The sequence below is a fragment of the Anas platyrhynchos genome, chromosome 1, assembly GCF_047663525.1.
Source record: "Anas platyrhynchos isolate ZD024472 breed Pekin duck chromosome 1, IASCAAS_PekinDuck_T2T, whole genome shotgun sequence".
In the NCBI taxonomy this organism is placed as follows: Eukaryota; Metazoa; Chordata; class Aves; order Anseriformes; family Anatidae; genus Anas; species Anas platyrhynchos.
In genome coordinates, this window is record NC_092587.1 from 113,409,164 (window position 1) to 114,562,596 (window position 1,153,433).

Genomic DNA, 1,153,433 nt, shown 5'->3' on the forward strand with positions numbered 1-1,153,433 from the left:
AAAAGATTTACCCAAGAGTTTTCTTAATGTTTTTTTTCCCCTGAATTACGTTTAACTTAATTCTTTCAACATTTTGCCTATCACTCAAGTCCATATACATTAAGTATTGCAGAGTTGGCTAGATTTTTGAGGGCAACTTTTCCTTCTAAGGATTAGCTGTGCATTGGTGCGCTGAAATTTTATATACAGAGTAACACTCTGAATATGAATTATTTCTTGAGAAACACTGTGCCTATTCTTGGGAATGGAGAAGTAAAAACTTTACTAGGAATTTCAGCCAAGGAACTGAGATTAACACCCTTTATTCTCCTCCCAAATGGTGAGTTATTTTCAGAATCCTAGACCAGCCTTGAGCTTAATGTCTCCGTCGCACGGTATTAAAAGTGCCCTACAAGTGAATAAGCTCACTCACAGAGTGACAATGAAAGACATGGATCATGGATCTGAATTCTTCAGGGCACTGGAGAGAGTTCACATTTTCTCGGCAACATTTAGTGCACCTTGCAGTCCAAGAAAAACAGTGGTTAGAGAAACTGAAGGCTATTCTTGATGTTTCTCTTCCATTTAGACTGAGCATTAAATGGTTATTCCCAAAGGTCTAACACTTGGGGGGGGGTTCACTTTTCTCTATGGAAACTATTTGAAGGCACATTTTTTAGGTGACTCTCAAGATGCAGATTGCTTATATGAAAAATAACCTGTCTACACCAATTTATTTTCTCTTATTTATGCTTTTATCGCAGCTTTTGTTCTCCCATCATATGCCCAAATATTGAGTCTCCTAAAATAACCTCTGAACAATTAGCCTATTCACAATTAAAAGGCAGCAGGGGATGACCTTGACCTTCTTCTTGTCGCATAAGCATGGTGTCCTGTTTGGAACCTGATTTTGACAGAATTGGGAACAAATGTATGCTGCTTCTGTGACTCCGCAGAACCGTAAGATTAGGTCAGGCCTTAGAGCAATTGAGAGTATAGACCAGAGCTTTAACAATGCCCAGTAAATGACTATGTAACTGAGAAGAGTTGCAATTAAAAAAATAAAAATAAAAAATAAAAAGCTAAATCCCTTACCTAGGTTTTGCAGAGCCTTTTAAGTCCCTGAGTGGCAAGATATAGCTGTAAAATATAAAACAATCTGTTGCTGCCCAAAGCTCATATTGAATTTTGGGATGGTGGTTTTACACGATTAAAAACAATTTGTCAGTCTCAGTGATGCTCTGCATTCATAAAACTACACATTCCTGGCTTCTTTCAGTTTCTTATCATACATTGGTTTTTGTTTTCTGAATTTAATCTGGACAATTGCATCATCTAGTCATGCTTCCAAGGAAAGTACCCGAAAGCACAGCAAAGATTGACCCTGTGACCCACTATGGATGAGTGACTCTGAGACCATGGCACTGTGTGGGTTCCTGGAGCCGGGGCTGAAGCCCTGCTGGCCACAGGCCATATTGGGCTGCACAGAAACTGCTGGTCCCCCCTCCTAACATCACCCCATTGCCCAACCTGTACTGCCTGGGGGTGTGGAGGCAGGAACTTGGTGTAAGGTGGTGGCCCCAGCCAGCCCCTGTCAGCAGCCACAGGGACATGGCCCAGGGCTTAGCCACACCTGGCTGGTGCACACTGGCATCACATCTACACCAGATTCAGGGCAGACAGCTCGCTCTCCCTCTGGAGCCATCACCCATCATTTCTCCATCAGGAGCTGTCACCAGCCCCTTGGCTATGAGGGCTGGGAGGTCTGTGCCGTGGTTGTACTGGACAGTAAGCGTCAGACTTTTTACAAGCTGCACTGCAGGGCAGCAGAGAGAGAAGCATGACTGACATATATCTTCAGTCAGGGTGCTGAAAACCACCCTAACAGTACATTGAGCACTATTTGGTTAAGCCTTGGTACTTTCTGTGCCAAATAGACATGCTTGCTGCTACGCCTCTCAGCTGCTGTTTCTCCTCAGGTTATAGCAGAAGTGCTGGTGAAAGAGGAGCTGACACGGATGCCCAAAGGTTTCAACCAGTAATGTTCTTCGCTGTTTGCTCTTCCCCCTGTACAGAAAGGAAAATTCACAGCATGAAAATGAGGTGTCTGTCCACCCTGCTTCACACGCGCTTTCAAAAATATCGCTGCTATTAAAAACAGTGTGTGCTAGGCACTAAAAAAATTACAATCGGCAGGGTGGCGTAGATTCTTTCCATTCAATTTTATTAAAGCCCACGGACCCAGCCCTGATCCCACGGAACAGGAGGCACAAAAACCATGGACAAAGCGCCAGACAGGCTGTGTGAACACAGCTGCCCCAGGGAGCCTGGGTGGCAGGAGGAGAGGGGCAGCAGTGAGGGGGAGAAAAGAGGAAAAGGGCGGCTGTCAGGATTGGGAAGAACATAGGGTAGCAACAACGGGGAGGGGGAAATTGTGGCCAGGAGGTCGGGAATGTGTGGGAAAAGGAGGAGGAGAAGGGGTAGACTGAAAGCAATGCTGGAAGAGGGGTGAGGCTGCCGGGCAGGCAGGAGCTGTGTGACAGGCATGGCGTGGAGGGGAGCAGGCCTCAGGCAAAGGTCTGAGGTAAAGAGGGAGGAAACCAGGCACTACCAACAGCAGGCTTAAGGCCCGTCACCCCTCCCTGTCACCCAGCAACTTTGGAGAAAATATTTCTGAGATAGTTTGCACATAGCCTCCCTCAGGTCACTGCTAAAATATTCAGTCCCTACAAAGGGACTGGATCAGGGCTCAGGCAGGTGGATCCACAGCAATGAGAGCCCTGTGGAAGCAGCCTCTGGGTGCCCTCTTCATCCATCCGTCAAACACATGCCTTCCTTTCCTTGGTCACTTCTCACAAGTAACTTAAAGTGATCCCACAGCTCCCTGGAGCCACATCCATGATCCCAGATCCCTCCTCCTGAGGCACAGGACTGCCAGCACCCACCCCGCTGTACTTCAAAGCAAGTGGAAGAGCAGCCAGCCATGGTCTACTGCTCACTTTGACTCATGTGAGAAGGTGCTGCCACCAGAAGACCCAGACACACAACCAGGAACAAAACAAAGGCTTGGAAGAGTAGGTTCAGAACCATTTTCTCCTGAGTATCACCACTGAAAGAGGGAGAAGGAAAGTAGTGCACAGAGTCCCTCTGAGTGAGTTCAGCTTCCTTCCCACCAGGACAGGCTACCAAACATGTTATCTCCACTGAAACGTCCATAGTCATCTTCCTGCTGGTTTCTGAGAACTCTGCAAACGTTGCCACCCAAAGAGGCACAATGAATACATTTCCAGCATCAGATTTACCTTGACCCAGAGGTGCCAGTCCCTTCAGACACTTCCAGCAGATATCTGACACACCAGAGTGAGCCCTTCCTGGCCTCTGTGATTTCCCAAAACTTATTTCTCTCTTGGAAATGATAGAAGGAACAATTCCATAATTGTGCCACTGACTCATCCATTTCTTACAGTTTTGGTTCACTAACAAGAAGTGTAACTGCTACATCCTTATATCCAAAATGGTCACAGGACCCCTGAATCACTTTCCTTCCCTTGTCCTTACTTGTTTGTTGTCGGCCAGGCTCTCATGGGAAGGAGGCAAACAGTCTCATACCTTACTCCAGTGTGCAGGCTAAGGAAGGGCCACATAAACACCGAGCTGTGAGTTACCTGCTGTACCTCAGAGCAGAGCCTTGCTTACGAGACAGCTCCTTCAGCTCCATGGAGTCACCCCTTATCTCCACCACAGCAAGGTCCCAGTTCAGCAGAGCATTCAGACCATGCTTATACTGAATGGCAGGCAGGAGGTGAAGGGAGGTGGAGGGACCTTATGGGAGAAAGGAATCGCTGGCTTTCCAGGAAAGGGCTTAAAAACAGAAGGACATAGTAAGGGCAAAAATAGAATAAACCATCTTATGCAAGGAGGTGAAGGGAAAGGAGGTGTGTATAGCATGAATGCCCAGTGAGTAAAGGCTGAAGCTCAGCTGTCATTCCTGCCCATCCCATTAGACCTCTATGTGACTTGAAATGTCCTGGCCACAAAGCCCAGCTGCTACAGCTGCCTCTCCCTGCCTCTCTTCCACTCTGTCTGTACCCTGTCAATTTTATGCACTTCTGCTCTCTCTGTATATCCCAAATATAAATTTCCTGAATCCCCCGAGAGATACATTCTGCCACAGCTTTCAGTGGTCTCTGTGAGCAGCGCCTGGCTGCCAGGCTGCAGTCACTGCAGAGCTTCCACTACACCTGAGAGACCAAAGACCTGAGGTCTCTGAATATGGCACACACCAGAGGTGCCAACACTGCTGCCAAACCTGGAGAGGCAGCTTCCAAACAGCACCCACGAGGGGAAAAACTGATGCTAAAAATCCCCCTTTGCCATGTCAACTCAGAGTTCATTCTCCATGCTCATCACAAAAATCACTCTCCAGTTGCACGGCAGCTTTGTCTGTGTGCAACGAGGACAGAGGTTATGTCCTTGGACATCAAGACACATCCTTTCACAGAGATGGGCCCCAAGGAGGCTTGCTTGTTCAGGTTCAGTCTCCACTTCTGCTCAGTCTGTGCCATAAACACTTGCAAGACACTAACCTAGCTATAAGCCTTTCCCAAGTTTTACTCTTACCCCGTTTGTATGCATATTTTGCTCAGCATCTAATTTTGTGGGACATTCAGGCTAGATATCAAATATGTAATGGGCCCATTTGAAAAAGAAAAATTACAGATAGAGTCAAAGTGCCTGTGAGTGACTAGCCCTACATTATTTGGTACAACGCAAAATCTTTACTGGTTTTGCTGTAGGAAATTCAAGCAGGAAAGCAAAAATAATAATTTCTAATATTGGCTTTCAGTTTCACTAGGATGTGATTTGCTGTAAAATTGACACTTTGCAGCAAGCAAAAAATTAACAAAATAAATCTATAATCAGCCTAATATGCTTTATCATAATATGCATGCACAAGCACACTTAAGCATATGCTTATCCACAGGCTGGAGGCTGGCTGTTTGAACTCGTTACATATATTATTTTTAGCAAGAGTTAAAATGCTGTCATTGAGGGACAGGTTGTTTATTTTTTTTCCTCCAAATGAAACCTCTGGCAAAAGCATATAAATAAAGCAGGTCCTATTTAATTTTTTTCTACTTTAAATTATAACTTCCATGGGAATGCACCAAATTCATTTTGGGAAGGATTAGAAATAGCATACTTATGCTAACAGCAGCATTGTTCAAAAGCATAATCTGTAAAACCAAAAATCCAATGTGAAAGAAGTTGTTGGTTAAAATATCATTACATACTGTAGGGAAAAAAACAAATTCTTTGACTTACAGATGTGCATTGAAAACCACAATCCCATTTTTCTACCAGCTCAGGCCATTTCCACAAAGAACATGTATCAGCAAAGACCCAAAGCCAAACTTAGGGTAGGGAGCAAGGATGGGGGCTTTGCTCAGCTGTGGGGTCTCCCCAGCACAGAGCTCCATTTAGAGAGACACAAGGGTTTAAAGCAAAGCAGCAAGTATCAGAGCACTGAAACTCCTATGATGTGGCAACACTGCCATCCTGCTTCCTACTGATTCCTGCTCTTTTCTCACAGCATACCAAAAGATGTCTCAGGCAGCTTCTCCAACTACAAAAGTGCTAAGGGACTTTGTGACTCCTTCACCCTGCTAAAATCTCCTTGTGCAAGCAGCAAAGAAACATCTCACTATGGAAAAATAAATAAATAAAGATAAAAGCCCAAAACTTTAATTTCACAGTTTTCTTGGTGCAGATACACTCAACTATAAAAACTATTTCAAAATCTGTTGTTCAATTTCTGGGTTCAGCTTCAAGCTCTATAAATCAGCTTAACACTTTATAACTGAATTAACAACAAATAATGAAATGATAATTAGCTCATCTTGTAACTTAAAATGGTTTATTCCTGTTCTTTTCCTTAGATTAAACATAATGGAAAAGGCTAAAATCACAGGGGAAATAAATCATTGGATCAAATTAGACTAACCCTTCTCATTCTGCATTCAGTGTTTTAATGATGGCAGAGAAGGAAACATGCAACACTCTATATCTGTCCAGGCTCTCCCCTGCAACGCAAAAATATTAATCCCAATGAACTGTTATTCCAATCTGCTCCTATTAAGAAGGATGTTTTCTACAGGCCAATGAAACAAGCATCCTGTTGATGAAAATGAGAAAAAGAATGGATGAAATCTCCTGTTGTGTGTTCCCAAGCTCCAGGGAGCTGCCATCCAACTTCAGCACAGGTCCTGCAACCAGGAACATCCACTAACACTGCTCCAGGAGAGCTGTGAAGCCCAAAGTGATCAATGGGACAACCTAGTTAATGCAAGTGTATGATGCAGAAGGAAAGGAAAATAAGGATGGACACTGCACCTGTTACCTGCACATACATGTAATATTTCATAGAAGCCTCTGCATTTTTTCTTCCAGAAACAAAAATAAGCTGGACTGTGAAAAAAAATAATAATAAAAAAAAATAAAAGGTGAGATGTAAGAAAGGAGCAGCTTGCAAGGCAATTGTGAAAAACAAGTAACAGCCGTAATGAGGGAGGAACAGAAAAACTTCTCAAAGAGAGATTACAAAGGATTGGAAAGACTAAAAAGGTTCAGAAAAAAAGCTTGAAAAGGCTTACTGAACACAGGAGCTGAACAAGATGAAATAGCAAAGTGAGAAAAAGGAGATTTACAAAGGGAAAACAAACAAACAAACAAAAAAACACTGTTTTTCCAGGTTCCTGTAGATTGGGCGCATGGGAACTGCTGGTGAACGAGCTTAGTCTCTGGTACTTGTTTGTACCTGACTCTCCCAGACCCAAAGCTTGTTTTTCAGTCCCCTCAGTTGTCACATAAATGTCCACATTGAAATGGTCTTTACCTGATGAAAATTGTCTATGTGCTAGATGCTTCAGGAAGGAAGTCTCTATTTCCAAAGACAAACAACAAGGTAAAAAAAGCAGACATAGGCACTAGTCTTGCCTACTTGGTTGCCTCAAGTTTCCTACAGTTTTGAACACAAATTGTGGCTTAGAACCCAATATATGGTGGATTTGTTCAGACCCAAATTATCCAGTAGAGCCCTCTCTCCCTTATCTCCTTGTCCTCCCTCCTCATGGACCCGACTGGATGCTTTTCTGCAATTTGCACATTCACTAATTACCACAGCCAACTTCCCTGGTGGCACAGCACCACAGGCCCCTGACACTGGGCAGGCCACGCTTGCACCCACCCCAGGGCCTCACGGTGGTGGCACCTGTGGCACTGTCCTCCTCCATCCCTCCCCAAGGGCACAGGGCACTTCAGGAAAACAGGAAAAGGAGTTTTGGGGTGCAGACACGCTGCTTTCCCCATAGTCCTTGCCAAGTGCTCGATGGCATTTTGTGTCACCCAGCACCAGTGCAGCCAAAGGCCCGCTGGACATGGCCGATGCCATTTTCACTGGAGTGTTGCTACTCGCTCCTTCAGCATGTGTCTGCACGCTGGCTTCACGCTGCCCTGTGCCTTCCTTCCAGGCTTTCTGTCCCAGTCGGGCTTTCCTGCCATGTGGCACTGCTTTGATGCCTCCGAACCCGGCTTTGCTCTGCAGGCAGGGGTCACGGAGAGTGCTTTTTCAAAGCATCCTTCGCGTCAGCCCCCTGACAATGACAAATCTTGGTTTATTGCCTCTCCTAAGGCCTCACAGTGCTTCCTAACAGACATCCTAGCAGTATTCTCACATCCATCACTCTTGAAGCCAGATGTAAAGCAACCACGGAAAGCTGTACACAGCCATCAAACCATATGAACAGTTTTATAACTACTGGCAACCCACCACACATTAAATATTGGATTAACATTCAGCAGCTCTGCTGGTGCTTCCTGCGCTTTGGCAGCATGCTCTCCCTGGTTTGTCACACACTCACAGAATGGCCTAAAACTCATTTTAGGAAAAAATCCCCAAATGGAGGTCTTCCTTCTGCTGTGCCTGACCTTCACCCTGCAGCCAGAAGGGAGGGGGATAATGCCACAAGGTCCTAGGGCTGCTGATGCTTTTTACACCCAGGTGCTGGCTGCACCATGCATGGCAGAAGATGCTAAAAGACCCCCGATAGGGGTGGCCACTGCCCTCAAAACACCATTTTAAGAAAGGCAACCTGGTGAGTTTGCTTACACTGCAAGGCTTGGCCCCAGAGGACCGCAGCGTGCTTCCAACACATCCAACTAATTGCAGTTTACATTAGTTTCTCTCTGTATTAGCAGTGCTCTGCTTTCCAAGAAAACCAATTTCATCCATGGTGCTGGCTGGACACCGCTTGCTGCATGAAACCGGAGTGGCTCTTTTCCCCAAAAAGGGTAACAGCCAGCGGAAAATGTGCGGCACGTCACCCCGAGCACCACTACATGCCGAAAATAGTCGGGGCTTCCTCCGCCCCGCGCAGCCTGGAAATAAAACATATGGAGTTAGCACGGCCGCTGATTGGATTTTGATTGTCCTGAAACGCTGCCAAGTTTAAAGTGGAGAGTGCGGCCTGAAAGGAAATACAGTAGACACTAGACAATTTATTTGTTTCTGAGCAGGGACCTGGCTGACAGGCTGCGTCGAAGGTGGCTAACAAGAGCAACATGTTCCCATATGGAAACCATATGGGGAAATCAGCCAGGATCTGAAAACATGGCACAACGTGTGTACCGTGGCAAGGGAAAAAAGCGGCGCGCCGTAAAATCGGTGCCAATCACAACAGCAAATTGCTGATGGATAGTGCTGATAAATAACTGAAATAGTTAACATGCCGGCAGGCTTCAGACAGAGCACTCTCAGGGCTGTAAAGGGAAAACGCAAACACGAGATGGACTCGGAAAGGCAGCGGAGTGATGGCTGGCAGCACCAGTGGGATGCGTTCACCGCGTTCTCCCAGCTCAGCATCGCTGCTAACCCTGCAAAAATGCAAACCTCCACAACTCTGGAACACGAAAACAGCCGAAAGCACAAATATTTAGATGCAGTCAGCCCCGGGGTGCCATGGGGTGCTGGAGAGACGGGGTCAGGAGGAAAAGGGATGGGGACCGGCAGGGGCCGGCCGAGCCGTGCGCTGGGCGACGTCGCCCTCCCGCGGCTGGGAAGCGCTTGGGAGCCTTCACCAAAAGGCGCCTGCGCGAGGGAGAAGCGATCTGGACTTAAAAATAAATAAATGACATTTTAAAACCCACTAAAAACAACAACAACAAAAAGAAAACACTAAAAATGAATACTTAATCTCAAAATAAATTAAACTATTCGGTCATTAAAAATCCCTTTTTGAATATTTTTTTTTCTTTTCACCTTGTCGAGACAGCTGAGTTTTTTCGTGTTTTTTATAGACCCCAAAACACTCACTAGTCCGAGGTTAGTTTGGTTCAGTCACTAAAGCAGAAAAGAAGAAATACTTGCACAGTTTTAACTCCGCGTAGAGCAGGGGAAGGAAATAGCAGCAGAATCCTGGTCAATCCAGTAAGCCACCAAGGTCACATTTTGTGCTGCTAACGAGTTGCTGAAACGCTTCCAGGACAGTAGTATTTCGTACAAAAACAGTAACCAGAGCATTAAAGCACATTACTATATATATAGGTTACACTACCCTCATCTTTCAAGAACAAGACACGCTGTTTTCCCATCTCATGAGCTACTAACCAATTTTTTATTTCTAAAATTTATGATTTTAAAGATATATGGAACAGATTTTTAAAAAAACTTTCTGTGGAAAAGGTATTAGCTTTTCCACATTAACTTGACGATTTACAGCTTTCCTTTTCAGGGGTGACAGTTTAGGAACTGTTTCACTGGTTCTGTATATTGCTACATATTCACTCCGTGTCTTCAGTATTATTAAGACCAAAGCAGTGATTTTGTGTTTATTAAACTCATATATGACTTAAACAAGGAAGCTGGTCCAAAGCCCACAGAGATCAACAGCATTTATGGTAATTCTGAGAAAACCCTTGCAGAAAAGTAATATATTTTGTTACAGTTTTGCCTAGCACCAAACAACCCTTTCACTCTTTTTCAAAGATCCTTGTAGAAAGATTCCTGGAATACCATTTCTGGTGATTTGTCTTGATTATGCTGGGTCCTACAGGCATGTCTGCAACATTTATTTCTATAGAAAGTTGTGCAAACTGCTTTAACCAGAACCCAAGCCCAGGCTGCCACAGCACACAGCTTGTGTTACATCCCAGGCCTCCCAGATACCTTTATAAATGGGTGGCTCACGCTGCAAGGAGGGAGGACTGGTGGTGGCATCAGCCCCCAACTGGAATATGTAGTGGCTGGTCTCTAATTCTAGCTTTTTTTTAAAAAAAAAAAAAAAAAGATAATAAGAGTGAGTGAGAGAGAGAGAGAGAAAAATACTTCAGAAAGTGAGGGAATAGGGGTGGGTCTTTAAAACCAACCTTGAAGCTGTCAGTACCTTACCATACCAGGAAGTCTGAATTACCCCGGTCTTCTCTTGGCCTGGGAGAGACATTCCCAATTTTTTTGGCACCAAAAATCCTTCATCGTATCATCAGTCTCTGTGCACTGGAGCATTCTCAGAAGCATCAGCATATCTGTTGGTGAGCAGAGCTGCAGGATCCTACTCTTCTTGCATTTCCCAGTGCTCATTCTAGGGGCAGACACTACTGGAAATATGAAGTCCTTAACACCAGAGATGTACTCTTGATGAACTTTAGGCCCAGAGATTTGGATCCAAGATTGGATATACAGATGCCTTGCATGGCCTGTTCAGAGGGTGGAGCATGAGCACCAAAACCAACAACAGGAAACATCAAAAGGTACCACACACATGCACACCCTACTTCAAGCCTGTTGCTTTCTGAGCACCTTGGGTTTGCTGCACCTGGCCTGCACAGGTGGTTGACACAAGCTCAGTGAATGTATCCAGAATTTCTGGATATCCCAAACTAATGCACAAACTCTTCCAATTCTGACTGAACAGATTTTAGAGTGGGTAGGAGAGATTTTTTTCTTTAAAATTGTGTATGTGTGTGTTGCTTAGCTGGGATCCAGTAGACGAAGGGAGTAGGTTTTGCACAGCAGTGACTTGAAGTGCATCAGTGGCATACACACTCACATGCCACTAGTGCTCCCATTTGTCAGACCCCAAGAGTAATCTTTAATGCTAAACTATGTAGCCAATACATCAAAGTAGACAATTTTGTTTGTGATGATCTACCTGGTTAAATAAACCAGCCTTCAAAAGAGTAACACATATTTAATTCAAAAGATCCAAAGCTGTAAGTGTCAAAAGGCCTCTGAATATAATCTCAACATTTGTAAATTAATAACTACATGGCAAAAACGCATGTGTACATGCAAATCCATATATACACATGTATGTTCACATTCACATTCACTGCAAATTAGAACAACAACAAATATTGAGGCGAGTTTTAGCTTATTTCAGGATAAAGCAGAAGTTATCACACATTTCACCATCCCCTTGAGCAGAGCACAGCTATAAGATGAATGTTTATTTCAATCGTGCAAAAGTTTGTTTTGTTTTAATGATAGGACAGGAGAAGTCTGCCCCATCCCTGTCTCCAGCTGCAAGCAATTTTTGCCTGTGTAACACCCATGCTCCATGAACAGAAAGGTCACACGGAGGTGGAAATCAAATCTTCTGCAGGAGAAGCCAACTAGACGTATCTTCATGAGATCCAGCAGTGGTGGCACTCATGCTGTCTGTCCTCCAGTCAGATTTCCAGTGGCCACCCGTGATCGCCCCCATTAGTACATTTCACTGACTGGTGTTCTCATTTTCTCTCTAAACTCTTAAAATGTAGCAGAACCATGAGTTTTAATGAAACAACAGCCTTTGGAGTATTCCACTCTTCTTTTTAAGCAAAACACATCAACTCTGGCCAAAGACATTGGCACCTGACTTGCTCACCCTGGATAAGTTCATGGAGGTTCAGAACAGCTGAGACAATCCAAATACTAAAAGTTATGGCCGAATCATCTTTGGACAAATACAGGTAAAACTGAATTCCCTGTGATCAATTGTCTGTTGAAAGTCCTTTTTCCTACTCCTAATCTTAAGATGAGAGCCACAATACTGTTTCTGTGACTGTACCACACGTTCCTACTGCAGGAAACAGTGGCAACAGGCTCCAAGAGGCAGGGATGGCACTGTGCGGGTGAGGAGCCCTGGCACAGGCTGCCCAGAGAGCTGTGGGGGCTCCTCCTTGGGGATCTCCAGAAGCCACCTGGACATGGCCCTGGGCAGCCTGCGCTGGGTGGCCCCACTGGAGCAGGTGACCTCCAGGGGTCCCTTCTCACCTCGACACTTCTGTGATTCTGTGCCCTACCATCTGCTGGCCATCTAACATTTCATCTTTGCATTTAATAGCCTTTGATCAACTTTTGTCTTTCAAGAGTTTGCCAAATCGTTCAGCAAACAGCTTGAATCTTCTGGCCTCTGCACCTTGCCCTACGGCAGGCTGGATGGTGTCTGAAATGCAAGGAGGGGACAGGAGGATGCCAGAGAAGAGTGGACAGGTGGGAGGTGGCAAGCTGGAGAGAAGCAACAGAAGAGTGGATTGAATGCATAAAGCAGGATTTATCCCAAGCTGAAGAAGCCAGAAGTGACATTTCCTATGAGAGTGGCTGAAGGAGTGATTAGGGTCTTGCCCTTTGTTTATTGCTGGCTTAGAGACATTTACTGATTTTCCTGAAGCCCTAGCTCTTAGGCACGAACGACTTCATCAGAACCTCAATTTTCATCACAGAGAAAGAAAGAAAAAAGTCTAGCCCTCGTAGTTACAGGATAAACTCAAAACCTCCGGAGACAAATCAAAAAAGCAAAATGTTTTCATATTTTAGAAGTGACGTGGTGTCTGAAGCAGATGCACAGCTCACACGCTTGGAGCTAGCTGCATCAAAGGAGACTCTGTGTATGCATTTGCTCGTAAACAACATCTTTATCCTTGAAAGCAGCACTTAGCTTTGCTCCTAAAGAGACTTGTTAGACAGCCGCATAGTACTGTAATGTTTGCCTCTTGCCAGCAACTTTTTCATTTCTGGCTCTCAAGCTCCAACCAAAAGAGTAATTTTTCAATCATCAGAGAATGGGCTTGATACTTAAGATTTAATGCCCCATAATTACGTCTTTAAGGTCAGAAAGTTTAAGTGCAATAATAATAATAATAATAATAAAACCAGGGCCAGAAAATAGCAGCTGAGAATGCTGCTGGAACAATAAATATATACACCAAAAAAAAAAAAAAAAAAAAACACTTTATCTTTTATACACTCAAATAATTTTGTCCAACTGCAGTAACGACCAAAACTTTTTCCACCTCACTTTGAGCACACCTTTAAAACAAACCACAACAATGGACAAAGCTTCCTGCACCCACTTCCTGCTAGGAACCAGTCTAATTCTTTGAAATAAATATGTTTTGGGTTATTTTTGTAAGGGCAATGTTTAATATCAGTCCCCCAGTGTGTAAATGTGTAGAATACACCAAAGATTTAACATCTGCTGCAAATAATTATACAGAGGATCTCAAGTCCTCTATTTTAAGATTATTAGGATATTGTACAGGTGGCCAAATTATTAAAGTATGGTCTAAATTCACCACACATGAATTTTCATAACATGCATCGGATCCTGAAGCCTGGAAGCCACATGTCGGCACTAGGAAAGGCGAGGCTGGCTTACTGCTGCTCCGACATGAAAGGCCACTTTTGGGACGTCGCAGCATCCCGGCCGGGGCCACGGGCTGCTCTGCAGGAGCCCTGGGCTGCAGCCCCGGGCAGAGGTGACACAAGAAGTTGTGACACAAGATGTTAGGACTTTCCTCTCCGACGACCGATCATTCCAGTGAGCATTGCTTTCTCTGCCCCATGCCGATTAAGTCAAGACCTTTACCAACTGACCTGAATTTTAGGGTCCAACGTGAGGTGCGTGCAGCAAGGGTAATGCAGGATGAAAACACCACAGCCAAAAAAAACCGCTTTTGATCCTGTTCACAAAGCACTATAAAGGACTGAAAGCTAAATAAACGTGATGTTATAGCACCCTACTTACTCTTATGGAGCAAGGCTTGGTATTTATTTCCATTATGAGTGAGCTGCTTCCCAGTGGATGAAGAGCTGCCGAGACACAGTGCAGAGCTCTGGGGACGGCTCTGGAGCGTTTGGGTCCCATCTGTAAGGAAGTACGTGATTCACACTGGCACACACGTGAAACCCACTTCTGCAGCCTGTGGTTTCACTGGGCTGCTCTGAATACCACAGAAAGCATTTTTTAGCACAGGAAATTTTGCACCTTCTTTGGGGAAAGCACTGGCTGTTCTGCTGCCAGGAGCAGACGCCCTCTGCCCCACAGTGCAGCAGCATGTGCCATTACCTGCAGCACCGACTGAGCTGCCTGGGTCTGAGACCTCAGCCAGAACACCTCCTGTTTTATTTCCTAGGAGCAGGCAGGTGTCTTTGTGCCTCCAGGTGATCCCTTCGAAGGCAGGATGTGTGACCAGGAGAAGGAGCTGGGATGCTGCTTGGTGAGCCCTGTGCTCTGAGTGCCCCTACCATGAGCCCTTCCATTCAAATAAAAGTTTTTTTTTTTTTTTTTTTTCCAGCAGGTGTTATAGTCTGAATGCATTCAGGGTAACTACATCAAGGACCAGACTCTTACAGCCTGATGGAGAATAATGTCAGGCATGGCTGAGCCTGAATCAGAACTGAGCTGAAAAACTTCTTGGAAATAAACCCGTACAAAATCTGATTTCTGGCGCTGACCTCTCCCAGCTTTTTTTTTTTTTTCCTTTTAAATGCAAATATTGAACTAATGGAAAAGGTTAGTGAAAAACTAAAATTTACGTGAGCTCTAGAAAGCAGTGTTGTCACAAATGAATGCCACAGAACCAACCATCCTGCCATTTTGATTTCTGACCTTGTAGTCACCTCCACATCAGCATGCTCCAGAAAAGCACACAATAGGGCTATTGTCCAGGAGGACACAAAACAGAGCATTTACAGTTATAACCAACAAAGTCTTCAATGACAATTATCCCGGACAAACCTGCAACCCAAAGTTTCTTTACGTGCCAGGCAGGGTGTCAGCTGGGAGCCTTGGGGATTCATGCTTAATTTTCTTCACTCCTAAGACCTCAGCAACAAGGGTTGTAGGAGCAGAAGTCCACATTCACAAAGATGGAAAATGTGCTTACCATAACGTGAATATAAGCCTACATGTTAAAAAACCCAGAGATTAAATTATTTTGTTAAAGTCTACGAAAATTCAATAGTCCTGAGAAACTGATCCCCACATGCACCCTCATGCACCTCACAGTGAAGTGGATGAAGTGCAAGCCATAGGGGAAGTTGCTGAATCGCCTTTTTTTGTATCCACTATTGCAGAGCATCTCCTCACACGTGGCACTGCAAGACCACCTCAAACGCGCTTGTTTCCTGCCACTCTACAAAAATTACCAAACTGATGGAGCCCCACGGGGGGCTCTCAATTCCTGTTTCAGGTGAAAATTTGGTACCTTTGGTACCAGCACTTCCCAAGCAGCGCATAGAAGACCTGCTCGCTGCTGACAGCAACTGGAGGGTTCATTGCGGGTTCACCCCAGGGTTTAAGGGTAGAAATAGCCTGGCACGGTACTTTGCACTTGCTCTCTGTGCTTATTCTGTACTAAAAATATCTTTTTCAATCCAATTTGGAAGGGAATTAAGCTGAGCAGCACAGAGGCCTCCTCTCTGACCTGTCAGGGTTCCTCAGAGCCAGCAGGGAGCAGCCAACGCTCCTTGCCTCCTGCTCCTTCCTATTTCACAGCAACCACCTCAAATCCCAATTTTATAGGATGATCATGATTTTTCAGCTGTGCCATCTCTTTTTCCATACCAGATGTCTCTTCTCTCACACAACTGCAGCCCTTCTACCCACAGACATTTTTTTAACAGAGGCCGTGTACTCCCCACTCATCTGTTTGGCTGCGATGCTGCTGCCCACAGTGGTGGTGACTCTTTTGCCTTCATTCTGCTGTTAATTCTCTACAGAGCAGTAGATGGCTTTAAAGAGCTGGTGGGAAAAGAAAAAAAAAAATATATATATATATATATATATATATATATATATTTGGTAGATCATGAAAAAAGGATCCAAGTCTGAATCAGACCTAAAAAAAAAAAAAAAAAAAAAAACAGAACATGTCAGGTTGTACAAAATGCTTCAAAATGCTTTTATTTTAATCTTTTTCATTATCTGCAACGTTTCAACCATTTTCAAGTTTCACTACAATAATTCTGTTCCTCCTTTCAGCATCCTGATCCAGCTTTATTCCCACAGCTCATCTTGCAAGCACTCAGGACGCTGGCAAACCAGGTCCCAGGTACCTCCACTTGACCCCCCTCAGCATGCCAGGTGCCCTTCACGAGGCTCGCCCAGCATTACACAGAAAACTTGCCTGAAGCAGAAGAAACAAATTCCTCCTTCAGCCTTGCCCATCTGTGACACTGGACCTTTTGAGCACTCACTTGCTTCAGTGTCAACAGCACTGCCTCAGTGCCACCAAAGGCTTGGGCTCCAGCAGGAAGGTTTGGGCTTGTTTCTGCTGATGAGCCACACGAAGGAGAACTTGTACACTATGTCAAGTCAAAAATGAATAATGAGATAGCGAAAAGGTCAAGGAGAGCACAGTTTGTTCCAGCTGCATTTCAAAAAACTACAGCAATTTTATTACTGGAGAGCTGCTGCACTGTACAGGAATACAAAAAAGATGGGGGAAATGAAAACAGAAATAGTTGTATTACTGCTTTGGGCTTTCAAATGTGGAGGTTTCATAACAAATTGGAATAAAATACAGATCTGTCTTGAATACTGCATTTTAAGTATCTGTACAGTCCTGTACTCTCCATCTGTGCTCAGAACTGCACAGACAGCAGGAGCGAGGAGCCTCACCAAATATCCCTGCAATTCCAAGACTCATGCATTAGGTCAGGCACACCACCTTTGAGTCAGACAGAGCCTTTGAGGAAAGAGAGAACATTTCTGTCTACCAAGTGTATTCACAGCATGATAAAGCAGACCGGACTTGAAAAAAGACTGTGACCTTTGTTTGGAAGACAACATTCGTCAGCAGAGGAGAGCTTGATGTTTACCTGAAAATTGATGTTTACCTGAAAAAATATTGTCAGCAAGTGGCTTAGATGACATGAAAAGTGGAAAAAAAAAAAAAAAAGCCTCTTCAGTCTAACAGTTTGCCCTGTCTGATTTGACCACTTGCATTTAGCTCAATGCCCTAAGGAAACAAGTCCTGGGCAGCCACATTTCAGACTCGCAAACAAAAATCCAGAAGTCACTTCTTCCCCCAAAGCTTCCAAAGTTATCAGCCACAGTTGATAAAAGAGTTCAATGTTCATACATTCTTGCATGTATTACAAAAGCCAGTACCTGTTATACACAACAAAAACTTATTGCAGGCTCTAATTTTACCAGAAAGCATATTCAAATATGAGAAAAACTTTAGTCACTACTCAGATCTTAGGAGATACTTGAATCACTAGCTCTGATGCTTCTAGGTGACTTAAGGGGGAAAAGCTGAGCTACTTCATACATATGGAAAAAATAGATTCAAGTCAAAGTATCTTCTTGCACTGTCTTTTACTACTTATTGTGTACCAGAAAAGGTTTCAAATTCACACAATGCAATCCAGCCCGCACAGATAAGGGACCACTATTACTGTCCTTGTTGTTGATGTGGACACTAGGATCTATTGCAGCCCTAGGGGTGCTCAAGGCCAGGCTGGATGGGGCTTTGGGCAGCCTGGGCTGGTGGGAGGTGTCCCTGCCTATGGCAGGGGCTGGAACCAGGTGGTCTTTAATAGTCAAATCCAATTCCAATTGTTCTGTGATTCTAAGAGAGAGAGTGTGACTTACCATGTGTTGTGAACGTGCCCAGACCAACCGATTCACACCAGGGAGAACTTGACCTCACCTTCAAGGTCATCCACAGAAATGTACCCGGGTGCAGAGCAAAACCACTAGCCAGAAGGTGTCTAACAGTAACAGAAAAAGCATCACACCCCAGGTAAATGTTCCCACCTACAGAGAGTGATCACAGCCTTTGGCAGAATGCTCCAAAAGCATAATTATTCTAGCTTCAAAGCATACACCAGTTTTCAGCCTTTTAATTGCCAAACTGCTGGAGTTTTGCTTGCTACTTTTATTCAAGGTTTTCAAGAGTGTTCTCACATTTCAGCGTAAGCCCCAGTAGTAAAAGCTGCATTATACTTCCATAGACAACATTTTAAACACTGTAAATTGCATGGGTAATAAAAGCAGTACTAGAAATACATTTACAGTTCTCTAAGAGCCTGCATATTTTTATTAAAGATTTTTCTTGTACGGTACTTTTATTTTTACTCAAACACGTTCAGTATGCAAGACAACAGTGTGGCTAACATGCGACTCTTTCAGAGCAACAGAATTCCCAACTTAGATTATGCGTACAGATTTTAATTAAAATGCTGTGCAGAAATGGAAAGAACAGCAGGAACCATGTCCTGCACTTCATGCTTCAAGAGTTTATTTGAAAATACAGTACCATTTAAAGTAACAGTTTATTTGTTAACTAGTTATATTAATGGAAGCTGAAATCATGTTTTAATAATCTTTATATGGCTAACAATAACCTACTACAGCGGAAACTGATAGAATATGCAGTTAAAAGTTTCAAAAAACAGAATTCACAGTGGGTCTGTTGAAGCCAGGAGTTACTTTCATCAGTGGATATTGACTACGCCAACCATTTTCAAACCAGGAAGGATGACAGCTCCACGAAGGGAACACGCACCGTTCAGAAACTTCCACTGGACATCCAGTGTAAGTTAAATGAAGTAGAGAACTCTGAAGCCACTACCCATATTGCCCAAAAGGACAGGTTATGTGCAATTTGGAGATCGCTGTTCAGTGACTACACCAGAGACACACCTGGTAGCAACAGAAATATTTTCTTAAGCATCTTATACTTCAATAAAACATTGAATTAAATAGCATTTTCATCAGTCAGAAATACACGCCAATCCTAATAAACAACTTAAATATGCTGTATAAATTGTCATAAGCTTTCAGGACTTTTGAAACAGTTTAGAATTTGAACTACTTTTCTCTGAAAATCACACCTTCAGCGTGAGAGACTTCCTACTACTGACAGCAACTAAAATTATTGAAGTCAAAAGATGAAATTTAAAATTTTAAAGTTCGCCCTGATGAATCCAGATGAAGCAGCTTGCAAGCCCACCACCCTGTTTCACTGGGAGAGGTTCCTGTCTCTGTCAGAGGTCTGGCAGAAGGGAGTGCCTGTGCCTGCACCCCTACAGCTCCAGCTCAACATCTGAAGTTGAAATTGCCAACAAACGTGAGCCCACAGCGAGGTACTGTAAACAGGAATTGAGGCACCTGAACATGGACACATACCTCTTCCCGCCAGACTTACAGCCAGAGTCATCCTAAACCACTGTGACTTTGTGATTTACTCACTGAATCCAAGACACAGCCCTTCCACACAGGTCAAAAGCTCTGTGTGCCTGCCTCACCTGGAAAGCAAGCTTGTTGTCCGCTAGGAAATCTTTAAAAGGTATTTACCTTACTTACTGCATTTTGTATCACTAGGTATGAAGTCTGTATATTCACATGTACATATAAATAATTCATATATATATACACACACAAAATATGTGTAAAAAGATGCAGAGAATATTTGCCTCACCACAGACGATTTTTTAAAGAGGTTCATATATTAAAAAGAAACTTTTGTCTCAAACTGAAGTAAAAAAAAAAAGGTGCCCTCATTAGATACAGACAGAATACCTGAATTTCTTCATTTATGTATATAAGAGATACATTTAGATTAGACAATTCCTTCAGGAGGAGAAAAAGATTGCTTACATATGTAAGATATCTTTCCTACATAAAATTGCTCCTGAAGAAAGTCTCTCATCCCCTGCAGAAGAAATATGTGTTTGTAGTGATGAATTAGAAAGTAACGAAAATGAATTCAGAAGTAAAAATTGAGCAGAATTTATTCCACTTTTAAGGAAAAACTACAATTCCAAAGTGTCCTCTACAGAACAAACTGGAGTTTAAAAAAGTGCAGTCTGTTGGAAGTGTCCTCTTTAGATATAGATATTATTATGAGTTTCATTGGTTGTCAGTAACTTCTTCAAACTCTTTGTGCTTTCAGATACATCCTAGGAAAAGGAAGAGATAATCAGCATTAGTTACACTTCTATTAACGACAAAAGCAAACCAAACAGAAAAAACTCACTGTCAGCCATTCCTATTTTCAATACCAAGAATACCAGTTCGGTCAATATGTTAACTGCAAGCAAAGCTCATGTCTTCTGAATGAAGGTATCCAGAAAACTACTAAAGGCTCCAAAGGAATTTGCAATTTAACAATGCAACGGGATTCCTCAATTTGTGTTCCCCCTCCCTTGTATAGCGGAGGGCCGGTCTGCATTTCTGCTGTTGTTTTCCTCCAAACCTTAAACATTTACGTGCCAGTCTGTTAGACTCACATAGCAGACCTGTAACTCCCAATTCCCACACTTAAAGCTGAAGTACTTCAGTACCTAGAAACCTCTTCTGTCACTGAAATAGAAGTCCAAGTGGCAAAACTGAGGAATGGATTTTGAATCAACTATACTTCAATTAAAAACATTTCATAAAATAGGAAGACATTTGCTTTAATAGGCAGAATGCCACGATTTCAGAGCTGTTTGGTTAGAACAAAACTGCAAAATCATCTTCATAGACTCAGTCTAGTAAATCTAGTAAAAATCCGCAGGTCAAAAATTTCCTAGGAAGCTTTCATGTATCTCACAAGGCAGTGAGATACAGAGCGAGAACAGAACTGCCTTCCATATGCATGTAGAATGTCAAAAAAAAAGATACATATACTGAGACATTTTAGACACTTACAAAGGGAGCTGTAGCTTGAATAAACACAAGAAATTTACTCCAATATCACAATACCAATGCCACTGCAAGAGCCTGAAAAGTTGCAACAAGTACTATACCAGAAATCACTGTCTACATTAAGAAATTGTCAGTACAGCCTGCACCTTTCTGCACAATACACACACTCACTCTACTGGTGGGGTCACATCACCAGCCAACTAAAATTATTGAAAGAATGACCAAGACCAAACCAAATCTCCCATTAATTTTCCAGTATGAGATTTTACCTTGACTAAATTCTTCAGGGTTTCTGAAGAAAGCAGAGGCTTGAATGCTTCAATCGTAACCGTGTCCAATTTGATGACATCCGTGTAACACTGATACAATACTGCAGGAATCTGCCATACTTGACAGTAACTCAGAACTAAATACAAGTGAAAAGAAAAAGCATATTACATTTAGCAGAGAAGCAGCCTTACTTCTTATGTATAAAATCACACTTGATCTTGCCAGAACTTTAAAAGCATGAAAATTTATCAATTAACAGCTCAGGATCCTGACTACTAGAGCAGCCATCCCTCATTCCCAAGGTACACAAGAAAATAAACTACCAAAAAGCAATAAAATGCAGATCATCTTTCTTCCTGGTAAATACCTTCACTGGAAATTACACATTATTAGGAGTAAACAAAAGTAACATGAGCTTTTGCTAAAACAAAACAAAATCAAAGGGCAAATGAGATGAGTTTTCTTTTTCTAGAAAAATCATCTGCTTTTAGCTCTTGCAAGATAATTTTTTCCTGGTGACACTTCCATTAATTTGGTATTCTATAACAAGTACAATAATAGAACTAAATTTAACTTTTCCACGAGGTCAACCAGTAGCATTGAGGAACCTATTTTAACTTTAAAAAGGAGAAAGAAGTTTATAAGCCTCAAATTGGACATTCTCAGAGGGAAATAACTTACTGAAACACGTTTAGTTCACAAGAAATTAAGATATTCCAAAAAACAATATACAGTACACTTCCCATAGTTATACTAAATAATTTGCTAGTACTGACATCCTGCACGGAAGTGGTAAAAAATTGTTTTTCAGATTTGTCTGTGTTTTTATGAGGCAATGTAAGATGTTGAATAGTTAAGAATTAACTTTCAAAAAGCTAACTTGGTAGACACTTCATGTAGTTAACTAAAAATTGTAATTGCAATGGGATGGTCTTCAAAAAAAATTCTATATTGTCACCAGCAGCACAGTAAAAAAGTGAGACTGCAAAATACCAGCAGCAGGAAGATCTCTCACTATGTTTGGTTGTTCCAGCAGTGGGCAGCAGACCTGCTCTTTGAATTCTTTCGTCTTTAAGGCTTTCAAAAATGGAGATGGAAGTGTTAACGTGGATTCCTGAGTTTTATAATCAGCTACAGGACACGTTGAAAGAATGGTTACTTGCAAGCCTTCCTTTTGTATATGGCCAAAAACCTGAAATAAAAGTGTTAATACATCAGCCAAATTTATCTGCTCACAATAACAGTGTAAGAACACAAAGATGAATTTCATTTTCAGTTCAGGTAGCAAACAGCTACCTTCTGCTCTGGATACCCTCCTCTCCAGATCTGTGCTCAGCAATGAAACCAAGCGGAGCTGGCAGGAGAGCTGCTGCTGCTCAGAGACAGGCTGGGCATTGGTTGGCTGGTGATGAGCAGCTCTGTTGTGTACCACGTGCTTTGTATAGTGTTTTTGTTATTTTTTTTCTCTCCTGTTTCTCCCCCCCCACCACCCTTTTCTTATTAAATTGACCTTATCTCAAGCCACGAGATCTTGCACTTCTCTTTTCAACTTTCTCCTCTATCCTGCTGCAGAAGAATAAGGGGTGTGAGGAAACGGCTGTGGGGTGTTTTGCTCTCTGCCAGATTAAACCACAATGGTTGATTTTGTTGGAAACACTAGCTAGTGCATACTTCTGCAAAACTTCTGTGCTTTCTTACTTTGTCTGTGATCGCTTACTGAGAAAGCACAGAAGTGATCTGATTCATGGAGACTGTGAGGATGCACAGTTAATGACAATTTACACAGCACACAGAGCAGGTCCGTAACTCACAATGAAAGCAAAAGCACAACATTTAAAACTAACAATGACCATAAGTTCTAAAAATACACAGTAACATTGGCTCAGTAAAAACTGTGTAATTCTTCTGTTCAAAACCACCTACGTTTGTAATAATACATATGCCAACAGCTGAAAAAACAGCAATGGAGAAGACAATGATGTCACAATAATATTTCTTTTCTTATACCAATTTAAATGAAGGGGAACGTAGTAAAACCAAAATGTTTAAGGTCCTAAGGTTTCTAAACTTTGAAGTCAACCACTAACCCCCAAAACTGAATTAAACTATTCGGCAAGCCACTGAACGACAAAAAGCTTGTTTTCTACCAACCTGGGCCTGAAATCTCTAAATCACTCAATGAATCCACCCCAGCTTTTCATCCTCTTTGCCCTGCCATAATCTCTCTGGCTGTCTCACAGCAATAGCCTCCTACAACTCTCCCCTGCTCCCAAGCAATCCTTCTCTGGTGCCAGCTGCCTCAGCTGGCAGGCCGGACAAAGCAGGCATCTCAGCTTGGGCTGAGGCCTTGGCAGACACGCGTCTCTGATCTCAGACCACAGACTTGCACAACTTCAGCATGATGTAACGGATTTCGAATCAAACTGCTTGCTCATCAGCTCAGTACAGATTCAAAGGAAGGCAGGTTAGCAAACAAACAGCAATACAAAATAAATCCTTCTTCCCTGAGGCTAAGATGTGACCCAAATTCATACAGAAATCAGCAGCCAGAAAATTCCCCATGGTTTCATGTTATTAAAATCAATATGGTGCTATCTGGGGCGATATGAACAACCAGCAGCATTCGTGTACATGGGGCAGCCCACGTAGCAAACAATGTGTGAAAAGAATGGGATAAACACTGCTTTGGAGGCAGCTTCCTTTAGAGTTCCACCTCGTGAATGAAACAGATCACACCCATTAGTAAGGATGCTTTCTACCATGAGTTTCACAGCATGTTTATCTGGCAGCTGTACATATTAAGTTGTTATTTTTAAGGACGAACTCTCCCACAGCTGAAATCCAGTTGAAACAAGCCGTGGAATGAGATCAGAAAACAGAAAAGGAAGAAAACAAACTCTCCAAAAGATGTAACTGCACAGTGAATTACAGCAGATGTAACTGGCAGCACTAAAAATAAAAATTAAGAAAAAAATCAAAGGATTTGCAAATAGATTTGTTTATTTGTAGAGTACTTGAGAAAGAAAGACACAGCAGAAAGTTATTAACAATGCTGTTGTGTTTAGAAGAGTAGAGAGAGAGAAGAGGCAGATGCACCAACTTAAAGACCCCATTTCACTGCTCAGTAAAAGTTGTTTCACCAGTTATACCTTTTCAAGCCACTGGAACTGTTGATCCTCTGCAACGTAGCAACTACACTGACACAACAAAACCTGAAGGGAAAAAAAGAGGTTGTGGGATCAAGTGGTTTAAAGAGCAAAACATGATCACGTGTAGAAGGTGGTATGACTACAGCCAACAAACAACTTGTTAAATATTTTTTTGGCTTCTTCACCTCTATTTCAACATGAGCTTTTAATTCATAACTGCTGTTAAAACACTCAGACATGCAATGCATCCTCTTTGTACTGAACTTCCCAGGACAGAACTTCAGGTGGTTTTAGTGAGTGTAACAACCCTTCAAACCTTCTGAGTTTAAACCAGAATATAGCTGCCGTAATGCTTTGTGCTCGGTTTGCTCTGGGCAGGGTGGAGGTTGCAAGGAGGCTGCTCTCTTTTTCAGAAAGGTAAAATGCAGAATTCATGCGTAAGTCACTTACTGTTGGATCTGATATTAATCTATAGAACAGGCAGAAAGAATCTGTAGGGAGGACATTTGTTGTATTGGATGTTCGACACCATTCATTCCACAGTTTCACAGCTCCAACTACTTCCCAACATACAGAATCCAGAATAAAAGACGACAGAAAAGCTGCAAAATAAATTCCGTTAATTTATAAAGAATAAAATCTCTGTTCTACAAATAAGCAGCTGAACTGGAGTATTTCTTTACAACCTTCTCAAATTAAAACGTAATAATAGTGTATTTATTGACCATATCTAGCAAAGATCAAGAATGAGAGTAATCTCATTGTATCAAGACTTTAAAGATAGGAGCAGTTCTAGATATAGGTAGAAATCCCTAGCATCAAAACCGTGTACTACTAGGAGCTGCATTGTTACAATCAGCTTTGATTGTTAGCATACAGTAAGAACAAACGCTACTAAATATTAAAGTATTTAATGCTACTACATGTTAAGTATTAAATGTTACTACTACATATTGTTAAATGCTACTCTAATATTTCTTGACATACCACATTCAGCAGATTTCTCAGACAAAACAAACACTGAGCCAGCAAGGCAGAACTATTAGGCTGTCTCTAGGAAGCAGACACATCAGTACTCAAGGCTTAATGACAAAAAGGATACTAAATCAAAGATCATAAACCAAATTAGTTCCTGTTAAACATATGACAGGTCTAAAATATGTCTTTTGCTACTTTTAAAGGAAAATAAATAAATAAATAAAACAACAAAACAAGCTAGTAAGGTTTACTATGGATAAGGATGTCTGTGATAAATATACAGTAACCTTAGAACATCTTTATATCCACAAAGGCAAAGAGCTACTCAGAAGCTCAAGACCATTGTGGAGGGAGAGGAGGAAGGGAGAGGTTGTCCTAAGACTCTGGGCCTAATGAATGAATAGGCACCTCAAACAGGGCAACACAGACAATCACAGAATGAAAAGGCGAGAGAAAGATTGATCAAGAAAAAAAACATGCAAAAGAATCATTGTTCATTAGTAATGAAAGAAAGTGAGGAAGAATTAGAGTCAGAAGTATTCACATTTAAGTTAGACTTTGCTGAGGATTTTAAAATAAACTGAAACTGATTTTACACGAGGACATGGAAAATTTCCAAAAATCGAGACAATAAAACCTCAGAGACCTTCTCACACTCACGTAGTAGGAAGAGTTAATGCACGTTCAAGAGCTTTTAAAGAAAGTGGCGAGTGAAAGAACATCTGCAATTCTAAGAACGCCAACCAGAACATTTGGTTTAGTCAGTTCTAAGTGCTCTGAGGACAGCAGGAGCGAAGGCAAGTTCACGATGTAACTCCAGGCCCTCCGAAGTGCATTTTGAAGCATGGGCAGAAGTGCGATAGCTTACTGACATGCAGTTTTACGACGTTGATAGTCACCTACTTGTAAACACCAGCCTGCACGGAGCTGCCTGCCATTACACATGGAAACACTTCCAAACTCACAAACAACCCCGGAGAGCCGGACACCCACGAGGACTGTAGCCCTGTGCGGCTCACACCGCGGCCGCCCCCCCCGCGGACCGCCTACCTGCGGCGTTGTGTCCCACGGCGACGACAAACCTGGAGCAGCGCAGGGGCTCGGCGGCGGCTCCCGGCGCGGCTTCTCCCGCGGGCAGCGCCCAGCGCACGGCCACCTCCCTGCGACACAGCCGGAGGGGCCCTGCAGCAGCCCGGACACCGCCGCCAGCTCCCCCCTACCCCCCACCAAACCTCCCCTCCCCGCTACCTCTTCTCCTCCACCCTCCTGCGGATCTCCCGGTCCTCGGGCGTCTCCTCCAGAGCCTGCCCCGCCGCCTCCTCCTCCTCCTCGTCGTCCACGCCGGCCCGGGACGGCGCCGCCACCACCTCCCCGAAGAACGTCGCCATGGCCGCCCGCCCCCCTCAGCGCCCCGCGCACGCGCGCCGCGCCCGCAGGGCTCCCCTCAGCGCCACCCAGCGGGCGGCCGTTGCGGCCGTTAGGGCCGTTACCCCCCCCCCCTCAGCCGCCCCTCAGCCCGTTACCGAGGGGTCGCAAATAACAGAGGGAGGTTGGGGTGCAGACGTAGGGCTTTACTTCGGTCCGCGGCTACATGTACAGCGCAAATCTTCGGGAATAAAAGGGATTTCGCCTAACGCTTCCGGGCCTGCGCTTTTAGTACTGCCCGCTGTTGGTGCTGTTAGCCTAGTCAGGTCCTGCTTTAAAAAGCAAAATAAAGAAGAACCCAAACCACCCAAAACAAAGAAAACCAGCATCACACATTAAGCAGCTTTAAATAAAGATACTACTTTTTTTTTTTTTTTTCAGGTCTACTTAAATCACTTTACTTCCCTGAGTACAGCGAGACCAAATAAATAGTGTTGAATGATTGCGGTCACCAGGAAGAGGGCAAGGGGGCTCTCTGCAACACTCAGGAGACCCAGTTCTCCTCAGAGTAACCGTGCCCCGTTTACAAATAAATAAATAAATACACCCAAACTCATGGCGGGTGAACAAGCAACAAAAATCCCTTTACCGTTTAATCGTCTCCCCTCCTCCTGGCTCCACAATCTGGGTATAAAAACAAAAAATACAAAACAGTATTTGCTTTGCTTACAAAAGAAAGTGTTACGACCCCTAAGCTAGTAATTTCCTCTCAGATAGACAAATACAGAGGCCAGAATTTGCTCTCAGCGGTCTGGGATCATCACGAACACACAGTGCATGAGTGCAGTATGACAGAGAATACAGCATCTGAATGGCAAGAAAGAAAAACTTTTTTAAATCTAAGGCTGAATTATAAATACAAACCTAGCAGCCCAATTTTAGCTGTTTGAACTCAATAAAAATTGTGATGATCACTTATAAAAGCTCTTATACCAGTTTTCATCCCTATATTGGAAGTTATATTTCATAGAACATTACTCATAAGCAGCTGCTAAACAAAGTACTCAATTTATGGATAACACAAAAATACCAGTTGACTTGTTCTTTTTTAACAAAGATGCTGCTAAGAGATAAAACACACAAAGCCACTTTGAAGAGTCAGGTTTCATCACCAAACAGAACTGTGTTCATATTTTATAAACCAACTTAAAGATTTCAAATAAACATGTATCTTGAATGTACAAAATTCTGCTATTATATTAAAGACTATGCACTAAATAAAGAACATTCCTGGGGCAAGAATGACATAAACTAGGTTAATCTTGGACTTCATACAGAGGTTTTAAGGAAAAAAATAGTACTTCTCTATACTGAGATGACATTCTAGATCCAAAATGCTGTGATGGTCAATGCACCTTTTGGCACAATGTCAGCAACACTGCTGGAGACGTGGTTCTCACTAACTGCTGGTAGGCAGCATTTGGTCCTCCTTTTTCCATTACTTCACTGCCATTTGCATAAGCACTCATTAACAAGTCTGATTATGAAGCGGCACTAACTTTTTCCCCCCAAAGCCCTTCGAGATACTATTACCTGTCCAATCTGCTATAACTCACAAGCTTGCTATTTCAGTTAAAATGAGCTGAGTTAGGACAGATCTAATACTCCACCATATCCCCTATTGAACAAGGAGATCAGGAATTGCATGCATCAGCCATGTGAGAAACTGAACCAGCAGAGGAGAGGCAGGAATCCTATAGCAGAGTGGGACAGGAGCTGAGATTGCCAAGCACCTCATGTTGGATTGAAGGCAGTGACCTGGCAGCTTCAGCCAGCACAGCTCCAGGGAAAAGCAAGGGAAGAATTTAGAGGTGCTACACATTCTCATTTGATACACAGGCCAACCAAGAATTTATACATTTTTTCCCTGGAGAAGTTTTCTCTGATCTCCTAAGCAACAATTATTTCTTGACAACAGCAGCCACCTCAAGCATTTCAAAAATTGGTAGATATACTGCAACAGTCCAAACTGATATGTTTAATCAACGCAAAAATCTAACATTAAAGCACTTAGAAGTTTAAATATGGAAGAACAACGGAAATATAGCAAAAAGGTCTGGAATGTAAGAATCCTGCACCTCAAACTTTTCACGCATAAAAAAAACAGAACAAGTGTTTTGTTGTTTTTTTCTATTTTATAAAGAAAACACACAAAAACCCTTAGGCCCAAGAGTTCACCTGCATTTCATATTCTTAAGTTTAGTTTACAGGATAGAAGTCACATTAATGATAGTACTACCTGTCAGCATAAACCCTCTCTTCACCAGCACCAATATGCCTTTTTAATTGGCAAATACACTTTTTCACTGGTAACTGGTTCTAGTTGTATGTTTTCAATTACGAGTGTACAGAACATTTAGCATCTGTACTAATACAAGCTGTAATGTTGTTACCTTAGTGACTGCTCATTACGCTTTTGATGCAACACTAGCATCCACCGGATTTTTATAGTGTACATTATTATTTATAAGCCTGTTAATATTGTATATGATTTCATACAGCATTAGAGATGTTTGAAATCAGTTCTTGAATGTTGTATGACCTAGGTAGTATTCCATTGCAGCACCCATAACAATAATACTCAACATACTGCTATTAACCTGTTGCGCAGTGTTTTAACTTTTTTTTTTAAACTCTTGTTATATGTAATAAAATACCAGTAAAGACAAAAAAAATTGCCCCTATAATGAGGCACATTTTGGCATCTGTGCTAAATGCTGCTACATGGGCAGGCAAGTGCAAGTCAAAATATGAAAAGGAGAAAGTCATGATCTAATCACATTCATAACTTTTTCATAGAAAAATATAAATATATTCCCTGAAATGTAGGACAAGGAAGAGCCAGCATCCGTCGTGAGTTCTAGTGCTATTACCATAAAAAAAAAAAAAGTGGGCTGGCTTTTCCTCTTAAGGTTACGTTTCACGAACTACGTCACCTAAACCTCTGTCATCGTCGTCGTCATCGTCACAATCGTCGTATCTCACAGTCCGTCTACCCCTATTTCGAGTTCTTATCTTAGAACGCCGATTAGCTCTTCTATATTTGGTGTAATCCAAATCTTCAGAGTCATTTTCTTGATTAGGTTTCCGACGTTTCCTTCGCTGGGGTCTTCTGGAAGGCTTAGACAAATCAGAATTTTCTTTTCTAATGGTGTCTGTTTTTCTTTTTCTCTTTTTTGTTTCTGTGGCATCACTGTATATACTGTTATCAGTTCCAGAGTCTGAATCAGAAGAACAATTGAAACTGGCTTTTGAGCTTCCTGCAGTCTCAGGTGTTTCCACATTCTCCGATACCGAGCTTTTTTCATCTTTCTTCCCCCCCGTTTCAGATTCTGGTGTTTCTTTTAAGTCATTTGATAATTTTGATCTTTTGAAGCGACCTCTAGATTTTGTTTTTGGTACTCGTCTCTTATTTTTAGTTTCACGTTTACCTAACTCAGAATCCACCTCCTCCTCAGAGTCGCTTATATGATGGTTGTGAGCTGAAGTTGATTGATCAGAAGTTCTCCAGTTTCTCCCGTTTTCTACCTTGTAGTTTGTGGAATCCTCCCCTGAAGAGTGGCACTCCTTTTTAAGAGCTGTAGCATGGACAGTCCTGTGCGTCTGCCTGTCATTACCATCATTCTGCTTCTGAGTCACTTCTACCTCCACCTCAGATTCTGTTTTTTCGTTTTCAGACTCGCTAATATATTTTCTCTTAGGAGCAGATGATTCAGGGCAAGAAAGTTTTTTTCTGCCAGAACACTGTTCCTTCTCATTTTCAGACATCAAGCTAACATCTACCTCTGAGCTGCTGAGCGGTTTCTTCCTGGATGCCGCAGATACTCCGCCATGAAGGTGCTTCCTGTTCTTTTTCACCGTGTAAACACTTTCTGAGCTTGATAACTCTTCCTTTGTATCACTCATTATCTTTATCTTATTAGCTGCCAAAGTGGCACACCTTCGTGGATTTTTTTTCTCCGTCACATTAGACAGCTTTGTATGTTTCTTGTAGTTAATGATGCACGTCCGGCTCCTCAGCACTTTTCCACTTTGTCCAGTCTTCTCAGACGTTGATTCTACAAAAAGATTTAAAAATGCCTTTTAATAACTTCCATTCCTGCAACTGCTAGTTCATAAAGCACAAACACTCCCATGTTTAATGAAATACACAAAAGCATTTTTTGATTTCAACTGCTACGTGCAATTTATCTTAAGCCTTTATTAAAAATACAGCCACCAAGAACCAAGCATATTTTTAACTCTCAGGATTAGTGTTTTGCTTTGAGATGATGAAAGGGTTGTAAATTAACATTCTTTAGCATCTCTCTAGAAATTAGCTTACAAGTTACCTAGCTTAGCAAACACCTGCTGTCACACTACTAATACTTCCATCATTAAAGCTGTAATTTTCATACCAAAATTACTTTTCAAAATGAATTATTACACTTTGTAGACTCTCTGTTCAAAAAAAGATTTCATGCAGATACTAGTCCTGGATGGATTTCACAGTTTTAAGTGCTTTCACATACAGAGAAAGCACTTAAACCATTCAGTTCCTTAGGGACTTAAACTCAAGAGTGCTTCTAACAGAGAAACTTCCAATCAGTATTTTTATTTTTAATACAGCACTTGCTTCTTAAGCTTCTTAAACAAATATTCAATCAGTAAATGCCATGAATGATGCTACCAGAGTAAATGCTTTAGACATTTTGTATTCTCATGAAAACAGAATTGCTGATAAAACGCAACCAAAAATTAACACAAGAAGTTCTTAAAATAGATTTGATTTTTTTTTTTTTTAAATCACTCTTTTGGTAGAAGTGTCTTTGCAAAGTTCACTTTCCTCAAAATTGATGTCTGTCTCATATTTCTTTGGAGCCATTACTGATTTACTGATTTTTTCACCAAGATAGGTAAACACGGGCACCATGAAATCATCTACATTATATTAGCCTGTCACTTCAGAACGAGCAGCTGATTTTGTTCTAGCTCAGTCTCATTGCCTTTCATGATTCTCTACCTGTACTCTGCAAACAGGGAAAAATCACAGCCGCTCCTGCGTACTCCTTTGCAGAAACGTTGGCAAATGAATTACTTTTTCAAGGAAACGTTTAGGGAAGAGGAGGGAATGCTATAATTACACAGCAGATGAAAAAAGCTCATCTTGCTAATGCTGCTCAACTGTTGGAACTAATGATCCAATGTCTTTTGAGAATGACAGCTCCTCAGGCACTGGAACAGTGGCCTGAGACAAACCTAAGCAAGGTTCAGTTCCTTGCTCCTTCTGGCCAGCTTACTGCGCTCAACACTGGCAAGGCATTTGGTCTTTTTGTTCCCCAACACATCACCTGTCAAGCTAGGATAAGGCAACATTTTCCCTAAATTCTGTCAAGAATACATGTAATGAAGATGTTTTCTAAGAGACTGGGAAATGATTTAAGTTAAAAAAAGTAATTGGACAAATACAATATGTCCAACTTGAATGCCAGTATTAAATATCTGTTCAGATGCCAAATCTGGTCTTTAGTTGAAGGTAGATCAGTTTATTTACTACTCACATATCAAAATTCCTTCTTTTGATATTCCCAAAAGTTAATTTGTTTACTGCCTGTTTTAACAGCTTCCAGAAATTACACGTATATTTTACTAGTATTTGTACTGTGTGGTTTTATGGCCAAAATGTAACACACTGCTGAATACTGCATAAAAGCTGAACTAATTCACATAAAAGAAAGTGAAGAGCTGAAACTTAAATTATACACTATCTTCCAATACTATCACGTAGACAAATGGCTGCTGCTCATAGCAGTTATTATATGAAGTAAGGCTGAACAGGCAGATGTAAGATATTTAATGTGATAAATTAAGCCTGAAACAGGAAAACATTGTGAATAATAATAATGGTATATCATAACATACTAGTGGTACACACATTACTGGTTCAGAGAAACATTTTGATCAGTTACTAAATGTGGAAATGTATACCCCAACTTTAAGATTTAGATTCCCCTATAAGTGCTTTGACACACTCCCATTCTATAAGGGCAATATGGAAAGGTGCAAAGGATAGCATTCAGTATTAAGGCCAGGCAAAACTTAATCCCCTTTGGCCACCTGAAGAAAGTATTGTTTAAAATCTTAGATATCATCTGGAAATATCCCAATAGAATCAGCTTTAAAAGAAAAAAACTGCACATGCGAAGATTTTAGCCATTTTTCCACAGAGAGGTGTTTATAGGTTCATGCTTTTAAAACAAAAAGCTTTACCGTAACAGATTATGCATATTTTCAAAGTTTCAGCAGCTAATTCATAAAACCAAACGCAAGACTAAAAGATAGAGCAACATTGCAATCTACCCAAGAGAGGAATCCAGTCTTTCTGCAACACACTACGAGAATATTAAACCTATACTTTGTACACAAATTGGCAGCAAATTAGTAGAAAGCTTTTCCCCCTCCAGTCTTTTTCTTTTAAATTAAAACTTGTTATTAGAATTAAAATCCACTCTGTAGTAATTTCAACATCCCCCCACACCACAGTAGTAAAAGAAAAGCTTGCATCAGCTTAATGAAACTTTACAAAAAATATCCGGAATTAAATGCTGCAAAGGTACAAGCAGATTACGCAGGCAGGAAGAGGGAGGATCAAATAAAAAAAAATTCCATTTATCATATGAACTGAGAGTACTTTTACAAGAAAGCCACCAAGATACTAAAGCCTTGTCCATCAAGTTTGCAGCTGTGATAAGGAACACTGGTGTTCTTGCCACCAGACCAAACCTGGTAGTGTGGGCTGCAGCACTGGACAGAAATATCCAGCCATCCCTTGAGTCATACACAGTCATATATTCAAATAAATGTATTATATACATACGTAAGTATTTAAATAAAAGCATGCATGTACTCCAGCAGTACCTAATGAGTAACTTTCACAGGTACAAACAGGTTTAGCTTGTTATTTTCAAGCAGCTCTCAGCCTCTCCAGAGAGAGGCATGCACACACTAGTTTGGCAAACCACAGTAAACCAGGCTGTGCTAGCAGCACGTCTGCTGTACCTATTATCTGTTGAGGATTAAAGTGGGCATCTGCTAATATAAAAATAGTTTGTTTGACTACCTGTGGAAGTACCCCAAAATAAAGATGAAATAAACAGAAATGGAGAATAAATGTGGTTTAGTGTAGACATCCAAGTCTATGTACCAGTTCATATAAAGGACAACAGTTCAGCAACACCATGCAGCGAACACTTCTGGGCATTTCCTTTACTTTGGGAAATTGCTTGTCAGGAACTCTGTACAGACAATGACATATTCCCCTTTCACATGAGAGGTCTCCGCTTCAGCCCTATATTTTTAACCATCCTGGTGCCCCACATATTGGAAAAAATGGTGTTTTTTTTTTTCTTTTTCTCCTTAAGCTAGCAGTATGCTGAGCCCTCTTCTCAGATAACCATTGTTACTCTACGATGAGACCCAACCCATACAAGTATTCAATCACTGTATTTTATCCTTATTGACTTTTAAAGAGCCTATTTGTCATCTTGTAGAAACTTAACAATGCTTGCTCTTGCCCCATATTTAACTTACATTTAAGAATTTCCTAACTTTTAGATTAAATGAAGAGGCCCCATCTAGAGTTTTAAAAGGGCTTCCCCTTAAAAATGTTGGTAAAAATGGCAAAAGAATAATCCACTGCAAGTGCAGTTCACCATTTGGGAGGTTTCACATGGCAGAGAAGTTAAACATTTCTGTACAAAATAAGACTGTTCTATAAAAAAAATGCAAAAATAAAGTAAAAAGTATGTAATTTATTCACTAATTCTTATAAAAGCCATTAGTAATTTTATGATAATGTAACAGATGCAGCTCATTAACTATTAATACATCCTTGACAGTGGCACCATTTACAGACTAAAAATAATGCTGAATGTGTTATGATTGCTAGTTTTACCTAATAGATGAACATTGACTACTAATGAAGCTAAAGGATAAAGTAGAAAGAAATGCATTCATCATCCAAAGGAACAGGATATTCACTCTGACCTGAAAACTGATGGAAGAGGAAATCAAGGAAGTTTAAGAAAAAAATGTGAGTAAGAGGAGTTCTGCTCCAAGTTATAGCTGGAAGACAACATAACATCACACCCCCAGAGGTAAATGGTACAACACAAGAGAAGCTAGAATTTAACCAGAGTGTTAAAAAGCTGGCAGGGAAAAAAAAAAACAACACATTCTCAACAAGCTTTAACCACTCCGATATACACAATTAAGATACCCACATTACATTCAAAGGGCAACTTTTGAATGAGACCAAACCCTGCAGTCCACACACTGGCTACTCAGTGTGGCAGTTTCTACATATTTCATGGAGAAACATTTACATTAAAAAAAACGTGTAATGAAAGATTTGTAAGTTGACCAGTGTTGATTTCCCCTTAGAAATGCTGTGTTGGACAAATTTGGTACAGAAAATGTTACTGACTACCCACTTTTAAAAAAATACAAATCTCCACTACATCAAGTATTTGTATAGAAATATCTTCTCTTTGCCGTATTAAAAATCTCTTCATCCTCAAAGGATGCACATCTAGAAAAACTAGTTAGAACAGTGTCATCTGCTTCAGTTAGTTACAACATTGCATAGACACCCATAAACCCATGAAACTCGAGAAACCAAGGAACAGAAGAATCATCGCTGTGTTTGGTAACAGAACCCCATCCGCATGCTCTCCAAAAAGAACACCCAAACCTCAGATACTCCTAATCTTAAATGGGGGAGAAGCCAGACAAGCATCAGAACGTTACCATCACAGCATTAAAATGCATCTCTACCTTGACAAGGACACTACCCATCACTGACAAAATCCAAAAGGCAAATTACATTAGAGATTCCAACGTATGCCATGGAAGTAAAAAAATAATTAAAACGTCTATCAGTTTCATTTTGAAAGATTACAAAGGTACTTCAAATGAAAATAACATGTCTGCTTTAGCACAGAAGTCTTCAGAAAAAAAGGCAATAATCTAAAGCAAGAATTATTATCTTGAGTTTATGGATGAAGTAACAGAACTGTAACTCAGATTTTCATTACTGAAATTCTCCAATCAAGGAGCAGGCTGACGAAAGAGAATGAACTTTTCCTTTTGAGATTTTCTGGTGCCTTGACCTACATGCAATAGCAATATCCTGAAGGTTGCTGTGAATATGAATTCTTAGTTTTGTGTCAACAGCCAGAAAGGTAGTGCTTCTTTAACTGTCAACACACTCAGAGTAATGCTACTTCAACACAAGTATTTTAGCATCAGTTAATATATACTGCTATGTAGGTAAGAAAGTGCAGATTAAATACGAAAACAACAATCATGATTTAATGACAACTTTTTCACAGAAAAATGTATTCCCTGACTTGCTTCAGAACTGCCAGAACCCATCATGAATTCTAAATACCAACAAACTGTCACCATAGAACTGTAATACTTTTCTCTCAGTGCTGTTTGGCAACTCCCCAGTTCCCCTGTCAGCAACACCATACCTTACAATTCACCCTCCCTGATATTTTAGTTCAGATTTTAGGACAGCGAGAAACACTATTACACCATAGAGCTCAAATCCCCTCAGTCATTACCCATTTTAATCCTATGTTAATCGTGTGTTGTTTCCTTCTAGTCACCACTAGAATCAGATGCATTAGCTTTAGTAATTTTACCTTGTCTGAAGATTTTTGTTTTTCCTTTCCTTCTCCTCTTTCTTGTTTTTGTAGAAGTGTCACAATAATTACTGTTATTGGAATTTGTTTCGGATTCTGTATCAGAAGAGTCATTGTAACTGGTACCAGGTCCAGATATTGAATTCCCTGCAATTCTAGATGGCACCAAGGTCTCCGAAATAAGACTTCTCCCATTCTCTCTGCCTTCTGCTTCAGATTCTGCTGAGTCCTCTAAATCACTCAAGACTTTTGCTTTCTTTAAGGGAGCAACAATCTGCAGACTAGTCATTTTTTTGTCATTCCACCTATTTGATTCAGAATAGACTTCATCCTCAGAGTTGCTCAGTGCAAGCTTATGTGGAGACGTTGACTCATCAGCTTTTTGACTGCTCCCATCCTCTGAATTATGGCTTTTGGCATCATCTTCTGAAGAGTCTTGTATGGAACTTCTCACTTTGGGAGATGCAGAATGGAGTGTCCCACCTAACTGTCTGTGGCCGTTGCTTTCCCAGGTTTTCCGTTTCACCTGCATGTCTATCTCAGAATCTGAACTTCCATTTTCAGATTCACTAACAAATTTTCTTCGTGGAGCAGATGAACCAGGGAGAGAAAGATTCTTCCTCTTGGTAAGCTGCTCTTCCGTTTCTTTTTCACTTTCAGACTTCACACCTACATCATCCTCAGACCCCTCCAGTAACATTCGCCTGGCTGCAGCTGAGGCATTTCGGTGAGGCAGTTTCCTGTTTTTGCACCCAATACCAATACTTTCTGAGCTTGAAACCTCTTCTTCCACATCACTCATTAGCCTTAACTTATTAGCAGCCACGGTAGCACTTCTGCGTGGAATTTTTCTGTGTCTACCAGTACTATTACTCGGAGACTCAGGTGTCACCACTGACTTATTGTCAGAATCACTTCCATATAACCTTTTCCTGACAGTTTTTCTTGTATTCCCATTCTCCTGCAGAAGCGTTCCTGTAAAGTACAGGAGGGATTAAAATCTTAAGAGTAGAAGCTTCTTAAGCCTTGTCAAATCTGGAATAGATTCAACCTACAGACATGATAAATGCAATACACCCCTAGTAGTAGTTACATGGTTTTGTTCTCTAGCAAGAAAAAAATGTTAAATTTTGGATTAATTCTAGCTCTCTGAAAACTAGAACTGCCTTAAGAACTACTGCTTTTACTTTAAGATATAAAATGTTGCAAGACACACCCTCTCAGCAGGGCTTCAGTCCTCCTACCCTAAGTACTGAAAAAGATCTGAAAAGTTCAGAAAGTAGTATTTTGAGCAACAGACCTATTACTCAATAACACATACACAACACTTAAATACTGATTACATTTAGTTTTATACATACACACCTGGATTATTGTCCATTCAGAAGAAAGCTGCTTGAATCTTACCTGTTTGTTTTCTTTGAGCAGCTCGATTCCTAGTTATCCTACAGTTGATGCTCTTTCTCCTACATACACCGTTGTGTAGTGGAGGTGACACAAGAGCAACAGAGCTTTCTTTGCTTTCTTCCGAGCTGCTTGAGGAGGATGAAGATGAAGAAGATGTAGATGAAGAAGCTAAAGAACCTTCTATTTCACTTTCTGTTTAAAAAAAGAAAAGTCAATCAGAATTCTAACCATGCAGTTAGCTTGCATGCCCTTAAGGGCTACGTTTTGCTCATTCAGGAAATCTTCAAGATTTCCTCATAATATTGTTTTACAGTACACTTGTTACCATGCTGTAATGTCTTGTACATCTGAAATTATTAGTTCTACGAAATATACCACTCCACCTTTATGAGATTTCTGGCGATAAGTTTCTTTAAGCTGCACTTAAGTTTCAAGTAAAATAGCAGAGCTGCTCCCAAGTAGCAGATTAAAGAGAAGAGCATGTTAAAAAATCCTGAATCATCTGATAGATCCCTTCTTTTACCAGGACTTACATCCTTGTTCTTTGAAAGGAGCTGAACTTTTGCCAAGGTAAAGTGTGTGTGGGGGGGGAAAATGACAGGAAACATTTTATGACTCCAGGATTTTTTTTATTTATTTATTTATTTTTTTTGCCATTTGCTAATTTTGGATTTTAATTTTTATGTAACATGCATGGGTTTATAACCAGTGTATCAAATACACCACATTTTCCTCTCAGATAAGAGGCATCCATTCACCACAACAATTTTCCTAGAAAATCCCCTTGAAGAAATTCTATTATTGTGAGAGTTTGGTAAGAGTTAAGAACATGAAGTAATCATGCTGTTCGTATGTCAACTTATTCTTATCATCAGTCTTACTCAATTCAGCTTTGCTGTGAATTCCCACAGAAGGCTGTAGAAAAGTACATTTGACTGCAAAATGGATATATAACCAAGACAGCTCTGCTTCCACGTAAATTATGCTAGTAATAAATTTCCGCTTAGGAGAGGGCTTTGTCATTAATAAAATTAAACTACACAGAACTTTTTATAATACCCACAGATATAAAGAAACACCAGTAGGTAATTCACAGATAAAGACAGATGAAAATCCTCATCTGAAACAGATTTTTCAAACATTTCTTACCTGATGACGGTGCAGAACAGTTTGTTAGTGTTGTAGATCTAGCTTTGCCATTCCTTTCAAAAGATTCCAGGCATACAGAATCAGAGGATTCACCAGAGGAACTATGGTTGTAATTGCTAGCATTTGTTTTATGGCTTGCAACACAGGCTGCTCTGCTTGAGGTAGGTTGACTAAAAGCATCTTCCTGCTCAGATTCAATTTTTGCCTGAGACTTTAATGGTTTCTGCTTCACATTTCTGCTGAAAGGGGAAAGTAAAAGCAACATGGGTTGTAAACTATGAAAAAATATCAGCAATTAAGTATTTTTAAAATGATGTTCTCTGAAAGCTTAATTAACCATATACCATATGATTTTACAATTTGGAATGGTAGTTAAGTTTGTGAGCTAACACGGTATGGGACAATTTTGACAAGGATAAGCATTAACTACTTTCATTAAAATAAGTCTACAGTCCTAGTAAAGTTACACAAGAAGAGACTATCTCTAATCAAAACCAAAAAAAGCTAACACTGAATACCTTTTAGGTCTATGTCCTCTTATTGTTTACCAAGATATTGCAACAACAGCCTCAACTTCTGTTGAATTCAGTCTTTTGTTAATTGCACATAAGCCTCAGAGCACAAATTAACATTATTCCATGATAAACTGAGTTCTAAAGACATGAAGACAGCACATTTTTCAACAAAATCTACAGTCTAAAATAAAACGCACATTTGGAGAGGAACTCACTGATTTGATTCTTCCTTTAAATGCATGCTACATGCAATCCTGACATCATATTTGACTAAAGTATTAGTGATCTACATGGGATTATTCCTATCCCTTCACTATCAGACAAAAAAAAAGGCTGGTCAGCAGCAGAAAAGTATACGCTCAGTTCCAACAGTTCAGCATGTTTAGTTTTTGTATTTTATCTCACTTCACCCCATATGCAAATTAACAATGAGAATTAATCATGTCACCCAACAGTGGTGTCAAGAGTGTGTTTTCCTTCAAAGGAGGAGATGCATACTAAATTACCAACAGAATGCCACAGTAAATTAACATCTCTATAAATCCACAGGACTACCTTTCTTCTGTTCATAGTAAAGTAACTGCAATACATGCAGTAAGTTTTGCTAATTATTACAGTCAGATTAAACACTGATTTTCCTCACTGAAGTATTTAAAACAAAGCAAACAAAACAAAACCACCCCTATTCTATTTTTCAGTCCTTCCACTGTTTCCTGGGCAGTTTTACCTTACAACAGAACTTCTTAAGCACGTCTATCCTACTGAAAAAGGATTCTAAAAGTTCTCACCAAAATTAGCTAGCCACTTAATAAAACAATTGTTCTCTTTTTCTTATATGTCAGTGAATATGAATATTAGTCAGCTATGATAAGCCTCCACATCTTCATAATTTCATTACCTGAGCATTTTGGTAGGTTGCTGTGTCGAGCTTTGATTCTGAAGTCTTCTAGTATACCTCTGGTTTCTTCGTAGTTTTTCATTCTGTTTTTGACCATTTTTGAAATCTGAAACAATTCTTCTTATTTTCTCTTCAAATAATGCTGACAATCTCAAGGTCATACTGTAAATCTAGGCAAGGAAGTGGTTTATATTAACAACCAAAACTTTCATGCAAGACTAGCATTTCAAAAAATGTAAAAATGGACAGAAAAAGAGAAGTCTGGCACATGATAGACTGTAGCACTAGATAAACAAGACATGCCATGCACAAACTAATGTTTAATATAATTTATTGCACTTCTCACCTGTATCTACTCAGCCAGAAACTTTATTCTAAATACTGATAAGAAAGTTAATTCCAAAATAATGCCTAATTGCATTACAAAAAGCCTAAGAAAACAATATGAACAGCTACCTTGGACTTTTTGTTTGGAGTATAAGACTTGGCATTACTAAATATTAGTCTTATATCTTTGCACAGTTCCATTGGAGTGTCATAATTTCCAGCTTCCAGTGTTTCTTTCACTGTACCAAAGTCCATTGGAGTGTCTATAATATGTCTGTAATCCTAGACAGAACATGAAGAACAGTAATTCAACAAGTTAGAGGAAAAACAACACTTTTGAATTTTACTTCTAGAATTTAAGAGCTCAGGTTATCTTAACCATCAGCTCAAGACACAACAGACATCTAGCAGAGCAGACAGCTAAGCTGTTGCAGAAACTACTTGACTTAGAGTCTACATTAGCGCCTATGTAACTTCACTCATTTTCAGCATCACCTTCGGAATTTATCAGAGATCATGGTTTAATATAACCTCATGTGCTTGTACATACAATTTTGCAGTTTCCTTTCTCCTGATTTACCTCAGTAACTATTGACTAACAACAGCATGCAAGTTGACTTTTTTTTTTATTACTCAGAAAGGGGAAGTAAGACTGCAGTGAATCTTCATTTAATCATTTAATTGATGCATTTTACAATGAGAACTGATCCGGCTATAGAAGAGAGAAATGAAATTCTGGAATTACGTAAATTGCTGAAGAAAGTACACCATGAGGCTGCAGAAGGCCTTCAGCAGCCGAATATTATGTTGATACAAAAGAACCATCAGAGCATAAACATGTTCTGAGATGCATTTTACACAGAACTTAAGAGAAAATGCAAACCAGACTGGACAGGATCCATACTTCAGAGGTACATATGAACCGATGGCTATATTTTATCCAAATGTGAAGATTCAAAATGGGGACAGACTCCTAAAAACATACTGTGAGCTGAACAGCAGAAAAAATAATAATGGCAGCAGTGAAAATAGGAAAAGTAGTAAATCATGGGACTACAAATAACAAGCTCCTGTTTCACTGCAGTCCATTCATTTATTTTATCATCAGAGTTAACTATTAAAGGCAAAACAAAACTCATTTAACGTATCAGGATATTTGTAGACATTATACTGCTGCTCTGCAATTGTTTTGCACTGTCTCAGTACTTTGATGGATCTTACCCTGATGCAGTCAAGCACCAATGGTTGGGAACTAAAACCCTAAACAAAACAAATAGCTCCAAGAGAAATGTGGAGATCTTAATATGATACCAAACAAACACTAAAACAAACAAATTAATCTTGCAAGATACAAATACTATAACAACAACTTACAGGATATTGATCCAAATCAACTGGCTGCCTAAAAGGTTCAGAATCTTCGCACTGGAAAATTAAGTTCACGAGTTCCATACACTGCTTTTTCCAACAGTTTTCATCATAGCCATTTTTAATGCCTTTTCCTTTTCTTCCCTGTCCCTTGAAAAACAAAGTCAGAAGACACAGAATTTATTACTGAAAAGTCAAAGGACACAAAAGACATTACTGAAACACAGCCTGAAAAACTAAACCTACTAGTCTAACTGGAAATATTTCTGTATTAGAAAATTGTGCTTCCAAACATACTGTTTTTTAATAAACCTTTGCAACTCTACTACTAGAAGATTTTTTACTGATATTTATAAATAAAACTCTGCCAATTCATATAACTTTCTTCAATTTTTTTTAAATACTAAATAAAGCACACAAAAAGATACCTCCTGACTTCTTCCAAATTATTCTTAAGAGATCTGAATAATTTCCATCGCTCAAAATATTTTTTCTTAGCATCTCTGCTGAATAATGCTTTTACTTCAGTATCATATATATAATTGAAACCTGTTAGACTAAATAGTTCTAGTATCAAATTTTTTTTACATACAGAAGCATTAAAATAACAAACTATTTAGGCAAAGTGTATCATCAAACAAAAATCTGCTTTATCTACGATTCTTAGAAAACAAAGCATCACTCCCACAGAACTTCAACAGTCTGCTAACCAATCCTGTCAAACCTGAATTGGGAATGATATATGGTAAAGATTAGCCAACTCACTCTTCTTCTCCTATATGATGTTCTCGGACGACATTTCTCATCATCCTGCATAAAATAAAATTATTTATGAAACAATGGGCAATGTTTGCTCAAAGTACCATTGAATTTTACACCACAGTTAAAACAGACTTTTATTGTAATTTCTCTCAATGAGACAGAACATGAGCATATCAAGAACTACAGCACATTGTTTGAAAGACTAGGAAAATAAGATCCTAAAGATGTCCCTCCACTGAAGATTCCTCATTCCAACTCTTGACCTTAATACAAAAGAAAAATCACCATAACAAGTTGCAAGTTCTCTTTTCAATAAGAAATGAGAAGACACCCACCAGCTTTGAATCCCAATGACTAAAGACCATCAGTAATTCAATTAACAAATAACAGAAGTCACAGAACTGAATTTTGCTTGTCCTGAGTTTAGGACAAAGAAATCTTTGTGATCAAGTTATTTTTGGTAAAAGAAGAACATTACAATATGAAAGTACTAAGATAATGCTGAAGTAGGGCGACTGCTTAATGTAATTTCTTCCCTAAATATTATCCTGAAAGAGAATGCTGCCTCTTTGTGATTTTCAGTAGTCTTGCTGCTGAATTAGAAATCAAAATGTATAAAAGACATTCAGATTTGGTAGTTTGGGGTACATTGTTAATAAATGTATGGTATTGAAGACAACAGGCACTGTCGTTATGCAGTGAATGCTACCTCTGATTTAAGATAAACATACTTCATTATATTCTCAATGAGGCATGTAAAACTGATGTGTGATCATAGCTGGGTATACAAAGAAACTGCAGCGTTTGCCACTGCAAAGCACCACTGCAATAGTCATAACAACTTGCCAACTTTTAGCCTCTTTTATCATTTACCACTCCATGCCAATTTTACCCTTAGCAATAACTAAGGGTGCATATAATTAAAAACACAACGAAAAGATAGCTATTCATACACTCTTGAAATATTACATTATTGCATATTAAAATGCTTCAGAAACGTATCACTCACAAAACATGGAAGTACTGTTCTATCTGATGGCAAATATTCACAGTAGAAAATGCATGTTTGTTGTATTTCTGAACAAGTATTAATAGAATCATAGAATCATAGAATATCCTGAGTTGGAAGGGACCCTTAAGGATCATCAAGTCCAACTCTTGACACCGCACAGGTCTACCCAAGTTCAGACCATGTGACTAAGTGCACAGTCCAATCTCTTCTTAAATTCAGTCAGGCTCGGTGCAGTGACCACTTCCCTGGGGAGCCTGTTCCAGTGATAACAACTCAAATGTTTTCATTAAAACATCTCCCCGCATCACTCCTCACATTCCTAGTATAGTAAATGTTTGTATTAGCTGCATAAGTGTATAAATACATGCAAGGATCTTTATAGTAAAATTGTTTTTTTTTTTTTTTTTATAAATACTTGAAGAGAGTGTTATTTTCTTACCACTGCTAATGCATTATTGCAATTATTGACAAGAAAAGCTTACCAGATCATCGTCATCAAGACAATCTTGTTCATCATCTGTTGTGCTACATAGTTCAAAAATGTTTGTGCAGTCTTGATCACTGTAATGCAATTAGATCTGTTACTGGAATAGCAAAAACATACCTATCACTTCCCAGATTAAACCCAGACATGACCAAACTTAAACTTATAAACTTAAAGACAGTAACAAAGAATCAACTGAAATACAAACCCACAAGGTGATTATAGTATTTCCAAAGTAGCCTTAAATCTGGAAAACTGCTATACTATGAATTTCAGAAGGAGTAAGGAAGGAGGGTGAAAATAGCATTAGAGATCTGAAAGCAGTATTCAAAACTTATCTATGGTAGTTAGACTGCCTACACTAGTTTGTTTTTTTTAAATAAACCTCTCAACTGAAGCAAAGTCAGGCACACTGCAAAACTTCTACAAAAGCTGACGTTACAGACTGCCCTCCTTTCAAGTCAGTGACATCTTCGTACTATAAATACCAGTGAACGCTACTATGAGAAAACGTCAAGATGCCTTTTGCAGAACATTTTGCTATTTTCCTAGTTAAAGTAATACTCAGGAAGAATTCTGCAACTGATTTCCTACTCTTCTTCCATGCACTGCAGGACAAAGAAAGCAGGATTCTCAAAGGGATCTTAAGATGTTTATGCTCCCCCACAGTTTAAGATTGCAAGCATTCAAGCACTATTTAGATTAAAAAGCCACTCACTTGATAAATTTTAAGAGTTGCGTAGTGATCTTTTTTGCAGCTCTAGCAATAGCACTCCCAGGTTCATTGAAGGTCCTGGCATTGCTTTCAATGTATCTTACTTCCCAAACCAATGCAGAGATTCTCCTTAGAATTTAAAAAAAAAACAAAAAAACAACACACATTGCACCTTTAAACTAAGCTGAAAAATTGTAAAGTTATCCTCCTAGTAATTATGTCTATATTAAACTAGGATATATACATATATATACACACATACACACATGTATTTTTTATATATATATATATTATATATAATATATAGTATTATATATATATAATATGTATATATATGTGTCCTTTTTTTTAATTGAAGTTTTATTACACTAGCCTCACATGGAAAACTGAAGCACGTTCACAAACACACACAATTCAAGGTAGCAATATCAACAACGGACACCTTTGTTAACTGATTTTCCAACTAAATACTGATAATTCATCTTCAGAAAGGTTGCAGAATTCTAGCAGTCTTTGATTTCATTCCTAAAACTCTGTTAATAAAACCAGCCTAGTAAAGCACTGGCTTTTGATACCACTGAATTATGAAATATCACTGAAATAATTTAACTAGTGAGGATTTCCTTGGGTCTTTAAAAATCTATGCATTTTTATAAAGCTTATATTTGACCGTATTCAAAATGGAAAGAAAAATAGAAGTAGTATTTAACGACTACTTTAATTTACAACACTTATTCTGGAAAGATCTAAAGCAGCTGCCTGTGGAAAAGTCCTCTCAAATGGAACACCAGTTGCGTAGTATATTAATAATGCTCAAGAATAAATAAACACAAGACACAAGCAATTAAAAAAGCAATGAGAAAAGGCCTGACCTAAATAAATTTTTTAAATACACCTATGATGATCTTTTCTGCCTTCCCTCAAATACTTTCTCTTGAGACCAACCAACCAGTCATAAAATAATAGCTGTCCTCTGTAAGACAAACTTGTAGAAACTGCTACAAGCTAACACTATGGAAGTGAGCTAGCACAATTGCATAGCTTCTTTTCTATCATTTCACTTTCCAATTCCTTGTAATTTTGAAGCCATAATACCCCAGGTTTACAACTCTTTATCTACAAAATTTCAAACTATTTCCCAAGTCATTATGTCAGGCTCACTGAGGAAAACCATGATAAATATCTCTCCATTTTATTTACAGATACTCTGAATCCAAGTCCAGATGATGAACACCCTTTAATTTCTATTACAAAAATTGATGGGTGCACATCCAACAAATCAGAATTTTATCAACTCCACACTGAAGCTTTTACCCTCTGTCTCTGTGCTGTTTTTATCATTTAAAGCACTGGTGGTAACATTTAACATTTCACCTCTGTGTTTAGACTCATTTCTGCAAGTACTATCTAAGAAAGAGCTGAACCCTCTTCAAGTTCAAACTAAGTACAGCACCTCAAAACCTGAATGAAATTAAAAAAGTAATAAAACCATCACTGAAGTAAAGTATTTACTCATTTCAAATAACAAATTTCTCAAAGAAAATGTCAATGTTCATTGCAACTCCGAAAACAGCATCAATATAGGCTGAAATCAATTTCCTTGAGAACTAAGAAACTTAATAAAAATGTATATTAATGTTGCTACACAGTACCAGTAATGCTGAATTGAGGTACTGGACTGTTGGTTTTTCAAAATGTTTATTAAAAGAAAAAGAATAAAAAAAAGTTTAGATCTTCTCACAAGGTACAAAGCTAAGACCACATTCTCCCTTGTTTCTGTTGCTAGTACTTACCTGTAAAATCGGTTAGCCAGTCTTGTTCGAATAGTGTTCAGGTCTGTTGGGTAGGCAATCACCGTACAGTACTTGGGATATGTACACAGGTCAACTGGACCAGCAAAAGCCGCAGAAATGTCTGTTAAGAAACAGCAAGATTAACTGAACTATTTTGAGGTTTGTATGCATAGGAAAATTGAGTCAGACTTTTGATTGCTATGGTTTTATCAGGAATAATTATACAATGATGGTACAAAACCAAATCTGAGTACAGAGACAATGTGAGAATTGCACACAAGTGTGTGAACATTTACAGTACTTTATTATAGGACATTTTTAAAGGACGCCATGTATATTCCAGAGACCTGTTTATAAATTTAATGCGAGGAGAGAACTCCCTAAAGCTTAGAGGACGTGCTTACCAAGAGTCAGAAGCTGATCAATACCGCTGATAATCCGTTCACAAGCTTCATCACGAGACCGCATCCCCCACTCCCCTTCTTGGGGTTTGTATAGCAGCTTCTCCATTTCTTCAAAAGTCACAGAAACACTAGCGCCTAATTCTTCAGGCTGGTCAACTGAAGAGCGATAGCAAATAGGAAAAAGCGTAAGCAGCAGGAACACAAAACAAGACAAAATGTTGAATATTCATGATCGTATGAGTATTTAATGAGCATAATCAATAAAAAAAATCTTCCCTTAAGTAAAGTTTGACACTAATAGCATGGGGAAAAGGAAATACACAAAGAACATACAACAACGATATAGGTATAATAAGGAGAATAGGTATAATAGGTATAGAGGTGTAATGGGAGAATAAGGGTATTCTCCTTTTGTGCAGTTCTGAATTTCCTGAAGACTTTTTATTCTCTTGATTTAATTACTATTCTGAAAAGACGACTTCACCTCAGAGTTAATCACATGCTTTTGTTTTAAAATGCATGCGCCCCAGACTTCACAGTATCATAATTTAGTTTAATGAGTCCATTTGTGCCCTCAACCATAAAATATGTGCAAGATAGGCAATACACTGTGTGATGGCCTTCCCAGTATTACCGCGACCTTTAGAGCATTTTTAAAAATGTGTGCTTTGAATATGGCAGATCAATTGAATTTCAAAGCAAAAATTACTAGTAGACGCGTAACGCTGTGATGGATGGTTCCACAAAAAGTCACGCTTCCAAAGATTAGTGCAACTCAGCTAATGCAGAATGACTGAGTAGGTAAGATTTCACCTCTGGGTATCTTTCCCCTCAACTCCGCAGACTGTTTTTTAGTATATATTCAGTCTCAGTTTCTGCACTTTATTTTTTAAAAGCCAAATTCCTCATTTCATTGAGCACTCAAAAAGGAACAAGATCATGAAGGGTCCTGATTAGACACAGTAAGTAAGTTCTTCAGTACATCTTTGTACTGATTAGGACAACTGGAATAGCAGATTAAATTCAGCAGGCTAAAGCATATAGGCTTTCAGCTAGAAGCTAACAGTAGGAGCTTCTATTAGCATCTGAGAGTCTGTCCATTAAAAAGAAAACAAGAAAGATGATTGCTAGCATGAAGACTATAATCCACAAATAGGTTATATACAAATTCTGAAACATATTTCAGCTTTAATTGGTATAGAGACCAAAAAAAACAAAAAACTAAACTAAACACAAAAGATCTAAACAAGTTTACCAGAGATCTTCTAAATTTATGAAAAGGACTGTTTTTTCCTTTGGCTGAACATGTACTAATCACCCAAAGTCTTTTCTAGTTCTTTGTTCATTACTGCATTGACAGAGCCCTAACAACATTTGTTATCCATTCAATAAAAGAGATGAAGCAGCTCTTCAAAAAACAAATGAATAAATAACAAAAAGCTGAAGAGAAAGGTGACTCACTTATATTCCTTCTAACTCATCTTTGAGCTGAAACACTTCTGCAATCAGATCTCTTGAAGACAACACTAATAGAAAGCAGCAAGTAATTCTTCTACACTTAAACTTGTATCAAGAAGAACTCTACATCGTACGTGGTACTCCTCTGCATAAGCGCTCAAGAGGGACATTCTCCTGCAGGAGTAACATCCAAAGGAGAATGACAGACTAAAACAAATCTCTGTCCTCAAGAAGCACAGGAAGATCACTGCTTTGTGTTTCTTACAGCACCCTGGTACACACGACAGAAGACTTGTCATAACTTGTAACACTTGGGTGACCGTTTGGTCCACTCTTCAGGAGTAAATGGGTCACAGAGATCTGAACCCTCCGAAGTCAGGTTACAGTGTTCACAGTACAAATAGGTAATACAGACTACAGACAGTCCATACCAGTAACAGTTTAGTAAGCAGGCTGCTGAAAACTGAGTTTTCATATGCACATTTGTCCTGGTCTTGACAACATTGTGCCTGACAAGACAAGACTTGGACATCTCATACTGTATAATCATGAGACAGAATTTATGCCTGCAGGATAAAAAAGGTTATAAATTAAAGTTGTGACCTGCTAGTCAAGTCAATCCAACTTCAGTGTTGCTCTTGTCCCACACGTTTATCTTAGTAAACTGAATAAAGAAAAATTTGAGAGAAGAGTGGAAAACATAAGATGCAATTTCAACTCAATTTGTAAGTCATTTAATTGAAGAAGGAACAAAAAGCAAATGAGAAGGGGCATAACCTGTTTTATATTATATTACTAATACAACAATGCTTTCTAGGAAAGCATAAAACCTTTCCATAAGAGCCTTATTTCCCTACTAAATAAAAGAAAGAAGTTGCAATTTGCCTCTGATATAGCCAGTAAAATACAATGTTGTTACATAATACTACCCAGATTTAGGTAAGTGTCTGTAGGATGTCTCTATCATTACACTGTCACTATAGCAATTTCAGAAGTTCTGGTTCCTTTATGATATCAAACTTAAGCGGTTAGGAACACTACATTTTATATTTCAAACACAAGAAGGGAGAACTTCATCATTAATACTCTCATAACAAGCAACTTAAACCACCATATAGAATATTCAGAAGAAATTGATGCTGTTTGTTCCGTCAGCAAAACATAAATATTCTGACCAGTTCATATGTAAGGCTTGTTATAGAGCCTCTAACAATCATACATGGTAAGCATTAACCAGATTATGATGAGTAAGAATAAAATGGAGCTTCAGGTTTGAAGGAGGCAAATGTTGGCGATGATAAAATGGAGTGTTTCAACTAAATCTGTGGGGAAAAGAGAACACAACCCTGCTGACTCCTTGCTTTACATAAACTGAAATGTGTAACAATTCTAATTCCATATTTTTAATCCAGACTATTTCGCAGCATTTCTCATCACAAGATGCAACTGAAGCAGCCAGCTCATACTTTAAACATTGGACAGTCAGGTGGCTACTGAGAACATAAAAATGTGTGCAACATAATGGTATTTTGTTTATATATGTGTATATATATAGATGTATATATATAAATATCATAAGCTTTAATATCATAATATCATATTTATATATCATAAGACTTTCTGGCATTTGGGAAACAAGCTAACTCCTGGCAAAGGTGATTAGGAAAATTAATAAATATCCTTTTGACAGCTCATTCAATGATTACTCTCTCAGTATTTTACAAACTTTCCTCCCTTCTCCCAGCTCTTATCATTATCAACAAGCATTGGAAAACTGAACTGAGTAAGATTCACTGCAGTGAAGATCTTAAACCAGGAATCCAATAATTTCTTTTAGAATTAATTTGGATTTGACCAATAAACCTTGCAAACCGCTGCTTTTAAAAGTGCCAGTTAAAATTTGCTGACTGGAAATTATTTCATATATATTCTTTCCTCCTCCTCCCTCCTATACTGTACCATATTACAGGTAACTAGCTTTTTGAAACTTGGAACATTTTTAAAACTTGGCTTTTAGAAATATCAGGCTTTATTGTATTTCAACTATTTCCTTCAAAACTACTTAGGAAGATGGAAAGTTTCAGGAGAAAAAATAGAGATATATTCAAGATATTTAACCAAACCTGAAGTGAGACTATCTTAATGAGCATTCTTGACTAAACACACATAAAAACCCTGCTTATGTTCTTGAAATTTCAAAGATAACTATTGAAACACGAGTTCCACCTGCTTTGTAGACGTGCGTAGTGGATACTGTACTCAGATGATTCAGTGGCAAGAGTTGCAAGAAAGGTAAGAATCATCTAAGGTCCTCTACCCACATATAACAAAGGGTCTGGAAAGAGAGAAGCACAAAATTAAGTGAATTTCTACTTACCATTATCAGATATTGGCTCCATGTCCCATGGACTAAGCTTTTCAACTTCACCGTTGTCCCATCTGATTCACCAAGTTAAAAAAAAAAAAGAAACAAGTTAACATTACCTTGAATTAGAAGTATTTCCTCTGAGCATATTTAAAGAAATTCTCCATCACTGCTATTTTTAGGCATTAATAAAATAAACTGCATTAGTGCATATTAAAAAAGCATCAGTTAGTAACCAATTGTTACCAAAAAAAGGAAATATTCTTCATAACGAGTTTCCAACTAAAATTGTACTCCTGATTTTGGCTTTGCACAGCTTATGCAATTTAAAAAAAATCAGTATTACAAGTCCTGTATCAAGAAGCTGGGTAAGAAAAAATAAACCATACATTTGGAAAAAATGAGAACATCAAGGGGAAGACACCAGGAAAACAAAAGGGGAGCAGACTTTTTTTCCCCCCAACTACAACAGTAGTTGTGCAAGTCTGTGGAATGTTTCAGAGAAAGAAGAATAAGAATTGAGGTATTGGGTGTATTAATATTTCATTATCTAAGACATATTACATTAAGACAAAAAAGAATAAAGTGTAGAAACTAAAGTTAAGAAACTGGAAGCAAAAGCAGAGTTAATATTAACAGAGCAACTGCATATTCACTCTGACATTTAACTATTATAGCATGAACATAATAGTGGTCTCCCCAAATCACAGAACATTTGGGCAGACTTTTACATGCTTTTATCAACATCAAAGTTACCAATGAATTTCAGTATTTCAAACATAAGAAATGGCCTAGTGGATCAGCTCAGTGCCCTGTAGGTCCAGCTACACCAGCAATCTGTCTTCAAATGTATTAGCTGGAGACCATGTGATCCAGGTACAAGTGCATCGTACTCATACTTTTAATATTCACTATCACTTCGTTCCTCTAGGCATGTTATTGAATACATCCCACGTTACTTCCTTTAGTATCTATTTTTTGGCTAATACCTTTACCAGCCTGCTAACGCTGCCTGTTTCTGTCAATAAGTACCACAACACTTTCTTCCTCAGGTGTAGCTACTACCAAGAAAAATGTCACAAGCATAAACAAGACTACTATTCCCTCAGATGTCCTATCCAACACACCTGTGCTCAAAATTAAAAAACAAAAGTTCCACATAAAAGTCATTCAGTTGTATGAGATCTTTGTTTGTCCTTTCTTTTAGCATTCTGTTTGTCTACCTGAAATGACTTTCACCTTCTAGAGACTTGGGTATCTCACTACTCATGCTCTACAACAGGCTTATGAGGACTCTAGGTAAAGTTGGTCCCAGCTCTGATTTGTGGGGGAGCCCAGTGCCATTGCTCTAGCCTTAAACATGATTGTTATGAACTGTTCTTTTGCTCCCTATCATTTAACCAGTTTTCAGCACAGAAAAGCATTTACTCTAATGCCATAACACCTTAGCTTCTTTAACATCTCTTGGAGAGAAATCCTGCCAAGGGCTTCTCTTAAAACTAACTGAAACCATCAAAAAAAAAAAAAACAAAAAAAACTAACACACAAATACTATGGAATAAAGTTGATATGTAAGCATATGCTTTCTAAAAAGTCACAGAATTACAAAAGGGCCAGAGAGGCAGAACCTCCTTATAGAGATGCAACGCCAGCCAGCTCTCTCCTACATCTGGAATAAACCATGTGCTCAATAGTGTTATTCTTTATGATATACTTTATGTATATTATATGCATATACCAGAAACTGCAGTCAAATACATCAGTCTATGCTTCACTGATTGTCCTCCAGAGCCTTTTCTGCTGGCAGGAGCTATAACCTGCTTGTGCACTAATGCATGGTCCAACTGTAGCATAGGTTGCCGGGAGTTTAGAGTTCTCGTTCAGAGAACTGAGTTCTTCACATGTCATCTACCTTTTATGACTTAATACACCTAATTTAGATATTTGGTTTAATACTTCCTGTGTGTTTATTTCAAACTGAAACTGAAGTTTTAGTTGATGCTCTTCATAGTATTTATTAACTAAAACCCCTGCTCATGTAAGAAAACCTCTCCGTTATTTTGGACTGTCCACCGATTCAGGAAAATTTTGCTCTATCTACATTCAGCCTGTTTGATTATTTATGAACTAACAGACTTCTGAAAGCTTGTCTACTGAATTCTACTCTCAATTAATTCACAATACCTCAGAAGTTATTGTCACAAATAAATTTATACACTACTTCATAATATTTTATGAAAGACCCATTCAGTTCTGCTTAAGCACCATTCATCCAGACAACACAATTTATATACACAGAGCTGCTTCTATATAAATGCCTATTTTTATGTGGCCAATAAAGCAAAATGTTCAATTTATACACCTTCTATCTATTTATTACCTACACTACAGTGGTGATGATAATTTGAGATGATGCCTATGTGTGATGACCTGGTTACTGAGAAGACTGACTTTAAATCTATTCAGAAGAATAAATCAGGAGTAAGCAATTTGAAGTTACGTGTCAAGTACTCCCTTTCATCTCATTCCAGTGAGGTTTCCAACATTCCTGGTCATTGACTGTTCTGAGGCCATCTTTTGAAGGTTGTTTTTGGTATAAATCAAAAGCACTTCTATTGTAATAAAGCTCTGATTCAGAAGCAGTGAACAAGTGAGATGCCCAAAATCTGCTGGATTATCAAAATTATGCCAGATTAGGAAGCACCTTAACCCAAATCCTGCATGACAAAGACAGACAACTGATTGCAGTTTTTCCAATACAGAGATGCCTCCTCTCTCCCCCCACAATTTAAATAGACGAAAAATGAAGTGAATTAAAAAATTTCTTTGCATCCAATTTTAAAAGCCTGTGAATGCAAATTAGGAAGCCACTGTTACTGAACCAGATGCAGATACTTTGAAAGACAAGACATAGGATTCTCTAATAAAGTATCATATTTACAAGAAGAGCCAAGAATCCAGCCAAGTTACAAAACCTATCTACACCTGCAAAACACTTCAGACATTTTCATACAATGTTTACCTATACAAATGTTAGAAACCTATTCTAGACAAGTTGAGAGTCACATTCTTGACAGAAGCACCACAAATTTTGGAAGAGCTCTCTTTTGAGAATGATCTTTACAGAACACTGAATTTCTTAACTATTAAATTTTTAAGCCAACTTCAAAGCAGTTCTGGACTCTCCTCTGTTAACAGCTAGTGCATTGAAAATACTGAAATATTCTTCAGCATTCAAAGAAGAAAAGGGTCTGGGAAGTTGGCTATAGGCTCTTTTTCATAATTAAAAATGTGATACTGAACTGGCCAAAAAAAAGAAACCAAAAACTCATCTGAAGTTACTTATAAGGAATAACTGTAATAATATAACAAAACACATGAAAGGTTTACTGTACGTTCCCCACTGCAACATATCAAAGGGTTTGAGATATCTTGTAACAGATAAAAAAAAAATCCTGAGTTCACATACCAGAATGAAAAATGGTGCCACCTTTTATTTCAGAGTACTATTTTTTGTTTTTATTTTTTAATTATTATTTCAGATGACTTTTCCATACTGGGGCCTAGTAGGGAGTCATTTTTCAGCACACGCCTACGTCCAAATACCTTGCTACCAGTTTGAATCTGATGTTCTGGCCTTTCCTGTTCAAGCAGGTTTTTATCCCTACTCTAATACCCCCATATTTGCTCAGCTTTGCCATATTTTGAACAACGCATTTGACACTATATGCCTTCACCTATGCAGTATTATCTCTTGACAAGCAGACTGGTCAAATGGATTTCTCTGTCAGACAGTAGCAGGGGGCTAATTTACCTGCAAGTTCTCCTGCTAAATATAACCCAAAGAGGAAAATGCAGGAGAAATCACAAACAGAATCTGCATAATAGCAAATACGATGGAATACCAGTAAGCAGTGAAAGAACAAGTTCTGTCTTCATATTCACGTAGCAAGCATGAGGATAGAGCAACACTTTGAAACATCCTTTACATGAGGCTCAAATGATGGTTTGAAATAAAGTTACAGTTATACCTGTTTCTGTAGGCTCACAGCGCTAACAGATCACATAATACACAAAAGACAGAAGTGGGAAAACTTGAAGTGTGAGAATCATGATATAAGTAACAGGAAAGATTCAACATGCCCTATCCAAAACCAATTGTCAATGAAGAATAATAATTTATATACATTGGAAATTGCATGGTTTGCTTCATGGAAGAGATTTAGCAGTAGTTATTACAGATCATTTGCAGTTGTGAGAGGTCAATAACATGTTCTATCCAGTTGTTCTTCATTTAAAAAAAAGTTGCTTCAAATTCATATAGATTCACATTATGCTAGATTAGCAACCTTAAACCATTAAGAAGTGATAATATGGCCAGTAAAATCATTAAACAACTTTCACATTCTTATACCAATAGTCTAGCTACGTAAAAGGCAATCCACACTACTAATATCAGAAGTCCAAAACCCTTTTATACTTACTTTACACTGTAACACTGAAAATGACTATCTGGATATTGAGGCTGATACGGTTCTTGACCCAGCACTGTTCCAAACCACCATGCATCATCAATAATGGATCGGAACCTGTCAGCTAGAACAACACCAACAAAGAAGTCTGATCCTGTGTTCTATTAACAAGAGTTACTTACATACGCTTCTTCTCTTTGTAATTAGAAAGCTTTTAACAATGTATTTCAGTTTAAAGTCCTAAAAATACTGATACTCAGTAAAGAGGAGACAACCTATTATGCCAAAAAATGTTATGTTAAAACTGCTTGCTACTTAACTACAAAACAACAAAAAAAAGACAACACTAGAACCTCATTTTATGTTTTGAAGACTTTATCTTAGATCTGTGGTAACATCTCCTAAACACTTAGTACCAGCACCAGTAGTTTCATACTTCAAACAGGCAGAGGAAACTTACAGAGAACCCTTTGAAATTACAAGAAAATAACTAGCATATCCAGTAATTAGACAAGGATATATATATATTTTTTCCTCAGAGTTCTTTTGTCAGACTTTCAGAGAACACACTTACAGGCTTGCCAGTTCCTTTGCCGTGCTTCATCATAGAACTGACGTAATATAAGGAAGTCGATAACATCTGGCATATCATGGTATCTAGGTTAAAAAGAAATTACTTTCAGATGTGTACCTTGGGGTTTTAGGAAGAAGCTTGAAGAAATATATTTTTGAATACTTTTCAGGAAAATAAAGATGCACATACTTGATGGAGAACGATTTGTCTGTATGCTTTCCAGTGGCATGATCTATAAAGGCAAGCTTGAGGCAACACAATGTGGGAGGACCAACCTCGTATCTAATTCCAACAATTTTTACCAACTCCTGATCCTACAGGTAAGAATGAACAGTTTCAGAATGGATTACCCCCTGGACTATGCACAGAACTAATATTTAATAATAGGTTAACCAAACACATGAAATGTACACACATCCAAAATGACAAAAATATTGGCACAATTTTTGAGATTCAATGGAACACACCCATCGGACTCAGCAATATTAGGACAACTATTTATATTCAGGCTTCCCACATGTAACTCTGGAGCTATTCCGGTAATTGAAGACAATTCTCACTCTTGCATTCATAGAAAAATGTTATAAGGGAAATGGCATAGCCTCAGAAATTAATAGGTTAAAACAAGTGTAACACAGCACTTTTCATTCACAGACTACTAGTACTGAAGTCACATCATCTTCAATGCAGACCTACCCTAAGGACTACTTTTCTCCAAGGCTCCTTGTGGGGATTCAGTTCGTAAATCTTATTTCTTCTAACTGCTTCAATGTAAGCTTCATGTCCTTGTCGAAAATATATTACCTTAAAAAAAAAACCACAACACCATAAAAACACAATAGTAAATGTTTCTCTACATTTAGTAACGATAGTAATATGTAAGTAGTGTAGGAGATTTTAATAAATATTCTTACCTCGTCGCCCATCTGAGGGACAAATGGAGATCTCCGAAGAGCTGTGTCTGTTATCCAAACTGGAGGATGCCAGTCATATGACAGTTCCGAGTTTACTGGTTCTGATGGAGCATTAGCCTACATATTTAAGAGACAGTAAAATTAGACATGAGACATTGCTGACAGGACATCAAAAACAACAATTTGACAGATAAAAGCTTGAGTTATGAAAGACAGACGTACATATCTGAAACTTGTTATCAAAATTCATTCAAGGCTTTCCTCAAATTGTAACTGTATTTGTAGTACTCATACCAAGTAGAAGACTTGAGTGAGCAAGATAACTATTTTGTAACTCTCAAGAGAATCAAAGCCTTATAATTTAGATGGCATTCTTGGTGCCCAATAAAAATCTTATCAAGCAGCAAGAAACTATCTGAAGATGGAAAATTATGAGAGATATCACAAAGTCATTTAAAAGGCCTTGTACACTTATATACTTGACAATATACATCTTCAATTCATTCAGTTCCAGAGGCAGATAAGTTACTTCTGCCCACCCGGAGCATCTTAAAATAGAGATACAACTGGATTCTTTTGAAGCAGCATTAGCCTAGTATCAGAAGCAGCAGCGTAATTAAATAAACCAAGTACTTATTCAGTAAATATTCATATTAAAACAGTTGCAAATAATTTAGAGAAATATTTTGAAGAAAGTGAAAGGATTGAGAGAAAATAGCCAAAAATAATTGTTTCAAATTGAAAGAAAACAAAAAAAAGAACTATTTAACTTAAAACCTTGAGGAACTTGGAAAAAAAGTAATTTTGTAGTTCACAAAAAATAAAAAATTCAACCCAATCAGTTAAGTATCCTGGATTTTGAACGTTATCAAATTAATCAAGAGCACACTATTTAGTGATAACAACATTCTTGTCTAATGGCAAAAGCCATTACTTCAAGAGTTTCCAGTGATAAAGTCTAAAACCTAACAGAAATCTATTAAAAAGATAGACAACATCAGTTGTATACCCCCTCCTGCTTTTTTGGTCTGGGCTTTTTTCTCCTTTTTCTTCTTCTTCTCTTTGGAGGAGATGACTTCTCTGCTGACACTTCATCTTCTGAAGTACTGCAGTATCTGATAGCTTTCCGTCGAGAAGTCCGTACAGGAGGTTGCAGGTTAATCCCTGCATCAGCAATCCAGTCAGAGTACCTGCTTGAAGAATCACTGACCACAGTGGACAGGATCAGGAAAGAATACAAACACAGAACTGAGTTGTCAACACTTGAGAACACTAAATTCTCTCAGACAAATATCTGCCAATACAGATTATTGTGGAACGTAGTAAGAGAAGAATTATCAAATTCCTTTGAAGTTTTAAAAATTGTTTGATGTTTTACTTAATTTTCTGTGAAAACATAAATTTAAAGCATGTTTTCCACAGTAAAGTCATCCAGTAAATTCTAAAATCAGAAATTTATTCAAGAAAGTTGTGCATTAACTATTTCGGGGACTAGTTAAAAGCCATCCCTACAGAAACATTAAAGCCAAGAGTTACTCCAATTTTTCAAAGACAGTTACATAAATCTCACAGGTTCACATTTGTGTTTACCAGTATTTTTTAATTCTACTATTAGACAGTTCTAGAAAGAATATTTAGAGACCCATATTAAACTCATTAAAAATGTATCTGTTACTTCAGTTCCAAGTAAAATTATAACCTGAAACAAAAATAAAAATCTTGATTTTGGTGAATATTTTCAACCAACCATTTTCTTGAGCGCAAGCAACTGACTGTTACTAGGTTCTTCAAAAACAAAAAATAAAACCGAAATCCCATAGCATTAGAAACATGCTAGTTCATCACCATTTTGCCTTACCATCTAGCAAGAAAATCCAGCAAGTAAAAGGATTAGAAATTATATAAATTGACAGAAGCGTTTGGGAAAAACAGAAGACTAAATAATGACAACAGTGACACTGCAGTATTGTAATCTTAAAGTATTACATATGAATCACACTAGAACTTCCATAAAACTTTAACTTGACAAAATTTATGTGGAATTTGTGACAGCAAAAGCTAGAATTTGTTTGCTTTTACCTGGAGCTATTAGTGTTGCTTTTCTTGTCACTTCTCCACTCTTCCTCTTCATCAGATGAGCCAGAGCCCTCACTTTCTTCAGCTTCCTGAATTTAAAAATACACATCTGAATCAAACCAAAACTTTCTCACAGCATGTTTTAATGGTTTTCAACATAAAACACGTTCTCCACTCATGTATGCCTATTAGCCAAGAGTGGATCTACCTGCTGTAGCCTGTCTTCACAAAGCTATGCTTTCATCCCCCTACCATATGACAGTCTTAGTGTTTACTAATCTAAGTTCACATTGTTTATTAGAATGAACTAGCTGGTGGTTTTGACTGTTTCGAATTGCAAACTGATGCCACCACCAGGTCATATAAAGCATACAATAAAATCTAACTCCCTGGAATGCAAAGGAAGAATTTAACAATTGCATCAGGAACAAATCAAAGAAAGCTGTTACATCTCCCATCCAAACACAGCATGGGTATATTCTGCTGCAGGAGAAACATTTGTATATTTTTCTTTAATTCAGGAGTTTTTTTTCTCATTTTAGTATTTTAGTATTTTTAGTATTAACGGATCAGTAATTTTCATGCATACATTTAAGTGCAAAACTAAGTAGTCCAGATATAGCAAAATATATTACAACATGATCAATATCTTGACTATTGTTTAACATCTACATCAACTTCATGTTTAAAGTTTTCCATAACTGAAGTAATATAATGCATTGCTCATGTCTCAAGCCATGTACTGTCAAGAAAAAAAAAAAAACAAGATCTGACTTGCAACGTCAAGTTCAATACAGTTTGAACTAGTCCAACATGATAGTTTGTTCATCAGTATGTCAGAGTAACCGAGTCAACAGTTTCTCCCATAAAACCAATGCTGTTCATACAGCATATAGGATCTTTTATCCTACAAATAGTAGGATTAAAAAAAGCAACCCTTTCTCCTACATCTACCAAAGCTCATTTTCATGTCATTCATTTTCTTGTTTTGATTTTTTAAAGATATTATTTTCATAATACAAGAGATCTCAAAAAAGGATTTCTATAGCTTTTCTGCTATAAGAAGTTTGTATAATAATCATGTTACAAATTGTAAAATTAAAAACACAGAAGACTGGATGTCAGATGTTCTAAGGTCGCTTCATATTTACTTAAGTATATGTAGTATTCAAATAACAGTGCACATTGCTCGCTCACTTGTTCACAGCTTGAGTGCTTAGAATTTGTCAGATGCCAGAAGTCTTCTGTCAACTCCCTTCTACCCACTTCCCACATTAAATAAATTTAATGAAAAGTTCAAGTTCGCCTTAATGTTATTTTTTTTTTTTTTTTAAAGACACTGGGGTTCTTCATTAAGAGGCCAAGAGTCCTTTTCCAAAGAAAAACATCTTTTTTACAGCATTATCTTATCTCCTGAATGTTCCCGCTTTATTCACCATTCTCCACCACAACAGAGACTAGCCAAAAAAAAAATCTGTCCTTGTCAACTCCTTCCCTCTTTCCCAGTTTGAGACTATTTCCTTCTGTACAAGACAAAACAACTGCAATGCAAGCAGTCATAGCACTCATTCACAACATCTGATATCAGAACAGTCAAAACCTCCTGTTATTTACAGCAAAACTGTGCTTCATCCCTTAAACTCTGAGCCAGTACTCAGCCAATATTAACAGACTGCAGAAGAATTCCTAGACCATAAAAATTCTTTAAATTTAAAACTTTGCAGTTTTCACAAAGAAAAAGCAAAAAAAAAATAAATCTAAAATCCAAATCTCAGCTTAAGCCAACCTCAGCACTGTACACTGTGTTTTTGCATTGGTCTGTAGATTTGACTTAAAAGGTTCTCAGCAGAAATAGCTTAGCCATTTCTCAAGCGACATGAAACATTATCACTATTAAGGCAACTGTAATATTTCTCAAACCTAGTTATTTGTTTACATTAGCAAGAATGTTGCTTACAGAAATTCTTTCCCTAATGTAAGAGGTTTGGTTTACTTCTTTGTTTTAAAAGAGAAAATATATTTTTATGAAACCTCACTTATTAAGAAACTTGAGTTCACAAAACAGAAGTCAAAACAGAACTTACCTGCTCCATCAAACCAAGGCAGTCCTCTCTCTCCTCATCAGAAGAATCAAGTTGTTCAATGTTATTCCGTGTTCGGTAATTTGGATATTTCCGTCTATGCAGTCTACGCTTAGACTGTATTAATGAAGACTCGGAGTCGCTCTAATTTACGTAGGAAGTACAAAGAGTTACACAAAAATGTACACTTTGCAAACATCTTATGGGGGTCAAAGGGTGTATTAAAGCACTGATTAACATAAAAAGTAAAATGGTCTCATTGCACCACAGCCTCATCACATCACAATTCCTTTTCACAAGAAATAATTGCTCTTTCTACACTACCGCAAGCAACAATTCATATCACCTGACAAATAGCAAGAATCAAGACCAGAAATCCTCAATTCCTCCCATCTAAGGGAATCATGCAGTACAGCTCTTGCATCGAGTTGTTCTGTACTGCAAGACACAGTGAATCAGGCCACAACCTTACAAAGCCAGGGCAGTAACCAATTGGTCCTTCTTATTGATCTCTTCCAAAAAATAGGAAATGAAGAAATTGTTCAAAGTAGGGCAACTCTGATAAAAATTAACCATACACAAAACATTGTAGTCTAAAGTAAAACTGCACAGAGCATCACATTATAGTCTATAATTCTCCAAACACAGGATCTTGAACACTCCCACTTGCATGTCAATGCTTTAGCATGGACCTGCACAATTGGAAGCAAACCTTGACCTGCAATGAGCAGAAGATGATTCAGCAGGAACCTTTGAAGACTATACCTTCAGGAAGTGTCTGCTTTCATTTTTATTTTTTTTTTTAAGAGCATGATTTCTCCTAAACCCATGCAGAACACCTGTTTTCCTAAAAGATGTTGCATACCTTTTCGAATGACTTCCTTTTCTTCTCTGCTGCATAGAGATCTCTCTCTTCTTCCCCTTTTGCAATTCGATATTCTTCCTGCTTCCTACAAGGAAGTCAAGAAAATCTAATTCTTTATCTCCTTTAACAACATTGAACTTAAACAGTTCATTCTCTTAAAAAAGAGCTATGTAAAAAGCCCTAATACCTAATTCCATTACATTAATTCCAGACATTAATTATTGTTCATGTGCCTAAAACATAACACAAGTCCTCTCACTTCCAGATAGGGTAAAGAAGTTGGATATTAAAAAAGCCTTCCTCAAAAATATCAGAATATAATTAACTTCTGCAACCCCATTTTGAATCTATATTCTTCCTTTTGTAATCTTTCTACCTCCAAGTATTCAACACTGCGAAGGCTTTTTAAAAACTTCAGTGTAGTTGGAACACATCGTGGCTGTATCACTAAAAAGAATTGTTTACATATCAATATTATTTCTCCTTTTTCACAGATGTGGACAGAGTACTTTTGAAGTCAACCTCATTTCTCCATTCAAGAACCTGTGCTGTTCTGAATTTCACAGTACACCTCTTGGCTTTAGCATATCAAGCGTGCAATGCTGCTTCTGGTCATAACGCATTGTGCTTTTCTGAGACTTAGCAAGGGCAATCTCTCCAAACTCTTCCACATATGTGAATTTAACCTACACCCCTTTCTTCTGAAAAAAAGCAAGAATCTTGGATATCTGTCCTTTGAAATGACTCAATATTGAAATGTTGGAGAATCACTCTTTATTAAACTAACTTTCCACTCTTTTTGAATAGACTTCACAGTTAAGAGTTTTAATCACAGCTGTCCATTAAATTATTCTAATTCATACCATATACCTCCTTCAGTTTAGTTAGTAACACTAGATTTAAAAATAATAGCATGATACATTCTCTCTAGTCATGTCAGCAGTTTAGTCAGCTGTCTACAGACCTGAGTAAGCTTGGTGGTATTTCTGGTACAACAACTCTTCGTCTCCAAGCCTGAAGGTCTCGCTCAGTAGCCATCTGACTTCGTGGAGCATTTTGATGCATCTGACGCACACCTTCAACTTGCCCACTACGGCGCAGACCAATATTGGGAGGAGACTGGATGTCCAGACTTGGTCTTCTAAAAACTAAAATGCACAAGCAAAAACATTTCTTCTAGACTACACAGAATGGGAAACTTAGTTTTTATCACTAGTAAGAATAAACAACACTTTACATATTTATTTATTTATTTATTATCTCCACGATACTAGAGCCTAGGAATCACATTTAGGAAGTTATCTGTCTTCTAGAACATGTAGTGAGAGTACACATATGCTTTTTAAATGGTTGTTTCCACTACTACTTTAAAACAAGTGAAAGTAAGCATAATGTGACAGGTGTTCTTCTGAACTATTTCAGGCAGTGGTGAGGTTAGTGATGTTCAAAGAAGCAATCTCCCTGTAGTTGACCATATGTAATTAAAAGTACATGGACACACATCGTTAAGTTTCCAGTTTAAATTTGCAAAGATGGAAGAAGAGACCCTAGTTTGAATAATAGTAAAATACTGGTTCTCTTTTAAAGTTTTCGGAATAAATGTAGTTCCTGTAAGTGACATCTGCATACTCTATACATATTGCTAAAAGCACAGCATTCTACAATAAAAATAATGTTTTTTTAAAAGGAATAGTAAAAGGCTTTGTTTTGCAATTTAATCACAGGAATAAGAGTGTTTTAGAGAAAAAAAACATCTTAACCAGTTACTACTGGCAAGGGAATGTTGGTCACCAAAACAATATCAAAGTTAAAGTCCTTTGGAAATAGGATGGAATAATTCAGTTGGAAGGGACCTACAAAGATCATCAAGTGCAACTGTTAAAGTATATGAATAAGGGGAATGTCCAAACATCTCTCAAACACTGAGAAGCATGGAGCAACCACCACCACTCTAGGCAGCCTGTTTGACCACACTCACAGTACAGAAATGTTTCCTAATGTCCATCCTGAGCCTCCCCTGCTGCAGCTTTGTGCTGTCGCTAAGTGTCCTACCATTGGTTCCCAGGGAGCCGAAGTAGGCACCTCCCTCTCTGCTTCCCCTCCTCAGGGAGCTGCTGAGAGCAACAAGATCACCTCTCAGCCTCCTTTCCCCCAGACTGGACAACCTGTGTCCTCAGCCTCTCCTTACAGGACATGCCTTCAATCCCTTCTAACAACTTTTCTGCACTCCTCGGGACACATTCAAGTATCTTAACATCCTTTTTATATTGTGGAGCCCTGACCTACACACAATATCCAAGGTGAAGTAACACCAACGTTAAATACAGTGGGAGGATTATCTCATGATTTACCTGTCCAGAAGACTCCAGTGGATTTATTTCAAATCCATTTCACAGAGTAATAAAAATGGAGATAAAACAAGCAGGTAAAAACGTATCAGCAAATACTAACCTCTTCTAGGCGTTCCTTCATTCTGTGGGCCACCTGAAGCAGATTCAGGATCTGCTCCATTTCTTTGATCTTGTTGTAGCTGTAATTGCCTAATCATGCCATCAAGAATGCTGGGCTCCATGCCTTGTTCATCCTGATCAACCGTCTGTTGGCCTATAACTTGTTCAACCACTTCTCCATCACCTTTCAAAGTGTAACAGAATGACAAAACGCATGGGTTACCTGACTGATGATGGCAAATGATTTAATCTTTGTTCACATCACACTGAGACACGTTCTGCAACTAAACACAAGAAAAGCTCTGGAAATGATTCAACTTACTTATTCTCAAATGAGACATTTATGGAGCCTAAAACTCAAACACTTTATGCATGCCAGCTCAAGGAGGGAAAAAAAAAAAAAAAAAGGCATTCACTTGAGTTCCTTTTTTTTGTTGTTGTTGTTTAAAATAGTATTCACTTTGGGACCCTTCAGCATCCTTAGTGAATAAAACTACAAGTGATAGTTGTAAACATGCTAGAAAAACAGTGTTTTTATATCACATATCTACTCTCTTCCCACTCAGAATTACTGCAGCACAGCTAAGTTTTGGATGTACATCTTTAGCAAGAACGTTCTTACTTGTTGCTACATATCCAAGTTGAGGAATCAAATGTTCATCTGCACAATTCTCTCTTCCCGGCACCAATCTTTGATATCGTGTCGGATGAGGGTTTCCATCCACATCTACTAAGAAGGGAGGGGGCATGAGATGAGGAGCCTGTTGAGTCTGCTCATCTAGGACATAATTGTTAGAGTCTCGAATAAGTGGCCGATAGTCAGTGTGGAAGAACATCTGATCAGGAATCTAGAAAGAAATGAAGGTTTTATGTTGTCAGTTGGAAAGAAAAAAAGAAGTGTGCTAGAGAACATAAAAGAACAAATGACACTAATTAAAATATCTAAAGCCACCTTAAAAGGTAAAAGGGTAAGTTCTAAATTAGAAGAGTTACGCATCACTACTATAACCTGTGTGTTGCAGTGCTCTCATTTTTGATAATACAGACGCTTTTAGAAAACAATAAAAAGAGGTAACTTTACATGGCACTTAAAACCTCTACACTTTAAACTCAGAATATTTTACATCCCATTCTAATTTTTTCCACGCAATTAAGAAAGCTTCCTTGATTTCCGTGCAAGGAAATCTCAAGTTCAACATAAGTTCTCAAAGTAAAGTTCTTTCTTAATCATGCAACGTCCACCAGAAAAGTTTTCTGCAACTGAACTGTCTGTTAAGTCCATGCAGCTGAAGGAAAACAGTTACACAAGTATTAGATCACAGTCAGAATCTTTGCTCCCAGAGATGATGAGCAAGATGAAGAGAGTAAGTTTCAATTTCAGCTAAGAATGTAAAACAAGAAAAAAAATCTTTAAAATGACAAACACAGAATTACCATTGCAACTTTAAAAAAACTGAGGGGGAAGTGAAGAAAAGCATAGGCCAGAACTGCACTTTTGAGAGCTATTTCAAGAGAACAGAAACACATGTTGATACATTCAAAAAAGCAAAGCATTCGATCCTATACACATTTTCCTAGTATTTCAAAGTCAGCAATGTTGGCTACTTATTTACTTTTGCTTAGACTGCTACAGTGAATTTGGGTTTGAGTAATACAAGGTCTAAGGAACTGCAAGTTCTAATAATGAAAATAAAACAGCACATTGTTCTTAACATAGAAACATTCTGCTTTTGTTAATTTGGTAGCAGTGCAGTAAACTTTGTGATACATTCCAGTCTTCAAACATAAACCCATTTTGAGAAATCAGAAATAACAGTAATATGTCCTCAAACAATTAACATGCAAATCAGGAGGCTGGAAGATGAATAGATTTACTTCAGGAAAAGTTTACTAGCTACTCCCCAGAGGCATGTTATGACACTGGTTGTTTCTGCCGTGCCAGGACCATACAAATAAGAAAACTCACAGACATCAAGAAACACGTTATATTTAGATCCACTACACATAAAACTCTTCTTATATGTGATGTTTCAGGGGAATTAACATAGCTAATCTAATTTCAGTTAGAAGCTTAAATAAACAGTTCTAATAAAAAGCTGAACTTACCTTTTCATAAGGCCTGCTACAGCCAAAACCAAATATCAACAGATGCCCATGAGAATCTGTACATGCAAAATGTTGCCCATCTGGTGAAAATTTACAGTCAAAAACAGCACCGTGTCCTTGGCCTTCAATCTAGATTGAAGGAAAGAAACTCAAGACGATTTTATCAAATTTTTTGAGCAAACAGAAATGCAGCATCAAAAATTAGTTATTCTATCAAAAGCAGCCAAGCACTTCTCAGATACCTCCATTAAAGCACAGATAATGCCCTATCACTTCAGTTTATTTTGTCTCCCTGACATATTAAAGTTCTGAATCATACCATTTTAAAAGATGGGCACTAAAGGGTATGGAAAACCTAATGCTTAAAAAAAATATATCTTTTTGAGGCTTTTTAGCTGTTAGTATACTAATGAAGAATAAATTGTAGCTAATACAAACTGATTGTTAAACCACTTTGAAGAGAAGTACAGGGAGTCTTAAAGCTTAAGAAAAAATCCCTTCCTATTGACAGTAACCAGAAAAAAAAAAGGGATTACAGAAATTAATATGAACACTGGATCAGACTGAAGCCTCAGAGATGACAACCTACTTAAAAGTGTTAATCAAAAAGCTGTTAAATATAGTGAATATCACAGGAGCTCTCCAAAAGCACTAAGGTTTACATTATCATTTTTAGAACAGTTGAGAATGCCAACACTTGTCTCCTGAAATGGTGATCTGAAAGGGGACCCTTTCAGTGGCACCCAACTCGTTTCCATTAACAACAGTTACTATGAATGAGGTGCAAAAAGGTCTCTAGGTCACTAGTAACAAGGAATGGAAGAGTCCCAGTGTTAACCATTAGCAGTATTCACAGATTGGGAAGTGCTGAAGAACAGGTAAAATCAGAATAGCTGAGACCTCAACTATGACGAAAGCAGTATCTTACTTTGTTCCCCCATGCCTCACATTCTTCCCACCTGACTACACATTCTCACAATTCATCTTCCTTGACTCAGAAGCTTATCAGAGCACCCTGACCTGACTCAACTCAGAAGCCCTAGAGTAATGAGGTAGTACAAGAAAGAGGGAAATAATTTTCTAGATTAGTGAACTGACTCAGCTTACTAAATGGTCCAGTGGTAGGCACCTTATTCAAAGTAGAAACTGGAAGTTGGGAGCAGACAACGAAGGCTACATCAGCCTCCTTTTCTGCCACATTATTCTATTAAAAACGGATTTTGTTTACACTGCACCTATAGTTACAGTAGCCATGGAATTCAAAGGTAAAAGTTCTATAAACAAACTGAACTGAATTTTTGCTGGTGTTGCTTTCCGATGAATTGTTTTCTAAAAAGGTCCAGCAGGTATGTCTGTTGATGACAGTTAATTCGCTACCTAGGAACTGAACACAATGCTGTGTGCTGAGAAAAAAAAAAGAGTTAAAAGAAGTCTTACCATGTTAAAATAATGCTTTGTTTTTGTGCCTTTTGTAATGTCCCATATGAAGATGTTGCCGTCATGACCTGCAGACAGCATTATCCTGGAATCAAAAGGATGGGTCTCCAAGACAAATACTTCATCCGCATGACCCTAAAATTCAAAATTAAAGTCACATGCAAATCAAAAGGACTAATCCAAATCAACAGGATATTTACAGTAGAGCCTAAAAACACTGTACCATCCTCGCCTCACACTCAGCCTTTTTGAAAGTGAGATCCCTACAAGCTGCCTCCAAAAAAAATATATGGACTTTTAGAAACTTCACAGCAATTCCACGGTATCTGGATCTCTACCTGGAGGATTAGAGAAGCACATAGAAAGCAGGGTAAAACTCCAGGCAGCCAGAAACTTATTATCATTTGAAATTTAATCATTTCCTAGATTCAAACAAGAACTCTGTAAATATGGAGCTTCTGCCAGATCAATGTGAATTACTAAAAATACGCAAGGCTTTTTATTTGTTTGCTTTTTTTTTTTTATTCATTTTACTGGAGAGGCACATTCAACACAGCACCTAGGGAAGTCTTGTTCAAAAGCAGGAGAGAGCTGTTAGTTTTGGTTAAAAAACAGCTCCAAGGAACGCTACACTTGCCTTACCAGTCATATAGAGCTTTCAAGACAAATCAGACCTAATAACAAACTCAGCATGCACATGCCATTCTAAGTATGGAAAGACCATGTACTTCAAAAAAGCAAGTAAAATTACATACCACCAAATCATGAAGCAATTGCCCTGTAGAAGAATTCCAAACTTTGAGCAGATGATTATTTACAGCCGTAACAACATAGTTATCATTTTGGTTCCAAGCTATCATGGTTACTTTTGGCTTCATAAATTTGTCCTCTTCTGAACATGCATCACTATTTTAAAGAGTTATACAGGTATGAGATTTTTTTTTATTAGCCCAAGCTATCTCAAGCTAGAGAAAAATAACCTATTTTTCAGTGTTAACAATCAGACAAGCTATTACTTCCTTATTTCTCTCACCAAACTACACGTATAGGATACCACACAGTTCCTCTCAGCATCTTAATTATCTGAAGGAATGGGCTGTCCTTGAAACATACTTCCGCACAGTATATTTATATTTTGCATTAACTAAATAACCTACCTCACAAAGACTCTCAATCATACACATATATAATTGTACCTACCTACTATGCCAGAAAGATGCCAGTCAAGTCTCAAGTATTAATAACTCTGTTTCTACCAAAAACACTTTGTCTTCATGACAAAAGAAAAACTTACATTTACCTTCCAATCACCTAGTAAAACCTAGGTGTCCACCCCCCCCATCTAATCACCTCCAAATTAGCCTCTATGAAAGGGGATTGAGCTTTCTGTGCCCCTGTAAATCATCCACCCTTCCGGTTTATTCAGTGCTGTGTAATGTCCTGATAAGACCACACCACCCGATCATAACATTAAGTTCTAATTTTTAAGCGTGCTTCATAGTTCTTCAAACTTTCTGACCTCACACAACAGATTAAAACAAGGCAACGCTTCACTTACCCTGGTAATCGATCGGACATATCCAACAAAATACTCCTCCATTCTGCTTGTTCAAAACGCCAGATCCGAGCTGTTCCATCTCTACTGCCACTTATAAACCTTGAAGAAGTATTAAAAGATAGTTAAAAGATTTTGTTTTAAAGTATTTTCAGAGGTACACAATGCTACAACTTAAAATATCACAGTGAAATACTGGCAAAAGTGGTATCTTCGATTGCGTGAGAGCTCTTTACTGTTACCTGTTATTAGCTTTCCTTCCAGAAGCCCAGGAAAACCCCCCAGGACTCAGCACTGGGATGGATTCTATGCAAAATCTTTGTCAAAGATCTGGACGAGGGGATCAAGTGCTCCCTCATTAAGTCTGCAGACAACACCGAGTTAGACAAGAGTGTTGATCTGCTTAAGGGTAGCAAGGTTCTGCAGAGGGAGCTGGACAGGCTGGATGACAGGCTGAGGCCAACTGTATGAGGTTCAACAAGGCTCAGTGCAAGGTCCTGCACCTGGGGCACAACAACCCCATGCAATGCTACAGGCTGGGGGAAGAGTGGCTGGAAAGCTGTACAGAGGAAAGGGACTTGAGGGTTTTGGTCAACAGTCGCCTGAACACGAGCTGACAGTGTGCCCAGGTGGCCAAAGAAGGCCAACAGTATCTTGGCTTGTATCAGGAATAGCACGGCCAGCAGGACCAGGGAGGTGATTGTCCCCTGGTACTTGGCTATGGTGAGGCCGCACCTCAAGTACTGTGTTCGGTACTCGACATCAAGGCCCTGGAGCATGTCCAAAGAAGGGCAACAAAGCTGGTAAAGCAGACAGCAAGTATTATGAAGAGCAGCTGAGGGAGCTGGGGCTATTTAGCCTGGAGAAAAGGAGGCTCAGGAGAGACCTTACTGTGATCTACAACTGCCTCAAAGGAGGTTGTAGCAGGGTAGGGGTCAGTCTCTTCTCCCATGCAAGAAGGGATAGGAAAAGGGGAAATGGCCCCAAGTTGTACCAGGGGAGGTTTTGATTTGCACAACCTAGAGTTGTGAAGCATTGGAACAGGCTGCCCAGAGAGTAGGGGAGTCACCTTCCCTGGAGGTCTTCAAAAAAGACTTGTAGATGTGGTGCTTTGGGACATAGTTTAGTGCTAGGCCTGACAGAGCTACATTAACAATTGGACCTGATGATCTTAAAGGGCTTTTCCAACCTGATGATTCTGTGATTCTATAAAGAGTTTTTCTGAAGTTGAACATCTTGTCAAAACACTCTGAACAGAGAAGCAACTTCCAAAGCTAAACTCAATTCCCAACTTTATCCTCAACTCTTTCTCAGTTACAATTCTCTAAGCACGTATTTTAAGTAACCTGTTCTGAAACTGCAAGGTATCAGATACTGATGTAGAGGCAAGGACAGATCAGAATAACAAAAGCTGAGATGTTCACCCACAGCTGTGCACAAAAGAGAAGACCATCTCCATAGTCCATGAATCGCAACCCTGAGAAAGACCTCCCACAGAAAGTTTGTGTACTGAGTGTATCATGACTACATGTATGCTCTAATTAGCTACAATTCACTTTAGTAGTATTTTTCAATACTAAACATCTTCCACAGAAAGCTTCACCAAGCAAAAGTGCAAGACAGGCGGTGCCCTCAAAGGTAATCCATGCAAGTGAGATGGATCAGTGCAACACAACAGTACCAAAGGTGACTCATTACAGAAAACCACACTCAAAAGACCAACAGTTACAACTTCTAAGCTGAATACTATTAGCTTTCTTAGTCATAGTTGCTTGGCTTTCCAAAAGAGAAAGGACACAAAAATACAGCTGCAACTGACATTTGCAGATGGAAGTCTGCCCTGAAGGCTAAAATCCCTATTTTCATGTGTTATAGGCCAATTAGAGATCAATTTAGACAATGCTCTGAATTTAAAGTATGAAGATTTACAAATGGAATTTATGCCACTTTTTTTTTTTTTACCCCCCAGATCAGCTGTAAAATTGTTGAATTCATTTAGCTAAAGAATAATAGTAAGATAGAAAAATGAGGATTAAAACTTATTTTAGACCATCTGCATTGCATTTTCACTGCTTCAATATTTGGATCCAACACTTGTTGAAACCAAAAGGGAAGGAGAAGAAAAAGGAGGTTTATGAAGCCACAAATGCATCAGGTATGTTAAGAAGTGGCAATATTCCTCCAGATAAGTACAAATTCAACTAGTCTGAAGAGAATGTTTCAAAAAGATTAACAGAAAGTTGAGGTGCACAGCTGCAGCTTAACTACACTCCCCTTGGATTAGTCCAAACCTGACCTTTAAATTCAAATAAAATAAAAACACTTAATTCCAAAGCAATGTATTATCTGTTTACATTTGAGCATCTTTTAACATACCTATCACCACTGTTAGAAAACTGAATGCTGTCAACTTTGTCCTGTAAGAAAAACAGTTTGTTAGAAATTATAAACATGAAATACGGTTTTGACAAAAAAAATCTGAAAGAAGTTGTACAGTATGTATTTTTCATTATAACAGCTTTACTGAAGCTTGAGCCAAGCCAGACTTACAAGAACTCACTAATCATTAATGCTATATTTAAAATGCAAACTTTACAAAAATGTTTCTTTTAAATGTGACATATAGACAGATTAAATAACTATCCATTAGTAGCTTGGCAGATAGTTAACTTGCATTGGAACATATACTTCCAGTCCTAAACCAATTATAATCTAGAGAAACCCATTGTTCCCTCTCCTACTTACATATTCCTTAAAGAAATGTAAGATTGTATAATAAAAACAACAGGAAAAGCAGATACCACACTCAAATTGGTTTATCTTACAGAGCTGGAAGTCTCTACAGATAGAATATGCATTGATCAAGTCATACCACTTTAAACTCAGAGTTGGTATTAGAAAAAAAACTATCAAAGCAAACAAACTAAGAAAGGGGAGTATTTGAAAAGCTGCCTCTGAAAGAGATTTAAGAGTTCAACTAAATCTAAATTCCCTGTATTAAAACTAAAACTGTGTGGAAAAAAGTTAACTGTCTTAACTGATGTTCTGTCACAAAGAACATCTAAACAGTACAGAATTCTGCAGAGATTTTAAATCATGTGTTAAAAATATACCTGGCAGAAAAGCTGCCTTCTCATCTGAAATACACAATCATTTTACCAAGCTATACTGGCCTACAAGCAGAGCAATACAAATAGGTGTAAGTGACATTATCCAGCACCCTAAGAACCCTACTAATGATCAATTTTACATTCTTATGTTTACATTCAAAAATGACAATGGAGAGCAAGATTAAGACACATTAACAGTGACAGCTGTAAGAAACAAAGTTAAATACTCAAGTTAAGTGAAAAAATCTAAGCATGAAATTATATAAATGTAAGGACCCAAGTGCTATTCATGGGAAAATTCACTGCACTGATTGCATAAAAGACACATTAAAAAATATTTTTTTAAAAATTCTTTGAGCATCAAGTACTGGAAAGAAAAAATAAAACGTTACTCAAGCTTCATGTGAATGCAAGCCAAGTTTCCCTTAGATTTTTTAGAAGGCAGGATCTGCTAGACTAGGCTACAGAAAAAAAAAAAAGTAATGGTTCTGGAAAACTCTGGAACCTCAATCCCCAGTTAAAGATTTAACAGAAAATGTGTCAGAACATAAATACCTGCATAATGAAATTCATATTCTCAGTATACATACTTCCTGTGTACATAATATAATAAGTGGATAGGCACACTCGCATCATAGAGAGTAACAACTGAGCAAACCACACAGTTTAAAATCAGAGATTCCTGCCACCTTTAAAATGGTCAAGTCACATTGAGGTAACCGGCTGAAATCTATGTAGGTTCTAAAAATACATCCGATAAAAACATTATTACACATTCACTAACAAAATTAACTTGCTACTTTAATACTGCTTTAAGTGACTAACCAGTAGATTTAAAATTCTTACGTACAGCATGACTCTCCAATTCAGCTATTTTCTCAGGTGTTTCGGAGCCAAAAAAATACATCCTTATAACATGGTCAGTACTGCCAGTTGCTAAAAACATACCACCTGTGGAAAAAAAAAACGTCAAGCTACCGTGTAAGAAAATTAAAATAGATCACATTTCTCAGATTCTTAGTTCAAGTAACTAAAAACTTCCACTGACATACAGATGTGGAATGAAACCTCCCTCTCAGCCCAGAAAGCCTTCTCAGACATGGTAAAAACAGTCATGCTCAATGTTACAAAAATTTGAAAATATTTAACTAGAGGAATGCTGAAACATCTACCACCACTGCTTGTGCACACCGATGTTAGATTATAGGGAATATAGCCAATCGTCAGAATTATCTATATGATAATTCTGTAGCACGTGTGTCATTTGTGGCCTAAGAATCACTTCACAATCATGTGGAAGTATAGGTACGCCAGGAGAAGCAGACCAGTGCGGTACAACAATATTATCATCTGCTTCTTGGCTCCTGCAAGGGTAGTCCAAAACATTTTTGTTGTGAGGAGCTAACAAGCTACACTATGAGTTGCATTTCATTTCTGTTCCCAAGTTCCTTCTGACATTCATGCTGTCTGGTACAAGCAAGCATCCCAACAAAAGTCACCCACGTGATTAGAATGAAAGGAGGCTAGAAGCAGGACTGAAGCACTTTTACAGATATATTTACGGATTCTTAAGTAAGAAGGGATCTTTATGACAATCCTTGCATACAACTGGCACAGAATCAGGAGTCAAATATAAAAATCCAGTAAACACACGCAAAGAGCAAACAAGCATCAGGTTGACTTTTACTTCAGCAAACCACCAACGGCAATTCGAAAATAGCATCACTTAGTTCCACGGTCTTTCACCGTCAGCTAAGGCAAGACATTTAATTATGTCCCAGGCGAACAATCCACCTATATACAATTACATAGTACATGGTGGCTGTGCTTGTATATTTTAAAGCTGTCACAAGAAGAGTATCGTAGTACGTGCTCATGGAGGAAGAGAAGTCACAGTGCTAAATTCAATCTGCACATGACTTACCTACGCTGAATGAAGAACAAAGCATCTGAACTCCTGGCCTAGGCTTCTCTGTGAATTTCACTGGCCGATTGCTACAAAAAGAAGAAGTTGCTTGAAACAGGAATCGTCACTCAACTTAGCTTTGCACATAATTTCAGAACATCTTTGAACATCTACATAACAGGTACTCCTTAAACAACAACACCTGGGCATCTTGTGCAGGAGGATGAGCAGAAAGGTTTACTTTTCAAAATTTCTGTACGCACACAAATGGTATTTGAAGCCCACACATCCAGCAGCTTATGACTCTTCCTGCAAAATGTTATTATCCAGCAAAGATAAGATGATATGCCAAAGAGTGTGTATTCTCTCTCATCCTGTGAGAAGTATGATTTATCCCCTCCAAAACATATCCACGAGGTACTGAACTCGTGCTTTTGCATTACAAATCACCAGTGGGACTTCAAATAAGGCCCTCTAGGTTTTGTTACTGCAGAACACCAGGCAAATTCATAACACTTTACAGAAGTAAATACAAGTTTTGCAATAGTGCACAATGTGATTTAAAAGACTGGTTTCCTGTTCTGCCAGTCATGTGCGTACTCCTCCAGTTGACATGGCCATAATCTCACAAAGTAGCTACTAAGAATGACATTAAGCAGAAAATCCAGCAAACTCGTCTCATTTTCCCAGACAGAGTAACAAATTTGTAAAGTGTTACTAGCAATAGTGCTTTAATTACATCACAGATTATTTCCACAATATTTTTTTAAATCACACAGACAAATTTTTGAACTAGTTAAGCCAAAGTACATTTGCCAAAGCACTCAACTTATTTTAATCAGAGTATGGCATAAGAGGAGTTCACCAACAACCCAGTTACATACTTGAATTTCATGGAATCTGTATCCCATTGCCAAAAGCAAACAGTTCCGTCTGCACCCGTAGAGACCATGTAACGCATGGAGCCTTTTACCATTGGACTAAACTAAAGGGGGGAAAAAAGTAGAAGTCAGAAACACACAAAACCAGACATTTTAGAACTTTTCAGGAACTTTTAAAAATGCTAATATGAAATATTGCATTAACTAAAACTGTTGAATTAAAGTTTTAACTAAAGCAGTTGTTGATAACTGACAATTTTTTAATGTTTCAGATGTAACACCTCCTATACTCTAGAATAAGTTTGTGTTCAATTATTGCATTATATAACAATTCCTTCACTGCTTTGGTTTGGAAGTTTTAACTAACCACAAGCACTCACTAAAAATTTTTGTCAAAGAAGTAAGAAGCAGACAGAGCACCGGAAAAAAAAAGTGAAAGCAGATTTCCATAGATATGTTTGCTTTTTAAATACTGTAATTAAACAGAGCCTAAGTTATGAGATAGACTCTGAGTACGTGTAACCAAGCACATACAACTTCTTAGGAAGTCTTCATACATGCTTAAAACACTTTTATTGCTGTGCACAAAGCCACCCTTTCAGAAAGCTTTACATGACAAGTTGATTAAATTGTTCATCAATTACTACTACCACTATATTTTTTTTAATTGAACTGCAAAAGCTGGCAGGTAGCCCCTCTTCAGCCCTCCTGTAAGCCTGTTCATCTGCTTGGCAAACACAGCAAATATGGATAATGAGATGCTGGTTTATCTGATAAATAAGGAATTACAAAGCCCAAAACAAGACAGAGTCTAAAGGGCCACCAATAGCACAAGGTATCAAAATGCTTTCAAATTTAAATACATAACATAAAATCATAGAATCACTGAGGTTGGAAAAGGCCTTCAAGATCATCAAGCCCAACCATTAGTCTGACCTAAGTCCCATCAAGAAACAACGTCCTTCATCATCACATCCACCCGTCTTTGATAACCTCAGGGATGGATGGGGACTTCACCACTCCCCTGGGCAGCCTGTTCCAACTTCACAACCCTTTCAGTGAAGAAAGGTCTCCTAGTTTCCAATCTAAATCTCTCCTGGAGCAACTTGAGGCCATTTCCTCTTGTTCTATCCCTTGTTGCTTGGGAGAAGAGACTGACCCCCACCCTGCTACAGCCTCCTTTCAGACAGCTGCAGAAAGCAATGAGGACTCTCCTCAGCTTCCTCTCCTCCAGACTAAATAACCTCAGACTAAACAACCTCAGCTACTCCTCAGAACTTACTGTTTCCTAACACATTACACTAAACATCATTGCACTTTTGAAATTACACAGCTTTGACAGTAACACAAGTATCTGATCACCAAAGCTGTAAGAATGACCTACTGGACCAGAACAGCCATCCACATAAACCAGCACACCACATCTCCAGGAACTGACACCAGGGGGGCACAATGTCACCCAGAACGTCACCCAGTGTCACTCCAGTTCCAACAAGTCAAACAGCACAGGTAGAGGGCTTGGTGTTTGCCTGGGAACAGCTCTCAAAGTATTCTAACAAACTGGCTTTACGTGTCTTTCAACATCAAGGTAGTTCATCTACAAAATTATAAAAGCTAACGTCGGGGGGATTCTGCACTACCATCTTTCATTTAGTGTCTATAAGCGAAGATGGATTCTTGTCTTCACATTAACTATTCAGGAACTTCAAGGAAGCAAGGAACCTATTTTTAAATAAGTAGGTTTCTCTTGTGGTTTCAATTTTTGGCATCAATATTTAAATGTTCAGATCTTAATATACACAGTAACACCAAAATAATTTTAGTCATGTAAAAACCACAGAGACATACACAGTGAAATTTATTTGCCATTCACATGCCAGCTGTCATGGTAAACAGAACATCAGTTCCTTGCATTTGGATATGAGCAAGTAAGAACACTTGGTGAACTACTTCTTAACCCAGTAACAGCAACCACAAAGTACTTTTCTCCACAACCTGGACACGAGGCACTGATTTTCCTCTCAAAGAGCTAATGACCCAAAGACAAATGGCTGTATTCATGTAAGCATGTTTCCCAATTTCAACAAGCAACCAAGAAAAGTGGTTATTTCCCTACCAATATGATAGCTAGCTAATCTTAGGGCATCCCACCAACCTAAATCCTACTACCACACCTGACTCTAAAGTCAGATGCAAAAATCCCAGCCCCCTCCCCCAAATGACTTTGTGTTTTCTACAATTTAAATACCTTCAAACCTTCCATACCATGCTGTCAAGTGAAACTTAGCTTTGAGTCTCATGACCTGTCTGCTTCTTACAATCCATCCACATCTTAAGAGTTTCTACATGCTGAAGCACAAATAACTAGGTTGCATGTATAGTCCTCAAGGCCAAGAGGACTTTTTAAGATTTAAGCCATGCACAAAGGTTTTCTTAAAAGGTACTAAATTCTGCTTATGGACTCCTCTTTCCACTTCTGTAAATTTACCACTCACTTATTTGTATGCAAGTACTGATTTTTACTTAGAGAATCTGCAGTACTTACTAACAGAAATAAAATTAGCGCTAGGTCAAGTTGTGTTCACTGTTTTATTTTACAAGCCTGCAGCTTTACTTTCAAATACTTTTAACATCTGATTTGTTCCACATTAAGAAAGCAAACATTGTTTGTTCAATACAACTTCTAATGCTGCACAAAGTATGTACCGATCAGCAAATGGAAGGATTAATGCAAAACATACCTGTAATGAGGTAATGGACCCTGTGTGCCCGTGGAGGACAGCAACTGGCGCACAAGTCCTCAGACACCACACTCTGATCATTTTATCACAGCTTCCAGCTGCAATCATAGTGTTCTCATAATTGACAGCCATGTCAGAAATCTCTGCCGAATGTCCACGTAACGTGGCAAATAACCTGCCATTATGAGTTGACCAGATCTTTACCAGACAGTCATCTGAACCCTAGAAAGAAATATTTATCATGCTTAGCAAGGAGTTAAAAGGCATTCAGGGTGTTTAGGTGTTCTTTAAAGAACCTGTGCTTTTTCAGAGCTTAGTAAGATTACAAATCTGTTTAAAACTCTGTATACTACTTAAAACTGACAAAAATAACATCATATGACCCATACTAAGAAACAAAATTTTAATTATGGTTCAAGATTGCAGACCTGTGCCATATAAAGCAACAAGTCTGGACTAAATTTGAGGAGATTCCTTACAGAAATGGCAAGGACCAATAAATGGACTGTAAAACAATTTCTCTTCTACCACTTTATGAAAAACATGAAAGATGCTGAACACACAACTACATCACTGAAGAAAGCTCCTGCATCTGTATCTAGTCAGGTACTGACAAGAAGTACAACTATTTCTTAGATGCTTCTGACCTTTTACTTTACCAAATCATCACACTTCAGCACTGAGACGGAACTCATCAGCTCTACTTTAACAGTACTGATATCCACCTCAAGAAGTTTTAGCACAGCCTGCATTTCAAAGTTCTTTCCCTAGCATCCAACTATGATTATTTTCAGATTCAGATTTATTTCAACTCACAGTAAATATTCTATGTCCAGTCCTATCGAACGCAACACAATACACAGCAGAAAGATGGCCAAGAATCCGTCTGTGCATCTTTACGTGCTGATACATACTTCCTGGAAACGAAGTACTGAACTTTGCATATCCAGTTAAATGCTTTGCTCGATATACTTCCACTAGAACACAAAGAAATCAAAGAATTAGCATATTGACATGTAAAACAGGTCTACTCTAAAACACCATTATTTACCTTCAGTAATACATTACTTAAGGATTTACTATGAGTGACTTTAATACTTCAAAAAGTCACGTTTGTTGTTTATTTGAATTTCCAATTGTTTTGTGTATATAAGCATGAGAGTACTTTAAACTTGGTTGAATCCAAACTTCTGCCTCTAAATATGAAGTGCTAAATGTTATCTTTATTTTCCATTGGCTTTCTATACGTTAAATCACACAACAGCCCTTCCATCCAAAGGTGAAGGGTTCATAAATACTTGTTGGTTTAACTACTTAATACACAGGCTTTATTAAGAGACAGACCTCACCTAGAGGCTACTATCTCACTAGTGCTGTGGGCAGGCCTTTGCACCTAACTCCACCGAAGGCATACAAAGGTCTCCAGATAAGCCTCCAGATCCAGCTGAGGTGCAATTTTCAGTGTCATAGCAAGACCCGTATCAAGATACACCTCATAAGCTCATATCAACAGAGATGGGTGTTGAACAAGGCTTACCAAGATTTGGTGGTGCGCCATAGTTTACAGGAATTTCAGGAGGTCTTCCTCTATGAAGAGCAGCAAATGCAGAGCCCTTCCAAACAGTGTTCCTGCAATCTTTAAAATCAAGTGGAAGTTTGTCACAAGCTCATGATAAAAATGCTGTTCAGAAGGTCTTATACACAGTATTAAAATAACTTCAAAAAAAAAATTAGAAGACTGAAAGCCCCCAAACTTTTAATGAACAGTAAGGCACCAGGGAAAGGGAGAGAAAAATTTTTATAATGATGGAAGGGAAGGGGGGAATAAGCTTTGATACTGCTTCTGAATGGTGACACCTCTGCAATTCACATAACGCAAAACTTTGTCTGAAATTTAATACTCATTTTCAGAGCAAAAGTATTTAAGAAAAAAAAATTGTGCAAAATATACAGCACGTTTATTAACGTGAAATTATCAGACTAGACAATCTCAAGAGCTCCCTTCCAACTTTGCAATTCTGTGATTCTTAACTTTACCACAAAACCATTTTGACTCACTCATGTTGAAATAACTGCAATCCCAACTCTAGGGATGAAACAGTCACTGCATCAGTGTACGTTCTTTAAAGCAGTTAGAACAGATAACTGAAGAACAACTGCATCCAGTGAACTAGTCCCACAACACAGTATCTAGCTATCCAACAAAACTTTCTACAAACACATGAACATGCCCCTCTCTCCCAAAATGATCAAAGAGGCAAATTTTAAGCCAAAATCTACTCTGTACATATAAAATAAACCACATGCTTTTGTATTGCCAACCGTTCACCTTAAATTATGGACACGGACTTACTTTCTGCATACGTACAGAATTTGCATGTACTAATTTTGATGCCATTTGCATTAACCAAGAAAACTTTCAGAAAACTGGTTTTACTGCCTCAGATTTGCACTGAACACAGTACAACAGCAACCACAATCAAAAACCACAGGGGCCAGTGTGCTGGGAGACGGGAGAGAAGTAGCACCTGTCCCCTGATGGTTCACTGTATTTACACTAACACTAAAAACTGGCAACATTCAGCACTCAGAGTAACAGTAACTCGTGATACAAGTTAAAACTTCCTTTTCACAACAATAAGCATGTAGTTACCCTATTAAGACATAAATCACCACCGTTCTGGTTCCTTAAACACAGTGCAAAAGTAGCATGGGCCGCTTTGGTGAAAAAGCTCACTGCCTTTATATAACCCCAAAATCTTTACCAGATACTTATGAAAATGCATCATACCCATTTCAAACAACAAATAATCCATACCTTTTGCTGTACGTAACAAGGACTGCCTCCCTGCACCAAGCAAGGAATTGACTCTCGAAATGCTGGGTGGTATCTCTTTATCCAGTATTGGGCCAATACGCTTGCAAATTTGTAATAAATGGTCTGGAGCCACATGTTTGTTGGATAGCACCTGACAGATATTAAAGTTTTAAACATATATATGGGTACAGATTAACAGAACAGATTAATCTAAAAGCATTAAAATTCATATAAATATTCAAACAATGTTTAATATACCCAAATTCAAATTACAAAACAACAGTTCTGTAAAGTTCTCATCTACTGAGCTAAGCAAGTGCTCTTCAGGAATGGGAGAGCTGTAGTGAAAACACCTTCAGTAAAATTACCTACTGCACATCAGTATTTTACTACAGAAAGTCTGCAATATTCTTGTATATGGCATTCATTCACATGGCACCCTACAACAGGTGTCTTCTAACTCACCCAATTACTTCTTTATTAATAAAAGTCAGGCACTTGTAACTCAAGATCATGGAAAATTTTGTTGTAATCAAGCAAGAGAATTTATGCAACTAGTACGTCAGTGCATAGTACTTGTTCAGTAAAGTGCAGTCTAGTAGGTCTGAGTACAACATAGTTTCCTTGAAGAACCAGTACTACACAATACGAGACTGCCGTGCTTCCTTAAACCAAGTGGATCAAAACAATCATCTGTCAAGTTGAGGAGAACCCACGTTATTTACATCTAGCAGTCTAAAAATAAAAATACTTCCCCGCATACACCCAGATGCCTCCATCAAGAACAGATTTGTGGTTTGGGGTTCCCCCACCTGCCCCGGAGGTCAGTCAGAAGAACTCCTAAACTAGCGATGAAGTTAATCACAGTAATGCAGAACTTAAATGCGCAGAGTTTATACAGACTTGAGTACACCAAACCAAGAGGAACATAACTTTAAGCTAGTGGCAAGCCTGAATCAGCAGGTACAAACATACCCATGTACTGTACTCTGTGATCGGGCCGCATAAGAACCAGCCAGAGCCAGAAGCCATGCTGCTGCTCCAGCAGCAAGGCAATTCCCTGACATTCAAGAGAGACGAAGGACCACAACATCGTCTGCATGTGGCCTCTTGCCTGTGTTGCTGAAAACACAGGCAGAACTAGCTCATGATGCTACTCCCTCAGCCTCGTGACTGAACATAAATGAGAAAAGTCTTGATAAGGCTGATCCCACAATCAGAAGGGCATGAAGAAAATACCATGTGCTGCCAAGTAAGATTTGCTCAACAAAAAGTTGCCCAAACGTAAACAGAGTATTGAGAACAATATGATCGAAGCCACAACCCAACATGCTTTAAGAATTAAAAAAACATGTAATGTACAAAGTCTGGGGGGCTTTAGGGTATATTCCTCGGGAAGCAGCTGGTTAACACCAGTAAAACAGTTAGCATTACTACACAACCAAACATACTGCAGTAAATCAGCTCGACAAATGGTTATGGTTGATTATGAGAACAAATATAGTTGTTAAGGCTATAAAAATGCACTTTTTCGTCATTTCTTTCTAACTTTTGCCTCTTCAACTGGCACAGAGTAGTACCAGCCAAGATATTCAAGACAGGACGCTCAGCATAACCTATGTCAAGTATTATAAACCGTTCTGCTTGCACGCCATCATCAGGAATCACTTACAGAAGCATGCTTACCAAACCTAGCACCTTTTTAAAAGTAGCTTTATTCAGATTCCGGAAAGATGGTTATTTTAAACTCTTGCTCCTTTTCCATGACGAACAAAAAGAAAAGAAATAATCATACCACTTGATTGTTATTTATCTGCAGTCAACGCAAATTCAGAGTGAGACAGGCAGGACAAGAGGTTCCCAAAGCACCTCAAAAGCAGAATCTAATAGTTTCATAAGATGAATTTTGAGTATTCTAAAATACAATTATCCTGCATAGATACTTCTTGTGAATTGTACAGGGAAAAGAAGTAGAAGTGGCACATATTAAAGAATTCATCTGAGAACTCTATATGCGTGAACACAGGAAACTCCTGAAGTCCCAGAAGAACTGGGGTCAAAAAACAAACAACCAAGCAGAAAAACAGACAAAGCCCTTTTAAACTCAATGCTACTTTCATGTCTGCTAAATTCAAGTCAGAGCTTGAAAGTATTCCTGTTTAGCAAGAGTTGGCCTTTTAGTGACTTAAAGCATTAATTTAAGTCCTTGTTTGCTCAACTGACCACACTGACAACTAAAAGAAATGGAATCCAGTTTATCATTTTACGCAGCAGTTAAATAATTAAGAAAACGTTATACACAAAATATCATTCTCTCTCTACACAAGCACTACCCAGAAGCGTTTGAGTGTTACACTGAAGGGACAGGGGATCTAACTGTAACAATACACAAGCTGACAGGTAAGGGAGAAGTCCATTAACCTGGAATGCCTAACCGGGGTGGGTGGTGAATAAACATTTGTCTAAAGAAAACACAAGAACAATAAACCAGCACAACTACAGTGGCCAGGCACCACCAGGCCATCACCTCACAAGGTTCAAACCGCTAAATACATTTTGCAACTGAAGAAGCAGATAAACAAACCGCCAAGAAAAAAGCAGCTTTCCATTCTGAAACGGGATGGAAGAAAACATTTGTTGCAAACAATATCGGCAGCAGAAGGCATTTAAGTACATGCCACTGAGAGGTCACTTGTATCTCTGCAATGTTTAGAAACAAAGCTATGACCAGAAATAAAGTGAGTGGCCAGAGAAAGAGAGCACGCTCGTAGGGAACCACAACTGCCAAGCCTTGATTTCTGAACAGCGGTTTCATTTCCTAATCTGTTGAAGGGGACCGATGAAGGAAGACAGGCAGAAAATAAATACCGTCAAATCAAAACGTGCTTGACAAACTTGCTCGCGAAACTCTGAAATGAAACCGTGCTGCAGATTGGCTCCTGCCCGTCTGTAGGCAGCGGCATGTACCACTGCACAACGCCAAGCTCCACCTCTGCTATGTAAACAATATCCTCAATTTAAACCACCACTTGTGTTTTTGTTAGTCTAATGTATAGACATCAAACGCCTTTTCCACCAGGGACTCCAGCGCCTTAACAGAACAGGCATGTGAAAGCTTTGGGCCTACTTTTAAAGGTTTAAACGTCTTGACACCAGCGTTACCGTGCTATTTAAAAGGATTTTTTTAGAGGAAAAAAAAGTCTTACCAATTCTTCATAACTTCTGTAATGCTCGTTTCCTTCCCAATCCAACCGTTTAGGAAGTAACTAAGCAGAGGAAGAAGAAAGTAAGTTAGAGGGGACTGGGGGGGACGAGATCACATCCACAACAACAACGTGTGTGGAAGGGGTGGGGGGGGGGGGGGGGGGGGTAAAAAGTTGGGAGGAAGAAACCCGAGCGACTTAAGAAGCTTTTCTACGACAGCGAGAGAGCGGCGGGGATTCCACACAGACCTGGTGCTGCTCCAGCTCCTGCACCAGCACCTGCGGAGACACGGGAAACAAGGAGAGGAGAAAAAAAAAAAAAAAAAAAAGGCATCAGCGGGGACGAGAGGCCGGGGGGAGGGGGCCGGGGCTCGTCAGGCGGCCGCCGAGGGGCGGGGGGACGGGGGTACCGGCCGCTCACACCTCCCCTGCAATCCTCTCCGCAGCAGCCACCGAACGGCCGAGGGCTCCGAGCGAGCGTGTGCGCCCAGGTGAGCGAGCGGCGGCGCCCCGGTACTCACCTCCAGCGCTCTCCGGCAGGGCCCGGTGGTCAGGAACCGAGCTATGAGGAAGTAGAGCTCTGCGGGAGAGACGGGGACAGACACAGAGACACGGGGAGGGGAGGGAGGGGGGGGTGAGGCTGAGCGGCGGCGGCGGCAGCGGGAAGATGGCGGCAGGGAGCGGCGCCGGCTCCCGCCGCGCCCCGCCGGCGTTACCTGATTCAATGAGCGGCACGGGCGCGCCGCCGGAGCTGGAGGAAGGCGAGGGCTCGGCCATGGCTCGCTTCCCTTCCTCCCTCCCTCCCTCCTGCGGGCGGGCGGCTGGGCTCAGGCGGCGGCGGCAGGCGCGGGCCGGGCCCGGCTCGGCAGAGCCCTGTCAGCGCCCCCTCCCCCTCCTCCCCTCCTCCCTCCTCTGCTCTCCCCCGCCCCCCGCGCTCGCTCTTCCCCCACCCCCCCCCCGCGCCTAGCGCAGCCTCAGCGCCGCCATCGCCGCCTCCGCCTGCGCCACCCGCTGCCGCCGCCCCGCCGCCTCCTGCGCCGCGCCGGGCGGAGGGGAAAAGTAGTCCCGGCTGCCGGCTAGGGCGGTCGGCCGGGAAGGAAGGCGGCCGGCGGGAACCGAGCGCCTCGCCGCGGTGAGGCGGGCGGCGGGGGAGCCGGAGGAGGGAGCGGGACGGAGCGGCGGCGGGAGGGAACCGGAGGGCAGGGCGCGGAAGGATCACGGCCGCGGGGTGGTGGTTATGCGGCTCGGCGGGCGGGGCCGTTCTGTCAGGAGCGGGCGGGGCCACGGCGCGCGCCGGGGCGGTTGCGGCCGTTAGGGCGGTTGGGGCGCTGCGCTCGCGCGGCCGGCGCCCTGTCAGCACCGCGGCCCCTCAGGGCCGCCCGCACGGCCGCGGGTGCCGCAGCGCTCGGCAGGGCGCTGCCGCGGGGAGTTACACAGCCCCCAGCCCAGTTCTCCACACGCAGGGCTGAGAGCCCCTGCCAGTACGCACAACTCCTCGCACTCCCGGCAGCTGAAGCGCTGGGCTGTGCTGTAACGTGCTGACACCTCAAACCGTGTGGCTAAAAGCCGGAGTAGCCCCCGCTTCTATCACCTTGCTTTTCATGGGGCGTGACTGCTTAGCTTGAAATTTCTTCCACCTTAAGTGTTCTGCTTGTGGTGACTAACACTGCTTTTTTGGGAGCTATCATTTTTCTCCCCCTCTTCTCCGAAGCCTGCCCCACCAGCACCTCTCTTTATGGGTAAAGCTGAGACTCCTTTCAGCCCTGAACTACGAACTGACATAGGGTTTCCACGTTCCTGACACAAGTACCCCGTTCCTTTCCTTCTTTCAGTGAGACATTGCCATCCTGTGAAAGGTGGGCTGCCCCCGATTTACCTGATTGCTGAATCCTTTCACTTCCACAATAAAATGAGATTTAACTTTGTCCCCAAGGGTAAATATTAGGGAACAACCATGACAAATATGTTTGAGAGATGTTGGAAGTCAGCAGGGTCTCAGCATTAGAGACTCAAAACACATGAGAAGTAGGCATTCAGTAAGAAGGTAAAAGAGGTTATTTCAGGATACTCACCTGCAAGTTTATTAGTCATTTAACTGATGTTTTTGACCTGGTAAAAACACAAAGAAAGCAAACAGGCCACATAAGCAGCCATTGCACCCTACTACTAAATTTAACAAATAAGCATACGGGAGGTGTTGTAAGGAGTAGCATAAACTTAGTTCAAGCCTTTTAAAATACCACAGAATCTGAAGGCAAAGCCAGGTGCGCTCTGCTAGGAGCACGCCTGTGACAGGATTGGACCAGCAGCACTTTGTGGTCCAGTGTAGGAAGACATCCTCTGTATAAGCTGAGGGAAAACTCATCTTTTCTTAAATAGGTAAGAAGTAAAAAAGGTAAAACATTTTATTGTATGAAAGCAGGTGAGAAATTACTCAGATGAAAGCATTCTTTGAGAAAATAAGTTAGAGGTGAAACTTTTGTGTCTTTTTAGAAGTAACTCTTAGAAGATGAAGACAGCACCAAAAATGAAGAAAACACATACTTGCAGGTGTTAAAAGCATAAACATCATCAAGAGGAAAAAAGAAGAAACAAAAACAAAAAAAGTGTTACTTTTTGATCTTGACTCCTCCCAAGACAAGGTTGACAGCTGACTGGCATCACGCTGATAGGGTAAAGCCCTGCTACTACACACAGCTGCAATACAGCAAAATGAAGTGTGGCTGTGGGGGGGAAACAATTGCACTCTGGGGGAGCAGAAGTGATACTGTCAGAGGTTCTCCCAGTCATAGGTTTCATTTTTTAAGCTAAAGTAACATACACTTAATATGCCCCCTTCTGATGAAAGGCTGTTAATTTATTTTGAATACAGTGAGGGAGAATCAGGGCAGTTCTGTGCTATATGAATGAGCTCTCAGCATGGTTATGTTTTTACTTTTGTTTGAAACCACACTCTGTCAACTTGCAACCCTACATAGCAGGCACAGTTGCTCACACCATGGTTAGCTAACCTAGCAGATCACCAGCATGAAGTCTTCTCGCTCTTCGCTTGCTGCTCCTGCCTGTACTGTTCCCCTGCTTTTCTTCTACGGGTTCCACCGCATGACCCCAGCTAGCTACTTGGGGAAGTTCACAGCCTAGCTTCATTCCCCTGACGAACAGGGAGATCAACAAAACATCAGATGTTTTAAAGTCAAAAATCAACTTTTCCCCAGAAGTTGATCAGGGAAATTCCAATGCAGTTCCATTACATTCCAAAAGAAGTTCCAATACAACAGTTAACACAAGAGGATTGCTTTGCACTCCTTCCTCAGAGAACACACGAGCGAGCACACGGGCCATCTCTCAGATGGCAGACAAGAAGATCGGATGCTGTTTTTTCAAAAGCCAAAGCAGCACCACTACACTATCAGCTTTCAATCTCTAAGTCCACTCAAGATTGCAACTATGGTTTTCTACTTGCTGCTCACTGCCTGCGTTACCACCAATCTCATGGAAAAGCATGGGTTTTACCAACATTAAGAATACAGTTAGGAATCAAAACCAGTAGGTATTTATTTATTCATTGTTTTCCAACAGAAACACAACATGTTCAATGACTACACCACTTATACTGTGAGTTGTCATAGTCAATGCAGGAGCTACCGAAACATCCTTTCTTAATCAAGATGTATTTGGCTTTTGTTTGGTGATCACAGACACTACAAACAATTTTACAATTGTTTTTATTCACATAGGGTTTTTTAATCTAAAAACTATAGTTTTTTTTTCTAAACCTGTTTCAAATACTTTTCATCTGATCACTGTAGACAAGCTGTCCTTGAAAATAGGATGTGAAGTGCCAGCTGACATTAAGTCTACCAATCAGAAACTTTTACCTATTCAGCATTTAAAGTAAAAATCTCCAATCTTTCACACCACAATTACAAAGTTGTTGAGAAAAATCAAGCTGCACCTACCAAAAATAACTTTGTCACAGATATACATCACTCAGCAAGAAATCCAACACTAGGGAGCAGTTTATTAGGTAAGCAATTCTACTGATGGTACAACCATAGATAAATAACTACAATGTTAAGACATCCTCAACATATCGTTACGAACTCTGAAGTCTAAACCTGTGTTATGCTTCATTTAGTAGGATAGAAAAATTGTCCCTCACAATCTATGGAACGTGAAGCCCCATCAAGACTTCAAAAACCCCCTCCTTTATGGAACATTCCAGTAATTTCTGGTTTCATAGAAAACAGACAACCAGTACATGATTTTACCACTTAAAAAAAAGCATTTACACGTATCTAAATATGTAAAAAAATGGGTTGGGTTGGGATTCTCTCCTTTTTAAAAATGTGTTTTCTACAACTACTAAAAAACTTGCATTTACAAAATAGTTGATAAAAATATTCCTCTGAATTGTACAAGAAGAAAAGTATAAGGACCACCAATCGAAGACTTGGTACCAGATGTTAGTCAGACTTAGCTTCTTTCTCTACTGCTGCATCAGATGCTTGGGTCTGAAAAGAAGGGAGAAAACAAAACACTTTAACGTGAAAAATTTCTAAGCAATGAAGTCTTCTAGTTCATAGCATTTTTTATGTGCAATTGAGTTAACTTGACATACAGAACAACCATGACTTGTTTCTACACACCACGCTTTGTAGTCTTAATTAATCGGTGCCATGATCTGCTCATGTCTCTTGGACAATAACCTACTAAAGCCAAGCTTTCTTGAAAGACCTTTTATCTCAGATGCATCAGTGTGGATTTCAGAATGTTGTTATTGTTACTACTCAATATGTGCTGAAAAGGATTTATTTTTTTTTTTAAAAAAAAAAAGCCTATTTCAGTAATTACTGCCTTTATGAAAGGATTGTTTTTTTTTTTAAACTTTAAAATCCTTGTGTAAAGCTGTGCTTAGAAAAAACATTATAGATGCATTTTATGCACCCAAGTGCAGCACTGAACATTTTCAAATCTTAGTACATTTTGAGGCGAGCAAGATTCAGTATCGGATGGACCTAAACATCACTTTGTAAAAGTACACTGAACATAGCAGAGCTACATCATTTTTAAGTCAAGCTTCTATATACTGTACTTCAGAACAAGTTCGTACAAACTTAATTGATGACAATTGTAACCCCATTTGTATAGGAAAACTCACTGCTTTGCAACATAGTTTAAAAAAAGGAACATAATATTATTGTCAACATAAAAACTATGCTTAATTTAACTATTCCAAGGCTTTGCAGCACCAACAGGAGAAGATACTATTTAATCACAGTACTACCAAAACAGGAACCCTAACACCAGCTGTCTTCACTGCCACCTGGGGGAAGGCTTTGGAAGGTACAGTAACCATTTTTCCCCACAGGCACCACACTCTTTTTATACTGTAGGAATTCACTGTCCATCCAGGACACTGAATTAACACCAGCATCACTGCCTGTATTGGTTGATAACAATAGTACTTAATGTTAAACTGGATAGGCTGCTTTGTCTGGACTTGGGTATTTTATTAGTTCATTAGTCTTACGTTGGTCACCCCAGTCAAAATCACAGAAGATGTGCCCCCAAAATCATCATCCATTCCTTTGGTTTAAGTCGTCTTTACACCAGATGAGAAACATCACCAGATTTCAATTTGTTATTACTGACATGCCACGTGCACAAATTGAAGGCCTGAATTACACAACTGTGACAGACAAGAGCCACGTACAAACTCCAGCCTACCAATGAATTGCTACTTATAGCATCTTTTCACAAACATCACACTCTAAGTGTGCAAATAAAAAACATTACTCCAAGCAAATTATCCTGCATGCTCGAATATCAACCTTCCTTACACACAAAACCCCAAAACTATCTACCTAAAAAACAGTTTTCCCCTACTTGAAAATACATTTGCACACTGAAAAAAAAAGGAAACTTAATACACAAACTAGACAAGAAGAACAAATCACATTTAAATTTAAAACAAATCCTCTGAAGATCTGACCAAACTCAACTGACTAACTGAAGTGAGCAAGGCAGTCAACACCACAGAAACCTCAGAGTAATTCTAAGCCTACAGGAAAACTTGCTTTATCCAATTGTTAAGCAGCTGCCGCAGGAGGTGCTGCTGCTCCCTACAAATCTCATCCTAAATTTAAAAATAAGAGATGCCCATCTTCTAGAAAAACAGTAGTTTGAAGGATGTTTTAAGTTAAAATGATCACTAATTCCAAAAAAAAGAACCACAGCCATTTTAGCAAGGTATTACAATCAAGACTAATTTGGCACGTTCCTCAACAACTGTTGGAAGTTCTTGCACCTTTTTCTACCATCCCTGCACCAGCCTTTCCCTTCTCCCATCTGGCAAAATTTCTTGGTGAAGGACATTACTTTAGTAAAATTCTCACCTTTTTTCAGCATTTCAGGGACTGTTACCATATCACTGCAACTCTTTTTCGGGCAACTAGAATTTACCTGGCTTATCTACTAGTGTTTTGATAACCTTTTTTCTTTGCACAGAAGTAGACTCTAGTAAAAGAACTGCATGTGTTTCTGATAGATGTTTAGGTAACCAGTACAGTAAGTTACTCAGCTGTTTTAGAATAAAGAATACAGACAATTTACCTCCTCACTTTTCGTTTCCCCATTTTCTGCAGGCAAGTTGTCCTTTGTCTGTTCTTGGTTTGTCTCTTCCGTCTGTTTTCCTTTAGGCCCCTTTTTCCCCTTTGACTGAGCTTTCTTGTCCTCAGACTTATCCTACAATTAAATCAATTTGCAGTAAGTAAGTTCATATAACCTACAAGGTAAACTTTGAAAACAATTAAACAAGAACAAGATGGACTTGCCAAACAGCAAGAGCTGTAACCAACAACCAGTGAGCTAATACACAGTTGAATTGCAAAAAAAAGCCTCTTCCAAACTACATACAGACAATCCCTATTCCGTGCAGTCAGTACATGAGAGAATCAAATCAGGACAAGATAAACCTCTCCTTTTCTCTTCCATCCCTCAACCCTGAACAGCACACATTATGACAACGTTAGGCTCACAGAATCTAAAACCACCGCACCGTACAGTAACTAAAAGCACTGCTTAGAGCGGTACAAGCCCATCTGGAAAAACCTATCAGAAAGAAAAATGGTAGTACTTAATTCTAGCGGCATGACAGAACAATTTGTCTTATGTGCTTTAAGTTCTTGCCACAGAGCTAAAAAACCAAACCAGCAGTGAAGTCCTTCCACTTTGTATATCACATCCTCTCTACCTGGCGTCACTGCTGTTAAACAGACTGAGAAAAGTATTTGCTCAAGCTATTTTTGTATAAACCTGTAACATATCCTACCAGATACTCCTTACAGCAGCCAAATGCTACAAAGTTTGCCTGTCCCCCAGATGATCCTCAAAATATTTATGTCAATTAACACTGACATAGGAGCACTGTTTTCGACACCACCTGTCAAACACTAGCATCACAATTTAATGATACTAACAAAAGTTTTTCGTAAATGACAAACTAGCACTTTTTCTGGGCAGGTTCTATTTGAGTAAGTGACGAGAATGTAATGCACTTATACTTCTAAGCTGAAGACTACTATGCTGATCTCCCTTAAGGTGCATCTCTAATCCCATTAAAAATACAGTGTGCACTCCACGGAAGGATATTCTTCAACTTATGCCCTATTTTATTGTCTCCGACCTAAAATCCACTCTGATAAAAAAAGAGTTCTCATTTTTTTTCATTCTACGCACTGCAGAAACATGCAGCTCTGATTACAGACCAGTGGGTCAGATGTATTCCATACTTTGTGAGGAACACTTCGCACAAAAACAAAAAAGCATCAGGCTACTGGGCTACTTTACACAACTTTTTACTAGCTGTTTAAATACATTTCCTATTCTATATGTATGTGTATGCAAAACATTGTCTTCATAATACAATTTTGCCAAGTGATTGTAACCATTGAGCAAAAGTTTTAGGTGTTTTACACTGCTGGACACAAACATGCAGTAAGGTACACACATATACAGAGGGCGCAACGTAAAAGAACAAAAAAACACTGCAGCATGTTCTATCCACTAACTACACAGTCAATGTCCACAGAACTTCAAAAATGCCCTTGTATTGCTTTCAGAAAATTATTTATTAATTTTAAAATCCTCCAGAACACAGAGATGAATTAAAATACACTGAAGAAAAAACCCAGTAGAAGTAGTAAATGCTCGGACTCAGTATTACAAAACCAGGTACCAATCTCACACCACACAGACTCTGTGTTTCAATTTTCAAAATAGCAGTCTCCAACTAGTGGCATCAGCAATTAGATGCACCACTGAGAAAAACACTTGAAAGAAGGAACTGAAAAATGGAAAGCTTTCAAAAACCTTTTGGCTGTAAACTCAGAGAATAGGAGCACACCAATATTCAATCCATTGGAAGGAAGGTATAGTACTGACCAGTTGAGCAGAACCATAAAAGCGAAGACATCAGAAGGCCCACAAAGCAGAATTCTGTACTAGCATCTCTGAAACACTGTAAGCCATATATTTGACAAAAAAAAATCAAGCCAACCCCCCTTATAATCATAAACGAGCACACAAAAATGCATACACCAACATGCCAATAGATACAGAGCCTCTTCATTTATTTAAGAATAACATTTTACACCTCAACTATTGACCAGTTCAGGCTATACTGAAAAATTTGGAAGATTATGCTAAGCCACAAAAAGATACACAGAGACACAAAGCTTGACTACTTGAATGGAAGCGTGGATCTTTTTCTACAGCTTGGCTAAGTACTTCAAATGTTTTTCTGCTGCAAAACGCTGCTTTAATTTGAAAGCATATTCTATCCCCTTCTGTTTGACAGCAGCAAAATCCAATTCTGTGCACAGCTGTCACAATCAGCACCAAAATACCACCTAACAACCAACAAAGCAGTGCCTGTGTTTCTCTGCAATACTTTGAGTGTTTTACAAGGGCCTAACCAAGCAGGATGGCATGAAAGTCTCTGGTGCACCTGTAGGTCCCACTACAAGTACGCCAAACCTATCCTTTAGCAAAAGGGGCAATCCAAAAGGGAAAGGGATAAGATGAATACAAACGTTCAGACACCAGGCATCCATGGTGTGAGGCGGGAAGGTCCCCAGCCGCCTGCAGAGCCAACCGTACCTCCACCTCCCCTCCCTCCCCTCTTCCCCGCTCTCTCACCTTTGCCGCCAGCTTTTTGGGTTTCGGCTCTGCTTTGGCAGGAGCGGGTTTCTGAGGAGACAACAACGCGTCAGGGCCCGGCCGCCAGCCCTCCCTTAGCCCCTGCAGGGGCCGCCTCCCACCTCGCACCCCCCCTACTCCCCCTACTCACAGCAGACAGCCGCGCCGACCGCCTCTTGGGCTGCGGGGAAGAGAAGCACAAAGACCCGCGGCGTCAGAGCCAGCAGCGCGACCACCCCCCACCCCCCCATTCACCCCCAACCCCCCCCATGTACAACTCACCTCCTCCGCGGCCTCCCCTCCGGCCGCGCTCACCTGCCAACACAAACACCGCGCCTCAGGCGCCTGGGGGCGGGGCGCGGCCTCACCTCACGTGACACCGCCCCCCCCTCACCCCCCTTAACCCCCCCCGCTTTGGGAGCAGAACCTTCCAGACGCCGCCGTTGGGCGCTGCTGAGGGGATTTGGGGAGGGAGGGGGGGGGGGTTGGGGTCGCTCCGCTCCTCCCTCAGCCGCCTCTCCGCGCCCCGCAGCCCCCCCCCGGCCCTTTTCTCCCCCCCTATGGCTTCACCTTTCTCTTCGGCATGGCTCCAGCCGCAGCCCCGCGGTGCCCGCTCCCTCCCTCCCTCGGTTCTCTCGCCCCCCCTTGCCCCGCTGCGCGCCGGGTGCCTCACGGCGAGCCGCTGCGGCCGCCCGCCCGCCAGCCGCGCCGCGCAGGGAAGCCGCCCCCCCCCATCCCAGCAGCGCCAGCGGCGCCGCAACAGGATCCAGCCGGATTGGAGGCGGCGGCAGGAGGCGGGTGGGGGGTAAGAAGGAGGAGGGGGGCGCCCCGCTCCGCTCCGCTCCTCTCCGCTCCCCGCCCGGCCCTGCCCCTGCCCTGCCCTTCCCGCCGGGCTGACCCGGCCCTCCCGCGGGGCGCCCCTCAGCGCCTCCCGCCGGCTGCGCGAGCGGGTTGAGGGGAGGGCGGGGCGGCCCCGCTGATTGGCCGGCCGCCGTCACGTGGGCTCGGCCGCCTCCCGCCGCTCGGCCCCTCGCGCAGGCGCTGTGGGGGGTTTTTGGTGGTGGAGGGAGGAGGGGGGGGTGTGGCTCGCGGCATGGCGGAGAGCGGCGCGTGGCTGCTGGTGCTGAGCGCCGTGCTGGGCTGCAGCGCGCTCAAGGTGCTGCTGCCCTCCTGCTCCGCCGCCGTGAGTGACGTCACCGCCCCGCCCCGCCGGCCGTTAGCCGCCATTTCGTTGCTGAGGGAGGGCCGGGGAGGGCGGGGGGTGCTTGTGAGGTGGGGGTGCCCCGTGAAATGCTCGGGGGGATTAACGAGTTTCCCTTCTGCTCCTATCAATAAATCGGTGTTATATGGGGTGCTGCATGCTGTTGGATAAGGGATAGGAGTCCTTTAAAGCGTAAATTAATGGTCCTTTGGGAGTCAGCTCGGTGTTGCCACCTATGAGTAGTAAAACCCTCAGCGCTCTGCTGTGGTTGGTGACAAAGTAATGGTCTGGTTGACTGAGCTACTGGTAACGCGACTTTGGGGAAAAACGGGCAACTGTGTTGAGAAAGCTAGGGATAATTCCCAAACAACTGGAGGGGAAGAGATGTTACATCCCTTGTGCTTTTCATCCCGAGGTAAAAGAGTTCGTGAACCAACCTCATGAAATGAAAATGGAGAAACATTTTTATTAAAAAAAAAAAAAAGAAGATGATTGCTAACATGATGCATTATTGCATTGTCACATTTCTGCCCCTGGAAATTCTTTTTTTTTTTTTTCTAAAAAAGTATAAGAAGTTTGTGTTTAAATGCTTGGGTAAGATGTAGAAAGAAATAGCAAATGGAAATCTGCATTTCTACTCTTGAGGCAGCAGTAAGATGCTGCACCAGAAGGATCACAACTCAAATTCAGTTCTTGTGCTTCTGAGAGCCCAGGCTGTAATCTGTAATTGAGAGGAGTGGTTCCCAGTTTCTGAGCCTTATGTAATTGGTGAGGTCTGAAACCAGGCTCCTGTGAATAAAATTTGACATGTTAATTAGTTCAGACCCGTGCTGCAGTTCCTGAATCTGGAAATGGGAATGATGAGTGTAAGGAGCATTGGTGGAGCTGGGGAGAGTAGTGATGAAAAGGACTGCTTCCCTGGTCCTCCTGCAAGTCTGTGATCCAAGAAGTGCAAGATGAGAATTGCAAGGAGGGAAGACAGCACTTTGGCTGAGGATGCAGGGACAGGGTCCTGGGTGGTTCAAAAGGTCTCAGAAGGCAGCATCACTGAGAGTGGGGAGATGAAGGCAGAAGTAGAAAAGGCAGTTAACCACCGTTAGAAAAGTTGAAAATCACTGCTTTATGGGAACAACTTTCTTTGACCCTTTTTGGTTTGTTTCTTAACTGAGAGTAAGATTTTTTGTCTCTTAGAACATGTTACACTTGTAAAGCTTTTCATGTGTATTGGTGAAAGGGTCTTGTTTTATGGGGGCTTTTGAGTACATAAATATGAGATAATGATTTATACATACTGATAGCAGAATTCTGGAATAAATAAATAAATAAGTGGTATTATTTCTTTATTTTTTAGATATCCAGGTTGTTACAAAAGGATGCAGAGCAGGAATCCCAAATGAGAGCTGAAATCCAGAACATGAAGCAAGAACTCTCAACCATTAGTATGATGGACGAGTTTGCTAGATATGCCCGTCTGGAAAGAAAGATCAACAAGATGACTGACAAGCTTAAAACTCATGGTAGAGTGCAGTGTTTACTCCCTTTTCTACTTCCTGAAAAAAAAAATAATTTTACAAGCATGTTTTCATTTTTAAGTATATTTCTCTTTCAACTCTCCACCTCTCCTTATCCATCTCCATTGTTTCCCCCCCCCCTTTTTTTTTTTTACCCTTTAATAGAGCATGGCTCTGTATTTATTGGTGAGGGAGTAATTTAAATACAAAATTTTTCTTACAAGGATTTTTTTCATCCTTCTCAGTAATGCCTATTTCTGGATCATGTTTTGAATAATTTGGCAAAGTCCTTTGCCATTAACAAAAGTAGTGTAGTAAGGCTGCATATCTTCATTGCAAAAGGATAAACTGCTTGGTTGGGGCTGTTTGGTTGCTGTGCTGCAAAATGCTGGAGAGGAAGTGTTGATCTGTAAGGTAACCGGACAAGATCTTTGCTGTCATTTTGCAATCCCGTTTGACCAAACACAGTGGCTTTTATGATAAAGCTGTACTGGTGTGGCTCCACTGGGATGATCCATTATCTCATGGCAGAAAGTACATGTAAACCTTTGGCACCAGGGCTTTTGTTCTCGTCTTTGTCCGAACTCACTAACTGAACTTAATAAGATAGGAGAATACTTGCTTTGTCTGCCTCTTCTGTGCAGAATGCCGGGATGTTTATATGCTTCTTGCTCGGAGAAAGGACAGTCTTTACAACTGGCGGTTTTGGATTGTTGTCAGTAGCATTATCCTTTACCAGTAATTTCAGTTAAACTAGATTTGAGGAGTATACTTAGCAGCCAACAACATTGTTCTAGAAAACTTCAGGGCACCGTTATGTTTGAAGATGTGCCGTCTTCACTGGGCTTCTCTACGCAGGTCTGGGGTTCTGCCAGAGAAGATGAGTAGGCATGAGAATTTTGGATATTGAATCTGGCAAAGATCGATTCAGTGCAGGAATAGTCTTGTTGTGAATAGGCTTTAGCTGTGTTCCTGAATGAAATAAGGCAACAAGTGCATCTGCTAAAGCCATCATTCTCCCATTTTGTGAAAGGGGAAAACTTCTGTTATGCTCCATCTAAAGAAGGTTCTTAAATTAGACAACACAGTGACTGCTCTCATTTGGGAGCAGCATTCTTCATTACAGATGTCATTTCTCTGTCCAGGATTTCAGTGTTTTGCGACTCTTCATGGTATCATTAATAAGAAACTCGTATGTGATATGGACCTAGCACTTCTTTACTTTCAGTATACCTATGAGTCCTTTCAAAAGAGATTTGTAAACAGTTATGTTTAAACTGATGTTTAACAGTAACGTGATGTGATGTTTAAACAGGTATGTGATGTTTAACAGTAATGTCCTTATTTGAATACTGTAATATTAACAATTTACTAGTTTTATGTAAGTATAATTTACTATTATACATAATGCAGAGTAATATTTTTTCTTTCAACAGTGAAAGCACGAACTGCCCAATTAGCCAAAATAAAGTGGGTTATAAATATTGTATTCTACATCGTACAAGTAAGTAAATATTTTATTACCAGTACAAGCTACGAACTAAATCCTTGGCAGTGTTACAAATCTCTTCTGCATTTACTGGCTGTATAGTTCTGTGTCAGTTGTAGAGGTGTTTGGCATCCCAATGACACAATGCATACCAAACCGAAACAATTTCTTAGATGTAGAAAGGGGAGATGCTGCTGATAGGGTCTGGTAGTTGTGGATGAAAGGAGTTTGGGATATTCTTGAAGCTCTGTTTTTCTAGTTTTGAGATGACAAGATAGGAGTTTGTCATAGCTCTTCTATCACTGTTGTTTTGTTTTGTTTGTTTTATTTCTATGCAGTGTTAAAGAGACAGGAAAGTTCTGATACGTGTATATGTATATTTTGCTTCTGTTTTTGAAAATGTAAAATGTGCTTCAGCTGTGGACGCAAATCTCCTTTTACAGCTGCCACACGTTTACGCACAGCGCCTCAGCAGATTATCTCTGTAGTTCAGACTTGATGCCAAGGAATTGTCAAATAAGGAGAAGAGTGCTTAACCTGAAAATGTATTTTGGGTAATGTGAAAGCCAGTTGGATTCCTAGCAGACAAGGATTAGGGCTAAAAACAATCATCAGAATGTAACAATTTGTATTACTATTTTTATCCAGGCTAGATTTGCCCCAAGGTCTCACAAGAAAGCAGTAGCTTTTAGTGTCTTACTGCTACCTGTGTGTCAAGTTAAGGTCATACCAGTTTAAAAATATTTTGAATTTGTTTGAGAATAATGTATAATATCAGAGAAGCTATATTCTTTCATTAGAATTTGAGATTTACTGATGCAAAATAGCAGTAGAAATCTACTTTGATGTGTATTGTTACTGAAGCTAACAAAAATTTCCACTCTAGGCTGCCCTGATGATCTCTCTCATTTGGAAATACTACTCTGAACCAGTTACAGTGCTTCCAAGCAAATGGCTCGCTCCAGTGGAGCGCTTGGTAGCCTTTCCTACTGGGGTGGCAGGTAAGGACATTTTACAGGGTGTTTTACTGTAGAAAACATACTTCCCAAGCCCATATGGATGCCAAGAGTGTAATGGAGCAAGCATGGACTCAAAACACTGCTTCTGCACATTTTGTAATAGCAATGTGGGGAGTTTGAGACATTCTTTGCCATGTGTTCAGATCTCATTTAACTCTCAATGAAATGGGATATTGGTCTTTTTTAGATCTTCTCAAACAGAGCAGCTTTATCTTAATATGGAATACGCTCTTGAGAAGATTTCAGAAATATGTTTATATTAAGGAATCCACTGAATTAGTGGAACTGGGTTTAAAAATGGGCAAATACTTCATAGGTCTGGATCACTTACGTGTGTTTCTTATAAACTCCAGAGGTTTCATAGCAGTGAGACCCTAGAATGATTGAGGTTTGCTCTCCTCCGGTTGGCACTTTGTGTCCTCTGTTCCAACCCTTTTTCTCATAGCATTTTTCATAGAATCATCACAGAATCATAGAATATCCTGAGTTGGAAGGGACCCCATTTTTATTGCATTTTTACTTACTTAAATCCTTCTCTTTTGGTCAGTTTGACAAATTAATGATCAGAAGAATATTATGAATTGTAGATGCTGGTTTCTGAGTGAAACGTGTGCTGGCTGTATGCCAAAGGGATAAATAGAGAGGCAGAGTGACAGGACAGTGTAGTACGGCAATCTGCCATGAAGCTAAAATGCTGCTCATGAATCTTCGAATTAGGCTTTTAAGATCCAGCTGCCTTAGAATGAATTCCATATTATGTTGTTGTTGTACCATCTTTAATAGCTGTCTAAGGAATCGTTTGTATCCAGCATGCTGGATACTGCACAAGATGAGTCTGCTTCTGTGCAGGGTAGAGGAGCAGTTTCTGAACTCTCTAAAGTTTCTGAATTTAGGTTCCAAAGTGTTCTGTTATTTGCCATGCCTTTGATTTCAGTGACTTACGCATTTTTTCTTAGGTACACAGTGAAGGTTTTTAAAAGTTGTGGGTTGTATATACCACACTTTGGCTCACAGTCGTGTTATTTGGTGCTCTTCTCCCTAGCCAGTCTTCAGGCTTCCTCAGGGGTTAACTGCTGTCCCACATATCTAGACAGAAAGATGCTCTGTTCCCATTGACCTCAAAATTCTACATTTCATGTTTGACACTACAGGGTTGTTTTCAGAAGCTGGCGTGCTTTAGGGTTACTGATGCAGTAACTTCAGTCGTGTTTTGTATCTCTTTCAGGTGGTGTTGGAATTACCTGTTGGCTTGTGGTTTGTAATAAAGTTGTCGCTATCATGCTTCACCCTTTCAGCTGAAGAAATCCCAGTAATCCATGGAGTCCTAAACTACATTTTCATTATTGCTGCTTAAAAAAAAAAGCATTTGTCTTTTGTGACAGACCAGCTCTGAGATATCTTTTTGTTGCTTCAGTCAGGTATCAGTCAGCATTCCTTTTGATATATTGATTTATTTGATTTTTTAGTTTGTTTTTCAGTTTTGCAGTCAGCAATGTTCAAAGAAAGGCATTGCTATTTATAAAACCTCGCTTTGACAAGTATGAACGATTATGGTTCTGACATGAATCAGACTTGTCATGGCATATTCACCCAAGTCTAGAAGTGTTTGATTTTTATAACTGTTAAGGTGGAAATGCACTGGCAGTAGAAATTATTTTTGGAGCTTTGTTCATTCTTTGCTGTATAATATGGCAGTTTCACCCAAAGCTGGGTTTGCACTTGGTGATGTGGTTCTAGGTAGAAGTTGTAGGTGATCTGGTTGGTTTAGAGCAAAACAGAATTTATTTCCTCCTTGGTTTTTGTTTTTCTTAGTCTAGAATTGGGGTATTCTCAGACTGTCTTAGAAAATACTACTGATATACATGCAGAATCAACCTTTTATCTCTTAAGTGACTTTCTCAGTTGCCAAATACAGAACAGCTGGCAATTTTTTCCTCACAGAATTTTAAAATTCATTGAACACTTGAACTTTTTCCTACTTTTATTGATAACTGATCTTTCTTCCTTGACATTTCTTCTGCTTCCCAAACAGCAAGTATCACTGATAGTGCTTCCTTCCATGTTTTGGGAAGAAAGGTCTAGCCAACCTTCTCAAGCTCCACATTAAGAAAGTAAATGACAGTGCTGTTCCTGCGTTCCTGGGACCTACATTCCCAGGGTTTCAGCACGTATTAATGACAGTCTGGGACAGTCCAAAACAGCTATGTAAATGTAAAAAGGCAAATGAGTGATTTAACTACCTGAAGTAGTAACAGAATGCTAGCGAGCAGAAGGAGGAGGTAAAACAATTTTCTGTTTCATAGTAAATGCTTCTTGCTGTATAAATAGGTAAACAGCCACGACATTTTGAATATAAGGAGAACAAAATTCTTCCGGGTACCATGTCTGTAGAACAGGGATGAAGCTGTGCTACCTCCCGTGCTGCGGTGCTACCCACAACCCTGCCTTTGGGGTTCCACAAGACAAAGCAGTGGTTTTATAAAGCTCTTCTGCACCTCCCTTTTCTGATGTGAGCCTGAACAAAACTTGATGGGAAACCTTCCCTCTTCTGCTGGGCTTTGGGATTCTGGTTCAGCTTCCCACTCTGTACAGTGTTGTGTTATTCCAGGTCCTTTGCCTTCCTGCAGGAAGGCATTAGGGCCCCTCCATAATTAGCATTGTATTTAGAAATTAATTCAAAAGGTCATAATACAGTTTCTGTGTCTGTGTATATGTACGTGAAATGTTTTGATTTTTTAAATGTTAATTATTGATTTTTTTAATATTAAGGTTTACATTTAGCCAACAGAAAACTGAATGCGTTAAATATCAACAAGAAAAAAATGTCAGGATTCAGTCTGTTATGTGTAATGGTGGTTTTATTCATGAAATAAAGCTGTTTGGTCCATCTCAGGTTTTCTAATCAATGCTTTTTTAATGTTACAGTTTTCCTAAACAAAACACAGCACAAATAGAACCCACCTATGTTTTTGCCTAAGGAGGTACTGTTGGAATCCAAATCCACAGATTTTTTATAAAGTATTCAAAACAGATCTTTCTAACTGTGACACTGATGTATTTCTGACTCTAAAGATGTGAGTAATGGTATTTCCACTTAGCTTGTTAGAGAGTTTAACACAGTGAAGTCAAGAAAAGCACTATCTTTTAAAATCTTCTGAATGGTGTTTGCTCTTTATCCACACTTAGCATGAGGTAATCAAACACGCAGTGTGGTGGCAGCTCTAGTCAAACATTTGAGTAAGGGCAGAGAGGTTTTTTTGACTTAGACAATACAAACAGGATTGTTGCTGTGTTTGTTTACTCTTGACTTTGGTGGCAGCAAGAAATACATTATAGAAGTATTAATAGTGCATAATGCAGTCAAAAGAGTGTTTTTCCTTTAAATCACTTTTTAAATCTGTACACTGCACAGCTTAAGTACTACTTCAAAAACTTCAAAATTGAAGAAAAGTATGCTTCGAGTAGGTTCAGATCAAAATATCTTAATAGCCTTTAAAAGCTTTTGTGGTGTGTTTTTTTTCCCTTTATGTAAAATTCAGTAAAAAAAAATACACATTTTTTTCCTAGCTTACATTTTAGCAAACATCTCATGAATTACTATGAGGAAGAAGACATAATCCTCCTACCCTCACTTACATAACCTCAAACATGAGATTTTTAAAGGCTTTTAGAGAATTGGATATGCCTGACTTCTCCAAAACAATACTTTGCTCTTGTACATTCATCTTTGGATGTCAGCTGTGGAAGTTTGCAGGCAAACTGCTTTGATAAGTTTGAACAGTGGAAAAGAATGAAGCTTTAGAGCTTTATAATGCTAGTGAAAACAACGTAATAGCAAATTATTATGTGTGAATTCTGGAAGCTAGTTCAGGAGTGAAGGAAATAAAAAAATAATTTCTTTTAGTGCGCTGTTGGTATTAATCCGGTAACAAACCTTCTGAAAGACTACAACTAGCTAACAAATAGTCAACTTCAAAACTCAAACTGCAGAGAAAACACACACAAAAAAGGAAATTTCCCAAAAAGGACCTACTTGGACACCTCTTAATAACAGGTAAATATGTCATATTTGGTAAGGCACTCATGGTTGCTAAGGTGCATACATGTGCACAAAAACTAAAATAATGTTCTGCTGTGACAACTGATTTGCCCGTCTTTTTTGAAGAATCATTGAAAGAAATTCTAAAAAGTTGAAAGATTTAATATGTTTTATGACATTAGAAACATTGTTTCATTAGGTTTAAAAGATTTAATGTGCTGTGTGTTTTAAGAGGAATGATATTTTGATGTATTTACTGAATATCAAAATAATTTGTGTATTCTTATGAGGTGTTGGACACTACATTGTAAAGTAGTGTTGGTGGTTTAAAATTTGGCTTGTGTAGTCATGCATCCCTTCACTGCTTTCTCTCTCCTCTCATGCTTGAACTTGAATGGTTGTCTTTTCAAACACAGCTTGGCCCAAAGAGCTCTTTCATAAGACTCTTTTTCCTCTCCGCGAATGTCTTGTGAGCACAGCCTTCTGCTTCAGCTAAACTGTCCCTCTGCCTGGTTTTCGTGGCTTTACCAAAAGATGGTTCATACAGCCCAAATGGATTTTTCACTTTGGAGTCAAGTCCTTCGCTGCAGTCCTGACGTGCATGTCTGTGGTTGCAGTGACTGCACTTCCTGGGTTTTGTACCTGATGTAGGAATCCCATGGTGCAAATTTTCAGTGGCTTCTGAGAACATGTACTGTTTCTTCAGCCTAGTGGGTGATTTGTTTCTTGGACCTGGAGATACAAATTTACTCCCTGCCTTCCCACTGTTATTTAGTTGTTCATCTAACTTTTTTTCTTTTTCATATTCTTCCACTGCATCTTGCTCTTGACTGTTCTCTTTTACACCGTCAGTTAGAGGAGCGTCTTCAGTTTTTATCGTCTTTTTCAGTTCCTCTTTAAGAAAGTCTCTCTTTCTTTCTTCTTGTTTCATAAATTCCAGACGAGTGTGTTCCTCTGTCAGTGGTTTGTCTTCCTCTAAATATTCTGAAATGGAATATTGTGGTTTTTAGGAATGTTCTTAAATTGGCTAGGATCACAAACTGTCATGAAGCATTAATGAGAGCACATTTTACTTCGTTATTTCATTTCTTAAGTTGTTATTGATGGCTCTTCAGCCTTGAGGGTTGTGACGGTGCTATTTCCTAATACATATAACAGGATGGAGCAAGATTTAAGCAAGATCATTTTCACTGACCTTTTCCATGACACCTAAATGAATTAGCATGCAAATATAATCCGTATTGAATATGTTACGGTTTCTTAAAGGCTAAATATAGTAGCAGTATAGTTATGTACAAAGTGTCAGGGAAACCACATGAGATCTAAACTCTACTTATCATTTTATTACTATAAAATGGAACTTAAATATAGGTATGGGTTTATTTCCCTTAGTGGACAGCATGCTTCTTGCAGAGAGCAAAATATCTTGTAGTATTCTAAAATATACCGGAATTGAATCCACTTTTTAATGGCAAAGGTATGTGTCCACTGAATGCCTACAAAATGCATTTCTCTGCTACAGGGGACAATTTGTAATAGCTCTGTGCTTTGGAGAGACTCAAAGAGTACCTCCAGAATGAGGCAGAGTCCAAGCTTAAAGGACAAGTAGGTAGTTGCAATAATGAAAATAACTAAATAAGATTTCAGTAAGTCAGTCAAATACTGGCAGTGGGAGAAAGCCAGAGGAGAGACCGGCAAATGAGAGGTAAGAGAGTTTTGCAGTCAGAATCAAAAGACCTGAGTTTTCTGTCAGTTTTAACTGACACTACACAGGGTGACTTCAGCTATCTGCTTGGGTTCATGTGTGGGCTCTGGAAAGGCTTCAAGCTGAGAGGATAGAACAAAACGTACAGGAGTTAAAGCTTTCCAGGTTACTAGCTCTGTTACTAATCTAGTAAGTGACCTCACCAACCTGTTAGACCTCTGCAAATGTGTCGCCATTAGGTCACATCATGTCTACTGTTTGTGAAGTATTTAGCATGATGGCACTCAGATCTCAGTTGTATATAAAACCCTCACTATAAAAATATGTATCTGTATATATTTTTAGAAAGAAAAAAAAAAGAGTGAGCCAATGCATCTGTTTCTTTATCTGTTTCTTCTGTTCTGTAGAGTCCCTTTGAAATAAAGTTCTTTATACATGTAGATAGTTCCTCACATATAGTCTTTATATGAGATCAGAGTCGATGGCAACGATTTACATAAAATCTATTTACAGTGATCATTGCAATGCGGAGATACTCCCAGCCCTTGAAAAACTGCTCTTTTCCTTTCTTAGCAATTGATCGTGAGACAGAATTGATCTGTTGACATTCACTATGATGAAGATTCACAACCAACAATTTGAGATCAGTATTTGATTAGTGAGAAGTTAACAGGGAACCATTAACTGAAGTATATTTTTACAGATGAAGCGCTGAATTTTTACCAACATCATCAGGAACTGCTTTTAGAAGTACATCAGTATAACGATGCCTTATACTGTGGAGCTGATCTGCTGTCAGTGTAGCACCACCAGCAGCTGGGTTTCAGCGACTTTTAAAATTTACTGCTTTGTAGAGCTAGTTACTGACACTCAGGTGCCAACTAACAGCTGGCAGACCCATGTAACTTAACCAACATCACCACGTCATTCAACTTCTGAAAAGATCAAAGGCGTTTCCGAGGAAAATGTTAAAATGTACCTCTATGCCTTCTACTGAAAGGTTCTGGTTTTGGTATTCTCTTGGCTGATTGCTCCTCGGTTTTCTGTTGGGCATCTGTGTATGCTTCATTTGCTTTAGCTTTTTGGTTCTTATCTCCTGAAGGCTTTTTCACCTACAATTGACAATTAAAGGTAAAATACTGGGGAAATAACTTGTTTAGTGACTTTCTAAAGAATACGATCGGTGCAATACTTGTAAAAAGACTGATGTTTTCTGTTAAGTTCTTTGTATCACAACTTTTGTCCTAAGTATTTTCTGTAATTATCATACAAAATGCACATCACAAAAAGTTCAGATGACTGATAGGTCTGATACCAAAACTGAGGAAGAACATACAGTTTATTCGAGAGTTTAAGCAAGGGATTGGATCCAGATCTTTCATACCTCCGATAACAGAATTGGACTTTTTTCTGTTTCCTGAGTCTGGTGCTGTGGCAGCAGCAGTGATCTAAAACTCCGTTTATCTACTTGCACTGACGTGTTTCTGCTGGGACCTATTGAAAAAAGACAATCATTAGAAACACAGCAGTTTCTGGAATTACATCATTGGTATAAATAAAAGATATGATTGATGACTAATATTGGTATGTGATCTAGGATTTAAGCATCGTTTTGCTGCATGTCTTAAATTCCCTTCAATAAGGGAATTCTTTCTTACGAATCTGGCTGAAATTGGAACCCACACATAGTAAGAGTTAGGTTTTATTAGTTAATACCTGATGTTAATGAGAAGTTTAAGTGTGCATCAATAAATTAAAATCCCACAATGCATCCTACATTTTGAATATGTATTCTTATACGTATTGCTGTGCAAGAGTACAAACAATAAAAAGTGAATAACATAGCTAGTGCACAAATGTGCTGTGACTTTCCTTTTCAAGGATGTAATAAAGTTTCATTATCTATGTTTTCTTGGATTTTTTATTAGAGACTTTGAATTCAGCTACCCAGAAGTTCGAGTATTTTCATCAGTACATTGTAAATATACTTACACTTAGATTTACAAATATGTCATGATCAGATAGGACACGTGAAGTCAAGATGAATGTGTCTATAGCCTAAAGACCATATTGGCTTAGTTTGTGTGGTAATATCCTAATGTAAATTTAACAGGTCTGGGAATGGCTCCTACGTTCATATCTTACAGAGTATAACAAGCATGCTTGCTTTCATGCCTTCTGACTCAGTTACTCACCTTGCTCAAAGTTAAGCATTTCTATAAGGCTCTGTAGAACCAAACTTTGAGGGCAATACTTCGCACTACCTGAAATATCACTGCTATTTGAAAAGGGATTCCAAGGGAGTGACTGAATGCTCCATTCAAATGAGTACCTGAACGGAGTTAGGACAGGATGATAAGGGCAAGGCCAGCATATTGTTCTTTGATTCTATTTTTAGCATAATTTGACCTGAGTACAATAGCTAAGAAAGTTGCTAGCACAGGAACAAGACCGTGACCTTACCTACGTCAACATTCAATCTTACTCCCAGTTTTGATCTTTGAAATCAGAAGAGTATCCACAAAAACGATGATCTTAACATGTTTGTAGTTTGGTGGTAATAAGGATGTTGATAACTAATTTGAGAATTACTTCTGAAGAAATGACACTGATGTGGAGGGAAACTTTTCTTTTTTGAACCAGTAAGTTTCTTCATAAGCCTTTTGAACAGAAAACAACTGAACATTCCTCAGATCCAGAACTAGGGGGAGCTGTACCTCTAGATGAGCTGGTGTGACCTTCCAGCAACGGATCAACGTTTGCTCTCATGGACAGCAAACAACATTAACTAATTTGCTCAAAAGATCAATTTTATTTATGTATATCGAGCTTTCTGATAGTTCTTCAACTGGAGTGTTAAAAAATGAAGCCCCACAGTTGTTTTTTTCTTCCCTGCTAAGTAAAATTTTTTACAAATCTAGAAAGGAAAATAACTACTTTAAGAGGTAGCTCTTTCCACATCTGCAAGAGGAAAATTCAGGCCAACAGTGAAAAGGAAAAACAATTCTCAGTAATTCCAGTTCTGGGTTTCTAAATCATCTGTTTCCATTAACTGGCAGAAAACGAAGCACTTATTGGGCAAAAATACCGAAACACCAGACAACTTTGCTGAGAACCTATTCACATTGCAAAATATCGGGTCTCTGTTCAGCTAAGCTAACTTAAGTAGTAATCAATGATTTAATAGTGTAATTTAAATAACAATATTGTAAACGTCCACATATGAGTAAATTAAAAAAAAAAAAAAAAACACACAGAGGGTGATGTGATGCAACTAAGGCTGGAATTCAGTGCTTCACAAAATAAACTTGTCTGACTTGGAATGAGAAGCAGGAATTTCTTTCTAAATCTTAAAACTTGAATTACCAACTTTATCCCTGTAGTTCACTTATCACTAATGCAGGGTAATAGATTTGCAAAAGCAATATATTAGGAAAGAAATAAGCAGTTGACTACAGTAAGACCTCATACTGATAGCATATTTCTAAGAATTCTGGGGGCATGTGCAATATTTCCAGAAGTTGTTTGCTACCAACTAAATTTTAAGTGCTCTTAAGTACCCATGTGAAGAAAGTTCCAATTTCTCCTTCAATAAAGAAGCAGGAATATCTAGTATTTTAAAGAGGTGCTTAACCCAGGCAGCTCAATGTTCAAATCATTATCCAAAAGTAAAGGGTATTAAGGTGGCTGTGCAGAAAGCTCTCCTACAGAATAGTGACATGATGTTTACAATTCTGAGTGGGAATTTAGATGTGGGGAAAGTACTAGAAATGTGTTATTTCCTGTATAAAAAACATTTATTAGTAAAGGTTGGATACTACAACTAAAGTGTATGTCAATTACTAGAAATTTGTAAGTGTTTCCAGAAAACTATCTGCATCAACGTTTTTGTCCCTGCAGAATACAGTGCACATATGGGCAACAAAGCAGGTTTTGGCTTGTATGATTTGTGATTGTTTTCAGCTGCTGTGCCCTCAGGTCAAGGGGTCAGATTCACTTGTCAGAACATAGGTGCTATTTGAGATGCCCCAGAGTATCCAAGGTATCCACATAAGGCTGGCCAACATTACCCAGGAGCAATGGGACTCCTGTGTCCTTCTGGAACAGCTACAGGGCCAGGCGCTGTGCTAGGACATCTCAAATGCCACTGGATACCCATAATTAGGCAACTGAATCCCACAGAAGGTACATGTACCTACTCTGGGAATGGGTTGATAGACAAGATTGTGTATGGTAAATAATTCTCTCAAATACCCGTCTCAGTATCCATATGAAGGAAATACTGTTTAATAAAGACTTTTCTTCCTGTTGATAGAATTAACTTTCTATTATTTTATTCTATCTTTCTACACTATTTTAAACAACATAAATTTTGTCAATTGAATTAATTGAGAGATTATCCAATTACTGGGTTATTATAATCTCAGGTTGCCCATTTGAATTTACTTACACTAAATAACCAAAAGACTACTAAGGATAAACACTATTGTCTCAGATATGCTGACAGTATAACCATCAGATTACCCTTTAAACTTTCTAAACCTTGTATCTGAAAACAACTCCTATCCTTGCATCCCAACAAAACACAAGTTGCAGAAGCCTCAGTAATGGGCATTGAAGTCTTTCTGCTATTTATAAGCTGCAGGGTTTAAGAAATTTAAAAACGAATGAACAGCTTTTAAAGACCCAACTAAATTCATTATTTTTGGTAATCTAGGGGCACTTTGAAAATCTGTACTAACACTAGCAACTTGCTACAGGGGGATTGGTCATGAGGTGCTTTGATTTAGTGAAACATGTTGTAGGAATTTTAACTCTAGATGACCACTTCTGGCCAAATCAAAATGAACAGCCTGAATAAAAATTAGGCTACAAAAGCTATGTGGAGTGATAGCTTCATGCTCTTAAAAACAAACTGGCAAACATCTCTTGATGCAAATAGACACTTAAAATAGCAACACTATTTCAGCGTCACTGTTAGAATACTAAACCTGTGTGTATCCTAAAGGTTATTCATGATGAAAATTGGGTTAAGTATTAAAAACAGGTCATGTATTTGTATTTATAGAATAAAGGAGAAAAAAAAACAAGCACTTCTGTCTAAAGTGTATGTACGAGAATATTTTTAGCCTATATAAAAGTACCATATTGGCTTTTATTTTGCCATACACATCCCAGTTATAAAATAATATTAAGTTTCACATAACTAAGGAAAATGATTATACTCTTACTTTTTTCATGAGGTACTGAATCACCTCTGTCCTTTGGGATTTTAGGCATCCGATTTGCATAAATATTTTTTACATAAAGTTGCCGATCCTTTTCCTAAGAAGAAATGAATACAATTAAGTTTCTAGTATGCATTAAAAAATACTTTTTACCAAACCAATTTTCCTATGGTGGGAGAAAACTGACATCAATTTTGCTTTGTGCCAGATCATTTGGTGACTGTCATTTAATTAAACATAGTCTAATCATTTTCTTTCATAAGCCAAATCAAAATTATCCATTTTTAAGGCTAAGAGCACATCTGTATACCTTTATAACACAATATTCAGAAGATGGAGCCTTCTGTAACATGCCATAAACTTCAGAGGCACACTTTTAAAAAATATTTTGCAAGAGTCCTGCTTCCTGCTCCCATATTGAAATCTATCTTAAAAAAAAAAAAAAAAAAAAAAAAGAAAAAAAAATAGAGAGAGAGAGAGATTTCAGTAACATTCTCACTAAACAATTCTTAGTGTGCAAAAGGACCTGCATTTAATTTGGACATACAGGCTGATCTGAAAGTGTGTTTGGACACCTTGAATGGTCTGAATAAGCCAGGTGTCCAAAACTACAAATGTGTGAGTATAAACTCCATTCTGGCACAAAAATAAAGTTAATAAGCATGACTGGTCTTTGTGGTAAAACAATAGAAGGCTTGGGGAATCTAAACATAACATTAAGAGAACTGAACATGCACAGAAAACTGTGGAAAACACGTGACGTAGAAATATTTAGAGACGTCTTAAGGTGTGAACTATAAAATAATTTGCACTCTGGAACAGTTTTCCATTAGTGTTCCCAGAACTGTGGTTATTCCCATCTTCCACAGTTCCATACATAGAACAGACTCTGTGGCAGGGAATTAGCAAATGCTGTTCAGGAGACGTTGGCACAATGGGTACAGCACTGTACTTTCTTCCTCTCCCAGCAGCTCACTGGTTGCTCAGGTGCAACCCAGGATATTTGTTCTAGTGTGCGTTTAGTATATAAATGTTACAGTAAGTGCTGAACTTGACATATTTCTCCACAAAATATTTGTGTAAAGAACAATCTGGAATTTGAAACAAACATTTGAAATATTTACTTAAGTCTTTTTGTTAAACTTTAGTTTTCCAGGTGTTTGGCTTATTTTGATTTGAAAGTGTTTCTGTAAAGGAGCTCATAAAAAGTTATTAGATAGATATATTGGCCTACATCTATCCAAATGGTAACAGGTTGGTGGGGCTTGTGTGTTCAAATTGCGACACATTAACCTGTTCCAATTAGCTACTGAACTACTATTAACTTTTGACAACAATTTCCGTATATTTTGAGGTTTGTTTGGGTTTTTTTTTGGTAGCCTATAGGAAATACACTCAAACAGGAAACAAAAACTCTGTTAGTAAATAATAAATGAGGCAAAAAGAATAGATAAAATTAAAGACTTGAATCTTCCTGCAGCAACAGAAACCTCTTTAGAATCTGGAATACCTTAATTTTTTGGTGAAGAGTGCTAATTTCCATTTGCAAGTTCTTTGTAATTATCCCAGCTTCAACGGCTTTTTTACTCTCCTCTGCCAGCTGACGACTAAAGGTGCTATTGTTCAACTTCAGCTGCTTTTCTAGGCTCTTAAAAAAATTACATATTTTACAATATGGATATATTCAGCATGACCATTAAAAAAAAAAAAAAAATCAATTCTTACCAGATCTAGAAAATAAGCACACTAATATAATGAAAAGTAAGCTTCTAATTATTGTAAACAGTGAATGACATTAAGGAACATCTCAAAATTTACTTTAAAAATGAGCAAAAACTGGTTTAAAACCTCATTGTATTAAAATATATATATATATATTTGGCATTCAAACATAAAAGTTAAGCCTGTACACAAATTAATGAAAACAATAACTTCTGAGACATTTTAAGACGTTTCTGTTCACACTGAGATGTATTAACTATGGCATCATAAGGAGGTGTAAATGAAGAGTAGGTACTTTACTGAGTACTTTATCACCAGAACCCAGTGCCATGCACTGAAGTGATAGTTACTAAAATTGTAGGGTGGGAACCCAATCCTGCTAGCTTTTTATAGCTTCTCACTGGGACTTCTATAAATAGAAAGTTTTCAAAACAGTGTCTGAATTCAGCTGTTTATATTTTCTTTCATGTAATAGAAGCATTTCAGACCTAACTGTTCAAATGGTTGATTACCTGGCTCTTTATTTAATTCTGTGAATAATGTACCCCATAGAAAATAGAAATTAGCCCCTGGAGGACAATGGAAATTTCATTCTTCTAGTTTTGTAGTAAAGAGCGTCTTCTTGTGAAAGGTTTGTTAAGACTAAAGATGCAGGAAATAAAAAAGATAAAGTGAATGATCTCCTCTTAAACTCTGACTTGGCTTCTACTGCAGTTGCATGAACCAGACGTAGAACCAACCCTAAAATCTACAACTCCGGACTGTTGCCTCATGCAGCAGCTGCCATCCAGCCAACGGCAGAGAGCAACATTACTTAGTGAAGAGGGGATGTAGTTAAGCCCATGAACACCACATGAAAGGCAAAGTGCATGATCCAGGTAAGGCAGCTTCAGCTGTACAGGTAGCTCAACAGCGGGCAGGTGGGCTCTGCCTGTCACTAACCCCAGGTTTCACCCAGGTGAATTAGGGCTTGGTGAGGTCCACACCATTGCAACTAGGCTGCCCAAGAAAGCCTTGGTAACTCCACGCTGCTGGCAGGAAGCACAGCAGTAAAGCTGGGATTAAAAAAAAATAATTTGAGGTTCTCCACCTTTGGCAAATAGGCATTGCCTGCTCTGCTGAAGATCACCTGCTCCATTGAAGATTGCTCTCCAGCAACATGCTATGCTTCCCACCTAACAGGGGCAAGACAGAGAACTTAAGTCTTAAACATTGTTATTGCCAGATTTAATTAATTCACTCATTACTGACAGATTTTAGAATATTGGAAGGGGACCCCCTACTTCCATTTTTAGTACCTTATACTCTGGATTAAAAAGAATGCTCAGTGTTACAGGACCCTATCAAAATCATCAATGTGACAAGAAGCAGCTAAAAATTTTCCACTGCTCATGCACAGAAACCTCTTCTTTTATACTTCTACCAATACAAACATAGGCACATATTACCTGTATTCTCTTAGTATTCACTTCCATTTTTTCTGTAAGGACTGATAATTTGTGATAAAGTTCCTCTCTTTCTGCAAGAGCCTCATCTTCCGAAAGCATATGCAAGGCCTGCAAAGCATCTTTAGTTTTTAGCAGCTCTGCTTCAACTTTTCTGAGCTTCCTGGACGTGCTTCTTTCTTCCTTCTGAGACATCCTCAGATGTTGCCTTAAAGCTCTCACCTCACTACAATGCCTTGCTATAAGATCGGGCAAAACCCTTTCTGAATTTTCATATCCACTTATGGCCTTCAAGTGACGCCACTGGAGCTGCTTCAACACCTGGTTTTCTAAGTTTGACGTTCTTAATTTCTGTTGTAAATCAAATATTTCATTCTTCAGCTCTTTAATTTTATGAACTCTTGCTGATAATATTCGCTGAGCCACTGTATTTTTTTTCTGGGAAATCACATTATTCTGCAGGCTTAAAAATGAAGGATTCTGATGTGGTTTCTTCTTAGCTGGCAGTTTATTTCCTCCTGCATTCAGACCAAAGGAAACTGACATTGATATATAGCAATCATCTGAGACAGCAAAATCACTGTACTTCTTTACTGCTCACATAAGCTCCTATACTACTCATCCAGGCTACTTACATGGTGGTAACATGGTGGTACATTTGACAAAATACCCAAAATCTATACTAAAACACCAATGTTCAAATATCTCATAGACAACTCCATTACAGATTTTATACCTGTGTGTGTATGTATTTATGTGGCTGTACTGAGCTAGAGCTACCTAGGCTCCCTCCTTTCACTCTCAGGAGCCATTTTCATTTGAGAAATGCCATTAATAGCACGGCGTCATGCTCACTTTCCTTTAATAAGGGTAACTAAGTAGGTGTCGTCTTCTGGGGCAAACACCAATAAAACTCTGTGAATAATTTAGTGAAGTATGCTTATAAAGTACACAGTACTCCAGTATCAACAGAAACAGTTGTTCCCTCTCTGTAAAAATTCACCTAACTCATGTATTCATGACCTGGGGATTGATGAACCAAATGCATCCCATCTAGAAAGATTCCTATAAGCATCAAGAGCAGGACCTACACCTTGAAAAGGGCATGACAGAAGAAAAATAACAGTAATCTACACGTCTGCAAGCACTCAGAAACACGACGTGGTTAAATTTCTCTGCAGCTATGACTTCTAACCAGAACTTTTTTTTCCTACAACTTTTAAGTCAGCTTCAAATTGAACTAGGTTTTTAACCCTTACATGCTTGTAAGCATAGAACAATTAAGCAGTTGTGTACGCTGCTTCTATACAGTAATTAAAAAAAATCTTTGTTGCCTTGCTTTCTAAGTGTATCACTGTCATTTGCCTCTCTGTCTGGACAACGTTCTAAGTGAATTATTTTCATTTTCCTTTCCTGAAATCTAATTAGAATTTGAAAATAGTCAAGGCTGTAAATCTCTGTGTTCTCTTCTTTTTCAGGCACATACTCAGTTTCACTATAGTTCTCAAGGCATTCCAAGCTGTATTTTACTGAAGTTTATAATAGTAATTTATAGATCAAATAACATTGTGAGTATAAACCACACAAGGTCCTAACCCCCAAAAAATGAACAACTGAAAAGGACAGATTTTTTTTCAGAACTTCTGTTGAATTTGAGGGGTTTCTGCACACAAACTGTTTAGGGGAGCAGGCCCTCACTAGAACACCCTGTGGCAGAAGGGAAGCAACATCAAAGGCACAGCGGGAAAAAGCAAAGTAGGACACTGCCTCTGGCAGCAGAAAGCCACAGCCTCACTCCTTCTGTGACCGCAGCTAGAACAGTGGAAAGCTCTGGAAGGAGTATTACCTAGGAAGACAGAGGTGAGTGGGACCGTGGCTTCTTTTGGGGGAAAGGTTCTTCCTGCAGCAGCACTTAATCCTGTCTTTCCACTTCCCTGCTGGGGACAGTTAGAACAGCCTATCCGCTCTCTGCAGCTTCTGTCCAGCTCTGGCACTCCCCTTCCTAGGATGTCTTGGACCTGACACTGATACCTGATTTTTAAGGCAGGAAGCTAAAAAGTATTGAAAGTGGTCAGATATATAATTTGGATACAATAAGTAGGCAGGTGATGATGGGGTTGGAATGGCAGGAGAGACTGTAATAGGGGCAGAGCAGTTTATGTTTTCACTTGGGCTTTAAATGAATTAAGAAGGATTACCATGGAGATTCAAGTAAGCAGAGAAGAAATTATAGCAGTGACCTGAGGTCAGTGATGTTTAAGACCTTCTGCAGTGAGCAAAATTAACAGGTGCTGTGAAAAAAAAAACCTCATTAGATGTAAAAAACAAAGCAAATATGCAACTATCATGCCTGCATATTCTCTGCAATATGATTCCACTGCAGAAAGACTACAATAAGACCACAAATGTGGTGATGCAAATATTTGTAAAATGAGAACAACCATTACAGTACTATTTTATTTTTTTTCAGAATATAATGAGAGGATGTAAATCAAACTGGAAAATACCTTCCTGAAAAAAAAAAAAAAAAAAAAAAAAGATGAAAACGGTGTGAAATCTATACAGGTCATACAGGGCAAAAAATGTGGGTTATAAGCATCTTCCTGAGAAATTGACCATACCAAGTAACCATGAACAAACAAAAATAATCACTTAAAATATCCAACACAGCTAGTAGCCAATAATATTTCTGCTAAAAAAGATTTTAAAAACTGGTTATTTTTTTGGTCCTCTAGTTTCATGCCTGTCTGACTTGACACCAGCATGAAACTTACATAATAGAAAGTTATCAGCGAATAGAAATCAGCGTTTCTTCTCTCCTTTTTGGTAGATCTAGATGAAGTTTCAAAGCTTAGGAGGAAAAAGGCCAATGTTTGACATTTTTTGACCTTGTATGCTGGGATTTAGGAAGGTATAGGTCTAGAAATGAAAATATGCAGGATAGATTCTTCACTGTTAACATTTACATAGAGGTGATATATTTGTGCTCTATGGTCTTTCAGTTAAAGCATAAATTTAATTTTTACATAACACACTACGATTAAGCTGGCCAAAACATGGTGTTTTGTGTCAAAAACAACACATTTGTGCAGAAATGTCATTTTTGAGCAACCTTCCTTACGAAAGGCTTTTTCAGATTCATCATCTCATAAATGGTCAAAACCAGAGAAATTGGAATATTTGCAGGAGCTGTTTTAACAATGAGGAATATAGACTATAGAGGCGTTCTTGCATCTCAGGTGATTATCCTGCCGCTTGGATCACTGAGCTTTGTGGAATAACTTGATAAGGAATCCCTACCTCTCTTTCTCCCTTTTCCCAGTGTTCAAAACATGATTTATTATTTTTATTCACTGTCAAAATATTTCCCTTGCCTTTCTAATTACTGAAAAAATGCCAAAAAGGGGGAACAGCCATATTTCTCAAGACAGTTTCATTTGTCTACCAACAGAAAACAAATTACCATTTGGGGAGAAGTTAAGCTGTCCTTTTTTCTTCTTTTTCTTTTTTTCATCTTTTGGTGTTTTCTTTTCTTCAGTTCCTGCTAGTTCTAAAGAATCACTGCTTCCAGCTGTTTCAGAGGACGTCATTGACAAAGCCCTCAGAACAGTTAGCGTGAGGATTTTTGCTTCCGTATTCTCCGCTGCGTCGCATACAATCATTACCTCTGCTACAGCTCCTGCTTCTGATACTTCTGTGCTTTGGGGAATTGTGTGTCCCTGACTTCTCTGCCACACACGGACTTCCTATGACTTAGTATCTTCTTGCACTAAAACGGGGAGGAAACAATCATCCAAGTTCATCATTGTGTTGAGGTAGAAGTCTTAAAAAATAGCCTCTATAATCTATTAGGAATCATAATGTTTATGAGTTGTTTACACTTAAATAATACTTAACAGTATGCAACTAAATTAAGCAGTGCTAAGAAATACTAATCCATTAAAATATTTCTGTAGTCTGTAGGAAGCAGCAGGTTTATTTACAGAAAGAATTGCAACATGAGATTCAATAGTTTTTATCTCAGAATTTACTGTAATACTGCCATATGTTTTCTGAAGGTTTAAGAGAAGGTTTTCTAAAGGTTTATTACTGTTCAAATGTAATCAGATACCACAGTTTGTTTCCAGTAATGTACGCATTTTCTCCATGATTAACATCATTTAAAAGAAGTGCAATTGCATTTATGTTCAATGTCAAAAAAGTGCTTTACAATATTAAAAAATAATTGTTTCTTAAGTCTCTAGATGCCGGATATTGATAGTATTTTTATATTATTTTTAGCTTTCCATTCATATTATAAAAATATCATTTCATCATATTTTTCAATACTTAGATCACAAATCAGATCACAAAGTTAAGTTATGCTTTAAAATAGGAAAAAATCTTAACTGGCCTAGTAACCCTGTAAGCAGAGGATGTAGCAGCACATAAAACTTTACAACAGAGTATTTTATGACTGAAATAAAAGTCTTTTTGAACTCTTGTGTGTTGTTTATTTTATCTATTTTCAAACAAAATCAATCAAACAAATTTAAAAAAATTCCTTAAAAAAACAACTTCCCAATGTAATCAAAGTATCTCTGCACAATTTCAGAAGAACCAGTACGGAAAACTCTCCTGTTGCTTACCAAAGGCAATTTTTTCACATTCTAACTACACTTAGTACATTTGTTTGCTTTTGAAAATGCTGTAAGAAATTTGACAACATATCTAGGTGCTCACACAACTCTGAAAATACCACTTGTAATGCACTGTTGTTGTCAAAGATGTGGAGATCTTATTTTGTTTATGTTCTAAGTAGCATTGTTGCTTCCTTTGGGGCTGTCCTTTTCAATAGTCAATTTTCAAATAAAGTGATTATTCCTAATTAATTTTTTTAAAGATAACATAATTAGCATAAAATGTAAAATGCTAACATTTTCTTTTTCTTTGTAAATACGTTATACCTCAATATTTTTTGCTTACTGAGTCTACTGGAGCACAGATCAGTTTGGCAACATTATTTAAACACTGTAATTCTGTTAAAAAAAATATTTCCTGGGCTACACTTCAGTCCCTTTCTTAATATGACCCCAAGACTACCCAGACCATAGTTTTACAAATGCAGAATTCTACCCACTGGTATAGCAAGCTGTATATTTTGGGGGGATTTAGGAGGGAATATTGATTCCATAAAAGAGATTTGAGGAGAGCTTAAAATGATATTCTAGTTCAGGTAAAATTTAACAAGTAGCTTTATCTTAAAAAAAAAGAAAAAAGGGGGGGAGGGGGGTAATATTTATAGTACATTCTAACTACTTGGTTGACGTTTTTGCTTCATGGTGGCATTTTATTTTTAATTAAATTAAATTAGAGGGAAATCAGCAAACTCCCCTTCCCCCCCTCAAAAAAAAAAAAAAAAAAAAAAAAAAGGTAATTTAGGATTGAACAAAGTATTTTAGGTTAAATCAATACCTTTTCCTTACTCTTCATTCCCTTATACAAACTATTCCTCATTATGGGAGATTAGGCAGTGCCCACGGTCCTGCTAAATTTGAGCCACTGCCATAAGCCCTGGCTGATGGGAACCCGTATTTTGAGGATTAGACGAAGGACAGCTTGTTACACAGATTTGTAGCTCTGTTTCAGATTGATTTGGCACTGTTAACACTTTCTGGCCAAATTGTGTTTAAACCAAATAAGCTTAAATTAAACTTGAAATTACTGCTTTGATTTTGTTTGATGAGACGCGTGGGTTGAGGCTCGCGATCCGGCTTCAAAAAGCAGACACTGGGAAGTAAATAAAACACAAAAGAAGAAGCCAAGAGGCGACCTCTGCCCTGCTGGCCGCCATCCCCTATCCCAGCCCCCTGTCCCGCAGCCCCTCCCGCCGCCATTACCGGCCTCTCCAGCCCATGGGGGCGCCGCCGTTGCCATGGCGACCGGCGGCGGCCGCAGGGCACCCTGGGACTCGTAGTCTCAGGCGGCTCCGCCATCTTCTCTCGCCCCCGCCCCGCGCCCTGTCCCCAGATCCCCGTTCCCCGGCCCCCGCACTATGTGAACCCCACTGTTGGGGTTACTGCCCCCACTTTTTGGGGCAGCTGCCCCACACTGGCCTCTGGGGAGCCCCAGTGTGCGTCCCAAAACAGCACAAGGCCCTATGTGAAGGGGGGAGACTAACGGGGGTTTGCAGGCAATGGGGTTGTGCTGAAACAGGGAGATCCGAGGGGGGAAATCGCCTAAAAATGAAAGGAGCCGTGCTGCGAATTGTGCTCTAAAATCCTTACCTGTAAAGGTTTCTGGGGACAGAGGCCTTGGGCTGTATCCTGTTTTCTCCCCATCTCCTTCAGGAGGGGTTTTGGGTGCAAAGGACGGGAGAGTGGCATTTGCCAGTTCTGTTGCAGCTCTGACCGTGTGGTGGTGCAAATATTTAGCACTTTAAGTATTAATTATTAATATCACTATATTTGCAACAGTTTATCAGTACGCTTCAAAGCGAATGACCTCACCACCCTTTCTTTCTAACTCTTCAGGGCATTACTATCCAAATTAACTCATTTGGAAACAGTATGTTCCCAATCGCTTGTCATTTTCATTCAGTTTACTAGAGTGTACTTACATACATATTTTCCTGAGAAACAGTCACTCCTGGCAAAAATTTATGTTTTCAGACTAAGTTGTTTATCTACTTTTGCAGGTAAATTTTCTGTGAAAATACCCAATTCTAATTGGCTTTTCCTTTTGCTGGACCTCCTGTTGCCTCTTAAAAGAAGAAAAAATGACAGATGGTGAGCTACAGTAAACACAGCAAACTATCCATAGCATTATTTTTAGTTTTCACTAAGGTTTCTCAGGATTCCTGTTCCATATAAGAAATACCACATTTGCTGCATTTTCAGCTTCATATAATGTTTCAAACGCAAAAAAAAAAAAAAAAAAAAAAAAAAAAAAGCAAAAAAAAAACACAACACCACCTTAGTTTCAAGGATAGCACTGCTAACTATTGTGTTTTCAGCCCTAATCACTAATCAATCCTAAAAGGGAATTTCCATTTAAAGTATTTTTAGGATTGAACACTGCAACGTTCAATCAATAATTAGTTGTGCATGAACACGTTCTAAAACCTAGAATTTTCATCTCTGACACCAGGTCAGCTTGCTGACCTATTCATGGTGCTCGTTTACAGCAAAACTGAACTTGGCCCTTAATACTTGAAAATTATCTGTTAACGTTTAACATTCTCAAAATAACTTTCATGCTCAGAGACCTGCAAATACGCGCAGGCAGACACTGAATTGTGACCATCTCTGGGATAGAAGGCAACAACCAGATGGAAAAAAAGAGCATCCTGCATACCACAGTAGAACAGAATATTTTTTACCAGGAGTTCTGGACCTCTTCTTGTGCCTTGGAAGTTTTCACTGATGATGCAAAAAGAAGGAAAAAAAAATCCAATAATAGAGACTGGATACATACAATCGACAAAATCACCCTCCTCAGTATCAGGAAATACAGTGACATACTCATTTCAGATAAGCGCCTGAGCCCTGCGGTTTGGATCATGATCTGAGTTCTTTACAGCTGAGCGCGTTTGTTACAGGGGCTTATTTCAATATGATCTCTACTAGAATTACCTCTGATCCTATGCTCCCCCTACTCTTTCTCCTCCCCTTCCCTTTCTAAGGTGAAATTTGTATCTACCCCTCTGAAATCTCTTTGTTGTTGTCAGGGAGAGGGCACAAGCTCTTTTGTGCAGGAGGTGGCTGTAACACCGATGCAACTTTAAACGTTACCCTACAGCTCCGTGATCCTGTTCCCTGTCCCTTGTCCCTTCCCCCTCTCCCGAACATTTCTGCAGCTTGCCTCATTGGTGCAGGACTCTCCTTTGCCTTTTAGGGACTGCCATCCTGTCAATCTAATGCAATAAGGCCAGGGGCAGGTGCAAACCTCTTGCTATGGCTCCTCTTACTAACCAATCCTTTACTGGCCCCTCATCCCAAAATACCTAGGAGCCAACTGAGTGGGAAAACCCGGGACCCCCAGGGAGAGGGAGAGGCCAAAGCTGGTGGATTGCTGTGGGGTGCACCCATTTAGGATCCAGGTTAGCCCAGGAGCTGCCGAAGGCTGGGATTCCTCTCTGGAATTTGTTGACTTGTGGATAGCAGGCGTGCTCTGCTGATTCCTTTTCAACACTGTCAAAATGGTGATCAAAGTCTTTGTAGCCACATCTTCGGGGTCTACAGCGGTAGGTGTCTCATTTAGCATATGTCTCTTTCTGCATCAGGTTGGTAAATTAGCCTAGAAGATCCTGGGACAGCCTGAGTTTGCATGTAAGAGAAAAACAACAATTTTCTTATGGTCTGTATTTAACACCTTATCCTTGAAAGCAACTAAGAATATAGAGAATTCATGTTAATGCAGGCTTGCTTGCATGCTGTATTTTACAGTAGGTATAACATTTCTGTACAGATTATCTGCCAGTAAATAGATTTCGTTTATAAAGTTTATATATATATATATAATCCCTGAAGAAGGAAAAAGTGGATATTGTATTTGCACAAATACCGAGGTAGATTGTTTACGGTAGAAATTAATGTATTTATTTTTAGAAGAGACTTTAGGACATTGCAACTGCTGAAGGGGAACAGTGTCTAGTAAAGAACCTGCAGTCAAAGTAAGCCGAATGAAATTATGCGGAAAAAAATGTCGTCCCCATCCTCCTCCCTTTCCCTAGCTTTTTTTTTATATATATATAATGTCTCTTGAAATGGTGTACTGATGATTTTTAGTATCAAGATCTAGTGCTGTAGCTGTCAGTACAGTGTATCAGCTGAAGGAAAGGGCATGTGAATAGTAGGGAGATTGGAAGTCTGTGGGAGGTGGAAACCGGGAAAGGACTGTTTCCTTTTATATCCAGTTCCCATATGAGCTCAGATTGCAGCTTTCCTTTGGCGGTCATTCATTCCCAGTGACATGGCTAAACAAATTGGCTGGTGCTTGCACATTGCTTAACTACATCTCTGTTTCTCTGACACCAGCTCCATGTCTTTAAGAAGCTTCCAGAGTTGAACAGTTCCGAAAACACCCCCTCTTCAGAGGGCTACCATCTCTAGAAAATTAAATGGGAAACATTCACTAAAATTCAAACTGGAACACAGCTTAGGAAAGTTTGCAGTCCCTTCATCAGCTTTTTTTTTTTTCTTGTTTCTTTTTTTTTTCTTTTTTACTTTTTTTTTCTTTTCTTTTTATCTTTTCCTTTGCCAGCCTATCTGTAAGCCTGACACTCTGAATATACTATTGACATTTTCCCATTCCTTTCTTTTTTAATAAGAAAACTTATATGCAAGGCAGAAAAAGAAGAGGAGGAGGTTGGACACTGCAGGTTTGGTAGTTTGTAATCTAACAGTTGCTGCTCAAACAACGTGGTAAATTGCCACACATCATGCATTGGCAGTCTTTTCTCTCCTGTTTGGTCTCCTGTTTTGGTTTCCTTTGGTTGACCGAACAAGAGCCTTACCTGCCTCCTTTGGCAGTCATCTGTTTCTGGGGAAAAGCTGTGACCGTGACTGGAATTCCCCACCACAGACATCCTGGATGTGCGTGTTGTGGCCATCACCTTGGTTCTCCTTCAAGACTGATGCTGTGTGACGAAGGCATGGATTGTTGCCGTTGCAGCTACAGGAGTGGGGCTGTAGTTCAGCAAGTCAATTTTCTGAGTGCTTTGATTAAACACTGGTATTTAGGAGATCGCTTATGCAATTAAAACTAAGCATATTTAGCACTAGCCAAACCCAAATCTTTCCTGTGCCATACATGTTTCTTGTATCTCCCTCCCAGCGAGCAGCTATAGCTAGCTCCTTTCCTTTTGGTCTGCAATGAAGGGGTGTGTATGCTGTGCTGGGCAACATGCCAGCTTCATCTGGTCATTTTGAGCTGTTAAGCATTGATACTGTAGTTTATTAGTGCAGAGAAAGATAACTAATGCCAGTGAACTGCAACAGGTCTTAAGCTTATAAATGCCAATCTCTACTATATGTTAGCAGCCTGCAAAAGCTCTCAGGGAGATCCTAGACATACTGGAAGGAAGAGTATGGCATCTTTACATGGCAACGTGCCTATTTCTTTTTCCTTGTGCATTGGGTGTATGTATAGCAGTAACGATCTCAGAAGGTAGCATGTATTCAGTTTACTGATCTGTAATTGCAATTCCAAGTAAACATGATGTTCTGCTGAAGAAGTTTTCCACATTTACTGATGAGATAGATGGAAGGTATCCTTTCAATGAAACATTAATGAGTTTTGATATATATAAAATAAAACTCACCCCTGCAAGGATCCAACACAAACCCTAGCATGTCACTAAAATCCTATTAAAAACAAATTTTCTATTGGCCTTCTATAGCTTCTCCCTGAGAAGTGTGAATTTCATCCCTGTGGAGCTTAAATTGGGAGACTAAATTGTCCTAGGATCACTGATGCTCTCTTCAGTGTGGCTGATCTCCATCAAATACATGCTGTTTATTTTGAGTTTCAAAATATGATGGGCCTATATCAGCAGAATATTGTTGGTAAAGAATGACAATATTTTCTATTTGATGTACTCTAGAATTGCACTACTAATTGCATATGGTTCTCATGTTAATAAGTACTTTTGCAAAGTGAATGTAATGAACCCAGTAACATTCTTGTGCTCTGGATCAGTTGCTTCAGTGATGTAATTTGGTGTTGCTCTAGAGCAAACCTGAGGTCTGTATTTCCCCCCTCAATGATTCAGAAATGTATTTTAAATAACTTTCACTTTATTACCTTTGTGTGCCAAGCACAGCTGATAACTGAGCTATGCATTAAGACAAGCAGAAGTGGAGACACTCGTAGCCTAAAAGGGTACTAAATGGTTGTCTTGAAATGTCTTTAGTAAAAACTAAAATAATTTTGGTACTAGCCACAGAGGTGTTTAGAAATGGGTAATGTCCTGTAAGTTTCTAGTCTGCCATAAGCCACGAGAGAATGGGGTCTTACACAGAGGAAGTCTTCCAAAGTCTTGCTCACTGCTGCTCATGGTTAGGACACCTCTAAAATCCCCTTTTTTTCTCAATGTTTCTGCAGTCATTTTGTGAACTTGCCTGCACTCAAATCTGCAGGTCTCAGTTTTCGTGTAACCCAATCACATCAGAAAGACCGAGCAAAATACAGACTAACGAGACTAACATCTCGCTAAATAAAGAGCTGTGGCAGAAGTTAGAATCTAATAAATAATAATGATCAAGAACAGGTTGTCTGTGTCTCAGAAGCAAGAGCTGGAGCAGCTCTGCCTGCCGGCATTAACGTTCCTGCTGTGGTAAGCTGTCGACTAGATAACATTTGCTTCTGCCATAGGCAGCTGGTCACAGGGAATGATCTGGATTGCAACAATACAGAAGATAATAGTCACTTATGCATCAGGCGAAATTAATGTTAGCTGTAGCTCTTACACTCTAGCTGGATAATATTTATTTAAATCAGTTCTTTCTTAACGTAAAGGACTATCAGGCATGGCGGAACTTAAGCTTTGTTGAAAGCCAAAATGGCATTGATGAAATAACATTGTGCTCACCACTACTTTCCAGGGAATCTATGGCCAAGTGATCTGAATTCTTCCCATGCCATCAGGCACAAGTGAGGGCACAAACAAGCTCCTGCAATCTCATCCATTCTGGGAAAACCTTTGCATGTCCTCTGCGTTGTTTCATCCTGGAAGATTTCCCTCTCTGAGTGCTGCTTGCTGGAGATCCTTTCAGCTGCCAAGCTACCTAGTGCCAGCCATGGCAGAGGCTTGCTTTATGGTTTCATACTTAATGTATGTCCCAGAAACTAAATCTTGTTCTCTGCTTAAGCCCTAGTAATTGTTAAGATATGGCTCGTTTTCTGCATAGTTTATTATTATCATCATCATGAGAAACATCTTGCCTTATCTTTATTTAGCATAATTACATATAACTTTATTTTTCCTTGGCATTCATTTTTCTGGCTCTGTCTGAGCCTCTTGGGTATTATGAACTCCAAACTGAAGAAAAATTGTTTACCCAGTTTTAATGCTACAAGTAATATCTGCAGCCATAAGCAAGGGAGCTCAGACTCAGTAGTTGCGTTTACCTTATCTCCTCAGTGACATTATCTGTCCAGGCACTAGCTATTCCAGGAGCCATATCTCCTTCGGTGCCTGTGTCCAAAGAGACAAGCTGATACTGAAATTGCAGCTGACAGCACTTGAAAGGGCTGGCTTTTAGAGCTGGTAGCACTCTTAGCACTGGTTCATGCAGATTTTATTAACTATTTATGCAAACGTCATCCTGCCACCTCCTCCAATGAAGTGGGCACATGCATTCCTCAGCCAATGCTTTCTGCCGTCTGAATGTGTTTGGCAAATAACTGCGCAGCTAAATGGCCATTAGGAAAATGACCTCTGTTTAAAAAGTGAAAATAAGAATATATAAGAACACCTTTGAGATCTGTCAGCTGCGTGGCTTGTGAACACGTTAGAGTAGTATTTCCATTTAAAGTGATTTGCTTTTTTTTTTTTTGCTCACCATAAACCTCTGCTGCTGTCTTAAAAACAGCATGTACAGCATTCTATGTGTTTTTTTTTTTTTTTTTTTTTTTTTCAAGCAAATATAGCTGCATGGATAGATATTTGATCATTTAAACAGGAACAAGAAATTGTATCCTTAATAATAATAATGAAAACGTACCCCTCCAATATAATAGGCTATCATTCTACTTCTTCATCGTTTCAGGTTTATCAGATTACAGAAATGCATAATCCATGGGTTGCTTCTCATCTCATTGCATATCTCAGACTGATTTACATTGGTCCGGTGTCACTTTAAATTCAGGTGTTCATATTTCTGACTTGTGGAAGACCTGCCTTCAAATCGTAGGATGGGTTACGTATAAAAACTACCTGGATACATCATGCAGGCTACCATCTCTATATGACACTAACAGGCTCCATGGAGTCGCATAACTGGGAGGTGAAGAAAATCATCTCTGGGTTGTGCTAGGTAGTAACGTGGCTGTTTGTGACCAAAGAGCAACATGAGAAAGATTGTACAGATCAGTTAAACAGCACTTGCTTCAAATACAAATACAGCATTGCTGTCTGTAATGTGGGACATATTCAAGCATAGGAATTAAGCTGTACAGGATTGCTGTTGACTTTAATTATGCCTAGCATTTAAGAAAGGGGATGGAAAAACAAACGTGGCTCAGTGAAATCTAAATGGCACATGGAAAGAGTAAGAAAAAAGTGTGTATCGTATGTTGGGGAGAGTATGTACATATGTAGGCAGGATTACTTTAGCTGTTTGTATGTGGCACTCAGATCTGGTTCAGAGTAGGAGGCTTCCTGATGAGTTTCTTTTCTAAGATGGAGGTACTGCTGCTTCCAGGGAGGAAAGAAAGAAGCTGGGGGAAAGAGAAGTAGTGGCAGTGGTCTGGGTGCTGAGAAGCAAAGTCAAATCTTGGCTTCAAAAGTTTGGGGGCTACTGGAGCAGTGGATCCAATCTGACATATCAGCTCTGCTCGTAATAGTAATCACTTTTAGAAAACATACTACAATTTTATAAACCAATTCTCTTTTTTTTTTTTTTTTCCTAACCAGATCAAAAAGAAACAGCAAGAAGTAGTGGGATTTTTAGAGGCCAACAAGATTGACTTTCAGCAAATGGACATAGCAGGTGACGAGGACAACAGGAAATGGATGAGAGAGAATGTCCCGGGTGAAAAAAAGCCTCAAAATGGAATTCCTCTCCCTCCACAGATCTTCAATGAGGAGCGGTACTGTGGGGTAAGAAGCTGTTTGGAAATTTATTGCCTTCAGAGGCACTAAATGTCTTTTCACAGAAACTGACTCTTTTCCAGTAGTTGGAAGTGTCCAATTTGAGATTCAGTTGGAAAGAACAATTATTAGAAAGTGTTTTTAGGCACAGAAAGGAAAATAAAGATAAAATTATTCATTTTTAAGATAAAAATACAGTTAGAGGGAAAACTGACTAGAGAAACTCTGCTTAATAGGCTGTATGTATTATCTCCCACAGACCCAGAGCCTGTGCAGGACCCAGAGCTCACTGCAAGGCACGGAGTTTGCTGCCTGTGAGGAGCTCTGTGTTTTTCCTCTCACATTCTCCTACCTCCTGCTGCGTAGCTCACTCACAAGTTGGCCTGCTGTTGGCTTGCAGCCTACACTCTCACTTCAGCTCCCGAAGACCAAAGGCAGTACTGGCTAGGTGATACTATGGCTTCTTCACACAATATCGCAGGTTAACCAAATCTAGACTGTAAAAACAGCTCAACCTCACTTGGAGTAGTAAGTGCTCAGTTACGTGGTTTAACAATACTGAGTTATTCAAGACTAGCTGTATGGCACTTCCCTTCTCAAACTTTCAGTTAGTTTTGCATGCTGTGTGTTGGTCTTTTGTCTGTTTCACACAGAGCCATCTGGGTGCTGGGATGTCAAGCAGATGTCTGAGACACCAGGGGCCATGAACAGGCATCTTTCTTTTCCACTATGTTATAAATAAATAGGAAATGTATTTGACTGGAATAACTCTAATATGTGATTTGAGTTACTGAAATTATATTGCTTATTCAATAAATCCAACTCTTCACAACAGAAATTTTAACACACTTTCATATATGCTTGTAACCGGTTATTTCTCTTGAGAAAGGTCAGATTAGTGGCATGTAATACTGCAACAACATTAACATTAGGACTTGGAATCAAAGGAGATATCAGAGACAGTTTTTTGCTCATGGTCTGGATGGAAATACCAACCAGAAAGTACTCTGATATGATCTCTGAAACGAACTTGCAAAGTACTCTGAAACGCAGTTCACATAGTGAGTCCAGTTTTAGGTTACTCAACAAATCCAGTGTGAACTACTGTGAAGGTTGTTTTGGAAGAGAAGGGATTTACATGCCACTGCTTTTTCAGAATTAACTTAAGTGCTTTGAGAGACAGAGTTGCTAGTATGAGTAAAGAGTACAATAATTTCCTCATTTCTCATAGGAATCTTAAAAGAGAACTTGGTAGGCTAGAGTTCATGTAATTTCAACATCTAATCTGTACCAATAAAATGTATCACTTGATATATCTTACTCTGGTTTTCGTGGCTGCCAATGTTGCCATAAATATTTCTGAGATTCCCTAGAGAGGTAACCTAGTGAATTAAAGAGTTATTGCCTTGCAGAGCATTGCAGCCAGTCAGCCTTGTCAGTAAATGATAAATATACAATTTTTACTCCATGTGTGAAGCTATTTCAGGAAGCCAAATACTCTGCATCTTAAAATAAAGCTATATTAAAGAAGAGTCCTCTGCAAAAACACCCCACATTGGAAAGGGGTCTAGAAAGCAGTTGTAGGTACTGTTTTAAAACTAAATAAAATGTATTAGTTTGAAAGTCTCCAGAGTTCTCATATGGACAGCTCTCAAGGCTCATAGCTAGTGATCCCAGTGGGTGCATAACGGAGACTCATTTTTTTGCATAGTATCTCAGCACATTTTCCAAATAAATAATGTAAGGATATCAATGCATGATCCTTACCCTTCTCCACGGGAGGAGGTGCCTTCAGGGAGCTGCACAGTGTGTGTGAAGTGAGATTAGGTGGGCTGCTTGAGAACAAGGCAGGTGGCTGGCAGACTGCTGCTAAATTCCTCAGACATGCATGATGTCTTCTACAGGATATCTACAGCACAAAGCTGGAGATTTGCTTTCTACTTCCCTGCAGAGCCTTTGCAGGCCCAACAGACCAGTCATTCCGAAATCCAGGACTGTTTCACCCTGTTTGAGGTTTCCATACAGTATATACCTTAACTCTTCCCGCCTCCTTTGTCTTTGGCCACTTTAGAGAAAATAGCGTTGAGGATCGTGAAGATCTGTCGAGGTCATGGACTCCACTTCCATGTCCTGAATTCTTGAAAGTCCCTTTAAAATATGTTGTGCTAGTTAGAACAGTCTTCAGAGGTCTCAGCTTCATGGGCATCAGGAAACCTTAGAATTTCAATCCTGGATATATGCAGTCAGTTTATACACATTTTCTTGTATGACAAAGTTGCCCTTTAGCAAAAGCAGTTCACATCCAGTGTATTTATAACTGGAGATTATATCTTCTTTCAATCTTATTTTTGCAGTTGTAAACAAGTCAAGCTCTTTATGCCATTTTTATACCTCTTTTTTTTTTTTTTTAAAAGACATTTGCTTTTTCTCCTTCCTACTATTTTTTTCATTCCTAAATAGTTTTTTTTTTTTTTTTTTTAAGTTAAAACTTGTTACATCATTTCATTTCTGCTCATTCTTCGTTCTGAGGTCTATCCTTTCCCTCACTTCCCTTCCCATTGATCGTCCTAAAAGTTTTGTTCCCATTCACATACATATAAGCCTATAACATATACGTATAAGCAATATCCTGGTCTGGGAGCAATGGGGAGATGAAAATTCAGGATAAAAGGTTTGTTTCCTCACCCAAAGAAAGAGAGATTTGGAGTGAGACATGGCAACCCCCAAATACTTTAAAGGCTGAGCCTGTAGCAGAGAGGAATTCGTTATTGGTCTGAATTAAGTAGTGAGTATGCTTTGAGGAGGTTGGACTAGATGGTTTCCTGAGGTTTCTCCCATCTGAATTACCATGTGGTTCTAGGATTTTGTAAAATATGTTCTGTTCCATACCCACTAGAGACAGAAAAGATGGGCAAAAAATAAAGCAAATGAAGTTTAAATCAGACACCAAAAAAAGAAAAAGAAAAAAAAAAAGTGATGTTATCTAGTAACCACTTGAAGAAGCAGATCAGAAACAGATTCATTTTCTATGCCTGGCTATAGCACTAGTCTCAAGTATCCATTCTAATCCATCAGTGTTGGCAATTAAGTTCTTATCCGATCTTTTTCTTAAGCTGCTTCTTTGCTCATGTCTAGACAGACGTCTGCATCTGTGTCACTTTCTAAATATACTGAGCACTCTGTTGCTCTTGTCTTAATTTTGCTAAAAAAAAAAAAAAAAAAAAAACAAAAAAAAAAGGAAAGAAATGTAAAGTAATCTGGTTTTCTCTGTAAACTGAAATCGATGATTTTCTCCATAAACTTAACTCTATAGAATAGCTTACATTGTGTATCTTAAAACAAACAAACAACAACACACAACTGATTTTTTAGGTAAGAGTTTTATTCCATGCCTTGCGTAACTACTAAAGTCAAATATAGGGCTGATCTGGGGCTGTACCACTCACTCTGCTTTCCACTGATGTCCAGCTGGAGTTTACTGTTTTCTGCCTGGCATTTCTGCAGTGACCATATAAAGGGTGGCATGTAGACTGTACGTGTGCTAATTTAATAAAGAAATGCCCACAGAAGACTTTTTGTTGTTGTTATTTTTTTTTTGGGGGGGGGCAAAATATATGTTTTGCTGTATTTTTCAAAGACTAATTCCAAAGACAAATGACACCCTCACCCTCTGCATAGACCATTTATGTCTTCTTATACAGATATAATACTATTGCTTACCTGAAATAAATTGTTGCTGCTTTTTTTCTTACTGCCTTCCTTGGGAGCAGTTATCTGCAGTGGTTCAGTGAGTGGTGATTTGAACAAGTCACCATGCGGGAAGCAAGAGTGCAAATGTACAACACAAAAACTATTCCGCGGTCACTGTAATCCTGCTTTTACTTGATTTACCTTACAATTTACTGTGAGAAACCACATTTACTCTGTCATATTGTACACTACCTCTTGCCAAAGAGTACTTGATGTTCTGAAAGATCGTATCCTTCATTGATTAGGGGTTCGTGTGGTCATTCGCACATCTTGCTTGTGACCTCAGGTCTGGTTATGTACAAGGCTATGTGCCTCCAGAGATTTTTTGTGCATTTGCAGTCTGCTGCTTTTCTTCTGGGGGAGAGCTAACAGCATAAAATATCAAGTCCACTTCATGGCCATTCCTTGTTGCAGTCTTCTCCTTGTTTCCCAGCTATTGATGTTCTGTGCCATGGTTTGCTTGGGCTTTTTAATGAGTATGTGGTATGCAGAAGGACACAAAGGTTTCGTGTGTTTGTATGGCCTGTCAAAGGGCTGTGTCAAATTCCAGCCCTTCGAATTGCAGAAAATCTTCATGCTCCTGTTTGCTGTAGCACTCCAAAATGCATGGATCTTCAGACATGTAAGGCAGACTTGGGTTAAATAAGAAGGGGAACCCCATGGCAACATGAAAGCAGCAAAGAGATGGTTTGAGGAATGAACGGCCCAAAGTAGCAGCAGGTATTCTGCCTGGTCAGGGCAAAAAGTGTTCTGGGGCTTCTCCCAGATCAGGCAGTTCCCACTGCCTGTAGCCAGGTCTGTGTGAAAACCAAGCTGTCCCTCCGATAAATCAGTAAAATGGGCTGTCATTTAACCTGGCTGTTAAGCTATGTTGCCTCTTCCAAACTGGCCTGAAATGTCATTGATTCCAGGCTTGTTGATGTTAGAGTGGCTTCTAAATCATTTGCTGCAGCCTTTCCCTAGGTTAGCCTTTGCCAGTCATTTATGGAAATACCAAAACAGCCCAATAAAACAACTCGGGTCCTAACTCAGCTTTACAAACAAGTCTCAGTGATGAGTCATCACCTTCTTATTTACAGGGTTCTATTTTTGGAGATATTTGGGATGAGAGGAAGGATGATAAAGTGGTCATGGCAGTCGTCTAGGACTCAGCAGATGCATTCAGTCCCCTGTCCTATACAGAGCTGCCTTTTGATTGTGGGCCAGCCACTTATGACTGGAGTTTTTGAGTTAACTTATAAAGAAAGAAAATTATTATTAAGAATATTATTGCAAAGTTATTATTATTGAAAGTTATTAATAAGAATATTATTGCACATATGTTGACTTTTACCTGCCCGAGACGTGAGTTGTGAACTTCCCAGCAACACACTAGTGATAGCAGAGTTTCCTTACTTGATAGGAAGCTTGTACAGGAAAGACACAGTGAGTTCTAGATGGTAGGATAGGAGCCATCCATTCCTCCTTTTCAGTTATTTTTCATTTTTCAGCACTGAAGAGAAAATGGACATTTTTGACACTGACTTAACGCTTCAGCTCACATATGGACAAGACATTTTGTCTGGTACATATATGTCAGAGGGAACAACAAAGCCCTGTGCTAAGTTTGTCTGGAAAGATACTGCATTTTCCGATTAGTGTACCTTTCTTTAAAATTTCCTTGTTGCCATTTCACTTGTGCTATTACATTGACTGTTCCCTTTTCTTTGTCATAAAGCTGTCTAGGGTTTTGAGGGCCTATTTTGTGTTCTTGCAGCAAGGTTTATTTTAACATTTAGATGGGAATAGCTTTGCTTTGGTGTGTATAGCTGTGAGGCACATTAAAATGAGACGCTTGGTTTTATCTGATTCTGACATAGATGTGATATAATTAAAGTGTAAGTCTCTGGAGAGGTTTGCCCATTTGTTCGTTTTGCCAGCCAGGATGAAGCTCCCTTTATCTGAATATTCTTCCTGGGGCTTAGATAATGCAGGCACTGCTACAAATGCATAGTCATTCTCATCAATATAAGAAAGATGTGCCTGTACTAGTTTCTTCCTCCTGTGCTCTTTGTTTTATTGTTGTTACCAATTCTCTGTTGTTTGTTTGTTCCATTTTTAGGACTTTGAATCCTTTTTCTCTGCTAAAGAAGAAAATATTATTTATTCATTCCTGGGTCTTGCTCCTCCTCCAGGCACAAAGGTAGGCACTGCTGTCCTTCCACGGGAGACATATATTTTACTTTAATAAAAGATGAAGAGAAGCAGTGACTCAGCATGTCAAATAAGGGACGGTGACAAGCATTACACTAGGTGCTGGTGCAGCAAAGTGTTCTTAGGGGAAAAAAATATTGCTGGTTCAGTACTAAAAAATACTTTTCTCTTCCCTTCTTTCACTAAAAGCTTGTTACCATGCCTCCAGCTGATGATTTTCTCTCCTCTCCTCTCCTCTCCTCTCCTCTCCTCTCCTCTCCTCTCCTCTCCTCTCCTCTCCTCTCCTCTCCTCTCCTCTCCTCTCCTCTCCTCTCCTCTCCTCTCCTCTCCTCTCCTCTCCTCTCCTCTCCTCTCCTCTCCTCTCCTCTCCTCTCCTCTCCTCTCCTCTCCTCTCCTCTCCTCTCCTCTCCTCTCCTCTCCTCTCCTCTCCTCTCCCACAAAACAATATTTTATTATGTTCAGCTTTTAAATGATGGAGAATTTCCAAACAAAGTTTATGGATTATGATACTTACGTGAAGCATTCCCTTCTCCCTGACTGCATTGAACGGGGCAAAACAAGTCCGTACCTGCCACCACTAGAGGGGCCAGGGTGCTGGACCCATTCCATCCTGAATGGGTGCACTTTTCCTAGGTAGAAGCTTTGTAACTGGGGGTGTTATAGCTCTCTTATCTTGAGATCATGTTAGATCATAATCAAGTGTTGCCATCTTTAATACGGGTGATTCAACAAACAGAATGAATCAAGAGAGTGATGAGTCAGTGACAGCAGAGAACCTGCGGTGTTGTGGTGACCTGGCCGAAGAACTGCCCTGGAGCATGGGTTCTGCTTTCTGGTCTAACTCTGCTGCCAGCCTCTGAGTAAACTCTGAGTAAAATGCCATTGTAAATGCCTCTGTTCTTCCTCTTCCATAAAAGCAGAGAAAAAAAACAAGGCTTTTCTTAGTGCTTTGAGAACTACAGATGAAGAGATACACAGGGGAGAAACACAGTTGCTATAAATGTTGCCTTTGACACTGAGTCCCAGTATGATAAGGAACTAGTGATTTAAACCTTCTGCTTTAGCTGTCCCATCACCCACTAAGGGAAATAAAAATCACTTGCCTACCTCACAAAGGTCTTTTGAGATTTCATTTAATTAACATCCACAAGGCCATGCAAGGCTTAAAGGACTCCAGGTATTACATATAATAATCATTATAGAAGATATGTGAAGAATCAATGAGATAAAGAGAATTGCATTTTTCCATCTTCCCACTTCATACATTATCTGCTCCTCCATGCAGGGTTCTGTTAGATAGTGGGTCTTGAAGCAAAGTAGCAATTTTTAAGAATTCATTCATTCCAAGATGTCAGCTGAGGCTGTTACAATTTCTACTTCGTGACAACTTTGTAAATGTTGAAAATAATATGTTCAGTACATTCTTTCTGGGCAGATAACTGTTAGTGCTATTGGTAGAAAACAAGCATGGTTTGTGCTCATTAATGGCTGCATTGTTTTGGTGATTGTTTCAATCCAGAAACGGGAAATAAGTGAGAGTGCTTTTAAAAAATCTTTGTAAAGAGTGAAAGTATACTTCCATCCTTTTGGAATCTTACTGAATTTGAGAGAGACATATGCAATCTTTTAGCATTTATTTCAGAAGTGTTTCTTAGCATCTTCACTGCATGACAGTCTGGCTGTGCTTTGTCATACCGATAACCTTGCTGCACTGCTTCTGCTTTCCTTTCATTAGGCTGTCAATTCAACCTTAGCATGAAGTACAATGGGTGGCTCGTGACATTGATTTTCAGCAGCATGAATCTAGGATAATAAGTCAGGTGTGGAGGAGATGCTAATGATGACACATACGAGAGAGTTTCAGGGTTTCCTACTAATCCCTTCATAATCTTCCTTCCTTCCTTCCTTCCTTCCTTCCTTCCTTCCTTCCTTCCTTCCTTCCTTCCTTCCTTCCTTCCTTCCTTCCTTCCTTCCTTCCTTCCTTCCTTCCTTTCTCCCTCCCTCCCTCCCTCCCTCCCTCCCTCCCTCCCTCCCTTCCTCCCTTCCGTTCTTTCTTTTTCTTTCATTATTTCGTTCTCTCTCTCTTTCTCTTTCCTTCTCTCCTTCTTTCCTTTCTTCTTTCCTTTCTTTCCTTTCTTTCCTTTCTCCAGAATATGGTGATAATTTGCAATTATAAAGCATGGAAACACCATAAAACAGCCAGTGAGCATTTGCTTTATAGGTGTTATTATATCATGGAGTCATTATAAAGATTAATATGAAGCTGATATGCCTTTTATATTGACTACTCTTGCCTCAGAAGAATCTCTTTCCTTTTCCATTTTTTGACTCATGTTGCTCCAGCAGTAAAAAACCTCTTTAATGACCGTGTTGTTTCACAGCACAGCCCACTAAGAACTCGACCAAAGGCTGTTCTGAGCTTATTTTCTAGAGCAAGCAGAGAAACTTTTTTGCTACTCCCTCGACAAACTCTAGCTTCCCAACAAAATAGCTGGAGTTAAATTCATTGCCCTGTCAGCCTGCTGAGTGCAAAATATGTTTCGATTTTGCAAGTTCTCTTTCTTGTAGCCTCTGTCTCTCTGAATTGGGTGGCTACAACTTGTCACCCAATAATCATCCAGTGTGTACATTGAACTGTTACTGCTAGGTGTTGCAGCTCTGATGGTGCCAGTCTAATGTGCAAGCTTACAGGGCGAGTCTGATTTGTCTGAAACACATCAAGACTGTCACCAAGGTGCAGCCTGACAGTAAGACACGTGTAAAGATTCTTTGAATACACAGATACATAAAGGAGATCCTTCTCAGATCTGCAGCACACACATTGGTCTTTACACACTTACTTAAGTATTCTTTTACTTAAAAAAAAAAAAAAAAAAAAAAAAAAGCTTGATCTTTGTGTTCCCAGTTCCAATACAAGGAAGTGTTTTGATGCATGAACGGCACACGAAAAATTCTGCAGACCCTGGTGGAAAGGCTGATGCTCTAATTGCTAACTATTTGCTTAGGCCACTGTGGGAGTTGGGCAAAGATCTTCAAACTTCTTTTCCTATAAACCAAATATATTACTGTCATTTTCATGAAGAGTGCCATGAGACAGTAAAACACGGTGACCCTACCAGGAATCAGTGCATGTTTTTGGTACTTCCAAAAGAGTCAATTAGCTCACACAGTTCTCTCTCCCCTGTTGCCTCGCCATCACACTGGTTACCATATTTTCTAAAGCATCATTTAACAGTAATGATAACATAGTTTTATATCACAGAATACCCCAAGTTGGAAGGGACCCACAAGGATCATCTATTTCAATTCCTGGCTTCACACAGGACCACCCAAAACTCAGACCCTATGTCTGAGGGCATTTTCCAAACACTTCTTGAACTCCATCAGGCTCAGTGCTGTAATCACTGCTTTGGGGAGCCTGTTCCAGTGCCCAACCACCCTATGGCTAAAAGAAGAAGCTGGCAGGGTGTTTGCGTTAGTAAGTTCTTTAGTCTACTGATATGAAATTACTTCCCACTTGAAGGAATACATGGACTTAAATACCTCTATTCTGTTTTTTAAACATCTTTCATGGTGGTCTGGCATTTATGCTGTCCCCAAAGATCGCTCTAGTTAGTGATAAATTTCTGAAGGATCCCGTTTAATCTTGGACTAGGGGCGTGACCAGACAATTATGTGCCAACATGTAAACATGTATATATTTGAGCTATGATCAACGTACTTTGTATGCCTAGTGTCATGCATGTCATTCTCAGCTGCCCCCAAAGTTTTTGTTTTGAAACCCTCATCATGTTTATGAGCCTGAGACTGTTTTCAAAATTATTGAAAATGCTCTGAAATATCACTAATATACAAAGAGCCCATTAAAAGCAGTGGCTACATTGCTTTTTTTTTTTTTTTTTTTTAAATGACACAGGTGAATTGTTCTGTTAATGAGATGCATATTACTTAATCTAAGATGACAAACAGTATGCTGTATTATTACACCTTTGAGTATCTCAGCAAGGTTTGAATGCAGGCAATTAATTGCTTTTTATTTTCAGGGGCCAACAGTTTTTTGGTTTTTTATTTTTTTTTTGTGACAATTGTATTAGCCAAAACACAATATTGCTTCCATTTCCCTGAACTCCAGAGAGCAGGCAGCTTGTACAGAGATCATTGAGGTTTACAGCTGTTCTGTGAGCTCAGAGAAGCTCAGGCTGAAGGTCTTGTTTCAAATCTTGTATAGACTTAAATCCTTAATCTTAGTATTCTTAATCTTAATACCTAAAATCTTAATATCCCCAAATATTAGATACCTGAGATTTAGTCTTTTAGTTCAAGAAGACTTCTACTAGAACTGATTTGAATTACAAATTCACAGCACATGTATTTAATTTAAAGGAAAAGTAACCAGTCAGCCAATCTTAATGAAAAGGAGTTCATTTTACATTAATAAAAAATAAATTTTGTATTGCTCTGAAGAGCTAGTATGATGGCGGTATTCCAAATGCCACAGGTGTCCATATAGTCACTGAGAACAATGTGTGTGCATGCGTGTGTGTGTCCTGGCTGGCAAAAAAAAAACTGCTTCTGGAGTTCAGATCTCTCAGCCATCACTTTTATTTGCCTTATGTTCTGAGTAAGTATATGATTCATCTGAGGTAGTTTTACACAATAGGTACATTTGAATTAGAATGCCATCTTCACTCTTTATGTGCTTTGTGTATCTGCCAAAAAATGTTGAGTGCAGGGATTTTGCAATGAAATGTTAGGATACATGCTGAAAATAGATTTCTAACCAATTCGGTTTTCATGAACACTCACCTTTTCATTTTAGGAACTGCTACAAAGAAAGTATCTGTAAGGACGTTATAATTTCCTCACAGAAACAATGTATAAACACAGCATTGGACAAGAGAATTTCAATATCTTACGTGTTGCTACATACTTAAATTTTCAAATATTTTGTTATCTTTTGGGGGAAAGCAAAAGATAAATTAAGCCAAACAATTGGCTCTGTAGATCTGTTTTTCATAACAATGCCACCAGCAGCAGAGTGCAGTGAGCCCACAGTTTTATGTGCATTTCAGATGAGACAGCATTGGCAGAAAAAGTAGTCTTTGGTCCTTCCTCTGTCCTCCATCTCCTTTTCTTTACTCCCAGATACTCATCAGGCATCCTCCACATGCTGGAAAAAAACATTCATGTAGCTGTGTAATGGAGAGATCAAAATGTGTGAGGTGCTGGAGAAGCTTGTCTTTCTAAAGCTTTAATCTTGATCAGTCTCCCAGTGCAGTTCACCACGCAGCCCCGCAGAGGTTTTTGCTGACGGTGGGGAAGGGGCAGGGCAGTGCTGGGAAAGCCTGGCAGCTTCTGTGGTGCTGGCTGCTGGTAGTTTTCTTGCTGCTGTTCCCTGGGGAAAGGCATGGCAGCCTCTGTGCCCACTCTCTTTATGTTACAAGCTTCTTACAGATGAAACACATTTTCCCTGATTCAGGAAAAAAAAATGACAAAAAGGGTATCAGGTATTACAGACAGTGAAGTTTCAGGAAGAAAACACGTCTGCAGGAGTATTTTGTCTATTTTCACTCTATTGTGATACCTGCTTCCAAACATTCCTGACCTCCTTTCTATCATTTTAATCCCAGTTCAGCAGAGCATCTCAGCAGGAAGACATGTCTTGTATTGCACTCCAGATTTTGGGATAAAGATCTCAGTCAGCATTCACTCGAGTCTGCACTGGGGCTAAAAGCCAGGTAGCGCCACTAGTGTCATGCATCCACAGGCTAAGTACAGTGGCTGAGGAAATCCCACATGATCATACACAATAATGACACCAGAGGAGGACCTGTGAAGCTTAAAGATAGGGTATCATGAGCAGGGGATTTGGTGTAACACTAGGGACAGAGATGAAATTATAGAAAAAAAAGAAAACCCCAAAGCAATTGGGTGGATGAGTTGTAAGGGTTTGGTCACAGGGATGGGAAAGGAGCTCCTCTGCTGTTCAGGGATGTGCTGCTCTGTCCATAGTGTGTCAGACGTCAGATGGCATAGGACAGGATCTCTGACCCCAAATCTCTATTGTTGGAGGCAACTACACCAGGTAACACTTCTCAGAAGTGGTCAAATTCCATTTTAATGAATGAGGTCCATTGCCTCCACTTCTCTACTAGAAAGCTCTTCCAGTTTCACACTGCCAGTGGTTAGAATTTTTATTTACAGCTGGTTTTACTCATTTTGCATCTACCTCAGTGCTCTTCTTTATCCTATCCCTCTCTGATATTACTCTGATCTATTTTTAGAGAGCCATCATGTCGTCTCACTGCATTGCATTCAATAGATTAAAGTAGTAAAAACTTTTTTTTTGTCACCCTTTCATAAGATAGGCTGTCCACTCCTTCAGATATTTCTGTGACCCCCCTCTGCACCTGTTCCAGCCTAAATCTTTCTTGAGCCTGGATGGCTGGAATGGTACAGGGTGATCCAGAGGAAGTTTCACTTTTGCTTCATACAATGACATTAGTATTTGCTTTCAGCTCCAGCAGATATAATTCACCTCGTGCATCTGAGGATCGTGTTTAGTACTGCTTTCACTGTTGCATCATGTTTGCAGCTCGGTTATTGTGCTCTGTCATTACTTAAATACATCCATCTGTTTCTTATTTGATGATCATCAGCAAACAAGGTCCCAAAATACATTATAAACACCTGTTTCTAATATCTGTCCCAGAACTACCTCTCCCAAATAATGTGACTTTGCACTTAATGCTATTGCAGTTTATCCTATTCCTATTATTCCACTCAAGGCCATACAGGGTCTCCTTTTATCTGACACAGTGTGTGATCCAGTGTGACCTTTCACGGCTACCTCGCCTGGGCAGGACTTGAAATGAAGAGTCTTCTGGGATGCTACTGGAAGAAATAGATATGATAGATCGGTGTGTGAATTGAGGGATAGTTACCTGTTGGTTAAAAAAAAAAAAAAAAAAAAGAAAGAAAAAAAAAAAGACTATTAAGAGACTGTGCATGAAGTCCTTTATTACAACTGCTTTTCTGTAGCCTCCTGGTGAAGTTTAATTAGAGTGCATGCTGGTGAAAAAGCCTTTTTTCTCTGAAGCCATCAGGGTGAGCATCCATTTCTACTAAACTTTCAAAAGTAAAGTTAGAGAATCTGCTGTGCTCTGAAAAGGAAGAGGTGCTTCAGTTCTTGTTTTCTGTATACAAACCCCATGCCTTTACCAACAAAACAACATGCGAACACACGCTCCTTTCAAAGGAAAATGTCCAAAAGGGTCGATTTTGATTTGACTGCTGAAGTAAAATTAGAAAAACACTTCCCCAAACCATAATGTCATGAGTTGTATGGAAAGAAATTGCTGGATTTGTGTCCTGAGGCTAATAATGACTTATTTGCTGCCAGGAAACTGAAAAGTCTGATACCACTAATGAAGCTGAGGCACACACAGAAGACAGTGCAAATGAAGGGACTCATGAAGAGTCTCAGTCTGCTCAGTCACCATCAGAAGATCAACAGGTAATTTTTTCCTTTTTTGCTTTGTGATTTGAGGATTTTACCTGTGCTGAGCTCAAGAAATGGAACCCTGCAGGCCCTCCTAATGTATCTTAGGGTGGGAAGACTGATTGCAGAGTGCTCCTGTTTGTCTTTTGGATGCATTTTCTTTGACATCATGGTGATATTAAACAGATAAAACTCCAGGGAACCCTGCTCTGAATTATGGATAACAATTGTCTTTCTTTAGCAGTTTCCCTTTGCTACTTGCTATCATATGCCCTTTGCCACTTGCTTTCATATGCTTTTTTTTTTTTTTAACGTTCACTTGGATCTCAACTCTCATTATGGAGAATAATTTAGAACTAGACATCTGAGTCCTATCCATGTGGAAAAATTGGCTCATGTCAATGACCAGCATCTGCAGTGCTCGTAAATCTATTTGTTAATGTTTGCTGTCAGGTTCCAGCATTGACTGCTGCCATGGCAAGCCATATCTGACAGTGTCTTCTCTAGCCCATGCAGGAGCCCCTGCAGAAATGGAGACCACTGTTATCCTTCCTGCGTGCCTTATGCTGTGATATCAAAGCCACACAGGCAGATCTCAAGCTGCAGTGCAAGAGATTCTTGGACAAAACCATCTCAGTTATTTCAACTTTCTAAAATAATAGCTGCAAAACATAACATTTACATTCCCCTGCAGTTAGCTGACATCAGTAAAGTAGTTATGGTTGAAAGCATAGATGGATCGTGTGAAAAGGGGCAATTCTCTTGTGTAGTTTTCTTCCTCAGTGGGATATTTGTGTCACTGGCCAGGGTCTAGACCAAGTAGAGACGAAGCAGAAATGGGCCCTGTGTCTGGAGATAGGAATCCTGATACTTTATTTCTCCTGCCACTGTGCCAATTTGGCATTTAAGGATGGCTTTGTTTTGATCTTGCAGTTTCAGGTGACTCTCTTCCCAAAGAGGCAAGCCTACTGCTGAATCAAGCACTTACACACCTCAAAAATACACTTTTTGTGTGTGAGTGTGTGTGTGTAATATCAGTAACAAATGCATAATCTCTCACTAATTTATTTTTTTTTAAATAAAAATAAATGTTGCAATGTTAAAAATAGATGCTGCAATGTTTTTCCAGAGGAAGTACCTCACTCTTTACAACTTTCCCCATTCCCAATTTTAACAATGACTGAACCATTAGGCTGGAAATGCATCCTTTTGCACAGCCTCATGTAAGTCTCAGGCACTGGAAGTCCCATTTTACATTTCAAAGTTGATCCTACATGATGATGAAAAGAGACACAGTCCTCAGTGGGAACTGAAATTTCTCCTTAAATTGTATCTAAGCACTTTTTGTGTCTCTATAAATTCAGCCAGCACACGAATGCCATCAAATACCTTTTTCTTTTAAGAGAAATGCCAACTTTTAAGAGAAAACCAGCATAAAACAGTAGTGTATCCCCTGGCTGGATTAGATTACCTGCCGTTCTGGCTAGCAATCTACTCTAATGTTTTTCAAATGAGAATAAACTGCTGGAACACGTCTGCAAATATGCCAAGCAGCTGTGTATCGAGGCTTGGTGATGACAGTGCAACACCGCTTCTATACAACAAGCACCTTGCTCCATTTCTCACGAAACAGATAGGAGCTGTAAGTGGCAAACATTGTCCTTTAGTTTTACAGGGAGGGGAGTGGCAGAGGAGTGAACACTGGGCAAGAGGGTGCCTTTGAACTGGTAGTTCTGTCGTTATGAGGGCATAAAACATGATCAGTCTTCCAAGTCCTCCTCTTTCACCTGCACAATCTTGGCAATGCTGAAATGTTCTTCATGGTTTTACATAAGGGGGAAGAAAAGCCTTCCTGAAATTGCCTGGCTCTGGCACTCACCTCCATTGTGCCAGCAGTGTACTAGCTCCTAGGGGAACAAAAAAGCACTTTTTCTGTTCCTGTCCCACTCATTGTTAGAGAGTATACTCACAATTGCGGGCCGCAAGGTATTAGTAGCTCATGCCAAGGATGAACAAAAAGCCATCTTTCATCCTGTTCTACCGCCCACTTCCATGTCACGTAGGACAAATCACTTCAGTGACGTGGCATCTGTCTGCCTTGCCACAGTTCATTGTAATTAGCACTTCTGCATGGATGGCATGAATCATTCTTTAGAAATTCTGGTATTTTCATTCACTACGGTGAGCATGCAGAGGACTAGTTTAAATGAGAAGAATAACTTTGAGGTAACTACGGTGGGATGAATTCTGTCTTTTGTCTGAATCTCATTTTTTCCCCTACAAAAGAGAGCTAGAATTACATTTCCTTATGTGGCCAGGGTTTTATGAAGGCAAATACATATAAAGATCATGAGACTGCCGTTGGAGTATCTCCATTGGATGTTGGGCCCTAAAGGACACATGAAGTATCAGCACAGTATTTTTAGTATTTCCCTCTCCTCCTCTCATTGTGCAGCCCAGCACGTCTTGTTTGACAACTTGACCACACTGAATAGATGTTTTCTGTTTGCTCTACCCACACAGGTTTTATTTTATTTTTTTTATTCTGGCTTATTAAAAGTTGATCTCTGTGTACCATGTTCTGAAAGGGTGACCTTTTTATCAGTGGCCCGTGGTGTTTTGCAGCCACGCGCTTTCATCTTCTGAACTATAGTCAGGTCCCATTTGGAATGTCAACTTCTTTTCACAAACTCTCAGATCAAATTGTAAAAATATAAAAAAAATCACAATTTTATGTTCAGCTTCTGAATTAATATATAGATGTGAAATTATTCGTGGCATTTTGGCCTTATTTAGCACTCCATTTAAAGCAAGGTGAAAAGCGACTCTCCTGTGTAGGGCATAACCCAGCCTGCTTTTCTCCAGTGACTCTGCAAGAGAATTGCAAGTGCTATGGAAACATTCTAGAAGACTCTTGGCAATGTAAAGGTATCTCAGTCTTTGCCAATGAACATATGACAGATGGCAAAATTAACTGTGGCTCTCTCAATTGTGGAGCCTCACGGAGGTCCCAGGTTTCAGAAAGCTTCTCCAAAACCTCAGTGGTGGGGCCAGTGTGGGTCCACGTGGAGGCTGCACCCCTCCCATACTGCTTCTGCTGCCCTTGATGGAAGAAGCAGGAGTCCAGAAGCCCCATCTCTGTCTCAGGTAGGACTTTGGGGAAGCCAGCAAGAGACCCCAGCCCTCTGAAAAACAAATTTCTTCCATCAGAAGCTGCTTCCTGGAAGCAGAAGGGATAAGTGCACAGTGCAATAGGTTGTTCTTCATGCACCTCACGTTAGACCTGCCAGCAGCTTTTCAGATTCAGGAACTCCAGCTCCTTATTCACATGTGTGTTCAGGAAAGCCCAGAGCAGATGTTGAGATAGAAATCTCTTACACAGGGACTGTAGTAAGGGACAGGAACAGCTCTCAGCCTGTGTTACCAAGGGACGGGTGCACTTGGATTTCTTTTGATTATAATTTCTTTCTCACTTTAAACCTGTTGCATTCTTTCCTTCCCTAATCACTTCATCAAGCTTATCCTTCTTAATAAATAGGACATCCCCCTAATCTTTTTTTTTTTTCCTTTTTTTTTTTTTTTTTTCCATTCCTAATCCCCACAGAGATGGAGAAGGTTGAGGAACTATTTTGCTTGAATATAGTGCCCCTTTCCCTTAATTTGTCCTTTCGTTTTTGAGTTTTTGGAGGAAAAGGCTGTGACCTTCTATGCACTTATTTTTCTTTATTTTTACTATATGATTTTAACTTTAGCTTTTAGCTTGGGGGGTAGAATCTTTTTTTAAGTGGTGTCCCAGTTAAATCAGTTTGTGGTACAGATTAGGCTCACTTCAGGGCAGAATTATTTTAGAAACATGTTCAAAAATCATATTAAAATGCAAGTCTTTATCCTGTCTCCATAATTCCCCAGGCCATATATAAACCCTGGCACTGCAGCTCACTTCCTTATCTTCGCTCATTCTGTGTAAAGTTGTAACAACCACTCACACCTCCTGCATGGTGCTGCTGCGTTTGCCCTTTCTCTTTGAATTTTTGTGAAAGATTAGCTCTTCTCTCCAACAATCAGCTTGGTATCTAACATCAAATATTATTCACTGTACATTTATATTTTCTCTCTTTTATCCCTCTTCATCACTTTGACTTGATCTACAGTCCAAAGCCAGTCTGCAGTATTTCTTATTCCTCAGTACCGTTGAGCCAAGGCATCTGTTCCAGCCTACAACAGTTAACAGCATTGCAAGCCAGATCCTGAGAGACAATATATAACATGGATAGATCTCTGTATAATTTTGATTTAACTTGGATTTTGAAGAGCAGCTAATTACCACCACCACCACCACCACTCCCAATGAAAAAACAAAACTCAAGCTCTAATGCTTTGCTTGCAAATGAAGCAGATTTAACTGGAAGTAATTGAGAAAAAGGGAGCTGTCTCATGATGTTGTGACCCCTTTTCAAAGTAAACGCTTAGCATAACTGTGCCTTGTGAGCTAATCTGGAGGACTTTGTCCCAGAATAAATCCACTGAATTCCATGTAATTTCCTACATTTAATGTTTACTTTCCCTGTGCTTTGCTTGTATGACCTCTGAGGTTTTGTTTTTGATCTATCTTTTAAACTTTTTTTTTTTTATATCTTTCACTTAGGAAAACAAGGAAGAAGATGCAGCAACAGGGGTATAGTATGCTGTTTGGACATTTTGCTTTCAGTGTTTGTTTGTGTGCACTTCATTCCTTTCCAGTCTCATCAGCGCTCAAAAGTTAGCAAATTCTTATTCATGAAACTCAATATACCAGTTATATATTCTGCTAGAGAAAATTATTGGTCATAACATAGTCATACTTGGGACCAAAAATAGGTCAATAATCGTTAAAAGCCGTATATTGAAGAGAAATTGTCTTTCATGGATTATTTAATAAAATTCACCAGGGGCTCCCAAGACAGCTAGATCTTTGGAAATCTCTTACTGCCACCATGCTAATTAGGCAATTCTACCTACAGAGGGTATATTTCCCTTGCCAGAGTTCATAAGGCCCAAGTGCAAATCCTTATATGCTTTTCTGCTTTGCCCAGCATCATAAGTTTATGCCTTGAATATTTCTTCAGTCTTCTCAATAAAGCTAATTATTACTTTAGGCCATTTTCCACTACAAGCTTGTAATGAGTGAAGGGGCACGTTTAATCTTCCCACTTCCAAATGGCAATACATGCATATATACATGGGTATACATACAGATGCCTCCTGTCAGAGTTGTGAGTTGTGGGTCTGGAAGCTGCAATGGAGCTCCTGAGCCCACGGGCAGAACGTGGAGGTTTCTGGTGGTGAGGCAGATGAGGGCTCTGAAGGCTTGGTAGCGCACCCTGACACCACTACCTCGTGCTTCAAGCAAGAAAAATGCCTGTATTCTTTTGTAAAGGGTAATTGAATTCTGAACTAAAGTTATTCACATTTTTAAATGTTGCTTGTCTTTGGGCTTCCCAAGCTCCATTTCAAAAACAGTAAAAAAAAAAAAAAAAAGACAATTTTTCTGAGGAAAGACTCAGAAAGATAAAATATTTCACTGGGAGAACTTTGGCTGACCTGTGTGGAAATATATATTACATTTCTGGTTTGGTAAGGAAGATCCCCTAATGCAATAGTTTTTTTCTAAAAACAACTACTCAAAACAGGATTCTGATTACAACAGTTCCAAGCACATGTTTAAACAGGTTTTTACTTAAGTGACTCAGATACGATTCTCATACAGAAAACCCAAGTTCTGTGCTTATACACTACCGAAAGTCCTGACTGAAAACTATTTATGAAATCTTCAATTGGTTGATCGCTATGGGAGGACTTTCCTTAATTTTTGTAATCAAGATAGTAGATGTAAGTATGACATTTTTGAGATAAAACTGTTTATATTGCAGAGTAAGTGCCTTTAAGCAAGAGTTTTCTGGAAGAGAAGGAACAGAGAAGACTACAGTGCCATTTTTGTTATTTTTTTTTCAGAGTAGAACTATACTTTAAAGCTTAATTTGCTAGCTATTAAAAACAGTAAACACAGACATAACATCTGTGTTATACAAATGCTACCTTACAGATGACTGTTCATTTAGTTTACTGAAGGAAAGGGCTATTTCCTCTAACTTGTGCCTTTTCTTCTTTATAAAACAAAGAGAAAAAAAGAACTTTAAAACCAGAAATAAAGTCTTGTTATCTGTCTCCAAACAATTTTTGGATTATTTGGGAGTTTAGTTCCTGTGCCATGAATCTTTACTTGTTTACTCCAAGAAAGCATCTAATTCAAAATATATTAAACTCTTTACCATATTTACATATATTTTATTTTGTCATTTTAATCCTGACCATCTATTTACAGCCTAACTATGAGCTGTGTTCTAACCTATCTCAGAAAAGGATTCTTGTATTCCCTTGCTTGCCTATTAACTGCACAAGGCTGTGGCACGTTAAGAATAAAGACTCCATACATCACTCTACTGTCCTATTTTTTAAGCTTTATTAAGATTGATTTTGCTAGAAACATAGCAGTTGCAAAGACAGAGCTCTGCATTTCAAGACTGTTTATTTTCCTTTAATTCCTAATTGCTCAACTACAACTCTTTTCTGTTAAAAAAAAAAAAAAAGGAAGAAGAAAAGCAAGAAGAAGAAAAGCAAGAAGAAGAAAAGCAAGAAGGAGAAGAAAAGCAAGAAGCAGGAGAAGAAAAGGAAGAGGTGGAGGAGCAAGAAGAGTCTTAGTACACTTCCTTATGACACATTCTTTCTTGAACAGGTTTTCAGGTAACTATTGAGATTTCCAGCATGGTTTCTAAATCTTCTAAAAGAAACATTAACTTGAAAATTTTGTGTATGTTGTTGCATGAAATGCCTGCAATACAGGAATGGAAAGAAACTACCAAAACCATACACATGCCCTACCTGCCCAACTGGCAGGCCAAACGTACACTTTTCTGCTTATTCATTGCATCTTCTCTTTTGCCTCAGGTAAGAATTCATCTCTCTCCTCTTTCTAATTTCACTGACACTTTCAAGAGCTTCATGTTTCAAAAGAAGCGCTCCTTCAGATGTAGTTGAACTTGGTCAACATGTTCAAAAATCATGAATGGGGAAGGGTGAAGAACCTGACCAGAAGTATGACACTATTATCTGTTAACTATGATTGCTTAGAAACTGGGCCAAAAGTGACTTTAAAAACTCAAAACAGGAAGCATCTGAGAGGCACAACTTGTACCCATAGAGATGTACAAGCATCCAGCATAGCTCGTTTTGTCAGAACATATTTTAATCTTCAGGTTTCCTTCTTCCTTCTACTGTTTCATCTCCTGTGCACAGAAATAAAGATCAAACAATCTCTTATTTTGGAAAAAAAAATAAATAAAATCATCTACAAGAAAGTTGGAATTTTCAGCAGATTTTCCTCTGGGTGGTGTGACACCCTCCTGACTGCAGCCACAAGGTATTATAAGCTTTTTCTAGAATTGGTGTGTTTCCCAGCTAATGCTATTCCTGAGTTAACTGCCATAGGTTTCAGCAAATGTGTTCACACTGATGTGAGACCCAGTGCCTCAACAGGACAGAAAAGCTGTCAGTTCTTCCACACTGCCTCTCCCAGATCTGGGCCTGTTTCATGGAAATTAATTCAGCCTAATGCTGTCCAGTGTTCAGATATGTAAAGTCACAGAAAGAGTGCTAAATTCTGCTCTACTTTTCCTTATTTTTGTTCAGGAAGCACAAACTGGAGCAGCCCTGCCAAAGAAAAAGTCACCCTCTCAAGCAAACTATCACTACCTTTCACACCTGTATACATGTGAACATATAAATATGTAGCAGCAAAGATGCCACCCTATCCTACCTGCGGCCTTTGTATATATATTTGGTATTACAATTGCTTGTTAAAATGGGTCTTCTTATATCTGACTGATGATATTCCAGTTGATTGTTATATGTTGGAATAGTATTGTCCTTGTCATATTTTAGATTGTAAGCTCCTCAGGGCAGGAACCATGTCTTTCTTCATGTTTATGTACTGCCAAACACACTGCTGCCACTCAGCAGATAACTGCACTCACACAAGTGATGTTGTATTCAGAGAAAATGAAATTCAGCACTGAAAACTACAAAAAGGCTTCCTGCATGCAACCTAAGTGAGTCACTTCTTCCCCAGCTGACTTTTGAAAATGATTAAGATTTCCATTGTACAGCAGTTTAAATAAACATTTTCTGTCACATCTCTTCTCTGTCTGTAAAAAGTATTCATTTAATCCTAGCAAGCTCCACTAGTATCTGTAAAATTACATTTTCTCCATCATTAAGGTTTTAGTTTTTCACCTTGCCTCATGTTCCTGCTAATGGTTCTGGTGCTATGTATACATTTACCTGAGTCCCATAGGATGTACAAGATACATGAGCATACTCCTCTCTCACCAGAGAGGCAGAAACAGATCAGGCATGATCAGAAGCTCATACAAAATAAGAGAAGAAAATAAGGCACTTTCTCCTTCTCTTACCTGGTTGAACCAGGGTTAACATATTTATGATTCTGTGATTCTGTGATTTAGGACACGGAGAGCACAGGGGTTGATCCTATCTTTGTTTACGGAGGCATCAGCAGCCCACCTGCAGGAGACCCTAGCCACAAGGATACATGATCTTCTTTACAGGAAAGAGATGTCCCAACCTTGTCAATTTTCAGGGATAGATCTGTATTCACTGGGTCCGGGAGGCAGAGAAAATTAATCCATATTCACGCTCTAACTGTTATTTAGAAGTTCACTGAGCAGGATGGAGCTTGGATTTCATCCCCTTGTCCAATTCATTGCTAGGAGATTTATAATAACTGCTTACAGGGGAAGTGAGAGGATAAAAAGTAGTTATTAAAGTAGCCCATAGCTACATACCCAAAGGAACCATAACTTTATGTTTAACTCTGATCAAGAAGAGGCTGGCTTTTTAAGTGGAGATCTCCAGTGCTGTGTGTGATCACTATAAAAATAACAGAACAAATTAGGTAGAAGAAAAAGCTGGGGAGGTTTCTTGAACCTCTTGAGCGGGTCCATTTGTTTGTTCAGGATACATCTGAAGTCTGCAGAGCATTGGGAGGTGAAAGATGGGTAAGCAGTTCTCTGCCCACGCTGTTCTTACGCTTGTAGGTGATGCAGAGCTCAGAGCTGCCAGCTGCAGCGAGGGAAGGACCTTGGAGTCCTCGCTGACAGCTCACCGAAATCATCAGCTCAACCTGCAGCAGCGGCCAAGACCCAGCAAAACGCTGGACACCATCAGGAGACAGCGTGACTCTGTTGTCATTTACAGCCTTGCCGAGCTGACATCTTGAGCATTTTGTGCTGTCTGGGCTCTGCGTTTCGGGGGAGATGTGGTAATATAAGTGGCACAAAGAAACCAACAAAACAGCTCGAGAGAATGGAGCAGCTGTTCCATGAGGAGACTAAAAAGACTCTTACATTTTGAGAGGAAGCCAAGGCATTTTGAACATCATAAAGGCACTGAATAAGATGAATGCAGAACTGCTAGTCAAGAAATACCGCAACACTGTAAAGAAAATCAGTATACACAGCCAGGATGCACAATGAAATTAGCAGAACAGTGTGCGAGGCACAAAAGAGAGGGCTTTTTTAGACTGTGGGTAGTGGACTTCTGCAATTTGCTGTCAGGAAGTTATGGAGACACCTGGAAATATGGAGTCACCCTGGAAATGAGATAAACCCAACATGATGAGCTTGTGCTGTGTGACAACCTGCACATCTGCAGTAGCCTTGTTGCATCCCGGGCTGCGGAGCTTTGTGTGCCCGATGTCCTGTAAGCTCTGCCTTCCCCCTGCTGAGGTGCAGAGCCAAGAGCCCCAGCATAGCCAGTACACAGGGCAGGCCCGATGGCTTCAGTCACGAAAAAAACGACCACACCTCACATATCCAGGTATTACTTTTTAAGGCAGAAATATGGCAACCATCTTCTTGAGAGCGCATAATCTGCCAAGGCCCTCGGGGAATGTGAGGAATGCTAAGCCTCACCTACAGACACAGTGCACTGACCCAGTCCTAGGATACTCTCAGTGCCTAGTGAGAAAGCCAGCGGTGCATGGCCGTACCTACCAAACAGACCCTCGCTGCTTTCCTTGGGATAACACTTCCTAGCATTTGCTGATTGTCTTTTCTGCCAGACGAAAGGAGGTTGTGAGTATGCAAAGGCTAACCTCACTGAAAGCCAGCTGCTGCTCTGCAGGAGTGCCCTGTGATTTTAGCCCTAATGCTAATTCTGCTTGCGTAAGCTTAACACTTTCTGCAGTGGTTTGGTGCAACTAGGAAAAGCATTAAGTCTTTTCTGACTCCACTTTTCTAACAGCAAAAATACATGAGCTAGTGAATTAGATTTAATAGAAAACATACTGTCTGTATTATTATACCATTTATTATTTACTGGGAGAAAACAACCCCACCTGGCTAGCAGGGGCTGCCTGACACTGCATCTCACTGTGGATGCAAAATCATTGCTGGTGCACCGCAGTTAAACACAAAACAGCATGCTGCTTTTGGTGACACTTCGGTATGTAGAGTATTTTCCTTGAATGATGCTAGAAACTTCAACTGTACTGAATCAAGCTAACATTAGAAAGGTTTCAAGCCTATAGACCCATGCATGCCATGGGGTAGTGGCTGTTTGCACTTTAAATTGATTGATTGCCAAATTTAACAGACTGATGAAATATGAAAGAAATGACAAGTATCATCACAAAGTACCCGGGCAGACAGGGATACTCAGTGGCTTGCTTTCCAGGAAAATGAGTATTAGGGGCTTCAGTCTGTTGCTAGTAATGTAGGGGGTTGAATTACAGGTCCAGACAGCAACCTGTGCCATGTTGTCTCTTGTATAAGAGCACTTCTGAGACACCAAATCATGTAAAAGGTTTTCTTCTGAGAAAACTCTAAGGGAAATTTATTGCAGAGAAACAAAACTACTCAGTAGTTTTGGCAACACTGTGCTAGTCTTTGGTGTGTGTTTCTGGCCACCTTTCTATCCCCCTTACCTGTTCACCTGCCTCCCATCTAATAAGACTTGCTAATAGTCTTCTGTGTGCTGCGAGAATATCAGTGTTAAAGGAGATAAGCTATTTATTGACATCCTTTGACAACTTCGGAAAGATGGAGATACACTTGACAAACAATCTGGGAAGCTGAAAATTCAACCGAGTAATTTGTTCAGAAGACAGATTGAAAGTTTATGGTTTGATGTCAAATATCTTGAAGAACGAGGGACATTCCTGCAGTCACACAGTCATTGCCATGCACACAGCAAACAGGGAAACATCAACACTCAGCTGAGACTCTCATCCTTAATGAGTTACTGTCTCCTTTTTGCTCATGGGAAAATAAGTTGCAGAGGTTGGATGATGTGCTTCATGCCACAGGTCAAGAGTCCAAATTAGATGTGGACTACCTAGTATGTATCCCCCTGCTTCACAACATACAGCACCTATGGTTTGAAGGAGGAGGGAGCCATGCAATCCTTACCTTAGAGGGACTATGGATGAACCTGAGAACACCAGGACCTGCATTATGGTAACCACAGCTTCACTGAGGAAAAGTATCCTTCACTTTCAGGACACTTTGCAAGCAATAGAGTTGTCATGACACCAAGCAAGTCTAAGAGAAGTTGAGTTTTGATACCAGCCTGTCCAAAAACATTTTGGACCACAGACTTTCCAATTAACTTCCTTATAGTTTACCTTCTCTCTGAAAGTAATATATATATATTACTTTCATACTTATATATATATATATATATATATATATATATATATATATATGGTTACAGAAAATTTATGGGCATAAAATCAAAGTATCATTATATTGATCAGAAGATGGAAGTATAACTGCATCTTCTTTCTTTGATGAGCTTATATGTGTCTGAGTTGTCCACTTGACATTAGAAAATACTCACTTCTACTTTTTTTCAGTATAGTGATACCTGACAACTATCAAAACCACCTTCTCCTCCACATTGCATCCTCAATGCTTGTCATCACCCAACTCTACACAGCCTGCAGAATAAATGACCAACTAAACGGTCATCAGGTACAGCTGCACTGGTGGCAGAGGGAGGCTCTTGGTGCTGCACCTACTTTCAATACAGCACCCTTGATGATTGTTGTTTTCCTGTCAATTCCAATTTCCAGACTTCTGGGGAAGGTTTTTATTTCTTTTTGTATTCACAGCCTGATGGTGTTTCAGCAGAAACCCTCCAGCATCCGTGTGGGCTCAGTAGGCCAGGGCAGAGGCAGAGGTGAGCACAGAGCAGAGCAGCTCAGGGGCTGTGTGTGCACCTGCTGCTGCTGACCTCAGCCTTTGGAGCCACACTGCCCTGATAAAGTTAGCATCCCAGGCAGCACAAGGCACACCAGCGGCTTTTCTTCTTGCTGCCCAGCCTGTACATCCTTCCCTCACCATAGAGATTTTTTTGTTTTTATTTTTTAGCAAGTGAGTCACTCACACAATAAATTCCAAACAAAGGGGACGCATCCTCTTCCAGCATCGTCTTTAGCATCCCTCTGGCCAGGGAGACCCCACAGCAGCAGCCCTGGCTGAGAAGCAGCCTCTGGTTATCCTATGTGAGTGGTTGCTGGCAGTCGAGGATGGAGCATGGATTATCAGAGGATTTTTGGCTTCCCGTATGCTCTAGTACTTTTCCATAAGGGTTGCAAGATCGCTGGGTTTTAATGATGCAGCATGCTGCGTTAATGCTGGCTGCAGGCAACTTAAACAGGTCTGGTACCAGCGTCTATGTGCTCCTAATCAGATTTTGATGAAAGCTAGAGGCAGTGACAGAAAATGATATCCAACCTCTGGCCAGCCTGGGGCTGGTTTCAGCGAAGCAGCCAGTACATCCCATCACAGATGCCTGCAGCAGCTGGAAGAAACAGCTCCAGCAGGACCATGGAGGAGAGGATCTTCAGGGATGGGTTTTGGGAACCATGCTTAGCTGATGGCCTGGCACAGGATGGCATGCTGATGAAGCTCAGAACTGGCGAGAAGCTGGGAGGTGTTTTGTGGAGGAGAATGGGGCAATGGGCCAGGAAGGAAGGCCCCGAAGGACACAAGCAAGGTAAAATTTGACAGTACGGAGAACCAGCATCACATGCTTTGGGGATAAATAAGATTTTTTGCTACAAGCTGGGTGCTCATCCTCCTGGGACTGGTCTGGGAGGAGAGGGGCCACACATGCCTGTGGCACGGGTTTGTCTGGGAGCCAGGAGGAGCTGTAATGTGATGCAGTGGTGGCAAGGAGAAATGTGATGAGTGGATGTGTTCAGGAGCTATTTTCAGAAGCGCAGGGTATTACATACCAAGTAATGTTGCATAAGGTTGCGGTGGCACCTTGTTTGGGTACGGGGTGGTGTTTGATCCTCTGGTCCAAAAGGATGGATTCACACTGGGGGATCAGGAAAAAGCTGTTCCAGGTACCAGGGCTTGTGTGGCCCAATTTACCATAGGAGGTGACAGAGCCGTGGTTGGCTCAGTCCAGCGAAATGGTGGGTGTTGAGAGTTTCTGTGTGATTGGGGCTAGAGAAAGGATGAAGCTGGAGAAGAAACTTGATGCAGAGAAAGAGGGAATATGAATGTTCAGCAATGCACCTGGTGCATCATGCATTACACGTCCTGAGGACCTGCATGAGAGATAAAGCAAGGATAGGGTACGGTGACCATATGACTGCACATACCCAACACACGGGACAGTTCTGCCTGACATGCTGAAAAACAGGATCTCATCATGAACATTTCCATAACCTGGAAATATCTCCCACCTGAAGAGAGGAAGCAGCTGGAGAGACACAAGCATGGAAATGAGAAGCCTCCTTTACACTGTTACATGGCTTCTCCATGCAGTGAAAGAGCCAATACTTGGCAGGACTTTGTGAGGTGGCCGAGAACTGCCCTTGAACAGCTGTCTGCTGTTAGCAGCTGGGGTTTTGTGGGTGGAAACCTGCCTGTGGTGCTACCATGGTGTCAAAGGTGGCTCCAGAGGGTGAGCTCAGGCAGTGCTATATATCTGGTTATGCATTAGCGGTATGTTTTTTCCCCTGTGGAGATCTCAGCCTGACTGTTCCTATTCCTAATGTCAGCACCACCATCTACCCCCAAGTGACTCATGCAGAAACCACAGGTATCTTGGTGCACAATGCCTTGAAGGCGCGCGTTGAAGCCTTGTCACTGCTGCTCAAACAGCTCGAGGGCTTGGCAGACACTTGATCCCTGTCAGCCTCAGCAGGTGGGCTTCAGAAATGCCCAGGGAGATAATCCCTGGCGAGGTGATGAGCCTCTTTGGGTTACAGAGGGGCTTGTCCCGTGGTCGCCGCGGGGTCTGCTGGCGCTGTAGGACCTGGCAGCTGGCTTTATCACTGTGCCCGAGGTGAAGGTCAGCTGCTTTCAGAGGACGGCGCCTCGGCCTGCCCTTTTTGCTCCCAAAAGGAGCACAAAGGGCAGGCTCCTTGTGTTGGGGCAGTGGGTTGCATGGGGGACCAGGCAGCGGCTCCTGGCATGGGATGGGGGCTGCAGTGGGGCAGCCACTGCCCACCAAGAGATGGCTCTTGGCAGAAGTGGTGCCGTGGCAGAAGTGGCATGGAGCAGGAACGGAGCATTTGATCATGCACCATCACTGACAGACCAGTCACTTACCTCTGAAGCTGTTGGTCTGGCCCCTCTTGCTGTATCCTGAACCTACAAGTCGTTGGGGCTGGCTTGAGCCGTTGCCTTCCTTGCCTTGATTTTGTGGCTGATGGTAACGAAAATGTACTGCCCAAAGTGGGAATTGTTTTTGGTGCTGAGGGAAATAAGGAAGGAGAGGGATGCTTGCTGTTTTCTACAGGGTGGCACTGGAGGGTGCAATGGCTGTCTTGCAAAGTGGGGAGGGAAGCGATAGATGATGATAAGAAAAGTCGCTTCATATTAATGTGCTGTGCTCTAAGTGCATTGCAGAGGGTGTGCGTTAACCTTCAAGATATAGCAGAGAAGTGCAGTGTGTGCCTATTTAAAGTGTCTGAGCTAGCTATGTTCAGCCATTAAAAATCTTCTTAGACATCTGAGGCAGCGCATCAGTTTTTTATTTTTACTTTTTGCCCCAAGTGTCTTTTCCTTTAGTAACCAGTAGCATGGCTTCATGACTACCTCCAGGAGCACAAGTGCAACACCACGCACTGATGGGTTTGGAGGAGGCTGAGGGCAGTACAGGCATTGGCACATTTCTGAGCCCAAGAACCAAGGGGAGAAACACAAGCTGGACATGCAGAATTACCCTGAAACATTTAAATAGCCTTAGCAGAAGGTGCCTGCATTTTTGGGAGATGTGAGTGTCTGGATGTCCTTGGCAAGCGGAGCCAGGAGCCAAAGCCTGGCTGTGCTGCCTTTGCCAGGCTGTGTGTATGGGACTGCTGCACAAATGCCATGGTGTTAATTGATGGAGTAAGTAAGATGTTAGGGGATATGTTTTGCAGTTGTTAACATGGGGACTGCTTCCAGATAAAAAGCTTTTTTCTTTCTTAATTACAACTCCATTTTCTGAATCCCGTTCAAAGGGAAAGAAAGAGCAGGGAGTGGATTAAATGGGCAAGAGAAAACAAGGCCAGGTACATTTACTGCTCCTCTGCATTTCATGGCATGGTGCTAAAGATTAACAAGCTCCGAACTGGCAAGTGAGGAATCGGAAATAACACAACAGTACTCAACTGGATACCGCGTGCACTCCTGTGACACCCCTGTTTAACAGCTAGCTGTAGGAGGGTCAAGGGGAACCAGGGCTGAAGCCAAACTAGCAGTCACGAGCAACCTGGAGGCAGACAGACCTGCGCTATCCAGCTGCCCTTATGCTGAGAAGAGCTTAGGGTGCTGAGTCATGGAGCTTTTTGGTGTCATGTTTGAGCTGTCTGCTTGGACAGGGTGAAGAAGAGAGCAGGGTCTGCTCCTGGTCCCACTGACAACTTGCTTTACGGAGAAGCTCCTAAATGAGCCCATGGTGCCCCTTGTAAAGGCAAGTGCTGTAAGCACCAGCCCAGTATATACAACAATGACGGAAGTCTCTGGCCCAAGGAGACGTGCCCTAGGAGGAGGGAGTGTTTCTCTGCCATGTGAAGGATGGACTGAGTACACCACTGCCCTCCGCTTGTGTCTGTCAAGCAAAAAAAGAAGAAAAGTTGGAAGCTGTTGATGTAGGACATGTAAGGCATGAGTTTGATACCTGGAAATCAGAGGGAAGATGGACACCTATCAATCTAGCAATAGCTGCCCTCATTCATCTGGGAAAAAAAATAATAAAAAAAAAAAAATGGAGAAAAGGAGACAAACCTGTACAGTTTCTTAAGTATAATTTCTAAATCTCTGTGAATGTTACCTTTCTGAGGCAACAGAAAGGGTCAGAGTGCAGCAGAGCACTCTGTAAACAGGTGGATGAGAGAGAGCAGTGCTGATTAACAGGGTTTCCCTGAAAAAAAAAAGTAGGTGAAAGTTTGCATTTGATTTGAGGCTTATGTGGCAAGGCTCTATACAGCCATTACATGTTTTAAAGAAATGTTTGCCGAATGGCCTTTTATTCTTCAAGGAATAACATGTTTCACTTCTTGAAATCCTATTTTAAACCAAGCAGGAACATTTCAAAGAGGAATGATGTCAGAAATGATTTAATTTGTGTTGTGCTTTTAGGAGAACATTTTTTCTGAATTTCAAATCTCGTTGAAATTAATACTGGGTCAGATTTCCCTTGAGTCCTGTTTTATACCAGTTTTGTGTCTGACAGCAAGTTAGCTTGGTGCATTCAGCTGGATTTGCAGCATTTTGCTGCAGGGAAATAGTGTAGGAGCCACTTCTGCTGGTGTTGCAGTATCCCAGTGCTTTTTTTAAAGAAACCCGAGGCTCAGACCAAAACCATCTGCTGGGGTGCACTTGATCCATTAGGGCAAACACATAACAAAGCACCTGATTTCTCAATCAACTTTAAACTCATCAAACAACATCGTACACTGGGGCTGGCTATGCACAGCACTTTCCAGGGCAGGCAATTGCCCAGGAGGTAGGCTCACCCTGCCTCCGGGCTGTCCCTGTGGATTGCTGTTTTTTCAAATATGAATGCTTTGGTATACTTGGTTTTGATCCAAATAAACAGAAACTTTCCTGTTGACGGCCTTTGTTTTGAGCCAGATCAAAACTATGCTTTTTGGATACCTTCCCCTTGGCATTTGCTCTCTTGCCAGCCCAGCAGAGAAACAGGTTGATAATAAATAAATAAGTAAGAAACTGCATTAAACTCAGTAACTCAGAGGGATCCATTTGTCAGAGGTACAACTGGGGGGCCAGCTTTCTGGCACTGCAGCCAAGCTCCATTCAAGGCTTCATCCCAAGCCATGTACCTGATAATGGTGCTCGGATCAATCAGCGCTGAGAAAATGCTTGCAGGCAGACGGGTCAGAGGGGAAGGAGCAGGGGCCATGCCAAACCTCCTTCTCAATCATTTTTTCCTCAGGATCACACCTCTGCCCAGTAGCATGGGGACGCCTGGACACCTACCTGGGCAACCTGCTCTAGGGAACCTGCTTTGGCAGGGGGGTTGGACCTGATGATCTCTTGAGGTCCTGTCCAACCCCTACAATTCTGTGATTCTGTGATTCCCCAAGGACCTGGCGTCCTGGTCTCTCTGTTTCTTATCACCTCCTGGATGCCCACAAAGCTGTAGCAGAAGGAGAATGCCTTCCTAATCAGGATGGGACCAGAAAACAGGTGGTAGATGCACAGAAGGCCAGGTGGCGGAGCCACAGCCTCTGGTGCAGAACAAAAGCAAATCCATCCAGCAGGACACTGCAGAAATTAATAGAAATGGGATATAAAACCAAGTGATGTCCTCTGCATTCACCAGGCAACGTGTCAACAAGCAGATCCTGGACTGAAAATACTTTGTATTTTCGGGTTTGCGTGCAGGCAGCCCCAGACCCCGAGCTGCTGGCTCCCTCGGGCAGAGAATCGGGGCAGGGCGTGCGGGAGGTAGGGAGGAGCAGGCCAGCAGAAGAGGGATGTTCCCGTGCCCGCGGGCAGCTGTGGGCAGCGATGCGTGGCACAGGCAGGCGTTGGGTATTTAAGGTCTTGTCTGGACAATTTGTGGTGAGACTTCAAGTATTTTGGTATGGTTAAATGAGCACAACTCCCGCCTTCATCTAGCAGGGATGCCATTATGTAGATGAAGGCAGATGTATAGTAAGGTAACTGACGTGCCTAGCTCACCAGCACAGCTTGCTCAGTCTGCCAGAGGAGCGGTTCTGCATCGCTGGACTTACAATACTATAAATATGAGGGTAGAAGCCATTTGGCTACTATACAAATGCATTTTATTGGTACCACCGCTCCTCGCGTGAGGTTAAACTGCACTGCTATTAATGTCATTATGACAAACTTTGCCCAAAAACTTCCAACAGAAGTCCTCCTCCTGACTGAAAAAGTAATTTGCACGTAGATTCAATGTAGAAAGATGCTGAAAACTTCTACTTGAGAATTGGATTCCATGTTGCATAAAGTGAATAGCCTTGAAACTCCCAGTGCATCCAGTACCTGTTGCTGGTACACAGCCCACAAGCCACTCACCCTCTTCAGCTACAAGCACTGCTCTGCCTTCACCCATCTTATCAGCACCTGCGTTCAGAATAGCCCAAGGACATAGCTCCTATTCACTTTTTCACAACATTAAAAAAAAAAAAAAGCAACTACAGAACAGCACCACAGCAAATCAAAGCTAATCCCCCACCAAACAACGGCACCTTTTGATGGGTGACTGCAGTTTGACCTTCCCTCTGCCTGCCTTGTGCTGCAGTGAGCTGTGGAAATATTACCTGTCACTTTTTAAGGGCTCTTCCAACCCACATCACTTGCCCGAGGAGATGACACCACAGAGCCACCAGCACAATCAGTGCTTCGAGCTCCAGTGTCCTGCTGGAAGGAGAAAGGAGCTATGGGGAGTGTTCGGGGAGATGGGCTTGGGACAAATCTGGTTTGGAAGGCAGACACTTTTCATTTCCAAGCCCCACGTCTTTGTGAGCTTCTCAGCCAGCTTCTCAGCATCCATGTTTTCCTTTTTTTTTTTTTTTTTTTTTTTTAAATTTGATCTAGCCTCTTTTGATGACTAAGGGAAAAGGAAGATTATAGTTTAAGTATATAATTTTCATTTGATGTGACAGGTTAAGGCTATGTGCTTTTCGAGAAGGCTGAGGACTATTTTAGTTCAACTACAATGCTGATCTGGGCCCTGACTCACTCCTTGAGAACCGATTTCATGTAGACATATGTTGACTTATATGGAAATACAGACATATGTTTACATTACTCTGCTTAAATGCTTTCCTGTCGTAGGGGTGGCCCTACACACCAAGTGCAGTGTTGAATCAGAGGTAGTTTTTGCCTGCTTTTCCCAGCACCACATCTATATTTCTCTGAGTTCCCCTTTATTCCTCACCTCCCCAAAAGACACCAGCCTCTCAGCCTGCCGTGAACAGGAGCACTTCAGCTTGTGACCCTGCTCGGGGCTGTGTGCGTCCCATTGGAGCAGTGCTGTCTGCAGCAGGTTTGGAAGTGGTTCCCAACCTATCCTCTTGTATTTCCCCTGCAAAGGAGAAGAAGGAAACGGTGTTTAGTGCATCTCCTATGTGACATCTATCTGTCTATACCCTTGGAGCACAGGGGGAGGAGGAAGGGAGCTGCCAGCAGCCTGTGGTGATTGATTCATCCCTTGTTTTTATGCCGTGATAGAGCGGCTGTTTCAAAACCTGACAGTGACAAATCAAAGGGAATACTTCTTGTTGGAAGTCCAAACTCCCTGAGTTGTTAGTGGGAAGGTGGCTATTAAATGGGCCTCTTTACCCATCACATCTATCTGGAAGCATTCAATCCTGCTCGAGCTTGCAGCCCTGAAGAAAGGAATGTATTTGCCTGTAGCTGTTTGCTTCAGTAGCTGCTGTTGTTAAACTTTCCCTCACTAATTGCAGCCACAGGGGTCAATGTGCATCAGTGAAGGTGAAAATCCTGCACCACTCTATTTTGTGATGAGTTCCCGGAGGCGGCCTTGTGGCAGATATGGGGTGCTCTTAGCTCCCTGTTGTCCTCTTCACCAGGTTGTAGAGGTTTTTAAAGGGAAACCCCATGGCTCAGAGGGTGCCGGGGTGCAAGATTTCCCCTGGGCTGCGAACAACAACGCAGCTTTGCTCTTAACCCAGAGCGCGGTGCCCAACTTTTCCAGCACTGCAAGGGGTTATCTCTGCTCCGGCAGGATTTGCGGCTCCATTAGCAGCGCCGGCATCACCGTGGGGGTCTTTGCCTCCCTCCCTCCCCAAATAAATGCAGAATAAACCTATTTGTGGACAGTTGCTAACTTTCCTTTCCCTGCCGATCCCACTGCAGTGGCAGCGCGCGGCTGTTACCTACGGGTGGGAGGGAGAGAGGAAGGGAGGGAGGGAGAGGGAGGAGGAGAAGGAGGAGGATAGAGGGAGGGAAGGAGAGACAGGCAGAGAGCTCGGGTTTCCACTGCAGCACCAGTGCCTTCCCCGTCTCATCCCACAGCCCGCGAGGGGCTGGAGGTGGCCACGCAGCAGCCGCCGTGGGATTGCCGGGCGGCGTGGGGAGGAGAGTGGAGCGCAGGCAGAGCCTTGCGACTGCTGTGGGAGCCCACTGGCCGCAGCATGGCCCTGAGAGCCGGGGGATGCGCGTGAGGGAAAGAGCTGCAGATCTCCAAGCACAGGTAGGATTGCAATCACGCGTGGGGCCTCCGCTCGCCTGCCAGCCTTCCCCCGTGAGAGCGGGGTGAGACGAGGCAGCAGGTGCCATCACACTTGCTGGGGAGCCAGTGGCGAGGCTTGCTCTGAAGAGCGCTGTCGAAGTCTAGAGCCCAAGCTGAGCCCTGTGCAACCCCAAAGTGCTGGGGAGCTCGTCCCAAGGCTCAGGGCTGCAGCTTTCCTCTTAGGGTAGAAGGGGCAGGAGGTGTATCGTGCTCCTTGGCAGGAGAGATACGCTGATCTGACATGAGGCAGGTAGCAATCCCTGCTCCTGTTTGCCGGAGCGTTTAGGGTAGGTTTTAATACCGGGGAATGTTTTGGCTGCCCTTGAACCTTTCCCCCAGCTACAGAGCAGGTTCTGTTTGGGCAGATGGGGTGCGATGTTTTCCTTGCTGTCCCGTGTGTTTGCTGAGACCTTGGAGAAAATGCTTTAAAAGATCTGGGAAGTACAGGTAAATAATTATATTGGGCTGCCTCTGTTCTGGGTAGGACTATATGGTGGTGGAAAGCATATGGTGGTGGGAGCTATAGGACAGGAAATATATAATGCCTGGGAACATCCTCCTAAAGTACTGGCTTGCCTCCTGAGTAGACACGTAAATGCAAAGACTTAGGTAAACTGTTGTATTGATAGGGGAAAAATTAATCTTCAAACACTGATAAAGAAATGGTGCCAAAAAGCAGGATGGAAGGAAAGGGCAGAGAAGGGTAGAAGGGCTCACCTACTCTGTGCAAGTGCTGCCCCGGGTTAAAATAGAAAATAAAAACACATCTAAAGGATAACATCCTGCAAAGTCCTCATTCTACAGTGGCACTGGCTGGGCTGAGAAGCAACCTGTTTGCAAAAGATTTGAGTTACAATGTCTTCATTGGTGTTTTTTCTTGGTTCAGACATTTTCTGTACAGTGTGCATAGCTATTTCTTCTCTGCTTTGTTCTTCCTTCTTCCTTCACATGTCTTGAGATTGCTTCTGAGGGAGAAGAGCAAGACCCTCATCCTGTCTCAAATATCATTTTCAGGTTTTTTTGTCAGTTTCATTGAGATGAAAAATCCAACTTGTAGCACTACTTGTAAATGAGGGTGCAATACTTAATCAGTTTTGGGGGACACAAACTCATATGTATAATTTGTGAAGCACAGTGCTCCCACAGATCAGTGAACCAGGCTTTTGGAATCACAGCACTGAAATCAAGAGCTGAAGGAAGAATTGTTGTAATTGATTTATTTCATTAGGAAAGCAAGATGGTGGCAGTGAGTTGAACCTTACTCCTGTTCAGCACAATGAAACAATGTTGGCTCGTGGTAGGGAAGGCTGCTTTGGTGCATCCAGCTGTGGACAGCCACTAACCTTTGGCACAATCAGGAGTTTGGTATGTAGCAAGTAAAACCAGTAATTGTATTACACCTGTTGATTCACAAGGTAATAATAAAAAGGGAAGAGAGCGCATTGGCATTGAAGAGAAATCCAGAAAGAGACATTTGGCACAGAGGGTGTGAAGGGAGGATGGAGACAGAAAGTTTTCAGACCAAACTTTTGGAGGAAAGAACTACTGAGAAGGGTAAAGGTCCATCTGTGAGGGCGAGGAGGCTGCGCCCAGAGGCACCGCCATCTTCTCCACCCGCGAGGCAGGACGCCTCTCTGATGGTTGCCTGCCAGATCTCCATTGATTGCCCGTATTCAGTAAAACCATCCCAATATGCTCCTAAAAATGAGAAAAAGTGACAGCTCTGGGTGCTGGACTGCAGTGGCTGTCCCTGCTCTGACAGCCTGAGCTTTGCGCAGGGAGCTCCTGTCACAGCCTCTGCTGCCCTGCTGTCCCCCTGCCTCCTGAGAAAGGACTCTGGCCCCATTAACTAACCAAATGGGTATTTTGGTGGGCTTTTTTTCAGAGCCAGGATGTCATTAAGAGGATTTTGTAGGAAGCTTGGAAAAGCAAAATGATATTTTAAAACAGAAGTTAGTTTTCCTACTTGGCTAAGTTCCCTGGAAGTGTATTTCTTTTTGACTCTTCAGATGCAGAATTTCTTTCCTGTGGTGTTAGGGGAGCAGCTCCACCTCCTGCCAAACTTTTTGCTGGTTTTGAGAGGAGTGCTGTGTTTTGGTCTCAGGATGCCTTTTGACTTTTCCAAATGAGCATTATGAGTACATGGGCATGGCTGCATCAAGAGCTCATGGTGAATTTTTTAATAAGGAGAAAGATGCAGCCTCTGGTGCAGAAGGTCCAAAGCTCTGTGAAAACATGCTCGCAGTCTTTGCTCTCCTGTAGGCATTGGCCACCTGGGTGCTGAGGTGTGCACCTCTGGCCTGGATCATTTTAGGAATGGAAATCTGCACAGGTGGTGCTGCTGTGTCTGAACTGGGAAGACTGTGTCTGGTGGATGGGAGTCATGAACTTTTGTTCTCTCCTCATGCCTCTCTTGCATGTGGATATTATGTGGCAAAATGTTTGTGTGCCTAGATGATGCACCTGAGAGAGTCGCCATGCTAAGGCTGTGCTCGCTCCTTTGCCTACTGGCACTGTAGTTCACCTCTAGTATATTACCTTGGGTACTATGGGAAACATCATTCAGAGAAGGAATTGGCATAAACTGCTCTCTGAAGAGGTAAGAAGAGAGAAGGAGCTGCAGCAGGTCAGGCAGCTATTCTAAAACTGTCTGTGCTATAGCACAGCCTTAGGAGATCTAGGGCAAGCAGGTGAAACCTTCAGAGGCTTTTCCTCCGTTACCGAATTTTAAAAAGTTTTATAAGTCTCTTTTTTTTTTTTTTTTTCTTTCTTCCGTTATTTTTTGGTCATGTTCCTTCTTTTATTATTAGAAAAAAAGTTTTTCTACATATTACAACTGTAACAGTGTTTAGGCTGTGTTGATCATGATGCTTAAAAATTACGTTGTATGCATATATCTGAATGCAGATCCTATATGCATAGAATTTCCTTGGGATGAGTATTATTTTAGAATTTAACACATCTCTCGAATCTGTTTTTGTACCCTAGAACTACTTAAGTTTTCATAGCTGGACTTCTTTCTATTCTTCATTTTTTAAAGAAAAAAATGTTTTTTTTTTTATTCCTTGTAAGATCCGAAGTGGTAAATACAACTAGCATAATCTTCTACGAAGGCAATTCAATTTGCTGGTACAGTTACAGGGTCAATAGGCTAAATGTGCATTAGCAGCATGATGATGGGGAACAAGCCAGGCAGCACAGTAGGATTTGCAGATCGGTGACAATAACGCTCCTTCTCCATCCGTCATGTAGCTGCTCACTTGCAGCATAGGTGGACTCTTTGGATCAGCAAGGTTAGGGATGTCTGTAACTCTCTGTAGGACTGGTGCCACAAGCACCCTGGCTTGACGTGTGATCCTGCAGCACAGAAAGGGTTTTTGGCTGCCTGGCTCTCTCCTTCCACTTTCCTCTCAGGCTGTTTAACCTGCAGTGCCACCTGCCCCACATGGAAGAGCCAATGTCTTCTTTAAATGTTTTTCCATTTAAAAATAATAGGAAAAGCATATCTTGTGACGGACCAGAGTCCACAAGTTTTGTTCACGTGGCTTCTATCTTATCTTGCTGGCAATCCCATTATGGGCGTTACTGGTGGAATAAAATATTCCACCAAAAATATTATTTATTGGTGGAATAAAATAATATACTATTATTTGTGTAAAGAAAGCAAAAACCAAACCAAACCAACCAACCAAACAAACAAAAATAAACAAAAAAAGCAGGATTTGGTTGTAAATAAAATGTCTAGCAATTCTATGCTTCAGTGACAGAAACTGGCTTGTATGAAGCACAAGAACAACGTCTTGCATAGATTTGCTGATGGACTGACGAGGGCAGAAAATTCAGATATTGAAGGTTGATGACAAGTAGTATAGAGAAAAAGGCTTCCTGTGGTCTGACAGAAAGACCAAAAGATGTTTTTCCCCTTTCCTTTGCCCTTTTTGGTTTTTCCATCCTCCTTGCTGGCCAGTATGACTTTCAGTATAAGTGAGGATGTTAATGTATGCTGCCGTGTGTAGTTCCTTCTGATGTGAAGAGATGTTTTAAAGCATCACAGAGGAGACATTTAGCCAGAGTGCCTCAGCTGCTATCTGCATTCAGTTGGAGGTGGCACCATGACCTGGATTGGCCACCATGGGTGGTGGCCCCATGGGGTACCCATGGGTACCAAGGACTTTCTTGAGTAGGGGGCAGCTGGTGCTTCAAGGGGGTAAGGCAGAGTCGCGTGTCCCCGGGCATTGCTTGATTTTGGATATGGGTCAGATGGGTTGGCCGGCCCTAGCTTCTGAGCTTGGCCTAATGAGGGAACCCAGATGCCCATCAAAGGAATTTTTCCTCCCCTTGAAATGTTGGTCCAGTCACTGCTGAGCCCACTGCCTTACCAGGGACCTCGACTTTGGGAGCTTAGAGCTGGCCCCCGCTCTTCTGAAAGGCTTGTGTTTAGGAAAAAAATAAATGTTTCCTGCTGTACTTGACATTTTCTAATTATCTATGCGCATTTAATCCCTCTCTGTGTCCTGCTGAGCTTCTGAGAAAGCAATTTAAGGGCTTTGTTCCAGCAAAAATCAAAAGTTAGCAGGTATTAGTAGTGCTTACACCAGGACACATGTTACTTTTGTTTATTAGGAAAGGCAAATTGGCATTCCTCTGCTGGCTTTAGCTGTGCCCGAGGTTCTTACTCCCGTTTGGATGTTTCAATGACAGACAGGCTTTTTTTTCAAGGGTCTGCCTTGCAGCAGCCGCGTGCTTCTCTCTTGTGCAAGGTAGTGACTCCTGCTGATGGTCAAAAGGGCTTGAGTTGTCTTGTGCTTTGGGTCCTTCATGGCCACGGCCTGCAACCTCAATGCAAAGCCAACAGCGATCACCCACTGCACTCAGTAGTGTGAGAGCAGCAGCTTTGCCCCAGAAAAATTTAGCAACCTTTAGTTCTTTAAATTGGTATTTTGAATCTTTTTCTCATGGGGACTCTAGACCTACTTACCTTCTCTGCTGCTGGCCGGATTGCTTTCCCTGACCCATATGGCACATAGCCCTGATCTCCTGGTGCTGTTTAGATAATTATACTCGTTAACAGACCTAAAGGGGGTGACGGATTAATTTTGATGGAATAACTAGGCTCAGTCAAATGAGTTAACGTGGCCCATTCATGGCACAACATGAAGGAATTTAGGAATAGGAGAACTAGTCAGCAAGGTCCCCTGGGAAGCTGCTCTTGAAGGCCTTGATGTCCACCAGTGCTGGTCATTCTTTAAGCGATGCCTCCTAGAAGCACAAGATCAGGCAATTCCTAAATACCGCAAGTCAGGCAGGCGCGGCAGGAGGCCGGCGTGGCTGACCAGGAACATTCTGATGGAGATTAGGCGGAAACAGAGAGTGTTTCGCTACTGGAAGGAGGGCCGGGTGACATGGAAAGAATACAGGGATGCTGTTCGTGTTTGTAGGAAGAAAATTCGTGTGGCTAAAGCACACCTAGAGTTGAAGCTGGCTGTGTCTGTGAGAGAAAATAAAAAGGGTTTTTTTAGATATGTGAATGGAAAAAGGAGAACTAAAGAATACATAGGGCCGCTCCTTGATAGGGAAGGTCTCCTCACAGACGATGACGTAGGCAAAGCAGAGACGCTTAACGCCTTCTTCGCCTCTGTCTTCAATGCCGATGATGGGCTTCAGGACCCAGGGTGCCCTGAGCTGGAGGACCGGGACGGTGGGGATGACAAACTCCCAACCGACCCTGAACGTGTGCGGGATCTGCTACTCCACCTGGATCCCTACAAGTCCATGGGTCCGGATGGGATTCATCCCCGGGTGCTGAAAGAGCTGGCGGACGTCATCGCGGAACCTCTCTCAATTATTTTTCAACGATCCTGGGAATCTGGAAAGGTCCCGGTAGACTGGAAGCTGGCAAATGTTGTGCCGATTTTCAAGAAGGGTCAGAAAGAAGACCCTAGCAATTACAGGCCTGTCAGTCTCACGTCAGTGCCTGGTAAAATCATGGAGAAGATGGTTCTCGAACTTATTGAGACGCACCTGGGGGACAAAGCAGTCATTGGTCCCAGCCAGCATGGGTTTGTGAAGGGTAGGTCCTGCCTAACTAACCTGATTTCCTTTTATGATAAGATCACCCGTACGGTGGACCAAGGGAAACCAGCTGATGTGATTTTTTTGGACTTCAGCAAGGCTTTTGACATGGTTTCCCATAGGATCCTACTGGACAAAATGTCCACCATACAGCTAAATAAAAACATCATACGATGGGTGAGCAATTGGCTAACGGGCAGGGCCCAAAGGGTTATGGTGAATGGGGCTGCGTCAGGCTGGCGGGCGGTCACCAGTGGGATCCCTCAAGGCTCCATTTTAGGGCCGGTACTTTTCAATATTTTTATAAACGATCTGGATGTAGGAATAGAAGGTATTTTGAGCAAGTTTGCTGATGACACCAAACTTGGAGGAGTTGTGGACTCGAATGAGGGTGGAAAGGCCTTGCAGAGGGATCTGGATAGGTTGGAGAGCTGGGCGATCACCAACCGCATGAAGTTCAATAAGAGCAAGTGCCGGGTCCTGCACCTGGGACGGGGAAACCCTGGCTGCACGTACAGACTGGGTGATGAGACGCTGGAGAGCAGCCTAGAAGAGAGGGATCTGGGGGTCGTAGTAGACAGCAAGTTGAATATGAGCCAGCAGTGTGCCCTGGCAGCCAGGAGGGCCAACCGTGTCCTGGGGTGCATCAAGCACGGCATCGCTAGTAGGTCGAGGGAGGTGATTGTCCCGCTCTACTCTGCGCTGGTGCGGCCTCACCTCGAGTACTGTGTGCAGTTCTGGGCACCACAGTATAAAAGGACATGAAACTGTTGGAGAGTGTCCAGAGGAGGGCTACGAAGATGGTGAAAGGCCTGGAGGGGAAGACGTACGAGGAACGGCTGAGGGCACTGGGCCTGTTCAGCCTGGAGAAGAGGAGGCTGAGGGGAGACCTCATCGCAGTCTACAACTTCCTCGTAAGGGGGTGTCGAGAGGCAGGAGACCTTTTCTCCATTAACACCAGCGACAGGACCCACGGGAACGGAGTTAAGCTGAGGCAGGGGAAGTTTAGGCTGGACATCAGGAAGGGGTTCTTCACAGAGAGAGTGGTTGCACACTGGAACAGGCTCCCCAGGGAAGTGGTCACTGCACCGAGCCTGACTGAATTTAAGAAGAGATTGGACTGTGCGCTTAGTCACATGGTCTGAACTTTTGGGTAGACCTGTGCGGTGTCAAGAGTTGGACTTGATGATCCTTAAGGGTCCCTTCCAATTCAGGATATTCTATCATTCTATGATAATTTATTAAGGGTCAGTGTTGTAGCAGACACCCTAGCAAATTTGCTCAGCATGGCAAACTTCCATCACTCTTGGGAAACCTCCTGGGACAGCAAAGATGCATCTTCCCCTTTCTCCTTCTCTGCTGAGAGAAATGAAATTCAGGGAGATTTTATCTTGGTGAGTGCCAGTGAGCTCCAAGTTGCTGTTTTGCTGCTTTCCAGATCACTCTGAGGCTCAGGCTGGAAGTGGCTCCTGGTTCTCCAGCAAAGAGCTGCCACTTCAGGCCCCTGGGGACCTTCCCGAGCCCAGCTGCAAATCCCCCCAATACCTAATGAGTTCATCTGCATGCAAGGCAGATCTCAGCCCCCTGGGATCGCAGACCCGTGCTACCTTCTCCTTTCCTTCCTTTGCTTGTTTTAGGTGTGTGCCAGGACAGTGACCAGTTGCAGGGCGCCGTAGCTCTGGTCCCAGGCTTTAGCAAAAACCTAGCTGGATCCACCCAGAGATGTAACACACCCTGCCAGGCTGGGTGAACAAACCCCTCTCTAGGACACAAAGCAGGTAATTTTTTAGCAACAAGCTACATAAAAATATTTTGCAGTTGCAACAATAGGAGATGGAAAAAGCCTTGAGATAATTACAAACTGCAATTTCTGACTCAGATCAGAGAGAAACCTCAAATAGACCTTAATGCAAAAGGATTTTCTATAAAGCCTAAAAGATTTGTTTTGATGCTAGGGTGCTCTTCAAAATAACCTATGGAAAAGAGACTGATTGCTAATAAGTCTCCATTGTTTTCTAGACCATCTTCTGTAGACTTATTGTTCACTTCAAACTAACGTTTCCAGGAGTCTTCCGTAACGATAGCTGCTCACAGGCTGGAAATCTTGAATCACAAGCTGTATTATTTGTCAGATGCAGACAAAGGAGAAAAAATACAGCGGAAGTCAAATTTAATTTAGCAACCACGTGTCTTGTCACACCTAACCCATGCTGTAGAACAATGAGCTTTAGGCTGGATGACTGCTAAATGCACTCGTGGCCATATTGTGCTGTTTAAAAATGACAGAAGCCATTGTCATGTCACCCATCCTTCATATAATAGCATTTTTCCCAGGAAATGAGGGAGACACAGCATCTGCTTCACCCATTAAGCTAACCCTGCTGTTTACAGGTAGGATGAGGGTGAGCTGGGGACTCAGGAGCCAGTGCCATTGGGATTTAATTCCCTGATAACTCATTTTACATGGTCCATTGAATCTTCCTACCTCTGCAAGAGGGAAGGAGAGAAGTACCCTGTGTGGGGCTTGTGGGGGTCTGCAGGGCTGGTGGCAGTGGCACATTACTGCAGCCAGGGTGAGCGCCCAGACCAGGGTTCAGCATGGGATGCAGACCAGTGGAGAAGCAGCGAAAGGCGAGACCCCAGACTGCGAATGCCTGATGTGCTGCTCATACGTCTGAGGGATGATGCAGAAATTTCCGTTGAAAAAAAATAATAGTTTACAGTTCCTAGTTCATAAGCCTGTATTTGTTTTGACGGTTAACCCTATGAAAAAAGCCATAATTTTCCAGCTGTCAGAAGAGACTTTGCTCCAGGAAGTCAATATTTCTTATCAGAGGCCATTGCCTGACTGGCAGTAGGCAGGGACCTGCTGATACTGCATGTTTACATTACGTCTGACTTTCGAAGTTTACAACTACCTTTTAAAATCAACATAAATATGCAAGCATTTGCATAGCCCACACATCTATGGACAGCATGCTTCTTCATCTGCAGACTGAAAAGGAGGATGGATACTTGCTAGGATACCTGCCAGGATGCGTGCTGGGGACTGCTCTGCCAGTCACCCACCCCAGGAGCTTTTTTTTTTTTTTTTTTGCAGATGTGTTACCAGTGACCAAACCCAGAAGAGACGTGAGAGGTAGCTGCAGTCAAGCCATCATCAGTCTGATTCTGCTGAGATTAGGCAAAGTGAGCGTGGTGTGTTATGGTTGCTTGCTCTTGAGTATTTCTGAAGATGTTTTAATGGGCTTCCACTAAAGGAAGGGCTTATCTGAAGGGCTTCTGTTTGTGTATGTCCTGGAAGTCCTGCTACAGAGCAATGGCAAACCCTTGAACAGCGTCATGAGAAGCGCTGACAGGAGCAGACCCCTTCTGCAGTTCTGTTGGCGTTCTCAGAACATCATTATATATACATATAATATATATATACATATATACACACATGCATATGTATATATACATATATACAAACATATATATGCATTTCCTTCTATCTACAATCTCACACAATTTTACATGTGCATTTAGTTAAAACAACATTTGATTTAATCTCAAGTAAGCTACATATACATAAAAAAAAAAAGCAACAACAGATTTGAGGAATATTCAATTTAAAGACAACATTTTCAATACAAGTGGCAGAAGAGACGTGAAATTTGTTTGCATTTTCAAAAATGATTAGTGAATCATTACAGAAATAGATTTCACTATGGGAGGAGTATCAGGATCCAGGACTCCAGTTCCGCTCATTTCATGCTTTTGTGGATACCTTTCAAAATTAATGGGACTATTCTTACAGGTAAGGTGAGCTGGACTTGGTCTCAGGCACACCTATCTGGACTTTAAAATATATTTACGCCTGTAATGCAAAACCTGTTCATTGCATGGAAAGGGGATAAGCTGTGTCTGGATTTGAGCAATTTGAGGGCACTAGAGTGGCTTGGGGGAGTCCAGGCAGAACTGTCCTCCTCAGAAGGCAGAGATCAAGTTTCCCTGAAATCTGCATCTCTGAGGCTTGTCAGCTCATTTTTGTGTGTGTTTTTGGATGTAATGCCAGATCAAATTCATTGTTAGGGAGTTGCGGGGGGGGGGGGGAGGAGGAAGGGAAGAGGAAGGGAAAGCTTTTCCCCCCAGTGAGAATTCGTGGTGTTCTGAAACAGGAGCTGGTGGGGTCAGGGACTGTGGAGCTCAGGCATCAGACTCCTCAGCAGGTTAATTTATGGAGGTATGTAATCCTTTTTGGCACTGTGGCCTTTTTTGCTTTACTTCCATTGTTTTTGTTTCTCTTAGGATTTGTACTAGGTTTGTAACCAGTTACGCAGCACATTGATGTGTTACAAGGATGACCAAATTAGTGTTGTTGTTGATGGGACCTCTTTCACCTAAAAGCATAGGGGCGTACACACTACCCCCTTTTCCCCTCAGCATGCCCTACTGAGTCACCTGAATTCTGCAAAAGGGGAAAAATCCCAGCAATCTGACCCACTGCTTTTTGTTTTGTTCTGTTTTGTTTGTTGGTTTACCAAACAGCTGGCCCAATGTCAAATAAACAGCTCATGGCCTTTCCAGCTGCAAGAACGGGAGCAGTCTCTGGGTTGGTGCAAGAGCCCCACAGGATGCGAAGAAGATGAAGATAGGAGGAGCCTGGTTAGGTCTGCTAATGGGACAGGGCTTGCTGGCTTCAACACCCAGACATTTTTCCAACGAATGGATAAATATGGTATTTAAAAAACAAACAAACAACTGTTACTGTTATTCTCTCTCATCTGGCATGAGCACATATCTACCTCTTCTCCACTGTCTAGCTTGTGAGACAGGTCTGAAGCGTTGGTCAGGGTGGCCTGGTGTCGGTGAGCCCTCTTGTGTGGGTTTGTGAGGGTATACGGGCTTGGGGGGAGGTTCAGAGAAGCACGAGTGTGAATTTGATTGCCAGCAGAATGCCTTGTAGGAATGATCCTCAGAGAAAAAGTATGTGAGTGAGTGCTCTGAAGAAGGTAGCTTTTAATTAGAGATGACCTGGCTTTAAATCCCTATGCAGGGGGTTTTGTATACAACTCTGAAAGGAACTGGATATTTTTTAATATGCCATTCCTTCTTCTTTCTTTCAGATGGATTTCAGAAAACTCAAGATTCTTTTTTTCCTTGGAGGGGTTAGCTGTGTCAGCTTCTGTTTTACGTACATGAATTTGAACAAACACTGTATATTCTGTGAAAAAAAGCAGAATCACTTACTACCTAAAAAGACTTCTGGGAGATTCCAAGGAAACTTCTTGCAGCTCCCAGATATAGATTGCCATAAGAACCCACCTTTTCTCGTCCTCCTTGTGACATCTTCATACCAGAACATCAATGCCAGGATGGCCATCCGGCAAACCTGGGGGAAGGAGAGAATGGTGGCCAGCAAACGCCTTGTGACATATTTCCTCCTGGGAACCACTGTGAATCTCACACAGCAGGCTGACATCATTGCTGAAAGCCAAAAATACAAAGACATTATTCAAAAGGACTTTATAGACACATACTACAACCTGACTTTGAAGACCATGATGGGAGTTGAGTGGATTCACAAGTTTTGTAACCAGTCCAGCTTTGTGATGAAAACCGACACAGATGTGTTTGTCAATGTTTTTTACCTCACTGAGCTGCTTCTAAGGAAAAATAGGACCACAGGGTTCTTCACAGGCTTTTTAAAACTGCACGATAACCCCATAAGGAATAAAGAGAGTAAGTGGTACGTGAGCATAGAAGAATATCCAGGAAACACCTACCCACCGTTTTGTTCAGGAACTGGCTATGTTTTATCCACTGATGTTGCCAGTCAGATCTATAATGTTTCAGAGAGCACTTTGTTCATCAAACTGGAGGATGTATTCATAGGACTGTGCCTTGCCAAATTAAACATTCATCTGGAAGAGCTTCATTCAGAGCAGACATTTTTTCCAGACAAGATTACATTCTCTGTTTCTCGCTTTAAGAAAATTGTGATGTGCCATAAAGTAAAACCATCTGAACAGCTGAGCTATTGGAATCAATTAGTGACAGAAGAACAAGAACACGGAGGAGTGCTCTAGCACATTCCCTGATTGAATTAACAAGCTGAAATGCTCCGAACTTACAGGGCTGCTCTTGACTCCAGCAAAACTCCCAGTTAATTCTAGACCCATCATGTTAAAGACAGTTTTCAAGATTATTTTAAACTCCATTTCTGCCTCAGAACACTGTAACCTCTTTCTCCTCTATTCACTCCCATATCTTTCCATCCCTTCTCTATGTAAGCAATTATTTTTTTATTTTTATTTTTCTAAGAGATGCAGGCACACAAAACTATCCTCTCCACGGATCAACTCTCCAAATCTTGCTGCTACAGGACTGGGAACAAATCTATGGTGAAAAACAAAACAAAACAAAACAAAAACCTCAAAAAAAAAAATAATAATCAAGGTTCCTTCATTCAGAGAAAAAAAATTGCACCACCTTCTCTGTCTCCCTTGATAGATTACTGCATTTGCACTCATCTGTGCAGGCATTTAAGAAAATGTGATTGCTGCTGTCAGGGCATTCCCCTCCTGGCATAAAGAACCACAGCTATGCAGTTGTGCCTTTGCAGTGTGAGCTCTGCAAAGGCAAAACTGCATAGTGGCATGGATACTTCTCCAGTCTACACATATATATTTATTTTTTTTCAGAGATGGAAGAATTTTCCCATGCAGCACTCCTGGAATAACTCTAGGTATTGCAGACCACCTTGTGAACATGTAAGACTACACATGAAATGGGTGACATGAAATGTGCATTTGTTTCCCTGTATATGCCACCCATTTGAAATGATCATATGGTAGAGATGGATCTATATCACAGAATCACAGACTGGTTGAGGTTGAAAAGGTCCTTTGAAGGTCATCTGCTCAAACAGGGCCACCTAGTGCCAGTTGCCTAGGACCACTTGGGTTTTGAGTAAATCCAAGGAGGAGCCCCCACAGCTCTTTGGGCAGCCTGTGCCAGGGCTCCTCACCTGCACAGCACAGAATTGCTGCCTGCTGCTCAGAGGGAGCCTCCTGGGCTCCCCTTTGTGCCCGCTACCTCTTGTCCTGGTGCTGGGTACCACTGAAAAGGGCCTGGCTCTGTCCTCTTTGCACCCTCCCTTCAGGTATTTATGGACATTGATGAGATCCCCCTGAGCCTTCCCTTCTCCAGGCTGAACAGCCCCAGCTCTCTCAGCCTCTCCTCAGAGGAAAGGTGCTCCTGCCCCTTCACCATCTTGGTGACCCTTCACTGGACTCTCCCAGGTGTCCAGGAGGAGTGTTTGTGCAGACTGTCCAGGTCTCTCTACTGCAATAGACCCAGGAGACGCCGTTTACATTTATGCCTCACTTTGATTGATTGAAAGCTGGTTCATCAAGGCTAAACCAGATTCCTTAAAGTGAACTAAATAATACATCTGAGTTAGATGTTTTCCCTGTGAGGAACTGGGTGTGTATGGTGGAAAAGACAGCAGGATTTTTCTTTTATAAACAAGACCTAGTAGGAAAATATGGCCAAGTAAACATTCAGGCTAGGAAGCTCATTTCTTATTTTATTACCAGCTAAAGACTCAGGAAATCACTAGGATGTCTGTAAGTTTCATAGATAAGGAATTGAGTCCTTACAGCAGATGCAGCGGAAAACACATTTGGGCAGGGAGGCAGGAGTTCATAAATTCATGAGTTATTCAGTACTCCTATTTCATTTGATCCACACAAAGAAAAGGTCAGTTTTACCAGCAAAGAAAGATCGAATGCCTGGGGAGTGCATGAAATATATTTTCCAGAGAGCAGCAAGAGTGGGGCTGCTCCCTAGGAGAAGCGAGCTGGGATCTGAGCAGATCCCTGCCATGGCTGGCAGGGTCCAGTCCTACACAGCCATGTGAGGAAGCAGAACCGCCAGGCCCAACCAAGAGTCCAGATCATAATGGTTGTGAGTTTGGTTGTGAGATCAATGGTGGGCCATAGCAATGACAGGTGGGGTCAGAATTAGGACTGGTGAGGGGAAGCAGGGTCAGACATGGCCCTGGGATGGCAAAGAAGAACCCTCCCTACAGAGCGGTGAGGCTGTGCTCCACAAAACACCCCATGGTCCCAATCCCCACTTTACCCTGGCCCAGCCGGGCAGTGCTGGGCTCTCCTTCCAGCCCAAGCCTTGTGGTTTCCTCACAGTGAAAGCCAGGAGAGATGGGAAGTGCACTTCTGGCTTTGGTGGCTGCTCCTGGCCACATTTGGCCTTCTTGGGAGCAACGTGGTGGGCAGGTGAACACCACCCACACTTCCAGTCAGGGCAAGGATTGTGCAAATAAAGGTAGGTGTCTAACTTGGTATTTAGGATGAGTGAAGAAGCAAGAACTGAGAGCCTTGCTGAGTCTTTTTTGAGGGGCTCACAAGGGAAGATCCAGAGATGAAGAGAGCAAGGAGTGGCGTAGGTATTCTGGTCTTTCAAGGTTTTCTGTGACACTCTTTCAAATACATAAATTCTAATATAGAATACTTTTATTACTTTAGTTTTATTTATTTGTGTTTTTTTCCGTTCTTTTTATTCATGTTAGTGACCATTGTCCAAGTGTCCTTTTTCACTTGCTTGTGTTTGAAGAGGAGGATAAATATTTTCAGCAGAAATATGTCCCATCCTGAAAAGTATTTAATAAGAGAATTATATTTATATAGAGAATATAAGGTAGAGAATAGAATATACATTATATTATTCATTTTCTTCTGATGTAAAGTTACCTGAGTCCACAGATTATGATGAAAAAATACAGGAGGGTTTTTTTTTTTTTTTTTTGTGTAGAAGAATAATCTCTATTTTAAGTTTCCCATTCAGAAAATAGCCACGCATATGGTGTTTACAGGGACATGGCTAACCAGGTGGTTGGGTGGGTGGCAAAGGAGGTGTTTGAATTCCCCTAGCACATACTCTGAGCCGGCGAGTGGGGAGCCCAGCTCCAGGCTGAATGGCATCTCCATGCCTCCCATACCAAATTTGCAGGTGTATTTGGCTTTGGACTCAAAGCTCTGCTGTAGCACATCTACTTGTGCTGCTGCCTTCAGTATGTGCAAAGGGTCAGACTGGGCAAGCCTAGCAACAGCATTTAAATTGCTATTCTTTCCATGTAAACAGCAGAAAAGTCTTTTTGCCATTTATTGTCATTGTACCCAAGGTGCAAGCTGGCAATTGTACTGCTTGAAATACTGCATTCAGCTCAGGGGTCCCCAGCACAAGGACATGGGCCTGTTGGAGTGGGTCCAGTGGAGGGCCACGAGGATGATCAGAGGCCTGGAGCACCTCTCCTGTGAAGACAGGCTGAGGGAGTTGGGGTTGTTCAGCCTGGAGAAGAGGAGGCCTTACAGCAGCCTTCCAGTACCTAAAGGGGGTCTGCAGGACAGCTTGGGAGGGACTCTGTCAGGGAGTGCAGTGACAGGATGAGACAATGGCTTTAAACTAAAAGCGGGGAGATTTAGATTAGATATAAGGGGGAAATTCTTCGCTATGAGGGTCCTGAGGCACTGGCACAGGCTGCCCAGAGAAGCTGTGGATGCCCCATCCCTGGAGGTGTTCAAGGCCAGGGTAGACGGGGCTTTGGGCAACCTGGTCTGGTGGGAGGTGTCCCTGCCCATGGCAGGGGAGTGGAACTGGGTGATCTTTAAGGTCCTTTCCAACGCAAACCTGTGATTCTGTGACTCTATTATTTTAACTTATGGAAAAATACTGATCATAAAGGAAAGTTTTCTGGCCTCTCCTAGCTCCCACTCCTGTGGGGCAGGAGGGGCTGTAAGCTGGGACAGCACAGTGAAGCCTGGTGCTCACACTGGCTTCTTCTGGTACTCAGAGAAATAATCCTTCAGTCCCTTGTGGGTCTCTCCTTCCCTTACACACCACGACATGTGCTTCACTTCCACCTCTGTGCCTGGCACCAGCCTTACCCCAGAAGGCAGGGCCAGTCCGATCAATGTGTGTGGGCAGAACAGCCCTTTGTTTACATACAGATGAGTTTACTTTTTCACCTCCACTAGGTGTTGAGATCCAAGAGGTATAGTGGCACCTGGCTCCTGGGACAGTGCTGCTGCTGGTCTTGTCTCACTGAGTTGGTGGCCACGGGTAAAGTCTCCTTTCTGGAGACATATTGTGTTGTTTACTGAAGGATGACTGTTCTTGAACAGCATTAAAATATGGCTTACCCTAGCTGTTTGTGGCCTTGTACCATCACGGAAATGTTACCCTTGACAGATAGGTTCAGCTAGCCTTATAGACTACGGGTTTAATTTTAGTTAAGAGTGTTCCTGCTTAGTTGAATATAGCTACTATCAGGGAAGATGATTCTGGTCTATGTTAATCACGTTTGTAGATGCTAACCCTATATTTTTGAGCTAAATTCATAGCTACTGTACTAATAAGGTACTGTACTGTAGCTAATAAGGTCCTCAGGCCTGTTTTAAGAAACTATCACATTCTGGATGCTGCTTCCTAGGAGCATACTTGAAATTTCTAGCAACCTGTGCAAGATGCCTACTTATTGCTGTATTTGAAATATTTTGTCCCCACTGAATATATGCAGTTAAGCATTTAATGTCCTGCCTCACTGAAACATTTGGCCTACCAATACTAAATCTCCAATAAGAAGCAAATGAGTACAGGCTGAAATGTTACAAATTCAGGTAGTTTGTTCCTCTCCTTTTTAGAAATTAGCTTCCCAAGTGAATGCTTTAGGTTGCTGCACATTATTTTCCTCAGCCTATGATTTTCTGTATGCTCACATAAATTAGAAAGTGATTTTGTAAAGCTCAGTAGTGATTCCATAAATCTCATAAAGTTCAATAGGCTACTTTAAATCAGAACATAGTAAATGAATAATTATTCAAAATATAAGATACTGCTGTAAAAGGTGATTTAAGAGAATTAGCTGATTGCATGTAAGGCAAATTTATTTACTGAAACAAAGCCACAAAGATAGTCAGTTTTTATGTATCAGCTAAATAAAATGAGTTTTTGCTGCTACAGCCACGTATCATAACTTTTAACACAATCAAAACTGTTCAGTGGCCTTTTGCCAAAATATATGTATTTTCCTATGATAGATGACCAGAAAAAGGATGGAAATGTAACTAGGATGGTAAACAAAATACTGCAGTGTACACACACTTATCTTTCTATTTTTTTATAGGCTAATAGAAGAACGTAGACAAATTCTTGGAAGCTTATGTGCATTATCCTAACATTTTTATGCTGCTTGGGTCAGTAGATCATTAAATCATATTTTTTTTTATGAATAGCTTTGGAAAGTTTATCTGAAAAGTTACTTCTCATTTAGTAATAAGACATGTAGAAATCAACAGAGTTTATAGCGTCTTACAGCTGGTTAAGTGCACTTCAGCATAATGTATTTCTCCCAGTGCAAGATTGGCTTTTGAATACAGAAAAATGAATATACTTTTCACAATCATAACCCATCAACTAACCTGTTCTTAATTTAGGTTAGGATTTTCAAAAATGTCCATGAAGGATTTGGTCACATACCTTGCCTGATTCAGCATTACTGAAGAGGTATCACCCTTCCAAGATATTTTGAGAATACAGGATAGATTTTTGCAATCAAACATTTGCCTTATATAAAAGCTGAGTGGAACACAAGGGCTAACCATCTATAATGGATCTGGCAGAGATGTTGCTCTTCTCGGATTTGTGCAAGATACTGTGTAATGTTTATATAAAACACAATGTTTGCATTATTTGCATAGAACCTGAGAATGTTGAGCTAAATATTCAATGTATAATATTTTAGTAAAATATTTTGTTACCACAGCTTTGTGTGGTCACTTCTTTTTCAGTCATGAACATATTAACATTTTGGGATGAAGTCAAGTCAGGAGGTTTGCTCTTTTTCCAGTTACAATTGATTTTCTCCTCTTCTCTAAAACACTTATTTTTCACATCCTAAAATAAGAGTTGTTGGTTTCTCTTCCTAAGGCAAGTACGTAATTCCCATGAAAAACAAAGTGACCAAGAATGGGAATGCTTTCTCAAGTATTGCACATGCAGTCCTGCCACATGACACTCTTGTCATTAACAATCTGCACATGGTACACCTTTAAGGCAGCTTAAAACAGAATCTTATAAGCAGGCTGTGATTTGAAACACAGAGTGTTTTTGTTGTTGTTGTTGTCTGTTGTTTTTGCTTGTTTGTTTTTGTTTGTTTTCCAAAATGACAAGAATGTCAAGTACGAGATTATTAAACCCACAACAAGGGTAGAAAAAATAATAATAATAAAAATACAGTTTTAACCACAGTTTATGCCATTTTGAAGATCCAGGTCCAGAAACAACACAGACCTGAAACAGCGTTGCCTGCGTCACATTAGCCAGCAGTGTTTTACTGTGCTTGACTGGCATGCTCCTTCAGATCAGGAAGAACAGCTCTGCCCCCCTATCACTTACAAGAGAAATGTCAAATAACTTAAGCTAGTCGGACTGTCTGCCAAACACAAGCAGTTATGAACTAGGAATTGCAACTAGAAAAGTTCTTCCTCACTACCTGCATCTTTTGATTTATCGTCTTGTCCTTGCTTAACTTTCTGGCATATTTTGCTTGTTTGTTTGTAGGTGGCCGTAACTTCTTTAGTTCATTCCAACAATGTATTTCCCAAAGTATTTACAGATAGCATCACACTACATAGAGGGAAAGCATCTCAGTCACAAGACAGAGATATGCAGGACATATGAGATCCAACCTGAAAAAACAGATCTGTATTTTGAACATGCTCTGGCTGAGAAAATACAGTGTTTTTTTTTTTTTTTTTTTTTTTTTTTTTTTTTTTTTTTCTCCAAAGTCTAATAATACAGTGGTTTAAGGCTATCCTTTTAAAAAATTTACTCAAGTACATTTTCACTGAAAAATGTAATTGAACAATTTCTCTTCAGAAATGCCCTTGCTGTTGCCTTATGTTTCACAAAATCGAAAGCTCATTATTTCTGTGGAAAAAAAAATAAATAAAAAAATCCAAGTCCCCTCTTTGGATTTCTCCAGCAGAATCACTTACATGATATCCCTTGTGTCTGGCTGTTGACCTAACCTGGCCTTGCTTCCTTTATGGCTTTGGGTGCAGGGACAGAGGCACATGCAGTCAGTTTCCTATTCTTCCATTGCCAAAAGCACTTAGAAATCACAGCCACCCTTACACTTAAAAAACGTCAGCGTACAGCTGTAGGCACAGAATGTCATAAATTAGTTATGTGGTGTGATTTACACCTCCAGCTTGTAGATCTTCCAGGCAGCTATATTCCCTTCATGTTTAATTTAATTGTTATTGCTGGAACAGTGCTTGTAAGTAAATGTTTGACTCCAGTACATAAAGAGACCTCCAGCTTTTACACGTGCTTCTGCTAGCAAAGGTGCAACGAGGGAATTAAAGAGGGAGCGAAGCCAGGAGGCAGGAGTGGGAGTGAGCTGTGGTGTGCATGAGCCATGCAGCTTGCTCCTGCTGGGGCAAGGAGGCAGCCAAGAAGCAGCACTTGGAGGAGCAGACCTCTGTGCCCAGGGTAAGGATGTACAAAGGTACCAAGGCTGGGCTCACCTGGGCCCCCAGCCCATTTTGGGGGTCCTGACCACTCATGCTGATGCCAGGTCCTGCATGCTTGGCAAGTTTACCTTGAGGGGCAGAAGGGTTGCTGCTGGAGACCAATGTATCTGAGCAGTACTGCATTCTCCAGCTTTGCTGTAAAAAATAGCGCATGGGATAGGTGAGAAGAGGGACTGGAAACCTTAGCCTAAAAACATAAATCTTTACCATATTCTCGAGATCTTTCCATGCTTATCAGTTCTCTAAGCTTCTGGGGAATCTTATTTTACATATGAGTGTTGCAAAGGTAATGGCTAAATATCAAAATAAATTTTACTGCTCCCATATAAGAGAAAGCCAAAATATAGCAGTGAACACAAACATAAAGAGAAGCTGAATATCTGAAACAACCTCTGCCAGGGACTAAAGTTTTCTTACTGTGAAAGGCAGCTTTCAACCACAGACTCTGTATCACAAGTACAATACATAGGAGACATATTTCAAATTAAAAAACAAAACCACCACCAACAACAACCACAATGAAACACAAGACCAAAGCTGCCTTCTATACACTGTGATCTTAACTGAATGCCCAAAAGGAGCGATAAGATGTCAGTCATAAGGATGTATTTCATGAAAATGCAAAAAGGACAGAGCTCCTCCTGTACAGTGCCTACTTTCATGGTGATAATCTGCTCTCTCATCTTTGCAGTGTCAGCTTGGATCATGCCTGTAGGTCACTTAGGGAATATTCATTAATATTCTATTTTCAGAAGAGTGAGCTTTAATGTTTCTCATAACCGTCAACCTTGCAAAAATATCAGCAAAGAAAGAAAAAGGGTATAATTTCATACCCCATGGTAGTTTTCCTGGTATTATCAGGAATGTCCAGGGGAATTTGTAGCCCTGGACATAGTGCTTATGAATGCATATCACTGATGAGGCATGTGCACTGTTCATGTGATGCCTGGAGTTGCACTGACTTATCAATAGGTATTGAGAGTACTAGGTTTAAGGGAGCTCTGGGTAAAGATGCACTTTACCCAAACTCCTTGAATGCTCTTGTTGTGCATGTAAAGCTCAGGAGGGAGTCTAAAATCATGACCCTAAGCAATAACGAAGAATGTAATAGTGATTATAATGAGTGTACAGAACAATGTTTACATTTTCTTGGCATGCTACCGTGCATTGAAAAGTTCCTTAGAATAAACTGAATGATAACCAAAGCAATTAAGCTAACAGTTTGGACCAGAGACAAAACATTTCTGAAGCTGAAGAAAATGTTGCTAGGGTAACTCATATATTAGAGTGCACTAAAAATTTCCTTCTCAGATTTACACTCCTCCTAACAGCACCAAAGCTGCATCTTCTTTCATTCTGTGATAAACTTTCTTTCTTACTTACTTATTGTTGCCTGGACTCCATGCTGAATATTTTCAATATGTTTCCTAAATTAAGTCATTTTCATTTTAACAGCTACAACTCATCACCAATGTCAGTACTGGAGAGGAGGAATATACCTGCCAGAGGGGAAGCGAGGATTGATTTTCAGAAGGAATCCTGTCCAGGAAAATACTGGAGATGTGCAGGCTTATTAAGGTCAAATGAAAACTGCAATAATATTAATTCAAATAAAGCATTTAATCGTGTGGCCTCCTGTGCATGAAAATCTAGGAGATGATTATTTTTAAAGCTCTCCTCCTTAAGGATCCAAAGCACATAACTCTTCATTGAGTTATGGCTTTATAATAAACTCTGAAGAAAAAAATCTAACTGAAAAAAAATCAGATGAGCTATATTAGTGTGATGAGGACTTACTGAGGCCTGAATTATAGCAGCATCATTTCATGAATCTTTAGGTCAAGACAAAGATGACCTGCCTTCCTAGGCAGATAAGACAAGGAGAAGGAGGTAGGACAAGGTGTAACAACCCACTTCCTCAGATCGATGGGAAACATCTTCTGTTGGTGGGATTGGTCTCACCTAACCTTTGCATTCTAAAAGAGCATAGCCAGTCTAATCCAGTCTTTCAAATTATTCTGTAGTCAAAATAATCAGGAAAATCTCACCAAAGTGTGATTTATTTCAGGTTGGAAATTTCTTCTCAGAAAGAGCAGTCAGGCATTGGGACAGATTGCCAAGGAGATGGTGGAGTCACTGACCCTGGGGGTATTCAAAGAAAGGTTGGATGTGGTGCTTCAGGACGTGGGTGACATTGGTGGTAGAGGGATGGTTGGACCAGATGATCTTGGAGGTCTTTTCCAACCTTAATGACCTATGATTCTATGCTTCTGTATCTTACCTGCCTTAGAACCCTGTTTCAGGATAGGAGAAGTATCAGCTGGTAGTGCTTTCCTATCTTTAGTGATTACAGAAAAACATCCATGATAAATAGTTTAGGATGGACACCTGTGTCTTAGCTGGCTGGCAGCAGTTAAGGGGTGTCCTGCATGCTGTGTACTGTTACTGGTATTCATAAGGATTGTAGCTCCTCTGGAAGTGCCCACACAGCCATATTTTGTATCACGTCAGCTATTCAAAGGTGATGTCACAGGAAACAGCCCTATCTTTCAGATAGTTGAGTTATCTGTCCAGTAATTCTCTTTTGTTCACTCACAAAATCATCTTTTACAAATTGACATTTCATTTAAAATACGAGCTTTTCCTCCAGTGCATCTGGGTTCTGATTAAGGAGAATAGAGAAACAAGGCTTAAAGCTGTTGTTAGTCTTCAATATATTAACAGATGAATTAAAAATATATATTTAAAACTAAAGCTTGTTAAAGCAGGAGAGTGGGATCTGTATGTCTCACTTAGACTGCTATAGCTAACTAACACAAATAAAAACTGTTGTGAATGAGAAACGCTTTACAGAGGGCAGAATATTTTAGCAAACAGTAGAAAAAAATATGAGTAGGAGCATAGAGGAAGAAACAAAAATGTGGCAGAATTGGAAAAGCCATGTCTTAGCATCACTTTGACCCGATCAGCTACTAGAGAGAAGGATCATGTAGGTATCAAGGTAAGAGACAGATAATTCAGTCCCTAAGTCAGCTTGTCTCCTATGCCAGCCTTTTCTAAAGGTTTCATTTCTCCTATTCTTCACTAGAGAAAAGAACACGTATTTCTTAATATACAGCTATTTCTCAAAATCTTTATAATGTTCGTACCGCTTTTCAAGCCAATTTCCACAGGAAAATTAAGAATTTTATTCCTGCTTCTAGCACTGATGTCAAATCAACTTTAGTGTTGTAAGTGCCTCTTCCTTATTTCAGTGCTCCCATTCTCTGATCATACTTGCTTTGACTCAGCCAAATAAGCTAATGCACAACGTGGAAGTGCAGGGACTGGTGATTTCCCCCACTGTGTTCCTGCTTATTAGAATTAACTTACAAATGAAAGCAGCCTAACTGCTTTTCAATTCCCGTCACGACAATTTGTCCAATTCTCCTGTGAGGAAAAAAAAAAATTGCACTTATGGCCACAGTAACAATGACAGAAGCCTTCACTAGGCAACTCTTAAAAAGTCCATTTCACTCAGAGTGTGGCTTGGCACAGCAGGCTGTATAGACATATGTTCCAGGCTAACACACCCCAGAACAAAAAATTTCTGAGGGTTGCTCCAGCAGCTTACACATTTGAGTAACTGTAGCAGAAATGATATGGTGTACAAAAAAGACTTTGGAAGGGTTGGAAAAAATGGGCAAAAATCTTCCTACTCACAGGCAGAAGAAAGAGAATTGGAAAGAAGAGTCTAGAAGAAACTGGAGTGGGAGGTAGGAATCTACACGGTACACAGGCTGATGATTCACAAAATGATTTTCCATTTGCATCAGGCTGGCAAACTTAGGACTTGATCTTTCAAACACTCATGAGTATGGGTAATCTTGTATGTGTACCTTGTTCTTGGTGGCTGGGGATTTGTACCCTTTACCATACTGTGTAATGTCTTATCCCACGCACCTACTAACCGATGCCAATGGCTGCATTCATCATGATAGGATGGTTCATTAGAAAAGTCAAAGTAAGGAAGGAACTAACAAGGGCAGTGAAAAATAATAATAAAATACTAATACATGTGTTGGTTGCCTAAGCAGCCCCAGGGAAAACAAAGGACATTTGAACCCAGTCACTGTGCACCAGATGCACCCAGGAGGATTTCAGCTGATAAGGCCAAGCCAGGCAGTGTGTGGGTGGAGGTGACAGGTGCTTTTCTGATGACTCCCACTCAGGTCAGATCCAGAACCAGACGTGGTGGATGCTCTAGGCCACAATGCGCCCCATTCCTGCTGTGGGCTTCAACTAATCCTATCTACATTGAGGGGGTGGGAATGATATGCCAGTAACTGAGGCCAGCAGGCTGTGTGAAGGGACAGGAAAAACAGTGAGGTACTGAACAGATGAAGCCTTATCTTCAGCGTAGATGGAGGTGCCCCAGCAGAACTGTGAACTTGGAATGTTGAGCTAAAAACCACTTGCCCTGAGCATGCTGGTGATCTGTTGTGCCATAGTCATCAGGTAATTTTTTCATGAGGTAGGAAATGTGAGTCTTGAGACCACCCAGCCTTCCAGGAGAGTGCCTCACTGAGGTACAACTGGGCCTTTGGAAGCAAAAACTTCCTCCCAGACCAGTGCTGTCCCCAGCTTGTGACAGCTGAGCTTGTTTGGAGAAACCTGGCAATGCTCAGGGTCCTGTGGGCAGTTCCTCCCACTCCCCATACTCCACCTCTTCCAGAATGGCTGCCAATGTATCTTCACCTCCCCTGTGTTGGCCCTAGTGGCATGAGTACTAAAGCTCATATAATAAGTCCAGACTGACTCAGAGTCTGCCTACAGATACAGATTTATATGTGTTGCATCCACCAGTCTGCCTATTTTGAGAAGAATGATGGACCCTGATAAAGATGCATGCCCAAGCTCCATGGACATGTCTCCAACATGGTCTGGCCAACTTTAGGTGCTCAGGCACGTCAGCTGGTAGGTACTAACATATAAAGCATTCATAGAATGGGGACCACTGTTCAACTCCTCCTGTCAAAGATGAGCCAGAGCATTGCAAATACCAGTTTGCTCATTTGTGGCTGTTTTCCAAGGTCCAATCAGTCAGAAACCCTCCCTTTAGAAAAAGGAGATGGGGGAATGCTATGTTTGAAAATTCCCTCCAATACTTAGGCATGAAGTAGTGTTTCTCCAAGATCCACAGCCATGCTGCCCTCCCAGAGAAACATAAACATCAAAGAGTCTTTAGGCCTACAATACAGTACATCCCCACAATACAGTAGGGATGCTGAAGACCCTATGCTGGATGTAGCTAATGTAATGACAACTAAGCATCGATACCCCTTTGTAGATCTCAATCCCATTTGAACTTTTGAAAACACTTAATTGACAATTTTCTACCTCTTTCAGTGTGAGGTAATACCCTAGTTTCATGAAAAAACGTGATGGCTGGTATATGCATCATTATGCACATAGGTGCTTAAGGATATGGTTAATCTACAGACTATGACGGATTGCAGTGTGGTAAAGAGACAGACAATCAGCCTGTGATTAACTAGTGTTATAGCACAGATGCAACAACATGATGTCCAGAGGAACCTCGATAAACTTGAGGACTGGGCCAGGAGATACATCATGACATCCAAAGTGAAGAAGCACAAAACTCTGCCCATCAGGTGCAACAACCTTGAGGTACAGGCTGCAGGAGTAGCACATAAGTGGTAGTGGGTGGAAATCTTGATGGAGAACTGAGTGAAATGAACACAGGGGTGAATCCAAGCCACCAACACCAGCTATTTGTAAATATGACAAATCATGTACCAGGTCACATTCAGAGATGAGCTGCCAGCAAGTTCATAGAAACTATTATGCTCCTTACTAGACACATCTGGAAATCAGTGTATGGCTTTGAGTCCCTCAGTTCAAGCAGGGCATGGAAAACCTAGAGAGGGTCCAGAAGCAGGAGATCAAGTGGCCAGGAACTGAGAACACAGCAGTGGTGAGGAAATGCTGAGGGGACAGGGCTTTAGTCTGGCAGAGGGGAGGTTAAAGGGTGATCTAATAGCAGCTTAAATCTACCTGAAGATCAAATACAAAGATGACAGCCAATCTCTTCGTGGTAGTGCCAAATGATAGTTTTGTACAAGTTCTAAAAGCAGCTATTATACTTTCTGAAGCTTTTTGACAAAGAGTTATCTTTATTAATCCAAACTGAAAATCCTGTCAATCCATTTTAACCTTCTGCACTTTTCCCACTTGGGTAACCAGAGATGGAAACTGTTTATTAGACGTTTTCTTTTTTCCTATTATAGTTCTATTTGGATGGAAATCAAAGTATTCATAGAAAGTATATCAAGAAAACTGTTATGAAATTAAGGCTTTTGGTTGAACAAGAGTGCACTATTTTAGACTTGATAAAAGAGGCATGTTTGGAAAAGCAAAGAAGCAAAATGAAAAAAAAAAAAACAAACATATAGTTGCTCAGAAAGTCTCAGTAGGTTTGTTCTTTGTTTGTTAACAAGTCAAGGTGATAGTTTTTCTAATAAGGTGATTTTTCTGAAATTTAATTTTGGAAATTGATCAAAATTCCCCAAACAGAATATTTTGTTTCCCTTTGCTGAAGTGAACCTTTTCTTTTAGAGTCAGCATGGCATTAATTTCAACTTGCTAGAACTGTTACTGTGCTTAGTAGGAAATAGAGCTCAGGAAAATCATGTCCCTACTTTATGATTTAAGCTTCCCGGCAGATGGAAGTATCAGTATCACCTGATGTGTCACATTCATTCAACTTACTGGCCAACGATGGTGTAACATGAAGGATGCAGTTCAGATCTCAGAGAAAGAAGAAGGCTGCAGCAGTTGCAAGAGCATCTCTCACAAGGCAGCACTGCAGCTTTGATGAACAGAAATGACTATGGATGTAGCAGAAAAAGGTTTGGTTTAACCCTGCGAAGTAAATCAAAATATTTTAGAATCAAATAAAAATACATGAATGAATATTTTCTTGACATAGTGTAAAAAAATCCGCAAAATAAAAACTGGAAGGCAGGGAAGATAAAAAAGGAAAACCCAAATCACTTGGGGACTGTTTATTTTCCCCACTAGAAGATGAAAAAACAGTCCATTTTTCTCATCACCTGTTTATAAACTTGCACTTCACAGGAAGGGCCCATTTCTCCAGGTCCCTGACGACACTCCCACAGCAGCTCCCTGGGGTCCCCCCACCACCCAGGACCCCATCTCAGCCCTTGGGGCCATCATTCCCTTCCCCAGCAATGCCGCAGGCTGGGGACCAGTCCCCTTGGTCCCATGTAATGGGTCTTGTCTCCAGCTCTGTCCCCAGACCCATCACCCAGATAGGACCCCATGCCTCTGCTCCCTGCCATGTTGCAAGCACTGCTATGACGGCCGCACTAGCTCCAGCCTGGGCACGCAGCACCAGTGCACACCCTCGTGGCTACAGAATATGATAAGTAAATGTCACTGTGTCTGTCACTGGGCCCTGCTGTCCAGGCAGCCCAGCAGCCCTCTCCTGAGACGCCAGGTGTCGTCGCCAATCCAGCTTTTCAGGTCGGGACGATCTGCAACTTTCTGCTGCCAGCCTGCCATCAGCATGACGCCCTTCCTCCTGCAGGACCGGTTAAATATTAACACCGCGATATGCATATTGGGGCGGGTGGGAGGAGGCTGGGGGGAAGACACAACCTTTTCCTTATCTACCGAAGGGACAATGTCACACCGAAGCCCAAGCCCAGGAAGAGGTCGGCACTCCCGGCCAGAGGTGGCAGCGGCTAGGCCAGGGCCTGGGGAAGGATTACTCCAGGAAAAAAGGTGAGAGCTTGCACAGGGCTGGGAACGTGGCTTTAAATGCTGGCGGTCTGTAAGGGAAAGCGCGGAAAAACTCTTGGCGTTCTGGGGAGGCGATCCACAGGCACTGCGCTGCCTTGGCAGAGGGAGTGGCTGGGAAACACAGCTTAACCCTGTCCCCAGCTCCTGCCTTAGTGGGGCTGGTGGTGGGATGTCGGCAGCCAAGTCTTCAGGCTGATACTCTCCCCTTCCTCTGGTCTGGGTGTGGGATAGGCTCAGGTCAGGGCAAGGCCAGTGACATCAATCGCCAGTGCACCTGTGGACCAGGAAAAGATCACTGCCCGAGATAAAAAGTGGCTGGGGCTAGCCCCAGTGCATTTAATATACCATCAGGCAAAATAGTCTGTTTCAAAGAGATAATTTTTCTTTGAAAGTCCATTTTCAAATGTACAAGGTAAAACTGAAAGCTAGGGTTCCCTTCTTTTCCCTTGTCATTTTACGTTACCCCAAGTTATTTACTGATCTTGGACTGAATTGTATACAAGGTCCTAGCACATTTATTTTCCTCCATAACAATTTGCTCTGCTGAGTTTGTATTGGTGCAAGTAAGTTTATAATTGGGATTACGAACCATGGCTGCCAGCTTTAGGGATGTGCTGGCTCCCAGGGTGCTCTCTGGACCTGCAGAGAGTCACCTGGGTTGGTAACTTCCTAGAAAAGGACACGACACTGTCATTTGGACTTGTTTCCTGGTGTTTTGCTCAGGCTGCTTCAGTTAATACCACAGGTAATACTAACACTGAAATGCCACCAGCTAGCGTGTGTATGTGTGGGAGGCTAAGGCAGTGAGAGAGAAAGGAGAAACCCCCGCCAGTCGCACACTGTGACCCTCCCCTCAGCTGCCTGTGCCAGGCTCCTCCACACACAACCCTGCAGGTGAGCGTGTAGCCAAGGAAACACACAGGCTTTCAAAATACCTCCGGAAAACCCAAGGCAACCTGCAAACTAACCCCCTTCCCAACCTACAGATGAAGAAATCAGCGCACAGGCTCAGTTTAAAACGTTGATTAATTCACAGCGCTGCCCTTTTAAATTTGTGGGGCAAACTGAAAGCTTGCAAAATAGGGAAAAACAAAGCAAATTGCCAGCAGGTCACGTCACAACTGCCACAATCAGCTGTGCCAGACCCCCGTGTCCAAAGCACAGATTAGTGAACGGAGCTCTTGTGGTTTGTCCCTTGGCACAGTCTTGGTTTAAGGAAGAAGGCGATAAAATGTACACTTTTGACAGCAAACTCAGTATATCTGTGGTGATACTAATATTTATGCACCGCCACAAAGAACACTTCTGAAATCAAAACCACTTTCCTGACAAGAAGTTTGAGCTGACCACAAAACCTCAGCCTCCGGCCTGCAACCTTTTCACGATGGAAAGCTTGAATTTCCCAGCTGAGAAGTTTGTAAAACAAGTAGCGCAGTCAAAGTGCCTCCCACATATTTTGAGGGGGAGGAGAGTAGTATCACAGAAGTGAATCAGAAAAGCTGGAAAAACAGATAATGCAGAATTAAGGTGATGGCTCCCAACCAAGCTCTGTATCCTATCTCTCTCTGTCCACTGTGGAAAGCTGATGGTCCTTTATTTTGGGGAGTAAGAGCATAGTTTTTGAATCCTAGTTTTGGAATAAAACATATAGGAAAAGCAATACAATATTTCTGGGGATGTAGGGATGCATCGGGATGTATTCCTACTTCCTACCCCAAAGGCTGCCTGGCACAGAAGGCATTCCTTCATGCCTGTTTCCCAGGTGGGACAACAGCCCCTCCATACACAGGTCTGCTCCTCTGCGGCCCCAGGGGATGCTGTGGCCCCATGCAGTTGCTCTGCGTGACAGTAAGTGATGGAGTACAGGGTTCATTAGCCTGCCAGGACACTGCCAGCAGCAAAGGCAGGGCACCCACCACACACAGACACACACACAGACACACACACACAGACACACGAAATTGCAGGCAACTAAGAGAATTATTTTCCCCAGCTGCTCCTGATTAACTTTAATGATGCAGACGGGGCTTTCCTGACACAGTCAATCCTGAAGCAGTAGCGTTGTAATAGCCAGGATGGACTGCGGGCCTGAGGGATGTGAGGTCTGGAGGGGGGGGGTTTCTATGCTGAAGTAAGGTCTGTGTGCTGAAAGCTCATCTACTTCTTTTCAAACAGTTGTTCTGAGAAAAGATACTGTTTTCCTCCCAAACCCTGCCTCATTTAATCTTCTCCCCTTTTTTGTTACACAGGTCACATAAAGTCACATTTTGTCAGAGGACACAAAGCAGCAACTGATTTCCAAATTTCTTGATGAGTTCTGTCCTTCAGCTTCTTCTCAAGCATGGAATGACCACCGGTGGCTTTCTGCCTTAGGGACCAGGAGAGAATGCTCCAATGGAGGGGTTCCAGAAATTCATTTTACTTCTTTTCATCTTATCTGCCTCGCTAACAGGTAGGACACGTTCATAACCCATGAAATGAGCCATCGTGGACTACAAGTGTGAACTAATTTTAAAGCTATGTAAATGGCAGTTACTGGCAATATCAGATTAAACAGTAAGTCCCAGAGGGGGATTATTCAAAGTGTTTTAAATGGATAAGTTTGCATTTAAAGTCTGGATGTTTTAATGGCTTACAGTGGGCTTCAGTGTGCAGGACTGAGCAGTGGATGGGGTGGAGGGAAAGTGGCGAAGCTGCCCTCTCGCTTCCAATGAGCAGGGATGTCCCCACTCATTTCTCCCTCTCCTTAGCTCATCCTTCTCATGTCCATTCAGGACTGCTCTCGATGGGGCGTCTGCAGAGAACTCAAAAAAATAAATAAATCAGCAGCTGATTTTGCTTCCAGAAATATGTGTAAATTATCATTTTCCTATTTGGCCTCCAATTTACATTTCATTTGCCTGAGTCTCATATTGAATTCAGATAAAAGGTATCGTGGTGGCAGAGCTTTAAAGAAAATGTGAATATAAAGTGAGTAGTTGGGTAATGGAGACATGGCTGATTTGTTTCTTGTAGTCTGGCTGGGGTTTTAAGAGGCTCTGAAAGGATGAGAGGGATGGTATAACTGGTGAAAGGAAACACAATGCAGCAATATACGGTGAGTTCTTTGAGCAGAGTGGTGTTCCCAGAGGAGTTGCACTGGGATGTGTGATATTCAACAAACTCTTAAACAACCCCATGAAAAGGAGTATGAACTGTGAGGTGGCAGACTTTGCAGGTGGTGCGGAATTACTTGGGACAGCCAAGTGCAAAAAGAGACTATGGGGATTTGTCAGAAAATGTCACAATGCCGAGTGAGTATGTAATAAAGGAGCAGAAAATATTCAGTACAAAGCATCACTTAACTGATGATGTATAGTGAGGGAATAGTATAGATATCTTTGGAAAGAGAGAGCAAATTGCTGAAAGAGAGAAAATTTCACCACTTAGTGTTTTCAACAGAAATACAACAACATTGGAAAAATCCACAGAAAGCTTTTATCTCAAATACTGGATGTTGTGTTAGCCCTTCCATTTCCAAGTGGACATACTAGGTCTGAGAAAGAAATAAAGTGTGACAGAGGTTATTAAAGGCATGAGAAGAGGATTCATTAGATTGGATTATTTTTCTGCTCCTGAAAAAAGAAATAGTAAAGATATTTTAAATATATGAATGAATAGTGGAGTGGCTGGTCAAAATTTCTCATAAAAAAAGAACTAATGGAAGGTAGTAAAATGACTAGAAAGTAGATTTAAGGCAAACCGAAGTATGTACTTTTCCTCACAGGATGTCATCAAGTAGTGAAGTTCATGGTCACTGGATATGGGTGATACCAAATTACAAATAGGCTGAAAAAAGTGAAACAATTATCATGGAGGGTGGATCCATATGTGCTGATGCAGTTGTTGGCTCAGGCAGTCCCTAAATCTTGTAATTTTGAACATTGAGTAATTATTGCAAGGAAGCCTCAATTTTCTTCTGTTTTGCCACAGTGGGGTAGTGGGCAGTGCCCACACTGCGCTGTGCAGCCATGGGATCACACCCCAAAGCAGGGAGAAAAAGTGTATCATGGGGAGGGGAAATGCAGTTCTTGGAAGAAGTGTTGCTGCTCTTGTGATTTGAGGAGGTGCAAGGCCATGCGGTGCGGCTAGGCTGCAGAGATAGCTGCATGGCACAGCTGGTTTGAACATCTTCTGGCTGGCACCACATGCTTTTCAGCATCAGTAGCATTGCAGATCGCAGGGTTGGCATGCAGTGCAGGGTCCCAGCTTGCTGTCAGGACACTGGAGGTGCTCCCAGCACAAGGACCCTCACAACTGGAGACCATAGACAATGCAAGAGGAGGAGGAGGAATCCAGCAGCAGGGCTGGGAGAGGTTGCATTAGGCATCTGTCAAGTAGTGACTGAGAGAAGAGATTGGGAAGACACTCTTGGGGGCTGTGGAAAGGTTTGTGTGGGTGACAAAATGTGCCACTGAGTACCAATAGACCAGTGTTACTTGACAGAAACATCCTATATAAGCATTTTAAAACCTTGTTAACATCAAAAACAAAACAAAACAAAACAAAACAAAAACAAAAACAAAATGAATACATGCAACAGGAAGGGATAAGCAGTTTATCAGGCACTGATGTACATTCAACATGCTGTTGGGAAGGACTGAGCAACAAACACTTGGCACTTAAACTTTCACCATTGGTGACCCCTTTCTAGGTGTAAGTGATGTGCCTCAAAGAAGGTGTCCCAACAGAGCTCTGTGCTTCAAAATTCAAGGGGTAATGCAGTATCATGAGGACCGTCTGTAACTTCGCTACTGCAAAGACATCAGTGTGGTTATTTGTCTGGGTGGGATATTTTACTGGTTGCGTGTGGGAAAGCAGATGTTAAACCAGCTGTTAAGAGCTGAACACATAATTCCTGTGAAGTGCGATGGCAATCTAGCCTGAGGCCTTAATTTGCCTGAAAGCAACCATCTGCGAGATATTTTTTAAGCGGTATGCAAATGAAACCAGTGCTGAAATTTTCTCCCTAGTGCAGGAAGCTAAGCCCAGCAAAAGGACTTAGAGCACTGGTTTAAAGCACTGGTAACTGTGTTTAGATCACATTTCTGTCATGAATGTCCTCTTTGACCTTACAGAAGTTACTTTATCGGTGTTTGTATATGGGTTGGACAGTGGGACCCGCTATTGGTTTGGGACTTTGCATGCTATTGCAAGATAAAAATTTAAAGCAAAAAGATAAAGAGGCAAGGTTATAATCACAAAATAATTTTTTGGCAACAGATGGAGAGGGCTCATAAAGCTCCATTTTGGTTGTACTGGGGCTTTCCTGAGATCCAAATGAAGGCAAAGTTGAGCTACTTTCCATTCCTTGATCCTCTTGCGACCCATAGGATCCCTATCCAAGGCTTATGGATCTGTTCTCTAGCTCAGGGAAGTCATTGGAAAGCCATCTGTTGTTCCAGCAGGTCTGGTTGGTGGAAAAAAATGTAGATCCCACCATACCTATGGACTGATAAAAAATGATTATATTAGATAAATAAAGGAGTAACTCATACCTACCTGCTATACTGTCCTGATGGTCTGAACAAGACAAAAGCAGTATGAGCCACACATTTTTAGAGCAGATGATCCCTGACTGTTAATGTTTAGGGACAAATTTCAAGACTATAGTGGAACTCACAGACGTGATCTCATAGCAAATGATTAATTAACAGCTAACAGAGTACTGAAAGTCATTTATTCAGAGCCATGGCAAACCATTATACTCCTTGAGAAAGAAAAGTGTTTACACAGGCTAAGAAATAAAATACAAATGCACAGATACCAGCTTGCATTAAGGGGGGCAGTGTGAATAAGTACTGCAGCTCCTGCTTCATGAGCAACTAAATTCATTTTGGTGTCAATTCTAAGGATGTTTGTGGACAGCTGAGTCTATCATCATGGTAGCTGTTTATGTCCACTTCAACCAAATGGGAAGAATTCAAACAAAGTGTGAGAGTCAAAAAGCTCAGTACATCAACTTGTTGTAGGCACCATGGATGTACAGGGAGCAGTATTGTAAAGGCTGGTGACAATATGAGTCCAAAAAATATATATAATTAAAAGATGAATTTGAGCTTAGGACAGTGTCTCAAACCCAGTAATATCAGTTATGAACAGAAATAGTGGCAATTGGGTGCTGAATATCAAAGAAAGGGGTTGTATTATGTGATGTATGTGCTCACCGGAGAGTACTTTCTCAGTGCACTTTCATTAGAGAACTGGTAGCTCTGTAAATGATGCCATGGGCAATCACTAACATTCAGAGTCACAAACAGAAGAGAGACAAAATGGCTTTTTTTTTTTTTTGTTGGGTTAACTGTTTATAAAGCAATGTATGAAAGTATGCATATAGATTTGATTGCTAAGTTAGTCTTCAAGCTATTTCATGATTTATAGCATTTCAGTTCACCTTTACAAGACTGAAGAGAGCTTTGAGTAAATGTTACTGGGAAAAAAAGAACCATCTAAGTCAAACATTTAACGTATCTTATCTGGCTTTATTAACTATCAGTAGAAGTGAAGTTTGCTTTTTATGTAATGTTTTATTGCTCACATACAGATATACTGTGGAGAATGAGGTGCTTGACAGAGGTAACATAATCCAGGAATGTGCAAAATTTTTGTGAAGGTTTTTGTAAATAGGAGAGAACTCGGAGTCAACCGAGCAATGAGCCAGGGAGAGCTAGGTTTGTGTAAACCTGGAAAACAAAGAATGAAAAGACTCTTGTCTGTAAACACATGTGGTGGGTGGGAGGAAAGAGAGGAGCTATTTATATTAAAGAACGATTCTTGGCACAAAGCTGGGTAGATATAAACTCCCTAGGATTAAGTGAGAGCTGGGAATTAGAGAATGATGTTGACATTGGAGCAATGAGATTATGGGCCATATGCCTTGGGTGCATGCTCCAAGGTTCTGTTTGTAACATTGTACCTGAGACTGGGCTCTGGTAGCATTTATGCAAGCGTTAAATATCTCTTTTGTGTGAAACAATACAGCATATTCTCTCCTTCTTGTGTCAGCTAATGACCGAATAGAAAATGACTTTTTCAGTAATTTGTGAATTAATCCATTAATAATTAAACTACCTAAAATGCACTAAACCCGGGTTGAATGAAATCTTTAAAACCACTTCATTGCCCTGACTTAGCAAGGGAGTAACAGCCCTTTCACTCTCTCTTTCTCCTGGAAAATAGCTGAACACTTAGGCTCAGGCTCAATTTGCAGACACTGGGTTTTAATTACACTGCTATGGACTGTAGCGTCTAATTGCTGTAATGGTGCAGAGCTACAGCTTGAATCATTAGAAGTAATGCTGGCAGTCCTGGTGCTTCTGTGGGATGAACGTTTGCCAGTAAGTGATGTAAAACTTACTGGTGAGTTAGGTCTCACTGGTAAATCTGCAGGGAGCTCGTGAAATCTCTATCTTGGAGACATTCAGGATTTGGACTCCTTGAAAGCCATTGATATTACCTCTGCTTTTGCTCTGCTGCACCTGGACATAGCGTGTTCTGGAGAATCTAGCCAAAACCCAAAGGGAGTCACAAAGTACAAAGACCCAGAGAAGCAGGCTCCTAATTTCACCCAATGCTGATCTTCCAAGTCACAGTCCCTAAAACACCAAAGAGTAATCTGGGTCACTCTTAATCTTTGAAGGTTTGTGCCTTAGGGTATATGACGTCATCTTCTTGACAAATATTTAAAGATTTGCCCACTTCCCATGGGTATTTCAGGGACTGAAGTCACAGCTGCCATTTTGGAAAGAGGCTTCATCCTTTACTTTCTGCTTAGTAGAAGCAAGTGCTTCTGCCTTCTCATGCACACGGGATCCACCACTTGCCTGGGCAACAGCTGGGCCTTCTTTACTCTGAGGGCAATGAGAGGCCCTGGGTCTGCTGACAAGGAGAAGAAGACAAAATGCCTTGATTAGAAACAAGCTTTCATTTCTGAAAGATAGTATCTACAATTCATGGTACCTTTTAAGGAGGAAAAACTCATAAATTCAAGCAGATCTGGTTAGAAGAAAGCCTGGGATGGTGGGAAATGATGTATGGGGTGCATGCAAGAGAAATATGGAAGGAGGCAGGCAAATAGGGGAAAGAGTATGGAAAGATGCAAAAAATCGGTGGCAATAAGAGGTATGGAAAAGGGACTGGCTACACACTCCTTTATTCATTTAGCTTCTAAAGAACTCATATATTTTCTTATCTAAAAGTGGAATTTTTTTCCTTCAGCAAAATGGTAATTCTGCTCTTTAGTGAACTGCTGAAGAAAGAAAATTGGGTGATTTCAGAATAGGAAAAGAGACAAAAAGTCAAACACATCTTTAAAGAAAAGCTTTTAATCTAAGACACAGCTGAAAGATACCTCCATTTCTGTTAAAAAGGTTACAGGTTAAATTTTTGAAAAATCCTTGTAAACCTATACTTCTAGGGTTTATAATGACTGTTTTAGGGATCCATTAAAGCAACATAGCATTTTACCACTGCTTATGGCTGTGTGGTTAACATTCCTAAGTCACAATTTCAATTCACCATTAATGACTTCAACTATTGACTGCTGGTCATTATAGAAAATGAAATGAGAATCTTTTTCTGAAAGCATCATGTACTGTTGGCTGTTGGAGGGGAAGTGCCAGCTCAGTTGAGTCAACAGCCTTTTCCAATATCTAACAAAGTGCTCAATACCCCAGTACCTCCAATTAAAAATGCTATTTCAACCAGGGCTCTTGGCTTTTTAGCTTTAAATTGCTGGAAGTAAAAATTAAGTCAGATGTCTTTGCTGGTATTTATGTATTTACAGATTGTGTGATTTTTTATTTTTTTTTCTTCGTTTTAGGTCTTGGCTTTTGTAATTCTATTGTAAATGGCCCTACTAATGCAACAGTCCTTGTTGGTTCAGAAGCCCGGTTTAATTGCACTGTTATGAAAGGATGGGTCATTCTCATTTGGTTGTTCAAGGCAAATCCTGTCCTCACTGTCATTAATCCTCAAGGAGCTATTGAAACATCAGACCGCTTCACATCTCAAAATTATACCAATAATGATGAATTTACCTCAGAGCTGATCATCCACAACACGCAGCTAGATGACTCTGGAAAAATTGAATGCAGCACCCAGCAAACTGGTGAAAGCAGCTTTGCCTTTCTTTCTGTTCAAGGTATGTATAGCTACCAATAGAAAGCTATTTTATTGTACAACACTTAAAGATATCCTCTGACGGATTGCCCAGATTATCTCTGTGAAGGAGTACGTGCTCTCATTCACCATCATTTGTCTTCCTTCTTCTTTATCTTAATTTTACTGTCAAAGCAGGTTTCAGAGTCACATTCAAAGTGCCATTAATAAAGGTTTGAACTGTCCTGCCTTTTTTACTGTTATATCTCTTATTCTTTATTGGATTTCTTTAAAGTGCCTGGAGGCTTTAGCAGGCCCACCAGCAGTCACTGAAAAGCAATCTTTTGGCTAGAAACAGTATGGATTACTTCCCTCCACACAGGCATGTCTTTGTGCATGAACCTTCACTGTCTTTTGGACAGATCTCCCTCCTGCTTTCTAACTTGGGGGTCAGTCTGTACCCCACTTATTTGAGTTTGATTTAATGGTGTGTAGAAATAAATCCTTTGAGACACAAAGCAATGCTCTTCGTATGACTGCTGCTGCGAGCTACCATTTCCAAGGAACAAAAGCTCCTGCATATCAAGTCCCTGTGTATGAGACCTCTTCCTCCTCTCTGAAGCTTTAGTAATGACAGAGTGCAGCCAGTAAAGCGGAATCTAACCATCAGACACTATCCATTTGTCAGAGGTGCTTAGTGCAGTGAGAGCATCTCATTGTCTGTCTGTAAACTTTTGCCAAGAAAACCCAAGAGCATACTTAAAACTTACAGAGAAACATTGTTATTTCATTATGCTGTCCTTCAGCTATAAATATATAAGGATGCCTAAAAAGTGTAATTTTTTGCTTTTTATTGAAAAGATACTGAAAGCTGAAACTTGTGCTGTAGACACACTGGACAACGTATCTATGAAGTTGCAATATCTGCATGTTTATGTCATGCATATGGTATATCTGTGTTAACAATGACTGTTTTTAAATTCATATCTCAAGATATAGCTAATTTTGGGCAGCAAGGTAAGATTTAAGACTATCAGCAGGAAAACAATGCAGATAACTATTCTGAAGGAAAAAAACATCTTTTCCCTCCCACAGTTAATGGATCTTTATTCATCAAAAATAGCACCTTAACAGTTAAAGAGAATGAAACACTTGAAATTGTTTGTGAAGCCTTAGGATGGGCTCCAGCTCCAGACATTACTTGGATGACAAATGACTCTCTGATTGATAAGTCGAGGTATGTTACCCAGCAAAGTCAAGGATCTAATGACCTCCACAATGCCTTGAGCGTCCTGACTTTGACTCCAACAGACACTGAGATTTTGACTTGTTTAGCTGATATAGAAGCACTCCCTAGCCCTCAGAATGCAACTATAACTGTTTTCTTTGTCAACTCTACTTCAGGTAAGTGAATGTTTATTGTACTTTGCCTATGCTATTTTCTCAGAACTGTCCTTTATACTTTGTATTGTTTTGAAAAGTATTTTATTTGCAAATTAAACACTGTGAGATATGCAAAGGTGATAGAAGTAGGACTTGATAGTCACAAACTGATACGTAGGTACAGTTAATTTCACCTCTGTGAAAGGACTGGTACAAGTCTAATAAGCCACAAAGTCCACTTAGACCAAAGAGCCATTGTGCCTGCATTCCTTTATCTGTCATGTTCTTTTTTGCATCCTAGAGGAAAATAAAAATTGTCCTACAGCAATATACATGGAATTCTTTGGGCAATGCATTGGTTGCTTATTATTGCCTTTTATTTAAGGAAATTCAGTGTCTAAGCCAAGCGTGAATGTTGAGCAGACAGCAAGAACTGCTAGCAAGACTATGATAACCCTAAGCATTGTTACTAATGTTGTCAACACATATATATAAACTTTCATAATACCACAAATCTTTGGCCTTACTGACAACCTATGAAAATATAGGAAGACGATGTCAGATCATGCTTAGGAGCATTTATCTGTTAGGACTGGCCAAGTGTCTCAACTGTAAGGGAGAAGACTCTCAAGACAAACTGAACTTGAAGCACTAATCACATGGCAAGGAGCTGAGGTTTCTGGGCATAAGTGCACTGCCACTGATGGTGTGACATAGTCCACCCTGTGGTGACAGCCTTTAAATTAGCCTTAGCCTGTGGTATGGGAAATGCATGGGATGTATGGGCTGTTTTTTTTTTTTTTTTTTTTGCAACAAGTCTATACAACCCCAGCTGCCTGCTGTGAGGAGTAGGGCCTAGAATCTACATTTCTTTTTATGATGTGGTAAGCATCATGAACTTGTATAATCAAATTGACAGCTTCTCTTGATGAACTGATTCATTTACTGCAATGGGTGAATGTGCCACATACGAAAACATTCTCATAGTGGATTGATGAGGGGTATGTTTTAGAAGTTTTTACATACAAACAAGTGAGGAGGCTGAGTAACTGTGCCTTTTATTTTATGGATGAATCAGTATTAGAAAGTCTTTTCAGAAGTACTTGCTTTGTAATGCAGTTGAAAAAGGTCATTTCACCATTCTTAATATGACTATTTTGTAGTCAGATTGCTCCTAATTACTGACTAAGCAAAATAGAACTATCCTTAGGAAATTAATAAATTCCTCTGCCTACTTGTTTGTGAAGTACTGAGGTATCCACCCTCAGTTTCCATAGCTACTCATTGTAAATCAGAAGAGGAGAAAAACAGATGTCATGAAGCACAATTAGTATATAATTAGTGATTGTATAGGACATAATTCATTGCTCTTTGGAAAAATCATTTTGCAGCATCAGACACTCAAAATTTGTCAGCAGTTGAGAATATGAAGTCTTCAGATTATTAGAATGAAATAAAGACATGACACTTATGGCAGAAGAAAATTTCTAATGTATGTCACATGTAAAATCTCAGGGCTTCTCTGACTTCTCATATGCAGACTCAACCTCAGCTAGATGGTGTCAGGAATGAAGATTAGCTTTAAAAATTTAAGAAATCCTTTCCCAAAACTGTTGTATTATTAGTTTCATTTGCTCCTCCTCCAGAGGTACCTCACTCACAGCACAGTTTTGCTGGGCCCCAGATTTGGGAACTTCTATGGAGTTATTGCAGCAGATTTATTCACAGAGCTATTATTGGAAAATGAGGTCCTCAGTAGAGTCCTTTAGCTGGTCCCAAGCTCTTTGTGGCTTCGGTGGTGACTGCATGTGTTCTTTGTACTGCAGAAGGTGAATGTAGGGAATCCACAAAGAGCCAGATCTTCCTCTGTTTTTTATCTTAGGAAAACTCCAAAGTGTCCAAGAAGTGATATCCATCTTTTTTTCAGTCTCTTCTTTCTCCTTGGTCACAAGCATGTGCCTGGGAAAATTCCCTTTTCTGCAGATACTTTGCCCAAGTAAATTCTTAGGCAGCTTTAGGAGGAACCAGGTGTCAGAACAGCAGCTGAGAATGGGCCCTATGGAATGAGGAGGTGGCTTTGTACACACCAAACACTTAATGTGGTGTGGATTTGCTCCTACTTTCACGTTGAGCTGGCAGCTCCTGTATTCATGCCTGCTGGTCCCAGCCCCAGTTTCTTTCTGGATCCTCCAAAACTGGGGAGAAGCTGCTATGCTGAAGAGCCAGGAGTGTTTGTGTTGTATCCTGTCCTTACTTCAGCTTTGTAGAGCCTCTTTGGACATGTAGCCTGAACCCGACAGGGTGGAAAATACCTCGGTCTGGCAGCGAGCTTGGGCGTATGCACCTGTGTAGGTGTGTTTTGCTCCTCCCTTCATTGCAGAGGTTAAATTTAGCTCTATACTTAAACAACTACGTGTTTCATATCTTAGCCATCTTGAAACCCTGTGGCATGTTTTATGGAATGAATTAGGATAATATATATATATTTGTTGTAGTACTTCTGGATGAAAAAATAATGAACAAGTTTCTCATCAATTGTAATCACAACTGATTACAGCCTACGGATTTAACTACTAGTCTGCAGGTTAGTGAGTGCTTGTTTTCTCTAATTGTCAGAAGAAATTCAAAACATGCTGATTGTGCATTAGGATTAAAGAAGACTGGAACAAATTGCTTAATCATAATGACCCGAGCTTTGGATAATTCAGACTCCTAACAAAGGTTCAAGCTTTGTAGGAGGCTCTGCTCCTGTATCTTTGCAGTCTGAAGCCTCCAAACCTCAAGCAAACCAGGCAAATCCATAGATTTGCTTCTTTATTCCTTACTATAAGTAAAGCATTGGGTACCCTGGGTCCTACATCAGGGGAATAGCTCTGACACTGTGCAGCTACCAGACATCTACATGGCTGTGGTACTTTTCCCAGAGGCTGCCAGCTAAATGTAACCATGCAGTTGTTAACCGGGACTTCTAATGAGGACGTGACAATCATGAGCCCAGTGTGACAGAATGGCTATTGTTGAGTTTGGATGCGTTTCACACCTGTAATTTGGATTGAAACGTTTCTCTAAACAACTGTCAAAATGATTTGGGGGCTGCTTTTCAAAGGGTAGACAAATTAGATGTAGTTCTAAAATATCTGGTCAAAACCAAAGGGCAGGATGATGCGGCAGTGAGAACTGACACCTTCCTTATGCACCCAGCTGCGTAAGAAACGGGGTATTTTTAAAGTTCTGTGATGCAGGAGCTCTCTTAGGAAACCTGTTCATAGCAACCAGTTTCACCAAGATGTTGAATTATCTTGAAATCACCTCATCTAGCACTGTAGATTACAGCAAAGACAAAAGAATAATTTAATGTTGTTAAACTGCCAGTAGTGAAGATGGGCTAGTAGCTGCAGTATCCTGAACTGTGCTACAGTTCTTGGACTTCACTGATCTTTAAGTGAAGACCAAATAGATGACCTACAAAGTATGTCCCAAAATCAAACACCTGCTGAAATTAGTGGGAGAAATTCCATTGTGGGATTCATCAGAAAGTCAAATCTACAGGCTAGAAATCTCCACCTGTACTAGGCACCTAAGACTGTGACTATGGTCAGTGGGGAAAAATGGACGCTTCTTCAGAGCTGATCATCTTAACCAGAGGGACACATACACATTTGGCCAGGTGAATGGTAACCCAAAATACCTATTTTCTCTCCACTGACAAAAGTAGCTAGGCAAGATGTTTAAAATCTGCAGTATAGATATCTAAATTGAATCTTAACTCCTATCCCCAGCCCAAAAGGCCTCCAAAGGATGATGGGACACTCAGCATATCTGCAAAATAAAATTTTGGTTGGAGTATTTTTGGAATACTTGATTGGAATATTTTTTTCTGAAAGAAATGGCTGTCAGAAAAGTTACCATTGCAATGAAGAATTTTATTTTGGAAACGTTTTGAGAGCTTGGCCACCACTCATAAATAGAGAGACCATCATCTGGAAAAAACAGCCTCCTTGCTAAATAGTCAAGAAGTAGTTAATAGGTTTTCACAGAAAAGTAAAATACTTTGAAAACAATGTTTTGAGACTCTGATAAAACAATATTTATCCATTCTGATGAAACAATATTTATCCATTTAATTTAACAGAAAATGGTTACAGTGAAGACAGCATAAGCACATGGGTTATTGCACTTGCAGTCGTGTTTTCAATTGTTGGTTTTATTCTCCTGGTCATTATTATTGTGGTTGTCGTACGCTGCTGCTGCCTAAAGAAAGGTAAGTGGACCTTCACAATTGGCCTATACATTAAAAAGTACCTTAAATTAGATATAAATCTACTACTTATGACAGTCCTTGTGTAGTGCAAAAACCTGTAAGCAGAAATGCAAGCAGACTGATCATGCCCTTAACCATGACCAGCTTAAGATGCTCCCTACTCTCACCTTGCTTTCTCCTATAACTCAGTCCCAAAGTAGTCCGTGGCACAGAGTTTTGCCACTCGTGTTAACAACAAGGGCATTTCAGGAGCGCGTTAACTTCCAGTGACGTTTTGTTCCTGTCTTGAAGTTCTTTGTTGAAACCTATCTTAAGGGCTGTGATCCTGATTTCCAGTTTCTTTGTAAGCTGTCCTGTGGGGCTATTGCACAGTCCTGGAAATGAGGGGAGATGCTCCCGTGGTAGCTGGAGCACAGTGCACGCTCTGAGACGAGCTCTCTAGTAGGTCGTGTTTTATTTTCCAGCATTTTAAATAAATTTTTCTTTTTCCCCCCAGGATCCACGTACGAAAGTGAAGCAAGGTAAGCTGAATAAGGTGTGAACAGCAGGCTGCCTGCCTCTGGGTCCCGGGCGTTTGCCAGCACGTCCACAGGAGGTCACTGTGAGCCCAGCAGCGGGGCCCGGGGCTCCGCGGCAGATTGGCAGGCAAATAAAATAATAAAATAAAACAAAACATAACAAAACAAAATAAATAAAATAAAGTAAAATAAAACTAAACAAAATAAAATTAAACAAAACATAAAATATAATAAGCTGCCCCGCTGGTGAGTGTCGACACTTAATCAAGTGATTACCAGGCGTGCTTGAATACCAAGCTGTTGGTACGTCATTGCATGGAGTTGAAAAATGTTAAAAATCCTGAGTTGATGGGTGTGAGTATTAAGGTCCTATCCATTATCAGTAGTGCGGCTCTAACAGCAATGTCAGTGAGGTTACCAGAGTTACTTTTCTAAGCTGCTAGGGAGCGGTGTAAATTCATGCACAGCTTGTGCTTGCAGGGCATTTACCTCCCTGTCTCTTAATGAGTTTACAAAACGTTACGACACCTTGCCTCTCATTTTGGTAATACCTAGCTTCATTAACGGCCTCTTGTGGGGAAATTTTGTAAAGGTCTGTTGGCAGATTTCCACTTATACACTATTTTTGGACATGAAATAAAATAAAAAAAAACAATACTGTTTTCTCCGGAGGAAACAATGCTAATCCTACCATGCCATGCCGGTAAGCTTCCATGTGACTTCTTAGTTTATGATGCTTAATCGATCATTTTACCAAGTGCAGCTACATAAATAGGGCAAGACTACATCAGCAGGGAACGGGAGGTCAAAAGCAAGTGCAACTTGCATATCGGTTTTGGTATGAATACAACACTACAAAACCTTTTTGCTTCGATTCTGACCTGGCTGTGCCACAAGCCCTTTGCAAGGGTCAACCCTGCTATGACAAAATCAATTGTACATTCAGGGAGGCATTTACCCAGCCACAGGGACTGCTATGGCCAGGTCCATGCCCTTTCTAGGGCCTTGCCTTGCTGATGCTGCCCCTGGAGGGTCTGCACAGTACCTTCTTACAGGCAACACAAACAGACCCAGAGGAGGGCTTAGCATTGCTTTTTCCCTATGTCTTTGAATCTGGTCTAGAGCAAATATTCATGAAAAAATCTTAGTACAGTAAAGCTCCTATTTTCCCATTAACTTGAATCATGAGTTGTCATTCCAGCTTTGTAGAAGTTGCTTACAGCCTGAGAGTTAAGCAAAAGGTAAAGAACGTGCTTAAGCACTGGGCTGAGTCCAGGCTTTACGGATTAGCTGGGACAAGTCAGTGTTGACAGTTGCACAAAGGCTTAGTGTTTTTTTTTTTTTTTTTTTTTTTTTTCTTGGGGGAACCTACCTGCAGTAAAAAGAATAATGACTGTCCAGATTGTGCAAGCTATGTTGAGGTAGTAGTGAAGAAACAGTGAGACTAAAGATATATTGTTTTGATTCCTACAACATTTATTTTTAACTCGGCTGGTTATTTTTCTGTACCTCCCACACTTTTTTGTAACTGATTTTGGCTTGGCTACAATGCTGGATTTGTTGAGACCTAAGGATCAGATAAAATAGACTGAAGACCATCTTGTGGAGGTAGTTCTCCTAAACAATTGCTATCTCCTATCAACCATGACGGGTTTCTTTGTGATATTTAACATGTTTATCTCCTAAAAAAAGCAACCATGTAGTCACAGCTGGATAGTCAGACTTCCGTGTGCATCAGAAATACTCATCTGAAGCTCTACAGACCTGTAAAGTGATTCTTACTGAACATAAATAAGTTGATGCAACAGTTTCCACAAGTACTGCTAACCGAGAATATTTCCATCTTTCCCTACAAGTCCCTGGATCATCATAATCCTGCCATCAATTTATGCTGGCCATGCTATAAAGCTGGGCAAAAATGGACCTGGGATTGTCCCAGAGAGGAATCTGTGGTTAGAACAAATGAATAGTAGCATTTTTCCTAGCATAAGTTTTGAGTAAAAATGCCCTCTTTTACTCAGTGTGTAGCTCTGCAGGTCACCTTTGCAAGTTCAGAGATGCGTAACTTTAACCAAAGAAGTTCTATCAACTTCTTTGTGACTGTGTTCATGTGCAGAGTAAATTAACTCTGGGGTGTACAGGTAAATCACCTGAGAGCCAAACTGTGTTGATGTGAGCTGGCATGCTTTCTTATTGCAGTTGGGTGGGTTCAGTCAAAAATGATGAGTTGCTGTAGATGACTTGACTGGTATTCCCTTATTGGGCCACTGACAATCCTGTAATTCAGAATTAGAGATAAAAAATAATTTCCTACAAAGCTTGTGATCTGGAACAGAGTCTTCACTCTGAGAAGATTGCTTACTCTATTTTCCTTCTTGCTTGTAAAAGAGCTGATGGAAACTTTCTATCCAGAACTTCATAGGCAGTATTTATATAGGACGAGATTTGCAGTAGCTGAATATTTGGAAGGCCCAGATGTATTTTGTAACTATTTTTTTCAAAAGTGGGACATATTTTCTCTGATGCCTACTACCCAAGAGTTCTCATATCATAATGAAGTTCTAATGACAGTATTTTTTTTTTCCCTAGGAAAATTTCAGCTACAAAGAAAACAGATGGCCATGCAAAAAATGGGCAAAGGAGTGGTAGTGAAAATGAGGGATACATTCCAGAGGAACCACAGCACACAGGACGAATCCCTAGTGAGTGAATTGCATATCGTCAAGCTGTTTTTCAACACAGGCACACAAGTGTTTGGATAACGCATCATGTAATTAAAGAACAAGATTCCACAACACCTTATGAAGGACTTGTTCTCATAAAATTTTGGATCATCTGGAGTACAGTCCTTCAAAAGCGTTGAGAAAACATCCAAGTTGTTTGGAGCTGAATTTACTTGTAATTATGCATTTTTTGTTTTGTTTTGTTTTGTTTTGTTTTGTTTTGTTTTGTTTTGTTTTTAACGACTTTGTTCTTCCAAATACCTTTGAGGGCCAGTACTGGACTATCATATGATTGTTGATTTAGGCAACATTTTGCACATTGGACTGAAAAACAAAAAACAAAGCAAAGCAACAAAACATAAACCAACCAAACAAAAAATGAATTAAAAAAAAAATAAATAAAATGAAAAAGACATCCACAGGAAACACAGGAGACATGACAATTGACATTTTGAGGAAGCTCTTTTCCTTCAGTTAGCTCCTGGGACTTGTGCTACATCCCTGACTACAGCTGAATCTCTGAAGGTTTTAATGCTCATTCATTATTAGCTTTTTATTTTTTTATTTTTTTGTTGTTGTTGTTTTGTTAGTAGCTTTTTCCTGCAACTGAAAAATAATAATATTTTTGTTAATTAATTATATAAGTTATTGCAAGGTTCATCTGTGCAACGTTATTGTCCAAAGTGTTCCCTTTGGTAATGATATTTCAGGATATCATATCACTATCCTCACCTTACTTTCAGAGAGTGTTTCCATTTTCTTGGGGAATGATATAGCCATGGGTAAAAGAATGCATCCATTTGTTGTGCTGAGTAGCATAACGCATTGTCTCCAGCAGTTATACCATAACAAGACACATAACAGAGCAAGAACGTCTTTATACATGTCTTTTCTTCCGCTCCTTTCCCCCAAGGAATTCCATGAAAAAGAGAAGCAATGATGCTCAGTTTCCAGTCTCACCTGTTGACTTGAAAGACTTTGAGTATATCAAAATTTCTGAGACTCTTCAATAAGTTCAAATGTTATTGAGTTACTGAAGTGGGTGGAGATTCGCATCCACAGTGAGCATAAGCAGATATTATTAATTTCCGTAAGAAACCAGGCTTACAATTACATTTTACAGCAATGGTTCTTATGAATTTTATTTATCTGTGGTCTCTATAGAATAGTTACTGCACAGTGACTGCAGAGCCATGACAGGGTAGAAAATACAGACAGGTAGGGGGGCAGGGGTTAGAAGAAAGCTTGTTTTTAAATGGCTTATGTTTTCCACGTGAAAACAGTTGAGCAACCATTCTTTACAGTCCTTTTCCTCACATTGCTGAATTCATTAATAAAAATATGCTAGTGAATTATGATTTTCCTGATAAATGACTAAGGCATTATAAATTCTAGTCCTTAAGCACAAAGCCTCTTCAAAAGCAAATGTAAGTCTCCACCAAAGCTTTACCCAGCACTTGCGTTTAGAACTGCATTATTATCAAAACGTTTAATCAAACACTTAATGGCATAAAATTATTGTGCGGAGTCTATAATCCAGGCATATACCCTTGTCTCTCTAACAAATAAATTGTGAAGAAATAAATACAGTGGAAAGATTTCAAGAGCATGTGGTATTGTAAAATGTAGCAGGTTCAAAAAATAAAAGGAAAACTAAGATAAACCCAGACAAATTTATTCTGCTGGCTTCTAGATAGGCTTCTTTCATATTCATTAACTAGTGTTTGGCTGACAATATTAAAGCATATTTAGCTGTATTCCTGAATGGCTTGTGGTTATACTATACGTGGTTATACTATCGTGGATACTGAATAACAGTAATTTTGTATATTCTTATTACAGGAATTGTCCCTCCTCCTCCAATGTCTACAAAGTTCACTGTCCGTGATGCAGATTTACAAACCAGGTCTGCACAAAAGGTAATTGTAATTATTTATTTTTATTATTATTTTTTTTTCCACACAGTGCATATTGTACTTTAACCAAACATAGATTTTGGGTGGATGTAGATTTTAAAACTCAATTACAGCTGTAATTGGATAAGTGGAATGATCCCTTAAGCATTCCTGAATTTTCTGTTTATAATGATGCATGCCTTGTGTTTTAGTCTTGCATTTAGATTGATTTATTAGGGGGTGGGAAGTGGGGGAGAAACAGACACCCCGGATATTTGGAAGAAATGTCTAATAATGCTTTAGCCACCATCTGTTCTCCCCAGATTCCTGTTACATCTTTCTCCCCACCTCCTAGCCTAAAGTTATAGAGTCACAGACTGTTCCTCCTCAGTCTGTGTCTGCTTTTTCATTTCCATTGCTGCTCATATTTTTCTTCCTCCAAATGTCAGCAGGGGCTTTCTCCCAGCACAGTCGGTAGCCCTGACTAGGACGGTGTTACCATAGGAAAAAGCCTTCTCATCATTCCCAGGATTAAAAAGTCACCTTCTCTCTGACCAGCCCACTTGATACCACTAATTACATCTTCCACCCTCACCAGACAGAATAACTCTGGCTCAGCTTTTGAGAATTTGCCTCTGCATACATTAAGCCATTAATATGGAGGTTTGCTTTGCTCCAGGTGTGTAATAATGCTGGACAGCTGTTACACATGTACTGCCGCAAAAGTAGATGTCTGCAATGTTTGTTTTTTTTTTTTTCTCATCAGTCTCCAGACTAGACAAGCTGTGGATTTGAGATGGAAGCACCATTGAATGTGGCGCTTGATGTTCCTTTACAAACAAAATCCAGTGCAGATGCAGTCAGTAAAAGAGCTTTTTCTCTGGATAATTTAAAGATTGCATTTTCCAATTGCACTTCCATACTGCAGAAGTTTCTTCAGTCAGGAGCTTAGCACCAATCTAAGAGACCTTTGGCATCTCAGCAGTAAATGATGGAAGGGGAAGCAAGGAACCAACATCCAGTCTACTCTCATTTTTTGTCCCCTTTCCACAAGACAAAAAGCATAAAGAAGCAGGGCTCAGTATTTATTCCTCTACTTCTTTCATCCTCATCTGCCTCTATTCTGAAGCATGGTGGTAGGCTCTCAGCTTCTTGCACAACAGCAACATGGATCTTAATTTATGCCATACATTTATAAAATACATTTAACATCTTCATGATTTTTTTTTTTTGCCAATATTCTCCTGGGAAAGTAGCAGTACCAAGTTCACCATTCAACACAGCGATAACTCATTTATTTCTGAAGATATGTTTCAACATGTGCAATGCAGAAATCTGTCTTGAGATGACATTGCATATAAATCATAGCAGAGTATGTCTTGTTCTTGCAGCACACAATAAAATTTAGGAAGTACTCAATCGATGATTAAAGCAATGATCACAATAATAACAGTAAATATAATAGGAATGATAATGATGTATCTGTAGCTGGTAGTTATTATGTTTGACATTAATTACTTGTTAAACAAAATATTATAAATGCGAAGCTGAAAAGCATGCTCAACACAGCTGAGGGTTGAAACATGAAACTGAAACACAAAGGTGCAGCCCTCTATGTCAGATGCTGGGTAGGATGGCCTAGGAGGTCTTTGCAGCTGAATATCTAGGGAAACTTTGATACCCATCAGAGGGACACAGCATAGAGTTGAACCATTTCTGTTAAACCACTTGTCCCTGGGCAATATTTGGTACTAGTCTGCTAAGGTGGCTTCTAGTTGCTTTGGTAACTGCATGCAGATTTTGAAAGATATTGAGAGATAATTTGCAGGTGAAAAATATTTATATATATTTTTTAATATGTTGAAGGAATATTTAGCAATCTAAAATTGGCTCGTAAACAAAAACTACTTCTCAGTGTGAAAGGGCTTCTCAGCATTTTGCGATGGCACCATCTTGTACATACAGGAGCTGATAAAGGAAATGCAAATATTGTCTGATGAATGTTTTACCTAAAATTGTGGATTTACAGTTTATGATTTAGGTTTATGGGATTATATAGAAACATAGTGAAACATTTCCCAGGCAACATACAGTGTTTTTGTCTTTTACATTCATAACCTTCCCTGATAAATGCAAAAGCTCTCTTTTCTGACAAAGAGGTGAGTTACTGGATGCATTTTAATAAAGTTCAATCACCACTGTAGCCAATATATTGCATAATAAACATTGTGGTGCTCCTTCATTATAACACATTTTTGGGTCAATCAGCAGAAATTAGGTGGCAAGCCATTTAACTGTTTGCTGATAAGTTGTGTTTCTCAGTTCCCTTTCCCCATATGGATCCTGGAAATTTTCCCAAAGGATTTGGGGATTTTTTTTTTTGATTTTTTTAATGAGAAATGGAGGGAGAACCAGTGAGAACCAGGACAAAGAGGGGTTGCTCAAACAATTTTCTGCAGTCAAGGAGTCTGTATAGTGGTGGACTCCAGCAAGTTACCATTCTCTCTCCTGGGTAATCAGGAAAAATGAGCTAACACCTTTGTGGTGCTTCCATGGGGGTCAGTAAGAAGCGAAGAGCCCAGGTTCTCCCTCAGGAGCAGTGTGGGGAGGGAACAAGGAACCCAGCTACTGATGGGAAGAGTCACGGAGACTGAAGACCTAAATTTTTGTCTCTCCCTCTCTGCAAGGTGAACTTAAGATTTCTGTAGCTGGCTTCCTTGGAACTATGTGGTATTGGGATTCACCACAACTACAAGGCCAGAAAAGAGGGCCAAATGGGCAAAATTTGAATGGAATTCAGAATTAAAATTAGAAGAAACTCATGGATATGGGGACATGATGGAAAGCAGGGCAATCGTGGTGAATGAAGATTTTTCAACTGTATTTTGACTGGGCAAGGGAAAACATACCTGCTACACAGTACGTTTCCCCCACTGCCAGGAGAAAACTAGATCACAGAATCATAGAATCACAGAATTTCTAGGTTGGAAGAGACCTCAAGATCATCGAGTCCAACCTCTGACCTAACGCTAACAGTCCCCACTAAACCATATCCCTAAGCTCTACATCTAAACGTCTTTTAAAGACTTCCAGGGATGGTGACTCCACCACCTCCCTGGGCAGCCTGTTCCAGTGCCTAACAACCCTTTCGGTAAAGAAGTTCTTCCTAACTTCTAACCTAAAACTCCCCTGGTGCAACTTTAGCCCATTCCCCCTCATCCTGTCACCAGGCACGTGGGAGAACAGGCCAACCCCCACCTCGCTACAGCTAGATGGGAAGTTTCAGCTTGTATAAGCTCCACCAGAACAGACTGGAGGCATTAGAAATCTCCCTGGGTCTCTGAGGGTATCAGCTCTAAATTTGATACCTTTTGTTCCATATGTAAAAGGATCCAATTTTAAATGATTTGAGAGATTAATGGGGACTCTGTATCAAAGATTTCAATTCCTCAGAAGTCTTTGCCCATTGACCCAACATGGTCAACAAAGCCTGAAACACCTGCTGGGTCTCACAGTAAAAAGTGACAACAGAAATTCACGTAGGTGGTCAGCTATGGGCCAATCAAACTCACTGAGTCAGAAACTAAAGCAAAATATTCACAGAAGATAAATGTTGTCCGGTAACTGCACTGATAAATTCACAACATGAACAAAAGATCTGGCAAGTCATCTCAGGGAAAAGTAATGCCTAAGTGAAGGAGGAGGGAAAAAAAAAAAAAGAAAAAAAGAAAAAAGAAAAAAAAGACGTGCTAGACATTAAAAAAAATGAGGAATATCGAACTAAATTATTGAGCTGAGGAAAAAATTACCCACCACTAGAAGAGGAGGCCAGGAGCATCAGTCAGGGGTGCTGGAAGGTCCTCTTTTTGATTACATTAGCCAAGAAAAGGTCAAATGGAGAGTAGAGTTACTGGCTGCTGCTTAATTGCATATTTTGTTACCGTCAGCAATGGCAGGAGAGTGATCCTTGCTCCCAGTCCCAGGGCTAAGCTGCAGGCCAAGTGCCTGGGGGGCTGTTTCATACACCCTAACCCACTACACAGAGCTTCTTCCAAAACCCAAGTGCAGTGTGGGGGATCCTTATCCTGGCTCTGGCAGATTTTGGGGTAGCCCCATGAGCAGCTTAGCCTGAGCAAGGGCCATAGGGCCACCTCAGAGGAATGGACATTTTGCAAGTCCCACTGCTACCAAAGGAGCTCTAGAGACTCAGGATCTTGCAGGACTGCACAGTCTCCTACACAAGAACCATAATTAGTCCATTTAATATGCCATAAATGTCTGTGATAAAACAGACTATTTTGTTAAAGGGAGTGCTCGTTTACAGTGGGACAGGCTCATCCGTGCTGTAATTCAGCTGACTTCAGCAGAGCTAGCCAAGGCTTGGATTGACCACCACAACCACACTCTTCAGTCCAGACCGAGTCACTATTAATGGGGACGGATCTATTTTTCTCCTTAACTACTCCAAATGACACTCTATAAACTGCAAATATTATGTAGCTGTGGTTGTGGTTGTGGTTTTATACCGAGGAGGTAATGAGTGATGGATTGTAGCTACATTTATTGCGTTGTATATAACTGCTCTGACTCCGTGGATTGTTTGAGAAGAAAAATTAAGCCATCAAAATCAAATTAAAAGACCAATAAAACAGAAATATAAACCGATGACAGCAAATAATTTTACCCTTACTGGTGAAACGTACTATAGAGTATGTCATGTTATGACATTCATTGGTCAGCATACCTTGATTAAGAGAGTAATAAATATTGATGATACAGATGTGGAAAGGCAGGTGCAGCTTGAAGACTGAAGCATAATTTTTTCCAAGTGTCTGTGGCAGAAGGGGAGCGGTGAAGCTCCATGGGTGGGAATAAACGACAAAGAAGTACGAAGGAATTGCCAGTTTGTGTGTCTGTTGATGGACAGGGAAATGTGCTGAGTGTACTAAGAGCTGACAGGATGGAACTGGTTTGCTATTTGAAGCAAGGGTGTATCTAAAATATTTTGAGGGTATCCAGAGTTTTTGGGTGGGTGTTTTCCTGTAAATGAAGTGAATTTAGAAAGAGAATTAAAAACTGAGGGAAGGGGGAAAAATAACCTTCAGAAAGCTGTGCCTCCATGATTTTTTGTTCTAGCAGTTAGCAGAATGTGTGATGCACGCAGACACATTTGGAAGTACTCCTACCACATTAATTTCAGCAATTTGTTCTAATGCAGTTAGACTTGGATTTTTTTTTTTGGCTGGCTAATAGCAGGCAAAGCCTTCAGCTTGTCACACATTTCCACAGCGTCAGTGTCTGAGGAGCTGCCATCTGTCAAATCAATTTAGAGATCAGAGCCCTGTTTCATAATGCCAGATGTGTGTTCATCATTCATATCACTGATGTCATATGGGTTGCACAAATGACTACAACATGCTTGCAGTCGCAGAAGTCCTTTCTTCATTGACTGAAGGATTCAACCCTGCAATCAGCTGATACACACACTCATTTTGTCCTCTGATTCACCCATGCATTGCTGGAATTGCTGAAAGAGATGGAAGGATCTGGGCATCTGTTTCCCCAACCAAACCACCAAACCATACAACGCTTTTCCCGGTGTAATAGTCCCTTTATACTAATCCTTATAAAAAGGCATCTGGGGCAGAATGGCAGTCAACAGGCAGGTCTTGAAATACAAAGGTTTAAATATGAAATGGCTCTTGTCATCCTACTCCTTTGTATTTTGCATTTATAATGCATTCTATTTGAGATCTTCCACAGCATCAGAAAGTGAAGTTTAGGTCAGTGAACCAGCAGCCCCAATTTCAGCAAAGTTATACATAGTTAACTGCAACCTCTGTGAGGCTATTCTACTTCAGAGAAAGCTCCACAGAAAATGGGACAGTAGCCAGCATGAATTGATAGGAATTCATGAAATTCTTCATTAATTGATATCACAGCACAGTGAGAATAAAATATAAGTAACACGGAGCATTTGCTCAAAAGCAGGTAACAATGCAAGATGAAGCAGGACAGAGAGGAACCAGGTCCGTTGTGGGCACAGTCCCCACCCCAGCAGCAAACTTGCTGCTTGGCTCCTTCTTTGGTGGTGAGAAGAAATGGCACAACAACGAATGGACTGGAAGGCTCAGTCTTGCAGATGATATTTTTAAGGCAAAAGAGGAATGCAGGGGTTACATTTTCCCAAGTGCTATCAGATAGGAATGAATAGTGCTGTTTAGCCCCAGCTGGTGCAAGTCCTCAGGCTGCCTCCTATTCATAAGCACACACAAAACAGGATCTTCTGTAGTATGGTCTCCTAGTGGCCATAAATTCTGCCCCTTTCATCAGCATTACCTGATGACCTTCCTGGTTAGTGTCTTTGTTCCTTCTGTAAATCCAGGTGCAAGAATATTTTTGTACAACAAATTCCTCAAAGTATTCCCACCCCCATATTTAGTGAAGCATGGGATTCAAATAATTACCTATGCCAGGAATTTTCAGAGACAGTGTTCAGTGAGGAGCTCTTGGACTCCCTCTGCAATTTTCCAGTTACTTGGCATGCGAACTAGTTCAGTATACTTTATACTCAAAGGACAATGTAGAGTATCTGGGAATGCTTGCTTTCCACAAATACAGCACTTGCCTTCAGCTTTTTCCAGCTGTTCTTTTTCTGTTGTTCCACTCTACTTGTAAACGTGTTAATTTTTTGAAGGAGCGGTGGCAGAGAGCATCTCAAAACCTCTGCCCTAGTGAGAATGCCAGCCTTAGCAGACCTGTAACTGAAGGACCAGGAAATGCCAAGTAACTGTTCTGCAACAAACGGAGAAAATCGCATCATATATTAATCTCCAGGGTAACACAGGCCAGAGGAAACTTCTCACGTGCTCTGGAAATGAATGAGTGATGTCTCTGTTGAGCACCACTAAGGTCTTTGGGCTATGGCTGAACTATAAGAAATTAAGAGCAGCAGAGAGATCTTGGAAAAGGTCTTTTGAGCAGAGACAGGCAATCCTGTTACTTCCCAGAGCACCGCTCCTCTCTGCTGAAATAAACAGTAAAGGAGGGTAAATTTGGAAAACAGCAGCATGTTCTTGCAACAAAAAAAAGAAGGGGGAGGGGAGCGAACAGAGTTGTGTTTAGAACAGAAGGCATCTGTCTTATGAAATGTTTCTAGGATAGTTATATTTATCCCATGGTTTTCCTTGAGGTGCTGGGACTCATTAAATACCAGCGAAATGTTGTCCACATTTGTTATCTAACATTTTCCTCTACGGCTTATTCAATAACGTAGAGGTACCAAATGCATTATTCATGATGTTTCATACTGGAAGAATACCAAGGCGATACAGGCTGTACATGATTAATAATTGAGAAACAAACTATAGGAAGTTTGGTCAATAGTTGGGAACCAGCTCAGGCTTGATAAAAATTTCGGCTGTGAAGAAAAGAGAAATTTCCATTAATGCGCAAGGGACTGCGACCAGGTGGGAAAATGCAAGGAACAGTAGCCAGCAGCAGGAGCATGAAAGTAATTGGGACTGGAAACCCACAGCACTGATTTCAAACAAAGGCAGCGTTTTCAGAACTGCCGAGCTGATCTCACTGGGGTCAGCTTGAAAACACTGCTGTCGGTGGAAGCAGAATGATGCTAACCATGGGAACTTTAAAAAAAAGCCAGCCTTAGATAAACATGGAGATGTTGTGAATGTTCTTTCGGGTGTATGAAATATTGGCATGCTTATTGTTGCAATTTCCAGTGTATTAGGAAAGCAATGTCAGATGTTAACTTTTTATTACAGCTTATGGGTTAGTTTCTTTAAGAAAACTGGAGGGGAAATGCCCAACAAAATCTTTTGCTTGGAACAATAAGGACTGCAGAGCACACAAGTTCTTAGATAGCATAAGACCAATTAATGAATTCCCAAAATTGCCATCGGTGTATGCACGTGAGACTTATATAAGCTCTTTTTTTCTTTTTTCTTTTTTTTTTTTGTTTTATTCTGCCGTTCCTCCTTTTCTTTGTATTTAGATTTTGAGTGGGTTGCTGATGATAGATTTAATTTTTTCATAATGCTTTGGGGTGAGGGGTGGCAGGTAACCTCTTGAGGACCCTTGTGGGACTGCTTTTCTAGGATTTCTTTTAGTTCTGTAACTGCTTTCATTCTGTCCTAGGGGCAGCCTCAAAAGCGTACTGATCATCTGGTCAGCCCAAAGAAAATTAGAAATGTGACACATGTTTAGAATGGACTTTTGGAAATTCGTCTGTCAGCTGCATTTTATACTTGGACGGCTTCCTGTGACCAAGAAAGGTCACCACCAGTTCTCTCAATTTATAGATTATTTTTGTGTTTATTTATCATGCAATGAAATAAAATTGTAACCTCTACAATGTAGTATATGATAGCTCAGCAAAATAATGGACACAAATGGCAGCCTTAAATTCAGAGACAATGAGATTGATGGGACTCTACAACAACAAGAATCTGGTTTGGATCTCGAAGGAATCACCAAAACTCCTATCAGACAGAAATATCAGGTTATCCACAGCAAGTTCAAGGACTAGAACTGCTAGTGATTGATTAGCTCAGAAGAATACTGGTTAATAAACTATCTATTGCTTTTTTAAAATTTGCATACAGCTGATCATCTCAAGCTCATAGATCAACCACATTTTTCAGTTTCTGTTCTGTAATAAAACCAAGAGAAGTTCCCATCAGGGCTATTTCAACATTTCTAACAAAACTATCTGTGGATCAGAAGTGATTCTTTTTAAAAAAAATCAATACATTGTTTTGTTAGAAGTATTTGTCTTAAAGTTGTTCCAGTGTTAAATAAAAAGCAATTACCCATGTGCCAAAAATCCTGTTTTGACTGAAAGGCAAAAATCTTGAGCTGAAAAATATGGATTTGAAAATCCTGACTTTTAAGAGTTGCTGCTTGAATGCTTTATGTCTCTCTTCTACTTGTGGGCTGAGTTTGGCAGCCACATGATGTGGGTCACAACAAAGGGTGGCTGTTCCCAATCTGAAAACTATGGTTTCATTAAAAAAAAAATGCTTAAACATGTTAGTTTTTTTTTAATGCAAAGACAAACTTCTTTCAGAAAAACAGGTTCTTTTCCAGTGTGCTCATCCTTCTACCCACTCAAGGCATTCTGAATTATTCAGCGTTTTGCATGCTAATCTTTTGTATGAACCAATGCAGGTGCTCTTTGAATGCTGAAAGAAGTTGCTGCATCTCAGTGATAATCTGTGCAATGAAAATAAGATATTTGAAACCTAATCTCAGGAAAAAAAATGTTATTTTGCATGTTTAGCATTTAGGATCTCATTAAATTGTGACGGATTTTGCACTGCTAGTCACATTTTCATTCAGTCTGTCAGAACAAGCACTGGGACTAATTCATCATCTGCCATGTGCAATCGTATCCAAAGCTCTTTCAGATTCTGTCCATCTCCACTGTTTCTGTCTTGTTTGGTTAAGGAGGAGCTTTGAAATGTATTCCCTTTGAATGTAACTGTACCAAAAACATGTTATGTAAATGTAAATAATAGTGTTATACAGAGAAAATATAAGTAATTTACACTATGGAATATCTGTTTTTTCTTTGACATAGCCATGCATTGAGAGAAAGATCTGTCATATTTGGGTATGAGTATTGGTATTGCTGACATCTCCCAGTTGCTCATGCAGCTCAGTGTAGCCTAAAAACCAACAAAAATCCACTTTATTACAGAAATACCCATTGCACAAGATAGACGGGCCAAGGGTAACACCAGCCTGTGACCTGGGGGTAAAAGCCACAGACCTTTGGTTTTCTGTGCACATGCATGGTTAGCGAGCCTCCTCTCATCAGAAGAGTAACTGTGCAGTACAGAAATGAAAACTGGATGGAAGCAGTTGTTTTCCTGCTGAAAGTGTTTGTTCATTAGAATGCATTTTAAAAAGGAATCAAAACAGACTGTGTTGCTTATCTCTGAGTCCTCGATTTCAAGCTTAGCTTTGATATTTTTTGGTACCACATTAACGTAGCCAACCTTGAACTGAAGACAATTTTTTTTCTCCATTTAATCTGTATCCTTCCACAATAATAAAAAATGGTTGTGTTGAGGACAGCAGCAAGAGGACACATGCTGTGAGCCAAAAGAGGGACTCCTGTGTCAACACCATGGTGCCATCCATGCTGACGAGTCCTCATGGAGACTTCCATGCCATGCTACCTGGTACTTGAGGCTCCTTGGAGGACACCAGGAGTGCTTCCCAAATCATTTTTTAGGCTGTGGTTGGGCCAATGCACCTCCCAGCACTGCTGTTGAATGAATGAACCGATGTCAGATCTCTCATCTGGGAATTGTGTGGGAGCCCCTTTCCCCCTGACAGCTCTGAGCTGTTGCAATCAGATGTCTGGGGCCCTCCATCTGTGCACCTTGCTTCAGAGTGCCACGTCTGCCCCAGGGACCATTCGCCAGCAGATGATTTCCAGTGGATAACACACAGCATCTACAGGAACTACACCTCACTGACTGCACACCTCGATGACTATGGCAAGTGGGTGTTTTTTTTTTTGTTTTTTTTTTCATCTATAGGTACAACAACCATGGAAACATGCCTGATAAACAGTCTGGAGCAGTTTTCCTTCCTGTGAGCTACAAGGAAGCATCCCACACAGCTATGGTATACTCTTAACAGAATTAGCATGAGGTTAAAAATTCTTATAGTGTCCTTGAAATTTATAGTTGGAAGGTTCCAGCGTTTGTATGCTTCCAGATTTGTTTTCCTCAGGCATTCTATACAGCCTGTATATCATCTCCAGTACTAGCTGTTAGTTATGTTTGCAAATAGAGCTCTACAAACAACAATACATAAAATACAGAGACAATTTTTAGCACTCAGGGAATATAAAATATGCAGGCACTTTCAGAAGACAGAGTAGGCTAAAAATATTGAATTTCGGGCACTTTATGGAGACACCAATCTTTTGAACACATGCATCTTGATTTATAATTATGACTTGGGGGACATTTTAGTAATCTAGAAGTACCTAGTTTTTTACTGCTCACAGGCTGTGTGCACAGTTTGATCGTATACAACCCTTCCACGTTCCCTTACAAAATGTTCTGATTTGAATTCCACTTGTGTGTATGATGAAAAAAATGCATCACAGATATCCAGCATTTCATTCTGCGGCAAGGTTTCCTAAAGTTGTCCCTCCAGTTTTATAATTCACAGAGAATTCAGGCTACCTGAAGAGAAAGCCACTTAAAAATAACACTGGCTCCACGTGAAGGTTTCTTTTTACAATGAAAAAGCACCTCATGTGGGGTGAACACAATCAACAGATGCACTCCTAGGAAAGGGTACGCACAATATTGACCAAACATTTGGTTTCTTACTGGTTTGACTGAATAGAGCTGCTATTTTTGATATTTCTTCGGCAGTATATATAATACATGCTGTTGCAAACCTACAATAGACCACTCTCAGTCAAGTACCTGGGCATCCCAGGTGGGTACTCCTTGCTTGCCAGTCAGCCAGCCTGGCTATCTCTTTCCTCACAAGGATGGACATCATCTGGAAGAGCACAGCTTCTTACAAGCACCCATGAAACCAGAGTATGGTCCCCTCAAAGTGTTGCATAAAATTCATCTTCCTCTGCCCATCCAAAGTGGGGCCCACCTCGTAACTCTCCCTCCCGAATTTCTCTAAATCCCCCACCTGCGATCCCAGAAATACAAGAAAATTAATCCAGTGGCCTCATGGTACCTGTATAGTAAAACTAAGCAATCTGTATGCTCCAGAATGGTCTCTCATGGCCAACCTGTAACTGAAAGATTACTCTAGCTGCCAATAGGGGAACACTTCCCACAAAACATCTTTGGCATTTTAGTGCTCTTTTTCAGATCATTCTCCAAAAGTCTGTGCTACAGAAGAGGCTGAGCAGAGAAATTCGTAGAGCCCCTTGACACGGAGGCGCACGCTCTCGGTAGATGTGACTGTCATGATTATACTCTCCTCCTACTCACCACGATCCGCTCTTGTTCCCCAGGCTGTGAACTAGCTGTCTCTTCCCCCCCTAGGTGATAAGTAGCTTTCTTTAACTTTCTAAACTTTCACTGTCTCTCACTTTCCTCCCTCTCTACCATCCTTTTTTTCCTCCACAGTTACCGAATATCTTTTCTTTAAACAAAGGGCTAATTGATACGTATCTAATTAACATCTGAGCATTTGTTCTCAGCTTGTATTTAGCTTCGCAAATTGCTGCTTCTATTTCAGACCTAAGGAAGGGCTTGCATGTCAGAAAGCTTGTCTAGTATTGCCGGTGATGCCAGCTGATCGAATAAAACACCCATCCCCTACCTGCATGCTCTGTCCTGCCTATGCACGGATGCTGATGCCCGCATATTTCAATCATCGCACCCACTAGGATGTCAGGAGGACACTACGTAAACTTAAACTGACCTTCCTAAATTGCTGTTGGGAAAAACTGGAGAGGTAACTGAGGGCATTTCCACTGTGATGGTAAAAGGCAGCCAGTCACTGATTTCTTAAATTCACCAAGGTGATGGAAAAGGCAGAGAGCATAAAAAAGCTTGAGCTGGCTTCCCAAATACTCAGCCCCTCCAAGCCCAAGATATTTAGCTTAACCAATGTAACCTATTAGATTAAACAGATGTAACCAATTAGAGAAAGAAGATGGTAAGATTAACTCAACATGGAGGTGAAAGCTTGTCAATAAAGAGGAAATAAAACAGCATGTTATTGGTCGAGTGAGGACAAGGAGGTGCGGGTTGCTAACAGCTCTTTTACACGATCCTAGAAATCACTGATGGTTTATACTAGGTTAGCACAGCTATTCATTTAAACAAGCGTGGATATTTGCTGGCTCAGAAGCTATACAATAGATATTCACTCTGAACTCTCTCGGTTCAGAGTGAATTTCAGCATTCTCCCTCATATCAGAACTCATGTCACACAGATGCTATTTATGCTGCTTATTTGCTACTGTGGTATGATCACTCCCTCAAATGAGGGCACTAAGTGCTTTTTCTCAAATAACGTTCCAGCAAAACACTCTGTTTGTTTTTGTTTTGGGGAAAGAATGCCAAAATCCAGGGAAAACAATATCAAGATGTTTTTACTCGAGAAGCCAACCAGAGCCATCTTTGTTCTGCCTCCATCTCATTAGCTTCTCGGCACAGACAGCCCCGGGGCTGCTCTGACCTTGGATCGGCTCAGCCGTGCTATCGATCCCCTTCATCCCAGTGACTTCACAACTGGATACAGTTGCCGTGGTCTCAGCTCCACTGGCTTGGTCCATGTGCTTACACTCCCCGGGTCCTTCTGCTGCACACACCAATGTCACTACCACTCATTTTAGACCTAACGTGTAAGGGCAAAGGGAGATCTGGGAGTCAGACCCCCCTGCTCCACGGCTGGCATGCTCTCAGGGATGGTGTCAGGCTGCATTTTGCTTTCCCAGGTCAGCAGCGATTCCCAAAGGGCGTTGAGCTGCCAGGTGCTGGGGCTGCTTCCTATCACTCTTCAGAGACACGGGGCATCATTTAGATGTTTCCTGACAGTCCTTCCAAACAACAGGCAATGGATCTCCCTTGATGAGGCAACACATCTACTTGGTTTTACCACAAAGCCATACGATTTGTTAAAAAGTACTCCATGTGGTAACCAAGTAGCCCCATGGGTTTGTCTCAGCACTTCTCTTGCATGTTGCAGCATTGATGCAGAAGCCAGTAACCACCGTGAAGACAGCCAGTTGACAGCCAAAGAGTGGCAGGGCAGCGGCTCCTGCTTGAAAATTAGCCTGGTGGATTCTCCAAGCTGGGCAGCCACCCACTTTGTCACGCAGCATGGGAGCACAAACAGCTTGCCACGTGCTCATGGAGGGAAGGACGAGACAAGCCATTTGTCTTTATTAATCTGTGCTCTCTGAGCAACCTGTGTGTATCGGTGCAGCCCCTCACTCCTGTCATGCCATAGTGCTGCCCCTAAACAGATGCCTGAAGAAAATTGCATGTGTCCAGAAACCTCACTTGCAGATTTCTTCTCTCCCTCTCTGCCCTCAGTTTGCTGTCACCTCTCCTGGTACCACGGCTTTAATCAGGAGACCCTGGTCTGCTCAGCCACCTATGAAGCGCTGCAGGTGCCACATGGCACCGTGGAAATACCAAGGAAGGACATCTGTATTTCTCTACACTCAGTGGCCAGGCTGCTGGCAAGTTTTGCCCTGCATTGCAGATGCTCCTCAATTATTGCAATGAACCCCATCACCAATAATTAATGAAGACTTTCTAACGTGTGTTGGGAAGATCATCCAACAAACTCCGGGAGGTTTCCTTTCATCTCTTGCTATGCTCAGCAGCTTCACAGCTAATAAGTTACAAAGCCTTAGCTTCCTTAATTTCAACAGCTAATTCCTTTTAACAGAGCAGAGGTAGACACAATTAAAGCCAGACGATTATGAAGCCAGTGATGATGCCCTGAAATGGAAGCTGTAAGAAGAGCCACGAGCTACGGTTACCGACAGCACACAACTAAAGTCACTCTGCTCCTACTTGTTAATTTTGCTTCTGGCCAAGATTTGCTTAGCAGACACCTATGTCCTTTGTGCCCTTTGTAGCTGCTTAATGACCAAGGCTGACAGCGGGCAAGGGAGCGACAGCGCACGCCGCCTCGTGTTTTCTGTATGTTTAGTCTTCCAGGGGAGCACTGCTCCCAGACGTGCTCATGGGTCATTGACCAGCTTAACTCGAAACACCAACTAAATAGCCTATAATTGCAACTATTTGCATGCAAGTGCTAGACTGTAGCTATGCTATTTTTTCCCTACTGTAGATGCACAGTGCAGAGCATTCAGCTCGCACTGCCTGAGCTGATGTTATGCTGGAGACCGCATAGGTAAGAGTTCACTGAACTCGGTTTGCTCCTTTTGCCGTGTTTTCTGCTTCACAAAATGTTGTCAAATGAATAAAATTGCTAGCACAGGGTTGCCGGCTTTTTTCTTGTGAAGGAGGAAGAGGACTTTATGAAGGCGTAGTGATCTTACAAAAAGGTCAATTGGCATAATCAACAATTTAAGGTTACATCTATTATCATGCTTTCAATTTCATTACCCCAATTAATGATTCCTCCCCCTGGGTTAGAATTGGCATTTCAGTGCACACAGCACAGCAATTCTCATCAGTCAGGTACATTTTTGAATGTACTTTATGGCCAAGATAATTTATAATATGAAAACTCAAAAGGACATAATGGTTACTTTGTTCTCTAGGCATCAGTCATGCACTTCTGTGAATTAGAAATGCATAAACTGGAACAAGGGGAATAAACATCTAATACGGAAATGGGCTCGACTTGGGATGTTTACATACTTGCCCATCTTTTTGCATTATATTAATTGAAACAAACAAGAAATGCGTTCTGCCCAAGCTTTTAGTAACAGTCCAAAATAGTTCCTCCTCTTTTGCAGCACGGAGGGAGGAAAGTGAGCAAGGAAGGGGAGGGAGAAGCACATTTCAGCAGCAGAAAGCAGAAAGAAGCCGACTGTCATGTCTTTGCTGTTGCAAATCAAACCTTGCTCATTTGAAACCATTTTGTTCAGACAGTACACCGAAGATCCTCTGGAGCGACTGAGGCAAGATGCTGGCGTATTCTGCTAACAACTCTCCCTAGAGTCAGTCATGCAGGACTTGCTGGCTAGTTTAATACTGATCATAATTGCCTTTTCCCATTGAACCCCATATATTGCTGATATGCTGTCCATAGGGCAGCGATAGTATTTTCTCGCTGCTTTTTAATACCGAATTTAAATGTGGTCTAAGCAGATAAGTAGCAAACTGTTTATGGATGCAGAACAGAGAGCTCAATTAACCATCCTGCTTAATGAGGTATTAGTGAGTACCAGCCGAGAGCTCGAGGGTATGTATGAAGTGTTCTTTCACCTGCCTCTCACTCCTGATCAGTGCCTCGCCACGCTGAGCTCTCAAAAGTGAACAACAACAACAAGCCCCATTGGGAAGTGAGGCTCCAGGATTCATTAAGGACACTGAGTCAAACCACAGGCTAGGCAGGAGCAGCAGGGTTTTCTCACCGCACCCAGGACCAATATTTGGCAGCCCTTGCCCTCAGGACCTGGGTTGGGAGGTTTCCTGCCTCCCATACAGCTCGGGCATGCCTCAAAGCCCTGGAAGTGCCGTGGCCTCCAGGGATACACTGAGGGGCACTTCTGTGAAACCCTTTGAAACAAGAAGCAAGGTAGGTTTCTGCTCACCAAAATGGCAACGCCCTCTGTAAAAGCAGTTAGCAAGTTTTTTGGCCTTCCCTGGATAAGAGATATGTTATTTAATACCTTTCCTCAATATCAGGTGAGCTCTACAGTTACATAAAGTCATTAAAGTTTCAGCTTCTGAAGCTTTAAATACAAAGAGATGATAAACTAAATATTTAAGAGAACCTGGGTTTAGATTCCACTGACCTTCAGAAACTCCTAGTAATTTCTATAAACAGATCTGCTAATTATTCATAAAAACAAAATGCCTGTAAAAATGTAAATACAGGACTATTACTGAATTTTACAGCTGGGAAAAGAGTCAGTTTGCATATTAGTACCCTGCCACTCTGCCAAGTCCACTGAAGAACATAACCTGCTTCTAATTGTCTTAAAACAATTGTATTTTTTTCCTGGTAATTTAAGATGTAAGGGACACTGGGCTTTTGTTTTTGTCAAATCATAGTGTCCCGGGGTTAATGCCAGACCCTTCCATACTTCATCGCACCGCAGCCGCCCAGGGACGAACTACAGGAGAATGCATTAAATCTAAGGGTGCTTTTTTCCTAGTGCTAAGTAACACGAGGCAGCTATTTTTAATTTCTGTGCAGCAGCAAGTGTTGAACAAGCTACATGTGACCTAGCTTGCATTTTTATGAGGGAGGATAAGAAACAAAGTTTGTAGAAACTGCACAGTGCCGGTTACCCAGACCGTGAGGCTGGAATTGGCAGATCCCATGACTTGGTCTTCTTCTCACCCTCTCCCATTGCCATCTGTAGAAGTTTTTCATCTTTTAGGGGAAGGGTTTCTGTGCCAGTCCCTAAGGGAACAGCCACAATAGCTGAAAAAAAAAAAGAAAAAAGATAAAAGATAAAAGAAAAAAAAAAAAAGCTTGAGGTTTTTTTTTTTTTTTTTTTTTTTTTTTTTTTTTTTTTTTTTTTCCCTTAGCTAACTAGAAAGTTAAAGGAGGGGGAGAGAGAGCAAAAGAGAGATGCTCTGCTGGGATGCAAATCTAGGCGGTCACTGGTGTCCTGAAATTCCTGGAGGGAAACTTGTCCTCTCACGGTCTTCAGAGAGATCCCCAAGGGCTCAGCCCTCCAAGCTTGCCATTGTTCTTCCTTCTGTGCTTTGGAAATGCCGCCGAGGAAAACTCTGTGCTGAATAAAATGGCACTGTGGTGAGTCAGGACAGAGAACCACGTCTCTTTGTGTTCACGGATCTATTTTAGAGTTATGTTGACCTTTACAAGAACCTCTACTTAACAACACCTCAATTAGAGATACTGGGTCAGAGAGAGAGCGCTTTCTAGCAGGTGTGGAAGGTAGACAAGGCCCTCCAAAAAGTCATCAGCCATTCAACTGAAATGTCACCACTAGCCCATAGTAAATGGAAGAACGAGGCATTATTATTGATAACAGGAACATTGTAGAAGAAAGATGAAGGAAACAGATCTAAGCATTTCTTCTCTTTTAAAAGTGAGATGCTTTTGGTGAGAAGTAATTCATTCCCATTAGTTTGCTGTTAGTTGCTTTTATTTCCATCTCTATTTTAACATTTCTAAGGAAAACTAAACCAAACCCAAATAATTTCATTAAAAAAAGACTCAGTCAAATGAGCCACATCTGCTCATCTGGTTACTCATACTGGTAGCTCATCAGAGCTACTCATCTGGTTAGGTCTTCAGATGCTGAACACGCATAGCTGTTTTCTTCTCTCAGATTTTATGTCTTCTTTCCCTTCCCCCCCTCATACTCCTCTCAGCAAACTAACCATTGCTATAAGGAGAGATTTAACTCAGTGACACAGAACAGGCTATGTTAAAGTGCTTGTTTTCATATCTCTGACTATGCCTGTTGCTAAATGGATATTTCTAGAAGCCAGTGCAATTTATCTTGGTTTGTTGTCTCACTTCATGGCTCAGAAATCAAAAAAGTGCTGATCCTACTTTTTCTTTGACCAGCTCCCTTTCTGAATGGTAACTAAATATTCTTACTTTGATAAGTGGAACGGATCTTATTTCGTGAATAAGCTGAAGGTAGGAAATAGGACTAAGAGAGACCTTTGGATAATCGAGTCCATATTTGTTGTGGATCCCTGGAGGTGTTCAAGGCCAGGCTGGATGGGGCTTTGAGCAACCTGGTCTGGTGGGAGGTGTCCCTGCCCATGGCAGGGGCTGGAACCAGGTGGTCTTTAAGGTCCCTTCCAACCCAAACCAGTCTGTGAAATTATCTATATCCAGCTTCCTACCTCCAGCCAAACTCTTATACAATGGTAATTTTAATTAGCTCCATTTCTAAACCAGGTACATAAGGGTAAAAAGGCACCAGAAGCTGAGGCTGAGAACTCCGAAACTTCAGATATCTATAAATATATCAGAAAAGATGCTATGCAACAGAGACAAATCTTTCTTCTTTTTATTGATCTTCTTTTGCATGAGCCCAAACATGACAAACTTTTCCCTCTCCATCTAACTATTTGCTCTTGATTCATGCCCTAAGCTGGAGCATCCTGCCCAGCAGAGGCAGGCTCCTGCCCCCTGAGAACATGAAAAACTCCAATTTGTGTTTGTGTGAGGTAAGAGCAGAGCTGGAATACATTTGCACTGGGATCTTCATTTTGGCAACCACCAATTATGGATTGCTTGACCTGGTGACTTTAAATTCCTTTTACTGGAATATGTTATATATAATTACTATCAATACAGCACTAAAATGTTTCTAGGGCAAGTGGAAAGAAAGAGTTTGGATGTCTTGACTTTTTTTTTTTTTTTTTTTTTTTTTTTTTCCTGTAAAATGTCTGACAATACTTGGGAGTGCTGTGACACAAAGATCAGAGGTTGTTTTGAAGCCTCTGCTCTGTCTAAAGATGAAAAGCAAACAGGACAGAAACCCTTCTGCAGTTCAGCACCATGCCACGATAGAGAACAAGAACAAGGAATCCAGTGGATCCGGCAATCACTGTAGCAGTGCTGTGTGGTGCACAGCGGAGGGGGTCTTAGAGCACTAGCACTGCCTTTCATTTTTGGTGAAACCAGCTTTCTGGTGGGAGAGAAGACTATAATCTCTGAGCTTCGAGCAGAGGTGAACACTGGCACTGGTTACCTTTGCAATGTACTTCAGCCCTTCTGAAGCTGGGAGCTTTCTAGATCCATCCTCTGCGCAGAACAGGGATTTAGCGCAGATAAGGGATCCCTGAACTCTGGCTCCCATGCAACAGCCCAGGACCAATGATACCCTCCTAGATGTCTTATCTCACCTCACCTTGACATTTGCTGTCTAAATTCATATATGAACAGATATATGGAACGCCTAATGCTCTCAGCTTGTATTGGAACAAAATCCTTCATTTTTGTAAGACACTACTGAGAATTTTAGGGGGACCCATTCGAATTTTTACTTTGCTTGTTTAATCTAAAGGGCACAGAAAACACCAGGAGTTTGCCCTTAACCTTAATTTCTCCAAAGTCACTAAAGTAAGGGAAGGAGGTATGCTTTAAACTTCCTTCTCTCTCCACACTGCAAACTGTAATTGTTGTGGATCTTTTTAATCACATTAATTCCTTTGTCTGTATAGAGATTGAAAATTGTTAACTGATAATTAATATGTCTTTTTACCATTTAATTAAAAAGTTAACTGCCATGGGTAAGTGCCAAGTAACACCTGAATGCTATACATTTTCATATCCTTTCTCCTCAGCAAATCAAAAGCCAGTAGAAGAGTCAAAACCCACAGCACACTTCAGGCTTTGAAAGGTTTCAGGAATTTGACTTAAACTGAGAGAGTGGCTTTCTTTACACCAAAGTTCAGGACACTTCTAGGAATTGCATCCCTCAAAATTCTTTATCCAGACTGGAGAATTGACACTTATATTTGGGTATTGCTTTTTTTTTTTTTTTTTTTTTTTTTTAAGGATAGAAGATGACTCATACTGTACAGTAAGTCATGTCATGCAAATCTCTGGAGAAAAGACTCAATTTTTCAAGATTATATTTGAAATTATACTTGAGACACCGACAGCGGTAAGATTTTGTTTGAACCATTGACTCATTGCTCTCGCATGGGAACAAAGGTTAGATTGTAACAAAGGCCCTAAGGCCCAGATCTTCAAAGGTATTTTGTTCCTCAACTACCCACAGCCATTGCCTCCTTAATTAAAAGTTAAGAAGGCATACTAATGGGAGCTAAGCCTGTGGAAAGTGCTTTTATTCTACATTTGCAATTTTTTAGTTGGGCAAATTAGCTGATTATGTATGAACGACCAGTCACACGGTCTAGGACTATGCTTGTTAAATCTATTGCTATCAAGGAGCATACCAAAGCCAATAATTACAGCATGTTCTCTGTAATAAGGTCACGTTCCAGATTCCCTTCTGTTTTCCACTATTCAAATGCACTTCTTTCTGAAACAAAACCTTGCCACTTCAAATCAGAATCCTTGATTTCAGCTGCAACGCAGATTTCCTTTTCTGAAAGTTCATGTAAAGTTGTTCTACCCACCTCTTGAAAAATTCATAAAACAAAAAAGAGAAAGAGGCATGGGTTTCACTTCAGTGTACCAATTTCGAGCACTTAGAAACTTCAGTTTCTGCAGTCACAATCAAAATTCAAATCTATTTTAGCACCAGCGGAATATGGAACACCTTTCAAGGCACAGTCATATTTTCATATTGATTTTTTTGGGGGGTGGGAGATGATTTGATTTGAATCAAATTTTGACTGAAAAATAGAACAGCCTGAGAAGTTATCTTCCCCTGTGTTTTCTATTGCTGTTTCTTCTGGAGTGATCCTGCAGCTATCCATACTTTAAATAAAGCCACCCCACTTCCCGGGCACTTCCAGTGGTGGGGTTTGAAGTGAAGCAAGACTGTGCAGCTACATGGCATTGCCACAGACAAAGACTGAGCCTACAATCACTTGTTTTGTTACATATGTGGAGCATATGGTTCTCCAAGCAGGCCTCATTCACACTTGAAGAGAAGAGCCATCTTCAGTCTTCTTGCACAGGTGAAACTCCTGGGAAGTCTGTGAGCATTTCTGCTTCAGAAGCCAGCTTGGATGCTCTTCTCTGTGTTAATTCTTTCAGGTAAGTGGGAGTAAGAGGCAGTAAAATTGTAGTCATATGCCAGCAGACAAGATTGAATGCATAGCAGGTGCAGACATGATGAACAAGAAGGTGGTATTTTAATAGTCAATTTTCAGAATATAACGGCTCTGGAAGATAGAATAGCTTAGAACATTTTCTCTATTTAGAAGTGTCACTACTTGGCAGTGCACTTTAGTAAAAGCTGAGCTTTGGGGCACCTTTAAGGTAAAGTATTGCCGGAGGCTAGAAGGGCTGTCAGTGAAGCCTGAAAACTTAAAAAACTCAAAACTAAAACCTGGTGCCATCAGATAGTATAAATGACAGAACACAAATGAAAAAGAATATTAGGGGTATCTTTATTCTAAGAAATTTCAACTTGCTGCTGCATTTAAGGGTTGGACTAGATGATCGTAGAGGTTTTTTCCAGCCTACGTGATTCCATAATTCTATGCTTTCCAGAGCAAGAGGTATGTCAAACTAAGCTGGCTCATAAATGAACAAGTACAAACTCAGGTTGCACCTGGGATTAGGGTGGATCTGTGCGCCTGTGTGAGCGTATGTCCAAGAGCTGTGAAGTTCAGCGGTGCCACACTAAGAACTAAGACAGGCACATTGTGTTTCAACCCCCTGTTTATATCTAGATTGCTTTGGTTGGCAGTGGAAGTTTTCTCCAGGGTATGAAAAGCAAATTCAGGAGGCAGGGACAAGACTTGTTCAGAGGGAGAGAGAGAACAGGAGCACAGCTGGTGCACCATATACTGGGACTGCACGCCACAGTACATGCAAGCTGTCCCCAAAACAGGGAGCTATCACGTGGAGGACATTGCCATCCCCCTCAGTATCACTGCTGTGGAAGAAGAGTGCTGTATTTGCAAAGAGCAAGCTTGGCACCTGGCTATGACCTGCAATTTAACACAGTGCCCTGAGAAGCGAGGGACTGCCACCCTCCTCCACGTCTCCTGCTAGATAATCTAGTCAACTCATTCCTCAAAACGCCAGCTCACATCGACTCATGCCCTGAACTGGGACCTCTGGGCTTTCCTGGGTAAAGCTCCGTGTGCTCTGCAGGATGCCCCTCTTGGAGCCTGGAAACTCCTTGACACAGGTCAGAAAAGAAAAACACTGTATGTTCCCATGCTGAATCTGGTGGAAAGTGCCTTCCCTGTTAGCATGCTTCTCTGTGCACAGTGGAGTACAGCCTGAATTATAACTCTGGGCTTTTCTGCTTGAATCTGACACATCTGTTTCGATGATGGAGAGACCAGCTCTCGGATAGAAATTAAATTTTTATGTCACATTTCACCAGCACACATTACACATGCAGTTACAAAATGAGCACAGACTACTTGCAACCCAGCTGGCTAACTGGCAACCACTGTGGCTGGTGGCTGTACCCAGGGAGGACATGTGGTGGCCTTTGTGTATATGACCCACCTCATCATCCTGCTACCCTTTGGTGTGATTTTGTGGGATCGGATGAGCAAATACGTGGAGGGGAAAGAAATGAATTTTGTTTGGGCACAATACAAAAGGAGGCTGCGCCATGCTCCTGTCTTTTTTTTTCTTTTTTCTTTTTTTTTTTTCTCTTCACTACAGTAAGCAGCAAGAAGATTTCAGACCCAGCTTTATTTTTCTGCAACTAAAAGGGCTCCTAGCAGTGTCAGTGGAAGCTGAAAAGATTTTCTCTCAGCTGTCTATATCGCCTACCATGTGTTTGTGAGCTCTTTGGTCAGAAGTAACCCTTTAGGAATTTTTTGTTCTCATTGTGCCTTGTACCCATAAGCTCACAGACCAACGGCACTCTAGTCAGAATACAAATACTAATGCAATGTGCCAATGATTACTTTTCACTGGAAAACATTGTCACATAATACAAATCTGCTTCAGGGGGTGAACTTCATCATTTTCACTTTGTGTCCTCACAGTGTACTAACACTTCTGAAGCTGCAGAACAAACTGCTACTCATGCAATGAACTCTTATCATGCTTATTGCCTACTTGGTCCACTTGCTCCAAGACGCAGGGCAATTAATATCAATTTTGTTAAATGCCAGATGCCAGTGGAGGTCCTGGTGAAATTAATATAATAAAAGAAGATTGACGATGATAATTTAAATAGGGTTTTCCCCCTCATTTGCTACAGCCAGTAACCTGAGAAAGCCTCAAAAAAAGATTAAAAAAAAAAAAAAGAAAAAAAAAAAAAGAAAAAAAAAAAAGAAAATGGATCCTGCAGCATTGTGATCCCCAGTTGTCAATGGAAGGATTTATCCATTCATTTGGTGAGGTGATTCTTCTCGAAATACCTCATGCTGTGAACCTTTTCTTTTAAAGAACATGAATAGCCGCAAACACATCACGGGCTCAAGTTAAAGAAGATCGAATACCTGTCGAGAAACTACACAAACTGCAAATGCGCCACTGTGTTTAACAGGGCAAAAGAAAGCTCTCGACCTGGTGCTGGATCGATGCTGCAGAGATTGACGTAGTTCTGCTTCCCTGCAAGACTGGGATCCCAGGTAACCTCACTGAGAATTAAGACGGTGACAGCCCTGATGGCTGCCTGAGATTAGGAATCGACTCTGCGACTGAGAAGAGCTACAATGGCTTTTACCTTGCTGGGAAATAGTAAGTTTCTCCAGAGCATGGATAAATCACAATTTAGCATTTAATTCCTGCCCAGAAGTCTGGGCAGCCAGTTTGTATGAAAAGACATTTATCAGTCTAAGTGAATGGATGTACAAAGGCTCGCGTGTCCCCCATCCTGTGCACAAAGGACAACCTGCAGCCTCTGAGCTTCTGCAGGTAGCGTGGTGAAAGGTAAAGGTGGCCTCCAGGAAGGTCTCACCACATTTCTGCTGCTGCCTTCGTCAAGGCCAACGCTGGATATGGGTTGTGATGAAGAGGCTACTGCAATGTAAAAAACCCTGGGTGTGCTAAGGTTGGCAATCCAGGGCTCTCCAAAATGCCGCTTTAACTTTTTTTTTTTTTTTCTTTTTTTCTTTTTATCGATTTGAGAGAAATTTGAGGGAGTTGAGTGCATTCCCAGAGCAAATTGAATCTATATTTCTTCACAGATACATGAGTCAGAGCATCTGAAATGTGTATTGCCAAATATAGTAATTGTGCTCCATCAAAAGATGGATGCAGGAGTGGAACTGCATAATTTCCAAAGCTTTGTTTTACTTATTTTTTTTTTCTGAGAAAATTATCGAAAGCACTCTTTTCCATCTTCTTTAGCAAGCAGCCCGATGAAGTAACAGTGAAGGTTTTGAGAGCGACGGCAGCGGGGCTCGCACCGTGGCTGACCCAGCTCTGCCGTAAGAGAGGACAAAGTCGGGTGAGAAGCGCAGCGCCCTGAAACTTTCCTCGCTTCACCTCAGAGAGGAGTTAACATTATTATCAGGGCACTCCGCCACACGGGCTGGGGAGCTCACCCCTCGCCTCCCTCTGCGCCTGGCAGGCACCAAGCCAGCAGCCCCAGCTTCGAGACCCGTCTTGAGGACGGCGAGCAAACTGTCCCAGTCCCATGTCCCAGTCCCATGTCCCACGTCCCATGTCCCATGTCCCGTGTCCCATGTCCCGTGTCCCGTGTCCCATGTCCCATGTCCCATGTCCCAGCCCCAGCCCCTCCACCCGCCGCCATTTTGTCCCGCCCTCCCCGCCTCCACCAGGGGGCGCCGCGGCCCCTCGAAATGGCGGCGGGGGGGGGTGGAGATGCGGAGGGGAGGGGGCGCAGGGGGGCTCGGCGCGGGGCGCGGCGCTCATTGGCTGTGGCCGGGCGGGCCGGGCGCGCGGCGCCGCTTCTTAAAGGGCGGCGCGGGCCGGCGGGCGCTTGGCGTGGCGCGGTGCGGGGCGGGTGCTGCCGGCGGGGCGCGGGCGAGATGAGCGAGGTGGGTGAGCGAGCGGCCGGAGGGGTCGGGTGCGGGGTGTGCGCGGCTGTGGGGGATGAAGCCCTACGTGAGTGAGCCTCCACAGGTGTCTGTGCGCCTTCAAGGCACGAAGCGGTGCAGTGCTTCATGCTTTGAAGGAGCATGTGCACTGCTGCGCGATAACTTAGCAAAAAAAAACCCAAAAAACCGTACTTTAAAAGGTGCGTTTATGGCTTTGCGTAGGGGCAGCGTGGGGAGTAAGTTGTGTGGGGTGATGGAGGAAAAATGCCCGGCTTGTAGCTGGTGCAAACTTTGTAAGTGTTGTCCTGGGGAGGGTTATAATTAAGGGGAAAAAATGCAAACAGTGCCAGGAGTGAAAGAACTGGTGGTGTGTTTGTAAATAAATAAGCTGAAAAATGTCATGCTTTTTTCCTTTCAGTAGAAGCATTCTTGGGGCAAACTAGTGTTTTTTCTTAAAAGTGTATTCAGGCAGGATGGCTACTTGACAGTCAGTGGATCAGATGCCTGGCAGAGGCAGCTAGCGGAATCCCAAATTCTCTAGTGCACCTTTCTGGGGGGGATCAGGAGAGATACCTACAATTACACCTTATCCAGCACCTATTTCTGGGGGCTAGCTCCTGCCCTAGGAGACCTGCTGCTTTAACAAATGGATATTCCTTTCCTAGCAACCTGCAGAAAGCAAAAAGCAATGCCAAGTAAGTTCAGGCTGTACTTACCGTGCAGATGTTACACTCGGTGTATTTTTAGGTAAGTGACTCGAAGAGTAAACCTGAGGCAGATGGAGAGCAGTGTGGCAGCGTGGTCTCCGGCTAAGAGATTTGTGAGGAGCAGCTTACCTTTTGGTCTGCAGGTCAGGCTAAATGGGGAACGTGGAGGAAATCCTCACTGTGCTTTTCTGCTGCTTGCAGAGATCAGAGAGTCCAGGTGTAATGCAGCACGCTTTCCGTGACCTCTCCTTGCTCCTGGCTGCATTTGAGTCAGCTGGATAGGGTTCATGCAGGAGGCTTTTAAAGTAACTATACTCTTGCCACTTCTGTTGGCTACTCCTTTAAGACAGCTTTTTGGGGAAAAAAAATATCTGAAGAGGAATGGTAGCGTGATGCTGCTGTGCTTGCTGCAACTGTGCAAGGCACAGTTAGGTTATGGTCCTGTGCCTGGCTGTATTTGCTCAGTGATTACCCTTTGATAATTCGAGTTATGTCGCTTCCTTTTGCAAGGTAAGTCCCAATAAACATCAAGATCACTGCTAATTCCAGCACAGGGGCTGTCTATTCATAATGCGCTTCCCAGTGCCTAACAGAATAGTATTCCCAGCACACCTCCAGAGCCAGAAATGATGTCTCTGGTGCAGCACTAAGCCCCATACAGATGACACTTAAGAGTGCAGTCAGTGTCTTCAGTCCTACCGTCACTGTCATTCAACAGATAACATTGGAGTGTTTATCGCCCACAGCTCCAGTGAAGAAAAGCTTCCTTGCTGTTGCTTGCCTGCCAGCTGTTAACTCAAAAGACCATTCTGTTTCCAAAGGGCAGGGGAAAGCAACTGGACTGGTCCAAACCACCTCAGTATGAAAGATTGCTTAAATACTGAGGCAAAAAAAGATCAGCAGAAGCTCCTTAGACATCTGTTTGCTGTATTTTGATGGGGGTTTTGGTGGATTTTGCTTGTAATGCTGTAACTGAAAAATATTTTGATTTTTCTCTGTCCTAATCTGTCAGAAAATCTGAGGACAGTGATTAAAAAGGGTTCCTCTGGAGCCATGGAAAGATTATCTGAAAGTGGTGCTGAGATGGTGAGAAGGTTTTTGCTTGTGCTAATAACTGTTAGGATTTGAGTGGAACTTAAAATGCAGTTGTAGAAGCCTCTGAAGGGAGCTTTCAGATCCCTTGGAAGTTACTTGCTGAGACTTTGCATGGTTTCTTATTTTACTGCCTCCAGCTAAATTAACTTATTTCCTGTTTATGGACGGTGATTACCAGTCTCCTGATGAAGAAAGATTAAAAAGCAGCTGTTAATCTGACTATAGTACTTTATTTTTTAGCAGCTAACTCCTTTCAGAACTGATGGAGAATTTTCTTCTACAGGAAAATAAAAACAACAACCACACTTGAACTTCATCTGCAGTTTGTCTGAATGTTTAAAATGCTCTGACTGCCGGGCAAAGCTCTGGCACTGTAAATAGTTCCAGGGAAGCTGAGGTATAAGGGCTTACCTAGTAATACTGTGCAAGTGTCCAAACATATTTAGTGCTAGATGCATCTTGGTGTGAACTGGAGATGGTTCACTTAGCTACATGGAAGCTTCTCAAACTTCAACACCTAAAAATGTATTTCAGTGCTTAATGAAGTAACTTGGAAAATCTGTCCTCAGATAACTGAGGAGCCTTTTCTCTAGGTCTGTAGGTGTTTTCCTTCATCTTTAATGAGCCTAGAGAGAACGGCAATGCTGTAAAATGTCAGCTACTGTCAGTGAGCATCTAGGAGACAGGTGCAGCACTTCCATTAAAGATCTCCGGTTGCTTAGGATGAACTGGTGCAAATGATCTTGGGTACTGGGTTGATAGAAGAATGTCGAATCACTATTCACAACCACCAGTGAGCGTCTAGACTCAACAGTGGCATTAGCTTGATTCACCTCAATGAATCCTGTCATCTTATCTGTGATTTTAATTATCTGATGATCTGGATATGATGCCTGGTCATGGTGACAGTGCCGCTCAAAAGAAGCATTTTTACAACTTCACACAAACATTTTTACAACGTTCATTGCCACACCTGCCTCCTTCACTGAATGACTCTGACTTCTGGAGTCGGATCTGGACTTGGGAAAGAGCACATGCAAGTGATATGGTGTTAACAGCCCTGGATGCTGTGCCTGTGGTTTAGGGATGAAGCGCATGTAATAAGACTGCCTTGTTGGATGAATTTATTTCCTGTTGATATTAAAGTGTTTCCTAAGAATTAAAGAGTTGCAGTGGTATTCTTGGGGCAGGGGCAGAGTTCAGCATTGATGTATCATCTGTGTGCCTAGCTTCAGGAGACCCATCCAGGAAAAATACCTAATCAGTGCATGCCCCAGGCACCCATGGCTTAGGGGAAGAACATGCCTTGGAAAAGCCTTACACAACCTGACAGAAGTGCTCTGCTGATTGCCAGGGTGCTGACATGCCCACCTGAGGCAGGGTTTGAGACAGCAACTCTGAATATCTGGGGAGCAGTCTCTCTACCAGAGAGCAGCAAGAATATTCCAGCTTGTCTTCTGGAGCAGACACCAAGCAATGGGGCATGTACAATTCACTGGGCACATGTAATGCGTAAGTCTCACTCTCTCTCAGCTGGGGACTTGATCCATGTGTAAATGCTTTTTTGTCACACTTTGAATACAGACAAGCCCAGCTTGTACATCTCCCTTGACGTGCAGCAAGCTCCTTCATGTTGTTTTACATTCCCTCTGGGCTCTTGAATTTTGCACCAAGTGCTGCGTTGTGTCCACCTCCTAAAGGATCACAAAGGGTGCGTGGTTGTGTGACCTGTGATGGGGACGTGCAGGGTATTTCTGGCTCATCAGTTGTCAGTTCAGATCTCATGGGATGTGCCTAATGGCTCACATCTGCAGCTCCAAGCACTTAATTTGTGTATTTTGGTGGTTGGATCACCTTCAGGTAGGTACCCAGGCAGTCAAATCAGCAAAGACGGAGGCATCACTGGAAACGCGATGTGCCATTACACAGGGGTCAAAGACTTCTTTGAAATCTGAGCTTCACCCACCTTTGGGGTGGGAAGAGGCACTTGCCACCAAGGCAGTTTCTGTGGCTGTCTTCAAAACTGGTGGTGTGGGCATGCCCCCAGTTTGGCGGAGCAGCATAAGGTGTCTGCTTCCTTCCAGGTTGAGGGAGAACCTGGAGTATGTTTCCATCCCTCCAGACAAGCACTCTCGCCAAGAGGCTGTTACAGAAGGAGAGGAATGTGGCCAAGAATGAAACGTGATCTTGAGGTCTCTTCCAACCTAGAGATTCTGTGATTCTGTGTGATTCTGTGAAACACTAGGCAGACGTGGAGGTTTCTGCCTGAAACTGTAGCTGGATCAGGTAGTTAAGTGGGAAAACTTCGTTGATTGCTCTCCTGGATGTGGCTTAATATATTCCATTGAAATGGTGGAAGACTTGTGGGGTCTTGGGTTTTGGGACCAGATGCATTTAAATACTGAAGTGAAGATTGTAGCACCAGTAATCCTGATAGCAGTAAATCCCCAAACTTGTTTGTAGGGGGACAGTATGCCATGTTAGTTAAAGCAGCTATTGTTCTCTTCTGAGGTGCTTGCAGTCCTGTGGGGTATCTGAGCAAGCCAGACTTCTGTGGTGTGTGTGGGAAGATGACACCCTTCTGTATGTATTTTTTTCAGATACTGAGGAGACCCCCAGCTGTTAAACTGCCAGCTTCATTGAGGGTATAACCACAACAGCTACACAGCTGCATAGCTCTGAAGCACAGCAAGAGCGCGGCAGGGTTGAGGAGGAAACTCTGCAGCTGTTGTAGGATGGGGGTGGGATAGGGAAGGCGCATGAACATCAGTTTTTAATTTTAGCTCAGATCTATTTATTAGCTGGGTGGTGAATTGCAGCTCAAGAGAGGAGGAAGAAGGGAGAACAATAAGTTTTTATCTGTCACTTTGCCCACTCCTTCCATCAGAGTGGATTCAGTGGGATAAGGCATTTTCTAAAATAGCACTTAGAAATGAGGTTGGAAGTTAATCTCCTTAATTTGGTGAAGCTGGCAGATGCACTCCTTAGAAAGAATCATGTTAGTATTCTTGCAATGTGTGTAATGCCAACAGATTAAAACAATGCTCTAATAAAGGACAGTTAGCTTTGGAAGCATGCTTCAGATCATATTTCCTTGTAAGAGTAACTTAAAAACTGCTGCATTTGTAGAATTGGAGAGCTCCATCCAGCACTTCAGCATGAAGATTAATAGAATATTGTTCCAGGCTGCAAAAGCATATTACTTTCTAGTCAGATGTCCCTAAATCTAATATATTGGCCAGCTTACAAGAATCATCTTCCAACAGTTTCTGCACTGGATCATGCTCATGATGACCCCGTGTCATATGGTAGTAGGCCACCACTGTCCCTGCGGAAGCTAACTGCTATCAAAGCTTGCTGGATATTTCATTACTGACTTTAATAAAATACTTCATTTCCAGGCCAATGTTTGCTATTGTCTGTCTTGCTTTTTTTTTTTCTTTTTTTGTTTTCTTAGAGATGACTTGGAAGATGTCTCATTGTTTACAGGTTTTCTCTTCTCTATAACTACACTACCAAAGAACTTGTAATAGAGTGGCTAGACCTAGACACAGGGTATGCAAATCACGAGACACCCACTTCTTGGCTGAAGAGGACTGGGAGAAGGCTGTGTGCATCACAGGAAAGCTATGCCTTCCTTCATCCTGTCAGTTGCAACAGAGCCTTAAAATTGCAGAGCCATGTAGCACTTAAAAGGATCCTACGCCTTGCAGAGAATAATGAGGATGAGTAACAGCCTACTTTTTCTAAGAAAAGGTGTTCCATGTTTTTCTCAGTTGTTTGGACACTGGTTTAACAAAAATAGACATGCTAAATAAACAGAAACCAGGTAAAAATAACTAACATCTTTCTTCCCTTCTACTTTTAATAGTGACAATTATTCATTATTTCTCTTATGGAAACTGATGCAAGAGAGATCATACAGCCTACTTGTCTTGTGTTAGGAAAATGAATGGCAACCTTCATGGAGTAAGGTCAGAGCAAGTAACTACAAAAGAACTGCAATTACAAAACTTGTTTTTAATGACAGGAGTTGGGGGGTGTCACAGTTTATCCCCACTCCATGTCCCTAGCCTGATCCCGGGGGGAGGTCTCCATGTGGGGAATCTGTGCAAGTATCACCTAGGCCACGTTCAGCTGGTGCTTTCTCATCTGCTCCATTCATAACCATGGCATACAGCCTCATTTATGCACCAACATGGAACTCGGAGGAAAAAGCACAACTTTAGTCAGAAGTGAAAATTGTCTGCCTACATGCCTTGAATGCTAGTTACAGCTGAATTGTCTTTCCTCTTGAAAAGTATTGTTTTACAGACACTGAGCATTCCCACGTTACCACCTTAGTATGCAGTGCATGAAACGTGACCCGGAGCAGAGGTGTAGCTGGTACTGTGAGTACAGTGACAGCAGGCAGAATGGTGCTGGGGATCTATTGTTAAAGCTGAAAGTAAAAAATAAAGGGGAGGGGGGCAAAAATGCTGTTAAAGGTGTTTCCTTCTGACTTCAGAGATTCCCAGATTAGAGACAGCAAACGGGTGAGGAGGGTTGTGCTGGGTCATCGGATAGGGAGAGAGCGCTAGCTATGGCAAAGTGTGTGCAAGCAATTGTGTATTTAGTGTCACAAACAGGGTCTTGGTGCCCAAGTGCCTGGTGGAGAGGAGGTGCAAGCTGCTTTGTTACCGCCCTTATTTGCTGCTCTTATGCTGGCTGGTTTTATTCTAGCTGCAGCATGGAGCCAGCTGCCTGATAGTGCCAGCAGGACCAGGAAAATGCAGTAGCAGAACCAGATATAGGGAAACAAATGTTCAGGCTATAATGGCCTAAACTCAAAGGCTGTATGCTGTTGGGTGTGTGAGCAGGGGTATGTTATGTGTAGGATCACCACACAACACAGCTGTCCTAAAAATGGAGAAGAGTGAAGACCTGCAGGGATCCTGGCTAGCTGTATGCTGATGTAGATGCATTCGTAGGGATTTTAGGTGCCTTCTGTCATCACCAGAAAAGGTGCAGTTCAGAAACACCCAAGTAAATGCTGACCAGACCTATCCATAGAAACAGGACAGCTCTCAGGGCAGTGTTGTGCTTGAGTTTGTTAATCTTGCCAACAGTTAGTAGGCTCTGTCCAAGTGAATTTGTGAGACAGCTGAAAAGTTCCAGCATCTCACACGAGAAGCAGCATTTGATAGAAAGTGCCTTAGTTTTATAGGGGGTGGAAGAGTAATTTCAGGGAAATTAGGGACCTGCACAGCTTCAAAACCCCTGGAGAGAGCACTGGAAAGCAGACAGTACCTGCTGCTGGTACTGCCTGGGGATGCTTTTCATCTGCATCTACCCCAAGACATCCAAAATAAGTTTTCCAAGATAGCAGATATCATGGCCATTAATCTGCCTTGACGGTGCTTTGTTCTCTACAAATCTAACACTAGAGGGATTACCAAGCACTGAGACTGGAGTTGGTGGCATTCTGACTACAGAAGATAAATTTCAAGGAAAAGATTATCAAGATCATGATAAGTAACTCCTAAGTTGGTGCAGGTGTACGATGGGTATAAAGTAGATGAGAAAAAGCTGAATAGATCTGAAGGCATCTTTGATTCCTTGAGGATTTTAGTGAGATTGGACCTTTTCCTAATAACATGCAGGATATGAAGGAAGACCGGTGATTTCTGAGGATCTTTTTATAGATAGAGTAATATTTTCCCACAAAAAGTTTATCCTTAGTGGATTAGCGTTTCCAAGCCAGATGTATTCAGCTGATTCAAGTCTGACCAGACCTACTACCCACATACTGCTTTACATGACCAGCTCTACAAAGAAGCAGTGTGTGTTTCAGCAAAGCCCTCAGTAAGCTCTAGGGTGAAGCTGTGTTGAAGAGAGGAAGGAGTGTCCTCTTCTGCTAGAAGGTGGGGGCACCGGGCTTTGGATGTGCAAGGTAGGCTTATATTTAGAAGGGACTCACCACTAAATCAGACAAGGTGAGAGTAGACGTCAGGAGGTAGCTGCAGTGCTATCTTGTGAGGGAGAGAGGTTGGCTTGAGATAAGCCAAAATGTTTAACACCTAGCTAAATGTGAAAACGTGACAGGGATCAAGTCCAAGTTTCGGGTGGAGCAGTAGGGGACAGGTACAGAGACAGAAAAACAATTCTTATAAAGATCACAAGCATGCCTTTCATCTGATTTCCCATGCTTTTTATTCTCTACTTCTAATGGTATAAGTAATGAGACTACTGCTGTCTCTACCTTCCCACTGCAGCAAATATGCTTCTCTTTTAAATCCCAATGATTAAACTATTTTTAGTTTAAATTACTGAATATTCTGCATATTGAATTTTAAAGCAGAATTTCAACACTAGTTGAAATACTCTGTACCATGTCTTTTATTAGAGCTTGAGATACTGTGTGATGTTCAGGAAAGAAATCTGAGCAACACTGAAAGCCAATTCCTTGAATTCCTAACATGTATTAGTGCAATGTGAGGTGAAGGGAGATAGAAGATGGAAACTGCTACAAATTAGGCTAGGCAGACAGCTTTCTGGAAATGGTGGAAAAATAAAACATGAAGCTTCATAGCTACTCCATACGTATCACTACTCCACTCAGATCTGACAGATAACTCAGCAATAGAAAAGAGAGCAAGCACATTGTTGGCTTGGCACACTTTTGAAATGCATGTGCCAGCACACGTGTGCTGCAGTTTAAGCAGGTCAGCCAAATGCCTAAGGCAGGCCAACTTCATGCCGATTTTAATTGTCCAGTCAGACGTGGCTAGCTATCACTTCAGCTCATTTCCCAAGCGATGGGACAGCACTGGCATCCAAGCCAAGCCAAAGGAAGCTCTCACGTAAGATTGCAGGAGTTGGTGCAGTGATTTCTTAGTTCTGCCTTGTATTGCTTGCTTTGGCTTAAAGCTTGGTGCACTTGGTGCACATCCTGGAGCTGGGCTTATGACACAGATCTACAGATGCAAAAACATAGTTAGCTAAGTATCTAGCAGTAATAGTGTGAAATGCAAAAAAATAAATTTTGCAAATCTCAATTCTAACTATCTTTTGTGGTCATGTCATGTAAGACTTAAATTAATAGACGTTTTTGTCAGACTGCAGTGTGTCAGACAGCGCAAAGCTGGATCTAAATGAGTGTTGTAATCTGCTTTCTGCACGAAACTTCTCTAAGGAATGTATTTTCTATCTAGTCACAGGATGTGTCTGTTAGGATATTAACAATGAGTGCATGGCTTTATTTCCTGGAGGAGCACATTAAAGTCCTCTTTTTAATGTCTTTGCATGATCGGTTGTCATGTCTTTGTGTTAGTAAGGTGAAAACGTCTAGTTGGGTAACATTGTTCTTCCACTTCATATGCAAGGCACAAAGTGCAGAATGGACCTTGGTACATAATGGGGGACTGATGATGGAGTGACAGATAACTATTTGGGGTGGAGAAAATGCAAATTTTCATTGAACTTGCATTGGAAGTAACAGTACTGCAGAGGGGGTGTGTTTGAAACAATGTGGTGGGGAAGCTTTTGGTGAATCTGTCTGGCCAGATTTGAAAAAGTGGATGTGAGCCAGCAATATGCACTTGCAGTCCAGAAAGCCAACTGTATCCTGGGCTGCATCAAAAGCAGCGTGGCCAGCAGGGCAAGGGAAGGGATTCTGCCCCTCTGCTCTGCCCTCATGAGACCCCACTCGGAGCAGGTGAGTACAGTTGGGGCCCCGGCACAAGAAGGTCATGGACCTCTTGGAACAAGTCCAGAGGAGGGCCATGAGGATGATCAGAGGGCTGGGGCACCTCTCCTGTGAAGACAGGCTGAGGGAGTTGGGGTTGTTCATCCTGGAGAAGAGAAGGCTCCGGGGAGACCTTACAGCAGCCTTCCAGTACCTAAAGGGGGCCTGTAGGAAAGCTGAGGAGGGACTCTTTATCAGGGAGTGCAATGACAGAACAAGGAGTAATGTCATTAAACTAGAAGAGGGTAGGCTTGCGTTAGATATTAGGAAGCAATTCTTCGCTCAGAGGCTGGTGAGGCACTGGCACAGGCTGCCCAGAGGAGCTGTGGATGCCCTGTCCCTGGAGGTGTTGAAGGCCAGGCTGGATGGGGCTTTGGGAAACCTGATCCAGTGGAAGGTGTTCCTGCCCATGGCAGGGGGACTGGAACTGGGTGATCCTTAAGGTCCCTTCCTACCCAAATCATCCTGTGGTTCGGTGATTTCCCCTGGACTCATTCCAAGGTTAGGGCACTACAGGAGCTGGAGAACATTTAGTCCTGGAGCAGATGAGCTTGGGAACTACCTACAGCTACACTGAAAATTGCTTTCTTAATTTCTCTGCTGCTATTAATAATGAAGCTGATAGTAGCATCAATTTCACTGAGCAGATGCAGGGTCATGGGAACTTCTGATATGTGGAAATCCTGATTTTCCAGCCAGCTCTTGGACAGAGCTAGTGATCTAGGTTTTTTTTTTCTTTTTTTTTTTTTTCTGCTTTCTGTGGATGAACACGTATGATTGCTGTCCCTGACGCTTGGCAATCAAAGTGACCTTGTGCATCACCCTGTTCGTTCTCCTTCTTAGTGCGGTGGGTTTATTTCTAATCACTTGGCTGCTGTTTAGGCTCATGGTGCCAAGGCAGCTTTGTTCTGAGCTGTATCGCGCTTGAACAAAGCAGCTCCCCCAAAGTCTCAGAGGGCCTGTTTCCATACGGGTATGAACAATGCGGGACAAATCCTCCATTGAGCACGGCCCAATTTAAAGGCTGCTTCAGCTGCCAATTCAGGGTTCCCTGTGCAGGGATCCCCTGGTGGCACAGGGCCAAAGATAACAGGTCTGCGTCATCCCTCTGTGCGGCCGGCCCCTGGGCAGGGTGTGCTGCCAAGGCTGCTGCGTGCTCTCCATCCGTGTCTGGTGATTTCCCCGCTGCTGGAACAGCAAATGGCTCTGGGGATGCTTGTGGTAGCTGTCTGTGACCACGCAGGCCGCCCGGGGGGGTAAAGCGATGCATAAACGTCCATGCTGCTTCCTCTTGCTGTCGTCTTGAAAAATCAGAAGGATTTGCCTTACGGTAGGGGCAGAAAGTTGCTTTGTGTGGCAACTGGAAGCTGCCGTAATGAATACCTTGTCAAAACCCAGCTGGCCAGCTCTAGCAGGCTGTAATAACATCTGTAATAAGGCTGTAGTAACATCTGTTTACCTCTGAAATATATAGGGAAATGGAAAGAGAGAACAAATTTGGTTTGAACTGTACAGCTGGAAATAAAAAAGCCAACAGCAAAAAGACCAGAACTTCTGCAGGCTGGGGAGATGCACACACAGTCTGTTTTAATAATGTTAAAGTCGATATGATCAGATATGAAGCAATTTGTCAGCGCAGACTTTTGCCATTAATAACCAAGCTGTCCCTTGAAGACAGACTCTAACTCAATTACAGCTGGGCTTGTATCTCAGTGAATTAAATTACCCTGAATTTCAGAAAGGTTTGGAAGAATGAAATATAAAGTAAATACTTGTAAGAAAAAAAAAAGAAAAAAAACAAACACACCATCCATAATCAGTTATATCATGCCTGAGCAAGGAGCCTGCCCCCTTAATTGGTTTCGGGCACTCTTCCTATCCAGGGATGCTAATATTAAAGGGTACCCAGGATCCCTTCTGAATCCAAACACTTGATCCCCAAGGTTCTGAATTGCTCCTAATCAAGTGCCACAGTCAGCTGCCATTATCTGTCTGCTCTGCCTGCACAGACAGCCGAGGCTTGCAGCAGAGGCAAGCTATTTGAACACGACTAGACTGCTTCTGTCTGGGAGCTGTTTTGGTACTGACTGGCTGCATGGATGCAGCCCTTCAGGTACTTCTGTTGCTCTATGTTTTGTTCCCTTGCCAGGTAGAGATTTCTAGGAGGTAATGCAACATCACAGGGAGATGCAGATCCACGTTGAGCTGACCAGTGATTAAATTTTGGGGGATCTATGCAGCAAACAAAATATTTCACATCAGGAACACTAAAATAATTTAATATTTAAAAATGTTAATGACTCCAAACCATTTTTTGATTAGAACACCATGGCTTCCAAATCCTTCTTACCAATAATTTTTGATTCATCTACAGTCCAGCTCTTTAGGAGAAACCCAGCTCAGAATAAAAGTAACTGCCCAAATCCTTATGGGATGTAAAGAGATGTTTTCCCAGCAGTGCTGAAACAGGTCACCCAGAGAGGGTTTGGATTCTCTGCCCTTGGAGGCTTGCAGGACTTGTCTTGGCATAGAATTTGCTAGTGTTCTCCTTGGGTTGTACGTAGGGGCCAGGGACTAACAGAGGTACCTTCCAGCTCTGCTCACAAGACTGAAATTCTGCTGCCTTCCCGCTGTACTCCCTCATTTTTGAGCTAGGGGTATTACATCTTTGTCCCTCTGTAGCCAGCAGCCTAAGATTATAGTGGTTCCCACTGTGCTTTAGAGAAATTGAGAAAAAGTTTCTTGAATGTTTCAAAGCAAGGTATGGTTTAGTACTCAGAAGGAAGCACTGAACTGCTCAGATTTTTGATTCCCAGAGCTAAATTGCAGTGCTCTCTCCCCACGTTGCAGGCTGTTGCCTGTTCTGTTGGACTGAAACAGCTGTGGGTGGGAGATGTCAATTACATTACTGAAGTGATCGAAAGAGACAATTAAGCTCTATATTTATTTATTTATTTATTTCAGCTGCATCATTTCAATGTTTGTTTTCAGCACAGCTCTGCAGAAATCTTAACCTTTCACTGCAATAATCGTACTGCTGCTGTTTTCTGTATGACCTTGCAAACACTTGTGTCCAGACAAATGAGGTCTTGGGGATGGAGAAGTGTGGCTGGATTGGGTCAAACGGAGAAGTGGAAATTCTCAAGACTGGTTTCCTGCCCAAAACAGCCCTTTCTAGAACACGGTACCAAATCTGATGCTACCAGTAGATAAGAAATAATAGGAGAAAAAAAAAAAAAAAAAAAGAAGGGACCACCTTAAAAACCTCAGTCATTTTTCATTTATATCACTCAGCTTAATCAATCTACTTTTAGGTAATTGAAATATTCCTCTTGGGTCACCTTGATGTTTCCTCTTTATCAATTTGCAGGGTAATTAGGATATGGGCTGTACCAGCCTTGTCCAAATGAGAGCTGAGGTAATTTTTTGGCAATTGGTGTTTGAAGGCTTATTCCACAGTTAATTTTACTCTGTTTACCCTTTGCTTGACAAAACCTGATGTGAAGTTTAGGGATCTCACAGTACTGCAGTGAGATTCTAACTCGTACTAAAGCAAGTAATGCTGCTGAAGTAAAGACAAGTACATGTCCACATGTGGGTTACCCCTGTAAATAAGCCTTGCAGGATCAAGCCCTGTGTTTCCTGCAGAAAAAAATGAGGGATTACTTCTCATGGCTGGCACGGTAATTAACAGGATTTGGAAAATACATTCTTGCAGCTGCTTTCAAAATTAACTTCAAAGATCCCATTAATCCCTGCCTCTGAAAAAAAAAAAAAAAAAAAAGCGATTACAATGTCTTTGGAGAAATACCTGCTGAATAATGTTTTAATTCAAGATATGCTAATAACCTAAATATTAAGCAAGCTACCATTTTTGCTAATTATGTTGATTACGTTTGGTGTTGGTGAAAATACTCTGTTTAGAACATTATATTGAATTTGAATACAAAATCAGCAGGTTCTCCCTGTGTTGATTTATAAATTGCAGTGCAGTGTTGGTGAAAGTGGGGCACGGGGAAAGTTCTCCTCTGCGCTATTAGGATCTATAAATACAGCACTGTAAGTGGGTTCCTGCATCCCAGGCAGTGATGCTCTGCCTGCCTTCTTTAGCTGCATCCCTCTTTGCCCTGGAAGTGTGCTCCTGCTCTGCTGTCCACATGCCTTAGACGTGCCTTTTCTGAGGGCTTTTCTAAGCCAAAAAGCATCTCTCTGGCCCAATCTTTCAGTTCCCATTGCTTTTCTGTGCCTGGCTGTCCGTCCAGTGGTTCAAGAGGAGGGCCAGGACCTCCACCAGCATGCCTCCCTGTGCTGTCCTACGGGAGCTCTGGATTGGCACATTGGCAGTGCTTAAGCCTGTGTGTCCCCCTTCCCAGGAAAATGCAGCACCCAGTTCATCTCTAGTTATCCACAGCTGTGTTGTTAATTTCTGAGGACTATTTTCTTGTTTGCTAGGATGTCTGTGTGCATGTGTGTGCATGTTCATGTGCTGTTAGTGACTACAAAAGTTATAGAAAACCATTACTGCTCAAATGCTAATTTTTAGCTCCTGCAGCGTGAATCACATCGGTTCATCCCAGACCACTTGTGGGGTTTTAATTTATAAAAAAAGCTATAGGGGATCCTTAATAAAATTAAGGACAATCAAGAGCTAGTCAAGTACGACACTGCTTGACCCATGAAGATAATAACAGAAATAGTCAGGGTGCCAGGGATCATTTAATTTTGACAGCCGGTATTGAAAGATGGATTCTGGCACTCCTGCTCCGACAATATTATGCTGCCCAGGCAACACAGGAGCCAGAAAGCAGCCCATAGAGAATTCCCATTGTGTAAAGGGACACATGGAGAAAGTGCTGTGTGGGTTTCTACTCTTATACAAAGAACTGAGATCCTAGGGTGTAAGCACCCAGGAAAACGTGGTAGTCTCCAGAAAGTCACTTCTACCAGAAACTGTTGGTCATAAAAAAGGAGTGGACTGCTTTGTACTGAAGCCTGTCTTGATAAATCTTTTTCTAGTCTGTCCAGGTGCACAAAAGGTATGATCTGTGATTTCTTGCAAAGATGTGTAAGAAGTCATCAGACTCACCCCTCATTCAGACAAAATATTGGCTGGATGTTCTGTACTTGGTGCCGTTACCTTAAATGTGGGCTTTGAAGGATGCTTTCATCTCATAAATATTCAGTACAAGGTCTATAGTGGGGAAAAAAAGTGGGAGAAACTTGTTAGGGACGAGTGAGGAAAGTTTACTTAACTTCTACTGCAGTTTTCATAATGATATTCAAGCTTCTCTGGGACTCTTCAATTCTGCTTGTAAGTGTTTTTTGGTGATTAGCTGTTACAGACGTGAATGAACTTGTACTGCCACAGCAGTTTGTTTGAGATTTACCACCTGGATATACTACAGACTAGTTTTGGAGACTTAAAATTGTAGATAATGAGTGTGACAGTAGAGTCTGTGCATGGCTCTCCAGTAATGCACCTTGTATTGCTCACCCAGTTGTTCATTTTTATGCTCTTTGATATATAACTCCTTCCCTCCTCCCCCCCCAAAAAATAAAATAAAATAAAAATAAAAATAAAGAAGTGTCACTGCAGTTTGGGCCCCATTACTAAGAGGGCAGATATCCCTTGGGAACTTTGGTAAACAGAAACCTGTCACAGAAGCATCTTTTTTTTCCTATTCTCAACTTTTAAACTTAAACAGTAATATCTTTTGTCCTTATTAGCAATAATTTTCCGAGGTATGGTTAAGAGTGGCAAAGAATGATGTTTCTCACACCTAAATGTGCAAACGCTGAGTGCTATAGTTTCAAGCCAATATATGACCCTAAAAAGGCTGTCAAACACAACAAACCAGAAATCTCCAGTAAATAACAATGTAACCTAATTAGTTATATAAATTCCAAATACTGCAGAGTGTATCTCTACCTGTTCCAGGTCGTAACTGCTTGATTCTTGCCCATACTTAAATTCCGGGTCTTCATCTAGTTTCTGACATAGAGTAGTTCTTTGCAAGAGCTTGAAAGAGCTTTGTTTTCCTTCATTCCCAGAAGAAGTCCACACCAAATGCAATAATTCAAGGTACTGTACAGGAAATATTTAGTTCTGAAAAACAGCAGGTTATCAATTGCTGTTACCTCATTCTGCTGAAGACTAGGAAAATTACAAGCTGTACTTAGACGGAAAACATGGAAAGTACTTAAGCAGATACTTAACATGACATTTTTATTTGCAGAAAAGTCACAAACTTTGTAAATTTTCTAAAGTGTGTTTTTCAGTACTCTTTTTCATTCTGATGCTAAAGCAGCTGAACTCATTGATTAAAGCAGAAGGCTATGAAAAAAGACGCTGATGAAATAGTTAGGGTACAATTTATACATTTTCCAGAGGATTCTGTAGGGAGAACAGATGGTGGTGATGGTAGTGCGGATTAAATTCTTCCTTGCTGACTGACCCCTGACAGACGCTTTTGTGCTGTATTGTACTAACATGTATTTCCTTCTGTCACACACCTAATGACTTCTGTGTTAGAGATGGACCTGGTAGCAAAATGAGGCTTAAAAGCTTAGGATATACACAGATTTCACTGCTGTCCCTTTAGTCAATGAGAACAGAACATCCTAATAACATAGTTCATATGTCGGTGAAATTAATTATTTTTATCCTGAGTCGAGGCCACGCTGGCCATTTCAGATATTAACTTTACAAAACCTTTCCCCTGTTTTTAGTCTTTTAATTTTACTTTTGCATGCTCTTTTTACTTCGATGTAGAAATAAAATACATCTAAAAATCTGCAGCCACTGCTTTGCTGGGATACAGCATGCTATATCTTATCATCCCTGCACTGGGATGAAAAAGTAGAATAATGTTATTACTGTAAAGCCCCATTTGTCAGGGCTTCTGGCAGTTTCACCTCCCTGATCTTGGGCTTTCTGCAGCTCATCAAAAAACAAACAGTCCTTCTCCCCCAGGAAACTTAGTAATCAACACCTGGATTCAATCCTTAATGCTGAGGTGCTGAAGCCTAACTGAAAAGGTCAGGAAATTTCAAGACGAGAAGGGAGTGTTATAAGATAAAAATCAAAAATTAGGCTGGGGAGTGCAGGATGGGTTAGAAGAATGAATTGAAAACTCTACTGCAGTAATTTAACTTTCTTATTGAGAAGTCCTTCTGGCTGAAAACTCGATGTTGACCTTAGTTTGTACACCTAGGGGACTAATTTGTGTAGTTGTTATACAACATTATCTAGCTGTTGTGCATAGCAATGAGAATTTATCAGGAAAGTAAAGCTGTTCTTCTCTTGCTGTGGCTTTTGGCATATGGCAGGAGCCCTTCTTCCTTCCTCTTCTGACAAATTGGGAGTGACTTTGATTCTGGAGACATTTTTAACGATGTGCCTTTGATGTTCTGCAAAACCGCTGAGTTAAAAATTAATATAGCCCCAAGCAGTCATAAACTATGTTTCCTCCTACGCAACACAGCAACAAAATTGTTTATCCCGTTTTAGTGGATAATCATTATGTTTTTGCCCTCATGTTCGTTTTGGCTCTGATGTTTCTTTTTTCATACCTAATGGACAGTTTCTTCAGTGTTTCTGTCCTAGTGCTTGCCTTAGAGGATCTAGAAAATTTTAGAAGCTTTGAATGCGGGAAGCTGGATACAAGTTATACAAAACAGAAGAATCAGACTGCTTTTAGCTTTTAAAAATATGATCTACAACTTGGAGGTTGCCTGTTTAAAAACAAAACCAGAAAAAAACAGAACAAAACAAAACAAATAAATATTGCTTTTCTTGTATTTCAGTGTTTTTAATTTGGTCTCTTGGGTCTGAGGACAATATAAGTTATACCAGCTTTTGAAGGGTTTTCATCCATTGGTTCTTGAAAATACCCCCAGCAACTCCTCCTCGTGTTCAGTCCTCCTGTGCTTTGGATGACTTTAAAAATCTAAGCCTTGTTTTTCAGCCTGTGGTAGCATCAGGAAAGGTGATGAAAGGAGCAAGAGGCTCCAGGTGCTAGTAGTATCAGCATCTTGAAATTGTTTTTTAAAGAACAGGTCCACTGAACGTAGAGAAACAAAAGGCAAAAGGCTTTACAGGTGAATGACCATGCTGTATATGGCTTTTTCATAACAGTTGCAACGCCTTGTTAACAAGAAACTGATTCTTGCTTTCAGATGTGTTGCACTCACTTGGAAAACAGCACAGAGCTTATAGATAGAAATAAATATGTATGTGGCAGAGAAGGAAAAGCTTTCAGAAGCTTGTTCAACATACTTTCAGGCGTCGTTCTCCATATGTCCGATGGCCTCCAAACAAAGGGCTGTAGTGTGTTTAGACTGATTTCAAACTTACAAAACAATATTGACCTTATGAATAGAAAACTTTTTTTATCGACTGAAGCTGAGATTTCATTTGCTTTCTTTATGAGAACTTTCCCCTCTCCCAGAGGGGAAATCCTGAGACACAAAATGCGTGCATCCATATTCCAGCACTCCATAACAGCAGACCAACCCTGACAGGTATAGCCTAGGGAGGAAAGAGAAGCCTTCATAACAGCTAAGCAGCACAGCCAGAAACACTCAGGAGGACAGACAACCTGAAAAAAGCATTTCAAAATAAATTAAAAAAAAAAGGCAATGTAGTTACCATTTTTTAGATAGTAAAAATCTGTTATATTATTTTTTAGGAAGTCACAGTAAATTCGCGTGATGAAATCTGGGTTGAGATATGGATTGGAACTGAAATATTGGAATATTAATCAAACTTCAAATAAAAGCATAAATGTTAATGTCTTTAGCAAAATTGTTTTCTGGGTGGATTTATTGACTTCTGGCTGTTCTTAATTTATACTTTTATACAAATAAAATATTTATCACTTTAGGATCCCATTCTTTGGCATTATTGGCTAAGATTTCTCTGCTGTCGTAGGCTCTAGGGCTCCAGAAAGAAACAAAAATATATTTCCATTGCATGGGGAGACAGTAGCTGTGATGACGGACTCAGAGTTGTTTTCTGGAGGGATTCTGTCTCATTGCACAGTGTGAGATAAGAGGCAAAGACAGTGGAGCAGAGACATGCACTGGAGTCTGCTACAGGGAGGAAGATGAGAAACCCCACCATAGGCATGTAGATGCATGAGAGACCATCTGTAGCTCTTTTCAACCCCTTCGGGAGGATAACAAGAACTTCTTTCTCCTTCTGGCTTTCTTAATAAGAGCTAAGAGTGGGAAGATTTTGCACTTATGCCATGATTATCACAGAATACCCTGAAAATTCAACCTCCATGGGAGATGAAGGACAGAAAGCAGATCAGTAGAGGAGGTTTTAACCAGCTATTCTAGAGTAAATACCAAAGGATAAGTATGCCTGTATGATTTTTCATAGCAGAATGAATATGACCATCCATATTTTGACACAAACCATTTGGTTTGCAGTGCAGCTGCAGTTGTTAACTTCCCTGATACATGAAAATGTGCTGCCTCTGAATGCAGCTGGATTTATTCTCTGTGAATATTCCTTTTTTTTTTTTTTTTTTTTTCTCCACATGGACAGCCCTAGAGGATGGATTCTTTAATCCGTTTCTGTAATATACCCAAGTATGAATAATTTTGCATAAGATATGCAAATTTTACCGTACTAGTTTGCTAAAGTACCTTAATTCCACCTGCAAGAGGCAGTCTCTGGGGGATGCAGCATAATTTTCATTGGGTAGACATTCCTAAGCTAGTAAATTACAGAAGTGTAACCACACTGATGCAGCTTTGCCTCTGTGAGTGTCTGTTTGGGCTGTGCTGGTATTTGCCACTTGTCACTTAGTAACAAGACTTACATCAAGGTTTGCTTCATGGAAAGTGGTGAGGCTGTTCCTTTAACCTAGTGAATTCAAGTGGGAAGTTCGATCTCTGCTTCTGGACAAAAAGGGAAATGCAAGTCTTCTGACTAAGGTCTGATCAAAAGAAACATGGTAATGGAGGCATGGCAGAGACCTGTGGGAATGTCCTACCGCAGTCCATACCCTTGCATTTGACTACACGTAGCCCATCATTAACAGGTGCTAATTGTGTACAGTTCCATGCATGGTTATACAGCTGTGCTTGGTGGTACCAAGCATTCTGTTCTGGCTGGTAGTTTTTCAAAGCAGCATTATATGGGGTTGAGTGACTATCCGAGGTATTGAAGAAAAATCAGGCTGTAACTGCTAGTAACTCCAAGGGGAAAATGCACATCCAGATTTCTTCTAACCACTTTTTTTTTTCTTTTTTTTTTCTCCTCTACCAGAGACAAGGAACTGGAGCTACAAATGGAAAAGACAAGACATCTGGTGAGAACGGTAAGGGTAGACTATATTTCTTGATGAAGAATATAAAGCCAAAATGAGTCAAAATTTGGTTTTACTGTAATGACAGATGTCAGACAGCATCAGCCTTGTTTTTTTCTGATATCTCTTGCATGTGTTTGAAAAACTAGAAGGACTTAGTGGGATTGTGTCCTTTGTATATTCAAGTCAAGTATTTAAGAAGAGACTTGATTATGGGCTCGTGCTATGGTAAACCAAAGGACTCTGTATAAGACAGTGCAGATACAAATGAGGCTAGAACAAAACACTGCTTGGTATGTGAAAAAAGAACACAAGAGATTAGGTTCAATACTATGAGCTGTTGCTATCTGAATGGGGAAGGTGAGCAGAAATAAATGAATTATGAGGACTTACATAGTTTTTGTGGTCTCATTCTCCCACCTAATTTTAGCCGATAATTGAGCTACCAAGGTTAGAAGCCACTTGCACAGGCTCATTTGAGAGTTGATAGAGAGAGGCAATGGATGGAGCTGCTCACAGGGAGGGACCATATGGCAAATAGGCTGCTAACTTCAGCATTCCACATAGTTGGGTGAATCCAGATGTGTGCTCTGCTGTTATAAGAGGTGATTTGTTGCTTTTTTTGGCCTCTAACAAAGGGGCAGGTAGGGATCAATTTCTGCCCCATAAATGACACAATCAATTCTAATTGGATTTTTTTTTTCTAAGAAAGAAGAAAATCAAACAATTTTCAGTGGAGACAATTGTTATTTAGTTGAGAACTAATCTTATTTCCTATAGGAGGCAGAAACACTTTACATACAAATGATCACTTGATTAAAATCCAATTACCATCAGAAACATTTTTCGAAGGAAAACATTTTGATCAGCTTTAATTATAGACTCAGCCGAATATGATGCAACATTAGTTTGTAGACATTCATGAACAGGATGAGGATTGAGCTATATAAATATTCTGTTTGCTTCTGTTTGATCATCCAGTCCTAATCAAGAGAAAATATGTTCTGGTAGTCTGTCTTCTCTAGTGAAAAGCAGGAGAAATGTAAGCCTCTTTTCTGAAGAGCTGAGGGTTTTCTGGGATGAGATTTGTGAGCAGTTGTTTTGGATATGCACTTTGGCCTTTGTGTTGGTCTGAACAGAATATTTGGGCCCTCTGAGGCAACACATCCTGAAACATCATCAGTCTTCTTTATGCTTAGTTTTCCTACTACAGAGAGGTGACTTTCCCATAAGGGTTGTTTGCATAACGCTACAGTAAATGAAATCAGTCAACGATGTTCCCAATGTGATAAAATACAAATTAAAGACTGGAAAAAAGAAATAAATATTTTGGCTTGTTATAGTGTCTTGAATTAGTGGGAACAAATGTACCCTGACAGCAAAGCCATTTGCATTCTGAAGTTAACAGGAAAGGAAAGCAGCAAAATTATGCCAGCCGTTTGGGCAGCATGGAAAGCATGTTTTTCTCTTACTGTTAGAGCACATTATGAACTGAGCTCATTTACGTTGAATTTCTTTACAAATAAAATCGTCCTGTTGTCAAATTTAGCTAAGATTTACTGATCCTGCAGCCTTTTAGAGGCAAGTTTTTTTTTTTTTTTTTTCTTAAGGAGAATTTTGACTGAGAAAGGACTGTATTACTAATTCACAAATATATGATTCTAATATATGATTCTAGTTAGTTGTAGCATAGTTTCATGTATAGTAGACAAGCAGATGCACACTGTTTTATGTATAATATAGACAAGCAGATGCACACTGAATTTTGGACAAATAGATGTCTATTGTTTTTTATAATGAAGTTAAAACCAAAAAAGCCCTGTCACCTACTTAAAATAGAGGAGTAACAGGGGAGGTGGAACAGTCTTCTGTTCTCCAAAATCCACATGCTTGCATGAAGTAGAATCAGAACTTTCAACCTGAGGTTGGATTATATATCAAAGAAGCAGAAAACGTATAGCTCTTTGCACTTATTAGCTGTGTGTAGTTAGAACTCAAGCAAAAGTGATTTATTCCTCTGGAAATTGGGATGTGCTTTAAACCTACTTGCACAATATAAATCCTCCATAACATGTTTTTTGGCCAGAACTCTGCAATTTGTGTATGTCTTAAATTTCTATTGTGGCCATTATTATCAGGCACTTCTGATGTTCATTTCTCTGTCAAAATGAAACTTTCCCTCTTGTTGAAAAGGGGGTGGGGAAGAAGAAACCAAATCCCCTTTGATTTTAGTCTAAAATAAGGAGTCATGCTATGAAACCGTTCGCAAAGTTGAAGTGATCTGGTCACTCACTGTCCTTGGTTTTGATTACTAGATCAGGAAAAGCTACTGAAAGCTAGCTCTAACAACAAATAATGATGCTCAGTTGTTTTCAGGGTTATTGATTCACACAGTGGAGACACTGTTTATGGAAAATTAATTTTGGCTCCATCTCTAGGCTGAGTCAAAACTGGAGAAAATAAAAACAATGACCATTACAATCAGTACTCTCCTTCTTTGAAGACATATATGGCACTGCTGTCACTGTGAAGCATTTAGGGAAATCAAGTCTATGAAGACTTCTTTTATATCAGCGGTCAGTTTGGTAGACGTTTATGAATGCATGCTCTTGTTTGACCTTTGTTAGGGAGCAACACTATATCCTTAGTCATATTTATTTCTTATGACCACAGCAATGGCCTCTCTTAATCTTGCTTCCAGCAAGATTTTGTGTTTGTCACGCACAAAATGCTTCTACTGAATTGGCACTGCCTTGTTTTGTTATCCTTGCTTGTTGACGTAGGGGGATGTGCGGTGGGAAAGACTGAGCTTCAGAAAAGCCAGTATTGTGTGGAGCAGATGTAAGAGTTTGTGATAACAGGAGAAGAAAATCGGTACCTGAACTGTACTGGTTATGTTGATGAATACAATGTGCCTATACTGTATGGGACCTTCACTCATCAGCAGTATTTTCCTTCAGCTGCCTTCTTGAATCCTCTTCCAGACTGCAAAGTGGTAGCATCCCTCTTCTCTTTCAGAGCACTGGGCATTAGCAGACCTCCACTGTATTTTGTATAGTATACACTAGTGTATCTTCCCGTTTTTATGCAGCAACAAGCCAGTAGTTCTTGAAGATACATCTGGATTATAACTACTGAATAATCACTTGGGATGAAGCAAGTTTCACTGACACTGAAGGCTAACAGCAAAACTCTCATTGACTTTTGTCTGTCCTGACCTTTTAAACAAGTTGTAGTTTGTCCTCTTACAGGTTTATGATCAAGACAAGATGATGATTCATGTCTTCCTAAGGAGGAACAACTATTGCATTACAGTGTGCTATCATGGTACATCAGTGTCTTGGAAACGGCTAGTGAAGTCAGTGGAAAAGCTTCTGACAACTTCAATGGGCACTGTACAATGCTGAGTAGCTTTTCCATCCAATAAAGTACTATATTGCTCTGAGGAAAGTGTATATAATCTCATTCTGTTGTCAGAGTGGAAAGAACAAAAATATTATTAGGAGTAAATTATATAAACTAGCTTTCCTGGGCAAGAGCTAGTTGAAGGACTATTCTTACAAAGAACACCACCCTAGTATATCATAATTAGCAGTAATGCATATGGAATGCATATTAGCAGTATGCATATGGAAGCACCTATATAGAAACTTGTACATAGGAGCTATATAAGTATAGCTACCATAAACCTCACAGGGTCTTGATGGACCTTAGTCTATCTGAAAGCTAAGTCATGTTGTGTCATTATGAACTTGGAAATGCTATTACACAATGCTGTTCTCTATGGTCAAAAATCCAAAGGGAACCCAGCAGTACTATCCCCACATGCCCCTTCTGTTATGAATCTGGCTTACTCCAACAGAATCTGCATGGGATAAGATGCTGGAATTTCTTTTTTTGCTTACCTGGCTTGACTAATCTGGCCCATCATGTTTGCAAATGCATCCTAAATGAAAACAAGATGTTTCTACCTTCCTGTTCTTACTGCCTTGGCGATATCACAAAGTTTCTTTGTAAGTTAACATCTGTCACTTCTCATTTTGTTTTGCATTCTCCTTCATTTATCCTATATAACTTGCAAGCTGGTATCATGCAATCTACTTTTAACAGTCTAGCACATCTAGCAGGGTAATGGCTGGATCAGAACCAATTATTTTTGTCTTCAGATTTAGAATCACCCCTTTTCCTATTAGTAGACTTCTTCTGAAAGTACATAAGATGTGACTATTAGCTATGAATCATTTTCTCAGAATATTAGATCTATCATCCAGCAATATGAATATTTGCAATAAAAAATATGTTTTTGACATGATGAATTCTAAAACTTCCTGTGTCTAAATGAAATGAAAATGAAATGTTTTGCATTAAGTTGCATGTCATGATGGATTAGGCCTATGCAGTAAAGACAAGATGGTCAGTTGTGCCCATAAATCTGAAGCCATTCTTTTCAGTTTCTACTCTGTTCTCAAGCATTTGTCCTGTGAGTACATGATCTTGGCTTCGGGTGATCAGAAAACTATAAATGAATAAATGCTCTGGATTTCTTCCTCTCCCTAGGGTACACCATGGTTTGGGTCTGTGTAAGAATTTACTTTATGAACTCCATTGTTTCCTTATCTTTCTCCTTTACATCTAAAATGGAGGCCTCCGAACTCACTTAAATCTTAATGCTTCTAGAAAACATGTACGGTAACTGTAAAGAATTGTGTGTGTTGGGATAGAGATATCTCATTAGTAAGCTCTTGTGCTTTTGCATCTTGCAGGGTAGTCAACTGTGCATTCACCAACTTTATCTGTTCAAGGAATTTGGGAAATTCTGTACTTTGTGCACAGTGCATGTAGAGGAGTAAAGAAACCTGATAGGTCCAGCAAAGTAAATAATTATCTTCATAGTTATTTATGTGGAGTTCTTAGATCAACAGAGCTTTAATTCCTGGCCAGAGCCCAGCATCATTATTGTAGTATGCTTTAATATAAATATTTGTTTAAGAACTCAAAATCAATTTTCCACTAATATTCTCGGATGACCATTTAAAAATATACTGGTTTTGGGAACAGCCCTATGAATGAACTTGTGGAAAAAAGGAAGGGAACACATGAGGCTAATTTGTATAAATATTAAAATGTGCTCATGGAACATGGTTTGCTATATCCACCCAGGTCTAGAGGTCACATTCCTTAGTCACAGGGAAGGACAGTGACTGAGCAGTAACATTGCAATGCCTCATGCATTTTCTTTTTCCCACAGAATATGACTTGTGTGGCAAAAGACAAAATAGGTCTTGCAAGGAACTGCTCAATTTAAAACAAACAAAAACAAACAGGTCACCTCCAGCAACAACAAAACCTTTCCAGACTGCTTTTCTCTCTCTCTCTGATATCTCGACTGCCATAGCATTAACCAGAAGTTAAGAAGGGTACTATTATATGGAACTAATACTGAGTTTTCCTGGATATTATATTGAGTGTTGTGAGGAAATGTCCTTGTCCTCTTAACTCTCTTCACTATGGTACTCTGCTAAAATACTTCTGCCCCTTGAAAGGAATGCTTCACAGAATATGATTTCCCTGCCAGCAATTCTGTCCCGTTCCCCCTTTTCTTTCCATCTATGCCCTGAGTCAAATTTTGTCATAAAACCCACCTGGTTCCGGTGGGGATTTAGGAAGTGTGAGAGGAGAAGTATTTGCCATATCTCAGCCCCCATCTCTTAAAATAGGAAGTCTGTGTCTCAGCAACATTCCTTGATGTATATGCAGCCATCAAATAATGTAACACCTTCACAGAGCCTAAATACAAGTGTATGAACCCTTTGCATAGTTACGTAACTTGCATTTCATCATGTACAGATCACTCAGGCTCAGATGAAGGTGTAAAAATCCTGTGTGAACTCAATGCCATGATCCATAGCTGAGGGCGTTTCAGATGAGTTAACTGGCAGAAGAAAGTTAAGTAGTTCTGGATGAATCCCATCTCAAAGGCATAGCTACACAGGCAGCCTTGCCCACTGAATTTCAGGCAATTTCCTGGGGACAGCCACACATAAGGTGTAGCCAGAACCAAACCAATTATGTCTCAGGTCCTCTCCTGGCCTGTGTCTCCTCCTTTGTCCAGCCTGGTCCGCGTATCCAGGAGTCCACTCATCTCCTCAGGCAGCTGATGTGTCTCAGCTAAAGACAGATTTAGCCTTTAATAACAAGGCTCTCAGATTGTTCACAGATCTTCCCTAGAGAAGGCACTGAAAGGAAAAGAGGGGAATTATACATGAACTTCATTTCCTCTCCTAGGTGAATTTCCATTTCTTGAGGCCAGGGATTAGTATAAGTTCTCTCCAGAGTAATGCTGCGTGCTTATTTATCTGGAGCAGTGTTAACAAGAACAGTTCACAAAAAAAATTCACATCAACAACTTCTGATGTTTTTCTAGCAACAAAAACTTCAAAACAACAATGTTTTATGTGTTTTTGATAAACTAAACACCTTCCATACTGAAACTTCACCTACCCCCACATGTCTGCACACACACATTTGGCCATCTGGTTTCCTGGGGAGAATTGTCTGGTGGAGTTCAAAGTAATGAATATACCTGACTGAAACTTAAATAATGCTTGTGAGAGACAAGATACTATTCTTGTTCTTCTGTTATCCGACATGTCTGGTGTCACACCATGTATTACTGCTGCACTTTAACTGGTAAGCAGGAACTTTCATTTTTAAATGTTTCTCAAAGCATCTTGTTAAAAGTTTCAGCAATTAACGGAGCCAGCTGTGCTCATGCAGTCAGGCAAAGTCTTTGAACTTCCCTGGTAGTTTTCATTTTGTGTATCATTTATAACCACTCATGACTACCAAATAAGTCCATCTCCTGACACAAAGAATATGGCATTATGCACAAGCACGTCTGCGTGTATGTTGATACATAAGGGTAGTTATGCAGCTTCTTTCTGCCATGACGTCTGGTTTTTTTTAGAGATTTTTTTTCCCTTATATTTTTGTATTTTTTTTTTCTCCTAAAAGAATTGCACTGACGAGGAAAAGAATGGTTTCCTATCCAATGAAAGAGTACCAGGAAAGCAAATTAAATGCAGAAGTTCCCTAGGGAAGGGAAAAAAAAAAAAGCAAAACAGCACAACCATATAAGAACTATTTCAGTTTTCTAAGTTCTTTTAAAAGACTGAAAAATATAAAATGGTTTCAAAATAGATTTCTCCCTTTTTTTCCCTTAGAGGCCCCTTCAGTCCCCAGCTAGCTGGCACCTTTGAGATGGAAAAACCCTCACGCTTAACACTCCTGCCACAAGTGAATCTGTGTAGGTACTTATATGGTCCTCACCACCATAGTAACAGAGTGCCTTCCAAGTATTTAAAAATAGAGATAACAATAACAATTTCTGTCTCAGTCCATCTCTTTCTTTCCAGCTTGTTACAAGAATAACTTGATTAATTTATGGGATCTTTGTTGTGCACACAGTGCCTACATACAAACCGGGAGACTTGCGTGTGTGCCTGATTACATGTGATGTTCTCAAACTGAGTACACTCAAAAATACAGCTGCATTTCTGAATTGTGAAATATACACATGTACATAAGCATATACTAATGGTCAATAATACAGTCTGGTCCTTTGCACGGTGTTTGCAGTAGGTAGAAATCAGTAGAGATGCAGCCATCCTGCAGCACCGAGGTTGGAAGTAGCCCAAGGAAATAATCATGAATTATGCTCACTGGTGACTTAGTTTCAATAGTTACTAGTGGATATTGTTTCTTTTGTGTTAGTTGTTGTGCACATACTCCAAGAAAGCGTATATAATGTCAAATAAGCCTAGCTGGGTGAGGACATGGAGGAACAGTGAAATTGTCTGAAAGAAGGGAGCCCTTACAGCACTGTGTAAGTCCCAGACCCAAGCCTCTTCAAGATACTACAGGGGTCTTGGTACGTTCCTGTGTCCTCTGGTTTTGAAATGTTTGCACTAACTGTGCCCTTGTCTTCTCATACATTCAGAATTTGGACTTTCTGACTTCTAGTTTCCTTCCTTAGCTGATGCCCACCACTTTCCTCTTTGGTAAAATTTTGTCTTGGTTCCTTTGTCATTGCCACAATGACAATGTGAGTTGGATCCAGCATTCAGGCACACAGGGGGTGTCTAATTCTTGCATTTCAGTGGGCATTTGAGCACCTGAAAGGTGGTAGGAGCTCTAATCCTTTCTGAGAAGCCGGTGTGTAAAGATCAGGATAGGGCACTAAGGGGAAAAAAAAATCCCACAAAACAAAGGTCGTAAATTAAGAAAAAATACTACAAAAGCTTTGGTGATGCTGGTGGTTTTTGCCTTTTAGATTGCTCATAAATATGCTGGAGTTCCCGTCAAGTGTTAATGAGGAAAGGCAGAACTGAAATTATGCCTTTGACAAGTGCCATATTTCTTTTGGAAATCAGTCTGTAATTATCAGTGCTCTGTCTGACTATGCACCAGGGAGAATGAGACCTCTTTCCATGACTGGCACGTAGCTGACATGCACTGGCTTGCTTCCACAAATGAGTACTCATCTGAAACCGTGCTGTCATCAATACTCTTGGAAGTGGAACATTTAGTTCTGATTTTGCTGCTGATAGGGACCCAAATGAAGGGCAGAGGTCAAGCTTGTTCCTAGATAACCCTAGGAAAACCAATAACGTTATCTCTGAAATGAATCTATCCATACATCACCAAGGATGGTTTGGTGTAGTATCAGCATTAGAATCAATGGCATATGAAAACTATCATATTTACACTGCAAGCCCATGGAGCTAGACTGATGGCAAGTTACAGATCTCTCTCTCCATGTTCCCAAACTGTAACAAGAGGTGATTAAAAGGCCACAAGAGGTGGATGTAGCTCAGCAGCATGACTTTTTAATTAAATGGAAGCAAAAAAAAAGAAAGAGGAGCACAATCAATGCACAACAGAGGTTACCAGAATTTACTGTTATGGAAACATCACTTTTCTTTTTGACTACAAATTATCTGCCTTACTTCATATGATAGATTTTTGTTTTGTTCTGTTGTTTTTCTTTTCCAGAAGACTTGGTTTTGCAAATGAAATGAAAATGCTTTTCCACTTATGAGTTCCTTGCATATGACTAGTTCAATAAAGTATTAATCATTTTCTTCTGAAGGTTTTTAAGATTTTAATTTATAGCACACGGCTTTCTTAATACATTTAACTTGATGCTCCAAAATTAGCTTGCAATTTGGTATTATCAGGCTCCTTTATGCAAGCAGGCAGTAGAATGTAGAGCAGCAGGAGTGTTACAGGCATGATTAAAGTTTGGTCCTTAGCTGAACGAGTTACCAGAACAAAGTAGTTAAGGCTACAAAAGTGACTTTGACACTACAGTGTGAACCAGTGCAACACTACACCTCCAGTCCTGGCACTCAGAGTGGATTCCAGGACCTTGTATAAAATACCTAGATTCCCCACACAATGCAAGAGATTTTTTTTCAGGCCATTATTTCTAGGGTTCCTATGCTGAATCGGAGCCATTAGAGTCAATTAACAGTAAACTCTTTTCCTCTCTAGAAGTTAGGGGTTGAATTCCTCTTGCCTGGCTATAAACATGTACATGTGTGAGAGACCTAAAGCTCCATTTATTGTCATCAGAGAGAAACAGATTCTTCTGTGACTGGTGAATGGCGCTGCGTCAGGCTGGCGGGCGGTCACTAGTGGGGTCCCTCAAGGCTCCATTTTAGGGCCGGTACTTTTCAATATTTTTATAAACGATCTGGATGTAGGAATAGAAGGTATTTTGAGCAAGTTTGCTGATGACACCAAACTTGGAGGAGTTGTGGACTCTGTTGAGGGTGGAAAGGCCTTGCAGAGGGATCTGGATAGGTTGGAGAGCTGGGCGATCACCAACCGCATGAAGTTCAATAAGAGCAAGTGCCGGGTCCTGCACCTGGGACGGGGAAACCCTGGCTGCACGTACAGACTGGGCGATGAGACGCTGGAGAGCAGCCTAGAAGAGAGGGATCTGGGGGTCGTGGTAGACAGCAAGTTGAATATGAGCCGGCAGTGTGCCCTGGCAGCCAGGAGGGCCAACCGTGTCCTGGGGTGCATCAAGCACGGCATCGCTAGTAGGTCGAGGGAGGTGATTGTCCCGCTCTACTCTGCGCTGGTGCGGCCTCACCTCGAGTACTGTGTGCAGTTCTGGGCACCGCAGTATAAAAAGGACATGAAACTGTTGGAGAGTGTCCAGAGGAGGGCTACGAAGATGGTGAAAGGCCTGGAGGGGAAGACGTACGAGGAACGGCTGAGGGCACTGGGCCTGTTCAGCCTGGAGAAGAGGAGGCTGAGGGGAGACCTCATCGCAGTCTACAACTTCCTCGTAAAGGGGTGTCGAGAGGCAGGAGACCTTTTCTCCATTAACACTAGCGACAGGACCCGCGGGAACGGGGTTAAGCTGAGACAGGGGAAGTTTAGGCTTGACATCAGGAGGGGGTTCTTCACAGAGAGAGTGGTTGCACACTGGAACAGGCTCCCCAGGGGAGTGGTCACTGCACCGAGCCTGACTGAATTTAAGAAGAGATTGGACTGTGCGCTTAGTCACATGGTCTGAACTTTTGGGTAGACCTGTGCGGTGTCAAGACTTGGACTTGATGATCCTTAAGGGTCCCTTCCAACTCAGGATATTCTATGATTCTATGATTCTATGATTCTATGACACTCTTAGAATGAGCTTCTCTAGAGAGCTGGGTGTTCAGAGATCCTAATCTGATTTAGGTATAAAATGTCTTCTGACTTGCTCAACCGTGTCAGGGATGAGGAATCTGTGAATAATACTACAGAGCCCACGTGTCTCTGGAATTAAGTGGATGCTAACCAGGGTTTTTCAGAATGACAGTTTTGGACCTGGGCATTTAATTTCTCTTCAATCCCATCTCAAACAATTCATCCTTATTTAGATCTGGATGATGTTAGCTTCTTCATGCAAGCTCTTCCAGCAATATTCAGTTTGGAAATCTGGATGTGAAAACATACAAATATTTCCTGGCTCGAGGTCTTTGTTAGCTAAGATACTGGATCTGAAAGCATTTGCTTTGGTCAAGCACACTTGGTTCATTTTTTTCCCCAGTCTGCACAGTGTTAGGAATAGGAAGGACTGAGAAAAATACATATTTCCAAGGAGGAATTTTCAAGAAAAGAAAAAACTTAAATAGCAGCAGATACGGAAAAGGCATTTCAAGAGTTGCAGTGGAAAATAGGGCAGGGTGCTCTGGCAGCTCCTGGGAGATGGTGCGGGTAGACCAGAGACTGGAACTCAGCTCTCAGCACTTCCAGGGTCTCGCAGTAACATTATTTAACAGCAGCTGATGAATGAGCACTCTAACTGCATTTTGAGTATATCATCTTTCATTCTAATTTATGCCAAAGAAACCCCAAGACTGCTGGTTGACTCTAGGTAGAGAAAGCATTAATTATTTGTTAGGTATTAGTGAAACACTGGCACTCCACAGCGACCAATTTACCAGCTCCTCTAAAAGCTGCCAATAAAGAATGGACATGTACAAATGTATTCATTAGTGGGAACTAATTAAAATCCGGGCTAATAGCCAGAAAAACAATACATTATTGTAGGATTTTGGAATTCATTACGTGTCTGTACTAATCTAACAGTAACTATCCTGGCTCCACAGTTTCTAATCTTAGTTACAGATCTCATGCTGATAGCCAGACCAACAGCTAAGAGTTAGCCTTTTGCATTGCTAATGACCTTTTTACTCCAAGTCATTTCTACTTACATAGATATTTCAGAAGCTTTCCTTCTTGAGAATATATTGCAACAATTGTCTCTTTCAGACACAAAGTGTAGGACAGAGTCCCTTGTCTGAGCATCTTTAGTTGGATTGCACAATGATGGTGCATTAACTTCTGATATACTACGACTTTTATCTCTGTAGGTTACAGTTTAGGTTAGCCTTGATCAGCTCTTTACTTGTGTATTTTTTAAGGGCTTGTCCTGTTCATTCTGTCTGCTTGATATACGTGCTGATTTCTCCAGCTACATAAATGATTTTTACTAATAATTTTCTATTTCAGAGTTGATAATATAATTTAATTCTCATTACTATTGGCAGAACCTTCCATTATTTTTTTTCTGACTTCATCAATTTAGAGATTTTAAATATATACTTCAGGCCAAAAGGTGCTTAGATATGAAGAGGACACTAGTCCACCCCTCCATCCTTTCCTCTACGCACAGCAGCATAAGCCTTTTTTTAGTGGCAGTCCATAAGCTGCTATTTGCATTGTGTCACTCCCATGGGGAAGGAGGCAGAGTGGAGATGAAGGGGCACTCTTGCATCTACTGCAATTACACCAGGGCTTCACCCCATTTCAGGGTGAGGGTGTAGGGCCAGGCAGTACTGACCCTGAATATTGCACCCAATACTGCCCTGTCTGTACAGTATCATCATTGAGGGCATGTGACATCTCTCAGATTAAAACAAAAACATCTAAACTCAGACCAAATGACAGATGTTCTGAAACTGATACTTACCATTAAGTTTAGGTAAAGGGATGTTTGCCTTTAGGCTTTGGGGCTGAGGTCCCTGTAGCCACTGCAGAGAGAGTCTGTCTGTTTTTAAGACAGGAAGCAAAAATTAATCATGGAGAAATTTTTCGGTTGGATTCTCTGGTTTATGGCAGATGTGGTACAACTAAACAGAAGGGTAGGAGGGGAGAGATTAATATAGCTTGAAGATACGCTTACTCTTCTTGCCTTGGATTTCACCGACTGAACGCTCAGGATGATGTAGAGTATCGGGTGTGGTACCTCTGAGAAAAGATGCTGATGTTGAAGTGCACGTGTAATAGCAGAGCTTCACTTATGTCTGGGCTCCATCTTGGGGTATGATGGGGATGCACGTACTCCCCATACTGGTTTACACAGCACAGATGAGAACCAGATATCCACTTTCCCCCTCACCTCAGATAACCAGGGAAAGAAATCTAGACAGAGCCTGAAGCAGCTGGATTCAAGGCTGTTTGGCATCCTGGAGCAGCTACCTCCTGGTCTAGCAGCCAGCAGACTAATTATTAGCAGACAGTGCAGAGCACAGGTGTAGTATGATCTCATCTAATGATTTTGTTCATAAAGCAGACAGCAGGATTTTTCACTAGCAAAAATTTCTTGGTGACCTTTACAATGGATCTATTCATAACTAAACCCTGAATATCTCTTGTGAGGTCTGCCTCTGGGTGGCAAAGACATGTTGTGCTACTTAGCAGAAGTTGAAAAAAAAACCACCACATTCCTGGCTTCTCTTATACAAGAGGGTAGGAAGGCAGATGGAAAATGTGTGGTTTGGGACCTCTTTATCAGTGGGTGACAGATGCTGTTGGTGGAGGGCACAGACACAGGCTTTGCCAATCAGTCATGAGTCATTCTATCAATAAGCACCACTTTATCTCATCTCAGACAAACTTAAGCCCTTGGCTTAAGTTCCTTTCTCTATTGAATTCAGGAGAAGGAAATAGCTCTGCTAGACTCCAGTGCAAAGAGCTCTGGAGATTAAGGATCCATAAACAGTACTGCCAGCACACTGGCAGACAAGCCCAGTGGGACCAGGTGCGTAACTTGGAGCTCCTCTGCCCACATGCAGGAGGTCTGATGCACCTAGTCTGCAATGACTATTGGACCTCTTTCAAGCCCTATGCTAGAGAAAAGCATCATAGCTGTCTTTGAAGTATTTATGGTTGTCAAATGAGGGACCACATAAATAAAAAGTAAGAGACTGAGTCATAAGATGGAGTCCTCTGGGGTCTTTCAGCTAAAAGCCATCCCATTACAGAAGAGCCTCAAAAAGAAACTATTTTTTAGCTATTCTCTCCATACCTGACATGCCACAGGCAGGCCTTGTGAGCAATGCAATCTAGAGGCCGTTCTCAGGTGCAACAACATTACTATAGAATTCTGGTGTTTATTCATCCCTTTTAGATTATTGCTGCTAACAATAGCATTTTCTTTATTACATGGTGGACTGGCTGAAGTCCAAAGTAAATTCAAGTTAGAAAACATATTTTTTTTCTGTTTGTCTTTTTCTTCTCACGGCAGAAAGTGCCGCACACAAAAATCAGTGGTCAGTTACATTAAGGGATACTAGAGTTTCTTTGTAGTTTCTCCTCTATACATGTTTGTGTGAACTTCTAATTCTCAATGCATTTGGTTCTGAATTTCAGGTTTTAATGAACCTAAATGCAAGCACAACCAAAGCTGTCATTATTTTTGGAGTGGGCATGATGCATTATCACTAAGAAGTGATTATTTTCCTCTCCAAAGTATAAATAGATCCAAATTTACTTGAAACTTGGTATGGAAAGATGGTGTAACTACCATAAATATGACTTCACACAACTCTTAGGAGATCACAGTAATTCCTAAGCCTGTAAGTAGTTTTCTCCAGGATTAAATAGTACCATGCAGCATATTTAAGAGCATATCTCTTGACTGAACTTTCAGAATAGAAACTAGCATCTAATTAACCTGAGCTGAGATAGAGAGCAGCTGGGTCCATTCTGCTGTGTGGTTGTGAGGTTTCTGGCCTAGAAGCAGGAGGCTGGGTACTGCTTCCACTGTTGTTCATCACAACTTAACATTTCAGTGTAATTGCTGAGTTAGAGAGTGATCTGGCTAGAGCTGTTAGCCTCCTCTTCAAGTGTCTGGGATACCTTTTGTTGTTGTAAATGATGCTGCCTGGATATGACAAAACAGTTGTTATGCTTGACCAAGCATGCCAAAAAGAAAAAAACAAAACAAAGAAAAACAATGTAGAATTTCAGTTCAGTCAGTCCAAGAAAAGAAAAGGTGTTTTGTTTCCCCATTGGCAGAGGCATGCTTCAGAGGAAAGTGATCAATTTGGAAAAACAAAAATGTTCTACTAGTCAGAAGAGGTTGCATAGACTGAGGTAGGCAACAGAAAGCAGGATCAGATAGATCCTCGGTTGGTGCAAATTGCCACAGATGTGCTGGCTTCAGTGATTCCTGCTGGTTTACACAAGGTCCTGGAAGCTTTCACTACCCTGAAGCTTTTTACCAGTCATTGTCTTGTGTAAGTAGATACCTTTCTGCCAGTATGTCCCCTTATTCTCACAGGGAACATGAGAGTGCCCATGAGAGTGGGGTGAAGCCTCTGATGCAGTGGGATGTCCTGGTATGATTCCAAGCTACTGGTCCCACTGCTAGGCAGGCCATGCTGCTGTGGTGGGTCGAGTTAGTTATTCCTTATTTTATTCCCATCTCCATAAAAGCTGAAGTTTCCCTTTCATCTTTTCTGCAAGCTGTTTCTTTCCTGGCATACTTTCTTACTGTCTCCCTGTGAGAGGGAGACTGTGTTTTCTGTCTCATTCCTCATTCTTTTCTTCTCGCCAGGGAATTTCTTGTCTGCAGCACAGCTAGGTCAAGTGTTACTTCTTCCTCTAGCTGCCTAATTTACCCTCTCCTTATTTTACCAGGCAAACTTCCTATGTGGGTCTGTGGTGAGGAACATACATTCATCAGAAGAGGGTAATTGACTAATGCTCTAATTTGGAGTCATGGTTGCACCTCATCCTGTTATTTCTCTTCACTCTCACAAAACATTTACTGTTTCCCAAACTGGATTTAAGCAGGGCCCAGGTGGGTAGACAGGAAAGAATTATCTGGAAGAAGAGTATCACGTTTAAGGAAGAGGCAAAGCAGTCTTTAAAACTGGAAGATTATAAACAAGAACACTTCCAATTGTCCTCTCTTTTCATCCTTGTCAGCTTGGGAAGGAAGGAAAGGAGGAGTAAATACTTGGTTTCCTGAAGAAAAGAGAAAAAAATATTTGCCTTCTTTACACTCAGGTCTGAAATTCAAGCAGTATAGAAAACGAGGTGGGTTTTAGGTAGAGCAATGAGGACTAGTTCTGGGGTGCGCTATATACTGCATATACTGCATTCTGCATATGCCAACACTTGAGGTGTCAGTCAGTGACTTATGTCCTAGCTTAAATTCAATATTGCACTAGCCCAGCTTGTGTTCTCTGATGCAGAGGAAATGCAAAAAATTTCTAGTTGTTCTAGATATTGACATTGTAAGCTTATGGGCCTTGTAATCCTCAGAAACAGGGGAAGTAAAAATACATTTATACAGATTAAATAAACATGGGCTCAGGTGATGATCTGTGGTTGGTCAACTGTGTGTGTCAGCTGAGATTCTGGTTTTGATTGGTTTTATTGACAATCTGCCATGTTTGTAAATCCAAGCAGAACTCAAAAAGTATTTGTCAAAGCTTAAATTCATACAAGGGAAAGTGTTTTGTATACAAGTTTCAAATAAGCAGCAGAGTTAAGTGCTAGAGAAATCCTCAAACACAAAATGTATAAGGGAGAGCTTTGATTAACTTCTGCCTTCTGTGTAATCATTCTAAGTTGCAAACTATTTTCTATTTTTTTCTGAGCTTAAAACTTCATGGAATCATTGTCAATTCTCAAAAAAAAAAAAAAAATCACATTCCATTTTTGGCCCATTTAAAGATTTTCCAGCTCTCTGTAACTTTTATCTTTACTTTGTTTAATTTGCAACATTTTACTCTCTTTATATACACTTATTTTGTTTGTTATTTTCTGGACTGGTGGCAAGGTCTATTCACAGAACTGCTGAACTCTGCTGGATAAAAGCTCACTTTTCAGTTGTATATAGCCTTGCCAAAATTTTGCTAAAATTTGTCATGTTGATTGCTTGCCTCAAGCAGAATTATTTTGGAAGGGTTCAGCAAAGTCATTCCAGTTGTTTCCAGAAATGAGGCTTGAACAAAATGCTAGAATGTCTACCAATTAAAAACAATTTCTGGTGGCCTTTTTTTTCGGATTGTTCTGAGCCCTTGTCATTTTCAACAGAAACTTAAGATTTACCATCTGGGATGTGACTTTTCTATCTTCAAATGTTGCCAAGTTACAAATACTTGGAAAGATGAGCCTTGCGTTTGCATGCGTTTGGTGAAGCAGTTAATTTTTTTTTAATGAAAACTCAACATTACTGAGCCATATACTACACACCAAGACAACTAAACCATTGCTGTCTTTGGAGGGCTTGAGGAAATTACAGTTTAATTGCTGCTGATTGCTTCTGTAAGCTAGACTTTGCCCAGGAACTGGAACTGAGAGCATGGTGCTCCCAAGACACCACAGTTGCTTAGGAGGAAAGGTACCTTCTTCCTTGAATCCAGAGAGGATAAAAGATAGAGAAGGAAGGTCAAAGGATGTATTGATGAAGGAGTTCAGTAAGTCTTGTCAGGAAATTACAACCCCAGAATATTAGGGAGGGATTGGTACTTGTGAATGGAAACTTGGACTGGGAGGGAGGAATATGGAATGGGATGAGAGAACTGGAGGAGACCAACAGCCAGCTGGTGTGGGAATGGGCCAGGATGGAGTTCTGAGGATAGGGCATGCCCTAGTACAGTTGTGGGGACAAAGACTAACCAGATAAAGCATTATTGAGATCTACTGGGAACCATAATGAGCATCTAGGCTGGGGAAGATATGGGGCTAGGCCTGAGTTATGCAAGAGGTAGAACAAAAAGGGCCACCACATCTGAAGTCATCATTAAGTGAGGAAGTCTCTGTCTCTGATGCCCATATCCTTCATCGTCTCATTGTTCCTTTCCTGTTTGCTACACGAAAACTGGTGGCAAAACACACAACTCATCCCATTTGCTGCTGACTCAAGTAGAGGACAGCAACCTACTGCTGCTGTCAGCTACTTCATTAAAACGAGAGGTCCGTGGGGTGGATCTAACAGTTCCAAGCAGTCATGCTGACGAGCCGTGTGGGTGTCCATATGTTGCAGCAGAATATATATATTTTTTCTTTAAATCTGGGAAACACATGCTCCTAAGACTACAGAGGTTGCAAAGTCAAGAATTTCAAACAGAATTTTCCGGAATTAAAGTAATCTATGCAAAATGAACTGAATTAATTGCACTGTAGTTTGTCATTTACTAACTTTTTTGTGTTCAACTTTATAACCTTAATATTCTTTCATGATAACTTTATGTGTGCAATAAACACACAACTTAAGCAGGAGGGAAACCTTAATTCCCTGGCCTCAGTTAGATTTTCACGTCATTTAGACTATCTGGCACTGGGCTTAATAACTGTCTAATTGCAATTGCTGCACTTTGTTAAATCAATGCCTACTCTTCCTGATAAAATTGTTTTTAAATAGCAGTTGTTAAAAGGCATCAGGTGAAAACTTAGTGAGGTGAAAAGAGAGGTAGACAGAATGGGAAGCCTTCTTGTTGTCCAATCTCACCTCAGTAAACTTTTTTTTTGTTTTCTTTTTAATTTAAAACATTTTATATTAAAAAGCAAACTCCACCATCACCTACTGAGTTGCAGGGAGACTTTATGAATCCACAAGGTTGTAAAACATTTAGTATAAATTTATAGCAAATAATTTATTTTTGAACCTTGCAGAGGTTTGCTGTGCTAGCGCTTCCCAGTTCATTGCCTGGATTTTTTTTTTGTTGATATTGTTTGTTTTTTTGTTTTAATTATGCTTGAGATACCTGATCATGCCTCCCTCCAATATGTGAATATTTTTATTAAAAAACAAGTAAAAATCAAAGTGTGTGTGTGTCCCCTGAATGAATGAGAATGTGCAGTGACCACCTGCTGAAATCTGTGCACAGCTTAATGCCCTTTCCCCATGTTGCTGTGGCTGTAGATCCTTTCAGCACAAGGCAGAGATCTATATGTAGGGGGGACAAAAGCAGTCCCAGACAGATCACAGTTGTTGTCTCAGTCTCCTACATGTATGTAAAGACGAATGGGGCTACACAAAGGGTACTCTAGTAGGGTGGTCGTGCTTTAACCCTTTTAGCTGGGACTGCCAGGCAAAAGGGGGTGCTGCTGGATGAGAATGGGAAGGAGAAAAGGGAGGACAGCCCCTCCTGGAGAAGGAGGCAGGGAATACTCTGGGTGACAGAAGTCTTTAGCTACAGCTCTGAGGGCTGGGAAATAGCTTTGATTGCGGGCCAGTGTAGTACTTCATAGCCACTGCTTTATTGGCAGCTCAGGAATGCACTGTGCTTTAGGCACGTACAACCTTTCCTTGTGTCCTCAGTGTACTGCGTTGGTTTGTTAAGTGGACCATCTGTCAGGAAAATGAGAACATTTTACCCTCCCTGCTCCACAATCTCCTGATATATATAAAATGCTACAAATACGGGCTTACCTTCTCCTTTCACAGGGACTTTATTGGAAAACCGTGCTTGCTTCTACCAATATAAAAAAAAAGAAATGTCAGTATGATTACAATAAGCCCACTGCAACCTGGCCTTAATGATCTACGTATTAGTTAGATGCTTGTCAGAACACATAGCTGTGTTCTAATGGGAGAACAACCCCTCTACCCTGTGTCTGAAATAGCATCAAGCTCAAAAAAGGATGTTGCTGATTCAGTGCCTGGGACCTCGAAGGTTTGGAATTTTACTTTTTTTTTATGGTATGGTCAAAGGAAAAAAAAAAAAGTAGAAGCAGGGTTTGAAGTACTGTCTTGTGCTTTTGGTGCCCGACCTTGCTCATTAATCTCTGCTACTTTGAAAAAGCTTGGAAAATTGCATTACCCTATACCATCAGTCCTCACTCAATAAATACAGACACTAAAGTCAGGAATGAGAAATCCCACAGAGCTTTGGTATTGACTTGTTAGAATTCCAGGCTTCAGCCTCGCCGTACAGTAACTGTCTATAAGTAATGAGTGAGCTGCTGAGAAGGACAGTTTGCCCTTCTTGATTTGTTCCCCACTCTTTCAGAGAATCTATTCATTGCCGTTTTTTACTCCCGTATGCCTAACAGTATTGTCCTATGTGCCAGTAAGGTCTTTTCTATTAGTCTATGAAAAGAAATCTGTGGAAGAGCACAGCTATGTTCTGTCTCAGAGATAATAGTCATGTTATTAACTTTAGCATCGGTTTCTACAGTAGGAAACAAACAAAAATAAAATTAAAAAAAAAAAGAATAAAAAATGATGTATGATATTTGTCTATTTCTTCCATTAAGGAGTGATGAAGGATTAATTTCTGTTATTTGACATTTATAGAGCATAAATATATCCTTTCCCTGTAAAATCCAAATTCTCAGTTGAGTGCTCATCATCGAGGATTTCAGTGCAGAAGCCATGCCTCCTTCTTACCCACAAATGCTGCATGGGACCCAGGAAGGAAAGGAGAGAGGATTTGTTTTGGGGAAATGCACAGGGAGGTGGTCCCTACAGTTTTGTGTGTTCTCCATGCAGATGACTTCATGTCAGTAAGGGCCTGCCTTGGCTCAGATCAGCTATGAGAAGTGCTGCTAGCAATACCTTTAAGAAGGTCTTCCCCAGCACATCTGACTCACCCATTTTATTTCTTCTCCTTTATGTGGTCTCATCCCTGCAGTCAAGCAGTGGCTGCCTTTGACACGTGCTTGGTATAACAAAGTTCCTTGTGAGCATCTCCACTTTTCGGGAGAATGGCAGCAGCCATCACTTGGCTCATTAGCTAAATAGCAGAGCAGAGATTTGGTGTTTGCAGAAACTTGCAAATTCAATTATAGTTCTCACAGCAACTGTCATTTGTCTGCTTGTTCTTATGAAGTATTCAATATTGCTTGTCATGGTGTTAACTGTAATCCCTTATTAGGGAAATATAAGGAGTCTTAATGATGTACACTTAAAAAAAGGGATTTTGTGCATGAAATAGTCTCTCCCTAGCACACAGAAACACATGCATCCAAAAAAATAACAATCCACTCTTCTTGAAATTAATGGAAATGATGGCAAGAGATGCTGATACATTTTTTTTTCTTTGTTCAACTATTTAGCTGTAAGAAGAGGAATGTATGCAGACTGTTCAGTCAGCTCCTGAGGGATCATGAGAGGATAAATCAGTTGCATGACTGGCAGCTTCACTGGCAGTCTCAGCAGAGGGGACAAATGCTCATTTTGACCCTCTGTTGAAGGTGAGCTGTTCTCTGCTCACTGTCAGTAGGATGGAAGCACACAGATAGTGTAGTATGAGAAGGCTTGCAGTACTTCTCTTTATTCTGTCTTCCTTCCTGAAGCAAATAAGTTTTCTTAGCTGCTACAGTTTCAGCAAAGTACTGTTCGTTAAGGTCTAAATAATTTATTTGATGAGAAGGAATTTTGTTTGAAAAAGCAAGTAAGTTTGTCCATATGAAGCTTGACAGTTGATGTACATCTCAAAGTCAGGGAATGTGATCCATTTGATTAAGTATCAATATCTACATTGGAGCTCATCACCATGAGCTAGCTCCCTTTGCAGCCGATAGAGAACTAGGTAACATAGGAAGAGGATTTGAGGGTGAGATCGATGCTATCCTAAAATGGATGCCTAAAGTAGGTCAGATGAATTGCACCCTCTGAGTGTCTGTTTTCTCCAGTGGGCAGTAGGTTTCTTTCTAAAGCAAGCTGCTGATGAGCTCTGATGTAAACAACTACATGTTAGGTTAGGCGCATTCTGCTCAGGAGTCAGAGAGAGCTTTTAATCTAGAATCCATTTTGTGAATGTTTGGCCTAATGAGTTTCTGCATGATGTGTAACAAGGCTTTCCAAATGGCTGCTGGGTGAGACAGCCTGCAGTACACTGACAATACCCTCCAGCATATAATTCCTTCTCATCCTCTTTCAGAGCCATATTGCCACAAGATCTCCATTTTTCTCCCCCTTATGTCTATTTCAGTGCTATCATATATTCTCCTGAGGTGCCCCTCTCTTCTTTAGAAAGTCAAACAAACCAGCTTGCAGGGGAAATAAACATATAATGCAGCTTTCTGTGTTCAGTGGAGACATAGTAAACTCAAATTAATGATTCTGTTCAGATAACAGCCCAAGCAAAAGAAAACAGTGGAAATTTCCTAGAACTCTCCTGCAATAGAATTGCTTTGCTTTATGGTGGAAAACTACATCTGGGTAGCAGCTTTCGAGAGCCAGAGAAATTTAAATTCTGTACCTTTAGTGAGAGAATTTCACTACATGGCACATTCAGCAAAAGACTACTACTGGCCAAACTGCATCAGTCCAGCACCACACTGGTTGTGCTTGTGGATGCTGGAAGAGAAGTTACAAAGCCACCTGATGCAGGAGTATGTAAGGTCTACTGGTGGGTGATGGTGGAAGTCGGCACAAGCCCGAGTCTCTTGATAAATTCATGTCTGTCAGAGTATGCTGTTCTTTACTCAGACTGTGACCTTGGAGTTGCTCCAGGAGTTTATATCCATCACATCTCTGGGGCTCTACTAGCATGTGTTTGGTTTTATGGAGGGATAACAAACTCTTTTGCTAAATACACTCCTGAAAGAATCTCTTAGAGCAAGACTGTTCTACTCTGTGAGCTGGATCAGGTACTCCACAACAATTTAGTTGTCTCCAAAGGACACCAAATACCTCCCAGGCCACTTTTAACTTTACGATATCCACTTGTACCTGCAACACTGTGAGAATGGCCCAAGCACCCCCAAGCTGCCATGTAATGCAAGATGTTAAAAACCACTGTACATACTTGTATTAAAGCAGTGGCTTTTTCATGGTGAGGCTGTGTCAAAGTAATTATCCTATTACCAACCCAGAATAGTGCCTGTATTTGTGCAAATAAAAGTCACAATGTTTGGACGTAATTTATTTCTTTTGCATTTAATCTCTGCAATAAAGTAAATGCTTCTTACGGCTAATCTTATTTACAAGGCATTTCTAGATACCATGTGATAAGGCACAGAAGATACAAAGGTACTGAAATGACTCCTTCACTTAAGTGTATAATGTTAAACGGCAAAGCTCAGAGTTTTACACTTTACACTGCCCACTGCTGCGTAAGCAGTTAAATACATTGTAATTAAAATACGACAATGAATTTTACAAGAGGAGAATCTCTTCTCACTGTGTCTTTCTAAGCTCCCAAGTAACAATTTTTGTAAATGTTACTGTGAAAACTTAAAATGGAGCTCTCATTAGTTGCTAGCAGAGCTCTGCTGGTATACAATGATGCCCGGAAACTGCCCTCATTTTACACTTGGAAGATGAGCAGGGCAAAATCACCCTCTTCCTTTTCCTTCATTTTGTGTGTGAAGAAAAACACCTTCTGACTCCATAGCGTGGTTCATTTGATTGACTCCCCTCCTTCTTCTGATTGACAGGTTTTCTTCTGTAACCTATGCCATCTTCCCCAGCTTGTCTTACTTTGGCAGTGCATGAATTTGAGCCCCCCTTTTTGCTACTTCTGTGTGGCATATTGTGAACACTGCCATTTCTGTGAGCTTATTCCCTAGCTAAACTGCAAAGAGAGAAGGATTAAAAAAAAAACAAAACAAAACAAAAAAAACACATTCCTGGAAAGTGCTGCTGTTATGCAACAAAGGAGGCAGTGTCACGTTTGAGGATGAACACCTCTGTTTTGCATTTTCCTTGCAAGGGCTCTCAGGCATTGTTGGTCTTCATGCAATTAATAGCATGTGCCAACTCATTTTGAATCAGTTCCCAAGTGGTCTAGAGCTACAAAGCCTTTTGAAGTGCTGGAGGCAACATCTCTATTAGAAAATAAAATGGGCTAGAGCCTTTTCTCTGATGCCAAGTGGTGCAGCACGGCTCGGATCAACAGGGCTAGACCTGTGGCCCTGGGTAGTGTGCTGGGGTAGCCACAGCCTGGGTGGCAGCCTTTAGGAGGTTCTCCAGCCTTTGTTTTAAACATCTGCAGTTGAGGATGTTTTGGGGAAGGTCATAGTGCTGAGGGGTGGCGGAGGGGGGAATAATTTATCATTCTGCAATTGTAAGTGCCTACCACATTAAGGCTCCCATGTAGGACTTGGAGCGCCTGAATGCTACCATAATAGGGAAGTTGCTGATCATATATTAATCAAGCGGTTGACTAGCGAGGCGAGAGGGCGGTTTGCTTCACACGCTGCTGAAATGCAGCTCTTTCCACAGCAAAGCTGCTTAAAGGCACAGTGTTGACTGAGGATGGGAGAACTGGAAATAGCACAAGACATTAAAACCACATCATAACGATTCATTTTTAAAACTTGACTGTGATGGGACACTGGGGATCACATTCAAGCAGACTTTGGGCTGAATTTGTGAGGAGAATCATGGCACTCTTTCCTTAAGGATGGGACTCAGGGCATCCCTGCTGGTGGAGCATCATTCTGCAGTGACACAGGGTCATGGCTGTGCCATCACTTGGTCCCCAGCACCACTTCATTTTAGTTTCCAGAGATTCCGGTTGGATTTGGCAGTCAGTCTAGCACTCCTCAGATGCAGCTTTAGCTACTAGAGAGAGCTAGTGAGATTATGCAGCTAAAATGGACATTTTAATTTGCACTGTTCCTAGCCAAACTTCCACAAAGTTTCATTTCCCCATGGGAATGTGAGTTATGGCTTATATTTTCATAGCCAGAATACCTTTTAGATCCCCATTAACATTTACATACTGATCTATGCATCAGTTATGCATTTTTAAGCCATTTTAAAAGTCTGTAAATGCTACATAAATTATTTTGGAGGTGAGGAATGATTGTTTAAGTAATATTAGCATTTAAAGAAAAACAGTATTTGCTTCCATATTAACTGTTGAGCAAAATCAATTTATCTGTAGTTTGCTACGAATTACTTGAAAATACAATTTTTGTAGATTGAATTTTATTACTGTTCCTTTCTGTTTCATTATATTTTACCCCAATATGCGTAATTTTGCTCTACTTCATTTATCTTATGTCAGAAATAATATTTCTTCTCTGCCACATTATTAGAGCTAGGAAAGAAGGATTAATCAGACACTTCAGAAGCCTCATGCTGAAATAACATTTTAAATTTATAGAAGAACAACCACTATTTTATACAGCAAAAGTAATTTTTCAAACTTGAGATAACAACAACGTATTACAAAAGTAAAGGTCAATTCGAAGAAGAAAGGATTATGATTTTCTAATGAAGTCATCTTGATACCAAATTGTAATTTACGGTGTAATAGAAGGATGTTAATTCTTTTCTAGCTTGCTTTGAGTGACTTTAAGGGGCTGGTCAGTGTGGTTCAGACAAAAATAGCTGTTACATTTAATTTGATTACTAATGATAACCTTTATTTTTCTTCATAGTGTGCTTTTGAAATTGAAGGAGCTTGCTGAGCTCCAAGGTTTGCTCTTTGTTGCAGAGATGATTGCTGTGTGGACACTGCACTTCTCCAGCACCTACCATCTTCAAATAACTGTCTGTGAAAAATGAACACCTTTGTATAAACCCATAACCTCCCTCACTGTTGAGTGCCTGTTTACTGATACAGAACAGAAAGCCTTTGACTTTGGAAGGTGGCCCTTGAATGTCTGAGTTCATGACGAAGTGAAGAAACAGGAATGAATGTAGTGATGCCTTCCTTGTCACAAAATGCATACCTCACCCTGAGGCATTTTTAATGAGTAAGAAGGAAAATTAAGATGTTATTCCGAAGCTAATTTCTGTTCTTAAGAAATGCTGTAGCTGAACATTTGAGTTGGATTATCTATATGAGTCAGTTAGTGATACATGGTTGTGCAGACATGGATAGGAAGGGGAAGAAGGCAGAGTTGCATAGCTGCAGGGTCACTGCTCAGAGGACTGAAGGGATTGTGCTTCTTATGGCTGAGGAGGTGATGGGGCCACAGAGCTCACATGTAAGTGACTGTACAGAGACCTGGTACTGTGTTGGCATTACTGCTAGCATTTTTGTAAAGCAATTAATCACAAGAACCAGTGGCTTTAAACTACTCCATCAATCTAGAAAAGTTAGACCTAAATTTCAAATCTTTGTGTCATGACATTGGCAGCATGCATGTGAAATATGTTATCACGAAGTGATTTGTACCTAGATATTACCTCAGAAGGCAGGCAGAGCTGACTGAAAGACCAATAACATCCTGATCTTGGTTCAGTAAGTAGTTGTAGGTGACAGGAATTGAATCATACCAGCAATATCATGGAGGTCAACACGCGTAGGTACCGTGATAATGAACTTCCATCAGCCCACCATGCTGTAACAGACTCTTTGTATAAGCAAATCCCCTTTGAATCATCCCATCACCAGAGAGTTGCTGAGGCAAAGCCCTTGCAGCAGCCTGCCTCAACAGTTGCTGTTTAGACTAGGCTAGCCAGGTTGTAGGACCAGTACAATGCTGAAGATGCTTATGAAGATCTGGGAGATGTTTGTTCCTGATATCACAGAGAGCAACAAGCTGTAGCGGCTGAGCTGATGATCTCAGAGAGGCCTCGATTTGACATTTTATTCAACAAAAGAAGAGGTTAAGATATAAATCAGTAAAAGGAGGCAATGGCAGATTAAGGCTTTCTTCTGCGTGCCAGTACTACCTTCCTTTTTTCTTCTGGGCTTGGGCAACATCTACTCCCCCAGCGTTCCCATCTGTTCAGATGCTCTGTGAAGTGAGAGCCTGCCTGGGAGCAGCCGGGTGACCAAAGCAAAGGCTCAGAGCCAACTGCTGTGTAATTTGGCCCTGGGAACTGACTGGAGAGGTTTTGTTGTTGAGAAGTAGGCTGTCTCCTTTCATCAGCCATTAGGTCAGTTTTGGTGTTATTTTTCCTCATCTTTCAGAGAAGGAAAAGACTAGGTTGACTCCCCTAGCTCTCTCTCCTTTTTGTCCCTCTAAGAGAAGACAAGACCCCATCTTTCTCTTCCGCACCTCTCAATTGAATATAGAGGGGAGAGAATGACCACTCAGCTCTTGGCTTTCAAACTGGCAGTTACATGGACTAAAATGTGGCTATCCATACACCTAAGCACTCGTGTTTTCTGTAGCTGGCTGGTTGCTTTATGCAGTCCTGTTGGAAAAAAAAAAAAAAAAAAAAAAAGACTCTTCCCATCACATAAAAATAATGCTCCACATGAATGTCAATATCCACGAGATTCCTGCCCATTTTGGTCCTCTTTAATTAGGGACTGTTCTGCCTCATTGGGCAGCCTGGTGTAATAGCTCGGGATCAGGGTGGCATAAAGACTGTCACAGCTTGAATAATCTTTTGAACAGTGGGAGGTAATGATCCTGCCTCAGGCAAAATACTGCTTCCAGCATGTTACGGGGCACTGTGATTCTGTCCCACATTTCACTTAGTCTTTTTCCAAATGCTGCAGTTTACCCCCTGAAAAATGAGGTGTTTTTATGAGTATATTCCGTCTCCAGCATAGTCCCGTAATTCCTATTGGATGTGGGCCGGGTGAGCAGGGGCGGAGGATAGCACTTAAGATGTGAAATGCCACTTAGAGACTCCAGCCCATGCAATTTTTCATGCTGAATATTTTTCCAGGCAGTGACAAACAATCTTTATTTCATCTGGAGGATGGAGGAATTCTGAGTATAAAAAGTGAGTCCTCTTTTCCCCAAAATCCAGCCAACCAGCTTTCATCCATCAATGAACACTTCTAGGAAACATTAATCTCTTACCCCTTTATTCAAAGGTTGCAAAAGACTTCTTCAGGCTTTTGGCCCATAAGGAATAAGCAGTGTTTTCTTTTTCCAGTGTTGTCATAGTTCATTTTTCTTTATAGTAAAAAAGTAAGTGAAAGAAATAGCTGAAGGCATACTTGTGAATAATTACACTTGCACCACATTTCTCCAGAGTTTGCTGGGTAGATTTGAACATGTAAGATTTGATCGTTTTCCTTGTTATAGGCAGTTTCATTATGCATCCAATGTTTGCAATGGATTATGAGGCACTGTGGCAGATTACAGAGAGCTTTCTAATGTTTCATCTAGAAATGGAGCTAAAATAGATCTTTTTCATTTGCAACGCTGTGAAGTGAGCTTTCAGGATATTAGATTTGGAAAACAGCAAATTAGATGCAGTTTCAGGCTCTCCTGCTGGGACGACTATTGCATATACAGAAGTAAAATTTGGACCGCGCAAGTTGTCTCAGTCTTTAGTCCTACAAAGTAGTATGCTGGGGCATGAATGCTCATTACAGTGGTGGGGCTCATCAAGAAGTTCATGTTGCACTCCTTGGAGTTCATTCCACCAGAGCTCAGATTTGCCTGACATGGCAAATACAATAAGCACATGATTTTGAAAAACTCAGCAGATGATAGACCTTTCTTATGGCCACGCTGTGACAAGGGCTGGGATTGTTCTTTCCGCCTCCACTGTTGGTGGTGATCAGAACCCATATGGGACACTTTGTATAAAGGACTCCCTGTTTCTCACAGACTAGTCTCTACCAGTTTATTATGGCCCGTTCATAAGAAAAGTGGAAGTCACTATCTAGAAAAGGGAATTTGTACCAAGTCTGAAGAAATCTTCCATGGAAAGCCTTGAAATAGCTAAGTGTGGTGAGAAAGGTTAGGATTTTTTTTTTTTTAATTATGCTAATGAAACCAAATCCCCTTAGTAAGTGGAAGGTGCAGGCCAGTGGTTATCAACCCTTTTTAATTTCTGAACCCCTCAAAATCATAACTACCTTGTGAATTGAAGACTACTGAATACAGTCTTGTTCATCCTACTTTCCTCATGTGGGCCTGTGAAAGAAGACCAGAGATCCTTTGATATCCAAGTTGAATTTGCATCTAAGTGTAAAATTATCATTTTCCTAATTTTATGTTTTCTACCTAAATGGAAATATCTACTCCTGAATTAGTCTAGAAAGGGTGGTTACCAACAAAAGTGTGAATGTGTAACAGGGATGGGAGGGAATTCAAATCTACCTTTATGACTTTGTAAAGGTAGCTTAGATAAAGGTGGCTTGTTATCAAACAGAATTGTTGGCCCAAACTGGTACAAAAACAAAGAAAAAAGTCCAACTGTAAACTCTGTGCAAGAGCTTGCCTATGCTCTGGCCTGTGGAGGGTGAAAATTGTCCAGGTTTGCAGATCACTTCCAAGATAATGATCCCTTATGAAAGAAAAGCTAGGAGTGAGAGATGGTGTATGAAAGAGGGACATTTGTATGGGCTTGCACTCAATTTTCTGCATAAATTCCATGATTTGAACGTACAAATTCAGCAGCCTGAATGTTTAAAATGTATGAGTGCTACTGATGGGTAAAGCTATTGTGGCATAAGTGCATATATAGTAAAAAGGGTAAAAAAAGGCTTTGTCACTCTTAACTGGTGACGTGAGGTCATCTCTAATCTGTTCAAGTCCCATGTACAGGCAGGGTTTTTGTTGTAATTAAGTGGGTCAATTCTTAGCTTCTGCTTTTATCTCTGACCATCCAGTAAAGCAGAAGCAGTGGAGTTAGTGGGGTGTGATATATTTTGAATCATTAGGCTACTTTTAGTAAAGCAACTCAAGCTAAAAGCTAATTTTTTTTTCCCATAGCATAGACAAAGTCAAAGAAGGTACACCGCTTCATTCTCCCTCCAGACTGACAATCCATCTGTTAAAGTGTCTGTGTTTTGACAGTCATCAATAGAAACTGTTTTGGGGAGAACTGCAAGACAATCCACTCCCACCATTTATGGAATACCCCATCTAGCTATTTTAATTTTAACACGGGACTTAAAACTCTTTAAACAAATCTGTGTATTTCTCTATAAATTCACTTACATTCTCTATATATTCAAATGTGGATATACACATATATGCCTATAGAAAGATAAGGATGGACATAGGGAGGAAGAAAACAGGTATGTCATATCCATTATGTCTAGATGATATACATGTTGTATTATAATGTACATTATGCATGTGTGATCATTTTATATATATATATTTATATTTTTCCATACCATCTATAAGCAAGCAATGAAAATCGTAATTAGCCATGTAAATGTCTCAGCCAATGTTAATTTTTTAAATCTATAACTCTAAATCATGGTTGAAAACAAAGGGTCCTAATGTTCCTATTTATTAATTGGAAGAACAGAGATACAGAAAGAATTTGTAAGGATTTTGGGCTTAGATTTCAACAAGAATGGGCCCAAAAATAAAAGGAAGTAAAATAGATCTTCATGTATGGTGAATTACTGTAGCACAGTTAATTTTAATGCAGTAATGATGATTCTGATCAGGCAAATGATATCTGATTAAAAAATAAATTATAAAGAAATTAAAAGATTAATTTCTACAGCAAAATAATAGTAAATGCCCTTCTTTTGAGTCTATAAGATCATAAGGTAAGATTGCTGAGTCACTACTGCAACATACTGCCAAGACTAGGCTGTTGTAGGACATGAGTTGTACAAGCCAGATTTCATCAAGTGATACAAAACCAATTGTGTCTACTCATCCATCCAGACAGCTTTCCCTATTGACGTTTCTAAATGACAGGAATTTATATACCGACAAACTTAAATTGATGCATAAACTCCACTTTTGTTTTCCACTGTTGAGACTGAGTACTGTGTCTAGTGAGCTAGAGATTAACCTAAAGGTAAAAATGTTACAACAGAAATAAAAATCATGAAGCAAATTGATAAGAGTCTCATCAATTTCAAAGCTGATTAAATGATTATTTCATTGCTAGTATATTTTTTTGATAAAATATATCAAGAATATTTATCTGTACATGATACTCTTCAGAATAACATTAAGTAAATAGGCCCCTATTAATGACAGAGAGATTTTGACATATGGAAAAATAAAACAGTTTTTATTATCTTATTGCTGATATCACAATGTGGCTACTGTTAGAGCTGATCATGCTATTGATATTTTTTACTCAAAAATTTCAGATGAAAAGTCTATATATGCATGTTCTGACTGCAGATTCTTAGTTTGTCACAGGAGGAATTCTAAGTACCTTTTTTTTGGATTTGTTTCCATATAAAATGTTGTGAGTACTTGTCTTAGTTCCCTTCAACCCACAAACACCAAATCAAAACCAGCCCCGCAAAATACCAACAAAATGTTGCTATGTCATTATGAAAATACTGATTCCTTTTAATATTGAAATTTAAAAAATAATCTTGGTTTCTGTAGTTGCATACACAGCAATGTGGAGGAGATGGTATCTGGTAATGGGAAAATTTTCACAAAGCATGTTGTTGTGGTATCGATATCAGTTTAGGCACTAGTACAGACATTTCTGTTTCTTTAAGAAGCCACTTTAAGTTTCAGCTTATATCATGCCTTTAATATGAGAGTTCATTTTCCTCCTTGGCTGTGTCAACAGCTTGCAAGCACAAGGAATTCATTTCTGAATAAGGTGATAATTTTATTTCTGTACTTAACGTGGTTGTGTTGCGTGAACACTTACACAAACTGTAGAGATTCCTGGATTGAATTGCTATAGAAGATTGTTGCAATATTAGTACGATTCATTTTCTTCCATAAAGTCTTAGTTTTGATAACTACACTTTCCTTTATACCTTTATACCTTGTAATCAAAGTTATGATAAGCTCTCAAGCTATTCTTCCTCTCCAGACTTTTTCTTGTTCTATTTTCACATTTCTTAGATGTTCTTTTAGATAAAACAAAATACTGAGCAGACATATCTTTTACATTAACATAGCTGCGTTTATTTGGTTATGGTAGTTAAATTAAAATCAGTACAGAATATTCCAAAACCTTTCCTTTAAAATATTTGCCAAGTTCAAAGTAGATTCTGATCATGGGAAATAGACCAAAAAAAAAAAAAAGAGTTCCAAATAATAACAAGAAGGAAGAGCAAGGAATGCTATACTGCAAGACGCATGCTAAAATCATGCAGTGTTACTAGTGGAAAATTTTACCTGTTTTCTAGTGAGGAGAAAAAGAGAAGGGAATAAGTTTCTTTTCATTTTAATTACACATTTGAAAGTGTTTTTCGTGATGTACATTAACAGTGCTTGGGGGTAGGCATCCCTGAGGTATTAATGTCAAGAGTAAAAAAGTAAAATGGTTTAAAATAGGTTAATTCCCACACCTGCTTTAAGTGAAGCTGTCTGCAGACTCTTAGCATGACGTTCACTGCAGGTCTGGCATACAACAACTATATAAATGAATTCAACAAACAACTTCATTGAGAAGAGAGAAATGCAGTCGTATGATGAGATTGGTGGAGTGAATATGTGTTCTTTCCTTGCTAGTCCAGGTAGATTTGGGTTATCTCTGCAATGAGGGCAGGAGTTTTCCCACAGCTGCACTTTTAACACATAGGTGGATGAAACAAAATTCAGCCAAGTCAGCTGGGCTGTCCATTTGGAGATTGAATGCAATTGAACAAAAAGCTGAGGACTGGGAATAAAAGAAGGCAAGGAGCCAAAGATCAAGGCTGAAAGGCAATAACCGAGCCTGGAGAGAAGTGAAGGGGAGCAGCACAGTGGCAGAAAGAGAGATTGAACATAAATGATTTAGAGGGGAAGAGCGTTACGTGCTGAAAGGGATGAGGCAGGAAACAAGTGAAAAGGATGGAAATTAGCCTTAGGAAGTAATCTCTCTTCCTCTAATACCGGAGATGGAATAGGGTCTTTATCTGTAATATAAAATATTTTAATTTGCTTTTGTTCTGAAGTAAAGATGGGAAAGTAACTTCTGCCTGCTAGAGGCACAGAAGGGTCCCTCAGCCCCCCACTGTTAATTAGCCAGGCAGAGAAGGACTTCCTCAGATGTCAGGGTGATGCTCGGTAACTGCTGAGCAGAGCACTGTTTGCGTGTCACTCCTCAGTGCATAACTATAAACAGACAGTCTGAGATGCTGCTGTTTGGGGGAGAGAGGAGGATTTGATCAGCTATGTTTGCCAAAACTGGTCCCAGGGCATTCTGAATATACTCCCCATCATCATGTCTATGTTTGTGAAGGAGACAGGGACAGGGTTTTTCACATGGGCATTCACAGTGATTATCTCTGTTTGAAAAATATACTGATGTTTTGTTTTGCTTTCCTTGGGCAGATGGACAGAAGAAGGTTCAAGAGGAATTTGACATAGACATGGACGCACCAGAGACAGAGCGGGCGGCCGTGGCGATACAGTCCCAGTTCAGGAAATTCCAGAAGAAAAAAGCGGGGTCCCAGTCCTAGTAGCTACCTCACAGCTTGAATCAAAGTAATCCTGAAATGATTTATCAAGAAAATCAGAAATAACACAAAGATGCATGTACAGAAATGATCAATATTTAAAACCCCATTGGCAGATAACAAACCATGAGCTTGTGTGTGACTTCATCCCAGGTGTTTCACGCCCATTATACTCTGTAACTCACCATTTTACTTGATGTTGTAATAAAAAGTTAGGGTGAAGTAATTAAAGTGTCTGCCTTCATCTGTCTTTTCACATTAATCCAGCAAGCACGGCGTTACAGATGAACCCAGCCCAGATGCCTATTTTCCTCTTCACTTAAAGCTTGGAGACATAACAGCACCGTATGTTACAAGGCTTTTGCTGAGGGTATGAGAGCACGTGCCTCAGCCGTGCTTACCTCATTTGGAGAATTCCTGCTGCCAGCCAAATGTGACACTAAAATTACTTCTCTGTAATGAGCTTAAAGTAAAAAGTTGCAGACAGAAGCTGGCACAAAGAGAAGAGGTGTAGGAAGCCATAAGCTTTTATTTTTGTCTTGTAATTATGTCAATAAAGTAGCTTAAGTGAGGAAATTGTCATTTTCCTCCCTCTTTGGATGATGATGTTCAAATTGCCCAGCTTGGATGTGCGTTGACTTACGGAGAAAAAAAAAAAAAAGCAAAATACAAAAAGCAAAATCAAATTCCAGAAGGCTTTTTTTTTTTCTATTTGTAAAATAACAAACTGATCCTCTAAACTGTTTTTGATGCAGCTGTTCACTCTCTACATAATCAGTAACTATTTCTATGCCATCTCTGTCTTTTCATATTATTTTCAGTATTTGATGAATAAATCATAAGACTCCCTGTCTCTACCTATGCTATTTGTAATTTAAAGTGATTTTGTGTGAGCCCCTTATTCTATCACTGTGTTAGCCCAGTTTCTGATTAATAGAAAACAGCCACAACAATTTCAATTTTCTCCCTGCTGCAAAAGAGCAACAGACCAATTCCAGACTGAACCTATGTAAGTTTCTTGCCTGGCTTCAGACGTGATCAGGAATTAGCTGCCTATATAGTGCACAGGGAAGGTTCAGAAATGATTTTAAAAGTAGCTTGTACTCAGCAAATGGAGCTATTTAGATGGAGCAACTTGGGCATGCACTGCACAGATACGTGTCAAAAATCCCATCCTCGGCTTCATCAGCAGGTTTAGGGGTTCCAATAGGCATCTTCATCCCTGGGGAAATGAGAGACAGGCATGTTTTCTGCAGGATTGGTGTTTATAGCAGTTCTTCAAGAAAGCAGCATGAGCCTCACCTCTAAGCTGGTGGAAGCAGGCATGCTGGCTGAGCAGTGGCAGCCTGCCTACCCTTAACTGAGCAGCCTGAAGTTGAGATTGCTTCAGGTGTGAGAGGTTTAGGTATAATTCCCAGCTGTCTGGAGGCATTCATTTCCTCCTCTCCCACCTCCTGCAGGCATATTCTGATCACCAGGACAGATCATCAGGCCTCTTGTATAAATTGGAAGCTACCAGTAAGGGGTGAGCATAGAGGGAGAAAAAAATAATATGCTGGTGGTGATCACTTCCCATGAGAACCCCCCCCACCCCCACCCCCCATAGCAGTGATACTGACAAGGTGTAGAGCTGTGAGTGAAAGCCGGACTGCAGAGGGAAAGCCCTCAGATTTACACAGGTTAAGGCATTTAGGGTACCGAGCAACAATTTAGTGAGAAGCCAAAATGTGGTGGTCGGTGTTAGGAGCTCTGGTACCCTCTTGGTTAAGAGGCACCCTCAAATACTGGGTATAGGAAACCTGACGGATTTTGTGGGCAATGCAGAAGCAATGTGTAGAGAGAGCATGTGAGGTGTTTAATAAACACAGCAAAATGGAGCAGGGATGGACAGGGCTTAAAATCCTCGTTTAGGAATAAGACACAAAGTGCTGCCCAGACCCTGCCTTAGGCACCTTTGTCTGTCAGACCCTGGCCATATGCCTGACTCACTGCACAACACGTGCGAAGTCAGCATTCTCCAAGCTGCAACTGAGTGCTGCCACTCCAGGAGCACATTTTAGCATCACTGTTGCTCTGCATTTATGAATTTCACAAATGAATCTCTAACAACACTGCTGCTGTTCTCAAAGTGTAGTTTCTGGAGGCTACAGATTCCCCAATTATCTTTCACAGCGACTGCTCACCATCTAATAATCACCTTAGCGTAATAATTTAAAAATTGTAATGGGTTTGGATTGTGTTGGTGCCATTTTGTTTAAATGAACATATGTCTGTAATAAAGGACTACATTTGCGTTCTGCATTATGTCATGTGAAATAGCATGAGCTCTGTAATGGCTACTTAATTGAATAAAAAGTATGGGTAAGCACTAGGCTTTTATATTTGATCTGACATTCCTTGGACTTAAATTTCCTACACAACAGGAATAATCATATGGCTGGGACACAACGAAAACGATTACATTATTGAAGCACAGCAACAAGGGCTGTTAGTAAATGAATTATAGCTCTTTCAGCAGCAGGGCTATTCTATAATGTGAAGTTCAGAGCACATCTTACAAATACAGTCTTAATGTACAGTGAAACATAATGAGAAAATAGTGAACTGGCATGATATTAATTGTGGCTGCCCTTGCCAGACAATTTCCTTTTTATAAAATGTTTGCATCGCAGATTCAGCTCATCTTACCAAAAGAGGAGAGCTTTCTTGCTCCCAAGTCTTGCTTTTCATCCTTTATGCATATTCAAGGTGGCGGTTTTTAATTTCCTTTCTTGTCACTAAATCATGCTTTTCAAAGACCTCTCTGCATGTTACTGAGGTGAGGAAAGGAGTTTGATTCAACCATGAGCTCCACTAAGATGGGAAAAAGAGGACATTTACACATTCCAGGCATTAACTTGGGTCTTTAACTACCAAACACTCACTGAGCTCTCTATTTAACTGGCACTACATAGCTGGCAGTAACCATGTCATGAAAAGCAAGATTTAAATAAGGTGGATATCTGTGCTGAAATCCCATGAGTTCCTCTGGGTAATATGAAGGATTATTCAGAGCAGTATATGTTACAGAAAACAGGGTTATCACTCCCACCACGTACACCTACATCCTCCCCAGACACATCTGCTTCTGCTCCAAATTACCTATCAGATTGTCCCAAAAGAGAATAACCTATGGTTGAATGATCAGAACAATTGCCTGAACATTAGAAATTCTTTGTTCACATTGTTGCCTGGACCATGAAAATAGCCTATAGAGCTAAACCGCAAAGGAGACTATTAGAAGGAAAGAATTGCTATCAGAAAGAACAGGAATGCCCAAGAAAAAAAAAAAAAGAAAAAATGACTTCTAACAAATTAAATAGAGAAAGGCAAGCCTGCAGCTTGCTGAATGTAGAGTTATAAATGAAACTTTCTACAAGCCCTCCTCAAACTGGTAGCCTACTGAAGGACTGTGGGGATGCAGGCAAGCTGAGGTCATGCAGAAAGTAGAAATTAATCTTGCGTTAACGCTCACAGCAGAGGTTCCCACAACAGGGGTCTTTTTTATAATGCATCAACCTGAGGAATTCATTGTCAAACTGAAAAGTCAGTAGGAGAGAGTTTGGAGTAAACTGACAAATTGAATAATAACCGATTGCTGGGATGGGGTGAGATTCACCCACATCTTCTACAGGAACTCAGATACACAGCAGCTGTCTTGTTTAACCCTTCCTTCGCACTGACCTCAATTCTAGGGGAATAAGCAGTGGCAAATTAATAGCAGATTTTAGGAACAGTTCTAGGAGTATTTGTGGATTTATAAAAACTGTCTTTATTAGGTGGTTCTGCAGAAGCTATGGTATGCCTTAGGCATACAACCATAATAGAGCAACACTGGCCTGAGAGCAGTTGTAATTCACAAATCTTTTGGTGGTTGCTGATGGCAACCCAGGTGCATCTGGATTTTCAAAAAGTTTAGAAAAGGTCTCTTAAATTAAGGAGCCTTGGAATAAATGATAAGGTCCCCTTGCAGCGAAATAACTGGTTAAGGAACAGGAGGCCAAAGGGTGGGATGGTATGTCCAGCTCTCTCAGGAGTGGGTTTTTGCCACTGGAACTCCAACAACACGGGTTGTGCAACATTCTTACAAATCCCCTAAAAAAAAATGATGAAAAGCCTGTCCCTGCCCATCCTAGGGCTCTCCCACCTGCCCAGAACCCAGGACCACACAAGGCCCAGGGCTGTCTGCTCCTGCCCAAGTGAGGCTGGAGCAGGGTTGGGCTCCAGCTCCCCACAGCCCTGCCCTGCCTGGCCGTGGGCCTTTGGCCTACCAGAAGGTCACAGGACCTATATAAATATGTGTCCTTCACCTCCCCTTCCTGATGCACCCTTAGTCACCCAAGCTGCATGCCATGCAGATCAAAGCAAGCCTTGGCCAGCTTCTGTGTCTGCATGGTGGGGCAGAGACACTCTGGGGACAGGGCAACACAGCTGAGTCATGGGTGCTGTGTCTTGTGCCTCAGTGACTGCAAAGATCACCCCCACCGGGTCTGGGGAGTGTGTGATGAGTTCCCTGATGGGCAGTGTTTCCACCAGGCCTGCTTATTGAAGTGGATGTCAGCAGCAGCTGAGTAATCTGCTTCAGCCAAGGAGCAATACTTCAGCTCGTACAACAGCCTGCTTGAAATTGTTCCAAAGACCAATGGTCACATGCAGCCGTGCAAATATGTCAGAGAAACCATTTACAGGAGTATGAAATGGAGAGGGAAGGGAGGCAGGGAATTGTTGGAGAAAAAGAGGAGTGCATTTGGGAAAGGATTGAAAAGAGAGCTCTGCTGAAACTCCCTGAATCATCTGAAGGTGATTTTTATTCAGCTCAGGTAATTTTTTTTTGTTTGTTTGATTGTTTCATTTGAGGCTGCAAGCTGCTCTCTGCCAGCTTCTCCCCAGTGTGCCACATGCTCTGTCGCAGCCACGCCACTGGGCTCAGCACTGACCGCAGACCTGAAGTGGCTGAGCAACAAAGTCTGGGAACCTTCAAAATCAGGAATTTGGGGGGGTTCACTGAATAGATGTTCTTTCCATGTCCATGTTACACATCCCCTGCTCCCAAAACAAAGCACCAGAACAGTGCACAGTCTCTCACAATGAGCCTTTACATTTGGCTTGTTTCAGGACTACAAGGAAACAAGGGCTCTTTGAAGCAAAGCTGGCTGCTGCCAGAAAGTATGTACATGTATGTACCCCAGTGAAACCTACCTGTCGTATAGTGTTTCCCAAACACTAGTCCCATTGGATCCAGAGGAAAAATGCAGCAGAGTGGAGGCATTCCCAAGCAAGAATGGAAACCATCCCTACAGCCATGGTCCCTGCTCATCCACCTCAGAAGACCAGCTGGAGTGTGTCACAGTTCCTCAGTCACAAAAAAAAACAAAGTTTGAGGACTATGTGTGGAGGAGGGAGGAAGTGTTACTCATGCAGGCTGTATAATGACCCACTTCTGGGACATGGCTGTGGTGCACATCTCACCCTAGGTGGTGGTGTTCTCATTTAGACAGAACCGGAGGCCTCTGCATCTGAGAGGTATCTTAGGTGCCTTCTGCTACCCTCAGTTATTACCTGCCAGCTCCCATTTCAGACCTGGCAGCTGACTGTGGAAACTTCCAAAACAAAGTCACAGCGGTTCAGCTGAATCACCACTGAAGGCCACTTGGGCTAGGTTGCTTAATATGTCAGTAAAACCCACAAGCTAGCAGATGCCTTGCAGCATGGAGAAGTTTGCTAAGGTGTCTCCTGAAAGTCAATGGTTTGTTGTGAGGCTAAAAGAGATGCTCAGGCTCTAGTGTCATCTCAGTGCCATAACAGTATGGCAAAGCAGTCATGGCTTTATATCCATTATTGACCATTTACTACTGACCAGTTTCAACCTGATCTAAAATCTTTTTAAACATGAAAATCATTATTTGCTTGCAATACTAAGAGAGATGACAAACTGCAGGCTTAACCTGAATAATTTTATTTTATTTTTTTCAATATCATCTTTAAGGTACACACTATACACATAAGCAAAGCTTGATGGGGAAAAAAAGGAGTTCGTTCTTGCTATGGTTACATTAATATTTAGATATCTATCCCCTGTAAATACTCAAATGCAAATATCCTTCCCCATCTGAAATCAACATAATTGACTTGTGCTGGGTTTATATGATCAAGGCAATCTTCACAGTGAAAATATCTAGGAAATTATCCTAAAAAGAGTACCCATGCCACTTCTAGTCCATTATAGTCTAGTCATGAATGGGTTATTTAGCCCAACTTCTAAATTGTGACAGCGCTTTTTTTTTTTTTTTAATTATCCCTGAACTCTCCGTGACAGATGGTCTCCTGCCTTTTAGTATCTCTAGTGATGGTGAGTCTAAAACCTTCTTTGGCAGCCTGTTCTATGGCTGAACTTTTCTAAAAGCTATAAAGTTTGTTTGTATTTAACCTAACCCTTCCCTCCTGCCATTTCATTTGTTCCAGACCACCTATACTGTATTTTCATAACCTTATCTTGTAGGTTTTCTTTCCAAACCTTTTCATCATTTTTGTTATTCTCCTCTGAACTGCCAATTTATCCTTGTGTCTAAAATGAAATGTAGCCACCCAAATTAAGCGTAACTAGTGTCAAGTACAGCAGAATATTCATCTTGACTATTTTACAAGTGACAATCCCCTTACCACAAATTTACATCTTTTGGCATTTTCCATGACAGCATTATTTTGTTGGCTTATAGTCTAAGCTATAGGAATCTGGAGCCTCTCTGAGCTCTCTGTCTAGTCAGGATTTTTCCTTTCTTTATAAAAAATATATATTTTAAAAGAGACTGTACTGACTGTAAAACACTTTTCTTAACTTTACAGTCCCACTGCACCTCTGCAATACTGGGATGATACAGAAATCCATGTAAATGTCATTATCTTCAATTCTTTGGCCCACAAATTGGGCAGAAATTGTAACAGGTTCAGATTTTTTTATGCTTTCCCCTCCCCCATTACTAAATCATTACAATCAGGTGCAGGCTTCAGTGATCTCCAAATCAACCTTTATTTTTTGGAAGCTCAGGAAAGGTTTTAATGAATTCCTATTTTATTCTCACAAGCTAGTTTGCCTTTACTTGTGATGTCTAATTATTTGATAAGAAAAGTCTGAATAAGCATATCTAAATATAGCCCTTGAAATAAGCCTGAGAACTCTTGCCCCTTCTCAGTGCATTGTGATTTAATGCTCTTTCACAAAGGCCAAACTGATACTATTACTCACATTCAGTAGTAGTTTCCACCATAAATATTCCCAGTGAAGCCTTCAGGACTAATGTGACACAGAGAGAGGGTGCTTGAGGGAATGACACATTGGCCTCATCAAGAGCACAAAGTATAGTGACTTTCTGAACTTACTTTGCAGCTTTTGGCAAAATGATGTCAATGTTTATTGTTGTAATGTTGTTTTTTTATTATTATTATTTTCTTTTTTTTATTTTATTTTTTTCTTTTCAACCATTGCCATTTTTACTTGGGAGCCAAGTCCACATTTAAAGTAATGAAAAATGTAAAAAAAAAAAACAACACAACAAGCCTTCACAGTATAATGGCAATAATGTAACATCACGATAATAATTATAATAGTTACAACACAGGACAGACCAGCAGAACACTGTGGCATTTCTCCAAAATGCATTAAAATAGCTCAAACCATGCACACAAGCCACGATGAAATATTTCATAGAATCATAGAATCATAGAATATCCTGAGTTGGAAGGGACCCTTAAGGATCATCAAGTCCAACTCTTGACACCGCACAGGTCTACCCAAAAGTTCAGACCATGTGACTAAGTGCACAGTCCAATCTCTTCTTAAATTCAGTCAGGCTCGGTGCAGTGACCACTTCCCTGGGGAGCCTGTTCCAGTGTGCAACCACTCTCTCTGTGAAGAACCCCTTCCTGATGTCCAGCCTAAACTTCCCCTGCCTCAGCTTAACTCCGTTCCCGTGGATCCTGTCGCTGGTGTTAATGGAGAAAAGGTCTCCTGCCTCTTGACACCCCCTTACGAGGAAGTTGTAGACTGATTTGTGTGGCATGGCTGAACCTTTAATCCTCCTCCTGGTGTGGCCAAACTCAGTTGTCTTGATGGCATAAAACTGTTTGCTTTTGGCACCAAGGGCCTTGGTGGTCCTCAAGAGCACTTGCTGCCAACAAGCCGGACATGGGAAATGTGCTTGGTCCTCACTTAAATACCATATGGAGTACATGTGTCACCTTTGTAGGAATATGGCATTGGGTTTTGTTTTATCTTGGATAATCAGATAATTCATCCCAAAAATGTCATCACAAAAATTTTCATTCCAAAAATTCATCACAAAACTCATCCCAGTCCTGCACAGCCTTGAGGCAGTGCTAACTTGGAGGGTAATTTGGTAGCTGATGGGAGCACACATCTCTCTCCCTGGCTAGAATTAGGCTAACCCAAACAGGCAAACCTCATTGGCAAAACACCAGGCAGCTCAAAAATAAGTACCACCACTAGACCTTTTGGTTGGGCAGCCACAAGGCTGTGGAGTCAACACATTTCCTTTAAGTACAGAGCAGACCCAACAGCAATCATTGCTTCTTGGGCTACGGCAGCTGGGGAAGAGGAAGAAGTGGACACTGGTGGGAGACACTAGCAAAGCATGGTGAGCAAAGGGATTTGCTATAGCGGAAAGTGAGCTCCTGTGGGAAAGGTGGAAGGGGCATATATAATGACAGTGCATTAAGGAGGAGGTGGAAGGTGTGGGTAGAGAATTACAGCAGAAAAGGTGGGTGGAGGGGGAACAATGACAGGGAAAGGAGATGGTTGCCTGACAAAGAGCTGGAGTATTTCATTCCTCACTCACTCTTTTTCTCGTATGATGAATTACTTAGATATTTCCCATTCAGTTATGTAAAACTAAACAATGCAATGTTGTCTTTAGGGGATACCTGGGCAACGTCGCAAGTGCTGAGGCATTGCAATGTGTTCAAGTTATGCAAGACAATTGGCAGGCTTTAGGGATCACAGCTGTGCTGTGTGAATTTTGTCTTAGAGTTAAAAATAAAAATCTCAGTGTTTGATCAGACATCTTGCAGTTTGCCCTCTAAACTTTCCTCTGACATATGGTACCTACAGTCTCTGGAGAATCTGTGAAACATCTCTTGGATCTGGGATTTAAAAAGTGAATTGGATGGCATTGTATTTAGAGAAATTAAAACCATTGTATAAGAGGGAAAAGCATTTTTTTTTCCCACTAGAATTCTGCTGTCAGTATTCCCCTGACCACAGAGGCTTTTTCTTTATAATGGATAAGTTAAGGCAATCAATTGTTTTTATCTAGTAAATGAAAAGGGATAAAATACAATTTGGAAGTAGGTAAACAGAGAAGTCATTTTCCACTCTGCATTAGCTCACATCTCAATGGACATTAGACCTGTGTTTATTGAAAGATAGGTTATTGCCTGGGACACTGGGATTTTAATAGAATGGAACACAAAGTATTGACATCTACTGCATAGCAAAAAGATGGATGATTAACTCCTCTGTTTCTGCTTTTCCACTGTCACTGTCTGGATGCTTACAAGGAAAAAACATACATTAAGTATTGTATTCTATATACTTCTATACAAAAGAAGTAAATTGTCTTTTCATAGTTAAAGAGATGAAGAGGTACCTACATTTGCTCCATTCTTACAATTGTACATGAGTTAGTGCCCCTTTTCTGAATTGAAAGTCCCTTATCCTAATTTTGTGCTGTGCATTGCAGTTGAAATCCTGCAAGCTTTGTATTCAATAAGACTAATTTAAATGAGTAACTTTCAATACTATTTATAGTTTATAGCTGCCAAAGCTTCAAGGTTAGGACTGGCAACAAAGAAAAAAGAAAGAGAATAAAAGAGTAAGGGAAATCCTGAAAGCATTCAGTGAGAAGGCAAATTCTCTTTTTGCCTGCACAGAAGCAGATTTTGATGAAACAAACACAAAGTGCTGAACATCCCTTTTTTCATCTGCACAGCATTCCTTCAGTGCCAACGCACAGTCAGAGCTCTAGCTCAAACATGCAGCATAAATGTGCAGCTGGTACACAGGAAAACAGGAGAACAGCCCTGTGTGCACCAGCGTGACTTACACTTAGACTATGTCTGCCCTTGACATCGTGCATTGTGTGCCACCACGCTGCACAAGCAGCACAGTGGTGTGGAACAGGGGACTGGGCTGAGGACTGCGGCATGAGGGAGGATGTTCAGGCACATAAAGGTGAGGTATAATTTTGGGTCTGGATCTGCTTCCACACAGCTGGTACTGAGAGTTATCATCTCAAAATTCATCACTGCATGTACTGAATGACCCCTAAAACTCAGAGTACCCACAGCTCCTTCTTGCACTCGTGCCCGCAGGCATGGGTGAACAGCTCATGTGCAAATGTGTCCTACCAAACAGGGTTCCTCAGCCTCCATAGGGTGGCAGCTTTGGTGAGGTGTATCATGCTCCTGAATGATAACAAAACAAGTCACAAAGTGTGCGTGTGTAGGGAACAGATTGCTTCATTCAAATGCATATTCATGAGAAAACCTTGAAGACATAACCCAATGCCCTTTGCAATTCCTGTCACTGCTGAACAGCAGCCTGCTTGCCAGTTCTGGAGAGTCCTTCTGACTCTCTGCCTTGAAAATAGCTGACAATGCGCAGGTGACAGATTTAATGCCTGCAAAATGCCACTGAAAAATGTTTTTTACCTCAGGAATACAAAACCACATGGCCAACAGAGAGGCATTTACACAGAAATTTGATTTCTCAGCTATTGCAAAACTTCCAGGGAGTGCCTGAACTATTGTGGCATGAACAGTCATGCATTTGTGTAGCTTTTTCTCTGTACTAGCAACCAGATTTCACTCCCTCTAGATTTTCTTGCTGTTTCTTGCTAAAACATTCTCAGATGAATAGCTTTTCTGTTGATAAACTACTGATAACACTTGATTAGGTTTCTGGAGTCAACATTATTATTTTTAGAAAATAGGCCGAGGACTCTGATGCAAATCAATGTTAGAAGTTTACTTTTGTTTGCATGCTTTAGGCTATGCTATTCCTTCTTATGAATTCATTTTCATGGGCTGCCAGCAGTGGTATTCATTAGGTGAGATGATTAGTCTAGGTCAGTTAGCTCCCTTCACTTGCCTCTTCTCAGACAGAAACTAACCTGTTGCTTTCTACCTGCTGTTTTCTTTTAGTAGTTAAGAATACTTGCATCAGTGACCCTATCAAGCTAAATATTATTCTGAAGGTTATTTTTCAGTTTGATAATATCTGAAAAAGCAGGGTTTTTTGTCTGTTTTTGTCTTACAGCATCAGTCAGATTAAAACAAAAGCAAGACTTGTCAAACGTGTGTAAAGCTAGATAGCAATTCAGGCTGTTTGTGTGTGTGTATGTCTCATTATATTTACTGTAGTCTCGGGATTAAATTCACAAAAGCAAGTACCACTTGAAGGCATTGGCACTTACACACTTTAATCTCCTGTGTGCTTTTGAAAACCTTTCACAGATTGGGTAAATGTGCTATATTCAACTGCAACAATTTCATGTTGGAGGAGGATTCTGCCAACCAGGGTGAACAGCACCCCTCTTCATAGTGCCTTTCAGTGTTATTAGCAAGCTCTCACCTAGAACAAAATCAATCTGACTTAATTTGCGCCAGCTTCCAGTTGTTAGCCATCCATTTATAAACAAAGCTGCAGTGCCATCTGATTGTTTTCTTGATACGTCTGTTGCATTGAAAATGAAAACAGACAATTTTTCTCTTGTTATGTATCTGTTTCTGCTAGCAGTTGTGTAAGATTTACCTGCAAGGAGACGTCTGAGAAAAAACCTGGTATTGTAGAACACGTATTTTCCTCACTCCTGTTAGTATTAATCCCATGTCTGCTCCTTGCCATGAAAGCTCCCAGCTCCTCACAGCCGGGCAGGGCTTGATCAAAGTATTTGTAGCACAGGTCAGTGGATCCTATCCAGGACAAAATGCCCAACTCCAGAAATCTTACAGTCACAGACAGGCTGATTCTGCAGTTTGTGCAGATTCAAAGAAAGCTTGAAAATGTGAACTGAGCACAACCAGAGCAGTACTGCCTGTAGTTCCTGACAGGTGCAAATAGCACTGCTGAGGTACAGCTACCAAGCACATCTTTCTGGGATTGCAAAGTGCAAGATGAATGAGAGGCATGTGCATTCATCAGGGGAAGAGTGCAACAGCTTGGTAATCCTCATTCCTGTAAATGTGCTCCTCTGACCTCCTTGCTGCTGTCTCCGCTGTATTAAAAAAGGCTCTGACAGTACTAATGAGTAAAGAGCTCTAAGCCTGCCTTGGTAAGCCATGCATTGGCCATCACCTTCCATGTAGATACCCCCAATTCATTCTGTCCATTATTTATTTATTTATTTGTTTTAAATTTTCATTGCCTACCTGGAAATTAGCCTGCTTCAGATTCATCTTTTTTCATGTCATTTCACATAATATGGTAGTAATGGAATGGGACTTCCAAAAATTATATATATATGTTAGCAAGCTCTCTCTCTCTCTATATGAACATATATATTACCACATATATATGAACATATATATATGTTCATATATACAGAGAGAGAGAGCTTGCTAACATATATACATGTAATTTGATTGACCGTGTCCACACCAGGCTGAGCTGAGCTTGAGAAAGAAACGTGTCCTTCTGGACTTCTGCAGTTGAATGGGACCCATCTGTTCAGTCCAGCTTCAAGGTGGTAGACTGGGGGGATACAACCTTTTCCTGTCACTGAAATTTCTGGTCCTGGGGGGCAAACCAACCTGACCCATTGCCTATTAAGGTCCTGACACACATTTCTGTGGCTGCAGTAACCCATCTTCTGACACAGCCTTGAAAGTGTCCAGCCTCTTTTTCCAGCGAGAAGCTCACCTTGGTTTGGTCCTTTAGAAAGAGCTCCTGCCTGAGGTAGCAAAGAGTTTATCCCATTGCTAGATAGAACTGATCCAATTCCTTACTCATTTATATAGCACCTACATTTACTCGAGCAGTGCTTATGTTAGACATGCTTATGTGATACCAAATGTAAATAGTTAATAAACTAGAAAGTCACAGTTAATGGAGACTTGGAAATCCATCTAATAAATCCCTCAGCAACAGAGGCCAGGTGCTGAGATGGACTGCTTCCAAACCAGTTTTCACGTAAATTGGAAAAAAATGAGAAATAAGAGAATGGTACTAAAGGCATCACTTTTAGTGAGGAGAAGAGGCTGTTATATAACCCAGGAATTTTATGACCTCATTTCATAGCATTTTAGGGACTTTTGTTCTAAAGTCAAATATCAGTTGGAAATCTTCAGTGGGAAATGGATAATTCTCACAGATTCTTATTTCCTCTAGCTGGAAAAGAAGAAAAGAAAAGGAGCTCATTGCCATAGCCCAACACTGTGCTTCTGTGACCAAATACTTGCGAAATATCTGTTCCACACCTATATACAATCAACCAAATTAATTGATCTAAGAGAGATTTCTTTTTAAATACTCTGTTCAGCAAAATAACCGTATTATTTTCCCACTCAGTGCAACACTAGCTGCTTTACATCATTCAGCTGAAGTTTCAGAAAAGTGTACTGCTTCTTGCCTTGGTAACAGCTGTATTGCTAAAATAAGATGCTAATCTTGGTCTCTGGGGTTAAAAATTCTCTTTTCTTTTTTTCTTTTACCCTGCAGTTTATGGTGTCACATAAAGGCACTATTTGTCCTGGAAAAAATGTGTATTACTTAGAGGAATCACCTTTTCAAATTTTGTCAGCGAGGTGATGGATGATTGTCTTTGTACTTCAGTAATGGAACAATTGAACCAGCTGGGATTTCTTCTGAGTACTGGGCTCTAGCCATTGTCTTTTGTCTTGAAACTGTTACATTTAGTGAAGTGACAGTGAGGAGAAAAATAGGGATAAAACCTTTCTTTAGCTGTGGCATTTAACTTCAGGCCTTCCAGGGCTGTCTAGTTAAGGTCATTAACTAAATTGTCAGCTAGAGAACAGGTTATGTTTAGCTCTCTTTCATGGACGAGCAGCCAATTTGAAAACATGCTGGATATGAGATATTTAGGTATGAGGTGTTTCTGGCTATCATATGCAGCTGCTGTATTTAGCTGTATGTATTGCCCATAGAGGTGCAAACACGTAGGTTTTAAAAACTCTGAAACACAAATGCATTTAGATTTGATGTTTTGATGGCTACAAAACCTGCATTTCACGTAATAGCTCTAATAATTCCTCCTGCGCAGGTGTTCAGTTCTTTCAAAAGTGCACGCGTGACCTTTAAAAGAAATTACTCTTTTAAGAACCCTCCTGAGTGGGTTATTTCTGCTTTACAAATGAATCCGAGCTCAAGGTCCAGGGGAAGCTAATGGGAAGCATATTCACCAGGCAGTCATTTTCTCTAATTGAATTCCTGGAGAGGAATAGTGAGAGGAACCGGTGGCTGATCTGTTTGCCTTGGTATCTGGCTAAAGATAAATGAGTGACAGAGGTCTTTGGTAAGACAACTCCTGCCTTTCTTGGGTGAAAGTAAGGGACAACATGAAAAAAAAAAGGGATTGCTTAGAGAAGTATGTTTCCCTTAGCATCCCGGGATATTTTTCTCCTGATTTTTTCTATGACAGTGATATGTAAAATTCAGCTATTATAAACTTCAATTTCTTGTTAAAAATATTATGCAAGTTCCATAAAATCAAAATAATGTTGTATTTCATAATCATTTGAAACTTCTTTGCATGTGTGAGTGAGACATAAGCCTTACAGGATTTAATATTTAGCATATTTCTGCAATCTGGCAAGGTCGCCTTTCTGCTAATATATTTGAGTTAGGAATTTACACGATAAATGCCATGACTATTAAGCATGAGGGAAAGCTAGAATTTTGAAAAATAAAAGTGTTTGAAAATAGAACAGGACTGTCTCTAATACTGGGCTCCTGATGACCTCCCCACACACATGCACATTTTACTTAACATTTTGGTTCACATCCTACATTGTACAAACACAAGTCAATTAGAAGTTTCCCTCTGCTGCACGTCTAGTTTCCAAAGTCACATTTTCTCTTCCTTCAGAAAATGTGGTTCATTCAGTGAATAATTTTTTTCCTCTCAGAAATCAGAATGTGAATTCAACTACTTAAGAACAAATGTGCAGCTGTGAATTCAATAATTTTGCGTTTTATTTAAGAGGAGCTACTTTTATGAGCAAGTAATCTGTCATCTGTTCTTTGTTGTAATTTACCCTTAAGTTAATACATTTTGTCAAACCTTAGCACATGCAGGATGAGATTGCTCTAATTTTGTCATAGTTTCTTAGAGATTTTGTATTAAAAAGCAGTGTTCATCTGTCTCCATCTCACCATCTTCAGGAGGCTTGAGAATTACAATTTAACAAATATAAATTACTATAGGAAAATAAATTGTAATGTCTCCAGGTTCCTTTATGCCTTCCTCTGCAGAGCTGAGTATTCTCAAAAATTCCCCATGGTCAAGGCTGACATGAAGTCTGCTGCCAGATACGGAAATGTGACCTAACCCTCCTGTCTGAAAGGCTTTAAAGATAAAGTGATGTCTAAGTGGGAACAGAGTTTGCTATTGCTGTAGTGTATGTGCTAAGCAAGTTTTCATTAATTGCCCTATTAGTTTGAAGGTAGATTGGTTTCTTCCAAAGCTAACTTCAGTGTTACCAGCTGCACATCATAATACACTGTCAAACAGTTTTAAGGGCAGTTTTATGGTAGCATACTGTTTATATTTACAAACATTGCTAATGATTCACCTCAGTCTTGGAAATAATTATGCAGACCTGTTCCCTTTCAGCTAATTGCATACCAAGAGATAAAGTTCAGAAACATTTTGATATTGCTTTAGCTTGAGTGGCCACAGAAAAACAAATACCACTCTATTCAATAAATCTTGGCTTACTTCTTCAGCTGAAAAAGGCACTGATACATTGCTGATAATGCGTGAAATGTGCTTGTTATCAAGACCTGTCTACAGGGTGAAAAATCCTGGAAAACAACCTTCTGTCCTTGTCATATTATTGATAAGAATGAGCAAAGACTATTCCATGCTATGTTTTTATGCTCTAAGCAGTCATATTATCTTCTGTATTTCCACATTTCCAAGCAAGAAAAAGAGTTTTTAAACTGTTGTTCTCACATGGTATACTTCTCACAGGCTACACATATAAACTCCTAGTACAGATAAAGTCCTCTGCAGGCTGCCTTGTGTTCTGCCACTGTAGTTGGGTACCATGTCAAGGAACTGGAAATGGCCTCTACTGAAGCTGTCCTCAGCCACGTAGCCATCTCTCCTCAGCCATGCAACATCATTTGTGTACTCAGTGCAAAAAGCCTTTTCTTCTTTTTGAAGGTGCAGTTTGCCTCACTGATGGATTATTACTACTGCGTTATTTTACACACACAGTACACAAAAGGTTGTAATTTGAACAGCTGACATAAATCAAGCCCAGCCTCAAACCTAGCCTCAATGGTCATGCTGACTACTCTGCTTCATTTGCGTGTTGGGCTAACAAATGTCTCCAGAAGCTTTGCCATATATAGCCAGTATTTATTGCCTGCAAAAAAAAAAAATAATAATGGGATAAACTGATCATCATACTCTAACCTATGGTAAAATAGCAGAGCAAACCTAGCCCAGCCTGTCAGGGTAAAGCTAGCATGTGTTTAGGTAATCTGCAACATTCTGGAACAGAATAATTATTATTTATTTATTTTATTTATTTATATATTTAGAGTTGTTATATATTTAGAGTTGTGGTTCTTGTTGTGACTGAAGACAAATTACATAAATGACAAAAACTGAAGACCCTTTGGTGGTAAGGGTGCACACACGGAAGCTTTTCTATGATACTACGTTAGGATTTGTTCTCAAAGACATGGTCTGGGGGACAAGAAGCTGTGTGTGGCACCCAGTTCAAATGATCAGGAGGTGGTGTTGGCTCTCACCTTGCTCTCTGGTTTGTCCCAGACCCTCTCTGGCAGGGTTTTCTACCTGCATAGTCCAAGGGTATCCCCATTAAGGGGTGGTTTGGATGGCACTTGTCACCTCCTTCCTGCCGTGCTTGGTCCCAAAGGACCCTGCTTCCCTCTTAATATTGCCATCTAGTTGTGATCATCCATTCCAGCTATGGCCTCAGCAGCACAGCCTGGCAAAGCCCCCACCAGCTTGGGCTCTGCTCTTCAAGGTGGTGGAGCATGGACAGCAGCCTGTAGAGCTAATGGCTCCATCTTTGCCAAGAAGACCCAGCGTTTGGCATACAGTGCAGTCACTGAATACAGTGCTCCTGGGTAAAACCTGAAAGAATTCAGGTTTTAAAAGTGTCTTTTTTTTTTTTTTTTTTTTTTTTTTTTGTCTTTTAGGAGTTTCTTTTGACTAGCAATTTCTCACCTTGGATTTTTATTTATTTTTTTTGTTGGTCAAACGTGCAGCCCACAGGCAATAGGGTGCCATAAAACTCACATCCACTGTCACATTCTCCCTTCTGCTAAAGGATTTCTTGTCAGAGGCCAACTTAGTCCCTATTCACTGGAAATCAAATTTAGGGAAGGAAGTCTGCCTCAGCCTGGGCAGAAAGCCACTCCCTTCCTTCCTTAACTGTAGTGAGTGGCTCCAATAAACAATTGCTGAGGGACCATACAGTTCACCTCTTTAAACAACCCCATTTTGAGACTTTATCCCAATACAATAGTTCAGTCCCAATACTTGAAAGAATTCATGTTCCTGAAAAGAAAAATAAAAAATAACTCAATACAGTTTGGACCTCCACAAAGGTGAGTATTTTTTCTTTTGCTCCCTCTCGTGCTCCCTCAGCAGACCCCATTTCAGCTCAGCTTCTGGCACCATTTTGTTTTACCATTGTGTTCCTCCATCAGTTCTGTGCCTGCTGCCTGGCTCACTGTACCTTTCTGTTTGGCTACTTGATAAAGCCGTGGTGTTAATTGCTGGGCAAAATCACACTTCTTGCCATGATGGATCATTTCTAGAAGAGCCACTTTCAATCAGTTCCAAATAGTCTTCAGCAGGCAGGGCTGCTGAGTGCTCAGCTCTTCTGACAGTATGACCATTTACCTCCCTGCCTGTCTGTGGCTCTAGGAAAATAGCTGGAGGCAGCAGTTAAAATCATGCTGTATTTTTTATTTGCAGCTTCAGGTACTTAAAAGCATTTTTGCATCCAGCAGTGGTGAAAAGAGTAGAATGACATGAGAAAATGTAGGTACCTCTTTCGAGTTTCCCCAGAAATCTGAACAGACATCCTCTCATTCTCTTTACAGCCTGTGTTTCACGTCATCTGTCTGTTGAAGGGTGACTGGAGGGAAAAACCTTTAATCACAGCCCGTGCTGGCTAGTTTTCAATCAGCAATCCTCTGTCACTCCAATCAGTAACTAGGAAGGAGTGCTGCTATGGCCACCGCTATTGAACTGCTTGCTCCATTAGCTCAGTGGGAAGCACAGTTTCTTTGGCGTCCATCCTTCATTTCACCTTTCCTTGCTTTCCTTCTCACCTTTAACCCTCTCTTGGAGAGCAAGATACTTTATGGTCATTGTCAAGACACTCTGAAACCCATCAAAAAAGCCGAGTGCTGGTGCCTGATGAGACGCAGCAATCAGCCTTCAGTGATCAGACCCTTCTGTCCGCATAAGCAGGAAACTTTTCACGATTCAAGTCTGTTTATTGCCTGAGCTAGCTAAAGGCCATGAAATGCTAATGTTAATGCTACAGGCACATTACTGCCTCTTTAATTTATTTCAGCTAACTTCTGTTGATGGCATTTGGGTAAGCTAAACTGCCAGTTGAACTGGATTTGTTGTGCAGTTCGACGTAAAAACCATACTGGAAATAGAGCTGCATTCAGAGGCATCTAATTAGGAAAACATCATGATAGTCAATGCAAATGTTTTCCAAGGCACTGCATCTGTGCACCATGCATCAATTGCACATTGAGATTGCAATATCCATTTTCCAAGTCATAAAAGCCATATAATGAGACAAAAGCTGCTCTTTCAGCCTGCCTGTGTGAAAGAAAGAATAAACCTCAGGTGCTGGTGCTTAAGCTCCTGTGAGTAAATTTCCTCAGTGAAATAAAATACAAAATAAGAAGGAAAATTTGTGAGGCAGGATATAATAGATATCTGTGCAATGCTTATTTGTTGAGTCATGGTTCAGACAAGCTCACCCCTATAGCATTAGGTGGCATACACACTCTGTTTGATATGCAACTTATCAGCCCAAACAGCTCATTTTTGCAGCCCCCAACATAGAACTACTCTAAGCATTATGACCTGTGTCTCTATGTCTTTTCTTGAAATGTGTGTTTACATATTAAAGTACAAATATACATGTGTATATATACATATATACGAATATATACATAAACACACCTATGTGTGTACACATACCCCCCAAAAGTTCTTCTTCCTGAAATGTATACAGAAATCAAAGGCTTGGGTCTCAGTTTCTACAGAGAGCAAAAACAAGGCTGAAAATTAATCAGATTCTCCCTTCCTTCCTTCCTTCCTTCCTTCCTTCCTTCCTTCCTTCCTTCCTTCCTTCCTTCCTTCCTTCCTTCCTTCCTTCCTTCCTTCCTTCCTTCCTTCCTTCCTTCCTTCCTTCCTTCCTTCCTTCCTTCCTTCCTTCCTTCCTTCCTTCCATGTGATATGTGATCAGCTTTCCTGTGGTCTGACCTTCTACACTTGGTGCAAATTATGTGTGAATTAGGAATTTTTTTAGGCGTGAGCATGTTAGCAGTATGAGGGAGAGTCTCTCCTATATAAAAAGTTACTTAGTGCACAATATACTTCTTCATTGTCTTTCTGCAGTGCATTACTGAAGGGAATAAACTTTCTACAAAAGATGAAAATAGCTGTTAGGAACATCATTAACTATTGGAAAACAAACAACAACAACAACAAAAACCAACCTCAAAAACACTTAGACGAGTTTTTCTGACATATGCTAAAACTGATAGGTACTGACATACAACAAAAATGAACTAGTCTGTCTTGCAGTGTATTAAAGTACTGGGTTTTGGATAAAATAGCCAAAAAAATCAGTAACTGCTAAAATAGAAGTGTTAATATTCTTACAGATAGAACATTGTCTCTTGAAGAGGTTTTCTGGAGTTTTTCATAAAAGCATTAAAGATGTTTTGAAAGAATCAGAAGTGCTGTGTTTTTCCTGCACTTCCAAAGTGGTATAAAAAACCTTAAGATCTGTGCAAACTCAATCTCTTTAAAAAAAAAAAAAAAAAAAAAAGGCTTGTTTCCAGTGACTAAACCTGACTAAAAATAACTAGTCCATCAAGCTGAAAAGAACAAGCAATTTTATGCAAGTTCATTTGGGGATTTGATTCTTCTTTTGAAAATGATAAAGAACAGCAATCCTGAAAATCCAGGCAGAAAATTAGTTTGATCTCATGGTTCTGTTTCATTGCTTTCTTTCAAGGCATAAGGGACTGCCCCTTTTCTTAAAGTATGTGTATCATTTCTGGCCTCTCACATCTGTAAAAAAAAACACAACCAAAACCTACTTTTCAGGAAGAACTTACTCAACAAGTCGGTGTTGTTCTATTGTAGAACAAAGGGGTCTTTAATGGTTCTCAGTCTTATGTGAATATTCATGATAATGTGCATTTTTCCATTTAGGAAATAATTGTGTGGTAATCAACCACTTTGATTAGCTGCAAAATGCAGTTCTTTTAGAAAAATAATTTACACTGATTCTGGACCAAGTTGAGGAAATTGTTATGTCCGTTAGGGCAATTAAAAACACCATATGTTTTCATCTATCTGTCTTGGCATTACTATGTAAAGCATACAATTTATAGCTGCAGTGCTTTCCAAGGATCATCCTGTTTATAAATATTAAAAAATCTGACTGGTCATCCTTCTCTAGAAATGAACATAAAAGCAAAGTAGTCACTGCAGATCCCAATACTTAATGTTATACAAAATACTATTAAAGTATGAGGAAAAATGAGGAAGAAAAAGAAAAATGAAGAATTTAAGCAGGTACTTGGTCTTCTCACACAGCTGGTCTGAGCTGTCATGCTTCATGAAAAACCTTTTTCATGATTAGACGTATTGAAGACACAACCCATATTAAACAAGGATTCAGCAAGTCACAGACGGTTGGTTACAGATGTGTGCCCACCAAACACCCTCCTTTACTTTCTCCTGAGATACTTCTAAAACAAACTAACCAGTAATGCAATGTTTCTGAGTTCTGGAGCTACAGAGGTCAACCCAATGTCACCACTGAATGGGACAGTTTGACACAGACAGTTTTTGGACTGTCCCACTGGAAATACAAAAAATGTTTATGGTAAGAATTTTAGAGGTATCTATTATTTGCTATCATGTAAGTTAAAGAACACAAGAAGAGAGGGAAACAAACAAGGAAACCTAAAATGTTTCTATATTGTTATCCATTTATTAAAGCACTTAGGAGTGTGTAACTAACTGTGGTAGTAACCCACACATTGATATCTGAGACACATTCCAAAAAGTACTGGCCACACTGAATTAACGAGTGCTTTGCCATGGAGACAGCGCTTTGCAGGCTGGTCTTTATGAGCATCTGCATTTTGCCTGATGATCTGGGACTCGTGGTTACAAAAAAACAGAGGTTAAAAGCCCTGCTGACAAAACTAATAGGGCTATGAGAAATTGAACTGAGCAGCATTGCACAGAGGAACAATTGGAGAAAATTAAAATCCTGCTAGAAGAACTGGGAGAATGGACGCAAGGTTTGCAGGAAGGGTGTGTTGTCATTTGCTGTCTTTCTTTGATACCTTCTCATCTACTGCCTTTTTAGCTTGCTTATTCTAAAAAGCAACAATAAAACCCCTGCATCACTGAATCTATTTATTCTGAAACCTCTGAAGAGTGGCCAGTCTATGTGTGTGATGTTTTCCAGCTGCTGTCTCCGAGCCCCAGGGCAGTCCACAACAGCTTCTTCCAAGGCAGATGGTGCAGCATTGACCCATTGAGGCATTATCCCAGTGCAGGAGAGGGGCAAAGGAGAAGGTGAACCACCTGTCCTGGCTCCCGAGTCCAGAGATGATCTACAATGGCTGCCTATATGCACAAACCTATATTGTCATGTGTGTCTATTTTAACATATGTAGAGAACACATACATGATTCCAGATGCAAGCCCCTATGCACCACAGACATTGGTGTATCACAGAGCTGTCAGAGCACTTTTTTTCTTTATTAAACTGCTTAAAATTAAACTAAACCAGTTTATTTGTTTTTCACCAGGAGCTCTCATTTAACTATTTTCCTTCTCCAAGGGTCATTTTTCTTTGTATTAAGTTTCCTCTAACAAATATTTGTGCTTACAAACTCCCATTTTTTTGTCCTCTAAATGTCTAGTAGGACATTTAGGGAAGTCAATAAGATTTGGGAAAGCACTTTGACCTGTCTACTTTAGCCAGATCGCAGTGATGTTAAATGAGCTCCTTTTAATAATTCATTCCTGCAGAATCTGGTTTAGATAACTCTTTTAGCTAGTTCTTACAGAAGAAAAAAGGCTTTTGGCTTCTGGGCTTCATCTTGCAGAGCTGATAAATTGCTTCCAGGCTGCTGTCCAGATGCTCCTCCAAACTGGACTGCCAGGAAAAATGCCCCACATCTTCTTTCTGACATCCAAAGTACAATATCTCTGTGCCTTGTGTCAGCAGCCCTGATACAGGCAGTGATAAATCAAAAAGATAATTGCCCATGTATCTTCGCATTGTAAAGACAAGGAAGGCTTTTCATCTGCTGATTGATAGGTTTAACGAAGCCTTCTCTGCTCAGTCACCACAGGTACCAGCACATCTCGGGGCACAGTGTGGTGACTGAACTAAGGAGCTGTGTTATGCTTTGTGGTGTTTGGGATCACACCAGAACAAACAGATTTTGCAAGGAGTGAATAGAAAATATATAGTTTTGCTGATTTCAGCAAGTAAAACATGAAAAATCAACCCAAACACAAGCCAGAAAATAACAGTGCTTTTCCACAGACACACAATGAGCGCTGTTCAATGGGCACAACGCCAAGAAGAGGGTGAGCGGTTTAATTGGCAATATAAATCAATATAATGTCATCTGTTGGAAAAGGAGTGGTCTTTATTTTATCCAGCTGGGGATATGGAGTTCATGTTGTGTGGCAGCTTTCTCGGGTACCAGGGAAGGGAGGCAGGGATGTCTCTCTGCAGGACCTGTTTGGTGAAAGGGCTGGCTAGCAGAAGTCATTGCTTCTCTGCAGGTTAAATCCAGGATGGGAAATGTGTAATGGCAATTAAAAAAAAAATCATAAAGCATGGAGTCTTTATGGAGTCAATTCGGATTAGTCTCATGGGATATTCTCTTATGATATACGTTCAAATGGTTTTAAAAGCTTTATGTAACATCCTTATTTTTATAGTCATACTGCTCTTCTGTTTGTCAGATAGGAGCTGTTTTCTTGCTGTCTGAAAGATGCTGTTTGGGTTGACTGGGGTCAAATTCAGCATTTGGAAGCACTTACGACCAGCCACATGCCAGAACACTAGCCAGAGCTCAGAGGTAGCCAAGAAGAGAAAACACAGGACTTCTATAAACACTTATTTGGATTACACTTTGGCTTCAATTTGTAAGCTGCACCAGCAGAAAAAGAGAAATGGAAATGTCAGAAAAGGTTGTGACCTTTAATATGTATGTGCTTTTATAAAAAGAAAAAAAAAAAAGCAGAAAAAAAAAAAACATGGGAAAAAAAAAAAAGCACTGAAAAAAACCTTACTATGTACCACCCTGCAGCAGTGTCCTTAGCCTTCAGTGAAATTATTTCACTATCACAGCCTGACTGCCCTGCAGTGGTACCCGACCTTGGGAGCCAGGACATGCACAGCAGCCATCAGTCAGTGCTCCCAGTGCTTGTCCCCAGAAGCACCAAGGGGTGCCACCAGCAGCAGGTTTGCACCACTGCCCTCACCACCATCTCTGGAGCATGGTACACAGGATCCATAAGGACAGTTTTGTCTTTGCAAATGGAAAGTGTTTTGTGTGTAAAAGAAGTATCTGTGTTTGTCCTTTTGAATCTTCTTTTAAGGGGATTGCTAAACTGCTTAAAAGGATTAATGCTCTGCCCAAAGTGATCAGATGTGGCCAATACTCTTAGTTTATGGTAATCCTGGTTTTATGGTAATACAGGTTTGCCTGTATGTGTGGAAATGCTCTTCTGTGAACAGTGTTGGAATAAAGGTGTCTCGGAGTAAAAACTCACTGACCTTTTGGACATATTCTGCAAACATGAGACATTAACCACGTATGAGATACAAAGCCTGTAGAAACCACGTGGTAAATACTGTAGTAGAAAAAGTAAAATAAATAAGAGCATTTTCTAGAAGTATAGGAAAGACTTGAATTGCTTACAAGTCAGTCGATCTTTTCTCTATAGAAACATAATTTATTTATTTATTTATTTTAAATATATATGTGCATGTATATATATTTTGATTCAGTAGATATTTTCAAACACTTTGGAGTGTTCTGGGTTGTAACTGACATCCTTCATTGTAAACCTGCAAAGGATTTCATTTTTTTGAAAGTAAAATTGACACTTCTTCAGGCAGAGCGTACTCAGTTTTGGGCCCAAGTGTACCCTGCTGCTTGTAAACATTGGATATAAAAGTTATCTGAAAGTCATTAGAATACCATAGATGCTCTTTTCAGACAAGGTCATTGGTTAGCAAAACATCAGTATGTTTCTGCACATCAGTAAGAACTACGTTGCAAAGCCAACCATATGAAGCTGGGAAATGCCAGAATTAGATAACCCCACGGTACTGATGGCACTTACTCTTATGTGATTAAATGCATTATGACACAGGTTTCAACTTCATGAGACTATATTCCCCCCTTCCCCAGCCCACTCCTGGGAAAATTACTGGGAAATTGCTCCTTATTTTCATTTATAATACTGATATTTTATGTAGAATTCACCACTCAGCAGCTGAGCTGAACTATTCATTGGTTCCCTGGAGGTTTCATGATTTTTGTTTCCTTTCACAGCTGCTGTCACCAGTGTCCAAGCACTCCCAAACATTTTGGAGTTTCTCTGTATGGTGAGATGAAGTAGCAATCACCTACATCCTTTATCACAGGAAGTTACTATGTAGGGAGATGGAGGACAAACTTTCAACTGTTTTTTGAGCCCACATATGACCAGGTTTGGAGAACGTAAAGCTGGAGGGTTCCCACTGCCGCCCTGCAAGGTGTGCCACTGAAGAACCAGAGAGAATGGATTTCTTTTCCAGATGTGGAAGTATTTGTTTTTTTCCCAGTGTTCAGGAAAGAAAACCACCAGTGTTTTGTTATTAATGATAAAGACAAATGCTGGTCCTCGCGGCCGCAGTGCTCTGTGTGCAGTTCTGCTCACCAGGAAATCACAGAATAGTTTTGACCTTGGGGATTATCCCTCCCTTACTCAGAGCAGGGCCAATAAAGGTAATCTGGGGTTTGTCCACATGAATTTGGAGTACCTCCAAGGATGGAAACCCCACAACCTTCCTGGGCAATCTGCCACCAAGCTTGGTGGAGCAGAACCAAGCCCTGCATGAAAACCTTGAGTGACCTTGAAAAAAGCATCTGATCCCTGCAGCCTTCCCTTCCTCATAGGTATGGCAGGGGGCAGATAAAGCATTCAGGCTTCAGGGGCATTTAGTTACACTCCTGACATGTGCTGTAGACATGCCAATGAAATGCTATACCAGCAGCATTCCCTCTGTAAGATATACAGCTCCTGATGTCTTATTACTAGAAATGTTGCTGTGTCCTATTCTGAGTGGAGAGTCCCAACTTCTAGGTGGGAATAAGATTAAATGAAAAGCTCAGAGACATCTGACCTTAATGTTTTGCCATCTTTGAGGCTATGCCATGTCCCCATCAGAGCCACAATAGTATTTGACACTGCCACCATTACTAAATGATGAAGTTTTCAATTTTGATTAAAGCTGCAAAAGGAAGAACTGTGCTGTCAAGCATCATCTTGACACAGACATCAGCTGCACATAACATGTCTACATGGCAATTCCTGATGAATTTAAAATTGTGGCAATTTTTTTGCCAAGGTGTTAGCGCTCAGCCTCTGTCATTTTTTATCTGTACAAGCTTCTCTGCCTGCTTCTCTTATCCTAATCCCCCAAGTCCCAAGGACTTCACTGACTGTAAAAATAGGGAAGATTTTGGCCTGTCAGACCTGAATGTGTATTTTACTGTGCCTATGCAGACATTGGAGATGAATTTCTATTACTGAACCTTGCAAGAAACAAACCAATACATTTCTAGGTAAATGGCCAAAGCTTGCTCTTTTCTAACGTGGCCTAGACTAATGTTCTTTGCTTCCTTAGTGAGCTCTAAAGACTGCTTCAGAGCTCATGAGCTGGAAGTTGTTTCATTTACGTGCAAGGGGATGTTAAAAAAGTGCTTTTTGTTAGTGTTTGGAAGTTGCCCCAGGGGTACACCTTGCTTTCCATGGACCCTGAGCTCCTTAATAAGTTCAAACCCATCACACCAGCTGGTTGCTCTGCTCTTCATCTTCCTGGCCAGCTGAGCAATTGCTTACCTACAGGACAAAACTTCCAGCCTCTTTCAGGCCCAGTGCACACAGCTACAGAAGTGTTATATAGGGACCCAAACTGAAGAGCGGGAAAGGTGTTTTAAACCTGGGTTCTGTAGCAGCTAATTTCATCAAGGCTGCTGAGCCCCAGCCCTTGTCTGTTCCCTTCTTCAGAAAGTGCAGCATGGATAGAGTGGATAATCATTGGATGTGGCCAAAAATGTTCTTTAGATAACAGCAGAATGTTTGAAACACTGTTTTTTCCCTCTTGGGGCAGAGAAGGGAAATGTGCAGCTTGCCGGAACAGAAATTCTGAAACTTGCCTTCTGTTATTTTATAAGAAAAAAATCACAAATGTTTCCTTTCTATTTCCAGCGTGTTGTGGCTGTAGAGGGTGGTGTGGGCTGCTTCTTGTCATCTGAGGGAAACTGCCAAGATCACCCAAAGTGGTGGAATCTGCCCTGGTGTTGGGAACAGCCCCTTGAAACTCCTACCTAAAAGTTGAATCCCTACAAACCCCACTAGACACCAAATCCGTGACAAAAATTGTTAACAAAAAGGGAACGCCCTAGAATGCCAGCCCCAATTAAGCCAGTGGTTTGTTGGCCTCAGAGCCTCAGACTCAGGTCATTCTTGTATCTGGAGCCAAATGATCCAACTGGCAGGAGACCAGGCTGCTTTTATGATGGATGTTACTGAAAATGAGGGACTGTCATGGAAACTTGGGATCCATTAAGTGGTCTTTTCCAGTGAGAGTCCAAATCATCAAAGTATGCAACAAGACTATTGAAAGTAATCCTAATTAGTAGCAGTGGTTCACGGCCTGTAAAGGGGGATCATGGCTTGCTGCACTTTCAAGGTTGATGCTCTTTCTAGCACCCAGACCTTATTACTCCTTATCCACTCCTTATTCATCTCTTCTAGTCCCAGTCAGGCTAAGTCACACCCTGTCCCCTCGTGTCACCCTGTGTGACAGCTGGCTCTGTGATGCTAGATCAACCAGAAATGACTGCAAGACATCCCGTTCCCGCTGTCCCCACTACCCCTGTTTCAGCCATTCCTGTTCTGCATTGCTGTGCTGTGGCCTGGGCAGAGCCAGGAGCGGCCTAAACCCAGAGCTGCCCCGCATGCCACCAGCCACCCACACGAGCAATGCCCACTCCTACTAGCTTTGCTACAGCTACTAAATCCCTATTTTTCCTCTAGTAAGCACTGCTCTGGAATGAGCTTTGCCCCCTCCTTCTCGTTGTGTCTGGGCTCTCTTTGCAGTGATGGGGAGGTTGCAGGGTTATTTTTAACAGTGCCTCGTCAGCTCCCTGCTGCCTGGTGCTGTGGTTCATGGCTGCTCCACCTGAGGTGATGCTGCTTATGAATACCTGAAAGGGTTCACCTTCAAGGATGACGATTTAATTGCAAGTGCAAAGAGCTATGGACAAACACGTCAGAGACTAATGGATGAGCTTTTCTGCTCAGTGGAGAGTAGCCTGCCAATGCAGCCACTCATTTCTTCAGGTGTAAGATGAAACACAACTGAAGCTGTTGCCATTTAAAATGAAAAAAAAAAAATAAAAAAATCTTATTAGAGTCCAGGAAAGGATACCAGAGTAAAATAAATGGCTTTTGGTGCTTCATCTGTTTATATGTAGGTTCAGGTGTGATTATGTACTCTGCCACCAATTTTAATTAAGCTTTCCCTTTGCTCCTGACCTTGAGGGCTTAAATGTAATTTGTTCTATAGGTAAGACAGTGGTATGAGCTCAGTGTTTTAAAGTTCAAATTGATTTAGGTTACATTTAATTTAAATTTCCTCACAGAAGCATATAATTTTACTGTTACTAATGCTGGAGCAATTACACAGAGGTGAAGAAGCTAGCACAGAGCAGAGCCTTGCAGCCCTTGAATGCTTTCCTTCACAAGAAGAAGTGTCCCTGCCTGACACTTGTGCGATAGCATTACTGGCCTCCAACACAGTCTCAGAGAGTTGCCAGTTTGCTGTGGGTCTCTGGCTGTCCAGACAAACAGGAGGTGACAGTCGGACATCAGTCACCAGCATGGTGGTGTCCAAAGGCATGGGTGGGCTCCACCACCCAGGGGTGGGAGCTGTGCCATGAGAGGGGCTTGGAGATGCTGGAGTTGCTGCCAGACAGTGGAGATGAAAGGAAGGAGAAGACTTTCAGTAGGATGCAGAGGCAGATGCATCACGCTTCTGCAACCTTGGAAGCCTCTGAAAATCAAGGGCAAGGCAGGAGGGAGGGGGTGGCTGCAGGAGGTAGGAGGAAAGAGGATTTCCAAGCCCTGAATCCATCAGCCTAGCAAGGCTCTAGTTGTAGGATGATCTGTCACAACACACTTTTCAATATGTGCTTTGTATTTCCAAGCCCCCAGATGCAATGCTGCCTTACTCCCCAAAAGTAGTAGCTTGGGCAGCATTCCCAAATGATGTTACTGTATGTTACAATTTTGATGACAGTTTTCCTTAATGCCTGCATTTCTCTGGGTTTTTCACCTTGTTTTCCTGTTGTATTGTGGATTTATCTATTCTTTCACTATTATGTCCCTTCATGAAACACCTATCTTATCTGTTTTCACTTAAGTAAAAGTTGTGCAAAGGTTTGAACTATGTTTCTTTTCTTTATATCTTCTGACTAAGACTCAGATAATGAGAACTTAGCAATTTCAAACTAAAGCCTGTGACTTCAACAATTTATATCAAAGTAAAATTCCACATGGAGTATGTTTCCATAATCCAAAAATCAGTTCTGGCATTAGTCTTACATAGGTAAGGGTAGTGATCATTTTCTTTCAAGCTCAGTCCCAGAGATTTCAAAATCTTATACATGTAGGTACTTCCTGTTTATATATATATATATAGGCTACAAATGTTTCTTTCTAATCCAGCAATGCCAGAACAAACACCTGGTGCATCCTTCCTCCTGAAAAACATGAAAAACGAATCCCACAGAGACAAGCATGCATTTTAAGCTCAGCTGTGCCCACTGGACAGAAAGTTCCCAAGTCTTGTAACTGTGACTGACCTTCTCCAGACCTGAAGGCTATCTGGAAAGTTTACAGACCCCCATTGATTGATGTAGGGGCTGAAGCACCCCTCACCTTTGGGAGGCTCAGGCAAGCCCAGAAAAATGTCATGGTGGAAAACACTCTCTTTTCCCTTCTGTGGCCTCATGGCTGGCCACGAGAGCCCATTAAGCAGCTACTATGACCTAGAGTAACCTGACTAACACTAAAACAAAGAAGGGCTGTTTGAACTGTATGCTTATTTTACTTTTTGCTTTTTCTTTCTTCTGAAACAGTGCTCCCCTCCATTGCTTCCCTCACTAATATTCTTGGCTCCATTTATTTTAAAGCTTGAGTATTTGGGTTAGCATTTTAGGCAGCCGAGCATCCAGGTGAGCATCTATGAGCAGCTTTGCTCCAGCCAGCTGAGCACCACTGATTCTCACCAGAAGCAGCAACTCTGCTGGTGCCAGCAGGGAGCCGTGCCTGCTGTTTGCCCTGCAGCCCTCCACCACCCCTGGGAAGAAGCACGGTGTCTTCACACACTGCTATGGCTCTCGCCTGAAGGAAGCCATGTACCCTGGCTTTTCATCCCAGCCAGGAAAATAATGTGCAGGAGTTTGCCTTTCCAGCTGCCCCCTTTATCCCACCTGCATGCTGTTCATGCCTTCAGAAATAAAATAAAGCAAGGAAAAACAAACAGACACAAAACAACCAAAAATCCACTTCATACATATCTGTCTGCCCAGGAAAAAGTCTTTTTTGTGAGTCCAAGTTTAAAGATATTTACCCCAAATTATTTAAACCAAGGAACCCAGAACAAGCTTATTTCCATTCACCCAGCTCTGAACCAGGGCTGGACATTATCCCACAGCTGCCTGGGAAAGGGTGAAACCTGCTTGCACAAAGCTCCTCTGTACTCTCCAGTTGTCCCAGGTGGTACCCACAGTTGGATTTGTTTTTCTATGGTATTTGATACCACTGGGTACCAGTGATACCTCACTTTGCTCATAACTCCTAGCTACTCTTAGCTACAGTAACCCAGCTATGGATCTCACCTGGTTAAAAAATAAGCAACCAAAGGACACTTTTGTACTTCTAAATGTACAAAACTGTCTTTGGTTGGGAACAGAAATGCAAGCTCCTACCTAAAAACAAGGAGAGGGAAAAACTGTATTGGGTTTAATGTAATTGTGTTAATAAGACAATTTAAGTGAAACAGTAATGGAATAAAGAAGGATAAAAGGGTTCTTAGAAAAGGCAGGAGTGAGGGAGTTGCTAACTCATTTGAGACAAAGAGGGAGAGTTAATTACTATCTGTGAATCATTAAAGGGTTAGCTGAGGTTGGGGCATGGGGAAAAGTGTAATGTGAAAAAGAATCAGTCTCTCTAAGGAGGTGTGATTTTTAGTAATCAGAAGACATGGAAGAATTTTAGCTCTTAAATTCATCTTTTAAAGTAGTTTGCAAGTCTCCTGTCTCCCTGAGGAGACTAGGAGGGGGGTCACAGTTTCATGCAAGATGTGCTTGTCTTGATAACGAGATGTTCTGGTACTTTAAGGCTTGTCTTTTTAGATCTTATGCTGATGCCATCATGCTATCCTCCCCCTCTCTCTCCCCCCCCCCCCTTTTTTTATTTTTTTACACTTCCATGAATATTTTCCAAGAGGGCATTTGGTATGATGGGAATATTTAGTATAATGAAATCCACATGCTGTCATGCAGATGTATGGGATCCATGGATTTTGATTGTTCTGTTACAGGCAAGTGTTTAAGAGTGCTGGCAGAGACGCATCAGAACATTTTCTCTTACCTTGTTCCTATCAACCAATGTATTCTGCAGAGTGGGCTGCTCCCAGCTGTATTAATCTGAGCAAAGAGATTACTCCTACCTCCAAACCTTGACTAGATGAGAGCAGGGCAGGCATTTATTTACAGCTTCTGTTATATGTTTAACTAGCTCTGCAGTTCTAGTGCTGTTTTGAAAATTAAAAGCCAATAAAGCCCTGAAGCCAAGAAGACTGTGTGCTTGTTCAACCCATTTTAACCAGCTAGGGGTCTGCCATCAAATTCGTTGAAAATGGGGGCCCAAAGGAGCTTTCACTCCCTAGGAGGATGAATAATACCAAGCATCTTGTACACAAATGAGGAGGAAGCCTTGTTAAGTTGGCACGCTCCAGGTTGACAACCAAATGTAATGTGGGGGATATTGGAACATTTCCACGATCAGCAGTCACCAGGAGTTTAAAAGGTGTGTGTTTCCTCCACACAACTCACGCTCCTTCTCATCTGTCACTGAAGGCATTTTTGGCAGCGAGTGCTGCTGCAGCCCTGCGCCACTCAGCTGGCATCCTGGCATCCCTGGGCTTGAGGGCAGCAAAGAGCCACCAGAACAAAAGGATCCAGCCTCGTATTTGCCCAAGAGCTTCTCACCTTCCTTCAGAGGACATGAGAAGGAAGCTGGAATGGAAGATGAAAGTGGCCTGAGCACAAAGTCCTGAACATTACTGATAAAATACATTTTTATGTGTAAGTGCAGTAGTGATGCCCCAGCTAGCTCAAACTGAGCATACTGGAAAGACTTTTGTGGGAGTCAGAAATAATTGGATTGCCTGAAAGTCAGACCTACAATAAAAATTTAGCTTTCCATGTAGTTTATCAATGGGAAACAGTAAAATAAATTTCTCTCTGTATGCTTATATTAGGTTCTTATCAACAAAACATTTGTCTATGAAATAAAATTAACAATCAAAGCTAGTAAGTAACCTTTTCTGAACACATTTTTTTCATTCTGTGTGGAAATAGTTCATGGGAAAACCTTAATAATTTATTATTCTTATTATACATAGGCAAAAGGTGTTTTTGTTTTGTTTTGTTTGTTTTAAAATTTGCTTTATCACCATATCAGTCAAATAACTGGACTAGATGGGAAATACTTCCTTATTTGAGTGAGATCTCAGCATTTCTTGGTAGATCCATAAGACATACATACCTTAAGGACATCTGCATTTGGCTTCTTCTGTAGGACTTGCCAGAAATTTAGCACTTACGCTTAACAGAACTAAGGACGCAAATGCAACTTGATTCATTTCAAGACACTTAAGTACTTTGCTAAGTTAGTGCCATTATAACAACATAATTGCATTAATAATAGTAATGAAACAATTATACATAAATGCATTTTTCTATTTTAAAACAACCTGAACTGAGCATAGTGCAGAAATGTTTGAATTAGCAGTGCCCACACTGTCAGCAACCAGGGAAACTGCATGATTTTCCCAGTGTGCTGAAGCTAACTGGGTTTTATTGCTTTCAGACCCCATTTAATATCTCCAGCTAGCACTGAACAGTGTGTTCATATGGGCACTAATTTGGGATGCTCCACACCATATTCTCTTGATCAGGGCACAAAAAGGTAGCCAGAACACACACAAGGAGGCACTTAGCAAGACAGATCAAACATTGTTGTGTTAAAATGAGTATTCAATCATTTATACTTCTTATAAAACAAGCAGAATTACTTCTCATATAATCAAAAGATGCAATAAAGTAATATGAGCTGGCAGCTCCCCTGTAAAAAGATTTTTTTCCCTCCAAAGAAAGCCATGTTGATCTTCAAACTAGAATAACTTTTTCCTCCCTTTTCTCCTATTATGGGAAAAACTGCATTTTTTTCCCCAGTCCTTACATAAGCAACTCATTTGTGTGAGCACAGCTCCCAAATGGAGCCTCCCAGAGATCCATCCCCAGGGAGTAAGTAAAGTAACGTCAACACATTTCTTCTGATCCAAAATATACTGAAGCAAAATGAAAGCCTCCTGGTTTCAGATGAAGGGAGTGCAGGGTCTAGGTGAGTTTGATGGGGAACAGGCTGCATTTGTGCCGTTCTGGCTCTGGGCCCCGGGTAGCAAAAATGCTGTGGGAGAGTGAACCCCATTTTTATTTTTTATTTTTTTGGAAGGCATGACACCACTTGCCTTTTCTGACCAAGGTACAAGACTACAGTGTTCAGAGGACAGTACTAAAATGGTTATTATGTTTAGGGAAAGCTAAGTACAGCAGAAGTCAATGGAAGCAGACATCACAAATAAAGGCAGAAGACCCTTTTATTTCGCATAGACAAAATGCAAAGAGTGTCTCATTAAATTAATATTAAAAAACAAAACCAAAAACAAATCAGTCCCCTCACTCCACTGACATCACTCATCCTAATTAACAACAAAAAAAGAACAATCAAGGACCCATTTTCTAATAAAAAAAAAAAGTGCAAAACATGACAAAAGACTTTTTGTTTTCCCATGTTCCTGTTGAATTCACAAATAGGGTGATTTTTAAGTGATTTTTTTTTCCCCTTTTTAATCTTGTCTGATGGAACTTCCAGTTAAAATGTTTTAGTTAAGTCTCCATGCACTTCGTAGAAAATCAGTAAAAACACAAACGCTTGTGAAGATCAGAAAACTGGACTCTTTTACCCAAAAATTCAGATGTCCAGTCAGATGAAGCTCACACTCAGACAGAAAAAAAGCAAGAGAGTCTTTGCACTGTCTGTCGCTCATATTATTTTTTTTTTTGTCAAATATTTTGGCAATCTTCTTCTTTAATTATAAATATTGGAATTCAATAAAAAAAAGGTAGCTTTCATTGGATTTTTTTTTTTCAGTGTAAATATTTACAGCCACTGTCCAGCCATGCTCTTTTTGTTATACCAGGGTGTAAGATTTTGCGTAGGGGTTGTTGCCTTTCAAGTGGCCCCGGGAGTCCAGCAGGGATTCTTGGGAGCTGCTCATTTTTGCTGCCTGTCCTAGCTCAGCTCCTTCTCGCTGAGGTAACGTTGCCACAGCACCAGGTTGCCATGACTGGACGTCTCTCGTGGAGGATGCCTCCATGGGGATTGGCTCCAGGACGGTGGGGCGCTTCAAGGTTCGGCTTTTCTGTGGCTCCAAGCAGGCTTGCCCCAAACCCAGGTCTCTGCTCGTGCCCTGCACGCCACGGTTCAACAAAAAGTCCATCCGGAGGTACGGTGGCAAATGCACGAGATCACCTGGAGAAGCAAAAGAGAAAAACACCACCTTACGTATAGTTCATGCACTGGCTGGGGGATTCAGAACAGCCATTTGCCCATTTGGCAAATGCCACCAGGCATTTGGCTACTCCAGTGAAGGATCTGTAATCAACCGAGCTGCAGCATTTACAACTCACGTATCATCTCTCATCTGTTTACTACGCAGTGACCTTGCAGAGTCAAGGGTAATGGGCCAAGGAACCCCTGTGGGCAGATCCCTAGGAGTTTGTTGTTCATATTTGCTATCATAATAGGATGATAATAGTAAGAAGCGCAATGTCTCTTACATTCACTCATAGCATGAAGGAGGTAAACTGAAAAGAACAGCAAGTTTTTTCTCAAATTCCTTAAACACAAGGTCTTGGTCTTCATTTCTCAAAACTTGGAAAATGTGGAGGCTTAGTAGATTTCTATGTTTTATTTTCTGTTGTGAATGGAAACCTCCACAATTAGAATTAATGACTCCAATCCAAAGTAAAATGACTGACTCATTTAAAAGGGGTGCAAGGATGTTAAGGCTATAGATTTAGAGATATTTCCAAATAAAACAGAAAAGCATTCTTGTCCTAACATAGCAACATTCTCCTGCCATCCATCATCATTGTGTTTAAGCCACTAATGATTTTCTACCACTAACAGTCCTATGGCCAGCAATATATATATATATATTTTTTTTTCCCAATAAAATGCACTGAAGCTGACACGCTGGCTCTTGTTTCACCCTTTTTCCTTTCTGTTCTGTATTGTCAGTACATATTCTGGTGTGAGCATGAGAAACAGGTAATACATGCAAGAAGTAGCCTTCTCAGGACCCCTTATTTATTATTTCCCCTGATTTGTGAGCATTTCTATTTGGATTTGATGATGGCTCATACCAAATGATTTGCCTTTGCTAAACTGTTGAGTTTCAATAGATGCCTTGGACCTGCTGTAAGGAATAAGTCAGTGGTTAGCATTACCATCCCTGTATCTGCACATCTATTAGAACTGCTACAGAAATCAGTTTGACTTATTTATTCTAGCTCTGCCTGTTAGGTATTCATAAAATTGCTTCAAGGAAATGAGGGGCAATCAAGCACATAATGAAATGCATTTCTAAAAATATTTAATGGTGTAACCTCACATATTTACAAAAAAAGAAAAAAAAAGCACTGTTACAGGCACAGTCAGGAACAGCATTTTCACTTCTTTACAGGCTTCTGCTGCAGGTATATAGATTCCTTCTTATGGCTGATATAAAAACCATAGCCTTAACCACAGATGGGATGTGTCCTGAATGTTTAAAGTAGAGGACTCTTGTACCTATCACTTCTGTGTCTACATAAGCTATTTACAGCTTGAGAAACTAAGGCTGACCTGTGCCAGTGGCATAAACAGTAGACCAGGAAAGCACTTCTTCGTAATAAAACAGCCTATAAAAATTTCATTTTTCCTAACCAAGCTAAAAGCTCTCCAGTGCTCTAAAATAAAGCAGGTCCTTTACTGCAATTCTTACCTGAAAGACTAATAGCATCTGCTCTACCCATGATTTCAGGTCATAGACCAGGAATTGCTGAGGAGATACATTTGGGCAGAATCACTGTTTATTCCTATAGAAATCCCCCAGGCACCGTCTGACACCATATGCTTTATTCTAGTTGCACCTCCAACACGGATGCACAGCGCTGGGTATTTAACCCCCACAGTGCACATCTCAAGGTTAGGCTGACAACAGCAACATTTACGTAAGATTGAGAGAGAGGGGGAGGCTTGTGCTCATAATCACACTGATTACTGCTTGAAAAATGGATTGTGGTAATGTTAATTGGTTTTACTCATTTACCTTATTTTCCTATAGTACCTTCCATGCCAGACACATTAGGTGCACGAGGGCCAGTTCAGCTGAGACAGCAAGGTGCCTGCTGCTGGGGTGAAGTACATCAGGACACGGACACACAAATTGGCAAGCACAGGGAGGTGCCCACTTGCTCTGCTTAACTACAGGCATCAAATTGAGCAGCTGTGGAGCTTGCTGCAATGACCACTCCCTGCAGGCTGCAGGGAGAAGACCCTCAGGCTGTATCTTCTGTAGCATCCTAAATAAGAAGCCTCACTGCAGCCACAGTGGTGGGCAGAGCCAAGTACCTCCAGAGTGTAGGAGAGGGTGGTCGTGTCCCCATCTCTGTTTGACAATGAAGGCAATGAGGGTCTTTATTTGGCTGCCTCAGGCATGGTTTATCTCAAAGAGACATTGCTCCTGAGATGGCAGTGGTTTTGTTAGGCAGGAAAATCTTACAACTAACTATAATACCAAAGTATGATCTTCTCTCTTATTAGAGGAAACAAGGAGAGATTGCTAGAGCCGGAAAGTGGGGTTTCTCTTGTGATCCTGTAGATAACTCCCCATCGAAACACAGCAGTTCCTTTTGCCTAGCAGGTGAGGACCAACTTTCTGTGCTGCACCTCCATCCCTGCTTCTCACAGTGACGGGCACTTTCCTGAAGATCTCTGCTGTCCTGAGGCAGGCTACACTTCTCTCACCCAGCATGTCCAATGGCACAATGCACATGGCTCCACTAAGACCAGCCAGGCCACCTCATGCACATTACCCCTTACTTTTATGCCTTGCAGTCAACTTTTTATGAAGGAGCCAGTGCAAAGCAGCATCCGGAGCATGGCTTATTGGCATCCTCTAGCTGTCCTCTCAGTCAGCCGTTCCCATATCTTAACACATCCTCGTCTCTTGAGAGCAATGGGTACGCACGGACTATAAAAAGGATGTGTTGAACCTTACAGAGATGAAGGTTGGTTTTCAAGCTGCTGTCTAGACATTTCTCACATGTAGTTAAGAGCTTCGGGCTATGTAAAAAAAAAAAAAATTTCCCCCTCCATAAATTTACACAGGAAGGCGTAGTCAATAATCTGTGTAAAAAAATATGCAGCCACTTTACTGCGATTTTCTAAATGACTGGGGGCAAAGTTTCAACAGGATTATAGTAATGAGAAACTAGAGGATGCAACTCCTTCTCCAGAGCTAGATACACAGTGCACAATCTCTGGCATCACTTGAACAGTGCACTAATAATTTGATTAGGATGTACACATTTATGGGCATTTATGTGAAAAGTGCCAGTCCTACTTATAATCATCAAGAAGTACCTTTCCCTGCAACTACTTCCAAAATAAAACAAATGTTTAAAATTCCTGGGAAAAAAAAAAAAAAGAGAGAAGGTAACTTTTTCTTTGCTAGGACTGAAACGATATCATAGTATGAAAGAAATTCTTTGATTTATAAGGACTAATGTTTCTGACTTAAAAACATAGCCCTTGAAATATAACCACAAAGCTTCACTTCTGGCATTCTTTCATCAATTCTGAAGGTGTTTTAAAGAAGATTAAAAGCCTCTTACCATATCTATGGAGTTACTTGGAAAGATTTTGGTTCTCATTCTTCTGGACACAACTGTATAGACATTTTTTTGATTTCTTACTATTCAGCTGAACAATAATTTTTTTTTTTTAGGCAAAGCATTATGAAGTTTCAGGATGGCTCACTGCCTTTGATGCTCTAATTACCTCTTCTCAGTGGTGTGTGTGCCTTATTAGTAATGAAAGCAAACCTTTCAAGTGCATGAGCACTACAAATGAGCATGTTTAATAATTCATGCATTTTGGCTTAATTAGTACAAAAATCACTCAAAAACATAGTTTTATGATTTTTTTTTTTAAAAGGAAAATTTTCTGTATTTAGAAAAATGGGGTTTATATACAAATAATAATAAGCATCCAGTCAAATCTGAATGTGGTAATTTAAGCCAGAACAATCTCGGACTTTTTCTTTTCTTTTCTTTTCTTTTTTTTCTTTTCTTTTCTTTTCTTTTCTTTTCTTTTCTTTTCTTTTCTTTTCTTTTCTTTTCTTTTCTTTTCTTTTCTTTTCTTTTCTTTTCTTTTCTTTTCTTTTCTTTTCTTTTCTTTTCTTTTCTTTTCTTTTCTATTTTTTTTTAAGTGGCCAACTCTCTAATGAATTACTTAGTATAGTACCTTTAAAAAATGATACCTTCAATAAATATTTGCAAACAAATGCTAAAAATCACTTATCATACCTACCAGAAACAATGTAATTTACAAAAAAAGGGACTATTTTCTGAGTTAGTGCATCACTGAAAAAAATTATATACTTTTATTTCAGTGCAGCCGAGGTGATACAAAAAGTTTTGAAAAACAGTGTCTATTTTTCTTCTGGATGTTAGCACCAGGTACGGGAGTGTTTGGGATGAATTTCACAGGCTACATGGAGGAAAACATACCACTGCCTATCTTTTCTGGGATTTTATTCAAGGAAGCTATCTTGTTTGCAGAACTAAACCAAACCCGAATGCACTCTTTTCTTCCTGAAGATTCACTCTTTCAAATGCTAGAAAGCTTGCATGCATTTTTGCTTTCATCTGCTCCAGAAAATCTAACAATCTGTGCTATATTCAATACAGAGATCATCATCATCACAGACTGTAAAAAGGATACTCTTACCAAGTAGTTATGTGATAGCTATATGCACTTGCTCATGAATCATAACTTCTTCTAAAGCAAAAGCAATTTTCCTTCACAAAGCTCCAGAAAAGATCCCCTCAGTGCTGACAACTGCCTGATGAGTTTCAAGGTCTGATTGCCATGTGAAAGAAATTCCACATTGCTTGCAGTATTATTTCAGAAAAGTTTATAATGTAGGATTGGTGACTCTGACAGGGTATTTTCGCTAACAAAGGTAAGAAAAAGATGGGGTGAATAGGGCACTCACATGACTTACTTGAATAAGGGAGTGTGTACAAAAAGCCCTTGAAGATGTCCCTGGCATGATCTTGCAGGATCAGTGATCATGCCAGAACTGAATCTATACAGCTCCATCAGCATGGGTAAAGTGCCTTGCTAATGCAGTTATTTTGATTTCAGAGGCTTTCTGCCATTTGGAGTGCTATGGGGGTGGCACTTTGCAAAGTGCCACTGTGCTCAGCATCGCCTGCCTTGCCCTGTGTTTGAAGGGGAAGCGCTGGTGGGATATTGTGTTCTCATGCGAAAGGAAGCGAAGGAGACAGAGCTGCTGACAGCTAGCTTTAAGTTCAGTTTCATGCTGATTAAAAAGTTTAGCGGGGCTTTCCAGCTCTCTAGCACAGTAAATAGATCAGTGAAGCCTTTGCTAATACTCACAGTCTGGTTGCTGATACTCACAGGCTGTTTTTCAGAAGTTTGCCATAGGAAAAGTGAATATTGGAAATGAAGAAAGGATGGAAAGTTTGCAAGGCCAAGGTGAGAGGCTTGAATGAATTAAAAAAAAAAAAAAAAAGAGCACGAGCAGAGCTCGGAGTCTTTGCCACTTCAAAACCTGGCACATCGTTAAAAGCTAGCAGGCAGAGCTTTCTTAGAGAGCTGTAGCTTGAGCTGGGCTGATATCAGCAACAACACTTCTCACAACTGCTTCTGTCAGCATGTGGAGGAGGCTCATGCACCCTCTCCCTCCATCTCCAGTCAGTGTGTCCACTCCCAGCACCTGCTGAGCTTTGTGGTGCCCGCCTTGGCTCAGCATCCACTTGAAGGATGAGGTGGATGCTTGCTGGAAGCTTGGAGGATAATTTTCTTTATTATTCCCCCAAGGTCTGTTCAGTGTGGAGCCACTTTCCCAATACTCTTTATTTAATAATTATTACTTTCTCAGAAACATTGCAGCAAAATGAACCAACTGAACAATCAAAAAGTTCAGAAGGATGCTTTAAACAACCCAGCTCCACTCCCTGAAGTCAGTGTTGATCTGTACTGGAAAAGGAGGTGACATTTCTTTAGCAGATGAAATAAAATCATGTCTTTACATGATTTTTACATGATTTTACCCTGTTCAGGTCTGTGATCACATTTAGGAAACAGCCACCATGCTTTAGGAAAACATGCTGAGCTGAGCTTCCCATTTCTAGACTGAGAAACTGGAATCCCTTAACACACTTTTGAGGCTGTCCTTTATATCTGGCAAGTTTCTTTTTTTCTTTCTCCATGAATACTGCACGCTCATTTGAAGACCTGTAGCACTTAATTAAATGCTGCATGTTGCAATCTGCTAAAACTGGCATTGCCATAAAACATTAACAATATCAGTTAAGTTTCACACACAAAAATAAAATCAACAGTTGCTGTTGACTAGTCATTGGAGTTATCTCACATGAAACAATAGAATATCAGGAAAACTGTAATTTAGGAGCCAAATTTTCTGCTGTTATAATTCAGAGTAGCTGTATTGATTTCAGCAAGACTATAAATTGATTTATATTTACTGGAGATTAGGTTTAAGTGACTGAAAATGATAATTCAACCTAATGTGGATTTTTTTTAAATATGATGATTCATTTTGTTATTTAGATTTAAGCCTTCTAATTCCAAGAAAAAGTCCTAAATCAACATGTCTTAAAGCAAAAGCATAGCTACTACAGTTTAACTGAGCTCATACATCTGTAATATATCAGCATAACATACTGTTCATCTGTCTAACTGGATGCCAGGAGACCTGATTATGAGATTGTTGCCTGGTCTTGAAATGCCTATTGAAATGGGAACTGAAGCACTGCATTTTGCTTTGGGCAAGAACTTTGCAGAACTTTGGTCTCACATATGGGGCTACACTTTTAAAAACATGTCAGGATGCTCAGTTCCTTGCAGAAGTAACTTTACTGTTTAAGGCAAACTGCTTTATTTTTAAGGGACTCTCCACTGCTGAGCTGGGGATGTAAGGAAGTAAGAAGTGATTTAGGGGCCAGAAGACCTATGGAGATGCCTTGTGGATGTTCAGTCTCACAGGGAAAGCGTACCTGCAGAACTGGAGCCTTTCTGTTTTGATTTAATGCAATGTCTAAGTTTAGAAAAAAAAAAAAAAAAAAGAAAGTTGTGAAATGGACCTCACTATGTAAATCAATATATTCTCTGAAACAGAAAGTTAGAAAAAATTGGCAATAAATAATGAAATGGTGATAGAAAAGCAAAGCACAGGAGCTCTCCGTTCCCATCTTTGTCTTGTCACGCAAGCTGCTTCATGCATTTTTTAAGGATGCTCTGAGACAGCCCTCTCCTGTCTGCTGGCTGAGCTAGGGGAGTGGTGCTGCAGCCCTCGCCCAGGTGCCTGTAGTTAGCAACACTGGAGTTTCAAGATGGGTTTGCTGATCCTTGTGCAGTTAACACACTGTTTAATTATGCATCACTTCACCTAGGGTTAAATTGATTGTGGCTCCATGGAAAGGGGTTTCCATCACAGGTTTATTCCTGGGATATCTTGGGAATCCAGGCTAGAGAGGTGAGGAATTCGAACCCTACTTATGGTTCATTGAAGTCAATGGGAGCCACTCTGTTGACCTCAACAGGCTTTGCGCCATGCCCATGAATTCATGGCTAAACCTGACCTCACCTGCGATGAGAGGCATAAGGCTCCACTAATGGTTGTGGAGAGGTCAGGCTGCAACAAGGAAACCAATATCAGCCCTGCCCTGCTGCTCTGATGAAGATGTCTTCACAGATGGATTGCTGTAGCTTGGCCTCCTCAGGTCCATCAGTTTGAATCATCTGAGTGCTGCTGACAAAGTGCAGCATTGCATATTTTTTAATTAATCCACTGGGGCAAGAGCTCCACCTTTCACATTTAAATTACAGATTCTGGCATGAAGAGGTAAACAATACTGAAATATGCCCATGTGTACATACGGCTATGCTTTAAAAATAAGCATAAAAGAAGCTTTTACATGGATAGCAAAGGCTATCACCAAAGTCAAGTCAAATTAGGAATGTTTTTTTTTTTTTTTCTCTAGTTACATCAGTTCTCAAATTACTTTCAATAATCTATCAGATCTCCTCTAAATCTAAAATTACAGTAATGTCTTGTGGCACAGGAGAAACTAGGAGAGCCCACTGGGTGAAGTCATTTAAAGCAAAAGCACCCGTAAATAACCACAAGGACCTTAAAGCAAGGCTGGAACAGCTCGTTTGTATGGGAGAAATTGCTTCTGGTTACCTTGAGCTGACTGAGAGGCCTCTCAGAAATCATACACAGTGCCTCAACAATATAAAGATGAAATGCTTTGACATTTTCAAAATTAAAATGGTATGAGCAGGACAAATCTATTTTCTTTTTTAAAGCAAGATTATTTTTTTTTTCATAGGCATGGTTAATCTTCAAATCAAAATAATAAATAAATTAGATGTCAGCAAGAAAATATAATTGTGGTACCAGACACTCCCAGTACAGTTCCTGAGGAACAGGTACCAATAGCTTACCTCCTTCAAATAAATAAATAAATAAAGCATCCTCCTAACACCAGTATCACTGATTCATAGATGACATTTGTAAAAATAATTCAAATTACTTTTGTTGTCAGTGAATTGAGTTTAGCTTTCACACTTTTTGTGTGCTACCTAAAATGGAATTTTCATATCAGCCATACAGAGACTTTTTAACTGAACAGCTGCCCTATTTAAACTCATGATTCACACTGATAGTTTCCCTTTTTGATCTCATAGCGTTTTAGCTTCTGATCTGATCCTGTTTAGGTTCCTTTTTATTGTGCTGCCAAGGTTAAAAAACTTGCAATGTGAACCTTCCTCTACAAGTCCACCAGAAGCAAGGCAATGATCGCAAGTATGTGTTCATGTCAAATTAAATGCAGAATTAAATGGGTTTCATCTCTGCAGAACATTCAGCTTTACACAGCAGCAGAAGAAAAAGCTCCTGATAGCTTCTGCAGAAATAAAAGCTAAGAGAGGATAAAGGCAATTTACTCTCATCACCAGAGTGCCATTTCTATGATAAAAAACAAATAGCACAGTCTCTTTTTTTTTTGTGACATATTCCTAGTTTTCTAACAGCACAAGAGGAAATGAAAAAAAAGTGTTCCAGGTACAAGAGAATCTAATGTGATAACATTATATGATAACATTAGAAATGCTCACCTAGGGGTGTAATTTCAGCTTATATCACATATGTGTAAGTAATTATACATACAAGTTAACATACACATTAAAAATATTTGCTACAGTTAAAAACATAGGCATGGAATTTTATTTTCCCCCCTTAACAACAGTTCTGCCTATCTTACTGTTTTGCCACCTGCCTGTTTTGATTTGTCTCCTTATGTAGTTTTCTCAGAGCTGGACATTGGTCTCCAGTTGTGGAGCCATGCTGACGATTTTTTCGTTCTATGTATACACTATATATGGTATGTGCATATACATTTCTCTCTCTCTCTATATATATATATTCCATTGCATTTGAAACCAGACAGCACGAGCATAGAACTAAAAAAGAAAACAACCCATATGTTATCATTTCCTACTTTGCTGCAGGATTCCTGAACAAAAAATGTCAAATGTAGATCCCCCTATATCTTCAAGAAATTCAGTTTTGGATCTATGAACTGCTGAACTGTACAACTTCACTTTCAGTCAATGCAGAATAATATACATGGGAAAAGGAGGCAAAAGGTAAGCTGGAGGCCTTAAGTCAAGAGTCCCAGCTATTAGTGAATCTCCAGTGGCAGAATTTGTATCGGATTCAGTTACTGCTGCAGCTTATAGAGTGCTGTCAGCAACTTCTCCATAGAAAGCATGTCTCTAAATAGACTCCATCACTATGTTGCACTTCATGGAGTGGAAGAGGGAAATAACTCCTTCACCCTTCAATTCATAGATCAGTGGAAAAGAGTTCACATCTTTTTATCTCAGGTTACAGGGCTGACATTGGAAATATACAGTGCTTTCTATTAACGTGTACTTCATATTTTCCTTATTGTGCTAAGCAGCTTATTTTTAGCTGTAGTGACTGAATACTGGAAAAGAAGATTTGTGTCTTGAACATAAATTTTACCTTCCTCTTGGTTGTTTATAACTACATTTATGCACTGCAGGTGAGGTCCAGCCTCTTTTTTAGGGCCACTTGTAAACAATTATTTAGTAAAGTATTTTCATTCTGTAGCTTAAGAATTGTGTGTAAGCTAAGGTTTAGCCATTCAAGTTGGCAGAATGAGTTGAAGCAGTTAGAAATTTGTAAATTGGGTCAACAGTGCTAATTGAGGTATCTCAAACACTGAAAGAATTTTGGTTTGTGTCTTTTCTAGAAAATGTGCAGCAGCCTTAGGGCTAAACTCACTCTGCCTGACTTAGATGCCCAGCTGAAGAAACCCAGACCAAAGTGTGCACCTCTCCCTTCCCACTGGCTGCATAAGGGGAGAGCTCACACGGTGGTACCTCTCCAAGTGTTGGGCCTCTCTGGGTAACAGCTGGGTTGCACTGCTCAATAGTTTCACCTGCAGGCATCACTGAAGGTGCTAATGCCCACACTTGCTAACTGAGAACTTGTCTAGGAATAGGCCTGTCCTCTGGCTGCTGCGAGAAGGCAGTGGCTGCCTGCCAGATCTCCTCTGGGAAGGAGAGGCTGAGCAGGAGCACTGGCAGACAGAGGATGGAGCTCTACCCTCAGGCATTAACCAACAACCCAACAATGGCAAGAGGAAAATGCTTCCATTCGAGTATCAGCTTAGCAAACTGGTGCTTCTGCTTTGTAGGGACCCAGGAAAGCAGTCAGCTTTCCTATCAAGCAATGTGGTTTTCTTGCCATCTTCATGGCTGCAGAATCAGTTTCAGGAAAATCTTTTTTTCAGAGTTTGCCTGTGTGCACCTGTGTTTTTTTCTCCACCCACATGCAGGTTTCTTTATAAACTGATTCCTTTCAGCAGCTGAAAGCCTGTAGAGGAAGTTTGGGGATATAAAATTTTTTGGTCCTTTAAATTGATTTAAAAATCTCTTAGTCTGATATACCCAGATATCTGTTTTCTAATTCAGAGTTTCTCATTCAGAGTTTATAAATTAATATTAATATAAATTAATAGGATGTCCAAAGAGGAAGGGAAGAGGGATTGTCAAAATGAGCTTGTTTTTTATTTATTTATTTATTTAATAAAATGATGTAGACAAATTTCTGTCTGGCCCATCAAGTCAAGCTAATCCTTAATGATAATATCATAAAATCAAAGAGTATTTCCAGTGACAATTAACATCAGAAAAAAAATTATAAAAATCTGTGGGTCTGAGTTTTGCAGCAGCACTGCTAAAGGAAGCCTTCTGCAAATTGCAAGAGACCTGATGAAATTTTCTAGATATTTCCTATTCAAGCACCGGTCATCTATTATTAATTCTAAGTATGAATTCCCTTGCCGGAGGATACAAACAAGTGATCTGTCCACAAAAAAAAAGGATATAGATAGCGTTTGGAAAGCATGGAAATATCAAAAGACTGCCCAGTTAATAAGCCCAATAATTTAGTAGAGAAGGAAGGGAAAAAAAAAAAAGCTTCTTGGTTGAGACTATTACCAAGATTTAAAATTATAATAACAGAAATCTATTTTTAATAAACTCTGCTACTGCAATGTTTACTGCAGTTAAAAATAACTGTTCTGGTAACTTGATTTTTGGTTAATATTTTTGAAACAGAAAAGAAAAACAATATTGGAAATCTTTTTCAACCTCTGCAATTATCTTCCACCTTTTTACATTACAGACTTTTTGATGGCACACTGGGAGGTAGGAAAAGTGTATGTTTCTTTCTAATTTCTGTCCAACCTAGTTTCTGAATATTTGAATGACAGCTTTGGAAAATGAAGGACTGACTCATTTGTCAACCTCTCAGGTAAACTTTGGGTAGCAATTGTTGAAACCTCTGAATATCAATAAGACAGCATGCCTCAGTCTTGATCTGAAAGGCCCTAGTATATTGTTGAGATAATTGTCCGGTGTGCCAATTCCTTCAGAACCTGATCTTGATAATGATAATTCTAGCTAGTGATAACTGTGGTGAAAAATGCAATGTAAGCTATGCTGATATCATTTTATATCATGAAGAACATTAACAGTGAACATATGTTAGGATTTCAAAAAACACCTTTCTAAAGGGTCTGATTTATCCCTTGTGTTTAAAGTACTGCTGTGCTATCTCTACTGCTCCAATTTTCTCTCATAATGTGCCTCTTGGGACACATCACCACTCTAAAGGCTTACTGAACAATGTCACCATCTCCATTGTGTCAGCTCCATGACCTGAGCAGATCAGGTTTGCCAGTTCTGAGAGACCCAGAAAAGTTTGTGTGCAAATCTGCATCTGTCTTTTCAGTTTTTAGAAACTATGCCAAATCTGTTGTTAGGCAGCAAGGCTAGTTTGATTGGTGGTTTAACATGTGAGATTCACAGTTATTATAAAGGAAAAATAACAATGTTACTGTTGATGGTGAAGCAAAACCTACAAATAATCTCATCTCTTTTCAAAGATCTGTCTACAAAGTTGTAAAGATCAGAAGAAAAGGATGCCTAAGACATGCTTTCAAAACACTGAATGTGAGAATTCATAAAAATTTTACTTCCATGCTCCATTTCTGGTAGTTACAACTTTTCAGAAGTTTAAGAAAAGTGTAACTCCCAATTATTTGTTTGTTTGTTTGTTTAGATTAAAGAAAAATTAATAATGTGTACTTGAAAGTTTTCATCTGGTCTCAAGACAATGATGCAGAAAACATCTACAGCTGCTTCCACAGACAGACAGAAGTAACCTCTACCATATCTAAGTAAGCTGAATGATGTTCAGGGATCACTTCCTCCAAGCTCAAGATAGGTCTGTCCCAAAGAGCAGGAAGTCAGGCAAAAATGCTGGGAGGCCTGAATGGATGAAAGAGCTCCTGACAAAACTCAGAAGAAAAAAAGGAGTATACAGAGGGTGGAAACAAGGACAGGTAACCTGGGGGAAACACAGAGACACTGACCAAGCATCCAGAAATGAGGTTAGGAAAGTGAAAGCCCATTTAGAGCTGAGTCTGGTGAGGGATTTCAAGGGCATCAAGAAGGGCTTCTATAAGTACATAGGTAATAAAAGGAAGACCAGGGAAAATGTGAGCCCACTACTGAATGGAGCCAGAGACCTTGTGACAAAGGACATGGAAAAGGCTGAGGTACTGAATGCCTTCCTCACCTCAGTCTTTATTAGCAAAATCGACCTTCAAGAGTCTCAGACCCCAGAGATCAGGGGGAAATGCTGAAGTAAAGAATATGTACTCTTGGTGGAAGACGACTGGGTCAGAGAATGCTTAATCAAATTGGACATACATAAACAGATGAGCTTTAATGGGGCACACCCACAAATTTGCAGATGACACAAAATTGTGAGGAGTGAATGATAAATGAGAGGTTGGTGCTGCCACCCGGAGGGACCTGAACAGGCTGGAGAAATGGGATGAATTTCGAGAAGTATAACACAGGGAAGTGCAAAGTCCTTTGCCTGGGGTGGAACAACCTTATGTGCCAGAACATGTTAGCTAAAAACAAAAATAGTTTTGCAGAAAATGCCCTCTTGGACACCAAATTGGACATGAAGCAGAAATGTACCATTACAGCAAGAAGGCCAACAGCATCCTGGGCTGCATGAGGAGTGTGGCCAGAAGGTCAAGCAAAATGATCATTCCTTTGCAGCACTGCTGAAGTTCTGGGCTCCCTGCTACAAGAAAGACACGCACATTCTGGACCGAGTCCATCTAAGGACTACTGAAGATGAATAAGGGACAGTGGTATCTCTCCTATGAGGAAAAGCTTAGAGAGCTGGGACTGTTTAGTGTAGACAAGAGAATGATCAGGGAGGAACTGTCTTTGTATAAAAACACCTCAAGGGAGGGTGCAATGGAGACAAAGGCAGACTCTTTTCAGTGGTGTCCAGTGCCAGGACAAGAGGCAATAGGCAAAAACTGGAACACAGGAGGCACTGACTGAACACTAGAAAACATGTCCTTACTGTGCAGGTGATAGAGCACTGGCACAGGTTGTCCACAGAAGCTGTGGAGTCTCCTTCATTGTAGATCTTCAAAAGCTGTTTGGGCATGGTCCTTGACAAGGGGCTGTAGCTGGCCCTGTTTGAGCATCGGATTGGACCGGGTGACCTTCAGAGCTCTCTTCCAGGCTGAACCGTTCTGTGATTTTGTGATGCATTAACTTCAGCTGATATGTAGAGACATGTACTACAGCACAATATGTTTGGCAGTCTGAGTTATAAAAGTATAACTATGTCAAATATTTAGATCATTCTGAAGTCACGGTGCATATCTCAGCTTCAGTATGACAAAATTGCTTCATTCCCGTATTTGCTAGTTACTGCAGCGTTAGGCACGATTACTCTGTTTTTCTTTATAAGTATAGTATTACTTTTTCATGGCATAATCCATGCTTTTTTGCCTCTCATGTCTGAGCTGAGTTCATGAAACTGATTCTTGTTTCCATAAACCAAACATCAGGAAAAAGGAACAGAAATCTAGGAGAAGACAGAAGCAGTTCTGATTGCTAACCTAACTGCATATCTGCAGTACCACCTGACTAGAAGGGAAAAGGTCTATTAGAAGACTTACATTGAGTTAGAATATGAGGCAGTCAACTATTACACATTAATAGTTGCTAATTATTGCAGAAATAGAGTAGTGCATAGTGTGAAGAAGTTCTGAAAAGAGAGTTGTAATTCATAGTTATAGTGCTGGAAATGATCAATTACTAAGCTTTCCTAGACATTTGATGAGCCATCAAATTTAATTCAAGGTGATAGAGTGAGTGAAGGCACAGAAGTTATGATTCAATTTCTGAATGAAAATGGTGGGGAAGTTGGGAACATCAAATCAGGCTGATGTCAACCCCTGGAATACAAGCTATCGAATCTTGATACCCTCCCCCCTTTATTTTTCCCCCTGCAAACAAAGGACATTCAAGCTCCTTTCTCCTTATTATTAACAATCTCAACGTGGAGTGACATGAGATTTCTAATAATGCTAGATAAAGCAGATTGTTGGATGATCAGGCTTGACCAAACAGGTACAAAACAGTCCTGTGAAATGCAAAAAGCAAGAAAGAAAACTGACATGAGCTGGAATGCCTTCAGAACCTCACATGAAGGTCTTCTGAAACCAAACCTCAAATTGTAACTTTTTGTTTGCTTACCCCAAACACTTATGGTAGCAACAAGGTAAGAAATAGGCTGTTACAGCTGAAAAAAGTCTTTTGAAATCAACTCCATCATTGCCTTTCTTGAGTAAAGTTGTATCTTTACTATTAAGTAGTTTTAAAATGACCTGTTTACCAAACTAAATTTTTGTTACCATCTTTCCGAGACTTAGAATAGTTGGAGATTATTTTGTAAAACAAATACTCTATATTGCAGAACACTAAACCTCTGTTGCAATCATGGAAATTGCTGCAGGTAGCTTTACAAGAAGTTTTAAAAGTGAGGTAAGACATTAGGAAATGGAAAGCTTAATTTATTTAAAGTGACATTGTACAAGTCAGAGATAGAGTTGGGGGAGAAGAAAAGCAATCACCACCAAAATAGGTAAAAGTCATCTTGAAATAAAACACTGAGTTCAAGGAAAAATAAAGATGGGCTAAAGGAGTATAGTCAGTGTTTAATTTCAGACGTTATCATCTACTTTATCTGTTTTATGTCTCATTTTTTTTAACTATTAATTATTATTATTATTATTATTATTATTATTATTATTATTATTATTATTATTATTATTATTATTTCTTCTACCTGTTCCCAGATGTACAGGTTACTTTGATCAGTTATGTTTGAATTATCAAGAACTTCTGAAGAATTTCTGAAGCAGTGAGTGAAAGAGTAAAGATGCCCTGTAAGTACTTTCTTACTGATTTTGAACACTAAACATACTGGTCTGTCTGTTACTACTGACAATTCTCGTTACCAATATGTTTTGATCAAAGCCCCTCATAAAGTATCCTTTAATAATTTATCATTCAATAATTATGGGTCAATATTTAAGTTGTTCCACTGGAACATTAAATTTATTGTCAAGATATTGAAACTAATTGTTCAGTTCATGGAATATTTAATTTTCTTACTGCAAAATAAAGCTTAATGCCAATCATGAATAGCAGGTACAAATTCAATTTCAAACCATTTAACAGACAGAGTAAAGATGGCTACAAGTGTGTAGATTGCTAGAGGATCTTTGATGATATTCCAACAACAGAAGCTTTTAACTTAAGCCCAAGGACTAAATTTTAGTGCTGTATGCCCCTAAGAAAATCATCTTTATGTGAATATATTAGAATATTTCCAAATACTAAATATACATAAATAATGTATATGGAACATGAAAGGAAGAGAGTAAACTATTTGTTAAAGAAATTATGAAAATGTTTTTTGACTGACTGGAAGGAGAGGACTGCAGTTTTGACCTAGCTGTGAATGCAGATGCTTCCCTTCAGCAGAACAAGTACAAATATTTACATTTTTTTTTTACCTAAAAGTGAAAATTATTTCTATCTATTTTTACAGCTTCTGGGTATGTGGTTCTACTCTGTGACTACAGAGAAATCAGTCATTTATCTCACTATATTATTTCCTACTTATTTTCCCTCTTATCTATTTGTATGATACAGTAATTTCCTGCCTTGTCTGTTATAACTTCCTATCTTCTGCTTGGTTTTGTTCTTGACGTTTTCTACTTTTAGCTTTCTCTTTGGAAATCTTTTATGCCTTTTTTTAAAAAAAATTTTTTTTCTTTCCAGTGTCAGGTCCTACTTTTGAATGACCTTCCTGATACCATTGGCTATCTTCCATTCCTCTGTCCCCAGAACAACTGCTTCATTTTATAGTGTATATTAAGCAAAAGTCTATTCACTACTCTTTGTTACATTTGTCAGCACTACTGATTACTTTCTTTGTGTATAAGTAGCTCCATCCACAATGGCAAATATATATACAAAATAAAAATAAAATAAGAAAAAATACAATACAATACAATAAACCATGTTTTCAGTAAGCACACAAATATAATTAAGTCTTTTTCCCATTTGAATCTTTCTGCACTATGTCACGTCATGTGTTCTCTAACAAAGACTGATGATATAGAATCAGAATATCACAAATAATCTACCTGTGCTATTGTACATTAGGGTATCACTAAAAATAGCATTCTTCTTGAACTAGAAATTTGACTGTGATCAGTAGATGGATGTCCCTAAGATACCTTCAGACAGTTTGAAGTTGGAGTAGGGTTTAAATTTGTCTGAAGGTATAAAGTTCTATATCCCTTGAGCTATTGCATTGTCTTCATTTTCTTTGCTTTTATTTTCCCTCCTTTAGATAATCCTGACTTGATATTTGGAGATGTCAAAGAGAGAGTATAACAGCTGAACAACATCACCAAAAGGATATTACATTTTCTCCAAGCTACAAGGCAGAAGGGATAGTACATCTTCTACAATCTGTCTTTATGAAGTGTTCTGATAGCAAATTTTGCCCTCATGCAGAAATTATTGCTGTAAGACATGTTTTATTAGTGGGTGGTTTGAGTTGGAGATGGGCATATGAACCCCCATATGGTCTTTTTTAGCCCAGAAGGGTTTATTGCCTGATGGCTGCAGCTGTAGAGGAATTGATTTATTGGCCTAGATTGTGCCTTTCTGCTCCTAAATTTCCAGATTCCTTCTTTATCTGTATGTGGGAGAATATGCTCACTTAAATGTTACATTATTTTGGATAAAAAACAATTATCTCTGTAAGTAATTACATGATATATTACACACCTTCTTTCTTCCTTGTGATATAACCTGTCCTGTTAACCAATACAGGCATGGGGTGAAATGCTTACCCCCAAGGAACATGAAATGTTACCTTTAATGTCTCACCTGGCCGATGTGCCTTTGGAACTGCCATGTTCATCACTCGCCCTCCATCCTGAGGTTTGGGGGGGGATGCGGTAAACCTGCAAATCCCCGACTCTGACGGCGTGCTTGAGGTCAGACTGTCTGTGTAGTCATTAGTCCCTGCCGTGAGCTGCTCTGACGACGTGTCTGATATGAAGCATTCTGTAATGGTGAACTTGGCATGTCTCAGCTGCTCTTCCATTTTTGCATGCTCATACGCTCTTGCTAGCTCTTCATATGTTGAGGAGGCACTTTCTGTGGAGACCATGCTGCTTCTTGCTCGATCTAAACACCCAAAAGATAAACAGTGGGAGAAAGAAAAAGCCTGTAAAATACTTTCTGGAAGAAGACAAAAAAGCATGACAGTGTTTCTTAATAAAATGCAGAACCCTTGAAATTATTATGGTGATTTGAATACGTCTGCTTTGCTTTAAATGTCTCTACAATTTTAAGTTTAGTCAGTTGCTTGATAATTAGAGATAATCTAAAGTGAAGTCTTATTCCTCTAGCAGCATTATGTGGCTTAACATTAACTTCATAGTTTAGAAAAAATAACCTTTAATGCATGGAAAAGGTTTCTTTTCTTTCATTAAAAAAAAAATCTGAAAGTTAAATGCTTTAAAAATGTTAGAAGCCCACAGAACAGATTTAGCAAAAACAGGAATAGTTTAACATTATCCTTTTAATGAATCTCACAGATATTTCTGAGAGGTGACGTCTGAGTGGAAAAGATATTTTTTTGTAGATGTTTCATATATATATATTTTTTTTTTTGACAAATTCCTGAGAACAAAGGTCAAATATAAAGGGAGTGACTGATACACTTATGTCTGGTCTAGATGCCAATTGAAATATTAACTCATTTCATATACAACAAACGGTCTTAAGAAAGCAATATTGTTTAGTAGCTACCAGTCTGCAGTGATTCAAGAACTCTTTTAAATGCTGAAGAAATTAATGGGGGCTTCATATTTGACTCATGGGCTATTGTGACCTAGAAGCTGTTGTTTCTGCTAATGATTTTCTAAGAACTTCAGTACTATTAAATAAGCACTGTTACTGAAGATGTAAATGGCAACTGATACACTAAAAATATTCTGGAAATACAAGACTGGTTTCTGCATAGTTAAGGGGTCAAATCACCGGTCAGTTGCACCCATTGCATTTCTACTTCAATAGGCTGGAAGAGCATAGGACTTTCAAAAGTTCCTTAGGGAGGAGTCATGTTTCCTTATAAGATCTGTACAATTCCAGACATTATTGGTGATGTTCCAGAAGCAGGCTTAATGTAATAGCTAATTCATAAAAATGGGACTTCTATGGCAGCCAGAAGCAACTATGTTGTTATTGCAAACCTTTATCTTTTTTATTGTATGCTAGGATCCTTGCACCAGTTTTCACAGAATGAAAAGAACACTTGGTAAATAGGACCATGAATTATTTAAAATGACAAGTGATTCGACAATATGCTGTAACTTGCTTAAGATTTTGAGCTGGACAGAACTTAAGGCTTTTAGTTTTTTCTTCCCTCCCCACTCCTCTCACTCTCACAGAAACATCGTTCTCTTTTTCCATTTGATTTGTAAATCAGACCAAAACAATTTCTTTCCAAGTTTTTTTCATCAACCGGAAGCTCCTGGAAGGCTGCTGTTTGCCAGTGGCATGAAGCAGTTTCTGTAAACACTGATGGTCATGTAGAGCTCCCAGTTTGGTCCATGAAGATCAGAACTTGCAGTTTCTCATATCCCATGTCCCAGGGTGACTATTCCAGGAAGGATCTGCTTGAACACCTACTTTAGATTTGCTGAAAGTTCAGGGTGAATGTGAAATTTAGTTTCATCATAATTTTTCTCGTTATGTTAGAACATTTCAAATTATTTAGAGCTATGAATGGCTGCAATGCATTTCTACTGAGTTTAAAAAGTACTACCTTGTAAACCCAGAATCATTTCTATATGAAATTCTAAATGTCAACTGCGTCAATAAGATTCAGAAATCTCAACACCTTATTGGAAAAGGGATCAAAGACTCTAAGGGTGCTGACTGATGCTCACCTGAACATGAGCCAGCAGTGTGCCCAGGTGGCCAAGAAGGCCAGTGGCATCCTGGCTTGTATCAGGAATAGTGTAGCCAGCAGGACCAGGGAGGTGATTGTCCCCCTGTACTCTGCACTGGTGGGGCCGCACCACAAGTACTGTGTTCAGCTTTAGGCCCCTCAGTAGAAGAAGGATATCAAGGCCCTGGAGCATGTCCAGGCTACAAAGCTGGTGAAGGGCCTAGAACCCAAGTACTACGAGGAGCAGCTGCGGGAACTGGGGTTGTTTAGTCTGGAGAGGAGGAGGCTCAGGGAAGACCTTATTGCTCTCTTCAGCTAACTGAAAGGAAGGTGTGGGGATCTGGGGGTCGGCCTCTTCTCACAGATAACTACTGATAGGACTAGAGGAAATGGCCTCAAGTTTCGCCAGGGGAGGTTGGAAATGAGGAGACGTCCTCTCAGAAAGAGCAGTCAGGCATTGGGACAGATTGCCCAGGGAAGTGGTGGAGTCACCGTCCCTTGGAGTGTTTAAGCAAAGGTTGGACGTGGTGCTTAGGGACATGGTTTAGTGGGTGACATTGGTAATAGAGGGATGGTTGGACCAGATGATCTTGGAGGTCTTTCCCAACTTTAAAGATTCTATGAATCTATTATTAGTTCAACTGATTCTTGAACACATTATTTGGCTACATCTTCTGTGATGTTTATTTGGAAATTTTAAACATCTGAAGCACTTAGATTACACTGATTCTATACTTTCCCCAGAAATAAAAATGCATAATACAGCTACATTTTGCCACAAGAAATCCTTTCCTGAGCATGGTCTATACATTTCTATCAATTACATAAACCACTAGGTGTTCAAGGGCTGGCACAGAGTAGGAAAGTAGCCATGCTAAACTATACATTATGAAGTATGTTTACAAAATTGCATGTAGTTTGTCGATTAAACCAGAGAGCAAATTAAATTCTCTACTTTTTGCCATACTCACTGGGAAATAACCTTGGGAGATGAAATATAGAACATGTGCAACCACACCTGAAATCAGGAATGTCTATGATAAGAGTTTCAGAGATAACATCTGATATTCATATTTTTATCTGTATAGGTGTTAGAACAAATCCTTAAAGCCTCATGATCCTTCTACCTGGAGAAATCAGGAAGAAGTTCATTAACTGGCTAGAGGTATCTGTTGAATGGCATTACCCTGTGAAGACAACATACAGGTCTGCAAGTTTGAGAGAATGAATTATGAAATGATGAGAATTTCAACCTATAAATTACAGATTGCAAGGGAAGTCAGATGCCTGTTCTTACAGAGAGAATAAAAGCAGTCATATTAGTTTTCATGGTGAAAGGTGAGCGGCACCTACTGCTCTTTCTCTAAAGGACACAGCGTTCTCACACAACCCATACTTTTCCTTACAAATCAGAACAGAAGATAGGCAATTCCTTCTGAGGAGGCCATTGTATGCCCAGATTCATTTCTGTCAGGCATACCTTGAAAGCTATTTTATCTTTCTTCAAGTGTAACCTTTACTAGATTTGCTTCGTGACTACTCTTCTGCTTAGTCATTCACTCATTTATTCACCATATTTTTTTGTCACTTGTTCAGTGGAGGGCAGGAGGAGAAAACTTTATCTTTCTGTTACAATTGGGTCTGTAATCTGAAGACATCAAGGAGAGATGAAGACTGCAGGCAGAATATGTATTCAGTGTCTCCCCGCTTACCATCTAGAGGAAAAAAGCCTATGTTGTTTCTCAGGAAAATCAGAGCTAACTGCTACAATATTCAGTGCTATGAATGGATTTTAGTTTGGACTCAAATTACAGACATTCCTCTCTCTCTCTCTCTCTCTCCCTCTCTTTTTTTTTTTTTTTTTTTCTGCTTAGAATATCCCTATGAACACAATACATGACTGGAAAAAGGAAAAAACAAAACAAAACAAAACAAAACAAAAAAGACTTACCTCAGTGTAGCAGTGTAGCTCAAACCTTAAAACATTTCTGCCTTTGACCAAGACATACTGTTGGTTGCTAATATTGCCCCTTCCTGGTCAATGACATTTCATGCAGCAAATTCTCCTACTTCTTCCTTCAGACACAGGATATATAGAGCTTCGGCTACCAGAAAAATACCATATCTTTTAAAGGTCTCCATAATGCATGTGGCATGAGAAAGTGAGGGCACAGTATTTGTTATCATTGGAATTATATGCATTTGTGGCAACTATTATAAAGAGACTACTGAAAAAATACCCTGGCAAGGAATAAATAGCAGCACCCAAGCACCAAACAAAGTATACTGAGGACCAAGATGGTTAATGCAGCTGCTGCCGACCCAGTTTTGGTGAGCAGCCCTGCAGAGAGACCTGTACCTGTGTCCTGTGAGGGGCTGACACTGTAGCTGTCGCTTTCCTTGTCCACGGATCCTGCTGGCCTGGGGGTGGGAAGCCTCCAGTCTGTGGTGAGGGTATGAGCTGATATGGTGGGGTGAGGTCTGTTGAGGGTCCACTGACTAGCATAGCGGTTGCGAGCTGTGGGTCCGGTTTTGGCACTCCTCCTTGTGGTAGGATCTGTGACGGATAACAGAAAGTGTCTTTGCCACTAGGCTCTTGAATAGACAAGGAAACAAGCCCTGTCAGAAGGGACTAGCCACTCATTTTGGTTAAAAAAGAACACAAAACATTCTTTGTAAAAAAAAAAAAAAAAAAAAAAAAAAAAAAAAAAAAAAAAAAGTAAAAGCTCTTTCTTGAAATACCCTCTTTCTAATAAAAAGGGAGCAGCTGAAGAACTGAGCCAGCCTCCCGTTGACACGTTCATTAATCCAATACAACCAGTTCTCCAGCAGCAAAACCTCTCTGAGATGTGAAACAGCATGTGGCAAATAGACCTGGTCAGGAATTTCACACCACATCTCAAGTGAATTCTCAGGTAAGTTATCAGTGTTATCAGTGCCTTCAGAAAACCCCCCAAACAGGCACCTGACCTCAGTTTGTAAAAATATGTGGTCAGAAATGTGGTGGCATAGTTTTCTATTCCAGCCATTTCACCAATACTTTTATCATATTATGTTATTAATCAGCTACAATTTCCAGATTTTTTTTAGCAAACAGCCAGGATGCATGACATAGCCTATATTAGATCCTTCAGAGTTTCAATAGTGACAGGCTTTTAAAGATCTGACTGTTTTAAAAAACAGTAAATAAAATTTCTTAAACTTTAAAAATAATCTGTTACTTTTGTAAGGCTTGCAACATTTTACTTTTTATTGTCCTAGAGATAGTCTGGTGAGCAACTGAGTGAAAATGAATTATTGACAAAAACTGGCTTCTATGATTTTGTTAAGAATAGTTCTTCTGTAAAAGTGAGGCTGATACACTCTAACAAAGTAAGTGGAATAGAAAAAAAAACATTATTTGGCAAACAGAAAGTGACTAAATCTTTTTGAAGGCTATTACTAACAATAGAGAGAAAAGGTATTAGAAATGAAAAATTCAAATATATTCAAATGTTCTTTGGCATTCAAATGGTGAAGTCATCAGTCTTTGAGGTAACAGACTTCAGCAGAAGCAATTTAAAGAAAAAAAATAATACTCAGATAATGACTCTGAACATTACTTCTCGTAAGCATTCCCAGGAAGAATAGGTATCCTGTTGCTTCTAAGCAAGTAATTTATTTGCAAACACCAGCTATGGTCTGTCCCTTCTCATATTTCACATATTACACCCCTCCTCCTCCCCCAGCATTGGAAAAATATGAGCTCAGTGCCATTGATAATTGATCCTGCTGGTCATGCAACACATAACAGCCTCACGTGGATAACACCCAAAAGCACACTTGGCACAAAACTCCCAGTGCAGACTGTCAGTATAAACCACCAATTGTGGTGGCTGTGGAAAGTTGTCATGGGGCTGCTGCATCGCCAGAAGTGAACCTTGTACCTGCTTCAGGGAAAGCCATGAAGGGACTGTCAGAGGGAGAGTGCTCATGGGAGAAAACACAGGGCACACTGCTGGTACTGTTTGGTCTGGAGCAGAGAAGGCTTGGTGGGCAGGGATGCTCTGACTCACTAGGCCTTCACTCACAATTTGGATAAGGGTAGGAGAGCCTGCTGCCAGGCAGGAGGCCTGCTGCCATGCAGGAGGTCAGCGCTAGTCCTGCTGAACATGTGCTGAGCAGGAGCACTGCACCAGCTGTGCTGTGCCTGCGTAAGGGACTTTGTAGCAGGGACTCTGCAAGGTCCACTGCCTACGTGATGGAAAACAGCACACACCTGGTGCCCCAGCTGTTAAGACAGCCCTGCTATCATATGCTGAAACACAGATGCAGAATGCTGACGTGGGCAGCAAAAAGGTTCATGAAAGGAAAAGTTTCATAAATACAAAAGAATTAGATGGCAACTTAGAAGGGGCTCTAATGGGAAATTCGGCATTTACTGTGTATGCTCAGACCAGCACTGCCACAAACTCTGAGCCAGGCATCCTGCACAAGCAGCATTACAAAATCTCATAGCCCAGCTTCTCTCAAAGGTACATTAATGTCTTAAAACCAGAGAATGTTACCTAAAAGTATTTGGCCCAGCTCTGTGCACTGCTGCAATCAGATCTTTACTAAGTAACAAACATGTTGGTGGATTTCTGTTTCCAAAGCCAGGCTGGACACAGATCATACCCTTACATATGAGTTAAATCCCAGCTCAATCTGAGGGAAGTCTCAATGACTCCAGTGGCCTGAAGCACATAACTGCACACATAAAAAAGGGAATAGGAGTGGAAGAGGCTGGTGCTAGAGACTGCTGTGGTATGGGACAGGCAGGCAATTTTAGAGTGGTAGCTCTTTCTTTATTAAAACACGTAGAGTTTCAAAACAATTGAGAGTACATTGGTTGGTCAGATAAACTTGACCTACTAACGTGTTAAAAAATGGATGATTTTTTTCCGCTCTTTCATATGCCAGCATGAACCAAAGGGTAGAGAAAAGAGTGCTACCAGAAGGAAGACAAATGTTTTACCTTGAGTCTTCTCATTCAAATGACATGACTCTCCATAGATGAAAAGGGGATTCCAAATGACTGTACTAATCTAGTCCTCAAGAAATAACGAACCATAACTTATAGATCTCTGAGCTAGAAAATCAGCAAGGTCAGGACTACAACAGCTATAATTAATAAAGACTGGGGTGGTAATGAAAATTAAATGAAGATTTTTTCAAGTAATCTGCATTATAGGTGATTCACATCTGAATTTTCAGCATTTATCTTCACCAAACTCACCAAGTAAACAAATTCTAAAACTGTCAGGGCATGAAAATAATTCAAGAGATTTTAGAGATTGCATACAGCTAGTGAATGTATTCCTTCAATCTAATAAATTCCATTTACATAGATATGGAATACATTCTTGAGAGAAATTAAGAAGGATGGATTGCAGAAGCATATTTATTTATTTTAGTTTTTAATCACTGTAGCTCAACATGAAGATGTCTGGGAAAAGTAATTTACCATAATAACTAAAACTGGAAATACAACTTTTTCAGAAAAGCAATAATGAGAAATGTATTTCTTCCCTGATGGAGATGTAAGGACGGAAGACATTTTGAAATACAATACAGATTGATCACTGAGAAAAAAATGCATTAGACATTAAAAGCCATTAAGCTAATTTATTCAATAAATTCTAGAAATTAAAAACTGGCATGAATTTGGTTTAATGAAAGCCAAGTATGAATTATTTCAAATTACACCTACATTTCAGATACATATGCAATTTTTACCATATTGAATTACTAAATGTATTTGTACAAGAAATGTTCTCTGCTGACCTAAATAGATTTCTCTCAACTTTCAGATTAAAGAAAAAACAAACAAACAAAAAACAAACAACAAAAAAACAACACATAAGGATACAAATGCAGGAGTACCACATTCATTTTCTTACACTTTTCTTCTCTCCACATAACAAATCCTCCTATACTCTTACTTGTTCCTGGCCGGGCATCAGAAACATCCACCAGTGGTCCTGTAGCCTGTGACACAGACTGGTAATGTACTGTGTGGGTGACAGTCAGTGACTTCTGCTTAGACGTCTCTCCAAAGTCAGCATCAGTTAGTAGAACTGTTGATCTGTCATCTGCAATCAAAAATACTCATCAAATATTGAATAATGAAATTCATTTTTGTCTTCATATCAGTTTTAAAATAAGTTCCAAGATTTTTTTTCATCTGGGCTTCACCAAAGACAATGCAGTTTCCATTTCTGTGCAGGGCTGGAGATGGTTATGAAGTGTGCACAACAGCCTGGGAGACTCTGTGTTTAATTGCAAATTCCACAAAAAAATAAGTAATAAGTGTAATTTTCCTGTTTTTATTTGGGATTTCACCTTGGAGTTGTGCAACTGAGACATGCCATTAATCATCCTTCCAAAAACTCTGTTGTGTGTAAACATGTTTGGCCATAATTCTTTCTTCTCCATCTTTTCTATGCTGCCCTATTTCCTCTTCATTTTCAGAGAACTCAGCTGATCCCTTCAACAACATATTATTATTAATATTTTTATTAGCTAGGCAATAGGTAATATCACTAGGTAATTTCACTAACTAGCCCTCTACTAGTCATCTTTTTTTTTTCACCACAGACAGAATGATGGCCATGACCCGAGACTTATCTTAGGGTTCTGCTTAAATTTGAGCACCTCAGTACCCTGCTAAAGACAACAGAAACACTTGTGGAGGGCAATTAAACACCCTTAAGTCCAGTAAAAGCTGTTTTGCAAGGTAAGGACTAAGCCTGACTAGCTCTCTCTGCACCAAAGAGTCCTTCCTACAACAAACCTCACTACTGTAGATCTGAAAGAGGAGCTCTGGAGAGCTTTATACAAGTCATATATGTTTCTCACAGTATAGTCAGTCCTACTGGTTGTGGGCTTTCCTATGTGCTGCAAAGAACATTGTAACATGAAGCTGGACCTTTGGAAGGACTGGAAAAAAGGTCGGGCACTGACCTTTGCTGCTGTACAGTTCTGCTGCCTATTGCTTCCCAAGAGCTAAGGTATGTTCACCAAATTTCTGTACAGACCTTGCAGCCCACAGAAAGCTAGTGCTCTACAGATTTTTTTTATTTTTTATTTTTTCCAGTTGTGAACACCTTATTGTATTTCTTTCACTTTAAAGAGGAATCCGGTCTACTTGATTGTGGAAGAATTAACAGTGATAAATCTTCCACTGAATTTGTATTCGCAGAACAATTATGTGCATGCTATCAGATTTTCTTTTACATTCTTTTCAGCCTTTTTATCTATTCTTGCTATGCTATACAGTTTTATAATGCATTTCTGAGGGTACTGGCAGAAACAGGGCTTCTATCCATTTACTGATGAGCAGAGGGTGATCCATTTCTAAAGGTTCCTTTTTTTTTTAATTTATTTTTAATCTTGACAAGACACTGTTAATGTGAACAGTGCACAAAAACATAACTAGCATTTTTTACCCAAAGAAGGCCATAAATAGAATGAGCATTATGAAACCAAATTATTCTGTCTCTGGCAAAAGATGAGCTCTTATTCAGGTTGGGAATAAAGCCTCTTGGCAGTAAACTATGTCAAAGCCTGCCAAAGTGACTACTTATTCTGAATGCTTTGTGTAGAGCTGTCTATTTCCAAGGCACTGATCACACTGCTATAGTTAAGGTACTAATGGTATTTCTACTATAACCCCCTATTTCTCAGCAATTGTAACTCAAAAGTAAAAGCTGTCTTTAGAATGAAACTTGGCACAAAAGACTGCATCAAAATGGTGAACTTTGGGAAGCTCAAATTTAAAAAAATAAAAAGTATGTTTTTCAGGTGAAGTGTAGGTCTCCTCTTCAAATCCACTGCACTGTGAAATGGCACCCCACAATGTGTCCATCAGGTGTGACGGGGTGTGGGATTAAACAGCTCGTCCCTCCCCAGTGTGGGCATGGACAGGAGATGGAGAGATGCTGCTCCTGGTTTGTGGAACTCTCTCCAGCTATGCAGTCCCTGAGGTGCTGCTACGTTCTCATCCATCAAAGACTTTCCCTGCATGGATTTTGACCCCCAAAAGTTAGAAGTCCAACAAGATCAGTCATCCTGGAGAGTTTTTCCAGTCTGTACCCACAGAGTCATGAAATCAGGTTATATTTCTATTCTGTTGAGACTGCAGACATCTTGTGTTTTGATTATTTGAAAAAGGCAAACAAATCTGTTTACATGACACTTCAGCTATGTGCCGGCCACACAAGAAATATTGTTTTCTGATGTGTGAAATATTTTAGATTTGAATTTTGCATAGATAAACAAAATGTTGAAACAGATCAATATGTTGATCATGTAACTTGATAATAACAAGTGGATACAATATGCAACATGTAAGTTTTAGAAGATGTCTGTTTGAAATCCTTGAATACCAATTTTGTAGTTTCAGAATTTCATTTTCATTTTCCTTATATGTAATGCCAATTATCCAACTGTTTAGTCAGAGTCAATAGAGGAATCAAAATGAAAATCATTAAACTGCCAGTCTTCATTTTCTCCAAGCTGCTCTTTCCACTAGTTTCACTTTCCTAATGTTCTGAATTATTTTAAATATTATACTGAGACTACTGAAAGCAGAAACCGATTCAAAGGGAAGCGGTGGATTCCCCACCCTGGAGGTGTTCAAGGCCATTGTTGGATAGGGCTTTGAGCAACCTGATCTAGTGGGTGGCATCCCTGCCTATGGTAGGGAATTGGAACTAGATGATCTTTAAGGTCCCTTCCAACCTGAGCCATTCTATTATATGAAAAAAACAGTTAACTTCACAAATGTGACAAATTACTCTGCACCTCTTCCTTCTTGATGCATGTAATCAGAGGAAAGGTGTGAGGTAAAGGATTTCAACTGTTGTGCTTGTTTTATTAACTCGTGAGGACAAGCCCAACAATAATTTACCAATGGTCTCCATCGTGTCCCTCTCCTCAATCAGAAGCTGTGCTCTGGGAATGTCTATGTGCATCCTCAGCGTTTGCTGCTGCTTATTAAGTGTATCCGATGTCCGGGTATTCTTGCTGGAAACAAAAGAGAGGCAAACAGTAAGATTCAGCCTAACTGAAAAGATACTTGCAAACTTGCTAACTATAAGTCTGCCCAGCTCAAACTAAAATTAATAGAACAAATCAGCAAAATACTCATACATTTTATATTCCCCTCTTCAGAACAAGTACACAGTATTATTTTATTGCACGCAGCAAGGCATTTAGATGAATGCACAGTGTTGAGGGTTTGTTTTATTATTTTTCAGCAGGGATCTGTTTGAAAATTTCATATAGTTTTCTATAAGTGTTGTCATATAAGGAAATTAATAAAAAGTGTGTAAGATTGACCTTTTCTTCCATTCCTTATGAATGTAAGTAAAGAAATATGTAGCTGATCAAACAGGTTGCTAGGAAGATGTCTTGTAGTAATTTCTAATTATTTCTAAACTTTCCATTATTTTTCCTCAGATAAATTCCAAATGCCACTAGAATTGATAAATGAAAAAGCAAACAAATGACTAGAGATTTAATTAATACTAACAAATTGTACAAAATAAATAAAGGTTTTAGGTCCATTGATGTATGAAGAGTAAAAATTGCAAATCTTGTTTGCATTCATGGATTATTTCTATTTGATTGATGCGATATTCTAAAAAAAAAATCTAAAACAATTATTCTATCATCATGCAAATTGAAACAATTTCATTTTGAAGTTTGTGTACCAGAAAATGACTTCTTAAATGAACTGTCTACCAAAAGCAAATGAAAATGGATAGTAAAATTGAGTGCTACAGCCATTTCCAGTACAGAACTTGCAGCGAGAAATCTTTAGACTGCACTAAAAACACAGGAACTTTTTACCCTTTCAGGTGTAATTACTCTGTTGAGAAGAAGAAATATTTGCAAATACTTGTTTAGGTAAGATGGCTGAGAAAAATTAAGACAAATGACCTATTGGTGTGATTCAAGTACTCACATATAAAAGGACTTTAAAATTCAGTAGAGGGTCATTTTCTGGTGCAAAGTAACTGTGAATCACTCACTTTAATTCTCCTTGGGCAATGAATTATTGTTATTAATGGAATCTTCAGAGGACTATTAAGCTGCATGATGATAAACTCACTCCTTTCCTAAGTGAGGGCCTCTACATAGGAGTTTAATGCCACTTTGATGCATGCTGGATGAAACCACATTTCTATAAATTTGCCTTAACTTCCTGCTGTTTCCATGCCAGCATGACCTAACTATTCTAGGTTTGGGGGTTCCTTTATGTCCTTTTTATGAAGAATTTCCTTGTCACTCAGTTGTCAGAAATTCTGACACAAATCCAGGACTAAGATCTTCCAGGCACACAGGTACACACCTCTGATTCTCACCTTCTGTTTTACCCTCCTCTTGTGGTCCCCAGCATGATCACTATCTATTCATCTCACAAACTTTAATGTCTCTGCCTTTCAGAGGTCAGGCAGTACTATTGCTCTGATAGTACGGATGGATAGCTGAAAATGCATTCAGACAGCCTACAACTGGTGCATCATTTAATCATTCTGAAAGCAAAATATCAGGAGAGCTACCCAGGGCTGCCAGACTTGTCTCCATATGTAATCAGTGGAGAATAGTAGTCACAGTGTCTTATTAACCACATATATTTTCAAAGACATTTAGGATTCTCAAATGCAGATAAATTCCACAATGACGTTCTCAAAGTCTCTGCATGGGTTAGATGCCACTATCCTATTGGTTTCCACTCAAGCTGCTGAAATTTTATGAGAACTGGAGACCAACATATTATCTGCATGCCAAATATGCATGAATAGATGCCCTTGAAAAGTCAGGTCACACTGGGCTTGTCCAAGATCACACAAAAAAACTGTGATCAAACAGAAAACTGAATTTGTGAAATCCAATTTCAAATAAAAATCAATAATTCAATAATTATTGGATACGTTCAATCAGATACATATACAACTCATGCAGCACAAAATAAAGTCCGATAAATGCATCCCTGCACCCTTCACTTGCTCAACAGAGCTTTAGGAGGCAAAGCGATCAAATCACACCTCAGAGAATGCAGAATACAGAATGCTTTAACCCCAGCATCATGGTTAGAGCTAGAAGCTCTTCTGCAGTACAAACACTCTGTATTCCTACTATTGCAAAGTATTCAACCATGCAGAAAGTATTGTTTGCACCACAAAGGGCAGGAGGACAGCTCCCCAGCTTTGTAGTTGTACTGTTCACCTGCCCAGAGGGAATTCTGAATTTATTCTTGGCTCCAGGGAGAGGTTAGTGCAAAATGTGTGGAAAGTCCTTCAAGTCAGAACTGAAACCTAAGCCTTTTTATGTTCAGGAAGATTCCCTATTACTAATCTTGAGTTATGCCTCATCTTGTGTGATCTCTCTCCTCTTTCTTACTGGTCTAATTACTTCTCCATGTGGCAGCACTGTGGCATGGAGTGTCCAAACACAGAACAGGCAATTGGCAGTGCCAAGAAGGTTGCTGCTAATTAGCATGCAACCTCTTTCTGGCTCAATGAATTTTAAATTATTTTCTGCAGACCACAATAACTCAACTGTCAGCTTAAAAAAACTGAAATGCCAACAGCAATTATGTGGCTCTAGGACTTGGCAGTGAGGCAGAGATTTTTAGTATTGCAATTTTGAAATTTGGTGCTCAAGGATTTTCTAACCTAGCAAAATTCATGCATCCAAGTATTTTAACAGCCTGGTGGATGAGGAGCCCTACAATTAATTCTTTAAAGGGAGGAAACACATCTACGTGTATTTTCATTCATCTACAGATACAACTTAAAATTTAAACATGTGCTGTGTCTATTCCTTACCTGTCAGACTTTGTAATGATCTGTGTGTAATATAGCTCATTCTTTCCAGTTCATTGAACCTTTGAGCTCCAAACTGTTAGAGACTAGGAGCCTGTCTGGGGAACGAGTCAGTATATATTTGCTGTATTGCTTTCCTCTACCCAAGTGTCTGCTTTGGGCCACTATTATAGACAAATACTTGGCTACACCTGTGCCTTTGGATCTGATTGAGCAGAGCTTTTATGTACAGTCTGTGAATAAACAAGCCCTTCTCCAGAGCCAGTACAGTGCATGATGCATTTTGAAAGAGTGCAAGTGCACATAGTTATAAGAATATCTCCTCTTTAAATAGTCTTCCTAGATACGTAATAAAAAAATACTTATCTGAGTGACTGAAAATGTCTGTATGCACAGCAGAGTATTAGATCAAGCTAGCTTTGTAAAGAGATAAAATATATCACTCTGTAAAGTCATTCTGGGTGCTTGCTGCCAAATCAAGAGTCAAGCCACCTCAGTGTTTCCTGATGTCTAAGCTGGTCATTGTAAAAACATACCAGAAACTAAATTTTGTAAATAATCTGCCAGTCAAGGGTATTTTCAGAGAGAAAATATTCTTTACCCTGTGTTCAAAATTAGAAAGCTCAGCCAATTGCTATACCAATTCACAGTGAACAACTATAAAGAAGTTGGCTGGATCTACGCTTTCACCCCAAAAAAGGTCAAAAAGTTGTGATTGTATGACAGCAGAGATTTTTATTTGCTAGTTTAAAGTATCAGCAACAAGCTCCTGTTAAACTGCTAACTGCTGGGGCTTACCCTGCTCCTCAGATATTTGACTTAAACAGCCAAAGCTGGCAACTTTCAAAGCCAAGACTCAAGCTCCATTCTTAATCCGCTTTACACACACTTATAAAAATCTCCTCAAATGGGAAGGTACACAAAGCTCTCTCTATCCCTCACACCTTCTTAGCAAGCAGGGAATCTTCTGTTCTTTATATCCCATACTCAAATGGCAAGGCACAACCAATGACCACCCTCTTTCTTGATATTTGTAACACAGCAGATTTTGGTGAAATCTAAAATACATGTATATAAAATATCAGAAGCTTTATAATATGTTACTATTACTATGGAAAGGGCTTTTTATCCTTTCATTATCAACATGCTAAATCTTCAGGAGTATATAGTGTTGGTGGGTGGCTCAGGTTTTTGGTTGGGAGTATTTCATAGTTGTTTCAGAAGTAACTGAACATGTACCATGTGGAAAGCTCATTAAAATAGCATCACTTTGAGAGTTCCAAGTTAAGAGGCTTCTCCATATGTTAGGACCTTAAAGTCCTGCCTCATTAGTCATTTGCCTTTGTTCACACTTTAAGAGAAGTATGAAATATGACTATTTAATAAAAATAATATTATTTTCAAATAAATGAATGGGAGAAAATGAAAGAAGAAGCAAAAAGAAACAGTGGAAGACAATTACATAGAAAAGCAGTTCTCAACTAAAGGCTAGGAAGGGATCTGACTGCTGTCTGAATGTATCAGGCACGAAGAGCAAAAAATCTTTAAACTTAAGGTTAGCATTGTCAGAGGGAAGAATGGACCATTTATGTTGGAAGTTTGATAATTTTCTAAGCATCAGAGGAGTGAGGCTCTGAAATTGCCATACAGAGGTGGTGATAAGACCAGTAGAATTAAGCAGAGGTGTTATGTGTGGTTGTCAATTGGACTGAATATCTTCATCCAGAAGTTGCGTACTGAAGTCCATGCTGGGTTTCTTTAGGGAACAGGCATTCTGTATATGCTAATCTGTGCCTTTTTTTTTTGTGTCATGAAAAATGTGTTACAGCATATCTCCTTGAAGTTGCTTAAACCTGCAATCTGCTGCTAGCAGGGGTTTCTAAGTTGCAAAAAAGAACAATGTGACCTGAACTGCATGACCAGTTTTGTTAAAATCAACGGGATTATTCAGATGTATTGGGAGACTGATGTCATAGAGCTGAGTTCACATTAGAACCATCTGTCACCATGTCTTGGGTTAGTGTATTCTTATAATAGCAGGTGAAGCTTATCATGGGTGAGGAAGTTTAGCGTATGTTTCATTTGATAAAATATCCATGACATCCTCAAATTTGTTGCTTAAAAATAAAAAAGATTTTCTAGCAAACCAACGCTCACTTGAACTTAGAAATATCCCCTTGTTGATCCTATTTTCAAATATATGCAGCAGATTTAAAGTTCAACATTTTCCCCAGATAAAACAATAAACACTGTAGGTATGAAATTTCCATCTCTGAAGAAATTGAGATGCCACAATAGTCATTCTGTTGCAATTCCACAACTGAATTAGATTTCTGGGTGCTGAACTGATGGAACAGAACTGAAAAATAATAAATGGATTTTCCTGCTCTTATACACCTTAGGGTATAAGCAGCTACATAAATATAACTGTAGTATTATATAAATAAAACTATAAAGTTTAGAGATATTCACATCCAGGCACTTACTGTCTTCAAACCCATGATCTCAAAAGAACAATTTCTTTGGTATATATTATGCAAATGTTTTTCTGAACAGAAAAAATGTCCAAATTAACCCACATGTATTCTATAATTTAATGCACTAATACAAGAGATGGCAAATTTTACTATTGTGTTCTGTTACAGGACTGACCACAAACTGTTTTCTCATATTTCTAGTCATCAGCATATCCTAGTTTTTAACAGTGAGCCAAATGGTGTGTTTTGAGAAAGGCTTTAGGAATAGAAGACTCCTTTTGTCCCTACAGTAATTTTTAAATATGATGCCATAGCTGACAATTATTTTTCAATTTCAGAAGATTGAATTTATTCTTACCTCATAAGCATTTCAGCCAAACTTTTTGCATCTAGAAGAAAACAGAAAAGATGTCAGGAGTTGCTATCTGTTTGTATCACAAATGAAAATTTATGTGATAGATGGATTATTAGGAAGTGATTTGAATCAGCTATATATAAGACTACTGTCAATTCTCAGATCAGTAATGAAGATAAAATAGTGCCTAAAAGTTCCTACTTTTGTTGGAACTGCATTTCACTACATTAGATCTTTCTGCCCCAAAGAGCCCTGTTTAGTTCCTCAGTAGCACTGAAAATGCTTAGATATATTCTAGCAACTGTTGGTTTTGAAGAAAAGGGAGCATGGAATAAAACAGACTTTAACTGGAAACAACTACAGACACTCTAGAAATGCAGATATTTTAACAACCAGCAGGGCTCTCTGTTCCTTCATGCCATGGTTAGCAAGCGAGAGGGTGAGGAAGGAAGAAAGGGCAAGAGGATAGAAATGCTGACATCCATCTCTGGGCAGGAGCTGAAGGTGATCTGGATGAGCAATTACCAGCCTGCCATTTTCAAACTCAACCTGACTGCATGGAGGAGGTGCAAGGGAGGTCTCCAAGGAGAGACTGGTTGCTCTCAGGTATGAATGCTTTGCAACTAGAAATAATTCAAAACTTCTGGGTCTTCAGAGGGCTGTTGGTATACCAAACAGGAGGTAGCTGATTCCCACTTGGATCAGCCCTGCAAAATGAGGTGCTGCTGATGGAGAAATATTCCCATTGTCACTGCTGCTATTGTTATAAAACCCTTTGGAGATATCATTATTATGGTAAATACTGGATCAAAGTACATAGCTGAAGGTTGGTTCACCCAGTGTTCTTCAGGTGGCTTCCTGTGAAACTTTATAAACATACAATAATGATTTCTGTGGTATTATTTGGCAAAAAGACAGCTACACTTTGTTCTCCTACAGTTTGCCACTAAACAAACTCACTTGAAAATGCTGAGTCCAGAGTCCCTAAATAACAATATCACAGAGCAACAAAGCAGCCTTTTGTGCAACCAAGTAAAGCAAATAGGAGAAGAAAACATTTCAAGTTCAAGGAACTCTCCTGTTAGGTGAAACTTTAAATTTCTTCTCTTATCTCCTGCTTGTAAATCTATCTGCATCTTCTAAGACATTTACTGGATTTGTCATTGTTTTCTCCCTCTCACTTCTGAAACCCTTTTTATTCCTTAATCACCTCTTGCAATTTTTACACATATTGCAATTTCTTTGTCTGTGATCCTATTAAATTTCCTGCCTTTAAAATCCAGAGGATGCAGGCAGAAACAAACCACCAACTTAATGCATCACTCTGGTTACATTTATGTTTGTTTTTAAAAGGGATAAACAAAGTGTTCTTTTTATTTTTAACAAAACATCTTCCACCAACTTTCTGCATTCAGTTTCTCTGACACTGTGCCAGCTTGCCTGTCTTCATTTCTCACAATTGCAGCTGAAATTCTGTGCTTCTTCTAGGTCTGCTTGTTCCACTCCTTTATTTTTAATCTTCCCCTTATTCCTTTTCAGCACAAAGAATGGAAGATTCCTGCTGAAGGGAAGGACTCTGTCTGAGATGTCTGATCTTATTCAAACAGCGCTACATTTAGGCATACAGACTTTTTTTTTTTTTTTTTTTTTTTTTTTTGCTATGGGATTGACTTTTGCTGTGAACACTCCTGTAAGTGCTTCTACATAGCACAATACCATGAGGACAACATCTTTATCATCAGTCATAAGGCAAAATACCAGCATGTTGCTGCTGCTCCAAATGACACCAGAGATAGAGAGATAGTTTTCCTACTGACTTCTAAGGACCTAGAAAGGGATTCAGATCTTTTGAAGGGGGAAAAAAGAAAAGAAGAAAAAATTAAAAACTCTGATTCTAAGTCTATTTTATTTTATTCTATTTTATTTTAAACTAGCTTTATGATGTTTCCCGTTGTTGTAGCAGCACTGGGATCACATAGAGCCTTGATGCACACATTCTCCCTCTGGCACACCCAGTAGTGGTGATTTAATATACAAATGTTTCTTTCACCCAGAGAGTAGATTTGTAAAGCAATGACTACATCTTTGACTGAAGACTGTGGATATTTGTGCAAGTAGTGCACAACTCAAGGAAAATGAAAGGAATAGACTGGAAGATTGACTGATCTCTTCAGTTCCTTTCTAGATCTGTTTCCCAGGATTAAATAACAATATTCATGGGATTTTTTTGGTTGTTGTTGTTTCAACCATAAATGTTTTAAAAATGCTAGGAGCCCAGAGTTCTGAAGTGTGTAATTCAGTCCATTGACTGTATTGATTAGACTGTCAGAGCACCTTGCGTGACCAGCTCAGATGAGTATGCTCGGTTTGGTGAAACACATTGGAGGAACTGCACACAGGTATGTTCGCTCTTGTGCCTTTTCCCTTGCATTGAAACAAATTCCCTCATATATTCTCAGATGCTGCACAGCTGTGTTCCATGCTGCATATGGGAAAGATGTTATGTTTTCACTATTAAACATGTGGCTCATATTCAAATGCACATTTACATATGCTCTTGGTCAAGGAGATGCAAAGGATCAAATTGTCTGTGCATCTTCAATCAAAAATAGCATGAGACTTCATGCAAGATCATGTTACATATATCAAAAACTGAATGAAATAGTACTGCAGAAAATAAAATATTAAAGTCAGCAGGGTTTAACAGATGAAGAAAGTTGTTGCAATGGACAGCGGTATTAGTAAAGATAATGGTGGCTTTACTGGACACATGGTCTGGTGTAGGACTGGACCAAAACAAACGTGCCAAGAAGATAAGGGATCTTATGTATTTGTCAAAGGAAAACCACAAACCCTAAAGTAGCTGAATATGATAACAATGTGTCCAAAACATCAGCTACAGAAGATATATTAGTTTCACAAAATAATGGGTATAGGCTGCAGACTACTGTACTGTATGTGTACTGATGACACATTTCATCAGTAAATTGAGAAAGCTTCATAAAAGGAATCAATATCCCAGCCAGGGACCTGTTTCCTAGCTTTTGGGTAGGGAAAACAGTGCTCAGAGAAACTATGGATGACTGACTGAAGGTGACAGTCTCCTGTCCCAGCCAAGCATCACCCTTAGTGAAAAAGTCGAACCTCTCTCAGTGGTTTTGTCACATGATTGCACCAACAGGCATAGACTCAGCAGCAGCTCTCACTTTCATTTGCTTCTTTAAAATACTTAGCACATTTGGCTTGCCACTTGGGAAATCAGGGTCCATGATAAAGTTTTAAATAGCACGCAGCCGTTATTGAACAGCAATGCTGCACTGACAGTTTCTGCTTGGGTTAAGGTGAGTTGAGTTTGAAAACAAAGGGAAAACTATTTCAGTGGTAGTGGAGCTAGGTTAATAGTGGAGAGAAAGTGATAAGTCATCAGGTTTCTCTGTTCTAATGTGTGCTGACCTACTGAATCACTGCATGAACTCCAGCACTCAATTGACCTTCTTGTGCCTTGACCTGTGGAACTACTAAATTGGACAAAAACTCAGGGTTTTGCTGAAAACTACATTTTTCTTCTAAACAGAGTACTCCTGGAAAAATAAAATCATACTATGTATGGCACAGGAGGAAGACAAGGGTTCCTATAGGAAGACAAGCATTCCTATGTGCTAAAACAGGCAGTAAAATGATTAAGAACAGAGACTTTAATGCCATATTTACCCCACAAACTGGAACCAGGACCCTATCTGTCTGTAAGCATAAATCTAAATGTTTGCATGAAGAATACACTGCAAAAAAATCTGCAATTCCCACTCCTCTTTGTCAAGCAGGTTTGAAGAAAACACATCCCCTGGAGCAACAAAAGCAAGAATTATGCAAGTTGTTACTTGCAAAAAATTGCCTAGAAGGTCCCACAGTGGAAAATATTATTTCTGATGTAGACTGAAAGTAGCTGAACACTGTAACTACTACAGAGGAACATTTTTTAGTTAGGAGATCAGAAAAACTTGCAAGCAGGAGTTTTCTTGGTGAACTTACTCAGGATTTAACAGCAATGCTGACTGACACTAAGGCTTTTAGAACATGAAGTATTCTCCAGAAGAGCACAAATGACTAACATTAGGTCAGTCTTCAAAAAGAATGAACAACAGAAAAATCTAAATTACTGTCGATCTGATCTTGGCAATGAGCAAAGGGGATGGAAAAAATGGTATGAGTCTTGATGAAATGAATGAAAGGAGATTGACTACAAGTCTATATTCATTGACCTTAATTATTCAATCAGCCATGTCAAGCTAAGAACTCTGATGAGGACAAAATTCACTGAGAATGTTGATGTTGAAAAAACTCTCACTGAGATAGAATTAGGTAAGTTCTAAATATTATATTTATATTTCTTTAGAACAAAGTTTTTTTATTTCAAAACATTTTACTAAGCAAGTAGCAATAATGCAAAAAATTAACATGGCAACCATTGTATATGATTTCCAACATATAAATTGATACGTATCAAAATACAATTTTAAACAGAGTATTTATTGTCTTCATGTACCATGGAACATTACACTGTTGGTAGTTTTTCTCAGTGGTCTGGAAGTAAATAAGATAATATCTAATAGAAGTTTGAAAATGACATAACAATTAGATAGCTAAAATATAATAAAAGTAATAGGTAACCAATCTGGATGATCAGGTAGGCTGATCACAAGCTAGTAATTTGTCTATATTTATTTACATCATATGACCACATGGTTATATATATCAAGAATACAAGTCTTAGCTGTACAATGGAGAATGTTATCCTATTCACTGTAATTAGAGAATTGTCATCTCAGTGGATAAAAAATTTAAGGCAAACTCTTAGTATAATGTTGCAGCCAAAAAGGAGATTCTCACGGATACGGAGAAAATAATATAAAGAACAAGAAGAAAGATTTTTTGTCTCTATATCTGGTGCTGATGTGTCTGTTACTGGAATATTAAATTCATTCCTAACCTACGCAGATGAGGAAAGATACTGAAAGATAACAAGGAGACTGGAGAAAAGCCTTGAAAGGAATGAATGATGGAATAATTAGAGAAAAAAATCAAGAAGATCCATCTGTTTAGTTTACCAACTAAAATATTAAATTACTTGATCACTACCATATAAAAAGAATATCCTCAAAGACCAAAAATGTGATACAAAAGAGAATTTCAGTCACTGCATGACAGACAGAAGAAGGACTAAATGGTTCTGAGGCTGAGTTGTAGCTTGACAAATTCAGGTGAGAAGAGAGATGTAACTTTTGCAGAAATTGTAGTTAAATACTGATGACCATCAATACTGATGACCATCAAAAGGAGTGATGATTTCTTTGTCACTGGCTATATTTAAGTGAAAATATTTTTCTAAATTCCTATATTCTGAGAGAAAATAATTCAAATAAATCTTACATTGTAGTAAAGCCACATTGGCCGGTGATCATCAGCCGTCCTTAAGGGATTGTAACTCAAGAATCTAAGAAAAACTAGATGTTCACAGCCATGATTTCCTGGAGCCAAACTGCTCAAAATATTCTGCTCATTACTGGATGGAATTACACAATATTTCTCAGAAGATAAGATAATAACATTTTCTTTATCCTTACTCTACCACTTTTTTGATGAAGAAAATATTGCTCAGAGGTAAATGACTTAAAAAATTTCAAATGAGAAAGTTATTATACAACAACTTAAAGAATCAAAATGCCCTAATTTCCAGAGCTGTGTCTGAATTATAAGGCTAGTTGTCCTCTTTGATCTAGAAATTTGCCCATGTCTAAGGGCCCTTTATTTCTGCCTGCATTGCAAAAAATATCCAAAATATCATTACAAGAGAAAAATGAGACCCAAAAGATACAAGAACAAATGCAAAGGTGAGATGGAACACACAAGGCTGGCCCTGATTTTAATATCACAAGCATATTTTGGTTAAAATACAAATAACTAAGCATTTTGGTCATTCTTAGAAATCCTTAGATTCATGTTTGCGGATGATAAATCATGTTGCTTTTTATTCAGTGTGTGACTTGAAAGGCATTTTTCAAATACTTTCAATATAATGTTTACTATCATGTGCAACTACAAAGCCCACAAGGCCAAGTGCAGAAGTTGCAGAGTGCAAGGGTCAAAAACCTCATTGGGACTCAGCTGGAGGTGTTTACTAGAAATCCAATACAGCTAAATGAATTCAAAAATCTAAGACTTACTCACATAGGAAACATGAATTTGAATAAAGATTAGAGAAAAGGACTTTCCGCTACAATGAATGGTGAGTGAAAAGTGAAAAGTTGTTTTAAGAGTTTTGTTATAATATATCATAAGGAAAACAATATGGTAACAAATCTGAGAATATCTGGGTGTGTTTTCTGGTTACATTAATTTCATAATTCTGGAATTAATTAAAAATGTGCTAGAAAACTGAAACCCTTCAATCTCCAGAACATCTGATTTTAGTTTTTAAAATAATAATAATAATAAAAAAGATTTTAGGTTATTGAGACTATTCACAAGATAAAGAAAAAAAAAAGAAAAACAAAAACAACAAAATCCTCAAACACCATACTTGAGAATTATTTTCCTTTCCCTCATCATGCAAAATAACGGTTAACAATGAGTATATGGTTCATTTTTGTTTTCAGCTAGACTATAAAATGATAAAAGAAGGAATTTCTGTAAAAAAAGCACATATGTTTTACCTGCTACATGTTACAGGAAAATTATACCAACTGGGGATTAAACCATTTGGTCACATGCAGCCCTACTTGTCCTTCTGTGTTTGGACAGTATGCATATGTAGGAATAAGTGCCACAGCTCTCATCTTACCTCTCAACCTCTTCAGTCTCTGTTCCCTCCTCCTCCTTCGCACAATCAGCAGCATCACAAAAAGCAGCAAGACACCAACCAAGATACAGGAAATGGTCACCAGCATCTTTAGCCCTTCGTTGGTTGCCAGCCCTTCCTCACTTTGCACAACTGACTTAATGAGTGGAGGGATTGTACCTGGAAACAGTGTCATGATATTAGATGCCTATTAATGAAGACAAAAGATTGAGTTCTCAGGAAATATGGCATATTATATGCTTCAACCACATGCAAAACATAAAGCAGGATTTCTCATGTTTGGGATGGATGCTATGTTTGTATGTATAATGGCTATGCATGCATAATCAGTCACACTGGTAACAAGCCACTGACATCAGGGACTCAAATTATTAGAAATTGAGGAGAGGCATAAACAGGTGTATACGTCAACAATGTCATGACTTTTTTTTTTCACAAAAAAAATCTGGAAAAGAAGTCCATGTTCATTACACAGTCACGTACTACAATTAATTTTAAGTACTTTAAATCATTCCTAATTTCTAAGACATCTCAGAATTGCTACCTATGTTAATCTTTACTATGGAAAAGTAGCATGGCTACTACAGATTTATGTACGCTGCTTGGCTTTTCTTTGTAAGGGACATATATGACAACACACATTCTGTGCTACACGCATCACATGAATCTTCTTTCTTTTATAATGTCTTAAGGATTCAGCAGTGCTATTGATCTTAGATTCAGATAGCCAACCTGATGCTAATTCTCTAAAGAGAGTCTGACATACTTATCAGTAAAACAGGAGAGTAATGCTGGATAAAAATGAGCAAATTTTGAGAGTGAAATGAAGGAAATGAATCTGCAAAGCACTCACATTGGCAGGCAGCTCTCTTTTTCATTCTGGGACATATTTGCATTTTGAATATACCTGGCTTCCTGGTGATATGTAATACCTGAACTTTTCTATTCTTTTTTTTCTTTACTTCTAGGGGACGTGAGAAGAATACAGCATTTTCTTTGGAAGACTATGTAGGTATGGAAAGTTTCTCACTCATTTCCTGATTACTATTAAACTGCTACATGCAACTACAAATGAGGCTATAAAATGCAGATTTGTTTGAAATGGGTACAAATACGCAAGTATTGTGAACTGTGATGGCTGTCAATGAAAGCTATTCAATTTTAACCAGCTACTGAAACATAAAATTGCCTACTTACTTGCAAAAAGTAAGGAAGATGAGAAAGAAAAACAGGTATATTTTTTACATTTTAATTGCTGAATTGTGTGATATAACTATAAGTCATTAAAAAAAAAAAAGAAAAAAAAGTGAAAAAAGATATGATGCAGTACAATGCAAGAGTGATAAATTGTGATTTTGCAGGTATGTTTTGGAAATGTGTGGAAATGTGGATTTGTAGGTATGTTTTGTTTTGTTTGTTTGTTTGTTTGTTTATAAGAGCTGTCTGAGTTGTATATAATAAGAACAATTCTCTTAAGGGATGGAAATAAACAAAAAAGCTGCAACAATCCAAACCTATATCAAGTACTTCAGGAAAAAAAAAGATAAATCTTACAGTGGTATTTTGAATATTTTTCTAATTTTCTATTGCATTTCTTTCCCATAATTTTCTATCATTTTCTAATTTTCCTTTGCTTGGAATAAATACACAGCAGGGTTTTTTCTTCTTGTCTTAACCAACTAAAGGCAAAGAAAGCGATTAGACAGAGAAATGGAAAGGACTGTGAATTCCTGAAGGAAATACTAATAACTGTCTCTAGATCCTGCTGAATACAAAAGGGACAAACTACACTGAGTTAGTGTGACACAGATGATCATCTAAAGACTTTTGTGTTCAATATTGCCTGAAATTATATCTTGATGTCCCTAACACTTTGATTCAAGTGGCTTCAATTTCAGTTAAACTGCAAGTTTACATATCCTCCACATTATCCATGAGTGGATATTCACCAATGGAATTAAAAATTGCCATAACCTAAACCTGCTATCTGTTGAGAAAATACCATTTCAATATTTGTTGTAATCCTAGGTTGTGGCTAGGAGTAAAAAAGTGAAAGGTTTTCCCAGAGTAAAGTCCCAGACAAACTGGGACTATTTATTTATTTATTTTAAATTTCTGGTCAATTCATCATTGTCTTTTGTTAGCCTGCTTTACTGGTGCTTCATAGGAACTGAAATCTAAATGTCTCTGACCCAATTTTCCCCTATGTCCTTCCAGCATCTCCCGTTGCACCTTGTGACTGTAGGACTGTGAAGTGTTTTCCTCTGTCCTAAGTGTTCTTCATGGTAGGAAGTCTCCTGGTGGGCTAAAATCAATTAACAGAGTTTAGAGCTTCTACCAAGCTGATCTGATTTAATGTCAGGGCTACTGAGCAGCTGATCTCTGAGTCAGGAAGCTGCTTTGCAGTGCTACACACTACAGCTCCACATTGCTAAAAATATCTTCTTAAGTGTTGAGTGCAAATGTTCTGAAAAACAAGGGGCAGGGAGGTCACAACATCCTGCAAGCTGAAAGTGGTTAGCTGAAATATCTATGAACAGAAAGCAAAGACCTGCACATAGGCCTGTCATTAACCTTTTGACACAATTCATCGTGAAGAGATTTCAGGTGAAGAATACTTAGCCATGATATTTCTCAGAAGCTCTAGTGCAGATCAGCTATTGAAGTTCAAACAAATTGACTGAAAGAAGATGTAACTCAAGGACTTCTACAAAGTTTGCAAAGGCTTTAGCTTAAGACAACTAATGCTCCTAACTCATTTGTAGCATTTTGTATCCTAGAACATTCATAGGAGTATTCTTAGATCTTCAAAGAACCATCCTTGTATCTGCTTTACCCTAAGGGCAGTTGTGACCCCTAGAAGCTGGAAGGAGCTAATCTCATATCACAGAAGGAATCAATGGTAGAGGAAGGATTAGTACTCTAAAGCAAATGCTGGCCAGAAAGTTTCCAATGGCAAGGTTTTTGTGAAAGAAAAAAAAAAAATCACTGTCTATGAAAGCAAAAAGATTCTGTAGGAATTATTTTTTGAACGTGCTGCTTTCTTGGCAGACACCATTTTCCAGCTCTGAAGCACCTTTAAGGCTACAGTTTATCAAAGAATGAATGAATGGGAAGCTGGGACTCTGCAGGGACATATTTTGTTTTAGAAGCACTGAAAAAGCTCTTCCATAAAACTCTTTATGTGGGAATACACCAGTTTCAGTTTCCTTCATGATAATAGGGATGATTTTATCATTCTTCATCATCAGTTCTGCATCAAATATAACAAATTCAGAAAACTTGAAAACTGAAATTTGCTTTTCTAGTCATGTCTTCCCCTCTCAATGCTGTGGCTATTATTTGAGATCATATTGCCTCTCTGAGGCACAATAAAGTCCTGGCAAGGCATGCTTGACAAATAAAACCATCAATGCCATAAATGAAAAATTTTCAAGCTGACCAAAAGCAGTGGCCCAGGAAATTTAATGCTGCAACCATTTTTATTGTTTCATTTTCTCACTTTTAAAGATGCCATAGAGTAACACAAAATCAAAATGGCATGCAGGTCACAACATATGAAAAACAGCTATGTAGACAAAAATCAGAGTCTGACAACATTTCAAATCAGGTCATTGTAAGAATGTGTTTGATTGCAGTGTTATCATTGGGAGTTTGAGGTTCCAGAATTGCATTTGCAGATCATCGCAGTTTAAGATATGTCTTAAGACTGTCCCAGCCATATAAATGTAACAATAACTGTGAATATTAAAAAAAAAAAAAAAAAAAGGATAACTGAAAGTTATGGCTCCAGTGGAAAGAAATTGGAAAGGAAAGAAGATAAGCTAAGAAAAATGGAAATAAGTTAGCCCATAATATTTGAACAAGTTATCGACATTTACTGCTTAATAAAACAGGTTCCCAGCAAGATCTGTCAGCACTTGTATTAGAAGTACTTGGATCTTCTTTTCCTATAGGCCTCAGGAGTTGAGAAAAAAAAATCTTAATTTTTTGGGGAGTTTCTGAAATAATGTGAGGGCCCTGTGGCAGCTTATCTAAATGATACATCCCCTCATGTTTTCACTGTGGTGAGTGTTATTTGTGAAAGGACAGCTACAAGAGCATATGTTCGTTATCTGTAAGAACTGATGGTTAGCAAGTGCAAAGACTGTGGTAGCATTAGAAGATGGGTAAGGTGCAGAGGTTTAAGCCCTGACAGATACATAGCCTACACTTCTGGCCGGGAACAGGCCTTGTCACCTGCTCTTCATGAACCATAACAGGGGATTCTCCTGGAGAGTGTTGGTTTTCCCAGCTCTGTGTCAGGGAAATGTGTTAACAATACAGAGTTATGAATTGTTAGCAATTTGGTGCTGTAGCTGGGCAATTATCTGTTCTTGTTTGAACTTGCTCACTAGCCCTGTTGTTTAATTTAACAGTACAGATGTAGCAAAGTGATTGCACAATGCAGCACAATATCTCTGGCAACACGACAACGTATTACACTGAACGTCTCCAGAAAAGCTCTGGCAATTCACACTAGAACAATTCAAGAGATCGCCATCTGGAGCCATCTGTACTGCTGTTTTGCCAGAAATACCACCATTACCCACTACAGCAGAAGCACACATGTGCCACCATCACTTTCAATAAATACAGCAGGATATGAGCTGAAGTGAATGACAAATTGGCGTGTTTGCTCTCACCCTCTTGTTCTGGATTATGCAAGAGTGGGCAGTAACCCTTGGCAAAAAGGCAAGATGCAACATCCTCCATCCCCTGTGCCCTGCTGCTGAGCATGACAGAGCCATCTGTCACACCCATTAGTTTCACTCTTCCCTGTCTGTAAATAGGGATAATAGCACTGCCATCGCTTTGCCCTCGGAGGATATTGTCCAGAGGCTTTCCCAGAAGACAAGCTAGTTAGCTGCTCCATTGTGTCACATAACAGGTTTTGAGCTGTGTCACAAGGACATTGCATGGAATGGCAATGAGGCAAGTCACCGTAATAAATTGTTGCAGGAACCAATTGTATAGACGACAAAAATCTTGTGGAAGAGATGCATGAAATACTAGCAAGTGCTCCTGTGAGCACTGGAAGTAATGACACCTGGTGTCTTATGGTTATGTGTCTGATGGTCGATTGACTTTGGTGCTGGAGATCTTCCTCAGTGAGGACAAATAAACAATTCCTCTTTTCTGCCTGGCAGCCTAGTGTCATGAAATCTATAAGCATTTTACATCTTTGAGACAGTTACCCTTCTTAGAGCACAGCTAACCAGATTTAAAAAGGATTTTGTGTAAAAAAAAAAAGAAAAAAAAAAAAGAAGAAAACAGACAGAGAGAGAGACATAAGCAAAAGCATCACACAAGAAGTCAGAATAAAAACAGTACCTTGGACATGTAACTAAAGAGATATACTTACTGCCATCATAATTAAGCGTTGCAAATTTGGCTTGTTTCTCTGCACAGCCAGCACTGTTGCATACTCTCATTTGCAGTTCATACCAGGTTGCCTCCTGGAGGTCATACAGTATGTAGGACTTTGACAAGGATGTCCGCTGAGCAGTTGTCCATACTGTCGTTCCAAACGGCCGGTACTCCAGGGTGAAGGAGGTGATGGGGCAGCCACCATCATTCCAGCCTATCAGGTTCAGCCTCACTCTTGTGGTATTGATACTAGCAAAGAGTTCTTGTTCCTTCGAAAATTGTGGCTCTGGACGTAATGATATATTTCAAGTGAAACGCTTGAGTATTACAGATATAGTGCTCTCAAAAAAAAAATAATATTAAAATATATTATTTTTGGTACAGTCCTAGCTGTACCAGACTCAATATCTATATATTCTACTACTTCCCTGCTACCTCCTTCCCCCCCACCCCTTGCCTTCTTCTTACACTATGCACCAGACTCAAAAACCTAGATTTTCAAATCCATATGTGAAAAATATCCATATGTCTCTGTATGGACCTGACCTCTCTGTTTGCATGTATTGGCAAAAGTCAGCTTGTGAATCTAGGGCAGAAACTTCATATCATTAAATGCTTCTGTTTGCTGCCTTGCAAAAAAAAAAAAGAAAAGGAAAAGATATTTCCATTCAGAAAGGGGTTGGCAGGTTGACATTTCTACATACTGGTCTTGCTTTGGGATCTAATATTGGTTTCAGATGATATATAAAGTTTTTTGACAATTCTATGTAGTAGGGGTATACTGACAGTTAAAGTGGCACTTTAGAATTGAAATAATAACAGTAGGTGGACAAAACAGGTCATCAGCAAATGTTATTTACATTAAGATTATTGTAGAGTACTTAAAAGTATTATTCTGCTAACTGCTTAGCAGAAAAAACATTTTTACTTTTGGAAACTACAACTAAGCTAATAAAAATAATCTATAATATGATGTTTTATCCCATGTCATAACAGCATCTTATCCTATGAGGCCTTTTTTATTTTTGCCTTTCTTGATGATGTTCCAAAATATATACTCACTTCTACAGGAATCTAAAAGAAATTGGTGATTCCTGCTGTGGATTTTGAATTATTTTGGTTGGCTTTGTTAATGGCTTTAGATAGAGATGCTTCTTCATCATTCACATGAACAAGAATGATTTTAATATTCTAAATCACACAATACTTTGTTCAGTCTGTAAATGTAACACGGGTACTAATATCAAATCCCAGAGAAATTCAAAAGGCTGAGAAATCTGCTTTCTCATGAACTACTTGCATGTTACCCGTATCATGCATAAATCTCTCCTCATTTCAGTCAAAGAAATCTAGAACATCCATCGTCTTGTTCTCTACATGTCACTTTCTTTAAAGTCAGTGGATCATTTTCCCTGGCCACCAATAATTTCAGCATGTGCAGAGGTGATCTGCTGCCTCTCCTGAGCTTCAGCAAGCGATACCAGTTACATCTACTGCATACCAGGTCTTCCTTATGCCACTGAGTGTCAAATAAAATTTTCCACCTTGCTGTGACACTCTAGAGATCTGCAACAGCACAGGTGTGATGAATAGTATATAGGAGAGACATACCTATCACTGTAAACTGACTTTATTATGAAACAACTCTCAAATCAGAGAGTTATAACCAGTGTGAAGAGGTGCAAGATGGGGTGATCTTCAGGGCATTATGCAAAACTACTCCACTCCTTGGACTTACTACATCTTTAACTGGGTGTGTGCCAAATTTGTTCATAATTATGAGCCATATTCACGTAGAACTCAGCAGCTTGGACCATGAGACCCACTGCTCAGTTACTTCAAAACTCCATAAATTTTAGCTGTTTTGCCTTGCAGAACTTCATGCAAACTTCTCCTTTATTTTTGGCCCCTATTCTGTTCAAAGAGTGTTTGCTACTTGCATAGTTCTTGCAATATTAGCTCAGAGCAGAAATAAGACATTGGTTCCACTTGCACTGCATATAAACGTACTCTCCTCTTACTTCAGCACCCAGACAAATAACATCCTGAATTTTTACATCAGTACAGGAAAAAATTTCCTCTTGGAAATTGCTATAGCCTGTGATAGCAGCGATACTGACTTCCCAAGTATCTAACAACCCATTTTTGAACAAAATTATAACTGATATAAAGAAAAAATATGAGCTGATACACATGTTGAGTCTCACAGAGACAGCCATTTCTGTCATAACACTGACAAAAATGGACACAATTGGAAATGTTTCCAAACCCAATATTAAAATATCCAAACCCATCATCTAATCAAACCAAGATCTAAAGTACAATGCAAAAGCTTTAGGTGGGCAAAGGGGGATGCAAATTAACATACCTTTTCCAAGCGTTTTGGCCTCTATGATCTCACTGATGCGTCCTGGCCCCACTCCATTCTGCGCAGTTAGAGTAAACTTGTACCAAGTGCCACATTTCAATGTTTCTAAACGGTAGGACCTCTCACTAGGGCTAATGGGAAAACTGCCCCACTGCTCACTGTTATCTTCTGAATACTGCAAAATATAACCTGCAGGCAAGGCACAAATGGTAATGATAAACCTGACACGAATCACAAATTCTGAAGATAATACGACAAATAATTTCAAAGACGTCATGAAGCTAAAAAAGTCCTGTGCACAGGGAGACATACAGCTCTCCCCTGACTAAAAGACATCAAGCAATACATACATTGCCTTCCATTAAAAGAGCTTGAATATCATTTTAATGATAGATTCAAAGGGAAAAGAAAGGGATAGGCATTTCTAAATACCCTTAAATCAGCAATAAAGACCAGATGATGAACCTGGACCCTCAAAAAATGAATGGTTAGAGATTACATGTCTAGAAAATCAGAGAGTGTAACTGTCATAACAGATGAGGATACACATGAAGGAAGTGATTAAATCTGTGATTAAAACACCACAAGAGAAACTGCAATTTGCTGAAAGCTGTTATCACTATGATGGTGCACATTAAAAACTGACAGCAATACAGATTGCTTTGTTTTTCTTTTTTTTTTCTTTTTTTTTTTTTTTTTTGAGCCAATCATAACTATATACTAATCCTGTCAACATATGACAATTTATGAAGAAGTTGCAATTAACCTGAATTGTATTACCTCGGATAGAACTGCCACCATTATCTCCAGGTATCCAGGAAAGAGTGATGGAGGACGATGTAGTTTTGGACACAGTCAGTCTTGGCTGGTCTGGTGGAACTGGATGGGAAATAGTTAAAAATAGAAAATAGATTCAAATTATTAGATGTGATCTTAATCCCACCTAACAGTCATTTATCAAATAACTGTTTTGAGTTGCAAAAAAATGCAAATTATTTCTGTCAAAGTGTCTATTTGGCTGACATCCTTGGTTAAGACAAGAGCAGACAGGCTCTCATTTATGTTTAAATTTTTTACACAGTTTTGTCTTTCAGTTCTTAACCCTTGATTTTCTGGTATGAAAATTTGCAGCCAATTAAAATGCAAATAACATCTGAGCATTTGTTCAAATTTTGCCTTAGTGTGAATAAGATCATCTCCTGAGTAGTAAATTCTTGGTATGCAAATTCATATGCTCTTTTTTGACATTACTGTTAATGTATACTCCTGTATTGTCATTACTTTTCACATATCGACAATGTTAGGAAAAATTTATTTACTTCAGGAAAAAAAACTGTACAATGATGGTGGTAAAACACTGGAACAGGTTTCCTAGAGAAGTGGTTGACGTCGCATGTCTGCCAGTGTTCAAGAGGCAATTGGATGCCCTCATTAATACGGTTAGCCCTGAAATGGTCAGGCAGTTGGACTAGAGGGTCTTTAAAGGTCTATTCCAACTGAATTATTCTATTCTATTCCAATAAATACTTTATATAAATTTCAACATGGATATGAAAATAAGTTGGCAATATGTACCAGTTGACCTTAACCTGACATTTCATTTTAAATGTTTCCTCATATTTTCCATCAACAAAACTCTGCTCTTGGATAATGAAGTTTTTGTTCCCAGTGTAAGTACAGAGGTAAACTTCTGCTGATAGCTTCTTAAAAGCTAAAGACAAGATTTTCCTCTCTTTCTGAATTTTGTAATATTTAAATAAATACTTTTTACTGGAAGAAGGCATAGGGTCATATCTTCTTGGTAAATAACATGAAAATAACGGAATGCAAACAGTTGTCAATCCAACGTCCAAATCTTGCATGCAGACTTACCTGCAAGTGTGTTAATCATTCCGTCAAAAGCAAAACATCTACCATATAAGAAAATACTGATATCTGAGTCAAAATGACATGCATAATACTTTCTTCATTAATTTGGAAGAATGAAATTTTTATTAACGTAGATTAGTACAAATATTTTATGTATACCTGCTAACACACATACCTATGTATTACGATCACATAGCAGTTAATAGCTGTGATAACAATTACAAGATAGATTCTTACCTTGTACCTGCAAATTCAAAATTATTTCATCTGATCCCCAGTTGTTACTGGCCACACAGCTGTAGTATCCAGAGTCTTCTGCTTTCACAGTACGGATGACAAAGCTGCCATTGCTAAAGATGCTTCTTCGCCCATCAATCATCACTAGACTGGGTGTCCCGTTACTACCTCACAGGAAACAAAATGCATACATTAAAGAAGTTACAAAATTACTCAGAATTGGATGTTTTTGAAGCAACTAAGAATGAAAAGAAAATTTGGATGGGTATGGGGTGGTGGGAGGTCCTCCTTTATAAAGATAACAAAGGAGTACTTTCTGCTGGGAAACACCTGCCATTCACTTAAAGAACTCATTTCTTCCTTAACTATCTGCTCTTTCATAAAGTGTAACAATAAAAGGCTGTTCCTGGCTACAAAGTACATCATTATATATATATATATACATATATTATATATATATATATATACAGGTTATGTGTATCATTCCAAAAGATGGCATTGGAGCACTGCAGTATCACTGCTTACACAGTGCTTGGATGAAAATTATTGTCCATGTGTGTTTCCATGTGTGACTCTGTCAAACTGTGAAACTACAGATCAAAACAAAATAAGGGAAAACAAGAAATGTGCAAGGCACATGTTTATACACTGTTTATACACTCCACAGTGTGATTGAAATGCATCAGACATTTTTTTTCTGAGATTGAAATGCTACTGTGGCCCTAAAGTTAAAAGAGAAAGGTGATGTAGATTTAACATTTTCATTTAACTTTTGCCCTTCTTCATAACTTTTCTTCTCTTTTTGATACCTTCTAATCACCACATACAATCACTTTTAGTTCAAGGAATTTTTGAACTTCTGCTCTACTGTGACTGTGTGCAGTCCCCACAAATGACCCTTTTCTTATCTTCTGATCCTTCTCTGTCATGAAGCATCACCATCTTCAAGATTTTAGGCACATGGACTTTAGTTGAGTAATACATTTAGTTGCTGGTTACCTATCCTTCATCCATTTGACTGTTGGAGCTGGGTCTCCAACAGCTTTGCAAGGGAGGACAATGTCCTTCATCCAGGGAGTTGTCACCGTGCCACTGAACGTCAAAATTCTGGCAGGAGCTGAGCAAGAGAGAGTGAGGAAGACTGAAATGAGGTGCTTATTCATTCATACAGTCATCTGAAGAGAAACACACACACACAGAACTAAACTTTGAAACATGAACCCATCTCTTTCAAAGCCATGCTTTTAGGTAACTTACTCCACTTAATTCATAATAACAGCTACTTAAGAACAAATGCTGCAGCTTTAGTATCTGGAAGACAAATAACTAGCAGAGAAATGAAAAGGAAGACTGGAAGAGTGTTTGTAGAACAAAAGAGTAAAACTGGTTATTGACCATCTTTACTGATCTTTGTCTGCTTTGTAGTAAATATTATGGATGAAAATTATGTGAAATGGGTGCTTCTCTCCAAAATTCCAGCAGGAAGGGTCTGCAATTGACAGGTATCTTACCAAAGCTAAATTACTGATCCATGACATTTGTTATAATAAGTCTTGGCTTCATTTAAACTATGAGAAAACCAATGCTTATACTCCTGAGGAGAAAGTTGTACATACTCTCAATTTCTCTGTCAGGTTTAGGTTACTGGGATTAGTTCTTAATTACTAAACTACGCTTTCATTGGCTCAGGAGCTATCTTTGTTTTAACTTGCCTCTCCTATAAAAGAGGTAATTTCTGAAAAGCTCTTTCCATATCCCAGTTATAATTCTGTGATCATAATTTTTCTTGTTAACTCTCTCTTTTTTTTTTTTTTTTTTTTTTTAAATTGGTGATTCCGGTTACCTACAATAAACATACTTCTCTCAACTCTTTGTAGAAATGGACCATATCAAGCTCTTCAGAAACATACTTTGCTGTCTGCTGTCCAAAGTGGTCTTTATTCTTGAAAAATAGATTTTCACCATGGATGAGATGATTTATGCGATCATGTAGTCCAGTATATTTTTTATCCCTAGCAACAGGGTGGTGGTGTTAGTCAACATTTGAGACTAAAACTACAGATAACTTCTTTTTCCAACAGTAATCATACTGTTTAATGGGGTGGCATAAGTGTGATTCCACAGAATAAATTCAAACTGGGTTGATATTTTTTTTCCAGGTCAGTTAAAGGCAAGATGGCTTATTGCCACCGCTTTGGTCAGGGAGTGGAGCCAGAAAGGAGTGTTCAGCACTTTTTGCAATGACAAGTTGAAGCCATTCTGGCAGCTGAGAATTACCAGAAATGAACATGGCTGATTTTAGAACAGCTTATACAGAGCTCCAAAATACTGGATTGAATACACAGAGAAGTTTTAGGTGCCTTAGAAAAGTTCGTTCAAGTGTGTAGATATATCCTCAGAGTAATATAAACAAACATACTATGTGTTTAAATAAACAAACAAAGTAACAAAAATTTGGGTTTACTAAGTTTGTATTAGAACTCAAAAGACGACCACAAATTAATATTTCTGTATTATTATCTGTCAGGTATTTCTGTAGAGGCTAAGCTATACAACAACACTGACTTCAAATGTGGAAATAAGAGTGGCTTCTTTTTGGAAAATGTTCTATGAAAGAACCTATGAAAAATGTAGAGATAATTACATATTTTTAGCTTATGACCTTGAAACTAAAGGAGCTCAAGACATGTCAACAGAAGTTTCTCTTCCCTGTTTTCTGAGAAAGCACAGATTCTAATACAGTGCCTGGAAATATTACTTTCTTTTTTATTCACTGAGAAAGCTCAATTTATTTTAATGCCAAGTTCTAGTGAGAATTTATATTTTAAATATATTTCCCAATTCCCCTATTGGCTCCAGAATTCAAACCTATTTTTTTTTTTCTTTAAACATGACATTCTCCCATGAACTTTAAGATGGACAGGTTTGTTACAACAGCTACTGAATTAAGCAAAATAAACCTTCATATATTAACATGTTAATACACCTCAAAGAGTCTATGTGAAGTCCACAAACATGAACAGACACTTAAACCAGTTCTGCTCATGTCAGCTCTCAGGTCAGCTAAATATATAAACAAAGTATCACCTGTGTAGTTTCAGTCTATAACATACATAAACGCTAAAGTTGTGTTAAGTTTCAGTGAGATTTATTTCTCAAAAATGACCCTTGATAGAAACTGACTTCTTTTTGGACTTTAAACATACATTTCAAAGACACATAATGAATACAGATACTTGAAATACTGTATTTTTAATCCTGATCTACTTCAATAATCCACATTGATCAGACCTTGCATTTAATAATCATTTCTGCACCAACTGGAAAAAATGCTAGCTAGCATCAAATATAACTGTGATTTTTCATCTCAATGGGTTTTTATCCTCTACTAATAATATTAAAAAAAAAAAAATCTTGCATAATGGAACAAACCTTTTAGAGTGAAGGGAAATTACTTCAGTGGGCTGCAGTGGGATTTGAGATATTCGTAAAAAGAAATGATTTCACAGATTATACGACCAGTTTGGACAGTATAGCCTATGTTCTCTTCAAGCCTTGTGGAAGATTAAGCTTCCCAAGAGATGTTTCTTTGGTCACAATTTTAACTGAAAACATAATAGCTTTTTAAAGATTTAGTGTAACAGAAAAAGTCCAGGTTAGGTGTTGGCACAATGCTACTTTCCAAGCTGCCAAATACTGGCACGTCCACTCCTGGCATTACAGGAGCTGAACAGACAGACCTGGCTCCCTCCTGGCTGCTCTGATGGTTAGCCTCAGAGAAGGGTGTTGCTGCTTGTGCTACCTCAAGGAGGTGATACACCTGAATAATGCTAAGACAATGAATGGTCACTAAGTCTAATGAAATAGACTTGCTTTGCGCTGTGGCACTCCTAAGGATATATCTTCTAGAAAAGATTTACAAAGGCCTATACTACCACAAGCCATGGGCTAATTAGCTACTGAAACTGAAAAATGCTCATTCTACCCAAAGACTGCATATGTGATATGAAATGTTGATGCCACTGAAATTAGTGTTACAAGGCTCATTTGTCTTCAGTGATGTTAGGTTTTTGTTGCAGGAGATGTCTAATGGCACTCGAGCAATCTTAAAAACCAGCAGGAGATGCTGTCAGCAATGACTGCCTACAAAACACATCTGTAAGCATCTGGCCCACTCCTAGTAACTCTAGGGCATTCTGAACACTGGTGGTCAGAAACTCAAATTCCTGTTCCATGCAGGCATTCCCTCCGCATCATGAAGTCTGAAATCTCATTTAAAATGAGATATTAATCATTTTCTCCCTATCTTCTCCACCTCTCCAGTGTTTCTCAAAATATTCAGCTATTTCTAACTGCTGCCACTTACTTTAGAACAAAGCATGTATAATGCAGGAATCCTGCTGAAGCCTTCAGCATGACTTGGCACCATTATTACCAAACTTTTTTTTTTTTTGATATTCATTTATTTTTAGCAGTTATTTTAACAGTGAATACTTCATTAAGTCGTAGGTTCGGTGCTATATCTCTAGAGCACATTTCTGTTGTAGTTCTGATTTTCAATATCCTGTGTGTTTCACTGCATTGTGATGTGCAGAAGTAATACAAACTTCACAGCAGCGTAGGACAGTGGTAGGATTGCAGATCATAACTCAGAAGCGCACATTACAAAGCATAGAGGACTATTTTTGTGAAAATAGCCACAGCTTCTTATGCATTATCTATTTCTTTCATGCACTGAATGCTTTTAACGAGGTGGTAAAACAACATGAAAATTCTTAACTTCAATCTTATTTATAGCTTAACTTCTAGTAATGTTCTGAGACTGCTAACAGGTACACAAACAATAGAAAACTAGTAACAAAATAAATGCCTAGTGAAGTTCATCTGACAGTAATAGGTTTGGAATATTAAGATGTATTCATAAGGTTGAAATACCTTGAGTCTCATAGAACTCTCCCTTTTGAGCCAAGAGAACGTTGTGTAGCATGTAGGCAATTCAGCCGTAGGCCTTGCCTTGTTGCTATCAAATCTACGCAAATACCTACCCACCAGCCTGACCTTGGATGGCATGGCATTGGATTAGGACTATGTCTGTTCATACATGTATTTATTTCAAATTATCCAGTCATTAATTGAAGATAAAGAGGTACCTTCACTGAAGAGTGACTTTTCTCATGATAATGAGGTTTTCTGTGTGTTTAGGTGTTTAAATTATGAATCCTATTACCTACTCTAACTGTTGTGGAAGAAGTGTCCATAACTTCTTTGCAAGATGCCATAACAGATTTTTTTTTCTCTAGAGAACACAACCAGATTTTAAAGGCACAGGGGAACAAGAGCCATGGCAGTTCACTGCCGCTTAATCCAAACAAAAGAGCAATCGGTTAATACTATGGGTTAGGAGTCTCTTTCATTTACTTTCTCAAAGAATATAGTGTGCATTCCTGTACGCCGAATTCTTAAAGAAACAGACTGATAAGGTGCATACAGTATCATGTCAGTCCTGTATGCAGTTTAAAAACATTACATACACAAAGCAACATAGACTAGGAGACAAATCTGTTAAACATTAATGCTCAGGTAGTCTACAAGAACAGGAGAAACTTAACATTAAAGTCAGAGATTTCTTCCAAAAGGATTAGATTACTATACGTCTAGTTCTATCATTGTCATGTTGCTGGGAAATGCCATTCTTAATCAACCATGATCAGAAAACAAGAACAAGGTGTGTGCAAGGTTTTCTGCTTTTTATATATATTTGATAGGCTAAAAACACAACTTCCAAGACAACAATGAAGCATAATTCGGGGGGACATGATCTGCTTACATGGAGACTGAACTTTTATCTCTGTAGTTACTTTTCATTTGTTGGGGTTGTATTTGCTTATTTTTGACAGTTAATTACAGAGAATAACAATCTGTTCTGAGACACTAAAGGAAGAAATGTTAACTTGAATTAAGCTTTCATTTAAATTGGACTAGCCATTTCACATCAACCCCCTATCTAGTCATTCTCATTGTTCTCAGAGGGGTTCTTAAGGAGGTTATAATTAAGTTGGCATAATTCAATTCCAAGTTAACTCTCATTAGCTGTCATGATGTTACCATTGTTTGGACAGTTACTGTGAAATAAGTGGAGAAAGAAGGAAGCAAACAAGTTCAGAATAATGGTCAGTCAAATGTTCATGAACTGGAGACTTTCCCCTCCCCATATTGCATCCCATTTGCACTCCTTTTGGCAAAATTAGTTTATAACTGCTGCTACAACTGTGATGTGTTACTTGTTTCAGATGTGTTGGGGGGAGAAAGATCTTTAAGGCTATTAACTCTGCCCATCCTTCTTTATGTGTGTGTCCACTGTCCTCATCACTGATCACCATTTCTCCCAACTCTCTAAAAGGCCCAGTGATGCATTCATACAGGAAATCTTGTACACGATATAATAATTTCTAACCTGGCTATATCCAAGGTTCATAAAATCACAATGTATCGGTATTCCTAATACCCATCAACATTTCCACAAACACATTACAGAATCACAGTCACAGAATCATCTAGGTTGGACGAGACCTCCAAGATCACCTAGTCCAACCTCTGACCTAACACTAACAAGTCCTCCATTAAACCATATCACTAAGCTCTACATCTAAACATGTTTTAAAGACCTCCAGGGATGGTGACTCCACCACTTCCCTGGGCAGCCTATTCCAATGCCTAAAGTCTGTCTAAAAGATATTTTCATATAGAGGATAATTCTGGCTTCAACAATATCATGTGCCATAGACAGATAGAAGAGCTAAATATTTATTGCATGAAACCGTAACCTTGGACTTCTCTCTTTTACCTCCCTGAGTAGTCTGACCTGTGTAGAGCCAATGTAAGTGGAAGTGAGAAGTTTCCAAGTTCTACTTGGGGCCAATAGTTCTTGGAGAGCAAACACGCAAACCACCAAAGAAAAGCCACTTTCCTTACGTTTTCAAAAGAATCACAGAATCACAGAATTTCTAGGTTGGAAAAGACCTCAAGATCATCGAGTCCAACCTCTGACCTAACACTAACAAGTCCTCCACTAAACCATATCACTAAGCTCTACATCTAAACGTCTTTTAAAGACTTCCAGGGATGGTGACTCCACCACTTCCCTGGGCAGCCTGTTCCAATGTCTAACAACCCTTTTGGTAAAGAAGTTCTTGCTAACATCCAACCTAAACCTCCCCTGGCGCAGCTTTAGCCCATTCCCCCTCGTCCTGTCACCAGGCATGTGGGAGAACAGACCAACCCCCACCTCTCTACAGCCTCCTTTAATGTACCTGTAGAGAGCGATAAGGTTGCCCCTGAGCCTCCTCTTCTCCAGGCTGAACAAGCCCAGCTCCCTCAGCCGCTCCTTGTAGGACTTGTTCTCCAGACTCCTCACCAGCTTCGTCACCCTTCTCTCGACTCTCTCGAGCAACTCAATGTCCTTCTTGTAGCAAGGGGCCCAAAACTGAACACAGTACTCGAGGTGCAGCCTCACCAGAGCCAAGTACAGGGGGACAATCACTTCCCTAGCCCTGCTGGCCACACTGCTTCTTATACAAGCCAGGATGCCGTTGGCCTTCTTGGCCACCTGAGCACACTGCTGGCTCATATTCAGTCAACTATCAACCAATACTCCCAGGTCCTTGTCCGCCAGGCAGCTTTCCAACCACTCATTTCCCAGTCTGTAGCATTGCTTGGGGTTGTTGTGTCCCAAGTTCAGGACCCAGCACTTGGCCTTGTTAAATTTCATACAAATTATTCATCACTTTTTTTTTTTCAGTCCAAAGCGTGTATTTGTAAGAGAGGTTTTACCTCTAGCATCATCTAATTAAAATTTTATATTGGAGTATAGCTATTAGTTCTAACCTTGACTGGATGCATTCTATTGTCCTTCAAAATAAAGTCCGTTCCATACTGACTTGCCTATATTGAAGTAAATAATTGCTTTTCCTTAAAGTACCGTTGTCTTTTTATACAAGCACACATTGAAACCTTAGCCCTGCTTCCTTGAGGTGTTTTTCCAATGTTCCTCATCCACCTTTTAAGATCTCAGCTTTGGTGTCACCAATGTTCAAAATGTTGCATGCAATCGTCCTACAAGGAATTCAACAATGGAAAAGCTTCAGACTTTTCAGACCCTTTAGACTTTTCATAACCTTTCAGGTTAACACTGTATAGCTAATAAAAGATTTTCTGAAAGAATGTACAGAAACTGCCTGATATGAAAAGAAGCTGAAGGTAAAAGTGACTTGCCAGTTGGCAAAACTAACCTGTAATAGGGAGCAAGCATTTGCCTGTTTCTTCCAAATTATGCCATTTTACCTTGCTAGACCCTGCCAACATTACCACCAATAAAACTGCCATGGTGTTCTACAGTAGGAAAACACAGGAGTTCATACAACTTTCTTACAGTCATGTTGAAAAATATCCATCTCATATGGTAAGAACTTTGGCCTAAAAAAGTGGCAAAGAAGACATGTGAGTTCCCATCAGAAGCCTGAGGAGCTCTGTTTTCAACTTCTATGTATTGATAACTACTTTTTTTTGTGTTAAAATAGTAGCCTCCAAACACCATCATTGGCTTTCATGACAATAGCTCTGACAGTTAGTTTTCCGTCATTAAATTGGTTAGCTACCATCTGAGTAGGTAGGAACAGAAAGCCTCCCTATGGTGACAGCATATGCTCTTCCATGCAGAAAATGCTTTCATGTTGGTGGCATTTTGCTGAAGTTCTATAATGCTTTTTAAAGAAGTATCTGTCTTTGTAAAGCACTAGACACTTTACATTATTACGTCATTAGCAATATGAATGAAGCATAGCAGGCTTTTAAAACTCTAAAGTCAATCAAATATATCTACTTTTGCAACTTTAGGGACCTGTGCACTACATGGTTCATATTGTCAAATGATCTCATATTACCAATTTGAATGGAAAAGATAGAAAATCAGGCCGAATACCCCGTTTAAAGACTGGGTCTAACTGAATTCTTCTCACCTTCTTATATAAAATGGTAGGTTTCTATTTCCAAACTAAGGACCAATAGTGTTGTGAGCATCTCACAGAACAGGTAATTAAGAATACATGGGCCTAAGTAATATATGTTTTTTAGAACAACAAATACAGCTGGAAGAAAATATGGAAGATTTGAGGCACATCATATTCAGATTTGAAATAGAAGCAGCAAACTTAATATAAAAAAAATAAAAAATAAAAAATAAAAAATAAAAATAAAAAATAAATGTAAGTTGAGAACTATTGTTCAGAGTTTAGATATACTAAACAGACTGCTTAGCACAGAAGGTAGCAAAGTACCTGTGGAGTACACAAGAGATATTAGTAAAGAGAGGAATTATAAAGAAGTTATCTTGTGTTATCTTGTGTGACAAAAAAAAAAAAAAAAAAAAAGGAGGCACATTCAGAAAGGGAGGGAGATCATCTGCAAACTCTCTGTACCCAACAAAAGAAGATAAAAAATGCTCAAAAAACCTATTTATTTCCTTCTGTGGTAGGTGGGATGAATTACCCCCTAGAGGAGCACATCATTCTTTCTCTCTCTGCTGACTACTGCAAAAGCTTGGGTAATTAGCTGAGAGTTGTCACCTAACTTTTGGAGAGAACTGAAGTTGCTACTGACAAATCCCATACTTAGTAAGCAATGAGACCTAAATAAACCACATGCCAATTATAACAGTAATTAGCATTGTAAAATTCTAAATTGCTTAAAAAGTGCTGTCATCATACCTTTTGCTAGTGGTTCTACAGTGATGATCTCGCTGCTGTTGCCTCTTCCTGCAGCAGTCACTGCTACCACCCAGACGCTGTACTGGCGATTCCGACTCAGGTTGGGGATTCTGTAGGAAAATGAGTCGGGAGAGGCTTCAAACTCGCTGATCACCTGTGACAGGAGAGACAAATATTTCCGAACTCAAATAAATGGTATTTGGAAAAGTCTGCTAAGCTGAGTGCTACAAAGCCAGTTACTTCAGGGTAATTGGAATGACTATCAATTGCTCCACACAGATGGTGAATGGCAATAAACAGAACAGACACAGTAACTCATTGCAATCAATTTATATTCAGTGAATTTGGGTCTATATTTTGTTTACAAATTATTTTTATTTAGCTTAGGATTTTTATGTGTCTGTTTATTTTTACAGGGTTGGATAAGCAATTTAAGTTAAAGTATTTGGCAAATTCGTACTGTGAATTGTTCTGACAAACCAGTTTTGGTTTAGACTAAACAGAAGAGGATTCAGCACTGCATCTGCTATGAAAACTGGAGTTTACTACTCCATAGGTCACCTAGAACCTTTGTGCTGGTGTACCTTATCCCTGGGTTTGGTGATTTATTCCCTTAGTAATGGATTGAATCAAGAAATAAAACTCTGTTCTATAATAGACTATTCAAACTTCCCACAAGTCTAGTTTTGTTTTATCATAAAATTACTTTCATTCAAAGATTCCCAGCTGAAGGTCATCTCCACTACTTAGCTGCATTAGCAGTGAAGAAGTACATGCACTGGAGGAAATGCTAGTTGAGTCTGGAGAATATAGATTTATATTTTTGTGCACTGTGGCATATAGTCCGCAAGAAGCTCTACTCCTTCGTGGAGGAGAAGGGAAACCTCATCATGCCTCAGCAGTATTACAGTATTCAGTGTAGCCATTTTCATTTCTAACATGAGCTTTGTAATTCTTGCGTGTAAAAACAGATAGGTCACTAACCATTAGAAGGAATAATAAAGGCTCACTTTCCTATGCCATATTAAGCATAGCAGTAGCTAACTAACATCAAGCTAAAAATAATTAGAATATTAATGACGTAGAAAAGAAACTTTCACTGTGAATCTACATTGACATGTTATTTTTAATGCAATCTAAACTTGATTCAGACTGACAGAAGGTGTGCAAGGAAACTCTTTGATATACAAATACCTGCTGCTGGTAAAGGCCAATTTCAGCTGATTAGCATTTCAAAAGGTAGTTTGAGCTGAAAGCATTGGAATATATAGTTGACTCTTCAAAGTGAATTCCAAATAAATGATTTTATTTTTCTGAGGTGTCTTTAAATAACTCTTCAGTGTAAACTGGCAGCCAGTTTCAGCTACTTAATGTGTCACTGTGTTTCTCTCTTCTTGATCTGGCATCTCCTGTGGCTAGGGGAGGGTGGATTCATCCCATCTCCTTCTGAAATCTACAGTGAAGACATGTAGATAGATCTATGCCATTCTAAACCTTGACTCCCGTTAGAGACACTGCAAAGAAACATGCACATCTAAGGCAAGGTTCTTCTGGTCTATTTGGGACACATACACTGCAGTGGGATGAATCATGCCTTAGACATACATATTTTTCCCCATCAGCTCTAGAAGTGTTGCTCAACATTCAACTCTAGAGTGAGCTCATAACTAGCTCAATAATAGTTACCTGAAGACATCTTAATTTGAGTAAGATGGAAAACATTCCATCAAGTTAATGTCTTTATTAACTAAAGTATTTACCTCCCTGGCTTTTATACAAATGTGTGCTTCTATTTGCTTCTACGAGACCACAACCTGTTTCCTCTATAAACTTTTCTGGGGAGACTGGTTTGCTCCAGCTCACAATCTCACTATACTTTCTAGACAATCTCATTGCTCCTGTCAAAATGCCAAGTCAGTTTGTCCCATTTAGCAAGCATTTGCCTGGGTTTCCACTTCTGATATGAAGAGGTCAGTGCAGGCAGACACTCCTATTATTATGTGAAATATTACAACAGGTTTTGAGAGCCATCTGTCTTGACATTTACATGAGAATATTGGACAAATGCCTGTGGCTTGACAGGCTGGATCTTTGTGAGGTTATACATAAAAATTAATGTATTGATCATAGCACAGGAAGTTGAATTTTAATATTCATGAGGCAGCATTTCCTAGAGTTAATTTGAAAGTCAAACAGGCTAGGCTGTCTCTGGTACTTAGGTTCCACTCATTAATGCAGCCATCTAGCACAAGCTAAAAAAAACTTCTAAAACATGTGGACAGAACGTGAATATGGTATTTAAGAACAGCAAACCATTACAGACCTCTGCATTGCTAAAATTTCATTCCAGCAAGCATCATTCCAGTTAAAGTTATACTGTGTTTTTTTGTTTGTTTGTTTGTTTGTTTGTTTATTTTCCTAGACTCCTATGACTTTTGAAAGGGACATAGGACTAGCTTCCAAAGGCAGCCATAATTCTGCAGATCTCCTGCTTGAAATGCATTACTGTTCAGCTCCCCTCTACCACAGCAGAAGCTAGGACAGTCAGACAGACAAGAACCTTGTATAAAATTGCTAAACACAATTTAGGGAGTAGAGATTTTATGTTTGGGACAAAGAGAGAATCTAAGTAGAAAAGGAAAATCTCAGCCTTGGAGATACAGCACTGTTACAAAGCTCTCCTGCTCTCAGGGCTGATGTAAGAGAAAAACAACCAAACATCCAAAATTCCCATTTGCAGCGTGGTCAGCTGTGAGAGAATCTCAAAGTAGAGAATCTCTCTCTCCCTGGGGCTCCAAAGGCAGAAGAATCACAGAATTAGTTTCTCTATTGTCTTTTTAAATGCCTTGTCTTTAATTCCTTTCCTCCTCCTACAGAGGATCGGCTTTATTAATACATTTCCAATTGTAGTCCTTTCAAATATAAATTCAATTATTCATTAAATTAATTTAAAAATGATTCTGGAAAATATATCTTCACTAAATTTGTGATTCTTATTTTCTTAAAAGAAACTGCTATAGCAAAAGATTTTGGTTTCTAACCGGTTAATATATCCCTTCTGTTTCCTCAGCTAACATTCTCTGTTAAACACTTGGGGATGCTCCAGTGACAAATAATCAATTTTACTTGTAACTTTTACTTGTCATTTCAATTAGACTAACATGCTAGAGATTTTCATTACACAAGAAGAAAAATAGGGAGCTTTGTCAGCAAAGAGAAGATTAAACAATTGAAATAAGAAAAAGAATTAAAGGAACGTCACCTTGTCACATACTGGTCTTTCCATGTGCCAGTACAAAACATTTACTGTTATGTTATCCCAAAAGCAGGAACATGCTTGCTCAATGGATTTTTTTCAACTGGTTATTTTTATTTTTTTTAATTTAGTTTATAGATGATGGGCTAATTTTTCTCCCATCTTCATCTCACTGTCTAAGGAGCACAGACAGGGACAAAACTCTAAAAAAACAGTGACAGCTGTGCATAATAAAATTAAATCAAAGCCCTTTACAAGAATGCAGTCAATCTACTTCTCAAACAAGGCAACAGCAAGAGATCCTGAGGAACAGCCACTGCAGGTAGTATTGTTTTCTTCTGATGCAACTTCAGCTGAACTGGTATGCATTGCTTTGTATGCTTTGAAATAGTATGCCATCTCCTGGCAAATAAATAGGAGATGTGCATAAACTCAGAACCCTTAGACTGTTTTTTGTTTGTTTGGTTGATTGTTGTATCTTCTAACACAAACGGGGAAAAAAAAATCAAAAGGGTGAATTCAAAAATTACGTTTTTAACAGTACTCAAGCAAACATGGAATTTCCCAAGTAGGGAATTAAGGTAACAGGTATCATTTACTCTGTACTGGAAGATTACATGAGTCAAAGCCTGTCTGTACCTTGTTTACAACTGCATATACACAATTTCTGATGTAAGGTAAGCACATTGAAGATCTATATGTTCTTGTTCTCTGCAAATTGTGAGGAAACACGGAGGTGAACTGAGAAAGCCATATGGAGACTTTTACGACAAGAGTGCAAAGCAGGAAAGGCAGATTTGCAGTGTGTTCTGTGAAGTACGAGAACATATGAGTTATTTACCTTAATGCTGGCTGCCTGATTGTTAAAATTAAAAAAATATATTTGTACTACATAGAATAGCATATGTGCTTTCACTACAAATTTAAGTATAAAATATGACTATAGAATCATGGCTGAAGGACCTTTAGAGTTCACCCAAGTCTATCCTCCTTCTCTATGCCAGATTCAACTATAGCTGCACAATTTCAGAAAAATATTTGTCCAACATGATTTTGAGGATTTACAATAAGTGAAGATTCTGCAACTCCCTAAGCTGCATGAACTATTCCACTGCTTAACTAATCTTATTATTAGAAAGCTTTCTTAAAGTCTACCTTGAGTTTCCTGCTGCAGTTTAAACCCATATCTTATTTTTCCAGTTTACTAGGAACACAGAGAATAGATTCTAACCTTCATATTTCCACCAGTCTTTAATCTGCATGAAGATTTGTCATTCCTTTCCTCATCAGTACCCTTATCTCTGTATGACTTAATAACTCCAGTGCTTTCAACTTTTCCAAGAAATCACATCTTTGCTAATAATATATGCTGTTGTCATTTGTACCATCTACCATTGCTCCACAGGCTTCTCAAATACAGTTTCTAAATCTCTATTTGACAATCTCTGAGCATGGCATTTAGCTTTTCACAACAGTATTATAATGCTAGGTGAAGTTCATCTGTGATACAAACTAACCTAAAAATCCTCCTGTGAAGAATCTAGCCACTGGCTCTCTGCCTACTACCTCTATAATTGGTTGTTCATAGTACCCATTTTCATGCACTTTTACCTCCACTAAATTTTATCTATTTTTCTTCCCAGACCAATTTCCCCATTTATCAAGATCATTCTGAATTCTAGTTTTGTCTCCAGTGTACTTGCAATCCCCCTCAGTCTTGTATCTCCTGCAAATTTAATAGGCACACTATTTCATTATCTGGGTCACTACCAAAACCACTGAGCAGAAGTTGACTCAAGAAAGATAAATACATGTATGCTGCTCTTTCCTGTGCACAATAAGGAACCCCTGGTTTTATTGCCTCCTATAGTGATCAGTTTTATATCTATCCTGAGCTGTCTCTGAAACTGTTTGTATGTTTATCATTTCAATAAACATGCTTCTGATGGGCTTATCTTCATTGCTAAATGGGGGAGAACCAGGGAGTATGTTGAGGACCTCAAACACAATGGTCCACAATGCTTTTGAATTTGAAATCTGGCTCATTTTTGGACTACTTTAAACAGCTCTCTTCAAAACAAATCTGCTTTAAAGGGGCTAGTACTAAGCCTTGTTGACTGCTGTCAGTCAATGTCACCTATTCCTGGGGCCAGGAGCTGCTCCACAACCCTTATTCATTCAACAGTATAGAAGTGGCCTACAATGAGCATAGAAAAACATCTGTAATAAAAGTAAGCTTTTAGTTCCATAAGGCTGAAATACAGAGACCTACAGTTTTTGCACAACACCATCAGAGAATTATTTACCCTGCTCTACCTCAGACCTTTGTTGCACCTGGAAACAACACTTTAGGATTTATTTGACTGACGAGTTATCAGTAAGGGGGGCTACAATAGGTAATTTTTACCCAAAGGGAATTGGGTTAACATGAAATCAGTACTTTACTATGTTTTACAAAGATTGAGTTACTATGTCTCTGAGACAGATCTGTGAGTGTACTCTCTCAGTGAATACCCTAAAGAAGTAAAACTCTGCCTACAGATTTTTTTCTGGGGTTATGGACAACTTTTTTTCTTCAAATCTGCTTGTTTTTGCCTTGCTTCCTTCCACAGTTTGGCAGGCTGTCAGAGCTGCCAACAACAGCCAATTCACACTTTCAGTGAAAACGGACATCACTTTGGTTATATAGTGTTTTCTAATCAGGTCTTAGTATTTTGGCTCATGTTTTGAAATATGACATGTTTCTCACTCGGTGCTATTGAAGTTTGCTGTTGTAAGCTGTGCACAAAACAGAATGAATCTTCTGTGTACATTTTTTTTCCCTTTTCTTCAATTCTGAACTGAAATGTTGGAAAGTGAAGGACAGAGATTTCAGAAAGAGCTGAGGTGGCTCCCTGCCTTCCCACCTGCAGGAAAGACTTTTGAATCCATTTCCAGAAACTAGGCCTAGGAGACAGTCCACTGTCTAGATCTCCAGGTAGCTCATGTAGCCAAGAACTCTGTTGCTTGGGAGCCACAGATATATACCATCTGTGATCTGCTTGTCCTTTTGCAGAACCCACAGGGGCCAGAGTGCTCATCTATATCCCTGGGCTCATGATCAGGGAAGCAGTTACGTGTATCACATGCAAGTAACCACAGGAAGGTCATGAGACCTCGTCTGGGCTGACAGTAGCTCTACTGCCTGCTCTGGTGGCCCCAAGAAGTCACCAGGTTTGTTCAGAGCATTTCAGTCAAACCACAAATTGTGTGACCCCCTCTGGTCCTGAGTCCTCTACTGTCTGTACAATATGGAATGGGACAAATCCATACCTGCTGAAATAAGCTGCAACTGATGCCAAGGACTTATTGTTAGACTATACTGATATATGTGTATGTGAGACTAGGTAGTGAGACAAAACCAGAGTTTTATGAAAAAATCAATATCAAATTTGTTTTAGTAGGGCTTTGCAAGGAGACCTTTTAAAAATTGCATCAAACAGCACAGTGGCAGAATTAATTTATACTCTGTCACATCTCTCTTGAGATCTGCTCCATGACAAAAATAAGATAGGCAAAAAATTTAAAGTTGGCAAAGCAATTAAAAAAATGAATGTGCTATATTTGGGAGCTGGTAACAAAGCTGTGACATAACTATGAAAAAGCTGTAAACACTATGTGTGGTGTATTAAAAAGGACATCTTCTAGATACCATTCTAAATATGTTTTTTTTATAATAACCCCCCAAATTATAGACTAGCTCTATACTATATAAAGAACAAGAATTAATAAACATAAATATCTTCATGCTGTGAAATGTACTTTGCATGCACAGTGATAAATACTGCTGGTAGCACACAAATCAATGCGAAGGTATTTAAAATTCAACCTCACAGACTCTGCTGACTCTAAATAAGCTTCCATTCACCAGTAACTTTATCTACTTAGTCCTCTCCTGACAGTTACTTTTACCTCTCTTTTAAGAGACTTTCAGCATACCTTTATCCACAAAGTCTCCACAGAACAACAACAAATCACTTCCTGCTTGTAATTGCTTTTGTACTGCTCTCCATGAGTTTTATTTGTCTTTAAGACCAGAGAGAAGCTGTGGGTCAGAGAGTATGATACAACACCACTACACATGGAGTAAGAATTTGGGCAGTTGCCAGACGAAAGCAAGAAAAATCTTGTGTCAAAAAAAAAAAAAATAATGTATAACATCTTGTACGACTACAGGACTCTCCTCAAAGAGTGAGAGGTATTGAGCATGGATGAAGTATATATGGCAAAGTGTGGAAAGTACATCTTTGCAAAGAAGCTTGCTAACTTAGTGGAGGGGACTTCAAAGTAGGTGTGCTTGAGGACAGTGACTATAACAGACAAAGAAGAGTACAAGGCACAAAGCAGATGTGTCCAGGAGACAACATGACACGACAGCATCTGACCTTTCTCCTGTAAGAGCTGCATGGTGTAGGACCCATTTAATATATTTGTATTCTACTCCATGTAGCTCTAGAGAATACACAGTTAGAAATCCGTGTATAGTTGCAGAGCTACAACCTCACCGAGATTGTGGTAGCATGGTGGATAGCACTTATGATTGGTGTTCTGCAATGGAGGGATGCAGACTCTTCAGGAAAGATGTCTGGGAATGTGTGAAGGACAGCTTGCTCACTGTGTAAAAGAGTGTCATGAATACATGGAATGTTGTCTTGGGGCAGGATCAGAGGACAGACCAGTACTGGTGATATTATAGTAGGTGCCTGCTACAGATAAGGCAGATCAGGCCTTCTTCAAGCAGCTGAACAAAGCCCCACAAGCACATGCCTTGGCAGTTGTGACTTTAACCATAGTGGAAACTGCTGGATGGGTAATATGATTGGAAGCAAGCAAACCAGAAGATTGCTAGTGTTATAAGACCATTTCTTTTTGCAGGTGATCCGTAAACTGACTAGTGGATATGCTCTGTTGGACCTATTGCTTACAAACAAGGAAAAACTGGCTGAAAATGTGAAGGTTTATGACAGCGTGATGAGGAGGATAGAGTTTAAGATCCTCAGAGAAGTGATCTCATGGGAAACCGTCCTGGAGGGTAAAGGGGCTCAGGACAGCTGGCTGGTCTTCAAGAACAATCTTCTCAGAATGCAAGAACGGTCTTCTGTAACATATGAGAAATTGAGAAAGTTTGGCAGAAGGCCATAGATCTCAATTGAGCTCAAACATGAGTAACATGAGTCACACAGACGGTGAAAGCAGGGGCAGGCTGCTTGGGAGGAAGACAAGCACACCATATTTGTAAGGATAAGGTTAGAAGAGCAAAGGCTCAGATGGAGATAAAATAACCAAGGCAGATGAAGGGCAACAAAAAAAAAAAGGATTCTTTAAGTAATTAACCAGCATGATGAAGTCTAGGAAGAGTTTAGACACAATCACTGCTCAGTGAGGTTTGCCTCTGTTTTAAATGGTAAAGTTTACGCTCAGGTCTCCAGATCACTGAATCTCCTCAGACAGTATGTGGGAGTGAAGCTGCACTCACAGTAGAGGGAGAGTGAGTTAGAGAGCATTTAAGAATCACTTAATTAGACATAGAGAAACCCATAGCACCAAATGGGATGTATCTGAAGGTGATAAAGGAGTGGCAGATGCCATTGTGAAGCTAACGTTGGTTGTATTTGAAAGGCCATGGCAATCAGAGGAAGTTTCTGAAGACTAGGAAAAGGTAAATGCCATGTTCATCTTCAAGAAGTGCAAGAAAAAGTATCCAGATAACTACAGGCTGGTCAGCCTAGTCTCAATAACCTGATAAAGTTATTGAGAAAATCCCACTAGAACCCGTTTTTAAACACATGAAGGAGAAGAAGGAACAACTGATCTGGATTTACCAAGGGCAAATCACACCTAACAAACCCGATTGTGTTCTATGATAAGGTGAATTGCACTGTGAACAAGGGGCAGTGGTTGTTGTGTACCCTGGCTTTAGCAAGGTCTTTGACCCAGTCTCCTGCAACCTCCTTGTCACCAGAGTGGTGAAATACCAGATAGAGTAGCAGACAATAAAGATGAATGGAAAATTGTCCACATTCCTGGGATCAGAGCTGTGATCAGTGGTACGAAGTTCAGGTACAGGACAGTAATTAATAGCATCCCTCAGGGATCGTTTTTTGGGACCAATACTGTTTAATGTTTTCATTAGTGACATAATAGAGTATACTCTCAGCAAGTAAGTGAATGACCCAAAACTGGAGGGAATATTTTATATGCTGGAGAACAGGGCTGTTGTTCAGAGCGACCTAGACAGGCTGACCAGAGACTCACGAAGTTCAGAAATCAAATACAAAGACCTGAATCTTGGATGGAATAACTCCATGAACCAATACTACCTGGTGGACAAATGTCCAAGAGGCAGCTCTGCAGACAAACAGGCCTGGTGTTAGCAGCTCTTCATTTCTAATGGTATAGGCCAACTGATCCAGGGAGGTGATTCTTCCCCTCCACTCTGCACTTGTGAGACTGCATCTAAGTACTGTGTCCAGTCTTGGGCTCTCCAGTTAAAAATGACATGTACATACTGGAGCAAGTACAGAACAGGGTTGACAGGCAATATTCAGGAGGCTGGAGCGCAGGATATAGATACCAGGACAGGCTGAGCTATCTGGGTCTGTCAGCCTTAAGAAGGCAAGGCTCAGGAGAGACTTCATTGCTGCCTACAGATACTTGATCAGATGACACACAGAAGATGGAGCCATGCTCTTCATGAAGCTGCAAGGTTGGAAACCAGTTTTGACATGGGAAATGGTCTGAGCAATCTGATGTGATTAAACTCGCTTTCAGAAGGGTGACGAGGTGAAATCCAGAAGTACCTTCCAATCTAAATTTTCCTATTATTCTAAAAAAGATTAAAAATGGCAGTCCAGTTCCATGCAACATACATATATAATAACTGAAACCAAACACCAAGAGAGATAATGTATTTCTTTTTTTCAGAGTTGCACATTAGAATGCCACCAAGATGTCTCCTCAGTTATACAGTGGGAAAGATTCCAGTAAAACAAGTATGGCATTTTAGGCCACTGGCAGAATTGTATGTCTTTCACATCAGGACACTTTCTATGCACAGTTGTCTAAACAAGTTCTGCTTTTAGCTTTCACTACCAGGAAACCAGAGAGTGATAGCAAGGTCATCTTATTCCATATCTTAATATGAGTGGAATGAAGACAAGAACCAACTGACAGTATCCTGAAAAGGAAAATCACTGAGAAGGAAAGCAGTCTCCCTTTATTGTCTTTTTATAGCACAGTTCTACTTACATGACTCCTTTCCATTAATCTCTAGGCATCACATAGAGGGAGCAGAAGACCGATGTACAGTTTAATGACCTGCTTCATCGGAACCACCAGGATAAGCCCATTTAACACGTCTGATCCTATGAGTGAACAGCTGATGAACGAATAACTGCTTGTCTAATGACCCCCCTTCCCAAACAAAAACAAACAACAAAAAAAGCAAAATCCCAACCACAAAAACGACAGCATTTTTCTAATCAAGGGAGTAAAATAGATTTTAAGGTGTATTTCTGACTGAGTGATGCCATAGCGGTTGTTGACACTCTAATTATATAATTATATAGCTGATCTGTATTTACTCATGTCTTAACCTTTCCCTGCTTTCTGTATCTGTCGCAATGCTTTCCCAGCTCTTCCTGCAGCAGTGAGCCTTTGTTCTTCTACCTTCAGCACATTTCACGTTTCTTTCCATGTTGCTTTTTAACTGACCTTAGACTGCAATTTTCCAGGCTGAGAAAGAGCAATCTAACTCAATTAGCACTTAGGGCCAGCTGACAGCTTGTATGTAAATACATCAGTACTCATAGCTCTGTATTTTTTCTATATTTGCAGAATAAAAAAGAGAAAGTTGTACATACATGTAATAATATCTATATAATAATATAGGCAACACATATAAACAGGGTAACATTGGATCCTTGTTTGCCCTTTATCTTTCCTACAGAGTAGACTGTAGTGGAGAATAATTTTTATTTTTCCACACGTTAGTCTTACTTGCTTGAACCATCCTAGGCAGATATTGTCCTTGAGATTCAAAATAGTTAAACAGGGGCAGCAAAAGTCTTATTAGCTTCTACCCTTGCAAAGCAAACTGAACTGTGCAAGAGACAGCAAATCTTCATCTTAGAGTATCTCAAGTTCATAAGGGTTGTACTTTGTAGTAAAAATGTGCACAATATCACAAACAGAGTTAATTTGGTTTCCTTATGGTGACACAAGTGCCACAGGAACATTTTTATATAAAGGAAATTTGACAATTTTGTTAGCCAAAGAACATTGTCTGAAGTGTACTGTACTGACTTGTTCTCAGCAGCCACATACTGTTTGTAAAATTTAATCTGCAAAGATGATAACTTCCCCATAAGTTTTCATTTACCATTGCTCTTTTCTCTTTCACTTCACCAGTGCTGCTATTTAAATGGCAGATATTTAGCAAAGTTATCTTGCTACTAAGGCTTTGACTGAGGGAAGAAGTCTGTTCAGGAATTTTATATAGCTCCATGTCTCCAACTACAACATTTAAAATCTATGGTGGCAGGAGAATTGATAAGGAAATAGGTCTTCTGTTTATTCCCCTTCCCAACTTAATTTAAGACCATTTTCTCTGTCAGCTGCTTGTCTCTAAGAACAGTGAATACAAGAACTTCCTTGGGATACACAGACCACACTTGCACAGGAGTGCTGGCATGCAGGCACCTCTGCAGCAGACTTGTTTCACTGTAAAACTAGCTCATAAAGTAACTCTACTAAAATATATATATATATATATATATTTATTTAACAATCCTTTTATGGATTAAAGATAACAAAGCATTTTGTTAGAAATAAAATTGTGGGTGAGGGGTCCTATGTTAAATGTGTCCTGCAGTCTTGCACTTAAAGATAAGTGCAACCTGGCTTCTGGAAACAGATAACTGAGTATGATCACTGCATTGCTCATGACACAGGACTGATACAGACCAGCTCTGTAAAGCCTCCCTTTATGCTGATCTGCGAAACTACTAAGAAATAGTACAGGGACTGTCTTCACAGATATAAATGCACACACACCCCTTCAAGCACACAGGTAGCAGTAGGATAACTATGTAAGTATATACCAGTAATTAATAAAAACTGCAAACATCTCCAAGTGCTTCCACTGTGGGCTATGGAATACAATGACAACCTCTCATCACCCTGTAATATACATCACAAAAATATACAAGTAGAATTCAGTACAGGTCAAGCAAAAAACGTAAGTGTTCCTGTCATCATCTATCACATTTTGTTCTGAGGTACTCCAAAATATGCCCATATAATAAGTAGTCATGAAAAGGTAGTTCTGTAGATGAAAAAGCAGCAAATCGGAGAGCAAATGTGAAGCTAGGAAGTTTATTTTCCTGATGATGTAAATTTACTATTAAAAAAAAAAGAAAAAAAAAAAAAAGAAAAAAAAAGAAACACTGCAGCTTTCTGTGTGGTTAAGTAGCTAACAAAAGCCAGCAGCACCATCTGGCGTTCCTTCCAACCACTGGTGAAGCATTTACTTTCCACTCTGATGAAAGCCGTAAAAGCAAGGTCCAGTTCTGTAAAATGTGACCTCTTTAACTGACTGCACACCATAGAAATGTATGAGCCACGATAGAAAAATCTCTAGTCAGTTTGCACTTTAACCATACAGTCAAGACATTTTGTTTTGCACAGTTACAATTATTAAATTAATAGAGTTAGGAATCAGCGCTCCCAAATCATAAGTAAAGCAATGATCTCAAGTCCCGAGCCTAATAAATGACCAATAAATCTTGTTTACAGCAGAATGTATGAGTTTGAGCTTAGCCATCAGTTCACATGTTTTCGTTCCATCCCTCCTTGAGTACTTGCAGAATTAGTTCACTTAGTAGAAGAGTGGGCTGCATGAGGCTGTCTGCTTGCAAGGTGCCATGCAGACATACTTCAGGCCTTCTACTGTCTCAGCAAGCTTTGAAAACAATCCTGAGGCACAACTGGAAGTTTCCTGTCAAACTCTTACTAGCAGTGGAACAATACCTTTATTGTCTATTAAACTAAGATTACATTTTCCAACTTGCATCAAACCACATTTGATGGGAACCCCTACTTAAAAGCTGAATCAAAACCTTGGATAAAACTTAAATACATTATTTGTCAAAGCATATTAAAATAAATTTGCATTGCTATCTAAAAAGAATGGTTGACCCTTGTGTTTGATGATAGCTAGATTCTTGTGTGATTCAAAGAAAGAGATGCCTGATAATTGATTCAATTTTTCTCATCACATTCTCAGGAAGTAAGTGTGTAAACCTAGAATGAGCAAATACTGCTGCCACAAATAAGCTTATTCACAAGCAAATATGTTTGTTCATAAGTCATTATGCTCCTTCACACATGAATACCCAGGTTAAAAAGGTAGGAAAGTAAGATGAAAACACAAATCCAATTCAGCAGTTAGGAACATAAATACATGTTGCCAGATATAACAGAGCTCTACAAATCTTGCAGCTGATCCTGTTTAGGAAACATTTTGTAAGTCAGAACTCTGCAATATATTTTAAGTACTGTAAAAGTTTGATAGGTGGGAAAAAATAAACTATCTTCTTAGCCCCAGAATCCCCCTTTACTCTTAGAGGAAACAACAACAACAAACAACACAAAACAAAAAAGCACCACCAAAATCAACAAAAACAAACGACAAGAAAGTAAGTGACAAGGAAAATATCAAGCAATGAACATCTGCAAATACAGTTTTAGCTCTGCAAATCTGTGCTTCCTTTCAGTTGCTGTGCTGTGGGACTTACTGTGGGATAGGGGTGCGAGCAGAATACGGTGTATTTCCGGATGATGCCATTGAGTTTGAGGGGAGGGAGCCAGGACACAAAGACGGTGGAAGCTGAAGATGCAGCTGCTTTAACGCCAGCAGGAGGACCTGGAACTGGAGAAAAAAGCTGTGTCAGAGAGGGTCAGAGAAGCATGCTGCTTTGGTAACCCTGCCCCTCTGGATTGAGGGGGATACCCTGCACTAAGAAGCAGCCTCCACACTGCCCATGCTGGAGGAGGGGGTTTGAAGGGTTATTCCCCTGTCTGTAGGAGGAGAAAGCCTCTCCTTTAGAGGGAGGGGAAAGGCCCTGCTTTAGAGAGCCCCAAAGAAGAAGTTGCCACTGACAGATAAACTTCTGTGTAGCATCACCCCCATCTTGAATACATGAAACTGCATCAGCTCTGGCCAGTGAAAAATGCCAAACAACATAATACTGTAAATGTTAGCTCAATTTTGAAGGCATGACTCATGCCAAATGATTATATGCCGTATAAATAATAGGCATGTGAACGGCTTAATGGCTATACACAGTAGAGCTGTGAATTTAATGAAGTGGAGAGCAAACGAGCTGTATTCCTGTGCAATTAGCACTGCCTGATGTGACCCAGGTACACCCAGTAGCATAATGTGTGAGCAGCCATATGGCCTCACAGTCTCCTTCCTCTAGCCTTGCCCTCAACAGCTCAGACCTGTATCTAACACTGCAGTATGTGAGCACATTTATTTTGCTATTAGTACTAGCTATCTTTATAAGCTATTGAAAACTGACAAAAAGAAAAACAACTCTCTCTGAAACTGGAAAATACTTAACCTAGGAAATGTTAAATTCTTGGTACATAATCCTAACTCTTTGCACACTTGCACTTTGAGAAGGACTTTAAATTCATGGGCATTGTTTATTTTTCAAGCTTATGTTATGCTGTATAGTATTATCTAACTTTGCAGTTGCTCGTGTATGTGAACAAAACTGCATGCTAGAAACCCATGAAGTTACACGTACATATAAGCTTGTACTTAAACCAAATGGGAAGGGTAAAATAAACTTTCCTGGAAAAAATAAATAAAAACTGAGAGGAGAATACTTTAAAATAGATTTACAATCATAACAATTTGGAAGATATTTTAATACTGCATGTGCAGAATATTTATGGTAAATTATTAAAATAGATATGCTGTATGAAAATTATTACACGTGGTATTAAAGACAAAATTAAACATTTTGATGGATTCTCTTCTTGCAGACATTTTGGGTCACGAGGAATTTCATATTTTTGTTAAATTTCAAATAAAACAAGCAGAACATTAGGATTTCTGGTAAAATAACAATTCCAGAGCTCGATCAACTTTCTCTACATTAACTAAGAACATTGTCTGTGTACTACAGATAGACAAAACCTTCTCCAGCAAGCTCGTCTTTATAGGTGGTCCTTAATCTTTGTTCTACCTCATTTAAATAAATAGATATTATGCTGGTACAAACATTTGCTTATAAAAAGAAGTCAGACTGTCTGGGACCTAACTTTGCTTAGCTATGTAGCTAACTATTTCAGATTGTAAAAATCATATAAAGAAACCTTCAAATTTATGTTTGCACAGGTACTAGTGGAAGATGCAAGAAAACTGATGGATAAGCACTACTCAGTGCAACATTTCTGAATATGCATTTTCTATTTATAATGTGTTGAGACAGCTAATAAAGCATCAACTGAGAATGTCATGATTATAATTGCATGCAAACCCAACCCCTTGCTGCAAAGGGGCTAATTCAGTTAGCAGTTCTATCCAATGCAGAGTAAATATTGATGCTTGACAGCATTCAACTTGTTATTTATACCCAGTTCATTAGAAATGCTATTTGCTCCTGCTGCTGAAGAGTGAAAGCTAGCTCTCCAGGGTAATTACTTAACCCACTGGAGGATTTCTTTACGGTTAGTAATGTTTTCTGGAAATCACTGCAAATAGATGTATGAGGTTAAAGTAATTTATTGTTAAATTAGGGTGTGATCTATAGGGACAGGTTCTGATGGTAATTGGTTGTGGCTGTCAGCTGTTGAGGGATTAACTCAGTATTCATCTAGCATTTTCCAGTCAATGGACACATGTGGAAGATATTACTTGTCATTGGACAGTATTTCTGTTTGGTATACAGACTAGCAGAAAGGGAGGCTAGAAAGAACTCAAGTAGCCATATAGTCAAATTTCTGAACCCTTTCTAATCTGAGGACCCTTTCCACCTTTCTGGTGCAGGGAATGGAATTGGGTAACAGTTTTGGCAGCTGCCAAAATTATTCCAAATATTCCTTTATTACTCTTTTTGTTGCAGTACTTTTGTTTGCTATGTTGCACACGTGGAAATGAAAGCATGTGAGGAAGCATTTATATTTCATTGGCAAGTATTCTGCAGTCTTTCATTTGATATCTTACAGACCACCTCTGTCCTCAGTCCAGAGGGTAAAGTCATTGTTCATCGTCGTTCCCTTGACCTAAACAAGATTATTATGAGCTAACACAGCACTAGCTGAAACATTTGTTACTAAACATGGTTTCCTTTCAAATCTGAAGAAGTTGTGCTGGGGGAATGTGGTGCCTACCTTTCCTTGGTGAGAAAAGAAACATCTTTCTATGCTAACAAAACATTTTCTCTCATTGCACCCTGTAGCTTTGCTCAGCCATACTGAGACCCCAGTAGTAAGACACCTGGGCTGTCTCACTGAGCTCTACAGAGTCTTTATTTAGAATACTAATTCCCACAGATCCCAAAAAAGACAAGCTAAATGTATTCTATGTGAGATTTTTTTTCCTTTGGTCACCAGGAGTAAAACAGTGATAAGAAGATGGAGAAAAAACTGGGCTGAGCACTGAGAACTTCTTTTAGCTGACTTTTCCTTCTTCCATAGCAGATTTGGCAAATTTAAGATCAAAGATTTTAAATTCTCATTCCCCAGCTAACAAGGCTTTGAGAGACACAGAAATAGCATACAGCTTTCATGTGGAGGAGAACACTTTGTATTCTTAACACTGCAACTGAAAAGCAAACGCAGAGAAAAGCAATTATACTGATACGACTAGTCCAGGGAACAGTGTATTTAGATGTGTGGGATAATGGGGAGGAGCTCCAGGAACTTTCTCATTCCCCTTTTCATAAGCAGTGAGATTATCACCATTTTTCTTCACAGTACTGCACAGCAGGGAGGCAACTGTACTAAGTGCTGTGCTTTTAAGAGTGATATCACCAGTATATCAGAAAACCAAACCGCACAAGGCCATCCTATGCAATGTTACATTTATGAAAAACAAAATAAAATCCCAACATTTTCCAGTGGTGTCTAGGTTCATATAAATATTCCATCTGCAATTTAGATGTATGTTAGCTAAAATACATTCACAGATGCTGTCCATCCCTCATTCCCTTTTAACTGGCCTCTATCAATTAGACCATTCCTATCAAATTCTGCCAGTCGACAAGGAGATCACTTATTGTTTTGTACTTTCTTTTGTTAGTCAATAAGATAAAGTCAGAGACCTCTGAAAATAAAACATATAGATATGATATGCAACCTCTGAAAAGAAACCTATGTAAAAAAGAAACATGCATCCTCCTGCATCACACAAACCTCTACCAGGCACTAAATCAGAAGCAGCTGTGCCAGGAAAAATTGCCAATTGCAGGAAGCTTTCCTTGGGATGGGGTTCTGGAAGCCATGTCCTCCAATGTTCCCTTCTGTACAAAATTTATAAGTGCTCCTGCCAGCCAAGCTGTTGGCTGATGTGTCCAGCTTGTATGTGAAGCTCAATTACAGCTTCACAATATTTCATCCGCAGTGCAGAACCAGAAGGAATTTGTCATCCTCATCGCTACCAAGTGGGGTAGCTTTTGAGACCATACTTTGAACACTGAGAGGAAGAAAATTTGAAGAACTATGTAAATTTTCAATGATTTAGTAAAATAAGTCCTCAGATGAAAAAGAGAACCAGCTTATTAGAAACTCTGTGCAAAGTGTCAAAACCACAATCAGTTCCTAAAAGTTGGACATTTCTGTTTCACTTATTTTTCTGCCAAAAGGGACTTCTAGAAAAGCAGTTTATTTTGTAAGCTGATCAGCAGTGGTGTCTGACCTCTGGTGTCTAAAATCAGTATCAAATGTTATACAAAACTGAAGCATTAAATTCATTTTACCCAGGCTGACTGCTTTATTCCCTGGGACATGCTTATTTTGCCACATTGTAGATTTTGGGCCTGCTAAAGAAATTTTGGGCTGATGATTCTAAGCTGAACACCAGCAGGGAAGTAACAGGAGGCTATGATCTGCCTTTCAACAGTGGTGAGGGAACATGCTGCACCATTGATTTTACAATGAAAAGTTTCCCCTAATCTAAAGGAAATGAAAAAAAGAAAAGAAATCAATGGTGTGAGATGGCCTCATAGTAGTAATGATGCAGAGGGCTTGGAAACTACTCAAAAACTACTCAGATTAACAAACTTTTATTAGAGGAAGGTAGAATATTTTGTGTCATACTTTTAACTAGAAAAGGTCTGGGAACAAAACTACAAGGTTTCCATATCTAAGCTGTGTTAAGATTTCAGTTACTTATATTCCTCATTATGAGAGGCTACTCAAAACTAACTTTAGAGCAGGATCTTTTAGATGGACTGAAATTAGGCCTATTGAAGAATCCTCCACAGGAGCCTCTTTTTTTCACTGAAGATTACAGAAGAAATGCCTACTCTTCCTGAGGACTGAGGCACCTGTTAGATGCATACATGTATACTTTGGCAATTTGAGTGCTCTTTTCCCATTTAGCTTCCGTAGCCTAAAGGATGTTTAGATGTGGGATTTGGGCTTGACCTTATTTTTAATGGCAGCCCTTTATGCATTTTCCATACTAGACCTTTATTGCTCTTAAAAAATTGTGAAGCTGAAGCAAAACATGAAATCATTGCATTTTCTGGCAACACCTTTCAGTTTAGTTTTTCTGGACAAAAGATTTGATGAGTGGAACCACTGTGAGACATCACAAAACATCTGAAAAGGTTAGTCACACTGCCTCAGGGTGAATTACTGCTGAACTACTGGCTTCGTTGCCAGAGGGATTAAAAATGAGAGATGAGCTGTTGCACAGCAGCCAAACACAGGCAGGGACTATGTGCCTCCCAGATCTCAGGACCTGTCTGATCTTGGAAAGAGAGAGAGCAAAAGAGCCACCTGGAATTAGGGAGAAGCAAACTAGGCAGAAGAGGATTAAGAAAAGTGGAAAAAAAAAGGGGGGGGGGAGTGGGGGGAGCTTCAGAAAAAGTGCTTCAGAACTGTTTTGAACTGGAGACAGATCAGTGGAGATGGAATGGTGTATGTGACAGGGAGAGGGAACAATAGACACAGAAACACTTCCAATTGGAAATTGTGATAATGTGAGAAAAATGTTTAGAAGTCCAATTCTGATTTGTATTATACCCCTTAGATACAACTACATCTACAGCTTTCCAATGCAAGTAAATTTTAGAATGAATCCCTTAATACTTTATTGGAAAAAAAAATCATAACATTCACCAACCAGTTAATCACTGAGTTTACTCCCTTATGCGCTTCTGTAGATCTTATTAAAAGTAATTAAAAAAAAAAATAAAATATATTCATATGTTCATGAATGACCAGTAAACTGGATGAGTTACAATGAAAAATCTATTGACTAATTTCCTCAAAAAAGCATTTCATAATTCACAGGAGAATTTTCCAATCCAGTATTAGTTAAGAAACTTCATTGCTAGGACTGCATGAATGTTTAGTTCTTCCAAGAACTTCTTATCTAATAGCACACAGATTTTCTAAATTTTTTACTGAAGTATTTGGGCGCTCTTCCCCCACCAGGCCTTTCAAATTCAAATTGGGCCTTTCAAATTCACAACCTGAATTTGAAATTGTGGTCCTTGAGAAATTTGAATTTGAAATTGTTGGTCCTTGTGGCATCCCACTGAGGCAACCTGAACTGATTTCCATATTTCCATAGCTAAAGTTATAGAAAAGAGCTTATGAAACTTTTTTTTTTTTTCAATAAAGAATTTCATAAATTTTCAACATTAGGACTTACAGTTTCCATGATCTGGTCTATGAAAAATGGCAGAAGACTTTTGTCTTCCATTTTACTTTTGAAAGAAGAGGTGTTTGAAGGAAATTTTTGTTATACTGAAGAAGGTCTTCTTAGATGCATATAAGTTATGCATGAAAGTCCCAGAATAGTCTTTCAACCTTTCTCCATTTTCAAACATCTTGAATAATTCAACTCAAAAACTCTCAAAACTCTCATATAAAATCCTAAAGTATTTCAGGACAAAAATAGAGACAAACCTGTTCACATCATTAGAATTATCTACAAACTTCTGGCTAACCTGAACTGGAGTCTTGGAAACGCTGAGATTGTTTTAAAAGTTGTGGGTGCAGACTGCTCTCCACACACTCCCAATTCAAAACCTTCAGACAGAAATATCACTCTGGCTGTTTCTATACAATATTTGCATTATTTTGAAACCCTGAGGCATACGAGCATCTCGTGGAAGTGGGAATAGAAAAAGTTTTACTCCTTACCATCTTCTTTAGTGCGGGTGAAAATTTGTTCGCTTCTCACTCCATCTCCGGCTCGTGTGAAAGCCAACACCTGTATGCTGTAGTTGGTATATTTTTCCAGACCATCAAGCTCCAGTGATGGCTGTGTGGTGGTGACATTCTTTATTTCTCCTAGCTCTATAGAATAAAAAGGAATTTGAAGTATTTGCTAGGTCAGCCTTTTCCCAGCTCTCGGTACCTACTGTAAAAATCTTGGGGACTGAAAATCATATCAGAGACATAATGTTTCATTTTTACAAAATAGCAATGAATTATATTCAATTAAAATAAATTCCTTTGTGTTCTGACTTCTTACAGTTCAAAGAAGACCCAGTTTTCTGTATCAAAATTTTTCATATTTTTAAAAAACTGAAAATTTCTACAAATTATAAGATTTTTTATAAAGAACAGATAACAAGAAGAGATTATTATAAATTGTTACAGAATTATTATATATTAAATTGCATAAGCTAAATTATTATATATTAAAATATTATATATTAAATGCAAAAAAAATGAGAAAGTCAGCTATTTTCTTAGTGTTTCCAGTTTTAAGAAATAACTTTTCTTGTAAGAAACAACAAAAAAAAGCCTCTGTTTTAAAATATGTATCAAGTACTTCTGCAAAGCACTTGATGACAGTAATACTGGCTAACAATAGATTTAAGCACAGTAAAACCAGATTTATTCACAGAAAGATGCATTTCATATGATTTGTTTTTGCAACAGGCTAAGAACTACAACCCATACGACAAAAAAGCTTGGAACATATTTAGGACAGAAAATAAAGCTCAAAAAAACATTACATGAACATCATATTTTTTTCATCATATTCTAAGACATCACGTAGGAGCTTAGATGTGCACTGGTAATATTCACTTAAGATCTGTTCCAAATACTGCAGGCATCACTGAAAAAATTTAGTTTTATGTCAGTCATGTCTGCATTGTTTGTATGCTTCTAATATATTTTTTATCTTTATGTTTAAATATACAAAGGAATCTGGTGGCTTATTCCCAAATATTTTTGACTGGCATTACCAGCAGTAGCAAAAGGCCTTGGGGTTATTTTTTCCAATCCAAGTTACCTCTGCCATACCAACAGAGGCCAGATAACTAGGAAAGCTAAAATACAATGCGGGATTAGGCAAGTGTGTTCTAGCTTTCTATCATTCTTTAGGAAAGACTTTCTGCGCTATGCAACTGTGATGAAATTTGCTTGAGTCATTTTGGGTACTTTGGACTGCTGCAACCTCATGGTGAAAGTCTTCCTCAGAGACCTCTCTTGTCAACTTTGCAATGTCCCCTGTCATGTTAAAGCTCTACAGAAGATGGCTTCCTTCATGGGTATATGAAACTTTCTCTAAACCAAAGAAAAAAGTAAGTACAATGCCTTCACAACAGAGAATAAGTGATACAAATGCTATATATGACTTGTTACTCAGTGACAGTTTGAATTCTCTTACCTCCATCCAAGAGATTGGCCCAGTAGATAACCCTAAATCCTTGCAGAATCCCATTTAGGGTTTCTTTTGCCAGCGTTGACCAAGAAATAGAAATTGTTTCTGGTGATGTTGCAGTGGCTTGCACATTCCCTGGAGGGCAACTAGGTACTGGAATAAGATATTCATCATTTTTAATTTGATGAATACAACTCAATTTATACCACATTCATGTATGCCTTTTAGTAGAAATCTATATAAAAGAGCACTCTTCACCGTTCTCAGCAGAATCCCCTTCAGCTGCACTTTCATTTTGGATTACTATCCCTCCACCCAGTATTTAATTAGCAGTTACACACTGTTAAAAATGCAAGGCCTTTATTCTTGCTACAATCTCCAGGTTTCTGCAAGTGCAGCTGATTGCCCTGGAATTACTTTTGATATACTCTTTCCCACTAGCTGACTAGTCTTTTAATAGTTTCTTTGTCATGTCTGTTGAAATGGATCCTAAAGCTGAAATATGCATAATATATTCTGTAAACTATTTAAACTTATTTTTGGAATTTTGTGTCCATATTGACATCTTTCTGAACAATTCTTATCTCCTAAAACCAGTGCAGGGGAAAAGTGGCCACTTCTAGAAAAAATACTGTGAAAAATGTTCATAAAATATTTTCACTGACATTTAGAAAAAGTGGAAAAAGTCAGTGAAATATAAGGTATTTCCTTTTGGTCATTTAGCATCAGAGCAATAACTCCAGTCTTAGGTTTTGGTGCTTAAAGCTCATCTTTAATTTTGAGAGTGACCTGAAACTGAATGAAGACATTAAAGGGAAAAAAAAAAAAAAAAAAAAAAAAAAAAAAAAAAGTAAATATGCATGCCAGATTCTGAAGAAAATTCAGATTCTAGCAAAAAATATTACACATCATAATACAAAATATATGTATATGTGTATACTGTCTTCTGATACCTTGTGATGATCTGTCCGGTCTTGGACATGTTCAAAGTAAATGGAAAACTCCAGCTTTCCATGAAGTATATGCCTCAAAATCTATAGCTCTCAAGAGCAGTAGATATGTGCTGCTCCATTTCCCACACATAAAAAGCCAGATTCCTAGCCGGCACTGCCTTCATTACACTGACACTAATATACAGTAGCTGAAAACCTGACCTACACTATCTTTTAGGAATATGTAGAGTTTTCTGTTATACTTCTCTAAAATATTGTGTCTCTCTTTGCATATAGCATCATTCTCTTTTTCCACTAGAGGACTCCCTCTCATTGTTTGAGGAGCGCATTTTACATAGTTTAAAAAAAAAAAAAATCTATAATTTTCCTTAGATTAGACGGTTCACATTTGTCTGAAATGATGATTTTTCTCTCATTAGTTTGTATATTCTTGAAAAACACCTCTCCCTTTTTAGGTTGACAAGATGTAACACAAGAGCTCCTGTTTTCACAGCAGACTAATTTGAAAACAAAATAAGTCTACAAAATTAACAGTATCACTTTACCTTTCTGAGCTATACTTCTTAGTATCTCAAAGTGCACTTTGAAGCTACAATGAGGTCACAAAATTGCAAATGTGACAACATCAGAGCAATAAACTTCTTAATGAAAGCTAGTCAATATTATCCACAGTGGAATATATTCCCTCAATATATTCTGCATCCCTTACAATGTGAATTGTACGTGCTCATTGGCTAACCTCTTACTATCCAGCTGTCCACTATAACTTACATTTATGAAGTCTGATTTTCTACTGTCCACTCCACAATAATCACAACAGCAAATGTAATAAGGCAAAAATAAATAAATAAATAGTGTGACCCAAAATAGCAGTTTGTCAAGGACCTACCATCTTCAAGAGTTGTGGTGATGATTTCCTGAGAAGAAGGTCCTATTCCAGCCCGGTTACAAGCCTGGACTACCATGCCATATTGGGTGAATTTTTTCAGGTTATTCAGTGTATAAACTTCACTGTCCCCTGTGGTATCAATACTGATGATGTTGAACTGGAAATTGCCTCCTGCACTGTACTCCCGATAACCTATCTGGTATCCACGGATAATTCCATTTTGTAAGTGTTTCTTTGGAGCCTAAAAAGGATATGAAAAATTACATGTTAAATATATATTGCCAAAGTCAAGTTGTCCCCCTTAAAAATTTTGAAATACACACAAAGTTAACTTTTATTTTTTCACTGAATGCAAGTCTATTTCTAGGTAACAATTCAAAAATCCTTTCTGAATATGACATAGAAACATTTTAAAATGATATATAAATATAAATGTAGGGTGTTTTCATAGTGCATTCCTATGTTAAAAGAAAGACTATTAAATGGTTCATACACAGAAAAATCTGATAAGAAAATATTTGTTAGTTATAATTTAAATTTAAAATATTTTGTTCTTCTACTAGATGAATCAATCAAAGTTGAGTTGATAAGGATATATTTGCATTACAAGCATACAATTCACAACTAATTCTGTTTTTGTCAGAAGCCACTACCACTCACTTGCTAAGTCTTTAGTAAGGCATTTATAGATTTGTTGAAGGCAGTCACATAAGTTTACTCAGCTAGAAGTATGAGGAGATTTTTATCCTGTGCTTTGAAATATGCTTCTGTTCACTCAGTGCGTAGTGTGGAAAGATGATTAGATAATGAGTGCTGAAGGCAATAATGAATTGGAAAGCTGGGATTTGCATAATGAATAGTTATGAAAACAAAGTGTACAATATCTGGCTTTCAAGAATATGGACAGTACACATTTTTTGGCCATAATTATGTACTGTAGTTCTCAGTTGAAGTACAAGATTCCCTGTACCTCCAGTAGTGGAAATAATTTCTGCAGTAAAAAATGTAGTCTACAGTAAAATAAGGACTGGCAACTCAGGAAAAAAGACCATTATTGACAGAAATACATGTTTTGATTGCATTTAAACAGTAGTGGAGTGATTTCAATATTTGATTATGTTCTTGTCTGATATTCTAATGGATATTACGTGCAATTAGTATAAACAATTTAAGGCACAGTTTATAATCCATGGACAAAAAGCTCTTCCAAATCCTTCAGCCTTCTTTCAAATTCTCGCCAGATGCCCATGAGCTTATCTGTTCCACTGACCCATAAAAAAGGTCTTTGTGACGCATCTTATCGAAGAGAAGCATTAGACGAGTTCAACTGGCACAGACAGAATTTTCTCTTGTTACTATATCTGGCTAAATCTGCTGAGGAACACTTTCTCAAGAAGAATATCCTTTTCTGCCACAGGACCTGTCTATTTCAGCACATTTACTCTCTGTTGGAATAAAGTCTCACTGGAGCTAATAAAACCAGCATAGAATTTGCCTTTCATCCTCTATCAACAAATCATTGCTCTGCAAAAATCACCCTCTCCATATACAAAAGGTATCACTGGATGGATCTGACTCACTGTATTATCCTTTAAGATGATTTATTTTCTTTCTTCCTGCTGCCTTCAGAAACAGAAGCAAAACTTGAAGCAAGAATAATACCTCCACTGTTATTTCAGTTTTTCTGATAAGCTCTCTACAAACATGGTGCATTCTGCTCAGGTGTAGGTGACCAAATTAGGATTTAGCATGCAAAAGTCTGCAGATTCAGGGCTTGAACTCCTTGTAAAGCACATTGCAAGGATTAGAATTATTTTTGTAATCTAAGAAAATATTTTTTTCTTGTTGGAATACTTCTATGTTTTGTCAAAAAACTTTAGAAATATGTCAGTGTATTGTCAGTACCGATGAAGAGAGGCAAAAGGCCGAATTAACCTAAACTATAAACATTTCACACTGACTAAAAGAAAAAGAGCTTGGACAAGGTAGCAGACAACGCAAACATTATTATTAGAGGAATTAGAGCTTTCAGACAATGTTGCAGGTCTCTTTTTTAAATGCATAATAGTCTGGAGGCACCAGTTTAATTATTACAGGACATCGCTTCTCTCCATCAGTGTTAGATTCCGCAATAATTTGGCAAATCCTCTACAGTCTGCATGGAATTTCTTGACTGAAATGTTAACATGAGCACTGTTGCACGTGCAAGTCTCAAGGTCTAAAGCATCTCAGAGTTAAAGGCTGCAGACAGAACTTTCCCAGGTACTACCACAGGAGACTTTTGATCAAAAGCCTTTGCTACAAACACATGCTGCATATTGAGCTCGCAAAGGAAACACGTAAAACACATACATACAGCAGATAATGAAGTTTTCTTATTGTTTAGTGAGTGGTATATGCTACCTACTGATACATACAGCACGCATTAAGATACTGTATGTATAACACTATATACCATAAGGCATGGACTGCGTGCAAAAAGTGAGTGTACACCTTTTACATACTGGAATACAGAACTATATAGCATATATACACATATCATACTGTAAAGCAGATGGAACATAATGACAAATCATAAATTCACTATGCATTAAAATGTTCTGAATTCAATGAATTGAAATCAAAATAGCCTTTCCACTGAGAATTCTGTAATTATGTACTTTCTCATTTTTTAATTGGAATAAAATGGTGAATTTCGTATTCTTTATGAAACATTTTTGTAACTGTTTTAGGTCAGGGGATTTTTTGTTCTTTAAGTAACATTTAAAAAATTTGCTATATTTTTTTCCCACTTTAAGACATACAATGAAAAACATGCTCAGAGTCACTTTGGAACAAAGCACTGAAACATTCCGCTCCACAAAACTTCAAATGTTCCCTGTTAGCACTATCTAAATGCTTTATTTTGGATTGACTTTTTTTTTTTTTTGCACAAAATAAATCACATTTGATGTATACACCTTGTTTATAGGTCTATTTTGAGAAGAAAATTCATTTGTCCATTAAAAGGTGTTCATGGGAAAAAATACAGTTAAGCTTGTCAGTGGTTGTAGAACGTTATGAAAACATTTCAGTCTCTGATCTTACTTATCTCATAAAATGCAATATTTCTAAAGTAAGGCACAGAGGACTTCTGCAAAGCATGACAAAGTAATTGTGTGCATGCATAAAGAAGAGAATGAATATTTCATATGTCTATATATAATAGTTTCTTTTACTTTATAAAGTGCTACAAGAAAAAATAACAAATATTTTCATGTTATTTCCTAAATGAGAATTCCTGTTTAATTTCCATTCTCACTGCATTATTATAAGCTACCAAAAGTGCTGAGTGTTAAAAATTCAGTCTGATACCCAACATCTTATGTGGACACATAGACATGGAATAAGGTAGAATAGTTCAGTTGGAAGGGACCTACAAAGATCATCTAATCTAACTGCTTTACCAGGGCAAGGGTATCAACAACCTCACTAGGAAGCCTGTTCCAAGTGTTTAACCACCCTCAGGGTAACAAACCTTTCCTAACGTCCTGTCTGAACCTCTCCTGGCACAGCTTTGCACTGTTCCTTTGTGTTCTATCATTGGTTACCATGGAGAAGGGATTAAATAGAATAGACCTATGAAACTTTGCTTAACTAGGATTTTCTAAAAAGAGGGCTAAAATAAACTTTAAATGAAGATTAATGATGGCAGCAAGCTGAAGAAATAGTACTTAATAAAATAAAATATAACTGATATGTTGCTCTCTGCTCATTTTGCTGTTACACTGTATTTAAATTATTTTTTTCAACTTTAAACAAAACTATGGTTCTCAACACAATCTCTTTTCTATAATATCATCATACGTTTCCATGGCAAAAAAAAAAAAAAAAAAAAAAGATATTACTTGATGTTTTTTCCCACCATGACAAAATAGCATTTATTTCATGGGAATATTTATTTACTCTCAAGTACTTTGTGTTGCACAATACAACAAATGCCTTCAGCAGTCCTACTCTTCTCTGTACTGCATCATGGGGACCTACCCAAAAGCCAGGATTCAGCATGGGACACAGCTACAGGATGTCTTGTGGTACCTTGTTGAGTAAAGGACTAAAAGTGATCTGCCTGGGCTAGAACTGTAAAATTTCAAGGAAAGTGAATGGCTCACTCCTGTCTTGGGGTTTCTTAATTAGTGGACAGCTGCTACAAATTGTCATTCATGAAATAACTTGTCCAGTAAAGGTGGGACTAAGTGAGCACTAACCCCTCAGGAAGGTAGCTCTGACTTCAACTTTATCTGCAATGGAACTTCCAGGTCAAGGAAAAAGATTAGGTTTTGACTGCATCCAGCACCACACCTGCCATCAGATAAGGCAATGATTGTAAATCAAGGCAAATAGTTTCAAGCTGAGCATTCAGGGTGTTGAAAGTACAAAGATCACAATGAGCAGAATTTCAGTGAAGTGTCAACGTTGCTCTCTGCTATTGATCATTTCACAAGAAGACCTCTCAAGTTTCTGCTGCTTGCAAAACAGCACATCACAGGGTCATATAGCATGATGGGACCATAAGCTGTCGCTGGCTAGAGGGCATACTAGCAAGATAAGCTCACTGCTAAAGCTCCTCTTGTGTTGCTCGACTGTGTGTCAGACACTGCTGGTTAATAAATTTAAAGATCTGCCATCTTGCCCATTTGGCAGATGTAGAGACACCGTGGTGCTGTGAATGGACAGTCTTGGCTGTGAAAGAAAAAGAGGCAGAGAGCAGTTTTGTGCAAACACAAATTTAACATTTAACTTGGGTTGGGTCTCTGGGAATAAGACTCTGGAGACTGGGTGTGCAGCCTGGCAGTGCTGCCTGCAGCAAACACCAAATGTCTGGCCAGAGTCTGCGTAGTACATGGTACCAGGTTCACCGGGGGTGTGTTCTGGGAGTATGGACCTACCTTTTCTCATCTTAATATGTGCTGCAGGGTTACCAGATGACATTTACAAGGTCACAAGTATCTCACAACCTGAGCTAACTCCAGCTGTGAAAATCCCTCTCTATACTCAGCTCATGAGACACGCTGGAACAATGGAGTATATATTCAACACATAGCTCATTTCTGTGATTATTTTGCTATAGCAGATACTGATCATTACTTGACAAGCATTCACAAAACAAACTACTTCCAAACATTATCCTGAGAATTGTTTACACAAATATACAACTCCAGTTCTTCTTTTCATATGCTTCTGCTCTACAGACAACACCTAGAAATCAGGGTACTCGGTTGTAGCTGATGTAGCCTGGAAGTACAAAATTGAATCATATTTTAGGCAGTGTTGTAAAAACATATATGGAAATTTTAATTGTCCTGTGGCTGTCTGCACATATCTGCATCTATAAAATGTAATTGTGCATCTTCAGAATCACAAAGGGCAGCTATAAACTCCAGCAGTAAAGCAATGGTGCCTATCTTCTGTTGTTGCTTTTGAAAATTTTCCCCAATGTGAGCTTTAAAAAAACAAGCAAAGCCTTTCAATCTGCCTACCCACACGTCCATAAGAGAAAGGGAAAACATTAAAACAAGTTCATGCATAGAGTCTTGGATGTTATAGTTGGCTAGATCTGATTGCAGTTACATTTCTCAAGTGCTTTAAAAAGCAACAACCCATTAAGCATTTATTTTGGTTGTTGAGAATCACTGAACACTATGCATTACTTTAATATTTACTTCCTTTTCTCTACTTACTATGTTGAACTTAAATCATTGCTTCATGTATGCTTTTTATAAGTACATTATTGTGTTTTACTTCACCCACCAAGTAACCCTCTGGCTAGAGAACACAAGCCTTCAGTTTTCTGCAATCCATCTAATGAAAACCAGCTCTGATGTAATTTCAAAATCCAAGAATCAGCATCATATTTGTGTCCTGTGCATAAGATATCTGATAAAGACTACTTTTTTTTTTTTCTTTGAGCTTAGTATTGAAATGTCTCATGGAGATAGAATTTTTAATACACTGTTTTAAAAACATTATTAAACTATTTGAAAAATCCTGTCAGATGAGGTTTCTCTGTACAAGCTGAACATCTCAGCAGTTACAAGTCCACCTGCACTGTGCAGAGATCATGCACAAAACCATTTCAAACATAGCTGAAATACCTCTGATATCATCCTGAAAGCATTTAAAACATTATGTGGTTGTCAGAACACCGATCAAAATTTAGAGAAGATGAACTGAATCACAAGACACGTGAGAACTTTTTAATAATAACAGTTGCTGATATTTTTAAATCAGTTTATCTGATTCATCAATTTTCATGGACTATATTGAGACACTATATTGCTCGTTCTGTGCAAATACGATGTCAGTACAGCTCTCTTCCAAAGTCCATTGCAATGGAAAAAAAAAAAGAATCCCATTAGCTCCAATGGTTTGAGGAAAATTTGCCCAAAACCACACTGGAATTCTGCAAGTGCTCATTTTTCATGCATATAGCCTTACCTCTGAAACCAGAAGTAGGAGATGTAATTCTCATTGGTAGAGGCAAGAGTCTGCTGCTCTTACTCTCCACTGAAATATTCTTTCTTTAAATAATGTACCAGTCTTAATGATGAATATTGTAAGACTTTCTGGTAAGATCTGCAAGGTCTCCCCCAAATAAAATAATTCTGATCCACAGTTATAATACTTATCTCAATGGATACTCTCTGAATACACAAAAATATTGTCAGAGCTTTTATACTTGGCTATGTGTATTTATTTACCTTCCAGGTGACTCTAATGCTTTGTGAAGATATGGGCTCAAGCTGAACATCCTGAGGTGGACCATCGGGAGCTGGAAAGAAAGAAAGGAGATACATCAAATCTGTCCTCACAGAACTCAGAATTCTGCACTTCATATGCTATGCTACCCTATTAACATACCAGCATCACAAAGACTTGGACAGTAACAGTACCATATGATAAACTGAAGACATTACTTTGATCAAAGAAAACCAGAGCCTAGCATCTTACTTATTTGGGTATCATCTGTAATCAACAGTGAAATACAACACTAAATGTAGCAACTTGGCAAATGAAATAAGAGTGAATTATAATGACTTTTCTCTCTTAGTGATATGCTCACAGTGCTGTTTGTGTTTTGTAAATAGGGAAGATGTATTTTCGAGAGTTAGAGCCCAGTGATAGCAAAGTAGCAGAACTCATTTAAAAGTAGGTAAGACTGGATCTCCTCAGCCAGCCTTCATCATGCTGCACTTTTCAGAGGGTCCCCCTTAGTTTGCTGGAGACTGAGCGCATACACCCAGGTATCAAATGGTTTATGCATGAAAACCTGCACACTTTATAATCCTTCTTTGCACCCCTTCCCCTGACCAATGTACGTATCCCAGCCTGGGAATCAGACAAAAATAACTATCAGGTGGAAGAAGTCTGCTACAGACCATGTTAAGTAAGGAGGGGTTTCATCTACTATCAATATACTGCCAAGGGTGTGCATGATGTGTTAAATACAAATGAGAAGGCCCAGAGTCAAGAGGCACCTGCTTGTCAGCTGGACAGCTACAAAGCAGATCAGGAATCGACTGGGACTGAACAGAGAGGTGTGAAGTAAATTGCTTGCTCAGCAAGGTAAATCATTGCAAAAGGAAGATCTGAAGAAAGAAATGAAGTAATCTCAAGCTGTTCCATGAGAGTTCCCTAGATGCAGAATGTGGCCTCAGTTAAAAGCTAAATTAAGCTTAATAGCATGACAAGGGAAGTAAGGCAATAAAAAAGATGAGATGGGGCTGTTAGAGGTTGAGCAGCAGTAAATGACAGTTGTAGTGAAAGGAACCAGAACATTTAACTGATGAAAGCAGGAAGACCCAGAATGCAGCCTATAATATGTTTAAGTTATTAAATATGCCCTATTGTTAGCTGTTCTTGACTGTCCTTCATAGAGAAAATTTTCAAAGTTTGAAAGAACTTTATTTCCATTCTCCTTGCATTCGTGTACAGGAAGGAGAGGAGAAAAAGACCACTGGCAAAAATGAGGTCTCTATGATTTTTTTTTGAATCCCGTCCTTGATTCTGTCCCCCCTGCTTAACTAACATGAATGCCATTTCTCTAGGAACACTATAATGTAGTGGAATCTGAGCAAAGCATTTGATCCAATAAATGGGTTTTAAAATGTGATCCTTAAAGTCTTGCCTTTTCCTTGAAAGACCCTAAAAGTTTTTACAGGCCTGAATAGTTAATTGTTCCCAGCATCCATGGTGAAATGTTAATGTTGTTAAATAAAAGGTCATTTATTGTATGCCTTTAATGACATAGAGATTTTGTGACAAAGGCATAACCCAGAAATCTCAGTTTGCTTTATTGATTTCAGTATTAAACAACTGCTATAAAAGTCCTTTTTTTTTTTTTTTTCCTCCTGACAAGCATTAGTGAAAGAGTGTACTTGCAGTGCATTTTCCAACACAGGAACAAATTGGGGTTGTACAGAGAGAAAGATATGTTCTGTAAGCTTTGAAATCATGGCTAGCTGCATGAAAGTACAAAACTAAGTGCTTGACTGTCCATGTGCCACAGAGACCCTTTATGGCTTTCTTTCTAATAGCTAGTGCTGGGTCACTTAGTTTACAATAATATGAGATATGTCATCCACACACTTGCCAATGGCCTGGCTCGAGTTGTTCAGTTTTTATATTGCCTTTCTTGTACCTCTATTTTGCTCCCTTCTTATTCGCTTCTCCCTTATTTCCCTCACCCATACTATTTTCCATTTGCTATCATAAAAACAGAGGACTGAAGTAAACAGTGATCAAAAAAATGATAGTCATTGCACACCACCTGAAATCAAAACCCAGGAAGCAAACATCACATACTTTGCCAAGGCCTGACCTCCCCTCTTCCAATTGTTCCCTAAGTAGATCAGTGACTTCTGAATACAGTTCCACACCACTGGTCTCTCCAAATAGATGGTGCTTATAAAAACAGCAACAAAAGGATCAATCGTTTAGAAACTTGTTTACAAAGAATTGAATAAAATGTTATAATAAGGTTTCATTCTATTCATGGGGAAGCTTTTTAAAATTATTTTATTTTATTTATTTATTGATTTATTTCAGGTCAACTGCTGATTGTGACAACTTAATTACCAGTCAGAGAAAAAACTCAGCAAGTAAGAAATATTCTAAGCATGAGTGAAAAACTGAGAAGGGTAGATCCAAGAACCAACAGTCTACTTGGATGTTTATTGACAAGGAAATATGGGCATTTTGGGGAATAGAGGATGCTAGGTGGAAGAATTGATAAGCTGTTTTCTACAGGGATTTCACATTTTCATTGAATAAAATAAGAGAAAAACATGACCAAATGAGAAATATTTTGCAAACTATCCACCACAAATAAAGCTGTTCGCTGAAAGCTCATAAAGATGTGAATGTTCTTCACAACTTTCCTTCCACTAGGATGAAAAACAACACCTGGTGAAGAAAGAAATGCATCTCATGTTGTCTCCTGTTTACTCAGCTTTGCACTGTGATCCCTTGCATCCTATTCTTATTCAAAAAGTCCCTTGGAACCAAAAAACATGTTCTCCTCACAAGGGGGATATTTTCACTGTGGTAGTTTCACCCATGGTGAAAATGAGTGGGAATTATAGAATTGTACTCATATAAACTGAACTGAGCATCCATCACCAAGTGTTTAAAGTCTAGACAAACATGAATCTTGAAAAAGAAACAGGGTTTTCACTGCCAGGAGAGTCACCCAGCTATCTGCATTATGGTTTTCCTTTCAAAATCCCCAAAGAGGAAAGCATTTCTGACTTCAGATAAAATAGCAGAAAAACTAAAATTAGCAAGATAAAAACGTGTTTTCAAAAGCAAATAATCAACTTCCTGTCTGATCACGTTTTTTCAGGGTAACTTTATCCAGTTTCAGTGAACTAAGGGAGTTGAACCTACTTTGCTACTTTTAAAAGTGCACCTTTGCATGTTATGTATAATTGCAATATGTATCTGGCAGAAGTATTTATAGCCATTCAACTTCTTCATTCCTAACTGCTTCAAGAGAACTGTAGCACTTTTCTCTCATAAGTCTTCTCCAGTGTCACATGTAACATGCAGAACTTGTGATGTGAGAGCATGTATGAGGCATAGTCCTAAGAAATAAACATAAGACAGCATTGGAAGACAGCAATTAGAGTACAAAAATGAGAGGATCCAGACATTAAAGTGAAAATGCAGGAACAGCTCTCTTGCTACAGAAACCTGTAATGATATAGAAGAATAAATGGAAACAAAGAACAGGAGGATGACCCTAATTAATGACAACCAACTGACTTACACAGTAATTAGAAAACTAGATGGTGAGTGGGATGGGGGATCAAATAGACAAAGAAATTTTACATTCCTGAAGATTAAATGTTCTCAAATGGGAGTAACTTAAATTAGTTACCTATACTAATACCTGAGCATCTAAAGAAAGCCACAAGATCCAGAGGGGCTGAACGATACATAGAAATATAATGCTGGTTGTGATGTCTAACTGCAGATACATGTGTGCATTTTCCAATAACCAAAGATGAAAATTTGGAGCATATTGTCTTCTTTGACCACTAGATGCCACTGAACTACTTTAATTACAGGCCTGCATGATGAAGTTACAAAAGTCACAGTGTTTCATGAGAAAAAATCAGTATTTCTTTTGATATAGCTGCAGCAACAGAGGTAGAATATCAAGTAAAGACTCCTCATGTCAGAGAACAATAATTCCCAGCACAATTTAGACGCTACAGAACCAGAGTGTACCTGCTTCATCAGTTGTGATGGTGAGCTCATTGCTGGCCTCACTCTTGCCGATGCGGTTCTTGGCATACATGCGAATGTTGTAAGTTGAGGAAGGGTGGAGGTCAATGATAGTGGCTTGGTTTAGCTGAGGGGAAACGTCTTTGGTTCTCTGAACAGAATCCCAAGAGTCTATTTAATCAGAGATTAAAACAAAACAGACATGTAACATATGATGTTAATGTTACCAACACAAGTCTGCAGTTAAACCATCTAGTGCAGCAGGATTCTGCTCTTGTAGAATTAACTCAGCTAATACCTGGTGCTATATACAAGAAACAAATGATCACATTCTTTCATGGCTCTCCCAATGCTCCAAATGTAGCACTGTAAAGAATAAGATCTCAGCCCAAGGGACACCAACAAGTCTGAGAGAATAGCTGATCCTCTGTCTTTTTGAGGGTTAGTGAGAGCAGCAAAGATTCTCCAGCTTTGTGTCTGTGTGTACACAGTTTTTTTTGTTTTGGTTTGGTTTGGTTTGTTTTTTAGTACTGTTACAGTGGAACAGCTGTGAAAAAGATGGGAGCTACTGCCCCAGAGGAGTACGATTCAGTGTGGAAGTTGGTTATGCTCACAAAAGGTGGGGAAAAAGAATTTGTAAATAGGAATGAAGAGTTCTTGGATTAGCAGAGATCAAGCGGAAAGTTTGGTCTCAAACTCCAGGAGCTCAGACCACAGTTAGCACAAGCTTGGAGTACCTTGCTGGCTTAGACATGGGACTCAGCACCCTCCAGCACTGATGTTATTGCCCTGACTCATGTTAGGATATAAGAACAGTTTAAAACAAGGGGAATTAAAAACCTTCTTAGATGTTTGCATAAATTTGAAAAAAAAAAAGAAAGAAGGAGCACATTATTTTTATTCATAGTTACCATTCATCTGTCTGTTATGCTTTTAATAAATTCTCCACACACATAATAGAAAAATGGATTGAAATTGGCTAAATCCAGTGACCCCTCAGTTTCATCTATGCAGTTTGTTTCTGCAAACAGAATAGCAGAATCTATCTGTTTAAAGCATCTTGATATCTCTTTTGAGCTGCCATCCATCATTTCTTTTCTTACAGCAGCCAATGTTTCTCTTTTAACCTCTGCAGCATCCTAAGGGGGATGTCGCTGGGGGCTCTACTGTAGTGTTTTACAGTATAGGTCACTGTAGGCAGAATCACAGAAAGCTCAGCAGATGAGAAAGACTAGTTTAAAAATAGAAAGTTTACTCAGATACAGAACATTTGCACACACTGTAAATTCTTTATGTGTAGCTTGCTAGAAGGTACGCAAGTTGTCACAATGACATCTGCAACTTCACTGGTTACAGAGCCTTTTTTGCTTGTCTGTGTGGCTTAATTTACCCAGAAAACATTTAGGAATCAGCCTTTTATGTGCTAACCAAGTGCACTTGGATTTATTTTCCTTGGTAACTGAGATTGCCAAAACTTCCTCTGTAGGATACCTTCAGAAGCTCAAGAAGAGTTACCTGCAGGCAGCACCAACTGCTTTCAGTTGGTTTTCTTAAACTCTACAGAATTTCCTCAACATGCTAATAGACAAGTATTGTCAGTGTCCTACATTATGGCTCATAATACCTGACACTCTGCTTTAAAATATGTCACTTACCAAGTGCCACAGTAACCATTTGCTCACATCTGAAGCTCTTCAAAGCCAAATGCTTCACAAGATAGTATGAAACACCCAATGTACCAAAACAAGAAGATTTCAGACACTGTAGGTTAAGAATTACCCAGAAATGAGAGGCTCTCTACAGGTATGAACTTTACATCTCTTTATGAGCTAGAAAACTGGAGAACATGTACGGGGAGATGAGATTGATCTAGGGTGTGGTGAAGCCCATGTGCTCTCCTCAGCTTTGAAGAGTGTCCTCGACCTGGCTGGTGTGTGGCATGGTAACAAGGGGTCTGCATTAGAGGCCATGAAAAGATCTGGGGACCTTTGAATCCAGTGTGCAAAACTCCAATACCAGGATCTGTACTAAACTACAGCAGTACTAATAACATTAGTTATTTCTGTATCCCTGGGAAATCTTGACCAGCAGTTACATTCTGTTGTGTCAGACATTCTACAAGCACAGAAGGAGGCTCTGTTCAAGTATACCATGCCAAAAGGAAAAGAATTGAAAAGAAAAGACACATTTGGTTTGGAGAATGTGCTAAATTTCCCTTGATGTGGATATTTTCTTTTAACACTGTCCACACATTATTACATTGCTTAAGTTTTCAAGCAGTTGTTTCAAATACTGACCTCTAAGTGGTGAAAACCTGTAGTATATATTAACTGCAGAAATCAAATAAATGGATTTGAAAATTCCTGTGATTCTTAGTAGATTAAATAATGGCATGCCATGAAGAAAGAGATGAAAACTCAGTCTTCTGTACTTATAAATGTAGGCTTCCAATGTTTGTTTATAACTAAGGTTTGAACTTCAGAACTACATTTTGATATGTGTATCCCCTTTTTGAAGAGGAAAGCAAATGAACAAAAGCAATCACCCCAACTGAGTAAGTGCAGAAAAAAGTTAATCAAATTGTCTCCAAAATTGCTTTCAGTTGAAAAAAAAAAAAAAAAGTAATAAATAAAACACTTTAAAAAGTGTTAATAATAAAAAAATTATGTTAATTCCTTTTTTTTTTTTTTTTTTCTTGACAAATCCTAAAAATATTTTCTTGTTTACAAGTGTTAAGTATTTGTTCAACGAGGTATTAAGACTGACTGTTGGCTCCTTTTATTGCCATTCCAGAGTGGTTTAAAATCTACTCACCTAGAAGGCTGAAAAAGCACAGAAAACAAGTAGCAATAGGCTAACAACAACAACAGCAAAAAGTTGAAGTTAAGCGTGGAAATTTTAATGTGATTTTTATTCCACTCATGAAATGTGACACCCAGGCACTTCTTGGTGTTATATAAAATGCACACTGACACAATGATTTATGAAACATTTATGATTTTATGAAAACCAACAGCTTCTCACTCATTCCTAAAATAAAGGCTGAAGCTTTGGGATTGCTCTACAGAAGACAATTAGGCCTATTTGCGCTTCAGTTCTAATTTCAGTGCAATGACTGCCTCTTCCCACGCCCGGGTGAGGAACTATCTGTCTTTGCCTGCGGTGCCATCTAGTGACGCGGTCCAACACCGCAGCCAGCTGAGACTGCCTGCTCAACACCCTGCATCCCTGGCAGGTTTGGGGGAAAAAAGCCTCAGTTCTGCAAAAGCATCTGCATCCTGAAGAAGCAGGGGTTTACCTTAGCACAAGAAAGCAGAAAAAAAAAATCATCTGCTTTCAGATTAGGACCTAAACAGAACTGGTCATTCTGCTCCTCAGCTTTCCCTAATGACATCAAAGTAAAAAAAAAAAAAAAAAAAGGATGAGGGCTGATATGGTTGATAAGTGGTCATCTGAACAGTCTCTGAAACTGAGAGGTTTTACAGTTTTCCTTGAGAAGTCTACATTATGCATTCCACTGCAGACCCATTTTTGAGTCCCCAGGGTAAGTAAAATAGATGGAAAATTTAGCATTAGACTCAGCTTTGAAATCTGCTTTTAGTTTTAGTATATCACTTTATGTATGCAAACCACCTGCTGGAGTCAACTAATTATACCAGAATTAAACCTTCTGATGAAGGGAGAAACAGTAAAAGAAAAATACCTGGATATCTTGGTTGTGAAGAAAGATTGGGAAAAAGAAACACCATGCAACTAAGCGAGAAATATTTTCCAGCATTTACAGTGAGTTTAAGACACAGATGCTGTCACAGCCAGGCAGAAGCCATCTCCAAGAACATTGTTCTGGAGAGCTTTCTTGGCTGTCTGAACAAGGAACAGCATAAGTGGCAGAACAAAAGTTTCACCATCCTCCTAGTGACTTTGTAGCCACTGAGGCATATCTGTAAAGCACCCTTGCCTTTGTGGCAGGAACATTTTCCCTTTGTTTACTCAAAGAAAGAAAAGTAGTCCTAGCTGTTCAGTGCAGAGGACTATGCTGCACCATTCATTCATCCTGCAGTTTCTCACAGAGCCAGTGCCTTCCAGTCTTCCAGACAAGAATCTGACTTGTTGAGAATAATGGTCATGGACAAACAACAGCAAAGTGAATGAAAAAGGCTAAAAAATTACAATAGGCCACAACAGAGTAATGCTCTTTAAACTGGATTTTGAAATTGTTCATCTTTATTGTTCATCTTCTTGATGATATAATTATGAAAAAAAAAAGTGTGCAACAATTCAGAAAAACTGATCCTAGCTTCTCCAAATACTTATCCACAGATTCAAAACAAACAAATACTTCTGTTTTTTGTAGTGAGATAATCTGCTCTTTTCAGGATATGACCTCAAGTATTTGCCTTGATACATAGATAAATATTTTCTCCTTCACTAGTTCTGCCACCCCCTATTTTTTTATTTCTTTCAAATTTTTAAACCTCTATTGCTATGTTTTGTCCTGATATTTTCATCCAATCTGATAAGGCTTCCTTTGCTCTCTTGCTATTGATTTATCATGTCATATTATGGAGACATAATTTTGCAATGCACGTTCACAGTGATCACCTCTTCATTTTTGCCTGCATTCAGTCTTGTCACTTGATGACATTGAACTAAATCTAACAAAGATATTTTAGAGCTCTGAAGTCAGAAGGGACTCTGTCCAGTCCTCCAAAAGGAAAGCAGCTAAATCTTCCTAGCTATGGGTTGTACTGAGTTATATTGTTCCTTCAGAAATACTAGTGATGTTTTAGGGTCAGAAAGGAGCCTAATAGGTCAGAATGACTTTCAAACACTGTTCTGGAACAAGTGGATGGTTGAAAAGAAAGAAAAAGAAACAAAGAGTAAAAATCCAGGAACTTTTAGGTATACATGTCCCTTGAAGGCATCCTTGCCTAGTCTGTATCTCCAAACCTGTGATTCCTGACTACAGCCTCAGTGGGGAGTTTCTACATGAAGCCTCTCAGTTGTCCTGTTCATCTGTGCATTATCAATTTCATTTACAAAGCCATGAGAAAATGGTGACTGATAATTTAACACTCTTGAAAATATTTTGTCCAGTAATACAAGTATCACAATACTTCTGCCTAAAAAAGTAAAGCATAAAGGAAATACACAATATATGAGAAATGAAGGATAGTAAAGATGGGTAGAAGAATATTTTTAGTTGGTAAATTTTAGAGTTTTATGAACAAGTACATTTTTACACCTCAGAACTAAAAGGAGAAGACTATAAAAATACTATAGTTGCTTTCATAAATTGTGTATAAACAACCTCACACAAAACATTCCTACGTCACCTTATAAATAGTGCAATAAACTCCAACATAAGGCAGTATAATATAATTTCTCAGTGTCTTTTTAATCATACTTAAAATTTCTTTCTATTCCCTTCTCAAAACATGACTCAAGGACAGTACCTATCAATGTTCTTAATTTAAAGCACGATCTTACATCACAAATGTAGTTCCAACACAGCTTGAATGGTGTTAGATTTCAAAAGACAGTGAACAATTTTGGGGGCTTAAGAAAAAAACACAACTATTTTTAAAATACCAACCAGAACAGGAATATTTTCCTGAATTAGGAGATTGTATTTATTTTTTTATGTTCATCTCACTCATCTTATTAAATGTTCATTGATGTGACTCTATGGTGACCTAGCAGAAAGGTCTCTGCATAGCCTGCCAATATGTGCTGCTGGTCTTATCCCTCAAAGTATTTCCAGTACATTATTGAATACTCATCATAGTGAGTTTTCAAAACTACCACACAGCTTTCTTCACCCATAAATTATAATAACTACACAATTTCACTGCTAAATTTCCAGGTAAGGTGCCATGTACTCATATACATATAGATAGAAAACTGAAAATCAGCACTACAGGAGAAGCTAATTGTAAAGACGGGTATTTTTCTATAGGGAAAAACAGAAAATGAAATGAAAAAAAAAATCCAAATGGAAAAAAGATTGAGGACTGTATCAGGGACCAAAAATCATCTAGAAAAAACACCATTACCAACTACTACTTACACAGAATTTTTCCCCCTTACTTTTATGTAGCTTTCTCAGGTAAATGGAAAATGCAGCAATTGTTAAATATAATGTCCTTACCTCAGAAAAAGACAACAAATGAAGATAAATCATACTGTGAAAGATTAAATAAATCTTGGTAAAATTTTCCATCAGGAACTTTCAATTTATGAATTATCTTTTACAACACAAATTCAATGACGAATGCCTTGAAGAAAGTCAAGTGACAGGGATTTCTTCAAGGGAAGATTACTTCTTACCTGACTTATTCTTGCATTCAATATCATAGCCAGTGATAGGGCTGTTTCCATCAAATCCCATGGTCCATCTGAGGGCAATACTGCGTGCTCTCACCTCTCGGATTTCTATCTCAGGAGGGTCAGGGGGCTCTGAGTAAACACGAATGCTTAGTTTTAGTCAGAAGAAAGCCCATACCCATAACAAGACAACACTAATGAGTGTGGCACTCACATGGCTTACTGGTGGTAAGCTTTCATGTCATTTTCTCCAGTCACTCATTAGTACCTTGAGCCAGTTAATCACCCACAGAAGAATACTCAACAGAGGAAGCAAAAGTCACTTTTTAGCTAAGAGTCACAGATATAACATTGAATACTAACTTCTGTTTAACCATCTAATATGCTACATACAGTTACACTTTCCTTAAAAGCACTCCAGATTGGACTACTAATTCTGGGAAAGATGTTTGCCTTGAACATGACATTTCAATTATACTTCTACAGTTTTTACATTGAAGGTGATGGTAGAAATACAAATGCTAAACTTGAAAGTGCTAAATTTGGTGAGGAAAGGGAGTAAGAATTGAAGTATGTTTAAAAATCTTAACTACACTAAAGCCTCCTTCTACCTCCACAGAATTAAGAAAGTAAATATTTTTTGTATTGTATTTTTGTATTGTATGTATTTGTATTGTATTTTGCATTTGTATCCAAACTCATGTCTTTTTAAATTGTAAAGGCAGTTTAATTGAGCTCTGGTGTTGCTGTGAACTTTTTCCCAAACTCCACCTGAATTTCTTGACAGGCTGCTTTAGGAGTTGGACTTGATGACCCTTGTGAGTCCCTTCCAACTTGGGGTGTTCTATGATTCTGTGATTCATCCAGTGAAATCTGCAGGTATGTGAACTAAAGAATGGGGAGAAAGAAATCTGAAAGTCCTGGAAATTTGCTGTGTGCATGCTCAAAGGCATACAGGCACAGGAACAAGCATCACAGAAAAATGAGTGGCCAGTGGCCAAGTCATGCTTCTGCTCTGCATCTCCAACACTGTCACCTCAACAATTCCAGAATTTGCTGCTGAGTGCCTGTAGGAGGGGAACCCCAGCAGGCAACGTAGATTCCTAGAGCTTTCATTGTACAAACTGATTACAATTTGTTTTGACTGATTAAACTTGAAATATTTTGTTTGTAGACACACATTGTGTTTAACTTTTTTTTTAAAAGAAATAAAATCAGATTGTTTTTGCTTTGTGTTTTAAGCACATTTATTCTTTAAAAACAAATGTAACCCTCTCTTCCTTCTCCCCAAAGTAAACCCCTTATATCCACTGTTCCTACTGAAGATATTAGTTTTAAGTATCTTCAGTAGATTGTCTGCTAGTGTATTTAAGAAAAAAAAACAAAAACCAAAAAACAACAACAACAAAAAAACCACCTCTCCTTATTAATTTGTACAGATCTAGAAAGACTCTGGAGCTTATCCTTTGTTTTGATTTAATTTGTAATGCTGGAAAATGAGAGACTGAGCATCTTAATCCAGCTCCTCATTTCTTTGACAATGAGGAATACATTTAATTAGGAACCAGAGCCTCCCTCCCCCAACAGATTTCTGAGCATGGCATACACTTACTGTACTACAATAGCTGTGTTTTTTTCCTTATGTTGTCCTCTTCCTACCTTGCACAGTGAGCTGAATTATTCCACGATCCTCCCCATAAGAATTGATGGCATGGCAGGAAAAGAAGCCAGAATCTTCACGTACAGTTGGCAAAATCTACAGGTGGTTTGAAAAGAAGTGATTGATTGAACAGCACGCAGAGAAAATAAACCAACAGCTTTTCTGTATGGTGCAAGAAAAATTGTATAAACTGTTTTACTTGACAGCAGTAAACAGATATTACATGTTATACACATACATACATATGCATAGTAAAGCATCCAAAATACTGTAACTTATCAAAACTAGGAACACCTGGGTTGAGGAAGTAGGCTATCAGCTCTACATGTGTAGTCAGGAGTTGGAGAACCACCTATTCCTGTAGCTTCTCATCAGGAGCCTTGTTCCCAGTCACTCATAAGTTTGCCAAGTATTTAACAGTTGGCTAAAATTTGCCATACAAAATGGTGTCTTCTGCTGCCTCCAAAATTTTCCGGATAATTCTGAAAATAACTCAAGTCACTGAAGTCTGTGTGGAGGAAATAAAGGTTCAAATACTGCTGGTGAACCATGTAGTATTCTGCATGATGTCTCATAATAAAAATTGGGTGGTCTTTCCTTTCAATTTGTTATTTTATAATGTAGACAATTACATATTTTCTTTACATACATGATCATAATGATATTTTTCTACAGGACCACTGCTTCATTCAAAGCACGAGAGGGAGAGGATTTTATAAATGAGCACATATTCCAAATGACATTTTCTTATCATTGTTCAGTGTGCTCTTCACACTTTATTTACTGCACACAGTTCAAACTGTGCCCTGAAGACAGGCGTATTCATTCTCGCACAGCATTTTCTATGACATTCACCTGTGCAATTTCCATTGCAGAAACATGAGTGAATTTATTTTCATAAACCCTGACATCATGGAGAGTATTACCACCATTTTGTATGGGGAATTAAGGAACCAGACATATGATAATGTTTGTAGGTGTTTGACAAGTTGCCACATAGTAGCTTATCCATGGTAACTCCATGTGCTCTTTACTCCTTGGTGAAGCCAAGGTAATATGAGTGCAACTCTTATTCACCATTGATTAAGATAAATGGATTTGTTTCCCATGCGCTACAAGGATACTGGAGAGTTACCATCCAAGATGTGGTAACTTGTCAATCTGTTTTAAGTTGCACATGTGGCTGAGATTAAAGATAGAAGAACGAAAGTTTTCAGAGCCCAATTTGATACATCTAGGGCCTTCTTTTCCCCCCTCGGAGTCCTTAGCAATAAATAGCATTTCATATGTTCATAACAGCTTCCTTTGTGTTAAGCTGCAGCTATGAGGGCTTAGTACTTCTGCAAATCAGACCCCAAGGGCTCAAGGCAAGTACCTAGAAAACAAAGAACACAAAATTATTGGCCACCTGTGAAAAGTTTGGTTTCAATGATCAGCCTTGCATCACAAAGTGTCTTTCATTACTTAACCCTAATTCAACTCCAGAGAAAATCCAAGTCATGCCTGACTGAGGCAGGGGTCCTGCAGAAAAAATAAAAGCTGAGTATACAACTAAGGATCACATCATCATGCACACACACAAAAGCACTCAATTAAAGGCTTCAGAGACAACCTTAATCCCAACATTTTCTAGTTTGAGGGTATTTTATCTCTCAAAAGTCAAAGGTTTTGTATGTAACATAGATATGCATGTAGAAGGCCACTACTGTATACAACAGCTTCAGAACGGAATTCTCCAAGCAGGTCTCCAGCCTTAAAAAAAAATAAACGTTGTGCATCCAGGCACTATCTTTTTAAAGCCAATAAGACGAATGAGGGCAAAATAGTCTAAATGTCTATTATGTTCTTGAATATTATTCAAAACACAAATGTACTAATATACACAAATTCACACATCCTTCCTCACAGAAATCAATGACGAAGTTCCCTTAATGAAAGCAAAACCAAACTTTTGCTGGATGTCATCCAACACAATTTTTGGTGAGTGAAGAAAGAGATATACCTTAAGAGTTACAACAGAATATAGGTAGAATCAGCAGAGAGCTGGAGAGTTATTGCCCTAAGCTCAGTAAAAATGTTTTTAGGAATGTGACTGAAAAATGGAAAATTGATATTTTTGAATTAAAATATGTATTTAAAAATATTTTATATTTCCTAAAGTATGTGTAAAAATATAAAGGAATGGACTGGAAACTTGCTTGTGCTGGAAAAGTTCAAACTTGAGTGGACAAAGTTGTATACTGAGACTAATATCATAACCCTATCCATTATAGGTGACACCAGAACAACATGAGTGTCCTTTGCTTCCATGACCTTGGGATGGTCTTAAGTCTCCAAAACAACAGTGCTACCCATGTAGCCTCTCAATCTAACCCATATGAGCTACTTAGAAGTTAGTGGAACCCCATATTTATCAGTCAAGATGGCACTGCTGCCTGTCGGAGAAGCAGAAGTGAAGATGATGATTACACCCTGTTGCTACATGGCTTGGTGACTTCTGCTACTATATATAAATGCCAAATACTACTGGCAGCAGTAGATATACTACTTATCTACATGTGCTTTTTTCCTTCTATTTCATTTTGAATCTGATGACTAACCTTACTTTGTAAAATTGTTCATGTATGGCTCACAAGCCCCACAGAGTAAAAGGGAGAAAAAAATATTTTTAAAAGACTCTATTTTTATATCAGAATAGCTTAATGACTTTGGTGAAGTTAAACCTGACACACATCACATCTAATGGTCAGATATTCACTCAACGCTTATCAGTGTACTGAAAATTGAGCCATGTTGCCCCAGGAAGGACAGGACAAGGCATGAACCATGTTGCTCCTGAGACAGAAAAGATGGAGGGGCTGTGAATCAGCCTAGCTGTCTTGTTGCCTCTGTAGCATAAGGTGATGGAGATGGTGACTGATTTTTCTGGGAGATGGGATGCCGACGTTTCCTGTACTTCCTCTTGGTAGCAACAGTAGTCAGCCTAGCTCTCCAGGTCTGTGCCACAGATAGATCAAGTGGTGGGGTTTTGGCCTTCTAGAAAGAAATAGCTGTGCATCCCTATCAAAATCAAAATCAAACCAAGCAACAATCTCACACATGTAAATGAGTCACGGGTCACTTTATTTTCTTACCTGCAGAGTAGAGATCACTTCATCTCCAACTTCCTTGGTGGAAACAAGATAACGGGACATTTCAGGGTTAATGATTCGGTCCTCTTTCTCCCAGCGGACTATGATGGGTTTCTCTCCATGTGCTGTGCAGCTCATCTCCTTCTTTTGACCTTGTGTTGCCAGTGTGGTGTTTGGATAGGAAGTTATCATAGCTGGAACTAAAAACAGACAGAGCAACAAAGACAGTTCTTCAGTGAGGTGACTACTCTGACCAGAAAGGTTGACTGTCCAGTCTGTCTCTCATTCAGTTTGTCCATATTTGAACAGATGGCCAAAAATGCATGAAAGGATTTTACGTTCAATTTTATGTGAGAAAATCTTAAAAGAGAAGATGAGCCTCAAAGGGAACTTACCAGAGAAAAGCAAAGACTGGACAGTGTGTCTATAGAGACAGAAGATGCACATCCAAATGAAACTTGGCTCCATTTATTTTTCTGCCCATAGGACAATTTGTACCATAACTACAATATGCACAGCACATAAAAGTACTGTAAGTAACAAACACTCAGAAACTGGACCACTAAAGAACTGATAGAAATTTCTTATACCTTCTGGTGAACATTTTACTATACATTTATCACAAATATGCACAAAGCTAACTGAAAGTACGTTTACCTGTTTTATTTGCTGACAGATATACGCTCTATCCTTGTACATGACAGTAATGGCCTATCAAAATGAGAGCTCCATTAAGCCAGAAGATGTACAAAATGAAGAGCAGCTCTGCACCAAAGGGCTTACACTACATGTACATGTATGTGCTGAAGACATAGTTAAACTGTACTCAACTGCAGGTATAATTAAATAATTAAATAAACATATCTTGAAAATAAACCTATCTCGATTTGCGTTTAAAATATTTGCAAGTTATTTTCAGAATTTGCAGAACAGTTGGGATACAATCACCAACTTCATTACTTATTCAGGATTCTTAACTTTCTTAAAGTTGAAAAAATACTTTCTCATAAGAATTGACATAAAATCCAAGTATTTTTTACATTTTGGAAGGATAATTCTTTTTCTGAAACAGGATGGTCACTTTTATGTCCTCACTAGTCAGTCTTTTTCTTACCATATGATTTGTCCCCTGATGAATAGCATCTGGGCATTTGTGAGTACAAGAAATAAAAGTCTGTAAGTCTGTCTTATAGTTATGACAACTTACCTGCTTGGGAGAAATTGGAAAGCCCCGGATAGCACACAGAACTGCTCTCTCCTGAAAGCAGCAGTCCACTCTTTTCAACTTACATAAAGTGACAATAAATAATCCCTTCACTGAGCTCTTATACTCCAGGGCTGACTCCTGCAGTAGTCCTATTCTCATTTTTATGCATGAACACTTGCCCCTTCTTATCAGTACGATTTACTCATTCCATCCTAACTTCCCTGGGTCTCAATTTTAAGATGACATTGGCAGTGAACCTGGTTTGAGGCCTTCCTAATTCTTTCTCCTGTATAGATTACATCTATTACTACCAGACAGAAAATAAAATAAAATAAAATAAAATAAAATAAAATAAAATAAAATAAAATAAAATAAAATAAAATAAAATAAAATAAAATAAAATAAAATAAATTTTTAAAATTTGTATTGAAATGAATTACTATAATTGCTGTTTTGAAATGCTAATGTTTGATGGCATGACCTTTTCACATGTCAGAACTATTGATGCTTGGATATGACAATATGTCAGGATGCAGCCCTTTCTGTACAAACGACTCCTGAACCATAATAAAATGATTCAAAAATTATCAAGGCCATGGAGCGTGGGTGAGAATTACGAATGGGATCTAATTACAGGAAGAATTCTTAGAAAGGTCTTGTGTGAGACATAAGGCTCTTTAAGGACTTAAAGTCCTTTAGTGACAATGTATGTCTTGTTAAACTATTTTGTTATTAGATTGCAATTAGTTTTTTCAAAGAGAAGCACTCAAAGAAATGATGAATAATCAAAATTGAAATGACTGATATAATCTTCTAGAGAACGGAAAAATCTTCAGGTTTACCTAGACTCTTTCCAGGCACTGATACCCACAAAGAGGTTATTTTCAAAAAGTCACTTTTTCAGTCCATCAAAGTTTTGTGTCTGAACAAAGAAACTACGAGGCCTACGGAGTTGTAGGCTTGCGGGCCCCATATGCACAAGTATGTGCACTCAAACATATCTGCCCTTTTCCACAACACTTAAAATAGACCAATATATCTCTTCATGCAGTCAGAGAACCAATTCAGATGAGTGGCAGGTTATTAAAGAGTTCACATTGCCATCATTAGTTTGTGTCACACCCTTTCTTTCTTCCATAATTTTCCAAGACTCCCACACATCCCTTCCTTCTTCATCTGAAGCATTTTTGCACATCTTCCTCATTTCCCCTCAATGAAACGCACTCCACTCCCCTTCACCTCTTTCTGTCTTCTTACTACCGCAGCCTCCTCACATGGTCCCTGACCCCTCCAGCAACATTTTCTTTATCCAGTCTCATTTTACTTCTCTATGAAATCCTTCCAATGCCTCAAATGCCCTAATTATTTTCTCTACAACTGTAATCTTCTTTCCCATCAGTATCTCCTACTTATCTCATATTCCAAATATCCTGTTGCTTTCCTGTGGTGGAGGGAGCACGTGTTTAGCCCACCCTGGAGCTGAGGGGTGGCATGTGCCTCCCCACAAGGTAACTGAGCACTCAGGGTGTCCATGCATCTGGGCAAGAGGGCTCAACATTTGGAGCAGGTGAGCCTTGTACTTGACAGGGCTCACTTCTTCCTGCTTCTCAGGCACTATGCCCCCACAGAAAATGAGAAGATTGGATCTGAATTTAAATCCCATGGACCTTGATGAATCTGTCTCAGAGACTGCTGTTCCACATTCAGCTCTCCTGAACAAGTGTCTATCTGAAGTCCCATGGTGTCCCACAGTACTGCAAACACCGTGACCATCTCACTTCCTTTTTTAAAAACAGAGGCTGTTTTATGAAGCTTTTTTTTTTTTTTCCAACAAACTTTCTTAATAAGAACAGCATAAAAACATGTAAAAAAAAGATAACTTTATTCTTCTGATACTGCTTTATCCATACTTATCCTTTCCTTCCTCTCACATAATCTTCCACACTGATTCTTTATTGCCATGGCAATGCCTCACAGCTAAATATTTCCCCTTCCTCCAAAGCTGATTTTTTACTTTTCACATTTATCTCCAATGATCCTAAACCATAAGCTCTTTTTATCTTCCTCGTTGTCAAAAGATTTCTGGTAACAAAGCCATGTTCCCAAAGATATTTTAGGCAATGTATATCTTCGTCCTCAAACTATCTTTAATCAGATTATCGATGCAAATAACTGAGTTGAATATGCTCCTTCTTTTCTGGAAAAATAAATAAATAAATAAATAAATAAATAAGCAAACTGAGCATATATTTTATATATAAATGTGATATTGTCCTAGGATGCCTTAGTTAAGCGTTGGAATGGGTTGCCCAGGGACATGGTGGAGTCACCGTCCCTGGGGGTGTTTAAGTAAAGGTTGAACATGGTTAGAGACATGGTTTAGTGGGTGACATTGGTGGTAGGGGGATGGCTGGGCCATATGATCTTGGAGGTCTTTTCCAACCTTAATGATTCTGTGATTCTCTGCATCTAAGCAGATGCATTTGGAAGTATATCAAGGTGATTCAGATGCCATAATGTGTGCAGATCTTTTTGAAGGTAACATTACTGGGCATATGTAAGGAATGCATAGTGTCATATTCCAGGATTTTGGAGTAAGTTTTCCTGCAGGACAAATTAATCCAAGACTATTTCCTCTGGGGTTCTCCCCATCATTCTCTGAAGCTGAACAATGTTAAAGCTGGTCTATTGGACCAAATAGAAGCTATAGTTTATAGATTATGGTGATTTCAATTTCAATGCCAGTGGCATTAATCTAGGAGCTTTCTCTGTTTAATGTTGGACTTCCATTTGGAAAGCTGATTTGTTTACTCCTTTTTCCAGGTCAATTCATTATCTTACCCTTCTTCATACCAGTCCTGTAGGGAATAATCTCATTACTTTATACTATTAACAACTTCATCATTAAAAATTGAATTGCATAAATCAGCAGTATAAATTACTCTTAATAATCATGGAACAGGTCAAGATGAAATTTTTTGTTAAACTCTTTTAGAAAATCTATTTTTTTGGTTCAATTAAAAAAAAAATAAATCTAATTTGGACCTTTCCTGATATTCAGTAAAAATTACTTAATTTGACTTTCTATTCTCTGCTACTGTTTAATGTCCATCAGAAACTGAACGCCAAAAATAAAAATGAAAACATTTAATTATCTTGATAAGACTTTTAATTTGTAATTAAACACTAAATATCATGGTGGAACCCTAAATGATTCTAAGACTGACTGAAGTTCTCAATACATTTAAGAACTAAACTAAACTAAACTAAACTAAACTAAACTATCTATAGACTCCAAATGGCAATTTTTCTAGCAACTTGGTGGTAGCGAGGAGAGGAATACAACACAGTCAACAACAAAATCAATGGGAGATGCCATATGACATTGTACAATGTGTGTTGAGCTGTTTTAAAAGTTGGAATGCTGCTTATATCCAAACATTAATGAAGATTAAAATTGCTCTTGAGAAAGAGAACAGAAAAGATGCGGCAGATAAACAAATCTCATGACTTAATGACATGTACATAACTGAATGCAGTGAGAATTTGAGTGTGCTTGATAACAGACATATCCTGGCTGCTGTCAATGGTGCAGCTCCTGGCATGTCACCATGTCTCACCATGTCTCCACTTGTGGTCTTAAGATCTCTTTCCTGACTGTAAATACCAAGTAACTTGATTTCTTTACTGGAGCATGCATGAACAGGCCAGTTTGGAGTCTGCCTGCACCCATCCAGGCAGCAGCTGTGCCCACAGCTCCACAAAGTGAAATATCTCTATCACAGTGGGATTCATCCTGCAAGCACCTTGGCAGTCATCATAGACTTCCTCAATGGAAAAATTTTCACAGTGGTGTTTATCTAATCAGACAAACTGTGCCCTCAAAAGCCTTTTCTTTACACTGATCCCTCAAGAACCTGTAATGCCTTGCTCAGTTGCAGAGAAATGCACAGCAATACTCTAATGAGCATGGGGATGAACCACTTCTGGTTTTCTTGTACAACTTCTAGAACAAAGGACCATGGCCCTGTGATGTGCTTTAACAACTCTACATAAAAATAACATTAAAAATGAGAATAGGGACGTGGGTAAGAGAAAGCTGCACTAAAGTTGAATTATGTTGAAAAAAAATAATTTTAATTCTAATTTAACATTTAAGCCAAATTTAGCATATCCTCTCATGTTGGTCGACCACAGTGAGAATATTTTTCTCCGTGACAGGTGATATTTTCCATCACACACAATAAACTGTCTTTCTCAATACACTTTTGCTCAGGCAAAGAAAGCTCACACAAATAAATGACTTACCATATTTTCAAATTTAGTAGACTTCTACAACTCAATTAGTGAGTTACTGAAATTCTTCTCTTAACTTCAGCTTTCCCTTTCTGTTGTGACATTATTGCTTACTTAAGCAGCATTTCTCCAGAATTCAAATGGTGCAATGAGCCTAGCAGTGAATTTTAAATCGATGGGACTCCTCAATGGGACTTGGCAAAACTATGACCTCTGTAGAAGGTGACAATATTGCTCTTAACCCTCATCCTCAAGAGATATGTAAGACTAGAAATCAAAGAATACTGCATACCTCAAAAGGGAAAAAAGTATGTTAACACAAAAGTAAGCATCCTGTTTTTATTAATAGAAATTATTTTCACAAAAATAATGGTTGTATAATTATTTCCTTCTGTTTTTAACTCCTGTTTTCCTTAGTAGAATAATAAAAATGAGCAAAGCGAATAATTAAAATTATTTTCTATAAATAGTCAGTAAATTTGAAAATGAACATCATGTTTGTGATCCAGTTGTGCTCTTTATTGTGAACCTTCTCATAGACATATTCTTTTAGGATAAATATTTTAAAAATTCAATCTCAAATATTTAAATATTTCATGAAAGTGAATTCTGAATGCATATTTTATTATATTGCTTTGAATTGGTAATGATTTTTTTTTGCGTTGGTGTGAGCTATGCAACTCTCAAATAGAAACATTACTTAGATAAGTCACCTAGTCACTAACTAATCAATATGGTATAAATTCCAAATTGAAAAAGAAAATCCTTTGAAATTAATTACTGCTGAGGTTTCAGACTAGGGGAAACTATTTCAAATACATAAACCTGAGAATTTTGAGGAGAGAAACAAAAACTTGATGAATTAATGTGACATGCTAAATTATCTATTCAGTGTTAGTTTCAGTAATCTACAGCATATACAAAATAAATGCAGATGAGTGTATTCCTGATATTTTTGTTAATAAAGCAAAACAAATCATATGACTCTCAACCTGCCCTAAAAGTAGGGCTACTGACTTTCCAGTAATAATTGTTACATAAGCAGATTTCTGGAGAATAAGCAAGAGCTTCATTAGCAGTTTTATTAGCATAACAATTTTCTGAAAGAATGATATGAAACACGGTACCATCATGGAAAAAGATACTGTGCACAGCAGAAATTGCATCTTTATATTTAGCAAAGAGTGACATCCATGAGAATGATGATGTCACATAATAATAGAAGGAAAGTAAACACAGGCATGATCAGCCCATGTCCCAGCAACCTAAGTTTGCATTACATATCCTGTACCAACACATGAAACTCAGCAATATGTAAAAACTTCAGTATTCTATTCTATTCATTAGAAAATCTCTGCAAGGTAATCTTTGAAAAAAAATATCTAAAGACTTATAATGAATAAGGATTCTGTTCACCCTAAGATATGATTTCAGCTAGGTATTCCAATGGTATAAATTAAGTTACTTTGATTATAAATATTATTCAAACGTGTTTCCGAGCTATTCAGACATGTGTTTCCAAGCTAGACCAGGCCTTGTTTGGTGCTAAGCTTTAATAAGAATGACAATGATGTCTTGAGAACTTGGCAGTTTCACCAGCACCTCATGATCTGATTGAATATGTCATGGTAAAGGCTGTGAACATTTAGGGTTCATATCTTATTCACTCAGAAGCAGTTTCAGGTCACATTATAAGAAAAGAAGTTGATTTATTTTGCATGACAACTATGAATTTTAACCAAAAGACACATTAATAAAATAAAAATGTCTTTTCTCTCAAATCGCAGAGGTAATTTTTCCCTCTTCCTGAGGTCTTTTCTTGCATTAGCTTTATGTTTGTATAGTGCAAACTGCTGTCTTCAGATAACACACATGAGACCAGCAGCTTCTTATATTTCTTGCTCTTTTCTTTGACTTTGACATGGTACTGAAATGAATGACTTTCTTTTGCATTGTCATGCAGCTTCAATTCCCATTTTGTCTAACTGCACTTCCTAATAACCAAGAGAAAGAAAATGGGAAATGATAAGCTGACAGCTTTGTTCCCTGCAGTCAGTTATAGTAAAAGCCTGTGGAAATTTATGACAAATTATGGTAACCCACATGAGACACTGGAAAATCAGTATTCTCAGAGCTTGTCTAATTGTCAAGAAAAATAAGTGATCAAAGATCTATTAAAATATAAATACATTAACATATGTTAATAATAATTGTGATTTATGAAAATTTAGACCATCTTCTTTCCCAAGAAATTAATGGATGGTGTTATTCTTATTATCACTATTGTTGAAAAGTATGGATGCTTAAAAATGTGTATTAGAAACATGTATACATTAAGTATAAATTTCTTTTGGGTCACTTTCTATTCCAGATCAATTGCCATCTTTCTTCTCCCTGTATATAAGTCAGTTTGCAATGAGCAGGACTGTTAAAATAGTTAAAACCAGTAGTATATAATTTTACATATCTTGTCCTATGCTTTGATCTTAAATTGAATTTAATCTGCCATCAAGACAGCATCAAGTTTTAATGTTATATTAGAGGTTTAATGCTATCATAATTGTAAAGTACAGTGCTCTAATTTTTTGAGACTTCCTGAACACAAATCAGTTAAAGCACAGACTGCAGAATCACATGGTAGGGCACTCATTTTCGTAGAACTTGTAATTCTTTAAACTTTCTATATGTGCTTTTTAATTAAAAAAAAAAAAAAAAAAAAAAAAAGATACACTTGTGTCTTTTGTTTTTGTTATTGGTTTTTTCATTAAAAACAACCAAACAGTTTACAGTTCTGGTGGTGGTGTTGATTTGTTGTTGTTGTTGTTTTGTTTTATTTTTTAAAACAGAAAATCACTGGAAAACATGAACTCTGATCAGGCTGTATTTTATGACCCTACTATTCCCATGGGTTTTTTAGATTTCGGAGGCTGTAAAGTGACATGTGGAAATGTCCCTTACAGAGGGACATCACAGAGGAAGAGAAGCAAGCGCTAATTGAGGTATTGACAGGTTTAGATGAAGCAGAAACACACTAAGAAACGCTGGCTACAACAAAAATGAGTATTGGTGAGTAGTGCATTCTGGGACATTAATAGTTTTCATTCACTGTTCATTCATGCAAGTAAGTATACTTTTAAGCACAGTGACTTAGGTCTATAACAGCACAGTTATGAGCTAAAAAACCATGAAATACTATCTGCTGATGTATAAGAAAGAGTTCTGGTAGAACTAGTCTTTCCTAACCTTTCAGATGAATTCTATTTTTATTGTCTGGCTAGCTGCAAATAGCTCAGTAACATCTGATACTCTGATGATGGGGACAAACCTCAAAGATACTAAAATCAGCAAGGTACAACTCTCTATTAATGTAGGCATTTGCTACATAAATAAATGAACATAAAGAATATAAATAAATATACATTTGTATTCTGCATATTAATGCTAACAAGGGTGTTATGACATTGTATATATATATATAAAAGTAGTCACATACATGTGGAAGTATGTTCATGGATGTATGAACATACATGGGAGTATGTTCATAGAATCAGGCATTTATGTCAACCTGATTTCAGGTGGCTATTTAGGATGTCAACAAATGCTGCTACCACAGGAAAGATAGGAAAGGAGGTTCAACTGGGGAGAATATGGAACTGATAAAAAGCTCTGAATACATTTATTTTAATGGACATCAATCTGGTTTCTCCAATCAAAATTCTAACATTAGGCCTTGTCACTGAGACTGTCTGGGAATGGTCTGACTGTCTATGGATTATTAGCTCTACTTGAGGCTGAAAAACAACAAACTTGATTCCTAAACTAATCTATCTTTTGTTTTCCAATACTAGGTCTGTTTTCTACTTTGGCTGCTCAGCATGCCAAAATTTTTTACAGGGAAAAGCAGATCTCTTCAACTGGTCAGTAAAAGGAGACAATTTTTAGAAGAGAGGGAACCATCTTAAAAGCCACACAGTGTAAGAAAAGCTGATAGACTACTTGTGTGTTTAACAACATTTTTTTAAATACGTGTTATGGAAGAAGAGAATTGCTGGTATTGAAAAACTAAGATAGTTTAGAGAAACACAGTATTTATAAAGTAAAGATATTCAGTATACTTCTGTGAGTTACATGTACCCATAAATAAACAGCAGTTCTTAACAGCAGAAAATCAGAAATGAAAAATCAGAAATGTTATTTGTTATAATTAACTCTAAAATTAGGACCTGACTTGGGAAATTTTTGTGCTTTTTACATTTATTACTAATATGTCTTTGCAGTGTTTTGTCTATTTTAAAGGATAGGTCTTTCCACTGAGGATTTTGAGACTGTTACACTGAACAATTATTAAAGCTCCCAGACAAAAGCAGCAGCTGACTATTTGGCTTCAGTACCCAAATGCTTAAGGCCAGAGGAAATAGGCCTTAATTTGAAGCAGGGTTATAGTTATTTTGGCTTATTTAGAGAAAGCAATATGCTCATCCAGCTGTGAACCAGAAAACAGGTGCAAATGAGTTTTAAAGCCAAATTTTACACCGCTGTTCCCAGTATTCACAGTGTCCAGCAATATGACAAGGGTACTCCTATATAACTGGGGTCAAGGTGTGTGTGTGTGTTTCTGCTTACAAGCATGTATGTGCATGCATGTGTGACTGAGACAGGAAAAAATGTTTTTCATGCAGTCACATAAGGAGAGTTATTCTGATTACCTGGAAAAGAAAATAAAGCAACCCTGTTAAAGTCTTTCACTTGACCTTCAGCTGTCCTGAACAATTCTCTTTTCAATAATCTCATTAAAAAATATATTAAAAAAAAAAATCTATTTATCTGGAGATGGTGTTTACCCTTTGCCAAGGAAAGACATCATAAATACCAGTGTTTCAGGCAGGAGTAAATTATACCCATCTATCTCATGAGCAAAGCATGTTGCATGGGGGCTGCAGGTCATTTTCCTGTATAATACCTTCCTGCAGCAAAAATTTTGCAAGGAGTTCAAGAGACCTGGTTAATTTTTTCCTTTAAATTGTCTTTCAAGTGAATAGGAATTCACACTCCCTCTTGCACATACAGAATGAACACTTTTGCCAAACAAGGGTGTTTGGCAAAATGAACACTCACTTGCCAAAAATGACAATCGTAATATTTCAACTACTGGCAAAGGAAGAAGGAAATCATGCTGTCAAACGCAGTTTCACATTTTGAATGCAACAGACATTGAATATAATCAATGAAGCAGCTAGTTATAGGGTCAACATGAAAATATTCTCTCTCTCACTCTCACTCTCACTCTCTCTTTTTTTTTTTTTTTTTTTTTAACTAGCTCTTCATTCACCTTTTACTATCATCTTCCTGAGGGGGATTCATAGTCAGCTATGGCTACTCTGGTTCCTCAGATTCTGGTTCCCAGGCATTGGTTTACACATGAAATCTATCATAGGGGAGCTAATGGATGGACTTTTCTAAATATTTTTGAGTCTTTTATTTAATTTTTCTTTAGAAATATATAACATTTTATTTTTCTGTCCACAAACATGTCAGAATGTATAAACAGAAATTGAGTAACAATTTTTAGCAAGTCATAACTATAATTTCTCTATGACATGGAAATATTCTGTTTATTTTATTCATAAACAAATGCAACAGTTATCAGCTGCTGTGCAAGCTTCCCTTCTTGTTAAACTGTCTCTGTTATGAAACTGGATTCAGAGTACCAAGAGTACCAAGCACTTGTTCAATAGTAATGTCACTTCATTGACCATGAATAGAGACAGCTTTCAAATACTAAGAGGCAAAAGGCACTGCTTTCCATTTGCAGCTTCAGCTGTTGAATAGTTTCAAGGCTATTCAACTCCTTGCATGACCTGACTGATCAGACACATGACCAATGGCTTAACCACTTAGATAAACCTTTTATTCTTTTTTATTTGTGCAAACCCCATAGTAAGTAACACATAGAGTTATTTATCTTATAAAGACTGTGACATAAGCACAGAAATGGTAAAATTTGTTTTATAACTCTGTACTGCTTCTTCACCTACTCCAGGATCTTTTATCACATGAGACCTCCTAGTTAGTGCTGATATGAAATCGTGAAATCAGGAGGAATAAAAATGTATATTCCAGTTCCAAACTGTTACAAAAATCAGATGAATATGCTTACAAAAATCTTCAAAATGCATTTTTTTTGAAAATTTGTGAAAATTCTCAAAATTGATTTTTTTTTTCCCCAGCCAAACAATACTAGTACAATAGCTCAAATACCTAAAATCAGTCTAAGGCACATGGATTCCCTGCTGGTCAGCCAGGAATACATCCTTGACTCATTCATAGAATCACGGAATATTGAAGTTGGAAGGGACTCACAAGGATCATCAAGTCCAACTCCTGGGTCCCCAAAGGATCACCCAAAAAATCAGACAACGTGTCTGAGAGCACTGTCCAAAGGCTTTTTGAACTCTGGCAGGAGTGGTGCCATGGCTACTTCCCTGGGGAACCTGTTTCAGTGCTTTACCACACTCTTGGTGAAGAACCTCTTCCATCCGTTCATTCCGTAAGAAAATAAAAAAATAGTTTTGTCAAGTAAAATATAAATAAAATTTCTCTTGTCTACCATGAAGTAAAGTTTTCACTAATTTCTAGTCAGCTTCTGCTTTCCCTATGGATGAATGCTTCTAGACTTCTTGTTAAGAACAGACTGCCAGAATGATGGGTAGGACACAATCTCACATTGTATAGCCATACTGCTACTCTGCTACTCCTCTGCAAATAACTTTCCAAACCCAGTTTTTTTTTTTTTTTTTTTTTTTTTTTTTTTTTTTTTTAAACTACTTACAAAAGAAAGAAAGAAAGAAAAAGATTTATCAGATTACCTAAAATCCTGTCAAGAACGTTCTGAGATTTTATCTTGAGAAGCACTTGCACTTTTCTGCTCTCTTTTAGTTGATAGACAATCTGGCTGTTCTTTGAAATTTGACAGAAAAATCCCTTATTAAAGAGTTTTACCTTTGTCCCATAGTATTTCACCAAGATTTCAGAATTGAAAGATGTCAGAAAATAACATCTCTTTTTCACTTGCTTTACTAGTAAGAGAATTTAAAATAATAACAATATCAGAATGATGCCAAACTATTAACTGAATAACTGAATATGAATGTTCTAAAAATGCAAGTGCTGTCACTGTCAAAGCAGCTGCAACTACAACTTTCAACTTAGACAAAAGCATAGATTCCTGTATCATCTTTCCTTTACCTACACAAGGAAAAGGTTATTGAAAGCAAAGTGCTCCCCCCCCCCCCCCTTTCTTTCTTTCTTTTTCTTCCTTTCTTCCTTTCTTTCTCTCTTTCTCTCTCTTTCTCTTTCTCCTTCTAGTAAGTGGATTGATGATCACGAGATGCCTTCAGGACATCTTGTGGGCAACAGTTTCCCTCAATTCCCAGGAAAGAGAAAGGAGGAGTGTACAACCTGGCTGCTTTGACTACTTCTCCAAATCAAACAACTGGCTCAAAGAGTTTGTCTCATCTTCCGCTAGTATTTAGTCCTGCAATTTGAATAACAGTAGTCTATTTTGAAGATTCAGGCTCTAGTGGTGGCAGACTTTAAAAATATGTAAGAGTTAAAGTAGAAAGAGAAATCTGGATTCATCTTATATGGAGTAGAAAAGAAACTTATTTTCCCTGCCAAGTTCAAGCACTTACAATTTCAATAAACAGAAGAACTGAAACTTCTAGTCTCCTGTGTTGCGGTTGTGTTTGGTGATACATACTTTAATTACACAAATATTGTTTTCCCACAAGATACAATCACCTTCAATACAGGGGAATACACAATGCTCAGGGTTATGCAGATAGTAAATGATGCTACTTCTCCTATTCCTGCATTATTTTTAGTTATGTATTTGGCTAGAAAATAGTGAATGCATGGAAAACTGTAAGAAAGAAGACTCATCTTTCTGTTAGGCTTGACGAATACCATGTAGGATACTTTCATTTTACTCCATTTTCTGCATCAAAATTCCAATTTTCTAGAAGGTGATCTCCCACATGCTTTGACAGATGTTGCTACATTCATTCCTTTATTTCTAGATGCTCAAGTTGTTTTGAAAAATTGCTTAACATTCCTGAATGCAACTGAAGTCTTCCTAGCAATATGCTCTGATTATCTAGAAAGCAAATCATTTCTAATAACTTTTCTTTTAACATGTGGCATATGTTTGCTGTCTTTTGAGGTAGTTACACAAGTAGAAAAGATCCAAACATATTTAACAAAATTTTCCAAGGACAACTCAGAAACTTTTTTGAGTTGTGTGGTTCCTGAAATGTTTTTGTATTTACACTGGGTACTTGACTCAGTTGTTCTGTATGAGTGATATCGACCAAGAGACAGAAAGCCCAGAACTAGTCTTACAATGAAGAGCTCATTAGGGAGCTGAACTCTAGTGAACTGTGGAGGGGGGTCGAAAAATAGAAAAGAAAATCTGCAGTCATATCTGCAGTGCCAAAGAAAGTAGAAGCCTTCTCAGCCATGTGTCAGTTAAATACATTTTTAATGCAGCTGCTAACAAATAATAATCCTTTGATTTTCTTCCCAAAAGCTTGCAAAGTTGCTGGCAGCTCCAGTAACTCTTTTAGTTTCTATTGTCAGCTCTGGCAGTCTCATAAATCTCACCAGTCTCTTACACCTCTCTATCCAGAGCTCTAGTTACCTGCCTCAGATTTTGCCAGAATAAATCCCTATAATATCACACAGTTTCTTTCCCCAAAAGTCTAACCTCCTTTCTGAACAGGCTGTTGTTGTGTTTTTAATTAGATAGTGTCCTTTGTAGAGAAAGGGACTTTGAGATAAAAAGCTGAAAAAAAGGGTCACTGGTAATTTATTGCATGTACTAGAGCTGAGCTAGCTGGTAACTGCAAGACTGTAAAACTGAAAAATTAGTTTTGTAGAAACATTGGAAGATTTGGTACTCCAATTCAGGTAAAAACAGAGAGGAATATGAACCCTTATCTTAATCTTATTGAAACCTTTCAGGAAATGCACAAAAACATCATCTGTCAAGAATTACCATGTCATTACTCCTGGTAAAGAAAAATACATAATTCAAGAGCAGCCTGTGAGACAGTTTTCTCTTTCTGTTTTGGGATCAACTGGTACCACAGAGCACAAAGATGTAAACTAAACCATTTCTTTAGAGACCAGTCTTTCAACTTCAAATTTTCTGAATTATTTGCGTGTCAGCCATCTTGGACTTGATTCAGGGAGACTGGTTCACTCATACTCATATTTCATACAGAATAGCACCAGTATCAGGAGCACATGCTTTGTGAAACCCAGTGTATAAAGAAAGCAAATGGAGAGACAAATCCTTCTACACTGCTACTGACAGCTAATTACTGCCTGACTACTACAGTGTTACTGCTATCAGCAGTGCATCTAAAGATACAGCCTTGTGGATTAAAAAAAAGCACAGCTCTGGAAGATGATGATATGAACAGCTTTTCTACCAAGCTGTTTGTCAATGGGTCCCATATATAACCCTACAGAGAAGGCAGTGTTAGAAAAAGACTGCTCCTGGCAGCCCTGTAACAAGAATCCTGCGCAGCATGGGGGAAATCCCTCTACTTTTCTGTGCCTGGCAAACCCGTAAGTCTTGGCAATTATGCACAGATGGAGAATAATTATTTTTCTCAGTTCTGTAAAAGAAAAACAGGAAAACAGAAAATCATACAGATTAATCAAGTTTTACTTTTATAGTTCAGAAGGAAAACTTCAGAAGATTGCAACACTGCCAAAATGTACAGGTAACAAGAAAAAAAAATAAATAAATAAAAGAGGATTTCAGTCTTTCTTAATGCACTGGGCTGAGCAGAGTCAAAACCAGTATGTGTGTATGATCACCAGGCTGTCCTCCAGGAATTTCTTGCACCTGCCTTCAGATCTCTGCAAGATCGTGGGGTCACAGTATAGAGAGGGACGTAAGCACCACCATCGTGCAATTCATCCTGAGTGAGACAACTTTCAAATAGGATGAAACTCAACTACGTATAGGAAGAGTCTAATGGCTAGCTGAGTTTAGACTGAAGCACAGCTGATTTTACAAACTCTGGATATACTGTCCACAGACTAATCCCTGGAGGAGCCAGTTTCCTCACTCGTGCCACATCAGTGTTTCTGGGAGCTTCCTGGCCAAGAGTGAAGTGAATGCCCACTCTAGTACTTCCTCTCAAATCCAGAGTGCAGAGACTGCTAAGAGAGAGGCAGACATCTTACTAGCTTTGGAAAAATGCTTTGTGTCCAGTAGGACTGAAGTTGTGCTGAAGCTGATCAGCCAGCTGGAGATAATCCCATGCACTGCAGAAACACTAATGTATCTCAAAAACCTTACGCTTTCAGGAGAATGTAGATAAATGCTGCGGGACCCATGCTGGGCCCACTGACTCTGATAATATGAGCAGCTCTGTGCCTGTGACAATCAAAAGAAAAAAACATGTGCCAACCACAGGTTTGAAAAGGTTGCTGCACCAGGACATCTTTGCAGGAGTGTGAGATTGCTGATATTTTTAGACAATGGTAGGCTGCTTGGGTGAAACTCTGATCCTGCAGAAGTCCAGAGGAGTTCTGTAACTGACTTTTCCTTCGCCAGGATTTAATTTGCTGGAATATGAGTTATACTGAAAACTTCTACTATCTTATTATTCAGTACTTATACAAGCTAAAAGAGATGTGCTAAATAAGACCTAATCTGTAGAATATTAAAAAAATAATAATAAAAAAATCCTTTCTATGTTTATAAAATCAAGGAAAAAAAACCTGAAGTTCCTTAATATTGTCCATTATTATGCATATCCTCGATTCATGACTAATGTACTTTAATTCAGTCACAGGGTATGCTTTAAACAATTCACTGCTGCATTATGTGCTTCACTTAATATGTTCAGGATTTTGTTTGTTCCCTTCAGTATCCCACACTGAAAATACTAATGAAAAATTTAGTCATGATGGCATTGTTTATGACATACATAGCTGTGACACATGATAATTTCACAACCATTTCAAGACACCATGTGGTTTCTTTTGACATTTTGTGACAGGCTGTGTTATCAAGCACAATTGTTTGCACAGGAAACAACTGTGACACGTGGTCCTTGGGATATTATGTTATCTTCTGATAATGATGTCATTAACATGTGTATACTATAATTAATGACTACAAGAGCGATTCATTTGAGTAAGGCTTATGAATCAATTTCATCTAAAAAAGGAAAGAAAACCTGTAATTATTAGGGCTCAGATCCTGAAAGCTGCTAACTTGCAACCTGCTACAGCTACACTGGGTGACCCATTAATCGAGGCACATTAACTAAGAAGCATTTATTTCTCAGTTACATTATAGAAGCTTGGATTAGAATCCGAGATTTGTTAGAATAGACTAATCTTGTAGAGATCAATGAGAGGAACAGGAACCTAGCAGTGCTCCAAAACCCTTTTCCAACTTACCAGTGGTAGCCAGAAAACAATTACATTTCATCAGCCTAACGAACTCAATGAAGCTGAAGACGTGTAGATACACTGGAGTGGGTCTTTCTCACATAGTCCACAAGACAGAAAAATACACTTATATCCTTGTCTGCTGCATAAAAAGTAGACTATCTTAAAGGCAGTCTCAGACACATAAGGCTTGCTTATATAAGCTTAATCTTTTCTGTCTCTCACTGTTGTAATGGACATCCTCTTGACCAGGTAAATTTTTTTTTGCCATCATATTTTTGACTTATATATATATGACTGTTTAATGTCCTCATGTTAGTCATACCATGGGCTTAGAATAATGCCTGTTGTGCTTTCACTATAAACTTAATCCTGCTTTTCACCACTTACAGCTTATAAAAACAAATATATTTATATTCCCAAAATTTGTTTTCAAGCCCAATGTTTCATTCCACTCCCATAAGGCTAGCAAAATTTCTCAGACACTTTTTCATTTGATTTTTTAGAAGGCTGTGTTTGGGCATAAAGTGAATTTTCACAGGGATATTTGCATTCAGAAGCAGCCACACAAGCATATTTGGTAGCGAACAAAACTGCCAACTTGCCACAGTCCTAGGCCTCAAGAAAACTGCCTATGTTGTGTCTAAAGAGACTGGAATGAGACCAGGTCCCTGTTAAGCCATCTGAAAATATGCTGTTTGCAGAAGCTACAGCCAATGAAGCTGAATTCTCCAAGCAGATGAAAACCTACAGCATCTCCACTTAGTTAGAGAGGCACAGATACAGAAGGAAAAGCTGGCTCCATGTGTGTCTTGCTGGCCACCCATCCATTTCTGTTTGAAAGATGAACCTCCAAAACATCCTCGAGTGAATGAACGGTGACTTTTCAATCACGCCAGCCACAGGGCCGGGAGAGGAGAGGAGGGAAATAGGGATCCACAAACAGAGCCACTCCCTGCCTATCCTGGTAGTCCACACAGCACACATTTTGAACTCGAGTCAATAATGCATGAGGCATTAGACAGGTTTTTCCAGAACAAAGGTAGTTGCTTATGTTCATGCAAAACCAAACCAACAAACCTTTTTTTTCAAGAGACACCACTACCTTCAGTTGGTTCAGTCTCTCTTTGGGAGACCTGAGTACACCTCTCCTGTCCTACTGCTTTATATACACAGTTGATCTCTTTAACTTTTCTGTTGCCTCTTGTATATTATTTTTATAGAGTGAGCATACAGATTGTATTGCATAAATAATGATTTATATGCATCGTTAACTTCACTCTGAGGCTTGAAATACTGAACATGTACATATTAGCTATCCTTCTGTAACTCTGGAATCACTGTATCTATCTCAATGAGTATTATTCATTTTTAAGTGACAGGGAATAGAATTACAAATACATTTTTATGATGTAAACTACAAAAACATATAAAAAGTCAAGAAATACAACCTTTGAATCCCCGAAACAGTAACTAATAGAGGAGTATTAACACCAATTGACATGAGACCTAATTAAGGAGTTAGCATTGGGAACTCATTCTGTCTACCTCACAAATATGTTATATCTATATTTTTACACATATTTACCATTAATAGAACTGTTGCATTTCAAAAATACTACCGTGATTCTGTTAAAAATAAGCAAAATATGATTGTTCCTCCAAAAGAAAGCTCCTTCTGTTAGGGAGGGGCATAAAAGTAGATTTCCAATGTATTTATTGAAAAACAAAGAAACAAACAAAAACATTTAAATGAGGTGTATGAAATGCCAAATAAATCAGATTTACAGTAAATGGACAATTTCTGCTGAGAAAATATTACATGATAGACATAGAGTATGATAGACTTAACAGTCACTACATGGTTTGCATAAAGGTCTGAATACTCCTCATGTACAGATCCCCCACAACCTGAACTAAAACGATAGTACGTAACATTTCATACAGTATGACACTCCCTCTTCTGGGCATGAAAGCATGAGAATAAGTTATTCTGTTGTAAGGTAAAAGGAGGGAAGCAAAAATGCATAATTATTCTGGTATAACTCCCCTCATTTCAGCATCAATGTGGAATTCACTGGGTAACCTTACATCATGCTGTGTGAGAAACAGGTTAATGTACTGGTGAGTCAGGCTGTCTTGCCCTCGATAGGCTGGAAGTACATGATGTATCCCCTAAAAGCACTCTGACTCCTGTGTTTTCCAGGCAAAGGTGTCCCTGGATGGCTCCATGTTAAACCCCAATCCCCTATAATTCACAGATACAGCTTGCTCATTCATATGCAGAAGATGGGGCATAATTTTTTTCAGGTTAATGCCTTGGGTTTCATCTATCCATTCATGTGTCCTGTGCCTTTGGAAGTAATTTCAACTAAGCTGCAAAAAGTCTCCAGAAAAAAGTACCCACGTGAGAGATTTGTATTAATACAGCTATGTCATATTGCTATTAGAGTGTACTACAATAACCAGCAAAAGCAGAAATAATCTTGAATATGGACAAGATCTAAGGAACTTAAAGAGAATTGGAGAAGACAGCATATATTGGTATGTATATGTGTATAAACACCTAAAGACACAGTTTATTTTTAACGTCTGAAGAACCATCTATCAGCAAAGCTGTGGTAACTGCCCAGGTCCACGTAACTATCCTACAGCAAATGGGAGGAAAGTCAGCCTCCTTCTCTTTAATTGTTGAGTAATTACCTTGCATCACACCCATGTTAGGCAGGCATGGATAGCTACCACAGCTCAGTGGAGGCCAAGCCATCAGTTTATTGGTGCTCACTTGATTGTACATGTATATCTGAGTTCCCCTTTCTAGAAGTGCTGTTCACTCTGCTACATCAAATAAATCTACTTCATCAAATAAATAACTAGCTAGCAATGGTTAAAAGCAGATTGCAAGAGAAAAAGGAGCCCTTGTCATTCCTAGTCAAGCTAAATAGTGGAAACTGCCAAACTTACTCCTCACCAGGTTGTTCTCTCCTTTCTCAGTTATCTGAATACCTCTTTGCTCTGGCAGGTCTCTACATCCACACTAAAGGCTCTCAAACTGGAAAGGGAGCTAACTAACTCTGCACAATGAGTTATGCAGCTGGGAATGCCTAAACAAAGTCAATCCTGAAAGGCAAGAGATGCTATAGGTAATTGAACTCCAGAACTTTTTGTTCACATTGGTCTATCCACCTTCATTGAAATATGTCTGGGAACACATAAAAATGTTACACAGAGCCAGTAAAAATCCCGAGGGCAGCCTAGACTGCTTTGTACTCCTGCAGTGATCTTCCTTAACATTTAAGCACATGCCCATTTTCCTTAAAAGCTAGGAACTTCATTTAACTATTATTTAAATCTTAGAGATGAGCATTTAGCAAACGGTAATTGGATTTTCAACAACAATATGCAACCACTTATGAAAAGTCTGTTCTTCCTTATTTCAGCTTGGCAAGTCACCACTTAAAATCTGATAGCAGATTTTCCTTGCTAAAAGTATGGGTTTATGCCTCTAAGTGCATGGCAAAGAGCCAGCTTGTACCAGAAGAAAATGCTACAGATACGCTGCATTGCAAAGTTAAGACAAAAATAGCAGAGCACCGCTTTCTTATGGAGCACTTACAGTAATAGGCACTCATTTAAAAAGCCAGTTTCGAGATAAGACCACAGAAGTGAAATCCTGCTGCATTACTGTGTATGTACATGTATGTAATTACCAAAATCAATGACTAGTAATTAAAAGTCAGGAAAAAATAGTCATCTAATAGATGCTCTTTTTACTCTCTGAAGGCATGCAACAGAATGTGAAGGCATACAACAGAATGTACTTATGTAAGACCTCTGTTGAGGTATTCTTTTTTGAAGGAAGGGGGAAAAGAATTATTTTTGAGAAAGCAGCCTCCCATTTCATGATCACAACTTTATATCAGCTAATCTTCAGAAAATACATTTGATATGAAAATCTTTTTTTTTTTTTTTTTGAGGAGAGAGATGGAAGTAAGAGGAGAATGGGATTGTTTCAAAGGTACTTACAGCTCAATGTGATGCATCAGTTGGTAGAAACATATTCTGCTTAGGTCACTGGTGATATGATTTAGGAACGTATTTTAGCTGATACAAGAAAATGTCAGAATGGGAAGCTGGAACTAAGAGAGCTTGTGGTGCTGACTGAAAGTATGCCTACTGATGTTAGTTGGTGTATTTATTACCAAAGACTAACAATATTTGCTGAAGATTGATTACACATACCTACAGAGTATGGCATACGATATATATACACAGGCTTTTCCTTAAAAGCTTAAGTTAAATTTTAAAACACCACCAACAAAACCCAAACCTCAAGCTAACTCCTAGCAACATAGGCTTAAATTCCTAGCCTTCTGCTTTGCTAAGCATCCTTCAGCATCTCTGATGAAATGAAAAAAGATTGTATGCACATCATTTTTATAAATCAGGGCTCTACTTTCAGAATGAAGACATGGGTTTAACAATATAATATTAAGGATGTATCTTTGGGTGAATGTATAGGAAATACATAATAAAAGGGAATAAATTTAATGTAAAAAAATTAATAAGAGTGCCACATCTGAAAGAATTATTCTTTTTAATAAAGGCAAGATTTCCATCATAGCTCTAAAACTTTTTTGCTGCTAAGACCTAGATACGTGATTTTATTTTGTTGTAATAATTTGAAATCAGACAGTCACTTTCATCAAACCAACCACAGACCAATAATTCTATATGTCTCTCTGAAAACTCCTACAGATAAGTAAATAGAATAAGTACATTCGGAAAATCGCTATAATACCTGATCTTGTCTAGATTTTGTTGTTGTTCCTTTTTACATTCTTTAATTTGGTGAGAATAACATATAACATAAATAACATATTTGTGCAGGTGTATACATATTCATGTATATTCCTAGATCACCTGAGAACACATCTGCTTGCACAATGCAGTATGCCATGGTGAAGCTTTGCAGCAACCACAGCTAAAACAATTTCATCATGGCAATCCCATGAACCTACTTGTGCCTGCACAGACTGCTGTTTTAATGTTCTGATAAAGGTGGACAGTGGTCAACTTTCACAAACATCTAAATGCTTAACGGATACCGTTACTTACTCTTTTGGAAAGTCAGAAGGAGGCTTTGCATATTTCAAAACAAGACAACAACTTTAATTGCAAATACTAATTCAACAGTCAAGAACTATAGTTGGAAGTATAACATTTATTCTCCCATTGAAAAAGCATTTGCCTTTTCTTAATTTGATTGTGTATTCACCTACATCCATACATTATGTGACACAGCTTTCCTGGGGTCTACTATGAATTTACCAGATGTAAGTTAAGCATTGAATAAATGATGCTAGAGAAGATAAAATGAATTTCATAAAGATGTATATAGTGCCTGGACAACACAATTCCTACATGATCAAATATTATAACTCAATATGGAAAGGAAAAAGAAAAATGAATGTAAGATTAATTATTCTGTAGCCTGATGGAAACAGTTGAAAAAATATATGGATTTGGTTAGATTAACCATAAGTAATTACAACAACAGTAAGAGCTCATTCATTCATTAGCTCCTGGTTTGTTAGACCTAATTGATTCATTTCTTAACCCTGCAGGATCCTAATAAGATTTATCTAAAAATGGAGCCATGCTTCTTCAGGCACCCATACTGTGGAGATACTCAGAAATCAATCAATTGATATGGTCATAAGTGGACACTTTTTTTTTTTTTCCTCCACAAAGAACATAACAGCAACTGATTAAGAAATGTTCAAGCATCACATATCAAAAAAATAACTGAAAGAACAACATGGAGGGGAACTCATGTGCTTATGCAGAGGTTGAATATTAATGGCTAGGAACACAGTTCAGGGGGAAGGAAACCTGTTTTGCAAAAGGCAAATACATTGAGACTGCTGAAAGAAAATCTACATTTACAAATCCTTCATTCTGATTGTACCTGACATGCACAGCAGGAATGAGTATAGAAAACAATGCCTTAAATTCTTTTGTACACAGCATTTTCAGCTTGTAGACAGCTTTTTTTATTACCTTGCATTTTCTGTTCCTTTTGCATACCTCCCAGATGTAAATTTTATTTTTACATTGATTATCACAGAATCTGTACACAATATTTATACTGTGTACCACAGCTGGATTTTCACAGAAGACTATGAACAAAGCTACCATGCAAGCCTTTTTGAAAAAAAAAAAAAAAAAAGGAAGAAAAAAACCCTATTTTTCAAGCAAAAAGTACTACAGAAAATGACACTTTCTTTATATTTGAAGACAAAATTGCTTCTTTTAAGAAAAGCTTAAAATTGCACCGATAGAAGCAGTTGCATAAGATTGTCTTCAGGTAATAGCGACATTTGATATAATATTTAAAAAGAAATAAACTCTTCTTATACAAAGCATTAAATATTTGCATATAAACTACTTTTTTTTTTTTCTTTTTTTCTCTCTCTCTCTTTTTTTTTTTTTTTTTCCTGTTGCTGCAAGAGAATTATACAGCAAAATGTACGTAACTGATTTTGGGTCTCTATCACTTGATATTCAAATAAAGTTTATACCTACTTATTTTTAAGCTGCAGAAATTTATATTTATATTTATATTTATATTTATATTTATATTTATATTGTTGTTATAACTCAATGTTTCTTTCTTTCCTTGTTTTATGTAAATGTTATTTTTTACATTAAATTAAAGCTATGAATTAATAATCAGCTATGGAAGAAAGACACTTTAGTACACATACTAATAAAGGAACAAACTCCCAGTCATTGCTGGGAAACAGAACAGAAACATTTTAATGACCCTAAATCTCAAATAAATTAATTTAAGAAGAGTTATGATGCAGTTTCTATGATGGCATTCAGTAAACAAAACTAGTCAATAACCTTTTGAAACAGGTCTTGTGCTGAAAAAGACTGTGGTTCATTCAAAGCTCATTCAAAGTGCAGAATAACCCTTGGTATATAAGAAGAAATATTATGATTTAAATACCATCCACACTTTTTGCTGCTCAAATAGCATTTTGTGAATTCGAGACTCACATAAGATGATTAATGCAAAACTCTGACACGGATAGTTGGAAGGGTGAATATGGAACGATGGTGACCATGAGGTCACTCATTCAAACGGATTAAGAAACAAGAACAGTCTTCTTTTTTTATGAAAAAAAAAATACTCAGTAAAGTCTGGCATGCAACTGGCTGTTACACTCTTTCTGTGCCTTGATGAACTCTGCACATTGTTAAGGTGTGGGTTAGTTGGGGGGGAATGTATGGGAAGAAGCCTTTCCTTGGCAAAGCATGGCAAAAAGACAGTCAGGCTGGAACAGGCCAAGGGAAGAAAAAAAGAATTACATTACCTTTTACAGGTTGCCTGTTCAAAGTCTATAAGGAAGTGATGCACAAACATATTGTGGCAGACACCATTCTGTTTTCATTCATTTCTCATTATGTGTAGAATTATGTCTTCCCTATTTTCAGATTCTTTGAGAAAGAATGTGATCAAAATCATACTGAAGTTAGTCTGAGTGAAAAGAGACTCATGCTGTTGCAAATAAATAAATAAATAAATAAAAATAAATGGTTAGATGAGGATCGACAGAAGAAAGAAAAGAAAAGGAAAAATGAGGATCCTGTCCTCTTTGAACCTGAAGTTTTATCCTACTGGAACATGGCTACAACATTATAAATGAGATGTACCTTAAAGTTAGTATGGTAGACACAGAAAAAAGAGATGAGGGGAAAAAGGGGAAGGGAAAGGGATAAGAAACACAGCACTATATCAGCTAACTCTTCTGAAGTGGAAATAGTCATGTGTAGAGCACATACACGCTAAATTAATTTACATCCCGCTATTGCTTTACAATGCACTCTCGATTGAAGTTTATTTAATCTTTGTTAGTAAAATAGGCCCAAGTCCTGATGACATTGCAAATATAAAAATAAGCAACAATACATCATGCCTGCACTTCCTCTACAAGAAGTCAACATTAAACCCAGCAAACATTGCATACCACTCCACCTCCCCCCCGTAATTTAAAGTAATGTATTCACAGAATCATCTGTATTTTAAGACGTTACTCAGGAAAATTGTTTGGTTGAATACAAACAGAAGCATGAAAATCTGGGGAGCCATATACACCATAAGCATTAAATGCCTCTTAAGGTAAACATTCAAGAAAAATGACTGCACACCTTTATATGTGCTGAATTTGAAATCCATTTGACTCTATTAAAACCAGTGGACACCACTACTGAATTACAGACATGGTTAGTTTTTAGTCATTACCACGTGGATTATAGGGAGAAAAAAAAAAAAAAAAAAAAGAAAGAAAGAAAGAAAAAAAAAAGAAATAAGCTCTTACAACGGTGTCCTAACACTATTTGTATTAAGACACACTTTTATATAGCTGACTTTGAGATTTAGAACCACTCCAAAATTTACATAGCTTACTATTCTAAGAAAACAAGAGAAAAAAAAAAAAAGGATCTTTTTCTGAGGATGTTCTATCTGTTCTATCAAACTAAAAGGAAAAGTAAACTAAACTCTGAGCCTGATACATGAATAATGAGCAACTCAGAAATGAGTAATCCTGAAATTCTGTCTGTCAAATACTCTTAAGTTCAGTGGCATGTATTTTCCTTAAAAATTTACTGGGACGTTGCATTCCAGAAGTGTCTATTTACATTTCATATGAAGGCAAACCTAAATCTGAATAATTATTTTTTAAATTATCTATCAAGAAAACAACCTTTAGAATTATTAGTAAGAATAAATTCCAGAGTACTTCTTCAAAGACAAGAGATCTACAAGATTACCAGAATATTATATTCTAGCACATTGTAGTTTCAGTACACTGAAACATTTGGGCTTACTTCCTTAATGAATTCATTATTGTGAAAGGATTATCTTTCTAGATTGTATCAATCACTGTAAGACTAGCATCTCAAGTGGAGAAGAACAGTAGAGCAGACAATATTCTGAGGTGTTGTTTCAGCAGTGTTCAAGTACATAAAAGCCATAATCCTTGATCTGAAATAAATTCTGCTGCTCAGAAACCTACTGACAACAGCTGGCCAAACCTGAACACCAAATTCATTACAAGAGACATGTAAATTCTTCTCTGAATAAACTAGTAATTTAATAAGAGAAAAGAGATATTGAGATTGAGAAAGCAGGACACGCTGTAAAAAAGTGTGTTTAAGTATTGGTGATGTTCTTAGTATTCCCAGTAACTCAAAAAAAAAAAAAAAAAAAAAAAGCAGCTGGAGTACACACACTGTGAATCCTATTGCCTACGAGGCTTTCTAAGAACAGTGAAGATGTGAAGGTTTTCAAAAGATAAGATCACCACAGCTTTAAACTCATCATTTTTTCAAGAAAGTCTTAATGTTCTGTATCCACTATGTATCCACTTCAATAGAAAGAGGACTTCTGAAAATAACCCCCACCCATGTGTCATTTTGAATGTTGATATTTAGACAACATGACACTGAGAGATGGAAAAAAAACTCTGGAAAAAAAAATCAATGAATATGATATTCTTGATACAAATACAAAATGATATAGCGGGTCCTATGTGCACTTTCTAGCTAGCTAGCTAGCTAAAGATAAATTCATATTTCACCTTCCTGCCAGAAACATTGCTGTGCAGCCACCCTCCCAGAAAAGAAAAAAGGCTGCTATAATCTTTTTCTCCTTGCACCCTATAAGATTTTTTTTTTTTTTAAAAAGAGAGAGAGACAGAAGTCCTTACCTCCTCTCCTTTTCTTAAATGAGAGTATTGCAAAGATTTGCATACAAAAGCACTTGAGTATTTGTACTGCAGTGCATCTGACAATTATCTTACAAGAGAAAGCATTCGTTTTAGCCAATTGCCACAGGCTTGGCATTACTGAGAGAAGTAGAAAGCATTTGAATTTACAGAAAAAAAGGGATATTCCAGCTTTCTACCAGCTACCTTGAACATACTTCACGTTTAATTTCACCCTGTTGCCACAGGCACTGTGTTGTTATGACAGCTGATCTGCCATTGAATAGCTGTAAAGGAAAATCAACAAAGGATCGCTTCAGCGATTTTCAGTGCAATTTATTGGAGCTTGTATCTTGCGGCTGCTGCCGCCTGTCGGGGTAATGACACATGATGGGTGATTAAAGTGCAAGTCCTTAAATCAAAGCTGTGCCAATGGTCTGAAGAGGCAGAAAACAGCATTCAGACCTTGTTCATTTCTCCTAGTGGAAGGACCTCATTAGGAAAAAAATGGGCTCTTTTACTAACAAGAGAAAGTACTCGTGTCTAGGGAGAATTTACATGTTTCCAAGATTTACTGTAGCTTTCTTACAGCTTCTTTTAACCCGTGCATTTAATGAAAATAAATAAGTAATTAAAACAGGGAGAGAGTATTGAAATCCATCAGCCCTGGCTTGGAAATTAGAACTGAGCTATACTCTAGTTAGCTCACATCATCACCATTGAACACAGATTTTACCTTTGTCTGCCAAAACTAGGTGGTGAAAGATACAGCTGCCTGTGATGAGGTTAAAGACAAAGATATTTCAGGGTAGCCAGCTGGCCAGCTCATAAGAAAAGACACTTTGGGATATAGAAGCACTTTTGGCCAAATTTGTGCACTGAACAAAAATTCACTTTACTTGAGGTAAATGCAAAATAGGTTTGAAGAAGATAATAAATAAAAAGCTCTTTGTTCAAAGATAGGAGAATGTCAGTAGAAAAATAGTAAAACAGAGCACACAATCAGACTAGGGGACTTTGTTTTGTTTTGCCTCAGAAAATACTGTTTATAGACCATGGAACTATGAAAAATTGAGCAGAGATAGATTACAAAATATTGGAATAGCTGGGCTTAAGGGAATTTGAGGCAGTATGGTTGCCATTTTTTGAAGGTATTAGGGAGGGTGATTTTTATTATTGTGTATAATGTATTGCAAATAATCCGTCTTTGCAAATGCACAACAAGTAATGCCACCCTTACCTGCATCTTGTGGAATATATGCATTTTTGATTAGAAATTCAACAAAAGGCTATTATCTCTATATAGATGCTATTATTTTCTCACAGAAATAAAAATAGCAATCAGACAGATCTCAACATTCCTGTATTCTTGATAAGGAATTATATTCCCAACAATTATGATGAGTATTTAGAGGCCCCCTGGCGAGCAGAACACAGCAAATTCTCCATCACTGGCATTACTGCAGGTGTTACAGCAAAGCAACTCATTTGAATGGCCACATGGGAACTGCACCTTTATCTTGCCCAGATCAAGTTCATGGAGGAAGCCAGGCATAGACTCCTAGACATTTTAATAAACAAATGCTGCAGTGCTGCAGCAATATGGTGGAACAATTATTAGATAGCAGTTGAAGAAACATCTTCACTAGATTTAGAATCTCCCTTCAGAAGCGTATTTTGGATTGTTTGTGTTTATAACTATTATTTGATTTCTTTTGCAGTTAAAGATAGTTTTGCAATCAGGGTTCCTTTGTTCCATGAGTTGTCCGAGGATGGAGAGAAACAGCTCTTGACTAGACAAGAGGCATCAAAGGAGGCAGAAGCAACAGAAGTGTTAAATTGCCACAGACAAGACTCAAGGCAGCTGCAGGAACAGGGTACTAAACTTCTTTTTACACTCTTACCAGGCTCCCTTTCCGAAACAAAGAGAGAAGAGAACAAAATACAAAAGATAACTTTTTTTTTTTTTTTTTTAATGTTTAAATTGTGAAACTTAAAAACTTAACATTAAAAGTCTTAGCTGGGATTAATATGCTCCTGCTGGAGGGAAGTGTGGGTCTGACTGGAGCTTACAGCTTTAGGCTGATGTTTTAAACACGTAATGCAAATAGTTAAAGAGCATACTTGAGAGGAAAGTTAATGAAACAATTCTGTTTTGTTGGCAGACAGGGTTTCTTGGAGATGTTTTGGTGATCAGATTAAAATTTTTCAGTCTCCATATGAACACTGAAATAAATGATCGACTTAGGAAGGGGCAGGGCTAACATGAGTGCCCCCAAAATACTATTTTTATAGGATCATACATACCTTACAGAAAGCTTGCTTTCCAATGGGGATTTATTTATTTATTGTGCAATACTGTTCTATCATGTTATATATAGCTCCTAAAGTAGAATTGGGAAGTGTGAGGTTTATTGAGATGAAGGCAAGAATGCAGCCCATTTGAAGCAGAAATCTCTTCCCTTGTGACTCCCAGGCAACCTTTAAATAATTTTAGTTCTCCTCTTCATGTTAAAGGCTCATTATCTCTTATAGAAATTCTTTAGAAGTCTTCTCATCCTAAGCACCAGGAGTCATTTCTCAAGATAGCACTAGATTCCTTATTCCAGATCTCTATCATAATTTTGTAATATTGTATTAGTGAATAACTATTCAGATTCAGAATCACTTATCCTTGGTTCCAAAGAAAATAAAAACTCACTGATCACATTTTTTATGTGCATTTGTTAAAAAGAAAGGGGGAAGGATAATAACCACTGAATGAAGATTCTCTGCTTACACAGTTGCCATTCTAGCCCTGTGGTTCCTGATTCAGCATTGACTCTGGCAGCTCCTTCTTTACACATTTCTTTTACTATTCCTGAAGCCTCTTTCTTTTCCTCTCAACTTTTTTTTTTTCTTTCTTTCCACTTCCTCCTCATACAATCTCCCTTCAACCAAAAAGTTGTATCTTCTTTCCTAAGGTAAGGCCATCACATGGCAAACTCTGAGGCACTAAATAAATGTGTATCTGGAGTTACTAACATTTCCTTCATACCTTGAAGAACACTGTTATGCAAGCTAAGTTGGTTTAAAGAAGCTTAAGCTGTCTTTATGCTGAGAAAAAAAATCATTTCTGTTTACAAAGAGGTGACACAGGCAATGCTGGAAGACTAAAACATCCACTCTCATTTAAGAGAAGACCAGCCATAAGAACTATGGAAGGCAGAAATTTATCCAGCAATGTTTCTGACAGAGTAGCTGGAAACTTTCATTAAATGCGGAGGAAAAGAATCACCTGCACATAAGTGTTTTTAAGTTCACAGTGATGTTATCAATAATTAGCATCTGTATAAACGATGTGTCACTGGTACAAGGGAGAATTAAGGAGAAGAGCAGGACATTGCCAAGGGACCGTAAACTTCTTTCTCAGGTGATCTGAGCTGCTTCTCATGAACAACCTACATACAGACTGAAGGAAAGTAAGAAGACAATTTATCACAAGGAAGCCAAAGCAAGATATATTGATGCTAATCTTTATTTACATTTTGGAAGGCTGTTTCTTATTTTTTTCACCAGGTTTTCACCAGGCCTGATCACCTTCTGCAACTGAATAAAGGAGGTATTTAGGGGGACCTTGTGAAGCAGGGTTGCGCAGTATGCAGGAACAATTAATTAAGAATACTGTGAATTTCATGAAGGAAGCCTGAGGCTTTGGACTAGTAATAGGACTATTACCAAGGATTAGGGTCCAGAAACTTTTTTTTTGGAGGAGGGGGAAAAGGAGACAGAATAACCATGGAGCAAAAGAAAACAATAAATAAGATACAGTACACGGGAGAGTAAAGGCAAGTACAGACCCTCACTTTGGAGTTACTTCATCTGATTAGGTGTAAGTATTTTGTGCCACAATCATGCTACTAGACCTGGGGATCCAGCTATACATGAGTCCATCATGGCACACTACCATCAAGTCACTCCTGAAAGCAGCTTGTTCTTAATGTGTACTTGATTAAAGCTAAAGCCATGCCTTTTCTATGCAAGCACCAACACACTAACAGCATTTGCTTTAATAGCCATGCTGGGAGCAGTGCATGTGTTAGTGTGGATGTATAAGGATGTACAGACGTGCTTTCCTGCTATCTTAGAGCCAGAGGGGTTTTCATTAGATTCAAACAGCAACTGACTCTCCAGGGAAGCTCCTGCTCTTACTTGATAAGGGATGCTCTTTTATCATACATGAAACTGCATGCAGTGATCAGACAGGCAGTGTGCATAGCTGCCAACCAGAGGAAAGCTGTTTTTCTTTAGCATATTACAGCAGTGCATTGCTACTACAGTTAAAGATTGGACCAGAAATGTTCTGTTATGAAAGCCACATAAGCTGGCACTTCTACTGATCCCCAGAAGAAATATACAATTAATGTACTTACTTGAGAGATTTGGGATATCGTGTTATTTTTAGGAAAACTGAGCCAGTATGGTAAATGAGAATGGAGAAGACATTTGAAGTACTGGGCTTGCAAATCTAATAAGGTTGACACTCTTGCTTTCAAAGAACCTAGTTATGCATTCTCTGCATAAGAACACCCTTAAAAACAAACATTAGTGATTAAAATATAGCTGTCCATTGGAGAACAAGTTGGATTTTGCTTCCTTTGATAAAAATAATATATCTTTTTATTTTCCCATTTACTATTCAACTGTACCTCAAAAAAGTTAACCACATTTTTGAAATGAGGTGTTAACCCTTTACATCTTTGAATCTCCTTTTCTCTCTCTACTAAGCAATGTTTTTTATCAACCACATAGACTTTTCAGATGCTACCATGTGCAGCTGAGTACAACATTACATTAAAAATAACAAAAAAAGTCTAAACTAAGGATGCAGTAGTGCACTAGTCAAGCCATTTTCACTCAGTGGTAATATCTGGATCACAGAGAAGTGTTTTAGTTCTTACTTTTAACAGTGAGGTACATGGACTTGCTGACGTCTGCTCCCACATCATTGCTGACCTTGCAGAGGTAGTATCCACTGTCTTCTTCCAAAACATGTTTAATCAGCAAGGAACCATTTGTGAGAAGCTGGATACGACCGTTCAGTGCAATTGGCTGGAACTGAGGAACGCCGGCACCTAAATCAGGACCAACATAAAAGTAGGTTAGTTAAGAAGAAAAGTCTCTCTCTTTCTCTCTCTCTCTCTCTTTTTTTTTTTTTTTTTTTTTTTTTTTTTAATAAGGCAGGAACTATAGCTTCCTGTTCTTAGAGGCTCAGTTCAATTAAAATACAAATGATCCTGGCACCACTGGAACAAATGGAGTACTTCTTTGCCAAAATCAAATTCATTAAATGGAAAGAAGAAAGGCTTTTGGAATATAGTGGTAGGAATAATTTCCCATGTTAAAGGTAAGAGGACAAAAAAGGCAGAAAGCAGGAGCAGAAGGGGAAGAGAGAAAATGAAGACTTTCAGAGAGCGCATGGATAAAAAGGCACATTTGTTGTACATTTAGTGGCTGATAAATTATTGACAATTACAGCTGAACAGTCATACAAGTATGCATCCCTTATGCATACACCAGATGAATTTCTTATGACTAAGAGGGATCTCTGTTGTAGTAAACATGGAATACTCAAGAGACCTCTAGGACCTTGTTTACTAAACTCTGGGTAACGTATAAAAACACATCAGTGACTGTGTTGCTCTTTTCCTCCTACAGCTGACTGACTGATGACACAAAATCCCTGTTCCACCATGTCTGGAGCCAATATTCACTCAGACTGATTAAAAAAAAAAAAAAAAAAAAAAAAAAGACAAAGTAATAAAGAAATTAATCAGACATGAATTTCCGTATTTGGTAATAAAATAATAATGGAAAGTCCATAAAAACACAGGAAGCCGAAGATTTCTGTATTATTTTTGGTATTAAGAAATAAAATCTTAAGACTGAAACAACCTTTCAAAACCCATCAGATGTGTACACTTTTAGACACACACTAAAACTCTTCTCTTCAAGATATGGAACTGTGGAAGAAGGGGCAGCTGGCTGGACACAGCCACGAGGAATGGGCCCACATACGTTTTCTCTCATGTCTTCACCAATGACTACTTAACAAGTTTATAGACCACAATGTCTTTGTCCTTTCCTAGAGGAAGTTTCCTCCCACCTCTGCATGTTTCTGCTTAAATAAAAAGCCGGGAAAGAGAAATATAGAGAATGGCTACTTCATCTTTTAATATTGTAGGTGAGTGCACTGTTCCCTTCCACCACGGAGAACAAGCTAAGAATTACACATTTAGCAGAGTTATTGGATATACTGTCTGATGACTCTTGAATTTCTGTTGGAGAGTTAGTCATAATCAAAGAGGAAAGGTCCAAATCCCAAACCTGGCTGGTTTTATTGGACCTACTTTGCCTTGGAAAGAAGACACTGGTGATTTAAGGAAGGGAACTGGATACTGCCATACTGCCAGCACTGCTGTGCAATCGAGAGGTCTGCCACAAATTCAGGTTCTTACAGCATCAGGAACTGTCTCAAGGTATATTAAGATACAATTCTTGTAACAAGGGCTTTGCAATCTACTTTATCAGCAGAAGAGAGAATTTCAGGGAAAAATCATAAAGTAGCCTTCTTCTATGTAATTCTTTTATTCAACCTTCTGCACACTAAGTTGTTTTCTGTCAGCATTAAGTACTATATATAGTAGCCTGAGTCAGACCAGTAGGAAATACAATGAGTAAATATTTTTGGGAATGATTTAATACAAAATAGCAAGTTATAACAACCCATGAATACATCAAGAATATTAAAAAAGACTGGACATGCATATGTAAAATTCTTCTATTCCTAGACAAGTTTGCTTTGGGGACATACAGTTACACTGAAGGTTCCCAAGGCCAATACTGTGAACTTAGAAATGTAAAATGGATAATACTTTCACAAAAATCAGTTGCCATTGTTGATTTTTCAACTGTTTTAGTCGTATACTTATCCCTCTCCTTTTTTTTTTTGAATAATGACAGCAACTGCATGCATGTACCTGCAAAAGCTCATGAATCATGAATCACAGAATTGCAGAATGGTTGAGGTTGGTAGGAAGCTCTGGAGGCCACCTGCTCCAACCCCCTGCTTAAGCCGGGCCACCCAGAGCAGGTTACCCAGGACCATGCCCAGGGGGCTTTTGAAGATCTCCAAGGAAGAGAGTCCACAAAGTATCTGGGCAAACTCTGCCAGTGCTCCGTCAACTGCACAGTAAAAAAAAAGTATTTTCTGATGTTCAGACAGAGCCTCTGGTGTTTCAGTTAGTAACCATCACCTTTTTAAGTCTGATGGACTTAAAACATTATTGATGATTATGGTGTGTCTGTATTGATCTCTGTTATTATTCATTAGAAACTGCGAGTCTGGTATTTATATATCCCAATGTACAAAAAAAAAAAAAGAAAAGAACTCTTTTTCCATTCTTCACCAACACAAAATGCCAATGACACTAACTTGCCTGCAGGTGTCCAGATGTCCTTTGTGCTTTATTGTGGTACATACAAATGAATTATGAACTGATTGTTTTACTCCTGCTGGCCTCACCTGGGCAATTACTTCAGAATTTCATATAAACACAGCTCATAAAGTAATCATATAAAGGGTCTCTTTAAGACAAAAAGTGCCACATAGCCTGCAGATCTGTACAGCACTTGAATTAAACCTGGTATTGAAAATGCAGTCATGCTTTAGGAAAATAAAGGCTTCTGTAAAAATACTGACCTTTTCAGCCAGAGTTATTTTAGCCAAAAACTGAAACTGCAATTTGATGTCTATTACTACATCAAGTATCTTCTAAAACTTTCTGTGACTTAAATACTTCAGAGCTGTTAATCAAAAACATTAAAAATAGTTCCTTGATGGTAGAGTATCCCTAAAATCAAACCACTGTCCTGTTCTCTTTTATTAAAATGGGCTGCTTATCTCTTCACAGTTAATTATAACTCCGTTAGCTTGATGTGGCTTCCTTCTTCAATATACAAACAAAACAGAATTGCTTCTTTGTGACCTATATTTTTAATTAAAAACCCATAATCAATGGGATTTGGAAAGCTGCACTCTTCTTTCCATGACACGGAAAGTATGAATAAAAGCAAGAATGGGTTTTAATGTGAACATTTCTCTTCCCCAAAATATTTCTTCAAATATAATTTATACTTAGATCATATGGAAAAAAAAATTTGCATGGAGCATGAAATAAGTATTTCTTCTCAACAACACCTAATTTTGTGCTTGTAAGTATATCATCTGATGAACATATAAAGATAATTAGAGAATTAACTTGTGTACACTGGATATGGAGTTTGGAGAGTTTGTTTTCTTGTTAAAACCAACTAGAAGGCAACGGGCAAAAGGAGGATATCTAACAGGTAGCAAATTTTAATTAAAAGGCAGTCAATTTCCTATGGTTACTTAGGGTCAAGTGGGGCCAGTTCTAATGCTCTGTTACATGAGAAGAAAATGTTAAATCATTATGTAAAGCGCATACTGAATTACTGCTTATGCTAATGCTACCTGACCTTTCTTCTTTGCTAAAAAGATATGATTGGCCATGTTATCATGGATTTTAAAGTGAAAAAAAAAAAGTCAGCCAAATGCTGCCAGTGAACCTTGTTCTAAGGTTGTTTCAATTAAAACAGTATCTCTTTTCTTTCAGCTGTCCACTCCCTTGCTCTTCCACTGAGGCCATAGCTAACACGTGCACATTCACAGCTCAAGGAAGTCTCTAAGGGAGACCAAGAAGTCCATCTAGGTCAGTCTTGCATCTGTGACAGTTGCCAGTATGATGTGCTTTGGGAAATTATAGAACAGTATAAACATAACTGATATTTCCCTTATTGCACCCTGCTAGCTTTTGACTACATGAACTATAAACCACTAGCTGAGTGGTAAGTAAGCTCTTGCTAAATCAGAATTAATTTGCCCCTAGTGATCACAGGAGGAATCCTACCTTTTGAGTACTTCCAGACAATGGTAGGAACAGGATAACCCTCTGCAGAGCAGTTGAGAATCACAGCTTTTCCATATATCCCATCCTGGTCACTTGGTTGAACCACAAACCTAGGGGGCACTGTGGGAGGAAGCAAAAGATGCAGTGAGAATTAATGCAAAATTTAAAAACAACATTTTGATGATCTGGTGACATAGTAAAGTTTTATGCAATTATTTACTTACTGTGCAAAAAAAGTATGCATTTCTGGCCAAGGAACACAAAAGTACTGTTCTTGTTAGGGTACAAAAATAAGTTAATAAAAATCTCTGTAGGAGAGATTACAAAATGAACTACCAGATAAACCAAACTATCATGATCAGAAAAGAAATGGTTGTTTACAAAGGGAGAGGTCTGACAGATGTCAAACAACTGAAGGTGTTTTTTTGTTTGTTTGTCTTCATAACAATGAACTGGCAGGCTTTAGAAAAAGAAGAAATAAAATATATATCCTAAATAACCTTAAACATGTAACAGCAATCAGATCATTTCATATTAAAATGAGGGTGTTTGCACTATAAATTCTGATAGGACTTGTCTTTCCAAGAGTAACCACAGGAAGGTTCAACACATTTTGTTTGTGTGAAGTTGAAGACAAAAAGTTTTACTAGAAATAGATGTATGTGTGTCAAAGTACACATACATGTATTACTAGACTTATTCTAGGGAAGCATAAAACCAGTGCAAGTTTTCCAGCCATAGTCAAGTACATATATATTTATACATAGATAAAAAACCGAGCTGTTCATCTCAAGGAAAAGCTGTACATTTTCTGAATACAGTCACTCTGCAAGAAAACAACTGGTGACAATGCTAGACCTACCTACAGTTTACCATGGAGAATAGATACAAAACGTTGTTTGTCAATAAAACCTCCATATTTGTCAAAAGTTTGAATGAAGAGCTGAAAACTGAAGAATGTTCAAAGAACCACAGAAGTTATTAAAAAAAAAGGGTGCTTAATGGTTGTATCGAAAAGCCAGCTAAAGTCAGAGATTTTCATTGACCTGCTGTTCTTTGGTTCAGAGATGAACATGTAAACACCCCCAAAAAAGTCAATTATTTGTATTATTCCATAAATTCTTCATTTTAGGGCTTTTTAGAGTAATACATGGAAAATGTAGTCAAGTGACTGAGCCTGACAGAGATCTAATACAATAAGGAAAAATTCTAATCAATCATTCCTTGAACTACCTGTTAGGGCCACTGCAGCATGTGCACTTGGAGACACACATATGGTCATGGTTTCACAGATTCCCAGGTCCAGCCAGGGCTGAGTTTGTCTGAAAGTTGGGTGCAGGAGGACAGAAAACCAAGACATCCCTCCTTGCTTTGGCCTGATGCATCTTCCCAAATCCCTATCAGACTCCATCATCTGCCTCCCCAGAAGTGCCAGATATAATAAAGGAAGTAAGTGAGTGGGCTATAATGTGAGGAAGTGTAAGGCCATGTAGAAGAGGATCAGCAGTACAGTGACTATTTGTTCAGGGCACTGAAACTGTAAAGGCCGTGGGTACAGTACTGTTCATACATCAGGAAAAAAATGTATGGCAGAAACACAGTAGAATCACCAATAAATTACTTTTTTTTTTTTGTTATTATTATTATTATAAACACTCTCATAATTGAAGCAAATAGCACATCCCATTACACCAGACAGTCCCAAGTTTTCCTTAATGAGAAACTTGATCTGTCAATGTTGGGTGTGGGAGAGGAGTGCTGAAATGTGAAGGTATCTAAAGACATTCTCCAGGTGCGGAGAACCTTTCTCACAAAGGCTTGAGCCTTCCTCCCTTTATCTCCATAATGCAGTGCTCCTCTCCAATTTTCTCCTTCCATCTTCACAGCTATAAATTATTTTTTAAAAGATGTAAACTTTCTTCCAGAGAGGAAACAATGCCTTTAACTGGACTTTTTACTCATTGAATCGTAGAGCTATAGTAAATACTGCTTATTGCCTAAACATGCACAAAGATGGTCCCCTTGCTTTGAACTTGACAACAAGAAACAGAAGGAATCAACAACAACAGAGGCAAGAGCCACCTTTGTACTAGGAGAGATCTCCTTCTGTAGTGGAAACCTTTGCTTTATTTGTTGCTGTCAAACATTTCAGCTTTCCGAACAGCTGCCACCATGACAAGTAGAAATCATATATTGTGTTAATGCATGATTGGTAAGCACCAAACATGAAACCCCATCAACAGCTGCCCTGGGCAATCACCTACCCTGTTCTAATTACCTACTCATAGAAAACATTCACTTCAGTAGCTCAGTTCTCACTGTTCTGTTCATTTTATCACCAAACATAAAGGAGTTCCAAGTACTTATTTTCCAAAACAGGCTAAAAGTATAATTAGTTGTACAAATATGTTTGATTTTATACTACTCAGCACAGTGGCATCAGCTACTTTTACCTGGAGAACTGTAAATACATTTCTATTCACAGCTCATGAAAAGTCAATTACAAGCTGCTTATCCATAAAGAGAATAAAATAAATATTAAAGTAGGAAAAAAAAAAACAACACACAATACTGACTAAAAGATGTTATGTAAATAAAGATATTGGAGTTTAAGATATATGGAGAAACTACTTACGTTCACAGAAGTCCATCCATATGCTTATAGAAGTCCAACCTTATGATAAACATGGCACATGCATGCCTATATGCTGGCTCTAGCAAAGGACATGCTATTTTGGGAGGGGGTGTGAGGAATATTCTGTAGCCCATTCCTTTTTGCAGTCCCTCAGCATTCACAGCTTCTGTCTAAGGAACACCAGAAGGCCCACACCGGTCCACTATACGTTTAAAGACCTTTGTTTTGCCCTATCATCTTTTAAATCTGCTGATAAAGACTACTTTCAGGACCTCCTCAAACACAATTTTACAGAAATGTTACAGCTGAAAATATTCACACAAAAGGAGAAGTCACACACTTCCTGGTGTGATTCTCATATCCAGTACCAGGGGACCTGATGAAGGACAGTTCCATGGTCTTCTTATCCATAACCTTCTTGATTTGGCATACCTAACTACCCATCATTGCATCACCTAGGAGTGAATGGAAGTGTACAGTATTCCAATAGGCAGAAAGTAACTCAAGTGGAATTTTAGCCAGTGGATAATGAGTCAATTCAAGGGTTTCAGTGTATTCAGTGTATTCAGAAATTAAAATTCAAGTTTACTCACATGAGATTATTCAAAAGAAAGACAGGTATCATCTATATATTGTTAATGTAACTATTAGGGTTTGACTTCACAAGATGACTTTTAAAGCTGTGCCTCATCTGAAATTGAAAGATACTACTTTTTACCCATCTCCTATATCCCTAAATATTTGCTTCAGTTGTATCAGTCTTAACAGTGAATTTATAACTCATTACAACTGTTTACAACTGATCACAACTGATTTTGTGGGGTGACTGATAACTACTGGACTCCTCTACTGCTGAAAAGTGTGAAGAGTATAATATTTTTAAAATTCTCCCTTACATTTTTTTTTAATTTCTTTGGTTTATTTTCCTTATTTTAAAAACATTTTCTTTGTACTGTGTTATTTCCTCTGGATGACACTGGGAAGAATTACTTTTTTTTTTTTTTTTTCCGGAAACAATTTGATTATTGTATTAAATGGGTAGACACATGAAGAAACTTCTGAAGTTAAGCAAGATTGCATAGTATGGAATAAAGGCAAGCAGACTTTAAAATACTATTTGCATGAAAGTTATCTCTTTAATAATGTATGTCTAATCCCTTTTGCAATATACAGAAAAAAATGGATAGATGTCAAGGATAAATGTTCTTTTTTTTTTGAGCATTTCTATCATTTCTATGGAAATCCATCTTTCCACATCTTTAATAAATTCATGGAGTGTAGGTATTCTTGATGTGTTGCACCTTGAATACTGACAAGCTTTGAACTAAGCTTTTAATCATATTAATTTCATTATATTTTGGTGTATTCCCAGTATATTTATATTCACTTAAAAAGCATAAGATTTTGCTCTGATATTCTTGGTATTATCAATTCTAATAGTTACTTTCAATGCAGAATTTGATAATCAGAATGGTAACTGTGGAAATTGAATTTTGCCTTATAAGTTCCAGAACCAGGCACACAATCAGCAATCAGACTGTTTCCTTGTAGTGTTCAATCTACAGAGTAGGTTTCAACCTTGGCAAAAAATGTGCCCTCATCTGGTAACAGCACCAATATTTGTATTCAGTGAAAGTTCCTTGATAATTCAAACAGCCTTCCTTTATGACTACTTAGAAAAGTGCCAACTGCTGTTTTGATTTTGAGGACATGAACCCTTAATGCTTAGTTTTGTGATTGCAAGTAGAAATCAGAAATGATGCAACAGCAAAACAAAATTACTTATTCAATGACTTTTTGATTATTTCTGTATTGCTGTCTAGGTAAAACCACAGGATTTTTCTTCATATATAAATGATTAAGAAATAAACAGAGGAGTATTTTCTTTCTATTTTTCTTCCCTATTGGTAGTCTCTTTTTCTTAATTTTATTTCAAATGAATAACTTCAGTGCTATGTTCCAGCATATTTTGGAAGATGAAAGAGTTAACTACTTGAAATAGATTTTGATACTTAGATTTATATTGTAGAGGTACATTCAGTATTTCATTACCTCTGAGGAATTCATTAGCCCTTAAAGAAGACTTAGTAAGAACTTATCCAAGTTCATTTGTCTGATGTGTTTAAGTAGAGTTAACAGAAAAGAAAGCAATTAGTTTTCTTCCTCTCTCCAGTCATAAATGTGTGAGCCTCTTCTGCCCATTTATAAATGAAATATTCTGAAATAGCTCACAAATATGACTGAAGAGTTCTGCTTTTATTATCACCTTTGTTTCAGCAGCACAGTCCCCTGAGTCCATAAAGAGGACATTTAAAATTGCTTTAACTGTGAGTTTCTCTCATTTAATGCAGCCCACGGATCTGTGACGAGAAATGAGCTGTTGAATTGTTTAGTGTAAGAGCAGTAAGTTGACAGATGCAAACTATTTAATGGCTGAACTCAAAGGACCTAAAAAAGGTATTTTCCATCAATATTATGACTAACAGACTCAAGATCTTACACAGGGAAAACAAAGAATGAGATAAATCGGAATAGGATGTTGAAGATAACAGGAATGCTATATTGTCATTTTAAAGGAAGGAAAATGTGTAAATTGTCTCCTTGTGTGAAAAAATCCTGATAAGATGAGAAAATATGAGTTGGTATCTTAAGAAGATGTTGCTTACCAATGTCCTTGCTGCTCACTTGGACTTTACAATCTAGTAATTAATATTAATTTAGGAGTACCTGTTGATATTCCCTAATTTAATTTTGCTTTATATAAATCCAAGAATTCTTTCTGACTGTGCTTCATGCCAGAGACCAGGTGACAAACTCACACACATCTTCCTGGTCTTCCAATCTCTGGAGGCACTTCTGGCTTCCAAGTACAGTGATGAGTACGTTACACTCAAGTGCAATCCTGAAGGCCCTTAATATGAGCTTCTGCAGTGGGCTACTGGAGTAAGTTAAGAAATAATCTATGACATTTGGCTAAAATACAATGTTTCATTTTTACATGGAATATTTGTACTTTACATTTATATCATACTGTCAAAATGATGGACGAAATTTAATCAGCCAAAGCGACCATTGATGTATTAATGAATGAGATCATTAAACACTGTACTTTAGCAAAGATGAACAGTTATTAAATTTGGTCATTGGACCTAAGGGGTCGATTTAGCTGGTTTAGTAAAACCATTTGCTATGCAGTTCAAGGAAAAAGATGTACTTTCGCAAAATGAGACAGTGCCTAGTGGTTTTGTGTTGATCAGGTTTGTCTAATGAGAACATTAGATAGGAAGTGAATCATTCAACAATAATTTTCAGAGCTGCAGTGTAAATAGCAGCAAAGAAAGTAAATGACACTAGCTGCAGCCATAAATCTTTCCCCCTTGCTTTTCCCCCACAGACTGCATTTGCTGCATTATACCACCTCCAAACACCAGAAAGCAGGCTGATACTTCCTATATGGAAGATTCAAGTCTCAGGGACTGTTCATTGGGTACTTAACTATGTAACAAAATTCGATATTCCTGGGAAGCGCAAAATGAAAACACATTTACACTTAATGTACTAACTGCATTAAGAGGGGTTATTAGGTATTTAAAGACCTTATCTCAATTTTAACTTATGATGTGTTCACTAACAAGGATTTTAAAATAGTGATTTATGCACCCACTGCTATCATTGAATTCTCTGTTCTTGCAGCATCTGATACATCATAATACATTTATGATCTTTTTCTACTCGGCAATCAATTAAAATATTTTTCACCTCTTTCTATAATTATTTCATTCTCATTTTAGGAAACCCTTTAGAAATGAGTAACATGATAAACTGTATACATATTTTTAATCACTCTTTAGAAGACAAGCATAATGAGTAAAGCCTTAATTAATTCTGCGTGATGTGTAAGTATTTAACAGGGAAGATATTTTCCTAATTTCCATGAGTGGCTTTCATGACAGAATCCTATTCTTTCCTTTTTGTTAATAGCATGTCTAGCAAATCAGGAATGCAACAATAAATAAAATAATCAAATTAATAATGATTTATGAGTTTTTGAGAAAACCTTATAATTTGCAAACTTTTAAAAATGAATTTCCAGAATGGGCTGGGATCCTGTGCAGTGCAAGATGATGAGAATGAAAGCTCTATTTTCACTCGCCTGGACTGCCTACATGCACTCTCTGGATGTAGTAAAGAGTGTAGACTTCTCCCAAAAGATAATTCATGAACTTTTACAAGACATTCCCTAAATATAAGAACTAATAAAGCCTGTTTTTAAGTGGATTTTTATCTCATGACTGAGTATAGACTGTAGCTGGAACATTTCTTGTGTTTGCAGAGGAGCTCACATGAGCTTGCCATTCTCTGAAGCTCACCATTATCTGGTATCTAGTATTACACTTAATAAAGGTGTTTCTAACAGTTTTATTAAGTTTTTAGGCTTTCAGATCAACTGGAGGTGTTTTCTCCTCTTTGGATTTGTCTGAAATCAGATGATAAGTTGTGGAGGGGAGAAGTACTGGCAGATCTACGCCTAGAGAATGTGGCTAAGTTTCATTTCCACCTCCTCTCCAAGAAACCTGTGACAGAGATCCAAGACAGAGACCCAAGATTACCCTGAGGGCTTCTTGCCCAGGGTTTCACAACTGCTCAACAACTTTCTACCCTCACTGTATTTCTCTCAACAGGCATCTTCTATCTAACCTATACTCTATGAGGAAGCCCTATAGAAGCTGGTCATTTTCCTCTGATATTTAAGGCAGGAAAAATCCAGTCTTGCTTGCCAGGTATTTTTAGGACTTTTCATCACTGTTTGCTTGCTTTTACTCAGCACAGGAATGGAAGTGAAGATACACCATACAGTGTCCACATATTTTAAGAGACTGATTCTTGTTTATCTTTTTATATTTTATACTTCTAGCAAAACAGGAGTTCATGTTACACATGAAAAATATTTGTAGGAATAATATAGAAAATCTATATATAATCTATCTATATATTATAACCTATATATAAAAATCTATTTAGTTGATTTAAAAATAACAGAAAAATATGAATGCTAAACAACAGGGCATATATATGATCTAACGGATAAATATCAGGGGAAAAAATCTCAGGTTACAAACCTGAAGAATTTATGTGGCTGTATGGATTCTGCAAAAGTTTAGGTATTCACTAGTGTTTAAAATGTAACAACAAGCAGTTGGCCTGGGCTTCTCCATTCATCTTAGAAATTGATTGGATTTGGATGATACTTTCAAGTCTCTCCACGTACCGTAAAATGATATAGGCTCCCACATATATTTGAAATATGTTTAGTCTTCATCATTTTTATGTCTACTTCTAAAAAGAAAACAATGACTGGAACTTTGTGGTGAACAGTCATATTTCTTTCTACTTTCTTCTCTCGTTCATTGTCTACTTGCATATCAAAAAACACATAAATAAGATACTCCCTGAACACATCCCCTGACAAAAACAAACAAACAAACAAAAAACTACAATGGAGTTTAAATCATACTGCTGAAAAACTATCACACAGCATGGATTAAAAACAAGAAGAATGTAAGCACCAATTCTTCTCCCTATATTTAGAAAAAAAAATGCACAGTAGATTTAGAAAAATATTGTATTTCAGTTATACAGCACTCATGAACAAACAGACGAGGACAGATTGGAAAGCTTGGAGAAAAAACAGCAGAAAATGAAATATTTATAAAAATGTGTATAGGTTGGGTTGGATGGAGACTAGTAGTGACCACAAACAACCCTCTAATGACTGTCTTCTGACCTATGTGGAATGAGACTGCAGAAGAAGTTCAATATGAGGGAAAGAGGTCAGCCCAGACTTTTGGCAGAAAATTCAGGTCAGATATCATATATTTCCCCCTTCTCCTCTGAGTGAGAATTATTATCCCAGATGCATAACTAAAAGTGATTAAGCCATTACCATTTAAATTGAGAGAGAGAGAGAGAGAAAGAAAGAGAGAGAAAAAGAAAGAGAGAGAGAGAGAGAGAGAGAGAGAGAAGGTCTTAGGGAGGCTGCCACAGAGCACTAGCTGGGGCAGAAAGATATGCAAGAGGGGAAAAATGAAGTAGCCCTCATAACCTCCTAAGAAAATGGCAGTACCAGGACTCCAGAAAGCTCCTCCAAGCCGCCAGGCAAAACAGAGTGAAAAGCTACCTTCTATCGCATAGGATGTCTTTTAGGTAAAAGCACCGAACCCATGTCATCTTACAAAGAGAGGTGCAATTAGGGTAGTGACACGTGGGGAGGACAGAGGTATCAGTGTCAGTGATGTGAAAGGAGTTTGAGAGCAAAACTTCCCACTACTTGGACAAGGAGGGAAAGCTGAGTTAACACCAGATATATGCAGGGAGAGACCAAGACAGTAAGAGGCAGTTATGTCCGGGGAACAGAGGCCAGGCCAAGCAAGGGCTCGCATACAATCACAGCTGTTATTAGATGGGCATTTCTATGTAGAGCAGACATAGCCAGTGCACTGTCTGTTATGATAGGTTGTGAATTTTCCCTTCTTCAGGAAAAGAGGTGAGGAAATTCTTGTACTGTTTGAATGATAACTAGGGTTAAAAACCAACAGAACAGCACAGGAAAAGAATAATGAAATGCATATAGTTAATTAAACTACTTCATTTAAGAATTACTAGATAGATGGAAAGAGCAATAGAAAACTGTACTGAATAATACGTTTAAAAGGTTAAAAGCAGTGAAACTGAAAAAAAAAAAACACAAAACACCCCAAAACAAACAACAACAAAAAATACCTGTTCAAGTATTATTCATACCAAATCTAGTGAAAAAGCAGTGTACCCATTTTCAGATGATTTTTGGGAACATAATGTAAGAAAAAGTAAGCATAAAAATTCTGTAAGTATAAACTAAGTCCAGTAGGGACTCAGGCAACAGGAAGATTTGACTTAAAAAAAATAAAATAAAAAAAAAAAAGCAGCTGCTTAACAGTTTAAGCTTCAAATGAATTTATGATGGGGAAAAAAGGCCTGGAAAAGATGGGAAAAAAAAAAAATCCTTAAGTGCTTTTAAGAATTATCTTGGTAAAACTCATAAGATGTAGTGATCTTCACCACAAATAACCAGGGTTACTTGCAGTATTACTTTATATGCCCTTTTGCTATCAACAGCCTGGTAGCAAGAAAGAGATGGTGGAGAAAAGTGTAATAGCCTTATTAAAAAAAAAAAAGTGCTTTGAAAAACTTTCAGAAAGAAAAAGAAGCAATTTGTTTATTCTGAAGCTTTGCACAGTAAGTCTGAAAGTGTATCACAAGGTGTAGTCTCTAGGGAGCTTAGCTGAGGTGTGACTTGAAAGGCATAAGATAATGGAGGTGAGGTATCTTTCTAAAATATCTTTTCCACATAAAATATTTCTTTACTGAAATTCTATATTAACATTTATTTCAAGGCAAAATGATGTGAAGTCAGCATGATCAAAGGGACCATGCTAGCCGAGTTACAAACAAATAAGAGAAAGAACAGCAACACACCAACAAAGCAGTCCCATGAAGTCAACATCAATGTTTTGCTTTTTTAAGGTGATGCAATGTTTTGTGGTTTTGTTTTGTTTTTTTCAGATGTAATGTTATAGAAGAGGTTGTTATAAATCAAAAATGGTGATAATCAGTCCAGAAAAATAACAGAGAGGAATTTGGTACCATTTCAAACTCTTGATCCCAGTGAGTTGGTCTGCACGTCAAAATTTTTCTGATTGTCATTCCTGTGGCTCCCCTGTCTGCCCTGTACACTTTAGAGTTGTTGATTTGTTTCAAGACTCACTACTTTTAGATAGAAAAGTCTTATTAGTTTCTATGCTTCACTGCTCTGTGTGCTCTCTATTATGAGGAGAGGGATTACCATATTTTCCTCTGTTTTATAATTCCTATCAAACAGATGCCATTACAAAATACTGATGAAATCTACTTAATTGGTGCCCTTCAAAGTATTTACATCTACTTACCTCTCACAATTAGTTGGCTTTGGTGCTCCACAGCTGCTGCATCATTTCTAGCTATACAGGTGTAATTCCCATTGTGCATCAGTGAAAGATTAGAAATCCTTAAGGAGCTGGTGAAGTCAATGTTGTCAATGGTCACCCCAAGGCTGGCTGGGATGGGCCTGCCGTCCTTCTGCCAGGTGATGGTGATGGGCAAATCTCCAGAGACCACCACACAGGGAATGAAGACCCGCTGCCCAATGGAAAACCTTGGGAACTCAAAAGGCTGAATAAAGGGTGGAACTGAAACAAAATAGAAAAGAGAAGCTATTGCAGGTATGGTCCCATGCCTGAAAATAGTATATGTAATAGAATATGTAATAGCAATATACTTGATAGTCATAAAAAAAATACAACTTTTGCAAACACCTTTCTAAAATTGGCTTTATTTTTCTTGGCCAGATGCATTAAGCAGAGACAACAAGCACTGAAATCCCTGGCTTCTACAGACACTAGAAACTGCTGGCAGATTCCTGCAAGAGTAATCAGCCCCTCTCCAAAAAAATCCCATTTCCAGCTCATGACTCTTAAAATCTTTCACCAGTGTTATTGCCTGGATAGTCCAGAATCATCCCACCAGCTTCCAGGATTTGGTGTGAGGACCTTGTTTAGGAACATACAACAAACCTGGAAGAGGCTCCAGCTTTGTCTCTGAGACATAATGAAAGGAAGTGTAAGCTTCTATAACTCTTCTTTGATTTTTTTTTTCAAACTGTTTCAAAGCACAATTTTCACTAAGATTGTGTGGACTTGTGCAGTGAAAGGTACATACAGTATTTGTAGGTCAGAACTTCAGTAAAAAATGACTTCTAAACAGAGGGCCAGTACAAGACAAACTCTCAAGCTGGCATTTAATTCCTGCTAAGCATAGTTTGCTTGAATTTATTTTTCCTTTATTATTCTGTGGATGGAAAGAAAACAAACAACAATAACAACAACAACAACACCACACAAGCAAAAACCACAAACAAAAGCATTTTTTGAATTATAGGGAAGAATTTCACTTTTAAGGAAATATTTTGTTCTCAGGTACTGTACATAAAAGCAAAGGAAGTAATGATTTGGATTCAGTAAACAAAACAGGAAGTAATGGGAGTGTCTTACTTTCTCCCAACTTGGGTTGAAACATTTGCCAGAAAATAAGGCAGACTGGGAATCAAATACCTACCCAGATGAATAAATTTGAACCTTCTCCCAGTCTCAGGGGAGCACTCTAGCAACCAGAGCATTGGTCTAAAATAGGTTTCTGTCAGTCACTCCTAAGAAGACTATAAAACCAACTTTGCAGTCAATACTCAAATACTCACTTATCAAAAGAGAAGACTCTTTGAGGTTATGTACCTTAGACATAGGAGTGCATTTGCCTGTTCTTGCCTGAGAGATTACTTATACATAGTCTGTACTGCATTTGAACACCTTTAACAGGAATGATCAAAGGACACCCACAGCAGAACATTCATACAGCTCTGTATCAGTTATCTTCAGAAGAAAATGGAGCTGCTGGATTTATCTATTTGTGTTTCTTTTGTCCTTTCTCCCTTTAGCAAAACTAAAGCTGTGTTTTCACTGAAAATGAAGTAGAAAAGAAGCAGAAATGCTCTTCAAAACATTTGCGAGGTATGCCAGCCCATTGAATTTTTTAGCAGCAATTTCACTGCTCTGCCAGTCTCCTTCTTCTGGGATACAGAGACAGATATTTCTGACCATTACATTGCGGCTGCTCTTCCATTAGGAGAAAGAAAGATCACTATTAAGGAAGTGCTACCAAACTCCCTGAAGGACAAAAATGTTATTCAATGGCTTACACAAGTGTACATGAGCATCACAGTGCAAGAGGGAGATAAATAAGATGCTAAATGGTACTAAGATGCTTTTAGCTTAGACATGTTACCATTTAATGAGGAGAAGTTACAGCCATGCTCATCTGTCACAGAGAGGTGACATCAGGCCTCACGTACACAAATGCAGAGAGTAACATCTTCTTACAGGTTTTCCATCACCTTTTTCTTTTTCTCTTGGGACCTAGTGTTATACGGTGAGACAAAATGTCTGCCTGCCTCTTCTAATTGCCTTGGTATCCCTTACACAACAATTGAGATTTTGGATTCCTTGTGCATAAAAAGAAGATGACCAAATTTCTCTCAGTATTATTGACACACATTTTACATTGTAAGTGGGAATGAGAAATTTTAAGTATGAGACTTTCAGGAGGTTTTGATAAAGCCTTTCCCCTTGATGAGTGCTGCTATCTGCTAAATGCCAAACAGGCCCCCCACCCTGACTGTGTTGGCCAGCACATTTCTGCTCAAACCCTTCTCATATGTATTGTTATCAAAAGATACACTAAAATTCAGGACAAAGTAGTAAATTGCTTCTGTATCTTCTGCTGAGCTTGTAATAGATTTGAACCAACCTTTCATGGACAAAATATATCAGGAGTCAAACAACGTATTGCTCAAGGATTATTCAGTGCATCCTCACCCTTCATCTCCCTGATGAAAAAAAAAACTAGGAGCAAGATCATTAGGTCACATTAAAATAAAGTATTCCTCACAAAATAATAATTTGTAAGGCTGCATTTACAAACTCTAAAATTTAAGCAGAAGCCTGCAGAGCATTTCAGAAATTGGGTAAAATATTTACAGATAGTACTTTTTACCTCTGCTTAGGGTTTTAAGATATAGAGGAAACCAACATTTATTTCTGCTTCATAACATATAATGTATATTCAACCTGCAGCATCTTGCAGTCTTGACAAGAATCGTGTTTTGAAAATCAGTGTGTAATGTAAAATCAGTACTTTAAGAAAGTAGACAGTCTAGGGATAACTTCAACATTTGCAATAATGTTTTTCAGCTACAATATTTATCAGTTGAGGCTCGTAAAAGGAGATTCTGATGTCCTAACACAGCAGATAAATTATCTTCCTGTTAGTTTGCAGAAGGCAAAAATCACCAAAAATCACTTATTAAAAGCTTAGAAAGCAAATAAAACACAGACAAAGTCAGGCAAATCACTTCTGAAATACAAGGTTTGCCTTGTATATATTTCTGAAGTAAAATGCTAACATATACTCCTAACAGAAGAAAATATACTACTTGATTAACAATCACATTTTGAGATTATATATATATATTTTTTTTTTGGAAATAAAGCATTACCTCTGACAAACAGCACTTAAAAAAAAAAATGAAAGAAAGAAAAAAAAAAAGAGGGAGGTATACAGCTTTGAATCTGAGAGAAAAGTTCCCATATGGCAGATGTATTTAAAATGTGTTTTAAATACTTTAAAGCATATTGAAGTATTTTTCTTATTTTATGTATAGATTCTGTTTGACCATATTTCTGAACTTGTATTTTTGTTTGTTCGGTAAATTGTGCTATTATATATAACATGTTACATATTAACTACATAGAGAAAAGGTTGTGTGTGCATGTGTATATGGAAGAGATGCTTCCTCCTTTACTCACAAGAAGCAAAAGAGTGAAAATCTCTTCTCCATGGAATGACTTGGGAATACTTTATTGACGAGTGCTTGAATTAAGTGTCTATTTAAGAAGAGGATCATGGGCCAGACTCATTAGTGCTAATGTAGAAAAATTTAAATTATGTTTTTGTGACCTAGCAAGGTCTTCTTTACCTCTGGGAGATTACTTTAAAGGAGAGCTTCCATGCTGCTCTCCATTAGCAGAGGAACATTCTTAATTTCTTGCCCTCTGTTCCATGGGAGTTATGTTGGAAGAATCTGCTGAGTTGATTCACTAAAACAGAGTATCCTGCAGATACCCTGTCTCCTGTAGCAGCTTTGTGAAAACAGTGTTGCTCTCCTGCAGCAATAAAATAGTAAGATAAAAGTCATTCTCTTGTTTATCATTAAAAACTACTCCCTAATGAATTTTCCTGTAACAACGCTGTTGAAGAAGCTGTGCTCACACTATGGAGTATCCTTCGCAATGAATGCACAGAACACAGGTCCATTGGCTGATGCAAAGTAATAGCCACCAAACTATATAAACTTCTAAAGCAAATATGTGAATGCAGATTTCATGCACTGAGATTGCAAGAATCAAAACTGTTTTGTCTTTGCACAGACTCTAGCCACAGTCTAGTTATATTTAAGTTTTATCAGCCATCACTTGTTTCTCCTAAGCACTGCCATCCCTTGTGGGTGACAGCTGAGCAATTGCACACAGCTGCTGAAGCACTGCATTTTTCTGCTTCCCTCTTTTATGTATTGAGCCTATCAGTAGGGCACATCATTCACCAAACTGTCTGTTAATAGTATTTACCAATCTGAGCTAAATATGCTGCTCTCTTGTTGAGTGCTAGTGGATCCTGTCTTGAAAAGGGGGAATACCGTTATATTCTTAGGCCTTTTTAACTGTATGCATTGAAAAGAAAAGAACCAAACTAATCTCCATAATGCCTCTGCTGTTGCGCAACATTTCCATACACTTGTAGGTTCAGTAGTTACCAGAATTAAGCCATTATTCAAAGGTTTTCAAACTCTTACCACAACAGAGTGTGGTTTAGGAAATGCTGTGGTGCACCTTTCCCAGCCTCAGCCCCCACTCCTGCTTCCTGCAATAAAACACTGGTAGTGACAGGCTTCCCCCCCGTTCCTCCAAAATAAGAGAGGAGTTAAAATGTTGCATAGAAGCAAAGAGTGCTTCTATGTCAGTTTTCATCCATCTATCAAACCACCTCCTTTCAGCTTACATTGTGAGGGCAAGGAAGCATGCCCTTATCATAGAAACCACCCTGAATATCTAGGATAGGGAGAAGCTCAGTTCCCTGCCCAAGGGGATGCATTTGCTTATGTTTTTTTAAAGAGAAAACTTTCCTAATGTAAAGATAAGTTAAGAGCTGCAAGAGCATATTAACGGAAAAGCTGTTATGTTCATTGTTAAAGTGGCATGTGATAAAAGGCCTCTCTTGTAGGTTGTACATCCAGAAGCACTTATGCAGTACATTATTTCTCATATGCTTTTGGAACCTGGTCCTGAGCTATTGCCCTTGTTTAGCCCCTACGTGATCTAAAGTGATCTCTGTCCTCAGGTAATACTGTGAAAAGTTGAACCCAACTAAATCACTAGGTCCAAAAGTTTCAGATTTAGATGAGAAAGGAGTTCAACAGAAGTATCTCTTCCTCTTCATTGCTATTCCATGACTGTACATAAGCAGCTGATTTTGTACCTTTCTGCCCTTCTTTTATGTCAGTGTTGATGTCCTCCATTCTCCCCCACCCCCCCCCACACACACCCTTCCCCATCATCTCCTTCTATGTACTATACACTGACTTGAAGTTAAGGTAGCATATTCCATACCTGCTCTATCACGTGCATGCACACTCATGCTTTCTAGTTACTTACTATGTACTTACTATATGGATTTACATATACTGCTGCTTGCACAAACTAAGTTGACAAAACAAATTGACAAAACAAGTTGACAAAACTAAATTGACAAAACGTTTTTAGAACAATTCTAGAATATATATATATATATATATAAGTATTTCAAATATAATTGGATGCAAAAATGCAAGAACATGCTTTCTTCCAAACCCAAACTAAACAAAGCTGCACTGTAAGAGAGAAAAGTGTTAGCTTTTGAAAGACCCAAGTGTAAATATACAGATCCTCTTGAATTGCTATTCAAGTATTAAGACTCATTTCATATCTTTTACCTAAGAATGACTATCAAGTGGATTTCTGCAGGATCATTTGCACAACTGGACATCCATTCTCATCACATGGACCTTTTGCGATTCCTGCATATGACAACTCCAGTCACTTCAGGAGATCTGAATATTTCTTCCTGAAGGAGTTGGAACATGCTTGGAGGGATCAAAAAAAATATTGCATGGGAGAGTGAGAGAAAGAAATGCAGGATCTGTTATAGTGAAAGATGTTTCTGAAGAACATCAAAGCCATAAGTTTATTCTCAAACTATTGGAAACATTCAGTCAAAAGAACATATGAGAAGTTATGTCCTGCATACATGCAGGAAACTGAATTCACACATGCTGTAATCCACACTATCCATTAAAAGGAGCATAAATAAATTAGCAAACTGTTTGATGACAGTGTGCACCATGGTCCAAAGGACCCTTGAAAGATCGTCCCCTCAAAGGTTTTTCCCCTTCTTTGTCTGTCAGACTATGCCTGTCCATCTCACTGTCCAGAATAGCCCTCCCTGAACTAATCTGCAATGCAAATCCATCAATAATCTATCTCTATATAATTCTATATAAATTATATTTATAATATATATCACATATCTGATATTATACTATGTATTATATAAATGTTTTCCTGGTTTCAGCTAGAATAGAGTTGATTTTTCTCATAGTAGCTGGTATGGTGCTGTGTATGGGGTTTAGGATGAGAATGATGTAGATAACATCCTGATTTTTTACTTGTTGCCGAGCAGTGCTTACACTAATTCAAGCACTTTTCAACTTCTTTTACAGCTGAAGATTGTACATCACTTGCTTCATACATATTATTACTATTATCATCATCATTATTATTTCTCTTCCTTTTCTGTCCTATTAAACTATTTTTATTTCAACCTGCAATCTTTTCCCCATCCCACTGGGGGGGGGAAGGAGAGGAGAGAGGTGGCTGGAGTAAATGGCTGTGTGGTGCTTAGCTGCCTGCTGGGTTGAACCACCACAAGTATATAATTTTGTATATTAGAAACGGCTGAATCTTTCCCAGGAGAGATGAGGAGGATCTATTCAAACAGTTGCAACATGGAGTTTTTCAGGAACAGCCCCTGTTCGGTTTGCATGTTTACTAAAAAGAAACAGGCTGGTACAATTATTTTATGCAGTTCACAACAGGTGAAGCGCTATCACTTCAGCACCAGGTAATGAGAAGCCACAAGATCAAGATCAGAAACAGCACTTTTGGACACCACTTTTTTTTTTTTTTTTTTTTTTTTTTTGTGCTGCACCCTCCTTCCTCTCAGGGGCTTCTTTTTCAATTAATTTCTGTCTGAGAAGTGTGAATAGCAGCAGGCTGTTTACATGAGAAGTGTATCCCATGAGACTGATGAAAAGAAAATCATCACTTAATACTGATAGCTTCTACCGTAGCTGAGAAAACTATTACTATAAATTTCATAATAAAAAAAAAAATGGAGATAATGACACTCCTGCTTTTAAAATGCTTCCAGATCCCCTAAATGCTGCAGAAGTGATATTGCTAATATTATTTTACCACCTTGCCAATTGAAGGGTTGTTTTTCAGTGCAAATACGAAAGTTACAGATGGAGTGGGTAATATAAGCTTTTATTTTGTTTGCCAACACTTCCCATTATAAGACTACTTTCAATTGCTTGCAGTTTGACTTTTGTTTGGATAGTATTTTTCCAGGCCAGGTGTCTGCCTCAGGCTCACTCATTTCAGCTGGAAAGTTGCAGCTACAACTGTTTGGCCACTTCCAAGAATAAGGGAAGAGGGTGGAAAAAGAGGGATGATATTTTGATCTTACCATAAAAGCAAAAAATAAAAAAACATTATGAGAATTTGAGCAGTCCAACCTGCCCCATGGCTTTCAACCTCAGCAGGTGACAGCACTATCACAGATGTTCTTGGTGTTCCTATGAAAAGGGTGCCCAAAGTTTGTAGTCTGAGCACAAACTGTTGTGTAAATAGACAAACAAATGGCAGTTACTACATCCTCAGAAGTGACTTTCCAATAATGAACAACTAAGAGCTTCCATCATTGACTGAACACATCCTAGAACTACCCTCAGTGGCTAAGTTAGTTACAGCCACACGCACAGGTACAGTCTGCTGAGACCTCACAAATCAAGACAAACAGAATTCCCTCTCCAGTGCTTGTACAGCTGCCCATACCAGGCCCAGGAAGCATGGACAAGAAAGTGATCTGAATGCACAGAGAAAGAGAGGAAACCTGGGGGCCCAGACGAGTGTTGGATACCAGTCTCTGTTGCTGGACATGCAGACAGCAGCAATGAGAGATGGAGCAGAAATTCAAAATAGTGCCCAGGACAAAACAAAAAAAAAGGGAATTGCAGATCAGGCTTACAGTGGGATTGCAGGTGATGGAGGCTGCTAAAGAGTAGTTGGGAAAAAAGCTGGGAACGTGAGACTGAAACAAAAAAAATAGTGGGGTGGGATACAGCACTGACAGAGGGTGAAGACCCACATGAAGGAGAGACAGATTGAAAAACTGTGGAAATGGAGAAAATGAAGACTGACAGAAAGTTTGGAGTGTAAATGGAGACTGGGAGGATGGCTGAGAATTCTGAGGGGAAGATTAGCTCTGAGTCATGAGAACAAGGCCCCAGGAAAATAAAGACAGAGATGGGAAAGACATGGAGTGTAGACAGGACTAGGACAAGAATGAGCAGGAGAAAATGGAGGAGAACAGGTCATACTTAGGAGGAATGAACACAGAAGTCTACCTCTTCTACAAAATATTATTCTCCTGTACCTAAGATGTCATCATGTAATAGACCTCTTCTGCCAGCAGAAGCATAAGAACCTCACAGGCAAACCACTAGAGCTGGGTGAAATAAGGACTAAGAGACTAGTGCTGCTAGGAATAATTCTGTTCTTGGCAAGGACGTGCACAGTGTCCTTAACGAGGTTAATCTAGATGATTACTTCTGAGGATGTCATAAATGCTGTTTCCGTTTTGCAGGAGGGGAAGAAGAGGACACTTAGTTTACTCTACAACAAAAGCTAGAAGGAAATTGCATTTAACATAGGCCAGAACAAAACATGTTGAAAGATTATTACAGCTGAAAATGAAAGCACCCAACAGGTATAAAATATCAGAAATTAAGTATGCAAGTATAGCCATAGCCTCCCCGTTATGTACGCATTACAGCGTGGGTAGATTTCATGGCTGTTGTCAGAACTCAGAACTGGCCAATTCATTTGTCTAAATGAAAAAAAGAATTTGCCAAGATGGCTTGATTTGCAAAAAGCTCCATTAGGACTCTGGAACGGTTCCAACAGTTCTGTGTCTGCCAAACAGAAACCTGCTTATTTTCCTGCCAGCTTATCCACTCAGCTTCCAGCAGCCAGCTTACAAGGCCGCTAATTTCCAAGATCCAGCTTCTGGGGCTTAGACAATGGACAGGCAAGGGGCTGGGAGGGGTGGCATACCACATCTCTCTGGGCCAGCCATTTGGAGTCCGCAGACCACTTGGGAAAGTGGTTCTGTGGACATGGGTACCAACTCTTCCTAAAAACGTGGCAAATGATTTAATGTAGTGTCTAATTGATTCTTCTAACGAGTAACTCAAAGAAGTAGCTGGCTCGGGGCTGAATAACACATAGATGCCCAGCTCAAAGATTTTGGCTTCCTGACAGCCTCCCAGGTGCAGAGCTAGGCTCTTTAAATCCCACTCTTAGGTTCTCTGGCAGTCAGGATTTCATTCTGAAGTTAGTGCCAAAAAACTTTCTGTTCTGAGATCTTACAGTGGTTTGCAAAGAATGTCTTCAAGATTTTGCTTTCATTTAGATATTTATAAACCTCAAAATACTGTACAGAATGGGCAGCCCTCTTGTATTTAATTACATGCTCATGCTGTTGTATACCTTTGTTTGGACGGTGCTTTTGACAAATCCTTATTCAAGACAGAATTAGGATGCCTCATGTACAGGAGAATTTGGTAAGTAGGCAGTAAATGAGGCAGAGGATTGCTGACAAGAATGGCCAGTTGTATGTGTAATAGAGATAAGTGCTACCCTGTAGAGCCAAAATCTGAATCCACCTTTGCAACAGATCTCTCAGATGGTGCTAATTAAATGACTTAAATCTATCTTTCCCATCAGGTTGCCAAGCTGTATAATGGAACGTATTAAAGACAAAGGACTCCTATTTCGATGAAAGGAGTGCATTGAATGTATAAACTCTATATAACATCAGGTAAACTGGGGGGTGGGGGGGAGGAGGAAATCAAGCTGTGGGCATCTGAAATTGAATATACAAAAAATTTGGATAGTTTTAAGTTTTGTCTATGCCTCAGCTGCCATTTGCCAAAGAGGTCCTTATCACCTTCTTTGGGGGTTTTGAAAAAAAATGTTTCTGAAACATTCTGATATCACAGAGATAATAATCTAAGAAAAATTCATGAGTAAATTGGTAATTATATCTTCAGAATGGAAAATGGAGGAAACCAAATACCAAACAGCAGCCCATTAAGTATCACCTATTTTGAATAAACCCTCAGACGACTGGTTTGGGGTCACTCAGGAAGCTTGCAGCAGTAATGAGAACAACCCAAAGGGCCCATGGTGTTGTGCATGGGCAATAATCCTCTTTCTGTTTCTCTGAAGAAGAAATTAGTAGAGTGATAATATGAGAAGTTGAACTAAAGATAATGATATCATATATCTTGAAATAGTCCATGGCATGTTGAAATGCCTAAAACACCTTTTCTGTAGCCAACTTTGGCTGCCCAACTGCCCAAGCTGAATGGATAGACTGATGGATTGTTCTGTCTGGCTACATTCATTCTGATCATCACTTGAAGGAATGTATCACTTAAGAGGTGGCATTCATCACCATATTTACCCTAGTAAGCTGTCAATGCAATAGCTACACAGTTATTAATTTGGTATTCATTTCTTCAACTACTTCAATAGATCTGCAATATTATTTTGATGTCAAGGAAAGTATCACAAATGTGAAAAGAAACAGTGACATTAGTTTTTTATGACACAGGATGTGACCAGTGATCCTGTTGGTTTCAGGTACATGAGGTACCACACCTTTCACAAAACAAGTTGCTAGTGTTTTAAGGCTCATCCCCTAACCTCTTGAAATAAATAGCAATTACTTCACTCAAAACTGAAAGCAAGAAAGGGCTAAATAAACCAAACAGAAAGAAAATAAAAGATAAATATCTGTAACAAAGTCATTTTAGATATGTCCTCTATTTCTGAGTTCCCAAGAACTTCAAGAATGGTAAAATTATATTTCAGTTCTTCCTACAGGCTCATGTGAAGCTCACTGCTTAGTGGCCCCATTGCTCAAAACAAGGATCCATGTCTTCTATATCCTTGTGAATAGGTCTAAACATCACCAAGATCTGAATAGCCTGAACAAAATGCTAAAAAAATAAAAAATAAAAAAAATTTGCTCTTGTCTATTGTTGAAATCTTTCAGGTCCATCTGAACATCCTTGTTTGGAACTATTTGAATAGATTTTAAGCATCCTGTTAGAATTTCAAGTCACATTTGCTTATAGTGTTAACTTTCTACAGCAGACAATAAAAGGCTTGCTTAATTACAGTGAAGAAAGGTGAATGCTTGCAGTTCCTGTCTCTGCTTATTAGTAGAAAGACATGCTTTAAAATTCTCATCTTATTTGTTAAAAGCTAGAAAGCCCCCAGCTAATGAAAATGTGGACTTGGCCATCCAGCAGAGAAAGAGTCACCAGTGAAATTTAGGTGACAAAACATTTGTCTACTGTAGTGAAAACTGCTTATAGAAAATGTATTTCTGTAAGGCTTCCTGCTGGAAAGCAAAGGGAATATACCCCACAAAAAGAATAAAGGAAGGTAAAAATTGAGACAGAACAAGACAGTGTCTGCTTATTATCTGTCATCATTAAAAATAAAAAGTATAATTTCAGATTTTTGTTTAAGAGTTCATTATCTAACTGACAGGAGAACCCTTTGTGTGCAGTTCTGTCTCTATAAACCACAAAAGCCATTAGCTCCACTGTAGTTTTCCAAGTCAATCTTACCTTTTACTGTCACATGAACACTCTGGCTGGTGGACAGCTGGGGCTGAACAAGGACATTGCATGTGTATTCACCCTCATCTACTTCCTTCTGCACATCTGAAAGCTTCAGTGTCCCATTGTTCTCAAATGCCACTTGGCGATGGTTAAAGGGTAACAGGTTAGAGTTCTTATACCACTTGATGGAGTAATATGGGTAGCCAATTACGCGGCAGTGGATGTAGGTGTCCCGTCCTGCTATTGCTGTGATGTTTTTCATTGGTCGAATACTTGCTGGCCCTGGAATGGTAAAAGGGAACTCTTGAAAACAATTTAAATGTGCATTTGCTTGTGGAAACAGTTGTATATATTTCTGAATATACTAATGTTATTAACATTTACAGATGCAGCTTACACAATGCTTCTTAGTATTTGACAGTTTTTGCTTCTAAGAGACACTTAAGCAGTTTCCCTAATCTTTATATGCTCTAGTTTTAACTCACCCTGCGGCTTACATACCAATTACGTGGAGATACATATTTGCATTATCCAACACTTGTCTGATAAAATCTTCGCTGCGTTACAAATTAAAAGGCAGAGGATGATTTAATTAATGTGAAATACTAACACTGATACAAAGCAAAAACCCTGTTACACATGAGAATGCTGACAAAGTTAGCATTTATTTTGACGTATATAAAGTATAATACCATGAGGATGGGTATTATGCCATGTAAAGCTGAAAATGCAAGCTAAAGTACTGTGCACATGAATAATTACAATGAATGTTGGACAAGTAAAGGAGGAAAGGAAAAGAAGAAAATCATGCACAGTAGGACTAAAGTAAAGAAACTGTGAATTAATAAAAATGGATATAGGAAAAACAGACTATAGAACACAAGTCAAAAGAGATCTTCCAACATTTAACCATATCATACACTTTCTAGATGGGGCTAGGAAGGTGGTGTTGGAAAATAAAAAGGGGGGGGGGGGGGGGGAGGAATAGGAGAGGGAAAACAGTAAGTTGGTTTTGGCATTCCAAGACTCATTTCAACACATGCAACAATCTTCTTCTCCACTACAATGAGTTATGTGTGTTTTTTTGAGGAGCTGATTTGACAAGCACCTCTTACGTTTATTCGAGCCTGGTACAAGACGACTCCAGCAGAGTTGTTGGCAATACAGCGATAAACTCCACCATCTCGGACCTGAGTGTTAGAGATATTCAGGTAACTGACCACATTCCCTTCAGAGGTGATAATCTGGCTGATACGATGACTTCCATCCTTCACAATGGGATCTTCGTCCAGTGTCCAAGTGATGGTAGGCAGAGGGGTCCCCTTCACATTGCACATAAGAGAGACAGGCTCTCCTGGACTCACCACTTTCTCACTGAAGGCTGAAATGATTTTGGGAGTTCCATCTGCCAAAGGGAAAGAAAAGCAAGAGATGAGTACTTACATGCTGTAAATCTGTTCCCTCTATCCTGAAGCCTAATCACATAAACCAAGATCTTTTTAGAAAAGATGTAAATAATTGTATTCCAGGATGTAACTCTAATCACTGAAGGACAGAAACAAATTCTGGTAGCAGATTACTTAAGTAATACTTTTCTTACTGCAGGTGTCTTTGTCATCTTCTAAGAACACTTGTATGGACCCCACTGAAGGAAAAGCACTTGAATAGATGGACCAGGGCTCTGCACAGCTATATGAACTGCCAGGTTCTTGCAGAGAGGTGTCAGTCATAGACAATTCATCACTAACAACATGCAGCAAAACCTTAACATGATTGGAATTTTACCTCTTCTGGTACATTTCAGGTCCTTTAAAAATTAAGGATGAACCCTGCTGACAAGAGCCAGGCATAACTTGTATAGGCTAATTTCACACAGCTGTGTCAATTCAGTTTAGTCCTGACCCACAATACCCCATTTAGAGAAGTATTATGTTAAGCTTCTCCTGAATACAGATTGCCAGTAATAGTAGTGATGTTTTCTTTCTCTGGTCATATTGTGCTACAGATAAATATCTCTCTGTGATGAGAGCATTCAAATGTTTTCTTGTGTGGTCCATGTCACAACTCACTCAGCCTCTGACAGGTAAATGAATAAAGAGAATGGATGGATACACAGACTTTGAGATTTGAAGTAGGAAGCAGGATTATATAATCACCTAACCAGAGAACTTGGAGGTTAACATTTAGGAATGCTGACACTCTGCTATTAGTTAGGAAGTTCTTTCTGAGATCATGTAATGCATGGTTGTTCTCCTTTGAAAATTATACTTTCAAAGCTGTGTCTAGAAGGGATTTCATTGTAATTGGGAGCAAAAGTGCAAAAGGCCATGTATCAAGATCAGTAGGCAGAACACTGGAAACAAGCCAGTCAGAAGTTTGGACAACAATGCTGTAGGCTACTGTCTGGTTTTAAAGAACCAAGTGGCAAGTAAACTAACTTCAGTGTTCCTACAGTGTTAGCACCTGCAAGAAACAACAGGAAAAGGCTACTCATTACCTAGAGAAGGGACAAAGTCACTTGAAAACTCACCTTGTTCATTAAGCTTTTTAAACACTTAGTTTCACACAGGACAAAGGATGTCAAGACAGGACTGAAGCCTCACTCTCTGTGTGATGTGCTATTTGTGTGCACTGTGTGTTGTCTCCTCATGTATGCTTTACTTTGCCACATGCTACCCATACATTTGGGGGGCTTGAACCATAATGATACCCCTGGAAATCACAATTCTAATATAGGAATTTCAGTGCAACATCACCCAGGAAACTGAGGGAACTGGCAAGATGTATACAAGGCCCTCCCTCCAAAACATGCTGAATCACAGTGAAATTAAAAATAGCACAGAAATATTCCTTTGCTTGCCACATAGTGAAAATCATAAAGCACAGACACTCCCAGACTGCTGAAAGAACTCGGCATGCAAAAAGGTACATTTCATTTTGTTTGATTTCACAATTTTATCTTCTTTCCTCCTCTCCCTGTTATTTCTGTCCCATCAATTGTGTGTCAAAGTTCTAATTTATTTATTTATTTTCATCTCTGACTCTCTTCTTTTCCTTTACTGTATATTAGATACTGTCATTCCTCAGAAAACAAAGCAGCAGCAATATGGGGGAAAAAAAGCTTTTTACCCTGAAAGGAAACTGACACTGGACCAATAAATCTTTGAGTGTGCACACCTCTGCGACTCCTCCCTCTCCCTTCCCCCACCCTCCACCCTTTTCTCAATTCAAGTGACAGGCATTTTTTTTTTTTGAGATAAAAGCAGACATTATTTTCCCAGCGAGACCCAAGTGTCTTTGAAATCTTTCCTGCTGTTGCTCTCTGATAACCTGCACTCTCTCGACATCATGATAGATTATCAATATGCTCTTTAGGCTTTCTTGTCACAGTAGATGGTTGCCGAGGTAACTCAGCTCAGGCAGGTAATCTCTTCTTTTTCTATAAAGACTCTAAAAATAGTGTCCATGCCACAACTGCACTACAGCCTTATTAGCAAACTGACTCTGTACAAATTGATTACTTTCCTCACTTGTTTATCATGTGGCATATTGTGTCAGTAACTTAATATGATCTTCAGGTCTTTAGCCAATATGTCCAACCAGAAAAGGAGGAGATGTTCATCTCTCTCTTCAAGCCTAGAAGAACATGTTTGGAGCTGAATAGAGAACTCTTATCTCATGTCCTGCTGAAAAGCTAGTGTACAAAATAAGCACTGTCCCCCAAAGAGAAAGACGGGAAAGACTGTTTAAAAGAAGTATTTTTATCAAATTGACACTTTCTGTTAGTTTGTTTTTTTTTTCAGGATGAGGAGGCACAATAAACTCTGCTGACAGCTCATAGGTAGCTTTTTCTCTTGTTTAGGTTCTCCTGTCCCTTATTTTACAACAGTGATATCAAAGACAATCATATACAATATGGAGACCAGAATCACTAAACAGGTTGCGACTCACCTTCTAGTACCACCTGAACATAATCTTGAGCAGACATCTTGTCCTTACGCACAAAGCACTGGTATGCTCCACCGTCACTCTTAGCCATGCCATCCATAATAAGGTTCTCCCGGTTGACCCCAGTGATCCGGACATTGTTACCGGGGTTGATGATTTCACCATTGCGGTACCAGGAGAGCTCCTGGTCCTCAGTTCCTGTCACACTGCAGGACAAGGACACTTGGCTACCAACACTGCTTTTTACTTTCCGTGGGCTGATTGTGGCTTTTAGTGGTTCTGAAGATTTAAATCAAAATAAGGGGAGGGAAAGAGAGATAAAGAACTTTAAGTATACATGTACACTTATGTGTGAATAACATTAACTCTCAAGTAAGAACAAAAATCACATCCATGCCTTTCTGAGAAAAACAAAACAGAACACTACAGCAACAACAAAAAACAACAGATTATCATTTTTGCTTGAAAAAAAAAAAGCATTTTCATCCATGACACAAAGCATAAGTGAAAACCTACTTAACATATGATAGAATTCCCTAGACTATGACTAAATGAATGGTAGGAACAAATTTACTAGTAATACCATTTTTACTGGGGGCTTATCAATAGCACTACACATGTTTTTGGAGACTAGGACACTATTTCAGATTAGTTCAGTGTGGACTTTCAAATTGGTGCAATAGGTGTAATCCTGAAGCTTATCTTCTGTTTTCATTTCCTCCAAAAGGCATGTAGTTCACATTATCTGATGTGAACAATTATAGTAAATGCCAAGGACCAGGAGAGTTGTTTATAAGGCTGGAAGATCCACAATAAAATGTTACCAGAAGTGTAGCTATAAAAATCTGTGGAATCTGTCCACACCCAAGTGCTTCTTTGTGTGGGCTAACTAAATTTTCCATTTTGATGTGGGAGGAGTACAGTATTTTCAAATGATCCTTAAGAAGCTGTAGGACATAAGTAATGCACATTTTATGTGGCAGCAAAAAAAAGAATGAATAGTGTTGAAGAAAAATCATAAATGTAAATGCAAGGAAAACAATCTTTATCCTGCCATTAGTTACTGGCATTAATGAATGCAGATCTGATCTCATGTTTTGTATACTTAGGTTTGACTTCCTTATAAAGATGAGGGACTTGTTTGAAGTGTACATTTATAATAGATTCTGGTGTATTGTATGTTCAATACTGACTTTAAAAATAAGAATGAAATTTATAACACATTTCCTTCTTCACTTGTGGATAATCAATGCCAATATCATCTCTGATACTAAACACATACTGTTTATTTTATTTTTTTAGCCAGCTTACGTACATACATAAACATATATATATACTCACATTTATATATAAAAAATTCCTCAACTAACTCATTCACTTTGCAGAAAATTTTGTAACATGTAAGTTAGAATAAATCTTTAGTGTTTCTCCAATATGTATTGCCAAAAATTGCAGGCCAGTTGGGAAAAAACCACATGTGGGTCAGTGGTCCCCATCATTCCAGATCACATACACTTATCTAATAGACTTTTCCTCCAAAATGATCCAGATCAGTAGTTAATCTATGATCACATGCATGTTACAAGTCACTGAATATCCCTATGTTTTTTAAAGAAAAGGCCACAAAGCCTCGAAACTGTCAACAATCAATTAAACAAAGTAGGTATGCCGAAAAGTACCACCAACATCTTAAAGACGAGTCAAGAAAGTGAATCATATCCTCCATTACAGAGAAGAGTAACTTTTTCCCCAACTTTTTCTTCATTTCAACACTATCCATTAGATATCTACCCATTGATAACCGCTAATGGTCTGGCTGACCATTGAGTCCATAAGTAAAATATATCACTGGGGTGTGAGGATGCATTCAGTATCACTAACAACACTGTTACATCATGTTTCTGGACATTTTGACTTTGTGTCACACATGGCAAACTGAATTAAACTAATTTTTATGCATATATGTAACAGCAAAGATCCTTTGTTATAATACATAAATTACTGATCTGATTTATTTTGCCCAAATCCACTATGTGTAATTAGTGGTGAAGACATGTTAATGGCCTGAACTATTCACAAACTTCTCCCTTTTCAGTTTGCTAGTTGTGCTGTACAGGTGGAAATGTTAGTTCACAAAGCATTATTTCTATTTCAGGAAATAATTTCTTTTTAACAGTAGAAGAATAACACTTTTCCAGTGCAGTGCTTCTGAGTAATAATTATCTTTGCTAGAATTTGTGAAACATTCAGAATATTCACACATGAATACTCAACTGAGAGGAGGTATGAGTATTCAATATTACTGAACAGCATGAGTCATGGCAACAAGAGTTTGGCAGCTTTATTCATGAGAACATTTGCAATTTCTTTTTAAGCATCCAATTGAAGCTTCTAAATTACATATCCTCTGTGTGATAAATTATATAGCTACATTATAAATTGCATCTGTTTGCACTTATGATCGCTCAATTGTCCAACTAACTCATCTCCACAGAGCCTACTTTCTGATGTTGCACAACTTTGAGAAGTTTAAGCATTGCTAAGGTAAAGTAACACAACAGAAGGTTCAGTAAGGCATAGCAACATCTTCCCACATGCAAATGCCCAAACTGGAAGCAGTCCAAGAACTTCACTCAGGCTAGGACTTACGTTTTACATATAGTCGCCCTATCATCTCAGCAGTACCATAGTTGTTCCACACCTCGCAGACGTAGTTGCCTGAGTCTGAGGGACGCGTGTTCTCTATCAGCAGACCTGTAACTGTCTGCCGAAACCTGCTGTCAGGCTCCCAGGGAACGTTGTCCTTCAGCCAACGATACTTTGGTGCGGGGTGCCCTGATGCTTTGCAAGGCAGCTCCACTCGCTGTCCTGCCATGGCTTTACGGTGGTCAAACCCATCTAGAATAGATGGAGCTGAATTCGCTGGATCTGAAAGAAAAAATAGTGGTTTTCAATGGGAGTATTACAATTATTACATTCACTAAGCAATATATCAATATTAATTCTCCTGCCTCTCTGACTCACTAGCCCAGTGTTTTATGTACTTCAGTTAGCTACGGTGCCCCAGCCATCAGCCTGGAATATCTCAGTGGTGGTGGCTGAGTTCCAGCAGCATGTGCTACTGAAACATCTCATGTCTACTTGGAATCTCTCCCACTGGACTTTTTCCAGATGGCAACCACTTCCCTGGTCATCGTTCATGTCCCCTATCAGAGGAATAGAGAGCCAAAAATATGTTGCCTGACCAATTATGACAGTTATCCCTCCACTACTCTATTAGAACAAAGCCAAAACACTCTCCATGCTTCTCAGTGGTCCAAAAGCTTTGAATTAAAGGAGCAATATATTCCTTTGTCAGGAAAGAAATGGGCAAAGACATGGGAAATTCTATCTACAGCCTAACTGCCAGACCAGCCCCCTTTTTTTTTCTGTAAAAAGAACTTAAGGTGACAAGTACAATTTACAACTTAATACTCCAACTTTCTGTGCACAGCTTACTGAGAAAAGAAGCTCTCATATAAACATGCTTATTTAACACTGGTATGTATTTATGCATCTCACAGAAGTCTTGTTGAGTACTTTCACAAGATGTGTATGTCCCCCATCAAAAATAGTACCCTATTTATGACACCAGCTCTTTTAATTTGAAAACTCTTGGAGAAAGAGGCTGACATGGTTTACAGCTCTGAGCAGCATGATGGAAGCTTGTCCTGGATCTAGTGTGACAGAAATACCAAACAATACATCAACAATTATTCATTTAAGAATTTGCTTATTGCATGAATATATTTTGCTAGGATTTTCCTCTCACAGAGAAACTCCACATGCTGATCAACTCTTCTTGCTCCTGTCTGACATGTTGATCTCCTTTGGGTATATCTACATAGTAGTTCTCTAGGTGTAGATGTGATTACAACGTTGGCATTTTCTAGTGGTCTTTGACTTAGCTAGTTCAGGTACTGCCCACAGCAGCTGCAGCAGGTTCCTGTCAGAAGCTGGAGAGATTAAATGAGCTTTCTATGCTGAATCCAAGTTATATTGAAATCCCTACCTGAGTTAGTTAAGTTTATAAACAATTTAGCTATATTTTCATGAACTGTAGCCACACCTGGCAAAATACATGTACTCCATTAGTTATAATCACTATGCATGTTAAACTATCAGTCCAGAAACTAAAATTGTGATGGTAAACAAATGGGCTAATTAAATTTTGTATGAATATCTAAATGAAACTCCAAATGCCAAATTCAATTAAAGATAACCACATTTTTTCTCCTTCTCTGTGGGTACCAGCAGAAATTTGAACCACAAAGGTTCAAAGGTAACAATGCATTCACTTTACAGCAATTTACTTGTCAGTCTCATCAGAAACAAGTCAGCCAGTAGTTAAACAGATGATTTTGCATGCATTGGTAGCCACTGGGTCCAAATTTGGCATCAAGGAGTTTATTTTTAGCTTGCCATGCTGTTTATGTCTGGCTTAGTGAGGGCACACTCTGCCAGGATGTTATTGGAAATGCCAATGTCAATTTGACTAATTGATTATTCTTTTCCTTTTCTCCCCTTTGGGGTCATCAGACATCTATGTTTTCTGTGCACAGATTCCTCTGTTTAGCCTGAGGAATTAACTCCATAAAAATGTAAGCATGCGAGGGATTACAGCTCTGGCTGTTAGAAATATTAGGTCTACATGAAAACAGTTTTCTTCAGTTGAAAATAACAATTAAATAATGAAAAAGTAGAAGTGACTTTTAGAATTATTGCCTGTGGAACCCTACTCAAAAGCTCCCAGTAACATCACATTGTTTCCATATGCTTTTAACTTCAAAAGGCTTTGTGGTCCCATTTACAATCCTTTAAGTACAAAAATACAAAGTACTATGTGGACTTGAAAGAAGACGGGGGATACCAGGGAAGGAACTAAAGATGTGATGAAAAAGATGTGACTTATAAATACCATGTGTGACAGACCCCTATTTTGCTGTAGAGAACCACACATGCTTCAATGCTAGGCTCAGGGATATTGTGAAACCACCTCAGATAACAAATTGATGGTGAAAACAAAGCAGCCATTGCCTCAGCAGAAGTCATGGAGCAGGAAGGCAGGCAGGCTGCCCCCAGGAGGTGGCTACTGAGCCATGATGGGAAGCATGACCCCTCTCTGTAACTGCTGTTTCTCACCCTTCAAGAAAAGCCCACCTGTTCCCAGGTCATCTGTCCCAGGTCAAAGCCACTTCCCCTTTTCTCTTCTTGGACTGAACCTGAGCAGGAATAACCCTACCTGAATCCCCATCTGCAGAACAGCTGAACTGAGATTTGCTTATGTACTTGAGAAACCTTGAACTGGTTCTTATAAAGGAGATGTTTCAAATATGTTGCATTCTGTACTTATATATTGAAATGGATGGTAAAAACATCTCTTTGGGATGTCCCTGGGCATCCTTCTAGTCTGAACATACAGTGCATCTAACCAACTAAATAAAAAGAAAAAAGCACAAAAGAAATCCCAGGGTTCATATGCAATCACTCCAATGAGGCAAACAATAAAGTAAATCACCCCAATTAGAATATGTAATATGGAGTATTTTGAGTTATTATTTTACTGTGCTTTAGCAGTCATCAGCAAATGACTTCTGGCAAAGACAACAGGGAAAAAAATGAGGCAAAATACTGTTGTACATACTAAAACATTCACCTTTGGATCTTCTTGGAAGGTTAGAGCAAGAAGTTCATTACGCTTTCAATATCATATGGTCTTTTTATTTATTTATTTATTTTTCTTGATGGTCAGGGGGTGAAAAAGGTTTAAGATTTTAGGAGCTGGAACTCATGGCTTGATAGAATTATTTTTTGAAATGTACACTATAATGGGCATCATAGAAATATTCTTTACCACATTATTGGTCTTGGAAATAGTTTTATTTTGAAAAGTCACATGATTTCAAAGAAATGTTTCTACTGCAATTGAAATTTAGAACTCTGCTTCAATTACAGGCATACTAATTATTCACCTTTGTATTTTCTCTCATATACACATTACCTTCCTCACTCTTTCAAACAAACAGAAATTTAATTCTTATTTAAAAGATAACAAAATCAAAATCCATAACAATTTTTTTCATCTTCAATTAAGCTAAAAATATTTATGGCTGTAAAAGTCAGGCAAAAATGTAGGTCTCATGCAAGTAGACCTTTCATGACTATGTTCACGGATTCTCTGATCTCAGCTCTGGAAGGACTAACTATTTTAAAACATAGTATATTTCTCTAAAAAATAATGAAAGAAGAAAAGTAGCTAGAGAAGTATTAAGAGACAAACTGCACATAATTGCTGCACTTGTTCAGTAGATCAACAGGACTGGAAATCAGAGCCCTGTATAGATCTAAAAGAGAAAAATTAATCCCACAGAATTCAAAAAAGCCAACTATAAAACTTCCTATTTTGATTTGGTCTGTGGAAGAAGAATAGAAGAGAAGAATAGAAGTCTGGACAGGGCACATTTTTTAGAGTGCATGTTATGAAAGATGAACAAGACAGAGCTTTCAGTTTTACCCCTTTGTTCAGTGAAATAACTACAAAATTTCCTGTGGTAACCAAGATACAAGCTTGATTTTATTTATGTTACCACTGGCTCAGCCTTAGCATGATTTCATACGGAAGCAGACCATATTATGGAGCCAGATAGAAGGATAGGATCATATCTATCCCTATAAGACCAAAGCAGATAGATTATTGTGCAGGAAAAATATTTCTTCATCTGTCTGGAAAAAGCAGAGGCAGGAGTTTTACCCACAGGAGAAACGCATCAAAGAAAGAAACTCCTGGATCTGACTGGTAAGTGATTCTAACTTGAACAATGACACTATTTTTAGCATTAGCATATTTAAGTATTGATTTGTGTGTTCAAAGGGCTTCCAAATCTTTTAGCAATTATTGTATTGGAGGAGAGTAGGACATGTGCTACTAGTGCAAGACCTTGTGTCCACTTCTGTCTCCTTTATTGCTCTCAAATAGAGAATAGAGAGTTGAGACTTAATCACTAGGTGTTGTGTTTGTTTGTTTGTTTTTGTTTTCCCGATAAAAAGAGCAAAACACAAGACGACAAGGTTAAAAGGAGAACGTCCACACTCAGATTATGAAGGTCACCATACCCTGATGGATCTGTAAGGTTATTTGGCAACTTAGTAACAGTGAAAATGAAAAAGAAATGAAAAAGCTCTGTGGGCATTCAGTGGGATGGTGTACATCTTCTGTAAGGCAAGGACACAGGGAGAGAGAGGAGAAAGCCTATTGTCAGCTAACTATGGATTCAGGAATATAACTGTAGATTTGCACACATGTAAACATACAGTGCAGTTACAGACACCTAGCAGGAAGAGTAAGGGGAGATGGGCAATGGCTATTCTTATACAGATGTACTTGGGAGACAGCTTCAAACCCAGGCCTAGGGTTCACTCCTCCTTCTCACCTCACTTTACCCACAACTGGCATCTCTCACTGAGATAAAATGGGGGAATTGGAGCAATAACATATTGACCACCCCATGTGTTTGGTCAGGTGAGGGAACACTGGCAATCCTTCACACACACAACAATCATTAGATGATTGACAACTTGAGGGAAAAATGAAAATACCCTACCTACCTTCTAATTTTTCTACCTTCTGCACAAGATCATTTGCCCAGGATCTAAGCTTTGCCCAGGATATAAGCTTTGACAGCCACCTGTTAACCCCCCAATCTACCTGCAGCACCCTTAGTGGCCTCAGCCAGGTCACATTCCCTTACTGGCTAGAGATCCCTTCTGGAATTAGGGGAAAACACCATTTACCCTGGGGAAGGAGCATTTGAAATGAAAGGGGAAAGTTGAAATGCACCTCAGCTGACCTGAAGCTCCTGCAGTGGAAATACCTACAGCTGAGCTAAATACCCTGAGCTCCTGTTGTGATTAAAGAAAAATAGGCACCATATGGCAATTCATCCCATCCCAACAGAAGCAGCTGAAGTAGGCCAGATACACTACTCTGTAAAGTGTCTATGGCTTCCCTTTGGTTTCAAAGGGGAAGCTAGGGTAACTAGATACTTCCACTGTGAATGTCTACTTTCCCATCCACAGTCCTTTTACAAAGCATGCTAAACCTACCAAAAATCACTGTACTAAATGTCAGTGACACGCTGTGTACCCTACTGAATCTCTGGAAATATCTACTAGTAGTAGTAAAATTAAATAACAATTAAAAAAAAAAAAAGTGGATTTTAAAGTAGGGAGCTGCAATAAGCTCACTTCTACCTTCTATTTAATAGACGACTTGGTTGTTGGTGCATATTAATACAAGATCAAGATCCTGCCATATCAGTTCAGCATACTAGAGAGAGGCACATACAGTATTTATTTCAATTATATATATATATATATATATATATATGTATATATATATAAAACACACATATATATAAGGGAGCACCTGATACAAAAAGTCTTGCACTGTTGCTTTGTCGTGTTTCTCCAGTGTATCTGTGCCTTGTGATACATCGGTAGTTGTACAGTCCGTCTTCATTCTGTACATCTAAAATATACAAGGCTCCCGTGGATGTGATGAGAAATCTAGGTCCTGAAAGACACAAGCATTTGCAGTGTTTAAAATATCTGCAGGTTGTTAACGTGTTCTGCTTGCTCACACTGGGGAATGGAGGATGCATGCTGAAGGGTCCTGAAGGTCTTGTTGCCAGAGTCTAGAGGCTACAAATTATAAGTCTACTAAGTGTTCTCTGCAAATGCATATAAAGATATTAACACATGTATTTCTTATTGAAACTGTAAGGATCTGTAAGGCAAATGTGTGGAATGAAAGAAAGAAAGGTCTATATCACAATCACAAAAAAATATCCAAGAGGTATCTGAAATAAAATATAAGGTAAAGAATTTAATCTGGTATAACTTAACGTCATAGAGTGATACGGTAATTCACTAGCAGAGTTGTGCACATTAGAAGGACTTTATGAGATGACATGAATAATTAAACCATATTAGCTGAAATAATGTTTGTTGGCCAGATACACCAGAAAACTGGGGGGGGGGGGGGGGGGGGGAAGATAAAAAAGTAAAAATAAAGGAGTCAAGGAAGACAAGAGAAACTCACAAAAGAGGAAGTTTTTACCCCAAGAATACAGGACATACATGTATTTGCTAAAGGTCAAATATTTGTCCAGCCAAAAGAACCACCTACTGCACAGCCCTGCTTCACAGCCTTCTTCAGGTGTGGTGGGAAAAGAGAACACAAGGACAGCAACACCAGCCTTGCTGATATGTCCACACTGCTTATCCCAGTGCAGTTATACCCACATATACCCAGTTATATGTCCACACTTCTTATACCAGTGCCAGTTGCAAGCTAGGCAGCATGAGATGAGTTAATATAGTATCTGATCTGCTGCAGGCCTTTTTTTATTATTTTTTTTATAATAGCATTGCAATCTGTGATGAGAAAACCAAAATGTAAGCAGGTACACAGATTCTGTGTCTAAAAGAAGTTTAATAAACCATAAAAGCACGGGATGTGTTATAACTCGTATCTAAGTATTCAATTTTAACTTTTTTTTTTTTTTTTTTTAATCTAAACAGAAAAGTTTATTTCAGGAAGAAAAAGCCCAGCAAAGTCTCCTTAAAAAAACAACGTCTCCTTAAAACTGAACAAGACTGATATGTATAGGTTCATCATTTGTCCCAGATTTCATTCGTATTGAAAATAATTGAACAATATTAGCTAAAATGACATTTGTTGGCCAGGTACACTAGAAAACTGAGAAAAAAAATCTGAAATTCTCTTCAAAAATATATTTATTATTATTAACTACAGAATTTGCAGAACATGTCATGGCACATATATACACACTTGCAGTTTTGATCATTTGACAGCTGCACAGGTACGTCTGTTCTGTTAAAAATGCATGTTCTAAGGTCAAGGACACTAAAAAGCTAACATCTACACTGTACATGTTTACTCTAAGGATTTCCCTGTATTAGAATAAATGGAAAGTAGTGTGGTTAGAATGCATTGCACACTTAGATCTCACAAGACCGACCACTTTTTTCTTTTAAAAAATACTGCAGTCTGAGCTATGTATGCCTTTCTAAAGATTTCACAATGGAGAAAAAGGGGGGAAAAAAGATAGAAACATTGTCTCGTTGTCTTTGCTATTTTCTGCTAGGCATTTAGAAGCTTTTAAAACATGCATACCTCTATCCATGTATTATAAAAAATGTGTCTCCCAAATTAAGGGAGAGAATACACAAAGATGAAACACATTATGATCTAATATTCAGTAATGTGCAGTAAGAAATATTTCCTTTTCTTCAGAACTCTATTTGAGCAATGACTTTTTAATAATTAAGCGTAGTCAAGGTGCTTGCTCAAAAATGAATCAGTGGGAAAGCAATCCAGCAGAGAAAAGACAGAAAGGAAATGGTATTATTACAGAGGGCAATCTCCTTTAAATCACAATCTAAAAGAAGTGAAAAAAAAAAAATACAACCATGACTGACCCTTAGGACAGATAATATTGAATAAGACAACCTCAGCTCACCTCTCTCATCCTTGTATGCATACTGAATTATAAAATAACCATGCTACTTGTCTTGGCAGCCCTGTTCTCCTGAAAGTCAAGGCATAAAGATGGAAGCAGTCAGGTAGCACCTTCAGAAAAGCTTATGAGCCATATTGTTCATAATCTTCTAAACTACCTGCTTTATTCTAACAGTATGTGCCATTAATTAAAAATATATTAACAAACTGAATCCACAGCATGGAGACACAGAAGATGCTGGGCTACTCCCAGCTGTCAAGGGGGAGAACTGGGCAAGGGAAGACCCAAGGGAAGAGGAATGACTGGGAGGCCAGTGTGCTTTCCTCAGCCACGAGCTATCAGTGACACTACACAACACTATATTCCAACCTAGTAGGGGGTTCCCTCTGATACAAAGGCCATATTGATGTCATATGCCCCTGAAAATCTAAGTGCTTACATATGGAAAACTTATGTTTTAAGTACAGTTGAGCAGAGTAGGTAATATTTCACAATTTCACAGCCAGGTATCTGATGTATGGCATTGTAAAGGCTACATGAGAAAAGCAAAGGTATTGTGCATCTTATATTTCAATATGTTTAGTTGTAATGTTTGGATGAAACAATATACACAGTTAATAAAAATACGTTAAATTGATAAAATGTTTTACCTAGCTTCTCAATTACTAGTTATTACAAGTTATTTATTTGCTAGTCTGCAAAATAGCTTGGCTTGAGCAAACAAGCTGAGTGCATTTTCTACAAATATCTGGCAACTAACAGCTATGAGAAACCAAAAATCATCCAATCTGCAAGTATTCTGGCAACGCGCTAGTCCATCTCTTAACAATCACAGAGCTGTTCTTTACCTCCTGTCAGACATACAGGAAAAGCCATAGCTTTTTGAAAGCCACAGCTGAGAATTCTTCCTCCTTTTAGGGAGGCAGATTCATGTCGATTCACAAAGAGCTTGTACTTTCTGATGGCCAGAGGATAATTTCAATTTTTTTTGGTTGATTCTCACACTACAACTCCTAGATACAGTGTCCTGTATTTCTTCCTTTCCTCTTCACAGTCCCCAATTATGCAGATACAATCACTCAGCCCATTCCATCCTATCTCCTCATAACATAGGTGCTCAACATCTGTACCCTTAAACCAGGTTTACATTCATCCACAATTCTAGGTGAGAAAGGATGTTTAGAATTTTGGTGTGAAAACCCTGGGCTGTTTGACTCCTGCATCATGCAGATTTTGCACAACTGAAATATTCATAAAGCAAATCTACCTTTGCCAATAAATATGTTACAAGGGCTAAAGGTAATTAAGGCATGGTTGTCTCCCTTAGTCTTTAGGGAGCGTGAAATGATAGCTTCAGGAGAAAGGAATCACATTTAAGGACTTTACTTGGGGTTAATGATGGGTATGTGGCAAAAGCAATCTCTTGCTTCTGTTTCCAGCTGTGTGAGCATTATGCAGCTCTGTATTTCAGGTAGCACAACCACTTCAGAGGTGTGTTTGCCCACAGCAATGCAACTTGGCTGGCAGGGTTGATGGGCTGCTGACTAGGGGCTGTACACACCATGCAGACCTGTCCTCTGGAGCCCGATCAAGAATCAGATCGGGTTTTCCAAGCTAGGATGTAACTTGATTATCAAACAGTACAGGGGTGCATGTCAGTGGAGAAGCTGCTCAGCTGCTGTAACATCAGAGGACAAGGACCACAAGTGAGATAAGAAGGGGCTAACAGGATGGCTGTGACCCATCTGCCCCCTCCAGTAAACCTTCAAAGCCATTGTACAATGGCTTCATGTAGGTTTTTTTTTTTTTTCCTGGGCTCCAATTTTAGCTGTACTAAATATACGTAATTCTAGTTCTACAAAACTTTGCACTGTCGGATACCATTAGTAGGCACAAGTATAAGACTGTACAAATGTATGTGCAAAGCTTAGAAATTAATTGCATTCTCTGTTTTCCTAAAGCTTGCAAAAATTTGAGATATGTTCTGTACAGGCCACCACTAATAATTAAATTTGTTTCTCTGCTTAGGATAAGCTTCAAGTAACTGTCACAGAGGATGAAATTCATAGCTTTCCTTAAACCTACCAAAGCCTACCTCCTCACTGTCTCAACACTGTGCCCATTATTCTCACTAATACTTACACTGGAATCAAAACTGGGGAAACATAAGGAGTGGCTACTGCCAGGCTGAAGACTCTGTACAGATTTGTGGGCTGTTTCCAGATCCCATAGTACTACCTCATACTTTCAGGTGAAGCCTTCCTTCTTCAGTCCTGGCAGCAAGTTTCCTCAGGTGCGGTTTTACATCTCTGTCAAGCAGAGCTGGTACACTTATTAAAAGCCAGCCGCTTATTAAAATGGGCTTGTGAAAGCTATGCAGAACCAAGAAATTGTTCAGTGTTATCTTGCTATGTTTTCTAGAGAAGTTATGAATGTACTTGAGCTATCTAACACTGCTTAGATCATCTTCCTGTTTGAAATTACTCAGGCAATCGTATGATAAAACCTTCATTTTATGTATTATCTAGAGAATTTGCCTCTTCCTCTTCAAAAATAACTAAAAATAAATAGTTATTGCCACACATCAGATGTTATCCCACAATACACATTTCTCACCAACACATTATATATAATTGCAGGGCTAAAGCTTATTCTTTTCTTTCTTCTTCTTAATATATTTTGCATACTTATGTAATGCTTTAATAACCAATTCCACCTTCTACTGTAAAAATGCAAGACAGAAAAGATGACAGAAAAATAAGAGTGGAAATGCATGTAATTTCTGTCATCTTCTAAACGGAGAGCATTTTCATTAAAACCGACAGGCTGTCAATGGTGACAAACCTGAAGTGTTGAGCTCTCTGTGTTCCGTACTTCAAAAAGTGTTTAGAAATGCACTGGGATAGGGATCGACAAGCTTTTATTACCCTGTTGATCTAGGGGAGTGTTCTGTTCTTGTGGCACATTTAATTTAATTGCTCTCACTTTCCTGTAACAAAGTCTAATTTTTTTGACTCATCTACTTAATATAGCAAATAAGCCTTTTTTTTTTTTTTTTTTTTTTTGGGGGGGGGGGGGTGAGGAACATCCTTTCAGATAAGCTGAAGCTTTCTGTTTGTTTGGCTGTTAGCAGTCTTCAAGGGAGGAAGACAGAGAAGCCTCCTTCACAACAATTAAAAAGAAGAGTGTCAAAATATATCTCATAATTCCCATTTATTATTCTGAAGTGTTTGTATTAATGCCTTGAAAACTTGATTATAATAATTTCATAATCTGATTTTCAGAGATGTTGAAACCTTACGTCTTTTTTCATTTTCAATGCTTGGAGGCTTTGAAGACCTGGCCCAATATCTTCAGTATGCCTTTCATTTAAAGAATTCAAAGGACATTAACAACCCTTACTACCCTGGTGAAGTAGGCAAGCATAGTAACATATTATTTAAAATTTAAATATTTTACAAATAAGCTTGTTGAGATATGTAGATTGATGTAAACAAGTCAGTGGAAAAACATGTAAACGGAACCCATCATTCTTTCTTCAGGGCCTCATCTGTCACTGATACATAACTTTGTCTTGCAGAGACTGAAAAAATATATAGATCCAAGGACTAGAAAAAACTATTAGAGTCATTTATTCTCACCTTTCATGCTTCACCCATTAATTCCTGCATCAAGTCTATATCTGGAAGTTAAGCTACAGCTTTTTAAAAAGACATTAGTCATGATTAAAGACTTCTTGTAGTAGAGAGCATTTGGTACCCCTGGGTAAATTATTCCAGTGGTTAATTATTCTCACTTTTGAAAGTTAGAGTATTGTTTGTGGTCTATCTGGCTTTGACCCCAGCTATCAAATCTTACTGTGCCTTCATTAAAGATTTCCTCTGCAGTCAGAAATCTTCTATTTAAGTACTTACAGAATGTGAAGAAATTACCTCTTAAACCACATATCTCCTTAATTAGTTATATAGATTGAACTTCCTAACTCATTTACTGTGAATAATTCATATCTTGAAATATTCCTGCAGTTTTTGCCCAACACCTTAACAAGTTTTTGAAATTCTTTTTAAAGTTTGGATCATGCAGATTAACAGTTCTGGTAATAGTGAATACAAAATGTCACCACTCTCTTTTATAGAAATATTCCATATGTTTATGCATCCAGAAATTGCACAATGATGACTTACTTTGGTTATTGATAAAAAATTCTGGTATCCTTTTCAGACTTATAGGACAGACGTCCCCCATTCTATAGATTAAACCTATTGTCTTTCTTCACATGAGCACTGTCTGTATGAAAAGCTACATATTCATACATGACATCTTTATCACACAATCTAATCTCCCTACATAACTCACCGAACCATAAGATTATTTGCCATCACACAAACACATGGTCCATTTGTATACTTTATCAACATGTGTTTCCTTAACTAAACTTCATTCCTTAACTGAAACTTTATGTTTTTATTTGAGCTGTTATCAAAACCTGTGTTTTGAAAGTACGTATTTTGAACTAGTAAGACCCTGAAGTGAAGAAAAAGGGAAAAACAGAAGGAAACTGGGTCATTTCTAGTCTTGACCAACCTCAACCAAGGGGCCAAAATCCCATGACATTTTAGAAGCATACCCCTAAATTTACTATCTGCTGACTAGTATTCTGTATAACCTAGTGACTTCATTAAAGTTTAGCTGCATTGGTAAATCATGTATTCATTTCTTTAAGTGAGAAGAGGTCACATTAACAATTATGAAATTGCTCTTATGTAAGGTTTTAATGCCTTCCATTAAACTGTATGATATCAGAGATTAAAATAAAATTTTACAGGTCTTAGTAATAAGTTAAAATAATTCTGTTTAGGTTTCCTATGTGAAATTGTTCTCATGTATAATTCATAAGAAAATGTGAACACTTTCCTGTAGAATTACTGTAAAATATGCTTGTATTAAAATGAGAATATTTTAAAACTGTAACATTAATTATTCTTTTATAATACCTTCTTTCCCCATATGCATGCTGTTAGTCTTTAAATAGGAGCCATGTTATCCTCAAGATGTTTTTAAAAATCATATTTGATTTTCACTTTGTTGGAAACACATCTTATGGCATTATGTTATTGCAGTCTAAATTGGGTTGATAGAAATTAAGGGAACAGATGGCTGTTCTAATCGTGTGCCAAATGATAATATAGAACAAATAAACTTTTATCAGCTGTACTTGTCACCTCTGCTGGATAGAACTGCTTCTGCTAGCAAGTTTCTAGCATGACCTGTGCACGCAAGGGGAGAAACCTCCCTGCAGAGCCAAAGCAGAATGTAACCTATAACTCAGTTTTATAGTACTGCTACAACATCATTCTCAAAGCAAAACAATCTGCTGCTTTGGGCATGGAAAATGTGCTAGAAGCAGCCATGCTGAAACTGTACCCTGAAGTCACAGTCCTGCCAGTGCATTTGATACACAAACCAATGATTAGATGAGGAAAGAGAGGAATGTAGGGAAGGAGAGAGGTATGGATTTTACTTTTCCAAGCACCGTTCTCAACCTGCAAGAGATGCCTGGGATGTTGCTCACAGTAGGTGGTGCAGATGGTCAAAACATGGCTACACTCTGCTCAGCACAGCCTTACCCTCTGTGGTTGTAGCCAAGCTTACAGGTCCCACTAGCAGATCTTACAGAGGATAAAGTGATTTTTTCTGGTCCCTTGTTTTCCTTCAGCACTGGGGTCTATATATTGCCCCTTTGGAGTGCACTGACCACTGCTTCTCTCCCTGTCAGAGACACAACCCACAGCTTACTTCCAGGAGAACAGGAAAGGGGAAAGGGAAATTATAGCATTGCCCTGCAGCCCAGGGACAAATATCTTCCTTAATCAATTACACTGAAATTAGCCCTCCCTTGTGTTACCACCTCCACCCTTCAGGTATACCTGCTGAATCGAATACCTATTTGCACTACATGGCCTGGTTCCACAGCTATAAGCAACCTTTTTTTTTTTTTCTGCCAGAATAAAACTTGAGAATTTATAAGAGAAGCCAGCAGCCTCACATGAGGTGCTTTTTCTCTTTTATCTGGACACATAATCTGTCCTGAGTTCAATCAAAAGTAACTGAGGTTATCTCTCCACAAAAAGTTGAGGATGTTCATGAATGTTTTCAACACTATTGCTGACATGGTTTTAATTGTAACATAGACAGTTTCTTAACTTTCCAAAATTTCTATAGAACTCATAACTCAAAAAATAATATCGATATTTTTTTTTCTCACACCATCACTCTTTAACTCCTTTTACCCTCCTCACCTCCTCTACCAGAGTCAGATCTCCCCTCGGGAAACTTCTGTTGTGTTGGCAGCTCAGTCTACATTGGGGATGCAAATAAATCAGTTAGTGATCAGTCACCTTGTCCCTCTGCCAGCAGAGGTCAGAGCTGCTCAAAGTCTAGGCTGTCCACCATCATCACCATCCTTCTAAATCAGCCTGAGACAAAAGGAGCAAGGTCATGAAATATTTTCTATCGAATCATTGAAGGCATAAAAACTAAAAGGTATATATTTAACATACAAGAATTATTATTATTTTGGCACCTATAATTCTCAATAATATTAGGGACCAACATTCTCTCTGTATCTCTACAAAGAAAATAGATTTAGTCAAATCTAGATACTGTGGTGTTTACTTCTCCAAGTAAGTAAACCAAGATGGTTTACTGTCTCTCGTACTTTAGTTTGTACAATAGCTATAGTTTCCATATTTCCCTTAAAATTTTGCATACCTTACTACACTAAGACAACAAACCTGCCTAATTCTTGCATACAGAACCATAAGGTGCATAAAATTAAAATGAGAGAGAGAAAGAGAAAGTAAAAAAAAAAGCAAAGAAATCAAGTAAGCAAGAAACAAAAAGAGGGAGGAAGGGAGGAGAGGAAAATAGGGAAATAAAGCTCCAGTTTTGAATTGATAAACAGCTGATACAGGTAATCTACCGACTCAGTTACGGTATTGCCATAAGAACAAGGGTTGTGGTACCATGCTGGATTCAAACTCAGACAAGATGAGGCCTGAACACAATGCTCAAAAATTAAACAGATTCTGAAAGCCATTGGTATCTCTATTCCTGGTTTTAGCCCCTTAAAATTTAACAGTAATATGAGTACATTTGTGTTTCTGTAACCACAGAAAAAGGAAAGAAATACGAGCATTAGTGCTATTATAATGCACAGCTCTATTATTTTCTGAATACATTTTGATACTATGATAATGGCTATTCTAAAAACCAGATTGTTGGACAGATTACACACTTCAGACCATAAAGAGGATCATTTTATTGCTCTCTCCATGTTTCTGAGACTGCAAAAATATATTTCATGCCAATTGACAGTATCATTTCCACTTATATTATGAATACAGTATTCAAGTTTTGTAAAGGAGAAATAAACATAATCTTTTCTTTTAAGCATAAACAGTTGCAGGAGCTGTATATTTGTGTACACAATGTTATGTTAATTGTTGCTACTTTATGATTAAATGGCATAAACGTGACTGATCACATAATGTTTGTGTTTAATTGTTCACCATCTTAATCTTTTATGAATATATTAGGCATGAGCAGCTACAGTTCTCTACCCACTGTTGTTAACTGTCAGTCCTCCAGGACTTTAAATAAAACTTCCATAATTTTTAATAACACAGTTTAGGTGATTTGGGTTCTTGCACATATTGTTGTAGAAGCTGTTTTCCTTATTTCAGCTAGAAAGAAAGCAGATAATTTTAAATCACTAGCTAGCTTTAAGGGCTCTGATTAAAGAGGATTTATCTTTGTCCATGATATATAGAGTTGTCTGGAGGATTAAAATTTCTTCTCTCAGGCTTTTGCTGGTGCATCCCTGATAAATAAATGGCCTACAGTTGACCAGTAGCTTAACTTGCACTTTGCTCTCTGCAACATCCAGAAACATAACCCATCTCTCCTTCTAGCCGCATGTATATTTAAACACGAGCAAGACCCTGCTTGTTAAGTAACATGCTCCATCTCCTTCAGCATGAACAGCAGTTGGTTTATGTCACCATCATCAAGTGTGCACCTTAATAGTTTACAGCTTCAAAATCATTGCATATGCAGAATACGTACTGTTATAGACAATATGATCAGAATAAATCACAGCCTTGCATACACAGAATTAAAAGTGCCACCAGCAGCAGAATTATTTTAACAAACTGCTAATAATCAATATTACGCTACATTAATTAGAGCTGCTGCAGCTCTGTGGCCCCACGTTTAACCACATTTATTCTGCAAGTAACTATGAAGGTAATGAAGGATCTCAACCTGAAGGAACACTTTTATAAGGAACAGTTTAATGAGAAACAGTACCAACTTCCCGTCATGAAAAACTCTGTTCAGAAATTCACAAGACATCTGAGCACTGAGAATATTTATTTAAGGTGAATACAATCACTAACAGACAAAGCCTCATATGGTACATTCTAAAATATTTTTTTTCATCTAATGTCTTATTTTGAAAGTGTTAAATTAGGGAAACTTAAACAGGTTAATTTGGTTTTAGGGTCATGACTTGGGAAGGAGTTATTTTCTTTCTTGCTCAATTTGATAAAGGAAACTTATGGTGTCTTTTGGATAAAAAATAATCAAAATATACACCATAGGAGACCCTCAGTGGAATTCCTTCTGGAGACTCCTGGCCAGTTCCTTGGGGACAGCAGTCCAGTAGTCAGTGAATAATTTTAAAGGGTAGAAAAAAAAACAATGATATACATTTCTGTCTTTCTAAACATGATGATAACTTGTCTATAGAGCTGCTTTTCAACAGCTCTTTCAAAAATTAATTATTATTGTTTTTAAATCCCCTACCAATAGCTGCATGCTACTTTTCCTCTTGGAACTTGTCCTCTCTCATGCCCACTGATTTGGACTCTAAACATACTGAGCGACGGCATATGACAGGAACCTGATTCTGTTACAGGCTTACCCTTTCAAACAACATAGGCAAGGCATAGATATCCGTTTCATATATATTTTTAACTTCTTTCAACTCATAGTACACTTAACATACTTGCATTTTTAAAATAGCCTCCTGTCAGGCTAGTCCCATCTTTTAGGACTTGCCATACATTTTCCTCAGTATAGAATGATAGAGAATAGTCGTTGGGTGCCTGGTGAAGCAGTATTTTTAACAGAAGAAATACAGCATCAGGATCACAGTAATAGGAGCAGCAACATGTAAAATCTATTCCATATTGTATTCTGAAACAAAAGGACTCATGCTGATTGTAATCCAACAAAATTACCATGTAAAGAAATATTAGAAAATTAGCAACTAAGTATTATACAAGATAAGCCACACATATAATCAACTTTGAAAAAGAAAGAAAAAAAAAAAACACCATCACCATCAATTTTATATCAAAATAAATGCAAATAATTCCTGCAGAATTTGATTCCAGGTTGCATTGAATCAACATATGGGGATTTAGCTTGCTTGCAGACCTCATTCTTGTGGATTACAAATTTTTATGAATTCTTAGAATATTTTTAAAACAGAAATATTTTAGATGTGAATTATATTATAATGCAAGTAAATAAAGTTATCATGCTGTTTATTTTCTGTGCTTTGTCAAGTTAGGCTCTTTACAGACATCTTTGGCAAACTAACTTTTTAATGATAAACAGTGTTCAATAAGCATAACTTTTCAGCCAGGATTAAATTCATAGCATGATTTACACTGAGCATCAACTCAAGACTTATGTGCTATTTCAGTCCAACTTAATTTCAAAGATATACTTAAGATAAAAGTATGAAAGATGTGTAGATCCAGACCCTAAATAGATTACTTTGATTCTGTACTTATATTTTCCTTAGATTGGCAGCATAAAGAAAAAGATTATAAGCATAATTCCTTTAGAATTAATGTAAAAATTAATGTAAATACTTTTTTTTTTTTTTTTTTTTAACCTTTATATTTATTTATGAACTGTTCAGGAAATCAAGACTTGGAAGCCTTTCCGGGTATCAGAAACATTATGCAAATATGCTCATACACATTTCTCAGGTAATTTTCATCATTTGCATATTTTTTAATTGATTGGGATATTGAAGCACAGTAAAACTACTTGGTATGCCCAATGTTATCTTGTGTGTTTGAGGCAGATTTGGAAATCCTGTATCCTGGTCCTGGGCTTTGAGCATAAAAGCATCCTTTCTTACTTCTAATTTTACATGCAGTGCCTGAAGACTTGCCAGATACTATTCAACCCTTTGTGTACGTACATAATAAGGACACAGCTTGAATATGTAAAACTCTATGCTTGAGCTAAATATTACTACTATTCTACTATTTTAATTGTAAGAGAATTTACAAGCCCACTGTACCATTTTTTTGTTTGCATTGTTTTTCATTCTGCATAAAGACCTGAAAATAAATTAATTTGAAAATACAGCCTTTTGCCAGACTACTGTTTCAGGCAAGCCTCTCTTAAACCTTCTGATTTTCCTGAGCTTCCAAAACATTTGTTTTTATGAAACTGATTTTTGAAGAAGAGCATTGCATTATAAATAAATAAATTAATAAATAAATATCAAAGCAGACAAACAAGTATTGTCTGGATCCTAAGCAGTCTTCTTGAGCAGTCATTCTCTTTCTTTAACTTCATATGCCATTAAAGAACATGTTGAGTCAGACTGGCCTTGCTTGTTATATCTTATATTAGTACAGATGGCCTTGACCATGTTAATAACATTTATCCATGAAGATTTATATGATTGACATTTCTCACATTCCCAGAACCTGTGAGCATCAGAAAAGTTGCCTAAACAAGACTGACTTGACAGAAATGCCTGAAAATGTACATGTTCAGTCAGTCCAAGATGTGCTATATCTAAATTGCATCTTTTGTACTCGTGGTCAGTGTAGCACAACTGGTGGAGCACACACATAATAAGGCAGATGCATCAATGACCAGCTGCAGAAGACTCTGTCTATAACAACAAAGGCCAAACGCACCCATGTAATCTGTTTTTAAAAGATTAGTTCATGTGGATAAAATGCATCTTTACATAGGTGCATTCACATAGGTGCATTATGAAACCTGTGAAGTACTTATGTGTCATTTAAGACATCAGAACACAGCTTAAAAAAGATTTAAAGTGATGCATCTGTGATTTGTTCTTACTTGTGCACAGTGATTTAAACACATAAGGTCTAAAAGTATTCTTTTGGACAAAGGCATATAATGTAGGGATGTTTGATTTGCGTCAATGCACTTCTTTTTATTGAGAAAACACACTGCAGTTTTGGGGACTTGACATTTTAAATGATCATTTGAAAAATGTTAGTGTCCCTGAGATAAGAACATTTTAAAATAATTATCCCTGTTTTTCAAACCCAGACAGCAAAATCGTAATGATGAAAAAGCTTTGAACTAGAATTATTTTTCTTCTTTTTTCTTGATATTCAACTGTAATCTGGGTATAGTCTTTCATGCAGCCAGTGGCTTAGGGATGTGAGCAGCCATAAATGAATCTTATAAAAAGAAAATTAATGTAGCAAAATCTGACAGCTGCTTGGCATTTATTCTAAGCAAATTCTGCATTGGTTCAATCTTATGAGCAACCGCTATTTGGGTCAGCATTATTACTTTCATAGTTCACAGTCTTTATCTCCCAGGAGAAAGTCAATTTTTCTTCACTCAAATTCTCCTAGACAGAACCCCAAGAGTTTGTATCACTGACCCTAGAATTTGCATTCTACACCACATCCACAGCTGAGGCATAGTATCCTCTCCCTAGAGCATTATCATTAAGAAGGTGTAACATATATGCAATCCCTGTAAATTGAGCCTTGTTGACTTACATTCTTTCTGGAGCAAAGGGGCCACTGCAAAAAGTACAGCACCTTGAAGAATAAAGAATGCAACAGACGATAGGAGAAAAATTAAATAAATAATATCCGAAAGATCCAAAAGTCAATATTCTGTGCTTCATTTCTTTTTTCTTTCTGACAGGAGCGCTGGCCCGAGAGCCTAGTAAGTAGCAGTTCAATAATAATGATTTAAGGCTGGTCTTCAATAGAGACTCAACAGCTGTCAGCTTTTCTGTTCAAATTGACAAGAGCACAAAGAAAGGCTTGAATAATTAATTGTAAGCAGTTTGATGGGATCTGATTGTGACCGACCTGTTACATTGACTTCCTTTGACCTAATCTTTCAAAATGAGGTATTAAAGCTGAAACTGTTCTACACTCTTCCTATTACCTGTCTAGCTCTTCTTCTGAGGCATACCTGCAGACTATCCCCATGAGATAATAAGTACTGAAGGAGAGACAATTTTATTTGAGTGACTTGGATTCTGTTCTGCAGGCCTACCTAGTCTCTATAAAAACGACTTTTAAATTCTAGTATGCAAATGCAGACATCTAAAAACAAGGTCAGGGGGAGACCTTTACCAGAAGTAACAGCTATTCACTAATAAATATCTTCCTGCTTTGAAAAACCACTCAATAAAAGGCTACTCTTTCTCATTTAATTTCTGAGATACTTTTTAGCCAAGATTTCCAAGAGTCGCTTTCAATTTAAATAGAAAATGCAAATACCTGAACGTTCATAGGCAAGTTGTGTGATTAACACAATTTCAAACATCATCTGCACTTATTTTTTTTTTAGGGAGATAATATATTAAAGTAGAAGCCTTCAACATAGTAAAGTCTTTAACTCAGATGATGCTTTCTTAAAACCCAGGCTTCTCTCTCTCATTCAGACAAAAATTGCACTGAATTTTATTGTGTACAGGAAGGCTGACTGATAGAAGATTGCATATTATAAAGCTTGTTTTATAGCTTGTCTCCTGAACAACAGACAGTGCTTACATGAAATACAGTGTGATTTTTTTTTTCAGGACCATCCTGATCATCTCACTGCACAGTAGTCCCAACTTAATGTTGTATTGTGCATACAAAACAGAAGTGAAATAGTGTCCAGTGTTTAATACTTTAAAAACAAACAAAAAACCCTTGTCTCTTTTTAATATATAACTTATACTTAGGGCCAATACTAAATCTTAAAAAGACAGTGAGTTCTGAACAAGAAATTGGAATACCATGAAATAGGACATACCGTTATTAAGATGATAAAATTTTAAATGATCTTAATTCTTCCTCACATTTAAAATAATACCCTATTGACATACATTACCTATTTCTTTCAATAGTGTGCCCTATGGTACATATTAAATATATTTGGGGAAAAAAAAAATCTGAAATTTTAAAGAATAATATTTCTGTATACTATAACCTCTGTTAAATATTTATACATTAAAAAGAGTATGCATTTAAGAAAGTATCACATATATGCATGTGTGCACATGAATGTCTTCACACAGGTGATAAATAATAGAAGGTCCTTCTTTATGGTAAATTATAGATGAGATGTATAATACATGACCTAGAGTTAACAACAGGAAAAGTCATTGGCACACACGAATCTATGGGGAAAAACTCAGTGAAGTCCCAGTGTCTGCTGGAGAGAGATGGCATTCAAATAAAATGTTAAGTTCAAAAAAATATATCTGAAGATTTCATAATTGTGCACCTTTGCTCCACTTATGGAAGCATTTACTATGAAAACAACTTGAAAAATGTGAAAAATTAAATCTCACTTCACTGAAATAACATTGAAAATTTGGCAGGATTCAGAGAAGAGCTAAAACAGTGAATCAAAACTGGAAGCCCAACTTTAAAGTGGTATGTTTAAGATGGTAAGTTAGGAGACTTAGGAGACTTGATATTGTAAAAAGTTCTTTTATTTTAATGGGTCAAGATATAACCGCATACACTGTCAAAGAGTGGAAACTAATTCAGAATAGATAGAAAATGTAAAATTAAAGTATCAGGACAGTCATAACAAATTCCACAATTAATTAAAAAGTGATAGGTGATAAAGGAATTCTAGGATAAATTCCAGGCATAAATGTGGAAGGTGAAAATAGTTTAAAAGGTTGTTGAGAAGAAAGCAGAATGTCTGTCTTTCCCATGAGAATTTGCAGATGTGTAGGAATTAGGCACTTCACTGTGGCAGAACTGAAGTCCACTACCATTGAAACTGCTCCCATTACCTTCCTCTGAGCAGCCACATCCCTTCATTTGAGTTCCTAGAAGGCAAGCGGGGCCCACAGCTTTGCAGGGATTTCCTTCAGTAGAACGCTTCTGCAGGTGGTTCCAGCTAATAATTCAAGGACACATGCTTTTGTTTTTTCATGTGACTTAATCAAAATTTCATAATGAAATTACCTCTGCACATTGCCATACATGTTTGTCCCCTTCTGCACTAAAAAGCTTCTGAGTAAAGAAACTCCCAGGACACATGAGCAACCATTTCTCTAACTTTATCATTACTTCTGAGTTCCTGACCAGAGCAAATGTATTGTATTCACAGAAGAAAATCAGAATATCCTATACTAAAATAATGAGGCAGGGGCTTGAAAGAAGCAATACCTTTCCAGAAATGAACGGAGAAAATATTAAAAATGTATACAGTGGGAACTTCACTCACACAGAACAAGAATTGGTCTCACTAGGTACTGATAGATTTATCCAAGCATAATGTGGGCCAACTATAAAAGAAATGTCTTCTGAGACTCAGAGGGTCAGAGGTGACAAAGTTTTGTTAATTTTAGATCCATATCTTCTTCATAATCTTCCGCCTAACTTCTGTAGTTCCTGGTTACAGACTGGATTAGGACAGTATCTATGCTATGAAATTAGCAGAGATACTTGGGGTTTCCCACTAATTATCCTTTCAGAATTAAGAAAGCATGAATTTTCTTTTCTTTTCTTTTCTTTTCTTTTCTTTTCTTTTCTTTTCTTTTCTTTTCTTTTCTTTTCTTTTCTTTTCTTTTCTTTTCTTTTCTTTTCTTTTCTTTTCTTTTCTTTTCTTTTCTTTTCTTTTCTTTTCTTTTCTTTTCTTTTCCAATTTAAAAATGATTTTAATGTTAACATAAAAGCCATATCTTGCTCAGAAGCCAAACTGATATTTTTCACATTGGTTCCTAATTTTAAGATTAAACAGGTAAGGAGGCTTTGTAGACAACGAGAAGCAGTAATACCGTTGTGGTAGGTGTAGGTAAGAGCTCATGTAGAATATCATCTGTAATTCAGGTTGATTATGTTCATAAAGAACATCTCAAACAAGAATAACAAAAACAATTACATAGCAAAAAGAGAACCTATTATTTTAGAAGGAATGTTAATACTCTGGTTTATATACACCACTAAATAAAAGTCAGTAATAAATGTGTCAATAGTGTTACAGTAAAATAATAAAATAAATATCACTGGGGGTATATACACCAGGGAAAGAGAGAAAAGAATTATTGAATTTAGAGAGCATTACTGGAATGAGATTTAATGGCTTTGAATTAGCCATGAATAAAACTTAAGTCTAGACATTTGCAGATTAGATAAAGATCTAGAGATGAAAAGAAAGCCTTTCAAAGTAGGGAAAACTTACTTGTTTCATGATGGAGCCTGAGGAGGAGATGGAAGTGATTATCTAACATGATCTGAAAGTTCAGAAATGAATGCTTGTGAAGAAAAGTTTTGGGCTTTCAATTCAAGAAAATTGGCACTTTTAAATATTTCTCAGCATTTTTGTTGTTGTTGTTGTTTTTTTTAATCCTGTAATTCAGATCTGCTGTTCATTATCAGCATTAGGATTCAGGAAGATTTGTTCCTCTAGACTATTCTGTGATGTATCTATTGTTTTTCTGAACACAAAGTGGGTCCCTTGCAGCACAATGAAGGGATACTTGGCAGAAAATAATATTCGAAGTGCAAAGGCTTAGAAAAATACAAAGTGCTTAGTTGGCATCTGTTGTCTGAATGCTCAGGATTATAGTCTCCTAATTTGGGATCAATAAAGAATTATGACACCAACTAGACTGGCAAGGTCTACTGTTGTATTTTTGTTGTTGTTTTCTCTACATCACTTAAAAGTTTTTTGTTTTTTTTTTTCTTCTTTTTTTTTTTATATAAGAGAACTATTCTGCTACGTGAAGGTTATAGGACATCATTCTTTCATCCTTTCTCTTGTATCATACTTTCATACTTTTTTTTTTTTTTAAATATATATAATTTTAGATTCTGTGTGCCAACTGTTAAGACCATTTTAGAGAGTGCTTTTTTGTCTTTTTTTTTTTTTTTTTTGGGGGGGGGGGAGGGAGTGGAGTAGAGGGAGGAGAGATTAAGAATAGATATTCTGTGAACTCTTCAGTATTATGTATTTATGCTTGTGGAACTGAACTTGATGACCCAAGTCATTCTTTTCCTAATTTCTAATGGCAGAGACAGTTATTGTTTGCTTTTATCTCCCCACTTCAACTGAATTTCTGACCATGGATGGTTTCACAGCTGGGAATAAAGGAAAAGATCAATTTTCATTTTCTTTTTCCCCCATTTTTGTTTCTTTCCAGTTCTGCACAAGGGGTTACAAGGACAAAACCATTTTGGACTGATGGAACTTTGAGAATCTTCACTTCCTAATAGAAAATGTCTCAATGTCTAACTTGACACAATGCTTGCATTTATTTGCAGTAAGTTAACAGTGAAGAAGACAGAAAACAGAAAATCAATCCATCTAGTATTGCCTGTAAATATGTAAAAGACCTTTAAATGATTGTTATGTTTTGAAATGTATGTACAAGGAGACAGAAGATTACAATGAGTATCATTATCCATGCACTACATCATACTTCACAAAACTACAGCGTTTATTAAAGCCACCGAATGCACAATGAAAACCTTTGTTTTCTCTTCAAATTGACTATTCGGATAACATGGATAGGTTTGCCAGAGTGTTACTGTAGCCACTAGAAGGTTTCAGATGGACAAGTATTCTGCTAACTGTTCTTACTGCAGTTGTCTTGATTTAGAGACAGCTTTAAGGAACAGTTTGAATAAAGAATTACTAACTTACACATGTGTAAAGGAGACTAAGAGGCAGGTCTGTCCTTGAAAAGTTGTAACAAATAGATAAATATAACAGTTTGGCCTCCAAAGTCTTCGAAAGATTGAATTCTGGAGTATAATATTGCTACTTTTATATCTACCAATAACTGCATTAAAAAAAAAAAAAAAAAAAAAAAAAAAGCTAACAGCTAACATTAGTTTTTGGACTTTGAAAATCTAAGTCACATAAAATGAATATACACCAATTTGATAGGTCTGCTGTTGTAAGGGACTACGAAGAAGCATAGAAAATTAAAGAAAATAATTTACTATTTATTTTGTATTGTGGGGTGGATGGGAAATAATGGTAGAGCGGACAAGTAGGGAAGCAGATAGATTCCCAGGAGATGTTAATAATAAGGTGTAAGCCAGTTAAAGTATTTTGTGGTAGAATGGTGCAAGAGCTACTTATAGTAGTTGAACATCTGCCTGTAGGGTAACAAGGAGTAATGTGGTGAACAGTTATTTGTGCAAGTTTGATCCACAAGAACACTCTGACTGTTCTTCCTTCTCTGATTTTCCTTAATGCACTCTCTCTGTAAAGTATCTTGCCAGGAAACAGTACCCAAACTACTGACTGATATCAATGGTCACATGCTTATGACCATAAAACTCGGGCTTCAGGTTATTAAGAAACAAAATAATAATAAAAAACAAACCCAACATTATTTAAAACAACCATTTTTGCCACCAGAGAAAGTTATCACACATTTCCAGACTATTCACCACCATTCTGTTATGAACTAGACAAGATCATTAAGTCAAACCATCAACTTGACCTACTGAATCCCATCAATAAACCATGACCCATACTGTCTCTTTAAGATCCACATGTCTCTTAAATATTTCCAGGGTTGGGGACTCTACCTTGGCAACTTGTTCAAGTGCTTGACAGACCTCTCCATGGAGAGACTCTTCCTAATATCCAGTCTAAACATCCCTTTGTGCAATTTGAGATCACTAATGAAACAAAGTTACAGTGTATACATCCTATCAACAACACATAAACATGAGCCTAAGGAAAATACGAGTATAAACAGAAAAAAAATAGTCTTATTCCAGTCTTCTTGCAGAGCTGCAGAGACATAGAGCATGTGTAGAAAAATAAAGTAAAATGTCATATATATTCAATTAAACCAATAACGAAGTGTTGTCGTGGGTAAATTTGAAGTTTCCTAAGGGATTCTTGGACAACACCGGTAGTTTTTGTCTTTCACACAAAAATATTTGCAATCAGTTCCCCTAAAACTGAAATCTATGGTGGAACTGAGCTTTACAGTTCAGCTTTTGAGAAACAGGCAATCAATTGTGAGACTTTACATTCCCACACCTGGGAAGAGGCAACCCTGACTATACATACAGACTGGGAGACAAGATGCTGGAGAGCACCCTGCAGAGAGGGATCTGTGGGTTTTGGTTGGTAGCAAACTGAATATGAGCCAGTAGTATGCCCTGGCATCCAGGAGAGCCAACTGTATCCTTGGGCGCATCAAGCACAATCACCAAGCTAGTCATCAAGCACATCAAGCTAGTCAGTTGAGGGAAGGGATTGTCCCAGTCTACTCCACACTGGTGCAGCCTCACCTCAAATAGTGTGTGCAGTTCTGGGCACCACAACACAAAAAGGATGTGAAACTATTGAAGAGCATCCAGAGAAGGGCTACTAAAGATTGTGAAGGGCCTAGAGGGGAAGATGTATGAGGAGTGGCTGAGATCACTTGGCCTGTTCAGCCTGGAAAAGAGGAGGCTGAGGGGAGGCCTCATCATGGTCTACAGCTTCCTTGAGAGGGGGAGTGAAGGGGCAGGCGCCAATCTGTTCTCTTTAGTGACCAGCAATAGGACCTGAGGGAATAGCGTCAATCTGCGACAGGGCGGGGTTCAGGCTGGATATCAGGAAGAGGTTCTACACTGAGAGGGTTATCATGCACTGGAATAGGCTCCCCAGGGATGTAGTCATGGCACCAAGCCTGTTGGAGTTTAAGAAGTGTTTTGACTGTGCTCTTTGTCATATGGTCTGAATTTTTGGGTAGATCTGTGTGGTGCCAGGACTTGGACTCAATGATCCTTGTGAGTCCCTTCCAACCTGGGATATTCTATGATTCTTCCAGTCTTACTAATGACAAAACACCATGCAAAATGAATGATCATAGAAAGATTTAAATCCTATGAGGTGTTAGTCAAAATTATTAATTAATGTCTCAGCAGTCAATAATCGAAATAAGCTGGGGACATAAAACTGACAAATCTAGACTGTCTCCTATGGATTCTTAAAGGAAATGGACTCAACAGTTCACAGTGCAGTGAGTCATCTACCTTGTTAAATGGCAACACTCCAACTTGCTTACCACAGCTACTTGGAAAATTCTTTACCTACTCTACATCAGAAATGAAATTATTACACACCATATGTAGTACCATAGTTTCTTTGTGGTGATAGCATTACAGTACTGTTTCCCATACCATTTCCTACAGGTAATATCCACAAGTATCTCTAATGATGCTCTAGGCAACAGGGAATTCAGAAAGCTAAAAATAAGACTGTAAGAGAATGTTAGGAAATAGTCATAATACATATAATTAAGTTGATCTCCTGTTAATCATTATGCCTTCTAAAAATCTTCTTTTGGGTATTATAAGTAATCATGAAATGAAGGAATTCAAAAATCATTACTATTTTAAATATACTTGAATTCTAATGGAGAAGTCACCGACCTAGTTAGTATTAGGTTTTCAGATATTCCAATAAGTTTTGCTCAGAATCTGAGTGAATGAGAAAGGAGAAAAAGCTCTTCCCAGGTCCCGTTATGGAATAGAGAGGGTGTGGATCCCACTTCTAAGGGACTATGGCCATCCATTAGGTCTACTACGTGCCAACAGAAGAGAAGGACATGAAAAATCTTGGAAAGAACATCTATATTAAGACAGGATGCTTCTCAGCATCCTCTTGTAGAGTAACATTGCTTTAATTGTGTCTTTCTTAATATTACACTAATAAACAGAAAATGAATCCTCAAAGAATTCATAAGTAGCATACAAATCTCAAGGGAAAATTACATTTATTACTTGTCTGTATAAAGCTTATTCCTTTAATCTCCTTTCTGTCCTTTATTATTATTATTATTATTATTATTATTATTATTATTATTATTATTATTCCTTATAGACACTGATTATCTTGACTAAGTCTACAGTTCTGTGCTTCCTTTAGTTTTGTTTTTCTCTTTGGTTCTAAGTTACTGAGAGGTGGGGAAAGATATTGGCATCTACAAAATGATTGACTGTGCAGCCTGATCATTTGCTAAGCATTATTAAAAGCTCCCTGAAATCACTCCAGTGCATTGCCCTTTACAAGCCATCAGCCATCAATTCAGACCGTCAAATGCGATTACCAGCACTCGTCCTGAAGCCACTTCCAAGCCATTAGTCTGATCGAGAAGCTGTGTCTTTTTTTCCCAAGTGCATGTAAATCCACCATACCAGTGCTTTTGTGTTTATGTGGTGAGTCATTACACTTCTGAATAGCATTTATGGTGTTAAATCTCCAAGACAAGACAGAATATGTTAACTTTTTAAAAATCACCCTTAAGGAAACATTTTTAAAGATATGCTCACATGTACATTTCTCTTCTATGCACATCTATTAAATATGTATTTCAAATGTCCATTTTCTGCTAGCATGTGCAAAAGAGATTATCTGGCAGTTGCTTAGAAAAGTTCAGTTAGACAGGAACCAAACTGCTACCAGTATCTATCAAACAACCTGTTGTTGTATAGTATATTGTGACTGCTTTTACACTTTTGTCTGACCAGGCATGGATGAGATCTCAAACAACATTCACCTAGAGCAAGATGAAATATTTAGTAGAGATGCAGTAAATGCTTTTTATTTATCATATATTTATTCTGGGAAATCAAACTCTGCATGTGTATAATTTTCTGCACAGAGTTAAAACTGAACCTGAAAGTTGAATCTCCTTCCATTGCAGTCTTCACTTCAAGCACACACAAAATTACAAACATAAACAATTCACACAGCAACACTGCGAGGAACTTACTGAGGCAGTCAGGACTAGCCACCAAACCTAAAACATGTTTTCTGGTTTATGTGCTGAGAGATATCTCTGCTCAAGCAATTCCGAGTCTTTTCTAGGCAAAGAATAAATAAATAAAATGCTGGTTTTACATGGTCCTCCTGCTTCAAGACAAGTAGCAAATTACTATATCTATGCTCCTCCCTTCTCACAGTTCCTTTGCAGGGCAGATCAGTGAACTCTATTCTTCAAAAATATATATTGCATCTAATCACATCTAATCAGTCTAATCACAAAAATCATACTTTTTCACATGTACACACATTTGCCACCTTTATAGAGTTCATATTTCTTCATCACCATGTAATAAATATGACTGATGAAGATGATGTACTCATGGTCCAGACTCAAAAAGATGATCCTTGGGATAATTTGATATGTTGTCTAGATACCAATGTACATGAATTTGAAGAGCAGAGTGTTATAATTATCATGGAAAATGATTAAGCCCTTTACTTCTAAAGCATGGATTTAGGTGCCTTACTTGGCTACCCAGACATGCAAATGCCACTGGAGGACTCTCCTGTATGCATTGAGACCCATTCACAAAGTGGAAGATGTTGGAGGGAAGAGGAACAAGACAAACAACCTCCAGCTGCTTAGTTTCGTCTTGACTGAAAAAGTAGGAAACAGAACTAGGAACAGGAAATGAATATTCTTATATAAATTCATCTCTCAGTCCAGTTACCGTCTCCTCCTATTGTACAATTGAACAAATGACCAACTTATCATTTGTGTGGGAAATGTCTTTCATGTAGTTTTCCATTCTATAATTGGAACATAATATGCCAAGTTTGTTTATCTTCACCTGATTGAGAAACCAGAACAAATCCTCAAAAAATGAAGAGGTCTTGTAACAACAACAGCAGTAAAAATCATTATAAATGCAAGACAGCAAGATAGATGGGTAACTAGAAGATGTACCATTCCCCACAAATAATTTATAACAAATCATTTATTTATCCAATTTCACTGGTTTTTTTTGTTTGTTTGTTTTTGTTTTTTTCCCTGCTCACAATGTGTTAGCAAGATGCCACAGTCCTAGAATTTACTTTTCACTTGAAATTATTCATGATTTTTCCCTTTAAAGATAAAAAGGTTTCTCTCCTCCTTTCCTTTAAAAAAAAAATAAAAAAATTATCAGGTTTGAAAATGATGTAGAGTTAGATATAACCTGGAAAACTTCATTTGTCTAGACAACTTTAGAGTGCTGAAAACTTATCTAGATCTTAATTTTATGGTGTAATTATTCTTAACTGCAATTTTCTTTAAAAGATGCTTCTCCAAGCAATATTCTTCAGTAGTCTTAAATAAGTATATAACATTTATTTCACTGTGAGTTTAAGCAAGTCAAACATCTAAATAACATATCTTTAAGGCATGCTAAAAATATTGATCAGTGGGTATCTTCTATATTTGTCTTTAAATTTAGATTTTTTTCTTCATTGTCCTTCTCTCATTTCAGTAGTCTGAACTTTGTCACAGACCACATCCTATGTACCTGTGTGCAGAATGGGTCAACTACAGAGAAACAATGAAACAATAGGTCACTTACAGAGAAACAATGAGCAAACTCTTTGCATTCACGTAAAGGCATAGAATCACAGAGTGGCTTGGGTTGGAAGGGACCTCAAAGATCATCTACTTCCAACACCCCTGCCATAAGCAAGGACACCACCTGCTACATCAGGTTGCTCAGGGCCTCATCTAACTTGGTGGTCTTAAACATCTCCAGGAATTGGGCATCCACAACCTCTCTGGGCAACTTGTTCCAGTACCTCATCATCCTCTGAGTGAGGAATTTCCTCCTAACCTATAATCCAAATCTTCCCTCTTTTAGTTCAAAACCATTCTCCCTTGTGCCGTCAAGGCTTCCCTTGGGCTGCCTGAGCTCTAGCTTGGGGGCCACAAGCAGAACATCCTTCCAACGTGGACAGAGATGCAAGATGCACCCACAGCTTTTAACAACACAGACAAAAGTAATCTCACTCAAATGCAAAGCTGAAAGTCAGAGATACAATTTTCCTTATTACTGAGGCCTTTTGAATCCATTTTGACCAGAAATTTATCTTCTTTACCAAATTTCTATTCAACTGAGAATAACAACTGCTTCCACATGTAAACTGTTCCTTGCACAAAGGAATGCCTCCAATAAATCCAGTAGTAAGGTACCTTGCATTCAGGTCTAGAGCACAAACATTTTCCTAAAATGCAAAGCATGAATAACAAGCATGAATACTTTTGGGTATTATTTGAAAGGACAGTGGGCATTAACCATGGAAAATGCACTTCAGCTTTGCTATTCTGACTTTGGGGCATAGTGTTATATTTGAGCTGTGCATCCCATGTGTCTGAATCAAGCAGAAGACCTATTTCACTGCTGCTGGCTGCAGAGAGTCATGTTTCACCAGCCATGCATTGGCAAATTTCTTCAGCTGCTTAGCATTAGTACCTAACTACATGTTAGTAGCTACAACACCTGAATTAAGCACTAGCATAAAGCAATATGAATATCAAATCCAGACTTAAAGTATTTAAGAGCTCACTTATTTAAGCACATCCCTTTGTGTGAGCAGTTATCACAGCTAGACAGTGGCACCGAGCACAAAATAAGCAATGCAAAGCCTGAAACAAATGAATCAAACTCTCAAAGATTATTCTGAGGGCTACACAACAAAAAAATGACAAGGGATGAGGAACTTTTGTAAGCAATTAACAAATAGTTCTGAAGCAGTGTTAAAAGTAGTTGCAATATTAATAATTCTAGTTCCCAAACAATGTAATATTATTCATTGTGCCTGTAGCACAAAATAATATACTTAACATTTTGACTTTCTTTCAGTATTAAAATATATATTAAAAAACATGTATAACTCATAACGTATTGCCGTATATATAAAGGGCATAAAACCATACATATCAGTCACCTTGTAAATACAAATAACGGACAGCATATTCAAAACGTTTTCTTATGCAGTTCCTCAATGTTTTACAAAACACATATTTACCAAACATAATGTATTTTCCTCAGAAATGCTGCTCATAATGAGAATGGGCACAAAGCAGATACATACTAAAATCAACACGTGACCAAAGGGAAACTGAATAGGGAAAACCACAGGTCTTCTGAATTTTTGCAGTTCTCCATAGCTTTGTTGGTTATCAGGTAACAAAATTATACAGGTTTATAAATAAACTAACCATTGCTACAGTGTTCAAAGTACACAAGGTCCACATTTTTGGAGCTGGTGCCCAAAATCACTTATTTCTGCTATCAAAAGACAGTCAGGTAACAATTGATTTAAAGATCCTGAAAACCAGAATCAAAGACGTATAGAATGACTCAGCCTTCTTGTTTTTACCTACTTCTACCAAAAATACTTTTGTATGCCAAGTAATAAATTATTTCCAGAGACTAAACATTTAAGAAGAAATACTGAGTCTTAGTACTGCAAATAGTTAAGTAGAAAAATATTAGAAACGTGGATCTATGAGAATTTCAGATGCTTAGCATTTTAATTAGAGAAAGTTATGTGTGTTTTTTTTGTTGTTTTGTTTTTGTTGTTTGTTTGCTTGTTTTGTTTTGTTTGCAAATATTCTTGGAGCAATTGTACTGGTAGGAAGACAGAAGTATTGAACATGGCACAACTAGACACTCAATTTCACTACCAATAGGAAAACAACTGAGTTAATTACTACATTTTGCAAAAGGCTCAAGGTAGTATTTATACTGTTTTAACAGTAGTGCTATATTTCCATCCATGTAAGAATGTATAAGGAAATGAAAGAATTTGCTATTTCAATACTTAACAACCAGAATGATCTTCCTGTGGTTTTTAAAACCGAAAGCTATAGCACTTAGCTTATAATAGTTCTAAACTTTATATCCTTTCTGCCATCTGATGTTGGCTGATATTTTTTCTCCATGGTGAGTCTTCAAACTACTAGTATAGTTCTGAAATGTCATTAGAACTTAATTTTCTTTTATGCAGATGGATTTTTAACACAGGCACCTTAAACTATGCTGAGAATACACAGTATGTGATGCTACTTTACACTTCAAGGTCCTAAACAAACTTCTTTTCCAAGACCACTGGGGGTGAGGGGAAGAGCACAGGCACTTGACTATCACCTTGATTTGGAGTCAATACAACCAGGTCATGTATCTGAGCTCAGAAACACTCTCATCACAGAGTGTAAACATAATCAGAGAGAAATTAACTTTTTATTTTTCAAAAGCCAACACAATACAGATAGCTGAATTCCAGAAATAAGCTACAATAAAATAGCCCCTGTGTGAGTCACAAACAGGAAAAGCAACCTTACATGTATGCCTGTGCACACCTGTGAGGTCTTTGTGCCATTCAGTTGAGATGTCTGTATCAAAACACTACTTAAACATTTCAATTCTACATAATCTTAATCAATCATTCACCTTTCAAAAATTTTTGACATCTTAAAAAATGTCTAAGCCCAACTTCAACACTACCAGTGAAAGACAGAAGAATTTGAGATGTTTAAGGTACCTAAAATCTAAGTGAAAAAGTCCTATAGTGGGGTCCACCAATGCATGGAGACAGTACTATTCAGCATATAGTTACCTAAAAAGTGAAATGACTGGGAAACAAGTTTCATGAACCTTCCAGCGGCACAGATGCAGAAATGGGAAAGCATTTTACTGTGTATGTGTATGGTCCTCTAAAGTGAACACACAGGGAGCCTAGGAATTACCTCAAGACAAGAGTAAGACCTCTTTCTACAGCTCTGTTAAAAGTGGCTCTGGCTGTTATGTTTTGGGAAAGGTCTTAAACAACCAAAGTAAGCATAAGATCTCAGATTTCAACTGAAGATCCTGAAAGGCTCAAATGCAATACAAGGGACCAGCTGGTCAGTACTGCTAAAAGGAAGGCATTTCGGGGCATGTACATAAAGTAATGTGAATGTTTGTGGAGCTACATGGGTGAAAACTTAGGGATCATGCACATGTAATGTAAATACAGAATAATTTGAGAACATTTTTCTACTTTTATTTTAGTCATCAAAACGCCTGTGGAAAGTTGTACCACAGTTTTGTGGGATTTTATTTTTATTTGTTTAAGGCCTTGACAAAAATGCAATTTTGTGACTTCAAATATATGTGTATAAATTGCATATACTGTATTTCAGGGACATCAGAGTTGTATTTCAGAGCTGGTTCTGAAACATCAACCAGCTAAATCTCAGGCTACCATTCCCACAGTCCATGGTAAATTGCTTATTAAAGAAAGTATAATCTATACTCTAAGATAGCTGAACTTCCACTCCCTTTGAACCAGTAGTTCTGTAATTTTGCTAAATCTGGGTATGAAGTTTTGCTGAATGATTAAGGATTTTAGATTAGACTTAACACTATGTGAACACAGCAGGTGGTTAGCTTATATACATATGAGCTCTATTGCATGCAGCTCAAAGCACAGAAAAAGTGAACTCGGCTACATCCATGTCACTTTAATGTTTAGGTATATATGTATGTATATCTCCTAAAGCTAAGGCAGATATATATATACATGTATATAAACAGCATATTTGCCTAATGTGGTGTGTGTGTGTGTGTGTGTGTGTGTATACAGGTAAATTACAAGCCTATGTTCTCCATATATAGAGTATACAGAAGCTCATTCTCCAGCCCTGACATCTTTTCTGCCCTAGCTAAGCTCCTTCTTTTCTTCAGTCTGAATTCTATCACAGGGAGGACTTTGGGATTTGTGCATTTAAAATTAAGTTACTCACTACATTGTGAGATACTCTATACGAGGGTTCCTTTATTAAACTATTTATACTATTTCAGTGTCTAAAGCTGCAGAGCTTCCTTTTTCACACAATGTTTTTGCATAGGTTCAGACCATATTCCCATGATGAAAACATGTACATGCTTGGAGGACAAGCCTACACAAAATTGCATCCACTTCAATGTAACATTGTACACACTGTATTCCCTGTAATCTTTCATAACTCTATCTGACATAACTAGTGTTCTTAAGTTGATGCATTTCTGATTAATGAGGCATTTGTTCTGTATCAGGTAGCAATTTCAGAATAGTCTACTTCCAATGAGTTATGAATATGACTTGATTATTACCATTTGACCTACTCTTGTGTTGAGATGATTTGTGGCTGTATTTTCCCAGAGGACCGACCAAATGTCATTGCCTTGAAATACCACTGTTATGTTCCAGTAATTAAATGAAGATTAAAAAAATGCATGTCAGGCATGGAATATGTGCATGGTAGTCAGGAATCTGAAATCATCGTACACTTACAAGAGAATTTCCTTAACATGAAAGAAAATGAGTGACAAAAATTCTGCAACTGCTACCCTAATACAAAATACAGCTGCTCCAGTCTTCCAGAAATTCAACGATATCTTAAGTTCTCTCCTTTACTGCATTTACATCAGCCTAATACAGAATGCACTGAAACCACAGGGATTCTGGTTCCTGACTTCAATGAGCTTTAAATATGGCAAATAGATAATCCTATGACATCACACAACTAATTTGTAATTAAAAAAAAAAAGTCTTGAATTCCAAACTTAACTCATGGCATATCTTAAGCTACTTGTTTTGTGAGTATTAAAGTGATAGAGAAAAGTAATAAGAGAAATAACGAAATTTTAAAAGTGCTTATTTTTTGGAAATGATAAAACTCAAAGGCAGATGAAAAAGAACTGACACTGGAGGATGAAGTTTTTAGAGGAAATGAGAAAATTCTAATGCAAGAGCATACACAATAGTCTCTTATTTGTGAATTGATTATAATATATTGCTAAAAAATCTATATGAATCTTGCTAAAGAGCTACAACAAAATAAAAGAGTAACTAAAAAAATATAACTGATATATAGAAGACAAGGTTCAGCATCTACAATACTTTTGTATTTCATTTCTGGAGCTCACTGGCTAACACAAATAGAAGTTGAGTTGAAAGGAGAAATTTTCTTGCTTCCCTTGTGGAATTTGTATAGAGTATGTATACATGCGCTTCATACTGCACTAAATGGAGCTCCACAGAATCCCATCAGCTGGTTACACTGCAGCTTCATATAACTCAGGTAATTCTGTTAGTAGTCCAAAAAGAACTTAGACAATAAAGTCAATATTTTAAATAATTTCACATTTCAACACTGATATAATTACCTAGATTAAAAAAAAATAATAATAAAAAATCACATTAAAATTAAAAAGAACTGTGAATAGATCTCCTTTAATAAGGACAGATTATGGTTCTATACACACAGAAGATTTTCAAAATTAAACACAAATCACATTATAATAGCAAGTGTAAACCTTTAAAATTTCATTCAGTTATAATTAACTACACCATACTAGGAGACATTTTCTGTGTTTTTCCAGAATTTTTTTATTTTACTCAATTAAAAACAATCCATATTTTCTCCCAATATCTGAACTTTTACAATGTACCTCATATGACTTATTCGGTAGGAAAGCAGAGAGATGACATTGGTAGGATTACATTTTTTGCATTATTTATTCTTTTTTATTATTCATATTTAAGGAACTTAGCATATTAATTGTGTTTGTTTTGAGTTTTTTTTTTCTTTTTAGTTTTGAAGCAATCTCTGAATTATTCACACATTCAAAGTCTGAATGTAAGTTTGTAAATCTAATTCCAAAATCTTTTTACAATTTAAGTTTTCAAAAATATATACTATATAACTAAGTAGAATTCAGTCTAGCTAAGAAGACTTGAAGAAAGCTATGAAATGATTAAAGCCCAATATAAATTTGTAAATGATAAGTTGATTTTAGTTTCACTTTAGCCTCTACATGGCAAACAGATGCAGATATTTATCATCCTCAGACCAACTTTGCAATTGTTCCAAACTGTAACTTTACTAAAAGAGTCTGAAAAATGCTGAAATGTGTAACAATGTATTTACCTATATCGAGGGATTATTTCATCATCTCACTTTTCTTGCTAGCTGTAACCTGACCTACTCACCACGATTTTATATTTACCTTCGTTATATTTATGATTTCCTGTTTTTCTTATGTTACTATTATATAACAATAGAATTACTGTTATTATCACTTAAACATATTTAGAAGTATATAACCTTGAAGAGCACAGAAAAAGAAATCTTGCATGATTTTGTCATTTAATGAGAAGACTAAACAATAACAGTAATAGTAACCTTGACATTTAATTAAAGTATCACATATATTATCATAACGTTGTGAAAAATAATAGCCGCACATACATTTTCATAGGAGATCTATAAAAGAGAAGTACTACTCCTTGCAGAAACAATAACAGAAATGAAGGACAGTCTTTTTTATAATTGCTTGCTTTGTGAGTATCCATGTAACTCAGCACACTTTGTTCACACTCATCTTTTTCAAAATGCACCTGAATTTGAGTGCTAACATGGATGCTCCTTTAAACTGGTAATTTAAATTGAAAAGTATGTGGAGGAAAATGTGTGTGTGTGACAAGAGGGTCCTATCTGTGAGTGGAGCTTCTTGATGTCCTACAGATTTTGTCTTCACTGCTTAAGACTTTCCACTGTGGCAGAGACTAGCATGCATCCACTGGATTACCAGTCTAAATCCACACCACACCACACCACCACCTCCCCTCCCCCCCCCATGTTTATTTTCTGTACTTATTTCACTCCTCTTGTATTAAGTCTCTTGTTAAACCTGGAAAATGAAGTAGTGCAATGAGAGGATAACCACAGCATGTGCTCTCCACTAAATCCAGTTAACATAAAATTAGTCTATTTTCCACGAACTTGTAAACAAGTACTTTTTCTTTTCAGAGCAAGGACTGAGCAGTTTCATATGCATTTAACAGTTCTGCTTCATCTGTTCTGAAGGTCTGACTTCTTTTTTTTCATACGTATTAAAATATGAAAGTCAGATGCAGGCTGTAACCTGTTACCTGTGCTTTCCATGGCCTAAGTGCACTGCCACCTGCCACTACTTCTGGACAGGGAGTGTGTCCCACCACTACCACCCAAAGTAGGGAACCTGAAGAAGCTCTGAGCTTCAGCACGAGACAAGACCGTGAGTAAGGAGTGCTGTCATTTAATAAGGTCTGTTCTCAGTAATTACAGCAACACAATTTGATCAGTGAGGACTAAGTATCTTCATCTGAAAGGGATCGGATGAAATTAGTGCTGATGTAATAAGTGCCATTTGTCACTATTAGCCAGAGAGGTGTTGACAGGCCCCTGCCGTTGTCACGGTAACGCTGCAGCTCTGTGTCTCCTGATCTGGGTTGAAACTCCAGGAAGTTGCTGAACTCAAGGAGTCACTGCAGTTACCCAGTTCACAGAATCATAGAATGGAGTTGTAGAATGGCTTGGGTCGAAGGGACCTCAAAAACCATCTAGTTCAAGCTCCCCTGATATAGGTAGAGATGTCACCCACTAAATCTGGTTGCCCAGGGCCTCATCTAAGCTGGTCTTGAACACTCCCAGGGTTGGGGCATCCACAGCCTCTCCAGACAACACATTCCAGTGCCTTACCACCAAAGTTGTGCTCTTTCCCAGGATGGGTCACTCAGGATCATCTAATGCTATCAATGCTGGTATTCCTGGCTATCAGCCATCTCAAGGCTGCATCCTCAGGGATTCACCCTCTGGACAATGATATCTCTGGCATTTGTTGGCATAAGAGCCTTTCATGTGACTGGAACCAGAACTGGTTCTTTCTAGAAGACCACTTTCCACCAGGCAGTCCTGCAAAGGAAACTTTCATCTTCAACACAGGCACGTATCTCCCCAACAGAGAAATTCTGGTTCCATGTAGTGAGATTATTCATATTTAAGTTACATATTGCTACAACAACTTCCACTGGCACCTTCCAGGACATGAAATAAAAAGGAAAGAGCTGCTCCTAACAGAGTAAAATATTCAGTGTGAAATACTGCATGACAGAAAAAGAAATTCCCTTGATCAGATACTCATTATCAATGCAAGTAGACAAAACGCGATCTTAATTGCTATCAGTAGGTGGAAGTTTCTTGGATGTTAAATTACCTGCAGCAATTACAAACTACTGAGTAACCTGTTTACAGCTTCCTGAAATTATCATCACCTAATTTGGCAATCTGCCATATTTTTATTTCATTAAAAACTTAATGTGCCATAACATAATAGCAATAATAAAACTGTCAAGGGCCACTCTTAACAATTTACTTAGATATCATCTGCTTATTATTTCTCAAAAACAACAAGCAAGCAGAAAGAAAATGTGGAGACTAACAGGTCATCTGAGGAATGAAGAATATGAAGAGCTCCCTCATTCTGCTCATTCCAAATTTGTATCCATCCTATTTGTCTCACAGTCAAAATTATGCACAGAAAATAACTAATAACCTGGCTTTGAATAACTTAAATGCTTGCTATGGTATGATGCATTAAGATAAGATCAAACATAACTTGCCAGAACCAAGTAATAATTATGGGTGTCTTGCACTATATATAATATTAACGATGCCAATGAATTCTATCACGATTTTCAAGCTGTCATTTGGAAGAACTACTTCTTCTGTCAGGATACCTTTACAATTAAATATTGAAGCATCTGAATAAATTGTAGTAGCTGGAACTAATGCAAAAATTGAAAAATAAGTGACTATCACAAAATCCAAATTTACTGGATGACTGGTTAATCCCTCAAATTTGAACCCCATAGCATCAGCCAAATGGAGGAAGGTAGTAGCTGTGCTCTTAGAAGGCACTGTTTGCTTAGACGTTTCATCATTCAGGAGGAGCATAGGTCTAAAACTGTAAGTATTTAAGTGCTGTCTATAAAACCAACTGTTCCATTTCCAGCAGAAATGTTGATTTGCTTCTACATGCACCTGCTCAAGTACTGATATGCACCAAGGCTGCTTAAGTTTTGACGCATATGAAGTGCTAAGAGATGCAGGCTTCTGTAAGCAACAAGTGTGTATTGCTAGATATAGGTGGAACAACAGTGTCAACAGTAGTACTAGGTATGAATAGAAAGACAACATCGGTGGAGCTGAGCTCCTAGAAAAAAGTATGCAGGTGCTTCTGGATTTAATACACTAATCTCTCCTGCATTGCTGACAAATGCTGAAGTAGCATGGCACATATTTATACTAAAAATAGGCTTACTGAGTAGCACATTAGGTAGTATACTTTGCCCACCTGGGATTTTGTTTAGTTATCAAGAAAATTGATAAAATGCCTTTACATTGTATTTTAGTGCATCACTGTCGTTGAAATCATAATGACAGAGCATTTTATTTACAAAATATTCAACGACAACTTCACAACTGGGGCAAATAAACCAAGACATGATATATTAAGTTTACAAGTAGTGAGGGATAAATTAACACCATGTTTCACTACTGACAGAGCTAAAAGAAACAGTAGTTGATATTGTTTAGATAATTCACAGTTTTAATCTTGAGTTTTCAAGTAAGAGAAAATCTGCTGGATATAGTCACATACACACAGTATGTCTCTGAGCTTTAGATTAATGCATCAAATAGAAGACAGTCAACATATATATGTACTGAAGAAATCTGAAGGGAACCTGCAGTAAAATAAAACCCTTGCAGGAAAAAGAAAAAAAAAAAAAAGTCCTTTTTATTAAAACAATTCTGCTGGTACCATTTCTCCCCTGGTATGGGCATTAACCATAAGTGTGATTTACAATGAGCATTTCTTCTGGTTACAAGCACTTCATAGCTACACTAGTACACATTTCTATGGGTAAGCAAGCCAAGTAGTACATTTTCCTCTCTTTCAAGCTAGGAACAACTGCTTATCCTACAGCACCTTTAACAGGGAATATTTAAAAAATTAAAAACAAATATTAATCTGACATTCAAATTCATATCCAAGTATATCCTGTGAGACAATAATAATTTACAACAGTTACAGCAAAATCTCCACACTATTTCATATACTCTATCAGATCCGTATCAGTCATTTATTGGAATACGTGTACAGGTTTTCCCATTTTGCCTCTGGGTGCAATCTGAGAGTGCAAAAGCAGGGGGTAGAGTTGTTATTCTCCATCTGAAGCACCTCACAGAGACTACAAAACTAGCAGAAGGGGAATCAAAACTTAAATTGTGGGGAACAAAATCTGTAATTTAAAGTTCATGTTTTATGCCACGCTAACTTGCAGACTAAAATGAGGGTACAAGGGACTTTATCTTATTCCATCTTTTGCTTATATAGACCTTCTGTGGTCAAGCTGATACTGTGCCTACAAAACACATCTTTATCTGGTCTCTACACCTGGTAAAATGACCTCCTGGTTACTATGAATGTGTCTACACTGCTCTGTATTCTACCTTGCAAGTGAATTCATGCAGTCGTTGGAATGAAGCAAAAAGAAGTATGAAAAATTACGCCAGTCCAAGTGCCAAGCTCAGAAGGCTATACCCTGTCCAGTACATGAACTAGCTCACTCAACCCCTTATATTACCGAATTAGATAACGTAGACGTAGCTTTACAAGCTGTGCTATTAGCAACATTACTATGGCAGATCACCTACGGAACTGGCACTGGAGTGCCTGTATTCTTCACGTGTCAATCACAACATCCGTAAAAATTTTTAAAAGAAGATGATTTACTAGCTATGTAGGAAGGCAAACAGGCCTGCCGATACCTGGGTACCATCAGATATAGTATGACAGTTGCTACTTCAACCTCAATTTTTCTCCTTCTTATTTGTTATGGCAATGATGTCAATGAATTACTGGACTCCTGGATGAATTTTCACCACAACACTTTTTCAATATTTATTTTTTTTTTAAAGTAATCTTCAGGTAACAGTCTTTAACCAATTATTTGTAAGTAATCTATTAAAAATGCACTTTGAGACAGTTCAGGAATGATTACATCATCCCATCCTTCATGCTGCTATCATTAGAGCCCAAAATTTCTGAAAAAGACAAAAAAAAAAAAAAAAAAAAAAGAACCACAAAAGGACATCAACAATTATGAGCATGCTTTGGTGATAATTTCAGCTTTTACAAAGGCTTAATTTAATCTGAAACTTGTACTTAAAGGGAAAAAGCTCAAAATAGTAGCTGCTCACAGCACAGCAGATGGTCCAGACAATAAAAAAGACAGAATTATTTGAGGAACGTGAATTGCTCACTGATGCAGATAGAGACAGTTAGGAACTGTGCAGTGAAAAATAGTATTTTACTGGAATAGACCATTTTGTAAAATAAATGTTGAAAGCTTGATATGGATTAATGTACCAAATGTAGACTCAGATACATATTCTATATATCTTATTACAGGATGAGAGAAAAAACTTTAACTTGTAGTTTTTCTAGGACATAAGAATGTTTCTTACGAAGATCTATTCCAAATGATATTTAATGGAAAGGGAAAAACAATCATGAAGAACAACACAGATCTATTTGGAAAAACATAGCTAAATATTCAAGTTATCTGATCAATAATTGTAGGCGATAGTTTATTTTTTTTGGCATACAGAACTATAGTCCATGCCCATAAATCATTTAGTAGGTCTCCTTGAGATTGAAACATTTAAATAACAGCTTAATTCAGGATAGCTGTAGAATTTACTTATTTAATAATTATATAATCTCTGTTTCTCAATTTACCCTATTTCCAACTATTTCTATTAACTTCATTATTAATTTCTTTTGTACATTTATCATATTTTCTTGCAGTTAAATGAAGAAAAAGTCTCATTTACCCTAAAATGCCTTTTGTTTATTATAGTTTATTTTCATTCAGTTCATGCAACAGTTCTTTAAAGATTATTCAGAAGAAGATGGAAGTTGAAGGAACTTTGTCTTGTAACCCACTCTGGCTTCTGCTCTAGCAAACCCATCAATCTCTTTCATAGGCCAAGGAAGTACCACACAGACATCTTTTTTTATCCACACTGATTTTTCTTGAAAAGCTTTTTCAGAACTTTGCATCTGCTGATGCCTGGTAGCTTTCTTCCCATTCCCAGGCTAGATGTATTTGGTAGCAATTAATACTAATGTTTTCCTTTAGCTTAAGATCTCCCTGACGCTATCATATTGCTCTGTTTAGAGAAGGCAATAACATTTCCCTCTTCCCTGCCATATTTATAGTAATAAATTAAACCATCCCCTCTCTTAACCTTATGCCCTAATAAATGGTTTTTGTCCATATGTCGTGTCAGTGGGCCTTCTCTACACTTATTCCAGTTTGAATTGACCTCTACTGAGCTACTTCAATCTTAGCAGCCTGATCCACCTGCTGGTTGTTTTGATGTTCTTCAGTAGCCCGATTCTTGGGCACATGAGCATCTACGTGGCGTACTTTCACAGCCAGGTTCTCTACCCGAGCAGCAATATCTTGCCACAATGCAGCAGCCCAGATGGGTTTGCCCCTATGCTGCCAGTTGTTTTGCTTCCATTGCTGTAACCATCCCCACAGGGCATTTGCTACCATCCATGAATCGGTGTAGAGATAGAGAACTGGCCATTTTTCTCGTTCAGCAATGTCTAAAGCCAGCTGAATGGCCTTCACTTCTGCAAACTGACTCGATTCACCTTCTCCCTCAGCAGCTTCTGCAACTCGTCGTGTAGGACTCCATACAGCAGCCTTCCATCTCCGATGCTTCCCCACAATACGACAGGACCCATCAGTGAACAGGGCATATTTCTTTTCATTCTCTGGTAACTGGTTGTACAGTGGGGCTTCTTCAGCACGACCCACCTCCTCCTCTGATGATATCCCAAAGTATTTGCCTTCTGGCCAGTCCATAATCACTTCCAATATTCCTGGGCAACTGGGGTTACCTATTCGAGCCCGCTGAGTAATCAGTGCAACCCACTTGCTCCATGTAGCATCAGTTGCATGATGCGTAGAGGGGACCCTTCCTTTGAACATCCAGCCTAGTACCAGCAGTCGGGGTGCTAGGAGGAGCTGTGCTTCAGTACCGACCACCTCCGAAGCAGATCGAACTCCTTCATATGCTGCCAATATCTCCTTTTCAGTTGGAGTATAGCAGGCCTCAGATCCTCTGTATCCCCGACTCCAAAACCCTAGGGGCTGACCTCAAGTTTCCCCAGGTTCTTTCTGCCAGAGGCTCCAGGTGGGGCCGTTCTCCCCGGCTGCAGTGTAGAGCACATTCTTTACATCTGGTCCTGTTCGAACTGGCCCAAGGGCTACTGCATGGACTATTTCCTGCTTGATTTGTTCAAAGGCTTGTCGTTGTTCAGGGCCCCATTCAAACTCATTCTTCTTACGGGTTACTTGGTAGAGCGGGTTTACAATCAGACTGTAATTTGGGATGTGCATTCTCCAAAACCCCACAACACCTAGGAAAGTCTGTGTTTCTTTTTTGTTAGTTGGTGGAGACATAGCTGTTATTTTATTGATCACATCCATTGGGATTTGACGACGTCCATCTTGCCATTTTATTCCTAAAAACTGGATTTCTCGTGCAGGTCCTTTGACTTTATTTTGTTTTATGGCAAAACCGGCTTTCAGAAGGATTTGGACTATTTTCTTCCCTTTCTCGAAAACTTCCTCTGCTGTGTCACCCCACAAAATAATGTCATCGATATACTGCAGGTGTTCAGGAGCTTCTCCCTGCTCTAGCACAGACTGGATCAGCCCATGGCAAATGGTAGGGCTGTGTTTCCACCCCTGGGGCAGCCGATTCCAAGTATATTGGATTCCCCTCCAAGTGAAGGCAAATTGTGGCCTGCACTCTGCTGCTAGAGGGATGGAGAAAAATCCAAAAAGACTGTCGTGGTTTAACCCGGCCAGCAGCTAAACACCACGCAGCCGTTCGCTCACCCTCCCCCCTCCCTCTCTGGGACGGGGGAGAGAAATGGAAAGTGAAGCCCGTGAGCTGAGATAAAGACAGTTTAATAAGACAGGAAAATAATAATAACAGAATAATAATAACAATAATAACAATAATAATACAATGGTGATAATAGGAAAGTAATAATAATATGTACAAACAAGTGATGCACAATGCAATTGCTCACCACTCGCTGACCGATGCCCAGCCTAACCCCAAGCAGTCCGGCCCCCTCCCCCCGGCTAGCCACCCCTATATATTGTTTAGCATGACGTCAGATGGTATGGAATACCCCTTTGGCTAGTTTGGGTCACCTGTCCTGGGTCTGTCCCCTCCCAGCTCTTACTGCACCCCCAGCCTGCCCGATGGCAGGACAGAGCAAAAGGCTGAGATGTCCTTGGCTTGGTATAAGCACTGCTCTGCAACAATTAAAACATCGGGGTGTTATCAGCACTCTTCTCATCCTAAGCCAAAACACAGCATTCCACCAGCTACTAGGAAGAAAATTAATTTTGTTCTAACTGAAACCAGGACACCAGCCTACCTCTATAGTCAACAGGACACATCCTAATAAATTATCAATGGCTCTATGATACAAAGCTAATCTGGAGGTTCATGATAAATCTGGGGTACACTTGAGGCACATCAGCACAACAGCTGCAGAAGGTAGAAACAAATCAGCTGCCCAAGATATGAAAACTAGGCACAATGAACTGGACATTACCTCTTTTTGTTCAACAAGGATAACATCTGCCTTTTCATAGTCTCACCAAAACTGGTTGCTTATAGTTACTTTGCAATCTGCTTGTACATTGACACTGTATTAATAAGTTCCTCATATTTTCAGCCAATAAGAAAATAAAGATAGGATAAAATTCTCATGTAAATGATTTTGCTCTTTTTTTTTTTTTTTTTTCTACCACATTTCATCCATCTCTTTTCTCTGTAAGCTACTGTCTCATCTTCATCCTGTTTTTCCTGTATCCATTTCAGTATGGATAATGCCTCCTAACTTTATATTATGAGCAAGTAACTAAATTTTTTTTTTTCAGGCAATAGTTGTCTGTATAAGCAAAACTAATTTTGTAAGGAACATACCAGAGCCAAATTACAGTAGAAAAAAATGATACACAGAAATATACAATAGCTGAATTAAGAGAGCAGGAATAAAAGGCTAGAACAAAGATTTCTGGAGTTAAGAAAAATATATTTTTACTTGAAGATTATCCCTTATGGCCTTGTTTCATCAGAAGCCTAGAAATTGTCTTCACTCCTCCACTCTAATAACTGCTTGGTATTCACTAAAGAGCATGTTTTATACCTTCTGTAAGGCCAAAGCCTGTTACAGAAATCACCCCTGTCCATGATTTCAAAGGAAACTTCAGCATTCACTGTCTCCATAGATTTGACTAGCAGTTAAACACTCACAATAATTCTTGCTGCTAATGAGAAAGCAATCACCAGGACAAGAAATTTCAGTGCTTCCACATTAACAGTTACCATTACATGCTAATCACATTTTAATTGCCAACCAGTTGCTACCAAAAAAGAACAGGCTACAAAAGCAGAAAATAAAATTGATGGGGCAGAAGTTTCAGTTTATCACTTCTTTCACGTTTAATTTCTGTTAGTTACTATCTGACCAGCATCTGTGTGAAATATAACATTATGTTAGAGGGCTCAGAGCCCTTGGGTCAGGTAATTCCACAAAAATCAGTCTGAGAAATATTTCACTTTCCAGTGAGTCTAGACTGAAACTGTAGATTTGCATGCCATCAATCAGGTTTGGGGTGGGTTCAAAAACTTGTCACCCCTACTGCTCTCAGCTTAAGCCACCCAAAGTTGTCTGTGTCCAACCTGTGCTTGATATTTCAATTATCCTGCGAACTTAATACCCATACATATCTTCCAGATCTGTCAGCATGGTGAAGCAGAGGCTTTTAAACCATGGCAAAGTACAAGGGTAATGCAGCCATGTAGTTACCAGGTGGTAAGATAGGGACCAGGAACTCAGTACTCTGTGTTTTGGAAAACCTGACAAAACTGCCCATGTAATCCTACAGGGGAAAGAAGTTTTTTTGCTTTGTTTCGGTGTTTTAAAATACAGCATCATAGAAAAAGTGAAAATAAGTCAAAAGGAAAAATTCTAAAATTGAAGTTATCTTGATATAAAAGCACGTTCTATAACATACTGTTGTCTAAAACCATCAGCTCCTACAGGGTAACTAGCAACTGTCGTTAGTTATTCTTAAATAATGGCTTTAAGAAGCACAGATAGAGCACCTTTGCCTTGTAACCTTTCCCTGACAATTGTCAGCAAATGGACATCTCACTAATTAGGTGGGGTTTGCGTGCAAGTTTTAAATCTTCTACAGAAGAAATAAGAATTTAACCCTTACCAGCAACGGATACAGTAAGACAAAACAACAATACCACAGAAATCAATTTGTTACATATACAACTAAGAGGGAAATGGTTATAAGGAGTTAAGCCGCACAAGAGGTGAGGATGTTCCCTTCGTCTTTCACTGACAGGATGTTGTTTGCAAAACAAAGCCTCACACTTGTATTGATATGTTATATTTGTATGACATTACCAGGTTCAGTTGTGCTGGAAGATGACATAACCAATTATCTCTGCCTTACATTAAAAAAAAACTAACCTTTTCTAAGTTTCATTTGCAAGCTGTCCATCTCTCTCTGATTCTTACTGGCATCTGGTGGTACAGATTTTTGTTGTTGTTGTTGTTGGAAATACAGGTTCTTTACTGGTCAGAACAGGAATTTCCTAGTATAAATGCAGTCTCTGGACTGTAGAGGGTTAAGAGAACTGGAGTTAAGCCTGAGTTTATAGGTCTGATGGTGTCACTAGGCAACAAGTAACCTGCTGCAGCCAGCTCTTTTCAACCTCCTTGCTTCCTAATGAAGCCTGGTCTGCAATTGCTTTAGAGACAACAATAAAACAGTGTTTATTCTTTCTTCTTCTCACTCCCACCAAAAAATAATATAAAACAACACCCCACCACCACCATCACCCCCAGACCCAAGGGTGATGCTGCAGCTACAGGTACACCAGGCTGAAAGCAGGAGTTAAAAGTGGTAGCTTCTGTGTGGTGAGGGTGACTGTGGAGCTCCTATGTTTTATCCATGTTTCAAGAGCTAAGTTCAGGGAAAGGTCTGTAGCTATAAGTTGAGGAGAAAAGATGAAGACAGAAAAAAGGAAAACAAAAAAATTAAAGGAAGGAAAAAAAGAAAATGCCATGACTATTTTGAGCTTGTAACTACATCATAGTGCTTTTCCAAAGGCCCATTAAAGTACAATCCAAAGTTGTTCACATCTTTTTAAATTGAAAATTTAGTCATGTTGTTTCTGTGACTTGGCTGATTGTGTCTTATATTCTTACCTGTTCTAAAGTATTACAACATGAATCTGATTTAAACAGCTAATTCTATAATGTTGTCTCGTAGACACTATTATTTCCCCTCACACAGAAATATTAAACATACTGTGATGAACTAATACAAACCTCTTCATCGATTCTTTTGAAAAACATTTAACTACACAAAATCTCTTATAAAAATAAAAGAATGACCCTTAAATTCCACAGAAATCTTGTAGAGTTTGAATACAATGCAGTGAAAATATATCAGTGCTACACAATCATCAAGTCATACTTTGTTTTCTGCTTTGAAACAGAACAGTATCACATATGTTTTTTATTTGAATGGTCCAAGAGATTACATGTTCTAGCATTCAATGCTTCTCACTCTTCATTATAAGTCTCAATTCTGTTATCTCAACTACCACATCCTATACACCTATACAACACTATTTTTTTTGACAAGCTAAGACATCTATTTTACTAGAAGTGAGGTCCTAGTACGTTAGGTAAGCTTAGTATCTCACCAATAGGTTAAAAATATGAACATATTGCACAAGATTGTCAGAATAACAGCCCTGCATAGTTATGAATACACACAACGTGACCTGTGCCCTGCTACTTTGCAAATGCAGCATATTTTCCCCAGAGGTAAAATTCAGACACACTAAAGCTAATTTGACACTTATGTCAGCAATGTAAAACTAGTCACTCTGTTGTCCTGGCTAAGATACAACATGTTTCTCTCTCTCTTTTTTTTGTTTAATATTAAAAACAAACAAACAAACAAACAAAAAAAACATATTATGGATTTAATTAACATAGCCTCTCTCAAAATAGAGATTGAAAGCTGTTTCCACTATGGTCTTGATTCCACACCCTACTCAGTATTTCCTGTAGGTTTTGCATTTCTGAGCAAGCTCAGCACTGCTGGGGCTTTACTGCAAGTAGGTTTTTGTTTCTGCAGACAATATGCCTAATTTCCTCCTTTGAAATAACTTTTTAGTCAGTTTGCTTTTATGCCCACTATCTTTCAGGTTTAAAGCCCTCTCTTTTTATTGGGGATTTTTAGTCTAGACAAGAGAAGGCTCCAGGGAATCCTTATAGCAGCCTTCCAGTACTTAAAGGGGCCTACAAGTAAAATGGTGAGACAGACTTCATCAGGGAGTATAGTTATAAGGTAAGGGCTAATGGCTTTCAGCTGAAAGAGAGTATATTTTTGTTAGATATAAGGAAGAAACTCTCTATAAGGGTGTAGAGGCACTAGAACAGGTTGCCCAGAGAGGCTATGTGTGCCCAATCCCTGGAAGTGTTTAAGGCTAGGTTGGATGGGGCTTTGGGCAACCTGGTCTGGTGGAAGGTGTTCCAGGGCTGGAAACAGATGGCCTTTAAGCTTCCTTCCAACGCTAACCATTCTGTGATTATGCTGGACAAGCAGCAAGTTCTTAATCTTCATCTGCTCCAGACCCTCTGCAGCCTAGAAAAGCCAGAACTGAGATAACGTAGGAATAAGGATGCTGATACTATACATGGAACTGAAATGAATTTCAGAAATGAAGAAATGTATACTCAGTTTGGTGATCTCTCTTTACAGCCAGAAAACAAGAGGTTCGCAGAGAAAGAATAGTTACTAGTTCAGTAATGAAGAGGTTACGCACAGCTCTCTAATCTCTTCTTAAAATGAAGGGAGAGCAGCAAGCTAAATAAGTAGGTTCTGGGTCATTCATCCATCTAGCAATCTTGGTTAACTCCTTTAGTGCCACATAAAAACAAGTGAAATCAAACCTTTTCTTAGAGATGCAGCTTGTAGCCATAACAGCTTGCCTCATGCAGGAGGCATGCCAGATCAGCAGAAAGCCTCTTCAGTGACTGACATGAAATTTATGCCCAAGGAGAGCATATCATAAAAATACAATACAGTTACAATATCATAAATTCGAAGTGATAAAGCTGTGCTTCAGCAAGGAAAAGTGTCAGCCTCCCATGCACCTACACTAGATGGAAAAGTACTTGCTCTAGCAGGGACCAAGGGGACCACTGTGCTTCACTCGTATCTCGTTCACCCCCATTTGGGCCTCTAGTTCCAGCAGCCATAAGGCAACCACAGAATTAGCCTCAGAGTATGGAAATTACAGTCAAAATAACATCACTGTGTCAACAGCTAAGTTCTCCATGAGGAGGAGAGATCAAAGCCCTCACATCTAATATACTGACTATACACGTTATGCAAAAACTGGCCCAGTTTGATGAAGGAACTAAGCTTCTCAGACAGAGTTCATAGCTTATGTGTAAATCTCTTACTGAGCACAGGCACTTGCATAGCAAATGTTGCAGGTGGTTAAAAAATTACTACCATCCTCCTTTGCAACAAGACACCTATGACTGTTCTGATCACAAGGCTGACAGCTTACCAGGTACATGCTCCCTTCCCTTTCCCACTTCAGCACTAGCTCTGAATGCTGATGAGACAATGTGTGTCACCCCAAGTAGTTAACTCAAGTACTTCAGATTCTCTTAGGGACTAATCCATAAACATTCAGGGACCAGTCAATCTTGTTACCTGAAGCAGTGCAGCTGCTTTGTTGGTGCTGCCTGGATCATAAAAAAACTACACACATGCACACAAATACAACCCTTGTGCAGGTGGTGGGGAGGAACAAAACCAAGACCACAGCGTTTAACATAACAAGGATTAAGGAAAGGTATTTGCTGTCAAAATGCAACACTTCTTGCTTGCTTCTCAGAAGCATACAGTAGCTAAGGAAAACAGCAACTTAAATGTATTTTGTTTTATTTGCAACATTGAAAGCTTCAATTTTCTTTCATTGAGGGGGAACAATGAATTTCTTTCCAGTAGGGAGAAAATTGTTCTGTGATTATAATGACATCATGCTGCCTTTCATGGACCACAGCAAGTCTAAGAGCTTAAGAAAGAGGAAGGGTACATGAAATACTGTACAGCATTTCAGTTGTAAAAACAAAAACAAAAACAAACAAAAAACCACACCCAATCTATACATATGTATATTCCAGAAATGAGGAGTAAAACTTTTTTTTTTTTTTTTAAACCTGAGTCACCTCCCTTTCCATTAGCCAAAGCACTTGTAAGACTGGCAGAAATGAGTGGTTTTTAATTCTATTTACTTCAGTAAAGTAGCAATAAGCCAGAACAAGAAGATGGATCCAAATACCTTTGGAAGGAAATCAAGATCACAATAATGCTCAAAATCTGCAGTGCAATTTCATCACCATGTTTTTTGCAACATTACATTAAAAAAAAAAAAAGCCTATTTGTTTACAGCACATTATGTTATAATGAGAACTTTTTTCATGCCACTTGCTGAATTAAAATACTGAAGTGAAAAAGCATAAGTTTGTTCCCAGCAATCTGAGTTTGTTTCATAAAAAATTATAATTCTTATACGCAACTATGTTCCACAGTTGTGTAAGGCAGCAACTATGTAGCGAGCCCTGTTTAGATTTTCAGGTCTTTGGGACCAGGACCATAATATTCATATATTTTGGATCCCATTTAGTCTCAGTGCAAAAGAGTGGCCATTCTTAATCTATAGTGAAGAGTAACTACTGAGTGTTGCCAAGCATCATGATAAGTCAGGCAGGGAGACCTCTTGCAGAGGAACTGCACCTACTCCTGCTGCTTCTTCCCCTGCTGCAGCAAGGCCTTTCTAAGGTCATCATCTTCCCCTTCCTTCTACCGCTAGTCACTTATGATTCAGGTCCCTCATCTTTAGGGCAGTGTAATTCAGTTGTGTCTGCTTTACCAAGATGCCTAAAGCTTCCTCCAAGCTAAGCCAATACACAAAGGAGGTACTGCTTTGAGCTCTTTTTTCTTGGGAGTCTAGCAACCTTGTTGTCATTCTCAAATGTGAAGCATAAAACTCCCTTACAAAAGACTGCAGCAAAGCCTCACCCACCAAGGAATTGCTGGATATCATTACTCAAAACAACAGGGCAGAAAGTAGTGCACTGCTTCTTTGCACATCACTGTTATTTGGAAAATGTTTTTCTTACAGAGAAATGGAAGAGAACACATGTATCTCATGAAACTTTGCTCATACAGTACTGAAAAGGTTGCTTTCATGTCTGAAGTTTTAACGCTTGAAAGAAAGTGTTGTCAGGTAGTAGTCAAAATATCCTACCACTTGTGGCTAAAGGAAAATAGTTCTATGGAGACATCTCCAGAACATGGTAAAGTTATTTTTGACCCAAACAAGATTTTACAGGACTCATAAAGCAAAGACATACTATATTGCTTTATTTTGATATCTAGCACAGGTTTTACAAGTGCACATACTGTCCTAGTAAGAGTCTCAGATATACTGTAAGACACTGAGACGACCTTCATTTTCTAGGTTCTCCTTGCCCAAACTCAGAAATCTGCCAGGGAAAAATCTGAGCTTTACAGATTGCAATGCTAATACAACAGTGTAATTTTCAGACTATGAGGGAAGCTGGGGAGTAGTCACTGATAACATCCTAGCAGCAGTTTACACCTCTTTGTATTTAGAAGCCTTTCACATTTCAGTGAATTGCAGCTAAGGTGGTATCCCCACTGGGAGAGTGCAACAACCCCTCAAATCACCAAGAAATGAGCAGTTTAGATTTGACATGAGATACAGCACAATCCAGAAAAAGATTACAGCTATCAAAATTCGGAGAGCTGGCATCACATTTTTCCCACCCAGATCACCTACAAGAAAGATGCTCGACACCTCCAGCAGCCACATGAGAACACATGCTGTACATTCAGCAGCCCCACACAAGTAAACCACAGAATGTTTTGGCTTGCCAGGGACCTCTGGAGGTTTTCTGGTGCAGCCTCTACTCAAGCAGGGCCACCTAGAGCAGATTGCCCATAACCACATCTGGAGTTGTAAAGTACAGTGTCCTGAAGCAGCTGAAGCTTAGATGACCACATTAAAACCGAACTGGAAAGCAAACTAAGACACTTCGCACCAGGCACTGATGTGAGGACACCACTAAGGCTACATCTGCAACTGCTTCTTTTAAGAGCAGCCCAGGCTATAATTGAACCCTGAGGTTACAAACGTAACTTACAGTGCTATCTTGCTTCTGCATGAAAGGGTGTAAATACCTTTTCATATATTGCTTCTGGTTGACATGGCTGTTGCAGTTGTCATCTGTAGGTTTGTGCCCAGTACATCCAGCCAGCAAGCACACTGAGTAGGAACCCACACAAATGTCTTTTAATAAAATAATTCAGTTACATAATTCTGCAATATCAGGTACTTGGCAATCTTTCACAAAGGAAGCACCCATCTGATTTGAATCATTGTTGTTTACACACAGCTAACTTATAAAACTCTCCCTCTAGCTACTAACTGATTGGTTGTTTTAGCTCTTCTAACTTATCTGTAATGCATGTGCAGTACTGAGGATGGAGGGCACCAAATTTCCATACTTTTGCATTTTGATGGATGTGTTTTTTAATATGTTAACCACCCTAAATAAGGAAAAGGTTGCTATTGATCAGTCTGGAATCTTCCTTCAGCTGTTTTCCTCCTTGATTTCTAGTTTTCATCCCTTGCTTCTGCTAGCTCAAGGCTAAGAGTCTCCCTTCTTCATGGTTTCCTTGTTTTCTTCAGCTTAAGATGACAAGGTTGTCTGATGTACTACTTTGTTTGGCCATCTTCAGCATCACCCTCACTTAGATGTCACAATGATAACATGTTGTTGACTCCCAAGTGTGGCAAATTTTTACTTAATTAACATTGATGGAAACATAAGATTTATTTAGTACCTGCTGTGAGGACCTGATGACAATAAATCAGGAGAGACATTTTTTGAACTTGTTACGGGCACTAATGTAAATATGCCTAAAAAAATATTACTTCTGCAATCTGTCCTACAGATATCCAGATTCAGAGCATGACCATCTGCAAAGGATGTGATAAAAAATTCCTGGAACGGTTTCTTGATGGTCCTGACAGGCATGAAATTCCATAATAAACCATTGAAAACATACCTGTGCACACTCAAACTATTAAATTCTATTAGTTTTTCTATTCACTGTTGCCAGCAAAGAAAGAAAAAAAAAATGAAATAAGATCTAGATATTCCTGGCAGTCACTGTTACCAGCCTTTTCTCATCTGCAGCTCGGACTTCTGTGTCTAATGGACTGAGTTAAGTCAGCTCATGGAGATCGGCCTTCTCGATTTCAGCACATCTATTCTTGAAATTAATTTTTTAAAAGCAGGTCCAACCATCTTGTGGGACTTCTTGCTGAACCATGTATTGTCAAATAATTCCAATTTGGTGCAAAGTTTTAAAAACATGATGGCTTTTCTGTCTTCCCAGAGTGTACCACTGATTTTGAAACAAGACAGAATCTATACCGAAACACAGATATTAAAGGAAACACACACACACACAAAATAAGGCATATGTTTTAAAAACTGTATCTAGCAGAATTTAATTCAAATAAGACCAAATGCTAAACTCATAAAACTACTCAAATTCACTCTATTTCTGAGTTTTCATTGTAAGTTACCATATCAAAGTTCAAATTCCAATCAAGATCATTACACTTTTTCCTTTTAAAGCCTGGAAATTATTTGCCACACATGTGAAGGGTTCTTTTTGGTGTTTTTTAAAGCTCCTACAGTCAGTTTGCTATAATTACAGGATGAATAAGGATAAACATGTAGGAAGGCACCCCTCCTTGCAAATCAGCTGGAAGCCAATTTTTATGATTAAAAAAAAAAAAAAAAACATTTCCATGCTTCTGCTCTGGCAATGTTTAAGCATTTGTAATCATCCTAAAATGTTATGTGGTAAGGGAAGTGACAGCAGATACAAGGAACAGAGAGTGACAATTTCAATCAAAGAACTAGTGAAAAGAAAATGGCATGACTGCAAACTTAGGAAAGATCCTTGGAAATTTTTCATGTTATCCACTCTCAGTTATGGCTATTGCTTAGTCATTATAACTTTGCAAATGAAAAAACATATACCCTTTTCCTCCCTTCTCAAAATAAAAAAAAAAAAAGATAAAAGTAATAATAAAATAAATTTCCCAATACTATTTTGAACATAAACGAATACTGTGTACTATTAACATATTAAGCTAATATTTAACTTCATAATTCTTTTTTTTTTTTTTTTCTAATTGTACACCCTATTCATATTAACAACTGCTAGGCTCCAATTATTGTTCTCTAGCATCAAGATGATATGAGCCTGACTTCCAAGGGATTTAATTAATGTATAAATCACCAGAAAGTTTTCCAAACAAAAAGAACACAAAACAAGTAGACCAAGGGGAAAAATAAGTGGCATGCTAGCTTTTATTTATTTATTTATTTTCCTCACGACTGGATCAGCAATGACCACTCAGATACAAACACCATGTCTACCTCCTCTGACAGCCTGGTTAAGCAGTAGTCACCACCTGCTCTCTGTGTTTCTCCTCTGTTTTCTCTGGGTGATCCATGCCTACAGAAAGGGAAAATCAGCTTGTCCTGCCTGATTATGTAATAACAGTTGGGATGAGATTCATTTTACTGCTTTACTCGGTCCCAGAGGAATGAGTTTGCTCTGTCTCCACCTTAAGAGACCTTAAGAGAACATAATACACAGACTCAAGGAAGGGTTTCTACATAAAGGTTAACTACATAATCATTTAAGGCATTTAAGAAACACTAACTTGAACTCTTCCAGAAAAAAAAAAACAAAAAAAACAACAACAACAAAAAAAGGATCAAGATCCAGATTTTCAATATGGAGTTCCTGCAGCTAATCTAGGTAACCTGAGAAACTGACATTTCAGGCTTTAAGGGAGTAAAAGAAGAAAAATATGTTATTGTTGACAATTTCTTACATGAGCAGCGAAGGCACCAAAACCAAGTTTCTTACTCATATGGCAGAGCTGGATTCTCTGTTGTATGATAGAGTATGAAGACTGAAGCTCTTCCCACCGTTAGAGTATTCACAGAAGCTATCTCCCATTCAGATCCTTGTGAGCCTTATAAAAGTTGAACCCTGAGTCCCACCCAGTAAGAACACAGGTCATGTCTTCTGCCTCTGTACTTCAACAGAACTTGCAGGGCTGTATACCATCTCTGTAGTCATATGTGTTCATTCAAACAGAACCTATTGGTCAGCAGGTTCAAAAGCTTCTGGGGCTGGAAGGGAGAGCTAGGAGGATATGGGCACAAGGGGAAATAGAAACAATATCGGGTAAGCCATCTTTTCTTCAGAAACCTATCTTTAAAAGTATTCTTTAGTTTTGGACATGGGCTGTGCTGAGTTTTCACCTTGATAAGAGAAATTAACTTCACAGTCCAAGTTTAGAAAACAGTAACAAACTGTATTAAATATGCAGTCTCTGTTGTACCTGTTTATACCCAGGCATGTGACAACATGAGTTAAAATATGCACCTGTGCATGAATTATTTACACTTACACTAATTAAAGAATTGGTCATAAATGTGCTATAATAATCATTTATAAAAATGACCATCTGCCTGTTACATTTAGAACTGGAAAACTATGTGATAACTTTATTCATTTTAACAGTGTTCCACTTCATATTTGCAATGAGTTGAATAATATGAAATACTCAAGTATCCAATTAAGAATCTTCTTCATGCCATAATTTTACTCCCAGTGTTTTAAATCAAACAACAAAAAGATCAGAAAAATCTGAAAAAAAAATGAAATGAAATCAGCTTCGAATAGATTATATAGATTATAATTTATGAAAAATAAAATTTATGATAAAATTAGACATACTACCTGTCTACGTAAATAGATCTGTTATTTGCACAGTCCTTGTCTTTCTGTGTTCTCAGTCACCAGCTGTAAACCGGAGCTAAAATTGGACATTGTCATTTAGGTTGCATTTGTTAGTTTTACAACGATGTCTGCATAAAGAATCTGCCTGACATTCCAAACCAGCTCTGACATTTCAAGTTTTTTCTTGTCACCTAATGTTAAAGCACCATATTGCTTTCCCATTTTATTTCCATTTTATGTTTTTTTTTTTTTTTCTTTATATATATATATATTTATATATATATAACACAAGTTGCTCTGCTGTGTGACCTTTCTTGTTATAGTGGCTACTGAATCATCAAACAATGAATATACTATACCTTCTTCGTCTTTAGGATGAAAGCACTTTGAGCAGGTGAAGGGGAAATATTAGAAAAGCTTGGCTCTGTCCTGTCATATTGTCTTAGTGTGACATGAAATTCTGTGACGTGTGACATTAAAAAAGGTCACTTTGACAACCTGACTACTAGAATGCCAGCATATTTTCTCACTACTGCTGGCAAATGAATGGCAAATTTTATGATGTCTACAACTAACAATAAAAATATTTTCTTCTTTTTCTACTTTATGGAGATTTATGACTTTATGGAGCTTTATAACATTATGGAGCTTCTCCATTCTCTCCGCTTTTGTCATTTCTTTCTTGTAGAATTTTCTTAGTTGCAATGAGGTTTGTTAAAGGTTTTATTTAATGTGTGAATGATTACATTATTCCTTCTTACTACATCAGATAGAAAAAGGAGCAGAATGGCATTTTTAGTACTGTTTCAAATTCAAAATAGGAAGGAGTCCGTGAGAGATGTCAAACAATTGATCAGCATTTTTGTAGATCAGCTGGGAACCTCCAGCATCACTGAATCTGAAATGACAGAAGCTCTAACTGATACCACAGCAGACAACTCTCCCTGTATTAAAGTTTTAGTTGTTAAAAAAGAACATCATTCTTAAAGGCTGATGTGACTGTTCCTAACCTACATCTAAAACCCATGGCATAGGTGGGGCAGGGAATAAACCTGATGAAGCTTTGCTGGAGACCAAAAATAAACTCTATTTCTCTTGATTTTCCTCATACTTATCATGACAGCTATCTGGCTCACTGCAGTATGTTCTGTCAGCTTTTTTAAATTTAAGCATTGTTCTCATGGGTATATTACTCGTCTGTTCTATTACAATTCACCCTGTTGGGTTGCTGGGGTTTTGAAATGGTTACAGTCTTCCAAGTGCATATTTAAGAGATAACGGGGAGGGGGGAACACAAAACAATACTGAATTTGATGAAATGAGAGTTTGCAATTTAATGAGGGACTCATTTCCATCAATACTTCAAAAATGAAAATGAAAAATGAATAAAAAACTTAATTTCTTCCTTTTTCCCTGTGTTTGTTTTCTTTCCTTTTTTTTTTTTTTTTTTTTTTTTTTTTTAGCTAATCTGTGGAAAATATCACAAGTGTTGCGTAAACATGATGGATCACTAAGCTAGGCAGAGTTTACCAATCTGAAGTACTGATATATAGATTGTTTCGGTTTACTGAGTTCATTAATGATGTGGGATTCCAGATGTTGACCTACTGGAACTTTTCACAAGAGCTTGGTTGATCTTGCTCCAATTTGTCTGCTTAAATTGTATCGATTTCTTGGAAGATACCACTCTTTACAATAGTTAAAACTTATGGCTCTAAAGCTTTAGGCAAATGTTTTTTACACACAGAGAAAAAAAATCTAACTTTTAGCAGAGGCATAATTTCCTAACCTCACATGATTTAAAACTTCAGGGGGAGGAATTTTCAAAAAATGATATGGAACAGTAAATCTTTTGTAGCAAAAGACAACGGATGAGGGTTGCTTTGATGTTTTTTGTATGTCATGCAACTGGGATTTGAATCATTTTCATTACATCATTTCATACATTCATTTTTGGAATTTATATTTCTTTGGTCTTGACAAACATAATTTATCTTTCTTATAACTAACAAGAGTGCTGCTGGGAGGAATCTTTTCCTTGTCTGCTGCTTTGTCCATATCACCTTTCTCTTTTCATTCCACCACTGTCTTCCCCTTTCTCAGTCATATCAATCAAAAGATATTTGTCATTTCCAACAAGGTGCTTAATTTCTTACCATATTCTCTTCATCACCATGGACAGGTGATTTTGGAATCCACTTGCCCTGAGATGTCAACTCCCTGCACCTCCCTGCACTTGGAAAGCAGTCCTCAACCATCTCCAAACACCGACTTCCTTCTGACATTCTCCTAAGACTCTTCTTCTCTGGAAGAAGTTGCCCATGGAAACTTAACAGCTTCTGCTGCACACTGCACCTACCATGTTGACAATCTCACTGCTTCGTTGTTTCCCCCATTTATCTGAAACCATCTTCTTTGTATTTGTACTGAGTTTCAGAGAAGTAAGATTTTAAGGAGAGGTAATATATTTCATTAGATCAACTGAAACAAATGGAAGAAACACACAAACATTTGGGTACTTCTTTGAGTCTTTTCTTTCTTTCTTTTTTTTTTTTTTTTGATCTAAAGAAAACCACCAATATTTCTCTTTACAAATATTACCTCTCTTATACCCTTAAAGAGAGACAGATTAAACACCACCATCGTAACTGTATAGGAGTATAGAGTGAATGAATATTCCTTTAGGTTGCAAATTCCACACAGCCAACAAAAATAAGTGTTCATGTCTGGAAAAAATAGTGAACCTGCTTCTGAAGAAAAAGTAGCTTGGAGGTAAGAGTTTAATAAATTAATGGCTATTTTTATACGTTGTTATCTATATTTTATTTATCGAATCATAGAATATCCTGGGTTGGAAGGAACCCTGAAGGATAATTGAATCCAACTCCTGGACCCACACAGGACCACCCATCATACCACTTATCATACATCTTGCCTTCTAGACCCTTTGCCATCTTCATAGTCCTCTTTTAGATGCTCCCTGCTAGTTTTATGTCCTTCTTATACTGTGGTTCCCCAAACTGCACATAGTACTCAAGGTGAGGCTGCACCAATGCAGAGCACAGCAGAACAGTCCCTTGCTTCAACCAGCTGGCAGTGCTGTGCCTGATGCACTGCAGGCCTGTCTGGCCCTCCTGGCTGCCAGGGCACACTGATGGCTCATGTTCAATTTGCCATCAGCCCCACTTTCTGTGGGACTGCTCTCATCTCCCAGTCCATATGTATAAACAGCACTGCCCCATCTCAGGTGCAGAATCCAGAACATTCTCTTGTTAAATTTCATGTGGTGGGTGATTGCCCATCCCTCTAACTTGTCAAGATCTCTTAGCAAGATCTCTCGAATCCCTCAAGGCATTCAATAGCTTCCCCCAGTTCAGTGTCATAGAGAAGAGAGTGGAAGCAGGTTTCCACTGAGGGTAGGAGGTGAATTCCCCCCTTGCATACCTCACATTTCCAGGTGCCCATTACAATAGATATAAGGCTTTGGAACCTGATGAACAAGAAAACAGTGATGTGGACAAAGGTCTTTCTAAGTTGGAGGGGTCACCTACGGCCAGCCAGCCTACGCCCCATATCACCCATGATGCTCAGTCACACACTACCTTCAGTTTCTGAATAAAATTAATATTATTAGATAGGTTAAACTTGAACCCTGCAATAGGACACTATGGTAATAGTTTATCCATAAAGGGGGTCAGGGTACTTTCAGCAGTTTTGGTGTTCACATCTTAGGCTTCACATTACTGCTGATCCAAGTAAAGATTTGAGCATGGGACAGGACTAGTGACTGCAGTGGAATTTCCTTCAAAGTCAAGGAGTTGCCAGCAAAATATTTTTACATCCAAGGATCAGTTCACAGTGACATGCTAAATGTACTATTTTAGGAGATGTGTGAGTTATCAAATGGACATAAGGGGATCAAACAGCTTAGAAGACATCAGTAGATAACTGGAATTAATATTGTAGCCATGGCTTGCTACTTGCTCCTTGGAAGTCAGTCAGAATATGCAATTGCTAGACAGTTACTATACAAAATGAAAAACACCTTTTATATTTTTAATTTTTCTCATAATGCCAACCATTTCTCAGTATCCGAATGGAGCCTATGCTGGTCTTCCTTATTTACTACCTACAAGATGTGTTGTTTCAGAACCATAAATTAACACTTCGTTACTTTATATTACTATTGTCATTTTTCCCCCATTGGAAAAAAAAGTGCTTCTTAAGTATACCCACAGATGGCATGCAAGAGGAGAGAGAAACCAAAAGTTCTTCCTGCACAAGGGGAAATAAAAGCACAGAGTATCAAGCAGGAAAGCTGTTTCTAACACTTTGCATAGTAGGTTCTGGATTGCTATTTTATTCCATTCTTTGAAGACAGGCACTGGCAATAAAATAACATCACACTTGCATAACTGGCATTTTAATTTGGCCATGAACTTTACTAGAAGCTCATAAAACCCCAAAGGATGCAGGGTCAGGCTGAACAATAATTCTGTCCAGCTTTCATGCCACAAACAAATCGTAAAGCTATGCAAAAGCTGAATATCAGATATAAGGGTGAGTGAGGGTAGTATAATATTTGACATGCTCAAAATCAAAGTACATTTTTTTAAATTATGTTTGTGGTGTTTGTTTTTTTTTCCAGAGATTTAAAACTAAGAAAAATAGTGATGCTCAGCTACTATTTTAACAACTTTATATAGTGATTTCACTGCATCCTTGTGTTCAGAAAGCCTACTTAGCAAAAAATTTGTACTGGGGTGTCTCCTAGTATGGGGCTGAAAGAATTAAGGCAAATGGCTATGCAAACCCCGAAAGGAAAAAGCTTACCGAATTCCAAAATCTCTTCTTCATGTTTATATTCAGCTCAATGCACCGGTGCATTTTTTTCAATTCCTTAGACTTTCACCAAGTCAAATCATAATTGTTAACATATTTGCCTAAAGCCTTTTAGGTGTAAATCAGTAAGCAATGAAGTGAGGTGGAAAAGTAGCTTCCCTCTGACAGATGTGTTCTTGAAAATGAGGTGATAATAGGTAAAATGGTATTAAGAAGACTAATGACATACAATAACAAGCCTGTCTAATTGTGAAGACTTAATTAAAGCAGAGCTGCTGTGATGTTGATGTAATTATTAAAAGAATATCTTGCTTTGTGTCAGATCAAGCAGCTATTTCAATATAATGTAATCTAGATCTTTAAAAAGGTCTAGATCCTAATAAATCATAAAAGTATTTTAATCTATTTAATTATTTTGATTTGAAAGTATATCAACAGAGTTGATATACTTGAGTTACAGAGTTGGTCAAAAAATTGATTTCTGAGATGCATCAGAAGCACATTATATAGTATAGTAAATTATATAAAAATGTATAAATGATAAAAATGCTGGATGAACGATAAACTGCAAAACATACAACATCTTAGTATAAGCTTGGGTGGCTTGTGACAGAGAGCTCTAAAGGTGCTCTGAGCTCTTTCATACTGAATCATACTTGCAACAGCACCATTTGCAAATAGCACCAGATGATATTTGGCATTAGAAAATATGTATTAAGCATTTGCACCATCACAGAAAAGCTGCATACTACCTTAGGTTAGTAATTCAGAGCAGGTGTCCAGCTTGTCTGATCTAGATACTGAAGGAGCTGGTAAGAATTCACAGAATCATTTATGTTGGAGAAGACCTCTAAGAGCATCTAGTCCAACCGTTAACCTAGTAATGCCAAGTCCACCATTTAACCATGTCAGTAAGCTCTACATCTACACATTTTTGAAGACTTCCAGGGAACGTGACTCCACCACTTCCCTGAGCAACCTGTTCCAATGCCTCACAACAATTTCAGTGAAGAAATGTTTCTTAATATCCAAGCTTAACCTCCACTGTCACAACTTAAGGCCATTTCCTCTTGTCTTGGTGCTTGGAAGAAACATTCCCTCAGCAGCTCCTCATAAGAATTGTTCTCTAAACCCTCCACCAGCTTCATTGCCCTTCTTAGGACATGCTTGAGCACCTTGATTTCGTTCTTGTAGTGAGAGGCACCAAACTGAACACAGTACTCAAGGCGCGGCCTTACCACAGTTGAGTACAGAGGGACAACCTAGTCCTGCTGGCCACACTGTTTCTGATACAAGCCAGGATGCTAGGTCCAGAGGAGGGCCACAAAGATGATAAGAGCACCTCTCCTCTGAACACAGGCTGACAGAGCTAGGGATGTTCAGCCTGGAGAAGAGAAGGCTTCAGGAAGACCTTACTGCAATCTTTCAGCACTTAGAGGGGACTTATAAAAAAGATGGAGAGTGACTTTTCACACAGGCAGATAGTGATAGGACAAGGGAGAATGGGAACTAAAAGAGGGCAGATTTGGATTAGATGTTGCGAGTAAGTTCTTCACTCAGAAGGTAGTGAGGCCCTGGAACAGGTTGCCCAGAGAAGTTGTGGATGCCCCATTCGTGGAGGTGTTCAAGGCCAGGCTGGATGGGGCCCTGGGCAACCTGATCTAGTGGGTGGCGTCCCTGCCCATGGCAGGGGGGTTGGAACTAGATGATCTTTAAGGTTGCTTCCAACCCAAGCCATTCTGTGATTTTGTGATTCTATTATTTTATGATTCTCATTTCAATATACATTTATTGTCTTGGTCTCCACTTCAATAACTGTGATGGTCAAGCAACTCAGTCAGCATCTGTCTTTAGAAAGTGTTAAAATGTACAAGCTCTACTTGCAGTAACATGATTCAAGTTCTTCAATGACCCCTTCCTTTCCCTCCACTGATTCCTTATTCATATAGAGGAAATTTTTGCATCCTGTCTAACCACATCAATACCTAACACTGTGGGGGATTTTGACTGCCAATTATATGTAGGTTCAAGATTTTTCTTAAAAACAGACTCACCAGTTATACAGCAATGATGCAGACAGTGTGAGTTCTGCATGCCTCTGCAGTAGGAGAGCCCAAGTGTACCTGTTACAGACCTAGAGGTCCAAAAATCTCTTGGCATCTCGACAGATTAGTGGTAGAAAAGCAAGCATACTACAGCTCAGCTGAACACGTAGTTTTCTCTGTATACTAATCTTAAAAATTAGTCCACCTTATGGTTGCTCTACAGTTGGACTGGCATCCAACAATTTGGGGAGAAAGCAGAATTAAGACCCACACTCCAGTCTACCACTCACTTATATCACAGGAGTATCTGCTCCATCTGCTTTGTCATATTGCCTAGTAGTGGCCCGAAAGCTTTAAGGACACAGTGTGGCTTTATAAAAGCATCTCAGATAGACTGATTTAAAATATCCCAACTGCAACTACTTAAGAGGTAATATAAATTCTATTATTATTTAATTTAAATTAAGCAGAATCTCCCAGTGGAGAGAAAGCTTCTTTTCCCTTGTCTCTGTACAGAGCAATAAGAAAAATTAACAGCAGATGGTGCGTTATCTATAAGGCATTTGGATAGTCATTCAAAATTTTTTAATCTTTGCACATGTGATTTTCATTCCTTTTCCTTCCAGTCACAGATATATCTACTGGGAAGAAAAATATCTTTCTTAGCTATTTCAGCTAAAAGACAGGAATGAACATACAACTGTAGTCCTTAAAGAAGGATTGGTTCAAATTTAACCCTGTGAATACCATCATATATGTATCCAAGGAGGGAAATGGACAAAAATGACATTTTACATGGACAAAGAAATCAGCTAGAAGTGGTTATAGGCTTGAGGTGGCAGTCTGCAGGCAATGGGATTCATACCTCCTAACCACCAGACTTGCCACCCCATCAAGCTACTTTGATGAATTCTGTTTGCTCTGGTTTATATTAATTGATCTAACAAATTAGAAAGAACATCCGTCTAAGGTTTCCTCTATTTTCAGCTTGTCAAACATTGTTCTGCCTTCACACACTGTTTTGCAGACATACTCTCCTCACCCCTTCAACACTTTACAAAGGGTCTGTACACCCAAATTTATTTTAGCACTGTGTTATGCTGAGACATCTTGTTTTCAGCATCAACATCAGTAATGACAGTCTCAAGTAGATCACGATTTAAAGGCTGATCTTTAGCATAAAAATGTTGCACAAATTAAGTTCATGAGTTTCATACAAATAATGTATTTTTCTTTATTATTTACAGAATTAGTCTTCAGCAGATGAATTAAATAAAAATCACAAAAAGATGTCTATAAATGCTCATTTTACAAGAACTTTGCTTTTGCACTGCTCATCACATTTTGAACATGTACATTCTAAAGTTGAATGAAGTATCAATCTATTCTTCCCCCAAATCTTTCTTAACCCTTGCTTTCCTCCTTTCTTGCTCACTTGTTCTTACTTCTAAAAACAGAACTGAGAGGCTTTACTCTCAGTACATTCACTTATTTCAAAACTCCTTTCAATTATTCCTAACTTGTTCCTGCACTTGTTCATTCCTAACAAGTCATGAAACAAACAAACAAAAAACATTTTTTGTTACGGCCTTTAATCTCTAGTGATGTCCATACTTGTTCTATTCCTACTGTGCCATGTTAAATGCCACCACAGTTGATCATGTTTTCTAGTTTGTGGAATGAGCAAAAGATTACAAGCCGAGAGTGGCAAAGGACTTCCTGTAAGAAATTAGCTTGTTATGTCCTAATTCAAACAGGACTGAAAACTGTTGAGTGCCAGCCAGAATTTCCATGTTTTTAACTTCTGAAAGGCTAAATGACCTGGGCTGAGAACAGTTCCTGGCTGTTCTGCCAATGGTATGAAGTAGGGTACCAAATACTTGCTCTATCAACTGCCCTAGGATATTTGACACAGGTGAAGTATTAGAGGCCAAAAAAAATAAAAGTAACCATTTGCCTTGCCTTGGTCTATAGGTGTGCTGATGAAAAAATATACTTTGCAGTTTTAACAAAATATTAATGAGAGGTATATGCTTTTTAATCCGTTAAGAGTTGAGGAGGACAGTCAGTCATAACTCAATTAAGAGAAAGGAAAAGAGGGAACTATTAGAAAACTTCTGGGTGTACTTCTCTTGCATTGGCAAAAGGAAGATGTCTTAAAATAAACATAACAAAACAGAAAAAAAAAAAAAAAAAAACCACACACTCTCGTTCCAGATAAAATAACAATGCAATTTAACAATTCAGGAAGAAATCAAAATGAAAACATAACTTTCTGTTCCAGAACACGGGGGGGGAAAAAAAGTTCAGTTCCTACCACTTTATCTCCCTGTTCCAAATATAATTAGTTGCGTTTTAACTTATCAAGGAAAAGAAAGGAAGGAATCATTTCCATACAATACCTAATGAGAAAGAACACCAATGTTAGATAAGGTCTATGGTCATGACAGAGAAACCAAATTTAAAAATAAGTATTTCTAGAGATATCAGACACATTAAAGGGTTTATACAAGGTCTAATATTCTTACAATATATGTATATATTTATAACAAAATTATACTCTAGTGAATCAAATCTGATTAATGCAAGAAAAATAATTTATTGCCAAGTAACACCTGCTCTTAGAATTCAAGAAATTTAAAGTCTATCTTTAAGAGGTGAAATTATTTTTTAAATTACTTTAAAGAGTCCTATGTCCTAGACTCATGACTATCCTCATTGCTTCCACTGGATGCGTTCCAGATTCTCCACAGCTGTATTCCAGCTGTGTCCTCACTACCAGCAGACAGAGCATAACTTTGCTCATTCTGTTGTCCATGATTTTCACAATATATCTCAGTATTTGGTTTTCTTTATTCACAGTGGAAGATGAGATTAGGGTTCAAGGTGTTTCTGTTAGGAAAGAATGTGTATCATGATGTCCATTTTAGAAAGTATTCCACGGTTAAAAAGTTATGTAGTAGAAAACCTTTTCTAATGTCCTATTCATATTTGTAAGTTTTATTATTATTATTATCATTTGTTATTGGAGATTATTTAGATACATAATCATTGATAATAGTAGTGCCACTCTGCCACAGAGCCACCATTGTGTACCATGGTGCTACAACAGACCCTGTCCAAACACTTATCAAAGAAGAGTCTCCAGAAAAGAATTTGCTCAAACTTCAGGATTCTGCTCCATAGTATTAATCTTTCATTCTAAATGATTTTTGAAATTGTACAGCAAATGTGAAACCATAAAAAACTGCAGTAATTTCTACATCTGGAAAATTAACTTAGCAACCTAGTCATTTGGTATTTGTTGCTATATATAAAACAGTTGTGTTGCACTTCCATGCTATTAACTTTTTCTTTCTTTTTCATAATGTCCTACATGAATGTCCCAGTGTGCAACTTGTGATCCTTTTCTCTGAGGGGGGAGTTTTTCTTTGTGACTGCCTTTCAAACAATAGGTTAGCTCACCCCTTAAGTTCTGACATTTATCCAGATGACATTTAATGAACTGAATAGAGGGGAATAGCCACTTCCCACAATCTGTTGGCTGCCCCTGTTCATACTTCCCAGGGTACGGTTGGCCCTCTTTGTTGCCAGGGCATGCTGTGGCCTCATGTCCAGACTGATGCCAATTACCACCCTCAGGACCTTTCCAACAGAGCTGGTACTCGGCTTGGCAGTCCATAGCCTGTGTGCTGCCAGGACTTTGGTCCATCCTAGGGACACGACTTTGCATTTCTCCTTGTTGAATTTAACAAGGTTCCTGATGTCCCATCCCTGAAGCCTGCCCTGAAGTCTGGCAACCCAGCTCTTGCCTATATTGACCCCAGTTCGGTGTCATCTGCAGACAGGATGAGAGTGCATTTCATTGCTTCTTCTAGGTCATTAATAAAGATTTTAATCAGTACAGGTCCCAACACAGACTCCTCTGATACTCCACTTTTTATCAGAATTCAGTTAAATACAAACAATTAATTAAGATCCTCTGAGCCCAGTCATCCAACTTGTTGCAATCCATGCAGTTGTGCATGCATCCATACTATAAAATCCTGACTTGGATACAAGATTTTTTTTTTTCAGACATTGTTGAAAACTTTCCTAAAGTTGAAGGTAAATGACATCCACCACTACCCTTACTCACAAAGCCAGCCGTTTTATCACAGAAGGCAATAAAGTTGTCCAGGAAATATACACCAATTTCATAATACCAATTCACTGGTCATTCATACCACTAAGACTCCACTGATTTCAGTGAGGTTGCTTTTCATGAAAGTTTCCAATAACAGAGTAGTGCAGCAGTGGGCAAGGGTGCCCAAGAAGGTTATGAAATCCCAAAATTCAATTGTAAGCACTTTACAGATTTATTCCTTTGGGAAAAAAAAAAAATCCTTAGGTTTATTTATGTGAAGGACAATAAAAATAATTTCAGTTTTCTGTAAGTCTGTAAGATTCCCATTTATGGCATAGAGAGTCAACATTTAAGAATCAATTTTTAGAAAAGTAATTTGCAATTACAATTCATCCCCATATTGCCGTACAAGATTGCGCTTGGGAAGACAAATAGAACAGAATAAGCTATAAATTTCCTTCCTTGTTATGAATGATCAGGATCCTGCAAAGACATTATCCCTCGTATGTAAAATATGGTCTTTCACTAGTGAATTTAAGTAAGTTTGGTTTAATAAAAAGCCAACTGAAAAATTCTTTGTGAACACAGAATTCCTGCTGCAAGAGAAAAAATGGCCAGGATGGTAAAAGAAGATTTCTAACATAATTTCTTGAGAAGTATTCTGATAATCTTGATTCCTCAATGTATGAGAAGTAAGCCACATGAAGAGAAGTATATTTCACGCTTGTTTCTGTCTGTCTTCAACTTTTTCCTTTCCCAAATGAAGAGAAATCAAATATATCACATGAACATTTACATTCACAAAAAATAATTGTAGCCTCTAGAACCAAGGCAAAAGTAATTATAGTGTAAAATTTTATATTGAGGTAGTTGTTACGTATGACCTGTTGCTAACAATTACTCTGTTCATGTCTTGTTCATTTTTTTCCTCAAAATACTTTGTTGCTCAATTAGGATTTTTCTTTTTTGGTTCAACAAACTTGTCAAAAATATGAAGCAGTGTTATTTTATAAATATTGCAGCCTGCAGCATGATAAAGTTAATGTAACATTTTGTACTGCTGGATTTTAAATTTATTTTGCATTGTATTATTATTGGTGTTCCATTCCTAACTTCATCTCACCATTTTGAAAGTTCTGTTCACCTAAAAAGAAAATAAGAATTCTTTTCTGTAATTTATGCACTTAGACTCTGTACTATCAGCTTTAGCATAAATTTTTGCTTTTAGATAATCAACCAATATTTACAGTACCAGTTCTCTAGTAATTTGTACTACTACTACTACATTGACTGCAGGGAAGTCATTACTGATTTACAGAAGTGTTCGTGTGTAATGGGACAACACAGAGTACAACACTGCAGAACTCACAAGAAATGGTATTTGAACTTACTCTTGGTTTTGAAGTTTGCTGGTTTACTTCTCAAGGTAAGACTTTTCAGTGGCTGCTTTGTTGATCAATCACTGAGCAGGAGTGTTCTCATCATTAATGTGAATAAACATTACTTAATTATTTAGATTGAAATAGAGCACTAGACCAACTCTACAACACTTTGTTTATTCAGTGTTATAAAGTTAATCATTAGTATAGCAGCTTATCTCACAGTTATTCCTGAAGTAGGAATCCTGAAATGTTGTTTTATCTCTTCCTTAAGTGACAACAGAAGCTGAACAACTCCTATCCCCTTCCTTAGTAAAAGGATATTCTGGCAATAATCCTTTAAAGGAAGACTCTCTCACGTTCGTGTACAACAATTTAACAAGAACTTTCATTTGGACAAACACTACAAATGGTTTCTAAAACAGATTTCAAAAAAATGATCATATAAATGATCATATTTACAGGTGTTGTTATTTACATCTGTTTCTAACAGATGTTAGAGAGACTTAAATATCCTACCTTTGGGGTTACACATGTGGGTTTACATGGCAAGGTTTTGGTAGCAGGTGGCCATAGAGGTGGTTTCTGTGAGAAAAATCTAGAAGCTGCCCCATGTTAGGTAAGGGCTCTGCTGCTGACCAAAGCTGAACCAATACGTGATGTTGTTTGCACCTCTGTGAGAGCATATTTAAGAACCAATTCTGCAGTCCAAGCTGCTCTGAATACCAGAGAAAGTGTTTTTTAGCACAGGAAATTTTGCACCTTCTTTGGGGAAAGCACTGGCTGTTCTGCTGCCAGGAGCAGACGCCCTCCACCCCACAGTGCAGCAGCATGTGCCATTACCTGCAGCACTGACTGAGCCACCTGGGTCTGAGACCTTAGCCAGAACACCTCCTGTTTTATTTCCTAGGAGCAGGCAGGTGTCTTTGTGACTCCAGGTGATCCCTTTGAAGGCAGGATGCACGATCAGAAGAAGCTGATGGGATGGTGCTCGGTGCTCACGTGCTCTGAGCACCCCTACCGTGAGCCCTTCCATTCAAACAAGAGGTTTTGTTTTCCAGCAGTGTAGTGGGAAGGTTTTGGTAGCAGGGGGCATAGAGGTGGCTTCTGTGAGAAGGATCTAGAAGCTGCCTCCTGTTAGGTAAGGGCCCCACTGCTGACCAGAGCCGAGCCAATAAGTGACGTTGTTTTGCGCCTCTCTGAGAGCATATTTAAGACGGGAAAAAAAAACACTGTGCCACACAGCAGCTGGGAGAAGGAGAGGAGTGAGGAACAGCCTTACAGGCACCAAGGTCAGTGAAGAAGGAGGGGGAGAGGTGCTCCAGGTGCCAGAGCAGAAGTTTCCTGTGGCAGTCCCCTGTGGTGAGGACCACAGGGTGGTGAAGCAGCCTGTCCCCCTGCAGTCCATGGAGTACCACAGTGGAGCAGGTGGACCTGCACCAACAGAGGCTGCAGCCTGTGGAGAACTACTGCTGCAGCAGATTCCAGGTCAGACCTGTAGCCCGTGTAGAGGATCCCACACAGGAGCAGGGGGCCTGGAGGGAGCTGCTACCCGTGGGGAACCTAGGTTGGAGCAGTTTGCTCCTGAGGGATGAACCCTGTGGAACAGACCCATATGGGAGCAGTTCTTGAAGGGCTGCTGTCTATGGGAAGCCCATGCTGGATCAGTTCAGCAAGGACTGCATCCCATGGGAGGGACCCCACAGCACAGGGGATGAGAGTGACCAAGAAGGAGTGGCGGAGAAGAAGTACTACATGGTGGAGAAGAAGTACTATAGAATGACCATAACCCCCGTTCCCCCATTCCCCTGCGCCGCTTGAAGGAAGGAGGTGGAAGAGGACAGAAGGGCAGATGGGGGGAAGGCATTTTTGGTTTCTTTGTATCTCACTTCTCTAGTTTGTTAGTAATACACAATAAATCTTACTATCTGCCTATGCTGAGTCTGTTTTGCCTGTCACGATAATTGTTGAGTGATCTCCCCATCCTTATTTCAACCCTTGAGCCCTTTGCATCATATTTGCTTTCCCTTTCCCTTAGACGAGGGGGAGTGAGAGAGCAGTTGTGGTGGAGCTCAGCCGCCCACCCGAGTAAAACTACCACACTAACTAAAACAATTTTTTTTTTCCTAGTTGTAAAAGGAAAGAAATAACCCCTTCTATATATACATAACACATTTTTGTCACTGATTAAACCATTTGACTTACCTATCTCTTCCAAATACCCTTTAAGGACAAAACTGTTGTACAATTTTAATTTGAGCGAAACTTAAACAAGGGAGAATTGCTACCTGTACCAAGTGATCCAGGATTTCATCATTTAAAAATACAGTTAAATTATAACCTGAAGAAGAATTAAAAGAATACAAAAGGCTGCAGAACTTCAAGCCACACAGGGTGCCGGAAGGCTTTAAGCCCCTAGGTTTTCATATACCTGCAGATGCACCAAGTGACACAAGAGCTATGCCCTGTAAGTCTCCATGTTTTGTTCTTTCTTACCCACTGCCTTTAGACACCAGTAACATTTTTTTTGACTATGCCCAGAACAAAAGAGAGAAGAAAAAAAAAAAAAGAAGCTCACATTTACATTTGCAAATTTTAAAAATATAAGAAAAGAGCAAAATGTTATCTATAACAACATACCCCCTAGGAGATATCCCTAGCAGATACCCATTATCATCTACAATAACCATTATCATTCATGTTGTAAAACTATATACATAGCCTGTTACAGAATCTTCTTCAGAGAATTTGCAATTTACAGGGGAAAGACAGAGAGGGAAAAGACAAAACTGAGTTACAAGGAAGACAACTTGTCCAAGGTCATAGTACAGCTGTCTAATCACTTTGTTGACACAACAAAGCCAGTACTGGCAATACTACCAAAAGTTTCCATATTTTCTAAAGCTTGGCATACATCTCTATTCATGGGACCACGCAATTCATTGAAATTAGCAACATAGGGTTAATCATTGAAATAAGGTAGTCAGGAAGTCACCTGCACTTTAAGTATTATTACTCCAGTCTGGCAAGTTACCAAACAAACAGGAAAAACAGTGAGCAGCTCAATATTAAAATATTGAACAACAGTGTTAACCTTCTCAGTATTCATATTTACAAGTGAATTTCTTTCAGACAGAAAGAAGAGTCTCTTGGAGTTGTTGCCAACATCAATAAAGTCTCATTAATGGTCTCTTTTCTCATTACACCTCCATTCACAACAGCTCTGAAGAATGGTGAAAAAACATGAAAAGGGCAAAAATAAAGGAGAAATATTAGGAGTACATCCACCTCAAATAGTTAATAGTCAGAAAAACAAAACACAAAACATTTCACTACACTGCAAGGAAGCTGATAGCAATTGCAACATGAAAGCAAGCTGCAGCAAAGTGTAAAATGGTTTATTGTTCTGTTACTGTAATCATCAAAGGAGCAATTCAGAGCCCCGAACAAACCAGTTGCAGAGGGAATATAATTTCTGGCAAAATACTATTGCAAAACCAGGTTGAAATAACCACAATAATATGATACAAAATTAAGGACAATTAAACAGAAAAGAGGAGCAAGAAATCCTTTGCTACAGTGATAAAAAAGTTACTTCAGAATAATTACTTGTAACATATTCTACTATTTATCTAAGGAAGAAGATGGAAGTGTGGCTTATAAAACATAATTTGTTCCTTAAAATCTATATAAGTAACAGGAAACTCCATTGTCAGCTTGGTGATTTTAGATAACACCATGCAATACACACATGAGGAGCACTAACAGATTGAGAAACTGGAAGATAATTTTATCTGCTGTCCAGAAAAAAATACTGCAAGCATAAAAATTTATGTTTATAACAGCAACAATAGCTTTAAGTATAGACTTCTCTGCTGCAGATCAAAAGAATGAGCAGGGAAGGAAAACCTTTCATTTTGTGCAAGGTAGTAGAAAAGACTCATGTGCATGTGCTGATTTAAGATGATGAATCCAAGCTCTTAATAAAAGGAGTAGCCTGTCTGATACAATTCATTTCCAATAAATGTTGTATAAGCTTTGGAATAACCAAATCATGAATATTATGAAATTTCAGTTTCTGATGTTTCAGCTACAACTCTCCCATCTCTCTATCTAACTTAAAGTCTACCACATCTTTTCTGTATACATCACTTTAGAAGAGGAATGAAAGAGAATCTATGTTCATAATTACTTGCATTTTTTTAGGCTTCTGAAAGTTCAGTTTAGGCCAACTGTTGTACATGATTTTCAGAATGAATTAGAACTCAAAAGTATGCTTTCATATTAAAAGTTACAGTTGTAAATCATAGCTTACCCAGAAGCTATAGTAGTTATTTTCTAAAGATATGTTCTTTTTCATTGGGGGAACAGCAATCCTAAATGAAGAAATCTGAGTACCCTGAGAGCACAATGCAGATGTAGAACTAACCATTTCAATAACATATTGAGTAAAGTGTTGGAATATTACTAATGAAAAGCAGTTCTAAAGACATTATGCAGAGCATATGTGAATAAAAATCAAGGCCAGCAATTAATAAGACAGAGCTGACAGTCTTATGTACCTCCTGACAAAAATAATGTATATTTTGACACTTACTCTTTCACCATAACACAGGAAATATCGTGTTTTGAGTTTAGGTGGTTATTCTCCCCTTAGGAACCATGGACTGGTACTAGGACACTCTTCATTCATTGGCCCTTATACTTTATATGGCTGGTCATTACTTTCTTGCTGACACCCCTAAAATATGCCTGACAAAGGAACCGTACATCCCATAGCTCCTATTGTTTAAGTCCACTGCATGTGAAAACTGCATGTCTTCGTTTAGTCTCCTTCATTTTCCCTTTGTCACCAACATTTGCCATCTTCCTGTCTCTCAGAGGACATGACTTCAGATGGGTGTGAGTAGGTCCAAGCCCATCTGCCCATCATGTTTTCATCAGGCCATAAGAAAAACAGGTATAGTTTGGAGAATGTTTATGCACATAAAGTCACAAAATCACAGAATTTCTGGGTTGGAAGAGACCTCAAGATCATCGAGTCCAACCTCTAACCTAACACTAACAGTCCCCACTAAACCATATCCCTAAGCTCTACATCTAAACGTCTTTTAAAGACTTCCAGGGATGGTGACTCCACCACCTCCCTGGGCAGCCTGTTCCAGTGTCTAACAATCCTTTCAGTAAAGAAGTTCTTCCTAACATCTAACCTAAAACTCCCCTGGCACAATTTTAGCCCATTCCCCCTCGTCCTGTCACCAGGCACGTGAGAGAACAGGCCAACCCCCACCTCACTACAGCCTCCTTTAAGGTATCTGTAGAGAGCGATAAGGTCGCCCCTGAGCCTCCTCTTCTCCAGGCTGAACAACCCCAGCTCCCTCAGCCGCTCCTCGTAGGACTTTTTCTCCAGGCCCCTCACCAGCTTCATCGCCCTTCTCTAGACCCGCTCAAGCACCTCGATGTCCTTCTTGTAGCGAGGGGCCCAAAACTGAACACACAAAAAAAAAATGGAGAATCATGCTCAAAAAAATTGCCCTCCCTCACAGCAGACCTTATTCCATAATTATTAAGATACACCATGTTGGGTATGCAGTTACTGTTGGGTATGCAGTAACTGTTATTCCTAATTTCTGTTTCTTTGAATGTGGAGAGGTTTGTCACTTGTTAATTTGAAAAATAGGTGCTTTCAACAACAACCATAATTCTGAATATCACAAACTTTATTTAGAGCCACACAGAATAAGGTTAACCACAGTAACTTTTGTGTATGGGATCATTTGTGCTACCCTGTTTCATTAAGTGGTCATCCAATGCCATAATATCATTCCTACTTCATTGCTCCTAAAGAGCAATGCCACATACAAAATACTAGATGGTGGCCAAAAATTTCTTACACAATTATGTGTCATTTTCACAGTACTGAATACTTACTGCAGTATATTTTTTAAGGTCTTAAGCATCACTTATAAGGAAATATTGATTTTTCTTAATTCTATGATCATATGTAAAAAGTAGATCTTCCAAACAGGAATAAGATCACCTGTTTTCTCTTTAGCCTCTTGCTCAATCAGCCTAACGACTGGTTTGCACAGCTCCCTTCTGCTGTGTACTGTCTTATTTCAGTGACTTTTTAATAATAACCAAAACTTCTTTCCTTTCCAGTGTAGTGTATAATTTTTTTTCTTTTGCCTAGATTAATTATTTTACATATTCCTATACCACACTGCATTTGCCATATGTTGACCCAACTACCTAAATGATCCAAATCCTCTTCAATCTGGTTGCAGTTTCTCATTATCTGCTTTAAGTTCCGTTTCAGTAAAAGCCGTAAGCCATGAGGGCTTATTTTCTATTCTACGTCCATTTATTAGTAGAACTTAAGACTGAAAATCCCACAACCGATCTAGAGGTAAGACACACAGAAGAAAATTCTGAATTAGATGCATTGGACAATTATTTCTTCAAATTACGTGAAAGATGATACCAGCCAATATATATGAATCATCTAGCTTGCTTTCAGTTCAGGTCCAAATATTCATTCATATCTCCAGCGTATTGTATTCCTCACTTCTAAGGATTTCAGTGATTTTGAAGGAGTTTGAAGCTATCATTGCAACCATAAACCCTTTGCTTCTCAGTTTTACCAGGTTTGTCTAAGACTAACTAACTATTAGAAAGAAGGCCAACATGCAAGTGACTGCTTATGTCCTAAGGCACTCCTGACACCATGAGTTGCTTCACTCATATACTGCAAGTCTTAAACATTTCATTTCCTACACTTGTAAGAGACTTTCTAAAGTATATTATACATTTCATATAAGAATGGCTGTGATAGCACTTCAGTATGCTACAGTAAAACTTCAGTAAGCAGTAGTGGCTTTGAATTTTGCTACAGAACATATTAATATAGTTTCATTCTGAGAATGATTGGGATGGATGACGCAAAAAAAAAGTGTTTTGTCATTGTGAGTTTTAAGTAAGTGGGAGAAATCAGAAGGGAATGGTACTTGCAGTGAGGGAGTTAAAAGGCTGGAGGGTTTTTAGGGTGAGGGATTTGGAGTTTGCTCTAATTGCCTGCTTATTCCTTCATTATGGTTGAAGGGTTCTGGTAATTCACCATTATTAAATATTCAAGGACTGGTCCAGAGGAAGCGTTCTTTGGGGATTGCTCTCATCACTTCAGTGCCAGTTGAAAATCCTGCTTTGTGCCTGTTCATGTGTGCAAATAAAGCTCTGCTTTTCCCTTTTATTGACTTCCTTTACTAAAAAGGCTTCAAGCACTGTGGTAATGTGAGATTATTTAACAAATTAATGCTTGTGAATCTTTCATGGAACTTTCTTCATATTTCAAAAGCAGTGTGTTTACATTTTGGAAGCAGAGAGTAAAAATTTTCTTCCCCCTTGGTAGAGCCTTTATGTCTTCACTTTCTCCACTCCCTCCATGCTAATAGTCTTCCCAACCTGCACTTTCCTCACCTACATATCTCTTAGCATGAAAAAGGTCATGCTCTTACTTCTCTGTCAAGGTGGACCGGTATAAAAGATGCAACCATAAATTACACAGTAGCTACAAGTGACTTGACTCACAAATTGTCAGTTACATTGGGGAAATATTACATTACTGGAAAAGTTCCATCAACACCAGGACCCTGTCTTACTAGGGAGCATTAACACATAGAGTGATGGAACATCCTATCTCCCGGAGTCTTCAGAACAGAGAGGCACAAAATATCTTATTCTACTATGTAGGGACAAACAGGATCTCGGAAAAATCTGAGAATGCTCAGCCTATGTACTAGAAACTCATAGTTTTAGAAACTGGCAGAGAGGTTAGTCTCAGTTCTAAGTAAGGACGTAGTTGACTTCTGAGGTCTGTATGGGAGTAATGGTGCAAGTTCTTAAATGGTGCAGAAAGATCACAACTGCTATATTGTAGAAATGGGTTGTCACTAGCAATCACCTTCTAAGAAGGCTTGAGAGCCACCCTCGGAAATTTCTGTGACATGATGGTCTCACATTTGCCCTTCAGCATGCAGGTCTATATATGTGTTCACTTAGTCCAACAGTTACTAAGGAGCATACAAAATATGTTAAAATTCAAATAAATTCAAATATTATGGCTTGCTACATAGAAAATAATAGATAAGTGATATCATTTTTATTTATTTATTTATTTTCCTCAGCATATCCTTGTGTATGATTCCAGTCATATCAAACTTAATTTGGCAGGAAAAAACTGTAGTTGTGATGGATTTTGTTCTGGTTAACCTTGGAGAGTCAACAAAGCTACGGCAAATGTCCTGGATTATGTTGAGGTTTGTTCTTCAAGAATTACATTTATTTTATCTTTCAAATGAAGACAAATTCTGCTTTCATTTACATTTTCATAAGCTAAGGCACAATCTGACAAAAATGAAGTTCTGAAACCTTGCATTGATCATGACCAAGCAAACAAGAAACCCTTAAAAACCTGATGACAAAATTCAAACCATAGAATCAGTATTACAATAGGTAACATATAATTCTGAGGATTACTCACTCCCTTTATTTAAGGTTTGAAAATTTTAGATGTTAGGGAAATTTTCTATGTTGTTATTACAGTTATACTAGACTTGACACTTTTAATTAGAATTTCTCACAGAAATGGGGAAAACTTAGATTTTTCCAATCCAAAGTTTTTCCAACTTAGATGTTCTCCAATCTTAATAACATAAACAAGACTCTTTCTTCCTTGAACCACTCAATAAGAACATTTTCTGAACTTGATATAATTACCAAAAAATTGCAATTTATTCAGACTCAAGTTCTTTGTGAATTTGGCTGAAATTCACCAAATATTTTCAACTAAGTAAAAAATAAAAAAATAAAATAAAAAAAGATCTGAGTGCTGATTTTCAGAAAACTGTTTTAGTGGTTTAAGCACTTCAATACACAGATGATCAATCTGTTCTCTGACTGAAGAAGCTTGAAATACATATCCCCTCCTTGGAGACTATACTGACTAGCAGTCTGTAAGCACTTTTTTATTTGTTTGTTTCCTTTTCAGTTTGCATAACGGATTATATGAATGTTAACTGATTAAATTCTTTCATATCTGCAAAAGCATCATTACTTTTTTTTCTTTAAGGTTGATCTTTCTTCAGACTAATCTTGAATTAAGGTAGTCACTGAGGCAGAGAGGAAGAAAGAGAGGGAAAGATTCCCTGGTCTGATAGTTTCAAAAGCAATTTAGGAGGATTTCAGGATTCCAGAATTTGCACTCCTAAGTATTAACTTATTTGCCCAAAGTGAAAGTGAGTGAGACTGTGCTTTAGCTTGATCTGAACATAAATATCCTACAGCTATCTGACTGTGTTGTTCCTCGTGAATGGGTATACAATAAGGGTTGGATTACTTTCTGACTGGAAAGGATATGGACCTATGTCTCCTACATCTTTTTATCCAACTGCTTAAGGGGCACCATTTTCAGCAGTTTTGCAAAAATTTTACTTTTCATTAAAAAAGAGATAATTTTTATTAAAAAAAAAAAAAAAAAGGCCAGACAGATTGGGTCAGATCATCCAGTCTTAGATAGCAAGTAACAGTAGATAGCCTAATAAAGACTAAGAACAGGATAATCATATCAATATTTCAGCAGAATATTTTCCCATTTTCTAGCAGCCTGTAATATGGGGACCTTCTGTGCTTCTGATGTCATCTTTATATTTAATAGTCCCTGATGAGATGTTTCCTGCCATGAAATTATCCAACCACTTTTCAAATTCATGTGAATTTGTAGTATCTTCAACATCGTGTGCAATAAGTTTCTCGGCTTAATTATGTGAGGTGTGAGGAAGTACGTCCCACTGCTCATTCAAATCTACCACCAGACAATGTAATCTGAAGGCTTGTTCTTGGAGCAGGAAGGAGTACACAGAAATAGGACAAGATTTACTACTTCATCTTCCATGACATCTGGGATTTTACAGTCTTCTGTCATACGCTCTCCAGCAATCTTTTCCCAGACTGAAGTCTTCCTCTATATGATCACTCTATGTGCACAAGTGGATTCATACAAACCTACTCTGCTACCTTCACCTGAATCTGTTCTGATTCTACTTCTTCTTGAAGTGGAAGAGAATCAAGTTGCTCCTTGCATTTAGGTACAGCATGGGTTGATGTGCACATACACCATGAATTTACACAATAATATAGTAATGGTTGTTTTGAAGTCTTGTCTTCCTAAAATATAGTCTGTCTTTGACCTGAAAGAATGCTGAGCTGAGAACTACTAAGGTTCTGACAACTCAGCCACCTCAAGGTCTTACAACTGAATATTAATGGCTACATGGCTACACATACATACACATATTTATATTACTGAGCTTTGCCTTTTGCTTTGTCACACAATAACTTAACATTTAAGAATCGGTCCTCACCATCTCTTAGCCAGAAAAACTTCAGCTCATTCTTCACACACCTTCAAACATTTGTTGGTGACTTCCTAAAGAAGTGTTCTGTCTTTTAAGCAGGTTTTTATACTGACAGTGTGGTGGTGGTTTGATCTGGTTTTCTAGGAGCTTGTGAATATCTGGTGCTAGTAAGTCACTACCATTCATTTTCTCTATTCATTCCATAGACCTCTTTGGCAACTGATTTTTTATTTTATTTTATTTTTCCTTTTGTTAGTCTTATATTCTCTTAGCAGCCCTTTCACACATTCCAAATCTATTGAACCTCTGCATACTCTGGCAGAATTCCTGCTTCTCTTGTGTCTGAAAGTAGATTTTCAAGTTGTTCTTAAAACTTTTTAGCCTGACATGTTATGTTTCTACACAATAAGTTCAGCTGGTAATTTCCTGTTCTTCTGTTTTGTACATAAGAGTAGAATTCCAAAGGTTGACTTATTTAATCTTCCTCTGCTCCCTTGTTTAAAAATGGAATCTTCTGATAGTCCTTCTAAAGCCTTTTTAATAGATGATATTGTCTCTAATAATTAATTTTTCAGCAGCTGTCATGACACCTGTAAAGATTCAAGCTGTCCTTTTTAGTTTACCTTTTTAAGGCTCTTCCTCATTTTTCTTGGGGTTTCTTTTTTGCTTAGACATAGAAAGTGAACATTGGCATCTATCACTCCTGCAAGAATGGTACTATGGGCATAACAAAGGGCCACACAGTTCATCTTGAGAGAGAAGTGATTCAGTGTTGACAGAATTTTGAACAGTGTTTGTGTACTCTTCAGGCCCAAAGTAAGGCTGGCATACCTTCTGTGTTTCCTTACATGAATTAGTTAGTTGTTTGTGGGAACGTAGTCAACAAGGAAGCCTTGCTGTTTGTGTCCAGGCCTGAGATTTCAATATGTGGCACCTGTTGTTTCACTTGCTTTTGTGACATGAATTAACTCTAAGCTTTTTAACATACATACTAACGTGATTTATTTTGTAATACCATGCTTCAAAGGTAAGAGGAAAGGAAATGTCTAGCTTTCATCTGGTACGTTGGTATTGGCCCAACAGATCATTTTCTGAGTTTCATTTCAATGGGGAGTGGATGGAGATTTAAAAAAAAAAAAATATTAGAGCTACATAATTGATTTTTTTTACTCTTCTGTTTTCAAGTTTGCAAACAAGCAAAAAGACAGTTATTACCCAGACCTAATTTCAACAGTTTTCACTGAAGAAACGCTAAAAATTTTCCTTGTTTCAGTGTTTTCCAGTTGACCACTATTTATCGATGTAAGTTAAATTTCAATATATTTGCATATTTGCATTTAACGGTTTAGAAAATATAAATTAAAAGTTAATTACACTGAAATATAAGAAGAAATATTATTATAATATGAGAAGAAATATAATTATTTCAATATTAATAGTTTCAAGGCAACATATTTCAATACTTGAGTTAAAGTGTGTTGTTATCAAGATCTGCATTAGATTATTTGGCTTATGCTATCCATAAGGGCAAACAAGATTATCATTTATTTCTTCTGCCTTTAGTATTTCTGAAAATATAGTCACCTGGCATATCATAATATCTGATTCGTTTTTATTTTTCTTTCATTTTTTTCCCTGACGTCTTACATCAGAACATTAGTAAGAGAAACACTACAGCAAGGTTTTTTGACTCAATCTACCTCTGCTTTACTGCAAGCACACCAGCCTTGGCTGGGACTATAACTTTGACAGGTAAATTCCAATTACTTTAGTCATCATTCTAAATTACCAAAGGAAAGCTATTAACAAATTCATGATATGAAAATACTGTCTCTTGTCACCATATATTCAATAATGAGAATAAGCAAGTGTGTGTTTTCTCACTGAGCTGCCACGTCTTCAGTCTTACCCACCCAGGTCTTGATACCTAGCGTGTCACATACCTACAGGAACTATGTCATTAAAATTAGAAAACTTTTCAAAATCAAGTACCAATTCAATTTATAACCCTGTGATGTTATGTTCTTTCACAAATGGCATTTGGAGGTTAATATGTGAAAGCTGTAGGATGAAGAACCAAATCTAGTTGAATCTCTTCTCCTTTACTTACCACTGTAATGTCTGAAACAATTCAAAACTTGACACATCGGAATTCAAATAAAAACAATATCAGCAATGTTCCCTAGTGACTTTTGTCCAGATAGAGCGCAGTACCTCCATATCTGCCTACGTTTACATATCACAGAATCATAGAATGGTTTGGGTTGGACAGGACATTAAAGATCATCTAGTTCCAACCCCCCTGCCATGGGCAGGGACACCTCCCACTAGACAAGGTTGCTCAGAGCCCCATTGAACCTGGCCTTGAACACTTCCAGGGATGGGGCATCCACAGCTTCTCTGGGCAACCTGTTCTAGTGCCTCACCACCCTCAGAGTAAAGAACTTCTTCCATATATCTAATCTAAATCTACCCTCTTTTAATTTAAAACCATTACTCCTTGTCTTATCACTACAGTCCCTGACAGAGTCCCTCTCCAGCTTTCTTACAGTCCCCCTTTAAGTTACTGGAAGTCTGCTATAAGGACTGCTAAACAACCTAGAGAAGAGAAGGCGCTGATAGTATAGCAGAGTATAAACGGAATAGTAAATAGTGTCTAGTCTACCTAGTGTCTATCTAGGGATAGTCTGTCTGCCTTTCACTGACTTTCAAACTTCCTATATTTTAATTTCCAAAAGGTGTCTTTTTCATCCAGCTACAAACTAAATGGATTTTTATATTACAGGAGAATCTTTTCTCTGTCATGACTACAATGAATGGAACAGCAACAAGTTCTATCTGTATGCACAGGAGCCCTCCGAATATTGTTACTAGTGGTAGAGCTGATATGGTGATAACCCTGGCTGAATATTTTTATATCATCTGCCTGCTCCAGGAAAACATTTGGAAAGAAGCCACAGTTTTCCTGTTCTCATTATTGCAAAAACACACTTTTAGAGTGATAATCATTGGTGATAAATGCAGATTTGAGTACATACCACCAGTGATTGAATCACTCGGTATTCTCTTTGACATGATCTTCTTCTCAAAAGAAGAAATATATAATCTTTGAATAAAGAATTATTACTTCCCTGGCACTATATTTCTTATTTTTAAAACTAGGCTTTGGGTAGAATCAGTGATTCAAATACCCTAGGAATCTTTGAAAATGTTAAATTTCAATTAACATTCTCACATTGCACTGTGGAGATTTCATTTCTGGCATAAAGCAATATAGGGACAAACGTTAGATTTTTGAAAGTTGATTAATGTTACAGCACTTTATATAAACCCTTTGGGCTGAAAGAAGTGATATCTGTTTCCAAGATCTTTTAAGGAATTTCACACTAAATTCTTTGCAGTCTTTAGAAACAAGAGACTTAACCTTAATTGTTTTCCCATCATTTTGAAAATGTGGTAGTCTTTCTGATTGTGAAATCTACTTTTATTTATTTATTTTTTAAATGGCACTTTAATTCACAACTAAAAAATCTAACTATAATGGAATTCTCCTGGTTAAATTTCCTCCATTTCATACCCACTTATATTAATCACAGTAGCCTATGCTGATAAGCAAACAGACTAGACATGGTGGTCAGAGAGTAACGTTCAGTTTTTAATATTCCAATTAAACTATTCTATTCCATGGGACTTCCACTTGCAAAACAATATCATTTGAAGTCTGCCCAGGAACAGTGACAAAAAATGCTTCTAATTTAAAAAAGAATAATAATAATAAAAAAAATCACTGTAAGTGCAGTTTGCTGTTTCTCAGTGGCCAACAAGAAACACATTTTGGTCTCACACTTTACTGATAATTATGAAATAAATATATTTTTGCAATTAATGAGCATGGACAAATAAAAATCTTTTGGCCTCAATTTCATTCATGTGCACAGTGACATAAGATCACGTGAGTAGTGATGAGTGGTCTCTCACAGCACATGGAAACAAATACATTCAACAGACTTGTGCTGCTGCAAAGCCTCTTTACAGACTACTGGAGAAACATTCATTACAGTGTACTAAACTCATGGTTCATTAATATGTAACCAATGTATAGAATTGCTCTGTTAATCTTAAAGACTAATGACTACTGTCAGAGCTTTGTTCCAGACTTATCTCTATGCCCAGCACTTGTGTACTGAGACAATAATAGCAATGCTGTATTTGGTTTTGAGTAAAGGTTAAAAAAATATATGAATATTCCAAGTAACTAAAGATGCTCAATTTAGGCAGCTGATTTCATTTTCCAGGAGATGGTAATGTAGGTTTCACTAATGAGTCGATGTAAGTACCAAACACCAGCACTAACCTGTAAGTTCTCAACCTGCAGAAAAACAGATTAATGATACTATGTGACTAGGGGCTTTTTATCATTTTCTTTAAGGCAAGAGATTAAAAGGTCAAAGGTTAAGATAGATTCAGCTGTAATTAATTTTTAAACTGTTCTGTAGAGAACTTAGCTTAATGGTCATGCTCATATTCTTGGACTTTTTTTTTTCTTCAGCTTGATGCCTAGATCAGGCTAATAAACACCTAAAGTGATGGCTTTGCAAAACAGCAAAAAAGAAAAAAGGAAAGTCTTGCAGACTGTGTTTGAATTTTTTAAACCTTCTTGATACCTATTTGCACTTGTCTAGTTTAGCGTCTATGTCATAGTTCAGGATGGAACAGGCAAACACCAAAATGGGCTACTTGGAAAGCACACTCACTTAGATCCCCAAGCTCTTTATTCTAGCACACTGGGGCTTCAGGGAACTGAAAGCTTCAGTAAACAGAAAGTTTCCAACTCCAACATTGCTTCTTACTGTGCAAAGTCATCATACTCTTGTAGATTGTTATCTAATAGCACCAATTTTAATGTGACCTATGTGTCCACATCACATTAACTTGGTGACCCATCTTGATACCTAAGCACTCAGGAGATTTGTGGAACTAGGTCCAAGAAAGGCAGACTATTTTCTTTTAGCAAATCATGGATTAATGAGATATGTATTTCATAATAGAAAGTGACCTTTTCACTTTCCCTGTGGTAAAAAAACAAACAAACAAATCAAAAAAAAAAAAAAAAGAAGAACAGAAAAATATAATTTCCAAAGAATTATGATTTCATTCTGTTGTGAAAATATTGACTATATTCAGAAATGCATTAAATACAAACAACGTTTAATAAATAATGAAAAAGTAAAAAGTAAAAATTATTCCTATAAAGACAACATATCTCTGCAATTACTTTTTCAACACTTCCAAAAATGTCTGCTTTCTGGTAATGGTGAATGCTCTAGTCCAATGTGTTCTGCCTCATCTTTCATATGACCAGTTTTCTATGTTTAACTTAAATTATGCCCTTATTTTTTTGGGGGGGAATGTGTGTCATTATCATGAGTTTGCTACAATTATTAAGATTTATTATAAGATTCCATATGATAAATACGGCATATAAATTTGACAAAAATTAGGCTATCCATGGAAAAAGTATTCAATTTTGGATAAATAATAGTCAAAATTAAATGTTTTCTGAGAGGAAATGAGAGGGTTGGTAGAGAATGGCTAAAAGAACAAACAACAGGTATTTAGTGATCCTAAGACCAACATACTTAAATTTGCCATTAGGGTTTTTAAGGCTAACATAGTTCAATTTGCAGTTTCAGTTTATTTCCCAAGTTAATAACACCTTTGCTAATGGAGCAGAAGCTCCATTTATTTAGGAGTAGCATAAGCAATCTATAAGCAATTCTTCTTTGTGGAACAGGATCCTATGTTTGTATTCGTCCATCTATCCATTCTGTGTTTAGTTTCTCATTACCTGGCATAAAATTATATTTTCATGTATTGCTAAATATACCTCATTACCTAGCCATTAAGTCTCATTTGTATTCCATGAATATTTTTATATGTTTAAAATTACCATGATTTGAGATATTTATTTTCTTGTCTTTATTTGGAAGAGATGAAACAGCATAATGGCAGGGAAACAAGGAGAAAAAAAATGGTTTTGTAAATTTGAGTTTTAAGGGTAGAGAAAATCAGATAGATATTCTGCCTCAAAGAAGATGGAATCTGTAGCCTGGGGAGGGTGGATGAGGTTATAGCCTTTAAGCCATGGTGTGTAGGAAGATCCACAAGAAAATCTAGGTCAGTCTCTCACTAAAGACTGCAAAATGCTCAGTAGTAGTAGCAATCTATATTTGGTACTTATGTGAGAGAGAAACAGGAGAAGATCCTCACTTGACCCCAAGGACAGCACCAGACAAGAGTCAGTGTTGGGAGAAAACAGGATAGGTGCCAGGGTAGCTGTAGGGGCTAAATTTCTGTTAGGGTCCCCACTTCCAGGCAATCCAGATGTGAACTCCCTCCAGTTGGTTTCATTTATTTCACATTACTGGTAAATATCATTTTTTATGCATTTTAATGTCTGCAGTTGTATACTATTTTGAATCACTTAAATATTTATAGAGAAAATTAATCATTTCCAGAACGATCCATAGACTTCCCCTGTTTTTGTGTTCAGCAAGGATCTCTTTCTTTTCTAGAGTGTATAAAATGTGGCTTGTGGTGCTGTTTTCTATTTGCACCCATCTGTGTCTTTGCCTTTTCACTGCATCATCAACAGATTTCTGCTCTTTGCTTTTAATACCTTTATTTACCATACAGTTTCACTCAATGCCATTAATTTATCAAGCTTCTCTCCTCCTATTATACCGCCAGTCATCTCCAGTTGCACCAATCTTCAAATCTCCGTGTAAACTCTCAAGAATGAGAGGAAACAGGAGAACTGTAAAGGTTCAGTCCACAGTGAGAAATATGTTCCTCTGCCCGATGTCTCTGAGACAATGAATTTTACCTCTCAAAATCTGTAAAGGGAATCTGGGAACACTGGCCTCAGCACAAAAAGCCAGCCTTCATCTGTATCAAAATAAGTCCTATAAAAGATTGAAGAAGTTGGCATCTTAATCTCTCTTGGTGAGATAGGATAACTTGTTACATGACTCCCTTCATAATTCCATAGCCGTCAGTCCTTACCCCACAGCTCCATGCTGTTGGGTCTGCTTTGCTCAACCTCACCTTTTGGCACAGTCTGCTCTCTAGAGGACACCTGGACTTTTCAAAATATACTTATCTGAACAGTGCACAACATAGCATCAATGTTTTTTTTTAGATACATATTCTGACAGAATGCTATCACAATTAAGTTGTCGCAGATTAAATTAATTAATAATTCTGCTTAGTTAGTTAGACCTCACTACAAGCAGGATTTGCTGGTTATTGACCTATCACTGCTAAAGACAGCTGGAGAGTATATCTGAGGTAGTTTCAAATGAGTCAACATGGAGCTTCACTCTGCTAGACTGATTCTAGCTCTATCAAAAATAGTTTAAAAGACAGCTTCCAAAGGTGGTACCTTTACGCTGCATTGAGGATTGCAACATTGATAAGTGACTCTGTGTGATGAAGTACTAACAACATTTCTCATTTGCTAGATGCAACAGAAGAGGTGGATAAAACACAGTAGTGTCAGCTAAGAAGACATACAGGGGAATATCCAGGCATTAGTACGTTGAAGTGAGAATCAAGATCTCAGTTTCTGACTCTCTAAGGTCACTCTTTTACCTTTCCTCTCTCTATGCCTCAGTTCCACATCTGTCAGAGAGTATGACAACTCCCCTTCTAGTTCTCAGAGCATTGGATGGCTAAATACTCAATAGAAGAAAAACAAAAACAAAAACAAAAACAAACAACAACAACAACAACAAAACCTAAGGTTTTTCATATGCTATTGAATAAGTAGAATCTTAAAGGTATCTATGTCGAACAGCAAAGACACAGGCTAGAAAATACGAAGATTCTGGTTTTGCAGAAACTAGAAATGGAGGTTGGAACCTTTCTAAGCACCCTGACGAATTCAAGTTATATTTGCTTAATGAATGAGATACCAGCACTTTACTTGACAAGGATGTTTTCAGTCTGAATGACAAGAGATGTAGCAAATTTTCTTTCCTAATGAAAATGGGATGAGTGAATAGCCCTACTGTTTTTGCTATTTTTTTTTTTCTTTTGTGTTTTAGCAGTGTATTACCAAAATGTGAACTGCTTTGTCCGACTTTCTTCTGTATTTACAGGTACCATTAAAAGCAGCAATGTTGCACTGATGTGCCTTCTAATGGCCTGTGGTAACATCTAATGGTGTGAACAAGATGGAAAATACCTGATATTCCTTTAAATGACAGGAAAGCAGTGCATTACAGGTCATAGATAACACACACTGCCATCAATAAGGATGCTCTTGAAATGTTTATGCCTTCTTCACATATTATTCTCACATGCCATGTTTGTAGATTTGATAAAAGCTAATCATCCTTGCCTAATGTGAAGTCTCCAGGAATATCTGTGTGGATTGCCCACTAGGTGTCATACTAGAAGGCCTATGCTTAATGCACCCTTGTGAGTCAGCTCGTGTTCAGATAAAACACGTAAAAGATAAAACATGTATATCATACACCCTCCATAGGACAGGTCATAAATACAAAAATATAACACAATAATAATAAAAGGTCCTTGTATACATCAGCTTTTAAAATAAAATAAGCACAGTAACATTCCCAGATGCATTACCAACCCATATGTGAGAAGGGTTTCAGAAGCAGTACTCCCAAAGGAATACATTAACTTAAAGATCTTCCCAGAGAATCTGATTGTGTTTAGATAGCAATATTACCACATTGCATCTTAAAAATATCAAAGTAGGATTCTTACTATTGATTGTTATAGAAAAAAAAAAAAAGTTTTGAAATAAACAAATAGGCCATAAGTGAAAGAAACAATTGCTTATGAAATATGACATTATATAAGCATCAAACATTATAAAAAATTACTAAGCACTTCAACAGATAAGGTGAAAAGCACAATATTGAATACATTACTATACTAAAAGCTACTTGTAGCGATTTAAATACACTGTACAATGTTGTATATACACCACATCAGCAGTGGTGAATACATAACAATAACAGGATATAATTATTATGCATCTATGTAAGCAATCTTTCTTCTACATCTGGAAAAAAAATAATAAAACAACAACAACAACAAAATAAAAACAGAGCTTGAATTAGCCTTTTTAACTACTTGAACTTGTTCATATTTGGCATGCTTTTACATGCTTTACATGCTTTACAATGGCATTTTGGAGTGATGTATAAATCTGCTATCACGTACAGAGAGGTTTTAAAATGCTAATATCCCAAATAACTTCCTATGTGGACCTAAAACTAACTTATATCCAAATCTCACTCATTTGACTGGCTGACCATTTACCTCCCAAAGCAGTAACCCTCCAGTAAACTCAATATACAGGCAGGTCTGCAGAACCTTGGAGCTAAATGAAGGCAAAATCTTTCAAGAAAATATTATATTTTTTATTTATTTATTTATTTATTTTGCTACACAAGTTTAAATTAGAAAGATTTTAACAACCAACCTTAAGGAATCCTTTTATCTCTGCCTAAGTTTAAGTGGTGAAATGACCATTTTTTCTTTTGCAAGAGCTAAGTGAATTCACTTTCCCAAAACTACCATTAAAAGAACATCACCCCATGTCCTTCTTGAGGATGGCCTATTTGCACAGTTTTCAACAAATCAGCTCAGGATTGTAAAGCCTTTTTTTTCTTACTGCCTCATATTGAATACTCTTATGAAGCACTCATACAACACCTGTTTCCCATTAAAATCTGCTCAAGACAGGTAACAGTGATACCAATTTTAGTATCTTATGGTAATATCTAATTACTGATAGTACTTTATCATGAAATGGTTATGAAAGTAATAATTCTGTCTCTCAGAAAATGCCACTAGAAAGTCCAAGTCTGACTAAGAAAAACTGATTTACTTCCATCAGAATTCATTTTAAATAACTGCCTAGTTTCATCACTGTAACTTCAAAAATGCTAATTAATTCTGCATCAGAATGTATGTAATTATAATAGTTTTCTGCTGGAAAACAAATTACCTGGTGCCCTTGGGGTGAACTAGACAGAAGATATTTCATATTCCTTTCAACAGCATAAATATTTTACTTTTCAGGCCATGAAAATAATGTGCCAACCATAAACATTCCTTTTTCCTCTCAAATGTTTAGAGAGGCTGTTTTCTTCCTCTTAGCAAGAAGACACTAAACGAGTTGACATTCTGCTTGCCAGTCAGTTTAATCTCACTCTCTCTGTGGGTTTGTGGAAAAATTGTGGCATGCCAAGTTATTTTTGGCCAAATGCTGCAGTATAAAGAGCCTTCAGGAGCTTTCATTCACTGACTGGACTAACTGGCAGCTGTTGTACCTGCAGAATGTGAATTGATGTTGCCATGGAAATAAAGTAACTTTCTCTGTTCTGTCTTTGCATATTTGGATTTGTTCTACTACAGAAGTCAGATTAGGAAGAATCTTCATGAACTAAATGAAAGAGAAGAAGCCCTTTCTGAGAGAAATCCAAAATTATATGCATTAGCAGTCAGTCTCAGATAATGGTCACTTTTGAGCAAACCATCTGAGCTTCTCTATTTAAATTGGAAGAAGGTGAAAAATAAAAATCCACATTTTATCCTTCTTTTTTTTTTTTGTTTTCCTGTTGTTGACAAAAACATATTTTCTATATATTTTCCATTACATGCAGACCAAATTTTGCATAAAAATGTGCCTCTTTCAAAAGACACCAGGGACAGCTCTGTTTCCTTTAGTGCAAACTGTGTTTTAAGAAATATAATAAACGGACATAAGTTTTACAAATTAAAGGAATTTACACTTTTGCAAGCCACAAGACCATGCGAAAGACAGAACATCCAGCTACATGAGAACAGTAGCCTGAGAAGGAAAATTTATGTGCCTCAAGATTACGCAGTTCTATGGGAGACCTCCCCACCCCAGACTGGCTCCATCTTTAAAAAAAGTCTAAGAGACTTTTCCTTACAGTCATAAAATTATCATCATTTCATCAGACAACATGCTAACCTTGGACTCTTCAAATCATCTAAATATGAAGTCACTTAAAGTGTTGCAAATCATGTTTCTGCTAGGGGAGGATTTCAGAAAGAGGATGTATTATTGGCATTGTCACTAATTTTTATTTTCTGTATGAGTCTAAAGGGTTCGGCAAAAAGCAAAGGTGCTATAAACCTAAGATTTTACCTCCGTTTGACAAAAAGTCAAGAGACCACCATGTCTTTAGGATACTATAGACTACAATGAGAAGATAAAAAAATGCATGGATTAAGTACAAGTGACTTATGCAATAAAAGGAAAATGATCCATGTACAGTTGTGTGGAGACAGGAAGTAGTGGTAGAAGACAGATCCACAACAGGTTGGAATTTTCATCTTAACAGATTAGATGCACGTCTCACCAGAAGCCAGTAGGTCTTGTACCCTTCATATAAAACTGAAAAAACTGATAAGCATTTTGTGGCAAAGTAAATAATTATTATTTATTTATTTATTGTTCTGAATGCAGTTGTTTGTTTTTCTGAATGCAGCTGAGATCCCACGGTTTTTCCTATTGTGGATATTTTATCTCCCACTCCAACCTCAGAGGGGAGGCAAGATCTTCTGATATGCTGGCTGTCAGCACTTTAACAGCTACAAGCTGATCAAGGAAGGAAAATGAAGCTTTTTTGTGTTGCTGAAATATTCTTTCAGGGTTTAGAAAGATAAATTCATACACTGTTGCCCCTCCAGGTCTTCTCATTTTTTTCACTTTTCCTCATTTAGTTCTACATCTACTTTAATAAATATTTAACTACATGCACCAGCACTTCCCATTTACTCTCTCCTTAGCTTAAAGATTAATGTAGATATCTGAAGAAAAAGCTTAAAAACAAGGAAAAATAATTTTGTTCATATGTGCATTTAGACACAACGTTTATCTGATTCACTTAACAGCAGAAGATTTCACAACTGTGTATTAGCCTAAGAGCCAGAAAATATTAAAAGAAACACATGGAAAGAATATTTCTTTGTGAAAACTTTTTATTGTTTCATTTATGATTTTGATTGTCACCACTGGCATCAACAGCAAAACTACTGCCATCTCCAGCAGGATCCGAGTTTCATTCCTGTTTTAGTTTTGTTTTATCTATTTCTTATTTATTTAACCCATAAATGAACATACTTTCTGACTTCCATAATTTTCTTTTATATCTTTGTTGCAAAGGATGAAATCATAGTCAAATATGAGGCTTAAATTCTCTATCAGACACATCAAGGACGAAGAAAGTGCTATACCCACATGGACTCTAGACACAAATTAAAGCATGACTGCAGTGTGTCTAGGCATAGCTGATGTGGCTTTAACCTCTCTAGCTTGGGTTCTGGTACCCATGAATATCTGGGAGAACATTTTGACCCTACCTGGGATCTGCTATCCTTATGAATGAAGGTCTAAACTTAGTCACCTGTTACTTGAGTAAGACAGACTGAAATCAGTTCTAGTATTATCTCTGATTTATATTTCTAATTTAAAAGAAATTTGGTTTATTTATTGAGCTGAAGATATGTCTGCCTGGAAGATATACACAGGTACATGAAAGAGCTATTATCAACCTCAGTTTTATTTTCAAATCTATTCAAGTTCTCTGAATATCTTACAAGTTGAAAGCAATGATTCTAAATCCACCAGTGTTTTTATTATTATTATTATTATTATTATTATTATTATTATTATTATTATTATTATTATTATTATTATTTTATTTTACTTTATTATTTTTTATTTAATAACATAAATAAGAGGTTTTGCTTTCTGAAGAGGCCAGGGGATATATTTGTAACTCACTGTTGGTCAGACTCCCCAGAATCCTGGGCCATTTCAGCACGCTATGTATTACAAAATATTGCATTTATCAGAGCTATGTAATATTCAGATTCTTTCAGGTCTACACAGCAGCCATAGGATCTCAGGTTTATTTGTTGACAAGATTCCTCATATAATGTTTTTGCTTTTTCTCTAGAATTGTGACTTGTAAATTTGAGCTGACATTCACCAATACTCCATATTGCTTTCAACTGATTCAAGGCTAAAATATTCTCAGAGTAAATTAATCACTGTCAGTGGACTTCCATGGTGATGGACTTGAATACAACCTACTGGATTTAATATGATTTTAACATGAAAGAGTAGCAAATAGCAAGATATCTCTAAAAGAAAACTGTATTTCAAATTTCCTACTCATATTTAATGAGTTCTAGCACTGTATTTTAAAATAGTACTATATTTAGGCTGTGGTCTTGCATCTATAAATATAATGTAGTGCCAATAAATACTTCTCTGTTGACATGCAATGCAGTATTCTTGCTACATCCATACATCAACACAATTTTTGTCAGCCTATCAGTCTGTCTGACTACAAGCTAATACATCTGCTTCTGCTTGCATTTTTAAACTTAGAAAAGTCTAGTTTGGACTTTGTTTATTCTGATGGAAATCTCTGGATCTTCCTGAAATTTTAATATCTTTTTTGTCTCTAAAGTGTCCATTAACCACTGATATTTAATAAATACAAATTAAACAGGCTCCATTTAAGCCTTTTAAAATTTGTTCTCAGGTTAACAACTTCCCTTCTCCTTCTCCCACAGCACTCTCAATTGTCCTGCAGTCAGCAATCAAGTTACATCAAATGCTTGAAGTCTTGTGAAAAGAACAAGAATTATCTCAGATTACAGCAAACCAAGTTTCAAATCTTCCTCATACATCATGGAGAAAATGGGGAGAAGGGAAATAAAAAGAACACAATCCTCCATTTTTTATCTCCTTAAAATACCTTTAAAAATTACTGTTGTGTTTTTACCAGTTACATATGAAGCACGCTGTAACTATAATGAAGAACAGTTGCTCCTACAGCTCTGGGCACATGAGAGCACCTGCATGTTCTGCAAATGCAACTGCAGCATGCACAAACCTCCCTTGAGAAGCCCAAAGACACAGCAATACAGCAAACAACCTCATCATTTCAAGGACCCTCCACAAATGTAACTCATTTTCATATCCTTCATCTAATAATTAATACCAAATAATCCCTTGCCTACTCTCATGGGGATGACTCTTCAGTACCATATAGTATTTCCACTATTGTTTCACTGTTAAGTAAATGCAGTCTAGCAAAATAAACAATGTTGAATTATAACATCTTGCAAATTAATCCCTTTTGCTTAATAAATAAATAAATAAATAAATAAATAAATAAGATAAATTCCTGAAATTTTCAGAAAAATGCGGAGATGTCAATGCTGCAGATTGATTTCTTGACTGCTGTTCTCCCCATAGCACCTCTTCCTTTAGAGGGGATATACCATGCAGCACTGAAATGGTTATCCTATTTTAACTTAGGAAAGCTGCTTAAAAAAATCTCAAACCAAATATCTAATACCATTCTGCAGACATGATTCAAAGCCAGAAAAGTCAATAAAAAGCCACTGCTGTAATAAACAGTCTCCTCTCTTTTGCATATCAGTACATTTTACTGTCCAAGAAGGAATCCCAATATAGAAAATTAAAGAGCAATTGTGTTGCTGATACTAGACCAGACTCCCAACCATACTCTTTTAAGGTGTTTGTAATTTTTTTTTTTTGTGTGTGCGTGTGTGTGTGTGTGTGTCTGTGCGTCTGTGTGCAGGTTTTGTAGATGAAATGCCAAAAGCAGAGAAGCTGATTGCAGTGACCTCATTATTGCTATAAAGATCCTTCAGTGGACAGTAAATGTGATGAAGTACTAAATAATTGATTATTTCACAAACTTAATGCTGAGTGCTTTTCACGCATCAGTACAACATACTATTTTATAGGTATTGGTGTGTCAGCAAAACTCTGAGCCACTCACCTACAGTTCTGGCTGAGTAGAAAAACAAAGAGAAGTGGGAGGCAAAGGCAGCTCTCTTGAAAGCTGAAAAGCATGGTTTGCCATCAGCTTCTTCAAAATTGAACTGCAGTAAAGTTTTTACCTGGCTCTTTACACTTAATGAGCAAACTTCTGATATTAGTATTGCTGAGGAGATGTTATTTGTTTATGGCAATAAAGCAGCAAAATTTCATATGCTTGGTAGCTTTTAATGGAAATTTTCACAGCAGGTAGAAATCTTACTCCACCCCCACACAGCATATTGCTCTGTGGCAACTGCTATTAATCCCAGCCATGGGCTGCGATGAAATTTATCTTAAGTTTCTTCTTCTCTGCTGACCTTGTAGCTTGGCAGACAAATAAAGGTCAACAAAGGTGATCAAAATGTTAGAGAATAGGACAGAAAGATTCCAAACTAGGAACTTAGGGATAAAAAAGCTACATATAGTTCTTAGAGATGTGTACAGTACATGAATGATACTGACATACTGGAAGGAGCCCTGTGGAGGTAATGGTGCTAGGAAACATCACACATAAGGAGAAGCTAAGAGAAATGTGCGCATGCAGTTCAGAGAAGAGAGGGTGAAGGGGATATCTTACTGCTGTATGGACCTCCCTGATCACAGAATACACAGAAGCTCAAACTAGACTTCTTTGGAGGTATACAGAGATAGGACAAGGGGCAAAGAACATGAGTTGGAACACTAGAAATTCTTATTAGAAATCAGGGATTATTTTGTTTGTTTGTTTGTTTGTTTAGCGTTTATGGGACCTCAGTTCTCTGAGCTATCCAAGATTTGACTAGTCATGATCCTGAGAAATATGATCTGGTTAAACCTATTTTATTTATATATTTATATATAAATATATATTTATATTTATTTATATAAATAAATATAAATAAATATAAATTATATATAATATTCATATAAATTTATATAATATTTATTTATTTATTTATTATTATATTTATTTATATAAATTTATATAATATTTATATAAATTTATATAAATATAAATTATATATAAATATAATTTATATAAATATAAATATTTATATAAATAAAATCTGAATAGGAAGACAGGGAATAGATGAATAATTTACTAAGCTGGATTTTTCCCCTCTCCTCAGTCATGTCTACACATAACAGATCTAAGAGAAATGTTCCCCTTCTTTGGAATAATCTAATTTTTTTCCTAAAATGATATCACATCTGGAAGTCACTTAGGAGCAAGCTTGACATTCTGAAACCATATGCATTTGTGAGTGAAATAAATAAATGTTGACAACCAAACTGTGAATAATTATTATCACCTTTGGAGATTGTGATCTATGTTCATACCAGGCAGAAGGATGTGCTGGGTCTGGCTGGGATGGAGATAACTTTCCTCACAGCAACCCTTACAGTGCTGTGCTCTGCACTTGTAGATTGAGCAATGGTGATATTTCACCAATGTTTTGTTCATTGTTGAGCAATGCTAGCATGGCATCAAGCCTCTCTCCAAACCCTGCCCACCCCCATTCTCTCCTCATCCCAAGGCTAAGAGTGGCCAAAAGGTGTGGAGAGGACATCACCAGGGCAACTGACCTAAGCCAAAGTGATATTTAATACTGTAAGATGTCACACTCAGCAATAAAAGCTGGGAAAAGGGAAGGAGAAAGTGAGGCTTTCGTTAAGAAAGTGCCTGTCCTCCTGAAAAATCGCTATACATATTGAGGCTCTGGTTCCCAAGATGTGGCTAAACATTACTTGTTGATGCAAAGTAGAGAATATTTGTTTTCTCCCTTTCTTTGCTTCTGTACAACTTTTTTCTTTTTCTTTTTTTTTTTCTTTTTTTTTTTTTTTTCCTTTAATTAAATTATCCTTATCTCAAGCCATGAGCCTTTTTCTTTCCCATCATACTTTCTCCCCGACACTCTCCCTTTGAGGAGGGGAAGTGAGAGAGGGGTTGTGGTGGAGTTCAGCTGTCCATCAGGATGAAACCACTAGAAGGAGAATATGTTTTGTTTCTTATATTTAACTGTTCTCAATTTTCTTTGATTCTGTCAGGGTTTCACCTGAGAGATTTAATATGACTCTCAATAAACTGAAGGTTTTATATAAGGATCTATGGCAAAAATCATTGTTTTGGGCTCCCATTAAAAGATAACATGTAAAACAGAAATCAGAGATAAACTGGGTGCATGAGGACTCCATTTAGAATCCTCTAGTAAAAAGCATCTTAGAGATCTAGGCACAGAACTTAATCTTGGTGCAAATTAATTATCAAATGGCCCAAAATGGTTACTCTGACAACTACAGAAAATGAGAACATTGTGACATCAGCAATGCCTCCCTTTTTTCTGCACCATAATACATGTTTCTCACATATTCTTTTCATAAACTCTGAAGTAGTAGATGATCCCCAAAAAATGTTTGTGTATCTTAATCAGGAAAGCAAGAAAACCGTCTTTCTTTTTTTTTTTTTTTTCTTTTCTTTTCTGTGCTTTCTACATGTCCTTACTAATATACAAATATTAATAATAAAATGCTAGCAGTACCAAAAATAAACAAAAAGACGGTTTTAGGATGTTGAAACACAGCGATAAGTTCTCTACAGATATGAAAAATTCATTGTGGCGAGAAAAACAAACAAACAAACATATTTCACTAAAAAGTTACTCACTTCTGGATTGCCACTTACAATTATCTGTCATTTTTGTCACATAGAATAAACATTTGATATTCTATAGTTGAACCAAAAAATAGATATCTGCAGTCAATAGAACTCAATGGCAAAGGCCTCCAGTATTCAACCTGTACTGAGTGTTCTGTAATCTGAGGGCAAACAGAGCTGTTCCTATGACTGCTCCTCCTTGGGAGCACAGTGTCAGTAGGTCAGGTAGAGAGACTGCATTTTCCTCCCTGCTTCCATCCTGACAATAGGGAAGTGAAAGCAAAAACAGCTGACATGGATACATGAAAAAGAGAACTATGCCTAGCAGGTGGATCATGTAAAGGGCATGGGCAAAAAGAAAAAGGTCAAAATGCAGCAAAATCAGAAAGGAAATAGGGGTGGAAAAGGTCTATAACCATTCCAGAAAGGTCTTTCTTGGAACTTGAAGGTATCTTGGGTTTCCTCCCTGAAATCATTGGTACACAGAATATTTATTTTTTTTTTAATATTCATGTTTGCTGAACCCTCATAAAGAAAAAAAAATATTTTTGCTGCCACCAATTCCCACGAGTTCTTGAAGCAGAATGTTGTTGCGCAGCTAGATGGTGTCCAAAACCCAGCTGATAACTCATGAGACTGAAAGTGTTGAATATGATAAAGATGTCACTTAATTTTTATTTACTTATTCTCGTGTAGGAAGATGTATGTAAAAATGTATTTTGACATTTTATTTGTGTTATAAAAGGAAGCAGGCTACCAGAAGTTGGGCAATGCCAGAGATTAACTAGCTGGCATGGTCTGGTGCTTTCCCTTTTTCTCATGTCCCTAGGTTCTCCATCACCATTGAATGCTGCTGCACTTATATGCTGTCTTTGCCTTAAGCAATCTCCTTCCTCATTGCACAGCAGAAATGGCACCTGCAGCTCTAGGCAAGAGTGCAGACAGATATGACTGGTTCTAGGAAGCAATAGATGAAAAAGAACAGGGCATGTATCTCTTGGAAGGATGACTGCCAAAGTTGTAGGCAGGCCAAACACAACCAAAAATACAAAAGCCTGGGGAAATCTATAACAAATTTGGAGTAATGCCTTATGACCTTATCGGTGGTTTTATCTGACATGTCTAACAAGCTGTAGGGAAACACCATAGAGTGCTGTCTGTAGGGTGTGTCATTGCAGAGGCTTAGTGTGGTTGAATCTTATTCAGTGCAAATAGAAGGTTCTCAATTCTTTTCTTAACAGCAAGAATCTAACAAGGTTTGTGGAGCATAACATATACTGCAAAGGGCAAGCTTTGCAGATTACAGCTGAGCCAATTCTCAACAGACTTTCATTAAGACATCAGAAGGATCCTCTCTGATTTCAGGATTATCTCTCTGTCTGTGCTACAAACATGAAGAAATTCCAAATATTCTAAACACACTTAGATCTTTGTGTACATGACAGACATTAGGTCACCTTGCTACCCACTCCACAGACTGTTATCAGTTCAGATCACAAATTCCAGCAATACTACTAAACAAGCAAGTAAATGAACTGCATACTTGGTTGCACTTCCAGGAAATCACTGGGTATCAGATTTCACAGAGAAATAAATGCTCTGCACTACTCATTATTATATGTTTCCTTCCATCACCCTGTATTTTATGTAACATGTTATTGTGCACTTGGAAGAAGCTGGCTTGTGGATCTAGGGAACGTATGCCTCATTTCCATGTTAAAAAAAAAAAAAAAATCTATGTTTTCTTTCTTTAATATTAATTGCACTGATTGACATGATAGTGGTCTCCACACTTTGTGCTTGATTCCACTGTAAGTAGTGGAAATCCATTTTAAAAAGCCCTGAGATAAGCACACAGTACCATTGTAAAAAAATGAAAAATCTGCAAATAATATCCTAGCTTGAGGAAAAGGTTGGTGGGAGGTTTTTATTTGTTGTTGTTGTTTTTTGTTTGTTTGTTTTTTATTTCAGTGCAACTGTTTTTCAATCTATTACAGTCATTGTTGATAGTAATGGCTATTCTTATATATTCTGCTTCTTGTCAATGTGAAACATAAAATAGGTTAACTCATATCTTTATGAAGAAGTCCTGAATATTAGATAAAGCCAATAACTTTGTTATTATTAAGAATAATAATAGGTATTTTCAATTATAAGAAATAAACAAATTTGATTTTTTTCCAGAAACATATCTCGTTTTCTTTTATTTTATATAAGAATTTAGGTATATGCATACTGTAACTATCTAGAACTTTTATTTGATTTCAGTGAAAACTCAGGTGATTCCTGGCAAAGTTCTAGAAAATCAGGAATTGATAAATATACTTATCTGAGATTATATATAACATTTTGCTATTGCAACAGAATCTTTAATGTCCTTAATTATTTATATTTTTTATTCCTCTCCTCTCATAACCTTTAGCTAGGTCAAAAGACATATATATTTTTTTATTCCTATCCACTCATACACTTTATTAGTTAAGTCTGCTGCTTAAGTGCTCTATATTTGTTGGCATTTCATTTTATCTTGAGGTGATTCGAAGAGGATTCTGAAATACTTATTTCCATCCTTTTAAATAATCAATATTTACAATTTATTCAATCTTTTTGAAGACCAAAAGATATCTGTGCATTCCAGCTGACTGTATAGGCAAATGCTCTGAATGTCAAACACTTGATTCTGAATGAGGCAGAGCAGTGATTCTGAAAAAGAAGCTATGAAAACTTAACGGGAAAATTCTTTATCCCACTCAAAAATGTAGCTGAAAACTAATCCGATTAATGCAATACTTCAACAGGCCTTTTGAATACTGAAGACCATTTTGCCAGTGAACATTTATTCTACATTACTGCTGCAGATACTGAAACTCCATTACCATGCAATCTGTAGAAATGTCAAGAAGCAAACTGTATATAAAATTGACACTATTTAGGGACAAGGTCAAAATTTCATCTCTCTCAAGCTTAGGTGGTCCACAAGGCTACTGTAATTAGGGTATAACAATATTGGGGTTGTTCATATGTGATTTTTTTTTTTTCCAGATCAGGGTTTGACGTAAGATCTGTAAATCTTGGAAGAGCTGCAAATGTGAGGAATACAATCAGAAGAAAACAAAACAAAATGAAACAAACAAAAAAATCCATCAATGCAAAAAGATAGCTGAAAAAAAAGCATATATGTTTTCATTATTGCAATACCCTCCCAGGGCTAAACAGGCTTGTGTGTTTAGTATAGCAGGGTTTTAAACAAGTTGGGAAGTCAGAAATGTTGGAAGGAAGTTGTATTTGCTGTAGGCAAAAAAAAAAAAAAAAAGAAACCAAGTAAAATCTACAAACAAAAATGCTGATGTCTGATACTTAGGAGATGAAGAAGTCTCTTTACTTCCTAAAGTTTCAAGGTTTTCATTATTTACTACCTTTTCATCAAGTGTGAACAGAACTAGGAAGTGAAAAGACATTCAGATAGTTGTCCTTTTTGTTTCTTTGACTTTTCATTGCTGGATATCATAGTTCTGATTGCACAGAATCCCCAGCCCTCTTCCCCCGCTCTCCTCCCCTCCCCCCAAGAAAAAAAAAATAAAAAAAGAGAAAAAAATGAAAAAGAGAAATACTTGGTATATATAAGGTATTACAAATCATATAATGCCCCTGAGAACCATATTTTCAAACACATGTACCTACACTGGGTATATAAAATGTTTTCACACTCTGATTTGACAGGAAAACTTCAGACATCTATTTGAAAATAAGATCTCAACTAACAGATAGGTGAAAAGCTGGCACTGCAATCTGACAGTAGGGATTGTTTTTTAGTTACTACACCCCTAATATGCTCCGATGCAAAGCTGGTACTCTGAAAGGTAATGGTCCAAAGCCTATTCAGCTCAATGGGAGACTTTTGAATGACTTCATTAGATTTTTGGATTGGGCTCAAAAGGCCTGATTTAAAGGCCTTTCATGACAGAATTTCACTCCAGTGACAACACTATCCCAAAATTTGCTGCTCCCTAAAGCCACAAACCAATCTTCATTTAAGCATCTCAGTTAACTGCTACAAATTTCAACTCCAGAATATATTGTCCCACCTGACAAATGCTGATTATTATGTTATCCTCATCCACAACTAAAAGGTCTATATATAGAAAGGCAAAAAAGTTCTTTTACACAGATTATTGAGTCACAGTGAGTACATTTCATGTGGGAAATATTTTATATATAATTCAATATGTGAACAGTTATGCACACAATCACAGAATCACAGGATGACGGAAGGGATCTCCAAAGATCATCTAATCCTACCCTCCTTGCCAAGCAGGATCACCTAGAGCACATTGTGTAGGATGGCATCCAGGTGGGTTTTGAATATCTCCAGAGAAGGAGACTTCACAGCATCTCTCGGCAACCTGTGCCAGTGCACTGTCACCCTTACAGTGAAGAAGTGCCCTCTCATATTCAGCCAAAACCTCCTGTGCTTCGGTTTGTGCCCATTGCCTCTCGTCCTGTCGCTGGGCACAACTGAAAGAAGACTGGTTTCATCCTCTCGACACTCTCTCATCAGATACTTATACAAATGAATGAGGTCTCCCCTAAGTCTTCTCTTTTGCAGGCAAAGCAGGCCCAGCACTCTCAGCTTGTCCTTGTATAACAGATGCTCCAAGCCTCTAATAATCTTTGTAACCCACTTCTGGACTCGCTCCAGTAGCTCCATGTCCCTCTGGTGCTGGGGAGCCCAGAACTGGACACAGTACTCCAGGTGTGGCCTCACCAGGGCTGAGTAGAGGGGGAGGATCACCTCCCTTGACCTGCTGGCAACACTCTTCCAAATTCACCCCAGGATACCATTGGCCTTCTTGGCCACAAGGGCACACTACTGACTCATGGTTAGCCTGCTGTCCACCAGGACTCCCAGGTCCCTCTCTGCAGAGCTATTCTCCAGCAAGACACCAGCAGGACCCCAGCCTATACTGGTGCTTGGGGTTATTCCTCCCTAGGTGCAGGACCCTGCACTTGCCCTTGTTGAACTTCATGAGCTTTCTCTTGGCCCAGCCCTCCAGCCTGTTGAAGTCATGAATCGCAGCACAACCCTTTAGGGTATCAATTTCAATTAGAATTAGACGCCCACCTCCCAATGTATCACATAGCTGATGTATACATATTTAATATGAAAAAGGTGAAATCTATCAAAAATTAATATAGTTTTGACAGTGAGCAAAATACAGCATTTCCAGCTTGTCAGAAATCGCATTTGTAAATGTATAGCGGCTAAAAGATGGTACACCAATGTTATTCATTGAACAGATGTTCAAGGTGTTCATTGAAAAGGGATTCAGATTCTGAAATATGTATCTTTAGAATCACAATCAAAATGAAAAAATTCCCCATTTCCCAAACTGTTTTTTGTTTGTTTGTTTGTTTGTTTTGGAATGACACTAAACTCTTGTTTTCAATCAGGAAAAAAAAAAAAAGAACTATAGGTTATATGGCACTTGAGATTTGTATCACTGTTCTCACCTACAGGTCAGCTCCTTGAAGATTTACACTTCCCAGGGGTAATGTAGCTTTTCTTCTAGCAGGACCCACAGGTTGCCTTGTGAGAACTGAAATTTGAGAGCTGAATGGCATTATTATTTCCTGTGCAGAGCTTTCTCATACAGCTGTATCTGCTGTAAACCATACAGTATCAGTCAATTCACTATACCAAACAGCTGACCAAAATAAATCTCTGCTGTCTTCTGAAAAACATTTTTTTTCAACAAGTCTGGCCTATGGGGAGGCATCCAAACTGTAACTTCAATATGGCAGTACAGAGCAAGGGAACGTGCTTCTGGGTTTTGCTTACCTGGTTTGAAAAATAATATTTATGGGAAAATAATAGAATTTAAGTGGAAATTATGTCAGTGGAACCAGCCTCAGAAGGAAATCTGCATACAGAAAACTGAGGGGGAAAAACCCTGAGATTTACTGACAAACTATCCATGATTCAGTCCAACAGTTAGGGCCATAACCATAGCTCTAGGCTGTGGCAGAGCATGCCATGCAACTGAGAAATGCAAAAATGAGAGAAAGCTCATCTTTATATTTCCTTTCCTTGGGCCAGTTTGCTAGTGTAAGTTAGATTGTTCTCTGATGACAGATGGCTATAACCCCTGGGGGGCCAAGAACCCTAACCAAAAGTTCATGAAAGTCCACATGAGGGTTTGCACTGATAATGTTCTATCAGTTTTTTTGGTTTGGGCAGTTAAATTCTGGAGCGGGATGAAGGGTGAAAGAATTGGAAAGTAGCTTGGAACAATTCCAGGTTGTAGAGCTGCCCTCTCTAATAGAAATGCAAATTTTCTCTGTCTCTCAAAATCTGGTCTTGAAATGAGCACTACTAGTTTAGAATAATTACAGAAAACAATGAAAGAGGAAGAAGGCCAAAGGAGGATGCATGAATGCATGTATTTCTATAGATTAATAATTACCATCCTGTAGCCAAGTCCAGACCTACAATTGAACCTAAAATAAGTCTGATATCTTACTAAGAGTTTTACTAAGAGATTTTTTTGTTGTTGTTTCGCTTTTTGTTTTTGAAGTGTGTATGTGTTCTACATCCTGTTCAGCTTAATTCTAGCAGTTTTCAAAACAAATTAAAAACAGAAAAAAATAATGGTTTGAGGTAGCAGAAGTAGACTGACTAGATTTGGAACATATCTGTAGAGAAACAGAAACAGTCACCAGAAAGGTCTCTGTGAGTAGGATTCATGTTAAATGCCTAGTCAATCAATTCTGAAGGCTGTAGTAATTTTAGTGCTTCAGTTTCCAGGCATTTATATTCAATGGCTACACTTGTAATCTAACACCAGCACAGTCACATCTGGCGATGCTAACTGGCCAAAATCAACATCCACACAGAAATCCCAAATATCCCTCTAAAGAAAATAGTTACAGTGATTCAAAAACACCACTGCAGATTGGCAGGTAGGAAATACCTACAGCAATATTTGGATCAATTATTTCTCATGAGTCCCTTTGCAACTGTATAGCAACTGTACTATTCAGGCCAATAACCAGAAGATATTAAGAGAAATTGTCTTAAAACACTCAAAAAAAAAAAAAAAGATAATACATTATTTCAAGATTTTTAAAAATGTGTATAACAAAAGCAGTAGCTTAACAGAATGCTCAGTGTAAAGGAAATCTGATGTTAAACACTCAGCACCACATTGATATCATTCATATTTGCTTTCTAATATCATATAGTCATGTAAACAGCATGTTCTCAGTCAAGCATAGAAGCATGTTGAAAATAAAAGTACATCTGATTTCCTTACAAATTAGAAGAATAACGAGAACCTTTAGGAGAACAAAAAAAAAAAAAAAAAAGAAACCTTGCAGTCACTCTTAAATGTCAAATACCATTAAGTACAACTTTGTCTGTTGCTGGAGAAGATAAAAGCTGTATTTAAAAGCCTTGCCAAAAATGTCCTTTTCAGTACTAATTAGCATCAATGGTCAAAGCCGCTAGAGCAAAAGAAGAACAGAGAGAGGGAGGACAAGAGAAATAAGTACCATCACTGACACTAACAGGATTTTTTAAGCTTTGTCTCATGATACATTAAAGAATATTTTTCTTTTAATATGAAATCCTAAACTTACAAGTACTATGAGCATATGCCCTTCTCAATCTGTTCTAAAATCAAGTCTAATAGTATGCAAAGAAAAAACACATGCAGAAACTACCTCTTCCTAGAGTTTTCCCAGACAAGAAATTAGTAATTTTATATGGTAAAATGAAGCAGAAACCTCCTTGCCACATTTGAAAACACCTTGGGTTCTTAATTCAAGAATATTCAGCCAATGCCCCAGATAATAGGGAAAAGATTAAAGTACAATTAGAGATCCTTCAAATAAAACTGCATACTACAGTGTGGCTTTCGTCTTCACCTTTTTGACGTTCACATGAATTTTAGAGATTCACTAAGCAGGGAATCTTATCTTGCAGTAATCCCATTTATTGGGAATTATAGTGGATGTACTTTTGTTTCTTTGCTTACTCCACGTTAGACTGTGCAAAACAGACCCATGTTAATAAAATAAAGCATCATAGGTTGAGAGATGTGTGTGTTTCTGATGTTTTGGTGTGGAAAGCTGCCTGTCAGGTCTGTTCTACAATGTTGCTAAAATAAACTTGATATTATGGGATATATTGAGTGGGTATTTGGGCACTGGAACAGGCTCCCCAGGGCAGGGATCATGACACCGCGCCTGCCGGAGTTCAAGCAGCATTTGGGCAATGCCTTCAGGTATTGGTCTGATTTCTGGGTGGTCCTGTGTAGATTCGGGAGTTGGACTCAGTGATGCTCATTGGTCCCTTTTAACTCAGGATATTCTATGATTTTATGATTCTATGATCAAATTTATCTTTGGAAGAGCTGTTAACGTGGTGACCAGATTATGCACTTGTCTTCCTTTCTGTGCTTCCTCTAATGCACCTGGCACAGCTTAAACAAAACAAAACAAAACAGAAAAAAAAAAAAAAAAAAGAAAGAAAGAAACATTTTCACTCACATCATCATCACCTGCATTTTGTTTTCATTCCCTTCCACTGTTTAGTTTCTCTCAAAAAGATATGGAGCCTGATTAACTTCTCATTCACACAGAGTTAATTCTGGAGCAATTGTGGAATCATTGCCTTTCTCAGGATATAATAAGACATGAGAATTCCTATATTTCATAATTACTGCTAACTCAAAATGTGGGTCAGAGCCTAAAAACTGATTAGCCCCTTGAGCTTTTCATGTCTCTTCTTGTCATAAGTGGCATGACAGGGGAGGAAGAATAAACAAGCTTCCCCACTTACGCTCAGCAAACAGGCAGCCTGGGGCATTGAAACCCTCTACACATAGGCTAGAAACAGCACTGGCATAATAGTTACACCAGCTTTCCAAATTTAAACTGTCATTATATTTCAGTCCCATTTACGAGGGGATCCTCTTTCATATTCCTTTCAGACTGACTTAATGTCCCAAGTTCTCTGAATTGTTGCTAAATGCTTGAATCAGACTTCCCAAAGATGAATGCTTAGTTTGTACTCAGCTTTTTGGCAGTATTTGGATTTGTTACAGGAACAGTCATCAATAGTATGACCCATGCAGTGTATCTGAGGTTCAGACATGCTGTCCTAATCAATGGGACCTCTAGATAAGTGATCATTTAGACAGCTCACCTAACACTGAACAGATTTACAGTGATGAAAGTTGACAGAAATTATTTTATTCACTATCAGTCTTGTAGGAGAATCAGTGAGTTAATGGTGAATGTCCCATATACCACTGTTAAACTACTGAATATACTTTGGTATTTTAAGTGCATTGATGTTCACACAAAGAAACATACTTTTGCTTGGATTCTGAAACAGAATCTCCTAAATGTCCAAGGGACTGTTTTTAAGGAATGACCTTCAGTTCACGTGATGCAATAAAGCCAATCACTTTCCATGCAACAAAAACTAGAAGCAACCAACTTCAGCATTTCCACAGCAGAGAACCACAGTGATTGCTCTTGAAGCACAGAATGTCAACAGGCACAAGTTTGCTAGAATGAATCCAAGATAATTTAGGGTCTAGGCTGAGTCATCTAGCAGGCCACCATTTGGATAGATTATGTCTATATTAAAATATGTAAAACATCAGGCGTTTTTGATGTCATTTCAAAGGGCACAATTCAGAATATCTGACAATCATCTATAAATATCTCTATGCCTTCAAAAGTTATTTTTTAGAATATCCACCACCATATCTTCTGCAAAATGAAGACTTAAGAGGGGACAAGGAGGAGTGGTTTTAAACTAAAAGAGGGGAGATTTAGATTAGAGGTTAGAAGGAAATTCTTCACTCAGAGGGTAGGACACTGGAACAGGTTTCCCAGAGAGGTTGTGGAAGCCCCATCCCTGGAGGTGTTCCAGGCCAGGTTAGATGAGGTCCTGAGCAACCTGATCTAGTGTGTGGCATCCCTGCCTATAGCAAGGGTGTTGGGACTAGATGATCTTTGAGGTCCCTTCCAACCCAAACCATTCAATGATTCTGTGAAGACAGCCTTTCATTTTACTGCAGCAGTACATCCAGTTTCAATGAAAAACAAAACAACCTAAAAGTGAAGACATCCCTGCATATTTTTCAGTTCTGAAATGTAGGTAGAACACTTATCTAGGATATTGAAATGTCACATTAAAATATGTTTCCGAAGAGCTCAGTGTGTACTTGTATGCACATATTATACATACTAATTACATCTTCCACTCAACATCAGATATGAAAATCAAAATGCTAAGATGGAAAATTAGGGATATTTTGTTAAGACAGAAAAAGCAATTTCTGTCTCAAAACACACACACACAAAAAAAAATTGCCACTTGAACTACGGTTTACAGGATTCTTTATTTCATTTATTTTAAGTAATTGAGTTCTGCAACTGGTATGACAGGAAATTGTATTATTGCTTGTTATTCATTTTCTTTTCATTATTAATATCATTCTATCGGGTGCCCCCTCTCTGTCCCAGGAGACAAAGCTATGAGGAATTGAAACTGCTGCTAAGCAAAGTGAATGCCCCCATCCAGATCTCCACAGAAATCAAGCTGGCAGTGATTCCTCTATAAGAACTGGAGCATCATCATGCTGAAGGTTATTCTGCATAAAAAAGTCCAACCCACATGGGATGAGGAGGACATAAAGGTCAGCATAGAATGTCCAGTTCTTCCTCTCTAGCTGTGTTTTGCTTCAGGTCTAAAGTTTGGAATCGGAAGGGTCAGATACAACACAAGAAGAAGGAATAGGAAGGCAACACAAGATTTTTCTTTCCAGCATGTTTTGTGCAGTCTCAGAAATGCCTTTTGACAGCACCTCATGTGTTGAAGAGGAATTCTTCAATGTGCAATCAGCAAGGGGGTCTCCGTAGACACAGGTTGGCATATGGTATCTCAAATTTCTCAGTGACAAGTGGCATGTTAGCAGAGCAACAGAGTAGCAGGGAAAAAGACGTTTTGCTAATCACTCCCTGTTGCCCACACCCTCAGGCAGAATCATATTGCTTTATGCAGATGAGCTCATAACAGTTTCTTCAATTTAGCTTTTATATAAAAAAGTGCCAGCTCCTAACGCTATGTCAACAGGCACCCGAGGGCCTTCCACTTTACATTGCAAGTGTATTACTATTTAAAGATGAGCTTTTAGCTTAACATCATTGCTTGCCTTCAGAGTTTAATTACCGCCCTCCCCATGAGGCCCAATGAGCCATCCACTCCTCCCACGGGAGTTCTGCTTGGCAATGATCTTTAACTAAATAAGTAAATGCCAAATAAGCACTTCTTAAAGATGCAGTGTCTTGTTTTCTGCCTGGCTTTGAAGCTTGCAGAAGCCAGGCTCTAATTTGCATTTCACTGGCAGCAAGCCATGTTGAATGTAGAGATCTCTGTTACAGATCTCATCTCTGATGTGAACTAGAAAGGGGATTTAAAAGAAGAAAAACTTTTTTTCCTTTGTTGTTTCTTGTGTTCAATTATCCTACATCGTTACCTATAGGCAAACACAAACTACTGAAACAAGAGCTTCTTGTACCCACTTATGCTGTTTATGTCTTATACAGCTACAGCACTCTAGTCAGCCTGCATTGGTGGCAATGCTCCTCCAAAATACCTTCGCATATTTTTTTCCACCACATCCATCTGTAATAGCATAGTATTATGGAAAAAATAATTCCCTTGAAATAAATACTCAAGACTGAAAACAGAAGTCAGGCTAGAGACCCTTAATTTTGTAAGAAGTCTAGCTACTGGGCAAGACACAAAGGCTAACAGACTCAGTTGTGACCATAGGAACAGAAAGTTAAACTGGCTTTTCTTTTGAGGAAGGAAATAAAAATTGTCACAATCAGTTATTCCTGTATGGTGAAGCAGCTATAGACAGAAAAGATTATCAGCTTTCCTAGTTCTTGGACTGCTTTACAAATAAATAAATAAATAAATAAATAAATAAATAAATAAATAAATAAAAAATAAAAATAAAAAAAGATAAATGAACCATAACTTAGGACCCAACAGTTAGCCTTGCAAGTGCTAGTCACTTAGCAAAGAACCAGGAAGGATATATAACACTGTAAAACAGCAAAGAGCTGTGAAGGAGTCATAAGGAATGCACTCCTTTCACCATCTGTACTTCAAAGCAGTATACACAGATGTAGCTAAGCAGGAAAGGAACACGCCATGGGATCTGTTTCACCTTTCTTCTGTTCTAATAGGAACAAAACAGAGTTTTGGCACAACCTAAGTGAATAGCAATTGCAGCACTTCATTATTTCATAAGGCCTAGCCATTCGCTGTGGTATCTACTGTACTGTTCAGCAAATTTTGCAGAAGATACTGTGAATGCCTCTATAGTATTTGTGCTTGGCTTCAGAAAGAAAACTCAGGCTCAAAATTCAGAGTGGATTTAAAGAAGAATCACTCTGAACTTAAAATGAAACTTTTCAGCACATAATTATATAAAAACAAAATGAGCCTTTTTATAACAGTTGCAAGAATGCATTTTTTTTTGCTGTGTTACAGGATATAAAATCTCTAATCGTAATATTCTAGATGAAACTAAACATCTTCCATTTAACATAGAGAAGGGAAAATACTGTTTTGTTTGTGCTTCAGGTTGGAAAAACAGCCAAACTTCCAAGCAAAAGGAGTTCACAAAAGATTCACCTTTTTCAGAAGAGACTAGAAAGCTGCAGTTTCTTGCAAGCTCCCTATGAATTATGGATGCGTGGTTATTATAGTAGCAGGCCTCTGGCAACATTTTGCTATAAAGCTAATTTTCCTCTTTTTGATTTTCTATTATTTATATTTATAAGGAAAGCTACTGAGAATCAAAACACAGGAATATCCTTAAAATAGTTACTGGCTCTCTGAAGATGTAAACTGCAGCTGAATGAAATGGGTTCTTCTTCATCTTTAAGCTTTTATTTTTATATTGTGCTCCTCATCAGAGCACCTGAATGCTTTACAAACATGACCATTCCATTCTTTTAAAACATTAACTCCTACGAAAACTAAGCACACATATCTTCACCTACCAACTCCTGTGCACATTGCAGGGTTTGTTTAGTCATGGTGGCAAAATGAAGCCAGACAGGATTTTATTTTTTTTTTTCTTGAGACAAAACCAGTGATGACAATTTCACTGCAAGAACATGGCTACCTACATGCAGGTTTGATTCACTATTCTCAAAACAAACAAACAAACAAAAAATAGAAATATACAGGAATAAGGTCCATACACACATTCTGTCCATTTATTTGAGAAGATACTTCACTGGCTCAAACACTTTTGGAGAATTGTATAATGACGGGTATTCTGCTGCCAGTACACTTTTTTGAACAGGATAGTTAATACTGACAAAAATAGCTAGGTATACAGGTCAGCCACTGCTTCTGTCCTCCATAGCATGCAGCTTTTAGATACTGAATCCCAGAAGAAAAAAAAAAAAATGCCTGCAGTGCCACTACTGCAAGGGAGCAAGGTGAGAGTGAAAGGCTGAAACAAGGCTGGAAGTGAGGAGTAAATAAATGCTCAGGATCTGCTTACAGGGACAAAAGTGAGAGAGAGGACTGCTGCAACGATTATGAAGGGAAAGGTGACTTTCTTCGCTGTGCATGTACTTGTCCCTGAAGGTAAGGGCAGGAACCCTGCAGCTAGCAGCAACACCCAAAACAGAGTGGAAGCCAGCAAGAGACTTTGAGCCAGCCAACCTGGAAGGAAAGTGAAGAAGAAAGAATCTGCCACAACACATGACTGCTACTGTGGAGCAGCAGTGAAAACTTTCATATTTTCTGGACTTGAAGCACCTGCCACTATGGAAAGCTTCCAGGAGAGGCCAGGGAGCAGTTCTCCAGCACAGCCTGTCCAAAATGGTCCTGGCTGGGTTGTTGTCTCCCTGTAGACTATCCCGTGCTGACTCCTTCCTTAAGCAGCTCCCTACTCCCTCATCCAGAAGCAGTCAAAGAGCTAATTTGGTCTCATATGTTATTAAATCACTAATTTTAAAGCATTTATGGCCTCAACAAAATTCCTTGTGTTGCTAGAAGTTAATTAAAAGGAGTCAATTCACACCAAATAGTACCTTAAATTTTGATATCCAAACATTAAGGAGACAGATCTTCAATTAATGTGAACCAACATTGCTTTCTTTAGCTCGAACACCCACATGAATTTTCACTATTACAGAAGATGGCCCTTAACGTCTCCACCAAAAGGCAAGCACATGTGTTCAACAAAACTATGTTTGAAGCATGAGAACAAATTCAGTATCAGCTATCAGATATTTTATCAGATATTTTATCCCTCCTCACGTTACCTAAAAGGCCCAAGCAAAATACCACTTGAAGAAAGTTGTATTGAACATGTGTGTAATGTGTGTGTGATATCTTACTAATACAGCAACACTGACATGCTTCCTGCTGACATAAAAGCTCTCATCTTGTCAAAAGCTGCAGGAAACTTAGGGGTCAACACTGAAGTTGTGACTGACGCTGTACAGCTGCTGTAAAATAGAGACCCATCAGTCAGAAATCACACAGAGGCGATTACTTATAAAGGTTTTAAAATTATATGGCATGATCTTTTATCAACTTAAAATGTCTATCTTATAGACTCATGGCAATGGTGTTATTTGAAACCTTGCCACTGATCAGGTGTCCTCCCCATAAAATTCTGAATCAATGAAAGTCTTGCACAGCCTTAAAACTTTTACTTTTGCCATGTCTATGTTTTAAGAAGAGAAAGGCGGAATTTCCTAAAAAGATGTTATCAAGTGAATCATTCTGCAAGTCTTCAGCTATTTCCTCCACATTAAATAACTGTTCTGAAGAGTTTCTCATGCATCTCAGTTTCTTCACTGTGGTATTGCATCTGCAAAATCAAACCTTCCTTGATGGTAGAAGACCCTTGCACAGCTACAAGAAGCAGAAAGTTGTGTCACAATGTGCCACAGGCTGAAGAGCTGGACACTGTTACACAGACTGTTTACAGATTTATTCCTCCACTAAACTAGATGATCTTTAAGGTCCCTTCCAACCCAAGTCACTCTAGGATTCTAAACATAATCATGGTATTTTATATACATACTGTAATCACTGAAATATGTCAACTAGCTGTAAATGGGAATTAGAGTTCACGTAAAAACAGATTTCATATGTTTCAGACGTAGATTACTGTTAAAATCCAACCCGGAAATTGAAGCAATCCTAAGCATCTTTGTTTATCAGCATTACAGCTCCAAACCATCTGTACTTAATTGTTAGACAACAAATTGTCTAAAAACCAGCGAGGATTAAGAGGACAAAGCTTCTTATGGATGGTTTATATTAGAGAAACTTAAAGACTGGTAAGATCACAGTACTTCTTGCACAGTTGTTTTATTTCAGTCAAGTCCCTAGGTTTATCTTCTTTTAAAATGGAGATACATACAACATGTTGATCATCACCACAGCATCAGTAAGAGCTTTACCAGGGTCTTAAACTTTGATGAGAAATCCACTGCTAGCTTAGGAGCTTGCTGACATTTACTCCTAAAGTTCATGCTGGGCATGACCGACTGTTGACCTCCAGTGCTCCACTGACTCACAGAACTGAAGAAACTGGGACAGTAAAGGAGGATGGGAGGCATTCTGCGTACTATGCTTCATGTTCAGCAAAACAATTAATTTCATTTATGAGGTATGGAGATTTGGTTATAGCTGGGTGGAAGGGGAGAAAAGCAGACATTTGTCACCAAATGCACTACAACATGTGTTATGTTGATTTCCTCCTGATGAATACCTGCAATATACTGAGCAGCTCCAAAGATTTTTCACGTGTCATGCCTATTCAGCTATACTTGCATTCTTTTTAATTTATTCTATTTGCTAGCCATGCTTTGTTTCAACCACTGGATAGGAAGTAATATTATGCAATTAAATAACAATTCACATGAGATGAATAACTAATAACTACCAGTCAAAGTCAGCAGTTTGCCTACTTGCTAACTACAGTACTCATCATTAAAACATCACTTGGTATATCTTCCAAGTAAATCTATTTCTGCAGAGGAGAAAAATTTGCACTACTGCCAACAATAAATTCCTTTGGGGGCTCTTTCCTCATATCTTTAAGCTCCTCCCTCTTTTAATTCTTTTATTCTCTCTGTTTTTCTCTCTGCAAGCTCTGCCCTTTTCTGTTTCAGATTCAGCTATCCAACTGCCCACAGTATATATTATCCCTGTTGCTGCTTATTTTCTCTCCATCCATTCTTGAATATTTTGTGTAAAGTTTTTCACAAAATGGAAATGCTGTAAAAGCATTCTGTAAATGCTGAAAAAAAAATGAAAAGGAGTGCAGGAAATGCATTGCAGCAATCATGACCTTTACAGAATCTTCCAGAGTTGTTTCAAACAGAACATTATTTTGGAAAAATATGTATATTCATATATATATATATATATATATAAAGGAAATTCAAGCATTCTATAAAACACACCAAAAACTCAGACAAAGCTTTAAGTGACATGAGTGACATGCCTCCTGGGATCTCTTATACAGTAAATGAAATGAATTTGCTTTAAATATAACTCGTAAAATATTTAAAGATAAATAAGATATTACATCTAAATACTCTACTACTTAAAATAAAGATGCACTTTAAAAAACTATAATGGTAAATAATTGTTTGCTTGGCAGACAGACTACTCTAAACACTTTTCAAATCTTACCAAGCCTGTATACTTTTGTCTGAGTTCAAATTACAAGTTTGTTTTCAAAATACTTTCTTTTGTGTGTTGTTACTTTCAACCCCAAAATGTCAAATATCATATAAGAGGGAAAGTGAACAACAACATCTCTAAATTTTCTCATCAGTTAAGATCTATGTTTAGGACTCCTTGGTTTGAGATTCACACAAATGGTAGACAATGTCTTTTTTTTAAAAAAAAAAAACAAAACTGCAAACAAAAGGCTTCCCCCCCCCTCCCCCCATCTTCAAGGATTTCCATTGCCAGCTGCTGTTAACATTCGTATTATTTTAGGTATGTGCCTTTCAATAAACTAGAAACAGTTTCGAAAATATAGGAAAAAAAAAAGCAAAAAGAGCTCTTTTTAAAGCAAATGCTTTAAAAAACTCAACAAACTTATATTCATTAAACTTATATAAAAATACTTCTAGTTTGAAAAGGCCACAAAAAAAGATTTAAAGTGATCCAGTTTCATTTATAGCAGCAAAACTTTTCTGCATACTGAAATGAAGATTATTTCTGAATGAGGGACCTGATTCAGCACTCTGCTTAAGCATATTGCCTTATCAGCTTACCCAACATATAGACCAAACTAAAATTTTATACCACATTTTAAAAGCTAAAGAATCATTGTGAAAATATACAAAGCAGCACATTATCCAGGTAGAATGTCTTTGGCCTCTTAACCTCTTTGTCTCCAAGGAGGTTGTTTAGTTTGAACATTTTGTGCTCATTTATATATATACACATGCCAAACTGTTCTGAGAAGTCACATTTTTAAGGCAATTTTTTTATAAATCTATTAAAAAAGTGCACTATGTCCATACATTCTAGGAAAGACAGAGTTTTGTGAATGGGACAGTTCAGTAGAATCACAGCAATTTTTAAAACGACTGCAATCCTGAATTTCTAATTCCATACTTTTAAACGAGATGTTGTTCTGCAATAAATATAGAAGATGAAAATTACATGCTTATAAGTATTTTCAAGAAACATCAGAAAGAAAGAAAAAAAAAAAGAAAAGAAACCACCTTCTAATGCTCTGTAGGACATTTCTTACAGTAGTTCATTTCATGCCTGTTATACATTATTACAGAAGGAAACAGTGAATACTAAAAAGTAATTTTTATTCAGTATTTCTTCAGTGCTAATTTCTAGTTCCACTGTATACCTCTAACGAACTGACCTTCAGTGATGTATTTTAGTTAGACAAGGAAGGTCTTGTCAAAATGAATGACAGTTTCACCTATTTCTTAGTATAATTATTTAATTACTTTCTTTCATTTCATTTTCACTTGTAATTATGAGAAAGACTGCTTATATGATTTAGGTTTTTAAAAAGTTATATGTCTGTTTAATAAAACACAACTAACAAACATATTTATAGCTGATATAAACCCAAATAATTTCAGCAACTTCACTCTTGTCCATAGGTTAAGACATGTTCTACATCAATTGTACCAGCCAATGTTATAGTTACCATACATGTACATGCATACCACACTTCCATCAATGAAACTATTGCAACACATAAGGGAAAAAAATGCAGAAAGAAAAGAAAAATGGTGACAGCCATAATGCCAAAGAAAGCTTGGCTTCCAGCTCCTTACTGCTGAGATTCACTTGGCCTTGTTTCTCAGCCCCTGAGGAAGAGCAATTAAAATATCAGTAAATATGAGTAAATGTGGATCCTGCATGAATTCCTGTACTCATTTTACTCAAAATGAAAAATATGATTTTCTGTGAATATCAAGGAAGTTTTGTTTTTTCTTGATTACCTAAAGAGGGATCTTGTCTAGTCATGAACTCCAAGAATAACTGATAACTTACAGCTTCTAAAATTTCTCTAGGATTCAGTGTAAATACTAGCTACTTGTGACTGTTTTCATTTATGTGAATATTTTCTATGGCAATTACTCCAGGACTTCTACAGATCTTTAAAAATTCAGATAACTATTTGCTTATCATTAAAGACCAAGGAATAAAACAGACTGGAAAATAGAAATCTTTCCAAAAAAAAAAAAAAAAAAAAAAAAGACCAAAATATTTTATATTCATTGAAGGTACTCAAAATGAAAGAGTTTGAACCCAAGCTCAAATTTTCCATCAGAAGAAAAAACAACTAACCTAACTGAAATATTAAGACTTGTCAAAGCATGGTAGTGAAGACTTTGCTCACTGTGCATTTGAGCTGCATGGCTAGAATTCTCTGTGAGAGAAACAGTTCTGGGCTTTCCATGCCTCTTGTTTCCCTTCCAAGCAGCACCTACAGTCAGGATGCATCTCACAGGATGAGCCATGCTGACTCATGTCTATAGATTTTTCTCCTGTCTTACAAAAGACACTGTCCAGAAAGGAAAGCTGATCCACAAAGATGGCACTAGGCTGCTAATGGGGAACTTTGAAAGGGTTAATCTATTACAGTTAAATCTTATAATAACTAAATATTGTCATAATCTTATAATCTTCATAATTACTCAGTATGCCAGTGGGATTCTGTTCTGTTTACTGCTATACAAAGACACACAGACATTCAAGGTCACAAAATGACTGATCTTGCAGATCTAAGTAGATAAAAACACTATTTAAGCATGGAAAGCCAACAGAACAGAAACAGCAAAATCTCATAAGACTGTAAAGATTGAGACAAACAGCGCAGAATTTTTTATGATAGTTAAAAATATTAACTAACAATGAAGGTTTTGCAGATATTGCTTAAGAATGCTGTAATAACAAGGATATTTATTTAATAATTAGAATTCTTATATTACATTCTTTCTAACCCTACTGCTAAGGTTCTGGAAATCAATGCAATGAAGCAATTAAATTGATCTTTAAAAAAAATAAAGGACAAGTAATGTCTTTCAATGGCTAGAAATCAGAAGCTATCCTGGAATAGCACCCCAAAAAGAAAGAAAAACAAAAAGCAAAACAACAACAAAAACAAAAACACATGCACATCAGAAACATAGCCCATCTTTTTAACAAGTATTAATAACAATTCTGATTACTTGGTTGTATCACTATTTCAATATAAACACCACCCACTATCCAGCAGACGAGATTAGCTCCTAATCGGAGTTTACAGTCCCTAAATACTAGCTGGGATTATTTGATTAGTCCTGACTCATTTTCTGTTACCACTTCTGCCCCCACAGGAAAAAAAAATAAAAGGTTTCAGATTTATACGAGTCATAATTATTGCCTGACTGGCTTAAAACAGCGCAATCAATTTAGGCATAAAACCATCAGCCTGGAGGAAGCTAGAGCCTGGACATAACACACCTGTCCTCTGCTCTCTAAATTGGCTCCCTACTGGATATCATGTCAGGTAGAAGCGTTCAGTCTGAATTTCAAGCTGCTTAATGATTGGCAGCTGAGATACCTAAAAGACTGCCAAAAGCTTGAGGACTGCCTTTGACTACTCTGAAATCCTGGCACTAAGGAGAATCAGAGGCATGCATACTCTTGTCAAGTGAAGTTTTACTAGCATTTTGTCAGACACTCAAAAGCTGTGGTGCACACAATGTTAATAAAGATTTCAAGTTATTGTAAAATGTTGGCATTGACCGCTCTATCAAATGAGGAAGTCAATTTTTAATTTCATTCATTTTCCCCATTAGTACCTATTTTGATGACTCCTCCCTCCATTTTTAAGGAATATTTTATGCTTAGGTTACTTTCTCCTTAATTTAGTGACTGATACCACTGTCCATCAATACTTATTTGCCCGAAGTGTTACTCTTCCTTAAAACTCTGTTGCTTTCCTTGGCTGCCCGTTCTGGTCTTACTTCAGATCTTCTTCTCTCTCTTTTCTGTTTTTCCCCAAACATAACTAATCTACCACCACTCGTTTTCCCCCATATTCCTGCATTTTCTTTGACAACACTAAATTCCTTCCCCCCATACAAACACACTCACAGTTCTGCTCCCAGTAACTGTTTCTCTGTAGATTGTTCTCCCTGACCCTGTCACAGCTGTCAATCAAATTATATCATATTCTCTGAATATGCCTATTCTGTGAGCAGAGTACCAGTGCTGAACTATTCTCAGTGGGTGCTTGCTACTGAGGTGATATAGAGGGATATTTGTTCTTTCACATTTCTTGCTATCGATACACTGCAGAAAGCATGTGAACAAAGGGATAGTTAAGTTTTCTGTCCAAAATGAAAGAAGAGACAGCCTACTTAACTGGCCTAATCAGTACTGTGGTGTGGCAGGGCACACATAGAATGATGGAAGGTTCAATTTGGTTACTGTGACAACAATTCAAGGGCAGCAAGATGATGATTACAGGACCTGGGCTAACTGAATAGGAAGAGAGAAGACAAGCTGGCTGAAATTCCTGGGAAAGATCGCCCTATCATGACCAGTCTAGGATCGCAGCACAGACTTGAAAAACACCAGGCAAGTTTTTTAAAGACAGACCAAAGTCTTCCAACCACATTCTTCCTGTATGAAATCACATGAGAGAACCACCTGATAAACATACAAATCTAGAGTGAGATTCACCTTATCCAGCCAGGCAGTCTGAGATGATTAGGTAGGCACCCTCTAATCAATAGAGACAGCAAGAGCATTCCAAAGGGATTTGTTCCAAGACAGGTGCCTTAGACTGAAGTGAAATAACTCACCAACTTCTACCAACTTAGACTGAGGTGAAATAACTCACCAACTTCTACAGTTCCTTAGAAAGAGGAGACCAAGATGGCTTGTTTGGCTTGGATCAATGGAGAAGATGGACCCTTGCCATGACAAGGTCTTCCTGCTTGGAATCAGTTCCTTCTTTGAAACACAACTCCCGTATATCAAGCAGCCCTACCTTCCAGTATTTCCAAGTGAAGCAAAAAGTAGTTAACTAGGGTAGAAAAATATATGGCAAAATGCATTAAAAACACTTGTATGCTGTTTAAATGCAATAAAACTTCAGACAAGGACAATGAGGACATTCCTAGGCTCAACTTAAACTGTGGAGAATCCTATAAGACAATGAACTTATAGGGAGACTCAGTCTTATCTGTCTGTGTTTTAACTGCATCCTCAAAAAACATCGTGTTCTCAGTCAGAGCAATGCAGCTTTATGGAATCTGAACTGACACATTACTTAGAAAACTGATCTAGAGGTGATCATAACTGCTCCAGGAAAGTAGTTTCTCTGTTGCAATAAACCAGGTTTATTGAGTAGTTGTCTAGTAATCAGTTTGCAGTATGTTTATTATTATTTGCTATCACCTGACTTCACTCTCCATTATGTAATAGTTGACAAATGAACAAAATTGGCAGAAGACTTTTATTTTTCTTTCTTTCTTTTCTTTTAAATATTTTTTACAGCTCCAGAAGCATTGCATTTTCATGCATACATGCATTTATTTATGTACATATGCTAACACAATTTTATGTTTTATTTCAGAAGACTTCAGAGAAGAGGACAAGACTCATGTAAGCTAATTCTGCTTTAGTTTAACTGTTCTAGGCAGTTCTTCTCTGTTAGTTCTGATGCCTACAGTTGTTTGTTTCATAACTCAACATGTGAGTGCCTGCTGGAAGTGTTCTTGGCTTCAAGTAAAGAAACGTCCTTCATCAGGGACAACAAGATGGGGTTGGTAAGAATTTATGAGCCAATGGCTAGATGTGACTACTGGTTAGAAATCATTTTTATTATGTGCATAAAATGGTGTTTGGATTAAAGGACAACTACATTTCTCAAGATGACAACGAATCCAACACCTTAGACAAGAGAATAATGCCTGCAGTTTGGTGTTTGCATTTAGTGGCTTTTATGGAGATTTTCTCTTTTACTTACCCAAGAATGTAAGGACTAACAGATACACAATGGGTGTTTAGTTTTTACGTTTCATAAAAGAGCAAATTTGACAGAAAATATTTTCTCAAAAATAAACTCTGAAACCTACTAAGATACCGAAGAAAAGACATTAAAACAACTCTAAAGAGACATGAGCCAGGGAAGTTTTCTTGTCAACTTTCTTCAATCCCATTTCTGAGTCTAATCAACGTGGTCTCAAAGGTCTTGTTATTACAGACTTTAATAAAGGTAGCTGATTTTTTCTACTGAAGCTTATGCTGCCTCTAGCAATTAATGGATCTTGTTGTGCCTTAAGAGTATTGCTTGAGACATCAGAACCTGATGTATCAATCCAAAAATATCCTGCTATTTTTAACTCTTTAAATTTTTATATTTCTTCATGAACAACTTTAGTTTCAGAGTTTTTCCTGTAAGTATATTATAATAATATAATGAAGAATAGAGAGGAAAATATTTTCTTAAAGTTCATGTAACAAAATATCTTTTGCAAAGAGAAGGAATCCGGGGAGATTTTCAGGAAAACAAAAAACTTTCCCAGAAGTACAGTAGAAACAGAAGATGACTTGGAAGCAGTAAACGTTGACATTGCCTCCCTCCCACACACATCAAACTCCATTTCCTTGTTACAGTTCCTCTGTTGATAGATCAAATTTAGGAGATCCTTCTTATCAGAAGGATTTATATTCTCCCTACCATATCCATGATGAGTTCTACAAACTATCATGTCCTAAAGTAAAGTAAAATCCTAACAAGTCTTCATTATTGTTTAAAATTAAAACTTTTCATAGTCAGTCTCATCATACAAAGCATATCACACAACAGAGCTGTCAATGTACTCCTGCAAAGTGAGAGGAGTGATCAGCTGAGTGAAGTATACTAACCTAGAAGTGCAGCTGTAGATATTTCAACAGGTCAATATACTATTCAGATCTTAACAATCACACAAGAAACAAGATCACAAGAAAGCACTGTGTGATCTCCTGTGGAGGGGACAAGCAACAGATCACTTGGGAAGAGTGGGGAGAAGGATGACTTGGAAATTTCTATACCGGATTTAGAGAATTAGTAACCACATGGAAATGGAGAATAAGGACTGTGATGAGCAGAGATGGTTTACTTCAGAAGTTAGGACCATCAGTACTCAACCCCTACATCTCACTGCAGGGTGGTTCTACTGCAGTCTGCTACAACGTACAGCCTTGTGCACTGAAATAAACCAGCTGAGACAATGCTGCAGTGGGGCAGGAAACACAGAGACCAAAGTAGACATCTAGAGCTAGAACTTCTAGCTAGAACATCTAGAGCCAGGGCCCTCAACTTCAACTTTACCTGCTGTGTTTTGTTTAGCAGACATGATGGCAAGATTAGCATTTGATTAGCTAAAGTCGTCTGGAGCTTCTCTGCTCCTGCTTTATTACCAGCTTTGTCTGAGCAGCCTTTCATCATGTAGCCCATAATCTCCTTTTCATAAAGTACCCCCCTATTCAGAAGAAATAATTTGTGTCAGGTGGAATCTGACTCAAGCCAAACTTGAAGTGGAGCTTAAAACTAAATATTTACTGAGGACAAGAATAATAAAGTGGAGATGTATTATGCGAAATTTAGATTGGCTGCAATTGTTTCATAATCCTAACATGAGTGCTTTCTTTCCACATATTTTTTTTCACCCTTCTCTAAACAGCTGAAGAACCATATAAAAGGAAATTTTCTGCACAAGAAAAATCACTATTTTTTGCTCAAAGTATCCATCTGAAAAATAACATTCTGTGCTTAAGAAAGAACTAGGAGCATCAGGAAGAAAAATAAAATGCCATATTTCTAGAGGTATTAAGATATCAAATATACAGCAAAGTAAGACAAAGTTAGGTATTTATGAAAATATCACTATGCTCAAGGCACCTACTCACCTCCACAAATCTCTCCGACAGTCTCAGTGGTGCTAAGGCTACACTTGAGAACACTGTCTGTATGAATTGCACAATCCTCCTGTTACAAGAGTATATACTTTGTGTTTTAGGGTAAACCCAAAGGTCATGATATGACCAAGAAGTATCTGATGGCATTTTTTAAGCATATGGAGGACTTCCTTGTCTTCTCACTGTAGCTCTTTAAATTGTGAATAGTTCCAATGAAAGAGATAGAATTAGTCCAGTGTAAAAAGAAATGTGCTAGGGAGAAGAAAATTATGCCAGCTGGTCTTTGCCTTATGCTATTCTGCTATTAGACCTACAGCAGTGATGTTTATTACTAAGTAGTAGTTATTTCCCAAAACCAAAAATTCATATGATAATTATTTAGCAGTACTCTTTGAACAGATTTTCTGCTGATTCTATTTAGACATAGTCAAGAACATTTGATTGCCTTTTTTTCAGCTCTAATGAAAAAAAAAGAAGAAAAAAAAAAAAAGACCACAATTTATTTTCCTCCATTTTTTTGCCATAAATTTATTTCACTATAGTAAGATTCCTCATCATAGATAATTTGGTACCTCTGTTCTAGAGTAGGAGTGTTTTTTTTCCTTGCTACTGCTGTTTTCCTCCTAGACTTTATTTCCCAGAAATTTAGATATTGTTTAACTGCTTGTCCCTTAACCCAGTACTGTTATTTCTGTCTGATTAAATGAGGCTTTAGAGGAATTATTATACATTTTCATCCTTCCCCCAATCAATAATACCTCTCACTAAATGGTTTAGACAAGCAGCTTTCTGTAGACTTACAGTAAAACTTTTTTTGAAAGTTTTGAAGAAACCATTTGATAGGATTTCTGAATCTCCTGCACATCTTCATTTTCCTCCGTACAGCAGATATTTTACTTTGGAAACACACAGGAGAGCACAGTAAAATGGCATATGGTGAGAATATGTATAACACTGGATTTATATGCAGCACTGATTCTTGGCAGGCAGCACAAAGGAAACTGATCAAATCTGACCAGGAAGCTAACACTGTACTAGAACTCATCAGAGGTGCAAAATTTCAGTTAAACTAATGGATTTGCTATTCAAGACAGAAAATAACCCACTCATTCACTGTGATCTAAATCTACTGATTTAGATCAAGTTCAAGCTGGTAAATTAGCGTAAGGTATGTAGAGAGGCCATTTAAGCACAAGTTCAGTTTTGGTCACTACCAAATGTTAAAGGCATTACACTAAATCAGTAAGAACAGAACTATGTATTAGAAAAAAAAAGGTCAACAACTTCACTTAAGTCCATTCAGATGATAGAAAAGGATTATTAACCTTTCTCTCTAATTACTGGAATTTTTTTTTTTTGTAATAAATTTATTTAAATCCATGACAATTCAATGACTTTTCAAAAAATTCCATTAAGATTTTTTTTTATTTTTTTTTTTAACTAAAGTTGCACAATTCCCTAAAAACTATTCAGTTACTAATCCTACAACTTCTCCCATAGTTTTCTGGTTGTATGAAATATCTTGTTGCCTTTGCATCTTTCCTATTTATTGTTCATGCTGTTTATACCTTACGTTAGGGCTCTTGCTACCTGGAAAATCTTGAAAGTTTGCTAGCAAAAATAATTTATGCAGCTTATTTCCAGTTGACACATACATAGAAACACAAGTCTTAACAAGAATAATACTCAGGATTTACTTTTCAAGAATAGTAACCACGTGCTGAAGTACCTACCTGCTTTCCCACATTAAAAATATAAAAACAAAACCAAAACCAAACAAAACCAACAAAAGCATGAAAGTAACTAAACTAATTTACTCATTTTTTTTATTAACTTCAGATCATGCCAAACTGCATCTCATCAGTATTTCTGAAAACAAAACATCGTACAAAGTCAAAATAGAAAAGAATCACCAAAAAAAAAAAAAAAAGATCTAAGGGGTCCAGGTATGAATATGTACATTATTCCTATGAGAATATGAGATGTCAAATTCTTATTTAAATCCCTCAATATTATTTTTTTCAATGAGTGTATCAAAAGTATTAATAAAACAGGAGTTCTGTGAAGCATACATGCTTTAATTCTATATTTATAGTTTTATTTATCGTTAAATAGCTCCCAGCATTTCTAACATTTTATAAGCATTGTTCAATCTACCTCTACTCAATGTGAGTAGTATGCAATAACTCTACGTTATTTGTCTAATTTACAATGGGAAGTTTTATAGAACATATAACACAAAGAAAACCATAAAGTTACTATGCAGCTGGTAATAACAATGCTGCAAACATGATTTTTTCCTCCTACTTATTTGACTATTGGGGCACAGTTTTGATTCTCTCATTTTATAGTGTACTGGTAATGCTGTAGATTATGTCAAAGCAAGGATTTAGGAATGCATTCCTGAAAGACATTTGATTATCTAACCTTTGCTAGCAAGTGGAGAAGAGAATAACAATGTGTCAATACCATTAAGCAGAGATATTGTCTTCTTTAGTTTTCCATAACCTTAGACCAAAATGTTTGCTACGCTTCGTTCATTCTTGTATGTTTTCCATATTACAGGTGAAGATACTTCCTGAAGAGTCTTATTAGCTTAAATGTCTAAAGCATTACCATTTTACCTCTTCATTTATTAGTGAAACTATGTACAGTTTAGTCTCTATTTTTCATTTTTTTTCCTTTTGAACTTTTTCCTACCATGATAAATTGTTCCTCTTCACCCTGCTTTTTCCCACATAGGACTTTAAAGCCATCCATTTCTGTTTTGTTTTTACCACATTTATTTCTTTCTTGTCTGCATTATCCTTTGATTTCACAACACTTTTTAAAGTTACTTTATTGCTCCCCATTCTATAAATTTTTCTTTTGTAGTAATTCCAATGATTAAACTGTAGAATGCCCAAGGTAGCTGTAACATTTTCTTTCTTTCCACTAAATCACATAATGCTTCCTATACTCATTCATTTCTTCCTATTCAAGTTCTTGAAATCTTGCACTATGCTTCTCTGATACTGTATGCAGTCTATCTTAGAACACTGCATTTTGTAAATTTAGGACTATTGTAATTAAAATTTTACATTCCTAAACAGATCTTGCATTAATAAATTGCATATCCAAGATGGTTACTGTCTCTGATGTTTAATTTATGATTGTAACTCTTTTCTAAGCCTAAAGAAAGAAGTGTCTGGTTTCCTACATTTAACTCGTCCTGCATGGATCCATACACTGTAAATCCCATTTATAAGGTTCTCTATGGTTCCCACCTATGTATACCTAATCTGAGCACTTTAAAATTGACTTTACTTTTAAATCTGCAGAAATAATAACTTTTTTAATATTAACGTATAAAAGAATCTTTCGGGTTGGAAAAGACCTCAAAGATCATCTAGTCAAACCTTTATCCTGATAATAAAATCTACCACTAAGCCATGCTACTAAGTTTTGAATCTACACACTTCTTGAAGACCTCCAGGGATGGTGACTCAACCATTTCCCTGGGCAGCCTATTCTAATGTTACATAACCTTTTCTGTAAAAAAAAAAAATCCAAATATTTAACCTTTCCCAACATTTTGACTCATATATCTTTCCTTCCTTTTTTTTTTTTTTTTTTCCTCTCACTAGATAGGCTTGAGGTGATTTTTTTTTTTCAAAAGGCATTTAAAGAAAAAAGATGACAGTAGCACAGGGTACCTCAGATAGGAGGGGACCTCACAAAGTCTGTAATCCATCTCCATACTCAAAGCAGGGTCAGCTCTGAAACAAATACCATATTGCTCCAGTCAGGTCTTGAAAACTTCCAAGGACAGAGATGGCAACCTGCCCAGCTGTCCTGATGGGTCTTCCTCACAATCATCCTGAAGATTTTATTTCTTGTTCTCCCTCATCTTCCTGCCATGCACCTAAGAGTGGCTCCTAGGTCTCTCCTACTATTGTGGTCTCCTGTCCAGCTTGCTAACCAACTCTCTCCCAAGGCCTTTCCCACAAAGCTGCTCCCCAGCCAGGCAGGCCCCAGCCTATGCCCTGCCAGGGGATTGCTCCATCCCAAGGGCAGGGGAAGGAAAGTGGTCTCATGAGGATGGAAATCAGAAAGCACAACTCCTGCTTGTCAGAGGTTAGTAGAATTGTACATACCTTGTGCATATAGATGAAGCAGCAAATCTGACGTTTGCACTCTCCACACTCTCCCACCCTCTTATTTATTATAGGTTTCAATCAAAAACAAACAAACAAAAAATAATGCACAAACAAATTATCAAAAAACAAAGAAGCAGTGTGTTGATTTTTGAGTTTGAAGCTTCCATTCTTAAAGAAAAAGTCAGGACAGATGAGATCCCTAAATATGGCATCTTTAGGATTTGCCATTGAGCTCCAATCCCATGCTGAGACAAACTGAAGCTCACTAATCACGGTGTTTTCCAGCCAAGAATAGCACTGTTATCAGCCACATGCAGGCTCTGACCCTCAAAGGCTGCCTATTGTGCATCAGGCCAGCATCATCTTGGGCCGCCAGCAAGGACAATAGATTGACCTGCTCAGCCTTTGCAAATTGAAGCTCCCTGAAAAAATACACAGGTTTAATACCACTAGCTAGCCGAGAAGAAGGAAAAAAAAAAAAAAAGACAAAAAAAAAAAATGCAAAACCATCAAGAATCTTCAACTGTCACTGGCAGAAGCAGATAATTGCAATGAATCTGATCTAGAGAGCAAAGAATAGCATTTCAGGACAGAAGAACTGAATGTATTTAAGCAATTAAGAATGCTACAGTTTTAGATCACGTATTTTATTTTCAAATAAGTGGAGAGATGAGATAAGAAACTGTAGAAACATTTCAGTGAAACAGAAGTACTGCAATGAATATATAGTAAATGCAAAAGTAAGAGAAAACCTGAATCACAAAGAAAGGAAGAAATAGAGATTCAGTTCTATATTTTTAAAGAAAAAAGAGAAAAGAAAAAAAAAATAGTGATAAGAAGCAGTACTTTACTTTGTACAAGGACATTTTCCTAATATAGTACGGCTTTCTGAAATGTGCTATGTTCTAACTGGTAGCTAGGTTAAGGATTAGTAAGACTAAGAAAACAAAATCTCAACACCAAAAGTGAATGTTTTCCAGTGTGTTATATAGTCTGTTCATGTTGCGTTTGCAGGAAGGGACCCTGTTTATACTTTTGTAACAACACGTGAAAAACATTAATGGCAATTGTATACATACAGAGTGCAGATTATACAAAAAACATAAGGTAAGAGCACTAATTTAATTTCTACCCAGCAGGAGTTTCAAAGGCACATCTCTGCCTGTTCTTTCATATTTAATGATATATTATGGTATAATATATACAATATGCATATTATGATATATATATATATATATATCATATATAATATATATATAATGATATAAATAATGATAATGAATATAAATTATATAATGATATATTATGCTGACAAACTGCTATTTGAGGCTTATTAAATTTATTAGTAAAAAAAAAAAAAAAAAAAAAAAAAAACATTTGCATAGAGGTAAATTTATCCCTGGACAAGGAAAACTACATCCAACTTCTCTCCTTAGTAACAGTTCTAATGTTACGAAATCAGTTTTCAAAATCTGAAATACTTTAATTTCAGCAACATTATTTATATAACATTGCAGATTTCAACTTATACAACATGCTATTGCTCGTTCATTCACATAGAAAAACAAAATCTTTAATGTAGAACTTGAAATCCAATTCACTATTCTACCATAAACATGTACAGACACACACACACACAAAAGTCACAGTTCAGGTAGTTAAGTTTCGTACCGATAATTACCAGATTCTTTATGCTAGAAGTTATTATCATGCATTTATCTTCCTTTCTGAGAGTCACCTAGGTAATTACCTTAGAAAGTAGTCACTGTGGTTTCAGAATACAAAGAGGATCAATTTTTGACAGGTCACCATTGGAGACAATTAAAAGCAGCTGCTTCTGGCAGTTACGGTTACACTGATATGATGGTTTCGTGCAAACTATATGATCAATCTGTAATGCAAATATCTTTCGAGGACTGAATTAATGTTTGACTGAATGAACTCACACATTTTACAAGTTAGAGCAAGCAAAGTACTTAGAGTTATCAGACAAATATTAATTAAAATAATGACAAGGACATGAGTACAAAAGGTGTGCAATTTGAAGCAGAGGGTGACGTGTTCACAGAGAATTTTTCTGTGCCACACATAGTAGATGGTAGCAGACAGAAGAGACAATGGTACAGAGCAATGTGCAGTCTGGTCCCCAGCAGGCACAGCTCTGGTCCAACAGGCAGGTGAAGGCTTTGCAGCTGTAGAGGCATGGCCCATGCTCCCTCCAGCAAACCTGAGATAAGCTTAAAGACTAAAGCAAAGCTGGGCTCACAGATCTACTAGGCTGTAGGCTCCAGCTGCTAATCCTAGGTTCACATCTTTGTGTTTACCACACTACAGAATTCATGGAAGTGAATAGAAAATCAGGTCCAAGATATAGTAATAATAATAATTAAACAACAACAACAAAAAAACCTGAGAGATAACATGAGCTGAAAACAATTCATTCTACTTCTTCAGACAAAGTAGTCCAAAAAGTAATATAGCATTGCCGAAACTGATCTGCTACAATACCAAACTCAGTACTGCCAGTTAGCAGGATGCCTAAATTATTACCTGGCCTCAATTTCTTTAGCTCAAAGTAGTGTGTGGCACAATCTAGGATACTGGCATGTAAGGTTTCAACTTGTATTTCACAAACACGCCTCAAATATAAAATCTGACAAGCTGGCAACGATTTAGAACAGGGACCTCAAGGTCTAGATCACGACACTGAAGTGCCACTTCTGAGAACTGAAATCTTTCAACTAGACACATTGAAAACAAGATGCTAAAAGATGAAACTTAAAAATAAAAGCTGAACATTTAATGTAGTGACTGAAGCATAACAAGTTTGTGCTCTCCAAAGAGAAGCTTGCAGATGTCATTTCTGAATGCAGTTAGACCTGCAGGAGCTAAACATCACAAACATGTAGCTGTGATGGCAAAAGCCTACTTCGTATCAAACTACCTCAAAAAGAAAAAAACCTTTGTCACAGACTTTTTGGGGCATGCTAATTAAAACAGAAAAATAACTTCTCTTCTGGCTTGACCTGCATCTCTCTGGTAGGGAGTGGGTGAAGGAATTACTAGGTCCACATGAAGATTTTACATGGTCCTTGAAGGTCCATGTTCAAACCCCAGATAGAGGTAGTTGTACCCAGTTACTTGGATGATATGACCAAGAGAATGTGTTACACACAACACACGAGACCAGGATGTGCTTCACTGTAGTGAGAGTAAGAAGTTGGACCATGTGCCCTTTGAGTTAAGCTTCCCCCACTCTAACCGTTTCTCTAGGATCCTCGCAGTAAGTATCACTGAGCACCTGCAGACCTTTGAGTTGCTCCGAGTCTGGCTCAGCTGTGCCTGATCTCTTACAGAATGAAAGGAGTTAGGGAACAACTCATAAATAACACACGTTACATTCACTAATGTTTCCATTTTTCTAAGACAGATGAAGTAAGTAAATGATCAGATTTGCTCTAGATCCCTCAAACTTCTGATATCGGAATGCATTCAATTTTAATCCGTTGTATCACCTAACCTTAATAAAAGCTTTATGTTTTGAGGCAGAAGACTGCAACGATTTAGGCAGAACTGGATATAGACATGTTAATCTGTTGTCTGTATCAGGTTCTTCTTGCTGTTTCTTATCAAAGCCTCAATCCTCAAATTTCTGAGGGGGAGGAGATCAGGTACAAAAGAAGGAAAGTAAACCATATTTGAAGAAAAGTTCATCTTCATATACAATATCTGAAAACTTATTTCCATCACGTACCACAGCAAATTTGAGATGGGTATGTGGTGGCAATGGCAACTCAGTGGAAATACATTTATATCAGTAAATGTTATTGCACATGCAGTTTGGATAAAATATAGGTATATTAGAGATATACCAAGTGCAGTTTAGATAAATTAAACTACTGAATTTCTACATTATCAATTCACCAATGATCGTCCTTACTGACAGCCTTGGAAGATGGACTTCTTTAAATGTAGATGTGGAGAGTAGAAAGTGATCTTTCTTTTTCATGCCTGCAGGTGTTTGCTTATACTTAGGGTTGATTTCATGAGACATGCAGTCCTCTTTAAGTCCTCTGCATTGTCCTTGTCCTGAGACTGCAAGTGCCTGCAGTTAGTGTTCCAGCAACCCAGCAAGAAATTAATTTTATCATAAAATGGAGGGGATGGCAGAGAGAAAACAAAAACCCCAAAATCCAGACTCAGTAATATGAAAAATGAATGCAGATATACAAGGTGCATTATTCACTTATTAGTTATTGCTATAACTCAAGCAAGATATTGATAGGCATGACTGGAATGGAAAATATATTCCAAAGAATCTGTCAACATAAAAAGTTGTTAAATATTTAGTACCACCAGAATCAAAATTCCTTAAGACTTTCAAACTTTCAGTTTTATATTGGAAGGAAGGAAGGAAGGAAGGAAGGAAGGAAGGGAGGGAGGGAGGGAGGGAGGGAGGAACAATTAAGAAGATTTAAAAAAATATTTAGTGGTTTGCATTCCATAGGGAAACACTGAAAATTATTTGTGTTTTACAGTGTGAAAATGCTACTGTATCATACAGGGTTAATAATAACAGCCCTCACAGATAAGCAAAACTTTCATCCAGAAAGCCCTTTTTGTGCAGTTTTTGTGAGAGTCACGTTGTATTTTTATATGCAGTATATGACCACCTGCTCTGAGCACTAGCAATTTTTCAGAGCTGTATTTATTTTTAGGCTATTTGCAAATGTTGGCTGTCCAACCCCGAAAGCAAAAGCATCACTTCAGTCAGATTCCCTTCTACATATACATTATAGAAGTCTTCAAGTCACAGCATATTTTAAAATCCTCCGTTCATCCAATGATTCAGTGCTTAAGGGGTCTCTCATACAGACACTACTGTATGTTTCGTTTAAATTCTAGTGCAGTCATCTAGGCCAAGAATCTCAGCTTTGGGATTCTTTGCCCGTCACCTTCAATATGCGTTACTATGGGTACTGGAAAGCCTATTACTGTACACAGAGACGAGCCACAAGAAAGCAAAGGGACATAGATTTGTAGCACCACCACCACCACCAGCAACAAAACAAACATAGCAAAGGGGAAGAAAATTCACAGCCACCAGTAGGATATAATTTTGTATGATATCTTTCTCTTGAGAGAAGCTGAAAATCTTTATGCAGTTAGAAGTAAAGAAAAATTGAAACAGAGATCAGCAGCATTTCCTACCCCACCGTGTCATATAGAACATATATTGCACATTGTGTCTTTTGTATACTTTTCACCTCTGTTGCAATATTATGGGAAGTAAATATTACTCACATAAGAACAGCACTCTGTCAACAAGTCTTTTTTACCACTGAAATAATCAATGAAGAAACAGCAATCTGCCCTGCAGCCTTCTGCACTCTCTAACATCTACAATAAGATTTCTACATGTTGGCAGTCAATACAGTTCAATTAATGTTTAATTCATGCTTTCTTCCTGAAGCAAGATGAAAAGACAGAACATTTATCAATAGCACAGCAATAGCAGAAACAAACACTTTTTGTTCCAGTATTACCATCTTTTTTAGATGCAAGCACTGTAGCTGAGAAAAGCCAAAATGTCATCTGTCATTTATTTTCCAGAGCTGTATTATGTTCTGCAGATGATTAAATAAAATGTTAGTGTAAAAATATATGGGGAAAGAAATTCTTCAGCCAATGCGGCAGCCAAACTGAAGCAGAATATAACCATTTTTGTTCTTTTCAGTGGAGATATTCTGGAAACTAAACAAAACCCCATCAAATTTAAGTGCATATCAGCTAAAAACTCAGTCTCACTAAAAAGCTTTTTTTTCCTTTTTCCTGTCCTGCTTATTTCTGATTATCAGCTAGATCACAGGTCATCGAATTTAATGCTGACTGCTCCTAAGAGGCTGGCAAAGAACTCCCTGCTGAACTGCCATGATCCCCTTCTCGACAGCAAGCATCTGTCTTGCTGGAGATACAGAGTGTTTTATCTCTGTGGCAGGCTTGATTCAAACATCCAAGGCTCTAAAAATATGAGTTTAAATCTAATTTGTGTCTACGGTCCACCTAATCACCCAGCAGGCTCCAGTAAATGCTTTTTCATTGTTTCCTTTTTAGCTTCCTCTGCTTAACTGGCAGACACAGTTATTCACAGTGCAGTTGTGCATTAACCTCTTGGACCCCGATGTGAATCTGAGTCATTCACCAGGAAAGACTGGTGAAGAGAGAGTGCAACCCTACCAGGGGTATCTTATATAATGAAAATCTTCAATAATATGATCAACTGTGAAAGTTTAGAACAAAATATATTTCTGCCCATTATTTTGAAAGTTCTCAGATGAAAATATTGGTGATTTCATAGAGGCAGAGTAAAAAAATTTTTGTATGTGGTGCTGGACCAACAGCAATAAGGGAAGGAGGACAGGCAACATTTTGACATACTTCACAGAGTACTGGGAAAGTTACATGAAGGTCGTCATTTTGTACTGAAGATGTAGTCTAAAGCACATGTCAAGAGACTGAAATGACACTATTCAAAGGTTGATTAAAGCAGTAAGTATCATATGAAGTTTTGTTTGTTTTTCAATGTCCTGGAAAGAAAATGGTTTTATAGCAGCATAACAGCATCATTTCTGTGCTGAGGTACACATTAAGCACAGGCATCAGCATGCCAAATTTTCATACCAGCATTTGGAAACCCCACCAGAGATGCAGACATCAACAAACACATTGGTCTCCTTCACCTCATCCTAAAGACATACCTAAATTTGGGCACATCTCCTGAAAAATTTATTAATGAAATGCTACGAGTACTGATTTGGAACAATAAGTATCTAATACATTAAGCACGATATTCTGGATGAGACTAATGAAAACATTGGAAGGTCTAGAAAACAAAATGCAGGATGAAAGACTGAAGGGAAGGATGTTGTTCAGTCTAAATAAGAAAATACTTTGAAAGAGTAAAAGGCAGTCTTCAAACACAGTAAATGTGTAAAGGGCAGGTAGAAAGAAGAAAGATTTTGCTTCATCCACTATAAGCTTGACAAAATTGACTTAGGTTCTGTTCAGGAGAACATTTTGAGCAAGAGCAGGGTGCATGTGGGAAAGAACAGGTGACATGAAGGTCTGACCTTCAGTTTAGCAAAAAATTGTCTCAGCATCTCTCAGAAATGGCATAGACATTAAGGCGTCTCCTACCCTCAGGCACGGAGATGGGCCAGGTGATCTGTCAAGATCCCTTCCAATCTATGTTGATTGTAGGATTACACAAACCTTGAGCAATAACAGATGGCATGCAGCACAGACAACCATAGATGACATCCATAGTGTACATCCTAGCTAGTGGGACCCCTGGATGATGAAGCACTTAGAGTAGGCAAAAGAATACTGCACTGAGTTTGTTGCCTAGATAATTAAAACAAATAATAATTAAATAATTATTTAATAAAATTAAAACATAATTAAAACAAATCTATAAATAAAATGGGAAAATATTCAGTGAAATAACTGTATGTGTAAAGATCATGAGTGCACTGATCACACATGACTAACTGACCGCAGGCCAATCACATTCCTAGCAGGCCTGTTCCCTATGGATGACCGTATGTCAGCCTTTGACATCCAAAAGGATAAACTTGTCGTTTCAAGCCACATGTTCAGGGACACAGATATAGCACTTGCCTGGTCCTTACTGTCCTTACCTGTCCTCACTGTTCTTACCCCACCAGAGAGTTTGGGAGCCAACAGCTATAAAGACTAAGTGTGATATATGCACTAACAAGGGTGAATGAGATCACAGCCAAATAGGTTTTTAAAATGAATCCAATTCCAGGAAAAATGCTAGAAAGATAATACACCGTTCTTGTTTATGTTTTTACAACAGCACATGTATGTAAGGGTAACAATACATAGAGGATCACTGTCACCTCATCAAACAGCATGGGACATTTCTTGCCCAGAGGGGAAAGACCAACTGGACTCAAGCAACAAAATCCTATGGAAAAGACTGTCTAGGCAGCTGCAAAACTGAGAGCTCAATAAGGCAGTAAATGATACTTCTCCACATCAGGTGATGGATTTTGATTCTTTCACTTTTATCAGATTATGCTGAGTACATGAGAAAATAAAAGCAGAAAGGATGTTTCTTGTCTCATAAGCACAGTTCAGATAAGGATAAGAAGGAAAGTTGTGTTTCTCTTTCAAAAGGCAATGGAGTGAGGAGGTATTGTTATTCAGTTGCCAAGAGCTCTCTCCCTTATGTATAGACATCAGTGTTTTCTCTGAGACATTGTCTGATATCTTAATTGGAGGCTACCTTTCACATATGCCCATGGAGAAGTGAGGCACTGATTCACTTTCTTGCAAGAAGAAACACTGCCATAGGCCCTAGGAGAGCTGATATTGTCTGGAAGGGGGTGCCACAGCATTAATGCACACAGCCTCATGCACTGGTGAGCTGTGCTTCAAACAATTCCCTTTATGCTGTCCTGGATTGTTATGGTGTGAAAATTAGCCCCTGCTCCAAGGGAAGTACAGTGCAATTTCCATCCCTGGGGATTTCCCAGAGCAGAAGGACTTGCAAAAGCTGAAGGAATCAAACCTGACAAAGCACTGAGAGAATAAATCAAACCGAAAAGAATCCCACTGAACTGTGAGCAGGTAAGCACTTCCAATAACTCCCTAGTAAAGCTTCCCATGCAAAAAAGGCAGAGTCCTGTACTCATCTACTGTGAAAGTGGTAACTGCAGCTTCCTTGTTTGTTTATTTGTTTTATGTTCTATTTATGTTCCTAAAATGATCCAACCCTATTTATGGCAAAATTTGGCCTAACTCTAAACTTGGTTTCTTCAATTTATTCTTTTACCCCAGCATTTCAACTTTGCTTTTTTGCACTCTATTCTATGAAGACACTAAGAAATTTACTAACAGATTTTTTACAGCACTAGCTGAGCTCATCTGTATAAGAAATGTTAACTGAAAATTAGCCAGGTGTAAGGGGAAAAGAAGCCATATTTAGATATTGATTTAGGTATTTTTCTACCTCTGTCCAGGTCTCTGATTATCTAACTTAAGAACTGGTCACCATGTAATATCAGTCAACAGAAGTTATTCTTGTTTGCAAACATCTGACTTATAGAAACACTGAAGTCCTAATTGAGAGGAAGGCCCCCATCATAAACGACATTTCCACTCTGGTAGGCATCTCTAAAAGCAAGAGTGCGTTTAAACCAGTAGTGTTAGCCAGGGATTAAAATAAATTGAAATTCTGATAAATACTCGAGTCCTTTATCTGTAGGTCTGTACTTATATCTGTAAGTATCCATCATTTTGCCATATCACTTCTCTTTAAATTGATTAATTACTTAGTTTGGAGTAGTTATTCTTGTCTCTCTGTCTATCTGCTTTTTTTCCCCAAAGGTATAAAAAGACATTAGTAATTGCTGCAGATGAAGAATAAGGTTTTTATAGATGAAACGTTTGCTAAGGAAAACAAAAACAAACAAAGAAAAAAAAAAACAGGTTTATTTCATTTCTGATAAAACAAAATAATGCTGTTCATCTTTAATCTTAACTAACCAAGTGGCTGTTTAGACACCTGCGAGGTAAAATGCTTTATCCCTTCATACAGAAAGGATTTTGACATTTAGCTCACCAATTCAGCTAATGTTTAATTCATTTTCATGACTTCTAGCTAGATTAAAAGAAAGAACATTCGTCAACAGGAGGGAGGCAGCAAAAATCCAGCTTTGCACTGCAATCCTAATTTACAAGAGTACCAAGTTCCAATTTCTTCATAAAAGATGTCTTAGAAGAGAGGCCAAAGTTGAGATTGCAAACCATAAAGGAGGTACTGGGTCACAGATATCACTGATGATAAATCCTTTAGGCAAAGTCAAATTTATGGTCTAGTTAAAATGGAATATCCTGGCATCTAATGTCATCACAACACTAATGGGATATCTCTGTTGGAACTAAATGTTTTCTTCCATAAAATACATTATTTTCTTTATTTCCCATTTCTCAGCTTGCCTCTAGTTTTATGCTAGGCAAGGAGCACTAACAGAGCATAGTACAGGTGATTGTTTTTTTTGTTTTGTTTTGTTTTGTTTTTCCCTAGGTGTTCTGTAGAGTTGTTGCACTCAATATCACTATAAACTAGCACCAGTATGAAGTATCAGAAAGCACAGTACTGACAAAAATATGCAGACTTGTATGTTCTGCCAAGATTTAAAAAGAAACTGGGAGAGTAGAGGAAAACTTGTTTTATTTTTCAGGCATTTTATTTGTCGATTGTGTGGTTTTTTTTGTGTGTGTGTTGTTTTTTTCTCCAAGCCATAAGAAAGGTAGTTATTAATCATAGCCAGGTGTCACAGAACGAGGCACACATAACAATGGGTATGTGAAAGGTAGACATTGTCAGTGGGATCACAATTCCCACCTTTCCTAATTGGAGATCCCCCTTCTACCAAAATGGAAAATATATGGTATATGTTCATTTTAAGACCTATGACTTTTGTTATAATAATTCAGACTTCTGACAGAACTATAAGAAGCTGAGAATCCCCAGATTCTGGTTTATTCCTCATATATCTACCCTTTCCAAAAATACATTGATTTTTATAGGTATGACAAGCTGGTTCAATTCATCTCTCTGTGAAGCAATCTTTTATATCTGTACATGAATACTAGAAGATATTTTGAGCACACCAGAAAGGGTAACAAATGCAAACTGCTGTAGGCTCACATATCTGGCAGGATGACATCTAGAAAACTGTAGAACTGCTGCAATTCCTACAATGTAATGACACTGCATCAGATAATATACTACCTGATGGAAACTGCTAAAAAACATATGAAGTATAAGGAGAGGGAAAGCAAACGTGTGCAGGAATAAATACGTCTACTGACCTTCTATTTGTCTTTCTGTATTCGCCCCCCTCCCCCCAGCTATTTTGATTTTAGTGTAATAGAGTTTTTGTTGATATTACAGCATGAAAATGAAAGAAGAGAAGAGAATTAACCCTAAGAGGAAAGAGAAACCTTTGCAATTTTCATTTATTTCTAGTTCTTCAAACTAATCCATTTGCAAGTCAATCTTATCCCCACACCCGCAAAAAACAAAAACAAAACAAAACAAAACAAAAGTTCTTTATTGAAATGTTCCAGGGGAGAAAAAAAAAAAATAAAAGCCTAAAAGCCTGATGTTGAATGGTCTCTATAGACAGAATAATTCAAATGCAGAGTTTTTTCTTTCTCTGTATCCCTTATGGATTAATCACTGCTTGCCATGTGCACACCATTCATTTCCAAAACCATCTTCTGATTCAATCAAACACTCCAAACATCTGAGCATTGAAAAAAAATAATAATAGTAATAATAAACACACACACACACAAAACACAATCCACTTAAGTTCAACCCCTAATAGAAGTAAGGAAGATAAATAAAGGAGTTCTTTTAAGTCTCTGAACTAGGCATCTGTGCCTCCTCCACTATGCTTTCTAAAAATCAGGTATAAATGAAAAAATGTATATTCTGACTCCCCACTTGCAGAATTTGCAGCCGAATCTTTCCTCTACAGCAGTCCTGCTTCTATGGCTTCATTATTTAATACTTTTCTAGCCTATGAACACAGCTTTAAAAATGAAACCTGAATATAAACTCAGGCAGCACCATTTCTAAGCCTGCAGCAGTATTTAAAAAGAAAAGCTGCAACATTACAGATAATACAAATAAATAATAATGAAATTACAAAATCCATGTGTTAACATGTATCTTATTCTTTGTATCACAGGTTTCTCTCTCATTAATATGAGTAGCCATATGAGTATTCATTCATTTCAGTGAGGTGCTGGATTTAAGCAGCAAAGATGATGGTGAAGTGCAAGCTTTGTTAAAAGCATGATAGCCTGTTTTCATAAAAGCAGGTCTTCTCCATTATCCAAAGCCCTAAATTCCCTATCTCCAGATTTCTTTCATGGTTTAACAGGAGTCAGCTCCGCACCCTCACCAGACAAAAATCATTAGAGTGTTGAGACTTGAAATCATGAAATCATAATGCAAAGATTGGAACCGAACATACAGAGCACCTCATGGGACTGCGTGCAAGATGCTGCTGTTCACTTTCCTGCACTATTCCCATGCACCATCCATTTAATTCAAGGTAAAATAAACTGCTGACAAAATTCCACAGCTAGAAACCACACAATACTGACATTTTTATGCAAGCCTTAGGTCCAGCTCACTCCCAAGATTACCATGTGCCAGAGAAATTGCTTTGTCTCCTGTCAGGATGCAAAGGCATTAAAAACAATGGCTAATGGGGCTGATACTCCACTGCCATCCAAGCAGGTCTTCATTGCAGCAAGGGCAGTTTCTGCCAGCTCTTCAAAACTAGGGCTTTTTCTGCCAACTTCATTAGGCTTCTTTTTTACAGTGCACCATTCCCCTGCTTACCCTCATCTTCTCCTGTAATGAAATACCCACCAGAATATTAGCTCATCACAGAACATTAAGGGTATCTGTATGCTGAATCTCACAGTATTGCAGATTGTTCTGAACAGTTCTAAACATCAGGAGGTCTTTGTGATCCTTCAAAGAGGCTTTCTTGTTCACTTTAGTTTTTAGTTCTTTCTTTTTCTTATTCAGGAGGGTAAGGTTAAAAAAAAAAAAAAAAAAAAAGTAAAATATATAAATTTAAAAAGGTTTACAAAAAAGGCATTAATAAGTAAGTTTGAGGAGACAAAGCTGAACATCCAACTCATTTATTAGGGCCCACTAATGCTCTAAATTGTTGGTAAAGAGTTGGTAAAATGTTGGTAAACTTTTCTGCCTATGCTCAATTCTTCTCTTGTATTTCATTAAGCACCAGCCTTGTGCCATTTTGAGTGATAGTCCTTTTTGTCTCTTTTTCCTTCCAATCTAATACCTGTCACAACCATCACACAACTGAAAGCCTTCTCATAGGCATAGTTAACCCACTGATCCATGGAAAAGCAGAATCAGGAGCTTGCAGTAGTGTTTGCTTACTGAAACCTGTATTTGCTTATAGCTTGCCTCTTAAAAACTACGTTTGCATACATTTTGAATCTCTTACTTGTTTTATCTTTTGATGAAGAAAGCAGTGAAATACCAGCTTGGCTAAGATAATAGGTTAACAACATCTAAATTTTAATTCTCGCATGATAAAATATCTCTGGAGATGTCAGAGGGTGAGAGGGAGAACTCAAAAGCATATCAAATTAAACATCTTTGAGTCCTCAGGGATAGAAACAGTGGGGAAAGGGAAAAAATGTCAACTAATTTCTCCAGTCAATACTGCCTGCAGATGCAGGTTAGGAAGCAGGCCTTCTGTGGAGAACAGAGATCCTTTTGTTAAAATGGTTTTCGCCTCTTATTCATCTCTCTCTCTTTCTTAGTGCTCTTCATCATGATTTCCTCTATTTTTAAAATAAGTTTAACGTGTTGGTTTTTTTTTTGTTTTTTTTTTTATGAAGTTCTTTGAAATATTCATTCAAATGTTTCTCAATAAAGATTCTGAACTGCAGCCTTAATTAAGAAAAGCTCTCATTTTACCCCTCTTTTTTCAAATAAACTACTGCATTCCACTGATAATAAATTAAAATTAAATCTTAAAAATAAAAGCAGTGGAGGCATCAAAATCCATCAATAATTAATTAAGGAATTAAATTGATCAGTTAGGTGTACCATGCATGACAGCACAGGTGTCCTCTGTTGATGATTTGTCACACACTGATACCTTACATCACGTGTTGGAAGGTGTGAAGGTTGAATGCATGGGTTTTGCTCCCAATTATGGGTCTGCAGTAAAGCTACAGGCTATAGATTGGCTGGTTGTTAATTAATTGGCAAAATGTAATTTCTGTCTCTTCCCACCTTTGTATTGGATGACCTTCCCTTTCACCTCCCTCTTTGGAAAATAAAATTGTTTCCCCTGGCAATTGACATTGCTCACCTCCTCTAGGTTCTTGCCATCAACTTGATATACTGTTTTCTGCTATGGTATGATCATCATCCATGACTTTCACGATAGAAAGAAATAATAACACAACTGGTTTTTGTTGTTGTTGTTATTTTGTTTTGTGTTTGCTTTTTTTTTTTTTTTCCAGACACAGAATGCAGTAAAATTTTCAGATTTTTTTTTTCTGCTGTAAATGGCATTACTCTCTGTATCAACACCAGTTTCACACCCTACCAAGCCAATCCTTCCTAGGAGTGCTCCAATACAAAGCTACATCTCTCTTCTTGCCTTCTCCAAGGCAAAACCTCCAGGCTTACAATTAACATGTTGGGAGTGAAGGTATTATAGAGCCCCATCTTTATGGAGAGAAGCACTAAGAACTAGGAAAAAGCAAAAGACAAGTAAAGTGAACACCTGTTCATGACTGCTCTGCCTGCCCACAGCAGCTTGCCATGTTTCTCTGGCTTAACACAGCAGTGGAGCACACACAGACACTTGCTGCAGCCTAGAGACTCTGAACCAGTCACGTTGGGAACCGTAGTCATGGTGGTGGCAGTGAGCAGAAGAGACAGGAGGAAGGGAGGGCAAAAACTGCAGGAGTTTAGGGTAGTCCTTAGAGGGAAGCTTCAGAGGTTGCATTTCTGATTTTTCCAATTGTGATTTTGGACCTGTGCCGCGTGATGAGTCAGTGTTTGTCACTAGCGGGGTTCTGTAATGGGGAAATCTACAGCGGTATGACAGCCTGTCACCACCAGCAAAGTAAGATGGCACTGCAGAGTTAATAAGCCAGGGAGACTGTAAACACAAAGAAAACAGAAATAAAGAGAATAAGGAGGAACACAAAGCAATAAACAGCAAAATACAGAGGATATTATGCACACAAATAACATTTCTGCACAAGTAGCTGTTTGTTTGTTCACTTTTAAACTTTACATCCCTATATTCTAGGAAAGCAGCTTTAAATTGCTCTCAGCCAGCCAAAAACTTAAGCATATTTACATGTACAGTCCAATGGAAGATGCATACACACGTACCTTGTAAACAAAAGTCAGTTCTAAAGCAGAAAGCTCCAGAAGAAAACTGAGTCAATAATTATACTGCTATGGATAAGAGAAGACAGATTCCACAGTGAGTCGTGGGGCAGGACCTTGCTGTAAGGTCATCAATGCAGGAGGGAAACAAGGAGGCAGACTTTGGTAGGATGTGGAAATATGGCCCCATCCTGACAACCTGGATTCTCTTTGGCCACTTGCTCTGTTGAGCTGGGCATCCCTGATGCAAATCACATACAGAAGGTGACTTGGACCATGTTCTGCCAACACCCAGGGTTGGTCCCATCTTGGGGGCCCAGCTGCACATGTGCACTGTTTCCTTAGATAGCACAGGTCTTCAGAGCCTTCCTCAGATCTCCTAGAAGCACAGCAAATATCAAATGCTGTGCCCCTGTTATTTTTCTGTCATGTTCCTGTTTGGTCTTTGCACAGAACTAGAAAAATGTGGGAAAAAATAGTAGAACATGGCAAATACTGGAAAGAGAATTGTCTGAAATTTCAGGCATCTGTTGTTCATTTTTTTTTTCAGCACTATGTGTCTATTGAAGGGTTCAAAAACTATAAAAAAGCATCTATTGCAAGAGTAAATCATAATGCACCATTTGACCCTTAACAAAGAGATACAGTTTGAATGCTTAGACTATGTGCTCTTGATTTTCTACTGATTCTTCAACAACTATCACAGGGATACAGCATTTCATCCCTCCCTTGTTTCCCCAAACTTGGCTTTTAACTGAGTAACCTATTTTCTTCTTACTTAGACTCCTTTCACAGCTGGATCCTTTCTAATTTTGGACATATCCAAGTTCTAGGGATGTCTAGAAAAAAAAAAGGTCGATTAAGTCAGCGAAAGCCCTCAGCATACTTAAGATTCATTTACAGCATGAAAAGAGCAAAGCACCTTCCTGGTACTTGCCAATTGCATAATATTTAAGCCAACTATATTAAATTGTGCCAGAAAGAAAATTCCAGTGTGCATTATGTTCACTTCCAAAACCCGTTAAGTTAATTATCACTTAAATGAACACTGATCTTAGACCTAAAGCATGTGTGAGAAGGCATTTTTTTCATTGGAAAAATAAAAAATTTGAAATGTGCAAAACATTTATAACAACAGAAAATATCATGGAATATATGAGTTAGAAGGGACCCACAAGGGTCATCAAGTCCATCTCCTGAGACCCCAAAGGACCTCCCCCTTCCCGCCCCACACACACACAGACACACAAAAAAATCAGATCATGTGTCTGAGAGCGTTGTCCAAATGTTTCTTGAACTCTAGCAGCCTCGATGCCTTGGAAAAGAAGACTTCCATCATAACGTTGTATACAACACACATTCACTTCATGGTCACTGAAGGTTTATTTTCTGTTTGTACTTGTTTATGTTCTTGTCACTATGACTTGGATAATGAAATATAATTCAGGCCATACTATCCATCAAACATGAAATATTTGATGCAATGCAATTCTGCATTGCCAGTGCTGTTTAAAATGCATGAAAAAGCAATATGAAAAATGATTAACCCATCCAGTAGCAGCTGTATTTAACTTGCTATGCCACCACTAAATTCACTAACTCTGAGTGCTTGGTCAATGGAATTATTAGAGGCACAAATCCAGGTACTCAGATCTTCATAACATACAGGCATACAGCTATTTCTAAAAATAAAGAAAGAAAAGCAGAGAAAGGGCTTATCACTCTTAGCAGAGCTGCAACAGCTTTTAATAAATCTAGATACACATTGCAAATAACTAGAAGATGGTGCGCTTCACTGGGCACTAAAAACTTTGTTGCTTCCAAATCAATTATTATCTCAGAATGCTTTTTCCAAAAATAAAATCTCATACCCGGATGTGACATACACTAATGTAGAGGTTACAGTTTGCAATGGGAAAGTAGTCTGGCAAACCCCCAAAGCATGTGCCATGAAAACAAATTGTTACTACCAGAAGAGACAGGTGGGCCTGCCTATTAGAACAGGTAGTTAAATGGGACAGTGACTCTCTGCTCTGTGTTAGACCTAATACTGCAGAAAGTTTGCTCCTCACAGCATCCTGTGCATTGTAAAAAGCAGCTTCTAAAACTCACAGCTGGACAAGTCTGTCCTACTTTCTTCAAGCAAAATGATCTCTTAAGAGTATTTTAGGTCAGCTGAAGAAGCAAAACACAGTATTAAATTGATGCCACCCACACTGTGCTTCTCCCTCACCTACTGTTTCAAAATAAAACACCAGAGTATGGAACTCATGCATAGGCACAGAGTCAGGCGTGGCACAGAGAAGGTTTTACTGACATACTGAAATGAATACAGGGCATTACGTAGTCGTTCTTCTGTCATTAGGCAGATTAAAGCATAAGAAGAGTTAGACACCATGACAGATCCAAAAATAATCTCACTAAGTTAAACAGAGTTACAGTCTCTGACTGTGGACTGCATTTCATGTGGCCAGCTAACTGCCAGTCTGATAAGATTTCCCAGCTTTCCCGAAGGTTAAACTGACAGGAAATACTTCCCTTACTCTCTTAAAACAGAAACATTCAGACTCTAGCAGGCTATACCACCTCTGTCTTTCTGCACCAGTGAGTCCAGAAAAGCTCCAAAGAGCTTTCTGATTTTTGTGTCTTCTTTGTAAGAGGTGGGCAGAGAAGTGCAGAGAAGTGCACAAGCTGCCTTTATTCATTTCTGCTGCAGTTTCCTTTGACATACAATTTGTTCCATACCATTGCTAACATCATCTCCTTGTTCCCTGCTCACGGAGCTCCAGAATGTTTAGGATGCCCCATGTACCTGAATAATCAAGGCAAGCTTATGCAACACTTTCTGTATAGACAGCTCCTCTTGCTGTGCAAAATAAGTGCATGGGAAGATGCTGCTCATCCCAATTCTACTCCTTTTGCTACTTCTCCCTAACTATCAACATTCTTGGTGTAGTTACTCTACAGACATAGCAGAACATTTTTATCAGCATCTGGTCATCTAATCAGAAGTTACTTTTATTTATTTCTTAAAAAAATACACCAACAAAGCCTCCGTTCCCTGCAACTCAGCACCAGCTGGTTTGTCATTTACTCACCCATTACAATGTCTGTTCATAGAATACAGTGCTTCGAATGAACCCTTTGAACCTGAATAGGAGTACAGCCCTCACACACACCTTAATTTTGCCTACTAGAAGATACTTGCTTTAGCATGAAGTTAATTTGCATACTGATAGATCTCTTCCCCTTCCAGTCATAATATAAGAACTCAACAGATTGCTAAAATTCATCATACATCAAACCTGATTTTGTTTGATGCATTCAGCCACCTACTGTCCTTAATGCATTTTCCAGTATACGCAGTGACTGCTTCATATGAAAATATTTATGCTAACATCAATTCAATTAATTTTTTCCTCAAAGTTAAAAAACAAAATAAATAAATGGAGATGTATTCACCTCTTCAAAAGAATCAACATTTTCAAGTTGCAGAAAACAAGAATTCAAGAACTTCAAGTTACGGAAAAGGGAATCGAAGAATTATTCCATTTCTTTGATACTTAAGTCAGCTGGTTTTACACTGAAGTTGCAAAGTTAACTGGTCATTTCTTTCTTTATCTTGTGTTAACACCTACTCAATATAAGGAAAAGCACATAGCTCCTCAAAATTTACCATAGACTCAGACCAAGAGAAAGATATTAAAAGATTTGAGGAGTACATAGGTCATATAGCAAGGCAGGAAACCCATATCATTCTCTCTTCATAGATAACAATCAGAATACAGAGCCAGAACGAATTATGTGTAAGTGCATGATGTTTATATGCAATATAGTCCAGTCTCATAGCCAACAAGCCACTGCCATTACTTTCCTTATGAAAGAAAAAAGGAAAATTACATACATAAAATGGTTTGACTTTTTACAGAGTTATGTTTTCATATTAGTGACATTTAACAGGTTAATTTACAAACACCATTTTCTTCTCTCTCTCTTAAAGTACTTTATGTGTTTGCTGGTTATTATTTATATGCTGTTTTTACAGTACTGTCAAAGTTTCTCATTTAACTATTTGCAGTTCTTCAATCTCCCCACTACTATCTGATGATCTCTTGGCACTAGCCGTGCTTTAATATAAAGGTGCATTAAATTACATTACATTTCATTTAAAGGCTACTTGCAATGGATACCTTTTCAAAAAGATGCCTATGGATATGATGTAGGAGTTTTTGCACTTTGCAATTCTAAATAAGTATATGTGTTTTATCATATAATCATAGAACCATAGAATGGTTTGGATCAGAAGGGCCCTTAAAGATCATATGGTTCCAAACCCTCTGCCATGGGCAGGGACACATCCCAGTAGACCATCCTGCCTAGCCTTGAACACTTCCAGGGATGGGGCATCCACAGCTTCTCTGGGCAATGTAATATAACCATTACCATGCATATATATGCATGTACTATATGCTCTCCCATATCAATTTGTGTGGGGGAAAAGGGGAAGGGAAGGGAAGGGAAGGGAAGGGAAGGGAAGGGAAGGGAAGGGAAGGGAAGGGAAGGGAAGGGAAGGGAAGGGAAGGGAAGGGAAGGGAAGGGAAGGGAAGGGAAGGGAAGGGAAGGGAAGGGAAGGGAAGGGAAGGGAAGGGAAGGGAAGGGAAGGGAAGGGAAGGGAAGGGAAGGGAAGGGAAGGGAAGGGAAGGGAAGGGAAGGGAAGGGAAGGGAAGGGAAGGGAAGGGAAGGGAAGGGAAGGGAAGGGAAGGGAAGGGAAGGGAACCCCAATTAAATTGGAGAAGAATAATATGTTGAGGATGCTACTGTTCCATTTTCACTGATCCTTCAAGGTACTAAGCACAGGGACTACTGTCCTCCTTCTACAAAGCTTCTGAGACTGTTCTGACAGATAAACCAACACTGAGAATTTTGTTTACCCAGATATGTTTCCACTGATTGCAGAATATGGGAAGAAAACTGGCAACAATACAACGTGCTCTTTCCAATTTTGTCTCCCTGCTGGTGCTTTCATTAAAGCTGAACCTGCAAGCTCAGAATATCATCCATGCTAGCAGTGCTCAGAGGTTCATCAGATTTGTTTTCACTGGCTTGCTGATTGATTTTATTTCTCTCATTTCTGGGTCAGTGAATTCTTATGATGTGTGGCTATTTTCCAGGCAAGTGTTAACTGTAGCAAAGCATTGGCTATTAATCCAGTGCACTTTAGCTTGGAAAATAATAATAATAACAATTAATAACAATTAATAATAATAATAATAATAATAATAATAAAGCAGAATTCAGTACAAAGGCTTTATCATTCCCATGTGTGCGTACACATGAACATGTGCTCAACTTCCAAAATATCACCTTGATTGAGAAAAAATTCCTTTAAAGATGTAAATGTTTAGGAAGTACAGAACATCTCGATATAATACCAACACACTTCTGACCTTGAGCTCTGTTGCTCATTTTCAGAAATGTTTCCTATGAGTTTAAAGGCAGAAGAGTACTAATTATGCAGTGCATTTATGGATGAAAAAAAAATGTAAAAATTGAGTTTAAAATGCTATTGTTCTAGAATTTTATGTATTCATCAATTCAATGTCCTCCCCAATAGTAAAAGTCTCTATGGGATAATGAAATTTTATCAGATTCTCTGAGTTAGATTTTTGTTTGGTTCTTTTAGAATTTCTTTGGGGACTTTTTTAACATGTGAAGTGAGGTATTTCAGCTTCACCATTTGCCAAAAGCCAGGAATTTAGGCAAGACCTCATATGCTTTAAAACAGTAATCAGAAGTATAATTGAAGCCTTTTGTTAAGTTCCTTTTTACAATTAAGAAAGAATAACCTCACTGCTCTATTGGCTATTCAATTCTGCACTTCACAGAAAAGGTACATTTTGTCTTTTTGCTTTAGTGTTGATTGCAAGAAGACCTGCTTCAGATGGAAAAAAATCGCAGAGAGAAAAAAAATATTTGAACTGGTATAAGACAGATATTAACAGTACTTTGCAATGAAAGAACATTCTAAATTGTCTGTAGGTAATTCCTCTGAGTCATCAGGTTGTTCTCCTGACCCTAAGACATATTTGTTAAGACTTCCATTGTTTCTCATGTTCTTATTTGGCAAGGAAAGGCTCCATGAAGAAATAAACCAAGAGCAAACACAAATATTCTATTTGCCTGTCTGTGAACTAGTATAGGCATCTCTGTCAAAATACCACTGTAAATTTTACAGCACCAGACTGATATACCTACAGATCTTCATCACTGAGGTGCTTCAGACAAGGGGAACAAACAGCCTTCTTTCAGGTAGCATGAGCAGCTGAGCACACTATGCTCCTGCAAGATTCAAATGTAAGGTTTGCATCAAATGTTATATACTAGAGGAAAGGAGAGTCCAGTTGCATGTGGCAAAGTTGTCTTTAGAAAAGCAAGTCACTTATTCCCTTCAACAATACAATCTCACCACTTTCATTAGGAAAATCAACTACCATTTGGACACAAAGAGGTCAGAGTTTATTACATCTATACTCATAAATACGACAGGGCAAGGACTCATGCTTATAGTCTCTCAGTCAAATTCATTACTGAATCATTTCTACATAAAACTTGCTGTCCTCCAGTCCTTGTAGCAGGACTTTTGTATGGCTAAACTTTCATTTTCCACCATCCTCTTTTCCCATTTCAAATGAACATGACATAATGTGAAGCCTGTCTGCTGCTTATCACAGCAGTATTTTTAAAACTGTGGGGAAGAGCTGCGCGGTACTCAGCTTTCTGGAGTCCGAGATTGCAAAGCCTTCTACAATAGAAAAGTAAAACAGTGTAACATGGCAGGATTATGACTGCTGCTGTCTTACCCCTACTGCTCAGTTGGCAAGGGGATCTAGTGCATGGTCTCCTCAGGACTATGGGCCACAGTATCTGGCTAGCATGAACAGTATCTGGCTAGCTGGTGAAAATTATGCCCAAGATTGCACTAACAAGTTGGCAGGCTTTGTACAATCAGCACTGGACAGTCTGGTACTCCAGCTCACTCTCTAGTCCTGCTTTATTTTGCAGTACAGATGTGGCCAGTGAACCTTATCTAACAACCATTTATGTTAGTTGCAAATCTTTCTGTTCACTTTACTTTAACAAACTGGAAAAAGGCCAGGTGGAGTAAGGAATATTGTCACCCTTGTTTTAAGAAAGAGATTAATCCATGTAAGAGCATTTTGCAGCAACATTATCAACACCTCATCCCTCCTATCACACAGCACAGACATTTTGCCTCAGTGATTTCTGCTTTCTCTTCAGCACCCTGCAGCTGTTCTAAACATATTTTAGAAGGCTACCCAAGGAGTGGACTGAAAGATGAAAGGATTAATAAATGACCACAACATTTTGCAGCATGTTCCCATGGTTATATCAGCTAAATCTACAAAAGAACTACCCTAAAAAAATAACAAATGAGAATGTTGTAACAAGCCTGTAGTTTACAGATTTGATGGTAGTTTCATTAAATTAGAAAAGTTTTTTCCCTGAGTATATACTTACATGTACATCACAGTAAAACCATTCTTGAAAAGTAAACATTGCATTTGAAAAGGAAAATAGATCTTGCTCTTTAACTTACTCACAGCAAGGTGCATTTTCAGCATGTCAGATTATTTCTGAGCTTTTTTCTGGGCTCTAATTTTCTATATCCTTTTTAGCATAGAGATTGAGTGAGGTTCAATTCAGCCATGATCTCACCAGTGCTGCCTGCAGACTACTGCTGTTTGACATACCCTAGGAACAATTCAAGAACAACAATTCCTTCTGTCACAGGTTTGCAGTAGGAAAGCACTCTTAACAGAGATCCAAAAAACCTTCTACTTTCAGAAGAAATCAGTAGAGAGACTTACAAATTCTGAGAATGACAGCAAAGTCTCCAGTTAAACTACCACTGTGCATTTGGTGTCAGTTGATTCCCCATCTCCTCCTGAGCACTCAGAGCTTTGTAACCTTTATGGTCCAGACCCTTTTAGGGCTGAGGCATGCTGCTGCTTGTGTTACCTTCCTGCTTCTTAATAGTCATCACACATCAGTCAGAAGAGCTAAACTTTTTCCTCCCTCCCTCCTTCTATTTGTCGGTTAGCATATACACTTGAAACTCTGTTTAGCATTCCCATTGTATTTCCAAGCCACAGCACACATTCATAATCATTCCTTGGTATTTGTTAACTGCTCAGACATAGTACAATGTTCAGTTGTCAGAATAAAAATTACAGTAGCTTTATCAAGAACAAGATAACGTGGCCTTATCCCATCTCAAGTTCCAATGGGAAATGAACAGTATTTCCTGCATAGTTCAAACAGCAAAGAGAATAAATAAGATGATGAAGTAGCAGTAATGTAAAATCTAAAAATAAATAATAATAAAGAACTAGATCATGAGCACTGTTTGGCCATTCATTATACATTGGTTGAGTTGGTTTCTAAAGCTAATGGATCCCTCTGCTTTGAAGTACTAGTTCAAAAACTTCTTCCCTGTGTGGATATCACACAGTGCATGCAACAGAGAGAGACAGCTTGTCTCTTGGGTCATTACTTCGACCTCAGGGTCAGAAATTTCCCCTTACACTCCTGGCACACCTCTAGCAAGAAGAGCAACTGTTTATATGGAAAAGTAACGCTGAGAATATTACACTTATTTAGAAATATATTAATATATTTTCATATGCTTAATGAGGCATAGCATCTAGAGCAGAGCTTGCAATGTGGGTCCAAAGTGCTGTACAGACCACTAAGCTTTCAAAGGACTCAATGATCTAAAAGAAAATGCAAGTAAATGAGACTGAGAGATGATCAAAGGGTAAAAACATAATTTATAAAAGTGATGTTTCAAGTGTTTGAAAGGTGAAAAATTACAAAAAGATCTACTGCTCAAAAATTGATAGGTATATTGTGCACTTTTTAAAAGTACATTTATCAGATCTATACATGTAGATTTCTAATATACTATCCCAGTTTAATATAAACAGCCATGCAAATAGTTCTTAAAACTGAATAATGGATTTTTGCTGTTGTTATTGGTTTATTATTTTTGTATCTTGTCTTTTTGCATGTGGTTTTTTATTTTGTCTTTTGTGTGTGTGTGTGTGTGTGTGTGTGTGTGTGTGTGAGTACTAACCTAGAAACTATCTTCATCGAAGATGACTACTAATATACTAGGTTAGATTAGTCCATTTGTTGAATAGTTGCCTTCTCCATATATGTCAAGATCATTTCCTGTTAATCACTGACCAAAATGCAGTAAATTATGGCATGTATTCCTGCCACTTTGCTAAGAAGGGACCTCAGAACATCTTTCTATAGATGCATGTTATAAGAGAGGGATTGATTTCTCACTTGGGCTAGGTGAAAAAAAAAAAAAAAGTATTCACTAGCCCAAAAGATAAATCTTAAGTATTTGTAAATGTTTTGAAATACAATTCCTGAGATCAGTAAGTTATATCCTATCAGATGAAGAAAAACACTACCACTTAAAAAGCTGCCACAAGTCTAGAAATAAAAAATCCTCCCTTAAAAACTATAGTGATTTTCTTCATTCTGTCTATACATCTGAATCTAGTTAAGAAAAGGAGCAGCCTAGAAGAAAATAAATCTTAATTATTTTAGAAGAAAAGGAATAAAAAAGGGGACAGAAACTAGCAATGTTTTTCTGCTTTAGTGAACAATACTAACTCGATAACACCAAAATACTCCGGGATTGCATTTATTAGGCTATATTTTCCTGAAATGAAAGGCCAAAAAGCAAATACCCAGTTTTACCACTGGAAAAAATATATAAATTTATTAATCTAAAAAAATAATAATAATAAAGATTTAAAAAATTAAAGAAACAAAACAACCCAATCCTGTATTGTCTGGTGTATCTTTTCAAGAACTGAAAAAAATATTTTATTTTCCAATTGGCTTCATTTCAATTTTGCCAATGAACTTAAATGAAAGCTCATTAAATGGTGCTTTCTTAGGATGACTATTCATCCCTTCCAAGGTCAGATACCTATAATTCATAGAATACAACTGGATAGTGGAAAGATTTGCTGGCTATGCTTCCAGTGGAAAGTTGGATAAGAAGACCTCCTAAGGTTCCTTACAACCTTAACAATTCTGTGATTCTCTGAATAAAATTCCTGTCTCTTCAGAAATTGTCCCTAGCTATCATAGCTGGACATATGGCATCAATTAACATAATACTCCAGTTCTATACAGTATTAATGTATTTATTCTCACAATATTTTTGAGAGATAGGAAAGTCTATTATCTGTTTTATGGATAAAGGACTCTAATGTAAATGGTTTCAGTTAAATATTTTTATTCTATTCTGCTTAGGGATATGGTTTAGTGGGGACTGTTAGTGTTAGGTCAGAGGTTGGACTCGATGATCTTGAGGTCTCTTCCAACCTAGAGATTCTGTGATTCTGTGATTCTGTGCTTGCTCAAGGTTCCTTTAATACTGCATATGTGTGGATATTATATTATTAATATTATATTAATATTATACATTAAATAATAAAAACAACCTTAAGTCCTTCTAGATAATGTCATTTACGTACTTTCAGATCTGATAACTTCAATAATTTCACAACAACAGAAAGATCCAATATTCACATTTGAATTTAACCACCTGAACACTCTTCAAACTCATGCTAAGACAACAGATTCTGACTTGACATCCTACCTTCAACACTGCAAAAGCCAGCCACTCAAATAAGTAGCATGGCCATTTGGCCTGTGTTAAATACCCAGTCGATGTTTAGATAATATTTAATAGAACTCACATGGTAAAAGAGCTGGGTGCTAACGTTATCAACACATTGTTAGGAGACACAGGTTTGCAGCTCTACTCAGGTAGAGAAGAGGAAGAGACAAGCTCTGTAATGAGTGTCTTCTGGGGATTCAAAGGTGAATTGCAACAGAGTAATTAACACAATTCCTTAAGATTTACATTCACAAGGCTCACCTATATACATGTAATTCAAGGATGCCTCTTCATCTTTGTGATCAAAAAGAATATTAGTAAGTTGTTTAGTAAACCAAACCAATAAAAAACAAAAGGAAATAAAAAATAAAATAAAGGAAGAAGAAAAAGAAACAACAAAAAAAAACAACAACCAGAGACTATATTTTAAAATGTCATCAAATACAAATTTTGGTCCACACTTCACTCTATGATTCAGTGCAATAACCTGCTTGCTTATTGTCTAAACTAGGGACCTATAAACAAGGAGGAGTTCAGACAGTGGTGTTAAGCTCTGTGATTCAAGAGATATCATCCATAGCCGATAAAGTTCATGAAATCTAACTAGAGATATTTTGCATAGTTCTAGCAATTTATATGAAGAGGCATAGGTTTCATCTTTGACATTCACCATGTATTGAACCTATAGTGCTAATATATCATAAAAACAACAAAGTGAAAATGGTAAACGTGGATAGGTTAGCAGGAAGCAATATCTGCATTGAGCCTGCTATAAACTCAGTAATATTTTGTTACACGTACTTACTGAAATCTTAATTACAGCCCCTTACTCAGTTTATATGCCTGGGAGTGACATTATTTTGCTTTAGTGTATGCTGTTCCCTTTGTGGCAGATTGTTTTAAAAATATTGTAAAGGAGACAACGTGCAGTTAAGACTCTTTCTATCAAAGGTTGAACAACAGAGTTCTCTATAGAAAGGGTTCACTCCATTTCGTGTTCAATCTCCTGAGCAGTGTGAATTTATTAACCACTTTGAAGTGGTAAAAATGTGATGTGTGTGTGTGTGTGTATAGATGATCCAAACAGTATAAAAACCAGCCAGGAAATCAATAAAGCAGCTTTTTAACAAATGCATTTCCAACCGATCAAAAGAATAGCCTAACGGCTACATACGGCTGATCTAACACTCATTACATTATCATTTCAAGGAAACATCTTTTGCAACTGAAAGGTGAAGTCTTTCCATAATGAGCTCCTTCTGAGTCAGCAACAAGACCCTTTTTTATAATGCTGAGACAAAACAAATATGTGACAAACACCAGGGAGGAATTATTCTCTGCAAACAAATGTTTTTCTGCATGTAAGGGCTCTTGCTTTGAATTGGAATCCAGTTAAAAGCAAGGAAACATAAAGAGAAGGGGGCCTCTAATGTAGGACTTTTTCATTAAGATAGGAAAAATGTAGCTCTTCAGTGGTTGCCTCCGAGGGACAGGTAAGAGGCTGGGGGTTGAACGTATTCTGTCTGGCAATAGCAGATTCAAATATATGCTGAAGGCATAGGATCTGAGCTGGCCCTGGAAAAGTTCTCTGACGTTTTTCACAGGTCTCACCATTGGAGGAATGAATCCCTCACTAATGATATCAAAGCTGAATGCATTTTGCAAATGAAGAAGTTAAATAAAAAATAAAAGACTTTTTTTTAGATTTTCAGAAACAAATAAAAGATGCAGATCACATCCTCAAACAGCATAAATTACCAAAGGTCTGCCAAGCCACAGATTACAGAAACTGATGTATTGGCCCTAACGGTACAAGTGGTTCTTTTTTTGTTTGCTTGTGTGCTGCTTCATCTAGAATAACTGGTAGGAAAGTGAGAAGCAGAAGTGGTTATTTCTGTAGCAGGAATTTAGTTGCTTGACCCAGAAATAACCGACAGCAATGATAGATTAGGACACAGGACACACACCATCTTTTTTCTCCCTTACCTTATCAAATAATTCTCTTACAAATAAAACTGTGTTCTAAAAATTACTGCCGAGGAAACAAGCAGCTGCTACGAATAACCAAAATGCACTACATATTTTCTATGAATTTGATTTGATGTTTTTTTGTTTTTTTTTTTTAAGTAAAAGGTAGTGGCTTGGGGTCACCCCATAGATCATTCTGAAGTAGCAAGGAAATTCAATATCCTCAAAATGTCTTTGGATTACACAAACAAATAGAAGGAAAGTGCTGGCTCAAAAATTATCACTGTCTCTACCCCCATCAGTTAAAATCACCTATAGGCGCTTCCTAAATCTATGTAATAAGGATGACCGTGTGCATCTTGAAGCAAGAGTTCAGTATGGGAGACAAAATATTTCTTCCACAGCTTTCATTAAGGGAGAACTGATAAAGCAAGTTATTGATGTAAGGCCAGGCAGGCTGAAGCTGAGACTCCTCTGTTTTCCTCAGTGCCTGGCTTGTCTGGAGTAATGGGGTTTGCCATATAAATCTTGTTGGCATTAGCACACAAGAGGGTTCCCACAGGGACCAGAAAGAGAATCAGAAATTCTTGTCCCATTATCTGCTCTCACAGTGCTTCAAGGAGAGTCAGGCAATCTCTTCTTCATGCAGTAATCTCAACCCTTCAGAACTAAACACTAATGTAGGATTCATCTCCTCTAATGTTACAGCTTCACTGTTAATGTCTATGTCTGAAACTCTTAAGTCCAGGCTTTCTTTTTAGCAAATGGATAAAAACAGATGCTTTTAGGACACAATTTCTCTGACCAGACATAAATGTGTTCCTCAAGAAAAGATGAATCGCTCCCTAGAAACATCTGTTACTCTTGTCTCTTAATAAGAACATAAGATGACTTACTCCAAAGTAGCATTTACATCATAGATGTTTATATGTGATGAGCTAAATTCGCCCTGACAGTTCAAAGAAGTATCCTTCTTTGCAGATTGTTGTTTTTCTGGTGACAACATCTGCAAACCAGCTCCTGCAATTCTCTATGCAACCCAACAACTTCAAGAAGAAGAAAGAAAATAAAGTAGCACCCTTCTTATGGAATTAATAAATTTTATCTCCCTTGCCTCTCTGCAAATTGATTTTGCTTCATGTGGCATGTGTGTGGGTTTGCACAGATGGACACATCTCTACCAAACTTCCTATCAACCTCTAGCAGAAATTGGATACCATTCTTCTCAGAAAAGAGCAGTCAGGCATTGGAATGGGTTGCCCAGAGAAGTGGTGGCATCACAGTCCCTGGAGGTGTTCAAGGAAAGGTTGGTCCTGTTGCTTAGGGACATGGCTTAGTGGGTGACATAGGTAGTAGGGTGATGGTTGGACCAGATGATCTTGAAGGTATTTTTCCAACCTTAATGATTCTATGACTTTCATGTTTTTGTTGACATGGCAAAAATATTTCTTTTTCTCATCAGTCCTATTAAATCCTTCTTACACACTCCTTTTCCTTTTTAATATTGTTACCTATTCTATCAGCCTTCAGTTGCCTTAAAGGGTTTTCAGAGAATACTAGAGGAAGAAAGCAGTAACCCAGTGTAAAAACATAGAGAAAGACATAGTAAGGAGAACAGAGTGACAATTTTATGCTGTGGCTGTCCCTAAAGAACAAGAAGGTATTTCTCCTAGATGTCTGGAACACTTCTGCTGTTTTAACCATCTGAATACTCTAAAAGTAAAACAAAGGGACCAAGTGAATAGTTGGAAGTTTTCTCCCATTCGTAACAGAAAACTGATTTGGGGGACAGAAATTGTGCGTTAAATTTGTTGTGCGTGACAATGAATAGAGGAAGATTCGCTGGCCACTGGATGGTGTTTGTTTCTTTGATTGGTTGTTTTGTGTGTGGTTTGTTTGTTTGTTTGTAAAATAGAAGCATTCCTTATATTGTCACAAGGCAAAAAGCTTTTACTTTTAATATTCACAGGCAAAGCAGCTATCATTAAAGTGGTGCAGTTTCCTTCCCTACTTTATTTCTGCATATTCTTCCCAGGCTTCGTTTCTTTTTTGAAGTTGTTGATAGAGTAATACATCCTCTTTCCCAAACCCCAGTTCAGATTATTCTAAATGCAGTTATGTATCACTACCGAAAATTGGGATTTAACTGCTATAGCCTGCATAGCTTGTAAATTTTCCATAAAGCTGATGGCATTTAAACTATTCTTCTTGCTTGCAATATGAGCTGCTGAAGTTGAAGGTTTTTGTTTTTTTTTTTCATTGTCACATTTCATACTCTTAATTATTGCATTCATATTACTCTACAAATAGCACTGTACCTTTTAATGTTTTATAATTTATAGCATGGTCTTGCAACAGCTAAATATCTGTTGGATTTTTATTCTTAACCTGTCATCAGTGCATTTGAATACACTTCAACTGGAATATTTGCTCTTTCATTTTCTGCTGTAGATTGTAGCTAATACTAAAATGTTAATAACAGAGTGAAATGACCAAAATCTTTACTTGACCCCCTAAATCCACTCTTCCCAAAAGTATAGCTAATTTATATGATAATTAAAAGGAAATGGGAAAATATCAAGTTTCCCTGAAAGATTCTCTGAGGTGAAAATATTGCTAATACAATTTTAGCAAGGACTGAAACCATAAGAAGTCTACTTTAATATATTTTGTTTAGATTCCAATAGTGCTTTCTGTGCTTTTAGAAACCTAAAATTTATGAATGTGTTAAAATTTCAATGTACAGCAATAACTCTTATGATAGTAAAGAAATTCTCAATATACAGATTTAGCTGTATGATTTGAAGGGTAAGACAAGCCAGTGATAAACACTGACTTGCTTCTAAATAAAAATATAAGAGCAGTATGAAAGAAATGAATCATCAATAAAGAACATTGTGTTCTCAGCCTGGCTTTTCTCCTGTTATAATGTTTTTTGCAACTTGGACTTATTTTGTTATTATTTATTTGATGGTATAAATCAGTATACACACAGTGAGTCTGGCTTCTTCCCTTTCAGTCCAGTTTCAAGACCGAAACTTCCTGAGCACATCTGCTGTTGACAAACACTGGGGCAAGTAAAACAAACACAACTGAAAGGTCCTAGCTGCTTTGCTGCTGCCACTGCTGCTAAGAGTATTTGCTCTTCCCTCACTATCACCTGCCATCTCACTTTATGCAGATGGCATCCCAGCTGCTATGTGACCATCCAGAAAAGGTCAGTTTACACAGAGCTCAACAGGTGACATTTTATCAGCACAGTGGAAAGTACACCTTCTCCACCAGCTGTAAAATAAAGGCCCTCAAATTGGTTCAATATGAACTGCACATTGAACACTTTCTGTAACCTCTTCGTGTCAAGTCAATATAAACTTGCCAGGCTATCAAGTTTTCTGTGCTATCTGGCATTTTCATCCTATAACTCTTCCATTTATTATTGTAATAAAATTCTAAATTTATATAAATATAAATAATGTTATTTAAAATGCACTTTAAAAGTATTTATTCACATATGGCTTGCATGTACCCTCTTTGTGATCTGTATTTTATTATCCCATATGTGGTTGGCACTGGCAGCTGGGGGGCAAATTCATTACATCTATTGCTTAATGGTACAACATGCTGATCAATATATGATCAAAATCACTTCAGTTAGAGGGTGCAGAGGAGAAGATGGAAATGGTCAAATTCTCTGTTTTCAGGATATTCACAAGTATATTTCAGTCTTTCTGATACATTAAGGGACTCACAGCAGAGCTCTGGCACAAGCTCTTATCAAAGGTGAACACCAGAAGGATACAAATACAGACCAGTTTTGGGGCATATCTTGACTTTGATTCCTTCACAGAGAAATTCAGAAAGAAGCCTGAACCCTGGGGAGCTCAGTGAGTGTCAGTCAGCAGCTCCTCCAAGGATGTCAAGATCTTTCCTGGGTGGCTCTCAGCTCAGAACGGAAAGATGTCTAGTCCCCTCAAGCAAGGTTCACCTGGTGATACTAGAGGAAACTATGGGTGACCTGCTGGGAACGCAGGCCTCTTGGCCTAAAAAGATTTATATAACAGAGGGTGGTGAGGCACTGGAACAGGTTACCCAGAGAGGTTGTGGATGCCCCATCTCTGCTGGTGTTCAGGTTAGATGAGGCCCTGAGCAACCCGATCTAGTGGATGGCCACCCTGCCTATGGCAGGTGTGTTGGAACTAGATGATCTATGAGGTCTCTTCCAAGCCAGGCAATTCTATGATATTATGATTCTATGAACAGAATATTGCATATGATGGTTTTCTTTCTTTCTTGAGGGATATCAGTGAAACTACCCCAGGGAAATCACACCACTCTAAGCATGTTTCTCAGGTATGGCAAACCAAAGGAAAGCTTCTTCCACTGCTATTTGTACTTGGGGTAAATAAAATAAAAAATTAAAAAAAAAAAAAACTAATATATGGAAATGTACACTGAGATAGTTTCTTTATTTTGCAGTGTTGGCAGAACCTCAGACCAACATTAAAATGAATACAGATTCTGAAGTATAAGAACACTCTCTTTCATGTATTCTCAGTTCCAAGTTTGCAACTCAGAAAGATAAGGCCCTTCTGTCTTCATATAATCCCTTCCTATTTTAGGTGTTTTCCATTAAAATAATATATATATATTTTTTTTAAAGGATGTAATATGCAATGCTAGGATGGGAAATGGTACCTCAAAATAGCTTTTTTGTCTTAACATACAAACTTTGCCCTTCACTATAATAATTTGCTATTTTACCTAGCAATTTATTTTTTTTTTTAAAAAAAAAAAAGGTCCTAAAGGTGTTTCTAGCTACAACCCACAGTTGATCAGAATAAATAATGAATGAGTGTATTTTCAACAATAAATGTCTAGAGATTTAGAGAAAGATTATAAGCAAGAAATATCGCAAGTTACAGATATTGTAAAGAGTTTGCTAGAAGATAACATTTTCTTCTCCCTTTACTTACTAGTTAAAGCAATTAATAAAGGTTAATGTTTATGTACTGTATATATTTCATAATTCTTTGCATTGCTCTGAAATAAAATGAATGATCCCATTTTGTACAAATATGATTTGAACAGAGAAATTATTAATAGAGGCTTCATCTACAGCAAATGAATCTTTTTTTTTTTCATGAAATGTTAAAATTTAGAAGGATACCTTCAGAGGCCGACTATAAAAATAATGTTCCCAGAATCAAAGCCACTTAGTCTCATTCTCATATAACACTGTGAAAAGTGAATATCATCAAAAATATGAATGTTAAAATGTTTCCAAGCTGTTCCAAACTAAGCTTTCATTTGTGCTTCAGTGGGGTTGTTTCCACCGACACCTGCTCATCCCCTTCTCACATATGCGTGTAAATATCAAGGCATATGAGTTACAGAAGGTGAATACATGGCCCACACAATTTCTAAGTGAGTTTGTACAAGTAAACGCCATCTCCTCAGCATAGATATATAGGCGCTTCTTAAATGGATGCACAAGCGTGAGAAAGTTCAATCTTGTGTATACAAAGAGACCATTTTTTCACTTATTTCATTAATATTTATTTTTTACTTAAACAACCAATGTAACACACCTCTGAAGCTGATGATTCTTAAAGCTGCAGTCATCATTGCTCTTTTGCAATATGAGGCTCATCTAACAGTATCCTTTCCCCTCAGATGTGCAACTGCTAGAGCACGACCTCTGCAATGGAGTAAAGTAAGTAAGGCACCTGAAGTGTCAGCTATATCTTTGCTGTTTTTTGCCAAACATTGGAAGCCTCTGGTACCTTTTAGGTACTACAGGTTTATTGCAGTTAGCTGGTTGGAATTCAGACGCTGACAATTACCTTCCGTAATTTCATAGCGATCATGCAACTACCAGCCCGTATTCCTGCTATATCCCCATAGCTCTGCTTCTTTAGATGAAAGTATTAGATGGTTTTAAATGAGGATCCATTATTTGTAAAACTTTTGAGAAGAATGATTTACCACCTCATCACATAGCAAGGGGAGGAACATTTGTCAGAGCTCTTCCTACGAGGAGGAGGAGGAGAAATGTGGCAACATCCTGTGCCTACAACAGAATAATTGCATAAAGTACACAGATCAGGCGGGGTTATATTTTCAGGTGATTCTCACCACCAGTTGGGCTGGACCAACAGACACAAATAATATTTTATTGTCAGCAGAATGGTTCACATCTGCCGTATGAGAGATCTATTATTTTCTCAACTATGTTCAAATGGCCTACCTATGGATGTTTATTTCAAACACAAGCATCAATGTACTATGGTGGAAGAAGGCCAAATATTTACCTTATATTCAAAACATTTACCTAATACAAAATATTTCCTTTGATTAAAATAAAGCAAAAGTAAGCCTAAGCGCTCATTGCCTTTCCTCTCTCCAATTTGCTTATCAATATACAGTCAGATAGAAATTACTGATTTTATCATAGTGCTATTGATCATTATCCAAAAAAGAAAGAAAGAAAGAAAGAAAGAAAGAAAGAAAGAAAGAAAGAAAGAAAGAAAGAAAGAAAGAAAGAAAGAAAGCCCAAGAGGCAGACTTTCAGAAGGATTCTGTTCTGCAATAAAAAAAAAAAAAGTAAAACAGTAGGCACAGAAGACAGTAAAAAGATGCTTATTACACAACTGTTTTAAAACCTCTGACACAACAGTACAGCATAATGGCCCAGTGCTATTTGTTTTATTCTTTTGCTCTGAGTCCCTGCTGGGCCTACATTAATTTTGCTGGAAGCTACTACTTAGTTTATATGCTTTACATAGCATATGCAGCAGCTACTTATCTGCAGCAATCCAGCTCAGAGTTTTTCTGGATTTTATGACAGCACTCCTTCAGTTTAACTGCTCCCTATTTTTCTATGAGCAGTTAATCACAGTACTGCTTGTTCTGTTATTGGGTAATCAAAAACTTAATAGCAATCATCCTACAATGGCAATTCTGTGGCATTACCTCAGTCAACTTCTTCTGTCTGAAGTTGCTCTTATGAATATTAGTCCTTTTTAAATCTTTTCATAATTAAGTATATTTGCTTTTCCCAGAATAGTCTCAAGCACTCTCAGACTAGTGTTATGGAGGTTACTATTGTAAAGCTTCTTCTGGACACAATCAATTTAACATTCACAAGTTTCACATTACAGACAAGATAAATAGGAGATTTTACATTAGTTTTTCTAATAAGTTGTAGCAAATTGCATGGCAGGGTCTAATTAGAACTATAGAGTGATCTCCTCTATACAGTAAGTAAATGCTCCTGGACCTGCAACTTTATTCAAACAAATACTAATGAAACCCACTGACACAAGAGCTTTCTCCACATATGATACAGGCACAAGGTTCTACCTCCCCTGGGATTTCCTACTGAAACTCTAAAATATATATTTTATTCTGTTTTTGAAACTCCACACTTCGCAAATGATCAACTCAGCCCCAAGGCAGGGGTGCCTGGGACTGCTGGGGTGCTAGAGGGTACTGTAGCATCAGCATTCGTAGGAGGTTTCAGATCCCCATGGCAGTCAATGATTTTCCCATTGCCAGATCTCAGCTTGTACAAGGAGCCACCTCCATGCTCAAAAAGCAGCACGAGCACTGCACTGAGGGTAGGAGGCTTTCCAGTGCACCAACCCTCAGAAATCAGTGACAATAAAACAAAGCAGGAGGCTTTTTCCCCCACACAGTGCTGCACCTGACAGGTGTTGTTCAAAATATACCCACTCTCTTAAACTTTTCCTGTGAGGTAAGCCAGTAGCAATTAGTACTCCCTGAATACAGGGAATAAGCACAGCAAACTCGCTGTGTAAGGACAGTAAGTATCTGCAGGGTATGAGGAATTGGAGGACTTATGGGGAATTATGGTCCCCCACAAGACAACATGGGCACCATGCAGCCCCTTTGATGTTCAGAGGCCATCAACCTTGTCAGGCTTGAGTAAAGCAAAGATGAGCAACCAAGGTGAGCCCAGTACAAGTAAATCATTAGGCTAACTTTTCAGAACACAACCTAATACCTTAAAGTAAACATAACGTCTGGCCACCCTGTTTTTGATGTTCTTTCCATTATAAAATGGAGGGATGAAGCTGTCACACATCTGCAGACAACTCAAATTCACTCCAAATGAGTTTCAGATAAGTGCAACATACATGAAAATCACTTCAAGGATGCATCTAAACATCCAAATCTCTGCTAATCAGCCCACTAAAAATGTAAATCAGTTCTATCACCACAGAAATCCTTGAAAGGCAGCAATGGTTATTCTCTTCTATCATTTTTGTCTTGCTTGGAAAGGTATGTGGTGTGTTTGATGTTCAGCAAATCATTGCATCATGGTATGAATTATATCTTTTTTCTGCTTTGTGAATTAAGTAATTGAAGCACCTAGTCAACACAGAGATGATTTGCTTCCAAGTCTTAATCAAGGTATGTTCATGTCACTATTAGCAAAAGCAGAGAACAGTTGTTTAGCATTACGCTATAATGACACAATTTTTAAAATGGCATGTCTTGGAGACTTGGAGAAAACAAGAGACTTGAAGGAAGATGTTTCCATGTTCATTTTCACCACATGGGCAATATTAAACCAGCAGAAGCTGAATCAAACATGTTTTAATTCTTGACTAAAAACTGATGCTTTTTTTAAAATATAATTTATTGTTAAAGATGCAGTAAAAATGAAAATATTTACTACCATTCATAAAAGTGAAGTTGAATTAAAAAATGAAGGCTCCAATGCAGAAAGACATTTAAACATGTACATAGTGGTCTGCAGTGGCTAGGACTGAATACCTTAATCAAATTCCAAGACTTCAATAGACAGTGCTTTTTTTTTTTCTACTGAAAACCTGTGAGTATTCTTTGCAGACAGAGAGAACACTGCATATCTGACAGCTTTCTTTGCCATTTACAAATTGCATTTAATGATGTGACAAGTGGTGTGTAATATCTGTAAGAATTTAAGATTTTCAGGGTTTGCTTAGTACTTCCATTATCTTGATTAGGGTTCTGTGATAAGCATCTTTTAAAAATCTTATTTCCTTCTGGTTTTTCCTTTGTAGCTTCATTGCTCTCACTTATTCTGAATTCAATTGCATGCATCATCTTTCTGCCACAGCCTTCTACTTTATTCAAGTAATTTTGAATGTTATTGTCCCCTTGCTATCCCCAGATGTGTACTTCCTGATTTCACTGCCTTGTTGGATATGCTTTTTCCTAGGTCATTGTTGCATAAGGACAGATTCACTGCAGGAATAAAATGGGCACATTTTAATTCTTCCAGAATTTATTAAAAAAAAAAAAAAAAAAAGCTGTCTGTTGTCTACAGCCAAATGCAAAAATAAAATTAAATTAAGAGGTATATTTCTATTCATAGTCTCTAAGGATAGGTTTGATCCTGCTTTCTTAAACCCCCTTGCTAGGGAGTAGTCTCTGATGCCGTTGGAATGAGGTAATGCATAGCCACATATCATTGTGTACCACACTCCTGAGAAATTGTGAAATCACACAAGACCTTGAGAGCATATGAGCTTGCCTTTGAAGCATCCTGACAAGAGTAGACATATGCAGATTGTAATGCTCATAGTGACTGAAAACACAGAGTTTTTGGCACAAAGGTTATTTTAGTAACGTTGTCAGTGGAGCCTCTGTAGGAACCTTGTGTCCTGGAAAGGGACGTGGCTGTGTGGTGCTTAGCTGCTTGATGAGTTAAATCACAGTGAAGCTTTTCCCACAAAGTGCACCAGGAATAGGATAACTGTCTCACATTTGGACAGGATCACGTTATCACAACTACCCCTTTTCATGGAATTTTTCTCACCCTAAGAAAAGGCGGGGGGGGGGGGGGGGGGGAAAGAGGGTGAACAGAGATTTATTTCCAAATTATTGGCAAAATATCCCCACTCCTGAATCTTACTTCACAATTACAAAATAAATCCTTATTCCTATCTTTGAATTTTTGTTGGCATCTCACATATAAACATTAGCTCCAGAAGGCAAGACCCATGGCAATGATTCACACCCGTGACCTGCTGTAGTGACTTGGGTGGGGAAGAAGGAGGACACATGTCAACTCACATCAACTGGTCAAAACACACTGTGAGACTTCTGGACAACGGCAAATAATTCATCCAACAAGGTGTCACACATGAGGACCTCAAGCAAGTGTTCAGGGTCATGAGGACACATAGTAGTGGCCATGCCCAGGAATCTGAGGCATGAATGGCAGTCCTTAGCAGAAGAAACAACAAGAAAGAGGGGGTAAAGGAGAGAGGTGGAAAGAAAAAGAGGGTGGGTTGGAAGAGAAGTTGTCACAGGGAACAATCCCAGAAACTCTCAGGCTGCAATTATATGTCTGTGGGTATTTAAATTGCCACAGATGAACAGTGAGTCTGCATCAGAGGTAGAGGTAGGTCTGCATAACCTTCAGAAAGCAAACCCTTGGCATCTACTTAAGTATCTAAATGGTAAGTGTGCGATCTTATTTAAGTAAATGAGACATTAAAATATGTTGAAGATATATGGAAATTCCAACATAACTCTCTGCGATTAAACAGTCAGAACAGAGATTCAGTTGCTGTATAACATGGACAAGATTTTCAGCTGTTCTCCCACTTGAGAGCAGTGAACACTGACACTTTGGAGAAAATATGACCAGTTGCTTGAGGTCCATGTAGGTGCTCTTCAGTGCCAAGATCTCTGGGAAATCTAGTCTAGAGGGTTTTGTTTTCTACGGAGGAGTACTACATACTTTAGCTGCTTTGTGGAACTGATTTTTCTGAAAGCAGAAACAGTCAAAAGAAAAGCAAAATTAAAAGTCACCTACACATCTACTGATGCCAAAGTCATATGCCCTGAAAACCACTCATACTGATGCCTCTGTAACTATTGTGCACAAGCTCAGACAGCAGAGAAAAATGATGTTCCTAAGTCACACACAACTTTCTGAAAGTGGTTTACATTACAACCAAGTCAGCAGCTGAGATGAGGATGACCTTTTGACTATAACCACAGCTTCCCTCACACATAATTTCTCCAGAGCCATATTTTTCTGCTTTATCTTAGCAGATGATACTATTCTCCTGCCAACGCTACTCTAAAATTCCTTTTATCTATTTTCTAGCTGTTATGTGCCTAATAATTATAATGTAAATGTGCTTTCATAGCTACTGGGCAATTCTTGTTTTTCCTCTATTCATAATAAATTACTCATATTAAATTATAAACAGGAGCCTTAGGCTGTAGATTTGATAGCCAGAGGCTATTAAAAACTTTCAACCTCATGCCTGACAACTGGAGAATTAAACAAATATCCTCACATATGTTACAGTTACAATAAAACTGATAGTTATCTTCTATTATAAAGGGTGTTAACAATCCCTCACAATTATTTTTCTTAAAATTTCATGTAGATGCAAGGCTATTTTTATAGCTTTTACTACCATTTTCAATGCTGTATGGTTTGTGACACCTTTTCAAAAACCTGAAGTTAACTTTTTATTTGTAAATTTTTCTTTTAAAAAAATGTTGGCCAAGAAATATCCATTTTCTTTAAATTTCTCACTCTTCCTCAATGTTCGATAGCGCTGAAAACACTTTTCTTGATATGTTCAAGGTTTCCCTCACAGCAGATGATATCATCTAAAATTTTATTTTTTCATACCAGTGAATCACTTCAAGTTAAAACAAAAATAAACACATTTAAAATGGTCTTAAGCACCAGACAAGCCAACTGTCGTAAAAATGCTTCATAAATGCAACTTAGGCAGACAAAGCTAGAGCCTATGAACAGATTAACCTTGGCATATCAAGTTGGTGAAAGAAAGCCTACATTGTAGATCCTGAAAGCAAGGCATACTCCTCCAATGGAGATGAATCAGATAATTATTTCACACTTCCAAGTACTTTCTTTGCACTGCCTGACCCGTTCCTTTGTGCATAAACACACAGTGCCATTTATGCCAGGTCTGTGCATTCAGCTCTAGCTATCCCTTTAGCTGTCCAAAGCCTCAGCATAGATGCTGCAGAGTCATGAGATATGAAACTCATTTAATTTGTGAAAGTAGGGTGGTTCAAAAGTAGCTCTATTCTGATGGCAAATGATATTTTATGAATAGCTAAATCAGCTTTAACCACTTGTAGCAGTCCTTAAAGCAATGAATAAAGAGCTGCTGTATTTGCGACAGAGATGATTAGAAATCTCTAATAGAAACCTTTATCCTTATATTCAAGGGAATATACATGTACAATGCCACAACATAATATACAAATGCACTGTTTTAACGCAGAAGTGTTCTGCACAAAGCTGTTCAGATTATTTTCTCCACTTATCCATTATGCAGTCTTCTTAGTGCACCAGAAAATGTGTTTGAACTCCTTTCTATTAAAAAAACAGCTATGTTACATAAGTTTTGATTTTTTATTGGATATTTACACTGGTATACTGAGGAATTATACTGGAAATATCAGATGTTTACATTGCAAGCACAAAAATGCAATCTAAAATTGGATTTTTTTTCATTTTCTGGTAGAACAACAGTCTTTTGATTGCCAGTTTTCATTCACTGGTAGCTCTGACCCAAAACTACACAAGGATCTTATTATTTCAGAGAAAAATATCTACCTTTCCTCTGTGATTTAATTTTCATCTTAATTTCTAGGAAGAGGAAGGGGAAAAATAAAGAAAAAATATTTTTGAGATAGTTGACAAAAATAAAGACCTTTACACATGCAGTCCTTATTGTATGAAAGCAGTTTAACTATAGTGAAGATTACCTATTTGTATAATGCTCACATTGTCCCCTCTTCCCTGAAATTCTGCAGAGAAAGGGGTATTCTCTTCTTTGCAAAACATAACAAACAGTTCAACAAACAGAAAAAGGTCATTTATATATATATTGAGTTGAAAAGAACATTCAGAAGTAGAGTACCTATGCTAAAATAAATTGCAGTGAGCTAATCTTGCAGGGAAAAAAAAAATCTTTCCCTGTTGTTCTGCATGAGGAGAATGAACTTACAGTGTTTAAAATAGGATCTATTATTCTGAAATAAAATGTTCTTAAAATGAATATAAAGCAGTTTAAATCTGTTAGACCAAGAGAGAAAAATCAAATGCATATGGTCAGAAGGAAAAGTATTTTTCCCTAAATATTTCCCTAATAGATTATTCCAAACATGTTAAGCTGCTTTCAAGAAATCTAGGTGACTCTAGAAAGATTATGCAAATAATTATTTTATTTCTGCTCTTTTTTGGTGAAGTATCTCCACCATTTTTAAAGTAGCAAAGTCCCAGCAGCCCCTATCTCTACTACACAGCTGGCAAGCATATCTAAAGGATTATGCATAATATGCATGTGAGACCATGAAGCAAATACATTTATTCAGAACTGAAAACCAGGAGGAAAGCTTCAGTTCTCCAGCGACGGAGCAAAAATGTTTAAATAATATTTTATTGTTCTTCCATCATTTTCCTCAAATCCCAACCTCTCACTATGTGCACTTCTGGTCCCACGACAAGGTTAAACCATCACCAGAACCACCCTGCTCTCTGCCAAAGCAGCGCATCCTTAAAAAGGATTGGGTTTGTTTTTTTTTTTGTTGTTGGTTGGTTGGTTTGGGGTGTTTTTGTTTTTGTTTTGTTTTGTCTTGGTGTGATTCCTGTATGCTTTTGTTTCTTAAAACCAGATGAATGTACAGAATCTTTCCTCTCCTCCTCTTTAGTTAAGCATTTGTCACTGACATTTGCAAGAGTTACACAGGCACATCAAGGCAAGGCTGCTGTGCATTCACATCTGCCATTATCAAAGACAACTGTTTTTCTCTTCAGACATCTTCCTGGGCAAGCAAATGTGCAAACGCTTTCTGAAGTCTGAAGCTACAGCTAAAGCAAAAACAATTCATTTATTTTTTTGTTGACTGCTTATCCCAGGGAATTAGTACTTCACACAGTTCATCACTATTTTTAAAGCTAAGATAACCCCTTAAATATAGTGCATACATTCTAACTTTTTTGATGCATAGTTTCTCTTCAATATTTTTTTAATTGACCTTATTCTTCAATGAATGTGAACGTGGGTGGTACATCCCTTCTTCTCTTTAGAAACAGATGGCCTGTATTGGAAGATCAGGACTAAAAACTATGAAACAAACCTTGTATGGAGGCACAGCGGCTAGTTGGATTTTCTTCATAGTTTATACCATTTGGATTCCCACAGAATTTCCTCTCATCTTGTTCACCAGAAATAACACTAGCTAGAGAAAAGTGAGTTTTTATATTATTTTATGGGCAAATTAAAACAGAAGGTTTTAAACTGAGTGGTTCACATGCAGCCAAAAATCAGGCCAAGCCAACAGGAAGCCTTCACACCTACTAAGTTTCTGGGAGGGTTTTTGCCACTATATCCTAGGGGCATCTCAAGTACTCTGTAGATATGGGTAATCCACACAGAGGTACTGCTGATAGGACTAGGTGCTGTGATTTTGCAGAGTGAGATTTTACCACCTAAACCACACCAACACAGTGCTCACCCAGAAAAATGAATTCTGTCCTGTTTTTTTTTTTTTTTTTTATTATTTTATTTTTCTAGCATCTCATTTCATGACTTGCATCTGTGGCTTCATCCTGCTTCAGATGCAAGTCATGAAGCTATACTGCTATACTGAACCACACTCAAAGTTAACCCTCATGGACTTCAGAGCCCCTGTGGCAAGATGCCATCTGAAAACCTGATGGACAAAAGGTGGCCAGGACTGTGTGACCACAGATCTGCCACCACAGGCACACCCTGGCTCTAAATGAGTTAGCCTTCCCAGGGCAAATAAAGACAGCTCAGCTATCTTAGTGCTAAAGAGCAGACTGAAGCATAGACATACCGTCATCTGACCCACTTTGAGATAATCAGATAAAGAAAAAGAAGCACAAAGTAATGTAAGTACTACTAACTCGTGGCTATCATAGTTTTGCTTCCTCATTGAAATTACTTCCCTTGACCTACCATAAATTTCAGAGCATTTAATCTTCTTTAAATGAGAAATTAAGATGTAGACTTGAAAAATAGGAAAGAAAGGAGTGGTGATAATTCCACTGAGAGACAAATCTTCAGCTGATATACTTAGATGCTGACTTCTGTCAGCCAAGAATCTGACCTGCAAGGACAATATTGAAAAGATGCTTTTACCAGAGGGGTTAAATCAGACAACTCTTTTAAAATGCAAATTTTCTGCTTTTTGCTTTTCTTGATTTCAAGCACAGCAAAGCAGGGGCTGTAATTAGAGAATGGGTAGTCGGCACTGTTCACCAGTTGTGCGTAAGCTTTAAACTAATAACTCAGCAATTAGAAGAAAAATGAGCAGTAATTACACACATTTTACTCACTGCTAGACAGATGGAACATTTTCTGCTCGTTATTGGCAAACTGTCAGTGCGTTTATTTCATTTTTAGTGTTTACTGTTTGTTGTAGTTTGATTAGGAATAATTACAGGCTAGGAAAAATATGAAAGAAATGAACAGCCTTTTTTATTTTTATGCTTTTAAAGGAATACAGCAATTTCTTCCCCCAGCTTCTCCAAGATGAACATCCCTTCTTTTAAAATCAGGCTGCATCTTACAGAGCTTGGTGAGAAAGAGGGGTGAGATGCCACAAGAAAGGCCACCCTTCTCTAGAAAGTCTGTCTCAAATGCTGTTTGGTTCACAGGCAGCTTCCCTTGTGGGCACTGCTCCATATTGCTAAGCTATTGCACAAATTGGTTTATATTTATTGCAGCTACTAGGCTTTAGTCAAAAGCAGCATCTGAGCCGGATCAGAGCCTACAGGGTGGGAGCTACAGACAACCATCAGTGCTGTTAGCCCAGTTAAGCAGGCATGGAAAACAGAACAGGCTGGAGGCGAGACCTTCTTTATGCAAAGATGCTGGAGTTTTCTTCCCAATCCCCTCCCATCTAAACCTGGATATTTTAGTCTTTATGTTGCACAAATCTTCCTTTACTCCCAATCTTTAGGGATACCATTAGGAAGTGGGATAGGTGAGGGTCCACTGTGGGTGGACTGAGTTGTAGAGCAAAGTATCCAGAATGAAAACTAGGCAGTTTGAGAGATTTATGTGTATTGTTATCCCTCTGTTGCCAATTATTAACCTTCTATTTTAATTGCATGCACACACACGCACACACACAAAAAAAAAAAAAAAAAAAGATTTTCTAGGACCTTAACAAAAATAGAAAAACAGACTGAAGTATTCAAGTCACAGTTTGCTCATTTTTCCAAAGTCCCAGCTGCAGAGCAGGGCTATATTGCATCACTGAGACTGACCTGTACCAGCCTCCCAGATATTTCTAATATATATATATATATTCAATAAAGTTGTGGATAGAGAAAAATAAATAAATATAAGTGTTTATATCAATATATCCTTCTGATGTTACAGAATTAACACATCTTGTAACAAGGTGCTAGGCAGCATGAGATAGATCAAGCCTGCTTTGCCTGAGGAATGCAATCAGTGATTTAATGTGTCCGAAGGCCAAGATCCAAACAACTATTTATGTGAAGATATCCTCTGTTTTCCTTCAACTCTTTCCAGCATAATTTCTTTCATCAACCCCCTAGCCATCCCTCCCATCTTCCAACTTCTTTTTTTTTAACTATTTTTTCCCAAATAATGAGTCAAAGCAACAAACCTGAAAAACAGACTGATGAATTTCCCAGCAGTTAATATAAGATTTGAATGTTGGAGTTAAGATGTATCAGTAACCGATTTAAGTTTACAGGTAATGACACATATAACCCTACAGCAGCTGAAAGAACTTATGACACTATCAAAGCCCTAAGAAAATCTGAACTAGTCCCATCATAAAATATGGCTGCTAAACTTAAAAGAAGCAGCAGCAGATAATCTCCCATTTCTTTTAAAAGTATAATGTCTCAGAAAAAACTTCCTCTCTTAATGGCAGCATCTTTAAAGTAACAAATTCTCAGTATTACTAGTAAATCGAGTATTAACCAAGTGCCATGGACAGCATTGTAGTTGGAAGGTTCTCCTACTGCCAGCCATTTTATCTGATACAAAGCTGTTAGGCACTGTTTCTATTGCTCCCGTTCACAATTCATAGACAGTGGTTTTCACAGCAACTGAAAAGGGGAAGGTTTTTCTATCATGCCATACAAGTAAAGAGAACATGAATAAACTCAACATGTAGCATCACTTGCATTGCATGAAGCAGCTTTTACAAGGCCTGAAATATATGTTAACCATGAGACAGACTTCCCCTGAAAAAGTGATATTAGCTTTGACTGTATGTGATATTTTAATCTTTTCTCTTCCAAGTATCTATTAGTTACATCCTCTAGTCTTTTCCCAGAGCAATATGTACTAGGTACTTCTTAGTATTTCCTTCTTCCATACTGACCTCTGAAAGATCAGAGCCTCTAAAAACCCTACAAGAGATGGTAAAGAGGAAAAAAAAACCAACATCACAAGATTTGGATGAAATTATGAGGCTATGCATATTAGGAGGCTTGAAACAGCCATGAATGGTCTTGATGGAAGAGTTCCAAAAGTTTCTGGTAGGCTGCAGTATCACAAGTTAATACGTATGAAGTAGACATAAGGAGAAGAACAGTAGCTGTGAAAGTCACAAACAAAGATTCTTACAGCTACTTTCAAACTAGGCTTGAAAACCAAGGCTATGAATGCATTTATTTTAGAGGAGCTGTGGGTAAATGGAATGTGTCAGGTTGTCGGGTATATCTTCCAGCTTCTCCTGACAGGAAAGGAGAACAACTCTAGAAGTGCACCCTGTGCAGCCATGCGGCAACGGGCAAGCAGAGCTGCTACTATTGCAGGAAGGCAGAGCTATAGTTTGCTGCAGCAGGAGAAAATAACAAAAGTTAAAAAAAAAAAAAAAAAAGCATTAAAAGTGGCTGAAGATGAAAAGCCTGTGCAGTAATAGAGGACTGCAACAGTTTAGCAAGTTCATAACTGCAAGGTGCTGGCACCTTCGCATATTTAGGTATGTGTATATGACTATTAAGGAAATTTCTAAACAAACAGAAGATGGGTGTAGAATCAACCTTATATTTATTAATAGGAAAGAAAGCTATTTTAATCAGGTGGTGAACTGAAATCTAACTGTCCCCTGTTTCTTAAGTTGGAACATCTGTACCAGTGGAGCTGAGACACTAAATCAAGTCAAGCTTCTGCCCAGCAAAGGGCAACAGGAATTTGTCCTTGCAATATTATTCACTACCTGAACACTTGGGAGCACCCTTCAGCCAGCCACAAGGTATAGCACCAAGGTCAGAGCTGTATTTTTTATACTATATTCATAATAACTGCAAGATATATTTCACTTCAGCCATGCTTTAGATGGAATGAAATAAATATGCTAGTAGTTTCACTTTTCTCATTTTCAACATTTTCAACTGTGGGGGGAAAAAAAAGTGTTTTCCTTATTGTCACAGAAGAAAATGAATTTCTGTCTAGTTGTAAAATCATAATCTTAATGATATTTAATTACACACTCTTAACTACACCTGGCACTCTCCATCTTTGGCTCCTAAAGATTTTCCTAGCAAATGAATAATGTGCATAAAAGGATGGAAAATTTCAAAGCTAGGGTTTTGAGAATTACTTAACCTTGGTACTAATGTATAGCAATTTGAAGCATCTGTACATCTATACCCGGACTTCATTTTTTTTTTATACTGTATCACTATATTAGTACAACTGCTTGCTGATAACTCAATATGTATTAACAAAGTGGTAAAAAGATCTCTGATTATTTTTGTGTCCTTTGACATTTGTTTTGTTTTGTTGTTGTTTATTTGTTTATTTTGTTTCACTAATTAAGGTTTTAGGCAAGGTCTTCAAGCTGAAGCAGAGATTTGAGATGCTGATCATTAGATCTACACAGGAATAGTTTAATATCTCGGCTCCACAATATAGAAAAGATGTTAAGGTATTTGAAAGCATCCAGAAGAGGGCAACAAAACTGCTATAAGAGCTGGAAGGCATATGTTACAAGGATAGAGGAGGACACTTGGGTTGTTTAGTCTGAAGAAGAGGAAGCTGAGATGTGACCTCATTGCTTTCTGTAATTTCCTAAGGAGAAGAGGAAACAAGATACTTGGAAATGTCACAAAACAGTTCCAGGGGAGGTTCAGGGGAGTTTCAGACTGGACATTAAGAAAAATTTCTTTACTGTGACAGTGGTATAATAGTGGGAGAGGTTATCTATGCATTTGTTTGATGTCTCATGCCTGTTAGTGTTCTAGAGATGTTTGGATAATGCCCTCAGTAATATACTTTAACCTTTGGTTATCCATGAAGTGGTCAGGCAGTTGGACTAGATAATTTATGAAGGTCACTTCCAACTGAATTGTTCTGTTCTGTTCTAATCAGAATAACACTCAATAAACCTCAAGTAAGTATGACAAACTTGTTAGATGGGATAACCCAAAAGCATCTCTCCTGTGTGCATTTTTGATAACAACACTCTCTTTCTATTCTGCTCTTGTATGTTTTAGTTTTTCAAAGGACGATGCTCAGAGGATCAAAATTGTTCCATCATTGCTTCCACAGAAGTCTGCATTATTAATTACATGCTAAACAACACCTGAATAGTATTCTTGAATGGCTTTCAGAACAACTTCAAGAATATTCCACTTCTGTCCAAGAGGATAAATTTTAAGTAAGGAAAAAACGGAGATTTGGTGGTGGTGGTGATGGTGGTGTTTTAAAGGTAGAACTGGCAGCATGGGAAAATGTATGTATATCATGCAAAGGCATATGACCATCTTAGAAAAAGCTTATACAGTAACAGCAATATGCCATGTAAAAGGAAGTTAAAGTTTGCTTTTAGAGTATGAATCTCTTTCAAGTTGCATGAGATTTATTCTGCTCAAATCCTGCATCTGAGTTGCATGAGATAAAACTTAATTTATATTCTATATTTGGTTCACCAAATAACATGCTATGTTTTTATAAAGATAACTTTATGTATGTTTTGAAGTAAAAGGGTAGCTAAAACTTTTTTTTTTTTTTTAATCTATCCCATGTAATGCATGCAGCAGAAGTCAGGGAATCCCACTGGCTAGGGAAAAAAAAAAAAAAAAAGAAAAAGGCAGCATAATCTGTTTGATGAATAAACCATCTGGGAAATAAGCAGCCACCGTCTGGTTCCTTTACAAGAATTTCAACAATGTATCTCAGTTTACAAAAATGAAAAAAACTCACTTTTACCACAGAAGTTATACACACACATTTTATAGTCTCACCACTACAAGCTGTGCTACAAGTCAAACAACTGTTGAGAAAACAAAATGATTCTGTGGCAAATGGACTGAAAGTTATGGTGCACAAATTGAACTTTCAGATTGTCATGCAAAGTTGTTTTTTTTTTTTTTTTTAAGTGCATGAATGCTAAAACCAAAGCTAATGCATTGATAAAGTATGAATGGAAATATACAATTATAAACTTTGCTTACAGTACAATAAAATTCTTTGCTAGATATCTAATGAAAACTTGTTTAGAGACCACTTTAGATTAATCGATAATTTTGAGGTCTCTTCCAACCTAGAAATTCTGTGATTCTGTGAATTTTCTTTACCTTTTCTGATTGGACCAGTTACAAAGATACAACATCTATAAAGCCTGAATTGAGCCAACCTAATGCAAATGGTAAAATGTGACTGGTCATCTCAATTCCAAATATGTAAAAAATGTTTAAATGACATGAAAATATGAATGAATTTCAGTTTGTTATGGAACAAAATAACAGGACCAGAGGAAACAGACCACCAACCAAGTAATATGTACAAATAATTGTTATTTCCAGGGAAGCAGAGCACAGTTAAATCTTCTTTTTACACTTCTAAGCAAAACTCACATGGACTCACTGCAAGTATTTATGAACTGGTTTTTGCTGACTAAGCCAGAACACTAACTTCTTTGCTGAGCAAACTAAACATATTGTTCTTCCAATATTAAAGCATATATTCCCCTTCCCTGGTTCTGACTCAGCTGTGAGGGAAATATTTTTTCCAGTGACTGAAAAGATAGATGACCAATGTAATTTCACTGCCAACTTCTCTTCTTTCAAAAACTGATCCAAGGTAACACTATTAAAGCTTTAGTTTATTAATGTTCTGTGTCAACTTTCCTTATTAAACACTATCCATGAAGACTGTCCTGAGGGTATTCAAGATAAAGGGTATTTGTTTTCCTCTTAAAATTAAAATGAAGTGAATGAGAGGAAAAACATTCCTTAGTTACTTACACATACACTATATGAAGGCAGTTATTAAAAATTGTGGGAAATACAGAAAATTCAAATTCAACACTCCCTCATGACTTTCCTGTGTGCCAAGATACCTCTGGCTGCTGGGATTCCTATGCATGCAGCCAAGCTATGGTTTTCTCCACTTTTCACAGCGGGGTTTCCTACCCTTAGACCCAATTCCTTGGTCTCAGACCTGCGCTGGTCTCTTGGCACCACTACTGTCGCTGCTCCACATTATAACCTGCATAAATGCTTCTGCTGCTGTGTGCTGACCCCATTTAAGCATATGAGTAGTCTGAGAAAAAGACATAGAGGTTGGTTGGTTTGTTACATATTCAGGTATTTGGGGGACACCAGTCAGATAAAATGATGCATTGCTGATATGTGCAGGAGGCAGCAGGGGGGAATATGCAGAGCAGTCAGAGACCAGTTTTTTGTTTGTTTTTTCTTAGCTACACCATTTTTAACACCCCCAGCAAATTAATGCAAAGAATGAGAAACAGTTTTTGTTGTTGTTGTTCTTTGTTTTTAAATTACTAACAACCAAAACAAGTAGAAATCCTTCTTAAAAAAGTTCTTCTTCTCAAAGCTCTGACTGATGCCCTGGTATGACTTACTGGTTGAAGAGACTGTCATTCTGTTATATTGTTTTTTCCATTATATACTAAGGGATTGCAGAAAACAAAGATCTTCCCTCTTGGGTTATTTACATGGTTGCAAGGAGTGCTACAATGAGCTATTTGGTTTTGCCTTATGACTAATTGTTAGCTACTGCTAGTCTTAACTTTATAACTCTGATGATCATTCCAAATAAAAGCTGTAACTGATATATTTCAATATGTGGTAAGAAGATGGTTTGTAAAGGATTTCAATAGTTTTGAGCTCAGACTGTGTTGCACATCTCTGCACTGGACTATACCTATTGTATGTAAAAGGATTGTTTTTTTCTGGAAGCTGAAGTGGAAAGACAGTTGATCCCAATCTTGCTTGGCACTATAGATGGATATATCATCTTTTTTTTTTTTTTTTTTTTTTTTTTTTTAAAGAAACCAACTTATTTCAGCCAAAGTGTGTATGGGAATGAGGGTCACTTTTAGCAGAGAGAGTTTCCAGCACTCAAGAGTAAGTGTCCTCCTTGCAAACCAACCAGTGTTTAAACAAGAAAAATAGGATGGTATTACATCTCCCCTGAAGTCAAAGGACATTTACAACTAGCCACCAACCCCACCTTCATAAATAAAAGGCACTCACCAGCCCTAGTGAGCTGATACATTTTTTTTTCTTTTTTTTTTTTTCCCCTCGTACCTCCCCACATATTTTTTCTCTTACGCTACACAGAGAAACCTCAGGGTTTGCTGTTCCCTTGGACCTTTCCCTTCAGCACTGACCACCTTTACTCCAGTTGAAGGAAGAGCAGGAGGGGATGATTCTAACTCCTTACTCCTCCTTGCTGTCTGATCTGAGTCCTCACTGAGTCCAAGGTAATTAGCACAGCCCCATCAGCTGGCTTCAAACATTATTAAGAGGAATCAAATGTTCCTTGCCAGCCTGTAATACAGCTTCTTTAGAAGATGCATATTTAGAAATGCACAGAGAAAAAAGTGAATGGAGAAGAAAAATGGACCAAAAGAACAAGTTTTACAGTGACTACCAAGGGGGATGGGTAGCAAAGGAAAGCTGTCTTTCTAACTACAATATTTTTTTAATATCAAAAGAGAGTGGTAGAGTTGACAAATGTAAAACATGTTCTTCAAGTATAACCATTTAATTGCCTCTCTTTTATAAAGATTTAATCTGCTTGCTTCCCTTGTCTTTTAACATTTTCTCCCATTTTTATCTTCCACCTAGAGCTTTGGTAATGATGAAGAACACAGAGGTTCTAAATATGTTCGAAGAAATTAGTATGTTTTCTTTTATGGCTTGCAAAAATTAGCACATGGGTAAATTTTGCAACAGGTACAGGTAGTACTAATAGGCATCACACAAGAGGAACAGGGAGGAGAAAACATTACTTGAAAGAGAGAGACCAGCAAGATGACTGGATAAAGGTGAAAGTTAAATTGAAGAGCTGCTGCCTTGCCAACTCACTCTTGTAACAACTATTCTAAAACAGACAGCAGTATTACAGCTAATATAAAGTTATTGATGTTACTAATTGTACTTTGTCATATATTGTACCATTGTTCTGTCAGGTTCCTGAAGAAATTTCTGACAAATACAGCACTTACATTTCCCAGCCATCTAGTAGCATTTTAACATGCCATTCTCTGGAAAAAAAAAATGTCAAAATCAAAGGTATTTTGAAAAACTTGCTTCATTATAAACTAGTCCACTGTCACACCAAGAAGCTTTTCATCCCCCTGTCTGTTTTTAGAAAAGAAAATGAAATAATTAGATATAGGAAATGTAGAACAGAGTCATTTTTCATTCCACTTGTTAGTGGCTACCACTTGCATGACAGGAACCACCAGAGAGATCAGACATAATGGTGGCCAACACTTCCAGGAACATTATCTTATTTTGCACCTAGTGATACAAGCTGGCACCCAGCAAGATGTCCAAAATAGCTGAAGGGGTGTTAGCTACTTGTGTCCAATTTATTTAACGACCTAGCTAAAGGTCATAGAGAAGACTAGTGGGAAAGATGGGAACTGAGCTCAGATCCTCTGAGTTGCTCTGAACCAGATGATAACACTTTCCCCATGATCAGCATTTCACACTATTCACTTCAGCATTTCACACTATTCACTGCTATAAAATATTGCATATTAAAGGTTGCTTTTTTGTTGCTATTGTTGCCATTGTTGTTGTTTTTAGTGTTTTTTTGTTTGTTTTGTTGTTGGTGGTTTTTTTTTTGGGGGGGGGGAGGGAGGGAGGGATTATAAGCAGAAGTGTGCTTAGATAAAGAAAAACAACTAGTTACTTTTGCCCTGGAGAACAAAAAGCAACCTGTGCAGAGAGCTTTCCAGCAGGATAAAATAAATTAAGGTCGTCCTCTGTGAAAGGAGAGGCACCTATTCCAGGAAAAGATGAATAAGGTTTCTGCTGACTCACTTGCTGCCTATCAAGACTCAATTATGAGCCTTGTCTCAGAAAAACAATAATTATTATCATCAGATGTTCTTTCATGGAGATTTTTCATGAAGATATATATATATATATATTTGGCTCATTTGCTCTTCAAGGTTAAAACAGAATAATTGTGGGTAAAGATATAACTTCTCTGGCAAGTACAAACAGAATTTCAGTTACACTTTCTGTGCAAAAGGTTTGGAAGACAAAGTCCGAGTTATGCTCAAATTAAGATTTAATCTTTCACTTTACAGCACCCTCTTCTAAGTTAGAGTGTATTAGAAATGTTCACGGCCATAGGGTTCCAAAGGCTTGTTACCAAAAGTCATCCATACAAGCACCTAACCACTGACTAATTGCCACAGAAGAGCTTGTTTGTGGGGGAAGGAGAAGGAGGAAAATTCTTCTACATGGTTATGTTGCTTGCAATTAATATTGGAAGGAATTAGTGAAAACATATATAAATGACAATAAAATTTGGTTTAAATCTCAGATGAGATTTAAAGCAGATTAAGGAAGTGAGGTATCATACCCTTTATAGGCCATAACAGAAAAAAATGAAAGCAAGGTGGTATTCTTAAAACAGCAAAGCTACACAGAAATTATTTATTTGATATCACTGAATTACTTACATTGTCTAACATGGGTACATTAACGTCTTACCTGGTAAGCATGGTATGTCTGGGCATAAGCTACTGACATATTAATTAGTACAAATAAATGCAAATAGGTTCATGAAGAAACATAATGATATCCAAGCTAAAGAAAATCCATTTTAAAGGGCAAAGTGTATTTTATATTTTACACAGTGCTGTGGATAAGTAGAAAGGGTAGTATTAAAGATGTTGAACTGAGAAAGTATTCTTTGCTTCAAAGGCAATGGGTTGCTGGTAAATTGAACAGAGACTAGATTACATGGCTGGGGACTCAGCTGAGTAGTCAATAGATTTGGAAAAATTGTCTTTCTTTTGATTATTGATGTACATGGCTGATTTAATAAAAAAAATCTGGATGATGCATAGAATTGGAGCCTCCATGTACTCCCTATTCAGTACAGAATAAATCAGTTTTCAAATATACTTCGTGTTGAAAGAGTTGAGTAAGACAGACAAGGTTAACTGTGGGAAAAAGGGCCAACTATCAGGTAAATAATGTATACTGACTGAACTGATGGTAGAAAATAAGAGTGTTGTGGATTTATGGGTGAATTTATATGAATATTTGTCAGTGAGAGTGAATCTGGTTGACTTCCCAGAAATACCAAAGTACAAATAGATGATCTGTTAAACTATTCTGCTAACATTAATATCTCATCAGGGATAATTATTTGTGATACCATTATCCTAGGCACTGCAAAAGGAAAAACAGAAAGGACCAAGTACCACATATAGGGAGAGCCAAGCCCCTTCCTCCAACAAGGCATGTTCCAAAATTGTATGTGACAAAATCAACCCCTTATGCACTCTCAGGCAATTCAGGGGAAAAAAAAAAAAAAAAAAAAGTTTAAAGAACTTCAGAGATTTGTTAGGGTTGTAACCAGATTATAGGAGTTATTCAATATCAAATTCCACTGGAATGTGTTGAGAACATGGCAGAGGGGAAGTACTGTCATGAATAAACTGAAAGGAAAACTACTTGTTGCCTGATCAGAGTTACTGCAAACCATCTATGAAAGCTACATAGTCCTGTCCACATAGATTTCAAATACATTGGGAAAACTCCACAAGAACTTCTCCTTTTAGCCTGGGAGTTACTCTTTACCAGTCTAAGCCTTAGTTTTGAAAAGCTAAGCTGTCTCTAAGCTATTTCAAACCTGCTCATTCAAACTCATCCATTCTGATCAATATATTTAAGTCTATGTGATATTAAACTTTGACCCCTTCCATCCAAGGAAGAAGGAAAACAACATCATTCATGAACCCAAGGTGTCTCATTCACATATCAAGTCTCATAATAGAACTCTGCGCATTTACATGCTGAATTTAATAAGTATCAGGAAATCAGAAACATTCTAGACCTAAGCTACCTGGATGGCCTAGAATTTTAGCATGAACAACAAAATCCTTTGCAATATATATCAGAATTTGCATACTGTAAAATTTGTAGCAATCACTTGCCTATTCTTTTGGGCAAGCTCACTTGGCTATTCTTTTTGGGGTGAAATGTATGCTTTCTTTAGGTTTTAACACACACACACACACAAAACAAAATAAAACAAACAAAAAAAAAAAAGCAGTACCAGCAACATATGGAAAATATCTTCACTAAACTGCAGATTGATGAACTAACTCAGCAGGCATGAGGTCAGACTGTCAGACCAACATTTTTTATTTTTATTTTTAATGCTATTCTGAACTTTACACACAACTATTAACCACCTAAGCTACTTAGATCAAACACGTGCCACTACATCATATTCTCATGCTATTGGTCAACTGCAACAAAAACCAACACTTTATGTATTTACGTATGAACAGAGTATGTATCACTCATTCCATATGGCTGAATAATTCTAACTGGAAACCTTGCCACCTTATAAACCCCAGAAAACCACTTGATCATACCCAAACAAGAGACTGGAAGTCTTAATGTTTCCTCATTTTATTTTAATTACTTTTGTTTTCACTGTTTCACAGGCTGAAGTCCACGCATCCCATTTATCTCTTAGCAACACCACCAGTCTTTTCAGCTCCCCAACCAACTTGACACCACTGCATTTCCATCTTTTTTCACAAGATTTCTAGACACTCCCTGGTGTGCATTGAGCAAAAAGCTATTGTCACTTACCCTATCAGTCATAGGGCTGTCAAACAAGCTGGAGTTGCATTTTATTTTATTTTATTTTAAATACCTCCTGAAGCTGACAAGATTGAACTAAATTGCATTATTATGTATTTCAGTGCAAAAAGATGGCCTGAACAATTCCTACAGTTTCCTATACACATTTTTTCAGAGAACAGGACAGCTTATTTTTATATCTCTACCATCAATTGGCTGTATCTTTCATCAGGCACAATGGCTTCAGGAAAGCTAATTGTGATATTAAACGTAATCTTTTTGCCTGTCTGTCCTCAGGGGAAAATAAAAGTTAGGAATGAAGCATGGGATTACAATCAAGCCTGACACATGTACAAAGCATGACCTTCTCTGAGCTCTCTGATATTGCAGCTTCCCAAAAGAAGGAGAGAGAGCAAAGTTAAGAGGCAAATATAAACATTTAAGAGGCATGCTTGATGTATGGCCCCAGGTGAGAAAAGGAACATTTTCTTACTTTTGTTTGTGTGTTTTCTGAAGAGAACAAAATTACTACTTTCCCGAGAAGACATAGTAAATTAAATGCAAGTCTGTAGAACATTGTATTCTGTAACATTCTGCACAATTCATTCTGTGTTCTGACTTACATGTAGAAATTACTGTCTGAAAAGGGTATTTTCAGAAATAAGCAGCACTTCTGAAATCCAGTTTGGAATTTACTTTGAGAGGAGCTTAAGTTGAACAGTCACAGCTCCACCCCTCCAGAACACCAGCTCATATCACAAAAAATACTGTTTTTAATATAGTGTGACACATTGGACAATCTCTTCTCTACAGCTGAAATGGATAATATATCAAAATCAGTCCTTGAGAAGTTGTTCATTTTAGGACAGAAATAAGGCTATTATTTTGAAATTACGTTTTCGCACAATTTATGCCTCTTGCCATGCTTGGCCAATGAACAGACAAATGAAGCAAATATTCTCACTCATGGAGGAAGGTGGGAAGACTGGAGAGAAAGAAGGGGAGGGGAAAAAGCAACATCTTACAGAAAACTACATGCACAGAAGCGAATATACTAATTGGGAGGGTGATTCAACTATGTTTTTTCTTCAGTGTACACTTCTATATTAAACTGACGCTGCATTTTAAGTTTCTTAACAAGATCTTTCCTATTGTATGACAAAATGGTTTTCATGTTCAGTACCCTGGACAACACACTATTATTTGTTTATTCTTTTTTAAGAGAGACTTCTTTTTTAATTGATCTGAAATAATCACAAATCTCAATATAGATCATATCTTTATCCTGGTGATCCAAGCTCATAATTTCTTGTCATGATAGAGCACATCTTTCTGCAAGTCATTACACCTTGTTATAAATACCAAATTTTAAAGAACTGTTTTCATTGTTAAAACCTTGCATTTATTCTCACTCCCACTGTAAACTAGCTTCAGCCTTTGCATTTTATCCTCACAGACCTTCTAGCTATTGGTCTTACTCAACACCTCTGAATAAATAATTTCTATCTAGATAGTCAGTAAGAAGCTGAAGAGCAAACTCCTTCAGTTTCTCCTTTTGGGACAGTTTATTAATCATTTACTAAGCTCTCTCAAAGAGTTCACCATCCAGAATATGAAATTCAGCTGCATTTGTCACTGAATATAAACACAAAGTATTATAATCTTCTCTCTACTTAATATTTACTTGCTCTCATGGCAGCTTAATTGTTTCACCACACTAGTGCAAGCCAAATTACACCACACACACCATCCCAAAGCACCTTCCTCAAGTAAGACCCCATTCCAGCCTATATGTTTGACACACATTCTTTTGCTTCAACAACATGACTTGTGTTCTGTTATGTTAAAACAGCCAAAGTGTTCAAAGAAGCCTATATTATTGAGACAAACTTAGTTGTTAAGCATAATTTGGATCACTGCTCTCAATTCTGTCTCTAAATGTTAGTTAGGTGGCTGGTAGCACCAGCTTCCATTCATTGAGCTATCCTAAAACACAGAGTAGGAAACAGACATCTAAACTCTTCCACTCCCTTCTTGACTCTTACAGTTGTTCTCATAACCTCGTGTTTAGTTATCTTAAAACAACCAAATGATGGAGTAACATTGCCATGCTCCAACCCTTGTTTGGAGCCAGTGTTGACTTTCTTCTATGTCACTCTTGTGCACAACATATCCTATGTTATCAAGTGCCACCCTGTCTGAACAAGATTTCCCATCTTCCCTGCATGCAGGCTCTCAGGCTGAGATACTTTTTAGCAAGAATTATTTCATGTTTCCTTCCAGGTGATAAATATATTGACAGACACTGAGCCAAGAAGAGACTCACAGTACTTGTTACTTTTGAAGCATATTATGTGGCCTGGGGTGTTTTTTGCAAACTATTTTAGAAAGTTCTGTGTAGTTTCTGTCTGCTGATAAATGTTTTAATTACTTTTGTGACAGTAAGTTAATTACTTAATGTTACAGTCCATTACCACAGTACTTCTCGTCTAGCATATTTTTGAATCTTAAAACAATTTGAAAAGAAAGTGTGAGATCAGATTTTCTGACAAGATCTAGTTTCATAGAACTGAAAATTATGTCGCCATCTTTCAGGGATTTTTTTTTTTTTTTTTCCTCCAAATCCTAAATCAGCCTTTCTGTGACTCTGAATGGAATTGGTGCTTGGATAATACATTTTGAAATAGCATGAAATTAATGTTCTGTACTATATTTTGAGGGAATAAGTAAATCTGATTAGCATGAGACCTCCCTATCATACACCAAAATTGCATATTGCTGAAAGCTAAAGCTATGTAGAATATAAACCAGATGAAAGTTATAAAACTGATCAGCAAGTTATTCTGAAACATATATAATTATCTCTTAACAAGTTATATCAATACTTTGAGTCAGAAATATTATTGGAGAAAAAAAAAATAAAAAGGAGGCAAGAGGGTGGGAAAGATTCCTTATTTCTTATGCTAGTTAACTCTAGAAGGTTAAAGACAATTTCTGAAGGTCATGTTTTGAAGTCACTAATTCTATATTGAAAAACAGAATTAAAAAAATCTACAATTCTATTCTAATATATACAATATCATTTAAAAAAGTTGTGTGTAAGTACATACACTGATTAAAAATGTAACTGTTACTTTTTTTTAATGTTATACAGTATTTTCAGCTTATTTCTCAACCCTTTTCTTCTTTATTGTTATATTTTCCTTTAAAGTTTTTAAATTTTTGTAGAAAGAAAATATCTGTTCGTTTTTTGTTGTTGTTGCTTTGTTTTGTTTTTCCTATGTCAACTTGATACCATGCATGCTTTTGCTTGAGGTTTAATTCATTCCTGTGCAAAGGATAAATTTGTGCTCCACATATGTAGAAATGTCCCGGGAATTATATTTTGAGTATTCCAATATAATCCCAATTTGCATGATACCACTGCCTAAAAGCTAGCTGAGATTGGAGTTGCTTGCACTGTGTGATGTAATTAAAGCCAGTACCTGCTATGAAAATCTTACACTCTTTTACAAATATATAAATAAATAAGGAAATAGAGAAAGAATATGAGGTGGAACTTGCTCAAAAGCAAAAAGATATAAAGGGCCCCAGTCCAAGTCAATCATATAGAAAGTCAGAAATAGTCCTATAAATTCAATCAGGGCTCAAAACGTCCAGTCCATGGCTTTGTTCAGTAGATGACACTATCTATTTTTATAGGCTTTATTAAATTCCAAACTCTTTCTAAAGTTGTAAGTAAAATGATTTTCAGATATTGGTCAACCCTTTCCTCCCTTTTCCCACTCTGCTGTCTGCTAAACAACCATTGCAGTCTATATAGGCTTAAAAAATAAAAAACAAAAATTAGCAAGTATGCTCTCTGCATTTCTTGAGAATCTTTATAGTGTTGCAATTTAGTGAAAGTGACATGATAATGGGTTACAGTGAGATGAGATAAAATCTTACTGCTAAACCTAACTGTAGGACACCATGGGAATACTACATGAATCTTCATATTCATGAAGCTTAATTATAGCAAAATAGCCAATCTGTAAAATACAGCTATATTCAAGTACTGATTTCAAGACTAAAACATGAAGAAAGAGAAAATGTTTCCCAAGAGATGCCTCTAAGAGATGTGCAGAGGCATGAATGTAAGCAAAAAGTCAAAAAAAAAAAATCAAAAAAAAATAAAAAGACATCAACAGATACTATATATGGAAGAAATAGAGCAGAAGCCAAGGAAAAAATTAACATACCTTTGGGAATTAAGAAAATTTTTAAAGAAAAATTGTGGTAGCAGAGGTCTACAGAAACTGTAAGGTATGTTATCAAAACAAACAAATAAAAAAGGTAAAGAACTATTGTGCCTTAGACCCAGCAGGCAGCTCAGCACCACACAGCTGCTTGATTACTCTGCCCAGGTGGGATAAGGGTACGAGAGAGTTAAAAGTGTGAAAACTTATGGATTGATATAAAGATAGTTTACTAGGTAAAGCAAAAGCTGTGCATACAAGCAAAGCAAAACAAGGAAATAATTCACTATTTTGCATCGGTAGGTAGGCTCATCACATGTAACGGCTCCTTGGTAAGACAAACACCATCACTTTGAACGCACACACAAAAACACACCCCTTTCCTCCTTCTTTACCCCAGCTTTTATTGCTGAGGATGATGTCACATGGTATGCGACATCTTCTTGTCAGTCTGGGTCAGCTGCCCTGGCTGTGTCCCCTCCAGCTTCTGGTGCACCCCTGGCCTCCTTGTTGGCAGAGCAGCATAAGAAGCAGAAAAGTCTTTGGCTCAGTGTAAGCACTGCTTTGCAACAGCTACAAACATTGGTGTATTATCACTGCTATTTCCATCAAAAATCTACAACATAGGACTACATGAGCCTTTATGAAGAAAAGTAACACTGTCCCAGCCAAAAACAATGTCAAGCACAAAACAGAAAGATGGCAAAGCATTAGGGGTCAAAGAACACGTGTTTCTTTGCCAAGAATAATTGTAAATGGGCCCAAGGTTCTCACAAGTCAAATTTACTAAAATGGTGGTCAAGCAGGGCACATTATGTCATTCCTGGAGATTCATCGCTTTCTGCTATTGCTTCAGAGGCTGCCAATGTTAAGACATGAGACAGGAATTAATGTGAAAGGGAATTGTATGAAAGTCCTGGGTTGGCTGCATCATCTCAGCCTGAGGACAGAATGATTAAACCAGGTGTGTAGCTCTTTGCCAGTATATAGAGTACAGAAAGGTGGGAGCAGAAAGAGTATTCTTCTCATTTGCCTCTGAAGACCATGGAAACAGAGGTGACAAGGTGTAGGTTGGAAACTTGCCTGGGGAAGGAGTAACGCAAAGCCATATTCAGTTTGCACTGTGATTGGGAAGGGCAGGAAGTTTAATCCAAGATCTAGGCACTGGATCTATGTAAATAACATAGTGAAACAGAAAGCTGAGAGATAAATGTCAACATGAGCCAAACCTTTCAACTAAAGGTGGCCAAATACTCATGGCATTGAAGAGTAATTGAATATAGAGTACATTTAACCCATGAAAACTTCAATGGATAAAGACAGATGATAACAAAATATCCTGAAGAGCAGTTGCAGGAAGAATTGTGGGAAGACAGACGTGATACCTCTTCCTTTGACCCAAAGCTGGACAACATCCTTAGAGGATGATAACAAATAATATTACCCTGTAGCACCCTCTCTCTTTCACGTGGACCAGAACATTATCACTATACAAGTGATTTCAAGGGAATGTCGCAAATGTCACTTGGTGAGGATGTAAAGTTACACGCAAGGGTTGGCTACTGATCCAAAAGGTTCAGGCTGAATTTCTCCACAGTAGCCAGAAGGAAAAAAAAAAAAAAAAAAAAGTCTTATCTAATTCTAACTGCATGAATCATACTTTACCTGACAGTAAATGTTTTTCAGTAGTAAATTTCTAAATAATCTTTTCAAGGTTCTTCTGATCCTAGAAAGGGACAGGGACTGCAAGATTTAAATCAGCACTGCATTAGACTGTTGTTAACAAATTGAATTTGGTGTTCCCCTATGCAACTATTTCCACCTTAGTTGTTTTGAACTTTGCAGCTCTTCACCCACCTTCCAATGCAAACCTTCAGGCAGATTAACATAAAAGTAATTGTCTGCCCCAAAACTAAGATATATTTAGAGGTAGTTTTCTATTCCTATGAATACCACTCAAACCTTCTTATTTAGAATGTATTTAATACTCTATTCTTTACATTATTATAGATTAGCCAATTTCAGAAAAGAATTACATATTAGATCATATCTTTCAATGAGGAAAAAAAACAAAAACAAAAACAAAACAAAACAAAAAAAAACAAGGCCAACACATGAGAGGAACAATTTGCAAGAGTTAGCTATAAATCCTATAATTTCAGAAGAGACTGGCATTCTGTCCAGTAAGATTTAGCTGTTGGCAAGGTATCTATGAAGTGTATCCTTATGGTCTCCCATTTCAACATCAATAAAAACAAGAAAGTGGAAGGTTACTGCTGGGGGAAGAAAAAAAAAAAAAAGGCAGAAAAAAGCAGATCTTCCCCTGAGGATAATTTTCTTCTCTAGTTTAAAATAAAAAACATATACCATGTTACCAGTAATTCTTTAAATATTACAAAAGTGATACATGGGAGAAAATAATATGTGTCATCTTAGAGTTAGCTCTAGCAGAAGTAGAAGAATTGTTCTACAGTCAAAAAGAGGGAACTTGATCTCAGCATTGACCTGTTTAGTAAATCTTGCTTTCTACTGTGAGCAATGACTTTTTTCCTAATGAAACATAACTCCTTTTAGCCTTCCTACACACATACCAAACAAACAAACAAACAAAATAACCTCCTAGATGAAGACAGATTTTGTTGCACAACGACCTAAGAACTGCCTTCATTAAAATTTCAGAGATTTAGAAACTCAAACGTGTTCCTATATTTCTTAGTTTATATTTGCACTTAGTAGTAAACATAAGGCTGGAGCGATAGTTGTTTGAATGAATTCACGATCTTTCATCTTTTCATGAATATTTCTGAAGATACACTTTTCAATGCAGGAAAAATGCTCAGAGAAGCCTGTCAAATTTAAGTCTGTAAGTACATTCCTTAGTGTCTGTACCTGTATACCGTTGTCACTGTATCAAAGCAAACAAAATTGATAAAATTTGACATCCTCACTTCATTTGGCATCCACACTTCATTTTAAAAAGAGATTTTCAAGATGTCTTAAGGCCATCTGTATTATTAACCTTTGCATATCTGTTATGCAGTGGTGATCATACCACAGTAGTCTACTTAAGTCACATTGATATAATTTTAAGCATAAAGATAAGAATTTCTTAAGTCAGAAATGAGAGATCAACTAACTGGCTAGAATTATAGCAGTGAAGCAGGAGATTTGATAAAGCAAAGAAAATATTGAATTTTGTGAAGACAATTTTTTTTTACATGTTGAATGCACTAAAATACCCACCCTCTGTCCATCCACTCTGTGTGGGAGCACAGCCTTTAAAATTACAGTTAATTACTTGTGACTACATGTCACCTGCCATTTTAGCAAACTACAAAGTCAGTGCTCTCTCCATCTGGAGACCTTTTCATTCCAAAGCTAATCAAATGCATTGTTTGCAGTCATGAGAATTTACCTCTTACTGTCTCACAGCAGATACTTTCTCTACTGCCTTCTCCCCTTGCATTAAACTCATCCTGCTCTGATCAGCATCCTGCAACACCCCTCATGCAAAGCTGAGGGCTAGTACTCCTGCTTTTTCTCATTACTAGATACCTTCAAGTCAAACACCATGATCGTCTTGCAGGAGCATTGTCCTCCTTTGGGCTCTGCAATTCCTTTTTGCCCTGCTTCCATGCATCCTTCAGAGATTTCTCCTCAGACTAAAGAACACAGAGGTTCACCCAAAAGTTGGTGATCATTCGCTCTTCTTCTTGAAACTTAAACTGCAAACGATGTTTGAACTGCTCATTTAATGCAAGAGGCATCAGATGCAACACACTGCAATCTGCAATCAGACGTAGCTAATACACTCTCATAGAGACCACACCATAGAGACAGGGATTATAGTACTTTGTTTGCTGTTTGCATGGTACTCAAGCCAAATAGATACTGTTTTTTGACCAGAGCACCACACTAATCAGTAGTGAAAGACACCCTATAAATTTCAGTAACAAGTGGGATCTTTTTGGAAGAGACTCTCCTGAAGTTTCAAAATTAGCAAAGTTTTCTAAGATATTACTTATAAGGTCACTCATTTTGATTTCATCTCTATGTGAATATTTTGCACAGAACTGAGAAAATTACACCAAGAAACAGCAGGATGATACAACTATGGTCTGTGTATCCAAACTAACTAAGTGATAGTACCAAGCCTTTGGAAAAACAAATCTGGATAATACAGGCTATTTTTGCAGATGAAAAATAAGGTCAAATCTTTGTGGACATCTATCACTCAGTGTGGAATTAGAATGGTTTGTAGGGCTTTTAAGTAGAAGTTCTTTGCACCTACCCACACAGAGGTTAGCAGAGACGTTTGCATTTTTCCTTTGAACATTTTTGTAAAGCTTTTTAAGATCCTCTGGGACAGAAGATACCACAGAAGAAACGCTGCTACTAATACACCTTCATCTGTATTTCTTTTACTTCTTTCTTTTAATTCCTCTTTTCCCCTTCTTAGTCCATTTTAAAATGTACCTTTCTTTCATTCCTGTTCCTGATATTTCTGCAAAGCTATAGAAAAAATATATTGTAAAGTATAAGGGTATGTCAAACAAGAATCTAATTTCTAATTATGCAACAAAGATTATTTAAGAGTTCAAGGTTAGTGTATAATTAGAATGGGCCTTAGAAGCAGGTTATCATTCTTCATAAGACAGAGTTACTTTGTAATGCAGAGCAAGAGGCTGCACAATATGATGGTTTAAAAAACGTAAATGGTTTATACCATTTATTGTCTTAATCTACTTTCTATACAACAAATAAACAAAAAACATATAAATAGTCTCAGTTCTTCATCGCTTACTTTCTTTTCGTACATGCATGCTGTGAGTTTCCTAATGTGCTTTATCTCCACAGAGAGAGCCTAAAGTTGTGCAACTGGCAGTGTGCCAACAGACAACCTGCCCATCAGATGCTGAACTGTGGTTAAAAGTAAAATAAATGATAAAAAGCCATGCTCAGCTTCCAAAGTTAACATCATGTTTATGGAAAGGTTGGATGTGGCACTTAGGGACACGGTTTACATGTCCCTACATGGTGGTAGGGGGATGGCTGGACCAGATGATCTTGGAGGTCTTTTCCAACCTTTATGATTTTATGATCATCCTGTGCTGTAGCACACTGAGAGCTAACCTGTTTTGGCTGGAAAGTGATTTGTTGCCCTCTCTCATGATCATGTTGATTGATTCATCATGGGTTTACACAAAAAAGCTAATCCTTGCTTTGAGACCATCCTTCCTACCCAATATCTGTCCAAGCGTGCCATTGTCACAGAGTACTGCCCTCAGCAGGTATAGGCATTGGCATAATAAGTATAAGCCTGCACAGACAGGAGACTTCTAAGGGTTAGGGATCTTTTGGGGTCCTGGAGGTTCCAGCTTTTTACTTCCATTATAGCTGTGCATTTGCAACAATATAACAGTACTACGTAAATATGAAGTACCTCTAAGCTTTTTATGTTTATTTTAAGCACATTCGATACTGCTATCTTCAAGTTCATAGAAGAGTAGCTAGATATTACCTTGCAAATAATTTTTGATTAAATAAGAAAACACAAGCCTGAAAAAAAAAATATTTGCCCTTAAAAATTAGATATTTTTAGTTTATTCAGAAGCTCTCCGATTTCTAACATACAACCCAGTGACTTTCCTAAATTGACCTGGAGCTTGCAAGTTACTAAGCTGTAAGTGGAATTTTGTTTGTAAGTCATTTAATTTAATTCTTGATCTATTACTTAGGCCTAAACTTTATATACTTTGTATGACCTTTCTAAAGGCATACCTTTATCTTTGTGTTTTCCTTTTTTTTTTTTTTCTAGCTGGAGGAGGTTTTACCTTTTTTTTTTTTTTTTAAAAAAAAAAAAAACAAAAAAAAAAACACATCAAGGTTTTTAAAAGTCCTCCAACACCACATACTAACAACCTATATTCCACTGTTTTTCACTGTATTCCTCTATTTAATTCTGCACCAGCTTTTTATAGTTCAATAGGATCTCAGACAATACAAAAGTACTTTCAGCAGCTTAAACATGTAAGTGAAAAAAAATGTGAACTACATACATTTCAAAACACATCAAACTGAAAACAAACTAAATGAAAACCATGTTTCTTTCACAAAATATGAGTCAGAAAAACCATGACTTCATAATTTACATGGAACAGTAATGATTTTGCATGCTTCAAATACTTATTTTCTCACCTTCAAGATCTTATTTCTGTAACTTTAGACACTGGAAAAAAGAAAGCCCAGCTTCTCAAGCAACACCTATTATTGAAATGTTAATCTTTATTTAAATATAAAAGAAATAATAACATTTGCATTTAAACTGCAGCAATTAAGCTCTGAAGGGCCAGAAATTAAGTTACTTATCTTCTTCGGGGATTTTATAAATCCCTGCCACCACAGCAAATAAGTACTGAATAAAAACAAAACTGACTTGCTCTCATCTTTGCTTATTATAATTTTTGCATCTGCAAAATAGGACAGCACAATATGATTATAAAACTGTTCCCATAACAGAAAGTGCTGGGTGCTCAATACAGTACAAATGAAAATTATGAATGATTCCATCAGTGCTATACAAATAGGAAAACAAAATAAATAAAAATAGAGGCAGGCAGACATCTATCTGAAGAACTTGCCCTCTAGTGCATGGAAACCTGAGATGCATGGTTCAAAATAGAATTAGGTTTGAAATTGGTCTAAGCTTGTGGAAGACATTTGCTGATAGCAGTTTTGGGAAGAACAGAAGAAAAAAGTTGAATTCTGAAGAATGTAATATACAGTTAGGTATTCTCTGTCTTAAATAACAAAATCAAACATTTTTTTTCAAATTTTTTCCTTTGTAGTTTATTGCTTTAGCTAAAAATACACAAACAAAGGCTTTGCTTCAATGTGAATGAAATATTTTGTGTTATTCACAGGAAGCATTCTATCTTTTCTGTCCCATACACAGAGGGAAAAAATGGGGAAAAATGTATTTTTGATTCATATCTTCTTTTGGTTTTGTTTTCAAAAAAAGTATGTTATTTAGTTTTATAGCCAAACAGAACAGAAATTCAATTATTCATGCAGTTGCAATAAAAACCCTAGTTACAGATTCTTTTTATCTATCAGATCAGTCATTGCCATATTCAGTTCTATTAAATGCACAAGTACAAACTTGTATTTGCCATTTCCACCAAGATATAGACAGACAGAAAACAAATTTTACCTGAAATAAATGAGTTATCTCTCAACAAGGAGACTTGCAGAAATCTTCTGTCATGAACATAACTGGCTTCACATTGAAGGTTTTAGATTCAACTGAAAATTTTCTTCAATGTGTGCAGACATGCTTTTACACTAAAAATTCATAAGAAAATCTCTTAAAACTAATGATATCCATTTCTAATTCAACCTTCCATAAAACTGAATACAACCAATTTTATACATTGCCAAACCCTTTTCTCATTACTAACGGCCCAGAGAGGAGCTACGTTCAAGGCAGTGACTCACAAATACCACATACTTGATACTAGCTCCATCACCATGTAGGAAAAGTTTCTTCTTGATTTTAGTACTGTCAATCAGTATCCACTAACCCATGTCAAAATTTAGAAGAGCACTGCCAATATATTTAAGACTAAATAAAATGTTTTTATCTTTTAGGATATTTTTGGAACATTAACAACAACAACAACAAAAAGATTTTCTCAAGTAAAGAATCCTCTGTAACTTAAAGCAAGAAAAATATTTAAAGCTAATGTTCTAACCTTCTTAATGTTCAAATTATTTTAATATAATCTTTTGGGATGTATTACGTGATCATCTATTTAAGTAGTGTCCACAAGCACTGAACAAAGCAACTGCAACTAGAAAGAATTCTGGGGAAAACAGCACAAGAAGCCAACAACTTCAGCTCCTGCACTTTGATAAAACAGTCTTTCCTTTCCTTCCTCCCCCTCCCAAAAGACAGAGATGTCAAACATGAATATCTGTTGCTCTAGGCAATAGACTGATGGATGGTATAACCAGATGTCCTTTGCTTATCATTAGATGAGACACACATTTCTCTAACCTAACCATAGAAATATGCTCCCAATCTTGCTTGCTTTGTTTGAAAGAAAATTCAAAGATAACCGTGTTATATGAAGACCTCATCTACCTTTATATGTGTTCTGTCTGCATAAAAAAGGCAGTCTCTCTCTTTTAAATATGCATACACAAGAGAGATTCTCCATTTTTAGGAAACTGCTTGGAAGGCACAACCTTCTGCTTACAAGCTGATCATGCTAGTGACAGTAAACCACAGCCAGAAGGCAATAATCCATTTACAAAGGGTAGCATAAAGACCATATAGTCCCCATTCATATTCTGCTGCAGTCACCTACTGCTGAACCATCTCTCCAAGAAGATATTTTTCAGCAAGGAGGAGCAGGAGCAATTAATAGGAACGCTATTCATCTTTCTCTCCTCTGCCTTCCCTTTACCTATATACGTATACAGACACACACAAGCATAGGTCACAGTCCCATGGCACTCAATTTTTAGTAAGGAACGCTAGGTAATTTTTCTCAAGGCCTGCTCAGCGTAGAGCAAAACAACAGCTCCCTTCCCGAAGGACAGACCGTTGCTGAGCTCAGAGATGCAGCAGCATGCTGCGTTTGCTCCTTAAAGGCGGGACAAAGAAATACTGGATTGCCAGAGGAACTGCAGATTATACTTATGAGACTTCGGAGAGAATAAAATGTCCATTGCATTTTCTTTTGTGGTCGTGATCCAGACCATCCTGTCATACAACAGCACCTGGAGTGGTCACATTTATGTTAGATTACAGAAAGCAAAAATCTGCATTGCAGATACCTGGTGCTACACATACTGGTGAACTGCAGGCTGTTGTGAACACCCCCCAAGACTCTCCCATGCAGTGGGAAAATGGAGAGAGTGGCCAAGGACATTTAGCCCCTTTTGGCAGTCTCTGCCCTAGGCAACTGTCTCATTTGCTGAAGCTTAGAGACTGACTTGTCTACATCAGTATTCTGTGGTGAACAATAATACAAGACCCTGTGCTTAGCTACAGGAAAAAAAATACTGCTGGAAATATTTTCATTACACAACAAGATTGAGAGACTTTGCAAAATGAGGTCATATTCATTTCCACACTGATCAATAGCCACAGTTTTAAAACAAATAGAAGTTTTATAATGCATTTTTTGATGAAATTAAAAAAAAAAAAAAAAAAAAACAAAAACCTATCCTGACTTTTATTCTTTTATTCAGGAAGAAATATATGATATTTTCATGAAGAAGGAGACTACACAGGGTTCATCAAGGTTATATTAGCATGACATTCCTAATCATTTTTATGATTATTGTTCAGTATTTTTGTTCACTAATAATTGAGCTAATAACTGTTCAGTACCACTTCAGGTACTATCCATGTGTCACTGCAATGTTCAGTATACATAATCTATTGTTCTTGTCTGCCCTCTTTTTCCCCCTTGTATGAAACTAATGCAAATTTTCCTGTCACCATGAAGTCTGGTTGTGCACAAACTACAATACAGCATATTCTGTAAAAAGGCATGCACACATTTGTGGAAGAGGAAGTGGTAGTAGCAGTTCTAAACCTGGGTGACTCAGCCTTTCCAACACAAAACTATTATGGAGGTCAAGTGTATCCTTTCCTTTTAAAATACAAATCATCCATCCTTTGAGGCAAAAGAAAAGAACTATGCCTTTGCATAAAATAGGCCCTCCACAAAAGCTGCTTTGGTTCTTAATAGGAACATCAGCTAGCATATTGTGTAACAGCTACAACATTTTTCCAAACTTTCATTTCATTTTTTTACCTGTAATTTTTCAGAACAAGTCATATTTTTTGAAATGTATAATAATTGAACAGATAATAGAGCAGTCAGTGGTGACAGTCCAATGAAAAGAGGATCCCATTAAAGAGCAACTTGCTCTTCAAAACATCCACAGATAACAGAATATCTAGCTGCTTTACATCAGGAGCCTTGAATATGCTTTTTCAGTGACCTCTGACACATACTAAGGTATTTACTTTCTATTGTTTTCAGTCATAATCAGCTCTGTCAACAGGTGTTATAGTGCTTTTTATGATCTTGTCTAGTCACTACATTTTTAGAAAATAGGTGTGAAGTCAAGGCAACTAAATCTTTTAGATTAGAAACACTTAAATAAAAATGTCAAGTTCCCTAATTGACATCAGCAAAGTTTCTTTAAAAGCTTTACCAAACAATGGTAATATGAAACCTACAGTTAAAGCAACTACAGTGTCATTTGTGACTTCCCGTGTGCAAGCACTGGCATCATTACTTGAGGAATAACCTGCCTACCATTCAGTTCAGGCCCACATTGCTGAACTTGTCTTTCTCTTTTTCCTACTCCACATCTTAGAGAGCAGCTCAGCAGAAAGGGATCTGGGGGTGCTGCTTGAAAGCAGGATCAATGAGCCAGTACTGTGGCCTGTCAACAAGAGGACAAACCACATTTTGATGTATTTAAGACAGCATAGCTAGCCAGCCAGCCAAAAGAGGGGATTCTCCCACTGTATTTAGCGTTGGTGTGGCTTCACCTTGAATATTGTGTGCTGCTCTGGGCTCCACAATACAAAAAGACCATTAAGGTCCTTGACTGTGCCCAGAGAAGAGCAACTCATCTGGTAAAAGGGCTGGAAGGCATGTCACGTGAGGAAAGGCTGACACTTGGCAACACTTGAGCTGTCCAGTCTGGAGAAGAAGAGATCAAGAAGTGACCTCATTGCTCTCTGCAACTTTCTGAGGAGGGAAAATGGAGAGGGAGGTATTAGCGTCTGGCTCCCTGGTCACCAATGACAGAACACACGGGAACAGCACAAAGCTGTGCCAGGGGAGGTTCAGGTTAGATGTCAGGAAAAATTTCTTTCCTGTGAGGGTGGTTGAACACTGAAAGAGGCTTCCTAGCAAAGTGGTTCGTTTCCTGTGCCTGGCAGTGTCCAAAAGACATTGGGAAAGTGCCCTCAATAATGTTTTACCTTTTAGTTAGACCTGAAGTGGTCAAGGCAGTTGAACTAGATAATCGTATTAGGTCCCTTCCAACTGAACCATTCTGTTCTATTCTATTCTATTCCATTCCATTCCATTCCATTTTTGTATTTGTAAGGCAATAACATTCTTTCCTCAGAGAGCAACAAAATTGGTTTGGAATGTCAGACGAACAGGGAACTTAGAACAAGACACATAAAGAGGAAAAACCAACTCAACCAGGCGATTTTCTTACGTAGCTTTCTTACGTAGGCGCTTTCTGTTTGAAAGACATAAGATAGGTTTCAGAATTTCACTTCATAGAAGTTAGGTTCATCCATCATCACAGGATTTTTTGAGGAAGAGAGAGACGTATGCTTGTCTACAGGGATGTGTTTTGACCTCAGTTACACAAATATCTCCCAAGGGCTTTGTACTGGGTCTGGCTGGGGTGGAGTTAACTTTCCCTGCAGTGGCCCATACAGTGCTGTGCTCTGCACTTGCAGCACTGTTACCACACCAGTGTTTTGTTAATTGCTGAGCAATACTGGCACAGCATCAGATTCCCTCCAACCTCCACCAAGAGACAGCAGACCAGGGGTGGGCAAGAGGTGAGGAGGGGACATCACCAGGACAGCTGGTCTAAACCAACTAAAGGGATATTTCATACCATGTGGTGTCATACTCTGCAATAAAAGGTGGGAAAGTGGAAGGAGGGTGAAGGGGACTCTCATTATGAAGATGTCTGTCCTCCCAGAGAAACTCCTCAAGTAAAGAGGCCCTGATTCCTGGGATGCAGCTGAACATAGCTTGTTGATGGGAAGTAGAGAGTAATTTCTTTTCTCTCTTTCTGTTCTTCCACGCAGCCTTTGCTTGCTTGTTGGGTTTTTGTTTGTTTTTGTTTGTTTTCAAACTTCCTTTTCCCTTTAATTAAATTATCCTTACCTCAACCCATGAGATTTTTGGGTTTTGTTTTTTCTTTCCAGCATACTTTCTTGTGCCCCTCTTCTTCTAAGGAGGGAGAGCGAGAGAGAGGTTGTGGTGGTGTTCAGGTGCCCAGCTAGGTAAAATCACCACAGGCTGAAAGAACATAATGGTTTTCCTCAGATAGAAAAGGGAGCTACACAACCTAAAGCAAGAAATTGAATAGGAGGGCCAAAGCCAAACACCTAAAGCTGTCAAAATTGCCATTTATTGGTCTAGAGTGATAGATCTCCAACCTGTAGTCAGAATAGCCCTTAAATAGGATGTTTAGCAAGTGAAGGCTAATCAAAAGGTCTGATTCATTGTCTCTGTTTATAGGTTAAGGTTCTCCCAGGAGCATGAACAGCCATAGTCTGATAATTTCATCTAAACTTAGTGCCAATTTTCATGCCTTCTACAATGTCAAAATAAAAAATAAAATAAATAAATAAATAAATAAAATAACAGAATGTACAAAGAAAAGACATCAGCCTTGACTGTTTACCAAATTGCAACAAGCTGAAATTATAACTGCTGAAATTATACAAGTTCTCTCAACTGGTATTGTAAAGTATTTACTTTCATAAATCCAAATCATTTAGGTCCCTTAAATCATCTGTAACTGTGGTCTTTCACAGGTCTTCCTTAATTTGCCTGCCTTTTAGGTTTAGTTTCAGGTTGGAAATTAGAAGGCATTTCTTCTCAGAAAGAGCAGGCACGCATTGGGACAGGTTGCACAGGGAGGTGGTGGAGTCACCATCCCTGGGGCTGTTTAAGGAAGGGTTGGATTTGGTGCTTAGGAACATGGTTTAGTGTGTGACATTTGTAGTAGGGTGATGTTTGGACCAGGTGATCTTGAAAGTCTTTTCCAACCTTAATGATTCAGTTATTCTATTCAGAGCAAAGTCTCAAATAGTCAAAATCAAAGGAGTCAAACAGAAAACACCAACTTACCATGAGAAACATTATGAAAATGTGGCCTGAAGTTTGCCCAATGTAGGGCCAAGAAGATGTTGAAACACAGAACCTTAAATCTAGCCAAAACTTTGAGACAGATTAGATATTTATCCCATGCTCATGTAATGTCTGTTTTTGTATATGCAGAATAGAGATAGCACTTACTGAATTACTACTTACTGCATGGGAAGAGATTTATATATGAAAAGTGTAAAGCCTTATGTGAGAGATAAATATTGTTAATCGTTCACTGCTGTACAGCAATATTTAGGTTCCCCTAATTCCTAGACATAATTATCTGTTTTTTTCCCATAGTTTGCAAAGTGTATCCTCAAAGACAGGAGTAAAGAATGAGAATGCTGATTTGCTTCACTATGACATTTTAATATCCTCTGAGCCACTGAAGGGTGCTTGTGATTTATCATAACAGCATTTCCATGTTTCTGCCAATTCAACAGTTTATACATCCAAGGACTATTCTGCACTGTTTTCCAAGAGAGAGGGGGAAAGGGGCTGACTGCTTTTTGTCTTTTTTAAGGGTTCTAAAATAACTTTACAGTCACCCTTTTAATTACAGAAAATCAAACAAAAAGGTTTGCTTATTATTAGAAAAAAATGAGTCATGCCCACTGCTATTACATAAGGGCTCCGATTCAAAGACATCTGAGACTGCTCATGCAACATGAAAGCAGCATGAGAGTTTGTGGACCCATAGTTATACTGGATCTTGACAATGGCTCAAGAAAAACAGACATGGAAACTCACTTGGTGAATATATCTAAAAAGGCTGATCTACCGTACCACCAGGTACAAGAACATCTACATTTTGGCTAACACAGGCCACTTGAGGGCCATGATAGCTGCTGCTTGTTTTGAGCTACAGCTGCTGAATTTCAGGACTCTTCAGCTAATGGGCCCTTCTATCGTCAACTATCTTAATATATTGTCAAATAACTGAAATTTACTCCACTGCTTTGCTCTCCATATTATAAAGGCATTTCCTGAAGTTTAGCCAAATGTTCAGAAATGCAAGTTTCAGCTGAACTCATCAGCAAGGAAGCAATGAAAAGGTTTTTTCAAAATGATTTACTTGATATCTACAGATATGACTCCATCTAACACTGGAATAAGAAAAAGTTATAAGACAGGATAGTGGGAAGGAAGCAGCCAACTGCAACAGATGCTGAACCATGTACAGCTCTGCTCCCCTTTTCCACCCCTGCCTGGGGTTGTTGTAGGAGCTCTGGAAAGGTTGTGACACAGCTGAACACTCCTCCAAGGTTGGTTCACCCTTCTGAAGGCCACAGTATAAATGCTATGTTACCATCCACAAATTATCCCCATATTCAAGTTTAAAATCCCTCAGATAACCACCATCCAAGGTGACAAATCTGAATGCAAATCCTATAATTTGTCATGTTCTAAGCCTACAAAGACAGCAGAGCCTAAACATCTTGAAGGCATGCTCTTTGCTGTCATCTCAGCTCCCTACCCACAAGAACCAAAATTTGCCTAACTAAATGATCATAAACCAGAAAATAATCTACCAAAAGGCCCAATTCCTAGGTACTCCTTGTGTCTATGTAAGACTATTCAGTTTCTTTTTTGGAGCCTGACATTTCCAAGGGCCAATCCTCCAGGTGCCAGGAGGCAACTGAAGACACCTTTTGGAGAAAAAATGGAAATGGAAAAAACTCCTGTGTCTTCTCTGATGGATTTGGGAGTGTTATGCTTGAAGAAGTGCACAGAGCAGCAATAATTGGAAACTGCTTTATAGGCCACCGTGACGGTTATTGGTTTACAGTTATCAGCAGATAGGGCTTCACATGAGCGTCTGGCGTATTTCTTAATTACGTTGAAGCCCTTTCCCCATAAGTGCAAATGATGATTTTCAATGCCTGCCAATGAATAGCAGTAACAGTGTTATCAGCTATCTCCAAGTGATAGGGGTCATAATGACTAAAGGAAGTTCAAATCAAAATACTTTATCAATTTAAGCCCTATTGATGAAACTTGATGATTCAACAGAACAACAAGAAATAAAGCTTTGAATCAGCTTTTTTTAAGTGCATAGTACAGTTCATTATTCGACTGCTTGAGTCTATGCTGTTTAAGTATTTTAGAGGATGTACTAGTTTCAGCATATTTTTTTTTTTAGTGAATTTTATTATTTTGGAAGTGTTTAAATAGAAGCATGCTGGACACTTTGGATGAAAAGTTGCCCAAAAGAAATAGAACAGAAACTCATGTTTAGTTCCTTCTTTTCCTTCACATACTTGGTTGGAGATTACACCCTAATCCCTTTGCCTAAGATTTGTAAAATAGATGTAGAAGTCAAACATTTCCGAAATAATTAAACCTTAAAAGCACAAACTGACACATAAAGCAGCAGAGTAAGGCTGCCAGAGATCAGTAAAGGAAATAACTCACAGAAAGCTCTGCTCAGCCCCTATCCAGTGTTGTTCCCCAATGTAGTTGTCTATTTCCCAGTCACAACACCACCAGATAGATAACTATTTATTTTGTCCCAACTTCTCCCTGCAACTTTCAGTTACTGAATGCAACAGAACATGTGTAATGTTTTTTCTCCTCATCCTTCTTCCTTTACAAATCCTCACTTCCTATTTGCAGACATCATGCAAGTTTTTAAAATGTCCTTAGTCTGGAGGGGTAAGGAAGAGGGGGGATGACACAAAAATGTCTTTGTTTAAATTCACGCTTTTATGCTAGCAAAGAAAGTGTAAGGCCTTGTGGAAGAGGAGAGAAAAAGGAAGTGGGCATTTATATATATATAAATATATATATATTCACATATATAGGAAAACATGATATGTTAATCATAAAAAAAGTTTCTCAAAGGAAGTTTTTTAACCAAAAAAAAAAAAAAATAACCCTAGTTTGCCTCAATTCTAAGATTCTCCAAACCCCGAGCAGTCAGGTTTTGACCTCTTCTTGTTGTTTTAGAAATAGAAAGAAACATTCTCTCCTGGGAACAGATGGATACATTTGGACTAAGTGTGAGAGGCAGCTGGTTATGCTGAGACCTGGCCTAATTGCTTTCTCCTCCCTCTCTTCCTAGTCTTTCGAGGGCAACATTATATAAAGCTAAGAAGATACCTGTTGCAGTATGAGAAGGAAAGGAGCCTTATTTTTGCTTGCAGTCTGTTGGCTTTGATCTCTCCTATACATTTTACTACTGTTCTATTTGAAACTGTCTATTCCTTGTTCTGAAAAACAAGCAAGCAAAAATACACTTCCCAAATCAGAATAAATATAAACCACTTTTCCTCCCCCTGCTCTTCTAGTTTCCCTCTCCTTTCAATTCACACAGTATACACTCATACATCCAGTCTTTCCTAAACTGTTTTGCAGTTCCCATCCCTATTGACTTTAAAGGCCATAAATATACAGTGGCCATTCATAGTTCAAACTGAAATCATATGGAGCCAAGCTTCAAACCAGAATTTATTTTTTATGGCCATCTGTGAACTCCAAAAGATGAGAATTCTGAACAGAAGCATTAAAAGTATTCCAAATAACAGTCAAGCAGGCAAAGAAATACCTGTTGGAGTATTAGAGATGGAAGGGTTTAAACTATCTAGACTGGCATCTTGACATGACACAGCACATCAACAAACTGCTTCTAAATCCAGTAACCAAGCTGCCCAAACACAGGATCATGTATTGCAATGCTCCTCATTAATATGCTGGATTGAATCCCATACTGACTTGCCCCTGCAATGTGTCTGAGGTTAAAAATGCCTGTGTACTTAGCTTAATAGGTTCCCATTAGGGAAATGCAAAAATAGCATTGATTTTATTTAAGAAAAGCAGCTCAGATAAATGGTGCAGTTTAGTGGTTACACACAAAATTTTTCTGAGTTCTGGCAATTTTGTGTCAAAGAAAGTAACCTATGTGAATGTTAGCATCCACATTTTACTTAAATTAACCCAAAACATTCAGTACTCCTTTTCCAAAGCAGAAATTCATAAAAGAGTGAAAAATAAGCAGCACATCAAAAACAAACAAAATGATCAAAAAAAAAAAAAAAGTAACACTGCTATAATTAATAACAAAACAAAGCAATCAACCAAAAATCATGGAAATTTTGTCCTACGATTTTTTTTTCCTCTATAAAAATTATGTGAGGAGTTATGAGAAAGTTTTAACTTTTCAATAGGAAAAGGAAAATACTTCATTTTGAAAATATTTTAAATGAAATACTGTAGCATTTTTCCTGCAACCATTGCAGTCTTTTATTTCTTTGTTTTGGTTCAACATGACTTTTTCTACAGGAAGGCATTGTTTTCAGCCATACAAGTACATATTTTTCCTAACATAGTAATTGACAGAAAAAATGTACAGCTAACTCAGAAAGACCTGAAATCCCACAAGTCTCCTGCAACGGATATCAATCACAAAAAGAAAGAAAAAAAATAAATCTTCCTTAAGACAAGAAAGAGGAAGATGTTTCTGATTCTAAAAGCAAATAATTATCATTGATTAAAACTGCACTGATTTTAAATATATATACATTTGACAAATTTAGGACATTTACATTTATGGTCCAATGTTCCTGTGGTTTCCTTACAACAATTTATCCTTAGGTATCGAATGTAATAAGAACATAAATCTAAATGAAAATGCCACAGCAAAAGGAAATTCATCTTCTTTCAACTGACTACTTTTCTAAGCAATGCTTTCCAAACCCACCTCTCCCACTGAGCTTCATCTTCCAGGTCCTCACACAGGCTGCTCCAGTCCAAGGTAATAAGTGCTCCATAAATCTGAAGCACTGAGGACATGCGGTACTGGTTTTTTTCATGGGAATATAAAATATTGCCACCAAAGTACCACATGTTCCTAAAAAACTCCTTCACACTTAATCTGCACCTTTTGCTGTTAGCACTTGGGAAGAGGCAGAAAGCATGGGCCCAAGTAAAGAACTTTGTTTAGGAGAGCCTGCCCAAGCTTTCACAACAGCCTCCATGAATAACAGGAAATCTTGAAGCTGTTTTTTGTTTTGTTTTGTTTTGTTTTTAAATATTTATTTTTTTATTTCCGTCTACGTAAAATGAGGCTTAGAAATTGAGTTAACTTACAGGGATTTTGAATTTCTCATAAGGGAAGAGACTCCAAAGCAGGCAGAAATACAAGCTTTTCTGATTTTCTACAGGCCTTGTGATATCTAATTTTTTTTAACACTTTAAAAAAGAAAAATAAAATAGATGCAAAGTACTATCTACAAACAAAGCTCATGCAACAAAGAAACAAAGACTACATGTGAAAGAGAAAGAAACCAAAATCTAGTAAATAACTTCTTAAATCCCTTCTGAAAATGCATACAGCAACTCACAAAGTCTTTTTTTGGGAATTGACATTTAGAGGGGCTTAGAGGGATTCTCTTTTTCTCACTCATTCTATAAAAGTGCTGTGGCACACCATACAATATCCAAATACTTCCTATTTATAGGTACACTTTTGCTTTCCATCCCTAAAATTGTTGTGTTTGTTTTTTTTTTTTTTTTCGCTTTTTGCTTTTTTTTTTTTTGCAAGTAACAAACATCCACTTTGAAAAGAACAGTTTTGATTCTCTTGCTCTGTTTTTCCAAGAAAATCCATGTTTTGTTTTCAGGAAAAAAAAAAAAAAAAAAAAGATTTCAAGATATTCAGAATATTTATACATTCAAAAAACATCTATGTGAGTAAAAAGAATTACATTAATCCCCTTATTTCACTGGATTCTTCCACAAGGTATATGCATTTAAATACAATAGAATTTATGAGAGGGGCTGTTTTTTCCCAATTCTTTTTTTTTTTTTTCCTGACCTTTCCACTCATGTCAGCACTTGCTCAGTTATTTTGTTATAATTTAGAAAAAAATTGCAAAATATTTCAGAAAAATACAATAAGATCTCAAAAAAATTAAAATTATATTGTGCATAAATACAAAGATTGTTACACTCTCTGGACAACTGCACTGAAATTTCACTGAAACAAATAACCTACAGAAGTGATTTGCTTTCAGAACACAGTAATTGTAATCAGTATTTCTTCATATGGAATATTTCTGTTTAGTTGTATCCTTAAAAACAAAAACAAAAAACCAAAAAACCCTGCATCTTATTTAATACATTAAAGGGATCTGTTTTACTGACAATATAGCTATATTTTTTCCAGAAGTTAATTTCAGCATTTCAGTTCATGCCTTTTTTCTTCTTTTACATGTTACAAACATTCTCTAATTTTAAATAAATATTTTTCCCATCCACGTTGTGTAAAAAACTGCAATAGATCAGAAGAGAAAATGGAGTACTCTCAGTCCTCAGTACAGACATGCTTACATGCTCAAAACAAATGCAACTCCAAAAAGCAGAGAGAAATATTTTTTCCATCATTAGCACTCAAGTTAGTACTTGATCGCTTGCACTTGATTGCTTGCAGAAAAATATATATATATATATACACACATATATATATATATCAGCAGAAAATATGTTACTTTTCTATGGGTTATGCCTCTTTAAAGTAAAATGTGTGTTTATTAGACAATAATATTTAACTAGATGCAGTTGGGGAGGACATTTTACAAAGGAAGGGCATTAAAAATATTCTCTACCCCTAAAAAATTATAACCTGTCTCTTTCTTAGTTCAAACATTAAAAAATCAGATCCACAGCTCTACTCAAATGCATTTTCTGAGTGTGTCAGGAATTCAGTTCTCTCTTTTAATGGAGAAATTGGAAAAACATTTAGAAAAAAAAAAAAAAAAAAAAAAAAAACTAGGTATGAAATTGGAAGGGAAAAAAAAAAAAAAAAGAATGCTGTATGTCAGCTCTGTTTTCCCTGTAGGAATAGATAATCCCTGCACAGAGCTGCCCTGACCTTCCACAAGTAGCAGGGTAATTGTTCTTGAGGATTTTATGAATATCACAATCTATTTGAAAAGAAAGCTATGGAAAAAAAGAGGAAAATGAATTTGAATTTGCAGTGAAATGAGCATACCGTACTAGGCTATTCCCCAGATGAAAGAGAGACAGACTTGATCCCTGGGCAGAGAGCCAAGAAGATATCCTTGTGGTGGAGCACGACCAAGTTCTGCAGCTGGAGAGTTTTGTTGGGCACAGAGGAGGGACAGGAGAGCATTGTGTTCAGAGCAGGTGAGCATTTAAAGACACTGGAGCATTAATTTCACCAGCCTTCCTCAATACCAGACCCAGAAGCAGGGCAGCAGTAAAACAAAGTTTTGTATGGGGAAGCTATATTAGAAGAGTCCCTCCAGGGCACCACAGTGAAGGATAAATCCTTCATAGAAAGAGAGAATGAAACCCAAGCTTAGAGCTGAAGCTACAAAGATATACCAAGAGGATGCATCTCCTAATTCATAATACCTTACAGGCCTCTCCAGCACATCCCTGGTGTTGGGTTGCTCCCTCCTGAGCTGCTTTTAATTCTTCATGACTGCATCCAACTGTGGCCCTGATCAGAGATCAGGGTTTGAAATGTTCTGTTTTGGTAATGATGTCTATTGGCCATGGCTCCCTGTGAGACAGAGGTGCCTAGCCCTAGTATGAGGGACCTGGCCCATGGGTTTAGCCCCATCTTGGTTAGGGCTCATCCCCCACCATGCTGTTGCAGAAAGGCTCAAGGAGGATGGCCACTCACCTGAGACATCAGAAGCATGGGCATGAATTTTTAACTCCTCTGTTCACTGAAGCAGCAGTTGCTTTTGGTCTACTTCACTGCACAAGATGTGCAATCTTAGTTTTACGTGGAGGTGAAATTCCTGTATTAATTCATATTGAGTGCACACAAAAGTCAGAGAGAAAAGTAGCAGTGAAGAGAGAGAACAGTAAGAGCTTTTTGTAATCCATATTGAATTAGTCACTTTAAAATGAGTGGTGAGTATTCCATGATGGTATCAGAATAAAGACAGGACCACTTGGAGGTAGAGGGAGGAAAACTTGCAAGTGTAAAAAAAAAAAAGAAAAGGATACAATGAGGCAGGAGAGAATAGTTGCCATAGATATATACCTACTTCCTTCACTCCATGCACCCATAATTCTCTCTGGCAGCTACATGATTAATTCAAAGATTTATTGATTTTTTTTTCTTGCTCAATCCTGCTGACCTGCTTTTGTTGACAGGTCTGTGCAGATCACACTCCTTCACCAGCTGAAAGCATGGCATCACGTTGGGCTCCGTGGCCTGCAGAAAACATTTTTACTCATTCAACACAAACAGTATTTGAGTGCATGGTAAAAACATGGAGAGTTTATTTCAAGCCAAAAAAAAAAACATGAACTAGCAAACTGAGAGACTTTTTTTTTTTTTTTTGCCATGAAAAACAATATCTAATATCAATTTCAGTGCAATTTTATTGGGGAAAAAAAAAAAAAAAACATCTAAGCACTTCAATCTCTCTTCTTCTGTATTGTGACTTTTGTGAGAAATTCACTAGCTTTAAGTTTTCTACAAAAACAAAGAAATTTGGTACAGCCACTGTTTACATTAAAAAGTATTTAGCCTTTGGATCCACAACCTTGCTGCATCAGAGCATAGCATGCTCCACCACAGTGCAGTCACACAGCCTGAGCTCACCTATCAGATCACAGACAGTAAAAATTCACTTGGATTCTAACTAAAATATTTCCTGGTCCTCATCATAAACTTTGTCTGAAGAAAAAACATACATACTGGTATTAAAATATACCTTTACAATTTAGCAACCCAGGTGAAACAGCAGAGATAGGATGCTGATGTCAAAGATCTACCCCACAGGCACTTCAATTTTTTTCTAATGATTCATTCTTCTAATGAACCTTTCAGATATAAATTTGCTCTCATTGGGGAAGACAAACCAAATGAGCATCTGTATGGCTATCTATAGTTCTAAAAATTTGCAGGCTTATCCACAGTGAAAACATTGTGCTGTACAACGATATTTTGCTGGAAATCAGTTACCTAGTACAACAAGCATCTCTTTTTGTTTCTTACAGATGTCACTTGTTAGGAGTCTCCTTGATGCATTAAAAACAACAATAATACAGATCAATATCATGGCTGGTGGTAGTTTTGACATTTTACCCCTCTCAGAGTGCAACTAAACCACATACGTAGGTGAAAGCTGTATGGTACAATGCGTCCTGGGCAGTAAGGCATGCACTCATTAAAATGAATCTCATGCATCGATTTTGTCCCCTCACAGCAAAACTGTCAGAGCTCATTGGCTGTTTGCTCAGGTTAGATAGGATTTTGTTGGGAAACCCCAGTGTACAGCACTTAATTTGGTCATCTATTCATCTGTTACCATTCAAGGTGAAAAGATCACAAGCTACTAGCAAAGCAGATTATAAAGAAGAAAACAATGCTATGACCACTACTAAATAAAATAAAAAGCATATATATAAGCGTATATATCGCCCACATATATTACTGTTCCTTGCCCATTGGTGTGAAGTTTGATAGTACTAGGTCTTGCTGTCTAAATATCACCAAAAAAAAAAAAAATCCTGTATATCATACCAAGTCGATACATATATTGCTTCAAATATTCAGGAAAATTGTATAAACCAAAACCTGCTTTAAGAGTTGTGAACAAAGAACAAAGGCAAAATGGAAAATTGAGTGAACCCCTATGAAGATTAGCAGTCAGTCTGCTCTGATTTCACCTTTAATAAAGATTTGGTAAACACCACATTAATTAAAGTGCAGCCCATATTTATTTAGAGGTTTTAGAAAAACCCCAAAGAGAATTAATATTTCAGGAACTGAGGCCAGAAAGGTCTGGCCAGATGATAAAATGGGATTCACCCCATGAAAATGAATGAAACTTCAAGCACATTTGGAGGGAAGATCATACGACAGATATTTCCAGTGAGAAACTAACTGTGCCACTGAATTCAACCATGCTGAAAGAAACCTCTTCATGACCTGCGACATCAATAACAAGGTGGTAAAACAGAACAGTTAAGGCATCACATGTAATAATGTTTTGTGTGGTCCAACAGACTCTTAGGCCTGTAGAAATCCATGATAGGTATCTATATATGTGGGTGTATACACTTACACACACTCATGGAGATGGAAAGAGGGAGAGAAATGTATATCAATAAACCATATCAAATATTTGAAGCCCTAACAAAGAAAGCAGAGTTACAACCTCCCTCTCTCCCTCTCTTTTCAATTAATTCACAAGAGCACAAGATGTAATGCTGAAGGGGGCCTGAATCCAATCAAGATTTCATGCTTCTTAATTGAGTAAGCATAGAAAAAAAAATAGATGGTTGAGAAAAAATAAAGAAAGAGGATTGAGGGGGTGTTGGATGTATTTTATTTTTTTTATTTGTTTTTAAAGTGAATAGAAGGAAAGGATAGCTCCAACTGATGGAAGTAGAGGGCCATCCAAAACAGAGGAAAAAAAGGTTACAACATACTTGTCCCCTAGACACATTTTTTTACTGAAACACCAGTAATGCTGTTACTAATTGCAAAACCTACTAGTATTAAATATGCTGGCTGGAGTGAGACAAAACAAATTTCAGCTTTCAGCACTTTAGGCAATAAGATACCACACTGAGGTACTGTTTTCTCCCGTCTCTCACAAATACCCACCCTCAGAGCAGCCACAATATCCAGTCATGCCAAAGAAGATCCGCAAGTTCCTTCTCTGAGGACAACAATAGTGTCTGTGATATTAACAATTCAATTTCACATGTATGCTTCCTGTGCCAGTTAAATGCGAACTCCTTTGCCTACAGTCTTATCACCTGTCTTCTGTGCTATCAAAATACAAGCCTATGACATGTGAGTCAGATGCCGTCCCCGTCTTCATCCCTCCAAGCTACTCTAAACATCTACAAAGCCATGGAACCCCTTGCATCCAATCCTCTGCTCTAATTTTAGAATGACTAGTCTGATCAAAATACTCCAGTGTAACGTCTCAGGAAACAATGGACCATATGCTGCAGAGTAGCCAGAAGAAAGGTCCTTCAATGAAGAGCTGAGGTACATTGCCTTGTTCTGTTACAATCCTGGTTTACAGTGAGTCAAAGCAAAGCATTAAAATGTTTCCACAACCAGGAAGTGCTAAGTTTTTACTGTCTCCACTTTCTAGGATTCTGAAATATTCTAATCTTAAAAGAATGGTGCTCTTAGGAAAAAATAAAGGTAACGAGACATTTCTTAAATAATGTAGCAAATGATTTTTTCCAAGGTCCCATAGGAAAACAGCTTTGTTGAAAGAGAAAGTGAGGAAGCTGCATATTGTCTTTAGGGATGGGCATGTGCACTTTACACTTCTTCAAGAAGCTTAAAAAACACATTACTGCAAAAGCAAAACTACAGTCTGACCTGAGCATTGCTGAAAACTACACACATTATCTTTCCAGGGAGTCAAGGAAGTTCAGTAGATATAGGAGTCTGACTGCTTTATTTTCTGCCCTATCACAATTTTGAATAGCAGGTTTAAATCCCATTGCCATCTTCCTGATAGAAGGTAGTTTACACTCATAACTTTTTTGTTTTATATACATTGCCAAAGTGTAAAAAATCACACTTCAGCCAACTGCACCTGGACCGAGAAAAAAGCTTGCATCTAAGAGCAGTCTGTGGCATACACTGAGTGCCTGCTGAATGCTTGTTGTTTGGCAACCATGTTTAAGCCTGACATCAAACCAAAACAAGAAAGATCACATCTCATCTCTACTAGACACAGCCTCAATCAAATGGCTGGACTTAACCAGTGTGATCATCAGCAATAATCTAATTCTGAGCATGGGTCTCTGCACACAGGACCACTGTTTATAAAGAGAGATTTCTTCTTCCCCTCTATGTACAAACCTCATGGCTGGAAAAAAAAAAAAAAAAAAAAAAAAAAAGTGATCACTCTATGTAAACAGAATCAGTGTTGTAATCTCCAAACCCCAGCACAAACAAAAACTGCAGTGCTGCATTTCAGATGCTGCCACGTGATAACTACTGGCAAACATTGACTGCTTGCTGTCAACCGCAGCAAATTCAGAAAAGCCCTCTGTGCAGAAAGAGATCCAACAGCCTCTGAGCCTTTTAAAGACGACTTGAGGAATGGCATGTAAATAAATAATGCAATTCATTACATCAAATGTAGGTCATTGTACATCAGTGACACTTCTCAAACTGTGGTCCACTGTGTCTAATTTCTGGCCCAAGTAAAGTGTGCTGTCTGAAAGGCTCATCGGCTGTCGTCTGCATGTCAGTCAAAGTCCTTCGGGGAGCTGTGTTCCATTCATGCTTATACACCTTTCGTTCGAGCTGCTATTCTTTCTGGATAAATTTAAATATGTCATGGTGCACGGTTGTTATTATCTGTCTCTCTTCTGCCTTTTTAAAGCAGTTGCATTCTGTGTATATTGGACAGATTCTTGCAAGGTATGTCATTAGGCAGGAAGATAGGAATTCAGAAAGGTCAGGGCATGAACCTATTCACGATCCTGCTCATGGCACTAAGGTATTCAGATACTTGGAAAATGCCTCATAGTTATCAGCACCAGGATAGCATTCATAAAGAAAATACAGTATGTAGTCACAGACCAAAATTTAATCTTCAGCCTTTCTCTTTGTTTCCATCTGTTCTTCATTCTTCTCTTTTCTGTCTCTTTGTTAATCCTTTCTACTGACCTTTATTTTTAATAATCCCTTTCTGTCTTCTTTCCCCTACAACCACACCCATCCTTTGCTCTCTCCGGGGCTAATTAACACGTGAACGGACTCTGCTCTTTGTTTTCACCCAGACAGAGCAGAATCAGCAGTTATTATGTCTTTGCCTTCCTCTCTAGTCCAGCTTCACGATTTTGTGTGTGAAGAACAAATACAAGCCAAGCCATAGCCTCCCACCTGCCTCGTAGTTGCTCAACAGCAGCAGGAGCACAGTCTGCACCCATGACACATTTCTACGCTATCATTCCTCATTTTTACAGCTGTAGCCTGCAAAAACGTACTTCAATGCATTCTTTGGTCCTGCAGGGCCTATGCTGTTTTCAATGGTTACAAGGTCAACACAATACAAGTTCCAAAATCTCTTTCTGTGGGAATGGTTTGTAAAGGAGAGCAATGAGAAGGAAAGGAAACTTGACCTTTAAGCAAGCTGTATGCAGTTATCAGTCATACAACATTAGAGGATTATTTAAGCTTTTATGTTTAGTGTCATCTAATGAAAATGCATAAGAGCTGGTGACTGATGCAAATACAAGGCAGAAAACTGCACATCATTACACTATTTATAATTCATGTGAATTTCAGACTCAGTTTCAAGTCAACTGACAATATACAACTCTTCAGACAAGAAGCATCTTCCTGAAAAAAGATCCTGAAGATACAGCTGCAGAGCTTTGTACAGTGACAACATGCACTTTGCACGTTCACAAAGACTTCTCAAAATTGCTGTTGGTCCTTCTATTTTGCCAGCATTTTAGAGATTGCTAGGCACTACACACACCACTGGAATGTCTGATTCCTTTTTCTAGGAGACACAGATGGGCAAATTAGATATACTTCATGCATTTGTAGTGGACTTATAACTGCAAAGGTCTGTTGCTGTTCTTATCTGTGTCTATCGTGAGAGCATGCAATACAGCTGTGTTTAGCAGGGATGGCTGAATATTTCATCTAAAAAATATTATTCAAAATGGATCTTTCTTGTATGAAAATATTTCTGTGTATTGTTGGGAGTTGAGGTTTAGCATTTTTTCCCAGAATAGATTCATCTGAAAAAGCTTTTTAGCCTCAGATTTACTGTCATATTGAAAGACAAAAGGTAGGATCAAAACCTCAACTATTTGGCCGTTTCTCTGGCAGATGCAAAATTTTTTAGTCCACAGCTGTTCTTTTGCATGGAAAATTCATGGAATTCAATATTATTATCTTCAGAAGTAGGCACCTTTTATTGAACAAGGAGCCTGACCTATCTGATCACTCCTTGGAAATGCTGTAGCAATACATCTTAGTAAGTTTCAACCCGCAATTACTTTACAGTAACCTGGAGGCATGACAACCAGGAAACAGAAGATGCTTTTGCCCAGATATTTATTACATATTTTGATTACTGTGGACTTCACTGTGCTCTCTTCTGATAACTAAGAATTACAGAACAAAAGCTGATATACCCATATGTCCAGTTCTGCAACAGGACAGGAAAAAAGAAAAAAAAAGTCTTAAAGAATATTCATCTAAAAATGTTCTTTGCAAAAGTTAGATCTTTTTAACAGTAAAGATCACTTTCTTTTTTTTTCTTTAAAATATTCAATTTGCATAGAAAGGGGAATGATATCTAAAACAGTAAATAACAGCTGAAAGAAAAAATTCTGATTCAAAAGTATCTTTCCCACAAATTTTTCTACCCTAGCAGTCAGAATGGGGCTACAGATATTCAGGTATATGAAATATTTTATACAAATATGATATAATAATAAATATAATTTTATCATTATATATAATTATATAAAAATAAAATATAATTTTATTCTAAATTATACTGGGAAGAACTGCACTGGGATTAAGACCTTCCAGAAGAAAAATTTGTCTGCTAAATCACTCACATAAGAAGCCTCACCACTTTTTGTTGTTGTTGTTGTTTTGGGAAACAAAATAAAAAAACAAACAAAAAACATGCTGATAATGATTGTATAAGTAGGCATATGAATTTCCTCAGAATACTGATCATTAGTGGAAAATGGCTCAATAGCTGTGTTACATCTTGCATCTTATTCATCAGCAGTGACATTCCAAGAAGACATGCTTGATCAATATCCGCCATATGAGTTCATGGCCAGATTATTGCAAAATTGATTACGAGCAAAACTCAATGCAATTTATATATATATATATATATATATATATATATATATTATATAAAACACATGGGCTCTGGTTTTTAAATGCTGTCACTATTAAGTTGTATTTAAAGACTGTAAGTGGTAAACAAACAAATCTTACAATCATTTTGGTTAAACTGGAGAAATGTTTTCCTGTCTCACTTTTGCCCTTGCACAACAGATAGCATCAACCTGTAATCTAACCTGGGATTTCATCTCTGAAACTAAAACTTTTATGTGATATGATCCAATATGTTAAACAGACATTTTAGGTTTCTAACTGTCAAAGTAAGGGATAGTGAGATAATTAGAAACTGTTTGTAAGTATTGAAAACTGTATTAGATTCTTAGTGATTGTACCCTAGTCAACAAGAACCATGGCAGTCTTTGTGGTTAAACGTTATTATGCACTTTTATCGCCCAGAAGTCTGAAGGATAAAATCAAGATAGACTAACTAGGATGAAATTATCTTAACAAAGCATTCATGATGGTCTGCAGAAACGTCACACTTTCTTCCCTAAAGAAGGGGTTACAGAGACCTGTGTGTCCTAGTCCTTATTCCTGAAGAAAAAATATTCATGTTTTCTTGTAATATAAAATGAATGAATTTTAAAAAATCTTAAAGTAGTTAACTATGTAGGTATACATATTCTTTCTGTCAACCAATTCTCTTAAGGACAGATGTATATGAACCATCTATTAGCCTATTTTAAGATGAAGCCAAGGAGACACATCCACCCACTGTTGGATTAGATAACCTTAACCATAGTTCTGTATTTTTATAAGCAGAATAATAGAAAGCTCATTATTACATTCACTACAACCTTACTATATTGGTTGAGTTGTTCCACTGGTGAGTTCTACAGTTCAGATTTAAAAAACCTGTTTGTGGAGACACGTTTGATTCTGCTGCCCAGTGACAAAAATAATATGCCAGACCAAAATCCATGAACGTAACAATGTAGATTTACCAAGCTTAAACAACATGGTAGTAATATAGGATAACTGATCATGAATTATCTTGCACTTAAATAGCTATCAAATCTTTACAGAGCTATTTGGAATATTAAAAAACAACCAAAAAATGCTTGTGTAAGAAATCAATAAACTACCGAGAGAAATAAAATCTACAACATGAGTCATATAAAAACATAAATATTTCCATCAATGTCACATTTGTCAGAAAGGAAAGATTATTAATTTGCTGAAAAGTGAAAAAACATTTCCCCACATTGTAGGATCATAAACACAAACACACTCTTAAACATCCTCTGTAGCAACATTTAACTTAAACTATTTTTCCTGTTCTGCACTACCCTGGAACAATATATTTCAAATTCCTGTACATGTAAATCATTTGTACGTATACCTACCGAAGCACTGTGTGTAATATATAATTTAGATATGTACCATACTAAAAATATGTTTAATATATATATATAGTCTCTTATGAATTTCTTAAAATGTTTATGCTTTAAAATGCTGGATATTCCCTGCTTGAAGCCCCTGTACTTCCTAAGCAATACCACAAATTGGCAGTAAATAGATTAATACGTATAACTTTTAGAATAGATTTTTTCACTTCGATGTGTTTGGCTTACAGCCCAGTTTGCAATGTGCCTAACACTTCAGTGTTACCTATGAAGATACTTTAGATAAAAATATTATGAAAGTATGAATACCAATTACATACCACATTTAAATATAAAGTTAAACTCAGGATTTCTTTAATCAACATTACTACTGAAAAACAATTACAACTAAACACATTTTATGACACTAAAATTTATTTGGCATGTAGTGGGGGTTCCTTATCAAAGTTAAAACATAAACCTATTGCTACAGTACCAGGAAGCTAATTTTATGTCTGGCATAAAACAAAAAACATGTTATTTCCCCCTCAAGCATGCTAGAACAAGTAGGGCTGTCTAAAACCTTCATGTCACACACAGTCATAAGGATGCAGCAGCACTAATGTGAAATATGTTACTGCAAAGATGACACACCATTCAGCTATAATTGATTCAAAGCAAACATTAGGCATTTTTTGGGTAAAAAAAAAAAAAAAAAAAAAAAAAAAAAAAAAACAGCAACCACAGCTGCCATTGCCAAGTGGCAAAGAAAGCCATAAAAGCCTACCTGAGACAAGCGAGACTGTGTCTTTCTCCCATGAGACAACAGTGATGTATGCCTCCACAGAGGAGGGGATAATGCACTTGAACACTGCTACATTGCCTCTCATGGCTTTCTGGTCCTCCACACGGACTGTATAGGGTTCCCGTAAAACTGAAAATAGAAGTACATGTTTAGTTAAAGAAATCATAATCACACATACCTCCTAATTCTTAGGTTAGAATCACAAAGTTCCCCCCCCAGGAAGGTTATTCACGTGTGATTTTTTTTTTTTTATCTGATTAAATTATATTGCGAGGCTGACGGCAAATTAATTAAAAAAAAAAAAAAAAAAGGCCAGATCTTTGCACTTCACCATGTTTCTGTGTTCCTTCCCTATGTCATCCTGGGAGCAAAGAGAAAGAATTTTGCAAGAACTGCGTATTTATATGGGCAAATTGTGTTAAGTCTTCAGCTGCTTGTCTTGTTTCTCTTTTCCATCACAATTTTTTTTCTGCTCTATCAAAAGGTATAAATTACATGCAACTACTGTGGGTGAATAAGGCATCCAATGTGTAGAAGAGAAGGACAGTGTCATCGAGGATTTTGAAGAACTGAAAGAGAAAATCGATGCAAGCATGTAGTGGGTTTATGTGACAAGGTTTTGGTAGCAGGGCGCGGCAGGGGTGCCTTCTGTGAGAATAACACAGGAGCCCCCGGTGGAGTAGGTGGATATGGCCTGGAGGAGGCTGTGGCCCATGGAGAGCCCCCGCAGGAGCAGGCCCCAGGCTGGAGCTGCAGCCCGTGGAGAGGAGCCCACGCAGGAGCAGGGGGTCTGGGGGGAGCTGCCGCCCACCCATGGGGGACCCGTGCTGGAGCAGTTTGCTCCTGGGGGATGGATGGATGGACCCCATGGGACTGAGCCGTGTGGGAGCAGTGCTTGAAGAGCTGCTGCCTGTGGGCAGTCCCCACAGGCTCAGTTGGGGAAAGACAGCATCCCGTGGGAGGGACCCCATTGTTGGAGCAGGGGAAAAGAGTGGCTGAGAAGGAGCAGTGGAGATAAAGTGCTGTAAAACTGATTGCAGCCCCTATTCCCCTGTGTCACTCAGAGGGAGGAGGTGGAAGAGAGTGGATGGGGGGAAGGTGTTTTTGGTTTCTTCCCTTTGTTTCTCACTTCTGTTGGTTGTTAGTAATAGGCAATAAATCTTACTGTATCTCCCTATGCTGAGGCTGTTTTGCCTGTCACAATAATTGTTGAGTGATCTCCCTCCTGTCCTTGTCTCAAATGTTGAGCTCTTTGCATCATATTTTCTCCCCCTTTCCCTTCGAGGAAGGGGAGTGAGAGGGTGGTTGTGGTGGAGCTCAGCTTCCCCCTTGAGTAAAACTACCACAAAATGACAGCCAGAGAAAAAGCAAAGTGTTTCTGAGACATGGAGAAATTATAGCAGGTAAGGTAAGAAATGCATTCAGTTGACCAGCAATGAAAGAAATAAGCCAGTGATAAGAAAACAGAAACTGTGTTAGGGAGTTGTTTCAAATAGCAAAGTTAAGAGCACTGAGATCCAGGATGTGATTTGACCGGCAAATGGAAGAATTAAATAATTAGCCAAAGAGAAAAAAAAGAACAGGACAAATTCTTAACACCAAACTAGTATTACTGGGATGAGATGAAGTTTCACTGAGTAAAAGAATGGAAAGAAGGAAAACCGACACTGAAACAATGCAATGAAGAAGGAGGGGTAAAAAGCCTTCAAGTAATAGTTAACAGAGAAGAAGATAGAGCAGAGAAGAAACGTGTTATATACTGCAAGTAGTAGTGAGTGGGTAAGACAAGAAGGACAAGCAGTACTGTAGCACCTCCACAGTATCATAAGGTGAAGGTGCAAGAAAAGAAATCACTGCAGCCAACATACATGTAATTATGTATCTTGAGGTAGTGGTGAAGTGAGAGTTTCAATGAAAATAGGGGTGAATGTATTGTAAAACGATGTGTCTGAAGCATGTATGTATCTGAAGGTAAAAATTATTGCCAAGAACAATCCCAGTGCAGCAATGTAACTAAGTCAGCAATGCTGAACAGTGGCCCTTCTTGCCCATATACCCTGCCTGCAAACATACACTGAGCTCTACCAATTACAATCTAGACTTAAGAGCCAGTAAGTGCTTTTGTGCATGTATTTCAATACACCAGGAGCATAGGAATTTTTAAAGGTCACTTCTACTCAGTGTCTTTAAAGAAAACAAACAGTGTACCGAAGTGTAACTGTATTTTTCACAAATGCAAACAGTAGCAAGTTTTTAGGTTTAGTGCCACCACTGTGAGAAGGAAGACCAGAATTCTCCATCCCTACCTCAACCCTAAACAAGACTGTAGCAATATAGCAGTTAGGAACTGTAGCCAAAAGTGAATAAATTTAATGATAAATTAAATATTGGTTTAAAAAAAAAATCAAGATAATTCATTCTTCTGTGATAAGATAGACTACTCAAAAAAAAGTCAACAATTTCTTTTTAATCAAAAAGATATTTTTATTAACCCTATTATGAACACACCTTTGATAAAGACACAGTTGCTGAATGGTTAATATTATAAGTACCTTTAATGCAATGAATTTACAACTGTGGTTGCCCTGTAATGAAGCAGTCCCCCCGATCTTTTTCTACACTGGAGGGAGTGTTCCAGAGAACATAGGTCATATATATGAGGCTGACTTCTGACTAATGCTCACGCTCCATCATTTACAGGCAAGTGTTTTTTTATTTATTTTTTTATTGTTATTATTTTTAATAGTAATATCCTAACACACTGCTAAAGGTGTGTTTTGTTTTTTTTTGTTTTGTTTTGTTTTTGTTTTTTTCCAAAACTTCTGGCCATTTTGAAAATCTCCCATATTATTTTAAAGCTGACTGACCAGTTGATATTTCAGTAAGCAAACACAGAAACCACCTGTAGGGCACAAAAACTGGAAAGAGGTTTATTATTCACTTCTTTGTTTGAGAAGTTTACATTACTGGGATTTCAGAGTCTCCTCAGTTATTTCCTGATAATAGTTTGCCAGTTCCCATGGATGTTTTGCTGATTGTTTTGAAAATCCCAATTCCCAGAGACATGAATATATATGAAAACTTCAGTCTTTTCTAAAATAAATAAATAAATAAATAGGTCCCTGCCATTATTGCACGGAAAAGCTTGAAGGTGAAAGGGAGGTAAACACCTTTATTCCGTTGTCAGACTGGTCAGGAGGAGAGCTAAGTCTGTTTTTTTTTTTTAGCTATAGGTTTATCTCTTTAGAGTGTTTGTTTGATTTTCTGTTTCATTTGCTTTGGGGGGAGGGGAAGGAGTGGGGTGCATCATATGCAAAAACACCATAATCATCAGGAAGTAAGAATGCTTATCTCTACTACCATTTGAACAGAAATGTGACTGAAAGTAATACAAAAACAAATGAAGTTTATCATTTCATCTTTGAGCTCCACAGGGTTTACCATCTGAACATAAAATACATTTACTGTTACACATAGGAGACTTTCTCAAAACTGTATATTCCTTTCTCTGGAGATTATTAAAGTCTCCAAGACAACAGATACTGTCTCCTGTCTGGCACAACAGCAGCTCTGGCACACAACAGTGGTCCATAGGAAGAAAGGAGACTTGTATAACTTACTATCCAAGCTTCAGATTATCTATATAAATAATGGACCAAGAGGTAAGAGGCTAAAAAGGAGAGGAAAGGGTGTTAAAAAAAAAAAAAAAAGGCATTTCTGACTTGGCTTAAAACAGTTGTTAGTTTATTGTACCTATTGCAAAGTCTTTTTTCATACCCTGCTTCCATTTGGGAGGTTTTTCCTCTAAAGCAGGACAGGGAGACTTCTTTTGGAATTCCATGGATAAATGGGTCAATGCTGAGCAATGGACACAGCAACATTCTGTCATCTAAATCCTATGCTTTCATAACTAAATGAGTATTAGTTTGGAGCCTTACCTAACAAAGTTGTGAGTTTTAGCATTCTTTATAACATCTCATTAGTTTATCTGAAAAAATAGAAAAATTGGAAACAATGCCCCAAAAGTACAAAACTGGGATGTATTAACAAATCCACAAAGGACAACCAATATTATGTTCTTCCTAAATATAAGTCTGACAGATATCATGTCCAAAAATTCATTAAACAAAATACAGAAATACAAAAAACAAACAAACAAAAAAAACAGAACCAAGCTCGCCTTCTAATTGACTATAAACTACTAATCTCTGAATAGTAGTTTATTTTTAAGAAGAACAGAAAAAATTCTCTTACTTACAAACAAGAAGTCAAAGTCTACTTGGTAACTGTTTGCGTTTTTCCCTACATAAATCCTGTGAAGGCATATTTCCAAATAAAAGATACTTCTTTTCTAAGAAAAGACTATCACAGCTCCACCACCACCAACAATAAAAAAAGTCTATGAGGATTTGCATTAGGCAAAGGTCAGCTTCCAGATTAGCATTTTTTTTGTTTCTTTGAATATTTTAATTAGCTGAAGTGGGTACACAAAACCTTCAAAAAGTATGCATATGTTTATGCATTGTAACAAAAAGTCTGATTTTGATCCCTCTTTAATTCTCTACTGTTTGACCCAGTCTGCACACACCAAGAAGGGATGTGATTAGGCAAGCATTTCACTTTTTTTCCAAATATTGTACAAAATCCAAAGACCAATTCCTTCTCTCTCACAGCTTTTTAATGAGTAAGCATGGTCTGATTAATTACTTCATTATTGGTTCATTTTTCTGTATACTTGTCCAGAAGCTCAACTGATTATTATCTTTGGAAAACTAACTTTTCACCATCAAAATAAAATCAAATCTTGAAGATAGAAGAATACACTATCTCACTTAGTATTCTGAGAGTTTCAAAGGTTACCATTTTGGCGCATCTCCTTTGATGCGAGACTACTGGCTACTCACTGCCTGGAACACCCAAATTTCCTCCCACCTTGATCCCATTTGAGCCACATAAAAGACTGCACTTACCGGCCTTAATGTGAACATCCTGACTTCTGATTTTCCCTGAAGGATTTTCAGCTGTGCAATAGTAAGTGTTATCATGGATTAAGTTATTAAAGCTTGAAGGAGGGAAGGGGAAAATTTGGAGAGTGCCATTGGGGTGGACGTGGCGGATCCCTGGGACATCGTAGATCTCCTCGCCCGTTGCTAGATACCATCTGAGCGTCACAGGGGGGATCCCTGCTGCTGGACAGGGTACCAATGTCCCTGTGGTGCTAGCAAACACTACCTCTTGCAGAGATGCATTGACAAAATATAGACTGGCGTGTAGATCTTCACTGAAAACTGCAAGACAAAAGAAAGGGAAAAAAAAAAAAAGACTTTGAAAATCTAGTAAATTTCAGCTACACAAAACAACTTGACTGTTATTTGTCACAACATCAAATGTAAACTTTTATGATGTTAGCGAAGTTAAACAAAATATTTGGATCCTAATGCAAACTGTAATAAAACCTTTCCCATTTTAGGAGAAAATAACACTGAATTAAACCCAATAAACAGTTTGGATACAACAATGAAATGGAGAAACTCCTACTTTGTACTGTGAACTGAAATAAATCTGATCATTGTTGCATTTGCTGATGTAACATTTTTGTAACACCAGTAAAAATCTAGTAGTTATCTGATTCCATGAAATTTCTAATATCAAATTCCTGCCTGAAGCATGGGCTGTTTCTGTTAGCACTTACAAATTTATTTTTACAGTCCTTCCATGGCAGAATGATTTATAAAGTAATAAGGAGGACTAAGCAAACAATGAAAAATCCCTGTAAATCCTAAATAGCAATACATGCCTATTTTTAATACAGGTACAACTTAATAGATACATTACATAATTGCCCAGGTCTTTCTAACAAAGACTTAAAAACTTAAGTACAAAGCACATTTATTGTGATGGTGGTTCTGCCATCTGTGTGACTGTAGTCCCCCACCCAACCATGAACAACAGTTTCTGTCACACTGAAACATGTCAGTATTGATCAGAACACAGGATTAACCCTCTTTCTTTTGCACATTTCCTCCATAGGATATTCAACTATTACCCAGATGGTTTGAAAGCTTCAGACAGCTTGAAGATGGCCTGACATTTCATCTGAAATACTTTTCTACTGCTCTTCTGCTTGAGAGCAAATCAGCATAAGACAAGATTTTTATTTTTCAGTAAAAAGAGACGTTATCAATAATACCACCCTCTAGAACATTTGTATATACAGCTTACCACAAAAATCTACCAATTTTGCTAAAAAAGATGCATATTTCAAAATGTGTTGAGTACAGAAGTTCTGACGTGATTTTCCTGTGCAGGTCAAGTAAGAAGTAAGTTTTTGAAAATGTGTTTATAATTCATCAGGCCCAAGTAAGCATCAACAAGACTGATTTCAGGGCTAACCTTTATTTACACAAGATGGGTGCTATTGTCCTCCAGAAATAACTAGCAATCCCAAGACGAAGCCATGAAGCACTTTGTCTACCTCTGTTACTTAGTTTTGTAATAGCTTGGAACAAAAAATGGACTATTTTCTCTTTCTCTCTCCAGGAAATTTGAGGGAAGGAGACATAAGGTGGGAAGAGATTCTTTTCTAAATGTCATCTTGGTATTGATTGTCAGCAGAGTCCACTTTAAAAGATGTTGGGATTGGCTCTGGAAGTCCCTAGAGAGAGAGAAGTAGGAGAGACTCTCCTAAAGCAATAGGGAAAGATATCTCACATGCAGAAGACAGCCAAATAAAACGACATCGCATAACAAGATGAAAGGCACTTGGAGATTTAGAAAGAACACATTTCAAGCACTGGAGCCAACAATTCCGTGCATACAGATGAGATAGGTGCTAGTTCAGAATAAGTCCTTTGCAAGAAGTTGGCTCAGCTCTAGCAGAAACTTGTGTTTCAGAAAAGCAAAAAGACACATAATAGGACTAAACACAAGAAGAAGCACAGCTGAATAAGATGGTGCCACTTTTACATAATACATTTCTAATTATAGTTGTACTTTGAAGCAGAGAACGGTATTGTTGGTAACATAATAGAGAACTAAAAAAATAAAATTTGGCATTGTTCATCTGCTCTACAAGCTATTCTCTACAAATACAAGGGAAATAATCAATAGGGCATTTTAATTTTCATTGGCCAAGAAGGTGTTCACATAGAGGTAATAAATACAGTTCACACTGGCCAAATTTTATGTTAAACTGCTTCTCAACATTCATATAAAATGGCAGACTTGCTGGCAAAGAAAGGTGAATACCAAATTGCAAATGCCATAAAAATAGAGAATATCGGGAACTATGTTTGACACTTCTACAGAATCTAACTTTCTAATCAAAATGCAGCACAGCCAAACTAGGGATTCATACTAGCAGCACATAACAATGAATTTTTCCAGCTTCTTTGTATCCCCTCTAGAAGCTTTCACTACTTTTGACAAACTTCCCATCCATCAGCCAGCACAATAGTGCTTCGTTTTAAAGAAGCATCTGGTACACATTCATCTTAATGGCAGACAAACACACAAAGATACAAGGAAAATAACTATGGTGCTGTAATATACACACATATACACAATGCTGACAATCCAGATGCATTTTGTAGTGGAAAACAATGCATAAGCTACTTGGATACAATCAACAACAAAAATGAGATTTCAGGGTCTTTTATTAAAAAGATATTTCTCTGCAATTTTCCATAGGAAGAAAGAGATTAGCTAAGTAACAGAACAAGTGATACATCAAAACCTAATTGAAACTGAGACAAATAAAAGACGATATGTAATTATATGAATTATATGTTACTTAATGGTAAAATGCAATCCAATTAAACACTGTATTTTACAGTAAACAGCAGCAAACTCAGACTAAAAGTTACAAGGGAGAGAGGTAGGGAAATCTGATGAAAGTTAGAGCTATAAAACAGTGAATAGAAATAGTGATGAACCAAAACAAAGGTAAGAACAGAAGGAGGAAAAAAATATTAGACTCATACTACCTAAATACTGAAAACAAGGTTTTTAAAATGTTTTATCTCCAGAACAATGGCTAAAATGACAAGTGCCCAAGCAACAGGCATAGGCCTTCCCCAAAAGCTAGCTCTGCAACAATAGGCCCCATGAAACCTCTAAGCTGGACTTCAAATGAGCGGCAGTGGCATCTGATTACACTTGGCCTGGACAAAAAAAAAAATATCAGCACTTTGGAATAGATGACATCAGTATCAGTTAGCAGTCCAAGGGAAAGAAAGTCAAAGATTCTTCTGGAAAAAATACATTTACTTATTTATTTATTTATTTATTACTGAAACCAATAATACTTGAGGGAAACAGGAGGAAGCCTGCATCTCAGAACTCACAGGGAACCCCAACTCCGAAATGACAAACACAATCTACACCTGTATGCATTTTTTTCAGGGCAATGAAGTGAAGGTCTTTTTCCTTATCCATATGGTTAGAGGAGCACATAAAGATTTTATCAGATCGATAGACACAGGACAAGAGACATTTCTTGAATCTTAGGCTACATAGATACCATAATCTTATTCATACAACAAGAATAGGAAGGAAAGATGTATTTTTTGCAAGTTCAGTCAAAATTTCTTAGACTCAACTACTTGAAGTGATAAAGAGAACTGACAAAGTATAATAGCCAAGGAAATTTCTCTTCCTTTTCAGGAGAGACAGCACTGCCGTGTTCTGCTTAGCAAAGTGCTGAACATGTCAACCGGATACAAATTCTCTTTTAGCACTTGAGAAGTCTCCTGTCAAGTAAGCTGGCTTATTTCAAGACAAGCTGGTCGGTGGGGCTGTAAGTCGATCACACTCAGCAGCAGAAAATAAGACTGAGTGTTGTACAGCCAGTTAGTCTGGGTAGACATAACCAGACTGGACAGACGTAGAGACTGGACGAGCTTTTTTAGTTTGTACGGAGGTTAACTTTACTCTTATTTGGTAATATCACTCCTTCCTTAGGTCTCCAGGACACTGTGATCCTACATATACATATGCTGTTGATGCAAAAGTCTTGCATAAGAGCCTAGCAAATAACACCTCTGGTATTTCTGCCTACAAGGGTGTCATTTGTCTGGGCTTCATTATATGTTGCACAAGACAAAATAGGCTGAAAATGTTTCTTCATAATCCTTTTTAGTGGATTGAAAGAAGTGTCACCAAGACACCAGAGAGAAGATGCTGCATAAACTACCACACTGAGTCAGGCTTGGGCTTGGTCTGTGTAGGATCTCACATCCCGGAGGGATCAGCACCAGCTACTACACAGATGAAGATGACCAGAACATACTAGAGCAGCTTAGTGTTGCATATTTCCTTTTCATCATATTCTTTTTCTCTAGTTTTCTTTCTCCAGTTTTAGTAAGTTCAGACAATATTTTTGATTTTTACAGCTAGCTCTTTGTTCTTCAAATTCTTCCACACCCTTCTTTCTATATGCTATATTGACCTCTTAAAGCCACAGTTATCTTTACATGAAAGAACTGAGGTACCTCTGGGTAACAGACAACTCAACATAGTCTTAAAATATTTGGAAAACAAATCTTAAAAATTATTTGATACTTATATTATTTTTCCTGTCCTACTCATAAACTGAGTACTATTCCCACAATGCTTATTCAATGGGAAAGTTTGGTTCTGAACGAATAGCAACTGAAAAACAAAGGAAAAATTATCTCTCCTTATCCTTTTGATTAATCAAATTCAGCATGAAATATAGATAAAAGATATGAATCAAAGTGAAAGTCTGAAGCAAAGAGAGCACTGAGATTATTTAAAAAAAAATAAAAATCAAAGTAGAAAATATAAATTATATAATTAAGCAGATGACTGCTCTTCTGCACTACAGCAGGTTTATAGCAACAGCCTTACCAGTCTTACAGCACAGCATCAAGTTTGCCACAGCCCTGGACATTAATATTTCATAGAATCACAGAATATCCCAAGTTGAAAGGGACCCATAAGGATCATCAAGTCCAACTCCTGGCACCACACAGGCCTACCCAAAAGCTTAGACCATGTGACTAAGTGCACAGTCCAATCACTTTAAATTCAGACAGGCTTGGTGCAGTGACTATGTCCCTGGGGAGCCTGTTCCAGTGTCTCTTGGTGAAGAACCTCTTCCTGATGTCAAGCCTAAACTTCCCCTGCCTCAGCTTAACACCATTCCCGCAGGTCCTATCACTGGTGTTTACATAGAAAGGTCACCTGGCTCTCCACTACCCCTTGTGAGGAAGTTGTAGACCGTGATGAGGTTCCCCCACAGTCTGCTCTTCTCCAGGCTGAATAGGCCCAGTGACCTCAGCCACTCCTCATACGTCTTCCCCTCTAGGCCCTTCACCACCTTCTTCGCCCTCCTCTGGACACTCTCCAACAGTTTACTGTCCTTTTTGTACTGTGGTGCCCAGAACTGCACACAGTACTCGAGGTGAGGCCGCACCAGTGCAGAGTAGAGCGGGACAATCACCTACCTTATTTCCTTTCCTTTTCTCCATAGTGATGGGACTGATGGATTGGGAAACATTTATTTTCTTTAGATCTAGTAGGTCATAGAAAGTCTCACCTTAGAATTTAAAAAATTCTCACTGCTAAATACCAGCAAAGTAAATGCAGGAAATTTGGAGGCAAATCCCCAAAATATAATAAAAGTATAAACATAAAAATGGACAGTATAGAATAAAGTCTAAACTTCACCTCTGTTGCAAATTAGAACATCCCTTTTTCAGTAAGCTTCTTCCCAGCACTGACACTTGTAGTCTGCAGATGGAATAGTAGGTGCCTGGAACTATTTAGTACCATCATGGAACAACATACTCCAGTAAAAATTGACAGTTGGGAATTTTGCTGCTGGCATACTGTCACACATGTATGGCAGGTACAAAACAGGATGAGATACAGACTGAATAGGTGACCAGCAACACAGGTAGTCTCAATAACACATCAATCTTCAATCAAAATTTAAGGAAATAAAAAATAAAAAGTAAAATTGAACAGGAGCCAGTGTGCTTTCTGGAATATGTTATTTCCTGAGATACCTCAGGCATCATGCCTAGGTTAGGAGAGTAGCCATCCTGAGCCTCCTTCACAGCTAACATAGAATGACAAACACAGTCTAAGAACACTCCAGACCCCACTTTGGTGGGGCAAATCATGCACTTGATCTCGTCCTTCATCTCCACCATTTAAAGAGAGATTAAGATAACTCCACATCTTTCCTGAATATCTCAATTATCTAGACAAGGCTTGCACAGCTGCCTCAATACTTTTAGCTTCTGGGTGGATGTTTGTTGTCTACAGTTATAGGTCCTTCTACAGCAAGTCCAGTCTGTCTGGCACATGCATTATTCCAAAAGCACTGCATCCTTCACCAGTCTTCACACCAGCAACTGCCCAGTACATGTCTAGGTTGAAGAAAGTTTAAAACGAGGATCCCATATCTCCTGAGAGCTGGTATAAATGAGCCAGTTCCTTTTTCACTGACCTGAACCCAGAGGAGACAGACAAGAAACCATCATCTTGAGCATAATCTTTCAAAAATATATTACTATTAGGCAGAGTTTAACTTAGCTCTGAATACCTTCACATCTAGTTTTTTTTTAATGCTAAGGAAAAAGTGTACACATCTGAAGAACAATATTCTACTTGTCATTAATGTCATTAGTTAAAAAAAAAAAGTGCCATTGTTATTAGTAAAATATGCATTTGACTTTTAGTCTTTAAACTTATCTGGGAAATTTTGGGACCCAAACACAACAAAAAAATTGAGAAATTTAAAGAACAGAACTTAAGCACCATATTAAACTCCTCCTCATCAGAGGAAAATAAAAATTTGATACTTCACTGTTAAAGGCAAATATTCTTTAAGACAGTTTAAATAAATTAATGTAAGAAAAAGCAACCAGAAAAGCACAAAACATTTGAAATAAAATGTCTGGATACCTCTAAACAATAAATTATGTATGAAGATACTGAATTATAGGATCATATCATACATGTAGGTTAATTGCCCTATCAACATCCAAACAATACAGTGTACTAGATAATCTTTTTCACATAAACACACACACAAATAATAAATGAAACATTGCAGAGTGCATTGGCGTGCCTTTCAAACTAGTAGAAGAAGTATTACAAATACAATCACAAATATGAAAATTATTTCATGCAGAGCAGAGCCACAGGCAGTCTGGATGAGTGGCAGGGTGCTGTGCTAGTGAACTACGTCATTAAAATCACAGAATCATAAGGGTTAGAAAAGACCTCTAAGATCATCTGGTCCAACCATAACCAATGTCACCCACTAAACTATGTGCCTAAGCACCATGTCCAACCTTTCCTTGAACATCCCCAGGGATGGTGACTCCACCACTTGCCTGGGCAACCCATTCCTATGCCTGACTACTCTTTCTGAGAAAAAATGTCTCCTAATTTCCAATCTAAATCTCCCCTGGCACAACTTGAGGCCATTCCTTCTAGTCCTATCACTAGTTACCTGTCAGAAGAGGCCAACACCCAGCTCCCCACAGCATTCTTTAAGGTAGTTGTAGAGAGCAATGAGGTCTCCCCTGAGCCTCCTCCACTCCAGAGTAATCAACACCAGTTCTGTCAGCCGTTCCTCACAGGACTTGTGCTCCAGGTCCTTCAACAGCTTTGTAGCTGTTCTCTGGACATGCTCCAGGGCCTCAATGTCCTTCTTGTAGTGATGAGGTCCAAAGCTGGACACAGTACTCAAGGTGTGGCTTCACCAGAGCAGAGCACGGGGAGATGATCACCTCCCTAGTCCTGCTGGCTACACTACTCCTGATACAAGCCAGGATGCTGTTGGCCTTCTTGGCCACCTGGGCATACTGCTGGCTCACATTCAGGTGGACATCAATCAGCACCCCCAGGTCCTTTTCTTTTGTACAGCTTTCGAGCCACTCTGCCCCAAGCCTGTAGTACTGCATGGGTTGTTGTGGCCAAAGTGCAGGATGTGGCACTTAGCCATGTTGAACCTTATCCCCTTGGCCTCTGCCCATTGACCCATCCTGACCAGGTCCCTCTGCAGGACCTTCCTACGCTCCGGCAGATCGATACTTCCCCACAATTTGGTGTCATCTGCAAACTTACTGAGGGTGCACTCAATTCCCCCATCCAAATTGTCAAAAAAGATATTAAAGATACTAACCGGTCACCACTGGTGACCAGTTGCCAGCTGGATTTCAGTCTGTCCATCACTACTCTCTGGACTCGGCCATCCAGCCAGCTTTTAACCCAGCAAAGAGTGTACCTATACAAGCCATGGGCTGCCAGTTTCTTCAGGAGAATACTATGGGAGACCATGTCAAAGGCCATGCTGAAGTCTAGGTAGACTACATCTTTATTCAGGATGAATTTTTTTTCAAGGTGCCTTACTATGTCACCATTGCTGACACTTTTTGAGAGAAAGAGAGAGAGAAAGACTAATATAAAATAAAAAATAAAAATTAAAAAAAAAAAATGGACATCTACAAACAATAGCATTGCTTAGAGTGCACAATTATCAAGTAACAGGTTATGCAAAGTAACCTAGAGAAATTACTTCAGCTATTGTGAAAAGATCAGAGTGATGGGGAATTGCAACAATCCATCTGTGATCATGTCTCCCTCTAGGGGTTTTGTCTAATGACTAAAGTATAAGGTTGCTAAATATTATAATTTTTATTACAGCAAGAGTAAAATGAGTGACCTTTTTCAATTTTGGCTTAGATTTTTACTCCTGGCAGGAATTTCATATACCTCTCTAAATCAGGAAGGATTGGATATTCCTGACAATTTGAGGACAGAGAGGTAAAACAGAGCTCATGCAGGGAATGAGATACAGGTGAAGGCAAGATAGCTACCTTCCAGACCAGGGAATAGCAAAACAGCACTAGATAAAACTCTGACCAGGCTATGAAATATGTGTTACTAAAATAAACTAAAAGAACAAAGAAGACAACAATAATAAAGATGAGAAAGAATGATTAAAGAATGATGAAAAGATGAGAGAATGATTAGATCAACACAAAATGGCCTGAATATGGAAAACAAAATCAAGTCGAATGTACAAACTTTGAGATTTGAGATTACAAGTATAATTAACAGAGATGACTATTACATTACTACACTATTATAAGTGGATACAAAAGCACCAATTAAACACCACATACAACAGTTGTAAATCAAGTCAACAATGGAATCAAATGAAAAGTCTATTTATCTGCTATCAGCCAGTTTGACTTCTTTAATCAATGCCACTTTCTTGCAAACTGCTGAGAAAGCCTGAATGTATTTATATATTTATTGTCTGTAGTTGTCATCTCCTACAGAAAGGAATATAACTTTTGTGCTTTGCACTGGTCAGATCACAGGTGTTCATGAGAAAAATTGGCAGAAAAAACTTTTCTTCCCCGCTTCCTTTCCTCCACCTCCCCCCCCCCCCAAAAAAAAAAAAAATAATAATAATAATCTTCTGCTAACAACTGCTTAAGCATCCATTTCTCGAGCAAAACAAATTTTTCCGATACTTCTGATTGAGGTCTTCTAAACTGTGAACAAGCAGAACCAAGAAGAACCTTGTTCACCAACTTTTCAATTAGAAAATGCTAATTTGTCCAAATGAGAGCTGTGCATGTGTGACCTGCTAGCAGTACACAACAGGCCTCCCTGCTAGGCTTGAAATGAGCCCTAGCACCTGCAGGAGCCTTGATCAGAACATGGCAAAGGGAGAGAGACAGTGCACCTCAGACCAGTGCTTTGAAACCTGAAACCTCTGAGTTTGACTAAAATGTTCCTTGCTTTCTCTTTGTGGTGTCTATCAAAGACTGATGAAGCAAGATGACAAAATCAATCCTGATCACTCCTTCTGGACATTTATCCCAGACTTTATGTTCAGAGCATAGTGGCAGAGGGTGTCGCAGAAGATAGGCTATGTTTGTAAACAAACATTGAGTTATTCACTAACCTCACTCAGTCAGTTTCAGTAGTTATTACAAAGACTTAGCTTACCATGGTTAAAAAAAAAAAAAAAAGCATATCACGGGTGTTTGACTTTTTGCTGTTCATCTGATCATGTAAATTGTTACAATTGTTACTGCAGTATGATGCAATGGAAATAAAATGAAAAGGATATAGTCTAAAGCAAGTACAGATGAGCTGGTTAGTTTTTCTGCTGCTTAAATGTATATGATTTTGTAATTGGTATCATTCAGAAAGCCAAAATTCTTTCCACAGTATGTAATCTCTAAATGAAGAACTGCTTCCTAGGTAGTGTGTTGTGTAATTGCAGCCAGTATTTTTTAGGGCTAAACACTACAAAATTACATGTCCAAAAGGAACAAAAAATTGACTATGCTTTTTCAAATTGCTACTCTGATTCAATATGCTAGCACTCAACCTTTTATTCCAAAAGGGTATTCATTTGAATCAGTTTCAAAATCAGAACCACTAATGAGGATAATTAAGTATGCAATTGTTTTTGCGTACCAAAAAAAAAAAAAATCACTACAGGAAAAAGCACAAAGCGTTACATTATCATTCTCACAGGACAGCAGCCTCCATTAAATCAAAGCAATCTTCCACAATTAAAAGAAAAGGTCTTCAGGTCAAACCATAAAAAGAAGTAGAACTCATAAACGAGATATATCTCTGGAAGGGGGAGAAGTATGGGTTTTAGCAGAGTGTACTGTAGAGACCTGAGCATACAGGCTAATGCTCAAATGCAATGGAAACAAGTCATGAGAGCCTTTAACCAGCTAAAAAGGAATAACCTACTTGTCGTTAAATGCTTACTTTTAATTGTGTGTTCAATAATGAATATCTACCTATTCAGCCTATGTGGGATAGGTGTTCCAGTGTTTACTAGAATAAGATGTGTAGGTAAGATTATTTTCCTTTATCTAAGAGAGAGAGGAAAAAAAAAAAAAAAAGAGAGAGAGAGAGAGAAATTAAGGAAAAGACAAATAAATAGTTGTCAGTTTAGGGACAAAAAAATATGCTCTTGAAAAGTCCATTCATAACCTTAAGTCCACTTGTTTTCTCATAAAGGACACATTGTGAGATCATCAAAAGCAACAATACAGAAATAAGAGCCTCAGATTTACCTTTTCTCCCTCTCTCAAAAAAAAAAAAATATATATATATATATTATATACGTATATAATGTATTTGAGCAGTAGGAATACAGTTACTTAGCTTTGTCATGGAGTTCTGAAAAAAATATTTAATCAATATTTGTATAGCTTTTATTTTGACTGACTTACAAAAGTACCATATTTTCCATAAACAGAGTCATTTCTTACAAGGATCCTTTGGCTGAGATCTATCAGTTTTCAGTCTGGGGCTTGTCTGAAAAAACTGCAGCAGACCTAATACTTTTTTTATAGTACACTGCTAGCCACCTGCATCACATCCTAATAGGATAAGAGAGTTTTAGAACTAAAAAACAGCAAAGGCTAGCGTATTCTCACTGGATCTGTGTAAGAAATAATCAATTTATATATATATATATATATATATATATAAATATATAAATGTATATATATATCTTCCACACAAAGATGGAAGTAAAATAAAAATTTGCAGGGGAAGCAAAAGATGTAGAAGATCTCCCACAGATAGATATGTGTGTATTTTAGACCAGAGCAGTCAACTACAGTATGAGTCCCACAGCCTATTAACTTTTCTGTCATTTTTATCACATCTCATATGAATGTTCTAACACTCATGCAAGAGTCTGCAAGGTTTTACATCTGGATTCAGAAAGCAGTTGGAATGCTTTTCTGGGATGGTCTCTTCTCTGATTTTTCACGTATGTGACCTTCACTTCATGTGGGTAAGGTCTACAGCAAGGGTGGGCCTTAGTCTCCCACCAGACCCTGAAAGCTTTCTATCCTCCCCTGCCCTCAAGAAGTCTTCAGAAGCCCTCAGCGGCAATGATTACCACAAGTTCAGCAGAGCCCTGCCATCTACAAATTAAAACTGATCTTTGTCATCACTCCAGGACACTGACTCTAGTAAAATTTTCTGTACATTTATAGCAGGCTTGAGCATGTACCACTGAAAGGTCTACCCCGTTGTTACAATAGGATAATAAGCTTAAAGTTTTGATCAGCAAAAGTATTATTCAACTATCAGAGGACACAAAGTAGAGAATGAAAGCTGAGGAAAAGGTCCTGATGCACATTGTTCCTCCTTATTCAGACACTTGAAGGGAAAGTATGTTCTCCTTGGAGGAACTGAATATTTGGGAAAAAAATATTGTCCCAAAAGAAAGATAAGAATGGAAGTCTAGAGTTAGGTTGGGTCTGCACAGCTCTTTACTCAGACACCTTCAGCGAGCTCATATAGTAAATACAAGCACAGGCATCTGAAACACATGCTGACAGGTATCAGCATATGAAGTACAAGATTTTACAAGAAGTCACACAGAAACATTGATAAATCCTTCAGCATTAAAATAAAATGCAGAAAGAATCAGGTCAAAGCTTTGGTAGCACACCATTTTCAACATAAACACTATTCTGCTCAGAACAACAGTTTCTTCCCTATAAGAAAACACAAAATATACCCGCCAGGTCATGGGGATAAGCAAAGCATGAGGATAGCTAGAGCTACCCCTGATGTACTGCCTGACAAACAGAGTTGTTCCAGACACCATTAAACAGTAGTACTGTGTTTTTCTGTATTTCCTAGTCAGGAAATATTGGACAAAACCTGTAGTCTTGATGATCCCAAGTCACCATCATCACCTACTAGCGTATCAGACAAAATATAATATCAGTGTGGTGAATTCTTTGCATCACACATCATATAGTATTGTGGCTTAAGGGAATTTCTATTCAGGAAGCGTGAGTTTACTGCTTCCCACCCCTTCTCTGTGATTCTTCCCCTTTCCACTAGTTCTTATTCCAAAAGTCTGCAGAAGCAGAACAAGTCAAGCTTCATTCCTGAAAATGCAGCAATGGAAGAAGTTCCTGGGTCAGAGGCAAGACAGTCAATATCATTATGGATGACTCTGGAGGGATCAAAACCCTGGTTATAGAAAAGGCTGTCTTAAGCAAACCTTTGCTTGGTCTAGAAACCCCTCTAAGAGCACAGCCACTTACCATTTGGATTTTCTGGGCTGTTGTGCATTTCCAAACCACTGTAGAACATGCAGCACATCTTAAACGCTTTGCTACACTAATGCTACTTCACAACTGTGCTAGATTTTTTCACCCACGGGGACAAGAGCTCAATTTGACTGTATTTTTTCTGACAGTTTGCCCGTCATATCAGACAGTGCTGGCTTGGGCTGAGTCACAGCAACATCCCATCTGAAGAACAAGAGCAGCCTTTCCCACACACCATGTGCAGCACTGGCAGAGGAACTTGGAGCAAAGGGGGCACAGCTGCCTGTCTTGCTTGAGGGATGGCTCTCAAGTAATGCAGAGTTCAAATAAAGGGGAGGGGAAAAATAGTAAAACAAAACAAAATGATTCCACCACATAACAATTACTTCTGGTCACCATAAGCAGCCAGTAACAATAAGTGTAAGCAGACAGCCCCACTTCTGCAAAGAGAACTCAAGTTGTATACAATACTGAATATTTTAATAATCAAACTGCTGAAAGGTGCCTGAAGTGATTTGGCTCTAGTAAGCATCAAAACAAAACCAGTAATTATGTAGGCATTAAGTAGCTCAAACACTACAACACAACTAGGCATAATGAAGAAAAGAAGTCTCATTAGCATTTAGTTATTGCTCACATTTTTCCTATACTGCTTCTGAGATCATCATGATGTACTAATTTTTGTTTAGATCTCACTAAATAAAAAGAAAGCATAATGTACTGGTTTTCATGACTACTGCTATGGAAGATTAGGGTTGTGACAAATTACTCAAATCTTAATAACAAAAACATCAAAGACAAAATTAGACATTCACTGTACCTATCACTTGAGAGGAAAAAAAAAAGGCAGATCTGAAACAAATATCCAGCATTTAATTTGGCTTCTTAACAAAAACAAACAAACTATAACTTCTGCAATGTTCTCTATCTGAACAGCTGCAGGCTATTGCTTTCTTTTCCATGGGCTTAATATATAATTCATACAATGAAAAACATACAGAAAATATTAGTATTTCAAAATACACAAAATCTATTTCCAAGGACATCAGTACATTTATTTTTCTTGATGACAGTTAAAAGTTTCAGAGGTTTGGTTTTGCTGCAAAAGGAAAGGTTTTAAGATGAAAAAAATAAACATATCTAAAGTAAAATGACAACACCTCACATTTTTTCCATAAAACCTAAAACTGAGGAGATACTACCAAAATAAAAATAACTTCTCAAAGAGTGGTTTAACATTATGAATGATCCCAAGATAACATTCAGAGTTTGGAAGTGGCAAGTTTAGCATGCTAATTAGTTGAGAAAAAGAAGAAATGTATATGAAAACACTGAACAGGCAGTATATGGACTTTTTAGATATTCTTGACAAAATTCAAGAATATTTTGCCTTAAAAGCTTCTTTGCTTACTTGGAAAACAAAAACAGAATACACAAAACACTGGGCTGCAACTCAGCAATCTCTATTTCAGTCCCCCATCAGATTTTCAGTGTCACTGCAAGGTAGTCACAAGCTTCAAAGTCCCAGCAACTGCAAAACCTAGCTTTACTGAATTCTGGTGGTTTGAGCATTTAAATAACAGTGACAATTTGTGTCTGTGCTTTCTAGCCATTCAAATGTTAATTATTCATTACATCATTTATTTAATGTTATTTATACAAATAACAAAGTATCACTTTCTGACGCAAGGGCAATGAGGGAAAAAAGGTCCTACATCCTCATGGCAGCAAATCTCTTAGTGTTTTTTTTTTTGTTTGGTTTGTTTTGGTTTTTTGTGTGTGTGTGTGTGTGTTTTGTTTGTTGTTTGTTTGTTTTTGTTTGGTTGGTTGGTTGGTTGTTTTTTTGGCATTAGACAAAGTAATATGCACCATAGCTGAATATATATATATACATTTAGTCCACTATGCAATGGTATCATCTTTGCATTGTGGCATTTCTCTTCTCCAACTATACACTTTAAAAGAGTTAGTCTAAAGAAGCGTCTTGATAAATGTATCCGAAAGGATAGTAAATAGTATCAGTGGCCTTCAGTGGGACTGGCCTACATGAATTTTTTTTTTTTTTTTTTAAGACTTACACAATTCAATTAACAGCACTATGTACTTTTCTTACACTGTTGTAACTTGAGTCCAAACAAATCTGTTCCTTTCCAGCTTCCCTGGAAAAATTATTTATAAAGACCATGCCTTAAGAATACCTGCAAAAAATGATTGTATTAAATTAGTTTTGGCAATAGGATGACAATGTCCTACATAAAGGAGAGGGAAACAAATTATTAGATCCTTAAATCTTTCTTTAATCCTTAAATCTTTCTAAAAAAATATATATATATATATATATATATATATATAACTGTAAAACAAAATGTTATCATAGAATCACAAAATAATTTGGGTTAGAAGGGACCTTAAAGACCATCCAGTTCCAACCCCTGCCATAGGCAGGGACACCTTCCACTAGACCAGGTTGTCCAGAGCCCCATCCATCCTGGCCTTGAACACTTCCAGGGATGGGGCATCCTCAGCTTCTCTGGGCAACCTGGTCCAGTGCCTCACTGCTCTCATAGTAAATATTTTTTAATGAATATTTAATCTAAATCTAACCTTTCTTCATTTTAAACCATTACTCCTCATCCTATCACTACACTCCCTGACAGAGTCCCTCTCCTGCTTTCTTGTATGCCCCCAATAGGTACTGGAAGTTCGCTATGGCCTTCTCTTCTCCAGGCTGAACTCCCTGTCTTTGTAGGAGAGGTGCTCCAGCCCCTTGATCATCTTAGTGGCCTTCCTCTGGACTCATTCTAATACATCCATATGCTGGGGCCTCAGAGCTGAATTCAGTACTCTAGCTAGAGTCTCACAAGAGGAGACTAGAGAAGAAGAATCACCTCCTTCAACCCACCGGGCATGCTTCTTTTGATGCAGTCCAGGATACAGTGGGCTTTCTGGGATGCAAGTGCACGTTGCTGACTCGTGTTTGGCTTCTCATCAACCGTCATCCCCAGGTCTTTCTCCTCAGGGCTGCTCTCAATCCATTCTCCACCCAGCCTGTGTGTGTGCTTGGGATTGCCCCAGCCCAGATACAGGATCTTGCACTTGGCCTTGTAGAACCTCATGAAGTTAGCACAGGCCCACTCTTGAGCCTGTCCAGGTCCCTCTGGAGAGCATCCCTTCTCTCTAGCACATTGACCACGCCACATACCTTGGTGTCACTGGCAAACCTGCTAAGGGTGCACTCAATCCCAGTGTCCATGTCACCAACAAAGATGTTAAACAGCACCGGTCCCAGTACTGACCCCTGAGGAACACCACTCATTACTGATCTCCACCTGGACATTGAGCCATTGACTGCAACTCTTTGTGTGATCATCCAACCAATTCCTTACCCACTGAGTGGTCCATCTTTCAAATCTATGATTGTCCAGTTTATAGACAAGGATCCCATGTGGAACAGTGTCAAATACTTTGTACAGGTACAGGTAGATGACATTCGTTGCTCTTCCTCTATCCATCAGTGCTGTAACCCCATTGCAGAAGGCCAACAGATTCATCAGCCATGATTTGCCCTTAGTGAAACCATGTTCACTATAATCAATCTCTTCTTTAATTTCCATGTCTTACTCTTTCCAGAAGGATCTGCTCCATGATCTTGCTGTGCAAGTGAGACCAAATGGCCAGTAGTTCCCCAGGTCTACCTTTCTCCCTTTTTTTTTTTTGGGGGGGGGGGGGAGGGGGGGATTATCTTTCCCCTCTTCCATTCGAGTTGGAACACAACCAGACTGACACAACTTCTCAAATATGATGGATATTGGCTTAGCAACTACATCTGCCAGTACCTTCAGGACCTATCAATGTACCTCATCAGGTCCTGCACAGCTTCAAGTTCCTTAGCTGGTCTCAGATATGGTCTCCTACAGGTGGTTGGTTCATCATTCTCCCAGTATCTCAAATATTAACCAGCTTTGTTGGGCCCCTCTTCCCTCCAAGACCATGTCCCATTGTACTCTACCAAGCAGATCCCTGAAGAGGCTAAAGTCTTCTCTCCCAACGTCCAGGGCAGACTGGACTAGTCCCTCCTCCATGCCCTCAGGATCCTAAACTGCACCATTGCATGGTCAGTGCAGCCAGGGCTGTCTTTAAGCTTCACAATCCCCACCAGACCCTCCTTATTGGTGAGAACAAGGTCCAGCACAGCACCTCTCCTGATTGGTTCCTCTATCACTTGGAGAAGGAAGTTATCATCAGTACATTTTGGGAACATGCTGGATTGCTTATGCTTTGCTGTCTTGTCTCTCCAATTGATACCAGGATGGTTGAAGTCCCCCACGAAGACCTGGGCTTGTGAACACAAAGTTGCTTCTGTCTGTAGAAGACTTCATCTGTTTGGTCTTCCTGGTCAAGTGTCCTGTAGTAGACCCCCTACTATAATGTCTCTTGCCCCTGCCCTCCCTTTAATCCAAACCCTCAAGCTCTCTGTCTACTCCTCACCTATCCCCAGGCAGAGCTCCATGTACTCCAGCTGCTCACTGACATAGAGGTTGATTGATGCTCCCTCTTTGTCTCTCATGCCTGTCCTTACTAAAGAGTCTGTATCCTTTCATTCCAACACTCCAGTCATGGTAGCCATCCCAGCTCAACTCCATAATGCCAATGACATCATAACGTTACAGGCACGCATATTTATTCTCCATGTATTGACATAGAGAGATGGAATTGGGGCCTGTGGTGAATGTGGCTTACTGTCTCGAGTGGCTGAAATTCCTTTATGTTGCTCTTCAGGTGCTCTGCTGCTGATCCATGGCCCTTTCTCCAGGCTCTGGGCATTTATCACTGACATTAGTGTTGAACTGGAAGGAGTGGAGCGGAGGTTCACCTGCCTTGGCAATTCTAGTTGAAAGCCCTTGTTGATGCCTATGACCAAAGATCCTCTTCCCTTTCTCAGACAAGTGGATCCATCAGCTCCCAGCAGACCAGTGTTCTCAAAGCAAATCCCATGGTCTAATCAGCTAAACCCCTAGTTATGGAACCAGTTCTAAAACCATCTGTTGATTTGCCAGATTTGACTGGCCCTTTCAATCCCCTTTCCTTTGACGGGCAAGACTCATTAAAAAAAAAAAAAGTGCCCGAGTTGTTTACTGCCACTCCCAGGGCTCTGTAATCTCTTTTTGATACTCCTCAGACTGCTCCTGGCTGTGTCATTGGTGTCAACGTAAAACAGCAGCAGCAGATAAACAGATAATAGTCCTTGGGCTGTGCAAGGCTTGTCTGTCTCTTGGTTACATCCCAACCTTCTGTCTACCCATCATCCAACCTCCAACAGTGGCTAATACAGAATACTTAGGGAACAGTCTCTCATGCTTTCCTAGTGGTAACAGCTAATTTGAAGCCCAGTATAACACAACTACTTTTTCTGTTTGCAGTGTTCAACACTCACTTTATTCCCCATTATACTCCTCAGTGATGTCTTTCATGGGGAACTACACTTGTATAGTGTTGTGCTATCCTAAATACTATTTTATCAGAAGACCTTTTCACTTTATGATTTATGACCTTCTTCAGTTCATTTATGCGTATGTTGAAAAATCCATAATCCAGATGTTTCCTGACAGTGATTTCTCTACAGCATGAAAATCATGTTTGTTTCCTGTTTGTTTTCTAGGCTATCATTTATCTTCATAAGGATCTCTCTTATCCTGTGGCATCTTTCTTCCATACTATTTCACATGACACTTTGATGAACCCTTCTTAAAGATCTAATTATGTTATACTGACCACATTTTTGCATCCTTTTTTCTTGCATTATCCTTGTCTATCCACTTTGATTCCCTAAAAACTCTGTCAAACTTGTTTTGCCAGTATATTGCATTTACCTATGTTCTCTAATAACTTTGTTCTTTCTCAAGTAGACAAAGACCTGCCAGCCTATAATTCTCCACCATAGTCCTTTAAATCAACAAAAATCCCTGACATTAAATACCCAAATAAAAATAGCAAATCTAAGTCAATATAAGCAGAAGGTTAACAGAAATCACTATTTCTGTATGTAATTGCATATCTATTTTTATTTACAACTCTTGAAGAATTCCCATCCATGGCTGAGTTTCTTCTGAAATTTCTTCCACTTGTACTGCAGTTTTGGATCATTCCTGAGAATTACCTTTCAAAGAAAATGAGGATGGCAAAGACTTTATGCCTCAAAGCGGGGGAGTGAAATAAAGTGCACAGAATTATTAGGGATTTTCTAGTTCAGCTGTGCAGCAATATCAAGTACAATTGTCCTGACAATGGACTGAAAAGCTGCTCCTGTGAAACCTCTCTGTGCAGGCAGTTTAGGTCTTGAGAATTGCCAGTGCAGACAGATCGTGGAATTCATGTCCAGTTTTGTACCTTCTGCACACTTTATATGGGACCAGAGACCAATGACCCAACTTTAAAACATCTCTGCTGCCGGGAGCGTCACAAATGGAAAAGTCGAAGAGGTCACCACAGAGAATTCATGTGGCTTTTCTGCAAAAACATCATCTCCCTGATGTTTCATTTGCTTCTTCATCATTTTCACCTGAACTTTCATGTCTTAAGCAAGCTGCTTCTCAAAATCTGGTTTTATCATGAACAGGCATTTCATGAGGTAAGGTTTAATATTTTTTTTGTTTGTTTCCATCTTGGGATACAACACACATTTTGAAGATTGCTTTTAACGTACTCTTCTGCTTAATCACATTCAGTCCAGTGCAGCATGCATGAAAGAATACACTTAATGAGAGCCCTTTCAGAAGTTTTAAAATAATTTAAAATCAAGTTCCTAATACTGATTTCTTAAGGATTGAATCGCTTTGGCACAGTTGAAAATTTTTAAATATTTGCTTTATTTGGTAATTTTCTAGGTTGTTCTTCAATGTTTTTCACCTTGACTTTACCACTATTTGCTGAAGACTGAAGGACAGAACATGGACATCCTTTGGAATTTCAACCCTGCAAGATACGTCTTCACTAATGATATGTTCTTCCACACTCGTTGACTTCCTCCATCCTTAATTTTCAAATCATCTCAATTTCCTTGTCTTGTTCTGGTTTGTCACCTTCCCAACTTACCTTTAAGGATTTCCCTTTCCTCTCATAAATCTTGCTCCTTCCTTCCAGTATTATTTTTCAGCATTATACTGAGTCTGGGTAAACGATACAAAGTCTTTCAAGAAAAGGCTACTAGAGATGTCCTACTGTCTAGCTCTTTTTTAAAACAGTCTACTTCTAGCAAGTCTTTTCTTATTGTTTCCTGTGTTGCTGGTAGTTGTTAAATAATTATAGCTCCAGTTCCTACATTTTATGCCAGGCCATGGCAAAAGCTCTGAGGATGCACTTTCTCTGGAAGCTCCCAACCATAACAACGTACTTTTCTCCCATCAGCTTCATGGACTGCATTCAAATCAGTGTGACCATGTTAACCTTAACAAGCTGCAAATACACCTTTTCATTCATCAACCACGTTAAATCATAATATTTAAGGCTTAATAAAATGACTGTATTTGGCAAAATAGCTTCTCCCACACACACTCCTGTTTCTAATCAGTGCTAATTAAGTATCTGCATCATATAAATTGACAGCAATGTAGAATCTGAAGCAGAGCTTAAAGTGTAAATAATGATGAGATAAAAAGGATCTTTTGAGCAAAATCAAAGCATCAAGTAGTCATTATGTGTAATCACTATCACAATTTAATGACACTTTGTGCTGGAACAGGAATATGAACAGGAATTAAATTGTCTAATTTACTTTATTTATTTATTTAATCTTATATTCATCCCAACTTATATTTATCTCTTTAAAGTTGCTGTATCTGTAAATAACAAGATTAAGATAGAAAGATAGTAGTCTGCTTTCCCATCACACAAATGAATCCACATCTAAAATATATGTGTAACCACAGGTAGATGCAACTGCAACAGAGTACACACAAACATTATTTGGAGATAATGGGAATTATTTTATGGAATAACAAGACTTCTTTGCTCCCATAGACTTGATAAGTGGACATGCTTGCCAGAAAATAACAACTTCTGAAAGTGTGTTCAGCTATAGGTGTATGAAGGTTATGTTACACGCAGAGGAAAGGCAAATCATAGCAGAACAGAAGAAAGAGAAATTTTAGCTGCTTTTGAACTTCCTGTGTATTTGTAAATACTTTTATTTTATGCCCAGTTCAAAGCATTATTAAAAAAGGAAATAGTTTTGTGCAGCATAATGGTTTAAGCTGGCACTAGGTTTGCAGTGGTCAGTAAATTCAGTGAGTAGAATGGGCTTCTGGATTATCAGCCATGACTAGCATTTCCCATGGGATCAAGTCCTGAAAGTGGCATTACTAATATCAGCACATAACTAATCAGTACAGCATTGAGAAACCAGCATGAGAGGAAAAAGGTAAGTAAAAGAGAAGACCAAGAACCCAAATGACTAAAAATACTGGCTTCCTAGCCATCATTTCACCCAAAATACTATGTGAAGGGGAAGCTTTTTATACAGATAGAACACAAAAGGAATATCAAAAAAAAAAAAACACTATAACTATGTACAGCAGTGTTAATGGAGTTTAAATTCATCACTTCTATGTTGCTTCTTATATGGAGACAGAGAGACACCAAGGGTAGAACATTCAGATAGAAAGCTCTTTTTTCTTTTTCCTTTTTTTTTTTTTTTTTTTTTTTTTAAATCCTCCAACTATTATTTGAAACCTTATCACTGTTTTGTCATTTCAAAGTCCACATACAGGATAATACTACAGTTATCCCTAGAGACTGTTTGCATGCACAAATACAGAGCTCATAATGTACAAAGAGTACACAGGTCAGTCACTTCAACTTTGAGGGTCAAATCAGAGAATCTAATTTTGTCTTTCTCCTTCTCTTCTTTTTTCATCCAGGATTTTCAAAAATTTCTTCTTTCTCAAGTGTCTGTAGGTGGAGGGGAAGGAGAGATGGGAATTTCCCTTTCTTCCACTAAAAAATATGCCTCCCAGAATAGGAAGACAGTATCTTCATTCCACCACTTTGGGAATGGTAATGTGAAATGTGGGAATGTAGTATCTGTCATGAATGGTTATGATAGTCTTAAACCATTCCTTTCTGTGAACTGAAAACATTAATTGGATCACCTGACTGCTAAATTACAAAAGGAGGAAATAATAATATTCTCCCTTAGTGACAGAGTTGTTAAGGAAAGAGTATACGTGTGTATATATATGCAAATATATATACACACACACACACATATATATATGGATATACACACACAAATAGTTAAACTTTCTCATCAAAATGTCTGGAATTTTTCCACTTTGCTATATCACCTTTAAAAGGTGTACACACCAAACAGCTGGTACACTAAAACAGGCAAATTAATGGCCAAATGTACAGTGCTTGGTACTATAACCATTATTTTGCTAGATCAAACTAATGATCCACCTGCAGTGCTTCACGGCTGGAAATGACAGTGCAAGAATCCACAGACACACAGGTACATTATAATTACTCTCCTGCAAAGGCTATCACCCTATTTTCTACACTGTCGTTAGGCTACAGCACAACTAAAACTTTCTATTCCCTTCATTTGCTTGCATTAGCCACAACTTGGAATACTGTGGCTGCCTATAGAGAATTGCACTGTCTTTAGTTGTTGGTTCTCTGGTTCCCAGACTTGTAAAAAAATAACTAAAAATAATAAATAAAAATAAAAGCCACCCAATCACAACACCTATCCCACTCCCAATATACTTCACATCCATTTTTTTCCAATTAAAAACACTCAACTAAACATTCCTAGATATATGCCAAACACTATAGTGTATAATCAGGTATTTTAACCACCTTTTCAGCAAAATTCTGAATGCGCTGGTTTGTTTTATTGTTCCATAGTGAAATGAATACTTGGAGTAAGCTTGTACCTATATTTAATGGCTTGTTTTTATTCTCCCATTGATCTGTTGTCATCTTTAGTCAAGAAGACACACAAAAAAAAACACTAGGTAAGCTTCAAGTACTGCATGTTTAATTACATGAAGGACTCGGCTGCAAGGAAGGGAAGACATTGACCTTTGTATCAGTTTTCATGAGCTTAGGTGTCCTTTTTAGCCTCCCAGAACATTAACCCTGAGAGTGGGGAAATAAAGCAACTCTACATTTGAATCAAATAAAATGTCACCCTTGGGAACAGTCTTACTTTCGCATGTGATTTTCTTTAGAATTCTCTTATCTAATATAAAATTGAACAAATATTTGAGAATATAGGCAACTTCGGAAGGGCAGAACAATGGCAGCAAGCAGGCATTTTTTGTGTCTCTAATCAGTGATTTATCCACACAGCAACAGCCCCATCTTTGACAAGACCAAACACATGCACAAATACAGGAACAGTTTTTCAGATTGTGTAAAGCAACAACAAAACAATAAAATGTATCATACCACAGATGTATGTAGAAACCTGATGCTTTCATGATTCAGAGGATAATATGACAGTTTCCACAGGGATTTCAACAGGATCTTAAATTCTGTATTTCTTATCCTTAGAAAGGTTGGAAATAATTTCTTTTAATTTGTTTCTTCCAGATTCCAGCCCTTGGGATCTTTATTCTCTACATATATATCTCACTAATAAACAAATGTGATTGATCTAGTGGGAAAAAGGCAAGCATATCATGCTACACTGATCACAAGCACTACATCAAACTGAGCATCTTAAGTAAATGATGTTAAGAATATAATTGCTTTCTCTTAAATACGCACATGCACAAAATATCAGGTGAACTACTTTGGGGACAATATGCGAGCCCCACTTTGCAGTTTCCAGCAGCCTCTCCTCAGATGTTGTCACGAGTGTCTTCATCCAAAACATTATCCTGCAGAATGGATCCCAGGTGTAAGAAACTAAATGTGGTCAGAAAAACAATAACCTGGCTTATCCTGGGAGACCTGAGTAAACAGGAAAAGTGATCCATATTTTGATGATCTGAAGCACGGTTTTGCGCTATGTAGAAATTATCAATCATATGGTTGATATGGATGAAACTTGGGTTTATCCTGATAACAAGCACAGGTAATATTCATGAAAGAAATGAAGGGTATACATAAATGGCTCACATGGATTTCAGAATATTAATAAATCAGCAGATTGTGCAAATTCACTCTGCCAATACTAAAATTTTACACAGACTTTCGGCAAAGCCTGTATATGTTAACTTTCAATAGAATGGTAGGATGATTCATTAACCATGTAATGGATAAGAATATATTTGATGTTAAACTGAGTGCAAAAGAAGAGGAATATATGAAAGTTTCATCTGGAGACTCAGGTGGCTTGCTATAGACCTCATTATTAAAGAAAACATATCTTTACAGAACAATTTATTACAGCATTATATTTATTAAAATTGCAGCTTCATGTTTTAATCATGTAAGACGTGGCTCAGATATCGTGTCTTTCTACAACAGACATGAGGAAGTTCCTAGGCAAGAAGCAGTCTGACAGCAACCATCTAAGTGGGAAAAATAAACTGACAAGCAACCTTCTTTTCAGGTCTACGTTAAGATTCTATAATTGGTGTAAAGTAGGGGAATGAAGGCAGATGAGCAAGAAATATAATAATTGCTTGAAGATTCACAAAAAAAGCTGAGGTAGCTGCCAACCTCACTATGGGCACTGCCGAGTCTGACAAACATGCAGCACTAGTCATGCAGAAGGTTGAAGAAGTGTAACCCCACCTCTCCCTAGATCAAGGCTACATCGGTCTTTGCAAAGCACAGGAGTAGCTGTTTTTACCTAGCTGTAGTCACACTGCTTCAACCACAGCTCTACACAAGCCCCCACAAAACTTGCTTTAAGAAAAGAGCAAAAGATGAAGTTTTGCTGCAGTGCAACTATACTTGCAGCACACTTTGATGCTTAAGTAGGCTTGGCTACTTGGAGCTCCGCACTGAGGTGGCTGCTCTGCTACCACTGATCCACCCTGCTCCCAAGTAAGCAATTATAAAGATTACTTTGCAACATCTTACTTTGGGGGTACCATTGCTTCAAAGAGCTCAGCCACTGGCAGCAACTCACAGAAGATCTGTCTTGCTGAGGTGAAAGGAAACACTGATTCTCATTCCACACAAAGAAAAACATTTTGCCTATATGCACAGCTGAGGTGCTACAGGTGAAGTAATAAAAAACTTCTCACAAATTCTGATCACTAAGATTTATTTTTTTTTAAACAGTATTTAATCTTAAAAGCTAGACTAAGATTTTTCACTGTAAAATAATTTGGTATTTTTAACAAATTTATTATGCAAATGCAGGTAATGGTGCAGTACTAAGTACAGAGAAAGCTCAAAAACAGGTGAAGACAAGTAAAAACAAAGATTCATATATCTAGGCTTAGTTCCTTTTCTCAATCTTCTTTTATGTTTAGGGGATCTTCCTCATCAGTTGAGCCATCTTAGACAACAACTAGTAAATCTAACAAGTAAGGCCTGTAACAAACAGACATCAAGTAAGGCCTGTAACAAACAGACATGCAATTAGATACCTTCCAAAACAAATTTCCTTAATTTTGAAAGAGCCTGGATTGGCGTCCACCCAATAGGTCACAAATTAAAAACAAGGATTATTAGGAGGTTTGTCCTTCATCCCTTCAGAAACAAAGATAAATTTTGTATTTTCACCCTATTTTTTTTATTTTTGACATTTTTTTCAGCCAGCTTTTCATCTTATGAAAATCAATCTTTCTGTCCTGTACCTGCTAAATTCTCAATCCCCAATATTTTAATATTTTATGGTTATGAAATAAGCAGGCTATATACTGTGGAAAGAGTTTTGTTTTTTTTTTTTTTCTTTTTCATTTCTTTCAATGTTCTATTGTTCTTAACTCCTAAGACAATCCACTTCATCTTCTCTGTGCTATATGTTTCTTACATCTTTCATCTCAGCCATGACACCTCTTCAACTAAGAACTGTAATCATATTATTGTCTCTCCCCACCACTTGGAAGTCCCCTTTCATTTTCAATCGTTTGTGTAGTGTCTCTAGACTTCTTTTAGAGATGGGGTGAAAAAAACTCATTGTTAGATAAATCCAGGGCTCAGTGAAGACAAGTGGGAGTTCGGCAATTTATTTCACTAGTGCTAGGATATCATTCAGTATTTAGTCTCACTTCTTCTTGCCATTTAGTTTCCACACCTTTCTGAATACACGTTAGCATGCTATTTGCTCTTCTGACAGCATCCAACAGCAAGCCTTCCTTCTGCTGTCAACCTCCATTTGGTCCCTTTTGCTTGCAGCGCTATTCCTTCCCTGTCCACACCTCACATTTCTCTACTTGGATGCTAGTTCATGATCCTAAAGTGGAAATTATTTCCTCCCTGCACACAACTCCTTATTTTTTCTCCATTTCTGTCCTCGAAACACCTGTAAACTGCTTGAAGGGTCCCCGAGCAAAGGAGAACAGGCAAGCACTCTTGTATGAAACACAATAAACACAGCCAGCAATCCCATCTAGTTCTTGTAGAGAGCACTGCCTTCTCCAAGAGCTACCAGGAGGACAAAATCCCCAGAACAGTTTGACTCCTCTTTCATTGTTCCATTATCCCCCAAGCTGCACTAACTTCCCAGTATTAGGTAAACAATGAATCCCTGTGTGTTCCAACACCCTATATACTCCAGGCAAGCTTCAGGCATAAGCACATCTGCCAGTTTCCCAAAATGACAGGGAGAGCAAACATATAGCATTAAGTGGGAGACAGAGACACGTGCTCTGTTTTGTGGCAGGGCTCCGTTGCCCACCAATTTACCCAGCCTTACCAGCCAGCCTGCTCTTGCACTGCCCTTATTGAGCTCACAACAGGGCCAGGTGAGCCCCCATACATCACTCACCCACCTGTACTTGGCTGTCACAGCTCCAACCCACCTATGGCTGGCAAGAGAGAGAATCACACAGAATCACACAGAATTTCTAGGTTGGAAGAGACCTCAAGATCATCGAGTCCAACCTCTGACCTAACACTAACAGTCCCCACTAAACCATATCCCTAAGCTCTACATCTAAACGTCTTTTGAAGACTTCCAGGGATGGTGACTCCACCACCTCCCTGGGCAGCCCGTTCCAGTGCCTAACAACCCTTTCAGTAAAGAAATTCTTCCTAACATCTAACCTAAAACTCCCCTGGCGTAACTTTAGCCCATTCCCCCTTGTCCTGTCACCAGGCACATGGGAGAACAGGCCAACCCCCACCTCGCTACAGCCTCCTTTAATGTACTTATACAGAGCAATAAGGTCACCCCTGAGCCTCCTCTTCTCTAGGCTGAGCAAGCCCAGCTCCTTCAGCCGCTCCTCATAGGACTTGCTCTCCAGGCCCCTCACCAGCTTCGTCGCCCTACCAGAACGCTGGTAGTGGGATGTGCTAACAGGGAAAGAGGAGAAAGTGTAAAAGAAGAACTGATGTTAGCTCTACTCTCATTTGGCCTTTACCTTACATTAGCAAGGTAGATTGCGGTGAGCTCTGACAAGAAGTACATCACAGCTACCCATCAGAGGGCAGGGAGGTCACCCAGGCAGTGAGCCACTTCAGGATGTCAGAGAGACAGTGATGTAAAAGTGAATTTGAATGCCTGAAGATGAAGAACTTTAAACATTTGAGTTTCGCCTACACTTCCAAAGATTCTCAAGGTTCCTCTATGGACCATGTGACATACTGCGACACAAACACTGGTAGCTGAAAACTAGGCAAGAGCATTCCATAAAAGTGCGTTTTCTGCACATATACGAAGAGGAAGTAGGTAAAGAAGTGAAAGTCAAGTGTCTTTAAATACACTTTAAACATCAATATAATGTAAATGCAGTATTGTCTGCTTGATGCATTCAAGACTCAAGCCTCAGAAGCTCAGATTCTTTTATGTTTTTAAGATCAAGAGTCAACACAAACTAAAACATACAAAAGAATAGTTACTTTTAAATTCTTCAGAAAAACTCTTCAGGTATTTCTTCAGAAAAAGAGTTTTGTTCTCATTTTGCGGGTGGTGTTTTGTTTTTATTTTTTAAAGCTTTTTTACAAATGGGTCATTCTTTAAGGATGTGTACTGTCTACATGGAGCATGCAGCTCAGTTTGTACATAGCCAATAGTTAAATGCCTTGTTATTGTTGGCTTCTCTTTCTAAGTATACACAAACACATTTTTTCCTGGTCTTTGTATTTCATGGATGTGAATTCCTCAGGCCTATTTGGCATAATGAGGAGAAAGTGCCTTGAAACCAAATGAGGGGAAGAAAATAATAAGGCTACACACATTATGTTTTTACTAACTGTAACAGCAATTAACTAAAGAAATGATCTGCCTAGGGAGGGAGTTGAGGGAATGTCATTAGAGGCGTTAAGAATATGATCAACACAATACTTGAGGGAACAATATAAGATGGGGTGGGGGAAAACAAAAGAAAAAAAGAAACCCCCATACAGACACACAAAAAGTGCACTTCTTACTCTAATTAAAGGACAGACCAAATGACCCAGGTGATGTAGAACAGAACCTAGGCCTAAAACCTGAAAATATAAAGCAATGATTTTAGCTAGTCAAAAAAATGCAAAGCCAAAAAACAGTGACTGCTTTTTAAAACACTAAAGCTCACCCAGTGTTGAAGGCAGAAATCAGCAGCTACTTTTTTTTTTAACCCCCTTAATATATTTTCTAGTTGTTCATCTTCTAGAAGTATGCTTTTCGTGCACTGTGCTTCAAGTAACTCCACTTAAATAATAAGGTCTTCAAACTGACCTTGTAAAAGTCTTCCTTTAGAAATGCACAGACAGAAATGAACTTTAAAGGTCAACCTTATAGGGGAGAAAAGATATCTGTTCTCCAAACTGCAGCTTATACGTGCAGGCAAGGGGTGACTGTTCCTTGTAACAGAGAACTATGACAAGGAAGCAGGATGATTTTCATTCTGGTTAATGAAACGTAAACTAAAATTCAACACTAAAGCTACTAATAGACTCTTTATCCCTTTGCCTAAACTGACTTGCCTAGACAGCCTACTAGAAGTTTACTTCTCAGCCAAATCAACCATTCTAAACACACATGCAGAGCTGCTGGGGACTTACTAAGTGACAAATGCACCTTCTTTCCTAGGGCCTGCACACCATCCTATACAGCATTGCTCAAGAAGTGACCTGGAACAGTGTCTTTCCCTAACTTTTCTGTGGCCAAAAGGGATCATGTTCACAAACCACTAATAATAGAGTAGGGGGAAAAAGTTTGCAGAGCAAATACACAGCTTTCCTCCTGCTGGCCACAGACTTTGCACATGGGAGAGGTACAGGTACTTTTCCTTGCTCAGTAGAACATCCAACAGTGGGATCCCCACCAGCACAGAGGGTGCCAAATGCAGTGGATGTGGAGATAGAGGACCACCTCCATTCTTTCCCCATCTAGCACAACACTCGTCCTACTCTCAAATGTCATTGGCCCAATTGAGGAGAAAAATAATTTGTTTCACTCTACTTCCTGCTAATTACGGAGTGTATAATCTGCCAAACGATGTACACACTCATGTTGGCTGTGGCCTGCTGCCTCCCCCTGCTATCACAGGCATCCTCACTCTAAGGCAGGCAGCAAATGGCTCACCAGTGACAGCTGGCAAACCAGCCTCTGGGAATAAAACATTTTAGCACTTCATAAATTTCTAACAAGGTTTCAAATTGCTTCAGTTTCCCTCCTCTCAGCTCTGTCAGCCTAGCAAAGGACTTGGGGAGGGGGAAGGAGAGGAGGTGAACACTAATTAAATCTGCAGCAGAAAAGTACAACTAGTAAGATAGTTCATTATTTTTAATAAGTATCAATTAGACCACAACTCCAAGGAAACCTGAATTCTTCCTGCAATCCATTGGCAGCATGGGAAATCCAAAACATATTCATCTGCCTCATCTTTTTTAACATATGAACAAGTAAAGCTCTTTAAAGTACAGCTGCATGACATGTTTAAACTTAATGGAAGGTGATGTTCAATGCGCTAAAAACTTGAAGGGAACACGCAGCATGGTTGGTGTTAATGTCAAGGTTTTATATCACTATTCACATAACAAATGGTTTCCAAATTCCTCCGTGAACCTGCCATCAAGATAAAAAGCTGAATTGTCATTATTATTATTGATTAGTCAACATACTATATTACAATGAATCTGACATCCTGCCCATAAGAATATAGCTAGGATAAAAGTAATAGGATGCAAATAGCTGTTGATCATATTTACAGCCCTCTACCTCACAGGTGTAAGCTAGCAACTCCTTTCATTATGAATATAAAGTACAGAAGAACTGATTTAGAGGCCAAATGTTGCAGAAAATCAAATTTTTGTGCATTTGATAATAGAGAAAAGCTGTAAAAGATTTTACATGGAAAATAAGTTTATGGTAAAGAGACAAAAAGTAATATCTACAAAAAAAGTAAAATGATACAGCTACATTATTAGATCTATACTTCTCATTTAGACAAAACTGACCCTTAGTATATGCATCCTCGTATTACTATTGGTGGAAAGAAAAAAAACACTATCTGTGAGCAGACTGATTTGTTTTAATTATATTTATTTTTCCAGTGTGAGAATGGCACCGCTTTCAACTTGGAAGAGAAAAAAGAACAAAAGAGGCATAAAGGTATCAAGTCTGAGCTGTACTACACAGAGTAGTATCCCAGTAAAGTACAAAATCCTGCAGGAGGGAACTGAAGGAAAAGAGGAAAAAAAAGAAAACAGCCCAAACCCCAAAATAAACATATAGCAGAGCAGATATTTATATTTTGGAAGAGGAAGAATTGCAATAATTTGCTATCAGTAGCACCACTTGCTGTGTCCTCTTCTCATCAGAATCTTTAAATACAAATGTCTCTCCAGAGAAAGTAATTTGTCTGAAAATACTTAGTTTTAAAATAAAGTTTAATGCCTACAGGAAAAGGTATGATGTCAAATCTCTAGGCAGCTTCATTGGAAATGTCTGAGGTACTGAGTGTCATCTTTACATCCATCTTTACTAGCAAAACCAGCCTTGAGGAATCTCAGGTCCCAGAGATCAGGGGAAAGTCTAGAGCAAGAAAGGTGTGTGCTTGCTGGAAGAGGACTGGGTCAGGGAATACCTAAGCAAAGCAAACATACATAAATCCATGGACCCTGATGGGATGCTTATATGAGTGCTGTTCAAGGTGGCTGACCTCATGCTGTAAGGCCATACTTGATAATCTTTGAAGGGTCATTGTAACTGGGAGAGGTGACTAAGGACCAGAGGAAAGCGAATGTCATTCTTATCTTCAAAAAGGCCAAGAACAATGACCCAGCAAACTACAGACTGGTCAGCCTCGCCTCCATCACTGGGAAGATAATGAAGTAGCTAATCCCAGAGACCATTTCTACATGAAGAGCATGGAAATCATCATGGATAGTCTGCATGGATTGACCAAGGGGAAGCCATGGCTGACCAACTTGATAGCCTTCTACAAAGGAGTGACTAGCTTCGTAGATGATAGATCAAGCAATGGATATTGCTGTCTAAGCTATCAAGAGCCTTTACAAGGTGCCAAAACCATTTTGGGGGAAACAGAGAGTGGTGAAAGGATTCACTATTTCAGGTCAAGTATTGTAAAGAGTTTCGACTGGGAAAAAAGGGATGAAGATAGGAAAATATTTTAAAGCACTGAAATAACGTTATGTTTTATTTAAATTGCTGAAAGACTTATTTCAACATTTCCTAAACACAACAGTGGCCATTTCATAGCAATATTATTCGCTATTTAAGATAATATTATTTTAACCTGAGAAATTAAATACAACTTTTCACTCCTCTCCCTGTCCCTCATATGTTTAGGCTATTAGACCCCAAGTTCAAGATGGCATTGAAATTAAATGACATTTTTATGTTTCATCTCTAAATTAGTTTCACTTCATCTTTCTTATTTCAGTTCAACCACAAAAACAAACTTTTCTTCCCCATTTCAAAAATTTAATTGACTATGATATAAAGAACTCATAATTCACCCAGTTTTATTCTATTATTTCTTCATCAGAAGTGGACACAAGCAGGAGGGGTGCTAGCAAGAGAAAATACAAAAAAGGTGTAAGAAATTAGGAGGAGGAAGGGTGGCAGGAAAAGAAGAGGATGAAAAATTAGTGTGTGTAGAGGGAAAATAAATGACGATGAATAAAGGACTAGGGAATAACCATCACAAAAGTCTGTAAAACATTTCTACCAGACTGTAATTATAGAAGATGTCAGAATTCCAGACTTAGGCCAGTTGAACTTAATCCAAAAACTTCGTGTTATACTTTCTCAAGCACGGACCTTAGAGTCCTCAGAAAGACACCTTCTGAAAAACAAGACCTCTGCCAAATACAACCTTGCAGCTTTGCTGTGAAAATGAAGGACAAATATATTCTAATCTTACTTTTGTGCTTTAAGATTTTACCAAAGAAGAGACTGTTCAAACAGTTAACATGCAGACATTCAGCACTAAGTTGTGATGGAGACAAAGCTGCTTCACTGTGCATTTTCTAGCTGTAGAATTTCAAGAAAAAGAGGCACTATTTTTTTTCAGCCTTTATACTGAAAGCAGAGGTCAGCAAAATTCAAGTAATAAACATGCATTTGCAAAGCAAACACACACACACAAAAAAACAAACAAAACAGAATCATTACCATTGGGATAGTGCACCAAACAGGTTACTAGACTGCTAATCATCTGGATTCCTTAAATCAAGGCTGGCTGTTTATGTAAGTTCAGCCACTAAACAAATAAGCCTTAGCAGTACGGAGGAGGAAAAAAAGTATTGAGGAAAATAATATTTTAAAAAAATTTAGGAGACATGGAACAGCTCAGGAAAGAAATCTTCAGTGTTATTAAATAATGGAAAGTGAAATAATTTTAAAGACAATCCTTTCCTCTCCTCAAATGAGGGTATAAAGAAAAATAAATATTTTTATTTACTTTTTTATTTATTGCTTGTGAGTAAAAAGTCATACAGAACATTTTGGTTCCTGTTTTTGTTTGTTTTTCTGTTAAAGATGGAACAATAGAACCTTCTAACTAAATTCTGTAGTCATGAGTTCATACGCACTCATTTTTGTTGCACTTCTAAAATAAATACTACAATGCAACTTTAATGAATATATCATTTAATTGCAACTATGTCCAAGAATACATGCTACACTCATTATTATAACTTGCATTGCCACCTCTAAACTGAACAGGGATACAAATTGGTAACATACATTTTTCAGCCTACCGACTTTATGTTTTTTAAACGAGATTTTGCTTTAGAGAACTTATCCTCTTCAAGGAAGGAGGATCTTTTTGCAAGTTAGAAGTCAGTAGAGACAAGTTAGCACCAGCCATAGATCACCTTTACCTCAGTTGTCCTATCACTAAATAAGGTCACGATAAACTATTTCTGGGTCATTCCAAAGCTTTCTATTTATCTTGGAACACATGCTGCTTCTAATCCCTGGTCTTATTATAGACAACACCACACACGTAGGCTTAAGTAACCTTCATTACATAATGCTGGCCTAATAATTTCCTGCAGAAGCACCAAGGAAACACAGCCATTAAGAATGAGCAATACACATCATCAGCACAAATTAAATAACAGGACAAATGTGTAATGGCAATATTTTGTGTGTTACACACAGAACAAAAATATTATTGTGTCACTCTTGCCTAATTTTCCCAGGACAAGCAGCAATCTTCCCCAGTGCAAGTCCCACAGGCACAATGACAACTCAAATCTGGCAGGGCTCCCACAGTAAGTTTGACTTTCACTTTTGATGGGCAGCAAGACTGAACAGATTAATGGGTCTATCTGTGGGTGGCCTGATCACTGGTGTTGCCTGCTTTGCTCACCTCTCCCATGGTGGTGTATGACATTGCTGTGTGGCTGACATTGGTGCAAGGCTTGAACCAGGGACGTTTGGTGCTGTGCACAAAAAACTCGCAGCTCAGCTCTACCACTTACTAGCCAGCCACTAACTCTTCTTGAACACACATGCCCTGTGCAGCAGAACTATATCACCTGAACCCATAGCCTCACAAAGCAGAGATTATGAGAGAAAAGGAGGGTTGAAAGGCACCCTTCAGATAGCCCAGATGGCTGTCAGTCAATGCACTAGACAAGTAAGAGCAGGATGCTGTGGGACAGTGTCACATGGATTAGTAGAGTTATTTTTACATATATAAATTGAACTGTTCACCCAGATGGAAAGATATTAGTGGAGGACAGCAGCACATCTGGGGATAGAGAATAACAGTAACATACTAGAAATGTCAGCCCAAGCTCTGTTATTGCACCTACATGGCAGAAACAAAATGAAAGTGCCTCATTCTCACGTTGTGCGACATCAGTTGCTTTGCTGGTCCTGGCAAATTCACATTCATTCTTCCCCTGGGTGTTTTGCCTTTCATGTGCCCTGCCCCGACAGGAACTCATCCTCACTGCATAATGTTGTGTTCCATCTGTTTTTTATTGCCTATAATAATCTTTTAATTCCTTGACCTTTCCTTAACCCAAATTTTCCAGATCCCAAATCTAATTTCTTACAAATCATTAGCTTAACAAATCAAAGTTCATTCCCATCAAAAATACTAACAGATCTTGCTGTTAGCTGTTAAAAACCTAGCAAACCCCTTTCCAGAATGGAGATTCAGGCAATGATCTAACATCTGTAGATTCTTGCAAAGTTTGGCCAAGCTATTTTAAAAAATGAGACAAAATATTTTTTTTCATCCGGTTCACTAAGTAAAATGTGAAAGCTTTCATCTCATACTAGCATCACCTACAAATTATTGGAATAAGTATGCAATGGCGTATATTTTCATCAAGCTGAGTCCTCTTACAGGCACTCCCCTTCTAAGGGGCATACATGCCTCTTGCAAAAAGATAGGGACCAAGAATGTTTAAGCTCAGATGAGCCATTTGTACCTTCCATAAATCTACATACCTAGGGCTTTCAAAATCCCATCAAATATTAATAAATGCTTTTAGGTTACTCCAAGTGCAGAGACAAAGATTTAGGAGTATAAAACTACTAAAAGATGTTCATTTTCAAAGCTTTCATTCCGAATCTTTTATTCCACATGAATTCCTGCCACTGGGAGGGACTCAGGACTGGAATGCAATGTGCCTATCTAACAGAGAAAAATGGGCAGCCTTAATACTATATGCTTGATTTGTGCCTTCAAACTCCACAGGCAATCCCAGCAAAGTAAAGGCCAATGGATGAACAGGACAGATGTACAGTGAAAGAAACGTTGATTACAATGGAGAAGGACACATATATAGGTCACATACAATCTCAGATACCATCAGAAATATTCACAGAGACAGAAGAGGTGTCTAGTCATTATTCAGATTATATGCAGTTAGAGGTGATAGATACGTTACTGTTATTTATAAAAATATTACTGTAATGTTGTATTATGAAAGTGAGATCCATGTTAAGAAATGAGTATATGTTATGCTTAACAACCTAGTAGAGAATCTTAAGCATGCCCATTGCTTTGAATTGCAGTTTCACTAATCTTTGAATAATAGAATTAACAGCAAAATTTATCAAAAAATACCTTTATTTTAATGCAGGATGTGCATATAAATTGCCTAAGCTACAAAGCACCTGAAAAAAATATACACAGGTGACTTGTCTTAAGAATACAACAGGTTTAGATATTCATTTAACCAGAACCTACACATTTTCTTGATGTTAATGCTTACTGCTAGCGATGCGTTGGGATACTGTATTTTACCCTGATTAATACATATATTAAGGATTGATTTTAAGGGAGATATTAACATAACATTTAATGCTATTTTAAAACCAAAGTTGAGACACAGGAGAATGGCAAAGGATGGGGGCATGTTTCCAATATGTAAAATGATCTTAACAGGACAGCTTTGAGTGATAATTTTATGACATAGTTTTAAGACATAGTTTTATGTCTTCATGAACATTTCCACAGACTTCTACAGCATCTGTGCCCTTTACAGGATGCAGGCAGACAGAGGTTGTCATAGGTTCTCTCAGTGCACAACAAATGGTCATATCAGAGATTGTACAACTACAAAATGGTAGAGGGCTGATAAGGGAAATAAAGCAGCTGTAAAACTGGGAATATTTTAGGCTAAAAATCAACTACTACCTTAATGCACACTGATGAACTCTGTATGTGATTAGAATGTCAGATGACACAGTAATACAGACAGATTTTCCACCCTATTTCCTGAGGTTATATTTTCATTCCTGCACTAAAAAGGTGAGCCAAAATCCAGGTTAAGGGTTGAAATCATTGTAAGGGCACTGACAGATACCTTTGTAAACACAAGTTGTATATTTACATACCATTAAATGAAATAAGCCCTTTACCTTGCATTTTGAAACAATGATTTTAAACGAGATATTGTTATAAACAGAAGCAAAAGATTTATTTTAAAAGGTAGGATTAAAACAATTGTCTCTGCTTTCTTTAATCAATGAATTTTCATGTATATTTCAATATCACATGTAAAAACAAAAACATTAATTATCTAAAGGTGCTGGGTAAATCCTACAGAGAATTAAAATAAAATGTTCAATGGTTCACTCTTTATTATATTTTTTGGAAGAAAATGCATCTAATTTTGATCAGCTACGTTGGTATTTGATTCATAATGCACAGAATTCATAATGCATTAGAGAGTTTTAAATACTGTCTTCCTCCAAGCATATTTACATCAGAGAGATGCACACTGAAGAAGTAGGAGGGATGCTTAAGCTCAAGTAAAGAAACAAAGTTAACTGTGAAGATACTTGGTAAGAAAATTAGAATGTTTTAAAGCCAGAATGAAGCAAATTATCCCAATACAACTAAGAGGGACAAACAACCCAACAAGTACATTTTATAGGTAGATTACACAATGATGTTATGGTTGCCTGCTGTCACATGGGGCTGGAGCTGAAGAAACAGAAATGTTCTCCAGTTTCATGTTCTCACTAATATTACACAAGAATATGACACAAAAATATACAAGATACAAGCAAAACAACCACATAGATAATAGCCAATTTACTTCTATAGTTAATTCAAACTAATGGGACCTTATTAAAATTCACTGAGCCCAAGGAGGAAACATTTGGAGGTAGGAACATAGTCTATATAACTGTGTACTAAATAAGCTGGATTCAGACAAACATTTCACTACCAGAAACATGCAAACATAAGTATGCCAACATACTTCTCTGAAGGAAAACAAATTAAAAAGCAAAAGGAAATAGACAATGAATATATCTCAGCTACAAGATCCCAAAAGGTACTTAGGGTCTGGCCTATGGTGAACTTTTTTTCTCAATATGCATTAGCACACAAGCTATATTCTATGATCTCCTAGGCTGCAGCTAGAACCTACACAACTACTTTCCGTAAATGCACCTGACATAAAACAACTTCACATCAAAGCTGTGAACAAAACTACTCAAGAGACATTAGGCACTCAGTTCACCACCTATGGAAGAGCCACAAGCCAGGAGAGCAAAAATGGCCTCTCAAAGCATTTATGGGGCTGTAGAGCCTGGGGTCAAGTACAGAAGGACTAACTTACCGACCTTAGGTAATATTAACAGATAAGCATCTATTTTTCAGTGGAGGATGGAGCAAGAGTCTTGGCCACAATTAGAGATGTGTTCATCCGTCCACACCCCACCTCCCCCATGCAATAATACTGTTTGCCTTCATCGTAGCAGTCAAATTCTCCATTTGTTCCAGCAGCCCTTGTGGATGCAACCACCACAGAGAACATCCACCTGTCACTCTTTTGGGAAAAAGTCCAGTGTGGTACAAATTTACCATAGTACTCTGAGGTCATCTTATCTCTCCATAAACAAATCACTGTTTTAAAACAACACGTCATGGAGATGGAAGCTACAGCATGAAGTAAGAGCTCAGTTATAAACTTTAACAAATGTCTCCAATACCCTCAGGCATTCAGGGTTTTCTTTACGTAATGCTTGACCTACACTAAACAGGTAAGGTGAGAATATAACGTATTTTCTTTTTTTTTTTTTTTCTAGACATCTGAATACATTACATCATTCAACATATTCTTATACCTATTCCCAGCTTTCTTAATTGTTTTAGTTTGGTCAAAGCTTCATTCTTATTTCATACACTAAAATGGAATGTTTCCTACAGAAAAGGATTTTGACTTATACTACTCAGCTTGTACACTCTACTTAGAGCAACTTTTTTTCCCTTAGATAAAAAAATGAGTTTGTATCCTATATTGGTTATTCTTCAATAAAGACTTTTCTCTTTTATTTTTACTCACTAAAATAAAATAAAACCACTTTCCATCATGCAATCAAAAGAATTATCGTATGAGGAGGAAACTATTCCCCAGCCAGTTTATCACATAACAAAAACAGCAACATGGTGCAGCCTGTTGATACACAGGCCCTTGATAAGTCAACCTGAAGTGGCACTGCCTCTCCAGAGATGCTTTTGCAACTTCTCATGCACTAGCTACTAATAGGGGCTAATATAATTGTTAAAGGGCATTAAAACAGCTGTTGAACTAGATAAACATACAGGATAACTTACCACAAGTGACATTTGTTTTATTACCCATAAAATAAAATATTTGTAGCATTAATATGTCTATAATATGAGTCTATAATATAGCCTTGGGAAAATGCTGAAGTCTCAGACCTCCAAGTAACAAAATAAGCCCTTGGAATTAAAAGCCTCAGTAGATCAGAAAAGAGCTGAAGAAAGCCTAAGAGCAAAGAGCATTTATTCTTTAGGACTTCTCCTCCAGTACACCTTTAGCCTCAATTTAATTCTAAAACCTTACTCCCCACCCCCATTAGCTGTCTGATTCTTCTATAAGCTGAAATATAGGCTTTCCACGTCTGCACAAAAATGTTCTTTGAATAAGGAAGGGGAACAAATTTTACAATGGTTTTTCATCAAATGCTTCATCAGAAATGCATACTCATGAGCTCTTCTCAGGAAATTCAGAACAGAGAAAGGTAGAAGAGCCTTACCAAATCATTAAACATAGATGTGCACATCTGGCCTGTTGAACATCAGGACTTCCATGTACCAAGAGACAGCACTACACTTAATTCAAATGGAAACTGGAATATTTTAAAAAAATATGAAGCTTTTGTATCTAAGGGTTATAAGAATTTGATCACAAAATAATTTTAAAGAATACTGGAATTCTTTAATACACATAATACAATCTCAGCATTTTGTAAGGTCATGCAGGACTGAAACAATTGTTGAGGTTTTCATTTTTTCCTTGCTAAGCAACCATGCCCAGAAAACAATGAGTAACTGGTCTGGTGAAACATCTGCAGAAGCATTGAATGTGAAGTTAAAAGGTTTACTTGCAACATCAATGACTGTAGTTAAAGATCTCTAGAAATAAAGACAATTTTGCAACCTCTGATTGATTTCAACACCTGAGAGCAGGATGGAAACAACCCAGATCTTTCTAACATGATTTGGGTGAGATAGTACCAAAAAGACTTATTACATGAATAGCTATATTGTTCTTTGTAGGTTTCAGTTAAATTCATGTTAAGACACCAAAATCCAAGAGTCCATATCTCATCATAGCCTATCAACTATCCAAATTATCTCTCCAAAGCATGTAAGAAGAGGTGTAGCTGACTGTGACCACTTCAAGGTGGAGAAGAAATAGAAATGGGGAAAGAGCTAGTTGACTAAAGATCAACATCTAGTGTTCTGTTCTACAAGACACCAACACAGAGCTGGACCTGCAGGAAGACCCAACCCTTCCAAGACAGCTGATTGTGGAATATGACACAGAACTCAAAAGGGATACTAACCAACTAGACTTGGGCAACTAAGTCTCCAACTTGAGGTCAACTTCAGGATGTGCTGAGTAGCTCCCTGCTCCCCATTGGTTACAATGGCTAGCATTCAACAGACTAAATCAGAGCTTGCCACCTACCTAATTAGCAAGCAGATAGATGTCTTACCTTGATCTCAAATTAACTCTCGCCCCTTCCTTACTGCAGGCTTTGTTTAATCAAGCCACTGTATCACCAAATGGCATGCAGAACATTTTACCTAACTTTTAAAATATGCGATCTTAAAGTTATGGGTGAGGACAGAAAAACATCTGTCAACCACTCAATAGAAAACTCCATAGAAAGAAATGCTCAAACGCTGTAGAAAGAAACAAAAAATTATGGCTATTTCACTGGTGCTACAAAATTCACCTGAAGGATATGGACTTATGTTAATTACTCACTCCCTTTAAGACAGTTGTATAAATAACGCCATCTTGCTTTGCTAGATATCATAAGTGTACATGCCTTCCTGTTCAGTCACGGTCATAAGATGCTGCTGCTCTTTTTCTATTTCTGCCAGCTTTGCTCTCTCCTCTTTGATTTCACCCTTCCTGTTCCCTTTTTTCCTGATAATTATTCCCATAATTAGTATATGCTACCTCACACAGAACCTTCTTAAGATTTCTGATGATCTGACTCTGTCCTGATTCATATAATTTCCTAGTCCTATTTTTGTTTTTCAGCTTCTGCCCAGCCACAGAACAGTATTTGTGCTGCACATTAAATCTTTCTTCTGTGTAACCTTTAAGATCTGCAAATCTCTCAATCTAATTTGCCAGTCATCTATTTTTAGTATAATCTATAAACATTTTCTTTCTTCTAGAAATTGTCTATGCTGTGCCAATACCTTCAAAAAAAAAAGTGCTAATGGTGGTTTAGAGTACACGTGAAAGTGGGGAGATCTGCTGAACACTTTGTACATTAGCCCAATATCCCTAGAATTTTAAATGCATCAGAAGTGGGATATGGCAGGGTATCAAACTTCTGTGAGTACTTATCAGCAGGTTGATGTTAGCCTAAATAAAACATCCACACTGAACTTAGGTTTGGCATTTTTCCAAACAAGTTCTAATAAAACTTTTGCTTCTCATCACATTCAATATTTCTCACCTGCAACTGTCCACAGATGTAAGCCTATGTATTTTGTGTATAGTCACAGAATCATCTGGGTTGGAAGATACCTCCAAGATGACCTAGTCCAACCTCTGACCTAACACTAACCAGTCCACTACTAAACCATATCCCTAAGCTCTACATCTAAATGTCTTTTAAAGACTTCCAGGGATGGTGACGCAACCACTCCCCTGGGCAGCCTGTTCCAATGCCTAACAACCCTTTCAGTAAAGAAGTTCTCCCTAACATCCAACCTAAAACTCCCCTGGCACAACTTTAGCCCATTCCCCCTCGTCCTGTCACCAGGCACATGGGAGAACAGGCCAACACCCACCTCACTACAGCCTCCTTTAAGGTATCTGTAGAGAGCGATAAGGTCGCCCCTGAGCCTCCTCTTCTCCAGGCTGAACAAGCCCAGCTCCCTCAGCCGCTCCTCGTAGGACTTGTTCTCCAGGCCCCTCACCAGCTTCGTCGCCCTTCTCTGGACCCGCTCAAGCACCTCGATGTCCTTCTTGTAGCGAGGGGCCCAAAACTGAACACAGTACTCGAGGTGCGGCCTCACCAGAGCCGAGTACAGGGGGACGATCACCTCCCTAGCCCTGCTGGTCACACTGTTTCTGATACAAGCCAGGATGCTGTTGGCCTTCTTGGCCGCCTGAGCACACTGCTGGCTCATATTCAGCCGACTGTCCACCATCACTCCCAGGTCCTTCTTTGCCGGGCAGCTCTCCAACCACTCATCTCGCAGCCTGTAGCTCTGCTTGGGTTTATTGCGCCCCAGGTGCAGGACCCGGCACTTGGCCTTGTTGAACTTCATGAAGTTGACCTCAGCCCATCGGTGCAGCCTATCCAGATCCTCCTGCAGAGCCTTCCTACCCTCAAGCAGATCGATACACACACTTAGCTTGGTGTCATCCACAAACTTACTGAGGGTGCACTCGATCCCCTTGTCCAGATCATTGATGAAGATATTAAAGAGGACTGGCCCCAGTACTGAGCCCTGGTAAACACCACTAGTCACTGGGGGACACCAGTTGGCCTCCACCTGGATTTTACTCCATTCACCAGAACTCTTTGGGCCCAGCTATCCAGACAGTTTTTAACCTAATGAAGCATACACCAGTACAACTTGTGAGCAGCCTGTTTCTTGAGGAGAACGTGTAGTGATAGATCCAAGCAAACAGGGAAATTACATAGCAAGAGCTCAAAAAAAAAAAAAAAATACAAAAACAAGAAACTACTGAAAGGAAAAGCAGTAATTTGAAGCAATTAGACCATATTTTGTGCTTTAGAATAGAGTCATCACCAAACAGATACAGACATACCTGTTTAAACTTAAGAAAAATAAACAGTAAGACAAAAACAAAGACCTACACGGAAATAAACATAGTCCTAGCTATAGCATCCTTAAAATTATTAAAAGCCATAAAAGTAGAGGGGGGAAAGTCAGTATTGGAGATATCAGTATCAAACGTTTTTTACAGCTATAGCGAACAGATGTTTTTCAAGGCCCAAAGATCTTCCAGAAGAGCCAAGTGACCTCAGTTTTGAGTATTAAGGAGTGTACACAAGCTGATGTCACCAAGGAGATGGGACACAAACCCTCTAGATCTACTCTCTCATCCTTAATCTGCCTTGTTCATTCTGCATTCATCATTACTGAGTCCAACATAAATACTTTCACAAGGTCAGAAATGAATGGGAAAAAAAAAGAAAAAAAACTCATCAGTAATACCAAGGAGCCAGTTAGGGTCAGAGCACAGGAATGAATTATCTTCCATTACTCTTGAGGAAATGGGATACTATAATTAATAGAAAAAAGTGCATCTATTTCATACATATAACATGAATGCTAAGGGAAATAAGACATTTTTGACAAATTGGACATCACACATAACATGCTTATTAATTCATAAATTAAACATACATTCTGTTACACTATCAAAGGAAATTTTGCTTGTTTTTGTCTCTCAGGAATCTTTTTTTTTCCCCTTTATCACCCTAGTTGTAAAAAGAAGTCAGATTTTTGAAGGAGAATTGTAAAGGACTTCACATCCATCTTGAACCATCATGCCTCTCTGCATTTCAGATTGAGTTGAAATTTCTAATTGAAATGATTTTTCTTGAGTTAAACTATAAAAGAGAAATAAGTGATACATTTAAATTATTTATTCATCTTATTTATAATTAATTAGGTTTTTCTCTGTGCACGGTCAGGCTATAGTGGAGTGTTTGATTTTTAAAACCTTCTCTATCATCAGGCAACAATGGATGACTGCTTTTCTCATGTCACTCTTGTTTTAGTTTGCTCTAGAGATTCAGACAATTCCCATTCACAACTTGGTCAATTTTAATGTATTAACCCACTCAAGGCACAAATGACAGCTAGAATTGTGTGAGAAAGAGAGGGAGAGAGACATCAGGCATGGCTATGTGCTAGACTGCACATGTACACGCTGATCTACATGTAGAGGTGAGGAGAGCAAAGTTGGGATCAACCCTGGTTGAGCACAAGTCTTTCCCCCTCATCTCTGCTGCAGCAGGACAAGAGAAAAAAAATTATGCCCAATGTACAGTCCCACAGTCACTTCTGGATTTGACCAAGGTGAGCAATTTCTTCACATGAAGAACAGGAATAAAGAAAAGAGGAGGAACTGCCTAAAGTACTTTGGGAAACAGGAACTTTTGAAGAAAATTGGAAAAATAACTTCTAGACTGCTCTCCTCTCCAGACAGTGCTCAAGGGTGGCTCCAGACACTCTGAGAAGCAGCAAAACCTCCCTGCATGGCACAAAAGGGCCTCAGGCAGGGATGTGGGGAGCTGCTCCTCACAGGTGCTTGGACAAGGCTGCACCAATGTCTCAGCACAGCCTGAGCACCATGTGTCTTGTGCTGTCCTAGCATTTGTCCAAACTGCAAGGAAATAGGAAGATTTTTTATTTATTTTTTTTTTAACATGCTAGGATTCAGAGTATAAGTAGTAGAAATAAATAAGATCTTTATCTCAACAAGGCCATTTCTAAAAAGAACCTTTTCAAAAGGTTTCTGGTTTTACTTTTCGCCCCCAGTTATGAATATTAGCTTTAAAATCCTAAGTTCAAAAATACTGAATATTTTTACATTTAAAAACATAAGACTTAAGCTTTGTGACCTGGTCTCAGGGGTCAGAACCATCCCCCTTGTGGGGGGTATTGTCAAAAAATTGAAGATTGTAACACATTGACTTTTTCAAGAAAAGGGAGAGGTATAAAGATGTGCAATAACATCCAAGACAGGTTAAAAAGTTTTTTTGTAAGGAACAAATAAAAGGTCTTGCATTTGTGGAACAAGACAAACACTTCAACAAACTGAAAAACAAGCAAACAAATCTTTGGACTGGATAATTTTCACAAACATATACATATATTATTATTATTATTATTATTATTTTTTTTTTAAAGAAAGCTTTAAAGAACAGCTCAGAAATTATTAAGCTTCAATTTATCCCAAGGCATCTAGTAACAGTACAACAAAGGCCACAGTTCTGTACAAATCACTAAGCTCAGGATGTGAAGCTTCAGAAAAATGGCAAACAGTGCAAACAAAGTAAGATCTTGGCAGGTAGCAGAACCCTAGTTTTCATATAGAAATATTTTAAGATTTCCAAACACTTATACCATGCTTGAACCAGAAAGATTTTAATGTGAATAATAATACAAATGAGTGTTAAAGTCTGCAGTACTGAATTTCAGAAGTTCAATGAATTTCTAAAAATTAATTCAGAAATGAATGAATAGGGGAGAAAAATTCAGAGTTTTATTATAAGTGTTAAAAAGACACAAATCTATATTTTACAGAAGCTAGGTGGCTGTAAATCTTAGGAAATGCCAACTTTTCCAAACGATTTGTGATACTCATTTGCTTTGATGTCTTAAAAGTCCCCTTCTCATGGTGAGTGAACAGGGATGAAGTGGTATAGGGCAGGGAAACGACAGGTCCCAAAGAGCTTACCACACTGGCACCTACCATTTCCCCTCTACACCAGGAAGCAAACTACACACGCTTCTGCTCTGAGGAAATAAACCCACCTGCCATGTAGAACTAATGCAAAATTAATGCATGAGGTGTGATGGAAAGTACAATGCCCTCTGCTGCAAGCGCATAGTTGAGGGTGTACTGTCTGTATGGTCCCAGCAAGGAAACACGACTGGTGCACAGCATGATGGTTGTGCCACTAAGAGGAAGGAGAGAGAGGGATTGAGCTCCTTCATCAGCCCAGCAGAGAGGAAAATGCAGCACGCCTGTGCACTTCCCATACCCCAGAACAGTAGGGAGATCTGCCCCGTGGCTCCCAACAGCACACTTAGCTCTGGAGGGCAGTGCTTTGCCTAGGAAGCATGAAACGCAGGGTTCAGCCCAGTGGGCTCAGCTCCACATTCACCCTGCTGGCAGTCAGCCTCAGAGGACTCTGGCATTGCACCTGTTTGCTGGATTTGCACTAACCTGAACACTCTCTACACCATTCCTGCAATTCCCTCATATTACTCTCTCATGTGAGAAAGTCATTCTTTTTTCACCTGCTGGATTCTAGCTGTAGCCATGCACACATACTGCTTCTGCATTTACTCCATGAGACCACACACCCCCAGTGTACACACCCATCTTGCAAGACCTCTGTGGCTCTGGGAGCTGAGCTAATAGGGAGTATTTCACAGCAAACCTCCTGCAGCTTCCTCTCTCACTGTCTGCCATCTCCCCACCATGGTTGCAGCTCACCAACATACTGGAGCTTGTACAAGTGTTCTCCATGGGGCTTCATGGCTCCCAAGCACCAGGAGTCACTGGGTCCCCATGGGGTTTGAAGCCCTTACTGTCACTACCCACAAAGATTTGCTGCACTGTTATCTCATACACAGAGAAAACACAAACCTCACCCCTCCACAAAACACAGAGAAAAAGCCTAATCATATACCTATTACCACCAGAGTAGCTCCCAAACAAATCCTATGAGCAGAGTGAATCAATCAAGTATTGAGATGCTAAAGGATAACAGCTAAGCCAAGTAAAATATGACAGACAATGACAATAGGTCACTTCTGATTTGGGGCCCTGTCTTTTCTCTGTAGGATGTTTTATGGTCCACTAGTTCATAATTTTTGGTAACCACAAAAACATGAGCTCTCCATGGGACAGGAGCAAATCTGAATTCAAGATGAATGATTTACCATACTGTCATATCTGAAATGCAGGAATGACTCAATTCATTTAAAAAAAAATACGATTTTTCAGCCTTTCTATGCAAAGCTGTTATAATACACTGTTTATTTCTAATGTGGAAGTTGTACAGAATTATGTGCAGCTATTCCCCTTAGGGGGGCTCTATTTCACCTTTTGATGTAATCTCATCTGATGTTTCCCTCACCATATTAGAAATGTTTTCAAAGCAGACAATCTCCTATTGAATCATCATCTTAAAAAAAAAAAAAAAAAAAAAGGCTTGTTATGGTTGTTGCTTTATTTAGGTCAAAAATAGTTTTACAGATTCTCCTTTAAATAAGGCTTGAAGCAAACAGCCCATAGGGATTCCCATGACCCCAGGTACTATAATGTTTTAATTCAGTTGGTTACACAAATCCTACATTTTCAAAAACAAATTTTGTTTTTCTTTGTTAGAAGCACAAACTTTCTTGTTCCATAGCCTAAGGGTTTCTTTTGCTTGTTTGTTTAGTTAAAAAGCTGTGGTTTTGGCAGCATGCCTGGTGAGGGTGTACAATGCTGGAGAGATTTCATGTGCTCTCCTATCATTTGCAGGTATTTTTATTGTTACAGATTTAGAGGTTTGGTTCTGAACCAACTTTCAATCACCACCTGCAGAAGCCCTCCCAAAATGTTAAAAAGCACCCCATTTGGGGGGAGGTGTTATAATTATGCTTCACTCTTTCAGTAGCTCCCTGGCAAGTAGCCCTATAGAGTAGGTTAAGGTTTCATATTGACGTGTACACGATACTTTTAATCTTGTCAGTTACAGAGAACAACTCAATGTGATCAGCCACTCGTGGCTGGACTGCATAAAAAAATAATTTAAAAAGAAATGGAGGGCAGGATTTAGAGAAATGAAAAGCAGATATAATCTTGTGATATTGGTACCTAACTTTACTTTATACCACATTACACTTCTCATCTTTTAAAAGATATTTTCAAACAGAAATGGACAAAACTAATACCACACAGCTGAACAGCTATAAAATACTTGATGATCTCTTGTACAACACCCTTCAGTGTCCAAATAAGCAGTGGTATTTTTGAAACCACCACACCCAGAAAACATCCAAGCAAAACACATACAAACAGCTGAAACAAGATAATGAAGTGCCCAACACTAATGCTAGCCCAGTGGATTGCTGTTGCACTCCTGGTGAATTTTATGAAGAATGATGAAATAGATAATAGCAATAATTAATAGAACAGTGTAAATCATATCAGAAAGAGAAATTTAAATCTTTCATAACAGAGCTAAAAAGTTATTTCATCTGGAGAGTTGTCTTTTTTTTAAAAAAAAAAAAAATGCTTGAATATGAATTCAGTCACTGTGTCTGAAATACCACCTCAGACTCTTACAGAGACAGATCTCTCATTCAAAAATTAAGAGAGATAGATCTTCCCTTCAGTAAAGAGAACAGAGGCAGGGGTGGAAGTCAATGTTCATTTTGTCAGAAGAGAAAGACATCGCGATGAAAAACTTTTTGTTTATGGAAGAAAATCTGCAGAACACAATCCAGAACTATTAAGCTATGAAAGCACCTGCAGAAGGGAAGGCACAGCTCCCCCCTTCATCCAGATACCTTCAGTAAAGAACTTTAGAGGAATTTTTTTTTAATAATTACATTGTATACTTGACAAGCAGTCCAAGTACACACAGATGGGCCCACAAGTGTCAGTTTTTAAGTCTTCTCACTGATTTTTAAGTGCTGCAAAAAAGATATCATTCATCCTAGCTCAGCTACTGCTGTTACAAGGAAAGTGTTGGGGGGAACACAAGAAGGGAATGTCCCACCATAATTCAGTTTCTCTTAAAATCCTACCCCAAGAAATTCACATGCAAAATATCACAAACACTCCAATCGGTATTTTGTCTTCTTCAAAGCTCAAATCTTCATTGTCTTAAAGACCACTGGTTTGCATTAAATGATATTGATGAAGTTTCCTTTGGAGAGAAGATATCTTTGCAAGTACGTATAATGCAACCACTTAGGCTTCCTAAATTGCCTTTTTTTTTTTTTTTTTAAAGTAGAAAAAGTTACCTGGTAAAAAGAGGTTTTCGCTGCTTTTGTTTTGTTTGTTGTTGTTGTTTAAAGCACTAGAGGCAATGTTACATTTTGTCCCACTATTTAATATGCTGTCACAGAAGCATACAACAAACAAAGGCTGGGTGAAGATCACAACTAAGGGTGTAGAATAACAAATTTCCATTGTATAGAAATAACTTCAGTTTAATAAGAGTTGGTCTTTGAAAGTAACTAAATAACATACTATAGGCTCCAAAAGAACCTTCCATCCCTCATCCATCCTGCCATTTTGACATGATAGTGCCTTTACATATCATATAATGTACATTTAATATGTTAAACTACATAAACATATAAAACAAGGCCTATTCTTTCACTGAGAAGTGTATTTAGCTCATCAACATTAACAGGAGCTCCAGAAAACATAATTATAGAACATACATAATTTGCATTAGCCAACAGAAGAAAACTTCTGTTTCAACGGTACAGTTTAGTTTTACCCTTTCTTCCTCTTCTTTCTGCAGCCACCTACATAAAACATTGTCACATTTTGAGATTAAGAAGATGCAAAGTATTTTTACTGGTATAAACTTAAGCATTTCCAAAATGCACAAAATTATTTTGATGCATCCATTTTAATCCCAGACAGATTAAAATTTGCTCTTGGAAGGACAATAGGAACCATATTTTAAAGAATAAAAAGCTAGATTTATGGGAAGCATGTATGCACCTGAAACTAAAGCTTTAACAACTGTCAACTCAAATATAATTACATTTGCAACAGCTGACAAACTAGTAAAATTCATCAGTAATAGATAAAATTTTCCCAGACACTGCATACAATTCAGAACACCTCAAGATTTCCATGCAAGCAAATAACAAATGAATATTAGCCTTTTGTTCTCTGTTTGTGGAGAAAGCATTCCAGCAAGAAAGATCCAGAAATCTCTAAATATTGATTTCGCCTCTACTTTGTCACATTCATCTGCATAAGTGGTGCATCCAGACATTCTATACTCCAAAAAACAGCTTTCTCCCCCTTTATTTCCTCATGTTAAAAATTCTTTGCTTAACTTGGCAAACTGGACGTGATCAGATATGTTTGGCAAAGGTACTTGTTTTCCATCCCCCAAAGTCTTCTTTTTTTTTTTTTTTTGTAATTTATATCTTAACATAGCTCCACAGTTTATTCATCAGAATTCACTGGGCTTGGAAGCTGTTGCTACTTGATTAATGACATTTCCCCCTACACACACATTAACTGCATAGGTGTTAAGTCACAAAGGGGGTTAACCTTAGTACTAAAAAAGCATACAAAGGAAAATCTAGCTTCTGTAAAGAGTTTATAAACCTCAATAAATGGCACTGGCTTCAGACTTGACAGACCACCAAGCGCAAGTCAACCATGAATTCTCTCATTGTCAAATTTAATAGAATCTCAGCAATGAGAGAATCATCATTCTGTGCTGCAAATATTCAAAGTCACAGCCTGCTGCTCATTTCTTAATTATGTAAAAACCTATTTAATGCTTATGCTCAGTATACCATTTTCATCTGACGAAAATTTTTAGGAAGCATTCTTAAAATGGAGAATACTAATTTGAGAGCTAATAACAACTGGAAACTTTATTTTGCAGATGTCAAATTTTCTAATTAAAATTAAAAAAAAATAAGTGCCAAAAATTCTCCAAATGAGTTTCCTTTCTCTCTTTCTATATCTTAGGGCAAGTTCTGTGAACATTTTTGTTCACAAAATGAATATACAAAAAACAAAAATGAATCCTCACGTCTAGTCACATGCTTTCAGCACAGGAAGATTCTGAAACAGAGGCACTTATCATAAATAAAACAGGGTAAAAGGACTCACTGGAACAAGAACCTAACTGGATGAAAAATAAAACAAATAAAAAATACAGAAAAATATGAAAAAAATCATTTCACCATAATGCTTTAAAAAGGGAGGGGATGAGTTTTGATAGGTCATTTAATCTTTGGCTACTAGGTGCAGCCTTCTCCTTTGCCAAGCTGAGCATCACACATAAGCAATAGCTTCAGCTGCAATGTTCCCTGTCAGTATTCAGTCTAAACAGTATGGATTTTATTCTAGCATACATTTCTACTAAGCCTTATAGCAACAAAAGAGATCAACCAGTACTAGAAATGTCTTGTGCCTCATTATGCATTTTAACTTTTTTTTTTTTAATACACATAGAAAAAGAATATCTTGTGTAGGCTTACTCTTATTTAGGTTTATTATACAAAACGATGACATTTTTACAGAGCCATGATACCATAAACTATTTCTAAAAGACAAAAAGTCTAGCTCTCTGTAAAGCTATTTACTACAACTTCAATACACCCACAGAAGCTGACTGAAAGAAGACTAAATTTAATGGGACCGAAAACAAACCAACAATGCACATGTGCTGAACATGCTCAAATTTGAGTAAGCAGCACAGCAACACATCATAGTAGTCCTTTCTTCTCAGATCTCCTTACAGCCTAATAAAACACATTGAAACAGCAGGGGCACAGTGAAGTGGGAACAATCCTCCTGTAAATTGGCACAACTTTTTCACAGTATTGGCATTTCCTTTGGTTCACCCAGTAGTGCCTAACAACAATAGGGATTTCAGTTTTGCACAGGACACATTCAAAAACCTCAGGCTAAGGAAAGTACATCAGAAGATGTTCAAAGGTAACAACCACCACCACTGTTAGAAAGAAAGGTGGTAAGAAATCCCTTTCTGTGACTGCACGCAATGTAGATTATATTATTAGCCAGAAACTTCACATCCATATTGCTGTATTTGCATTCAAATAAAGGTTTTGAGAAGAAAGTACAGATATGCTTGACCATGCTGGCTACTAATAAACCTCAAGACAAAGTGTGAGTGCATTTAAATGTGTTCTTTTGTTACAGGGGGTTGAAGGGAAGGGTGTGTCGGGGAGAAGAAAAAACAACAGGACACATTGCAGATGGGGAGACGCGAAAGGGAAAAGGAGGATAAATAAGAATAATTCTCTTCAGAAACTTCTACAAAGAAAAGGAAATCATGGGCAGCCCAGTTTTCTCTTTTCGTGGGTCAAGCTAGTACCATTCAATCGCTTCTCCCTCAAGAGCTGAGGGACTGCAAGTCTTGTCCAGGACAACTGATGCCTCTCAGAATTAAAGAGAAAATGTAGTTGGCTAGATTTCACAGCTGTATTATTAGTCTAGCCTTCCTAGCTCTGTACTTTTCTCTTCATCCCATTTTTTTTTTCCACATACTTCACTACTGTGAAGATCATTGGTCACAGGATCCATTTTCTCACCTGCAGGAATGAAGGATGAACTCCCACTTTAGCAGAGCAGGTTCTGCTTGGCATCTTACAAGTAATTCAGGCTTTGTGCTCTCTTTTTGGATCTCAGAAAACATCCTTTGTAAAAAAAAAAAAAAAAGTTTTCTTTCCTCCTTCTCTGTTTGTGCTCTTTCACAGTAAAGGAAGGTTACCTGTGTGGGTACAACCACCAGGCTTGGTCAAGTCACATCCATCTTAGCTAAATACAGCATGCCCATCCAACTTGACCAGGAGACAGGTTATCATGGCAGCAGTAACAGCCCATGCTAAAAAATGTGGATTTTTAGAATAACCTGATGTAACCAATGTGTCTTTTGGCAGGACACTGGTTTTTAACATCAAGGAAATGGTGCAAGAGGGACTAGAAGAAACATAGCCATTCAAATTTTGTTGCTGTTTTCTTTTTTCTTCAGCTATGTTCCTAAATCCTCTTTGAAAATCTCTCTGATAAATGATGGCATAACAACATTAAAGGATGGGAAGATGCCGACAGAAAGGGAAGCAGAGCAAAAGAGTCAAAGAAAACAAAACAAAAACATATTTCTTCATCCTGTTGCTTACTGTATAATCTCCATTCCTATTTTCTTTTCACCTCTCTGAGTATGTAGGAGTTGCAAAGAGAAGACTGTAATCACAGTTTAAACAAGGAGCTTGTGCAAGTCCCAGGACATTTCAAGACAAAGAAAAGTTAGGACAGAACAAGTAGCTGCACATGGAAGACACTGTAGGGAACTTCAATAGGACAATAAAGAAGAAATCCTGTGTGAAGAGCATAGAGAAGTTATGTGGATGAATGGTTCAAAGGCTTGCATTGGGCAAAATAAATGGAGATGGAAAGAAAGCACCTCATTGCCCAAGAGTAAAGTGGAAGTTGCCAAGAACTCAACACATAAGCCGACATGACAGAGGCTCTTCTAAACATCCCAGACACTGAACAGAACTCTCACTGGTTGAAAATACATCTATAAGATGTATTATAGGATATATAAGATAATAGGATCTTAGAGTTGGCTTTTTCTTGCTATCCCAGCATAGGTAAAACAAGATACAAAGGCATGCAGGTCCTGCTCTTGAACATGGGCTTCCACTCAGTGCCTTCCCTGGTAATGAAAAGGAGGGACTACATGATTAACATTTCTTTCTACATCACTACAGAAGGTTAGCCAGAGCTACTGGGAGAAAGCAAGAGGTAAGATTTTACCTCCAACATCTACTGCAGAGTAACAACACTGAAACACAGCAAAGATATTTTTACTGTCTTATTAAATTTGGGGGGAGGCAGTAGTTATCTTTCTGTAACAACAAATATAAAAAATTCTAGGAATACTGAATGTAATAATAAAAATAAAGTAAAAAAGTAATAACCCAAATTTGCTTTCATGTCTCATGGCAAAGCCCCACGTTGCACCCCCAGCTTCAGCCCGTAGGCAGATTTCTATTCCCAGCTGTGGAGTGTGTGGCACCACTGCCACAGGCAGAGCTGCAGCCCTTCCTCACATACCAGTATGTGACTTCACAGTTCAGGCTTGGGCAGTGAAGGTGACACCATCCTCCTACAAATGTAATGTATTCCTCAGCAGCAGTCTATGCAGCACCAAAGCAGCCTTTATAAAACAGCATACATAGCATACATACCTAGAGGGAGAAGAAGACTTTTTTATTCCCCTTTTGGAGGAAAAAAAATAAATATGGAGGAAAAAAAAAAATCAACAACTGCCAGCCAATTAATTCTGCTTATACAGGGGGCCAGAGGAGGGTGGATTTGAGATTTTCCTGATAAGCATCTCAGGGACAAACGCAGTTGCCAACTGTCTGTGGGTCACTGAGCGATATCTTCTGTAATGTCCATGATGACACTGAAATTTCATTTCCCCAACCCTCAAATATGAAATATTGTATTCTACTTGCCTTCTGGGAAAGTAGAGTCTTTTTTTTTTTTCCTCTCACAAATCCACTGCCTGCTGTGACTCCTTAAATATCTATTCAGACAAACCAGCCTTCCTCTCTCTGCCTCAATCTCTACAGGACGCAGCCCAGCCAATCTCTGTGACTATTAAAAAATAGGTTTTATTAAAGAAAAGAATACACTGTTCTCCCTTTTTTTCCTCCTCTATCTCTGCAACACCTAAATATCAGATTGTTTTCAAGGGAAAAGTCACCATTTATTTGGGGCAGGGTGTGAATGGGGAGCAGGAAAGAAGAAAGAACAGCTCTAGCATTGAATCTATTGTATCCAATCAGTCTCACCACCACTATATTTTCAGTAGTGTGCAAGCCTGGGTGGGGGGAAAAGCAAGTTAAAGAAAGCAAATTCTGAGCCTCAGCAGTAATTTGCAGGTGGTTTCAATGGAAGTATCGTCAAATTTAAAGACAGCAGCACCCACACTCCATCATTTTTAATTTTCAACAAATAGGTTTGTTATTCAGTTTACCAGTAAAGGACCATTGGAAAAACCTTGCCTTGATGACTACCTGGCAGCTAATTACTAGCACGCTTCAAGTGCCGTTTTAAGTTTGCTTATCCTTTGGTTTCATAGTACAGCAGTGCTGAAATTCCTTGGAAACAGAATATGACATCATAAGAAGGTTTTGCAACAGCTCTCACTGTATGTCCATTTATATTAGTCTCATCATCCATAACAAGTGTTTAAAAAGCAGAAAAACAACCATGATGCATAATGCATTGTGTCATGATGCATAATAATTAAAACCCCTCCCCCGGCTCTTGAGGTTTAAAATCTTTCCAAGCAAGCATTTCAGCATAAAGGCTTTGACAAAAACACCATTTAGGGACTTTCAAATTTACAACTACGCAATTTGTCATCATTTATATTAGAAAGAAGGCTTAAAATAAAAACAACAACAATGAAAAGATGATAATACAATGCAATTCTGCACTTGATGAATCTCCTGTTTACTAAAAATCCTTATGCCTAGCAGACAGAAAAGTTATTAACCTGCCAAATCACGGATGGAATTGGAGTATTTTTTTCTTTAGAATTCTTTAAGCAGAACAATATCAAGTATCCCATGTTCAAGTATTAGCAAAGGTTACTTGCCTTTGGAATATTGATTAGCACAACCCTTGTGGGAATTATTTCACTTTTCCAAAGCAAATTAAAGATCTGAAAAGCAATTCTCAACTTAACTTCAAATGCGGTTATTTAAAAATGGATGATTAACGCAATTACTGCCTGGCGCAGAGAGCACGGCTTTCCAGAGGCAGCCAGAGGAATTCACAGTTAATGCTGAAATCAGATTATCTTGAAAGAGCTCCCTTGATCCAGAGAAGAAAAAATAAAATTGATACCTGGGAACTTATTTCTCACCTGAATAACACATTTCCTTCTTAACCATGAACTGTAGTGCAATCGGATGTGCATGTAGCTGGAGCATTCTAGGTTTTTCAGAGTAAGGTACACAGGGGTAATTTATTTACTTCCATCCTTATGACATGTACTTCCTTCATCTCCAAGGTTTGCAGTGCCTGCTGAACAGTGCCATATTGCTTAGAATAAGACTTTATGTGGGTTGTTCTCTTCAGTAATGATTCACCCCCCAATAAAAACTCTTTTTTCTTTCAAATTTCTATTTACTAACCACCAGCATGGTGTACCTGTATCATGACCATTCCTGACCATGTTCAAGATAAAATCTTTAGACACAGAACACCTTTATTAACTAGTGAGGTAACAGCACCCAAGCAAGCAAATTCTTTGACATCACAACTGAAAATATGCAGCAAAGCAGGGGATTTGAGCTTAGGTCTTCTAAGGTCTAATGCCTAGCCACCATAACACTGTTCTTCTGCCTACTATGGAGCCATTAAGATCAAATACACTTTCAAATTCAATGTAGAAATATTTCCACTGAAACTATGTCAATTGCTACTCAGTTTTAAAACACTAATACACACCTCTGTTAAAATAAGGATTCGATAACACTAGTAATACACATTTCGGAGGTAATTATTATAGTCACATTTTTTTCCTATTTCAGGTTCAAAAATGTACCACTTTTAAATCTTTACTAGATAGCATAAGTGATAATGAGCTGTAAATCCACAGAACTAAAGTGTTGCTGGGAGCACTACTTATGACTTGTCAATCAGTATGTCTAAGAGTATATCAGTAGTCTATGAAGTTTATAGACTACATATACATAGTCTACATGTATATGTGTATATTTCTTCAGTCACAAGTTAGACCACAGACCATGAACATAAAATTGGAATTTTTCTTTAATTTCTTTTTCTTTAATAGTTTTATAAAATGTTCATACCATGTCTTAAAAAAAAAAAAAAAAATGACCACATAGGATAACTCAATGCTCGCTTTTCTTTTTCTTTCTGAATGAAGAGAAAGGCCCGCTGGCAATGGAAGCTCTTTGTCAATAATACCTCATGCAGTGTTTCATATTCCAATCAATATCTTAATTAATTGGGCAACTGTGTCCTAACAAATGCAACTGTTAACTAGACCCAAAAACAAGAGAATACAGTCAAGAACAAGCAATTACTTGCTACGTGTACTAGAAAATACAGGATGTTTTGTAATATCAAATACCTCTAATAATGCTTAGTACTTCAGCACATATCACAAAGCTATATAATGTTTCTCAATCTTGTTTCTTATGTCCTGGAGCACCATACCTCTTTATGATATGAAATAAACAATGTATTTCCAAGTCTAGACAGAGGAACTTTGGTTTAGGAGAACTAAGCAGTGAAAATACACACACAAAGAAGATCTAGAAAGCATTTCTTGCTGCCCTGATTGCTTAATAATAATAATAAAGCACACAGAGGTTTCCTCACACAAGCACTAATGCATGTCCTTCAGATGTTAATATTAGCTATAGCATCATCCAGAAATGAGTCTTGATTTTGCCCCAGTACTTTGAGATCGTTAATTGTGGCTATAACAATCTTACCCTGGAATAAATCCCAAAAGATCAAATAGACACATAGGTATCATGACCAGCTGCTCATATCCAGCACATACAAAGCAACTGTGTCATTCCTGAATGGAGAACATGGAGGAGAAGAGGCCGAAGAGACCCTTCTAGGAACAGATTCCTCATAGTTCAGATCAAACTGGGTAAGGCTTAAGGGCTAATACTATGACTTTTAATCAGACCTAATAAATTGGCTAGGGTCTCACAAATAAGAGGATTAAAATGGTTTGGGTACACTGGTGAGGAAACAGAACTCAAGTAGAGGCATATTTTTGGTATTTTGCTAATGCATCACTGCTGACATGTGTCCCTTGAGAGCTCCAATTGTGAAAGGACACATTTTCTCATACATTTGCACATTGCAATCATGTACCACAGCACAACAAATTAAACACCACTTTGCTAGGACCTTCACATTTTTTAATGACCTATCACGATCAAAAGTCAAAATGGATTTGTAAAAATACGTGTGTTCATTTTGAAATTGCATGCCAGGTTTTGTTTTTGAGGTTTAACAAAATTATTTTTTCCTATGATATTTTTTCAAATAAGTTTATTCACTAGAGTTGCCAGTAAGATATAACTGGTCCCAGATGTAAGATTTCTGGCTGATAAAGTTAAATCACTCCAATTCTCTTTTCTGTGGAAATTTCATTGATCTGAACTGTGATCTCTTTCTTTGCCAGAAAGCATTTTTCTGAATATTCTTTCTAACCATTCTCCCCACATATACACACACCAACCTGATGAAAGCACAGGCACAACATGAAAGAAATATTGACTTTGTGGAATCACATTTATTTTGATTAAGTTAGTTTTTCCAAGAGGGAATAAAAGTAAGTCACTCCAGGTGTTTGAATCCAAGCTTCTCTCTGGCAGGCTAAAGTAAAAGTTCTTATTCAATTTTAATCAGCTCTGAGGTTGGATTATCTTTGAATATTTACTTTTCTGGTGTGACTGGTGGAGGACAGGAAAGGGAATGACTGAAGGAAAATAAAATGTAAGTGAAATGCTCTCCTTACTTTCAAATCAATGTGTGGCAACTAACAAGTGCTATGAGATGATGCCAGAGAAAATCCAGGGCAGGAGAGGTGAAGCCACCAGGAGGAAGTAGACTGAGGTGCAAGCTATTACAGTACTAGTTACTGCTAATGTCAGAGGTAAAGACAAAAAACAAGAAAATTAAAATTAAAATTTCTGCACCCTACAGCAAAGAAAATCTTCCCCATATGAACTGTATAGTGTTTAACTGTGTACAGTACACAGAGATTAAGTTTATATAGTAGTTAAGTAGAACTAATTCCTCCTTGAAAATCAAACACACTGGATAACCCACGTACTGTATGTTCCTCCCCACACACCCCACTCCCCAGACAGTCTTATTAGGGACTCATGGACCCAACTCAGAGTTTTCAGTAGGCTTTTTTTTCTTAAAGGAAAAAAAAAAAAATCAGTTTTGTGCCATGGAACCATTTTCTCATTTTAGTACCTCCCTCTCCCTCTCTTTCTCTCAATATGCACAGAATAGTTGTTGCAACTGAGAAAACAGAGCCACATACATGGCAAGTGAATTTTCAAGACAGTTGGACAGGACAGGACTTGAAATGCACATGCTTCTTGCAGACTAGATATCTGCAGGAGTTGAAGGCTAGAAGAAAATGGAAAAGCAAAAAGCCTGTGAAGTCTTAAGTAGTACACAGAAGACATTTTCTCTGGCAGAAAAAATAAATAAAAAATACTTGGAATAAATCAATGGAGCTTTTACAAAAGTAAACACCCCGGGACTAAGTTTTAAAAGTTAGGGCCAAAACTGTATGAGAAAGTAGCTGTAGGTTTTGCTAGGTTCTGATAAGTTTCTGACCCACTTCTTTCCCTCTGCAAGAGAAGTGGTCAGCCATACAATTCCAGTGTGGACCAGTGATGCCTGTAACGTGAGAAATCCTAACTGTAAACTGCTTTAGGGATGAAGAGAGTGAAAGTTACTTTTTTCTTCTACATTGGGTCCTCAAAACAGCTTGCTGTGGGGTGGAATCCAAAAGGCAGCAGCCCACATCATACTGTTCTCAGGCCTACAAATGGCCCGTTTAAACACTGAACATGCCAACAATCACTAAGCCAGCCTGAAGTTGCACCTTGCACATACTTGCAAATAAAAACAAGAAAAAGAGAATTGATTACATTTTCCTTAAGCATACTACGTACTTCAGCATGCAACACAGAAGCAGCAATTTCTGAAAAGACATTATAAGTTCTGAGTAGTCAATAGTGCAAACAAGATACACGGGTGGGCTAGAAACTGGGACAAGGGTACCAAGGGTGATGGTCTCTCTCCCCAGCACTAGCACAGGCTTCAAGTGCCATGACAGGGAGGGAGCTGCTCCCTCTTGCAGGCTTGCTCTTTTTCTCCTTTACTCTTCCAGGTGAAACTGTGCACAGCCCTGATCACCAGACCACAACATTGGCAACTATGAAGAGCAACCTAATCTGAAGACACCAAGCTGATATAAGCTTTAAATCACCACACTCAACTTTAATCAAACCAGCTGACCACAAATACATTGAGAAAGTGAGAAGGTGAGGGAGAATATCTGGGAGAGTGAAAGAGGAAGGTTTACGTCCATTAAAAGTGGTTGAGGAAGTGTGACTATTTCCCATAAAGGACAACGTGTGTCAGACAACACCAACTGTCTTACAAATCTGCTAATACTATGGGTTGTTTCAGAGGATCTATCCCTGCCACAAAGAACAGATGCATTCGGTGCCATGTTTTAAAATGAAAATTTATCAAGTTTCTGTACAAGACTTAGGACCACTGAGCTCAGAACTACTTGTCCCCCAGGACAGACCATCTTCACAATCCCTCTTTATTTGTAACTATTTGAAGGTAGGAAGCCAGGCTAACTACAGTCCAGATACTTTTGAAGCAGAGTTTAACACACTTAGGAAGAGATTGTATGCTTAAAATAGCAACAGCTAAACCTAAGGACCTTGGAGCTGTCATCCTATCCACTGTTAGTATTTTATATGAAGGTATCACAGAACAACATGACTTAAGCAGTGGATACCATTAACAAAAAAATGGGTCATATTTTTGTATACTGTAGGTTAGAGAAGTTGCCTCTTCCTCCTTATTTTAGGTTTGCTTCTCCAATGCAAATCAGTACTGACCTCTACTGCTAGATTATCAGCATGTGTATTTACCAGGGAAAGGACTGCTAAATAACAGAGATAGCATTTTCAAAAGCACATGCATACTGCACGACACGATTTTCTCAACATCTAGAAGTCAGAAGAGCTAAGGATATTTATATTCAGCCAAAAGACTACTTACCAGGTGGGTATAAAAGTTGTTCCCACCACACAGATAAGGAAGTGAGATCCAGAGTTAAGAAGAAATCATTGGGAACCTCATCCTCCACAGACATTGCTAGTTTCCTACTTGGATACTCCTACTTACCCTACTCTAAGATCACCATGATGAAGATCACCATCTGTCTGCTGTGGAAGACCACACAAAGGATGATTTCCATTAAGAAAAAAGAGCAGGCATACGGTTAGTTTACATGGAATATCTAGAGCACTTCCCACACAGCTTAGCTTATTTTGCAGTAACATCCTCAGGTCACAAGCTTAAGTAGCTTACCCAAGGCTAGGCAGAGTCTGAGGACCTGTCCACATAGGGAGACTCAGGAAATGAATCTGAAATTAAACTTTAAAAAAGAACAAGCTAAGCACCATCCTAAGCTAGCACTTTCATTTAGAATTAGAGCCTTAATTCAGCTTAGCCTAATTCTTTCAGTTCTAAAAATGGGGACATTGACACAAGCCTGCTTCCAGACCTATTTATCTGAATCAGTTGAAGGCATTACTGCCTCCAGCTACTCATCACTGCTTTCCAGATGGAGGTTTCTACCCCACACAGCTATGACAGCAGAGTGATTCATGTGAGTGGTCCTGCTTACAGACAACTATATCAGCTGCAATTTAAAACAGGAGGTTTGCATTAATCTTAGCCTGTTATTAAAAGAGATCAGAGAGCACTCAAAAAAAAAAAAAAAAAAGCACCACTATTCAAAGGGTAACCTGCAGGAACTATAACCCCTCCTTGCCAGGCAGAAGTAGGCATCCAAAGGTTGCAGCTCCTTAAATCTGCACAGATGTTTACAGAATGAACATCTGCCCACAACCTTGTTGGAGGGTGTAAGTAAGTGAGACAATTGCCCGGGATGCACACCTGACTACCCAAGGTAAAACCATAAATCAGTGAGCCAAGGGTGAGAGAGACTCACAGGCTAGGGCCCCGGCAAAAGATGAGGCTGAATTCATTGACAAGACATAGACTATAAGCTTGATGAGATCTCAATATTCAATTACTGCTACACGGCTGTGCTTTAAAGTATGAAGGTGCTTTTGGCCTCTGTGACCTTAATTATGGAGACTTATTTACCCCATGTTGTTTTATGGCTGGTAATAGATTGTAACATGCCAGTCACCTCACAGGTAAAATTGCTTCCTAGACAGTCTGAAAGAAGGGAAATAAGATGTTACAGGAGTTCTATGAGTCTCTGACAGCTTTTAAGGTAAACAAAGAGAGGGAGAGAGAAGAGAAAACATCCTTTATATTCCTATTCCCTTGCTCTACCTTCCCACACCTGGGGTACAGCAAAGCCAAATCCCCCTAGACAAGGTCTTGGCAACCCTATTTTCAATCTGTCTCACATGTCCCCTGAGGAAAATTGAGGAGAGAAATGGAGGGAGAAAGAGAGGGAGGAAGGTTGCTATATGCTGGGGTTATTTATTTTTTGCACTGTAGAATGGAAACAAACCAAATGATTTAAATTTAGCATTCTTTTCTGAACTCAGGCCACTCATTACTATCCAGCAGTCTCTGACAGAGGAAGCAATGGATGTTCAGAGAGAGTACCCTACATCTGCAAAAATGGAGAAATAACTTAACACATCCAATTATGTAATAACTATTTACATTTAATATTTAAACCCTACGTACCTCCTTTTTATGATTTTTTTTTTACTCTCAAATCTGTGTATCTTAGTCACATTAAATAATCTAAAAATGCAGGACCCCAAAGACAAAGAAAGCAATGCTGCAGCTAAACATTCATCTCACAGTGGCACCAAGGTTATAAATTCTGTGTCCTGTTTTCTACACTCCGGCTGGAGATTATCTCATACAGATGACATGCAGAAATAAGCCTGGATGAAAAGGGATAGGAAAGTAAGTTAAAGGAGGAAAAACATCCTTCTGCTTCCCCCCCCTCCCCACCAAGTCACACACATACCAATACGTTCTGCAGAGAAGAGCCTTCTTGACCAAAAAAAAAAATTCAGCTTTGAAAAGGGGAGAATTATTAGGGGAAAGCACAACTCATAATGGGAATGGATAGAAGACTTAGCTATATCACTGCTTTGCCTCAGTATATTATGAATGGAACATGAGGGGTGTGTATTAAAAGAAAAACATATTTGATCCTTTTTTATTTATATATATATAATCCCTAGAAATAATTGGTTCATATAAAGGGAACATACATATTTCTGGTTCTGTTCAGTACAGTAGGAAACAAAAGCCCATTCCTCTGCTTCCTAACGTCAAAGGGAACTATAGTGCTTTTAAAATAGAAAAAGCTATTAGGTACGGGAAAAGGCAAGAGCTTCATATCAAGCTGCAAACAGGAATGCTTAAGCACAAGGCATTCAGGCGATGGAAATGCATTCAGAGCGTTTAGCGCACAGGATTAATCGAATTATAATTTAATCATCTGATCAAACACTAATTAGCATAATCACTTGAGGGGAAAAGCTGCTAGAGGAACAGATGAAGAAACACCTTGGGCACCCAGCACATTTTAATGACGCAAGATCATGCACAGATTTTTATTTTTTTCCATAATGAAACACAACGGAGATGGAGGTTCACAGTGCTGAAAAAGCAGTTTAAATACTCTAGCCCTGTGCCACACACAGTTCTCCAGCATGGGAGATGTTGAAGCTGAGTCTACAAACTATATCTTATTCAGATACAAGGAATAGCTCTAAAACCCCAGAAACAATCCACTACCCTACTTTGCCAGATGAAGACTTGAGCATGAGCACACACTTTAGCCCACAGTGTTTCCATTATAATCATTCCTTGCTGTCTCCCCCAAGAGTCTCCCACATGAATGTTTAACTATAGATCACTTAGACGACCTTCAGGGATATAGCAAAGTATTAGCATCCTTTTACAAACTGCATTTAAAGTAATTAGTCTAAATCAGCACTACTGGGTTTTTCGGCTTAGAGCTGAGGGGGAGAATTGAAAGGAAGACATATTAAGAGAGTTATTCTGCCTAATATTGTCTAGATTTCCTGGTAAAATCACATCACTTTTCTAAAACAGAAACCTGGGTAGATGAGAAAGTCATCCCAATGCATACCCAAACAATCAAACAACACTTGTGTCTGGAGAGTGGGCAGGAAAAGATATGTACGGACAGAAGGAAGCCTGGAAGATTGTGTGGGAAGGTGGAAGGGGAGAAGCAGAATGCCGGGTGGAGAGGATCATAGGAATCGTCTTTTGTTTACGTAAAAAAAAAAGTAATTTATTCTTAAAAATAACTATTTATCTTTTCAAATTGATTATTATTCTGGACACTAAAAATATTTAAGTGATGAACTGCACCATTCATAGGTAAGATTGGACTTAGAAAAAAGTTTCTTACAATATTATATAAGAAATCAAAATGATGAGCTGCTTACCTACATTTTAAAGATGCCAGATCATATAGGCTCAACGGTGAGCTAATTTAAATTGATTATATCCCTCTTACAGAGCTATACTAATAATCCTTTAGCCTTCTAAGAATGACTGCACATTAATAAAATAAGGTAACCAATTACCACATAAGGCCAGTATGCCCTAGGTTTTCTGCATACTGGGCACTATATGCAATTGGTGCAAGCAGCCTGGAGACTCTCAAGAGTGTAGTGTGCAGCTTTCCACTGCAGCTGACATTTCCAAAAAGCAGCCCAGCAGCAAAGAGCTGTATCAACAGTATATCACTTTAAGGCACTGTCACACTTTTAATAAGAAACGTGACTGATAGATAAATTAATAAAAGGATATAAATTAGTTTCTCACTAGCATAAAGGTAGAACCACCATCCTGCAAATATTCCCAGATCAAAGAGGGAGGTCGTATACCAGCATATATGGCGTCCATTTAATTAAAAAGCAAAAGTAATTTTATTAAAAAGTAAGATATTTTAAAATCACATAACTTTAAGTTGTTTTACTATCTAGCTTGTTTCATTCTAAGCCCTGTCTTCAAAGACAGGAGATTCTGCATCACTTCACACACACACACAAAAAAAAAAAAGCAGTACAGTGAAGTGATGGGGGAGCAACATAGAGCTGGTAATGCTACTTAAGACTGCACCATGGTCAGAAATAATATGGAACACAAGAAAACTACCACCATTCATTTTGGGGACATGGTTTAGAGGTGGATTTGCAGTGTTTGGTGGATGGCTGTACTTGATCTTAAAGGTCTTTTCCAACCTAAACAATTCTATGATCTCCCTAAATCTCTCTTTTCTTACTGCCCTCTAAGAGTGCAACAGGCCTGAGCCAAATGATAGCATCCCCTGATGGTATCAGTAGTATAGCTCCCTGTTTCATCCACTTTCTGATGTCATGAGACCACCAACATTGTGCCATGTCCTAATTCTTTCATTTTTTATGAGCTAGCTATTTAATACATACTACTTATTTTAAACAGAACTCTCTGAGCACAAGGCCCAATTCACTGGCCTTTGGAAATGCCAGAGCTAAGGTACTCAGCCAGCCATAATCCCCTCCTCTAATGAACGTCCACACTAGGGACTGAGACTGGTAGAGATGAAAGGTACAAGAGTAACCACATTCACATTACAGAGTGGTCAAACTTTTTTTTTCCTTTGAACATGGCTGAGACAAAAACACATTTTACTGATCAAAAAAATCTCAAAACTTCTCAAAATTAAGGAGCAGTCAGACCGCTATTATGGAGCTGAGGAAAATATATATTTTTAAACTCATTTACTCCCTTTGTAATCACAAAAAAAAAAAAAAAAAAAAAAAGCATTCTTCTCTTCTATAGAAACATATTCTGAGATGTGGTAGGAATATTATAAATGTTTTTATCCACTAGGGACTAACTTCTGAACATAATAAATATGCACTGAACTGCTATAGCTAGAGTTTCTTCAGATGGCTATTTCTTTTCCTCTGCACTCGCCTCTAGACCTTCAGACAGGCCTTTACCTCTGTCATCACACAGAGCTTGCAGGACCCAGCACCCAGGGAGGGACTGAGGAGCAGGGTCTGGTGTTCGGGCGCATGCTCCAAGCAGCCCCCCTTGCACCAAACTTGCCAGTTGTGGCTCCCAAAAGCAGAACAACAAATCACAGCTGCCAGCGCGTTTCTGTGAAAGCCTGACAGCTCAGCCTCTTTTTCTGAGGATTAATTATCTCCCTTCTGCCCAATAAAGGAGCTCAGTTTCTTTGTCCTTTGCTCAGACAGGGGACTCACACATCCTACCTTACAGCCGCACTGACATTCACAGGTCTGCTTTCTGTCCTTGATCCCCCTTCACTTGCACAAATACATTTATTGTTTCAGTGGACAAACTTCTAGGGACAAGAAATACTTTTGCTCCCCAAATAAATACAAACAACTGTAAGAATAAGGTGGAGATAAAAGTGCTGTAGGCCTCAAATTAAGCCTGTATCACAGTTGAAACAACATGAGCAGACACAAATGACAGAAAAGGCTGAATACAGGTAGGTAAAGGATAAGAACAGTCATGAGTTTGACCTCTCCCTTCACAAAACACAGAGGACCCACGTGGAATATCAGCTTGCTCCCTGGTACAGACCAGCAGCAATGTGGATATAGGAACCAGCAATGGGGAGTCCCAAAGCCACAGCTTGTTGGGTTCCCTACTCATGGTTCCTGTTAGCAAAGGAGCTGGTTCAGCCTTGCCTTCCCCACTGCAAACTGTGAAGCACAAAGACTTCAGAGTCTCCTGCCATAACGTATATGAGCTCAGACTTGGCCTCTGGACACCATCCTCCTGCTGCCCCACAGGGCTTCAGGCTCTTTGCCTTGCCTCTTCTCATAATACAACTTGCAATGCTGTCTAGATCTCTACACAGTTTGAAGCTTTCCCTTCTCCCTCCCTCACCTTATCCAACTGTTCATATCCCCTCCCTTCCCTTCTCCCCCTAAGCATCAATTTATGTACTTTTTAAACACACACAAAAAGCCAAGAAAAGCGCCATCCTCATCTGATATCACAACCAAACAGGGCAAGCATCTCCCATCACTCAGGTCCCATAGTGAGTTGAGCCTTACTCTCTGTGCTTTCCATTCACCCTTGCAACGATAAAAAGCTGCTTTCTAGAACCCCCTATGCAACAAGGTTAAAAAAAAAAAAAAAAAACACATTGCCAAGATGAAAGAGAAACCTTGGAGTCATACAACAGACCTAGGAAGAAAGGAAAGGTACAAAAGGAAGCTTCCCGAATATGTACAGCTGAAAGCATGAACTAGTATAAAGCAGATCATTACTCTAGACTACCAGGATTCACTTCATTATGCCAATAAACTCTACAGACGTATTGAGGCAACAGAGACTTCAGTAAGAATCTCCTAAATTAACTACCTATCATGACATAGTTAGGCCTGGCTTCGTGTCTTTCAACTGCAGTTGCAACACAAACTATGGTCCACCTCTCTTCCTTGGAATACACGAACACCATATATTTTGATACTACCCACAGCAAACTACTTAATGGGAGGAGAAGTGTAGAGCCAGCTGGAGATGTAGGACGTTCTGGAGAGTGAACCACACTAGGCTTTCCTGTTTAAATTGAGTGCCACTTCAGTCTGGTCTGCTTGAATGACTTTTTTTCACTAAGCTCCTCCTCAAGGGACATCAGAATCAGCTTTTCTTAACAAAAAGGATTTTGTCAAGGACTGCCCCTATCCTTAGATCAAGGCAGAAGTGGTCTAACAGCATGTCATGCACTCACCTCTTCATTTTCAAGAGACTGACTTTATGCGTTCAAGGTGTGATTCCCAGGTCAGGGCCAAAATCCCAAGTAACAGCCCCAGAGAAAATCCCAGGGAATTCCTTTATGCCTTCAGTTTTAGAAAGTAATACAGCTTATAAAAATAATAAATAAGGATTTCTGAAGGACAAAGCAATCATGCAAGCAAAAAACAGAGCTTTAATTTTATGTATCTCATTCCTGTGGTCTGGAAAAAAAGCAAATGATCAACCAGCATTTCAGTGCACTCAAATCCTACCATGCAATTCATCCAGTCCAGCACACATGGCAGCAAGAGCACCTGGGTTCCTCCAAGGCTGTATATTTCAATACCCCACCTAGTCTTCTCTGTCAGGTTAAACAAAATCTGTGTGTCAAAAGACTTACATTTGGTATTTTAACTTCATATTATTAAGCCTCCAGGAGTCTGAACTACATGTTATAATGGAGATGCCTCTAAAGAGCAGAGCTGAAAATACGCAAGCAGTTTTAAACCCTTTCTTTCATGACAACTTTCAGCAAATTCTTTAATTCTGTAGCACCAATAAAGTGGGACCGTGAAGGGCTGCCATTCAAAAATGATGGAGACAAACACCCTTAATGTGCAGGTTTAGCATAAGCCACTTCTTGGCAAAACATGTAAAGATTTCATGCCAACAGATATTTATATGGACAGAGCAGCACTATGATCTTATCTACAGAATCACTGCGAGTAGATTACATAGATAAATGACTATTTGAAGTCACAGTGCAACGTAATTATATTCCAGTTGCATTGAAAGATTCTTGGTCCTTTCAGGAATCATGTTTCTGATACTCTTAAGATATTGGAGGTCTCCTCAAAACTTTATCCAAAAATTACTTTAGATGACAGGAGGTTACCAAGGATATATTTTAGTCTAATACAAACAGAAATCTAAAGCCATAAATCTTCTGCATGGGATTACCATGTGATTAATTAGAAGAAAATAGCATCAGTACACTTGGACAGCAGAACAAGTGCCAGATATTCCATACACAGTAGCTTTTAAGCAATTACAAACTATGTATAAATATAGATATTGATATCAGAAGGAACTGTATTCCCAGCACACGAGATTTAGAGATACACAAGCAGAACAGTTGTCTTCAGCTCTACAGCGGCCTGCATGTTAAGGCTTTGAATATTAATCAGTCCAACAGTTTCTCAGGTGGTGCAAATCCATTTCCTTGCATGTGCCCTTGTGCATCTGCCACACTGACATGCACCCGTGGGCTATTTTCAGATCAGTTCTCAGGCCACACTGTGGCCCATGCCCCTGTGCTTGTGTAGGCTCTGTCCTTCTGGAAGCTTCAGCAGAGGCACATCAGCAATGCAGCTTGGGTTGCTGGGCTGCTCCCTCCTTCAGTTACCAGGGAGCTCCAGGGAGGCTGGTGTTTAGTATGGAGGTGACTCTCTTTCTCAGAGTCTTTGCATTTAAAAATGTCTTTCTATAAATAGGATTGCCGGTTCACTCTTAAACCTTACTCCCTGCTTTCTAAGTAAAAATAGCTTAAACAGGGATGCTGGGAAGACTTGTTAATCTCTGTCACCCTCTCTGTCCATCCATTTGCCTTTCTTTCTTTCATCTGGGTGCATCATAATATCTGTTGCCCACTTCACTGTGATAAATGCCCATTGATGAACCTCTTTCTGATGAGTAATCCAATACTCTAACAAAAAAATACTTGAGATAATAGAAATGCGAATGGTGATATAAAAAGAAAAGCAATGACAATTGAAGCCCACAGTACATGAGGAATCTGTGGCTTGTTCTTAAAGAGGTTCTCTTCAGTGCTCCAAAACATTGTGCTGCGATAGGCTCTTATAAAATCTCTCTCATTTTATGTGACTTCATTTTTGAAAATATCAGTTGTTTGATGGAATGCATTTAAAAGAAAGACAAAGATTGAGAAGATGGAGTTTCTTTTGTATAATAAAGTTGTTTGAAATTTTAATTTCATTGATTTCAAAACAGGTTAAAAGAAAGGAAGTGCTGTTTAAAATGGATTGTGAAATATCTCAAGCTATATTGCGAAACAAGTGATTTAATGGCATACACCTACACATTCACCTTGAAATAATTGAGTATTCTGATCTACAGACCTGTATTGCTTAAATTGATTTTTTTTTACTACTTTTAGTTTCAGCAACTCAAAAGAAATAATTTCAAAAAAAAATAATTGTACCTTAGCATAATTAAGTTGAATGTAACATGTTTTTTCTTCCTTCTCCAGTCCTTAAAGTTGGAATTAGTGCATTCCCCAATGGAAATCTGAAAGATCTCTAGACTGACAGACCAAGACATGGCATGTTTCAATTAAAATCAAAGTCTAAATGAGTAGTACATTTGAAGAGGCCTTGATTCGACATGTTAACTAGAGTAAACTTTAAGGGAAAAGAGTGCTATCCATATGTTTTACTCCTCAGTTCATTACCCGCAACCTCCCTCCTCCTCCCCCCTCCAAGATGTTCAGTTTCATATCTTTTTGCTTGTTATCTTTTCAATGTTTATTGAATAGGTAAAGGAGATTATTTTCACTCTCCAATCACCACTGCCCCTGAGAAAATGACATATTCATGAGGACACTTATCCAGGCAGAGAGACAAAAAGTTGAGGTCCATCCTGAGCACAGCTGCTGCTGTAATCAGAGCCTTGCACAGCTCATGTGCTAAAGGAACTTTACGGATGAGCTGCTCATTAAAACCCACAAGATTTTCCCAAATAATCTAATTTAATGGTATATTACATGACAAAATTTACTCAAAAACAAAATTGAAACCAACTCAAAACTTCTCTGGATGCAGCATCATTGAGGAGATGCCCCTGAAATCAGCAAGGAAAACAGCACATAGCTGCAAGCTACTTCGCAGGGTTTATGGTTTTTGTTTTTATCATTTGCAGAAATCAACCTAACTTTAAACTGTTCCCAAAACGACCTTCATTGTCACACACATCTGTTATTCAGCCCTTGTGGAAAGAAAATGCAGTGTCCACTAGTCAAAAAGTTAAAAAGTTTAGTGACCACTTATTTAAAAAAAAAAAAAAAAAAAAAAAAGACAAAACGCCTCCTTTGGGTACCGTGCATTTTCACTGCTTGTCAGAAATGCCGCCAGACTCGTGTGGTTTGCTGCCCACTAGTGTCGTGTGGCACCAGCTCAGCCGTGCCGGCAGCATCCTGCATCAAGCCACCCTAGGGCCTGGGGTCATCCCTCCTGAGCACAGTCCAGGGTGAAGGCTTTCTTTTGAAATGGGAATAGAGATCTCCAGTGTGCTTGGACTTCTTAGCTATTACAGATTTCTTTATTAGACATCGGGTAATGAATTAATAGCTATTTGTAGCTGATGGGTAACACAAGATTAGAAACACCATCAGCTGTGTTGTGCTTTCCACAAACATACAGTCACCTCAATGCTTCCTGCACGTGCAGTGACACTTCTAAGGAAAGAATTTGGTTATGGAGTTCCACATAAGCTATACACATACTACAATGTTTCTACGAAGATTTTAGAGATGATTTCTCTTCCTTAAATGTTTCATGCCCAGCACAGTCACCATTTTCTTTGGAGTGCATCACTGGCACCACCAGCACTATCGATGCTGCTCCTCCTCCAGCCTAACCCCTGCTCTCAGCTCAGTGTGCTGCTCTTCTCAGTATTCTAGTGCACTACTAAAACCCATAGTTGTAGACACAGGGAGAGAGAAAGAGATGCGTGTGTACTCTAGACTTGCAGGTTCAAATGGGAAGTCATTTTAATGGGAATTTATTTTTAGTGTCAACTGTACTGCATCGTGTGTCTCCTGATGCTCCGTTCATTTCAGCAGAACTCTGGACACCAGGCACATAAGAAATGCAGCCAGAAAGCAGACTGCAAAGTGGTTCAGCATACCTATACCACAGATTAAACGCTATTGGATGATATTAATTTCTGAAAAGAGCACCCTTAATTCTGAACAAACTTTATCACACAAATTATAACCAGGATTTTGAAGGAGGGTGCTCTCTTTTCATGGTCTCCCCTCCCTGTTATCAGCAAAATACTCCCTTACTGGTTATAACCAGACTATAACGGACTTTCTTCATCAGCACTGTTGAATGTACATGTTTGCTAATGGAATACTTCAGTATAGTAACATAGAAGGCAGTACAGGTACAGTAATCTTGAAGATAATTTCAAGTATTGCTCAGGATTGTAACTGAGCATGACTCAGGTTTTCACAGTGGTGAATGCAGCTGCATAGCTCCCACTGATGTCTGTATAGTCCCATGCACTTATTAAGGTTGAAATGCATTTACTAGGGCTGCAGTACGTTTGTGGTTAACAGTACCTGTTACCTGTATTTTTAAGAAACTCTCAGCATGGAGAGTTTAAAGCCTTTATAAATCAAAGAACTTTAACAGGGTATTTGGGAAGGTTTTGTTTCAGGTTTCAGAAATACTAATTGGATGTAACAGCATGTCAGTATTTTATTGTCCCCAGAAGGAAGCTGTTTTACAAACACAAAGCCTACCCAGTGGCACCACTCATATCTAATTTGACAAAATGTATTTGTGCTGAGTGACTGCAGGGAAATATGGGGGCCAATGTTGCTATTATTATTCTGATAATTTCCATTATCTTCAGTAGAAATTTAGCTCAAGACAACAACTACAGGGTTAAAAACTGAATTAACACTTTATGGGTTTAAGCTACCTATTCCTCCCTTCCCCCCAAAAAAGAAAAAAAAAAAAACATAATGTCACAGATTATAAACATGAACAATCTTACACATTTTAAGGTTAAAATGAGAATGAGATGTAACACAGTTGAAAACCACTCATACACGTACTTGTTTTTGAAATTAATTCAGTATGGTTCCATAAGGAGTTAAACAAGAAGCTAAATAAGCTTCGGTAGCTTCAGCATCTCCCCCCTCCTCAAAGATATAGTCATAGAAGAACACTACCTCTCACACAATGGAATTAGATATAGTTATAGATAGAATAATGAAAATAAATGTATATGTGACATTTCTATTTATATATGCAGTCATTTCCTTCAAAGAGATACATATCTGATATGACAGTGCATTAAAACCTGAAGTCCTTTAAAAATATTATTCACTGACTCTTGGCTCTGATACAATAATCAGAAATAAACTGAACAACTTGGGTTTTATTATTAGTACTACTGAATATGAAGATAGGTATCAGTTCCAAAATTTTCCTTTAGAAAGGTTCAAAATGCATACCTATATTGACATCAGGTATGATGTCAGAAATAAAAACACTTAAGTTTGCAAAGAATCATTGAACCATCCATTAAGTATTTCTACAATGCTTTTATCTTACAATACCAGCATACATAAAATATTTTATCTTAGTAACCTGGATGCACAAGTGCATGAACATTGCTGCATGACAGTATAGAATCTATGCAGATGCATGTACCACTTACATTTTACACTATTAAAAACAAAAACATTTGGAATCCAATTTCCTGTTTGACTGTGGTCCAAAAACACATGGATACTGAAAGTGAAATTACTACTGACTTCATAGATAAAGGAGTAAATTAAAGCAATTTCTATATTATTTCAACCTCGTAAAGTAAAATTATTCGGTTCCTTCAAAATCCTTTGGGGGAGAAGGGAACTACCTAACTTGGAGCATATGATATATATCATCAGTACAGCAGACAAAAATATATACGTTCTTTTTTAAAAATGTAATATTTCTGTATAGAGTGTTCCTTTCTGTGCAAATCTAGGATTAACTGAACGGCACTGGTAAAAAAAATATATATATACTTTCAGACCGATTCTGTCTCATCGATAGCGAGTATCTCCTTCCAAGAGATCTGCCTGAATAGAACAGAGAAAGGCACAGTGCTGCCTGACACAAATAAATAAATAAATAAGCAAGCAACCTCTTAATGTTAAAACTTGTTGCAGTTGTCTTACTGCTAGACAAAATGAAAAAACGTAAAGTTTAAGGTTTGAAGATTTTCAGTCATTTTGCATTCTGCAGTACTTGGAACATGAAAAAATCTCAAGATAGCCCTAAACACATGCTTAAGATTCACCTCCTGATTTATGACCTATCCAGCTAGTTGCACTGGACTGGCCATGCCTGTCAATGCATTTTCTCATCCAGTGTATACTTAAGCAGATGTGAAGACACCCTCATCCAGCATTCATCTCTCACCCTCTGGTAGAGGTTCAATTATTTGTATCTTCCAGGAAAGCCTTACGCTCTGCCCTCTGCTTCTCTCCCATTCATTCAATGCAAGAATCATTTTCCCACTCCACCTGCTTTGCCTATATTGGAAATTGTGTGTTTAATCTTTCTGTTTTAACTGTCAGGATGTAATGTATTACAGGCAACGCTATGTTCTCAAATCCGAAAAGCAGGTGATGTAGTGGAATAGCTAGAATCACACACTACAGCAGAATTTGTTTTCCATCCTTAAAACCGCACTGATAATACACATCTTAATAAAAGTTCTGCAATTTAAACATGTTTTATGTGACTCTTTTCAATCACATATACCAAGTGCTCCTAAATACCCCCATCCACTACTTAAAATAATAATATTCGAGAAGCTACAAAAAAAAAAAAAAAAAAAAAAAGGTCAGAGAGTTTGCAGAATGAAGAGAAAATAAAACAGAATAGGTTTATCCTCATTACATCTCCACTCTAATTTCTCCTTCCTAACTTTATAATCGACTGTCTCGAACATTTTCGGATGATGTAATGCTTATCCGTGCATATTTTTACATAAGTGACTGAGGGGGGGGATAAAAAAGCAAACTACCGGGGAGCAGGTAGATTTTTTGTGAAATAATGAGAGGAAATAATCTGAAAGTATTTGAAAAAAAATACTAAGGAATAGGAAAAAATAAGAAAAGAAAAAAAAAATGAAATTGTTAGGTGAAAGCGCGGGGCGATTAAGAAGCAAAGGTAAAAGCAGGAAAGGTCTCAGCGCGAAAGCTGGGGATGAAAGCCCTTCAGACAGCCTCCGCGCACTCAGCCGGCACTTAGCAAAAATTCCGCACTCGGGCGGTCGAGGGAAAGCGCCTCCATCCCCAGCCCTGCCAGCCCCGTCTTCCCCCGCCCGGCGGGGACCGGCGGCTCCCGGGGCGCCTTCGCCCTTCTCCCGGCGGCCGCGTCCGGCACAAAGGGCGCCGCGGCGACCCTCGCCCCTCTCCCGGCAAGCCGAGGGGACCCCCCCGCGCCGCGCTCACCGTGCGAGATGCTGTGGAGCAAGGCGACGGCCAACATCCACATGCCCCCGCCGCTGCCCCTCGCCCGCCGCGCCCACGGCCGGGCCGGAGCCGCCAGGCAGCGCGCACCGGGTCCGGCCGCCTGGGCCGGGGGCTGCTGGCAGCCTGCGGGGCCGCCGGTCCGCGCAGCGAGCGCTCAGCCCCGCCTGCAGCCCCGCGGCTCCGCCGACGCTCGCCTGCCGGCTCTCGGGCGGGGGAAGAGGCGGCCGGCGGCGGGGGCGGGCGGCGGGGGCGCGGCGCCCAGGTGCGTCCTCGGCGCGGGGAGACGCCCGCGGGGCCGCGCCGGCAGGGCCACAGGTGAGGAGCGGGGCCTCCGGCGCCGGCACCCGAGCATCCCCGGCCCAGGCGGCCGGCCCGCAGCCCGCAGCCCCCAGCGCCGAGACCCCAGCCCCGGCCAGCCGGCTCCTCACGCAGCGCCCGGCGGCCCGGCGGCAGGCGGGCACATCTCCTCTCCTCGCCTCTCCCCTCCTCTCCTCTTTTCTCCCCTCCTCTCTCCTCCACACCCCTTCTCTCCTCTCCTCTCCCCTCGCCTCTCGGATCGCGCCGGTCCCGCTGCTCGGCCCCCTGCCTCCCGCAGTCTTAAAGCAGCACCGAGTCTCCGCGGTGGAAAAAAAAAACCCAAGACCAATAGAAGGACGCAGAGGAATAGCCTGCCTTTCAATAGTTGGCTGAACTGCGGCCGTTTGGCATCAGCTGAGTTGTATATGACTAATGTGTTGACAAGTCGTGGGGGGGGACCGGAGGAGGGGGCCCTGCTGGAAGGTCACAGCCCAGGCAGGCGAGCACGTCCAAGAACTGACTAGGAGTCTTTGCACAGCTGAAAGAGGGGGAAGAAACTTCTGCCTTTCCCAGTACTTCCACAGCCCCAAATATAGTTTGGCCTTTCATGTGTTTTTTTTTTCTTCCTGTGGTAACAAATTCCCTCCACCCCCCCCCCACCCCCCCCATAGGGAAAGAGTAAATTACAGTCTCCCTAACTAAAAACAATTTCTATATCTTTTCTTTCTTTCATAATGTGAAGGTTGGTCTAAAAAGGAAAAAAAAGAAGTGAAAAAATATTAAAGGAAGACAGCTAAAAAAAAATCAATACTGTGAAATACATAACAGCATTAGGGCTACTCTGAGTTTAAGCTATAAAATGAAAAGCAAACACAATAAAGCTATACAGACTCTCAACCTGCAAAATCCCCATGTGGTACCAAGCAGGATCACTTCACATTTGGGGGTCTTCATACGACATCATTAATTAAAAAAAAAAAAAGTTGTATAAAGGCAGAGATGGCCTCAGCCTTGTTTCACCACAATGAAACTCAAAAAAGGATAACCCCTCTCTAAAAACAGTGGGATGAACATAAACAAAAAACTCAGCAAGACAGCCAGACAGGAAGGAGAATCTGTCTGAAGATGTTTCTAGAGACATAAAGAACTGACCAAAATGCACTTGCAAAGCCTTGTATAAAGCCCTGCACTCTAATTCTTGAGAAAACCAAAGTCATAACTGAAACACAGTGAATTCCATCACGGACATGCCCTGCATCGCATTTCGGCTGGGATATCAGCCAGAAGACACCAAAGTCCTGAAGTGAAAGTAGGAGAGATGAAACTAACACCGGGCAAGGACAAGTTGCTCCTGGTTGCCTTTAAGGCTACAATGTATCCAGACAAGTCATTTGGTGCAAAGGAATATCTGATGCTATTGAAATGAATAAAAGAAATACAAACATCTTCAGGGAAGAAAGAGGAAGTTTGTTTTTACTGGAAGGGAAGTTCTGTTAAAAATGACTATTATTTTATCTTTTTGTTTAGAGGAGAGATAGTGACTAGCAGAAATGCATAATTGTTCATCTGAGAGTATTTTGGAGACATTCATGCAGCTCTTTCAGAACTGCTTTATTTTCCATTTTGAAGCCCAACATACTTTGGGCTTAAGAGAAACAATGCTGTACCACACAGAACAAACATACCATCTTTTTAGCTTTCTACCTCCTTTACTCATCTACATAACTCTGGAAGCCCTTGACAAATTTCAGTTTCATGTAAAGAAATCTCAAGTGATTTTCTGTAAGTTTCAGTGCATTTCAAGCAACAACAGCATCAAACTAGAAGAGTCTAATTTGTTCTTCTGTGACTGTTAAAGGCAAGGGACCAACTTTCAATGGATATATAACTTTTTAACCATCAGCCAGCCAGCTACTCGGTATATTCAGACATAGCTCCGAGCTGGGTTTAAGGGAGAGAGGAGAAGACAGGACACACTGTGGCATGAAAGCAGGGTTCACTGGCTCTGCTGCTCAGGGAATAACTTGACTGAAACCAAAATTAAACAATCTGTCAAAGTAGAGAAACAAGACTATAAGATAACTTGTACATTTCAGAGTACAAGAAATCGGTCAGAATGCTATCTTTCAAGTCTGAAAAATCAAGCATGACCAGGCTTCAATAGCAAACAAGGCTACTTAAGGTCATCAACCAAGGAGAATCCTGTTTTGTGGTTTTCCATTTGATTAAAACCAACAAAAGTGTTCTAGATCAGGTGGATAGAAATTATAGAATTCTCCCTAAAACAAACTCAAGCATTTTCCAGCAAGAGAGCTCAATTTGAAATTGCACATAAAGTTATCTTTTCTGGAAAATAATAATAATAAATCCTGTGCAACTATTCCTGTAGCTGTGATTAATGATCTGAAAGCTTACACTGGTCTTGAATTAAGTTCTTAAACAGGGTTTAGATCTTGTACTGGTTGACTGTAACAAGCTGATCATCCTTACTCTGTAGCTTTCTGCAGCTACCATGCAGACTCTGAGTAAGACCTCTTGAAATGGCAACAGCATACACCAGTTGACAATCATCCTAAATGTAGCTCAAAAAATTAACAGTCCAGATTACAATATACTGAAGAAAGCACAAGCAAAAAACTCCTGTATTAGGACCTCAACAAAACCCCAAAACATTTGAGCCATCCAATTCAATGGAGCATTGAGAACATCAGCATACTTTCTGACAGTCCTGGATGTAGACATTCAAGATATGTTGTGTCCTGAGCCACCAACATAAAGTACATAGAGAAATACCACTAGCACAATCAGACTGACAATGATCACCTCAGCCTTCTACCTTTCAGTTCAGTAAACCTGGAAAGGGCTAAATGACAAGATACGTAAATGCAATGTGTGTACATCATGCTCCCATTTTGTGAGAAGACACAAGAAATGACCCCTCTGGTCCAAAAAGTGAAGAGAAAGCATGGTGTTAGAGACAGTTCTCAACAGCCAGAAGACCTGGGGGGAGGGGCTGGTGGATAAAATTGAGCATACATGAAACAAGAATCTAGATGACCGATCAGTCCAGTTTCTGGAAGAAAAGATACCTAGGCTCACTCCTTCCTCAGTTTCTCAGTCATTCTGGGTCTCTTTATTAAAGAACCCTTTCCCTGACTGTAGTCTTCTTGAGTATGTTCTTTCAGCACAGTTAATAGAAACAAAAAAGTCAGTCACCTAGTTTGTAGACTAGATGAAGATAATTGATGGGGGTTATCATCCAAGTAAACCAACTAGAGCTATAAATTTAGTTACAATTTTCATTTTAGTAAGATATGGTTTTACTTCTACTGAGGGAGTTGTAGTCCCAGTTAGCTTAAAAACAAGACAAAAAAGCCAAAAAAAAAAAAAAAGCAGAAGCATATCACCCCAAGAGAGCACCAGTAAAGAAACAAAGCCCAGATCATTTCAGTAATTATATTTTTCCCCTTCTAATAAAAACACGTAAAGAGGAGTCATGTAAAGAACTTGTGAATATCTGGATAAAATAAATACTAATCCAAAGTATTCAGATCCGAGACATCTTTATAAATAAAATATATTTTAAAGCTGAATATAACACATTTGAACAACTCTTCACCAAATTTTGTGGAAGTCCAGAACTTTGTCACTGTAGCTATAATGAAGCAAGATGCATTTTAAGAGTGATGAAGGGGCTGATGGTGAAGAATAGAAGAGAAACAGGAGTGGGAAAGCTTTTCAGTAGTTTCTATTGGTCTAGAAATGGAAGAATCAAAAGCCTCATGAAAACAGGTTTTCCTCACAAGACTTCATGCCCGATTTGATACTGGGAAGATTCAGATAAATGTTGAATGCTTGTCAAAACCAATCGTTAAACCTTCTGATATTCACTGGCTACTAAGCTTAATGCTTGTATCTATAAGCTCACAGTCAGCCATTTTTATCAGAACAAGCTGCAAAAATTAAATATTTTCCACGAGACTTAAAAATTTAAAAGCAATTTCTAGTTCTGTTGGTACTATTACGAAGATACTAGTTGAAATGCTGTTCATTAGTATGAATACTGGGAATACTCAAGATGGACAAAGAAATCTAAACAGTCGCATATAATTATTTTTAAGAGCATCTATACTACTGACATCTATCTTGTTCACCTCCCAGAATAAGGCAATAAGTACAATTTTCTTCCTAAGCTTTGTGAGAAGTCATTAACTATTGTAAATTGATAATGTGCAAAAATATTGTTATCTGGCAAAAAAAAAAATGCACTTTCTCACCTGATCTGTCTTTACAATATGCATACAATCAACCATTCAGTCTTGATATGCAGCAGCTTGCAAAAGAGCATAGATGACTTATTAGACTGTTTCTGCCTACCAAGCTTAAAACAGAAAATTAATATTTTTTCCCTTCCCTCTTTACTGCTGCAGCTCTTGTTCCTAGGGTTCCATAAACATCTGGAAGACACAAACAAGACAGACTATTTTCTGAGGTGGTTCTGTGAGCACAGAATCAGTGAGAAGAAAATTTCATCTTGGTGTTTGGTCAGATGACTGAATACCTAAGTAGATTCTCAAATATCTATTATTTTCCAATGTGTTCAAGAATTTAGAGTGTGATTACTTTCTCTTCTCTGCCCAGGTGAATGTTACTTATACATACATAAACGCAATGAATTAACTATGTTTTTCTTACACTCATCAACCAAATGGAAACTGGCCAGTATGTTCAAACATTGTCAACCTCTCTCCTCCTTCCTTACGATAGAGGCTTTTCTTAGAAAAACATGGTAGAGTAAGGCATGGAAAAATCCAATCCAGTCTGTGGGTAGAATTTTAGAATTGTGTGACTGATGTTTTCTTGAGGAAAATACCAGATTTTCCTCTTTAAAACAAGATCATCAAAACATAGGGCTATTATTATCATTTTTATTATCATTTGCACGTGTGCCTGAAGACGTGTTTTGCATTGCACCTTGCAAACAAACAAAAAGGTAAGATTCTTGCCTACTTACAGGATTAGCACAACTACAAGAAAAATATTCTCTTTCAGAAGGAAAAGGCCAGGAAAAAAAAATATTATTTTCATATCTTCATACAGACAAGTTTGTTCCTGTGATAGAAAAGGTGGGGGGGGAGGGATTACGGACACATAAAATAGCTAAAGATAAAAGCTGGGAACACAGCATATAAGATATCAGAAGACAATTGGGTGAAAAACTGGGCTTGCAGAAGGGCATAAAGGTTTCTCTTGGTACTAATTGGTTCTCATAAGGGAAAGTAGTATAACATGACATACAAGCATTGTGGCACTGCAGATATCCATTTAAAAGTCTCCAAATACAGATGAACTAAACCCTTTGTGTGTCTGATGTATGTATAAAGACAAGACATTAAAGACCACAGCACAAAATTATTTTAATACCAAGATACGATGGAGTGAACTACATATACTGAAATCATAGGCATAGCTATGCCATACAGTATAGATCATAATATTGTAGCATGAAATGGCAGAGTCAAGAGTGCTATTTCACCTTTAAATCTGTTTTTTGATTATTTGGATAAGAGTCTGAGTCTTTTTTAAGAGTCATAGGACTACTCTGGGTTTGAATATGGGCATGTATGTATACAGAGCTGCCTCTTATTAAAAAAGAATGGTGGGGAAGGAAATACAAAGAAGTATTGCAGCTTCTACAAGGCTTTTTTTTTTAAGAATAAATTAGTTTTTGTTTCAGAGCTCTGCAGATTTATTTTTTTTAATAATTCTTACAGTGCAATTCATTAAGTGCTGTAATTATATGAGAAGAAGGTTGCACCTGGTCCTGAGCCAAATACTGCTTGCTCTCTGTTACCTGCCCAGGATGCCAGTGGCTTGCACAGAATGGCAACCACATAAACAAAAGAATTGAATTATGGGGAGCCAATACCCCCCCTGGCCAGAGTCAGTATGCAGAAGGAAACAGGAAGAGCAGAGCTCGCCATGCCTCAGAAAATGCAGTGTCCTCTGGACTCTCATCTTCCTCCTTGTGCAGCTCCTACCTGTTTTAGAGTGCTGATGAAGAGGCAATATCTCTGCCTGCAGACTGCTGGGAGCACATGCGGTCATGCCTCTTCCCAACCCCAGTGCAGCCGTGAGGGCTGAGGGGGGGGGAGAAGAAATGCAGAGCAGCTGTGGAGCAAGGAGGCAGGGTTGCCAAGCAACAGCCTACCGGGGAGGGTGTTAAAATGAGGAAAGGAAACAGATATAAATTGCATTTGCTCGTGTGGGGCAACGGTAGCCCTTCCATCTGCTCTTCTTCCTGCTTCCATTGAGTTATTGGTGTGCATTTCACGGGAGAAGTTGGCCAGAAGCATTTCTTGCGTCATGAGCTCCAGTCTGCTCCTTGAGAAGGTTGCTTCAGGGACAGCCTGTGATGAATGTTTTCTTCGCCAACTTGTTGTCATGGATAACATCGCAAGAACAAAAGCAGACTGTCATAGGTTCTCCAGATGGTCTGCCCCAAGAGTCAGGAGCATGAGCTAAAACCAAACTTTCCCCATTCACATATCTGTGCTGGGAATGTTCATTCTGGTACATCATCGTTTGTCTTAGAGAGAGACATGAATGATGTATGGGTGACTTTCTTTTTTTCCTTCACACCATATAGGCTTTCCCTGTGACAAGCAGAGCTCAGCCTCTCAAGATCTTTCTGCTTCTTATTTCCATAAAATATTCTTGTTTCCACTTTGTAACAAAGACTGTTCTGTGAGATCATAAACATTTGACAGCAAGGCATTGGAGGAGGTCTTCACAAACCACTAGGTGGAAAGTATTTTGGTGAGGAGGGACAAAATTAGAGAGGGGATAGAAAATAAAAACATAAACCCCCCTGACAGTTCACCAAAACAGACTACATATAGTGGAGAGACTTTCACAGAGGCTGACCTTATGGATCCCAAGTTTTTCCTCAACACAGATGACCTCCTGCTGAGCCAGCTGTTCAGAGTTGGTCACATTACAGTTCTCACCAATTCTGGAAAGGGGCTCCAGGTGCAAAGCATCTGCCTCTGTCCTGCTGCAACTTGTTGTTTGCAGGTGTGGTCATCAGAACTAATTGGGAACCTCTGCTTTTGTTAACTTTTTGGGGTCTTTCATATCTTATACACATTATCACAGACCACCAGGAGACTATGTGCTTGCACACCACTTTAGAAAATGCACTGTAGAGTCAAAATTATTTGTAATAACCTAACGTTGTTTGCTTTTACAGACAAAAGAAACAAATCTATAGAGGTAACAGCATTTATATTCAGTATTTGAAGGTAAATACAAGTTTGACTAATGTAAAATATTTCCAGATAAGCAGAAGATGCATACTTTCTTCATATCTTTCGCGTTATGAAGTAATCCATAGAAACACAAAAATATAGAGCAAACTTCTCTTGTCCATGCTCTCGCTTTCTGCCAGAGATCTTGGTCCCCGTTAGCAGTCAAAAGGGAGAAGCATGCACATTTAAGGTTACTTCTCTCTACTTAGTGTGGTTATCCAAAGTAGAACACAAATTGCACACCTGAAATTCTTGTTTCTCTCTTTTCATTGACTATACAAAGAAGCTAAAACAACTCACACCATTAACACCTTAATTTAAGGCAAGTTTACCAATGACCATAGCAGCAAAGCATTGCCACATTTTGAAGCAACAGTAAGTCCACAGGCAGGATCTGAAGGAGGCTAATGGAGATCTTATATAATAATTTCCTGCCAAAAAGACAAGAGCAGAAAAATACTAGTCTGAGAGTCTGGCTAACAAGTGGAAATTGATATACTGGTTGGAGCTGGAAAGTGACTCCAAGTACTTCATGGGAGATATTTGATAGGGTGCTGCTATGAAGGACATCAGCAACAGAGGAAAGCAACATCTGATAGATGAAATGGTGTACCTTGTCTACTGAAGGGTTTCACAGTAAAATAAACATCTGGGTAAATAAGAATGACAGCAGTATGCTGGACTGGTGTCAGAGAAGAAAAGAAACACTATTATCACATCATCACTGGCAACACCACATCTGGAGTACTGTGTACTAGAGCTAGGCTCCCCATCTAAGAAAGACATGAATGTAGCAGAGGGTCTAGTGAGGGGTTACAAAGTTAGTTAAGGGATTGAAAAAAAACAAGAAAGTCCACTAATGGTGGTTTAACACTGGAACAGGTTGCCCAGAGAAGCTGTCAAGTCTTCATCCTTGGAGACACAAAGCCTGACAGGACCTATTCCTGTGCAACCTGCCATAGTACTTACCTCTGCTTTGGGCAGGGGGGATGGACAATATTCCTCAGAGTCCCTCTCAGATTCTGTAGCAAAACAGCTGGAGCTGGCTTTTTTCTCCACAGAGAAGCTGATTCAGGTCCACCTCACATTGGTGTTGTGGTAGTTTTGCTCAAGCTTTCCTTGGGTGGTTTTATTTTGATTAAGTACATCCACATGTCAGTGGTCTCTTCACCACCACTACTTATTTTTACATAATGGTGGCTTGTTTAGAAATCCTACATTTACTAACACTTACCACAGTTTGTTTTTTTTCTTTGAATTTAAGTGTTTATAAAGTGACTGCTATTAAGTAATCACTGTAAATATCATTTTTACAGGATACAAACGGGAAAAGGAAAATGAGTATGCCCACCTTGCCTGGAAAAGACTGCAATTTGGAGGAGTGGAAAGTAGCTAAAATGTCTTTTCTCCCACTGCTCTGGAACACTTTTTCCAAAACTACCATAAAATAAAAAATAACAGATCCCCACCTAGCATCCTGGGATACAGGAACAGCACACAGGACACAGTCATATGGTGGGGAGGACTCAGTTATTTGACAGAAGGCATAGAGCAGTGATATTAGCCTCTACATCTCCTGTTCTGCAGAGCAAATAAGGACGCCCATTTTTTTACATGATGGTTTATACATGGTTATCACATCCTCACCACTTCATCTCTTACTTTAAGAAATCATTTTCTCTCTCTCTCTCCCCCCACCTGAGATTCCTCTCACACAGAATACTTTCCTGCTTCTGTTGTATAAACCTGGATCCTGTCTGTTTCTAATAACTCTTTCTGTGAAATGATAGGACTAGAACACGATGGGCTTTAAGCATTTTTTAGCTCAATGTTAATCTAGAAGTCTTAAAAAAGTACACCTGTCTTGCATAACATCTCCTGCCTTTCTTACACAGCAACATTGAGAGAATTACTTGTTATTATTTTGGCCTACATACCTTTGCCTGAAAGCTTAGACTGGGGGGAGGGAGGTAGGAAAAAAAACAAAAAAACAAAAAAACCAATTATACTTAGTTGGCTAAAAGTCAATAAACAGATTTAAAAGATTTTATACCAAAATAGCATTATTTAAAAAAAAAAAAAAAGTTAACTGACGAAAATACTAGATGCTGAGGAAGGAAAATAATCCTAAGAGGCAAGGTATACATCAATACTCCATATAATAATATAAAATAAGTATTTGACTTCACTCAAATGAATATTGTATTGTTTTCCTGGTCTGCGAGTCACCACCTAGTTATGTTGCCAAGCTGTTTCAAGGCTGATTCACTAAATTCACTAAGTTTTATGGCTATATGTAAGCTAAGGGTTGATCAAAGAGTTAATGGATGTAACATCTTTTCCAAAATCACAGAATTCAGTACACTTGAAACATCCTGCTGTATAAGCTAAAAATTTCAACTATTGTTTCCTTGACTAGTTAATTCAAATTACAGTAAGAAAATAAATTTCTGAATATAAGAAAACTGCAGCAATATGAGCTTCTCTTTCCATATGAGGTTCAGGCTTTTTGTCTGTTGAGAACTCAGAAAGAATTAGCATGTTAACATTTGTCATTAATTTTAAATTCACATGCTGAGATCTTCATCAGGTATTTTCAGCACTGTAAGTACAGGCTTTCTTTTCTGAACTCAGATCATAAACCTCTGCACTCAGTATGGTTTCCAGAAGTGATCAGCAGCTGTTTCAGGTCATGACTGATGGTCATTGGCAAAGCTTTGTGGGAAAATGGCAAAATACCTGTGTGTATCCAGCTGAAGGATTACAAACCTTTCACATAAGAGAGGAATGGATTCACCCAAACAAGCTTTACAAGACAGTGGGGATATAGTATTCGTCTTTATTGGTTAATGTTAAGAGAGGACTTCTCAGGGAGCGGATGCTTCTAAATCATGTAGCAAATTTCCTCTGTGACTCGGATATTTACCCTAATCATTTCTTTTACCAAGTATACTTCTGTAAAGGCAGCAGATATTTTTAAAAACCCATTTCTAAATCTGGTGTGCCAGCGATGTATTTATATAAGGATTTCGAGGAAACCGTTAGATGCAACCCACCAGAAATAACACTCACAGCTCTTACACGTAGCTTTCTAAAAGCACACGAGAGCACAAACCGCGTTAAGCGCGGACCTCGCGAACACCACCCGCGTTAGTTTCCCTTCCCAGGCAGCGACCGGCGGCACGGAGTTAGCTGCCGCTTCAAAAGAAGCGAAATGATAACCTGCCAAAAGGAGGGGGGGGGGGGGTGCGGCCGGCTCCTCCGTGCCTCCCCCGGGGAAGGTCAGCCTGCCGCCAACACAACCGCAGGGAGCCCTCGCCCCTCTCCCCGCGGCGGGGAACCGAGCCCCCCCCACCGCACCGCACCCCCCGCGCAGCGCTCACCGTGCGAGATGCTGTGGAGCAAGGCGACGGCCAACATCCACATGCCCCCGCCGGAGCCGCCAGGCAGCGCGCACCGGGTCCGGCCGCCTGGGCCGGGGGCTGCTGGCAGCCTGCGGGGCCGCCGGTCCGCGCAGCGAGCGCTCAGCCCCGCCTGCAGCCCTCCGCGGTCTTAAAGCGGGAGAGAAAGCCCGGAGAGCAAAAGAAACGCCGCCCAGGTGCGCTGTAAAAGGTAAATTTGTTCGCGGTGCCGGCAGTGTGCGCACAAAGTGCATGCTTCCTCGTCGTCGAGGCGCTCTAGACGGCCCGCTGGAGGGGCCACTGGGGAAAAGTATTACACTGGGTTGTTCGTAGGACGGTGCTTACCGTTTTTAAGGACGTTTGATCAGTCATACAAAACTATTTTCAAAGGAAGGATCCCAAATATTGACCTTCTCCACTTGCAATATCCTTGCTGAGTCATAAATCTTTCAGTGAATGGAATAGCTTGATTTCTCACTTATATGTGAGTAAATGAGGGAGTGTGTTAGAGCTCTCCAGAATCTAATATATTCTCCCAGAGAGGTGACAGCACTAGTTTGTCTTGCAACCTGGACCACAGATCCTAGATGCAGGTCCTGCAGACATTTAGCTCCTTATCCACCTGGGAGAAATGAAAGTTCTCTTTAGGCATTCATACAGCTGAGCAGCAAGTTAAGGTAGAAGAATATTTAAAGTGGTTTTCCCTAGAACAGAACGGTAGTCACACTGGCAGCAAAACAGGCACAGGCCTTTAAGATGGGCTCACAGGTGAAATGGGGATAGGTCTTCGGAACATCCTCATTCTGAAGAGGCTGTATGGAAGAATACCTGATGTGGTTATATGTGCAACTGAACAACAGACTGATAAAGGCATAGTACTCAACAGGAAGAAAAACAACAACAACAACAACAACAACAAAGGAAGATGTACTACATGAAAAAAAAAAAAAAAAAAAAAAAGAATAAAACAAGACAGTAAATGTAAAGTCCCTGAAGCATTTGAAGTCTGGAATTAGTTATTGTTTAACTTTTGGACTGGCAAGATATCTACAGACTTGACTAAATGATTCAAACATATATATACATGATTTATGTGTATTCCTTATATATGTAATAGGCATAATTGTCAGAAGTTGGGTAGCAGGGGGATGCAGGATGTGTGGGAAAAGGCCAGGAGTGCCCTGTGCAGACCACAGCTGGGTCCAGCATCACCCACCAGTAATGCAGCCAGAGCACCATCTGCAACTAGGAAGGTTTAATAAAGGGTGGTAACCACAGGGACAGGGCACACACACAAAAAGAGACGCACGAGGATGCACAAAAGAAAACACAAGAGGAGGTCTGTCTCTGAAGGGATTGTGGCTGCTGGGTAAATCACACTAGGAAAGGGGCAGCCCAGGGGTCTGGAGCCCACAGAAGAATCCAGAGATTCCAATCCAGGTGTCTGGAGTGAAGATGAACCTTGGGAAAGAGGTAAGATATTTCCCTAAGTATTTGTTTAATTGATTGTCTTTGTTTCCCAATACCCAAACTAGTAATTAAAAGTTTATATTCATTGACAATAAATTTAATTAAGTGAAATTCCCTGAGTTGAGACCACTTGTGACAATATATTAGTAGCCCTGCAAATAAATATAACTCTTGACCTTTAACCTGTTAAAGGATTGTTGAAAAAAGAAGAAAGGGGAAAAAAAAATCAAAATTAAAATTAAGACCAACTGCAAAAATACTGGATTTATTATTTGTAAGATTCTAAACATGGACTTGGCTTCCTTTTGCTTCTTACCTAAATTAAAAATATGGAAACAACAGCAAGTCTTCTATAGAACAGTACTATTTTTCTATCATAGGATGGACAGCAGGAATCCTTTATCCAGAAACATCTTTCCTTGGAATTTTATATATAATTTCCTTAAGAAGTAATGATCAGTAGTGAAACAAATACTCTCCTCTTGATTTAAATCTATCAAGACGGCTTGGTAAGCCAGCAGAGGAGAAAAATATCAGATAGTCTTGCTTTTGGTTCTTAAATTAAATACTTCAGCCGTTGATTTCCTAAACCTGTAGCATGGAGGTCATACTGTAAATGTCATGAAAATAAATACTGAAGGTCTAGGAATTAATCTAATGCTAAAACATGAAGAACAAGAATATTGTTTAATGCTTTGCTCCCACCATTTTTCTTGGGGGTTGCTTCCTAATGCTCCTTAGTGGTGCACAGTCTCACCCTGCAATGAGTGCTATTGAAAGCCTCATGATGATTGAGTAACATTGAAATATGCAGAATCCAGTTGCCCAGGAAGTGCTTTGGGCTTCTGCAGGGTGGATAGATGATAGTTGTATCTCTGTTACAAAGAGATGTGATCCAAACCCTTCTGTTACAAAGAGATGTGATCCAGACTCTTCCTCATGACTTACCTTATCTGCTTCTATTGCCCTCTCACAACCGTGTCTCTGCACTGGACAATCTTTCATGCCTTTGTCTTCCACAGCATCATTGAGAGTTCAGACTTTGTAGTTAATGCCTGTATCAATGAAGAACTGAAACACAGAGCAGTCAAGGGCTAATCTATTAAGGGACTCAGGTATTGAACTTGTCATCATTGCAAAAGTTAAATTTTAAGTGAACTGATATATATATGAAATCACAACCCATTATAGCATCCAGCATCCTGGTACTGTAGAACAATTAGGTACTGCAGAATTAGGTTCAAAGAAAATAAGTGGAGAGAAGCCTCAAGTGATGGGAAGCACCTAAGAGAGAAGGACCCACTGCCTATGAACTGGGCAATGGTCACTGGTGTTCAGTGGCTGAGTGCTGACACCACATCAGTCCTCTCTCAGGAGAAGCAGAAGAGGAGACAGTAGACTTCTGTACTTGCTCTACACCCAACAGTTGGCAGAGACTTGGGTTTTCCATCAAATATTAAAGAAAACCTTGAATCTATTTACCCTATCTTGTTCACAGTAGTTCACTTGCCTAGGATACTTAAACCCTGCTCCTATTTTTTCCCAAAGTAGTAATCTTCTATACTCTCTTCACATAGCTAGGGTGAGAACTATTTAAAAGTTATCATACAGTGCCATTGTAACCTTATCTTCTCTGAGGCAAAAGAGTTGGAATCCTTTTCCAAATCAAGCAGGGAACATGGATCTCCCACTTTCAAGGCTAGCACTCTCAGCATTTGGGTAGAGGGTGATATAGGTGGTCAAGAGGAAGAACAATTCCTCTACTCTGTTCTGATACTTCAATAGGAATAAGTGCAGCAGACCACTACCTGCCAAGAAGCAAATCAGGGATTTCATGTCACTAGCATCCCTGAGACTTGAGCATCTTCATGCATGTTCTGGGGCAAGAAAAGCCGGGAGGTGAATGTAGGCATACCTAGTCCCACAGTTGCACTCTGCTGATGTTTTCTGTTTTTTTTTTTGTTTGTTTGTTTGTTGTTTGTTTGTTTTTGACTAACACAATAGAACAAGATACACCTCAACCTGAGAATGTATAGACTTCCATTCCCTGTGATTTTCTAAACATATTTTTCAATTTTAATTCATGAAAGCATATTCTGAGTTTGTTTTCAAGATCTTCTATTATCTGCCTAGCACTTTTTTTTTTTTTTTTTTTTCTTTCTGAAAGTACCCAAGTCATTACAAATGCAAGTATAACTATATATATCTCTCTAATACCATATATATTGTTATGGAGATAGTTCTAAGAGATAACATTATGAAGGATCTTATGAAAGATCTTATCTTCATGTGAAAGCTATTTTAATACCTTACTGAAGGTAACTGGGGATCAGTTTTGCCCTCTGTAATTACCTAAAATTACCTCAACTTTCTCTTCAGGCTGGATGAACATCATGTAATACTGTTATCTTAATTATTCGTGGTTCTGAATATACATATGTTAAAAGAACAAAATGTGAGGAATAGGGAAGAGGGGAAAAAAGAAGACAATAGAGAAGGATGAACACTACATACCCAGCTAACTCTCTCCCATTGATTGTATATAATATTGTATATTTTAGTTGCCTATTTACAATTATTCCCAAGGAGGCTTTCTCACAGAGACACATCAGAGTTCCTAGACTTGGGTCCTCTTCAGAGGGAAAGGAATATCTAAAACCTATGGGCAGCTGTAACAAAAGCTAGTTCAGTAAGTTAACAAGCCCCTTCCCATCACCAAATTAACATTTTTTTTTCACAGCAACCATGTTCATGTGCAAGGCTGTCATCTTTCCCCCTCTTTCTGTAGCATCTGGGTTTAGTTAAACGTGAGTGTGTGGCCAGGCTCTCCTCACTTTGCCAGCTGAAGTTCCAAACAGCTTTCACATTGAGCCCTGTCACCCCACATTCAGAGAAAAAAATAGTTGCAGAGATAATAAAACACAATCTTGTCAACAGCTTCTAACTAAACATGCGAAAGGAGCAGGTGTAATTTTAGAAAGACCTGAGTTATAGATCTGAACAGCAAGTGGCAGGTGCACATTCTCAATTAGGGATGCTGATGTAATTTCTGCCAAATCTTCCAGTTGTTTTCCTCAGTCTTCATCAGGCAGAGAATCAGCAAGCTGGCATTTATCCAAGCCCCAGCCTCACTTAGGCTCTAACCAAGTTGCTCATTCAAAGCATCAGAACTGGATTAGATGAGAACCAAAGCTAGGTGTTGTAAGTAAGCCTAAAGTAGCACTGCCTGTCCTCAGCACCTCAGCTGCTTTAGCTGCCCATTAAATGCAGGAGGAGGTGAGGGGTCACTTCAGACTTGTGAATTCTCATGAAGCATAGCCTCAGGGCAGGTGAGCAACTGTGCCATAGCATTCTCTGAGATACCAAAAAAGAAGCAATGTGATTTTTGCTGTCATTTCTGAAATAAATAATAATAATAATAATAATAAAGGCCACATCAGCTATACCAAGCTGGGCCAAGAAGTCTTAAAAAAAAAAAAAAAAGTGAAGCAAAAAATCTCCACTGTCATCTCTATCTGATCACTGTTGATATACATAGCTCAGTCTCAGGCTTTACCCAAGCCTGAAACCAGAATGACCAGTGTCTTTGGCACTGGAATCACTGACGTGCAAAGGTTGTTTTAAATCAGGCACCATTAGCTGTTTTGAACAACAAGGAACAACAGCTCAGGCTCTATTACTGCTATAAACTGAAGTGCAGAGTTGGCTTTCTGAACGTGTCCTGGCTCCATTTTCCTTTATAATCTCAGGGAACTCCTCAGGTTATTAGAGCTGTGTCTTACCACTGTTCATTGGTGGAAAAGAGAAAGAAAGACTCAAAAAACAGGACAAGACTTTTGGGGCAGAAGACAGCTTCTTGAGCAAATGTTTAAACAAATATTTCCTTTAAAAAAAAAAAAAAAAAAGTGAAGAAGAAAAAAAAAAGCACCTCATTCTCCTGAAATAAAACTATATTGACTAAGAGAGCGTATCTGTATCTGTATTTACAGTGATTCTCAGCAACTGGGAACAGTAGGTGGCACAAATAAGGAAACAGCATGACTAAACTTCTAATTTGGTTTGACATGGCAATAACCCTACGTGTATCTTCTTTGTCTTCAGAGGAACAAAGCTCAGGACAGTACTGCATGTGGGGAGCCCTTCATTGGGATCAGTTGTTTCCCATCTTCTGGATTTGAGATGAAAAAATTCAACATGCGAAGATTCCACCAAACAGCAGCTCAATAATAAATTGAGTCTGCCTTTATCATCATCACCTTTACACAGTGGTACTGTTAGTGTACAAAGGTTCTCAGGGGAATGCGAACTATTTTGGATTACTCAAGAGAACGTGTTTCTCCATGGACAAAATGCTAATGGGCTTCTGTTTCAATTTCATCTGCATTCACTGTGCTGGTAGCACCTTGTAGGTAAGTGGGCTCACTTTTCCATGGTCAAGTGGCCTCAGGAGAAGCAAACTGTTCAGCAGACAGGCATCTCATGCTGACTAGCAAACATTCAAAAAGCTCAAATGCACACATTTATATATTACAGACACAAACTGCGAAGGAAAACAGTGCTATGGATCAACCTCAGATTAATATTCTCTTTAGCTGACTGGCCAAAACGTTGCTGGCAGGATGCCAGTTAGAATCATAGCTAACATATAATAGCTATTGCTTGACCACTTTGTAATGCTTTATTGTGCCTAAGCATGTCCAGGCAGGTAAGTACCTATTGACATGCCATTACCTTCTGGCACCCCATGATGAATGTGAGGGACCTTGCCTCTTATTTGGTTCCAGTGGTGTAACTGACACTGTAATTTCACCCACAGTGTACCACATGGAGACAGGTTTGAGCAGCTGAACCCTACCACAATGCTATTTACAAACAAGGGAAAGGGATCTAACTACAACATAAATACACTTAAGTTAGATGTGTGGATTTAAAGCCCTTAGGATGTTTTGGAAGTAGTAGCCCTCAAATGCACGTTTCATGTCTCTAGACCTCAGTGACTCCATTTGTAGAGTTGGAGGAGAAAAAAGTTTCATTCTTTGCAAAGCATTGGAGCTTTCCTGATAGAAAGGACATGGGGATCTGGGACATGACACAATCTGACACACTGAAGAGAGGAATGAAGGAAGGAAGCCTGCTGAAGTCAAGTGACTGCTCAGGCAGGCAAATCTTGGTAATGAAAGTGCCAAGAACATGCTTGTCTTTCAGTTCTGAAGAACTGAAACTCAGGGAAAGGTTTCTCAGGTGATTTATAGCCTTCAGTTCTGAGAAGCAATGAGGATGAAGGCCACAATCAATAACTCTGGAATTTTGTAGAACAACATAAAACTCGATGTGCAAAAGACAGCAATTTCATGAAGCCTCATCTGAGGAAGTGGAACCTGTTCCTCAAGAGGTCCCTACACAGACTTGGTTATCTACCCCTCTAAGCACGGGGTGGGTTTCTTTGCCTCTACCTTATCTGAGGTGGAAATAAAGCAAAAAGCAAATATATACATGACACAAACTTGAAATACACATAGAAAGAGAACTAGCGGCACATAACAGATATTATTCGTGCCAAAGAAGCACTGACTCCAACAACAGGCATAGCCACGAGGATACAATTCAAGAAGGCTTTCTGTTGTGCAAGAGCACAACTATACAGAAATGGGAGTCTTGGCCTGTAACATATGTCCAAAAACTACTTATTGAGTACATAAAAGCAGTGGCTTTAGACATCCCAAAGCAGTTTACTTACTGCTTTTTTTTTTTTTTTTTTTTAATGTTATTTGTTATATTGGCCTCCTCAGTAAAGAACTAATGGAAGGTCCCTTTCCCTGACCTAATTAGGCAAAAGTAGGTCTTCATATCTTTGGCTTTTACATGACTCAGATTTCTAGGTGCCCTGTTAAGACCCACAGTAGCAACATTGTTTTAAAGCACCATCCAAGACTGAAATTTGCCTCAGCAAATAACATCCCTGGGGAGGGACAGCTATTTCTTTCTTCTGTTGCCTGATTGGAAAAAAACAGATTATTAACCCTCACAGAATTACTGATTTACCAACACTGCCACTGCAGTATGTGCTCGTTGCTCCAGGTAGAAAGTAATACCTTCAAATGTATTGGTTAATAAATCAACATCACATTTTAATATTAATCGTCCCTTTGAAACTGATTCTCGCCAAATATCACAGTTAGTGGTTGCTTTGCTAACATGTTAATGGGTCATTAACTAAAACCAGTCATTAGTTGCTGCTGTTACAGTTTCCATAAGGATTTATTAAGGCAACTTCATGTATTATTAAAAAGAAAGTTTGTGGTTTTAACATTCTGAAACTTTGTCTCCCTCAGGCTTCCACTGATATTGCTTCAAAGGTAGAAACATTTGCCAAACACATAAGTTTGTCACTCAATTCTATTCTTTAAAATAAAATTTCTTGCTCTTAACATTAAATGTTAAAATAAAATAAGATAAAAAGTGGATGTGTGAAAGTACCTTTATTAAAAAAAAAGAAGATAATAAAAATAATTAAAAAATATCTTTTGTTTTGTTTTTATAGCTATTAAAGCAAAAGGAGGTGTGCCTAGCATAGCAAAAAAGATCAATTTATAAAGCTAGGCCCATGACTATAATTAACACCACTAAGAGGAAACTTTTCCTTACATAAGTTAATAAACTGTGAATCTCATTGCCACTAGAAGTCACTAAGGCAAAGATCATATTTCACCATAGAGTTCAAACTTTATATGGATCTCAGGAATCCTAAGCTTTATAACTCCAATAATTGAAGATAGTCTTAAATGTTAGAGCATGAGGCTTACAATTGCCATAATGACTTCCTGAGGTAATTAATTCCAAAGTCTAAATAAAATCCATAGTTGTTAGTAGTCATAGTGACAGACTTGGGGGGAAAGTTTTATATTTGCACCTTCTATGTTTCTTGCACCTTTTTCACTTTAACATCAATGGCTGCGCAGACAAAGTTAAGGTCAATACTGTATGAGAAGGCTTACATTCCTATATTTTCCTGACTTCATCTCTTTTTTTTTTTTTTTTCTCTTTTTTTTTTTTATTGTAGAGATATCAGAAAGCTAGAGTTTCATACTTATACCGCATCGTATTCTTACTGTCCTACCAATAATTTAAAATATGCCCTCTCCCCCCCAACTAACAACAGTAATATACACCCAATAACAGTTTCCAACTTGTGACATGAGGCAAAAAGAAGACATTTTCCATCCACCCTGTAAAATCTGACTCAAGTCCACAATCAGCTCTGTGTTATCTTATTGCACATTCTTGGGCACAAGTCCTTTAAATTAACCAGGCTCCCGTTAAAAGTTGCAAAGGTTGCAAAAGTTGTAAAGAGAGGAGAGGGATGACAGTCTGTCTCACCTGTGTGCACTGCAAGAGCTGAGCTTTTGGGGTTACAGCTAACTTTTCACAGAATGTTATTGTAAGATACCACTGTGGTATAATGTTGTATGTTGGACAGTGTATAAGCACAGGTTCTTGGCACCAAGATGTATTGAACACTTATACAAAAATATGCATCTGAAAATTATATTGCCATGAAAATTGGCAGATTTTATTCACAGGGAGTTTATGTGAACCCAAACAAATCAAGCCATCAAACCACAGTAATTTATATTGCTGCAAAAAATAAAACTGACTTACAGACTGCTGAAGATTTGTAACCTGGTACTAAATGGTTCAAATTAAATCCTGTATTGTTATCTGTGGATAAGCTGATATTATTTATGAATGCCATTTTTTCTCCAAATGGCCTGGATTTATTTCATCTCTGCAAGGCAATGCAATAGAGATTCATCTAAGTATATTGCAGATAATAGTGATAATGTCTTAATTTATACCTCTTGGGGAAAAACAGAGAAACACCAGACTTGTGAATGACATCTGACGATAAAACTTCATGGCTTCCCATTTTTGAGAAATTATCTTTGAAACATTCTTCTATATTACAAAAAAAAAAAACTTCAGAACTATCCCTTTAGCACCTTTTCCCACTGAGGTTCCTATAACTGAATACTGATTCACAGAAAGCCTGGTTCGGTGCCTGAATAATTACAACATCTATAGCAAGAACTGCACTGTTTGTTTTTTTTTTTTTGTTGTTGTTGTTTTTTTTGTTGTTGTTGTTTTTGTTTTTTTAGCAACTGCTGGTTAACTGAATAGCTGGTTGATCTCAAACTTCAATGTATCTTTGTAAATCAAGAATTCATCTACAACAAGGAAGCGCAAGTATTGTGTATACAACTGCTAAATGAACATGCAACTGCTTTTACATAAGCTAATGTCTTCTGAGTGACAAAAAAAAAACAGGCTTCTAGATCCAAGTGAATCCTGTAAATCAGAAATGTTCATATATTTTTAGAAGACAAGATCTTGTAGCTTTGCAGGACACATAGATTACTTGCTGTGAGTAAAGAACAAAGGTGTCTAAAGGCTAAAATAAAAATGCTGAACAAATGGACTTAAAAACACTTTTAACAAAGACAAAGTTTACCATCTAAAATACTATGGACAAAAAATTACTTCTGAATGGCATTTGACAATGTGAAATGATGTCTCTCACAGAAGGCAGGCAAAGATGCCAAGATTTACAAACTAAAATAGCCTTTGGGTGAATGCTTCAATATGATGTTCCACCTAAGACAGGTCACAGAAGCCCACTTTGTTTACAAATGTTCATAACTCTCTACTTCAAGAAAAAAAATCCTTTCCATTTCAAGTAAGAAACACAAATATGAAGCCATCTTTTCATTGCTAGTCATCAAACCATCAACCTCTTGTTTTTGTTTTCTCCAGGCCTTGATCATCCTTATATCCATTTCCATATCATCTGCCTGTATGCTTATTCACAGTCTGTCCTGTCTATGTCTCCTGTCTAAGGAAAAATATCTTGCAAGACTTATGAAAACCATTCTTTGTTCTTAGGTCCTCTCTCTGGTACTATACCCTGATGATGTCATGATAAAATTTTATTAGTTAAGAAAGCGACAATAGAATAGTAGAATCACAGAATGGTTTGGTTGGAAGGGACTTTAAAAATCATCTAGTTCCAACCCCTCCACCATGGACAGAGACACCTCCCACCAGACCAGGTTGCCCAGACACCTCAAGGGATGGGGCATCCACAGCTTCTCTGGGCAGCCTGTTCCTGTGCCTCACCACTCTCATAGTAAAGAATTTCTTCCTTATATCTAATCTAAACCTATCCTCTTTAAGTTTAAAGCCATTACCCCTTGTCCTATCACTGCACCCCCTGACAAAGAGCCCTTCCCCAGCTTTCCTGTAGGCCTCTTTTAGGTACTGGAAGGCCCCTGTAAGGTCTCCTTGGAGCTTTTTCTTCTCCAGACTGAACAACCCCAACTTCCTCAGCCTGTCTTTGCAGGACAAGTGCTACAGCCCCTTGATCATCTTCGTGGCCTTCCTCCAGAGTTGTTCTAATATGTCCACATCCTTCTTGTGCTGGGGACCCCAGAGCTGAATGCAGTGTTCCAGGTGGGGTCTCACAAGAGCAGAGTAGAGATGCAGAATCTTCTCTCTTGACCTGCTGGGCATGCTTCTTTTGATGCAGCTCAGGATACTGTTGGCTTTCCGGGCTGCAAGCATACATTGCTGGTTCATGTCAAGCTTCTCGTCAACCAACACCCCCAGGTCCTTCTTGTCAGATAGTAACTTTTTCTGTAACTTCCACTGAATTCTTTTCTAAGTGTTCCCTTGTGCTTCCAAAACACCCTAATTCACTTTGTTTCTTGTGCCTACTAGCCCTACTGTGTTGTGTGCTTCCTACACAGATAATACATTTTCTTAGTTTTCTCTAGTAAGGTTAGTACAATATGTACCTGATTCTTAATTAGGCTCAAAAGATACAATAAACAATTACAAGCCTGCAGGAACTTACATATATAGATCTGGGTTTTCAATTATTTTGATAATGATAAAAGAAAATGAAGATGAGTGACTAATGGATTAATGGGAAAAACTTCTACTACTAGGTCCTCTTTTGCAATGAAACGGCATTTAGCACTTTTTATATAGGTAACAGTCTATCCCCTCCTCTGCTTTTTTTTTTTTTTTTTTTTTTTTTTTTTTTTTTTAACAATGGCAATTTCAGACCCCAGTGTATGTTGGAAGAATAACTAACAGAATCTGGACTTTTTCATGAGATCCTTACATTGACTTTGGTGCATTGCACATGTGTAGTGAGCTTAATTTAGCCCAGAACCACTAATCCAAGTATATGGGAACAATTCTTCACTACTTTATGTCTTGTATAGGTCATTTTCTCCAAAGTAATGTGCATAGTGACCATTTTGTCTCACTCTGCAAAGAGGCTGGGAGTGGAAGAGAAGGAGACAAAACACAGTTCTTAAGCACTATGGTTCAGTAACCATCTCTCTCAGTAATTAATTTTAAAGGAGTAAAAAGAAAGTATTAGGAAAACTCATAAGGGTAAATCACAGCATACTTATTTATCATTCAGATTCACTACTACTTGATAAAATCAGAACACTAAATTATGTGCATCCATATTCCAAAGACTAAAAATAAAAATAAAAATAAAAATAAATAATGTCCCTTCTTAGACAATGAAGATGTTAGCATGAATATGTCAATATTCTTACCATCCAGACTGTATTAACACCTGTAGTACTCACTTATAATCAACAGCTCAATACCATTGTAACCAACAATCCTTTCCTTAATTTATTTACAACCTAGAGAGGCCCACTTGCATGGTCTGATGCAGACAGCTCTGTGTTAATCCTGCCCATCCTCTGAGTTGGCCAGGTATGAGTCAGCCCCAGTCCAAAAGCCATAAGGCCACATTAATGAGGCACCAAGAGAGAGGTCTTATCACCACGGGCTAATTACTGCACTAACAAGGCAAGGCTCTGATTCACGTCTGACAAGCTTTGAGGCTGGGTACAGTTAGGCCTATCTGTGTCAGAGGAGAAGCATGAGAAAAAATATTAATGCTAGAAGGACTAATCAAGGTGTTTTGTTGGATTATTATTTTTTTTTTTTGGTAGAAAAAAAAAATCATAATAAAAACGAAAAATTCCCAGAGATCATTCGCTTATGGCAAAATTGAGGACAGCTTTGGGTTCTAGGAAGAGCACTGCCAGCAGGTCCAGAGAGGTGATTTTTGCCATCTGCCCACTACTGGTTGAGACACATCTGAGTACTAGTTCTGGGCTCTCCAGTACAAGAGAGACATGGGCACACTAGAACAAGTCCAGCAAAGGACCGAAAAGATGATTAATGGACTGGAGCATTTGACATGAGGAGAGACCAAGAGAGCTGGGACTGTTTAGCCTGGAGAAGACAAGACTCGGGGAGGATCTTATCAAATACCTGGCAGAAGGAGTGAAAAAGATGAAAACATTCTTCTAATTGCTGCCCAGTGAGAGGGCAAGATGAAATGGGCACAGGCTGAAATATATTAAATTCCTATGAAAGTTATTTATTTATTTATTTATTTATTTCTCTAGGGGTGACTGAACACTGGGAATACATTTCCCAGAAAGGCTGTAGGCCTTCATATATATGAGGAATAATCCTCATATATATTCAGAACCCAACTGGACACAACTATAGTTGACTTTGCTTTTAACAGATGGACTGGACTAGAAAACTTTGAAAGGTCCCTTCCGACCTTAATGATTTTCTGATTTTGTAATTCTGTAATTTCTTCTAAATAAAAATTCCTTTTCTAAAATAAGAATCTTTTAAGGAGAAATTGTAGTCTGGAGAGAAATGGTCAACATCAGAATATTCATTCCAGGCTAAGACAGAGGTGAGGCTGATATCATTAGGTGCACTTTCTCTCTCTCCTTGCTATGCAAAGAAGGCTCAGCCAGCTCCCACTTCAATATCCAAAATTAGAAGAGATGAATCCCAGCCTCCTTCACCAATCATAATCAGCACCCAAATTGGTGTTGAGGTGAAACACAAAGCAATTAATGACACGTTTTGTGGCACAATACAGCACAATACATCCAGAGCCAACTAATCGGAGAAACACCATGCTCACAAGATAACGTTGCTTCTGGCACCCAAGCTAATGCTGTTCTTTCTCTGTGGCAGGGATTTTTTCAAGTGGCTATGCTCTGAGTGGTTTGCTCAGATTTGTCACAAGCCAAGAACTAATTTTTATTCTACGCAGTCCCACAACAGACGCAAACACAGAAGATTTTTACTTCTTCCTGTGTGCAAAGACTTAATGATACATAACTGTGAGGTATGAAATGCTCATTGGCAGCAAAACTTAACTCCAGGTATACAGTTCGAGCCTTTTTTTAAGGCGCTGTATTTCTGAAAAGGTGGGAAATGGATCACCAGAGAGTTCACCTCACAAGACTTATCAAAATCCTAACTTGACTGTTAGTGGAAAATAGACAATCACGTTATCCTCCAGCATGAGGAATCACACAGAGCAAAATCTGCAGCAGTTAGAACACAGTAATACGGCTACTCATGCTTGCATAATCATATTAAACATTTTCATTCATTTCTGCTTGTTAAAGTAATATGATGACTTCTTCTAGTTTCAAACATGGCAATGAAAGGAAGCTTTACTTTCCTCAGCCTGCTGTGCAGCGTTAGTGCCAAAGGCAACAGCTTTTTAATCCAAAGCAAGAGTTTCAAGATGAAATACATTTACCAGCACAGGGGAAAAAAAAAAAAAGAAATGAAAAAGGGAAATGGGCCCTTCTCACCTGCCCATGTATAACCATGTGAGTTAAATTAAAAACATACATTGTCAGCTGGAAGCTCATTTGCGTGAAGAACCGTTGGCAGGTTTTGACAGTGTACAGTAGAGCAGGGTTACAGAGCTGTGTGTCTTTCCCTTCCTCTTGGCTGCTCAGTACTACAGAAGTGAGAGCTGAGGAGCAATTTCACTGCAAGACCAAGACAGCTTTTATGAAGGTGAGTCACAGGATTCAAAGGACAGTGTGTAAAGGAGAGTCTGCTTTGGAGTCCATTTATAACACAGAATGGGACAGAACTAGAAGCCTGTGGTTCTCCCTCAGGGATTTGCTACACAATGAGGGAGATGCCAATTTTGAAACTCAGAGATTGAAATGTAGCAATCATGAAAGTGCAGACACCTTCTCCTCCAGTCCACTCAATCCCCTGAAATTTTAATTGACAGAAAAGAGTAACGTCAATTTGTTCCCCACTGCTGACAGCTTTACATAGAGTATGCAGTTTTGTGTTAGGAGTGCTAAAGAATTAAAAGAAAGTGAACTGAGAATGATCTATGCAGTGTAATTCAGTACAAACAGAACTGAAGAGAGTTTTACCCACTGACATTAAAGCAAGCAGAACTACAGCCTGAATAACAGGGTTTTATGTCTTACTCCCTTACTATCAAAAACAATATTTTAAAAAGCTTGAGCCATAATTATGGATTTTAATTCAGCTAGTCAGCTCAGTCTCACTGGCGACACAACAATATCTGTCTGCATCTCTGCACCACTGTGGCAACACCTATATCTGTTTGTTATGAGAGACTCTTGAGCAAGCAGAACTTATGTTTTCAGAGAATAAAAGGCAGCTGGGCTCTTTTCTCACAAAACACCTCTACATATTACTACTTAGTCAAAGAAACAGGTAGTGTTCACCTTTCTGAAGTTAAACTACCAAGATGAGAAAGGGCTGTTTATCATTTTGGAAAGATTACATTATCTGATACCTTCAGGGGGCCTTCAGGAATGGGGAGTTAAGCAGAATCCAAGACTGATTGTTCATATAACTTCTGGTGCAAATCCTTCATGTGGTTCTAGTACCTTGTCGTGTCTGCATCTCCTACAGGTTATTGAACTGTTTCTTGCAGATGTCTGGCAACGCCGTGCATAGCTAATCAACTCACTCATGACTGTGCTCCATTCAACTTTAAAAGTTTTTTCCTTTTATTTTTTTTTTCCAGTTTCCCAGAATAATGAAACAAGCACAAACATTAGCTGCTTATTTTCCTGGAAGTATTTTTAGAAATACACTGAATGAAAATTAAGTCATTTTTTTTTCAGTATTTCAGTTAATTGCTCTCCCCTTGCACGTGCCATGCGGACTGCCAATTTGAATTGTGTACTGCTGACTACTAGTCATTATCAGTCCAATAAAGCAAGCAGAAGAAACTCATAATTTTAGAGGATATTTGTGAATAGGTAGGAATGCTCAGATTCGTTGACAATTATTTAAAGAGGTGATTTATTGATGATCATTTAAGGATGTGAATTGTTTCCCAGTGAAGTTTTTATTTAATTCTTTCCCTAAAAATAAATAAATAAATAAATAAATCAGCCTTTGTCTCAAAAGTTATACTGAGCTAGTCTCTGGGAGGTACTGCTAGCTTTTGTAGTTCTTGACTATTTTGTTTAAGACTTAAGTGAACATTTGATTAGAAGCTACAATTTCTGTGAGTAAGGATTGTGCGGAGAAATAGTTGTGCTGAAACCAGTAGTGACTGATGGAAGTAGAACATCTTCTAATAAGTGACCTGAGTTGATTTATTATTATTATTACTTATTTATTTATTTATTTTTAGCAATTGCTTCCTTAAATTTATGTGGGAATAGATTTTTTTTTGTATTGTAGGAAATAGGAATATCTAATCTCTCAGGCCTTTATGCCCTCCCAGGTTTTGGAAAACAAAATTTGCACAATTAGTTTCATATCTATTAAAGGATTTAATATGTCCACATACTGAAAAGTTATGCTAACATATTCACATCTCAAAAACCAATATCTCACCTAGGTTTTGCTCAACAAATTAATAATCTATACATCATTTGCAATGCACATTGGGAGAGCTACAGATGAGTTTTCGTGTAAGATGCAGGTATTATAAATTACTAGCATTGACAATCCTGTTTAAAGAACTTGTTTGTATAATAGGGAGGTGAACAGAGTAAAAACATATTCATTCAGGTCACCAAAATAAGAACATTTCATTGTTTAGGAACTGGCACATTTACCTATCTCTCTATTAGTTCTTGGGTAAACTTCTCTTTCCATCCCTTCTGTCACATCATCTTTTTTACATAGTAAAGTACACCAAGATCAAAGCTGATAGCTGGAAGCCATTCTTTTCATAACGATGTGCAGAATAACTGCAAAATAACTTTGAATTTCTATGGACAGAACAGCAACATATCCTTACACTTATCCTCTTCTATAATTTTCCTTTCCCCACCATTTCTCACATCTTCCTCACAACATGATAAGATGCTTGTATAAATTGCCAACATGAATTTGGAGTGGATGGAGAATATTATTCTCAGACATGCAAAATACTCTGGAGATGTTCAGAACAGTTTAGCATAAGCATAGCACTTACATTAGTAAGAAAAAGGCTAAGTTATGTCTTGCAGCTGCCACTATTAGTTGACTACTTGTGCAATTAATTACTTTCCAGAAAATTCAAGCCAGCGTTTGTGACAGGAATATTTATTGTTAATCACTCAGTAAGAAAGCAGCCATCCACAACTGACCTACACACAAACATCTAGTCTCCAAAATGCCTGGCTGTTTTTTTTTTTTTTTTTTTTTTTTTTTTTTTTTTTTTTTTGTGGTTGTTTGTTTGTTTTTTTGTAATGTTGTGTCAAAGAAAGCAAAACTGAACAAGCTAAATTCAAGAACATATACTATAGCAAGCAGACAAAAGAAAACAGTGTTTTTGTATCTTCATGGAATAACACTCTTTCTCCCTTTCAATTTTTAGAAACATTAAAATCAGTACACCAACATGTGCTTAACTGTGAGGCTACTTGTATCTGCCTTTTCTCGCCTAATGCTTTTCTCCCCTCTTATGTTCTCGTTATCTATGTGCTTAACTCAGATGAGTAAGATTGTACATGTAAATAGACACTTAATGGATCTGGGGTCTCAGATTTCAGATGTTCATAGGCAAAATACAGGAATTAGATATGTGACAATGAGAGAATAAGACACTGTTGCTTCAGTCTAGAGGGATCAGACCATGGTTTCATTTCAGGGGGGTTTACAGCAGACAAGAGAAGGCAGCAGTATTTTTTACAGCTAGTCTAAAAAGCTGATTCAAACTAACATGGATTTGGATCAACAAACCTAAACTAAAAATGCTTGGTATTTTTATTATCTTTTCTATCCATAAGTGAAAATCACACGTAAACAGCAAATAAGTGGAATGTGCTGTCACAGGTCAAGGACCACCACCTAGATCAACTTCAAGGACTTGTATCTTCAGTTGATGAACAGTACCCTCAAAATGAGGTCTATGACAGCTCCATGTTTGCTCTGACTTTAAAACACATGGCATCAGTGTTTTCATATCTCAGCTAAACAAAAAGCTTGCTCTGAGAGCTGAGATAAACTGGAGGTCAAATCCCAGAATACCCACAATTTGCTTTACAGTTCCTGCTTAGACCCACCCTTAGCTGGAAAATACATACACATCTCTCTGTTGGAGGAGACATTCAAAGTACAACCACGTTGATATTTGGAGTTAATCTTGGAGACAGCTCCAGTGAAATGAGTTACCCCTTTTTTATCAGATCTGAGGTAGATGGTGGGATTAAGGTGTAAGATTAAGGTTTATCCTACCCATCAAAGCAAGATAAACATAGTGCTTTTCATCTCCTCAATGTACATTACACCTCCTTCCTAAAACAGTAGGGTATCTGAGGAACCATTGAATAGAAGCCAGAAGTGCTTGCCCTGACATGTGTAGCTTTTGGTTCCTGCAAGGGGTCAAAACAACCACAATATTTCTGAAGCTGTGGAGGCTAAATGAGAGGCAGTGTACTAAAGTATGAACTAAAAACTGCAGCTGAATATGAGATTAGACTCACAGGTTTTGTGGTCAGACACAAAGGTAGGAATATATCACACACTGATCTGTGAACAACAGAACCCTATTTTGCCAAGTGACAGTGGTGCTAGCTATATTACAATCTGCCTGCAGTTCTTAGAACATCACTCATTTCACTCATTTTACAGATTCCAAAGGAAACAGTAAAGCCCAGATCTGAGTCTTCAATAGAAACAGTCAAAAATCTCAAGAATATTTCCCCCATTGAACAGGAAATCACAAGTACTATGAATGTCTTGTTTTAATCTGTCCTGAATTCCTCACAGTAAAAGTGAATTAGGTTGGATATTTTCTTTTTGGTCAGCTATCCATGAGTGTGAGTGGCTGATCAGAAGGTCTTCATGGAAGGCTATACTAAATCTGCCAAGAGCAGAAGCAATTCAAGATCAGGATTTAAGCTTAGGAAGACTGTACATGCGTATTGGCATCACATCAGTTAAAATACACTGTGTTTTAAAGACAATGATCTATTGCAATGGCACACAGACAGTAATCTTATTATTGTGGTGAAAGAAACAATACATACTAATACAAGTCAAAAAATCTGAATCTTGTCCCAGTCTCCAGACATATTCAGATTTGGGATTAAAGTTTGGGCCATCTGTAAACTCCAGCTCTAAAATTGTGGTGTAGTTGTTTATTCTAATCAAAAATTTTATATTTTTTCTTAATAAATAAATAAATTTTCAAGAAAGAATAACTATTTCTACTTTAGTACTTTGTAAAAATGGAAGCTCACAGAAGTTTTAATATCTTGAAATATTGAACATGTTTTTATTGGGACAGGACAGGCTAATTGACTCAGAAACCTATTTAGTTGTTTACTCCTCCTTCTAAAATTGTGTCTTTTCATACTGCTTACCTTTTTTTTTTTTTTTTTTCCCACTTTTTAACAATGGACTTGCACAAACTAAAATACTGCACTAAGAATATTTGAGATTCATTAATTACACTATCTGAAATGAGGCAGAGAATTTTACATTGCTGATCTAAGGGAAAAAAAAAAAAAAAAAAGCTAAGTGTTTATGCAATGAACTCTGAAATTCCCAGTGAATGTGGAAATTAGTTCACAGTTACTCATTAGTTTACACTTCCATCTTGATAACATCTGAAAAATTCAATTTTAGTAGCTTAGACATGAAAATAATTGAAAATTTTCTTATTTTCACCAATTTCCCATTGGAGTTCAAGAGTCTGTCTTGATTAGAAATCTGTGAAGTGATGGCAAGGAGAAGATAAAACCAATATTGTTTAGTGCAATAGTGTGTTTGGTAGCTGCTTTGCAACTTTATAGTATTTTTTTTCCTTTATTTTCTGAATTTTACAGAAAAAAATAGTCAAAAGCATTTTCAGCAATGCTTTTGATTTCTTTGGTCATGATTTCAGTGGAAGAAATGCAACATCCAAAAGAAAGTACTAACACAAGATCAGAAAGATGTGCATCTTTACAAAATAAAAGCAAAGCTGTTTTCCTGAATGGGAAAAGTCTAACGCTTCTTCAAGGAATGACAAGGATAAATGCCTAGAGACAGTGTTATATATTTATACTGAGTATACCAAGGAAGAATATTTAATAACAGAGATAGAAATAGTCATTCTCTTTGTGTTTCTCTTTGTGACTGCACAACCTCTCTTCTGTTGCCTGATATGCAAACCTCAAATACACACACAAAAACTATACACACCAGACAGAAAGGAAATAAGGGAACCCCTAGATTGGCCATCTGTGACAACAACCAAATGTGACAAAGGAGAAGAAAAATTACAAACTCCGAAAAATAGTCAGATAATTAATTTTAATCACATTTCTTGCAAGAGAATTTTCTAAGATTCAGACCAAGTGAACACTAAAACATGTTTTGAAATTTAGCATCCACACAACCCAAAATTGTCACAGGTCAAGTTGTCTACACTCTTCACTGTGGCAAGATACATTTCCAACAGAATTCCCCAGGCAGTCTACAGATTTTACTTTAAACTTCTGTAAATCCAGATGACTCCATGAGGAACTATGTTAATGGAATCACTCTGGCATAAACCTGCAGTAACTCAGAGGAGGCTCAGACTCAGGAGATGAAAGGTTATGTGTGAAAAACACTGGGTAATGGGCAGCAGTATTCATATGGCAGTATAAAGATGTTGTAAATTCATTGTAAAGAGTTTGTATCAAAGCTCACCAATCTATAGTTGAGAGAATCTTTGCTGTTGTTGATAAGCATACTTTTAACATCCAAATAATTAATATTCAGGTCTTATTTCTGAAATAATAGTATGTTTATTATTTTATCAGTGCTTAACAAAGTCCAGCAATTACAGGCTTCATTAAACAACATGCAGACAATCAAAACAAGTTAAGTAAATGATGGAAGAAGTAAAAGAAAAATATTTGATAATAAAATACCACATTTTCACAGTAATTTTACGACCACACACTTATGTAAAATTGTTGATAGCAGTATTATAATAAGATATTTATGTCCTTTGCTCTTAAAAAATAGCAATCTTTCTATCTGGCTACTGCTCAGTATGAAGCACACCAACAAAATACGTATAAATCTATTAGCAAGCAGGCACAGAAAGGTATCTCTTCTCCGTCTTGAGACTTTGTGTGCCTTATTAAAGGATAATTTGTTTCTATCCTGGGACCCTGAATGCTATATTTATTATTCAGAGTATTCATTTATGTTCTTAATTTCTTTAAATCAATTTTTACAATGCTAGCAAACCCTGAACTTTCACTATATCGTATGAAATGACTGTCCTTAAGGATTTGAAATCTCATTAATATTACATAATAATAATTTTTACTATATGTTCTAGGAAGTGATTTCTTAAGGATTTTAGAACATATATTAGAAGTAGGCCAGAAATTTAGTTTATCTTAAATATATCAGACTTGATCATCCGTGTTTTGCCTCTAATGACGGAGAATGACTTCCTTGAGTAGTGTGCTTTATATCCCAATTAGCTTATTTGTCATTGCCAAGGCAACTCTAATATTAGCAACATCCAAATCACTGAATTTACCATCTTTGTTATTTTGTTAATCCTGAAACATTCTCAAAAAGACACTCAGGGTCAAGTTATGTCAAAACAACATCTAAGGAAAGAAGCTCTTGTACATCACAGCTCCATTTATATGCTCAAGAGATTCCTGAAGGTCAACTGCAAGGCTCTGACAAACAAGCACTCTTGAGATACCAAGACTGTAAGGAGGCTGTATGAGTTGTCTTAAAACTGTACATTAATATACTTTTAGTGCTTTATGACTTCTTCTAGCCATACTTCTCAGGAGACAGAATCTCTCTAGCTAGATATTAAAAAAGACAGTGTGAACCCGCTCGCATTTCTACACCAGTGTCCTGCAGAGAGCCATAAAGCAGACCTAGTGATCATATTTTGGCAAATATCAATATTATAAAAGTACATAGGTGATAACCTAGGACAAAGTAGTGGATTAAATCCTGCTTCCAGTGAGGATTCTGGGAAACATCCCTTTTACTTTACGGACAACAAAGTTTGGCCAAATCTGAGGGTGACTGAAAACTGCACCCTGAATATCTGTAAATGCTCTGAACATCTCTAATTTTCAATTAGAGTGATCACTATTTACAATAAACTGTTTGAAAATTAATATATTTTCTGTTTATCTGCCCTCATCTAATACAAGAGGGTTTCATCTTTCTCCTCAGAGGTGATAACTTCACTAACTTCATACTTAACCTTTCAAGCAGCTGAGGAAACACTATGAAATACAGCAAGAATTCTGAGATTCGGGGAAGAGAAAGAAGTACAGACTAGACAACAAGTGACCAGCAATACTTAATTCTACACATCTTCGTTTAAGGATCAAAAATTTAAACAAACAAACAAACAAACAAAACCTCTGAGAAATACACAGGAAAACCTAAATTCATACACATACACACAAATCTTGCCAAAATAAATAAATAAGACCAAACCTGACACTGTATTTTGAGAAAGAAAAAAGACACAGGAAGACAGGATCTTGTTCTTTACCACAAAGATGAAAGGAGAGCTGACTTCAACATTTATTAAAAAAAAAAAAAAAAAAAAAAAAAAAAAAAAGACAGGATTTAGTAGCCACAAAGTATCAGGGCTTACTAGCTAGGTACATACTTACTAGATAGGCACACTCCTATATTTTCCCCATGGCTTTTGTCTGGTTTTCCAGACACCTGTCTGTCACCTCAAACCACCCAATGTCACCCATAGAATATTTTTTCTCTTCATTCCAGTTCTGATATTTGGCTGTTATCACTTACATGATATTCATACCAGGGGAAGTATGATATTCCCCTGATGGATTTCCATATTGCAATAAATCAAAATGCATTTGCATTATCAAAATTCAAACAAGATTGTTCACCTAGCCCAAAAGACCTCCTCCTCCCCCCTTATTTTTGTTTTTCAGGAGACTGAGGTTGCTGGGTCCAGCATAATAATGTATTGCAAGGTGTTCCACAAGCAGAGCTTTTCTGATTAATATATTGTGTGCAACAGTACACAGCAAGTAAGTCACCTTGGGTCTGCCTTCATTGGGGTTATTAACTATGTCAGAATATGTTAGCCAAAATGATTGTAATTTCTCCTATGGATTGGATATAGCTGCATGTTCTGATCTGACTGGGTAGAGATTTAAAAGTTGCCTCCTTAAGGCTTCAAAAGGCAAATGAATTCACATGTGAGCTTTACAGCAAATTTATCCTTCTTCCTAAGCATCCTGTGATTCAGAGCCTCCTTTCTATTTGTTTTCTCCTTGCAGATTGGGTAAGAAACTTCAACAGCCAGTTGCTCCAAGGGGTCTTCAAAATAAGAGCATCCTCAGAAATTACCCTGCATACACGTGCTCTGTTCTCTGATGACAGACCAGCTCCAAAAAAGGCCTTGGTTCAAGCTGTCAATCCAATACCACCAAATCTTTGTTAATTTTAAGTAGCTTGCAGTGGAAATCTGACATTCAGCTGGAATAATCTGGATTTCCCCCCTTCTCAGTAGTGTGAACTACATTGTTACATGAGACCTGAATGAACTTTATTAAGAAAAGGAACATTTGTGTGTGTGTGTGTTTGTTTTTTGTTTTTTGTTTTTTTTCCTTCCCATGGGGAATCCCATAATTTCAATTTATTTTTTCCACATTCAACAAAGAAATGGGAAAGAAAAATAGAAATTGCCCTGCAGAGCAAGATTAGGAAATATATTTTGTTGAGGTTGATCTACATGTAATAAAAATAACACATTAGAATGCTAAAAAATATTTAAGATGAAAGCATTTTCTCTCCTGACCTCTTCTTGCGAGATCAATAGGGCATGCTTTGAACGAATAGTGATAGTGTTAGGAAAGGAACCTGCTTAGTTTTTACTCCAAATTTGAAAATCATTATAATAACCTCTACTTTAGTTTCAGAGGTTTTCAATGAGCAAGGAAACCAATTCATACGAACACCACTCATCATCTCTAATCATGACCTTGTTACCACTTTTAGGCTGTTTGATTTTCTGGAGTTGCAAGCCAGAGACTTCCAGACAATCCAGATTCTGGATGTGTATAAGATATATCAATTCAGCAGAAATTAGGGTTTTTGATAAAGTAAGAACTAATATATATATATATATATCATTATGAAAGATGCTTTTAATAAAATACAGAAGGACTTTCTTTTACCCTCTTTGTGAGATTTCAGAATAGCCACAGCATGATCTATGTTATTCTTTAGTCTTTAGATAACAGGAAGGACCACATGACAAGAGCAGCTTCCTGGACTGAACCGAAAGTCTGTGGTTTTTTTTTGGTTGTTGTTGGTGGTGTGTTTTGTTTGTTTGTTTGTTTTTGTTTTCCTTCCACAGAGTTGTATAGTAGCCACTTCCACAAAGTAGCTACTTCCTAGTAGTAGATGGAGAAAAGCAATCCATGTATGAAGCCAGGACTCCCTGTACACCTCACCTCACTCCTAACAATCTGTAGCTGAAAGGCTTCCTGCACTGGGGGCTTTTCTTGGACCCTTCCTTTGCACCAAGATTCAGCAGTTCAGTGAAAGCCCTGATGAACGACAAGGTTTTCTGAGCCCCGGCTCTAGCTTATCTATAAGATAATGAGAAATAGATTCTGAAACAGTCTCCTATGAGATTTGTTTGATTTAGATTCCAGAAAGGTGTCTCAGACCGCTCTTACTGCCACCCTCATGGTGTACTTCTTCAGTGCAAGGCCACATTCTGAAGCTGTAACACACCTAAACCGCAAACCAATCTCTTTGGCTGAAAAACAATTCTTAGACATCTAACCTGTAACTTCTCTCAGAGAATTTTAGAAAGGTTTTCAATTAATCAATTAAATAAATCAATTCATTTCAAAAATTTGTGACAAGGTTTAATTCTGCACTAACCTCAGATTTTCTCCCGTAGACTGGTTTAGTCTCAGAGCCATTCATAATGGATCAGATCTCTCTAGGTCTCTCTTCCTTCCATAAAATTTAAAAAGGGAACATGCCATTGCATTTGAAGCAGTCATACAGATACAGTTATGAAGCTTACTCAGTAATCATGAGGTCAGGGCTACAGTGAAGAGCATAAAAGAGGTGTAAAATAACAAAATAACTCAAATTAGCCTGTTAGAACTGCTTATCTTCAGGGGGAAAAAAAAACGCGTGAAAGAGAGAGAGTTGCTAACTATTCTTTCTGCAATATAACCAAAAAGACTTAGAAATGCACAGTCCTAAAGTTTTTCAAGCCCATCTCTTTTTATTTTCTCAGGAACTAACAGCTAATAAGCCAGCAAGAACTTCACCAGCTAATGAGCGTTAGTGACAACAAAGGACCCTCAAGCAATCATTTCCTAGGTCTGTTTCTTACCTTTCTGATGCAACTTCCCAGCCACAACCTCCCTTCTTGCACAGAACTGATGCTTGTCCTCTACTCATTATCATTGTCACGTAACTAAATTTTACTCTCAGTTCTCGAGCTGTTCAAAAATAACAGGTAAAAGACCAAATTTGCCTTGCAATGAGACACACCTGCTTTCTTGTGCATTTGTATACACCTTGTACATCTAAATCTTGTCACAATCATACTAATTCTGAGAAATAATTTATATCTGCCTAGTCAGAAGGAACTTGGACTTTAAGAGGTGACATAAGATCTATTATATAAGTAATATAGGGAAATAGCAGAGATATAGTTTGTGCCAGACTGTGAAACAACAGTAATAACTATGGCGATTTTCTTTTACATGTAGGTTCTGATTTTAGCTTTTGTCTAACCAAGCACTTAACAAACAAAAATGAAGTAAGGAAGGTAAACAACTGAAAACTGACATGACACTAAAGAATACTCCAGAAGAGTACCTCAGATAGCAGTCTGGCTTTTATGGCCAACTTCAGCTGAAAAGCATAAACTCTGCATTGCCAGAAGAGAGGCAGCATTATGGGTTAGTCCGACAGGTGGGACTGTGGAGAGAATCAGAAAGGTGAAAGTGCTAGAACTCATGGGTTGAGATAAAGAGAGTTCACTGTGGAAAGCAAAAGCCATGCACAAAAGCAAAGCAAAACAAGGAATTTGTTCACTACTTTTCATCAGCAGTCAGGTGTCCAGCAACATCCAGAAAAGCAGGGCACATCACATACATGTACATGTATAATGATCTCTTGGGAAGACAAACACAATCACTTTGAACATCCCCCTGTCCTCCTTCTTTCCCCTGGTTTTATTGCTAAGCATGATGTCACGTGGTGTGGGACATCCCTTTGGTCAGTCTGGGCCACATGTCCTGGCTGCATCCCTCCCCAAATCCTGGTGCACCCCCAGCGCCCTCACTGGCAGGACAGCATGAGGAGCTGAAAAGTCCTTGGCTCTGTGTAAGCACTGCTCAGTAAAAACTAAAACATCAGCATGTTATCACCACTAATTTCATCAAAAATTCAAAACACAGGACAATACTAGCTACTAGGAAAAAAATTAACTCAGTCCCAACTGATACCAGGGCAGGCATCACCAAAGGGAAACTGCTTAATCAAGATACAAGAGAGGGCTTGGTCATGCAATGAAGAGAATAAGTTAATCAACAAGGTGACTGTGACTTTAAATTTTCCAAATCTTAATCTCTTAAGTAAATTCTCTGCTTTGGTAGATAAGATGAATTTGGCAAGTTTTAAAGCCAGATAGGATCAGAGCTTAAACTAAAAATTAGGAATCACAAAAATATTGCTAAACCAGTTTCATAAAACTGCAGGGAGTTTCCTCAAGTCAAATAGGTAATACCAAAACTTTGGGTTTCTGTTCACAAAAAGAAATTCAGGATGACTTGATTTCTTGGTCTGCAGAGTTATAAACTGAGCTCCTCCCTCAATTTCCTGTGAAGAGCCCATTAGAGAGAATGTCCTTTCATCTAGGGGAAAGGCTGTTCTTCATGAATCCTTTTCTTTTTTTGGAAGATACTAAATCTCATGATATGTAAATACTGTTATATGATTCTCACAGCATCCTAGAAAATGCATTACAGAGAAACATTTGTTTAGTTGCACCAATGAAACAACAAAAATATTTTATAAAGTTCAATAATTATATATATTACTGGAGAGCATCAGCAGCTTTATCAAATTGATTAATGTTGATTGAGGTTTCACAGAGTAAAAGATATTTACAGTACTGAGTCAGGTTAATCTACAGAATACCCCTAGATTACATTGCAGTCTATTTTCAGATTTATCTTATTGTTTCCTCTTCTTTGTAATCAAAACAAATTTCATAAGCATCTGTAGATAATGACCTGTATCTTTCTGTTGCTCTTCCCCGTCTTCAGTCAGATAAGCCTCATAAGTGTTATTTATGATATTCTGTGCTGTTATTTTATGGCCTTTTGCATTTTATTGTTGTATGTGACAGGATAATTATATATAATTGATAGTTAGTTTCATATTGTGCAGAAAGAGCTTGATAGGCAACTCATATCCCAAACCATTTGTATTTGTCAGGGTATATATTTTTAGCCATCTCAACCAGGTACTCTTTTGAAAGACACAGTGCATGTCTCTTCAAATCTGTTCTTTAATTGATTTATCATGGACATAATTTTTTAACAAAGGAAATATCACATATGGCAAAGCAGATTAATTTCGTCAGATACTATTTTCTACTGTAGCATGAAGGAAAAAGGCATGAGATATCCATCTCCCTATATATCCCTATATGTAGAAAGAAATACTGTGACCTTGGGACCCAGTATTTTCTGCATAAAAATGTTGACAGCACAATGCATACATTTCTTTGAGAAGTTTGATTTAGAGCTAGGATCAAACTACGGGCATTTAAACTACAGGTTTCATGCCTTCAGTGGGGATCCCAAGACCAGTTCCTGACATACTGCTGAACTCTTCTTAAAACTAATATGAAAATATATTTAAGAGAGAGAATCAAGGTATTGAAAACAAGCTAAAGACCTCCCTTTATGACTGCAGATTTGCCACGTGAATATTTATCACTGTTTCCAAGTCAGGTAATTGAGAAGAAATAGTCTCTGCTAAACCAAACCAAAATTTTCAGCTTACTTTCATCCCATTTCAACCTCAGGTACCTGCTTGAGGTGTCTAAGTAAGGAGAATACTTGCCTTAGGCTCCTGCTAAAGCCAATGATGAGATATAGAATAAATTGCCATCTGGAAGTGCCTATCTGTCTTTGACAATCTTTGACAATCAAGGATATCTAAACTCCTAACTCTACTCTTTATCTTCAACATAGTTAAGTGTCTTATGTTAGTTGGGAGGAATCCGTACTTTCAGTCATAAAGAAAAAGTGCAAAGAAAGAAACGTCAGCGTCTGATTCATCCAACTTCTCCCCACTGTGCAGATCAATCCTTAATTATACTATCTGCTTGAGAACAATTTCAAATCTTGTCCTCAGGGCAACATTCCTGAAAATAAAAATGCACTTCTTTGAGGGGAATAACAACAACAACAACAACAGCAAAAAACAGTCATGATCCTATATACTTCAAAGATAATTAAGTTATGATTGATACAATTTAAAACACAGACATAGCAGGTTATATCTTTGCTATTTTAGCAATATATTAGTAATGGCTAATTATTTTTAATAAAAACATGGATTCCACAGACATTTTAATACACTTTGCTAGTTTCTCTGTGTTCTATTTCTGATAATTATGAAAAATTCACTTGACAGGCTTTTCTGCAGTCTGCCCCCTAATAAGGGAGGTCATGTTCCTTTAAGCTTCAGAAACAATTAACATTTTATAGCATTTGGACATGTATGGTAGTGCAGTCTTACTATTGAAAAGCAGATTCATGTGTGTTACTCAGCAACTTCTCAATCCTTAGAGAAACCCAGTGTTCCTCTAACATATATCAGATGGAAGCAATTAACAGTATGCTGAACTAATGTGATAAGGGCCAAGCCCAAATCTAACACCGTCCCTCATAGGACAAGCAAAAGAGACTGAGAGTACTGCAGAGCTCACAGCAGGGGAAACGGGTTGGATTCTCATCTTCCCTATGTTATGTGACTCCACTTAATATCAACATAAAGCAAAGATGAGTGTCATAAACAGAGAAGCCATGTTTACTCACAGCCTGAAATCATGGACAGAGGAAAAAGAATTATCTTCTATAATGTTACTGAATTTGGGAATAAATGCCATAGATACAGTTATGTAGAGCAATGACTATCAAATGACTGTACTTGTGAGTTGTCCTTCCAGACACTGCTTTTTTCTGAGAGTCCTTTAAATTTAAGGGACATCTGTGATTCTGCTGGTAAGGTCATAATTGCTCAGTCCCAGGCTCTTAAAATATAATATTTTACAATGATAAATTATTAGCTTCCAAGACACAAATGTATAATAATAAAACAGTCTGGTTTGGTAGGATGCCTTGTTTATGCCTTTTTCTCTTTCATTCTGAATTAGTTTGCATTAAAACATAACAGCTGTATTTGTCAGAGATGGGGAATGCAAGTGAACCTGTTAGCTAGGCTCTTGCACAGTCCCTGGACAATAGCCAGGGGACACTTCAGTAAAACCTTCTGCAGTTGGTGGGATAACTGTCTCCTTGCCTCAGGGAACCTCAGCATTAAAGTTATTAAATAAAACAGCCGGCCTGGCAGTTGGCTATGAGAAGCAATTTATACCATTGTAAATGGATTAGCAAAATGTAATTTCTTTTAACGTTTCCGTTTCAATTATTTCAAATAGATGTGCAGTTATAAATGTTAAGGAATTGTTCAAATGTTTCTCACTATGGAAAAAGTAAATATAGGTTAGAGGACTCCCAGGTGAATTTCCTATGTTTTTCTGTTTTCTGTTATGCTAAGGCTTTCCATGTACTGCTGTAAAAGTTACCATGTGGAGACCAGGAGAAAAAATATTTGTGGTCCTGATAAAACAGGGTATTATACTAATCAGGAAAGTATAGACTTGAAATGTCTTGAGGACCAGAGGAAAGCCTATGGCTGTTCTTATCCTACATTCTCAGCTGGTATATTTTGACATCAAGAGCCTGCAGCAGTGCGTGAGACACCAGGAAAGAGACTATGCCACATATCTGTCTGTGTGAGAAACAGGGGGAATGTCTCTTGAAAGTATGCCTCTGTGGATATTCTCTGAGAAGGGGTAATTAATAAACATAGCTAGGAGCTTAGAAACTATCAAACTCTCTTGCAGTGATTTCAGCAATATCTCACCTGATCTCCCTCTCTCTCTCTCTCTCTCTCTCTTTTTTTTTTTTTTTTTTTTTTTTTTTTTTTTGTAAGATGTTGCAATTAAGCAATAAGATATAACAAGAAATATGACTACTGGCATGGGATAATCACGTCCTTGGGGTGTGATCAAGAATCAAGAACAGACGAGTGCTTCTAATCCCCCATGGGTGCGATTACCTCATGATAGCCATATCCACTGAGAAACTACATTGCTACTGTGAATTGTTCACTTTTATATTCAAATACATTATCCAGGCAAGTGACCGTGATCGCCTCAAACTGCCATTTTGTGTCAGACTGCTTAGAAGCAGGATGCAGCCTGGTTGCAGCCGTTTCCCTCAATGCTCTGCAAACGCCACTCGCCAGAGCAGAGAAAAGCCCACCAGAAATACTGCTGGGTGTGCAAACCTCCTGTTTTCAAAAAAATAAAAAGCTCTCCACAGCAGACACGGTCACAAGCCAAATTAAAGTTGCCGTAGACTTTATAAGAGGGGGTGGTGAGGGGCAAAAGTAGGGCAGCAAGAAGCAGCGGACAAGACTAGCTCAATAGAAATCAGCCGTGCAGAAGCCTGAGGGCTAAGATGGCAGTCATCATCGATTCAAGGGGAGGGAGATGTCAAGGACAGGGAATGTCAAGCAGGAACAACAATAAGGCATCATAAGAGTGCTTAGCAGTGCCAAGTCTTCCAAAAGCAGAACAAATAAAGCTACCCGCCTGTTGTGATTGGTCTATTTGCTGCTTGATATCACAAGAAAAATGTATAAAGAAAAAAAAAAAAAGGGATACATTTAAAATGTACATCTGTCCTCTCCCTCCCTCCTACACAAAACTAATTAAAAATATTCTCTCTCTGTCTTCCTCTCACACCCCCACCCCCATCGGCATCATGTTGAAATAGTCTTTGCAAACAAAGTTAGATACAAGCAAATGCTCTATGTGGAACCAATCGTGTCAATGTATAGATAAGCAGCAGCAACACATTGGCCCTGAAAGAATAATCAAATGCTAAAGGAAGAGTTTTAAAAACACAAACACACTCCAATTTTCTGCAATCTGCAACATTGTCTACAATATGAATGTTTTCCTGAAGCATTAACACCTGCTTTTGCAGGTGACAGAATTTTATGGCACAAAATGTATTTATCCAATAAGTTTTTACACATACTTTACTGCAGCATCTCACATAGGTGACAAAATGAATTATGTTCTTGCTGATGCTCACACACCAAACATGCTGATATTTTCAGGTGACTTACACTTGCATGTTTACACTCACAGCAGCTTGAAGGCAAACTGAAAACCAGGTCGCCCCACAATATCTGTTAGGTGGGACCACTGAACCTATTGATAGATAAATGGTAGCACCACAGGAAAAAGATATTGAATGAATTGTAAATACAGTCAATGATTTCAAAATATGATTTTGTTTCATACTGAACAATTCTGTAATTACTTGTAAGAGAGAAATAAGCCTCAGCACTTAGGCCACTGACCTGTGCTAGAATCATGTCAGCCCTGAAACTTTCTGACCACAGAGGTAATGATGGATATGGGACTGTGAAAAGAGCTGGATGTCCAGGCATGACTGTGAAGAGGAGCCCAAAGCCCCACATGTGCTTATTTCATAGAGCTATGGAGCACTGTAGAAAACTACCATGATTTCAAAATCTGCTTTGGCTTACTGCATCATCTCTGAAACCAAACTACCTGTACTTGACTGCAGCTTCAGTGGAGAAATCTTCCATTATTTGCAACTCAATTGAGGGAGTTGAAATGTCTCTTCTATTGCAGCCCTAAAGGTATATAGCATGTTCATGGGGTATGCAGCAATGTCCTTAGGCAGAAAAACAAAAACAAAAACCTAATGAAGTTATATATTCATGATGTACAAGTCTTTTTTGTTCTTTTCAACTTTTGACATATCATAATGCATGACCCTTGCAACTGAGAGAAATCCACTCTTTAGTAGAAGAGCTCATTTTTGACCTTTCTAAAAATAACAATTCTGTTTCACAGTAAACGACACGATATTCACCAAAAATTTGCACTTACCTAGGACCTGTGTGACATGAATTCTCCTCATTCATTGCACAGGAGTGAAATTCTCTGTAATGAACTGATCCCAAGGCAAAATCCACATTTTATTTATTTATACTTTTTTTTTCCCACTTCTGGCCCTACCATGCATCTGATTTTCTATGTATCCAGGAAAAGGAAGATATTTCTTTCTGAATAAGATTAGTTTGTTTAGCAGGTCATCTGAAATATGTTTCCTGTTTTCCACCTACATAAGGAAGCCTTATCCCCATTGACCACAGACTTTCAGTTTGAAGGGGGAAAAAAATGAGGGTAGAAAAGTGGAATGCAGGGGAAGGCTTTATCATGTTGCTTATTTTAAGCTTTGGCCATTTAAATAGCTATTGCCAAAAATTAGTTTAAGTACTTGCTAGCTGAGACTGGACAGATTTAGCAAGCATCCCAGACATATTTCTCAATGGCTGTTGGACTCCTTCTGCAGCAAAGATAGACTCTGCTGATCAAACTTCCACAGTTTTGAAGAATGGCATTATCAATACAAACAAAGGCAAATCAGGAGCCGCAGCTGGTTCTTCACCTTTCAATTAATACTTTGAGGGATATTTATGCCTGAAGCATGTCCTCATAGAAATAAAGAGAGATGCAGAGGCAAGGGACACAGCTGGAAATGGCTGTGGTGGTCGGATAAGCAGCCATGGTTACAAAGAAAGGGGGCAAAAGGAAAGCTGAGTCATAGGTAGCAGATTTTAACCATCAGTTGGCTGAGAGAACCTCAGCCTGTTTAACCAGTTGAGCTTTGTCTCTGTGAGCAAGACAGAGGCTGAATGTCAGCAGAGGTCAGGCACTTCCCATGGCGTTGGTCAGGGCTGGATTTGGCAGCCAGGTTCTGCCTGTCTGGGTGCACGTGCAGCCCTCTTGCTTCCTTCCAGCCTGTAATGCTGCCAAGTCAGACTTTTGGTGGGTCGTGCTCTCGGCTTCAGCAGAGCACTATGTACCCTCGCTGCCCCCTCATTGCACAGTGAGCTGAAGGCGTCCACTTCGACCAACAGAAGCACACCCGTTTCCAGCAACATCCATTACTTTCTCATCCCAGCTCTGGTTCTCCATCCGCCTAGCTATTCATTTACCTTGTTAAAACTCAGCAAGTAAAAAGCTCTGTGGGGCTGGCTTGTCTGGAGGCTGTTTGTCTTTTCAATACAGCTGCAGAGAGCCATCTGTAAAGTTTCAATATTTGCTCTGAATGAAACGTCTCTCAGCTGGAACTCCATCCCACACAGTATTGCTGGTACAGACAAGATGTACCCCATAAACAACAAAAAAAAATCTATTGGGACACTGGTGCCCCTAGCAGCACAGGTGATAATTGCTTTTCCTGGGCCTAATTATAGTTACCTATGTCTCACCTTTGTTACTATTAACATCTGTTCTTACTGTGTGCTTTAAACTGTCACCATAAACTTATCTAGAGATAGATAATTTATTATGAGAGATACTGGACATCTTTATTAACTATTGTGTGAATTTTACATATGAAGAAAGACACCATAGCTGTGGGAAGAGATGACTTTTAATCATATTAAAATGATTTTAAAGAAACATGAGAATTCAGTTGATCTTCCCTATCTCAAAACAGGATCGCTGTTAATATTTTTATCTTACTTATTACTGACACATGGTAGTCCAATTTGTTCTTATGGAAAAACAAAATATGTTCTCCATTGATGGGCATGCTGCATTTTTTGTAGCCATTTTGTTTGTGTGTGTGTCATGAGATAGGCCAACACAAACATTCCCTGTGAAAATGTTAACTTGCTGTTTCTTACCTTCTCCAGAGTGGAGAAGAAACTCAGTACTTTACCTGCTTATATGGCTGGCATCCAGTTTCCTTCTCTTTAGCCTCAAACAACTCCAGTGCCACTTTTCAAGGCACAGAGCAGGAATAATACAAGCCTCAGCAAATACCACTGAATAATCTCGATGCTTCCTGGAAGAGTAATAAAGACAATTTTCTATTTTCACTGTTAGGTTCAAATCTGCAAATCCGTAAGCTATAGAATCAAATACAACAGCAAACCCTAATCTCTTCAACTGTGACCATCAGCAAAAGTTTACATTTTCTGTGAAAACACACAAGAAACTAGAGTCTGCCACACAGTTATATACAAAGGGTAATGGATTTTGTTTTTAAACCCAGGCATTATCTAACATAGCTATCCAGAGAGGAAAGTCTCTGTTCTGCTACCAAGTCACAGAGGAAAATATATTTAACCTCACATTAACTAAAAGCAACTGAAACTTGTTCTGTTGGTTAGGTTTCCAAATCCTCTTTTTTCTCATGTAACAGTTTAAAGTATTGGATTGGAAAGAAGGATTTTAGTTGTTTAGTTACATAATACAATTATTTTCTCTTTTATATATGTATGCATTGTAAAAGCTACATTTACCATACTATTAACTTTAGTGCTTGAAGACATCATTCATTCAGATACATAGAGATTGTTACACAGATCTCACAGAGTTAAAAAACATCATCTTGCTGAGCTTAAAAGTTCTCTGTTGCACCATCTTATTCTTCCATATCAAAGGTCCAACACTTTTTAAACTCTAGGCATTCTTTTTACTAACAAAATTGAGATTGCAAAGTGCTACATCAATTTGGCTTCAGTTTGATGCCTCACTGAGGCACAGCCTGGCTGAAACATGAATGCCAGCCATCTATTGGGATAACTAAGTAAAAAATTAGCTTGTCTCAGGCTGTAACTGAGAAAGACCACTACTCCATAAGTAAGAATGCATTTATTTTGTATGAAATGATAGAAATATAAGTTGCTATGTATATAATAAAAGTTAGCATCAATTCAAGAGGTATTTAGACTGATCTGGCAGCAAGGCACTTACTCACTATACTTTTGAGAACAGAATGATTTCATGAGCTGATTTAATAGTTAAACAAACATTCACTCCTGAGAGGAAAAGAAAACCAAACTAAACTAAGATTAATGGAGATCAGTCCCAGTGGATGTTTTTATTTTATCCCTTGATGCTGTCTCGTAGCCTTCAAATGTTCTTGTGTTCCATGCAAATGAGCTGCTTCCGAAATCCAACTCTTTCAAGTATGTTGCAAGCACTACTGTCTATGTCATTTTACAGTAAACACATTTTTGTTGCATAGCAATATGTTTCTTTTATAAAATGGGTAAATATGCAAAGTGTTTCTGTAACTATTTGTCAGATAATCAAACAGATTTTTTGTCTATCTTTGGGCCCCTTTTATGTTCACCCTCTGTGAACATATGCAACAAGATCTCTCCTAGCATAAACACTTGCAGGAATCAGGGAATCAATCTGAAAGCTCTTTTTATATCAGCATATAAAAATAAAAAATAAAAATAAAAAGAGAATAAGAGTATATTTTATAATGTAATGGAATAGAAACACCTCAAAATGACCAGCTCTTACAGTTCCTGATTTTGCAGGAAGCTGTGAAGTTTTGTTGACCCTCATGCTGGTACTATTCAACAATATAAAGATCTTAGGAAGAAATGTGAGAAATGGAAGCCAAAGTCCTTGTTAATATGTCAGTAACCAGATGTCAATGGAACTATCTCCCAGTTTCTTTGGAATCATTCCAGATGCAATATGTGAAAAATGAGCAACTGCTTAAATCATAGCACAAGCAAAACTAATGTGCTCCAGAGAGAAGACAGGCATGCCAAAGGACTTACCTCCTCTGCAGCATCCACTGTTACTGAGAGCACTTGTTCCAAGATCAATTGATTTATAGGTTCAAAGACTCATCATATTTACTGCACTGATATAAGTTCTAGTTTCCTGAGACAGTGATAAGCCAGAGGCTCTAGTGGGCACACACCTGAATAACTATCTCACCAGGCTAATTTAAACCAAAATTGCCCTGGGGTAAGTTGGCAATTTATTGTAAGTATAGGACGGAGTCCTACCTGGAAGCGGCTTTGCTGAAAGCCCATAAATTAAGCTCAGTCTTCCTGCATCATGTTTCATCACTTCATGTTCTTGTGGTATCTCCATGTGTCAGCCTACCAAATGCCCAGGACACAGAATAGGTATGGCCTGAGGACATTGGAAGAATAACTCTCAAGAGCTGTAGAGCTGCTATGAAATAGTCTCCTGTAATGACACTGGAACAAAAGCTTTTGAGGGATATGAAATTTTTCAGCTATATAAACAAACAACTGGATCTGCATCATGTGCAGAATTGCACACACCACTGTCCTTTTCACATTTAAATCTATTACATTTGTTTAATTATTTTTTCTTCTTGCAATCTAAGCTAAAGCCTTTAGACTTCAGTGAATCTTATTTTCTAGGAGAAAAATATAATGTTGTTAGCAAATTTAAAGTCCCTTTAAAATGTTCCAGAAGACAGTAAAAGAAAGGACAGTCCTTTATTCTTACACTTTTCTTCCCATGACTTAATTTCAGCTTTGGCTATTTAGGTGGCTGTGTTGCTGCATTAATCTAATAAGATATAATGGAACAAAGATTCAACCATAATTATTCTCAAAGCACAACTTCAACAGCATCTTTTCAAGACTTGTATAAAGAATGCTTTGATTCAAGCTTCTATGTATCAAAATGAATGGGACCTTTTATGATGAGTGCTTACAAATGCACCCAGGAAGCTGCAAATGATGTGTCTGGCCGCAGGCATGCCTCCAGGCTGCTAGGAATTACTAAAACAAACAGTCATTCTACTTTATTTGGGGGAAAGTTTTTCCATTTATGAACAAATAACCAGTCTGCCACTTTCCCTGTCATTCCCTTGCACGTGCAAGGAAGTGTTATTTCCATGGAAGGTCCCAGGTTTTCAGATTAGTGTGGTAAATACTCAAGTATTTTTTGTTCCACTGTCACACAGTCATAGAGGCACAAATGTTTTTTGTATCAAGAGACTAGCCAACAATTCTAATTCTCGAGCTACAAGAACTATACATTCATGCAAAGCTCCATGCCTTAATATCGCTAGAAATCCTGCAAGTTGTATACATGTATTCTTACCAATTTTACAATAACACATGATTAAGCAGAAGATACAAACTTAGAGCATGAAGACATCTTCTTGTGGACAAACAGTCTCATTTTTATATCTAGGTCCATTCCCAGTCTTGCCATAAGTAGATACCTGCCATTCAAGAAGAGCACTAGTTGTGAGAAATTACATCGCTCCCTGGTGTGCCTTTGGCCATAGAAAGCTGTAGAACAGAATGGCTCAGGTTGGTAGGGACCTTAAAGACCATCCAGTTCCAACCCCCCTGCCAGGGACAGGGACGCCACACACTAGATCAGATTGCCCAAAGGTCCATCCTGCCTGGTCATGAATACTTCCAGGGGTGGGGCATCCACAGCTTCTCTGGGCAGCCTGTTCCAGTGCCTCACAACCCTCTGAGTGATGAATTTCCTCCTTACCTCTAATCTTCATCTCCCCTCACTTAGTTTAATACCATTCCTCCTTGTCCTGTCATTATTTGATTGAGTAAAAAATCACTCTCTGTCTCTTTTATAAGCCCCCTTTAAGTACTAAAAAGCCGTAATGCAGTCTCGCTGGAGCCTTCTCTTCTATAGGCTTAACAGCCCCAGCTCTCTCGGCCTTTCTTCATGGGAGAGATGCTCCAGCCCTCTGAGCATCTTTGTGGCCCTCCTCTGGCCCCACTCTAACAGATCTACATCCTGCTTGTGCTGGGACTCCATGCAGTACTCCAAGTGAGGCCTCACAAGGCAGAGCAGAGGGGGACAATCACCTCCCTCCACCTGTTGCCCATCCCTCTGTTGATGCAGCCTAGGATGCAGTTGGCCTTCTGGGCTACAAGCACACACCGCTTGCTCTTGTTGAGCTTTTCTTACACCAGAACCCCCAAGTCCTTCTCCTCAGGGCTGCTCCCAATGAGTTCCTCTCCCAGTCTGTGCTCATGTCTGAGATTGCCCCATCTCAGATAGAGCACCTTGCACTTGGACTTGTTGAACCTCATGCAGTTCACATGGGCCCACATGACTGATACAAGTTCATCTGGATGGAGTTCCAATCAGTTTTAAAAGTTGTCCAGAGTCAGATGGACATACCTGATTTCATCACAAAATAATCAAATGTACTGTGAACTGAATTTTCCTGAACTGATGATATATTTAAAATGTTACCTAATATAGAGTGTTTAGTCCTTTGATGCTTTTTTTCCTAAGGAAGAGACACTTTATTTAAAACCTCTAAGACAAGAACTATTTAGAACTATGAGTAACAGAATTAGGACTTTGGAGCTTTCCTAATAATCAAATGTACCAACATAAACTGACAACCATATGAAAAAATGCAAGGACAGATAAGAGAGGGACTACTGCAATTTAGTCTAAAGGACAGAGAAAAGGAGAAATCAATATTTATTTCTAAAAGACTCCATTGGGAATTTCTCAGCTTCAAAGGAAGTCAAAACCTATCCTTGAAGAGTGAAAAAATTGCTTTTCTAGAATAGCAGCCTGACTGGAATCCAAATCATTTTTCTACAGATTCAGACTCATGCCAGGCTCTGATTTTAGGGATATCCAAAATCAATATACCTACCATGCCTCCACAGATCTCTGTGAAGGATTCTTATTCCATATAGTATATGAGAAGGTTATAACAGAAGCAAAAAAAGAAAGGTGACTACTCTGTAGCAATCTTCAGATTTTTAAATCTTTCTCATGAAAACAATAATCAGACTGGATTATAGGATTTACTTCTGATATCTGAGGCAAATTTGCCTTGGTAACTAATTGTCTCTGTTCACATGGGGAGTACTGCAACTATAGGAAGATATGGTTTGCATTCTGTCTTTTAAGCTGCATTTAATCGTAACCTAATTTAATAAGTTACCTTGTTCACAGTTCCTATTATTGCTAAAGTGCAATGAGGTCATAATTTTTGCAGTGCATTTGCCTGACAACAGTATGCTCTGTATGGACCTTACAGCAACACGTACTGTGTCATATCTTTCTGAGTTTATTATCTTAAGGTTGCCTTTCATTCTAAAGGTCACAGAATTGCAAGGGCAGTAGAGGTGTCCTGGCAATTAGCCATACTAAAGCCATACCCATGCTACTGTCATAGTACTATGTCATTAGCCATACTAAAACTAATTGCCAATTTAAATACAACAAAGGATTTACTAGTATTATCAGCACCATTATTTTATTGCAAGTTCAACTTAGCTCATTCTCAGCCCCTTATGTCCTGTATATGCGTATCAAGTAACATAGGCAAAACAGAAAACTAGCACTCTCCCTTTTACAATAGCTATCATCTATGTGTATGAGGGGCAAAAGAAGGAGAATTTTCCTACAATTCTTAGGTTTGCTTACACCTTCCTGCCTGTGTTATATAAAATGCAGAAATCCATTTCTACTCTTTTTCAATGTGTCCTGCATTTCTGTTTAGGGAAGCTTTTCAATGTGTGCAAATACCATATTTTTTTAAATTCTTCTGCATTTCCATCCTGGGTCTGTAATTAAAATAGATAGTGATTACTTTAACTAAATAGCAAAGCTCAGAGTTGTGTTGTTGTTGTGCTTTTTTGTTTGTTTGTTTGTTTTTGTTGTTGTTGTTTGTTTGTTTTTTTTCTTTCCTTTTTGTACTTTAAATTGGTCACTATTTATTCATTTTTTGCCATATGTGTTTGGCATTTGACAATATTTTCAGAAGGCATCTCTTACCTACAACATAAAATAAGTGATGCAAATACTGCACTTAAGGCAAACAATTCTTCATGTTAATTACTTTCAACTTTTTCCTTCTATAGTACTTAACAGGACTGATTTTTTTTCAACTTTCAGTATTTTTAACACTAACCCTCTTATATTGGAGCTCGTCTAGCCATTTTGACATTCATACAACACAGAGTTATTGTAACTCGACCTTCTTGAAAAATATTCTATCTTCTCTGAAATAATGCACCTAAGGATGCCTTCATGACTGTAAGCAGAAACTGGCAAATGACCTCAAGAGTTCTTTCCAAATCCCACACTTTGATTTAGTAACACCATTTCTTAAGAGAATCTCTTTATTAATTTAACCATAATGTCCTATCCAATTTACTTAATTTTGTATTTTTTCTTCTTTTTTAAACATTTTTGATACTACTTAGACAAGAATATTGTTTGAGGAAGGTTTTCTTTACTAAATAATCATGTACTATTGAATTATCCCTTTAAGTCTGATCACTAAATTTTGTTAATAATGATCTACTATTATCTTGCAATTGTGGAATGAAAATATCCTTTGAAGTTTTCTGTGTTTGTTGTAATAGGTTGCATAATGCCATGATAGCACCTTATGTCTTGTTGAAGACATTGGTTTCTAAAACTCATTATTTCTTCTACTAATTCATTACCAGTTATTGCAGTGCCCAAGAATCATAGACCAGAATGTTCTGCACTATATGAAGGTTGAACAAACAGTAGTTTTTCTTTCACACAGAAAGGAAACTACTGTTAAAACTAGTGACAGACATATTTTAATAATATGCATGCTTTCACTCATTTACCTTTCATTTTATGAAGCACTATTCATCTGTATATTTTAGAAGTTATTTTAGAAGTTGATGATATTATTTTTACTTATTTTAATTATATTAAAATATAATAAAGATTCTTAATAGAAAAATAACAATGAACTAAAAATTGCTTTATTTCAAACTGTAGTTCTTTTTTTTCTTCTATTTTGGCAATCTCATTTAATACCTGAAATGGGATAGAAATTGAGTATTCATCAAATAAACACCATTTATCAATAATTCCATATGTTATATTTGTTTATAAATTAGGTTTTTGAGAAACAAGTGTTTAATCCTATTCTACAATTAATCTTGATGATATGACTTGTTCTCTTTTCTTTCTGACATAATTAATATAAAAATAACTAACTACTAAGTAGCACTTGGATAAAATACACTCCTCCTATTTTTCTCCAATTTATGGCGAGGACACCAAATCACATGCCCCTGTAAGGTTATCCAGCCAGAGTCTCAGGCTTTATGGCTGGTAGGCTTTCCATCACCATAGGTCCCTACAAAATCCTATTCTACAGACTACAAACTTGAGAAGAGCCTTTAGTGCCCAGGTATCATCACATGACTTTAAAGTCTAAATGCAAAACTGTATGGTTTTGTCCATGTCTTCCTCAGCAAAGGACGCTGTAGTTACAGATGAACAGTGAAATCACAGAGGTTACAGAATGCAAGGCTGGATAGAGCATCAAGATGCCATCCTTTGTCTTCTGGTCCCAATCCAGCATATTCATAACACTCCTGGCAAACATCTGAAGAAGTTATCATTATTTTTAATTCTCAGGGACAGGGAAGATAAACTTCAGATATCGGCAAAGAACTACGAATGTTTACCTCATGGGAAAAGAGCACCAGTGACACACAGATTTTAAGATATTTATCTATATCTATATATATGTATATACATGTATATCAAAGCCATTTGAAATAGCAAGGCACAGTTTAAGTAGATTTCACGAAAAAGACTAAACAGGATCAAGAAAATTCAGATTTTATGTGAGGCCTTGCGTTGGAAGACAAGATCATTCCAATGCATTTTTGTGTTGTTTAGTATTTTTTTCTGCTTTAATTGATCCTGTGGTGTTTTGCATTTCACAGACATGCTATTGCTCCTTTGACACAGCAAGTCATTGACCATATGCTTGACAGGATGGGGTAGTACAAGAAATCTTGCCTACTGATAAAACTACTGTTGACAGATTTAGAAGTTTTGTTGTTGTTTTTCTCTAGAGAGTGATTCTGTACAACTGCACAGAGAGTTGCATGTTTATTGTCTTGCAGTTGCTTTCAGATCCAGCCCACTTTTGGTTTACAGAGATTTGTTCTGACTGTCACCTAGCAAATTCTGAGAGCCAAGTTTGTGGATTCTAGCATGGGCATCACACTAATAAATCTGGCTACCAAAATTTGTTATAAGGAAAACCAGCTGAAGTGTAAAAGCCTCTTTGGACATTATTTGAAGAGGAGATTCCACAAGCAGAATTCAATTCATAATTTCTCACGTAATAGATAAGTGAGACTAGAAACCTGCTTGCTTTCTGTTGCCTGTATTCTCTCCACAGCATTAGCAGAAATGGAAAGTAATTCAGAAAATATTGTCATAAAATTTAGTAGATCATATTCAGAAGGGAAAAAAACAGAGATGGGAGGTGGGGGAGAGGATAATGAATCACACATGAGTAATAACACTTTCAAGTGAAGGGAAAAGCAGTTATATAACAGAGAAAAAATACAAACAATAAAACCTGTACCAAATATTCAAGTGCAATATTTTCTATTTTTCTTTTTACTTGAATATTTGGGAACTGAGAAAAGTAATTAAGAAACTATGAAAGTGTACTTGTCAAAATTCAATAAGAAACATTTTCTTACCATATACTTGGTTTGATGAAAATCTTAGAGATGCTCACCCCCAAGGAAGCTGGTGCTTTACACATTGCATATTCTCAATGATTAAAGCTTTGGGGAGTTCCTCTGGTGCTCTGAATCACAGGAATTTGACCCATCAAGACAAGGCTGTGGCATGTTGCAAAGAATAAGTTGTCTTTTCCCAGTAGATTTTTGCTTTACTTATTAAAAAGAACTGCTTACAATCATTGTCTTATGAAACTCCTGAACTTACCTTATAACCCAACAATGGAAGTAAGTCAACACAGCCATGTTAGGTGGGGAGCAAGGGCTGTCATTTAAGCACAGATGCTAGGCAGAGAGCATTTTGACCATGCAGGCAGTCATAGCTTCCCCACAGAGACATAAAATGGGGAACATGAACTCACTACAGCATGCCACTTCCGGAAGCATGCTATCTCCATGATAACCAAATCTAAACAAATCTCTGTGCATAGGCAAAGCTCATGTATACATTCTGGGCCAAAATATTGGGAAGATAACAGATTTGGGCTTCTGTGGAGAGCAGCCAGTCAACCTCATGGCACTTTAGTGCTCTGGGTAAGTTCTAACATGCAAGTCCCCCAAGACTTAACCTGCTGTGCTGGTTGGAGACCTCTACTTTAAAAGAAAATCACTCTTTCAGCATTGCTTGTATTCAGAGAAGCCCAATTACAGATCTCTTTCCTTGTATTTTCTGTAGCAACTCTTAGATAACACATAAGAAACAAAAGACATGTTTTACCAGGATTTTTAAGAAGATATTCATTGCTATACTTTAGTTGAGATCTGTGAAGAAACACATGCAGCATATTTTGAGAATGTGCTATGCCAGGTTACCCTAAGTCACAATGTGTTTAAACAACCACTTTATTCTACCATCTGGTACATGATAGGTTTCTGATAAATACGTGCCTGCGCTTTGACTGTGGGATGCATACAAGTATGTTGACTGGATTTTTCCAAGATGTTTGTCTAAGTCTCAGACAAATAATTTTGGCAATGTGCAGGAGCCTTCTGCAGGCGCAACAGTAATCCTTCCCCTTAATTCCCACCCACCACCAGCTTCCATCCTCCCAGGGTGAGCTCAGACTATTTCTGTAAGTCAAAGAGGTGACTGTAGCTCAGACAAATGTACCCATGTACAAGACTGGATCTATGTATAGACAAAGCCAGCATTTGCCTAAGGCAGCTGACTACTATGCATCCCAGAGTCCCTGCTTCGGAGAAATAGAGAGTGGCTGACCTTTGAGCAACAGATTGTGGTAACCCTCCAGGTTCAACCAACCACATCCTCTGCCACTGCTCTCCCCACTCACTTATATTTGCCCTTCCTCTGCTGCAGAAGACCTTGCCCCTTCCCTGTCCCTAGCCCTCCCTCTTCATGCAACACAGATAGCTCAAGTGAGCAAAAGCTGCCAAGGGAGGAAGAGGAGGAGAAGGAAAATACTGCAGAAGGGTGAGGGGGCTTCTTGCAAGGGTATACAGGTACATGGTCACTTGGGGCAGGAGGAAGGAGCTCCAGCACCATAAAAGAAACAGCCATAGGTAAAGAAGCAGGGGAATGGTTCTTCCAGGAAATGACAAATTGAGGGACAGGAGAGAAAGAAATATCCTGCAAGCACCCCCAGCCCTCCAAAGTCTCCACAAGACCCTACAACACCCAAGGGCCTCTCTCAGGGCCACAGAAACTCCAGGAATCCCTCCAGCTCTCCTGCTTTTATCTGCAGCTCCTAAAGTTGTGCAGCTTTTCTGTCCTTCCTCATCCAGTTCTCCATAGTTCTCATTCAGTGGTTCAGCTCAGCCCTCCTCCACTCCTTACTGTCTTCAGAGTTGATCACTGGCTCCATGAGGATGACCTCATTCAGCTTTGCCAGCATCACTGAAAAGGGGCTCCAAGCTTGTTTTATTTTCTATAGATTGTGGCGATGTAGCTGCAGTAACATGCTGCTCAGTGCAGGCTGCAAAAGCTGCCCAAATACCTGGTAAGTGCTCAGACTTTTAAACTGCAAAGCAGTGGATCTGAGAGGTCAGGTGTGCAATACCAAACTAATCTCACTTGTTTAAACATATTATACCTCAAGGTACAGTCACGTGTTGTGGACAGCAGGCCTGGTACATTTATGTTGAGTAACTAAGGACCTTTCAGGCCAGTGATGGTATCATTAGATAACACTTTAGAGAATGTGTTATTGAGAAAAATCCATGTAATGCAGAACAGATCAGACAACTGGGATCTGATCCAAACTTTACCACTTTTTTTTTCATTCTTCCCACTTAAACTTCAGCTCCAAAGAATTTGTCTTCTAAACCCTACTCTATATTTCAGTCTCTTGGAATATGAAGCTTCTTAAAAACATAACCTCTTAATACTTCATCACTTTTGTGGTTGACAAGCATATTAGATAATATATGATAGGAATAACACAACCCTGCTGCTCTCTACTTTTTGGAGAAATTGCTGTACCAAATCAGGCCTGTGTCACATCTTGTCAGACACATCACCAGTGTCAGCCATTGCCTGACAGGGCTTTGAAGCGCAAGCAATAAATACCCTTATGACCAAGATGAAAGTTAATTTGTGTTCCCACTTAATTAGTTCTTAATTTATATCCTGAAGTGCAAGGGTTGAGCTCTCATAAGACTGTGTCCTTTGGAAAATAAGTGTTTCCATTTTTCATACTCTACTGCAGTTGTTTTCACTGATATCAGTGAGTTGTTTTAATAATATCCTGTAGCAGTAAGTTTTTTTTTGTTGTTTGTTTGTTTGTTTTTCTGTGCTGAATAATATATGGAAAAAGAGCCTGATAGGAGTTTTGCGAGCTGTTACTTACTTGGCATTCTATAGCTACCCAGTGCATGAGTGTATAAGAAAGTAAACAAGAGTCCAATCCATTTCCTCTATCAGACTTTCCCTTACAGACCCATCTCTTACACACCTATCATGTTTCCTGTTGCACAGTCTAGGAATTAGCTACTTCTACCTTGTTTAATCTTACCTTTCAAGCAACTCTCTGCATACCACTAATCATTTTTGTTGTCACTTCAGTGTTTTTTTTTTTACTTCTTCATCCTTGTTGAGGTGAGACAAGTAAAACTGAGCAGTACTTCAGGTTAGTACCTTGCACTAGTCATTATTATGCACCTAACACTGCTATCTGACCTTGGCAGAGCATTATGTTGTTCAGATATGTAGCGCTGCCATTTCCTTAAGTATTTGTAATTATTTGTGAACACAAAACCATGGAGTTGTTCTCTCCATTGCATGCTGCCTTGCTTTGCTGAAAAGAACATCTTGAACTCTTCACATACGTTGACTCATTATGACTGATGAAGAAGTATGTGACATTCCACTTGCAGTTCCCGGCATAAACAGTTTAAACATAATAAGAGCTCCCATCTGCCTTGCTGTCCCAAAACTGAAAACAAAATGAAGAACCAAAGTCATTCACATTTTCATTCAGAGAATAATATGAAAAAGCAGGAACTTGCACATTTTCAAGTAGGTATCAATGCTGAAGTTACATTACTATTACTGCAAACAAAAGTAAAATTCTTACTAGCTTTGGAGAAAAAAATATGGGGATTTGTTCTTGATACAATTTTATGTCTATCTGGAGAAATTTTGTCCACAGGCTGGCTTAGGTTAGAGGCTTTTACACTATATATTGTTATTTGGTGGTGCAAACTGAAATTTATCTGAAGTGAAAAGATGTGGTTTGGTATTTCTTAGCACAACATGGCTGTAACAGGAACATAATAATCTCTGGGGCAGGAATCTATTCTTGACCTGATTTTCTTCTGTAATTAATGAATAGTGTAACAGAGTTCACTGAAAGTCTCAATAGGACTGCTGTGCATAGGAACATTTTCATAGGTACCCCACTGCATCAGAATAAACTGTAATTTTTCTATTTCCTGTAGCTACTTCCAGACAGTGAATGCCACCCAGGACTTTAGTTACCAGGAATGGAAAAGTAATTTATGTCCAAAGCAACAGGGAAAAAAAGTCTATAAAAGTGAACTTGAAAAAATACCATTTTATGGTGATACTTTTTCAGAAAAAAAGCTTCCAAAACCCAGCTGAGATTTAAGTCATGTAAGTCCAAAGTACTTTGAGAGCTTTGATGGAAAAGATTTAGAGTATTATTTAAAATCAAATTCAACCTCTATACAGTTCTACAGGAATTTGACCTATTATATTTCATTTTATAACCGCTACTTCATAGGTCAGGGACATTTCTAAGTTATAATGACTAGTAACTTTATGTGCTCTCACTTAAATTAAATTATTGGATTTGTTGTTGTTTTAAAAAACTCATCACTAAATAAAATAACAACATTAATTAAATAATGTTTTTCTTTAGTGAAAATCCAACCCTCAAACAATAAATAGATATGAATTTTGAACACTGACTATATCTGCACAAAGCCGTCAGCATATAAATTGAAGCTATTGAGAAATAGCCTTATGCAACTGAGAAGTCAAAATAGTTCTGCAGCAATGGAGCATTGGAGCTGTGTTAGCAGAATACTTGCTCCAGTCTATTCAGCCTTGTCGAGAAAGACAAGCTAACCTGAACAGGGGAACACTCTTATCTCCATCTCATCATGTCAGAAGGTATATTAGAATAGACCAGTGGGACCAGATCAAAGTACATGTGGAGTGCAAAGTCTTTCTCTCAAAGTGGTGATTGAATCTCATTTTCCAGTGGTGCTATGGGAAGAGAAAACAGCACTCCTGCCCTGGTATACTGCCCTAACAACACAAGCAGATTCTCAGCCACAGCTGCATCTGAACTTCTTACTCAGTGGCCATTGGTGAAGGTGTCTCCATGAATTTGCTGAATCCTGGTTTTAATCTAATTATATTTTTTAAGCCCAGTTATATTTCTAAATCTACAACATCTTGTGGAAATGAGATCTACAGCTTCTACTAAATGGTAAGTGAAAATATTTATGTCTTAAATATGCTATCTAGTCACCTTGTTTTGGTGTTATAAGAAACAGCAAAAGTAACTCCCTGTTCAAATTGTTCACAACATTTTTGGGTTTTTAGCCCTTGTTGGTGCTTCTCTCTTTTCAAAGATGAAGCGTGGTGTACTTCAACTCCTTCCACTCAGTTGGAAATCTATGCCATATCCCTGGCCATTTTTCTTTGCCTTCTCTGCACCTTTTTTGTTCACTGACGTTTCTGAAATAGTATGACCAAAACTGTAAAGTGTTCAGAATATACATACACCAGGGAGTTTGGCACAGATGTGAGGTTTTCCTCTCCAGTTTTTATCCTTTCCTTTTTTCTAATCCAACTTGCTTTTTTGAATGCTATAGACAATGAGATGACACTTTCAGAGGATTATTCACAGTGGCCTCCCTAGGGACTCTTTTTTATCAGCTAATTTAGATCCTATCATTATGTTTCTATACTTAAGATTATTAGATATGTTGGGTACCATTTTACTCAGTCTACCAGTTAGAGTAATAAGCTACCACTTTCACTAGTTTTCCACTGAATTTTTAGTGATGCCAGGCAGCACCCATGGCCCATATATCAAGTGACTACCTTACATAAAGAGGGAATCCAGTTTACTAACACATCTTTAGATGTATACAATTTTCTCTTACAGTCTTAATTTTGTACCTTGGATATGTTTCAGCTTAGTTTTAGGTAAATTGTTGTTCAATAGCAAGGTTTCCAGAATAAATTATATCATGTCTTCCCAGATACTTTCTCTATATTTTATCTATACTTTTTCTCTACCTCATATCCATATACCTGTTCACTAGCTGCACTGTGTATGGAGTCTATCATTTAGGTTTGAACTTGCTGTTCTTCACAAAAAGGTATAAAACAGCATGCACATGTAACACACATAAGACTAATCCTTATTTTAATAAACAGATGCATTATTTTGTGTCAAATGGAAATTTCTTGTATAAATAGCCTGTTGTGACAGACTGTTGCATAATTCATTAAAAATATATTCATTTATGCATTTAGATATTTATGGAAACTTTTTTTTTTATTTTAAATTAATCCTTTCAATACAATCTTCAAACCCTATAAAATGTTCTTCTAACCACTGGGTCTTACTGAGAAATGTAAAGCTGTTGAATTAATCTGTTTCAAAAGTCAGATAGATCTAAAAGGGTTTAGGAAAATGATTGAGGGTCAACCAGCAAGCAACAATTCAAAAATAAAAATAAAAAAATAGAAAACACTGTATTTTTTTATTTTTTTTTTTTTTATGATTTGCCTGGGAAAATCTCTATCCTGGCAATAGCAAGTGGTTTTGAAGTTGTATGTTTAGCTTTGGTGAATCAAGGCTGGAGAGTACCAGGATCAGGCCAAGTCTAAATAAAAGAGGAGATTTTTGGTGAGGGAAAGGAAGGGTTGTATCTGTTTGGTTTACCTAACAAATATTGAAAATGCACGTTTTTTCAAGGGATACAGGCTTGACAAGCCAAACTCATAAGTCACTTCAGAAAACAGAAGCTCTTGGCTTATTTAAAGAAGACAGATGCAGAGTGTTGTGTCTACCATGCTGCATCACTGCCTACAAACCCTAACAGAAAGCCATAGCTTTAGCTGAACTTTTTCAAGAGCAGTTAGGCTGCTGATGCCTTGCATGGGAAATTACACCCCAGTGATTAATGTGCAGCAGTGTGCAATGTAAAACCATGTGCCAGCCTGGCAACTCCACTTGCAACATCCAGAGACTACTAAGGGCTATGCCAACTACCCGCACGCGTGCCGGTAAAGTAGCTTTAAGGGAGAGCTTCTGATATGGGTGAAACCTTGCTGATGGGAGGCTGACAGGGGTAGCCCTGATGGGAAGAAGGCAGCATGGTCAAGAGACACCGTTACCATGGCAACACTGCCTGGGAAAGACAAAAGAGGAAACCTGTGATTAAACAGGAGCGGCTGAAATAGGGAGGAAAACAGGGCTACCAACCCTATGCCAGCTCAGCGACGGTGCGTGCTCTGACAGACTGACACACACTCATCACGTCAAATGAGTAAAGCTGTCAGTCACTCTGTCAAGTGATGATTTCTCTTGGCTGGTCAAATGCCGAATGCTCCTAAGAAGCCATGGACTGAAAATGAGTTTGGGGTGTTGGGATAAAGTCTTCAAACATTTTTGTGTCAGCATCTTGTACCCCAAGGAAGAGGGACAACATGTCACAAAATAGATTGAACATTTAAATAGGCTCAGATGGGTCTCGGAAACTTTTCATAAGCCCCCAAAACCAAAGTAACTTCTAGTGAAAATAAGTATGCTAAAATATATACATACATATATACATTGCACCTATACAAGACAAACATGAACAGAACAGTCACTAACTCATATGCATTGTTTCCTATCTGCTTACAGTAAAAGCAATTGCAGATTGAGAAAACCTGACTTAACAACTCCAAGGCACAACAGCAATTGCCAGGGTTTGCTTTGTGAATGGATTGAGGCAGATGAACTCCCTTAAAATCACCCACTTGACTTAATAGAAACTCAGAAGACTTGCAGACCAGTGCAAATTACCTTGACAACACTGAATAGTCTGTACAGAAACTCAAAACTAGCATTAGTCTGTTGTCCAGGACAGCTGGTAAAAAATATATATATATATATATATATATATATATATATATATATATAATTTTTTTATATATATATTTATATTTTTATATATACACACAAAGAGAAACTGACCTAAATTATTCCAATTTGCAGACCAATATTCCCCTCTCAAATGATCATATAAAGGTACTGAAAGCCACTCAGCCCATGTACTCCCTTCTAGGGGAGTTTTCACTGTCTGTATACCGCTTCCAGCCAGAAGAGAAACCCAATTTCCTTACACAGAAAAAAACACTCCAATGCAATTAGTTCTCAAGATACTCTAGAGTAGTACAGGCTTCTGTATCATTGCTTTCTACTAAAATCACAAATAAAGATATCTAAAAGAAAACAGAAAAAGAGGAGAAAGAAGAGTTATCTATCTATATAATTACATATAGCTCCCATGGCTGTTTATCTTTTGAACTTTTTACGATACATTTTCACAATGTTGTTGAAAATAATGGAAAATAAAAGCCTCCTGTTATAGTGTGGAATTGATACATGGTAAGATTAAATGAATTACTGAAGATCACTCAGGAAATCCACACTGGAACAAAAACTTAAATTTCTCATGTTCCTATTCTGCACCTGAGGAAAAGGTTAGTGTTCCCTTAGGCACAGGTACTCTGCAGCACTGCAATATACATGGGGAAAATAAGGCTGCAGCAAGCACAGAGCATTACACAGAGAATGGGTTGATTTTTTGTGTTGGTTTTGTTTTGTGTTTCTCCCAGTGCTTTTTCAGAAAGTAAAATAAGTTATTCAAGCTCTGCTTTTCCATAATCTCAAGGGTTCTTGCTGTGCGGATAAGCCATCGATTTTTGTTCTCAGTCTGTTACAGTCACATACGTGCAGTAAAAGTAATTTCCTCGGGACTAATATCATTTGTTCTCCAGGGCTTTTCCTTATGAAAACTGAATTTTGAAGAATCCTTTTGTAACCTTTGCTATTAAGGTTATAGGAGATTGAGATCCATTTGTGAGATGAGCAAGGCATAAAATTTTGCTCCTGCAAAAAAATCCTAACAAAGTCCTTTATGTAAGGGAAAGGGTGAAGCTTTTTGTATGTGGTAAAATTTCAAACTGAACCTAACAAATTGGGTAACATACTTTCCCCTCTTGGTTTGGCCATCTATGGCACTGAAAATTCTTTTTAATTTCACTTTGGTTTTCACTCTAAAGTCATTAAAATTCAGGTTTAAGAGAACATGACTTTTCCCCTCTTAGAACAGTGTTAAATGGTTTATTGTTGTATTCTAAATCAGAGACAAAATGGTCATACACATAAATCTCTTGTTATTCTGGAACTTGATGAAGCAGTACACAGGAATATGTGTAAGCCTTAAACTTAGGAAAACTGGACTGAAACTTTACTGAAATCATATACAAAATATATTTGTGTATTCAGACTGTGAGCATTTGTCCATCTTAGTTAAAGGGGTATTAGAAACACTTAGTGAGAGCAGTTTCTCCCAACACACAACCCCATTCCAAACAAACTACATTGCTTAGGCTGTGTTCCTGAGGAAGAGCTGGTGGCTACAGTCTGCTGTTCTCAGATTTAATAAGAAAACCTACACAACACTGAGTAAAAAAGCACCACACTCTTCCCTCTCCTGTGTCTGTAAAGTTTTAATACAACAGTAAGGAAAGTCTTGGGTAGGACATCTGACCTCACTGGGTATTGATATCCTACTTGTCAACTTTGCATCATCAGTGGTGAGAGGTTTACCTCATTAAGGCACCCTGGTCATTACAGTGTGCAACACTGTGATGTGACTACAAGGCACAAAAATCAGATGCCTGCCAACTGTTAAGTGGTGGACCTTTCTTTGCAGCTGGACAGCTGCAGTACATCCATATTGCTGTCGTCAGTTGAAGTGAACTTCTGAACAGCAAGGCCTGGGGCATAATGTAAGAGGGAGTAAAGGACAGCTGATGGGTAGGAGCTGGTGGAATTGCTGGTGTGTAACCATAGGATGATGGGATACCTTTATTTAGAGATGGTTAAAAGCAAGATTTCCTCAAAAAATGCTTTGAGTGCTAGGTGGGAAAATAATAATCACCAGAACAGAATTAGAAATTAATAAGTTACTATTCTCTGAAATGTGACTATTTAAAAACAAAACAAAACCCATTCATGTCCATGCATGAAAATAACCCTGAGAACACCCATCTACCCCCAACTTTTCATGTAGCATCTCATTATACCCTAGATCGCCAGCCCTGAATGTTGTGTCATGGAACTCAGGGACAACCACCCCACTGTATTTCCTGAGCAAGGGTGGGATTAGTAGTCATATCTTTGGGTGGCAGGTCCCCTCCCAAAACCAGGTGTCCCCAGAAACCAGGCTGGCTTCTGTTGGTTTGGTACAGGATTCTGTGAACCCCGTGATACCCGATTTCATACCATGTTACTGACACATCCTCTAGACACTTCCAGGCACAGGAACTCTATAGAATTAATGTTTGTTAATTTGTTATGACACTTTGTTTCTATGAAGTGTTTAAGACATAGAAAGACAGCTCAAGCACCCTGCTTTGTGCAACATCTCAACCCCGAGTTTGATAGCCACCTCCACTACACCTGCATGGTTCCTAACATCATAGAAAGTATAGAGAGGCAGGAGATGGGAGACATTGCTATAGCTATTTGTGGGCTCCACTGTACAAAAAACAAGATCAGTATGTGACCAGGGACATCCTCTGAATAATTTTTATCTACTTTGTAGGAGAATGAATGTCCTATCCAAACTGCTTGCACATTCATCCAGCAGGACCAAGAACATCAGAAGAGAAAGTACAGTACATTGTGAAACAGTTCTTTTTCCATAGGGAGCAAAGCACATTCCCAAATTATATTGGTAACAATAAACCTCTGAAATAATACAGTACATCTCTCTCTAGTGAACAGCATCATTCTGTATTCTTAAGAACTGGGTAGAATAAAACTGAACAGAACAAAGGTTTCAAGTTTCCCGTTTTGATACTCTCAGACCTGAGCAAAAATAATTAATTTCTCCACCTCCACAAAGGATTTTGGCAGTTTTGCCATCAGTGGAACACAATAATTGTTGGTAAAAAGACAGCCAATTTACACAGAGAAACTAATATGCAAGAAACCAAGCAGCATGCATGAGGACACCTCCTCTTATTCATTTCAGATCCACTTGGGGACAGGAAAATCTTTTGCTTTACTTTGGAAAGTAATGCTCAGCATGAGTCTTAACTCTTATTCGTTGTGCAAAAGGGTTTCTGGGGGTGTGAACATGTTCCTTTTTTATGCAGTATGAATTACAGACCAGCTCCTGTTGTTCTGCATCTGGGTTAGAAAGCTTCAGGGCTTCCTCGTATGGGTATTACCTCTTTTTAGCACCCAGAAAGAGACAAGAAATGATCCTCCATGGTTACAATGCTCCAGGCAACCTGCCAAAGGTGGTTTTGTCAACATATAATTAACTCAGGCCATAGGTCTACCAGAAGGTTGTGGAGATAGATTGTTAAAGCCCCCACTCTCCCACTTCTACAATGCTGCTTGTGATTTGGAGAGCTGTGTGATGCAACCAGGAAGAAAGCTGGTAATGCAGTAATGGGGATAATGAAGTTTTCCCAGTGCTTTCCATTCTAAACCCCTTGCTTTTTGCAGCCTTTGATGCTATTGAACTGTGATGACCAGGCTACAGGCTTCACAGAGTGTATTTCTCTGACGATGATCCTATTGAGAGGTTTCAGCTAAAGTATTTCAAGCATTTCTCAACAAATTATAACTTACCAGCTAGGGGGAAAAAGAAAAAAATAATAAAGAAGAAGAAAGAAAAGAAATGGGAAAAATGTAACCATGTTCTTTACAGATTCTAAGTATTCTTCTACCAAAATCCAGGAACCTGAAATATGATGGTACAGCAGAGAGAGGTGGACCTGCAGTAGGCCCAGTGATATGCTGTTGGGTTGGCTAGGGATTAACCTCAACAGCAAACAATATATTTCAATTCATTAATGCAGAATGACCTGTTCTGTGCTGCATTTGGGCAGCTAACAGATGTGAGCTAAGCCTGCCTCCTCCATCTCTTTGCAGGTTCTCAATGCCAAGCAGAATAAATGCTTACATGTAAGGATGGAGGTGCTGAGCAGGATTTCCTCCTAAAATTGCTAGCCCTACTACTGAGATATCACTAGTAGGAAAAGAAGACAGGGAGACTATTCTGTTCTCAAAAGTTTACTTGGCTGGGGCCTCAGAGGCTGAAGGAAAGGAAAACATGCTAAATTCATTATCAGAGCTAAAGCCTCTCAGGAAAAAAAAAAAAAAAAAAAAAAAAAAAAGGAGAGTGGGGATAAAGAAATAGGCAGAAATAGCAATGACGTGGAGCAGTTAGGGAGGAACGAGTGGGGAAAGGAAAAAGAGTGCAAGATGCTGTTTAGGACAAGTCTTGAAAGTGATAGCCAATACAGCACATTTGCTGCCAGAGACCTGGAGATCAGTCCTGCTCTCTGTTGTCCACTCAATACAAATAGCAAAGGGTGTCTTCAGGCCCATTGCTGGTGGAAACAGCAGCTATGCATAGCTGCTTGTGACCCTCCACTGAAAGAAGACCACACCACTGATGGTAGAGCCCAGTCCTACAACCAATGTGCTTATACATGGGAAGAGCAAAGCAGATCAGGGACAGGGACAGGAGAGGGTGGAAATATAATTTTGTAAGGTTATTTATTTATTTTTAAAATTCTAAACATTGTTCAAAAATACAATTTCAAATTCCACTGCAACAAGTCAGACTGGAAAGAATTTCATCCCTTTCCAAGGACTCTGCTTCTTACATATGCTGAAGGGTACAACCTGCCTCTGGAAAAATTAGTATGCAGTCACGTAATTAAATGTTGTGTCAAGACACATGGAGAAGGGAATCATTTAAAATATGTACCAGTAGTTCTTATCATTTTTCTAACATTTGGGGAATGTGGTTTTCTTATATACATATGCATGTGTACATATTTCTTCTTATAAATATATATACACATACTTTATGTATGTGTGTGTCTGTGTGTGAGCCCTGTCACAGCCATCAGAAAAATAAAAACTGTAAGAAATGGTTCTGCTCCTTAGGCTCTGTGACAATTCTGTTTCCATCAGTGGTTAGCCTCTTTGCAAGGGGACCTGTTTCTGTCCTGGTTTTGCCACCAGATATTAGGATTCTCCGTGGAACACATCTCATGCTCACTCAGCAAATCCCTTCATTTTTTCTCTGGGAAACTGCTCGTAGGTACTCCATCACTCTGACATTTTTCAGCCAGGATAATGATGGAGCAAACAAGCACAGTAGCTGACTCAGGAGGAAGGTATAAGACTGCAAAGTGGCTGAGCACAGAAACTACTGTTAATTTATTTATTTATTAGTTTTAAAAGCCACACGGTAGAACGTTTTCAGTCTTATAAATAAAAAAAAAAAAAAAAAAAAAAAAAACACCTTTTCCAAGATTAGAAATTACCTCAACACTGATCAACAGATAGCATCAAAATCAACCAAAGTGTACAGCAGTCACTGAAATGATGGCAGCAAATAAATGTTTCAAAGGTAGGTGAGCTGGCTAGGATCTAGCAGTAACTGAAGAATCGGGCATGCTTGACTCTAAGTAGACAATAAGTAAAGAGTTACATAGAATTTGGGAAAAGCTTCTCCTCTATATACTTGTGTGTGTTCAGGAAACTTCCTGAGCCAGTAAACAATTAAGTATAAAAGCAATAGACCTAGACCAAAATATCATAATAGTTGGATGAATACATCATCTTTTTTTTTTTTTTTTATTTTGATCTTATTAACAATTTCATTTTACAAAGCGACACATAGCTTTATATAGAGATAATTTTACTCTGATGTATATCTGTCATAACTCGAATACAAGCTTGGTGTGCCATTTTAGGAATGGAAATAAATTCCCAGTGTTCACCAAGTCATCTACTTCAGATTTTCTACAGGGTCATAGTCTCCCCTCTCTGTTTCACAAAGCTTGCCAATTTTCAAACCAAGTCATTACTTTTACTTGGAAACTGATACTTTTCTCATCACATTGATAGTTTTACTTTCTTTAGAATACAGAGACTGGTGTGATTTATATTACATGACTGCAAATAATAAATTATCATATTAAGATCTAGCATAGTTATGACATTTTGGTGTACGTCTCAGTTCACATGCTCCTTCATATTGATTATTTTCTTGTAGGTGTCATGCTGTTTCTTAGTCACTGTCTAAGAAATCTAAAAAGTACCTTTTAATAACCTCAATATACCTCTCTTGTGTAAGTAAAGTTTTAAGTGGTCCCCAAAGAGACAAAGAATTAAAAATTTGAATTCACAGCATGTCAGATAAATCATTCACTTTGGGTATGGAAGAGCAAGCGAAGCCATTTCTCCAGCAACATATAATCACAACTATAATGGATCAAAACAAAGCTTGACTCTTAATGTCCTAAAGCAACAGAAAGTTTTATATTTATATGTTACTGTGAACAGGAATCTGACCAGCTCTCTGTATTAGCAGACATTACAAAGTCTTGCATAACAAACAACTCCCCAGAGCCATGGAGTAATGGAAGTGAAAAGGGACCTCAAGAGGTACCTGGTCAAACCACTACCATTCCCAGGCAGGTCCAAAAGCAATGTCAGATCAGGTTGCTCAGGATCTGGTCCAGCTAAATGTCAAATCTTATAAATGTTACATTGCACTATTCAGGATAGTAGATTACTCTGCTGTCCTAAAGTCCACTGCCTCCAGTGCCAGCTTTCAGCATAAGTGCTATACTAGGAAGGTCCCATTTTGGCACAGAAGGCAACTGCTTGAACTGGACTTGAAATCTGAGCCACAGTGCTGGCCTTCATTTACCAAAGTATCACATCACAAAAATGTTTCTTTTTTTTTTTTTCTTCCCAAGGACTGCACCATAGGAAACTATGAGTTGAGGAAAAAATCTGAGAGACACCTCAAAGTTCCTCACATGCTGGTGATTAAAACATATCAGAGAATGTAAGCTCAGCTAAGGTCAAAATCAAAGCTACTGTTAACTGCAATTAATCACAGAGAGACCCTTTCATCTCAATTCTACTCCTACTGACAAAAAAGGCAAATTTTTTGCTGACTTTGATGACCTAGCATCAGACCTTTCAAAAGCAACTGGAGTGGAGATGCAAGAGAGTTTTCTTCCACCACATCTCTGAAGTCACTTTTAATTTCATATTGGAGCAACTTTTTATGGCCAAAATATAAGAACTTGAAAAATAAGGTTTTTGATGGAATTGCTGACAGACTGTTAAGTAGAGTGCCACCAACAGCACTGCTGTAATGATTAGTTGAACAGGCTGATTACGCTGGGTTTGTCTGCTCTCAGCATTGGCAAAAACTCATTTGATTTTCAATACAGCAACCCTCTTGAATCAATATTTTGTATTATGTATTCCATTTGAAGTACTTGTATAAAGAGTACAGTATTATTTTACCTTAATATTTTATTTTTAGAGCTCTTGTACCATAATCAGGTACATTTTATGTAGGTTTGGCATACAGTCGAACAATAGCTAGAATTACCTGTTTGCACTAGTTAGATCTGCAGGCAGATTTATGTACGTGTACGTAGGCATATGTAAGAATGCACATCTCTATAATTGCAGTTCCTGATATTTATCTGATATATGACCTATGATTTTGTGTGCCATTTCCTACTGGATGCATATCCAGTGACATCTTAAAGCGGACTAATTTTTAGGATGCACTGAGAGTTGTTCATAGAGAAATGCAGACAAAGAGATACTGAAGCTCGGTAGTCATTTTTTAAAGGTTAGGTCATATCGTAGATCTCTCTCAGTATCTTTCTCTCTCATTGTTCATCTTCCCATGTCCACTAATTAGTCTGCATGGAAGACAGACATACAAAGCTGATATGTGCTTAATCTTCTCAGATTTAAATAAGCTCCTTTTCATCAGCATCCCCATGACCCATGCAGCCCTATCTATTATTCCACCCAGGTGTCATAAAAATAGAAATGGCCATGGCAGCTGGGGAGCTTGGGGGGTTCTCTCAGTCACAAAGCATCTCTGCTTTACTTCCTTCTTAAAAGAAATTACTTATACCTTTCAAAGTATACTGACTAAAGAATTTTACAGAAAGGGATCTGGGGGTGCTGCTTGACAGCAGGCTCACCATGAGTCAGCAGTGTGCATTGGCAGTCAAGATGGAAAACCACATTTTGGGATGCATTAAACACAGCAGAGCCAGCCAGTTAAAAGAGGTGATTCTCCCACTATATTTAGCACTGGTGCTGCCTCACCTTGAATACTGTGTGCAGTTCTGGGCCAAAGGACATTAAGATACCTAAAAGACTCCAGAAGAGGGCAACAAAGCTGGTAAAGGGGTGTCCTATGAGAAGAGGCTGAGGACACTTGGGCTGTCTTCTCTAGAGAAGAGGAGGCTCAGAGACAAACTTGTTGCTCTCTAAAACTTTCTGAGGTGGGGAAGTGGAGAGGGAAGCACTGGTCTTTGTTCCCTAGTCACCACTGGCAGGACAGGCACAAAGCTGTACCAGGAGAGATTTAGAGTGGACATGAGGAAAAATGTCTTTATTGTGAGGGTGGTCTGACACTGGAAGAGGCTGCCTAGAGAGGTGGTTGTTGCTCCATGCCTGTCACTGTTCATGGGACATTTGGACAATGCCCTCAATAATATGTTTTAACTTTTGGTTAGTACTGAAGTGGTCAGGCATGTGGATTAGTCAATCTTTGAAGGTCCCTTCCAGCTCTGCTCCACTCCACTCCGCTCCTCTCCTCTCCTGTGTTACACAGAGAAAAAGCCTTTCAGAAACAAATCTCTCTTCTGTGTAGGTACATTGTACTTCCTTTTCATCCCTAAATCCTTTCATCCACCTGTTCACTGTGTCAGAGAACTCCTCTCACACATTCCCAGTTTCCTCTCCAATAAGCAGGTGTGTCACAGGCTCATGGAGCCAGCTTTAGGGTTACCAATGCAGTTATCTGCCTCTTAGGTCTCACTCTGCTGTAGGCTCACCTACCTAGCCGTTTTTTTCTCTTTGACATGTTATATGGCTTCTGTCTCCCATCCTCAGAGCTCAGACGAGCAGTCCTGAAGGTGCTGTGCAGAACTCTTCTCTTCATCCTTTTCCTCCCATGGTCTTTCTCTTCCACCATCACAAAGAGATGCAGGCCAAGGCAAGGGGTTACAGAGCTAGAAGGTGGCTGTGCCCCTGGGCCAACATATGAGGACTTGCCTTCAAAATGAGCCCTTGACATAAATGATGGTCCCTTCAGCACCCTGTCACCTGGACTTTCCACTGCCAGGGGACAAGCCATGTCCTTCAGATGACCTCATGCAGTAATTGCCCTGGGTGACTGGGGGGACTTTCAGTCTGTGGCCAGAAAGCAGCTGAAGGATGCAAAATAATATGGTGACTCCAGCACTGGAAACTCCTCTGAGCAAAGTGTAGCCCAAGCAGGTGTGGCTTTGGGATCAGTACCTGATTAAGGCTACCTGGGACTTGAAAGTCTTCCATGGATTCATTCACAAGTCCACAACTGGCACCACTGCCTGGCTGAGATTTATACAAGCGTAATGGACCTGAGTCTGCACCTAAATGATATCCATCTGATATTTGCCAAGCAGGAAGGCAAACTCTCTCATTCTTGGTTTTTCTTTCTTTCTTTCTTTCTTTCTTTCTTTCTTTTCTTTCTTTCTTTCTTTCTTTCTTTCTTTCTTTCTTTCTTTCTTTCTTTCTTTCTTTCTTTCTTTCTTTCCTTTCCTTTCCTTTCCTTTCCTTTCCTTTCCTTTCCTTTCCTTTCCTTTCCTTTCCTTTCCTTTCCTTTCCTTTCCTTTCCTTTCCTTTCCTTTCCTTTCCTTTCCTTTTCAAACCACTGACCATTTGTTTTGGCAGTGTGTAAAACAGCCAGGACAGCTGAGTTCACTGCTGTCAAAGCAGTTTTTGGTCACAACTTTAAATTCCAGGGCTGTGAATCCGTTTTCAAGAAGAAACATTTCAGTTAGGGCCTTCTCACGCTAATATATAAGAATTTTTATTTTGAGGAAACAGTCTTAAATTTGTGAATATCACCCTGGAGTGCAGTATCTAAATACCTTATTTGCAAGAAACTCTTTGGTTGAGTAAAATCCTGAATTCAGTGGGAGTTTGCCACTGACTTCAGTAGGGGAGGATTTTAATGTTTTTATCTCCTGGGAAGACGAAAAAAAAAGAAAACTCCAAGAACATAAGCCACTGAAATAGTGATTGCCTAAAAACACTAAGTAAAAAGATTAAAAACAATAATGGCAAAAATCAAACAAAATTTCTTCATTACCAAAGGGACTGAAAATTATTAAAGCAAATTCTCATGCATGCTCATTTACACTGGGATCAGCTTACAGTTTTCTCCAGGCAGTGATTAAGAAACTGCAGTCCTCCTCCATTCCCCATTGCTATTGATAAACAAATGATAGTGTAAGAGTGAGAGCACTAATAAGGGATACCTCTTACCAACAGAGGACTAGATTCAGGATCACATGGAGGCATATACATAGAAACCTTTTTGACTTCCATGGCTTCTCATCACATTTAAAGCACATGCTGAACTGTGATCCCTGGATAGAGACAGTTTCCTATATCAGGACCAAAAGGATTTTCAAAATATCCCTTTCAGTAGTAATCAGCTGGCTTCAGGCTTATTACAGCTGTACGTCAAAGCAAACAGTTCTGGGGTTTCATGAAATTTCTTTCATTGCCGTGAGATGTGACTGGAAAAGAGGGTAAATAACTCTGAAATGTTGCTGGGTGACAATCTGAAAGTGCCAAAGGACCACTGAAATCTCTGATCTGCTACAAAATATGAAGCTTTAATGGATCAAGAGTTTTAAATACAATAGGCAGATGTTTCCTAAGTAATGCACTTACAAATACACTCATCTGTTACAGAAGTTCCCATTCCTTAGTACTGAAAGGGAGTATGTCAAGACTTTCAGAAACTCCAAGAAAAAGCCCATTTTTCCCAGATGCTTCTTAAGTCTGAGTAAGGGAACCTGTAACACTGTTGCTTCACTTAAGCAAAATGAAGTATCTGAAAAGCAGCATGAAGCACAGCTCCTCAGACACCAAAATATAATGGAGAGCTCATCTCCAGTTAGGAAGACCTGCAGGGAATCTCTGACTGCTGATGTTGTAGACTGGACTGGAAGAAAGACACAGAGTCCTGGGTCTGAGAGGAGCCTACTGGCTGCCCTTGGGAATCAGCTCAGGAGCTTACCAGGTCAGAATCATAGAAACCAACCTGCTAATTGGCAGCTTTTTCTGTTTGGGATTTCTCTTAGACAGACTTTTATTTTTACTATTCACAAGTAATAAAATCTTGTTGGCAATCTGTAGGTGACCCAGCCTATAGCTATAATTTAGCGGTGGAACAGGCACCCAGGTTTCCTGGTATATGTGACATGTCAATGAGTACTGTAAAAATGAATTTGTATTTATTTTATTTAATCAATGGGCAGTTAGCACACTTGGGAGGATTTTTACAATCCTCTCAGCACTGGCCTGGGAATTTTTCATATCTCAGGCAATTCAGAGGTTTGTTTTACTGCTTTCTATCTCATTATATCAGGAGTCCTCTCTGCTACCTGACCTTGACAGCACGTCTCAGAGCCAGGATGGTAGCTGCAAGTCAATATCCAGAAATTCACTCAGGCAGGTACAGTTCTCCCACACCTGGAAGAAACCATCTTAGCTTTTTAAAAGTGAGATGTCCCAAAAGAAGGAACTAATTGGAAATTCAACGCCCTTGTGGAAAACAGACTATGCCATGAGGCAGTGCAGCCTGGCCAGAGGCCCCAGATGCTGTCAGACCCGGGAAGAAGGGGGCTGAGCTTTCAGTGAGGCTTCAGGCCATAGGCCTGAGTGCATTCCATGCTCAGAAGGGAGTTGTTCTAGGTGTAGATTTGTCTGACATGGGTTAAAAACCCAGAAAACCTCTAGAATAATAATTATTGTAACTGAAATTACACACTCATTCCAATTACACAGTGGTCTACTGATTATTTAAACATACTACATCATTTTCAACAAGGATGAGCTAGAAAAATAGGGGCAAATATTTATTTTCAGGACAAGAATAATTATTTTAAGCAATTGCAAGGGAAGAAGTGGGATACAGAAGAGAAGACCGTCTGCTCTGTGATTATTATGTTATATGACTAAACCAAAGGGAGCACTGAGGAATGAGGATGGATGAACCCCAACAATCTCCTCAATCCCTGACCCAACCTGGCTTGAGCCATCTCAGGAGAGCTGTCAGTCCCATGGTCTCAGGGGTGACATACATGAAGATGAGTCAGCAGGAGAGGCACTCCCAATCACCTTTCAGCACAATACACAATGGGTATGGGCCCCATTATGCAATATGGGAAGAGTACCGTGGGATTACCTAAGATTTCAGTGGGACATTTAAGGGAGAAACTAAAGGAGGGGAAAGGGAAGGTTCAGTGAGGCTGGGGGAGGAATAACAATGGGAAAACAGACGGCTAAGGGAATAAAAAAGCTGATCATGTGAAAACAGGATACGGATCAGTACACCTACCTGGACATGCTCCATACTCGATCACTGCTGTCTCTTCTGTCTTCTCATCAAACTGCTTCTGATTATTTTCCTGCATCAAGGGCTCTCTATTCTATGTGCATGTTTTCATGAGGATCTATGTGCCAGCAAGCAGAGTCAGACCATGGTCACAGGGGCCTGTGTGTCTGAGGTAGCAGCAACTGGGGAGACCAGAGAGTGTGCATATTGTGTGGGTTTCTATGTAGATGCATGTAATCACTAGTAAACATCAAGCTGGCAGAGTGAGATAAGAGTCCACAGTTTTCTCCCCATATCCAGGTTGCTTCCAGAGGTACAATCTCCCCAGAGAACTGCCACTTCCTGCAGTGCCCAGCTGCTACTGGAACTGCACAAATATGGGAGACAGAAAGACTAAGTGATGATGTGACTCTCTTGTTGAGGGACGTCTGAGCCCACAGGCAGTAGGGCTGTGTGGGCTGAACTTCACTTCACGTTCCTCACAGGGGAGTTGGAGTATCTCTGACAGAGTAGGGTGGTAAGAACTCAGTAGAAAACCATTGATCATTGCTTTGGGAAATAGCCTGAAAGGGAAATTCTGCAGTTCTTTATTTTAACGCATTTATTATTTGTGGGTGTCTTGTAAATAGTTCTCCAGAAGGATATAAGAATATATGAACAGATACACTGGGTAAGACCAAAGACTCATTTAGCACAGTAATCTGGCTTCAGTAGTCATCAGTGCTGAAGCCTATGGTGTGTAGAAAAAGTAAAGTAGATGCAACCAGAGCATACAGTGAGCCTTTTCTGGCATAGCCCATGTTCTTTAATGAACTATGTTTCAGGAAGTATCCCTGTCTTTTCCTTATTAATGAAACCTGCTTAAAAATTATGAGTTCAAAAAATAATCTGTGTATTCATTTTATATTCAGATTTCTTTGGCCTTTGGTTGGTTCAGTGTCAGTGACCTAAAAGTACTAATAGTCCTCAATGTCCCTGACCCGTCTGATCCTGGACCCCCACCCCTGCGCATGGGCCTGCCTCCTGTATTGGCCTCAGCCCTATACTATGACAGCTCATCTCCTCAGTGGACCCCTCAGACAGACATTGTAGCCTGTCCCTCTCTCTGCCTCTGGTCCTGTCCCCTAGATGAACCCCTTGGGCCCAGAGCACAGCTTTGTCTCCAGCCCTTGATCCTGGCCCTGTCTTTTTCAGTTCACAACTGGACCTCCTAGATGGGTGCTGGCTCTGGCTCACATCTTCACCCTGTCGGTGGCTGTAATGGACCCCAGGTCCAGCCACCATGCTCAGATCCTGCAGGGCAGTGCCTGTCAGTGAGGGCACCACCAGTGCCAGGTCACTTCTGTGCCAGCTTCCTGGCCCTTAGGCCTTTGCTTCTCCTGGAGTTTCAGACATCTGAGCTTGTCTGCACACTCCTTGTAGCAAGCAACTTTCTTTACAACAGAAAGAAACATAAGATTCTTATGTGACTTTGGGAAAAAATACCAGTTTTCAAGGCTTTAGATAAAACCTTAAGAGATAGCAGTAACCTTGCAAAGAAATCATTTGGTTCTATAGATTATGCAATGGGTAATTCTCAGAAATGTTAGGACAGTAAATCAATAATAAACTCTGAGAGATATATTCTCAACTCATTATGTAGTGCTTTAGTTCTTAAATTCGTATTAATTTGAAGGACAGCCATCCAGGTCTAGTTCCATGCAGTGAGTTGAAGATAAGTTGACAAAATGTGCATTTTTCTCCTAGTTACAAAGATTATTCAAAAGCCCTTATAGATGTTTTAAATAAATACAGAACAGCAAAATCTTTTGTAATCCTTTCAGTTCTATTTTCACATGATTGTCAGAGCTGAGACAGGAAAATAAGATGAAATGTCATGAATTTGTCAATATGCAGCGGGTAATTAGAAACCTTGCATGCCCTCCTTACCACAACCCCACAAATGGGCACAGTAGAGCATAACTAAACTGCCTTAGCTCTGAGAATTGTGATCAAAAAATGATCCTAGAGAGACTGCACCACAAGTCACCTCATGATTGCACACCAGGTTCGAGGCCAAGCTTCTCTCTACCTCATTCACAGTGGTTAAAGGCTCCAGTCCCAGCTCTGTCCATGTGCTGCCACAGGTTGAAGGTGACAAGAGAGAGAAGATGGAAAACGTATGTCCCTTCTCCTCCTGTGCACTGGTGGTGTTCTCTCCTCAAACTGTTTGGGCTCAAAATGAAAAAGATGAGGTTTGTTTGATTTATGTTGGAAAAAGCATTTTGATTAAAAAAAAAAAAAAAGAAAGAAAAAAAAAAAAAAAGAAAGTAACCTACTACCTAACCACCAGCTACCATGCTTGCTGAGAAAAGGTGAATCCAAGAAGAAAGGAAAACCATGACACAACAGTGCCACAAGAATATTTTGAATACTTCCAGGAGAGACATGTGAGTAGCTTAAATGCAAAGTTAAAATTAACAAATTGCATACTGAGCCCTGGATTGCATGGGACCAGACTACTGCTTGCATTGCATTATACATCAAATTTGTTGTGGCTTAGGCAAAGGCTGTCTTGTGGGGGACACATCTTTACACAAGTGACCAAAACTGAGCACAGAAAGTTGTTTAAGTTAGTTCATTGTGTGACATCCAAACAACGAATGCACCCAACTCTCCCAGCCCTGCTTCCTGCCCAGCCTCTGCAGGTAAAGTCTGCCTCCATGACCAGCCCAAACACAAACAGCAGAAAGCCCCATGTGCCAGCAACTTACTCAGAGCTAATACGTTTCTAAAGTTACCTTGATTTGGCACAGCTCCTTTGAGTTCAAGGAATGTATAAAACCTCATAGCAGACTATGGTATCTGCACTGTGCTGGAGTAGAGAGTATTTGCTCACAAAATCACATTAACAGTCATGGAACCGGAGCACTTAATTCCCCATACACAGCTTTGAAAACACAGCTTTAAAACAGCCCTTGGTGGAAGATGGGGGTGGAGAAGGAAAGGCTTAGCCTGAGGAATGGCTTAAATTAAAATTTGTGAGCTTCTCTTAAAGCTGCCTGACTTTAACATGAATATAGGCCTTCCCCATCTCCTACAGCTCACAGCAATTCAAGCCATCATACATACAGTGTCATTGTCCTTAAAGCAGGGAGAAATTCTCATCTTGCCACATCAGGAGGAAACAGAGACGGTTATTGGAGGAAGGAGCTGATGTGTGTTTACCCAGAGGGGCTAGTAGGCTTGAGCCTGCAGAAAATTTTGCAGTTTTTCTTTATGCATTTTTAATCAATTCTAAGCTACTTACAAATATGTGCAATTACTTTCTGCACTTCGCTTTGTAATAAGATTTAATGACTGTTCTGTAATCCTCTTGGTGAGTACTGATAATCAAACACTATGATTTAAATTTTAGATTTAACGGAGCAGTTTTCTATGAAATGTGGAGAAGTATATTTTTCATCTTTTATCTTTTTAATGGAAGTTGGGAAATTTTCATTTTTTCTTAAACAGAGTTAAAAAATAAAAGGCAGTATTGGGTTGGGGATTTTTGTTTGTTTGTTTTTGAATATTTTTTTTTCCTATTGAATAACAGAAACACCACAGACCTTGCTTATCTTGTTGGAATTTTCTTTTTCTAGGAAAATTTTTTATCTCCTACAAATTGATGGTCCTATTTTCAGTGTGCTTGGGCATCTCTTCAAGTTGATGAGTTATAAAATTATGTAAACTTTCCATACAGAGAGATCCCAGATGTGAAATAACCATTTCTGTATATCAGTGTACCTTTGAAAAGAATGTCTTCTCTCATGAAATTTGTTAGCTCTTTATAAAGTAAATTTACTGCCTGTGGAAATCATGGGCCAGTGTGATGGCAGCAAGTCAGGCTGTGAATCCACCAAACTGACAAAGCTTCCTTTTCTTGTTAGAAAATGCAGGACACCTAAAACAAGACAAAAAGCCCAAGGGTCACAGACTGAGCAGCATAGGGTCAAGAGAGACTTAAGGGGAGGAGACACATTACTGAACACAACCATCAAAGCTGAAGTGAATAACTGCGTGCAGTCAGGGATACTGCCCAGTGACAATACTGCCTTCAGCTTCTAGGTTGATTTCAAACCATCAGCTGCTGGTTCTGGCCCCACCTACACCTTCCTTTTCACTACACTGAACCGATAATGCAGGACCAGCTGCAGCAGAGAATTACATCTTGCTACCTGCCCCAGTCAGCTCCAGCCCCTGTAGCAGGTGAAGCAGCTCCTTTGCAACACGTACGGAATCTCCATCAGGTGGGACAAATTCCAAGGTCACCTTCAATGCCAAGATAGGTGATAAGAGGACTTAGAGCTAGTAGGCACTTGTTGTGACTTGCAGAGTCCCAGTAGGATCAGCTTGATTGTAATATGGCTCCAGAAGGCCACACCCCCAACCTCTCTGTCTCTTCTGCAGGGCTCAGCTTGACTCGTCCTGCTGTGGTAAGAAAACTTTATTTTCAGATAAATAAAATACTTACAAAGTAAATTATTTATATTTATTTTCTTGCTATAAAAACTATCCCTTTTTGCCAGAGAGAGTACGTCCTGAACATGAGAAGACATCACAGTTCTCTAAACTACTTTTCTTCATGTGTAAACTGAATGCCCTTCATATGTAGCATAAACATTTCAAGCTCACAACAACCTTGTTGTGAACCACCTCTAAAGTATTAGAGCTGACTCAAATTTTATCCTGCTACAGCAGCAGACAAATTTTTTGGTTCATATGTAAGAACATCAATTCCTCCCGCTCTAACACTGACAACCACTTGCCATTACCCCACCTAGAAAGACAAGTTATTGAGTGACTTGTACTAGCAGATGATTTCTGATTTGAGACAGGACAGAAGTAATGAATGTGCCTTCCCAAACAGTACAGGGAAGGAATCTAAAGCAAGGAAAGTTCTTCAGTGGAAGCTTCGTGAACTGTGAAGCTTTAGGAGAAACCTTAGACTGATTGAATATTTGGTTATCTGAATAATGAGTATGTCAGTGAGTGAAACTTCTTAAAATTTGGTAGCTGTGCATCACTTAGAGATTATTTACATGTACACCAGTGAGAATTTTGTGGAAGTTTTTTAAGTGTAAAAAATGTGAATGACCTACTTTAATGGGTGGCATAAGTCTGCCAGAAGAATCAGTGCAGAGTATTGTTAACCCAAATTTTACAGCCAAAAATATCTAGAGAAAGCAAATGTTTCATACCTCTCTCTGACACAGGTTACAGCCATTTCAGCTGTGATACACCATCACGCACAGGTCTTACTATGTTCATGAAAAAGCTGAGAGAGTCATCCTAGGTTTCCTAGCAAATCAGGAGCAAGCACTGTCTTAACACTAATCTACTTATAGTAGGAAAAACATTAGAGTTAATACAACAAATCTCCTGTGTTAACTCAGTGACTTTCTTTAAGCTCATGTTCATGAGCTTAAAGAATGATCACCCCTGTACTCCTAGCAGCAAAGAGCAGCTTCAAGCCATCCAGCATTGATGAAGGACTTCACCATACTGCTGTCTCTCCCATTTCCTTTCACATCTCCATTTCCACTCTCCAGCCAGCTAGTCTAGAGGACTAGGGTGTATAAACCTTAAAGAAAAAATAAAATGAGGAGAGAAGGCTACCATAAAGAGGGCTGAAAGGGAATGAAAAGATCATCACATCCATTTCCTTTTCCCAATGCTTGATTAGCTCAATCTCTATACATCTGATTGGCATTTGTTTGACCTTGTATATGTTGATGCTCCTTCCCAGCAAAAATGATGATTTTCCCTTTCCTACGCTTTTCAGTACATTGCATATAAACTCTCTGGACTCCTAGTGCATGTTCATAAAGTGAACAATATCCCAGAAGGATACTGATTTAAACCTTTGGGTGTTACAGCAATAATAATGGGTAAAATCTTAACTAGAGCAGTTTGCATTACTTCTATAACTCATGATAGTGAGAAAATTAGCATATGTCACTATCGTCAAATGAAAAGACCTTTGCTCTTTATTACAAAAGATTGTTCGCACCTCCTCATTATTGGGCTGCCTTGTGATTTCCATGCCCATGAGCAGGGAAAGGGGGTCCTAAGTGAGGCTGGTCAGAGCCATTCTGCTCTGTTAGTGCCCTCAGGGCCCTGATGTCTACCCTTAAAAGAAGTAACCAATTCATATAGTGATAGAATCTGGTATGCCTTGGAAAGTTATATCCCACCTTCTCAGACGCCTTCATGTAACAGGCTTTAAAACCAGTTATATTTACATTTTATCTGCATTATTTCTGCATAAGAAAACAAAACAAAACAAGTATAAAGCAATATAAACTGGAAAAATGTGAATGTGAACGTGCATTGTCCTTCAGATGGGATATGCTCATTATCAGGTGAAACACATTGTAGGAATATCTGATTTCAATTTTTGTATTGAGTAGAGCTGTTAAGAAAGCTACATTATCTGTAATTTGATAGAAAATACAAACACAGCAGGATTCCAGTATCTGAGTTAGTTTTGAACTACTTTGTCCAGTGTACCTCTCTTTAATTTAAAACTAAACACAAGTGTAAGAGAAGATTAAGAAACAGAAAAATAATACTACACAGCCAAGCAGATCGTTTGATTGGATCTGTTGCAGGTATGCAAGCAGAAGAAACTGAGTCCTTGGACACTTGCTTGTTTCTTCAAAAATAACATAATGATTTGATACATTTGTTCCATTTGAATATATGGGATGCTTACTAGCACTGTATTTGATTAGGATTGAAGCCCAAGTTGTATTTACAAGAATGAGATAATATGGACATTTTGATACGGTGGTAAGTGTTAGTATGAAATAGATGTATATCTATATAAATTGTACTCTAATGTCTTAACAATGCATAGAAATGGCTTAAAATAGACAGGTGAACTGGGTAAAACAAGGTATAGACAAGGCTTGTTCAGGATGATTCCTTGTGTTTTTCATCCACGTGACACTTATTGAGACATTGTCACCCTGCCAGACCAGCTCAGACTGATTTGTAGTATATGTAACACTGATATTTGCTATTTTCCATTGTGAGTACAAGGCGCAAAACAACTGATTTTGTCCAGTTCATGCATGTTGACATGACTCCATTTTTGTGACAATCACAGAGAAATATCCAAGGGAGTGAAGAGGTCAAGAGCAAAGAGGGGTCTTGGGTGAAGGGTGAGAAGCAAGCTGAAAGGGAGATATTGAGCAATCTATGAAGTTTTCCAAGGACTGTCTGCCTTTTTCTGTCTTCCACCTCTCATGAAATTCCTCTGCCTCTCTCCACGAACACCACAGAGCACTTCAGCCCAGAGATGCCCAAACAGCTTGCACTACTGCTTCCTTGCCACATCTGAGCCCAGGAGACAGGGAACAAAGGATAAGGAGGAGAGCAGTCCAGATTCAGGATTCCCTTCACCCACTGGTCCTCGTATTGAACACTAGGTAAGGATGTACACCTTGTGTTTTTCTTTTCCTATGCTCTCAGTGTTAGCAGTATGAAATGATAGGAGGGCTGCAGAGCAGGGCCAGGCACTCATTTCTCCCAGAAAACACCTTCTCTGATAATTTGTCATCACGTGGAGCTACCTCCTGCCTCTGTCTTCTGCCCAGCCATGGGGAGATAAAGAAACAGCTCTGATTTTAGCAATAATATTATCTCTGACCCCCTGCTTACATAAAGCTGTTGCTTTCTGCAATAATTCTAGTGTGAGAACTTAGAAATAAGCACAGGTGGCAAATGGTGATGGAGCCCTATCTCAGGCCCATCTGGTGGCCACTGCCTTTGACCTTGACTTTGTTCCCATCACTGACAAACATTTAGGTATCTCTTTGAATTAATAGGATTGAGGTAAAATTACTTTCCTCCCTTTTCCCCTCTGCCCTGACATTTTATATGTGTGTGTGTGTACACAGTTGCATATATATGATACTCTTTATAAAAGAAAACGCAGCAGTGATTGTTAAGAAGTAGTAATAATTTAAATTATTCCCTGCTTCATGTTTTGCTGAATTCCTGTATCACTCTGAAGGACATTTAATTATCTTAGTATATATCCAGAAAGAACTTTTACATTCTTTCCACATAGTGAACAAAACTTATTTTTAAAATAAAAAACTTATTTTAAAAATGTAAAGGGTATTAATGAGAACTTTGAGTGAGATACATGCTGTGTATTCTGAGAAAGTTATGAAAAGAGACAAAACAAAGCCTGTGGTGCCTGAATGGAGTAAGGGATGATGGAGGCTTTTTGTGTTTGCAGAAGTAAACACTAAATGGAATCCATAGTCACTGGATATATAATAGGGAAATAGTGGAATTGCAAATTATTAGGGGAGCTAGAAATTTCTGGTGGGTAGGCACAGCATCTCAAAATGAAGTTCTCTATGAAAACAATTATCAGCTTGAATTTTCAGCGTTCAATACACAGAGTAGCTGTTTTGCAGTCTACTGTGCAAAAAGTGAAAGCTGATGATCCGTACCATCACTGAATTGCAAATAGGAGGGTTGTTACAAAGATAGAAAAAGCTGTCACTTAAAATAATATCTTCAGCCCAAGTCATGTTTTTTTTTTTTTTTCTTTGTTTTTGTTTTGTTTTGTTTTTTAGTTGGTTTTGGTTTGGATTAGTTTGTTGTTTTTTTTCACCCCAATAAAATTGTAAGGAATTCAAACCTATCCCCAAGAGGGACTGCGTAATAGGCAGAAACGTTGACGAGAAGATAGAAAATGTTCTGGGTTTTTATTAGATCAAACTTTTGGATCTCAAAGTAATTCTGAACATACCATCCATTTCAATTAGCTATAGTGATTAAATCATTGAATTAATGCATCAGACTGAATATGCTTAAAGTTTAAAGCAGTGGTAGAGGTGGTAGGAGGTTAAGTATTGAAAACTCAAGTGTTTCAAAGCAAGATAAAAATGATACCAAAAATTAAGCAGCAACATAATGTCACCAAGAGCTAAAATACTGACACAAGAGCAAAATGATTATGGCATGACAATGAAGCAAAGGAGACATCATCATCATCAGGTCCAGAGGAGGGCCGCAAAGATGATCAAGGGGCAGGAGCACCTCTTCTATGTAGAAAGGCTGAGAGAGCTGGGATTGTTCAGCCTATAGAAAAGAAGGCTCCGGGGAGACTGCACTGCAACCTTTCAGTACTTGAAGGAGACTTTTAAAAAAGATGGGGAGCAACTGTTTGCTCAATCGGATAATGACAGGATGAGGTGGAATGGTTTTAAAATAAAAGAGGGGAGATTTAGATTAGATATAAGGAGGAAATTCTTCACTCAGAGGGTGGTGAGGCACTGGCACAGGCTGCCCAGAGAAGCTGTAGATGTCCCATCCCTGGAGGTACTCAAGGACAGGCTGGATGGGGCTTTGGGCAACCTGGTCGGGTGGGAGGTGTCCCTGCCCATGGCAGGGGGGTTGGAAGTAGATGGTCTTTGAGCTCCCTTCCAACCCGAGCCATTCTATGATTTTATGATTCATTGTAATCAAAATGCAGCCACCATAGTAATTAGAACACTATTTTTAGTGTTCTAATTACTATTTCTCTTAAAACACTATTTCCCAGAAACTACTGTACTCAAGACCAGATGATTGAAGGAAGAAGTAATGCATCAGTTTTTTGATACATATTGGTAATCTCAGGAATACATGTACTATTGATATCTGCATCTAAATACCAGAATTACTTTGAAAAAAATTTACTTAGCTTCTTAGACACACCAAAATTAGTCCATTAATCTTCTTTAAGCACTTTCATACTGGTCTGATTAGAATTTCAGCCTAGACAATCTACTGAAACCACAAAAGGCACATGCAAAAAAAAAAAAAAAGTGAGTCCTAATGAGAGTTAGTAAATTAACTGTTATGTTTCACTTACAGATCATGTTTGGAATTTTATATTTCATGTATAAATACTGTACAGAGTCAATCATACAGACTCTGTTCTAAGTTTCACTTAAAGTCTTCACAAGTATCTCCACCTTCACTTTTACAGCATTTGTTTCCTTAGAACTAAGATTTTTAAGAAATCATGGCAGGCATAAGTTTCTCTAATATGTTATCTACATATTCCTCATGGTACCACCTAAATAAAGCAAATCAGTTTTATTGTGGACCAGATCACCTAGTTCTTCTGGTGGGAAAAAAAAAAAAAAAGATCCTTCAGTTTCATCAGCAGTTATTCATATGAAGAAATTATAGAACGAAGGCCTGATCAGCAGCAGTTGTTAAAGAGCGAACTCTGTCACCATACGGCTTTCTTTCATCAGCTTGCATTTTTCCCACTGCAGCATGAGGCCATTTCCCAAATGGAGCTTGAGGACAGGAAAGTATAGGAACTTGAAAGACACTGCATGAGTGCAGTATTTCCAAAGTTTGCCCCTACTCATGTCTATTCCTGCTTCAGGAAAGACACCAGCTGGGTTTTGCCAGCCTGTTCTTCACCATGTGGATTTGCAACCCTCCTGGACTTCCTGACATTATTGGGAACAGATCATGAGGCAGTGCTGTTTAAAAAAATAAATAAATAAACATCCCTGTTTTATTCTGCATTGAACCATGACATTGCTGCCTGGCATTTCAGGTTTTCTGTATGTAGAATAATTTTATACAAAAGGGATAAATATATTTTGCTCTACCCCAGGCTATTTTTTAACAATATCTTAAGTATTGTAGCTTCATATTTATTACCTTTGGCATTTATTCTTTCATTTCTAGCCACTCAGAAGGCTGACCAGAGGAAAAATACTTCCTGCATTCAGATACTCTTTATTTGTATTTTATTTGTATTTTATTTTCTTTTATGTTGTTTGTTCTTCATAAAACCTTTGTACATATCTTTGTATGGAGACCACTAGTTTTGGAGCCAAGTGCAATTGCTACTCCACAAAATGACAAAACCAGAATTTGTTGTTTACATGAGAACCATGTACCAGGAAATGGAGATACAGATAGAGGTGGGAATGGGAAGGATTTTGGACAGAACTGAGAGTTTTAAACTGATAAGAAGACTTCTAGATAGCTGTGTTTGTGAGGCATGTTGATCAGAGGAGGGATAGGAAAGTAGACTTCCAATAGTAGAGGAAGATAAGGGAATGAAGGGGATCAGTCACACAGGCTAGCTAACAAAAGAAAAGGAGGGACCAGGATCAGGAAAGCATGGAGTACAATACTAGGAAAAGTTGCATTTTTTTGTAGTAAGAGGTGAGCCCTTTAAATCTTTAAGGAAAGCAACATGACTGACCTGTTTGTTCATGCACCTCTCCTTCTGAGCCAGCAGTGTGCCCTGGCAGCCAGGAGGGCCAACCGTGTCCTGGGGTGCATCAAGCACGGCATCGCTAGTAGGTCAAGGGAGGTGATTGTCCCGCTCTACTCTGCGCTGGTGAGGCCTCACCTCGAGTACTGTGTGCAGTTCTGGGCACCACAGTATAAAAAGGACATGAAACTGTTGGAGAGTGTCCAGAGGAGGGCTACGAAGATGGTGAAAGGCCTGGAGGGGAAGACGTACGAGGAACGGCTGAGGGCACTGGGCCTGTTCAGCCTGGAGAAGAGGAGGCTGAGGGGAGACCTCATCGCAGTCTACAACTTCCTCGTAAGGGGGTGTCGAGAGGCAGGAGACCTTTTCTCCATTAACACCAGTGACAGGACCCGCGGGAACGGAGTTAAGCTGAGGCAGGGGAAATTTAGGCTTGACATCAGGAGGGGGTTCTTCACAGAGAGAGTGGTTGCACACTGGAACAGGCTCCCCAGGGAAGTGGTCACTGCACCGAGCCTGACTGAATTTAAGAAGAGATTGGACTGTGCACTTAGTCACATGGTCTGAACTTTTGGGTAGACCTGTGCGGTGTCAAGAGTTGACTTGATGATCCTTAAGGGTCCCTTCCAACTCAGGATATTCTATGATTCTATACTTTGAGTATTCTCACAGGAATCAGCAAGAATATGGAAACCAGCAGAAATGATAGACAGCTGACCCAGAAAAAAAAAAAAAAAAGACTATTTTCAGATTTATTATGCAATATACTGTATCAAAAACAATTAAAAATCTGCTCAGAATCTTAGAATCAATAAAAGACACACACTACAAAAATTTTAGGAAGAACTGCAATAGACTGTGTTCAGCTATCAAAAGGTGCTTCAGATTTTCTGGCTGCAGAGGGCATTTGAGTCTAATGTAGAAGGGACAACAGTCACCAAGCACTCTGCTTTCAGACATGCCATTAGACATTTTACCAATGCTTTAGTGAAGAAATCTGATCAATAGAGTGTATTATCCACAGAACAACGGAGAAGCAACATTTTGCTCACTAACAGCTTAATTTCCCAGGAACTATTGATAGTACTAACATCTCTGCCGATGCAGACAGAGGACATAGTTGGTAAGGCCACTTGTTCCCTCGGCCCATGCATGGTGTGCAGGACTGATGCCACCCTGAGCATGGCAGCCTGCGCTTCCCAAGGCAGAGAAGACCTGAGCCAGGATCACAGGCACAGACACACCTTCAGTGGTCCAAAGGATCACGTTTTTTTCTCTCCTGAGACAGTTCATTCAAGATTAGCCCAGGGGTGCACACATATATTATAGGAAAAATAAATAAATAAATAAATAAGTGGGGGAAAAAAAAAAAAAAAAAAAAAAAAAAAAACTTTAAAGAGCAGCAGTGGGTTCTGTATTCATTTCCTAGGTTTTCTCTCCAGAACTGCAGACAAGGACATATCCCACAAAATACAGAAACAGACAAAAGAACTGACAGATTTAGAGACTGACATTCCATCAAGGCATTCTGGTGACAAACGAAGAATGAAATGCATATTTTCTGAGTAGTTGCTCAAACCTAAAGGAAAACATATGATACAAATCTTGTGTCCTGGTGTTCATAAAACATCAGAGTTTTTTCAGATCTGTGCCATGGGAATGCATTTTCCTTTGCTTAAAAGGGTGGTTTTTCTCTACTGCCAGGTACCATCACCTTCTCAGTCCTTCAGCCTTCTGCTGACCCCCTGCCAACCTGCTCTGTATTGCAGAGAGCCATATTCTTTTGATTCCCCTTTTCTGGTAGCACTCCAACTGTGTTTCTTCATTTGGCTTCTCTGTTATTCTTCCTGGACAAAAACTCATAGAAACAGGATGGCTGCCATCTATGGAGATGTGTGTAGACCTCAGCAGCAAGGAAATAAGCACGCCTTTCCAGAATACTCCAATCCAAAGGACACGCTGGTACAAAGGTCATCTTTCAAGAGCCTTTTCTCAGGAAAAGTGCATTGTATGCACTTTGTGGGGATTTCTAGCATAATCATCCTTTACCTTAGGTATTATGATAAAACAGTCAAACACCCCAATGGTTTTCCTGTCCTCAGGAAAACCTTAATATCAGTGCCTTAATATCAGGCACTATTTGGGATGCAGTTAGTGTCACCTAGAATTTCTCCTTTGCCTGACTTGTTTAGGTGAAGGAGTCATTCTGGCCTGCAGCAAACTTACTCCGACTTTGTGCAGTGGAAGTTTCACTATAGAAACTCACTTTTTTAGTCTCCTCTTACTCTTTGTGGTTTTAAACATTAGCAACACCTTAGATTCCCTGATCTTGCTGAGGAAGTCCCATCAAGAGAAAGATGCTTAGAAAATTGGTTTCACATTGGAAGGAGCCTTACACTTGAAATGGAGCCATTCATTTTCCTGAGGTGGGAGAGCGTGACACCAAGCCTCACTTCATAATTCACTGAGGAAAAATACAGCATTTTCCTGTCTACTCTCAATTTTTTCACTTTCAATATCTGAGTAGCATCAATGTAAGGTGGATGTTATTGCTTATGTCTGGTCTTTCACATGAATTCTTTTTAGCTTTAAAAATGTATTGACTTTGACTCACTTTTGAGGAAGGAGGAAAGGGTTGAGAGAATGGATGATCTGTTTGATCTTAACCACTTCATCCACGACTGGTTACAGTCCCTCAGAGAAAGCAGTCACGGGGATGATCTTGCAGTATTCACCTGCAGAAACTTAACTGACATGGCACAACTTGAAGCAATGTTTTGTCAGCTTATGCTCCTTGTTGCAGCACTGTTTGGCATAAGTGATGGATGAACGTAATAACTACCACTATTTCTTTTTACTTCCATGTCATTAATGTGTTGCTTCTTACTGTTAATGGCAAAGAAATAAAATATGCACTAAACTTTATAATGTAATACTTCAGTGTCATAAAGGCTCTTTCTGTGTGAGTGGGTTCTATAGCTACCTATAAGTTTGAATGGGAAAAAAAATGTTGCAAGAAAACACCACGGCAAAAAGAAGACATGCTGAGAATGTAATAAGTGAAAGTTCCCCAAGAACTGAGAAGTCCTGGAGATTAATAGTCCCGGTGAACATACAAGAATTGATAAATCTAGGACCAAAAGTTGGCTGCAGTTATACAGCCAAGTGCACACAAGAGCACCTAACAGTGGCTTGTGTAAGTCAGACTACATCCAAGAAGGTGGCAACTGCTGTATGCAAAGACCGCAAGACTGTATATGCCTGTGGAAAGAACAGACCCTTTGAAGGACTTCCCCCAAAAAACTTTGCAGAAACCACCAGGGTACCAGTATAACCCTCTGCTTCTGAGTAAAAGGTTGAGGTTGGCTTCAAAGCTGCTGCTCCAACTGGGAGCTGTGTGATAAGTGACCGTGTGAGTGAATTGTTAGAGTGAATGTGCTGTGTGCAGCCATTTGCCATTAATAGTAACAGCTTGTTTTTATCGCTAAAACCAGCTTAATGAATAAAAAGCATTTTAAACAATATTGGCTGTGACCTGTGTCTCTCCCATCTCCCTTCCCTATCAGGGAAAAAAAAAATATAATAATTTACAGCATAAGAATGGTGGACATTTAATTTCAGTTGCTGAAAAGCTTCATGTAATAATCAGTGAGAAAAGAAAATGACTTTTGTTGTTGTTGTTGTTGTACTGAAATCTGTTGGAGGAACAAGGGAGCTTTATATAAGGATCATATAATAGCTGGAAGCTGTTTGAAGAGGGGAGTCAAAAGGGCTGGAGAAGCAGCAGAAAGACTGCATTTCCTAACTAAAGACAGATGGTGCCTGTGGTTTCTGTCCTAGGTGTGTTCTTGCTTCCTTGGGTGCATTCGCAATTGCACACAGTGTGGTCACAATCTGAGATGCTTGTAAAAAAAAATATTTGCTTACTGGATTACTGAACCCACCAGTTTATGAAGGTTTTCCTATATGAAGGTAATGGAAAGAAACTGAGAAAAAAAAAAAAAAAAAGGGAAGTAAAATAAATAAATAAAAATAGCCCACTTCAACAATATGTCTTACTTCTGCAGTGTATCTTTCTGAGACTCAGAAAATAAATATTTCTTTTCCAGCATCCTCACAATCCTGCCCTATTGTGCCCCATATACCCATATACCACGGTGTTGTGTTCCCATTTATAGCCCACTGTATTCTTTCTTTCCATATAGGAAAGCTCAAAACATGGAAAGGCTGCCTGGCACCACAGCTCACCCTATGTGTAGCAGCTGGAAAGCTCAAAGGGCTGGAGCAGTGAACATTAACAAGGAACTAGACAGAATGAGAGACACAACTATGGTTACTTCTTGAAAGATGAGATGCATCAGGGTGTTTTTTTACAGCAGAAAAATGATCAAAAACACATGACAGCTTCTGCTTACAGGTATTCTGTGTCATGTCACCCTTCTCTTTGTATGAAGTGCCTTCATTCCCCAGAAATCGTTCTGTCTGGTAAAGATTAAAAGAGAGGATTTAGAATATAAAGCTCAGAGAATATGTGCATACTGTCCTGTCCCATCCCTCTCTGATCATCCAACAAGAAAACTCTCAGGCTGCAATCTTTGCAATGTTTGCTGCATTGCACTCTTCAGCCCTTGTTTTCCTGTGGTTTTAGTCCATTGGTGTAATATGGGGGGACAGTATGTTTGGGACTTTCAAGTCCCAGTTTTGATTCATAAGATATTTTATGAGACTGAGAGGAAAGTTATCTCAATTCCCCAAAAATAAACATCCAGAAAAATAATTTTCTCTCTTTATCCCTCCGTTCTTGCATAATGCTGAAAAAGCATAAGGAAGATAAAAAAATCTATACATGTCCATAGTTCCAGTCATACCCCAAAGGAATGCCAGAAGTCCCTGAGACCATGGTTAAAAAAATCCTTTGTTTCTCACTGACAATGGAACCAAAAGGTCATGTACTCATATTCACTTCTGAGCTATATAAGTTCCTGCATTTCTGACAGCTCCTGCAGCTGTGCTGGGAGCTGCAGTGTAAGCCAAGATACGATCAGTTCAATATTCCCTGACTTACATGGTCAGTGGGTACACTCACCCCAGAATGGATGGATGGCTTCACTCAGAATGGCTCATTGTTAATACAGCTCCAACTGGAGAGCTTTGGAGCAAGAGAAGACATGGAAGTCATATGCATACTACCTGCATCTGGCCCCCAGTGTCTCATATAAGGGGGATCTGTACACCTTCACCTATGAATGGCAGAGAAAGGCTCATATTCTCCCAGATACTCTTTCACATCTATATGACTGCCCTTCATTTAGGCTTTCCTCTATTTATGAATTTATCCTCACTCCTGTCCTCAAATATATTTAGTTCCTTTATAAGGAATAATCAAAGGTCTCCTGTTATTGTGCAGGCCCTGAAAACTAGGCTAAAAAAAAATTGAAGAAAAACTGCAAAATGCCATCTAGAGAAAAATCAGATAATCTCAGTGGAGAGGTCTTTTTAGGATTAAACATGAAAAGGTATACAGTAATGCAGAATCCACTGCATTATCTATACTACATTAAATTCAGTTTATTTTATCCTGCTGTATATCATCAGTGTTCTGCACACTGCAGTTTTCTTCAGAAAGTGCAAAGCTACAGGTTCAAAGCTGAAAGTGAAGGAGAGAAAACTGGAGCTTTTCACAGTCAGAGTAAAGCATATAGGAGACCCTTGGGAAAGTCCATGGCAATGATTTAGGATTAAGACAAAGCCATACTAACCAGATCCTTCTGCTAAATTGATTAGCAGTGAAATTAGCTACATCAGCCTTTCCCAACTTCAGGTTTCAAATTGACCCAAAAGATTAATTTGGGCATTTCATACATCTCAGAGCTATTGCTATTGCTGCTTACAGGAGCCGTCACCACACCAGTCAGGCATTGCTCCTGCTACTTTTTTTAAGCTCCCTGTGCAGTCACAAGGGCTAGAAATACTGGGCTTGATTCAGCCATCCAGACCTAGACAGAATAGATGGTAAAAAACGCCTCCTGCTCATCTTGGGGGAGTGGAATTGTGGGGTGTGGGGGGGGAGAGTTGGGGGCAGGGGGATTCAGGCGACAGAGGGAATGTTTCATAACTGCACAGGAGCCAACTGCTCCTGACATCTGGGATTTCCTGCCCTGCCACTCATTTCAGCAATGACTCACTGTGGACTGTGTGCTGCTGAATACGGACCCAGAATGATGAAGTGACTCCTTTTCCCTCTCCCAGAAAGGACCATTGTCCAGCATAAAATGTACTCAGCTGCACAGCCAGGGATGAAGCCAATGCTAACATTTCAATTTGCACACACTCCTCCTCAGCACAGTGCTACCCACCCGTTTGAAGCTCAGATCTCCCAGGCTGTTAGTTTCAAGGTTATGACTACAGATATAACCATCTTTATTTATGAGTGTTTATGATGATATTAAACACGTTCTCACAAAACCTGTGACCATTGGAGGTTTTCTCGCTGAGCATAGCAAGTAAAATGCCTGAACTGATGTGGATCAATACAAGTTTATCATAGCAAGCACTAACACAAAGACACAAGGCCTCATGCAAGTACATCAAACATAGCAGCAGAGAGTTCAGGCATTGGTTTCCAGAGATTCTTGGTGGCCTGCTAATGAGACACCAATTAACACTTTGGAGCTCCATTGGGCTGACAGCCACCAAGAGCTGATGAAGCCAGGCAGGACACTGGAAATGTAAAGGCACATTCAGAGCCAGCTCACAGCTCGAGGAGGGAACCCTGCATTCCCTGACTTGGTGTGAAAGCTCTGGCCTCCACTGCTAACAGCTACAGTCACAGCACTTGGTGCACACCGATAAGAAACCAGCAAAACTTATCTCAGAGCAGACGAGGTGCCATCAGGAATGATCAGATTTCCGCGTAAATTCCCTAGTGACCCTCACGTCTGACCTCAGAACAACAGCAATGACTGACTTTGGACAGTGAGTCGGTGTACCTGTTCTGTGCATCACTTTTTTGCTGTGGGTGATGAAGTCAAACATGTCTTCTTCCACGTTCTTTTGCATTTAATAGGATGCACAAATGCCCCAGCTATTTATGGGGACAATGCTGTTACCTCCATGCTGCAACTCTGTTCTCCAGTGATAATGTCCATGCCCTAACCCACATCAGTCAGAACTGTGAGCTTTTTCTGCCTTTCCAGATCACAATGCTAATACCATTCATGTCTTATGAAACATCTACTACAAAACGTTCATCATCTTTTGAAGAATTCTGTGCTCTTTTTTGGAGAAAGACAACTCAGATAATTCCTCAGCCCAGGTATTCCCTACAGCAGCACTTTGCTCACATTGCTGAATCAAAGAGTCTTCTAATGCAAAACAGCTCTGGGTTGCAGATTAGCTTCACAAGAAACATCACATGAGCTTGGAGCTCAGGACAGTAATCATGACGTTTGAATAAAAAAAAATATTTTACAATATTGTTCAAACATAATAAGTACCTCAGGCAAAAATTTCAAATCTGTCAACTGACTAAAAAAAAGATATCCCATTAGAGGCTTTTGAAAATGTTACCCCTGTCATTAATGCAACTTAGGAACAGCAATGGTTTCTCAGACTCTGAGCCACAGAAAATGCAGCCACAAGCATCTACATTCATCACTACCCTGTGCACAGATTAACATCATCCATTCCCCTCCCACCTTGGCAACTTTAAAGGTGCTCTCCTGGAAATTCAAGGAAATAGAAAGCAATTCCTATCTCTTACATAGGACACAATACCAAAATCCTCTGGCAGCAACAGAGCAAGAAGATTAGTAAAGCTTTATTAAAAGGAAAACTGTGAGAAAATCTTAGCTGCACTGCTGCTACTTCTGTTTTGTGTAGATATCTGTCCAGCTGGAGTAATTTTAAAGAGAAACTAGCATACCTTAAAGTTGTAGAAAAACATCTATTAAAATTGTAGAAGATTAAAAAGCTGGCATTGGCAGACGAAGCTCATGTTGAGTCAGGCACATGCCTCCATCTTTGCTGTCACCCATCAGCACAGCTCCTCTGTGTTGCTCAGCACCTGCAGCAATTTGATCCTTGATGTCAGGCTGAAATGTCTGGACAGCTGTCACTGGGGATGGTGGCACTACATCTTGGTTACTTTTGAAGTGGTGAATGGAGGAAGCCACCATTAGCTGCCACATGAATTATCAATCTTTCCTCTAAATTGCTCAGCTTAGCTGTCTTGCATTCACGCTGTCTGCAGTGGTACAGATAGGAGAGAAGACTATAATCTGTTATTATGAATTTTAATGTAATGCTTTATATTTATACCCAAGCTATATTACATAAAACTGAAATGAATTTCTAATGCTGTAAGTATTATTTGCTATTTTCTATTCTGTTTGCCATTACATTCAGATTTTCTTTAATAATGTATTTTTATAGGCCCATACCTCTGCAAGTCTCATCTGCCAGCTCCACTCCTCTGCTAACAGGAATGATGCCTCACAAAGCCCTGTGATTTGAAGTGACCTTGGGACTACCCTTTTCTCTGTGTTCTCCAGGCTGGCAAAAATCACAGCATTAGCTGCAAGCAGCCCTGAATTTCTTGGCTTTTGCTAGCTTATCTAGGATTGTCCTGACATGCATTTTTGACATTTAATTCCTTTGTATTTGGCCATCTCTTTAAGCTAGAAGGGAAGCAAAGTACCTCTTCCCAAACACCAGCCAGAAGCATCAACAACCACCTGCACACCTCCAGGAAGCCATTCAGCCCTGAACCTCCCCATCAGTGTGACTGTCACCTCATCAGCACAGCCGTCACGTACCTCTCATCTCCGTGACGGTGCACAGATGAGGCTGCTAAAGGTTGCAAAGAGAGGCAAGTTTCTTGAAAGCACCCTGCTGCTGATTCCCTGCCTCATGACTGGCATGCTGATGATACCTCCTGTCAAGTGTCATTTCCTTGCCTTCCTCCCTAGGCAGGTACCCTTCTCACTCCTAGGATGGAGGATCTCGCAAAAGAAGAGCAACAGACCCTCCATGCTGTCATCTTGCTACCTTTCTGGGACTCGCTACTTCAATGAAACCCTGGAATTGCTCCTCCTGTTTTTGTCTCACATCCCTCCTCCAGTGCCCATGCTCTTTCCCACCCTCTCATATCTCCTCTTTCCTCATTTTACAGTGGCAGAGCTGTGTGCTAGTGGGGGAAATCTTCCCACCCTGGATCTTTCACTGCCACCAACCTTGAGTCCAAGGCCCTGCTCAGCTCATACAGGGAGTAAAGAGGCTTTTGACCAGGTGGGCCTTGCTTTATCAGCTCTGCTCTATCAGCTAGCACTGCTTAATGTGTGCCCTTAATAGTCAAACATTAAGTTAACTTTTCCAAGTAGCATATGGACAAATTCTTGTTCAGGTTTTTACTGCGTACACAGAATAACCAAACTCTTTCCTTCAAGAAAAATACACTTAATTCGGCCTACTGCATCAACAGAGTCTATTCATTTACCAAAGGACTGGAGAAAAGGACACCAAAATAAATTACCAAAATATGGTTTGACAAGGTATAAATTAATGTATTTTTAGTGGTGACTCAGCAAGCAGCTTAACCTCTCTGGCTTGTCCTCACACAGCACTGTGTGCATGTAAGTACTTTTAAAGCTAAATGAGTATACAGAGAACTTTCTGAAACATTTCTAAAATTGGTATCAGTGCCTTGGAAACATAGGTGTCAGGACATAATTCACTGTCCACTGCCACGACAAAACAAATACCACAGATAAAATATGCTTGTGATTTTACAAAATATGGAAATAATGCACATGGAATATGGAAATCTTCCTAGCCATCTGGAATCTAAGTATTTGTCATGAATATTAGATCCTGCAGCAATGAAGGTAGCATTTTGCTGCTGATTTCAATGAGGTCAGGAACCACATGCAGCCACAAGTGCTTGGAAGTGGGAGCACAGCACTGGAGAGGCGGAAGAGCTCACTCCTAGTACTTGTGAAGTTAGGGGTGCGCAGCTGGCTGGGTGATTTTATTTCTATATGTGCTAGATAGTAGGGGCAGGGAGGGAGAATAAAAAAGTGATCTTTAAACTCAGCGTTCCTCATTGATTATGTAATTCCAAAACTCCTACCAGAACATTGTTATAATATGTTATTTAAAATATATGTCTCAGCAAGCCAGAACAAAAGTTGAAAGTTTGGAACTCACTACTTAAAGTATATTACTTTGTACCTTGTTGTGCAAAAAAACTGCATTTCATGCAAAACAGAACAAAATCTCTTCACTATGCATCATGCAGGCAGCACAAGCAGGTGCATTGCTCCCTTGTGCTGATCTGCCAGCTGGTATAGCCTGCATGTAACAAAGAATGTGAGTGTTACTAAACCATTAGTGTAGGCTCAAATCTCACAGAATGCAAAACTTTTCTCATGAGACAGGTGCCTTTTCTCCAGAACTCCTCTGATTCATCCAGAGCTTCACAAAACATCTCAAAAGTTCCCTCCTCGTTCCCTGAACTTCTAGATCAGCTGTTGCTCTTCTAAGGCTACATGGATAGTAACTGCAGCCTCTAATTAGCATGGGGAAACAAAGCAGTTGAAAAATCTAAAGCAGAGTATGCCTGCACCTTCCAAGTTTCTTACCAGGTGGGAAAGTGGCAACATGAAATGTGGGTATGTTGTCAGTACCGTCTAATTTTGACATTCACTGAAGGATTCAGCTGCAAGAGAGAGTGGAGATCATTTAGCCACTGTACTCCTCACTACCTCACCAGGAAAATGCGTGCCTCCTTAAGGGCCTTCATCACATCTACCAGCTCTTGGCTGCTGTTTTGAATACCCTAGAGAGTCTCAAATGCCATTACCTGCCTGTGCTTATGTGACACAATCACAATCTCTGATTCACTCCTTGATCAGAGATAGCCACAAAGAGAATGCAGGAGAGATCTTTCCACTAGATCCTTTTGGTAATTTCTCAACCAAAATGAAATCTACATCACAAAACGAGAAGCACAGGATTTATTTGAAGGCTGTCTACTCTCCCACCCCACCCTCCCCCCCCCCAAAAAAAAAAAAAATCAGAAACACCATAGATAGTTTTAAACTGTTAAGTCATTTTATTAAGCAATGTAAGTGTTACAGTGAAGGAGTATTATAATGACATAAAGACCGGTGAGTACTCAAAAATCATTATAGAGTCTTTTCAATACACGTGCAGGTGGTAGGTGTGGGTAGATGTATGGTAAAAGGCACACTGTCTCCAAATACACACTGTAGCATGGAGAAGACAGCCCCACAGCAGTCTGTACTTGTGCTCCAGAAAATCTTCCCCCGGTAGAGCTCAATAGTCAGTGTGACTATAAAGGTATGGGAGATGAATCTGTGGGAGGGACTCAAACACAACAGGAAGAAGCATGAGGCACACTGAAAGGAGGAATTCAAGCGCGTGCAGTGAGCGTGAAGGTGATAGAGAAAGACACCGTCTCCATGCAGCCTCTCTGTGAGCAGCTGCAGGCAGGCAGACCTGGCGATCCTGCAAAGTGCCACTGCAGTCGATAAGTTCAGCATAAATCCTAGGGTACCTAGGGTACCTTTCTCCTTTCAGCCTGCAGGTGATGAGAATGCCTGCCTCTGCAAGGCAGGAGCAAGGGAGGGGTGAGAAATGCAAAGACAGAGAGAGGTGATGTTTCAGTAAGACAAAGTGCTTGCAATAGATACAGCAGGTAGAAAAGCACTGCTGGCAGAATTCTGGTACTGGAGAAATCTGGCTTACATTTCAGGAAAAGAATAAGGCAATTTTGTATTGCTGTGGTTAGTGTGACTTAGAGGGAGGGAAATATACGGGAAACTGCATCTTGCAGGGGAGAATCAAAGCACAGGATAAGCAGTTAAGCCACACAGGAAGAGAGAAAGGGTCAAATATTAGATGTGGGTGTGAGGGGAGAGGAACAGCATGAGTGCTTGTAAAGAGTTGTAATAATCAAAACATTGGCAGGGCCTTAACTAGGCAGCCCTGCTGGGTGTCCACATAATACAGCTGATTTTAATTGCTGACGTGTGCATTTTATGACATTTGCCTGATTCACGGCCCTTTCATGACCGCTCTATCTGACCACAAATCAACAGTCATAAAGCATCACACAAATGACCTCCTCCCTGAAAAGGCTGTATTATTTTCATAGATACTCAATATCAATAAGTTGCATTCTTAGAAGGCATTTTAGAAGGCCTCTTAGAGGGCCTTTGAAGGCCTGTTAGAAGCCTTTTAGAAGACCTGTTTTAGAAGCCTTCAAAGGCCTGTGTTTAGAAACCTTCGAAGGTCTGTGTTTAGAAACCTTCGAAGGCCTGTCAGAAATGAGACAAATCTCAATAGTTTTCTTCAGACAGGATCTGCTGTGAAGCTATTTTATTTGCAATTGCAATGGCAGGCGTCCTACAAGCAGGAACGCACAGTAAAAGTTTATCATAACCTTATATTCCCTATTACCCGACACCTGATTTCTCCCATTTCCTCATTGGCTGAGTACTACAGGTTCACAACCTCCTTGATGCACTTCTATACCATATAAGTACCATTTTTTTTTTGACCAACCATTAATTTCTCATTTTCCTTTTTTTTTTTTTTTTTCCTTCTTCTCCCGTGACCAGAGGGCCTGTGATTATTTTATTTTATTTTATTTTTTTACTAATTTTGTACTGCTCATCCTGTTTTTCTTAGCTATCCTTCTTATTTTGTGACAGTGGGACCTTCCCCTTATCTTCTTAGCATACTCCCCACTGCTATGCTGCACAATCACTTTTGAACATGCAAGGTTAGTGGAATTTTCTATTGCAAGAACATCTCCTATTGCAAAAACACAACTTTGTTTCTAACAATTCCCCTCCCCCCCCTTCTTTTCGTACTCCTGTGGTTGTTTTTGCACCTCTTCACATACCTCACTCGAGTTTTTCCAGCATTAAGGTGCAATATTCTTCTTTGGATGTCACAGGGGATGACAGATATACAGTGCCATTATTACTATAATACCAACAAATAGTTGTTTGAGCCAATTCCATTCAGGTAACCATGAAGTTAGGTTCTCACAAATGTTTTTAAACATGTTTAGAAACATGTGGTTTCTCACAAATGTTTCTAAGCCACTCTATGTACGATTTTTTTCCCCAAATATTTTTGAGATCAATCAAGTTCATCCCATTTGATCTCCATATATACAGCAACTAGCATTAATTACAGTGCACACTCCTCCTTATGAGCTTAGTACTAGTCTAATACCATTTGATTCTGGAGTACAATTTTTGCAAACTTGTTACCTCCTTTTGTAATGCCTGGACTGCATCCAGAGTGTTATTTTCTAGTTCTTCAGTTATAGCTGAGATATTTACAATAGCTTTTCCTAATTCACTCATCCTTAACCAAGGTAAAAACTACCTTGCAAAACTGTGAAATGGCCTGTTTCTTTTTACTAGAGGATTATCTGGAGTCTACTTAATTCTGCATGTGGTCTCAAATGGGCTTTGGCTTTGTGGATCTTCAATAATAGTTACACTTGGAATTATTGCCCCCAGGGTGCAAGCTCCCTTCCATCCTAGGGGCAACATCTTCCTGGCTTAATGGCCACATAACCTGTACCACCAATTGCCATTCGGGACAGGCCATCCGCTTACAGGATTCTTATGTTGTATCTGGTGTGTGTTATGTATATTAGCATTCCCGTAGCTACCATATTCGGTGCAGTATGGGTTATTCCTTATTTTGTGGATAATATTTCCATATACAGGGTCAGTATTATTGCCCCCTGAGTTTCTATCAGTGTTGTTTAAAAGGCACTTTTCATAACACACTGTATTGTAGCCAGGGTTATGTGTAGGGAGCTCAGCTTCAAAATCTATTCCTTCCTGGGACTGAGTATGATCTGATGCTTTTAGAAATCTAGAGAATCCAGACACAGTTGCTGCTGGAGTAGCAATCAAGGACAAGGCCTTTTCAGTCTTTCTAGGCACCTGGTTGCAAATTCAACAATTATTTTGAGATAGAACTCCAGAGATGTTCTCTATTAATTGGAAATGCTGCTTTTTCCCTCCATTCTATCACTAATCCATTGAGAATAGATATTACTAAAATAATCTTAAAATACATAGTTTCTATATATACCCCTACAATAATTAAGAAATAATAATTAAGAAATAAAATAAAAATCACAAATAAGGGTTTTTGTGGTGGGAATTAAATCCTCTCCCCCCCAACCCTTCTGTTTCTCCCACTTCCAGAGAGTGTTCCCTGGAAACAATCTAATTCTGTGTAATTCAATTCCTTTTACTCATTAATTCATTAAGAATTCTTCTAAGGAGAAGTTAAAGGTTTACCATAGTAAGTTTTAACAATTTTAACCTTAAAAGTCTTTGTTAATGCAGTCTCTCTGGTATCAGGGTTAACTGATGCTTTTACCTGGGAATAATGAGTCCACCCTTTCTCAGTTACTCTTACTGTCATCTCAGTAGTCAGAAGCCCTTGGAACAGTCTGTCCCACTCAATTTGCAGTTTTGATTCTCTCCATGTTTGCATCAGAACCCAATCTCCTGCTTGAAATGGATGGATCAGGGTTTGCAGGGGTGGGGTTTGAACTAATGATCCACAGGCCCTGAGAGATGACAAAGAGGACAGCCCGAGTATATAGTTCTTAAGAAAAGCATCTTTTGTCTCAGATTGAGGTAATTCATTCCCTTTGTCCAGATACAGCAATCCAAATAATATTTCATATGGTGAAACTCGCACATCTTTTCTTGGTGGAGTTTGGATTTGTAGACATGCCAAAGGTAAGGACTCCATTCAGGGAAGCCGAGTTTCCAGAACTTAGTCAATTGCTTCTTTACTGTCTGATCTGCCCCACCCTTCCAGAAGAGGAAGGATGCCAAGGAGTGTGAAATTTCCACTTAATTCCTAGAGTCCATATTAGCCCTTGTAATATTTCTGACATAAAGTGATTTCCTTGATCAGAGTCAATATTGTCAACAATTCCATACCTGGGAATTATTTGTTCTAGAATTACTTTAGTTACTATGTTTGCAGTAGCAGACACCGAAGGGAAGGATTCCACCTACCCTGACAAATAATTGACCAAGACTAATATGTATTTAAATCTAACTACTCTAAGGAATTCTGTAAAATCTATCTGTACATTTTAGAAATGTAGAATTCCTGATTCTCACCCCATTTGGGTCTGACTGTGGATAGTTTTCCTATTTACCTTTTGACATCCTACATATCTCCTGCATACTTGGTCAGCCAGAGTATATATATTTCTACACATACATATTTCCATAGCAAAGAGTCACACGTTGCTTGAAATCTCCAAAGACTCCCTTGATGTAAAATAGTTAATATTTGCCTCATTAGCATTTTATTCTACATTTTTTTCCCATCAGGAAGCATCTATTTTCCTTTGGACTTTGTGACTCCTAATTCCTTAAAGACCTCTTTCTCTTGAAACTTTTTAGTTCTTTTTAGTTTTGGGTAGGGGTGGCTCAACAATTCCCTGAATACTCTCTGAATTTATTCTTCGTTCCCCCTCAGACACTAGATCCCCTAAATACTTGACTTCTCTTTCTATGAATTTTAAGTTATTTTCTAATACCTTCAAACCCTGTTTTCTGAGAAAGTTGAATAGCTTTTTAGTAGTTTCCTTCACAACTGTTTTCTCTCATCCTGACAATAAAGGTTCATCCAAATATATATATATATAGTATATATATATATATATATTACTATATTTATATTTATATATATATCTATATTTATATTTATATTAGATTTATATCTATATTTATATATATTACTATATTTTATTTATATATATATATATATATATATATATAGTAATACCACCTCCAAAAGTTGGAATTGCTCAAAAAATTTGTTCTAGAACTTGCCCAAATAAATTTTGTGACCCTGTAAATCCCTGAGGTAAAATTGTCTGTCTGTATTGTTGCTTCTTCCCCATTTCAGGGTCTTTCCACTCAAAAACAAATACATCCTTGCTCTCAGGGTCTGAGAACACCCCAACACTTGTTATTCCAGTCTAATAATTTACTATTCAAATGACCAATTTCATTATCAGATCCTTTTCTACTGAGTTAGTCCCAGCCTCGAATACATACAATAATTGCCCACTGATAATTCTATCCTTAGTCTCAGGTTGGTATCCCCAAAAAGTAGCACTGTTATCACAGTCCCTTCTATCCCCATCACGTTTAGGGTTTCATTAGTTAATTTAAGCTCTGATACTTTACAGGTCAGCAATGACCTCCTTGCCCTAGTGTATTGGGTTTACGTGGCAAGGTTCTGGTAGCAGGAGGGCTGCAGTGATAGCCCCTGTGAGGAGAATCCAGCAGCTGCCCTGTGGCAGATAAGGGCCTGTTTCAACCAGCTCCAAAGGGGCCCAGCAATGCAGTTTGTGCCTCTGAGAGCACATCCAAGAAAAGGAAAAAAAAAAACAACCAAACAAAAAAACTGAGGCAGAACAGCAGCTGGGAGAGTGAGGAGTGACAAACCCTCCCTGCAGACACCAAGGTCAGTGCAGAAGGAGGGGGAGGAGGCGCTCCAGGTGCCAGGGCCAAGGCAGCCCTGAAGCTCACAGAGAGGCCCGTGGTGGAGCAGGCTGACTCCCTCCCCCCCCCAGCCCATGGTGTACCACAGTGGAACACATCTCTATGCTGTAGCCCATGCAGGAGAAGTTGATTGGAGGGGGGAGGTCCCCTGCGTGTCCCAAGCCAGACCAACCTGTTCCTGATGAATAGACCCTGTAGCACAGACCCACACCTGGAGCAGCTCCAGAAGTGCCACCACCTGTGGAAAAACCCGCATAGGACCAGCCCAAGAATGTCGGCACCCCATGGGAGGGACCCAACACCAATGCAGGGGAGAGAGCAACTGTGAAGGAGTGGTGGAAACAAAGCACCATGGCCTGACCACAGCCCCCACTCCCAGCCCTCCCATGCTACTCAAGGCAGGGAAGAGGTGGAAGAGAGTGGGTGGGGGAAGGTACCCCTAGCTTGTTTTTTTGTTTCTCACCACTCCAGCCTGTCAGCAATAGGTAATAAATTTTATTAATATTCCTGTGCTGAGTCTTTTTTGCCTGAGACAACAATTGTAGAGTGATCCCCATATCCTTATCTCAACCCTTGAGCTACACTTTTTCACTTATCAGGGAGCTGGCTTTCTGAGAAGCCCCAGCTCCCGTATTCTGCATTTATAACAGCAATCTCTCCTCCTTCTTCCACCCTGGATACTCTTATTTGAAGTGGCCAACCACACCTAAAAAAACATCTTCTCAAAGCCTGCCCCTGCTAGGATTTAGGTTACAACACAGGTAGCTTTCCCTGCCTGCTATTCCTTTGTCTCTCTTCCTCTCCTTTCCAGCCTGGGCCTGACTCCTCCCGAAAGTACTTCTTTCTCCAAACCTCTGTCTCACTACCCAGTACACTGTGAATTAGTTTCAGTCTCTGCTTTTTCTTCTCACATCCCCTCTTCACATACACCTTAGTACTACCTACATTGTTCACTCCATTCTCCCACCTTCTGGAGCTTTTTTCTGTGCATCTGGCCAGGCTTTAATCGCAAGAGCCCTTGGGCTACCAGGTCCTCAGGATTCATCCCCGAGTACTTTCTCATTCTGACCCCAAGTCTCTCACATGATTTCTGCATTGTGGATTGTTATTATGTTCTTTCCCATTCTCACGTAGCTGCCTGCCAAATCACTCCCCTGCTAAGCATTCTTCTCCAGTGAATAACATACTCAAGATTGACATTCCCCCCAGGAATACAACGTAGACCTTAGGAACTGATGCTCCTCAAACTCTGCCCAAGGGAGCCTTCAAAGGCCCCTCTATTTGAGGAGGAGGAGAAATTGCCCTTTATGTGAGAGAGCAATTAAAATGTACCCAGCTCCACCTGGGGGAGGCTGAAGAACAAATGCAGAGCTTGCGGGTGAGAATTAAGGGGGAAGCTGGTATAGGTGACACTGTTGTGGGGGTATGATACAGGTTACCAGATCAGGTGGAGGAGGTTGATGAGGCCTTCTACAAGCAGCTGAAAGTAGTGTCATGATCCGCTGGTTCTCGTGGGGGACTTCAATCCTCTGGACATCTGTTGGGTAAGCAACTTGGCCAGGCACGAGCAGTCCAAATAGTTCCTACAATGCGTTGAAGACAATTTTCTGACAGAAGTAGTGAAGGAGACAACTAGGTGGGGGGTGCTGCTTCTTCTTGACCTTGTTCAGGGATAGGCTTGTTAGGGATGTGAAGGCTGGGGGCAGCTTCGGATGCAGCGATCATGAGAAGTTGGAGTTCAAGATGGAACTTGGTAGAAGAAGTAAGGCAAAAAGTAGGATTGCTACCCTGGACTTTCAGAGAGCCAACTTTGACCTCTTCTGGGACCTACTTGGGCTAGTTTGCTAGAAGGCAAGGGTGCTTGTGAGAGCTGGCCAACATTTAAACAGCACTTCTTCTAAGCACAGGATCGGTGCACCCCAAAGAGTAGGAAATCAGGGAAGGAGGGTAGGAGACCTGTATGGATGAGCAATGAGCTCATCAACAAGATCAAAAGGAAGAAGAAGGTCTATGAAATGTGAAAAAGGGCCTGTCCCCTTGGGAGGAGTATAGAAGTGTTGCCAGGGCCTGCAGGGATGCAATGAGGAAGGCTAAAGCCCACCTAGAGATGAAGCTGGCAAAGTAGATAAAGGATAATATTTTTGTTGTTGTTGTTGTTGTTTTTAAGTATGTAAACAGTAAAAGGAAAACTAGGGATAATGTGGGTCCCCTGCTGAATGAGGCAGGTATCCTGGTAACAGGGGACGTTGAGAAGGCAGAGATACTGAATGACTTCGCTTCGGTCTTTGTTTCAAAGTCTCCCCTGGGACTCCTGGTCCCTGAAGGGAGGAGAAAGTCTGTGAAATGGAGAGCTCCCCTCTGGTTGAGAAGGGGGTGGTTCAGAAGTGTTTGAGTGGGGTCAACACACACAAATCCATGGGTCCTGATGGGATGTATCTATGTGTGCTGAGGAAGCTGGCAGAGGTGATTGCTGAACAGTTCTCTATCATCTTTAACAGGTCTTGGAGAACAGGAGAAGTGCCTGAAGAGTGGAGGATAGACAATGTCACTCTGGTCTTCAAAAAGGGCAAGAAGGAGGATCCGGGAAACCACAGGCCAGTCAGTCTCACCTCTGTCCCCAGAAAGGTGTTGGAACAGCTTATTCTGGATGCCATCTCCAAGCAATTGGAAGATAAGAACGTTATGAGGAGTAGTCAGCACAGATTCACCAAGGGGAAATCATGCTCAACCAACCTCATTGCTTTCTATGATGACATTACCAGCTGGGTAGATGGAGGAAGAACAGTGGATGTCATCTACCTTAATTTTAGCAAGAATTTTGATACTGTCTCCCATGACATCCTGATAGCCAAGCTGAGAAAGTGTGGGATAGAGGAGTGGACAGTAAGGTGGGCTGAGAACTGGCTGGCTGGCTGAGCTCAGAGGGTGGTGATCGGGAGTGCAGAGTCCGGTTGGAGACCTTTGACAAGTGGTGTTCCCCAGGGGTCGGTGCTGGGTCCGGTCTTGTTCAACGTCTTCATTGATGACCTTGATGAAGGAACAGTGTCCACCCTCAGCAAGTACGCTGATGATATGAAGCTGGGAGGAGTGGCTGACACACCAGAAGGCTGTGCTGCCATTCAGCGAGATCTGGACAGGCTGTAGAGCTGGGCAGGAAGAAACCAAATGAGGTTTAACAAGAGCAAGTGTAGAGTCCTGCACCCAGGAAGGAACAACCGCATGTATCAGTACAGGCTGGGGGATGACCTGCTGGAGAGGAGCTCTGTGGAGAAGGAGATGGGGATCCCGGTGGACGACAGGTTGACCGTGAGCCAGCAGTGTGCCCTTGTGGCCAAGAGGGCCAATGGGAACCTGGTGTTCATTAAAAGGAGCATGGCCAGCATGCTGGTCAAGGGAGGTGATCCTTCCCCTCTACTCTGCCCTGGTCAGGCCTCACCTGGAGTACTGTTTCCAGTTCTGGGCTCCCCGGTACAAAAAAGACAGGGATCTCCTGGAAAGAGTCCAGTGGAGGGCCACAAAGATGATATGGGGCCTGGAGCATCTTCCCTATGAGGAAAGACTGAGAGACCTGGGTCTGTTCAGCCTTGAGAAAAGAAGACTGGGGGGAGATCTTATCAATGTGTATAAATACCTGAAGTGTGGGAGACAAAGGGATATGGCCAGCCACTTTTCAGTGGTTTGTGGGTTTAGGACAAGGGGCAATGGCCACAAAATATATCACAGGAAGTTCCGCACCAATATGTGAAAAAACTTCTTCATGGTGAGGGTGACAGAGCACTGGAAAAGGCTGCCCAGAGAGGTTGTGGAGTCTCCTCTGGAGATATTCAAGACCCATCTGGATGCCTACCTGTGCAATTTGGTATCAAATTTAGGGCCAGTTCTCTTCAATGTTTTTATAAATGATTTGGATGAACTAGAAGGTGTTTTGAGCAAATTTACTGATGATATTGAACTTGGAGAAGTTGCTGACTCTGTTGAGGGTGGAAAGGCCTTGCAGAGGGATCTGGACAGATTGGAGAGCTGGGCAATCACCAACTGCATGAAGTTTAACAAGAGCACGTGCCGGGTCCTGCACCTGGGATGGGGCAACCATGGCTATATGTACAGACTGGGCAATGAGATTCTGGAGAGCAGCCCCGCAGAGAGGGATCTTTGGGGTTGTGGTTGATAGCAAGCTGAATATGAGCCAGTAGTGTGCCCTGGCAGCCAGGCAGGCCAACTGTATCCTGGGGTGCATCAAACATGGCATTGCTAATCACACACTGGAACAGGCTCCCCAGGGACGCAGTTATGGTACCAAACCTGTCAGAATTTAAGAAACATTTGGACTGTGCTCTTAGTCATATGATCTGAATTTTTGGGTAAGACCTGTGTGGAGCCAGGGGTTGGACTCAATGATCCTGATGGGTCTCTTCCAACTCAGGATATTCTATGATTCTATGATTCTAATGTTTAGATTTTAATGGAGATGGATGGTTAGGCTTAAGGGCAGCAGCAAGATGGGGCACAGAGAACCTGATATGAAATAAACAGTTTGACAGAACATAAAGGCAGGAAGCAAGAGACAGATGAATAGTTAGGGAGGTTCCTGCCACCAAGGTAGGTAGATATCATCTGGAGGCATACTGCTTGGGAAGGGCTGACAGATGACAAAACTGTCAGGAAACAGAGAAATACGAGTACGAAATAAGAAAAGGACCAAAGAGACTGTAAAGAAAAATCTTTTTATAAACAAATCCCATTATTTCACATTCCCATTTCCTTTACCCCTCTACTCTGCTCCCTCCCACTTCCCATTTTCAAGTAGCACAATATAAAAGGTTTCTTTTCAGGACTAGCGTGCTTCATATTTTCAGATGTAGCATTGTTATCTGGAGGTCTACCAGAGGATGCATATTGCTTCTCTCCCACCTGCTGTTCATTTCATAAACTGCAATCTGTACACAGTCAGTCAACACCTCTTGTTTATTATGTGGTACAGCAGGGGATTTCATTAGAACTGGATTGTACTGGACCAAATTCCACATATCCCAAGTTGTGCTAGTGGGTAAAGGAGTTTGTGCAGCACAGTCACCCCATTTGGTCCACAAATCTCAGAGACTGGTTTCTTTCCTTGCATGCGTATACCTTAGACTTGCATTACCTTGAATTCCTTCTCATTGCCTTGAACTACTGCTCCTGTTCTCATTGATTCACTCATTGTTTTTGTATGCTCATTCAAGTAGTACAGAGACCAAAATGAGCATCCATTTCTGTAGAACAGGAACAAAGGACTACTGCATTGTTAGATATTTATCATATTTGTAGTATGACACAGGAAGTAGTTATTTGCTCTTGTCAAAGAGGAGGTATCTCATGCCTGGACTAGAACTGCTTTGGATATAGAGCCAACTCTGCAGGGCTGCCTACTGCTGATATCAGCTAATGCTTTCAGCTAATCGTAGAAGCATCTGCAACTTCATTGGCATGTGCATGGCTACATTCTTAGACTTTTACTTCTAAAAGTCTTGCAAACATCATCTTTCATGAATTTGTTCCACAGATCTTTCTATACAGTCAATGCAAAGATGGAGGTCTGGCAGGACATGAGCTAGCTACCCCTCTGTTAATCTGGAATATAGCACATACAGATTGTACATGCATGATACAGGCCATGACGTGCATCTAGTCTTCTGGAAAACATCAGTTCGTGTGGATGCCTAAGATGAAAAAAAGACATGTCAATGCTCTCCAAAAGTTCCAATGAAGTGTGTAGATTATGCAGTCATATTGGGCTTTCACAGCTATCTGAAGGTATGATAGCCTCTACTGAAAGGTTCAACATACCATTATACAGAACATGTGCAGATATATTTTCCCCTCTTTGAAGAAGAGGGCACTGCTAACTAGACATTCAAGACAAAGTTAGAAATGCCTTGTTATTTGCTTGTGTATAATTTCCAAAGGACAAAGACTGTGTCTCTAGGATCCAAGAGAATGGCTGTTTTCACAGACTGGTTAATGTTTCTATAACACTTCCTCACTTGTACCACTGGTCAAGCTTTATTCTTCATAGGAGGATTAGACAAACATAATCTCATGCCCATTTTAGAAATAGGAACATTTACTAGTTTTACATTTCACTTCCTGCAAATATGAAATTATGACTTCATCTGTAAGGTGGCCCACTCAATCTCCACTGGTGATTCATACTGTCTTTCCACCCAAATGTACCAAGTTAATGTGCTTGTCAGTGACAGTTCTAAGTGACCACACTCCCCAAAGTCAGAAATAAAATTTAAGACATATCCTTCAAGCAATTGTTGCTATTAAATAGCATATGACCCACTAGCAATGTCTGTGTTGTACTCTTTTCTCATGGATTAAAGATAGAAGAAAAGAGTTTCAGTTCCCTGACATTTAGTTCAGATCTGAACTGGGAATCTGAATGAATACTGATATAAAGGATTCAGTAAAGCTTCATATGATTTGATTTCATGTTTCTCTTTTTTTTTTTTTTTTTAAGAATTACATTCAAAATGTTGCATTGCTGGAAAAAATAAATTAATTAATTAAAAAGGAACAAAAGAGATCCATGAAACTTTAATTCTGTCTAGCTCCTAACTCATGCATAACTTCTATCATGCAATCGTATCTTTTGATATACATGGGTAAACATTGCATATCTTCCTTGGTTAGCATGAAATGTCTCATTGAAAGCTGTATCAAACTACCTAGTTAGTGCTTTAGCAAAGACAACATAGTACTTCTGACCAGACAACACCTTTGCATGATGAGGAGTCAAATAATGTGGAACACTTGTACCACATATGAGAAAGAAGAGTGAGGACTAATATAAAAATGGAAAAAGTGGGACATAGATGAAGAGATAATACCATTTGCATTTTTTCACGAGAAAGCTGTTACTTCAGACAGGACGGTGGACATTATCAGGATATTCATCTGAGGTCATTGGCCTCCATTCCCTTTACCACCGAGGATTTGAAAATAACATCCAGGAAGTGAACCTGTTTAAACAGAATAACATACCCTCACTGACAGCATTGCATTTAGATGAACTTCTTGAAGACAGTGAACAGGTTATTTTGATTCCTGCCTTCTGTTGTCAAAGCATTCCAGACAAACCTCAGAGATGGAGATAACAGCTGCGCAAAACACCTGAAGAGTTTCTATGAAGTGCTAAAAACTAATTTGTAGCACCCAGGAGTTTGCAACCTGGTCACCCTGTGACAGCTTGCACTTTCCAAGAGTTTGTGTGCATAAACAGCCTCCCTGAGCCTACCCAGCACTGAAGGTCATGTCTGTAGAACAGCAGGTTGTTGCTACCTGTGAAGGCAAGGAGTAGCTCTCCTTGGAAAAAATATATAATAATATAGTGAAAAAGAATCTACCTGCTCTACTCATGGGGCTGGCCACACTGCTTCCCAGGTAAGTATAGAAAATTTGTCAGGAACTGACCTGCAAGCCTGGATCCTGTCCTGTGGTTAATGCTCTGCAAATCCATTTCACAGAACAGGATACTGACCCCATTTGAGGAAGACACATGGATGAATGGTAAGGGTCTGAGGTGAGAATGCAAAGGCTTCCTGACAGTGAGGACAAATCAGGTCAAAGTCAAAAAGCTGGTTCCTTAACTCCTTTCATGTCGACGTTTTCATAAAAACAGAAAAGGCCAAACAGACTTATATGTGCCTGGATAAGGAGAAGATCAGAAGGGAAAGGAAAGGCTTCTGAATTTGAGATTTTTCACCCATTTTATCTGTTTCAGAGGGCTAGACTCTGAAGATCTGGCCTCTTGACTGCCAAAATTCTGAATAATTTGGGCATGAGGATTTTGTAGGAAGATGCTCACCAAGACAAAAATATTTTCCTCAACATTCATTCATCCTTACCGTGGCTGAGAAGACAACTTTATTTTTAAAAGAAAAGTATTTTCATGAAATAGTATCAGTAGGCTTTTAAAGGCCATTTTTTCCTTCCCCGCAGTACTTATTATCACTGCAAGCAATGGCGATACCTGGGGTGATCAAAACCAAAAGAAGCAAGAGCAATTCACAGTAAAGGTCCCTCTCCCAAAGAGAAATGGGCTGCACAACTCTACAAAGCCCCCAGAGCCCAGCATAGTGCTCAGCACACATCCCAGCTCTACAGAGCTATCCCAGCTCAACAAGGCTGTAACAATGACCAGGCCCTGAGCAACCTCAGATCCATGCATCTGAGTGGTCACTGAAATAGTTTCTAGGACCACAGCCAGTCTTCTTCAGTCTTCTTCTCTCTGAAACAGTGTGAAAAAAACCCTCACCCAAGAGCATATCTCCAAGAGTGGCTCATTATGAGTTAGGTACAGAAGTTACTCATGAGCAATGCTCTCAGGAATTAGGAACAGGTACAGCATGATATGTGGCAGAACCTGTGCTTCAGAGGGCCAAAAGTGTGAACAATTTCTGAGTCAAACAGATGAAAATCAGACATTGATTGGTTACATCTGCATCAGACTGCCACTTTTCAAGCTAGATAACAAGTTGTTCTCTAGCTGTAACACGGTACTTACTGTATTCAGGAGGAGGCTCTGACAGTGAAGACAGAGATGCCATCTCTACAGCTTACTGATTTTTTAATATTTCACATGCGTGACTGGAATTGGTATATCTTCCATTGACATTAGCCTCCAGGTGACTGGGAGGAGGTAGCACACAAACAAGGTGGCAGATATATGTTGCCATTCCAGGTAGGACTGAGTTACTATTGCTACTTGCTATCTGCGTGATAAGTAAGTGCCAGTTGCCCCAGCCAGCACCTACATCTGACTTTACTGACTAATCTATGCCTGTAATATTGCATAGTATTTATGAAATAAATGAAATACAGTTGTAGGTACATACCACAACAGTTCTGAACTTGTTTTTCTTGAGCATGCCAACAAGGGTCAATATACAGGTAAGGTCCTCTGCAGCAATCATTTTTTGCAAACTCATAGTGCCTTCCAGGAACAAATCCAGTGCAATTTTCCATTTTTGAGAGCTAGAAAAATCTGCAGCCAGTGAGACGCTGAGAGCTGCTAGTCCAGAACCTGGAAACTCTGCCAATTTCTAGAGCAGGAAATGTGAATTCGCAAATGACAGATACATTCATATCACCCTTTTCATACAGCACTGGATTTCATCCTGAACACAAAAGAAATGGGATCTCCAGGTCAGGACAATAGCTGAAGGTACTGGAGGTAAGAAGCAGAGCTAAAAAGCTTCACAGATGGGCTTCTGCTGCAAAGGACATGTGGAACTGTCTTTGAAAATAGTGTGAAGAAATATGAATCACTTTTGTCACTCAAAAACAGTTAACTAGATGAAGAAAATGAAGGAAGGAGTTAGAAGTTAGTTTTCCCCATTCTCTTTTTCCCCATTCTCTTAAGAGGATTTTCCTATCCTCTTAAAGAAGTTTTTTTGAACTTTCAGAAAGTGAATGTATATTTTTATGTTAAGGATGTAAAAAGGCTCTCAGTTTCCCTCAATTTATTTCAGTCCCTGGAAGGTTTTGCATACAGACCCAGCTAATTTGCCATGTGCTCTGAGAGCATATATCTCCCTGCTTTGTGAGACATTTCAGTATGGAAAATTTTCTCATTTCCCTCATATACACCACAGAAAGGAACTTCTCCTTAGAGATACCAGATCCCCTGGCATGCTACTAAGATAGTTGACTGATGGGTGCCAAAGCCGTTGTACATAAGTGAGGTAACAGGTACAACTGTTCATAAGACCTGGTTGCAGTGCTGCTCATTTTAGTGTCAGGCATAAGAAACCTACATAGGGAATGTTCAGGGGCACAAGTTGAGGATAATTAATGTTCATATGAAAACTTTTCAGAGACTTTATCAACTTCAGAAAGCTGGAATAATGGTAAAGAAAATTAATGGTGGATGGTTAATATTTTGCCATGTAATATAATGCTAACCACTGAGAAAAAGTAAATCAAAACTAAACGTATATTGAAGTCATTCCCTGCAGCAGTCTCCGAGAAAGACAGAAAACAGTGTTTGAGACTTAGAAATCCTTTACATGTGTTAACAGTTTGGAGAGCACACTTACAAATGTGTCTGTGTGCTTTTGGGTGGGGAGAATGAGCAATGAAAATCACATTCTCGATCTTCCCTTTCAGCGGCAATAGAAATCCCTTATTTTCTGGTCTGTAATCTTTCCAAAAACAAGAAAACAGAACTATGCAAAATTATGCTGAGAGCCAGAGCATCTCTTTCTCCAGAGGGCACATACATCATGAGGGTATGTATATATCATAATTTTCTTTCACTCTCTCACTGCCCTCATTGCAGTGATAGCAAATTTATCATCAGGAACTTGCATAAACCTTCATTAGTGTGTTGCCAGAAATGCAAGAGGACATGAACTGTTTTTTTTTTTTTTGTTGTTGTTGTTTTTGTTTTGTTTGTTTGTTTGTTTTGTTTTGCTTTAATCAAGCTGTCTACAATGGCTTCTCATAACTGGATAACAATATCTGTATACTTTTCTCCTATCACAAGGCTGAGCCAACTGCTGTTGATATCAGGATATCATACAAAGTACAGTAATGATGTACTAGAAGTAAAGTTTGTTTCCACAATGATTGCAATAATGAGGCAAAATAAAACGTATTAGGACGGGAACCTTTCTGCAGTTTTCCTCTCCAACTTTGCTCTTCCCATCTTACTCTCAGTTGTAAACCTTGCTCATACAGATAAGTCTTGATATTTATTTCTTGACATATCTACCAACAGCAATGCTGATTACAAAGTTAATATTTGAATTTATAATTAAAAAAAGGTGGGTAAGATTTAAGGGGTTAGTATAACTCCAGGAGGATACCACTTATATTTCCACATTAACAGCAAGAGTCAGCATAAATATGCTCCCAGGCACCCTCCAGCAGTGAAATTCTAAATTCAGCCAGAACCACTTGTGCTTTTCTGACATGTAGTTCCTAATGGAAGTTCTAATTCACAGTATGATCAATTCCTATTAAAAGTGGGTTAACCAAACACAGGAAAAATGGCTTCATTTTAAGCACCAGGCAAACACAATAATTCTCTATTTACTCTCAAGCCTCAAGACTGTATGTTTCTAAACAATAGCTACTCTAAGAGCCGAAAGCATAGCAGAAATATTCTTGAATTGTCAGAATATGGTTCCAAAGAAGTGCTTTCCAGATTGGAAATGATGGTACATTCCACTTACAGTTGTGAGACAAGTTAATTAGACAGATACAGTAAACTACATAGTAATTTCAAAGTAACTCCACTGGAAATTATGGTAATTACATAGTCATTGAAGTAAAAAGGTCCAAAATAGAAAAACAGAGCTCAAATGTCTATGTGCGTGTAGATACTTTAACCTCTGCTTCACTTTTTCCCTCTTAACAATTCAAAATAGTGACTAGCTACCTATCCTGTATACATGTTTCTTGGCAATTCATGGCTCAATTTGAAGTATTGTATCATTTTGTGAGACTCTCTGAAAGCAGTCATATGCCTAAGGGCTTTACTGGACTGGAGCTATGGCATTTGACAGAGTGCATGACTGAGCCCCTGGCCATTTCACCTCCACTGTATGATACCACTCCATTAAACTTCATTTCTGGTGAGAGGACAGAAGCACAGCCAAAAGGGAAAAGAGAAAAAGAAAAAAAAAAAAAAAAAAGTATTACAGAAATATCTCATGTGTGAGGTGTTTTCTTACTCAGAATGCCATGCTAAGTTTAGAGTATGCTTTGCTTTGGGTCTTAAGCCAAAACACTTGGCTTCTGGTCCCTGCCTTTACTTATGCCAACATAATGTCTATTATCGTCACTGCAGTTAACCCTGGGAAAAAAAAAAAAAAAAAACAAAAAAAAAAAACACATGAGAATGAAGCCCTAGAGCTTTACTTGAAATACATCTGTATGCTTGAAAATAAATGAATGTATATACAGAAATGCTGGCAAGCCCCATTTGAACACTAAATCTAGCTTTTGCCAGAGTGGAGAAAAGAGGGTTATTGATATCCAGAGCACAGACACACAACCTCTCTCATTCAGGACTGAAAGGGCTTCACCAAGGCACAGCGGTGGGATCATGAAGTTAGTGAGTGTCTCTTGCCCCAGCCCTTGGCCAACACCATCTTTTGCAGGAAATGATGAGGTAAAGGTGAAAGGCCCAGTGGCAAAGACTAGGATTGCCCCTTCCTAATGGTGGTTTCCATGAGAAACCATGTGGTGCTTGAAGCAAAATATTTCTTAAAGCCCCTGAAGGAAGTGGGTAGTGAAGAGTAGATGGAGACTATTCCAGCCTTTGAAGGAAAAGCTTCAAGGAGTGGCACGCAGTGACCCAGATATGCCATATGAGGAGGTGTCGTACAGTTTGACTTCTCACATGCAGTCAGGTACAAGCTGTGGGAAAATAGTAAACCTTTCTAATACTCAACCATATATTTCTCCTCCCTCCATTAAGATTTCATTGTGTGACTCAAGAAACATGTCATTTTAAAACCTTAGAGGATAAATTGTCAAAATGCATTGTCCTTCAAAGATTTCCTTTGGTTTCTCGTTTAAATCTCGGAAATGCTTTGTGAGTTATTTTTTTACATTCACTTAGATTTTAATATTGTAGAGATGAATGTGCCTTCCCTTTTGTGAGTTAAGTGCTTAAAATATCCTAGATAAACAAAATGAATCGTGAAAAGGACAATTGTTCCTTATGGCCTTCTATATGCAGAGCAGGTCCAAGTCTCACAGACCCTTCAGACTTGCATCTCCTCCTTCTGGTGATTACAGCTTAACACCATACTGATGATAAAAGGTAAATGAGTTCCTGCAGCAGAATAAGTATCAAGTCTATGAAGCTTTTGTGAATGTGGATGCTGCTCTTACCATTATGGGCAATTAGAGCGCTTTGAAAGTGTGTTGCCTGACTTTCTGTTGCTTGGTAACTGGTGCACCTAATTCTTTCTCTAAGAGGTCACAGAAATGTCAGAAAATCCATTTTGTTGGGTGGGAGGGGGGGAGACAAATGCCCCCATCAGAACAGCAGCATATAGATTTGTTAAAAGAACTTCATGTCTTCCATTAGCAGATAGAAAATAGTATTATTATTTGCCTAGCACTACAAAGCTGTGCAATTTCCAAGCAGTGCCAACTATGTAACATTCTTGTTGTGCCAAAGAGCTTAGGAACTGCAAACACACTGATGAAATTTGGCACGATACAGGTCAATATAATTCATGGATACACTGACAAATAGCCTTTATTGGCCTGATGCTGAGCCTATTGGAGTCAATGGAAAAGCACACTAAAATGGCTATGGTTCAGCAAAACAAGTTTTAAGGAGTTTCTGAGACTGGAAGCTTTGCAAACATTGACTGGCACAGGGAAAAAAAATATGAACTTCGAAGCAAGCTAATGAGACAGGAGATAAAATTCTTCTCTCTAAAGAGAACCAAGTTGCAGTTTCTGTAGCCCCTGAAGTGCTTTTGCTGAGGGAGAACAAATTAAGTGATATCTGTAAAGGAAGAGCTTGGCTATTTTTACCTGCATTTTAGGGAACAGGACTTTGGAAGTATATCTCATCTTTAGCAAACTCCCAGATCTTTCTACTTTAAGACAGGTTCAGTAATACACGCTCCATGTTATATACTATTCCCCACAAATGGGTACTGTCAAAAAAACCTACTTCGCTATAACATGAGCAGTCTACTCCAGTTTGCAAAATGCAGTTTAGATTAAATGAATGCCCCTGAGATCAAATTAATGCGTTTCAACAGGGACACAATATGCAGGTGCCTACCACTGACCATCAATCATTTTCTTGTAGAGCTGGAGTCTTCTCAGTGTTGTCACTGTAAGCGTTCTGCAAGAATTTGCAATCGTTTTCTAAAGGTGTCTTTTGAAGGAAGGAGGGGCAGACAACATATTCTGTGTTTAAGAAATCAGGTCCATACTGTCAGAAAAATAAAGCATACTTCCTTGCTGAAACAGCCTGCAACATTTGAGAAATAGCACACCTATGTGATGTTCAGACCCCCCCACAGGACAATCTCAAGGTTGTGGGCAGCACAAAAAAGCAAAGGTATGTGTCATAGCCTGGCTTTGGCCACAAAGTCTCTACACAACACTAAATAAATCAAGATCAGGTCAGCACCTAGTGAGAGCAGACATATTGATGGAAACCTAGAACTTCATTTTTAATGCATGAGTAGAGTAGGACAAACTTGATTTTTCTTTATTATCTTTCCACTGAATAGAGTTCTTTAAGTTAGAATTACCAAAATAATGCAATCCAGCGACAGTAACACCATTTGCTCTTTAAATACATGTATGTATTTTAATCACCACTTTTTCCTTTGGATGCTATTGTGTATTTACATGAAGGGAGAGTTCATGTGTTCCAAGAAATCTCATCAGTAAGGATTTCAAGCATAACTAAAATAAAGCAGTGGAACATGCTAGTCCAAAAAACACATCTTCATAGAATCATAGAATGGTTTGTATTGGAAGGGACCTTAAAGACCTTGACAAAACCCAGCAAAACTTTGCAAAGATGCCTGTACCATTATTTTGGTCCACAGACTAACATGGCTTCTGAAGAACTTTAATGGATAATTAAATTGCAGTGTGCTAAGTGTCAATGTTTCTTCTGACATGATTTTACAAGGACATCATACAAGATGGAAAAATGTATTATACAGCACACTTGAAAAATGTAAACTTACAGAAAAGCTCCTGAAATATTTCTGAGGCAATCAAAATTTGGTGGAATTTAGGTTGGTTGAAGATTTGGGGAAAAATAGACCTACAAAGACAAGAGAAGTCCAATGGTGAGTAACCAGGAAAACAAGAAAACAATAATATTACGGCAAAATAAGTATGTTTTTCAGTATTAAATGTGGATGCAAATTTAACATTACCTGAGAATGAGCTTTGCCAACTGCATGGAGACCTGTGTTGGTAAAGCAAGTGCTGTCTCTTGCCTTCCTACCTCTTACTGTGGATGGTTCAAAAGTGCTGCAAGGTTTATAAGTGTAGTAAAACAATACTGAAGGACCACTGGCAGTTAGGCAGCACAAAAACTGCAGACAGACACATCCACATACCCACACCTTAAGTAAATTATCTGTCATCTTCCAGTTCAATGCCCATATTTTGCTATTCCACATACCTTCTCAATGGAACCAGCAAACAATTCAAGCAAGTTACTCAACATGCATATGCCTGTCTGGCCAGAGCTTCGAGTTCCTGTTTTTGAAGGGTCTGATGTTTACATTGAGTACAGGATGTTGGACAACTTTTAGCTGAGGTGGAGTAGCTTTCCTGATATGCCCCTCACTAAAGCAGTAAGGCACAAATCTGAACTCCATGTACACTGTCTTTTTTCGGTTTCAACCCCATGAAACTCCCTAGGAGGACTGTCAAATGTTGAGATGCTATTGAATGTGGTTGTGCAGGTCTTCTGTAGAGAAGTGAAGACTATGTTCACACCTGGAGAAAGAGGGATGGGCAGGAAAATAGTTCAGTGGTCTGAACAGACAGAAGCACATTGCCACAGTGAATATGCAGGAAGAAAAAGGATCACAAGAAAGCCTTTACAACACATGGATTAAGTGAGCCTCTCTTCAGCTTCCTTCCTTAGCAGAAGCTAAATATCCCAACAGAACTGCTATCAGAGCTCCCTCCTCTGCATGAGCTGTTGGAATATTTTGGTTCATGCCCAAGTATCCAGAAAACACTCAGAATATTGCCTTGCTGAGCAAGTACAGTACTCTGTCAGCAGCATCTCCAATGGGATATACGTGGGACAAAGTCCACAAATGTTCTGCAGTTGTGCCCAACACACATTTTCACACTTAGGTGAAACACCACTGTGACTCTTTACTGCCATGTTGCTTGCTTCTGCAGTATCATTTCTTGCTCCATACAGCATCCAATTCTTCTCTTCCAGTCCCTTCTTAAAGCTCAGTGTGTTGTATCAGCTTTTATGTACCCATTTGCATAAATGTAATTACAAAAGACATTGATAACACTGCTTTGCAGTAAGACAAAGTATACTGTGCCATCTTGATGACTGCTCAACCACTGGCCTTCTGCCCCTTTCCTAGCACTTGCCTTCACCACACCACAGATGCTACTTCTTTTTCTCTTGCAAATGCACATGCATCTGAACAGTCCTGCTGGAAATTCTGCAGTCCAATCTTGTGAAAAGGGAAAGACACATCATGGTCTCCTTCATAGATACATTTGATGCTTTAACCACATAACTTAAGGGCAGATTACATTAACAGCCTCCAGAGGCAGCCACATCCAAGCTTTCTGTCCAGTTTACTAATGCTAGAGCCCATTTACCCCAGATGTTTGGTTCTCTCGATAAAAATTCAGCTCCATTTCTAGTCCATAGAAATACATGTATACACACAGAGGAAAGGAAAACCACAATTTTTCATTTGGGAAAAAAACAGGAATGGAGACCTTCTGATCATGCTGTAACACATAGGCCACACGAGGCCTAAGTAAATGCACTCCCAGGTCCAAATACAAGGACTTCGGTGATTTCAGAGAGAAATTAAATGAAATCTTATGTACAGAGCAGGAACAGGGAGAGAAGCAGATATACCATGAGTTACAATGGGATATCTCTAGCGTATTATTCTTTTTAAGTGGAAACATGTGGTGTAAGATTAAGCAGCATCTTTTTAATCTCCGATTGTCCAGCTCCCCCTGCTGTAATTACATATTGGACACAAATGGCAACAGATGTTCAGCGGCTAAGCTAAGAATTATATACTTACTCAATAACCTAGCAATTCAAAAAACTGATTGGGAGGCTCGAATTTAAATTTACATGGAGTGACAAATGAAAGAGTTCCTAGACACAGGTAAGGCACAGAGAATATTAATGTAAACCTGAAAATGTACCCTTAATGAAAGGAGACAAACAGACTCTGGATACCAGTTAGAGTGTTTTTAATTACAGCAATTTCTTAGTGAATTATTTTAACCCATCCTCCTTATAAAGCTGAGTCTCCGTTGTTATTTTTCACATAACCTAATCAAATCTCTGCAGCCCTGTGTATACAGCTAGATAGAAGGTTCTACCTAATCATTTCATTATACATCCAGTGGGCAGTCTAATTTCCCTGTATTAAACCTAATAAGGGCAGCTACATCAGTATGTATTTTATCTTGTTTATTTTCCTAGAGATACATGACCTAATGACATAAAATATTTTTGCCTGATTTGCTGAAAAAATTTAAACAAATAGTTACTACATCCCTTAAATGGATTTGAATTTAGCCCAAAGTGTTCCTTGAATTACCATATTACTAAGAAAGAAGATGCTTTAAATTGGAGTAATTGCCTTACCCAACACAGACAAAAATAAATCTCCCCTAAAATGTTGGGGCATTCAGCTCAGAGAGGGAAGGCAATTCTAAGGTGCCTTGGGCACATGAACTTCCACAGACTGTATCACGCTACAACCAGTATGGACCCCTCTGACTTCCTAAAACAGGACACTTGCTCCATTTTCTCCCAAACACACAACCATTTGCGCACACACTTTGGGTAGCCTACACCAGTTTAAAACCCATAATCCGATTCCTCCCACTGTAGTGGCTCAGACACAAATGCAGATTTGGATGTTCTGAACACTTGGAGGGTGCATATGTGCACAAACAACAGTGTTTCTGAGTATGACATAAATCCCTTTATGCCTATGCACACCACAATTGAGAGCAGATACTTGTTTACCCAAACATTTTCTGACAGATAACTGGAAACACTTTTAAGTCCATTAGTTCCACTGAACATTATTGAAAATGTTGTCTTTTTTAAGTGCATTTTATTATATATGATTTAATTTTTCTTGCAAGATCACAGGCTGGGATGCAAACCAATCTACTATTTGCTGCCAGATGGTATGTTGGAAGGGTATAAACTTATTTAACACAGAGCGCTATGTGGCATGAGAACGCTGTTCTTACACTTCTAAACAGTCGTTCTTCTTTGAATGGTTTAGCTTTACATTAGTCTTCCAGTAAGCTCATAAGCTTTTCCCATTTTAGCTAAAGCCTTGTGAAGTTACTACATAAATACCACAGAACCTTTGGTGAAATTGTTAGTGATAACTATTTCCACCTGCCCTAAATTTACCAGTTGCAGATTGGTTGACCCAGGCATTCAGCTCATGTCCACAGAGCCAGAAGAGACCACCATTGCCAGGTGTTAAAGCAGCTGAGACAGTGATTCACAAACTCAAATGCACACGTGCTCTGATAAAGGAAGAAACCCCCACAAAAACCCACTGTGCCTGCACCAGGTCCCCACAAAGACAGGGCACAATTTGAAGCTCATGCTTCACCAGTCTGCAGCATTGTCTGGTCATGGGAAAGAGCTGGCGATGTCCTCAACAGCATCTGACACTCCAGAAACACAACCTACGTATTTTGCCTGAATTATGAGAACACAGAGGTCATTCTTCAAAAATACTTCGGGTAGCATGCTGATGGGCACATACTATGTGTCGATAGGCCGGTTTACATGCATAGCCATAACGTTGATGGACAAAATAGTGTTCAGTTTGCAGTGGCAGCCTCTGTGTAGTGATCCTGCATGGCTACCCTGTGCATTTCAATTTTCTACATAAATGCTTTGGAAAAGGAGGTGGAAAACCTCTCTCTTTCCAACGCAATACACAGTCTGCACCCACTGCTAAAAATTGTATCAGTATCAATCTCCTCAGCATCACAAACACACCCACATGCGTCTGAATCCTGACATGCTTATTTTGCAAAGAGTGTGCCAAAAGATTTACTTACTCTTTAGAACTGTTTAATGATGTTGTGGGGATCAAAGGAGCAAGCATTTTCATGACAAAAGGAATTTGTACTCCAGGCTCTACAGCACAGACAGTGATTAGTGAGTCATACAGAAGAATGTGTCTCTCTTTTCTCTTTTAAATAGCTGTTGTAGCATTTACCTAAACATTACAGTGCTGAATCAGTAGTTTCTCCTGTCTTCACAATGACTGCCTGAACTACACACCTTTACCTGGTACTTTCCTGGTGCTCTCTCCTCACCTGCAAAATGTGTTCAGCACAGTTAGTTGGCTGCTAGCAGACAGCCAGACATAAATACGCATGCAGGATTACCTGGAGTGGTTGGCGAGTAACCACTATATCTGAATGAGTTTTAAAAACACCAGTTCTGAAAAGTGCATTTATTCACAAAAACAACAACAAAAGGTTTAAAATGTATCTCACTGTGAAGCTCAGCTAACCCAAAACAACATTTGAAGTTTACAAGTCAATCTCTCTTAAAAACAAAAAAGCAAAACACTATACTAAAACTGAAGCATTTACCCTCACTGTGATACGAACTCAAATCTCAAGCCCTCACTCCTCCTCCTTTTGACCAGGTTTAAGCTCTACTCTACTCCTCACACACTACAGCCCCCACCCTGCTGCCTGCCTTCCTTCACAGCTCTGTTCCTCTCTCCCCAGCAGCGGTCATTGCTGAAAATAAGCTTTCCTCTGCCCTCATTGCTCTCCCTGCCCCTTTCTCTGGGTAGTGCCCCTTCAATATTGCTTCCTTCATCATATTCATGCTGCCCATCACATCCATCCCATAGTCACAGTGGTTTACAACTGGAAACTGAGAGAGGGCAAGGAAAGAGAACAGGATTTTCTGTTTTATTTGCCAGGGAAGGGAAAAAAAATGTTGTTTTGTGGGTGTTGTGGACACAATCTGACACCTGAAAACTCAACCAACTGAGAGTTGGTTGTGTTTTGTTGTGTTTTGTTTACATTCCACATTCTCCCTCCCTCTTTGCTAAGCTAGAAAAGCTTTCAGTTTTGAAAACGAAAGACTTTGCAAAGAGTTTCCTTTCTTGTATAGTCCTAGGGAAAGCCTACAATCTCTTGAAAGAAATGAAAAACTGTATGAAAGCAAGCAGTTTTCTCCCAAAAGTCATTTATGAAGAAATATATATATATATAAAATACTATCTAAACTGTGATCAGATTTTATTTTTGATCTGCGAAGTCTTCTTTTCCCCTGCCACCATGTATTTCTTCTCTTTCATTACCAATTCCCTTCATTCCCTTCAAGCAGTTCATTAGCAATCTTCCTTTCTGTTGGTTTTCCTCAGTGTGTCTCAGTGGGGAGGACCTTCGGGCATCATATCTGACACTGTAGTGACAGCAGCCCCAGTGGGTGGTATATCCCACAGCCTCTTCTCCGTCACATGGCTTAATTCCCTCCTGTATGGCAACCCCTCACCCAACTGAAAAAGCAACTAAGAGACTTCTGTCTACTTTTGTGCTTGTCTTTCTTATTTTCCTCCTCCACAGAACAGGGGATGTATGTTTTGCTGCAGTGCATGGTCTTAGTACTACCACTGCCTTCACCCGCCTGCCTGAGGTCCTGCTTTGGAGCCCAGATGGCTTCCCAAGGCTGGGGGCAGGAGCAGCTGCTCACCTGTGTGCCAGCGGCATGGGAGAGCTCGGTGCATGCTTCTGCTGCCAGGCACAGTGCTGTGTGAGCAGAAGCTCTGTTACCAGGAACTCTGAAAAACACTTAGGGTCCCAGATTGCAGGAAAAAAAAAACACTGTTCGGAAGAAAAATGTTACTGGAGCGAGAGCTTTATACATGACTCATGGGCAGCACGACACCTGAAATATTTCTGTGATGCATTTTCTTCAAAGAACAGTGTGAGGATTTCAAGAGAACATGTCAATGTACCCACAGTATTTTCGTACAGCTCCCTGAATAGATACTGGTAAATGTATCTGAAGGAAAGATTGTAAAGCTGCACTGAACTCCCGTGTTAATACACACAAGAACTTGGTATCTTTTCTTGCCTGGTTTGCTTAGTGCTAGGAGAAAATACATGTATTTGTTATATAACCGTTAAGAAAAATACCTTAATACCCTGACAAAGGTTATATCAGAGATGCTAGCTTGTGATGTCTAGCTAAATAATCATTTTCCAAAAAGGGGAATATTCAGACTAAAACTGAAAGCCTGGGCAGAGTAAGGAGAAAAGTCTGCAATACAGTCAGTCATATCAGGCTGGAAGATTGGCATAGATAGCAGATTGCTCAACTGGAACCGAGGCTTGGCTTTGTAAGAAAACAAAGTTATTCTGTCTAATGAGTGTAGAGGTGCACACAGCTAAGGCCAGGACAGCTTGTAGGATGCCACATGCCTGGGGAGATAGATGCCTTCCCTTTAGCTGAGTCATGGAGGAAAATTCTGGGCTAGGAGACGGAATTGGCTTCAAGGTGTAAGACAAAAAAAAAAATTAAAAAAAATAAAAAACATTGCTGTCCATATTCCCTGATTGTAAAAGAGAAATTCAGAATCAGTCAATAAAATTCACATTCCTGATTTCATGGCTAAACTCCTAAGCAGAAATACTCTGGGAGGTGCTGAGCACCTGCAAAAGTTATTTATGTCAACAACAGCTGCAAATATTTGGTATCTTTGAAATTTCAGGCTGTTTTATGTAGCCACCTTTTGACAGGTTAAACTGTCCAATACTTCAATGCAATTTTTGCTATCTTGACTAATATTTGAGATCCTCAACTTGCTCTCTGATAAGGTAAATTCTGCAGACCTCACATGGTTCATCGGCTCTAACTTGTCACCACTCTTTTGTTAAAGTGTTGACACCCGAACAGATGGTATTCCCAGAGTGATCTCGCTAATAATCAGAAGTACTGCCCCCTGCCTCCTTTTTCATTGCTATTTAGCTATGCTGCTGCACTGGAGCTCATGCTTGATTGATTACCTGTTAGTGCCTCCGCCTCCTGTGCAGATCTGCTGCTTCCGAAACACACTGCTTCGTCTGATAAGTGAGCCCTCCTTTCTTTGTCCCTGGATGGATGCCCTGGCATGTCACATTAGTAAAATGCATGTTGTTCAGATGAACCCACCTTCTCAAGAGATCGAGGCGAGCCTGTACCACTAACAGGCTAATTTCCACTTCCTGTTTATTTATTTCTGTCATCACCTGGGGTTTATTGTGATTAGCTCTGAACATACTAAATAGCACTGAACCAAGAACAGATTTCTGGAGAAACCTTATATTAACACCCTCATTACCTGCACTGTTCTCATGGTCCATTACCAATGCTGATTTTAACCCACCTTACTGCTCCCTTTGTAACTGACTTAATTTTTCTTCTATCAAAGGGGCAGGCCGGAGCCATTCATAAACCTCAGAGAAATCAGAGCAAATCCTGCCAACAATAACTCCTTGCTTCATTAAAAGCTATAAAGTTGGAGAATTACTAATCTACCTGGAAGTAATGTTGACTAATTTCATCACACAACCGTAGATTAATTTTTGCCCCACCCCAGTGAGGCAAAAGGTTTTCTGGGAGTTTTCTTGGAAACAATGTCAAGTGAACCTGTTTAAACTTTCTGGGCTTATACTAATTATAATTTCTAAAAATTAGCATATCACTATCTTCTTCAAGTAGTTTGCAACTTTCTTGTTAAAAGTCAAGTACGAATTTTCATCCAAAGCCTCAGCCATTTCTTGTAACACCTTTGACTGAGTGTCATCCAATCCTGAAGAACTTAAAATGTTATTCCTTAGTAGCTGCTGTTTAATTCCTAGGGGGAAAGCAAGCTGTTAGAATGTAAGTGAATCACTGCATCTTCCTAAATACACACAGATTTTTTTTTAATGCTTTTGCCATTATTTAAATTAAGATGAGAACTCTCTCATTCTTGCCTACTAGGTGAGAAAAGAGGTAGTAGGAAAAAGAATTCCCTACTTCTCAAGGTCTTTCAAAATTGAAATGCACTGATTTTCCTTTAACTCTTTCAAGTGACCAACACTTGTTCCAAAAGGAACACGTCCTTACACTCCCCAAACTTTTCCATAGCATATGAAACTACCAAGCACTTGATCTGCATCTCATAATATATTCTAGCTGATATCTACAACACTTAGATAAAATATCCTGTTGATTTGGTGTCTCATGTATCAGCGATCTTGTAAAACACTACACGGAAGTCTTTCCCTCCATGCTTTACTTACCCAACCATTTCTTTATACAGAAAGGCTAAAAACAAGCAACACCAACAAAGCAAAAATCATCATATTTTTCATCTGTCTTCCTTCTCTCTTTATGAACATTGGCATTTTTCTTCACACAAGTAGGTTATGAAAAGCTGTCCTCCTTAAATCCCTGCCCCATACCAATCTTTATTTCCTTCTCTGCCCACTTCTCCAGTCTGTACTCTTTCCACTCCAACTTCTATTTACCCAAATGCCATATGGGTTCTTGTGTTTTGTTGTTGCTTGCTTTTGTTGTTGTTGTTTTCTTTTTTCCCTCTGATAATCCTTTTACAAGAAGGAAATGCTATATTTAATGAGAACTAAAGCCCTCCTGGTTTGGCCTCTTTGTTCTGACACTGGTTAACATCAACTGTATCAGAGGCAGATATTGGTTAGTTGGCTGCCCAAGGAGACTATGTCTGATTTCTAATGCTTAGGGTTTGTTATAATCTCCATCTTTTCTCCCTTCTCCTTTCCCAGAATCATATTTTTAAAGCACACTTCAGTACAACTATAGGCAGGATAATGAGAGTAAAATCCAATCACCTGTTTTTCACAGGGATCAACAGTGAATCTTCTGAGCCAAGATTTTGACAGAAATAGGCAGTTTCTGTAATGGAACTTTGAATCAAAACATATCCCATTGATAGTGGAAAGAATTATTATTGAGCTACCATCCTATAAACTGGAAATGTATTTTTGAACTACTGCTTTTAGTATATATTACTTCATATTCGCCATACTTTAAGTACATAGCATCCCTTGGTTACGAAAGACGATTCATTATTTCTCTGTGAAATTTCAGTGCTTACTGCTACTGCAACACTTACCATATGCAACCTTAAAACTTCTTAAATGTGTTATTTTAAATGTATACAGTATGAATAGGATGCATTATATAGATAATGCAATATGCATAAAAATATCAAGCATGAATGATACACAGTGATAACATATCATGTTCCTAACACATTCCTATATCTTCATGCCAGCCCTTCTGACAGGTCTGCAAATGGAAGGGCCATGCGTACTAAATACTGGAAATTTTCTAATTAATGCTGGCGGAAGATATGAAATCAGGTTAATAGTTCTAAACACAGCAGAAAAATAACGATAGTATATTGTGAGAATGAACAAAAAATGCAAGCAAATTTTTGAAAAACAAACCTCCCCAGGCCTCAAGAAATGATAGGACAGATCCAGGAGAATAAGGGGTCACCCAGCTGAAATGGGGCCGCTGTGACCCTGGCCAAGGGCTGCTTTCCTTGCTAGAAGGCTGCTGACAATGTCAGAACTACTATATAGAGCTGCAACTGTCTTGTGGGGTACCCAGCAGCTGCAGCAGTTTTTAGATTTTTCTGGTTAGCCATGTTGTTTTCCTTCACGTCTGAAGTCCTAGAGGCAAGAGGCTATATCAGTACCTCAACTTCCTTGTTTTTTTTCAAGTGATTTCTAGCCTCCAAGTTTGCAAAGAAGTGCCTAACAAATGTGCTGTGAATAATTCAGAAGCTAGAAGGCAAATGCAAACAATTTTTAACTTATTTTTCCAAGTCTTACACATTACTCTTCTATGCCTGTTTTTGCCTGACTCATTTTGACTAAAAGCTTGGCAATAGCAAAGGTTGCCAGTGACTCTAAACAACACCCAAGTGAGAAACTGGTAGGCTGGCAGAGGTAATGAGGTTTGATGATAAAAAAAAAAATCTCCCAGTTTACCAGCAAAGTCATGCATCTAGTAGCCCCACCACTCGAACCCCAGGCATGCTGGATGGCATGGCATGAAGTGGAGGAGCACAGAGTAAGGAGGAGAACCTGCTGTAGAGAGCCTGTGCACCGAGCATCATGCTGCCATGACAACTCACCCGTTGCAGCCCCAGGGAGCATGCTACTGAAACCTGCAGTTCAGCACACAAGAAATGATTGAAGCTATAATTTATTCTTCACTCTGGCCTCTTTAGCAAAGCTGCTAAGCGCCTACCCAATTGTTTGCAGGATCAGAAGCAGAAGTGAAATTAAATTTTTCAGTGGCCTAAAACTACACTATAGGGAGCAATTTTTAAAGGGGAAAAAAATGTATTTTATCTCTTGGTTATCAGAGCCTGTTCTAAAGCATTCCTCTTAAGGTGCCATTCATAACATTTGACTAACTAGCCATCTGTGACACAAATGTGTTTTCAGTTTGTGCACCTTATTTTAGGTGCTCGTCATGCATCTGTTACAGCATAAAAATGGCAGAACATTAATGCTGGCAGTCCTCTGAGCACAAGGAGACCTTTTGTTTGCTAGCAGCTGATGAAGTTGCCTACAGGTGAGATAAACAGTATGAGAAACCATCTCTATACTAACTACCTTTTTGAATTAAAACATGTACATCAATAACTTCTCAGACAAGAAAAAATGTATGTTTAATGTCTGCCTAGCATCTTTCCAATGCACCCCCAGAAATCAGCTTACCTGCTATAACATTTTATCTGCCCTAGTAGCAAGTCAGGGCAAGCCTCAACATTCCCCAAATCCAGAGTTACACAGTGGCTCCTTCCCAGAATCAGAGCAACTGTGATGCTACAGTAAGTCAGTATACAGTGACCCCAACAAGCTGAAAAACATTGGAGTTAGTGGCCTTTAAAGATGGATAGAAACATACACCCAGCAACAGGGATAAGGACAGGACTATTAGTAGCCTGGACTTAGATTAGTCTGAGTCAGTCATGAAAATCCACTCTCAGAAAAATGATCGATTGCAAAAGACTTTAGATAATTCACAAGATCACAGGATGGGTGAGGTGGGAAGGGAGCCCATCTGCTCCAACCCCTGCTCAACAGGCCTACCAGAGCAGGCTGCCCAGGGCCATGCCCAGGAAGCTTTTGAAGGTCTCCAAGGAGGAGACTCCACAGCAATCTGGGCAGCCTGTGTCAGTACTCAGTTTCCCACACTGTTTCCTGGTATTCAGAGTTTCTCTGTGTTCCAGTTTGTGCCCAGTGCCTCTTGTTCTGGTTCTGGGCACAACTGAAAAGAACCTGGCTCTGTCCTCTCTGCATCCTCCCTTCAGGTATTTATGGACATTGATGAGAAAACCCTGAGCTTCCTCTTCTGCAGGCTGAACATTCCCAGCTTTCTCAGCCTCTCTTCACAGGAGAGATGCTCCGGTGCCTTGATTATTTTCCTCTTCCTGATCATTTTAAAGCCTTAGAACTTCACAGACAAAAGGCTGTATATCTTCAGAATTAGAGTTTGGTACAGAAAATACTTTATGCTGAACAGGTAAGCCCAGAAGATTCACACGCTTGAAAGGTCTGCAGCAGTGAATGGTCTGAGCCTCAGGTGCCTGCTCCACTGTGGCCGATGAGAAGTGATCAGACCTGGCAAATGGAACCTCTCTTGTATCACAGATTGTGCGATTTTGAAGAAACTCCCTCATGCCAGGCTGTAAGACTGCTGCTGCTGTAACTACGCTGGTGAGGAGGCAGTGAAAATTGGCTTGTGACCTGTTGTGGGTTTTTTGGAAATATAAAAATATAGGCTTCAGTAAGGAAGGAGAGGTGGGGGTGAGGGTACACTATAGGAAGAGATGTGTAGTTCTGATGGCAAATGGCTATCTCCATAGCAGCCCTGTGTTGGTAGGAAATGGCTGCACATGCTTATAAGCATAACTTCAGTATTATGAATATAAAAAGGAAGTGCAATGCTGGCTCTTTCTGTACAGTCCAGTGCAGCTCAATTGGTGCTCCACACATTTCCAAAACAAAAATAAAGTTTCTTTCCTGCTTCATGTGCAGGTCCATTGGCTGCCCTGGCCTGTGACCCACAACTCAGTTGTGAATTGTGGGAGTCCAGCAGGGCTTTGTACCTGGAGCAGCACTAGCAAATGCCCAGAACTGGTGCATTTGCTCTTTCATGGGCCAATATGAACCCTGAGGACCGTTAATCAATTTTTTAATGGGTGGTAAGAAAAGAAATCTGAAGGACTCACTCCTGGCATTGACCAGGACTTTTTCACCCAGCGTCTCATTTTCCCTGAGCTGACTGAGCACTTCCTTACCCCACTGTGTTCTGGCAGGGAGAGCAGTGATGGGGCAACACGTCCTGCTCAGGTAAGGGTAGGAGGTCACACACATATGCAGGCAGACTTACAGTACTGCACCAGTAATCAGACAGAAATTAAATGGTCTCAAGGAACCTAGCCCTATGGCAAAAACTTCTTTAAAGACAAATAAAGACTTAAAGTGTGTGGAAGAGTGTGATCAATTAGCATTTTTTTGCCTTGTGGATTTGTTTTAGTTTTGCATTTGTAATTACTTAAATCAGTGTTCTTCTCAACAGACATAATTCACAGGCCTTTAATGCCATGCCTTTCAAAACAAACATGAGTCACAGCCCCTAGGTAAACTTCCTGGGCTGGCAGTGAATATCATTATTGTGTGACAGAGTGCAGCAAGCTGTTTGCCAGATTACTCAAGCCCCTAAAGCTAGCAAAATACATTGCCATTTATTTATTATGCTCATGATAATTACAATTATCATCACTGCAGTGCCAATCTGTTTGCTGCAGAATGAAGGCCTCTTCATGATGTCTCCAAGGATTTGATGTTAGGCCTGAGTAGTTAGCCAAATTACGGGGCCTTGCAGGACTTTTTTTTTTTTTTTTCCTGTAGGAATGAGAATTGACTAAGAGCAGCACACTCCTGTTCATTCAAGCAATGCACAGAATGCGAGGAAGCCCCTGCCACAAACCTCCCGTTCTGCACAAAGCACTACCTCAGCCTTTGCTTTGGGGGCCAACCATCTTCCAAGACACTATCCAAGCACAGGTCCCAGCTCAATGACAAGTGCACTGAAATTAAAAATTGATACATATTTCTATTTTCCCACAACTGTGTCTTTACATATATATATAAGAATTCGTAGAAATTACGTAATGTCTGAGTATACATGTATGTACAAAGTAAACACGAATCTGTGTCTGCCTTTACTTCAAGCCAGTTCCTCAGTGCGTCTTGGCACTATGAAGGAGGAGTCAGAACATACTGAGACATTAGGCCAGGGAGAGCAGCAAAACCCAGATTGTGAGCAGAGGGGGTGGAAACATGGAGTGTAGGCAGGTGAGAAATGTGAGATCATTTATCCAACCCTGCAGCAGTCTAAAAGAATACTTAGCCTCATATGGTGCTTTAAATCTTCAAAATCCTCAACGAACATTAGTCAAACTAATGAAATTAGTCATCTAAGGTCATATTCTTCTTTCTATTCTCATTTTAAAGGAATTTTTCCTAGATGATTGTGATGAGTCACATTAATTCCAAACTGTACAAATGAGTTCTCTTAACTTACCTTGGATTTCCCTTTAAAACTCTTCGGGCAAACTATCTCTAGGTTATCTAAGCATTGGTTCCTTGAAGGCTCTTGACATGATCAAACAGTATGTTTCCTAGTAACACATGTTACAATGTTAGGTGACATTTCTCGAACAAGATAAGACTGCATCCTTGGGACCTACTCTAGCTAACTGGGTTTAGAGAGTTGTCTTGTTAATGTACCTTCACTATTGATGTTCAAATATGCTCAGTAGAAGTGCATTAATCTTTGTCTTTCATTTTCATATACAAGGAGATGCTGAATTAAAATAAGCTTCTCTGGTCATCTCAGTGGGATATGCAGATGATTGTCATTACAGTAGTTATTACAAATTATTTTACCACATTGGCAGTTCAAATATGGATCTAAAGCTGAACTACAAATTGAAGTCAGCTCTTGGATTGTATTAGTGTTAGCCATTTGTTGTTAGTCATTTGCATTGCCTTAATTAGGAACCATTGGACAGTAAGATATGTAGTATAAATGGCACATCTGGTCTCTCTTTGGACACAGAGCACTAGCAAGGGTCTATCTCTGCAGCAGAGTAGACTAAACCACAGGTTACCCTACTTCAAAACTTATCAAAGAACTTTTTCAAAGAACTTTTTCAAAGGCATTTGCTATTGTTCTGCAGTGAGAGGGAAAATGAGGGGAGAAAAGCAAGTCTTTAACATTCACCTTGTCAAATTTCCCAAAAATAATGAATGCTAAAGTTCTCAGAAACTGACACTTCTTGCATGGTAGTAATTTTGGCAAAATTATCAAGAGCTGAAACTGTTTATCTTTCATTTTGCTACTGTGCATAATAGACCAATTTAGATATATCATGAGCTGCTCACTGATGTCAGACATAAGATGGAGGAACAGAGTAGATGGAAATTTAATCATATTGCCAAGGACAAATATAAAAGAATAACATAAGCACATGAGGAGACAGCAAAGAGCGGGAGACACAGAGGGTAACAAGAATCATTCCATAAATTATTCTATTACATTAACAGTAAGAGAGAGGCTAAAAAAAAAAAAAAAAAAAAAAAAAAAAAGAAAAGCTTTGTTTACTATAAGCATGGAAACTGTTACTCTGCTATTTAACAGGAAGGTAAAGTGACTGACAGATGATGCTGAAAAGACCACAATGGTTAGTGCTCTTTTTGCATTGAGTCTTCACTACAAACATGTGCCCTGTACAGTATCCTGTTACTGTTATTAACAAAAGGACATAACAAAAGAGAGAACAAAGGATCCTTCCCTTATGAAAGAAAGGTAGTAATTGTCTTGGCCTGAGGAACTTTATCCTAGGGTTTCTACAGAATTCTCACAAGCAATCTCAGAAGCCTTAGCAATCATCTTTGAGGACAAGGGAAAACAGGTGAGGTGGTAGTAGAAAGCTGTAATGGGGTATAACTGTGCACATCATTAAAAAAGAAAAACAGGGAAGAAAAAAAAAAAGAAAAAAAAAAAACAAAACAGGGAAGTGCAGACTGGTCTTTGTAAATATAAGTCTTGTAAATAGTCTGGGATAAAAGAACATACCTGTAAGCTTCCAAAAGCTTTTCATTTCAAGCCAATACAATTTCTATCTATAAAAGGGAAAGGGGTCTTATGAATATAGGATAGGCAGAAGATGTCCTCTGCTGTAACGTTAATAAGATTTTTGATATGGTCTGACATACTATTTACATAACCAAGCTGTAAAACCTAGTCTAGAAAGAACTATCCATATATGCTAACCCTAGATTCAGTCCTGTTCAGTGTTTTCATTAATAACTATGACTACGGAATAAGGCTAGAGGATATACAGAGGAATAGAATGCAAAATTATATTTACGAACTATCAAAATGAGAAAAAGATTGAAGTTCAACAGGTACAATATTCTACACTCAACAGACTGTACAAATACAGAACGGGGGGGGGGGGGGGGCGGGGGTGAAGGGAACAGGTTAGGTAACAGCTCTGCAAGAAGGGATGCAGGTGTTACAGTCAATGACAAGCTGAGCATGAGTCAGCAGCGTCACATTGTTGTGAAAATAGCAAGTGTCACACTGAGATACAGAACCAGAAGTAAGGATTTTGAGACATGAATCAATCCCCTTGTTCTGCAAAAACACAGCCAGTATGCTGCTTCTAGACTGGGGCACTGCTCTTCAGGGAAGTGTGGACTGGAGAAGAATCCAAAGGGGAGGAAACCCTCAAAGAAGTAGGATATTCAGTTTAAAAGGAAGAGTAAAGAAATACAGGTTAATTATCTTCAAATAAATAGAAGGCTGTCACAGAGAGAAAAGGAATAATCTGTTCTTCATGGAAATAATAGATAGGAGGGAAGGTTAAGTTGCAGCAGGAAAGAGAAGGATTAAACAGTAGGAAAAAATATTTTGCTGAAAAGCGTAGCGAAGTCGAAATGTAGATTTCCTGGTGAGGCTGCCTCTCCATCACTGGAGATCTAGTTGTATGTTAGAAAAACATTTGTCAGAAATCACATAGGTCTACCTGATCTTCTTGAGACTTGATTACCTTTGGATGTTTCTTCCAACTCTATGGCTACCCTTCAGCTGACACCTTATTTCTGAGGACCACAGCAAATGAACCTTAATCTTAAAAAGTGCTTTTGCTCCTACAGTCACACTGGCTAGTGTACATTACTTCCTACCTCACCATCAATGTGTATTGTGAATAAAAAGAAATACTGTAACTTGTTACAGTTCTCTCTTCTAAGTAAGCAACAATGTTATTTTTAATTATGAGCATTTTTTATATCACTTTTATATGATTTTGGCAAAATCATATCTTGTGCTTAAGTAGTTATTTCAGAAAATGTATACACACTCCTTTCTGAAACAATAAATATTTATTCTGTTTAAAATGCATTCCAAACAAAACAAATATTTTACTATTACTTTCAGTCCTTTTAAGGAACACCACAAAGATCAAAATGTAATACTATATGATTTTAATAGGACAAAGATACAACCAAATAAAATCCAGTATCATTTCATTCCAAACAAGGATTTATCTGTAAGCAACCTAAATAAACTGAACTTGAAAACCAAGTTACTTCACATCATGTGCAAGCTCTCTCACAATGCTGACTCTCCTGTTCCTGTGGAAAAGCTATGAGTTGAATTCTGCTCCAGCAAACATTTATAATACAACTGCTATAATCAATACTTTCTTAGTGCCTTCCCTCAGGGATGCTCAAATAACTGATCAAAAACTAATGCTATTCTCATTTTACCAAAAGAAAAATAGCAGCACCCATGACTTCATCAAAGGTTGGAAGTGATTTCTCAAGGTCAAACAGGAAATCACTGCCAAAGTTTGGAAATTTGCCATTTGGCCCCTACAATTCTTTATAGGTCTGGCTCTAACACTGCAGTTTTGAGAAGAATATGCCAGATTTTTTTCTACATAACGTAGGTGCTGAATGTCCAGTTTTAGGCTGAGTACCCTTTTGTGCTTAACTATAGAAACATAATGAGCACTCCTATCTTTGTTTGTTTTCAGAAAACACTGTACTGTGTTAACCATTGATGTTTTATTGTCATTGATTTAGTAGCTGCCAGAGAGCCGTAGCAGGAGATAGATTGCTGTTATTTTAGCCTATAAAAGGTCTTATGCCTCTGTCAGCAAACACTTTGGTTCCTTCAAATAAATAAGTAATCTGAAAGAAATACACAAGCTGGAGAAATCTTTTAGAAAAAGAAGAAAAAAAATAGTGCTACATTGAATATTTCTTGGAATATGCTCATATCACAGAATCATTAGGGTTGGAAAAGACCTCCAAGATCATCTGGTCTAACCATCTGCCTACCACCAATGTCACCCACTAAACCATGTCCCTAAGCACCACGTCCAACCTTTCCTTGAACACCCCCAGGGATGGTGACTCCACCACCTCCCTGGGCAAACCGTTCCAATGCCTTACTGCTCTTTCTGAGAAGAAATGTCTCCTAATTCTCAAGCTAAATCTCCCCTGGCACAGCTTGAGGCCATTCCCTCTACTCAGTCTCACTTCACACCTGAAGGACAATACTATAATTTGTTGCAGACAACACATGTTCAGGAAGGGGAAGTCCTGCTTAATGAACTTAATTTCCTTTTACGACAAGGTTACCCATCTAGTTGATCTGGGGAAGCCAGTTGATGGAATCTTCTTATGTCCAAGAGCTGCAAGAACCTTCACACAAACTTAGAGGAAGGGATGAGAGTATGGGAACCCAACAGAGATCTGTAGATACAAGGTGATACAGCAAGGGCTGTTACTGAGCACCAATAATTGGCTGCAATGTTTAACAGTTTTGACACAGGAATTGCAGTTGCCCAAGGACTGACTTCAGGCATGAGCCAAGCAGAAATTAGATGCCTGGGTGACATTAGAACAATGTGTTTTGTCAGTCCCTGGAATGCATGGTCACAGCTGCTGTTTGTATATGGACAGACACCTGGACGATAAGCTAGGACACCTGTGCCCCACTGGGAATGGTTGTACCAGCATAACTGGCAGTGTTTGGGTACTGCATGGGACTGCAGAGTGGCCTGCGTGGGAGGAAGCCATGAACTGTCCAGGGCTAATCACAGCCAGGTCCAGACAGCTTTGAAACAGATGAAAGCACTCTATACCCCAAAAATTTAACCAGTCAGGGAAGTAGATGGCACATCTACTTAGTTATAAGAAATGGTGGCAAGTGGCAGGAGACACAAGAGGACACACCAAAGGAGAACTGTGAACAGAAAAGTAAAAAGATGGATTTGGAGAAATGACAGAGGGGGGTATGTGGAAGAGGTTGCTGGGGACACAGCTGGGGAAACACTGATGGAAGGATGCACTACGTGTCAGAGGAAGTTTCTCCCTGAGAAATGCCAGCACATGGGTAACCCACTTTGGGGTAGGGACACCATGGAGACACTGTGGCTATGGGTAAGCCATGCTGGGACAGAGACATTCCAAAGGGACTTTGGCTGTGGGTGACTCACAGTCAAAGAGTAAGAACACCCAAGAAAGACTATGGCTGTGGGTGACCCATCACAAGGCAGGGACACCCCTGAGGCAAAAATCATGCCAGAGCATCCCTGAAAGGACTGCAGCTCATGGAGGATCCTTCACCAGAGCAGAAAGAAGCAAGAAGCAGTAGAGGAAAAGATCAGGAAGCAAAGATTAGAAGGCATAAAGTAAAGTAAAATAAAAAGTAAAGTAAAAAGTAAAGTAAAAAGTAAAGTAAAAAGTAAAGTAAAAAGTAAAGTAAAGTAAGAGAAGGAAGAGGAGGAGGAGAAGGAGGAGAAGGAAGACAAGGAAGAGAAGAAAATTACACAGTGATCCCACCTTCTGATGCCCATTGCCTCCCCAGTGGAGTTGGTAGGGAAATACTGTAACACACAGGAACAAGGGAAGTGGAGACACAGAAGGGGGGAGAAGAGGTGGTGGAGTGATGATGATCCCGGGGAGAGGGAGGAAAGGTGTTTCTCTAAGTGTTTAATTGTTTTCCCGCTTTTTCTCAATGTCTGAATCAGTAATTGATGGCTTATGTTATATGGCTGTGGTTTTGAGCTGTGCTCAAAACAACATGTACTTACATTCCTGTTCCTGTACCTTCGAAGAAGAAAACTTACCAGCACTGGGAATATCCACAGATCATAACCACGCACAGGGTAGGAGTGTTATCAGTGCCTTCATGAGGCATCAACTTTGAACAGTTAGTATTTAGCCAAAAGCTAAGGACTTGGCCAACATACTTCAATTATCTAATTTGTAAGGCTATGTTTCATATATGTTTTAGATTGATTTAATTAGTGTTAATTAACATATCTTTATGTATTATGAGAGACAGCAGATACCCATAAAGATTTTTATATTGAGCCATATGGCAGCCTGCAATACACTAGCCAAAAAAAGTATAATGAGGCATATAAAGAAGTCTGCTGCACAACAGTCCTCAGTAATTTTGAAAAATGAATTTCAGAGTTTGCACAATACAAGCAATGCCATGCTGTTCCTGCCTTACCCAGTCTGTCTATGGGAGCTGGACTAAACTCCAGTTAGGACTATGGAAGACACAGACTCTGCAATAACAAGGCTAATCTGAAGGGAGTCAGTCCCCATCTCTGGAACTTCATTTCCCCACAAAGGAGAGTAGATGGAAATGTTTCTTTTAAGGTCAGGAAGACTCTAGATGGAAGATACATCCTGAACTCTTCCCCAGGAATGAGATAGGCATTTATCTCTCTTAATCTTTTTTTCTGGCACCTCAAAGTTTTTGCATACTTTGTGTGAAGGTTTTTCAACTTGCTACGAGGAGCTGGGGAGTGTGTGGGTTTGTAGTGTGCAGAATGAATATTCCCTGAGCTTTCCTGGACTAAACAACCTATTAGCCAATTGTCTGAGATGGTGGGACCTGGGTGAGTTCCTGCCTGGTCCTCTCCAACCCTACTTTGCAAAACAGGGCAAACAGAGTTTGATGTGAAAGAGGTGACCAATCACTGCCTCCAGCTATGATCACTCCTCTGTCACAGGACAAGGAAGAGCCACAGGCATGAAGCTGTGGGAAAAACAAAAGAAGCTGGAGAACAGCAGACATATATTTCAAGACAGCTTGTGAGGATTGGAAGGGGAGCAATAAAATCCCTTTATCTCTCACAGTAAATGTCCACGTACTAATTCCAGGCACAATCACCTCTGGACAGGAATCCTCTTGTGCAGGGAAAAAAAAAAAAAGGCCTGTTAATTTGAATAGTACCTTCCTTTTGTTGCCTTTCTGTCACCCATGCAGGCAGGATTCTGGAGCCTTCAGTGCCAAGAATGAGACACGGTGGTTGAGAAAAACAAATGATTCCACAAGAAGACTCCTTATTTCTTTCTCCTGGTGTTCAAAGCTGCAGAGTTTCCACACAGAATGAATGGCCTTCACATAGCCACAGCTTTTCTTTTCAGATTATTTTAAGGCCAGTTTCAGAGATAATGCGGGGTGTGTGTGTCGGGGGGAAGGGGTGGCGGGGAGATAGCTATTGGAATACCATAGAAAGAGAAAAATAAAATGGAAAGCACTGTAAGGACAAAATGTTCCAATTAGCTATCATTACTGGTCTAGAAATATGAACTTCAAGAGGGGGTGCTGGAGAGAGGAAGAAGCAGCATTGTGTTTTTTTTTGTTTGTTTGTTTTATATTTTGGCCACAAGTATCATGGAAAATAGTATGACAAAAAACAAACAAACAAACAAACAAACAAACAAAAAAAGATATAAACAAATGCAATCTTCTTCCTGCCAGCTGCCATAAGTACTGAACACCCCTACACGCCAGACTCTGCCCGGAGCTTAAAATCGGGGACTCAGCCTGGTATTTTGGCATCCTGGGTGAGTGCCAACACCATCAGAGTAAGGAATATTCTTTATAGACTTTGTTATCCTGGGCCTGAAGAGACAAATGTGCCTTACAAGACTGCCATGACTAATAAATTCTGGCATGAGTTTTGCACAGCTGAAGTATTTGTTCCTGTGCTAGTGCCTCTTTTTATCTGTATCATACTGACATCTGGTGGGAATGGACATGAATCGACCTGTTTGAGAGGCTTGGACTCTTCCTGCTTTAGTGTAATGGAAAACAAGAATATATCCTGAAATGTGACCAGAAAGTGAAAATTGTTCAAAAGTGAAAATTATTCCCAGTTAGACTTCTCTTTAACAGCCAAAGGACTTTTAAATGTAGCTGATTTGGAGAAATTAATGAAAAATTCTTTATCCATTTCCTATTTGTATGTTTTTTTGTTGTTGTTGTTGTTGTTTTTTGTTTTTTGTTTTTTTTTTTTTTTTCTGATAAAATAGGCATAGCTAAAATGAATATACATAAGTGACACATGATGCGTGGTTATTACTCAAATTTTTTCATTACGGTTACTACTTTTTATAAGGAATCAATGCCAAAACAAACAATTTTCCACATAGAAGTTGATGCTCCCATCTTTTCGAATCTACGTTTGGAAATAAACAGCTTGTTGGTTTGTTCATATACGTAAAGACAAATAAATTTCTGTACAGATAAACAGTGTTCTTCTTTCAGATAGCGTGCAAAAATAAAACCATAGAAATTCACAGTACTTTTAAGTGTTCTCTTCTGAAAGAGAAAACATTCAAGTCACAAGGGTAAGATTATACTGCAGGCATCTGAGCTCTTCATCAGCTGCACTGGTTATCTCATTTACGTGTCTCAGAACAACGTTGTTCAATGTGAAACATAAGCAGTGGTCAGGAAGACCAGAACTTAGAGAAGTCAATGTTCCAAGGGAGAAGAGAGCTCTTTACATTTATGGAGCAAATTCCTGTGCAGGAATGTACTAATGCCAGGATACAATCCTCTTAATACACAACATTACAACAACTATTCTGAACTAAAAGTTCTTGTATTTACGGTATTTGACAGTAGGATGTCCACTTTCAGCATCACAGACATTTCACCAGGTAAAGTGAATTGCCAACAGCAGACCACAACAGATATATCAGGTTCTTCCATTGATCTGACACCAGTAACTGCTGGGCTAGCACTTTTATGAGTGAGACAATCTAAATGGTTCATCTTCTTGTCTCTTGCTACAACTGCATTTTCATGAGGTTCTGTACCAACACATTAACACCTCATGGGGATAAACAAAATATTTCTCCACATGTAACAGCACATAACAAAATACTAGCTGTAAATATTCCAGGTAGTACAAAAATGAAATCTTGCCTCATACGCACAACATTATTATCATCAAAGGAAAAGTACTGTTCTAGGTAGTTTCATGATTTGAATGAGACACTGAAATGAGAGACTTAATACATCAGCATGCAAGGAGTCTATATTTCCTACACCATTATTCACTGAGATTGCTTTAAAATGCAAAGTCCTTTATAACCTTCATCATTTGTCATTTCACTGAGTACAACAGCTATCTTTCACTTTATTCTCAGCTGTGATTCACTCAGTAATACAAATATTTGTAAACTGTGCAAAACACACAACTAGTAACCCCTTGAAATTTCATCAGCATGCTTGTCACAAGTATGCAAAGACAGTCAGACTGAGGGACCCTCTCTCATAGATCACAGAGTTACCCCTGAACACTTTCAAACCCAGTCCTCAGCATCTTTCAGCTGCCCTAGCCATACAATTTATGATCATTCTCAACACAGACCCTCCTCAATTGAAATGGTTTGTGAGCTATGAAAGTAGTTAATAATTTATTAATTTCTCCTCCTGGTCAAGAATGAAGTTGCATATTTTGCAAAACAACATTTCTTTCTGTCCCAAGCTGTTCTCTAGAAATAGTTAATAAAATTGTTCAAGGCTGAAGCTAAAGATAACACTCTCATTTATTTTTTAGTGGTAATGGCTCTTCAAAGTAATGTTATGTCTTTATGTGCTGGCCCCAAACAGATCTCTGAATATTACCCTTTCAACTTTAAGAAAGACCTGGTGACATCTGCTTACTCACAGAAGATAATTTGTAAGGCTAAGCAAGCATGTGATCTGGGCTGTCACGAACCACCATCAACCAAATGATTATCTCCCTGGATCAGTAGTCCCTCTGGTCAGATGGCTGCACTGCACCAGGACTCCTTTCCTGTAGCTTCAAGAAAATCAAGGCCCACCAGCCTATATTTCTTTCTCTGTAATAGTTACTGCCATCCAATCATTACTTAAGTAACCCACTTGGAATTCTCTCAGTACATTTTTTCACTTATGTAAGAGCACAGCCAACAGTATATTTTAAATATACTAAACATACTTTAGCGTTTATACATCCAGAAGTCCTTTCTGCTAAGAAAGGTTAAGACTTAGGCCAGCACAGGTGTATTGGGCATATATGGTAAGGTTTTGGTAGTCTGGGGAGGTCTGCAGGGGTGGCCTCTGTGAGAAGAGTCATGAGGCTGCCCCATGCTGGACACAGCCAGTTCTGGGCATCTCCAAAATGGACCCCCTGCAGGGCACAGCTGAGTCCCTCCGCAGCACTGGTGGCACCTGTGTGATAACATATCTAAGAAAGTGTAAAAAAAAGCACTGCACAGGAGCTGTGAATGAGGGAAACAACCCTGCAGACACCAAGGTCAGTGAAGAAGGAGAGGGAGGAGGTGTTCCAGGCACCAGAGCAGATTCCCCGATAGCCCATGGAGAAGACCATGGTGAAACTGCCTGTCCCTTGAAGCCCATGAAGGACCATGTCAGAGCAGATATCCATGCTGCATCCCATGGAGAGGAGCCCACACCAGAACAGAAGTTCTTGTGGGAACTGTCACCCATGGGAACTGCCACCTGTGCTGGAGCAATTTGCTCTTGACGGATGCACCCTGTGGTACAGACCCATATTGCAGCAGCCCTTGAGGAACTGCAGTTTGTGGGAACCCCACATAGGAACTTTTTGTGAAGGACAGCATACTGTGGGAGGAATCCCATGCTGGAGCAGGGGAAAAGTGTGAGGAGAAACGTGACGACGTGTTATGAACAGACAACAGCCCCCATTCCCATCCTCACTAAATTACTCAGGGCCGGGAGGAGGTAGAAGAGGCTAAATGTCATGACTGACATTTAGCCTGGGAAGAAAGAGTGAGGTGGAGAAGGTGTTTTCAGTTTGTTTGGGGTTTTTGATTGTTTGCTTTTCTCACTATCCTACTCTATTTTTAATTGGCAATAAATTAAATTAATATTCCCAGGGTCAAGTTTGTTTTGTCTGTGAAGGTAACTGGTGAAAGATCTTCCTGTACTCATCTCAACCCATAAACTTTTTCATCTTATTTTCTTCCCCTTCCTTGCTGAGGATGGGGAATGAGAGATTGACATGGTGGGCACCTGGCAGACAGCGGAGGTTAACCCACAACAACATGCAAAACAAAATATTATTTATAAAGTTACTTTGATGCATTACTGCAGAAATCCTTGGGATGTAGAAAGACTAGACTTTATTATATGCTGTCCTCTCTAACTGGACCTTGCAAGAGGTCAGTAATTTCAGACAAGGGATCTCAAATATTTCTATATGGGGCTAATCTTGAGTCACTTCTGAGACTAGTTTTAAATGACTTAAACAATTCTGCTATTTCCCTTGAAGTCTTGCAAAAAAAGGCTTCCCTGTTCTCTCTCCTACACTTCTGTCTTCATTTCATACTGTTATATCTAATTACACAACAATTCTTCTCCTAGCCTGATATTTATGTTGTTTAAAAACATGTTAGAAGTATTTTTAGACAAGACAGTTAACATAATACAAAGCCACGTTTCTCTGATAAACTCAGAAGAAATGCAGCATAAAGCTTCACTTCCCATGACTTTAGGCATGAGATAAAAGTCCATGGGAGAAAAAACAAGGCTGAATAAAGAAACAGTGCACCACTTGCAGCTCAATGAAATCAGGGGATGAGACTCCAGCTGTCATGCTCTTTGGAATGCTGTCCTATAGCCCAAGTAAGAAACAGATATCAATCTCATTTCTTGTGCCCTCTGCTTTTTTTTTTTTTTCCTTCTTCTTCTGGAGGGCACTTTGTTCAGCACTTAGAATGATAGAAAGATTCAGATTTCTTGGGACTTCTGATCTGACCTCCTCTTCAGAGCGTGGCCAACTTCACAGTTAGATAGCATTGCTCCAGGCCTCATTCAGGAGAGTTGTGTAAATCTTCATGGACAGAAGTAGCACTTGATTCAGTGCTGAATGAACCACACTTGATCATGGGATACTCCTTCCCAAATACATTATTTCTTTCATGGCTGAAGAATCATGAGATCAGTGGTGAGTCTGCATGTAATTTATTAATCAAACAACACACACCGTGCTTCAAGTATGACATTCGTAGTAGAAACTATCCAGTTTGACCAGTGGTCAGCTTATTCTTAGTCTGTCCCCTGCAGTTTAGAGAAACTTGGGAAATTCCAAGTAAACAAACCACAAAACATCCCTCAAAAGCCTTATTTTGGAGTCCCTCAACAGTCAACAGGTGGCAATTCCTTCAAACTCTCCCTGACTACCTGGATCATTCATCCAGTTGAACAGTTTCAAGACAGCTTTACAGAAGAGAGATTAAAATAAATAAAAAAAAAAAAATCTGTGAAGGATGACAGTCATTTTTAATACTGTCATTCCCTTTCCTGGTTGCCTGCAGATCTCAGCAGTCCCCTAGATTACAACCCCTAGATGACATAAATATTTTAACAAAAACAGAACGTTTTGCCTTTCCAAATATTCAGTACCTATATCACCAGAATATTAAACAGTAAGCAGAGACAGCAGTGACACTTGGCCTAAGGCTGGCACAGCCAACTGATGTTTAAGAATGCCTTTTTGAATTCTGAAGCACTCTTATGCTCTTTTCTGTTCATGTACCCCTGCTTTGAAGTTCATAAACATTCCAATGAATAGCTTTTTGATTCATGTGAATGCTTGAAAAATATCTATTCTCTCCAAAATGCCTGCACATAATCAAGTTTTTCAATGCAGTGGCACAAATATTTACTATTCAGCATTCTACTTAAAAAATCTGTGCTTCAGTCTAGGAAAATCTATGTAGCCACGCAACCACACATATATCACAGAGGGTAAATAGTCAAACTGAATAGATTGCACATGTAAATTGAAAATTGTTCATCTATATAAGCCACTGATTTGCAGAATTCAGAAACAGTTTATAAACAGTTCCTGAATGGCAAAGAAAAAACAAACAAACAAACAAAAAAACTATATTCCACCTGAATAATTAGTTAGTTCCTTAACATTTCTGAGTTTTAATAATAAAAAATAATTGATATTTTTACTTCTGGAACCATTACTCCATAATAGCTTTTGTTTAAAGGCATGAAAACTACGAGATATTTAAGGGCATTTTTATGCTTTGTTTTGTTTTTCATTTGTATTGATGATAATAAAAAAATGTGAGTCTGCTTCATTTCTCACATGCAGATATGATAGTTTGGTACTTCAAATCATCACAGCATTGCCTTGGAGAAAATACCCCACTCCACTAATTGCCTCACATAGGACCTGCTGGATATTTATTTAGTTTCAAAAGTTTTAATTATTAAAGAGATTGAAGTGTTTATCAATCTTCACAAAATAATATTACTTAAAGAAACTGTTGTGACTCAAGGTCCAGCATTTACCAAAATTACTACACTTCGGATAGTTCCAAGCAAAAAATGAAATCCATAGTGCACCTCACTGTTAGTATAGTTGACTGAAAGTACTCTTTGTGAGATTAATTCTGCATATTAAACTTATGCTTTGAAACACTGGGTATATCCCCAGCTATGTTTTTAGCCTGGATACAAATATCTTTTCTTTTGATCTTATCTTATCTTTTGATGTTGTGGAAGGGCAGAAATAGCACAAGGCAACATGAAGCTTTATATAAAGCTCATTTTCCACCAGGAAAAGCTAACACAATGGCCTTTTGTTGGCATTTCTCTTGATTCCTGCTGGAGGAGGGTACATTGAGATAATGCTGGCAGGTGGATGCAAAGCAGGTAACTATAACTTCCCCAAAACTGTTTGGACTTATGCCAGGCGTTGAGTGGATGTTTGCCAGGCTCTGAGCTCAGAAAGTGCATGGTGTGGTGTGGCTTCCCCAGTGTGTCCTCAGCTCAGCCATTCCTACACTAAGAGGAAATGAGCCCTTCATCTCTGTTGCCTGCAACAGGTTACTATTACACAAAGCATCTGTGGTTTGACTTGTTTGTTATGAATTCACTGCCTTCCTTTCTCATAAAGAAACCTCTTGATCTTTGAAGTGGGAAAGAGTTTTTTTTTCTTTTTTCTTTTTTTTTTTTTTTTTATAAAAAACTTGGGAAATTTTTTTATAAAAAAAAAAAAAGGCTCGTTTCTTTGAATCTAAATTTTTTACCAAGTTACATAAGCACTCTGTTTAAAGTTCCCATTATGCAAAAGCATGCCTTTGTCTTGCAGTTATGGTCCACCTTCATCGAATTCTTCAGATCTCTCAGATAATTTGATTATCTCTTAGTTAAAATGACAGAAGAGTACCCTAGTTTATTCTTGTTCAGATCACTACCTATTAGTAGAACTATAAAAAAGGAGGATGTAAGTCACACACAGTTATATTGCTCTCATCCTGGTGGGAACACAAAAGCCCTTAATAGAGCAAATGTTCTGGAGATGAAGGAGTCCAACACTCTCACATTACTTTTGTTTAGCTCCCTCCAAAGTACTCTGAGGACGACATTGTGTCACAGCTTAACAAATTACTATGCATCAGCTGAGCTATGGTCATTATCAGTATTAACATGTTCTGAAACCATACAACACCTCAAGGAAAGCATTTAAAACAGATGCACATTCTTCTGAGTTTCCTACAATTGCAGAGCATGACTGTTTCATCAAAATGAAGCTTGACTAAGAAACTTTCAACAAACATTTTCAGACAGAAGATGCTGCACCTCAGCTAAGACATAATTTTGAGTAATATGAACAGGGCTAATCTGCTGCAATGCAAGACTTTATTTTCTTAAATCAATATCAGCAGTTTACAGTAAAAACCCTCTGAGAACATCCCAACAGTGTATGCACATAGAGTGTGTACTTCAGTGTACACACACAGAGACACAATGCAAAAGTAGCAATGTATTCACTGCTTAATTTTTTCCTTAGTCTTCAGAGTTAAAGGCTTGTCTAATTCTGCTGTGCTTATCACAGAGTTTGGGAAGGAGAAGTGTAGCCAGCCATGCAAGAGTAACTCGTTACAGATTTTTGGTGTTTTTACTTGGATGGGCAGTTGAGCTCCACCTCAGCCACTCTCTCACTCCCCCTCCTCAGAGGGAAAGGGGGAGAAAATACAATGCAAAAGGCTCAAGGGTTGAGATAAGGACCGGTAGATCACTCAACAATTATTGTGATGGGCAAAACAAACTCAGAATAGGGAGATAATAAATTTATTGCCTATTACTAACAGGCTAGAAAAGTAAGAAACAAAGGAAAGAAACCAAAAACACCTTCCCTAAAACCACCCTCTTCAACTGCCTCCCCCCGAGCAGCGCAGAGGAACGAGGAATGGGGGTGTCCCCTGATACTTTGTCTCCACCGCTCCCTCACAGTCCTTTCCTGTTCCCCGTGGGGTCCCTCCCACGGGATGCCGTCCTTCCCTAACTGAGCCTGCAGGGCCTGCCCACAGGCAGCAGCTCCTCAAGCACTGCTCCCACACGGCTCCGTCCCACGGGGTTCATCCATCCCCCAGTAGCAAACTGCTCCAGCAAGGGTCCCCCACAGGTGGGCAGCAGCTCCCTCCAGCTCCTGCTCTCCTGCTGCACTGACCTTGGCGTCTGCAAGGCTATTTCTCACTGCTCTCTCTCCCAGCTGCTGCTGAGCAGCAGCTTTTTCCCGCCCAACCCCCCCCCCCCCCCCCCCCCCCCCCCGCTTTCTTAAATATGCTCTCACAGAGGCACAAACATTGCTTATTGGCTCAGCTCTGGCCAGCGGTGGGGCCCTTACCTAACACGGGGCAGCTTCTGGGTTCTTCTTACAGAAACCACCACCATGGGCCCCCACTACCAAAACCTTGCCATGTAAACTCACTACAAGACTATACAGAAAAACTAACCCAGATCTGCAAGATTTGCCCAAGGGTGCTGCAAGTGTGGCTGATGTGATAGCAGGGCCCCCACCTACCATCTGTACAAAATCTTGACAATCAGGGAAGGTGACCTGACTACAGAGAAAAGATTGTCATAAGGCCAGTCTCAAGAAGAGAAAGCAGCAAGGCCCAAGGCACTACAGGTCCATTGGCTTCACCTCAGCTCAGGAAGAGACACAGAAACCACCACCTGAAATCCATTCCTAAGCACATGAAGGACAAAAAGGTACAAAGGGACACTCAGTGAGCAATTTCACAGACCTATCACCCTGCCTGACCAACCTCACTGCCCTCTATAAAATGACTTGCTACGGGGATGGGCAGAGATCAGGGGCTATAGCACACCTTCACTTCAGTCAGGCTTTTGACACCATCTTTGACAGCATTCCTATTTTTGTAGAGCTGGACAAACAGACCGTTGGACTATGCCACTGTACCCAAAAGAGCAAAGATCAATGACAGTGTAAGGCAGAGTGCCCCAGGGGTCATCAGTGGAGGGAAAATTGTTCAACATCCCCACCAAGAACTCACCTGAGGGACAGACTGCACTCTCAGGCACTGCATTAAGGAGCATAGCTGGCATGCTGAATGGCACAGCTTAAATCCAAGGCAACCCTGAAGAAGGGGAAGATTGGGCCAACAGGAACCTCATGCCATTCAATAAGGAGAAGGACAAAGTTTTGCAGCTCAAGTGAAACAACCCCATGTATCACCACAAGCTGGGAAGCAATTGAACAGTTGCTTCCAAGGGACTCTTCAGTTGTTCCCAAAGGACTTCAGGTGATGGTGGACACCAGGCCGAAGAAAAGCCAGCAGTACACTCGCACTGTGCATACAGCAAAATACAACAGGCCACACCTGGAGAGCCATGGACAACAAGGTCAAGCAAGTTTATTTTCCTTGTCTGGTCAGCGCTGGTGAGAGCACACCTGGAATACTGTGGCCAGCTGTGGGAACCCAGTTCAATGGGGACAGAGAGAAATAGGAGAGGGACTGTCAGAGGGCCACCAAATAGGTCAGGGACCTCAAGCTCTGGACCTGTGAGGGGAGGTTGCAGGGATCTTGGCCTGTTTTGTAAACAAGGTTAAAAGGAGAATTCATAGCAGCTTACACTGATTTGAAAGACAGTTACAAATGTAACACACACACAGAAAAACCTTCTACATAGAGTCAGGAAATAACAAAAGAGGTAACATTTACATGTTACGTTTTGTGAAGTTCAGGTTGAACATATAAGACAGCATAGCACACTGTGAAAACACACTGATCAGAGAAATCATGGATTCTCCATCCTCAGAGGTTTACAGAAGCACCTGGCTGGAGAGAACCCCAATTGATCTGACCTAGTGTCAGGAATAGTCTGATTTTAAGTAGGAAGCTGTTCTCCATGACCTCCAGTGGTCCCATCCAGCCAGATATTTCTATGACTGTATGATATTGAAATGATTGTGTCCCTACGTACATAGGAATGCTCATTCAGATATATTTCAGCAGAGCAAAAATATCAGGGGACAGGAGGAGAGAAGACAAAGGGACCCAGCCATGGACAGAATGCCACTTCGTGACTTTTGCCCAGAGAGGTATGCAGGCACCCTGACAGCAAACATTGCCTTGCTTTTGCAGTTAGGTGGGAAGCATGTGCAAGCCTCTTCCCTTCTGTCCCCTAGTCTCAGACTAACCTGACTAGACTAGCTGCCAATTCTTATGATGTGTTAATAATACAGTCCAGCAGCAAGTCTGCCTGAATACTCTTTTGGGATATGGAAGAAACTACAAAGAGGTTTGTCTCCCGAAGAACATTTCCTTCTGGAGATATTTTGTGAGTGTAAACTATATGACACTGCAGTACAGGAGACAGAAAAGGCCCAAGAGTTGTGTCCAGCATGTATACATCTTTCAAGGGACCACAGGACAGATGTTCTCCACACCAGCAAACCCACCCGGCTCGGTGTATCAAGACACACACATACTGGCCGAGGTCCAAAAGCACTATAGCTGTGTTCTACAATTTGACATTCAAACTAAAGAATTCCCTTACATGGGTTAAACTACTTCTGCAATTAGATAGTCTCCTGAGGTGTCAGAGAAGCAGCAGTAAATTAGCTGCCAGAGCCCCTGAACTAGGCCCACTGTTTAAACAACATATTGAAAGTGGCCTCAGGCTAGTCTCGCCTTCAAGGCTAATGAGCATCATGATACCCTCGTGAGAAATCTCCTGACCAATCCTCATTACTTGACTCATTTATCTGCATTTTTCTCCTCGCAGCAAAAAGTGCAGGATTCTTCAGTCTCCCCTTACATTAAACATATCCTGTCCCTTTCTAAGAAGCTTTGTCATTATTTTCCCTTGTTCTATGCTGGTTCTTATAAGCCAAACAGGAGAACAAATGCTTGGTCTAAATCCCCACAGCTGTGCATCACTGAATTTCACAGTGGAGCCAGCCATTCTTTCAGGTCTCTAAAGAGCTAGCATGCCATATTGCAGGTCTCCAAGCTTGACATCTCTGAACTGCAGGCATAAGCCCACTCAGGACTTACAGCTAAGAGTACTTTAAGAGATCTTTATCCTCTCAGGCATGCAAGCACATGAAACAGTTTTTCAGAACTCTCTTCCAGTTTCCACGTAACTCTGCCTCTCCCCTAATAATCGTATAATGTAAACTCAGCTCCTTCAGTGTTTTTTGTATGGAAATGCTCTTCTCCTCCACTGTTCCTCCTATTACAAAGGCCTACCAAAGGAAACGTTCCTTCTACATCTCCTCACCTCTGATAGGAAAGGGAACTATTTCCACATGTTAAAACTGTGAATATGATGGCAAATGACAAATCACCTGTCCTCCAAATCATGAACATGGATTTAAAAGTCCTAACATAATTAAAAAATAAAAAGTCCTCATATAGCAACCACATTCTGGTCTATGAACCTTTCAGACATTTTCACATTGCATGTTGTTTCCTCTAGAAATGTTAAGGCTAGAAGCAAGCTTTTTTTATTATTATTATTATTTTTATTTTTTTAATGAAAGAAGAGACTTAGACCTGAAGTACCTGTCTGTAGGATCTAGGTGCTACAGACACACAATAAATAACAAAAGGCTCAAGATAAAATCAGGACCCTAAACAGTATTGTGTATACCCAAACCAGATGTATTTTACTTTGACCTTCACAGTTGGGTTCTGCCTCTAGGCTTCCAGCATAGCACCCGTTTAGCCTTTTTCTTGCTCCGTGTGCTTCAGATGGAAATCTGTGACTGATCATACTTGGCCCATAGGATGAAAAGGCATAGGACGTAAAAAGTCAAGAAAATTTCTGCAGCCCAAAATGTTGCATTTAGCTGGGCCTTGTACATCCTTCAAGGTTTTCCTCTCTCTCTCCTTCCACTGTTGGATTGCACTTCCACTGCAGTATTTTTTCAGGCACTACAGAAGACACTTGTGAGTTCTTTTATCTTTGGTCCCTTTCAAAAGGGGTCTCCTGATATTTTTGTCTTTCTGGGAAATATAATCCTGAAATTATTATTTTTCTACTTATAATCAGGGTAATGATGAACCTGGAAATAAAAGGCCTATACACTTATTAATGGTTTCTAGTATGACTCTTGGAGGAGGATTATATAAACAACAACAATGCACAAACATCATGAAAGCTCAATACCTTCCAGGGCTGTATAGTTACTGAAGAAAATAAGCATTGAGGATATATGAGAGTCAGTATGCTGGGGATTAAGTAGTAGAACATAGAAATTCCTTTTGAAAAGAGATTTAAATTGTGGAAACAAATGAGAAGTGAAAGGAGTAATGAAAAAAATCCAAAGGACAAAATGAGAAAAGCATGATGTAGAAATGTTGAGGAATGAGAAAACTCTGCTAAAATGAAACATTTGAATTGGCAGGTGGTAAGGGAGCTGAGAAGAATAAACAGAACAGCCATAATAAGAGGGTAAGAATATTAGACTAACAATAGATAGTATTCATACAAGATAGGAACAATGAGGAATAGCAAAAAGTGAAAAATCAGTCTGATCTGCATAAGATTTAAGAGACTGCAAAGAGTATGTAGTGAACTGAAAAAATAGGCATAGATGATATGGTTGATGTTGAGGTGCAAAACAAGAGAAACATGGAGGAGCTTATCCACTGAACCAAAATGAAGAATCTTGGTGACTGTGCTTAAAAATATACATGCCTGTTTTGACAGTGTGGGAGAGAAGGGTCTAGGGCAGAGCACCACTTGTTTTTAAAAAGGTATTTTCTTGGCAATAACAACCAAAATGACACAAATGTTGCTACTGAGAAAAGAAAGATGAATAGTGAGAATCAGAGGGGAAGAAATGAATTTCTGTTTTTGTTATCTTTAAAGCAGTTGTATCTCTCCAAGAGGAAGATAAGGGAGGTAGAAACAGAATTATTGATGAGAATGTGAGCAGACAAGAAAGAAGAAACTTACCTAGGTGTTATGAGCATTCCAATATCACTGGCCAGGAGCAAAAGTGCTGCTGATAGGGTAAATGTAAAGATAACACACAGTCTGGAAACAATACCCTGGACAACCTTCTAAGAGAAGCACCTCAAAACAGTCAAAAACTCAAGAAAGTTCAGTCAGTGAGGTTGAAAGAAAGATGAGCTAAAACCCCAGTACCACAATAATGAAGAAGAAGGAAATTATACAGTGTTAAACACAGCTCAGAAGAGTTGATTCCTGTGTAAGGCAAGAATGTGTGGTAGTAGAATGACACAGAGCAGGGGCATTAAGGAGCTTCAAGGGCTCATCCCTTAATGCTTAAGGACTATCATTAAGGTTACATTTTTCACCTGTGAAATCTCTTTCTAACTTAGTGCATTCCTAGCTTGGTGATTTACACTGATTTGTGTCTGGGGTTTCTCTTCCCAGAGAGGCAAAGCAGTCATATAACAGGGGGAAGGAGCAACATCTAAAGTACATAGAATACCACCACCACTTATCTCTGCTACAAGTATACCATCACTGCCCACTCAAGAAAATGGGAATTTTAACCTTCAGCTGTAGCCCAGACAGCTCTAGGGGAGACTTTAAAAACAGCAAAATGAAAATGTTAAATGACTACAGCCAAAATAAGTCACAGGACGATAACAAGAACAAGGACTAAAGACTCTTCTAGTCTGCTGTCCACAGAATATAAGGAAAGAAAAGAAAGGTGCTTTAGAAAGCAATCTTCTTGCATTCTTGCATGTCTGGAAAAAAAAAAAAAAAGCCAGCTTACATAGTAGGAAACAAAAAAAAATTATAGAGAAAGGACAACAAGAAATAAGAGAAGGCACTGACAAATTCTCTGTGAGACTGAAAAATGAAAAGTGTAAGACAAAAACACTGATCAAATGAACTTCAGAGAGTTAAAGTAACATGAGTTATATACTTGTACATATCTTAGAAGAATAAGCTCTGCAGTTGAAGGAAAACACGTGCTTTGCATGTATCTTGATTAGTTTCAGCAGCAACTGTTTTTGCTGCAGTTTTAAACAAATAAGGCGTTGTTTATTTCTGTCTTAAAATGGCCTGTAGATCTACTGGAAAATGTTCAGCAATCACCAGTGCTAACTTCAGAAGAGGTTGCTCTTTAGTCATTACTGAATTCCAGTACAGCACTACTTGCAAGAGTCAAAACTATACTGAAAAGACATTCCACTCCAATCCCACATTTTCACTGACTCAGGCCTCTCTAGGGGAAAAAAACAGACAGAATCATTTCATGTTCCTAAGTACAAAGGAAGCTTTATTTTTTTCCCCCATTAGGCTTGAGAATTATTCTTTGGACTACAGGGTTTGCAAAGACAGTGCATGCATACAGATAAACATGTGCATGTGTATACCAGAACTACTTTAAAAGAGCATGAAGAACACGAGGAACATGAAGCTGAGCCCTACATTAAAGTGAGAATTAAGACCGTCAGAATAGCTTTCTCTCATGCTTTCTCCCTGCTTATTAATTATTATTCAGCATCTTAATCACATTCATCTGTGTTTTTTGTTTGTTGTTGTTTTTTGTTTGTTTTTTTTGCGGGAGTTCATGGGGGAGAATATACAGCAGTCTGACTGTCCCCCAAATCTACATGTTTCTATAGCAAAGAGCAGAGACAACATTCCTCAGAACAGGTAATGGGGTTATTCAGCAAGCAAAGAACAGTACTGGTCTCCCCTTCTATTTCCTTTCATGCTGAAGAAGACCCTTCAGTACTGGTCTCCCCTTCCACTTCCCTTCTTCTCCCCTTCATGCTTTCCTCTTTGAAAAAATGGTGTTGTAAGTTTAAAACATGCCTGTTGGCCTGCGTGAGCTGCATTTCCTCAACAGATTATCCCTGATCTCACCGCCCTTGGCAGCATTAGAGGGGTCACATTTTTACACGGATGAACTAGTTGAACAATTTCTTCAAAGTAAGAAATAAAAACATTCTTTCCTTCAAAGCATCCGTGCATGCTTTCTTCTTTATTCTGTTTGTTCAGTTTTTCTTTTTAAGTCAATAAACACTTTATACCTTGTATTCATTGCAAGAAAAACAAATTATACTCCAATCCCAGTATCTGCAGTTTGTTTATGGCATCAGCTGCTGAAAATTAAGTATTTCACATGTCAAGGTTTAATTGCAATCCTTAAATGATGTTCTCCGCAGCAAAAGTTCTAACTGTATTTGGCAGGAATGGAGTAGGAAGTGACATCTCTGATTTTCTTCTGCCAAGCCTCAAAGAGTTGCTGTGTCCTCCTTTCTGGTTCCCTGGAGAGAGACAGTACAGTAAACACCAACATCCTAGGTACTACATGTAGCAGCCGCAGCCACATTTGCAAAGGTCACCTAGCAGAAGGCATTCCTGCCAACTTTCTTACAAATTCAAGTGGTAATCATGAACTATATAATGCAGGGTTAGCTTATAGTTAATAGAGTGAACCTAAACCGCATGATACGGCTCTCATTTGTTGTACCCATAAGGGGTATAGGAGATGGATAGGGTACTGTGAACATAAGGTAACCTAAAACATACTCAGTCTCTTTGTACAGTCAAAACATGGAACTTCAGCCTTTCTGAGACCCTGGAAATATGAGACAGCCATTTTTCAATGTTTTTTTTCTCTTTGAAACATGTATTCTCATACAAGTCCAATAAAGGAGATTACCTTCAACACCGAGTCAACTTTCATTTCATATTTTTTTGTTTCCTAGACAGACTAATAGGATTATCAGTACTATATCCCGAAATTCATATTCAAAAGCAATAGCAGCCAAACCTTTGCCATGGAGACCAGAGTACTGTGAAGGTGTTGGGTTTTTTTAGTATTTTTTTATGTGTGGTTCTTCAGAAGGCATTAAAATGCAGTCAATAAACTCATCCAGCAGAGAGAGACTATGAAGGAAAAAGCAATGACACGCCTGTAAGAATCCAGAAGGTCTACTTGATCTGATAAAAGAAAAAATAGGAAGAAAAAAAAAAAAAGATTTGCTTATGGAAATTCTTAATTAGTTAACGAACTAATACATCTGAGGCATGTTGGATTTGTGCACTCATATTCTCATTTGTTAAGAAGAATTTTAAAATTACCACAGGCTCTTCAGCTCTGTGCTGATAGCCTGCTCCTGCTGCTCCCACATATGCACCCCTTCTTTGCCTCCAAGTCATGCTGCTGTGCATGTCCCTTTCTCTTTGCACTTTCAGAGCTCTCCTCTTCACAGAGGCTCCTGCCAAACCAAGCCCTGCTCCATATCACTGTGGAAGCTGTCTTGTCCTCTTGCATTCTCCTCAGAGGCGTATAGTCATTTCTGAGATCCCTGTTCCTGCACCCAGCAGTGCAGCACCAAAGAGCAGTAACTCCAAAGAAAGTCTTACTGAGCCCCAGGTGAGGACCAAACAGCGCTCCTGAGCCTGAAGATGAAGGCCAACAAAGAGATGGAACAAGTTCAGTGTAAAAGGAGTCCTTGGAAGAAATAAGCTGTTAGGCGGGTTGCTGCTGTGCACATGTAAATCGAGGTTTGGGGGGGATAATAACTAGACAAGGCTCAGATTATTATTTTTTTTATTTTTATTTTATTTTATTTATTAAACAATGGAAGACATAAACCTCATAGACAGGCAACTTTTTTTTTTCTAGTACCTAGGCATTCCATATCTGCTCCTCACAAAAATAAATAAATAAATAAATAAATAAATAAATAAATTCTCCCACTAGACTGTTTTTCTTTAAGCTGCAGAGCACAGTATTTTTCTCCAGTGCATTTCTCAGAAAGGCCAGAAACAAACTTGCACAAAACAGTATAAGTCTCTGGCAGACCTGCAGCCTGAAAAAGTTCACCCTCTAAGATTAGTACAGTGATAAGCTTCTCTAATTTGCTGGGCATTATCAACCAGAAGTCATGCAACCAGCTCCAAGTAATATGTATTTTTAATATGCATCATAAGCAGTAGTATAAACTATTACAGATAAAAGAAAAATTGAAGTAAAATGGCCAGATCTTGCCCTTATCAGCAACAAATCAGCCTGGTTTACCTCAATGGGCTCTAAATACAATAAATGAGGAAAGAATCACCTGAAGTTTTTTCAGCTGTTTTCAGACTTCTGCCTCTTGGCTGTCTGCCTGTGAGAGTTTTCGTCTCTGAAACAGCCTCCCTGATGCATTGTTTCCTGAAAACAAAGAATACAAAAAGGCAAGCATAATTATTCTCATTGTTGGGTACTTGAAACAAACAGCAGGAGACATAAATTATGAGAAGACCTATAAGCCTGTATCTGATGAGGAATAATGAATTTTTGTAAAGACGGAGAAAAATTGAAGTGCAAAGGCACGTAACAATTTTACACATTAATAATGTAATCACACTTTCTAAGATCACGGATTTTTTTTCTTTTTTTCTTTTTTTTAATTTATTTTTTTATTTTTTAAGTGGGATCATAGTGTTTTGCCTTAGGACATATGTTATCTGGATCATTTCATCTACTATCATTACTAGGTGACTGTAGGATAACAGTCCTTTAACTGATTGACTTGTTTAACCTTAAAGTACCTGAACTGTTTTCTAGCTCTATCCTACAGGAAGACCAACACTCATCACTAAAAACAGTTCATTATCAGTTTTCAAAAGTATGTGTGAGTTTTAAGTAGCATTTGGGGCTTATCATTAGCAGTAACACTCAAAAGGCTAAATATACCCTGGAACATCATGAACTAGCATTACAGTTGCTACTGGAGTTGGTTCTGTAAAACACAATTCCATTTCACCTTTCTCTAGCCCCAGTAAAGCATTTCAGGGGTCTCCAGAGGCCCAGAAGGATAACAATAAAACCTTATTTTGCCAAGCTGATAGCTGCAAACCTCTCTCAGATGCACTGGGTTTTCCCTCTGGCTTAGATGCCAAGAATATTTCAGTGCTTGAGGACTACTTCACTAGTAACATATTCATTTTTCATGCACATGTTCATCTTTATGTGCCTTCACAGAAGAAATTCAATCTTTCTAAGAATTTTGGGGAAAAAAAAAGAGCTCCAGTTTTAGGTTATTTTTTCATTGGAAAGAAATGGATCACAGAATAGATTATTTAGATCCAGGTCACTGGGAGCAACGTAATAGTTTTTTTGTTTGTTTGTTTTTCCTGTGGGATGTATACTTCATCCATATCCCTGCTACTATTTTGGAACAAAAAAGGGGCAAATTTTATAAATAAAGGATCATTTCAACACTAGAAAGCCAAAAAAAAAAAAAAAAAAAAAAAAAGATCCCATTATCAGATTGCAAATAATCATTAAAAAAATAATAAATCTTTAATTAATCCTACTAACTACAGATAGCTAGATCATCATTTCAAATTCTTTTTCATCCAAGTGTCAATCAGACACTTGGCCTGAAATCTGTGGTTCACATTCAGCCTTCAGCATTTCAGATTTTATTTACTACCTCAGTATATCTAAACTAGAAGCCAGTAATTTATTAGTCCAGGAGGATGGGAAAGGAAGGAAGCTCCATGTCCAACCAGCAGACACTGAGTTATGGAATATAAGTTAAAGAAACTGCAGCTCTTTATAGATTATGGCCAAACATACTTGCTGCATCCAGTCTTCAGGGACTTTGTCATGATCAACATCAGGTTGATAAGGAAAGGTGGATAAAAAAAAAAAAAAAAAAAAAAAAAAAAAAAAAAAAAAGCAGGCTACAAATATAAAGACAGGCTACAGGAACTGATTTTGCCATTCATGAGACCATTTAGTGCTTGAACTTTTCAGCATGAATTTGATAAGAAGAACACCACAAAGAAAACAAGGACAGACAGCAAATTCACAGCTTTGAGTTGGCCATGTGGACAATGTGATTTGTTATAAGATTCCTCAGTGTCTCCAAAGGACGGACATAGATATGGACACGCGGCTCCATTAAATGACAAGGTTATTTACAAACAGATCCTAGCTGCAGCTTCTAAGCAGGGTGCAGCCAGGAACATGCCTATAACCTCCTTTGTTGAACATCTGGTACACAGATGGACTGGAACAAAACCGTACTCTGTGCGTTTACCTCCCAAAAGTGACTAATGCCCAGACTTTCACAAGGATTCTATATCCCATCTCCTCCATTTTCCAGTAAACAATGTTGAGGTCTAAGCACTTCTGAGAAATCTTGACCAAGGTTGCTAGTTTCCTGAATATCCACTAACTAGCACGTTTTTCTACTCCTACTGTTAAATGAATAGTCTATCAATTCTGGGCAAAGAGATTGCAGCCCCACACAGTTATGAAAGTATCTGAGCAATCTCAGCAGTATGTGCCAGCTCTGAATATGGTATTTTTAAAGCGCTGTTATAGTTCACTGCATGTTTAATTTTTCATAGTTTATAAATTTATAACTATCGCCTATTTGTGGTGTAGGAAGGTCTGGAATCAGAAGGTCGATATCAGATCATTTTAAGGTCTAACCCACAAATGATTTCTTCTGTGGTGCCAGCTAGAGAATAGAGTCGAGGATGCCTGCAGAGCTTTCTGAGGAAAAACAACAGTCTTCTGTGAGTGGTCAATGCATTCAACCAGAATTCTGAAGTCTGCCTCAGACGTGGCACAGAAACTCAAACACCCACCCTCCCAGTTAGCAATGAGCTACTCCAGGCCCACAGTTTACAAGACCACAGGAGTACCCAACCATGTATTCTTCAGCCACAAGATAAATTTGGGGCTAGTTCTACGCGTTGTGCATATGCTCAGTCCTTAAACAAAACCCCAGACTGTCCACGCCCTCACTTTGGCACATGAGATACTACTAGAGTCTTAGGAGCATCACTGGAATAGCTCTCCTGAACGGCACCTATCTCACCCCACAGGGCAGCTGTTTTGTTCATTGCCTTGGAAGACGTTCTGCCTTGGCAGACATACAACAGAGCCAAACCGTGTGGTCTCTGCTGCCGCTTAATTGATTACTGCTCTGTCACTTGCCAGCAGTATTTCCCTGGACTAGGCCCAAAGTATGAAAAGGCTGATGCAAGAAGACCGCAAACAGAGAAGACCATTTCCCAGTGAGGTGCAAGAACAAAATCTCCCCTCTCCTAATGCTATTGCACTCTTCAAATTAACCATTTGTACACTGCAGATCCAGCTAGGTTTCTTTCCGTATCGGTGTGCAATTAGTGGTAAAGAGCAGCCTTCTTAAAACTGAAGTATTGATTATGCTAACAGTAGGAACATGGAAAGTAGACAAAGCAATCTTAGAATAGAAGTCTTTGTGTCCATCTTGCCTTATCATTGTATAATGATAGCATAGGTCAGCCTGACTTCTTCAGAGGCACAACTGAGAACCACTTCAGTCTAAGCAGTCCCCTAATAGCTTCCCTTTTTTGGAAAGAGAGGATCTCTTTTTAGTCATCCAGAGCTCCTCTGTTCTTATTAGCTCCAGCACTTCCTCTGCATCTTCAGCCTTCTTCATTCCTGTTTTCCCAACAGCCCTAATTTAGTATCTCCATATAGCAACTGTCCCTCAGACTTCAGACACGTATGTCCCTCAGACATACGTCATCCATAACACACAACAGTTACATGTTTATGACACACTGTAAACACTGGTGGAAGGTTATGTTATAGAGATGTGCATCAATTCACTTCCAAGTGGCTCAAGGTTTTAAGCACCATAATACCAGCAAAGTAAATGGTTTCAGAGGTTGGACTAGGTGATCTTGGAGGTCTCTTCCAACCTAGATTATTCTGTGATTCTGTGGTTCTGTAAATGAATGCAAACTTGGATCCAAGTCAAGATATACCTGCAAATTGACATGGAAAATAATGACTTTTTAAAGAGACCTATTCTCGCAGGCTGATATTTAAAGGTTTTTAAAAGCTATTTACTCAAAGGTATATATTTGGAATAACAAAAATACAGAAAGAAGAAAAATAGATTCTTCAAAAATTCTATAAAATAAGGATTCCAGACACTCCTTTATTTCTATGTATTTCCAACATTTAATTTATTTTGTGTATGTGGCACACAAACAAATAAACATGCACATTGAATGCAATTGCATTGCATACAGATGATTTCCTCTCTATGGAACATTGTATACAGTTATGTTCTGCTCTCTAGGAGGAGTTTATTATGTCTTCTCCAAAAGCAATTGTTTGCATTGCTCTTACAAGGCCTCCTCCTGCTATTGTTCATAAGTGCACAAAGTCTACTCACCTGCGCACAGTACAGTCTAAGCCTCGTCAGATTCTTAGGTAAATAAAGGGGAGATGAGGGCAGACAGAAACTGCACAACTTGCTGTTTTGTACAAACACGGGCCAGGCTGTGATGATGTGATTGGGAGGGTGGAAAGGTTACATATACACCCCATGCAGCAGCTCTCTGATATACATGTGCTGTAAGACTTACCAACATCTGCAGAAAACAGCACATAAGGAACTTTTAACAAACAGTCTGACAAAAAAGACAAATTTTTGCTTAAACACTTAAAGGCTATGCTGTATCTCCTATACTTCGTGAACTATACACTTCCTCTGACAGGGATTGCTTTGCCCAGAAGTATGGTAATGTATCTTAGCAACAGTGGCGGGGGGAAGGCTTACTGTACTGTAAAAGAATTCAAACAAAATGTATATAGCTGCTGACTGTTATAAATATATCCCTTCCACTCTGAGGGGGTGTTCAATTATACTCCTGCTTTTTTCCCACATTTCCTTTCTCAGAGGGGCAGGGGCATTTATCCAGCTCTCAGCTCACCCACGAAGAGCCCTAACCACTTGAAATCCCCTTCAGCCTCAGCTCTGACCAGACAGGCCTTGCAGCATAACCCGTTGCTATCCCAGCCGCATCAGTAAAAGCCATTACAGTAGCACCCTGGAGATAACCTCTTCTGAGCCCAGCTGCTGCTCCCCCAGGTGTTCAGCTGCCATCCCTCCAGTGCAGCACTTCCCAGCTCTTCTGTCCTGAGCAGGTGGAACTACACAGAGCAGGACTGCAATATTTCACCTTCCTACTTGTCAGGCAAGCAGAAAGCTTCCTGCGGCCAGGGAGGTGCAGAGTTTGCACAATTGAGCCTTTCAGTAAGATGCATTGTTTCCCACAAGTAAAACAGAGCAACCTTTATCTATGCCCTCTACTCAAGTTCTCTGTGAGGGCAATCCCTCTGCTCACTTCCCACTTCCAGCACAGTGAGGCTGAGAGCCTGACAGAGCACTTCTCCTCCCTTAGGACAGCTCTGAGGTGGATGTCAGGGACTGCAACACCTTGTGCTGAAATACCCCAGCAGCACTGAAAAGATCTAAGGGATGAGTTAAAATGCGAGGAGAGGGGTTCCAGAAATTGAATGACAAGTCAGGGTATAGAAAACAAGTCAGTGAGGAAAGTGAAGGCGCCTTTTTTCCTTCAGAATGAGTGTGTGGGCTCCAATCGCCTTGCAAGGATTACCCTTTGCAAGCATCTCTGGTGCTAGCTACGAATAACCAGAGTGCCCTTCCAGCAAAGGGTTTGCTCAGTCTTTCTGGGAGCAAGCACCAGCACGTCCATAAGAAACTTCATTCAAGTTCACTGAAACACTTGGAAACCCTAAGGAGGATTCTTCCTTTGCAGGGAGGGAGGAATCCCTCGCCGAGAGAGATCTCCACTTGGAGCAGGTTTACACCCAAGGACAGAACGGGCAGTTGCCTAGGGTGTGCCTAGGACACCGAAGTACCTGGGCAAAGCTGGCCAAGCCTTCCCATCCCCCGAAAGGCCGCACTGGCCTGCCGCTATTAATTCCGCGCATGATGAAGACATTTAAAGCCTTGCAGTCGGTCTTTCTCACAAGCAGGCGTCTGTCGTGCCGGGTTTCATGGCAAGGCGCCGTTGATTCAGGAGATGAATTCCCACACGGACACATGGACACACGGACACCGCCACCCCACAGCGCGGATCCCCGGGGGGTCCGGATCCTCCGCCATCCCCCCGGGGCTCTCGGAAACTTTCCGCCCCGGGGCCGAGCCTCCAAGTTTCTCAGCCTCCGCCTCCCCTCCGGCGGAGGCCGGGCTGCCTGAGCGAGCAGCACAACTTCCCCGGCCGGGAGGAAGGCGAGGAGGAGCTCGGCGCCGAGGGGTGGGGGGAGATGGAGCCGGGGCGTGGGGAAGCCGCTCCCGCCTTCCTCCTTCTCCTCCTCCTCCTTCTCTTCTCGCCGGCTGCTCCAGCCCGGCACCAGGCGACCGCTGCCTCCCTGCCGAGCCCCGCAGCAGCCGGGACGTGCCTCCGGGATGGGGGCGCCGCCGGTCGCCCCCAGCCTCCTGCTGCTGCTGGCCGGCGCCGCGGGGTTGTGCCGGGCTTTCTTCTCGCTGCCGCTCCGCGTGTCCCAGCCGGCCGCCCCCCGGGGGTCGCCGCCCGCCCCGGTGCCGCTGCGGCCGGGGAGCGGCGGGGGCCGGCAGCGGGATGCCCCGGCAGAGCCGGGAGGCTTGGCCTTGGCCTCGGAGCCCGGGGGCAGCATCAACTTTTTGGCCATGGTGGACAACCTGCAGGGGGACTCCGGCCGCGGGTACTACCTGGAGATGCTCCTCGGGACCCCGCCGCAGGCGGTAGGAGTGGGCCGGGGAGAAGGGGGGGGGGCGGGGGGAGGATATTTTGGAAGGGGGGAGGATATTTTTGGGGGGTCGCATCTCAGCAGCTGGGTTCTGCCGCCCTCCCCCGTTCCTGCCCAAACGCAACTTTCTCTCGCCGTGCCGTAACTTCTGCTGCCGAGCCCAGGGGGAACCCCCGCTTAGGACGGGCCCCTCCCCTCCCCCCCGAAGGATGGGGACCCCCCGCTTAGGACGGAGACCCCGGCCCCCCATTGCAAAGCGTCGCGATCGCAGCTTAGAGTAACCCATCCGCGCGGGTGTGTTTCTATTTTCTGTTAAAGCCGCGTCTGGGCGCTCCGGGGAGGGGGGGGGGGATGTGCTCGCAGTGCCCTCCCCCGGCGAGAATCGCTCCAAATCCTCCGCTGGAGCTGAGCAGCGGGTAGGCAGCGCCAGCCCTGGGAGGGGGGATGAGAAGTTTCCCCGAGCCTCCCCCGCCGAGTCACGGGGCGGCCGAGACGGCTGCTCGGCTCCTCAGCTGAGCCCAGCTCGTTTCCTGCCGGCCCTCGGGGCTTTTCGCCTCCCTTCTTCTCGCAGGCCGAGCCCCGGCCTTGGCCCTGCACAGAGGATTTCTCCTTTATTCTTCCCGGGCTGCTGGCAAAGAGCTAAGGAATGCCGAAACGCCTCGCCAACGGGGAGCGTGCAGCTGTTAAATGTTTGCGATTCTGTGGGATCTTTACTTTTTTTTTTTTTTTTTTTTTTTTTTTTTTACACCTGGACGTAAGAGGGTTGGTCAGATTGTTGCTCCGTGCCATCAGGCTCAACACCTGTATTTAAAAAGGGTTGCGTTGTTGTACAACCAATAAATGTAGTTAAGAAGAAGCAGACCCCGTCCAATGTATCAAAGCATGGCCCCATAGCCACAGAGGCTGTGAAACAATCTTTCCCTCCGTGTTACAGGCTGCGTGTGTGGTGAGCTCTGTTAGTGTGGCATCGTGTGGCCTTCATTACTCAGGGGAACATTCAATATTGGTTTCTGCCAGAATCCAGATATCAGGTTTGATTGGGCTAATAATGCAATTCAGTCTGTCTTAGATTAAAAAATAATTTTAGGAAGAAATAGTGAAAGTAAAGGATGTCATCTCCTTACACGTCTACAGGGATTTTGAAAGTGAAAGAAATGGAAAAGGAAAAATATGACAGGCACTTGATAATGTAACTGGATGTCTGCCCTCAGTGCACCTTGAGACTTCACTTAACAGCTAGTATTGCTTGCATTACGTGTGATGTGAGGTTTCAGTTAAACTTGCCTCCCTGGTTTTTCATCTGAAAAACAGCTCTGAATCCAGCTGCAAAGCTTTCACTATTTCGAACTAACTTCTGAGTTCTTTCAAAATTAATTATTTAAAAGATTGCTACTGGTGGTTAGCATGTACAAAGTTTTATTCACAGGACTAGGCCCACCAAGGTTGTAAATGTAAGCAAGTAAGGTTATAAATGCATTTGGGTTTCCAAAAAGTCAGACCCCAATGTATAGCAACTCAGTAGAGCGGTGTTAAAATGTATTAGCTGCTTTGGGTAAGAATTTGTTATCTTCTTTCCTGCCTGAAACTGGAATACTTTAAGACCACAAATGCGCTTGCTGCTTTTCTGCTCTACAACAAATAGCATAAAGCTGCAAAGCTGCTACAGGCCGGTTCCGCTTGCATCCTTCACATTGCTTACACTAAAAGCAAATATCTTGGCCCTGCCAAGTGCTGGGATCACGTTAAACTCCTTGAGCAAGCAGTCACTGAAGTCAGAGTGGGGCATGATCAGGTAGGAAAGGGATGTTTCTTGTTAAATGTTCCTCCCATTCTGACTTCGCCACCCATCAGAAGCTGCGGTGTACGGTGATGCTTGGACACCTCCCTTCTCCCCTACAGCCCTCTAGCATGGGACTCTTCCCCCAGACTGACTCTTTTTCACCCAGTTCCCTCCCAGGACCACTGAGCCCACATACAGGGCACTGCTGCCCTGACACTTAACCTCGGGGGGAAAAGAAATCCTGCCAGTGAGGAAGAGTTATGGAGAAACTGGAGCAGAAAGTTGGGGAGCAGAGCTACTGCTCCGCACAGCGCCTTGGCAAGGGGGTGAGCAAATGCAAGCAAGGCAGCAGCGGACCGAGACCAAATAGCGGGTGGTGAAAAAAGGCACAAGATTTAATGTTGTGGTTACAGGACTGCTGGTGCCTGGTAACTTTGCAAGCGTGCATTTAGTGCTGAAAGCCTGCTGTGCCGGTATGGGGATAAACATTTGTTTCACAGGGGACTTTAGCACTGCTGAACTTGTATTACTGCTCCATTGCATTTGTAGAAATTTCCCTTTTTTAATTTCTGCTCTTGGAAGGAAGCTACTATGAAAGAACTTCTCTTTTTAGGTCATTTAAGACATGCAATTTGGCTTTCGTTCCAATGCTGGTTTGTCATACAGCAGATAAACACAGTACAGGGCTGAGCTTCACAATGGCAGTTCTGAAATAATTGTTCTGCCAATATAAAAATAGAGTAGTTGTGTGAAGTCAGATTTTTTCTTTTTTTCCAAGGGACGAAATTTGAGTGCAGTCAGTCTAGTTTTGCAAAGTGTTTGCAGCCAAACTATTTCTGACCATTTCCAGTTTTACGATACAGTATCCTAACAATAGATCTCCAGACTAGCTACCAGATCAGTGTCAGCTGTCACTAATTCTCCCCAGCTAATTCTCATTAATTCACATACAGTTCTACTTAGGAATTATGTGAAAGCTGAAAAAGGAAAAAGTTTTGTATTGTATTGAAGAGTGTGATGTATTTGTCTCTTTCTTCAAGGATGTATTGTGTCCTACTTCTGATGGATTACATGCTTTACACCTGTCTGCATAGGTGTGCTTTCTCCAATGCCAGATTTAAATATGAGGTGGCAAGGGTCCAATATGAATTGTGTGCACGGCTCTTACTTTTTATTTCTTTAAATAATCTGATGGAATACCTTTGCTCTATCATTTACTGTTTTGCCTGCCCTGAGAAGCCCTGTGAGGAACAAGATTAAAGATCATTTAGGGTTTTTTCCACTTTCTTCACCACAGTTCTGTTCATATTTTGCTTCTCTTACAAACTTTTGACAAATGGAATAGTCAAACTCCTAAGGCACCCTGTGTTCTTCACAGCTTTCCTGAAGTCCATCTGGACAGCATTATATCTTAGCGAAGAACCTACTGTTGTCTCATCTTGCCACTTATGTTAGTCTTGATTATATGAAGCAGAGGTAAACCTGCCTGTCTCATTGTATTTCCAAACTGCACATTTGGTGAAATAATGTAAATACTCTAAGTGCAACATCATTGCAAAGGGAGGCTCAGCATGCACCTCCTGAGAGCTCAGAGTCCTCTAGGTTTGCTTTGGTTAGTGGGTACTGAAACCACAACAGGATCTGATTTATGCTCTGAACACACAAGCCCTTTCTGAAATTTAAATCTTTCATTCTATGCATGAGGAGGTTTTGTTTATTGTTCTTTATGGCAGTTTGTTCTGTGCAGGGGGTGAGCAGTGAGTTTACCTCTCCTGTAAACTTGCTCAGGTTAACATGAGTTTTGGGTCTAGCAGGTTAAGGTGAGAGTTGCTGCAAAACACAAACTTCAATTCCATGTAATTGGTGAGAGGTTACCTTTCCTTCAATTTATTCCAGCTATTAGAGAAAAGAAGGATATGTATTAAACACCTTAAGTGTGTCACGGACTCTTATAATTTATAGCCTGATATTTTGAAGGTGATGAACATGCACATTAGCAAGTTCTGAACATGCAGCCATTCTTTCTTAATTGTTAATAGCTCTTATTTCATGAGAGTTGTAAGGAATGAATAGTGTGAGGAAAAAATCAGCTACTTTTGCAATTTTATCACTGCACTGGTCTTACTATAATAGGTGGTAAGGGCCTGATTTCTAGAGCTGTGTCATTCCCTGAGAAACTGAGCTCTACTGTCTTAATTTTGTTGAAGAGTTTACCCTCTTTTCAGATACAAGGATTTTTGAAAATGTTATCCTTCTAGGTTCAAATGACAGAACGCAAGCTCCAACTCAAATCTCTCTTATTTCTCTCTCTCTCTCTTTTTTTTTTTTTTTTTTTTTATAGTTACATGTGCCTTTTCTGTTGATTTTTTAGCTTTTTATAGAAGTTGAAAAGAGGAAGGCTTGAGGAGCAAAGACAAGTACTGGGGCATATTGGACTATTTTGAGGTGGCAGCCTCAAAATCCCTCCAGATCCCTCTAATGGAAATACTATGGAAATGCAGTTGGATAGGATTTGTTGCTGCTGTTGGCTAAGTACTATGGATAAATTGAGTAGTTTTGTTGTTGTTATTGTTTTTTATTTGTCTGTGGTTTTTTTGTTTGTTTGTTTGTTTTGTTTTGTTTTTGGATTGTTGTTGGATCCCAGCAAAATAAAAGGGCAAGGACCTGAAAGTTGTAGGAGACAGGACTAATACTGTGGTGTAATGTGGTGAGGCATAATATATTTTTGGCCAAAGACAAAGTAAACAAACATACCAGATTTAGGTTGACAAAAGTGTCCCTGCCTTTACAGATCAACATTCTGGCACCCTCTTCATACAATACCAGTCCTTGCAAATGGCCTGCATGGAAGTTGTGGAACCTGTACTATAAAAATAGTCCAAACCATGAGTATAGTACAGCTAGTGTTTTGTAGCAAGGCTTTGCCTGGGTGTGTTTTTGAGAGGGTTGTAATGGATTGCGATGTCTATGTGCAGTGACACTGGAGGGAGGAGGCTCATCATGGCTGTTCCTCAGGATGTGCTCCTCTCCCAACACAAGTAGGTTCGATTAGAGCCCCACTAGTTTCCCACAAGATTGCTTCTTTTAAGGCACTCACTTTCAGAGCAATGCTGGAAGCTGTTATCTGTGGTCACTGGTCATAACAATCATGCTGGTGGTTCCTGGTGGGTTGTGGCAGAAGGTCTGTTGTGAAGATCAGGGAAGAGGCAAGAGGTGGCAGGTTCATGCTTTTACTGTTCCATGCATTTCATCCCCTACCAAGGCAAAAACATCAGTTCAATTGGAAAGGGTACATTAGCCAGTGGGCAAAGAACAATGTTGTCTACTATGTATGAGTGAATCAGCTGGGATTTACAGTAGGAGTGAGACGAAAACAAGGCAGTGAACACAAGCCCACATGGAATACATTTGGGATTATCAAGAAAGGATTTATTTATTTATAAGCTCTGACCAGAGGCCAGTCAGCTCTAGGGACAGTCTTTGGCAAGACCCATTTAAAAATTACTACATTTTGTAGTGGTATTTCTCTTTGTGAAGTGCACTTGTGACTTCGAGTCTGTGCAGACACATTAACTGTTACATTTTGTCTTCACGTTTTTTTTTATCTTTGAAATTTTCTCACTTATTGTAGGTGAAGTGAGTGACCTGAAATATAATCTGGTCATTGTCAAGTGCAACTACCTTTGAAAGATGAAGCTGAGACAATTATGTAGCCCTGCACATGTGCATCTCCAGTATGAATCAAATGCACCACTCTCCCATTTCTTACTTGCTGTAAAATATAGATTTAATCATAATTTATGTAAATAAGTAAAGGAACTTGTTGCTCCTGTTTTGACCAGATTAGGATTTGAAATCGTCTTCAAAGTAAAGGAGGTAACATTCAGCTGCCCCAGAAAAAGGAAATGCTTTTTCCTGCCATTGATGGGATTGTCATGCATCTTGCTGCTTTTCAGCCTCATTTTACTATGCAAATCTGAGCTTGTGAAGCAAATGGTGTATGCGTTCTACAGATACCAGGCTGCTGTTAAAATAAAAAAGTTTTACATTTCAATTTGTATCTGTTGGCTCAGTGCCTTTCAAAGCACTTAAATAGCCCAGGACTGGAATAGATTTTATTTGCAGTATTTTGCACATGAGTTCCCTTAGTTTTAAAATACCATGTTAGCTGACTATCTGTCTTCTTTTCTCTGCATATGTCTACATCACAGTCAAAAAAAAATGGCCAGCTGGACCTCTCACTACTACTGCTTTACAGGGCTGCAGCAGGGGAAAGATATTCTGGATCTTAGTTTCTATTTTGTAAGAGTCCTTCTCGAGTAGGTGAAGTCTGTGGGGTACAGTGGAAAGGAAATCAGAAGAAAATAAATGAGCTGGAAAAATCTTATACAAGTAAAAATTAGAATTCATGGGATATGATTCATGTGTCATAATTAAAAGGCTCTTTTGAAGAGAATCTGTTAAGACAGTAATTGCACTCTGCAATCCTTGTTCCACTCACCACTGCTTACTAATAATTTTAAATTGTGAAAAGTAAATTATTTGTGGATTTTTGTCGTCTTCGCTCAGCTTGTGTGTACTAAAATTAGTTGATTTTATTTAGCTTTATGGTTGGTTTATTTTTGTACTTACTAGCAAAAACTGCTGTTAAGCTGGGCTGCATGTGTTTAGGGAAAATGTTTGTCCAGTTTTAATTTAAAAGAGTAAAGGTATTAATGCTGCAGGAACACTTGGGAAGCTCCTATATAAAGACCTGAATCAATTCCTAGGGATCTCAAATTGCTTGCTAGCATGGCTTTTTCCCATTATTATTTTTTGTTTGTTTGTTTGTTTTAGGAAAAAAGACAACAGGGGAGCTAAGAGTAACCTTTGCACTCGAGGGCCAGACCATAAGCCTTCTCTCATTAAAGGCCAGCTCCTGCCATTTGACAGGGGAAAAGCAATCGGACCATTTTGGCAGCTCTCCCTCAAGTGATTCCTTCTGATATTTGTCTGTGGATCTGCCGATGTGAGCGGCCTGGAGGCCGGCACCTCGGAGCCTGCGCAAGACCTCACAGCAGGGCCAGGTGAGGGGATTTTTTCCCCAGCCCAGGCTCTTCCAGTTTCTCACTTCACTGCCATAGGAGTCTGCATGCTGGAGAAGATTGGCCATCTGAGGCTTTTGTAGTACTAGAATGGTTACCTACAAAGCTCTGATATGGAAGGGTGGGTCCTGCTCCCCCTGACCTCCCTCCACCGCCCCGACATTTTAAATAGTATTAGGGAAGAAAGTGTAAGTTTCAAGTGCAGATCTGTTTTCCAAATTACAACTTTGGCTGCAAAATCTTGAGAGTTTTTTTTTTCTTTTTTTTTTCTTTTTTTTTCCCCCTCTTACTGTTTTCTACTTAATTGGAAACATAACTTCAAAAATTCCACTGTGATCAGCCCATTAATACAGAAACTTTGACTGTCAGTGTTTGCAGCTTAAGAAATTGATAACTGAAACATCATTTCAAGACAGAGCACTCTGTACCAGTTTGGAGGAGCTTCAAGGCAGTGTTGTCATACTGCCTAAGCATGATACGGAAAGCTGTGTGCTGCTGTGTGTAGATGTCTGCCACAGGTGAGAGGGAAGTGTGAGGCCTGTCAGAAACTGATTCATCAATCCTGCTGATATTTTCCTGTGAATAAAGAGAGTTTTATTTATTATTTCATTCGTTTTTCTTCTCTGTGACTCTCAGGTTGCAAATAAGAGACAGAGGAGTCCAAAGGTGGTCACACTTTCAAGAAGTCTGAGAAATGCTGTAGCAAGAAAACATCTGATGCAGTCACACTGCTTCAGTTTATCTGTCACAGAATAATCTTCTCATTTCTTCGCAGATGCAAAGTCCTTCAGGGAATAGCACTATCATTTCACACAATCCGATATGCCAGATTTTTGCATTTGGACTGGTGAGATAAATAATGTATGAAAAAAAAATCGTAAAAGTTCTCAGCAGCTGTAGTCGTGAATGCTGGCGCATGTTACGTGTTCCAGCTAAAGTTAACTTTCGTTGGCTCTCTCCGTATTGTTTCAGAGTTGTCTCGGCAAGTGCCCAAATACCAGTGATATTATCTGCACATTTTTATTAAGGTTTGGAAGCGTTCTTAATGGTGGGTGTGCCCTGCAGTGTTTGCCATTGCCAATAGCCAGACTTTTAGAACTCCACTGGCCTGAGCTTCAGCATGGGCAGCAGTGTGACTGCATGCTGCAAGACTTTAGGAAAGCCCTTCCAGGCAGTATGTGAAGTGTTAGAACCCTGGGCTGCTGCAGATCCTGAGAAACCATCATCAGACAGTGTTTTTTAGCTCCTGGCTGAAGCAGAGGGTAATTTACTTCTACATACAGACTGATATTTGGAGGAAAGAGTACCAGGAATCTCTCCTCTGCATGAAGCAACCTCTGTAAACCCGCGAGAATAAAAAAAGTCTTTTAACTTCCTGACCTACAAACTCAACCTGTTATCTGAAAATAAAGCTGTGTTCTTGCACGCTTCTGTGTTCTCCTGTGTAATAAAGATTTTTATAGTGGAACTTAGTTAACAATTGTAATGATGTATGAGCCACAGGCAAAGCTAGTTCATTTCCCAGAGCTGCTGCCTCCACAGTATTAGCCAGGGTAAAGAGAGTAAAGTGTGCATATTTGAGAAAGAGAGAAAAATAAATGAGCCCAAGAGCATGGGGAGTAGCATGGTGTTTTGTTTTGTTTTTGCAAATAAGAAATCATATCTTATTTCACGTGAAAATCAAATCTGCCTTTTAACTTGACCTGCCAGTTTTTAAGTAAAAATATTAGGATAAATATGAATAAAAAAAAAAAAAGATTGTACTTATTTTTAATAAATCAAACACATTATTGTGACACGGCATAGCAGCTTGTTTGTTTGTTTGTTTCCCAATCAAGTAGCTATTCCCAGTGTTATGGATTTGAAAGCTGCTTTCTCTGTGTGCCTTTGAACTCCAGTGTATGATTCCAAGAAATGCCAACGATGGCAATCAAATTCTACTCTTTGGTAATACCCTAAATAGGTCAGGTGGAATGGGGAGCAGAAACCTTCTGTCTGTTCCATTCCCTGTATTAATTACAAGGGAAGTTAAAAAACACTGGAGTTGCATCACCTTGCTTCTGCTTGGAGACCTGGGGCTGCTTGTGTACTTTTCCATGGCCGCTCAAGACAGCACGGAGCAGCGGGCAGCTGTTTGACCCAACACCTTTCCCTAGAGATGTGGCACAGCTTTTCTAGCAGTGAATATAATCTGAATAGCCAAATTACAGTCCTTGTGCTTGACATAGCTGGACCTGGTGTTTTTTCTGATCTCTTCCCTCCCTTTCACCTCTTTCCTGCAGTAGCTGATCCAGTTATGTACCTTGCTATCTATATGGCAGCAACCCAGTAGGTGTGAAGTATGTGATGGTGGCTGTTTTGGGGCAGAAAGGGAGGAATGGAGGTTGGAGCTGCTCTGGCACATGGGGATGAGATAGTTCAAAGGAGTCTGAAGATGTATAAATGCAGGGACCAGTCTCTTCTGTTCACTAGATGGAAACACCCCTATACTGCCATGTAAAATACTATAGAAGTTCAACTATGTTAATCAAAATGTAACAGTGCTGCAAGTCCTGTCCTGAAGTACAAGTTGTGGCATTTTTAGAGCAGAGGTCATGACTTGAAATATGAGAAGCTGCATAGTTGGTTTTCCAAGGAAGGTGCTGACGTTTTTACTTCCCTGTGTCCAACAGTCCTGGCTAATCCAGGAATGCTGATGTGTGACAGTGAGCTACTCTGTGGTTTTCTGGCCTCCAGGAGGGAGAGGCTGCTCTCGCATCCATAAACTCCACTTCAGCAGTGAGGTGGGCATTCTCATGTAGTCGTTTCCATTGCTTTTCATGTTTTTGGAATGTTTCTTTCACTGTTGAGGTGTATAGATAGAGAAAATCCAATTAAAAATATGCTTATCCACTTTGGTTTTGTTACAGTGTTTTAAGAGTATGGATGAAAAATACTGTATAAATATTCAATGTCTTGTTTTAAGAAGAGCACTGAAAAATACAAGCGAGATCTTCCTGAAATGAGTCATTAGGTGCAACTGGAAGGATGTTACAATGAGTGGCGGCCCTACAGTGTGAGTACTGCACCTGGATGAGGACAGCCTGCCTGGGGAGAGCAGCTCAGCCCAATGTGTCATGTCAGGATTGTCCTTCCTTCACCTTTCCTTCTTGCAGCTCTCCAGGCTTTGAAAAACCTTCACTTGAAAACACCCGTCTACAAAGCTAACATCTTGACAGGGAGGAAAAAACCTGAACACAGTCGTGTATCGGCAGGAGTGAGCTGACAGGGGGAGGAGAGGGAAAAGGGCCTGGCATTTGAGATCAGGCCAAGCGTTCAGCATTCTTAAAATGCTGTGGTTTGTTGTTTTGTGGTTTTTTTTTGTTGTTTTTTTTTTTGTTTGTTTGTTTGTTTGTTTGTTTTTTTGTTTTGTTTTTTCACTGCTATCCTGTCTTTTTCTCATTACCTGTCTTCAAAATGTAGCTTTTTTCAAAGTTCATCTTTGCCTTCAAAAACTCCTTAAGTATTGTGGGAGCAGCTTTGGCGCTTAGTTTCACATCGCTGGTGCTCTATGAAAGCCAGGGCTTTACTTACATTTGAGATTGAGATTCATATCTTTGGTGTGAGGGAGACCTTTACATGGATGAGGAAGTACAGGAGCAAGACTGAGGCTCTCCTGAGAGGCTTCTGCCAGCACTGCCCACCACTAAAATATAAGGGTACCATGGTGTATTTGACAAAAGGGAGATTTAAAAAAATACAACAGCACTTGTGAGGATAGAGATACCTCCTAACCTCTCACTCACTGTAGTGTTAAGAATGGATTTCATAAGCTTTGTTGAAGCTTGAAATGTGGCCTTTGATTAGTTATATCATTTCCCACTGGCATGGTAAATATGGATAGTGACTCACAGTGTAGAAGCTTGTACAGCATGAGGAAGGTCATAAGATTAGTGGGGTCAAGCCTTCTTCAGTTTATTTGTTGTAGTGTGGTTCTGCGTAAATGCACAGAACTCTTTCAATCTTACAGACACTGCAGTTGGAGAGGTGTTTTTTTTATTATTTTTTTTAAACACAGGGTAGGACTTCTGAAGCTAGGTAGAAAAAGACTAAAAATGCAAGGTTTTTCATACAACAGTTTCTCTGATTCTAATGAACAATAGAGGAAGAGAAAAGGGTGAACTAACAAAATAAATTGGAAGCTAATTTTGGAGAGCAAAAGCCTCAGAAAATTGAAATTCTAAGCTGTATGCAGCTTCTAACTATACTAATTCACTGCATATAATACTTTAACGTAGGTTTACTGATTTAATTTCCTTTAAAAAACAACAACACAGAGCACAAAACCCTGCTTGGATATCATATTTTGAAAGGTATTATATTGGTATGATATTATATTAGTATGATGAGTGCCTTTCTCCTGTGGTTTTTTTTTTTTTTATTAAGAAAAAAAAAAAAACTTCTGAAATTGTTTGGCATAGTACTGTATTTTTAGAAGAATTATGCCCTAAGAAATACTGGTAAACAGAACAGACATAGCAGACACTGAGCTTAAGACGCTTGAAGTGGATGTGTTATTTTTTTTATTATTATTATTTTTTTTTTCCAGTCAGATGGTTCTAAGTTTTACAGTGAAAGTTTAGCTTCAGGTCAACTGAAAGAATTTGGCAGTGTTTTCTTTTACTTAAGGAATGAAGTGTGGTTAAGCACATGGGTACAAGTGTGTAGAGGCTTACTGAGGAGGAGCTGGCTGGAGACAGTGAAACCCTTTATGGCTCGCGGGTGTTCCTGTATTGTGAAACACAGATGTGCACTCCTTCCCCCATCTCTATTGCTCTGCTATTTACTGTGGAGTTATAAACTGCCCTTTTCCCCAAGTCCACCTACAGCGCACACCTGTCCATGAACTAGTAGCTATCTCATCTGGGTGGCCATTGGTCCAAGGAACTTAAAGCCTTGCCCATGAGGTCTTCTCTACCTTGGCTGTGTTTGGTGGTTTCAAAGCAAGAACAGGCTCCAGGTTGAGAGGGTGGCTGTGAAATCTGTTGTAGCATTCACAAGCGTATCTCCAAGATTCAGGCTGGTGGTAGAGGGAGGCTGCAGGTGTTTCTCCTAATGTGTGTTGTTTTGTTTTTTGTTTTTTAGCTGTTGGATTTATAAATTAATAGCTGTCTCTCCAACACCTTAGCCACTTCGGTCATTGGGGAAGGAGGAATGAACTCTGGATGAGATGCTTTCTAATTCAGATGTTGCATAGAGATCAGACATAGTCCATCCCTCTAAACCAAGGCTGAGTGGGCACTGAGATTCCTTGCGAGCATTGCAGTTAGATGGGAGAGTTGGTCCCAGTGGTTTTCATCCTCTCTCTCTTGTCTCTCAGTGCTGTATTGTAATTAGTGGAAAATTGATGGATTTCCATCTACTAACAGGTGGAAACTTGCTTTTGGTTTAATCAGGGCTTTGTGTATAATTATGTGTAAATGCCTGATGTATTCTGCTTTCATTCTTAATTTTCAGGGTGTGCTTGTGTTTGTTTGTTTGTTTGTTTTTATCTTCCATTTACATAAGCACATAGTAATCTTCGAATTCACAAACATGCTTACTATAAATATAGAAACAAATATACTTTTTCCTCACTGAAATTTGTGAGCATATCGGTGTCTTACTGCTGTTAGTAAGAGCTAGCTCTCTCCTACTTCACTTTAGAAGTTAGAAATAGGCTGGTGAAGAGACAACGAGCTTATGTGTAATCATATGTATGTTAAAAGATGATCACAGTTCTTCACAGCCTTGCAAACTAGTCTGAGCCTACCAATGTCTATTTACAGATTTTTGTAGACTGCTAGATGATTGTCATTAATGAACTTCCTCTAACTAGTCCAGATTTTCCTTAAAACACAATGTCTGGAAGAGGGCATGCCTTCAGTTGAGGCATAAATGTTTAAGGTGAGTGAGCGGGTTGCTTCACACACTTAAATACTTTGTCAGCTATTGGGTGTCCATGTCAGTGATATGGGAGAGGGACTTATATCTGGGAAAAAAAGAGAAAAAAAAGGTTAATCTTTTCTGAAAAGGCAGTGAGACAAAATAGCTACGATTCACACAGCTCTAAGATAAACAAGTAATAGCTCATGTTCAACAGCGAAGCATGTTCATATAGCATGAATAGGATGGATGTGTTGTATGATAAATCTAGACACAGCAAATAAATTTCAGCTTGAAAAATAAGATACCACATGAGACAGCATGTGCAGCTAGAATGTTAATGTTTAGGAAAGTGAAAGAACTGGTGAAAAGGAGAGCGCAGAAATGAAGAATAGATATTTTGCTTTTTTACCAGGATTGATTGGCCAAATTTTATTTTCTTTTGGGGAGGGGAGGGAGGTCTTTAAACCATAATAGCCTTCCCTTATTGTCAAAATGATAATATATATAAAGCACTTCTTGTAATATTTCTCTTCAAAATGACTATTCATCAGTCCCAGAGTCAGACGTTCATATTTCAACTCACAATTTAGTTTAGCAAGTTTATACTTCAGAGCAATCAGTCATCTTTAGCATTTGTGTTTTTAATACAAATGTCAGCTACAGAAACACACAGTGCTCTTAAGCAGGGTAAGAATGGCTAATCCTGATAGTACTTTTCACGTTCTGGTTAAGAAAGAGATTATTGCTTTTCAGAGAGGAAAAAAAAAAAGAAATGGTATTTTTCCCAGTCCAGCAGTTCAGTTCAGACCATGAAAAGACTGAGGGCAGAAGACTCTGTCTTCTGTTAGCCCAATGTGAGTATGACAGTGCCCCGTAACAGATGAGTGTTTCAGGAGCTTGGTGGGGAGAGTGAAGGTAAGGGTAATATAAATAGGGGACCAAATCATAGGTCCTGACACAAACTGAATATATGGTGAGGGGAATGACGGCAAATGCCAAACAAACTCTTGTGGCTTAATCTAGTGCAGCCCTGAAGAGCCTCCATTTACAATTTGTTCTCCAGTTTACTACATAATGTACTTTATGTACTACACTTTCTCTGACAAACTTCCTGCAATCACCAGAGAAGGAATAATCTTTAGTAACTCGCTTGACTTTCTGGTTTGGCCAAGATTTCAAGCTGCAATAGATCACCTTCCGGTGTCCTAAGCATGATGTTGCAGTGAAAAGTGGGCACCACCTGCTTAGCAAACTGCATTAGAAAATCATTAATCTCTGTTCCATTTTTTTTCTTTGTACTGCCTCACATATCTCATCTGAATAGTTAGACCTTTCTTGTGAAAACAGGAGGATTTATTGGGGGGGGTGGTAGCAAAGAATTTGTCTCCTGTGATTTGATGCCCCCCACCCCCCTCAATGCACCACGTGGAAATTCTCCTCCCAGATCCAGTGTAACATGGGCTTCCTGCTTCCTCCTCCTCCTCAAAGGTGAAGTGTGTTAGAGTCCAAGCTGTAGGGAGTTGCTTGGCTCTGGGTGGGGTGTTTTTCAAACGTCACCAGTGGTCAGGCTGTTAGTCAGACAGCAGAGTTGTTTTCCGGATTCCTCTGCTCAGCACTGGTGAGACCACACCTGGAGTACTGGGTCCAGTTCTGGGCCTCCCCAGTAGCAGAGGGAGAGACCGGTTGGAGAGAGTCCAACAGAGGGTCACCAAGATGATGAAGGGGCAGGAGCACATCTCCTGTGAGGAGAGGATGAGAGAGCTGGGGCTGTTCAGCCTGGAGAAGGGAAGGCTCAGGGGGATCTCATCAATGTCCATAAATACCTGAAGGGAGGGAGCAAAGAGGACAGAGCCAGGCCCTTTTCAGTGGTACCCAGCGCTAGGACAAGAGGCAGCGGGCACAAAGGGGAGCCCAGGAGGCTCCCTCTGAGCAGCAGGCAGCACTTCTGTGCTGTGCAGGTGAGGAGCCCTGGCAAAGGCTGCCCAGAGAGCTGTGGGGGCTCCTCTTGGGGATCTGCAAAAGCTGCCTGGGCCTGGCCCTGGGCAGCCTGCTCTGGGTGGCCCTGCTTGCGCAGAGCTTGGAGCAGGTGGCCTCCAGGGGTCCCTTCCCACCACACACATCCTGTGAAGTGCTGCAGAGTAACAAGGACTGGGCTGTTCCAGTCCTGGGACTGTTCTTGAGACTGCTAAGATCAGAGAACCTTGTCCCTGCTCCAGTGTTCAGCAGCAGTGTGCTAGTATTTTGTATGGACTGACAAACTTACCCCTTTTTTGTTTCAGTCTTGCCTCTCCAGCAAAATATACATCATTCTACAAGCAGAAGTGTTTTTGTCACCGACGATTTTTCAGTCTATGTGCAACTTTGCAGTCCCCTACATCTAGACATGCTTCCAAAGGTTCCCCTAACTCATGTTTTAATTAGATTTTATTTCCATATCTTAAAAAGAAGAGATGAAGAATCTGCATTAAACCTTGGTCTTCTGAATTAGTTTACTAAAAAGTAGGCTGTAAATGCTAATTCCAGATTACACTGAAAGTAGTGTACAGTAGCTCTTCTTAAAAAGCCACTTTATATTATAACATTATTAATTCGTAGAAACAAATTGCTGAAATAACCTGACTGACAGTCTGTGCCAATAATAACACATAACAACTGTGGGCAAACACAGCATATAGTTCCTAGAGTGTTTTCTGTTTTGCATGATGGTTGTAAGCAATTCTTGCCAGATGGGCTGATAATGTAATTAGGAATCGTTGTGTTAAATGAGGCAATATTTAAATTGGCAACTAATTTTCCTATCTATTAACCAGCTTAAAAAAGAAGAGCTGTTACCCAAATGATTTCTAGCTGCTGATCTCTAACAAGAAATGTAGCTCTTCTTTGCACTTTTTTTCTTTTAAGCGCTAACAATTTTTTTTTTTTTTTTTTCTGTAGGGTCTAATATGTATGGGACAAAATAAGAAAGAGAGGGAATTAAGAGATGTTGCAAGTTATGGGGTTTTTAGATGGTGTGGACTTGTGCTAAGCCATCATGATATGTGGCAACAGCACATGAGCCAGTAATGGGATGCTTCCTATTTATAGTCTCTAAATGTGGAAAAAAAAAAAAACACACACATTTTTACTTTGTGATGGTTCACTGTGTGGCATACTCCATCAAGCAGAGTAGGACTATAAACCCTATTTTAAGCGTGTGTGTGGGAGAAATCAAGAAAGCACAGCAGGACAAGATTTTGAACGGCATATGAATGTTACTAGCATGAAACGGTCGCACTTTACTGGGGAAGGGAGAGAGGGGAATAGAAAGGGAGGACATTCGGTCAAGTTAAAATCCCAGTTACACATCCAGCTTCATTGGACCTTCTGGCTTGCATGATGGAAGCTGTCAATTGCCTAACATCAAGATTTTGACTGAGCCCCAGAGTAAACATACAACTGAATGAGATTCATTATTATATCTATGGGTCTAACTCTGCAGATCTTATTCTGTTCTTTATTCCCCCAAGCATCAGCTGAAGCAGGGATGAAGATCCAAATGCATTTTTGCAGTCTGTTTCATTTTGTTCAGTGATAAGTCTTCATTGCTTGACCTAGAAGAATCAGGCCCATTAACTTGAAAAAACTGTAGTGTATTTTTCCACAGGCCCTTCTTTTAATGGGGATGAAGATTATCACTGTCTCAGGGTGGGTTACCTGGGGAATTACATCAAAAACAACAGTGCAACAGGGCTGCATGCAAGCCCTGGGATTCCACACCTGGCAAAGACTGTGTATGCTAAGCCACACAGGGAGCTGCTTCAAAGAAATGCATTATGCACTTGCAGCCTGTGGGATTGGTTTTGTATGTTTTTCTGAGCATTACAAAAAACTTCTGACCTCAGACTAAAACAGGAAAGAGAAACTTCACCAAGTCTGAGTACAGTGTAGGTCAGAACAGAGGTAAGGTTTGTCCCTGCTAGAGGACAAGGAAGTCACTTTCTGAATACATGGTGTGTTTTGCAAACTGCTCACTGATGCAGTTAAAGTAGGGATAGATGACTCCTAGTGTTGATGACGTTGCATTGACATCACTTGCGGTAAGAGATAGGGCTAGTACCTGAACCACAGACAAAGGAAGTTTTGTTGAGTGAAAAAAGATGATAGATCAATAGAAAATTTTTACTGGTATCAAAATACAACAATATTCAGCAGTGGAAAGAATAAAAAAAATAAAGACGGTAATAGGTTAAATTATTGAAGCAGGAGAGTATACAGTAAGCGCTATTTGATGCTGATGCTAAATCAAATACTGGAAAGCTTCAGGGATCCTTGAAGTATTGACAATGTATTTGACTACCAGATGAAATGAATTATTACAACTGTTTTATTTTTTCAGTATCTCCACCAATTGGAGTAAAAAACAACATAAGATGCATGGCCCAAGGAGACTTCTGCCTCTCTGGCAATGCATTTCCATGTTCACAACTTTCAGTAAACAGCTTTTGATTTGAGCACAACTTAATGGCATACAGATAGGGTGCCAGATTTCCTCTGTAAGTTTGTCATGGCTCAGGTGGTTGTTACCATCATGGTCACTTTATACCCAGGAATCTTTTTTAACCTCTCATTAATAACCATATTATTCAGGAAATGCATCCAGCAAAATAATCTACCAGTATGGTATGAGGTGCAGGTTTCACATCCCACAGCTGTGGTAAAGGTGATCTTTGGGGGAAAAAAGGGCTTTTATATCTGCTGTATAGATCTGAAATTGAACTTGATGTTATCACCAACCATGGGGCTTGTCCCAGCCATGGTTACACTCCCACATCTCCTAATTCTTTATTAATATCAACCATCTTCTTGACATGAATTATTACTTCATATATCACACACAGCTATGGTAAAGGTGATCTCTGGGGGAAAAGAAAAAAAAAAAAAGGGCTTTTATATCTGCTGTATAGATCTGAAATTGAACTCGGAAATGTCCAAAAAAAAAAAAAAAATCCACCACCAACTGTAGGCTTTCCTTTTGTGCCTCGCAGTGTGAAAGGAAAGGAGTCTTTCGTTTTTTATGACTAGCACATGATCAGTCAGCAGCCTTTGGACAATTTCTCCTTCATTGCCTCATTCAGATGTGCCTCTCTGATCTTGGCTTTTGCCAAATCTGACTTCACCTGACACTTTCTGACAAAACATGCCAATCACTAATCAGCTGTAAGTGACAGGACACGATTCTTTCGAGGTGGCTGTCATAAATCCAGTGGACCTACTTTGCCAGCAAGGAGAGCTCTGGTTCATGGTCTCTCTGGTGCTTTGCCAGGAGGCTGTTGAAGAGGATGCAAACACCCCTGCTGGCTCTCCCTCAACATTAGTACCTTCCTGCTACGGAAAGGTGAAGGTACAGAGAAGCATGGCCACTCTCCAGCTCAATGTGTTCAGGTGGCATTGAGTGGGTGGAGAAGTGCAGCGACTGGGGAGCGAGCGTGCTGTGTGTTCGCCTCCATCTCCAGGGGACTGGGCAGGGCTGACCTCTGGAGATGGGGCAGGGCAGGCAGCCCTGGACCATGAGGCCTCCAGCTGCCACCCCGTGACTTACCAGAGCTGGTCTGGAAGCTGCCCAGCAGCCTAGTTAAACTGTCAGAGAACTGGCACAGAATAAAGTAGGCTCCGGCAGTGACAACATGAAAGTGGATCTTAATGAGACGTGGAGGCACTAAAGAAAATTCGGACCGAAAGGGCGGCAGGCAGAGAAAGAGCGCCCAGTCAGTTATACCCACCCCAAAATGATCTGCTAATCACTGGCACTATTGTGAGGGCCACAATAAATCTGTGTCTGCCCTGGCCGCCTGCGTCTCATTATGCACAAACATGCAGATCGGGAATGTCAGCCTCAATAGCGATCTGTCGTGTGAGCGTGGCCACAGCCGAGTAGGCTGGGACCTGCATGGTTAGCTGCCTTTGTGTTTTCCCCTTTTTTTGGAGGGGAGAGATACCAGTTTTCTTTTGGAAATGTTGATTTGCTCCGTTCTGTGGGCAGTAAACTTGTCCTTTTCTTCAGTGATTTCTGAATTCTGTGATAGTAACATTTTATTCAAGGTGTGGGGGGTAAAATATCTTTTATATAAGTCATAGTTAGTGGTTGAGCTTTTTTTATTTTATTTCTTTTTAATTTTATTTCCCCAGTCCTCCTCCATGTGCAGTGTCATACATACTACTGAAGTTAGGGTAACACCTATATCTATTTATTCAGTTGATGTATAGTGCCCTTTACTCAAACATCACAGACTGCCTTGGAAATGCTAATTAATTTAAGCCCTGCAGCACCCCTTGGAGGCAACTTTTGTTGGTCCTGATAGATGCACACATTGTAGCTACTCTTTGTTATTTATTTTTAATACGATTTCTATCCAAGAGAGGGAAAAAAAAGAGAGGGGGAAAAAATAAAAAAGAACAGTTCTTACTTTGTTAGGTGTTTGACAGAATGTTAGATTTTAATCTTGGTGAAACAAAGTATGAAGCAAACTTTGGATTTTCTTGCAAGTCATGCCTCACAGGTTCTTACTTTCTTTTAAAGCCTCAGCTCCTGGAGCCAGGTGAACTTGGATATGTCCTTTTCTTTCTAGAAGTCCGTCTAGCATGTCTGTTTGCAAAATAAATTTTAATGCATTGTTTTCACTTAATCTAAAATCTGAGACGCAGTGAGGCAAGTAAATAACTTGACTGAAGTTGTGGTTTTGTTTATGTTTAGTCTTAACATTTTTGTATGATTAGGGCTGGGAATACCAATGACAGAGTTCATGCAGTTCAAAAGAGAGTCCCATAGATTACTAGTTGTTTTTGTGTTTGTGTTGTTTTTTTTTTTTTTTTTTTTTTTTTTTTTTTAAACAGTCCTCAGTCCCAGATTTTATTTACTAGGTAAAACAGGGGCAACCTTCTTCCTCCTCCTCCTCCATGAGCAAACCAAAAATGTTTTTAAACATCAGCTCACACTTTTTTTCTCCTGTGCTCAGTCTAAAATCTATTAAAGAAGAATTCAGCATATCTTCTCTAAGTCCTTTATCTTCCTTTGTCTTTACACTCCTTTCTGAATTCGATTCCATTTCTCCATTTCCTTTGTCATCGTTGAGCTCATTTCCCCCATCTTTCTCTCTTATAATCCAGCAAATTGAAAAGGGCAATCACCCTTTTCTAGTATCTGCTCCTCCCATCTCTTTTCAAGTAGCTGTCTGATAAGACAGATTACTAATGTTTTTTGCAACTGTAGGTAAGGAACCTGAGTGGATTTGTAGCACAGCCACATGGGTACTAGTACTTACGCCAAGAAGCCATGGGAAACATCCAGCCAAGAGCAGGAAAAAAGCGTGACCACCACTTTTGGTAGTGACAGACTTAAATTATCATTTAATGACACTCCCAAGCTGTAGTTTCAATGTTGCTGAAAGAAGTTATCCTGCATCTCAGCTCATTCCCATGCTGTGACGTGCTTCGTGCTAGCACAAGCGTTCACACAGCTGTGGTGAACCTGACTGGTCACCTGAGCCAAATGGGGAAAGGGAAGGTCTCATTTTTTTCTGTGTGGTTTTGTTAGTCAATTTTTGGCCTTAGTCATCCTCCCAATTAATTGAACAAGTGGTCCCCCTCTTAAGCTGCCGACCAATCAGTGCTTTTCACTGTGTCTGTAAGTCTGCCATCCTCCTGTTCCCAGGCAGTGAAGACTGTGGTAGGTTGCCACTGCTCAAAAGGAGCTTGCTAAGCTCCGCTCCCAGTGCTTGCTAAGCTTCATGTTTCTGCTTCTTTCTGCTCAGACCTCACCTAGAAACCTCATCAGCCCTAAGGCAAGCAGTACTTTAAAGAGGGCACAAAGCAGCATGTGTCCCTGATGAGACAGGTTGCTGAGACACAAGGACTTGGCCAAAAAGAAATTTGAGTAGGTCATGAATTCATCTGCTGAATAAATATGGGCTTGGCGGATATTCCCCTTCTGTGACCATGACTATTTTACAGCATTTTATTATAATCAGCTATTCTAGAGGGGCCACAGCAGCATGTCTTTCCCCAAAGTGACATTTTGCATTTATTTTTCAGGACAACTGTCGTCTTCATTTTTAAACTAAAGGTAGCTTAGACAAAAAACTTTAATGATTTCTTTTTTTTTTTTTTTTTTCTTTTTTTTTGTTTGTTTAGTTGAATATGAAAACCACCTCTCCTTTCTTCTGTTTCGGCAGTTAAATATTCTGGTTGACACTGGAAGCAGTAATTTTGCTGTAGCAGGTGTGCCTGATCCTGATGTCACCTCCTACTTCAATACAGAGCTGTAAGTACCTGTTCTGCACGCCTCGGTGGGATAGGATGTCTTTGAGATTCTGACTGCTCCATGCCATAGAGGATAATCAGGAAGTTTGTGGGGCTTCTCTGACATCCCATGACAGTGGGGTGTTTGCTGCCTGAACCAGAAGGTTGGTTCTTCTTGATGCAGAGTCCAGACTGACACCACAAACGGTCTCACTGATAACAGCAAGACTGAGATCTGGACCCAATACTGATTAGAGCTGGGGAAAAAGGAAGAAGATCACAGGGTAAAAATCATTTCTAAAATCACACCAACTTCACCAATTTCTTATCCAAATAGTCTTGGAAGGAATTAGAAATGTAAATTTATTTCCCTTTTCTTAAAAAATAAAATAAAAAACAGTAGTCCTATCTGCTACTTGACATTTCATTTGACACAAAACTTGATTAGTCAAAAACTAATTTGTTATTTAGTTTGGATAAGGACCTCAGTCAGCCAGTGATTGGAACAGACCCTGTGCTGAAATTGGTTGTTTATAAGATACAACTTGGAAATTTTGGTGCCTGTTATGCACAAAATTTGCTGTTTAGCAAGAGCTGACATTAGTCATAGCCAAGCACAGCTTAGTCTGAATCACTTTTCCTCTATTCTTCCTTCCCTTCTGCCTGTCTCTAGTTTAAATTACTTCAGGTAAATTTCTACAAAACAGTGTCTATCTTTAGCTGAAGAATATGGTTCAAATTACTTAGAGGACAGGGAGGCAGGAGAACATCACCTCTTCATGTATTTTAACATGGGGTATTGTTTTCTTCCGATAAGATGCACTGATAATGGAGTCAGTATTTCCATGCTGCCTAGTACAAAAGCCTAACCTCCTGTCACATATTCAGCTGTTAATGGAGATACTTCACATAGGTCTGAAAAGTCCAGAATTTGCACCCGAGAGCTATTTCTGCACTAGTGCAGAATTTTGCTTGTCAGCGGTCCCCTCCATAGGTAGTGGCTACAATTATAAGGAAACTTACTTGTCAGGAATTAAAAGCACAAGTATTTCCTTCTCCCTTTTCTCTTCAGTGACGTTACTTTGGAAGGGCAAGGCCTCTCATAAGAACCACACACTGTTACAAACAGCAACAACAACAGATGCTCTGTGTTGAGAAAGACTGTGAAATCACTTGAAGGTTACAGCCTCTTATCAGTGTTCTCTGTGTGCATTGTGTTTTCAGAACTTTGGTACAAAATTAATAATGAAACCTTGAAAATTAGTCCCTGGAGAGTTAAGGGTGCTTTATCAAATGATTCAAACTGAAGTAATAATAGAAGAGAGCAATTGCAATAGCAGTTCCTGGTTTGGTTTGGATTGATGGAGAACAGGAATATGTTCAGAATAAAGTGCAGGTATTAGCATGCTTGAACCTGGCTACATCGTGCTTTTTTCATTTCAAATAGTTTAAGCCTAACTATCATCTGGGGGGCATCTTGGCCCTATTGAATCGGTGAGACATTTAAATGCTCTTTGAAATAAAATTCTGTAGGTCACCTAGTACATAATGCCCCTGATGCTGGGCTGTCATTAGATTGGATCAGCCATGGCTGAGTCCAGCCAAGTCCTGTAAGCCTCTGAGGCTTACAGGACTTGGACTTATCGTCCCCCTGTACTCGGCTCTGGTGAGGCCGCACCTCGAGTACTGTGTTCAGTTTTGGGCCCCTCGCTACAAGAAGGACAAGAAGGTGCTTGAGCGGGTCCAGAGAAGGGCGACGAAGCTGGTGAGGGGCCTGGAGAACAAGTCCTACGAGGAGCGGCTGAGGGAGCTGGGCTTGTTCAGCCTGGAGAAGAGGAGGCTCAGGGGCGACCTTATCGCTCTCTACAGATACCTTAAAGGAGGCTGTAGTGAGGTGGGGGTTGGCCTGTTCTCCCACGTGCCTGGTGACAGGACGAGGGGGAATGGGCTTAAGTTGCGCCAGGGGAGTTTTAGGTTGGATGTTAGGAAGAACTTCTTTACTGAAAGGGTTGTTAGACACTGGAACAGGCTGCCCAGGGAGGTGGTGGAGTCACCATCCCTGGAAGTCTTCAAAAGATGTTTAGACGTAGAGCTTAGGGATATGGTTTAGTGGGGACTGTTAGCGTTAGGTCAGAGGTTGGACTCGATGATCTTGAGGTCTCTTCCAACCTAGAAATTCTGTGATTCTGTGATTCTGTGAGGGGGGAGAATCCATGAACTCTGGGCAGTGTGTTTCAATTTGCACTCTCCAGGAGTGCAAATTACTACCTAATATCCAAACTGAACCTCAAAAAATGTTACTCAAGGGGTAATACCCCTTGCATGATCGTTTGACAAAGAAGGTTGTCTGTGTCATTTTAGTAGCTGTCTTTCAAATCAGTGTAAGCTGCTATGATTTCTCCTTTTAACCTCATTTACAAAACAGGCCCAGTCCCTGTAACCTCTCCTCACAGCTCATGTGTTTGAGCTCCCTGGCCTAGCCCTCTGCCACTCCCTCTCCTATTTCTCTCTGTCCCCGTTGATCTGGGTTCCCATGGCTGGCCACAGTATTCCAGGTGTGGAATGCCAGTTATGCTCCTTAATGTAGTGCCTTAGAGTGCCATGATATGTCTGTGAAATTGCTCACTGAGTGTCCCTTTTTACCTTTTTGTCCTTCATGTGCTTAGGAATGGATTGCAGGAGGTTGTTTCTGTGTCTCTTCCTGAGCTGATGTGAAGCCAATGGACCTATAGGGCCTTGGGCCCTGCTGCTTTCTCTTCTTGAGACTGGCCTTAGGACAGTCTTTTCTCTGTAGTCACGAATTTGCACAGATGGTAGGCAGGGGCCTTGTTATCACATCAGCCAGATCTGAAAAATGACCCAAGAGTGACCTTTACCTGTGTGTAAGTGAAACAAATAGTCTATGTGTACTTTTGTTCCATGATATCTGGGACACTTTAAAATTAAATAAAGACATCACCTCTCATCTGGTAATTAGTCCTGCAGTTTTGCCCTTTACCGTCATGAAGTGCTTCCATATCAAAGTCATAAACTGCAAATTGAAGACAAGGGGAGTGAAGGGTTAGTAATTTGTTAAGTTAATAAATCTCGTGGGACTGAGTTAATGTGTGCTTATTAGAATATCAATATTGTGCTGGCGAAATACAGTGATGGGTCTGAATTTCCTGATTGCCAATATCTTTCAAATTATCAAAATATAAAGTTAAGTGTGTTATTATTTTTGGACTGAAATTGGGAGGGTGTGTAGAAAAGTTGTTGTCTTTGTTTTAGAGTCTGTAAGAACATGGCATGTGTATTTTTCAGGACAACCCTCCTTGAGCAGTTTTGGAAGTAATTTGTTAAATCACGTTATGTGTCACATTTTTATGTCATATAATTGCATTATTCAATTATCTGGCGTTTTATGTACAAAATAAATAGAGCTATTCTCATGAACTCTTTCATGACTGGTTTTTGAGTGGCTCTTACAAAATTCTGCTGTGAAAATTTCTGAGTCTGCTGTGATGATCATGTTTTATAAGTTACCAAGTTATGTAAGATTTTGGGCAACAGCCTGATTTGTCCTCCTAAACTGAAAAAAGCAGTCACAGTATTTGTTTCTCATGCTGTTCAAAATAATAAGTAGGTTTTGTTGAATATGCTACTTATGATAAAAGAGCTACTTAAATTTATAAAAGGATTTTCACACTTGAAACTAAATCAGTGTTGGCGTGTTATGTGAAAGAGTGACATACTCAGGCTGTCAGTATTCAGCAGTAGTATCTATAATAGTATCCAGTCTTATTTCAGTGTGAGTATTGCTGCCTCACGGTATAAAGTTTCAAGAGCAAACTACTCGAGAGATGATCATTTGATGAGGTAAGGGGATAAGAAAATTATGAGTAATAAACTGAGATAATACAATTAAGTACATACCATTTAGCAACACAAATCTTCTGCTTTGCAGGATGATCCTGTGCATTTGGTTGTGTGCACTGTAAGTTTTATGGTTTGGGTAAATTATAAACTTGTTCCAGAACCCCTGCAAATTAAATGGGACTTGTTGGTTAAAAAACAGTAATTTAGGTTGTGAAATATTATTTAGACAGTTAGGTTGGTTGTTGGGTTTTCACTTTTGCTTTGCCTTAAAGTCATTGGCCCTGAATCACTTGTTTTGTGCCATCTATCACTAGAGAGGGGATCAAAATTTCTGTTCAGATTTTTTGGTCCTTTGCTTCTTTCCATCCCTTCTTTCCCATTGCTTTCTGTAGAGATATTGATTGGGTGCTTAGGAAAAAGTGAATGGGTAAATAAGAAAACATGAAGTCCTGGTTTATTGCAGACTGGCAATGGAAGAGCATGGAATGAAGGAGTTGCATGTCTAGTGAGGTCGGTGTTAAGCAGGGCTTTCTGCCTAGTGGTTTTGCTTTTGCGTTGTCAAACATTCTTCAAATATAGAATGACATGAGAAATAATATTTTGGCTATGTTTTGTCCAGTGATATAGGCTGGAAATGAGCAACTCTGCACGAGGAAATGAACTCCTTGCTAGTTTTCTGAGATAAGGCTGGAGAACTATTCAAGGTCTGAGAACCATTCTTCTGTTTGATGCTATGGAGAGAAGACGATAGCTGCTAAGGAGAGGGAGAAGGAAGTGGTGGTACCACAGAACTGTCATCTATTAGACCTTTATCCTTTCCTCTGGCAAAGGTACACTCTGTCCTACTGGAAGAGTTGAATTTTTTATATTTGTATCATAGCCAAAATGGTTTGTTTGGAATTTCTTATGCCATGTGTTTGTCTCAAAACGCTCTACCTCTGAATTAAAACAATTCTCTCATTTTGACCTCTAAAGACGTTTCCTTCTTTTGGAGCAGTGAGATGGAAAAACATGGGCTGATTACAGTCAGTAAGATGGAACAGGAAATGTTTTTGCAGAACAGAATATAATTACTGCCACAAGGACTGCATAAGATCCCTTCCTAGGACAGTAGGAATTCTGCTCCTTGATGTAAATAATAAGACCTCCTCTCCAATATGACATTTGTGTCAATATGTGTCCAATATGACATTGCTTTATAAGTGAAATGATACCCATACTCATACCCATTTCTACAGGTAGGGAGGCACAGAGGAGGTGACTTGTCCTTCCTTTCCACAGAGAAGTTCATCAGCAATACATGATCCCAGTCTTTCTGTATCCTGTTCCAGAGTGCAATCCATGAGGGATTCTTCTTGCCTCCTACCTGAGGGAAGAAGACCTATGTGCTCCTACTGTTGCTGGTCATACGTACAGTCTGTATTTGCAGATGTTCTCCTGGTACTCACCTTTCTCTCCAGTTTTAGATGATTCCTCTTCAGTTGCACAGTCATACACTTTTCTACATGAACAGCCCTGTATTTTCCCTTCCTTTTCCTGGTCCCTCTGGTTTCTTTTATGTCACTAGTTGTTTGGACTCTGTTTCGATTTATAAAATATACTTCTGGTATCACAGTGGTTCTCTGAAGACCATGACTGAGCAGAGACGTCCCTTTGTCTAAATGTCACAGAAATGCAAAATTACATATAAAGTTAAAACCGTAGTAGCAGTGACTGGATACAGGCAGTAAGTACCAGAATCTCAGGCACATTGGTGCATTTTGATCTATAATCAACATGGCCTATTGCCTGATTTATTTCTGCTGTCTTGGATGTTACAAGCCACTGGGTCCTGAAGACCCTTGAAGGCTTATGCATTGGGAGTATCAAGAACTAGTTGGGTTTAGAGCCTGGCCTCTTATTCCTTCTCCCCTCTCCCTTAGATAGGAAGAGAATCACTTGCATGGTCCATACGGTCAAGTCGCTCCACAAGATGAGATCTGTGTTCAAACAGGTTGGGAGTTGTCTGTGTAGCCATCTGGAGAGTGTTTCCCATAGCAGGCAAAATCAAACCAGCTTTCTTCTGGCTAGCCCAGGTAGGGGTGGCTGTGAAGCTATCCATGGATGAGCTGGCTCTGAGTCGGCTCTTGTCAGCAAGCTCCCATCTCCTGTGCTCCAGCCACAGACCTAACAGCTTCACGGCTGCTTCTGTCAGAGCAGCTGCTAGATTAAAGCTGGGTGGATAAAGCTGTCCGCACTTGATAAATCACCTTTCTAATGTGTTACACACATGTACTTCTTTTAAATTTACTTTTAATAAGTGTGTCAAGCTAAAAGTCTGTTCAGATGAAGCAAGCATGGTCATTTGTCTCTCTAGAAGGAGAAACTGCATGCCAAGGAATGGGACCAAAATAGATTGTAGGGGATCTAGGACTTCTGTAGCTCTATGGTAGTGATGCAGATGGAAGGTGATGGCTATGTTTTTACTATAGAATTTTAAAATGAAAAATCTCATGGTGTTTTCTATAATACTTTTGTTAAGCCTTCTAAACAGGATTCTTTTTCTTTGCTCCTTTGCTGTAGCTATCTTTGTCTAGAAGGAACTCCTTCATTTCCTCCTATAAGTTAGTGAATCATTTGTTAGTTATATCCAAATCTGCTTACTTCTTTACAGGCAGGCCAGACTGCAGATTTAGACAACCTGTGTCTTACTGCTGTTGCTCACCGTAATATTCTATTTTACCCAAAATAGAATTTTAATACTATTAATGAGGTAGTAGTCTATAGCTATTCAGTTAACTTGGCATTTCAGTATTAGATTAGAATTCAGAAGGTTTTTATTTCCTAGCACCACTTAATATGTTCCATCCCTAGTTAAAGAGTATTGCTCCTATTGTGACAGACTAGTCCGAGTCAGGGACACATTGCACTGGATGGTGTCATATCTTAGATTAAAAACAAAAACAAAAAATCACATTGTGAAAAATTGAGTCATTGATGGCTTCAGGATAAAAACAGGAGCTCAAGGTTTTTTATTATTATTATTATCACATGGTACTGCTTTTACAATATGACCCTGTTCTGTAGGATATGTGATCAACTTTGCAGACTTCACTATTTTTCCTCTCTGGGAAAAAATAATATTGGGTGGTATTTTGTTGTCTTGCATTGTAAATAAACAGCACATGCATAAGTGTATCTTTTCCTTTTGAAGGTCAAGTACATACAAATCTCAAGGGATCGATGTCACAGTTAAGTACAGTCAAGGAAGCTGGACTGGAGTGCTGGGTACAGATGTCATTACTATCCCCAAAGGAATTGATGGCAGCTACACCATCAATATTGCAACCATTTTTGAATCAGAGAATTTCTTCTTACCAGGGGTTCAATGGCATGGGATTCTTGGTCTTGCCTATGGCACCTTAGCCAAGGTAAATGATCCTTTCTCCTGCTTTTATCATTTGCAATGATGATAAATAGAAATCTAAATATTAAAGTAAAGAGGGTAGGTGATCTGTCAGCACAAAGTTCCTCCCTTCCAACCACTCATTCCTAAGGATCTTTTGCATTTGTTAAATTCCAGAGAGAACAAATTGGTTTGTGATGGTACCACAGTCCCATATGAGGATTTAGTCTTTTTTGGTGGTAAAGGCTCCAATTTTAGCTCATCTGGAATGAATAAGCTTTTACAGAGCTTGTAGTACCAAAGTGCAAGAGTAAAGGTTACAAGGCTTCTAGTATGTGTGTGGGAAGCATTTATTAGGGCTCTAATATTGTCCTTCAAGACTTGCCAATGGACTGATGGCTTGTCAAAGCCCTTGGCAGTTTGTTCTAAGGCATTCTGCATTTGTCAAGTAAAGGTTGAGATGGAGGGCAAATGTGGGTAATTTCAGAACAAATATTAGCTACCTTGTTTTTATGAACATAAACCAAACACATCCTATTCTTATGGAGGTAAGAAATTCAGGTAGAAGTTTAAATTTGAACCTAAAATTTATAGACTAAAATTTGTAAGTTTACAACCTAAAACTGAAAATGTGATTGTAATGCTACATAGTCATAGCTTCCAGCCTACACAGAACTGTCTGAAAAATTCACAAACTGAGATATATCTATTTAGAATAAATGATTCAATACTGTCTGCATTCTGGAATTAAAAAGCTTTATTCAAGAGCTGTGTGATCATTGTATTGACTTCTGCCTTAGCTGCTGTCATGAACTGTCAACAGACAGACAGGGAGGAGCTGCTTCTCACTCTGCTTTGGGCAAATAGTGCATTCAGGGTATTTATTTTTCCCTTCTTCCAAAGACTTAAATGTTAGCTTCTGAGGCTGCTTTATGCTTTGTGCAGTATGAACACTTGGCACCTTGCAAATTAACCAGTGGCCCTGCCTCTCATCAGATATACTCACACAGAAATCTGAATTACAGTGAAATTGCAATACTCCAATAGATGCAAAGATAGGCATGGTATACAGTGTAGGAAATAACCTGTTAGTCAGTAATCAGTTGAACTTAGACAGAAAGTTCTTTAAAAGAAAGAAGAGGAAATGAGGGCATTGAATTCAAAGTTCTTTAGAATTAAACTGTGTTTAAAAACTAAGCATGGGAGGTGGGAAGGGCGTGTCATATTTGTCTCTTCTAATAACCCAAAGAGTCTTGCAAGCAGAAAATATCGTTGAGAGTTTCTGCCTGAAAACTAAAACTAGTATCTGAATTTGAAAACTGCAGTTCAAAAATACTCTCATGCTTTAGGGATTTCTATGACAATGGTCAAGAGTAAAAATGCTTTTAAGAACAACAGAAGGGAAATGACAGGTGTTGTTTTTTTAATGACTTATATAGGATTTTCATCATTTGGTTGTCAGAAATTCAATTTACATTCAAATAGTAGTCCTATTTGAATGACTTGCTCATTTCTACATGGAAACTTTATAATGAATACTTCTGCAATTATTAATATATCTTTTTTTTCTCTTCACCTTCAAGCCTTCAAGTTCTGTGGAGACGTTCTTTGATTCTCTTGTGAGGCAGGCAAAGATCCCCAACATTTTCTCTTTGCAGATGTGTGGTGCTGGACTGCCTGTTTCTGGAAGTGGTACCAACGGAGGTAGTCTTGTGGGTATCTGTCAATCTGAGAGGGAAGATGTATCTTTGTTAAACTCTCTCCCTCTTTTCTATGACTATCTTATTTCTTCCAAATTCAGTAGTTAAATATATGAAATGTTTTACATTCTTTTAAGGCAAAGTTAAGCATTTAAGCAAAATTAAAAGTATCTATTTGTTTTCATTCCCCATTCTTTTTTTCTCTCTCAAGTTTGAGTAAACTTCGGCATTTGGATCCTCATTTCAATAAAGAAAAAATAAATTTAATGGTGCACTTCCTTACCTATTGTGTTTCCCTTACTTAACTACTAAGCTTGTTCAGATTTATCAAAATGCTGTAGTACTTTTTTATATGATGTGAAAAGGGGGAGAGGAATCAAGGCTCTTTGTCTTTTTTTTTAGACAACAGAGCAAAGGAAAAATTTGAGGACCAGATCTTTCCCTTGTGATTAATCAGGGAAGTCTTTCCACCCATTTTAGTGGTTCCAGGAATTGGCTATTATTTATGTGAGATCATTGTTTGGAATAACTCTTCATGAATTATGCTGAAATAAACATATCAGCAAAGGAATTAATCACGAATAGTTATTTTGCTGTAAATTCACATACTACTGTAAATGTTAATACATTTGAGATAGATGAAGCCCAAGAGAGAACTTTCTTATGTTAGTTCAATTCAAAGTCTGATGGTCTGGTATGCTTCCAGACAGCTTCAATGAAAGTCCTGATAGAAGCTAATAGTGGTAGCCACAACACAATGGTCACATTCTATTTTGTCCGTTCATACAAAAAATGAAATGTTGATAAGCAGCATTAAGGCTTTTTTGATCTGATAAAGTGAATTTATAATGTGCAAGTTTTCAGTTCTGTCCTGGTTTTATACATTGCCTAGTTTAAACCACCAATATTTGATTTGAAATACTAGAGCTTTCATAAGAAAATCAGTGTGAGTTTGTTAGAAGGCCCTGGAAATTTGGCCCAGCATTGGAATGGTGGTTTACTGAAGCAACATCTTAATTTCTGGTTGTTTCAAACTGTTCTATGATTGGTAAAGAATTTGTTAGCAAAATCCACAGAAATTGTGCTAAATTAAGATTTTGATGTGCTATTACAATGAAACGTTCCTCTTTTTACCTGTACTTGCCCCAGAACTAAACATCCAGGATTTTAAAGTATGTGAATTCTTTTCTCTTTTCCCTCAGGTTCTAGGTGGCATTGAACCAAGTCTCTACAGGGGTGATATATGGTACACACCTATCAAAGAGGAGTGGTATTATCAGGTTGAAATTCTCAAGCTGGAGGTTGGAGGACAGAACCTGGAACTGGACTGCAGAGAGGTATTTGCAATAGTTTGTTTCTGTCTGTATAAAACACAGGTTTATTTAAGAAATGCACCTAATTGATCATTTTTGTCCTTGCAGGCAGATGTGTATTTCAGTCTCCTCTTAGAATTAAGTCTGTATAGTAACTTTGAAAAGAAATTAATAAGCCATGTGAAATGTAATGTAAACATGCTAAAATTTCTTCAGAGGACTTCAGAGTTGTGGATAGCATTTTCAGTAAAGTAGGGACCAATCTATGATCATTAAGTGAACAATCCACTGAAAATAAAGTTGCTGCAGTTTGCTCAGCCCCTTGACTAGTTTCAGTTGTACTGAAGGTGTCTAAACGCTGAAGGTCGTGCATTGATTCAAAGAGACAACAGTCTTTAAACAACTACAGGCTTCCTGTTATGCAGAAAAATCAAACCAAAGTTCTGGTCAAACAAAGAAAAAGGAAGGTCTTGGAATGAGCCCCGTGGAGGTATCTAAGCATATAATTACTTGTGGTGGTTGGCTTCCCATGGAAGCTTCCCAAAACATCTTGTCCCATACTTTCTTTTTATGTTTGTACCCTCAACAGATATCGGGGTGCTTGAAGTCCCCCATGAAGACCAGGGCGTATGAATGTGAGAATGATCCTATCTGTCTGTAGAGGTCCTCATCCACTTGTTCTTCCTGGTCAGGTGCCCTGTAGTAGACCCCCACTATATTGTCCCCTGTCCCTGCCCTCCCTTTAATCCTGACCCAGGCAGAGCTCCATGCACTCCAGCTGCTCACTGGCATAGAGAGCAATTGATACCCCCTTGTCTCCCCTGCCTGTCCTTCCTAAAGAGCCTGTATCCTTTCATTCCAACACTACAGTCATGGAAACCATCCCACCATGTCTCAGTGATGCTATGAATGCTTTGCCCTGCAGACACGTGCACCTCTCTTTCTCGTTTTTTTATTGCCCATACTGCATGTGTATGCACTTAAAAGGGGACACTGCAGCATGTTTAGTTCCTAGAAAATATTTGGAGGTTTCTCCATAATGCTGCCTTGTAGGTGTTTTCCTTGTTAGCCTGTAAGTGCTGGAGGTGACCCCTCTGAAGCCCCCTATCATCGATTTTGTGATCCCTTCTGATTATATCACTCCATTCCCATTGTTCAGCAGCCCTGTGCATCACTCATTCCTTCATGGGGCTACTGGTTACCCTCTCCCCCCTTCTTAGCTTAAAGCTGTCCTAACAAGGTTAGCCATCCTACTAGCGAAACTGTCTTTTCTCCTCTAGAGTGCCCCTCCCAAGCGGACAGTGATCCTCAAACAAGGTCCCATGGTCATAGAACCCCAAGCCCATATCTTGCTCACTTCAGCCTTACCAGTTATTTTTCCTCATGTATATGTTTCATGTTCATATTAGGAATAATGTTTTGTAGTCACTGAATCATTTTGATAAGACTATGTTGGTGGAATTTTTGCTCCAAAGCTGTTTTGTTTTTCTGGATATGTATATGTGCGTGTTTCCTTTGTTTCTTGCTGTTGCTTGTTGCTATTTGTGTTCTATAATTTTCATGCCTTGTTTTCCTAAGACATCTTAATTTTGTCTTGTGCTTGTTCTCTTAGCTGGAAATAAGTGGAATATGATCATTCTAAAGTTTTAATAGTTCTTACAAATTTTGTGAAATTAATGATAAAAAACTTACATAGGGATAAATATATTTCCATATAAAATATGGAATTCATATTTCTATATAAAATACTTAAAATTGATCATATCACCTCCAACTTAATAAGCAGACCAAGGTCTATTTAAATTCCTCTCTATTATATTGTTAGGAATGCAGAACTGCCAGGTTTCTAACATAAATACCTTTGCTTTTCTTTCTTAAAAAACAATCAATATATTTTGAAGAGGAGTCCTTGTGCTGATGGTTTAATACATGCTGTTTCCAAAAAACAACTCACTTAAAAATGTAGCAGTGTTATGAAAATTTCCTGTTATTGTTACTCTTTCTAAGCTATGGTTTGCTTTCACCTTGGATGTATTAGCATAGTAGGCACATCACTGGTACAAAAAGCATCATTCCTTTCTTGATTTAAGGGTATTTCCCAGCAGAAGTTTAGGGGAAGAGTAGTAAATTAAGGCTAGTATGATGAAAAGTTAGCTAGTTAAGGGCTTGCCAAGGATGCGTAATTCTTTTTGTGGAGTGATGAACTATGTGCCCTGTCTTCTCCTAATTGTTTTCTAGGAAATGGAACATTTTTGTAACAGTCACCAGAGACTACTCCTTTCCTGGCAAGGAAAAAACAGTCCCCTGCACTTCAGATCTGGGGATAGGGCCAGAATAACCCTGCAGCTTTGGCCAGGACCCTGGCAGAGCAGGGCCGAGGAAGCACAAAGCTGCCACTGGTGCACACTGCCTAGGGTGCTCTGTTAAATATTAACCAGCAAGACTGAGAAGGCGAGAAGTTACTGCACACAGAAAGTACATTGTACACAGCATGGAAATCTATAAGGCAGGAATTCTGCATGCTTTTTTATGTTAGTGGTTGGCCCTTTTAGGCTGTGCATCTACCCACTTTTTTTTTTTTTCCTGAGGTGGTGATCTTGGCGATTGCATATTTGTATTGTAAATATGTTAAAATGAATTCCACAATGCCATAATATTTTTCTCCCCTCGTCAGAAATGTTTCTGAGTGTGGGATAAACGGCAGGTGGTGCATATCAGTGCTTTTCCTGTTTGCTTTTCGTTCAGTGCTGCTTGGCAGCCTATAGTACCTCTTCTTTCAAAAAGAAAGTCAGTCAGTTTATGTGGGGTTTTATTTTTATCACTGCACTGAAGATAGCGCCTGTGACTTGATAATATCTAAACCAATGTATCTAGAATTCACTTTCTCTTTGACCTCTTCCTAAAAGTTTATGCTGTCTGTTTGCTCTTGTCTTTTGATCATGCCATAAGCATGTAATTGTTTGGTTATATTGATGCTGCTGCCTAACCTCGTAACAAAAGTAGTTAATGCGAATAGCTGCCACTGCTGCTTGCCTTTTCTTTTTACAATTAATTAATTAGCTTTTTTAAGGGTCCATAAAACAATATGTAGCTCTTAAAATATTTATTCTTTGATTTTATTGTATCTGAAGTTTGATTAAACATCAAACCTCTGATATTTCATCAGAGGTTTTTTCATCAGCCTGAGGACTAGGGTTTTTATAATGAAGAGAATTTTATACTGAGGGACTTTGTGCAGACTTTGGAGCAGCAGGATTGAAATTTTCCAGTTTCTTTGTAGTTGCTTTTTCCTGTGTTTTCATGGTTGTCTGAAGTTAAGAGACAAGATGTACTCTTGAGCTAGAACCAAACCTGACGTGTAATGAGGACTTATGCTCCCTGACTATTCTCAAGGTAGAAACACTAGTTACTAAAAACAAGATGCTGTATTATGTTTAAATTAGAGTGAGTTTTTTTCATTATAGCTGAGACCAAAATTCAGGGCATGGACATGTGTGTAAGCCACATCAGTGTGCTTACCCTGTGCCTGAACTAAACATGAGAGTGCTTTGTGCCCAAGACATATGAGAGGTAAAGTGGATTAGCGTACATCTCTGAGAGGCTGTGCTATACTTCTTTCTAGGACACTTTGGCCACTTGCAACAGCTGTGGTGAGATGGAATAATTTTTTGACTAGTGCAGATAAATTCATTCTTGTGTCTAGGCTGTCATTACGTTGTTTTTGCTCTCAAGCTTCATTTGAATCCAAGCTATCAGCTCAAGAGAGCTGCTGAAAACTGTGACGTACAGTTTTATGAAGACAGCTACCAAAAAGGAACAGCCTTGTAATCACTATGAAACAGTTTAATCTTCATTACATTAACTACAGTGTGTAATTTCTCTCTTTTTTTCTCCTTCCCTAGTATAATGCTGATAAAGCGATAGTAGACAGTGGGACCACTCTCCTCCGTCTGCCCCAGAAAGTCTTCAGTGCTGTTGTGCAAGCAATAGCTCGCAAATCCCTGGTAAGCTAATGTAATTAACTCTGCTTGAAATGTTAAATTCCTATTAAGTGATTGCATGATCTTTGAAAGGAGTGTCATCTTTGCTATCTGCCAGGTAAGTCAGGAAGTCTCTGACTTGAGAGGAGAAGAACTTTTCCTGGTGTACTCCTATTATTAAATAAAAAATGATGGATGGTCTTTGATGGAGGGAGAAGAGGGAAAGAGAGGTGAGAATAAGTCCAAATACAGGCAAGAGGCACATGTGTAAAAATGCATCAGAAACAGTGTGGAGACTGAGTATTTTGCTCTAAGTGTTTCAGAAATATGGACTTAATCCTTGTCTTTCCAATGCATAGTATTAAGGGGACAAAAATCAGTCCTTTCATTCAAAACACAGTGTTTATAAAGTAAAAGAACCTGCTACTGCAAGCAGTTGATTTCCAAATATAAAGCTTATTGTTGTTTAGAATGGATGCCATTCATAAGGATTGTTCATATCAGAAAAGCTGCTTTTGAACTTCATTATTTATGTTTAAAAGTATCTTTCTTTGGAAATAGAGTGGGCTTTAGAAGTAGGGCAAGGGCATGGTGGATTAATTTCAGCATAGAGTAACTGGAGCAGTGTTTTCTGGTTAACAAAAGCTATTCATAATTTTTGTTTGAATACGATTAACAGCATTGAGAAGGTTAAAGCTGAAGAATAAATCTCAGATATTTCAATGTCAACAAGTTTCATATTTTTATCCTGGCTTCAGGAATGGACAGTGGTAGGATGGACAAATCATGGTAAATGCAGTAAGCAGGCTGTTGGCCAGTTGACCAAAAGGCAGGGTATTTGTCTGTACACTGATAGTTCAAGACTGAGACCCTTTGCCTGACTGAGAGCAGAGATTTGGCCTGAGGAGTTCTTCACTGCCAATACATGTCCAATATCTGAAATAAATATATGAATTATCTTATGTAGCTCTATCTCCCTGATTGAAAAGTTCTTCTCCCTGATTGAAAAGTTCTACTCTTTTCAAAGCACTTAAATATTGACTGGGAAAATTGCTGCCAATGAGTGGAGAATGGAACCCCAGAGCTCTTGTAATAAGGGTACACATCCTCCTGTGAAGTGATTACAGTGGTCTAGATTCCTCCCCGATGTTGGTCGGGAGGGCATTTGACCAAGAACCCTCCACATGCCAAATAGTCAACTGATCAATAAAATATTAGAAGGGAACCACTCACTCATTTCGCCTCATGATTTTTATTCATTCTATTAAAAATTCATTCTCTTCTAGGGTTTCTTTTTAGTCTCAAGGACCTTGTACTCCTTTCCCTCTACACACACCAGAAGTTGTTTTCACAGCTCTAAACAAAGGAGATAGTCTATTAAATAAGAAAATAATTACAAGATGTAAGGATTAGCTTCTGGCATTGTAAGAGCAATGGTAGCAAAATGGATACTTTCAGCAGTTATACCACGGCATCACAAATGCACTCTTAGTGTCCTGTGCATCTGGCAGGCTATGTATCACTGAAATGTAAAATCATCTGCTGTAGTCAGACATACTGCTCTGACCATAGGTGAACCAGGTTAACAAGTTCCTTCTCCTAGCTGCTTCTTACAAGCTTCCCAGCAAGACGTTATTGCCCCCTCAGGTATATTGGCATAACTGCATGTGTAGTGTTCCTTTATTCAGCTCCATTTAAAAAAAAAAAAAAAAAGTCTGTGGGCTTTCTGCTCTTTGATGGTGTAGATTGTTTTTTTAAACCCCACTTAAATAGACTGAATTCTTTTATGGGGCAGCTACAGATACAGTTTGATGATGGCAGGTGTGAAGGGTAGAGGTGAGCCACTGAGGAGTGGCAGCTACTGTACCTCACTGAGCTGAAGTCAGAACAGCATGTCTCCTCACACAGTCGAAGTAATGCTAAGTTGTTAAGCTAGAGAAGGGAAGGCTCACGTACACTTAAAATCCTTATTTTAGTAACCTTTTGGGTATCATAAAGCCAAATCCCTCCCAACGCATTTGTTCAGCATACGTAAGTAAGGCAAAGAAATGCCTTGTAATAAGCAGCCTTACTGGGAAATCAAAGTAGGTGCTTAAAATAGAGCACTTGATAGATTTTGTCTGTCTGGTCTGGTTGCTACCTGGAAGCTCTTCTCGCATCACAAGCTTTGCTTTCCAATAGGAAATGGAAAGAGAGGAGAACTGTGTTTTAACAGGTGTGACCTGAGACTTGGCCATGAGGGGTAGAGCATTTCTGTCCTATGCCAAGAGACTTACTGAAGTGTGCATTGAGAGTTAAGTGTAAAACCAGGCTGTCTGTGGCTGTAAGTCTCATTCTGTGTTTATATGAGAGTATGCTTTTTGGCCCAAGAAGCACCTGGAAGTATAAGGTCTCTAATACAGCCTTAATGAGTGTTTTTTTAATTGGCAAGCATGTGGGAGGGTGCGAACACTGGTCACTTGTAAAATGCCATATAGCTAATGTATGAGATGCTGTTTGCAAAACAATCAATATCACAGATAATTACAAATGAGGATGTTAGAAAGACTGGATTCCGCCTTTCTTCTGCACCTGAGCTGCTTGGCTCTACAATGTCAGGACAAGATACTGCCTTATATGTTGCTTCACAGGGGAGTCAGAGCCAAGCCAGCATGAAGCATTGCATGCAAGTAATGAAGTGTTTTTCTCTGGTCTGGCAGTACATCAACTTTGTGTGTTTTAGGGAGCGTGCACTTCAGGCAAGATTTCTGTCTTAGGGGAAGAAGCTCTGTAGGGGTTTAATGTGTTCACTTTGATAGTGTCATGGATACGTTAAGAAACACTGTTAATCAACCTTATTTCAAAAGCATGTCAAGTTATACTGGTAGTTGGTAGAAGGGCAGCAAGAGAGACAGAGGGATGTGTTTCTTTTCATTGACCAACAGACCTTGATTCCCTTGGATGCTAGGGGATTTTGGCGTATCCCTTGGCTTCAAAACCCTGAAGTTCATAGAATCACAGAATATCTGAGTTGGAAGGGTCCCACAAGGATCATCAAGTCCAGCTCCTGGCTCCACACAGGACCACCTGAAAATCAGATCATGTGTCTGAGAGCCTTGTCCAGACCCTTCTTGAACTCCGGCAGGCTTGGTGCTGTGACCACTGCCCTGGGCAGCCTGTCCCAGTGCCTGACCACCCTCTGGGTGCCCTAACCCCCAGCCTGACCCTCCCCTGTCCCAGCTCCATGCCGTTCCCTCGGGTCCTGTCGCTGTCCCCAGAGAGCAGAGCTCAGCGCCTGCCCCTCCGCTCCCCTCCTGAGGGAGCTGCAGGCTGCCATGAGGCCTCCCCTCAGCCTGCTCCTGTCGGGGCTGAGCAAACCAGGGGACCTCAGCCACTCCTCATACATCTTGCCATCCAGACTTTTCACCATCCTTGTAGCCCTCCTTTGACATTTTTATGTCTTCAAGTTAAGTTGACTACAAAACAATGTGTGGGAGGAATGGAAGCAGCTCATTAAACATTCATGTAGTTTGTATTTTGCTTTGTGTTTTTAAAAACTATCTTCTTCTTTAAATTGTTTGCGTTGGGGCAGAGCTATCAAAATCTATCAAAATGTATCTAATCTGTATGCATCATTTTTTCATAGGTACAAGAATTCTCTTCTGGTTTCTGGACTGGTACACAGCTTGCATGCTGGGATAAAACTGAAAGACCCTGGTCCTTATTTCCCAAACTCTCCATTTACATGAGGGATGAGAACTCCAGCAGGTCATTTCGCATCTCTATCCTGCCACAGGTCTCATCTTTCTTTGTTTATTCAGTTACACATTTATTCTTACTATTGTAACGCATATGCTCTTAAAAAGTAGGAGCTATTTGTAGCAGTAACAGAAAAATAATTTACTGCATGTGAGGGAATTTAATGATTTTTTTTAGATCAATATTTAAAAAGGAAAAATGACAAAGAAACTTGTGTATTAGAAAAGACTCAACATCTAACGCCAAAAAAAGAAAAAAAAATGTTTCCTTGAGTTGAGTCCATGCAGCTGGAAATGAATTTTTCAAATTGTCAGGAAAAATATGCAAGTTTTGTTTTGTTTTCTTGAGCATTAGCTGTATTAGATATTGATACAGAATGTCGCTACTCATTTTGATCTTCTCATTTTGGGGGAAGCAAATTGATTTGTTTTTCATGGCATTCTGAGTTGGAGCACTTCTCCTGAAAATGACACTTTTGGCAAGGAGCCTGTATGGTCTCTTTGCCAGTTCATATTACTTGGTTGGTTTATCTTTTATTAATATTCCATGCCAGCTTTTGGAATGTAATGTGCCACTTTCATTTTGCTCTCTGGCTTTTTTTTCCCCCTATATAGGTTGCAATACAGCCTCGTATCCTCTAAGATTACTAATACAACCTAATACCTCTGGGGATGGTCAGGAGCAAAGGGGAGAATGAACCTTTTAAGTACATTTTAACTTGAAATATAGTAAAGCCTCACGATAAGCTTTTTCTGTATTGATCATGTAGCATGTCAATCTTTCATCTTCCCTGAGGATACAAGGGGTAAAATGTGACTTGAATTTTTGAATCTGGAAACATCAAGATGACACTGAAGAGAATGCTCTGAGTCAATTGTATCCTGATAATGTTTTTTAAATAGTTTTTTTCTCTAATTCAAGTTAACATTCCAAGTTCTTTCTTACCTATCCCCCCCTTATGGAACGTACAATAAAAAATGGTTTCTGTGAATTTGCTGGTGCTCTTCATGTATTGAATGATTATGTTCAAATTGAATCATAGACTTCCAAGAGCTTTACCTCTTACCTGCACGTAAGCACTTTGACTAAATTTAAATTATATACAGAAGTCTGTTTGATCCTATTAATTCTTGATTACCAGTGGAGTTTGTGTGCTTGATTGTAAAAATCAAAAGGTCTGGACTGTCATCTTGTAAATACTGTGTGTGGTGTTGCTTCTTACACATTTTTTTTTTTTAATAGCTTTATATTCAACCCATCCTTGGAATAGGAGAGAACTTGCAGTGCTACCGATTTGGTATCTCTTCATCTGCGAATGCGCTGGTTATTGGTGCTACAGTCATGGAAGGCTTCTACGTAATATTTGACAGAGCTCAGAGGAGAGTGGGCTTTGCAGTGAGTCCATGTGCAGGTAAGAAAAATACTGTTCAGGACTGCTAAGTTAGGAAACACCTGCTACTCTCAAAAAAACATCCTAAACATCCTTGTCCCTTACATGATGCGAGACAGTGTGGTTACCAATGAAGTGTGAGAGCAATATTTTTGAGCAATCCTATGGCATTCAGATTTTAAGGGGAAAAGAAAAAAAAAAAAAAAAACACACAAAGACTGTATTGCACACAACAGTCTTTTGGTATGAAGTAAATCATCAGCTTTGGATATCTTAGCTGCATTCTTCCCACTGAGAGGATATTCTTTCTAAGATGTCTGTATGTGCAGTTTCCCCAGTACAGTTGGGGAAAGAGAATCCTTATTTTTAATGCAGCTTTATTTATGTAGTCCTGTTCTAATTTTCACGTAAATGGATTCTTAACTAATTTTTGCATTGTGAAGTGAAGTACTTTACTCACGTTTTTCTCTAAATTGTGCCTTTTCAGCCCTTCAGAAATGTTCAAGGCAAAGATGAAAATGGGACTCAAATTAAGACTCGTGATGTTTGTGTTAGTTCTAAACAAATAGTTTTCTTGGTGTAAATAGAAAACCATTAACATTTTCATTAGCTGCTGAAGAAATTTGAAGAGAAGCACTGATAATTTTAAGATGATTTCACAGTGCTGGTTAACTTTCTTGCTTTTTCATGATTCATCTTATCTCACTAAGGGTAGCTAAAGACAAATACAAATTTTGGTGTATCCTCTCCTTTCTGATGAGACATTGCCTTGGTACCGCAAGAACATACAAACTGCGGAGTAGGGAAAGGCTGCATACCCATATGGAAGTTACTATCCCGAACAGAGGTGGTCTATGCCCAGAAAAAACATTGTAGCATCTATTATCTGCTTGAGAAATGTAGTGTGACTGTGCTACTTTACTCCCCAGTATTTATGATAGGGAAGGTAAGGGCAGTAAGTACCTGAGTGCTTAATGCAACTAGGTAATCGAGGGGTAAAAAAGACAGACACTAGCTAGTTTGAGTTGTAGTTCTAGGGCATTCTAAAAGCCTTTTTTTTTTTTTTTTCCCCTTTTAATCTCTCCGTTGTTAATGGGTTCAAATTGTTGTCTTTGAGCTTGCTGAGCAAAAATAAAATAAAATAAAAAAAATCCAGACACAGATGCAGGTTGCTTAATGAAGACCTCTGTGAGAGATCCTGCAGTGATGAAAGACATTTTGAATGCATCTGGAAGGAGGGTGTAACTAGACAAATACTACAGGCCAGGTTTTCCTGCCTGTCACATTTCTGTTTGCTTTCTGACTGCAATTTTAGCAAGCCTAGAGCTGCCTCCTGTTTCTGTCATGCTGCAGCCATTAATGGAGAGGAGAAGGGGCATTTTGACACAACATACTGACTGACATCAGGTCGGCAGGGCACTTTAGCCTGCTGGTGCTCATAAGAAATGCTTTGAGAGCATGTCTATGTTGAGAAAAATGGTCAGGGAACCATAATAGTACCTTAATGCTAATATTGCTAAACAGAAACACGGAGTTTGGCCACTGCATGTAGATCTGCCAACCTCTTCTAGAGCAGAAGAACTGAGCTTGCTGACTAGAAATATGAATCCACATGAGCTTGGACACATGATGACCCCTGGCTGGTGTTAGATTGCATTTAATTATTGTTTCTTTGTCCATATTTCATGCACATGTCTAACCTAACATCATGGGAACTTAGCTTCTTGAGTAATCAGGTGATACAAACCACTGACTGAGACAAGCTAAACCGATATGTCAGACTTCATTCACATGGGGCAGATGACATTCTGGATGTGCCAGTTATTTCTGAATTCACTTCTTCACAGCTTGTGGTTTCCATATTTAACACTGCTTTCATCAGAAAACCACAACTGTGAGTGGTTGTGCACTGAGTGGTGAGCAGTCAGTGCAGTGTGAGGGATTAAGCTGCCTAACTGGCTTCCTGCGGAGGCCAGCCATGTCCTCCATAGCAACTATATTAATGTAATTTATTTGGATCTTTTTAGTCTGTTAGCAGGCATAAATTAAATTGAATTACTGGCAGCATAAATCATGAAAAATAGAGAAATATAAGGGACTTTTTGGTGGGGCTGTGCTTCTTTGTATTCACTTGTACTTTCTTGTTTACAGTCAGATGTTACCAATAAAGTTAAGCCTATCTTTTTGTAAGGTATTAAACAGGTATATGCTGAATTTAAAAGTGGCAGAAACAGAAAATAAGGATAAAGCCCTTAACTTCATTGAACTCCAAGTTTCTGTTGAGACTTGTTTTGAGATGAGAAATTACTTACTATTCAGTTCTCCTTCCTTTGATTTCATTCTCCAGGACGTACCCCCCCAAAAACAAAACAAAGCAAAACAAAACAAACAACAACAACAAAAAAAACTAAAAATGTGAGGAGAGTTAGTTAGAAAGCAGTGGGAAGCTAATCCATTGTGGCAGGAAAATTTGCTTTTTCCTCAATTAGGTGAAGCCTTATAGGACTTATTCCACCTGTTAATTATTCTGAATCGTTTCAAGTTGTCTGTTGTTAATTTCAGAGATACCCTAGTATTTAAAGGATGAGTAGGAAAAGTTTGGCGTCAGGCCCATTCCTGAGACCAGATGTTCAGATCACCTTGTTAAGTGATGCAACCTAATGGTACTTCAGCATCGAGTAGGACTACACCCCTTGTTATTTTTGTAGTAAATGAGAAAATCAGAGAAGCAAGGCTTGAGTGTTTGAAGAGAAGAAATGCACCAAGCACTGCAATCATAAGTGACTTCTACACTAAACTGTGATGAGGCAGAATGCACCCTCACCAATTTTTTAAGCCCTAAACTTGGAAGAACAGCTGTCATGGTGAATAACAGAGCTTCAAGCCATAAAGGTCATAGTAACATGGAGGACTGAGCAGCTGAAACCTCATGAGGTTCAATGAAAAAAAGAACTGTGGAGTTCTGCATCATGACAAGGGAACCCTCTTGCATGAGAACCATCTGGGAAGGGGCTGGCTGAAGAGCAGCCCTGCAGAAATAGAGCTGGGAGTTATGGTGGGCACCAAGTTGAATGCATGCCAAGGCTAAATGCAAGTGAAACCATGTAACAAAGGGCAACATCCACCAGTTAGATTCAGAGATTTGAGTTCAACGTTAGGAAATCCTTCTTCAGAAGGAAAGAAGTACAGCACTGAAACAGGAAACACATTGCGTAGATTGATCATGGGTTCTCTGTCCTCGAGGTTAAACAATTGGCTGGTCATAGCTGCAGCTGACTTGATCAAGTGATAGTAACAGTCATGCTCTGTATAGGAGGCTGGACGATGTGATCTCCAAAGGTCCCTTCCAGGCAGCATTCTACTATTCTGTGCTCGATCTAACTTTATGTTTGTTTCATTTCCAAGGTAGTAAGAAAGAGTATTTGACCTTTTCAACTTTGAGTTCTACACAGATATTATAAAATAGATTTTTTCTAGAGGTGCCATTTTTGTCCTGTAATTATCAATAACATAGAAAATCCCATTTGTTTTCAAGGTCAAGAAATTACTGTAAGTAGCTAGAACCAAGTATTCTAAAAAAGAAAATGCCAAAATATCCTATTATCTAATGTATGATAGGTTAAGTATGGGACTTGATTTATATTAAGGGTTTGTTTGAACAATTTAGACAAATTTCACCCTTTTTATTTCCTTTCAATTTCCCTGGGGGTAGAAGAGGGTGAAGGAAAAGTTTTCTTTTTGGATGGAAGAAAGTGGAGGCTATGCTGCTATCAAGCATTCTCAAAATGTAATTTACAATGTCAGCCACTATGGCAACAAGTTTGTATTGCCTTTTTTAATAACAGTAGTTATTGTACTCAAGCCAAATAATGAGTAATTAGGGACTGTTTATTTTCAAAGCTATCTACAAGATGGAAAATTGTACTGCTTTTTTTTTTTTTTCTTCTTCAAAATACTGAATTCCTAAATAGTAATAATAATGCCTTGCATTTGATATCAGTATTATATGTGGCTTAGTTTGGTTTTCCTGAAGGACTTAATAGAGACAGAGTAAATGGTGGGGGGCTGACAGGGAGTGAAACGTCTCCATGAAATAATTACATGGCAGACAAAATGTAATACTGGGACTACAAACGGAACAGATTTCAGTTTTGTTTCTGCCACAGGCCTTCGAGGCAGTCTTTTGCAACTCTGTCCATTCCTGTGCAGTTCCCTCACCATACCTGTGCAACAGCGGTGCCTTGGCAAAGATGTGTTGATGATACAGGGTACACAGTCTGATGAGTTGAGATATACATGTTTGGTACTCACCAATGTCAGGATGCTTCTGGGTACAACCTTAGGTTTCACCCAGCACACTTTAACAGCGCCATGCCACTAAAGACTTCCCACACTTGCAGCTGGAGAAAGGGTTGGTTCAGTGAATGATCCCACAGACAATTCCTGGCTTTGGCATTAGTTTGTTATGACAGGTGTGTTTACCATCAGATCAGTGAGCTGCTCTGACTGCAACCTACCCATCACTAACATCAACACAAAAGAGGCAGCGAGGGCAAGCAGGACTGCCCCCTTCAGCAGCACCCTACCGTTAAGTTGAATTAATTCTAATGAGACTTAAACCTTTATATAATATGAGGTCATGGGAGGCCAGGGACTGAATACCAGATCTCTCAATTTCCTTCCAAAGGGTATTTTATGCCAATCTCTTTAAATGTGCTTCCAGGAAATTTGTTGAAGCTCTATGTAAATATGAGATACTGTTTACAGTATCTCATTTACTGGTCACTCATGATTTCGCATGAGCATGCGTGTGTGTAAAATGAACAAGAAATGAAGCAGGAAGCTTAAAACCGAGGACTTTATGAGAAATACACAAATGTGTCTTGGAGTATCTGACTAGAAAAGTGAATACAACCATTTGGAAAATTTTCTAAAATGCACAGGCTAACTGTGCTCCTGGTCCCCCTAAGCAAGCTAAAAGACACATCCTTCCCCAGCCACAGACCTGCAGGTATGAAATGCTCCGAATATTTTGTTGCCCTAGGCAACTCCCTTGCTCTGCCTTTACAATACACGTAGCCCTGTCCACAACTCAGGGGAACTTTGCTGTGCTTGCTATGGTTACTGTGACAACCATGGGCAGCATAACCTTTTTCACTAAATACTGGTTTAACAAGTACTGGCTTGTGATGGTAATGAAACAAGTCACACAGCCTGTGATGTTACCAAGATGGGTGGCTGTTCAAAAACAGCTTCCAAGGCATCCCTTCATGCTTCTTGATTTAATTTTTTCTCATCCATTTTTGAGTTGCTTGGTTAGCTTCTCCCTGCCTGTTTACAGCACTGCTCCTTCATGTCACAGCTCATCACTACTGATATTGAGCATCCCCTCCAACATTCCCCTTTCCTCTGCGTCTGTTACTGAGCCATCCCTGCTTTACCTCCTCTTCCTTCTAAATTTTCATCTCAGCAGTACTACTCACAAGGCTAATGTTGCTGGTTTCTGCCCAGTGCCTTGTGCTTAGGATATGGCCCTCTAAGGTATCTGTGAAGCTAAAGAACCTGCGTGCTGCTCCCTAAGACCTTGGGAGGTAGCTAACACAGAAGATCTAAGAATCCTCTGAGGTGTTCTTGCAAACGCCAGAAACAACAAAAGCTCCCCATACCCTGAACTACTCCAGTGTATTGGTAATGTAGAATTTTTAAGCTTCATTAAGTTGGTGCTTCTGAAATGTTAGTTCAGAAAGAAAAGGTGATCCAGTGACTGGGGCTTTTAAGTTGGGCTGTAGGACACGAGTTAAATTTCTGCTCTCTCTTTGACAGCCTATGTAGATGTAGAAGTATTATGGTCTCCATATACCTCAGATTTCCGTTTCATAAACATGGAGTACTAGCATTTTTTTTTCAATAATAAGCAGATTAAAAATAGGTATGCTGAGATGCATGATGATGGAGGGAGAGGGGTATATAGTTATTTAGGATAGATCTGCTGTTGTTTACTTTTAAATGGTGTCTTACAGACTTAATGTTTCTCATTTTGTAATTTCTCAGAAGTCGATGGCTCTCCAGTATCTGAGATTGAAGGTCCCTTCACAACAGAAGATGTTGCAAGCAACTGTGTTTCTGTCATTTCTTTCCATGAACCAGTGTTGTGGATTGCCTCCTATGCTCTCATGAGCCTGTGTGGGATTATCCTCCTTGCACTGATCATCCTGCTGCTTATTCCACCCCGTTGTCAGCATCGCTACACTGACAACGACGTGGTCAATGATGAGTCCTCCTTAGTGCGACACCGATGGAAATGAGAACCTCAGTTGTGAAACCTGGGACTTCAACAGAATGAAGAACAAAGTACTTTGCCAACAGGAAGAAGCCAATGCCTCAGTCCTTTTTACATCCATTACAAATTGCAGTGGAAATCCCTCCCAATATCACAACTTTTTACGCTTTATTTTCTAACACTGATTCTGAACCAAAGCACTGTTAACCACCTCATAAGTGCTACGGTACTGGATTTGCTACTGCAGTACAAAGAGCCTTTATGCTCTCAGTAGTACCTTCTTTTTTAAAAAAAAGAGAAAAAAAAAACAACACCATAATGTTCTTCCACTATCTGAACAAAATTGTCCATTCTTCTTTCACAAAAAAGGAGCTGTTAGTGTTTTCTAACTAATCAAGCCCTGGCTGTAAAAAAAAAAAAAAAAAAAAAAAAAAAAGGAAAAAGAGAAAAAAAATAATAACCTTTCTTACTAATCATATTAAATGAATACTGCTTTGTGTTTACATCAATTCATTTTGAAGCTGTGCTTATGGTGCAGGCAAAAGAGAAAGGTCAGACATATGCAGCAGTAAAGCAAATGAGGTCAAGAAGAAATGTCAGTTTGGGTTTTCATTCCTCAGAATTACTGCTGCCACTTGAGAGGGTCACCATTCCTGAGTCATTGCAAAATAGCTTGAGGAGGTAAAAACTGGGAAACAAACTTGTTCAGCCTTAGTGTAAAACAAGACTACCTCTCTTAATTTTACAAGGATGCTACCACTGGTAAGCATGTGACTTAGAACTGGTCTTTAAACACAGGATGTCCAAATGTAACTCCTGTGCTTCTAAGTAGTTGATTTTATAGAAATTAATACTTCATAACTTTCCACTTTGCTGCATAAAAAAGCCTTTCAGTTTTCCCCCTAATGTGGGGGTTTGTGTGGTTGTTTGTTTGTTTTGTTTTAATTTAGGATGAGTGATATTTAGTTAAGGCTGGATTGCAAACATATAGACATTATAGTCCTAAAGTCCATGTTCTGTCATCTCTTTTCCTATTTCTAGGAATGCGTAACAAAAAGAAAACAAGAAAATGAGAAAGACAATGATTTTCTTTGCTGAGCTCAGCAACATATAAGTTCAAGTGAAAAGTATGTCTTCATGGACAGACTGTGGAGTGAAAGCCTTAATGCTGGCTTGTATTTAAACATGAGCAACGGTGGGAGGCTTTTTGTTTAGCTCCAGTGGTGTGTCAGTCAAATGAAAAGTCTATGTACTGACTGACTGAAAACACATGCGGTGAGACTGAAAAATATGAAGGGAAAGAGAAGGAAGGAAAGTATTTGCCAGACCTCCATTGTGCAAGCATAGATTTTAATGTAGAAGTCACAACATGGCATTTTCTTTGCAGACAGAACAACTTTTTGTGTATCTAGTCAGTGAGCACTGCACCTCCATCATTTTTCCAGAGCACTTGCATAGTGGGTTCAAAAGATAAACAATGCAAGGTTGAGGAGTCCAGTGACAAGTACTAGTTATCTCTTTGAAAAATAACTGGAAAAAAAAAAATCCTTTGCATTTCAATTGCACAGCAGTTTACAAATCTGTGTGGGTAACAAGAAAAAAAAAAAAATAAAAAAAAAAAAGGAAGCTTAGCTCAGAATCTCCCAATCCTTTGCCTAGATTTTTTTTCTGCCTGTAATCCCTTCATGCAGCTTTCTGATTCACACTGCCTCTGTTTCTGACTCTCTGACTCTGCAGGGACTAAGCAAAGATTTTTTTTTTTTTTTTTTTTTTTTCAGGAATGATGCTTTTACAGAAGTACAAGTACTGTGTGTGAAAATAAAGCACTGCTGTTTTTTAAACTAATGTGTATATCAGTTCATAACTGGAAGTGCCTGTGTTTTCCTTTTCTTTTTAATTCCTGCACATTCAGACTGTTTGGCTGCATAAAGTGTAATGATTCATGTTTTGATCTAACATAGGGAAAAGTTGATTTTTTTTGGAATTACGAGTTGCAAGTAGGAGGAAATTCTGAGTTTGCCTCCTTCCTCCTCTTCCTCTTAGTTTGTAAGGGGAGAAAAGCAATTAATTAAAAGGAATGTAAGAAACAACAGAGCTTAGGTGTTTTCTCCCTAGCATATCTTCCACTTGTCTCTTTCGCAATGTCTTACAATTAGAATTTGTAGTGCATTTTATAAAAAGAAGCTATGCCTTTGGGTTTTTCTTAAAGCAATAGACTTTGCTCTGAAAAGAGTGATGTTTCCAGTTCTGATATGGTTCCACGTCATCCTCCTGTGTTGTGTTCCACACACAGCAAACCATTTCAAAGTTATATTCCTTCTTCTACGGGACAGTAATACAAGTAATGCTTTTGTCACCTGTTTCAAACAGAAACACATCGTGCATGTTTGGATTGATACAGTGGTAAACAATGAGCCCTTTCAGTTCATAAAGTAGTAACAGTTGTATGTATTAGGTTCTTCCCTTTCCCTAAGCTCTCTTGCTTCATTACAACAAGGAGTTTTACAAAGGAATTTATTGGGAAAGGTTCCTGGTGTGCTTTCTGACGACAAGCTAGATATCTTCTGAGTTGTTTAACAAAGTCTTCTTAGTGCAGAGGATTTCACATAAAAGCCTTTCAGTTTTACCCTTTTGTTTCAAATGTCATTGGTCAAGACATTTTAATAGAAATACTTGAATTATATGAGCAATAATCAAGTAGCATAAATGAAACAGTAATATATTCTTGAGTTTTCATGGCATACCTCACCCCTAAAATTTGGATTACAGTAAAAATGCTGTTAGTGACATCTGCTAGCAGCACAAAATTCGTCTCAGCTTATAAATTGATACTTACACTGGCAGATATTCAGGTGAGTATTGCTTTGTTGCTCTGGCAACAAGAAGAGCAATAGAGGCCCTTGAGGGTTCATTTTAGCCTACGGCACATTAAGAAAAATAATGCTCTTGAGCATTTTTCTACGAAAGAATAAATGCAATGATAGACTACAGTGTTACCAAGTGTGCCTCACCAGTGTTCTTTTTCCCCAATATATTTTTTTTTAAAGTAGAGTTCCATGAGGCATTTTATACTCTTGCTAACTAACTTCAGAGATCAAATTAAACCATACCTAGTGGAAAACAAACAAAACAAAACAAAAAGCAACTCTTTGGGTAAGGATAGTGGTGTAAAACATTCTCTATTTATTATGGAAGACAGGGTACTCCAAATCACAGCACTCCAAATCATTCCTTGTATACATATAAATATTTGTTGCAGAACCAGCATTCTCCTAATGTGAATGGAGTATCGTACCATGAAAATGTCAGAAAGCCATGTTTCATTGGATGTAGCCTTTTAGATAATTGATACAATCAGTTCAGTCATTACAGATTTGAAGATGCATGATTTGAGTTAAAGTAGTTAAACCTGAGTTCAGGCATGGGAACATGTTAGTTATATCCCACTGCCTTCACAGGTTTTAGAAATCTTATCATAGCCTTTTTGGCTTAGTTTAAGAGCTGAAGAAAACATAGAGCTTGCACTTAGGATTTGTATGTTGGACCAACTTAAAAGCAATGTATCAGCGCAGGGTGCCATTCCAGTTCTCAGCTTTGATGTTATGCATGTTAGTCAGTTGTAACCACAGAGCTATTTTTTGTATCTCTTGTTAACCTATCAATTGTTTAACACTTACCTCTTCATCAGCTGAAATCAAACGATGGATATTCTAGGCCCTAACTTGTTGTTTCTATGAATTAGTTATGTTTCATGGAAGGATAACTCATTTGTATACTAACCTTTTTGATAGACTCTTAACATGGTGCTTTTTCAAGGAGAGTTGTTCTTAAGTTGTCCAATAATCCCGAACTATTGTGCTGTTGGAATGTTCTTTGATTTCTATAGAGGTTCTGAACAGCAAGGTTGGTTGGTTGGTTGTCATATTCTGACCTCTGACATGAGCCTCATATACACGAGTAGTAGTAGTGCCTCATCATATAAAGTGACCTATCGATAGTACAATGACCTATTGATGTGAAAGTAAAGGAAATTAAAGAAAGAGGAATAAGTAAGCTGCTCATAGCTTCACTTAATAAAAAATAAGAGCATAACTGATTGATCCTTTTAAGAAACATCTGTACAATTTAGCAAGATATTAGTTGCTGTCAAACTTGACTCTAATTAAAAAAAATGTTCATTTCTGGCTACTGAAATCCTTCCTGCTGTTCAGAAAAGAGAAGACAGATGGTAAAGGGATAAGAGCAATCTTCTGAGCCAGTCAGATCTTCTGTCTTTTGGAGCCTAATTAGACTTTAGACGAGGCTTGTGAATAATCTGGAGTCCCAGTAATGGATCCTCAGGAACATTTCCTGAAATCTAATTGTTGGCTGCAGCCAAACCACTGGATGGGGTCAATCTGTACTGCAAAAGCCACCATTAAGACTTGCACTAACTAACAGAGGGACCAGGGTGAGCTGAGGCTGGCTGATTGTGTGAAATGAGGAGATGCCAAATTATTGAGTCTTCTAGACTTCCAGATCGAGGCTGAGGATGTAGAGTTCTGCTGACTCCAACCCCTAGACCTCTTTCACTTCTCACTTGGACATATTTAGCTACTGGTCTTCCTTGCTGGTCCCGTACTTTTGGCCCCAGATTGCTATTCCTTTCTCAGTACTGGAAAGCACTTGGTGTGGCACACTCTTCCCTTCCTGGACTTATTTCCCAGCATACAGAACTAAGATCTGTAGCTGCATAACATGGGGCAGACCTCCAGGGAGTAAGCCCTGGAAACCACTGATGTGTACCTGTGCTTTTTCCTAGTTCTCCGCCCTTACAAAACACATGGGTGGAGGGAGGACCACAAGGAACAGTGAGTCAGCGCCATTCTTTAAGCAGGTGATGGCCCCCATTGAAGGCCTGTCTGGTTTTGTCTCCCACCAACCATAATGATTTTGGTTCTTCTTTCTGAATGAGAAACTTCTGCTTTTTCAAGTTGAACAATTCAGCCTTACTGCTATTTTACAGTGATCTGTAGGTAAGCAAAATACTTGAATAAACTGCATTGTTTTAATCATTATATTCTTCTTTGAAGGCTACCTTCCCTCACAGAAATACGTCAAACCTGTAAAGGGTATGTTTTTTCCTGTTTTGTTAGAGGCAAGTCATGTAACTGAATGTTTAAATGGCTGTATTTGCAATATAGCTGTCCTCTGGAAAATTCTGGGAAAAAACATAAAATAAAATACAGATTCAAGCAAGTCAAGCTGAAGTGGTACTGAAAAGACAAACAATTTCCTGACAGCACCAAGGCATGGATTACTGCAATATGTCCTGAAAAAAATGCGTCATTAGCCAATACTCAGTGTGTGTATAAAACTATGTAAGGTGGAATGTTTAAATAAGATTTATCTGAAACAGGCCGTTCACATTTTTTATCGAAAATTTTATATGGAGATACAGAAACCTTTTAAGACCAACAACATGTCAACTGTTATTTGATGGTTCTTCAGGAAGTGTGGAAAGGTTTTCACCTTTAAGGAATGATTCCATCTAGTACATATAGTAGAGGCATTTCTTCATGTTTTTTTTTGTTTTTTTGTTTTGTTTTTTTTTTTTTTTTGTAATAGATGCCATGTAACATGGAGTGAAAGGAAAATAGGATCAGTAAAGTGGATCAGAAAAAAGTGGTACAGTCTTTTTTTTTTTTTTTTTTTTTTTTTTTTTTTTTAATTTAGTGTTCAGGTGATGTTAGGTTGTCTATCCCAATTACTGCCAAGTGTCATTACTGAATTTTCCAAAAGTTGGTATTTTGTACTTTCAGGTCTTGCCATTTTCAGATAAATACTATGTAAAAATCAAATTTTCTGCTGCTTAAAATAAATGATTAATTCTTTCAAACCATTCAGCGTGTCTTTTTAAATCCTATTAAGATGAACTTCAAAGCCGATAAATCATATCCATCCAAATTCTTCCTAGTACTTTGAGACTTTCAATGCTAACTTCTGGCTTTAGCTCTGAAAAGAAAGCAGAACTGCTGAACCCTGCAGGGAGGGGAGGAGGCAGGCATGTTTAGCTCCGAAGTGATTTTTCCTGCTTACACTCAGATGACTTGAGACATTCTTTCTTCAATCATTTGTCAGTGCATTTCCATATTGGACAAAAAAAAATCACGCGTAGGCAACAATTAACTCGAGAAGATAAAGCTTCTGATCATCTGGAATTGATTGAAGTATTTTGGACTGTTGCCTAAGCTCCAGAACAAGAAGGCACCCAAACTGAATGTCCCTGTCACGGGACAGCCTCTCAGACCACGTTGGTTTCATACCTTTGGAGAGCAAGTTAAGTGTGCTGCGTTTTGTTCCTCGGGAGGTGGCGCACGAGTGTTGTTTTTCAAATACAAGTTTTGAGTCCTTGAGCAGCAAATTCTGTTGCTTTGGTTGAATTCAATTAAACGTCCTTTTTTTTTTTTTCCCCCTAAATATCCGAACTAAGAAAGGTCCTTAACATACTGATCATTTAGAATTAACCCTCTTCCCTCCCCTTAAAACCCTTATTTTAGAAACCTATTATTTTTACGCTGAGTTTTTTTCTTTAATGGTAGTAAGTTGTAGGCATGTTGATAAATCAAGGGGACTGATCAAGCACGACAGGCAAGTACAAACTGTTTAATGTGGTGTTTTTATTTCACAGACTGGAAAGCTGTCTGGTTTTGCTTATTACTCTCCTAATCTTCAGTGAAGCCCACCTACCATTGCACAGCTCTGTCCACAGGATCACTAGATGTTTTCAATACATTCTTATGCTTAAACTTCTCCTGTGTGTCTGAAATTACCAGCACTCTTTGTGCTTCAGGCTTTTTGAATCCAAAACTGTAAAACTGTCTACTCTGACACATATTAATAACTATCAGTCATTCACACTTCTAACTATCAGTCATTCACACTTCTCTTGCTTTTTAGGCCCATCTAGACCTTTTAAGTTTGTTTGCAGGAAGACAGTAAGAATTTATTGCAAGAACAGGGTTTTTTGATCACCACAGTGCAATATAGACAAGTATGTGCTGAATTGTTTACAATTCAAGTACTCAGTCTAATTTTTCAGGACATGTAATTCTAACATGTAATACAACAATTCAGGTGTCCACAAGGAATTATTATGTGTCTCCCACTACCCCCCCCCCCCCCCAAAAAAAAAGGAAAAAACAAAACAAAACAAACAAACAAACAAAAAAAAAAAACAGACATTGAGCATAATTTCTGTTCACACCAGAAGACATTCTTCTCACTGAAGCGCAGTTAAGCCCCACAAATTGCCAAAAAAAAAAAAAATATATGCCAAAAAGTAATACATTTATAAGTTAGTTTTACATGTTGGCATTATTTACTTGTCTGGTCTTGCATTCAGGGCTTGATCTATATGGGAGGGGAATATGTAGAAAAAAAAAGTTGTTAAAATAAAAAAGTATTTTTTTTTTATGACATTTCACTGAATATGTAATATTTAGTAGTAACCAGACTACAAAAGAAAGGAAAGATGAGTTGACTATTGAATAAAATTTGACTACTTATGGTTAAAAGGAATTTCTGGTCAATAACCCTGGCTGAAAAAAGTTCTGAATTAAGTCAGTGTGATTTAACACATAACACTAGGAATATTTTAAAGGAACTTTAAAGTCAGATTGCCACAGAGTACCTAATTCCTAAAGAAGACATCTTATGTGGAGGAAGTTCTCTGGTGCACAGCATATCCTAAGCCACAGTTGGGACCTCAAGCTATCATCTCAGCATGACTGGCTCATAAAGTTGGAAGTATGCAGAAAAATGTTAAACAATGCATTCCACAATTAGACTAATGTCTAATCTGTGGTGGTTTGCAAAGGAGTTTTCGCACTGGCAAGAATACATTCAAGTAGTTTTGTGGAAATGCAAAGTGTTTTTGGAAGTTGTCTTGCCCTTTTATACATCTGCAAACTCCCTTCATCCAGAAGAGACATTATGAAGTCTGAAGTAACAAATCTCTTATGCAAAATATGAGCCCCACAAAGTAAAGGTAGTTCTTCATCTTGGAGGGAGTACATTTGAATCCAAAACTCATCTTAAGGACAGAAGCAAGATATTAAGCTCTTTAGGTTAGTAGGAACATGAGTTTTTTCCACCTTGAACATGATTCAACAGAGCACTCAATCATTTCTTTAGCTGTGAAGATGCTGAAATGGACCCTGGGTTAAAAAGAACAGGCTCCCAGCCTGTCCCTAAAAATAGTTGCTTAGGGCTAGAATCTGAGTTTTCTTTCTGTTACATGAAGATCCAAAGAGATTCATCCTCCCTTCTCAGTTGAGTTCAGTGCTGCCCAGTCTCACATTATTCAGTAGCGGAAGCCAGACTCTCAGGTTTTGAGAGGGATTGCACTCCCCTTAAATAAGATGGGAATCCAATTTTTCTCTCCGGAGGGGGAATGGTGTAAGGCACTAGAATCATACTGCAGATTGTGGTGCGTGTCAATTGCCAAGTAAACGTAGACATGCAGGTACCTTCTTCTGTTTCATCTTGCCTTTCATTTTTAGTCTGGTTACTTCTGAATATTATTTAGTTGGTGAAATGTCCTACAGAGACATTACATTTTATATTTAATAAATATTTATGTTTTTTTCTAAGGCTACCAGTAGCTGAGAAGGTAGAAAGATAGGCTTTTCTCTTCCGTTCTCGTGAAGTTAGAGGCTGTGCCAATTTAAACTGTGACTGAGGCTCTGCACCGACGCAAGTCTATCTTACTACTTCAAATTCAGTGATGCTACCTGAGATTCTGTTAATTAGCTTTCAAGGATTCAACCCATTTAAAGCTGTTGGACAATGACAATTGTTTGAAGACATTTCTACAGGTTTATTTTCTTCATTTACGCTTGTTTGCTCTCTCCATCCCATCCAAAGCAGTCAGGACTGGTTTGCTCCTCTCTTCTCTAGAAATTTGCACTAGGAACCGCTGTTAGAATCAGAATGCTCATCTAAGAGCATGATGAAAAATGTTGCACTCCAAGTTGGAAACTGGAGAGGAAAATGTTCCTGTGTACATAAGAATTGTACTCAAAGAGCTGATTACACTTTTTCTTACACTTTAACGGATGCTTACACCTTTTACCTTTAAACCTGAGAAGCAACGGGTAGTTTCTACGTTTCCCTTGGGGATAGTGTACTCTTCTGTATTTTGCTTCTATACAAACAGTTCAAAATTTTAAAGTTGTGTTGTCAGTCATACACCCAAACAAACTTGCACGGCATTACATGTACCCCCCCCCCAGATAGATCAAGCCCTGCAGGCAAGACCAGACAAGTAAATAATGCCAACATGTAAAACTAACTTGTAAATGCATTACTTTTTGGCAGGTTTTTTGGCACTTTCTGGGGCTTAACTGCGCTTCAGTGAGAAGAATGTCTTCTGGTGTGAACCGAAATTATACCTCTATGCCACAATATGTTTTTTTTGTGTTTGTATTTTTTTTTTTTTCTTTTCTTTGGGGGAGTTTGGGGGCAGGGGCAAAATTCTAAATTTCTTGTGGACACCTGCAGGAGTTGCAAAATAATAATAAACTTTAGGTGAAAGAAAACTTCCTTCTCTATTGTTGTTGTTTCTGTTTCCTTCTCCATACAGTCTTAAAATGAAGGTCCCATTTTCTGGCTTTTGGCAGAGCGTAAGCATGCCGGAACACTTCACATTACATAGATCATATTTGTCTGCAATGATAATATCATACCTATAGTCTGCTGCCAGCTGCAAAGTAGCCTATGCCTCAGGTACTGTTTTCTGCCCTTATAACTTTTGTTAGGACATCCTCGTAAGTCTTCAAAAGGGAAATGAAGTTACCCTATTCAGAAAAAAAAACACCACGCAGAAGAAACTTCGGTTGTTTTCAGGGCCTGAATTCTCACTGAAACCAAAGGCGGGTATAGAATCACAGATTATCCCGAGCTGGAAGGGCCCCATAAGGATCATCGAGTCCAACTCCTGGCACCACACAGGTGTACCCAAAAATTCAGACCGCGTGACCGACTGCGCAGTCCAAATGCTTCTTAAACGCTGACAGGCTTAGTGCAGCGACTACTTCCCTGGGGAGTCTGTTCCAGTGTGCGACCACCCTCTCCGTGAAGAACCTCTTCCTGATGTCTAGCCTAAACCTCCCCTGCCTCAGGCTGACACCATTGCCGTGGGTCCTATCAGTGGTGACTGAAGAGAATAGATCGGTCCCTGCCCCCCCACTCCCCCTCTCGAGGAAGATGTAGACTGCAACGAGGCCTTCCCTCAGCCGCCTCTTTTCCAGGCTGAACAGGCCCAGTGCCCTCAGCCGCTCCTCATACGACTTCCCCTCTAGGCCTTTCGCCATCTTTGTAGCCCAGTATCTTACTGACTTGAAGAAGGAGGCTTTAATCTCTCCTGCTTTGTTTACTAGCAACCACCCCTCACCGAGCATGCGCTCTGAATTTCTCGGAGCCTATTACTTTAAACGGAGATTGGAGAACTTTTCACCAATCATAACTAAGATATGCTTGACTAGAGCCACCAAGCTCCACCCAAAAGAGAGAAAATAATATAAATTGGCCTAAGAGAGAGGGGATGTTAAGGGAAGATACCACCATCAGGGGAGATACCACTCCGAGGGAATACAACATCCTTAGGAACTCCTGACTCCTGGGACCAGTCGATGGGCTGAGACTCTCTCTTCCCCCCCCCCCCCCCCCCCCACCCACCCATTTGGAATGCTTTTGGGTGAGATTTGAACACTTGGTTATTGTTATAAATGAGGTCTCAACTCAATCTGAATTTTGTAATATTTATAAAACAAACATTTCTAAAAGGTATAAAAGCTATAAAAAGCATAAAAGGCAAGTAAACAGTGCTGGGTGATCGGGGAGTCTACGCTCCACCAACACTCACACACAAACATCAAACGTTCTAAATATACAGCACATTGCTTTATATACTAAACGCAAGTATGCCTCTACATATGTACAATCAGGAAAGGTAGCAAACAATCCTCTAAGTTCCATAACTTAGTAAAAATCGAGTATGCCTATACATATGCATGATCAGAAAAGGTAACAAACAATCCTTTAAGTTCCATGACTTAATAGTCTCAATTTTCCATTCCTTTTGAGGGATGTGTCTCGCTTTAAGTTGTCAAGCAACTCGGTCTTCAGGCCTTATGTATCCTGTTCTTCCCAGATCGAAGAAAAGCATATCCAACCTTGTCATTTTTATTTGCAGAGTCACACACCTTGACCTCAGTTTGGTCCCATATTTGAGGCTCATAAACAGTCCAATTGTTAATAAGGAGAATAAGCTGTAAGGTTACCAGGACGGTCTTTGATCCTAAGGACGTATGATTCCCCATAACGCACAACTGCTTACCAGCGAGAGGCAGTTGTGTGCACAGCTCCGCTTCTCTCAGCTCGAGCTTCTCTCCAGCTCCAGTGCGCCTATTTCCAGCGACTTTCTGTACGAGCTCCTCTGAGCAGTTTGCTGAGTTTGGCCAAACCTATCTTCATGAGGCAATCAAAGTGCCTGTTCCCGTCCTGGTCTCCATTCTGCCAGCCTGTTCCTCTTCACTTCTTGTTCCTGCTTCTTTATTGATGTAACTTCATCGTGTTGCCTTTTTTTTTTTTTTATCTTGAGGGCAGGCTCCCCTCTTATACAGAATCACACAGAATCACAGAATTTCTAGGTTGGAAGAGACCTCAAGATCATCGAGTTCAACCTCTGACCTAACGCTAACAGTCCCCACTAAACCCTATCCCTAAGCTCTACATCTAAACGTCTTTTAAAGACTTCCAGGGATGGTGACTCCACCACTTCCCTGAGCAGCCTGTTCCAGAGTCTAACAACCCTTTTGGTAAAGAAGTTCTTCCTAACATCTAACCTAAAACTCCCCTGGCACAACTTAAACCCACTCCCCCTTGTCCTGTCACCAGGCACGTGGGAGAACAGGCCAACCCCCACCTCACTACAGCCTCCTTTAAGGTATCTGTAGAGAGCGATAAGGTCACCCCTGAGCCTCCTCTTCTCCAGGCTGAACAAGCCCAGCTCCCTCAGCCGCTCCTCATAGGACTTGCTCTCCAGGCCCCTCACCAGCTTCGTCGCCCTTCTTTGGACCCGCTCAAGCACCTCGATGTCCTTCTTGTAGCGAGGGGCCCAAAACTGAACACAGCACTCGAGGTGCGGCCTCACCAGAGCCGAGTACAGGGGGACGATCACCTCCCTAGCCCTGCTGGCCACACTGTTTCTGATACAAGCCAGGATGCCGTTGACCTTCTTGGCCACCTGAGCACACTGCTGGCTCATATTCAGCCGACTGTCCACCATCACTCCCAGGTCCTTCTCTGCCTGGCAGCTCTCCAACCACTCATCTCTCAGCCTGTAGCTCTTCCCTCCACAGCAGTTCTTTTCAAAACAACTCTTCATTGCTCAAACAACTTTGAATGTAACGACAACAGCAAACACCCAGAAACATCCATGCCTTAACTGGAGAACAAGAAACCAGAGACTGCATGGAGTCTCCTGAATCACCCTTCTTTGTTCCCTCTAAACATTTTTATATTCCTGATGGCCTCATCGTTAAGAGTCTAATGTTATCTCAACCACAGGGCTTTCCAACGCCCATGGCCACATTCCCAAATTTCCCCCTCTTTATTAATATCAACCATTTTCTCGACACGAATTACCACTCCATACGTAACAGTTATAAATCTTTCTAGAATCTTTGATCCATTTAACACATTAATTTCTAGGCTGCGCACCTGTAACACCTGTGTATTTCATGCATGCTAGCTTGCTTTTGCAGACAGGCACTATTGCCGGCAATCCAAAGAACCTGGTTATCTGTTGCTGTAATAAACCACACTTGATTGCATTGTCATAGCTCTCATTAAGTGCAACTAGGGTAAGGGTGGTTATACGTTATTGGTGAATCTGTGACCGTGATAGTTCAGTGTTCTGAATCCAAGCAGACCCCGGACGGTTAACACGTTATTGGTGAATATCTGACCGGACCCCAGATGGTTAACGCGTTATTGGTGTATCTGACAGGTTCGGTACCCTGAATCCGACCGGTCCCATAACGGTTAATCAGCTACACCCCTTAATGCGACACTAGCGAAGGAGCACGAAAGAGACGCATGTCCTTGCCTCTGGAGAGGAGGTTCCTTGCACAGCCAGTGCAAGGAACACAAAAATCAGTTGCACCAGACTAACATGTGGTTGTATCTGAGCTTGGAGGCTGCAACCCTCTTCAGACTTCCACATGTAGAGGAACACTTTGGCTGCAGCCTAAAAGCCACGTGTACAGGAGCTCCCCCAAGCCAGCCAATCTTCTTCCCATGACCTGCCAGGAAACAGCAAGGTAGGCATGTACCCAGATCAAAACCCAAACCTTTGGACCAGTCCTTGACCTGAATAGTGAGTGACGATCCGGATCCTGGCATTCATACGTGATAGCTTATACGCAGTGGAAGTAAACAGTGTAGTCAGAGGTCACGGGGCTAGATTTTGAAAAGTCCTGCATAAAGAAGACATCTCAGAAAAGCAGATTTAAATACCATTAATGCCAAGAAAAGTAACTCTGATTGCTATATTCTTTATCTGTCATGACTAGACAGATGAAAATCTATGAGAGCAATTTTGCCTTTAAGGCCATTTACTTTTTTTCTTTGATGTCTTTTCTTTCGTTTGTTTGTTTGTCTGTTTATTTATTTATTTATTTAAACAGGCTCTGTACTACTTGTCCTCACAGAAAGACTAACAGAAATATGACCCTTGTGCACTTTTTGTAGTTAATTCATTAGGTCAGCTCTAACCACTAAGCCCCTTGTCAGGTTATTTCTAGTAGTGACAAGGAGCAATTAAGCTTAAAAGACTGAAGCCAGGTAGATGAGCCTATTCCAGGAGGTCTCTTGGCTCCACCCTTGTGAAGTGAAACCTGCCAGGTATGGATCATTTGACTTTTGCTATATAGGAAGCCTGAGGACTTGTGGGGAATTGCCTTCCCGGTGGGGGAGTTTGAGGCTCAGGTTCTCTAGGGTGCTTTTCTGCTGTTGTGGTGGAGCGGATTCAGTGTTCCCCGGAGGGCTGCTTTTTCTTCACATTTTCTCCCATCTCTGTGAAACAGTTTTAGTGACTCTATGAGCTAGCTACGTTGTTGGTGCCCTCTCAGTACGGTGAGAGCCTGGTGGCGTGAAGTCACTGTGAAGCAGTGTGGAAGTGACTCAAGTTCAGGAGCTGGCAGGTAAGTGTTCCTGGGTTCTACGGTTCTTTAATGTCGAGGAGTTTGAGTACTTCCTTCACCTTGTCTGTTTTCAGTGAAATTACTTCCGTGGCTTCTAAGCTCCCTTTCCAGCCCTTCCAAATATAATGAGAATGAAAGCTAAAAAGAAAGCCCCACCAACTCAGAAGCTCAAGTGCTTACAGGTAAGCCTGACTTTGAAGAATGTTCTTAATTATTTGTTAGGATTCGACAACAGGCAGTGTGGAAAACGGTGCCTTAATGTGCACTCAGATTATGCCTTGCAGTGAGTAGAAACCCATGGGAAAGGTACAGGTGGAGCTATCATAACTTTCACTAAGTGGAAGTTGCGAGACTGTGCTGTTCCTAAAAGAAATGCCGCTTTCACAACATGTAAGTCAAAAGCAGTATGAAGAAAGCCTCTCCTCTTCCCTACAGGCCTGCGTCTCGGCTGTGGAGAAAGATTTGGAATAGGTCCACCAGTGAGGAGAGACTATCTTCCTCCCAGGCTGTACAAGCCAGTGTCTGAGGTATTGGGGAAAGCGTCCTTCTGTGAAAGGAAGAGAGCAGAGCGGGACCACGGCCCGTGCCACCCTGTGGTTCTACCAGCGTGACCATGCAGAGACGGTGAGAGCAAAGTAAGAAAAATTGAAGCTGCTGTTAAAGGCATGGCTACCTGAGTTGGGAATAAAAATAATGGGGGGGGGAAAGGGGTTCTCTGAGAATCATGCTACTGCAAGGTCCCCCAATGTGGGGTGCAGGGCATGGCTGGGCAAACAGGGCACGGCGTGTCAGAAGGCTGTGGCGCAGCAATTAGCACAGGTAGGGGGCTCAGGAAGGGCAGATCATTCCCCCCCGCCCATACAAACACCTCCTTAACAACAGCTGTTAGCTAGGTGATAACGGTCTCCACCAGGCACGGTGCGCTCTCCAGGAAGTCGGTACACACCCAGACCGACTACCCGTTAAAAAATGCTGCAGTTCAGGTCACCGGATGCAAGGAGTGTCTGAGCCTGTCCCTGCCATCAGCGGGAGGCAGAGAGACTGCGTGCGTGAGGTGCGAGCAGGTGGATGACCTGGTCTGCATGGTGGCGGAGCTCAAGGAGGAGGTGGAGAGGTTGAGGGATATCAGGGAGTGTGAGCGGGAGATAGACTTGTGGAGCTACTCCCTGCAGGGCCTCAAGGAGAGGTATCGAGGTGAGACACCCCAAATGGGGGTGGACCCCTGTTAGGAATTGGCATACAGGGCCTGCACATGAGTCCGTGGAGCAATTGTTCGATCTGAGCTTGCCTTAAGCAACCAAGAGTACGCCTTAGAAAATCTCATGGCCTGCTGTAGCTGAGCAAACCAAGCTACCAGAATAACTATGAGAAGCTCCCACGACAATGATTCCCACATTGCCCAATTGAGGAATTCAGAAAAATATTGTTACCAGCAGCTGGCTTCATGTGGAGGAATGGTTAAGTGAAGTAGGACATGTGGATGTTGAGCAGTTGGGAGACAATGGACTAGTGAAGCACCGTACTCAACTCACATGAGCCTGGGCACGTACGCAGCTGGCTGAGAGCCAATCAGGCTCAAGGACACGATGCCCTTGGGCGATCCGGAAAGTCCCTAAGGTGGGAGAGGTAGCTAAAAGAAGGAGGACCAGACTGAAAAGCCCACGAAGTGTTAGGCAATCCTGAGCTTAGTTTCTGCAATATGTATGAGTTGATTATGTTCGAACTAGATAAGGCGACTGAGCTATCCATTAAAATTGAAGTTCACTGTTCACTCATATTGAGCGCCTTTGTCTTCCTTTTGTCGACAACAAATTGGCGCCCGAACAGGGACCGGTCTGAACGGGATTTGGACACTGCTGGCAGTGATCCTGGGCCATGGTTGGACGGAATAAGGGAAGCCGGTCCTGCAACGCAGCCCAGGAGGTGGAAGGGACAAGAATCCCCACACCCGCGCCGGGAAGGTGAAAGGGACGTGGAGTCCCCGCACCCAGGAGAGGATCCTGCCGGTCGCGCGTCGCCGAGGTCTGCAGCTCGGAAGGTGAAAGGGAGTCCCCGCACCCGGGATGAGCCTATATAGGGTCCCGCCGGAAAAGCGCCACCGAGGTCTTTGCAAAGGCTGCAACCGATGTATATAAAGGTATGAAGAGACAAGCGGCGTATTATTTGCTCTAATGCTTTTTAGAAAAGCGGAGCATTTTAAATATAGATTGTAGAAAAGATTTGCCAGGGTTATTAGCATATGAGGTAGCTAAGGGTTGTCTTACAAATCCTGATACAGTTTTTTTGAACAAACAGAGTGGCGTAAATTTGGAAATAAATTGTTTGATGTTATTAATGATATTAAGTCTGCTAAAAAAATTAATGAAGCCATGGAGAGCAGTGGCTAATGCATTAGCCATACATAAAGCTGAACAAAGAGTTGCCGCAGCTTGCAACAGAGTGGTTAGGACCACCAGGAAGGGTTAATAATGTTAATCCACAGCAAATAAATATGGAAGGAACGGATTGCCCGTTGCCACCTTCCGTTAGAACTTTTACTATTACACAGGGGGTCTCGGGAAAATTGGAGGTGCCTGTGACAATGTCCTCTGTAGCAGAGGAGGAGCTTTAGAGACTGCACAGCAATTGCAGAATCAAGTATTCGCTGCCCTTGCTCCTTTGCAAATGCCCGGAGGCCGTCCTACTGGCCGAGGGTCTTCACCGCGACCACGTTGTTTTCGCTGTGGGATCGCAGGACGTGTGAGACGAGAGTGCAGGGTGGGGTCGGTGTGGTGTCAGGGCTGCCGGTCCAGTGCGCGTGGCGCGGTGACCTCTCGGCATGGTGCGTCGGGGGATGGCCGGAGCAGCGGGAAGGACCGCCCCGCGACGACACAAAAAGCGGCATTTACGACAGCGGCTGGAACGGCACCGTTTGCCTCCGACCGGCCACCGGAGGGAGCCTCGGCTTGGACTTGGCAACAGCGGTAGATGTCACAGTATGTTTAAAGGATGAGAAACTGCAAATTGAGGCATTGTTGGACACTGGTGCAGATGTGACAATAATCAGTGCGCAAACCTTGACACTGCATTGGTTTTTACATTCGAATCCAGTACCACTGTAGCAGGAGTAGGAGGTATGACTATTGCTCGTCTATCACCAGTACTGCAATGGACAATAGGTAACAAAGTTGTAAAATGCAGTGTATCTGTCTTACCGTTGCCAGATGGAGTACAAGCACTGATAGGGAGAGACATTCTTGCTCTTACGTCAGACCACCATTTATAGGTATGACTATTGCTTGGACTTTCCCAATCCCACTAAAATGGAAAACTGATGAACCTGTGTGGGTTGAGCAGTGGCCGCTAAAATGGGAAAGTCTAATACATGCTCACGGATTAGTCCATGGGAGCACTGCAACCTGGTCTACCTAATCCTGCTATGATACCAGAGGGTTGGCATTTATTGATTGTGGATCTGAAAGACTGTTTTTTCAAAATAGCCCTCCATGAAAATGACAAACAGAGGTTTGCCTTTACTCTCCCGGCAATAAATCGTGAAGGTCCGGATCAAAGATTTGAATGGACTGTATTCACAGTATTTGGCAGATTGAGATATCTGCATGTAATGATAGACACTTATAGTCACATGATTTGGGCTACACCGCAGCCTTGGGAAAAAGTTCGGGATGTACGACGTCATCTTGCCACTTGTTTTGCAGTAATGGGAGTACCACAAACGATAAAGACAGATAATGGTCCAGCCTATGTTAGTGGGCCACTTAAGCGATTTATGGAACTGTGGGACATTAAGCATATAACTGGTATTCCACATTCACCAACTGGTCAAGCTATAGTAGAAAGGGCTAATGGAACAGTTAAGCAGTACTTGGAAAAGTTTAAAGACATTACAGATGTTAGAGAGAGGGTGGATAAAACTTTATTTGTTCTCAATCATTTGTGTGTATTTGGAGGTGATGAGGAACCACCTGCGACATGTCATTACATTAAGTCTGAAAATGATAATAAATGTATTATGAGAGTACTGTACTGAGATATGAAAACGGGACAATGGCTGGAGCCTGCTGATGTGATTTATATGGGGCGAGGTTATGTGTGTATCTCTTCCCCTACAGGGCCAACCTGGGTGCCTAGTCGATGTGTTAAACCAGCCATTGAAGAAAAGTCATCAAGTACGAATAACAGCAACCATGGCTGATCTAACGGCACAAGGGATTCTGGTTGCATTATCCTTGACAATGACGATTGGACGTAATAGTGCCATCCTAAGCAAAATTGATCCTCAAACCAATATGTGGGTCACTTGGGCAAATCAAACCGGACAAAGTTCATTTTGCCTATTCCTCGCTTCTGCGTCTGATCCTTTCATTGAAATGGTTAAGGGATCATACGCAAAAAATTGTAGTACAAGATAGTTGGTTTGAAGGTTGGTTTAAATCTGTTTTTGGGAACACGGGTGGATGGTTTTTCTTAGTTAAAGAGGGACTTCGTTTTCTACTTATAGTTATATTGATTATAGTTGCTGCACGTATGATCTTTAACTGCCTAACTAAGAAACTAGAGCAACTCACAGAGAGGGTATTTGTTGCGCAGTATAAAAACGGGGGAATTGTGGAGGAATGGTTAAGTGAAGTAGGACATGTGGATGTTGAGCAGTTGGGAGACAATGGGCTAGTGAAGCACCGTACTCAACTCACATGAGCCTGGGCACGTACGCAGCTGGCTGAGAGCCAATCAGGCTCAAGGACACGATGCCCTTGGGCGATCCGGAAAGTCCCTAAGGTGGGAGAGGTAGCTAAAAGAAGGAGGACCAGACTGAAAAGCCCACGAAGTGTTAGCCAATCCTGAGCTTAGTTTCTGCAATATGTATGAGTTGATTATGTTTGAACTAGATAAAAGGCGACTGAGCTATCCATTAAAGTTGAAGTTCACTGTTCACTCATATTGAGCGCCTGTGTCTTCCTTCCGTTGACAACAGCTTCAAGGACAAGAACTACGTGACTGCTAATCACAAGGGGGGTTGTTTTCTTCTAGTTGTTTGTCTGAGTGCTTTTGACCAATAATCTTGTGTGAAACGCTGTCCGCCCCTGTTAAGTTCACTGTAAAAGTTAGGCCATTTGGGCAATAAAATGGAGCAGCATGATCTGACTCAACCGGTGTCTGTTGTGCTTTCGGCCGCGCTTCCTAACAAATGACGCCTGAACAGGCTAAGACCTGAACAGGACATCGCAGCAGTGCCGAGACATTGCAGCGCAGCGGGAGAGCGGCGGCGCCGGGACATCAGAGTGGCAGCGTCGGCACATTGGAGCAGTGCCGGGAGACCTGAGGCACACGGAGGGACTCCCGCTGGACGGAGAGAGCCCTGAGAGATGCTGCAGAGCCACGGACAGCTCTGAAAGACACAGAGAGACCTGACAGAAGCCAGAACACCTGAGAGGCATTGAGAAACTCCATGCACCGACCCGGACAAAGGACTCACGGTGAGACATAGGGAAAAGAAACCGTGGGGAGTGTGGGAAGAGATCTGCAGGGAAACGCGGGAAACGGAATCGCGCAGGGACGCGGGAATGAGGTCTTGCAAAGGCTGCAACAGCATAAATAAAGGTATGCAGGGACAAGCGGCGTATGATTTGCTCAAATGCTTTTAGAAAAGCGGAGCACACAGGGTATAGACTGCAAAAAGGATTTACCAGGATTATTAGCATATAGAGTAACAAAGGGTTGTTTTATCAATCCGGATACAGTTTTTGAACAAACAGAGTGGCGTAAATTTGGGAACAAATTGTTTGATGAAGTTATTAATGAAAATAAGGCTGCTAAAAAACTATTGAAGCCTTGGAGAGCAGTCACTAATGCCTTAGCTATACATCAGGCTGAGCAGAGAGTCGCTGCTGCTGCTACAGAGCGACTGGGATTGCCAGGAAGTGCTGGTAGTGTTAACCCTCAACAGGGAGGGATGGGGGGAGCTGGGGATTACCCATTGCCGCCTTCAGTGAGGACGATAACGCTGCCTCAGGGGGCTACGGGGCAATGGGAGCCTCCTCCTCTCTCATCATCCTTCTCAGAGTCGGCATTGGTGCTCCCGCCATCACCAGCAGCACCACCGGCTCCTTCTCACAAAAGTGGGGAAATGGATGAGGAAATAAGAGAGCAAAAACCAGAAAGAAAAAATACAAGCCCGTTTATAGAAGGTGTTCAAGAGAGGCAGAGGGTGTGGAAGCAAATAGCAGATGAGGCTGTACGCGGGGGTGAACACGGGATAGCTGCACAATTGGTTCAAGAGGCCTTCCCGGTAGTATATTCACCACCGGACGCCCAGGGTAATGTTACGGTTAATCTAGTGAATTTGGACTGGAAATTGTTAACTCAGCTGCGGTCCACAGTAAACGAGTCAGGTCTGAAAGGTGAACCTACGAGACAGATGTTGGACTATATTTGGGGAACAAATATTTTGCTTCCAGGAGACATACGTAGCATAATGAAGTTAATATTGACCCAACACCAGCAGCTCTTATTTAATGCCCATTGGCAGGCTGCTTGTCAAGAAGCAGTCGCAGTGATAAGAGCACCTGGGGACCCTTTACATGGGGTCACGCTGGAAGAGTTGATGGGGGTAGGACCGTATTTTAGGACAGAAGCACAGGCCTTGCTGGGACCTGATAAAGCGAAGGAATCGATGAGAATGGCCAGAAAAGCATTGGATCGGATAAAGGGGCCAGGGGGAATACCTTCCTACATGGGAATCAAACAGGGTAGAGAGGAACCATTTGGGCTTTTTATTGACCGCATAGCAAACGCCATACAGGTGGCTGGGGTGCCTGATTACCTCAAGGGCATGATATTAAAACAGTGTGCAATTCAGAATAGCAACCCCTCTACTCGCAATATATTGGCTTCCTTACCCGGGACATGGACAATCGAGGAAGGGTTGGAAAGAATGGCTCAGGTACCAGTAGGCCTACAGGCTATGTTAGTAGAGGCAGTAAAGCAATTAGGTGACAGCATGCGAGAGCAGGCACAGGCTATGAAAGAGCATGCTCAGTTTACACAGAGTCAGGTCCTTGCAGCTCTTGCTCCTTTGCAAACGGCCGCTTCACTCTCTGGTGGTCAAGTAGCACCCCCTCGTGGCCAAATACCACCCCGCTTGCGATGTTCTGGTTGTGGTGGTTTTGGACACGTGAGACGAAACTGCAAAGCTGGGGCAGTATGGTGCTCAAATTGTCAGTCGGGCAATCCCAATGAAGCGGCATGTCGATGCAACGTGTCGGGAAACGGCCGGAAGAGCGGGAAGAGTCGCCCCGCGACGACACAAAACGCTGCCGCATACACAGCAACACCGAGGGGGAACCCGTTCCTCTCCGACCAGCCACAAGAGGGAGCCGATGTATCTATAATCAGCACGCAAAACTGGCCGCAGCATTGGCCAACATCTGAAACCAATGCCACGGTGGCCGGGGTAGGAGGAATGACACTTGCCCGTCAGTCACCACCCCTGCGGTGGACAACAGGGGACAAAGTGGTGAAATGTTGTGTCTCTGTTATTCCGTTGCCTGACAGGGTGCACGCACTAATAGGGTGGGACATCCTTGCTCAAATGGGAATGGTCCTTACCTTGGAACGCCCTTTATAGATATGGCCATTGTTTGGACTTTCCCGATCCCGCTCTGGTGGAAGAATGATGATCCTGTGTGGGTCGAGCAATGGCCGTTAAAAAGGGAAAGCCTGATACAAGCGCATGAGCTGGTTAAAGAACAGTTTCAACAGGGGCACTTAAGGTTGTCAACAAGCCCGTGGAATAAACCTATCTTTGTGATTAAAAAGAAGTCGGGAAAGTATCGACTGCTCCACGATCTGCGCGCGGTAAATAAGCAGATGTACGATATGGGAGCAGTGCAGCCAGGGTTGCCTAATCCTGTGATGATACCTGAAGGATGGCATTTACTCATAGTGGACTTAAAGAACTGTTTCTTCACAATTGCTCTCCATGAAAATGATAACCAAAGATTCGCTTTTACACTTCCTGCAATAAACCGAGAAGGGCCGGACCAGAGATTTGAGTGGACGGTCCTGCCGCAGGGAATGCAAAATTCGCCAACTCTATGTCGACGATGCTCTACAGCCGTTGTGACGAAAATGGTCAGGAACAATAATCTATCATTATATGGATGATATTCTATTGGCCCAGTCAACACCATTTTCTTCACAGCAAAAGGATGAACTAACGAAGCAACTTAAACAGAGAGCATTAGTAGTTGCCCCCGAGAAGGTACAGGAGACAAGCCCATGGAAATATCTTGGACGACATATCACCGATGCTACGATCCAACCGCAGAAATTGACAATACAATCAGACCTTAAGACTCTTAATGACGCCCTGAAGTTGATGGGTGATTTGCAATGGATTCAACCAGTGGTTGGTATTCCCAACGAGCTGTTAAATCAACTACGACCTTTGCTACGAGGGACAGATCCAGCAGCACCAATTCAGCTTACAGACCAACAAAAACAAGCACTACAGCTAAGAGCCTCAATGATTACAACACGGGCTACACATAGGCGTATACAGGGTGCAACCGCCTCTTGATCTAACTATTCTGTGTGGCCCCCAATATTTGATGGGTGTGATAACACAGCAAAAAATAAAAATGGGGGAGAAGCAGGGAGATACAGTGGTACTAGAATGGCTAGCTCCTCCGTTGTGGCCACGACGAACAATTCAAGAAAAAATCACCACATTAGCAGCATTAATTAAAAAGGGACGAAGTAGAACCTTGCAAGTAGACGGGGCCCCTCCTAACACCATATGGTTACCCATGAAGTCAAGTGATCTGGAATGGTATATACAAAATTCTGAGGAACTGCAAACTGCTCTATTGCATGATGGAGCAATGTTAATAGAAAAACCATTACAATCTCCTGTCTTGTCCTGGATGAAAAACCAGGGCTGGAGAAGTAGACCAAAGCGATCACCCCAACCAGTTGCAGGCGCAATAACAGTCTTTACAGATGCCGGTAAGTGCTCCAGAACTGCTGCAGTGACATGGAAGGATGAGCATGGCTGGCAACATCAGATTTTGCAAGCTCAGAAAGAGGATTCATTACAGACACTAGAACTGTTCGCAGTAGTATGGGCGTTTGTAAAATGGAAAGATGTTCCGTTGAATGTTGTATCTGACTCTCTTTATGTAGTAGGCATAGCCAATCGCATTGAGGACTCAAGTTTGCGAGAAGTGCAGAATGGACGACTGGTTCAACTATTGACAAGTTTGCAGCTTGCAATTGCACAGAGAAGTAAGCCGTATGCAGTGATTCATATTCGCAGTCATCAGTGGGAACAAGGGCTTGGAGAAGGCAATGCCTGAGCCGACTGATTAGTTGCTGCTACAGTCACTGAAGCTCCACTATCACCATTTTTCCGAGCTCGAGAAGCTCATTCCATGTTTCACCAGAACGCGAAGGGACTAGCTCAAGCCTACAATTTGTCTAATGCTGACGCTCAAGCAATCATGAAGGCTTGTCCTATATGTAGTTGTCATAATTTAGGAATGGGACTCGGGCGTGGAGTTAACCCAAGAGGGTTGAAAGCTAATGAAGTGTGGCAAATGGATGTCACTCGTGTTACAGCCTTGGGATGGTTAAAATACTTGCATGTAACGGTAGATACCTATAGCCACATGATATGGGCTACTGCACAACCCGGGGAAAAGGCTCGGGATGTGCGGCGTCACCTCACTAGTTGTTTTGCTGTGTTAGGGGTACCTAGCACTATCAAGACTGACAATGGTCCAGCTTATACTAGTGGGCCACTGAAACGATTTATGCAATTATGGAGTATCAATCATGTCACTGGTATCCCACACTCCTCCACAGGACAGGCAATAGTGGAAAGGGCAAATGGAAGAATGAAACGATACTTAGAAAAGTTCAGAGACGTTGAAGACGTAAAAGAAAGAATAGGAAAGGCTCTCTTTGTACTTAACCATTTATGTGTGTTTGGGGACAGCAGTGAGCCCCCTATAGTACGTCACCATGCCGGGGCAGAAACTTCTAAGCCACCACGCGTGAAGGTGTTATACAGAGACATGAAAACAGGGCAATGGCTAGGCACTGCTGAAGTGATCTACCTGGGGCGCGGTTACGCTTGTGTTTCTTCCCCTACAGGTGCAATCTGGGTGCCTAGCTGATGCGTAAAACCAGCCGTTGAAGACACAGGCGGCTGTCGCCAGAAGGAGAATATTGAAGAGTAACCAGCAGATAGAGTCAGCAGCTAAATTATATTCTTGTGAATGAGATTGTGGTATGACCGAGATTGAGATGTGCCAGAGGCCTCTGGGTATGCGATTGTGCTCTGTGTGTGTGGTTGTGCTGTGTACTGTGTGAGTGAGAGCATGCTTTTGCCATAGTGCAGGTTATTGCCATAGTGCAGGAAGGAAGGTTGCCATAGTGCAGGATATTGCCATAGTGCAGGCTGAAAGCATAGGAAATTGGTGCCGGCAAAAATCATAGGAAAATGGAGGACGAAGTAGCCCTAGATTTATTACAGCGCTTTTTAGAAAAACGGGGAGTCGATTGTAAGCAACTAGCAGGACTAGTTGCGATCGGTCGAGCAAAATCATGTTTCACAAGTATGGAGTCATTGTTTGAAGTAGCCACTTGGAGAAATTTAAGGGAATGTACTGTTTAAACCTTTTTGGTCATAATGAGTCAATTCACAAATTCATTACTTTCCTGAAAGAGCACATGAGAAAGATTCAATATGGTATCAACCCTTCCAATCAATGGTTCACTGATTTGGTTGAAACCATGCATAGATGGTTACTGGCATTAGTCAAAGAGGGATTAAGGATTCTGTTCGCTGTGGTGTCAATCATCATTGCATGTAGTATTGTGATAAATGTGGTTAAAGGGTTACTTGCAAAAATGTTATAGAGATCTTGAAGGGGTGCTGGAAACAGGTACCCCGTGGATCCCTGCAAAGTGGACTGAAGCAGCCATAGAATCTGCACACGCCGAAGACGACCATGAAGAGGTTCCTGATAATCATTCTGACAATGACGTGGGCTGCGACACCTCAAGGACTGCCAAGGACAGCCTGCGATCCTAAGGAGAATGTCTGGGTATCCCTGGCTAGGAAACTGAATACCACCACCTTCTGTGAAAGTCTAGCCAGCCCTAGCACACCTTCTGTTACATACCTTGTCGGGGTACCATTCATTGACTATAGTAATTGTAGTGTGATTAGGTTTAAGTTGTGTTACCTTTAAGTGATTACAGTAATTGTAGTGTTATTAGGTTTAAGTTTTGTTATGTCATTGTAGTTGTGTTATGTTCTGTATTCGACGTCTGATGAAAAAACCTTCGGCCAAGTACTGCTCGTACAAAAAGAAAAAGGGGGAATTGTTGGGAATTGGCATACAGGGCCTGCACATGAGTCCGTGGAACAATTGTTCGATCTGAGCTTGCCTTAAGCAACCAGGAGTAGGCCTCAGAAAATCTCATGGCCTGCTGTAGCTGAGCAAACCAAGCTACCAGAATAACTATGAGAAGCTCCCACGACAATGATTCCCACATTGCCCAATTGAGGAATTCAGAAAAATATTGTTACCAGCAGCTGGCTTCAAGGACAAGAACTACGTGACCGCTAATCACAAGGGGGGTTGTTTTCTTGCAGGTGGGGTTGTTTTCTTCTGGTTGTTTGTCTGAGTGCTTTTGACCAATAATCTTGTGTGAAACACTGTCCGCCCCTGTTAAGTTCACTATAAAAGTTAGGCCATTTGGGCAATAAAATGGAGCAGCATGATCTGACTCAACCGGTGTCTGTCGTGCTTTCGGCCGTGCTTCCTAACAGACCTCAGCCCTGTCGCCCTTGGGCAGAGGGAGGGGATCTGGGAGTTGAGGAGGAATGGAAACAGGTCCCTGCTCAACATCGCAAGCGATGCCCTCCCCTTCCGGTCCCACCTTCCCAGGTGCCCTTACGAAACAGGTTTGAGGCCCTGGAGCTCGAGAGACCCGTGGGTGAGGAAGAGGTAGCAAGTGTTCCCAGGAGGATGCCTAGGGTGAGGAAGTCAACTCCACGCCTCAGGACTGCCTCCACCAAGAAAGACAGAAGGGTTATTGTTGTGGGAGACTCTATCCTTAGGGGAACAGAGGGCCCTATTTGTTGGCCTGACCCTACCCATAGGGAAGTCTGCTGCCTCCCTGGGGCCAGGGTCAGAGACGTTGCCAGGAAGCTTCCCAACCTGGTTCGCCCCTCTGACTATTATCCTCTTTTGATAGTCCAGGCAGGTAGTGACGACATTGAAGAGAGAAGCCTGAAGGCTATCAAACAAGACTTTAGGGGGCTGGGACGGTTAGTGGATGGAGCAGGAGTGCAGGTGGTGATTTCGTCCATCCCTCCAGTGGCAGGGAGGGGTACAGAGAGGACACGGAAAGCCCACCTGTTAAACATGTGGCTCAGGGGCTGGTGCCAATGCAGAAATCTTGGGTTTTTCGACCATGGGGCACTTTACTCGGCACCCGGCCTGATGGCCGCAGACGGGTCCCTATCTTTTAGGGGAAAAAGGATCCTGGGCCAGGAGCTGGCAGGGCTCGTTGAGAGGTCTTTAAACTAGGTAAGAAGGGGGTATGGGGCTAAAGCAAGGATTGTTGGAGCTGTGCCAGAGGGAACAATAGTAAGGCCGGGGGATAAGGCAATGGCCCAGCTGAAGTGCATCTACACCAATGCACGCAGCATGGGTAACAAACAGGAGGAGCTGGAAGCCATCGTGCGGTGGGCAGGCTACGACTTGGTTGCCATCACGGAGACGTGCTGGGACCGGTCTCATGACTGGAGTGCTGCAATGACTGGCTATAAGCTCTTCAGAAGGGACAGGCAGCACAGAAGGGGTAGTGGTGTGGCTCTCTGTATGAGAGAGTCTTTTGATGTTGTAGAACTCGAGGCTGGGAATGACAAGGTCGAGTCCCTTTGGGTTAGGATCGGCAGGGACAACAAGGCTAGCATCCTGGTCGGGGTCTGTTATAGACCGCCAAACCAGGATGAGGAGACAGATGAGGAGTTCTACAGGCAGCTGACAGAAGTTGCGAAATCTTCAGCGCTTGTTCTCATGGGGGACTTCAACTTCCCTGACATATCCTGGAAGCACAACACAGCCCAGAGAAGCAGTCTAGGAGGTTTCTGGAGAGCGTGGAAGATAGCTTCCTGACGCAGCTGGTTAGTGGGCCTACCAGGAGTGGTGCCCCGCTAGACCTTCTCTTCACAAACAGAGAAGGACTGGTGGAGGATGTGATTGTCGGGAGCTGTCTTGGGCAGAGTGACCACGAAATGGTGGAATTCTCTATTTTTGGCGAGGCCAGGAAGGAGACCAGTAAAACCGCTGTATTGGACTTCCGGAGGGCTGACTTTGTGCTGCTAAGGACACTGGTTGGTGGAGTCCCTTGGGAGGCGGTTCAGAAGTGCAGAGGGGTCCAGGAAGGCTGGGAGCTCTTCAGGAGGGAAATCTTAATGGCACAGGAACGGTCTGTCCCCACGTGCCCAAAGATGAGCTGGCGGGGAAGAAGACCAGCCTGGCTGAACAGAGAATTGTGGCTTGAGCTTAGGAGAAAAAAGAGGGTTTATAATCTTTGGAAAAGTGGACAGGCCACTAGGGAGGACTATAAGGATGTTGCGCGGCTGTGCAGGGACAAAATTAGAAAGGCCAAAGCTCATCTTGTGAGAAACACTCCGTAGCCAATAACTTAGGCTCAGGCGAGGATCTCAGTGAAGTAGTAATTTATTCACGATTGCAATGGCGGGCACCCCACAAGCAGGAGAGAGCACATCTACTAGCTCCAAAACACAGTTTATATACCTTTTGATGGCAGGACCCTCCCCTGTTTCCCCACTGAGTGGGTAATCCAGGTTCACAATCTATCTGATGCTTCACAAACAATGCATGGCCTTCAGTTGCTGGCCTGTTAAATTTCAAATTTCTTTTGTCATTTTTACTGCTTGAAGTGGTAATGTTTCTTCACTTATCTGACTTGACTTGACACCGTGATTTTCACCTAATTGTCCTAAGGAGTCTGGTTGTCTGCATTTTACTAGGTCGCCTGCTAAACTTTCTTATCACTGTAAGCATATCTCAGTACCACATTCCCTCCTTCTAAACAATGTAACTCTGCAAAAACAACATTTCTATTCCCACAATCTGGAGCTCAATCTGGCTACTGCCGTTAAAGATAACAAAAAATGTTTTTATAAATACATCAACACAAAAAGGAGGACTAAGGAGAATCTCCATCCTTTACTGGATGCGGGGGGAAACCTAGTTACAAGAGATGAGGAAAAGGCGAAGGTGCTTAATGCCTTCTTCGCCTCAGTCTTTAGCAGCAATACCAGTTGTTCTCTGGATACCCAGTACCCTGCACTGGTGGAAGGGGATGGGGAGCAGGATGTGGCCCTCACTATCCACGAAGAACTGGTTGGTGACCTGGTACGGCACTTGGATGTGCACAAGTCAATGGGGCCAGATGGGATCCACCCGAGGGTACTGAGAGAACTGGCAGAGGAGCTGGCCAAGCTGCTTACCATCATTTATCAGCAGTCCTGGCTATCGGGGGAGGTCCCAGTTGACTGGCGGCTAGCAAACGTGACGCCCATCTACAAGAAGGGCTGGAGGGCAGACCCGGAAAACTACAGGCCTGTCAGTTTGACCTCAGTGCCAGGGAAGCTCATGGAGCAGATTCTCTTGAGAGTCATCACGCAGCACTTGCAGGGCAAGCAGGCAACCAGACCCAGTCAGCAAGGGTTTATGGACGGCAGATCCTGCTTGACAAACCTGATCTCCTTCTGTGACAAAGTGACGCGCTGGGTGGATGAGGGAAAGGCTGTGGATGTGGTCTACCTTGACTTCAGCAAGGTTTTTGACACCGTCTCCCACAGCATTCTCCTCAAGAAACTGGCTGCTCTTGACTTGGACTGGCACACGCTTCGTTGGGTTAGAAACTGGCTGGATAGCCAGGCCCAAAGAGTCGTGGTAAATGGAGTCAAATCCAGTTGGAGGCCAGTCACTAGTGGCGTTCCCCAGGGCTCGGTGCTGGGGCCGGTCCTCTTTAATATCTTCATCAATGATCGGGACGAGGGCATTGAGTGCACCCTCAGGAAGTTTGCAGATGACACCAAGCTAGGTGAGTGTGTCGATCTGCTTGAGGGTAGGAAGGCTCTGCAGGAGGATCTGGATAGGCTGCACCGATGGGCTGAGGTCAACTGCATGAAGTTCAACAAGGCCAAGTGCCGGGTCCTGCACCTGGGGTGCAATAACCCCAAGCAGAGCTACAGGCTGGGAGATGAGTGGTTGGACAGCTGCCAGGCAGAGAAGTACAGTGCTGTACTCTGTACTTGTAGCTGGAACAGCTGTGTTATCACACCAGTGTTGTGTCTACTGCTGAGCAGCAGTGGCACAGCATCGGGCCTTTCTCTAACCCTTCTAGGGGGTGGGCAAAAAGTGAGGAGAGAAACATCACTAGGGCAGCTGACCTAAACCAATCAAAGGGATATTCCATACCATGTGATGTCACACTCAGCAATAAAAGGTGGAAACAGGAAGAAGAGGGGAGGGGTGGTCTCTCGTTGGGAAAACTTTGGTCCTCCTCTCGAGCGCTGGCTGCGTGCGTTGAGGCCTTGCTTCAAGGACGTGGTCAATCATCACTCATTTGTGGGAAGTAGAGAGTAATTTCTTTCCTCTGCACTTCCATATAGCTTTCATTTATTTTGTTTGTTTGTTTTCCTCCCGTCTTTTTATTTTTTCCCTTTCCCCCTCCCTTTTCCCCTTTCCCTTTTTATTTCCCTTTAGTTAAATTGTTTAGTTCATGGTAGTCTTTATTTAATTATTATAATTATTTCCCTTTAATTAAATTATCCTTATCTCAACCCGTGAGTTGTTCTTTGCTTTACTTCTCCCCCTCTTCATCTAAAAGAGGGGGAGTGAGAGAGCGGTTGTGGGGTTTAGCTGCCCAGCATGGTAAAACCACCACACAGAAGTCTGCCGAAGAAGTCGCTCATAGAGTTTTTCAACAATCCTTTCCACGCTCTTTAGCCATGATGTCTAATCTGTGGTGGCTTGCAAAGGAGTTTCTGTGCCTGCAGGGATACATTAAAGTAGTTTTGTGGCAATGCAATGTAGTTTTGGAAGTTGTCTTGCCCTTTTATACATCTGTAACCTCTTTCCTGCATCCAGAGGAGAAGCTGTGAAGCTTGACGTTACAAATGTCTTATGCAGAATATCAACCCCACAAAGTTAAGGTAGTTGTTCATCTTGGAGGGGGTACATTTGAATCCAAAACTCATCTTTAGGACAGAAGCAAGTGTGAGATATGTTCACCTGATTCGTGTCAGTATGGAACAATGCTAGGGCAGCACTGTATGATGAATGTGACCTGTCTTACATACCCTTGTATAACCACAAGTCTAAGAAAAAAAGAGTGGTTAATGTATATAGTTCTTGTATCTTGCAAAGGAATGTTTTAGCAATTCATGTCAATAGAGAGCTTGAAGGGAAATGCATTTGTAGACTTTTCCTTGAAGTCTCTGGTATCTGGGGGGTTTCAGAATAACTGCTAACTATGATGACTATTGCGTGGGACACCATGCAAGTCTCTGATATCTGGGCAGGAGATTAAGGAGACGGGAAGAGCTGAAGAACAACTAAAAGACAAAGCTTGCAGGGGATGTTGCACAAGTCTCTGACATACAGCCAAGTTGGAAAAGAGAGAGGAAGACTATGAGCCTTCAGCACGAGAGACCCCCAGAGGGACCACCGGAGACTGATACGCATGCTCCAGTAGGAGGGTTTGGATTCCGGAATCTAATTATAATAACCCTGTGTTGTTATTTTTTTAGAAGTAGTAATGAATATGTATTAGCCTAGGAGCATAAAAATCAGCTGCTTGATGTAACTGGTGTGCGTCTTGGTGGAGCAGAGACACCTGGTGCACCCAGCGCTGTTTGCTTACCTCTATTCCTTTAATAAATTGTAAACTTTGATTATAGTCCTATTTTGAAGACTGAGCTATTTATTACACAAGGTATTAAGCTCTTTATGTTAATAGGAACGTGAGTCTTTCTGCCTGGAACACAATTCAACAGAGCAGTCAACCATTTCTTTAGCTTTGAAGATGCTGAAATGGACCCTGGGTTAAAAAGAACCGGTCCAGAGAAGGGCGACGAAGGGCGACGAAGCTGGTGAGGGGCCTGGAGAACAAGTCCTACAAGGAGCGGCTGAAGGAGCTGAGCTTGTTCAGCCTGGAGAAGAGGAGGCTCAGGGGTGACCTTATTGCTCTCTACAGATACCTTAAAGGAGGCTGTAGTGAGGTGGGGGTTGGCCTGTTCTCCCACGTGCCTGGTGACAGGACGAGGGGGAATGGGCTTAAGTTGCACCAGGGGAGTTTTAGGTTAGATCACAGAATTTTCTAGGTTGGAAGAGACCTCAAGATCATCGAGTCCAACCTCTAACCTAACACTAACAGTCCCCACTAAACCATATCCCTAAGCTCTACATCTAAACGTCTTTTGAAGACTTCCAGGGATGGTGACTCCACCACCTCCCTGGGCAGCCCGTTCCAGTGCCTCACAACCCTTTCAATAAAGAAATTCTTCCTAACATCTAACCTAAAACTCCCCTGGCGCAACTTTAGCCCATTCCCCCTCGTCCTGTCACCAGGCACATGGGAGAACAGGCCAACCCCCACCTCTCTACAGCCTCCTTTAATGTACTTATACATAGCAATAAGGTCACCCCTGAGCCTCCTCTTCTCTAGGCTGAACAAGCCCAGCTCCTTCAGCCGCTCCTCATAGGACTTGCTCTCCAGGCCCCTCACCAGCTTCGTCGCCCTTCTTTGGACCCGCTCAAGCACCTCGATGTCCTTCTTGTAGCGAGGGGCCCAAAACTGAACACAGTACTCGAGGTGCGGCCTCACCAGAGCCGAGTACAGGGGGACGATCACCTCCCTAGCCCTGCTGGTCACAGTGTTTCTGATACAAGCCAGGATGCCGTTGGCCTTCTTGGCCACCTGAGCACACTGCTGGCTCATATTCAGCCGACTGTCCACCATCACTCCCAGGTCCTTCTCTGCCTGGCAGCTCTCCAACCATTCCTCTCCCAGCCTGTAGTTCTGCTTGGGGTTATTGCACCCCAGGTGCAGGACCCGGCACTTGGCCTTGTTGAACTTCATACAGTTCAACAACTGTATGAAAAAAAAGTTCAGATATTAGGAAGAACTTCTTTACTGAAAGGGTTGTTAGACTCTGGAACAGGCTGCTCAGGGAAGTGGTGGAGTCACCATCCCTGGAAGTCTTTAAAAGACGTTTAGATGTAGAGCTTAGGGATATGGTTTAGTGGGGACTGTTAGCGTTAGGTCAGAGGTTGGACTCGATGATCTTGAGGTCTCTTCCAACCTAGAAATTCTGTGATTCTATGGTTCCCAGCCTGTCTCTAAAGATAGTTGTTTAGTGCTAAAATGTGAGTTTCCTTTCTGGTACGTGACCATCCTAGTCTTAAGATTTCCAGTACTCAGTCGTGTACCCCAGACTCCCGTGTTTTGAGAGGGATTGTACTCTCCTTACCTAATATGGGAATCCCGTTTTTGTGCCTCAAGGGTCAATGGTGTAAGGCACTTAGAAATCATTGCGGATTGTGGCTGTTGTCAATTGCCACGTAAATTAAGGCCATGCAAGTACCTTCTACTCTTTCATCTTCCCTTTCATTTGTTGTCAGGTTACTACTCAATATTCTTACCTTTGGTGAGAAGTCCTAAAAAAAATACGTTACATCTTAATGTTAACAACTCTTGTTTTTTCTTTCTCTAGGTCTGCCAGTAGCTGACAAGGTAGAAAGATGACCTTTTCTCTTTCATTCTTGTGAAGTTAGAGGCAGTGCCCAATGAAACTGTGACTGAGGCTCTGCGATGGTGCAAGTCTATCTTACTCCTTCAAATTCAGTGATGCAGCCGGAGTTTTCAGTAATGAACTTTCAAGGATTCAACCACTTTAAAGCTTTTGGACAGTGGCAATTATCTGAAAACATTCCTACAGATTTATCTTCTTCATTTACATTTGCTTGCTCTCTCCATCTCATTCAAAGCAGTCAGGACTGGTTTGCTTCCCTCTTCTCTGGAAGTTTGCACTAGGAACCATTGTTAGAATCAGAATCCTGATCTGAGAGCACGATGAAAAATGTTGCACACAAACTTGTACATTGGAGAGGAAAATGTTCATGTATACGTCAGTATTGTACTCAAACAGCTGCTTACACCTTTTAACTTTTAAACCTGAGAAGCAACAGGTAGTTTCTACGTTGCCCTTGGGGATAGTGTACTCTTCTGTACTTTGCTTCTATACAAACAGCTCAAAATTTTAAAGTCATGTTGTCAGTCATACCACCAAACAACCTTGCACGGCATTACACGTTCCCCCCCCAGATAGATCTTGAATGCGACACCAGACAAGGAAATAATGCCAGCACGTAAAACTAACTTGTAGATATATCCCTTGTTGGCATTCTTTTTTTTGTTTTGTTTTGACGCTTTGTGGGGCTTAACTGTACCTCAGTGAGAAGAATGTCTTCTGGTGTGAACTGAAATTATACCTCTCTGCCACAATGTCCCTCTATTTATTTATTTATTTATTTATTTATTTATTTATTGGGGGTGGGAGGGAGGGTTGGGGAGGGGTGAGGAGGGTGTTGATAATTCCTTGGGGACACCTGAAGGAGTTGCAAAATAATAAAATTTAGGTGAAGGAAAAGTTCCTTCTCTTAATTTTGTTGTTGTTGTTTTTCTTTTCCATCTGGTCATAAAATGAAGGTCCCATTTTCTGGCTTTTGGCAGATTGCAAGCATGCTGGAACCATTCACGTTACGTAGACTGTATTTGTCTGAAACGATAATATCATACCTATAGTCTGCTGCAGGCTCAAAAGCAGCCTATGCCTCCTGGACTGTTTTATGCCTTTGCTTTTGTTACTACATCCTTGTAAGTCTTCAACGGGGAAATGAAATTACCCTATACAAAAGAAACACCATCCAGAAGAAACTTCAGGTGCTAGGGCCTGAATTTTCACTGAAACCAAAGGCAGGTATCTTACTGACGTGAAGAAAGGGGCTTTATCTATCCTGGTTTGCTTACTAATGAAGGAGCGTGAAAGAGATTCATGTCCTTGTCTCTGAAGAGGAGGCAAAGGAACAGCTAGTGCAAGGAACACAAAATTCAGTTATGCCGAACTAACAGGTGGTTGTATCCCAGCTTGGAGACCACAACACAGAATCACCTAGGTTGGAAGAGACCTCCAAGATCACGTAGTCCAACCTCTGGCGTAACACTAACAAGTCCTCCGCTAAGCCATAGCCCTAAGGTCTACACCTAAACATCTTTTAAAGACCTCCAGGGATGGTGACTCAACCACTCCCCTGGGCAGCCCGTTCCAATGCCTAACAAGCCTTTTGGTGAAGAAGTTCTTCCTGACACCCAACCTAAACCTCCCCTGGTGCAACTTTAGCCCATTCCCCCTCATCCTATCACCAGGCATATATGAGAATAGACCAACCCCCACCTCGCTACAGCCTCCTTTAAGGTATCTGTAGAGTGCGATAAGGTCGCCCCTGAGCCTCCTCTTCTCCAGACCGAACAATCCCAGCTCCCTCAGCCATTCCTCGTAGGACTTGTTCTCCAGATCCCTCACCAGCTTTGTTGCCCTTCCCTGGACTCTATGGAGCCCCTCAATATCCTTGTTGTAGCGAGGGGCCCAGAACTGAACACTGTACTTGGGCTGCGGCCTCACCAGAGCCAAGTACAGGGGGACAATCGCTTCCTTAGTCCTGCTGGCCACGCTGTTTCTTATACGAGTCAGGATGCTGTTGGCCTTCTTGGCCACCTGAGCACACTGCTGGCTCATATTCAGCCGACTGTCCATCATCACTCCCAGGTCCTTCTCTGCCAGGCAGCTTTCTAACCACTCAGATGGCTTTTCCAACCATCTTCAAACTTCCAGATCTAGAGGAATGCTTTGACTGCGGCCTAAAAGCCACGTGTATGTAAGCTGCCGCAAGCCAGCTAATCTTCTTCCCATGACCTGCCAGGAAACAGCAATGTAGGCAGGTAACCAAATTAAAGCCAAAACTTGCAGCCCAATCCTTGACCTGAATAGGGAGTGAGGATCCGGATCCTGGCATTTATGCGTGATAGCTTCTACGCAGCCGAAGTAAATACACCCTGGGTGCCCTGAGCTGGAGGACCACGACGGTGGGAATGATAAACTCCCAACCGACTGGAACAGGCTCCCCAGGGAAGTGGTCACTGCAACGAGCCTGACTGAATTTAAGAAGAGATTGGACTGTGCACTTAGTCACATGGTTTGAACTTTTGGGTAGACCTGTGCGGTGTCAAGAGTTGGACTTGATGATCCTTAAGGGTCCCTTCCAACTCAGGATATTCTATGATTCTATGATTCTATGATTCTATGACCCTGAACGTGTGCGGGATTTGCTGCTCCACCTGGATCTACACAAGTCTGAGGGTCCGGATGGGATTCATCCCAGGGTGCTTAAGGAGCTGGCTGACGCCATCGCGGGACCTCTCTCAATTATTTTTCAATGGTCTTGTGAATCTCGAGAGGTCCCAGTGGACTGGAAGCTGGCAAACGTCGTACCAATTTTCAAGAAGGGCAAGAAAATAGACCGTGTCAACTACAGGCCTGTTAGTCTCACATCAGCACCTGGTAAAGTTATGGAGAAGATGATCCTTGAAGTTCTTGAAGTGCACCTGGGGGACAATGCAGCCATTGGTCCCAGCCAACATGGGTTCATGAGGGGTAGGTCCTGCCTAACAAATCTGAATTCCTTTTATGATAAGATCACCCATCTGGTCGATCAAGGGAAACCAGCTGACGTGATCTTTTTGGACCTGAGCAAAGCTTTTGACATGGTTTCCCGTGGGATCCTACTGGACAAAATGTCCAGCATACAACCTAACAAAAACGTCATGCAATGGGTGAGCAATTGGCTGACAGGCAGGGCTCAAGGGCTTGTGGTAAATGGGGCCACATCAGGCTGGCACATGGTCACTAGTGGGGACCCTCAAGGCTCCATTTTAGGGCCAGTCCTCTTCAATGTTTTTATAAACGATTTAGATGTAGGACTAGAAGATGTTTTGAGCGAGTTTGCTGATGGCACCAAACTTGGAGGAGTTGTAGACTCAGATGAGGGGCTGAGGGTGGAAAGGCCTTGTAGAGAGATCTGGGCAGATTGGAGAGCTGGGCGATCACCAACCTCATGAAGATTAACAAGAGCAAGTGCCAGGTCCTGCACCTGGGACGCGGCCACCCTGGCTATACGTACAGACTGGGTGACGAGATGCCGGAGAGCAGCCCCGCACAGAGGGATCCGGGGGTGGTGGTTGACAGCAAGTTGAACATGAGCCAGCAGTGTGCCCTGGCAGCCAGGAGGGCCAACCATATCCTGGGGTGTATCAAGCACAGCATTGCTAGTCAATCAAGGGAAGTGATTGTCCCACTCTACTCTGCGCTGGTGCGGCCTCACTTCGAGTACTGCGTGCAGTTCTGGGCACCACAGTACAAAAAGGACAGTAAACTGCTGGAGAGCGTCCAGAGGAGGGCGACGAAGATGGTGAAGGGCCTAGAGGGGAAGCCGTATGAGGAGCGGCTGAGGGCACTGGGCCTGTTCAGCCTGGAGAAGGGCAGGCTGAAGGGGGACCTCATTGCAGCGTACAACTTCCTCGCGAGGGGGAGTGCAGAGGCAGGTGCTGACCTATTCTCTGTAATCACCAGTGATAGGACCCACGGGAATGGTGTTAAGCTGAGGCAGGGAAGGTTTAGGCTGGACGTCAGGAAGAGGTTCTTCACCGAGAGGAGGGTGGTTGCACGCTGGAACAGGCTCCCCAGGGAACCAGTCACTGCACCAAGCCTGTCTGAATTTAAGAAGCGATTGGACTGTGCACGTAGTCACGGGGTCTAAACTTTTGGGTAGACCTGTGCGGTGCCAGGAGTTGGACTTGATGAACCTTATGGGTCCCTTCCAACTCGGGATATTCTATGATTCTATAAATAGAGCAGTCAGAGGTCATGGGGCTAGATTTAGAAAAGTCCTGCATAAAGAAGGGATCTCAGAAAAGAAAATTTAAATAACATTAATATCAAGAAATGGAAATCAGATTGCTACATTCTTTATCTGTCATGACTAGACAGATGAAATTCTATGATGGCAAGTTTGCCGTTAAGGTCATTTTCTTTTTTATTCATATCTATTATTTATTAGTATTTATTTTTTTAAAAGGCTCTGTACTAATGTTCCTCACAGAATGACTAACAGAAATATGACCTTCGTGCAAATTTTGTAGTTAATTCATTAGGTCAACTCTAACCACTAAGCCCCTTGTCAGGTTATTTCTACTAGTGATAAGGAGCAATTGACCTCAAAACTTGGAAGCCAGGTAGACGAGCTTATTCCACAAGGTCTCTTGGTCCCACCCTTGTTAAGTGAAACCGGCCAGGTGTGGGTCATTTGACCTTTGCTATATAGGAAGCCTGAGGACAGGTGGGGGGAGTTGCCTCCCCAGGAGAAACTGAGGCTTGGGTTGCCTAGGGTGTTTTTCTCTTGTCATGAATTGGGCTCAGCGTTCCCCAGTAGGCTGCTTTTCCTTCAACTTTTCTGCCCTCTCTGTGAAAGAGTTTTAGAGACTCTATAAGGCAGTTACATTGGTGGTACCTTCTTCAGTAAAATGCTGGTGGCACTATTTCACAGCGAAGCGCTTTGGAAGTGACTCAAGTTCAGAAGACTACAGGTAAGTGTTCCTCGGTTCTGTGGTTGTTACTATGGAGGAGTTTGAGTACTTGCTTCACCTTGTCTGTTTTCCGTGAAATTACTTACGTGGGTTCTAGGCTCCATTCAAAGCACTGGGGGGTGGGGGGGAAAAGGCCTCCTTAACCCAAGTGCACACAGGTAACCGTGCCTTAGAAAGTTCTTAAGTATTTGGAAGATTGAAAAACGGGCTGTTGAAAAAGGTGCATTAACGTGAATGCAGAATATCCATTGTGGTCAGTAGAAACAGACGCGCAGAGTCGCTGGGGCGCAGAGTCGCTGGGGCGCAGAGTCGCTGGGGCGCAGAGTCGCTGGGGCGCAGAGTCGCTGGGGCGCAGAGTCGCTGGGGCGCAGAGTCGCTGGGGCGCAGAGTCGCTGGGGCGCAGAGTCGCTGGGGCGCAGAGTCGCTGGGGCGCAGAGTCGCTGGGGCGCAGAGTCGCTGGGGCGCAGAGTCGCTGGGGCGCAGAGTCGCTGGGGCGCAGAGTCGCTGGGGCGCAGAGTCGCTGGGGCGCAGAGTCGCTGGGGCGCAGAGTCGCTGGGGCGCAGAGTCGCTGGGGCGCAGAGTCGCTGGGGCGCAGAGTCGCTGGGGCGCAGAGTCGCTGGGGCGCAGAGTCGCTGGGGCGCAGAGTCGCTGGGGCGCAGAGTCGCTGGGGCGCAGAGTCGCTGGGGCGCAGAGTCGCTGGGGCGCAGAGTCGCTGGGGCGCAGAGTCGCTGGGGCGCAGAGTCGCTGGGGCGCAGAGTCGCTGGGGCGCAGAGTCGCTGGGGCGCAGAGTCGCTGGGGCGCAGAGTCGCTGGGGCGCAGAGTCGCTGGGGCGCAGAGTCGCTGGGGCGCAGAGTCGCTGGGGCGCAGAGTCGCTGGGGCGCAGAGTCGCTGGGGCGCAGAGTCGCTGGGGCGCAGAGTCGCTGGGGCGCAGAGTCGCTGGGGCGCAGAGTCGCTGGGGCGCAGAGTCGCTGGGGCGCAGAGTCGCTGGGGCGCAGAGTCGCTGGGGCGCAGAGTCGCTGGGGCGCAGAGTCGCTGGGGCGCAGAGTCGCTGGGGCGCAGAGTCGCTGGGGCGCAGAGTCGCTGGGGCGCAGAGTCGCTGGGGCGCAGAGTCGCTGGGGCGCAGAGTCGCTGGGGCGCAGAGTCGCTGGGGCGCAGAGTCGCTGGGGCGCAGAGTCGCTGGGGCGCAGAGTCGCTGGGGCGCAGAGTCGCTGGGGCGCAGAGTCGCTGGGGCGCAGAGTCGCTGGGGCGCAGAGTCGCTGGGGCGCAGAGTCGCTGGGGCGCAGAGTCGCTGGGGCGCGGAGTCGCTGGGGCGCAGAGTCGCTGGGGCGCAGAGTCGCTGGGGCGCAGAGTCGCTGGGGCGCAGAGTCGCTGGGGCGCAGAGTCGCTGGGGCGCAGAGTCGCTGGGGCGCAGAGTCGCTGGGGCGCAGAGTCGCTGGGGCGCAGAGTCGCTGGGGCGCAGAGTCGCTGGGGCGCAGAGTCGCTGGGGCGCAGAGTCGCTGGGGCGCAGAGTCGCTGGGGCGCAGAGTCGCTGGGGCGCAGAGTCGCTGGGGCGCGGAGTCGCTGGGGCGCAGAGTCGCTGGGGCGCAGAGTCGCTGGGGCGCAGAGTCGCTGGGGCGCAGAGTCGCTGGGGCGCAGAGTCGCTGGGGCGCAGAGTCGCTGGGGCGCAGAGTCGCTGGGGCGCAGAGTCGCTGGGGCGCAGAGTCGCTGGGGCGCAGAGTCGCTGGGGCGCAGAGTCGCTGGGGCGCAGAGTCGCTGGGGCGCAGAGTCGCTGGGGCGCAGAGTCGCTGGGGCGCAGAGTCGCTGGGGCGCAGAGTCGCTGGGGCGCAGAGTCGCTGGGGCGCAGAGTCGCTGGGGCGCAGAGTCGCTGGGGCGCAGAGTCGCTGGGGCGCAGAGTCGCTGGGGCGCAGAGTCGCTGGGGCGCAGAGTCGCTGGGGCGCAGAGTCGCTGGGGCGCAGAGTCGCTGGGGCGCAGAGTCGCTGGGGCGCAGAGTCGCTGGGGCGCAGAGTCGCTGGGGCGCAGAGTCGCTGGGGCGCAGAGTCGCTGGGGCGCAGAGTCGCTGGGGCGCAGAGTCGCTGGGGCGCAGAGTCGCTGGGGCGCAGAGTCGCTGGGGCGCAGAGTCGCTGGGGCGCAGAGTCGCTGGGGCGCAGAGTCGCTGGGGCGCAGAGTCGCTGGGGCGCAGAGTCGCTGGGGCGCAGAGTCGCTGGGGCGCAGAGTCGCTGGGGCGCAGAGTCGCTGGGGCGCAGAGTCGCTGGGGCGCAGAGTCGCTGGGGCGCAGAGTCGCTGGGGCGCAGAGTCGCTGGGGCGCAGAGTCGCTGGGGCGCAGAGTCGCTGGGGCGCAGAGTCGCTGGGGCGCAGAGTCGCTGGGGCGCAGAGTCGCTGGGGCGCAGAGTCGCTGGGGCGCAGAGTCGCTGGGGCGCAGAGTCGCTGGGGCGCAGAGTCGCTGGGGCGCAGAGTCGCTGGGGCGCAGAGTCGCTGGGGCGCAGAGTCGCTGGGGCGCAGAGTCGCTGGGGCGCAGAGTCGCTGGGGCGCAGAGTCGCTGGGGCGCAGAGTCGCTGGGGCGCAGAGTCGCTGGGGCGCAGAGTCGCTGGGGCGCAGAGTCGCTGGGGCGCAGAGTCGCTGGGGCGCAGAGTCGCTGGGGCGCAGAGTCGCTGGGGCGCAGAGTCGCTGGGGCGCAGAGTCGCTGGGGCGCAGAGTCGCTGGGGCGCAGAGTCGCTGGGGCGCAGAGTCGCTGGGGCGCAGAGTCGCTGGGGCGCAGAGTCGCTGGGGCGCAGAGTCGCTGGGGCGCAGAGTCGCTGGGGCGCAGAGTCGCTGGGGCGCAGAGTCGCTGGGGCGCAGAGTCGCTGGGGCGCAGAGTCGCTGGGGCGCAGAGTCGCTGGGGCGCAGAGTCGCTGGGGCGCAGAGTCGCTGGGGCGCAGAGTCGCTGGGGCGCAGAGTCGCTGGGGCGCAGAGTCGCTGGGGCGCAGAGTCGCTGGGGCGCAGAGTCGCTGGGGCGCAGAGTCGCTGGGGCGCAGAGTCGCTGGGGCGCAGAGTCGCTGGGGCGCAGAGTCGCTGGGGCGCAGAGTCGCTGGGGCGCAGAGTCGCTGGGGCGCAGAGTCGCTGGGGCGCAGAGTCGCTGGGGCGCAGAGTCGCTGGGGCGCAGAGTCGCTGGGGCGCAGAGTCGCTGGGGCGCAGAGTCGCTGGGGCGCAGAGTCGCTGGGGCGCAGAGTCGCTGGGGCGCAGAGTCGCTGGGGCGCAGAGTCGCTGGGGCGCAGAGTCGCTGGGGCGCAGAGTCGCTGGGGCGCAGAGTCGCTGGGGCGCAGAGTCGCTGGGGCGCAGAGTCGCTGGGGCGCAGAGTCGCTGGGGCGCAGAGTCGCTGGGGCGCAGAGTCGCTGGGGCGCAGAGTCGCTGGGGCGCAGAGTCGCTGGGGCGCAGAGTCGCTGGGGCGCAGAGTCGCTGGGGCGCAGAGTCGCTGGGGCGCAGAGTCGCTGGGGCGCAGAGTCGCTGGGGCGCAGAGTCGCTGGGGCGCAGAGTCGCTGGGGCGCAGAGTCGCTGGGGCGCAGAGTCGCTGGGGCGCAGAGTCGCTGGGGCGCAGAGTCGCTGGGGCGCAGAGTCGCTGGGGCGCAGAGTCGCTGGGGCGCAGAGTCGCTGGGGCGCAGAGTCGCTGGGGCGCAGAGTCGCTGGGGCGCAGAGTCGCTGGGGCGCAGAGTCGCTGGGGCGCAGAGTCGCTGGGGCGCAGAGTCGCTGGGGCGCAGAGTCGCTGGGGCGCAGAGTCGCTGGGGCGCAGAGTCGCTGGGGCGCAGAGTCGCTGGGGCGCAGAGTCGCTGGGGCGCAGAGTCGCTGGGGCGCAGAGTCGCTGGGGCGCAGAGTCGCTGGGGCGCAGAGTCGCTGGGGCGCAGAGTCGCTGGGGCGCAGAGTCGCTGGGGCGCAGAGTCGCTGGGGCGCAGAGTCGCTGGGGCGCAGAGTCGCTGGGGCGCAGAGTCGCTGGGGCGCAGAGTCGCTGGGGCGCAGAGTCGCTGGGGCGCAGAGTCGCTGGGGCGCAGAGTCGCTGGGGCGCAGAGTCGCTGGGGCGCAGAGTCGCTGGGGCGCAGAGTCGCTGGGGCGCAGAGTCGCTGGGGCGCAGAGTCGCTGGGGCGCAGAGTCGCTGGGGCGCAGAGTCGCTGGGGCGCAGAGTCGCTGGGGCGCAGAGTCGCTGGGGCGCAGAGTCGCTGGGGCGCAGAGTCGCTGGGGCGCAGAGTCGCTGGGGCGCAGAGTCGCTGGGGCGCAGAGTCGCTGGGGCGCAGAGTCGCTGGGGCGCAGAGTCGCTGGGGCGCAGAGTCGCTGGGGCGCAGAGTCGCTGGGGCGCAGAGTCGCTGGGGCGCAGAGTCGCTGGGGCGCAGAGTCGCTGGGGCGCAGAGTCGCTGGGGCGCAGAGTCGCTGGGGCGCAGAGTCGCTGGGGCGCAGAGTCGCTGGGGCGCAGAGTCGCTGGGGCGCAGAGTCGCTGGGGCGCAGAGTCGCTGGGGCGCAGAGTCGCTGGGGCGCAGAGTCGCTGGGGCGCAGAGTCGCTGGGGCGCAGAGTCGCTGGGGCGCAGAGTCGCTGGGGCGCAGAGTCGCTGGGGCGCAGAGTCGCTGGGGCGCAGAGTCGCTGGGGCGCAGAGTCGCTGGGGCGCAGAGTCGCTGGGGCGCAGAGTCGCTGGGGCGCAGAGTCGCTGGGGCGCAGAGTCGCTGGGGCGCAGAGTCGCTGGGGCGCAGAGTCGCTGGGGCGCAGAGTCGCTGGGGCGCAGAGTCGCTGGGGCGCAGAGTCGCTGGGGCGCAGAGTCGCTGGGGCGCAGAGTCGCTGGGGCGCAGAGTCGCTGGGGCGCAGAGTCGCTGGGGCGCAGAGTCGCTGGGGCGCAGAGTCGCTGGGGCGCAGAGTCGCTGGGGCGCAGAGTCGCTGGGGCGCAGAGTCGCTGGGGCGCAGAGTCGCTGGGGCGCAGAGTCGCTGGGGCGCAGAGTCGCTGGGGCGCAGAGTCGCTGGGGCGCAGAGTCGCTGGGGCGCAGAGTCGCTGGGGCGCAGAGTCGCTGGGGCGCAGAGTCGCTGGGGCGCAGAGTCGCTGGGGCGCAGAGTCGCTGGGGCGCAGAGTCGCTGGGGCGCAGAGTCGCTGGGGCGCAGAGTCGCTGGGGCGCAGAGTCGCTGGGGCGCAGAGTCGCTGGGGCGCAGAGTCGCTGGGGCGCAGAGTCGCTGGGGCGCAGAGTCGCTGGGGCGCAGAGTCGCTGGGGCGCAGAGTCGCTGGGGCGCAGAGTCGCTGGGGCGCAGAGTCGCTGGGGCGCAGAGTCGCTGGGGCGCAGAGTCGCTGGGGCGCAGAGTCGCTGGGGCGCAGAGTCGCTGGGGCGCAGAGTCGCTGGGGCGCAGAGTCGCTGGGGCGCAGAGTCGCTGGGGCGCAGAGTCGCTGGGGCGCAGAGTCGCTGGGGCGCAGAGTCGCTGGGGCGCAGAGTCGCTGGGGCGCAGAGTCGCTGGGGCGCAGAGTCGCTGGGGCGCAGAGTCGCTGGGGCGCAGAGTCGCTGGGGCGCAGAGTCGCTGGGGCGCAGAGTCGCTGGGGCGCAGAGTCGCTGGGGCGCAGAGTCGCTGGGGCGCAGAGTCGCTGGGGCGCAGAGTCGCTGGGGCGCAGAGTCGCTGGGGCGCAGAGTCGCTGGGGCGCAGAGTCGCTGGGGCGCAGAGTCGCTGGGGCGCAGAGTCGCTGGGGCGCAGAGTCGCTGGGGCGCAGAGTCGCTGGGGCGCAGAGTCGCTGGGGCGCAGAGTCGCTGGGGCGCAGAGTCGCTGGGGCGCAGAGTCGCTGGGGCGCAGAGTCGCTGGGGCGCAGAGTCGCTGGGGCGCAGAGTCGCTGGGGCGCAGAGTCGCTGGGGCGCAGAGTCGCTGGGGCGCAGAGTCGCTGGGGCGCAGAGTCGCTGGGGCGCAGAGTCGCTGGGGCGCAGAGTCGCTGGGGCGCAGAGTCGCTGGGGCGCAGAGTCGCTGGGGCGCAGAGTCGCTGGGGCGCAGAGTCGCTGGGGCGCAGAGTCGCTGGGGCGCAGAGTCGCTGGGGCGCAGAGTCGCTGGGGCGCAGAGTCGCTGGGGCGCAGAGTCGCTGGGGCGCAGAGTCGCTGGGGCGCAGAGTCGCTGGGGCGCAGAGTCGCTGGGGCGCAGAGTCGCTGGGGCGCAGAGTCGCTGGGGCGCAGAGTCGCTGGGGCGCAGAGTCGCTGGGGCGCAGAGTCGCTGGGGCGCAGAGTCGCTGGGGCGCAGAGTCGCTGGGGCGCAGAGTCGCTGGGGCGCAGAGTCGCTGGGGCGCAGAGTCGCTGGGGCGCAGAGTCGCTGGGGCGCAGAGTCGCTGGGGCGCAGAGTCGCTGGGGCGCAGAGTCGCTGGGGCGCAGAGTCGCTGGGGCGCAGAGTCGCTGGGGCGCAGAGTCGCTGGGGCGCAGAGTCGCTGGGGCGCAGAGTCGCTGGGGCGCAGAGTCGCTGGGGCGCAGAGTCGCTGGGGCGCAGAGTCGCTGGGGCGCAGAGTCGCTGGGGCGCAGAGTCGCTGGGGCGCAGAGTCGCTGGGGCGCAGAGTCGCTGGGGCGCAGAGTCGCTGGGGCGCAGAGTCGCTGGGGCGCAGAGTCGCTGGGGCGCAGAGTCGCTGGGGCGCAGAGTCGCTGGGGCGCAGAGTCGCTGGGGCGCAGAGTCGCTGGGGCGCAGAGTCGCTGGGGCGCAGAGTCGCTGGGGCGCAGAGTCGCTGGGGCGCAGAGTCGCTGGGGCGCAGAGTCGCTGGGGCGCAGAGTCGCTGGGGCGCAGAGTCGCTGGGGCGCAGAGTCGCTGGGGCGCAGAGTCGCTGGGGCGCAGAGTCGCTGGGGCGCAGAGTCGCTGGGGCGCAGAGTCGCTGGGGCGCAGAGTCGCTGGGGCGCAGAGTCGCTGGGGCGCAGAGTCGCTGGGGCGCAGAGTCGCTGGGGCGCAGAGTCGCTGGGGCGCAGAGTCGCTGGGGCGCAGAGTCGCTGGGGCGCAGAGTCGCTGGGGCGCAGAGTCGCTGGGGCGCAGAGTCGCTGGGGCGCAGAGTCGCTGGGGCGCAGAGTCGCTGGGGCGCAGAGTCGCTGGGGCGCAGAGTCGCTGGGGCGCAGAGTCGCTGGGGCGCAGAGTCGCTGGGGCGCAGAGTCGCTGGGGCGCAGAGTCGCTGGGGCGCAGAGTCGCTGGGGCGCAGAGTCGCTGGGGCGCAGAGTCGCTGGGGCGCAGAGTCGCTGGGGCGCAGAGTCGCTGGGGCGCAGAGTCGCTGGGGCGCAGAGTCGCTGGGGCGCAGAGTCGCTGGGGCGCAGAGTCGCTGGGGCGCAGAGTCGCTGGGGCGCAGAGTCGCTGGGGCGCAGAGTCGCTGGGGCGCAGAGTCGCTGGGGCGCAGAGTCGCTGGGGCGCAGAGTCGCTGGGGCGCAGAGTCGCTGGGGCGCAGAGTCGCTGGGGCGCAGAGTCGCTGGGGCGCAGAGTCGCTGGGGCGCAGAGTCGCTGGGGCGCAGAGTCGCTGGGGCGCAGAGTCGCTGGGGCGCAGAGTCGCTGGGGCGCAGAGTCGCTGGGGCGCAGAGTCGCTGGGGCGCAGAGTCGCTGGGGCGCAGAGTCGCTGGGGCGCAGAGTCGCTGGGGCGCAGAGTCGCTGGGGCGCAGAGTCGCTGGGGCGCAGAGTCGCTGGGGCGCAGAGTCGCTGGGGCGCAGAGTCGCTGGGGCGCAGAGTCGCTGGGGCGCAGAGTCGCTGGGGCGCAGAGTCGCTGGGGCGCAGAGTCGCTGGGGCGCAGAGTCGCTGGGGCGCAGAGTCGCTGGGGCGCAGAGTCGCTGGGGCGCAGAGTCGCTGGGGCGCAGAGTCGCTGGGGCGCAGAGTCGCTGGGGCGCAGAGTCGCTGGGGCGCAGAGTCGCTGGGGCGCAGAGTCGCTGGGGCGCAGAGTCGCTGGGGCGCAGAGTCGCTGGGGCGCAGAGTCGCTGGGGCGCAGAGTCGCTGGGGCGCAGAGTCGCTGGGGCGCAGAGTCGCTGGGGCGCAGAGTCGCTGGGGCGCAGAGTCGCTGGGGCGCAGAGTCGCTGGGGCGCAGAGTCGCTGGGGCGCAGAGTCGCTGGGGCGCAGAGTCGCTGGGGCGCAGAGTCGCTGGGGCGCAGAGTCGCTGGGGCGCAGAGTCGCTGGGGCGCAGAGTCGCTGGGGCGCAGAGTCGCTGGGGCGCAGAGTCGCTGGGGCGCAGAGTCGCTGGGGCGCAGAGTCGCTGGGGCGCAGAGTCGCTGGGGCGCAGAGTCGCTGGGGCGCAGAGTCGCTGGGGCGCAGAGTCGCTGGGGCGCAGAGTCGCTGGGGCGCAGAGTCGCTGGGGCGCAGAGTCGCTGGGGCGCAGAGTCGCTGGGGCGCAGAGTCGCTGGGGCGCAGAGTCGCTGGGGCGCAGAGTCGCTGGGGCGCAGAGTCGCTGGGGCGCAGAGTCGCTGGGGCGCAGAGTCGCTGGGGCGCAGAGTCGCTGGGGCGCAGAGTCGCTGGGGCGCAGAGTCGCTGGGGCGCAGAGTCGCTGGGGCGCAGAGTCGCTGGGGCGCAGAGTCGCTGGGGCGCAGAGTCGCTGGGGCGCAGAGTCGCTGGGGCGCAGAGTCGCTGGGGCGCAGAGTCGCTGGGGCGCAGAGTCGCTGGGGCGCAGAGTCGCTGGGGCGCAGAGTCGCTGGGGCGCAGAGTCGCTGGGGCGCAGAGTCGCTGGGGCGCAGAGTCGCTGGGGCGCAGAGTCGCTGGGGCGCAGAGTCGCTGGGGCGCAGAGTCGCTGGGGCGCAGAGTCGCTGGGGCGCAGAGTCGCTGGGGCGCAGAGTCGCTGGGGCGCAGAGTCGCTGGGGCGCAGAGTCGCTGGGGCGCAGAGTCGCTGGGGCGCAGAGTCGCTGGGGCGCAGAGTCGCTGGGGCGCAGAGTCGCTGGGGCGCAGAGTCGCTGGGGCGCAGAGTCGCTGGGGCGCAGAGTCGCTGGGGCGCAGAGTCGCTGGGGCGCAGAGTCGCTGGGGCGCAGAGTCGCTGGGGCGCAGAGTCGCTGGGGCGCAGAGTCGCTGGGGCGCAGAGTCGCTGGGGCGCAGAGTCGCTGGGGCGCAGAGTCGCTGGGGCGCAGAGTCGCTGGGGCGCAGAGTCGCTGGGGCGCAGAGTCGCTGGGGCGCAGAGTCGCTGGGGCGCAGAGTCGCTGGGGCGCAGAGTCGCTGGGGCGCAGAGTCGCTGGGGCGCAGAGTCGCTGGGGCGCAGAGTCGCTGGGGCGCAGAGTCGCTGGGGGCCAGAGTCGCTGGGGCGCAGAGTCGCTGGGGCGCAGAGTCGCTGGGGCGCAGAGTCGCTGGGGCGCAGAGTCGCTGGGGCGCAGAGTCGCTGGGGCGCAGAGTCGCTGGGGCGCAGAGTCGCTGGGGCGCAGAGTCGCTGGGGCGCAGAGTCGCTGGGGCGCAGAGTCGCTGGGGCGCAGAGTCGCTGGGGCGCAGAGTCGCTGGGGCGCAGAGTCGCTGGGGCGCAGAGTCGCTGGGGCGCAGAGTCGCTGGGGCGCAGAGTCGCTGGGGCGCAGAGTCGCTGGGGCGCAGAGTCGCTGGGGCGCAGAGTCGCTGGGGCGCAGAGTCGCTGGGGCGCAGAGTCGCTGGGGCGCAGAGTCGCTGGGGCGCAGAGTCGCTGGGGCGCAGAGTCGCTGGGGCGCAGAGTCGCTGGGGCGCAGAGTCGCTGGGGCGCAGAGTCGCTGGGGCGCAGAGTCGCTGGGGCGCAGAGTCGCTGGGGCGCAGAGTCGCTGGGGCGCAGAGTCGCTGGGGCGCAGAGTCGCTGGGGCGCAGAGTCGCTGGGGCGCAGAGTCGCTGGGGCGCAGAGTCGCTGGGGCGCAGAGTCGCTGGGGCGCAGAGTCGCTGGGGCGCAGAGTCGCTGGGGCGCAGAGTCGCTGGGGCGCAGAGTCGCTGGGGCGCAGAGTCGCTGGGGCGCAGAGTCGCTGGGGCGCAGAGTCGCTGGGGCGCAGAGTCGCTGGGGCGCAGAGTCGCTGGGGCGCAGAGTCGCTGGGGCGCAGAGTCGCTGGGGCGCAGAGTCGCTGGGGCGCAGAGTCGCTGGGGCGCAGAGTCGCTGGGGCGCAGAGTCGCTGGGGCGCAGAGTCGCTGGGGCGCAGAGTCGCTGGGGCGCAGAGTCGCTGGGGCGCAGAGTCGCTGGGGCGCAGAGTCGCTGGGGCGCAGAGTCGCTGGGGCGCAGAGTCGCTGGGGCGCAGAGTCGCTGGGGCGCAGAGTCGCTGGGGCGCAGAGTCGCTGGGGCGCAGAGTCGCTGGGGCGCAGAGTCGCTGGGGCGCAGAGTCGCTGGGGCGCAGAGTCGCTGGGGCGCAGAGTCGCTGGGGCGCAGAGTCGCTGGGGCGCAGAGTCGCTGGGGCGCAGAGTCGCTGGGGCGCAGAGTCGCTGGGGCGCAGAGTCGCTGGGGCGCAGAGTCGCTGGGGCGCAGAGTCGCTGGGGCGCAGAGTCGCTGGGGCGCAGAGTCGCTGGGGCGCAGAGTCGCTGGGGCGCAGAGTCGCTGGGGCGCAGAGTCGCTGGGGCGCAGAGTCGCTGGGGCGCAGAGTCGCTGGGGCGCAGAGTCGCTGGGGCGCAGAGTCGCTGGGGCGCAGAGTCGCTGGGGCGCAGAGTCGCTGGGGCGCAGAGTCGCTGGGGCGCAGAGTCGCTGGGGCGCAGAGTCGCTGGGGCGCAGAGTCGCTGGGGCGCAGAGTCGCTGGGGCGCAGAGTCGCTGGGGCGCAGAGTCGCTGGGGCGCAGAGTCGCTGGGGCGCAGAGTCGCTGGGGCGCAGAGTCGCTGGGGCGCAGAGTCGCTGGGGCGCAGAGTCGCTGGGGCGCAGAGTCGCTGGGGCGCAGAGTCGCTGGGGCGCAGAGTCGCTGGGGCGCAGAGTCGCTGGGGCGCAGAGTCGCTGGGGCGCAGAGTCGCTGGGGCGCAGAGTCGCTGGGGCGCAGAGTCGCTGGGGCGCAGAGTCGCTGGGGCGCAGAGTCGCTGGGGCGCAGAGTCGCTGGGGCGCAGAGTCGCTGGGGCGCAGAGTCGCTGGGGCGCAGAGTCGCTGGGGCGCAGAGTCGCTGGGGCGCAGAGTCGCTGGGGCGCAGAGTCGCTGGGGCGCAGAGTCGCTGGGGCGCAGAGTCGCTGGGGCGCAGAGTCGCTGGGGCGCAGAGTCGCTGGGGCGCAGAGTCGCTGGGGCGCAGAGTCGCTGGGGCGCAGAGTCGCTGGGGCGCAGAGTCGCTGGGGCGCAGAGTCGCTGGGGCGCAGAGTCGCTGGGGCGCAGAGTCGCTGGGGCGCAGAGTCGCTGGGGCGCAGAGTCGCTGGGGCGCAGAGTCGCTGGGGCGCAGAGTCGCTGGGGCGCAGAGTCGCTGGGGCGCAGAGTCGCTGGGGCGCAGAGTCGCTGGGGCGCAGAGTCGCTGGGGCGCAGAGTCGCTGGGGCGCAGAGTCGCTGGGGCGCAGAGTCGCTGGGGCGCAGAGTCGCTGGGGCGCAGAGTCGCTGGGGCGCAGAGTCGCTGGGGCGCAGAGTCGCTGGGGCGCAGAGTCGCTGGGGCGCAGAGTCGCTGGGGCGCAGAGTCGCTGGGGCGCAGAGTCGCTGGGGCGCAGAGTCGCTGGGGCGCAGAGTCGCTGGGGCGCAGAGTCGCTGGGGCGCAGAGTCGCTGGGGCGCAGAGTCGCTGGGGCGCAGAGTCGCTGGGGCGCAGAGTCGCTGGGGCGCAGAGTCGCTGGGGCGCAGAGTCGCTGGGGCGCAGAGTCGCTGGGGCGCAGAGTCGCTGGGGCGCAGAGTCGCTGGGGCGCAGAGTCGCTGGGGCGCAGAGTCGCTGGGGCGCAGAGTCGCTGGGGCGCAGAGTCGCTGGGGCGCAGAGTCGCTGGGGCGCAGAGTCGCTGGGGCGCAGAGTCGCTGGGGCGCAGAGTCGCTGGGGCGCAGAGTCGCTGGGGCGCAGAGTCGCTGGGGCGCAGAGTCGCTGGGGCGCAGAGTCGCTGGGGCGCAGAGTCGCTGGGGCGCAGAGTCGCTGGGGCGCAGAGTCGCTGGGGCGCAGAGTCGCTGGGGCGCAGAGTCGCTGGGGCGCAGAGTCGCTGGGGCGCAGAGTCGCTGGGGCGCAGAGTCGCTGGGGCGCAGAGTCGCTGGGGCGCAGAGTCGCTGGGGCGCAGAGTCGCTGGGGCGCAGAGTCGCTGGGGCGCAGAGTCGCTGGGGCGCAGAGTCGCTGGGGCGCAGAGTCGCTGGGGCGCAGAGTCGCTGGGGCGCAGAGTCGCTGGGGCGCAGAGTCGCTGGGGCGCAGAGTCGCTGGGGCGCAGAGTCGCTGGGGCGCAGAGTCGCTGGGGCGCAGAGTCGCTGGGGCGCAGAGTCGCTGGGGCGCAGAGTCGCTGGGGCGCAGAGTCGCTGGGGCGCAGAGTCGCTGGGGCGCAGAGTCGCTGGGGCGCAGAGTCGCTGGGGCGCAGAGTCGCTGGGGCGCAGAGTCGCTGGGGCGCAGAGTCGCTGGGGCGCAGAGTCGCTGGGGCGCAGAGTCGCTGGGGCGCAGAGTCGCTGGGGCGCAGAGTCGCTGGGGCGCAGAGTCGCTGGGGCGCAGAGTCGCTGGGGCGCAGAGTCGCTGGGGCGCAGAGTCGCTGGGGCGCAGAGTCGCTGGGGCGCAGAGTCGCTGGGGCGCAGAGTCGCTGGGGCGCAGAGTCGCTGGGGCGCAGAGTCGCTGGGGCGCAGAGTCGCTGGGGCGCAGAGTCGCTGGGGCGCAGAGTCGCTGGGGCGCAGAGTCGCTGGGGCGCAGAGTCGCTGGGGCGCAGAGTCGCTGGGGCGCAGAGTCGCTGGGGCGCAGAGTCGCTGGGGCGCAGAGTCGCTGGGGCGCAGAGTCGCTGGGGCGCAGAGTCGCTGGGGCGCAGAGTCGCTGGGGCGCAGAGTCGCTGGGGCGCAGAGTCGCTGGGGCGCAGAGTCGCTGGGGCGCAGAGTCGCTGGGGCGCAGAGTCGCTGGGGCGCAGAGTCGCTGGGGCGCAGAGTCGCTGGGGCGCAGAGTCGCTGGGGCGCAGAGTCGCTGGGGCGCAGAGTCGCTGGGGCGCAGAGTCGCTGGGGCGCAGAGTCGCTGGGGCGCAGAGTCGCTGGGGCGCAGAGTCGCTGGGGCGCAGAGTCGCTGGGGCGCAGAGTCGCTGGGGCGCAGAGTCGCTGGGGCGCAGAGTCGCTGGGGCGCAGAGTCGCTGGGGCGCAGAGTCGCTGGGGCGCAGAGTCGCTGGGGCGCAGAGTCGCTGGGGCGCAGAGTCGCTGGGGCGCAGAGTCGCTGGGGCGCAGAGTCGCTGGGGCGCAGAGTCGCTGGGGCGCAGAGTCGCTGGGGCGCAGAGTCGCTGGGGCGCAGAGTCGCTGGGGCGCAGAGTCGCTGGGGCGCAGAGTCGCTGGGGCGCAGAGTCGCTGGGGCGCAGAGTCGCTGGGGCGCAGAGTCGCTGGGGCGCAGAGTCGCTGGGGCGCAGAGTCGCTGGGGCGCAGAGTCGCTGGGGCGCAGAGTCGCTGGGGCGCAGAGTCGCTGGGGCGCAGAGTCGCTGGGGCGCAGAGTCGCTGGGGCGCAGAGTCGCTGGGGCGCAGAGTCGCTGGGGCGCAGAGTCGCTGGGGCGCAGAGTCGCTGGGGCGCAGAGTCGCTGGGGCGCAGAGTCGCTGGGGCGCAGAGTCGCTGGGGCGCAGAGTCGCTGGGGCGCAGAGTCGCTGGGGCGCAGAGTCGCTGGGGCGCAGAGTCGCTGGGGCGCAGAGTCGCTGGGGCGCAGAGTCGCTGGGGCGCAGAGTCGCTGGGGCGCAGAGTCGCTGGGGCGCAGAGTCGCTGGGGCGCAGAGTCGCTGGGGCGCAGAGTCGCTGGGGCGCAGAGTCGCTGGGGCGCAGAGTCGCTGGGGCGCAGAGTCGCTGGGGCGCAGAGTCGCTGGGGCGCAGAGTCGCTGGGGCGCAGAGTCGCTGGGGCGCAGAGTCGCTGGGGCGCAGAGTCGCTGGGGCGCAGAGTCGCTGGGGCGCAGAGTCGCTGGGGCGCAGAGTCGCTGGGGCGCAGAGTCGCTGGGGCGCAGAGTCGCTGGGGCGCAGAGTCGCTGGGGCGCAGAGTCGCTGGGGCGCAGAGTCGCTGGGGCGCAGAGTCGCTGGGGCGCAGAGTCGCTGGGGCGCAGAGTCGCTGGGGCGCAGAGTCGCTGGGGCGCAGAGTCGCTGGGGCGCAGAGTCGCTGGGGCGCAGAGTCGCTGGGGCGCAGAGTCGCTGGGGCGCAGAGTCGCTGGGGCGCAGAGTCGCTGGGGCGCAGAGTCGCTGGGGCGCAGAGTCGCTGGGGCGCAGAGTCGCTGGGGCGCAGAGTCGCTGGGGCGCAGAGTCGCTGGGGCGCAGAGTCGCTGGGGCGCAGAGTCGCTGGGGCGCAGAGTCGCTGGGGCGCAGAGTCGCTGGGGCGCAGAGTCGCTGGGGCGCAGAGTCGCTGGGGCGCAGAGTCGCTGGGGCGCAGAGTCGCTGGGGCGCAGAGTCGCTGGGGCGCAGAGTCGCTGGGGCGCAGAGTCGCTGGGGCGCAGAGTCGCTGGGGCGCAGAGTCGCTGGGGCGCAGAGTCGCTGGGGCGCAGAGTCGCTGGGGCGCAGAGTCGCTGGGGCGCAGAGTCGCTGGGGCGCAGAGTCGCTGGGGCGCAGAGTCGCTGGGGCGCAGAGTCGCTGGGGCGCAGAGTCGCTGGGGCGCAGAGTCGCTGGGGCGCAGAGTCGCTGGGGCGCAGAGTCGCTGGGGCGCAGAGTCGCTGGGGCGCAGAGTCGCTGGGGCGCAGAGTCGCTGGGGCGCAGAGTCGCTGGGGCGCAGAGTCGCTGGGGCGCAGAGTCGCTGGGGCGCAGAGTCGCTGGGGCGCAGAGTCGCTGGGGCGCAGAGTCGCTGGGGCGCAGAGTCGCTGGGGCGCAGAGTCGCTGGGGCGCAGAGTCGCTGGGGCGCAGAGTCGCTGGGGCGCAGAGTCGCTGGGGCGCAGAGTCGCTGGGGCGCAGAGTCGCTGGGGCGCAGAGTCGCTGGGGCGCAGAGTCGCTGGGGCGCAGAGTCGCTGGGGCGCAGAGTCGCTGGGGCGCAGAGTCGCTGGGGCGCAGAGTCGCTGGGGCGCAGAGTCGCTGGGGCGCAGAGTCGCTGGGGCGCAGAGTCGCTGGGGCGCAGAGTCGCTGGGGCGCAGAGTCGCTGGGGCGCAGAGTCGCTGGGGCGCAGAGTCGCTGGGGCGCAGAGTCGCTGGGGCGCAGAGTCGCTGGGGCGCAGAGTCGCTGGGGCGCAGAGTCGCTGGGGCGCAGAGTCGCTGGGGCGCAGAGTCGCTGGGGCGCAGAGTCGCTGGGGCGCAGAGTCGCTGGGGCGCAGAGTCGCTGGGGCGCAGAGTCGCTGGGGCGCAGAGTCGCTGGGGCGCAGAGTCGCTGGGGCGCAGAGTCGCTGGGGCGCAGAGTCGCTGGGGCGCAGAGTCGCTGGGGCGCAGAGTCGCTGGGGCGCAGAGTCGCTGGGGCGCAGAGTCGCTGGGGCGCAGAGTCGCTGGGGCGCAGAGTCGCTGGGGCGCAGAGTCGCTGGGGCGCAGAGTCGCTGGGGCGCAGAGTCGCTGGGGCGCAGAGTCGCTGGGGCGCAGAGTCGCTGGGGCGCAGAGTCGCTGGGGCGCAGAGTCGCTGGGGCGCAGAGTCGCTGGGGCGCAGAGTCGCTGGGGCGCAGAGTCGCTGGGGCGCAGAGTCGCTGGGGCGCAGAGTCGCTGGGGCGCAGAGTCGCTGGGGCGCAGAGTCGCTGGGGCGCAGAGTCGCTGGGGCGCAGAGTCGCTGGGGCGCAGAGTCGCTGGGGCGCAGAGTCGCTGGGGCGCAGAGTCGCTGGGGCGCAGAGTCGCTGGGGCGCAGAGTCGCTGGGGCGCAGAGTCGCTGGGGCGCAGAGTCGCTGGGGCGCAGAGTCGCTGGGGCGCAGAGTCGCTGGGGCGCAGAGTCGCTGGGGCGCAGAGTCGCTGGGGCGCAGAGTCGCTGGGGCGCAGAGTCGCTGGGGCGCAGAGTCGCTGGGGCGCAGAGTCGCTGGGGCGCAGAGTCGCTGGGGCGCAGAGTCGCTGGGGCGCAGAGTCGCTGGGGCGCAGAGTCGCTGGGGCGCAGAGTCGCTGGGGCGCAGAGTCGCTGGGGCGCAGAGTCGCTGGGGCGCAGAGTCGCTGGGGCGCAGAGTCGCTGGGGCGCAGAGTCGCTGGGGCGCAGAGTCGCTGGGGCGCAGAGTCGCTGGGGCGCAGAGTCGCTGGGGCGCAGAGTCGCTGGGGCGCAGAGTCGCTGGGGCGCAGAGTCGCTGGGGCGCAGAGTCGCTGGGGCGCAGAGTCGCTGGGGCGCAGAGTCGCTGGGGCGCAGAGTCGCTGGGGCGCAGAGTCGCTGGGGCGCAGAGTCGCTGGGGCGCAGAGTCGCTGGGGCGCAGAGTCGCTGGGGCGCAGAGTCGCTGGGGCGCAGAGTCGCTGGGGCGCAGAGTCGCTGGGGCGCAGAGTCGCTGGGGCGCAGAGTCGCTGGGGCGCAGAGTCGCTGGGGCGCAGAGTCGCTGGGGCGCAGAGTCGCTGGGGCGCAGAGTCGCTGGGGCGCAGAGTCGCTGGGGCGCAGAGTCGCTGGGGCGCAGAGTCGCTGGGGCGCAGAGTCGCTGGGGCGCAGAGTCGCTGGGGCGCAGAGTCGCTGGGGCGCAGAGTCGCTGGGGCGCAGAGTCGCTGGGGCGCAGAGTCGCTGGGGCGCAGAGTCGCTGGGGCGCAGAGTCGCTGGGGCGCAGAGTCGCTGGGGCGCAGAGTCGCTGGGGCGCAGAGTCGCTGGGGCGCAGAGTCGCTGGGGCGCAGAGTCGCTGGGGCGCAGAGTCGCTGGGGCGCAGAGTCGCTGGGGCGCAGAGTCGCTGGGGCGCAGAGTCGCTGGGGCGCAGAGTCGCTGGGGCGCAGAGTCGCTGGGGCGCAGAGTCGCTGGGGCGCAGAGTCGCTGGGGCGCAGAGTCGCTGGGGCGCAGAGTCGCTGGGGCGCAGAGTCGCTGGGGCGCAGAGTCGCTGGGGCGCAGAGTCGCTGGGGCGCAGAGTCGCTGGGGCGCAGAGTCGCTGGGGCGCAGAGTCGCTGGGGCGCAGAGTCGCTGGGGCGCAGAGTCGCTGGGGCGCAGAGTCGCTGGGGCGCAGAGTCGCTGGGGCGCAGAGTCGCTGGGGCGCAGAGTCGCTGGGGCGCAGAGTCGCTGGGGCGCAGAGTCGCTGGGGCGCAGAGTCGCTGGGGCGCAGAGTCGCTGGGGCGCAGAGTCGCTGGGGCGCAGAGTCGCTGGGGCGCAGAGTCGCTGGGGCGCAGAGTCGCTGGGGCGCAGAGTCGCTGGGGCGCAGAGTCGCTGGGGCGCAGAGTCGCTGGGGCGCAGAGTCGCTGGGGCGCAGAGTCGCTGGGGCGCAGAGTCGCTGGGGCGCAGAGTCGCTGGGGCGCAGAGTCGCTGGGGCGCAGAGTCGCTGGGGCGCAGAGTCGCTGGGGCGCAGAGTCGCTGGGGCGCAGAGTCGCTGGGGCGCAGAGTCGCTGGGGCGCAGAGTCGCTGGGGCGCAGAGTCGCTGGGGCGCAGAGTCGCTGGGGCGCAGAGTCGCTGGGGCGCAGAGTCGCTGGGGCGCAGAGTCGCTGGGGCGCAGAGTCGCTGGGGCGCAGAGTCGCTGGGGCGCAGAGTCGCTGGGGCGCAGAGTCGCTGGGGCGCAGAGTCGCTGGGGCGCAGAGTCGCTGGGGCGCAGAGTCGCTGGGGCGCAGAGTCGCTGGGGCGCAGAGTCGCTGGGGCGCAGAGTCGCTGGGGCGCAGAGTCGCTGGGGCGCAGAGTCGCTGGGGCGCAGAGTCGCTGGGGCGCAGAGTCGCTGGGGCGCAGAGTCGCTGGGGCGCAGAGTCGCTGGGGCGCAGAGTCGCTGGGGCGCAGAGTCGCTGGGGCGCAGAGTCGCTGGGGCGCAGAGTCGCTGGGGCGCAGAGTCGCTGGGGCGCAGAGTCGCTGGGGCGCAGAGTCGCTGGGGCGCAGAGTCGCTGGGGCGCAGAGTCGCTGGGGCGCAGAGTCGCTGGGGCGCAGAGTCGCTGGGGCGCAGAGTCGCTGGGGCGCAGAGTCGCTGGGGCGCAGAGTCGCTGGGGCGCAGAGTCGCTGGGGCGCAGAGTCGCTGGGGCGCAGAGTCGCTGGGGCGCAGAGTCGCTGGGGCGCAGAGTCGCTGGGGCGCAGAGTCGCTGGGGCGCAGAGTCGCTGGGGCGCAGAGTCGCTGGGGCGCAGAGTCGCTGGGGCGCAGAGTCGCTGGGGCGCAGAGTCGCTGGGGCGCAGAGTCGCTGGGGCGCAGAGTCGCTGGGGCGCAGAGTCGCTGGGGCGCAGAGTCGCTGGGGCGCAGAGTCGCTGGGGCGCAGAGTCGCTGGGGCGCAGAGTCGCTGGGGCGCAGAGTCGCTGGGGCGCAGAGTCGCTGGGGCGCAGAGTCGCTGGGGCGCAGAGTCGCTGGGGCGCAGAGTCGCTGGGGCGCAGAGTCGCTGGGGCGCAGAGTCGCTGGGGCGCAGAGTCGCTGGGGCGCAGAGTCGCTGGGGCGCAGAGTCGCTGGGGCGCAGAGTCGCTGGGGCGCAGAGTCGCTGGGGCGCAGGTCGCTGGGGCGCAGAGTCGCTGGGGCGCAGAGTCGCTGGGGCGCAGAGTCGCTGGGGCGCAGAGTCGCTGGGGCGCAGAGTCGCTGGGGCGCAGAGTCGCTGGGGCGCAGAGTCGCTGGGGCGCAGAGTCGCTGGGGCGCAGAGTCGCTGGGGCGCAGAGTCGCTGGGGCGCAGAGTCGCTGGGGCGCAGAGTCGCTGGGGCGCAGAGTCGCTGGGGCGCAGAGTCGCTGGGGCGCAGAGTCGCTGGGGCGCAGAGTCGCTGGGGCGCAGAGTCGCTGGGGCGCAGAGTCGCTGGGGCGCAGAGTCGCTGGGGCGCAGAGTCGCTGGGGCGCAGAGTCGCTGGGGCGCAGAGTCGCTGGGGCGCAGAGTCGCTGGGGCGCAGAGTCGCTGGGGCGCAGAGTCGCTGGGGCGCAGAGTCGCTGGGGCGCAGAGTCGCTGGGGCGCAGAGTCGCTGGGGCGCAGAGTCGCTGGGGCGCAGAGTCGCTGGGGCGCAGAGTCGCTGGGGCGCAGAGTCGCTGGGGCGCAGAGTCGCTGGGGCGCAGAGTCGCTGGGGCGCAGAGTCGCTGGGGCGCAGAGTCGCTGGGGCGCAGAGTCGCTGGGGCGCAGAGTCGCTGGGGCGCAGAGTCGCTGGGGCGCAGAGTCGCTGGGGCGCAGAGTCGCTGGGGCGCAGAGTCGCTGGGGCGCAGAGTCGCTGGGGCGCAGAGTCGCTGGGGCGCAGAGTCGCTGGGGCGCAGAGTCGCTGGGGCGCAGAGTCGCTGGGGCGCAGAGTCGCTGGGGCGCAGAGTCGCTGGGGCGCAGAGTCGCTGGGGCGCAGAGTCGCTGGGGCGCAGAGTCGCTGGGGCGCAGAGTCGCTGGGGCGCAGAGTCGCTGGGGCGCAGAGTCGCTGGGGCGCAGAGTCGCTGGGGCGCAGAGTCGCTGGGGCGCAGAGTCGCTGGGGCGCAGAGTCGCTGGGGCGCAGAGTCGCTGGGGCGCAGAGTCGCTGGGGCGCAGAGTCGCTGGGGCGCAGAGTCGCTGGGGCGCAGAGTCGCTGGGGCGCAGAGTCGCTGGGGCGCAGAGTCGCTGGGGCGCAGAGTCGCTGGGGCGCAGAGTCGCTGGGGCGCAGAGTCGCTGGGGCGCAGAGTCGCTGGGGCGCAGAGTCGCGCCATTTATTTCAAGAAAATCCTTTTAATTTATTTTTTATTTTTTTTAGTTTTTTTTTTTTTTTTTGCTGTTACTAGACAGATGAAAATGTGAGAGCAATTTAGCCGGTAATTTCATTCCCTTTCTTCTTTCATGTATTTATATATTTTTATTTCTCTTATATTAACGGGTTCTAAACTAGTTTTCCTCACGGAATGAGTAGCAGAAATATGACCCTTACGCACCTCTTGTAGTTAATTCATGAAATTTATTCTAACTACAAAACTCTGTGTCAGGTGATTTCTTTTATCAATAAGGAGCAATGGAACTTATTATTGATAATTGAACCCTAGCAGGCTGCTTTTTCTTTTTGTGTTCTACTTTTGCTGTGAAATAGCTCTAGAGACTCTATTACTAGTTACGTTGGTGGTGCCTTCTCCGTGCAGTAGAGCCTGGTGGTACGGCTTGTGAAGTTGCTTGGAAGTGCCACGAGTTCAGGAGCTGGCAGCTAAGTGTTCCTGGGTTCTAGAGTTGTTTCATGTTGGGGAGTGGCCCCGTTCCCTAAAATCACAGCTCCTGGGCCCAAATCTGAGTTTCTTTTCTGTTACATGAACAGCCGGAGAGGGTCAGCCTCCTTTGGCTTTTGAGTCCGTTGCCTCTTACTCTTAACAGTTTTAGTGTTCGGTAGCGTACCTCAGGCTCTCCTATTTTGAGAGGGGTTGTGCTCCTCTTACGTAACATGGGAATCCCTTTTTTCTGTCTCAAGCGTGAATGGTGTAAGGCACTTAGAAATCATTGCAGATGAAAGGGAAGTGAAGTTATCTTATTTAGAAGAAAAGCTATCCAGAAGAAACTTCAGTTGCTTGGGCCTGAATTCTCACTGAAACCAAAAGCAGGTATCTTACCGTAGAGAGCGATAAGGTCGCCCCTGAGCCTCCTTTTCTCCAGGCCGAACAATCCCAGCTCCCTCAGCCGCTCCTCATAAGACTTGTTCTCCAGATCCCTCACCAGCTTTGTTGCCCTTCCCTGGACTCACTGGAGCCCCTCAATATCCTTCTTGTAGTGAGAGGCCCAGAACTGAACATAGTACTTGGGCTGCGGCCTCACCAGAGCCAAGTACAGGGGGACAATCACCTTCCTTAGTCCTGCTGGCCATGCCATTTCTTGTAGGAGTCAGGATGCTGTTGGCCTTCTTGGCCACCTGAGCACACTGCTGGCTCATACTGAGTCGACTAGCCACCAGTACTCCCAGGTCCTTCTCTGCCAGGCAGCTTTCTAACCACTCAGATGGCTTTTCCAACCAGCTTCAAACTTCCAGATCTAGAGGAACGCTTTGACTGCGGCCTAAAAGCCACGTGTATGTAAGCTGCCGCAAGCCAGCCAATCTTCTTCCCATGACCTGCCACGAAACAGCAACGTAGGCAGGTAACCAAATTAAAGCCAAAACTTGCCAGCCCAGTCCTTGACCTGAATAGTGAGTGATGATCCGGATCCTGGCATTTATGCGCGATAGCTTCTACGCAGTCGAAGTAAATACACCCTGGGTGCCCTGAGCTGGAGGACCACGACGGTGGGCACGATAAACTCCCAACCGACCCTGAACGTGTGCGGGATTTGCTGCTCCACCTGGATCTATACAAGTCCGTGGGTCCGGATGGGATTCATCCCAGGGTGCTTAAGGAGCTGGCTGACGCCATCGCGGGACCTCTCTCAATTATTTTTCAATGACCTTATGAATCTGGAGAGGTCCCAGTAGACTGGAAGGTGGCAAATGTCGTACCAATTTTCAATAAGGGCAAGAAAATAGACCGTGGCAACTACAGGCCTGTTAGTCTCACATCAGCGCCTGGTAAAATTCTGGAGAAGATGGTCCTTGAAGTTCTTGAAGCGCACCTGGGGGACAGTGCAGTCATTGGTCCCAGCCCACATGGGTTCATGAGGGGTAGGTCCTGCCTAACAAATCTGAATTCCTTTTATGATAAGATCAGCCATCTGGTTGATCAAGGGAAACCGGCTGACGTGATCTTTTTGGACTTGAGCAAAGCTTTCGACATGGTTTCCCGTGGGATCCTACTGGACAAAATGTCCAGCATACAACCTAACAAAAATATCATGCGATGGGTGAGCAATTGGCTGGCAGGCAGGGCTCAAGGGCTTGTGGTAAATGGGGCCACATCAGGCTGGCGCATGGTCACTAGTGGGGTCCCTCAAGGCTCCATTTTAGGGCCGGTCCTCTTCAATGTTTTTATAAACGATTTAGATGTAGGACTAGAAGGTGTTTTGAGCACATTTGCTGATGGCACCAAACTTGGAGGAGTTGTAGACTCAGATGAGGGTGGAAAGTCCTTGCGGAGAGATCTGGGTAGATTGGAGAGCTGGGCGATCACCAACCGCATGAAGTTTAAGAAGAGCAAGTGCCGGGTCCTGCACCTGGGACGGGGCAACCCTGGCTATACGTACCGACTGGGTGATGAGATGCCGTAGAGCAGCCCTGCAGAGAGGGATCCGGGCGTGGTGGTCGACAGCAAGTTGAATATGAGCCAGCAGTGTGCCCTGGCAGCCAGGAGGGCCAACCGTGTCCTGGGGTGCATCAAGCACAGCATTGCTGGTCGATTGAGGGAGGTGATTGTCCCGCTCTACTCTGCGCTGGTGCGGCCTCACTTCGAGTACTGTGTGCAGTTCTGGGCGCCACAGTATAAAAAGGACATGAAACTGTTGGAGAGTGTCCAGAGGAGGGCGACGAAGATGGTGAAAGGCCTAGAGGGGAAGCCGTATGAGGAGCAGCTGAGGGCACTGGGCCTGTTCAGCCTGGGGAAGGGGAGGCTAAGGAGGGACCTCATTGCAGTGTACAACTTCCTCGCGAGGGGGAGTGCAGAGGCAGGTGCTGACCTATTCTCTGTAATCACCAGTGATAGGACCCATGGGAATGGTGTTAAGCTGAGGCAGGGAAGGTTTAGGCCGGATGTCAGGAAGAGGTTTTTCACCGAAAGGAGGGTGGTTGCACGCTGGAACAGGCTCCCCAGGGAAGTGGTCACTGCACCAAGCCTGTCTGAATTTAAGAAGCGATTGGACTGTGCACTTGGTCACGTGGTCTAAACTTTTGGGTAGACCTGTGCAGTGCCAGGAGTTGGACTTGATGATCCTTAAGGGTCCCTTCCAGCTCAGGATATTCTATGATTCTATAAATAGTGTAGTCAGAGGTTATGGGGCTAGATTTAGAAAAGTCCTGCATAAAGAAGGGATCTCAGAGAAGAAAATGTAGATAGCATTAATATCAAGAAAAGGAATTCTGATTGCTAAATTGTTTATCTGTCATGACTAGACAGATGAAAATCTATGATGGCAAGTTTGCCTTTAAGGTCATTTTATTTTTATTCATTTCTTTTATTTATTTGTATTTATTTTTTTAACAGGCTCTGTACTAATTTTGCTCACATAACAGAAATATGACCCTTGTGCACCTTTTGTAGTTAATTCATTAGGTCAACTGTAACCACTAAGCCCCTTGTCAGGTTATTTCTACAAGTGATAAGGAGCAATAGACCTTAAAACTTTGAAGCCAGGTAGATGAGCTTATTCCACAAGGTCTCTTGCCTTCACCCTTGTTAAGTGCAACCTGCCAGGTGTGGGTCATTTGACCTTTGTTATATAGGAAGCCTGAGGACGGGTGGGGGAATTGCCTCCCCAGGAGAAACTGAGGCTTGGGTAGCCTAGGGTGTTTTTCTCTCGTGGTGAATCGGGCTCAGTGTTCCCTACTAGGCTGCTTTTCGTTCAAGTTTTCTGCCCTCTCTGTGAAATAGCTTTAGAGACTCTATGAGCCAGTTACATTGGTGGTGCCTTCTTCAGAAGAACCCTGGTGGGACTATTTCACTGCGAAGCACGTTGGAAGTGACTCGAGTTCAGGAGACAGCAGGTAAGAGTTCCTGGGTTCTGTGGTTGTTACTGTTGAGGAGTTTGAGTACTTCCTTCACCTTGTCTGTTTCCTGTGAAATTACTTAGGTGGCTTCTAAGCTCCCTTCCAAGCACTGGAGGAAAAAAAAGGCCTCAGAAGCCCAAGTGCACACAGGTCAGCCTGAAATTGAAGGAGGTTCTTAAGTATTTGGAAGATTGAAAAACGGGCTGTGTGAAGCGGGGGGCGCAGAGTTGCGGGGGGTGCATAGTCGCTGGGGGCGCGTTCCAGTGTGCGACCACCCTCTCCGTGAAGAACCTCTTCCTGTTGTCTAGCCTAAACGTCCCCTTCCTCAGGCTGACACCATTCACTGTGGGTCCTATCATTGGTGTCTGGAGAGAATAGAGCGGTACCTGCCCCCTCGTGAGGAAGCTGTAGACTGTGACGAGGCCTCCCGTCAGCCGCCTCTTTTCCAGGCTGAACAGGCCCAGTGACCTCAGCCGCTCCTCATACGACTTCCCCTCTAGGCCCTTCGCCATCTTTGTAGCCCAGTATCTTACTGACTTGAAGAAGGAGGCTTTAATCTATCCTGCTTTGTTTAGTAGCAACCACCCCTCACCGAGCATGCGCTCTGAATTTCTCGGAGTCTGTTACTTTAAACGGAGACGGGAGAACTTTTCACCAATCATAACTAAGATATGCTTGGCTAGAGCCACTCAAGCTCCACCCAAAAGAGAGAAAATAATATAAATTGGCCTAAGAGAGAGGGGATGTTAGGGAAGATACCACCATCAGGGGAGGTACCACACCAAGGGAATACAACATCCTTCGGACCTCCTGACTCCTGGGACCAGTCGATGGGCTCAGACTTTTTCTCCCCCCCCCCATTGGGATGCCTTTGGGTGAGATTTGAACACTTGGTTATTGTCATAAATGAGGTCTCAACTCAATCTGAATTTTGTAATATTTATAAAACAAACATTTCTAAAAGGTAGAAAAGCTATAAAAGGCAAGTAAACAGCGCTGGGTGTGCGGGGAGTCTACGCTCCACCAACACTCGCACACAAACATCAAACATCCTAAATGTACAGAGCATTGCTTTACATACTAAACGCAAGTATGCCTCTACATACGTACAATCAGGAAAGGTAGCAAACAATCCTCTAAGTTCCATAACTTAATAAAAATCGAGTACGCCTATACATATGCATGATCAGAAGAGGTAACAAACAATCCTTTAAGTTCCATGACTTAACAGTCTCCATTTTCCATTCCTTTTGAGCGATGTGTCTCGCTTTAAGTTGTCAAGCAACTCGGTCTTAAGGCCTTATGTATCCTGTTCTTCCCAGATCGAAGAAAAGCATATCCATCTCCTTGCGAAGGCCAATAGACCTGGGTCAAAAGGCATGTCCAGGTCAGCAGGGAGCGCAACAGCAAAAGCCTTCGATGGCTGTAACAGCAGAGGGGCCCATGGCGTAGCAGTCGGATCAGTAAAGGAGCCCGCAGCTCCCTCACTGTCTGGCAAACCACACCTTTGTGATTGTGGCACCACAGGGCTCTTTAAGGCCTCAGAGGCTGCTCACCAGGTGCCGAGCAATCCCACTGCAACCTTGTCATTTTTAGTTGCAGAGTTGCACACCTTGACCTCAGTTTGGTCCCATATTTGAGGCTCATAAACTGTCCAATTGTTAATAAGGAGAATAAGCTGTAAGGTTACCAGGACAATCTCTGTTCCTAAGGACGTATGATTCCTCATAACGCGCAACTGCTTACCAGCGAGGGGCAGTTGTGTGCACAGGTCCGCTTCTCTCAGCTCGAGCTTCTCTCCAGCTCCAGTGCGCCTATTTCCAGCGAGTTTCTGTACGAGCTTCTCTGAGCAGTTTGAGTTTGGCCAAACCTATCTTCATGAGGCAATCAAAGTGCCTGTTCCCGTCCTGGTCTCCATTCTGCCAGCCTGTTCCTCTTCACTTCTTGTTCCTGCTTCTTTATTGATGTAACTTCATCGTGCTCCCTTTTTTTTTTTTTGTCTTGAGGGCAGGCTCCCCTCTTATACCCTTCTCTCCACGGCAGTTCTTTTCATTGCTCAAACAACTTTGAATGTAACGACAACAGCAAACACCCAGAAACATCCATGCCTTAACTGGAGAACAAGAAACCGGAGACTGCATGGAGTCTCCTGAATCACCCTTCTTTGTTCCCTCTAAACACTTTTATATTCCTGATGGCCTCGTCGTTAAGAGTCTAATGTTATCTCAACCACGGGGCTTTCCAACGCCCATGGCCACGTTCCAAATTTCCCCCTCTTTATTAATATCAACCATTTTCTCGACACGAATTTCCACTCCATATATAACAGTTATAAATCTTTCTAGAATCTTTGATCCGTTTAACGCATTAATTTCTAGGCTGTGCACCTGTAACACCTGTGTATTTCATGCATGCTAGCTTGCTTTTGCAGACAGGCACTATTGCCGGCAATCCAAAGAACCTGGTTATCTCTTGCTGTAATAAATCACACTTGATTGCATTGTCATAGCTCTCATTAAGTGCAACTAGGGTAAGGGTGGTTACATGTTATTGGTGAATCTGTGACCGTGATAGTTCAGTGTTCTGAATCCAAGCAGACCCCAGACGGTTAACACGTTACTGGTGAATATCCGACCGGACCCCAGACGGTTGACGTGTTATTGGTGTGTCCGACAGGTTCGGTACCCTGAATCCGACCGGTCCCATAACGGTTAATCAGCTACACCCCTTAATGCGACACTAATGAAGGAGCACGGAAGAGACGCATGTCCTTACCTCTGGAGAGGAGGTTCCTTGCACAGCCAGTGCAAGGAACACAAAAATCAGTTGCGCCAGACTAACGTGGTTGTATCTGAGCTTGGAGGCTGCAACCCTCTTCAGACTTCCAGATCTAGAGGAACACTTTGGCTGCAGCCTAAAAGCCACGTGTACAGGAGCTCCCCCAAGCCAGCCAATCTTCTTCCCATGACCTGCCAGGAAACAGCAAGGTAGGCATGTACCCAAATCAAAACCCAAACCTTTGGCCCAGTCCTTGACCTGAATAGTGAGTGACGATCCGGATCCTGGCATTCATACCTGACAGCTTATACGCAGTGGAAGTAAACAGTGTAGTCAGAGGTCACGGGGCTAGATTTTGGAAAGTCCTGCATCAAGAAGACATCTCAGAAAAGCAAATTTAAATACCATTAATGCCAAGAAAAGTAACTCTGATGGCTATATTCTTTATGTGTCATGACTAGACAGATGAAAAACTATGAGAGCAATTTTGCCTTTAAGGTCATTTTCTTTTTTCTTTGATGTCTTTTCTTTCGTTTGTTTGTCTGTTTGTTTGTTTATTTATTTATTTAAACAGGCTCTGTACTACTTGTCCTCACAGAATGACTAACAGAAATATGACCCTTGTGCACTTTTTGTAGTTAATTCATTAGGTCAGCTCTAACCACTAAGCCCCTTGTCAGGTTATTTCTAGTAGTGACAAGGAGCAATTAAGCTTACAAGACTGAAGCCAGGTAGATGAGCCTATTCCAGGAGGTCTCTTGGCTCCACCCTTGTGAAGTGAAACCTGCCAGGTGTGGATCATTTGACTTTTGCTATATAGGAAGCCTGAGGACTTGTGGGGAATTGCCTTCCTGGTGGGGGAGTTTGAGGCTCAGGTTCTCTAGGGTGCTTTTCTGCTGTTGTGGTGGAGCGGATTCAGTGTTCCCCGGTGGGCTGCTTTTTCTTCACCTTTTCTCCCATCTCTGTGAAACAGTGACTCTATGAGCTAACTATGTTGTTGGTGCCCTCTCAGTACGGTGAGAGCCTGGTGGTGCGAAGTCACTGTGAAGCAGCGTGGAAGTGACTCAAGTTCAGGAGCTGGCAGGTAAGTGTTCCTGGGTTCTACGGTTCTTTAATGCTTTAATGTCGAGGAGTTTGAGTACTTCCTTCACCTTGTCTGTTTTCAGTGAAATTACTTCCGTGGCTTCTAAGCTCCCTTTCCAGCCCTTCCAAATCTAATGAGAATGAAAGCTAAAAAGAAAGCCCCACCAACTCAGAAGCTCAAGTGCTTACAGGTAAGCCTGACTTTGAAGAATGTTCTTAACTATTTGTTAGGATTCAACAACGGGCAGTGTGGAAAAAGGTGCCTTAATGTGCACTCAAATTATGCCTTGCAGTGAGTAGAAACCGATGGGGAAGGTACTGGTGGAGTTATGACAACTTTCACTCAGTGGAAGTCGCAAGACTGTGCTGTTCCTAAAAGAAATGCCGCTTTCACAACATGTAAGTCAAAAGCAGTGTGAAGAAAGCCTCTCCTCTTCCCTACAGGCCTGCGTCTCTGCTGTGGAGAAAGATTTGGAATAGGTCCACCAGTGAGGAGAGACTATCTTCCTCCCAGGCTGTACAAACCAGTATCTGAGGTGGCGTTGTTTTCTTCTAGTTGTTTGTCTGAGTGCTTTTGACCAATAATCTTGTGTGAAACACCGTCTGCCCCTGTTAAGTTCACTATAAAAGTTAGGCTATGCGGGCAATAAAATGGAGCAGCATGATCTGACTCAACCGGTGTCTGCCGTGCTTTCGGCCGTGCTTCCTAACAAATGGCGCCCGAACAGGCTGAGACCTGAACAGGGCATCGCAGCGGAGCGGGAGAGCAGCGACGCCGGGACATCAGAGCGGCGTGGGACCGACACATCGGAGCGGCGCCGGGAGACCCGAGGCACACGGAGGGACTCCTGCCGGACGGAGAGAGCCCTGAGAGACGCTGCAGAGCCACGGATGGCTCTGAGAGACACAGACCTGACAGAAGCCGGAACACCTGAGAAGCATTGAGAAACTCCAAGCACCGACCCGGACAAAGGACTCATGGTGAGACACGGGGAAAAGAAACCGTGGGGAGCGTGGGAAGAGATCTGCGGGGAAACGCGGGAAACGGAACCGCGCAGGGACGCGGGAACGAGGTCTCGCAAAGGCTGCAACAGCATAAATAAAGGTATGGAGAGACAAGCGGCGTATGATTTGCTCAATTGCTTTTTAGAAAAACGGAGCACGCAGGGTATAGGCTGCAAAAAGGATTTACCAGGATTATTAGCATATGGAGTAACAAAGGGTTGTTTTATCAATCCGGATACAGTTTTTGAACAAACAGAGTGGCGTAAATTTGGGGACAAATTGTTTGATGAAGTTATTAATGAAAATAAGACTGCTAAAAAATTACTGAAGCCTTGGAGAGCAGTCACTAATGCCTTAGCTATACATCAGGCTGAGCAGAGAGTCGCTGCTGCTGCTACAGAGCGACTGGGATTGCCAGGAAGTGCTGGTAGTGTTAACCCTCAACAGGGAGGGATGGGGGGAGCTGGGGATTACCCATTGCCGCCTTCAGTGAGGACGATAACGCTGCCTCAGGGGGCAATGGGAGCCTCCTCCTCTCTCATCATCCTTCTCAGAGTCGGTGTTGGTGCTCCCGCCATCACCAGCAGCACCACCGGCTCCTTCTCACAAAAGTGGGGAAATGGATGAGGAAATAAGAGAGCAAAAACCAGACAGAAAAAACACAAGCCCGTTTATAGAAGGTGTTCAGGAGAGGCAGAGGGTGTGGAAGCAAATAGCAGATGAGGCTGTATGCGAAGGTGAACACGGGATAGCTGCACAATTGGTTCAAGAGGCCTTCCCGGTAGTATATTCACCACCGGACGCCCAGGGTAATGTTACGGTTAATCTCGTGAATTTGGACTGGAAATTGTTAACTCAGCTGCGGTCCACAGTAAATGAGTCAGGTCTGAAAGGTGAACCTACGAGACAGATGTTGGACTATATTTGGGGAACTAATATTTTGCTTCCAGGAGACATATGTAGCATAATGAAGTTAATTTTGACCCAACACCAGCAGCTCTTATTTAATGCCCATTGGCAGGCTGCTTGTCAAGAAGCAGTCACAGTGGTAAGAGCACCTGGGGACCCTTTACATGGGGTCACGCTGGAAGAGTTGATGGGGGTAGGACCGTATTTTAGGACAGAAGCACAAGCATTGCTGGGACCTGATAAAGCGAAGGAATCGATGAGAACGGCCAGAAGAGCATTGGATCGGATAAAGGGGCCAGGGGGAATACCTTCCTACATGGGAATCAAACAGGGTAGAGAGGATCCATTTGGGCTTTTTATTGACCGCATAGCAAACGCCATACAGGCGGCTGGGGTGCCTGATTACCTCCAGGGCACGATATTAAAACAGTGCGCAATTCAGAATAGCAACCCTTCTACTCGCAATATATTGGCTTCCTTACCCGGGACATGGACAATCGAGGAAGGGTTGGAAAGAATGGCTCAGGTACCAGTAGGCCCACAGGCTATGTTAGTAGAGGCAGTAAAGCAATTAGGTGACAGCATGCGAGAGCAGGCACAGGCTGTGAAAGAGCATGCTGAGTTTACACAGAGTCAAGTCCTTGCAGCTCTTGCTCCTTTGCAAACCGCCGGGTCACGCTCTGGTGGTCAAGCACCACCCCCTGGTGGCCAAATACCACACCGCTTGCGATGTTATCCTGGTGGTGTTTTTGGACACGTGAGACGAAACTGCAAAGCTGGGGCAGTATGGTGCTCAGATTGTCAGTCGGGCAATCACAGTGAAGCGGCATGTCGATGCAACGTGTCGGGAAACGGCTGGAACAGCGGGAAGAGTCGCCCCGCGACGACACAAAACGCGGCCGCATGCACAGCAACACCGAGGGGGAACCCGTTCCTCTCCGACCAGCCACAAGAGGGAGCCGATGTATCTATAATCAGCACACACAACTGGCCGCAGCATTGGCCAACATCTGAAACCAATGCCACGGTGGCCGGGGTCGGAGGAATGACACTTGCCGTCAGTCACCACCCCTGCGGTGGACAATAGGGGACAAAGTGGTGAAATGTTGTGTCTCTGTTAGTCCGTTGCCTGACGGGGTGCACGCACTAATAGGGCGGGACATCCTTGCTCAAATGGGAATGGTCCTTACCTGGGAACGCCCTTTATAGATATGGCCATTGTTTGGACTTTCCCGATCCCGCTCCTGTGGAAGAATGATGATCCTGTGTGGGTCGAGCAATGGCCGTTAAAACGGGAAAGTCTGATACAAGCGCATGAGCTGGTTAAAGAACAGTTTCAACAGGGGCACTTAAGGTTGTCAACGAGCCCGTGGAATACACCTATCTTTGTGATTAAAAAGAAGTCGGGTAAGTATCGGCTGCTCCACGATCTGTGTGCGGTAAATAAGCAGATGTACGATATGGGAGCAGTGCAGCCAGGGTTGCCTAATCCTGCGATGATACCTGAAGGATGGCATTTACTCATAGTGGACTTAAAGGACTGTTTCTTCACAATTGCTCTCCATGAAAATGATAAACAAAGATTCGCTTTTACACTTCCTGCAATAAACCGAGAAGGGCCAGACCAGAGATTTGAGTGGACGGTCCTGCCGCAGGGAATGCGAAATTCGCCAACTCTATGTCAATTCTGTGTCGACGATGCTCTACAGCCGTTGCGATGAAAATGGTCAGGAACAATAATCTGTCATTATATGGATGATATTCTATTGGCCCAGTCAACACCATTTTCTTCACAGCAAAAGGATGAACTAACGAAGCAACTTAAACAGAGAGGATTAGTAGTTGCCCCCGAGAAGGTACAGGAGACAAGCCCATGGAAATATCTTGGATGGCATATCTCCGATGCTACGATCCAACCGCAGAAATTGACAATACAATCAGACCTTAAGACTCTTAACGACGCCCAGAAGTTGATGGGTGATTTGCAATGGATTCGACCAGTGGTTGGTATTCCCAACGAGCTGTTAAATCAACTACGACCTTTGCTACGAGGGACAGATCCAGCAGCACCAATTCAGCTTACAGACCAACAAAAACAAGCACTACAGCTAATAGCCTCAATGATTACAACACGGGCTACGCATCGGCGTATAGAGGGTGCGCCTCTTGATCTAACTATTCTGTGTGGCCCCCAATATTTGATGGGTGCGATAACACAGCAAAAAATAAAAATGGGGGAGAAGCAGGGAGATACGGTGGTACTAGAACGGCTAGCTCCTCCGTTGCGGCCACGACGAACAATTCAAGAAAAAATCACCACATGAGCAGAATTAATTAAAAAGGGACGAAGTAGAACCTTGCAAGTAGACGGGGCCCCTCCTAACACCATATGGTTACCCATGAAGTCAAGTGATCTGGAATGGTATATACAAAATTCTGAGGAACTGCAAACTGCTCTATTGCATGATGGAGCCATGTTAATAGCAAAACCATTACAATCTCCTGTCTTGTCCTGGATGAAAAACCAGGGCTGGATAAGTAGACCAAAGGGATCACCCCAACCAGTTGCAGACGCAATAACAGTCTTTACAGATGCCGGTAAGTGCTCCAGAACTGCTGCAGTGACATGGAAGGATGAGCATGGCTGGCAACATCAGATTTTGCAAGCTCAGAAAGAGGATTCATTACAGACACTAGAACTGTTCGCAGTAGTATGGGCGTTTGTAAAATGGAAAGCTGTTCCGTTGAGTGTTGTATCTGACTCTCTTTATGTAGTAGGCATAGCCAATCGCATTGAGGACTCAAGTTTGCGAGAAGTGCAGAATGGACGACTGGTTCAACTATTGACAAGTTTGCAGCTTGCAATCGCACAGAGAAGTAAGCCGTATGCAGTGATTCATATTCGCAGTCATCAGTGGGAACAAGGGCTCGGAGAAGGCAATGCCCGAGCCGACCGATTAGTTGCTGCTGCAGTCACTGAAGCTCCACTATCACCATTTTGCCGAGCTCGAGAAGCTCATTCCATATTTCACCAGAACGCAAAGGGACTAGCTCGAGCCTACAATTTGTCTAATGCTGACGCTCAAGCAATCGTGAAGGCTTGTCCCATATGTAGTTATCATAATTTAGGAATGGGACCCGGGTGTGGAGTTAACCCAAGAGGGTTGAAAGCTGATGAAGTGTGGCAAATGGATGTCACTCCTGTTACAGCCTTGGGACAGTTAAAATACTTGCATGTAACGATAGATACCTCTAGCCACATGACATGGGCTACTGCACAACCCAGGGAAAAGGCTCGGGATGTGCGGCATCACCTCACTAGTTGTTTTGCTGTGTTAGGGGTACCTAGCACTATCAAGACTGACAATGGTCCAGCTTATAATAGTGGGCCACTGAAACGATTTATGCAATTATGGAATATCAATCATGTTACTGGCATCCCACACTCCTCCACAGGACAGGCGATAGTGGAAAGGGCAGATGGAACAATGAAAGGATACTTAGAAAAGTTCAGAGACATTGAAGACGTAAAAGAAAGAATAGGAAAGGCTCTCTTTGTACTTAACCATTTATGTGTGTTTGGGGACAGCACTGAGCCCCCTATAGTACGTCACCATGCCGGGGCAGAAACTTCTAAGCCACCACGCATGAAGGTGTTATGTTGGGAACTGGCATACAGGACGTGGACATAAGCAACCAGGGGTAGGCCTTAGAAGTCTCAGGGCCTGCTGTAGCTGAGCAAACCAAGCTGCCAGAGTAACTGTGAGAAGCTCCCACGGCAATGACTCCCACATCACCCAATTAAGGAACTCAGAAAGTATTGTTATCAGCAGCTGGCCTCAAGGACTAGGCCTATGTGACCGTTAAGCACAAAGGGGGTTGTTTTCCTAACTTCTAATCAAAAGGGGGGTTCTTTTCTTGCAGGTGGTGTTATTTTCTTAATGGTTTGTCTGGGTGCTTTTGACCAATAATCTTGTGTGAAACACTGTCCACCCCTGTAAAGTTCACTATAAAAGTTGGGCTATTCGGGCAATAAAATGGTGAAGCATGATCTGACTCTGCTGGTGTCTGTCGTGCTTTCGTCCGTGCTTCGCAACAGTGTTATACAGAGACATGAAAACAGGGCAATGGCTAGGCCCTGCTGAAGTGATCTGCCTGGGGCGCGGTTACGCTTGTGTTTCTTCCCCTACAGGTGCAATCTGGGTGCCTAGCCGACGCGTAAAACCAGCTGTTGAAGACACAGGCGGCTGTCGCCAGAAGGAGAATATTGAAGAGTAAACAGCAGATAGAGTCAGCAGCTAAATTATATTCTTGTGAATGAGATTGTGGTATGACTGAGATTGAGATGTGCCAGAGGCCTCTGGGTGTGCGATTGTGCTCTGTGTGTGCGATTGTGCTGTGTACTGTGTGAGTGAGAGCATGCTTTTGCCATAGTGCAGGCTGAAAGCATAGGAAATTGGTGCTGGCAAAAATCATAGGAAAATGGAGGACGAAGTAGCCCTAGATTTGTTACAGCGCTTTTTAGAAAAACGGGGAGTCGATTGTAAGCAACTAGCAGGACTAGTTGCGATCGGTCGAGCAAAATCATGTTTCACAAGTACGGAGTCATTGTTTGAAGTAGCCACTTGGAGAAATTTAAGGGAATGTACTGTTTAAACCTTTTTGATCATAATGAGTCAATTCACAAATTCATTACTTTCCTGAAAGAGCACATGAGAAAGATTCAATATGGTATCAACCCTTTCAATCAATGGTTCACTGACTTGGTTGAAACAACGCATAGATGGTTACTGGCATTAGTCAAAGAGGGATTAAGGATTCTGTTCGCTGTGGTGTCAATCATCATTGCATGTAGTATTGTGATAAATGTGGTTAAAGGGTTACTTGCAAAAATGTTATAGAGATTTTGAAGTGGTGCTGGAAACAGGTACCCGGTGGATCCCTGCAAAGTGGACTGAAGCAGCCGTAGAATCTGCACATGCCGAAGACGACCATGAAGAGGTTCCTGATAATCATTCTGACAATGACATGGGCTGCGCCAACTCAAGGACTGCCAAGGACAGCCTTCGATCCTAAGGAGAATGTCTGGGTATCCCTGGCTAGGAAACTGAATACCACCACCTTCTGTGAAAGTCTAGCCAGCCCTAGCACACCTTCTGTTACATACCTTGTTGGGGTACCATTCATTGACTATAGTAGTTGTGGTGTGATTAGGTTTAAGTTGTGTTACCATTAAGTGATTACAGTAATTGTAATGTTATTAGGTTTAAGTTTTGTTATGTCATTGTAGTTGTGTTATGTTATGTATTCGACGTCTGATGAAAAAACCTTCGGCCAAGTACTGCTCGTACAAAAAGAAAAAGGGGGAATTGTTGGGAATTGGCATACAGGGCCTGGACATGAGTCCGTGGAACAATTGTTTGATCTGAGCTTGCCTTAAGCAACCAGGAGTAGGCCTTAGAAAATCTCATGGCCTGCTGTAGCTGAGCAAACCAAGCTACCAGAATAACTATGAGAAGCTCCCACGACAATGATTCCCACGTTGCCCAATTGAGGAATTCAGAAAAATATTGTTACCAGCAGCTGGCTTCAAGGACAAGATCTACGTGAGTGCTAATCACAAGGGGGGTTGTTTTCTTGCAGGTGGGGTTGTTTTCTTCTAGTTGTTTGTCTGAGTGCTTTTGACCAATAATCTTGTGTGAAACACTGTCCGCCCCTGTTAAGTTCACCGTAAAAGTTAGGCTATTCGGGCAATAAAATGGAGCAGCATGGTCTGACTCAACCGGTGTCTGTCGTGTTTTCGGCCGTGCTTCCTAACAGACCCCTGCCCTGTCGCCGTTGGGCAGAGGGAGGGGATCTGGGAGTTGAGGAGGAATGGAGACAGGTCCCTGCTCGACATCGCAAGTGATGCCCTCCCCTTCTGGTCCCACCTTCCCAGGTGCCCTTCCACAACAGGTTTGAGGCCCTCGAGAGACCGGTGGGTGAGGAAGAGGTAGCAAGTGTTCCCAGGAGGATGCCTAGGGCGAGGAGGTCAACTCCACGCCTCAGGGCTGCCTCCACCAAGAAAGACAGAAGGGTTATTGTTGTGGGAGACTCTATCCTTAGGGAACAGAGGGCCCTATTTGTCGGCCTGACCCTATCCATCGGGAAGTCTGCTGCCTCCCTGGGACCAGGGTCAGGGACGTTGCCAGGAAGCTTCCCAACCTGGTACGCCCCTCTGACTATTATACTCTTTTGATAGTCCAGGCAGGTAGTGACGACATTGAAGAGAGAAGCCTGAAGGCTATCAAACAAGACTTTAGGGGGCTGGGACGGTTAGTGGATGGAGCAGGAGTGCAGGTGGTGTTTTCGTCCATCCCTACAGTGGCAGGGAGGGGTACAGAGAGGACACGGAAAGCCCACCTCTTAAACATGTGGCTCAGGGGCTGGTGCCAACGCAGAAATCTTGGGTTTTTCGACCATGGGGCACTTTACTCGGCACCCGGCCTGATGGCTGCAGGCGGGTCCCTATCTTTTAGGGGAAAAAGGATCCTGGGCCAGGAGCTGGCAGGGCTCGTTGAGAGGTCTTTAAACTAGGTAAGAAGGGGGATGGGGCTGAAGCAAGGATTGTTGGAGCTGTGCCAGAGGGAACAATAGTAAGGCCGGGGGATAAGGCAATGGCCCAGCTGAAGTGCATCTACACCAATGCACGCAGCATGGGTAACAAACAGGAGGAGCTGGAAGCCATCGTGCGGCAGGCAGGCTACGACTTGGTTGCCATCACGGAGACGTGGTGGGACCGGTCTCATGACTGGAGTGCTGCAATGACTGGCTATAAGCTCTTCAGAAGGGACAGGCAGCACAGAAGGGGTGGTGGTGTGGCTCTCTATATGAGAGAGTCTTTTGATGTTGTAGAACTTGAGGCTGGGAATGACAAGGTCGAGTCCCTTTGGGTTAGGATTGGCAGGGACAACAAGGCTAGTGTCCTGGTCGGGGTCTGCTATAGACCGCCGAACCAGGATGAGGAGACGGATGAGGAGTTCTACAGGCAGCTGACAGAAGTTGCAAAATCTTCAGCACTTGTTCTCATGGGGGACTTCAACTTCCCTGACATATCCTGGAAGCACAACACAGCCCAGAGAAAGCAGTCTAGGAGGTTTCTGGAGAGCGTGGAAGATAGCTTCCTGACGCAGCTGGTTAGCGAGCCTACCAGGGGTGGTGCCCCGCTAGACCTTCTCTTCACAAACAGATGTGATTGTCGGGAGCTGTCTTGGGCAGAGTGACCACGAAATGGTGTTCTCTATTCTTGGCGAGGCAAGGAAGGGGACCAGTAAAACCACTGTATTGGACTTCCGGAGGGCTGACTTTGTGCTGCTAAGGACACTGGTTGGTAGAGTCCCTTGGGAGGCGGTTCTGAAGGGCAGAGGGGTCCAGGAAGGCTGGGCGCTCTTCAAGAGGGAAATCTTAATGGCGCAGGAACGGTCTGTCCCCACGTGCCCAAAGACGAGCTGGCGGGGAAGAAGACCAGCCTGGCTGAACAGAGAATTGTGGCTTAAGCTTAGGAGAAAAAAGAGGGTTTATAATCTTTGGAAAAGTGGACAGGCCACTAGGGAGGACTATAAGGATGTAGCGAGGCTGTGCAGGGACAAAATTAGAAAGGCCAAAGCTCATATGGAGCTCAATCTGGCTACTGTCGTTAAAGATAACAAAAACTGTTTTTATAAATACATCAACACAAAAAGGAGGACTAAGGAGAATCTCCATCCTTTACTGGATGCGGGGGGAAACCTAGTTACAAGAGATGAGGAAAAGGCGGAGGTGCTTAATGCCTTCTTCACCTCAGTCTTTAGCGGCAATACCGGTTGTTCTCTGGATACCCAGTACCCTGAGCTGGTGGAAGGGGATAGGGAGAAGGATGTGGCCCTCACTATCCACGAAGAACTGGTTGGTGACCTGGTACGGCACTTGGATGTGCACAAGTCGATGGGGCCGGATGGGATCCACCCAAGGGTACTGAGAGAACTGGCAGAGGAGCTGGCCAAGCCCCTATCCATCATTCATCAACAGTCCTGGCTATCGGGGGAGGTCCCAGTTGACTGGCGGCTAGCAAACGTGACGCCCATCTACAAGAAGGGCAGGAGGGAAGACCCGGAAAACTACAGGCCTGTCAGTTTGACCTCAGTGCCAGGGAAGCTCATGGAGCAGATTCTCTTGAGAGTCATCACGCAGCACTTGCAGGGCAAGCAGGCGATCAGGCCCAGTCAGTATGGGTTTATGAAAGGCAGGTCCTGCTTGACGAACCTGATCTCCTTCTGTGACAAAGTGACGCGCTGGGTGGATGAGGGAAAGGCTGTGGATGTGGTCTACCTTGACTTCAGCAAGGCTTTTGACACCGTCTCCCACAGCATTCTCCTCAAGAAACTGGCTGCTCTTGGCTTGGACTGGCGCACGCTTCGTTGGGTTAGAAACTGGCTGGATAGCCGGGCCCAAAGAGTCGTGGTAAATGGAGCCAAGTCCAGTTGGAGGCTGGTCACTAGTGGCGTCCCCCAGGGCTCGGTGCTGGGGCCGGTCCTCTTTCATATCTTCATCAATGATCTGGACGAGGGCATTGAGTGCATCCTCAGTAAGTTTGCAGATGACACCAAGCAAAGTGTGTGTGTCGATCTGCTTGAGGGTAGGAAGGCTCTGCAGGAGGATCTGGATAGGCTGCACCGATGGGCTGAGGTCAACTGCATGAAGTTCAACAAGGCCAAGTGCCGGGTCCTGCACCTGGGACGCAATAACCCCAAGCAGAGCTACAGGCTGGGAGATGAGTGGTTGGAGAGCTGCCAGGCAGAGAAGGACCTGGGAGTGATGGTGGACATTTGGCTGAATATGAGCCAGCAGTGTGCTCAGGTGGCCAAGAAGGCCAACGGCATCCTGGCTTGTATCAGAAACAGTGTGACCAGCAGGGCTAGGGAGGTGATCGTCCCCCTGTACTCGGCTCTGGTGAGGCCGCACCTCGAGTACTGTGTTCAGTTTTGGGCCCCTCGCTACAAGAAGGACATCGAGGTGCTTGAGCGGGTCCAGAGAAGGGCGACGAAGCTGGTGAGGGGCCTGGAGAACAAGTCCTACGAGGAGCGGCACAGAAGTCTGCTGCAGAAGTCGCTCATAGGGTTGTTCAACAATCCTTTCCACGCTCTTTAGCCATAATGTCTAATCTGTGGTGGCTTGCAAAGGAGTTTCTGTGCCTGCAGGGATACGTTAAAGTAGTTTTGTGGCAATGCAATGTAGTTTTGGAAGTTGTCTTGCCCTTTTATACGTCTGTAACCTCTTTCCTGCATCCAGAGGAGAAGCTGTGAAGCTTGACGTTACGAATGTCTTATGCAGAATATCAACCCCACATAGTTAAGGTAGTTGTTCATCTTGGAGGGGGTACATTTGAATCCAAAACTCATCTTTAGAACAGAAGCAAGTGTGAGATATGTTCACCTGATTCGTGTCAGTATGGAACAATGCTAGGGCCGCATTGTATGATGAATGTGACCTTCTGTCTTGCATACCCTTGTATAACCACAAGTCTAAGAAAAACAGTGGTTAATGTATATAGTTCTTGTATCTTGCAAAGGAATGTTTTAGCAACTCATGTCAATAGAGAGCTTGAAGGGAAATGTATTTGTAGACTTTTCCTTGAAGTCTCTGGTATCTGGGGGGTTTCAGAATAACTGCTAACTATGATGACTATTGCGTGGGACACTATGCAAGTCTCTGATATCTGGGCAGGAGATCAAGGAGACAGGGAGAGCTGAAGAACAACTAAAAGACAAAGCTTGCAGGGAAGGTTGCACAAGTCTCTGACATACAGCCAAGTTGGACAAGAGGGAGGAAGACTATGAGCCTTCAGCACGAGAGACCACCAGAGGGACCACCGGAGACTGATACGCATGCTCCAGTAGGAGGGTTTGGATTCCGGAATCTAATTATAATAACCCTGTTGTTTTTTTTAGAAGTAGTAATGAATATGTATTAGCCTAGGAGCATAAAAATCAGCTGCTTGATGTAACTGGTGTGCGTCTTGGTGGAGCAGAGACTCCTGGTGCACCCAGCGCTGTTTGCTTACCTGTATTCCTTTAATAAATTGTAAACTTTGATTATAGTCCTATTTTGAATACTGAGCTATTTATTACACAAGGTATTAAGCTCTTTATGTTAATAGGAACGTGAGTCTTTCTGCCTGGAACACAATTCAACAGAGCAGTCAACCATTTCTTTAGCTTTGAAGATGCTGAAATGGACCCTGGGTTAAAAAGAACCGGTCCAGAGAAGGGCGACGAAGGGCGACGAAGCTGGTGAGGGGCCTGGAGAACAAGTCCTATGAGGAACGGCTGAAGGAGCTGAGCTTGTTCAGCCTGGAGAAGAGGAGGCTCAGGGGCGACCTTATCGCTCTCTACAGATACCTTAAAGGAGGTTGTAGCGAGGTGGGGGTTGGCCTGTTCTCCCACGTGCCTGGTGACAGGATGAGGGGGAATGGGCTAAAGTTGTGCCAGGGGAGGTTTAGGTTGGATGTTAGGAAGAACTTCTTTACCGAAAGGGTTGTTAGACTGTGGAACAGGCTGCTCAGGGAAGTGGTGGAGTCACCATCCCTGGAAGTCTTTAAAAGACGTTTAGATGTAGAGCTTAGGGATATGGTTTAGTGGGGACTGTTAGCGTTAAATCAGAGGTTGGACTCGATGATCTTGAGGTCTCTTCCAACCTAGAAATTCTATGATTCTGTGGTTCCCAGCCTGTCTCTAAAGATAGTTGTTTAGTGCTAAAATGTGAGTTTCCTTTCTGGTATGTGACCATCCTAGTCTTAAGATTTCCAGTACTCAGTCATGTACCCCAGACTCCCGTGTTTTGAGGGGGATCGTACTCCCCTTACCTAATATGGGAATCCCGTTTTTGTGCCTCAAGGGTCAATGGTGTAAGGCACTTAGAAATCATTGCGGATTGTGGTTGTTGTCAGTTGCCACGTAAATTAAGGCCATGCAAGGACCTTCTACTCTTTCATCTTCCCTTTCATTTGTTGTCAGGTTACTACTCAATATTACACCTTTGGTGAGAAGTCCTAAAAAAAACCAACAAACATTACATCTTAATGTTAACAACTCTTGTTTTTTCTTTCTCTAGGTCTGCCAGTAGCTGACAAGGTAGAAAGATGACCTTTTCTCTTTCATTCTTGTGAAGTTAGAGGCAGTGCCCAATTAAACTGTGACTGAGGCTCTGCGATGGTGCAAGTCTATCTTACTCCTTCAAATTCAGTGATGCAGCCAGCGTTTTCAGTAATGAACTTTCAAGGATTCAACCACTTTAAAGCTTTTGGACAGTGGCAATTATCTGAAAACATTCCTACAGATTTATCTTCTTCATTTACATTTGCTTGCTCTCTCCATCTCATTCAAAGCAGTCAGGACTGGTTTGCTTCCCTCTTCTCTGGAAGTTTGCACTAGGAACCATTGTTAGAATCAGAATCCTGATCTGAGAGCACGATGAAAAATGTTGCACACAAACTTGTACATTGGAGAGGAAAATGTTCATGTATACGTCAGTATTGTACTCAAACAGCTGCTTACACCTTTTAACTTTTAAACCTGAGAAGCAACAGGTAGTTTCTACGTTGCCCTTGGGGGTAGTGTACTCTTCTGTACTTTGCTTCTATACAAACAGCTCAAAATTTGAAAGTCATGTTGTCAGTCATACCACCAAACAACCTTGCACGGCATTACACGTTCCCCCCCCAGATAGATCTTGCCGTCAATGAGAGACCAGACAAGGAAATAATGCCGGCACATAAAACTAACTTGTAGATATATCCCTTGTTGGCATTCTTTTTTTTTTGTTGTTTTGTTTTGATGCTTTGTGGGGCTTAGCTGTACCTCAGTGAGAAGAATGTCTTCTGGTGTGAACTGAAATTATACCTCTCTGCCACAATGTCTCTCTATTTATTTATTTATTTTTTTGGGGGGGAGGGCTGGGGAGGGGAGAGAAGGGTGTTGATAATTCCTTGGGGACACCTGAAGGAGTTGCAAAATAATAAAATTTAGGTGAAGGAAAAGTTCCTTCTCTTAATTTTTGTCGTTGTTGTTTTTCTTTTCCATCTGGTCATAAAATGAAGGTCCCATTTTCTGGCTTTTGGCAGATTGCAAGCATGCTGGAACCATTCACGTTACGTAGACTGTATTTGTCTGAAATGATAATATCATACCTATAGTCTGCTGCAGGCTCAAAAGCAGCCTATGCCTCCTGGTCTGTTTTATGCCTTTGCTTTTGTTACTACATCCTTGTAAGTCTTCAACAGGGAAATGAAATTACCCTATACAAAAGAAACACCATCCAGAAGAAACTTCAGGTGCTAGGGCCTGAATTTTCACTGAAACCAAAGGCAGGTATCTTACTGACGTGAAGAAAGGGGCTTTATCTATCCTGGTTTGTTTAGTACTGAAGGAGCGTGAAAGAGATGCATGTCCTTGTCTCTGAAGAGGAGGCAAAGGAACAGCTAGTGCAAGGAACGCAAAATTCAGTTATGCCGAACTAACAGGTGGTTGTATCCCAGCTTGGAGACCACAACACAGAATCACCTAGGTTGGAAGAGACCTCCAAGATCACGTAGTCCAACCTCTGGCGTAACACTAACAAGTCCTCCACTAAGCCGTATCCCTAAGCTCTACACCTAAACATCTTTCAAAGACCTCCAGGGATAGTGACTCCACCACTCCCCTGGGCAGCCCGTTCCAATGCCTAACAACCGTTTCGGTAAAGAAGTTCTTCCTGACACCCAACCTAAACCTCCCCTGGTGCAACTTTAGCGCATTCCCCCTCGTCCTATCACCAGGCACATATGAGAATAGACCAACCCCCACCTCGCTACAGCCTCCTTTGAGATATCTGTAGAGAGCAATAAGGTCGCCCCTGAGCCTCCTCTTCTCCAGACCGAACAATCCCAGCTCCCTCAGCCGCTCCTCCTAAGACTTGTTCTCCAGATCCCTTGCCAGCTTTGTTGCCCTTCCCTGGACTCACTGGAGCCCCTCAATATCCTTCTTGTAGCGAGGGGCCCAGAACCGAACACAGTACTTGGGCTGCGGCCTCACCTGAGCCAAGTACAGGGGGACAATCACCTTCCTTAGTCCTGCTGGCCATGCTGTTTCTTGTAGGAGTCAGGATGCTGTTGGCCTTCTTGGCCACCTGAGCACACTGCTGGCTCATACTGAGTCGACTAGCCACCAGTACTCCCAGGTCCTTCTCTGCCAGGCAGCTTTCTAACCACTCAGATGGCTTTTCCAACCAGCTTCAAACTTCCAGATCTAGAGGAACGCTTTGACTGCGGCCTAAAAGCCACGTGTATGTAAGCTGCCGCAAGCCAGCCAATCTTCTTCCCATGACCTGCCAGGAAACAGCAACGTAGGCAGGTAACCAAATTAAAGCCAAAACTTGCCAGCCCAGTCCTTGACCTGAATAGTGAGTGAGGATCCGGATCCTGGCATTTATGCGCGATAGCTTCTACACAGTCGAAGTAAATACACCCCGGGTGCCCTGAGCTGGAGGACCACGACGGTGGGCACGATAAACTCCCAACCGACCCTGAACGTGTGCGGGATTTGCTGCTCCACCTGGATCTATACAAGTCCGTGGGTCCGGATGGGGTTCATCCCAGGGTGCTTAAGGAGCTGGCTGACGCCATCGCGGGACCTCTCTCAATTATTTTTCAATGATCTTGTGAATCTGGAGAGGTCCCAGTAGACTGGAAGCTGGCAAATGTCGTACCAATTTTCAAGAAGGGCAAGAAAATAGACCGTGGCAACTACAGGCCTGTTAGTCTCACATCAGCGCCTGGTAAAATTCTGGAGAAGATGATCCTTGAAAGTATTGAAGCGCACCTGGGGGACAATGCAGTCATTGGTCCCAGCCCACATGGGTTCATGAGGGGTAGGTCCTGCCTAACAAATCTGAATTCCTTTTATGATAAGATCAGCCATCTGGTTGATCAAGGGAAACCAGCTGACGTGATCTTTTTGGACTTGAGCAAAGCTTTCGACATAGAATCATAGAATCATAGAATATCCTGAGCTGGAAGGGACCCTTAAGGATCATCAAGTCCAACTCTTGACACCGCACAGGTCTACCCAAAAGTTCAGACCATGTGACTAAGTGCACAGTCCAATCTCTTCTTAAATTCAGACAGGCTCGGTGCAGTAACCACTTCCCTGGGGAGCCTGTTCCAGCGTGCAACCACCCTCTCTGTGAAGAACCCATGGTTTCCCATGGGATCCTACTGGACAAAAATGTCCAGCATACAACTTAGCAAAAACACCATACGATGGGTGAGCAATTGGCTGACAGGCAGGGCTCAAGGGCTTGTGGTAAATGGGGCCACATCAGGGTGGCGCACGGTCACTAGTGGGGTCCCTCAAGGCTCCATTTTAGGGCCGGTCCTCTTCAATGTTTTTATAAACGATTTAGATGTAGGACTAGAAGGTGTTTTGAGCAAATTTGCTGATGGCACCAAACTTGGAGGAGTTGTAGACTCAGATGAGGGGCTGAGTGTGGAAAGGCCTTGCAGAGAGATCTGGGTAGATTGGAGAGCTGGGCGATCACCAACCGCATGAGGATTAACAAGAGCAAGTGCCGGGTCCTGCACCTGGGACGGGGCCACCCTGGCTATATGTACCGACTGGGTGATGAGATGCCGTAGAGCAGCCCTGCAGAGAGGGATCCGGGCGTGGTGGTTGACAGCAAGTTGAACATGAGCCAGCAGTGTGCCCTGGCAGCCAGGAGGGCCAACCGTGTCCTGGGGTGCATCAAGCACGGCATTGCTGGTCGATCGAGGGAAGTGATTGTCCCGCTCTACTCTGCGCTGGTGCGGCCTCACCTCGAGTACTGTGTGCAGTTCTGGGCACCACAGTATAAAAAGGACATGAAACTGTTGGAGAGTGTCCAGAGGAGGGCGACGAAGATGGTGAAGGGCCTAGAGGGGAAGCCGCATGAGGAGCAGCTGAGGGCACTGGGCCTGTTCAGCCTGGGGAAGGGGAGGCTAAGGAGGGACCTCATTGCAGCGTACAACTTCCTCGCGTGGGGGAGTGCAGAGGCAGGTGCTGACCTATTCTCCGTAATCACCAGTGACAGGACCCACGGGAACGGTGTTAAGCTGAGGCAGGGAAGTTTTAGGCTGGATGTCAGGAAGAGGTTCTTCACCGAGAGGAGGGTGGTTGCACGCTAGAACAGGCTCCCCAGGGAACTAGTCACTGCACCAAGCCTGTCTGAATTTAAGAAGCGATTGGACTGTGCACTTGGTCACGTGGTCTAAACTTTTGGGTAGACCTGTGCGGTGCCAGGAGTTGGACTTGATGATCCTTAAGGGTCCCTTCCAGCTCAGGATATTCTATGATTCTATAAATAGTCCAGTCAGAGGTCATGGGGCTAGATTTAGAAAAGTCCTGCATAAAGAAGGGATCTCAGAGAAGAAAATGTAGATAGCATTAATATCAAGAAAAGGAATTCTGATTGCTAATTTGTTTATCTGTCATGACTAGACAGATGAAAATCTATGATGGCAAGTTTGCCTTTAAGGTCATTTTATTTTTATTCATTTCTTTTATTTATTTGTATTTATTTTTTTAACAGGCTCTGTACTAATTTTGCTCACAGAATGACTAACAGAAATATGAGCTTTGTGCAAATTTTGTATTTAATTCATTATGTCAACTGTAACCACTAAGCCCCTTGTCAGGTTATTTCTACAAGTGATAAGGAGCAATAGACCTTAAAACCTTGAAGCCAGGTAGACGAGCTTATTCCACAAGGTCTCTTGGCTTCACCCTTGTTAAGTGCAACCTGCCAGGTGTGGGTCATTTGACCTTTGTTATATAGGAAGCCTGAGGACAGGTGGGGGAATTGCCTCCCCAGGAGAAACTGAGGCTTGGGTAGCCTAGGGTGTTTTTCTCTCGTGGTGAATCGGGCTCAGTGTTCCCTACTAGGCTGCTTTTCCTTCAAGTTTTCTGCCCTCTCTGTGAAATAGCTTTAGAGACTCTATGAGCCAGTTACATTGGTGGTGCCTTCTTCAGAAGAACCCTGGTGGGACTATTTCACTGCGAAGCACGTTGGAAGTGACTCGAGTTCAGGAGACAGCAGGTAAGAGTTCCTGGGTTCTGTGGTTGTTACTGTTGAGGAGTTTGAGTACTTCCTTCACCTTGTCTGTATCCTGTGAAATTACATAGGTGGCTTCTAAGCTCCCTTTTAAGTACTGGAGGAAAACAAAAAAGGCTGCAGAAGCCCAAGTGCACACAGGTCAGCCTGAAGTTGAACAAAATTCTTAAGTATTTGAAAGATTGAAAAACGAGCTGTGGGAAGAGGCGCAGAGTCGCTGGGGCGCAGAGTCGCTGGGGCGCAGAGTCGCTGGGGCGCAGAGTCGCTGGGGCGCAGAGTCGCTGGGGCGCAGAGTCGCTGGGGCGCAGAGTCGCTGGGGCGCAGAGTCGCTGGGGCGCAGAGTCGCTGGGGCGCAGAGTCGCTGGGGCGCAGAGTCGCTGGGGCGCAGAGTCGCTGGGGCGCAGAGTCGCTGGGGCGCAGAGTCGCTGGGGCGCAGAGTCGCTGGGGCGCAGAGTCGCTGGGGCGCAGAGTCGCTGGGGCGCAGAGTCGCTGGGGCGCAGAGTCGCTGGGGCGCAGAGTCGCTGGGGCGCAGAGTCGCTGGGGCGCAGAGTCGCTGGGGCGCAGAGTCGCTGGGGCGCAGAGTCGCTGGGGCGCAGAGTCGCTGGGGCGCAGAGTCGCTGGGGCGCAGAGTCGCTGGGGCGCAGAGTCGCTGGGGCGCAGAGTCGCTGGGGCGCAGAGTCGCTGGGGCGCAGAGTCGCTGGGGCGCAGAGTCGCTGGGGCGCAGAGTCGCTGGGGCGCAGAGTCGCTGGGGCGCAGAGTCGCTGGGGCGCAGAGTCGCTGGGGCGCAGAGTCGCTGGGGCGCAGAGTCGCTGGGGCGCAGAGTCGCTGGGGCGCAGAGTCGCTGGGGCGCAGAGTCGCTGGGGCGCAGAGTCGCTGGGGCGCAGAGTCGCTGGGGCGCAGGGTCGCTGGGGCGCAGGGTCGCTGGGGCGCAGGGTCGCTGGGGCGCAGGGTCGCTGGGGCGCAGGGTCGCTGGGGCGCAGGGTCGCTGGGGCGCAGGGTCGCTGGGGCGCAGGGTCGCTGGGGCGCAGGGTCGCTGGGGCGCAGGGTCGCTGGGGCGCAGGGTCGCTGGGGCGCAGGGTCGCTGGGGCGCAGGGTCGCTGGGGCGCAGGGTCGCTGGGGCGCAGGGTCGCTGGGGCGCAGGGTCGCTGGGGCGCAGGGTCGCTGGGGCGCAGGGTCGCTGGGGCGCAGGGTCGCTGGGGCGCAGGGTCGCTGGGGCGCAGGGTCGCTGGGGCGCAGGGTCGCTGGGGCGCAGGGTCGCTGGGGCGCAGGGTCGCTGGGGCGCAGGGTCGCTGGGGCGCAGGGTCGCTGGGGCGCAGGGTCGCTGGGGCGCAGGGTCGCTGGGGCGCAGGGTCGCTGGGGCGCAGGGTCGCTGGGGCGCAGGGTCGCTGGGGCGCAGGGTCGCTGGGGCGCAGGGTCGCTGGGGCGCAGGGTCGCTGGGGCGCAGGGTCGCTGGGGCGCAGGGTCGCTGGGGCGCAGGGTCGCTGGGGCGCAGGGTCGCTGGGGCGCAGGGTCGCTGGGGCGCAGGGTCGCTGGGGCGCAGGGTCGCTGGGGCGCAGGGTCGCTGGGGCGCAGGGTCGCTGGGGCGCAGGGTCGCTGGGGCGCAGGGTCGCTGGGGCGCAGGGTCGCTGGGGCGCAGGGTCGCTGGGGCGCAGGGTCGCTGGGGCGCAGGGTCGCTGGGGCGCAGGGTCGCTGGGGCGCAGGGTCGCTGGGGCGCAGGGTCGCTGGGGCGCAGGGTCGCGCCATTTATTTCAAGAAAATCCTTTTAATTTATTTTTTGTTTTTTTTTGCTGTTACTAGACAGATGAAAATGTGAGAGCAATTTAGCCGGTAATTTCATTCCCTTTCTTCTTTCATGTATTTATATATTTTTATTTCTCTTATATTAACGGGTTCTAAACTAGTTTTCCTCACGGAATGAGTAGCAGAAATATGACCCTTACGCACCTCTTGTAGTTAATTCATGAAATTTATTCTAACTACAAAACTCTGTGTCAGGTGATTTCTTTTATCAATAAGGAGCAATGGAACTTATTATTGATAATTGAACCCCAGCAGGCTGCTTTTTCTTTTTGTTTTCTACTTTTGCTGTGAAATAGCTCTAGAGACTCTATGACTAGTTACATTGGTGGTGCCTTCTCCGTGCAGTAGAGCCTGGTGGTACGGCTTGTGAAGTTGCTTGGAAGTGCCGCGAGTTCAGGAGCTGGCAGCTAAGTGTTCCTGGGTTCTAGAGTTGTTTCATGTTGGGGAGTGGCCCCGTTCCCTAAAATCACAGCTCCTGGGCCCAAATCTGAGTTTCTTTTCTGTTACATGAACAGCCGGAGAGGGTCAGCCTCCTTTGGCTTTTGAGTCCGTTGCCTCCTACTCTTAACAGTTTTAGTGTTCGGTAGCGTACCTCAGGCTCTCCTATTTTGAGAGGGGTTGTGCTCCACTTACGTAACATGGGAATCCCTTTTTTCTGTCTCAAGCGTGAATGGTGTAAGGCACTTAGAAATCATTGCAGATGAAAGGGAAGTGAAGTTATCTTATTTAGAAGAAAAGCTATCCAGAAGAAACTTCAGTTGCTTGGGCCTGAATTCTCACTGAAACCAAAAGCAGGTATCTTACCGTAGAGAGCGATAAGGCCGCCCCTGAGCCTCCTTTTCTCCAGGCCGAACAATCCCAGCTCCCTCAGCCGCTCCTCCTAAGACTTGTTCTCCAGATCCCTCACCAGCGTTGTTGCCCTTCCCTGGACTCACTGGAGCCCCTCAATATTCTTCTTGTAGTGAGAGGCCCAGAACTGAACATAGTACTTGGGCTGCGGCCTCACCAGAGCCAAGTACAGGGGGACAATCACCTTCCTTAGTCCTGCTGGCCATGCCATTTCTTGTAGGAGTCAGGATGCTGTTGGCCTTCTTGGCCACCTGAGCACACTGCTGGCTCATACTGAGTCGACTAGCCACCAGTACTCCCAGGTCCTTCTCTGCCAGGCAGCTTTCTAACCACTCAGATGGCTTTTCCAACCAGCTTCAAACTTCCAGATCTAGAGGAACGCTTTGACTGCGGCCTAAAAGCCACGTGTATGTAAGCTGCCGCAAGCCAGCCAATCTTCTTCCCATGACCTGCCAGGAAACAGCAACGTAGGCAGGTAACCAAATTAAAGCCAAAACTTGCCAGCCCAGTCCTTGACCTGAATAGTGAGTGAGGATCCGGATCCTGGCATTTATGCGCGATAGCTTCTACGCAGTCGAAGTAAATACACCCTGGGTGCCCTGAGCTGGAGGACCACGACGGTGGGCACGATAAACTCCCAACCGACCCTGAACGTGTGCGGGATTTGCTGCTCCACCTGGATCTATACAAGTCCGTGGGTCCGGATGGGATTCATCCCAGGGTGCTTAAGGAGCTGGCTGACGCCATCGCGGGACCTCTCTCAATTATTTTTCAATGACCTTATGAATCTGGAGAGGTCCCAGTAGACTGGAAGCTGGCAAATGTCGTACCAATTTTCAAGAAGGGCAAGAAAATAGACCGTGGCAACTACAGGCCTGTTAGTCTCACATCAGCGCCTGGTAAAATTCTGGAGAAGATGATCCTTGAAGGTATTGAAGCGCACCTGGGGGACAATGCAGTCATTGGTCCCAGCCCACATGGGTTCATGAGGGGTAGGTCCTGCCTAACAAATCTGAATTCCTTTTATGATAAGATCAGCCATCTGGTTGATCAAGGGAAACCGGCTGACGTGATCTTTTTGGACTTGAGCAAAGCTTTCGACATGGTTTCCCGTGGGATCCTACTGGACAAAATGTCCAGCATACAACCTAACAAAAACATCATGCGATGGGTGAGCAATTGGCTGGCAGGCAGGGCTCAAGGGCTTGTGGTAAATGGGGCCACATCAGGCTGGCGCATGGTCACTAGTGGGATCCCTCAAGGCTCCATTTTAGGGCCGGTCCTCTTCAATGTTTTTATAAACGATTTAGATGTAGGACTAGAAGGTGTTTTGAGCACATTTGCTGATGGCACCAAACTTGGAGGAGTTGTAGACTCAGATGAGGGTGGAAAGTCCTTGCGGAGAGATCTGGGTAGATTGGAGAGCTGGGCGATCACCAACCGCATGAAGTTTAAGAAGAGCAAGTGCCGGGTCCTGCACCTGGGACGGGGCAACCCTGGCTGTACGTACCGACTGGGTGATGAGATGCCGTAGAGCAGCCCTGCAGAGAGGGATCCGGGCGTGGTGGTCGACAGCAAGTTGAATATGAGCCAGCAGTGTGCCCTGGCAGCCAGGAGGGCCAACCGTGTCCTGGGGTGCATCAAGCACAGCATTGCTGGTCGATTGAGGGAGGTGATTGTCCCGCTCTACTCTGCGCTGGTGCGGCCTCACTTCGAGTACTGTGTGCAGTTCTGGGCACCACAGTATAAAAAGGACATGAAACTGTTGGAGAGTGTCCAGAGGCGGGCGACGAAGATGGTGAAGGGCCTAGAGGGGAAGCCGTATGAGGAGCAGCTGAGGGCACTGGGCCTGTTCAGCCTGGGGAAGGGGAGGCTAAGGAGGGACCTCATTGCAGTGTACAACTTCCTCGCGAGGGGGAGTGCAGAGGCAGGTGCTGACCTATTCTCTGTAATCACCAGTGATAGGACCCATGGGAATGGTGTTAAGCTGAGGCAGGGAAGGTTTAGGCCGGATGTCAGGAAGAGGTTCTTCACCGAAAGGAGGGTGGTTGCACGCTGGAACAGGCTCCCCAGGGAAGTGGTCACTGCACCAAGCCTGTCTGAATTTAAGAAGCGATTGGACTGTGCACTTGGTCACGTGGTCTAAACTTTTGAGTAGACCTGTGCAGTGCCAGGAGTTGGACTTGATGATCCTTAAGGGTCCCTTCCAGCTCAGGATATTCTATGATTCTATAAATAGTCCAGTCAGAGGTTATGGGGCTAGATTTAGAAAAGTCCTGCATAAAGAAGGGATCTCAGAGAAGAAAATGTAGATAGCATTAATATCAAGAAAAGGAATTCTGATTGCTAATTTGTTTATCTGTCATGACTAGACAGATGAAAATCTATGATGGCAAGTTTGCCTTTAAGGTCATTTTATTTTTATTCATTTCTTTTATTTATTTGTATTTATTTTTTTAACAGGCTCTGTACTAATTTTGCTCACATAACAGAAATATGACCCTTGTGCACCTTTTGTAGTTAATTCATTATGTCAACTGTAACCACTAAGCCCCTTGTCAGGTTATTTCTACAAGTGATAAGGAGCAATAGACCTTAAAACTTTGAAGCCAGGTAGATGAGCTTATTCCACAAGGTCTCTTGGCTTCACCCTTGTTAAGTGCAACCTGCCAGGTGTGGGTCATTTGACCTTTGTTATATAGGAAGCCTGAGGACGGGTGGGGGAATTGCCTCCCCAGGAGAAACTGAGGTTTGGGTAGCCTAGGGTGTTTTTCTCTCGTGGTGAATCGGGCTCAGTGTTCCCTACTAGGCTGCTTTTCCTTCAAGTTTTCTGCCCTCTCTGTGAAAACTATTTCACTGCGAAGCACGTTGGAAGTGACTCGAGTTCAGGAGACAGCAGGTAAGAGTTCCTGGGTTCTGTGGTTGTTACTGTTGAGGAGTTTGAGTACTTCCTTCACCTTGTCTGTTCCCTGTGAAATTACTTAGGTGGCTTGTAAGCTCCCTTCCAAGCACTGGAGGAAAAAAAAGGCCTCAGAAGTCCAAGTGCACACAGGTCAGCCTGAAATTGAAGGAGGTTCTTAAGTATTTGGAAGATTGAAAAACGGGCTGTGTGAAGCGGGGGGCGCAGAGTTGCGGGGGGTGCATAGTCGCTGGGGGCGCGTTCCAGTGTGCGACCACCCTCTTCGTGAAGAACCTCTTCCTGTTGTCTAGCCTAAACGTCCCCTTCCTCAGGCTGACACCATTCACTGTGGGTCCTATCATTGGTGTCTGGAGAGAACAGAGCGGTACCTGCCCCTCCACTCCCCCTCGTGAGGAAGCTGTAGACTGTGACGAGGCCTCCCGTCAGCCGCCTCTTTTCCAGGCTGAACAGGCCCAGTGACCTCAGCCGCTCCTCATACGACTTCCCCTCTAGGCCCTTCGCCATCTTTGTAGCCCAGTATCTTACTGACTTGAAGAAGGAGGCTTTAATCTATCCTGCTTTGTTTAGTAGCAACCACCCCTCACCGAGCATGCGCTCTGAATTTCTCGGAGTCTATTACTTTAAACGGAGACGGGAGAACTTTTCACCAATCATAACTAAGATATGCTTGGCTAGAGCCACTCAAGCTCCACCCAAAAGAGAGAAAATAATATAAATTGGCCTAAGAGAGAGGGGATGTTAGGGAAGATACCACCATCAGGGGAGGTACCACACCAAGGGAATACAACATCCTTCGGACCTCCTGACTCCTGGGACCAGTCGATGGGCTCAGACTTTTTCTCCCCCCCCCCCATTGGGATGCCTTTGGGTGAGATTTGAACACTTGGTTATTGTCATAAATGAGGTCTCAACTCGATCTGAATTTTGTAATATTTATAAAACAAACATTTCTAAAAGGTAGAAAAGCTATAAAAGGCAAGTAAACAGCGCTGGGTGTGCGGGGAGTCTACGCTCCACCAACACTCGCACACAAACATCAAACATCCTAAATGTACAGAGCATTGCTTTACATACTAAACGCAAGTATGCCTCTACATACGTACAATCAGGAAAGGTAGCAAACAATCCTCTAAGTTCCATAACTTAATAAAAATCGAGTACGCCTATACATATGCATGATCAGAAGAGGTAACAAACAATCCTTTAAGTTCCATGACTTAACAGTCTCCATTTTCCATTCCTTTTGAGCGATGTGTCTCGCTTTAAGTTGTCAAGCAACTCGGTCTTAAGGCCTTATGTATCCCGTTCTTCCCAGATCGAAGAAAAGCATATCCATCTCCTTGCGAAGGCCAATAGACCTGGGTCAAAAGGCATGTCCAGGTCAGCAGGGAGCGCAACAGCAAAAGCCTTCGATGGCTGTAACAGCAGAGGGGCCCATGGCGTAGCAGTCGGATCAGTAAAGGAGCCCGCAGCTCCCTCACTGTCTGGCAAACCACACCTTTGTGATTGTGGCACCACAGGGCTCTTTAAGGCCTCAGAGGCTGCTCACCAGGTGCCGAGCAATCCCACTGCAACCTTGTCATTTTTAGTTGCAGAGTTGCACACCTTGACCTCAGTTTGGTCCCATATTTGAGGCTCATAAACTGTCCAATTGTTAATAAGGAGAATAAACTGTAAGGTTACCAGGACAATCTTTGTTCCTAAGGACGTATGATTCCTCATAACGCGCAACTGCTTACCAGCGAGGGGCAGTTGTGTGCACAGGTCCGCTTCTCTCAGCTCGAGCTTCTCTCCAGCTCCAGTGCGCCTATTTCCAGCGAGTTTCTGTACGAGCTTCTCTGAGCAGTTTGAGTTTGGCCAAACCTATCTTCATGAGGCAATCAAAGTGCCTGTTCCCGTCCTGGTCTCCATTCTGCCAGCCTGTTCCTCTTCACTTCTTGTTCCTGCTTCTTTATTGATGTAACTTCATCGTGCTCCCTTTTTTTTTTTTTTTGTCTTGAGGGCAGGCTCCCCTCTTATACCCTTCTCTCCACGGCAGTTCTTTTCAAAACAACTTTTCATTGCTCAAACAACTTTGAATGTAACGACAACAGCAAACACCCAGAAACATCCATGCCTTAACTGGAGAACAAGAAACCGGAGACTGCATGGAGTCTCCTGAATCACCCTTCTTTGTTCCCTCTAAACACTTTTATATTCCTGATGGCCTCGTCGTTAAGAGTCTAATGTTATCTCAACCACGGGGCTTTCCAACGCCCATGGCCACGTTCCAAATTTCCCCCTCTTTATTAATATCAACCATTTTCTCGACACGAATTTCCACTCCATATATAACAGTTATAAATCTTTCTAGAATCTTTGATCCGTTTAACGCATTAATTTCTAGGCTGTGCACCTGTAACACCTGTGTATTTCATGCATGCTAGCTTGCTTTTGCAGACAGGCACTATTACCGGCAATCCAAAGAACCTGGTTATCTCTTGCTGTAATAAATCACACTTGATTGCATTGTCATAGCTCTCATTAAGTGCAACTAGGGTAAGGGTGGTTACATGTTATTGGTGAATCTGTGACCGTGATAGTTCAGTGTTCTGAATCCAAGCAGACCCCAGACGGTTAACACGTTACTGGTGAATATCCGACCGGACCCCAGACGGTTGACGTGTTATTGGTGTGTCCGACAGGTTCGGTACCCTGAATCCGACCGGTCCCATAACGGTTAATCAGCTACACCCCTTAATGCGACACTAATGAAGGAGCACGGAAGAGACGCATGTCCTTACCTCTGGAGAGGAGGTTCCTTGCACAGCCAGTGCAAGGAACACAAAAATCAGTTGCGCCAGACTAACGTGGTTGTATCTGAGCTTGGAGGCTGCAACCCTCTTCAGACTTCCAGATCTAGAGGAACACTTTGGCTGCAGCCTAAAAGCCACGTGTACAGGAGCTCCCCCAAGCCAGCCAATCTTCTTCCCATGACCTGCCAGGAAACAGCAAGGTAGGCATGTACCCAAATCAAAACCCAAACCTTTGGCCCAGTCCTTGACCTGAATAGGGAGTGACGATCCGGATCCTGGCATTCATACCTGACAGCTTATACGCAGTGGAAGTAAACAGTGTAGTCAGAGGTCACGGGGCTAGATTTTGGAAAGTCCTGCATCAAGAAGACATCTCAGAAAAGCAAATTTAAATACCATTAATGCCAAGAAAAGTAACTCTGATGGCTATATTCTTTATGTGTCATGACTAGACAGATGAAAAACTATGAGAGCAATTTTGCCTTTAAGGTCATTTTCTTTTTTCTTTGATGTCTTTTCTTTCGTTTGTTTGTCTGTTTGTTTGTTTATTTATTTATTTAAACAGGCTCTGTACTACTTGTCCTCACAGAATGACTAACAGAAATATGACCCTTGTGCACTTTTTGTAGTTAATTCATTAGGTCAGCTCTAACCACTAAGCCCCTTGTCAGGTTATTTCTAGTAGTGACAAGGAGCAATTAAGCTTACAAGACCGAAGCCAGGTAGATGAGCCTATTCCAGGAGGTCTCTTGGCTCCACCCTTGTGAAGTGAAACCTGCCAGGTGTGGATCATTTGACTTTTGCTATATAGGAAGCCTGAGGACTTGTGGGGAATTGCCTTCCTGGTGGGGGAGTTTGAGGCTCAGGTTCTCTAGGGTGCTTTTCTGCTGTTGTGGTGGAGCGGATTCAGTGTTCCCCGGTGGGCTGCTTTTTCTTCACCTTTTCTCCCATCTCTGTGAAACAGTGACTCTATGAGCTAACTATGTTGTTGGTGCCCTCTCAGTACGGTGAGAGCCTGGTGGTGCGAAGTCACTGTGAAGCAGTGTGGAAGTGACTCAAGTTCAGGAGCTGGCAGGTAAGTGTTCCTGGGTTCTACGGTTCTTTAATGTCGAGGAGTTTGAGTACTTCCTTCACCTTGTCTGTTTTCAGTGAAATTACTTCCGTGGCTTCTAAGCTCCCTTTCCAGCCCTTCCAAATCTAATGAGAATGAAAGCTAAAAAGAAAGCCCCACCAACTCAGAAGCTCAAGTGCTTACAGGTAAGCCTGACTTTGAAGAATGTTCTTAACTATTTGTTAGGATTCAACAACGGGCAGTGTGGAAAAAGGTGCCTTAATGTGCACTCAAATTATGCCTTGCAGTGAGTAGAAACCGATGGGGAAGGTACTGGTGGAGTTATGACAACTTTCACTCAGTGGAAGTCGCAAGACTGTGCTGTTCCTAAAAGAAATGCCGCTTTCACAACATGTAAGTCAAAAGCAGTGTGAAGAAAGCCTCTCCTCTTCCCTACAGGCCTGCGTCTCTGCTGTGGAGAAAGATTTGGAATAGGTCCACCAGTGAGGAGAGACTATCTTCCTCCCAGGCTGTACAAACCAGTATCTGAGGTGGCGTTGTTTTCTTCTAGTTGTTTGTCTGAGTGCTTTTGACCAATAATCTTGTGTGAAACACCGTCTGCCCCTGTTAAGTTCACTATAAAAGTTAGGCTATTCGGGTAATAAAATGGAGCAGCATGATCTGACTCAACCGGTGTCTGCCGTGCTTTCGGCCGTGCTTCCTAACAAATGGCGCCCGAACAGGCTGAGACCTGAACAGGGCATCGCAGCGGAGCGGGAGAGCAGCGGCGCCGGGACATCAGAGCGGCGTGGGACCGACACATCGGAGCGGCGCCGGGAGACCCGAGGCACACGGAGGGACTCCTGCCGGACGGAGAGAGCCCTGAGAGACGCTGCAGAGCCACGGATGGCTCTGAGAGACACAGACCTGACAGAAGCCGGAACACCTGAGAAGCATTGAGAAACTCCAAGCACCGACCCGGACAAAGGACTCATGGTGAGACACGGGGAAAAGAAACCGTGGGGAGCGTGGGAAGAGATCTGCGGGGAAACGCGGGAAACGGAACCGCGCAGGGACGCGGGAACGAGGTCTCGCAAAGGCTGCAACAGCATAAATAAAGGTATGGAGAGACAAGCGGCGTATGATTTGCTCAATTGCTTTTTAGAAAAACGGAGCACGCAGGGTATAGGCTGCAAAAAGGATTTACCAGGATTATTAGCATATGGAGTAACAAAGGGTTGTTTTATCAATCCGGATACAGTTTTTGAACAAACAGAGTGGAGTAAATTTGGGGACAAATTGTTTGATGAAGTTATTAATGAAAGTGAGGCTGCTAAAAAATTACTGAAGCCTTGGAGAGCAGTCACTAATGCCTTAGCTATACATCAGGCTGAGCAGAGAGTCGCTGCTGCTGCTACAGAGCGACTGGGATTGCCAGGAAGTGCTGGTAGTGTTAACCCTCAACAGGGAGGGATGGGGGGAGCTGGGGATTACCCATTGCCGCCTTCAGTGAGGACGATAACGCTGCCTCAGGGGGCAATGGGAGCCTCCTCCTCTCTCATCATCCTTCTCAGAGTCGGTGTTGGTGCTCCCGCCATCACCAGCAGCACCACCGGCTCCTTCTCACAAAAGTGGGGAAATGGATGAGGAAATAAGAGAGCAAAAACCAGACAGAAAAAACACAAGCCCGTTTATAGAAGGTGTTCAGGAGAGGCAGAGGGTGTGGAAGCAAATAGCAGATGAGGCTGTATGCGAAGGTGAACACGGGATAGCTGCACAATTGGTTCAAGAGGCCTTCCCGGTAGTATATTCACCACCGGACGCCCAGGGTAATGTTACGGTTAATCTCGTGAATTTGGACTGGAAATTGTTAACTCAGCTGCGGTCCACAGTAAATGAGTCAGGTCTGAAAGGTGAACCTACGAGACAGATGTTGGACTATATTTGGGGAACTAATATTTTGCTTCCAGGAGACATATGTAGCATAATGAAGTTAATTTTGACCCAACACCAGCAGCTCTTATTTAATGCCCATTGGCAGGCTGCTTGTCAAGAAGCAGTCACAGTGGTAAGAGCACCTGGGGACCCTTTACATGGGGTCACGCTGGAAGAGTTGATGGGGGTAGGACCGTATTTTAGGACAGAAGCACAAGCATTGCTGGGACCTGATAAAGCGAAGGAATCGATGAGAACGGCCAGAAGAGCATTGGATCGGATAAAGGGGCCAGGGGGAATACCTTCCTACATGGGAATCAAACAGGGTAGAGAGAATCCATTTGGGCTTTTTATTGACCGCATAGCAAACGCCATACAGGCGGCTGGGGTGCCTGATTACCTCCAGGGCACGATATTAAAACAGTGCGCAATTCAGAATAGCAACCCTTCTACTCGCAATATATTGGCTTCCTTACCCGGGACATGGACAATCGAGGAAGGGTTGGAAAGAATGGCTCAGGTACCAGTAGGCCCACAGGCTATGTTAGTAGAGGCAGTAAAGCAATTAGGTGACAGCATGCGAGAGCAGGCACAGGCTATGAAAGAGCATGCTGAGTTTACACAGAGTCAAGTCCTTGCAGCTCTTGCTCCTTTGCAAACCGCCGGGTCACGCTCTGGTGGTCAAGCACCACCCCCTGGTGGCCAAATACCACACCGCTTGCGATGTTATCCTGGTGGTGTTTTTGGACACGTGAGACGAAACTGCAAAGCTGGGGCAGTATGGTGCTCAGATTGTCAGTCGGGCAATCACAGTGAAGCGGCATGTCGATGCAACGTGTCGGGAAACGGCTGGAACAGCGGGAAGAGTCGCCCCGCGACGACACAAAACGCGGCCGCATGCACAGCAACACCGAGGGGGAACCCGTTCCTCTCCGACCAGCCACAAGAGGGAGCCGATGTATCTATAATCAGCACACACAACTGGCCGCAGCATTGGCCAACATCTGAAACCAATGCCACGGTGGCCGGGGTCGGAGGAATGACATTGCCGTCAGTCACCACCCCTGCGGTGGACAATAGGGGACAAAGTGGTGAAATGTTGTGTCTCTGTTAGTCCGTTGCCTGACGGGGTGCACGCACTAATAGGGCGGGACATCCTTGCTCAAATGGGAATGGTCCTTACCTGGGAACGCCCTTTATAGGGAACGCCCTTTATAGATATGGCCATTGTTTGGACTTTCCCGATCCCGCTCCGGTGGAAGAATGATGATCCTGTGTGGGTCGAGCAATGGCCGTTAAAACGGGAAAGTCTGATACAAGCGCATGAGCTGGTTAAAGAACAGTTTCAACAGGGGCACTTAAGGTTGTCAACGAGCCCGTGGAATACACCTATCTTTGTGATTAAAAAGAAGTCGGGTAAGTATCGGCTGCTCCACGATCTGTGTGCGGTAAATAAGCAGATGTACGATATGGGAGCAGTGCAGCCAGGGTTGCCTAATCCTGCGATGATACCTGAAGGATGGCATTTACTCATAGTGGACTTAAAGGACTGTTTCTTCACAATTGCTCTCCATGAAAATGATAAACAAAGATTTGCTTTTACACTTCCTGCAATAAACCGAGAAGGGCCAGACCAGAGATTTGAGTGGACGGTCCTGCCGCAGGGAATGCGAAATTCGCCAACTCTATGTCAATTCTGTGTCGACGATGCTCTACAGCCGTTGCGATGAAAATGGTCAGGAACAATAATCTGTCATTATATGGATGATATTCTATTGGCCCAGTCAACACCATTTTCTTCACAGCAAAAGGATGAACTAACGAAGCAACTTAAACAGAGAGGATTAGTAGTTGCCCCCGAGAAGGTACAGGAGACAAGCCCATGGAAATATCTTGGATGGCATATCTCCGATGCTACGATCCAACCGCAGAAATTGACAATACAATCAGACCTTAAGACTCTTAACGACGCCCAGAAGTTGATGGGTGATTTGCAATGGATTCGACCAGTGGTTGGTATTCCCAACGAGCTGTTAAATCAACTACGACCGATCCAGCAGCACCAATTCAGCTTACAGACCAACAAAAACAAGCACTACAGCTAATAGCCTCAATGATTACAACACGGGCTACGCATCGGCGTATAGAGGGTGCGCCTCTTGATCTAACTATTCTGTGTGGCCCCCAATATTTGATGGGTGCGATAACACAGCAAAAAATAAAAATGGGGGAGAAGCAGGGAGATACGGTGGTACTAGAATGGCTAGCTCCTCCGTTGCGGCCACGACGAACAATTCAAGAAAAAATCACCACATGAGCAGAATTAATTAAAAAGGGACGAAGTAGAACCTTGCAAGTAGACGGGGCCCCTCCTAACACCATATGGTTACCCATGAAGTCAAGTGATCTGGAATGGTATATACAAAATTCTGAGGAACTGCAAACTGCTCTATTGCATGATGGAGCCATGTTAATAGCAAAACCATTACAATCTCCTGTCTTGTCCTGGATGAAAAACCAGGGCTGGATAAGTAGACCAAAGTGATCACCCCAACCAGTTGCAGACGCAATAACAGTCTTTACAGATGCCGGTAAGTGCTCCAGAACTGCTGCAGTGACATGGAAGGATGAGCATGGCTGGCAACATCAGATTTTGCAAGCTCAGAAAGAGGATTCATTACAGACACTAGAACTGTTCGCAGTAGTATGGGCGTTTGTAAAATGGAAAGCTGTTCCGTTGAGTGTTGTATCTGACTCTCTTTATGTAGTAGGCATAGCCAATCGCATTGAGGACTCAAGTTTGCGAGAAGTGCAGAATGGACGACTGGTTCAACTATTGACAAGTTTGCAGCTTGCAATCGCACAGAGAAGTAAGCCGTATGCAGTGATTCATATTCGCAGTCATCAGTGGGAACAAGGGCTCGGAGAAGGCAATGCCCGAGCCGACCGATTAGTTGCTGCTGCAGTCACTGAAGCTCCACTATCACCATTTTGCCGAGCTCGAGAAGCTCATTCCATATTTCACCAGAACGCGAAGGGACTAGCTCGAGCCTACAATTTGTCTAATGCTGACGCTCAAGCAATCGTGAAGGCTTGTCCCATATGTAGTTATCATAATTTAGGAATGGGACCCGGGTGTGGAGTTAACCCAAGAGGGTTGAAAGCTAATGAAGTGTGGCAAATGGATGTCACTCCTGTTACAGCCTTGGGACAGTTAAAATACTTGCATGTAACGATAGATACCTCTAGCCACATGACATGGGCTACTGCACAACCCAGGGAAAAGGCTCGGGATGTGCGGCATCACCTCACTAGTTGTTTTGCTGTGTTAGGGGTACCTAGCACTATCAAGACTGACAATGGTCCAGCTTATAATAGTGGGCCACTGAAACGATTTATGCAATTATGGAATATCAATCATGTTACTGGCATCCCACACTCCTCCACAGGACAGGCGATAGTGGAAAGGGCAGATGGAACAATGAAAGGATACTTAGAAAAGTTCAGAGACATTGAAGACGTAAAAGAAAGAATAGGAAAGGCTCTCTTTGTACTTAACCATTTATGTGTGTTTGGGGACAGCACTGAGCCCCCTATAGTACGTCACCATGCCGGGGCAGAAACTTCTAAGCCACCACGCATGAAGGTGTTATGTTGGGAACTGGCATACAGGACGTGGACATAAGCAACCAGGGGTAGGCCTTAGAAGTCTCAGGGCCTGCTGTAGCTGAGCAAACCAAGCTGCCAGAGTAACTGTGAGAAGCTCCCACGGCAATGACTCCCACATCACCCAATTAAGGAACTCAGAAAGTATTGTTATCAGCAGCTGGCCTCAAGGACTAGGCCTATGTGACCGTTAAGCACAAAGGGGGTTGTTTTCCTAACTTCTAATCAAAAGGGGGGTTCTTTTCTTGCAGGTGGTGTTATTTTCTTAATGGTTTGTCTGGGTGCTTTTGACCAATAATCTTGTGTGAAACACTGTCCACCCCTGTAAAGTTCACTATAAAAGTTGGGCTATTCGGGCAATAAAATGGTGAAGCATGATCTGACTCTGCTGGTGTCTGTCGTGCTTTCGTCCGTGCTTCGCAACAGTGTTATACAGAGACATGAAAACAGGGCAATGGCTAGGCCCTGCTGAAGTGATCTGCCTGGGGCGCGGTTACGCTTGTGTTTCTTCCCCTACAGGTGCAATCTGGGTGCCTAGCCGACGCGTAAAACCAGCTGTTGAAGACACAGGCGGCTGTCGCCAGAAGGAGAATATTGAAGAGTAAACAGCAGATAGAGTCAGCAGCTAAATTATATTCTTGTGAATGAGATTGTGGTATGACTGAGATTGAGATGTGCCAGAGGCCTCTGGGTGTGCGATTGTGCTCTGTGTGTGCGATTGTGCTGTGTACTGTGTGAGTGAGAGCATGCTTTTGCCATAGTGCAGGCTGAAAGCATAGGAAATTGGTGCTGGCAAAAATCATAGGAAAATGGAGGACGAAGTAGCCCTAGATTTGTTACAGCGCTTTTTAGAAAAACGGGGAGTCGATTGTAAGCAACTAGCAGGACTAGTTGCGATCGGTCGAGCAAAATCATGTTTCACAAGTACGGAGTCATTGTTTGAAGTAGCCACTTGGAGAAATTTAAGGGAATGTACTGTTTAAACCTTTTTGATCATAATGAGTCAATTCACAAATTCATTACTTTCCTGAAAGAGCACATGAGAAAGATTCAATATGGTATCAACTCTTTCAATCAATGGTTCACTGACTTGGTTGAAACAACGCATAGATGGTTACTGGCATTAGTCAAAGAGGGATTAAGGATTCTGTTCGCTGTGGTGTCAATCATCATTGCATGTAGTATTGTGATAAATGTGGTTAAAGGGTTACTTGCAAAAATGTTATAGAGATTTTGAAGTGGTGCCGGAAACAGGTACCCGGTGGATCCCTGCAAAGTGGACTGAAGCAGCCGTAGAATCTGCACATACCGAAGACGACCATGAAGAGGTTCCTGATAATCATTCTGACAATGACATGGGCTGCGCCAACTCAAGGACTGCCAAGGACAGCCTTCGATCCTAAGGAGAATGTCTGGGTATCCCTGGCTAGGAAACTGAATACCACCACCTTCTGTGAAAGTCTAGCCAGCCCTAGCACACCTTCTGTTACATACCTTGTTGGGGTACCATTCATTGACTATAGTAGTTGTGGTGTGATTAGGTTTAAGTTGTGTTACCATTAAGTGATTACAGTAATTGTAATGTTATTAGGTTTAAGTTTTGTTATGTCATTGTAGTTGTGTTATGTTATGTATTCGACGTCTGATGAAAAAACCTTCGGCCAAGTACTGCTCGTACAAAAAGAAAAAGGGGGAATTGTTGGGAATTGGCATACAGGGCCTGGACATGAGTCCGTGGAACAATTGTTTGATCTGAGCTTGCCTTAAGCAACCAGGAGTAGGCCTTAGAAAATCTCATGGCCTGCTGTAGCTGAGCAAACCAAGCTACCAGAATAACTATGAGAAGCTCCCACGACAATGATTCCCACATTGCCCAATTGAGGAATTCAGAAAAATATTGTTACCAGCAGCTGGCTTCAAGGACAAGATCTACGTGAGTGCTAATCACAAGGGGGGTTGTTTTCTTGCAGGTGGGGTTGTTTTCTTCTAGTTGTTTGTCTGAGTGCTTTTGACCAATAATCTTGTGTGAAACACTGTCCGCCCCTGTTAAGTTCACTGTAAAAGTTAGGCTATTCGGGCAATAAAATGGAGCAGCATGGTCTGACTCAACCGGTGTCTGTCGTGTTTTCGGCCGTGCTTCCTAACAGACCCCTGCCCTGTCGCCGTTGGGCAGAGGGAGGGGATCTGGGAGTTGAGGAGGAATGGAGACAGGTCCCTGCTCGACATCGCAAGTGATGCCCTCCCCTTCTGGTCCCACCTTCCCAGGTGCCCTTCCACAACAGGTTTGAGGCCCTGGAGCTCGAGAGACCGGTGGGTGAGGAAGAGGTAGCAAGTGTTCCCAGGAGGATGCCTAGGGCGAGGAGGTCAACTCCACGCCTCAGGGCTGCCTCCACCAAGAAAGACAGAAGGGTTATTGTTGTGGGAGACTCTATCCTTAGGGAACAGAGGGCCCTATTTGTCGGCCTGACCCTATCCATCGGGAAGTCTGCTGCCTCCCTGGGACCAGGGTCAGGGACGTTGCCAGGAAGCTTCCCAACCTGGTACGCCCCTCTGACTATTATACTCTTTTGATAGTCCAGGCAGGTAGTGACGACATTGAAGAGAGAAGCCTGAAGGCTATCAAACAAGACTTTAGGGGGCTGGGACGGTTAGTGGATGGAGCAGGAGTGCAGGTGGTGTTTTCGTCCATCCCTACAGTGGCAGGGAGGGGTACAGAGAGGACACGGAAAGCCCACCTCTTAAACATGTGGCTCAGGGGCTGGTGCCAACGCAGAAATCTTGGGTTTTTCGACCATGGGGCACTTTACTCGGCACCCGGCCTGATGGCTGCAGGCGGGTCCCTATCTTTTAGGGGAAAAAGGATCCTGGGCCAGGAGCTGGCAGGGCTCGTTGAGAGGTCTTTAAACTAGGTAAGAAGGGGGATGGGGCTGAAGCAAGGATTGTTGGAGCTGTGCCAGAGGGAACAATAGTAAGGCCGGGGGATAAGGCAATGGCCCAGCTGAAGTGCATCTACACCAATGCACGCAGCATGGGTAACAAACAGGAGGAGCTGGAAGCCATCGTGCGGCAGGCAGGCTACGACTTGGTTGCCATCACGGAGACGTGGTGGGACCGGTCTCATGACTGGAGTGCTGCAATGACTGGCTATAAGCTCTTCAGAAGGGACAGGCAGCACAGAAGGGGTGGTGGTGTGGCTCTCTATATGAGAGAGTCTTTTGATGTTGTAGAACTTGAGGCTGGGAATGACAAGGTCGAGTCCCTTTGGGTTAGGATTGGCAGGGACAACAAGGCTAGTGTCCTGGTCGGGGTCTGCTATAGACCGCCGAACCAGGATGAGGAGACGGATGAGGAGTTCTACAGGCAGCTGACAGAAGTTGCAAAATCTTCAGCACTTGTTCTCATGGGGGACTTCAACTTCCCTGACATATCCTGGAAGCACAACACAGCCCAGAGAAAGCAGTCTAGGAGGTTTCTGGAGAGCGTGGAAGATAGCTTCCTGACGCAGCTGGTTAGCGAGCCTACCAGGGGTGGTGCCCCGCTAGACCTTCTCTTCACAAACAGATGTGATTGTCGGGAGCTGTCTTGGGCAGAGTGACCACGAAATGGTGTTCTCTATTCTTGGCGAGGCAAGGAAGGGGACCAGTAAAACCACTGTATTGGACTTCCGGAGGGCTGACTTTGTGCTGCTAAGGACACTGGTTGGTAGAGTCCCTTGGGAGGCGGTTCTGAAGGGCAGAGGGGTCCAGGAAGGCTGGGCGCTCTTCAAGAGGGAAATCTTAATGGCGCAGGAACGGTCTGTCCCCACGTGCCCAAAGACGAGCTGGCGGGGAAGAAGACCAGCCTGGCTGAACAGAGAATTGTGGCTTAAGCTTAGGAGAAAAAAGAGGGTTTATAATCTTTGGAAAAGTGGACAGGCCACTAGGGAGGACTATAAGGATGTAGCGAGGCTGTGCAGGGACAAAATTAGAAAGGCCAAAGCTCATATGGAGCTCAATCTGGCTACTGTCGTTAAAGATAACAAAAACTGTTTTTATAAATACATCAACACAAAAAGGAGGACTAAGGAGAATCTCCATCCTTTACTGGATGCGGGGGGAAACCTAGTTACAAGAGATGAGGAAAAGGCGGAGGTGCTTAATGCCTTCTTCACCTCAGTCTTTAGCGGCAATACCGGTTGTTCTCTGGATACCCAGTACCCTGAGCTGGTGGAAGGGGATAGGGAGAAGGATGTGGCCCTCACTATCCACGAAGAACTGGTTGGTGACCTGGTACGGCACTTGGATGTGCACAAGTCGATGGGGCCGGATGGGATCCACCCAAGGGTACTGAGAGAACTGGCAGAGGAGCTGGCCAAGCCCCTATCCATCATTCATCAACAGTCCTGGCTATCGGGGGAGGTCCCAGTTGACTGGTGGCTAGCAAACGTGACGCCCATCTACAAGAAGGGCAGGAGGGAAGACCCGGAAAACTACAGGCCTGTCAGTTTGACCTCAGTGCCAGGGAAGCTCATGGAGCAGATTCTCTTGAGAGTCATCACGCAGCACTTGCAGGGCAAGCAGGCGATCAGGCCCAGTCAGTATGGGTTTATGAAAGGCAGGTCCTGCTTGACGAACCTGATCTCCTTCTGTGACAAAGTGACGCGCTGGGTGGATGAGGGAAAGGCTGTGGATGTGGTCTACCTTGACTTCAGCAAGGCTTTTGACACCGTCTCCCACAGCATTCTCCTCAAGAAACTGGCTGCTCTTGGCTTGGACTGGCGCACGCTTCGTTGGGTTAGAAACTGGCTGGATAGCCGGGCCCAAAGAGTCGTGGTAAATGGAGCCAAGTCCAGTTGGAGGCTGGTCACTAGTGGCGTCCCCCAGGGCTCGGTGCTGGGGCCGGTCCTCTTTCATATCTTCATCAATGATCTGGACGAGGGCATTGAGTGCATCCTCAGTAAGTTTGCAGATGACACCAAGCAAAGTGTGTGTGTCGATCTGCTTGAGGGTAGGAAGGCTCTGCAGGAGGATCTGGATAGGCTGCACCGATGGGCTGAGGTCAACTGCATGAAGTTCAACAAGGCCAAGTGCCGGGTCCTGCACCTGGGACGCAATAACCCCAAGCAGAGCTACAGGCTGGGAGATGAGTGGTTGGAGAGCTGCCAGGCAGAGAAGGACCTGGGAGTGATGGTGGACATTTGGCTGAATATGAGCCAGCAGTGTGCTCAGGTGGCCAAGAAGGCCAACGGCATCCTGGCTTGTATCAGAAACAGTGTGACCAGCAGGGCTAGGGAGGTGATCGTCCCCCTGTACTCGGCTCTGGTGAGGCCGCACCTCGAGTACTGTGTCCAGTTTTGGGCCCCTCGCTACAAGAAGGACATCGAGGTGCTTGAGCGGGTCCAGAGAAGGGCGACGAAGCTGGTGAGGGGCCTGGAGAACAAGTCCTACGAGGAGCGGCACAGAAGTCTGCTGCAGAAGTCGCTCATAGGGTTGTTCAACAATCCTTTCCACGCTCTTTAGCCATAATGTCTAATCTGTGGTGGCTTGCAAAGGAGTTTCTGTGCCTGCAGGGATACGTTAAAGTAGTTTTGTGGCAATGCAATGTAGTTTTGGAAGTTGTCTTGCCCTTTTATACGTCTGTAACCTCTTTCCTGCATCCAGAGGAGAAGCTGTGAAGCTTGACGTTACGAATGTCTTATGCAGAATATCAACCCCACATAGTTAAGGTAGTTGTTCATCTTGGAGGGGGTACATTTGAATCCAAAACTCATCTTTAGAACAGAAGCAAGTGTGAGATATGTTCACCTGATTCGTGTCAGTATGGAACAATGCTAGGGCCGCATTGTATGATGAATGTGACCTTCTGTCTTGCATACCCTTGTATAACCACAAGTCTAAGAAAAACAGTGGTTAATGTATATAGTTCTTGTATCTTGCAAAGGAATGTTTTAGCAACTCATGTCAATAGAGAGCTTGAAGGGAAATGTATTTGTAGACTTTTCCTTGAAGTCTCTGGTATCTGGGGGGTTTCAGAATAACTGCTAACTATGATGACTATTGCGTGGGACACTATGCAAGTCTCTGATATCTGGGCAGGAGATCAAGGAGACAGGGAGAGCTGAAGAACAACTAAAAGACAAAGCTTGCAGGGAAGGTTGCACAAGTCTCTGACATACAGCCAAGTTGGACAAGAGGGAGGAAGACTATGAGCCTTCAGCACGAGAGACCACCAGAGGGACCACCGGAGACTGATACGCATGCTCCAGTAGGAGGGTTTGGATTCCGGAATCTAATTATAATAACCCTGTTGTTTTTTTTAGAAGTAGTAATGAATATGTATTAGCCTAGGAGCATAAAAATCAGCTGCTTGATGTAACTGGTGTGCGTCTTGGTGGAGCAGAGACTCCTGGTGCACCCAGCGCTGTTTGCTTACCTGTATTCCTTTAATAAATTGTAAACTTTGATTATAGTCCTATTTTGAATACTGAGCTATTTATTACACAAGGTATTAAGCTCTTTATGTTAATAGGAACGTGAGTCTTTCTGCCTGGAACACAATTCAACAGAGCAGTCAACCATTTCTTTAGCTTTGAAGATGCTGAAATGGACCCTGGGTTAAAAAGAACCGGTCCAGAGAAGGGCGACGAAGGGCGACGAAGCTGGTGAGGGGCCTGGAGAACAAGTCCTATGAGGAACGGCTGAAGGAGCTGAGCTTGTTCAGCCTGGAGAAGAGGAGGCTCAGGGGCGACCTTATCGCTCTCTACAGATACCTTAAAGGAGGTTGTAGCGAGGTGGGGGTTGGCCTGTTCTCCCACGTGCCTGGTGACAGGATGAGGGGGAATGGGCTAAAGTTGTGCCAGGGGAGGTTTAGGTTGGATGTTAGGAAGAACTTCTTTACCGAAAGGGTTGTTAGACTGTGGAACAGGCTGCTCAGGGAAGTGGTGGAGTCACCATCCCTGGAAGTCTTTAAAAGACGTTTAGATGTAGAGCTTAGGGATATGGTTTAGTGGGGACTGTTAGCGTTAAATCAGAGGTTGGACTCGATGATCTTGAGGTCTCTTCCAACCTAGAAATTCTATGATTCTGTGGTTCCCAGCCTGTCTCTAAAGATAGTTGTTTAGTGCTAAAATGTGAGTTTCCTTTCTGGTATGTGACCATCCTAGTCTTAAGATTTCCAGTACTCAGTCATGTACCCCAGACTCCCGTGTTTTGAGGGGGATCGTACTCCCCTTACCTAATATGGGAATCCCGTTTTTGTGCCTCAAGGGTCAATGGTGTAAGGCACTTAGAAATCATTGCGGATTGTGGTTGTTGTCAGTTGCCACGTAAATTAAGGCCATGCAAGGACCTTCTACTCTTTCATCTTCCCTTTCATTTGTTGTCAGGTTACTACTCAATATTACACCTTTGGTGAGAAGTCCTAAAAAAAACCAACAAACATTACATCTTAATGTTAACAACTCTTGTTTTTTCTTTCTCTAGGTCTGCCAGTAGCTGACAAGGTAGAAAGATGACCTTTTCTCTTTCATTCTTGTGAAGTTAGAGGCAGTGCCCAATTAAACTGTGACTGAGGCTCTGCGATGGTGCAAGTCTATCTTACTCCTTCAAATTCAGTGATGCAGCCAGCGTTTTCAGTAATGAACTTTCAAGGATTCAACCACTTTAAAGCTTTTGGACAGTGGCAATTATCTGAAAACATTCCTACAGATTTATCTTCTTCATTTACATTTGCTTGCTCTCTCCATCTCATTCAAAGCAGTCAGGACTGGTTTGCTTCCCTCTTCTCTGGAAGTTTGCACTAGGAACCATTGTTAGAATCAGAATCCTGATCTGAGAGCACGATGAAAAATGTTGCACACAAACTTGTACATTGGAGAGGAAAATGTTCATGTATACGTCAGTATTGTACTCAAACAGCTGCTTACACCTTTTAACTTTTAAACCTGAGAAGCAACAGGTAGTTTCTACGTTGCCCTTGGGGGTAGTGTACTCTTCTGTACTTTGCTTCTATACAAACAGCTCAAAATTTGAAAGTCATGTTGTCAGTCATACCACCAAACAACCTTGCACGGCATTACACGTTCCCCCCCCAGATAGATCTTGCCGTCAATGAGAGACCAGACAAGGAAATAATGCCGGCACATAAAACTAACTTGTAGATATATCCCTTGTTGGCATTCTTTTTTTTTTGTTGTTTTGTTTTGATGCTTTGTGGGGCTTAGCTGTACCTCAGTGAGAAGAATGTCTTCTGGTGTGAACTGAAATTATACCTCTCTGCCACAATGTCTCTCTATTTATTTATTTATTTTTTTGGGGGGGAGGGCTGGGGAGGGGAGAGAAGGGTGTTGATAATTCCTTGGGGACACCTGAAGGAGTTGCAAAATAATAAAATTTAGGTGAAGGAAAAGTTCCTTCTCTTAATTTTTGTCGTTGTTGTTTTTCTTTTCCATCTGGTCATAAAATGAAGGTCCCATTTTCTGGCTTTTGGCAGATTGCAAGCATGCTGGAACCATTCACGTTACGTAGACTGTATTTGTCTGAAATGATAATATCATACCTATAGTCTGCTGCAGGCTCAAAAGCAGCCTATGCCTCCTGGTCTGTTTTATGCCTTTGCTTTTGTTACTACATCCTTGTAAGTCTTCAACAGGGAAATGAAATTACCCTATACAAAAGAAACACCATCCAGAAGAAACTTCAGGTGCTAGGGCCTGAATTTTCACTGAAACCAAAGGCAGGTATCTTACTGACGTGAAGAAAGGGGCTTTATCTATCCTGGTTTGTTTAGTACTGAAGGAGCGTGAAAGAGATGCATGTCCTTGTCTCTGAAGAGGAGGCAAAGGAACAGCTAGTGCAAGGAACGCAAAATTCAGTTATGCCGAACTAACAGGTGGTTGTATCCCAGCTTGGAGACCACAACACAGAATCACCTAGGTTGGAAGAGACCTCCAAGATCACGTAGTCCAACCTCTGGCGTAACACTAACAAGTCCTCCACTAAGCCGTATCCCTAAGCTCTACACCTAAACATCTTTCAAAGACCTCCAGGGATAGTGACTCCACCACTCCCCTGGGCAGCCCGTTCCAATGCCTAACAACCGTTTCGGTAAAGAAGTTCTTCCTGACACCCAACCTAAACCTCCCCTGGTGCAACTTTAGCGCATTCCCCCTCGTCCTATCACCAGGCACATATGAGAATAGACCAACCCCCACCTCGCTACAGCCTCCTTTGAGATATCTGTAGAGAGCAATAAGGTCGCCCCTGAGCCTCCTCTTCTCCAGACCGAACAATCCCAGCTCCCTCAGCCGCTCCTCCTAAGACTTGTTCTCCAGATCCCTTGCCAGCTTTGTTGCCCTTCCCTGGACTCACTGGAGCCCCTCAATATCCTTCTTGTAGCGAGGGGCCCAGAACCGAACACAGTACTTGGGCTGCGGCCTCACCTGAGCCAAGTACAGGGGGACAATCACCTTCCTTAGTCCTGCTGGCCATGCTGTTTCTTGTAGGAGTCAGGATGCTGTTGGCCTTCTTGGCCACCTGAGCACACTGCTGGCTCATACTGAGTCGACTAGCCACCAGTACTCCCAGGTCCTTCTCTGCCAGGCAGCTTTCTAACCACTCAGATGGCTTTTCCAACCAGCTTCAAACTTCCAGATCTAGAGGAACGCTTTGACTGCGGCCTAAAAGCCACGTGTATGTAAGCTGCCGCAAGCCAGCCAATCTTCTTCCCATGACCTGCCAGGAAACAGCAACGTAGGCAGGTAACCAAATTAAAGCCAAAACTTGCCAGCCCAGTCCTTGACCTGAATAGTGAGTGAGGATCCGGATCCTGGCATTTATGCGCGATAGCTTCTACACAGTCGAAGTAAATACACCCCGGGTGCCCTGAGCTGGAGGACCACGACGGTGGGCACGATAAACTCCCAACCGACCCTGAACGTGTGCGGGATTTGCTGCTCCACCTGGATCTATACAAGTCCGTGGGTCCGGATGGGGTTCATCCCAGGGTGCTTAAGGAGCTGGCTGACGCCATCGCGGGACCTCTCTCAATTATTTTTCAATGATCTTGTGAATCTGGAGAGGTCCCAGTAGACTGGAAGCTGGCAAATGTCGTACCAATTTTCAAGAAGGGCAAGAAAATAGACCGTGGCAACTACAGGCCTGTTAGTCTCACATCAGCGCCTGGTAAAATTCTGGAGAAGATGATCCTTGAAAGTATTGAAGCGCACCTGGGGGACAATGCAGTCATTGGTCCCAGCCCACATGGGTTCATGAGGGGTAGGTCCTGCCTAACAAATCTGAATTCCTTTTATGATAAGATCAGCCATCTGGTTGATCAAGGGAAACCAGCTGACGTGATCTTTTTGGACTTGAGCAAAGCTTTCGACATAGAATCATAGAATCATAGAATATCCTGAGCTGGAAGGGACCCTTAAGGATCATCAAGTCCAACTCTTGACACCGCACAGGTCTACCCAAAAGTTCAGACCATGTGACTAAGTGCACAGTCCAATCTCTTCTTAAATTCAGACAGGCTCGGTGCAGTAACCACTTCCCTGGGGAGCCTGTTCCAGCGTGCAACCACCCTCTCTGTGAAGAACCCATGGTTTCCCATGGGATCCTACTGGACAAAAATGTCCAGCATACAACTTAGCAAAAACACCATACGATGGGTGAGCAATTGGCTGACAGGCAGGGCTCAAGGGCTTGTGGTAAATGGGGCCACATCAGGGTGGCGCACGGTCACTAGTGGGGTCCCTCAAGGCTCCATTTTAGGGCCGGTCCTCTTCAATGTTTTTATAAACGATTTAGATGTAGGACTAGAAGGTGTTTTGAGCAAATTTGCTGATGGCACCAAACTTGGAGGAGTTGTAGACTCAGATGAGGGGCTGAGTGTGGAAAGGCCTTGCAGAGAGATCTGGACAGATTGGAGAGCTGGGCGATCACCAACCGCATGAGGATTAACAAGAGCAAGTGCCGGGTCCTGCACCTGGGACGGGGCCACCCTGGCTATATGTACCGACTGGGTGATGAGATGCCGTAGAGCAGCCCTGCAGAGAGGGATCCGGGCGTGGTGGTTGACAGCAAGTTGAACATGAGCCAGCAGTGTGCCCTGGCAGCCAGGAGGGCCAACCGTGTCCTGGGGTGCATCAAGCACGGCATTGCTGGTCGATCGAGGGAAGTGATTGTCCCGCTCTACTCTGCGCTGGTGCGGCCTCACCTCGAGTACTGTGTGCAGTTCTGGGCACCACAGTATAAAAAGGACATGAAACTGTTGGAGAGTGTCCAGAGGCGGGCGACGAAGATGGTGAAGGGCCTAGAGGGGAAGCCGCATGAGGAGCAGCTGAGGGCACTGGGCCTGTTCAGCCTGGGGAAGGGGAGGCTAAGGAGGGACCTCATTGCAGCGTACAACTTCCTCGCGTGGGGGAGTGCAGAGGCAGGTGCTGACCTATTCTCCGTAATCACCAGTGACAGGACCCACGGGAACGGTGTTAAGCTGAGGCAGGGAAGTTTTAGGCTGGATGTCAGGAAGAGGTTCTTCACCGAGAGGAGGGTGGTTGCACGCTAGAACAGGCTCCCCAGGGAACTAGTCACTGCACCAAGCCTGTCTGAATTTAAGAAGCGATTGGACTGTGCACTTGGTCACGTGGTCTAAACTTTTGGGTAGACCTGTGCAGTGCCAGGAGTTGGACTTGATGATCCTTAAGGGTCCCTTCCAGCTCAGGATATTCTATGATTCTATAAATAGTCCAGTCAGAGGTCATGGGGCTAGATTTAGAAAAGTCCTGCATAAAGAAGGGATCTCAGAGAAGAAAATGTAGATAGCATTAATATCAAGAAAAGGAATTCTGATTGCTAATTTGTTTATCTGTCATGACTAGACAGATGAAAATCTATGATGGCAAGTTTGCCTTTAAGGTCATTTTATTTTTATTCATTTCTTTTATTTATTTGTATTTATTTTTTTAACAGGCTCTGTACTAATTTTGCTCACAGAATGACTAACAGAAACATGAGCTTTGTGCAAATTTTGTATTTAATTCATTATGTCAACTGTAACCACTAAGCCCCTTGTCAGGTTATTTCTACAAGTGATAAGGAGCAATAGACCTTAAAACCTTGAAGCCAGGTAGACGAGCTTATTCCACAAGGTCTCTTGGCTTCACCCTTGTTAAGTGCAACCTGCCAGGTGTGGGTCATTTGACCTTTGTTATATAGGAAGCCTGAGGACAGGTGGGGGAATTGCCTCCCCAGGAGAAACTGAGGCTTGGGTAGCCTAGGGTGTTTTTCTCTCGTGGTGAATCGGGCTCAGTGTTCCCTACTAGGCTGCTTTTCCTTCAAGTTTTCTGCCCTCTCTGTGAAATAGCTTTAGAGACTCTATGAGCCAGTTACATTGGTGGTGCCTTCTTCAGAAGAACCCTGGTGGGACTATTTCACTGCGAAGCACGTTGGAAGTGACTCGAGTTCAGGAGACAGCAGGTAAGAGTTCCTGGGTTCTGTGGTTGTTACTGTTGAGGAGTTTGAGTACTTCCTTCACCTTGTCTGTATCCTGTGAAATTACATAGGTGGCTTCTAAGCTCCCTTTTAAGTACTGGAGGAAAACAAAAAAGGCTGCAGAAGCCCAAGTGCACACAGGTCAGCCTGAAGTTGAACAAACTTCTTAAGTATTTGAAAGATTGAAAAACGAGCTGTGGGAAGAGGCGCAGAGTCGCTGGGGCGCGGAGTCGCTGGGGCGCGGAGTCGCTGGGGCGCGGAGTCGCTGGGGCGCGGAGTCGCTGGGGCGCGGAGTCGCTGGGGCGCGGAGTCGCTGGGGCGCGGAGTCGCTGGGGCGCGGAGTCGCTGGGGCGCGGAGTCGCTGGGGCGCGGAGTCGCTGGGGCGCGGAGTCGCTGGGGCGCGGAGTCGCTGGGGCGCGGAGTCGCTGGGGCGCGGAGTCGCTGGGGCGCGGAGTCGCTGGGGCGCGGAGTCGCGCCATTTATTTCAAGAAAATCCTTTTAATTTATTTTTTATTTTTTTTATTTTTTTTGGTTTTTTTTGCTGTTACTAGACAGATGAAAATGTGAGAGCAATTTAGCCGGTAATTTCATTCCCTTTCTTCTTTCATGTATTTATATATTTTTATTTCTCTTATATTAACGGGTTCTAAACTAGTTTTCCTCACGGAATGAGTAGCAGAAATATGACCCTTACGCACCTCTTGTAGTTAATTCATGAAATTTATTCTAACTACAAAACTCTGTGTCAGGTGATTTCTTTTATCAATAAGGAGCAATGGAACTTATTATTGATAATTGAACCCCAGCAGGCTGCTTTTTCTTTTTGTTTTCTACTTTTGCTGTGAAATAGCTCTAGAGACTCTATGACTAGTTACATTGGTGGTGCCTTCTCCGTGCAGTAGAGCCTGGTGGTACGGCTTGTGAAGTTGCTTGGAAGTGCCGCGAGTTCAGGAGCTGGCAGCTAAGTGTTCCTGGGTTCTAGAGTTGTTTCATGTTGGGGAGTGGCCCCGTTCCCTAAAATCACAGCTCCTGGGCCCAAATCTGAGTTTCTTTTCTGTTACATGAACAGCCGGAGAGGGTCAGCCTCCTTTGGCTTTTGAGTCCGTTGCCTCCTACTCTTAACAGTTTTAGTGTTCGGTAGCGTACCTCAGGCTCTCCTATTTTGAGAGGGGTTGTGCTCCACTTACGTAACATGGGAATCCCTTTTTTCTGTCTCAAGCGTGAATGGTGTAAGGCACTTAGAAATCATTGCAGATGAAAGGGAAGTGAAGTTATCTTATTTAGAAGAAAAGCTATCCAGAAGAAACTTCAGTTGCTTGGGCCTGAATTCTCACTGAAACCAAAAGCAGGTATCTTACCGTAGAGAGCGATAAGGCCGCCCCTGAGCCTCCTTTTCTCCAGGCCGAACAATCCCAGCTCCCTCAGCCGCTCCTCCTAAGACTTGTTCTCCAGATCCCTCACCAGCGTTGTTGCCCTTCCCTGGACTCACTGGAGCCCCTCAATATTCTTCTTGTAGTGAGAGGCCCAGAACTGAACATAGTACTTGGGCTGCGGCCTCACCAGAGCCAAGTACAGGGGGACAATCACCTTCCTTAGTCCTGCTGGCCATGCCATTTCTTGTAGGAGTCAGGATGCTGTTGGCCTTCTTGGCCACCTGAGCACACTGCTGGCTCATACTGAGTCGACTAGCCACCAGTACTCCCAGGTCCTTCTCTGCCAGGCAGCTTTCTAACCACTCAGATGGCTTTTCCAACCAGCTTCAAACTTCCAGATCTAGAGGAACGCTTTGACTGCGGCCTAAAAGCCACGTGTATGTAAGCTGCCGCAAGCCAGCCAATCTTCTTCCCATGACCTGCCAGGAAACAGCAACGTAGGCAGGTAACCAAATTAAAGCCAAAACTTGCCAGCCCAGTCCTTGACCTGAATAGTGAGTGAGGATCCGGATCCTGGCATTTATGCGCGATAGCTTCTACACAGTCAAAGTAAATACACCCCGGGTGCCCTGAGCTGGAGGACCACGACGGTGGGCACGATAAACTCCCAACCGACCCTGAACGTGTGCGGGATTTGCTGCTCCACCTGGATCTATACAAGTCCGTGGGTCCGGATGGGATTCATCCCAGGGTGCTTAAGGAGCTGGCTGACGCCATCGCGGGACCTCTCTCAATTATTTTTCAATGACCTTATGAATCTGGAGAGGTCCCAGTAGACTGGAAGCTGGCAAATGTCGTACCAATTTTCAAGAAGGGCAAGAAAATAGACCGTGGCAACTACAGGCCTGTTAGTCTCACATCAGCGCCTGGTAAAATTCTGGAGAAGATGATCCTTGAAGGTATTGAAGCGCACCTGGGGGACAATGCAGTCATTGGTCCCAGCCCACATGGGTTCATGAGGGGTAGGTCCTGCCTAACAAATCTGAATTCCTTTTATGATAAGATCAGCCATCTGGTTGATCAAGGGAAACCGGCTGACGTGATCTTTTTGGACTTGAGCAAAGCTTTCGACATGGTTTCCCGTGGGATCCTACTGGACAAAATGTCCAGCATACAACCTAACAAAAACATCATGCGATGGGTGAGCAATTGGCTGGCAGGCAGGGCTCAAGGGCTTGTGGTAAATGGGGCCACATCAGGCTGGCGCATGGTCACTAGTGGGATCCCTCAAGGCTCCATTTTAGGGCCGGTCCTCTTCAATGTTTTTATAAACGATTTAGATGTAGGACTAGAAGGTGTTTTGAGCACATTTGCTGATGGCACCAAACTTGGAGGAGTTGTAGACTCAGATGAGGGTGGAAAGTCCTTGCGGAGAGATCTGGGTAGATTGGAGAGCTGGGCGATCACCAACCGCATGAAGTTTAAGAAGAGCAAGTGCCGGGTCCTGCACCTGGGACGGGGCAACCCTGGCTGTACGTACCGACTGGGTGATGAGATGCCGTAGAGCAGCCCTGCAGAGAGGGATCCGGGCGTGGTGGTCGACAGCAAGTTGAATATGAGCCAGCAGTGTGCCCTGGCAGCCAGGAGGGCCAACCGTGTCCTGGGGTGCATCAAGCACAGCATTGCTGGTCGATTGAGGGAGGTGATTGTCCCGCTCTACTCTGCGCTGGTGCGGCCTCACTTCGAGTACTGTGTGCAGTTCTGGGCACCAGAGTATAAAAAGGACATGAAACTGTTGGAGAGTGTCCAGAGGCGGGCGACGAAGATGGTGAAGGGCCTAGAGGGGAAGCCGTATGAGGAGCAGCTGAGGGCACTGGGCCTGTTCAGCCTGGGGAAGGGGAGGCTAAGGAGGGACCTCATTGCAGTGTACAACTTCCTCGCGAGGGGGAGTGCAGAGGCAGGTGCTGACCTATTCTCTGTAATCACCAGTGATAGGACCCATGGGAATGGTGTTAAGCTGAGGCAGGGAAGGTTTAGGCCGGATGTCAGGAAGAGGTTCTTCACCGAAAGGAGGGTGGTTGCACGCTGGAACAGGCTCCCCAGGGAAGTGGTCACTGCACCAAGCCTGTCTGAATTTAAGAAACGATTGGACTGTGCACTTGGTCACGTGGTCTAAACTTTTGAGTAGACCTGTGCAGTGCCAGGAGTTGGACTTGATGATCCTTAAGGGTCCCTTCCAGCTCAGGATATTCTATGATTCTATAAATAGTCCAGTCAGAGGTTATGGGGCTAGATTTAGAAAAGTCCTGCATAAAGAAGGGATCTCAGAGAAGAAAATGTAGATAGCATTAATATCAAGAAAAGGAATTCTGATTGCTAATTTGTTTATCTGTCATGACTAGACAGATGAAAATCTATGATGGCAAGTTTGCCTTTAAGGTCATTTTATTTTTATTCATTTCTTTTATTTATTTGTATTTATTTTTTTAACAGGCTCTGTACTAATTTTGCTCACATAACAGAAATATGACCCTTGTGCACCTTTTGTAGTTAATTCATTATGTCAACTGTAACCACTAAGCCCCTTGTCAGGTTATTTCTACAAGTGATAAGGAGCAATAGACCTTAAAACTTTGAAGCCAGGTAGATGAGCTTATTCCACAAGGTCTCTTGGCTTCACCCTTGTTAAGTGCAACCTGCCAGGTGTGGGTCATTTGACCTTTGTTATATAGGAAGCCTGAGGACAGGTGGGGGAATTGCCTCCCCAGGAGAAACTGAGGCTTGGGTAGCCTAGGGTGTTTTTCTCTCGTGGTGAATCGGGCTCAGTGTTCCCTACTAGGCTGCTTTTCCTTCAAGTTTTCTGCCCTCTCTGTGAAATAGCTTTAGAGACTCTATGAGCCAGTTACATTGGTGGTGCCTTCTTCAGAAGAACCCTGGTGGGACTATTTCACTGCGAAGCACGTTGGAAGTGACTCGAGTTCAGGAGACAGCAGGTAAGAGTTCCTGGGTTCTGTGGTTGTTACTGTTGAGGAGTTTGAGTACTTCCTTCACCTTGTCTGTATCCTGTGAAATTACTTAGGTGGCTTGTAAGCTCCCTTCCAAGCACTGGAGGAAAAAAAAGGCCTCAGAAGTCCAAGTGCACACAGGTCAGCCTGAAATTGAAGGAGGTTCTTAAGTATTTGGAAGATTGAAAAACGGGCTGTGTGAAGCGGGGGGCGCAGAGTTGCGGGGGGTGCATAGTCGCTGGGGGCGCGTTCCAGTGTGCGACCACCCTCTTCGTGAAGAACCTCTTCCTGTTGTCTAGCCTAAACGTCCCCTTCCTCAGGCTGACACCATTCACTGTGGGTCCTATCATTGGTGTCTGGAGAGAACAGAGCGGTACCTGCCCCTCCACTCCCCCTCGTGAGGAAGCTGTAGACTGTGACGAGGCCTCCCGTCAGCCGCCTCTTTTCCAGGCTGAACAGGCCCAGTGACCTCAGCCGCTCCTCATACGACTTCCCCTCTAGGCCCTTCGCCATCTTTGTAGCCCAGTATCTTACTGACTTGAAGAAGGAGGCTTTAATCTATCCTGCTTTGTTTAGTAGCAACCACCCCTCACCGAGCATGCGCTCTGAATTTCTCGGAGTCTATTACTTTAAACGGAGACGGGAGAACTTTTCACCAATCATAACTAAGATATGCTTGGCTAGAGCCACTCAAGCTCCACCCAAAAGAGAGAAAATAATATAAATTGGCCTAAGAGAGAGGGGATGTTAGGGAAGATACCACCATCAGGGGAGGTACCACACCAAGGGAATACAACATCCTTCGGACCTCCTGACTCCTGGGACCAGTCGATGGGCTCAGACTTTTTCTCCCCCCCCCCATTGGGATGCCTTTGGGTGAGATTTGAACACTTGGTTATTGTCATAAATGAGGTCTCAACTCGATCTGAATTTTGTAATATTTATAAAACAAACATTTCTAAAAGGTAGAAAAGCTATAAAAGGCAAGTAAACAGCGCTGGGTGTGCGGGGAGTCTACGCTCCACCAACACTCGCACACAAACATCAAACATCCTAAATGTACAGAGCATTGCTTTACATACTAAACGCAAGTATGCCTCTACATACGTACAATCAGGAAAGGTAGCAAACAATCCTCTAAGTTCCATAACTTAATAAAAATCGAGTACGCCTATACATATGCATGATCAGAAGAGGTAACAAACAATCCTTTAAGTTCCATGACTTAACAGTCTCCATTTTCCATTCCTTTTGAGCGATGTGTCTCGCTTTAAGTTGTCAAGCAACTCGGTCTTAAGGCCTTATGTATCCCGTTCTTCCCAGATCGAAGAAAAGCATATCCATCTCCTTGCGAAGGCCAATAGACCTGGGTCAAAAGGCATGTCCAGGTCAGCAGGGAGCGCAACAGCAAAAGCCTTCGATGGCTGTAACAGCAGAGGGGCCCATGGCGTAGCAGTCGGATCAGTAAAGGAGCCCGCAGCTCCCTCACTGTCTGGCAAACCACACCTTTGTGATTGTGGCACCACAGGGCTCTTTAAGGCCTCAGAGGCTGCTCACCAGGTGCCGAGCAATCCCACTGCAACCTTGTCATTTTTAGTTGCAGAGTTGCACACCTTGACCTCAGTTTGGTCCCATATTTGAGGCTCATAAACTGTCCAATTGTTAATAAGGAGAATAAGCTGTAAGGTTACCAGGACAATCTTTGTTCCTAAGGACGTATGATTCCTCATAACGCGCAACTGCTTACCAGCGAGGGGCAGTTGTGTGCACAGGTCCGCTTCTCTCAGCTCGAGCTTCTCTCCAGCTCCAGTGCGCCTATTTCCAGCGAGTTTCTGTACGAGCTTCTCTGAGCAGTTTGAGTTTGGCCAAACCTATCTTCATGAGGCAATCAAAGTGCCTGTTCCCGTCCTGGTCTCCATTCTGCCAGCCTGTTCCTCTTCACTTCTTGTTCCTGCTTCTTTATTGATGTAACTTCATCGTGCTCCCTTTTTTTTTTTTTTTGTCTTGAGGGCAGGCTCCCCTCTTATACCCTTCTCTCCACGGCAGTTCTTTTCAAAACAACTTTTCATTGCTCAAACAACTTTGAATGTAACGACAACAGCAAACACCCAGAAACATCCATGCCTTAACTGGAGAACAAGAAACCGGAGACTGCATGGAGTCTCCTGAATCACCCTTCTTTGTTCCCTCTAAACACTTTTATATTCCTGATGGCCTCGTCGTTAAGAGTCTAATGTTATCTCAACCACGGGGCTTTCCAACGCCCATGGCCACGTTCCAAATTTCCCCCTCTTTATTAATATCAACCATTTTCTCGACACGAATTTCCACTCCATATATAACAGTTATAAATCTTTCTAGAATCTTTGATCCGTTTAACGCATTAATTTCTAGGCTGTGCACCTGTAACACCTGTGTATTTCATGCATGCTAGCTTGCTTTTGCAGACAGGCACTATTGCCGGCAATCCAAAGAACCTGGTTATCTCTTGCTGTAATAAATCACACTTGATTGCATTGTCATAGCTCTCATTAAGTGCAACTAGGGTAAGGGTGGTTACATGTTATTGGTGAATCTGTGACCGTGATAGTTCAGTGTTCTGAATCCAAGCAGACCCCAGACGGTTAACACGTTACTGGTGAATATCCGACCGGACCCCAGACGGTTGACGTGTTATTGGTGTGTCCGACAGGTTCGGTACCCTGAATCCGACCGGTCCCATAACGGTTAATCAGCTACACCCCTTAATGCGACACTAATGAAGGAGCACGGAAGAGACGCATGTCCTTACCTCTGGAGAGGAGGTTCCTTGCACAGCCAGTGCAAGGAACACAAAAATCAGTTGCGCCAGACTAACGTGGTTGTATCTGAGCTTGGAGGCTGCAACCCTCTTCAGACTTCCAGATCTAGAGGAACACTTTGGCTGCAGCCTAAAAGCCACGTGTACAGGAGCTCCCCCAAGCCAGCCAATCTTCTTCCCATGACCTGCCAGGAAACAGCAAGGTAGGCATGTACCCAAATCAAAACCCAAACCTTTGGCCCAGTCCTTGACCTGAATAGGGAGTGACGATCCGGATCCTGGCATTCATACCTGACAGCTTATACGCAGTGGAAGTAAACAGTGTAGTCAGAGGTCACGGGGCTAGATTTTGGAAAGTCCTGCATCAAGAAGACATCTCAGAAAAGCAAATTTAAATACCATTAATGCCAAGAAAAGTAACTCTGATGGCTATATTCTTTATGTGTCATGACTAGACAGATGAAAAACTATGAGAGCAATTTTGCCTTTAAGGTCATTTTCTTTTTTCTTTGATGTCTTTTCTTTCGTTTGTTTGTCTGTTTGTTTGTTTATTTATTTATTTAAACAGGCTCTGTACTACTTGTCCTCACAGAATGACTAACAGAAATATGACCCTTGTGCACTTTTTGTAGTTAATTCATTAGGTCAGCTCTAACCACTAAGCCCCTTGTCAGGTTATTTCTAGTAGTGACAAGGAGCAATTAAGCTTACAAGACCGAAGCCAGGTAGATGAGCCTATTCCAGGAGGTCTCTTGGCTCCACCCTTGTGAAGTGAAACCTGCCAGGTGTGGATCATTTGACTTTTGCTATATAGGAAGCCTGAGGACTTGTGGGGAATTGCCTTCCTGGTGGGGGAGTTTGAGGCTCAGGTTCTCTAGGGTGCTTTTCTGCTGTTGTGGTGGAGCGGATTCAGTGTTCCCCGGTGGGCTGCTTTTTCTTCACCTTTTCTCCCATCTCTGTGAAACAGTGACTCTATGAGCTAACTATGTTGTTGGTGCCCTCTCAGTACGGTGAGAGCCTGGTGGTGCGAAGTCACTGTGAAGCAGTGTGGAAGTGACTCAAGTTCAGGAGCTGGCAGGTAAGTGTTCCTGGGTTCTACGGTTCTTTAATGTCGAGGAGTTTGAGTACTTCCTTCACCTTGTCTGTTTTCAGTGAAATTACTTCCGTGGCTTCTAAGCTCCCTTTCCAGCCCTTCCAAATCTAATGAGAATGAAAGCTAAAAAGAAAGCCCCACCAACTCAGAAGCTCAAGTGCTTACAGGTAAGCCTGACTTTGAAGAATGTTCTTAACTATTTGTTAGGATTCAACAACGGGCAGTGTGGAAAAAGGTGCCTTAATGTGCACTCAAATTATGCCTTGCAGTGAGTAGAAACCGATGGGGAAGGTACTGGTGGAGTTATGACAACTTTCACTCAGTGGAAGTCGCAAGACTGTGCTGTTCCTAAAAGAAATGCCGCTTTCACAACATGTAAGTCAAAAGCAGTGTGAAGAAAGCCTCTCCTCTTCCCTACAGGCCTGCGTCTCTGCTGTGGAGAAAGATTTGGAATAGGTCCACCAGTGAGGAGAGACTATCTTCCTCCCAGGCTGTACAAACCAGTATCTGAGGTGGCGTTGTTTTCTTCTAGTTGTTTGTCTGAGTGCTTTTGACCAATAATCTTGTGTGAAACACCGTCTGCCCCTGTTAAGTTCACTATAAAAGTTAGGCTATTCGGGCAATAAAATGGAGCAGCATGATCTGACTCAACCGGTGTCTGCCGTGCTTTCGGCCGTGCTTCCTAACAAATGGCGCCCGAACAGGCTGAGACCTGAACAGGGCATCGCAGCGGAGCGGGAGAGCAGCGGCGCCGGGACATCAGAGCGGCGTGGGACCGACACATCGGAGCGGCGCCGGGAGACCCGAGGCACACGGAGGGACTCCTGCCGGACGGAGAGAGCCCTGAGAGACGCTGCAGAGCCACGGATGGCTCTGAGAGACACAGACCTGACAGAAGCCGGAACACCTGAGAAGCATTGAGAAACTCCAAGCACCGACCCGGACAAAGGACTCATGGTGAGACACGGGGAAAAGAAACCGTGGGGAGCGTGGGAAGAGATCTGCGGGGAAACGCGGGAAACGGAACCGCGCAGGGACGCGGGAACGAGGTCTCGCAAAGGCTGCAACAGCATAAATAAAGGTATGGAGAGACAAGCGGCGTATGATTTGCTCAATTGCTTTTTAGAAAAACGGAGCACGCAGGGTATAGGCTGCAAAAAGGATTTACCAGGATTATTAGCATATGGAGTAACAAAGGGTTGTTTTATCAATCCGGATACAGTTTTTGAACAAACAGAGTGGAGTAAATTTGGGGACAAATTGTTTGATGAAGTTATTAATGAAAGTGAGGCTGCTAAAAAATTACTGAAGCCTTGGAGAGCAGTCACTAATGCCTTAGCTATACATCAGGCTGAGCAGAGAGTCGCTGCTGCTGCTACAGAGCGACTGGGATTGCCAGGAAGTGCTGGTAGTGTTAACCCTCAACAGGGAGGGATGGGGGGAGCTGGGGATTACCCATTGCCGCCTTCAGTGAGGACGATAACGCTGCCTCAGGGGGCAATGGGAGCCTCCTCCTCTCTCATCATCCTTCTCAGAGTCGGTGTTGGTGCTCCCGCCATCACCAGCAGCACCACCGGCTCCTTCTCACAAAAGTGGGGAAATGGATGAGGAAATAAGAGAGCAAAAACCAGACAGAAAAAACACAAGCCCGTTTATAGAAGGTGTTCAGGAGAGGCAGAGGGTGTGGAAGCAAATAGCAGATGAGGCTGTATGCGAAGGTGAGCACGGGATAGCTGCACAATTGGTTCAAGAGGCCTTCCCGGTAGTATATTCACCACCGGACGCCCAGGGTAATGTTACGGTTAATCTCGTGAATTTGGACTGGAAATTGTTAACTCAGCTGCGGTCCACAGTAAATGAGTCAGGTCTGAAAGGTGAACCTACGAGACAGATGTTGGACTATATTTGGGGAACTAATATTTTGCTTCCAGGAGACATATGTAGCATAATGAAGTTAATTTTGACCCAACACCAGCAGCTCTTATTTAATGCCCATTGGCAGGCTGCTTGTCAAGAAGCAGTCACAGTGGTAAGAGCACCTGGGGACCCTTTACATGGGGTCACGCTGGAAGAGTTGATGGGGGTAGGACCGTATTTTAGGACAGAAGCACAAGCATTGCTGGGACCTGATAAAGCGAAGGAATCGATGAGAACGGCCAGAAGAGCATTGGATCGGATAAAGGGGCCAGGGGGAATACCTTCCTACATGGGAATCAAACAGGGTAGAGAGAATCCATTTGGGCTTTTTATTGACCGCATAGCAAACGCCATACAGGCGGCTGGGGTGCCTGATTACCTCCAGGGCACGATATTAAAACAGTGCGCAATTCAGAATAGCAACCCTTCTACTCGCAATATATTGGCTTCCTTACCCGGGACATGGACAATCGAGGAAGGGTTGGAAAGAATGGCTCAGGTACCAGTAGGCCCACAGGCTATGTTAGTAGAGGCAGTAAAGCAATTAGGTGACAGCATGCGAGAGCAGGCACAGGCTATGAAAGAGCATGCTGAGTTTACACAGAGTCAAGTCCTTGCAGCTCTTGCTCCTTTGCAAACCTCCGGGTCACGCTCTGGTGGTCAAGCACCACCCCCTGGTGGCCAAATACCACACCGCTTGCGATGTTATCCTGGTGGTGTTTTTGGACACGTGAGACGAAACTGCAAAGCTGGGGCAGTATGGTGCTCAGATTGTCAGTCGGGCAATCACAGTGAAGCGGCATGTCGATGCAACGTGTCGGGAAACGGCTGGAACAGCGGGAAGAGTCGCCCCGCGACGACACAAAACGCGGCCGCATGCACAGCAACACCGAGGGGGAACCCGTTCCTCTCCGACCAGCCACAAGAGGGAGCCGATGTATCTATAATCAGCACACACAACTGGCCGCAGCATTGGCCAACATCTGAAACCAATGCCACGGTGGCCGGGGTCGGAGGAATGACACTTGCCGTCAGTCACCACCCCTGCGGTGGACAATAGGGGACAAAGTGGTGAAATGTTGTGTCTCTGTTAGTCCGTTGCCTGACGGGGTGCACGCACTAATAGGGCGGGACATCCTTGCTCAAATGGGAATGGTCCTTACCTGGGAACGCCCTTTATAGGGAACGCCCTTTATAGATATGGCCATTGTTTGGACTTTCCCGATCCCGCTCCGGTGGAAGAATGATGATCCTGTGTGGGTCGAGCAATGGCCGTTAAAACGGGAAAGTCTGATACAAGCGCATGAGCTGGTTAAAGAACAGTTTCAACAGGGGCACTTAAGGTTGTCAACGAGCCCGTGGAATACACCTATCTTTGTGATTAAAAAGAAGTCGGGTAAGTATCGGCTGCTCCACGATCTGTGTGCGGTAAATAAGCAGATGTACGATATGGGAGCAGTGCAGCCAGGGTTGCCTAATCCTGCGATGATACCTGAAGGATGGCATTTACTCATAGTGGACTTAAAGGACTGTTTCTTCACAATTGCTCTCCATGAAAATGATAAACAAAGATTTGCTTTTACACTTCCTGCAATAAACCGAGAAGGGCCAGACCAGAGATTTGAGTGGACGGTCCTGCCGCAGGGAATGCGAAATTCGCCAACTCTATGTCAATTCTGTGTCGACGATGCTCTACAGCCGTTGCGATGAAAATGGTCAGGAACAATAATCTGTCATTATATGGATGATATTCTATTGGCCCAGTCAACACCATTTTCTTCACAGCAAAAGGATGAACTAATGAAGCAACTTAAACAGAGAGGATTAGTAGTTGCCCCCGAGAAGGTACAGGAGACAAGCCCATGGAAATATCTTGGATGGCATATCTCCGATGCTACGATCCAACCGCAGAAATTGACAATACAATCAGACCTTAAGACTCTTAATGACGCCCAGAAGTTGATGGGTGATTTGCAATGGATTCGACCAGTGGTTGGTATTCCCAACGAGCTGTTAAATCAACTACGACCTTTGCTACGAGGGACAGATCCAGCAGCACCAATTCAGCTTACAGACCAACAAAAACAAGCACTACAGCTAATAGCCTCAATGATTACAACACGGGCTACGCATCGGCGTATAGAGGGTGCGCCTCTTGATCTAACTATTCTGTGTGGCCCCCAATATTTGATGGGTGCGATAACACAGCAAAAAATAAAAATGGGGGAGAAGCAGGGAGATACGGTGGTACTAGAATGGCTAGCTCCTCCGTTGCGGCCACGACGAACAATTCAAGAAAAAATCACCACATGAGCAGAATTAATTAAAAAGGGACGAAGTAGAACCTTGCAAGTAGACGGGGCCCCTCCTAACACCATATGGTTACCCATGAAGTCAAGTGATCTGGAATGGTATATACAAAATTCTGAGGAACTGCAAACTGCTCTATTGCATGATGGAGCCATGTTAATAGCAAAACCATTACAATCTCCTGTCTTGTCCTGGATGAAAAACCAGGGCTGGATAAGTAGACCAAAGTGATCACCCCAACCAGTTGCAGACGCAATAACAGTCTTTACAGATGCCGGTAAGTGCTCCAGAACTGCTGCAGTGACATGGAAGGATGAGCATGGCTGGCAACATCAGATTTTGCAAGCTCAGAAAGAGGATTCATTACAGACACTAGAACTGTTCGCAGTAGTATGGGCGTTTGTAAAATGGAAAGCTGTTCCGTTGAGTGTTGTATCTGACTCTCTTTATGTAGTAGGCATAGCCAATCGCATTGAGGACTCAAGTTTGCGAGAAGTGCAGAATGGACGACTGGTTCAACTATTGACAAGTTTGCAGCTTGCAATCGCACAGAGAAGTAAGCCGTATGCAGTGATTCATATTCGCAGTCATCAGTGGGAACAAGGGCTCGGAGAAGGCAATGCCCGAGCCGACCGATTAGTTGCTGCTGCAGTCACTGAAGCTCCACTATCACCATTTTGCCGAGCTCGAGAAGCTCATTCCATATTTCACCAGAACGCGAAGGGACTAGCTCGAGCCTACAATTTGTCTAATGCTGACGCTCAAGCAATCGTGAAGGCTTGTCCCATATGTAGTTATCATAATTTAGGAATGGGACCCGGGTGTGGAGTTAACCCAAGAGGGTTGAAAGCTAATGAAGTGTGGCAAATGGATGTCACTCCTGTTACAGCCTTGGGACAGTTAAAATACTTGCATGTAACGATAGATACCTCTAGCCACATGACATGGGCTACTGCACAACCCAGGGAAAAGGCTCGGGATGTGCGGCATCACCTCACTAGTTGTTTTGCTGTGTTAGGGGTACCTAGCACTATCAAGACTGACAATGGTCCAGCTTATAATAGTGGGCCACTGAAACGATTTATGCAATTATGGAATATCAATCATGTTACTGGCATCCCACACTCCTCCACAGGACAGGCGATAGTGGAAAGGGCAGATGGAACAATGAAAGGATACTTAGAAAAGTTCAGAGACATTGAAGACGTAAAAGAAAGAATAGGAAAGGCTCTCTTTGTACTTAACCATTTATGTGTGTTTGGGGACAGCACTGAGCCCCCTATAGTACGTCACCATGCCGGGGCAGAAACTTCTAAGCCACCACGCATGAAGGTGTTATGTTGGGAACTGGCATACAGGACGTGGACATAAGCAACCAGGGGTAGGCCTTAGAAGTCTCAGGGCCTGCTGTAGCTGAGCAAACCAAGCTGCCAGAGTAACTGTGAGAAGCTCCCACGGCAATGACTCCCACATCACCCAATTAAGGAACTCAGAAAGTATTGTTATCAGCAGCTGGCCTCAAGGACTAGGCCTATGTGACCGTTAAGCACAAAGGGGGTTGTTTTCCTAACTTCTAATCAAAAGGGGGGTTCTTTTCTTGCAGGTGGTGTTATTTTCTTAATGGTTTGTCTGGGTGCTTTTGACCAATAATCTTGTGTGAAACACTGTCCACCCCTGTAAAGTTCACTATAAAAGTTGGGCTATTCGGGCAATAAAATGGTGAAGCATGATCTGACTCTGCTGGTGTCTGTCGTGCTTTCGTCCGTGCTTCGCAACAGTGTTATACAGAGACATGAAAACAGGGCAATGGCTAGGCCCTGCTGAAGTGATCTGCCTGGGGCGCGGTTACGCTTGTGTTTCTTCCCCTACAGGTGCAATCTGGGTGCCTAGCCGACGCGTAAAACCAGCTGTTGAAGACACAGGCGGCTGTCGCCAGAAGGAGAATATTGAAGAGTAAACAGCAGATAGAGTCAGCAGCTAAATTATATTCTTGTGAATGAGATTGTGGTATGACTGAGATTGAGATGTGCCAGAGGCCTCTGGGTGTGCGATTGTGCTCTGTGTGTGCGATTGTGCTGTGTACTGTGTGAGTGAGAGCATGCTTTTGCCATAGTGCAGGCTGAAAGCATAGGAAATTGGTGCTGGCAAAAATCATAGGAAAATGGAGGACGAAGTAGCCCTAGATTTGTTACAGCGCTTTTTAGAAAAACGGGGAGTCGATTGTAAGCAACTAGCAGGACTAGTTGCGATCGGTCGAGCAAAATCATGTTTCACAAGTACGGAGTCATTGTTTGAAGTAGCCACTTGGAGAAATTTAAGGGAATGTACTGTTTAAACCTTTTTGATCATAATGAGTCAATTCACAAATTCATTACTTTCCTGAAAGAGCACATGAGAAAGATTCAATATGGTATCAACTCTTTCAATCAATGGTTCACTGACTTGGTTGAAACAACGCATAGATGGTTACTGGCATTAGTCAAAGAGGGATTAAGGATTCTGTTCGCTGTGGTGTCAATCATCATTGCATGTAGTATTGTGATAAATGTGGTTAAAGGGTTACTTGCAAAAATGTTATAGAGATTTTGAAGTGGTGCCGGAAACAGGTACCCGGTGGATCCCTGCAAAGTGGACTGAAGCAGCCGTAGAATCTGCACATGCCGAAGACGACCATGAAGAGGTTCCTGATAATCATTCTGACAATGACATGGGCTGCGCCAACTCAAGGACTGCCAAGGACAGCCTTCGATCCTAAGGAGAATGTCTGGGTATCCCTGGCTAGGAAACTGAATACCACCACCTTCTGTGAAAGTCTAGCCAGCCCTAGCACACCTTCTGTTACATACCTTGTTGGGGTACCATTCATTGACTATAGTAGTTGTGGTGTGATTAGGTTTAAGTTGTGTTACCATTAAGTGATTACAGTAATTGTAATGTTATTAGGTTTAAGTTTTGTTATGTCATTGTAGTTGTGTTATGTTATGTATTCGACGTCTGATGAAAAAACCTTCGGCCAAGTACTGCTCGTACAAAAAGAAAAAGGGGGAATTGTTGGGAATTGGCATACAGGGCCTGGACATGAGTCCGTGGAACAATTGTTTGATCTGAGCTTGCCTTAAGCAACCAGGAGTAGGCCTTAGAAAATCTCATGGCCTGCTGTAGCTGAGCAAACCAAGCTACCAGAATAACTATGAGAAGCTCCCACGACAATGATTCCCACATTGCCCAATTGAGGAATTCAGAAAAATATTGTTACCAGCAGCTGGCTTCAAGGACAAGATCTATGTGAGTGCTAATCACAAGGGGGGTTGTTTTCTTGCAGGTGGGGTTGTTTTCTTCTAGTTGTTTGTCTGAGTGCTTTTGACCAATAATCTTGTGTGAAACACTGTCCGCCCCTGTTAAGTTCACTGTAAAAGTTAGGCTATTCGGGCAATAAAATGGAGCAGCATGGTCTGACTCAACCGGTGTCTGTCGTGTTTTCGGCCGTGCTTCCTAACAGACCCCTGCCCTGTCGCCGTTGGGCAGAGGGAGGGGATCTGGGAGTTGAGGAGGAATGGAGACAGGTCCCTGCTCGACATCGCAAGTGATGCCCTCCCCTTCTGGTCCCACCTTCCCAGGTGCCCTTCCACAACAGGTTTGAGGCCCTGGAGCTCGAGAGACCGGTGGGTGAGGAAGAGGTAGCAAGTGTTCCCAGGAGGATGCCTAGGGCGAGGAGGTCAACTCCACGCCTCAGGGCTGCCTCCACCAAGAAAGACAGAAGGGTTATTGTTGTGGGAGACTCTATCCTTAGGGAACAGAGGGCCCTATTTGTCGGCCTGACCCTATCCATCGGGAAGTCTGCTGCCTCCCTGGGACCAGGGTCAGGGACGTTGCCAGGAAGCTTCCCAACCTGGTACGCCCCTCTGACTATTATACTCTTTTGATAGTCCAGGCAGGTAGTGACGACATTGAAGAGAGAAGCCTGAAGGCTATCAAACAAGACTTTAGGGGGCTGGGACGGTTAGTGGATGGAGCAGGAGTGCAGGTGGTGTTTTCGTCCATCCCTACAGTGGCAGGGAGGGGTACAGAGAGGACACGGAAAGCCCACCTCTTAAACATGTGGCTCAGGGGCTGGTGCCAACGCAGAAATCTTGGGTTTTTCGACCATGGGGCACTTTACTCGGCACCCGGCCTGATGGCTGCAGGCGGGTCCCTATCTTTTAGGGGAAAAAGGATCCTGGGCCAGGAGCTGGCAGGGCTCGTTGAGAGGTCTTTAAACTAGGTAAGAAGGGGGATGGGGCTGAAGCAAGGATTGTTGGAGCTGTGCCAGAGGGAACAATAGTAAGGCCGGGGGATAAGGCAATGGCCCAGCTGAAGTGCATCTACACCAATGCACGCAGCATGGGTAACAAACAGGAGGAGCTGGAAGCCATCGTGCGGCAGGCAGGCTACGACTTGGTTGCCATCACGGAGACGTGGTGGGACCGGTCTCATGACTGGAGTGCTGCAATGACTGGCTATAAGCTCTTCAGAAGGGACAGGCAGCACAGAAGGGGTGGTGGTGTGGCTCTCTATATGAGAGAGTCTTTTGATGTTGTAGAACTTGAGGCTGGGAATGACAAGGTCGAGTCCCTTTGGGTTAGGATTGGCAGGGACAACAAGGCTAGTGTCCTGGTCGGGGTCTGCTATAGACCGCCGAACCAGGATGAGGAGACGGATGAGGAGTTCTACAGGCAGCTGACAGAAGTTGCAAAATCTTCAGCACTTGTTCTCATGGGGGACTTCAACTTCCCTGACATATCCTGGAAGCACAACACAGCCCAGAGAAAGCAGTCTAGGAGGTTTCTGGAGAGCGTGGAAGATAGCTTCCTGACGCAGCTGGTTAGCGAGCCTACCAGGGGTGGTGCCCCGCTAGACCTTCTCTTCACAAACAGATGTGATTGTCGGGAGCTGTCTTGGGCAGAGTGACCACGAAATGGTGTTCTCTATTCTTGGCGAGGCAAGGAAGGGGACCAGTAAAACCACTGTATTGGACTTCCGGAGGGCTGACTTTGTGCTGCTAAGGACACTGGTTGGTAGAGTCCCTTGGGAGGCGGTTCTGAAGGGCAGAGGGGTCCAGGAAGGCTGGGCGCTCTTCAAGAGGGAAATCTTAATGGCGCAGGAACGGTCTGTCCCCACGTGCCCAAAGACGAGCTGGCGGGGAAGAAGACCAGCCTGGCTGAACAGAGAATTGTGGCTTAAGCTTAGGAGAAAAAAGAGGGTTTATAATCTTTGGAAAAGTGGACAGGCCACTAGGGAGGACTATAAGGATGTAGCGAGGCTGTGCAGGGACAAAATTAGAAAGGCCAAAGCTCATATGGAGCTCAATCTGGCTACTGTCGTTAAAGATAACAAAAACTGTTTTTATAAATACATCAACACAAAAAGGAGGACTAAGGAGAATCTCCATCCTTTACTGGATGCGGGGGGAAACCTAGTTACAAGAGATGAGGAAAAGGCGGAGGTGCTTAATGCCTTCTTCACCTCAGTCTTTAGCGGCAATACCGGTTGTTCTCTGGATACCCAGTACCCTGAGCTGGTGGAAGGGGATAGGGAGAAGGATGTGGCCCTCACTATCCACGAAGAACTGGTTGGTGACCTGGTACGGCACTTGGATGTGCACAAGTCGATGGGGCCGGATGGGATCCACCCAAGGGTACTGAGAGAACTGGCAGAGGAGCTGGCCAAGCCCCTATCCATCATTCATCAACAGTCCTGGCTATCGGGGGAGGTCCCAGTTGACTGGCGGCTAGCAAACGTGACGCCCATCTACAAGAAGGGCAGGAGGGAAGACCCGGAAAACTACAGGCCTGTCAGTTTGACCTCAGTGCCAGGGAAGCTCATGGAGCAGATTCTCTTGAGAGTCATCATGCAGCACTTGCAGGGCAAGCAGGCGATCAGGCCCAGTCAGTATGGGTTTATGAAAGGCAGGTCCTGCTTGACGAACCTGATCTCCTTCTGTGACAAAGTGACGCGCTGGGTGGATGAGGGAAAGGCTGTGGATGTGGTCTACCTTGACTTCAGCAAGGCTTTTGACACCGTCTCCCACAGCATTCTCCTCAAGAAACTGGCTGCTCTTGGCTTGGACTGGCGCACGCTTCGTTGGGTTAGAAACTGGCTGGATAGCCGGGCCCAAAGAGTCGTGGTAAATGGAGCCAAGTCCAGTTGGAGGCTGGTCACTAGTGGCGTCCCCCAGGGCTCGGTGCTGGGGCCGGTCCTCTTTCATATCTTCATCAATGATCTGGACGAGGGCATTGAGTGCATCCTCAGTAAGTTTGCAGATGACACCAAGCAAAGTGTGTGTGTCGATCTGCTTGAGGGTAGGAAGGCTCTGCAGGAGGATCTGGATAGGCTGCACCGATGGGCTGAGGTCAACTGCATGAAGTTCAACAAGGCCAAGTGCCGGGTCCTGCACCTGGGACGCAATAACCCCAAGCAGAGCTACAGGCTGGGAGATGAGTGGTTGGAGAGCTGCCAGGCAGAGAAGGACCTGGGAGTGATGGTGGACATTTGGCTGAATATGAGCCAGCAGTGTGCTCAGGTGGCCAAGAAGGCCAACGGCATCCTGGCTTGTATCAGAAACAGTGTGACCAGCAGGGCTAGGGAGGTGATCGTCCCCCTGTACTCGGCTCTGGTGAGGCCGCACCTCGAGTACTGTGTCCAGTTTTGGGCCCCTCGCTACAAGAAGGACATCGAGGTGCTTGAGCGGGTCCAGAGAAGGGCGACGAAGCTGGTGAGGGGCCTGGAGAACAAGTCCTACGAGGAGCGGCACAGAAGTCTGCTGCAGAAGTCGCTCATAGGGTTGTTCAACAATCCTTTCCACGCTCATTAGCCATAATGTCTAATCTGTGGTGGCTTGCAAAGGAGTTTCTGTGCCTGCAGGGATACGTTAAAGTAGTTTTGTGGCAATGCAATGTAGTTTTGGAAGTTGTCTTGCCCTTTTATACGTCTGTAACCTCTTTCCTGCATCCAGAGGAGAAGCTGTGAAGCTTGACGTTACGAATGTCTTATGCAGAATATCAACCCCACATAGTTAAGGTAGTTGTTCATCTTGGAGGGGGTACATTTGAATCCAAAACTCATCTTTAGAACAGAAGCAAGTGTGAGATATGTTCACCTGATTCGTGTCAGTATGGAACAATGCTAGGGCCGCATTGTATGATGAATGTGACCTTCTGTCTTGCACACCCTTGTATAACCACAAGTCTAAGAAAAACAGTGGTTAATGTATATAGTTCTTGTATCTTGCAAAGGAATGTTTTAGCAACTCATGTCAATAGAGAGCTTGAAGGGAAATGTATTTGTAGACTTTTCCTTGAAGTCTCTGGTATCTGGGGGGTTTCAGAATAACTGCTAACTATGATGACTATTGCGTGGGACACTATGCAAGTCTCTGATATCTGGGCAGGAGATCAAGGAGACAGGGAGAGCTGAAGAACAACTAAAAGACAAAGCTTGCAGGGAAGGTTGCACAAGTCTCTGACATACAGCCAAGTTGGACAAGAGGGAGGAAGACTATGAGCCTTCAGCACGAGAGACCACCAGAGGGACCACCGGAGACTGATACGCATGCTCCAGTAGGAGGGTTTGGATTCCGGAATCTAATTATAATAACCCTGTTGTTTTTTTTAGAAGTAGTAATGAATATGTATTAGCCTAGGAGCATAAAAATCAGCTGCTTGATGTAACTGGTGTGCGTCTTGGTGGAGCAGAGACTCCTGGTGCACCCAGCGCTGTTTGCTTACCTGTATTCCTTTAATAAATTGTAAACTTTGATTATAGTCTTATTTTGAATACTGAGCTATTTATTACACAAGGTATTAAGCTCTTTATGTTAATAGGAACGTGAGTCTTTCTGCCTGGAACACAATTCAACAGAGCAGTCAACCATTTCTTTAGCTTTGAAGATGCTGAAATGGACCCTGGGTTAAAAAGAACCGGTCCAGAGAAGGGCGACGAAGGGCGACGAAGCTGGTGAGGGGCCTGGAGAACAAGTCCTATGAGGAACGGCTGAAGGAGCTGAGCTTGTTCAGCCTGGAGAAGAGGAGGCTCAGGGGCGACCTTATCGCTCTCTACAGATACCTTAAAGGAGGTTGTAGCGAGGTGGGGGTTGGCCTGTTCTCCCACGTGCCTGGTGACAGGATGAGGGGGAATGGGCTAAAGTTGTGCCAGGGGAGGTTTAGGTTGGATGTTAGGAAGAACTTCTTTACCGAAAGGGTTGTTAGACTGTGGAACAGGCTGCTCAGGGAAGTGGTGGAGTCACCATCCCTGGAAGTCTTTAAAAGACGTTTAGATGTAGAGCTTAGGGATATGGTTTAGTGGGGACTGTTAGCGTTAAATCAGAGGTTGGACTCGATGATCTTGAGGTCTCTTCCAACCTAGAAATTCTGTGATTCTGTGGTTCCCAGCCTGTCTCTAAAGATAGTTGTTTAGTGCTAAAATGTGAGTTTCCTTTCTGGTATGTGACCATCCTAGTCTTAAGATTTCCAGTACTCAGTCATGTACCCCAGACTCCCGTGTTTTGAGGGGGATCGTACTCCCCTTACCTAATATGGGAATCCCGTTTTTGTGCCTCAAGGGTCAATGGTGTAAGGCACTTAGAAATCATTGCGGATTGTGGTTGTTGTCAGTTGCCACGTAAATTAAGGCCATGCAAGGACCTTCTACTCTTTCATCTTCCCTTTCATTTGTTGTCAGGTTACTACTCAATATTACACCTTTGGTGAGAAGTCCTAAAAAAAACCAACAAACATTACATCTTAATGTTAACAACTCTTGTTTTTTCTTTCTCTAGGTCTGCCAGTAGCTGACAAGGTAGAAAGATGACCTTTTCTCTTTCATTCTTGTGAAGTTAGAGGCAGTGCCCAATTAAACTGTGACTGAGGCTCTGCGATGGTGCAAGTCTATCTTACTCCTTCAAATTCAGTGATGCAGCCAGCGTTTTCAGTAATGAACTTTCAAGGATTCAACCACTTTAAAGCTTTTGGACAGTGGCAATTATCTGAAAACATTCCTACAGATTTATCTTCTTCATTTACATTTGCTTGCTCTCTCCATCTCATTCAAAGCAGTCAGGACTGGTTTGCTTCCCTCTTCTCTGGAAGTTTGCACTAGGAACCATTGTTAGAATCAGAATCCTGATCTGAGAGCACGATGAAAAATGTTGCACACAAACTTGTACATTGGAGAGGAAAATGTTCATGTATACGTCAGTATTGTACTCAAACAGCTGCTTACACCTTTTAACTTTTAAACCTGAGAAGCAACAGGTAGTTTCTACGTTGCCCTTGGGGGTAGTGTACTCTTCTGTACTTTGCTTCTATACAAACAGCTCAAAATTTGAAAGTCATGTTGTCAGTCATACCACCAAACAACCTTGCACGGCATTACACGTTCCCCCCCCAGATAGATCTTGCCGTCAATGAGAGACCAGACAAGGAAATAATGCCGGCACATAAAACTAACTTGTAGATATATCCCTTGTTGGCATTCTTTTTTTTTTTTTGTTTTGTTTTGATGCTTTGTGGGGCTTAGCTGTACCTCAGTGAGAAGAATGTCTTCTGGTGTGAACTGAAATTATACCTCTCTGCCACAATGTCTCTCTATTTATTTATTTATTTTTTTTGGGGGGAGGGCTGGGGAGGGGAGAGAAGGGTGTTGATAATTCCTTGGGGACACCTGAAGGAGTTGCAAAATAATAAAATTTAGGTGAAGGAAAAGTTCCTTCTCTTAATTTTTGTCGTTGTTGTTTTTCTTTTCCATCTGGTCATAAAATGAAGGTCCCATTTTCTGGCTTTTGGCAGATTGCAAGCATGCTGGAACCATTCACGTTACGTAGACTGTATTTGTCTGAAATGATAATATCATACCTATAGTCTGCTGCAGGCTCAAAAGCAGCCTATGCCTCCTGGTCTGTTTTATGCCTTTGCTTTTGTTACTACATCCTTGTAAGTCTTCAACAGGGAAATGAAATTACCCTATACAAAAGAAACACCATCCAGAAGAAACTTCAGGTGCTAGGGCCTGAATTTTCACTGAAACCAAAGGCAGGTATCTTACTGACGTGAAGAAAGGGGCTTTATCTATCCTGGTTTGTTTAGTACTGAAGGAGCGTGAAAGAGATGCATGTCCTTGTCTCTGAAGAGGAGGCAAAGGAACAGCTAGTGCAAGGAACGCAAAATTCAGTTATGCCGAACTAACAGGTGGTTGTATCCCAGCTTGGAGACCACAACACAGAATCACCTAGGTTGGAAGAGACCTCCAAGATCACGTAGTCCAACCTCTGGCGTAACACTAACAAGTCCTCCACTAAGCCGTATCCCTAAGCTCTACACCTAAACATCTTTCAAAGACCTCCAGGGATAGTGACTCCACCACTCCCCTGGGCAGCCCGTTCCAATGCCTAACAACCGTTTCGGTAAAGAAGTTCTTCCTGACACCCAACCTAAACCTCCCCTGGTGCAACTTTAGCGCATTCCCCCTCGTCCTATCACCAGGCACATATGAGAATAGACCAACCCCCACCTCGCTACAGCCTCCTTTGAGGTATCTGTAGAGAGCAATAAGGTCGCCCCTGAGCCTCCTCTTCTCCAGACCGAACAATCCCAGCTCCCTCAGCCGCTCCTCCTAAGACTTGTTCTCCAGATCCCTTGCCAGCTTTGTTGCCCTTCCCTGGACTCACTGGAGCCCCTCAATATCCTTCTTGTAGCGAGGGGCCCAGAACCGAACACAGTACTTGGGCTGCGGCCTCACCTGAGCCAAGTACAGGGGGACAATCACCTTCCTTAGTCCTGCTGGCCATGCTGTTTCTTGTAGGAGTCAGGATGCTGTTGGCCTTCTTGGCCACCTGAGCACACTGCTGGCTCATACTGAGTCGACTAGCCACCAGTACTCCCAGGTCCTTCTCTGCCAGGCAGCTTTCTAACCACTCAGATGGCTTTTCCAACCAGCTTCAAACTTCCAGATCTAGAGGAACGCTTTGACTGCGGCCTAAAAGCCACGTGTATGTAAGCTGCCGCAAGCCAGCCAATCTTCTTCCCATGACCTGCCAGGAAACAGCAACGTAGGCAGGTAACCAAATTAAAGCCAAAACTTGCCAGCCCAGTCCTTGACCTGAATAGTGAGTGAGGATCCGGATCCTGGCATTTATGCGCGATAGCTTCTACACAGTCAAAGTAAATACACCCTGGGTGCCCTGAGCTGGAGGACCACGACGGTGGGCACGATAAACTCCCAACCGACCCTGAACGTGTGCGGGATTTGCTGCTCCACCTGGATCTATACAAGTCCGTGGGTCCGGATGGGATTCATCCCAGGGTGCTTAAGGAGCTGGCTGACGCCATCGCGGGACCTCTCTCAATTATTTTTCAATGATCTTGTGAATCTGGAGAGGTCCCAGTAGACTGGAAGCTGGCAAATGTCGTACCAATTTTCAAGAAGGGCAAGAAAATAGACCGTGGCAACTACAGGCCTGTTAGTCTCACATCAGTGCCTGGTAAAATTCTGGAGAAGATGATCCTTGAAGGTATTGAAGCGCACCTGGGGGACAATGCAGTCATTGGTCCCAGCCCACATGGGTTCATGAGGGGTAGGTCCTGCCTAACAAATCTGAATTCCTTTTATGATAAGATCAGCCATCTGGTTGATCAAGGGAAACCAGCTGACGTGATCTTTTTGGACTTGAGCAAAGCTTTCGACATAGAATCATAGAATCATAGAATATCCTGAGCTGGAAGGGACCCTTAAGGATCATCAAGTCCAACTCTTGACACCGCACAGGTCTACCCAAAAGTTCAGACCATGTGACTAAGTGCACAGTCCAATCTCTTCTTAAATTCAGACAGGCTCGGTGCAGTAACCACTTCCCTGGGGAGCCTGTTCCAGCGTGCAACCACCCTCTCTGTGAAGAACCCATGGTTTCCCATGGGATCCTACTGGACAAAAATGTCCAGCATACAACTTAGCAAAAACACCATACGATGGGTGAGCAATTGGCTGACAGGCAGGGCTCAAGGGCTTGTGGTAAATGGGGCCACATCAGGGTGGCGCACGGTCACTAGTGGGGTCCCTCAAGGCTCCATTTTAGGGCCGGTCCTCTTCAATGTTTTTATAAACGATTTAGATGTAGGACTAGAAGGTGTTTTGAGCAAATTTGCTGATGGCACCAAACTTGGAGGAGTTGTAGACTCAGATGAGGGGCTGAGTGTGGAAAGGCCTTGCAGAGAGATCTGGACAGATTGGAGAGCTGGGCGATCACCAACCGCATGAGGATTAACAAGAGCAAGTGCCGGGTCCTGCACCTGGGACGGGGCCACCCTGGCTATATGTACCGACTGGGTGATGAGATGCCGTAGAGCAGCCCTGCAGAGAGGGATCCGGGCGTGGTGGTTGACAGCAAGTTGAACATGAGCCAGCAGTGTGCCCTGGCAGCCAGGAGGGCCAACCGTGTCCTGGGGTGCATCAAGCACGGCATTGCTGGTCGATCGAGGGAAGTGATTGTCCCGCTCTACTCTGCGCTGGTGCGGCCTCACCTCGAGTACTGTGTGCAGTTCTGGGCACCACAGTATAAAAAGGACATGAAACTGTTGGAGAGTGTCCAGAGGAGGGCGACGAAGATGGTGAAGGGCCTAGAGGGGAAGCCGCATGAGGAGCAGCTGAGGGCACTGGGCCTGTTCAGCCTGGGGAAGGGGAGGCTAAGGAGGGACCTCATTGCAGCGTACAACTTCCTCGCGTGGGGGAGTGCAGAGGCAGGTGCTGACCTATTCTCCGTAATCACCAGTGACAGGACCCACGGGAACGGTGTTAAGCTGAGGCAGGGAAGTTTTAGGCTGGATGTCAGGAAGAGGTTCTTCACCGAGAGGAGGGTGGTTGCACGCTAGAACAGGCTCCCCAGGGAACTAGTCACTGCACCAAGCCTGTCTGAATTTAAGAAGCGATTGGACTGTGCACTTGGTCACGTGGTCTAAACTTTTGGGTAGACCTGTGCGGTGCCAGGAGTTGGACTTGATGATCCTTAAGGGTCCCTTCCAGCTCAGGATATTCTATGATTCTATAAATAGTCCAGTCAGAGGTCATGGGGCTAGATTTAGAAAAGTCCTGCATAAAGAAAGGATCTCAGAGAAGAAAATGTAGATAGCATTAATATCAAGAAAAGGAATTCTGATTGCTAATTTGTTTATCTGTCATGACTAGACAGATGAAAATCTATGATGGCAAGTTTGCCTTTAAGGTCATTTTATTTTTATTCATTTCTTTTATTTATTTGTATTTATTTTTTTAACAGGCTCTGTACTAATTTTGCTCACAGAATGACTAACAGAAATATGAGCTTTGTGCAAATTTTGTATTTAATTCATTATGTCAACTGTAACCACTAAGCCCCTTGTCAGGTTATTTCTACAAGTGATAAGGAGCAATAGACCTTAAAACCTTGAAGCCAGGTAGACGAGCTTATTCCACAAGGTCTCTTGGCTTCACCCTTGTTAAGTGCAACCTGCCAGGTGTGGGTCATTTGACCTTTGTTATATAGGAAGCCTGAGGACGGGTGGGGGAATTGCCTCCCCAGGAGAAACTGAGGCTTGGGTAGCCTAGGGTGTTTTTCTCTCGTGGTGAATCGGGCTCAGTGTTCCCTACTAGGCTGCTTTTCCTTCAAGTTTTCTGCCCTCTCTGTGAAATAGCTTTAGAGACTCTATGAGCCAGTTACATTGGTGGTGCCTTCTTCAGAAGAACCCTGGTGGGACTATTTCACTGCGAAGCACGTTGGAAGTGACTCGAGTTCAGGAGACAGCAGGTAAGAGTTCCTGGGTTCTGTGGTTGTTACTGTTGAGGAGTTTGAGTACTTCCTTCACCTTGTCTGTATCCTGTGAAATTACATAGGTGGCTTCTAAGCTCCCTTTTAAGTACTGGAGGAAAACAAAAAAGGCTGCAGAAGCCCAAGTGCACACAGGTCAGCCTGAAGTTGAACAAAATTCTTAGGTATTTGAAAGATTGAAAAATGAGCTGTGGGAAGAGGCGCAGAGTCGCTGGGGCGCAGAGTCGCTGGGGCGCAGAGTCGCTGGGGCGCAGAGTCGCTGGGGCGCAGAGTCGCTGGGGCGCAGAGTCGCTGGGGCGCAGAGTCGCTGGGGCGCAGAGTCGCTGGGGCGCAGAGTCGCTGGGGCGCAGAGTCGCTGGGGCGCAGAGTCGCTGGGGCGCAGAGTCGCTGGGGCGCAGAGTCGCTGGGGCGCAGAGTCGCTGGGGCGCAGAGTCGCTGGGGCGCAGAGTCGCTGGGGCGCAGAGTCGCTGGGGCGCAGAGTCGCTGGGGCGCAGAGTCGCTGGGGCGCAGAGTCGCTGGGGCGCAGAGTCGCTGGGGCGCAGAGTCGCTGGGGCGCAGAGTCGCTGGGGCGCAGAGTCGCTGGGGCGCAGAGTCGCTGGGGCGCAGAGTCGCTGGGGCGCAGAGTCGCTGGGGCGCAGAGTCGCTGGGGCGCAGAGTCGCTGGGGCGCAGAGTCGCTGGGGCGCAGAGTCGCTGGGGCGCAGAGTCGCTGGGGCGCAGAGTCGCTGGGGCGCAGAGTCGCTGGGGCGCAGAGTCGCTGGGGCGCAGAGTCGCTGGGGCGCAGAGTCGCTGGGGCGCAGAGTCGCTGGGGCGCAGAGTCGCTGGGGCGCAGAGTCGCTGGGGCGCAGAGTCGCTGGGGCGCAGAGTCGCTGGGGCGCAGAGTCGCTGGGGCGCAGAGTCGCTGGGGCGCAGAGTCGCTGGGGCGCAGAGTCGCTGGGGCGCAGAGTCGCTGGGGCGCAGAGTCGCTGGGGCGCAGAGTCGCTGGGGCGCAGAGTCGCTGGGGCGCAGAGTCGCTGGGGCGCAGAGTCGCTGGGGCGCAGAGTCGCTGGGGCGCAGAGTCGCTGGGGCGCAGAGTCGCTGGGGCGCAGAGTCGCTGGGGCGCAGAGTCGCTGGGGCGCAGAGTCGCTGGGGCGCAGAGTCGCTGGGGCGCAGAGTCGCTGGGGCGCAGAGTCGCTGGGGCGCAGAGTCGCTGGGGCGCAGAGTCGCTGGGGCGCAGAGTCGCTGGGGCGCAGAGTCGCTGGGGCGCAGAGTCGCTGGGGCGCAGAGTCGCTGGGGCGCAGAGTCGCTGGGGCGCAGAGTCGCTGGGGCGCAGAGTCGCTGGGGCGCAGAGTCGCTGGGGCGCAGAGTCGCTGGGGCGCAGAGTCGCTGGGGCGCAGAGTCGCTGGGGCGCAGAGTCGCTGGGGCGCAGAGTCGCTGGGGCGCAGAGTCGCTGGGGCGCAGAGTCGCTGGGGCGCAGAGTCGCTGGGGCGCAGAGTCGCTGGGGCGCAGAGTCGCTGGGGCGCAGAGTCGCTGGGGCGCAGAGTCGCTGGGGCGCAGAGTCGCTGGGGCGCAGAGTCGCTGGGGCGCAGAGTCGCTGGGGCGCAGAGTCGCTGGGGCGCAGAGTCGCTGGGGCGCAGAGTCGCTGGGGCGCAGAGTCGCTGGGGCGCAGAGTCGCTGGGGCGCAGAGTCGCTGGGGCGCAGAGTCGCTGGGGCGCAGAGTCGCTGGGGCGCAGAGTCGCTGGGGCGCAGAGTCGCTGGGGCGCAGAGTCGCTGGGGCGCAGAGTCGCTGGGGCGCAGAGTCGCGGGGGCGCAGAGTCGCGGGGGCGCAGAGTCGCTGGGGCGCAGAGTCGCGGGGGCGCAGAGTCGCTGGGGCGCAGAGTCGCGGGGGCGCAGAGTCGCGGGGGCGCAGAGTCGCGGGGGCGCAGAGTCGCGGGGGCGCAGAGTCGCGGGGGCGCAGAGTCGCGGGGGCGCAGAGTCGCGGGGGCGCAGAGTCGCGGGGGCGCAGAGTCGCGGGGGCGCAGAGTCGCGGGGGCGCAGAGTCGCGGGGGCGCAGAGTCGCGGGGGCGCAGAGTCGCGGGGGCGCAGAGTCGCGGGGGCGCAGAGTCGCGGGGGCGCAGAGTCGCGGGGGCGCAGAGTCGCGGGGGCGCAGAGTCGCGGGGGCGCAGAGTCGCGGGGGCGCAGAGTCGCGCCATTTATTTCAAGAAAATCCTTTTAATTTATTTTTTGTTTTTTTTTGCTGTTACTAGACAGATGAAAATGTGAGAGCAATTTAGCCGGTAATTTCATTCCCTTTCTTCTTTCATGTATTTATATATTTTTATTTCTCTTATATTAACGGGTTCTAAACTAGTTTTCCTCACGGAATGAGTAGCAGAAATATGACCCTTACGCACCTCTTGTAGTTAATTCATGAAATTTATTCTAACTACAAAACTCTGTGTCAGGTGATTTCTTTTATCAATAAGGAGCAATGGAACTTATTATTGATAATTGAACCCCAGCAGGCTGCTTTTTCTTTTTGTTTTCTACTTTTGCTGTGAAATAGCTCTAGAGACTCTATGACTAGTTACATTGGTGGTGCCTTCTCCGTGCAGTAGAGCCTGGTGGTACGGCTTGTGAAGTTGCTTGGAAGTGCCGCGAGTTCAGGAGCTGGCAGCTAAGTGTTCCTGGGTTCTAGAGTTGTTTCATGTTGGGGAGTGGCCCCGTTCCCTAAAATCACAGCTCCTGGGCCCAAATCTGAGTTTCTTTTCTGTTACATGAACAGCCGGAGAGGGTCAGCCTCCTTTGGCTTTTGAGTCCGTTGCCTCCTACTCTTAACAGTTTTAGTGTTCGGTAGCGTACCTCAGGCTCTCCTATTTTGAGAGGGGTTGTGCTCCACTTACGTAACATGGGAATCCCTTTTTTCTGTCTCAAGCGTGAATGGTGTAAGGCACTTAGAAATCATTGCAGATGAAAGGGAAGTGAAGTTATCTTATTTAGAAGAAAAGCTATCCAGAAGAAACTTCAGTTGCTTGGGCCTGAATTCTCACTGAAACCAAAAGCAGGTATCTTACCGTAGAGAGCGATAAGGCCGCCCCTGAGCCTCCTTTTCTCCAGGCCGAACAATCCCAGCTCCCTCAGCCGCTCCTCCTAAGACTTGTTCTCCAGATCCCTCACCAGCGTTGTTGCCCTTCCCTGGACTCACTGGAGCCCCTCAATATTCTTCTTGTAGTGAGAGGCCCAGAACTGAACATAGTACTTGGGCTGCGGCCTCACCAGAGCCAAGTACAGGGGGACAATCACCTTCCTTAGTCCTGCTGGCCATGCCATTTCTTGTAGGAGTCAGGATGCTGTTGGCCTTCTTGGCCACCTGAGCACACTGCTGGCTCATACTGAGTCGACTAGCCACCAGTACTCCCAGGTCCTTCTCTGCCAGGCAGCTTTCTAACCACTCAGATGGCTTTTCCAACCAGCTTCAAACTTCCAGATCTAGAGGAACGCTTTGACTGCGGCCTAAAAGCCACGTGTATGTAAGCTGCCGCAAGCCAGCCAATCTTCTTCCCATGACCTGCCAGGAAACAGCAACGTAGGCAGGTAACCAAATTAAAGCCAAAACTTGCCAGCCCAGTCCTTGACCTGAATAGTGAGTGAGGATCCGGATCCTGGCATTTATGCGCGATAGCTTCTACGCAGTCGAAGTAAATACACCCTGGGTGCCCTGAGCTGGAGGACCACGACGGTGGGCACGATAAACTCCCAACCGACCCTGAATGTGTGCGGGATTTGCTGCTCCACCTGGATCTATACAAGTCCGTGGGTCCGGATGGGGTTCATCCCAGGGTGCTTAAGGAGCTGGCTGACGCCATCGCGGGACCTCTCTCAATTATTTTTCAATGATCTTGTGAATCTGGAGAGGTCCCAGTAGACTGGAAGCTGGCAAATGTCGTACCAATTTTCAAGAAGGGCAAGAAAATAGACCGTGGCAACTACAGGCCTGTTAGTCTCACATCAGCGCCTGGTAAAATTCTGGAGAAGATGATCCTTGAAGGTATTGAAGCGCACCTGGGGGACAATGCAGTCATTGGTCCCAGCCCACATGGGTTCATGAGGGGTAGGTCCTGCCTAACAAATCTGAATTCCTTTTATGATAAGATCAGCCATCTGGTTGATCAAGGGAAACCGGCTGACGTGATCTTTTTGGACTTGAGCAAAGCTTTCGACATGGTTTCCCGTGGGATCCTACTGGACAAAATGTCCAGCATACAACCTAACAAAAACATCATGCGATGGGTGAGCAATTGGCTGGCAGGCAGGGCTCAAGGGCTTGTGGTAAATGGGGCCACATCAGGCTGGCGCATGGTCACTAGTGGGGTCCCTCAAGGCTCCATTTTAGGGCCGGTCCTCTTCAATGTTTTTATAAACGATTTAGATGTAGGACTAGAAGGTGTTTTGAGCACATTTGCTGATGGCACCAAACTTGGAGGAGTTGTAGACTCAGATGAGTGTGGAAAGTCCTTGCGGAGAGATCTGGGTAGATTGGAGAGCTGGGCGATCACCAACCGCATGAAGTTTAAGAAGAGCAAGTGCCGGGTCCTGCACCTGGGACGGGGCAACCCTGGCTGTACGTACCGACTGGGTGATGAGATGCCGTAGAGCAGCCCTGCAGAGAGGGATCCGGGCGTGGTGGTCGACAGCAAGTTGAATATGAGCCAGCAGTGTGCCCTGGCAGCCAGGAGGGCCAACCGTGTCCTGGGGTGCATCAAGCACAGCATTGCTGGTCGATTGAGGGAGGTGATTGTCCCGCTCTACTCTGCGCTGGTGCGGCCTCACTTCGAGTACTGTGTGCAGTTCTGGGCACCACAGTATAAAAAGGACATGAAACTGTTGGAGAGTGTCCAGAGGCGGGCGACGAAGATGGTGAAGGGCCTAGAGGGGAAGCCGTATGAGGAGCAGCTGAGGGCACTGGGCCTGTTCAGCCTGGGGAAGGGGAGGCTAAGGAGGGACCTCATTGCAGTGTACAACTTCCTCGCGTGGGGGAGTGCAGAGGCAGGTGCTGACCTATTCTCTGTAATCACCAGTGATAGGACCCATGGGAATGGTGTTAAGCTGAGGCAGGGAAGGTTTAGGCCGGATGTCAGGAAGAGGTTCTTCACCGAAAGGAGGGTGGTTGCACGCTGGAACAGGCTCCCCAGGGAAGTGGTCACTGCACCAAGCCTGTCTGAATTTAAGAAGCGATTGGACTGTGCACTTGGTCACGTGGTCTAAACTTTTGAGTAGACCTGTGCGGTGCCAGGAGTTGGACTTGATGATCCTTAAGGGTCCCTTCCAGCTCAGGATATTCTATGATTCTATAAATAGTCCAGTCAGAGGTTATGGGGCTAGATTTAGAAAAGTCCTGCATAAAGAAGGGATCTCAGAGAAGAAAATGTAGATAGCATTAATATCAAGAAAAGGAATTCTGATTGCTAAATTGTTTATCTGTCATGACTAGACAGATGAAAATCTATGATGGCAAGTTTGCCTTTAAGGTCATTTTATTTTTATTCATTTCTTTTATTTATTTGTATTTATTTTTTTAACAGGCTCTGTACTAATTTTGCTCACATAACAGAAATATGACCCTTGTGCACCTTTTGTAGTTAATTCATTAGGTCAACTGTAACCACTAAGCCCCTTGTCAGGTTATTTCTACAAGTGATAAGGAGCAATAGACCTTAAAACTTTGAAGCCAGGTAGATGAGCTTATTCCACAAGGTCTCTTGGCTTCACCCTTGTTAAGTGCAACCTGCCAGGTGTGGGTCATTTGACCTTTGTTATATAGGAAGCCTGAGGACGGGTGGGGGAATTGCCTCCCCAGGAGAAACTGAGGCTTGGGTAGCCTAGGGTGTTTTTCTCTCGTGGTGAATCGGGCTCAGTGTTCCCTACTAGGCTGCTTTTCCTTCAAGTTTTCTGCCCTCTCTGTGAAATAGTTTTAGAGACTCTATGAGCCAGTTACATTGGTGGTGCCTTCTTCAGAAGAACCCTGGTGGGACTATTTCACTGCGAAGCACGTTGGAAGTGACTCGAGTTCAGGAGACAGCAGGTAAGAGTTCCTGGGTTCTGTGGTTGTTACTGTTGAGGAGTTTGAGTACTTCCTTCACCTTGTCTGTTCCCTGTGAAATTACATAGGTGGCTTGTAAGCTCCCTTCCAAGCACTGGAGGAAAAAAAAGGCCTCAGAAGTCCAAGTGCACACAGGTCAGCCTGAAATTGAAGGAGGTTCTTAAGTATTTGGAAGATTGAAAAACGGGCTGTGTGAAGCGGGGGGCGCAGAGTTGCGGGGGGTGCATAGTCGCTGGGGGCGCGTTCCAGTGTGCGACCACCCTCTTCGTGAAGAACCTCTTCCTGTTGTCTAGCCTAAACGTCCCCTTCCTCAGGCTGACACCATTCACTGTGGGTCCTATCATTGGTGTCTGGAGAGAACAGAGCGGTACCTGCCCCTCCACTCCCCCTCGTGAGGAAGCTGTAGACTGTGACGAGGCCTCCCGTCAGCCGCCTCTTTTCCAGGCTGAACAGGCCCAGTGACCTCAGCCGCTCCTCATACGACTTCCCCTCTAGGCCCTTCGCCATCTTTGTAGCCCAGTATCTTACTGACTTGAAGAAGGAGGCTTTAATCTATCCTGCTTTGTTTAGTAGCAACCACCCCTCACCGAGCATGCGCTCTGAATTTCTCGGAGTCTATTACTTTAAACGGAGACGGGAGAACTTTTCACCAATCATAACTAAGATATGCTTGGCTAGAGCCACTCAAGCTCCACCCAAAAGAGAGAAAATAATATAAATTGGCCTAAGAGAGAGGGGATGTTAGGGAAGATACCACCATCAGGGGAGGTACCACACCAAGGGAATACAACATCCTTCGGACCTCCTGACTCCTGGGACCAGTCGATGGGCTCAGAGTTTTTCTCCCCCCCCCCCATTGGGATGCCTTTGGGTGAGATTTGAACACTTGGTTATTGTCATAAATGAGGTCTCAACTCGATCTGAATTTTGTAATATTTATAAAACAAACATTTCTAAAAGGTAGAAAAGCTATAAAAGGCAAGTAAACAGCGCTGGGTGTGCGGGGAGTCTACGCTCCACCAACACTCGCACACAAACATCAAACATCCTAAATGTACAGAGCATTGCTTTACATACTAAACGCAAGTATGCCTCTACATACGTACAATCAGGAAAGGTAGCAAACAATCCTCTAAGTTCCATAACTTAATAAAAATCGAGTACGCCTATACATATGCATGATCAGAAGAGGTAACAAACAATCCTTTAAGTTCCATGACTTAACAGTCTCCATTTTCCATTCCTTTTGAGCGATGTGTCTCGCTTTAAGTTGTCAAGCAACTCGGTCTTAAGGTCTTATGTATCCCGTTCTTCCCAGATCGAAGAAAAGCATATCCATCTCCTTGCGAAGGCCAATAGACCTGGGTCAAAAGGCATGTCCAGGTCAGCAGGGAGCGCAACAGCAAAAGCCTTCGATGGCTGTAACAGCAGAGGGGCCCATGGCGTAGCAGTCGGATCAGTAAAGGAGCCCGCAGCTCCCTCACTGTCTGGCAAACCACACCTTTGTGATTGTGGCACCACAGGGCTCTTTAAGGCCTCAGAGGCTGCTCACCAGGTGCCGAGCAATCCCACTGCAACCTTGTCATTTTTAGTTGCAGAGTTGCACACCTTGACCTCAGTTTGGTCCCATATTTGAGGCTCATAAACTGTCCAATTGTTAATAAGGAGAATAAGCTGTAAGGTTACCAGGACAATCTTTGTTCCTAAGGACGTATGATTCCTCATAACGCGCAACTGCTTACCAGCGAGGGGCAGTTGTGTGCACAGGTCCGCTTCTCTCAGCTCGAGCTTCTCTCCAGCTCCAGTGCGCCTATTTCCAGCGAGTTTCTGTACGAGCTTCTCTGAGCAGTTTGAGTTTGGCCAAACCTATCTTCATGAGGCAATCAAAGTGCCTGTTCCCGTCCTGGTCTCCATTCTGCCAGCCTGTTCCTCTTCACTTCTTGTTCCTGCTTCTTTATTGATGTAACTTCATCGTGCTCCCTTTTTTTTTTTTTTTGTCTTGAGGGCAGGCTCCCCTCTTATACCCTTCTCTCCACGGCAGTTCTTTTCAAAACAACTTTTCATTGCTCAAACAACTTTGAATGTAACGACAACAGCAAACACCCAGAAACATCCATGCCTTAACTGGAGAACAAGAAACCGGAGACTGCATGGTGTCTCCTGAATCACCCTTCTTTGTTCCCTCTAAACACTTTTATATTCCTGATGGCCTCGTCGTTAAGAGTCTAATGTTATCTCAACCACGGGGCTTTCCAACGCCCATGGCCACGTTCCAAATTTCCCCCTCTTTATTAATATCAACCATTTTCTCGACACGAATTTCCACTCCATATATAACAGTTATAAATCTTTCTAGAATCTTTGATCCGTTTAACGCATTAATTTCTAGGCTGTGCACCTGTAACACCTGTGTATTTCATGCATGCTAGCTTGCTTTTGCAGACAGGCACTATTGCCGGCAATCCAAAGAACCTGGTTATCTCTTGCTGTAATAAATCACACTTGATTGCATTGTCATAGCTCTCATTAAGTGCAACTAGGGTAAGGGTGGTTACATGTTATTGGTGAATCTGTGACCGTGATAGTTCAGTGTTCTGAATCCAAGCAGACCCCAGACGGTTAACACGTTACTGGTGAATATCCGACCGGACCCCAGACGGTTGACGTGTTATTGGTGTGTCCGACAGGTTCGGTACCCTGAATCCGACCGGTCCCATAACGGTTAATCAGCTACACCCCTTAATGCGACACTAATGAAGGAGCACGGAAGAGACGCATGTCCTTACCTCTGGAGAGGAGGTTCCTTGCACAGCCAGTGCAAGGAACACAAAAATCAGTTGCGCCAGACTAACGTGGTTGTATCTGAGCTTGGAGGCTGCAACCCTCTTCAGACTTCCAGATCTAGAGGAACACTTTGGCTGCAGCCTAAAAGCCACGTGTACAGGAGCTCCCCCAAGCCAGCCAATCTTCTTCCCATGACCTGCCAGGAAACAGCAAGGTAGGCATGTACCCAAATCAAAACCCAAACCTTTGGCCCAGTCCTTGACCTGAATAGGGAGTGACGATCCGGATCCTGGCATTCATACCTGACAGCTTATACGCAGTGGAAGTAAACAGTGTAGTCAGAGGTCACGGGGCTAGATTTTGGAAAGTCCTGCATCAAGAAGACATCTCAGAAAAGCAAATTTAAATACCATTAATGCCAAGAAAAGTAACTCTGATGGCTATATTCTTTATGTGTCATGACTAGACAGATGAAAAACTATGAGAGCAATTTTGCCTTTAAGGTCATTTTCTTTTTTCTTTGATGTCTTTTCTTTCGTTTGTTTGTCTGTTTGTTTGTTTATTTATTTATTTAAACAGGCTCTGTACTACTTGTCCTCACAGAATGACTAACAGAAATATGACCCTTGTGCACTTTTTGTAGTTAATTCATTAGGTCAGCTCTAACCACTAAGCCCCTTGTCAGGTTATTTCTAGTAGTGACAAGGAGCAATTAAGCTTACAAGACCGAAGCCAGGTAGATGAGCCTATTCCAGGAGGTCTCTTGGCTCCACCCTTGTGAAGTGAAACCTGCCAGGTGTGGATCATTTGACTTTTGCTATATAGGAAGCCTGAGGACTTGTGGGGAATTGCCTTCCTGGTGGGGGAGTTTGAGGCTCAGGTTCTCTAGGGTGCTTTTCTGCTGTTGTGGTGGAGCGGATTCAGTGTTCCCCGGTGGGCTGCTTTTTCTTCACCTTTTCTCCCATCTCTGTGAAACAGTGACTCTATGAGCTAACTATGTTGTTGGTGCCCTCTCAGTACGGTGAGAGCCTGGTGGTGCGAAGTCACTGTGAAGCAGTGTGGAAGTGACTCAAGTTCAGGAGCTGGCAGGTAAGTGTTCCTGGGTTCTACGGTTCTTTAATGTCGAGGAGTTTGAGTACTTCCTTCACCTTGTCTGTTTTCAGTGAAATTACTTCCGTGGCTTCTAAGCTCCCTTTCCAGCCCTTCCAAATCTAATGAGAATGAAAGCTAAAAAGAAAGCCCCACCAACTCAGAAGCTCAAGTGCTTACAGGTAAGCCTGACTTTGAAGAATGTTCTTAACTATTTGTTAGGATTCAACAACGGGCAGTGTGGAAAAAGGTGCCTTAATGTGCACTCAAATTATGCCTTGCAGTGAGTAGAAACCGATGGGGAAGGTACTGGTGGAGTTATGACAACTTTCACTCAGTGGAAGTCGCAAGACTGTGCTGTTCCTAAAAGAAATGCCGCTTTCACAACATGTAAGTCAAAAGCAGTGTGAAGAAAGCCTCTCCTCTTCCCTACAGGCCTGCGTCTCTGCTGTGGAGAAAGATTTGGAATAGGTCCACCAGTGAGGAGAGACTATCTTCCTCCCAGGCTGTACAAACCAGTATCTGAGGTGGCGTTGTTTTCTTCTAGTTGTTTGTCTGAGTGCTTTTGACCAATAATCTTGTGTGAAACACCGTCTGCCCCTGTTAAGTTCACTATAAAAGTTAGGCTATTCGGGTAATAAAATGGAGCAGCATGATCTGACTCAACCGGTGTCTGCCGTGCTTTCGGCCGTGCTTCCTAACAAATGGCGCCCGAACAGGCTGAGACCTGAACAGGGCATCGCAGCGGAGCGGGAGAGCAGCGGCGCCGGGACATCAGAGCGGCGTGGGACCGACACATCGGAGCGGCGCCGGGAGACCCGAGGCACACGGAGGGACTCCTGCCGGACGGAGAGAGCCCTGAGAGACGCTGCAGAGCCACGGATGGCTCTGAGAGACACAGACCTGACAGAAGCCGGAACACCTGAGAAGCATTGAGAAACTCCAAGCACCGACCCGGACAAAGGACTCATGGTGAGACACGGGGAAAAGAAACCGTGGGGAGCGTGGGAAGAGATCTGCGGGGAAACGCGGGAAACGGAACCGCGCAGGGACGCGGGAACGAGGTCTCGCAAAGGCTGCAACAGCATAAATAAAGGTATGGAGAGACAAGCGGCGTATGATTTGCTCAATTGCTTTTTAGAAAAACGGAGCACGCAGGGTATAGGCTGCAAAAAGGATTTACCAGGATTATTAGCATATGGAGTAACAAAGGGTTGTTTTATCAATCCGGATACAGTTTTTGAACAAACAGAGTGGAGTAAATTTGGGGACAAATTGTTTGATGAAGTTATTAATGAAAATAAGACTGCTAAAAAATTACTGAAGCCTTGGAGAGCAGTCACTAATGCCTTAGCTATACATCAGGCTGAGCAGAGAGTCGCTGCTGCTGCTACAGAGCGACTGGGATTGCCAGGAAGTGCTGGTAGTGTTAACCCTCAACAGGGAGGGATGGGGGGAGCTGGGGATTACCCATTGCCGCCTTCAGTGAGGACGATAACGCTGCCTCAGGGGGCAATGGGAGCCTCCTCCTCTCTCATCATCCTTCTCAGAGTCGGTGTTGGTGCTCCCGCCATCACCAGCAGCACCACCGGCTCCTTCTCACAAAAGTGGGGAAATGGATGAGGAAATAAGAGAGCAAAAACCAGACAGAAAAAACACAAGCCCGTTTATAGAAGGTGTTCAGGAGAGGCAGAGGGTGTGGAAGCAAATAGCAGATGAGGCTGTATGCGAAGGTGAACACGGGATAGCTGCACAATTGGTTCAAGAGGCCTTCCCGGTAGTATATTCACCACCGGACGCCCAGGGTAATGTTACGGTTAATCTCGTGAATTTGGACTGGAAATTGTTAACTCAGCTGCGGTCCACAGTAAATGAGTCAGGTCTGAAAGGTGAACCTACGAGACAGATGTTGGACTATATTTGGGGAACTAATATTTTGCTTCCAGGAGACATATGTAGCATAATGAAGTTAATTTTGACCCAACACCAGCAGCTCTTATTTAATGCCCATTGGCAGGCTGCTTGTCAAGAAGCAGTCACAGTGGTAAGAGCACCTGGGGACCCTTTACATGGGGTCACGCTGGAAGAGTTGATGGGGGTAGGACCGTATTTTAGGACAGAAGCACAAGCATTGCTGGGACCTGATAAAGCGAAGGAATCGATGAGAACGGCCAGAAGAGCATTGGATCGGATAAAGGGGCCAGGGGGAATACCTTCCTACATGGGAATCAAACAGGGTAGAGAGAATCCATTTGGGCTTTTTATTGACCGCATAGCAAACGCCATACAGGCGGCTGGGGTGCCTGATTACCTCCAGGGCACGATATTAAAACAGTGCGCAATTCAGAATAGCAACCCTTCTACTCGCAATATATTGGCTTCCTTACCCGGGACATGGACAATCGAGGAAGGGTTGGAAAGAATGGCTCAGGTACCAGTAGGCCCACAGGCTATGTTAGTAGAGGCAGTAAAGCAATTAGGTGACAGCATGCGAGAGCAGGCACAGGCTATGAAAGAGCATGCTGAGTTTACACAGAGTCAAGTCCTTGCAGCTCTTGCTCCTTTGCAAACCGCCGGGTCACGCTCTGGTGGTCAAGCACCACCCCCTGGTGGCCAAATACCACACCGCTTGCGATGTTATCCTGGTGGTGTTTTTGGACACGTGAGACGAAACTGCAAAGCTGGGGCAGTATGGTGCTCAGATTGTCAGTCGGGCAATCACAGTGAAGCGGCATGTCGATGCAACGTGTCGGGAAACGGCTGGAACAGCGGGAAGAGTCGCCCCGCGACGACACAAAACGCGGCCGCATGCACAGCAACACCGAGGGGGAACCCGTTCCTCTCCGACCAGCCACAAGAGGGAGCCGATGTATCTATAATCAGCACACACAACTGGCCGCAGCATTGGCCAACATCTGAAACCAATGCCACGGTGGCCGGGGTCGGAGGAATGACATTGCCGTCAGTCACCACCCCTGCGGTGGACAATAGGGGACAAAGTGGTGAAATGTTGTGTCTCTGTTAGTCCGTTGCCTGACGGGGTGCACGCACTAATAGGGCGGGACATCCTTGCTCAAATGGGAATGGTCCTTACCTGGGAACGCCCTTTATAGATATGGCCATTGTTTGGACTTTCCCGATCCCGCTCCGGTGGAAGAATGATGATCCTGTGTGGGTCGAGCAATGGCCGTTAAAACGGGAAAGTCTGATACAAGCGCATGAGCTGGTTAAAGAACAGTTTCAACAGGGGCACTTAAGGTTGTCAACGAGCCCGTGGAATACACCTATCTTTGTGATTAAAAAGAAGTCGGGTAAGTATCGGCTGCTCCACGATCTGTGTGCGGTAAATAAGCAGATGTACGATATGGGAGCAGTGCAGCCAGGGTTGCCTAATCCTGCGATGATACCTGAAGGATGGCATTTACTCATAGTGGACTTAAAGGACTGTTTCTTCACAATTGCTCTCCATGAAAATGATAAACAAAGATTTGCTTTTACACTTCCTGCAATAAACCGAGAAGGGCCAGACCAGAGATTTGAGTGGACGGTCCTGCCGCAGGGAATGCGAAATTCGCCAACTCTATGTCAATTCTGTGTCGACGATGCTCTACAGCCGTTGCGATGAAAATGGTCAGGAACAATAATCTGTCATTATATGGATGATATTCTATTGGCCCAGTCAACACCATTTTCTTCACAGCAAAAGGATGAACTAACGAAGCAACTTAAACAGAGAGGATTAGTAGTTGCCCCCGAGAAGGTACAGGAGACAAGCCCATGGAAATATCTTGGATGGCATATCTCCGATGCTACGATCCAACCGCAGAAATTGACAATACAATCAGACCTTAAGACTCTTAACGACGCCCAGAAGTTGATGGGTGATTTGCAATGGATTCGACCAGTGGTTGGTATTCCCAACGAGCTGTTAAATCAACTACGACCTTTGCTACGAGGGACAGATCCAGCAGCACCAATTCAGCTTACAGACCAACAAAAACAAGCACTACAGCTAATAGCCTCAATGATTACAACACGGGCTACGCATCGGCGTATAGAGGGTGCGCCTCTTGATCTAACTATTCTGTGTGGCCCCCAATATTTGATGGGTGCGATAACACAGCAAAAAATAAAAATGGGGGAGAAGCAGGGAGATACGGTGGTACTAGAATGGCTAGCTCCTCCGTTGCGGCCACGACGAACAATTCAAGAAAAAATCACCACATGAGCAGAATTAATTAAAAAGGGACGAAGTAGAACCTTGCAAGTAGACGGGGCCCCTCCTAACACCATATGGTTACCCATGAAGTCAAGTGATCTGGAATGGTATATACAAAATTCTGAGGAACTGCAAACTGCTCTATTGCATGATGGAGCCATGTTAATAGCAAAACCATTACAATCTCCTGTCTTGTCCTGGATGAAAAACCAGGGCTGGATAAGTAGACCAAAGTGATCACCCCAACCAGTTGCAGACGCAATAACAGTCTTTACAGATGCCGGTAAGTGCTCCAGAACTGCTGCAGTGACATGGAAGGATGAGCATGGCTGGCAACATCAGATTTTGCAAGCTCAGAAAGAGGATTCATTACAGACACTAGAACTGTTCGCAGTAGTATGGGCGTTTGTAAAATGGAAAGCTGTTCCGTTGAGTGTTGTATCTGACTCTCTTTATGTAGTAGGCATAGCCAATCGCATTGAGGACTCAAGTTTGCGAGAAGTGCAGAATGGACGACTGGTTCAACTATTGACAAGTTTGCAGCTTGCAATCGCACAGAGAAGTAAGCCGTATGCAGTGATTCATATTCGCAGTCATCAGTGGGAACAAGGGCTCGGAGAAGGCAATGCCCGAGCCGACCGATTAGTTGCTGCTGCAGTCACTGAAGCTCCACTATCACCATTTTGCCGAGCTCGAGAAGCTCATTCCATATTTCACCAGAACGCGAAGGGACTAGCTCGAGCCTACAATTTGTCTAATGCTGACGCTCAAGCAATCGTGAAGGCTTGTCCCATATGTAGTTATCATAATTTAGGAATGGGACCCGGGTGTGGAGTTAACCCAAGAGGGTTGAAAGCTAATGAAGTGTGGCAAATGGATGTCACTCCTGTTACAGCCTTGGGACAGTTAAAATACTTGCATGTAACGATAGATACCTCTAGCCACATGACATGGGCTACTGCACAACCCAGGGAAAAGGCTCGGGATGTGCGGCATCACCTCACTAGTTGTTTTGCTGTGTTAGGGGTACCTAGCACTATCAAGACTGACAATGGTCCAGCTTATAATAGTGGGCCACTGAAACGATTTATGCAATTATGGAATATCAATCATGTTACTGGCATCCCACACTCCTCCACAGGACAGGCGATAGTGGAAAGGGCAGATGGAACAATGAAAGGATACTTAGAAAAGTTCAGAGACATTGAAGACGTAAAAGAAAGAATAGGAAAGGCTCTCTTTGTACTTAACCATTTATGTGTGTTTGGGGACAGCACTGAGCCCCCTATAGTACGTCACCATGCCGGGGCAGAAACTTCTAAGCCACCACGCATGAAGGTGTTATGTTGGGAACTGGCATACAGGACGTGGACATAAGCAACCAGGGGTAGGCCTTAGAAGTCTCAGGGCCTGCTGTAGCTGAGCAAACCAAGCTGCCAGAGTAACTGTGAGAAGCTCCCACGGCAATGACTCCCACATCACCCAATTAAGGAACTCAGAAAGTATTGTTATCAGCAGCTGGCCTCAAGGACTAGGCCTATGTGACCGTTAAGCACAAAGGGGGTTGTTTTCCTAACTTCTAATCAAAAGGGGGGTTCTTTTCTTGCAGGTGGTGTTATTTTCTTAATGGTTTGTCTGGGTGCTTTTGACCAATAATCTTGTGTGAAACACTGTCCACCCCTGTAAAGTTCACTATAAAAGTTGGGCTATTCGGGCAATAAAATGGTGAAGCATGATCTGACTCTGCTGGTGTCTGTCGTGCTTTCGTCCGTGCTTCGCAACAGTGTTATACAGAGACATGAAAACAGGGCAATGGCTAGGCCCTGCTGAAGTGATCTGCCTGGGGCGCGGTTACGCTTGTGTTTCTTCCCCTACAGGTGCAATCTGGGTGCCTAGCCGACGCGTAAAACCAGCTGTTGAAGACACAGGCGGCTGTCGCCAGAAGGAGAATATTGAAGAGTAAACAGCAGATAGAGTCAGCAGCTAAATTATATTCTTGTGAATGAGATTGTGGTATGACTGAGATTGAGATGTGCCAGAGGCCTCTGGGTGTGCGATTGTGCTCTGTGTGTGCGATTGTGCTGTGTACTGTGTGAGTGAGAGCATGCTTTTGCCATAGTGCAGGCTGAAAGCATAGGAAATTGGTGCTGGCAAAAATCATAGGAAAATGGAGGACGAAGTAGCCCTAGATTTGTTACAGCGCTTTTTAGAAAAACGGGGAGTCGATTGTAAGCAACTAGCAGGACTAGTTGCGATCGGTCGAGCAAAATCATGTTTCACAAGTACGGAGTCATTGTTTGAAGTAGCCACTTGGAGAAATTTAAGGGAATGTACTGTTTAAACCTTTTTGATCATAATGAGTCAATTCACAAATTCATTACTTTCCTGAAAGAGCACATGAGAAAGATTCAATATGGTATCAACTCTTTCAATCAATGGTTCACTGACTTGGTTGAAACAACGCATAGATGGTTACTGGCATTAGTCAAAGAGGGATTAAGGATTCTGTTCGCTGTGGTGTCAATCATCATTGCATGTAGTATTGTGATAAATGTGGTTAAAGGGTTACTTGCAAAAATGTTATAGAGATTTTGAAGTGGTGCCGGAAACAGGTACCCGGTGGATCCCTGCAAAGTGGACTGAAGCAGCCGTAGAATCTGCACATACCGAAGACGACCATGAAGAGGTTCCTGATAATCATTCTGACAATGACATGGGCTGCGCCAACTCAAGGACTGCCAAGGACAGCCTTCGATCCTAAGGAGAATGTCTGGGTATCCCTGGCTAGGAAACTGAATACCACCACCTTCTGTGAAAGTCTAGCCAGCCCTAGCACACCTTCTGTTACATACCTTGTTGGGGTACCATTCATTGACTATAGTAGTTGTGGTGTGATTAGGTTTAAGTTGTGTTACCATTAAGTGATTACAGTAATTGTAATGTTATTAGGTTTAAGTTTTGTTATGTCATTGTAGTTGTGTTATGTTATGTATTCGACGTCTGATGAAAAAACCTTCGGCCAAGTACTGCTCGTACAAAAAGAAAAAGGGGGAATTGTTGGGAATTGGCATACAGGGCCTGGACATGAGTCCGTGGAACAATTGTTTGATCTGAGCTTGCCTTAAGCAACCAGGAGTAGGCCTTAGAAAATCTCATGGCCTGCTGTAGCTGAGCAAACCAAGCTACCAGAATAACTATGAGAAGCTCCCACGACAATGATTCCCACATTGCCCAATTGAGGAATTCAGAAAAATATTGTTACCAGCAGCTGGCTTCAAGGACAAGATCTACGTGAGTGCTAATCACAAGGGGGGTTGTTTTCTTGCAGGTGGGGTTGTTTTCTTCTAGTTGTTTGTCTGAGTGCTTTTGACCAATAATCTTGTGTGAAACACTGTCCGCCCCTGTTAAGTTCACTGTAAAAGTTAGGCTATTCGGGCAATAAAATGGAGCAGCATGGTCTGACTCAACCGGTGTCTGTCGTGTTTTCGGCCGTGCTTCCTAACAGACCCCTGCCCTGTCGCCGTTGGGCAGAGGGAGGGGATCTGGGAGTTGAGGAGGAATGGAGACAGGTCCCTGCTCGACATCGCAAGTGATGCCCTCCCCTTCTGGTCCCACCTTCCCAGGTGCCCTTCCACAACAGGTTTGAGGCCCTGGAGCTCGAGAGACCGGTGGGTGAGGAAGAGGTAGCAAGTGTTCCCAGGAGGATGCCTAGGGCGAGGAGGTCAACTCCACGCCTCAGGGCTGCCTCCACCAAGAAAGACAGAAGGGTTATTGTTGTGGGAGACTCTATCCTTAGGGAACAGAGGGCCCTATTTGTCGGCCTGACCCTATCCATCGGGAAGTCTGCTGCCTCCCTGGGACCAGGGTCAGGGACGTTGCCAGGAAGCTTCCCAACCTGGTACGCCCCTCTGACTATTATACTCTTTTGATAGTCCAGGCAGGTAGTGACGACATTGAAGAGAGAAGCCTGAAGGCTATCAAACAAGACTTTAGGGGGCTGGGACGGTTAGTGGATGGAGCAGGAGTGCAGGTGGTGTTTTCGTCCATCCCTACAGTGGCAGGGAGGGGTACAGAGAGGACACGGAAAGCCCACCTCTTAAACATGTGGCTCAGGGGCTGGTGCCAACGCAGAAATCTTGGGTTTTTCGACCATGGGGCACTTTACTCGGCACCCGGCCTGATGGCTGCAGGCGGGTCCCTATCTTTTAGGGGAAAAAGGATCCTGGGCCAGGAGCTGGCAGGGCTCGTTGAGAGGTCTTTAAACTAGGTAAGAAGGGGGATGGGGCTGAAGCAAGGATTGTTGGAGCTGTGCCAGAGGGAACAATAGTAAGGCCGGGGGATAAGGCAATGGCCCAGCTGAAGTGCATCTACACCAATGCACGCAGCATGGGTAACAAACAGGAGGAGCTGGAAGCCATCGTGCGGCAGGCAGGCTACGACTTGGTTGCCATCACGGAGACGTGGTGGGACCGGTCTCATGACTGGAGTGCTGCAATGACTGGCTATAAGCTCTTCAGAAGGGACAGGCAGCACAGAAGGGGTGGTGGTGTGGCTCTCTATATGAGAGAGTCTTTTGATGTTGTAGAACTTGAGGCTGGGAATGACAAGGTCGAGTCCCTTTGGGTTAGGATTGGCAGGGACAACAAGGCTAGTGTCCTGGTCGGGGTCTGCTATAGACCGCCGAACCAGGATGAGGAGACGGATGAGGAGTTCTACAGGCAGCTGACAGAAGTTGCAAAATCTTCAGCACTTGTTCTCATGGGGGACTTCAACTTCCCTGACATATCCTGGAAGCACAACACAGCCCAGAGAAAGCAGTCTAGGAGGTTTCTGGAGAGCGTGGAAGATAGCTTCCTGACGCAGCTGGTTAGCGAGCCTACCAGGGGTGGTGCCCCGCTAGACCTTCTCTTCACAAACAGATGTGATTGTCGGGAGCTGTCTTGGGCAGAGTGACCACGAAATGGTGTTCTCTATTCTTGGCGAGGCAAGGAAGGGGACCAGTAAAACCACTGTATTGGACTTCCGGAGGGCTGACTTTGTGCTGCTAAGGACACTGGTTGGTAGAGTCCCTTGGGAGGCGGTTCTGAAGGGCAGAGGGGTCCAGGAAGGCTGGGCGCTCTTCAAGAGGGAAATCTTAATGGCGCAGGAACGGTCTGTCCCCACGTGCCCAAAGACGAGCTGGCGGGGAAGAAGACCAGCCTGGCTGAACAGAGAATTGTGGCTTAAGCTTAGGAGAAAAAAGAGGGTTTATAATCTTTGGAAAAGTGGACAGGCCACTAGGGAGGACTATAAGGATGTAGCGAGGCTGTGCAGGGACAAAATTAGAAAGGCCAAAGCTCATATGGAGCTCAATCTGGCTACTGTCGTTAAAGATAACAAAAACTGTTTTTATAAATACATCAACACAAAAAGGAGGACTAAGGAGAATCTCCATCCTTTACTGGATGCGGGGGGAAACCTAGTTACAAGAGATGAGGAAAAGGCGGAGGTGCTTAATGCCTTCTTCACCTCAGTCTTTAGCGGCAATACCGGTTGTTCTCTGGATACCCAGTACCCTGAGCTGGTGGAAGGGGATAGGGAGAAGGATGTGGCCCTCACTATCCACGAAGAACTGGTTGGTGACCTGGTACGGCACTTGGATGTGCACAAGTCGATGGGGCCGGATGGGATCCACCCAAGGGTACTGAGAGAACTGGCAGAGGAGCTGGCCAAGCCCCTATCCATCATTCATCAACAGTCCTGGCTATCGGGGGAGGTCCCAGTTGACTGGTGGCTAGCAAACGTGACGCCCATCTACAAGAAGGGCAGGAGGGAAGACCCGGAAAACTACAGGCCTGTCAGTTTGACCTCAGTGCCAGGGAAGCTCATGGAGCAGATTCTCTTGAGAGTCATCACGCAGCACTTGCAGGGCAAGCAGGCGATCAGGCCCAGTCAGTATGGGTTTATGAAAGGCAGGTCCTGCTTGACGAACCTGATCTCCTTCTGTGACAAAGTGACGCGCTGGGTGGATGAGGGAAAGGCTGTGGATGTGGTCTACCTTGACTTCAGCAAGGCTTTTGACACCGTCTCCCACAGCATTCTCCTCAAGAAACTGGCTGCTCTTGGCTTGGACTGGCGCACGCTTCGTTGGGTTAGAAACTGGCTGGATAGCCGGGCCCAAAGAGTCGTGGTAAATGGAGCCAAGTCCAGTTGGAGGCTGGTCACTAGTGGCGTCCCCCAGGGCTCGGTGCTGGGGCCGGTCCTCTTTCATATCTTCATCAATGATCTGGACGAGGGCATTGAGTGCATCCTCAGTAAGTTTGCAGATGACACCAAGCAAAGTGTGTGTGTCGATCTGCTTGAGGGTAGGAAGGCTCTGCAGGAGGATCTGGATAGGCTGCACCGATGGGCTGAGGTCAACTGCATGAAGTTCAACAAGGCCAAGTGCCGGGTCCTGCACCTGGGACGCAATAACCCCAAGCAGAGCTACAGGCTGGGAGATGAGTGGTTGGAGAGCTGCCAGGCAGAGAAGGACCTGGGAGTGATGGTGGACATTTGGCTGAATATGAGCCAGCAGTGTGCTCAGGTGGCCAAGAAGGCCAACGGCATCCTGGCTTGTATCAGAAACAGTGTGACCAGCAGGGCTAGGGAGGTGATCGTCCCCCTGTACTCGGCTCTGGTGAGGCCGCACCTCGAGTACTGTGTCCAGTTTTGGGCCCCTCGCTACAAGAAGGACATCGAGGTGCTTGAGCGGGTCCAGAGAAGGGCGACGAAGCTGGTGAGGGGCCTGGAGAACAAGTCCTACGAGGAGCGGCACAGAAGTCTGCTGCAGAAGTCGCTCATAGGGTTGTTCAACAATCCTTTCCACGCTCTTTAGCCATAATGTCTAATCTGTGGTGGCTTGCAAAGGAGTTTCTGTGCCTGCAGGGATACGTTAAAGTAGTTTTGTGGCAATGCAATGTAGTTTTGGAAGTTGTCTTGCCCTTTTATACGTCTGTAACCTCTTTCCTGCATCCAGAGGAGAAGCTGTGAAGCTTGACGTTACGAATGTCTTATGCAGAATATCAACCCCACATAGTTAAGGTAGTTGTTCATCTTGGAGGGGGTACATTTGAATCCAAAACTCATCTTTAGAACAGAAGCAAGTGTGAGATATGTTCACCTGATTCGTGTCAGTATGGAACAATGCTAGGGCCGCATTGTATGATGAATGTGACCTTCTGTCTTGCATACCCTTGTATAACCACAAGTCTAAGAAAAACAGTGGTTAATGTATATAGTTCTTGTATCTTGCAAAGGAATGTTTTAGCAACTCATGTCAATAGAGAGCTTGAAGGGAAATGTATTTGTAGACTTTTCCTTGAAGTCTCTGGTATCTGGGGGGTTTCAGAATAACTGCTAACTATGATGACTATTGCGTGGGACACTATGCAAGTCTCTGATATCTGGGCAGGAGATCAAGGAGACAGGGAGAGCTGAAGAACAACTAAAAGACAAAGCTTGCAGGGAAGGTTGCACAAGTCTCTGACATACAGCCAAGTTGGACAAGAGGGAGGAAGACTATGAGCCTTCAGCACGAGAGACCACCAGAGGGACCACCGGAGACTGATACGCATGCTCCAGTAGGAGGGTTTGGATTCCGGAATCTAATTATAATAACCCTGTTGTTTTTTTTAGAAGTAGTAATGAATATGTATTAGCCTAGGAGCATAAAAATCAGCTGCTTGATGTAAC

The 1,153,433-nt window shown here is 40.7% G+C and overlaps 11 protein-coding genes and 3 long non-coding RNA genes across 37 annotated transcripts; 7 read left to right on the forward strand and 7 right to left on the reverse strand.

Annotated features, from left to right (window-relative positions):
* Positions 1–20,023: 20,023 nt before the first annotated feature.
* On the reverse strand, positions 20,024–26,766 carry PSMG1 (proteasome assembly chaperone 1). The gene is made up of 7 exons (XM_027449101.3): positions 26,585–26,766; positions 26,387–26,496; positions 24,809–24,960; positions 24,359–24,421; positions 22,203–22,401; positions 21,209–21,345; positions 20,024–20,209 (listed from the first exon to the last, which is right to left on the reverse strand). Exons 1-7 carry the CDS (start codon positions 26,722–26,724, stop codon positions 20,135–20,137), a joined length of 876 nt encoding a protein of 291 aa, XP_027304902.3. The 5' UTR covers positions 26,725–26,766; the 3' UTR covers positions 20,024–20,134.
* Positions 26,767–27,101: 335 nt separating this feature from the next.
* Positions 27,102–85,491, reverse strand: BRWD1 (bromodomain and WD repeat domain containing 1). 2 transcript variants are annotated; one of them, XM_027449090.3, is made up of 41 exons: positions 85,013–85,491; positions 84,818–84,876; positions 84,546–84,575; positions 84,300–84,359; positions 81,094–81,244; positions 79,813–79,911; positions 79,092–79,252; positions 78,276–78,497; positions 75,538–75,638; positions 74,672–74,742; positions 73,598–73,698; positions 72,014–72,054; positions 69,641–69,739; positions 68,838–68,988; positions 68,083–68,217; positions 66,646–66,774; positions 65,162–65,387; positions 64,541–64,723; positions 63,054–63,237; positions 62,090–62,174; positions 61,228–61,368; positions 59,147–59,232; positions 58,077–58,272; positions 57,068–57,184; positions 56,850–56,957; positions 56,343–56,467; positions 56,154–56,236; positions 55,592–55,703; positions 51,120–51,181; positions 47,285–47,440; positions 46,881–47,001; positions 45,091–45,216; positions 44,371–44,449; positions 42,880–42,924; positions 42,121–42,264; positions 40,876–41,028; positions 40,420–40,589; positions 39,007–39,245; positions 37,858–38,049; positions 36,451–37,425; positions 27,102–30,819 (listed from the first exon to the last, which is right to left on the reverse strand). In XM_027449090.3, the coding sequence occupies exons 1-41, from the start codon at positions 85,071–85,073 to the stop codon at positions 29,675–29,677; spliced, it is 6,924 nt and encodes a 2,307-aa protein (XP_027304891.3). In that variant the 5' UTR covers positions 85,074–85,491; the 3' UTR covers positions 27,102–29,674. The 2 variants fall into 2 exon arrangements, with proteins under 2 accessions (XP_027304891.3, XP_071883161.1); XM_072027060.1 differs by having other exon boundaries at positions 39,007–39,242; positions 85,013–85,490.
* GET1 (guided entry of tail-anchored proteins factor 1) lies at positions 84,662–101,609 on the forward strand. 2 transcript variants are annotated; one of them, XM_027449107.3, is made up of 5 exons: positions 84,662–84,787; positions 96,050–96,215; positions 97,646–97,713; positions 98,585–98,699; positions 99,943–101,609. In XM_027449107.3, exons 2-5 carry the CDS (start codon positions 96,092–96,094, stop codon positions 100,014–100,016), a joined length of 381 nt encoding a protein of 126 aa, XP_027304908.1. In that variant the 5' UTR covers positions 84,662–84,787; positions 96,050–96,091; the 3' UTR covers positions 100,017–101,609. The 2 variants fall into 2 exon arrangements, with proteins under 2 accessions (XP_027304908.1, XP_027304906.1); XM_027449105.3 differs by lacking the exon at positions 84,662–84,787 and adding an exon at positions 94,522–94,680.
* On the reverse strand, positions 87,827–94,351 carry HMGN1 (high mobility group nucleosome binding domain 1). The gene is made up of 6 exons (XM_027449108.3): positions 94,068–94,351; positions 93,780–93,812; positions 93,649–93,678; positions 93,498–93,548; positions 90,912–91,043; positions 87,827–88,810 (listed from the first exon to the last, which is right to left on the reverse strand). Exons 1-6 carry the CDS (start codon positions 94,080–94,082, stop codon positions 88,763–88,765), a joined length of 309 nt encoding a protein of 102 aa, XP_027304909.1. The 5' UTR covers positions 94,083–94,351; the 3' UTR covers positions 87,827–88,762.
* Positions 101,549–116,518, reverse strand: LCA5L (lebercilin LCA5 like). Of its 2 annotated transcripts, XM_027449093.3 has the most exons (7): positions 116,320–116,518; positions 112,860–113,374; positions 111,200–111,337; positions 109,693–109,786; positions 105,846–105,955; positions 105,441–105,573; positions 101,549–103,740 (listed from the first exon to the last, which is right to left on the reverse strand). In XM_027449093.3, the coding sequence occupies exons 1-7, from the start codon at positions 116,516–116,518 to the stop codon at positions 103,163–103,165; spliced, it is 1,767 nt and encodes a 588-aa protein (XP_027304894.3). In that variant the 3' UTR covers positions 101,549–103,162. The 2 variants fall into 2 exon arrangements, with proteins under 2 accessions (XP_027304894.3, XP_038023178.2); XM_038167250.2 differs by lacking the exon at positions 111,200–111,337.
* A 4,341-nt stretch (positions 116,519–120,859) lies between these two features.
* Positions 120,860–148,327, forward strand: SH3BGR (SH3 domain binding glutamate rich protein). 2 transcript variants are annotated; one of them, XM_072027101.1, is made up of 7 exons: positions 120,860–121,080; positions 126,475–126,660; positions 132,503–132,583; positions 139,997–140,110; positions 144,741–144,770; positions 146,738–146,875; positions 147,821–148,327. In XM_072027101.1, the coding sequence occupies exons 1-6, from the start codon at positions 121,036–121,038 to the stop codon at positions 146,831–146,833; spliced, it is 552 nt and encodes a 183-aa protein (XP_071883202.1). In that variant the 5' UTR covers positions 120,860–121,035; the 3' UTR covers positions 146,834–146,875; positions 147,821–148,327. The 2 variants fall into 2 exon arrangements, with proteins under 2 accessions (XP_071883202.1, XP_027304903.2); XM_027449102.3 differs by having other exon boundaries at positions 120,861–121,080; positions 146,723–146,875.
* A 1,831-nt stretch (positions 148,328–150,158) lies between these two features.
* B3GALT5 (beta-1,3-galactosyltransferase 5) lies at positions 150,159–178,801 on the forward strand. Of its 11 annotated transcripts, none has more exons than XM_072027067.1 (4): positions 150,159–150,282; positions 170,076–170,173; positions 171,506–171,695; positions 172,084–178,801. In XM_072027067.1, the coding sequence occupies exons 3-4, from the start codon at positions 171,603–171,605 to the stop codon at positions 173,044–173,046; spliced, it is 1,056 nt and encodes a 351-aa protein (XP_071883168.1). In that variant the 5' UTR covers positions 150,159–150,282; positions 170,076–170,173; positions 171,506–171,602; the 3' UTR covers positions 173,047–178,801. The 11 variants fall into 11 exon arrangements, with proteins under 11 accessions (XP_071883168.1, XP_071883166.1, XP_012949208.4 ...); XM_072027065.1 differs by having other exon boundaries at positions 170,076–170,164; XM_027449096.3 differs by lacking the exon at positions 150,159–150,282 and adding an exon at positions 160,600–160,864.
* A 9,448-nt stretch (positions 178,802–188,249) lies between these two features.
* On the forward strand, positions 188,250–217,899 carry IGSF5 (immunoglobulin superfamily member 5). Of its 2 annotated transcripts, none has more exons than XM_005009259.6 (9): positions 188,250–188,385; positions 190,653–190,855; positions 197,264–197,584; positions 198,637–198,945; positions 203,057–203,185; positions 203,682–203,706; positions 206,293–206,405; positions 208,269–208,345; positions 216,479–217,899. In XM_005009259.6, exons 2-9 carry the CDS (start codon positions 190,798–190,800, stop codon positions 216,545–216,547), a joined length of 1,101 nt encoding a protein of 366 aa, XP_005009316.4. In that variant the 5' UTR covers positions 188,250–188,385; positions 190,653–190,797; the 3' UTR covers positions 216,548–217,899. The 2 variants fall into 2 exon arrangements, with proteins under 2 accessions (XP_005009316.4, XP_027304890.3); XM_027449089.3 differs by lacking the exon at positions 216,479–217,899 and adding an exon at positions 209,088–210,531.
* A 15,537-nt stretch (positions 217,900–233,436) lies between these two features.
* On the forward strand, positions 233,437–288,746 carry PCP4 (Purkinje cell protein 4). The gene is made up of 3 exons (XM_027449087.3): positions 233,437–233,562; positions 253,373–253,424; positions 286,251–288,746. The coding sequence occupies exons 1-3, from the start codon at positions 233,554–233,556 to the stop codon at positions 286,376–286,378; spliced, it is 189 nt and encodes a 62-aa protein (XP_027304888.1). The 5' UTR covers positions 233,437–233,553; the 3' UTR covers positions 286,379–288,746.
* Positions 288,747–320,170: 31,424 nt separating this feature from the next.
* On the reverse strand, positions 320,171–798,015 carry DSCAM (DS cell adhesion molecule). 6 transcript variants are annotated; one of them, XM_072027123.1, is made up of 33 exons: positions 797,890–798,015; positions 712,814–713,131; positions 707,826–707,972; positions 498,561–498,707; positions 492,746–493,024; positions 490,100–490,375; positions 487,257–487,553; positions 486,155–486,430; positions 474,375–474,653; positions 463,755–463,874; positions 459,726–459,899; positions 428,029–428,225; positions 424,894–424,990; positions 423,238–423,366; positions 416,911–417,078; positions 412,878–412,948; positions 406,138–406,378; positions 404,302–404,448; positions 402,819–402,974; positions 396,221–396,354; positions 382,130–382,283; positions 373,368–373,485; positions 372,369–372,532; positions 371,043–371,141; positions 370,263–370,451; positions 367,890–368,180; positions 362,468–362,644; positions 355,633–355,663; positions 349,875–349,990; positions 346,906–347,055; positions 343,302–343,499; positions 338,869–339,171; positions 320,171–321,123 (listed from the first exon to the last, which is right to left on the reverse strand). In XM_072027123.1, the coding sequence occupies exons 1-33, from the start codon at positions 797,930–797,932 to the stop codon at positions 320,783–320,785; spliced, it is 6,027 nt and encodes a 2,008-aa protein (XP_071883224.1). In that variant the 5' UTR covers positions 797,933–798,015; the 3' UTR covers positions 320,171–320,782. The 6 variants fall into 6 exon arrangements, 5 of the variants coding, with proteins under 5 accessions (XP_071883224.1, XP_038023441.1, XP_038023443.1 ...); XM_038167513.2 differs by lacking the exon at positions 797,890–798,015 and adding an exon at positions 786,879–787,032; XM_038167515.2 differs by lacking the exons at positions 320,171–321,123; positions 338,869–339,171; positions 343,302–343,499; ... (6 more) ...; positions 371,043–371,141; positions 797,890–798,015 and adding an exon at positions 786,879–787,043 and having other exon boundaries at positions 372,399–372,536.
* Positions 798,016–927,771: 129,756 nt separating this feature from the next.
* On the reverse strand, positions 927,772–937,349 carry LOC106015069 (uncharacterized). Its single transcript, XR_001186842.5, has 2 exons — positions 937,067–937,349; positions 927,772–928,750 (listed from the first exon to the last, which is right to left on the reverse strand). It is a non-coding gene; the product is annotated as an uncharacterized lncRNA (long non-coding RNA).
* Positions 937,350–939,886: 2,537 nt separating this feature from the next.
* LOC139999335 (uncharacterized) lies at positions 939,887–947,196 on the reverse strand. Its single transcript, XR_011804723.1, has 3 exons — positions 946,779–947,196; positions 941,170–941,264; positions 939,887–940,045 (listed from the first exon to the last, which is right to left on the reverse strand). It is a non-coding gene; the product is annotated as an uncharacterized lncRNA (long non-coding RNA).
* Positions 947,172–1,000,218, forward strand: BACE2 (beta-secretase 2). Of its 4 annotated transcripts, none has more exons than XM_072027144.1 (9): positions 947,172–947,643; positions 968,586–968,715; positions 975,745–975,961; positions 977,520–977,648; positions 978,839–978,973; positions 982,852–982,953; positions 986,555–986,704; positions 987,910–988,078; positions 994,109–1,000,218. In XM_072027144.1, exons 1-9 carry the CDS (start codon positions 947,187–947,189, stop codon positions 994,360–994,362), a joined length of 1,743 nt encoding a protein of 580 aa, XP_071883245.1. In that variant the 5' UTR covers positions 947,172–947,186; the 3' UTR covers positions 994,363–1,000,218. The 4 variants fall into 4 exon arrangements, with proteins under 4 accessions (XP_071883245.1, XP_071883246.1, XP_027304886.3 ...); XM_072027145.1 differs by having other exon boundaries at positions 977,595–977,648; XM_027449085.3 differs by having other exon boundaries at positions 947,199–947,643; positions 968,627–968,715.
* An 8,157-nt stretch (positions 1,000,219–1,008,375) lies between these two features.
* Positions 1,008,376–1,028,022, forward strand: LOC119717939 (uncharacterized). Its single transcript, XR_011806684.1, has 3 exons — positions 1,008,376–1,008,586; positions 1,009,022–1,009,210; positions 1,027,425–1,028,022. It is a non-coding gene; the product is annotated as an uncharacterized lncRNA (long non-coding RNA).
* Positions 1,028,023–1,153,433: the final 125,411 nt, after the last annotated feature.

Excerpts from the sequence above, each read along its gene's own strand:
- HMGN1 (XM_027449108.3), bottom strand. Across the intron at positions 93,549-93,648 it reads GGTCGGCGCGGCTGTCTGCT|AAACCCGCTCCTGCCAAAGC; the intron begins GTGAGTAGGGGG and ends TTGTCTCCTCAG. Across the intron at positions 91,044-93,497 it reads CCAAAAAGCTGGCGGCAAAG|GATAAGTCTGAGGACAAGAA; the intron begins GTGAGAGAGCGG and ends ATTTAATTGTAG.
- B3GALT5 (XM_072027067.1), top strand. The coding sequence starts at position 171,603 with ATGAAGATAGGAGGAGCCTGGTTAGGTCTGCTAATGGGACAGGGCTTG. Across the intron at positions 171,696-172,083 it reads CCAACGAATGGATAAATATG|ATGGATTTCAGAAAACTCAA; the intron begins GTATTTAAAAAA and ends TCTTTCTTTCAG.
- DSCAM (XM_072027123.1), bottom strand. The coding sequence starts at position 797,932 with ATGTGGATGTTGGCCGTCGCCTTGCTCCACAGCATCTCGCACG. Across the intron at positions 463,875-474,374 it reads AAGCCAACTAATTGTGAGAG|TGCCCCCTAGGTTTGTGGTT; the intron begins GTAAGTAGATGT and ends TTCCTCCCACAG. Across the intron at positions 343,500-346,905 it reads TGATGCCCGGCCAGGAACAA|ATCCTACCACAAGGAGGAGT; the intron begins GTAAGAGTATAG and ends TATCCGTCACAG.
- BACE2 (XM_072027144.1), top strand. The coding sequence starts at position 947,187 with ATGGAGCCGGGGCGTGGGGAAGCCGCTCCCGCCTTCCTCCTTCTCCTC. Across the intron at positions 977,649-978,838 it reads GTACCAACGGAGGTAGTCTT|GTTCTAGGTGGCATTGAACC; the intron begins GTGGGTATCTGT and ends CTTTTCCCTCAG. Across the intron at positions 982,954-986,554 it reads CAATAGCTCGCAAATCCCTG|GTACAAGAATTCTCTTCTGG; the intron begins GTAAGCTAATGT and ends ATTTTTTCATAG.
- PSMG1 (XM_027449101.3), bottom strand. The coding sequence starts at position 26,724 with ATGGCGACGTTCTTCGGGGAGGTGGTGGCGGCGCCGTCCCGGGCCGGC. Across the intron at positions 26,497-26,584 it reads AGGAGGGTGGAGGAGAAGAG|GGAGGTGGCCGTGCGCTGGG; the intron begins GTAGCGGGGAGG and ends GCTGTGTCGCAG. Across the intron at positions 24,422-24,808 it reads GATTAATATCAGATCCAACA|GTTTTGTTGTGTCAGTGTAG; the intron begins GTAAGTGACTTA and ends TTTTCCCTTCAG.
- LCA5L (XM_027449093.3), bottom strand. The coding sequence starts at position 116,518 with ATGATTGTATGCGACGCAGCGGAGAATACGGAAGCAAAAATCCTCACG. Across the intron at positions 105,956-109,692 it reads TTCAGTACCTCATGAAAAAA|GTCCCAGCAGAAACACGTCA; the intron begins GTAAGAGTATAA and ends TTTTTTCAATAG. Across the intron at positions 103,741-105,440 it reads TTTCAGTAGAAGGCATAGAG|AATATTTAGAGGAAGACAAA; the intron begins GTACATTTTAAC and ends ATTCCATTTCAG.
- BRWD1 (XM_027449090.3), bottom strand. The coding sequence starts at position 85,073 with ATGGCCGAGCCCTCGCCTTCCTCCAGCTCCGGCGGCGCGCCCGTGCCG. Across the intron at positions 72,055-73,597 it reads CTGAATTGGAGAGTCATGCT|GACAAAGTTGACAGCATTCA; the intron begins GTACGTAAGAAT and ends TTTTTCTTACAG. Across the intron at positions 56,468-56,849 it reads GGAGAAAAGTAGTCCTTAGG|GATCAGGAGTTGGTAAAAAT; the intron begins GTAGGTCTGCAT and ends TCTTACCTGTAG.
- IGSF5 (XM_005009259.6), top strand. The coding sequence starts at position 190,798 with ATGGAGGGGTTCCAGAAATTCATTTTACTTCTTTTCATCTTATCTGCC. Across the intron at positions 190,856-197,263 it reads CTTATCTGCCTCGCTAACAG|GTCTTGGCTTTTGTAATTCT; the intron begins GTAGGACACGTT and ends TCTTCGTTTTAG. Across the intron at positions 203,707-206,292 it reads ACGTACGAAAGTGAAGCAAG|GAAAATTTCAGCTACAAAGA; the intron begins GTAAGCTGAATA and ends TTTTTTCCCTAG.
- SH3BGR (XM_027449102.3), top strand. The coding sequence starts at position 121,036 with ATGGTGATCAAAGTCTTTGTAGCCACATCTTCGGGGTCTACAGCG. Across the intron at positions 126,661-132,502 it reads ATGAGGAGCGGTACTGTGGG|GACTTTGAATCCTTTTTCTC; the intron begins GTAAGAAGCTGT and ends TTCCATTTTTAG. Across the intron at positions 132,584-139,996 it reads CTCCTCCTCCAGGCACAAAG|GAAACTGAAAAGTCTGATAC; the intron begins GTAGGCACTGCT and ends ATTTGCTGCCAG.
- GET1 (XM_027449105.3), top strand. The coding sequence starts at position 94,591 with ATGGCGGAGAGCGGCGCGTGGCTGCTGGTGCTGAGCGCCGTGCTGGGC. Across the intron at positions 94,681-96,049 it reads TGCCCTCCTGCTCCGCCGCC|ATATCCAGGTTGTTACAAAA; the intron begins GTGAGTGACGTC and ends TTTATTTTTTAG. Across the intron at positions 96,216-97,645 it reads TGACAAGCTTAAAACTCATG|TGAAAGCACGAACTGCCCAA; the intron begins GTAGAGTGCAGT and ends TTCTTTCAACAG.
- PCP4 (XM_027449087.3), top strand. Across the intron at positions 253,425-286,250 it reads CAAGACATCTGGTGAGAACG|ATGGACAGAAGAAGGTTCAA; the intron begins GTAAGGGTAGAC and ends TTCCTTGGGCAG.